The 1153433-nt window shown below is 37.8% G+C and overlaps 3 protein-coding genes, 1 non-coding gene and 2 pseudogenes across 12 annotated transcripts; 3 read left to right on the forward strand and 3 right to left on the reverse strand.

Moving 5' to 3' along the window:
• Positions 1 to 1099: 1099 nt before the first annotated feature.
• LIN7A (lin-7 homolog A, crumbs cell polarity complex component) lies at positions 1100 to 154123 on the reverse strand. 3 transcript variants are annotated; one of them, XM_004583064.3, is made up of 6 exons: positions 153499 to 154123; positions 97647 to 97765; positions 48948 to 49019; positions 46458 to 46667; positions 12057 to 12260; positions 1100 to 1257 (listed from the first exon to the last, which is right to left on the reverse strand). In XM_004583064.3, the coding sequence occupies exons 1-5, from the start codon at positions 153578 to 153580 to the stop codon at positions 12057 to 12059; spliced, it is 687 nt and encodes a 228-aa protein (XP_004583121.1). In that variant the 5' UTR covers positions 153581 to 154123; the 3' UTR covers positions 1100 to 1257. The 3 variants fall into 3 exon arrangements, with proteins under 3 accessions (XP_004583121.1, XP_058529492.1, XP_012781794.1); XM_058673509.1 differs by lacking the exon at positions 153499 to 154123 and adding an exon at positions 128066 to 128147; XM_012926340.2 differs by lacking the exons at positions 48948 to 49019; positions 97647 to 97765; positions 153499 to 154123 and adding an exon at positions 48796 to 48874.
• LOC131482062 (thioredoxin reductase-like selenoprotein T) lies at positions 106189 to 107264 on the forward strand (annotated as a pseudogene).
• Positions 128711 to 128817, forward strand: LOC131482149 (U6 spliceosomal RNA). Its single transcript, XR_009246783.1, has one exon. It is a non-coding gene; the product is annotated as a U6 spliceosomal RNA (small nuclear RNA).
• Positions 154124 to 288730: 134607 nt separating the features above from the next.
• On the forward strand, positions 288731 to 456934 carry ACSS3 (acyl-CoA synthetase short chain family member 3). Of its 4 annotated transcripts, XM_058673280.1 has the most exons (17): positions 288731 to 288746; positions 289553 to 289696; positions 331336 to 331480; positions 355362 to 355550; positions 359501 to 359635; positions 363600 to 363740; positions 370257 to 370337; positions 370691 to 370786; positions 391016 to 391167; positions 400705 to 400808; positions 416851 to 416946; positions 420063 to 420126; positions 433109 to 433190; positions 435663 to 435785; positions 455556 to 455655; positions 455740 to 455915; positions 456718 to 456934. In XM_058673280.1, exons 3-17 carry the CDS (start codon positions 331349 to 331351, stop codon positions 456784 to 456786), a joined length of 1740 nt encoding a protein of 579 aa, XP_058529263.1. In that variant the 5' UTR covers positions 288731 to 288746; positions 289553 to 289696; positions 331336 to 331348; the 3' UTR covers positions 456787 to 456934. The 4 variants fall into 4 exon arrangements, with proteins under 4 accessions (XP_058529263.1, XP_058529261.1, XP_058529262.1 ...); XM_004583066.3 differs by lacking the exons at positions 288731 to 288746; positions 289553 to 289696 and adding an exon at positions 297343 to 297921; XM_058673278.1 differs by lacking the exons at positions 288731 to 288746; positions 289553 to 289696; positions 355362 to 355550; positions 359501 to 359635 and adding an exon at positions 297341 to 297921.
• Positions 456935 to 459426: 2492 nt separating this feature from the next.
• On the reverse strand, positions 459427 to 853081 carry PPFIA2 (PTPRF interacting protein alpha 2). Of its 4 annotated transcripts, XM_058673335.1 has the most exons (30): positions 852833 to 853081; positions 793745 to 793798; positions 634002 to 634103; positions 619471 to 619635; positions 613660 to 613734; positions 580088 to 580204; positions 562975 to 563196; positions 556862 to 557008; positions 555588 to 555722; positions 550125 to 550208; positions 549725 to 549856; positions 548524 to 548586; positions 543709 to 543800; positions 535656 to 535791; positions 533148 to 533368; positions 530749 to 530986; positions 527713 to 527742; positions 524168 to 524298; positions 521900 to 522054; positions 515209 to 515302; positions 489158 to 489239; positions 484484 to 484684; positions 480414 to 480476; positions 477440 to 477633; positions 474368 to 474465; positions 466957 to 467132; positions 466094 to 466162; positions 463229 to 463388; positions 462162 to 462254; positions 459427 to 460853 (listed from the first exon to the last, which is right to left on the reverse strand). In XM_058673335.1, the coding sequence occupies exons 1-29, from the start codon at positions 853079 to 853081 to the stop codon at positions 462196 to 462198; spliced, it is 3744 nt and encodes a 1247-aa protein (XP_058529318.1). In that variant the 3' UTR covers positions 459427 to 460853; positions 462162 to 462195. The 4 variants fall into 4 exon arrangements, with proteins under 4 accessions (XP_058529318.1, XP_058529315.1, XP_058529316.1 ...); XM_058673332.1 differs by lacking the exons at positions 459427 to 460853; positions 462162 to 462254 and having other exon boundaries at positions 462960 to 463388; XM_058673333.1 differs by lacking the exons at positions 459427 to 460853; positions 462162 to 462254; positions 527713 to 527742 and having other exon boundaries at positions 462960 to 463388.
• Positions 853082 to 1041553: 188472 nt separating this feature from the next.
• LOC101531170 (14-3-3 protein gamma-like) lies at positions 1041554 to 1042275 on the reverse strand (annotated as a pseudogene).
• Positions 1042276 to 1153433: the final 111158 nt, after the last annotated feature.

Raw genomic sequence — 1153433 nt, forward strand, 5'->3', positions numbered from 1 at the left:
GGTTCGTTTTGTATTTACTTACAAGTGAAATGGGTGTTCTTTCCCTTGAAAGGAAGCACATTTGTTACCCAAAATATTGGTACCATTCCCTATGATGCCTAATCCTCACATGAACAATACTTATGATCTGAGCATGCCAGAAATACCCAACCTTCGTCTTTGGGAAAGTGACCCAAAGTTTGTATGAGTATGTTGTAGTTTGGTTTTATAAAGCCTTATACTTCAAAATATCAAATAAATAGACTTCTGTGGTAGCACATGAGTGCAGGTAAAAAGAGTTTAGAATCCTCCAGAGTTTACCAATAAAACAATACAACATACACACACACCAAAAAAAAAAAAAAAAAACCCTGTTGAGATTGGGCTCTTAAATATATGTATGTATATATAGCATTTTCTCACCAGATGCATTATAAATGAAAAGAAACTATGCTGTAACAAATGCGCTCTGGTAATATATATATATATAGTGGAATAAATAGATATTATATTCTGTTAGAATTAATAGTAATAATAGATCCAAGTAATACTTAAAAACTAAAAAAAATACACAGTATGCAAGAGTTCTTACCCTTGCTTCTAACAAACTAAAAGTTAAGCTAAAACCATCTCACTCTATTAATACATAATGAAATTCATGACAAAACAGAACCCCTAGATCCTGTAGAGGGTATAAATCGGTATTAATAACTTGACATTTTCAAGAGGAGAGTAGAGGTTGAATTTGCAATTAACTGGGACTCCAATGCAGACACCTCAGCAATAGGGGTTGTGGAACAGGCCAGAGGAAGGGGCAATGCATAGGTGGGTTTCTTTTAAGGGATGACAACCTTGAACTGATGCAGTTTGAACTGTAGCCTAATGAGGGGTTTGCTAATCTCTGGAAAAGCTATAGACCAAAGATTCACTTAATCCTGTCTCTGGTGATTTAGTAAAAAGTCACAGACCTTATTCTGTTAGTACTCTTTCAGTCTGCAGACTGGAAAACCTCCTTGTCTCTCTCTACACTGAGAATTCCCACTGCAGTGAATAGAAGGTCTATGTGTGTACTGAGCACGTGAGCAGCGGGGGTTCAAGCCCAGAGAAAGAAAGTGTCGAGTTGCCTTGGTAAAGATTTTATACACCATGTGTTCACAGCTTCTTGACAGGTATAATTATCAGTGTTGCCTTTTGCCTTCACTATGTGCTGGGGTTCTGAAGCACGGTTTCAGATTTGTGACTATCAGGTGTCTGATCAAGTAGCTTTTCTTCAAAGGCCTGAAAGGGGAAAAAAATAAAAGAGTAAAGAAAAATCAGTGATTCAGATTCATTTGTCAACTACAATATGCTAAAAATATCAAAAGGACATGTGCTAAGCAAGAACAGCAAGGATTATTTTGGGTGATATCATTCATGCACAATCTTCCACATACCAGAAAACTGTTTGATTTTCACAAAAGAAGTAATTATCAAATGAGGGTGGTAAAACCACAGTTATTCCCTAAACTGAAATCAAGAACACCCAGTTGGAAGCATTTCAAATGCAAAATATTCCTTTCTTCCACGTCCAGATGATTCTGTGTTTCTCTATAAAGGCAAAGAATAAACAACATTTTTACTATGAGTTTTGGGGCCAGCAGTGGTGCTTGTATTGCAAAACAAGCCTGAAAAGCCTCTCTCTGTCTGCCGGAAAGCACCAAGGTCCCTTCCTGGAAGGACACTCAGCCTGTCTCCCCTGAACAAGGCTAGCCGGGCATCATGCAGAGCAGGCCGGGCCACTGCTTATGTGGGCAGACTTGGGGAGCAGCCTCTCTAACACCTCTGATTAGGACCTTGATTTTAAAAATATTGATTTTATTTTTATTGGAAAGGCCTCGATTTTTTCCACTACTATGGAATCAGATTCTTTCTGGGAGAGCAGTAGTTTTCTAGCTTTGTTCTTGAGGCTGCTGCTATTTTTGTTTCTAGGAATTCAGGGCACCATACACAAAAAACAGATTTCAGCAAAATTGTTCTGCCTACTCATGCCAACCCACTACAGAAGGGTTTGAAAAACATGTGTAAGACTGTGGGGCTTCTTCAGGAATCACCCCTACAAGATATCATATAAAAACAATACCTGTTTCTTTGTGCCAATAACCTATCTACAGCAGCATTTCTGTTGTTGTCTTTTCTATTACTCCTGCTAACTAAAACCCATTTGGGTGTTCAGTCAGTGCCATGTTCTTCATATTTAATCTCCATAAAAGTCCATTCCAGACTTTTATTTATCTCAGAGTGTGCAAGACAGACAGAACACCATCAGGTTGGTCCACTCCCCAAATGCCAGGCAAAGTCTAAGACTTCAGGGTACCATGATCAGAAGCAAGGAACCCAATCCAGCTGTGGCAGGAAGCCAGCTACTTGAACCATCCCCTGCTGCCTCCCAGCATGTGTGTTACTAGCAATGAACTGGAGCTGACGGCAGAGATGGAGGTTAAAGAGGTGAGAGAGGGGTGGTCATCGTTTGTGATGCCACGTGATATTTGTGCCAAATATCTCCTCCTGGTTTTTACTGAGGTTTAGAATGAATAGCTCCCTCTTAGCTGCACAGTGGCAGTGATCCAGAGACTTGGTTGTTGGTTAATCAGATTATCACATAGTGACCCAACTTGAGGGACTAGTACTCAGAACTGGTGGATTTTGCGAAGTGTCTTAGATTCCTTCATCCATCCAGAGGTAGGTAAGTCTGAGGCCAGCAGCTGGAAGAGCACTGAACATTAAAACTATGGGTCACAAAAATACGTGTTGGGACGAGCCCTCTTTGTCACTAATGTTTGTCACTTTGTCAACTAATGTTCTCATTAGTTCTTTCACTCCAGTGATTCAATAGATTCAATAGATTATTCATTTTGTTTCAAAACGAAAACCTCCTTTCTGTGTTCCAGTGGAAATTTTGTTGGTCAAATTGCATTGCTAACTCTTTACTCATCCATCCTGGTGTGCCTCCGCGTCCCCTAAACATGTTCATAAACTGAGAATCTATTAGATTACATGATCAAGGGAGACAGAGTTAATGGTGTTGATGTTGAGTTAATGGTGTTGATGTTCACATAGGAGGTGATCCTGGATTTTCCACCTGGGCCCAAGAGAAATCAAAGTGGAAGAGAGGTGGAGCAAAGAAAAAATCCTGTGAGAAATTAAAAGCCACTTTGAACCAAAAGAGTATTAAAACATAGTTGATGAAAGTTTGTGGGACATAGTCAAACCAGGATGTGTAGCTTTGAACATGGCGGCGAGAAAAGATCTAAATCGGGACTGAAGCTTCCATGCTGAGAAAGTAGAAGAAGAAAAGCAAATTCAGTCCAACAAAAACTGAAGAAGAGTAATAATAAAAATTGGTTCAGGAGAAAGTAAAGAAACTCCAAAGAGGAATTAATAGAGAAAAATCAACAAAATCAAAAGCTGGCTCTTCGGAAAAAAAAACAAAAAAACAAAAAAAAAAACAGCCTCTTGTCAGACTGATAAATGAAAAAAAAAGCAGAGATAAAAGTATCAGTAAGAAACAAATAAATGAAAGAAAGAATATCACTTAAATCCTGTGAGCATAAGGATAACAGAAGAAGACTACGAATGAATTTTTGTCCAATTACTGTTTTTTTTAAGATTTATTTATTTTTATTACAAAGTCAGATATACAGAGAGGAGGAGAGACAGAGAGGAAGATCTTCTGTCCGATGATTCACTTCCCAAGTGACCGCAACAGCCGGTGGTGTGACCATCTGAAGCCAGGAGCCAGGAACCTCTTCCAGGTCTCTCCACGTGGGTGCAGGGTCCCAAGGCTTTGGGCCGTCCTCGACTGCTTTCCCAGGCCACAGGCAGGGAGCTGGATGGGAAGTGGAGCTGCTAGGATTAAACAGGCGCCCATATGGGATCCCAGCATGTTCAAGGCAAGGACTTTAGCTGCCAGACCACACCGCCGAGCTCTTGTCCAATTATTTGATAAGACAAGTGAAATGGACAAATTCTTTGATTAGTAGAATTTGCCAAAACTTACATGAGGAAATTAAGCATTCCAACAGGGCATATATTAGTTAAAGAAGTTGAAGTGACATTTCCGAATCAGAAAGCACTAGCCCAGATAGGTTCATTGGCTAATTCTACCAAACATTAAAGTGTACCAATTCTCTACATTAAAGTGTACCAATTCTCTAGTTTCCTTCAGAGGATAAAAATTGAGCAAATATTTTCTTATTTATTCCACATGCCAATATTAACCTAACACCAAAACCACACAAACAGATTATAAGAAAAGAAAATTATAAATTCTTCTTGGCCTTTTTGGCTAAGAATAAGTGTAAAAAAAGAACATCATGGACCAATACTTTCCATGAAGGTGGATATCCATAGCCTCAAAAATTTTATTAGCAAATTAAATCAACAAGGTCTAAAAATGGTCTTAACATTGATCCATGAGAGGCCAATTAAATTAAATTATTGTATACCCAGGCAATGAAACTAAACAATTACTTAAAATTTAGGCTTTATTTTACTAATATGAGCCATATTGTCCAATTTTTAAAAATCGGTTCATAGTTCAGTTTATGGCGTATAGCCATGGACAAAAGCAGGTATGGCATTTGTCTCCTTGGGCCTTGGAACGATGTCTTCCAGGTGCCTTCGTGTTGTCACAAATGACACAGTTTCTCCCTGCTGTCAGTACTGGATAGCATCCTACCATATGTATAAATGACATGTTCTTTATTTGCTTTACTGATTATAGATACCTAAGCTGCTTCCGTATCTTGGCTATTGCGCCAAGTACTGTTGTGGACATATGTGCATAGATATGTTTCCATCTCTTCCAGATCCTGATTTCAGTTCTTTTGGCGCTATATCCAACGGTGAGAATGTGGGATTATGTAGTTATTCTGTTTTTGCTTTTCTGAGGAACCTCCATAATGGCTATTTGGATTCCCACCAGTAGTGTGAAAGGTTTTCTTTCCTCCACACTCTCACCAACACTGGTTACAATTGTTATCCAATCAGGGAGTGACATTTCACTGGGATTTCCCTGATCAGAGATGATGAGCATTATTTTACGCACACCCATATTTATTTGTGGGTCATTCGTGTGCTTTTGAGAAATGTTTGGTTTTGATTGAGCCATGGATCTTCTTACTCTTCTTTCACTTGAGTTCTCTGAATATTTGTAATAATTTCTTTTGTTTTGCACAAGCTTTTTAATATGATATAATATGATTTGTTCATTTTTGTTTTGCACAATGATTTGTTTATTTTTGCTTTTGTTACGTATGTTTTTGAGGATGTGTCCATGAAGTTATTACTTCATATTAATGACATTTTTCCTATATGACTTTCTAGTAACACTATTATTTCAGGTTTTTTTTTTTTTATGATTCTTAAATTTTTACTAGAAAGTCGGGTTTACAGAGAAGAGATACAGAGAGAAAGATCTTCCATCTACTGGTTCACTGCCCAGTGGCCACAACCCTCCAGAGCTGAGCTGAAGCCAGGAGCCAGGAGCTTCTTCTGGGTCTCCCACGTGGTGCAGGGTTCCAAGGCCCAGGGCCTTCCTTGACTGCTTTCCCAGGCCAGAAACAGGAAACTGGAATTGAATTGGAGCAGCTGGGACATGAACTGGCGCCCATATGGGTTCCTGGCAGATGCAACGCAAGGACATCGGCCACTAGGCCATCGCTCAGGGGCTAGTGTCAGGTTTTATGATTCACTTTTCAATTCATTTTGAGCTGGCTTTGTGTACAGTGTGAGTTAGGGTTTTCATATCATTCTTCTTTTGCGGGGTTCTAGCTTTCTCAGCAGTGCTTATTGAAAAGAATTTCCTTTCCCCACTCCATGTTCTTGGTACTTCTATCCAAATGTACTTCTGTTCCGATTTGCTCACAAATGTATGCGCGAACTTCTAGGCTCTCTATCTTGTTGCATTGGTCATAATACCTGCTTTTATAGTAGCACAAAACTGGTTTTCTTTCTTTCTTTTTTTCTTTTTTAAACTGTAGCTTTGTAACAGAGTGTTATAGTCAGGTAGATTTTTGATGCCTCTATCTTTGTTTTTCTTAGAATGGCTTGGGCAATTTGGTGTTTTTCATGCTTTCAAATGAATTTTCAGATTTTTTTCTCAACTATTGGAAGTGATAGTAATATTGATAGGGAGTGCACTGAATTCAGTGGAATTATGAGATACAATTATACTAAGCAATTCTGCAATCACACAAACGTATACTATCTTTAAATAGGTGTGTACATATAATGTGTATATATGTATTATACAATTGTTTTCTTTTTTAAAGATTTATTTTCTTTTTTACTGAAAAGGCAGATACACAGAGAGAATGAGAGACGGAGAGAAAGATTTTCTGTCTGCCAGTTCACTAGCCAGGTAGCTGCAATGGCTGGAGATGAGCCAATCCAAGGCCAGGAGCCAGGAGCCTCCTCCGGGTCTCCCATGTGGGTGCAGGGTCCCAAGGCCCTAGGCCATCCTCGAACTGCCTTCTCAGGCCACAAGCAGGGATCTGGAAGGGAAGCGGAGCAGCTGGAATATGAACAGGTGCCCATTTGGGATACCGGAAGATTCAAGGCAAGGATTTAGCCACTAGGCTATCATGCCAGGCCCAGCACAATTGTTTTATATCAAGCCATTAAATTTGTGGTAATTTTTATCGATGCAATGATTTGTGACAACTAACTGCTCGGAAGTAGCGGTACTGTTTCAGAGTAACCTGGGGTAGCATGAGGCTGAATCACCAGAAAGCTAATGGATATTTCCATGAAGTACAAGCAGAGGCTATAAAGGCCAGTCCCTTTGAGTACAGAGGCAGTGAGTCAGAGCACAGAAGAATAAGAGGTTTTAAAGCTACTCTTGGGCCCGGCGGCGTGGCCTAGCGGCTAAAGTCCTCGCCTTGAACGCACCGGGATCCCATATAGGCACTGGTTCTAATCCTGGCAGCTCCACTTCCCATCCAGCTGCCTCCTTGTGGCCTGGGAAAGCAGTCGAGGATGGCCCAAAGTTTTGGGACCCTGCACCCGCGTGGGAGACCTGGAAGAGGTTCCTGGTTCCCGGCTTCAGATCGGCGCGCATCGGCCCGTCGCGGCTCACTTGGGGAGTGAATCAACGGATGGAGGATCTTCCTCTCTGTCTCTCCTCCTCTCTGTATATCCGGCTTTCCAATAATAATAAATCTTTAAAAAAAAAAAAAACTACTCTTACTAGTTATAAAACATTGTGTGTGTTTTTAAGCTCCTACGTGCCTCTGTTTCTCCTTTAAAATAAGATTTTAAATCATTTCTAATATTCATACATAATATTTATATTACTATTGTAGGGATTAAATACTTTATATGAGGCACTTAGCAGATTCTTGGCAGCTCACATTGTTTAACACATGCTAGTTGGCATTATAAATGGTTTTTTTGGCCTGGTTTTCTGCTTGGTAACGCTAAGCTTCCTTGGCATTGCTGGGTCTTCTGGGACATGGTTCTTTTGGTGACTGGATCAGTGACTCCAGTAGTGATTGGCTGTCTGAGATCACGTGGGTGATGCCCAGCGGCATGGCCTAGCAGCTAAAGTACTCACCTTGGACACACCCGGGATCCCATGTGGTCACCAGTTCCAATCCCAGCAGCTCCACTTCCCATCCAGCTCCCTGCCTGTTGCCTGGGAAAGCAGTCGAGGACGGCCCAAAGCTTTGGGACCCTGCACCTGCATGGGAGACCTGGAGGAGGTTCCTGGCTCCTGGCTTCTGATGGGTTGCGGTCACTTGGGGACTGAATCATCGGACGGAAGATCTTCCTCTCTGTCTCTTCCTCTCTTTATATCTGACTTTGCAATAAAAATAAATAAATCTTAAAAAAAAAGAAGATGCCTGCATAATGGTAGCAGAAGCTGTCACGACAGTTACCGTAGTGTAACAGCCAGGGGAAACAGAGTTGCTTTGTACATGTGCTACAATACATTCACAATACAGACTGGTTTGGACTGTAATTAATCTCTGTTCCACATCTGGCAATGGAGGTCAGATGAAATGTTGCTCTTGAATTTCTCAGGATGTTTATACCTCAAGAGCCATCACTTTGTTTGCACTTTTATTCACTGGGAAACTTAGTAAGACAGAGATGTCCTCAAAGTCATACTTTAAAATGGAAATGTAATGGTGAGTAAATATTCTTTTTTTTATAAAGCAAATACAGCATGAAAGCCCCCTTATTCATATTCTCTAAATTTTTATCACATAATTGTATAATAATCTTATCTTACACATTTTAGAAAAATGCAATCTATTCTCTCTGATTTTCAGCCATGCACGGGAAGGGAAATGAGAGCTGATTTTCACTCCAAGAGAGCTGAAAATTAAATTTTTAGGCCTAAGAGGTAAATTCCTCACACAGTACTACACTTGGTCTATTCTTCATTGCATCCACCATTTATCATGTAGGCCATTTCATAACTTGCATACACAATCTCAAAAAAAAGACATAGCTGTGACATTAGCAATTATCTTTTCTCTTACAAACAATAGTATCTGACAAGAATTTTATTTTATCTGGTCTCAGCTTGATTGGTCAAAGTTAAAAACGAATTTTAGAAACATTTCAAGTTAAATCCGTCAGATTAACTTCAAATCTTTTATTGAAAGTAATCATAGCTTGAGTTCACAAATGCAACAAATTTCATCTAGTCCCTAAAAAATCAAATAATTGAAGATCGCAAAAGCACTAACATAGGCTCCTATGACTGAATACACTGTAAAATGCATGGATGACATGACTTGGTTGTACTTTGCTGGTTCTTGAAATGGTCACTAGATTTTCATCTCAAGGTGCTGTGATCGTATATGTTACAACTGTTATCCTGACAAGCATGAATTTTCATGTATAATTAAATATAACTCTACCATGTACTATGCAAGAAAAACCACAGCTTGCTAATGACTTTTATGAAGAATGTCCTTGTTAGTGGTTCATAGGTGATTTCATGAAGATTCATGGCATAGAATACCTGGCCCAGCAACTGTTTATGTCCACGTTGTACACTGTCAAAGAGTACTGAATGAACAATATAGAAGCTTTCGGTAAGATGGCATAAATCTTGGGTCCAGTATGGTAGCCTAGTGGCTGAAGTCCTCGCCTTGCATGCACCAGAATCCCATATGGGCGAGTCCCGGCTGCCCCACATCCCATCCAGCTCCCTGTTTGTAGTCTAGGAAAGCAGTCGAGGATGGCCCAGGGCCTTGGGACCCTGCATCCACATGGGAGACCCAGAGGAAGCTCCTGGCTCCTACCTTTGGTTCACCTCAGTCCTGGCAACTGCGGCCACATGAGGAGTGAATCAGTAAATGGAAGATCTCTCTGTCTCTCCTCTCTGTAAACATGCCTTTCCAATAAAAATAAAATAAAATTTAAGAAGACTACAGAAGTCTTAAAGGCTACATATATATTTTCAAAAACATTTTTTAACAATATTACCATGGCAAATGTGGCTAAATGAATTTAGAGAACAGATTTTTAATTGCTGATGTTGGAAGAAATCATGACAGAGCAGAAAGATGTCAGTGTTTGGCTAAGAATAATGGGTTACCATCCTTATCAAAATACCAGAGGAGAATGCTTCAGTCTCAACAGTGTCATCCCAGTCCATGCCACCCCATCTCCAGCCTACTGCGTCTACAGGTATTGAATACTAGCCTCACACCTATGCTCTGCTTCAGTCTTAACCAGCAAGAATCCATTCCCACAGCAGGCTGTGCAATCTTTTCAATATGTAAGTCAGATTGGGTCAATGACTTGTATAAAATCCTCCAGTGGCTTCCACTGCAGTAAAATCCAGTTTCCCGCAGTAATTTATGAAGCTGTCCATGGCCTGACCCCCACCTATCGTTCTGGCTTCGTAATCCACTGCTGCCCTTCCCATGAACTTTTATCTAACTACTCAGCCTTTCTCTCTGTTCCTCAAATACCCAATAGGTCATGCCTGCCCTATGACTATCATTCTCTCTCTTGTTTGCTCTTGACATGCAATCTCTTCATAAATGCTGCCTTCTTTGAGAGCGCTTCCCTGACCACCCACTCGAAAGTCATCACCTGTCCTGTCTCTATTTAAATAATCTTTTATAACTCAACAAAAATACCAGTCCCAATGGAATATTTTCATTTATTTGCCCCACTTCCCACCAGGCTCCCTGCTTGTGGCCTGGGATGACAGTCGAGGTCAGCCCAATGAGAGACTCAAAAGAAACTCCTGGCTTCAGATTCGCTCAGCTCAGGCCATTACAGCCACTTAAGGATTGAATCATGGATGAAAGATCTTTCTGTCTCTCCTCTCTGTTTATCTGACTTTTCAATAAAAATAAACAAATCCTTAAAAAAATGAAAGAAATTGTGCTCATCACAATAGAAAGAATTTTGCCTTGCTCAGGCTGATTCTGCAGATTTATGGTCAGTGCCATGGAAATGACAAATAAAGATTGCTGATTAAATGTAATCTTGGGGGGCGGGCAGCACAATGGCTCAATTGCCTAGTCCTCCACCTTGCAGTGCTGCCATTGCATAGGGGCGCCAGTTCGTGTCCTGTCTGCTATACTTCCCATCCAGCCTCCTACTTATGACTGGGAAAGCAGTGGAAGAAGGCCCAAAACCATGGGACCCAGAACCCATATGAGAGACCCAGAAGAGGCTCCTGACTACTGGCTTTGGACTGGCTCAGCTCCGGCCATTGCAGTCATTTGGGGAGTGAACCAGTGGATGGAAGATCTTTCTCTCTGTTTATGTAAATATGCCTTTGTGATAAAAATAAATATTTTAAAAATCTAACCTTAGAATTCAGTAGAGTGTATTTTTAGATTGAGATAACAAAGCATGACATACGTCATATAGTTAAACTAACAGGTTATAAAAGATTGTTGTAATCCCACAACTGTGGAAAGGTAAATCCCATATACACGTTTTTACTTCCCTGTATGATTTCTGCTCTTCATGAGTGTCACAAAACCTGGAAACATCATGTTATAACAAATATTGCCATTGATTCAAATTGTAATCTGATAGTTCATGACTTAAAACCACCATTACCTCTTAGCACTTTCCAAAAAAACATTGTGAAACCTCTTTGTAAATCCACCTCAGCCGACATTAGGCTTTAAAAGCCTCTAACAATCTCAACTGTCATTTCCAAAGGACAGATAGCAGAAGTTACATAACTGCAGAGTATCTGAGGTTGCCAGATGCAATACCTGGCAAGAAATAATCCTATTTTCTTTCCAAGAGTGGTTGTGGGGAAATCCCGATAGATATTACAGCTTCAGGTCATCTCTTTTAGAAGTGGGGTTTTAATGATACTTGCCTGGTAGGGTTTTTCTGAGTATTTGAGATCATATGTGGTAAGCAAATGGAGGGCAATTCAAATACAGTGACTTGCTATTGATCTTTTTCTTGAAAACTTACAACAAAAACCTGATTTAACATCCTTTATCACAAAAAGGAGTTTAGGACAAGAAAGGGGCATCTTGGACACATTTCAAATGAGCACCTTAGAGAAACTCCAGGATTTCTCAACAACATGGAAACTAGCCAAATCTTGCTTTCTTTCTTTCTAGTGGGGGCATTTTGCTAATGCTTCTAAAGCAGTTGCTCCCAGGGGCAGCACCTGAAGGCTGTGCCCTGGTTCTGAAGTGTTCCTACTGTGTACAAAGCCAGTCACCATCCAAAGGGGATGAGCTCTGAGTAGGGTCCAGCTCACATGCCTCTCAACTGGCTTTAGACCAGAGGGCTTGGGTTAGTATAGAGGCTGTATTTTGCTTGTTCGCATAAAAGGAATCCTAGAGTCTGCAAGTTATTTTCCAAAATGTTTTATCATTGTGGAGAAAATAGCCAGATGAATGACACTTAATCTGTCTTGCTTGTATTTTTTGAGAATGCCGTCTTTGTTTTAATTGCTTTTGTTTGAATTCTTAAATGCAATTGGATAATTCCTTTCACTCTGGCTAGCTGAGAAACTATATTCTACAAAGCTATCAATCGCACGCTTGTCTACAGGCCTCCCCCTGTACGAAGGCGCCGCTCACCTATGACATATGGTTTTGTTGTGTTTGCTGTTGCTGCTGAATGAGCAGTTGCTGCTGCTGCCGACGCCGGGCTGTCCGTAGCTTTTCAAAGCGAGCCTCCATTTCTTCCAGGACCTTTGGGGTGTATCGGACCACCAGCTTAACGCTGTCCTTAGCAGCTTTGAGCAGTTCCACAGCTTTCTCGTGATGTTCTCCTTCCACACTCTGCAAGGACAGGGATATGTCTTAAAGAGGAATACTTCAACGCTCTTTGTTCTAACACAGAAATCAGAAATCAGTCTTCATGTCAAAGGCCCAATGTTGAAATATCAAGGTATGGAAAAAGGAGTTCAATTCTAATTTCTTACATCTATAGCTACAATTCTGCCCTGGATTACGGATGGATTGGGTGGGAATTTGACTTAGGAGGCTGACACACAATGAAGTCCTACATGATAATGCTAACATGTAAAATTTCCTCTGCAAGAAAAGGTTTGAAAAAAATATTGATAAAAGAGACTTTTCCTATCAGATTTTGGAGTTTATTAAGAATCTACAATCATTACAATATTGTTTTATTAGGACAGTAAGAGATAGGAAATAGTAGAACATTACAGGCTGCACATGATGAACCATTTGTAAAGCATTATTACGATACATAAAATCAGGACCCCAATGGAAGATTATTAAATAATATCCTGAAAACAAATAATAAATAACACAAAACAGTTGAAAGCCCAAGCTGACATATATACATGCAAAATATAATGTATTATATAAAAATTAGTCTGATTAAATAAACAAAACAATTAAAATAAAACAAAAGCAAATGTTCATCATCTTACAGAAGGAAATTCTTCAACAAAAATACCAAAGGGTAAACCCCCCTCAAATCATATTTATAGAATGTGAGTTTTCACAAGTAATATACACACCCTAAAGCCCAAAGGACAAATAATAAACAAGAAAAATACTTTTAATATATAACAATCATTTTTAATATTCTTCATATGAGAAACTCTTATAAGTCAACAAAGATGTCAGTAAAATGAGCAAGTGGCATGAATACAAAACTAATAAAAAACAAGCAAAAAATTTTATGGGATATGATTTGATACCTATTCATAAGGTAGATAATACAGAAACAAAAAATAGTTCTTAATCTTCAAGTTTCAAAATAGTCTTTCAAACACCATGAAACAGCAATAGTATGGAGGAACTATTTTTACTGCAAACTGAGAGCTATTTCTTTCCCAATTCTGATAAGAGTCTCTGCGTTGGGGGAGGGAGAAACAAAAAGCAAGAAAGCTGTAATCACACTGTACAGGACCTTAAAACACACCCTGGCTTCCCACACAACTCATCCCTTGCCTCATCTGCTCCCAGAACAGGTCATGTTGTCCCATTTTACAGGGCTAACATGCAAAGGCTTGTGTGCCTAGTTGCACAGGAAATGTCTGGAAACACAGTCTCGATGTGATATGTAGGGTTTGAGCTAGGCCCAAAGACTATCAGAATAACCAGGGGTGCTAGGAGTGCAGTTTTCCCCAGTCGGCTAAACTGCATTTTCATAGCCCATGTAGTAGGGAGACTCCAAGTGGAGATTAAACGGTATCAGAGAAAAGAAAATTTAATGGAAGCACACTTCAGTTACATCCTGAGATTTTTTACAATATTTATTTATTTTTGTTGGAAAAGCAGATTTACAGACAGTAAGAAAGACAAGATCTTCCATCCTCCAGGTTCACTCCCCAAACTGACTTTAAAGGCCAGAGTTGGGCCAGTCCAAAGCCAGGAACCTCTTCTAGAGTTTCCCATGTGGGTGTAGGGTCCCAAAGACTTGGGCTATCTTCCACTGCTTTCCCAGGCCATGAGCAGCGGGCTGGATGGGAAGTGGGGCAGCCGGGATTAGAACCCATGTCTTTACAGGATGCCAGTGCTTGCAGGTAGAGAATTAGCTTGTTGAGCCATAGTGCTGGCCCACATCTAGAGGTTTATAATGAGTACTAGTACATATGTTTGGAGACTTTAAGGGGACTTAGTTCCATTCCAACATTTGTTCAAAAAGATGGATACAGACTGAGAAAGGAAAAAGCTTAAATTTATCAATGAGTTGTCATCGTTAGCCCATATGAGTGCCATTTTCATCTGAGTATTGGGCAAACAAAAGGGAAGAAGAACATGGATGGGTTGAGCCCTGAAGGCAATTTATGTCCTTTGTTGTACCTAGGTTTTACGCAGCCTCAGAATAGAGTGAATTGTTATATGTGGTTGAAACTAAAGAAAAACTTGTTTGATGATGAATTTCATTCTTCCAATTAATCATTTATTTATTGACTTAGTCATTCAGCAGATCTTTATGAAGCAGATCTGGTTGTGTTCAGCTAAATTCTTTGCAGGAACATGGAGAACAGAAAAACTTGGACAACACTGTCTTTTATAAATTCTATCTTCAGATTGCTTGTGAGTTCATTTTCTCCCCAACATGATTTGTAACTGGATAGAATTTCCGTTTCAGAGAAAAATGTGGTGGTATAGTTTTCCACACCTTCCTCTATTTTCTAAGATGGAAACTTCCTGCTCCATCAATTTTCTAGGCCAGATGGCTAGTCTCCAGATTCTCATTTGGCTTTTGTTCCCTTTGCTTTTATTTAATAAGGTTGGAGATTTTGGGCCAAACCCCGAGAATCCCATTAGCCAGCACAGGTGGCTTGCGATTGGGAGGCAACACAGGAGGGCCTGAGGCTGTGGGGCACTGCCACAGGATCACACAGTAGGGACACATGGCACCCCCAAAGCCAGCTCTGCACAACTAGCAAGTTAAGCTTATCTCACCCTGATTCTGCTGTTCCTTGCAGTTGCAAATTCATGAAAAGCAGACTCCATGGTCAAGTTGAAGATTTTGGTGCTTTATGTGGCTTAGAAGGCGTCAGATTTCTCGGCGGCTCAGAGGAGTCCATCATCTCCTCACTGTCTTCCTCTTTGTCTTTCTCTCAGGTGACACCTGGGCAGCATCACACCTCATTTCTACCAGTGAAAGCACTTTCTTAAAAGGCAATGTAAACTGTAACGATTAATAAGTATAATTAAACCCTAGAGACAGTTGTTAGAGATTTGAAGAAGTATAAATGTGCCTGGTGAATTTATTATTTCAAACACTCCTTGTCATTGTTTTTAGAACATAGTTAACTTTTGTCTGAAGTAGACTTCTTTTTCACTGGCCTTGACTACTTTTTTTTTTTAAGATTTATTTATTTTTGTTGCAAAGTCAGATATACAGAGAGGAGGAGAGACAGAGAGGAAGATCTTCCATCCGATGATTTACTCCCCAGGTGACCACAGTGGCCGGTGCTGCACATATCTGAAGCCAGGAGCTTCTTCTGGGTCTCCCACATAAGTGCAAAGTTCCAAGGCTTTGGGCCGTCCCTGGCATATTCAAGGTGAGGACTTTAGCATCTAGGCTACTGTGCCAGGCCCTGGTCTTGCCTACTTTATAAAACCTTGAGTGTGTATGCTGGTCATTTTAAGCTGTTATTTTTCTTTGGAATTTCTTAGTAATCAACAAAAATTTTTAATAAAATGGCAGATTTCTTTCCTCCATCTCCCTTTCCCTCGCTCTTATCTCTTTTTTTTCTGTTTATTTTTTGGTTCCCTGCAAAGTAAGAAGAGAAAAATATATCATATTTCCCTAGCAGTCTAGGAATAAGAAGAGACCAAAAGATTGCTAAGGTATAATATACATGTTGCTGTGTAAACATTTGTTGCTATGTGTTTCTTGAGCCTTAAAGTTGTCATTGATTCATTCTCAATTTTTAAAACAAGATTTATTTTATTTTTATTGAAAAGGCAAATATACAAAGAGGAAAATTTTCCGTTTGCTGATTCACTCCCCAAGCAGACGCAATGGGCGGAGCTGTGCTGATCTGAAGCCAGGAGGCCAGAGCCTCCTCCAGGTCTCCCACGTGGGTGAAAGATACCAAGGCTTTGGGCTGTCCTCAACTGCTTTCCCAGGCCGCAAGCAGGTATCTGGATGGGAAGAGGGGCTGCTTGGACACAAACCTGTGGCCTTATAGGATCCTGGTGTATGCAAGGCGAGGACTTTAGCAGCTAGGCTACAGCGCAGGACCCAATTCTTTCTCACTTAGTGAATGTATGCTTTATTTCTAACTAAATACTTAAAACATGTTTTGAAATGGCATAGACTGTTTAAAAAAGCGAAACGGCATAGATTCTTTAACAAAACTAGGGAGTTGAACAAGTCTTTCTCAAGAATTATCCTGTGCAGTAACTGATTCCAGCTGGAACAATGGCTGAACGCCTGCCACTTCCCAGAGAGGATGTGACTGTGGTTCTTGTCTCATCTGAGGCGACCTAGAGACCCTTCTGATGGTACAGCGAAGCTCCCTCATCAACATAAAACCTGAAGTTCTGTGTGCTTAAGCTCAGTTCTTTTAAGAGTCTTGCTGTATGCATTATAACTTGAGAAGTCCTTTTGCATAAAATAATTTAGCCAGCTGTTTCCATGGACATCTGATAACAGCTAGATTTTACTGAGAAGAGGAGGTGTGGTGAAAAAGTTATGAGATTATACAAGATACTCAGAAAATACTGCAACAAAACAAAGTGTGATACAAAAAGATAAAAGACTCTACCTTCAAGAACCTTTCCCATTCCATACTTGTGCCTCAGCTGACCACGACCAGTCACTGAAATGAATTACATTTCACTAGGAAGAATGGACATTTCTAACTTGAAAATAATTTTGCTTTAAAATTTCTTTAAAAATTCATGCAAAGCAATATGAGCTGGGCGTTTAAACAGTTTTATTAGTTTCCAAAATTCGAAGGTGTAAGCAAAATGCTACACTCATCAGATTTTAAGAACTGGGTAATTTTGAATGTTGCTACATTTTCACCTAGAAAGCTGGGGAAGCAGAGCTCAGCGAGCAGCCAAATGCATCCTTGTTTCATCCCACGGTCTCATGTTTAAGCCCAAGGAGACTTAAAGGTCGGAGAATGTGACGGGCAAAGCCAAACTCCAATAGAGCTACATTCTGATCTCCCGATAGTGCTTCCATTTCCACAAATTGTGAGGGATCAAAATGGCTGCAAGTGCTGGTTTGCTCAATTTCCTAGCTGATTAAGAAGCATCTCTAATATGTGACAGTTTGGAGTGCACTGCATAAGCATATGTTCCCATGACTGGTGTTTCCCTCAACTCATGAGAGAGTCAAAGCTTGACCCTGGCCAGTGGGGAGACCCTAGAAAAACATATCTACCCTGGGGAGGAATCGTGTAATATCACTTGCCAAATGCTCCATGCACAGATCTTCCTGTAGATTTTTCTTTATGGGGATTATAAGATATCATGGCAATTCAATTTGGTGATTGGTAATAAAAAAAAAACGCTCGGCTAGCGAGCCAAGATTTAGCAATACTTCTTGTTTATATTAGGCATATCTGGAGTCAATTTTTAAAAATATTTGTTTTTACTTGTGAGGTAGAGTTACAGAGAGAGGAGAGACTGAGAGAGAGTTCTTCCATGCTCTGATTCAATCCTCAATTGGCTGTAAATGGTTGGAGCTGAGCTGATGTGAAAACAGGAGCCAGGAACCTCCTCCAGGTCTTCCCTGTGAGCCCAAGTACTTGAACCATCTTCCACTAATCTCCTCGGGCATAAACAGGGAGCTGGATCAGAAGGGGAGCAGCTGCGACACAAAATGGCATCTATACGGCGCCAGTGGCTTAGTCTACTATGCCACGGACACCAGCCCTTGGGGCCAGTTTTATATCTTGGATACTAATTGACATCAGTCATTTCTTTAGTTAAAAGGCCAAGTGATGTCATCAAAGACTAAAAGATATCCAAAAGTATTAGGCTATAACATCTCAAAGCAACTACCTATCTGAGAAATTCAGATCATTGGACCTAAAGACTCTTATACACAATCTCATTTACTTAGTGAATATCATAAACCATAAGGCAGGGCCAGTGTGGTGGCACATGAGTTAAGCTGCCACCTGGGACTCCGACATCCCATCTGAGTGCCTGTTTGAGTCCTGGCTGTTCTGTTCTGACTCAGTTCCCTGCTAATGTGAGCAGTAAGACAGAGGGAGTCGGCCTAAGCACTCAAGCCCCTTCTCACACATGACCAACCTGCTTCCAGGTATTGAGTTCCAGGCTCCTGGCTGTGGCCTGGCCCAGCCCTGGATAGTGGGGTCATTTGGGGAATGAATCAGTGAATGGAAAGTTTCTCTCTTTCTCTCTCCCTTTCTGCAACTCTGCTTTTCACGTAGAATAAATAAAATCTTAAAAAAAATGTAAAGAAACAGCAACCAGGCATGGCTGTGCCCTAGTCCACCTTATAAATGTGTTAGTTAAAGGGCTGGACTAAGACTCACTGTGCTTGATGACTACTTACTCAATAATCACATGCTACTTTTCTAGCTTAACTAGAAATGAGGCACAGGTCTGTTTTCGGGTGATACGACAGGAAAGTGCTTGGCTGCATGAGGCTGGCTACGCAAAGAGCTCATTAGTGGGGTTCCAGTCTCACCTTTCAAAGACTCCATGTGACCAAAGATCTATTCCTTTGCCACAAAGAAAATGGTAATTGGTTATTTTGTTCTTATGGTAATTTTCTTCATTAATATTGTTTTAAGAATATGGGTTTATACATATATATAATACATATATATATATAAAATGTGTGTATGAATAATGTGTATGTGGACTCTAACATTTAGAGTGTTTATTATCAGACAGTTGAATTATATCTAATCCTCACAAAAATATTACTAAATTCGACTTGGGAACCCAGGTAGTAAGCAGAAGCGAGCAAACCAAACTGAGATCTGTTTCCAGAAATTAGGCTCATACCTACCTACTAAGAGCCTTATAGAAATACTAAGCTAAGACACGGCTTTCCTATCCACAGCATCTTTAGATAGTAGTCCTTCTATTGAAAATACTTATTTATTTGTTTAAGAGCCAGAGTTGAGAGAAAGGGAAAGACAGAGAAAGAGATCTTCCATCTGTTGTAGCTTCAATCTCCAAATGGCTAGGTCGCAGCAAGGAGCCTGGAACTCCATGTAGGTGCAGGGCCATCTTCCACGCCTTCTCAGGCACAGTATCAGGAAGCTGCACTAGAAACGGAGCAGCCAGTACTTGAAAGATTGCTAATATGGGGTGCTGAGTATCGAAGGATGCAGCTTAACTTTCTTTCTCACAATGCTGGCCTCCGATAATGGTTCTTTATTTGAAAAGGAGAGTGCCAGGGTGGGAGGTGGGATGAGGAGCGGAGAGGGAAAGAGAGAGAAAGAGAAGTCTTCCAACTGATGATTATTCCCCACATGCCTGCAACAGCCAGGTCTGATCCAAATTGAAACCAGGCACTTGAAGCTCCCGTCCAGGTCTCTGCAGTGGATGGCAGAGGCCCATCACTCACTTTTATCTCAGGCAAACTAGCAGGAATACAGGTTGGGAGGGGAGTATCTAGGGTTCAAACTGGCACTCAGATATTGGAATGCCACTGTGCCACAGTGCTGGCCCCAGATCTTCAACTTGTATGTACGCAGAAAGCAGCCGAGGACCATTTTAAACACAGAGACCTAGGCTATTCCTAGATTTGCATGTCAGAGTCTACAGTTTTGTGACCCTTGTTGAATATATTGACTGTTTACAAAATTCTGATCCAGTTAGCCAGTCTTTGACATGCAGGTTAGTGTTTGGACACACAACTGCACACCATAACTAACGCATCTAGTAAATGCCACCTCAAGGGATTTTCTACTGCATTACTGCAGAAGGGCTTGGTGGGAGGACAGAAATCTTATAATTCTGCCTGAAGGTGGCTACTTTGTCATCAGCATTTTTGGTGAATAACAACAAGCTATGTTAATTAGCTATCTGATTAGGGAAGGAGTATCTCAGAGCACACAACATTATACAGGAAAGGTGCAGAAAAGAGCCATGCGATTCTCTGATCTTTCCCTTTTCTCAACCATGTTAATTTTCCTGTTCTAAATGCATTCTCTTTTGCTTAAGAAAAGTGACAAGTGTATAAAAGGTATCACATTTATCCCTTGGAAACAATATGCTAATGCTCACCCCTGGTACTTTGTTCCTGCCTCCTTGCTAATATCCATCTCAGTGCACTGGTAATTTATCAGTTTATAATCATTCTGCCGCCACCACATTGTCCAAGTGCAGATGAGTCTTTAACCCATCCATCTCTGTGCCATGCATCTCTTCTGTGCTCAGTAAGTACTGAGTCAATGAATAAAACATCTATTTTTTTTTTTCTGTTAGGCAAAGGGCTTGTACTTTCAGAGTTGGACTTTGAGCTGCTCCAGTTACCAGCTCTGCAGCCACGGACATGCTATTTGATATCTAATGCTCAATTTTCTTATATCTAACCTTCGCTTTTCTTTCCTGTGAAATGGGCTTCATGGAGAACCTGACATACACACCAGGCACCTGGAGGAGTGCCTACCACTTGCAATGAGCCCATCACGTGTCAGCTCTTTGTTGCAGAACTTCCTCCTGGGTGGTAATCTTGTTGCTGGGTTTCAGATGCTTAAGAACAACAGCAGCAACATAATTTGATTTTGCCTTTAGAGTAAGCAGACCTTTCTTTTCTGTAATCTAGGAAGCAAAAGTTTACTAAATAAATGCATAGTGATTGGGGTCTGGTGGATAAATATTTAGAACTACAAAGGTGACTCCACTGCTTTTAATCAGTCTCAAGTAATTTAGTAGCATCATTGCCATGCATACAATTGATATGCTAATTGCAAATGATCATTAGTTATTCATGAAAAACTCTTCCCTCCCCAGTGTCACACTTTGTTAGGGTAGAGGTGTGCAGAAGATTCCCGTGAAAGGTGCATGCATAATGTGAGGGGCCTGAGAGAGGAATCATCAAATCGCCCAACACCGCAGAGAGCAAGGAGGTTAATGGGGGAAAGGTGTACATAATTACATATTTTTATCCAGTGAGAACAGTTTTAAATACAAAAACTTTTAATTATGAAAGTGATGAAAGAATGCAGTGCATTAGCAGTAGGTCCTGTGGGGGGAACCCTACATCAAGCAAGTCTTTAGCAAAAAAAAAAAAAAAATCATGTGAGAAATCTGACATTCACCACTCTAACAATCAGTTCATTTCAACCTAGCTTTTAGATCTGGTGACTGAAACTAGAAACAAAGGCAGTGATGGTGCTACAACCCGGCGGCACTGCTTCCTGGGAACCGCTCAATGCCTGTCCTGGTATTGACGAGGGGAAAAACCATGATGGCAGTTGACTAGATTAGCCATGCATGTGTGCACACCTAGACACATGACCATCTTCAGGAGGTGTGCGCTCTAGAAGGGTAAAAATAAAGTAAGACTTCCTAAAGAAGTACTTCTTGAAAATAACATCTCCAAATGAGTCTGTAAAATTTGTTAAAGGTTTATTTGAAAAGCAAAGTAACAGAGAGTGAGACAGAAGTGGAGAGAGAGAGAGAGAGAAGTGGAAAGAAGAGAGAGAGAGACACACCTTTCATCCACTGTTTCACTCCCTAAACTCCTACTACAGTCAGTACTGGGCTAGGCCACACACAGGAGGAGCCTGCAATTCTAACTGGACATCCTAATTGCTTGCTTTTTAGTGGTAGATTTCATTTAGACCTGTGAGATGACAGGGAAACCCTCCCAGCTGGGATTCGCACTGACCTGTGCTTCTGTAATATATTTTGTGCCTGCCCTAGTTCTTATAACCCAAAGCATTCCTCAATACTCTCCAGGGAGCAGAGCCTCCTGCAAATGTTTCTAAGCTGGGGTGTCAAGATCACCAGTGTCCAATATTTGCTTCTAGGGTGGTTTTCGCAAACAGGCAATGTGAGAGTGGTGATCATTTCCTGCTCCCCAAATGTATCCTCCTCCCTACTCGACACAATGATAATGCTATTTAAAAGTGCAAATACGTCTTTGTCACTAAAAGTGACTCCTTAATCAAACTAGCATACCTGTAGCAGAGCCAAGTAACTCAGTGGAAACATAAGCAGTGGGTTCAGGAGCAGGTGGGTTTAATGTTAGACCTATCCTTCATGTGCCTCAATTTCCACATTGAGACTTACAACTTTATCACTAAAAGTCCCAGGAAATGTCTTAGTACCAATAAACTGTGACAGTAGGTCTCCCGTTCAAATACAGCAATATGTTGCAAAAATCCAAGAATGCATAATAGGAACAGACATTGTGGTGCGGAAGGTGAAGTCAGCACTTGGATGTCCACATTTCATTTAGGAATGTGTGGTATGGAGTCTTGTCTCTGCTTCTGATCCAGCTTCCTGCTAATGCACACCCTGAGAAGCACAGATGGTGGTTCCAGTACTTGGGCCATGCCATCCTTAAGGGAGACTGGGATGGAGTCCTTGGCTCCTGGCTTTGGCCTGGCAGACTAGTGGAAGCTGCGACCATTTGGGTAGTGAATCAGCAGATGAAAGATCTCTTCTCTCTATATGTGTGCCTGAAAGGTGGTGATTTAAAATGTTTATAATTCATTTTAAAATAATTTATGTAGTTTTATTTGAACAAGGCAGACAACGTGTCAGAGAGAGAAAGAGACAGTCACTCCCATTTGCTCTTTCTCTTTCCAAACAAAACTGCGAGGATTGTGAGTGGGCCCAGCTGCAGATAAGCTGGAAGTCAGACACTCAAGTGGAGTCTCCCCATGTAAAGTATAAAGACTGACCTGCCTGAGGCATCACTGCCTCCTCCAGGGTGAGTGTAGCAGACCTTGGGACTCTAACACAGACACTTGGGATATGGGACATGAGGATCCCAATCTCTCATGGCTAGGCCAAATGCGGTCCCTTGTTTCTGTTTTCATACTCAACGACTCTTAAGCCATTTGAATTCTCAGTGTATATAAGGGAAAGAGAGAGGTTTTTCTTTTCCAGTTAAAGAGGATAGGCCAGTGAACACCAAAGGGCAACATGAAGAAGGAAATATTTGAAAGAGTACAGTTGAGTCTGTTTGGCTCACTCTGTAATTTTGCCAAGACCCTAAAATCAGAACTAGTAACATGGAATATTCTGCTACTACAGAATCCCAAGCAAGATCCTGCCTGGCTTAAAATGACTCTGTTAGTTTACAAGAAATAGCCAGATGGAGGTAAGGACTTTTAAATATTCATGAAGCAATGCTGCATACCTAGACATATAATGAGACACCTGAGGGAAAACAGCAAAGCCCAGAATTCACATAGTCTACAATGATTTACTTTCATTTAATCTTATTTAATTTCATTTCATGGATTGGCAGAGAGAGTCAAACGGTAGAGCTACAGAGGGGAGGGGGAGGAGAGGGAGGAGGAAAGAGAGACAGAGTCTTCTATTTATTGGTTTATTTGCAAATACCCGCACACTTGAAACAAGCAGGGTCAGGAAGAAGTCTGGATCCCAGAACTCTGTCTGGGTCTCCCATGTCGGTGGCAAGGACACAAGCCCTTGAGTCATCACCTGAACTCAGGACCACAGATAAGGATTCAGGTATCTCACGTGTCACCTCAAACACTGCACCAAACGCCTACCCCTCCAAATTGGACTCTATGGCTGATGGTTTGTTATGGTTGGGACAGCAATCCCAACAACAAAGGGTGTTGTAGACAATTCTGTGATCTAGAAAAAGGCTTGCCTACAGGAATATTGTGACAGCTCTTCCTCCTCTCAGCCCAGCACACAGCATCCTGTCCTCCTAGAGGACAGTGTATTATGTAGTAATACCAAATAACATATTTAAGGATCCTGTCAAGTAGGATTATTTTTATTTTTCCTGCAGTATCATACTAATGGAAATCACAGTTCTCTAAACAATGTCATTGAGACAGCAATAGATTGCTGAAACTATTCACCTGAACTCCTCACAAGACACTCCTCAGGATCTATCCTATTATAGAATCCTGGAAGCCCAGGTAATTAATGTCGTGTGTGTGTGTGTGTGTGTGTGTGTGTGTGTGTGTGTGTTTGCGCACGGGCACATGTGCACATGTGGGGAGTCAGAGCAAATACAAGCAGAAGTTGCCTGATCTTTTGCCATCACCTGTGTTTTCCATGAAATGTAAAACAACACAGACACTTATGTTACACTGTACCATGAGTAATAGTGCATTAAAAATAGCTATGCTATTTAACTTGCCTCTATATTCAATATTGCAGATGACTTCTTGTAGGAGAAAAAGTGACAATTTAAAAGATGTTTCAGGTTTACTGTCCAATATCTTTCTGAGCCTGTGTATAAATGCCTCTTCCAATTAAATATACACCCACAGAATATTCTTTCCATTTGTTACCGTTGATAGATCCTGACATTTTTTTTTTTTTTTGCTTAATTTAAATTGTCTTACTGGCTCAAATTCCTAAGGATGCTTTTCCAGCCCTCCTCTGCGGTTCCTACTATCACTAGTCACGCAGCTACTCAATCTAGACACCCTGGGGATATCTTTATCTCTCTCTGCAACCCCACATCTCATTAACTTGCATGGGTGAAGGCAGGCTGATACCCATTCACATATCATCAGGGCTCTTTTTGTCTTCCTTAGGAATTCTTGCTTGGATTTCAAATTAACTTTCAGCTTCATTCTTGTCTAAAATTTTCTCCAGATTTCAACCACAGCACCTAGCCTTTGCATGCCTTTGCTAAATTCTGGTGAAGAGTAGAAAGAACCCAGCCTGGTGTACCCTGTCCTTGAGGGCCAAGGCCTTGCTGTGTTGATGGTTCTACCCTTAAAAAACAATACACACTTCTGTCACGTTGTTTGCTTAGACATGGAGAAGACCTGACTTTAAAATCTGGGCCCAAATATTACAGCTGTAAGAAAGTTATTTCATTTCCCTGTGGTTCCTTCAAAGTCGTCGATTCAGAATTACTGAATTACCCATACAGAGTGCCAAGTAACTGACCCACACAATATAATACATCGAACAAGTGGAAGTTTTTTTTTTATTATTCAGGAGTGTTTTCTCATTTTCTAAACTCATAAAAGGAAAATGCCTTAATGTATGCAAAGCAGCTCGCTGGAGCAAACAGCTTGCACTCTATTCCTAACATTAAACTTCATTATAGAAACAACATCACTGGGCCAGCAAGATGGCTCAATTGGCCAATCCTCAGTCTTTAAGCACTGGGATCTCATCTGGGCACTGGTTTGTGTCCCAGTTGCTCCACTTCCCATCCAGCTCCCTGCTTGTGGCCTGGGAAAGCAGTAGAGGATGGCCGAAAACCTTGGGAGGTCAGGAGGAGGCTTATGGCCCCTGGCTTCCGGTAGGCTCACTCTGGCTGTGGCACCCACTCAGGAAACGAACCAGCAGGTGAAAGATCTTTATTTTTCATTTTCCTTATAAATCTGATCTGTCTTTCGAATAATAATAAAAAAATTCTTCCTTTTTTTTTCTTAAGTGAAAGGGCCATATAATGTTTCTGAAAAAACAATATGGTGTAGCCATACCACGGCAACTGCAAGTGGGACTTGAAATTCAATAATTCTATAGTAGGTTAATTTTTAGGCTGATAATTTGGTATGGCCCATGAATAATATTACAAATATTCAAATGTCCTTGGCATTGAGAAAGTGTCCTATCTCTGTATGTCACTTGCTTCAAACAGGATACAAACACTTTACAGTGGCCTACAAAAGCCTTCTCTCCACTCTCAGTTGGCCTCTCCAACTTCAATTCTAAGACTCTCCCTGTTATGCCTAAAGCAGAGTAGGGCTTCCTTTTTCCATTGCACAGGTGTAGTTCATTGCTGCCAGACTGATTCATTCTCACAAAGTTCCTACTTAAAAGATGCTGAGTTTCACCACTAGTTATTGAGGTTCAGATGAAGTCTGGAATAGGATAAATATTACTCATTTGTTAAGAGATTAGGAAGATATTGTGAAGGATTGGGTGAAATTCATATTCACATACAATATGAAAGTAGAAATTCATGTAGGTTTATTGGAGGCCAGCTTGGCAATTTCTGCTAAAGTGAATTAGGCTATATCTTCTAACTTAATTTGCCAGATGTCAATATCCATTCTAAAAAGCTACTCTCTCATACATACAAAGGTTTTCATTGATCAGTGTTCACAATAGCACCATAAAGTCCATCAATAGGATATGGTTAAATTAACCATGACACCCAGATACCATAGATATTAAATGGCAGATTTTAAAACAACCTAGGTACCAATAATGCAGGAGCTCTAAGATACACATCTAATCAAGAAAGCTAATCAAGAATAATAAGCATATTTAAAAAATGAATGCATTTTTAAAACTTAGAAAAATAAGAACATCAAACAATAATAATAATAATAATAATAATAAACCCTTTTAACATTAATTGTTAACTGCCAGGTACTAGTAAGTACTTTAAGTGTCAAGTGCAAATTTTATAAATGAGGAAACTGAGTCAGAGAAAGGTTCAGTAAATTTCCATAGTCACACTACTAATGCATACGAAGTCCATCTCCAAATCCTGACTTAACTAGAACACTTCATTGTCTCATGTTTCTGAATTAAATAGACGAGTAATAAATAAATGTGTGTGTGTGCACATCAATGCAAAGAAAAAGTCTGGATGAGTAGCATTGTAATAATGTTTATGCAGGAAGGCAGAAGGAAAGAGCTGGAATGGAAGGAAGCGAGGAAGGAAAATGTGACTTCTTTTGATCTGATTTTACTCTTTCCAACTGAATTATCTGAAAATTGTATAAGGATGGACTCACATATTTCTTGTATAATCCTTTAATATAATAGTCCGGTATCATTACAAAGATAATGACACAGGTCATCGTGCAACAAACTGAAGAAGCGGGACAAAAGATCACTTTGTTTCAATCGTGCTTTACTGCATAAGGCTTTTCTGGCCTTTGAAGTCATTTGAGAAAAAAAAAATTACCACTGTAATTGCATGAGTAAATCAGGTGAGATGAAGGGATTTTATCTGAATTAGCTGAGAAATGATTTAGTGTGGTGTGAGAAAGCTTCAAAACCCCAGTTACAGAGGTGGGCAATGGTGCAGTGTTTAAGACACTGGCCGGGACCAGCCACAGCTCATTCTGGAGTGCTTGAGTTTGCATCTCTGTGCTGTTTCCAATTGCAGCTTGTTGCTAAAATCCACCCTGGGAGGCCGTAAGTGTGACAGCTTCATCAGTAATGTTCCTGTCAGCCCTGCGGGATCCCTGGATTGATTTCTGATCTCCAGGCTTCAGGCTGGTCCATCCCTGTCTCAATTACAGAGAGCTTTGCAGCAGTGACTCCTAGGAGAAAGATCTTTTTTCTGTCTCTACTTTTCAAATTAAAAAAAAAGAAAAGTTAGGAAAAAGCCTTATTTCCATGAAATTCTAACTAAACCTAGCTTGAACAATTGTAGTTGAATAGTCTGTTACGGTGTAATTACTTGGCCAAAACCTGGTTTTTCATTCCCTCTCAATTGTTTCTCAACTGGAGCCAGCATCTCAATTGTAGGACCTGACAGGTCACTCATGTTTCAGCGGCTATGCTATAGATCCACATTTTCAGGGAACACTGTCACCCTGAGAAATGGTGAGGAAGGATTATGAAATACTTCATGTTTAAATTTTTCTTTTTCAAAATCTAATGGCTCCCAAGATGGAAGACTGCAGCCATCTCAATATTGATTGATTTAAGAGCCAGGAGAGCTATAAATCTGTTGACCTAGAAATTTTTCTAAGAATGAAGTAAGTTGGCTTCAAGTCTCTTCTTTAATCTGATTTTTATCTTTTATTTTATTTTCTCCCTCCCCAAATAACCCTCTTTCTAACAAGGAAAAGAAACATTGCCATTTGCTTTGTAGTAGATTCATAGCGAGTGTATGCATATCCTCACACTAAGAATCCAGCTTTTACCTAGCCTCTGCTTGTCACCACCTTTTTTTTAAGATTTATTTTAATTTTATCGGAAAGTCAGGTATATCTGAGGAGGAGACACAGATTGTAATGGCTGGAGCTGAACTGATCCGAAGCCAGGAGATACTTCTAGGTCTCCCATGCAGGTGCAGAGTCCCAAGGCTTTGGGTTGTCCTCGACTGCTTTCCCAGGTCACAAGCTGGGAGCTGGAACGGAAGTTAGGCCACCAGGACAAAAACTGGTGCTCATAGGGATCCTAGACACGTGCAAGGTGAGGAATTTAGCTGCTAGGCTACAGCACTGGACCTGTCGCCACTTTTAAAACACTCCTCACATTGCCATCACAGTGGTCACTCTAAAACTCACAGTTGCTCCCTTGCTTAAAATTATCTCGTGCCCCAATTTTAATTCAGTCTTCCAACGAGCCTACATCCCACCCTTTGTGGTCTCTTTATTCTCAGCCAAATTTGCTTAGTGTGCAAGTCTTGAAACAGAAGAGCTGGCAGTTGTTTCAGGAGATCACGTGTTGTTCTGGCCGGGGCGGCTCCGGTCCTCCACTGCCTCGCCTCACCTGCCTCCCAAGCGCTGTGCTGTGGAGCAGCCTTCCCTGCCACCCATCCTCAGTCCCCGTCCTTGGGTTACATGCTGCTTCTGTGGTCTTCCTTGGAACCCCTCCTTACTGCTATGTATAAAACAGCCTGTGTTGTAAGCTCATGTAATTCCCTGACTATTTTTCCCGTGTTTCACTTCCTTATAAGTGAAATCAGGTCTACTGCCTTTAGTTTGCATTTTCTAGTGATAAAGATAATGCTGGGCCCAATAGCATTTTATATAACAAGTGTCTGAATAAGCATTTACATTTTACGAATTGGTTAATGCTCATCAACAATTCTGCTGACAACAACTAAATGATTTCTTAAACTCATGACTCATGCTTTGATTATGCATTTATAATAATTAGAAGAGTTAACATGTCTTTAGTATTTGCTATGCATTTAGGAATCACCACATTGTGCATATCCACACGAAGCTAGAAAAACAGAGTAGCCACTGTTATCATCTCTTAGCCATGAGGAAAGGAAGGTTCCGAAAAGTCAACAGATTACTCACTGAACTCCACCAATTAGCCTGGACCTTCTAGGGACTTAGTGAGAATTCAACGGCCCAGCGCATTTAGAGTGCTTAGCAAGTAAGTGCCTGGCCTGCAAACTCTCCAAGCCAGCCTTTCGGGTGACTTGTTAGTAATGTAGTGATGACAATTGCAGCTGAGTGCTTTATTTCTAATGCCTAATGCCTGGGGACTTTTAAATCACCATTTTAATGTAGTGACACATATATTGAGTAGCTAGTATTAATGTTGAATATTTTGGAAGTGTAAAAACTTAAACATTAAGAAGTATGAGTGACAACTACTAAAGTCATCTCCCATCTTTGTATTTAGGTCTGTTAGCCTCCAGGTTGCTTCTCCGGCACGCAGGTGCAGCTCCACCTGCAGACTTGGCGCTGACTCTTCACTCTGGATGGATTGTTCTTTCTTGGAGATCTTACCTTTATCCATCCTCTCCTAGACCATCACCTTTCAATGGGGCTGCTCTGTTCAGCCCCATTCCCTCCAGTTTCTTGGCTCTAGTATCCTCTATCCTTCCCTTTACAGCATCTTTGCTATTTTTAGTGCCCCATCACTTGTCACCATCTAACACAACAGAGGTCTTCAAAGCATTCTTGGGCCATGTTTATTGGGGGAAAAATCTGCATGAATTAAAAAATTTTAGCACCCCAAATAAACTTTTCATTCAATTCAATTTTTCCACAAAAATTCCGTAAGTTTTCATGTATATGATGTTTATTTTGGGTGTTAAACATATATATACGTATATATGTTACATATTTAATCTATTTATTGCTATTGCTTCTATGTCTCACTGGAAGAACTTTTCATCCTGTTTTTACTCAAGAATACTGATTGCTTCTAATACAATTAGATGCCTAAGAAGCACCTGTTGAATTTGTGAGTTAACATTAACATGATGTCCTAACACTGGCATGCAACATTGTGGTAGTCATGCATGTGCTACAGAGACAGCATCCTTAGGTAAATTTCGTCATCTTATTGCCCTAAAATTAAAATCTCTTATGCTAAGGGTGTGGTTGAGAAACTCAGCAGCTCATCTGTTACAGCAGGAGGAGTGAATGAATGTGCTTGGACCTAAGCAGGGTCACACAACAAACACAGCTAGACAAAAGTCCCATTCACATTTCTGCCATGCCTATCTATGGCTTGTCTTGTTCATTTACTAAACATATGTACTCAACATAGCATTTAATTAGCTATCTTCTCCAATACAGAAATGATAACACGCTAGACTGACCATGATCGGGCTTTGTGAAGCAGTGTGCATATATGCAAAATCACATGCATAACCACACAGAGAAGCATGTTTGACACACACACCCCCACTGACATAGTAAAATGGTATGTGTTGTGATAGTCACCATTATCCAGCTTTGCTTTGTTTCTTCTTGCTAATTTCATGCAGTGTGAAATGGTATGCACACTGTTCTAAGGGGGTAATTAGCTGGGTCTAAATTGCTATACCTATATATAGTGCTCTTACATTGCTTAAGAGTTAATAGTAACATAATGATTACCGTTTAATTTACGTTAAAAAACTGAGATTATGGATGTGAAAATAAAGTGAATTTCAGACTGAGCAGTTGTTCACATTTCAGATCCACTATAAAACTGAGAGCAAACTTTCAGGTGAAATAGATGCTGTGCCTCCAAGTTTGGAGTAAAAAAGTGTGAGACTTTGGCATATTTCTGCTTATGACGCATCCACTCAATGTTTCTACAAATTACTTCAAGCTACAGCTACAGCCAATGCTGAATCATTTCTCTTTATCAAGAACTTGATATTTCCAGGAGAATTAGATTAAAGTCAGATCATATAAGACATGATCTGTGCTCTCTTTAAACAGTCCCTTTCTTGGTACCAGGTGTGGCACATGATCATACACCTTTTTAGCTGTTACTGAAGAATTTACAGTGATACTCCTGCCATATTGCTTGTGTGTGGCAACAGAGTGAATGGCAAATTCAAGACTGGTGAGCTGTCAATCACTTTGTCTTTGCCACTCCCGACAATTAGGAACAACTGCCATCGGTGTTCTCATAGATCTTTTGATTCCACAATTGTTGAAATCTCTTTCAGAAGGGCCCTCGTTTGTGGAATCCCTTGTGTGCTGCGGCTTGGCAGATGCCACTGTATTCACATACACCAGAATGTATTCAAGGTGTATGACTTGTGCATTTACTACTCTGCATCTGTTTTTGTGAAATTGGACTGCTTTAGTTTAAGATAATGGTTTTCAACCCGGAGTGATTTCACATCTCAGGGAAGCATTGGCAATGTTTGAACATGTATGTTGATTATCATGACTGGAGGTGGGGTGGGGTGAAGCTGGCCAGAGTGAAACTGTAGATTTCTTCAGTATAGCAATCAACCTCCCACCAAAGAACTACCCTGTTCACAATCTGGGCAGTTCCATGGATGAGAAACCCCGATTAAAACAAACTTAACATAGTGAAAAGTTTTGTGTTTTTTTTTTTTAAATAAAGTTTTCTACTTCAGAATGCAGTTTATTTACTTCAACTTAGTTAAATAATTTTAGATTTGCATCTTGCCAAGGGCAAAATGGAATTGAAACCCGTGTGTGCCCAGACCTGATTGCTCGGAGGTCCCTAAGGCACCAAATACTGCTCGCACTGAGCCCCTCACCAGCTTGGCTGAGCCCCACTCTGTGCTGCATTAACAAGAGGCAGGAGCCATGCCAGAAATCCCAGACTCCCTGGCTAATTCCTTTTCTTCTCACATCCAGTGACCAGGTCTTGCTTATAGTCCTGGCACCTCCGGAAGAGCCTTCAAATTCCCTCCTTCCTTTCCATCTTAAATACTCTTCTCTCAGGGAAGACCTTCATCATGCCTCTATATTCTAGGAGTTTCCTACTTGGTCTCCTCACCTCCCGCTTTCTTCTAGGCCTTCAGATACCCCACATCCATATGCTGGAAGTTGTCAGGATAATTCAACTATCTGGAAATAAAACCATATTCTTTTGACCATTTCCTATCACCTTCAAAAGATAAGTCCAATTTCTTCATGATGGCTTCTGAGACCTTTCGTTGCATGGCTCATGTCCATCCTCTCAGCCCAACTCTTCAGCGAAAAACATCCTGTTGATGCATATGTTCCCTGCTGCCTGGAATATTCTCCATGAACTTATTCACTCTGACATTTCCTCTAAGCTCCGACTTCTGTATCATCTTTTCCTCAAAGGCAGAAAGTGTTGTTACTTGTTTTTAAGTTCTGAATCATTAGTCACTATCCATATTCCTCAGAGGCAAGAACTGGCTTGAATTCCAATTTGGCATCAGCTCTTTGGATTGCCGGAGCTCCCGTGTCATTATCTCCTCTCATTTATATAATCTTCACAGCAACCTCCTAAGAGTCCATTTTTACTTCTTCCTCAGGGAGGCTCCTTTGCAAAGCCAAATCTAGGACAGTACCATGGATTTTTTTTCCTTTTCCTTTTTGGTGCTGTCAGAGATAGAAAGCCAGAGACTTCACAGACTACTCAACTTCTCTCATGAATATGTAACGATGACTGCACATGTGGTGATGAGTTGGGAATGAAAAAGATGAGTTGAGAAGCAGGTGCTGGATGATGGGTTAGGTTTCAGGCTGATGCCAGGAGATCAAATCTTGTTTACACCAGTCTCGAAATGCTTTAAACTTATGTGCCATCAAAAACACAATTACTGCATCTATAGACTTGATGCCAGGATATAAAGTGTCATCCTTTTGTCTACACTCAAGATTGCATCCTTAAGTCTTAGCCTATGCTCGACTTTTTTACAGTTGCTGGTGATAATAGGCATAGCTATGAATAGAAATCACGACTTCTGGGAATATGTTGGAGCCACAGGACAGTTAGGTCAGTAATTTACATTTCAGAGTAAGATTGGAAGTGATAAAATTAGCAACTAATAATTCTGCATCTATGACAGAAGAAAAAAGCAAGCCATGGATGGAAGGGCTATGGCCCTACATGGCACATTTTATAAGTTCACTAAAACAGACCATTACTTTTGGCTGAGTTTCACAAGGTGTAGCTGTGGCACCACCACTTCTGAGCCTCACTGAACTGTGCATAGCTGAGAATCAACTACCAATCTTTGTCCTGGAGCTAGGGCATCTTACATGAACCTGCCGACAATCACACATGGCTTATGATATGTTAACTGATTTTCATTTGTAGCAGGGTCTTCTTTCTTTGAGGATATAATTAAGATCAACTGGATCAAAATCCATGAGAGAAAACAATATAAACTCTAAGACTTACTTTTGATTTGTATTTCATTAGGCATACCCATGAAATCCGTGTCTATTAAGAACATCCCAACCTTGTCTTAGTGGTACCAGTAGTTCATAGACCAACATAATTGGTTAGAAAGTTCTTTTCTAACAAGTTGGACTTAAATTGAAACATTGTTTTCTCCACTGACACTATAAGCAGTTAGTGATAAATTGGGTTTTGTGAATTACTGAAATCATAAATGATGCCAGAAACTCGCTGAGTCCAGAACTTAAATTAATTTTTTAAAATTTATTTTTATTGGAAAGTCAGATATTCAGAGAGGAGGAGGGACAGAGAGGAAGATCCTCCATCTGCTGATTCATTCCCCAAATGGCCACAATGGCTGGAGCTGAGCCAATCTAAAGCCAGGAACCAGGGGCCTCCTCCAGGTTTCCCATGTGGGTGCAGGGTCCCAAGGCTTTGGGATGTCCTCGACTGCTTTCCCAGGACATAAGCAGGGAGCTGGAGGGGAAGCAGGGTCGCCAGTATTATAGCCAGCACCCATATGGGATCCCAGCTTGGGCAAGGCAAGGACCTCAGTCACTAGGCTATCACGCCGGGCCCCGAGCTCAGAATTTGAAGACAACCACTATATTCTTTTGAGGTGTACTGCACATTTCCCAGCCAGAAGATAATGATTATTATTCTATTTTCTGTGTTTGTATTGTTTCTATTTTCTGTGTTTGTAAATGAAGACTTTGTCATGATAGGAAACATGGAGAGATCCACCTGGGGGTTTGAGGAAAAGGCTGTTTGATAATATTCTAGAGCAACGCTTCTGTGTTTTTATAGCAACGTAAGTTCTTATTTTTGCCAATGCTGCATTTATCATTTTTTTTTTACCATAATTGCTATTAGGAAAGGTGGATAAGACAGGTGTTGTTAGATCAGCTTTGCAGATGTACAGATGCCAACAATTTAATCAACTGCTGATATACATGCAGCCAACAAGAGGGATCTAGCTACCTCCGGAGTTGGAACATCTACAGAGATGAATTTATTCAGCATCACTTGAGAATAAAACAGGGAGTGACTCCAATTGGACTGAAAGCTTAACTCTATATGAACACAAAATTGTATAAGAGTGATACCTGACTTCAAGGAAAAGGATTACCAGTTATCGGGTATCTGAAAAGCTATCCAGCAGAATGGTAGACACACGCTCACGCTTTCTCTTAGTGAAGCATCGGGTCAACCCTGTGTGAAGGCATTGTTACTTCTGTTTTACAGATGGCAGTGTCTCAAAAACTGGATAAATGTGTTACGTGTAGACTATCCTTGAACTCCTGAGAAACCAGAAGGACTTGAAATTCACTAAGTTCCTTTTGAAATGCTGACAATAGCAGTTGACAATAAATTTTTCTAATTTCCTGTGAAAGTGCCAGTAGAAATAATCTTTCCTCACGAGTTATCAGATACAGATATTATTCAAATAATTTAATGTATTGAAAGAAAATGTCAATATAGGAGGAAAATAAGCTACAGCAGATAAAAAGAATACTACATTTCATTGCTTAGTAAGCAGAATCGGGAAGTATCAGAAACTTTTGACATATCACCAGATTTCAGAATTGAGGTACCCTATGGAGATTTCCATTGCAATTAAAATAAAATCAAAACTTGGGGTACCATCTGTAGGAGTCTATTGTTTGGCTCCTGATCACGGCCTCTTCTGTCTCACTTTATCCCACAATCTCTGTCACCTGTCTCCGTCCCCTCACTGCTGCCTGACAAATCTCTAACTTCTCCCGTCAATGTTCTTACACAAGCCCCTTCTCCCGATGGGGACTGACTCTTGTTAATCCCTAACCTCAGCTTAAATATCACCCTGCAAGCAGGCCAGTTCTAACACCATTAAATTTAGCTCCTCTGTTCTGTTATGTTGTGCCTTGTTTTCTTATTTTTTTCCCCCTTTGTAACACATGTCACAGGGCTTAATTACGAGGCAGTGTTATATCCTCAAGCATAAATCTGTGTTCTTTGTGTACTTCCCCCCACCCTGTGCTTCCTGCAGCTCAAACTTAGGGAGGAACAAAGACGGCCAAAAATACATCTCAAAGCCCTTGACTCCAAGGCAGACGGAAAGAGTACCATGGCTCCACATCAGTTTTTTTTTTCTTCCTCATGAAAGACTAGATAAAATTGAGGCTAAAAGGAACAAACAGAGACAGAATTCGAAGTGTGGCTGCAGCAAAACAAAGCATGTTGGCTTGTTGATCTTGTATCCCACTACGGCCGAATTCATGTACTAAGTCTGACAGTCTTTTGATTTTATCTTTTGGTTCCCATGAATATAAAATCATATCATCAGCAAACAGGGATAATGTAGCATCACCCTTTCCTATTTGTATGATATTTATTTCTTCTTTTTGCCTAATAGCTCTGGTTATAACTTTCAGAATTATATTGAGTAACAATAATGGCAGTTGACATTCTTGTCCGGTTCCAGATACCGGTAAAAATATTTTTGGTTTTCCCCATTCAATATGGCATTGACTATGAGATGTCAAGTATAGCATTAATAATGTTAACTTACATACTTAAAAAAAAGTTGTTTATTTGACAAAGCTGCAGAAAGAAACAGAGAGACAGAGGGAGAGAGAAATCTTCTATTTACTGGTTTACTCTCCAAATGGCCACAACAGACCAGGCTGAATCCAGGGACTGGAATTTCATGCTGGTCTCCCAGATGTGTGGCAGGACCCAAGCACTTTCGTCATCTGCAATGCTTTTCCAGATCAATTAGCAGGAAGCTGGATGGGAAGTGGAGCAGCCAGGACTTGAACTGGCTCTCATATGTGGCAGCTTAAACTGAGTCACAATACTTGTACCAACTTACGTGCTTTCTACACCTGAATTCTTCCAGGTATTTTTTAAATCATGAATAGGTATTGTATTTTATCTTTCCCTGCACCTATGGGGATGAACACATGACTTAAGCCTTAATTCTGTTAATTTGTTGTATTTGATGTGAGGTATATGATTTTTGATTTAGATATGCTGAATCATCCTTGCATCTATAGAAATCATTGTTATGTTAAATAAGACAAAGAACCACGTTTTCTCTCACATGTAGAAGTTGATATGAATATACAAATATATATTCTTATACATTATATCATTTGATATATAGATATTTATAAATTTTTCTTTAATGAATCATATCCCTTACATACCAATATACTTCTTTTCTCCTAATTTTATGCTTTAATATATCCATTGTTTTTTTTTCTTTGTGTTTATATTTTTTGGGTGTATTTTTACTTCTCAAATTTTCCAAATCTTCTGTTTTGGATAACTCAGTCTGAAAACTATTTTACCTTACTGAATTTTTTTTTTAAAATATAGGCAACCATTAAAAATGGAAAAAATGGGAAGCAGCAAGAAATTACTTTTCTCCTAGAGCCCCTGGTGGGAGCATAGCTCAGTAAACCCTTGAGTTTAGAGCCTGAAAAACTGATGCGGAGTTTCTGGCCTTCGGGATTGCTATAGTGGAAATCATCAAGTTTGTGGTAATTTGTTGCTGCAACCTAAGGAACAGCTATGCATGAAGACTGACAATCTTGTTATTCTGAGCATTATGTTACTGAAGAGAATCACTGGGGGGAATTTCTGATTGGCTGGCATAGTGTTGGCTATATCACTGTTGTTGGCCTATTTCTATGTATATATTTGCCATGAGAAGCAGCATTGCTTTCTTAATGTGTACCAGGCAGAAGTTTCCATGAGCTTTGTAATTCTTTCTGTTTTCTTCATTACTGTATGTACAGAACTTGATTCAGTAGCTGACAGACATGTATTACTCTACAACTGTTGCATGGATGAAGAAATTGATAATAGCACAGCAATGAGAAAAACATGAACAATGAATGGTAAAAATAGCTTCAAGAAAAACTATCAGTAACCAAACTGAATAGTCAAGTATTTATTCCCAGCAATCTAAATAGAGATCTGTGTCGATCTGACACCATGTGTGAGAATTTCACCTACAGTCTGTTACTTTAATGCTGACTAAGAGTGAGTGTGTACGGTGGTGTGACCTTTTCCGGAAGTTTTAAAAGAAGCTCAAAGTTCCAGTTGGTCTATTAACATGTGACAGTTAATACAGCTGGTGCTTATTCTTTCAGGCTGAATAGCCTGTGAGGTACTATTACCTGTTCTATTGGAGTAGCATAAAATTTCTGTGTTATGTCTGATTTATTTTTTGTTGTTTGAGAGGCAAGAGGAGTTGGACGCAAAGGTTCGCATCCTTTGGTTCACTCCCATAGGGCCTACAATGGCCCTGAGACAGGATTGAAGCCAGAAGCTGGGAACAAATTGGGCTTCCACATGGGTGATTGCTGTCAAGTACCTGAATCATCAGCTGTTACTCACTGGCAAGAAGCTGGAATCAAGGGCAGAGCTAGGACTAGGAGCCAGGCTCTGTGACATGCAATCCAGCAAGTGTTTCAACTGCTGGGATAAATGCCCTCCTTGGCTTGTTCAAGGAAAAGATCTTTTGCCACAAGACGGTTCCGAATTGTCAGGAGCCGTGTACTATAGCCACACTGAAGCCATTTTGAATATAGAACTACAGGCCAGTGGAAAACCCCTGGTTGGCTAGATGCTTGGGAAAGAGGTTATGAAACTGATCACACTCCTAGTTTCAATTATTTCTAGCAATTGTTTCAGAATGTGATTTATGCTGTACCTGCCAACATCTTGTTACTTGTTACCTACACTATTGTTGATATGGTGGCTGCTCAAGAACAATCCGTCTTGAGACCATGGCTTGCGTCCCAGTTTCTCCTTCCCTCCCAGAGCCTTAGTTACTGAAGAATATAAAAATCCTCAATCGAAAATAATAAAGTGACAGCTTGATCAGACCTACTGTCTTGCTGTCCATTCTTTGTGTCTCTTGTCCCTTCATTCTCTCCTAGGTTGGTTGCGACCCCCGTTGACTGTCCTGCTGGACGGGACACCGAATGAAGGAGCCTAGACCTTGCCTGTGCAGTATTGCAAAATACACTAGACTGAATATGATACAATGCAATTAGTACTTCTCTTGGATCCTTTACAAATTTGAGTGAAGTCTCTCATGATGTCACTCAAAGGATAATAACTTGGAGCATTTAACATGCAATTTTGCATTCCTATTTAATTATAACCCTAAAAATCTCCTACACAGATGCTATGAAATTAAAACAGTACGCCAAAGATCCTAGGCAAGTACAGGGCTATGTGATGATATCTTTCATGGAGGCCTCTTGGGTTCGAATTAACTCTGAGCTCCTCATGCCAGGCTTACTGGGGGCTGAAGATAGAGTCTCTGCCTCCTTTCCCTTTTCTATGACAGCACTGGCTCCCCTCCAATGGCCAAGACGATTCAGAGAGCAGTTGTGTAGCAAGCCTGTACATTCAGCCCAAGGAGGAGGGTTGTTTGGGTCACAGCCTTGTGTCAGTGCAAAGCAGAGTGATGGGATAGGCAGATACTGAACAATTGAAAATTTAGACCAAGCTATTCACACCTTGCTGCACTGCAGCACACTGTCTCTCTTCAAAACATCACTGTGTTTACACTGTGTAAGTCTTAGACTTACAAAGATCCAAGTACCTTATGAGTAGCTAGGAAAAGAAATGGACATTCTCTAAACCAAAAAATGTACTTAAGCAAAATCATAAAAATGAAGGAGCTTTGAGGTCAGCATTGTGGTGCAGCTTCTGATTGTGATGCTGGCATTCCATATTAGAGTGTCCATTTGAGTCCTAGCAGCTCTGCTTCGGATCCAGCTCATTGCTGATGCACCTAGGAAAGCAGCAGAAGACTGCAAGTTCTGGGTGTCTGCCATCAATACAAGGGACCAGAATTAAGCTTCTGGCCCCTGCTTTTGGCCTGGTGCTGACATGATCTTTGTGGTCATTTGGAGAGTGAAATAATAGCTGGAACCTCTCTCTGTCGTCTCTCCTTGACACTCTCGCCCTCTCTTTCACTCTGCCTTTCAAATAAACACACTTAACAATTTTTAAGAAACTTCTATCTGCATTATACATGCAAGCACTAATTTGATTACTGACTGGATATTTGGTCACCTTTAAATGATTATTAAGGAGGCAAGACCGCCTGGGATCAAACTGTGTGTGCTGCTATTTAGCAGAGGTACAAGCTGAGAAAGTAGCTTTATCTCTCTCTTCCTCAGTTTCCTTATTTGTAAGTGAAAATGATAATAACACCTACAACACAAGATCATCATGGGGAAAGAGTGAATTTCCCATGTAAAGTACAGGGTTCTGGCACTACGCAAATATTGGTGGGGCCTTGACTTAATGCACAGGGACACTGGGCAATAAACAGACTACTGCTGCCAATGGAATACACGTTTCACTATGAAATTTAAAATTTCATGGAACCTTGTAACTTCATAGCAATTAAGAAATCTTTATGTTCTCTGTTCTCTGGGTACCACATATAATGAAATTTTAATATAGGCTTCCCCTCTGGGATGATAAACATATCTACAGAGTCCAAAGCTGGAGTTTTCATTTCTGTTTCAATCTCATTCCACACCTGACAGTCATTCTGCATAATAATTTGAGCTGTGAGTACTCATCCTTAACATGGCCCAGGTATTTATAAGGTGGGCAAAAAGCCAGTTTTCAGGAAAACAACTTATTCTGTTCCATCCCTAAATTTTTATTCATTCATGTGTTATGGTTAAAAATCAATTAGCAATGTGCATAAACTGTATCAACAGGTTTCCCTTGGCTTAACAACAGAGCTGGGCAAATGTAAGGGTCTTTTTCTCACTAAGGGTGCTTTAAAAGCATGTTTGTGGTCAGACCCTTGGGAAGGCTTCTCTCCACTATGACATATTCTCACACTTCTTTTGCGTCTATTTTATCTTCCTGTCCTCTGCTTTCCTCCCTTGTCTTATCTCTCACCATCAAAACTAATAGCATAATAGCAAATACTGGGGTTGACTCAGATTTTGGAATTATTTTGAAATAATTATAGATTTGCAGGAAGTTGAAGAGCAATGAAAGTGATATCCCATGTGCCTTTTACTCAGCCTCCTCCAATATTATTATAAAAACAGCATATTAGTAAAACTAGGAAATTAATGTTGGAACAATCCATAGAACTTATTCAGGCTTCATTAGAATTGGTGTTTAAAGTAACTGGTTATTATATCAATTAGGCAGGCCGTAGAGGTTGACAATCCATTTAATATATGTATTAAATGTGGGCTTGTGTGCACGTGGTGTGTCCACTGGTGTGTATGTGTGTTTTAGAGAGACACTCACACACAGTGAGACAGAGAAAAGAGAGAGAGTGAGCTGACTCTGGCACTATCCATTTCATGAACCTGTTTTGAGGAACAAATGGGAGAAAGCAGGAAATAGATAAAAAGTAGATTTCCAATGTTCTATTCAAGGAAAATGTCTCATTGTCACTAAACAGAATAGACAGAACTGATTTACCCACCTCGGAGTATTGATTGTTGAGTGTGTATTGTAGGGAAGGTGGTCTACGGAAGTCTCAGCAAACCCCCATTGTAAGGCACAGAGTTAGAACGGATAGTGGAGCCATATGTTCCAACCATTTACAGGATACACATGTGCCAATGGGTTGGTATAATTCTCCCGGACACAAGTTCATGGACTGGAGGTTTGGTTCCCAGTGTAGCGCTGTTAGGATGGTGGAAGTGCGAGAGGTGGGGCTTCTCGTTTGCAACCAAATGACTTAAATGGATGGATGTCACATGAAATAAATTAAGCCAGATGCAGACAGACACATATTGCATGATCTGTTTCATGAATGGAAGCTAAAATCTAAAATGAAATATACCCTAATATGGATACAGAATAGTGATTGCTAGAGACAGGGAGCGATAGCGAGGGATAGAGGGAGCTTTGATATCAGGTACCAAATCAGAGTTAGATCAAAGGAATATGTTTCTATGTTACACAGCATAGTAGAGAGACAGCAGTTCACAATAACCCACTATATACTTTACCAAAAAATGCAAGAAAGGAACTCCAAGCTTCTAATTACAAAGTAATATCAAAGAAGGAGAAATACTGATTCCCTGTATTGATCATTATATACCATATTCATGTATCAAAATGCAACACTGTGGGCCCAGCGCAATAGCATAGTGGCTGATGTCCTTGCCTTGAACACGCTAGGTTCTCATGTGGACACCGGTTCTAATCCCGGCAGCCCCGTTTCCCATCCAGCTCCCTGCTTGTGGCCTTGGAAAGCAGTCGAGGAAGGCCTAAGGCCTTGGGACCCTGGCTCTGGCTTTGGATCGGCTCAGCTCCAGCCACTGTGGCCACTTGGGGAATGAATCAGCAGACAGAGGATCTTGCCCTCTGTCCCTTCTCCTCTCTGTATATCTGCCTTTCCAACAACAACAACAACAAAAAACCTTAAAAAAATATGTAACACTAGGCCACAAATATGTGCAAGTATTTTTAATTAAAAAATATACAGAAGTGGGGCTTAGTGGAAGATGATTAGGTCATGGGGGCTCCACCCTCTGACTGGATTAGCTGTTTTAGGTGGCAGGTCAGCTCTGACAGGAGGGAGATTGGTCTTTACCAGGGCACGCCATTATGAAAAGAGCAGGCCCAACTCCTATCCTTGGTTCACCTGCCCCTTTCACATGGGGCTGGTGCTTTTTCTTCCTTTCCATCACATTGTAATGCAGTGAGTGGTCCCTCCACAGCATGTTGGCACCAGCCTGGGGGGGACCTCCCCGAATCAGAATCTTGATTCACGTATAAGCTACCCAGCTACAGGTAGCTTGTCACAGCAGCGCCAAGAAAAACGAAGACAACATATTTCAAAATATTTATGCTAGGTTTTCACCTAACGTCTTACTGAAACTTCAAATGCTGGGCCTTATCACTGTCATCCTTTAGAGAACTCTAGTATTTAAAAGTCTCCGCTAGGACCCGGTGTGGTAGCCTAGCAGGTCTTGCATTCACTGGGATCCCACATGACTGCTGGTTCTAATCCCAGTGGCCCCATTTCCCATCTAGCTTCCTGCTTGTGGCCTGGGAAAGCAGTTGAGGATGGCCCAAAGCCTTGGGACCCTGCACCCATGTGGGAGGCCTGGAGGAGACTCTGGGCTCCTGGCTTCAGATCAGAGCAATTCCAGCCATTGTGGCTGCTGGGGAGTGAGTCACAGATGGAGGATCTTCCTCTCCGTCTCTCCTCCTCTTTGTATATCTGACTTTCCAATTAAAAAAAGTCTGTCCTAGTAACCTAGTGATAAGATAACTTTGCCTTCCTGTGTCTTAGATGGACTGATTCTGACACCTTATTATTCCTTGTACAATGAAGGACAAGCAAAGAGAACTTTACCTTCCTAAATATTCTCTGCTCTGAACATCGTAATAAGTCTTTACACAGTATTTGTCCATCATATAAAAGACTGCTCCTCTGTGGATGAGCCATGTCTTTCAACGCTCTGTAGAAGACACTGATATCAGTTGCCCTACAATCACATTAACACATTATTTTGCCCCTAATTCAACCTGCCTTATATGTCTAATTTTTTTCTGGCTTTTATATTTAATCTTCCCTCCCTGATTCTGCACAGTTGCAGCTAGCTTTCTGGGCATGGGAATAGGACTTCATGTAGATTCTTATTAAATGAGTCCTAGTGCATCTCTCTATTGAGATTTTATTTATCACTAAATTTATTTTCTGTTCCTGCTGGCTCCCTGCTGGCTCCATGTTGGCTATAACTTTTATAAATAGTCATTGAATCCTTTCTCAAAATTGCTGAGGAAACACTTGAGCCATAAAACGGGGAAAGGGAGATCACTAGAAAGTTTAAACCGTTAACTGTACCATTTTGTCCTCTTGCTAATGATAAATCTTAATTTGGCATTCCGAAGTTTTCACCAAGGGTTGACACAAGTAGCCATACACAAAAGGCTTCTGTGTTTTCCATGAAATTACATTAGGCAATTCAATGTCTCTTTTGTAAAAATCCCATGGGAAATTTTTCCTGGAGCCGGGAGATAGAAAAAAAAAAATTCTCTCCTTATGGTAGCTGAACCGGTATAAGTTTTATTTTGAATTATAAGAAGTAAAGAAAAAAATCAATTATTCTCTTGCTATATCTTTTCTTTATTCTTATTTGTCAATTTTCCCTTGTAAGCACCCCCTTAATACATCTAATACTCCATGTTCATAACTTTGTCTTAGCATATGTTATTACTTTTTTTACCAAACATATGACATATGCTTCCTTAATTCTAGCCGGATATAAGAGTAAACAAAGAAAATGAAGATGTTATTTCAGATATCTGGACAAATGTCAAAAACCATGTCATAATTTATTTTTTAAGCAGGACACTTGGGAATATTCCCGAATACTTGACAAGCTGGTTAAGGTTTGCTTCTGCCATGCAATAACTTCCTTTCAAACTGTGTTCTCAGTGCAGAATAGCAGGTTCTGAAGAATCTTCTGTAGTAATCTCTGCAAATAGTGCTTTATTTCCATGTCGAAAAAGAAATCATTCAGTCTTTTGGTAATCTTTTCCTTTTGTGGCTCTTCTTTTACAGGACCAACACATTATTATTACAGATGTTCCCACATTTAATAAAGCTCTCCGTCTAGAATGACTTTATATTCAATAGCCCTCTAGACTTGAGGTTTGAAGCCAAGGTTTGTAGAAATGAATTAACTGCTCTTACCTGTGATTCTGAATAAGTCACTGGGTCATGAAGTTTCTAATTTACAGAAAATTACCTTCTGATGACAAGTATTAGGAATTATTAAAAGCATATAGCTTAGCTTTAAGCACTTTAAAATAGGAGGCCTGTGGCATATAGTTTGATTATATGGATATGCAGTATTTTAAGTTCCAATTTTAGGAGCTTGATATGCCGATTTAGAATGGCTGGCCACATTTATATGAGAAAAGCTATACGAGAGTTAACCATTATATTATTTGCATACCTGTTTTAGTAAACAAATGACGTTTTTCTAATTAGGAAAGTATGTTAGAGCTTGATTTTCAAAAACTGATATAACTGGCATGACAAATATTATTAATTGGTAACTATGTAGGTTTTAAATACATTGGGATATTAAAATCTTTGGGAAATATTCTCCCTCTTGCTTGAACAGAGTGTAAATATCTCAGGAAGACCCACTGTTTGTGCTAAAGGATTACTGGCTATAGTTTAACCACCAAAACCTTCTGATTTACAACTAGAAGTTCAATAAGATTTCTGGTTTATCTGATCTGAATCTAAGGCAATAAAATCCTGGCTCTGGAGTTTGTCCAGTCCACCTCAAGGGGATGTTTTTCCCCAAGGTTCTAACAGAAATATCTGAATGGACAGAAAACTGTGGTTCCATTAGATTTATGAAAGAGCCTGTATGAATTTATGACTGATTTCTTTTTTGCTAAAAAAATGTTAAAATGCCTGTATGCATTTTCAAATTTGCATCATATAACTAGCGAAATCAACTCTGGGGCATGGGTGGCACAAGAAGGTACCTCACCTACGTCTCCTTATTCAGCAGCCATGGATTCAGCTGTTTTGAACAAGGAAATTCAGGGGGAATAAGGAACGTATAATTCACAATCATAATCATTGTTCCAAGGCGACCAACTGCCTCTCAGGTACATTAGTAAGTCATCACAAGAAGTTCGGTGAGTGATTGCAAAATGACTACAGCTTTGTTCCTTGCAAATGTATGATTAAATAATTGCACTTTAGCTCCCTTGACAGATGGGTCAGAATCAGTCACCTACTAAATTGATTTTGCATATATTGGTTGCTTGATATAACTAATGTATTTTAGAGGTTTATTTTTGGGCTGTCTTTCCTATTTTGATTTTCCCAATATATACAAAGAAATGTAAATTCCTACACAAAAGCACAGATTCGTGTGTGGCATAATTGTGTGACTTGTCTCTAGAGTCCTCAACCAGAAAGTTCAGCTCAGAAATAATTTGTGGAAATATGCTTTGAAAAAGTCATAGCTAGCTAAAGGTCAATAACAGTTTATCCCAAAGCATTACTACACAGAAAGAAAGTAAATGAAATGGTCATTTTAAATTTTGAATGCTGAAATGTTGTAACATATTCATGGTTGAAAACGGTGGAAATTAAACAACACTAGAACTGAATGAATCTTTTTGAATTCTTTAAAACTACTTGTCAGGCTGAAAACAAAAAAATGAACAAAATTCAAAATATAAATACAGAATATCTTTAACCCATAATTACCAATAAAATATCATGCTCCAAGTGCATTTTATTTTGGATATTGTGCTCTAAGCATAAATCAGTATGGTCACAACTCAAAAGTTAGTTTCCATGTCAGAAACCCTAACTTCTTAGAGAAAAGACCTTAGGTTAGTAAAAAGGTAAATACTGATATATTCCTGTTTATATTTCTGAAATTTATGCTTTTAGGTTATTTACATTTGATGTAAGTAAAAGTTAGGAAGAGAAAATGATTTGTCACATGAAGCATCCAAAGATTATGAGACTGTAAAATAGTCATATTTAACATTTTAACATTGAATTGTTGCATATTTTAATTCTATCTGAAAACGGAAACATACATGATGATTGGTAATGCCATCTGACTTCTTTTGGTGGAGGGAAAGACAGGCTAAAACCTTCTTGGTCTACTGTGATTATAAAGAATCCTGAACAGATAAGTTTTTATTCAGTTTGTATATAAACATTAAGACTTATATAAACATTAAGACTATCCTTCCTCTTTAGTTAAAATGAGAGAAAGTTCCATTCTGTATAAAAAACACTTCAAATCTAAAAATATGCGTAAAAGTAGTGTCTTGAACATGAGTTCAATTACAGTGGTAAGAGTGGGAGGATGGGTGGATTCTGCTAGTTGATAATTTCCCAACCCATCACTCAATATTTGTTACAGCTGAGTAACAGGAATGAGACCTAAAAATATAAAATTACAGACAGGTTCAATATTCATCAATGCTTAGGAAGCTGCCTGGATACAGACTTGTAATTTGTGCTTTATCATTTCAACACTTGATTTCAGTTAACATCAGGAAAACAGAGAGAGAGAACAAACTTAGGAAAGAAGGGTTATTTTATGAACATACCACTCCGTTCACTGAGAGCAGCTGGTCTCCTCTTTTGAGGCCTCCGTGTCTTTCAGCCACCCCTCCAGGAATGATGCGGGAGATATAAATTGGGGAGTTTTGCTCCTTTCCTCCCATCACGTTAAAGCCAAGGCCTTCATCAGTCTTTGGCAGTTCGACTACCCGAGGGTGGGAGTGGCCTTCACTAGCTGCAAAAGCTGCAACTGTTGCCTGAAAGAAAATATGGTCTTTTGGTGATCAGTCGAGGTCATAAGCCTAATCCTAGATTTACAGGAAGCAGCACAGGCAACTGTCTACACATTCTAATAGCATTCTCCTGTGAAAGAAAGAATAGAAAAGGCAAGACCTTTCTTTGCTTAGATGCCATCTGGGATTTCATTCTGGAGGGAAGCCTCACTCAGCTATTTCTAGATTTCCAGAAGTTATTCATTATTGCAAAAACTCCATCAAAATCGATCCTAATCACACCAGTAAAGTGCAGTTCTTTCTGCTCCCAGGCTGCCAGTAGTTAGGGTCTGCCTACTAGTTACTACCTACTATTATAATTATGTTATAATTATATGTTGACTAAAGGCACCTTGAAGGCAGAGGTTGTCTTGTCCTTTTTGTGTGTAGGATACACAGTCAGATTTGGGGCTAGCACATGCATATTCATTAAAAATTTATTCAGGAAGTTGAGCAGCACTTCCAAGATGTTTATATCGTTGTGAATGCATATACAGTCTTGCTATTGCCAGCCCTCTGGCCTAGCAATTTTACGTTTTTTTCCCCTCAAACTGAGACGTCATAAAAGAAGCTGAAATCTAAAATGTACTAATAAATTCAAGCATACTATTGTGATTCCCTACCAACATTCTGAATTACTGTGGGGTATTCTCTCATCTGGAACAAAATGTTTACTCCCTACGTCTTCCATCAATATTTCAACTACTGTAGCGACAGAGGCGAAATGAAAACAGTCCAAGGTTTTAAGCCTACAGAGATAAGGAATCATCATTTCATATGGAAATTATCTTATTTTTAAATCCATAGATTAATTCCTTTAAATAAGTGCCAAAAAAACTTACCATTAGTTCTTACTCCCCATAGAAATAAAACAGTATTTTAGTAGCTTCTCTCAAGAGAAGATTCTCTTGCTTGCTTTCCATTTCCATTAGCTGCCTTAACCACAGTTGACTAAATGTCCACTATAAAATGATTTACTCTATGCTGTGAAAATATTGATTCCCAATGACTGTACATTCCTTTTCCACACACAGCATTATCACATCAATTTAGCATTATGCTACTGACTGCATTTAGTGAAAGATAGTGAATGATATGATAATAATGGCTTGTTTTTAGCTGCATGCATTTGCTCATGCAAACCTTATTGTCATGCATAGTTTTTAATGGCTGACATGGATGCAATGCAGACAGCCCAGAAACAACCAGAAAATATTGTGCTATTGCAACATTATGCTGCTATCCTGCTGTTCTACATGAATAAGAAATGAGAATGGTAAAACATTACATAATTCACTTTCCCCTTAATTAAACCATGTAGGGATCATTTTGTGTGTGTGTGTTTCCACTTCAGTACAAGCAAAGCATGATGTCATGATAATAATATTCCATCTTTTTTTGTCCTGAGTTAAAAAAATAAAAATTCCCAATCTACAGTGTTCAGTTACAAACAAACTAAGAATTCAGGAGTGAAACTAAACAAGAAATGGTGTAACACAAAAGAATTATATTAAGAATTCAGATTATTTTTCACTGGTTCTTACTTCTTATTTAATGTTAGAAGGACAAAAGCCTTTAAAAAGAAGGTAAGCTTCTATTATAACAGTTCTGTATTTATAAAGTAAGAATAGCATCGGTAATTTTGGTTTGAAACTATTGTTTCCTAACACTTTGCCAGAAAACCTCATGGTCCCTTGGTTGTAACATTTTCATTAGTAGGATGCCTACAGTCTCTAGATTTGAGTTTTTAAAGAGCAAACGTTGACACTGGCACAAAAGGAAAAAGGCCTTTTCTTTATGTGAGCACTGCTTATCTTCTGGCAGGCCACACACTGCTCAGCTGAACACAAAAAGGAATTCTCGATCACTGGCTGCCAGTTCATCTCATGTCTGGCCTTAAATCAAGTCGTTAGGCCTTTGCAAGCCCATCTTCATGCACTGAGTAGGATGCAGGGCCTTTTGGATGCGACGAATGTGTCAGAAAAACCACGTGGTATTTGAACTGGTAGATTTGCTTGTGCCAAATGGACATTTAGCAAGTTCAATGAAATCATTCTCCTTTCTTAAGCTACAGAAGCAGCAGAAACGTTCAATTTTCCATTAGGATTTTTACCTGAGAAGTAGTACTGGTTCTAGACTCTGGGCTGCCACTGATGTCTAAATTCTCTTACAGTGTACACACGAGAATACCTGAAACACACACGCGCACAATCAATTACTAGATCACTGGGGTCAAGTATGTTTTTAAAGTTACTCAAGCCTTACCTTTGCTGTGGCTCTGGCACGGAATTCAGGACAGCCATTCACAGTTATCGTTTCATGCATATATTGATACACCTAAAATGTTCACACAAAAAAAGACTGTGTAAGAACATTAAGAATGTCTATGCTTTATTGTAGATATAGTATAAACTTTTCTTTTTAGAATAAAAGTTCCTGGTCAGAAGAATCTAGTATATCTTAATCAATTATCTGCTGATTTGGAACAAAAATACCAAGTTTTTTTTTTTTTTTAAGAGTGGGGACAGTGTTAAGGTGGAGAAATTATCCATTTCAAGAAATTTTAAATTTGGCTACCTATGTTTACCAACACAAAACCTTTACGTTTTTTTTTTAAAGTTCTCATTACATATAGTTGTAGATCTTGAATGAGTAAAATGATATCTATATTCACTTATTGAATGTGGTGTCACTTTAAAATAGTTTTGTAGATTAATTTTCCACAAAGTTAGGCTAACTCCTTTGTTCAACACAAATTCTATGGTATCGGAGTGTTTTACTTTACAGTATGATACATTTCACATCTTTGAATCTTTGTAGGTTAATCTACTTGATGTATTTTACTTTAATATGAGTAGCTGAGGAAATCAATGAATCTTTTAAGTATAGAGCAAAATGATATTCTAGCGCAAAGACAAGTAAAGGATGCTTAGGATGGGTAACTCAGCTCAGCACCTCCATATAGGCTCAGGTTAACATTCAGGTGCAATAGCTAGGATGTACATGCGCTCTGGACCAGAAAGATGTCGTGAGAAGCAGACAGGTTGCTGAGTCACGGATCTCAGAGCCTTCCAGTACAACTAGGGAATTACAGGGCTTTATTACATTACTCTAACCCTCTCTCTGCCTGTCTGATAATAAAGAATGAATATTTATTAAGGTTAAATACTTTCAGGACCTCTGGCACCTAATGGCATGCCTTAAACAGCAGATATTATTAATAATCATGATTTTAGATGAAATTAAAGACTTGTTAAAGCATATTAGATAAAATACTTTCCATCGGAATTTCCAGGGATGCCTTCCATTAGGGATAAAATAAACTGAAGCATAAGAAGTGTCGCTGAAAGTACAGTTTCCAGATGATATTTGAGAGAAAAAATATTCAAAATTAAACATGTAGAATATGCTCATTTTAGATTTAAGTAATATAATTGTAAAACTATTTCATTATGTGTAGCTCATAGTAATGCATTTGGCCGAGTGCTGGAGTTTTCCTTGTGTAGTGATTGATCAGCTATTTCAGTTTAAAAACTGAAAGGAGAACTACAAGGGAGGTGAAGATTTCCAAGCCCTCTTCCACTAATCTTATTTATCTTGCTTCAAGTGAAATGTTAATAAAGTGAATTCAAAATTAATGTATTTATCCACTTACGGAATATTTCTGACTGGTTCATTGATCCTCAGCTACTTTTGCTTGGTTCTCCACCCATGCGGACTCACCTTTCCCAGACAACATAGTTAGAAAGAAGCAAAGTAGTCTGAACCAGAAAAGCAGCAACACGACACAGAATCTGCCTTTCAGCTTTGAACTCCACTAAGCAGATGGAATGTTCCACTTCTGTGCGAAATCTGAATGGGGACAAGGCAACTTTCCAGAGGGCATTTGTAGACTCAGAAACGCGTCACTGACACAGCTGCTCAGCCTGTTTCCATAATATTTCCCTGAAGGTGTATCATTTTTTTTTGCACAGACATCTTTTCCAAAGATAAATTCGACTTATTTGCTCTGGCAGTGTACTGAAGAGCAGGGCTTTCCATGATCTGTTCGTCTTAATAAACTTCACTTTAGGGCCTGGCATGGGGACGGCCCCAAAGCCTTGGCACTCTGCACCCATGTGGGGGACCCAGAAGAGGCTCCTGGTTTCTGGCTTCAGATTGGCTTAGCTCCAGCCATTGTGGCCTCTTGGGAAGTGAATCAACGGACAGATCTTCTTTTCTGTCTCTCCTCCCCTCTGTATATCTGACTTTCCAATAAAAATAAAATAAATCCTAAAAAAAGTAAACTGAACTTTATCTTGACTCTTTTCCAAAGTGCTACGGTCATGACTCAATTGGGTATCCCCACTATCTACCCATTATATTGTTGTGACCATCTGTGCTCATGGCTATCTGCTGCCCTTACAGGATAGGTGGCAAAGTCAAGTGCCCACAGAAGCCAAGACAATACCCAGCTTTCTCTCTAGTCTTACTTTCCTATTTTCTTTCCTCACACTATTCCCCAAAGATATCAACTTCTACCCATTGTCCAACCTTACATATTCTGCTTATTCTGCTTGGGATGCCCTTTCTTTGTGAAACATACACTTATGCAAATTTAACATGATGAGGCCCAGCTCAAATGGCATCTTCTTTGTCAAACATTCCTGTCCTCCCCCACTGAATGAGTGTCATTCTCTTTGGTGTCTAGCCATCTGAAATTAATTTTGGTTAAATCTTCCAGAGAACGTGATTTCTCTTTTCTTATCCAAAGTGGTTTATACAGAAAATAATTTTGCAAATAACTGGGAAGTTAAAATGCCTAGGAAAAATGCATAATAAGTACTGCAAATAGACCAGAAATAGTCTCCCCAAGAAATTGTTCGACCCATCTGGACAATAAGTAGCTGGACTCTATGCTTGGTATATGTTTGCAAAGAAAGAATCTTGATTGAATTTGAACTGTAATACTGCATCAACGTGGAGGAATCCACCAGGGGGAGGCGGGGGAAGGAGTGGGGAGATTCCCAGAGCCTATGAAACTGTCACATAATGCAAAATAATTAATAATTTAAAAAAATAAGTACTGCAAATAAAGAAACATTATCTTTGTCGTTCCAATTTGAATGGTGAATGAACAGGCTCTGCCAGGGGCTCACTTGTATGGATAATTGCAAAGGCTCTGGAGATGGCATGGGCACCTACCCTGAGTGTACCACATACCAGCTCTTCAGAGTTGCTCAGTGCCTTGATTTCTTTTGAGATGATACTTTCTCAGTGGAAAGCATGCTTTAACCAAGTAACAAACCTCTGGGTCTCTTATGAGAACTAAATAAGAAATCCTTATCACATGTAGTAAACTTAACAGATATTAATTATTATTGCTATTATTTCTTTATATTTCAAGATTTATATATTTGAGAGGCAGAATTACATACATACTATCTATTTCTATATCTAAATCTATGGAGAGAGGTGAGAGAGAGAGAGAGAAAATGAAGACAAAGAGAAAGGAAAGATGGTAAAAGTAGATCTTCCATGTGCTGATTGACTCGCCCAAAGGCCGCAGCCGCCAGGGCTAGCCAGGCCTAAGCTGAGCCAGAAGCTGCATCCAAGTATTCCACCTTGGTGCAGGAGCCCAAGCACGTAAGTCATCTTCAGCTTTTTTTCCAGGTGCATTAGCAGGAAGATGGATAAGGAGTGGAGCAGCCAGGACTTGAACTGACAATCATTTGGGATGCCAGCCTTGGAGGTAGCAGTATAATCTGATATACCACAACACAGACCCCTGCTACTGTTATTTAATGGTTCTTATTTGATCACAATATCTTCTGGAAAGAATCCAAAACTAGCGATCTACAGATGTTCTTCATAAAGACTATGCAGTTCTCAACTGTAGGTGATTTTGGCAACTAGGAGACACTAGGTAATGTCTGTAGATGTTTCCGAATGTCATAAACAGGGCTGTGCTACTAAACCATCATGACTAGTGATGATGCCAAACCTGCTACAGTCCACGGAAGCTGTTACAAGTGAAGACCTATCAGCAAAAATGTCAGTAGTGCTGAAGTTGAGAACACCTGACATTGGAATACAGCTCTCTTTTCTTCTTTTTTTTTTTTTTTTTTTTTTAAAGATTTATTCATTTTATTACAGCCAGATATACAGAGAGGAGGAGAGACAGAGAGGAAGGTCTTCCGTCCGATGATTCACTCCCCAAGTGAGCCGCAACGGGCCGATGCACGCCGATCCGATGCCGGGAACCAGGAACCTCTTCCGGGTCTCCCACGTGGGTACAGGGTCCCAATGCATTGGGCCATCCTCCACTGCTTTCCCAGGCCACAAGCAGGGAGCTGGATGGGAAGTGGAGCTGCCGGGATTAGAACCGGCGCCCATATGGGATCCCGGGGCTTTCAAGGCGAGGACTTTAGCCGCTAGGCCATGCCGCCGGGCCCAGCTCTCTTTTCTTCTTACATCAAGCAATTAGTAAGCCATAAGAATACACTTAAATAAGAGACTAATAGAATTATGATTCCTTATGAAGGACTACACTATTGTAGTAAAATGGGGAAAATCTGTCAGGGGGTGGGTGTTTGAAGGGGAATCCCAGCCTATATGAAAATGTACCACATAATTCAGAATTTGAAATAAAAATATATTTTAAAAAAGGAATATACATATAGTGCTGAGTAAGGCATCTTGTAAATATTCAAGAAATAATTGTTAGAATAAATTATTATGATATTGGCATGCATTAATGAGGACTCCCCCAGGACAACTATAATGCTAACCATTTTATATCCATGAGCTCTTTTAATTCTTAACAGCTGATTATTCAGGAACTGTGCACCGAAGGAAATAGAAGCCCAGAGAACGGTACATCCTTGAGTACACAGTTATTTGGTTACAGATCTGGCATTCAAACTTCTATTCATCTGCCTTCAAAATCTTCCTTCTTTTAACTCTATCAGGCTTTCTAATGCTAACACAGCATTAAACCATGACTCCTTTGGCGGCAAGCAGCCAAACAAAAGCTTACAGATGAATTTATTTATATTTTGAACACATATCTAGGATTTAGAAAGTGGCTACTATTAAATAAGGAGTTGTTGTAAAAGTGCAATTAAATAGTTATGAAACTAGCAAACTCATCAATCTAAATGAAAGTGAAATAATATTTTAATCTCCCATTATGATTATAATACTGATTCAATGAAATGAGTCCAATATTACTGCCAGTCATTTTCTCCCCATGTAAAAAAACACAGGAGACTCTGATTAGTTGCCTTTCAAAAGTGAGCCGTAGTGGACACAGTCTGGTTATAGACTCAGGTCAAGGCCTGTAGACATCATTTTCATTTCCTTAAGCTGTGTCACCTTATGAACTCCCTTTGTTTCTCATTGCCTCAGGGACAACATGCATCGTTACCTTTTAACTTTTCAAGGACACCTATAGAAGCCTTTGTAAAATTTTGAGGAACATAGGCATAATAAGTTATGAGATTTTCCCAGATTCCCTGAGAGCGTTCTTAATAGAAGAAGATGATAAGCTAATAGAAGAGTCAGTGGGACTTGCAGTTCTCCACAATCTCTGGGTCCCAAAGGTCTGGTGTTTAGCTATAGCACTGCTGAGCGTATTTCATTAGGTCAATGCATTCTATCCCTAATGCAGGACAAACAATTGATAAAACTCATACACAAGAATTTTTCCATAAATTTTAGCATAAATGGTTTCCACCTTTGCATAAATACCACAGATGTAGAAATATTTTGGATCTGGCACAATGGTTTGGTGGCTAAATCTTAACTTTGCATGCACCAGGATCCTTCGTGGATACTTCTCATCCAGCTCGGTGCTTGTGACCTGGGAGAGCAGTGGAGGAAGGCCCAGGGCCAACCCTGCACCCATGTGGGAGACCTGGAGGAAGCGCCTGGGTCCCGGCTTCACAGCACCTCAGAGCTTCCCATAGCTGTCCTTGGGGAGTGAAGTAGTGGACAGATCTTTCTCTCTGCCTCTCCTTTTCTCTGTAGATCTGTCTTTCTAATACAAAAATCGTTTAAAAAAAAAGATTTAGAAGCATTTTGTATATTTAGAGCTTACTCTAAATTATCCTTATGGGATAAGATAATTTGATAAGTACAATGGAATTATAGTGAGCTGGTTAATAGTCTTTTGTACACTTGTGCAGCAAACATTCATTTCAAAACTATTCTATCCAGTGTGTTACGCACTGGGGCTAAAAGAGTAAAGAAACAAGTTAGTGTTGTTTTTGAAACTTTAACAATGATCTTTATTTTATAAGAATTGCTATTTAAATTTTTTCTTTTAAAAAAAATTTATTTATTTTTATTGGAAAGGCAGATATACAGAGAGGAGGAGAGACAGAGAGGAAGATCTTCCGTCTGATGGTTCACTCCGCAAGTGGTCGCAATGGCTGGAGCTGAGCCAATCTGAAGCCAAGAGCCAGGAGCTCTTCTGGGTCTCCACATGCAGGTGCAGGGTCCCGCAATAAAGAAAAAAAAAAAAGAGCCCATAGAAGTGCCTAGGAATCTGTTCTGGTTGTATTGGATTGCTAAATCCTTGCAAGTCAGTGCCTATCTCTCAACTTGTTATGAAGAAGAACAACAGCTCTCTATTTGTTTAAACCTCTGAAATTGAAAAAGCAGTTCTGTCTTTACAGTGGTGATAGTTATATCATCATCATATGATTAAAATTCTTGTATTAGTGTACTAATACATTAAAATACTATTGCCTACCAGTACACATTATGGAATGCCAGGGCGTGGTTGCCTGTACTAGATATGAATGCAGCACCCATCCAGCACACGTGAGATCCAGGAAGAAAGGGGAAGAGCTGGTGGGGGGATTCGCCGGACAGCTACTCCCACTGGAGAGCGTGGGCTGGGATAGAGACAGACCCGACTAAGCAAGGCTACAACACCTGTGCGCTGCATGTGGACTAGATCAGGGCCACAGCATCAGCTGGCAGAAGCTGGCACTGGGGACTAATTCTGTCGAGTCAAATCACAGGACCACCTAAAGAGTGCATAAACCGGGACAGAGAGACCTGGGAGGGAAAAATTGGGTTCCCCCTTCTTGGGTCACTATTCCCGTGGGAGGGCATGAAAACTAGGATGGGGGCTGGGATGGCTAGATAGAGAGGCATTCAACAACATCTGTGAGGGCTGGATGGTTGAGTTGGTTAGATAGAACTAAGCTTTAATACCCATTAACAAGTACCAGAGCCAAATGGGATGGGGGACAGACTGGTCTTCTGCTACACATACTGGCAAACCAGGGTAGGGGGCGGGCCTGATGGGGGTTATTGTGGGTCACCCCGACTAGGCTGCAGCTCCCACTGGTTGAGGTAAGGGCCGAACCAGACTGGACTGCAACACCCGTTGGTTCCAGTGCAACTCGGGACCGAAAACAGAACCAACACAGCAATTGCAACCACCAGCTGATCAGGGTGATGGACTGTGCCGGGCCCTGTGCTTGCTAGAACATACAAGAAACTAATCTGGGAATACCTCAAAGTATCTTTGGAGATCTCCCCAATCGAACTGCTGGACTCAGAACTCTAACCAAGAAAAGACAGAAGACAGAACAGGACAATCATTCATCTCAGCTATATGTTGGCAGCGAAATATGGGGCAAACGGAGACTTTATGATGGACCATATCAATTGGTGGACGACCTCATCGAGCGAAACTGGCAGTGATTCATAACTGGAGAACTATTAACACCACTTGAGCACATATCTCAGAGCATGCCCCACATCCGGGACTTAGGGTGGGCGGGAAACCGGGTGGGGCTTCTCCCTCAATATCCCCCTTTACCTCAGATACATGATGGAAACAATATGGACATAATAGCATTACCCACTTCCCTATCCCCCTGAACCTTTTTTTTTCTTTTTCCTTTAACTGTAATTAACTATGTAAAGATTGTCAACAACAATACAATAAAATAAATTTAAAAAAATATTATTGCCTTTTAATTATCTCTCAATAAGCTCGAGTCCTAAAGAGAATAAAGCATTTTCTTTGTTTTTTAAAAGCTTTATTTTACTTTAATTGAAAATCAGCATTACCAAGAGAGACAGGTAGAGGCAGAGAGAGAGATCTTCCATCTGCTGTTTCATTCCCCAAGCGTTGTAGTGGCAAGCTCTGGTCCAGTCTGAAGCTGGGAGCCAGGAGCTTCTTCCCTGTCCCCCACACAGGCACAGGGGCTCAAACACAGACCATCTTCCCACCGCCTTCTCAGGCTCATTAGCAGAAAACTGGCTAGGAAACAATAGCAGTGATTCAAAACCAGCATTCTGAACTTGAACAAAAAGATGCCGTTAACCCTAATTCTCAAAGATCATGAATGTAGAAGCAACTGATAGACTTTGGTGGAGGGAACAGCTTTCTTTAAAACACAGGATGCGCCAGGGATTTTGAAGTGCTTCACTAAGATTGGCTGGATACTAAAATGTCAATGGAGTTACAATTAGGTTTTGAAAAAACCCTCTCGACCCGTGACTGGAAAAAAAGAAATAAGCCTTTCAGCAACATTGAGAATAATGAAAGTGACATTACACCAAGTTATCCTACAAGAGGAAAAAAGTAAAAAGCAATGTAATCAGAATTAACAGAGAAAATGAATGAGAAACAAAGGGCACATGGAAAACTAATATGGGCCAAATTTCATTTAGTCCAATACACCATACATACAGGGTTGCTGAGTAAGTGGCTTTGTTATAAAACATGTAAGATGTCTTTTTAAATATAAAAGCAAATAATTAAAGTGGCTATCCATACCTATAACATTTAATGGATTTCTTGCTCTTTCAGATTTAGAAACAGAAAGAGTTGAGGAAACAAATTATTTAACGTAGTGAACTGACTTTAAATGTCACATTTCTTCAATATTTTAAAACATTGAGTTCCTTGTATCTATTTATAATGTAGCCCACCAGAACAATTGGACAACACATTCTATACATTCTAGAATATCATGTATCATAAAAAAAAAAAGGCTGCAGGTTTTCTGAAAGCAGACTTCAGGCTAGAGAGACATCTAAAATGAATCTGTTCCTTGTTTGTGGCTCTAAACTTAATTGCATTCAGAGGAATGGAGTCCATGCCTGCAAAATCTAGTGCCCTGAAGTGAATGTGAACGCTGTACTAGAAACAATTAGAACAAAACAGAAATGGAACTTAAGTCACCAAAATGGTAGCAGTCTTCTTACTTAAGCATGCTTTGTGGAAACAAATCTACATTAATGTGAAACTGATTTATCTGCTAAGAGAAAGATGTCTAAAAACAACTAATTTTAATCTCAAGTTTCTTTTCTCATTGTGAAAAAATGACATCCACATGTAAATTTTGCATATCTGAAGCCATAGTTCTCAATGTATTTTATATATAATTTCATATCCTTTAGGAACTGTAGGAAACTGCTAAAATGTATTAGAACCACTACACGTTAAAAAGACAGAGAAATCCACTGAAACCGAATGTTTGGAGCTAGCCTTTGTGAGAAAACAAAGTAAATTAAATGGCTTATATTATATACAAGTTGTGTCTACTACAATAAGGCAGTTAAGGCTCGAATTAATCAGTATAAATCCAAGAAGAACAAAATTTTCAGAGTAATGTCTTATATTTTTAATAGCCATCGACTTTGAAGAAAATATATTACCCATTGGATGAGAAAAAGCATCACAAATAGAAGGGTACTTCATTACCTTCATGAAAAATTAACAGCTTATTTTTTGTCCAACAACAACAAAAAATCTGAGCTCTGCAAGAGGAGTCTTCCTAAAGTTATATTATGAAAGTATATATTATGAATAAACTCACGCTAATTTCAATTTTACATAAAATAAACCAGTCTTTTCACTCCACTGCCTATGGACTTTTTGAAGTCCCTCGTCTTAACAAAGGGCAGAATCTCAAGTTCAGCAAAATTAAGCTTTAACACTATAAACTGCTGAATGCTAAAATGAAAATAGACACGAGACAGCTGAATAGTACCCTATAGCCATTTCAAGGTGTATAGCAGCCAGTTCTGTGTATAAATTAAAATTGAAATGTCAATGAAGTAGTCACAGGATGTGGTTAAGAACTTGCATTTTTCAACATATTTGTTACTCAATACTATGTCAATTAATTCCATAATGTTGTAAATTGATATTGATGTTATGTTGTGGCTTTTAATTGATCGGGATGATATTCTGCCAGCTCTGCTTTCCAGTCCAGAGATGGTCTCCCCAAGAAACCATTGAATTTATCTGGACAATAAGATGCTGGACTCTATGTTTGTAATGAAAGAGTCTTGACTGAATTTGAACTGTAATACTGCACCAAGGTGGAGGAATCCACCCTGGGGGGAGGGTATGGAGAGGGGTTGGGGGAATCCCAGAGCCTATGAGACAGTGTCACATAATGCAATGTAATCAATAAAAAAAAAAGTTAAAATCCATTAAAAAAAAGAAACAAAGGGCAGAATCTCTATTACATTATTCACAAAAGAGAGTCCAGCAATTTAAGGAGACACTTGACAGTATTACTGGTAAAATCCATTTGGCTGCTGACACATGTCTTCCAGGAAATGGCCAACAACTTGGAAAGGACATATCACTCTTCAGTTTGGTGATAACTGTGGAATGTCAGATAATTCTACATCCTGAAACCAGGATGAGAAAGACAAATGGACTCTATTTTTAGTCACAAGGACATTAAATAGCTTCATTAAGATTCACTTCATTACTTTACCACTGTTGTAAGCCATGGTGAAATAGTATGTAGTAATTGCCTTGGGTAGACAGTCTTTCCCACTTAAAATTTAAGAAACTTCAGCTTGTAATTAGTGATACATCATTTAAGAAACTAAATCATCCTACTGAGAGAGAGAGAGAGAGAGAGAGAGCGCGAGAGTGTGTAAGAGAGAGCTCTCCCATTAGCTGCTTCACTTCCAAAATGCCTGCAGGTATCCTTTGGTTGGCTATCAAAGCTGAGATCCAGTAACTGCATCCAGATCCACTACATGTGTGATAGGAACCTTATCACTCAGACTATCACCACTACCTCCTATGATACGCATGAGCATAAAACTGGAATCAGCACCTGAAGCCAAGCATTGAATCCAGGCACTCTGATGGAGAATGCAGCCATCTTAATCAGGCCCCAAATGCTCCTCAACACCATAGATTTCACAGGGTTTACTTGAGTGCATGGAGCCAAGCTCCATTCTCCAACCCGTAGTTCACTAGAGAAAGCTCTATTGAACAGGGCTGAGCATTTTTCATATTGATAACTTCCAGTACATGGCTTCCCATTTGGTTAAGGTTCTAGTTAGCTTTGTTCAGAAGTAATCCCTGAGAAGCAAGGATGGAAGACAGAGGACAGAGGATATAAGCACTGTTGGATTTTTGGTTATGATACCATCTTAATTAACTGTATCAAAGCCTCACCTCGACTACTTAGAGCCCACACATGTATTCTAGAACCAGGCCACAAGAATCACAGTTGGCCGCAATATAAAAAGTGCCATTTATGATTTTCTTTAAAGAAAATTAACTAGACTATAACTATAGAAAAGCTAAACTGAAATGGTCCATAATTCGCAGCCATTTTCATGTCTTACAGTGCATTTACATAAAAAATAGCATTAGATTGAAAGAATTGGTAGTCTCCAATTGCAAGTGATCTGCAATGGATTTAGCTGAAGATGAGGAACATTATGGACAAAGAGCTGCCCTTACCATCTGTCTATCCAAGTTACAAAGAAATGAGGACTTTTTTTCTGAAATACCGGTACACATTAAGTCTAAGGATGAGGGGAACATTAAAACAACTTCTTCCACATTATACTTCTTCAGTGATGTGTGAGGGTTGGATGGATCCTTAAGGGTGGCATTCTGAAATCATCCAACAAATAGGTTCAAATGCTCCTTTGTTTCTGACTATAATGGGACACACTTCAATCTGTCCTTAGGTTTCAGAGAACTCAATAGGTAAGCATCAGGGTTTTTTTCCATAATACATATCACTGTCTTCAACATTTTTCTAAGTTGAAATTTCCAGAAATTATAGGCATATTACTTGTTTCAATGGATTAAAATTGCTATGCCATGCACTTAATTTTCCAGAGGGAATAGAAAATAGTTTGTTCGGCTTTATAATTTCACAAGCAATTACTCAGTTATATGAAAGCAGAATAGTTACTTGTAAAACTGTAAAACTGAAGAATGACTCTCATTTTAAAAACTGTGCCATTGATCTTTAATTTCACCACTTATTTTATATAATTGTCTTATATTTCCTAATGGGGTTTTTAATACATATGACTTTAACAATGTAGTGCATATTCAATAATTTGTAGAAATCATTTAATAACTTCCAGGGGAAATGAGATCCAAAATAACAAAGGTTTTCCAGAGTCCCCATGGCAGGTGGCCAAGCCAGCAGAGTGATCAGTTTGCTTGTCATTGTCCAAGAAAAAAAACCTCCCTTAAGGCAGCAATCCTTTACCCTGTCCTTATCACACAGCTGAGCGAAGGACAGGAAATGCCTGAGCAAAAACTGGGGGACATGTCATTTCCAATTAGTGTAGCAGCCTTCAAGGTGACTGGATGATCTCTAGTTGCTTATTTTGGATAAAATTCAAGCAAGACAGATGGCTTAAAAGCAGTCTTTTTTTTTCTTTTTCCTTTTATTCCACATTTTGTGTGGTTTATTCCTAGTCTGTTATATTTATTTATCTAAAAAAAACCCAAGTGATTTCATACTTTATTTTTAAACTTATTTCATATATTTCACAATCCAGATTTAGGTTCACAATGATAATTTCCCCTCTCCCCTCTGCCTGCCCATGTTCCACGCCCAACTTACTTCTTCCCTCATTTTAAAAAAATTTTTACAATATCACAGTTTCTGTTCACTTCAAAAACACAGGTTTAACACACCATCAGGCAAAGAATTCAACAAATATCAAGTGGAAAAAAAAAAACTTAGTGTTTCACAATAATTCAAAAAAATGTCTTAACAGTATTCAAATCACAAGTGTCATTCTTGCTCAGATAGATTACATTTTTTTATACTCTGTGTATTAGTTATAACAGATCAGAGAAAATATATGATATCTGTCTTTCTGTAACTGGCTTATTTCACTAAGCAAACTGGTTTCCAGTCACATCTATTTTGTTGCAAAAGACAGAATTTCATTATTTCTTATACCTGAGTAGAATCCAAAATTCTTTATCCAGTTGTCCTTTAATAAGCATGTGGGGTTATTCCATTTCTTAGCTATTACGAGCTGATGTGCAACAAACATGGATATTCAAATAACTCTGTTATGATGGAAATTTCATGGTTGTGATAAATTTTCCAGAAGTGAAATGGCTGAGTCATGTGGTAGATCTATTTTGAGATGTTTAAGGGATGTCTTAACTGTCCTCCGTAATGGTTGTACCACTTTAAATTTCCACCAACAGTGGATTAGGGTACCTTTTCCTCCACAAATTTACCAACATCTGTCATTTTTTAATTTGGGTAAATTTTCAGAAGCAGGATTACTGGGACATAGAGTAAATTTGTTTTTCAGATCTCTGAAGAATCTACAAAATGGCCTCCACATGACTGTATTAGTTTACATTCTCAACCAATGGGTGAGGATATTCTTTCCCACACATTCTCAGCAGCACTTACTGCTTTTTGATGTTCAGATAATACCCGTTCTAACTGATGTGAGTTGAAAAACTTCACTGCAATTTTTATTTGTGTTTTCCCGATCGCTAATGATACTGACCATTTTTCATGTCTGTTGGCCACTTGAATTTCATCTTTTGAAAAATACCTGTACATGTCCTTTGCCCATCTCTTAGCTGGATTGCTTGTTTTGTTGTTGAGTTTGTTGAAATCATTATAGATACTCGATACTAATACTCTATCAGGTACATAATTTACAAATATTTTCTCCCATTCTGTAGGGTTCTTCTTCACTTTGTTGATGGTTTCCTTTGTAGTGAAGAAATTTCTTAGCTTGATATAATTCCATTTGTTTTCATCGCCTATGCTTCTGGAGACATTTGCAAATTCTCTCATGTTTTCTTCTGGTAATTTGATAGTATCAGGTCACAGATTCGGAACTTAGATGTATTTAGAATCAATTTTTGTAAAGGTATAAGGTAAGAGGTTGCATTTCCTACTTCTGCACAGGCAGATCCAATTTCCAGGCTGCATTTGTTGAACAGACTGTCCTTTCTCCTCGGATTGATTTCGGTTCACTTGTCAAATGCTAGTAGGCATTAGCATTTCTGGGATTTTATTCTGTCTCATTCTTGTGCATGTCTATTTTTGTGCCAGTAACAGACTCTTGTGTTTACACGCGACCTTGTATTATGTCTTGAAGTCTGATTGTAATGCTTCCAACTTTGTTGTTTGGTAACAATTTAACTATTTGGACTCTTGTGTCTCCATATGAATTGGAGCATTTTTGATTTTTTTAATCTGAGAAGGCTATCACAGGTTATGTTGATTGGGATCGCATTGCATCTACAAATTGCTTTCAGCAGCACGTATACTTTGGTAGTATTAATACTATCAACCCGCCGAAGTGAAATATTTTTTTGTCTTACGGTGTCTAATATTTCTTTAACGTTTTCTCATTTTCATCGTAGATATTTCTCACTTTCTTGGATAAATTTGTTCCAAGATATTAAAACGTTTTTGCAGCTATAGTGAATGGAGTTGAACTTACAAATCCTTTTTCAGGCATGGCTCCTGATATTTGTATGTTGCTTTAATACCCTGCAGATTTACAAAACTCTCTTATGAGTTCTAGTAGTCTTTTTTTTTTAAGATTCATTTTTATTTCTGTTGAAAAATCAGACATACAGACAGGAGGAGAGAAAGAAAGAAAGATCTTCTGAACGATGATTCATTCCCCAAGTGGCCACAACGCCGGAGTTTAGTAGCCTGCTCTGTGTCTCACATGCGGGTGCAGGGTCCCAAGGCTTTGGGCTGTCCTTCACTGCTTTCCAAGGCCACAAGCAGGGAGCAGGATGGGAAGTGGGGCTTCTGGGATTAGACCCTGCACTCATGTGGGATCCTGGTGCATACAAGGTCAGGACTTCAGCCACTAGGCTACTAAGCTGGGCCCAAGTTCTAGTAGTCTTTAGAGGAGTCTTTCGAGTCCCCCAGGTAAAGAATCACATCATCTGTGAACAGCCATAGATTGACTTCATGCTTTACAATTTGCATCCATTTGATTTATTTAATGGCTCTAGCTAAAATTCCACAACCAAATTGAACAGTAGTGTAAGGACATGAATTCTTGCTTGGTCCCAGATCTTAGTGGAAATCCCTCCAACTTTTCTGTCATTCAATATCATGCTCTGATGGGTTTTTGATATATTGACTTGATTGTGTTGAGGAATGTTCCTTCAATATCCAATTTGCTTAAGGATTTTTTAAAAGTTTACTTCTCTTTATTATTATCATTTTATGCTACGGTTCCATAGGCCCTGAGACATCCCCCATCCCCTCCCCCTCACTGAGTTCCCCTATATCACCACTATAGTACAGATGGCAGAACAGGGAAAGGACACGTTTAAAACAGACAAATGTTAGCCAGTGTGAAGCAAAGAGGGGCACATTCCAGGAAACAGGAGAGGACAGAACAACAGCTGAGGGGTACCTGGAGCTTAAGGATTTTTTTTTTAATCAAGAAAAGGAAAAGATCTTGTATATTGTCGAATGCTTTCCCTGCATCTATTCAGATTATCATATAATTTTTATTCCTCAGCTTGTTAATGTGATATATCACATTTATTGATTTGCACATGTCGAGTCATCCTTGCATACCAGGTATAAATCTCACTTGGCCCGGGTGAGTGATATGTTTAATCTATTGTTGGATTCAATTTGCTAGTACTTTGTTTAGGATTTTTTTTTAAAGATTTTATTATTTTTATTACAAAGTCAGATATACAGAGAGGAGGAGAGACAGAGAGGAAGATCCTCCGTCCGATAGATTCACTCCCCAGGTGAGCCGCAATGGGTCGGTGCTGCGCCAATCCGATGCTGGGAACCTGGAACCTCTTCTGGGTCTCCCACGTGGGTGCAGAGTCCCAATGCACTGGGCCGTCCTCAACTGCTTTCCCAGGCCACAAGCAGGGAGCTGGATGGGAAGTGGAGCTGCCGGGATTAGAATTGGCGCCCATATGGGATCCCGGTGCGTTCAAGGCGAGGACTTCAGCCGCTAGGCCACGCCGCCGGGCCCTTTGTTTAGGATTTTTGCACCTATGTTTATCAGGGATATTGGTCTATAGTTCTCTTTGTTGTATCTTTTTCTGACTTTGGAATGAATATGATTCTGGGCATCATAGAAGGGGTTTGGGAAGATTCCCTTCCTTTCATTTGATGTAAATGGTGAGATAAGCCCCTCCTGCTAAATTAATTTGTCCTGTAAAATTTAGTAGAACTGATCACTGAAGCCATCCTGGTCCTATTACTCTTTCGTGGGTGGGACTTTATTACTGATTCAGTATCCATCTTAATTATTGATGTATTTAGATTTTCTGTGTCATTCTGACACAACTTAAGCAGATCATATGTATCCAAAAATGTTCCTTTTCCTAGATTTTTCAACTTGTTGCTAGCAGTAATTCCTGTGGTGTATGTCACAATGTCCACTGCTACATTTCCTCTTTCATATCTGATTTAATTGATTTGGATCTCTCCCCAGTTTTTTGGTTATTTGGCCCAATAGTGTATTTATTTTTTAAAAATGAGCTTTTAAATCCACTAATCTGAATGAAGTATCATTTTTTGTTTCAATTTTTTTGCCTTCTAATTTTAGTTATTTTTTTCCTAGTAATATTGAATTTCTTGCTGTTTTTCTGGGTCCTTAAGATGCACTGTTAGTCAATCTTGGCATATCTTTTCCCTGGTAAGTTATACTGATGGCTCCCATCATATCGTTTTCATAATCTTTTATTTTTTATTTGTAAAACCTTCTTAAAATAATAACATAACAGTGCATATTAATGCTCATTCTATTTAAAGTTTGCTATTACTCCAATTTGGGTGCATAATTTCTTTAATCTGTCATCCGATGAAGTGCTTCTTATTATTCTTTTAATTTTTACTGCAACAAATAACCCTGGCCATCTGCCTTTTGCAAGTGTGAGAATACTTCTTTATGATAAATTGTTTAAAGTGAAAAACTTAGTCAAAGGCATCTGACCTGACATTGTTAACAGATACTGGCATATTGCTCCTTCAGTAAGTTTTTAGCAAACTACAGTTGGCAGATCAATTTAGCTCGGTGTAAGTCAATACTTACAAGGAACCCACATCCCTCACAGAGAGATGATCTTTACCCTAAATACCTACCGACCAATGGGTGAGTGAATAAACTAACTTGCTATATCCATATAATAGATTACTGCTCAGCAATGAAAGTACAAACTATTGATTTGTGAAAAAAACATGGCCAATCTCAAAGTAATTATTGACTTCTAAAAAGAGCATATAATCTTATGCATGTGTTTCCCAAAGGAAATTTCTTTTAAAAACTGTTTCTTGAGTCACTGACAGTTATACAATATTTTAACTACTGTTAAAAAATTCTAAGAAGTAAATGAAACAATATCACAATTCATCGTTCATGATCTATACACCAGATTGTAAAAGATTTAGAGCAATGTCCAGTAGTGACATAAGATCAATTTATCCGTGAATTAATAAGTGAGAGACATGCCATTCACGTTGTAAAACAAAATCTCATTCAACCTATATTCCAGGTTTAATGTCAATCCCTACAGCAGAAGAGGGAATGGAACAGTGCCTCAAGCATGGAGTCACCATTTTGCAGAGTGGCTGCCCAGCATGTGCCCCTCCTGCTGGGGGTTGGACTACCTTTCTGAAAGACAAGTTTCCAGAACTTCCACAGCCCATTTGGCCTTATAAATGAAGAACCTCAGCCTCCTACTAATGTCAGCAGAAAGTGAATCCTTCAGAACGTGGAGCAACTGGGTAAACTGTCAATGTGTTTGGGGTCAGACGTTTTTTCTTTACCAACATTATACACTTTTTGCCATCAGGGACAAGGTGATGAGTGCATGCTGGTTCAAGGTCCAAAGCTCCATTAACTTAAAATTTCTGTATAATTTCTGATGAAGAAAGGCAGCTTACTTCCTTCCAGGACTAATGAATACCAAGCTAAAGTCTATAGGCCTTCATGTCTGTTAGATACGCTTGACACTCACTGGCAGCTTCACTTCTGACCTAACACTTTTCTCTGCCCACCTCCTTTGTAGACGTTTGGACGTTGGAATGTGGTCTGAAAATACTGTTGCACTTGCTTTGAGTTTTTGTGGTGTGTCCATTTCATCATTAGCTAACCTTGAGAGAATTGTCATCTTGGTCACATTCTACAAATTCACGCACTCCAATCAAGGGTAACTTCTTTACCTGGTTTGCTATCCATGTTCTCAGTTCTAAAGGCTTTGTGTCTTGTATAGCAATGAATCTGGGACCATCTGCAATTTGTCCCTGCATGGTATCAATGTATTTGCAGAGTCTATGGTTAAAAGCAGGCTGTTCCAAGGAAGACGAACAGGGAACAGCACATCTCTAGTGGCACCTTGGAAAGGATGGCCAGGATTTGACAGTACTTCTGGCACAAACACCTTGCCTCCCTCCTATTCCTGTCCGTTTACAGTCATATTTCCCAGTGTTCCTCCTCAAGTGACCCTCTTCACACTGGTGGTACTGGCCATGCAAAGGAACCTGTCCTATGAACCTCACTGTTGTACGTAGGAATGGGAATGATGCAAATTGTTACTTATATTTGATAGAAGAATTATCCGATTATCAGGGTAATCCTAACAAATGAGCTGAGTGCTTACTACCTGGGGTTCTGCCAGAGCTGCCACAATTGTCATTGGATTGAGAGCCAAAAAAAAAAAAAAAAAAAAAAAAACCAGAAAAAACTCCTGGCTTCTGTCTTGCCCAGCCCTGGCTGTTGTGACCATCTCGGTAGCAAATCAGCAGATGAAAATTCTTTCTCTCTGTAACTCTTTCAAAATAACCAGTTAATATCCTCAAAAGAAGTCCTTCCTGCCTAACCTTTTTTTTAAGATTTTTTTTTTTTATTGGATAGTCAGATTTACAGAGAGAAGGAGAGACAGAGACAAATATCTTCCATCTACTGATTCACTCACCAGTGGATGCAATGGCCAGAGCTGAGCTGATCTGAAGCCAGCAGCCTGGAACTTCTTCCAGGTCTCCCACGTGGGTGCAGGGTCCCAAGGCTTAGGGCTATCCTCCTCTGCTTTCCCAGGCCACAAGCAGGGAGCTGGATGGGAAGTGAAGCAGCTGGGTCATGTGCCAGGACCTATATGGGGTCCTAGCACTTAAAAGGCGAGGACTTTAGCCACTGAACCATTGCTCTGGGCCCTTGCCTAATCTTTATCTATCTGCCTAGTTGCACCAAATTGGATGGAGTTCCTACCTTCTGGATTCATCTTACCCAGCCCTGGCCATTACTACAACTAGATTCTCTCTAGTTTGCTCTAGCTCTTTCTCTCTTCTCCTTCTCACTTCCATTCTCCTCTCTCCTTTTCCTTCTCCCTCCTCCTCTCCCTTCCTTTGCCTTTTAAATAAATAACAAAATTAAACGATATGGTTTCCTCCAATTAGCACTCCTAATATCTGCGAGAAGGCCCACACAAGAGCTGGGGTTACACTGTTCTAACTTCCAGCCTTCAACATTATGAGCTGAAAACAGCCCTCTGCTTTCGGTATTTTTGTCATACCTGCAAAACCTCTAATGCTGTCTCAAGAAGCGAAGTAGAAGATCTGGTTTTATTCCAGAGAAGTTATCAGACATTTGAACTTACAGATGCCTCAATTCCGACCAGCTCCTTCAGCTTACAGTAGCTCTACACTGAATGAGGCACACTTTGTTAGCCTGCTGAACCTGAGAAATAATTCCCACCCTTGTATTTCAGTTTCTGAGTTACTGGTAGAGCTATGAGCTATGATCCTTCACATGATATAACTGTACACCGCAGTGTGATCTACAGTTTTGAATTGATCACTGTAGGAGGACATTGTGACCCTAGAAGGTTAGCAAGCACAGGATTACAGTTGATTGGATAATATTTGCATGAGAAAAACTGAATGGCTACCTCTTGTATACCTGACTGGATATCATTTGTGTAAGAACAGTTGAGTGGACAGCATGTGTATGAGAAGACTCGGTGGAATACACAAGACAAAAGGAGTTCCAAACAAAGTATAGAAACAGTTGATGGGTTTTGTTGAAAAGCTCAATACTTCCTCCCCTATCCCATAGGACCCTCAGTGTATAAAGTCTGATGCCACTAATAAACTTCCGCTTTGACCATCAGTCAGGGTCCACGCGTGTTATTATCGGCTCCGTGCACCAAGTCTATCGCTGTGGGACAGTGACAGATTACTTTAAAAGTGGGGACTGTCAACTAATGATATTTGGGGTGTGTGTGCGTGTTATATAAAGTTTCTATCAATGTTTACCAGCACATTGAATCATTGCTTCCAGGAAAAATTTACCATTAGATCCTTATGAGATGCTGGTCACATTTTTTAAAAACCAGTAAATTCACGGGTTTGTCCTGTTTGTAATTTTGTTTAAAGGCTTCCTATTGAGTGTATATGGTTGATTCGTTAACATCAAATACAAAACCAAGAGCACACTATAACACGGCCTCCAAGAACCCTATCTAAAATACGGATTTTCCTGAAAGCTGCACCTCAGCTTCTTGTCTTTGGAGCATTTAACAGAACCTCAGCACTCGGTACAGGTGGAGGCCACTCCCAACAAAGCTTAAAAAATGTGATGGAGAGGCACTAAGCAGATGTCAAAAAACACACTTGTTTATAGCAGGGAAGCTGAAAGCACAACATGGAGTACCTTGTCATCCCCAGCTGGGAAGTTGAGTGTGAATAGTGGGTGGCTCGAATTTTTCTATTGAGGAAGATCAGCAGAATGAAGAATTTCAGGTTAGGATTGCCTTTACTAATGCCACCCTGGCCATGATCACTGACATGCCGGACTCCATGGTTCACAAGAGCAAGGATGCCTTTCCCTCTCTTCCTGTGTTCTGTCAGGTTACATTAGGTTCAAGGGATCATGCTCGAAGGGTTCTAATCATTCTTATAAGATGAAGGTTGTTATTTCTAACTGAATTAACTTCTGGCCCGTTTACATAATCAGCTTTGATATGGCTTTTAGGGATGCCGTCTGAAGGACGACTTTCATCAGAGCTCTAGCTCAAGTTCCTTCACTGAAGGGATAACTGGACATGTCACAAATGGAATTTTTTTTCTCATGTGTTAATGAACTGCCTAAACATACCTGAAGTTTGCTCTACAGCACCCCCTGGTGTCCTCTCAAATATAGGGGCCACATAATCACCCACCCAAAGGAGCACATATCCTAACCAGGCTGCTACCAGACACATTTTTTATTTCTTAATTATTCAGATTGCACAAGCACTCTCCTGATGAGTTATTTAATTACATGTCATAACTGATTTGGCAAAGACCTCAGGTGGATTTTTGCAATATTTCATTTTTCTAAAAAAAAAAGTTTGTTCAAATATGGTTTATGCAGGTCTTCATTCATAATTGCCATGTACTGTATGTAAACCCCAAAAGATAAAATTACATTTGTAAATTTAAGGGCAGAGAATTTGCAGTAAATGTATTTCTGTGTAGAAATGTAATCAGCTGACCTTGACATGAGGTTTAAGATGACAGGGCAAATCAATTCTAAGAACCAATTCCTGAGGCTTAACCCCAATGCTCAAATGATCCCCACACTACTTGAGATCTGCATAAGATTTTGTAAAAGCTTTTCCATTTCAAGCCCAGAAAAAGATACAAAGCAAAGAATTGAATCACTTTATTGCTACAGCAGAACACCACAAAAATGATGTGGAGAAAATAATGGCTGTTTACATTTGACAATTTAGGATGAAGGCATTTGAAATTTTCATTTTGAGAAAGGATTGAAAAAAAACTGTCAGGAAGTGGGCATGTGTTTTCATTAGGGACATTGTCAGAAAATCCCCACAAAGAAAAACATCTGCATCATTATCACCACTGTCAGGAAAATTCCCTAGCATGCAAAGCAGTGAATACACTTGTCTTCGGCAGCAGAGATGCTAACTCGTTAAAAAGCCCAGATCTGAAAATGAACCAAACTTCATTTAACTTTTGGAAGTGATATGTCAGGTTTAATTATAGTATGTAAGAAGAAAGGCACCAAAATGCAATGTATCGATGAGAAAAATATTTCATAAGTCTCTTTCTCTCTGAAAGCAAAAAGTGGGTCAGTTTTATCAATGTGAAAGATGATTTGAATCTGAATGCATTATTAACCTGCCCTGAGGGATGAGGAAAATCTGCCTTTGTATTTCCATCTTTCAAATTAAATCCTATAAAAATCTAAGTCAGGTTGGAAAGGTGGGGTGGGAAGGAGGTGGGGCAGGAAAACTCAGAAAGTTTTAATTACGTTGAAGTGCTTCGTTACTACCTGCCCTCAGTCAGATAAATGCCATCTGTTCAGACGGATGCAGACACTCTCCCAGACACCGGATACAAAGTCCCATTCATTTTTATCAGAGATAAAAGGAAAATAACCTGGTAGTTCTATAGTTGTTTCAAAGTCTATGGTTCCTCTTCATGTCCTCACTACCTTAATGTTTATATTAAGGGTTTTGATTTTGTCAAAAGAATTTCCTCTCTGGTAAAATTAAATTCCATATTGACATGACCTTTGTAAGGTAAAGCCCACTCAACTGTTGGTATGCCGGTTTTAAATTGTTTTAATTGATTTACTTTATTTCTTATGTGCATAGAGAGGAGAGGGAGAGAGTGCAGAAGAGGAGCGGGGAGGGGTATGGAGGGGAAGTAGCAGGGAGAGGGAATCTTCGCTCAGCTGGTTCACCCTCCAAAGGTTCAAAACAAAGGGCTGGGTCAAGCCAAAGTCAAGAGCCTGGAACTCAATCCAGGTCTCTCACATGGGTGAAAGGGATCCAAGTGCTTGAGCTATTACCTGCCACTTCCCAGGATGTGCACTGGCAGGGACCTGGAATCAGAAGTGGAGCTAGGTCTGGAATCCAGGCATCCTGCTAAAGAATGTGGGAATCTCAACCAGCACTTTAACCATTACACTGAATGCACAACCCAGGTTTGTTTATTTTGTAAAGTGAGTAGCACTGTGATTATCAGGGACATCTTCAAAGAAAACGAAGGTTTGCTTCGGAAGCAGTCTCATGAGATCATGACTCAGAACTATCACCATCAGGGCTAGGACTTAGGATACCCCATATCTCCACACTTGGACTGCATGGGGACAGTAAGCAGGATCCTGGGTCCAATGTGAATACTTAATTAAAGTGTCACCTGGAGGAGCAGGAAGCTTCCCTGTTAATCTCAGGGAAAGGACTTTAAAATTTTTGCTTTGTGAAATTTAGAGTCTAAGATGATGAGAAATCTTCTTCAGCAAAATAATAGGAGGGATAGACTTGAAGAGGAGGAAAATGTTGCTTCTGTAAATAGGTTGAGTCACAAAATTGGCACCAGGATTTATGGTGAACTGTCGGGTGTGCTACCTCTGTTTGCCTGCACGGAGCATAACTAATTGGGCTATTTATTACTATTTTTTGTTAAGATTCACTTATTTTTATTGGAATGGCAGATTTACAGAGAAAAGGAGAAACAGAAAGATCTTCCATCTGCTGGTCCACTCCCCAAGTGGCCACAATGGCCAGAGTTGAGCTGATCTGAAGCCAAGAGCCAAGTGCCTCTTCTGGGTCTCCCACGCAGGTGCATGGTCCCAAGGCTTTGGGCCATCCTCGACTGCTTTCCCAGGCCACAAGTAGCGAGCTGGATGGGAAGCAGAGCAGCTGGGGCACTAACATGGGGTCTTGTAGCACACAAGGCGAGGAATTTAGCCACTATGCTGTCATGCAGAGCCCTAATTTTTTTTTTTTTTTAGATTTATAACTCCTGGGCCAGATAATCAGTTAAGGTGTTAACAGGCCTTACGTTAGTATTCAACAATGGTTTAAAAAGTTGTGTGTTTATGTTGCTGGCATGCTTTTTAATAGATGATACAAATAACTAACCTTCCATTCTGGAAATTATGTATAACAGAAACCAGCATTTGTTTTTGTAATGCAGATATATTTCTCAAAGACCTAATTTAATAAAGATGTAAGGGGTCTTTCACTTTTAATTTATTTTACATAAATTAAACTTGATGTTACTTAATAGATACAAAGCTTTATGGGAGGAAATAATCAGCAAAACTACTCTATCAAGAATAGTAGGAACTTGATTACATTTGAATATGGTTCAATTTGATTGCTAAGTAACTGACTTAGTGTTCCTTTTAAAATCCATTAAAGCATTTTTGAGTCTATTATAATTTCTTTAATGCTGTTTATTATGCAGTATAGCTACTCAGACAATGTTTTCAGTTAGATTTGTTGTTTAAACTTTGTTTCAGTTGGGAAGAACCAAAATAGAAATAACAATTTTTAAAAACGAAATGAAAGATATTCAAAATAGCACAGAGTAGATGGTTCCCAAAATGCATAATGAAATCCCTTGGAATCCTTAAAATAAGATTGTCATCTGGCCCCCAACCTAATATTCTGGTTTAACTGCAAAAGGAGTAAGCATTGTGAATTAGGGCTCTTTAAATATTTTTAGGTAATATTTGGTATGCAGCAAAGTTTGACAACCACTGGCACCAACACTGAGAAAAGCTAATACCAACAAGGTTCAAGGTAGAGTGAAGCCAGAGCATTAGAAACATAATATTGTTGGGCCCGGCGCCATGGCCTAGCGGCTAAAGTCCTCGCCTTGAACGTACTGGGATCCCATATGGGCGCCGGTTCTAATCCCAGCAGCCCCACTTCCCATCCAGCTCCCTGCTTGTGGCCTGGGAAAGCAATCGAGGACAGCCCAATGCTTTGGGACCCTGCACCCGTGTGGGAGACCCGGAAGAGGTTCCAGGTTCCCGGCATCAGATCGGCACTTGGGGAATGAATCATCGGATGGAAGATCTTCCTCTCTGTCTCTCCTCCCCTCTGTATATCTGACTTTGTAATAAAATAAATAAATCTTTAAAAAAAAAAAGAAATATCATATTGTCACTGAGCGCCCAGGTTTTTACTCCTATGGAAATTTCCATAAATATCTTAAACTTTTCATTAAAAAGTTTCATTATTTTTTTAAATTTCAGTGATGGGTAAGAACAGAGGTAGAGAGACTGAATATGCTAGAGAGACTTGGGGGGAGCGGACTGAGCTTTTATCTGCTAGTTCAATTCCTAAATGCACACAATAGCCAAGATTGGGCTGGAACAAAACTGGGAGCTAGAAATGCAATATGGGTCTCCCATGTGAGTGGCAAAGACCAACTACCAATGCTACCTCTAATGACTTTGGGGTCTGAATCAGGAGCCAGAACTGGGCAAGCAAATCCATATATTTTGATAGGGGATGCAGGCATCTTAGCCACGAGGCCACTCAGACTGTCACTGTTGTCTTTCGAATCTTGTCCCTTTTAATAACGCTCTGAAAGCTGCCACAGCTCCAAGCATCAGCTTCAAACAAGAGGTCAATCTTCTCTCCTCCCCTGTGTTTTAGGAGCTATATCTTTTCCATAAACCCACCCTGAGACTTCCACTAGAGCCTCATTAACTAGATTGGAACACAGACATTCTCCCAACCTAATCACTAATACAGAAATGTGATGGCGACACCTGCTTTAAATCAAATCAACAAATTTACCTTCTTATCGGAGGATGAGGCCACTCTTCTGAATCACACTATTAGAAGGGATTAAGGCACTTGAATGAAATCATATTTCTATAATTTACAGAGCAGAAACAGAGGCCATTGGTAGGATAGTGTAATGTTTTGTCTATTAACTTTTCACACTCTGTCCATACTCTGCAATCTTTTTGGATAGGTTTCTGTAGGAAGATAATGGATTAGGAGAGGACAAAGGGGAACCTTGCCACTGTGACACCATAACCAACTGTAATCCTCTGAGAACGTTCCAGGAACTCAGGGCAAAGGTCCTGAAGCAGCTGGAACAGAACAGCACGGGAGCAGGAACTCCCTAATCCTCAAGCTTTGGTAACAGAGCAAAGAGAGGTACTTCTTGTGTATGCTGTTTAATCATTAGTACCCTGCTGGAAGAACACATAGTTTTCTGATTGATCCTTTTGCATGTTAGCATGTAAGCCACATCCTGTTGCAAACCTTTTGCATGTTAGCATGTAAGCCACCAGGGAGTGGCTTTTAGTATCTCGTCTAACTGTCCTCTCTGGCAAAATTGGAAATGCTAGCTGTCCTGCTTCACACAGTAGCTTTAATGAGGATTAAAACAACCCAACTGGATAAGATCATTGGAGCACTTGCCTCCCACTGGTTTCCCCAGGGCATTACCTCAGACATGGTTACTAATAGGTAGCAGGATAGGCTCACCTTTGGAGAAATTCTAGAGGAAAGACCATTCAGCAGCATCACAAGCCAGACTCACTTTTCCAACTGTTCTGCACTTGACCCTTACGGAAAATGGACAGGAATATGATATATCTAAGACACAGGGTGGGACACCCAAGGCAGGCAAATACTGTAGCCTGCACTTGCCTCCTAAACAGGAATAAAAAAAAACCCAAACCAAAACAAACAAACAAACAAAAACAGAAAAACAAACAAAATACCTCATTTCAGGGAGATTGAGGAAAACTTCAGTAACTAAGTCAGCCTGGCGCTTCAGGCCAGTGGCTGTCAGTCAAAATGCCCAGCATTACGTGTGCTCTCTATGTAAGACCACACTTGGCAAGGAATCCACTCTACCCTGCCACTCTGGGCCTGTGACTTATGCTGAGTCCTGCAGTTTTACAACTCTGCCTCTTGGTGTGTTACTACACAGTCGCCTGAGTTCACCCCAGGGGACATGCATAATGGCCTCACTGCATTATTTTGCAGCTATGGATCAGTGACTGTTCTAGGAATCCCTGTGACACTTGAGCTCATCAGGGAAGACCTTCTCTTCATCCCACTGGTCCAGGCTTATACCTGCTCATGCATATTGCCTAATCTATGATCCACCAGAGGGATATAGATAAAGTACCACTCATACCATGTAGCTCTGTAACTGGGACTGTGAAACTATACTGCAAAGTCCTCTGAGTTCCCTTAGGACCTGGGGAGGACCATATCCCCATTCTGTTCCTCCGGATTCATGTTTGTCAGGACACAATCTCCAGCAGAACATGCTCACAGAACAGGAGGCCTGGGGAGGCCCTCCACTGCATCCGGCAGCTCCAGGACTGGACTGGAGGTTCTGGAAAGCCCAAGGATCCCTTGCGTGTCCCCAGTGAGGCACTGAGAAGGCTCTATCTCCATCACACTGCTGCAGGCTTATAATTGTCAGTGCACACCCTTGGGTAGCACCCTTCCCACCCTACAGCAACTGGACTGTAACTATCAGCACCATATTCTTCAGAGTTACTGAAACCCACCCAGCAAAACCTAGCAGAGAACCTGTCTGTATTCCATTGTTGAAAGACCACACATTCTAGAACACCATACCAACCTTACCAAGCAATCATTGGAAGGGCTGAGGTAGGCTCGTCATTACCTCCCTCAGTGCTGACACTTGACACTTCAGTGCTATAAGCCCCAGAAGAACCTGGGCAAGATCCTCCTCACATTACACAGTTCTGAAGTCACAGCTGTTAGTATCATAAGCCCCAACATCGCTCAGGCTTGCCTCATGATACCAAAGGTTCCACAGCACTGAGAACATGCCTATTGTCTCCACAATCCCTACTATGATGGACACTTAACTCTCCAGGATTTTAGACACACACCTGGGGAGGCCCATGCCCACTTCCAAATCAAGCTACTACCTCTATGAGCTGCTGCAGACTAAACAACTGTGACACTTACAAACACTGCTGACTGTGATTATAGCTGAAGAACTCGCTCAGAGGTTACACTTCTGGGCTCACAGAGAAACTGAACCAAAGCAATTACCCAACTGATAACCTTCTTTAGGATTAGTAGAAGGATTTCTCATACCAGATGGACAGACATATGTAGCACTATGTGAACATGAACAAAGAAGTATGCCATCTAAAAAAAAACCTGTAGCTCTCCCTAAATAGATCCTGATTTGAAAGAAATCTATGACACCCATGAAAAATAATTTAAAATAATGACCATAAGGAAATAGAGCTAATGTTTTAGAAAATAAACAAAGATGACCTCTTAACCAGACTAACAAAGGAAAAGTAGAAACAACTCAAATGAATAAAAATAGAGATGAAAAGGAAGATATTATTACTGACATCACAGAAATAAAAAGGATCATTAATTATTGTAAATAACCATATGCTGATAAATTGGAAAAATCTCAAAGAAATAAATTCCTGAGTATACATCTTATACCAAATTTAAATCAAGGGATTAAAACAAAAAAAATTCACAGCAAGTAATGAGATTGAAGCAGACATTGATAGGAGACATAATGACTACTTAGATCTTGTTACTTGTTATGGATCCTTCCAGATTCTCTGGGAAGAAAAATCGAGGATCTGATTGCTTTACAATTGAATTCTACAAAACGTTTGGAGAGAAAAAGACTCCATACTCCTCAAGCTATTCCAAACTACTGCAAAGGCTGGAGCTCTGCCAAACTCCTCATACGGCTATCATTTCTCTGTCACCAAAACCAATGATACACACACAAAGAAAATTTTAAACTTGCATGTTTATGACAGAGGTACAAAAATTCTCAACAAGATATTAGTAAACCAAATCCAGCACTACATATAAAAGATGACCCATCATAATCAAATGAAATTTATCCCCCTATTGCAAGATTGGTTTAACATTTGCAAACCATCAAATGTTCTAAATCACATTAACAGAATCAAAACAGAAACCATATGATTATCTCACTAGGATGCAGGAAAAGCATGTTGCAAGATTCAGCAATCCTTCATGATACAAATTCAACACATTCAGCATAGAAACAAATTCAATAACCAGCAATTCTACTACTTGGCATATACCAAAAGATGTGAAATCACTGTTTCAAAGAGATACCTGCCCCACTATGTCACAGCAGCATGATCCATGGTAGCCAAGTACATCAACAACCAGGATGTTCATTATCAGATGACTGCATAAAATACGTGATATATACACACAAGTACACACATGTGTGCAGAAACTCACAAATGGGATAGTGTTCAGCCATAAGAATGACATTCTGTCAATGGCACCAAAATGGAAGTAACTGTGGGACATCATGTTACATGAAACAAGCCAAACACAAACAGAAATACTGCATGCTCTCCCTCATATGTGTGGAAGTTGATGGAGGAGAAAGTGCACTTAAGAGGGCCCAAGGTGGAGCCAGCCTTGTGGCACAACAAGCTAAGCCTCCACCTGCAGTGCTGGCATCCCATATGAGTGCCAGTTTCAGTCCTGACTGCTCCTCTCCTGATCTATCTCTCTGCCTAGGCAAGCAATCCAGCTATCCACCTTTTGCATAAAGAAAATACTGTAATAGGGCCATTTTTAAACATATATGGGTTTGGAAGATAGACCGAGAGCTCTCCCCTCCTCTGGTTCACTCCCCAAATGCTTGTAGTACCAAAGAGCTGACTCATGCTGAGGAAGATAGCTGGAACTCCGTGTAAGTATCGAATGCAGGTGTCCCAGACTCAAGTTGTTGAGCCATCACTTGCTGCCTCCCAGGGTGTGCGTTAGCAGGAAGCCGAGGAGCCAGGACCGGAAAACGCATTGCAGCATGGGATGCAGGCCTCCCAAATGGCGGCTTACCCACTATGCCAAATGCCCACACCAAGGAAAATATTCTTGTTGAACTATCCTAGGAACATACATTTTCATCCTTGCTTGCCTTTGTATATGAACAGTAAATGAGGTGTGTTTATGTTACTTTAACAGCAAACAAGATTCTAAGGAATTATTTGTATACCTTAGGAAAGGCAAATGTAGAATTCTGCCATAAAAGACAAAAAATATTTAACATAAAAATGAGCTAAATCCGAGGTCACAAAATTAAGTGATATTTTTCATTCACGTATGTGTTTTTTACTGTAACATTTTTAAAGGAACCTACACCAAAGACAACATTAGAGATAATCAGGCTGTGTCCAACATGATGGCTCAATGGCTAAATTCTCACCAATGCCTGGGATCTCATACGGGTGTTGGTTTTTGCCCCAGTTGTCCCACTTCCCTTCCAGTTCTCTGCAGTAGAGGACGGCCCAAAGCCTTGGGACCCTGCACCCATGTCAGAGACCCTGGAAGAACCTCTAGGCTCCTGTCATTGGGACCATTTGGGGAATAAACCAGTGAATGAAAGATCTTTGTCTCTGTCTCTCCTTCTCTGTAAATCTGCCTTTCCAATAAAAATAAATAAATCGTTTTAAATATTTTGTTATGTTGTTTGTACCTCCTTTACATGTTCCCCTCATTCAAATTAGCCACTGTGGTGACAAAACCCTTTCATGTTACGCTTTCAGGTTGCCAATATTTGCACCATTATCAAACATACTGAAATATATAATTCAATAAGCATCTGATCTTCAATCATCATAAACATAGTTTTTCCAAAAGGAAATCATTATTTCTAAGCATCTAAACATTTGACACTGAATAAACAGAACAGTCAGATGGATGGGTGATTAACTCATTAACATAGTGTCTACAAATTCAAGTTTAAGTGTTTGCAGCAATTCAACTTTCAAGATTAAAAGTAAGGGTGGGTATGGTGATGTTGCTGTTGTGAACACCTGCTTGCCATGTCTGAATGTCTGTCTCGAGTCCTGGCTACTCTGCTTCCAATCTACCATTACAATGCCAGGAAGAAAGGGATCCTGGCTCAGGTGGCTGAGACCCTGCCACCCTGTAGGGGGTCCTCACTCTGGTGAGCATCCTGGCTCTGAGCTTCAGACTCGCACTGCTGACAAGAATCCGTACACGAAAGGTATCATGCACTCCTTTATTCTACCATTCAAATAAACAAACTTTAAAAAATTAAGTGTTGATGGTCAAAAACTCTCTGGAATCTTGCAATAAGCAAATGTGAACCTTTTTACCACTGAAAATTCAATGAGAGGATGACATGTTTTATAACTCCTATAAAGCACAAATAGTTTAAACTATATTGGTAGATAATTAAGCTATTTTCTCAATATTACATCATTGTGATTAGTTCACTAAATGAAATTAAAGATAGTATAAATGTGAGGTTTTTTTATTATTGCTTAACAAAATCCAGTGTTCATTAAACAGAAATTGAAACTGGAAATAGCCACTTAGTAGCTATATGTTCAAATAGTGGACACTTCCATTTTTGTCTTTGCATCTGAAAATGGAAACACTATAAAGATAAGATTGGAATAACAATCAATTTTATTTGTTTTTATTTTTATATGATGATAAAGTCAATACGGAATTAGACTCTTCACTGCCCAAATTTCTAAGATGAAGATCTGAATATCAAACATGTTTTAGTGACTATGTTACTTGTAGTTGTTAAGTCATGGAAATTTAAAAAAATTCCTCCCTTTGCTATGATCATGTTCTAAAATTAATTAATGCAAATGAATATTCTAAATGAATCTCTTTCTTTTAAGTATTGCTTGAATCATTGACTATTCTCGGCACGATACTATGCATGAACTATCAACAGTGAGATTTGGATTACATTCATAATTACAAACTCTTCAATCATACTAATTAATAAATTACTGTCCTCTCATGGGATTATCTGAAACATCTAAAATATTTAAGTTTGTTGAATTGTGGTGTCTTCATAATTTTCTAAGACCTTGAATACCTGCCAATTATAATTTGGCTATTTAAGTTTTTAATTTTCATTGACACATAACTGAGGAAAATCTTTGTTATATATATTACAGCTTGCTTAAGAAAGTCAATTCGTTTAGATAATGCCTCCGAATTCTCTCACTTTGAAATTGTACTTAGTTAGAGGTATTATCTTGAGGCTAGATATAATCTACTGTTCCATGTATGATGAAATTAAATTATTTTAAAAAATATTTAGTAGAATACAGCTATATGTCACTCTTTGATATAAAGAGTAAACAGAAAGGGAGAATCAAACAGGTTGTCTTCTTATTATGTGGTCAATAGCTTCATATAGGGAAGGACAAGGTAGTCTGGTGTGACAAGCTTTTCAGTAATGGATGTTTTTCTTCTTCCCTAGGATTCCTTCCTAGCTTGGTGGCAAAGAGTTGAAAATCATTTTCTCGGCTCTGGCACTAAAGAATTAAGAAAAGCATGATGGTCACATTTGAATAGACACACATATTTTATATATGTATCTTGAAACATAATTGCCGAAGTATGTTTTTACAACAAATTACACCATAAAGGACTGAAATTCACTGGAGATTTTACAAATCTTTTGATGAGACGATGCCAATTATACAATGATTAAGCCTAAAATTTTTACTTTGCTTCCTAGGAATCTGGGCTACAAACATAGAAAAGAATATATTACTAAAGCAAAATATGTTGTTTTCAGCAAAGGAAGAACTGGTAGGCAATCTTTTGAAGTGTTGCTGTTGGTGCAAATGAGGCACTAATAAGAATGGGATCATGATACAATTTTCCAATTATTTTAACTCATTACTGAAAGATACTGAAATGGTGTTTCATTTTTCCCTGACATTTCAGAATTTTCTCTTTTGCCACTGACAATACACAGTAGAAATAGGTCTGGACTAGGACCCAGAAAACTGTTGCTCGCTAACTCAGGCAGAAACTTGCTTGGAAAACCACTTATACTTTCTGTGTCTTAATTTAACACCTCTGAAAATAAACAGATCATGGTGGATTGAGGTGTCAAGTTTATATGTAAGAACACTTACCAACCTCCTAGTTTTTAGCAGAAGTGTAATCACATACACATTTTTTTGGGAATATTTCCACCAGATTCACAAAGATGCTTGTGATTTTCCCAAATCCTAAGAGCCATAGGGCTAGGTGCTATGTAAAATTCCTTTTAATCCATAGTTTTTATGTCAAATATGATAAACATACATTTATCACATGAACATCCATGTGCTACATGTGTAAATATTCATAAGAATGCATATGTTCATACACGTTTAGAAAGAATCCTGAATGTCTCGATTCTAATTACAGGTCACTTCTTAAGGCTTCTGAAGCAATACAGCATGTTTGAAAATTGCATAAAGTCAGAGTCCAGCTTGAAATTTCAATATTTGTGAAAATCCAATGTTTGTCTACTTATTAAATGATTCAATTTACCAAATCCTCTCATGTGTCCATCAAATATTTGTTAAATACTCATTATTTGGCAGACACTATGGTCAGTGATAATTTTCTTGTACAACTGAAGCAGACATTGCCTACCTTCAGTCTCATAAGGTGGATGACTTATTTATAACTTTAATCAACCTTAATGAAAGCAAAAGAAAAGGACTCACAAATCATAGGTTTCTGATTGTTCTATTTTTGAGAAATTTAGGCCACTTTTTTCCTGTCCCCATTAGACCTCCTGTGCGAAGATCAGAATTGGAAGCATGATAGTCTTCAGTTTATAGCACATACTCATTATTGCCCAAGGATCCATAAATGCCTAATATCATTAATTTCTGTGTGCACACGCATACATACCCCACACATAGTCTCATAGGCAAAAATGAAACAAAACTTAAGATCACAAGCAGTTGAAATTGAAACTGTATACTACATTCCCTCCCTGTATCTGTTGCCTTGGCTCTCCCAAACGTTAACCAGAGCATTGATGAAGTGATAAATTAACCGAACAGCTCATCAGAACACCCAAGAAACAGATTCACCCGTGCAACCTATGATGTACCATAATGTGACAGGCCTGGAACGAAATGATGGATTATTCAAATAAGGGAATGAGAGGTAAACAGTTACTCTTAAAGACAGCAGATAAAATAATATATCCAGCTCATGTCAGATGTGAAAATGAGTTCTAGATGCATTCAGAGCATACTTTTAAAAATAAAAATTTTCGTTCAGTAGAAAATACAGATACATAGATAGCTTCTAGGCACCAGGGTACAGAAAGATGCTTAAAGCATAATTATGAAAAAGCATTGGTTACTAAATAATTCACTGTGAACATTTAAAATTAAGAATTTTATTAGTGGAAAATACTTTAACCACATTACAAGACAGAATATATTCACTATATCTATCACCAGTAACTAACATATATTGCTAATAAGGGTATGTTTAAGATGTACATACAGATTAGCAGAAAAGCACATGAACGGATTGCTCAGAAAAACACACATATGTGATCAATAATTACAAGAAAGAATATTCAATAAATTAATGATTAAGTAAATACAAATGATGAATTCAATGAGATAATGTTACACACAATTGGTAAACTTTTAAAAGCCTCAACATACCAAGTATTGGAGGCAATGTGACTGCAAAACTTGTATTTTGCTTTTCAGTGTATATATTGGAACAATCCAATTTATTTTAGCTATCTGGATATTTTTAAATTGGCTATATATGAGTGAAATGGATATTATTCATTTCACTTCATTATTATTTATAGTTCTTTCTTATAATATTGTTTAACCATACCTATGAAATATATATTTATGAAATGCATATTGAATAAAAATTTAAAATAAAACAAAAACGAAGACATTATAATGAAGAGTAAAGGAAGGAAGAAAGGAAGCAAAGTAGGAAGAAGGGGGGAGGGGAGGAAGGAGTGGGGGAGGGGAGGGAGGAGTGGGGGAGGAGAGGGAGGAGTGGGGGAGGGAAGTATCACTATTCTAGAACTGCATCTAAGGACTGTGCTCAATCCGTCCTGTTTGTGCTAATATCACATTAACATGAGAATTGTGCTGCAATAACTATGCACGTACTAGGACCCAGAGAACCTAATTTATTAAATTCTTCAGAGACAAAAATGAAAACTACTGGCATTGCCTGTTAAAGCTGAACATTCTCATACACCTTATGATTCAGAAACTCCACAACTTGGTCATTTAAGTAGAGATTGATTTATGTTAACAGAAGTGCCAATCATAATAGTGAAAAACCTGAAAGCAATTCAAAAGTACATCAGAGAGGAGCGTGAATTATAGTCACACAACGGAACAGCACACAGCAACAAGTGAATTACAGCAACACAAAATACAAGATCAAAACACAAAATGTACGATCAAATTGAGCACAATATTCGAAGATTTTATCATTATGCTTTCTTTTTATAACACTTCGGACAAGTAAAATTAAAACAGACTTTACGACAGCACATTTCTGTTCAGATTATATAAAGAGAAAAGGATGTGATCAACTCAGATATAGGGGTCATTGTTAAGCCTATTAGAGAAAAAAAATTGGGAAGGAACAGAAAAGAGAAAGGACTCAAATATTTTGCTCTTCATTGAGTTATAATTTCTATGGATGTCATTTCTTTTTTATATTCAAACTACTTTTAGGGAGAAGAGAATGCTGGTTTAAACAACTGGACTTGTCATCATACTTGTTGGAAATACAGAAGCAAGGAAAGGTTAAATGACTTGTTCAGTGGTGGGAAAAAAATTCACTTGTCATCCTGGGTGCCCAAAATAGTTCTGATTTTGAATTCTGTGACCTCAACGAGAGCCAGCATGTTCACTTTGACTGATATAAAATACAGCTTCTCGAAGGGCTCTGTGATTTTGAACCACTGTGTAAGTACATGTAATTGCAAGTTCCTGGAAACATGTGCTGTTTATTTTATCATTTGTAATAACAAGTCGAAAGGTTGTGGCGAATATTTACCCAACAGTAGTGATGCTAATGGTCTTCAAAGTTATTAGAGTCTGTTGGCGAGGGTCTGTTTAGACATCTCTAAGATCAATGACCCATTTGTGCAATTACAGGATAAGATGGCTCCTGGCTCAGTCCCTGTTCTTTCCAGGGGAAACTGACATGTTGATGGCACAAAGACTCCACACATCATTAAAACCTTATTTTTACTTAGAGAAAGCTGCATCCATAGAACTTTAAAAATTGTTTTCAATGTGTGGATTGCAGTCATTCTGTTTTTGTTATTTCCCGGATAAAATTATAAGCCACATCCTCGAAAAGGTCAGTAAAATGAGTAACTGATTCTTTGTCATTATTTTTTTTTAGTTTAAAAAATCTTCATGGTATCTATCCTCCCTACCTCATCCCCACAAAGTGTCACATAGTCACACATTCCTTCCATACGACGTGCCAGAAGGAAAAACATAGGTTAGCTGCTATGCAACTACAGGGGAGCAGCATTGTAAGGACTATGGAGAGGAGATTAATTAATGAGTTTTTCTAAAGGACATCAAAGACCTTTCTGAGGGAGCAGTGTTTTCATCATGCACCATTTTGAGAATCCAATTGCGGAATTATCCCCAGAAAACATCCGCTTGTGTGTGTTAATGCAGTTTCAGTGTGGCCGCCTTCAAAACTCAGGTGTTGCAAATCTAGCGGCTGTAAGAACACAATACGGGTTTATTTTGGTGAGAGGCTATGAAGTTTGACTTTGTAAGAAGCTGAAATTTAGAATGATATTTTACATGGGAATACTCATGCCAGTTTCGGTAGTCAGTGCGAGCCTTTCAATCAGCTACCTCTCACGTAGCTCTCAACAGCAGAGAATCAAATTCCCGATCCAGACACCTGAGCTTTCTCTAAGACACTCAAACGAATGCAAGTTTTGCCAATCCTTTGTCCTCAAATCCAATGCAATTATTTGTGAAAAGGTTGGTGATAACAATGCAGGCTTTGTCAGCAAGCAAAGGCACTTTGAATCTTTTTTTCAGTTTTAAATAATTTTAGCAGAAGTAACCTTTAAAAGAACTTTGCACTTTTTTTTTAGGTGACTGTAGCTCTTCCCTGTGGATAAACTGGCAAGACTTTCTCATTTTCAACTCTTTTGCCCTCACTGAAGTATTGAGTACTGGAAAGTTACCAAGTTTACACCTCAAGTCTCCACTTCCAAATGGCAGGTGTTTTGAGACCCGTCCTACCAGATCATAGAATCTGGAACTGATAAATCACTGGCCTAGCATCTATAAGAAATCTCAGCACACATAAATGTCTGTTAACAAATTGTTTCAATACTCAGCTCTCCCTTAATGAAGACGTGAGTAAATAAGGGGGAATCTTTGACTCAACTTTAGCTGAATGCATTCAGAGTTAGCCTCTTGAGTGCCCAGAAAGATTTGATAGTGAAAAAGAACACATTTTGCTGCCACTTCAAAGTACAACTTTTGAAAATGCAGTTTTAAAGGCTGAGGTTGAGAAATGATTGGGCCGATTTTTAACAGAGCAGGAAAGACATCTACAAGGAAATTGCCAGTCTTTGACACTAATGCACGTTGATGATGAAAGCAGTGCTTATGAACAAGGGAAATCTTTGTCTTCCCAAGATTAATCAAGCTGGATGTGGTTGCCCACTACGCCCGTCCCTCCCCAAAACGGAGTCTGCTTGCTAGTACGCAGAAAGCCAAAAATCACTGACATTAGGATAGTGGGAAAAGTTGGTATTTGTTTTGAAGTGCTGAGCAGGGAGCCAAGTAGCTATTTAATTCTGGGGTTCCCAAGTGCATAGTGAAGGTTTTTTACTGGAATTGGAGCAGAGAGGTACGTGTCCAAGTTCCTGATTGGTCAGTGGAGCTCCCGACCTTCCTGTGACTGGTCAGTGATGCTGTGTTCTTCAAGGAATTTATCAGGGCCATGTGGGCTCCAATTGGTCTGGGAGCTGTTTTTCTTTTCTTTGCTTTTTTCTTTTCATTTTTTTTAAAAAGAATTATTTTTATTTGAAAGACAGATATGCAGAGAAAGGAGAGACAGCAAGATGTTCCACCCACTGTTCACTCTTCAGGGGGGCTGCAATGGCCAGTCTGGGAGTTTTGTAAAGGTGGCAATTATATTCTGCCCAGACCTAGAATTCCTCTAGAGGAATTAACTCCAAGGCAATAGTGGCTATGGATGTTCTTACCTATCAGAAGAGCACCTTGCCTTAGGTCAGAGAATTCCTTTTGAAAAGGGCGGGCAGGGACAGACACTTTGTGTTAAGGGAAACAGGCAGGAGGTTGAGTTCTGTTTTTACAGTACGGGGGTTTGGTTTCAGTGTCAGTTTCAGAAACTCCAATGTCTACACAGTATCCAGAATTTTCCTTCATTAGGAGTTTTGCTTGGCAATTAAACTTATCACTTTTGTAGGAACTTGGCCTTTAAGGCTTCCTTGTTGCATCACTTAGATATGCACACTAGGACATTATTCACATGCTAGATAAAAATCAGTGTGACTGAAACAATAAGGGTTTCACTCAGTTCCATACCAACTGGCAATAGCACAGGTTTTATTTTCACCACAACTGGCTTCAAAATGTTAACAAAATATCAGAGTTCAGGAGTAGGTTCTAGCAAGGGCACAGAGGCACTGTCTTGATTTTTTGTTTATTTCCTAATTAGGAACAGCCCACCAGTTCAAGTATTTCTAGAGGACTTGACTTGATAAACCATTCTCTAGTTATTTATGGTTTCTTTTGTCTGGAAATACATCAAGATGTTCACGTTGTGGCAAATACAAATTTTGGTGAGTTTACATCCCTTTAAAAAACTTTAACATTTTCTTGGGGAGAAAAAAAACCCTATATTGTGTTATTTATTTTCAGGATGCTTGCAAATAAGCTTTCTTGACTTCACATGCTCGTTGGCAGGAAACTTATCACACAAGAAACAGTCTGGCTTTTGTGTTCCACCACATTTAGCAATGCAAATAAAATCAAAAGAAATGCAAGAACCATTAAGCTTTCTTTTATTGTTTTAAAACATTTGCTAATTTAAGCTCAGTTGAATATGAAAAGAAAAAATATGCAAAAAACATAATGTCAGATACATTTTTGTTAACTCTGATAAATTTAATTCTGTTCTATAAAAGGATGGTGATTTAATATAAGGAACCCATTCTACTCATGTTTAAAATAAAATTAAAGCATATTAAAATGTTTAAAACACTGAAAGGAAAAACATTTTTTCATGAACAGTTTGTTTTTCATAAAAAGAGAATGAAACTGAAGTTAAATTTAAAAGCATATACATACTCTCATGGGACTTCAGAAAGTTTGTGAAAAAATGGAATTAAGAGGCAAGCTTATTTTGGTGTAAAAAAAATCTGAAATCCATATGTGTTTCTTTGATAATACACACATTTCATATAAGCATATGAATTAAATATATACATTTATACACACACATACGTACATGTATGCTTGTTCTTCACCTACACCATTAAGTCTATGCATGACTTCCATGTTAAGAAAAAAGAATCCCTCTTCTCAACAATTGACAGAATGGAAAAAAACACTAACAAACTATACATCTAATGCAAATCAGATAATGTAAGAAATTTAGCAGTAAAGTATCACGCAGCCTGATTTTTAAAAATCAATGAAAGACCTTAAAAAATATTCCTTAAAAGAAGACATACAGAGGCCAGCATGATAGCTCAACTGGCTAATCTGCCTACAAGTGCAGGCATCCCAAACGGGCACCTGCTAGTGTCCCAGCTGTCCAAATTCCGACCCAGCTCTCTACTTATGGCCTGGGAAAGCAACAGAGGATGGTCCAAGTCCTTGGGACTCTATGTCCACATGGGGGATCCAAAGGAAACTCCTGGCTCCTGGTCATGACATTTACCTATCAGAAAGCTAAACTTGTAACTATAAATTATTGTTTATGCTATTGTAATAACCTAGGAATAAGTACTAAGAGGGGCATATAGGGAAGGAGGCGGCAGACAGGGAGAAAGAATCCCCATGCTTTGAAATCTGTATTGTGAAAAATAAGAAATCTACTCATGTAATAAAAAATTGATGCTTTGATGCTATTTCTTTTAGTCAGAAGTAAATAAACAGCTATCCTTATCTACTAAAGTAAGCCTCAAAGGTCAAAAATAAAGACATACAAAAGGCCAGCAAGCATATGAAACAGAAAAATTTGCTTACCTCTATTAATCATCAGGGAAATGCAAATTGAAACCACAATAAGACATTATCTCATCCAAGTCAGAATGACTGCTATCAAAATGGAAAAAAAAATTTTCCAGAAAGGGGAACTCTTCTGCACTGTTGTTGGGGAATGTAAATCAGTAGGGCCATTGAAAAACACTATGACAGAAGTCACTACGTGACCTCACTTGCGGAATCTACAGCAAGTTCATCTCACAGAAACACAGACGAGTTGAAGCAGCAAAGAATGGGGAGAGGGTGGTCAACAGACACACACAAGTGTGTAGAGGAATACGTTCTCTGCTGCACTGCAGGACTGTAGTTAATGATCAGTTTTTGATAGAAGTTGTTCAATGTTCGCACAACAACGAAATGACAAGTGTGTGCGGTAATGGATATGCTCACTACTCTAACTGTATCTGACTGTATGAATATACAATGGATACGTGAATTAGAACATCAACTGCATCCCCCCTTCACAGTCCTCCTCTCTATTGTAAACTGTTCTTAAATACAACATCCAACCTCTGCTGTTGTTATTGGAAGTTTCTTATATAGAAAGCTGATTGTGGAATGTGCTCTAATGACCCTTAGTTATCAGTTTTCTTCCATTTTCCACCCAGTATTCTGGCACAATTATTTTCATTTCTCCTAACTGATCAAATATAGGATGACGAAATCTCAGAATACACATGGATTTATGTGTGTGTGTATATCTACACCAGATTGTTAATTTGGAGAGCAAGTACTGTTTCTCTTACTAGGTAGGTTACCTAACCTTAAAAGCACTAGAGAATATTGATATCTATCTTGAGATGTGGAGGGTCCTTTTTAAAAAAAAAGTATGTGTTTTTAAAATAATTTATTTTTATCATTGCTTACATAGTTGAGAAGGATGCATTCCCATGTGGGTCTCTGATTGGAGTGGGAATGGTTGAGGTATGGAAGAAGGTGGGTAGGACAAATGTCTCAATTTTTTTTTCTTTTGTGTACACAGGGGTGGCAGGGGCTGGGTGCCACTCCTTGCTGTCAAACTACATTAACATCCAAAGAGGGGGCACAGGTATCTGATGATGCTTTAGAGTCCCTGATGTGGGGAGGAGTGTTCTGAGGGTATTACTTAAGTGGTTTTGATAGCCCTGAGACATCATCAGCTTCATTGCACCAGGGTCTGTTTTTTTTTTCCCAAGGTCTGTTGGCCAAACAAGTCCAGCTTAGTGCAACCACAGGCCCAGGAACATTCTACAAAGCTTAGCCAGGAGTACTGTCCAGCCTATTCTGCTTCCCATCCTCTGACAAGGCATTCCACATCTACTGGCCTAGGTGAGCCAGCTGTCATGTCCCTTTTGTGCATCTGGGCATGCCGTCCACTGTACAAGCATCAGCAACTGAAGAGACTGGGTCTCTTCATACGTGAATCCCAAGGTTGGACCATGCAAATTGTGTTGTGATTTTCTCTGTGGCTGGGGTTTCAGTCTAGTAGTCTAGCTGGGCAGTCCCTGAAGAAACCTTGCCTGGGGTGACCTCAGACTTGTGTGCACCAGCTAGTGCAGGATCAGGTTCGGCCCGTCACTCACACTAGCCATCACACATACTGGTGGATGCAGCTGCCTCGTCAGTTCTGCCTCCAGTCCCATACCTCATGGGAACTGATGGATGCTTCAGTCTATCCCAGTATGCCACAGGCCTGGTCCTCACGCATACCAGTGGCTACCGTGGCTTGGTTAGGGCAATCCTTGATAACCCCCATCGGGCCTACCTCCAGTCCTGGTTTTAGCACATGTTGGTATGTGCTGCAGTCTAGGCCAGACTGTCCCACATCCCATTCTGCTTTTATGCACATCATGGGAGCCTCAGATTATCTCAGCTCGACCCTCTTCCAGACCCAGCCCACATGCATGCCAATGGATGCCTCTACCTTGCCCCATCAGGTCCACCCCCCAGGACTCTGAACTGGCAGGTATTTTAATGCAACCTGGCCTTGCCTGCACCTTATCCCAGTTCTTGGTTGTGCCAGTGTGTACTATGGAATGACCCTGCCTGAGTTACCCCTAGACCTGGCTCACACATATGCTAATGGGTGCTGCAAACCAGCCTGTCCTGGTTGCTCTCAGTTCCCAATCCTTGCACTCAACAGGGGGATCTACAGGCTAGTGGGAATTCCCTAGTTCATCTCACTGGCCTGCTCCTAGCCCCAGATCTTGTGTGTACCAGCAGCAGCTGTACACCAGCCTGATACAACCAGGCCCTGAGTCCTGGCACTCAACAGAGGCTGCTGCGGCCTAGCCAGACTGACCAGACTGTAGGTACTACAGTCTAGCCTATCCCCAGACCTGACTCTCATGTGACTGGTGGGTACCGTGCCTTGCCCAGACTGTCCCATACCCATTCTGGTTCTTGCAAGTGTTAACGGGTGCTGAGCCTAGCCCAGTCTGTCCTGCCCCCAAACCCAGCCCACATGGGTACTGCAGCCTTGCTCAGCATGGTCTGCCCTCTGCCCTGGTTCTTGTACTCCCCAATGGGAACTGTAGCTTAGCAGGAGAGTCCTCAAAGTTCTACGGGACCTATTTACTGCCCCAGTTCTTGTGCATGCTGATGGGAGCTTCAACCCAGCCTGGCATGGCTCACCTGCAATCTCAACTCTTGGTGGGTGTTGCAGCATAGCCCAGCTAGGCATGGACCACATCCTTTGCTGGCTCACATGTATGCCATTGTGTGCTGCAGCCTGGCCAAGCCTGGTCCAGCTTGACCCAACCTGGCCCAGCCTGGCCTCCTCCCAGTCCCAGTTCCTGTGACTATAAAGTGGGTTCTTGTCAGGTTAGTTCTTTGATCCAACCTAGCTTGGCCTGTCAGCATCCCCAGCTCTCTATGCAAACTGGCAGGTGCTGCAGTCCCACACAAGTGAGCCCACAGAGACGATCCCACAAGTCCCTACAAAATCTGCTCCTGAATTCAGTTTTCTCACATTTTTGTGGGTGCTGCTACCAAGCCTGACATGCCCATACCTGCTGTGATGCTCACGGCAGGTACTAAAATCTAGTCCAGCCAGGCATGCCCCATGCCGTGCCCAGCTTTTGTGTGCACCAGCAGACAGCATGAGATACTATTTAGCCCACAGAGGTTTCCCATGTGGGCAGGTACTTTGGCCTGACCCTGACATGCCTATGGGTTCTCCACCACCACCCGCAAAACAGTCTGTCTCAGCTCCCTCTCCTATCTGCAAGTACATTTACTTGATCTGTGGAAGTCCCAGGAAGTTATTCCTTCCCTGTCAAACATGCTGGCACCCTGGTACAGTTAACACAAATTTGGCATTCACTAGATGTAGCATGGCTGCCAGCCTTGGCTGCTTTTCTGTCAGCAGTGTAACACTTGCCTAAGTACACTTGCTTGCAGCTGGGGAAAGTGTGTTTTTTAATGGTTGAAAACTACAGAATTATTAACTTTTCCTAAACTAATATTCCCATCAAATACATTAATATTTGTATCTTATAATATTAAAATGACCAAGCCCTTCACTCTTTTAACTAGACAGATTGCTATTCAAAATAAAGCATATGTTAGTCATTTGGTTTAATCTCTAACAATCCTTCAACAGTTTACTTATGTGTAAACAAAAGTAAGATCAGAAGCTATGTAACTTGCTTGAGATTGTGCAATTCAGAGCAGAGGCCAACCAAGGATGTGAACCTGGGTTTGCTTCAACCTATCCTCAATATTCTTACTGTAATTTCCTTTTATTGTATAGTAAGCCATATGTCAGCATGAAATAGCCTCCCCTCCAGCCCTTTGTTCCTTCCTTCATTTTCCCTCCCTCTCTCTTCCTTTGACCCTTCCATTCTATATTCTTCCAAGTCCTTTCTTGGTTTTCTTGTTTACATCATTTCTCGTCATTATTGATCTGAATATATGCTTTCCCAGGGTAGTAATGAATCTGTGCTGTTTCAAACAACCAATAATTAGCACTATTTTAAAAGAGATTAGGTTTGCTGTACAGAACATTAATAGTTACCCAGCAAAGGGAAGGGAACTGAGTCTATCACTTATTGACTCATGTTTCCATTAGGAAGCGGAATAGAAACTATCTAGTCACTTATTCTTAGCCAAATAATCGTCATGACCAACCATAAATGGTTATGTCAGTATATTGGTCATCAAGCCTTGAAAAGAATGGAGAAATCCAACTAAAGCGTGTGCTAAGGAGTAGAGGAAAACTGGAATGTTTTTGAACAACCTTCCAGACCATCAGAATGTTAGTCACTCCATGTGGAATTGGTTTATTAACTTACTCTATAATAGAATAAGTCTATTTTAGAAAATATAAAATATACTTAAATTATTAAACTATAAGATGCTGTAATAGTCGAAGAAGACAGTTCTTGCTTATTATGTGCTCTTTTTCCTTCTTGGATTTAACCGTGCATCTAGAAGCCATACATATGAAGTCAGTTCTATCTACACAATGGATCACTGACATCAGCAGTTCCAGTTCCAGGTCAACAAGCACATCAGCTGGAGAGCAGGAAGTTTGGATGTTTTAACATCAGGACGATGATGACAGTTTATGGCTAAATGTGTTTCTATATTTACGATTGCAGAAGGAATTTCTCTGTATTCTGTAACAGAAGTAAGATGTTTTCTTAAAATGTGCTCATTTGTGGGCCCAGAATTGAGTTTCTGGCTCCTAATTTTGACCCTCCTCTCTGTCCCAAGCATTTGGGAATGACAGGTAGGAGTTCTCTTTATCTCTCAAATAAAAAGATTTCAAAAATCAACACTTGGTAATCATATTTCAAGCCTAAATGCACAAGTTTAGCCTACTCAAGATAATTACTATAGTGCAGAACTAAGACTTGAAGAAGTCCTTTAGAATTGCAAAAATGGTCATTATTGAGAATATAAGTACCATAAAACTTTCATTTCATTTTACATTGAAAACTTTATGAAAACAGTCTTTTGAGCCACAACATATTATTATATAAAAGTTTGTCATGCATCAGCCCATTTATCTGCCATGTGCTTTGAAATTACTTGTTGAGCGAGGGTGCAACTTAACTATTAACCAGGGTCAAGTTAAGACACAATGAAACACAATCAGGTAAATTATTTCTGGGTAAAGTGGTGAGCGGACTGACATTCAAGAGCACCTTAATTATGAAGAAAGCAATGCATTTCTCAGTCATATACATAGATGGTGTTCCCTTAGTTCTGATTGCAACACATTTTTTTCTCTTCATTAATAGAAAAAATAGCAAAGGAAATATGCAACCTGTAAAGTATCTATTTGTATTAAAAATACATACAAAAAAGTCACCAAACTATGCTCTTCATGTAAGCTTATGCCAGGAGCTGATTCAGTAATTTTACACAAAAGTAAAGCAAAATATGAAATTATCTCAACATACAATAATAACTTCAGTTACACTTACTTAGGTGATTTTAAAAATTAGCCAAAGCTCACTGTGCTTTCTTTTTGAGCATAATGTGTGTTTTAAAATCTTTTTAGCAATGGTGGAACCAGAATCTGTGTTTCTTCTGATGAGCATGACTAAGAACGCTCTGTAATGTAGTAACTAGCAGCTATTTCAGAAACACCTCGGGTAACTTAACCACAAAATATTTTAGCAGAATTTGAATAAGAACCCTCAGCTTCAAACGCTTCTTGCCAGTCTAACAGAGACCAGGAGTGAAAGTGTACTCCACTCAATAAAATATTAATTTTTAGATGTTTATTGTCATACTTTTCCCATTAATTTTAGACTTATACATTCTTGTATTGCATTTAAATTTTTATTTATCTGAAAGGGGAAGAGAGGGAGAGATACTCCACCTGTAAGATCTCTCCTCAGAAGTTCAGAACAGCCTGAGCTGGGCCAAATCAGATCCAGACACTGAAAATACAGTCTGGGCCCTCCCATACCAGGTGGCATGACGCAGGTGCTTGAGCCATCATTTTCCCTCCCCCATGGCACATATTTGCAAAAAGAAGGATGTTAAGTAGAGGTGGGGCTTAAACCCCAGCACTCCAATATAAATGTGGGCATTCCAAATGGCATCTCATCCCCTGTGTAAAATGCCTGTCCCTCATATTTTATAATTTTATGGAAGAACCTTTCGCCAAAGAGTATTGTTTAGTATTGTTGCTACCTATGTATTTTACAATTTAATTGCTTTAGTAAATGCAAAGCAACACAACAAGAAAAACAAAAATTCTAACTGAAAACCAATACTATGCAAATAATGCCTGAGAGGAAATGACCTTAAAATTTTCGAATAATATGCATTGCTGTAAAGAACAAAATTATTACTAAGCATACTTATTTGAATAGGAATTTCATTTAGCTAGTTCAAATTTGTAAAATGTAAATAAGAAAATCATATCACCTGCTTTTTTCATTTGGAATTGCTGGTTTGCCTATAGATCAGACACAGGCTTTCAAGGACCATTAACAATGTATTCACCCACTTTGCTGCAGGCAGAATTGATAAAACTGCATTTATAAAGCCTATCCAAAGGCCCCATATTTATTTTCTTTTTACTTTTCTTATACTCTTAAGGAAAAAGGCCTGTGTGTTGATTCGAAAAGAATCTGTACCATATTTATATATCTAACCCAATTTCTCTTCTACACTTTAGAATTAGATGACTGTTGACTAACATATATTTACCTGTTCAAAAAGCCTCATCAAGTGACTACATTCAAAGCAAAGCTCTTTGGATCATCTTTTCCAAAACCAGTCTGCTTCTAAAAGTTCTCATCTTACTGTATCATCCGACTCAATTGAATCACTCCCTCTCCTATTCCAAATATACACAACATCAGCAGTTACTCTTAACTTTGTTCTCAAAAATATGTGACTTCTAACAACCTCCTACTAGCTTTGCTGCCATCACGTCTGTCCACATTGCTGTCATCTTGTTTCATGGTTAATTTATTAATTTATTACTGATACTCCTATTTTAATAATTGACTAACTCTTGTATTCTCACAGTAACCAGAGAGAACTTATTCCAAAGCCATTCAGATCACATAAAAAAATCTTCAGTGGCTTCCTATCATGCTTAAAATGAAGTCCGACTCTCTTTTAGGGCTGTAACATAATGTGTTTCCCAGTGGCCTTGGTCAAACTTGGCTTTGGTGTGCTCTTTTTTGTGAAGTAACACTAACTTGTCTCTAGGGTATTTGCCTTTGTGGTTTCCTCTGCCTGAAACATCATACCGCCTCAGACTGTGTGACTCCTTCCATTATTTTAATTCCGTTTTTACTGACCAACTTAAAATGGATAGACCCTTACGGTGATCTCCTTCCCCACCAACCTGACCAAGTTCTGCCTTAGCTCTCTCACTACTTTTGTCACTCTCTGACATTGTGCATTTATTCATCATTTTTCTCCCATTGAAATACAAGTTCTAGGAACATAATGAGTGTATTGTTCTTGAGTTCCACAACCAGCAAGCAGAAATATGTATTTGTTCTGTGCTATCCTTTAGCGAGGTCCAGGAGAAATAGAATAGTAAGACACAGAAGAGACAATCTTTGAAAAGAAAAATTTTAGCCTTCACATCTTAGGGGAATTGTACTCCATAAAGAAAGAACGCCCCACAAAACACAGCCTTTGTCAACTCAGTGACTGATGGAGTTTCTAACCAAGTTCCTAAATACCATACACTTTCCCTGATAAGGTAAGCCAATGGCAAAGAACTCATACACTTTGACAAATTTCCTTTTAGCCTTATATCAAATTTATAAATTAAATATTTGAAATGAAATTATGGTTCTTTACCTAAATTTCCAATATTAGTAAAAATCAAGCAATGAAAAACTGCACCGATAATTCAGCACAAGTACAGCTGAGGTAGAATTTCAGCAAAGTCCAAACTTAAATTGCATTGTATTTGTATTCACAGTGTTTTTGTATTTCTCTATCCTAGTGAGCAGGATCTTTGTGATTAATGACTTCTCATAGACTAGCACTGAGATCAAAGAGTAGAGATTAATCACAAGTGGAATTTCAAAGAGGCAGAACATAACCACAAGCATTCCTTGCAAGGTGTGTGCTCTGTGTGACAACAAACTCTCCAGGAAGTCACTGGGCATTCTGGCAATGCAAATGTCTTATTTATGTATGCTAGTTTCTAACGAATGAACGGGCATCCATCGCCTGACGAGTAAGAGGTGCTGGATCACTGAATAAAATAACACAGAGTATATATCTACAGTGGCTTCTTCTAACCAACTGAATTCTAAGTTCAATAGTCAGCATGGCAAAGTTCAAGTAGTTATTTCAGTACCCTTGATTCATCTTACTCTTTTTGAGATCACTAGCTAAGCAAGCACTGCAAAGATTTACTGGAAAAGCATGCCAGACTATTCAGATTATTTTATTATTATTATTACACTAATCGTAATGTTTGATTAGCCACAACTTTAATCAGTAGGAGGTGACTCTGATTTGCCTGTGAAAGACTTTACTGAGTGCTCCAAGAAAACTCAACCTCTGTTAATCACGGCTATTTCTATTTGAATTTCTTGGCAGCTTCAGCTTCATAAGACTACTAAATGGTTTAATCTGCAGGCCACAGCCGCCTGCTGAGGCAGTCCCTTCACTGGTTTCATAAGATCAACATCTGGTTTTATGTGAATACATAAAACCTGGGTGGGTTCAATTTAACAATTTAGCAGGCTAAATCATATTTTATAATCTGTCCAAACAGCTAAAAACAGAAACTTATCACACAGTTCCACTCTTAGCTATTTCAAATGTTTGTGTGGAAAGGACCAGCACATTTTTATACATGGCTGAGTAGTCATCGAAATCTCAGTATCCTACCTCTCGAATAGCCGTACAAAACTCACTCTGAAGCACTTTTTTGAGAGACTGTAGTTTGTGCACAGGTACTTCTCCGGATTCCTGTAGTTTTTCCAATAACTCAATTGCTCGGGCAACATCTGTATCGGAACAAAAAATGAAGCAAATAAAAAAAACTGTATCTCATCAGTGAAGTATCATTATTCCAACTGAATGGATACATTATTTTTATTAAAAAACCAAATGGAATTAACTTAAAAAGAAAAATTTATAATTCATACCTTGTTGATTTCATCTTTTGGTAAAGGTCATTTTAATCTTTTCCACAAAATTTGTTCCTTAATATATCCTCTATGATGGCTTTTCATGCATGCTATTTCTGTTACACAAATCAATTTGGATATTCTTCCAGGAAAAAAGTTGACAAAACTTCTCTACTTTTCATTCTGATACCCAAATAATCAAACTAGTTCTGTCAATTTCACTTCTGTGATGCTTTTTTTCTCCCAAGTTTGACTTTTCCTTCCTGTATTACAGTATGCAGCTATATCACCGCTTCAGCTTTACATCTCTTATTCTAATGATTTAATTTATGTGTAACTCCTCGAACTTCCCTATTGATTTCTTGAAAGTAAGTACTTTCTGGGTTTGGTCACCAAATCATTCTGCAAAGTTTGGTTTGAAACAGTTAACAAATGTTTGATGCATGAAGGGATTAATTAATAAATGTCTCCCCACTTTGCTGTCATTGCAATTTTCTAGGTCTCCATCATTGTCCCTCTATACCCAACTGGAATAATTTCTTCTCCTCCAGCATGTCCCAGGTGTACCAGTTATCTTGCTTAAACAAAAATCTAACCCAAATGTGTATGCTGCCTTCCAGTTGCTAAAATAGTTCCATGCAAAAGAGTTTTCAGTAATACTTGATTTAAATGCCTTTTGCTGGACGAAATCAGAGGGTAATGTATCAAGGAATATAGGTCTTTAATAGACCCGAATTTTAAAATTCCTGGGTTGTTTCACATTATCAAAAGAAAATGATATAAAGAAAGGCCATTTAGTAAGTTCTTATGGTGATATTTTCTATGCCTGTTACTACAGCCAATGCATTCATTAAGTTCTTTAAGTATACAGGAAAAATAGCTTAGCTTAAACAATTCTTAGGTGCCCAGTTCCAGAAAGAATGCCATAGTTTTTAAAAAGATTTATTTATTTTTATTACAAAGTCAGATATACAGAGAGGACAGAGAGGAAGATCTTCTGTGCAATGATTCATTCCCCAAGTGACCGTGCTGATCCGAAGCCGGGAACCAGGAACCTCTTCCAGGTCTCCCACGCGGGTGCAGGGTCCCAAAACTTTGGGCAGTCCTCGACTGCCTTCCCAGGCCACAAGCAGGGAGCTGGATGGGAAGTGGAGCTGCTGGGATTAGAACCGGCGCCCATATGGGATCCCGGGGCGTTCCAGGCAAGGACTTAAGCCACTAGGCCACGCTGCTGGGCCCAGAATGCCGTATTTTTGTCATGCAATTCTGAAACATCCATGAAAGCATGAAGACACCCAACTATTCATCAGTTCACACACTTATCTGACTATATCTCCATATACACTTACCTATGCATCTGTGCATGTATTTAATAATTTGAACTCCATATACCCAGCCCTAAGCTTAAAAAATAATCAGATATGTTTACTTTCTTAACTCATGGTTTACTGAGAAAAGAATATAATAGCACAGCTATCTCTAATAATACTGCCACCTCGGAATTCAGGTGAGGTTAGCATGGGTGTATGTATCTAACCAAAGTAAATAACCAGAAAGTGACTCAATTAGTTACTTTCATTGTCAACTGTAGCCTAAAGTAGCACAAATCCTGACACTTTAACACCACCATTTGCCAAAGTACATAAAATGGAAGTCAACATGGTCAATTGGGTAATACTGGTTGTTGCATCTGTAATGAATAAGGCAGCAAGCTGAGATTTTATGCTCTTCTAACTGCTTAAAATACTATACCCAAGATGCCCACAGGTGCACAGAATTCTCAACATGATTAAAACTGAGCTCATTATTGACGTTTTTTCCCCTGAAGATAGCTCTTGTCTGCCTATACTCCACATTCTCATTAACAGCATCCTAATACCCCAAAAATTAAACTACAGGATCATCCTTTATTTCATACTCTACCCTGTAGGCAGGCAGTTGACAAGAGATGCGTATTTTATCTGAAAAAATGTTTTCACTTTATTTTAGTGAACGCTACTTTCTTATCTACAGAACATCTCCTAATTCATTCTTATTAGTCTTTCTTTTATTGATCCATCCTCCATACTGCGTCCAGAGTAGCTGTCTCAAATAATAGAACTAATTATTATTATCCTGCTCATAAAACCTTCCCACTTCCTATAGGGTGAAGTTCCATCCACTTAGGATTTTATATAAGACTCTTAGTAGCCAACCTCTTCCCACTCACCTCTGAATACCCTGCCTATTCTATACTTGCATCAAATGTTTGCTGTTCCTAGGTCATGCCACATATGGCTTACCCTAATTCCCTATTTCCGGAATGCTGTTAATTCATGTATTTAGCAGCGTTAGGCACAGTGCAATGCACAGGAGATACAGCAGTGGAGAGGAAGGCACTTTTTCTTGCGCTCGTGAAATGTAAAGGCTTGAGGAGGCTCACAGGTGAACAATAAAGTAGGCATGTGCTATAAGTAAACTCCAGCAGGCTGGTCTATGGATCTATAACACTGGAGGGAGGGGTTCAGAAACAATGGAAATGACACAGAGCTAGAACTGTGGAGCAGGTTAAGCTACTGCCTTTCACGATGGTATTCCATATCAGGGGGCCAGTTCTGGTCCTGGCTGCTCTGCTTTCAATACAACTCCCTGACAATGAACCTGGGAAATCAGCAAGCGTTTGGGTCCCAGCTGTCTTGTGGAAGACCCATCCAGAGTTCCTGGCTCCTGGCTTCCACTTGGCTCTGTTTCAGCCATTGCAGTTACTTGGGAAGTAAACCTGTGAAGGAAAGAGCTCTTTCTCTTCCTCTGTCTCTCTATCTTTCAAGTAAACAACTCTAGAAAGAAAATAACTCCAATATGAATATCCTATAGTTCTCCATTCAAGTTTTCTTGGGAGCATTTAAAAATTATCAATGCCTAAAACCCTCACCACATGAATTAAAACCAGTGGTTGCCAACCTTAGCTGAAGATGGGAAGCACCTGGGATGTTTTAAAAACCACAGATTGACCTTAGGGTCAGTCACATCCAGTGGATTCTGATGTGATTTGGACAGGGTGAGGCTCGATGCGGAGCTATTTTAAGTCCTTCATAGGACACTAAGAGCACTGCTTAGCTGGAAGTTCTTAAGTTCCCCCATGTCATTATAATCTGTAACCACAGAGGAGAATTTCCACTGTGCAATAATGACTTAAAAAAAATCTCCTGGGAGAGCTTACTGAAACAGAATCCTAACCTTTACCTTACGTTGGAGGGATGTTGACTCTGCAGGTGTAAGAAGGAAGGCCTAACAATTTACTTTTAAATATCTATTCAAAGAGATTCAATACTTGTGTATTCATAAACTCCAAACTCCAGAAGCAGAAAATTAGGCAGATGATCTTTCAGATGTCTTTCATCTCTAGCATTCCCAGAATCCTGCATTCTGCATTATTCTTGGATACAAGACATTGCATTGGATTCTCCTAAGAATCCCAAATTACCGATAAAAATCCACTGATACAAGTGATTATTGGGAAGAGCCAACCCCATTTAAAAATGATGGTCATTAGCCAAGTTTGAACATTGAAATACCTGAAAATTTTTGAACTGTCGTATGACCCCAGATACAGGAGAGTGGAATCCACTCATCAAATTCATTTTAAAGTTGAAATTGAGAAAAATATTGTTCAACAACAAACCAACAACAAAACTAGACATATTTCACTGAGACATATTAAAAGCCCCACAAACCTGCTACAGGCATTTTCTAGTCCTTACAGGTGATATATGGAAAGTGAGAGAAAACACATCTATAGTTGTTAAGTCTTTTTTTTTTAAAGATTTTATTATTATTATTATTGGAAAGCCGGATATACAAAGAGGAGGAGAGACAGAGAGGAAGATCTTCCATCCGATGTTTCACTCCCCAAGTGAGCCGCAACGGGCCGGTGCACGCCAATCCGATGCCGGGAACCAGGAACCTCTTCCGGGTCTCCCACACGGGTGCAGGGTCCCAAAGCTTTGGGCCGTCCTCGACTGTTTTCCCAGGCCACAAGCAGGGAGCTGGATGGAAAGTGGGGTTGCCGGGAATAGAACCGGCGCCCATATGGGATGCCAGCGCGTTCAAGGCGAGCACTTTAGCTGCTAGGCCACGCCGCCGGGCCCAGTTGTTAAGTCTTAACTGGGGACACAAAGAAGTTTTTTGTTCTCCTCTCAACCAAGGGGAAGAGGTTCTGATAGAATCAATTGTTGATTAGGAGTATCTGAACTAGGTGGAACCTGCTGTCTCTTTCCTGTTTGCAAGGATAGTGAACCGAGTGACCTGCTTGTCTGTGTGCAGAGTTGACAGCAACATCAGCCTGGTGAACTAGAGCCTGAACACGCTGGGTGGTAGCCACCAAGAGAATCAGCAGTATGAGGTCAAAGACATGGCAGAGGGGAGAAGTTAAAGAGTCCAACAGGAAAAAGATCCCTGTGACTCAGGCTCAGCTGGTCCTTTAAACAAAAAGGTGGTGGATGATATTTGAATATGGGACTAGTGTTTTTTTTTTTTAATAAATATTTATTAAAAATGTTTTTAATTTTAAATTATTTTTTTAAAATAAAGTTCTTAAAAGATTAAAACAATTTTTAAAATTTACTTTGGCTAGAAAGGCAGATTTACAAAGAGAACAAGAGACAGAAAGAAAAATCTTCCATCCACTGGTTCACTCGCCACAAGAGCCAGGAGCCTCAAGACTTCTCCAGGTTTCCCACACAGGTACAGGGTCCGAAGGCCTTGGGGACATCTTCTACTGCCTTCCCAGGCCACAAGAAGGAAGCTGGATGGGATATGAAGTAGCCAGGACACGAACCAGTGTCCATATGGGATCCCGGCGCTTGCAAGGTGAGGATTAGCCAAATGAGCCATTGCGCTGGGACCAGGACTAGTATTTTAAATAGTACTTTGACTGCCTTTAACTTTTTATCAGAACCTAAAAAGCCAGGATTCAAAATGAAGCAAACCATGTTTGGTCACTAAATAAGTATTGGGTTTACTAATAGCTCAGTCTAGGAGGAATATTTGCAAAGGACTAGAATGGCCTTAAGACAAACACACTGAAAGCAAGACCTCCTCCCCATCTTACCCACCACTCCTAGATTACCACTTCCATATATTATATCAGGAAAATACTTGAATATTACACTTGGCCCCCTCAACTTCTCTTAAACCACCTACTGCGTTAATCCCCACTTCTATAAACAATAAAAGCAGATTCTGAATTACTTTTTAAAATTTATTCACATAGAAAGAACAGATGTGATAAGTGTCATGGATCTATTTCTAGGAATAAAATGCACTGCAGCCCTTCCTCCTTTCTTCTTGTCCTTCATGTGACCACAGCTGATTTATTAAACGTCTTTGGCTCCGTCCTCTCTCCCACGCCATGTGATGCCTTGCACCGTACAATGATGCAGCAGGCAGGCCTTTGTGTGACGTGGCCTTTTCACCTTGGACTTCCAGGCTCCAGAGCGCTGAGAACTAACTTCCTTTTCTAAGACACCTCATATCCTCTACCTCCCAACAGTTCTGGTCTTACAACAGTATCAGTCACTTTAGCAAACAGTTGATTGGCTACACTCCATGTATCCTCTTCAAGCACATTGTATTCATTCTTTGGATAGGCTGCACATTTTCCAAATTTTACTGTTTTAAAGTTCTATCTTTAAGTCATTTCTTTGCTTTTGCGTCTCACTGCATAGGGTTAGAAGTACCTACTAAGAAACATGACACTCTGCCACTAAAATAATTCTTTCCCCAGATATTCTCATTCGTCACTGTTGAATTTTATGTTCCGGGCCTGGCACAATAGCTTAGCAGCTAAAGTCTTTGCCTTGCATGTTCCAGAATCCCATGCCAATTCTAGTTCCTGGCAGCTACACTTCCCACCCAGCTCCCTGCTTGTGGCCTGGGAAAGCAGCTGAGGACAGTTCAAAGCCTTGGGAACCCATGGGGGGAGACCTGGAAGAGGCTCCTGGCTCCTGGTTTCAGATCAGCTCAGCTTCAGCTGTTGTGGCTACTTGGGGAGTGAATCAACAGATGGAAGATCTTCTTCTCTGTCTCTCCTCCTTTGTATATCTGACTTTCCAATTTAAAAAAAATTTATTTTCCATAGAGCCCTAGGCTCTGGGTATACTTCTGCCAAGTTCTTTGCAAGCACACAGCAAAAACGGCCTGTGGTCCGGTTTCTACTGCCTTGTTGTTTGTCATTTCTGAGAAGTTCCGGACTTGTCCTCATTTGTCCTCTTCCGAGACCTCATCAGAGTCACTCTTGTACTTCATTGAGAGCAGTGGGGCTTCTCTAGCCTGCTCCGCCACATCCTCCAGCCTCTGTCCATCATGCAGTTCTAAAGCCACTTTCCCATTTCCAGGTGTTTTTCTTTTCTTTCTGTTTTTTTTTAAATAGCAACAACCCCATTTCTTGGTATTGATTTTTCTGTTATCCGTTCCCCACTGTTCTAAAGCAATACCGCTGGGTAGTTTATAAAGAAAAAGAAGTTGATTTCTGACAGCTACAGAAGCTGGAAAGTTCAACAGCAAGGCACCATCACGTGGTGGGGTCTGCATATTTACACCAACATGACAGAAGAGCAAGCCAGCATGTGGCACACAGAGCTCTTTGAAAACAAAACCCCTCCCTGGTAACTCACCCACTCCCCTGAGAAAAGAATTAATCCATGCACAAAGGTAGTGCCCTCAGGAGCTTTCCTACAGGTTGCGTCTGTTAGCATTGCTGCAATCATAAAGTAAATTCCAACATGAATTTTACAGAGGTTTTTCAGACTACTACTACATTTAGGCCATTGTATGCTAAAAGCTTTGCATCTTTGACCCTGTTTTATCCCTGTATGGTAATAAATGTCCACATTTTGCAAATGACAAACTTAAGGCTTCTAGACAGAATTCAAGTATCCTGTTAACTAGCAGGGGATCTGAATCTGGAGACCAGGTTTGAGTGATTCAAAACCCTGTGCCTATTATTTTTATTTCAACCACAGCTACGCTCTCAGCAGCTTTAACTTTCAGTACTTGTGTAACTGACTTGTGCCCTGCAGGACCTCTCGGTTAAAGGCTGAGCTCTTAATCTTTCTTTCCTTGATAAAGATTAACCCTATTCCATTGAGCAGGAACCCCTTAGCATTTGGTGATCATCAGAATCACCCAAAGAGCTCTTAAATAATAGAGTGGAGGGGTCCTAGCATTGGTTGCCTGTTGGGTTACTTGGAAGCACCGAGAAACTCAGATGCCTGCACCTCTCTCACATGTATTTCTGATTTTGTTCATGTGGGGTATGGCCTGGGCATGGAAGCTTCCGCAGTAATTATAAAATGTACTCATGGTGAAAGTCCTGATACACAGGTTCAAGATACACCCTCATAATTTTAATAACGAAATTACTCGCATTTTGCTACATACATTATTTCTCATGTCATGGTCTAACATTTTATTTCTTGAAGCAACATGATGGGCTAGGTCTATTACTATCCTCATACTTTGAACAGGAAACTGAGAGACACAGAAATAAAGATTACTTCTCTAGAGAAGTGGAAGGGTTGAGGTTTCAACGTACCAACACAACTCTAACATCCAGGTTGTAAGGAGTTATTCGAATATCAACCCTGGACCCAGCGCCATGTCTTCTTCCTCACAGCTCACGAAGTTCGCGCCAATCCAGCCATCCACCAATCGGATGTAACCTGGCATTCCACCTGAATCCCATCCCCCCAATCTTCCAGCCCCTTCCCCAACCCCACTCACTCACCAATCATCCCTAGGCATTCACCTGCAGGCGCCAATCACCTGGGGGCCTGCCCTCAAACCCTCCCAATTCCCACCCCCACCCCTGGCAGACAAAAAAGGCCCCCAGGTGCGGCTCTCTCTCTCTCTCTTTTCTTTGCTCTCCCCCTCTTAGTCTTCCGGCCTCCCTTCCCCTCCTCCCCTTTCCCTTCCACCTCCACCCTGTTCCTGCCCCGGTGGAATAAACGTCCTAAGATACCTCCTTGCGTCTGGTGTGTTTCAGCTCACGGTAAAGAACCAGGTTGCGGGAATTAGCTGCGTGTAATAATATCGTAATAGTCTATGAACTAGAACTCTGCCATTGTCTTTTTAAGTAACTAACACGGGTTACATGTGACATGTGACCCAGTCATCTGTCTACTTAAAGTCATTCCCAAATTTACCCTACTTCAAGGTTGGTAATAAACTATAATGCTCAACAAGTCCCCGTATGGGGCTCTTAAAGTTTAGTCATTGCAAAAATTGACCCAGAAACTACTGATTAAGCGGCATGGCCGGACTTAGGGCTGGCTGCAGTGTGCGTGAGGGCAGCCAGAGAGGCTGGCTCAGTGAAGATGAGGCTTGTGCTGCTGTTTCTGGTGGCGGTGTCGGCGGTGGCCCGGAGCGAGGCCTCGGCCAACCTGGGCAGCGTGCCCAGCAACAGATTAAAGATGCCGTACGCTACGGGGCCGCTGCTCAAGTTCCAGATCTGTGTTTCCTGAGGGTATCGGCGGGTGTTTGAGGAGTACATGCGGGTTATTAGCCAGCGGTACCCAGACATCCGGATCGAAGGAGAGAATTACCTCCCTCAACCAATATATAGACACATAGCATCTTTCCTGTCAGTCTTCAAACTAGTATTAATAGGCTTAATCATTGTGGGCAAGGATCCTTTTGCTTTCCTTGGCATGCAAGCTCCTAGCATCTGGCAGTGGGGGCCAGGAAAATAAGGTCTATGCATGTATGATGGTTTTCTTCTTGAGCAACATGATTGAGAACCAGTGCATGTCAACAGGTGCATTTGAAATAACTTTAAACGGTGTGCCTGTGTGGTCTAAACTGGAATCTGGTCACCTTCCATCCATGCAACAGCTGGTTCAAATTCTCGACAATGAAATGAAACTCAACGTGCACATGGATTCAATCCCGCACCATCGATCATAGCCCCACCCACGGCACTGGAAACTCTTTTGCATTAAGGGATTTTGCAAGAGCAGTGTGACTGACACCATGAAGGCCTGTACTGAAGACAGCAAGCTGTTAGTACAGACCAGACGCTTTTTGCGCAGGCTCGTTGTACCTCTTGGGAAACCTCCATGCAGGAGAGTTTTTCAGTGCTAGCACATTCTGGAATTCTGCACATTTCGTGGAGTGCAATAATACTGTATAGTTTTCTCCCCCTCTTAAATTCATCTAGTTAATAGTGGTTTTTTTTTAATGTAAACATTGCTTATAACTTTCTTAGCCATATTTGAAACAGAAAATTGAGTTAAATTTGGTTTATTTTCAAAGATACCTGTTACATCGGTTGTGCTTTTGTATGAATTTTTTTTATGGTTTGAAAAAAATCAGTCTGTTTGGGAATGTAGCTGAAGTTCCCAAGAGTTCAACTAGGCATCTGTGATTTGGCCATTCTAATTTATGTAGTTTTCAAAATACTGCAAATTGTGAACAATGCTTACTATACAAAGCTATAGGGGGAAATCTAATATCCAGAGTACTCTGTCAATTTGTGCATGTGTGTGTGTGTGTGTGTGTGTGTTTGCCAGAGAACTACCATAATACCAACTGCTTTTTAAGCCCTATTATGTAGATCAAGTGTCTTGCCTTGACCAGTCTAATGAGTTGATTAACTGGGCCTTTCTACTTAACTAAATAAAAAACTAAGCAGATGTCAGTTAAATAAAAAAGTTTGAATTTGTTGCTCAGTATACCTGTTAACATTGAATTTAACAGTCGTCTCTCCAAATTTTTGTTTTTCACTATTAGATAATTTCATAAGGCACACACTTGAGGTACACTCCCCATTTTTAGGATAGTTGAAATTCACTCAGTTGAATCTTTGCAACATTGATATTAATTGAATGGGAATCAGTTCTCTGATAGTTTGTCTAATATTTTAGAACTGTAGTTGAGGAATATAATTGGAAAAAAATTTAATATTGTTCTGTAATGGCAGTTTAAACAAAGCTAAACTGATAGACTGTAAGAATAACTTAGCAGAAATAAGTCCATAGTGTGGAAAAATAATAATATTGCATCAGTACAACATAGAACTCTGAAATTGGAATACAGTGGTAAAGCCAGTGGTCAGCGTAGGTGTGTTAGAAGTAAAGGGATTTAAGGAAACATGAGGTCATTCAGCCTTGGTTTCGTCTAACACAGCTGTTTTTGAGATCTATTTTGAGGATGTTTTAATGATTCTTGGAAAGTGGAGTTGAAAGTAAGTTTCTTTTGATGTAAAAAATTGAAATCTATACATATGAAGAATATTAAAAATTAGTGAAAATGCATATTATGGAAAAGCTATGCACAGATTATGATTTTTCTTGCACCAGAATAAACATCTTTAATTCTGTTTTCCATGAACTTATTGAAACAGCTTTTGGACTTACATGTTGTAACACCTAATTACCGTGCTGTAAGTTTGTCTGCTAGCTCATGCCACAAAATTGATTAAGGGTTATCCTTTTGTTAATAACTTAGGTCATCTATTAACAGTATCGACTTCTTCATGTAGTGATAGAAAGTTTACAATTAAAGGTCAAATTTTCTTAGAGATGATTATTAGTTGTAGTCCCATTTTTATCTCTGAGAAAGCTTAAAATGATCTTTGTTAGACACTCCAAACTCCTTATCTCCTGTAAGTTGAAATGTCTTGTTGAATGTTTCCAGGGCTCTGTCTGCAGCTGACATTCCGCTAGTGACACAGTTAACTTCATGGTATGCAAACATTCGAAACTTGGGCTTTGAATGTCCTACGACCTGACAGGTCAAACTATGAAGAACCTAAGATTCCAATACAACTTTCTCCATGTTTGTCTTAGGTTGAATGATGTGTCTTTTGAAGAATAGCTTTAAGTGACTTAGACACTGCTAAAATTCAGCTATTTTGTTGTCACCCTTTGCTTTTATGTTTAGCCATATTTAAATCTTGAGCTTAAGTGAAGAAAGTCTAGTGGGAGACATGAATAAAAAATGTTAAACTATGGAAAGTAAGCTATTTATAATGTAGTTTTATTATATTCCTAACATTTTAAATGTATTGCTTATAAATTGATAAAACATTTGAATTTATATTCCTAACGATTTAATTTGTTGCTTATAAATTGGTATAACTGTATGGTTTCTACATGTATGTGCACTAGTGTATTAATTAGAAGTCCATAGAACATGCCAGCAGGTTGGCTAATGTTATTGGACTTTTTAGTATATTGCCCGTTATGGAAGAAATTGTTCATCATGTTAATAAAAATGCTAGTAAAACATGGCTTTATACCTGTTTGTAAAATGTGCAAGACAAGTATGCTTTGGGATATAAATGGCATTAGTTGCTTCAGGCAGTAGGATTATTAATGATAACAGTCGATCAGCCTTTACAGTGATTTACAATGTAATGGGATCCCAGTGATCTTTCTTATTTTGAATGTTAGTTTGGAACTTTGATTAACTGGCCAACATTCCATTATTGTCATAATTTAAAATAATTCGTATTTTAACATTAGCCCACAGGATTTTTAAACATGGTTTGATATTCTGAAGCTTTTGTTTATTTATTTTTTAATATCTTTTTGGAGAAATAAGTGAGGAATTGTAAAGTTTGGGGACTTACCTCTTTAGAATTGTGAAAATAAACTTTTATAATGCTGAAAAAAAAAAAGAAACTACTGATTAAGTAGTGAAATTTTTTTAAAAAGAGGCTGAGGTGTAGCCTTAATGTCTATTGGTAGAGTTTTCATCTCAGATGTTTTTGATGCAGAAATGGGTCACAAATGCACTTTACAAGTTTTTGGTCCAGAACAAAGTGAGTTAGTGACCATCATTTATTCAGTGTTTGCTTGCCCTACTTAGGTTATCTTAGAAAATCCTCACTATTATATAAAGACACCATTAGTGATTTTACTGTGCCATTGAGGGGAAATATATAGAAAAGACGAATTATCTGGCGCAGAGCTATGTAACTAACAAATGATTGGGCCAGGATTGAAAACTTGCTGTGTTTGTCCTAAATGGTCAGGCTCAGATTTCTTCCTCTATTCTGCCACAGGAAAGGGATGGGAATGTACATAGGTTTTATAAAGGGATTTGACGTTGGTATAATTATTATTGAGAGCTACTGGAAAGCATTCAAGAGAAGAATGTGTTCTGATTCAGATCTGACAAACATCACCAGGAATGCTGTTTGGGCTACCAATTACAGTGGACCAAGGATGCATATAGTAAACCAGTTAAGAGGAAGGCCATTCTAGGTGCACTGGCAAGCGATATTGAGAGCTTACATTAGAAGTTGATAGTGGGCGGGAGAATCAAGATGGTGGAATAGGGTAAGGGCACTTTTAAACAGACAGAGAAATATTAGCCAGTGTGAAGCAAAGAGGGCACATTCCAGGAAACAGGAGAGGGCAAAACATCCGCAGAGGGGTACCTGGAGACTGACAGACACAGGAAAGCAGCAGACACAATGCTGTGGTGTTGCAATGACGGATGCCCCAACAGCAATCAATGAACAGCAATCTGAACTCCACCAGCAGCCAGAACTATACCAGCAACAACGGGGAAGGGACTTTGACTGTCGGAGATCAGGAGGTGAACCCAGATAAAGAACTGCCTGTCATGCTGGTCTGTTTGATTTGACCAGGCGCAGAGTCAGAGCAGCAGACCCTAGATGGTCAGTGCAGGAACAGGGTGGATATCACAGGCCAGTCTGCCCCCTTGAGCTGAATCAGGTGCCACATTGTTTAAGGAGGCAAGGGCTATGGACAGTACTGTTCACGCACTGAGCAGAAGTGAACTAATTTCTGGTTTATTGACATTTATTAATATTACTCAAGACTCCCCTGCAATGAAACAAAACCCTTTGCCAACCTCAGAGTTAACTGAGGAAGACATTAAGAAAATGGGGGATACAGAATTCAAAATACTTGTTATAAAGCTTCTTATCAGCAACGAGAAGCACGTAATGCAGGAGTTCAAGGAATTTAAGGAATATTTCACACTGGAAATGAATCAAATGAAAGCTGATATATCAGAAATGAAGAATACAGTGGAACAAATTAAAAGTACAATGGAGAGTCTGCAATATAGAATGAAGGAGGCAGAAGAAAGAATCTCAGAATTGGAAGATATTTCCTGTCACCAGGGGGAAGCAAACAAAAAGCTGAAAACAGAGCTGTATCAGGCCAAAAAAAGTATTCAAGAATTGAAAGACACTATTTTTTTTTTTTTAAGATTTTATTGTTATTGGAAAGCCGGATATACAGAGAGGAGGAGAGACAGAGAGGAAGATCTTCCATCCGATGATTCACGCCCCAAGTGAGCTGCAATGGGCCGGTACGCGCCAATCCGATGCCGGGAACCAGGAACCTCTTCCGGGTCTCCCACACGGGTGCAGGGTCCCAAAGCTTTGGGCTGTCCTCAACTGCTTTGCCAGGCCACAAGCAGGAAGCTGGATGGGAAGTGGAGCTGCCGGGATTAGAACCGGCGCCCATATGGGATCCTGGGGCTTTCAAGGCGAGGACTTTAGCTGCTAGGCCATGACGCCAGGCCCGAAAGACACTATTAAAAGGCTAAATGAAAGAGTTATGGGAGTCACAGAAGGTGCAGAAAGAGAAGCTGCATTTAAAAATGTATTTAATGGAATAATAAGGGAAAATTTTCCCTAATCTGGAGAAAGAACTGGGAAAAAACATTGAGGAGGGGCATAGAACTCCCAACAGAGTTGACCAAAAGCAATTTTCACCATTGAGAGAGGAGTAGTAAGCAGTTAGGGTATTCTGGGTCCCTGAGTCACTTTTTTCTCAAATATAAAGGGGTATTTTCCACCACCATGTCTTGGATTCACCAGAGCAAGTCTCTATTTTAACATATCAAGAACATGCTTCTCCAAGAGACAAGGGCAACATTAACATATCAATTCCCCACCTGAAGCATCAGCCCAATTCTTGCCATTGCCAAGGGGGAGGACTTCAGACTGGCCTCTTTATCATTAGAAAGGGACCAAGGAAGTTGGCCAGTGACTCCTTTCTGGCCTTTTGTCCCAAAGCCAGGAACCATGGAAACCAGGAATTCTCTTTTGTTTGTGGAGAAACATCTTTGAAGTAAACCTTTAAAAGGTGTGTTCTCCATCATTACTTCGGGTCTCTCTTTTTCACTTGTCCTCCTGCCACTATGGCAGAGGACTAGGGTTTTCCTCTCTTGCTTTTCTTCTTGCCACGATGGCGGAGGATCTTAAAGCCCCCTCCCATCACTAGGATGGGAGTCTCCTTTCTCAACTTTTCTAATAAATCTTGCTTTAAAACTAAAATTCTTCTTTCTGCGAGACAAGAATTGAGGTTGTTGCCATACTTGGGGTCAAAAACCCTACAACAGTTCCGTATTCGGGATCAAAAAACCCTAAACACCATGACACATGATAATCAAGCTCTCTTCAATCGAACAGAAGGAAACTATCCTTAAATGTGAATGTGAAAAAAATCAACTGACATATAAAAGAACGCCAATTAAACTCACAGGAGACCTCTCACAGAAAACTCCACAGGCCAGAAGAGAATGGAGTGACATGTTCCAGATTTTAAAAGCAAAAAATGGTCGGTCCAGGATAATATACACAACAAAACTTTCCTTTGTCTTTGAAAATGAAATAAAATTCTTTCACAATAAAGTTAGAAGAATATGCCTCTTCCAAACCTGACCTACAAATGATACTTAAAGATGTTCTCTTGACAGAGAAAAGGAACAGCACCCATTAAAACCAAAGGCAAATGTAAAGAACATCCCAGTGAAATAGCAATAGAAAACTAAATCAATGAACAATCCATTGCTAAATGACAGAATCAAATTACCACCTATTTGTATTAACCTTGAATGTAAACAGATTAAATTCATCAATCAAACATCATAGATTAGTAGTTTGGATTTAAAGCAAAACCCATTTTTTTGTTGCCTGCAGAAGACACATTTCACCAACAAAATCAGCGGAAACTAGATCTCATGGATTTTTATTTTTTTATGTTAGTTTCATCTCTTTGAAACACTTTCTTCTGATTAAATTCTTCAATGACTCATAGATCATACAGTAGCATCATTTTCTTCAAGAAGTTTCTTGATTTTCTTTTTCATTTCTTCAGTGACACATTAGTCATTCAGTAGCATGTTATTTAACTGCATGGTGCTGTTAATTTTTTTCCTTCCTATTGCTGATTTTATTTTGTGGCTTTTCACATTTAAGGGGCTGTATAGTAACTGTGTAATGCAGACTGTCATATCCAGATGTGAGGATATAATGCAGTATGCATCTCTACTTCCAGACAAACATGGACTCCCAATGGAACTGTTTACTGAATCTTGACAATAGGATGCTGGACTCTCTGCCCTTGTCCATGTCCGCAATGATGAGCATATGACTGTGTATGAAGAACTATAGCATAACAATGATATAGAGGAACTCAGTGAGGGGGGGTGGGAATTGTGAAGGGAGTAAGGGAAATCCAAGGGCCTATGGAACTGTATCTTAAAATGATAATAATAAAAAGAAATAAAATTTAAAAAGAAGTTGGTAGTGGGAATGGTAAGGCATTGGCAGCTTTAATGCCATTAACGCACAGTTGGGTCCAGAGTTGGTAACACCAGAGGGTTCACAACTATACAGGATGAGAGCCTCCAAGGAATAACTGCAGGCAGAAAGAGGCACTTCAGTGAATACAACTAATGTGTATTTTAAGTAAAAGGCACCAACAGATTAAAAAAGCACCAAGAATAACAAGGTGGAAGAATTCTAAACACAAAGTTATCGTAAAAATAGAATATAAGAAGACAAAGACATTTTCTCCCATTTAGTCTCTCTTCTCCATATAAGAGTGCTTAATTTGAGGTCAATAAATAATTGTGTATAATGTTTCCTCATGGTATCCAACAGCAGGCCTGAAATTCAGCAGAATTAGAAACTATACAACGTGCTAATGCCAACTTGCTAACCAAATTCTGACTTCTAAATGAGAATTTAAGTGTACTTTACATTTTCACATACGCTGCCTGGCAGGTGACCTGTAACTAAATCTGTGTCATCTTCTCTCCTAACCCTTTGTTCCTGTGAGTTCTCACTTTTCTGTTCTATTAATGGCAATGTTTGAAGAGGAAAAATAAATTACAGGAAGGGAATTAAGCAACTCAAATCCTCCTTTTGCTAAACTGACTAAATATCTTCTTTTTAAAAGACATTATTACACTGGATCGAAGTTTAAACAGAGTAGCTATAAACAACTGTATCTACCCACAAATGGTTATCACTAACACAATATTCAGAGTGCATTTTTAAAAATGTACATGAAATATTGATTTATTGTTAGCTTTTTTGGTATATCTAAAATTTGTACCAAAGAATACTTAACTAAAAAACCCAATACTATACCACATGTTAGAGCATATATATGACAAGAAAAGTGGAAGCTTAGATTAGAAGGCGGCAACTCAGACAGTTTCTATTCCAACAGTGTGACGTGAAAGGGAATTTTGCCAACTTTTAAGTTGCTAATGAGCCATGACAACTATTGCATCCTACTTATCTGATACTTGTCTCTGCTTTCATCCACCAACATCATGGGATATTTCTTAAATGCACAGTAACTAAGTTCCATTTAAATGTGTTCAAATTTAAAAATAAAAGTCCAGCCCATATTTATTTTCAAAAACTGAATGAACTTTTCTTCATGGGCAGTAGGACAATACGTAAGTGTATTACAAAACACAGAAAGTGTGACAACATTAGAGATGTTAAATGATGAACTTACATAATGACAAAATCCTGGCCTCAGTGCTCAATGCTTGCCCAAGCCATTGCAGCCACAGGACTATTTATGCTACAAATTTAAGTAAAAGTTGCTAAGAGATTTTCTAAATTAGAAGACACCTACTCATTTGAAAGTGATTACTCACCCAATAAACATTTCTGAAGGTATACAATGTTTAAACTAACTTCCTTTGTTAAGCAATTTGCTGTTATATGTTTGGAATGAGTAATGTATTGTTAGTTTCTCTGGGAACCATGGTCTGTTTTTTTGATTTTTTTCTTCTTTCCCTTTGCTTGAGCTCATCTAAGCTTGTTTCTTAAACAGCTAAAGTTAAACCTTCATTTGCCTACCATTCCCTGAGACTTAATGAAGTTGACTTTCATTTTTTATTTGTGTGAGCTTTAACCTTTTATATGCATAAAAATATTTTACATGTATATCATTTCTTTTAAACTTCACTTTTGTATTTAAGTAGGTATCCATGTTCTTTAGAACATTATGGCTAACTGCTCGATGTCTTACTCCTGTTCATCTTGCAGTTTATTTCATTTCTTCTTCTTTCTGTTCTGTTTCTGTTCTGTTCTGTGAAGACAGGTATTTGTAGATATTGTTGCGGTTAAATATTATATGTGTTTTGTTGAAAACATGATTTCTATCAGGCAGTTGAAAAGATGATTTAAACATCCAAGTGAAAAAAAAATCATACAGTGGGTTTTTTCTCCTTATTTTAGATTACCCAGGGCAAGTTTCCATTGATGTTTCTTTTATAACCTAAATGGTTAGGACCACAAGCTGAGGAAAAATAATTGCCTAGTAAATTTTCATATTTGCAATTGCAAACTATCAGTAACTAAGGAAGTAGTTATTTAGCCATGAGTAAAGTTATATGAAACACTGAAGTCTAAAAACTTTTTTTTAAAAAAATGACTCAAAAATTTTATATTCTCTGTTTTACATTTATTAAATAACAATGGAGCATTTTCTAGGTTATGTATGAGTTCCAGGTCTATGTGTTAGATATTTTACTGCATTTAAAACAATCTTCTAAAATTTGCCTCTGTGTTTTTAAGATTAACAATAATCCTTTTGTTTTGTGAAATAAAAACTTGCAAAACAATCCAAAATAAATTGAGGAAATAATTTTAGCCTAAAATTTAAAGGCCTATTTACAAGCTTATTTATTGATCAAAATGAAACACTTCATGAAACCTGCTTCCACTCTCATTGTGGTCCCTGGTAACTGCTTACCGTACCTTTTCCCATGAGTTTCACTTTTTTAGCTTCTATTTAGGAGTGAGATCATGTGGCAGTTATCTTCACCCAACTCATTTCACTTGGCACAACGTCATATAATTCTACTCATTTGTCATCAATGACACAATTTTATTTAAAATTTTATTTATTTATTTTATTTTATTTTATTTAAAATGTGGATAGTGGTTCATTTTGTCTGTGTACTATATCTTTCTTGTTCATCTAATAAATACTCAGGTCGGTTCTGTATCTTGGCTATTGTAAGACTGCAAGAAAGCTGGAGTGCCAGTATATTCGATTGTTTTTTATTTCCCTTGGATATACAACCAGTAGAAGCATTGTTAGTTTTTTTTTTAATAACCTCCACAAGATTGTCAGGATGGATACACTAATTTACATTTGCATCACTGTTTCCATTCTCTGAGTTCTCTACAACACTTACTAGCTTTCATCTTCTACGAATAACAATACTAAAGTGTTACCTCATTGTGACTTTAATTTGTATTTTCCTAATGATTAGAAATGCTGAGAAGTTTCATAAATGTGTCTGTTAGACTTTTGTACATCTTCTTTTAAGAGCTATCTATTAAGGCCCTTGGGCCATTCATAAAAATTGGGTTGTTTCCTTGCTATGGATTTATTGTGGTTGCTTATATGTTTTAGATATGAAGCCTGTATTAGATGTCTCATTTGCAAACATGGGTTTTTCATAGGTTTTTTGTTTTCTTTCACAACCTTTTGAGTTTGATCTAAACCCACCTATCTGCTTTTGTTACTGTGATTGATGCATTTGGGATCCTAAAAAGACTACCAGCAATGTCACAGAGCCAGCCTTCCATTTTATTTTAGTAGCTATATAGCTTCATGTACTGCAGTTAAATCTTGAATACATTGGAGTTGGTTTTTATGTTCAGCATGAGGTAAGGGTATGGTTGCATTCTTCATCATGTGGATGTCTAGCTTCTGCAAAACCATTTATTGAAGACACTATTCTTCCCAAATGTGAATTCTTGGCACCACTGTCAAAAAGTAATTGATAATAGATGCATGGATTTCCTTCTGGGAACTCTTAGTCTGTTCCACTGGTACAGTATGTCTATCTTTCGGCTTCTACTTTCTGTTTTGGTTACGTTAGCCTTACAGTAAGTATTTTGAATTCAGGGCATAGTACTCCACCAGCTTTGTGCTTTTTAATTAAAATTACTGTCACTATTTTGAGTCTTATTTATAGTTAAATACAAATTTTAGGATCATTTATTCTATTTCCTTGAATAATGGCACTATGATTTTGATGATGATTGCACTGAATCCCTTTGGGAGGTATAGACATTTTAACACTTAACTAGTCTACTAATGAATATGAATATTTACATGTATCTTTCTGCCACCAGTGTTTTGTGATTTATGGCGCATAGGTCTTTTACCTCCTTGGCTAAATTTAGTCTTCATTTTTTTGTGGCTATTGTTAAGTGGGATTATTTTCATGATTTTTTTGTAATTATAGCTATTTAGCTTTTCAAAGTCTGTACATTATTTTTTGCTAGTACTTATTATCATGGCTAGGTATAGGATAAGCCAATTTCTTAAAAATTTTAGCTTTAAACACCTTAACTTCCTAACAGAATGGAGCTTCAAGACATCCAGGAAATAGTTTATCAGAAATTCAATTATTTAGGGCTTGTCTTCAAACTGAGGAGGAAGGGCCAGATCAGAAAGGATATAAGCCAAGAAGCAAAATCCCTGCCTTTGCAGCTCCAGCATCTTCATGTTCCAAATTCTTAGGTACATGGAAACAGCAAAGTTCCTAAATCAGGCTCTCAGAAGACACCCCACTCTTTTGGGAGAAAGAACAAAAGCTACCATAACTAGGGTCCCCTTGTTAAGATGGATGAATTCAGCCCTTAAAAACAGGAAGGCATAGACATGCTAATTATTCTCCAAAGGTCATCTGATTTCATAATGTTTTTGGGTCAAACTAGTACAGAACTTTTTTTTTTTTTCACTTTCTTGGCTGGCCAGACAACTCCAGAACCGAGATAAACGAAGCTAGAATACCTGGTCTAACATTTAGGCATGGAAATCCTGGTTTAGTCTACTTCCTGGCTATATAGCTTCCACACAGTTTCTACTTTTCTTTGGACCACGTGTTTTAAGCCCCTTGTCTGTGTTATCTCTAGCACATTACAAGTCATCCAAATCCAGCTGATGGTGAGGCAGGGCTACCAGCCTATTCCATCATATGATCTGGTCAGTACTCTGGACCATACAGAACAATTGTTTCCAAGTGCCATAGAGCATTTATCAAGACAAGATTAGCCATAAACCCAGCTATTCATCCTTTTGTCAGCTGGAAGAAGATACAAAAAATGAGACCTTCATCTGTCCTTTCAACATAAGATTATGGGTAACTAACTCCTTTGGAGGAGGAGAACGTGAGGTACGAAGCTGGAAATTAGCCTAGGTGTGCAAGGGGGCCTATGGAAAATCTTTGTTTTCTATAGAAGCTTTTTTTCTTCTCAGCAAAAAACACACCTTGGAAGCAATCCAGTATATTGCATTATCAAGTCCTACTCATACCTGACCATTTAAGAGGTTGTCCAGATTCCCTGCCAAAGTCCTCAACCCCTCATCCCTTTCCACCTGCACTCGCACCACCGCCTACTGCACAAGGAAAGCTCCCCAGGAGAACCCTCCACTCAGCATCAAGTTAGTGCTATAGCTTGATGTAACTGGGCAAGAAAACCTTCACAGCCTTTCCCTCGGGAAGGAACCCTAGGGGAAGCTCTGCTGCCCAGTGCCAGCGGGGCTTCCCAGTCTGACAGCACCGAGTACAGGAACCTTGAGTGGAATGTTACCTGTTCACACTCCTCAGACCCTTTGCCCTGGAGAAGAGGAATGATGGGCAAGAGGACTGGCAGGGAGAACCAGACCCTACTCCCTTAATGCCCTACTCTGAGTACAGACTGTGCACTCAGCTCTTTCCTGATCACCTGCCTATCCTGCCAGCCATTTTCTCTCCCTTAGATCAGGTAACCCTGCTTTCCCAAGTCTGAAGGACCAAGGATTCTCTCAGAATCCACCTGCAGAGGTGTCCGTCAGTTCTGACAGATACCCTACCCCATTAAGCCCTGCTATCTTGCTTACCACTAGAAAAATATTAGTTTTATAAATGTCATTGTTAACAAATATTCATAATATCTGAGTTACTAGACTTCTGACTAGCATTTTGTTTATCTTGCTGCAAAAAAAATGAATTTCTATCTATGGTCTTAGATGTAAACTTAATCAAGGATTTCACATCTTTCCCCTGACATTGTAAGCAGTACTTTAAACGTTTTTGAAGCTTTTCATTATTTATACTATGTTCAGCTGTGTGCTTTTATCAGCGCTCTTTCCTTAGCCAAACATAGAAAAGTAAGAAACACCTTCCAACGGTGTATTTATTTACCACTGCCTGCTTTTTATCATTATTGCTGTATGTATAATTTGGTTAGGAATGTGTGTGTGCGTTACCTTTTCCGTAACTACCTCACTGTAGGTATTCTGTAGCTCTATCTTTCTTAATACATTTTTAATCCTTTCTTTCTGCTCAGCTATCTTTAGTTTTAAGTTTTTATTTCCAGCAAAAATGTAATAATTTTAATAGGATTGTAATTTTTTTCTTTACTTTTTGCTTTGATTTTATCAATGACCTATAGTTATTTATCATCCTGGATTTTAATACATTTTTGGAATTTACATGGTAAACATTGCACAGATGTTTGAAATTAATGGATAAGACAGGAAAAACCATGAATGTGCTCAAGGTTGTTAAATGCTGTGTTGAAGGCTCAAGGAAGCTTACTATTTGTTTTCTGTCTGTTTCAGCTGCCAATCTCTGAGCATTTGATTAAATTACTGGTTTTTACCCTTACTAACAGAGTGTGCCTTGTACCCACAGATTGCAAAGCTATGATGCTAGGTACACAAAAGGTTTAGGATGCTAATAACTTCTTGGTAACTTTCCTCTAAATATTAATTTTGGCTTGAATTATATTTTGACAGATTTTAATATTACTCTGTCATTTTTTTTGTGTTCAGCTTTTCTGTTATTACTTTCCATCTTTTAAAAATTTTCTCCTTATGAATGCCTCTTTTTATACAACTGCTTAAAATTTTCTTACTTTTTTCTCCCAACACCTGTCTTTTAAAGCATATCATCATTTTATTTCCTAATTTTATTTTGGAGGGTATAATTTCCTTTTGATAGATGCCTTGGTGAAGGTGGTCATCCTCAAAGAGTTGGCCATTTGGGAGGCTTTGCTTCATATTTGTACTTTAACAATCTAGATCCAATTAGGTTCCCCACGATCTATTTCTACTAACATTTCACTGAATACAGTCTTTGTTTTTGATTTTTTAAAGAGTTATTTATTTTAGAAGTCAACGTTATAGAGACAGAGAGAAAGATCTACCACATGTTGATTGATTCTTCACAAGGCTGCAATGGCCAGAACTGGGCCATGCCCAATGCAGGAGCTAGGAGATTTAGCCTCATCGCCCATGTGGGTGGCAGTAGGTCAAGCACTTGGGTCATCTTCCATTGCTTTTTCTGGGCTATTTGCAAACAGATGAATGAAAAAAATGAAACAGTCCATCTGAGAAGCCAATCTCCTGGGTGGTGGTTTAAAGGCTATGTCACAGTGCTGGCCCCTGGAGAGTTAATAAGAAAAGCACATAGTGCAGATGAAGCTGTGCTTGTGACGTTGGCATGCCATGTGGTGTGCTGACTCTAGTCTCAGATACTCTGCTTCTGATGAAGCTTCCTGTTAATACACTTGGAAAAGCAGCGGAAGTTGGTCCAAGTACTTGGTCCTCTGACACTCAGGTGGGAGATGTAGTTGGATTCTGGGCTCCTCTCCCAGCCCTCGCCATGGCAGTTATTTGGGGAGTGAGCCAGTGAATGAAAAAATCTTTTTCCATTTCTTTCTATTAGTCTGCATTTAAAATGATGACTAAAATCTAAAACATATGAGCCCCATTTCCAGCACTGGATGTTTAGGTCACTGAGGAATCACACCTTTATTCCTTTGGTTGAATACTCGCTATTGACTTATTTCACTGAGCATACGATTTCCAGTTACATTCATTTCGTTGCAAAGACAGTATTCCATTCTTTTTATGGCTGAGTACTATTCCATAGTGTATTAAACACCACATTTTAATTTATCCAGTCATTAGCTGAAGGACATCTGGATTGATTCCATATCTTAAGTTACCATTAAATGTATATATTAATGTGTAGAAATAGATTTTTAAAATAACATTTTACTAGAAGCATCTTATATAGTTGTTTTTTCCCGAAGTACTAATGGTAAGGAATACATTTTTATGCTGTTATTTGCCATCTGTATAGCTTCTTCCATAGAATAGCTATTCAAATATTTTGCTTGTTTTTTAAAGCAGCATTGTCTGTCTTTATTATTGAGTCTTTATATATTTCAGGAAAAAACCCTTAACTAAATATATTTTATAAATATTTTATCATTCTGTTTTTACTTTCTTATAACTTTTTAAGCAATACTATGTGAACTTAAAAAAATTATTTCAAAGGTAGAGCAACAGACAGAAAGAAGGGACAAGAGAAAGAAACATTGTCCACTGCTGGTTCTTTCCCCTAAATGTCCACAACATCCAGTGTTGCACCAGGCTGAAGCCAGAAGCCAGGAATTCCATTCTAGTTTCTTACATGGGTGCCAGGGCCCAAGCACTTGCACCACCTTCTGCTGCCATCCCAGGTGTGTCAGGAAGAGTGATCAGAAGCACATCACCTGGGGCTCAAACTGACAGTCTAATAAAAGATGCCTAGATCACAATCAGGAGCTTATCGCACTGTGCCACAACACCAGCCCCAATCTTTAAACATTAACAGTTTGTAATTTATCATAATTGTCTATTTTGCTTTTTACACTTAAGAAATCTTGTTCTAACTCAAAATCAAAACCAAAATCAAAAAGCTTTACTTCCGTATTCTAAAATAATGTAGGTTTAGGTCGTACATTGAAGTTTGGACCATTTGTGTTCATTTGGAGGTATAGTGTGAAGTGTTGAGGTTCACGTCACACTATACCCAATGGATATCAATTTATTGAATAGATTTTCCTTTCTTCTTTAAATTTCCATGGCACAAGCATTGAGTATAACTTGATAATTTGGGGTCATATTTGTGGAATCTATTGTGTTTCACTAATGTGGGTATACACATTGTCAGCAACATTATATTTTCTTGATCACTGCGTCTACGGTAAGCTGTGAGAAGCAGTAGTGCAATGTGTCCACCTTAGCCCATTCAAACTGCTATAAAAATGTCACAGACTAGGCGGTTTAACAACAAGAACATATTTGTCACAGTTCTGGAGACTGGGAGGTGTAAGATTGTTGTTCATTTCAATGCTGGGTGAGGGTCCACTTTTCCAGGAACTTCAAGTAAAACTCCCATCTGAGAACGGGAGTCCAAGTACTTCAGCCAAATTTCATCGCTTCTCCAGTCATTAGTAGGGAGCTAGACTGGAAGTGAGATTGCTGGGAATCAAACTGGCACCCATTTAGGACGCTGGTGTCATATTTGGCAGGTTAACCTGCTATGCTGTAGCACCAACCCATTTTTTTTTTTTTGCTTTCCATTATCCATTGCTTTCATTGAGAAATATAATTGATATTTTTATGTCACCCATATATCTTGTCCCTTTACTAAAGTCATTTATTAGTGTTGCCAGATGTATTTATAGGTTACACATTTTTTTGCATTGATAACCATGTTGCCTATGCATAAAAACTGTTTATTTCTTCTGTTTAAATAGGAGTATTATTTATTTAACTTGCCTTATTGGACAAAAACTTCTCATAAAATGCTATGTTAATAAGTTACTTAAGGCTGAAAGTATTTTCTCATCTTTTCTTTTTTTATAACAAACAATTTTTTTTACAAGCAATCAGTCTCTTATGGATTACATCACAAGATCTTATTATGAAAGGTACAAATAATTAGAAAGCACAGTAAGGTAGAATTCTTAGATTTGATATCATATTATCTTACATTAGGGTAAACATATGATTTCTGACCTTTTGGGATTGGCTCATTTCCCTTAGCATAATGGTCTCCAGTTGGGCCCATATGGCTACAAACAATTGTATTTCATTTTTTTAAATAGCTGAGTAGTATTCCAAAGAGTAGAAGAAGCACAATCTTTATCCAGTCCTCTATTGATGGGCATTTAGTTTGCTTATCTACCTTGTGTCAGTATTCTTTTACCTGAATTCAGATCTCTAAGTGCTTTGTAAAAAAAAAAAAGAATTAATGTATTTCTAATTCACTCTTTATGAGCAGAATAAGAGAAAATTAATTAAAAGATACATTTCAAGGGTGAAGTTAACATGTGAGCATCAGGATCAATTTGTAGTAACATGCACTAAGTCAGTATGAGTAAATTTCACAAAGTACTCAATGAGGTCAATTACAGATTTTGCTAATGCCAAAAAGTATTGTTCAAGTAAATTGGGGGGATAAGTTATAGGATGTGCACTTGAGTAATAAGTGAGCAGAAAGAATAATTAATGAATGAGTCTCACAAAACTTAATGATTCAACTTAAGTTTATATTCACGTGACAAATTTAAGCTGTTACGTGACCAGTATATTTTGGTCAATAGTTTTGCAAAGCCACAATATCAGTCGAGAGAAATAAACAATGTTTTGAAAGATATTCTTCAACCTAAAAAAAAAAAAATGATGAGAGCAGGTATCTTTGCTTTCTCAATACCAACAGGAGCAGCTATTCCATGAAGTTCTACTTCTACATTAGGGGTTTTTGTTTGTTCATTTTGCCTTGTTTTATTTTAGTAAAGACCACTCATTAAGTTGAACCAATTTTCTTTTATTCCTACTCGTCTAAGTGCTGCTGTCATGAATGTTATGGAGCTAAATCCAATGTTCTTTCCATGTCTACTTTAAAAACCATATAAATTTTGATCTGATAGATCATTTGGATAGTTTCTCTTATTATTATTATGCCCCCACCTTTTAATTTTAATAACTTCTTGAAGTGTTGGTGTCAAACTGGTAAAATGTCTTTTCTATAGAGTTTACTCATAGGGGCCAGTGTTGTGGAGCATGTATAGCCATCGCCAGCAGCTCCACTATTCTCTGTGGGTACTTGTATTCTGAGTGCTCCAATTCCAATCCAGCTCCCTGTTAGTGGTCTGGGGAAACAAATGGTAGAGGCCCAGGTCCTCCCGCCACTGCTATCGACAGAGGAAACAGGACTGTAGTTCTGCTTTCAACCTAGCCCAGTGCTAGCTATTGGTGTCAGATGGGAAATCTTTCTTACTCCCTCTCTTTATATATAAATCTGAATTTCACATATATAATAAATAAATCTAAAAAAAAAAAAAGAATTTCATAGGCCCTAGCGGCAAAAGTCCTTGCCCTGCACACACCAGGACCCCATATGGGCACCTGATCTTGTCTAAGCTGCTCCACTTCCCATCCAACTCCCTGCTTGTGGCCTGGGAAATCAGTAGAAGTCAGCCCAAAGCCTTGGAGACTCTGCACCCACATGGGAGACCCAGAAGAAGCTCCTGGTATCTGCCTATGGATCAGCACAGCTCTGCTTTTTGTAGCCACTTGGGGAGTAAACCAGCAGATGGAAGAATTTTTCTCTGTCCCTCCTCTCTGCAAACTTGATTTTCTAATAAAAATAAATAAATCTTTAAAAAAAAGAATTTCACAATGAATGAAACCATTACAGCGGGAATTATTCTCTATGAGAATGCTTTTAGATAAAAATTACTAAAATCTTTTTTATTGCCTTTTGTGTCTATTTCCCATAGGCCGTTCATTTGCATTTCTGCTAATTTTACTACTTTATAGAATGTCTTCAGAGAACATCTAGACTTGTGTGTCTTTACAACTCTCACAGTTAGTCAGTATTACTTGCCTGAACTATTGCAACAGTTTCCAACAAATCTCTTTGTCTCCAATACAATCTACCTTCAATGCAAGAGTGCATTTTTTTCTTCTCAAAATATTGTTTAGGTGGATATTATTTCCCCCATTTAAATCATATCAACACCTTTCTATCCCCTTTAGGATAGATTAACTTTTTTTTTAACAGGGAAGATAAGGCCTCCCTATACCCTGTCAAGCATTTCAGCTTCTTCTGGCACCATCTTCCCTTTTGACTCTTACGACACGTTCACTCTGCCGTCATCTATCACAAAGGCTGTTTTTAAATCTCTTTTTGATTGAGCAGTTATTCATGCATTAGATCTTAGGTCAAATATCATACACTTGGGAAAGTTTTCTAGGACATTCACTCCTGTTATCCCATGCCTTGGTTATTCTTTCATACACAGAGATTAAGTGTCTCATATACATTATGGTTCTTTCAGAGCAGTATTGCTCTTCATTTCCTGTGTCTTATCACTATTGTAATAGCACATTTGTTGCCATGATTATTGTCGTTTAATATTTAAGAGACCAGAGGAAGAGACAGAGAGTGCTCCCACCTACTGTTAAACTTTCAAGTGCCAACATCACCCCTGAGCTGAAGCCAAAGACTAGGAGTTCAATCCAGATCTCTCATGGGGGTGGCAAGGACCCAATCGCTTGGCTTCTCACCACTACCTCCCATTGTCTACATTATATAGAAACTGACATCAGGATCTGGAACCAGGAATCAGTCCAGATACTTTGGACCCAGGTACTCTGGGTTTGTGAGATGCGGGCTTTCTAAACCGCACCTTACTCACCAGGCTGCGCTGTCCTGCTATTTTTATTTGATTAACACGTGTGTCTTCTAGATTATAAATTTCATGAGAACAAAAATCAATATTGTGTTTTCTTTCTCCTTGATAGTTAGTTAAAGGTCTGTAGTGTGGTAAACATTCATTAAACATCATTAACTATAAGAAACGAACCAAATGAAAACATGTGTTCACAAGATGGAGGAAATAATTTGAGACACTCAACACATACTATTCAAAATGTTTTTCATTATCAACCGTAATTATATTTCCATCTTTTTATACATGAAAATATATCAGAAACTAAAAAGTGAGTTGTTCAGGATGCTCCAGCAAATGTAAGCATAGGGGTTCAATTGTGCACTCTAAGCACAAAGAATTAATTTTTAAATTTAGAAATAATGCTTTCAATTGTGTAAAAACTAATGCAGCAACCCCCTATTTTATTTTCTAAAAAATAGGTTAGCATTGTCATTTCAGGTGAAAAAATTTCATTTCGTTGAATGGGCATTGTGGCATAGGGGATAAGAAGCCATTTGGGATGCGTGAATACCACATGGCAGCTTCTAGGTTCGTGTCCTGCTGCTTCTGAGCCAGTTTCTGCTGCTGCGCACCCCAGAAGGCAGCACATGATGGTCCATTTACTGAGCACCCTCTCACCCAGGAGCATACATAGGATTTCTGACCCCTGGCCAAGCCCTAACACTTGCAGGCATTTTGAGAATGAACCATAACATTAGAGATGTCTCTATTTGATTTTCAAATAAATAAAAATAAGCAAATATAATTTTAAGGATTTTAGTCCCATAGAACATTAAATGTCTTTAGATAATTGCACTTTTTCTCGTTTATGAGACATTAAGATCCAATTGACTGAAATAAACGGGTAAATACAATAAAGCTGAAAGGGTTATCTAACAAGGTTTTGATTTTATAATACATTAGTTTTGTTCTATTTGAAAGAAGATTAAATAAGCATAGAATTGGTTTATGTTTTGTACAAGATAGCTAAGATCCAAGTACTTAATCCATATTTTAAATGCAAGACAAATTACTTATACATATGCAAGTTTAACTTAGAAAGCATTATTTTTCAAGTGATATTAACATAAACCACTGCTACCCACATCTTCAATTCTATGTACACTGAATACCTTAAGTCAGGTGCAAGTTACTTCATTGTGTTTCATTAATGCTTTCAGCCTATTTATTTTTCCATTTATTTATGTTTATTCATTTTTATTGAAAGGCAGATTTACAGAGAAGGAGAGACAGAGAGAAAGATCTTCCATCCACTGGTTCACTTCCCACGTGGCCACAGTGGTTGGAGCTGAGTGGATCTGAAGCCAGGAGCCAGGAGTGCAGGGTCCCAAGACTTTGGGCCATCCTCTACTGCTTTCTCAAGCCACAAACAGGGAACTGGATGGGAAGCCAAAGTGGAGTACACAAACCAGCACCCATACAGGATGCTGGCGCATGTGAGGTGAGGATTCAGCTGTTAGACTGTATAACATAGGGTCTTATTTTTTCTTGTATTTATTAAAGCTATTTTCTCTTAAAAATCCTTCTTCTACACATATCCGACAATCAACACTTATTAATACATATAAATGATGTGAAAAGAGTATATTATTATGCTGACTTATTAAGCAGTGATGAGGGGAACCAGCCCTCATATCTTTGACATTTCAATGACAGAATGCCAACTCAAATGCCAAAGAAGTTTAAAAGCACTGACTGACAAAAACCGCATTGTCTGCTTGAAAATCGTTATTTACATAAAAAGCCTTTAGTTCCTCTCTTGTGTGGGAGTAGGGATGGGGAGGGAATTTACCTAACATGAGGCTCAGATGTAAGGAATATTTTTCACTGAAATAGATTATGAAGTTAGAATGACTATTCTTATCACTAATCATAAATCTCCTTTTCAAAGATACATTCTTCAGAAAACATACACCACACATATTTGGAAATCGAGATGAGATTAAAGGTACCCTAAGTCAAGCTGGTCTCCAGAAAAGCACAAAAAATCTCTTTTACATGAGCTTGACCTCTATATCTAAATTTCTACTACAATGGCTAAGGAAGAATAAATTTCAAATAAGTGTTTTAGAGATTCTGAAATGTCAATTTCATTTCAAGGAAAAAGAAGAAAAAAAATCATGCAAGTTTTTGTTGAAACAAATCAGCATTTATTGTTTTTATTTGCAATTAAAATGTCAAATGTAATAATTCACATAGCAGTGAGTATGTTGAAAAATAATACACAGGTGCCTAATTCGCAAGCCACAAAAAAAAACATTATAAAGGTGGCCATCTGGGAAAAATTGGCTGACTTAATTTTCCTATGAGCTTACCGTCTGCTCCATGTTTCTCTTCCAAATGCTGCATTCTGACCTTGAAAGTGCATTACATATTTTGCTACATGTACTTCCTTCTAAGCATAAGGGCAGGTAGATGTAATTATGAAAAGATAACAAACACAGCAAATGATGTACTGTGTTGTTTGACTTAAATCTCAGCTTTTTGGTATTTTTGAAAGGTTTTGTTGTGAAGAAAACATGCTCCATGTTTCCGATCATACTATGAATTTCTGCACCTCCTAAGATGTGCACACGCATGCTGACTTGTGCTGCTCTGTTCTGAGAAGGCGGTTTAGAGGAAGGCGCAGGAGGTAGGAGTGGAGAAGGAAACCGGGGTTATAACGTCCACATGGACACTACATCCTCGAGAAGAAGGAAAGGAAGAAAGCCCTGACTTGACGAAAGCCACTGATGGCCCAAGCGCCATGTGTAAGTCAGGATTTCTGTATGGCTCTGATGAACGAATATGCTGAGTGCAAGAGTGTTCTTCACTTGACTTTCTTTTTATATCTCAGTTGATTTCTGAAAATGGCTCTCATCAAACACCAAAAGCACTTTCAAGCACTTGCTGCCCTGTCTTTCCTGTCGCTTGTCTTTTGCTCTGATCTACATTTTTTTCCTCATTAAAATACCTCTTCTGTGCTCGCTTCGGCAGCACATATACTAAAATTGGAACGATACAGAGAAGATTAGCATGGCCCCTGCGCAAGGATGACACGCAAATTCGTGAAGCGTTCCATATTTTTTCAACCAAAATGCCCATCAACAGAGGATTGGATAAGAAAGCTATGGTTCATCTACTCCATGGAATACTACTCAGCTATTAAACAAAACAAAATGCAGTTCTTTGTGGCCAAATGGGCCAAACTGGAAACCATAATGCTAAGGGAAATGAGCCAATCCCAAAAGGTTAAATACCACATGTTTGCCTTAATTTAAGATGACACGATGTTATGTATAACAAGTTATGTTATGAATGTTATATGTTGTGTATAAACCTAAATTGAAATGTCAATGAGGTGGTCACAGAAGGTGGATAAGAAATCGCATTTACTTTTACCATATTGGTTACTCGTTACTATGTCAATTAATTCCATGGTGATGTAAATTTTTGCTGATGGTATGTTGGAGCTTTTAATTGATCGGGATGATAGTCTGCTGGCTCTGTCTTCAGACCAGAGAGTGTATACCTAAGAAGCCGTTGAACTTATCTGGACAATAAGATGCTGGACTCTATGTTTGGTATATGCTTGCAATGGGGGAATCTCAACTGAACTTGAACTGTGGTTATGCAACAAGGTGGAGGAATCCACCATGGTGGGAGGGTTTGGGGAGGGGCGGGGAGAATCCCAGTACCTATGAAACTGTGTCACATAATACAATGTAATTAATGAATTTAAAATAAAATTTAAAAAAAAAAAAAATACCTCTTCTGTGGCTATTACTCTGTTTCTAATAGCCACCTGACCTGTTCTGAAAAGAGGCTCTCTCAATAGATGGTACCCATTCTTCAAAACTCTAGTCTTAAACTCACTCCCCTCATGAAACATCAGCTTAACATTTTTGCCCCTTGGCATCTCACGATGTATTAATTGCTGGTAGAACCTTTGTAATTTAACATGTTTCCCCTGTGGCCCCATTTCCTTCATTTTTACCACCTACTAAACAAATTTTGCTCATTAATGTCTCTTTCTTCATATTACCGTACTTCCGGCTCAAGTTTAGGTCCAATCATCAAGATTCTAACACTAGAATGGGAAGTCTTCCAAAAATTTATGTAGAATACACACTATGAGAAAACTGCATATGGATATCAAAGACTTTTGCACAAAAATAAGTTTATATTTTAATTCCTTTTTCCGTGAACTTTTCGGATTTCCTTGGCATAGTCTAAAATGGCGAAACTGTTACAAAGAATAAAGGGATTCCTTGAATGGAGTTCTGTAAACTGCATATTCCATACAATTGAGGAGTCACAAAGTATATCTTATACCACAGGTAAAAAGCATCTTCAAGTTTGGGAAACCCAGTATCTCTTAGCTTATCGTATAATGGAGGTTTTATTTAAAGGGCACTTCATGGAGCTCTTGCAGAGTAATGTTCATTAAACACTGATCTTCCTTCCCTACTTGTGGCCTGGGAAAGCAGTAAAGGATGGCCCAAAGCCTTGGGACCCTGCACTTGCATGGAAGACATGAAAGAGGCTCCTGGCTCCTGGCTTCAGATTAGCTCAGCTCCAGCTGTTGTGGCCGGATGGAAGATCTTCCTCTCCATCTCTCTCCTCTCTGTATATATGTGACTTTCCAACAAAAATAATAAACCTTAAAAAAAACACAGCTTGTATCCCTTTGTTGCTCAAAGTTTACATTCTGAACAAAATGAAGCCTTTCTGTGTGTCTGTATATTAAACTTACATGCTTACCTTAGCATTCTTAACTTTATTCTTCTCTATGGCCTCATAAATGCAAAACTTAGCATCTATTGAACTACAGTTGTTCCTGCTGATATCAAATAAATGAACTCCAGCAAATATGTCACTCAGTAAGGAATCAACATTTCACACAGGGTTATGATGCTACAGACAATATTTTCCTTTTTTCTCTTTTTTAAATTGACAGAGTTCTCCCATCCACTAGTTTATTGCTTAAGTATCAGCAACAGTAGCAGGGTCAAGCAGAAGCACACAGACGGGAGTTCAGTTCAGGTCTCCCGTGTGGATGGCAGTTATCCAACCCCAGAGTCAGCACCTGTTGCCCCTCTGGGTACATTAGGAGGAAGCCAGAGTCAGGAGTGGAGCCAGGACTCGAACCCTGGCACTCCAATATGAAATGTAGGTATCTTTACCACCAGGCAAATGTTGACCCCTCTTCCAATGGCTTCTCAAGAGCTTCCATACTTGGATTAAACTATTGTGTTGAACAAAAATTTATTTACTGTTTTTTTCCATAAGTTGAAAAACCCCAATAGGGATGATTAAATTATGTGCATCAAACTTTGTTTTTCAAATCAGCTGTTTTGTTACATGTTTCAAATGTGGTATGTGGTGCTTAGCACAACCGAGTCACCTGGAAATCTGGTGAGTGGAGATGAAAGGATCATAATATCTGTGAACTTTTCACTAATACCAAAATATATATTCCAGTCCAATTTAAAAAGGCAACATATCTGGAAATGCTTTTTAAATTATGATAAATTTTAGGTTATAATTTTAACTGAAATGGCACACACTGGTTCAAGAAGAATGTAACTGAGCATCTGATTCGGTGAAGCATGTGCTAGCATTGAAGTTGCCAGCAAGATGGACATAGTTAGAACCACAACAACATATGGTTTTCGTCATTTATTACAGACACAGAAATCCCAATTCTGCTGAGTGTCACTTCTCCTTTAAGCACATTCCTATATCTTTACTCCCTTTGAAAGAAAAAACATCCTCTAAAGTTATTCATTCTATCTATTCCCAACCTCCTTTGAACTTCCTCCAATGCACCATGACACGTTAGAGTAACACTGTCAGCACCAACAATAAGCTCCATCATTTGAGATGCGAAGGTCAGTTTCCAGACGACATGCTAGCTCACCTGCTGACCTTTCCTGCTCAGAATCCTTCCCATGTGTGTAAAACACACATTTACACATTTACTAATGATCACCACTCTTGAGCAGTTTCTTTTTTTCCTTCTGTTTCTTCTTGTCCATCTATACAATCTGGAATTACCCAGTGTTGTGTCTCTAAACTTCTTGTCTTTGCATCCACCAGATGGCTTTAAATGGCTTATACACATTCAGATTTCTCATACTTACGTATCTATTCTGAACTTCGAGTTTCAGAACTCTAATTCTCAACTCCAACTCTTCATTTGTGTATCTAATAGACACCTCAACATCTCCTAAACCTAGTTTGCTATGGGCCTTAACTGGCTTTCCCCAATTCTTTGAGTCTGTAGAACTGAAGCTTCAACCTTTCATATCTCAGACTAGGCACATGATGTGTCACACACTGCTTTTTTTCATTAAATCTTCCTGATGAAGTCTTTGAAATGCTTCCAGAATTTGACCACTGAACACTTTCCTATATCTATTGCACTGACCCATAACAGAAACACTCTAATGGTAAGAAAGTGTTAGTAGTAACTTGCTAACTAACCTCGCAGTTCACTATTGATTTCCAGTCATCATCACAGAGCGAGTTTGTTTAAACCTAAGTCAGATTACATGATTCCTTTACAAACTCTCTCCTGGGGCTTGGAGGAGTGACATGCTTTGACATGCTTTGACGTCCGTAACATGTTCTTTATTGTTGATTTACTGCTGGTCTGTTCCTTACCCCCTCCAAATGAAATACAATCTTCAAGAGAGTTGGAACACTGCTGTGGTGATCATTACTGCAACTTCAGATTCCTCATGGACACCGTTTCAAGTCTAGGCTACACCGCTTTAGGTCCGGTTTGCTGCTGAAGTGACTGGGAAAGTAGTAAAGGATGACCCATGTCCTGGGGCCCTGCACCCATGTGGGAAACCTGAAGGTAGCTCCAAGCACCTTGCTTTGGACTGGCCCAACTCAGGTTGCTGTGGCCATTTGGGGAGTGGACCAGTAGATGGAAGATCCTGCTCTCTGTTTCTCTTTCTCTCTTTACAAATTTACCTTTCAGATAAAAATATATAAATCTGCTTTAAGAAAGAGCAAAAAGGAAAAGCTCTATAGAAGCAAATACTTAGGGGCTAGCATCTCAGCATGCAGATTAACCCATCAGTGTCCCATATCAGAACATGGGTTCAAGTCCTGGCTGCTCTGCTTCTAATCCAGGTCTGCATTAATGCGGCTGGGAAAGCAGCAGCAGATGACCCAAGTACTGGTGAGAAAGCAGGGTGGTGCTCCGGGCTCCTGGCACTAGCCTGTCCTAGCCACAACCAATTTTTGACCATTTGGGAAAGTGAACCAGCAGATGGAAGATATCTCTGTCTTTTACTATCTCTTTATAGTAAATAAAATGAAATCTTCATAATACATAAAATGAAATCTTTGAATAAATAAATGTTTATCATATGGTCCATTAAGAAAAAGCTACCAAGACATAAATACAAAAAATGCTGATAATGAAGTTAGAGAAACAAGATTATTTAGATGTGGCCTCACTTCTGATGAGCTGACATTTTGGTAGATTGCAATTGAAGTTCAGGCTAACTTCTTATCTAAGGAAGAAACATTGTGGTAAGGGGAGCGTGAGCTCAGGAGAGAAGGGCCTGTCTATAAGTAGAAAGAACTCAAACTATTGGTGTTAGAAAGCAGTGAGAGCTGAAGCTGTGAAGGGAAAAAGGATTTATCTCCACAAAACCCATCAAAGCAGCTCAATTGAGGATGCTGGACAATGGAGGCCATTGGAGATCTTAATGCAAGAAATGATCAGAATGATATTTAAGAAAAACAAAAAACAATGAAAATCTCAACGCTTTAATATTTAATTCACGTTAAAGTTCAACGGTCACTTCAGAAATAAGGCTAGTGTAGCAGTAAAAGAGAAATGGTATTAGCTGAGCAGATTTTCCTGCATGCGCATATACAGAAACGGTTTTACAAATGCAAATCCTTATACCTTAAATGTTTAATATGAAATTGAATGTCATTTTACTTTAAAATTCTTTCAACATTCTTTTTATGAAGTTTAAAATATTTATTAGTGCATTTATTTGAAAGGTAGACTTACACACACACACACACACACACAAAACCATCCTTTGGTTCACATCCCACATGGCCACAACAGGAGCCTGGAACTCCTCTAGTCTTCAATGTTCGTGACAAGGGTTCAAGTCCTTAGGACATGTTCTGTGGCTTTCCCAGGCGCATTAATGGGGAGCTGGCTAATCAGAAGAGCAGCTAGGACCCAAACTGGCCCTTCAATATGAAATGCCAGCGTGATAAGCAGCATTTTATTCAACTCCTCCATAAAACCAGCTCTTTTTCTCATACTTTCAACTATCTTTTCCAAATTTGCCTATTTTTCAGAATCTTGTTCTAACCCTACCTTTCTGTTTTTAACATTATACAGTTTCGGGCCCGGCAGCGTGGCCTAGCGGCTAAAGTCCTCACCTTGAACGCCCCGGGATCCCATATGGGCGCCGGTTCTAACCCTGGTAGCTCAACTTCCCATTGAGCTCCCTGCCTGTGGCCTAGGAAAGCAGTTGAGGACGGCCCAACTTTTGGGACCCTGCACCCACGTGGGAGACCCGGAAGAGGTTCCTGGCTTCGGTTTGGCACAGCACCGGCCCTTGCGGTCACTTGGGGAGTGAATCATTGGACAGAAGATTTTACTCTCTGTCTCTCCTCCTCTCTGTATATCTGACTTTGTAATTAAAAAATTTAAAAATTAATCTTTAAAAAAATTATATAGTTTCAGTCATTACGTGTGTATATATATATGTGTGTATACATATATACATACATATATGTATGCAAATGTATATGTGTGTGTGTGTTTCGTCTGAAATCTTTTTTTAAAAGTTTGTTTTAAAAATTTTTATTGGAAAGGTAGGCTTGACAGAAGGCAAGACAGGGAGAGAAGGTCTTCCACCCCCTAATTCTCTCCCCCAAATGGCCACAACAAACTGGAGCTGGGCCGAGCCAAAAATAGAAAGTACGAGCTTCTTCTAGATCTCTCATGTGAGTACACAGTCCCAAGGACTTGTGCCATTCTCCACCGCTTTCCCAGGCCATTAGCAGGGAGCCTGATTGAAAGTAGAGCAGCCAGGTCACGAACCAGTGCCAATATGGGATTCTGATGCTTGAAGGCGGAGGATTAGACTGTGGAGTCTCTGCACTGGCCCTTAGTCTGCATTCTTTAAATAAAAATCTTTTAGGTTGGGTTCGGCACGATAACGTAGTGGTTAAAGTCTTTGACTTGAACGCACCAGATTCCATATAAATCCCATATGGGTGCCGGTTCTAACCCTGGCAGCTCCGCTTCCCATCCAGCTCCCTGCTTGTGGCCTAGGAAAGCAGTTGAGGACAGCCCAAAGTCTTGGGACTCTGCACCCACATGGGAGACCAGGAAGAGGTTCCTGGCTTCGGTTTGGCACAGCACCGGATGTTGCGACCACTTGGGGAGTGAACCATACTACGGAAGATCTTCTCTGTGTCTCTCTTCCTCTCTGTATATCTGCCTTTCCAATAAAGATAAATAAGTGAAAAAAAAAATCTTTCAGGTTAAGAAGCATGCTCTCTTCCTCTGAATTTGTCTCCTCTGCTGGAAACACAGAACTCATGTATACATTGTTTGCTGTGGGTGCTGGCTCCTTTACAGAGCTGCATACCCCCTCATGTGCTTTCAGGCCTTCCTTGTGAGAGCTCTAAGGCAATCAATGTGGCTACACTGGCCTCACGCTCCCCTACAAGGCTTTCTTTCATTCTCTCCTTTCAACCTGCCCTAGCCTAGAACCCTTTTCTTTCTTTCTTTTTGTTTTTTTTCCCCAAGATTTACTTGGTTTTATTGGGAAGGCAGATGCACAGAGAGGAGAGAGAAAGGAAAATCAAGCGTCCGAATGGCTGGAGCTGAGCCGATCAGAAGGCAGGAACCCGGAGCCTCTTCTGGGACTCCCATGCGGGTACAGGATCCCAAGGCTTTTGGGCCATCCTCAACTGCTTTCCCAGGCCACAAGCAGGGAGCTGGATGGGAAGTGGGGCCGCTGGGATTAGAACTGGTACCTATAAGGAATCCCAGCATGTGAAAGGTGAGGACTTTGGCCACTAGGCTAACACACTGGGCCCTACCTTTTTTTTTAAGAGATGGTTTCCTGAATGGAGTGGGTTTAATGTTCTCAGATTCAAGTTACGTGGTGTGGTGTGGTTGATGGGATGATGGGGCATTAATGCTTCCTTTCCAGCTCTGACATTGCTTACAGCCACAGGGATTATTTATAACTTTGGGAACTTTTTCTTTAAATTAATACTTCTGGGTTTTTTTTAATGGTTTATTGGAGGGCCCAGCATGGTAGCATGCACCGGGATACCTTATGGTCCGTGTCCAGGCTGCTCTACTTCCTGTCCAGCTACCTGCTTGTGGTCTGGGAATGCAGCAGAGGGCGGCCCAAAGCCCTGAGAGACCCTGCACCTGCATGGGTGAGCTGAATGAAATCCTAGCTCCTGGATTCAGATCAGCTCAGCTCCGGCTGTTCAGGCCACTTGGGGAGTGAATCGGCGAATGGAAGATCTTCCTGTCTCTTCTCTTCAAAAAAATGTCTACTGGAGAGGCAGAATCTCAGAGAGAGAGGGAGGAAAGAGACGGGCATATTAGAGTGCTAAATTGGAAGTGGAGCAGCTGGGACTCAAACTGGTATTTGTATGGGACTAAACATCCAAAAGCCCACTGCACCGCACTGCGGGTCCCCGCTGGTGAACACTCACGGCCTTCCATCTCCTCCCACCAGCTCCGCAGCTCACACATCTACCACCCCAGCCTTTACTTGCGTTTATTTTCTGACACCTGGAAATAATACTCATTTGCAATCTAAGCAACAGTTTTTTAATTGTTGAATTTTATTTGGCACATCTTGCTGTTTATAGTGGGAGAGGTTCTGTTTTCGTCTACCATATTACCAATTCATTCAAATTAGTCTCTGAATTGGATTTTAATTTGAAATATGAGAAACAACATAAAGAGAATTTCAATAACCAAATAGTTGCTTGGCTGTGCACACAGGTACCTAAAATTAAACAGGATGCAAAAAAAAAATATTTTTGAAAATCTCTTTCCCCAAGTGGGGAAACAATTTATTATTCTACGAGGCGAGCATAAATGAACTGAGCTAACATTGAAAATAGCAATAATGAAGGATCGAAGCCCCGCCAAGCTGACCTGAGACACAGAGGTCAGCTGTGGCTTTGCATGGAAACTAAACACACTAAGTGTTAAATAAGCATCCAGAAAAACTTCAAGGAAATTGAACTGTATGAATAAGCTGCATGGATTTACTTTTTTTTTTTGTCCCAAAATAAACTTGTTCTATCATTTCATTTTCCAAGAACGTTCACAAGTACTCTCCTGAGAGTATGTAAAAAAAAAAAATGAGCTAGAATCTTTAGCAAATTGCTAAAAGGTCGAGTGTGAGTCAGCATGAGGGTACAGGACCTCTGAGAACGACGAGAGAGCCAAGCTGCCGTAGACCTCTTCCCTCCTCTCCAGCCCTCATGGGTGCTGCTGAGAGAGAGAGCATCAGAACAGGAGACCAGAGGTGAATAACTTCTCAGAAGAATATAAAACTGTGGACAGAGATGGTGTGAGGAGGGGTGATCTGAGAGGAAAGAGGCTGAAAATAATCCTCATTTCAGAATCCCATACCAATATTTTTAGAGGTCTCCCACCCCTAGGAAGGCATAGGGACCTTCCATACACAGAAGGCAGAAGGTAGTCTTGCAAACCAAGAATGTGCCATCCTGAAGACCCAGACACATGGGGCCTTTCTAAAAGCAAGGCCAGGCTGGGACCAAGAGACACCTTTGACTTCCACTACCAAGTTAGGAAGTACCAAGTAAAAGACAAAGCAAACCCCTTGGGGTACAGGTGCCCAGCATAAGGCTGAGTCTACATTCAAATCAGTCTCTGAATTGGATCAGTCTTTGAGTGTAGAGCTCCTCAGACGGTTAACTTAAAAGGAAAAAGAGAAAAAAATGAGTTTGTTTGCTTTTCTCTATTTTTTAATGATTTAAAAGCAGGACTTAATGAGCAATTCTCTCCAAAGGGCCTAGAGCTGATGGCTAAGGCTTCATAGGCCAAAGTATCTCTTTGGCAACTACTCACCGTCACAGTAGTGGTACAAAAGCAGCCATCAATAATTTATCAATGGATGAATGTGGGCTCTATAGCGATAAAATTATTCATGAAAACAAAGATGAACTTAATATATTTTGCATTGCCAGAAAAAAATTTTAAAGCCATTTATTTATGCATTTGAAAAAAAAATAACAGAGATCTATTAGTCACTCCTCTAATGGTCACAAAATGCAGGGCTGGACCAAACTGAGGTCCAGAGCCTAGAATTCCATCTGCCTCTCCCATGTGAATGGCAGGTATCCAAACTCCCCAGCTCTTTCCAGGCACATTGGAAGGGAGCTGTACAAGAGGTAGAGCAGCAGGAACTTGAATCCAGCACTCTAATGGGATATCAGCCTCACAGGTGCTGGCCCAACCCATTGTGCTACAGTGCTGGCCCACATAAATCATCCTTCTGTCAGATAATCCATTAAAAAAAGATTTATTTTTTTTTTTACTTGAAATGCAGATTTACAGAGAGGGAGAGACAGGGAGGAAGATCTTCCATTATTGGTGCACTTCCCAAATGGCCACAATGACCAAAGCTGAGCCTATCTAAAGCCAGGAGCCAGGAACCTCTTCTGGATCTCACACATGGATGCAGGGTCCCAAGACCTTGGACCAATGTCCACTGCTTCTCCAGGTCACAAGCAGGGAGCTGAATCGGACAGGAACTGGATCAGCCCAAGACACAGATTGCTGCATATGGGATGCCCACACTTTCAGGTGGAGCATTAGCCAATTGAAGCATTTCCCAGCCCATTTCCCCAGGCTAATCCAATCATTTTAAATCATGTAAGCCACTGTTAAGTTGCCAGTTGGATTTAGTTGGGTAGAGGGCAGGGAGGGGCGTAGTTTGTGAGATTGGGTTTAATGCAAAATTAGCAATGAATTATGTGTTTACAACATAGGTACAACAGTAGTATGAAAAGATGATATAGGGCAGTTGGAAGTATACTGATATATACAAATAATATTGCAACAAAGACTGATAAATCAGAGTTGTATAATATAAAGTCTAGGGCCATTACTATAAGCAGTAGAGCAGAAAAGATAGTAAGATAAGGAAGAATCTCTCCAATATTTGATCAAGTGAAGTGTCACTTGAATATAAAGCAAGCGATTAGTTAGAATTCCTACATATTCAGAAGTTTTAATTTAAGGTGAAGAAATTTCATCTTAAAGCATATTCCAGAGAAACTTTTCAGACAGAAATAATTCAATGTATTCCAAAGCTCTGAAAATGATGGCAAGTGATCCAAGCTTTGAAAATTCGTCCATTCATGTAAGATGGGGATCTCTAAGTCTGAGGAGGAGGTAACGAGACTGAGCAGCAACACGGGCTTCTGGTATGCATCCATGCATGCTCTCTTGCCTCTGCCTAATCTGTTCAGCTAGTGAAGGTGAGGGATTGTGGAACCAAGACCACATGGAGCCCAGGATTACGCAGCGATTATGACCATATGATACCAACTTGACTGCAGCCATGCTATGATCAGTGGTGTTGGTATCCCTCCAAGATTCATATATTTAAACCTCATCTCCAGGGATCATGTTAGGAAGTTAAGACATTTGCAATGCTGTTAAATCATGAATGAGATTAATGTCCTCAGAGAGGAGGCCACCAAGAGCTAACTTGCTCCTTCTGACTGGTGAGAGTATGACAAGAAGGTGCCGTATGACAAGAAGGTGCCATGTGACAACCAGGAAGCATGGACTTAAGCACACAGTATGTATGTTAGTACCTTGATCCTGGGAATCTCAACTCTCCACAACGGTGAGCAACCAATGATTGAGGTTTATTAGTTACCCTGTCTGTGAGATTATACTCTGAGAGCCTCAACAGTCTAACATTGACTGCTGTAACAAAACACCATAGACTGGGTGATTTAAACAATAGATGTGTCTTTAAAATGACTCTGGAAGTTAAAACACTTAGATCAAAGAGTCAGAACGTGTGGCTAGGAAAGGACCTTCATGTTTACAGAAAAAAGCTTGCTGATTCCATCCTCTCATGGCAGAGTGTGTGCTTTGAGTGGGGGAAGTGGGAGGTTGTCATGGGGCTATGGACGGAGTCTCTGGTCTCTTATAAGGACAGTAATCCAATCATCATGGGAACTCTACCCTCCTGACCTCACCTAAATCTAATTACATCCTCAGGCTGCACCTCCAAATACTATCACATTGGTAGGTTTAGGGCTTCAATGCATGCATTCTAGGCCACAGAACCGCTCAGTCTAAAACAGATGCTTGTGTTAAAGTTTTCCTATTGATAGTTATCATTTGGATGCCAAACTGGCAGTCTTTGAAAAAACATGCAGCATCAGAAGAAACAGTATCAGGGGCATATTTGTGTCAGCCTCAACTACCTAGAATAATTCTGAGAAGATGGAATAACACAAAAGTTCCCTTTGAGTTATCAGAAGCAGTGCCTCAGAAGTCCTCCAGCAAAGTATATGAGGTTTTACTATTTCGTTAGTTCTGTCTTGGTCATTGTTTTTCTTCAGCAACAAACAATTTTCTATATTGAAGAAAGAAAGAAAACAAACCCTATATGTTTCATTAAAGCACAAATTCTGGGCTTAAAAAAGAAAGCTTCTGTTATCTGCGTTACTTAGTGAGAACACTGCTTCCACATTTAGTGCTAGACAAGAAAGATTTTACTTTGGCCGCTAAAACTCAAGCTCAAAAACCACGTGGAATGCATTTTAACGATAATGGGTAGGTAAAGTACTTTATGCCCTTTAAGATACTCAGAGTTAATGTTTAAGGGGGGAAAAGTGGTAATTTGCAGTTTGTGTCTGAGGTTCAGATTCTGCTGGGTTCCCAAATCCCTTCCCTTCCCTTCTCACTTGGTGGCAGACTCTATAATGAAAGAACTGGGGCCCTGTTACCACTTTTTCACTCCCTTACATGAACCTGTCAACATTCCAGGTCTATAAAGAAGTTTTATTTGTGCATTACAGATCAGCAAAAGGCAATATGAATGTCACAGTAATTATTTCTTGGTTCCCTGGCACAGCCTGGGAGGAAGAAATAGAATATTGTTGGTACTTTCTAATAATTCTCTCTGTAGATATTTTTACTCTAGGAAATTGGCAGCCACTATTAACAAAAGCACAACCATTTAAAATACCTGCTATTTTCCAGTGATTGTGCGGCACTTCTGAAATACATTATCTGAATTCATCTTCACCAACATTGGTACTACATACACTTATTTTTTTAGAGGCAACAGACAAAGTTCTGTCCTTTTTTTCTGGGGCAACATGCTCTCCTGTTGTGCCCCCCTGTCTGTGTGTCTGTTCTTTGAAGCCTTTGCCTGTCCCTAAGCCTCTGGTGTTACAAGTTCACAATCACTTGCTTTTGACAATGTGGTCCAGGGTCTCCAGATTCTGGCCTTTATACTGATTTCTTTTATTAAGCTTTTGTATCCTTCAGTTCCTGATTGGTCAAAATACTGATAGTTCCTGCTACATATTTTTTTGTCAAGAGGATTAACTGAAACAAAACACAAAATACAAGGTCTGGGATGTCATAAATTCTCAATGTGTGTGAATTGTTGGTATAACACTGAAAATATGATAACATAAATCACCAGCTAATGTCTGTCTTCTCCTCTAGACTGCTACCTCCATCCCTAACTGCTGGCTTGGGACCCGGGACATATCAGACTCTGGTTTGCTTTTCTTCAAATGGTCAAGTGAAGGAAAAGAATAATACAAGGACCGTATGATCATGCAAAGTGGGAGTCATTTTTGCTCACATAAGGATGAAAGAAATTAAATGTGGACAGATTAAGTAATACTCTAGATTTTCATAGAGAGTGGGGGATAGATTTGCAACTCAAGTCCATGTTGATTGAAATCTGAAGGCTTGCATTTTTTTCATTTCTTGCCCTGAAAAAATGCATGCACCTAGGCAAAAGAGGTATAGACCATCGATTCTTACTGAGCACCAACTATGGATTTAGGGGTGTTCTAAGCACTTGGATGCATTTTCTCAGTATATGGCATCTTTCTGAGGTAGGGACTATTTGGATTTTCAGTTTCATGGATGAAAACTAAAGTGCTGAAGAGGTGGTAATGTAGCTAGTAACAGATGGGGGCACATGGATAGGAGAAGAGGATGGACAGAAAAGGACAGACCCTTTGGGTCTAGAGCTCACAGTTCCAGCTGCCACATGGCTGCCTTTCTTAGCATAGCGTGATGTTTTGCAATTAAACAGCACCATAACAACAATTCATAAATCGAATTTGACCAAACAGCAAATGACATTTAAAAAATGTTTTTTTTAAAACTTATTTATTTGAAAGGCAGAGTAACAGAGAGAAGAGAGAGGGGCGGGGAAGAGAGAGGGGCGGGGAAGAGAGATGGAGACAGGCAGATCTTCCATGCACTAATTCATTCCCCAAATGTTTGTAACAATCAACATTGGACCGACTCAAAACCGAAAACCAGGAACTCGATTCTGACCTCCTATGTGAGTTGCCGAAACCTAAGCACTTGGGACATCATGTGCTGCCTTCCCACACATATTAGCAAGAAATTGATTTGGAAAAGTAGGAAAGACTCAAACCCAGGTACTCCAGTATGGAATTCGGGCATCCTGTGTGCTGTCTTAATGCTCTGTGCCACAATGCCTGCTCCTACTTCATTACCCGTATATGATTAACTTATGCTTACAAAACTAAAAACCAGTCTGAAGCACTTACTCAATCTGCCACTCACCTTTTGCCTTACATTTCCAGGAACAAAGAAATCCCTAATTCCTGGAAGGCAATGATTCCAAATTTTGAGCAATACAAATACAGGGCATCATTTTCTGAAATAAAAATCTCCCACCTTATATCCTTTGTTTATTTATCTAATTTTGCCCCCAGCAATTTGCGATATTTTAAGACAGGCCACCAATTTATTCATCAAACATTTGTATACTTATCTTTCAGGCAACAAGAACACAAAAATAAATAAATTTCTGTTTTTCAGGTGGCAGAATCATTTGTGTCTTGTAGTATGTGTTCCAACAGTATTTATGTATTTATATTTAATGTTACTGAAGCATCAAGAGATAAGCGGTTTGGGGCATGGCTGGGGTTGTGAAATTAAGTTGAGAACACAGAAAACACCGTGAATCCCTGAATGCTTTCCACTGCTGGCAAAGACCAAGTCAACCCACACCCTGTCTCTACGCGTAGACCGAAGCAGCCCGTGTGCAAGGGCTTACTCTTTGACTGCAGACTGGGGACAGAGGACGCACTGGACTTGGGGAAGATACCATTGTCATGGTTGAGGAGTTACTGTGTAGGATAAGATGTGTGGTAAGGGCTGTTAAGCTACGACTTCATTTAACTAACAGTGATTCAGTCGTTGCTGTTTTTATAATCACCATTAGATGGATAAGAAAATAGCCACATAACTTCCATGCAAGCTGCACAGTTGTTAAGTAGAAAAGCAGGGATTCAAACTCAGGCGGAAAGGCTCCAGAGCGCATACTTTTAAGCGCCCTGTGGCTTCCAAAACAATCCGAAATGAACTAGAGATAATCAGACCCTAGAAGGAAATGGTAGTAGATCATCCCCTTACACTTTGTGGAGCTCTGGCCACCCATGATCTCACTACTCACAGCTATCTTGTAGGACAGCTAATGTATTACCTTATGATCATTCATCTTTTGTTCCATTCCCTTTTTATCTATTATGTTTTGATCACTGCTTGCTTTCTTTTTAAGGTTTTTGCTTATTTTTTTTATTACTTTGTTTTAATGAGTCACTCAGTTTTACTGGAAAGGCAGATTTACAGAGAGAAGGACAGAGAGAGTTCTTTTATGCATTGATTCACTCACTCTTTGAGTGGCCACAACAGGTAGAACTGAGCTAATCCGAAGCCAGGAGATACGAGCCTTCTCTGGGTCTCCCACATTGGCGCAGGGTCCCAAGTGTTTGGGTCATCCTTTACTGCTTTCCCAGGCCACAAGCAGGGGGCTGGATGGGAAGTGGAGCTGCTGGAACATGAACCAGTGTCCGTATGAGATCCTGGCACATGCAAGGTGAAGATCTAGTCACTGGGTCTATTTGTAATTTTAAAGAGAGATCTGTAGGTTCTATACTTTGATAAAGGTTATCACCATTCATTACAAATGTATTACATCAATCCCTCCACCTTTTTGAAATCAGTAACTCCTACACTGGATTCTTCCAGTCAGTTGATAAATCTCACCATATTCTATTATGATTCAATCTTAACGGGTAAAAACTTCATTGACTTCTATACATTTTTTTCTTTTACGGTAATCTGCCCTTCAGTCTGGGTAAAATTCCAGAATATTGATTATTTTTTTTTTTGCCAAATTAATTGCTGTTGTCTTCAATCTGCCACAGGGTAAATTTAATTAAACTACTCCATGTACTTGACCTGAGCAAGTGTTGAGTAACATGGAGACCTAAGCATCCCCAGAGCTGCATCCAATCACTAGAGATCCAGGAGTGCAGTGAGTCAATCACTGCGTTACCCACCTACACACACACTTTCCACATGCACAAGTAACAACCGTGGCGTCAACATATACAACACGGCGAAGGCTCAGGTCTGAAATTCGGCCAGGTTTGCCCTCACAAGATCCCACAGATCATCCCAAGACACTACCACTGTACCTTCAGAGTGGCACTATTCCATTATTTTAGTAATAGGCTTCAGGGAGGCTCAGTCAGCCAAGATGCCACTTGTAAACCTGGCATCCCATATGGGAACACCAATTCAAAGCTGAGATGTTCAATTTCTGATCTAGATCTCTGCTGATATGCCTGGGAAGGTTGGTGGAGGATTACTCAAGTGTGTGGGCCTCTGATCTCCTTGTAGGAGTCCCTGAATCAACCCCCAGTGCCTGGCTTCGGTCTGCATTAGCCCCAGCCATTGTGGCCGTTCAGGGAACCAGTGTATGGAAGCGCCCTCTGTCTCTGTCTCTGTCTCTGTCTCTGATTCATTCTCATTCTCTCTTCGTGTCCCTCCGTCCTCCCTCTCCTCACAGTTCAAGTAAATACAAACATCTTCAAACATAATAAAATGTCACGTTTTTATTTTAAGAGGCAACAAATATATTGGCTTATACAGTTTCCTAAAATCTGTTAGTCACCTTTTTGGAAGCCAGGTTACTGTCCACTAGCAATTACAGATATTTTCGAGTGTCCCTCCCAATGACTTTCAATCATACTTTTAAATTATACTCCCTAGTTCAGTTCTTCATTGCTGTTAAAGAGATTTAGCTCTGATTTGATGCTTTATTCCCCCTCCATCTAACTTAAGCGGTTTAAAGCTGATGGCTATTTTGCAACTCCCACATTCTCTTTTTTGTTAAAGGTAATTCTAAAATTAAAATTAAAAGTTTTTTTTAAATTGAATTTTAACTAACAACACGATGGGCAAGTAATCAATGAGCAATAATCGTAGCTTGGATGAACCTCACTGGCTATAATACCACACAATGTTGGGCAAGTAATCAAAACCAGCCGGACTAGCTGGACTTGAAAGAGCTACCATGTTTCTCAGGGAAAATACCCTCACAGTTGGAACCCCTACTTTCATTCCAAGGACAGGTATCTGAGGAAAATTTCAAATTAAGTTTTAATCCCACATGATTTTTTTTCTATGTGGGATTTGGCTATGTTTATTTCTATTAAGAAACCCTTCACATTTGGATTTCGCATTGCTCAGCAAAACTCAATCATAAAATAGCCGAAAGTCTTCTCCAACAGACCAGAAGCAAAGCAGTCACAGAATCAGTGTCATTTCTTCAAGAGTATATTCATATTTGCCAATGTGGAGAGATTTTAAATTAAATCAATATTGATTTGTTTATCAGCAAAGTCCCACTACTCATCATCCATTTTTTGATTATGAAATAAGAAAATGTAATTTACTTGTGCATGTTGTGGGGTAAGAAATTCCATAGTCTACTCCGTACACTAAAAAAATCTTTTGGGGCTGAAGGAGCTGTGGTTCTGCCACCAGCGTGGGAGACCTGGATTGTGTTTCCGTTTCTGGCACCCGCTCTGCCCAGTTGAGCAGGTGCAGGGACTACTGAACTGAACGAGTGCAGGCGAGTGCTCTTTCTCATTCTCGCTTGCTCTTCGATTCCACCCTCAAACAAATTTAAAAAAAAATTAAAGAAAAACTGCCTTTTTAAAATCAAAGTATATCAAATTAAACTCCTTTGTAATTTTCATTAACAAAAGTCATGTCATGTGGCAAAATTGTGACTTGAGAAAAGTGTTCTTTACTTACATATACAAAATAAAACACTAAGCATTGCTGTTCCCTTAAGTAAAAGGCCAATAAAAAATACTTTTAAAAAATGTGTATTAGTGCCTATAGAAAATGCGAGCATACAAGTTAGCATTTAACATGTGTTGAATAAACTCCATCTGGCTGCGAGGGTGTGAGGACGAGGGACATCAAATATAATCATTCCTCTTTTTTTCCCCTTCCCTAATTAAAAGTACAGGGCATACATCCTTCAAACCACATAATAACAAATTTTATTTTTATTTTCCTTCTTTTCTAATCTATTTTACCTGTTTTTTTTTTTTAAATCTAACAAAAAGAGAGAATGGGCAAGTCCCTTTGGACTGTGAGCAAAAGCAATTTTCAAGCAACTACAGATTTTATAAAAACTGGTGACTACAGCTGATTAGAAAAGCTGTGGGCTGCCCAAGGTTTGAATTGGAAGATACATGAAGTAATAAGCTTTGCATGCCTTGAAAAGTGAAAAGGGAAAAGAGAAAAATTTTAATGTATCACAAATGCTATGAAAAGTGTGGCACTGGTGGAATTTTCATTTACATTCAATTTTTGCTCTTATGGGTTTTTTTTTTCCCCATAAGGTTGAAATTCAGAAAATAATAGCTTCAATTTTATATTTGCATTTTTAAAGACAAAAGTTAGATGTTTTTAAAAAAAGAAAAAGCACACTAAAATGTAAGTAATACTTTAAATTATAATTTAAAGACAAATAAAGCTTTCCATTTTTTGCAACTTATTCAAACTGAATTAATTCACAAGAAAGATGAATGACAGTAATACCGATATTTTATCTTCATAGATAACTAAATGTAGATTATAAGCTATTGGTCATATCAAAAGGTAAGTATTAAGCATTTCAAATTATAAAATCTCAATAAACATCTAGAAATTTTTAATTATTGGTCATTCTTCAAGAGAGTGTTCTGCATTGTTCTTCATGGATCATGACTTTCTAAAGCAAGAAGTCACTGATTGGAATAAGTAGGGAGAAAAAAATAACAAAAACAAAATGTTCAATAATTCTTTCAGTCTTATTTATGACCTTGAAATACAAAAGGAAGGAGAGTTGGGGCTGCTGTACTTAAGACATTAGCTAAGTATACACAGCCTTTAACAGTGAAGCAGTCCTTCAGATGTCAGCACGCCTTGCTTGGGTCCATTGAGTTGATGTGAATGTCATTCCTGGTTTTAAAGATTGAAACGTGTGCAAGTTCTAACCTCTGATACTGGGGAGAGTAGCTGCTGGTATTTTAAAGTCTAGAAGAAAAGAATTCCACACTGATCTTTTTATCAGCATCTTTTTAACACTAGGGTAAATCACACGGACTCCTTCCTGAACTACTGACCATGTAAAAGATAAGACTGAAAAATTAACACATCTCATTTTATGGCCACCTAGGTTCAACGCACAGATTTCTGAAGACCATGGACGTGTGAATTATAGTGCTCAGTGTATCTTTGAAAATCTAATTATGGTATTACGGTAACAAGAAAAAGGGAAACGTCATTCTGTAGACATCTTTGGCATGCAAAAACAAATTTCTACCCCAGGACGCACACATGGGGTTCAATTATTTCTAGGTAATTTTCACTTTTGCTCATTCTCTTGGTTATAGATGGTAGTAAAATTGTAAATGTAGAACTGCTTGTGGATATTCTCTTTTGTCTCTCTCCAAACGCTTTCCAAAGGACTACACGACAACAACACATCAAAAGCCAAATCACCTTTTTCTTCCTTCGTGAGCCTTCCTTTACCAAAACTACTCCCCGTGATTCTGTACCATAACAACATGTTTGTTTTCAACTCATCTGAAATCCAAAGGGTGGGAGTTCGACCTAGCCATTAAGACACCAACATCCTACACAGAATGGAGTGTTTAAGTTCAAATCCCACCTCCAGCTCTGGACACCGCTTCCTGGCACCCCAGATCCAGGAAAGCAGTAAGTGATGGCAGACATAACTGCCATCCTGCCACCTACATGGGACGCATGGGATCGAGGTCTGTGCTCTCAGCGGCTGTCTCAACTCAGTCCTGGCCCTCAGGAGGAATCTGAAAGAGCAGGAAGTGGGCGTGAACACTCTCACCTACATAATTAAATGAAAAACTTAAAAACGATTCTAAGTATTCTGAGTTGCTTCATCTGTCCCCGGAGTATCAGCTTCATGCATCTTATTTGGCATCACTCCTCCCAAGGCTCACTTTTCCACACTGACTTCCTTGAGGTTTCCAGGAAGCACTCAGGAGCTGTATCCTGTGAGGACGTTTCTTTCAAGTACCTTTTAAAGTTTCCTTTCTCACTTAGGAGGGCTTACCCTGACTGATACATCTAAAATAGCAGCACTCATCACTCTCTTTTTTCCAGTTTTGTTTCTTCTGGCTAACATTAATAGCTGTCACATGTGTATATGAGGTTGTGTGTGTTTGTGTTCATTGACATGTAGACACCATTTGGTATTATCGAGTGACAGCGATTCAAACCAAGCTTGGTATAACACTTATTTGTTAAAATAAGTAATTTTTAACTTATTTTCTGTCTCTACCGCTAGGCTCTAAAATACCACAGAAGGACAAATTTCATTCCTGGTATTCCCTTTGAATTTTTTAAATAGTAGTTGACAAATAGATATTGAATGAATGAGTTAATGAAGGAAGTGTTTGTGTGTGTGTGTGTGTGTCTTCCTTAGGAGCCTCTAACTGCCCCTTAAAATATATAATTGTTGACTCTACATCAATGTATACTAGTCCTACAGAAAGATCCAGTTAAAGATAAAATTTGAAATTCATCTACAGGTTATTCATAATACATATTTTCCACATAATGTGAAACATTTTCATAACAAAAAAGTTTTTCCAAAATAAACTCATATTAATTCTACCTTTTTGGCTTTTAAAAAAAATATATATTCCTAAAAGGCACTTTGGAGTGAAGCATGCCAAGGACAGGAACCTTCTGTGCCCACAGCCACGCAGGAACCTCCTCAGGGCTCATGTGTCTTCGTGGATGAATGGCGAAGTACAGGTCCAGAGTCAGCAAGTCCCAAATCATTATCATTGTTATTTCGATCTGAACCTTGGAAGGAGTTTCATTCCAAAATTGTTTTAGGAAGCCACAGGCACATTTCCGCAATTCATAACTTTTTAAAAAACATTTATTTATTTGAAAGGCAGAGTTACTGTGAGAGAGGAAGTAGAAGAGAGATTTTTAGCTGGCTCACTTTCCAAATGGCTGCAACTGCCAGGGCTGAGCCAGGTCAAACATGCGTACAGGAGCCAAAGGACTTGGGCCATCTTCTGCTGCTTTCCCAAGCACATTAGCAGGGAGCTGCATTGGAAGTGGAACAGTGGAACTTGGACCAGAAGTAGCACACCAGCCCCATAACTTTCCAATAAATGCCAACTGAATGTGGGGAAAGAGAAATCTTCAATCCAATTTCATACCTTTGGATCACTGTGTCACTAAGCATTAGAATGACCTTGAAACCATTTCTTATCATCACTCATTTCATGGTTTTTTTTTATCTTTAAAGTGAAGACAGAAAAGAATCAATAGCTCTAAAATTTTGTTTTATGTATTTAGATCCCCTGAGATGCTCTTGGGAAGTTTTGCCAAGCATCTTCTTTCGTTTCTCTCCTTGGACCATCTGACCTCGTGTTATAAACTGCAGAGCTGGTGAGCTGTGTCCTGGCTGACACGCATCACATGTAGCAACAGGATAAGCACCATGGACCTGTGTCATCTGTCCAATACTTTCCAAGGCCAAAACTTTGTCTCTTTGTGCACGGAACTTCATTCCCTAGTTAGACACTGCTCCTTTTTTTTTTTTTTTTAAGCACCACCTAAGCTACTGCTTCCTTAGGTTTTTGACCCCATCTTACAGTAATTTCTGATTCTGTAATGAGCCCAGAAGTCCCTTCAAGTCCCCCATGTGAGTACACAAGCTACACTCCAATGCATATCAGCTGATGGAAAGACACTGCGGAATGGGATGAAGGTGTCACAAATGGGGTACAACCTACTTGCTACTGCCTCAGAATTTATTCTTGAAGTGTATTCTTGTTCCAGGGACAGTGACAAACATATATATAATTGCATGATCTTTCTAAAGATTTGAAAGAGTATACGGGAGACAGAGAGATCTTCCATCCACTGATTCACTCCTCAAATGACTGCAATACCAAAACCGGGCCAACTTCTTCCAGGTCTCCCACATGGGTGCAGTGGCCCAAGACCTTTGGGCATTCTCCACTGCTTTTGTAGGCTATTATCCTGGAGCTGCATTTTATGTGGGGCAGGCAGAACATAAACTGGTGTCCATAAGGGATGCCAGTGCTGTGGGCACTCTGCTGTCACATCTACCCCTGTGGCAAGTATTGAGAATTCAAGATGAATTCACAAGTGGGTCCTATGTCATAGTGAAGTGGGATAAGTCACCACTTGCAACTCTAGCATGCCAGGATGGAGTACAGTTCCCATGCAGCTTCCTGCTAATGCACCTGGAAAGGCAGCAGGACGTGTTTCAGGAACGTGGGCTCCCGCTGCCCATGTGGGAGACCTGAACGGAATTTTCGGTACCAGTTTTCAGCCTGGGCCAATTCTTGGGATTTCTGGCTACTTGTAGACAGAACCAGCAAGTAGATAATCTCTCTTGGTCTCTGTGTTTCTATCACTTTGCCTTTCAAATGGTAAATCCTCCAGGGGGGAGGGAGGAAAGGAAGGAAGGAAGAAAATTAAAAAAAAAAAAAAAAAGCAAGCAAGCAAAACAAGCAAGCAAAAGCAAATGATCTTTCCCCTCAAGGGGCTCCAGCCAACTGGAGATAAATGCAGCCCAACTGGAGAAAAATTCAAAAGAGGCTAAAGCAGAAGGTAAATTTAGAAGACATCAAAGAGTAGTGAAAGGGGCCTGGGAGAGGGGTGTTCTGGAAAATCTCCTATTAGATAACCAAAAAGTAAGTCTTAACTTCAAAGCCTTCACTTTTTAACTGAATGATACCCTGGTAAATCTGCACCGCCTCAGAAGGAAACAGGTGTCCAAAGAGTCTACCTGACTCATTCAGGGGGAATCCAAAGTCGGAAGTAGGATGCAGGCAGACACTCTGGGGCAGCCTCTTGAAAAGATGCCCCCTCTCCCTTTAAGAAAAAAAAAATGTTAGAGACTCTTCTTAGTGGCTTAATGATGAAATTAATCAATTAAGCCTTTCAACCAGATGGCAAAAATTTATAGATATTGGCTTCAGATACAATAGTATCCAGATTACAGCCACTGCATGAGCGGCTGGTGGACTTACTCAGATCTGTCTGCAATCTTTTCCTCTGGGGACCTGAAGCGACTTCTGGGCTCCCAGATTCAACCAGTGCAGCCGTGGCTATTACAGGTGTTTAGGAAATAAACCAGAGAATGCAACATCTCTCTCTCTCTCTTTTAACGTTGATGTAGCATAAATGAATATATTTTTAAAGAATGAATTTAATTAGTATCTCCTTTTCGTAACTGGCTGAGGCACCTTAGGGCTAAGGCAAAATCTAAAAAGTGTAATATTATTTGTAGTAGTAGGAGGAGTAGTATATAAAATTATGCAGGCATGCAATTTTCTGGAAATTTTGCACCTAACATCATCTTTTCACTTGGGATGCTTAATGACTGTGATTTCTGTAATGGGACAATGTAAGAGCTCATCACATTAACAGAGAAATACTTGGAAAATCCATAGTTTCTAATAGCTTCCCATCTGGTTGGCTCTTACCGGGGATGGATTTACCCTGCTTAGTGCTGCTGCTGATGGGGTGGGGGGGGGGGGGGGACAGAAGAGGGAATCATGGATTATACAATAGATTTCTGAGCTCTTTAACTACAGTTATACATGTGCTGGCATGCACATCATTACCCTCTAAAGTAAAATATTTTTATTATTATTGTTTTTGCTATTATTATTTACAACTCTTACTCCGAGTCAGGTTATCATGGACTCCATACAACATCTGTTCTGGCATCAACAGATTGAGTTAAATCACCCAGTATTTCTCCAAAGTAAAAATCCCGGACTGAGTTGCCTGGTTTTTTACAGGACTAGCAGCTGGAGGCGTTTTTTCCCTCTTGCCCGAGAGTCCAGTTTAATCTGCCAGCAAGAACAGTTCTAGAGGTACATTGAACTAAATCATACTCCCTCCCCCTAGCACACTATTTCCAGATAGCCGCTCAGGGTCCTAAGTCCAGCCGCAGTGGAGCACGACTGGCGTGGAGGTTCCCTCCTCCTCCAGCGAGCCGTGGGATCCCAGCCTCTCCACAACTAGAAGGTGAAGCCAGACAGGAAGTCCGAGCACCCGGGGACAGGTACAACCCCGCGCGCGAGTGCGCCAGGAAGGCCGGCCGCGGCCGAGGACTGCGCTCTCCGAGCTTGAGCAGCCGGCGGCACGGGCCGGGGTCCTGAGGGCGAAGCCAACACCGTCTGTCACTTCAAGTCAGAGGTCACCGCTCCCTCACAGGGTAGGAGGTCACACATTGAATGTTTAATCCGACGCGCGCTTGCAACCCGCGCTTTCCGCAGCCTGGGGCACCGCGGCGGCAACCAGGTTGTGAGAGAACCAAGGTTGGCTAGGGCGGGAGAAACACAGCGGCCGCCGCCGGGGAGCTGTCAGCGGCCGGGGAACAGGGCGACCCCGCCGCAGGAGCAGCAGCCGCGCCAACTGCCCCCCAGTCAGGGCACGGCTCCGGCGCTCCGCGTTGCCCTTTCAGCAGAGGGCAGCTCCCCACCGCGACAGCCCGGCCCCGTGCGCCCAGCCACCCCGGGGGAGCGCCCCGCCTGCCCCAGGGCGACCACCAGAGCACCAGCAGCCCTCCTGACCCTCGCCCCATCAGGCGCCCGGACAAACTTCCTTCTTCCCGAGTCCGCGGGCCGCGCAGCCTTGGCAGGCGGCTCCCCGGCCAGCCTCGCCTTCGGCCGGCCGGGCGAACCTTCTCTCTCTGCCCCTTTTAGCAACCCGGAGCCCCGGGCGCCCAGCGCTTCCCCAGCGCATCCGCTCCAACAAAGCCGGCGGCCTGAGGGCAACCGGGAGAGGGACTGGGAGTGGCGGCGGAGGCGCCAGAGCTGGGCGAAGACGCCCCTCAGCCGGGCCAGGTCCCCGGGAAGGGGCGGCGGGGACGTGGCCGTGAGAGAAAGGCGAAGAAAGTATCCTGGGCTCGGCAGAGCATACGCCTTCCAGCCTCTGCCTGTCCTCGCTCTGCCTGACGCGTCCCGTCGTCCCGGAGGCGGGGGGACTTGGCAGGGGCTGATGAGGAAGCAGAGGGGGCGCCTGGCTGGCCTGGCGGGCGAACGGCTCCCTTACCTCTGTCCAGAGTGAGCGGCTGGACCACTGTCAATGTCGCCATGTCTGCCGTGGGAGCCGAAGTGACGCTCGGCTTCAGCATCAGCGGCCGCTTGTAGTGAGAAAAAGAGGAGGAGACTAGGGGCGGGGGTGGAGAGGGAAGACGGAAAGGAGGGGGCGAAGAGGGGGAGGAAGGAAGGTGGTGGTGAAGGCGAAGAAAGCTTGGGTGGGTTGGTGGCCAGATGGAGACGCAACTGTTCCGCCGCGGCAGCTCCTCCGGCGCGGCGCGGCGCTGCGCGGAGCAGGTAGCCGGGTGCGTCTGGGTCTCGGGGCTCTGGGAAGGAAGGCTGTGTCCTAGAACTTTGCTCTTCTACCCCTGGGAGCGCTGGGTAGGTGCAGCTGGCACGTTGCTCTGTTTCAACTTTCCACCCAGAGAAAATGGTTGGAGTATTTGTGCGGGGGTGGGGGGAGTGGAGAGGAGGCTTGAGGGGGGGAGGGGGGAGGTGAGTTCCTGTTTCCTTTTGGATGCAGAGAAATTACCAAGAGAGTTATCCCATCCTCTTTAGAGACAAACTGCTTCTGGTATCTTGGGCATCATGCTGGCCTTTGATGACATACTTGCTGTTAATTTCTGTTAAAGTTTTTTTTTTTTGGAATGTTGACTTTTACCAGTACACTACATAACTGATGTAACTCCCGAGTTCCATCCGTAGGTACAGCTGAGCTAGGAAGATAATTTACCTTTGCTATCAAGCCCATTAAAATAATTTAAAATAAGAAAGTCAGTTTTTGTAATTAAGTTTATGAAACATGCACTTAGCACTTTTTCACACTGAGGTGTAACCAGCTGTTAACCAAAGGTGATACTACTGATAAGTTAACAAGAGTGCCCAAAACTGAGCTGGGGATGGTACCCACCACGTGCCATTCCCTAATTTGGGGGTTTGACAGAGTCTGTCCTCTTGAAGCTTGGGAGCTAGTGGGAGATGCTGTTATTTAAACGGCTGGCTTTAGAGTCAGTTGGCCAGGAGTCCATTGCTGGAGCCTTCCAGCGCTGGCTGCGACCCCTCTGCCCCAACAGACAACGGCTAGAAAGAACACGGCCTCACCACAGATTGCCTGATAGTGAACTTAGGAAGCAGAGAAGCTTCTCTATGCAGGATGGGCAGGACTGTGAGTGCAGGACTGTAACGACAAAGCTGTCGCCTTCGCCTTCCGTGTGACAGAGCTGAATTGGGTGGCTCGCAATAAACTCTTAAAGGCGGACAACTGCTTTGCAGCAACCAACATATTTGCATGAAATCGATGCCGTTTTCGTCTAATTACATATGGATGATTTCTGAAGGTCTTTCCTATCTGATGAATAAGAGAAGCCCCATTTCAACAGCCAGGACAAAGGTGGAGACGATGGGCCACACATACTCTTCACAGACCCCTGTAGAAGTGTGTAAAACAGTTTGACATGTTGCTTTAATCTTATTTGATTCAAAAAACTCTTACAATTTGAAATTCAACACTGAATGATGTGCCCTTCAGACGTCACATAATCTCTAAGTGACCTTCAGATTACCTGTCAGTCAAACAAGAGCCATAATGACATCCAGCCGTGCAGAATTTCTGTGACAGGAAATTCTGTCTTGCAGCCACATTCAGTGCTCTGGGTGTCTGCTGGCATCATACATGCGCATGTGCTTTGAAAGCAATAAACAAGACAGTTATTCTGATAAACATTCATGCTACCTGAACAGCATGGCAAGTCTTGAGTTAAATACTGCCTGCAGCAGCTTCATGAGATATGGCCCTCTGTGGACCCTGCTCACTCCCAGTGAGGGGACAAATTGTAAGCAAGCCATGAAATTCTGTGCCATTATAGAAGGGAAGTGCTTTGGGAAGCCAGAGGAGGAAGAAATAATTCTGGTTCATCATCATTATTCATGTCCCTAGCATTAAGCAACACCAAGTTGAATTGTGCTCACTGGTATCAGAGTGTGTTCTTGGGCTTTGCACTAAATACCAGAGCTCATTCCATAATTAAGGATAAAACAACTGCACAAATCCCTTGGTCACTAATGTTGTGTAAACAACGTATTTGATTAGAAATTTGTATTTCAGTGTCTTGATTCCTAAGTTTAAAAGTCATCATTCCACCTGTTTCAACATAAATTAGATTATGAGGTTTCTGAGGTTGACTTCGTCGTTGTTTTCAGGTGGCTGCCCAAGCATTTCATAACGTGTTTCTGGCCTTATGCCATGCGCTCCCTAATGGGAGGCTCACTGCATCGTTCCTTTATGATGACTCTGTATGGCTTTATCTTTTGGATTCAAAGAGAAAGTAGGGGAAACACAAATCACCATAGTTTCATCAGTTATTATGTCTAGTACTGGCAGGTCAATGCTGACTACAGGTTTAGAGAAGGAATAATAAGAATTCATTATGTGTTAGAATTGTTTATACAATATATACTGCCTCTCCAATAATACTTGTGAATTTATTTTACGAAAATGCAGAGATACAATAAGAGTTCCTACAGCTCTTTTGCCGTGTTTTATGAAGGTCAAGACACATGCTGGTGGCTCTGTTGTGTGTTAATCAGAGAATTGTTAAAATATCTTTAATTATATTTTCATCTTAGCTATCTAGTTATGTAATCACTACGCTTTTCCATTACATAACATTAGTAATCTAGTCTAGTAATATATTTCAAATGTAATTAATTCATTAAGTATATGTTGAGCATTCTATGTGCTAGGCTTCATGCTGGGTTTGATCTCTCTATTCCTCCCTTTGCAACCCCCAAACGTGGATATTCCTATGCCATTTGGGAGATAAGTCACTGTGGCTTGCAGAGGCTAAGCAACTTGCTTAAAAATAGTGGCACTTGAGTGCAAGAGTCCTTGTGATTTCCACTGAAAAACATGTCACTTCTCTGTCTTCCTGAAGGTTTTGTGATTTCAGTCTCTAATTTCAGTTGTGTGTGTGCATCTGTGTGTGTCTGTGTGTGTGTCCTTTCATTCATTGTGTGTGAGACAGTCTGAGAAAGTGCATGAAGGTAAGTTAGGTCAGAAGACAAAAGAACTATGATGCTGGCTCTGTTCTGTGTAAATACAAGTTAATGTTAAAACAATTGCCTACTTTGTGAAATACAAAATTTCTTCTTGTTAGAAAATTTGTTCAAAGCTACATTCAGGTCTGATTCATTTAAATGAATCTTCTACAATTATATGACAAAATCAAAGAGTAGGTTTGCATAAAGCATTAGCATATCAAGAAAATGTGTTTGGTTAGATTATAAATGGGGTATAATAAGCACACTTTCATATGAGAAAAATAGCACCTTCAAACTGGAATTCTTTCAGCCTGAGTGCTGGAAATTATTTTTGACTGATTCCAGATAACCCATTATCTTTCTTAATTCACGTAGTTTTGCAAAATAGACCAAGGTTAAGATGACGTGTCAATCTACCTGTTGAAACATAAATGCTTACATTTTAAATACATCAACTTAAACAGACCATCTTACTTTGTTTTGCCCTTCAGTTAACATTGGTAACTACTTATTTGTGTATCCAGTAGATAGTCAATATACTTACTGTATGGAAGGTGCTATTCTGGGCAGAGATAAGTGCAGTGAATGGAGAATATTCCTGAGCTCATGTGGCTTATATTCTACAGGGCAGAGAAAGATAGTAACAAAAAAAGGGGGAGATTGAGCATGAAATAACAAAGTACTGCACAAAGACTTAATAAAAGTACAACTAAACTACGTCTATAATAACATCAAGGATATCAAATACAAAGATAGTATGCTAGAACCAAGTTTCAATGGCTCAGTTGACTAATCCTCCCCACTCAAGCCCTGGGATCCTGTATGGGCACCAGTTGGGATCCCATATGGGCATTGGTGGTTGTCCTGGCTGTTCCACTGTTTGTGGCCTGGGAAGGAAGCAGAGGTTGTTCCCAAAAGCCTTAGGATTTTACACCCACATGAGAGACCTGGAGGAAACTCTTGGCTCCTGGCTTCTGAATGGCTCAGCCCCAGCCATTGAAGCTACTTTGGGAGTGAACCAACAGGTGGAAGACCTTTCTGTCTCTCCTTCTCTCTAAAACTGCTTTTCCAATAAAAGTAAATCTTTAACAACAAAGTGGTATTCTGGGGAACCAGGAGAACCAAGCCAGGATGAGGAACAGCATGCTATGAGTTTAGGTACAATCAACAGCTCAAAAATATTGGAACCTGGCATGGTAGCCTAGTGGCTAAAGACCTTGCTTTGAATGCACCAGGATCCCATATGGGTGCCAGTTCTAATCACAGCAGCCCTGCTTCCCATCCAGTTCCCTGCTTGTGGCCTGGGAAAGCAGAGGAGGATGGCCCAAAGCCTTGGGATCCTGTACCCGTGTGGGAGACCTGAAGGAGACTGGCTTTGGATCTGCTCAGCTCCAGCCGTTTTGGCCACTTGGGGAGTGAATCAACTGATGGAAGATCTTCCTCTCTGTCTCTCCTCCTCTGTGTATCTGACTTTCCAATAAAAATAAAATAAATCTTTAAAAATTTTAAAAAATAGGAGAGAAAATTAAAAACAGGGACACATCTTTGGTTCAGTGATTAAGATCACTTCGGAGCCCTGCATCCCTTATGCCTGGATTTGGGTCCTGGCTGTATACCCTATTCCAGCTTCTCAACTCCTGGGTGATGGCAGGTAATGTTATAAGTATGAGGATTTCTGCCACTCATCTGGGATACTCAGGTTTATTTAAAGACTTCTGACTTCAGCCCAGGCCAGCCCTGGCTCTTGCAGGCATTTGAGGAGTGAACCAGTTTGTGGGACCTCTCTTCTCTGTCACACTCTTCCTCCCTCTTTACCTTCCCCTCCCATCTTTCTCTCTGCAACCAGGTCTCAGGCCAGTGTGCATGTGGAATTCTAGCACCATAGCCAAGTATTACAGTCACTGTTGGGTAAAATGTCTGTCACCCAGATATTTTATGCAGGAAAATTTCCATTGTTCTGTGGTAATTTGTGTTATTGTTTCAATAAAATCACCTTAAGTTTTCAAAATTCAACTCAATATGGTATTTTCACTATTTTAAGAGCTATCTTGCAGATATGGAAATGCATATGATGAAGAAGAATAAAATGATCACAAATAATATAGTTTGAAAACATATCACTGAAAATGGCCACATCACCACAAGCTTACACATAAATTCCAGTACAATGGCTTACACACTGGCCATTACCCAGTGGAATTCACACTCATAAGGAGGATCCCGGCGAGCGCCTTGTGGCAGAGAAGGCTTTGCTGCCACTTGGGGTGACTGCCACTCCACACTGTGTTTTTATTTATTTGGTTTTTTAAAGATTTATTAATTTTTATCTGAGAGGCAGATTTACAGAGAGGGAAGGGTGCACACACACACACAGAGAAATCTTCCGTCTGCTGGTTCACTCCACAAATGGACATAATGGCTGGGAATGAACTGATCTGAAGCCAGGAAACAGAAGCTTTCCAGATTTCCCAGATGGGCTCATCAGCTTGCGCCATCCTCTGCTGCTTTCCTAGGCCGGGAACTGGACTGGAATTGGGGCAGCTCTGACTTGATGGGATGCCAGCACTGCAGGCAGAGGATTAGTTGGCTAAGCCACTATGCCAGCCTCTAGCCCACACTTTCATCTTGCTTCCTGCGTAAGTGTTTTGGAAGTACTGAAGGAGGGTCGAAATCCTTGGATTCCTGTCACTCCCATGGAAGACTCCAATGGAGGTCCCATCTTCCATAGGCATTTGGGGAATGAACGAACAAATAGAAAATATCACTGCTGTCTTTTCATCTGCCATTCTGCCTTTCAAATACCTAAGCAATTTTTTTAAAATATGATATAAACAAAAGAATTCTAATTTATAGAACTATTTGAAGAATAAAAATTTATGAAAGGATTTGTAAGCACACCTAAATAGATATTTCAATGATGTAAATTAGTTAAGGGCTGTGTAGGGCTGTATGTATTGATTTATCACTGAATGTGATATATAATCCTCCATGAAATTTTTAAAGAAGATATGTGAGTATCTGAACACACATGTATGTAGGTATGAATGTGTACATATATAAAACAAAACCCAAAAAATCCACATTAAGTTGATGTCTTGTGGTGGGTAGGATTTTACAATACTCTTTGAAAGACTGTCATATGCATTCAAAATAAAAAGTTTGAAGTTCATAGATTTCAAAATAAAAACTTTAAAAAAAAATAGAATATATAAAAAAAGATTTAAGAAAAGAGTTAATTTGCTTATACAGCAAGGATGATGAAGATTTAATTACTCCCTTCACTTTTAGGACATTGCTTTGATTTGAGGTGTAGACAAAAATTAATTACTTAGCTTAATTTGCCACAATCGATCCGTGTAATAATCCAGGTTACAGGAAAATTGAGGTATTTATTTAAGTCAAGACTGTCTTCAAATTGCTTATTTTATTTCCCCATTCTGGTTAAATCCTTAAGAGGCTGTAACCAAGTTGTAATTGAAATTATTCTGCGAGAAAATGCTTTGAGCAAGAAGTAAAATTAAGAAATCTTCAGAGGGGGAAATGTCTCCAAGACACTGCATTTCACAAGTGGATCCACCTGACCTACCTGCACAGGTTCAGGAGACAACACACCTCCGAAAGGTCCAACTGAGGGCCAAGGGCGTTGGAGTTCATCTAGCACCAAAAGTTGCAGGAAGGCAGATCTGAGTGAGACATCGTTTCACAGCAACAGAATTTGAGTCCACAAAGTCTTGAGTCGACAATATTTTATGCTTCAAATTGAGCCCAGGAAGACACATGTAAATGTGAGCTAATTATAATTGTAGCAATTTTTTCTTTAAATTAGAGCAAGGCTGGATTAAAAACTAATGAGAATCAAATTCCCCTCTGGATGTGCTGGCCATGCTAATGGTGTAGTTAACTTTTGAACTTGCTAATTGCTGGCAGGTATGTTTCCCAGCATCCTTAGAGTTAAATGCTGTTGCTACCCTCAATTAAGAACAATGTAGAATCTGGAAAGAATGCAAAGATGGCCTTTGTGTCTCTTCCTAATATCCTGATTTTCATAATACCAAGATTAGAGAGAACTTTCATTACTGCTCAGTTAAGCTGAGTTTAATGAAATAGGTGCTAGAAATCAAGATGACGTTTTTTCAAAAAAAAAAAAAATGATTTAGACTGAATTCCCAAACAAGCCATAATAGCCATGGTCAGTCTTAGGAATGACATTTGGCTTTCACTATGACAAGATCCCCTAGGAGTGTCCACATCACATTACAATCACATGTTCCTCCTTTATTTTCTATGAAATTGCTTAGGAAATGCTTGCTTGCATGATTAGTAGACTTTTGGTTCTGAATTACAAAAAGCAGCTCTTTTTACATAAATGTAAAAGCATTTTGTTGTATATTTGAGGATGCTTCAAAGTGATCAAAGAGATACAAGGAATTAAATAGTGTTTTGGTGCAAACATTTTTAAAATTCATTAATATTTTTGTCATGAAATGCTTTTCAAGAATTGTTTGTGTAGCCTGTGTAAGAATGAATTTCAAGCTTCTTTTAATATCCCAATAAGCTGATGTTTTAATTCTGTTTCCCAAAAACTTTTAAAAGACAAGTGCATGTTTATTCATTGGAGGCAGAGAGAGGGAAATGGTGGTGTGTATGTGTTTGGGGGTGGTGCAGGAGAGAAAGCTTACGTCTGTCAAGTCATTCCTCAAATGCCCATAACACCCAAGGTCAAAGCCAAAAGTCAGAAATTTAATCCAAGTTTCCCACATGGGTGGCAGAGGCCCAATTTCTTGAGCTATCACCACAACTTTCCAGTCTTTTAATAGGAAGCTATAGCCTGTAGGTAGAGCTTGATTTTGAGCCTAGAGGCTCTAAAGTCTTACCACTAGATCTAAGAATCACTCTCCTAGGAAATTTTCAAAGTACTTTCATATATATAGAAAAAGGTCCAAGCTTCTTATGAAAGATGATGTAAAAAGCCCTCAAGAAAGTTCACAATCCAGCCCTGCTTTTTTCCTGGATGCCTCTAAAACACATACTTTCACAATATCATGAGTCTTGCTGACTTCATTCTAGAAGTATCCAAATCATTTCCAGTTACTTTGTAAAGTTCTCAGAAATAATGTGTCTCCTAATCCTGAGACCTTCCCAGATCTGGGGTCTTCATTTTAAATTTTTTTTTCTAGCAAATACAGTGTTACTTTTCTTTTTTTTCCAGAATTATTCCTTCCCTGCTATATATTTCATCACAGTTTCCTGTCTTCTTTGTGAACTATGTGGTGTGCTCATTAAGGTTTAACTGACTTTCAAGAAGAAAACAGAAAACTTCCAGTGCAGTATTTATCTGTTTCCCTGAAGTAACTACTTGCATGAAGGCCAATCTGAACATACCAGTGTCCCTGACAATGATGCTGAAAATGCCCATACTTGGATTGCACATAATGCTGTTACCAGGCTTCAGCAGAGTTTGAGGCACATACAGCCTCCTAAGATTACCTGATTTGTTAGTTTTATCTTATCTGTCTCCTCTCACCAAAATAAAGGTGTAGGCATAGAATTGTACACGGCATATAGCAGTTATTTAAACGTGTTTTGGTTAGAATTAAACTTTTGAATCAAAGCTGAATAGATGAAGATTTCCATGATGATAATGCTAGTAACATATTTTTAGTAATCCCTAAAGGCTGTGCATTGTAATCATTAGAAAATACTTCCTGAGAATTACTAGTATAATTTGTCTTTTATCTCTTGTATTTCTTAGGCATTCATAAGACATAAATATGATCTTAAGATGTGTAAAGAAAAATTATAGTCTTCCTTTAAAAACACTATCAAAAGAACAATTGAAATTCCCAACTGTGAAAATAGAAAAACATTCATTTCAAAATGAATCGAAATGTCATTTATAGTCCACAGATCCAATAAGCATACATTAAACATCTTAGAAGCAGAAAGACTTTGCACTTAAGAATTATGTGTGTCATTGTCCATGACATAATCAGAGTAAAAGTTAATTATTGTGCTCATGATTTGCATTATAACTGGTAACGTAATATAATATATAAAACTACAACTGAGGCATAATTATTCAGATTTCAGATTTCTCTCTAAGCTTTTTCTACTTATATTGAAAGTAATGAAAAATAATTGGAATTGGCTTCTAACATTTTCATTTCATCTTTAATTTTCTAACACCCAGCTCTGAATTAGTAATTGTTCATTTATTCTGATGCTAGTAATTTTAATGTACATGCTATTGCACAAATTTTTTCTTAGCACAGACTGCATTTGCACAATTTATTGCATGATGGACACAATGTAATTTATGTGAGCTTAATTATATTTCTGTTAATTGTACTACCTCCTAGCTCCTTTCTGACTTTCAATGGCTCCCATTATGCTTGCTTTTTTGCTTTTAATGCTCTTTTAAAGGCTGCTCTCTGTCTTTCAGATAAAATGATTTTACACATAGGACCCTGAAATTGCAGGCAACAAATCTGAAATTGGACGAATGTTTTCATATAATTCACCTGAAAAAGAATTGGCACACAAAACATATAAGAAACTTACATAGCTTAATATTAACAAAAAAACAAAGAATCTGATTTTAAAGTGGATGAATTATCCGAATAGATATTTGTCAAAAGAAAAAGTATAAGTAACCAACAAATACATGGAGAAATGCTCAATACTATTGGGCTTGGAAAAGCAGACCAAAACCACAGTGGGTATCATCTAACCCCAGTTAATATGTTTGCTACTGAAAAAACATAAAAAATTTCAAGTGTTCACCAGGATGTGGAGAAAGGGGAACTTTTGAAAATACTGTCAGAATACAAAAATTAATATATATGGTGCTTCCTCAGAATAACTAAACACTGGTCCAGCACATGATCCAGCTACCCCAACTGTGAGCATATGTCCAGAGGAAATGACGTCAGCATATCAAAGGGAAAGCTGCACATCTGTGCCTACATCACTATTCACGATGGCCACGATATGGAATCAATTTAGGTGATCACTCTAGTTGAATGAATAAAGCAAATGTGGCATATACACAAAATGGAATATTATTTATCCCTTAAGAAGAATGAAATATTTTCATCTTCAACCAAGTGGATGGAATTAGAAAACATTAAATTATGTAAACTGTTGCACAGAAAGTCAAATTCCATATGTTCTCTCTAATAAGTGGAAACTAATAATGTAGTAATAGTAAAGTTACCTGAATGATGAATAATAATTATTAGAGCTTGGAAAAGGTGGATGGAAAGGAGAGAGGTTAGAAAAGGGCTACCAAGACAGTTACAGACAGTAAGTTTGTTCTTTGTTATGCTGCACAGTGGAGTGACTGTGGCTCACAGTAACCTATTGCATATTTTTAAGGAACCACAAGAATGGTCTTAAACACTCCAAGTTAAAGAAACAATAAGGAGAAAGAAATGCTAAGTGTCATAATTTGACCAGTACATGCTGTGTCAATGTTTTGCAATGTCACACTAACCCATTAACATGTGCAATGACATATTAATCAAAAGATACACACAATATTTGTAGAATTTTTAAAACAAGCAAAAGGGAAAGTGTCACAAGTAGATAAAGGCTTTGAAAGCGTCTTTTTAAAACTTTTTTTTTGGCTATTATAGTTAACCAGCTAACCAAATGACAATTATATTTGATTTCTCCTTGACTGAAAAATGAACATTCTTTGGCCTTTTTATCGCCAAAACTAAAAAAAAAAAAAAAAAAAAAAAAAAGGAGCCATTTAAGAATAAGATATATCATACTATTTACTATTTAATAATTCAGTAAGTCAAAGTGTGTCATAAATTTCTGCTAAGAAATTTGGTGTAGGTATTTGTAAAGCAGGATAAAAATTAAAAGCCTAATATATACACTATTTTAGGATGATAGATTAAACTGTGTTTTTATGTACAACTTGACAAAGAGACAAATACAAATATTATGATTATATATAAATCTGGATAATAAATACAAGTATTAGTTCACATACTTATTAGTTTAGTGGCAAGTACATTTTGCATCTACCCTCTTAATCTTTTCCTAACATTAAATCTGTCCGCTGTGAGCAGCATGTTGTACAATGAATGCACTTTTAGATGCTTATTTTATTGAATATTTTGTCACAGAAGAAATGATACAGGACCACAAGTGAAAACACATAGGTGTTGAAGTACTTAATTAACAAATAAAATGATACATTGATTCATTAATTAGGGGAGGAAAATTTAAAATAAGGAAAGATAGTCTATCATTAAAGTTTGATAATAGTAGTCCAAGGCATGTTTAAAAAGCCAGGGCATGCAGTGCTCTCTACTGGCCTTATTTTTATTACAACCATACTTAGCAGTTATATAGGAGCGTGAAAATCATGTCTATCTCAGAAGACTAAGAGCATTCTAACTTAAATTTCTGTTTGATTTCTCCATTAGGGATATGTGCATATACATATACATAAATATTCATTAATGTGTATGTTGGGTCAGTTGTGAATTTTGCAAATGAGTTATTGGTATAAACGACCATATGACAAATTAAAATTCTAGAAAGATGGATGTCATGTAGGAATATAAGACAGTTTAATTTATCTTGCTTTCCTTATCTGTGGAGAAGATAAGAGAAGGCCTCCCAGGAAGAAATGACTGGCTATCGATCAAGGCAAATCACAAATAGATTTGGATATGTGGTAGTTCAAGAAGGCTGCTGACTACCACCTTGCTCTCCTTATTTTCTCTCCCTTCTGGTAACACTTCTTCTGTAAACCATCCCATAATCATTCAAAAAATTTCACTGGTTTTCTTTGAAAGTTTGAAAGAAAATGCTAATTGTCAGTAGTTATAAAAGCTATTTGATCCAAGAAGGGTGCAAAGAGGGAGAGGAACAAGGGAGGGGGGTGATAGATTCTTTAATACACATATTTTACGGGTCCAGCGCGTTAGTCTAGTGGCTAAAGTCCTCGTCTTGCATGCACCAGGATCCATTTTGGACACTGGTTCGTATTCTGGCTGCTCCACTTCCCATCCAGCTGCATGCTTGTGGGCTGGGAAAGCAGTTGAGCATGGCCCACAGCCAGGGACCCTGTGCCCGCGTGGGAGACTCAGAAGAGGCTTCTGGCTTCGAGTCAGCGCAGCTCTACTTGGGAAGTGAACCAGGGGACCAAAGATCTCTCTTTCTGTGTCTCCTTCTCTCTGTAAATCTGATTTACGATAAGAATAAATAAATATTTTTTAAAAAAGATACATTCGGGCCCAGCAGCGTGGCCTAGCAGCTAAAGTCCTCACCTTGAACGCCCCAGGATCCCATATGGGCACTGGTTCTAGCCCCGGCAGCTCCACTTCCCATCCAGCTCCCTGCTTGTGGCCTGGGAAAGCAGTTGAGGACGGCCCAATGCATTGGGACCCTGCACCCGTGTGGGAGACCCGGAAGAAGTTCCTGGCTCCTGGCTTCGGATCGGCATAGCATTGGCCCATTGCGGTCACTTGTGGAGTGAACCATAGGACGGAAGATCTTCCTCTCTGTCTCTCCTCCTCTCTGTATGTCTGACTTTCCAATAAAAATAAATAAATCTTTTAAAAAAATAAAAATAAAAACATACATTCTTTATTTACTCTATAATGTGTCAAGTGGATACTAAATGCCTGCACTCTGATAAACATCGAAAAACTAGTATTCAGGACCCTATTGGAATTATTGTTTGTGAAATTATCACATAATTAAAATACTTGGGAATGTTATTCTGTAAAATAAATGATGCAATAAGAGGCTGTAACTGATATTCAATTAATTAGGAGACATAGAGAAAACTTATCTGAAGAGGGAATGTTTCTGGTAAGATGGGGAAAATGAGTGTTGAATTTGACCCAAACGGAGGTGAGAGCTGTACAGAGTGCTCTGAGGTCAGATCGCCTGTCGGGGAGCTCCCTTACGCGTGAAGGTACCAGGGCCTTTTCAAAAGTACAAAAGATTGGTGTCTGACATAAGAGAATGGAGCAAGCGCGTCTGCTTGACTCAGGCAAAAATGACAGATCTTGACAGTTACATTAGGGATTTCATTTCAAGAGAACTAGATTATCAAGAAGTCTCAAATAGAAGAATAAGTGAAATATACACATACATATTTTAATTGTCTGAATGCAATGTGGACATCCACTGGGATCCAGGGAGCAGGGATACATTAGGAGAGACTTTGTAAAAAGATATTCAGCAGTCAGGTGAGAACAGCTTGTAATAGGAAAATGGAGCTGAACTTCATTGAAGTGGACAGATCTTAGAAATGATTTGGGGGATAACATCAAATGGCTGGCTAGAAGTAGAAGTGTTAAAGGAGGTAAGATATCAAAAATACCTCCTAGGGTTCTGACGTGAATGAATGGATGAATGATATTAACGAATATTGAAGAAAGAAGAATTTGAGAAGAAAAGAACATGAGTTTAATTTTTAATGTATCAAGTTTGATGTAACTTTGAGATATAAAAATGGTTATGTCATAATGGATGATCTACGAGTCTGTAGCTAGAAAGAGAGTTCTGAACTAGCAGTATAAACTTGAGGATCATTTAAATTTTAATTGAAATCACTGGAGTGGAAGAAAGTACATTAAAAAAACGAACGACAGGAGGAATGTCTCAGATTAAATCCTGAGAAGATCCTGAATTTAAAGTCCATGTAAGGAAAGACAGGAAAGAAGAAACAAAATGTAGCAGGAGAAGTGAGAGCAATCCTGATTATATAGACACAAAGGGAGTACAACGGAAATGGGCAATTTGGTCGTAAGTGCTGCTCAGAGAACAACAGATGCCATTAAATTCGTCCACTGAATCTGGTGTGTGAAGGTCATGTAAGCCATCACTGAAAGCAGCTTTGGTGAAGAGGTGGAGGAGGAAGCCAGTTCAGAATGGGTTATTTCGTGAGTGAGAGTCAAAGCGATGGAGGCGGTGAAGTTTTGTGACAGGATCGTGGAGGATGAAGAAGAGCTGGACTCTGGCTTTGCAGGGCAGCAGGTTAACCCACTGCTTTCCATTCCTGCTTCCTGTAGTGGAAGGCAGGTTCAAAACCCAGCTTCATCACTTTCAATCCGATTCTGCTGTCTCTCTCTGCCCTCCCCTCCATTTCATTCTTTCTCACCTTCTTTCCCACTCTCACCTCCTCTCTGTTGTGCTCTCTTTTGGGAAAAAAAAATGCATATTTAAATCAAAAAAGATTTTTTTACTGTGTATGTTGAGGAGTGTTTGTGGTAAGCGGGTTTGTTCAAGGAGACTTCAGTGTGTGTGAAAGACCTAAGAGAGGTATAGGATTGAGGATACAGGAGAAGTAATGACGGATGTCAAACAGCCTCCTAGAAGGCAGAACAAGGTAAGGGGGTTCTTAAGCTTAGACAGCAAGATAGGCCTTGGTAAAAGATGAGATCCTTCACTGAAACCAGAATATGGGTATAGACACCATTGCAAGTGGGTTTAAGCAACTGTGACAGACTTGATGAGTTTCTGTTGGAAGGTTGCTGTGATCCCACTGTAGTAGGGAGCAAAACCATATGCCCTGACTAAGGTGGGTCTGAGTACAGAATATTGAGATAAATATTGTTTAAGGTGCGTAGGCATGAATCGAGCTGCTAGTTCAGTCTTTGGGGGGTTTTCTTCCCCTGAATTTATTGAGATAATGCCTTGACATGTAGGTTTGTCTACTCCTAATCCCCCTAAGTGACAAAATATGCACTTTGTCAATGGCTTTTTGGATTGTTCGTTTAAATTTCTTCCAGGTTAATCACAACACTAGTTTGGCCAGGGTTTGGTATCCTCAGATACGCTCTAGAGTGCTGAATTCATTTGATATAGATTACCGTTTCTCATCAAAGCTGCCTGATTGAACTAATGTGAATGCTGAGACACTCACGACTCTAGGTAACTTCCTGGCCAGAATTTTCCAATTTGTCCAATGAAATATACTACTAATGCATATGTAATTTTATGTGGTTATATATACACATCTTCCCACATGAATGACAGAGCACCAGCTCCTTGGATAACCTGCTGCCCCCTATGGAGTATGTTAGTATAAAGCAATTGGGGTGGATCCTGGACTTTAAACTCGTGCCAGTTGCTGTGAGAATGGACATCCAAAGTAGATTTTTGCCTGCTATGCCAAATTTACTTTTGTCACCTTTACCAAATTGTGTCAGCCTTTCTGCAGTATTTTTTTTAAAGATTTATTTGTCTTATTACAAAACAAACAAATTTATTTATTTGTTTTATTACAAAGTCAGATATACAGAGAGGAAGAGAGACAGAGAGGAAGATCTTCCATCCAATGATTCACTCCCCAAGTGGCCGCAATGGGCCAATGCTATGCCGATCCGAAGCCAGAAACCAGGAACCTCTTCCGGGTCTCCCATGCGGGTGCAGGGTCCCAATGCATTGGGCCGTCCTCGACTGCTTTCCCAGGCCACAAGCAGGGAGCTGGATGGGAAGTGGAACTGCTGAGATTAGAACCGGTGCCCATATGGGATCCTAGGGCGTTCAAGGTGAGGACTTTAGCCGCTAGGCCACGCTGCTGGGCCCATCTGCAGTATTTTTGAAGCTGATTTCAGCTCCTTTGCAACTATTCGATGTATCTTACTAAGTACTGATATGTGGTGGTTCTGTGGTATACATACAGAGAAAGCAACTTTACTCTTAAAAGAGACAGCTTTAATATATATTTAAATATAGATAAATACACAATGTACTTATATATTCTACATAAATATATGTAAATTATACACACACAAGCTTCTACAGAGTCAGTAGACATGGAAATAACATTTTTGGACCTTAAAGATGGCAAGTATTATGGAACTTAAGTAGTGGTGGAAATCAGACCTAGTGAAATTCTATCAACTATCAGAATCTAGCTAGTGGAAAACAATATTCAAACTAGAACTCAAAAGTCAATCAATAAGGTGTCTTTTATATTCCACTATGTTACTATACTAGATTGTAAATTTCAAGAGAAGCGCGGCAGTGTTTGATTGCCTACTGTGTACTCATTCCTTGGCATGTCATCGATGCTTGATAAATATTTGTGAATAATAGAATGAGTAAAAGAGCCATATTGCCTAGCAGATAATTTACATTTACTACAGAAAATTAGTTCAAATGTATTTCATTACTCATACTGTGTAAGATTTTGAAGAGAGATATATGAGAAAAAGATACACAAAATGCTATTCTTGCCCCGCCGTCATTTGCAGCTGCCACAGTTACCTGTCAAACCGGACAGTGAACCAGGACACAAGCAGTACTTGCAGAATCAACCCCCTGCTGAGCAGATGCATACTCACCTCCAGCTGCGCGTCACTCCTCCGTTTCCAAACCAACAGGGAGCAACGAGTGCCCACAACCTAACCGCAAAATACCCCCTACTGCTTACTCTTAGAGTCAGAATAACCCACTGTCACCAATATATCATCTTCCTGGGTGCCAGTTGTGAGAAACAACACAGTTCTGAGTGGGTCTTGTGCAACAGAAACAACTTCTTTTTTTTTTTTTTTACAATGTATTATTATTATTATTGTTATTGTTTTTATTGGAAAGGTAAGATACACAGAGAGGAGGACTGACAGAAAGGAAGATCCTCCCTCCGCTGATTCACTCCCCAAGTGGCCGCAATGACCAGAGCTGAGCCAATACAAAGCCAGATGCCAGGAGCTTCTTGTGGGTCTTCCACACGGTTACAGGGGTACCAAGGCTCTGGGCCGTCCTCGACTGCTTTTCCAGGCCTCAAGCAGGGAGCTGGATGGGAAGCTGGGCCGCTGGGATTAGAACCAGCACCCATCTGGGATCCTGGTGTGTGCAAGGTGAGGACTTTAGCCATTAGGCCACCATGCAGGGCCTGAGAAACAACCCTTAATCAGAACAGGTATAAACCTAGTATCATGTGCTAAGGGAAAATGAATCAGAACACCAGCATGGTGTGCTCAACACTGCCTCCTTGTGGTCATGCTTAGGCCACCAAGACACTGGTTTCATATTAACCCCTTGTCAACTTTAATGAAAGCTGTGGCATGTACATTCTAATCAACTGAACAGAACACATCTATATGCAGAATTAGGAAATAATGATTTGTGTTTTGTTACTGAAACAGTCCACTTGACTGAACTGTAGGAAACACAAGGAAAGTCATAAAATTTTAAGACCAGACAGAAGTTGGTAGGGAATAGAAGTGGCAGGAATTGTAGGGGGCTTTGAGAATCACGCTAAGAAGTTCAGAATTCATTCACAAGGCTGCTTAAGGTTTTTGTCCAGGCGCATGACATGAAGTTCTTCTTGATGTGCTAATATTTATTACAGAAGACTGAGTATAGATTGTGAAAAAGATAATAACAGAAATTCAAAATTATCTATATCCATTGATAGCATTCTGTTTAAATGGGATAAGAACAGATCTGTTCTCAGACCGTGGAAACGGGCCTTCATACTGAACCAAGCTTGGGTAGTTGTGTGGACAGCTCTCACTGCCATTTGCATCAAGGTTTTTCACTACAGATGTGAAAAAAGCATACTGTCATTTCTAGCATCCTTAGCTTATGCAAACCTCCCTGGATACCCAAATCCATTGATGTCCCTCATATGTTTATGAATTGGCATAGTATTTGTATCTTACATGCCCACATCCTCCCATGTATTTTAAATCATCTCTAAATTGCTTGTAATACCTCAGATGATATGCACAGTTGTTAGAATGTATTGTCTACAGAAAATACTAACAATTCTGAGCATGTTCAGTGGAGACATAATTTTTTTCTAATATTTGTATTTTCATTAGGTTGAATCTTAAGTTGATGGATTCCACAGTTGAAAAACCTTCCGATACAGATGGCTAACTGTATTAGATTTTAAGAGCTTATGAGTTTAGCTGGAGAAAATTTGATAGTACACACTGAAAAAAACATTCTGTAAGCTAACTCTGAGTTTCTGATTGACACATGTTTCCTAAAATGTTCCTGGAAATGCCCCCCAATAACTCTACTGTTGTTTAGAAGCTCTTCAGTTTTGTTTTTCTTATCGTCAAATAGCATAAAAACATGATATCAATTAGATCTCAAGGTCATCTAAATATTCTAGTGTTTGTACCTAAGAACAATAGCAAAATAATGAAAATAAAGGGGAGCTTTTGACAAGGATAGAATATAAACAAAATACTGATGTTATATCTGTGATAAGACGTTCATTAGAGAAGGTATAAGGAATTGTTAAGGACGTCTCTTACTCCCAAAACAAATTTGCAATATATGATGATATATTCGTTCAGTTCAAATGTTTTGAGGAAAATGAGCTAGGTGAGGCGAGTGATTATGATAGCTAAATGATCATACGTACATATAGTCGTTTATCTCAATTCTGTTATAACTACTATGAGTACCAACTTTCGAGTTTATAGACAAAGCCTGGGGGTGGGGAAGATGGAAAATGCCACCGAGCCTGGAGGAATTATTTTCTGCAGTGGGATGAGCGGCTTCTCTTTATCTCAAAAACCTACAAAATCATGGGGACCCTGATGCTTCGGGATGGAATGCCTGGCATTTTCATTCAGATTATCAGAAATGTAACAGAAAAATTGCCATGTGTGTATTTTAAGCCTATTTATGAGATTATATATGTATATGTATATATATTTATGTGGGTTATATGTAGATGTTATAGCTATTGTGCCAAAGTATCTGATTTTATGTCAGTGGAACACTCAGATCAGAAAGTGAGATGAAATATTTAGGGAATAGAAGAGATGAGAAAAGAGCAAGTTAACAGCTTCGTGTTATGCACAGCTCCTAATTGTAGCTCTCTGAGATGCTGCCAGTGAGTCAATGGGAAGTGTGGGTGGAGGTTAGTGTTAGGTTAATTGTTGCATTCAGCATCACTCAAAAGAAAAAGTAGGGATCAAGTTGCAGCATTTATGTTCCTGCTTTTCAATTTTTCTGTATCTCAGGATTTGTATTTTTTCAGATATTATTCATATTCCATGTTTAATTTTTTCCTCTCTCCTGTTTCCTTGGCTTATGGAAAAAATAATGCTCATGAAATTGACTTTCAAGGCAATTTTTAAAAAGGGAAAAATCCTGGGCCTGGTGCGGTAGCCCAGCAGCTAAAGTCCTCGCCTTGCACATACCAGGATCCCATGTGGATGCCGTTTCTAATCCCGGCAGCCCCACTTTCCATCAGCTCCCTGCTTGTGGCCTGGGAAAGCAGTCGAGGACGGCCCAGAGCCTTGAGACCCTGCACCCGCGTGGGAGACCCGGAAGAGGTTCCTGGCTCCTGGCTTTGGATCGGCGCAGCTTCAGCCATTGCAGCTGCTTGGGGAGTGTCATCGGTTGGAAGATCTTCCTGTCAGTCCTCCTCACTGTTTATCTGACTTTGCAATAAAAATAAATAAATCTTTAAGAAAATATTAATGTACTTTCCTCAGAAAAAGACATAGATTGAAATGTGTGAGGAACAGGAGAGATGACAAATGAACAAGTTAACGATTTTCTGTTATGTGCAGCTCAGAACTGGAGCTTTCTGAAATGTTCCCACTGAACCAATGGGAAATGTGGCTGAAAGTGTGTGCGTGTGTGTGTGTGTGTGTGTGTGTGTGCCTGAAATCCCTACTTCCTAAGGATTTTTATATTCTAATGCTATCATGACTTTGAAACTTTCATTTGGACCCAGTAACCATTGGACATCAAACTGTTACCTACTTGTATTTGTGTTTCTAGAACATTTAGAAGTTGAAGTCCAGGAGTTCTAATTAAAAAGAAGTAATATGTGCAGGGCCTGGTGCGGTAGCCTAGCGGCTAAAATAAATCTTTAAAGAAAAAGATGTAACATTTGGGAATAGACTATAGCTAACTATATTGAATTATAATTTCGTAATTATGTATAATTATGTATTACATTGATAACCCCAGGTTGATAAGATAATCAGAGCTAAACATGCTGCTTTCATTATCTAGCCGTGAAATATCCTGATTGTTAGGAAAGAGATGAAGAACAGAGAAGATATGGGGTAAGAATTCATAGCCAAATCAAATTTATTCAAGATGACTCCATCTGGCAGAACTGTGTGCGAAGTGGAGCAAACATATGACAGTGGTCCGTCTTCCTGAGGGTCTTCAGGCGTTCGGGGGGATGTTCTTGCGAGACTTCAGAGAAATGAGTAGTTGTTGGCATAGCGGAGGAAGCTTTTCGTGGCCATTTAAGATTTGACAGCCTTGCTCCCTGAGTGGATACAAGGAACGCCGAGGGGCGGGCAGGGAGCGGCACCAGGTGGGGAGCGGCACCAGGTGGGGAGCAGCAACAGGTTGGTGTTTTGGAAAGTAGGCTCCAGTCCCTGGAGGCAGTTTACTGTCCGGAAGGCATATGCCTGAGGCTTGTGCCCTTGACATTTGCCAGATTCAATACACATTATTTTTAAGATATCTATTTATATGCTGAGATTTATTTAGAAAGCAGAGAGATGGAAAAAGATGGAGACTTACTGGTCCTCTCCCCACATGCCCGCAGTGCCCAGATCCTTGTCCCAGGTTCCCAGGAGGGGTGGCGGGGAGTCAAACATGGAGATGAATGCTTGCTGCCTCTGGGGTACATGTGGGCAGTGTGCAGCTGGCTGCGGAAGCAGAGCGGGACTCCAACCCAGACATCCTGCTCTGAGATGTGGGCACCCCCAGTGGTCTCTCATCTTTTGCATCAAATGCTCACCCCTCCCCCATCTAGGTTATTCTAATCCTCAACTTATAACAAAATGTTATCAATTAGCATCCTCAATAATAAACAGTAAGACACAAGTCTGTGTATCCTATACATTTCTGTGGCTTTAGGTGAAATTAACATTTCTGTTAGTTGATATTCCTCATTTTTCTAGAGTTAAACAAATACCAAGAAATATGGAAGCTACCTTTTAAAAAAGAGTAAAAGGTGCACAGGAATAATACTGCATTGGGTTTTATTCTGCTTTGTTTTGTTGATAAGCCTAACACATAGTAATGAATGAATCCTAATGAGAAGGTCAGAAGGAAGGAACAAATGAGTGAACACATTGTTGAAGGGTATAAAAGTTTGATTGTGATTCTACTAAAATATATTAGTAAGCACAATATTTTACATCTTAAATTTTATATATGAACTGTGGTACAACAGAAAGTGAATACTATGCAAACTCAGTAAAATCTATAATAATCAGATAGTAATGCAGATATTACCTAACATATCTAAGCACTAATGAATTGATGTTATCTCTAATTAGCATATGCAAACACCCTGCTAGGGAGGCCCAACTTCTACTTACACTGCATTTGTTTTACAGGTTTTATAGGATTTGTCAAATTTTAATGGGGTTGCTTTTTGCTAAGGTTAAGTTTTTTTTTAATTAAATTTATTCATTAATTACATTGTGTTGTAATTACATAGAATCTGAGATTCTCCCCCACCCTCCCCCCATGGTGGGTTCCTCCACCTTGTTGCATAACCATAGTTCAAGTTCCATTGAAATTCCCTATTTGCAAGTATATGCCAAGCATAGAGTCCAACATCTTATAGTCCAGTCAAGTCCAACTACTTATAGGGTAGACCCTCTCTGGTATGAGGGCAGAGACAGCAGAGTATCATCCCGGTCAAATAAAAACACTAACATATAAGGTTAAGTTTTAAACTCAGCTAGTAAGGTAAAAAAAAAATTTCCATAGAAATCTCTTACGCTGGGCCCAGCGCCATGGCCTAGTGGCTAAAGTCCTCGCCTGGAAAGCCCCGGGATCCCATATGGGCGCCGGTTCTAATCCGGGCAGCTTCACTTCCCATCCAGCTCCCTGCTTGTGGCCTGGCAAAGCAGTTGAGGACAGCCCAATGCATTGGGACCCTGAACCCGTGTGGGAGACCCGGAGGAGGTTCCAGGTTCCCGGCTTCGGATCGGCGCACATCGGCCCGTTGCGGCTCACTTGGGGAGTGAATCATCGGACGGAAGATCTTCCTCTCTGTCTCTCCTCCTCTCTGTATATCTGGCTGCAATAAAACAAATAAATCTTTAAACGCTAATTATCCAGAAAGCTATTTGGAAATTGGGGCTAACTCTGAGGCCTAGCAGGCTAATCCTGCAGCACCGGCATCTCACATTGGTAACAGTTCATGTCCCGGCTGCTCTACTTCTGATCCAACTCCCTGCTTATGACCTGGAAAAGCAGCAGACGACGGCTCCTGGCTGCTTGCTTCAGATCAACTAACTCTGGCCATTGGAGCTGCTTTGGGAGTGTACCAGCAGACGGAAGAACTTGCTGTCTCCTTCTCTTTGTAAATCTGCCTTTCAAATAAAAGTAAATAAATCTTTCCCCAAAAAACTATTTAGGCTTTATACTCATTTTATATTTTTGAAAGATTTTTAAAAGCATTTTTTTTATTGTAAAGGCAGATAAATACAGAGAGGGGGAGAGACAGAGAGGAAGTTCTATAATTTTTAAATGTGTAAAGTTTTTGTTTTGATTTGAGGGGCAGAGAGAGAAACAAACAGAAGCAACACAGGGAGACAGAATGTGTCAGAGATCTCCCAGTTATTAGTTCACTCACCAGCTGCTCCCAGTGGCTGTTGCTGCCATGTGCCAAGGCTGGAAGTCAGGAACACAGGTCACCCATATGGGTAGTAGGAATGCAGTTATTGGAACCGTTACTATTGCTCACCAGAGCCTGTCTTGGCCCGAGGATAGAGCTGCGAGCTGGGAGAAGGGATTCGAACCTAGGTGCTCAGATGTGCAATGCCGACAACTGAAGCACTCTACATATAAAAGACTTTGAGCAATACTATGCTGGATTTAAATCAAAACTCTAAACAGTGAACAAATGACCTGTTACTCCATGATAGTGCAATTTAAAGCTTGTAAGTGCCTGCTTCAAAAGCAGCTTCTAGAGTTTGAATCCCAGATTTATCACTCAGTGACTATGTGACCTTAGCTAAGTGATGTAGTCTCTCTTGCTTCATTTCGTTATCTCTAAAACTGGATTATAATTGTACCTGTGGAACAGGTTGCTGAAAGGATCAAAAGAGACAAGCTGTATGAACAGCTTGAAACAGTTTCTGACATGCAATGAGTGTTTGTTATCCCGCCTGACTTTCTGATGACTATAAAATTCTTAATGGAGAACAAATGATGGCTCAGAATTATAAATGTTTCTGTTTGCCTCAAGGATTTATTCCATTCTCTTTTAATAAATCATTCTCTGTAAATTTAATGAATATGCATAAATTGTTTCCTTGGAGGAAGTAAGGAGTAAATGTCAGCTGGCACCCAGTAGGCGATGCTTACTAGATTTTAATCTAAATCCTGCTTGAGCAGATCACAGTGTTGGAAAAGAAGTTGAGATGACCTCTGAGTGCTGCATCCTATCTTGCCTTTTGTTGGTGCCTTTGGAGGCCTTACTGAATAGGAATTAATCTTTTAAAAAAGATTTGTTTATTAAAAACAAAAACAAAGCCAAAAACAAACAGAGCAACGGAGAGGGAGTTAAAGAGAGATCCTTTATCTCCTGGTTCTGCAAAAGCCAGGTGTGGGCCAGGCTGAGGTCAGGAACCAGGACTCCAGTTTGATTTCTCTTACAGGCATCGGGGGTCTGGATACTCTGGCCATCTTCTGTTGCTTTGTCTTCCCAGTCACATTAACAGGAAGCTGGATATGAAGCGGAGCAGCCAGGACTTGGACCTATGCTCTAATATGCCATGTTGATATCACAAGTAGAAGCTTAGTATCATGCATCACAAAGCTGGAATTAGCATTATGCTTTTGTGCATTAAATGTAGATCAAGTAAGGGTTATGTGTAAAATTATCTAAATATACCTTACACTTTAGATGCACCAACAGGGTAGTTATTCCACTAAAACCTACCTTTACTTTTCTTGCATAATAAATACTTTTAAGCTGTGTAGTCAATACGCTCTTCCTACTGCTATACCTGGCCACATTTCAATATTATATCTGATCTCAGCTAAAATCCCCAAAGCAATCATTTTAGATGCTTCTCCCTGAAGCCTGTGAATCCATTTCCTGCAGCAAACATAGCACACACACACACACACACACACACTTTTGTGCCGCCAGGCACTTAAACTTCTTCTTTGTCATCACTACTTTGTTGATTTTTTTCCCTCTGGTGGGTCCACCAAACATTGGGGAATGATCTTCCTCCACATGTGCAAAGGCAAAACGCTCACCATTTCCTGCAGAAATGGTAAGGGCAGAATTATTTTGTAGCACAATCAGTCTGAATATTTTACTTATTCAACACATATTAATTGAATATTGCAGTGCATCAGATTAAGCAATGCACTTAAGATACTAATAGTAAAACGAAATTCACTGAGTTCATAACATCTATGTGTTGACAAAAGTGAATAAATAAAGCTGTTACAGAGGCTGACTTTGTGGCCTAATGTTACATATTACTGCTATCATCAGCAATCCCAGCACTGTATCCCGCATGCCACACTTTGGATCCGGTTCCCTGCTAATGGCCTGAGAAAAACAGGAAGCTGGCACAAGTGCTTGCATCCCTGTACCCGTGTGGGCAACTCAGATGAAGCTTCTGGCTGCAGGTTTGGCCAGGCTCAAACCTAGCCATTGAGTCCATTTGGGTATCAAAACCAGTAAACCAGTAGGAGAAAGTTTTTGTCTCTCTCTCTCTCCCTCTCTAAGTTTCAAATAAATAAATCTTTAAAAAATTGGTATGATATGTACCACAGAGCCACCTCTATGGCTAACTTTTCTTGGAGGCTCATAAGAACAGAGTACACATTATATAAATATAAACCAACCATGAGCATTCAAGTATATGTACCATTTGTATTTGAGTGACAAATATAGACATTTAGAAAATAATCATCTTTCCCTGAACTTCTCATCTGTGAAGAGGAGAAGGCCAGTAACAGTCGGACATTTTTAAATGGTTTTTCTCAATTTATCAGTTGTTATGTGATCTCTTTGAAGTGAATCTTCTTCTATTATAAACTGGAAAATGAGGAAAACACTGTTTCTCAGATCCTGTATTGCTGTGCCATATTAAGCAGAGATGGTTATTTTCCCATCACCTTTCCTTGTGTAAGGGTGACTCAAGTTTCCAAGATGTGAAACTGTTTACCAAGCTTGTGATGATTTATAAATATTTGCACATTTTGTAATGTCACAACTGTGTTGCTTTTTGATACTTTTGTTGTGATAATGTAAAGCTCAGTAACAGAAATATGAATAGCCACAGCGATTGAAGGCAACTGTATATGCCAGATTATAAAAAGGTTTACTAACAGTATTTTATTTACTCTTTCATCTATATGAAGATGGTATTATACTCTGTTTACGCCCCCCACAAAAACCTCATGCATACAGAAGCAAAGGAACAGAACCATTTTTTCTCAAGAGCCAAACTCCAAAGCCTACCTTTTTTCTACTTCATTGTACCTCACTTTTCAAACAACCACATGTAACAACCCATTGCGAACTCTATTAACTTTTCACCCATGTGAAAAGGTTAATTCACTTATCACTGTCCCAGCCTGTTCCTTGTAAATGATATTGTTATTAATATTCAGTTATGCCAATTGTTAGAATTTCAGCAGATTACCTCCCCAAGAGGATCTGACTTGCTAAGAATTCTTCCTTGAAAAAGATTCTGATATGGATCAAGCAGTTACAGATTCTATAATGAAGATATTGAAGACAGAGATCAATTTTATTTAACATTACAATGTATTTCTTGTAGACACTAATGCACTCAAAACATTTTCGTCAGCTTTTCTAACCCATGTATGTATCATTGGTTGTGAGTAGCAAGCAGTGGTTTTAATGCCCAAAATGCAGAGAGGAATGCTGTTTTTTTTTTTTCTGTTAAAATCCCTTTTCTCTATCCTTATAAACTGTGCCCATCTTTAATTGGTCTTGAGAAACTTTCAAGCATTCTCAAAGCACAAAACAAATGTCTTCAAGACTATTTGCATTTTGCATTTGGCTATTTCAATTACTGAGAATGGCTCCCTTTAGTTTTTGCTTTGCCTTTATGCTTTATTCTGTTAGAGAAACGCTTTCAAAGAGGTGGAAAAGTTTGGGATGTAGCCAAGGACCATGTACTTTCATCTTAGCTAGCTCCTTTTATCTTAGTAATATCTCTTGCCTAGTTTCAAAGTAACTTTTGACATATTTTTGTTCTCTCAAATTGATAGTTTTAAGACAGCGTAAACCAGGGACATAAATGTAATAACTTCTAAGATGTTCTCTGCAACTATTTCCGCATACAGTATTTGGGATTCTTATATATATATCTTATATATATATATCTTATATATATATATATAATATATATAATATATATAATATATATAATATATATAATATATATAATATATATATACACATATATTATATATATAATATAATTTGGGATATCTTATATATATATATATATGATATATATATATATAATATAATTTGGGATATATATATATATATATCCCAAATTATATATATATATATAATTTATATATATATATAGTTATATATATATATAAGATATATATATATATCTTATATATATATCTTATATATATATAATATAATTTGGGATATCTTATATATATATCTTATATATATATAATATATATAATATATATATACACATATATTATATATATAATATAATTTGGGATTCTTATATATATATAATATATATATATGGCAAAATTATATTTACTAACTTCAGTGTAAAACTTTCTAGTTAGCAATAAATTAAAGAAATTAACAAAATTTTTGCACTTGCATCCCCAATAATTATCGTTTCCATAAATGCCAAGTACCCAAAACTAATATTTTTTATAGCAGCTTTATTGAGAAATGAATCTCTTGCCATGAAATTCAGCCTTTGAAAGTGTACAATGAATAGTAAGGTGTAGAGTAATTATTGCTATCTGCTTTTAGAGTATTTTACATATCCCCCAAAGAAATCTTATTTCCATTAGCAGTCACTTGTGCTTCCGCTACGCTCTAGCCCCGCCCATCTGTCTCTGTGGCTTTGTCAGAAATGTAAATGGAATCACATGTATGTGGCTGCATTCATTTATTGTGATGTTTTCAAGGCTCCAGGATGCTACAGGATGTCTTATTTTTTAAGACACAGCATTGCTCTGCATACCTAGACTATATGTGTTGTTTTTTTTCACATTTATTAAAAATTCAAATACAGAAATAAAAGCACAATATCCCACCCAGTATACAGACAGCCACATAAATCCCCTTCCCTCTAATCCCATTCCCCAGAGGTTATCACTGTGAACAAGTTAAAGTATATCCTTTGAAACATTTTCCTTTGTATATACAAGTATATATAAACACACATAAATGCACTTTTGCCTTTTACAAAAATGAAATCATGTAAATGTACATATTAATCTTCAATTTCTATCTTCATTCATTCAATATACTGAAAATTCACAACAAATCTGATTATCAGTCCTGTTGGGTTTGTTATCCATTATATAAAATTCATATTCAAGCATCAATTACAAAACTCTTGATAATATACTTCCTGCCATCTTTGAGTCTCATCTCTAACCACTCCAGTATGAAAAGACTGGAACATAAATTACCTTAAATTCTTCCTGAAACAAAGGCAGTACAATCAAACAAACAAACAAACTAGGAACACACTCTGTCATTTCTAGATTTTGGCCTTTTCACTTTGTGTTACATTCTGCCTGGACTTTTCCATCTGGCAAGTCCCTAATTCTTCCAACAATCAGCTTAAAAATGATCTCTAGAAGACAAGACTTCCCAACTTTTTTCAAGACATAATCACTTCTCTATTTACCCCTATACTTTATAGCTAGCTTCTTAATTGTACTTATCTCACAGTACTGCAGTAATTCATTTACATGTTTTGAGTTACCTTTCCATCCAAAGGATCTGATGGAGTGTTTATCTTGGAGCAGGTACTCAGTAATTTAACTGTTGAGGAACCAATGCTTTAGGAACATTTGCTGAGTACCTACTATGCACAGAACCATATCCCAAGCATGAAAAGAAACTTACCATTTTGTCCTAAGGAACTTACCATTTTCCTATTATTTCCCCTGGGTGGATGGGGGAGGGACAGAACACATTTATTATAAGACCACATATTGCTTCTGACATATAGTTGGTTTCAAAAATCTATAGTCATTTGCCTCAAATTCATTTAGGAACAAGGCATTGCATAATCAAATAAATCACAAAACAACGGGTAGTTTGTCCAGCAGGTCTGTTAAATGTGGCACAGAGCCTCCCAGATCCCAATTCTCTGTCCCAAACCATGGGAAGCCTCCCCACCGTCTCCCTCCTAGGACATCATGCTGTCTTCATTTTCCATGCCAATTCTTGTGTTCTCCTGAAGCACACGGGGCTGTTTAGGTCTTACACCACCAGATCCCACATCAGAGTCACTTCCACTCTCACTCAGCTGGATAGCAGAGAAAGGATTATCTCCTTCCTCATCACTTTCAGCATCTTCCTCATCGTCTTCTCCTTCAGACATAAGCAAATCCTCATATAGGACACTGGCTTGAGAGTGTTGCACAGTTCTCTCATCTGCAAGATCGCCATCTCCATTTTCACATTCCTGAATTACTGGCTTTTCTGCAGTGGCAGTGGAAATATCCAGGACAGAAATATTGCTCTCATCTTGATATACAGAGGCATCTCGAGACATACTGAGGGATGTGCTGGTATCATACAAATCAGGAGGCTGAGGTGTGTAGGGCCCAGGAGTCATAGGGTCCAGGCTTTCTAATTCTGCTTCCTCCAAAGCTGCTTCTTTAGCCATACAAATATCCTTCTCAAGTTGAGTCAAGTGCTCATCATACTCAGTCAATGTCTGGTAACAGACGTTCACAATTTCCTGAGCAGTCTTAGTATACTGACTCTCGGGCCCCTTTCCATGTTGGCTTCCTTATATGAGAGAGAATGTATGGTATTTTTTTGTGTGTGTGATTGACTCATTTCGCTGAGCATAATGGTTTCTAGTTGGGACCACCTGGTTTTAAATAGAATAATATCATTCTTCTTGACAGCTGAATAATATTCCACTGAGTAGATGTACCACAGTTTTTTTTTAACCATTCTTCCTTAGACGCACATCTGGTTTGTTTCCATGTCATTGCTATTGTGGATTGTGCAGCTGTAAATATAGGATTACAGATTCCCTTCTCTTATACAGATTTTACTTCTGTTGGGTATATTCCTAAGAGTGGGATTGCTGGGTCATAAGGCAGGTTTATTTGCAATTTTCCAAGCACTCTCCATATGGATTTCCACAATGATTGTACTAGCCTACACTCCCACCAGCAGTGAAGGAGGGTACCTTTTTCCCCACATCCACGCCAGCATGTGTTGTTTCTCGAATTCTGAATGTAGGCCAGTCTCACAGGAGTTAGGTGGTACCTCAAGGTGGTTTTCATTTGTATCTCTCTGATGGCTAGAGAGCCTGAGCATCTTTACATATGTTTGTTAGCCATTTGAATCTGTTCTTTTGAGAAATGTCTGTTCATTTCCTTTGCCCATTTTGCTACAGGGTTTGTTTTTTCACTATCCCTGGGTTTCTGAAGCTCTTTGCAGATCCTAGATATTAGTCCCCTGTCACTTGTATAGAATGCAAAAATTTTCTCCCATTCTGTTGGTTGCTTCTTCACTTTTTAAATTGTTTCCTTTGCTGTACAGAAACTTTTTAGTTTGATATAGTCCCATTTATTCATTTTGGATTTGATCGCCATTGCTTTAGGCGTCTTTTCTAAAAAGTCTTTCCCTGTTCCTATATCTTGGAGTGTGCTTTCTATGTTTTCCTTTAGTAGTTTAATGGTTTCTGGGTGTAGGTTTAAGTCCTTGAGCCAATTAGAGCTGATTTTTGTATAGTGCGACAGGTGCGGGTCCTGCTTCTTTATTCTGCAAGCTGCTATCTAGTTGTCCCAACAGCTTTTATTGAATAGACCAGGTTTTTTACCTGGATTGTTTTCTGTTTTCTTGTCAAAGATTAGTTGGCTATACATGTGTGGATTCCCTTCTGGTATTTCTATTCTATTCCACTGATCTTCTCTGTTTCTGTACCAGTACCAGACTGTTTTGATAACCACTGCTCTATAGTATATCTTGAGGTCTGGAATTGTGATTCCTCTGGTTTGATTTCTATTTTTCAAGACAGCTTTAGCTATTCGTGGTCTTTTGTGATTCCAGATGAACTTCTGTATCATCTTTTCTATTTCTGAGAAGATTGTTGCTGGGATTTTGATTGGGATTGCGTTGAATCTATATATTGCTTTCAGTAATATGGCCATTTTGATAATGTTGGTCCTGCCAATCCAAGAACATGGTAAGGTTCTCCATTTTTTAAGGTCTTCTTCTATTTCTTTTTTAAATGATTTATAGTTTTCATCGTAGAGGTCTTTCACATCTTTAGTTAACTTAATTCCTAGGTATTTAAGATTCCTTTCCTCTATTTTAAAGGGAACTGTACTTACAATTTCTTTCTCAGTGGTGGAATTATTTGTATACACTAGTGCCATTGATTTGTGTTCATTAATTTTGTATCCTGCTACTTTGCCAACGTCTCTTATGAGTTCCAATAGTCTTTTGACTGAGTCTTTTGGTTCTCCTATGTAGAGAATCATGTCATATGCGAATAGCGATAATTTCAATTCCTCATTTCCAATTTGTATTCCTTTAATTGCTTTTTCTTGTCTAATAGCTCTGGCAAGGACTTCCAAAACTATATTGAAGAGTAGTGGTGAGAGTGGACATCCCTGTCTAGTTCCAGATTTTAGCGGGAAGGCTTCCAGTCTTTCCCCATTTAGTATGATACTAGCATTGGGTTTATCGTAAATTGCTTTGATTATGTTGTAGAATGTTCCTTCTATGCCTATCTTGTTTAGGGTTTTTAACATGAAGTGGTGTTGGATTTTATCAAATGCCTTCTCTGCATCTATTGAGAGGATCATATGGTTTTTATGAGTCAACTTGTTGATGTGATGTATCACATTTATTGTTTTGCAAATGTTGAACCATCCCTGCATGCCTGGGATGAATCCCACCTGGTCCGGGTGAATAATCTGCTTAATGTGTTGTTGGATCCTGTTGGCTAGTATTTTATTGAAGATCTTTGCATCTATGTTCATCAAGGATATCGGTCTGTAGTTCTCTTTTTCTGTTGTTTCTCTCTTTGGCTTTGGTATTAAAGTGATATTAGCTTCATAGAACGAGTTTGGAAGAATTGCCTCTTTTTCTATTGTTTGAAAAGGCTTGTGTAAGATTGGGGTTAGTTCCTCCTTGAACATTTGGTAGAATTCAGCAGTGAAGCCATCTGGTCCCGGGCTTTTCTTGGTTGGGAGGGCTTTAATTGTTGATTCAATCTCAGTGCATGTTATTGGGCTATTTAGATTGTTAATTGCTTCTTGATTCAATTTTGGTGGATTGTATATGTTCAAAAATCTGTCCATTTCCTCTAGGTTTTCTGATTTGTTCGCATATAGTTGCTTATAATAGTTTCTGATGATTCTTTGTATTTCTAAGGTATCTGTTGTTATATCTCCATTCTCATTTCTAATACTATTGATGTGTATTTTCTCCCTCCTTTTTTTAATTAGTCGAGCTAGTGGGGAGTCTATTTTGTTGATTTTCTCAAAGAACCAACTCTTTGATTGATTAATCTTGTGTATAGTCCTCTTGGCCTCTATTTGGTTTATTTCCTCCCTTATTTTGATGATTTCTTTTTTCCTACTAGTCTTAGGATTGCTTTGTTGTTGTGTTTCTAGTTCCTTCAACTGTAAGATTAGCTGATTTACTTGGTGCTTTTCTTGTTTCTTGAGATAAGCATTAATTGAAATGAATTTTCCTCTCAGCACCACCTTGATTGTGTCCCATAAGTTCTGATAAGTTGTGATAAGTTGTGTTGATGCCTTCATTTGTTTCAAGCAATTTTTTAATTTCCCCTTTGATTTCCTCTCTAACCCATTGCTCATTTAGTAATATATTATTCAGCCTCCATATGTTTGTAAGTCTTCCTTGGTGTTTCGAATTCTTGGTCTCAAGCTTCACTCCTTGGTGGTCTGAGAACGTGCATGGTATGATTTCCACTTTTTTAAATTGGCTAAGGCTTGTTTTATGGCCTATAATATGATCAATTCTGGAGAAAGTTCCATGTACTGATGAAAAAAACGTGTATTCTCTGTCAGTAGGATGAAAGGTTCGATAGATGTCAACTAAGTCTATTTGCTCTAGAGTTTGAATGAGTTCTATTGTTTCTTTGCTGAGTTTCTGGTTTTTTGATCTGTCCATTTGTGTTAATAGGGTATTAAGGTCCCCCACTATGATCGTATTGGAGTCTATTTCTCCCTTTAATCCCGTTAATATTTGTTTCACATAGCTAGATGCTTTGGCATTTGGAGCATAAATATTTATTATGCTGATCTCTTCTTGCTGGAGGTATCCTTTGATCATTATGTGGTATCCTTCTTTATCTCTTTTGATGCTCTTCACATCAAAGTCTATGTTATCTGATATAAGAATGGCTACTCCTGCTTGTCTTACCTTACCATTTGCTTGAAATATCTTTTTCCATCCTTTCACTTTTAATTTTTTCTGATTTTTGTTGGTAAGATGCATCTCCTGTAAGCAGCAGATAGTTGGGTTTTGTTTTTTGATCCAATCCTCCAATTTATGGCATTTGATTGATGAGTTTAAGCCATTTACATTCAGCGTTATTATAGATAAGGGACAGTTTGGTCCTGTCATTTTGGCGATGTGTTGTTCTAAATTAGGTCTTGTGTTAGCGTTTTAGTTGGATGTTCTCCACATTTGCCTTTGTTTCTGATGGTTGCTATTTCTTTTTTCTTTCATAGGAACTTCCTTGAATATCATTTGTAGGGCAGGTTTAGATGAGACAAAATCTTGAAGTTTTTCTTTATTGTGGAAGAATTTTATTTCATTTTCAAAGACAAAGGAGAGATTTGCAGGGTAAATTATTCTGGGCTGAAGATTTTTCTCTTTTAGAATCTGGAATATGTCACTCCAGTCTCTTCTGGCCTGTAACGTTTCCTCTGAGAAGTCAGCTGTGAGTTTAATTGGGGTTCCCCTATATGACACTTGATTTTTTTCTCGTGCACATTTAAGGATTTTTTTCTTTTTGTTCAACTGAAGAGAGCTTGATTATCATGTGTCGTGATGAAGTTCGTTTTTGGTCAACTCTGTTGGGAATTCTGTAGCCCTCCTGTATATTATTTTCTAATTCTTTGCTCAGCTTAGGGAAGTTTTCCTGTATTATTTCATTGAATACACCTCTAATCCCAGCTTCTCTTTCTGCACCTCCTGGAACACCCATAACTCTTATGTTAGACCTTTTAATCATATCTTTTAATTTTTGGATACTTTTTTTTAGCTTGACCTAGCTCTGTTTCCAGCTTTTTGTTTCTTCGTGGTGGCAGGAAATATCTTCTAATTCTGAAATTCTTTCTTCTGAACCATTCATTCTGTTTTTGAGACTCTCCACTGTATTTTTAATTTGCTCTACTGTGCTCTTCATTTCTGATATATCAGCCTTAATTTGATGTATTACTGCTATTTCTTCTTTGAACTCTTGTTTGTACTTCTCATTGTTAACCAGCAGCTTTGCAATGAGTTTTCTGAGTTCTTTGTCCCCCATTTTCTCTATGTCTTCCTCAGTTAACTCTGAGAATTGGCGAAGCTTTTACTCCTTTGTTGGAGAGACTTCAGTAACATTCATAGTGTTTTTTTCTTGTCTTTTACCTTTTGTAATTGCCAATCTGTTTGACGACATCTGAGTTTAGGAAACACAGCAGTCTTGAATAATTGCTTTGTCCCTGGCACTGATTTTATAGGCAGCACTGAGCTTGTCACCCCCTGCTAGCCAACACGTCTAAGTACCTCCTGAGGTCACCCTGGGCAGACTTGGTGGCCAGAAAGATCAGGGGGCTGTCGCAGTCAGCTCCAGGGACTACACAGACCCCCCCAGGCTGCAAGATTATTGCCGTGGGCTCAGCTCTGCGCAATTAACCAACAACACACCCACTCTGGATCTCCACTTAGGGTTCACACCTGCTGTCCTGCCACCCGATATGGTCCCAGGTGGAGAACTGCAGTTGCTAGTTTTCAGTTACAGGGACCACACCAACCCCGCAAGGAGCAGAGCCGGTGCTCCCCTCCACCCCTAGATCAGATCCGTATGAACAGTCAGAAAGGGGCCCGTGTGTTGTTCTGTCAACTTCACTTTGCGCCTCTCCACACAAGGTGGCTCCCTGAGTCCCCGACTCCCTCTGCTTGCAGCTGGTCCCAAACACTCAGCTCAGACTGTCAGGTCCCGGACCACACTCGCCTTCCCAGCCCCCCACACAGACCCAGGCTCTAACCTGGCGGTCACAACGTCCGTGTGGAGGCCACCGCCAGATGTCTGGCTGGCGCTGGAAACGGATCGCTGGAGCCCGGATCACCGGAGCCTGTGGTTCCGAAGGCTAGCGAGTCCCTGGTCGGCCACAAGGTCAGTCCTAATAAATCTTTTTCTGCATTCCTTGGTTTCAACCCTCTTGCGTGGTCCTCACAGCCAACAGCCTGGCGCCGGCTTCCCCACACCTCACCGTTTGATCTTGTCTAGAAATTTGCTCAAGATTCTGTGTCCTACAAGATTGTCTTTGAAGTGAGGCAGAAATAAAGCTTCTCCGGATTTTCAGGGTCCCTCAGATTGTTCCTCGTGCCCTAGGACAGGAAGAGGGTCTGGGGATATATGTTTTAATGCTTTGTTAAGCTGGTACATACTGAAGTTCCTCCCATTGTGAGTGTGTGTGTGTGGTTGCTGTTAGAAATAACACTGATATGAACATTCTTAGATGGACTTTGTGTGGATCTAGGATTTTATTTCTCCTGGGCATAGAGTATGAAGTGAAATAGCAGTCTCTTACGATGCAGTTTGAGGAATTACTACTCAGTTTTCCCAAGTGATTGTGGCACTTTACAATCTATTCCAATTTCTATGCCTGCCAGCCAACGCTTGTTGCTGTCTTTCCATTTTGGTCTTCTAAGTGAGTATGATCTGATATCTCATGATGGTTTGTTTTCCATTTCCTCAATGATGATGTCAGACATCTTTTTTTTTTATGAATGCATTGATCATTTGCATATCTTTATTGAGTAAATAGTGTAAATAATTTCCTTTTAAATTGTTTGTTTTTGTTGTCATTGTTAAGTCATAAGAGTTTATGTAGTGCTTATTTTTTATGTCATTGTTGAGTCGTAAGGGTTCGTATATATGAATATAATTCCCTTTTTAGATGTATGATTTGCAAATTTCGTTTGTATTCCATGTGTTTGGTTCTTGCTTTCCTAATGACTCCTTTAAAACACCCAAGTTTTTAATTTTGATATGGCTCAACATCTCCCTGTTCCTCTTCGCTGTGTGTTTAAATTAGACATTGCTTCCCTTTGTATTTCACAAATATCTTGCGGTGTCCCTCGTATCAGCTTTGATAGTTTGTGTGTACTTCCTAGATTTTATTTTATTTTATTTTTATTTTATTCATTTTATCAGTGTTGCCTTCTTTGTTAGCATTCCTTGGCTTTTAAGGCTGCTTTAAAATTGTTTTTGTGTCTGTGAGCTAGGTAGCATGGTATTCTTTGTTTATTCCTGAACTCGAAGCTGGAATTTTCTGTTTCTCCTTAGTACATTTAGTTAAAATTTTCTCTCTTCAAAGAGGCAACTTTTGGTTGCTGGAGTTTTTTAACTATCATTTAAAAAATTTCTCCTTTTGCTAATTTCCTCTCTAAGATTATCACTGTCTTCCTTCTATTTTCTTTGGGTCCAGTTTGGCTCTTTCTGTATAGGTATTTATGCATAGTAATTAATCTCTAACTGTTAGGTTGGCAACACCCTATCGGTTTTGATATATTATGTTTTTGTTCTTACCCAAATGAAAATAATTTCGCTGGGTAATTTATTCTTTGAATCGTTGGTTAGTTAGGAGTATTTTATTTGCTTCCCTCCAACTTAAAAATTCCTTATTTTCTTTTGTTTTCTTTCTTTTTATCTCCTTGTATTACAGCTGTCAAACAAACTTTGTAAACTTTCAGTCTTCTGAAACTCTCAAAGAGTTGGTTTATAGTGCAACATGTGGTCTATAATGAAGATATCCTGGAGTCTTCTCTTTACATAGTTTAGAAAAATGTTTATTCTCTTGCTATTTGTTGATGCAGTCGTCTGTAGAAGCCTCTAAGTCCCAACTATTTGTTATGGTTTTCAGGTCTTTTGTTTCTGGTTTTTCTTCACAATTGTTCGATTCATTGTGAAAACCATATTTTAAAGCTGTTATTCTTTTCAGCTTCCTAATTTCATTGTGTTCTTTTAAATAATCTTTTTGTTTACGAATATATATTCTTTAAGATTTATTTTAATTGGAGAGGCAGATTTACAGAGAGAAGGAGAGACAGAGAGAAACATCTGCTTCTTTACTTCCCAGGTGGCCGCAAGGGCTGGAACTGAGCCAGTGCGAAAACAGGAGCCAGGAGCCTCTTCAAGGGCTCTTACGTGGGTCCAGAGTCCCATGGCTTTGGGCCATCCTCTGCTGCTTTCCAAGGCCATGAACAGGGGGCTGGAGGGAAGTGGAGCAGCCAGGACATGAACCGGCATCCATCTGGGATGCTGGTGCTTGTGCTGGGAGATTATCCAATTGAGACATGTGCCTGCCCCATTCTTCACTAATACTCTGCTTGTTAAATCATCTTTCTTATACTTTCTTTTTAACTCTTCAAATGACTTTTTATGTTGTCCTTAAAACATAATAATGATGGCTGATAAAACATTTTTGTCTAATAAACCCAGCATCTTCATTCTCAAATTCCCCAGTAGACATATTCCTTTTTAAAGTTTTTATTTTTGTAATAACCCTTCTGTTAGCTACAATCACTGTCACCTCCTCAGACAACTGCAGTGAACAATCAGTAGGTAAGACTCAAAAAGTGGCTATTCCGAGTTATGCCAAATACATGGAGCTTTCTTTAGAAGCTTCTACAAAGGGCAGTAATCACACATCTCTGAGGATGGGGCTTGTCAGAAGCTCCACACCCATTCTGCTCTCTCCAATAGTTGCTATACTACCTAGTTACAAGCGGTTGGTTTTCAATGCTATTAGGAACTGGGAAAGAAGTGATGGGAGTAGCATAAGTCAAGATGGCACAAAGCCTATTCTTACTAAGAGGTTTTTCTTGTATAAAAGCTTCTGTGATTTGGCATGCCTTTGGTTAATTTTCCGTTTTCATACAGTTTATTTTGATGATTATTGCCAATATTCTGTTTACTTTTATGGGCATCAGATTTTCAGAGGTCATTACTCAGCCATTTTTGGAAGTGTCATGCCTTCTTGAATATTTCAGAGGTGTCTTAACATACCCGAATAGGCTCACACTGTCTTCTTTCACATGTTTAAACTATCTTCCTTAGTTTTCTTTTTCACTAAGTAGCCTGCATATGTAGCAGTTTTCAACCATCAAAAACTTAGAGGTGATTTTTATACCTGCTTGACTTTCCTCTCTTGTTCACCCAACCCATCTTCAGTTACAATGCATAGTGTTTCCTAAATGGCTGTCAAGGCCATTGACTTGTTAGCATCTCTTGGGAAAAGTTCATGGCTTAAGTTCCCAGTGCTTCATTTTGAGACGCTACAGCTGTTTAGTTCATGAATAAGTCAGCTGTATCTCGTCCTTTATGACCACTGTAGACTGCGTGACATTTTCAAATGCTAAAGTGGGTATACCAGGTTTGGTTAAAATTCTTAAAAGCTTTCTTATTCTATTCTGAGAAATATAAATTTATTTACTTTTATTCGAATCTTATTTACAGTACAAATTCCCTCACAGTATAAGATTTAGCATAGAGAAGGATAATCCATAACTGTACAGATAACAAATTTTGTGAAACAATTGTTGCAGGGATTCAAAAACTTTATGCAACAAAACAAACCTCAATTAACTTCATTTGCTACGAGATTTTCTTTTTAAAATATTGTCATCTTTTTCTCTCCTTCTACCTGAAAAGTGTTCCATTTCCTGAATGTAATGAACTTCTGTCTCAAGGACTCCCTCAGTGAAGTTTTCTAATGCTGCTGAATTAAAACAACATTCACCTGCTTTGTCTAGCAATTATTATATGAGCAATTTCATATTTAATCATGTGATTAATTAATAAACCCCACTCTCTCCTTTGAGAATCCATGAGGTCAGAGATTTTGATTTTGTTGATTTTCTTGTATCACCAAAATATGAGTACATTACCCAGTGCAAATTGTTTAATGCAATAAGTGATTTTTATATGACTAAAAGGGGACAAGCTAGAGTAACTGTTTTTCTGGTATCCAAGAAGAGCATAGTTACTAAACAGTAGAAATCAGTCTATTTGCCTGCAAAATCCAGGCTGGGCCAGCCTAAAGCCATTAGCCTGGCACTCCATCTGGGTCTCCTATGTGGTTGGCAGAAAAGCAATACTTAGGTCCCATATGCATTAGTAGGATGCCTATAGGACCCATACAAGAGCAATCTGATATGGAACGCAGGAATCCTGGGAGGTGCTCAACACACTGAGTCACAATGCCAATTGCTATTAATTATGTTTTAACTATACAAATAGCAATATCAAGTCAAAGCAAATCCATGGAAAATTACGTTAGCATAATTTAGATTTGGTTAGCCTGATCACCCTTAAAAATTATTGTGATAGTGAGATTCCTAACTAGATGCTGCACTGATTTTCTGTGTTTAAAAATTAACATAGAAACTTAGATGATATTTTTAAGTTATTTTCTGATACAACATCATGGAATAGATCAGTGAAATCACTTTATTGTCATGAGTTGTCTGATACTATCTATTTTTCAAAAGCATTTTCAAGATAAAGATGTGGTGATTTTTAGATGCTTTTTTTCTATTTCATTGTGGATGATCTTTGAAAGCATTGATTTTTGAAAGCATTTGACAGCATTAACTGCATTTATTATTATTTGTCTTTTGGTGGGAATATCATCACTCTCCTAAATAATTATAGTGCTTGCTTATATGCATATAAATTGAAAAGAGATTTTGATGATGTGGCAAAGCTGGCTAAGCCATCGCCTGCAGTACCAATATCCCTTGTGGATGCTGATTTGCGTCCAGGCTGCTCCACTTCTGACCCAGATCCTTTCTAAATAGACCTGGGAAAGCAGCTTGGGCCCCTAAACTCGTGTGGAAGACTCACAGGAATGCCCTGGCTCCTGGCATTGGCAGGGTGCAGCCTCTCCATTGCAACCACTTGAGGAATGAATCAGTGGATGAAAGACCTTTCTCTGTTTCGCTCTTTTCCTCTCTCTGAGGGTTAAATCAGTGAAATATCACTTTACTGTACCATTGGAGGCCCAGACTTTCAATGCAAACCCGTTCCAACATGATCTAACATAGTTCTTGTGCAATATGGTATCTGTTTCAGAAAGATTGCCTGCATGGCGTAATTTGACTCAGAACTGTCATTTCAGAACTAAGTATGTTGTCATGGATTTAAACGGCTTCAGATGACAGCTTTGAATTTCTTAACTTTTAAAAGCATTCAAACTTTATCAGTGTCTGAGATAAACTCAGTGTCAAGTTTAGATTTATTCTTGACATGGAATTATGCATTACAAGATGCACATTTTATACCTAACATGGTTATTTTCCAGAAATGTATTTATGATTTAGATAATATTTTAACAGAATGTGAAAAAAGCTTTTTTTTCTCTTTTTGTGCTGATTTTTCTACCCAAATGTCCACTGAGATGCCATTCCACTGTGTTGCGCCCAAAATTTTGCAAAATATGGTGCTTTCTCTCCTGCATTTTGGTAGTTTCCCAGTAGTTCTACCCTTCCATCCCTTGTGTTTTAGTATTACTTGCAGCCTCGAAATAATTCACTGTACTCAGAACATGACTGCTATTTCCTGCTCTGTTTGTGTATTCTACTTAAAACAGAGCTTCTTATTTCTTTAGCGATTTTAGCAAAGGATACTAGTTATAAACCATTAACGCAAATTACAATTTATTTATTTTTGTTTCATTTTTACCTCATGATCATTTCCTGGGTTTGGGTGACCTCAGTGATGCTGAGCAGTAGTTAGGGAGCCCTGGTCCAATGTGTTTTTTTTTTTAAAGATTTATTTATTTTATTACAAAGTCAGATATACAGAGGAGGAGGAGAGACAGAGAGGAAGATCTTCCGTCCGATGATTCACTCCCCAAGTGACCACAACGGCCGGTGCGTGCCAACCCGATGCCGGGAACCAGGAACCTCCTCCGGGTCTCCCACGCGGGTGCAGGGTCCCAATGCATTGGGCCGTCCTTGACTGCTTTCCCAGGCCACAAGCAGGGAGCTGGATGGGAAGTGGGGCTGCCGGGATTAGAACCAGCGTCCATATGGGATCCCGGGGCGTTCAAGGCGAGGACTTTAGCCGCTAGGCCATGGCGCCGGGCCCCGGTCCAATGATTTTTAGGCGGATTCTCAGCTGGAAATTGCCCAATGTTTTCCTAGGATTAGACCGCTCAGGTTCCATGTTTTATGGAGGAAGACCACAGAGGCAGAGTACCATTCTAAGCACACTCTGTTGAGGGCCCATACATAGATCAACCTGACTGACCAGCTGTCTGAGTTAGTGTTTGTTTGGTTTCGCTTTCTGAGAGCGCCGTCTTTTCTCTCCGCTTTTGTCCTGTGTTCTTTTGAAGCAGTGTACAGATATGGTCCATCACCCTGCAGGCAGCATGTCTGGAATGCTTCACTGGAATGCTTCACTGCAGAGTTGTCTGTTTTCTTCCATTCTGTCACTGTACATCAGTACGAATTCATGCACATTAATTTAGACTTTGTTTACAATATTATTTATTCACTAGAATTTTCCCAATGATGAGCCTTGGGATATTTTGTCTTCTCATTTTCAACAAGTGAGTTGTTTTTAAAAGTTAGTGAAAATGGAATTGAGAGACAAATTTATCTTGATGCAAAATACTTTTTGGTACACTGTCTTTAAAGTGGAAAGCAGCTATTGACAATAGATATAAGCAAGTGTGCTTGTTTCCAAGAAAAATCTCAACATAAGAGGCAGGTTGAGTCTGATCCATATTCCATGGTTGCTGCCCATTCTATAAGGTGTATGTGAGGGTTGTGTACAGCTGTGTAAAGGAGACTGTGTGTGACAGTGCAGAGTGAGAAAGGAGTGCGGACAGAAGGAAGAGGGGGCTGCAGTGGGGAGGCAGGATGAGGGGGGGAGAGAAGGAGGAGGAAAGGGGAACAGGGAGGGAGGTTAGGAAGAGAGAGAGAGGGAGGGTGGGAGAGAGAGAGCGAGAAAACTAGTCACTAGAGAAAAAGAGTTATGCCATGAAGTCAAATGATCTGATTATAAAACTAGCATTATTTCAATTTTGCTGTCTTTCAATCAATGACTCTTCAAATTATATTCTATTATTTTTATAGATATTTTCTTTTGCCAAGTATTTTTTGCAAAGTAATAGACCGTGTCAAACATAAACTAGCATACACAAGCATAATCAGATGCCACAAGTGGTAAATTTATTATAGCAATACTGGTTGTATATATCACAAGTAGATATATATCCTACTTGGTTTTACTCATATATTGCACAGTTATACCCTATAGGTTATTAGTAAGACAGATCAAGCTATTCAGTGAAGCCATTTGTTGAAAAATGCAGTTGGAACGAGTCATTCGAAGTAATGATATTTTTCTGCTAACATGGTTCATGACAAGCTGTTTATCTTTGTGACTGTTTAGTGAGAAACCCGTGGTTTGGAAGCAAATGTCCATGTGTGGTGACAACAAAATCAATAATTTTTCTCTCTAGAGTCCAGAAAAATTAGGAAACCATAACATGAAGCAGGACAGTCTTCAGATCATTCACGCTCATTGCTGGGACAGCTATGTTTCCTCTGTATTGGTTCTGTATTTTAAATTATTCTCCAGTTTCAACCCTCACTCTTTTAAATTCCTTCTATCATTTTATAGCTGTGAATGTTAAAGTCATTTATCAAAATTTCTCTGACTGAAACAGACCAGCCTCTGGAAATAAACTACATTTGTTTCATCTGTGAAATAAGATTAGCCATGTAGTAAATATTTTCTCCCTTAAGCTATTTTTTTTAAAGATTTATTTATTTTCATTACAAAGTCAGATATACAGAGAGAAGGAGAGACAGAGAGGAAGATCTTCTGTCCGATGATTCACTCCCCAAGTGACCACAACGGCCAGTGCTGCGCCGATCTGAAGCCAGGAGCCTGGAACCTCTTCCGGGTCTCCCATGTGGGTGCAGGGTCCCAAAGCATTGGGCTGTCCTCGACTGCTTTCCCAGGCCACAAGCAGGGAGCTGGATGGGAAGTGTAGCTGCCAGGATTAGAACCGGTGCCCATATGGGATCCTGGGGCGCGTTCAAGGCGAGGACTTAAGCCACTAGGCTATGCTGCCGGGCCTCTTTAAGCTATTATAGGTTGTAAACAATCAATGCAGAAGTAGAAAAAGATAATATATTCAAAGTAATTCACACAATGTTTCTAGATACATTTGTTCTATTTGAAGCACAAGAACACTCCTATTATCGATTATATATATTTTTCTAATTGTTGAAAATCTATTCTCTGTGATCCTTCTTTGACTTGTTTCCAATGAACCGATTCTCTCTTTCCTTTAGTCCGTTGATCTGTGTGGGTGATAGAGTGGAACAGCTTGATCAGATGTCAGTTGTTGTAACTATTGATCAGATGTCAGTTGTAACTATTGATCATTCATTATATAAGGGCCAGTGACAACATTTGTGGAGGAAAGGACTGGAGTTGTGGATTTGAAAAGATGAGAAAGTAGATTGCACTGTTAGAATTTTTGTTCCCTGAGTAATGTGTAGAGCATGGTAGTAATATTACTATAGCTAATTTTAACTATGTTAATTATTGTATGCATTGAACAGAAAAGCTATTGTAGATATTTCAACTTCAAAGGAATTTAATTCAAGAAACTAACCAAAAAAGTTCTTATCAGACCTGGTGAGCAAAATAATACAGAAAGGTATTCATTGGTCCAGAGCTGGGCAGTAGCTTGGCTTTGGTTTAGTTGCAGGGGAACTTAATGTAGGAAACAAGCCGTAAGGTTGTTGCAAGGGCTGGTGAATATAGGGAGTTATCCACATGTCCAGAGCTGGTAATACTCCCCAGCAGTAGGCTTGGCTTGACACTTCTTGGCTAGAGGCTCTGCCTCTGCTGTGCTTGCAGCTTTATCTGCACCTAGGAGCCACTGCTGAAGGCATCCATAAAGATAGGGGAGACTGGTATCTTTCTCCCTCCTATTTTCTGATCACTGAATCTCACTGGATAGAGAAATAGAGTTTGCAGGCTACCATTGCTATAACTCAAAGATTTTATGCCATGGAAAAATAACCCAACATGCATAACATTAACAGATACTAGTTTAAGTATTTAGAGATACATTAGTTATCTGAAAATATTGTGTGGCACATATATGCTTTACCCTGTTTTACTGGTAAGGACACCAAGGCATAAAGAAGCTACATAATACCAGTCAACATAGTTATGAAGAATAAAGTAAGGACTTCAGTCCAGTTAATATGATCCTAGAATTTATAATTAAATAAGGTGCAATCCAATAATCATAAGGTGCTCTTGGTCTGCATCCATTTGTCCATAGGAAAAAAAACAGTCTTTTCTAGTGTCCTTTACAAGTATTGTTGATTTACACTCTCTTTACCACATTTCATAGGTGTTGATGTTCTAGTTTTAATTATAATTTCTTCAGAACTACTTGGGTCATGCAGTAACATCGATTTCTACAAGAAGGTTTTTGATTTTGTTTTTAATCATTTTAGTGATGCATTGACATTTTTGTAGCATGTTCATTAACTTCATGTTGATGAAAATTTATTCTTTGTCTCCCTGTTGTGGACTGTATTAACTGCCCCTGTATTGAGGGATGTATAATAGCAGTGTAGCAGAGACTGGCATGTTTAAATGTGGAGACAAAGTGCAGTATGTCTCCATGCATCCAGGCCAAAGATGGACTCCCAGTGAAACATTTGAAATTATTCCAACAGTAAGATACTGTGCTCTGTGACATTGTCCATGCCTATAACATAGGGAAACACCTCAATAACAGCATGATGGACTTATGATTGTTCATGAAGGACCTTCATTGTAATATCAGAGGGGATATCAATGGCAGGGGTGTGGGAAAGGAACTTGGGAATGGGACTGAATGGGAAATTTTGGAGTCTAAGGAACTGTATCATAAAACAAAAACAATAATAATGAAGTATTGTTATTTAAATCTGCCCAGATATCCCATATGACCTCATCTTGTCACTTTTATTTGCCAAGATGGAATTCAATAGTTTCTGCTTTTTTGGTACCCAACAGAGTCAATAAATATTTCTTTGTGGCCAAATGGGCCAAACTGGAAACCATAATGCTAAGGGAAATGAGCCAATCCCAAAAGGTCAGATACCACATGTTTGCGTTAATTTAAGAGGATATGATGTTATGTAAAACATGTTATTTTATGTATATTATGTTATATGTTGTGTATAAACTAAAACTGAGTTGACAATGAGGTGATCACAGAAGATGGTTAAGAAATTGCAATTGTTTTTAACATATTGGTTACTCAATACTATAACTATTAGTTATACAACGAAGTTAATTGTTGCTGAGGGTATGTTGGAGCCTTTAATTGATCGGGTTGATAATCTGATGGTTCTGCCCTCGGACCGGTCAGGATCTCCCCAGGAAGCTGAGGAACTAGACTGGACTATAAGATGTTGGACTCTATGTTTAGTTTATGCTTGCAAAGAGGGAATCTCAACTGTACTTGATCAGTGGATATGCAACAAGGTGGAATATTCCACATGGGGGGGGGAGGGGTGGTGTGATTCCCAGTTCCAACGAAACTGTATCACATAATACAATGTAATCAATAAATAAAAAAAATTGAAAAATAATAATAAAAAAAGAATACAGGGTACTCACCAAAAAAAAATAAATAAATATTTCATGTAAGTTTCCTTTTCTAACATTCTCCCTGAAGGGACTCTGTTACCGCTGCATTGATGCCAGCGTAAGAACAACATTGTCCCTCTCCTTTCTCTCCTTGTCCAATGTGAATAACTCACTCAAACATGGAATGGAGTCATTTTTCCCTAAACCAGATAAAGATGAGGATATAAGTATTTGTGTATTGTACTGATGGCAGCAGATAAAGGCAGGCTATCAGAACACAGAGTAAATTGCAATTGCAATTAAATAAAACTGTTTTTCTAACTGTCACTGTCTAGACTCTTGGAGTACTCTGGTCCCAGGGCATCTCCTGATCTGATTTCTGACCAGCCTCTGTAAGGCGAGGGCCATGCTATCACATGAAATGTTTTTAAGTCTGTTTATCAAAGTACTTGGCCTGCTACCAAAGCCTCAGTTAAGGGAAGAATTCTCTCCCTTATCCCAACTTATGACTGAATTGCCTTGGCTTTATGTCCTTTCATTTCCTGAGACAGGGCATGTGTAACTTGCACTGAAGGATGAATGCATGTCTTTTCCCAAGCATCTTACAGCATGAACAATTCAGCCCCAGGGCTGACAAATTCTCTGAAAAGATTTATTTTGTTTGATTTACTGTTTGCCATTGATAATATTTCCAACTCTGGACAGTTAGATATTAACCTTTAGGAGACTGCTAAATTGCAAATGATTTTTGTCTAGTAGAAATGTAAATGATTGTCTGATAGAAAAATAATCCCAAAGGTTGGATTTTATGGCCCTAAAGGGCACTAAAAAGTTTTTGGCAATGCCACTTTGTTGTAGTCTTTTCTTTCTCCAAGTGACTATAAACTGTTCTGTCAGTCTTATACTGAACCAATTTAATCTTTTGCTTAATCTCTCAGTAAAATTATTGCCACAAGCTCTATTTTTTATGAGTTGTATTTTTAACTTTCAGAAAATCATGCTTTGAAACTGTGAGTGGCACATGATTAGCAAAAATAGAAATGTTCCTGTCCATCAGGAAAATCTCATCATCAGATTTTGCCTGATTTTTCTTGGATATGGTTATTTATTTGAAAGGGAAAGTTACAGAGGAAGTGGAGAGTGGAAGAAGACGGGGATAAAAACAGAGAGAGATCCAGATGTGCTGGTTCACTCGCTAAATGGCCACAAGAGGCTGCTCAGGACTGGGTCAGGCTGAAGCCAGGCTCCTGGCACTTGGATCTCCTATAAGGGTGCAGTGTCTTACGTACTTGGGCATCTTTGGATGCTTTCCACAGGCACATTAACAGGGAGATAGATTGGAAAAAAAGCAGTTGTTACTCAACTAGTGCTCATAGGTGATGTCATCATCATGGGTAGAAGATTAACATGCTTAATTATGACATCATCCTTGGGCTTATTTGCTTCAATATTTCATTTTGGAAAAGTTTATCTAGAATTATTAAAAGCTTTAAAGCAATAAAGACTGTAAAATTTTATGTTGGAATCCAAAATGGAATACCATTTTTAATTAACTGAAACTATCACATATCATTTAATTCAGTTCCATAATTTTATATATTTTTATATTGAGTGTGTCATCTTAAAATGCAGTGTCTGGAGTTGTACATGTTTTTGAATTTTTCCTAATTTTTCAATGCTATAATATGTGGTTTGGCTCAATTTAATCAACGCTGAGATCATAGCTTGAATTTACAGTAGTCAGAAATCAATCTCTAAATAACTTTCAGTATTATTTTTAAGTAAATCTATACTTACAGAAATATTTCCTTCTTTGTATTTCACAATTTTTTTGTATTTTTAAGCCAGCAAAATAATTTGAAATAGTATTCTTTACTCTGTGAAATTGAGATAACCAGCCTCCTTTACTAACCTTCTTAAGTGTTTTCTAACATTAATGTTAAGCCACAGATAAATGAAGCAGTGACAGTGCAGTTTCAAGACAATTCCACTTACTCCCAAAGGCCATAGTTCACATCGTAAACTGTTGTTTATTCTTCTATTGTGTCTAAAACTTCATATGACCATTTATATCAAGCCTAGTGGAGATACATGGCAAACATTTTTTGTAGTTCAGTTTATGCCACACATACACAATTTTGCATATTGTCTGTGTAAAAGTACAGGCATCAAAGCCTCCAAGCTTCATCACAGCAAGATAAACAATTCATCCTATTTCAGACGCAGAATTTCATACTCAGACCCTGAGCTTCTGAACCCTGTTGTAAAATTGGTTTAAGCAGAAATGTCTGAGAAAAATCCTTAATGATCTAGGCTGTCTTACAAAAGACATGGACTTGTTAACTCCATTAACCATGTTTGGTGTACTATTTGGTTAACATGTGCATCTGTTCCAAAACAGAACACGTTCTTCAGGATCCGCTTTGATTCAGCAGCTCTTGAGAGTGTGGCTCCCCCAGTCACCCTTAGAGAGCCTTCTGTTGATTTTTCCTTGCCTCCGTCGGTGGATCTCAGTTTAACAGCATGTGGTTGACATTTCACTAGTGTGCCTGGGAGTGTTTGTAAGGTGGTATTTGGTATTTGCTTCATGAAACATTTAAAACAACATTTTCACTGTAGGCATAGATGCGGCCACATTTTTTTTAGTAACAGTTTAAAAGAGGGTCCAAACACAGCTTAAAGAATGTTTCTAGGCTTTTGGCCATAATTCCAGAATATAAGTTATTCTTCTTTAGAAACATATTCAGCACTATTTTATGAGCTTTCCGTTAGTGTTCTTTCAGTTAATTTTTTAAATGGAATAAAGTTAATTACATTAAGAGTATTAGGAATTAAACTTTATTACATATTTTCATACAATGCGCTATGCTGCTTTCTGATGGTCATTGTCCAGCTAGCTCACATTTGAATATTTGGCAATACAGTTCATTCACCCACATTAGGTCTAGACAAGCTCTATCTAATTGAAATACGATTTGAGCCATGTATGTTATTTTGAATTTTCTACTTGTGTAAATTTAAAAATGGAAAGTAGGAGCTGAGGTATTTTATCTTACCCCATTTATCCCAAATTAATGCGCTTTAAAAAATAATTAACAGATAGTACTTTAACTCAACCTCACGTCAACTGTTAATGTTGAGTTGGTTAAGGGATTCCTTATTGGACTGCGTAGGTATAGACTAATCTATACTCGGAATAGCGATTGTTTAATAATGTAGAATTTTGTAGCCACATTTAAAATACAGTCTACTTCAAATATTACATACTTTGAGAAATACCTCTGAAGCTGCAAAGTAAAATAGAAAATGAGAAAATGGATGCCTAGCACTTTTGGGAAATGATTATCCTTGGTTTGGCAAAACTCTTGCGTACGTAAGAAGAATTTTACAAGTTAGTTGTCTTTCACCTTTTACCACTCAGCCTCTGTTGTTGGAAGTAGTGTTTATCTGAAATTTCAGTACTAGAACAATATATAAATGATAACTATTTTTGTTTTGATATAGGACAAAATAAAAGTAGCTTTCCTGGAATCTAATCAGTGTGGCTGTATGTGGAGTCTACAGTAGTGCTAGCCCCATCATTTAATTACTGATTAAAGCTCCTATAACCACAACACCAATTGTCTGAAGAGTCAACTCCTTTTATTTTATCATTAATTGTCTAAAAAAGAATGTGCCTTCCTAACATAACAAATAGTCATTGTAGGGCATCCTGTTTTCATATTCAGAAAGGGACACACACACACACACACATTCATACAGATTAGAACTTTTTGTAAAGAGCTAAAAATATATTATGAAATACAACCTGAATTTATAAGTCTAAATAATTTTTCCAGTTTCCTTGAATAAAGAACAGGAGACAGAGCTCCCTACTGAGGTATACATAATAATACCCAGGGAAGTATTCTGCCTTCTTCAGCAAAGCGATCTGTGTTGTACGTGATTGCTTGAGCTAGACCACATTCTTTCCAGTTCTTTTCCCGGCTTCTTTGCCTAGTGTAAGAAGAGTATCATTTTTCAAAATGGAGAATTACAGTAATTATTCTTCCGAGTTATTCATTCACTTGCATCAGCATATTTTAGGTTATACCCTTTGCATTGCAGCTACTATTCTAGTTGCTGTGTTAAAAGTACACAATCTGTATTTTGACCTTTTGAAATGATACATGTTTTTGTTTGGATCATTTACTTGTTCAAGTGACAATATTATCGTAGACAAGATATCGTGGCAGCACAAAACAAGGATCTGTTAGGCAGGCAAGCACAGTGTCCATTCCCAGGCTATTGAGTGTATTCTCCGGGGTAACGAGAATTAAATTCAGTTTTTCATTTTAATCTGCATTCATTTTCTGACTATTGATGACCTTGGAACCATGAATACCCACAGTTCAACCAGGGGTTGGGCCCAGCTGGGACTCCCCTCCAAAAAGTACTAACACCGTAGAAGATACTAAATTCAACCCAGATACAGTCACGTCTTTATAATCCTTACAACTGTCCCTATTGCACACAACTGCTTATTCTGATCGAGGGAATCAATGGATTTTCTGTTCATTCTAATAACTTGCATCATTATTTCTGTCTATGGGTAAAATGGTTGATTAAAACAATACAATTAAGATTAAATAGAATAGCACAATGCCATGTAGGATTTATTATTAATGTTGTAATTTGTTAAATCCAGATAGCCATTGATGTAATTGTTTGCTATTTGTAACATGGAGTGGGGAGATGTGTTTATGTTTCCGAATTTAGTCTTAACAGTCTAGAAAATATTCGGTGAATTCTGGCCCATGAGGATTTACTTGAGTAGTCTAACAACGATGAAGTCTGGAGCAAAAAAATCAATAGTATTCAGATGCATCCTAATTAGAAGATAATGTCATATATTATTGATTCCTTTATGGGAATTGTATTACAATAGTTTTGACTTAAATAATAAATATTAAGTATAGTTACTTGAAAAGAACAATGATCGCACATGTTCTTTCAAATAGCTCAGGGCATGTTCACATGTAATACCTGATTTATCTTCTGACAGTCCCTGTGAAATACAGAGGGAGTGTTACCATCAGGTCCTTGGCAAAGGAGGATGTCAGGAAACAGTAGGCTAAGTGAATGAAGACACCAGAAATTGATTTATAGCTCCAAAGTCCTGCAGAATGAAATCATGCTTAGTTTACAATTTATTTTTAGAAATAATGGTTTCCCATGTGTTTTGATGGCAGTATTTATCACCTTAGACTTTATCTGATAATCCTAAAATGTAGTGGCTTTTCAATTACCTTGGAGGCTTATATTTCACTTTTCCCAGATACAATTCACGTAACTAAATAGTGACTCAATAATGTATCTCTGCATATTGACTGTTAATTGGTTAACAATTAGCTGATTGCAAACATTCAACATTTTCTATGTATGCATGAATATTTGAGTAATTTATCAATAAATGTCAATACAATTTACATTTCTTTGTACAGCTTACTCTTCTAAGCATACTTCAAATGATAATTCACTTTCAACTGTGTCATATTGGGAGATTTCACAAGGATATAGAATGTCTAATGTAAAGTTCAGGTTAATTTTATAACCTGGACTCAAATAAAAAGATGAGGAAAATGTTGCTGTTTGAGTTAAATAAAGAAGCATAAAAACCCACACATTAATAAAAACAGTTTCTAAATCTTGCCTTCGTAGACTATCTGTTGTTTTGAGACAACCCTTGGGGAATGGCTTAATTTATGCGATGACCTAAGGGGCTAATCGGCAGAGGCTTTGAACCTGTGTTCTGTGTTGTAGCATTTGGCTCTTCCATTCATTGCCTCCCAGGGTTGACATTATCTTTACTCATCTTAACAAAGGATGGGTCTTTAAAATCTGACATGACAGAATCCTTTGTTTACATTCTTTCTGTTCTGTTCTTTATATTCTTTACATACTTTTTTTTTTTAAATTTTAAATGTAGCTGTAGCAGGATTCTCTACCTGATTTGGGGAAGTCTATAAATAAACACTTCCAGCCCCTTTGGAAGTGGATATTTACTTCTCAGATCTCCAAATAACTTGGCGTTGCTGCAGCCAGAGCATTTCCAAATTTACATCCCAGGGAATATTGCAGAGAATGACTGAATATAACTGAAAGCTGTAAAGCAAAGTCAAATGTTGATGCCCTGGTGAAGTGCCCGACTTGTGGAACATGACCATGTGTGAGGAGTACAGCTGAAGAACCTCCGTATTTTCTCCCCAGAGGGGCTCAGTGAGTACCCTCCAAGCATTCACGGAGGTCCAGCTCTCTATCTTAAGGGTTGTTGACCTCTTGCTTCCACAACAGAAGCTTTTCTAGGTGGCTGCTTCATTTGCTGTCAACACAGCACAAAACACATTGGCACTACTACAAAGCATATGAGTTTCTTCTCATTGACTTTTAAAAAATAGGCTTTGATAAGAATAATTCTCCCTTTCACATTTGTCAGTAAAAGCACTGTGACAGAAATGAGAGTGTTAAGTGAATATTGTACTGATGGCATTCTCAGATCTGAGGAGAATTGCCCTCACAAGTCTGCATGCCTGGAGCGTTGCTTGGAGCCCAAAGCAGGCAATCAGATGGAGTGCGATCCACTGCATTCTTAAATCCATCTTGCTCTGATGGAATTAGTTTTGATTGGGTTTGGAGCAGAGTTGAAGGTTCAATCTTCAAGGTGGGTGGAAGGCGGGCAGGTGGCAAGATGGAACGGACTGATCAGATTGTTGGATTGTAATCAATTTAGTTTACAATTTGATTTTTCACTATCTTGAAGGCAGTCTGTCTTATATTTTTTTGTTTTGTGTATTATCTATTAAAGCATAAAGTCACCCAAAGGAGCCTACTAATATTCCTAAATCACAGAAATAAGAATCTCCCCTGAATACTCCACATTTTACCAAAAAAATCATTTATTCATATTTATTTGAAAGATGTGGAGAAAGAGGAAGAGGTATCTTCCATCCACTGGTTAACTTGCGCAAACCTCACAGGAACTGGAACTGAGCCGTATTAGAGCCAGGAGCTCATAACTTCAGTGAGTCTCCAAGGTGAGAAGCAGGGACTCAGGCACTTGAGCACCACCTGCTACTTCCTAGGGCGCACATCAGGAGGAAGTTTGATTGCAACTGGAGGTGAGACTTGAACCCTGACAATCCAGTATAGGTTATGGGCATTTTAAAAGGTGAAAAATTTATATGCTCTGAAGAGAAACGAGAGTATAGGTTATGGGCTGTGCCTTTATCACTGAACTACAGCACCCATAGCATAACTCAATTCTAGGTCCTACCTTTTTGAAGTACTGCTTATCACTTCCTTCTATTTAAAAATATATATATTTGAAATCCCTGTTGCTTTCTGACATTATTAGTCCATTTGGTTTTCTGTTTATTATCTGGTGGTCTCATGAGGACAGGACCTCCCAAGACAGAAAATTATTTGAACTCTTATGACCATGAAATACGTACTTATTGAATGAATAAATAAATGAGGAATTCAAAGATTTTAAAGGTTACCTGTGTAGGAGAATAATTACAGCTCTTAGCCTGTTCTGTCTAATTTAGTTTTGAATCATAGACGTGTATTTTGGGTGTAATGAATCAGCCTTGTTCCTATCACATACTTTCTGTTTTAAGATTTATTTTGACAGAGAGAGAAATATACAGAGCTAACATCCACTGGATCACTCCCTCAGTGGCCCCAATAGATGGAGCTGGGCCAGGTGAAAGCTGGGAGCAAGGAAGTACATCCAGGTCTCCCACAGGAATGGGAGAAGTTCAACAACTGGAGCAACCGTCTGATGCAGGATAGACAGGGATCTGTCTGGGTAGACAGGGACCTGGAGTTCATTCCCCACTGGAGACAATTGTAGCAGTCAGCTTGTGTGGGCGATGCTGATGTCATGTGTTAATTTTTGTAGTCAAGGTCCTTCTGTGTTGTTGTAACAGAGAGAAAAAACTTTTGTGCGCTGGCTCACTCCCCATGTGGCCACAATGGCTAGAGCTGAGCACATCTGAAGCCAGGATCCAGGAGTTTCTTCCTGGTCTCCCACATGTGTGCAGAGTCTGAAGGCTTTGGCCCATCCTCAACTACTTTCCCAGGCCACAAGCAGGGAGCTGGATGGGAAATGGAGCAGCTAGGGCATGAACCGCCTATCATTTGGGATATAGCAAATGCAAGGCGAGGATTTAGCCACCGAGCTATCCTGCAGGACGCTTCTATTGATTCTTGATTTATCATCAAGTCAACCGATGAGAAATCATACATTATCTAGATCAAACATCCCCTTTTACATCCTGTAACACACTAGACAATCAGCCTTCAAAACACTTGCTCTTTTAGGGACCTTCTCTAAGAACTACTGGGAGTTCTTGTTTTTTACTTTCCATTCTTTAAGAATTCCTCTTAATGTTATTTTTTGTTTTTGTTTTGCCTTTATCCTCTTTCACTTTTGTTCTTGCTTTTCTTTCTTTCTTCTTTTTTTTTTTTAAATAAACCTCTTCTCCTTTACACACCCTTCCTTGTCCATGCTCCTTATTTTTTCATGAAAACAAAACTAGCAAACCCAGTAGAGAAAAAAGAATCCTAAGAACTGGGCCTGGCGTGGTAGCCTAGCAGCTAAATTCCTCACCTTGAATGCACCAGGATTCCATATGGGTGCTGGTTCTAATCGGCAGCCCCACTTCCCATCCAGCTCCCTTCTTGTGGTCTGGGAAAGCTGAGGATGGCCTAAAGCCTTGGGACCCTGCACCCAATGTGGGAAACTCGGAAGAAGCTCCTGGTCCTGGCCTAGGATTGGCTCAGCTCTGACTATAACGTCTGCTTGGGGAGTGAATCAATGGACAGAAGATCTTCCTCTCTGTCTCTCCTCCTCTCTCTCTCTATATATGACTTTGCAATAAAAATAAATATTTTTTTAAAAGAATTCTAAGAACCTCAGTCTCCCACAACATTGGCGTCTCAAGAAGCAGCTTAACTTGCTGCCCCACAACACCAGCCCCCTATCACATTTCTTCCTGTAAACAAAAAAGGAAGAAGAGAAACATGCCAACCTTCTGTGTTACTTAAAAGTCTGTGAGGGGGCCCAAGCCAATCACTAAACAGAAGCCAAAGGAACTCTGGAATGCATCAGATGTTAGGAATTCGGCTAGAACTGAGTGAAATAAAAATACCAGGAACCAACAAAATCCAATTAGTAGCAACTAATTTGCAGGAGTAAAATTCTTTGCTAGAAGGCTGTTGGACTGAAGAAACAGTTTTTGAGTCATTTGGAGTGACTTTTTGATCAGAAGAAAAATGAAAATAGGTAGAATTTGAGGCTGTTGCGCTTGGGGTAGTTGTCTACTATAAGGCAAATGAATGTTATTGTAATTTGGCCTGATGCGTGCAGCCTAGTTCTTCCTTTTAGTCTACAAGTGTAGACATTGATCAAGAAGTTTTGCCAAAACATGCAGAGGGAGACTGATTAGTGTTGTGATGTCAAACCAGGACTCAGCAAAGTTGAGGATCTGTGCAAAGCCACCAGCCTCAGGACAATTCAAGTCTCGGAAGTTCCTTTTCTCTGAGTAAATTTCCCTAATGGAATCTTTCATTGGCTGAAGGGTGAAGAGTTCATGTCAAGCCTATGTGATTTGCTAGACCTACCAAAACTGTAAGGAGACCAAGTTAAGTTTACTTCTCACTTTGGTTGTCATGCAACATAGGTTAGCATTGCAGCTCTGCACATCAAAATGAGGAATTCAAAGTTTTAAAGAAGTTCCTCTGATTAATGAATAAAGCACTATTTCAGTTTGATGTTTCCACATTTGCCTGGGCAGGAGAGGTGAGCCTGAGTTTGATTTCTCTGTCTGAACTGTTTCCATTGAAAAGTGACAGATACTCATTAGTTTTGTTCATTTTTAATGAACTTGAGCAAAGTAAAGTGGATATTCCCAATTTCAAGAAAATATTGTGGAATACTGTGTCTTCTTATCAATCTGGCAAAGCTTTAGCTGGGTCTGCCCACAATAGCACCGTTAGACAAGGATTGCAATAACAATGGTGTTCAGGGTAACAACACCAAAAGGGAGGTGGGCTGTTTTTAGCAGAAATTAATCCAGACAGACTGGCAGAGGGAACATGAAAGATGAGTATAGTGTAAGAAGGAAGAAATGTCACTTCCATATCCCCCCCCTTGTCATCCTCCATTCTATCATTCCTTTCTCTCTTCTCTCCCAAATCTCTCCTCTTTCCATTCCTCCCCACCACAATATCTCTCTCTTCAACTTTTAACCAGTATCTGGTGTGGACAAGATTATCGCTAAGAATGTGAAAGTAAAAACACAGTATTTCCAGTGCTTAGTTATATTACTCAGGTCATGGGCATGACTCCATATCTGCCGTATGTTCTTTTATGTTTGGGGTAAGAGTACTAAGGCATTGACACATATTTACTGTCAGATTATGAACATAAGGCTACTTTAATGCTGTCTCTCATGAAGGGCACAGGCCATGAGTTCCCTAACAGAGGGCACATCTCAAGTCCACAAGTCCACGGTGTATCATTTCTTCTTGTCAGTAAATAGATGGCATCAATGTGTACTGACACATTGCTGCACCAACAGAATGGTCAAAGAGCTTGTGTGGTCGTACCAAGTTATCCTCTCCTACCCCCTGCAAAGCATCTTCCAAGCCACGGAGCAATTGAAAATGCAGTTCTTCATCTTCTTCCCAGCCACACTTTTTTAAAGGGCGAACTATATGTACATCATCTTAATAAACTGCTTTCACATGGGTGCCTAAAACTCTTCAAATATACATCAGTTACGATCTAAGAAGAAGGTGAGCAGGAAATGTATATTAGTTAACAAACCATGTCACATGTTACTAAGATTTCCTGTGGTCATAAGCACACACCCTGTCTTAAACAGTTGGCAGAGTGAATGCTAGACTGATCAACAATGTAACACCACAGTTGAAAGTAAACGAAATGTCCATGGGTTAACTTCATATTTTTGTAAAGTTTAGCTATAAAAATACAATGATGTTAGATCTCATTTTCATGAGCATTTCCTGTGGGGTAGACATTCTATTGAGACTTTGACATGTATCATCTTGTTTCTTTTTCACAAAAAATGTGTGAAAGGGGTTCTGCTGTCATCCCTCAAATGATAAGTGAAGAGGAGAGAAACTGAGAAACTTTTGTAAGAGATGGAAATAGGGTTTATGCTCTTTGATCTTTATAAAAACAAATGCTTGTAAAATGTGTAAGAAACCATAAGCAGGGAGGTGAACCTTTTCCAAGTATTGCTAAGGAAAGTGAATCAAAAAAGTCTTTATAAAGAAGGAGTTATTTTGACATAGAATCTGAAAACCAGTTTGTTAATCATATAACCATTCCACGTAGAGAGAAAAGAAATCAGAACAAGATATTGAATCTTCACAAATGATTAATTTATCTTTATGCTATCTGAAAAGCAGACAAACAAAAAAGAGATCTTCTATCTGTTGATTTAATTACCAAATGCCCACACCAGTAAGGGCGAGGCCAGGCTGGATTCAGGAGCTGGAAACCCAATCTGGGTCGCTCACGTGGGTGGCAAGTTTGCAAGTACTTGGATCATCATAGCTAGCTGTCTCCCAGGGTGCGCCTTAACAGAATCTGGGAGTTGGTCCGAGAGCTAGGATTTGCAGCAGGAACTCCGTGATACCAAATGTGGGCACTGAAGCAGCATATTAAGCAGTGAATTAAATGTATGCACCCAGATAAGATGAAGAAGTCTAGAGGAAGTAGAGGGAAATAGATTAAAGGAGTCATTTCACACAAAGTGCGTTCTAAGTTAAGCTTAAAAAATATAGATGGTATAGTGCACCTGTAGATGTAGAGAAACATTGAAGAATTATATGCAAGAGGTGACTTTGTAGTATTTGCTTTGAAAAAAAAAAAAGTCATCCTGTGGCAGTAAAAGATGAATTGGAGTAACACAGAACAGAACTATAAACTTCTGTTAATATATTGCACAAAAGTAGGTCACAGAATCAAATACGGAAATACGGGCTGCAGGGTCACACACGGCATGGCTTAGGGAGCTAGCTCTGCTGCACAGTAACTCTGAGTGAGAATGTTCTGTAACCTTTCTTTTAAGCATGTTTCTTTATCATTAAAGTGGCAATAACAGGGTCTACCTTATGGATTTTTATTTAATAAGATAATGATTTTAAAACCCTTTGTTGAGTGCCACGCACATAATGTGTACTAAAAATCACCAAGCTATCACAATGAAAATCCTTCATACAGTATCTAGAACATGCCTGGTTCTCAGGAATCAACAGCCTTTGTAAATATCAACTTCTGAAATCTGTGCATTTATCTCTAAGTCTTGGTTGTAGTACCAGGTTGTGTTGTAGAGACAGAATTAGACAACTGGCTGGAAAGGCAATAAACAGAAAATAGCCATCTACACATTCTTTCTCTGTAGTAAAACTTAATACAAACTGAAATACTCTCCGAAAAATACAGTCTCCCAGAAGAAATCAGAGAAGCTCCCATGTATTTCCTAAGAAGAGTATGATAAAACAGCAACAACATTTTGTGGGCTGTGATTTTTCAGAAAAAAAAGTTAGACCCCATTATGCCACATGTGAGAACATGTTGTTTTTATAAAGAGCGTGGGTGAAAACTTTTCTCTCCTGAAGCTATTGCAGATGAGGTCACAGCAATACTCAGGCAATGGAGACAGTAGCATGAGAAAGAAAAAAGTGGATTTGTACAGCTTCCTGTAAGAATTTGTGCAAAAAAAATATTCTCATAGGTGTAAACAGCTTTGATTTCACAACAGTCAAAACCATGACTGGCATGTCTACCAACAGCAATATATCAGCTTACCTTCAATTAAAAAAAAACCAACAGGTGCCACTGTAAATAATCTGAACAGGAAGGGATTGAACATAGGAAGCTTGGGAAGCCATGGCGTACGTTGGAGGAGTGCAGATTGGGAAAACCACCTCAGCATCAGGTGATCATGGCACATACAAGGATCCACTGTGTGTGAGAGGTGTTCAACCAGGTCATGAAGCTGTGTACTCTAAAAGATATATGCCTGGATTTCAGAATTTTTTACACCAACATAAGTGTACCATTTCACTCCATTTTCTCACTAACTTTTCAAAGTGCCCTCGTATGTTGATAGCTGCTTCTTATTTTTATGGTAGCCCAAGGCAGATAATCTGCCTCAAAATCTCTAGAGGCTCTTGCAGAACTTCACATCTGCAAAAACTCAGATGTATCTGCTGCTGCCCTGAGAGTAGTAAGACATTTTTAGAATCAGGACTGATTTCCATTTCTCACATGATTGCCTCTCATTGGCAATTTAGGCCAGGAGCCAGTAGACAGCAGAAAAAAAGAATATTCAGGAAGAGCATGAACTTGGCAAAAATCAGAAGTAATCATGGAAAATAACTTACAGTAATCCAAGTAATACATTTTCTTACCACATGACATTAAAAAAGTTTTTTAGCCTAGATCCTTTTATTTTGCTCTAGAATGCTGAAATTTATTTACACTGATAAGTTGTTTTTAGTAGATTTGTTTACATATTATGCCAAATGTGTGTATGCTTTGTAGATGAGTAACAGGCAAATACTAGTGCTGCTCTAGCTATCAACAGCTAAGAGTATTTTCAACAAATGATATTGGGACAACTGGATGTCCCTAACCAGGAGCATGACATTAACAACCCTATCACATCATACTATATATAAAGAACAAATCAAAACACATCAGAGACCTAAATGCAATAATTAGGTCTATAAAACTATTGTAAGTAAACATAAAAATAAATTTTCACAATTTTAGATTAGGCAACAGTTTTTTAAATGTAAGATAGTGGCCTGGTCTGGTAGCCTAGTGGCTGAAGTTCTCGCCTTGCATGCCTGGGATCCCATATGGGCCTCGGTTCATGTTTTGGTGGCCCCCGTTCCCATGCAGATCCTTTCTTGTAGCCTGGAAAAGCATTGGAGGGTGGGTCTAAGCCTCGGGACCCTGCAACCTCGTGAGGCCTGGAAAAGGCTCCTGGCTTTGGATCGGTGCAGCTCTGGCTGTTGTGGGCACTTGGGGAGTAAATCATCAGACAGAAGATCTTCCTCTCTGTTTTTCCTCCTCTCTGTATATCAGACTTTCCAATAAAAATAAAATCATTTTAAAAAAAGTAAGATAGCAAATTCACAAGCAGTAAAAGCAAAAGGAGGCAAATTCAGTTACATCAAAATGAAAAGCTTTTTGCTTTGAAATACAGATAAATAAAGTTTAAAAGACCACTGAAAATGAGAAAACACATTTGCAAGCCAGAAATGTAAGGTAAGAGAATTGTAACAAGGTTAGGTGACAAATCAGTTTGTTAGAAAAATGGACAAAAGTTTAAATGGACTTATCTTCAAAGAATACAAGCAAATAAAAGTATGTACTTATCAAAAGGAGCTTTAGATAGTCAAGACAGAAATGCAAATTAGAACAATATTAAAAAAAAAACCAAATAGATAAATATAGACTGTTGATTAGAATGTGGAAAATTTGAAGCCTCCGTATTGCTGATTATTGGTAAAATGGCAGAACCACTTAGAAAACATTTTGAAACTTTCTATTAAGTATGGATTTACTATGTGATGTGGCAGCTGTACTCCTTCCGTATATGTAAAACCAATGAGAACACATGAGCATGCCAAGCTGTACATGAATACTCACTGGAAGAATTATTTATACAGCCCAAATGTGGAGACATTTAAACTAGCAGTCAACTTCTCTCTCTTTCTCTGTAACTCTGCCTTTCAGATAAATAAAAATACATCTTTAAAAAATAATAAATGACTGAATTTTATGGTATGAACATAATATCTCAAAGGTTATCAAATAGTTATCAATTTGTAGAATAAACCTGCCAATAGCATGATTTAGTGTCTTACGTCAACAACATTAACATAACTGTTATTAAATGTAGAATATATTGTGAAATAGAAAATCAACTTTAAAATAATGAGATTAATTTTTTATACATGAGTATATAAATAAGGAAAAATTCGATGTTGCTTATGAATTAGAAATGCATTACCTGATGACAATGGCAATTTATGGTTTGTATTGTATTCAACATGGTATTGTTCCAAAGTAAATACCTAATACATGCTTTTAATGATATTTCTCTTTCAGTTGCAGCACTTTAATTTTAAGATTGTGTGATTATAATGCTTTGGCTTAGTGAAAATAAAGATCCTGGAAATGAATTATAAATTCAAAAAATATATTACATATATGCAAAATATATACCATAAAATATACATCATAAAATGGAAGCAAAGTAATAAAGTTAAGCTAGCACTGTAAAAAAAGATAGTAAAGTGCAAAATTGAAAATTTTAAACAAGTGAATAACTACATTGAAAAAATGGAAAAATATATGCTTTTATAGTTAATGTTTTAGCTAAACTTAGTTATTTTTAGAACCAGTGATATTTTCTAATTAATAACAGTAGCGTTAAGGTCACTCATTTTGCTAGGAGAGAATGATGTTGAATTATTCAACAGAGATGCTTCAGTGTTTTCTAGAATGGCAGCTAGAAATCGGTATATTGGAATTCTAAACATCTAAATAAAGATAAATATTGGGCACATTTGAAATTTAAATTTTGAGTAAAATCCACAATTTTTGGCAGTAACACTGTAGACAAATGTTATACCGACAATACATGCTTTACCACTGTGGATTTATTTTATAGTTCTTAATTTTAAAAAAGTACAAATGTAGGTAGAGGAATCTGAATGGATTCCATTAACATTGTATATAATCACTGCATTTCTCTCTTTACCCTAGCCTCACAAATCCTCTCCCTAAATGTCAAATTGATTTCTCACGATTTCCCTGTCTTACTACCCTTTACCATTCTATGTGATTATTCTTTTGATACAACATTCTTCACACCTTTATTCATCTGTTTTGTTTTACAGATCTGTGTATTAGATAGGAAAATGTTTCCCTTTCTCATTCAGTTTCATCTTTAAAACAATGATTTATACAAATAAAAACCTTATCACCTATCTTCGAAGTTAAATCAGTTAGAGAAGACTGCTAGCTAACAATTTCACTTATCTTTGTTATTTTAACTATCTTCTTCTGCAAAGGAATACTCAGCAACCTGGCCCCTCTCACCAACTCAAAGGGTTTTGGATTTGCTACACTATTGCATCTTGTTGGACCTGGTAGGTTGGAATCAATAAATATCCTAAAATGCCAGTTCATAGGAGATAATCTCCATTAAATTTTGGGAGTTTGGTCCCTCAGTTAAGTTTCTGAAATTCCAGGTTCCTATGCCGTGGTAACATTGTCTCTAAAATTACAAACAAGTCGCTATAATGTGTACACACGCCCAGTGGAAAAAATGCTGCTTTAGATTCTGCAGGCCAGGCACATTCCACCTTCTCCGTCAGAATGCACGTGTAACTTCATAGTTTCCTGAAATGAATTGCAAAAGAAAGAACATTTTCAAGCTGCTTTATAAACACTGAAAATAGATCTGCAACAATTCAGAAATAAACAACCATAAAACTAATATCTTCACTGAAGTAATGGAAGACAATACGGTAAGGGTGTCTTACTAATCAGCAGAACACTAAATATTTTGTTTATTTTTTCGCTTTGCTGGTATGGGAGATGGCCAGATATCTGGATAGATACCAAAGAAAAGACAGTCTCAATGAATTTACTGAACAGTCATGGATGTGGAGGCAGCATTGACTAGAGTAGTCAGAGAAGGCACTTGAGAACTCTTAGCTTATTAATGACCATGAAGATGTTTGCATCCTATAGCTACAGAATTTCACCAAAGGGCATTTACTTCAAAGCAGGCTATTAGTAAACAGATAAGTAAGGTGACTTGTGTGTTGGATACCAGTCTCTTTCAACATCCATACCAGTGATTGCTCAATACATTCAAGAACAAAGTGTCCGAGAAAACTCCAATCGAAGTGATGCAATAATTAAGCTTTAGGGGTATAATACGCTCAAAGGCTAATCTGCCCGAGAAATTTGCTGAGTAAGGATTAGCTTGCCAAGAACTGAGATGAAAGCTAAATGTCCAATATGACATGGCTTCCCAGGACCAGCCAGTCACCTGGGGACAAAATCTATTACACTGAATGTTTATGTCATATCAGGGGCACCAATCTGAGCTCTTCGGATCAGAAGTTATGAATATGGATTTTTTTCCTTCTTAATCTGTAATCTGCTAGGAGCAGCACCCTTGAGCTCAGTGGGTGCTTTACTCCCTGTGATAGAATTTTAAATATTGTTTAAAATCAAGAAACTGAGTGTCTGCAAGATAACAGTGGATAAATCAGTACCCTTGAGATTCATTGGTCTTACAGGCATGCTATTGACAAAAATGTAGCAAGAATTCATGGATCTAGAATCAAGGGAGTATGTGGAAGTCCCTTTTCTTATTACCATCACCCCAGTTCCTGTCCAATGTTGTACTCAATTGGTTGCTTCTAAGGGAGAAATTCTATCATGGAACAAAGAAAAAAAATATGCTAAAATTTTATGTCTTAGCTTTAACACTTTTTAGCATTTTCCATACTCACTTCATATGTAAATATTATGCATATATGCATACATACCATATTTTGAAAATAGTGGTAAATGTATTAACAGCACATTATACAGGAATCATGACAGAAATAAAATGAGGAAAGAGGGCCATATTATTAATTCTGATATATAATGAAATGAAAATTGTGTTTACAAATATCTGTATACCAACTTCTATAGGTTTACTCATTGTTTTTCTACATATATATTAACTTTCACATACACTCTCCCCCATGTGTTATTTACCTTTCTTCATCTGGCTTATTTCAGTAAGCATAATGCTCTCCACTTTCACTCATTTTATTGCAAATGTCAGGACTGCATTTTTTTTATGGCTGAATAACCTATTGTATACATACACTGTATTTAAAAAATATGTCCATTTATTGATGGAAATCTAGATTAATTCTAAATCTTTGCTCTAAACACATAGTGCTGTAACACGCATGTAAGTGTAAGTATCTCTTTGACTTGCTTAGTGCATAGCCTTTGGATATATTGCCAGAAGTGGGGTAGCTGGATCCTTTAGTAGACCTGTTTATAACTTTTTGAGGAAACTCCACAGTTTTTTGCAATGACTGTACTAGTTTGCATTCCCACCAACAATTCTTCACATTCCCTTCAACATTTGTTATTTTTTGACTTTTAGATAATAGCAGTTCTAACTGCAGTGAGATGCCACATCTCTGGTTTTTATTTACATTTCCCTGACAGCAAGTAATCCTGAGTGTATTTTCTTGTGACCATTTGAATTTTTCAAAAATTATCTATTCAAATTTGTGCACATATTAAACAAAAATTTTTTTTTACCTGAGAGGCAGATGTACAGAGAGAAAAGGAGAGACAGAGAGACAAAGAGAGGGCTTCCCTCTCTAAATGGCCACAACGGCCAGGGCTGAGCTAACCCAAAGTTGGGAACCAGGAGCTTCCTCCAGGTCTCCCAAATGGGTGCAATGGCCCAAGGACTTGAGGCAGCCTCTGCTGCTTTCCCAAGCCATAAGCAGAGAGGTTGATCGGAAGCAGAGAAGCCAGGACATCCTCCATGCAGGGGATTAGCATGCCTGTGCTGACCCCTGTGCCCATTTTTCAACTGCACGTTTTATTGATGTTACGTTTCTTGAGTTCCTTACATAATCTAGGTTGCTACTTTTCATTAATTGCATAGATTACAAATATTTCAACTCTGTCAGTTGTTTCTTCATTCTGTTGGTGCCTTTCCTTTGCTATGCAAAACCTCATAGTTTGACATAAACCTATTTGTTGATTTTTCCTTTTATAATCTGTGCTTTTGGAGTCTTATCCCCACCCCCCCAAATCACTGCTTGTATCAATGTCCTGGAGGGTTTCTCAAATAACTTGATAGTTTTATGTCTTTTATTTACATGTATCTCTTTGGTCCATTTTGAGATGATTTTTTTTTACGTTAGATGTTAAATAGGTGTCTTGTTTTAAACTTCTGCATGTAGAAATTCAATTTTCCCAATATTTTCTCCTGGAAGTGTTTTCAGTAACTTTCTAAAGGGTGATTGTCAATGCATTGATTTATTTTTGGAGTTTCTGTTATGTTCCTTGGTCTGTTTATTTTTAGCCAGTACAAAGTTATTTTGATGTTGGTAGTCTCTAGTCTGTCTTGAAATGTTGTCTTGTGATCATTCCTGCTTTGTGTTTAATTGTTTAATATTGTTTTGGATATTTGGGATCTTTTGTGTTTCCATATGCATTCTAATTCTGGAAACATGTCATTGGCATGGTTTTGGGAATTGTATTGAAGTTGTAAATTGCTTTCAGAAGTGCGAAAATTTTGATAATATTAATTCTTTCATGAATGCGGAAGGTCTTTCTAATTTTTCTGTGTTCATCCATTTCTTCCAGCATTATTTTGTGATTTTATTGTAGAGCTTTTCCTCATCCTCAATTAAATTTTCCAAGATATTTAATCTGTATAGGTATTGTGACTAGGATTTCTCTAATAAGTTCTCTATCAGCAAGATTACTATTGATATCTAAAATGATACTGATTTGTTGCCTTGATTCTTATTTTTCTGGATTCACCTATCAGTTCTAATGTTATTTTGACGGAATCTGTTGGTTCTTCTGGGCAGAAAAATCACATCATGTGCAAACAGGGATAATTTGGTTTCCTCCTTCTCAGTTTGCATGCTTTTTATTTCATTCTATTGTCTTTTGGCACTGGCTAAAACTTCCAGAATTATATTGAATAACAGTTGCAAGAGTGGACCTCCTTGTCTAGCTCCTGAGCTTATAGGTTTTCCCCTAGTCAGCAAGATGTTGGCTGTGGGCTTCATTGTGTACATGTCACTTTCTTATTTTATTTAATTTTTAAAATTAAAATGAAAGGCAAATTTACAGAGAGGACAAGAGACAGAGAGAAAGATGTTCCATCCACTGCTTCACTCCCCAAATGGCTGCAAAGGCAGGAGTTGGGCCAGTCCAAAGCCAGCAGGCAGAGCTTTTTCCAGGTCTCCCTTGCTGATGCAGGGTCCCAAGGCTTTGGACCATCCTCTGCTGCTTTCTCAGGCCACAAGTAGGGAGCTAGATGGGAACTGAAGCAGCTGGGGCATTAACATGTGTACATGTGGAATGCTGGTACTTGCATGTGGAGGATGAGCCAATTGATCCATCACACCAGCTCCATACTTTCATATGTAATTTCTTAAATATTTTAAAATCTTGAATGAGTATTTTATAAAGTGCTTTCTCAGCAATTCCTGAAGTTATCATATGTTGAACTATCCCTGGGATGAATCCCACTTGGCTAAGGTGACCATTCTTTTTGATATGGTTATGACTTAATTTAATAGTGTTTTTTTTGAAGGTTTGTGTCTATATTCATCAAGTATATTGGTGGATATTTGTCTTTTGTCTGGTTTTAAAATTAATGTAATGTTGACCTCTTAGGATGACTTTTGAAGGAGTTTCATTCCTGTCAATTTTTTGAATTATTTTAGAAGGGTGTTAGTTCTTCCATAAAAATTTTTGGACTTCAGCAGTGAAATATAATCCTGGACTTTTTTAGGGAGAATCTTTATTATTGATTCAATCTTTTCATTGGTTATTTGTTCAGATTTTCTATGTCTTGGTAATTCAATTTTAGTAAGTTAGGTATTTCCAAATGTATCTGTTATTCTGTATTTTGTAACTTGCTTGGTATACAATTGTTAATGATAGCTCATAATGATTCTTTGCATTTTTATCATATCATTGAGGAATTTCTATGACAGTTGGGATGGTATCCTTTTGAGCTCATGCTACTGAACCAAAATTCAAACAGTGGGTTTTTTGTGGGGTTAGGGATGACTGATGCTATCACCTCAAGGACCAAAGCTCTTGGATACACAATGGAGTTAGGTGGGAAACTGAATTTATTTTCAGGAAATTCTCACTTCCAGCTTCTGTGATGGTAGAAGTTGCGGATAGAACCACGAATGGTTAGAGCATTGGACCAAATATAGAACTACCAACAGCTGAAATGCTAGTTGAGGACAAGCAATACAGAACAATTGTCAGAAAAATAAAGCTATTAATATAAATTATTGCTGCACAACCAGGCGCAGATATTACTACAGCACCCAGGCATACTTTATTACATGGCTTGTTATGAACCTATTTGAAGACAGTGATCTATTTTTATCAAGTATTTTGGTGATCACTAACCTTATAAATATTGCGTTTGGTTTAAAGTTATCAAAATTATTACTCAACTAGAAGGACACATTACTCAATTAGAAGGACAAACTCTTGGGTTTGGGTAATATCATGGATGACATTTAGGAATTTCTCTTTGCAGGAAGAGTATTTCTTTATTTGAATTTAAAAAAATATTTCTTTATTTGAATTTAAAAAAAACAATTTATTGGATTTCAGAATGTTATTTTTGTTGTTTACAAGCTTACACATGCACACGAGGGTTTATTTGCATGTTAAATGGCCAAAGCAATGACTGTGTTGTATACACACACACACACACACACACACATTTTAAATTACCGTGATCTCTTGTTTCTTTTCCTGATTGTCTTCACATCACAGTACTGGAAGCCTAGGACATACATTTCCCAGAATCCTTAGCCAGTATGTTTCTGGTTTAGAGTCCACCAAGCAGAGTTGACAAAGTTTGAGCGATCAAATACTCATAGAAAATACCATTCTTGTCCAGCAGGGAAATCTGTTAGGGCCTCAACATACATGATTGTTTGATGCTTCTCCACATAACCTGGAAATTGTTCATCTGCTGTGATGGTGATCTGGACCCTGAAGAAAGTTGCCTGTGATTCTGAAGAATTCCACGTCTCTCTTGGCTGCTGCTACAGCTTAATAGTGAGTGCTCTCCAGAATCCCTGGCTGGAAGCTCTGCTTGGCAACTCTGAATCACTGAATTCATTGTATTACATTTATCCCTACTTGAAAGACCATAGGGGAATTTACATTTCTGGCAACAGCTCCAAATGATATCACAACACAGGCTTAATCAATTTGGCAGCGTTACTTGATTTAACTGAAACTTTTTAAATGACAGTTTTGTAGGTTGACTCTTCTGCACTAAGTATAATCCTCAAACACGCATTGCAGAATAGAAAGTGAGAGAGTACTGGTGATTTTTGAGGATAACATTAAAAGCCTGTGGTGCTGTAGAACATAATATTACTGAACTCATTATTTTTTTGAGTAATGACCTTACACTAGACTCCATACTGTGAATTTTACATGTAGTGTTATCTCATAAAAGTCTCACAACAACCTTTTGAGAGAAGCACTTCAAAAGCACCCATATTTTAAGAAAGTAAAAATAAAATATTAGAAAAGTTATGTGGGACTGGCACAGCATAGCAAGCTAAACCTCCACCTGTGGCACCAGCGTCTCATATGCACACCGGTTTGAGTCCCAGTTGCTCCACTTCAATCCAGTTCCCTGCTAATGCGCCTGGGAAAGCAGCAGAAAATAGGTCAAGTCTTAAGCCCCTACACCCATGTGGGAAGTGCCTGCATTCATACCAGCCCAGCTCCAGCCAAGTGCTGCCACTTGGGGAATAAATCAACAAATGGAAGATCTTTCTCTGTAACGTCTGTTTTTCAAATAAAAACAAACAAATAAATAAATCTTAAAAGAATAAAAGTAACCTATCCCTTGCAAATAATAGGCTGTATTTGTGTTCAGGCATTCTTCAAAGACTTTACTCTTGAGCACTGCAATGTACTTCTTTATAATGCAATAAAATACAGGACACTTCAAAGATAAGAAGTCAACAATAAATTATTAAAATGAATAAATAGATGAACATCGGTTTTATATAAATTGTCTTCAAAAGTTGCCCAAAGTTATGAATTTGTACTTTTTATCCTTCCTACTTCTTCCACACTTATTCTTGTATCAGTTATTCGTACAAAAATGATAATTGTTTTCTAAATACAAAGTTAGTCATTTGAAATAGGAAGGCATGGAATATGGGAGAGAGTGAAAGGGAGAGAGAGGTCATCTGTTTGCTGGTTCCCTCCTCAAGCACCTGTAACAGCTGGAGCTACACAAGAAGTCAGGAGCTTGGAACTCAGTCCAAGCCTTCCACATGGGTAGCACACACCAAAATACTTAAACCATCACTGCCTGCCTCCCAAAATGCATTAGCAAGACACTTGGTCAGAAGAAGTCAGGACTTGAAGCCCAGGTCTCCAGTGTGTAATGCAGGAATCCCAACAGATCTCTTAACCATTGTGCAAATTCCCACCCATGATGACAGCTGTATTAATGCTAGTTATCAGATACTGGCGAACACTGTACCCAAAACTTCACACGTGTGTTTGACGCAGTGCTTACCACAATCTCATTATTGCCCACTATTGGGCAGTGGAGTTCAAGGTGTGTCAGTGATTCGCTCATGAAAGAGACAGTACAAAATAATAGCTCAGTTTGCATACTGCTGGCTTACCCATTACTCACTAGATTATGGTGTTTATGAAGTTGTTACAATAAAGGAAGTACATTCTTGCTCCTTGGGACAAACTGACCTCTTGCAGGAATTTTAAGATTCTTTCTCTTTCCTTCCTCTATAAACATCTTTGTGAAAATAAATTCATGCCCAGGACCTAAATTAAACTAAAATAACAAAGGAAACAAGGACAGGAATCTAAAAGAAAATCTACTTTCTGCTTAGTGAGTAGTGGAATTTATGGGATTCTGAGCTTCTCAAGAATTCTCAGTCCACCTCTTGTGGGTGGAAACTTTTTTTTCCTTTCATTTGAAATAGAACTAACCAGGGAAGGAAAAAGGCTACATGTATGTGAGGAACAGTTTTCTTGGTCCTCTAGAAGCTTTTCTATGCAATCCATTCCAGCTATGTTCTCACACAGGGACTCAGATACTTGAGCCAGTGCAGGGGTGAGCCCGGTGGGGGGTTATTGTGAGTCCCTCCAACTAGGCTGCAGCTCTCACTGGTTTGCGTGAGGCGAAGTGTGCAGTGGGCAGGATCAGGCTGGGCTCTGGCTCCAACACCCACTGGTGCATTGAAGGCAGGACTGGAGACAGAACTGACCCAGCAATTGAAACTACCACTGTGTGCAACAGATTGTGCCAGATCCTGTATTGGCTAACACACACAAAAATCAGGTCTAGGATCACCTCAGATGAAGTTTTGTGGGGATCTCCCCAACTGAATCACTGAACTCGGAACCCCAAACATGGAGAAAATCGGCAGGCTCCATGGTCTGATCGTGGAGTGTGTGTGTCAGAGCTGGGACTCCTCGGTGGCTTAGATGGAGCAGTGGACAGCATATCCAGGTGCACATGGAGGATATGGCAGTACATTGGAGTCTGCAGAGGACACTAGGTATCATAGCAGAGGATGGGGGACATAACTAATTGATCAACTGCCCCAGCCACGCATTGACAGTGAATATCTGGGCAAATAGAGACTCTAAGATGGACCATGTCAACCAATGGATTCTGGAGATATTTCATCATGCTTGCAGTGGCAAGATTGGCAGCAATTCAGAACTGTTGAGCTATTAAAACCTGTTGGGCAGGACCCTCAGAGCTTGCCCACATCGAAGACTCTGGGATGGCATCGGGTGGCTGTCCTCTATCCCAGGCTATGGAGGTGGTTGGGAGGCTGGGTGTGGCTTCTCCCCTTCTCCCCCCTCCCCCACCCTCTCCCCCAGATGCAGGAAGGAAAAAAAGAGAATGTGGAAATAATGGTCTCACCCACCTTCCTGTATGCAGCCCTTGACCCTTTGTACAATAATCAACTATGTAAAAATCACCAAAAATAAAAATAATTATTTTAAAAATAGCCATACTTACTGTACTGTAACTCAATATACCAAAACATTCCTATTTCAATGTACTATAGGGCCCGGTGCAGTAGCCTAGTGTCTAAAGCCTTCACCTCACTTGTGCCAGGATCCCATATGGACACTGGTTCTAATCCTGGCAGCCTCACTTCCTTTCTAGATCCCTGTTTGTAGCCTGGGAAAGCCTTGGGACCCTGCATCTGCGTGGTAGACCGGAAGAAGCTCCTGGCTCCTGGTTTCGGATTGGCTCAGCTCCAGCCATTGCGGCCTCTTGGGATGTGAATCAATAGATAGAAAATCTTTCTTTCTGTCTCTCCTTCTCTCTGTATATGTGACTTTGCAATAAAAATAAAATAAATCTTTAAACATTTTTAAAGTATTATAAAATGTTTAATGATACTATTTTACAGTCTTGAGCCCTAAGTAGTCAGTTTCTTGGGTGTATGTGGCTACGTGTTATTAGGAGCTTCGGTAACCACAGCACATGTTTTATTCTCTTTCTCCCTGAACTTTCTGTTAGGAAATTAAAGAGGCACTGCATCCCACCATCTTGAGCTCCTCAGACACTGAGCACCTAAGTGCTAGTTTTTGACCTATCAGTAATAACAGATTCTGTTTTGTCTTTAACCTCTCTAGGTCGCATCAACATTTCTCTAATCTCTGCTGCCTACAGTCTATTTGCAAATGCCAGTTTCTTCACCAGAGTTTCTGCAATAACCAAAACACAAACTCTGGAGAACTTAACCAGACATGACTTTTCCAGGACGGCTAATTATTAGTTCAAAGACTCCTAGGAAAGCAGGGGAATCAGTGTCAGAAACTAAACAGGCATGAAAGTTTGGGACATCAAGACAAACTAAGAGGACCAAAACTGTATAGTATTGGGTTATGCAGTCAATCCAGCTGGCCACCAGTTCAAGTCCTGGTTACTCCACTCTTGCCAGATCCCTGGAAACACACATGGGAATATAACATTGATGGCTCAAATGCCTAGGTCTCTGCCAGCATTAGGGGAAACATTGGTAATGTCCCAGGCTGCTAGTTTTGACTTGGCCCAACCTCAGCCATTGTGGGCATTTGGAGATTGAACCAGAAGATAAAAGATTGTTTTTCTCTTTGTCTCTTTCTTTCCCTCTTTCGCAGTAATTCTGCCTTTCATGTGGATTAATCAGTACTTTTTAAAAAATCATGTTAAGATTATGACTTGACATTTTTTCAAGACTTTATTTACTGGTACAATACAGTCAACTGAGCTTGGATGTTTGTCACTACCTCAAGATTTAAGGTCAATATGGGAACAATTGCATAGCAAGTATTAGAACCTCGTCTTCTGGAACATCAGAGAGATAGGATATGTGGACATTTCTGTAGTAGGAACTATAATCCTCCCAGCATTTGACTGGAGAATTATTCCCAAACTATAAGATGGACAGTAGAATGCCAGATTAAAAAAAAAACAGCCATCCACATGAAAACAGTAAAAAGAGAATGGATGAGGATGGGGGGAGTGAATTTATAGATTATAGTTACTGAGCTCAATGAAAACCTCTCTGAAATGAGTGCTTCATTTTTTGGTGATTAAATGTATATTTTTAAATAAGAAATTTTAAAAACTAGCATTTTGGTTTCAGGAAGTAAGAAAAAAATTAAGTAGTATTTTCCTAGGGCAGCCAGTGTTCATGGTTCATTGTGATTTTGCTGCTGTTTTTCCATGCCAGGAGTGATGTCTCAGACACTTCTCTGGCCACATCATTTGGAAATGGTAAGGAAAACCACCGCCATTAGCTCTCTATCTAAAAGCTGTATTGTTTTTAATCTTAGAAGGATGAATATAAATCTAATTCTTTCATTCTAATAGCAGTGATCAAGATAAAGAAATCAATTATTTTTATTGTGCTAAGAACATTTAGCACAAGATTTACCATGCTAGCCAATTCTCTTAACTTTTTTAAGTATCAAAATTTAACAATATTTACCTTTTTCCACATTCACTTCATTTGCAGATACTATAGCCATACATACACATACTATGCTTTTTTGAAAACAGGAATATTAATATCACAAAATGTAGGATGCATGGCAATAATGAGGTGGGGAAAATGATATATATTGTTCTGTATGGTTTGATTCAATGAAGGAATATTTTAACTGGATATGAAATAATGTAATTTTATACTCTCCATATATACTAAATTCCACAAATAATGGAAAATATGTGTTCTTTATCTTTCTCAGTCACACTATTTCGCCAAACATAATTATCTGCAGTTCCATCCATTTTGTTGCAAATGTCAGGATTTCATTTTTCATGACTGAGTAGTATTCTGGTGTGTGTATATACCACATTTTCTTTATTCAGTCATCAACTGATGGGCATGTAGATTGGTCCATATCTTTTCTGTTGTCAATTGGGCTGCTGTAAGCATGGATTCTCTTTCATATTCTGGTTTCACTCCTTGGGACCTGTATTCACAGAATTATTTTTCAGTTCTCATATTGATGTGTTATAGTGCAAGCAAAACAGAGTCAATATAGTTCCTAGGTATAGTTCTAAGAATGGTAATATAATATTATGAAATATAGGCAGCATGTTGTCCAGAACTGTGAATCTTTCAAGCTTTGTAGTCCCTAAGAAAATGAATTTTGTTAAACTCCATTTTTCATGATACACTTCCTGAGGTTCAGGGACTTCCCCTCCCCAACCCTGTCTTCCCCTATACTGTAATGATAGTTTAGTCCCTGAATAATAGTCACAAGTCCATCATTCTGCCATTTAAGTGTATACTGACACTGTAGGTATAGAGAATGATAGAAAGTCCAGCATTCTAGTGTTGGGATGTATAGAACAGTTCATTGGGAGTTCACCTTTTATTCAGAAGTAGAGATGTACCCTGCAGTGTGTCCCCATTCCTTGATGTACTTGCCTCTGATATATAGAACCTCAAATACTTGCTTACCTATATATTTATTGATATTATTTTGTATGAATGATGCCTTATATCAGAGTGAAAATGAATCTTTATGGCTTACACAAACAGCAGAACATTCTTTGCTGTGATATCAGGTTGGTGGTATTCAAAATTTTTTGTTTAATAGCAGACAGTCATGGTACATACCATTTATGTCATTTTAATGTTACTACACCAAGATTTCAAACACATTTTATTGCCATGTGTCATGTCATCATTTCCAAGGTTAGGAAAATGATATAAAATACGCTAACATTTTCCCCATGTTTCATTTCCTCTTCGTAATGAAATGTGAAAACGATGAGACAGTTTAAATGAACTCTGTAGGATCGTGGACTGTGTAAAACGTCATCACATTCAGTTAGTAGACCTCTGACTCAAGAGGAACGGATGCAGAACACTGTACTGTACAATTTGGAGCCAGGAGCTGGCAGACAGGCAGCAACGGAGAAATTTAAAGCGAGGAAATTTAAAACTGAATCGTACTCAAACTGTGATCGGTTTTAAATGGAGAATGACATAAAAAGAATCAGGTGTTGACAGTTACACGTTTTAGTCTGAATTTTAAATTTTCTCAGGGATACTTAAACACAAATTTTATGCTAATCAAACATAGGCATTTACAACTAACAGATTTTTACTAGAGCACTATTTGAGTCATACTGTAAAAAGTCAGACATTGTAAAAATCCATTGTGATTTTAGCTTATTTTATCCTTCATATTTAATAATGAATCTTTTTTATTAAATATCTACTGTGAACACAGATGGAACACATAATATTAAACTATACATCTAGATGATTAATTCAACTTTTGTATCATGATGTAAATGGCAATTTGGTAAATGTATCCCAGTTGATTATATTGGAAGCAATTTGATGTAATCAGCTGGAGAAGTGACTTCTCTCCACCTGGCACGTTACTGCTGCTCTCTAGTCACAAGTGCCACAATGAGCTCTAACTCCGGGTGCTCAGTGTTGAGCCCCTACCTGCATAGTTACAGAACGTTGCTTCATTAGGCACTAAGGAGCCCCTGAAACAGTAAAGAAAGCAATTGTATTTGGGGTCTTTATTTCCCAAAGTACTATGTATGCTGGAAGCTAGGGAAGAAAAATCAATAGAGATAGAAATGTCTTACATATTTCATACAGAGTATTTTTGCCCATGAAAAGCAAGTCGTGTCAGGATGGCTGAATGAGACACACAGCTGGGGAAAGTTGAAACCCAATCTACCACTAGCACTTTTGATTCAGTTTCCTGGTGTCTACCTATTCTCGCCCCTCAGAGCACATGCTCACCGTCTCATTTCACTAAAAATGGAAAAGCTGAATTGAGCACAAGAGTTCATGGTTCACAATAGTCTCATCTGTAGTTTCTGAGCAGATAGAACCAAGGAAAGCAGAGGCTGTGAAATAATGAAAAAGAAAGGAAACCATTAATTAGGCTGATTTGATCACTATACATTATATACATTTTCTGGAATATCACACGATGTCTCAGAAATTTGTAAAGTTACTAAGTATTAATCAAAACTATTTTTGTGCTTAAGCAGATAGGATTTCTAATTCACCTGATTGAATGATTAACATATTGAATCTATGTATCAAATTATCACTCCAGAGCATTAAGTATTTCATTCTTACTTTCTGTCTCAAGACTTTATATGTAAGTCCTGAACTGTGTAATGTAATAAAAAATGTTCGACTCAAAACATAATTGATTAACTCTGTGAATGTTCCCCTGGTCACCCTAATACCCAATTTTTTTTTTCCAAAAATCTCCTCCCTTTCAGTTGGGGACCTGTTTTCTGTTTAACAACCATTTCCTGGGGACTTACTGCATTCTTACTATATAATATAGTATCTCTGTTATTGTAAAGTTTTCATTCCAGTAAGAGGAGACAGACCATACAGAAGAGTATACTGCAGTTCAGAATACTCAGGTTAAAGCTGGGAGATGTTGGAGGTCCACATTTGTAAATGGGGCAGGGAGAGAAGTCGTTGCCAAGAAGTTATTTAAGTCAAGACCTGAGAGGAAAAGATCAAATTTGATAGATATCACAAGTAATTTGTTAATATAATTAATAAGGAAATGTGTGACTGGGTCTGTGAGGCTGAAAGTGATTGACGCAAGTACATTAGTGAAGGCATCATACAAATTAATATCAGAAATGTGCTGTTTAGAACTTTTGCCTGAAGCATTCAATTTACTCTTAGAAACAAAAATTTTAGACTGACTGTAAACTATTATGGGAGGTTAGGGTAAAAACTGTGAAATAAGAAGGTAAAAGAACACAAAATATGGTGTGCTCAAAATTGTAACAGAAATGCAGTGAAGGAATGTAACCAAACAGATGATAGCAACTTTGCAATGTAACGATGTCGGTGTGGTAGTGTAAAATATGCATGCAGTACCATATTAAAATACAGGTTAACCTTTGTTGATATAAATGTGACATTATAATTTTGGAGATGATTTGAGTACTAGGTGGAGAAACTATGAAATTCCACATCTGGAGGTCACAATTTGGATATGAGGAAATCTTGTGTATTAACCTTTATTTATTTAGTGCCCACTAGCCTAAGATATGAAAACCGGGAACTTGATAATACATCTTCTACGTTGAGATATATTCTAAAATTGACTTATATAGACACGTTTCATTCCTCATTTTCAGAGGTATTTTATTTTGTAATTCAAATATTAAAACTTCAAGTTTAATTTAGTCATATATCCAACTTTATTGGGCCAATTTTGTACAAAGCATCAGAAGAAACAGTTTAGGAGATAGATTTATATGGAAAATTAATAATTTCTTGGTTAAAGAAAGGACACTTTTATTTGCTTGGTTTTCTAAATATTGAAAATATTCATATAAAAACATCACCGTTCTTCTTTGGATCCATTTATTTGTAGCATTATCCAACAAATGCCTTGTAATCCAGCTATCGCTGTTGGTACAATTCCCTAGGCATGAACTCAATTTAACTTCCACAATTTTAATCACACATTGAGTAGACCCAGGATGCTTGAACATTAATTAACTTAAAAGTAGATTAGTTGATGAAAAATTTTAATTTAACGTTAACTTCAGGAGTAAAGCAGTGCTATAAAAAGCATAATTTTAATAAGCAGAGACTTTAGTACAGAAAAAATATCTTCTCTGCCACAGCAGATTTAAGTCACTATAAATAGTTCATAAGTTTAATCTCCAAAAAAAAAAATAGGTTGTCTTAGCTACTTATCTTCCCACTGTACTCCTAGAAACCACGCAAAGCTCAGGAAGAGTGGGGTGAAGGGGCAGAGAATTCAGCAGCTACATCTACAAGACTAGGATGCATGGAAGTTCTGGACACTACATGTGCACATTATGGAAGTGCATGGTGCTTGTGGAAGCTAAAAAGGGAGGTGCTAGGATCCAGACAGTGCAGGGAACTCTCACTACAGGCAGAGGTCTTGGAAAAGTTCGTGGAAGATGCAGAAGATGAGAACACTGTGCCTGGATTTCAGACTTGACTGAATCAAGCTTACCTTTTAAAGCCATTTCAATGAACTTTTTGATGTACTCTACTATCAAACATCACTAGGAAATAATCTATCTGAAGGAGAGAAAACTGCAGAGCAGAAATTTAAAAACTTGACTTAAAAAATCTCCAAAGTATCTAAAACTGTCCAAATACTAGATAAAGTATACATTAATAAGATGCTTAGGTGTAAATAAAATTAAGAAATTGCAGGATGAAGCCAAACATACATTCAGAAACAAAATAATTTGACACCAAAAGGCCATTATTTTAAAAGGATGGAAGAAGAAATTAAATTATTCAAATAAAGAATGCAGCAGGATGAAAACAGTTTACAAAAAGTCTGGGTCTGGAAATAATTGGACCAAAACATAAAAATGATCATTTATAAATTTGTAGAAGGGAAATATAACTTGCAAACAAGTTTAAAATTGTGATTTCTTTCCTTTTTTAAAATAGTTTTTTTTTAAATTTATTGGAAAGGCAGAGTAACAGAGAGAAAGAGAATCTTCCTCCCACTGTTTCACTTCCCAAATACCCGTAACAGTCAGAGGTAGGCTGATGTGAAGCTCCAGGAGCCAGGAACTTATTTATGGTCTTTCTGGTCGGGTACAGAGTCCCAACCTCCTGCGCTTTCCCAGGCACAATAGCAGGCAGCTGCATCAACAGTGGAGCAGGTGGGACTTGAACCAGCGTCCATCTGGGATGCTGGCCTCACATGTGGTAACTTTACTGCTATGCTGCAATACTGGCCCCCAATTTCTTTCCTTTTTTAGGACTGTTTTTTTTTTTTTTTGCATCTGTGAAGAGACAAGGGATTGTGATATGAAGGAGATGTAGTAAAGTAAAATATAAACTCTGTCAAACAAGAGGAGGTAAAAAAATAATTTTAAACATAAAGCAAGACATGCAAATAAAGTTTAAGAAACTATTTTCATAGATTGGTAATTTTCTGAAAAACTACCATCATTCATAGTAGAAGTACATAAGTAAATTATGAATATATTATTAATCATTCAGAGAACAAAAACATTTTTAAAATTGTTAACTCCATTAAAGAGTTTTTCCAAAATTTTTTCATATGTATCTGATGCTGTATAGAAAAAAGGAAGCATCTCTAACATTGCCATACTTAGCACATCTATGAGATAAAAATATTTCCCTTATATATACTAACCTTCCTATGACTGAATAGAATAAAACGTCCTATCATTGGTTAAACAGCTCAATAAATGGATAACCCTTTTCAGTCACAGAGTTATTCAGTGTCATGCTTTTTTCAAGGAAAGATTGACATTAGGAAATTTAATGATGTATCACTATTATATTAGGAAAAGACAACTATTTTTTAAAATTACAAGAAAGATAGATAACGTTTCTGGCACTGTTGCATAGCAGGTAAAGTTGTTGCTTGCAGTGTTCGTATCACAGATGGATACTAGCTCAATCCTGGCTGAACCACTTGTGATTTAGCTCCCTGCTGATGTGCATAAGATAGTAGTCCGAGATGGCTCAGTTGCTTGGACCCTTGCCACACATGTGGGAGACCCGGGCGAAGCCTCTGGCTCCTGACTTCATCCTGAACCAACCCTGGCTCCTGTAGTCATGTAGGGAGTAAATCAACAGATGAAAGACTTTCTGTCTTGCTTCTTGTACCTGCCTTTCAGGTGAATATATTTTTAAAAAGATAATGAAATTAAAAGCTGATGAACAAGAGGAACACAGAGATAATAGCTGATTTTAAAAACATCTTATTTTTGTGTTTTTAAAGAAGATTTATTTATTTACATTGGAAAATCAGATATACAGAGAAGAGGAGAGACAGATAGGAAGATCTTCTGTCTGCTGATTCACTCCCCAAGTGGCCTGAACAGCTGGACCTGAGCTGATCCAAAGCCAGGAGCCAGGAACCTCCTCTGGGTCTCCCACATGGGTGCAGGGTCCGAAGGCTTTGGGTGGTCCTCAACTGCTTTCCCAGGGTACAAGCAGGTTACTGGATGGGAAGTGGATCATAGGGATTAGAACCAATGCCTGTATGGGATCCCAGCGTGTGCAAGGAGAGGTCTTTTGCCACTAGGCTACTGTGCCAGGCCTTGTATTAGTTTTTAAAAGATTTCTTTATATGAAAGGCAGAGTTACAGAAAATGAGAGAACAAGATTGAGATCTTGCATGCACTGGTTCATACTACCAACTGTCTGCAACAGTCAAGGCTGGACAGAAGTCAGGAGCCTGGGACTTCTTCTGAGATTCCTACATGGGTACTCCAAGCATCTTCTGTTGCTATCCCAAGCATATTAACTGGGCACTGAATCAGAAGTGGAGCAACTGGAGCTTGAACCAGCGCCCAGAATGCTATTGTAGCAGGGAGAAGCTTTACTTGCTGTGCCACACCAGCCCCCCCGACCTCTCCCCACTCCCTTCCTACCTGCTGGTCCTATGAGTTGGAATATAATGAGAGAAACACAAGCTAATGCTTTTTAAATTGCTTTGTGTCAGAGAACAAAGGTAGGAATATTTAAATACGTGTATGTTATACCATAATAGTGTTTATGTCTAAACAGAAAGGCAATTGTTTGGATGCTCCAAGCAGTAATAAAATGAAGTCATAAATCTTTTAAAGAAAGTTAAGAATATCTTTGGATGCCACAAACCACATCCCTTCTCTAGAGGTTGAGCTCATTTTAGTAAAATTTTGGGAAAGTAAAGCAAATCAAAATTTTCGAACACCAGCGAAAACGGAACTGTGCTAGACAAACAAATATTATAGAACCTTTGTGAGTAGGAGGTTGAAGTATTGATAGATGAAAGAATTGGGACAAATCTACTTTTCATTTGTTAATCACAAACTTGGATTTTTTTTTTTTAGGAATTACTAAGTTTCTACCTTGTGCAAAGGAACGTGGCATGACATGAGAGGAACATTTAAAGGAGGTAAGAATAACACAGCAAAATATATTTTAGATCTGAAGTCTTCTGCATTGTGTACAGTGCTAATCTCAGGGATGACCCTTCTTAGTTTTGATGTATTTGGAAAATGTCTTCATTGCATTCTTGTCATTAAATAATATTTTACCGTACACAGAATTCTGATCTATTTCAGTAGAGAGGCCATTCCATTTTCTTCTCTATTTTCTTTTATTCTGTTATACAATTCATGTGTGTAAAAGCGTTTTCTATTTTTATGTAGGGTGTCCTTTTCATCCTGAATACTCACTGGTGATTTGATTTCGATGGCCATGCATGCATTCAGCTTATATTTCTCCCAAAATTGTGCGTATTTTTCCCCAATACTTTTCTTCCCTATTTCCTTTCCTTTCATTTTGGATCTCCTTTACATGCATAGCAGACCACTCGGTGTTTGTCACAGTGTAGAGAGGATCTGTTCATCCTTATAATAATATTTTTCTCTATTTTCAGATTAGATGATTTCACATTCATGGACACTTTTTCTTGCTGTCTCCATCTGTAGTTAAGCGTATTGGCTATATATATGATAGTCACTTTAAAGTCCTTAACTATTATTTCAAATATCTTAGGAATATTTCTATTAGTTTTAAAACATTGACAGTAATGTCACATTTTATTTTGTTTTTAAAGATGTATTTATTGCTATTTGAAAGGTAAAGTTACAAAGAGAAGGGGAAATGGGCACAGTGGCTGGAGCTGAGCTGTTCCAAAGCCAGGAGTCAGGAATTTTTTTTCTGGGTCCCCCATGTGGGTGCAGGCTCCCAAGGCTTTGGGCCATCCTCCACTGCCCTCCCAGGCCACAAAGTAAGTTGCTGGATGGGAAATGGAGCAGCCATATGGGATCCCGGCACTTGTAAGTGGAGGATTAGTTAATTGAGTCACCATGCTGGGTTCGGGTCACATTTCATGGTTGCTTTGATGGCTGGTCCTTCTCACTGCATTCTGGACATAGTAGAACAAAGTTGTAGAAACTTGCTGTTGTCTTCCTCTGACTTTATTTTTTGTCCTAATACATTGAAGTTATTAGTTGTTCTGCTTGACCTTTTTGAGGATTTTGTTCAATGTTTTTATATAGTTTTAACATCTAAAATATGTATCTCAAAACAATGTGGATGTATACGAAATTACAGCACTCATGAATTTGAGAGAAGGGGACATGGAGGACGCCTGCTGTTTTTCATTGCCTAGCAGGTTACACGCAATCCCCTGAGGCTCAGGTCGGTCATCCTGCACAGTCCTATGCATTGCAAGTTGCTGGTTTTCTCATCCTTGTTCTGGTCAACTAACACCCAGCATGAAATGCAAACTCATTTTACAACTCAGAGCTTTGACTTATGCTGTTTTCTATGTCAGGGATAGTCTTGTGGCTAATATTTTTAAACACTGTGTACTTTTTCTTATAATTTGTTTCAATTTATTGAGGCAGAGTTGAATGCTATACTCAGATTGTTTGTAATACTTTTTTTCTCATCTTTATATTTTAAATTTTGGTTCTTCCTATCATTTCCTTAGAGAAACTCTTCTTGAGACACAGTTGATTGAACAAGGGCCTTCTTATAAAGCATTGATCTGGTGGTATTCAGGATACAGTGCTGGAAAGAGTAGAAATTATTTCTGGTCCTAGAGTCTCCTGGGTGTTGTGTCAGATCTCATCCTGACAATAAGTATTAATTTTTAAAAAGTACTGATAAAGGGCCCCGGTGGCGTGGCCTAGTGGCTAAAGTCCTCGCCTTGAACACGCCCCAGGATCCCATATGGGCGCTGGTTCTAATCCCAGCAGCTCCACTTCCCATCCACCTCCCTGCTTATGGCCTGGGAAAGCAGTCAAGGATGGCCCAAAGCTTTGGGACCCTGCTCCCGTGTGGGAGACCCGGAAGAGGTTCCTGGTTCCCAGCATCAGATCGGCGCAGCACCGGCCCGTTGCGGCTTACTTGGGGAGTGAAACATTGGATGGAAGATCTTTCTCTCTGTCTCTCCTCCTCTCTGTATATCCGGATTTCCAAATAAATCTTAAAAAAAAAAAGTACTGATAAAAAAGGACTTTGGAGCTAGATTGCCTTGCTCAAGGCCTAGCTCTACCATGGACTAGGTGTGTATTCTTGAGCAAGTGGCTTAAATTCTCTGCATCTCCCTTTTCTACCTACTAACTTTAGGTACTATTTCATACAGCTATTTTTGTGTGTGCGTGTGAGAGAATAAACTGTGTGAATGTGTGTAAAATGTTTAGGATGGTTTTTGGCATGTAAGAATTCAAAACAATATTTAATAGTAAGGATTTTTAAAGATAGATTACAGAGGAGAAGAGACAAAAAGAGAAAATTTTTCATCTGTTGGTTTATGCCCCAAATGGCCACAAAAGAAGTAATCTGAGCTTTTTCCAGGTCTCTAGCATGTGTGCAAGGCCCAAGCACGTGAGCCATCTTCCACTGCTTTCCTAGGTTCATTAGCAGGGAGCTGGATCAGAAGTGGAGCAGCCGGATCTCAAACCAGCGCCCACACATGATGCTGCCATTATAGGCAGACATCTTAATTAGGTCATTCTTTCCTTCATTATATTTTTTTTTGTATTCCTCATTCAAAACATAGATTGTGACAGTCCGTTTTGCCAGGAATTTACATGTTAGATGAGGGAGTGACATACAATAAAATCTAGTATACAATGAGTGTATGAAAAAAAATCAATGAAAAGTATTTGAAAGTAAATGTAATCCACTTTGGTATTTATTAACTGGAATGAATCAGCATTTTGCTGATTTAAGCTATTCTGGAGACAATTAAAATAATAACAGATACCTAAAGTATATTCCGTGTCAACAGAATACTATTAGTTTAGGAGAGTAAATTTTTCAACCATGATGAGTAAATAAGCCTCAGAAAATTTAGGAGCCTGGAATTAGGGGTTGAACTGTTGCCTGCAATGCTGGCATCCCATGTGGATGCTGATTTAAGTCCCAGCTGCTCCACTTCTGTTCTTCTTCTGCCCATTTAATTGAGAAATCAGCAGAGGATGACCTAATTACTTGGGCTCCTGAAACCACATGCTGAAACTTTGGTCTGGCCTGTCCTAGCCTCAGCCATTTGGAAAGTGAACCAGTAGATGAAAGATCTATCTCTCTCCTTTTCTCTTGCTCTCTATAACTCTTCCTTTCAAATAAATATTCCTTGAAAACAGAGAAAGCAGCACCGAGATGCTCAGGCAGTGATTCTGCAGATGTGGCCCCAGTTTTCAAAGGATAGAAAACCAGCACAGGAAAACATGTAACCTGAAAAACTAAAAGTTAGGAATCTTTTTAAGAAGAAGTTATTTTATTTCATTTAGTTTGCATTTCTTAAAGTATCCAAATCTTTCGAGTTTAGGGAGTTAGAAGAGGAGAGGAGAAAAGTAGCTTACAGCAGAGTTTCTTCCACTAATGAAGTAAACCTTTCTACAATTAGTGACATTTGACGGATGTAATAGTGACTTTTAGCATCTGAGTCTACATTTTATGTGATATTTCCCTTAGATAATTTTTACTTAATGTAACATCTAATGATGTAAGCAACTAGCAGGCTTTTTTTTTCTTTCCTGTAAGACATTGAAATGTGCTCTGGTAAGTGAGCAAAAGAAAAATATATTTTCTTAGTCTACTTAGATAATCCACTTAGTGAAATCCACCAACATGTATTTCAAGGAATCAGCTCTTTGAAGTAATTCACCTCCTTGATTGTAGGAGCAGACACTCAATAGCTAAGTTACTACATGAAGTTAAAGGCACTGTGTGAATTTATTTATTTTAAAAATTATTTGTTTATTCAAAAGAACTACAGAGAGAGAATGAGAGCCAAAAGAAAGAGAGGTCTCATCCTCCTGCTTGTCTGCTCCCGTATGGCTGGGCCTAGCTGAAGTCAGGAGCTAGAAGCTCATGTAGGTCTCCTACCTGGGTGACAGGAGCCCAGGCACTTGGGCTGTCTTCTGCGGCTGCTCTCAGGCAACCAGCAGGGAGCTGGCTGGGAAGCAGAGTAGCTGGAACTTGAACCAGCACACATATGGCATGCCTGTTTCACTGTACGTTAGGCACTGTCATAACACTGGCCCGACATTGTGTAAATTTAAAAGAAAGCTAAATACACATACTCTAATTAAAAATAGAACATTTGCTAATGTTTCTCACTTGAAAATTTTTCATAAAATAGAAATATCAAGTGACGTGTTGTTTATAATTATTCTATTTAGCTAATGGAGAATTTCGATGGGAATGTATCAATTTAATTTGATCATACATGACATGAAAATTAATAAAACACTCATTTTAAAGTATTAAACTAATTTATTTTGTTTAAAATATTAATGCGAAAATCTCCAGAAAGGAAACATAAATACTATTCTTATCTCAGAGTGGGTTAGTCGGTGTAGTGGTTTAGCTGTCTGTGTCCCATTTCTGGTTTCTGGGTTTGGTCTTAGGCTTTGGCTCCTGACTGCTCTGGCATTCTGTTATCCTGGAGTTGAGGAGATGGTAGTGATGGCTCAAACGACTGGGTTCATAACAGCTACACAGGAGCCCTAAATTGAGTCCCTAGCCCCCAGCTCTAGTCTGACACAGTCAGGGCCGCTGTGGGTCGTTCAGAGGTGAACAAACTGATGGTCTCTCTCTTTGTCTCATGATATTTTTCATCCATCTATATCTTTAACTCCATCCCTCAAGCAAGAACCTTAAAAAATTGTTCCAAATTTGTTCTGTTACAGATGTTAATTTTATTGAAACAATTAAAAATGTGTCTGCTCTGTTCCTGATTACTATAGAAAAAAACAAAGAGACTGGTGTCTTCATTCTGTGGTCACACTGTGAGATATAAGAGGCTTCTGTTCCAACCTGAGAAATGAATGGTTTAGATTAAGTAGTTCTTATCAGCTTTCAAGTTATATGATACCAATATTAGATTCACAAAGAACTCTGAAATGACTGTAATAGCGGCTTAGTGGAAAACATAAAGCTTATGTCTTCCAGAAGCTAAGTGATTTCTTTTGTTTTCCAGTCTTTTGTTTAGTAGTCTTCTGTACACATCTCTGTATTTACAGAAAAATCATTTCAAAGTTACAAGAAATGTTGGGCTTAAAACCTATGCAAAAGTTATGGAAGGGAGAGAGAACTCTTTCAGCTGATTCATTTGCAAAATCAATGTCTGCACAGATTCAACTATAGCAAATCTGTTAAGAGGCTACAGGAAGACATCATCCTTCAGCACAGAAGTTTAATTGTGGGTTCCTTTTCCCACTGTTCTGACATCTTTCCAACTAAGGCAGTTTTCTTTTTCCCCACTGCTACTGGTCTTGGTCCTCAACTCCTCTGGGACAGCAGAGCAGTTCCAAGTGTGACTGTCATCAAAAGGGACAGGGAGATATATAGATTTCAATACTGAGAATCCAAAGGAGTGAATACCTAAGTGATGAAATTACAAATTTATATTTAGGCAAAAATTTTTCCCCTCATTGAATCACCAATGAGATACTCAAAGATAAAACTCTTATCTATTTGCACCTTTTTATTAAATTCCTGTAGACCCACATCCTTAGATTTGGCACACATTCACACCTACGTTGACATCAGAAAATAGTTTGCAGGTTCAAAGAGTGGGTGTTGAGGGGCTGAGATCTAGAAATAAGCCATTGAAAGGATTTTTGGCATTAGCAAGAAAGAAGCATTTGTCACACCAATATGAGTATTAATCAAAAACTATCCAGGCAGAAAGAGAAGGCGTCAAAATATACATTGTAGAGACTTAAGTTCCCTTTGCAACCACCCATTTATACATTTGTGTATAGCAAAAAGGTTAGTGAATGGAAGATAGGAAATGAGAAAGAAGTCTGGTTGTGCCCACAAGGAACAAACTGCCAGTGAGTTGAAAATATATTCAGAAAACAGCAACCACAAAGACCACTGGGAAAGGTTAGGATAAGTAAAAACAGTGAATAGAAAAATAACCCAAGGAATGAAGGGAATCTTGCTAATTTCATCATACTTTTTTTCCCAAACTAAAAGAATCAAAAAAATTCTTCAGTTAAAGATGTTGGCAGGCCGGATGTGGCATTTAGGAAGCACTATCCAAGATTTTCAGTAATGTGAAAAAACGTTTCAGAAATCTTCCATTGTCAGCTCTCAAAATTATGCAAATATCAAAGATATCTCAAACTAACTTTTCAAACACTCAGGGTGACAGAGCTTATTTAAATATTTATCAGGGTATACACAAGGCATGAAAAAACTGATTTTGTAATGGAATATTTTAGGGATTTAGTGTAGAAACTGTATAATTACAAACTATTTCCTCTAATTTTTATGTTGTTGATCTATTCAACCATTCAACCAACTAATAAAGTAATGAGCCTCAAGGCAGCTGGGAGTGAATGATATATTCTGGAACGACCATGCTTCTAAAAACAAAAACAGCTGCTTTAGAATATTTTACTAAAAAATATACTAGAACTCACTACAAAATAGTGTAGTGTAATATTTAAGAACACAGATTTTGTATAAGACAACCATGGGTTGAGTATCAGCTCTATATTTTTTAAAAGAATTATCTATTTTTATTTGAATGGCAGATTTATAAAGAGAAAGGGAGACAGAGAGATCTTCCATCCATTGGTTCACTACCCAAATGGCTGCAATAGCCAGAGTTGAGTCAATTTTAAGCCAGGGAACCTGGAGCTTTCTCTAGGTCTCCTACGTAGGTGAGGAGGCCCGAGGACTTGGGCCATTCTCTGCTGCTTGCCCCGACCATAATCAGGGAGCTGAGTAGAAGGTGAAGCAGCTAGGACTTGAACTCATGGCCATTTGGGATGTTGGTGCTGCAGGTGAAGGATTAGCCTGACGTGCTATGCTGGCCTATTAGCTCTATACTTAACAATAAAATGACCATAAATCAGCTACGTAATCTCTTTATGCCTTAATTTTATGTTTCTAGGGTTTATTTGCTTGATTGAAAGGTAAACATGGAATGAGAGAGAGAGAGAGAGATCCATTGACTCAGTCCCAAATCACTGCAATGGCCAGGGCTGGGTTCGGCCAAAACAGGAGCTTCTGTTGGTTCTCTCATGTAGATTGCAGGAACCCACAAATTTGGGAAATTTTCTGATGCTTTCTTAGGTGCATTTACAGAGAGATGGATTGGAAGTGGAGTAGTTCGGGCTTCAGCTGATGCCCACATGGGTTGCCAGCACTGCAGGCAGCAGCCTAGTTTTCTGTACCACAGCACCAGCCCCTGCCTTAATCTTCTAGCTTGTGGCTCTTTTGTTGCTTAAATTAACAGATTCATGAAAGATCCTTGTTTATTAGAGAGACATATTACTTCCTAAAATTAGCTACCAATTAGACTTGGATTTGAAAAAGATTTACTGAGGAAGGGAGTAGGACAAATTGACGAGAGACTTTAGACTACAAACAATTCAAGTCAGGTAGTTGTGGAAGAGAGAGAAGGACAGGGGAGTAAGTTCAAAGAGCCTCAAACTGCAACAAAGTGCAGCTCCAAAACCTTTTGATCAGATTGATGGGGAGTCCTTGAGCCAAAACCTCCTACAGGAAAAATCTATCTAGCTGGAATGAGCTCTCAAGGTTCAGTGTGGGCCAGGAAAATAGGGAGTCTGTGTGGTGCATTTTAATGGCTAACACACCAGTTAAGGTACCAGCAAAGAGCTGATATTTTGAAATTGCTGTTAATATAGTCATCATTACTTTCTAAACACATCCCTTACAAAGTACCTCACATATATGTATATAAATATGATTCTACAAATCCCTGTTTTCCTGCCAAAGTAATAGATGTCTGTAACTTTATTTTCTACACTGACCATGTAATATGAAAAATCCCCATTGAATCAGTTTCCATTTAAAAAATAATCCTGTTCCTCCTCATGAACACTTCAATTACATCGAATGACTAAAATCTGGAATTGTTTTTGACCTTTGAATATAATTCTAAATTTTCCTAGTTTTTTTCCAAAGCAACTTATAAACATGCATTTATTCTACTTTAAAGACAACAATAGAGAGAAAAGGAGAGAAAGAGAAAGAGATGTAATCTTTCTTCTACAGGTACAAACAACCAGGACCCTGCCAAGCACAAGTCAGGAACTCAGAACTCCCTCTGGGTCTCCCATGTGGGATCAGGATCCAGTTCCTGCACCATCATTCACTGCTTCCCAGAGCGCATTGGCAGGATCCTGGTTAGTAAGCAGGCCAGCCAGACTCAAACTGACTCTCAGATACGAGATGTGGGTATCTTGAGTGGTGGCCATATCATGGTCCTGACTCCTTAATTTTTTTTGCATTATGCTATTGGTATAGACATGTAGCTTCATAAATACAATCATGTATAAATACTGTCATTTTTACACTTTTTACTCATAAAATACATGACTGCATAAATCTTGGAGCTTATTGAATCTCATCTCATTTTGCAAATAAGGAAACTAAAACTAAATTCTTATCACTTGCCACAATAATATGGTGCTGGGTGGCATGATGACTAATCTAGCACTGCCACTTAATCAATTCATGAAGTAGTTTTAATATCTTCTAGACATTGAAACTGTACATTCAATTTATTCATGCATATAAATACAGTGTAGTAAGATTTATATTAATCTCAAGTTTAGATAAAATTACTACCTTCCTAATGCTCTTACATTAAAATGTCTTCATATTTAATTAAATATATATTTATAAAAATGATGAAATAACCAAAACAGTTTTAGCCAATTTGATTTTTAGGTGCAAGGTAACAATACAGGTGCTGGTGCGGGTGCTGGTGCTGTGGTGTAGCAAGCTAAACTTCTGACTGCAGTGCTGGCATCCCATGTGCATACAGCTGTTCCGCTTCCTATCCAGCTTCCTGCTTATGGCCTGGAAGACCCTGAAGAAGCTCTTGGCTCTGGGCCTTGGGTTTGCTCATCTCTGGCCGTTGGGGCCATTGTGGTCATTTGGGGAGTGAAATGACAGATGGAAGACCTCTCTCTATCCCTCACTCTGTAACTCTGCCTTTCAAATGAAAATTTTAAAAATCCTTAAAAACAAACCAGATAACAATACAGATATTTCCCGATATTTTCTTGTGTGAGGATATTTTGACAGTATGAAGGAATGAAAAAAAATCATGTGTATTTTTATTCCAAAGTATATACACATCATGCCACATTGATGGCTTATTGAGGGAAAGCTGAGATGGTAAAAATCAGAAACTATATTGCTGTGGATAAAGTAACATGCATCCTTAGTTTATTCAAATAGTTTATCAATTCTTATTTCAGCTATTAAGAATGTACTAGCAAAATGCATAAGCAAAGTTTCAGAAGAAATTTTTACACACAAAGCCTAAACAAAAAGGCCATTTACTATTTGATTGCTGATTATGATTGATTGCTTGTGAAAAAGAAAAAATTGGCAAACATATGTATACCTGGCAGACTGAAAAGATTGTGTCAATCATTAGCCAGCTTTCTGAGTGGTTACTCAGGCAGGAGAGTGAGGAGGGTCATGCAAACTCTGTCTAGGTCACTAATCTTTCAGCAGGCAATTATCATGTTTTCCAAGTAACTTAGCTTAAGTCACTTGGAAAACATTGTAGTTACAGCTAATTCTGATCCAAGACAAGATAAAGAACAGGAAAATATTTTGAAAGGAAGGAAGGAAGGAAGGAAGGAAGGAAGGAAGGAAGGAAGGAAGGAAGGAAGGAAGGAAGGAAGAAAGAAAGAAAGAAAGAAAGAAAGAAAGAAAGAAAGAAAGAAAGAAAGAAAGAAAGGAAGAAAGAATTCAAATGATTTTCAATGTTAGATCTCATGTTAAGTTTTGTCAACAGAGAGAAACATATGCTCACACAAAAACATGCAGAACAGACAGAAACTTTTGAAATTAAGTTCAGCGTGGGATGACTTTGTATGAATAAACTTAAGAATTTCTACGTAGTAAGTGTTGCCGGAAAGCTGTTTTTTCAAATAAATAAATAATTGAATAATACATTCACAAGAAAAGCAAACCCTAGTCTGTTAGTGAATACTAAATATGTAAGGAAGTAGTAACATTGGGTTAAAAAAATCTTTCAGGAAATGTAAACAGAGAAAGTACGTCCCAATAAATTTTATGACTTATTCTGAAGTAGTTATTAAAAATAAGAAAAAAACCCATTAATTATGGATTTTCAGAAGAGTGAGACTATTTAATACAAAGCCATTGAGTAGAATAAGACAATTTCTCCAAGTTTTATATTTCCTATTCAATGGATAATCAGACAGTGAAATTAACATTAAATAAACCAACCAATAAGAGAATATAATATCTGATTTAGAAATTGAAAAAAGACAAAAGTATTATAAAAGAAGAGGATGCTCAGGAGCCAAGAACCATGAAACGATCAGTATTACTCATCAGAAGAAGGCAAATTAAAACATGATATTGGGTTCAGCAGCGTGGCCTAGCAGCTAAAGTCCTCGCCTTGAACGTCCCAGGATCCCATATGGGCGCCGGTTCTAATCCTGGCAGCTCCACTTCCCCTCCAGCTCCCTGCTTGTGGCCTGGGAAAGCAGTCGAGGACGGCCCAGTGCATTGGAACCCTGCACCCACGTGGGAGACCAGGAAGAGGTTCCAGGTTCCTGACTTCGGCTCAGCGCACCGGCCTTTGTGACTCACTTGAGAAGTGAATCATTGGACGGAAGATCTTCCTCTCTGTCTCTCCTCCTCTCTGTATATCTGACTTTGTAATAAAATAAAATAAATCTTTAAAAAAAAACATGATATCATTGCCCAGAAAGTATCATTAAAATTAAGAGTTTGGAAAGACAGATTAGTAACCTCTTATGATTTTCCCCTTGAGAGAGTCTAGATATATGGTACAATCCACATGCTTGATTTGAGATTGTGTTTGATTTGGCAATGTAGGGTCTTTTATTCTTTTTTTTTTAATTATTTATTATTTAACTTCAGTAATTACATTGTATTATGTGACACAGTTACATAGATACTTGGGTTCTCCCCACCCCTCCCCAAACCCTCCCACCATGGTGGATTCCTCCACCTTGTTGCATAACCACAGCTCAAGTTCAGTTGAGATTTCCCCATTGCAAGCGTATACCAAACATAGAGTCCAGCATCTTGTTGTCCCGTCAAGTTCAACGGCTTCTTAGGTATACCCTCTCTGGTCTGAAGACAGAGCCAGCAGAGTATCATCCCAGTCAATTGAAAGCTCCAACATACCATCAGCACAAATTTACATCATTATGGAATTAATTGACATAGTAATGAGTAACCAATATGGTAAAAGTAAATGCGAGTTCCTAGCCACCTTCTGTGACCACCTCACCTATACTTCAATTTTAGTTTATACACAACATATAACATTCAAAACATAACATGTTATACATAACATCATATCATCTTAAATCAAGACAAACATGTGGTATTTAACCTTTTGGGATTGGCTCATTTCCCTTAGCATGATGGTTTCCAGTTTGGCCCATTTGGCCACAAAGAACTGCATTTTGTTTTTTTTAATAGCTGAGTAGTATTCCATGGAGTAGATGAACCATAGCTTTCTTATCCAATCCTCTGTTGATGGGCATTTTGGTTGTTTCCATGTTTTTGCAATTACTGATTGTGCTGCTATGAACATAGGAGTGCATGTTGGTTTCTCATAGAACAAGTGTTCTGGATATATTCCTAGGAGTGCTATTGCTGGATCATACGGTATGTTGAATTTGAGTTGTTTGAATATTCTCCATACTGATTTCCATAGAGGCTGTACCAGCCTGCAGCCCCACCAGCAGTGGAGTAGGGTTCCCTTTTCCCCGCAACCTCGCCAACAAGTGTCGTTGGTGCTTTTATTCATGTGGGCCAGTCTTACTGGTGTTAGGTGGTACCTCATTGATGTTTTAATTTGGATTTCCCTTATTGCCAGGGAACTTGAGCATTTTTTCATATGTTTATTTGCCATTTGGGTTTGTTCCTTTGTGAAGTGTCTGCCCATTTCCCGTGCCCATTTCTTGAGTGGCTTGTTTGTTTTGACATTTTGGTTGTTTTGTAGCTCTTTGTATATTCTGGAGATTAGCCCTCTATCACCTATGTCGTGTGCGAAGATCTTCTCCCATTCTGTGGGTTGCCTTTTTACTTTGTTGATTGTTTCTCTAGCTGTACAGAAGCTTCTTAGTTTGATGAGGTCCCAATTGTTTATTTTGGTCTTGATTTCTACTGCATCTGGAGTCTTTTTTAGGAAGTGAGGGCCTACCCCTAAGTGTTCCAGTGTGTTTTCAACATTTTCTTCCAAAAGTTTGAAGGTTTCTGGATGTAGGTTTAGATCTGTTATCCATTTAGATCTGATCTTAGTGTATGGTGAGAGATGTGGATCTATTTTTTTGTTTCTGCAGGCTATCAACCAGTTGTCCCAACAGCATTTATTGAACAGACCTTCCCATTTGCCTGGATTGTCGTTTGTCTTTTTGTCAAAGATTATTTGGCTGTATCTGTGTGGGTTTCCTTCTGGCGTTTCTATTCTGCTCCATTGATCTTCCTCTCTATCTTTGTGCCAGTACCACGCTGTTTTGATAACCACTGCCCTATAGTATGTCCAGAGGTCTGGAACTGTGATTCCCCCTGCTAACTTCCTGTTCTTCAGGATAGTTCTAGCTATCCGTGGTTTTTTGTGCTTCCAGATGAACCTTTGGATCATTGTTTCCAGTTCCATGAAGAATGTTTTGGGCAATTTGATTGGGATTGTGTTGAATGTATATATTGCTTTTGGCAGTATAGACATTTTAATGATATTGATTTTACCTATCCAGGAGCATGGGATGTTACTCCATCTTTTGAGGTCTTGTTCAATTTCTTTTTTAAGTGGTTTGTAGTTTTCTTCAAATAAGTCTCCTACATTTTTGGTTAGACTTATTCCCAGATATTTCATACTTTTCTCTGTTATTTTGAATGGTATCTTGCTGGTTAAGTCTTTTTCCATCTTGGGGCTGTTCGCATACACTATGGCTGTTGATTTTTGTTCATTAATTTTGTACCCTGCCACTCTACCAAACTCTCGTACAAGTTCTAGCAGTCTCTGTATTGAGTCTCTTGGCTCTTCTACATAAAGAATCATATCATCTGCGTATAGTGAGAGTTTAACTTCTTCGTTTCCCATTTGGATTCCTCTGATTTCTTTTTCTTGTCTTATGGCCTCAGCGAGTACCTCTAGGACTATGTTGAATAGTAGTGGAGAAAGTGGACATCCCTGTTTTGTTCCAGATCTCAGTGGGAAGGGTTCCAGCTTTTCTCCATTCAGTATGATGCTGGCGTTGGGTTTTTCATATATGGCTTTAATTATGTTGTGGATTTTTCCATCTATGCCTACCTTGGTTAGGGTTTTTAGTAGGAAGTGATGTTGGATTTTGTCGAAAGCTTTTTCTGCATCTATTGATACTATCATGTGATTCTTGTTTTTCAGTTTTTGGATGTGGTGTATCACATTTATAGATTTTCGAATGTTGAACCATCCCTGCATTCCAGGGATGAATCCTACTTGATCTGGATGAATGATCTGTCTGATGTGTTTTTGAATTCTGTTGGCTAGGATTTTGTTGAGAATCTTAGCATCAATGTTCATCAAAGAGATAGGTCTGTAGTTTTCCTTCTCTGTTAGTTCTCTGTCTGGTTTTGGGATTAAGGTAATGTTGGCTTCATAGAATGAGTTTGGAAGGGTTGCCTCTTTTTCTATTGTTTTGAAGAGTTTGTAGAGGATTGGGGTCAGCTCTGTTCGGAACGTTTTGTAGAATTCTGGAGTGAAGCCGTCTGGGCCTGGGCTTTTCCTTGTTGGGAGGTCTTTAATCACTGATTCAATCTCTACTTCAGTTATGGGTTTGTTCAGGTCGTTTGTTGCCTCTGGGCTAAGTTTTGGCAAGTGGTAGAAGTCTAAGAACTTTTCCATTTCTTGGTGATCTTCTGATTTGTTGGAGTACAGTGCTTTGTAGTAATTTCTAATTATGGCCTTAATGGATGTGGTGTCTGTTGTTATGTTGCCTTTTTCATCTTTGATGCTGTTAATTCTTGCCTTCTCTTGTTTTTTCTTTGTCAGTCGGGCCAGTGGGGTGTCTATCTTGTTTATCTTCTCAAAAAACCAGCTTTTTGATTCATTGATTTTGTGTATGGTTTTTTTTATTTCTATCTGGTTGATGTCCTCCCTTGTTTTGATGATTTCTTGTTTCCTATTGTGTGTGGGGCTCTTCTGCTGTTGTTTTTCCAGTTCCTGGAGGTGTGTGTTTAGTTCCTGTATTTGGCGCCTCTCTTGGGCCTTGACATGAGCTCCAATTGCGATGAGTTTACCCCGTAGCACTGCTTTGGCAGTGTCCCACAAATTTTGGAATGTTGTGTCAGAGTTTTCATTGGTTTCCATAAATTTTTTGATCTCATCTTTAATTTCTTCTCTGATCCATTGTTCGTTTAGTAGCATATTGTTCAGCCTCCAAGAGTTTCTGTATTTCCTGGGGCATTTTGAATTGCTGATTTCCAGCTTCATTCCGTGGTGGTCTGAGAGGGTACATGGTATGATTCCTATCTTTTTGAAGTTATTTAGGTTTGCTTTGTGTCCTATCATGTGGTCGATCCTGGAGAAGGTGCCATGCACTGCTGAAAAAAATGTATAATCTGTGGCCTTAGGGTAAAAAATTCTATAAATGTCTACCAAGTCCAGTTGTTCTATTGTTTGTATGAGTTCTGTTGTTTCTTTGTTGAGTTTTTGTTTTGTTGATCTGTCTATAGTTGTTAGTGGGGTGTTAAGATCACCCACTATTATTGTGTGCATATCTATGTCTCCCCTTAAGTCCGTGAGTAATTGCTTCACGTAGCTAGGTGCGTTTGAACTTGGTGCATATATGTTCACAATGGTAATTACTTCCTGATGGATCAGTCCCTTCACCAATATATAATGTCCTTCCCTGTCCTTTTTGATGTGTGTCAGATTGAAGTCCACATCATCTGAAATTAAGACAGCTACCCCAGCCTTTTTTTCTCGTCCATTGGCATGAAATATCTGTTTCCAACCTTTCACTTTCAGCTTCTTCGAATCTCTTCTGGTTAGATGTGTCTCTTGTAGGCAACAGATAGTTGGGTGCTGTTTGATAATCCATTCTGTTAATCTATGCCTTTTGATTGGTGAGTTCAGGCCATTTGTGTTGAGAGTTAAAATTGAGAGGTTGTGATTTTGCCCTGCCATACTTGTTTTTGTGGGTGTTGATATCTGTGTTATTGCCCTTCCTTGTGTGGACTTTAGTGGGGAGATCTTCCTGTTTGCCATCTTTGCTTATGATTCACCTCCTTTTTTTCTGGAATTAGTGCATTTCTAAGAAGATTTTGTAGAGCTGGTTTTGTGCTAGCATATTCTTCTAATTTCTCTTTGCTGTGGAAGTATTTGATTTCGTTCTCAAATACGAATGAGATCTTTGCTGGGTACAATAGTCTTGGTTGACAGTTGTTCTGATTCAGGATTTGGAAGATCTTTGTCCATTCTCTTCTTGCTTGTAAGGTCTCTTCAGAAAAGTCAGCCGTGATCCTGATTGGTTTTTCCGGTATGTGATCTTTTCTCTGCTTCGTACTTGTCTCAGGATTCTTTCTTTGTCTTCGTTGGAGTGGAACTTGAGCACCATATGTCTGGGTGAAGATCGCTTTGGGTCATATCTGCTGGGAGTCCTCTGACCGTCCTGGATTTGAGCTTGATTCATGTTCCAAGTGTTTTGAAAGTTTTCCTGTATAATTTCGTCGAGCACCATTTGCATTCCTGATTCTTTTTCCGCTCCTTCAGGAAGGCCAATAATCCTAATATTTGATTTTCTGAGGTTGTCTTTCATTTCTTGTATGGTCTTATTGGCTTTGTTCAGACTTGTCTCCAGCTGTTTAATGAACTGGGTGTGTTCGTTTTGTGTGTCTTCCGTTTCAGAGATCCTCTCTTCTGCTGTATTTGTTCTGTTGGTTAGGCTCTCAATTTTGTGCTCTGAGTCAAGGATTTTACTTTTCATTTGTTGTATTTCTGAGGCTATGTGGTTCTTGAATTCCTTGAAGTCCTCCCAATTCTTCTCATTGTCTCTGACATATTTTAACATTATTTTTTTGAATTCCTTGTCTGGTAGATCTTCTGTGTCTTCATCTCGCATCTCCGAAATAGACATTGGCTTTCGATCCTTTATTGGTAGGGTGTTGGCACTCTCATCTGGATCATTACCTTTTCTGGTATTTCTTCCCATTGTGTTAGTGTTTCTTTTTTGAGAGACCTAGGCACCAGTGTGCTGAGGGGTCTCCAAGCACTATCCTGTAGAGATCGGAGTCTGCAGGCGTGGAGTAGCAGGGTGTGGGAATTTTCAAGGCACTTTTGGTGCGTCTCCAGAACACTGGACCTCAGGGCGCCACTTCCAGGGCCCAGAGGATTCAAAGCGCACTCTCAGCTCGTCCCCTACAGGTATGCTACCTCAGGGCGTGGGGGAGTGAAGGCACTCTCTGTGCGCGCCCCCTGTGCACTGGATCATAGGGCTCGGAGCAAGGGACTATAGGGCATGGGGTGTTCCAGGTGCTCTCTGGAAGCGCCTCCTGTGCAGGCCTGCCCACCCCAGCACTTGCAGGGGACCGACCGCCCCGGCGCTAGCAGGGAACTGCCCAGCCCAGAGGCGTGCTTGGGTTCCTGTGGGATATCACCGCCCAGCTGAGTGCCAGACCGCAAAGGCACAGGGGAGTATCCAGTGTGCCTTTTGCCTTTCTCCCAGACACAGTTTTGGCAGTTTCAAGGCACTCGCTCTGTGTCTCTAGACGCTGGAGTCTGGGGGGGGAGGGGCGGGGAGACGAGCACCAATTGTGTTCAGGCTCTGTCCGTGCCCCTGGGGGGCCAACTCCTGAAGCCTCCAACCCACCACTGTCCCCACCCAACTCACTCAAACCTCAGGTTCTTGCAGTCTGCCTCTTCCTCTGGTGGGAATCCTGGCCGCCAGTGCGTCTCCCGACTGCTGCGTCCGTTGCTGGTCTCGGCAGGTGGCGATGGAGCCTGGAGGCTGTGGCTGGTGCAGGTCCCGGGGCTTGGCGACCAGGGTGGGCAGATGCTGGCGGGTCCCGGTGATTCAGGGTCCTGGTGTCCGCAGCGGGGCAGGTCCTGGCGAGTCCTGGTGACCAGGGTGAGCAGATGCCAGCGGGTCCCAATCACCGCCGGTCCTCACGGCCACAGCGTCTGTGGGTCGGTCTTTGGGTGGGTCGGCGGCTTTCAGCGTCTGCACTCAGAGGTGACTCAGCAGGTCAGGAGCGGAAAGTCGTCTTCCCTGTCCTTTGCTTTGTTTTTCCCTGGTTGCTCTTCCTAGTTGTGTGGATTTTCTTGGCTCCACACTGTCCAGGGAACTTCACGTTCTTCTCCCTGTAGTTCTATGCTGCTCCACTTACGCTTTTGTCGTGTTCTAGCCCTCTCTGTCTGTGAGCTCTCTCACAGTCTTCCTCCTGTGTCGGCCATCTTGCGAGTCTCCGGGTCTTTTATTCTTGACATGAATATGCACAATTGACATTACAGCTGTTGTCTAATGAGCTGATCCACATGGTGACAACAGGAAAACTTGTGGTCCAGTAAGAAGACAGAAATGTCAAGAAGACAATAAGCCTATGGATAGCTTTTGGCCAGAAAATTAACTTTTTTGGCAAATTAATCTCTATGAAAAGATGTGAATGAACTTTCATGCATGTTGTCTCATGCAGATTGATTATTGTCATTTCGATTATGAATCCTTAGGGTTTTTAAAATTGTTGTTGATTTGTTCTTATTACTATTCTACATGTGTTTGGTTATAGAAAGAATATTTTCAAAGAGTGAATACTTCCAGAGGACAATGATTTATTACTTTGGTTGTCTATAAAAGTTCTTACTTATTGGATCTGCTCTAAGAATCTTAACACAATTTCCAACAGAAGTCTCTTTTCGTCTATAAATTTATAATATGGAGAACTTCCTTTGATTTGAATGATCAGAAATTGAAGGGGAATGGTTCAACTTAATCTATTAAAAATGTTTGCTATGCAGTTAAACATAATTGAGGAACCAAGTACGTATAAGTCATTGATTTCCCATATTCATAACTAAAACACTTGTTCAGGCCATTAAATGTAAAAATAGGGAACTGAGTCTGTATAGTGTCTTGTATTTACTGATCATTCAATCTCTGCCAGCGTTTGTGTATTCTATTTCCCTGCAGTCCTCACATGGGGTAGCTTTTCTCTGATGCAAGAAGGAATTCAAGGATGAGACACAGGTAAAGGTCAGCAAGGAAAATTTATTTCACTGCAAAGCAAGACCATGCCCTCAGGAAGAAATGTAGTCATGTTCAACAGAGAGCTGCAGTCAACAAAGTTAGGGCCATGTGAGCTGGAGCCACATGGTGGTATCTGGGGACAAAATTCAACTGAATATTTAAAAGGGACAGAGCTTGGATTGGGTTCAAGTGCCATTCCTTTCCCTGGCCATTTTTAGAAAACCTGGAAGTGTCTTGGCATCTGGTGTCTGATGGGAGTAGGCATGTTAGTTGTGATAATTTTACTACAATCACCATAGAATAAGCTAATGGTCAACACAGGGATACAGCTAGCAATGGCTATTTTTCACCAGGTATTGTTATAAAAGGGAAACCACTGCATCAAAAAGACAGGGAAGTTGGAACGTGCTGGCAGGCTGCAACACAGATGGTGCTGCAAGTAGAGACTGTGGCCTCAGCTCCTCCCTGTTGACTAAATCCTTGCCAAAAGCACAAGGAAAGCTATTACATCATTAGCTTTGTAGAAAAACAAAATGAAACCACAGTATTTCTACCTATCTGTAACAGTGGCCAAAGCAAAAAGAAAAAATAATTGCAATATGAAATTCTGATAAAGACAGAGAGAAGCTAGACCTCATATATTGCTGGGGCTTGGGAGGGGGAAGGTAAAACGTTAAGCCATTCTATAAAATAACATTCCTGAAGAGAGGTAAGTGTGGCCTATAGGATGAGATGAGGGATCTTTATTGCAAGGGGACAGTTCTGTATCTTTTTAAAAATGTGTATTAAAAGATATTTTTCATATATATATATATATATATATATATATATATATATATACACAGTTTTAAGGACATAATGATACTCCTTGCCCTCCTCCCTTGCTTTTGTTCCCCCAATCTACTTTAAAATTACAGACTTGGTCCTCTACTAAAAAATGAATTGAACAGGTAGAAAGTAGAAAAACCAGTGTTCCCCAGGAGTATAGGCAAGCACTGCAAACAACAATCAAATCTTAAGATTTCACTTTCACTCATACATTTCTTGTACTGCATGTAAATCAGAAAATAAGAAATTTGTCATTTTTGATCTGGTTTATTTTACTGAGCATAATGATTCCTCTAAATTCTGATGTAATGTTACTTTCTTTTATCAAGGACCTTTTTACCAAATAGTAAAACTGATCAACCAGTGTTAACATTTTATCTCTCTGTCACAAGTTTCTTCATTTTTGGACATAGCTGAATGAAATATCCATGGACATTTGAACATTTGGACATTGACCTTAACAGTCACAATCAGATTCCCTTTTTCAGTAACTTTAAACTGTTGTGCAATTTCAAGCAGTCTGTGTGATAATGCAAACTCAGGAACTGTGTGTTTGTAGATTCATGCTAATTATCGAGCTCTTGATGAACTCTAGACACATAGCATAGTGACTGTGTATCTGTGTGTGTCCAGGGAGAAATCAATAATATATAGTTGTGACTTAAAAAATCTGTATAGTTAAAAATAACTAATTGGAGGACATGTTGTTTAATATCACAGTTAGGGCTTCTCCTGGGAACTCCTACAATCCTTATCAGAGTGTTTGGGTTTGATTCTCAGCTCACTGGTAATGTGTACCCTGGGGAGAAGCAGTGGTGGCTCCAAGTAGTTTAACCCCTGCCACCCACTTGAGAAGAACCCAAACAAATTCTTTGCTCCCAACCAGGCCCAAGGAATTGTTTGAACAAAGATATGACTTAGCTCTCTAGGTAAGCCAAATTCAGACCATAAAGTAGCAACAAGTCTAAGTAGGTAATGCAGGACAAATATCCTATAAAGCATTTCTCAAGTGTAGCATTTAATCTTTCTTTCTCTTAATTTATTCACTAAAATATCAAAATCAAATCAAAGTTAAATTATTAGGATAGAATTATCTAATGGTTATGCATCCCTTATTGTCAGAATCTCTTGGGTGCAATACCTGCCTTTTAAATTTTATTTTACTATTTATATTATTTTTACTAAGGTAACCTTCATAAGACACTGATTTTTTACATCTCCAGGTTCCATCCCTGTTCCTTGTCCCACTGTGAAATTAGCCCAGTTTACGACACAGCCAACCTCTTAGTTCTGTACTTTGGTCTACATGAATTAAAATGTTCTCTCCAATTCATTCTGCCACAGAAATACGTGCTGAAGGTGGGCTTGTTAAATAGTTAACATCTGGTTAAGTCTAGATGAACAGTGAGGGCTTGTGTTTGACGCGTGAGGAAGGAGAAGATCTCTCTTTGTGTGCGAGGTATGAGGCTGACAACCCCTAATAGCATTTGACTATCTGGAAATATGTCAGTGCAGGCTAGAACACCCGGGGGGGTGGGGGAGGCGGGGAGGCAAGATCAAGATCGATTCCTTTTCTGTAAGTTTGAACCAACTTTTATGGAGTTTATATTAAAGCATCCTGGATGATTCACAGGGATAATATTGTTTCCAGCACACACACGAGGCAAGTGAGATTCAGATTTGTACAATATAACCTGCGACAATAAACTCTAGAATGGGGATTTAGATTCTGGAATTCTAAACTGGAGAGTCGCGTTATTCAACTGACAATGCAGATGGCTTTCCTTGACTGAAGGAAACATGTCACTTACTATTAGCATATTCTAAGAATTATTTCTTTGAAGGAATCAATCATTTTAAATTTAATGACAGAAACCCTAACTTTGAAGAGTATTGCAGGCAGTTTTATGAAGGGAAAAAACTGGAAACAATCTAGCATTATTTTAACATTACATTGTGAGTATAAGGACAATGACAGTATTGCAGTCATAACTAAGAAACTGAAAACCCTGTGTATACAGAACATGAATAATCATTCTGTTTGTGATATTTTAATATGTAATTGATGATAATATTAGTTTTGTTTTAATAAGTCTAGAATATGTTCTTTGTGAATATTTTTATTAATGTTAAGTGTACCTGCATATGGACTACTATGCAGCATTTCAGTACACATATAGAGTATGAACCTTAAAGAAATGATTTCTTCATTCAAATGAAATATTTTGATGGTGAAATTTTTTCTAACTTAGTTTCTTGGGTAAAAGTGCAGGAGAAGTTTGATATAATTATTTGAATATTACAGAATCTGAATACTTGGATTACTTTTTATTTAAAAAAAGAATTTTGAAAGCATGAGTAATTACAGTAATTGCTGCGTTTCTGTAACTGAGGATCATTGCTGAGCTCCTGGGTGCCTTGATCCAGATTGATCAATATCGCTGGGGAAGAGGCGAGGTTAGGGCAATCAAAGGTTTGGAGAACTTTGAATTCTGCCGAGTCTCTGAAGGGCTCTGTGATATTGATCGGTCTTTGAAACTCAGTACTATCTTCAATAAAAATTGGTTAATAGTATTTTCCTCACCTACTTCTTGAACAAATAAGATGTGATAATAAAGCCAGGAGTGGCAGAAATTATCTAAATAACATGAAATATTTTGTAAATTTTATACACCACTGAATCGGTTAGTAGTGCAAAATATATATTTTTTAAATTCTCCAAGTAGCTGTGTTCCTTAGATAAGGATATTGATAATCATATAGCCATTCCTTCTCAACAGTGTAGAAGGACTTAAACTACAAACTCATTGTTTTAGTCTAGACATTTATATGTTTCATCACCCTTAGTGAGAATTGCTTGTTTATTTCTTCTTGCTGCATGGTGTGTTGGAATGGAAAAATAACTTTCTAGCCATAGAGCCTATGAAGTTCAGACCTGGACTTTAGCAGTTACTTAAACAACACAAATGTAGTTAAATTGCTACCTGCTCTCATATCATTTGCCAAATGGAGGATGAATGCTTTGTATAAAATGTTAAGGAATGGGTAACAACAGACAATTTCAAGCACAATAATAATTACAGCAATATATTTAAAATGGCTTATATAACTCAGTAATTTTTAAAATACTTTGATAATTATGCCCATATTTCCCTCTTGTCTCTTTCGTCTGCTTGTCACTCGTGCAACACATCAGAGTAGTCTTTAAACTACAAAAGATTCAGTATTTTTAAAATACTGGAACTTATTCTCTTTGAAATCTCTTTGAAATCGAGAAATTTAGAGAATGTACACATAAAAGCACAGAATATAGTTCAAAGTGAAGTTTAAAGTTGATTCAAACTATGTTTTCTTCTGTTTAGACAAGTTAATGAAATTCTTCTAAACAACAAGATACTGTTTCCAAAAAGCTTGCATGGCTCAAAGCTATTACAGTTACATGTTTGCTGCATTTCTTCATTGCATACATGAAAACACAGAAACTATATACAATTTATTGTATCTAAATCATGCAGATACAAATTTCTTATGTATGTATATATATTGGAATTTTTAAGCTTAAAAAGTGATTCGTTGTCTTGGATCTCCATTTTTCTTGTGCTTTTTTCAATCTTAAATTTCACTCTTTTAACTTCACTTCACTTGCTATCCCAATAGACTAGTGCCATGTAGCATACATTAAATGGATAAAAAATATACTTTGTCATGCATAATCTTCAGCAAAGTAAATTAAGGTTTACTTTCATAGAAAAAATGTATTTCTAGAATGCCAAAAAGATAAATGCTTGTTTTTATGGCACTGTATTTCTCGTATAATGATTCTTTAAGAAACAAGGATAAATCTTCAGTGGAACAATGAATACTTATATAGGAAATGTGAGCGGGTACAGAGTAATGCAAGACTCAGGGTAGAGTAATGGTAGGCTCACTCTTTGGGCATTTGTGGCTTACACATTTAGCATAAGTGCAATGTCTGTAGGAGATTGACTTATACAAATAAAACCGAATTGAAAGTAAAGGTCCTGATAAAGGAGACATCTGTTGGGTAGGGATTTTCTGTCATCCTGTGATCCCTAGGTCCATTCCAACAAGAGACAAGATTAATATGCAAGCACTTGTGTTTTATTCTTTTTCCAGTTTTTGTTCTTGCAATGAGGTATCCCCATGAAACTCATTAAACCTCCTGTTTCTGCAGCTGGCACTCCACTCAGGCATGAATAATCTAAGGGGTAAACAGAATATTGATAATAATATGCAAGTCCTTTTAATGAAACAAAGCCTAGTAGGTAACTAAGACATTGGGAGAGATGCATAGGCATGTACACCCACACACACAGAGGAAACATTATGCCAGTTTTATTATGTGCAGAGATGGGAAACTGTAATCTGATTTTGAATGCTTGTTAAAATGCCTGTTAGAACAACTGGCAAGCACTCATATAAATAGATGTAAGATGTTAACATTATAAATATTTAAAGTATGGGAATTAGGAAATCTAAATAAATTATAAATTCCCTTTCTTTAATCATGTTTACAATAACCTATTAAATACAATGTAATAATAGGAGAAGAAATTATTCAATACTCATATATTCTTTGGGATTATTTGTATATCATTCACAAAGGCTTATATGCATAAATTTATGTAAACTCAGAAAGTTGGTCACCCATTTTGCATTATATTATAAATTATGCATTATATGTGAAAGAAACCAACTGAAGTAAACCAATAACTATTTACACTGGCAGAATTCAATGTCTGATAACACTCCTAAGAAAGTAGAATTCATACTTTGCTAGTGATCATATTGATTTTTAAAACATGATGAGATTTACTTGCCAAAAACTTGCAGTTTTGACAAAGAGCAAGTTCTTTACTTCAGTGTCTCAGTTCTTGGGTTCCACCAGGGAGAAATACATGCTTGTACATCCAAACATGCCAGTAGCAACCTTATTTTCATGAGAAAAAAGTTGGTTTCCGTGCTATTATTGATGAAATTAGAACCATGATTACATCCTAGATTTTACTTAATATCTATTTGTAATGGATTAAAATTCAAATGTAAAAGATTTCTCAGATGTTTAAAACTGTGTGAAATATTTACTTTTCTTGTTGGGTAAGAAAGGAAAATAAAACACAAAATACCACAAAATGTATGAAAACCTGTTTTAACATGCCACCTTAAAAATACAAGTTTTGAGGGATTGATACCGTGGTAAGTATGTTGAGCTTCTGCTTGCCATGCCAGCATCCCATATGGGTACCAGTTTGAATCCCAGATGTTACATTTCCAATGCAACTCCCTGCCAATGTGCCCAGGAAAGCCCAAGTCCATGGGAGACCTGGAAGAGGTTCTAGCTTCCTGGATTTGGCTGGACTTGACTCTGGTCATTGTGGCCATTTAGGGAGCAAACCAATCACGAAATCTGTCTCTATCTCTCCTTCTCTCTGTAAAATATGCTTTTCAAAAATAAATAAATAAGCTATATACAAGTTGTTTAAGAGACTATGAACTGTAAAAACGTATCTTCAGGGCCCGGCGGCGTGGCCTAGCGGCTAAGGTCCTCGCCTTGAACACGCCCCAGGATCCCATATGGGCGCCGGTTCTAATCCCGGCAGCTCCACTTCCCATCCAGCTCCCTGCTTGTGGCCTGGGAAAGCAGTCGAGGACGGCCCGAACCTTTGGGACCCTGCACCCGTGTGGGAGACCCGGAAGAGGTTCCAGGTTCCCGGCATCGGATCGGCGCGCACCGGCCCGTTGCGGCTCACTTGGGGAGTGAATCATCGGACGCAGGATCTTCCTCTTTGTCTCTCCTCTCTCTGTATATCTGGCTGTAATAAAAATGAATAAATCTTTTAAAAAATGTATCTTCAATTTGGAAAGTATGTTAAAAATGCATATAATAGAGCCCGGTGCAATGACTCAGTGACTAAATCCCTGCCGTGCATCAGCATCCCATATGGGCGCCGGTTCTAATCCCAGCTGCTCCACTTCCCATCCAGCTCCCGGCTTGTGGCCTGGGAAAGCAGTCGAGGACGGCCCAGAGCCTTGGGACCCTGCACCAGAATGGGAGATTCGGAAGAAGCTCCTGGCTCCTGGCTTCGGATTGACTCATCTAGGCATGTTATGGCCAGTAGATGGAAGATGTTTGTATCTCCTTCTTTCCCCAAATCTGATCTGCCTTTCCAACAAAAATAAACAAATATTTTAAAAAGTATCTAAACAATATACATATTTTTCTCATTCTATTGTTTCGTTTCTGAGTCCTAATTTCATATTATGTTTTTATGTATTTATTTTGTGTCATTTTCTTGAATATTTTTAGGTAATTTGAAATAGTGTCTGTGGTTTTCTTATTTACTGCATTTATCTGTATGTGTTAAGATGAGTTTATATCCAGAGTATACCTTTCCTGAAGCCATTGCCTTACATGGTCTTACAGTGTTCCATATTCTATTTTTACTAATTGAGTTCAAACTCAGTATTTTCATTTGGCCTATATTTTGTGTAAAATGGCTTTTTCCGCACTATTTAATAGGAGATTTTATTCAGATGAGTCTCCTAATTTCAGATTTCCTCTCTGTGGTTTTCTGTGCCAGCTCCCTTCCCGGGATAACTGCCTCTTCTCTTGGTTTTCACTTAGACATTCGGTTGATTTTCTCTCCATCACTTATGTTAAGGTAAATTTGAATTCCGCTATCCACAGCTACTCTCTGGAGTTGTGTCTCAAAGATGAAACTAGGCAGGTGAATTTTAAGCGTTGTGAAGCCTGGAGAGTTCCCATTCAGTAGATTTCCTAACTGTGCACCCACCGTTGCATGTGGTCACATTTGTAGCATGCTGAAACCTGTTCTAGAATTGGTTCGAGTTGTTCCTGTCACTCAGTGCTTTCCAGAGGCCACCTGTTAGTGCCTAGGGTACTCTTCCTTCGTCTTGTATGACCCAGGTAATTTGCTCTCTGCCCTGTCTCCCTCATTGCTCACCCTCGCTGGATGCACGAACAGCAACGTAAACTGGGTTGTGGCTGTCATAGTTTTGTCTCTCCTCCTCTTCTGTACTTTGGAGTTTTTCATTACATCTTGTCTCCTAGAATTTTTGGTGAAATTTATCCATTTATCTGGTTTTTCTAACTGCATGTTTTTCTCTAATTTTATGTAAGGATTTGTGAAGACTCAACTACTGAGCTACCGCTGTAGCCTCAATCTTCTCAGAGTCTTTTAAAGAAATGCTTACAGTGTAATATTTTGATGAAGAGAAAATTAGGTAGATTGTAATCTGCAATGAATCTGCAGTATTAAATGAATTGGATGAGGTACACTTCAATATAGAGAAATCATTTTAAAATGCTGGTCCTTTAAAACTCCTATGATCTAATAAATCATCCTCTTTCCCATCTCTTCCATGAAAAGTTTAAAGCAAAAAAGAAAATTTGAATGGTATATGTATTTGTTAGGTGTATAACCAGCAGACAGCTCAGCGACTTGCAAAAGCAATCTCTGATTATTGTAGCAGACCTGCAGGGCGGCTGCAGTCGGCTGTGCAGCAATACCTCAGGCCGGGCTGCGTGACAGCCCTGCTTCTCACTGCAGTCTATCTCTGGCTTAGCTTTCTGGGACCAACAAGCCAGTCAAATATGGCAAGAGCAGAGGCTAAAGCATGAGAGTGGGGGCACAAAGATTGTTAAGAGCTGGACCTAGAACTGAGAGGATGTCATTTTGTCCATAAATCATAGGCCACAGCAAGTAACAAAGCCAAATCCCAGACCAAAGGGATGAATGTGGAGAGAAATGGCTCAACAAAACCTCTAAGTTCCATTTCTGGCAAATAAATGATATAAAAATAACCTCCAGATTCAATGTTTCACGGACATGTTTTCAAAGCAGTTAAGCACAGAGAGAAGCGACACAGTGAAGCAATGAGTAAGTCAAATAGTAACAGAGTCAGAGAAAAAAACATATTTAAATTAAAACTTGATGTATTTATTTTAAAGACTTAGTCAATTAGAGAGAGCTAGCTGGAGATCTGTCTATTTATTCCCCAAATGGCTAAAGCAGCTATATCACAACAATCTGAAGCCACAAACCAGGAACTCCATCCTGGTCTCCCACAAAGGTGGCAGAGATCCCGGTTCTTGGACCATCCTTTGCTAACTGGGGACTGAATGAATGGATGGAAGATAGTGTGTGTGCTTGCACCTTTCTGTAACTCTACTTTTCAAGTAAATAATCTTTTGTCAAAACAGCCAAGCAAGTCATGCCTCCTGTGCAAGAAAGTGGAGTCCTGTGGCCCCATCATCTCCTTGATTCCCCTGCCTCGTGCTGTGGCAATGAATTTGGAGTTTGAACATGAAGTTTGGAGGAACCCAGACATTTGACACCACTGGATCTTCATGCCCTGCATGAGGTGAGTCGTTCATGATGAATTATAGGACACTGGAGAGGAGGACCAAGCTGTGAAGCGTAATATATCTGGGGTGTGTAGTTACCTGGTACATACAATCACTTACACTGGAAAAATGTGTTGAAATAATGTGGTGTAGCTCATAAGACTTCTAGTATTTCATGCTAGTCCCATATTTAACCTACCATTCAATGTCTTCATTGATGATTTCATGGTAGAGATCTTTTATATCTGGTTAAATGTATTCCCAGGCATTAGGAGAGACAGAAAGATCTTCCATCTGCTGTATCAACAGCTTGTTGATGAGACCAGACTTTTTCCCTGGGTTATTTTCAGTTTTCCTGTCGAAGAGCAGTTGGCTATACCTGTGTGGGCTCCCTTCTGGGGTTTCAATTTTGTTCCATTGATCCTCCCTGTTTCTGTACCACTGTCTTGTAGTATGTTCTGAGGTCAGAAATTGTAGTTCTTCCAGCTTTACTTTTATGCTTCAGGATGGCTTTGGTTATGCGTGGTCTCTCATGTTTCCAAATGAACTTTTGTATTTTCTTTTGTATATCTGAGAAAAATGTTGTTGGGATTTTTATTGATATCACATTGAATCTGTATATTACTTTTGCTAATATGGACATTTTGATGATGTTGATCCTGCTAATCCAGAAACATGGCAAGTTTCTCCATCTTTTAATGTCTTCTATTTCTTTTTCCAATGTTTTGTAATTTTCAGCATAGAGGTCTTTCACAGTTTTGATTAGGTTAATTCCAAGGTATTTAATTTTTCCCCAATTCTATTTTATTTAATTTTATTTTATTTTTCTTTTTTAAAATTTTTATTTTTTATAATATAATCCCATAAGCTCTGGGATTTCCTGTGCCTTCTCCCCAAACCTCCCCCCATTGATTTCTGCTATATTTTAACAGTAGTACAGTCCTTCATGAGCAATCATAAGTCCATCATTGTGTTATCTAAGTGTATCCTGACTTTGTGGGTACAGACAATGGCACAGAGTCCAGCATCCTATTATCAAGATATATGTAATAGTGTCGTTGGGAGTCAATCTTTGATTTGGAAATAGAAATCTTTTCTCCAGTTTTAAAGGGGATTGTTCTTGCAAGTTCTTTCTCAGCCATGAAGTTGTTTATATACATTGGGGCCATCAATTTATGTGCATTGATTTTGTATTCCACTATCTTGCCAAACTCTCTTATGAGTTCCAATAGCCTGTTTATTGAACTATTTGGTTCTCCTATGTACAGAATCATGTTGTCTGTAAACAGATAATTTCCATTCCTCATTTCTAATTTGAATTCCTTCACTTTCTTTTTCTTGGCTAATAGCTCTAGCAAGGACTTCCAGTACTGTATTGAATATCAGTGGTGAAAGTGGACATCCTTGTCTAATTCCAGATATTAGTGGAAAAGCTTCCAGTCTTTCCCTATGTAGTATGCTGCTGGCCTTGTTATTTTCGTTTGCTTGTTTATTTTTGTCTTTTAAATAAATTGTTCTGATTGTCATGTTGAATGTTCTTTCTATGCCTGTTTTGTGTAGGGTTTTTATCATGAAGTAGTGTTGGATTCTATCAAATGCCTTCTCTGCACCTATTGAGATGAACATATGGTTTTTATTTTTCAATTTGTTGATGTGATGTATCACACTTATTAAGTTGTGTAGATTAAATCATCACTGCATGCCAGGGACAAATCCTACCTGGTCTGGGTGAATGATTTGTCTAATGTCTTGCTGTATTCTATTGGTTAATATTTTGTTGAGGATTTTTGAGTCTATGTTCATCAGGAAAATCAGTCTGTAGTTTTCTTTTTCTGTTGCATTTCTATCTGGCTCTGATATTAATGTGATATTGGCTTTATAGAAAAAGTTTGGAAGGGTTTCTTCCCTTTCAATTGTTTGTAATAGCTTGCAGAAGATTGAGATAAATTCTGTCTAAAACATTTAGTAGAACTCAACAGTGAAACCATGCAGCCCAGGGTTTTTCTTGGTCAGGAAAACGTTATTACCAATTCAATCTCACTCCTGGTTATAGGTCTATTTAGATAATTGCCATATGATTCAATTTTGGTAGATTGTATATTTCCAAGAATTTATCCATTTTTTGTGCACCCTGTGCATTGCATCACCAGTACTGTGGCTTCTGGGGCTCCAGCCCCTTCTTTAGGCAGTGGGTGTGGGATCTGACATTTTTAGCCTGACATTCTAAGGTCCAGTCTGGCTTGCTGCAAGGCAAATAATGCCCAGAGAGTCCCTGCTTTTGACTTGGGTAGTGGCTGTGTATCTGCATGTTTTTCCAGCTTGATGCACCGGAAGGTCTGTTTCTAATATCAGCAAGTTTACTGCAGTTCAGTATGAAGTGTTATATTCTGTCCTAATAAAAAACTGTAAGAGTGGATCTGATAGGCTGTAAAAGCAGAGAAAAAAACAAAAGATGTAGGAAAGCTGATTGCCTGGAATTCTCAATTTATGGTTGTGTGTGTTGAAATACTGTACTGTATATTATGAAAAAGTAGTATTATTTTTTAATCCAAGACATTAAGAAAAAGAGCAATGAAGGTAGAACTTCAAACTCATATTCCAGAGAAGGTTCATTAAATCAAGTATGTACATTATATGGAAGTGATGCATTTTGAAAATAAACAATGACTAATATCTTAGGAGAGTAAACTAAACGGAAGTTGAAGCATAACCTCAAAATTAGTTGCAAAAAAAGCCATAATAGCAGGAAGTGGTTTGTCTCTGTGGCACCTGTTATGAGTGAATCTGTTGTGTGTGAAAACCAGAAAGCTTACAAATCCTAAGGGTGACAAAGTATTTTAACAGCTAAACAATAGTTTTCGAATATAGATAGAAAAAAAAATAACCATATGCAGATAAAAATTAGGACTTGGAACTTTACACTTAAAAATAGCAAATCAGTAACATCTGTGAAGAATCTAAAACAAATCCAATTACAATTTTTGATTTGAATATAGTAAAACGATTGCTAGAGGGAAGAAGAGGCCTAAGAAGAGCATGGTTAATAGGAACACAAGCACAGCAGAAAGCTGTCCTAGTGCTCCACAGCACAGAGGAATGACTGCAGTTCATCAGAATCTATTATGTACCGTAAGAAAAACTAGAAGAGAGAGCTCTGCCTCCAAGCATGAAGAATGATATGGTAGTGTGAGGCGGGGACACTGGCCTATCGTGCTAATCCTCTGTCTGCAGCACTGATATCCCATAGGTGCACATCCTGGCTGCTCCGATTCAGCTCTCTGCTTATGGACTTGGAAAGCAGCAGAGGATGGCCCTAGTCTTTGGGCTCCTGCACTCATGTGGGGTATTTGGAAGAGGGTCTTCGTTCCTGGCTTCAAATCACCTTAGCTCTAGCCATTGCCACCATTTGAGGAATGCACCAGTGAATAGATCTCTTTGTCTCTCTCTCCTTCTCTTTCTAAATCTGTCTTCCAAAGAAACATATCTATCTTCTGTTTTTAAAAGAAGAGAGATGACAGAAAAATGGAATGGTAATTACTATAATTTGTTCTGTACATGTTATATAAATGTCTTAAAATATATTTTATCCTATCAATATATAAATGTATTATATTGATAAAAATTCACAAAACCCTGGTGGAATATAAAAATAATTAAGTATTTTTTAAATCACGAAAAATGGCAAAAACCAGAAAGACCAATCAGTTAACAAAATTTGTATCAAAGATTTTTGTAAATAGAGGAAAGTCATCATAAGAAGACAAATCTGTAGAGACTGAATGAAGAAAATAGGAGGGAGGCTGATCTCGTGACATGGTGGGTTAAGCTGCCACGTTTGATTTCACATCACAATGCCAGTTGAAGTCCCAGCTACTCTGATTCCAACTCTGCTCCCTGCTCATGCACTCCCAGAGAGGCTTAATGGCTCCAGAACTTCAACTGGAACCAATCATGTGGGAGACCTGGATTGTATTCATGGCACCTGGTTTAAGTCTGGCCCAGTACTGGAGGCATTTGGGGGAATGAAGCAACAGACAAAAGATTATTGTCTTTCAGTTAATAGCAGAAGAAATTAGAAAAAAAATTGGGAAAAACTGATAGAGAAGGAAATATTAAAAGCTCTCAAATATTTTAAAAAATGATCAATCTAGGCTATAAGAGAAATTCGAAAAGAACTCGATGGAGACATTTTTTTTTCACCTTTCAACAGACAAAATATTGAAATTCAATGGCATATTGGTAGAATATGTTGAAATGGCCACTGGCACATACTCCTTATCAAAGTATAATTTGGTACATGTAGTGAAGAGCAATTTAGCAATATTTGTTATAATGTCATATGTATATACATTTTTTTTTGGAAAGCAGAGTTAGAGAGAAGGAGAAAAGAAAGATTTCTGACCCACACCCTAAACAGCTGCAATGGCTGGGGCTGTGGCAGGCCAGAGCCAGAAGCCAGGATCCAGGAGCCTCATCTGGACCTACCACAGGGTGCAGAATTTCCCAAGCATAGGAAGCTGGATTGTAAATACAACAGCTGCGATTTCAACTGGATCTATGTGGGATGCCATCATGGCTAAAACTTAGTCCATTATGCCACAGCAGTGGCCCCTGTATGTATATATCTATTTAGTTGTTATTCTTTTTATTTTTCATGGATTTTATGTATATATATTTTTTGCAATCATTTCTATAAATGTATCCTACGGAAACAGTGCTGTCAGCAGTGATTCTGCTTTATTGAGGGTTTTAATTCTTTGATTCTGTTCCCTAACAAATGGGCTGGGTTTACTTGACTTACCAAAAACACAGCAAAAACAAGTTACTTCTGATATCGGAGTAGCAGTATCTTCTTGATATCTGTCCCTCAATCTATCATCAGTTGTATCTCTCCCTCTCTTCTGTGCATTTAGCTAAGCCCTTGCTCTGCTGTAGTTTGACCTGTGTAAAGGAGAACCATCTGGCACAGGAGGAAAGAAGGCCTCTGGCCACCAGGCAGTGAGCAATCAAGGCTCTGAGAACATCACTCTCTAAAGAACCAAGTACCTTTTGTCAACAGCCTCAAGAAAGAGCTTCCAACCACATTCTCCCCAATCAAGCCTTCAGATGAGAGTGCACAGTAGGCCACCCTCGAGTTACAGCCTTGCAAGAGTTATTGAAGCTGAAGAACCTAAGTGAACTGCACCTAGATTTCTGGATTATAGAATTTGCTGCACTGAAATCAGTAACCTATATTATACATGGCTATAAAACTATGTGTGTACGTTGTATTGCTGCATTATTTGTCAAAAAATAGAAACAACCTAAATATCAATAAATAGAAGAGTAGTTAAATATACTATGAGTCACTTATAAAATATCACATGATGATACGCTAAAATTTTTTTAAAAATACATATTTTTAAAAATACTTATTGATTTGATTGGAAGTTATAAGAATGAGACAGATACACAAAGAATGTGTTCCCATCCACTGATTTATTTGGAGATGCCTGCAGTGGCTAGAGCTTGGCAATGGCCAAAGCCGGGAAGTGGCCATGCTAAGAGCAGAAACTCAATCCCAGTCTCCCAGATGGGTGACAGGAACACAAACACTCGAGCCATCACAACTGCTTCCATGTTTTGCTTTGGGAGGAAGCTAGAATTAAAACTAGAGACAAAAATCAAACCCGTGTCACTGGATAGAGGATACAAATTAATAGCTAAGCTAAGTACCCACTCTGGGATTAGAATGCTCTCTATGCACTGATATGAAAAGATAATTAGTTTATTAAGTTAAAATATTAAAGAACAGTGTGCTATCATTTGTTTGTGCATTTACAACATTTCACAAAGAATACAAAAGAAATTAGTAACCATGGGTGCCTATTCTGAGGGACTTAGGTGGGTGGGAACAGGGAAGTTAAAGTACAGAGGTGGGCGGAAGGCAACTTTCTAACATTTTATGCTTATTGCTTTTGGAAAATGTGAATGGATTAGCTATTCTGAAAATTAATTATTCATTAAATGTTTAATGGGAAAAAGTATCTCTATGTGCATGTATGTCTATGTTAAACAGAAAAATGTGTGGTTTATTCATAATTGTTTATGTAATAATAATTCAAACACCTATATAAGAATGCTAAATTCCAAATTTAAGCTCATGATTATTTCTGGAAAAAAGAAAAATGCTTAGAATTGGTGAAGGGGCATCTGGACTTCAACTTGACTTTCATGTTTTTATTTTACAGTAGGTCATATTGACTGGTAAACTACAAAGAGGAGTAGATGGGCTAAAATTTGATTTTGGTAAAGGTACTCTTTTTAGTAAAGCCATTTAAATATATTTTATATACTAAGGTAGTATTATGAAATTTCAAGATGGTTAGACATTGAGACGCCATTGGGCTTGTTTAAGAGAGTTCAGACACAGAAGCGTAAATGCTCATCTACCTTGAATACTGAGAACTGTAAAAGCCAAAGTACTTATTGATTGCTCGTTGCGCTACCAAGGCAGTTTCTTTTTATGTTCTCATTAAGCAAGCATATCTGTAGTGTGTAATAAGTTGATGTGAAAAGAAAGCATCGTTAAGTTCACTCTAACTAAAAAATTAACCAAACTGAACCAAACCAAACCATTATCTCTTTCAAACTAATCAGGGCCAATAACTAGGGGAGTGATTTGTATAGCACCAATTTGACTTAAAAAAAAAAAATCTGTTTTTTTTTTTCTGGAATGCAGGGGTCTTTGATTCTGGCCACTTTTTAGCCCACTATCAGTTAAGTTTGTAACAACCCTGATGGATGGTTTTTTAAATTTCTATCAGGTAGTTCTGTCCTCCACAGCTATGCAGAGCTATGCAGAACAGGCTCATTCTTCATTACGTGAACTGTTGCAAATATTTAGAATTCATTTGAAGTGTCTTCTCAGTCTTCCAGTTTACAAACATAAATTTTCATCTTCTTTTTGTGACATGCAGTCCACACCATCATGAACTATTATTTAAGTGTGTCAGTTTGTCAATCTTCTTTTAAATTCCCGACTGACTAAAATGTATTCTGACTACTCTTAGAGGCATAATTTGACTCAAAAATTCAGTTTGCTGGAGATCATAATGAATTAGACTCATTATCATTGTTTAAAGAGGACTCATTAATCATGTTAGGCTAACTGCTGTAACAATACCACAATTCCTGTGATTTAACACAAAACTGTATTTATTGTGCATGTTGCGGTAAGCATGAAGAAAACGCTTTTTGCATGTCTCCATCATCTGTATTACGTCTGATATCTCTCAGCTCTATCCTTTGCATCTGCCTGGGTCACAAGGTAAGAAAGTGAGTATTGCTGAACACAAAGATGTTTGGTTTTCAGAAGCCCTGTCTCACATTGACTTATTTGTAACTATATTTGGTTGGTTGGACTTAATCAGAGAGCCATACCTGATTTATTAGAAAAGTAGTCGAGTTGTGTGCTAACGCAGAAAAAAGAAATGTCATTCGTGTTCCTGCTGTATTGTCACCTCCACAGAGGATGACAGTTAACTCACAAGTATGGCTGGCTGATAGGGCTATTTCAAAAATTCTTAAGTCTCTGTTCTTTATAAATCTGACTTATCCTGATTTTTTTAAAATGTTAATGACTAAATCCTTCTCTTAGTGACCAAATTATGTCTGTGAACTAGGTACAGGCTGTAGTCTGCAAATGTTGACTGCATTAAAATTTCCTAAGAGTGAGCATTGAGAAGGTTAAAGTTCAAGGTCCTGCTCCTGTGAATTGCAAGTACACGGTGTTCTAACACCAACCTGTTAGTTCAGCAAGCATGAGGAGAGTTGGAAAGTCAGGTGAGGGCGACTGAGAGATGGGGTGAGGGTGTTTTACACAATAGTGATCAGTAAGTCACTTTGAATAAATTAGGATGAGGACTCGGAAGCCATTGGAAACTGCAAAGTGAAAGCTGAGGCCTGCCACCAACCTGCCATAGGACAGTGCTCTTTTGCGTCTTTAGTTTCGCAGTGCAGTTGGAGAGAAGCTGCACCCAAACCAAAGTATCCACAGTACTACTCAACACAGAATTTGTAGTCTATATCAAAACTCCTAGAAATAAATTGTCATTCTGAGGTATGATAGTTAGCAATGGCATTATGAAGTAGGGGAGATTTGAAGTAAAGACTGAAGTATTTCATTGCCCGGGTATATTCACATCCTGAGTGGAAATGGGCCAAAAATGGATAGAAGTTCTTTAGATTAACTCTCAAGTTCTGCCTTAACAACTTTACTGAGTGTTAGAAACTGTTAATTATCTCTCACTGTTCTCACTTTATTCTCAGTTTTTAGCTGGGCACATTTTTTTTCCTTTAGGTTTGACCATATGTCTAAATTCTAGCTAAGAAAAATAAAGTATATAACTTCCAGAAAATGGTCATTTTTTTTAACTTGTTTACATACTTATTAGAAATTCAGAGTAATGGGTGTGTGTGGGAAGACACAGAGTGAGAGAAAAAGAGTTAGAGAGAGAGAAACAGAAAGAGCGAGAGAGAGGCCTTACACCCAGTACTATACTATTCAATGGCTGTGACAGGCAGGCCAAAGCCAGAGGCAAGGAACTCCATCCTACACTCACGTTTGGGTGCAAAGACCTGAGTGGTTGAGCTAGTTCCCTATGCCTTCTCAGGAGCATTAGGAGGAAGATGGATCAGAAGCAGAGCAGACAGGACTCAAATGCCATGATATGAGATTCCATCCTTACCAACATTGGCTTGAACAGTTGTTGCACAATTCTGACCCCAAAGAATATTCTTAAAAAGGCTCATTTTCTTTCCTCCCTTTTGCTGGTTGGAAAGAGAGCCTACATGTTAGCACCTCAATGGTTTTCAGAGACAAAGAGGTGGCGTTGGGCATTGAAATTCCTTCTAGTACAACAACAAGAACAAATCTGGCTAGAAAATTTTGGATTCCTTGAATTGAAGAGACACAGAAACTTGTTTCTTGTTATTATTTGTTTTTCCTCTATTCTCTTTATTTTTGGCCCCCTTATGACTCAACATTGAATATATTTCTTTATTCCTCTGAGCTGAAAGGTCAGTAAAACAGAAATGAATTTATTTCAGTGATCCAAATAGTATCGTTGTTCTTTAACATCCGCATGATTCAGCAAAAAAAAAAAAACTTAACCTGTTGAATAACTGTGCATGTCACAGTTTGCATCAACCCATCTTACAGAAATGTAAAAGCAAAGGCACTTATTTGGCTACTGTCAAATATATATTGGTTTTTGAGAAATTATACTATGATGTACCTCAGAATTAAAACAGGATTAAGAATACAAAAATATTCTCATTTTACTCATTCTTTAACACCACACTGAAAATCTTAACACTTTTGATGTTGAAATTGTTTGAAATTATTCCTTGAAAATAAGTGATTGCTGTTAGTGGTCACCAGGTCAAAAATTTCCCAAAGCGTTCTTTAAATGGAAATATTGATTTTTAAAAAAGATTTATTTTATCTTATTGGAAAGTCAGATATACAGAGAGGAGAGGCAGAGAGAAAGATCCTCCGTCCAATGATTCACTCCCCAAGTGAGCACAACAGCCGGTGCTGCGCCAATCCAAAGCCAGGATCCAGGAACTTCTTCCAGGTCTCCCAAGCGGATGCAGAGTCCCAAGGCTTTGGGCCATCCTCGACTGCTTTCCCAGGCCACAAGCAGGGAGCTGGATGGGAAGTGGAGCTGCCGGGATTAGAACCGGTGCCCATATGGGATCCCAGCGTGTTCAAGGCGAGGGCTTTAGCCGGTAGGCCACGCTGCTGGGCCCTGAATGGAAATACTGATTAAAAAAAAAAGATGTATGATGTATGCTAGGGTTAAAATATTCATTTATATCACTTCTTAAAAATAGTCTTATTTTCTTTTTTACTGGAAGGACAGAATTATGGAGAGACAGGGAGGATCCAGAGAAAGCGAGATCTTCCATCCGCTAATTCACTTGCCAAATGACTGCAATACCTAGAGTCAGTCCGATTTCCATGTGGTCTCCCTTGTGAACGACAGGGTCCCATTTAATTTATTCATTTTCCACTGCTTTCACAGGTTCATTTGCAGGGAGCTAAATCAGAAGTGTGGTAGATACAACTTGAATTGTCACTCTATAATGGGACTAACCTACTCTGTCACAACGCTGGTTTATCACTTTTTCAACAGTGAAAATATAATTGTGTATTTTTAACATACCAGCACCCAAAGTGGCAGCTTTAAGTACTGACCCCTCAAACTTATCTTTTTACTCTACTTTCCATGACTTTTTTGAAGCACATGTACATTTGTATGCAGTCTGAAAATATTAAATAAAGCTAGCTTTTAGTTATATTTTTGAGATTCATCAAACATGCTGGAATAGGAAAAAACCTAAGACATCTCAAACAAGCATATAAACAAAAACATGCATCTTTATCTGATCAGTTGTTTATACAGTGTATCAGACCACAACAATATTTTATTTTATTTTAGAAGAGGCTTTGGAAAACAGTTCTAAGTAATATATTTTCCCCAAATTCTTTCTTCATATCCTGCTGTACCTCCATTTGGGAAAGTAAGCAAAGCCCCAAGGTACCAGATAAGTTAAGATCTGTTTGCTATTTCACAGCACAGGAAAAGTGCTTGTAAACCCCAGCTTCAGCTTCACAGAGGAAAAGAAGGACGATTCCTGAGCTGCTTCTAGACATTGCACATTTAGTGTTGCCTTTTGGGCTTTGCAACGTTTGGTGGTAAAACTCAGTTTTGATTCAGTTTTCTTATCTTGAATCTCAGTCAGACATTTAATAGATGCCCTGGACTTCATGTCTGTGGATAGAAGACTTAAGAAGAAAATTTCAGTAGTTGTCTCTAAGCTTTTCCTTGACTATAAACTCTAGTCTCATATATATATAATATATGTGTATGTGTGTGTACTATTGTATTTTTTTTATCTCAGAAGCAAAAAACTAATAAAAAATTAAAGCATACATACCATACAAAAATTAAGCAGTTAGTGCTTGGAAACACCTGCTTGTAAAAACAGAATCTATTCTTCAGTTCTACAATTGTTTTTCTACCAAGAAGACAGAAATTTTCCGCAGGGAGGAAGAGATGCCACCTGACAACTTTATCTGCTATTACTATTTTTTAAAACAATGATTTTTCCAAATTGCAAAGTGTCTAAAGACCTGGTGTTTTGAGATTTTGGTGATTGTGCCCGGGAAAAACAGATATTTCTTTCATAGTATTTAAGAAAATAAGCTAAAAGCTATTTTCATTATTTAACATACAAAAGAAAGAAAAGGAAAGAAAAGGAGATAGACAGCATGCGTTACAAATCCAGTACAGTTGCAGAGAGTCCAACGCACTTTGTGAAGTGACCTCAGGATCAATCATTAAGGGTGAGCCGCTGTGAAGAGGCCGCATCCATGCCAGAGTGGCCGGCTTTGTGTGGTCTGATTTCAGCTTCCTGCTGGTATGGACGCTGGAGGCAGCAGGTGGTGGCTCCATGACTTATGTGGAGTACTAGGCCCCATCACAGTTGTTCTAATCCCTTGGGAAAGGAACCAGTACAGGAAAGACCTGTCTGTGTCTCTCTGTCTTTAAAATAAATAAAAATAAGTAAAACTTAAATAATTATCATGAATATTTTTCCCCTGAAAAGCACAGTAACTGCCAAGGCTTGCTGCAGCCACATGAGTTCTGAACACATAGACCTGATGACAGGTTTTCATTTTATCAGCTACTTTACAAGTGAGTGAATCAAACATTCAAGGGAACTTGTTTTAATTTGATTTTCAGTTATTACTGTCACTATATTTGGTGGAATGCTGAATACAATTAACCGATTGAATTCATAGGAATATAGCCGTCGCCATGTAAAATAATTGATTCAAAACTTCCGTTCCTGGGGGAAGACCAGAAATCAGCAAGTGGCAAGTGAACTATGAAAAATTAACTCAGAAACAATTTGTCAGCTTCACATTATAAAATGTAGGTATAGATGTTTAAACGTGCTTGATAATGATTAGCACTGATACACGTTGATAAGTTAAAACACTGGATATGTCGTACCAGCAGAAAATAAATTCATATATCTGACAGGACACTGCCAGTTTTAATTCTTACTAGCATTGAATTTCCTTGCTTAGTTAAATAACGCAACTGGGAGGTGATCGTTTGTGTTTATTTTTGAAACCTGTATATTTCATGTGGCGACCAAATGCGATCATACATGCAACAGATTAGAAAACACATTCCGTTATAGAGGTGGGGGTTCTGCTTCCAGCTTGGAATGAAATGCTTACATGCTCATGGCTGTATTTCAAGGAGACCTTGAACTTATGAACCCTGGCTATTGCACATGGCTGGTTTAACAGACACAATGTTTGATTGTTTTTTTCTGAATGATCATGAATATTAATTGGTGTATACAGTTTATAATAATATATTTTGAATTCCAGCATAACATTTCATTTCAATCTGCCCACTTAGCCCTCTGAGGAAGACAGAGATTATTAAATTTTCAGTTTCTCCATGCTATTCCTGTCTCTAATAGCCAGTTGAAAATAACCATTGTGATTTCTCCAGGGAGTCTGGCTGCACCTTATTACATAATTCACATTTTCTCAGATGAAATGTAATCGCAATTAATCTTGGGCTTTTTAAATTGCTGTACTGGCCTTTACAGATGACTAGTGTTATCAAAGTAAATCCTAACTGTTTCTAAAGAAACAGTTACTATCACATAAAAAAATTGCCTTCAGGAAATGAATTTCACTGATAACAAAGTGTTTCTTTAAATATCAAAGAAGTAGCAAGGAAAACATATTAATGTCATGTGCTTTTATTGCAGTCTTAATAAAATGGTAATTAAAATAAGTAAAATTAAAATATTGATAAAATAATTGCCTACTTGCTTCCATAATTTAGTTCTTAACAACTTAGAGTCATTTTTTTGACCATGGGCTTTAGGTTTAACTTTAATATCTTTGTTTTTCCACCTCTTCATTTACTGCTATTTGGTTGTTATATACCACTTTAATTTCTAAGCCCATTGCTAAGCAAGTGGAGTGTTTTAAAAATAATTTTGTAGGGTGAATGCATGTACTTGTTACCTGAATTTTTCAGTGTTTGTACTAAAAAAAAAAAAAAAACCAGAGGAATAAGGTAACAAAACTTGCCAAGGATGTTTATTCATGACGCGAATGTTGAATTAAAGATCCTTCCAAAAGACAGGATGCTTAAACCTTGGAGGATTTTGTCTGGATAAGGAGTTTTTTCCAATTGTCCTAGAGTGATCACATGTTACAGATGTTGAAGCTACCAACGTTGAACCGCTGAATACTGAAGCATTATCAGTGAGAAAATGACATGTGAGAAACAATGTGTTGTGCTCTTGGGCAACACTGACGTGTCAGCAGATACATGCATTTCCTCTAACGATGATTTACTCATTTTTGGTTGTAGATAAAGTTAAATGTTAACACTGTTTTTTGAAGATTTATTTACTTTTTATTCAAAAGGCAGATTTGCAGAGAGAAGGAAAGACAGGAAAATCTTCTGTCCTCTGGTTCACTCCCCAAGTGGCCACAACACTTAGTGCTGATCTGATCTGACTCCAGGAGCTTCCTCCAGGTCTCCCACGTGGGTGCAGGATCCCAAAGCTTTAGGCCATCCTCTACTGCTTTCCCAGGCCACGAGCCGGGAGCTGGATGGGAAGTGGAGCAGCTGGGGCAGAAAGTGGCACCTATATGTGATCCTGGTGGTTGTAAGGCCAGGATTTAGCCATTAGGCCATCATACCGGGCCTTCATGTTAACATTATTCTCCTGTCTTTCCATGTGAGGATTATAGAATCAACTAAAAATAATAGTATCTCATGGGATAATTTCAATTACAGTTGAAAACTGTAAGCTTAGTGAGTGTTGCAATGGGAATTTTCTCTTCATTATATATTTTCAAACAGTTCTCTATGACTTTATTCTTGTTGATATTTCTAGGTTGACTATACCAATACTTTGAAGTACCGTACAAGCCTTCATAGTTATATTATATACTACTGTATCTATGCCATAGAAGACAGATATGTCTCTAATATGAATTTTTACAAGATTAAAAATGATATGGAAATTTGAATTAAAGTTGATTTTGGCCTCCAATTTTTGAAAACCATACATAAATTTTTCATAATATGAGTTTCTGCAAATTCCTTGAAGATGCTTCTTATATGCAAGAGTCATTTGTCCCCACTAGTAATGTTGAATTTGTTAGGGAATCTTATTAGGAAATCATTCTTAGAAAATATTTGGGCAATGAGGCAATAATTTTTTTTCATTAAGATTGTTGAATACTTTGTAGAAAAAGTGTCATTGAGATAATTGTTACAATTCTTTGTATATTTTTGTGAAAAGTTTTAAAACATTTTTTTTTTTATTTGAGATGAGTTGGGGTGGAGCGATACAGAGAGAAATCAGTAGATTCATTCCATCAAGCACAAGGCAGCTATGGCTGGCTGTGGCAGGGTCTCCCTTGTGGTGGCAGGGATTCAGGTGTGTGAGCAGGAACCTTTTGTTCAGACTGTTTGAGTGCCATCAGGAAGCTGGGTTCTGGAATAGAACTTGAACTCCAAACTCAGATGTGGGATGTGGATACCACAAGAGACGTCTTAAACTTTGGCACCAGTTGGCATGTCTTGCACTGATTTTTTTGAAGATTATTTATTTTTATTGGAAAGGAAGATTTACAGAGAAAAGGAGAGACATAGAGAAAGATTTTCCATCCATTGGTTAACTCCCCAGTGGCCACAATGGCCAGAGCTGTGCCGATATGAAGTCAGGAACCAGGAGCATTTTTGGGTCTCCCATGTGGATACAGGGTCCGAAGGCTTTGGGCTATCCTCCTCTGCTTTCCAGGTCACAAGCAGAGTGCTGGATGGGAAGTGGAGCAACTGGGACATGAACCGTCACCTGTATGGGATCCCAGTGGTTGCAATGTGAGGATTTTGCCATTGAGCCTCTGCACTGGGATCCCTGCAATAAAATTTAAGAGTTCATACTAATGTATTAAAGATGTTCTTAATTTTAATTTGCAGTGTTTTTTTATGATGGTTGCAATTCTATTTCGAATGTTTTTCATTTTTTTATTTTTTTAGGAATTTGGACTTTCCATTGACATGTTTTATATATTTATTTAAGAGGCAGAAACACAAAGAGAAAAACATTCTATTCTATTTGAAAGCAGAGTGATAGAAAGAGACAGAAACATATTCCTTCTCTAATTCATTCCCTAAATGATACAATATCCAGGCCTAGGTCAAGCTGAAGCCAGGAGTCAGGAAATCCATTTGGGTCTGCCATGTAGGTGCAGTGGACCACACACTTGCACATTCTAATGCTAGTTTTCTTTTTTTTAATATATATTTTTATTATATTATTTATGTATCTGAGGTGAAGAGGGATATTGAGGGAGAATCCCCACCCAGTCTCCCACCCGCCCAAGGTCCCAGATGTGGGGCATGCTGAGATACTTGCTCAAGTGGTCTTAATAGTCTTAATGCTAGTTTTCTAACAGCATTAGAAGGGAGCTGGATTGGAGTAGAGCAGCCAGGACACAAATCCAGTACTCACAAGGAATGCTGGTAGCTCAGATGGCCGTTTAACCACTCTGCTACAATGCCAGCCATGGAATTTTTAATTTTGTAGAGGATGTTGGTGAGATAGTTCATATGAGGAGTGGTAAAGATTAATTTTCTCTGGTGCTGATGTACTCTGTGGTTTATAGCTTGGGATTTAGATGGTAATTTTCTAAAACTTGGCAAAGTTAGTTCTTACCGAACCACAGAATTGGGTCTGTTTCTTTGTGGATCTGAGTAGTGTGTGATTTCAACATAACTTTGATGTACTTTTTTTTTTGGATCTTAATTTTTAGATTTGTTTATTTGAAAGTCAAAGTTATAAAGAAAGGGAGAGTCAGAGAAAGAGAGACAGACATCACATTGGCCAGGGCTGGTCTGGACCAAAGCCAAGAGTCCAAGAGCTTCATTTGGATCTCTGGTGTGGAAAGACCTGATCAAAAGCAAGGAGTTTGAAAGGCATGGCCCAACTGCTTTGCTCAGCCTGCCAACAGAAGCAGGATTGGAAGTGAAGCTGCCAGGACAAGGCTGTGCCCATTTGGGCTTTACCTGCTCTACCACAAAAGCTACCTTCCTAGTCTTATTTTTTAAATTGTTGAATTGAAGACTATAACCAAGAAAATTAATGCAAAAAAAGAAAGAAAATTATTGATTAACATATATGTAAATAAATGAGATTTTAAAAAATTGTACAATAGGGGCCAGTATTGTTGAACAGCAGCTAAGGCCAACAACTATAATACTGGCATCTCATACGTGTGCTGGTTCATGTCCTGGTTGGTCCACTTTTGAACCAGTTCCTTGCTCATGACCTAAAAAAAAAATAAAAGATGATGGCCCAAGTGTTTGGATTTCTGCCACTTAAATGGGAGAAGTGGAAGACGCTCCTAGCTCCTGGCTTAAGCCTGGCCCAGACTTGGCTGTTGTGGTCATCTGGGAAATGAACCAGTGGATGGAAGATCAATGTCTATCTCTCCCTCTCTAACTCTGAGTTTTTAATGAATAAATGAAACTAAGGGGAGAGATAAACTCCCTACATTTTAAAGCATGCCAAAAATAATTAACAGGCTCTGATCTCCTTGATGGCTGACCCTCACAAAAGCCACTCCCTTTCATCATTTATACCTGTATCCATCCTTAAAGTGTTTAAATGGAACTCTGGGAATTAGACATAATGGAATTTATGCAAAAAGCATAAAAAAAGCACTGTAGCTTTTTTCTTTTTCTTTTCTTTTCTTTCTTTCTCTCTTTCTTTCTTTCCTTCCTTCCTTGCTTCCTTCCTTCCTTCTAAATATTTATTTATTTTACTGCAAAGTCAGATATACAGAGAGGAGGAGAGATAGAGAGGAAGATCTTCTGTCCGATGATTCACTCCCCAAGTGACCACAATGGCCAGAGTTGTGCCGATCCAAAGCCAGGAGCCAGGAACTTCTTCTAGGTCTCCCACGTGGGTGCAGGGTCCCAAGGCTTTCCCAGGCCATAAACAGGGAGTTGAATGGGAAGTGGGGCTGCCAGGATTAGAACTGGTGCCCTTATGGGATCCTGGCATGTTGAAGGCGAGGACTTGAGCCGCTAGGCCACCACACCAGGCCCTTTTCTCTTCTTTACTCCAAGAATGGGGACAGAGCACTCTCTAAGAGAGAATGGCTCAAGCAGTACCAATCCCAGAAATTAAAAGACAACATAAGTATTTACACCCTAACTGAATGTTTTTTATGCAACAGGCATGTTAATTCTTGCATATTTATCCAATGGTAAGAGAATTAAATAATTTATGAATATAAATTAAATTTTAGTTACTAAAAAGTTCTCATAATCATATAATTAGTTTCATGGACTTAATATACAGCTTTGCAAAGCAATATAAATATTTTATAAGTGTTATATGAATAACTACAAAATAAAATGTCATTAGCCACATGTATATAATTTCTGAGAGAAATCTCTTAAGTTAGTCAGAATATTTAAAACAATTCCAGGTATGCAGAGATGAATATGCACAATGTTAGAATTCCACTTCAGCATCAGTTTTATTTCTGTATTTTTACAGTTGTACAGATTAAAATTATGCCTTTGTACAGGTCAATAGAAGTGATACTATTTTTAATTCCTTGTGCTTTTAGTTAAAAAAATAACATAATAACCTATAATACAGAATTACAGCTGATAACAATAGCTGGACGCTTCATCATATCTTCTTTGTGTTCTGTCAAACACAGGAGTTTGAAAGCCATGGACCTCCTCAAAGTTTTAGGAACAGGTCAAAGCCATTTTTTTCCCTAAAACTGGTAAGTAATCTGAAATATCTTTATCGAGACTTAATAAGATAATAATTATCTTGAACTGTTACTCTTAATTGCTTGTGGCTTAACTGAGAAATAGGCATAACTTGTACATTGTAGTCTTCACCATCTGTCAGGCATTGTTACTGTATTACCTTATATCACAGGAAACTGCTGTCTATATGGGTCAAAAATAGCTGAGCACAGAAATTTCATGTTTAAGCTTATGCGCTATTTAGTTTCCATGTGACTAAATATACAACGGTTATTGATATGTAGTGTATAAAGACTGGAATATGGATAAATTAAAAGTCACTCACCTATAGTTCTTGTTTAGAAAATCATGTTGCCAGGGATTTGAACCCAGGTAATGTGTCCCTGGTTTGTACTTGGCATGGAAAGACTGCTTTCTATTCCAATAAATAGTGAATCATAATTTTGAAAAGTACTATATAAAGTATGGAGAAATAGAATATTGCATATATTCTGTAAGAGAGAGCCATCTTAAGTCTGTTAGGTGACAAGATTGAGCCACTTCATTTTATAATCTTTCATAAAATAAAATTATAAAACAATGTCTATTTGCCTTTACTTATTTTTAATAATGAAATGCAACACACATTGTATCATAAATCATTTATGAACCCAGCAATATTTTGTTGTTAAATGTGCCTACATACAAGTTTCAAAATCTGACACTTGATCAATGGAGAACAATTAAATTAATATATATGAGTAGTCTAATAATTTTGTTAGCTATTATCATCAAAGTTTTCTTATTTATTTAAAGAAAAATTTCTCTACTACTAAAAAGCCACACATCTGGCTACTGTCATACACTTTTGTTAATAAAATGTAGATAATATAGTCATTTTAAGATGAAATAAGAAAGCAATTAACTAATTAAAGTCTGTATTTGATGGTGTGACTTGATAAAATAGATTTTAACTACCTTGTTGAATAATACATACGAAATCTGGAAGAAATCATAAAAGTTTCATCCATGAGGGTTACCTAGTATTTCTGCAAAATTTTGGTGGTCTCAGAAAATCACCAATTAAATTAATACATTTTATTAACCTAAAGTGCTTCAACTCTTCAAAGTTCTTTTCGGCTATTAAAATGCACTAAGGATTGAGTATTGAGACTAGCTGAAAAGAACTACTTACATTTAAATACATGAAAAAAGCTGTTTTCAATATTCAGTAGTCTTACTCATATGGTATTTTCTTTGATCTGAAGTCCCTCAAAATTAATTCATTCTTATGCAACAGTAGAAAGATTGAACAAGTAAGGTCTTTAAAAATAATTATCTATTCCAATCTGTTTTAAATGTCAGTCTTTCACCTTTAACAGGAATTATATACAATACCAAAAAGACAAAATCCTGAGGATGGCTTATTTCCTTGGTTATCAGTTAAAGTGGTTTTTGCTCATAGAGTAATATTTTGAAGCCACTTTGTTTCATATTCAGAGGGATTTTGAGGAACAAGTCTTAGTTCACTAGAGCAAGAGAAATAAGGCTGAGAGAAGAAAGTAGAAAAGAAGTTTTTCTAATTATAACTTTTCCCACGGATTCATTCTCAGCTAGGCTGGTCTTAGGGAAGAACATTTATACCATGGATATATGGCAATTGATACTCTTAAAGTTACCTTTCCTATTTGTTCTTTCTGTTTTTCCTTATTCTGCCTTAATGTGATATGGATTTTAATCTGTAAATCTGAAGACTAAATAAATAAGGTAAAGAAATGAAGGAAATTAAAACTCTATTTCCATGCCATCAAGCCTAGAATATTTGGTAATCAACTACATGGATGGATAAGTATATAGATTCGTCTACATGTATAAGCATGTGGTCTTTCATCTGATGGGTTCCTTTATAATCATGTAACTCGTGTGTGAGTCTGCGTTTGTGCTTTTATTAGATGAAGATGTAAGAAGGTCATGTTTATTAGTTCATTGTAGTGTTTCCCAGTCTTTGTCGTTTATTGGCCTGAAGACATATTCTCAATCATCTGCAAGTTCTCAAGCCTGAAAAATACTGGATAATGGGCCTGTTCATTAAGAGTTCAGGCCATCATATCCAGCCTGATGTGAGTCAAACCCCTCATTCTCCTCTTGGCAGCTGTGGATCCCTGGAAAAGTCCCCTTCTCCGTGTCTCAGTTTTCTCATCTGTGAGTGAGAAATATAAAGTGATACAAAAGACTTACTTCCTCTTAGGCTGAGCTATTCAATGGAAACATTCATCCAATTGCTATTTCAAAATAACAAAGACAATTTGCTTTTCTGAAGTTTAGCTTCTGAGTATATGTGAGAAAAAACAACGTACAATACTTCAAAACTGTACTTATTTTGTTAGTTATTGTGATTATGAGAAACCAACATGCACTCCTATGTTCATAGCAGCACAATCAGTAATTGCAAAAACATGGAAACAACCAAAATGCCCATCAACAGAGGATTGGATAAGAAAGCTATGGTTCATCTACTCCATGGAATACTACTCAGCTATTAAAAAAAACAAAATGCAGTTCTTTGTGGCCAAATGGGCCAAACTGGAAACCATCATGCTAAGGGAAATGAGCCAATCCCAAAAGGTTAAATACCACATGTTTGCCTTGATTTAAGATGATATGATGTTATGTATAACATGTTATGTTTTGAATGTTATATGTTGTGTATAAACTAAAATTGAAGTATAGGTGAGGTGGTCACAGAAGGTGGCTGGGAACTCGCATTTACTTTTGACATATTGGTTACTCATTACTATGTCAATTAATTCCATAATGATGTAAATTTTTGCTGATGGTATGTTGGAGCTTTCAATTGACTGGGATGATACTCTGCTGGCTCTGTCTTCAGACCAGAGAGGGTATACCTAAGAAGCCGTTGAACTTGACGGGACAATAAGATACTGGACTCTATGTTTGGTATACGCTTGCAATGGGGAAATCTCAACTGAACTTGAGCTGTGGTTATGCAACAAGGTGGAGGAATCCACCATGGTGGGAGGGTTTGGGGAGGGGTGGGGAGAACCCAAGTATCTATGTAACTGTGTCACATAATACAATGTAATTACTGAAGTTAAATAATAAATAATTTAAAAAAATTATCTCATATGTATTAATCTGGGAAACCGTCGGTTGCTAAAAAGTCATCAACATTTGGCATAATTTTAATAGAGTGTAAAAATCATTTGTAAGATGAATGAAATCAGGTGAAGATTAATTCTAATGAGTTTTCATAAAATAATTTGTTCAAATAGATTTTAACTACCAACATAGATTTTCATTAAATCTGACTCCCTAGAAGTCCCATTTGTTCTGTTTCTACTTAAAGAAAATTGTCTGATAGTGATATCTTAGTAAAGAATGCAGAGTATGTGGGAAAAGAAATTATCAACAATAATAAAGATATTTTCGTGTTTTGTGAGACAAAGGGGCAACATTTTGGCTCCCTGGGAAGTACTATATACATATAATTTGGAAACATTTTTGGTTATAAGAGTATTGAAAGTATCAATAAATAGGTTTTCCAGCAATATTTAGATCAAATTCATCTTTATTGAGTATATAGCTGTATCAGTATATAGCTTGTGGTAATGATATAGAGTAAATATTTTGGAGAAACTTTGCACATGAGTACTGGCTGGAAAGAACAAAAGGTGCTGTGGGACTTGGACAAGACAAACCCAAGGTTCCATGCTGGCACATCTGCGAGGTTCTGGATCAGATACGGAGCTTCCAGGTACTCGAACCAGTACCATATGGGTGCCAATGCTTACCAGCCATGGCTTAACACATTGCATCACAGCACTGGCCCCGCTTCCAGTGCTTCCAGTGCTTCCACTCAGCAAGTGAGGAGTGCATTGAAGCAATGAGTAAAGTGTGCTATGTCAGCGAAAGACGCAAAGCACAGAAGAGACCCAAAGGCCGCATAATAATTAACAACGCAGATAAGAAAAGAATGGTCTGGGAAGATGAAGCACTGCATGTAAACAGAGGAGGTGGTAACCAAGTATAAAACAATAAGGAAACTGAGTCTAGGGGTGACTTTCAGATGCAATCAGCGGTAAGGCAGGGCAACTGGAGAAAGGATGGATTGGGAAGTGCTTTGCAGTTCAGTTGAGGATTCTGGTGTTCACATTTGGGATGCAAATAGCAACTGAAATAATTTTCCTAATTTCTCTTTCACCTCTGACAAATATAGTCCATTTTCTTGGGTCATAATGTGGCATTCCAACTTCAGTGAGTTTTTCCTAATACAGTCACTAATGCTTTCTCTCTTTCAGATTGCATATTCAACAAATTTATTCCTTTAATTATATGCTGGTGGGTTCCGTCTCCACTCTTGCTGCACACATTAGTCTAACATCACAGCTGATATCATTTCCGCATTGGCCATGGGGCTATATGAGGCTTCAATTAATGCTATTATTCAAATCTTCTGGGCCATTCTGTCTGCAAATCTGTTTTTCTCAGTAACCCATGAAGACCCGTGTTTTATCTCTTTTCCTTAAAGTGACTTGGTATTCTTCAAGTAAAGTTCACTATCGGAATATCAATCTCCAGAAGCAACATTCACTCATCTCTCCCACTTTCTCATTTGCTTTTGCTCTCTTTCATACATGTGTGAGTATGTGCACACATTAAAAACTTCCCATGAGTTCCTGTGGTGCTGAAGATGTCTTCCATACAACTTCGCGTGGCTTATGAAATGCTAGTTCAACCTTCTGCATCCTGACTACTTCGTCATGAGATCATTTGTAACCACCATGTAGGAATGAGGTGGACTGAGATAGAGAAAAAAAAGTTAGCAAAATTTTTATAGAAGTTATAGCACATGAAAATAATTACAAGACAAAGATGAAGAACGCATATGTTGTAAAAGAGGTTCAAGCCATTGTAATGCTCCATTTCCTCTGTTTAATTTTGCTACCTCTTGATATCCTGCTTGACTCTGTCAATTCCGGTCTTAGAATATGTCTCCTCTGAGCAGCTTTCTCCGGTTTACCTGCCTTTCTTTTCTAAGAATGATATGTTCATAACATAAGTGTTCACAACATTTATTTATGATTAATTGTGGGTTGTATGCCAATCATATTCTTTTTTTTTTTTTTAAAGATTTACTTATTTTATTACAAAGTCAGATATACAGAGAGGAGGAGAGACAGAGAGGAAGATCTTCCATCCGATGTTTCACTCCCCAAGTGAGCCACAACGGGCCGGTGCGTGCGAATCCGATGCCGGAAACCAGGAACCTCTTCCTCCAGGTCTCCCACGCAGGTGCAGGGTCCCAAAGCTTTGGGCCGTCCTTGACTGCTTTCCCAGGCCACAAGCAGGGAGCTGGATGGGCAGTAGAGCTGCCGGGACTAGAACCGGCGCCCATATGGGATCCCGGGGCTTTCAAGGCGAGGACTTTAGCCGCTAGGCCACGCCGCCGGGCCCTGCCAATCATATTCTTAGTGACCAGCAGCATGCCTGGAAAATAGATGGTGTATAAATAAAAAGATACTGAGTGATTAATTGAAATTCCCTTCTATTTGGAACCAACTGAACTAGACACGGTAGCAAACACTTTCTATGTATTTTTCTCATTTGGGCTCCAATACCCTCTGCAGTCCTGTTGTTATTACTCCTACTTCTGAGAACAAGAAATTTGACTACTAGGCAAGATAAGGGTTGAAATCAGATTTTCACTTTGGAAGCTAGGGGTTTTTAACCTTTATGTTTTAATTGTTTCTTCCTGTTCTTTCCATTTTTACCTGTTGTCTTTGATGGACTGGGATTTACACTGTGGTTGGCCTATTCCAGAGGCTAATTTGACTAGAGAAATTTATACAATCTTAAAATATTTTAAAGTTTTCTTTTTCCATTTTTCTTTCCCTGTGGATAGTATTAGCGCCACATGTTTTTCATTAGTGTTCACATTTGTGGTTTTAGCAATTGTATTTTCATAGTATAAACATGAAGTCAGTAAATTTGCCTGTACATTAGAGTATAAAAGGATCTATTCATTCATATTTGTTAAGAAAGAAGGATTTCAGCCCAGCATGATGGCTCAATTAGCTAATCCCCCCGCCGCCACCCCACAAGCACCACGATCCCACATGGGCATTGATTTTTGTTCCAGTTGCCCCACTTCCTTTTCTGCTCCCTGCTCATGACCTGGGAAAGCTGCGGAGTATATCCCAAAGCCTCGGGACACTTCATCCATATGGGAGACTTGGAAGAAGTTCCTGGTTCCTGGCTTTAGATTGGCTTAGCTCCAGCTTCTGCAGCCATTTGAGGATGAACCAGTGTATGGAAGATCTTTCTTTCTGTCTCTCCTTCTCTTTGTGAATCTGCCTGGAAGTGAAAATGTTTTACTGGAAAATAAAAATAGATAAATCATTTTAAAAAGGAAATGAGAGGTTACCAAAAAAAATAGAAAAATTTAAAATAGTCATGGTTTTTCACTTAGTAAGTCTTTTTAATTGCTTAACAGTAGGTTCAAATGATTTTTTTTTTTTAAAAACCAATCTTCCATCTCCACGGTGGGTTCTGCCCTTTTGTTTTGCAAGCTTTCTGATCATTATTTTTCTAAAACAAAATGATTGTATATATTTTAGGGAAGTGAAAGAAGAGTACTGCATGCAAAATCCAAGTTTTTAAAAATTTTTTTGTAAAGGTTTATTTTTATTTGAAAAGGAGATTTACAGAGCAGGAGAGACAGAGCAATGAGAGAGAAATCTTCCATCTGCAGATTCACTTCACAAATGACTACAGTGGCTGAAGATGAGAAAATCCAAAACCATAAGCTAGGAGTTTCTTCTAGGTCTCCCATGTGCGTACAGGGGAGCAAGGACTTCATACATCCTCTTCTGCTTTCCCAGGCATATTAGCAAGGGATCTGGATTGAAAGTGGAGCATACCGGCCACAAACTGGTGTCCATATGGAACACCACTGTTGCAGGTAGAGGATTAACCTGTTGAGCTACTGTGCTGGCCCAAAAATCAAACTTTCTTAGTTCCAAATCTTGCATGAATTTTTGGTTTAACTACCAGAGTAAAATCGGAGCAGTTCAGTTAACCATTCACATAATTTTTATTTTGAACTATAAGAACATTTTTACAGCAAGTCACTTAAACGTTACTTTCTAATAATATGTATAGAGAAAAATAGTAGAGAAATACAAAATCACAAGGAAAGCATGATTGTTACCAAGTTATAGACAACACTACCAAATCCTTAGGCTAGTTATAATTTGTTACTGTAAGTCTTTACTTCACTCTGCATAATTATTTTTATATTCATAAAAATCAAAGAAGTTCAGGATGTATCCCAATTATAAGTTAATTAGCATGGCTGGTTTTTTAACTACCACAAATGCATTTACAATGTTCAACAGCAAATGTAATTTCCTTCTATAGAATCAGAGTGCTGCAATGAGAAGCACTATTGGAATCAATGGTCATTACCCATATGGGAGATGATATGTATGCATGTAGAGGTAAAAGTTCATCTGCTTTGTAGTATGGCTTCTATCACTCCCGAAGAAATAGATCTTTATGCTAAGTAGATTCTTAAAACTTCTCAAGGTAAAAAAGTTTTAAATTTGATTTTATTGGAAAGGCAGATTTGCAGAGAGAAGAGACAAAGATGTTCTAAGAGTTCACTCCCCCAGCTGCAATAGCTGGAGCTGAGTCAATCTGAAGCCAGAAGCCAGGAGCTTCTTCTAGGTCTCCCATGCAGATGCAAATCTCAAGGAATTAAGCCATCCTCCACGGCTTTTCCAGGCCACAGCAAGAAGCTGTTTGGGAAGTGGAGCAGCCAGAACACAAATAAGTGCCTATATGGGATCCCTGCACTTGGAGATAAGGGATTAGTCAATTGAGCCATTGTGCCAGGCCCTAAGCTTAAGTTTTAATGTAATTATTGATTGTGATCTATGTGTCATTCAAAGTAGTATTGCTGCCTTACCAAACTGAAGTCTTACTTCAGTTCCAAAATCATCTAAGCTGAGGTAGACAGTCCATAAAGGAAACACGGAGCAGTAATTGTTCCTCTTCCCGGTAAACTATATCATGTAGCTTTTTTTGTTTGTTTGTGGTTAATGTTTTGAGTAATACAGAGAACTTACATGGAGAAAAAAACACATGATCTTGATTGCACCAAATAAGCCACATTTTGGAGTGGAGGTGGAAGAGAAAAGGGATATGTGGAAAGTGATTCATCTTTTGTTCAAGATTGATATCTTTCTGAGACTGGCTTAATGCGCAGGGTCTAGATCAGTCATTGAGCATATGGTGTTGTGCAAAACAGTTATCAGTGAGGCACTGAGCTATAAGGAGTATGTGGCATACTGGGGCCTGTTAAAGTTGTTTTAATTTGTATTAGACAAAACCCACTCAACTATTCATGAGCTTTTTAAAAATTTTTTTTTATTATATTGTTGACAATCTTTACATAGTTAATTATGGTAAAAAGGTTCAGGGGTTATAGGGAAGTGGGTAAGACTATTATTCATGAGCTTTTAAAAAGTGCCAAAAAATGGAGTTTGACATGTTAAAGCTTTGTTGTTAGGGGTGGTAATTTTCTTCTAACTTTGCAAAATAGGATTCTAAGGGGTAAATAACAAAGACTAAGAATGGGTGAATAGTTAAGCACTTTCCTAATCAATGAGAACAAGATAGAGAGTCTAAGAGAAAGGGTTTTCTGAACTTCAGATAGTTTGGAACTGTTTTGAACTTTCATGAAACTAGAACATAGATTTTAAAAGGCGGTTCACCATTATCAAATCCAATTTGTCTCTGGTTTGTAGTTGTTGGTCACAGGTGTCAGAATTAGAAACAAGTGGTTTGGGAAGGACCAGAATAAGGAGTAAGGAATATCAAACCCAGAAATCCTTGTAAACATAAATAAGGTAGTATCATTACTGTTCTTGACTTGTTCTTAAACGTGTTTAGTGTAAAATTTACACTTTTTTGCATAGTATGTAAGGTCATTTATGATCAAGCTACTCTTATCTCTCAAGCTCTCTTGATAATTAAAAATTTTTTTTTTATTTGAAAGTAGAGTTACAGAGAGAAGGAGAGGCAGAGACAGATCTTTCATCCGACTCCCCAAATGGCTACAACTGGAGTTGGGCCAGTCAGAAGCCAAGAACCAGGATCCTCTTCTGGTACGTAGTTATTATGTGACTGCTCAATGTCATATATTATTCAGTAAAATAATAAGATATTTCTCAGGCTGATTCTTCTTTATATTACCTTAACTAAAGTTTCATTCTTCATGGCCTTGACATTGGTATTCTCCATAATTTAGTTCATTTAACACTAGTATTAACTTCTTTTTTATAATAAAAATAGTTATTTATTTGTATTTGAAAAGCAGATTTGCAAAAAGAAGGAGACATGGGCTTTGGATCATCTGCACTATTTTCCCAGGGCACAAATAGGGAGCTGGATGAGAAGTGGAAGAGCCATAACATGAACCTGTGCCCATACTGGATCCTGGAGCTTGCGAGATGAGGATTTAGCCACATTGAACTGTCATACTGGGCCATAGTATTAGCTTCTGTTATGGCAGTGTTTCATCCTATTATTGCAGAAGCACTTGAATGATAAAACTGAACACACTGAGAATTTTTATTAACCTTTAACAGTTAAATAATATTAAGTGCACTGAGGCAAAATTATTTGCTGTGGATCCATTTAGAAACTTCAACCTAAGTATTTTATGAAAGGCAAGTATATCAATTATTTAGCACTGCTGAAATCCATAGGTGTGATCTAGGAAATTAAAACTTTCAGCTGACCTCTAAGTAGAGACATAACATTTTTGCTTAAGGAAACTGGGGATTGTGAAGGTGATTTAGTACATTTTCTGTTGCTAATAACAGAATACCAGAGATAGTGTAAATGATAAAAAAGAGGTTTGCTTGAGCTCATTGTTCTCATGCAAGTTTGGAGCCAGAGCAGTTGATACTCTTTTAATTGACACACAAGGTCTTCATATACATGGGGTGCCATGTGAGATTTTGATACATGTATATTATTATGCAATGTTCAAATCAATGTAAGAGTATCTGTATCCTCAGATATTTACCATTCTGCTATGGTGAAAACATTCAAAATTCTTCCTTCTAGCTTTTTTGTGTTTGTTTTTATAATATACAATGCATGATTATTATCTTTAGTCACCCCATTGTGAAGCAGAAAATCAGAAAATTATTACTCACCTTTACCTGCAGCCTAGTCCTCAGGCCCAGCCTTTCCTCAAGCGAATGGCCTTCTTGCTCTCAGAATCCCAGGATGGCACAGGATATCACACTGAGAGAGTCTGGAGCTTCAGAGACCTGGCCAGATGGGTTTGTAAAGCTGATTCACTTTCAAAATACCCATTAGTCAATCAGTAACTGAGGCCATTCATTGAAGGAATGGACGATCCCCTTCATGAAGTAAGAAGCCAAATCACCTCTTAATTAGCGCCACTGGCTTCCACTCCTTAATAGATGACATTGGTGATTATATTTCCACACAACTTTCTGAGCGGGAGGAAATATATTTGAACTTTAACACAAGGTGAGTTTTGACCTTAATAGGAAAGAAATTTAGTAAAACACAGTCTAGGTCGAAATACATTAAGGTGGTTGTATTTGTTCAGCTAACATATACTAAGAGGTGTTTATAACCTTCCCCAAGTCAACATGAGATAAGTTTAAAAGGTAAGTGTATTTCAATGCAAATCTGTTGAGATCCACACATAATCTTTCTTTTTTTTTAAACATGTATTTATCTTTATTGGAAAGTCAGTTATACAGAGAGGAGGAGACAGAGAGGAAGATCTTCTGTCTGCTGATTCATTCCCCAAGTGGTCAAAATGGCCAAGCTGAGCCAATCCGAAACTAGCAATCAGGAGCTTCTTCCAGGTCTCCCACGTGGATACAGAGTTCCATGGCTTTGGGCCATCTTCTACTGCTTCCCAGGCTACAAGCAGGGAGCTGGATGGGAAGTAGGGCTACCAGGACATGAACCCGCACCCATATGGGATCCCGGTGTGAGCAAGGTGAGGATTTTAGCCACTTGTCTACTGTGCTGGGCCCCATGCATAATTTTTCGAAACAACACATTTCCCACAAATTTTTTAGGAGACCCCATGTGTTTGTTATTTCAGGTTCAAAGAATGTTGAAAGAAAAGAGCCTATTTCAACAGATGCAAGTGTGGCACTTCAAAGGAAGGAAAAAGCAATTATTAAGGTGCCAAGGCAACAACACAGCAATAGAGAAACAAATTTAGAGAATTCAAAAAGAGAGACAGGTTTGTAATTTATTGCAAAAGTATAAAGTATGGGGATACCAAGATTAAACTAAAATCACGAAACAATGTCCTGTGTGGTCTGAGAGTCTTCCAAGAATTGCTAACACTATTGGTGTAAAAAATGCTCTACCAAAGTGGGAATAATGGAGAGAGAAGCAAGTGCTCATTCTGCTTAATGAGACCAGGGAACACATTCAGGAAAACAAGGCATTTGACCTAAGTTCTGAAGGGGAAGCTTGAAAAGTTGCCAAAACAAGGAAGGCACTGCAGCCAGAAGAGAGATTTTTGGAGATCGAAAGGTGCAGGATTTTCCAGGAAACTGTCAGGTTCAGCAGAGCACAAAATACGCATGTGGGAAAAGGTAGCTTTTTTTGGAGTGCAGAGGTGGTTATCAAGAAGATGTATTTGGTAGTGTTGTTGGCATTTTGGTGAGAGGCTACAATGTGCTTTTGTGCAGAAACTCAAAATAATCTAAACTATGTAATCGCCTGCTATACCTGTGGTAGTACGACAAGTGGAAAATGTCCTCATTTTACTCACTAACCTCACAAATGGCCTCCAATCAGCCAGACTATTCTCATTTAGCTCCTTACATAGTCTCTGCCTGTATTGTACCAGGCTGGGTCTGTATGAACCAAGTAGAAAGCAGAAATGATGAACATATGAGTGCTTTCCTCTCCACTTCCTGCACAGAAACACAGACACACACTTCTGTCATGTATCAGTCGTCTTGCCTCATTCTCTGAAAAGCTGTATGAAAGTGAAGCCTCCTGCCAACATCCCATGTATGAGTGGTTCCATTTCTCCTACCCATTTGGATGACTGTAGTTGTGGCAAAAAAACGTGACTTCCATCTCATTAGAACCAGAATCACCCAGCTAAGACATAAGACTTACAAAAGCTAATAGGGTGTAATGTTTCCCCATTTTAAGCTGCCTTGTAATGGGCAACTATATCAAACAGCAATAGATAAGGATATACATCTCATTCCCAAATACACTGTGGGTAAGCAAAATAGACATCAAGAGAAAATTGGAGATCTATCATAAAGTCTTTGGACATTTAACTACAGGCAGTGGGGAGCAATTGACAGATTTTAGGAAGGAGGAGGATGTAACTGACTGTAACTGCAGTTCTTGTCACCCACGGCACAGGTTTTTCCATTCCCTTGTCTCCCATTATTCCTTGTTCATCCTCCAAAAGGCCTAACAAAGTGCATGACACTTGTCGCTTGTCCCATTTTTCTCCTGAATAATCTGACCTACCTAAGAATAGTGATGGATTTTTAGTCACTTTAGAATCTCTTTGTCTCTCTGGAATTCTGCTGAGCATAGTGAGAGTCTCAGTGTGAACACTTGTGGGTTAAGCCAGTGGTAGCAGGTAAGTGGTACTGCATGCAAGGTCTTGTGCCAGCAGGTCATCACATGCATTAACTGGTGAAGTGACAGAAGAGTGAATTTTAGAGATGTTAAAAAGAAGAAAAATGCAGAAATTAGTTATTGTGTTTATACATACACGTGCACACAAGTGAAGCTGTAACTAGGGCACTTGTGTTTTGGTAAACTTATGCCTTTGTGCTGCCTCCTGGTGTTGTGACAGAGGCATTGGGGGAAGTTTCAGTAACTGGAATATTCTAGCAGAGCCTTGTAATAGTACTTGAAAGTTTGTGATTACAAAATAATATGTGGAAGCTAAATCCAAGAAAAAAAAAACCACAACTATTCTTGCTTCTTGCTGTTTCTGATGTGAAGAGTCGGTTTATAGTAGTTAGCTAAGAAATGGTTTATGACCAGTTTCATTGGGAATTAAGTTGTATAATGCTATGGATATATAAACTATATGTACCCAAATTTATAAGCATATAGATTTAAAGAAATATATTTTATATTCCTGTCCAGCAATAGTCATGATTAAATTTTTTTAAGACATGCAAGTGTAGCAAATAACATACAGATGTCAATTGAAATTCTTAGCTACAAAAACATCTTTACTAGGAATTCTGAGTGCACTATGAAAGTCTATGACATTTAAGAACATTGTTATTAAAAACAGACACCCTAGGTCAGCTGTAGATACTTAATGGCTCAACCACGAGAGTAGGTAGACGTTGTATCAATAGGCCAAAGATGAAAGTGCTACAGATACTCCTACTGTGTTGTCAGAATAATGGCTGGATAAAGGGTCAAAATAGTTCACTTTTTTTTTTTTCAAAAATCATGCCACTCTCTGGACTCCCAGGATTTAAGTTCAAAGTAGATTTGGAGGTGTGGAAATAGAACCAGAGAGAAACTGCACAGCTAACCATTAGGCACTTTGTGTTACAGTCATCGTGCTACCCAACATGCATTCGTATTTTATAGTTTTCTTTCCCCTGGTGTGTTCCTAACAAGTAAGTTAAGCAGCTCATTTCATGACATACCTAAATGAAGTATTATCTTTCTATATTCCCTTCAGTTTGAAATAATATTTCAGCTGAAATTTTTGTGCTGTTTATGAAACTCCCAAACTATTGCACATTTCTTTGTTATGTAAGGCAGCTGCTATTTTGGCAAACTGCTTTTAAATTTTATTTTCTAGTTTAATTTCATATTCACCCACTACATCTCCAACACATATACACATATGCTTTTATGCTTACTCATTCCACCTCCAGGACACAAAGATGCATATAATTTAGCAAACCAAATATGCTACACTTTAAAAATGTTTGTAGAAAGAATATTTTTTTATTTTTTATAATTTATTACCATGTCAATGAGATTGTTGCTTACATATTGAAACTATTACAAATATTTGAGTACCATGAAGTAGTTTGGATTCAGGAATGCAAAATGGAGGATAATGCTTAGGAATTATTTCCACAGAATTCAAATTTTGCAATTTTGATTAAGATATTAGAAATTTTTACTGATTTTTCATATGTATTTTTCATATTTATTTATAAAACTTCTTTCTGTATTTTCAAAATAGTTTTGTTTTAAAATAATTCTTTCATCTACCCTTTTGTTTGTATTACAATTAGTACATAAAGAGATGGTTTCATTACAATGTGCCCTTTCATTTTTGATGTTTTAAAAAAAATTATGCCATGAAAATTGACATAGTTTTCAGAAATGCTTTGCTAAATCCAAATAAGTATGTAACGTTCCGGCAGTCTGAAAGCTCAGCATGCGCTCGCAGCAGACAAGGTGCTTCGTGTGAACACATGCACGGGTGCTCATTGGGTTTTCCTAATACTCAAGAAACTAGCAGGATGAGAGTTACAAACAGGAAGTGTCGTAGCATTGTTAGACTTTGACTTCTTCAAACACTGAGGCAAAAATGTGTGTTGTGGGCCAGCAGGATGCATGAAGTGAGAAATCCATGGTTATTGATAAATTCATCTCCTTTAATGTTTTTACTTGAATCAGGGGCAGTGTGTGTGTGTGTGTGTGTGTGTGTGTGTGTGTGTGTAAAAGAGAGAGAGAGAGAATGATTCTATCTGGGTCACCATGTGGAGGACAGGGGCCATTATTGAGCCAATCACCTGCTAGCTCCTAGAGCGCACATTAGCAGATTGCTGAATCTGTAGCAGAATCAGGACTCAACCAGGAATCCTCATATGAAAAGCAAGTGGTACAAGAAGAGTCTCTGCCCAAACCTGTGTAATGTTAAATGACTTTTACTTATTCTCTTGATAGTAAGAAGACTGGCTTACTCCAGTGATGAGAAGGATTGTTACAAGGGAAAACTTTTAGGATGCCTGTGATTGTTCTTCCTTTTTTAAACCACTTCTTTTCAGATTCTCTTTACTCTTTCACCTCATCTTTCCCTTGGGCCTGAGCTTCTCTGCCTCCGGTCTCTTGCCTTCCCCACTACAGCTTCTCTCGCCCTGTTACTCCCAGCACTCTTCTTTGCAGCTTCTCCATCATGTTGCTTTTTCCAGTTATTAGGAATCTTCTCTCAGATAAAGCTGCAGATCTAGCCCATGGTGTTGGTCATGCCTTGTTTTTTTTTTTTTAAGATTTATTTATTTTTATTTGAAAGGCAGATATACAGAGAGGAGGAGAGACAGAGAGGAAGATCATCCATCTGATGGTTCACTCCCCAAGTGACTGCAAAGGCTGGAACTGAGCCAATCCGTAGCCAGGAGCCAGAAGCTCTTCTGGGTCTCTCATGTGGGTGCAGGGGCTGAAGGCTTTGGACCGTCCTTCGACTGCTTTCCCAGGCCACAAGCAGGGAGCTGGATGGAATGCAGGGCCGCCAGGATAAGAATTGGCTCTCATATGGGATCCCAGTGCATGCAAAGTGAGGACTTTAACCACTACGCTATTGTGCCAGGCCCATATCTTGTTTTCTAATTTTGAAGAAATTCCTTAATGTAGTGGATTCTCTGTTCACAGAAAATGCATGATTACTGAAACGCAATTCTTAAGCTTAGTATTATTGTCATGTTAATACATGGAAAATATTCGATGTAGTTTATAGATACAATTCTAACAATGATGCTTTCCTTCCTCTTGAATAGCATGCTAATTATAGCATTATTGACTTGTTATAAAGCAAATACTTGCAAAAATTGGGAGTACTCAATCTTCACATATATATAAATACTATACATGTATAATATAGATATCAATAGATAGTAATTATTTTAGTAGTGCCAAGTTCATGATGCGTGCCTAAATTCAAATAATTTCTTTTGATGTGTTCTGATCACTGTTTTGGGGGACAGGGTTCTTTTTGGCTGGTTGCTTGTTCACAGCCTTTACTGCTGCCCTAAATAAGCTCAATTTTCTACTGCCCTAATGCTCAGTAATTTGCACATATTTAAACTGGCAGCAACACTGCAGTGTAAGATTAGCACCCTCAGAGGAGGACAGAGCAGAGACAGCCAGTGCCCTTCTGCAACCTTGCATGCGGCAGTACTAAGATGCAAAATGAGTCTTAATGGCTAATTATTTTAAGCTCTTTATAGGTTAGCAATCAATCAACAGGTTTCTTCACTTTGAGGCCAATGGTCTGTTGAGACTTTGACCTGCTTTTGCCACTATTTGACACCTCCTTTTGCTGCTGACTAGCTCCTACCCCTTTATTGTCTTTTTGGTGTCTCTCTCCACCTGAACCCTAGGAGATCTCCAACCCTTGCTCCTTCCCCTTGCTGACCTATATCTTCTCTCCTGCCCTGCCCTTGACCTGAAATTCAGTTTGCATTAACCATGTGTTGTAAACACAGTTACCAAGCATGAGAAGATGTACTGATCAGTCCAGGAAGCAGATCAGCAACTGTCTTGCAAGGGAAGTCTGCCTCTGTACTGCCTTTTCATCACTACTTTTGGTTTCTGTATCCTCACCTTCATTCTGAACTTTCAGAGGTACCCACAGCTCCCAAAGCAAGGCTTCTTTTATCTTTTCTTTTTTTAAAATTATTTATTTTCATTCGGAAGGCAGATACATAGAGAAGAAGATGCAGAGAAAAAGATCTTCCATCGCCAGTTCACTCCCCAAGCCAGGCACCAGGAGCTTCTTCTGGGTCACCCATATGAGTTCAGGGACACAAGGCTTTGGGCCATCCTCAACTGCTTTCCCAGGCCACAAGCAAGGAAATGGATGGGAAGTGAAGCAGCTGGGACACCAACTCGCTCCCATATGGGATGTTGGGAGTGCAGCGTGAGGATTTAGCCACTAGACTATCATTCCAGGCTCCAAAGCAACATTTCTAAGGATGTAATTCGTTTTACCCTGCATCAGTAATTAAATCTGTCATTCTCCCATCCACACCTTTCCTTTCTTTGGTTTGGTTTCTTCCTCTCTGCTGTTCTCTTTGTCCTTTGAGGGCATTTATGGAAAGATAATCAACCTGGTATGAAAATCATGGACACCAGAGCTGGGTTTCCCATCTTACTCCAGTTGTGGCACTGAGAGGAAAAGAAACCATTTGTACAGTGAATGCCAGGATGCTACAGGACTGGTGTGGACTATTCCCAGGTCCGCCACCTTGAGATGGGCGCGCTTGGGTATCCTGGGCTGTGGGGCTTGCAAGCACAAAGCCCAAGTCTGACTGTTTTGTTTGTGCATGCCCTCAGCATGTTACCACTTCCAAACTATTTGAAAACCTGGGGAATCGAGTTTCTATTTCTCAGTATCCTTCTGAGAATCACAGGAGCCAATATTTTTTAAAAATGCTCAACATAGTGGGTATACACACTGGTTGCCAATGACGAGCTGTCCTGTTCCTTATTTCACATCACCCCCAACCCACCTTATCGATGTGGGTACTCACATAATCGTTAAACAAATTATTAAAGTCAGCATCACTGGAATAGGATGGGAGATCATTTGTGGTCAATGGAACGTGTACACCAGAAGGCAGCAAAAAGCGGCTGAGTAGAAAGGAGTGGGTCATGAGGTTAAATGACTTTATACCACTCTCCTGTTCTAGTGATGAGAGTGTCTTCTGCTGTCACCTGTCATTTGATTTGTGATGTGGAGAAGGAATAGAGCAGATCGTAGGTGGCAGGGGAAAGTCTGCTGCTTTGTTTCACAATTAAATCAGAATAGTGGAGGTGGCTATTTGAAGAAACCTTCACCGCTTTGCATTAGATTTAGTTTTATTCTGCTTGGCTGTTGTCTCCACAACATTCCCTGCCTACAGAATCATTTCTCTAGTTCTATCCTCCCCAGGATCAGGGGCATTCCAGAATCTTCTCTGATGTAGAAATACACCTTTTACATTTAAAGTGGCAAACATGGCTATACCAAGGTAGGATGAGTCTGGCATAATACTTAAGACCAAAGAGTACATGCAACTTTTACAAATGTGGTACCTACAGCAGAGCTTGAAGAATTAATTTTAAGCTCAGATAGTAATTTATGCTAGGTTTTTATTTTAATTTTCCTAGTTTTTTTCTTTTAATCACTCCATCTCTGCTTACCTCTTTAATTTGCTTTTACTTTTAAGCATCTGTATTGCCTCTAACTCACGCATCACCCAGAATCATGATCAAGTTCACAAAGTTCTCATCACTCCCAAGAAAGATGCTCGTAACCATGTGTTGTTTTGTTTTCAGAAACAAGGGAAAATTCACAGACACTCCAGAGAGGCAAACTGCAGAGAGAAAAAAAAAAACCTCAATCATTCTGTCTGCCCTGGGTCTCTAAATCCTGTGGGGAGTTAGGTGCGCAGGTGAGTCCCCTTCCTCTTCATTACTCCCCCCTGCCTGTCAATCAGCCCTGAGGCTCTAGCCCGCTAGTTTGGCCCAACCTCCTCCCACTCCTCCTACCCGCTCAGCTGTTAGGAAATCCTGGAGTAATCTTTGCCCTGGAGCCTTTTTTGTTTGTTTTACCATCAAGTACCGGGCTGCGTTCCGCAGATAAATAAACAAATAAACAAAAATAGCAATTCGGGGGCCCTAGCTGAAAGACAGTGCTCCGGGTTGCTCGTTTCCACTTTAGGCCGAAGGCGATGCCGTCGGCAACCAGGATTTCAAAAGCCAGAGGAGCCGCGCACCGGCTGCCAGTTTGGAAACTGCTTGGAAACAGGTGGGGGTCCTCTGGTCTCTTCCCAAGAGTGCTTGGGTAGGGGAAGTCGGGAGGCCCTTTAGCCGAGGAAGGTGATTTTTCTGCATGGCCGCAGCAGGGAAGAGCACGAAGGGGTTGGATTTCTCTCAGTGGCGCCACTCACCTCCCTCCATGACGCCCCGGCTCTCCCACCCAGCCTGTTGCTCTCCCGGTGACTCCAGGTCAGATTTTCCTGGCGACTCAAAGTGTGACTTCCAAACTTCTGGGCAGCGGGCACAGCACAGAATTTCTGCCCCCGCCCCCTTCGCCGGCTCCCTCGGGCCGGGCCCGTCCCTCTGCGCCCCAGTCGTCGCGGAACTAGCGAACGCCAGTGCCGAGGGTAGCACAGCCTGCTGGGTGGGGCCGCCGCTCATGAAGCCGTCGTGGTTGCAGTGTCGCAAAGTCACCGGCGCCGGGGGACTCGGGGCACCCCTGCCCGGGTCTACTCCGGTGCGAGGTGCCGCCGGCGCAGCCCGCAGGGCGTATGTGGCCCCGGGCACCTGGAGCGCTCTCGGGGCCCTGGGCTGCCGCGCGCTGTCGTCGGGCGGGGGTGGAGAGTACAAGACCCACTTTGCGGCGTCGGTGGCCGACCCGGAGAGGTTCTGGGGCAAGGCTGCGGAGCAGATTAGCTGGTACAAGCCCTGGACCAAGACGCTGGAGAACAGACACCCGCCCTCCACCAGCTGGTAAGTGCCTTCTTCCCCATCTGCCGCCAAATGCCCTTGACCTCCCTCACTTGATGGGGTGCCCCGTCTCGACCCGCGGGGGACTTGGGATTCGATTTGTGCACTACTAGAAGAAATTGAAGTTTGGGGACGTTTCGTTTCAGCTTCTCAGGGCGTGCCCATGAGGTCTCCTCATTAGAGGCTTGATAGACCGCGGTGTTCTAGGTGTTTTATTAACAGCTTTCACCTGTGACCGGACTGCTGGGCGCTCAGGGTGTTGAGGGGGAATAACGCTGGGGCCCACCTCCTGAGTAAACAAAGTGGAGCCCTTGGAAGAAGCAGCCAATTACTGCTAGGGAGTAAAACTCTGTGGAGAGGAGGAGAGCTGAGGAAAGAATTCCACACTCCCCCACCCCAACCCCCAAGTAGGTTTTGGAAGGATGGGTATGTATCTCCCAAGTGGACAAGAGCCTGAGTATCAAAGTCCAGGAGGCTTGGAAATGTGGCTGGCACTATGGGTCCATGTAATTGTCCAGGCTGGAATGGTAGAAGAAAGGACTGGTGTGTCTGGGATTAGGTCAGGGTGGGATATACCTAACTGCCCAAGTAGCTTGGGCTGGGTCTGTAGACCTGCCGTGTTTGTGACGTGCAGAGGGAGAGCCTGAAAGGATGCAGAGATGGATTGGGTGGTTTTAGAAGTCATGGTGGCCATAAAGTTTCTGTTCAGTTTTGCTCATTTGCCTTTCAAATAAATAAATTGATCCTAAACAGTTACAGAGAGAAGGTGAGTTGGAGAGAGCATCCATCCGCTGGTTCACTCCTCAAATTGCGACCCATGGAAGCCATGAGCCAAAATCTCCAGTGGGGTGGACTCTTGCGTGGGTAGCAGGGACCCAAGCACTGGGGCTGTCACGGCGGCGCTTTTCGAGGTGTACTAACAGAAGCTGGAAAAGGAGTGTTCATATGCAGACAGCTGCTTAACCCACCCTGCACTGAAGGCTGGCCTCCTAGAGCTGAATTTCTTGACATGCAGTTACAAGTGGTTCTAAGCATTATCTTTGTATCACAATAAAGTTACCTGCACCATAGTACCAGGAGGACGAGGGTGAGACAGTTTGTGAGAAACTTTGAGTGCACCTGTTGGGCTCCCAGCCCCTAAAGATGTTCTTGCTCACCCATGTGAAACTGTGAGGGAACAATATTTTCTTTCACCAAGGAGGTGAAGGGAATGGCACGGTCAGGTTTGTGTTTGACAACTATTTGCTTGGTCAATGTAGGGAACACTGAATGCAATTTGCAAGAGCCTTTGTATGCCCTCACTGTGCCCCAGCGTCCTCACATTTATTTTGGGTGAGGGGTAACATGGTATTCCCGTTCAATCTAAGCACATTGCCTGTATTTCACATTTTTTCCCCATAAAATTTGATTGAGCCTCTTTTCTGTGCCAGTGAATCATGCTCTAGGTCGAAGTAAGTAAAGCCGTCCCCACTTTCTGGGAATTGTGGACATTATGAGCATGCACTTTTGGGTCATACCACTTTGGTTGGAGTTCAACCTCTCACAGGGACTGGGCTGTGCGTTCACATGCAAGTTACCTCATTCTGTGTGTGTCAGTTTCTTCAGAGCAGATATAGAAATAGTTGGATGATTAACCGAGGAAAGAATTGAACTCTCATGTATAGAGTGGATGTTGTAAATATTAGGGATAGAACAGTGATGGTTGTATTCAGTTATTTTAGGAGCAAGAAACTATTACTGTCACTCAGATCAAAACAGGTTATTGCTTTCCTAAGAGCCTAGGCACCCTTTCCTTGTTCTCAATGCTTTGCGTAGCTTATCTGTCATAAAATATAATGCTATGATTATTTTGTGGGGCCATCCCTACCATAAAATGTGTGTGCAGAGGATTCAGTTAAGAAGCCACTGGGACACTCCGAGTGCAAACCAGTGAGGGCCAGCCCAAAGGCCATGGCAAGGAAAAAGGGAAGGGATTCAAGACGCTCCATGAAGGCTCAGATAATACAGAGAAAGCTGGAGTTGACGTGCCCAGCAAAAAGATGCCTAAAACCTGAAGACGTCTAACCACTTAGTGCTTTTTTTTCCCCCAGATTTATTCTTTTTCAATTGTTGAGTTAAGAAGACACAGATCTTCCATACACTGGTTCACTCTCAGTGTCTGGAGCTGGGCTGATCTGAAACCAGGAACTTCCTTTGGGTGTCTCCTTGGGGTTTAGGGGGTCAAGGACTAAAGCCATCCTCTCCTGCCAGAAGCAGGGAGCTGGATTGGAAGTGGAGGAACCATGACATGAACCAGTGACCATGTGTAATGCCAAAGCCCCAGGGGAAGCTTAGCCTACCATGTCACAGCTCTGGCTTCTTGATTTTCCTTCTAAGGCCTTGTCTGCTTATCTAAGGATTTTAAAGTTGTGTGCTGAAAATGTCATCAGTATTTTTGTGAAAGGATTATTGCATTAAAAAAAATCCCTTATTGATCACCAACATTTGAAAATGCTGTAACTGAATTAACGATTTATACTCTTGCAATCATATGAAACACCTGTTTTATATGAGGGCAAGAAGATAGCAGTTCCTAGTGGTAGGATTTTGAGCCTGTTTTTGTTAATCAAGGTGACTTAATTCTAAGAATTTTGGTTGCAGAGCAGGATTATGGAGGATTAGGAAGCCCATGATAAACTTTATTTAGCAAATGGTTTGCATTTGAATAAATTACTGTGTTAGACATCTAATTGCAGAAGCTTCTGATTAATTTTTATCTACAAAGGGAAACTTAAATGGAGTAAAAGAATGTTCTTATTTTTATGTTTTAATCTTTATTTCAAGTGTAGGGCAGACCTGGTATTTGGGTTATTAAAATTACAGCATGATGTTATTAATAATGGAATGCTTTGGCTTATTGGTTTTGTTACCATATGTGTTCGTATGGTGATAGGTGGTTTCAGACAGAAGATGGTGTGAATGAGTCTTGCTGAATTTCCTTGGAGCTGAAATCTTGAAGATATCAGGGGCAAGTTTGTGAGTAGAGTAAGAAGGCATTATTCCACAGCTAGTTGTTCCATTCTAGATGGAGCTGCCTTTGTGTGGTTAACAGTCCCTGATGCTCTTCGACTTCCCAGAGGCCAGTGAGGTTCTTGTTTGCTGTCAGGGCGTCTCTCTTATGAAAGTGAACTTCTCTCACAATCGAAAAAGTTATAGCGCATAAATTGTGTTGCATGTTAGCATTCAGTGTCATCAGCTACCCAGTAGTTTATACATTTAATGGAATGAACAAGAAATAGGAACTTTAAGGGTGATCGATAGAAGAGATTTTGCATCATGGCGGATTGCTTTATAAAATACTCCATGAAGATTTCCAGTGCTGTAATCTCAGATCTACAGAAGACAAATCCCAATTAAACGCAGGTGCGCTCGTGCTGTGACAAATGGCTTCTCACAGCTAGGTGATCATTGCGTGTGGTTGACATTTAGGACCTGATGCATCTCTTACAGGGACTTCAGTGGAGAGTTGGAATTAAGGGCGAAGCTTTTAGACATCGTGGTAATTTATTTATGTGGAACAGCAAAGTAGATATTTTGGTTATTTTCTCTTGCTGGATTAGAGACGCTGTTACCTAGCTGAGAAGGAAATGCAGCTGCCACTTGCTAAAGGATTAGACAATTCAGTCTCCCATTTTATTTTGCAGTTGCCTCGTTGGGTCATCAATTTATCTTTGTCTATGGCAACATTGAAATTCACTTTTACTTTGTTTTTATGAAAACAACATTCAGTGTAAGATCCTCACATACCAGTTGATTTAGGATTTAATATTAGCACTGCCAGCGACTCTAACTGGAGAGGAAAGGATTGCAGGTGCAGGTTATTAGAAAGTGAGTTCAGCTTGATTAACACTGCAGCAGTGGAACTTGCATATGTTTGACAATATGCAAATTCTCACTAGCTAGGAGATTAAGCTTTCTTAGTCCTGGCCAAGTCTTAAAATGGTCTGTAAGAATTAGAGAATATTAATCATTTATTCATTTATATGGTGCAGAGAAAATACTGAAGGTGAAGGAACTCCACATACAATGGTGAGGATGACATGTATTGAATAAATTACCACCAAATTACCTGTAGCTACAAATATTACAGGGCAATTTTTATTTAGACTGAATATACAAGGGATATTAAAGAAATGAATTTTAATCGAGATCAGCATGAGTGGGGCTTTGACACGTGAGAAGAGGTAGAAGCATTCCAAGCAAACAAAACATGTGCCAAGTTCAGGAGGACTGGCATGCTAAGTTCTAGAAAAAGAAGATTTAAAGGTTTAGGATCTTAAGAAATAACAGGAAATTATCAAGACACAGAAGGAGACAGCCACATTGTGAAAGGTCCTGTGAGTCAGGTTAAGGAATTTCAAACTTTTGCCCGTAACACCTGTGACACAATGAGTGACCCAAACCTGAATATCCTGTTTCTTCTGGCTGGACAATACAGGCTTGTGTTGCAGCCCAGTTAACAACTAAGTTTGAGAAACCTTCAGTATCTAAGTTTTCTAAGGCTTAAGGAGGGTTAGGGGGACTGTGAAATGCCTAGGACTGCCCCTGGTACAGGGTACTTTGCATCTGAAGAAGGTATTCCCATGGGCTAGTATAGACCAAAAGTCTCTTCGGGGAAATGATAACATTTGAACAGAATCTTCCAGTTGGATATAGAAAAAAAAAATAAAGTTGGATATAGAAGGAAGGAAAGGTGTTACCGAATGAGAACCACAGAGCAAAATCATAGGAAGAAAGGAGTCAAATAGCCTTGGAGGATTGGCAAAGTAGACTAGTGGGTGTATAATGGTTGCTGCTGGTCCCCACCTGGCTGTCAACTTTCAGGTAGACTTTATCTGACCCACATGCGGTTTCTGTGTTTGTTTGCTGTTTAATTAGTTGTCTGCATTTCCAATGGGAGGTTTCTTCTGACGTCCAAACTCCCCTTGATAATTCAGCTTTTAAACAACTCTTGGAAAAACAAAAAGATTGTGTCAGCAACGGTGGGTTAATATTCTTGCATGGTTGGAACTCAGCAGTTGTTAACCCTTTAAATGGTGTTAATAATTGCCCCAACCACTACTGGGTTAAGCTGTGCCTGTTCCAGCCATTAGCTCTTTTATTTGCAAAGCCTGTGAAGGCAGTGATGATCCATGGCAGCGTTTTTATTAAGGATAATGGCATAAAAGTCTTAAAACACATCTGACACTTTCTTAGGAGATTTGGGGAAAATTTTTTGGCAAGCTTACAGTAACACTGGCTTAAAATGACGTGTCTAGTCGGTTGGGGGAATAGAAGGAAAAATTTTTAGTGAACCAGATTAAATTAGATGTAATGAGTGAGTGGGGAAGAAAGAAGTTATCATTACTGCAAGAATTTGAGTCAAATATCCAAGTGGAGGAAATCGTGGGGAACGGAAGATAATGGGTAGAAAATTGGGGAAGAGCTTGATGTGGAACTTCAGATCTTGAGTATATAACGAGATGAGGTGATACTTAAAGCTCAGTGAATGCTGAAGGCATACAGTGTGAATGCCAAGGGAAGAATAAAATACAAAGGGGTAAATGTTGGTGGAAGTAGAAGAAAGAAAAAAATCTGTGGGAGTGGGTTAGACTTGTGTAACACATGGAGGTGATTGAATCCAGTATACGTTTTTTTTTCATCCCTTCTTTCCCCTCTCTTACAGAAACCTGTTTAAAGGCTAACATACAAATAAAGGGGATTTGCTTATTCTAAACCTATTGCATAACAGGACTCTTTGTTTTTGCCAAGTTGGAATTTGGGTGGTGTCTTTCTCTTTAGGGACTAGAAGTTCTTGGAAGAAACAGGACAACAGTCTGAAAGATGGACTCGAGAGTGGCTCAGCAGGTCTGTGAGCTCTCCTTACAGACCACAGTGGGTCAAGCAAGCCTCGTATCTGAATTTTTGTCATTCTAACAGGGAAGATATAAGCAGACACTGGAAACAAGAATTAAATGCAATAGAGCTATAACTAGAATATAACCAGGAGAATATGGCAGTGGAAACGAGAACTAAAAGTAGAGAGAACTAGTGTTTGGTGAGAACATTCAGACCTATAAACTAAACGATGGAGTTTTGATGTGTTTGTCTTTAGAACTCTAAAGGCTGCAGTGATGGTGTCATAGGCCACAGGGGGGCGCTGAAGCCAGTCTGCACATGAGGCTACACAGCTAGCTAGAGGGTGAGCTGGAGTGCTGGTAATGACTCCAGTGTCAGAGTGTTGCCCTTCCCATATCTCGCCAACTGCGTGAGAAGCCCACTGCAAACTCTTGCATTGTTTCAAGTGTATTTTAGACCGAGAAACAGTTCTAAATTAAAGGAGACTAAAGAGTTTTAATGGGTAATTCTGAATTACATATATATGTGTGTGTGGTGTGTATATATATTTTTTCTGCAATGTGAATGGGGGTTTGAGGATTAGATGGCAGCAGTGTGTCCATGTTATTTTTCTGAGTTTGAGGATTATATAATTCATTACAATTGTATTAAATTTATTATAATTATATTGTTTAATTCTGTTTCTCTGGAAGAATTTCCATATTTGTAGTCATTATACACCCATTTTTTTTTTTTTGATTGGAAAGTCAGACATACAGAGAGGAAGAGAGGGGCCCAGCATTGTGGCCTAGTGGCAGAAGTCCTCACCTGAAATGTGCCTGGATCCCGTATGGGCGCCTGTTCTAATCCCAATGGCTCCACTTCCTATTTAGCTCCCTGCTTGAGACCTGGGAAAGCAGTCGAGGACAGCCCAAAACCTTCAGACTCTGCAACTGTGTGGGAGACCCAGAAGAAGTTCCTTGCTCCTGGCTTCAGATTGGCTCAGCTCCTGCCATTGAAGTCACTTGGGGAATAAATCATTGGAGGGAAGATCTTCCTCTCTGTCTCTCCTCCTGTCTGTGTATCTGACTTTCCAATAAAAACAAACGAAACAGAGGAAGAGAGACAGAGAGGAAGATATTTGGTCTTCTGATTCACTCCCCAGGCGGCCACAATGGCCAGATCTGGGCCATTTGAAGTCAGAATCTCAGAGCCTCTTCAGGGTCTCCCACATGGGTGCCGGGTCCCAAGGCTTTAGGCCATCCTCCACTGCTTTACCAGGCCACAAACAGGGAGCTGAATGGGAAGCAGGGTGCTGGGATTAGAGCTGGTGTCCATATGGGATCCCAGCATGTTTCAGCAAGGATTTTAGCTGTTAGGCTATCGTGCTGGGCCCTCATACAGTTATTTTGGTATACTAGGTATTATCTGTAAAAAAACACGAGAGGAAATTCTTATATATGAAATTTTGTTTGGCATAAAAAAATCAGAAATATATAATTTGAATTCTATGTCTTCCTATTGAATTTTGCTAGAATGCTAAATTTTGAAGAATGCTGAATTTTGAAAAATGCTTAACCACATTAACTGCTTTTGGAAATTCAGTCTACTTTTTAAATATTGTTAAGACTATGTGAACATTATATCCATTAGTTTTTTTTTAACTTCAAAGTTTTTTTATTTGAATGCTGAACAGTGAGACATAGATGGAGGGTGGGAGGGAGAGAGAGCGAAATAAGTGGGAGAGATGGGAAGAAAGATGTAAAGGCAGAGATGGAGACCTCCCAGGCCTCTAGTTGACTCCCGCAGTGTCTGCAGCAGCTGGAACCGCGCTAAGGCCTGAGCTGGGAACCGAGAACTCAGTCCAACTCTTGCTTTCTCCAATTGACATGGTCTTATGTGTAGCATGATGTTTTCAAGTGTACGTATATATACACTGTAGAGCAACTGTCATAGACACCTATACTCTCATGACTGTTTTTGTGATGGAAACACAACATCTATTCTCTTAGCATCTTTCAAGAATATAAAAATACTCATTTTAAGAGTTTAATTCTAGTTTGAAAGTAATACATTTATCCGAAAACAACAAACTCTTGACAAACTCTCAAGAAGTGAGCTTGTTCATATACAGCAGGTATATATAAAATGATAAATGATCACTGTTGTATTGAATATAAAAAATTAAGGTGTGTGGTCAGTATGAAAAATCAGTATGTTAAAAATAAGGTCCCTCAAAATAACCTTATCAAAGAAGTGATTTTAAGCGATGGGTTCTAATTTATATTCTGAAGGTCAGTGGTTGAGTGCTGTGCTGTATCTAATTTTCTCAACCTGTCACGCTGCTGAAGCTTCAGAACAGAACCGAGTAAGCTACAGGAATGCTACAATTACATGAGGATGGATTGCCTGATACATGGCACAATCAATGAACAATGGAAATTCAATCAGCTCTGACCAGATTCACTACCAGGTGGTGGGAGGAAACCCAAGCACTTAGCACCTCCTGGAGGGCAGCTCACATTCCTTTGTTCAGGCTGCATAGTGTAAGCTGATTAAAAAAATTTTTTTCTTCCATGGTTGAAGTTACTTGCTTTAGGGCATTTTTCCATGTTGATAAGTAATATGCAGAAACTGTATGCACAAGATCATTGTTTTCCATTGTGGTGTGATATCTGCTAAAGAAATATGTAGAAGGCTAATGAATCTTTGTGGTAATACATATGGAAGTAATGACTTCTGTGAATTAGTTTTAAGGTGTTATGTGAACTTTAATACTTAGAAGTATATGGATAGCAAACTGAGTATATTAAAGGTATGAATTATTACTTTTGTGGCATGTGGCTGATACATGAGGCAATTGTGTAAGAAATCCTATTCTTAAAACATCCAGGAGAATACAGTTGATGAATTTTGAGTTTCAACGTTTCCAGTTGAATGTATGAGGATAGCTAAAATCAAAGCCCTGACATACTTAGAGAGGGATTCAACTTAACTTTTTGTCCTTTAGGGAATAGTAAAATATACTAATTTTAAAAATTGTGCCAAGTAGGAATACCACAACTAGAGACTGTAGGGTTTTAATTTGAAAACTAGCAATTAAAATACCTGAAGTCTTAAAACTATGTGTATATGAAATACAAGAAATTTGCTTATATTATATGAATTTAAAATGCTATAAAATTGAATAAATAACAGTTGGCAAGTATAATCTTTCAAGACATTTCTAAGTAAATCCACAAATTAAGTGAAAAATACTTAAAGATGGGGAGGAATAATGCTCAGAATGTATTGTGGACCTGACCAATGTATATATTTATTGAAAGAAATCAGGTGATAAAATGATGAGTAGCTAAAGGAATATAAAAGTAGTAGATAAAAATTTGAATAGCTAGCAGAATATATCATCAGTATTACTGACTTTGTCGAAGAAGTTTTAAGTTAATAAATGCTTGGGTTCTTAGAATAGTCTTTTACAGTCTTTCTCCCCAAATTCTTATTTTAATAAGTCTTCCATTGAGTATCAATTGAGTTAAGTACTATTTTTTTTTTTTTAGTTAAGTACTATTCTAAGCCACATGTTTTCTGACTGCCTTCCTCCACTCTGCCTATTTAAACAAAAGCAAATGTCTGATACCCTAATTTTGTGAGTAGAAGGGGTGGGGAGAGTAAGGATCAATTGGTGGAGAAAGTAAACTTTGCTCTCCCATAATATGGGAAAATGACACATTCAGACTGTGATGGATGTTGCTGGTCCATGAACCTTCTCTGTTACCTAGAGCACGCCGGAGAATTGGACTTCTCTGTGTACGCATGAGTATGTGATTAGTTTTAGCTAATCCAATAGCAGGATAAGACTTGTCACTTCAGAGTGAAGCCTTTAGTTGTCAAAGCTTTGTTTCATCCTTGGGCTTCTCTAGTCGGCCATGGACATCACGGAAACACGTAGTGTAGAAGCAGTTTTGAGTGGTGAACAAATGCATGAAGTGGCATAAATTAGAAATAAGCAAATTTCTGAGTTTTTTTGTGGCATGTAGCATAACCCAAGGTATGGTTAAGAGAAAAATAATAGCTTCTTCGGACCTGGCATGATTAGCTGAGCTAATGTGCATGAGTAATACCATGTATATTGTAAAAGCAGCCAATGTGTCCATTTTATGATTCAGGCAAAACAATGATTTAGTTTACATAATGTTTATAATAACCTATGGAAAGTCAAATTTAATTCTCTTTAAAAGGTATGGAAATAAATATTGTGAGATCTTATGAAATTTCTCTTAAATTTTAATGCTACTAAACAACAAATCTAAAATTTGAGTTCAGTTTAAATTAGTATCTTCTGAATAAACTATTACTTTTGCATAATAGCCTCAATTTTAGATCTTTTCTAACTCCTTCACTGAAACCTTTAAGCATTATTATGATGCATGGGAAGAATTAAAAAATATATACATATTTATGCATCTCTGAAATATTTGGTAAATATCCAAACTAGATATGAACTAATAGATGGTCTTTGGACAAATAAAATCTGCATATTTTATACATCAGTCCCAAAGGTGTAGGGAAGGAAGCTTTCAATTAGTTGACTTCTACTTTGGAAATGTTTCCTAGACAGTAAGAGAGTATTATTCTCCTTAAAAATGCTCTGTTGGTTTTTTAGCTTAAGGAAAATTCATAATGACCACATTATTCATTGCTTGCAGTGTGTTTTAATGTAGTTTTTATGAGCATAGGGTGATAAACAGCCTAATTAAATCATCTAATTACAAACATTGGAAAATTTCACTTCCTACCCACCTGTCAGTTGAAGAAAATGTTAGGATTCATAACGTGTATAGTTCTGGAATTTTTTTTACCTCGTTTACTCTTCAATGTATATATGAATACAGTTCTTTTTTCTTATGTCATTGCACTTCATCTCAATGGTCCTGGATTTCCTCTGCACATGCATCAGGGAGACACACAGTAAACAGACCTTGATAAATGACATATGTTAAGTGCAGAGATGAATTTCTTAGAAGTTGCATTGTATCCAGATCTCTAATTGTAATAACAACATCTGATTTTTCAGAATCTAATACAAGGTCAGTGAAACACAGTCTGTTACTTATCTATGCAATTCGATTGATAATGCTCAACTTGGAAGTAGTCACCTAAATATGTTCAATGCATCCCTTGAAATTTTAGAAATAGTTACTACTGTTTTATCGACTTAGAGAAAGGGAAGGAGAGAGGCAGAAAATCTTTCCATTTTCTGTTAAATTCCCCATGGAGCTGCAAGAGCTGGGCCAGGAGCCAGGAGCTCCTTTTGGGGCTCCCAAGTGGGGCCAGGAACCTGACCACTTGAACCCCCATTTGCTGCCCTCCTAGGACACTTTAATGGGAAACTGAAGTAGAAGTGGAGCAGCTAGGACTTGAACTAGCACTTAGAAATAGGATGTGGGCATCATCAGGCGCAACTTAACCCATTGTGCCACAAGACCACCCAATCCTTCAGTATTTCAAAAGTGAGCTAAAATAACACATTAAGTATCTGGAGAGTCTATAATACATTGTGAAGGAAACTCACATATAATTCTGTCTTCAGCTTGTGACTGTTATCTATTTTTTGGATCAATTTCTTAATAGCTAATGCATTACTTCTTAATGATGGCAACAAATTCCCAACAGCAGTACTGATTACTGAGTCCTTGATCAGGCTTTATGCTAAGCAGATACATAAGCTTTGAATCCTTCCAACACACGTATGAATTAGGTGCAGTTATAATTCATTTGTGTAACTGCATCTAATAAGACAGATGAGTGTCTTGTTCTGAGTAGCACAGATCCTGTTCAGAATCGCACTGTAGAGTCCAGTGTCTGTGATGCATTTTAACTCTACTCTCTAAACTTAGATCTGTATCACAGGACAGTTCAGATAACAGCCCCAAAAGGGAGTAAAAGGATGAGAGCCATGTAGAATTCTGAACATTTTTAATCAGTTATTTCAATGTCCTTTACCTCCATTTGGTCACCATATTTCTGTGTGTCTTCCATTATTCACTGCAGTGGAAAAGAAATGTAACTGTTCAGCATTTTCCCAGGGTCCCCTGCATGTATCTGCTTGATTCCATCTCATTTCAGTGTCTCTTAGAATTTCGTCTTAATAGCTTCCCACCCCTCTATCCCTCAAAAACTATACCAATCTTGTTTTTTTAAGTTAGTTTAGCAGAAAATATTCAGTAATTATTTTCATTATGTCAGAATACATCTGTCCAACCAGAACCCAGAATGACCCATAGAATCTCTCTGCTCAAGGCAAGGAAAAGTTTCATGTTCTGTTATGCTTATTTATCTAAGCTTTATTTTTTGGTAGCTGGTTCTTTTTGCTCCTACCTTGTTTATTGATTTTTAAGTTATAACAGAGAGTATTTTTGAGTTTTCATTCATCAAGACACAAACACATAATGCAGGTAGGAAACAGAACACTTACATGGTGAAAATCAAGTATCCAAACCAGAACATCTATCTGGCACCTGTCAGATTCCTGGGATTTCAGAATTGAGAGTTAACTTGACGTAATGTTATCAGATTTCCATATCCACATATGTCAAAAGTCATGGATTGAAAATAACAATCAGATAATAATAAAATTATTTTCCCCTAAGGCATATTTATGTTGTTGAGCTATATTTTATTAAAACCTTAATGTTATTCAGAGTCAAATCGTTAGACTTTGAAAAAAAAACTTAGTCTTTGACAAACTGATTACTGTTTAAAAATAGTGTGTCTTGGCTGCTCAAGGTCATTTACATATATTTATTTTAAATATCTTTGTTGTTCCTGAATGTTTCAAGAGGCATTTAAAATGTGATCTGTAATTACTGACCTCTTTGTTCTAATTTGGTTAAAATTTATCATGATCCTAATTTCTAAAAGTATTCCTTTTTAAATTTATAATTGGTAAAAAGTAAATTTAATGGGAAAGATTTTATTTTTCTGACCAAATACATAGTGACTTTGAAGGCTGAATTTGTTGGAAATGATAGCTTTGTGAGCTCAAAACTTTCTTAAATTATTCCAGATGATTTCTCATTTTAATGTATTTGTGTTTGTGTTGACACAGGCCTGTATATATTTGTGAGTGTGAAAGTTTGAGGATACAGAACAAATTATTATGGTGAAACAAGCAATACTCTTCCTTTTCAAAAACTTTTTCTTAAAGAAGAATTTAGGGAAGGGTGACTTGCGAATGTTCACTGAGTGCACAAAGGGTCAATCCAGAATGAAAAACCAAACCTCTTAGACTTCAGAGTATCAAGTTCTCACTGTATCACATTTCTTATAGAGTTAATCCTATTTGATCATCATAGCAGTGTTAGACCTTCCAAACAAGTGCTTACAGGCACACTTCTGTGCACACGGAAGCATACTCTGTCAGCGTGTTAGAAAGTGATTGCTTTCTTTGGCTTTAGAATTTACTGTCAAGTTTGTTCATTCGTGTTCTTCACTACTATGTCTCTTGCATTCACCAGCCACTTGCTAAATGCTTTTTGTAAGCCAGGCAGTATTCCAGGTGCTGGACTGGAGTATAATAGGGAATCAGCTTGGAAAATACTCTCATCAAGGGAATCATCAAGGGAAAAAGTATTTTTTTGCCTACACAAGATAATTTGTTTTCATGTTTAACAAAAGGAAGAATCTTAAGTGATTTAAACTACCTTGTCATTTTCTGATAATATGGGCAATAAAATCCCTTTACTTTATAGTCATCTCTACTGATCATTATCTTTGATCTTTGTGGTGTGGATAATTAGGGCACAGTGTACTTTTTTTTGTGAATAGTGACTATTTTCTAACTAATGACTGTAAGATAAAAGAATTTTCGAATGCTGATTTTCTGCTACGGTCCTGTGGAGATTCTAGTTTTTTTTTTTTTTTTTTTTTTTTTTTTTTTTTTTTTTTAACTAGAAGTGCTAGCAGGCAGAAGGTGAGGGAAAAACAACAAAGAGGGGGAACAATGGGCTTGGTTAGCATTAGCTAGATAAAAAGCACATGGATAATTAAGCGGGTTGCCCTGTCTTCAAGTTGCAGATGCTCATAATGTTAATTGGAAATATTTCACTAAGGTAATATGCAGATGGGAAATATTTTATCTATGAGGATAGTGTGTAGGCTGCGGGGCGAACTTTCACAGAGGGAACAAAGATGTAGTTTTCAACATGGTCCTCTGATAATTTTGAGGATAAGGCAAAGAGAAGACATAATAAATGTTTTATCTGCTTTAATGTTGCACGTGGTAATCAGTATCGCCTTACTAGTCTACTTGGATTCATCTGTGTGAATGTCTGTGTCTGTGTATAGGGTTGTTTTGATGAGCAGTGAAGACAGGATGGTATATGGATTTGTAGTATGATTTATTATATTAATTTCCCAAAAAGTTTCCATAGTAATTTTCCTTTAAATATTTAAAGAATAAAAGTGTGATCTTAGATGACACTTATCCTGTGAGCTTTCTAAAATGTTAGTTTTTAGTTCATTAGCTTTTAATTGCTAATACCACTACAGTTTATGGGGCAATATACTTGATGTAACAAAAAAAAAAAATTGCAAGTACAGCAGATACCAGTACTGTGTGCAAATTGTGGCTGTGACAGTTGTGAACAAGAAAGGGTTTCCTGTTGAAGCCGCGGTATCTTTTCTGACTATGGTTCACTGTTCTTTGGCAGATGGTTATAGTTCCTCTAAAGCATTTGGGATGACTGGCTCAGTGGAACCTGCAACTTTCATGGCTGCTCCTCTATTTCCAGCTAAGAACTGTGATCATTTTCTGCTGTGTAGAACTGTGTAGAACATCAGGATTTTTGTCACAGAAGCATCGTCCATTCCTAGCTGCTGATGAAGAACATACCTCTTTGGCTGCTCTAGATTCTCTAGATGTTTCTCAACTTTTTTTAAGATTAATTTCAGGCCCAATGGGATGGTGTGCTAGGTTAAACCTTCACAGTATGGTGCCAGCATGCCATATGGACACCAATTTATGTCCTGGATGCACCATCAGCAATCCAGCTCCCTACTTATGTTCTTTGAAAGTGCTGGAGGATGGCTCACGTGCTTGGGACACTGGGAGCAGCTCTGGCTTCCAGTTTCGTATCACTAGAGCTTTATTTTTTTAGATTTATTTTATTTTATTGTAAAGACAGATATACAGAGAGGAGACACTGAAGAGAAAGATCTTCCATCTGCTGGCTCACTACCCAAGTAGCTGCTACAGCAAGAGTTGAGCCAATCTGAAGCCAGGGGCTTTTTCCGGATCTCCCATGCTGGTACAAAGTCCCAAGGTCCCAAGGCTTTGGGCCGTAATCTACTGCTTTGCTAGGCCATAAGCTGTAAGGGAATTGGAGCAGCTGGGATACAAACCAGGGCCCCTGTGAGATCCTGGAAGTTGTAAGGTGAGATTTTAACCACTAGGCCATCACACTGGGCCCTCAGCTCAGCCTTCTCGCAGCCATTTAGAGAATGAACGAGTAGATGGATGACTTTCTGCCTCTCCTTTTGTCTCTGCAAACCGTGCCTTTCAAATATATTTTTTTCTTCTTGAAAATTACTCTTTTTGGGCCTTTTGAAGCATCGTTAATTTTAAGTCTTGCTTTACAGGAAACTGCACTTATTTGGTGAAGTTATTATTTTTCTTTTTTAAAGATTTACTTTTATTTGAAACTCATGTACAGAGAGAAGGAAAGAGAGACATCTTGTATTTCCTGGTTTACTCTCCAAATGGCTACAGTGTCCAGAGCTGAGCTGATCAGGAGCCAGGAGTTTCTTCTGAGTCTCCCATGTGATTGCAGAGTCCCAAGAACTTGACCCATCTTCTGCTGCTTTCCCTGTCTGTAGACTGGGAGCTGGCTGGGAAGTAGAGCACTGGGACATGAACCATACAAAATGTTGGCTAGCCTGGACTGGCCTTTTATGGTACTGTGCAGGGTTAGACTTCTCTTTTTTGAAAGATTTGTTTATTTGAGAGAATTTTAGAAAGACACCCACCCACCTACCATGCCTCCCATTGACTGGTTCACTCCCCAGGTAACTACACCAGCCAGTTCTGAGCCCAGCCAAAGCCAGGAGTCAGAATCTTCCAGGTCTCTCACAGAAGTATAGAGATCCTGGAGACATCACATACTACTTTTCCCAGTTCATTAGCAGGGAAACTAAGTCAGAAGTGGAACTGTGGACCACAGGTTTACCTGCTGTGCCATAATGCCAGCCCTTCATCCTGGCTTATTTCTGAGTTTATTATTAGGGAAATCTGTTCCTAAAAATGTCCTAAGTGTTTAAGAAGAGCTAAGGAATGGATTTTTTTTTTAAAGAAAAGCAAAAAACAAAGCTGGTATTGTGGTGCTATACATTAAGACAAAGCTTGCAATATCAGACTTCCATATCTGAGTGCTGGTTTGAGGACTAACTGCTCTACTTGCAGCCTCTGCTGGTGGATCTGTAAAGGCAACAGAAGATGGTCCACGCATGTGTGAATCTGCTACCAGCAGAAAAGCCCAGATGCAGTTCCTGGCTGCTGTTTTTGGGCTGGAGTGGCCACCAAAGATTGGGAATATTTGGAGAGTCAATCAGCAGATGAGAAGATATGTCTCTATATATCTCTGTTACTCTGCATTTCAAATAAATAAGCCTTTAAAAATCTACTTTTAAGTTTGTTGTTCAGCATCCTGTCTGGTTTTCAGAAACTTAGGTTTTGAAACGAACTGCTTGGATTTTAATTTTGGACCCCTTATTGAACTGCCATTTCTTTTGCCTTCTTTTGACACGAAACTAAATCTTTCCTTTTCAATTCTCTTTCTGCATTTTTCTCTAGAATACAAGTAAAAGTGTGTCCTTACTGCTTTTAATTTACTGTTAGGCATGACTCACAACCAGAGAATCTTTAAACTCATCCATTCATGCCTTTTCTCTTCATTGACAATGGATTCAGTTCAGATAACAGGTATTGATTTCGTGAAAGCCTTTGTTCGCTTTTTGCTTTTGACTGCATTTTGCAGCATTGCCAATTCACTCAGTTTAATCCAAGATGCTCTGGCTGGAGTACAGATGTCTGTGGACTGTCCTTTGATGGCTAAATGGGTAATCTGTGGCCAGAGATGGTGTAAGGTTTTCTGAGTGTGGATGCTCATATAGAAAATGGTCAGTCCAGCTGAAACATGTCACTCTCTCTGTGATAGAATATAAAAATATTTTCTACCATGCAGAGAGAAGTGCCTTCCAAGTGCTTTTACGAAAACAATATCCCTAGTGGTTAAATTACCATAAGGTTATTATTGTGCTGCAAGTATGCAATTACCCAATTTGGAGGGTTTCCTGGAACAGTCAGTTGATCCTGCCCCAGGCCAAGTATCTGCAATTTAGATGGGATGCCACTGTGTGAATACAGTGAGATGATGCCCTCTTCAAAATGCTTAAAGCTCTCTCTGTTTGTGTGCAATAGTAGTCTTTTGAGCTAGTCATTGTTTTTGTTGAGCATTGCCCATTTACCTCATGAAGCTTCTCCTTATTTGTGTTAATGTGTCAGAAGAGTCCTGTTGCAGTTCACTGGGCTTACACTTGCAGGCTTTTATTTAAAGCTAATAATTGAGCATCTGCTAAATGCCATTAATGGCCTACCATGAGATCTCTGCCCAGAGAAAGTAGAGGCTAGGAGAAAAGATTAACACTCAAATTTAAAATGAAAATATCCTTCACAAGGATTTCCTTGCAGGCAGGGAGTACAGCATTCTGGCCTGACATGTCTTAAGGCTTGTGGAGTTCCTTGCCTTCTCAGAACTCGCAGCTATAAAGTGGGCATAACATGATCTCCATCAACGGGAGAGTGTGTGGATTGAAATACTTAATGTATGCTGTTTTCCAGACTTAGGACTTGGCCCAATTATAGTGACCGATAGAATATTAATTCAGTTCCTATTTCAAAGCTGATTTCTTTAGTCTTGTTCCTGTTATTCCCTGGAGGGAGCATAAATCTGATATTCATAGATAATAAAAGCTGATAGGTAATAAATGTTTGAGTGTCCTTTAGTACTTCTTTATTATTTTTAATTCTTTCTCCATGATCATTCCATCTTCCCCATGTTTTCTTTTCTCATTCTTTCATTTTCCATGTGATCTTGTAGGGCCCTAACTGATGCTGGGTCTTTTTGTCTCTCATGTGTCAGATGGACACTGCTCTCCAGGAGTGCTTCCTGAACTTAATTTTGGAGCAACTCCTGCCCCTGCTCCAGACCTTTGAATGGCCTACTGTTCCTTAAGAGGGCATTCAAGGCTTTGAAAGGGAAGTCCAAACTTGTTCTTGCTGCCTTCGCTCATGTAGGTCCTCATGCCAAACATGTATCTCATGTTTCACAAGCAATAATGCACCTGTTATTTTTAAAGCAGAATCTGAACTTGGCTCTACTGGTGGTGTCTTTGTCTTACTTGCTTGCAATACTTTTTAATCCCTCTCTTCTCAAGTACCTTCCTTTTTCACTCTTTTATTCATAAAACAGTTGAAAGACTTGTGCAGCTGAAAGGAACCCAGAACTACCCTCTCCCCATACCTGATTGCTCAGTTAGGTGTCTGTACTCGCTTCCTGCCTTCCCTCGTATCTCTCGAACCCCACAAGATGGGGCCTACCTCGTCTCTGTATTCAAGTTGCTCTCCCAAAGACCAGGCATATGCTTGTGCTGTTTACTTGGGCAGATTGCTTTTAAGTTTTTGCCTTATTTACTCTCTCCAGTATTTTACTCTGGGGAATATGTATGTCCTTAAATTTTCCTCAACTGTGTAGTTTGATGTGGTACTAAGTGACCATTCGTAGCTAATTAAATTTTAATTACAATAAAATAAATTAAGTTCTTAACATGCTTTAGTCAAATGTGTGCGTTAGAACATGTAAAAGGTGACTAATGTGACTGAGGAGCTAAATTTGACAATCTATCAACATTTTAAAATTTAGCCACCTGTGGCTGGTGGTTAATGTAGAAAACAGTGGAGATGCAGAACATTTTCATTGCTAGAGAAATTTTATTGGACAGGTTACTCTGGACAGAGGTTTGAGAAGACGTTAAATTGCTACATGGCAAATATTTTTTTTTTTTAAAGATGTATTTTTGTTGCAAAGACAGATTTACAGAGAGAAGGAGAGACAGAAAGATCTTCCATCAGTTGGTTGACTCCCCAACTGCTCTTAATGACTGGAGCAGAGCCAATCTGAAGCCAGGGGCCAGGAGCTTTCCTCTGGGTCTCCCACATGCGTGCAGGGTCTCAAGGTTTTTGGGACATCCTCTATTGATTTCCTAGGCCACTATCAGGGAGTTGGGTGGGAAGTAGAGCAGCCAAGAAGCAAACTGGCACCCAAAAGCGATCCTGGTGCTACAAGGCGAGGATTTAGCCTCTGAGCCGTTGGGTTGGGCCCGTAGTTTTGGTATTGTGGACCAATAGTTCTATTGCAACCAGTTCTTCTGCGTAAGAGCAAAAGTACCCAGCCACATAGATCATATGTATAGACAACCAAGTACTGCTCTGTTCTGATGACATTTTTTAGATGCTTAATTTGAAAGAGGGAGGGAGTGGCAGAGAGTGAGAGAATGAATGAGTAAATGGATGCGAGAGTGCTCTTCAATCCACTGGTTCATTCCCCAAGTACATCCAACAGTTTGAGGATCTGCAGTAGGCTGAAACCAGGACCCAGGAACTCAGTTTTTGTTTCCCATGTGGATAGCAAAGATTCAAGTGCCTGAAACATCTACGGCCTTGCAGAACGTGTTTTAACAGAAGCCCAGATTGGAATTGGAGCTGGCACTCAAAGATGGAAACTCAGTTATGGGTTGCTGGCATCCCAAGTAGAACCTTAAGGCATACACTGAATACCAGTCCCCCAAAACCTTGATTTCTTTGGTATCTGCTTTCTACTTAACTCTGGCTTTTCTCTAGAATTTTCCCTTTGCAGTCTGTAGCATTGCTAAAATTCTTTCCACCTTCCCATTCTTGATAGTGCTACAGCTTCATTACTGCCAAAAAAAGTGCCTCAAAGTAGTCATTTTCCACCTGCAACCTGCTCAATGTATTTTACCTAGTGTACACAACTATGCTTTTGTAACTCACATACACAAGTGGTCAGTGAAATGTCTTTAAAAATTATGCTCTTAGGAGGAAGTGTAGAATTCTGTCATATTATTCCATCAACATAGAATAATGGTTGATACCAGAGCCCAAGTACCCAGCATCTGGTCTTAGAATTTTGCGTGTGTCGTGTGACCCTAGGGTACACCATGGAGAGTTTTCCTGTCTCCTTATCTGTAAAATGATATTGGTACACTTCTCAGGAATGAATCTCTGGTAAATGATCATTGTGTCGTCTTTGTAAAGAGTAAGTTTCATGTTGTTGGCTATCTGAAATCTTTTATAGATTGTAAAAGTTATCTGCACATGTAAATTTAGAGCTAATGATGACTTGTCTCAGATTGGAGTTCTAGCATTTTGTTTTTACAATCTAAGCCTTCATCCTGCAATATTTCAGAAGGTTTGTGGAAAACTGAAAGTACATTTACCACTATTACTATTTCCTACATGTTCATGTTCCATTCTGTGCTTGTACATGACACGTAAACAGAGAGCAGCTTGCTTTGGCTAAATCAATGATTCATTTTGGACATTGATTTGTATAATGTCTTATTTTAAAGATTTAATGGTATTTCTTAGCTTATTTGGTCATCAATAGTACAATTACAGGTTTCTCCTTATTCTGACTAACACGGTATGTCCCTTAGGAAATGCAATCATGTTATTACTTGTATGTATAGCTCATTGATTGCTCTAAGCTTGGCCATCATTTTAAGGTTTTTTTGCCCATTTAGAATTGACATCCTGTAGAGGTTTTTGCCTAGTGTATTTTGGTATTGATTTATAGATATGCCTGAAATATTACTGAAGTGGCTGGTGCCATACTCAACTGGCTAGTTCTTCGTCTTCAGACCTTGGGATCCTGTATGGGCACCAGTTTGTGTCCTGGCTGCACCACTTCCCAACTGGCTCACTGCAGATGGTATAGAAAAGCAGTAACCCCTCCAACCTATTTGGAAACCCAGAAGAAGCTCCTGGATTTGGATCAGCTCAGCAAGAGCTGTTGCAGCCATTTGGAGAGTGAACCAGTAGATGAAAGATCTTTCTCTCTATAAATCTGCCTTTCCAATAGAAATAAATAAATCCTTCAAATTTTGTTGCCGAATCGCTTCCCCTAGCCCCAGATAGAGGTAGAAAAAGAATTGGAAAAAATTCTCATCTGCTTTTTCCCCATTCCTTGACACCCCCATCAGTGGTCCATATGGGTATGCATCCATCTCAGCTATGTAAACATCATAAAAAATTAAATAAATACTTTACTGAAGTGGAAAATAAAGCTGTTCTTTTTATATGTTCAAATATGTTCTTTCCATATTCTGCTTTTTCATTGTCTTCCTTTCTGTCATCTACCTGTGTATGTATGTACACGTGAGTATATTCATCTGTATGTCAAGATGCAGGTAACAGAATAAAATATATTTCAGCATGTGAGTTAGGAGCTTTGTTTCTTGGTCAATGAGAGAAGATTTTAGTGGCTAGAGTTTTTTGTGTAGTTACAGGAGGAAGGGGAAGATTTATGAGAGACAGTGGTGAACAGGGTTTCCGGGCCTCATAGAAGTTAAATGGATATAGTCCTTTCGTCCTATGGGTGTTAAATCTTCATGATCCCTTCATGCAGAAAGTCCCCCATCTCAGAAAGTTACAATTTAGGCCAGTGAAACTTGGTTTGATGTCTTTGTGAGTGTATGTGTGTGTGTGGTATGTGTGTAGGTAAGCGGTATATGAGTAGATGAGGGCTGTGTATGGTTTAAATCTTAATTCATCTGAACATCCACATTCCCTTCTTTATTCCTGCCTGCCTCTGATCTGCGATTTGTTTCATAATTTTGAGCTTTTTTGGTGAACATTCTTATTACCTGATTAGGGATTACAATTTCCTTATGAATGCGGATTGTTCTATGTTTCAGTTGTATACATTTTTCTACTTTTTTCCTTTTCTCTTCAAAATTGAGATATAAAATATGAATTTCTATATCAATACATAGACCCACCATGTTTGCCACAGCTTCTAAATATAGTGATTCTTTTGCTCTTATTTCTTGTATACAGAAATTTGCCATTGTCCAAAACTGTTGGTGGCACCTCTGTTATCCCATAATTGCAGTCAATTCAGTTTCATTTTATATATAGTATTTCTATTTCTGGAACAGAATATGGTACATTCAGAATTTTTTGGCTTTTCTTTGGAGGTAATTTTTTATGGAGATGGATAAGGAAGAAGTCTTCATCATGGCAGAGAGCTGAGTTAACAGGGAGAACTGTTCATGACATTCTACTCAGAACATTGCTATCGTTAAATCCAGAAAGTCTGTAACTGTGACGAATCTGGTCTATATTAGATGCTAATACTTCTGGAAAATTGGAGTATTGCAAATGAATTAAGAAACTAAAGATTAGTCAAAAAATTAAGTTTGGAAAATTGCCAGTTGATAAAAGCAGACATACCTGTATTTGCATCTCTCATTTGTAGTTTAATTTTTATTATGTGTAGTATATATCAGATACTACATGTAGATTTCATATGTATGCATACATTATTGGACCATTTAAATAATCAGTATGAAGATTACATCAGAAGAGAACAGTATAAATTACAAATTGTAGAAGAAAACAAGCTGAATGAGCATGCATAGACTTAAAGTAACTAAGGAAATGCAATTAAAATTAGTGCATAAACTGAGAAAATAATTTGTAGTTATATCAAACCATAAATTCAATACAGATGAAGAACTTTTAGAAATTATTAAAACATTCTGCTTTATATTAGTAGCAAAGTACAAAGCTTAAAAAAACTATTATTCATTTTTCAAATCAGAATATTAAAAATGTTTAGGGGTGTATAAATAGTCATTCCAGTAATGCTAATGGGAATGTAAATTTATTCAGTATTTCCAGAAAACAATTTGATTACATAACTGTAATGTGCCTGTTTATATACATGTTTGATTTCCTGGAATCAAACCTGCAAATGTGATAAAATAAATGTGGCTGACATTTCTCTGTAAGAAACATTCTATGATCATATAACATAATGACAATGTTGTGAAAGGCAATTGGCAATAATGTGAGATTAGCTTTATTACCTAACAGCTGTTGAATAAAAAAATTATGCCATCATTAAGCATGATTTTTGAGAATGTAAGGCCCTTGGAAAATGCTTGTAATGTAAACCTACATATAGAGACAAAATGTTTAACTTATCTAAACATTAGTAATAGTTACAAGTTGTGAGAACATAGGACAAAAAAATCCCAAAAGTATATTTTCTTTTCTGTAGCAGCATTATTTTATAATCTTGGGAAACCATGTAAAACCTGCCCATTAGTATAGAAAGAAACTTGGAGAGACAGCATTTACAAGGTATTCAGTTGACCTTTACTGAAATGGTTTGACTTGAAATAAGAATTTTCTCATAGTATTAAAATCAAATCTGTGAGCTGGAATGTCCCTGGCAAATTATTTGGGTCAGTCATCCACTGTAAAGTAATCTCTTGGTTTAGCCAATTTATATCAGTGTATCATTATCTGCAACTGCCTCTAGAACTGTACTAATTTGTTATCTCTTATGTAAGTTCTGCTTATTACCTGCAAAGCCTTTCTCCTGTTTGGGCTTTCTACTGCCTGCTTTAAATGGTATATTTAAATTAAAAAAAAAATGAAGGATGCTCCTAATAGCACAGGCAACTTTATGATATTAATAATTACAAAGCCGAGCTGACTACAAGTTGGAAGCAATTGGAAGAATGTCAAAACTTCTTAATGCATATTGATCATGTGAATTTTGCTATGTAATGTTTATGGGCTTGGTTTGAGAGGCTGAATTGAACAAGTTATAAACCTTTTTTTTTTTTTTACAATAGTCTGAAACAATAGTGGGTATAGAAACAATTGTAAAGTCATTGAGTCAAATGTTAAGAAGTGTGTTAGGTTTATTACATTATTTTCTAATATATATGTATATATATCAGAAAAGAATGTATATGTGTGTGTGTGTGTGTGTGTATATATGTATATATACACACAAGAAAGATGAGAGTTAGAAGAGGAGAGCTAGAGGAACAAAAAGATGTTCCATCCATCCACTGGATCAGCCCCAAAATGGCCACAGTGGCTGGAACTGGGCCAGGCTGAAGCCAAAAGCCTGGAGCTTCATCCAAGCGTCTCAGGTGCAGAGCCAGAGTGTCTGGCCATCTGTGATGCTTTCTCAGGCACATCAACAGGGAGATGGAGGGGCAGTATTCGGGCCTCAGATCTGCACTCATGGGATGCTGACATTGCTGTTGATGGTGGCTTGGCCCTTTTTGCCACTGTGTCAGTCTTCTTGTGTGTAACACAAAGTTAATAGCATTGGCCTTGTAGGTTATATTTTGATGAACTGAATCAGTATATATCACATCAAGTCAAGATCCAGTGTCAATTAGAATTTTTTGCATTAGGGGTAGGAATGGAGACTCATTCTGCTAAATGCAGTAAAAAAAGAAGGAAAGATTTTATCAGATGCACAAGGGAAAATTCAAAGGTAAAGACGTGGTCTGCCAACTGGGAGTTTTGGGACATAAGGAGTGATACATGCAGCAAGCCCTCTGGATCTTTTTGCCTTGTGTGTCTCAGAGTAGATACTATGTTCTTTGGCTATCTAGAAACATCAAGCAGTGCAGACTGAAAACTCTGATCGAAACAGAAATGGCAAACAAAGAAAACCCGCAAAAAAAACCACCTTCTGTTTGTGGCAGAGGAAGAAAGGAACAGCATAGCATGTCTCAGAACTCTGAATCCAGCCAAATACTGCAGGAAAAAAAAGAGTCCTGTGGCCCCAGTAACATTCTCATAATGAAAACCCGTAAGACCAGTGCACTTCTACTCTTGCCAGGTTGTAGCAAAGCACCCTGAACATCGCCCCACATTTTGTTTTGCTTCTGGTAATATCAGGAAAGTTCATGTCACAGGTCAGAGTCAGAATTTCCATTCTGATGAGGAAGGTGGAAGATGGAGAGCCATGATGAAGTATCCCCCATCCCTCATCCCTTCTCACCCAGGATGCTGTGAAAGTTAGTGGAAGCCCAAGCCTCCTCCCAGACCATCCATAATGAGATGCTCTCTGACTGTAGAGATTAAATAAAGAAGACTAGTGATAAACTGAAACTTAGATTTATCCCTGTAATGAGTTGTCTTCCTGCCCGCTAGCTCAGCGTAAAACCGAAAAATAAGACCTTTAAGTAAGCTCCAGAGCCTGCACTGAGAAAACAATCAATAGATGCCAGCACTGAGATGAAATAGGCATTGGACCTGTCTGCCAAGAATTTTCAAGTATCCCTATAAAAATACTTCAATAAGCAATTATGAAATACTTGAAAGACCCATTTTTAAGTCCCAGAAAAAAAGTTCTCATTGAAAAAAATAAAGCATGAAGAAAAACCAACTGGAAAAATATAACAGAAAAGAAAACTCCAGAGAACAGGCTTAGCATTATAATAGAGGAATGAATTAGTGCATATGATAGTGGAAGAAAAAAACTATCAATGAGCAAATAAATGATTCTTCCGACTAGATCAATGTACATGTTTAAAGGATTAAGTTTCAGGCATTGATTTATTCCTCACCATATATGCCCTGGGCCTTATTCTTATGTTTCCACCATTCTTCCGATGTTAAAATGAGTTCTCTGGTTACTCTATCTAGCTAAAAATCCAATGGGTTTTGAACATTTGCTAGTGTTTTCATTCATTCATTCATCTATTGCCTAATATGGCAAATGCTAAAGTGAAATCCTGAGTCTACAAGGAGAATATGACCCAGACCTACTCAAGTAGATTGCAGTGTAAGCAAGAACATAAGATGAACAATTGTTACTATAGCATGATATGATAAAGACACGAATTCAGGACTTCAGTGCTGCTTGAGAGCAGGTGAGTGGTAGAGATGAGGGATGGTCGCTATAAACTGAAGTCGGAACAGTACATTTTGTAGTTCAGTTATCCCCGTAGTGTGTGAAGTTGGATGAGTGATGTGTAGGTGAATGAGTTTTTGTTATCTAAAATTGTTTTTATCCTGAATTCGAAGGACCTGTATTGACCAATAGATATAATATTTACACGAAGATGTTTTTACTGGTGAAGGGACTTGGCTTGAGAGGATGTAGTTTTCGTGTTTTCAGTAAGAATGGTTAGGATATGGTCTTTGAAAATATCGGGTGATCAGTGAGATTGCAGGGACAGTAAAGGTAGATGTGGTATGTGCAACTGATTGGATATGGAAAGTGGGCGCCAAAAATTTGCCTTTGGTTGTCTAGTTCAAGCCACTGCTTACAACATGATTCCTTGAAATACAAAAGGAGAAATGACTACAATTTTGGACATACGAGTCTTTTCAAATAGAGGTGTTCATCAGACTCTTGGCTACAAGTATGGAGCTCAGAAAAGAGATTAGTGCTTCAGATAAATGTGGACATGGAAATTGTTGGAGCATAGAGATCACCCAGGGCAAGCACGTAGTACAACAAAGAAATGCATGTAGCATGAGGTGTGGTTTACAGCCAAAGATGAGGATGACAAAGATGATTGGTAATGATAAGGTGAATTCTCCAAGAATCGTGATTAAGGGACCTTCTTTTGTGAATTATCATGAACATATTTCAATGTCGAATCCAAAGGCTACAAGAGTATAATTTGTAGATAAATGAAAAAAGAGGATAATGGTAAGATCAAGAAATATTCTAGAAAATATATAGTCCTTGTAGCCTGAATGGATTTTTTCACAATAAATGGTAGGAGCTCAAAACTTTCCAGGTTCTCCATGTGGCTGCAGGATTCCAAGCACTTGGGCTGTCTTCTGCATGTTTCACAGTTGCATTAGCAGGAACCTGGATGGAAAGTGGAGCAAGTGAGACTTAAGTGGAGCCCATATGGGATGCTGGAGTCCCAGGTAGCTGGTTAACCCTCTATACCACAATGTTGGCCCCAGAATAAATGTGTGTGTGTGTGTTCAGAAAAATCATAAAGAACATCTTTCCTGAACACCCCTATTAGGTTGGAGTTTCTGCTGGTGAGCATGAAAGCCAGAGCTGGGGACTGCAGTATCCACTGGCATTCATGTGGGTTGGGCTAGGCTGGGATGGGCCCGTCTGCAGCACTCACTGGCACGTGTAAGAACCAGGACAGGGTGCAGGCTGCGTTGGTTTGGACCACAAAACATGCCAGTTCACATGAGAGCCAGGATTAGGGGCTGGCCATGCTGGACTAGGCTGCAGAACTTGTCAGCATAAGCTAAGACTGAGGGTAGGCCAGGTAGAACCAGGCTGTAGCACCTAAGACCCAGGCTTAGGGGCAGGCCTGATAGGGGACTTCAGGGACTCCCCTGCTAGGCCATTGCTCCCACTGGTGAGCATGGGAGCTGAGACTGCTGACAGACTAAGCTGAACAAGGCTACAACACCGTCTGCACAAGAGTTGAGTTTCGGAGAGGGTTGGGCTAGGCTAAGCCACTGTGTTCACTGGCACATTCAAGAACAAGAATAAGCATTGGTTAGCCCAGCTTTTCAACAGCATCTGCTGGAAAATTCCAGGACTGGGTTCAAATCTTGTTAGGCTGGTCTACAGAACTCCCTGGCAAGTGCCAGATCCAGGGTTGGGAGTGGGCCTAGTGGAGGAATTGTGGGCACTACTAGGTCTCCCCAACTAGGCTGAAGTTCCCGCTGATGCTTCTAAGGGCTGAATTTCTGGGTGACTGGATTAGTCTATGCTATTGCACCTTTTGGTTTGTGTGGGTGCTGGTGCTGAAGGCAGATCTGACCAGGCAACTGCATTTACTGGTATGTACATGGGCTGATGCTGGTGATAGACTGAACTGGACCCTACAGTAGCTAGTGCATGCAAGAGTCTGGTCTGGGGTCACCCTAGGTGAGTTTTCTTTAGGGGACTTCCTAATTGGAATATTAGACTCAAATTTTGGCTGGAGGGAAAAATCACAGAACATGTGGCCCAACCTTGGAGTGCATGTATTGGGACTGGGCCTCCTCCGTTGCTGATGTGCATGCAGTGGACAGCATGCCCTGATGCACACAAACAACATGATGGCCAGCTCATCTAGGCCAGCAGAGGATGTTGAGTGCCTTGTAACAGATTTGAGAACTCTCCAGGCCAAGCTTTGGCAGCAAGTGTCTGGGTGATGCCCCAGCCTCCTTCCTCTACATCTCCGCAACTCAACTCTCCCCATCCTCATCAGTGGGTCACCTGGACATACATCCTTCTCAAATATATAAAAAACATTAAAAATAAATATAAGTAAAGATTTTTTAAAATCTATAATAGAATGTTAAGCAAACTGTGTTCTTGGTGTCTGTTACTTACGGTCATAGTAGTACAGCTTCATGATATATTACAAAAAGTATACACAAGATAAAGCAGTTATTTACCTTCATGTGTCTGCAGATTCTGCTGGGGTTAACTGGTTTGGGTGGACATGACTGGAAGTGTAGGATATGTCTGGCCAGTGTAGTAGTCTTGTTTCTTTTGATCTTCTTGTAAATATAGATACTCATCCTGGGTTTCATGCTGAGATGGCAAATTATGTCTGGGAAGCTTTTTTCCTGGAGAAGGGAGGGAGGTAGAGGGGCAGAAAGGGCAAGCCCAGTTATGCACATGAGTCCTAAGCCTCTGTTCGCATTATGTCTGTTGACACAGTGTTAGTCCATCCAGTACTAGAGTGTGAATGAGTCTCAAATCAAGAAATTCTCCACTTGTGGAATATAGGGAAAGGGAAGGAAGTGAAATTTTTGAAGAAACACCAAATCCATTGCATTTGCAAGTTCATAATCATTGCATTAATTATGTCTTGCACTATGTTGTAGGTCGTTGGATTCAGTGTTAGCAGTGGATAGGGTCATTCAGTCTTGAATCTTTCCTCCTGCTGGCTTCTGTATCAATTATTTCTTAATGCATTGCCTTTATCTTTTGGTCCTTTGAATTTGCTGCTTCATTTCACACAAGTCTCTTTGAGTGATGACCTGAAAGTGGCACTAAAATATTGGAAATATTGGAAAGCTATTTAACAGGACATTCTTGGTTTCATTTTTTTTTTTGTTAATTTGCATTGTTTTCATTTGGGTACGCTGAGGTTGGGAGAAATGGACTTTTTCAAGCTGCTCATTTTATTTAAATCCCCTCTATGTAAAGTGGCCAATGCAAAATGCCTTTGAAGAAAAATATAGCTGCATTTTCTTTTTATTTTTTTTAAGATTTATTATTATTGGAAAGCCGGATATACAGAGAGGAGGAGAGACAGAAGGAAGATCTTCCATCCGATGTTTCACTCCCCAAGTGAGCCGCAACGGGCCGGTGCGCGCCAATCTGATGCCGGGAACCTGGAACCTCTTCCGGGTCTCCCACGTGGGTGCAGGGTCCCAAAGCTTTGGGCCGTCCTCAACTGCTTTCCCAGGCCACAAGCAGAGAGCTGTATGGGAAGTGGAGCAGCCGGGATTAGAACCGGCGCCCATATGGGATCATCCCGGGGTGTTCAAGGCGAGGACTTTAGCTGCTAGGCCACGCCGTGGGCCCAATATAGCTGCAATTTCTTGAAGTATCTGCATGTGTCTATATGATGCCTGTATTTTCAAAGGCATTTCATCAAGCAAGGAATAAATACTGAGTTGCAGATCTTAAACTAACATTTTTATGTGCATGCCAATTCTTTTTTTTTTTTAATCTATTTTATTGTTGTTGGCAATCTACAAAGTTAATTACGGTTAAAGAACAAAAAAAAAGGTTCGGGGGTATAGGGAAGTGGGTAATACTATTATGTCCATATTGTTTCCATCATGTATCTGAGGTAAAGGGGGATATTGAGGGAGAAGCCCCACCCGTTTTCCCACCCACCCCAAGTCCCGGATGTGGGGCATGCTCTGAGATATTTGCTCAAGTGGTTTTAATAGTTCTCCAGTTGTGAATCGCTGCCAGTTTCGCTCGATGAGGTTGTCCACTGATTGATATGGTCCATCATAAAGTCTCCGTTTGCCCCATATTTCGCTGCCAACATATAGCTGAGATAAATGATTGACCTGTTCTGTCTTCTGTCTTTTCTTGGTTAGAGTTCTGAGTCCAGCAGTTCGATTGGGGAGATCTCCAAAGAAACTTTGAGGTATTCCCAGACTAGTTTCTTGTATGTTCTAGCAAGCACAGGGCCCGGCACAGTCCATCACCCCGATCAGCTGGTGGTTGCAATTGCTGGGTTGGTTCTGTTTTCGGTCCCGAGTTGCACTGGAACCAATGGGTATTGCAGTCCATTCTGGTTCGGCCGTTACCTCAACCAGTGGGAGCTGCAGCCTAGTCGGGGTGACCCACAATAACCCCCACCAGGCCAGCCCCCTACCCTGGTTTGCCAGTATGTGTAGCAGAAGACCAGTCTGTCCCCCATCCCATTTGGCTCTGGTACTTGTCAATGGGTATTAAAGCTTAGTTCTATCTAACCAACTCAACCATCCAGCCCTCATGGATGTTGTTGAGTGCCTCTCTATCTAGCCATCCCAGCCCCCATCCTAGTTTTCATGCCCTCCCACGGGAATAGTGACCCAAGAAGGGGGAACCCAATTTTTCCCTCCCAGGTCTCTCTGTCCCGGTTTATGCACTCTTTAGGTGGTTCTGTGATTTGACTTGACAGAATTAGTCCCCAGTGCCAGCTTCTGCCAGCTGATGCTGCGGCTATGCCCAAACATCCCTCACCCACTCTAATTTATGCTTGCACCCGCAGAATAATCAGCCCAGCCTGACTTTTCCCTGATCTAGTCCACATGCATCGCACAGGTGTTGTAGCCTTGCTTAGTCTGGTCTGTCTCTATCCCAGCCCACGCTCTCCAGTGGGAGTAGGGGACCAGCGAGGAGACCAGCCCCTTAATCCCCCTGCCAGTTCTGCCCCTCCCTTTCTGGATCTCACGTGTGCTGGTTGGGTGCTGCATTCATATCTAGTACAGGCAACCATGCCCTGGCATTCCATAATGTGTACTTGTTTTGTTGCGACCAAACCCGGCTCATCCCACACTCTGATCTGGTGATCAGATTTGCCAGTGTATGACATGAACTGATTCAGCCTGGTCTGCTCCTGACCCATGCCGAATGTGTGCCAGTGGGAAACTTTCCATGGTCTATTCTGGGCTGTTTCCTGTCATGCTTCTTGTGCTTACCTGCAGGGACTGTGTCCTGCCAGAGGAGTTGCCCAGGCTCCTCCATCAGAACCCCTCCCAATGCCAGATTTTGCACATGCCAGGGGGTTCTTGAGCCATCCCTACTCAGTTCACCTTTTGTCCTAGCAGGAACAGTGGCTTAACCTGGCTGGCTTTCACCCCATTCTGGTTCTTGTTGTTGGATGTTTCAGCCCGGCCATGGCTCGTCCGTACCCACATACAGCTCACACATGGCTCAGTAGGGGATTGAGACCCAGCCTAGTCAGTCCCACATCTACCCTGGTTCTCCATGACACCAGAGGGTCTTGGGATCTGAACCGGACTGGTGCATCCAATCCCAGCCCACACTAGTGCCTCGGGTGACTACAACTGTTTCCTAGATAGAACTCAGCCCCCATTCCAGCACATGCACCGCTTGGTGGGAACCTCAACCCAGTTAGGGTGTCCCCTTACCTCCCTGATTGGGCCTGTTCCTAGCAGTAAATCGTACACCTGCCCGTGGTTGCTCTGAGGACCAGTAGGTGCAAGAGCCTAGCTCGGTATGACCTGTGCTCCATGCTGGTTTCTAGTTTTGCTTGTAGGCGAAGGTTTGCTCAGTCCTGCCCAGTACATTCCGTTCCATTACCAATTTACACATTTTGGAGCTACTATGCCCTGCTTGTCCGACCCCCAGATCTGGATGACGTGTTCACCAGTGAGAGCTATGACTCGCCAGGGGAGCTTCCCAAGTTCCTCCACTTGATCCACTCCCAGACCCAGTTTACATACATGCCATTGGGTTTTAGGCCAGTGCCCGGTGTACTCTGGCCTCCCATTTGGCCTTGTATGAGCTGGTGAATGTTGCAGCCCGGCCCACCCCACAACCTATTCAGGATGCACATTTGTGTGCTGCTGCCTTGCCCAGTCCAGTCTGTGGCGGGTCCCTTTGCCTGTGATTGATGGCAGGCTCCTTGGTCACACCTAGCTTAGTCCATAACCACCCAAACTTTTAGGTTTACCAGTGGGGCTAAACTTTCTACAGGGTGTGGCCCACACATCTTGCGCAGAATCCACCCCAGGATAAGGTTCTACAGTGCTAGTTTATATTATGGCCCAGCCTAATATGACCAGTCTCCTGAACCATCATCATGTCAGGCAAAACAATATCCTGCTAGACAAGCCAGAGCTTATCTTTTCCATGATAGGTGTTCAAAGCTCAGCATTATTAAGTTATTAGAAGTTCTTCAAAGGAAGAGTTACTGCATTGGAAATCTTTAGCGTTGACTCAGATCCCAGAAACAGTGGGGTCAGCCTAGAGCTATCCAAGCAGCGATTCGGACATCCATTACCCCAGAGCTCCCTGGCCGGGCAGCCGGCAGGCACAGCATGCCGCCAATTGGCGCACTGGCCACCCAAGCCCAGCTCAGCATGAGCACATGTTGGCTGGGATCAGGATCCGAGCAAGACGCTCTCTCCTGCAGCCCACAGCAGCCTCCTGGCTGCTGAAGTTTAAACCCACAGGCCCAAGGTTGCCCCCACCCCAATCCCGTCCACTGCCCAATGAGGGTGGTGGGTGACCCCGGACCCACCCAGTCCCAGAGACCCCCCCCCTTGGTGTACTCACCAGAAAGGAAGCAGCCCCTGAACCCAGGTGGGCCCGAGCCCAGCTCAGCATGAGCACATGTTGGCTGGGATCGGGATCCGAGCAAGACGTTCTCTCCTGCAGCCCCCACATGCCCATTCTTTATTCACATTGTAAAGCAATGCAGACATGCAAAAAGGGACTTACCCTTTATGTAGTTGAAAGTCACATTTAATTGAAACAAAGATATGTACAGCTCTCTTAAGGAAGAACTGAATTTTCTGGTAAGTTTGCAGCCTATACCAACATTTCATTCATGCATCTACCATTTACCCTTTCCTCATCTCAAATGCCTCTTTTCTACACTTGCGTGTGATTCATTGCATCCATGTAAAATAGATTATTTTGCTCTTTACTCTAGTTTCATCTCAAGGAATAAATTCCATGAAGTTGCCTGCTTAAAGTGTGAGGTGTATTTTTTCTAGTGGATATCAAAATACTTACATGCATTTATTTAAAAAATGTGTACCTTGTATCTTAAGTGTTTATTTTGCAGCCATTGTTAGCTATCATAACATCCACTGGGAATACTGTTTTAAGGACAGTTCTGTCAAACTAGAAGTATAATAACTTGGTTAAGCAACTCTACTTTAGAAACTATTATTTTTGACTTTCCAATATTTTCTAGGTTTGTGGAAGGAATGCTTAACATTTGCTACAATGCCATTGACCGTCACATTGAAAATGGTGAAGGGGACAAGATTGCTATCATCTATGACAGTCCTGTTACAAACACGAAAGCAGATATTACCTATAAAGAAGTCCTGGAGCAGGTAATATCAGAAGTTTTCTATCTTGGAAGTCATATGAAAATTACTTGAATAGAAAGTATTTTCATTATATAGATTCCAGTTCTCTAAATGCCTTGTTATGCTACCATGCTTTTATTGTATATGGGAAATAAATATGATGGGTAAGCATCTTAGGCTTGTTTTTGCATTTCATAGTACTGAAAGATACTCTTGTTACAGAAAAATGTAACTAAGTCTCATGAGCATGACTAAATCCTGTGGTTTCCATGCACGTGTTCATCACCTTCGTCCAGCTGCTCCTGACTCTTGTACTTCTGAAGCAATCTTCTCAGTGCCTTTCTTGTTACTGGTCTTGGTTCATGCATATCATCACCTAAAAGAACTTCAGAGGTTCCTTCCTAAGAAAAATGTTTTCTCTGTGCCTACCTATAAACCTTCCTATTAAAAACTGCTAGTATTCAAAAGCATAATATTCAGACTTTGGTGATGTATGTCACTTCAGAAGCCAATCACAGCATCCCTCTTCAGTGTTGAACATTCTTGGTGATGCACATGACGGTTTTTCACCCTGGGCAGGCTGTCAGTTCCTGAGACTTTACTGATCCTCTGCGTAGGATTATTCATTTGCCTTATTTGCTCTTTTCAAGTTATTTCCCTTCCATGGAGCTTATAAATGGATTGTGAAATCGACATGTAAGTTATGAGGTGAATCTTTTTTTCTTTTTTCTTTTATTTTGATAACCTTTACATAGTTGATTAGGGCACAAAGGGTCAAGGGTTGCAGGAAAGTGGGTAAGACCATTGTTTCCACATTTTTTGTATGTGTATCTAGGGTAAAGAGGGAGATAAAGGGAGAAGTCCCACTCAACCTCCAACACCATCCCAGGGTCCCCAACATGGGGCATGCTATGAGGGCACTGCTAAAGTGGTTTTGATAGTTCAGTAGTTCAGAATTGCTGTCAATCTCACCATTCCAAGCATGGCGAAATCTCTCCAGAATCCATTGCCTGACATAGTCCACCTTAGAGTCTCTGTTTGCCTAGATCTTCACTACCAACACATGGCTGGGGCAGATGATCCATTTTTTCTATCTTCTGTCCTCTGTTGTGGTACCAGGTGTCCTCTGCAGGTTCTGATGGACCACCATTTCCTCCATGTGCACTTGGATATGCTGTCCACTGTTCCATCTGGTGAATCTTTTTGTTTAACGCTGGGATGAAAAACAAAGTTTTATTTATTTTTTTCACCCTAAATAGTCAGTTTATTTGAAAGGCAGAGTTATAGAAGGAGGAATAGGCAAAGAGAGAAGAAGGAGGAAGGGGGAGAGAGAGAGAGAGAGAGAGAGAGAGAGAGAGAGAGAGAGAGAGAGAGAGAATATGAATATGAGAATGAATGAATCTTAGATTCACTGATTCATTCCCCCAAATGATTGCAATGGAGGAGCTGGGCCAGATGAAAGCCAGGAGATAAGAATTCCCTTCAGGTCTCCCACATGGGTGGTAGGGGTGATCCTCTACAGATGATCATTTGCTTTCTTTACTTATGCTTTTTAAGTTGTGTCCCTTTATCCCTTTATATATTATTGTATCCATATCAGTTATGAGATTCTTTTTTATGTAACACTGAAATAGATACAAATTATCTTTTCCTTTACAAATATATATTTTAAAATTTATTTTATCTTTAAATTTGAAATGCATTTACAGAGAGAATGAGAGACAGACAGACAGATCTTCCATCTACTAGTCTACTCCCCAAATGGCCACAATGGCTGCAACAGGGCTGGTTCAAAGCCGTGAGCTTTGAGTTTCTTCTGAGTCTCCCACATGGGTGCAGGAACTCAACATTTTGGAGCTGTCTCTGCTGCCATTCCAAACGGAGCTCGATTAGAAATGGAGCTGCCAGGACTGGAACCACTGAATTGTTACAAATGCAAGACCGAGAACTTATAAGTTCATGATAAAGGAAGACGCAAGGACCAGGCTTAGAAAAAGATGACAAAGCATGTGGGAGAAGGGGTAGTAGAGCCGGGAACCCCTTGGTTGTCAGCTAATTGAGCTGACTGTTTTGAATCCTTTTTTGTAGAGTGACAGAGTGGGAGCATCTAGTTAGCCAAACTTAGGTCAACTTAGGCTGCCAGGAAGTGGAGGAAATCCCTTGCCTTTAATTTTGTTGTTGTTGACTTTTTTTTTTTTTTGAGCAGAAATTGAGGCCCTGCTTTTTTCTAAGACTCCAAGAGAATTTCACTCTAATAATACTGTAATTTTTATTAGTGTTTTCTAATATTTGAAAGACAGGGTTAGAGAGTAAGAGATCTTTAATCTGCTGATCTATTCCTCATATGACCACAAAGTTTGAGATTGGGCTAAAAATTTCAGCTTTTAGGAGAGATTTAGTCTATGATTCAAAACTACTGAACAGTGCTGAAGGTAACGAATTAGCTTGCCACCCCACTGGCCCTGAAAAAACATTTCCTATGATTCATCTGTCAATATAATAATTCCCCTAAGAATTAGAGGAGAAAGAACTAAAAAAAAATTAAAATAAGGGAAAATTTAATTGATGTACAGATTATAAGGCTTGTATATTGTAAAAATATTTATGTCAACATTGGATTTTGATACCTTTACTGGCGTCTAATAGGCCTTGTATTATGTAAGTTTTCATTAGGAAGTATGGTTAAGGTTCTTATTTTCTGCTTTTAATTAGCTCATTAATAAGTGTAAAAGATCATTGCATTCCTAGGTTTTGCACAGAAGCCTGTCCGGTAACTTGTCTTGATTTTTCTAATTTTGAGTCTAGGCTTGGAGATTTTGACCTTTGTACCCATTCACTGGTTTCAGGTTAGCCCAACATCCAAGTGCTTAAGGGAATGGTTCTCTCACCCTGCTGACAGCCTCTGATTCCCTAGGCTCCTGGAAAGCTTAAAGGAGGAACTGTTCCGAAAGAGAGGGGGTGTTCCTTTGATTACCTGCTTCTGGTTCCTCTGCGACCTTTATTAAGCAGAGAAAACAGAGAAAGAAAGATTTAATAGGCAGTGCCATGGAGAACAATGTCCTTTTGTCCATTACCCAATCGCCTGTTTCTATTGGGAATTTCTTCTAGATAGGTAAAACTTAATTAAGTTAGTTAATGTGCCTCTTTAGAGAAGCAGTTAATTTTAGGCTGAGTTGTCGTAGTGATTTGGAAGATTTAAAACTTTACAGAATGATTCAGAAAGAGAGCTTTGCTAAATAAAAGTGTTGTCATTGATGTAGATGAGAATATTCTGAGCAGCTCTTTGCTAAGGCTTTTATTAAAAAGAAATTGTGCTCCTTTCAAGATTTATCACTTATCAACAAGTGTTTTGCTCTGCATACCGAGTCTTGTTAGGAACAAAACACTAGATAAATGAGCCTGTTGGCTATTGTCAGGGAGTTAGAAAAAATGTAAATTGGCAATTTCAGTATGGAATGAGGATGTTTCTTGGCTTCTGTGAGAAACAGGAAAAGGACCAACTCCATTATGGGAAAAGATGGAGTCTGGATGGCTCTGGAAGGGTCAGTGTCTAAAATTAGCAGAATTGGCTACCTTCTGTTTGAAATATCTTTTTATCCGGATGTCTTATGGTACATGTTACCCCGATATTATTTTCTCAATGAGATTGTAGCTGACTTAAATACAAATGTACTTATCCACATCACTTTATGTCTCCTTTATCTGCCTGCTTTTTAAATTTAGCTTTTATTCAGTCCCTTTGTTAGGGTTTTACTAACCTGTCATCTTTAGTGTTGCTTCCTATTTTTGTAAGTTTCATTAAGGTAGAGGTTCTTATTTTGCTTATGGGACAGTATAGTTATATTTGAAAGGCAAATTTCACAGAGAGAAGATGATACAAATAGGCCTTGCATCCACTGGTTCACACTCAGAATGGCCAGAACGGCTGGAGCAGAGCTGATCTGTGAAGCTAGGAGATTCTTTCTGGGCCTGCCATGTGGGTGCAGGGGCCATTCTTCACTGCCTTCCCAGGTTATAAGCAAATAACTAGATCAAAAGTGGAGTAACCAAGACATAAACTGGCACTCAATTGGGAAGGCAGCAGGACAGGGTAGAGGATTAGTTTACTATGCTACCACACTGACCCTGAAAATTTTTAACATTCTAAAATTTTAACAATTAGTTTGGAAGTCCAAATAAATATTTCTATTTTTTTTAATTTATTTTTTTTAAATTATCTTACTTAGTTGATTAAGGTACAGGGGGTCAAGAGCTACAGGGAAGTGGGTAATACCATTGTTTCCACACTAGTATCATTTTTTCCCCTCTATCTGGGGTCAGGGGAGAAACAAAGGGAAAAGACCCACCCAGCCTCCCACCCATCCCAGGTCCCTGACATGAGGCACGCTCTGAGAATTTTGCTCAAACAGTTTTGATAGTTCAACAGGTCTGAATTGCTGCCAGTCTCGCTGTTCTGATCAGAATGAAACCTATTCAGAATCCACTGGCTGACATAGTCTCTTCATGGTTGGGGTTCTGAGATCAGCAGTTCAGTTTGAGGGATCTTCAAAGAAACTTCATCTGAGATGATCCCAAACCTGATTCTTGTGTGAATTTGCCAGTACAGGGTCTGGCACAGTCCATCACCCCAATCACCTTATGTACATGCTGGTCGTTGCAGTCGCTGGGTCATTTGTGTTTCCAGCCTTGTCATCCACTTGAACCAATAGGTGTTGTAGTCCAGCTCGATCCTACCCACTTCATACTGGGTCCTCACACAAACCAGTGGGAGCTGCAGCCTAGTTGGGGTGGCTCCCCATAACCCTCACCAGGCCTGCTCCCTACCCTGGTTCCATGTATGTATGTACCGCAGGCTTGTTCAGTCTGTCCCACTTCCCATTTAGCTCTTGTACTTGTCAATGGGCATTGAAGCCTAGTTCAACCCAACCAACCTACTATGCAGCCCACATACCTACTGGCAGGTGCCTTTCTGTCTAGCCACCCCTGCCCCTGTCCTGGTTCTGGTGCTCTCCAGTGGGAGTGGTTACAGTATAGATTCCAGAAGTAGATAAGACTTTTACTACAGTAAAACTGCATTTTAGTTGATGGAATGTATTAGGAATGAAAAGGTAGTACATACATTGTTACATGAGTGAAGAAAAATAAGATTAGAGAGGAGAACTAAGGACCTTGGGGTGTGTCTTCAGTTATATTTATTATGGGAAACTATTTGACACTGAGCAAATTACATTTTAGCATAGTCCCAAATAATAGGATAGAAATAAGAATGGACGTGGACCGTTGGAAGAGGTCCAGGAGACACAGGATGTGAGAAGGGTGGTGAATGTGAGACTGGGGAGTCAGATCACGTACAAATTTATAGGCCACAGTTGACACCATCTTTTTAAATATTGTGACAAATTCAAGTTTCGTTGAGTTTGAGAGACTGAGTTACCATGAGAGTGGGAGTGATAGAGAGCTTTCGTGTACTGATCCAATGACCACATGGCTGCAGTGGCAAGGGCTGGTCAAGCCAGGAGCTTCTCCTGGATCTCCCATGTGTGTGGGGGGACCCAAGGACTTGGCACATGTAATCAGAGAGCAGGATTAGAGGAGCAGCCAGAACTCAAATTGGTGCTCATACAGGATGCTGTCAATTGCAGCTAACAGCTTAACCCTCTGCAACACAATTCCAGGTGGCAAATCCTAATATTTTCTTTTTTTTAACTACAGTTTTTGTTCAGCAGGAAGAGGAAAATTCATGAGAGTGATATGTAGACAGATCTTGAAAGATGAGCGGCAAACAGGGAGTTTCTGATGGCTGCCAAACACTAAACTCACTCTCTCAGATTCTGTTACATACTGCATGCATGGTACCAAGAAATTCTAGAAACTACTCCATATATGTCTTATCCTGGCTGTCTGCTATATCCATTGAATTTGAGAGGTCTTTCCTGTGCTACAACTGGGGAAAGTTTTGCTATTACCACACTAAATTCAGCTGCAGCATTTGTGTTTTTCTCATCAGGAAAAAAAAAAAACTATAAAGTTGGCTCACATCAAAACTGTCTCATTTCCCTGAAACTGTCATTTAATATACATAATAAATGATACACAAAAAGCACCGATTATATGTCTGAAGAACACATAATAATGTGTGTGTACCTTGAAGACAAACCTGACAGCCTTTCCTGGACTACATTCTCAATCAGGTGGACTTATTTGAGAAATACTATAAAAAGATTGTCAGAATAAAGGAAGGATACAGCCATCAAAATAAATGAGTAGAATAGAAAAGGAGAGGGTCCTGTAAATACAAGAGCACAAAATTGGTAACAATTAGGTTTTTTTTTAATTTGTTGATTAGCTGCTGCACCTATTACACAGTCAGCAATGTTAGGACAGCCGAAGGCACCAACAATTTTCAGTTTCTGATTTTTGATAATTTGCAAATGACATAAATTCATTTGACCTTGCATAATTTTCATAATATGTATACAATTTAGATGGTTAACATAAATTAAGGATATTGAGAGGCTGCTGTGATATAAATAAAGCTGTGAGGATAGAATCATATTTTGAAGATATGAAACAATTTTCATTTAAGCTTTTTTGAAAGATCAAATTATAGAGATACAGAAAGTGATTCTGTGAAATTAGTTGATTTGGCAGTTCTCTACTCACACTGTGTACTTTATAGAACTACATAATTAAGTAAAACAAATTTGAATGTATCAATGGAAGATTGCCTTTGATAGTTATTGTCAGGATTATAGATTATGGGAAATTGTTTTTTTTTTTTTTCATGCCAAGCTTAGAAGCATTTTATTTCCATTACAAGGCTGAACAGTGTTACCTTATCTTTCATAGTTCTTAAGGGAAATCTGTTATATTTATGAGCGTTTATAATAAACTGGGATTATGATAATCTAACTTTGCTACATTAGTAGTGTTTACATTCAAACACTGTATTAGTAGTGTTTGAATTTTTCTTGTACTCCTTTGGTTGAATCTGGTTGATGTTTTTAAAATAGACCCAAGTGTTGCAATGATTTAATATCCTTGTGCTATTCCTTGAATATTCCAAAGCTACTGATCAGTAATCCCACAAAAGTTGGTTGATGTAATGGTCCCGGCTGGAAACCATTGTGCTTAGTGAAGTAGTGTCTCCTCAAGGTGCTGCCCAATAACTGGCACCCCTGTCTTGTGAGCTGAACACAGGGAGTTCCTCCAAAGCATACAGCAGGAGAAGAGGGAGAGGAACCTTGTAATGGAGAGATGCGAATAATACTGCCTATCCATTCCATCAACCTCATCACCACCTGTAGGAGTCATCTTCCAAAAGTTTGTTGGACACTCACAGTATTAAAAATCATGAAAAGCATTCAAAAATTTCTCACACTTTTTTTGGTAATGTTTGTAGAAGTGTGTGAAGGCTTGTTGGGTTTGGACTTTTAAGTATGCATTTCAGGACATTGGCATTGTGGAATGACTGGCATTCTGTATTGGCATGTTTGTGTATTGCTACTCCACTTGCAATCCAGCTGCCTGCTAATGGCTTGGGAAAAGCTACAGAAGATGGCTCAAATCTTTGCCTCTTTACCATTCATGTGAAAGACCCAGATGAAACTCTGGGATTTGGCCTAGCTCAGCCCTGATCATTGCAGTTGTTTGGGAACCATTTTGTTACAAATGTTAAGATTTCATTTTTTATGACTAAGTCATATTCCATAGAGTAGATGTACAATAATTTCTTTCTCCATTCCTCTATTGGTGTGCGTCTGGGTTGGTCCCATGTCTTCCCTAATATCAATTGTGCTGCTATAAATATAGGGGTTTCAGGTTGTTTCTCAAATGCAGACTTCATTTCATTTGAATATATACTCAACAGTTGGATGGCTGAATCACATGATACATCAATTTTCAGTTTTCTGAGTCTCCATACTGGCTCCCATTGTAGTTATACTAGTTTATAGTCACACTAACAGTGGTTTAGAGTACCTTTCCTCTCACATCCTGTTTATTTTATACTATAAATTTGGACAATATTGCATTACAGCTGCATTTTTATACTGTTTTTTTAATTAGCCGTTTGCAAGCATGTGAACGTAAGTATGTACTAAATGACTTTTCTGATAGTTGATCTGTTTTATTTTAAAATGTACTGAAATGTGATGTAAGACCTGGAATATTTTCCTTAGACACTCCCAGGAAATACATATGAGTGATCAACTTCGAATTTAACTGTTTAAAAAAGATCAGTTGAGCTCTAATTGCAGTTTGTACTGTATTTCTCCATATATGTTCTGAATGGTCCTTTTGTGTGGCATTTCCAATTTATTCAACAAACAGCTGAAATGCAGTGTATTAGTGAAAAATGATAGAATCAGTATTCTTGCAGCACTCAGACTTATGGATGGGATTAAAATGAACCAAATTAAAAATTGTCAGGCATGTTTGTCAGTAAAAAATATTCAAGTGTAGATGAATGGTAGAGGACAGGGAATGTTTATTGTACAGGTAATTTTTAAGACTAAAATGAGAACGCTGTAAGAATAAGCTGAAAAAAGACATATGAGGGGCTCAGATTTAAACATGTCCACATTATTCCTAAATGGAAGGTGGAGGAATGCAGAGAATGTGTGTAAACTGGGATTCTTCTAAACAATGTATTTTAAAGTCGCTGCTTATCTTTTAAAAGATTTGCTTACTTTTGCTCAAAAAGCAGATTTACAGAGAGAGAGAGAGACGGAGGAAGATCTTCCATCTGCTGGTTCACTCCCCAAATGGCTACAATGGCTGGAACTTAGCCCATCCAAACTGGGAGCCAGGAGCTTCTTTTGGGTCTCCCACCTGGGCACAGTGGCTCGAAGACTGACCCATCCTGCTCTGCTTTCCCAGTCCATCAGCAAGGAGCTGGATGGGAAGTGCGGCAGCTGGTTCCCATATGGGAGGTTGGCGCTTGTAGGCAGAGGAGCAACAGCCTACTGGGCCATTGTACCTAACTCAGTCTTTGCTTATTCTAATGCAACAGAGCAAGACAACATTTTCAGATGGTTCACATTATAGGAACATTGCCCCATTGAGAATCTAATTTTCTAAATTTATTATTTTATTTGGATGGGTTAATGAGTGAAGGAAAGGGCTCCTCCATCTACTGGTTGACTCCCCAGAGACCACAATGACTGGGGCTGAGTCAAGTGGAAACCAGGAGCCTAGAACTCCGTCTGGATCTTTGATGTAGATGACAGAATTAAAAGAACTCAAATAATCCTCGTCGACTTTGTTAAATGGATTAGCAGTCAGAAGAGTCAGAAGTGGAGCAGCTTGTGCCCATTTGGAATGCTGTGATTGCAGTCTGTGGCTTAACGTATGGTGGCATAGGGCCAGCACCGTAAGCAGAGTAAATTTCAATGGTTTCTTAAATTCCTTTTGTCCTTAAGACTTTTTTTAAAAAATAATCAGCATGAAAACTCAATACTGTAACATCATGTTATACTGTGTAATTAGGAAAGGGTTTTAATACACCAAAATATTAAAAAAAAATCTCATGCCCCTCCCCCCCAAAAAAGGGCTGGCATTGTGGGATAGCACGTCAAACCATCTGCTGCAATCCTGGCATCCCATATGGGTGCTGGTTTATGTCCTGGCTCTTCCACTTTCAATCCAGCTCTCTACTATTGGCCTGGGAAAATCGGTGGAAGTTGGCTCAAGTACTTGGGTCCCCTCTATTTGCTTTAGCTACTCAGATGAAGCTTCAGGTTTCTGTGGCCTAACCCAATACCAGCTGTTGCAGCCATTTGGGACATGAACACAGCTCTTGGAAAATCTCTGTGTGACTTTGCCTCTCTGTCTATAACTGCTTTTCAAATACATACATACATACAGAAAGTTGAAAATACCTAACAAATACTGTGATTCAGCAGGCCCAATACTGGGTATGTATCTGAGGGTAATCAGTCTGAGAGCTGTAATCACATAGTTATTTCCTTGCTACTTCCAGTAGCCAAGAAGTGGAAGCAGCCTAACTGTCCATCACTGATGAATGCATAAAGAGAACATGGTTCAGATATACAAGGGTGAGATTCTTTAACCATACAGCACCTGTCTTGCACTTTGTTGTTCAGCATCAATTACTCTTCTGCCTTCGAAAGACAAGTTGAAACTTCTGACCTTCCCACCCCAGTGTGTAAGGCTAAAGAGTGAACACTGATTCTGCCTCAGATGCGTGAGATAAATTTTCCAACGCCCATACAGACCTGCCTGTATCTAAACTCATTGATTTTTATAATGAAGATGAATAGTTTGTACCATGAAGTTATCCCTTCAGTTCTGTTTATGGCTTTTAACATTATGCAAGACAGACACTACTGGCTCCTTCTCATAAAACCATGTTTAAATCTTCTATAGTTTCCTGTATATTTTCCTTTACTGATGAGCTTTGTGACTGTTGTCTAAGACTTTTTTCCTATTTTCTTACGATGACTGTTTCCAAAACCTTCTAAAATAGTGCAGATGCTGAAATTGCTTTAGTTATTCTAATTAATATACTGTTGTTACGAAAATATCTTCAGTAGATATTCGAAAATTATCTTTGTGACATCTAGCATTCTTCAATAGTGGGTCTTTTCTCACTTCTGTACCCTGACACCTTCATTTTCCTTCTACCTTGCTGGACATTTTGTTTTAGGTTAATGCATATATCCTGTTGTCTTACATACAGGATGCCAAGAAAAACTTACATTAGGCAAAAGTATGCCACTTGTGGTAAGTTTGATGTATACACACAGAATTGAAAATTTGGCATGTAAGGGTGAAATGCTGCTTTCTCGTCCACAGTGTTAGTGCCTACCTCTCCTGTACCATGTTTCATTTCACATTCTGTCATGACCGTGGATTGTGGCCCTTGTTTCCAGCTGTGTGATGGGAAACCTGCTGTTCTCAGATGTCACCAGCTCAGTCCTTTCTCCTTGTGTACAGATCATGATGTGACTGCTGGGCAGATACCTAGCCTTGGTTATTCTGCAAACATCTCAGATTTAAACATGTCCACAGCCACTTTTCTTCCTATGTTTTCCAGCTTTGTAAATGACGTCGCTTTCCAGAGAAGTATTCAAACCAAAACCCTAAACCCATTCTTTAATTACCCTTCATGTCTCAGTTGTCATTCTGTATATATTCTATACTGAATATTTCTCTGACTTTTCCAGTGTCACAATCCTAGTTCATTCAGCAATCATTGTACTCTTGCAATAAATTACTTACTTCTAAGAATCTCTTAACATTTCTGATTGTTGCATTTTTTTTTTGCATAAGTCTGAACTTAATGGGACTTGACAGGGCTATGTGATATCTGATGTTGAGGCTTTTCATCCCTTTCATAATCATCTCACAGCCTGTTTTGCCCATATTTTTCCAGTGTTATAGAAGTATTTTTATTTTCTCTGCGTAAGTGGCACAGGCCGTGAGGGTTAGGAATTTTGGCAGCAGCTGTCAGGTGAGTAAAAGCAGAGGAAGCCATAATTACCCTATTAACAGCCAGAATGGGGAGACGCCAAGGGGACAGAGGCAGTCTATGAATTTTTAAATTATGCACTGTTTTCTTGATTATAAGGGCTATAGGTATGCTGGGTGTTAATGACAGGCATCTTGTCTGTTCCATAAATAGTTCTTTCAGAATTCTAACTTGCAAGCATGGCCTGAGAGATTGTGATGATCTATCTATAAATCTCAAAGAATAGGAGAGAAATGGAAGAGCATTCTCCATATCCACGGTATTTGCATGTGTGCAGAGAGAATATAGGACTGAACCAATTTTCTGTGAAATATAGTTCAAAACTGAAATTGGTCTTGAAAGCATTTAGATTATTGAAGTTGTGGTTATCTTGAGCTTGAATTGATTGAATTAAATAATTCTCCACTTTGCTTGTGGATATATAGTCTAAAAACAGCCAAAAACTGATTGAAGCCCACATGTGGAGAAAATGAAAATGAGAAGATGATTACTGAGCAACGGTTTATTCCTTCATTTGGAGAAAAATGGGAAGAAATATCCATAAATATTTTCTGGATCTGTTTTTGAACATCAGCATTTTATAATTTTCTTTCAAAGCTTAATAAATGATATCTTTAAGCATACATTCCTCTATTTTACAAAAATAATAGCTTTTACTCTTGAATAAAAGGTGTAGTTTTATGAGACATTAAAAATATACTTTACATTATTTTACTCTTTAAAAAAGACAAGTCAGTTTTACGTTTGTCCCCTTACAGATTTAGGAACATAGTGATACATTCTACCCTGCCCTCCCCCTGCCTGAGTTCCCACCTACTCTCCAGTTCCTGTCACCCGTGCTTTCTTAGTAACATCACCTCTACTTTCTTTGCTAATTGAATTGAAGGTCTTTCTCAGAACTGATTTGACCTTTTTTTATTGTATGCTATTGATAAATGGTGCTGTATTTAATAAATGACCATTGTCTTTAAAAGTTACTTACCTGGAAGCTTTTTTTTTGTCATTTAAAAATGCTTACATGTATAAAAATTCTTTTCCGTAAGAGAATATTTCAAAAATCATTTAGGATTTTGCGTAGTTAGAGAGTAACTGGCTCTTTTCACAGATATTTACCTCGACGCTTATTTGACACATGATCAAAAGAATAAATGACACATTAAAGTAACAATATTATCTCTTTAGTGGATGTCATCATCTAAGTTTGTATAAGAAAATGTATGCATGTGCCTGAATACTTAGTTTGCATTAATATTTGATACATAGTATACTCAAAACTAAAACCCAACTGTATCTTTTTCACATTTTTCTCAATTTTAGGAAACTTTCCTCAGATTAGTGTTTTCAGTCCATTACAATTAATTTATTTGAATGGCAGAGAGAAAAATGTTGATTGAGATAGATTGGCTATCTACTGGTTCACCCTATCAACTTACAATGGCTGAGGCTGGGCCAGGCTGAACCCTGGAATTGGGAAGCCAATCTAGGTGTTGTCCGTGGGTGGCAGGGATGCAGTGAGGAGCCATCACCTGCTGCATCTCCGGGTGCCTATTACCTGGAGGCTAGAATCAAGGATTGTGATGTGGCGTATATTTTTTTTTAAGATTTGTTTATTTTTATTACAAAGTCAGATATACAGAAAGGAAGATCTTCTGTCCAATGATTTACTTCCCAAGTGAATGCAATGGCCGGTGCTGTGCTGATCCAAAGGCAGGAGCCAGGAGCTTCATCCGGGTGTCCCATGTGGGTGCAGGGTCCCAAGGCTTTGGGTCATCCTCGACTGCGTTCCCAGGCCACAAGCAGGGAGCTGGATGGGAAGTGGAGCTGCCAGGATTAGAACCGGCACCCATATGGGATGCTGGTATGTGCAAGGCGAGGACTTGAGCCGCTAGGCCACTGCGCTGGGTCCGTGATGTGACATCTTAACTGCTCTATTAGACAGCCATTACATAGTAGGCTTATAAGTTATACTTCATGTCATGGAATGAACCAGAATTGCAATGTAGCATCATTGTGGCTTGGAAATGTGCCTTTTCAGTCCTATAGTTTTGTTTGATTTGGTTCTGAGGTTGCTCATGACTGCTTTCTGTTGCACCTTGAATATCCATGATATAGTTTTCATTTTGGTCTAATTTTCCTTAGATGGGCTCATTTGCTATTTGAGCAATCAGAGCTCATGTGTTGCATAGTGCAAGACCTTTGAATTTTGTCATTTCTTTTATTGATGCCATTTGAATTTATAATAACTTACAGCTCTTGAATGAAGATTTCACAGAAAGACTACATGAAATTTTTATCTTTTAAAAATTTTATTTTTAGGAATTTATGTAAAATAAATAGATTTCACATTTTTCACAATGAGGATTTATAGGCATAAGGATTCCTCCTTACCTATGTCCCCCCTTATTTTTTCCTCAAATTACGTTGTTTATTCACTTTATAGCAACACCCTTAGATTTCTCGTGTATCAAGGTATCATGACATAGCCAGTAGAGGAAAAAGAAAAAAAAAAACAGTGATTGTGTTAGTTTTCACAGATCAGAACATATGGTGTTTAGATCTGGGGTTCTGGCTCACTTCACTAAGTATAATGGTTTCTAGCTGGGTTAATTTTGTTGCAAATGATAAGATTTACCTTTTTATGGCCGAACGGTCTTCCACAGCATTTTTAGCATACTTTCTTTAGCTATCAGTTGATAGACATCTGGTTTAGTTCCCTATCTTAGCTATTATGAAATGCACTGCTATGAGCATGGGGTTCAATATGACTTTCTTATACAGATTTCATTTTGTTTGGATATATTCCAGTGGTGGGATGGCTCTATCATGTTGTAGATCTATTTCCACATAGCTAAGCGATATCCGCACTGTCTTCCATAGTAGAATGCCTCTTTCCCCATGTCCTTGCCACCATTTTTTGCCTTTTGACTCTTTGTATGATGGCTGTTCTCCCTGAGAATGGGCAGAAGCTCATTGCTGTTTGCACTTCCCTAGTAGCTAGAGAACCTGAGGATGATTTTATATGTCTGTTATCCATTTGAGTTTTACCTTGTGAAAAATGCCTGTTCATGTTCTTTGCTCATTTTTCAACTGGATTATTTGTTTTGATATTGTTGAGTCTCTGGAGCTCCTTGTCAAACCTGGATATTGGTTCTCTATTTGTTGTGTGGTCTGAAAATATTTTCTTCCATTTTATTGGCCGCCTCTGTATTAATGATGTAATCCTATTCATTTCTGCTTTAGTTGCCTATGCTTTTGGTGTCTTTTCCATGAAATCTTTGCCTTGTCTTGTAAAGTGCCACTGATGTTTTCGTCTAGTAATTTCATGGTGACAGGTCATAGATTCAGATCTTTGATCCATTTAGAGTTTTTTTAATAAGGTAGAAGATGGTTGTTTCTTCCGCATGTTTTACCCAGTTTTACCACAGCATTTATCGAAGAGACTGTCCTTTCTCCTCTCCTTGGATTTATTTCAGTTAGCTTGTCAAAAATAAGTTGGATATGGCTGTGTGGGCTCATTTCTGCTATTTCCATTTTGTTACATTGGTCTTTGTCATCTTTTATGCCAGTCCCAGGCTTTTTTTGTTGTTGTTATAACTATTTTTTGTTATAACTTCCCTGTAAAACATCTTGAAGTCTGGAATTGTACTAACTCCAGATATGTTGTTTAATATTGCTATAGCTCTTTGGGGTCTTATGTTTTTGTATTTATTTTAGCATTTTTTTGAGATACAAAAGTAATGTAGTAGTTATTTTGAGTTGGGATCTCATGTCTTGGATACTCTTGGAAATATGGACATTTTGATATCAATTCATCAAGATGGCAGATTTTTCCATGCTTTGGTGTCTTATTTCTTTCTTTACTCTTTTATAGTTTTCATCATAGAGAGCTCTCCTTCTGTGTGTAGCTCATCCTGCAGTATAAATTTTAGGGCTGGTCAGGTGGTAGCAAAATGTTTAAATTTCTGTTTGTTTTCAAAATTCTTGTTCTGCATTCATATAAAAGTGAAAGCTTTGCTAGGTATGCTATTCTGGGTTGGCAGTTTCTTTAGGCCCTATACTATAGCTTTCTGTTCTTTCCTACCACGTAGGGCTTCTGGTGAGAAGTCGCTGTAAGTCTGACTGGACGTCCTCTCAAGTTTACACATCATTTTTCATATGCATATTTAGGAAGCTTTGCTTTATGTTTATGGAAGGTTAGATTATAACATCATGGTTAGGATCATTTCTGGACATGTCTGAAGCTCTCTGTTTCTATGCTTGAATACTGCTTCCTTTCTTCATATTGGAAACCTTTTCAGTTACTGTTCCACCACATAGGCCTTTGAATTCAGTCTCTCTTTTCATGCTTTTGGAAACTCCTAAGAAACAGTTTTTATGTGATGATATCACATGATTCTTGGAGTTTCATTTTTATTCAGTTCTTAGTTTTGTTTTTTTTTTGTCAGAACTTTTCCCCAAGAATTACCTTCTAACTCAGATTTTCTTCTGCCATGCCAACTCTGTTGTTAAGACATACTACTGTGTTTTTCATGTGGCATATTGAATTCTTCATTCCTAATATTTCAGTTTGATTTTTCTTCATTATTCAGATCTTGTGTGAGAACATTCTACATCTGGTATGGTTATTCTTAATTTATTCAGCAGCTTCTCATTTTTTTAAAGATTTATTTATTTTTATTGGAAAGTCAGATGTACAGAGAGGAGGAGAGACAGAGAGGAAGATCTTCTGTCCGATGATTCACTCCTCAAGCGGCCGCAATGGCCAGAGCTGAGCCAATCCAAAGCCAGAAACCAGGAGCTTCTTCCGGGTCTCCCACACAGGTGCAGGGTCCCAAAGCTTTGGGCTGTCCTTGACTGATTTCCCAAGCCACAAGCAGGGAGCTGGATGGGAGGCGGAATTGTCGGGATTAGAACAGATGCCCATATGGGATCCCGGGGCATGCAAGGTGAGGGCTGTAACCACTATGCTATGGTGCTGGGCCCCTTCTCATTGGTTTTAAAAAGATTTATTTATTTTTGTTGCAAAGTCAGATATACAGAGAGAGAGGAGGAGAGACAGGAGAAACAGAGGAAGATCTTCTGTCCACTGATTCACTCCCCAGGTGGCAGCAGTGGCTGGAGCTGAGCTGCTCCAAAGCAGGAGCCAGGAGCTTCCTCTGGATCTCCCACATGGGTGCAGGGTCCCAAGGCTTTGGGCTGTCCTCAACTGCTTTCCCAGGCCACAAACAGGGAGCTGAATGGGAAGTGGTACAGCCAGATTTAGAACTGGTATACATATGGAATCTCGGTGCATGGAAGGCTAGGTCTTTAGCCTTCAGGGTACTGTGTTGGGCTCGAAGATGGAAAATTTTTGCAATCCTTAGCAGGAGTCATATTTTCTTCCGCATTCATGCTGCTTGCATACCTCCTTTTATTGTTGGACATTTCGTTACAGATTTGGGGGGGTTTCTCTGACAGTTTTATCTTTGAACTGTGTGTGTGGTTTAATGGAGTAACTGATCCTTTAGTAGAAATCCAAGGGCCATGTGCTCTGCTCAGTGCTCAGTGTGGGTTGAGCATCCAGGATGAACCCAGGTTAGGCTGGGTGGATCTCCTATTTTGCCTTTCTATGGGAGGTAGTGATCAGGACTGTCAGTGTAAACACTACCTCCCCTTGGTTCTTTCCAGGTGATGTTCCAAGTTATACCATGGTAGCTACAGCTGCCCCCATGCAAGAGATCTGTGCAGTTTTCCATGTGGCCTGAGATCCAGTTATCTGCCACCTCTAGTTGTGCATTCTGTTGTTGTTGCCAAGCCAGGTGCTCATCCAGATCATTGTCTCAGCGTGCTTGCAGTTTCAGTGTGGGGTCTCCACTGTTTGAACCGGGCACTGCTGAGATAGTGCCCACTAGCTGTTGGTTTAAGCACCCACAGCACTAGGGGCAATAAGGACATATCCTCTACTCCACCCCATCCTGACATACTGGGACTTTAGTCTGTCTCTTCACTGGGTTGGCCCCATCTGGTGGTTTCCTAAGGCAGGGACTGTCTCCTGCCCCCTGGCAATTGTCCCTCCCACTTTTCTCCGGAAGTGTTTTGGAGGTAGGTAGCCACTCTGGCCACTGCTTCGACTTCCGGGTATCTGCTGCTTCACAGCGTCCTCGCATCCTCTGCTGTTTCTCTGCAGAGGAGCTCTGCACCTGTCACCCAGATTGCACTACATCCACCTCTCCCTTGCCAACCCGTCTGAGTCAAAATCAGCATGTCTTTAATCTTGGAACTTCCTCTTTTACTTTTTTATATCAGTGTTTTCATTTTATAACTCTAAAAGTTCATTTTTACTTTTTTCTCAAATTTATTTCAGTTGAAGGAGAGATATCTGTCACTGATACATTTCCCACTGGTCATAATGGCTGTAGCTGAATTAGTCTGAGTCAAGGATTCAGGATCTTCTGGGTCTCCCACGTGGGTCAAAGGCCCAAGCATCTGGGCCATCCTCTGCTACTTTCATGGGCATGTTCTGACCCAAGGAAATGTATCTGAAATGGAGTAATTGGGACTGGAACTGGTGCCCATATGGGATGCTGGCACCTCAGACTGTGGCTTTACCTGCTATGCCATGGCACTGTCCCCAAATATTTATTTTATCAAATGCAATGTGCATGTGTGTGTGCATATCTGTATATATGTGTAAATATACACATACACATTATATATTGAGCAGACATGTATGACCATTTTGTGTAAACATCAATTAATTGTAACTTCAAAACTTTTCATCATTATTATTCATATATGTGATTCCTCCACCCTCTCTGGACCCCAAATAACTTTGGTTTGAAGACCAATTATATTTTCTTTATATTTGCAGATTTGATTTAGTATAGGGCTCATAGTATACACTACAAACATTGGATTAATGATTTGTAATTTAAGTGGCCTTAGGTTAATACCAAAGTACGAAGAAATGATAGATTTCCAAAATCTGTAGTGGGAAGAATCAAACAATGCTATGTCCAACACATGAATTCTTTTTAAACTGCACTATGTGTTATGTCTTAGGATACCCCAGTTAAGTGGCTTTCAGTGGCAAGTAGTATTTATACACATTTAAATAAAATTTATAGATCATTGATTTGGATTGAGCTCATATTAGGCCCAAGAAACCAAATCTTAATGTAGTTGCTTGTGACTGAAGGAACATGTCATCAAGTTGAAGCAGAACTCTTTTTTTTTTTTTAAAAGATTTGTTTTTACTTGAAAGGGCGGTAAAGAGCAGAGAAAGAGCATCCATCCATTGGTTCAATCCCATATGGCTGCAACAGCCGAAGCTGAACCGATCCACAGCTGGGAACTGGGAGCCTCCTCTGAGTTTCCCATGTGAGTTCAGAGGCCCAAGGATCTAGGCCGTCCTCCACTGCTCTTGCAGGCCACAAGCAGGAAGCTGGATGGGAAGTGGAGCAGTCACAACATGAATTAGCACCTATGGGCTGCTGGCACTTACAAATGAAGGATTAGCCTGTTTTCAGCCAGAGTGCTGGCCCCAAAACTGAACTCTTACCTGATCTGAAAATCAAGAGAATGAGAGTTAATAGCTTAATCTCCAAGCATGCAAGTTTGAGTTAAAACTACCAAATTATTGATAAATTAAAACATATTAAATAGGTTACTTACCCAATTCATATTCCTATCACTTAACTTTTACTTCTGTGGAAAAACATGGATTATACTCGATACATTTTTGAAATGTGTTCTCCTTGGATAATAGTAGAAATTATAAATCTGGGCCAACATTGCTGTACAGCAGGTTAAGCTGCTGGCTGAGATGCGATGTTGGAGTGCCAGTTCAAGTCCCAGCTGCTCTGCTTTCAATCTGGCTCCTTGCTGATGTGGCTGAAACATCAGTGGAAGATGTTCTAAATACCTGGATCCCTGCCACATATGTGGGAGGCTGGAATGGAGTTGGCTTAACCCCATCATGACCAATGCAGCCTTTTGAGCACGGAACCAATGGCAGGAAGACACTTGACTCGGCCTGTGTCTCTCTTCCTTTCATTTAGACCTTTGTGGTAGGCTCGAAATATCTCATTAGATAAAATACATACCTGTTTTTCATATTCCTTGACAATTTTCCATTTGTAGTTGATAAAAACAGGATAAACCCCGAAATGTTCTACTCATTGGACATAGTTATCCTCAAAATGATTTTATTTGCGTTGGAGGGAAGAATACCAAGTATCCTTTTCTTGGGCTCCCAATTATGTAATTAAAATATAATATCAACAAGAAACATATTGGAGTGTTCTCAGTTTCATACTAAATCAGTGCCTTTTTTTTCTTGCTGTGAACTAATATCATAAGCCTAGTTGTTAGAAGGTTCGTTAATGTGTGTTTATTTAGATTTACAAATTACAGTGAAAATTCATATAAGAATGACATTCCCTGGAAGTTATTGGAGAAAAAAAAAATCGGTGCCACTATTCATGTCAAAATTCAGACTGTTAGCATGGTTACCATGTTATCAAAAGACTGAGGAAAAACAGATAGAACTAATAAGGCCAAATGGGCTCCATCTAGTGGTTCCACACAGCTAAAGCAACCTCGTCTGATTGAAGGCTGGGGTTGACAATTCAAATACCTGCAGAATTGAAGCAGGTAATATGAATGTGGGAACTAAGTGCATGGGAGAACAATCAGTTGTTAATTTATATTTCATAATCTATAGTTATGTATCAAAAGCACACATTAATTAAAATAAAAATATACATCATGTAGAAAAAATATTTTAAACTTAGTATGGAAAGAAAAGGCAAACTTTATCCAAATGTTCCCAGTGATGGTGAGTTCTATGGAAAATTATTGAGCTCATCAAATTCAATCATTTGTTTTCATCCAGGAATGCAGATTTGGGGCAATTATTTGGCCTAGAGGTTAAGACTGCTGTCCCATAGCAAAGTACTGTATTTCATACCCAACTGTTTCTTAATTCCAGCTTCCTTCTAATTTGTACCCTATGAGGCAGTGGTAAAGTTGGTCCTTGCCTGGGGAGACCTGGAGTGCACACCTGGCTCCTAACATTGGTCCTGGCCTTTAGGGCCCTTAGGAAGTGAACTACCAGATTTTAGATGAATTTCTACACACACACACACAAAATTTCTACATATGTAATTTATATAATATATAAAATATATATTAAAAGAGCATGGTTTTGTTTCTACTCATATATAATATTACATTATATAATATGTAATAAACATATATATTAAAGGAACATGGTCTTGTATCTAACTTTTCTGTTATAGCAAAATATCTCAGTCTAGGTGATTTACAAAAGGAAGCAGGTATATATTTCACAGTTTGAAGCTGAGGTACAAATTCACATAGTCACATTTGACAGAGGCCAACTGCTGTGTTATAAGATAGCGGATGAACAAATGGGCAAATGGTTTGTATGAAGGAGATAAAACATGAGGGACAGCTTTGCTTCCAAACTGCTCCTGCAATAACTAATCCAGTCCCTCAAGAATGAAAGTCCCTACTGAAGAGAAAGGCATTCACCTCTTAGGGAATGTATTCCCTGCTCTTCCAGATCCCAGTGCTACAGAGTAGTCAAGTTTCATTCAGCATGAGCTCCTTAAGGAACAAACCAGATACAAACCATCCGGTGCTGTAGGTCTTAAAACCTCTCAAGAAAAATCTAGAAACCCAGATTTGCATATCAAGCCTAAATTTAACACGTAGGCTCATTTTTGATTTTTACTTGTAAAGTATTAACATAAAGTTAACAGGTTTGGGTGTTTCCTAAAATTCTAAGATAACCATACTTTTCTCCCTCTTTCCATTAATTCCCCTAACTTGCTTTGTTGCTTCCATTTATTTTTCCTCTAATTTTTGCAATAACTTGTTTCAGGTTACTTTATAATCCCAGGGTCTCTGACATGGTGGAAGGTACCTATGTTCCTGGGCAGTCGTCTGCTGCCTCCCAGGATATACGTTAATAGGAATGCTGGATAAGAAGAACACTGACTGGTACTACAACCTAGAATAGGGCATCTCAAGGAGCAGCTTAACCTGCTTAACCCACTGTGTCACAACACCCAAGGAAATCGATTTCCTTGGCTGCTCTTTGAGTTGTACCTTAATGTCATCTAAGTATGGTTAACTTATTTCCAGCCAAAGTGCACCGAGGTGTTGACTGCAACCTCCCAGAGTTTATCTTGATTCTTTCAATTTTTTCATTGTAAGTATTTGGGATTCTTAAAACATAGTGCTGAATTGTAGTTTGCCATATTGGAAAGAAGATAGCACTGATTTTTTTTTGTTTCACGCACCAAAGCCCTTAAGTTTGCTACACTTTATCTTCCCAGAGGAAATGAGTATGTAGAGAAAAGTGAAATAATTGTGGAAACAAAATTTTTTTGAACTTGTTCAGTAGGTAACAGAAGGGAGAATGAAATAAAAGGTCTCCAGAAAGCCATGCAGCCCAGTTCGTTTTACAGGACGTGTCTGTTCACTATGCTGAGCAGTCACGTCCAAGGTCAAGCTGTAGTTCTTCCAGTTGTTCTCCAGCTTCCTACAGGCTCTTTGGCCCTCTGACCTGATCTGAGGCTGTGTTTTTACTTGTTCTTACACTAGCTCCAAATAATCTTCTTGCTGTTCCTTGGTCACATCACATGTGGTACCTTGGCATTGTTCCTGCTGCAGAATGTATTTGCTGATAGCCACTTATTATATATAAAATTATAAACACATGATTTAATGAAAAAAAATGTTCATCTAGGTCTGGGAGTAGTTGCCACAGCCTGCTGTAATTGTCGACAGGAGACTTGGCAAGCTAGCTCTCAATAGATTATACCATACAAGGTTTATTATATACTTTTATTACTAGACTCTGTAAAATGTATTAATGGGTGGACATTTGACAAATGATTGAGATAATGTATAAGTTGCCTGCTTCTCACATTGGAATACCCGAGTTCCTGCCTGTCTTTGGCTTCAGACTTCGACGTTTTGCTAAAGCAGACTGTGGCAGACAGTGCATGCATCTCAAGTAGTTGAATTCCTGATACCCACAAGATTGATTCCAAGTCCCCTGCTTTAGCCTTGGCTGCTGCAAGCATTTGGCGAGTAAACCAGTGGATGTGAGCTCTTTCTCTCTACCTATCACTGCTATCTCAAATATCTAATCAATAAAAATTAATAAAACTCATAAAAATATTATGAAGAAAGAAATGTGTTTTGGTCTTTGAAGTGCCTACTGAAAATTAAAAAGTTGTTGTATTTTTGACTTAAGAGCGATGTCATGTTCAATAAATAATAAGTGTAAAAATAGAGAAGCAATAATTGGCTTAGAATAAGAAGGAAAGAACAAAGAATGTTAAACCCTAAGTCTTGAGGTGTTGTCTAAGTATACCATGTATTGTGTCTGTGATTGAGTGTTAGCCATTTATTAGCTTTGAGTTTTAGTTACATTATGTTAACAATGAGAACACTGAAGGGGCCTTCGAACTGGTTATGGAAATGTATGCTATGAAAATACTGTGTGCAGATTTAAAATATTTTGCATTGAAATTTTATTTTCTGTCATCTAGTTTGTAAATATATATGCTCGAGCTGTAAAGTGACAGAATGAGGAAGAGAGGAGGAAGGAAGAAAGGAATGTCCCCATTTGCCTGTTTCACTCCCCGCGTGCGTACAGCAGAAGGGAATGCTGGGCCAGGAGGAAGCCAGGAGCCAGGGACTGCATCCAGGTCTACCATGTGGTTGAAAGGAGTGACGCATGTACTTGACCCCCTGTCTGCTGCCTTCCAGAGTGGCTTAGCAGGAGAGTAGCTTAGTAGGAGAGTAGCTGAGACGTGAATAGCACTCTGGTGGCCCAAGAAGTGCTTTCACTTGCTTTGCTATGGTTCCTTACTTTTCCATGACATCTTTGACCTTCCTTTACAAAATTGTACAGTATGCTTTGTTTTCCATATGTTATGACAATATGCTTTCTTTCTTCATAAATTGTTTCCTTAAACATGTATACACATACATATACACATATGAACATATTTATACATATATGTATAGCATTTATTTTCACTTGACATATTTACTATTTAGAAAATTAGAGAACCAGTGTGCATCTTTGTTTTTCAATGCTGTATTTTCACTCAGTACACGGTGTGTGATACGTTATGGTCATCTAGTAGATACATGGTGAAAGGAAGGTTAAGCAAATTTAAGCCATGAAATTCTTAAGAAAGTTGCCATCCAGTTCCATACTTCAGCTCTGTTATTACCTTCATCTTCTGAATCATTATCACAATCGAGTGTTTTTCAGGCCTCTTTCATCCAAGGGGATGATTGTCCTGTAGATGTCACACCTCACCTAGAGGTTTACTGAAATAACATCAAGAGTGCTTAGATGATTTACTGATTTTATTACAGGTCTCTAAACTGGCTGGTGTTTTAGTCAAGCATGGCATCCAAAAAGGTGACACTGTGGTGATCTACATGCCCATGATCCCGCAAGCCATGTATGCCATGCTGGCCTGTGCCAGGATAGGAGCCATTCACAGTCTCATTTTTGGAGGATTTGCTTCCAAAGAACTAAGTAGTCGTATCGATCATGCAAAGGTAAGTGTTTTATTTGGAGAAAGTCAAGTTACAGCTGTATGTCTTAGTCATATTCAACTATGCATGAATTGTTCAAGAACTATATTGTTAGATCTGTGTTTTAAATAGGGTACTTACAATTTGTTTTTCTTTGGTGTGTATTTATTAAACACTTATTTTTAAGCCTGTCCTGTGTGAAATGCAACTTGCTGTGTGATTTGAGAAATTGATGAGACATAAAGTTTTAAATTAGCTTTTTGAAGTCTACAGTGAAATATCACTTATTTAATACATTTAGCAGAGACTCTGCCACACAGCACTCATTTGAAAGATGCTAGCAGTTATCACTGTTTTAGTTGTGTTAATTTAGCAGGGGTCAGTGAGAATTGTCCTATAAAAAACCATATAGTAAATATTTTAGGCATTGTGAATACATTATCTCAGTGGTAAGTACTTAACTATGCTATTGTAGGAGAGTCATCCTAGACAAAAAAAAAGGCAGGGGGAATTGCTGTGTCCCAACTGCAGTTTGCAGATACAGGGGTATTTGGTTGGGTCTGGATCCCTATCATAATTTGAAAACCCACATTTTTAGGAGGGAGCACTTTCACTTTAGGTGAATGAAGAGGGCTTTCAGAAGAAAGTGCAGTTTGAATTGGAGTTTTGGCTACTGTTGACATACTTGTAGAATTATATACTGGGAACTGAAAAAAATGAGAAAAAAATGTGTGAGCTGAGCATCGGGACAGGAAACGGTGCTGTTCATTTGAGAAGATTAAGAGTGGATTGTCATATATTTGAGCGTATAAGTGTACTTGAAAGTCTAAATCTGTTTAAATGTGTAAGTATAATAGTTGTGTAGATAGATTGCATGTCCTGTATTTGATGTGAAGGAGGAAGGCGAGCCGGTGAGCTGATAGGGACAGGTTTTTTGGTGCACTGAATCCTGTAGATCTTACACATGAAGATTTTTGAGCAGGTGAGTGACATGTCATCATCAATGCTAAGGGAAGGCAAGATTGAAGAATGGCATGAAGGGGGAAGGAGCCAGAGGCATAGGTAAGGACCTTTGCTAGCCAGTCGGTTCAGTGATGTTCATTATGAAAGGCAAAGTCCGTAGTGGGAAGCTAAAGGAAGAATGAATTGAGCAAGTGGTTTACCTGTAGATTTTTTGCAGTCCCAGGAGGTCACAAAGGCAAGGCATAGAATACGGCTTTTCATATGTAACTTCATCTGGCAAATGTGGGTTATTCGAACCACAAAAGGTTTTTTCTAGGCTGACAACCCAGGAATCTTTGTGTTTCCTTTTACAACATGTTAAGTTAGAGTTTATGAAGCATATCTAGGGGAACATCTGTCCATCGCGAAGTTTTTAGTCAATCAGAACTTGGAGATCTCTCTTAGGAAGCTAGAGTTTCTAATTTTGTAGTACTGAGATGCTAAACATCACTGAGACAAAAGTAAAGAGTGTTGGATGCATTAAAATATTTTCAAAATGTGGGGAAGTTAAAATTTCTCAAGTATGACCTTATGACACTTTGCTCTATTCTCAGGAGGTATTTTCTTTTAATAACACACACACACACACACACACACACACACACACACAAGCAGACATAAAAACACATAACTGGGGCCCAGCACAGTAGCCTAGCTGCTAAAGTCCTCCCCGTGAACATGCCTGGATCCCATATGGGCACTGGTTCTAATGCTGGTGGCCCTGCTTCCCAACAAGCTCCCTGCTTGTGGCCTGGGAAAGCAGTTGAGAATGGCCCAAAGCCTTGGGACCTTGCACCCTTGTGGTAGACCCGGAGGAGGCTCCTGGTTCCTGGCTTCAGATGGGCTCAGATCCAGCCATGGCAGCCACTTGGAGAGTGAATCAGCAGGTGCAAGATCTTCCTGTCTGTCTCTCCTCTCTGTATGTCTGACTTTCCAATAAAAATAAATCTTTTAAAAAACCACATAACGTTGTTAGGAAATTTAGAAAGTAAATGCATATGCTTACAGCAAAGGCAATCTGGCAGGTCAAATGTAAGGAGAGAGTATTCAGTTAAAGGTACACATCTCACGAATGGATTAACCTAAGAATCTTTGATCATTAGGGCATGCATTTAAAAAAATTATATTTGTTGAAAAGGTAGATTTACATAGAGAAAGACAGAAATATCTTCCATCTGCTGGTTCACTCCCCAAATGTCCACAGTGGCTGGAACTGAGCTAATTTGAAGCCAGGAGCCAGTAGATTTTTTGGGGTCTCCCACGTGGGTGCAGAATCCCAAGATTTTGGACTATTCTCTGATTGGACACATATTCCCTAGGGCGGAGGTCCTATTCTATACTAGGGTGGTCTAGGTGTCTCAGCTTGCAAAGTATAGTCCATGACATTTCCCAAGTGGTGAAGTTGCCTTTCTCAGCATGTACCCCCACCAGTAAGTGAGCATTGACTCTTAAATAGACTAAAGAAAAATTTTAACAAACGAAGATGAAAAGACTGTGTTGTAAGAAATCCTCTAAATCCAATAAATGTAAAAGGATGTTGCCAAAAGTGAAAGGAATTTTTTTTCCAAAGGAAGGCTCTAATATTGATACTACTAAACATTCAAATCTGAGAAATAGTACTATGTTCTTAATTTGGTGTTTAGCTTACTTTCACTCATTTATTATTTGATCTGGGGGATTATTGTCGAATTATTTAAAATTATTACAAATATTAAAATGAATTTTATTTAAATAAACTTTAAAATACATAATAAAAGGAAACAAGGCTTATTTTTGTCTTCTTTCACTTTTTAAAAAAGTCAGTTTGATGTGATGGAGGAAATGCTTTGGAATCAAACAGAACTGGCCCTCTTTCTGCCTCTGTCACTCCCAAGCTGGGGCAGATCAGGTCTCAGCTCCATGAATGTTGAGTATTCAAAAACAGCAAGCACTATACATGCATATCATCAGAACAGTATAAACCTGAGAGACCAGAATTCAGAAATAGCTGCAATACCTTGCGTTGATTATCTGTCTCCTGAATTATTTATTATCACTCTCTAGTTTGGATTTCTTAGGGAAGAAGTACAGTATATAAGAGGAATCAAGACATATTTGTTTCTACAAATGATTAAGGATTTGGGTTCAGTTTCATAAGTATTTATTGATGGCTGTTTTTGTAGGATAAGCTGCAGCAGGCATAGGCATGAAATAAAAGCTGTCCTCACTTGTCTTTGGGGAGCTTATTTGGCAGTGGGCCAGATGAATAGAAAGTCTGGTGGTGGTTTAGCAGCTGAGGCATGCGCATAATGTCCTGAGAAGGGGACATCAGTGCAGATTGGCTCCTCCCTGGGGACACCGTTTGGCTGCCTCTAAGTATGCCCTAAAGAGTATAGTGAGTAGGTTGCTAAGTAGAGCTTAAAAGCAAAGGCCAACCCAGGCTTTGTGAGATGGGATTTTAAACAATTTAGGAGACCTTTAAGAAAAATCATCCAACATTTTAACATTTGGAAAACATGAAAGCATAGTTAGAACTAGAAAAAACATTGAAAATGGAGACACAAGCTCAGTGATCTCTTTAGGTATTTAGAAGAGATACTTAATGTAGAAAATCATAGACGTTCTTGGTGACTGTAACTGAGCCGGCTCGCTACAGCGTGCTACAGCGTGCTACAGCGCAAGGGGTGGAGACCAACTGAAGTTTGCATTTCACAATTTCTGGAAACACCATCTGAAATGAATTATTTGAAACATATTTTGTTTAGCTCATGTTTATAGAATCTTTGGTAATTTTGAGTAAGTGAGATTGTGTGGAACTTGTTGGGTCTATAATGTTTAAAGAGGGCTTGCTGGTTTTCAGGCCATTTACTCAATAGGAAACAGAATCATTCAAATGTTTCTTTAGAATTGGTGCGTGGCCAGTCTACCTCTGAAATGTTGTGATTGTCTTAATTAGAACTATTAAAGAATTCTCATCTTTTTTTTCATTGTAGCCCAAAATAGTGATTACAGCATCATTTGGTATTGAACCTGGAAGGCGGGTAGAATATATACCACTTATAGAGGAAGCTCTACGAATAGGACACCACAAGCCGGACAAAGTTCTCATTTATAATCGTCCAAATATGGTAAATTGAATACTGAATTTAATTCTGCTTTATCGTAATGTGCTAGAGAATTCAATTTTGACTTTTTACTAGAGACACTTATTAGTAAGCCATAACATTTACTTCATAAATGCCATTATGATTTCTAAGAAAAATGCTAATTATATCTACAGTCTTTATGAACAATTAGCTTAAACTAAAAAAAGACTTATAACACTGTACCATGATTAATATTAAAGAATTAGGTTTTGATTTAATGCTATTATAATGTTACTCTTTTCAGTTATAACAATAGTACTTGCCAACACTAACTTGATTGCTTATCATTTACTTTTTAAGAGGTCCTTATAAATTGATTTTTAAATCTTTCCAGTAATTCTATGGGCTAGGAGATATCATTATTTCCATCTTAATGAAATGGAGTTAATAGACATAGGAATAAAGTTATTTACAGTAATTACCCAGAGGCATGGTTTGAACACATGCCATCTGATTGTATACATAATCCCTTTCCTGTTTGCTTCTTGGAAAGATGAATTAAATTGTATGCAAATGTAAAAAAATGAGGAAAATGTTTAAATCACAAGTAGAATTGAATTCAGAAAGATAAAACATGAATATAATAAACAGATGAATTAGTCTGTGATATTAATATAGTATGTCTATGAATATATTTTACAATGCATTTAATCACCAGGTATTTATAGTGGCACCAACTTGGATTTGTGAAAGATTAAAACATTTTGCAGAAGAGAACTCATGGGAGTGTGAAAAATTACATGCAGTTTTACAGAACTGATGAGAGGTTACCTTAAGGAGACCCACAAATGACAAGATGTGAGAAAAGAGAATGTTAAAAGGATGTCATTTTGATTACCAATTAGCAATTCCTATTACTAGTTTAAATTCCTAAATAAAGCTTTAGAAGTCTGCTTCATGACCTGCTATACTCATTGATTTTGATGTTCCTAATTGTTTTAGTTTTTTTTAAGTGGTCTTGAGTATATTTTTAAAATACTTTTACTTCATTTTTACAGTTTTGTAGAACCAGGAGTTTTTCCCTCCCCCTCTTCAATCCCCCTCCCATTGTTCCCCTCATTATTGCATAGGATAGTCCTGTAGTAACAGTTACAAGATTAGCTTTCTGCTACTTCAGTGTATTGTGACATGGCAGGTGTAGGTAGAGTCAGAAAAGGTAGTATCATGTTGTACAGGTGTGTTCACATGTGTCACAGTGGGAGTCCTACTTTTCAGGAGTAGCGATGCCTACTGTAACGTAACTTTACTTCCCAGTGTGCTGGTCTGTGTTGCACCATTCATATGTGAGAGCATGTGTATATACGTGATTGCCTCTTTCTATTTAATTTGCAGTTTGCTTAAAGGCTATCTTATATCAGAGAGAACATATGGTATTCGTCTTGTTTGCATTGGCTTGTTTCACTAAGCATAATGGTCTTCAGTTGGGACCATTGTGTGGAGCATATTTTGAAAAAAGTTTTTGTTGATAGTTAAGTAAAGGAATGAAAAATGGATAGAAAGGATGGAGGAATGATAATAGAAATGGTAATAAAAAGGTTAGATGAGTGTATTTATGTAAATAAAGGATCATGTATATTATTCAACTACATGTTTGAATTTTTGGCCCAATTCTAAGTACAAATTACTTTCCTTAATTGAGTCTCACAAACCTGTGAACTTGGAGAAAAGATTTAAACTCCGGTTTAACTTCTTTTGGTAACCAATGCTGAATGTACTATTTCTTTACGCATTTAACACATTGAACATGGATATTCGGATTCTTCTAGTGCAGCCTTCTTCTTAATAGAGATATGTTGCCTCACTTTCCCCATAAACAGCTCATGTTCTCTCCTTTTTCTCTCCAAACTCTTTACTCTATTTTTTTTAGTGATAAGGGCTTTGAGGGACTCTTGCCCTTTCTATGAGATGTACTGTTTAGGCAGTAATTAAGCCCAATAGACCGTAATTGCTTTGAATTTAGAGACACATATTATGAAGCAGGATAGTGAGTCTCATTAACCAGGATTGCATTCTTTGCCACGGGAATGGAAACTTGGCTGCTGTGCCTGAGCCTCAGGCTGCAACGACAGAATCAAAGGAACATCCCGTCAGTCATCCTGCATGTTCTCCCCACATTGCCTTTCAAGAATCATAGCAATTAGAAAAGACATCTCCACAGAAGTAAAAGCATATCTGCAAACGTTCAATGTTGATTTTATGGCCTTGATTTTTGTCAAATTTCATTTATGTTCACCTGTATCTCTTGAAGAATAGACATTCCAGCAGTTGGGGACCTATAAAAGTCATACATTTATAACTATTTTCGAAAAGATTAATTTACTTTCATTGGAAAGGCAGATTTACAAAGAGAAGGAGAGACAGAGAAAGATAACCCATCCACTGTTTCACTTCCCAAATGACTGCAATGCCTGGAGTTGGGCTGATCTGGAGCAGGAGCTACTTCTAGATGTCTCAAATAGGTGCAGGGTTCCAAGGCTTTGGACCATCCTCTGCTTCTTTCCCAGGCCATAGCAGGGAGCAGGAAGGGAAGTGGAGCAGCCGGGACATGAACCAGTGCCCATATAGGATGCTGGCACTTGAAGGTGGAAGTTTAGCCAATCGAACCATGTGTCAGCCCATATAATAATATTCTTGTGATCACTCAGTCGCCATGTTTCACCCTGTAACATTTTTGTAGGTTTCTAATTGTAATGTCAGATGTTTAATATTTTAAATTATTTGTTATCTGATAATAAAGCAAAATGTATGATTTGATAATAGGTAACTTTTTATATGTCTGAATGGTTCAATGAGGATCTATCAGTTGGATGAGTCAGACATGGTGACTTTGTAGGGCCTATGACTCAAATTATCTATAAATGCATTTATTCTTTTACAGAATATATTTGTAGTATTGTAGGAATCACTTTCTACCTTTACCTGATAAGATACATGACCAGTTCTCATAACCCTGAGTAATACATTAAGGAACCAAGAGAATGGAATTCTTTGGGTTTAGCTCAGAGATTGAAGAAATGAACAATATGTCTAAGTAGAGAATCTCACTGAGCAACCACAATGTTACTTGTGCCTGTGACAACATGTTCCCAGTTCATGTTCATCAGTTATAAAGTTCCCAAGATGTGATTTTGTGTTTAGTTAATGGTTCAGAAAAACCAGACATTTGAGAGGTACTCTCCTTACCTAGCCGTAACTCCCAATAAGAACAGTGTTTATGAAAGTCACCCCTCTTCAACTATCTTGCCATCTTATTGCCACATTTTAAAATAAATCTACTTAATTTCTTCAAAACTATTTCTGTTTTTTAATGGCCTTATTAGGAAAAGTTTACAATAGAGTAACTAACTACCAGGAAAGCGAATACTTCTACCACATTGAATTAGAAACCTCGATAGAGGAATACTTGGATAGCCTGCTATAACTTTTCATTTCTAAATCCAGCTATTGTCTTCAACACACAAAATGCTATTCTCTCTTACTCTTTAACAAAATTTGGTATTGTCTTATTTAGATAGGTAGTTTTAAATACCTTTTATATAAAGAGAAATTTTAAGAATTAGTTGACATTTCATTAATAAGACATTTCAAAAGTAAAAGAATTAGGTTACAAAATTTAGAAATTAATTGATGCTTATATTTTGGAGGCATGAATTTGGTCCAGTGTCTGAGTGTCAACGAAAAGGTTGCATCAGTGAATTTGTAAAAGTATCTTAGATTTAAGTAAAATATGTTCTTTTGTCAGTTAAGGTAATATCAAGGTGCTGCACATTTGAACATATTTGAACTTGCAACATTGAGATTTTTAAACCCAAGTCTAATACACAATGATGTACAGAACTATATTTTTCATCAGATGCTCAGACTTACGTAGATTGAGCTGATCCATTGTTACCTTATTTTAATATCTTCTGTTACAAACGCATTTGTCTGTATTTCTGCTCTGTAGGAGACAGTTCCTTTGGTCCCGGGTCGAGATCTTGATTGGGATGAAGAGATGGCAAAAGCCCAATCACATGACTGTGTTCCTGTTCATTCAGAACACCCACTCTATATTCTTTATACGTCTGGAACCACAGGATTGCCTAAGGTATTCATTTCCTTGGGGATGTTAACTGTAACAGCAGATTTCCTTTAGCACCAAGAATATTTGACTGGTAGCTGAAAGCACTTACAGATTGCATATTGAAGCTTATATGTAGTTTTTGAGCAGCTTAAAAAATGCTTAGTTTTAAATATAGAAAATGTCCACTAACTTCACGGTCAAATACCTTGCCCTTATTTATTCCAAAATCATCCCAAAAACCTAGCAGTGTACTACGGTTTTAGTAGGCTACTGATTTAATGCACACTGGATTAAATAGTACTTGGCTTAATAAAATTATATATTTTCAATGAAGTATTTGCACTTTTAAATTGATATACAGTTTTTATATAGTATGGAATTGATTTTTTTCATTTGGGGTAATTCAGTTCTTTATTATTAATGCACATTTGAGAAGTGGCCTAGACATTGTGAACAAGAAGCAGTTTATCCCCAGCGTTGACTGTTTGATTTACAGCACAGAAGATATTCAGACAGCTTTAAATCTGTTTACCGTGAAAGGTGTTTTCACAAAGCAAGGTTAAAAGCACCAGTGTTCATGGATGTGTCAGCGCTTGGCAAGCACTACTTCCTGGTATCTCCAAATAACAGCGCTTCTTCATCCAACTTCATTAGAACTTACATTATCTTCCTTATTCATCTTTGTTAGAGAGTTCAATATTCATACTACATAGGATTTTAGTGCAGGAATGGACTTTGATGATTACTTGCAGTATTAAAGGCCTCTCTATTACTATGAATTATCTGTTCCAAAGGAGTTTTGAAAACACTCTTAATCTCAAAGTGATGGCTCTTTTAATAAGTTTGTAAGAAAGAAATTTAAGACACTTCTAAAGAAATTTGCCTGTGGATTGGAACACATTTGGTGGTGGAATATATTCTCACTGTAGGAAGAGACTCTGGTTTACAGTTTTGGTCTGTCACCATATTGTATATAACATGAGCACCAAATGATGTTTTATTGAATACATAGAAAATGTGTGTGTGTGTGTATAAATGTGAATTGGATATATATGACTTTTTATTTGAAAAATAAGCATTCCTTCACATTTATGACTTACATGTATGTGAGGAGTTCAAATGATCTGCTGTTCCTAAGTGCAGACTCTCCCTTTTGTAATTCTGAATTGTCTATCAGCCACACAAGGCCATCTGAGCATTGCCTATCAAACTAGAGACTCAGCGAAGTTATAATCTAATATAAAACACATCAACTGGAGACAGTATGACCTAATGAAATAAAACAACCTAAAAATCCCACCAACCATTTTAACTGCTTAAAACTCAAAGGAGTCTTAAAACCACTTGTAACACCTTAAGACTTTAAACTACTCTAAAATTGACTGTAACCTGGGTTAAGATCTGTATGGGAGAATAGCTTGTAAGAAATTCAAAGCAGAATCATCGAGTTTAAGTAGAAATAAAAATATGCAGAGCATCATGTTGACAAGCAGGGGCTTCAAATAAGGAAGGGTCCCAGCTATGCCAGATTTCTCTGGGTCAGGAAATGCTTTTTTAAATTTGTTTCAGCATTCAAATGAAGATCCTTGAAGTGTCTGTTACCTTCATTTTTCTGCATAAAGTATCACCCCAAATATAATTTGTCTTAAAAATAGGAGACTACTTTAGCTGAGCACTTTTGTGTTCCTGCTTAGTTTGATCCCATGTGTACTGAACGTTCAGTGTGTCCTAGAACAGTTAAAATGAAGATTGAACACCATGGTGCCTCTCGTCTGATGTGGTCAGATATCTGTGAGCTCAGGTGAGGTAAAGCTAATTGTGATCCACTTATTAGAACCTTTTAGGATGTTTAGGAATTTTCTTAGGATAGCACACTTTGTGGGGAGAAATCCAATATGGTTCCAGAGGACAACTGAGGCAGAGGAAGAGACCACGGCTTTCAAGTTGAGAATGTAGGATGGTGATTTGAAGAGAGAGTGAAGTAAAAATACAGGAGAATGATTTGGGGCTGAGGAAACTGGAATATCTTGAAAATAAAGAGTATTTCATAATAGTCCTGGTAAAATGGAAGTATTTGTGTGTAAAAGAGCTCTGGAATCCACATGTACTTTTCTATGAGCTACATGAAGATACTCTGTATTGTCTCTGATGTATCTTTTTGTGGAAGCACTAACATGGAGGAGCTCAGTCAGTAGCTGAAAGAAGGAGCACAGGAACTCCTGGGCAGAACATAGACCTTTTTTAAGATTTGTTTTTATTGGAAAATGAGATATACAGAGCGGAGGAGATAGACGTCAGTGGTAATCACTTATGGAGTGCAGTACTTGCAGAATGACAAAATAACACAGTCATCTTACAGTATCCGTCAAAATACTTCTGTTTTCCCTCCAATAGACTTTAGAACTTCAGTTATTTTGAACTTGTATCTTACCAACAAGCTTTTATACCAACAAGCTTTTTTAGATTTATTCTGTACATAATAGTTTTGGTTTTATTGATACCATCGTGGTTTTTCTAAGGACTCAGAATTTACCTCATAGTTTGAGCTGTGGCATCAGTGTTAGCATTTGGCCTTGGTGAGGCCTCAGACTGTTCAAAGGTCCCTTGGGTCTCCAGTCAGTGCCTCAGGCTCCTCTGAGTTCCTTAGACTCCTCTTTATTCTGTGAACAGGAGTATAAAGAGCTTTAATGGAATCTGACATTTTGTTGGTATCTCCAGAATCGATGTAAAGAAAAAAATGAACATACATACATTAATGCAATATTATGCTTTAAATTGCATGTTATCATGTACTTGGTTTTCTTGATATTAATCTTTACTTGAAAATAATGTGAACTCATTTGATATTAAAATTTTTATTTGTTGGCACATGGAAGACACACAAAAAGTTGCAAAGCCACAGGAATAAGATTATTGTTGATGTATTATATATATATATTTTTAAAAGAGATCATAATTTTTTTCCTGTCTCTGGTGCCAATCATAATTTTGTGTTATATTTTTGCTCAATTTCAACATGTAGCTCACATTTCTTTGTGTTTTTTTAGTTTAACGGGATTAAAATACATACACTCACACGACAGGATTTCAAAAAGTTCCTTAGAAATGCAAAATTAAATTGATTTATTTTGGTATAAACAATTTTGAGATCTGTAGTATGGTTTTGCAAAACTACATGTGAAAATGATGAGTTTCAAAAATTTTCACTATTTTGAAGCATGGCCATATATATACATATATAAATAAATGATTCATAATTAGGATATACCTGTGAACATGGAAATATGTTTACCTGCACACAGGTGTGTATTTGCATGTGTGCATGACTATGCTGCATGTGTTCAAGTCTTGCTTACACAGAAGGTGCTAAGACTCATTTTTAGAAGACATAGTTTTGTCATGTACTCCAAATTTTTCTTGACTCAATATTGAGATTTGCCATTCGGGTTTTTATAGATCATTCAGTGCAAACACATGTGTGCAATTTTACATTGAGGCGTCCCACACTTTTAATCTTACCACACACCTCAGTCCTCCTCCTTGCTCTGTAATGGCTATCATTTCTTTTTATTATAGTAACATGCCTGCATACAATTGATATTGCCATGTTTTTTCTTGGGTGACAAATAACTATGCTTTAATATGTATAGATTGTTTTTAAAATACTATATGTATTAGAATTTATCTTTTCTATTTATGGGGTAGAGATCATTCTCATTTCTCTTTTTGTTGCATAGAATGTTATTCTGATCCATAGATTTTTTTCAATTTCTCCAGGAGACATTGTAGCTTTGTGATTGATCTTACCTAAAATCCTGGAACAGCATATCAATATCTGTATCTATATATCTATATGTGCTATGTTATAGACATGGATGTGTGTGTATGTTGAGAGTGAGAGAATGAGTTATAACATGTGATTACTTTTAAGGTAGGTAGAATTCAATTACACACAAAGTAATATAGAGATTTAATGGCTAAAGTGCATCAAGCTGATGTTTTCTATTGAATAAGTGTTTTTGCCTCATACACAATATTTCAGCTAGAATCTTTAAATTCCGCATTTAGTTTCTGATTTACTTTATTTAGGATATGATAATTTGCATTTTTGAGAACTAAGTATATGCTTTCAGAACCTGAACACGATTAGTTTTTTATTTTACTTATCTGGAACATATGGCTATAAAGAAATAAACATGATGTTTTAGTTAGAATAATTTATAAAAACAAATATTTTCAAAACATGTATTTGCTTTTTCAGCATTTAAACTTGTCACGAATATCTGGTAGCACAACATAAAAGCATGTACTTTTATTCTATACCATGTCGAACTCAAAAATTTGAAAAGCGTATCATTGAAAACTTTGGGAAAGTATTCAAGGCTGGTTTCTGATCTGAATGGAAGATTGATGTTTTACTGAAATTTTTATACTTGCCTTTTAACAAATTAATGATGACTGGTTGGTAAGGCTCAAAGAAAGGGAAATAAATAATGGCATTTTTCTTCCTTACCGCCATTTTAACTGTTTTTAATGGGAATCATTGATGACAACCTCTAATCATTTTGACTTTCTGCTTTTTGGGTAATACAATTGCAGGGTAGAAAAAAAATTATTAAAGCTAAGGAAATAAGAGTTTCACTAGGAAATTCTAGCCTTTACATTTTAAAAAATGCTTTTTCATGCATTCTAAGTTTCACTTTAAATCAGAATTTTTTATGTGATGGGTTTAAGCATCCATCAATTTATAGAAAATGAAACACTGCTAAATATTTTGAAGAAATATGCATGTGACAGTTGTATTGAAGTTTATTAATCTGTCATTTAAATCGATCTTTCAGGCTTGTACAATCAAATTGCAACTCAGTTGTGGCTGTGTAAGCTTTTCCTACTTTTTTTTTTTTGTCATTTCTAGTCCATGAATTCTACCTTCTGTAATCTGAAGTTTCAGTCCAGCATACAATAGTTACTGATAATAATAAAATTGAAATTCAAAGACAGATTGGGAGAGAGAAAATTCTTTAACATCTTAAATAAAATCATTACTGACATTAAGTTTTACTGTCATAACCACATGCACTGTGTATTATTTATAAAGGAAATACCACTTTTCCTAAAAATAAAACATTTTTAGGAAAGAGGATTGTAAATGATTGCTAGCAAATTTACCAAGATGTTGAGTCCTAGGAAAAGACCTCCACAGAACAAACTAGTTAGCTGGGTTCAAGGAGAACGAAATGGAACACACTGGGGCATGCAGCCGCTCAGAGTATGTTGTCAATTGAGTCTGTGAACCTCATCTGCAGGGGGCTTTGGATTGTTTTTATTCCCAAGGTGATCAAAAGAGCCAATTGCATGTTAAGCGTGTCATGCAACACAGAAGATAGCTTTCAGATGCCATCAAAGCTGAATCTAATATTTGCCAAGAGACCAGATGTTGTCGCTGGTGGATAAAATATGTTCCCCAGCTTGATATTTATGTTTTATTAGTAGTACCTGAGGAGCACAGCAAGTTTAGTAACAGTCAATTTCTTTTTCATTCCCCTGATTCATGTGTTTGAAAGCTGCATAGCTCTGCCAAGAAAATACAATTAATACCACGTTTATTAATTTGGACCATGTTTGTCCTTTTATATAAAACAATTATCTTTTGCATAGAACATCTAATTACTGCGCTGAAAGATCCTTCAAAATGCCCGAGGATGGAACATAGCTTGTATTTAACAGATATTCACCTACACAATTGATTTTTCAGTCCTGTATCTTATTGAGCAGATTATGATTAATACTTAACACACAGCTGTAAATAGAATGTATTACATTTATCACTAGTTCTTACTTGTAATACCTCATAATCAATGTTCAAATATTAATCTCACATATTGAAGTTGAATGTTTTCATTGTTGGGGAAAGAAATCTGAAGGTGTTTTGCCAAAGTGATAAGGCAATAATGTAAGCATGCCTATTGTTTGCCCAAGATACAATGTGAGCAAATCAGTTAGGCTTTGATCCTACTTCGGATTTCTTGTAGAATTCATCAGCAAAGTACTGGTCAAGCCTAATATACTGTGCCCCTATGATCTGTAGTGTAAACTTGCAGTGAGACTCCTGTTAGAATATTACTTGAGTTCCTCCAATTTGCTGTACACTGTTCCTTATAATTTAATGGAATTGATGTTCACATGTTAGTATGTATTTTAGGAAGATAATTATATTTTACATTTCTGTGCTCTTTTAAAAATTGCCATTTTTGTTCTGAAAATACATATTGATCCTGTGCGCCATCATTGGAAAAATACTGTGCATTTTTGAGAAATCATGTATTTAAAAGGTAAAGAGTATTTGAGAATGACACTAATGAATGATTTTCTGTTAATTATTGGAGTATGCAACAATGATTTAATAACGTGAAAGTCAAAGTAATTTGTGGATTATGAAATATAAAGCATCTGAGGCCTGGAGCTGCTAAAGTAGAATGAAGATTGATGATCACCTAATGTACTGTTTATTAATTGACAAATTTACCTTTTCTCTCTTAGGGTGTAGTTAGGCCTACAGGGGGATATGCTGTAATGCTGAACTGGTCAATGTCTTCGATATACGGACTGAAACCTGGAGAGGTAATCATGATTTTAAACTTAAATCACGTGATTTCTCAGGTTAAGATCCATGCCTGTTTGGGGCTAAGCTGTCGCATGCCTGTTCGCACCTCTGCTTCTAATCCAGCTTCCTGCTAATACTATTGGGAGGCAGCAGAGGATGGTTTAAGTATTTTGAGATCCAGTATAATTTGTAGCTTCTACTTTCATCCTTGAACAGCCCTGGGTGTAGTAAGCATTTGGGAGTGAATCAACAAACTGAAGTGTCTCTCTCTCTCATTCACACACTGACTCTTTGAACCTCTGCCACTCAAATATAGACACAAATAAGTTCTACAAAAATATATTCATTTTATCATCTCCTTATTTCCTAGGTGTGGTGGGCAGCCTCTGACTTGGGCTGGGTAGTTGGACATTCCTATATTTGTTATGGACCTCTTCTACATGGGAACACAACAGTTTTATATGAGGTAATACACATTTTATATATACATAAATATATATGTGTGTGCATATATATTTGTTTTTTTTTTTTTGAAAGCTTTTGAGAAGCAGTCCTGAGGGGAAACAGAAAACTTGGGTGTGGACATGAAACCTGTTTATAAAAATATTCTTTGAGTCACAAATATGAGTTAAAGTGAGAGAGGTATTTAATAAACAAAAGTTATGTTGAACTGAAGAGCACAGTAAGTAAAAAATTAAATTCTGAAGAATGTGATAGGATGTCTATCCTTCACAGATTTCTAGGAAATATTGTAAAACTGATTTATCTTAAAATACAGCACATGGATTCGTCTCTTTATGTGCTTGTATTAAGAATTTGCAGAGATATATTACAGCCGTAGTTAAATGATTTCTGATAAAAGCTTTATTGTATAGTGAAGAGAAATAGACTGACCTGTTTTGTAGCTGACTATACAATGGGTTTAAGATTGCAATGCTTGCATTAATTTCACTCCAGTGTAAGATTTCTACATGTTCATTAAAAATTGTCCTTATCTGGCTACTCTGTTTAATTTCAACACTTATATGAAGACTTAGAAACTGTACCCATTAAATTATAGGGGATTATAATATTGGAGCAATAATAGATCTGATAGTGAACTAATTTATTGTTTGAAATGATCTGAAGACATTTTGGGACAAAGTTAACAAGAAAGTAAAGCACAAAAATCGTATTTTTCTATTTGGAATAAAATAAAAGTGCCCCCAAAAGACACATTACCTGTTATGCTCCAACAGATGTACCCTTTTGCTTGTAAGTGTTACCTGGGCTAACCTTATGACTCAGCAGGTTAATGTACTGCTTGTAACACCAGGATCTCATTTTGGAGTTCTAGATCAAGTCTAGAACTTTGCTTCTTGATTCAGCTCATTAATAATATGCCTGGAAAAGCAACAGAAGGAGGTCTAAATACTTGGGCCTTTTCCACCCATTTGAGAGACCATTATTATTGCGTCTAGGCTGTAGCCTGGCCCAGGCCTCCCTGTTGCAGACATTGAGGAAATGAAACATAAGTGGAACAGCTCATTCATATTCATACTCTCTCTCACTGCCTTTCAAATAAATCTTTTTTAAAAAAGGTTTCTAAAAAAAACTTAGAAAAAAAGATTTGTTTTATTTTTGTTGGCAAGTCAGATCTGCAGAGAGAAGTAGAGACAGAAAGACCTTCCACCCACTGGTTCATTTCCCAAGTAGACAGAACTGAGCCAATCTGAAGCCAAAAGCTTCTTCTGATTCTCCCACGTGGGTGCAGAGTTTCAAGGCCTTATTTGGGTCATTCTTTGCTGCTTTCCCAGGCCACTAACAAGGAGCTATATGAGAAGTAGTGTAGCCAGGACATGAACTGGTGCCCTGACGGGATTCCGGTAATACAAGGCAAGGACTTAGCTACTAGACCATTGGGCTGGGGCCCAAATAAATCCTTTAAAATGTGGTTTTCTGCCACATAATGTGAAAAGATATTGCAGAAGACTGTGATGCAATTATTAAACACATGCTTTCACTTTTTTCTTTATGCCTTTGTATCTTGCCAACTTGATATGAACTTGGTTGTTGGTAATAATTACAACATACAATAATCTTGACAAATGTGTTTCATACTGTAGTACTTACAACAGAACAGTTATCTTTTATTAAAGTAATAATTCCTCTTGATGTAAACAAACCGTAACATCAAATATTTACATTGAGTTGTGATATTGCTTCTATAAATGTGACAAAGGCAAAGTTACTGTTGCAAGTATTTATAGTATAAGTATTAGAGTGCTCTTGGAATTGATTGCGATTAGACTTTTACTGTTTCTCAGGTTCATGCAAAATGCAAATGGTTTGTGGGGTTTCGATGTTTGTACTGGAATAATGTGCTTATACTGATTAGTTGAGAATGGTGTAAGATACATTTTTAAGCCTTGCCTCTGTACTCTGATTTCTTTTCTGTAATATTTAAATGTTCTTAATTGTTTGATCACAAAAGAAAGTGTCGTAGATGTTTGCCAAATCCCAGATACCTCAGTTTTAGTTTTTTCTCGACTAAACCTCTTGAAAAATATCTTCTGAGCATACTGTTTAAAATGTGTTTTCTTCTAGTAGCTCTTCACCCCCCCTTTGTGCGACTTCTGTGTATATCACTTTGTTAACACTACCACGACACACGTCACCAGTGACTTCATAAGGGATAGCATCAGGCCCCTCTGTCGGCTGCTGTTACCTTCCCTTGGTGGCAGTCAGCCTTGTTCACCACTTCCTTTGTGTAACTCTCCTTTGGGCTGCACACACTTTTTGCAATGGTTCCTGCTGTTTTCTTTTGCCAAGTGTAACATTTGCTCTCTTTCATTGCTAAGTTGATTTTTACTGTCTCTGAGGACTCAGCTTACATATTGTGATATCCTAAAATTCCTATTCAAGTTGTGGAGTACTTAATGTTCTTCTCCTCCCTCCAGAAATGAATGTCTTTCCTTTGGGATTCTGAGCTATTTCTCGGGACCGTGTTTTGAAATAAAAAGAGCAACCCTCGTCCCTGAATCCTTCTTGTGTCTACTGTCTTGCTTTGCTGTTTGGTTGTTCTATTCCTGGAAATAGATTTGCTTTTTATCTTGATGGTATCAGTATCATGAATGTGATATCATTTTTCAAGATGTTACCTCTAAGTATAATTGGATAAAGAATTTGTCTTATTCTTATAACTACATGTGGGTAAAAAAATGATTGTATATTAAAAAATTTAGTGAAAATTTTTTGTTTCTTAAGGTGGATCATGTAAATGAGCCCAAATTATGCTTATGTACACTTTTTGGCCCTAGGCCTCCATATACTACCTTTTCTGTGGTTCTTGCACATGGCCCTTGCTATACAGCATTTCAACGAGAGAGGTAACTAACATGGACAGAATTCTGGCATTGATTAAATTCTTTCTTCTTCTGTAACTCCACCTTTATTCTGATTATATGACTACAGAATTTTTTTCTGGGCAAGGGTGAGGGGAGTGTTAAGGGATTAACTATCTAGTAGACTAAACGTTTGAACTTAGAGTCTTTGATTTTCTTTGTCTATTTTTTCCTCCTACCCTTCCTCCCTTTCTTCCTCTCCATTTTCCCCTTCTTTCCTTTCTGCTTTGCTTTTCTATGGCTGATTGAAGGATTCTTTACTGCATATATTTAGGTGCCTGCCATCTTACACACACAGTGCTATCATTTTGTAAAGTGAGAGCAAAAAGTGTCATTTCTGTAGTTTAGCATCTTCCAGAAGGTTTGTAAAAGTTGTTTAATAAATAAACCTTTTCTTGAGAGAATTGACAGCATGAACATGTGAAATGCAGAGGTAAATTGCCTGATTAATCAAAATAAAACAAATACTACTAACACAGGGCCAGTAATTGAAAACAAATGGGTATCCACAAAATAACTCTCTGTTCCGGCCCCATTCTAGACTGTTTACAAAATGAGTGCCTAGTGTTGCTAGAAACATTTTATACAGGACAAACAATATTAGAACAAAAAATATACAGTGAACAAAATAAGCTAGCAAATTATTTATGTAGTTCTCATAGCATTACTTTTCTAAAGATATTGTACTCAGCTCAGAACATTCCAAGCTTTGTTTTCCTACCTACCAATATTGCATTTCAGAGTTATAATACAAAGCAAATAGTGAATTGATTTCTGGGACAGTGTTTTTCCTTAGTGTTCAATTGTGATTTAACAAGATTCATCTAAGTTGCTAGGAGAGTTGCAGTTCATGCTGCACCCAGTCATCTAGAATCCAACATCCAGTTCATAAAAGTCTCTTCATCACATGCGGATGGCCCTTGATACTGAGTGAAGGGTTGGGGATAATCCCAGTACCTATGAATCTGTGTCACATAATACAATGTAATTAATCAATAAATTTAAAAAAATTGATCACACACACACAAAAATACACTGAAAAAAAAAATACTGTGTGCACCCTTTCTCCTCAGCAGAGATAACCGAACATAATGTATAATTTAACACACACTTTTAATTCAGCTGAAAATCCCTCATAAATATCTGTAACCATGTTGGTCATTCATTTCAATGTCTAGTTCCATCAATTATCGTAAAACAACCTACATTTCAACTTAGGGAAATGCAATGGATATTTTAAAAAGGTTTTATTTTCTTCTGTAAGATGACTTGAAGTTCTACATATGTGGGGTGCAAATGGATCAGCAATCTGGGTTTTTCTTTTACTATCTTCTTGATGAGTGCCACTTTTGAAAACATGTTCATATTTCTCTCACTCTTGCCCTGTTGCAGCTAAAGGCACTCCTTATCTTCGCTGCTCTGTTTTCTAAGCTACAGCTCACTCTGAAATCCTTTCCAATTAATCCCTTTGACTGTTGTTCTAGTAAGTTTTTTTTTCTAGTATTATTCAGCTTCCCAATAGCATTTATAAAAGTGGAAAATTCATTCTAAATATTTCTTCCGTTATCAGGCACAATGAGCTTATATTGCCTTTCAGTTTTCTAAAGGCTGTCCTACAGAATCTTGGTCCAGTTATCTTTACTTGAAGTTTATCTTATAAGAAAGATGTCAGCCCGACCTCTTTCTCAGGGACGTCCTTCTGTAGCTCTCTCAATCTCATTCGCGTCTCATGGTCTCCTCTCTCCTTGTGTTCTTCCTTGCTAGTCTGTGTCACAGTTACAGGCTCACAAAGCTGCCCAAGAGCCTTTGACGTGCTAGCTTGCTCTTTTTTGTTTTAAACTTGTCTAGAGAAGGAATCATTTCACTTTATTTTTTGCTTGCCATTGATTCTCAGCTCCTAGCTTTTGTCCAAACATGCATTTAGCTTCAAAGAAATACTTGTTAAATAAATGACCTTATAAAGATAATACGGAAAAAAAACTTGATCCATAAATAAAGGCTAGAGGGGAGAAAGTAATTTTGGTTTCCTGTTTCACTAGAAAAAACAAATAATGTTCTGGCTTAATTATTTGAATTGGACATAACACTCTATTCTGGAGGCCAGATTAAAATAACTTGGCAAAGGATGGAAATCAACTCTGGATAATTCAGTCATTTATTCTTGACAGGAAGAAAACGATGTACATTATTAAAGCATATTTGATTCCAATAGATGTAGCCTAGGTAACATTTGGGCAGAACAGATGTTTGGACAACAGTTTTACCGAAGAGGGAGGATAAAACACAAATGATCTTCTAGTTCAAGAACTCCAGCATATGAGAGAATGTAGTAACTTGCTATATGTGAGCATGAACTTGTGTGTTTCAGCCAATGGTGGTTATACACAAATGAGTCCCAGCTCTCTTTTTTATTTAGTATGTGGCCCCTTTCTCTGTCATTTGTAGTGTCAAAACCAGCACAGCTTCTCAAAGGGAAATAAGTCCTTCTCGGCTTTACTGTTCTGCTTTCCTTCGCTGTATACCACCAGGCAAATGTGTCTAATGTACACATATTAGTATCACAGTAGAGCAGTGTATAGATAATAAATCAGCTTGTTGTTCTTCGGCTAAGCTGTTAGTAATTATTCTCATTTATCTAGTTCTGAATTGAGCCACAAGCTAGTTGGTATACTTGATCTTGCTATAACAGTTGCAATAATGGTCTTTTTAGAAGTCCTCAAAGATTGAAGTATTATTTTTCTTTACATTTGTTTACATTCCACAAACTTTGTATTTTATGGCATCAAGCAACTGTCGCTGGTTATTTAATGGGTTCACTAGATTGACCAGGCAGATGGTCCTGTGTTTCAATAATTCAGTAACTAAATTTGTAGAAATGTACTTCTCAGACAACAGATTGTTTAAAGAAAGTATATAGTATCTGTGATTGTGGGTGGTAGTTTAAAAGCCTGGTCACTGGACTGGAAATTTTGATACTGTTATGTCTGTTACTCTGTCTTAATCCATCTATAATTTAATCTTTTTGGGAAGCTATTTTTCTTCATGAACATTAGAATTCCAGTAGAATTCTTTTGGTTTGAATTTCTGTAAACCTCTGTTTTTCTGTAATAAATGACTTGGCAACTTGCTCAGAGTTTTAACTCTGAAATTGACTCCAGTTTCTTAGTGATGCCAATCCTTCACATGTATTTGCTGAAGAAAAGTTTTATTGTATTTCAATGGAACAATTAATGTTTGAGAGGAAGTGTTGCTATTAAGATTGCTGTAGCATTGTTTGTTACGCTTTTCTCTATTACACACTAGCTTCCTTCAGTTTTACTTCAGTTTTCTCACCTATAAGTATCAGCAGTAATAATTGTTTCTTATTTGGCATTCAACTGGATTCTCCATAAAACATCTTCAGAATAGTTCCTAGGATAGAATAGTTCAACATGGATATTGAGAACTACAGTCTTAATTAAAAATGCAAATGATATTTCTCAGAATAGAATTCCAATATGAGTGTCAACCATTCTTCCCCTGTAGTGAAGCCCTTATAATGCTTGGATGTTTGCAAATTCTACATTTCTTGTTTCAAAATATGTCCTTCCAACGCTGAAGTAGTCATAAGAGCACCAGAGGCAGCTCCCTTCGGGGCCTATTAAATCTCTTCTCATGCCAAAGGAGTCAGCCCACAGGATGTGTTGATCTGGCTTCTACCAACTTTGAAGAATGAGTACCAGATATGGAAAATGACCCATGGGCTTGTGCACTCAAAGATCTTTTAAGAGTAGAACTTGTGAGTGAAATAATGACTTTGGCAGCTTTCATAGGTGAATAATAGAGCAAACCTCACGGCTATTATCCAAACATTTATAACTTTATTTTTTGATAGTAGTTATCATTACTAGTTTTTTAAATTGCATGTATATTTTTGAAAATTTCAGGAAGCTAAGTTTGATATTCTTTTATTGAACATTATTTGAAGTCATAGAAGGGAGAGTTTATATAACTCCAACTTTTTTTTGTGTATTTTAAACTATTTACATAAAACAGATAAATCTCATCTGTTTCGTAATGCAAATCTAGGAGCTCAGTGATGCTTCTCACCCGCCCTTCCTCCTGCCCATGTTCCCACCCATCTTCCTCCTCCTCTTTCTTTTTAATAAAATTTTTTACAGTGGTGTATTTTCAGCTTGCTTCATAAACACAGGCTTAACACTCCATTAGATACAGACTTCAGCAAAAACACAAGTAGAAGTGGGGAAAAAAAAAACAGAAAAACAAAAATCCACTGTTCCTTGAGTGTCCACAAAACCTATAAGTGATAATCAAATCTGGAAAAGTTAGATTCACATATAGATTATTTTTGTAATTTGTGATTTTTTTTTAGTTACCACAGATCAGGAAAAGCATGATATTTTTCTTTTTTAGTACTGGCTTATTTCATTAAACAGTACCAAATATAATCGCTTCTGGTTACATCCATTTTTGTTGCAAAAGTTAATTTTCATTCTTCTTAATGGTTGGATTGTAGCCTATCGTGCATAAACACCACATTTTCTTTGTCCATTCATTTGTTGATGGGCATATGGGTTGATGCCATATCTAGCTATTGTGAATTGAGTTGGAATAAACACAGATGTACCAAAAACTCTCATATATGCTGCTCCGATTTTGTTAGTGTAAATTCACAGAAGTGGGATGCCTAAGGCATATGGTATATCCATGTTTTTCCATTTAGATTTATCATTGTGAAAGTGAGTTCTGTATGCTAGTATATTTGTATCTGTCCGGTAATCAAATGTGGCATTTTGTGTGAAACAGGTTTGAAAATTTTACATATAGCACCTACACAAGGATACTTCAGAAAGTTAATGCAAAATGAAATTTAATGATGCATTTATTTTGCTGCAAGCAAATTTTGAAATCCACATATAATTTCTTCAAAATATTTTTTGCTTCCTTCTAGTGAAAAAAAGATACACATGGATTGTAAAATTTCACCAGTGTAAGCATTTGAATCCATTTTTCGGTGAACTTTTTGCAGTACCTTTGTATTATGCAAATGTGTAAATGAGTAATTATCACTTGATATATATGAACTGAAACTTTAAGCCATTTGTATGTTGGAAGTCTCATATTTGAGATTGATGATGAAAAGCTACTTCCACATTTTTGTTAGTTATGTGTGTTTTTAAGTTGTATTTAATTTTTTGTTTGAAAGGAAGAATGACAGAGGGAGAAGATGAGGGAGATGGAGTTGAAGGGACAAGAGAGTACAAGGTAGAATTTCCATTGTTGATTCACTCCCCAAATGGCCACAGCTGCCAGGTCTGTGTCAGGCTGAAGCCAGGAGCCAGGAACAATAACCAGGTTTCGTACATGGGTATCAGGGTCATGAGCAATTGGGTCATCTTCATTCTTTCCCAGGTGCTTTAGCAGGGAGTCAGACAGAGTCATTGGACTAAATATGATTTTCCAGTGTGGGACGCTGGCATTGAAAGCAGTAGTTTAACCAGGTACTTAACAACGCTGGCCTCAGGTTTTATACTTATCACTCCTACCACATCATCCCTGAAGTATTTTCATTGTACAAGCTACCCTCTGTACAATGTGATTTGTGATCTGTGGGAGGGTTTGAGTAGGGACCTTTGAGGTTGTGGCCTTTTCCAGGCTTTGTTTAGTAGTCCATTTGTTATCTGCATTCATGTAGCTTTTTCTTCTCCTTGCTACATTTGCACTTCAGCCTGTGTCAACTTGTTTTTTTAAATTTTTTGCTGTTTTTCTTCTTCTTATGAACATGATTTACTTTTTTCAAGGACAAGGGTTTTGCTTTCTGTTGAACCCAGTATGCTTTTGTTAGCAATTGTACAAAATGGGCAGCATCATTGACATTTTTCCTCTTATGTAATGGAAAGCTATTTTGTAAAAATTTTTTACCTTGGTGAGACAGCAACCTGGTTTTCTTAAAGTATGAAATGAGAAAAATGAGGACTCTGTTCTCTGATTCAGGCTGCATAATTTGGGCTTCTCTTTTGGAAAAGATTATAAAGCTCATGCCAGTATCTTCTTTCGATCTTATATCGATAGTTTGAAGATCTCTGTTTTTGAGTTTAATTTTCCCTGTGTGTGTATCTACATTTGAAGCTGGAGCAAGCAAGTGCAAACGTTGTCATGTTTCCATCAGCAGTATTTTTTTGGTGCTTATTGTGAACATAGCATTCTAGAAACTGATAGGGAACCAGAATAAGTATCGGGCATGGTGCTTTCACTGGAGGATCTAGCAACATAGTTAAGCGACTAGATTGACAGAGCAGAAAGCAACTAAATACAGACACAACCTAATTGGAATTGTCTTATACTGTGCAGAGATGTATTTTTCTTTCTGTAAACTGCAGTAAAAATAGTAATAGTTACTATTGATTACTACATTAGAACCCTTCCAAGCACCATGTAAACAGTTCTTAATTTTAACCACAGACTTGTAAGGTTGACATTTGAGTCCCTCTACTTATAGCCATGGAAACTCTAAGATTATAGACTAATTATAGACTAATTGTACTGCATAATGTATTTGCAGTCAAATTGAGTTGTAGAATACCTGTGCAATAGCTGAAATAAGATGGTCTTATCCTTAGTTTAGGAAAGGACAATGGAAAACTGTTGAATTTCTCAAGATATATGGCTGTCACCACAGCATCAAGGAGGTGATGTTTTAGAAGATGAAATGGGAGTTGAAAAAACCTTTCTGAATTAGAGATTTTTTTTCTGATTTAGTAATTTAAATTTCTAAGGTGAAAAGGATAGCCAGACAAGTATTGAACAGAAACTTGGGCAATATTTGAGGCTGAAGAAGAGAAACAGCATGAATTGAGACTGAAATATTGGAGAGGAAATAGGAGACCCAGAAAAACACAGTGTCCTGAAAAACAGAGGAGGGAAGGTTTTCCAGACAGTAGTGGCAAGTTCTTACCGAGAAGAGTCTGAAGCACAACTTAAGAGAACTTGGGTGATGAGGGTGTCAGTAGCCACTTGTATAAGAACAATTCTGTAGGAAGGTTGTTTTGTTTTCCAGCAAGGAAAAAAATGTATGTGTGCTTGAAGGTTGCTTTAGGCAATACATGTGTGGTATGGATTAACCAAACTGTGTGTGACCTTGAAGTTAGGTTATAGGGAACATATCAAATAGTTACATTTTACTTCCCAAGAAGAAGACTACAGGTGTGATTAAGCAAGAAGTGGTTTAACTTTGTGAAGTTTGAGTAATCAATATAAGTAAGGAATATCTTAATTTGTCCCTCTCTTATCAGATAGCAGAGTGATTGCACACCAGCATGGAGGAACTCAGGAGAAAGTCATCCAGCTGGAAGCCATGAGCCTCCAGCCTTACTAGGAACAAATGTTCTCTGGGACTACTTTGCATGTTAAATATGTCAGAGTCCCAAATTAGCTCAGCCTTGGTCTGCAGAGTTACCAGTTCCTTTCCTCTGCTTCAGTTACTTGACATTAATACTTTCACAAATAAGATGCTTTTTAGTGGGCAGTTAGATCTTCTCACGTAAGTGGCAGCAGTGGCCTTATTTGCTGGCAGATGACATCATCACAAAACCAAACATGGTCCACTGTCGTGGCTGTGAAAAAGCAGGTGTAGGGACAGATGAAAATGGTAGCTCCTTCAGAACTATAGATGCCTACACTATGTTCATATGATTTGTGCTGCTCTAACAGAATACTTCAGATTTGAGTACGGAGTCAGAGTGCTTTTAGGTCTCTGCTGTTAAGATGGCATTTGTTGCTGTCCTCTGCTGATAGAAGTGCAGCGTCCTCACAAGGAGAGCAGAAGCACAAAGCACAGAGTACATACCCAGCCCTAGAAGCCTTTTTGTAGCATCCCAAATGATCCATGAGGGCAGAGGCCTCGTGATCTTAGCACCTTGCAACAGAACCTACCTACAGGCACTTCTGGTTTGGGAGTTGAACTTCCCACACATGACACATTCAGACAACAGCATATATACAGCTTCAGTATTGGAACATATGTGTGTGCATATACAATATTCCTTTCTTACATTCAGAAATACATTCCAAGACTATCAGTCAATACCTACCTGAAATAGGAGATGATACTGAGCCCTAAGTAACTAATGGGCATGTAGTGTAAACAGTATGAGCACTTTGGACAAAGAGAATATTTGTTTCTCTGGGTAGGAGAGAGTAGGACTGTGTATCCTATCATACTATCCAGAATGCCATACAGTTTAAAATTTATAAATTGTTTACTTCTGGAATTTTTGTTTAATATTTTCAGATTATAGCTGATTGCAGATATTTGACCCCACATAAAGTAAACCTATGGATAAAGGGAACTACTGTAAATCTGCATGATAGGCTCTTGGTGCTTTAGCTGTGGAGAAACCTTACAGTGTCAGCTCCGGAAACCAGAAGGTCTCATTACTGAAGAAAAAAGACTCAAGTCTGAAAATTGCAACTCTGTGGGAATCATAACAAGGAGATACAGTAGGGATTGCTAAAAAGTCATCTATTGGAAAAAATATTAATGTGAGCTATATTAATTGCTGATATTTGACTGGATTTGAATTACTAAAATGGCAGTTTCATTTAATTCAGGTAATAGAGGGAAAAGGAGGGGTTGACGAACCACAGTTGACTTGTGGGTTTTTAATTTTTTGGGAATAGGCGTAGCCCCTTGTGATGGCAGAAGTTTAAACAGATAACCTCAAGGAGATTGATCTGTCCTGTGGAGAAGTAAATGAGCAGGTGTTAGGGTCTGCACTTATCCATCTGCATTCCTGCTTCATTAAAACTACTTTCTGAGATTTCTGTTTTGAGAAGCTTTGTATACTTTCAAACCTTTTATCCTTGAGTCTTGTAAAAGCTGTTGAATTCTCTCCCTAGGAAAAAGAAAACATGTGCATGTTTAAAAACTGAGGATTCCTGAACTCCCCAGAGGTTTAGGTCAGGAACCCCTCACTTAAAGGCTTGAGATCTAATTCTTTTAAGTATTGATCCAACTCAACAGAATCTTCAGGTAATCGTGATGACCTTTGGAGGACTCTGGGGAACAGAAAAGGAGCTGCTGGGCAATGACTAATCCTGCCATCTTCAGAGAGCTGGTGGTTGTGCTTGTAATCTTGCATCCCATTAGGCATGATGTTTATGTACACTTCAGAATCTGATTTATGGAGCGTTACTTTCTTCCTGCGTTTGTTGTGTCATGATACATTTACATATCAGAAAGTTAAGCTTGAAATGAATGACTAGGCCGTTGCTATAACTTGGGGACAGATTATAGGTTATAGAGAGAGGGAAGGAGAATTCCCTATGCTTGTAAGTCCATATTGTAGGAAAACAGTACCTCTTTAAAGAGACTTTTGCTTATGTGTACATGTATGTCTATGTATTTGAAGAGCAGAAGAGAACAGTGTTCAGTCAAACCAGTAAAATATTAATTCACTTTTACTGATTATTCATAATAAAGATGCTTAGAGGTTTAGGTTAGGGTTCTGAGGCTGTCACTGTTAGCAGGTGCTGAGAACATAGAAGGCGTCTGTTACTATAATCTTCACTTCATTAAGCTTGCAACAACTGCTGTATACTTTTTTGTATTATCTTCTTACATGTGCACCCACATTGTCATGAGTTGTGAGGCAGAACTTTGGCCTTATAGCAGAATGGTTTCTCATTGGAGAGTTGGTTCTGTTTATTCTGCCTTCAGTGTCTATGTGTTTCATATTAATATTAGTGTTCAAGCTACTTTTGGAAAATGACTTATGTTAAAAAATTTTAAGTTGCAGCTGACATATTCTCAAGTTATTTTTGAAAGCTGTATGTAAAGAGGAGTTTTCAAAAATGGAAATGAAAAAGGCTGTTACTTTGTTACAGCAGATTATATTCAGAACAATGTTACCATTTGGGGGGAGGGAGCATGAGGCACTTCCCACATTTGATTTATTTTTTATTTTCAGGTTTTTACTTTGAATTTTGTTTTTTTCCTTTTCTTTCCTTTTAAAAATAATTTTCCGTGATAAAATTTTGTAGGTATAGGTGTTTGTCCCCCCCCCCCCCCACTCTTTCCTGATTTCCAAATTATCACATTAGTATAGCCCCTTAGTAACTGCCACAAATTTAGTTTTCTGCTATTTAAATATGTTATGGCATGATAACTCTAGGCAAAGGTAGAAAATTTAATATTGTACTACAAAAGTATATTTAAATGTTTTATTGGGAGTCTAACCTTTTATTTTGGAGTAGAGATGCATACTGCAACTTAGCTACTTCCTGTGTGCAAATCTCTATTATACCGTTCATTTAAGAGAATATGTGTATGGGGCCTGGCATGGTAGCCTAGTGGCTGAAGTACTCGCCTTACATGCATTGGGATTCCATATGGGCACTGGTCTGTGTCCTGGCAGCCCCACTTCCCATCCAGCTCCCTGCATGTGGCCTGGGAAAGCAGTCAAGGATGGCCCAAAACCTTGGGAACCTGCACCTGTGTGGGAGACCAAGAAGAGGTTCCTGGCTCCTGGCTTCGTATGGGCTTAGCTCCAGCCATTGAGGCTGCTTGGGGATTGATGACCAAGTAAGTAAATCTTAAAATACAGACCATATATATATATATATATATTTACTGAATTACCTATATCTGTTTATTTTGTACTCTGTATAAAGGCTGGCTTACATGAGAGAGAACATAAGATATTTGTCCTTTTGGGACTGGCTTATTCCATTAAGTATCTCAGAATGGTTGAGTCCATTTTGTTGCAAATGTTAGAATGTCATTCCTTTCATAGCTGTGTAGTATTCCTGAGAGTAGATGTACCACAGTTTCTTTTTGTTCATTCATCTGTTGATGGGCATCTGGGTTGCTTTCATGTCTCTGGAATATTCATTTCTATCCTTTCATTTTTAATTAAATTTGAGGTCAGAGAGAAGTGCTTGAGAAAATAAGAATGTAAATATATAAATATTAAAACAATTTTAAAGTGGCGAAACATTTAATTTGTAACATCAAATAGGCTTTTGGGAAATTGAACAATAAAGTAAAAAACAACTGAAATTCTGAGTTCAATTAGCCTATAAAGGTGCATTATGAGGTTTTGTTAATCATTCCTAGTGTCCTGGTGCTAATGGTGTCTTACCATGACTTGGAAGCTCAGTAAGGGTAATAATAATAGAATTTGTTTGAGATGGGTCAAAACTGCAGTAAATTATCATCCTGTATTATGAAAGGTAAGGAATTGTTTCTATTATTTCTAGTAGCCTGTCATTATTGTTAATATTGAACATAATTAATTGAGGACACAGTAGAATACATCAAGTTGTGTTCTATGGAGATAGTCATACATAGTATAGCATTTTCATTGTGATATTAATTAGCCTTAGGGGGCATATCATTATTGTTCTATGCCAACATAGTGCAATTCTATTTTCTGTCTTTATTGGAGGTGGAACTATTGAAAACCATTAGCCCAGTGTCTTTAGTCTACCAAAGAAAGCCTTTTCTTAGCATGTAAGAAAATGGAGGCACACTCAGGAGAGCTGCTTGCCTGAGACTAGTTAAGAAGGCATTCAATGTTTATGTGATCAGGTTTCCAAAGTCACAGTCTAGGACTCAAGAGACTAATCAGTGCATATGAAACATTGGAGAATAGAAAATCAATATTTACCTTCCTTTCTTAGAATTGCTGGTTCATTTTTGACAAATGTATTTGGAGACTCACAGCATTAAGTACATGAATTGCCAGATGGTATCTAGTAGCTTTTTGTACTGTTTGAATATGCTGACCTGTATAGAGTGGTAATGAAATAAGCAATTGCTTTGGGATGGTTGTGTTAATAAAAATTAATTTGATTACACTAAGTAGTTTTTGTGGATATGCATCTGTGTTATTAGAGAGCAGTAGAATATAAAAATCTAAAGAAATTATTCAAAAGGAGCATAATTACACTAAATGTATTCAAGATAATCACTTTAAAATTAAAAGCTAAACAGTATCCTTTCAGTGATGAATTAGAATTTCAAATTAGATATTGAATCTGTTATTGGACAGTTAGTTTACTTCATATTTGCATAAGTTACTTGTGTGTATGCATATGCATGTGTGTTTGGGGCTATCTCTATTTTGGTAGCAAATTCTGCACCATTTTAACTTTAGCTCATTTTTGCCCTGTGTATTTTATAGGATATATGATCCATAGAAAGTTTAAATGTGATTTGACAAGTTTAGCAAACATTCCATATAGGAACCCTTATCTTAGAAATTCCTCATTTACTTCAACACTTTAAAAATTTACAAAACTGTTTTAATAATGTAACAAGAACAGATATTATATATTGTCAAGGTATATTTCTAAGAAAATAAGTGTGCTTTTACCCTTTTTCCCTCCTTTGTTCCTTCTCCTTCCTTTTTAAAAAATATTTGAGATAACACTTTAAATTTACTTATGATCACCTGCTTAATAATTCATAAGTGTGGTTTAAAAAGAAAAGCAAAGTAACGGACTGATGCTTTGGCTCAAAACACTAACCCTGCACTTGCTAGCACTGGTGTACCATATGGGTACTGGTTCTTTTCTCAGCTGCTCCACCTCCAATCCAGCTTCCTGTTTATGGCCTGGGAAAGCGGCAGAGGATCCATGGGCCCCTGGCTGCACATGGGAGACCCAGCAGAGGTTCCTTGCCTCTGATCAGATCAACTCCAGGCTTTGTGACCATTTGGATAGTGAACCAGTGGAAGGAAGGTCTTTCTCAATCCCTCTCATTCTTTAAATTTTCCTTTCCAATAAAAATGAGTTAAGTCTTTTTTAAAGTAAAAATTAGATCACTGCTCCATAGGAATCTGATCAAGTACTATAAACAGTAATAAAATCACTCTTACAAATTTAGATTTTTTACTCTTAGCTACCACAAATCAGAGAAAACGCATTTGTTTTTGGGGTCTGGTTCTTCCACTAAACATAATGGTATCCAATTGAATCCATTATTCTGCAAAATTCAGGATTTCATTCTTTTATATGGATGAGTAATATTCCATTTGGCACATACTACACTTTCTGTATTCAGTTGTCCATTCACTGGCACTGCATTGATTCCATATCTTAGCTATTATGAATTGAATTGATATAAACATGGGGATTCAGATAACTTTTAATATGCAAATGTCATTTTCTTTGTATATGTTCCCAGGAGTGTGATGGCCAATCATAAGTTAGATCTGTTTTCATATTTCTGTCTTCCACAATGATTGTACCAGTTTACATTCTCATCCATAGTGAATTAGGCGACTCCTTTCTTCTCATCCTCACCAGCGTAGATTGGTTTTTGAGTGTTTTGATGATGGCTATTCTAACTGTGGTGAGATGATAACTCGTGATTTTTATTTGCTTTTCCTTGATGGCTGGTGATCATGAGTGTTTTTCCATGGTATGTTGGCCATTTGTGTTTCATTCTTTGATAGATGTCTATCCTTGTCCTTTGCTATTTCTTTTTTTTTTTTTAAAGATTTATTCATTTTATTACAGCCAGATATACATAGAGGAGGAGAGACAGAGAGGAAGATCTTCCATCCAATGTTTCACTCCCCAAGTGAGCCACAACGGACCGATGCGCGCCGATCCAAAGCCGGGAACCTGGAACCTCTTCCTGGTCTCCCACGCGGGTGCAGGGTCCCAAAGCTTTGGGCCGTCCTCAACTGCTTTCCCAGGCCACAAGCAGGGAACTGGATGGGAAGTGGAGCTGCCGGGATTAGAACCGGCACCCATATGGGATCCCGGGGCTTTCAAGGCGAGAACTTTAGCCGCTAGGCCACGCCGCGGGGGCCCCCTTTGCTATTTCTTAACTGGGGTTTTTCATGGTATTCTTAATGAGTTCTTGATCTTTTTAAAACCCTAAATATTAATCCTTTAACAATTGCAATATTTGCAGATCTTTTCTCTTATTCCATTGGTTGTCTCTTCAGTTCGATGAATGTTTCCTTTGCTTGCAGAAGCTTCTTGGATTGATGTAATTTCATTTGTCTGTTTTGGCTGTAACTACATATGTTCTTGGGATCTTTTCCAAGAAGTCGTTGCTGATGTCAGAATCTTGAATGGTTTCCTCAGTGTTTTCCTCTGATAATTTATGGTTTCAAGTTACAGATTTGCCTCATTTTGAGTTGATTTTTACGGAAGACGCAAGATAGGGTTCTAATTTCATACATTTGCATATGTACATCCCAGCACCGTTTATTGAAGAGCTTGTCCTTTCTCAGAGAGTGGTCCTAGGTTGTTTGGCAAATATTAGTTGGTTTAAATGAGTAGATTAATTTCTGGGTTCTAGTTCTGTTCCATTGGTCATATGTCTCTTTTTGTGCCAGTATCAGTTTGAATTATACTGCCTGTATTATGTCATGAAATCTGATATTACTATGACTCTAGCTATTCCAGCCCTTTAGGGTCTCCATATGGATTTTAGGATCCTTTTGTTTAAATCTGGGGAGTGCATCTTTAGTTTTTTGGTTGGGATAACATTGCATCTGTAAATTGTTTAGATAATATGGATATTTGACTATATTTATTCTTTTAATCCACAAACATGAAAGATATTACCTTTACTTGGTATTCTTCCATTTCTTTGTTTCAAAAATTTCATTGTAGAAATCTTTCACATTTATCATTACATTTATTCCAGGGTATGTATGTATTTATTTTTTGTATAACTATTGTTAAAGGGATTTTCCTTACAAGTTCTTTTCCCGCTATGGAATTGCTTGTGTATACAAAGGCTAATGATTTTTGTGTGTTTATCTTATTTTGTGCAACTTTGCTGAAAATTCTTATGAGTTTGAAAGGAGCTGAAATGGTATTTTTGAGTTCCTTTTACACAGGATCATGTCATCTGTAAGCAGGGTAATTTGATTTTTCATTTCTAATTTTTATGCCCTGGTTTCTTTTTCTTGCCTAATCGTATCTAAACCTTGTGAAACTATAATGAATTGTATGAATAAGAGTCGATATCCTTGTGGAATCTCAGAAGAAATGTTCCACCGTTCCCACATTCAAGATGATGTTCACTGTAGGTTTGTCATATATTGCAGCTTTTTGTTTTTATCATCAAGGGACATTGCGTTTATCAAATGCTTTCTTTGCATCTGTTGAATGATACCTGGGTTTTACTCTTCAACTTTTGAGTGTAAATTATCAGGTTCATTGTTTTGTGTATGTTGAACCACACTTGGTCTAAGTGTATGTTGTTGGATTAGAGTAACTCGTATTTTGCTAAGAATTTTTACATCTGTGTTCCTCAGGGATATTGGTATATAATTATTCCTTTATTATATCCTTTTCTGTTTTTTTTTTTTGGAATTACTGTGATGTTGGGAGAATTCTCTCCTTTCCCTTTAAATCTATTTGTATAGCGTGAGAAGAATTGAAATTATTTCTTCATTATAAGTTTGTTAGAATTCAGTAAAGCCATCTGCTCCTAGGCTTTTCTTTATTGGAAAGGTCTTTATTACTCTTTCATTCTCCATCTTTGGTTAATTTAGGTTTTAAAAAAAGCTGTGAAGATCAGTGTAATTGAGTGCATTTTTTTTTGGTAAAAAATAAGTAAAGTTGGCGAACCATTGACCTAACTAATCTCCAAAAAAAAAAAAAAGGAGGAATAAATCAGTAAAATCAAAAAAGGGATGTGTTACCTTTGATGCTGCAGTAATAAAAAAAAGTGATCAAGGATTATAAAAGCTGGATGCCAATAAGTTGAAAAATCTAGAAGATATGGATAAATTTCTAGACACAAATAATGTACCAAAATTGAGGTACCTGAATGCTTTTAAGTCTTAAATAAATTCTTTTTTTTTTTTTTTTTTTTAAAGATTTATTTTATTTTTATTACAAAGTCAGATATACTGAGAGGAGGAGAGATAGAGAGGAAGTGGAGCTGCCGGGATTAGAACCAGCGGCCATATGGGATCAAGGCGAGGACCTTAGCCACCAGGCCACGCTGCCGAGCCCTTAAGTCTTAAATAAATTCTTCAAGATGCAGTGATTTTTCTTGGTTTATCCAAATCTCTGCCAAAACTTTTGTAAATATGCATTAACATTCTACATTCCTTGAATTAGACATACAGGAAACTATTACTGATGGGAATTGATTATGGAATTTTTTGCATGTGACTGGGTTGGTTTAGATTTTAGAATCACTTAGAATTTCCGCGTGTACTGATTTATTATCTTACTCATTTCCAAGCTTGCAGAAATATCTATTAATAGTGCCTAATGTTAGTTTTAGCTTTGTAGTTTGCCAAAATTATTAGATACTTAAATGTGACATTGCTATCAGCTATGTATGTCATTGTAAGAAAACATAGGTTCCATGTAGGAGTATCTCATTGGATTGTTTTCAATTCAGAGCAGTTCGTTGGAGTCAGACGTTCAACTGTAAAGTTTGTGTATGTACTAAAATTAAAATGTCAATGAAGTAGTCACAGGATGTGGTTAAAAACTTGGATTTTCTAACATATCAGTCACTCAATACCATGCCAATTAACTCCATAAGGCTCCAAACCATGGTTGATGTTATCTTGTGGCTTTAGTTGGTCGGGACGATATTCTGCCAGCTCTGCCTTCAGACCAGAGATGGTCTCCCCAAGAAACCATTCAATTTATCTGGACAATAAGATGCTGGACTCTATGCAAAGTACATGCTTGCAATGAAAGAATTATGACTGAATTTAAACGTAATATTGCAATAAGGTGGAGGAATCCACCATGGGGAGAGGTTACGGGGAGGGGTTGGAGGAATCCCAGAGCCTATGAAACTGTCATAAAATCAGATGTAAAAAAAAAATGTAACAATCAGTTAAAAAAAAAAGTTTGTTGCTCAGGATTCACCGTGATATCCCATGTTTCCCTCTTCTCATGTTTTAAGAATTGCTGTTGCCACTTTGAATAGTGACAAAAACGTGTTAGAATAATAGCTGTGTTTCTCATTTAATCTTCTTCTCAAAACAGTCTATCTAATCTCTTGACAAAAGGAGAGTGCTTTATGTTTTTAATATGACCTTGGTATATATTTTTGATCTTACATCTTACAAAGCCTGAAGAAAATAATGCTGGGAATGTTTTAGGATGCTGAAATGAACCGAAGATCTTCTCGTCTGCCTGGGTACTTGGTTTGTCTTATTTATCATAGAAAATGGGAATATTTTTAAGGGAAGATTTGTTGAGAACCCCATGTGATTAATGCTATTGTATTAAATGCACAAGTATTGATGTGTCAATGAAATATGAGGCATTTTACTTAATGACATTTTAAATGAATCTCATTGTAGGGAAAGCCTGTGGGAACACCAGATGCTGGTGCTTATTTCCGTGTGCTTGCGGAGCATGGAGTAGCTGCCTTGTTTACAGCACCAACCGCCATTAGAGCCATCCGCCAGCAGGACCCCGGGGCAGCCTTGGGGAAGCAGTACTCTCTGACAAGGTGAAGTCGGGGAACACAGGGCACATTACGTGAAAAACTGCACAGAGAATCATTGAACATTCTGGTTTGTTTGCTACTGTTTTACCTCTGTGGAAAAGGCCAAAAGAATTTCAGTGATTTTTTAGAATGACTTCCAAATACAGTTTTGAATTAGTTGGAATTCTAACCACAGTATAAATATTTAAAATTACTAATCATGTTTATTTCAGTTCAAGTCTTACCAAAATGCCTACTTTTCTTCTTTACCTACCCTAATTATATTTTCCTTAAGAACCTAAGTGCTGATTTTTATGAATAATACACAAATATATAACTGTGTAAAATAAGCATTCTCCTATCTTGGTAATAGAAGTACAGAGGGAAAATATTTAGATTAAGGTACACAGATAAAATGTGATGATTGGAGTCCAGCTTACATGTGTTGAAAGAATGAAGCAGACTGTCTTACCTCTGTTCTGTAATACTGTGCTTTGAACAGTCCAGGTATTTTTCTGCTGGCTTATTGGCATCCATTTTTATTTAATGATAGGTATATTCAAATATAATTATAGTAATTTCTGTCTTCAAGGGAGCTTTTAAATCGATTCTTGTTGAACTCTATGAAACAGGTCACTATCCTAGACTAATATGAGAGATTTTGTGGTTTGAAGTAAAAAAAAATGGGCTTGATGTAAGGCAGTTTGTGTCCATGCTCAACACAAGCATATTTGAGTGTTACATTATTAGGACTTGGAGGTTTTAAGTGGGTGTCAAATATTACTTTGCGTAAGACATTTTGCAGTTTGGTTGAGGGTGGTATATGTATTTTTTCCTCTCTTCAGGAAAATCACATAAATAGCAGTCTAAATTTACATAAAATGGAATGACAGTGTAAAATACTTTCACTAAAAGGGTGTTCATAAAATGAACATTCCATTATATTTGCCCTCTTCCTGTTTGTTCATTTACAATGTTTCAATTGAGCTTAATTTATTTCATCTCAAAGAATAGAAAAATAGAATTCGATGGATATGTCTTAGGGTATTTATGAACTCCCCATACCTGTAAGTTGATTCTAAGGACTTGAAGGTAGTAACTGCAATTACTGCAGTGTTGTTTACTGACAGGTACACCTGATTGTAGGGCGTGGGGCTGTGAAACCTTGGAAAGGGGCTTTCATTTCCTTAGCCTTCCTTATCTATCCATACATAGTTTTTGAAGAGTTATTTAATTTATTTTAAATTCAGTTACACAACAAGAGACAGAGATCTTTCATATAGGATGCCGGCGTTACAGGTGGAGGCTTAAGCTACTACACCACAATGCCGACCCTTATTTATTTTTTTAAAGTTTATTTATTTGAAAGTAAGAGTTAGAGACCTTCCATGTATTGATTCACTCCTCAGATGAGTATAGCTTGAAGATGGTAAGTCTGAAGCCTGGAGCCAGGGGTGTCTTCTGAGGGACAGGGACCCAGCACTTGGGCATCTTCTGTTGCCCAGACTGTTAGCAGGGAGCTGGGTGGGAAGCGGAGCTGCCAGGAAATTAACTGGCTGCTGGTGTCACAGGTGATGGTTTTACTTGCTACACCACAAAACAGCCCCCCATACATGGTTTTAAAAAAATCATCCTTTGCATAATACCAACTTCTCACTATTGTTTTCAAGAAAGTGTGGCTAGACATGGCATATGAGATGTTAGTGTAAATAAAATTGTGACAGGTTCTCCTGACCATGCTCCTCTGTCAATAGGCATTTTAGTTATTGCCAAATAATGGACACATCAATTTTTATCTGATGTTTAGATATTCAGACCACAGAGGCATGGCTTATTTACTTTATTAACCACAGAACACTACTAATAAACAAAATTAATGTTAATGCTTTTAATCATACTATTCTTTAAGATTTATTTACTTTTATTGGAAAGACAGATTTATGTGAGAAGGAGAGACAAAGAGCCTCCATCTGCTGTTCATTCTGCAAGTGGCCACCAGGCCCAGAGCTGAGTCGATTATTTATTTTTACGGGAAAGTCAGATATACAGAGAGGAGGAGAGACAGAGAGGAAGATCTTCCATCCGATGATTCACTCCCCAAGTGACTGCAATGTCCGGTGCTGTGCCCATACGAAGCCAGGAGCCAGGAACTTCCTCCAGGTCTCCCACATGGGTGCAGGGTCCCAAGGCTTTGGGCCATCTTCGACTGCTTTCCCAGGCCACAAGCAGGGAGCTGGATGGGAAGTGCAGCTGCCGGGATTAGAACCAGTGCCCATTTGGAATCCTGGTGCATTGTAAGGTGAGGACATTAGCCGCTAGGCCACCATGCCGGGCCCAGAGATGCACATTTTTGAAATGAAAGAAAAGACAAGAAACTTGGGGCAGAAGACTCAGGAGCTACAAAGACATTACGTATCAGTTTCAGAAAAGGGAAATAGAAAGATTGTTACAAAGGGATAAGAGAGTTGAAAAACTAATCACCTATAATGTTACAGACATGGATTCCATGTGGGAAGTAATCAACATCATTTTGAAGTTTAAAAACATTGATGCTATAAAGAAAATCCAAAAAACACCCAGAGAGCTGGAGTGCACCATAGAATCTTCGAAGTGATGAAGAATAAATTGAAAATGAAGTTTATCTGAGGAGTAAGGGCAAATAAAAATTATTTTTTTTTCTAAAAGAACTTAGAATACAAAGATTTTCTTAGATGAGGAAAAAAATAAAGGGAAATAGTTAAGATCCAAAAAACAGTAGTGGTTAAATTGAAGAAATGTGTTAGTAAATTTATGTAATTATTCTCTATGATAATTATAACTTCCCTTCTGTAGCTGTAATTTTCAAATAAAGAAGTAAATAAATAAATCTTAACAAAAATCTTACTCCAAAAACCCAAGAATTAAATAGATGTGGGTAAAATGTAAGAGGCAAGTTGTGCTTTTTTTATTAGTTTATTTTGTTCTTAAAGATTTTACATATTTGAAGAGCCAAACATGAGTGAGCGGGAGGAGAAAGAGGATGAGGAATTGGGAGAGAAAGAGATCTCCTGTTTACTGGTTCAGTTACCAAATTGCCGAAACAACCTGGCTTGGGCCAGCCCAAAGCTTAGAAGCCTGAATTCCGTCTGGATATTCTGCAAGTGACAGGAACCTAAGTGCCTGGGCCCCGCCTCTGCTTTCCCATGCTCTTGGGCAGGGCAGAGCTGGATCAGCAGAGCAGTCAGATTTGAACCACTGTATGATGTGAGATTCTGGGTGTTGCAAGCTTGCTGTGTCTCCTGGGAAGTCATCTTCTGTTTGACAGAGAAATTTGAGTTAGACTACTTCTTCTGAAAATTGGTATTGGAGCAAGAATCAGCAAATAGAATGTAAGAAACTAATTTATGGAAAAAGTGGCTTAACAAATGAAAGTAAATATAGATTTTTAGTAAATAGTGCAGAGATAATTGGTTCTATTTATAGAAATTTCACTTTCTGCTGTATTTGTATGCAAATTACATTCATAAATATTGGTAGGGTTAAAGGCTAAAATTAAAAAACAAGGGATTAAAGTTTTCAGAAGGAAACATAAATGACTATTTTATGCGTTTTGTAGGAAATGCTTCTTTAAAGCATAATTTACAAACCATTAAGAAAAAAATTGTATGAAGGAATAAGGGGCCTGGCATCATAGTCTAGTGGCTAAAGTCCTCACCTTGAATGCGCCAGGATCCCATATGGGTGCTGGTTCTAATCCTGGCAGCCCCACTTCCCATCCAGCTCCCTGCCTGTGGCCTGGGAAAGCAGTTGAGGACAGCCCAAAGCCTTGGGACCCTGCACCCATGTGGGGAAAAGGGAAGAAGCTCCTGGCTTCTGACTACAGATGGGCTCAGCTCCGGCCCTTGCAGCCACTTGGAGGGTGAATCGGTGGATGGAAGATCTTCCTCTCTGTCTCTCCTTCTCTCTGTAATCTGAATTTACAATAAAAAATAAATCTTAAAAAAAAGAAATCAGTAAAACATTTTAACAAATAGGCAAAATATTTAGATAGTTAATTCATGGAAAGGGAAATGGGATAACATGAAATATTAAAAATATTCAAGATCATTAAGGAACTGGAAAATGAATTTACAACAATGGCATTTTACTTCCTCCTTGTAAGCAAATATTAATTTTTACCAGTGACACATATTAGCAAGCATATCACAGGCAGAATTTTTTAGCCTTGTTATTATAAGTATAGATTAATAAGCAGCTAGTAATATTAAATAAACTTATGTCCCAGGGAAATGACCCAGCCAATACTAATATGAATTGATAGGAATGAGAAAAATTTAACAAATGGGGGCAACGAATCGTACTTGAAAACCTAAGTAAATAAATAGATTAAAAAGTGGCTGCTGGTAAGTTTAATAAAATGATGGGACAGTATAAAAATACTATTTTGTGTTATATTTATGCAGAATGAATGCACAGACATGTAGCAAAGGCAGAGCTTCAGGTAGGAATGAGTTTATTCAGGCATGAAATACATCCCAAAAACATTTCTTAAAATTAAGTGAAAGTGATTCATAATACATATAATAAGAGTAATTTGAAAAATATTGAAATGCTGAGCTTTGTTTATTCATACATAAAAGGTCAGAAAACAAAAATATATGAGAATGAAAAACTGGATGCCTCCTGGGCTGTGCAGGCAGGTGTGTGGGGGAATAAAAAGTTTTAGGGGAAATACATTGCTTTGCAGTCATGAAACTACAAACTGTGTACATACAAGTTCGTTATATTGCTCTCCACTCTTGTATGTTTTCTGGAGAAGTTAACCATTTCATGACAGATAATTCCTCCTTTTCTACATGCACGTTTGAATTGAGGCAGGTTATGTCATGTTGATAAATCAAAGGGCATATGGATTTGTGAGGGAGGGAGGGGTGCATGAACACACATATCCCTTCCTGTTAATATAGATGCTGACAGCCAAAGAAATAACTGTTCTGTTTTAGTAGCTGTGATTATTAAGGTTTACACAAACAAGAGCATCTACAAAGCCAAAACATCTTGAGAAAGTTACAACCATTTTTATCATCAAAGCTCTGAATGTGCTCTTGTGAGCGTCATTGGAGCGAGTTTGGCTGTCTCTGGGAATGTCGTAGAGCTGCGTGTGAGAGATTGAAGCATCTAGTTCTCATTACTAAGCCGTTTTTAGATTTTTGCCAATTACCATTCTTCAAAACGTAAAGTTCAATAACTTATAGAACTTAGAGAAATATGACCTCTGTGCCAGTATTATGCTTTAAAATAACAAAATATTTGGTTTTCATTTTTTTCCCTCTATTGCTAGAATAAAGACTTCAGCCTAGGGAGAAGTTCTTTTTATCAAATAGAAAGCAAGTTGAGACCGATAATATGGGAGAGCAATTGAGGTTTCTGTGACCCTGGGCTAACACTGAAAACGCTGAAGAAATTAGACACATAAATATGAAAGTGTTGCAGTGTAGATGTAGAATCCAGGGTTGAAAATTGAAAGCGTGGGCTTACTGGTAAGTACATTTGAGGATAAGACTGCTAAAGGGAAATAAATTATACTTAGCAGTTAAAATGTTACACATCTTCCACTTACTTTAAACAGATATTCAGTGTACCTTTCTGTGGTAGTCTTGATAAACATCTTGAAAAGTCCTGTTTAATAAATACAAAATTTGAAGGATGATATATGCATCTCCAATAAGTTGGTAAACCATAAAACTGACCTCACTTTAGGTGTATAGCAGTTTTTTTAATTTCTTAAAATACTATTTATGATTGCAAGTCTATGCTATTATCTTTAAAAAAAACTTTCATATAGTGTGGAATATATACATATGTGTGTGTGTGTGTATATATAAATTTAATGAGTAATGTATACCTTAAGCAGAAATAGTAAGGGAAGGCCGCTGTGTTGGTACAGGGGCCCAAGCACCTGGGCCATCCCTCTACCACTGAGGCACTCGAGCAGGGAATGCTGTAGCCATTTGGGAAGAAAACATGTGGCTGGAAGCTTTCTCTGTCTCTGGTTAACTCTGCATTTCAAATAAATCTTTAAAAAATAATGTACATACTAGCAATTTATAATTATTCTAGAGTTTTCCTGTTTTCACCAGAATATATGATGGTATTATCATTGGTTTTGGTTTTGTGTTTATGGTGGTGATAAAAAATTAGCTTGAAAATCTTATTCCCTTATTATCTGAAAGAATTTGTCTAAAACTGATTTTATTTAAATGAGTTCCTTGTAACATTTACCAAGAAAATTTTATGGTCCTCAAGTTTGCATTGTGGGCAAGTATAATGAGTTCAGTACCTTATAATTCAAGTTGTTTTTTGAATTGGTCTTTTAAAATCTATTCTTCAAATGTTTTCATTTGTTAATCTTCTAATATTGGTTCTGGTTCTTTAAGCTTGATGTTTACGTTATATTTTATAACTTTTTTTTAGAGTACCATTGGTATCTACTACTACATTTTAATTTAGTTTAATTATGATTAATTACAATTAATTCATTAATTACAATTTAATTAATTTACTACTACATATCTACTACATTTTAAATTTTTTATCCTTTTGTTTTTTAGTTGGCATTTGATAGTTTTTTTCTTGTAACTCATACCTTGGGTAGCAAATGTTTTCAGTTGAGTCTAGTCTTTGACTTTGCAAGTTTATTTTTTTGGTACTTTTCAGTTAAAAAACTTCAATTTGACATTATTATTAATGAATTTTTGGCTATCTGATAATTTCATATATGTATTTCATAAGCACATGCATTAGAATTATTTAAAGTTTATGTCTGATAATGAGACTATCTGATTTTCTCTAATTTTTTCCTAAGGTCTTCTTTTTTTCCTGTTGTGTATTTGATTATACAGTTTTGTATCCAGTTGTTAGAAAAGTTTTTACCTGTTTTGAGATTGGATATTGTTACCTTCCCACAGGCTTCCTCATATTTTGGTGCAAAGTATTGTGTGAGAAAATCACTTATGTCCAGTTAAGGACTTAATTAATTTGAAGCTATACTTCAGTAATTGAGATAACCAGTCTCCTTACAGCACATTACCTAGCATGGTTTTGTTCACTAGGAGAAATTCAGTGTTAAGTACATTTGCTTAAATATTTGTTACAGGAGTTAAAATTGTTGCATAGTTAAGTTTTATTCCTAAATATAAGCTTTATTAATGCTATACATGACAATCAACAATTGATTTAAAAAACCAATGTTTTATGTAGTTTGAAGAGTCCTAAAACAAATAGCTTGTTAGTTTCTAGCATATTTATGGAACAGAATGATCTGCATAATGTTGATGCTTTTCTAAACTGCTAACGAGCTTACAATATTTGCCATGCTTCCAATAAATAGTAGAATATCATGCCTTTCCATTTTGCTTATTAGTGTTAGCATGATAATTGCTTCCATAATATTGCGAATACAATTAAAATGTAAGGAGAAAAACAACAGCCAGCCAGCTTAAAAAACCACAGTAACAAATGTAAGCTTTATTGTATGTACTGTGGGTTAATGTTTTTTTAACTTATGGTGTTTTCCATCATGTCATCAATACTTCACATTTTTTATTTCTGTGCCCTAAGTATCATTTGCTCACATAAAGCAGAGGCACAATCTTCTGACCCTCTGCGATTATTTACATTCATCTGTGACTTCACAGATTTTGCAAATGTTATCTGATACTTGTGGCACTCTTTTCTGTCATTGTTCATCAATATTGGATATCAATAAACTTAAGAAATTTTAATACAAATTTTTAAGTGCACAAAGACCTTCATCAAAGGTATTTTATAAAACATCAGGAACCTGTTTGAGTAAGATACAATTCAAAATATGTGAAGACTTGTCAATCCTGGTATTAACAATATGGTGTTGGTATTTCAAATCTTGTTTTTACATGACTTCAAATCATAGAGCTTTTAGAGTGCATTAATCTTCATTATTTTAACTTGCTTTAAGTAATGCAATGAAGATTTCTTTCTACTAAAATAATTCTCTCAGATACAGTCATATTTGGTAACCCATTTTTAATCTAATTATAAACATATTTTTGATTTCTTAGCAAGAGCAGAAATGTATTATCTGATAATTGAACTTATGTTTCTCTGTCTTTATCAGTGCATTTTTAAAAATAATCACTGTGTTAAAAGTTCCTGGGAGATTTTGGATATGTTGTTGAGAATTATGTCACAGGGCAGCTACTAAAATGCTATTTTTGCCAGTCATTTTCATATACATGTGCATATCAACCCAAACCAAACTCTAAATGTAAACCCCTAATAGTCAAAGCTGTTGTGATGATAAGCTATTTATAAAATATTGAATAATGAAGTTTCTTAGTTCCGTTTAATATTTGCATGCCTACATATGCTCATGCTCACATCCAAACCAAATGAAGTTATTGCTACTGTTTGAGGCAGCATTGTGCGTATAGTATTGTATTTTCTAACTGCTCATCACTATGAGATGCCTGAGAAAGACTGCTCTGGCAGTGAAGGAGTAAAGGTAATGATGCTAGTTAGTTAGCATGGTTTAGTTCTGGTGTTATGGTAAAGGATGGGTGTACAAGTACATGTGGAAATGAATTAGCACATCCTTTATTGGGAGAAGAGACAGAGTGGCGGCATAGAAGGGTCCAGTTTTTTCTCTTCTTAGAATATCTTTTGAATAAACTCAAGTGGATGAAGGCAGAATTCCTCATGACCCCATGACCTAAGCATGTGCCACAGAAGGTTTCTGTTAGAGCATCCACAGCCTCCAAATTCACTACACTAGCGACTGGGCTTTTAATATTGTGGAACTAGGAGGGAGCGCCGAAGACACACACCCCAACACATAAAATAAACAGAGCATCTGAAATGGAAAAAAAAGATAGCCAGGTACCCACGACTTTTGAATCAACACAATTTACTATATTTTTGTTACTGTTTTCATTTTCACTTTGTGGTGTGGTACCACTTGCTAAAGATATTCCAATTCTCCTTTTAACCTTTTTATGAAGAGTCTTTTTGACTTGGAAGCAACAATAGCTTTTATTTTATTATTATTTTTGCTATGTATGTTCTTGATTTTGGGGAAATATTAAAAAAAAAAGCCAAAGCAATGTTTATCTAGAGGACTCAAAAGAAGGAATAGATACATCATATTTAGGAACATTTTTTTCTTATTTGACATGAGTTTGTTTTCCCATATATCGTTAGGTAGAATATAGCATTCAAACTTGGAGTTAAAATTAGGGTTAATGTCGAGGAGGAAAAGTTTTGCTTTGATCATTAGATGATGATGGCAGGTAGAGATCAAATTAGCTGTTCTGAACACTGCTTTTCTGAGTTGTCTAATTTTTGAAATATCTTACTCTAGCTCCATCAGGTGCATTTGGTTACATTTGTGCTCAAGTAAATGATATCTTTAGCCATTCTGCGTAATGATGCATCAGCAATAGGGCTACTTTCCCCTGATATTATTTGTGTATTTCACAGCATTTAACAATTTGAGATGACAATGATCCGAAAGGATAGTTTCCATTTACTGTCTCTTATGTTTAGGTTCAAAACACTGTTTGTAGCTGGAGAACGATGTGACGTGGAGACTCTGGAGTGGTCCAAAAAGGTCTTCCGGGTGCCTGTGCTAGATCACTGGTGGCAAACGGGTAAGTTTTGTCCAAACATGTGCAGAGTCATCGCAGACATGCTCAAAAGCATGGCAAGGATCAGAGGGGAGCCTGACTATGGCCAGCAGGTGCAAAGTCCAGATGCAGGAGGTCCTGGTTTTAGTAGAAATAAGTAACTATTCTAGTGTTACATCGTTTGCCAGGTGTATATAAATGACACTAGTGCCATAATTTGCTTGATCCCTAGGTCTGAAGTACTAACAATTTCTTCGTCTTGTTTCCTGCGTTCAGTGAGGTATTACATCGCAGGTTTTGCTTTGAACTATATGTTGAATTCATCGAACCTTTAGTGCTCCCCTTGCCTTTGAGCTGTGGCATTGGCATTCTTACTTGCCTTAATGTAATTATTCCGTCTCTCAATCTGCTCTCACGCATTTTCATGCAGCCCGGTTTCGTCTGCCCTGAGTGTTTCTGCAGCCTTGTTCCTCTCATAGCATTCTTTGTCAAACTTCTTGGATTGCATAAAATGTAGTCTTTTCTGTTCAGCATTCAAAGCACATAAATTATTTTCTCAGAAACAGAAGAACTTGAAAACTATCTGGAAAGTATAATTAAAAGATTAAAAATGACCTGCCCCAGAGGAGGTAGAGCTGAGGCAGCAGGTGTTTTGTGCCGGGTGGGGAAGGAGGGAGGGAGAGGGTAGGGGGCAAAAACTCACTCCCAACAGACGCTCTCCCTTCATTCCAAAAACACAAAAAAAGATTAAAAAAGAAAAATATGTATTTTATTTTTTATCAAAGCTCCATCAAGCTGAACACAATTTAGTAGGTGATTATACCATTTAGTACATCTCTAAAGAACTCAGGATTCCCTTAATTTTATCATGTGTATGTTGTCTACTGTGCATTAATTAAAAGACTTAAAGATGAAGAAACAAGTTAGAAGGGATTCATCAAGACTGTAACATAGGTGCTTAATGATTTCTCTTCATAACTCTTACAAAATTGCTCCTGTTTAGAGAGGAATGAGCAGGGACGCTAGTGAAACAGTGTTGGCCCTTTCAGTCAAATCATGTAAGCTAAGTCAGTTGAGATATTTATGATCCTGATGGCTAGTTTGGTTGTCAGCTATTAGCCCTTGTCAATTAGGACATGAACAGGATTAATGATAAGTTGCTATGGGCTTTATTTTGAACATTGTCCCAACCCCTTCATAAGGTGAGTTCATCCACAAACTGCTGATTTTTCTGGAATGCTTTCTCCATAATCTTTTCATAAAACCTCAGTGATTTCACTGTCTTTTGCCCAGGCTTCATCAGAAGTTAATGTTTGTTCTTGTTTCAATATAGACGAATTCACATTGCACTAATACAGGGTCCTTTCAAATTCATATTCTATCCTTCCTAGTACTCCAGTCCTTCTCAAACATATCGTAACATGCTAGCTTAAGTTTTGTAAGTGTGAACATTTTTTGAAGTGCTTAATAAGCTTTTTACAATTCGTTGTTTGTCATGAATCTTTTAAAGACCCACTCATATGCAATTTTTTCACTCATTCAGTTATTTCTTTCTTTAGTTTTTTTTTTCTAATTATTTATTTGAAAGGCACAGATACAGAGAAGAACAAAGAGACAGAGATCTTTCGCCAGCTCGTGCTTTCCTCAAATGACTGCAAAGGCCAGAGCTGGGTCAAGCAGAAGCCAGGTGCTCCGTGCCACCTCTCACATGAGTACAGGGATCCAAACATTTGGGCCAACATCTGCTTTATTTCCAGACACATTAGCAGACGTCTAGATTGGAAGTGGAATCATGGAAGCTCAAATTGGAGCCCATATCGGATGCCAGTTTCCTAGGCGGTAGCTTTATTGTCTATGTCACAACACTAGCCCCTTATTTGTTCTTTAAATTTATCTCCCTCTAGGTTAACTTTGAGAAATAAATTGTCATATTAAGTGGATAAAATGCATATTTTGAAAAACATAAAAAGTAAATCCTTCCTGCCGCTGCTTTTGAGGAATGGCTTCATGCACATCTGTGAGCGCGTGGATTAGCTGAACTCTGATTCCCTCTGCACAGAGTTGCTGTCCTGTTGACCCTGGGAATGGCCCGGCAGCCTCGGCGTGTGAATGTTCAGCTAGCACTCCCTTAGCTACATGATTTATATCAACCCATGTGGCTCATTATTTTTCACTGTACTTTATGAGCATTTGAGAGGGAACATAAAATCTAGGTTAAGAATTGATGAAATTCATTTGCAAAAATTAGGCTTGCTTTCTAAAAATGATTCTAGTCTTTAGGTTCAAGTGAATGCCTATAACTGAAGTGCAGTGTTTGGTATTGTACATATTTTTTATCCTGATAAGTCATACTGTATTATATCATGAGTATTGATCTTTGGGAAGATGAGGTTTCTATATCCTTTGTAAAATGAACTAAAAGATGAATGCTTAGAGCATTAGAAAATGTTCCTTTAAACATAAGAGGAAAATTATTTGTAGGGCTTTTTTCTGTCTAGTTCTGTTTACCAAAATAAAACTTACCTACATTCATATTTGACACTAAAAATACAGAAGTTAAGACTGAATCTGGAAAAAGATTAATGTTGGGAAATATATAAAAACAAGTGAATAATTAGTATGTCTGCAAAATAACCCATATATATCACTAGTTGTGTTTATATACATATATACTATTTATACTAGTTTTTTGTATACTTTTTATATACATTTTATATATACTTTTTTATGTACTTTTTACAGCCTTATATGAGAATCTTTATTTTTGACAAATAAGTGCATTATAAAAACTTGACTTAAAAAGTAAAAAAAGTAATATATATACAGTATATATACATAGTATATATACTGTATATTACTAGTATATATATAGTATAGTATATATACAGTATATATATACTATATGTATCACTAGTTGTGTTTATATATATATAAACAACTAGTAAAATAAAAATAAATGTAAAAGTAAATGTGAAAATAAATGTGCTTCCAAAATACCAATATATATGTATGTATGTATGTATGTATATATATATATATATATATATATATATATATATATATATATATATATATATATATATCACTAGTTGTGTTTGTTCCTGAATAGCCAGGAAGTTTTAACAAATGTTTTCCTGAACATGAACTTGAAAATATCTTACCTCTATTGATAGTTTTCTTACCTGATTAAATGTAAAGGGCTGCTTCCCAAACTACCACAAATGATCTTAAATAAATCCATGCAGAAAGGTTTCATATTTTCCCTTCCCCTTTAATGGTATCTATTTTGATATTTATGGAAGGAAACTATCACCTCATAAATAAAATTATCAATCTATTATTTTTCTTAAAGATAGACCTTTACATGATAGTCTGTGTAGGGATATGTAGTTCGTGCAACAGGACTTAGAAAAGCTCACCGGCAGTCTAGGGAACAAGCCAATAGACTGTCATATGGGCACTGAGTTTTATGTGAATCTTCATTTATTTTTTTATGGTTTAGTTCAGAGGAATTAATAGCCACATTATGTCAGTGTGCTGTCAATGGAACTAGGTTGCAGTGGCAGCTTGTTACTGTGGAAAACAGTAGATTTCCACTAAAAAAAAAATGACTGATTTTGCCTTTCTTCTCTCCACCATTCAATTTTATGCCATTGTGCAATATGTCCAATTAAACTGCAGAAATGTGTACATGCGTATGGATAGGTAGGTAAGTCAGCTACCTTTGTATTATTTTCAAATAATTTTATCTGAGGTGATGCAGATGTTAGCTAACACAATATCTAGTTAGGGTCTAGATTCATTTTCTTTCCTTTTTAAAAAAGATTATTTATTTTAAAAATGTTTATGTAGAGTTACAAAAAGAGAGAATGAGGGAGAGAAGGGAGAGTAATCTGCTAGTTTACTCCCCAGATGGCTGCAATGGCCAGACCTGGGCCACTTTGAAGATTGGAGCCAAGGAGCTTCTTGCAGGTGTCCTGTGTGGGTACCAGGGCCTGAGCACTTTGCTCATCCTCTGCTGCTTTCACCGATGTATTCACAGGGAAATGGGTTGGATTGGAGCAGCTGGGATTCGAATCAATGCCGTATGCAATGCTGGTGCCCCAAGCAGCAGCCTTACTTGCTATGCTATAGCACCAAGTTTTGACTGGATTTTCATAAATCAAGTAATCATTTTCAAAATTGCATGCTGCAGTAAATGAAAGTTTGGCATTTGCAGCAATTGTGTTTCCTTGAGATGATATTGCATTGATGTTCACTCACCAGAGGAAAATGCCTTTTGGGTTATTGTTAAGTCTCAGAGAAGGGAAATGAAATCTTTTTAATGATACTCATGAATTAGATTAGTTTCCAGGAGCTACCCTTGGCGTTTTTTTTTTTTTTTTTTTCCAAATTTTAGACTTTCAGCACGATCATCTTTTCATTGACATAGACATTGATATTTTAATAAATTTGTATATTTTGTGAACATTCTCTATATAAGAATGCATGCATTTGCTCTCTGATTTCATTCATGCTTGTGTACAAATTAGTCATAGACTATAGTGTAAAATTTTGAGTTAGTGAAGGATATGTTGAGCAACAGGTATACATTAATAAAGTTGAACTGTAAGAAAGTATTTGGTTGTCATTACATTTACATTACCGTGTTATTTTTGTAACTGAGGTAATATGCATTATCACAAACAGGGTTTGAGTGACTCACACCTTTCGGTCAAACCCTTTGTTGTTTGATTTAAATATCTAGTAGTCTAAGTTGAGAGCTAGTCTTTGGAAAATACGAGAGCAAATGAGCATCCTCCAACCTTCAAAGGAATATTTGAATAAAGAATTGTTGTTTTTCAACACCAGTGAAGCATGAAACTTTTGCTTTGGATTGCAGTAATATAAGCAATGTGTTCATGAAGGAAACAAGAGGATTGTATCTGTCTGATTCATAAATCTGCAGAAGAACCTGATTGTCATTCAGGCATATATTTTATTTTCAGTATTTATATTTTATTTTCAGTCATACATTATTTAAAATATCTGTGTTACTGTCTAATTTTTTTTTTTGCTTTTTACTAAGAGAAATAAAGGTACTGGAATCATAATTTTACAAGGAAAGACTCAGGGAATAGATAATTGTTCCATTAAAATATGGTAATTCATGTGCAAAATAATGAATAGTCAAAATGTCATTTTCCTCAGTAGTATAATCTTAGATAAAACACAGTGTTGCTATGGCTCATTTTTAGTACTCAGAGGAGCTTTTCTAGAAATGAAACATGAAGCGTGGTTTTAGAATGGAAGAGCTGTCAGTGAAGGGCATGCTGAACTTTGCAGGAATTGTGTGTGAGAGAGAGGGAGAGAGAGTGAGCAAGCGAGCGAGCAGATATATTACCTAATACCCAAAAGGTTCCTGCTAATTTCAGGATTAATTATTAAGACTTAAACACAGTAGACATTTATTTTGAGACTTCTGCCCACTTGCCATTTTTTTTTCCTTCTGTCTCTTTTTGATAGTGTTGGTTTAGAAATGACCACACATTGGAGCCACCATTTTTACTGTAAATTAATCCCACATAGATTCTCTTTGACTTTCAACTAGTCAGTGAGTTAAAGACAGTGACTGCAAAGCTACAATACTCTGGCCTTTATTAGGGGAAATAATGAAAATTTTACTCAATCAGATAGAATTCATGCTTCAGTTGACCTGCTGGAAGGAAAATCGGTGTAGCTCCTATCAGATGTAGAAATTAGGTTGAATGTATTTAGGATATCCTTCTTTATAAGTAGTATTGATATATTGATATAAGGTAATAATCACAGATTTGATCTGCACTATATTGTTGATTTTTTTCCCATTAGTTTAATGGACAAAGAAAATTTTTCATAGAATTTCCAAACACAAGGATTTATTTTAATGACAAAACAATAGTCACCGAATGAATTGAGACATTAGTAATGATTGAAGTTAATGATTGATCTTACTATATCTGCCATGAGCCCTATTATTGAATTCCTATATATTGGAGCAATGAGAGTACATCTTTTCACAATTATTGAACTGCTTCAATTTTCATTGAAACCTTGTTTTTGTAATATAGTTTGTGTGTAGCCTGTATTATTCTTTTAATACGAAACTGACTTCAGTTCTTAAAATGAAGGGCATGTGCACCCTAATATTATGTTATGAAAATGTGTCTAGACAAGTTGACTTGTGTTATTATGTCAGAGTTTAGTGGGATACAGCTCTAAAGCAGGAAACTTACAGAAGAATTTTAGCCACAAAAGCTGGTAAAACTGACCAAACTCGGTTTTAATCCTTCGGTTGTCTGAAGAAGGTTACTTAGCCTGGGAGGTTTTTGACATACAGTAAGGCTGACTGCTGATGAACACCGTGTGATGCAACAGGACGCTTAAGCACTTTGGCCATTGTCAGAATGTGGGCGACCTGTTGTATTTCCTCTCTCCTGGATCATTCCCACATCGTGCAGGCGTTTTAGGAGCAAACCCACGGATAGAAGATTTCTCTGTCTCTGCATGTGTGTGTGTGTGAATGTGAGATTGTGCCTTTCAACCAAATAAAAAAAACGCAAATACAGCAACATACTTTACTTACAAGATTGAAAACTACAAAATAGAATAATTTATTAAGTTTTATCTATTTACTCATTCATTCATTTATTTATTTGAAAGTTGCAGTTAATGAGAGAGAAGGGGAGAGACAGAAAAATCTGTCTTCCAGAATGGCAGAAACAGCCACAGCAGTGCCAGCCTGAAGCCAGGAGCCTGGGGAACTCTACTGAAACCACCCATGTGGGTGTGGTGGAACCAGTACTAGGGTCATCGGCCTCTGTTTTCCCAGGCACATTAGCATTGAGCTGAATCTGAACTAGAGCAGTTAGATCATGAGCTAGAGTTTCTATTGAATGCCAGTGTCATAGGCAGTAGCTCAGTCCACTGTGCCATAATGATGGCCCCAAAATTAAATAATCCCAGGATGAAATTGAATTATCCTGAACAGGGATTTTTTTGGGAAATATTGTGGCATAACCAGATGCTCTTTAGATTCTCAGACGTTCTGCTTGCCTTCATGTTGATAAGCTTATTGTAGGTTGGTTTGCATATATTCATTTGTGGTTGTCAATGTAATGTCATAGGGAGTTTTCCTCATTCATGGAAAACACACTGGAAGCTTTGTGACTCTTGTTTCTAAACATTTTATGACCAAGTGCCAGATGTGCAACTTGTGATGAGTAGTGTTTGCCCCATGAAGAAACCTTTATATTTTGCTATAAAGTATCTTCCTCAAGCCAACATGTCAGACTCTAGGTTGCTGATATGACCAGTGGGAGGGTGTCTTGTGCCTAGCACCTTCAGAAATCAGTCTTTAACTTTTGGAAAACTTGGTCTTTGTGGCTTGGCTGCCAGTAGCCACTTGCAAAAAAGGCTCTGTTGCAAATCTTGAGGCAAAATACAAATCGAGCTGCTTTTTGGATTTTATCTTTAAGGTCTTTGTCATCCCCTGCTTCTGGATTTTATCCAGTAATTTAAATTTTTGTCTAATTTGGGCTATGGTGGTAGTGTTTCCTTAAAATCCTTGCCTCTATTTTCAAAGACAATGGGTTAAATCAGAGTGATATGTACTCTATGGAACGCGTATGGTGGATTTGGACTGAACTGGGTGTAGGCATTGCTCAGTGGCCTGGGTTGCTTTCAAGAGATAGCCTAGGCTAATTTCAAATGGTAAAGTGCAGTCTCTGAGTAATTTGAATGCCTCACTGTTGCCTGGTGACATTTTGCTTTTCGGTTTAATAGAAGTGAAGTAACCTCTTTGTCATTAATAAAAATAATATTTTAGATAGTAGAACGTCAGAAGTTGTGATTGGGAGGGAGAAGCAGTTATAAAGACAGTGTCATGTCAGCTATGTGCAGTCACAGATGCTGAGAAAGTACCCATCTGGGGAGATAGGGAAATGTCTTGACGTCATCTTCGTTGCCTGGCAACAGTGTGTTTTTCTTCTCATTTATAGCAGAACTCATTACTTTGAAGTAAGTGATTTTTCTTGGTATTTTGAGAAGCAGGAACTGGGAGGTAGGCTATATGAATTTGGTTTGTGGAAAAAATAATTCTTTGTTAAATGCAAGGCATGCTTGATGAGGCTTTCCCGTTTTGAAAGTGACTAGCTGCTTACAAATCCATTAATCTGTCTGCAAGCAGATACCCAAAACAGCAATCATTGAAGCAGACATTTTCATCTTCATAATGTGATGATGTAGAAGGAACATCAAGTCTTTATTTTCAAACATCATCACATGATTTACACCTTGGAGATATGTAATCGGTTTAACAACACTATGCTCAGTGTTAGGGATACTGTTTTGAAGTGAGACAACCTTAGAAAATTGATTAATAATAAAATTGATGTGTGTGTGTGTGAAGTATCATCTATTCCAATTCTCCTGCCCTTTGGCAAGGATCACATTGATTCCATCCCAAAGAGACTGAACTCATGTCATTAAAAACAAAACACACACACACACACACACAAACTTTCCTCAAAACAATCAGTGGTTCTGAATCTTCCCTCGAGGAACCCTCAGCCTGGAAATTTGATTCCCCTTCTGCACTGTGTAGGGGGCCCATGAAAGAGCTCTAAAGTCCTTTTTTGCTGCCAATTTTAATTTGGAAAACAGCAGGTGGCTATTCACTTTGGAAAACTCTGCAGGTAGTGAGAAGTGATGTTGACTCTCAGTAGCACAGCATTTAAATTCTAGTTAAGTCATTTACTCCATAGCCACAGGCAAAACCTTGATCTTCTACTGGTGAGTTTTCTTGTGGGCAGGTGAGTTTTCTTGTGGGCATGTAGAAAGCTTTAAAGGAAAGGAAACCTAGCAGTTTCTGCTCTGTAATCACTTAATAAATGATGTTTGCCTTTTTCTGTGAATGATCCTTCATAAATTTGAAGGCCATCTTTGGTATCCTGACTTCCAAATACCACCGATTCAAGCAAACTTAGATTACAAGAGCTTGACTTACCAAGGAAAAAATCATCCACAATTTAATTTCCTGTGATAAACTAGCTGCCAACATGAGAATCAGAGCTCTTATTGCACTGTAATATTCAAAGTTCTCGCTCTTCTCTCTCTCTCAGATTTGTGTTTTTTGTTGTTATTGTTGTTGGAAAGGCAGATACACAGAAAGGAGAGAGAGAAGGATTTTCCATGTTGTGGTTCACTCTCCAGGTGGACACAATGGCTGAAGCCAAGTATGTTCAAAACCAGGAGCTAGGAGTTTCCTCTGCATCTCCTGTGTGGGTGCAGGATCCAAAGGGTGTGGGTCATCAGCCATTGCTTTCCTAGGCCACAAGCAGGGAGCTGGATGGGAAGTGGAGCAGCTGGGACATGAACCAGCAACCATGTGGAATCTGAGAACTTGTAAAAGGAGGATTAGCCATTTGAAACATTGCATTACGCTTCCAAAATTCTCTTAACATGTTTTATCTCATGTCTATATTAAGTAAGCATGTCTTATCTAATTGACCTGGAAGTTGTTCATAAGCTTCTCCATTGAGTCTTACAGTTAGACACCATCCCTCCAGAGGTAGGATAAGAGCATGGTCTCACTACTCAAGTTAATGATTTCTTATCAGTATGAAAATGTTAGGTTGGTCTTTAATGATTAATTGTGCCATTTCCTGAACACAAAGATTAAATTGGTTTTCTTCTGCTCATGTGTGTCTCGCTGTTTCTGCTTTTTGCTACCGCTATTCATAATATTTACATAGAGCTCAGTATATATATTCAGAGGTGTAGAGAATAGTTTCTTTACAAGTTGCCTCTGTGTGCTTTGATGCTATGATTAATATGACTTAGCAGTACCACGCTGCTGATTTGATTTATTTCTAGGACTTGAGCTCTCAGCATGGGCTACCAACTTGTAAATCCATATTCCGTAAATGCACTATCTTCAGAACCACAGTGAAGGTGGAATGCAGTTTGCTGGATGCAGCAGGAGCTCTTATTGACAGGTCAGGACTTGCGAACTTGCCGCCATGTTTTTCCTTCTAACCCTCATTCGGATCTTCTCCCCTCGCTGCAGAATTTTCAGTTTTTCAGACAAAATCCTGTATTTCAACTAGAAGTTCTCCTTCTTGATTTGTACCCCTGTTCAATGAACCAAATTTGAGGGATCAGTCAGACTTTATCTTCCTTCCCGCTGCTGCTTGCCTGCACCAGATCACCAACCTCCAACTGATTTTTTTTTTGCCCTGTGCTTGGTGTTCTCATTAGCTCATCAATCCAGTTTGCAAACAAAGAATTTTCTTTAATGTAGTTTTTGAGCAAATTGTGTCTACTAAATTCTTTGTGTTTCCCGTTGCTTCTGTTCTAATAACCTGATTTCTTTATACAGTGTGGGAGGCACATCATGACCTGTCTCTGCTCACATCTTTCACTTTGTAGACCATCTCTCTGCTTCACCTGCCAGCTCCATGCTCTTCTCCCAGAACCTAAGTGGTTTAACTTCTGAACATTTGCACATGCTTCTATTTCTGTTGGAAGTTTTTTCTTCCCTTAACTGTTTAGTATCTCACCCAAAATAAATCTGTTTCACTGAATAGGATGTATTCAATAAATATTTGTCAAGCAATTAACCGTTACGCATCATTCTTGAAATACAGAGTTTGTGATAGAGCTATAACAGTAATATCCTTTTTTTTCTTTTCCTGTAGTCTTCTGATTTCTTGTCTCTGGCTCAAAAATTGTTATGATTTATGCCTGGAATCTGATTTAACATCTTCTATTCACCAAAGTAGTTCAAATTTGACCCAAATTAACAGAGAGGACATAGAGCCCATTTGTCTAAAGAAATGTGTTGAAGAACTTCAACCGTTTTTATCTACCACTATTGGGTCATATCAAAGCTGTAGGTGTAGGTGTTTGGCTCCATAAATATAAAATAATGCCTATTTCATGGATAATCTTTGAACTCTGCTTTAAACAAAACTGTGATACACTTTTGTGGTTATTTGGTTATTTACAAATATCTAATTATTTCTCTGCAAAATATTATATAAAGTAAGCTAACAGGCTTGGGGGCATTCATTTTTAAAATTGTTTTATAAGAACTGTCAATGTTTCAGAAATGCTGTACTGATTATATGCACAGTAGCACTTGCACAACTTACCTGATTTTGTGTGCATGTATGTGCGTATCATCTACCAATACAGTTTTTGAACTGGCACCTAGTCTTTCTATCCAGCTTATAAATTCTCATGTGTATTGCTTCTTGATGTTCAAGAAGCCACAGGTATCTGAAAAGTAATTCTTCTAATAGAAATACATGACCGTCTTTCTATTTTTCCCCTCACACCTTGCTTGAAGTCCAAATAGACTGATTCTGAACACAAAACCTGAATGGTATACATGTATATTAATGAATTATCATTACATTGTTGTACTCCATTAAACTTTGCACAGGATCCTTCATTAGCTTACAAAATCAGACCAAAATCTTAAGGTCGCTCTGATTATATTTCCTAATAATACTTAGCTTGATTGACCCTGCTTCAGCTGTGGTGGCCGACTCAGTGTTCCTAAATGTTCCCGGCATAAACACCCTGCAGAACCTTCGCAGCTGACGTTCCCTCCTTCTGGATTCATTTGCCCTTCATTTTTATGCCCTTCAGGTGTTTATTCCAATGACACTTTTTCACAAAGGCGTTTTCTGGCCAACAATATGAAATTGTAAAATGTACCCTTCACATTCCGCAGATTTCCTATTTTTTTTTTTTTACCTTGGCATTAATCAGTCTTTATCATAGCTGATATTTTGCTTTTGTGCATTGCCTTGTTGGTCTCCCTGGGTGTGAGCTCCATGAAAGCAGGAATGTGGGTTGCTTTGATCTGTTGCTGTGTCCTCCATTGTAGCAGCACTATATAGTGCCTCCCAGCCACTCATCTCTTTACTAACACTTGGTTTGTAGCATGTTGGTTTGCACGTGTGAGACACGGGACTCACGCCCTATCACAGTTTATCTTCCTTTGTCAAGACACATTCTGGACGGGTTCTATTCTCAACCTGTCTTCTTTCTTCAGTCAGAGAATCTCAGAACTGGTGTCCTTATCCATTCCATCATCTCCTTTGAAAGAACAATGTGAATTAAGACAATTTGAAGTTTCTTGGCCATGCCTCAGCAATTTTTATTTCCAGAAAAATCTTACCCTTTTCACCAAAGTCATATAGTTAAACCCAGTGTTTTAACATATATATTTTTCCATTTTGAAAATACATGAATTAATAATAATGTTTCTTTTTCTTAGCAGGAAAATTTTTTTAAAGTAATAATTCACTTTGTAATAATGAGTGAGATAGTACATATACTTTGGGAGTAGGAATTTTGTATATGGTGAGGGTTATGCTAAAAATATTAACAAGCTGAGTTTTGGTATTAACGTCTGAATTTGCTGTTGTGACAATCTTCACAATTTTCAATTCTCTGCCTTCCTTCAGGTTTTTGCTTGTCTTAAAAAATGTGACTCTTTACTGAGCATTATGTGGTACCTTTGCAAAGATCTTTCCAAAGAAGTGCCCATATCTTTAACAGAATGTTTTGCTTTGTTTAATGTTGCTGTTTCCCAATCCCATCATGACATCTGGATTTCTTGTCTCATTGATAACTGGTAGTTAATTTTGTCTGAGTCATGTTAAGCAGATATTTTTAGAACTACTTTGCAATGCGACATTGGAAGGCCTATGGATATTCATTTAGGAACACAGAGAACCAGAATTCTATTCCTCAGGTGGACTGGTTGGAGAGCCTGCATGTATAGTCTGTGTAGATGAATGTATGAGAACACATGTGTATAATTCTGATGCAAATGAACAAGTCAGTGGATTCTAGGACATATAGCAGTACAAAGAGATCAAAGACATTGTAACAACTTTTAAGATTGACTTCTCCTACTTGTCTCTCATGACACCTTATTGTACATTGAATCCTAGGAACTTGCACTTTGTGTGATTACATCCTAGCCGTGTCACTAACATTTCTCTTCCAATCCCTAAAATAAGGTCAATAGAAAACTTGCATTACTGATATTCAGAGTAAAAACATTAGATTACCTAGTTCAAATAACTTAAATAGGAAATTCCTTTTAGGGACTTTGAATATGCTTAATAATCACATATAAAAAGATATAAGGGTATTAATCATAAACTAGAAGCTACTGAAGGTTGAAAGATAAATGAGGCAATGGTGTGGCACAGTAGGTTAAGCCTTTGTGATGTCAGCATCCTATACTCAAGCACTGGTTTGAGTCCGGGCTGCTCTGCTTCTCCTGCTACTCCCTTCTCGTGCATCAGGGAAGGTAGTGGAAGATGGCTTTAAGGGAGTGGGTCTCCATATTCGAAACTCCGATGGAGTTCCTAACTCTAGTTTTCCATTTGGGGAGTGAACTGGTATATGGCAAGTCTCTCCCTCTCCTTCTCTTCTCTTTTCCCCCTTTCCTTCCTCCCTTCCTGTGTCCCCTCCCTTCCTCTCTCTCAATAGTCTTTCCCTCTCTCCCCTCTTCCTTCTTCTCTTCCTCCTTTTCTACTTCCTTCTCTTCCCTCTCTCCCACTGTATCTCCTTCCCTCTCTGTAACTGCCTTTCAAACAAATTAATCCTTAAAAAGATTACAAAGAAGTTTCTGCATCAGATTGCTTAGGCATTGGTGGTGGTGCTGCTTTGCCACTCCTGGTGCCATCTTTCTGTATTACTAGGTTTTGCTTTCCCTTCCTCTTTCCGCATTGCCTTCTAGGTGGGCTTGGCAGAGCAGAGAACTGACATCTTTAGTAAGAATCCTCACTGAGTTAAGCTGAAGAATGGTACAGAGATTGGATGCTTGTAGTGGTATCTTGGTCTGTTTGTTTCTCTGTAGGCAATGGATTCTAAAGCTTTGGTAGGTACATTTGTAGATTCTACAGTCACTTCTTGACTAACTGTGGAAGCCTTATGATGTTAAGAACTGCACAAATATTTGCATTCTAGATGAGTACAGTGTCCCTATCATTAGACCATACTGGAAGAATAGAATTTAGTGACTGCTTTTTACCAGGGTGGGCCATGGAACAGAGAACTTCTTGAAGAGATGATTTCTCTTCCTGTTTTGCCTTAGCAGCTTCTATCCGTGTCTCCATGTTTCAGCATTGTGTAGCTTTGCTTAAGCACCTGATTCTGCAAGGTATCCATTGCCTTTCAGCCTCAGGGTCATTTTGAAGGAGCGCTCAGAGGAATACCAAGCTGTGTTCAAAAAAAGAGAAAGGGGAAAGTACCGTATGGATTCCACCTCTGGGCACTCCTGCCCATATTTTGGTTTTTGTTAGGTGGAAATAGGTTAAGAGTGCAGCCTCACTAAGGAATGCCATTTCATAAAATACCTTCCAATTTTTTTTTTGTCATTTAAACATCTGAGAAGTCTTAAACATCAGAAATTTCTGTTCCAGTTACTTGGTTATTATCCTCAGTGGTGACCATGTGGCTTAGCATCTTAAGCACTGATCTGTGACGGAGGCACTGTGTGAATATTCCAGAGTCCATCTTCAGTTATTGATGCCAAATGAGCCACCATCCATAAAATTTGAATAATAAAATGAACTACTCTGCAAGGTACAGAACAGTAATAAATGTTCCCCATCACTCTCAAGTGATATGAATATGTGATAAATTATGCCTGAAACCATGGTTGATGGAATACATTCTGAGTACTTAGGAAGATGTTTTGAATTTTTGTGTTAATTTGGCTATGACTGGTTTCATAATTAATGCTGTTAGTATGTACATGTTTGTGTACAGAATATAAAGGTGATTACCACCAGACTTTTAAAGTGTTCTTTTACTTATTTGAACAACAGGGTGGCAGAGAGAAAGATATTCCATCTGTTGGTTAACTTCTCAGATGGCCACAAAGCTGGAGATGGACCAAAAGGAAAGCAGACGGGAATTCCATTGAGGTCTCTTACAGATGGCAGGAAGCCATGGTTGTGAGCCATTATCTGCCACTTCCATGGCACATTAGTATGGATGTGGATCAATGGCAGAGTATCTGAAACTGATAATCTGACAGGAGGCAGTTCACCTGTGGCACTGCAATGCCAACCCCTGTCCCAAATTTCGTGCTGTTCAATCCTTCAAGTCATGTACACATTTTTAAAAATTTAAAAAATACTGTGTTAGGGAAGAATTGATGGGGAATGTGGATAGGATAGGGGATAAGGTGTATATGATAAAATAGCTGAAATTTGTTTACTTTATATAAATAAGTTAATTTTTTTAAAAGGATTGTTAACTACAACTTTGTGTTTAGAATTAATCACAAATGCTCTTGTGTATAAAAGATAATCACTTTAAGAAGTTGGGTATCAGGTAATAGCTGTGTTTCTAGCTATGATCACTGGTGATGGATAAGACAATTAACCTTATTATTCATTGATGGAATCTACTTGGGGCCAAGTTTATAATCTTGATGAAATAAAGTAGTATACTCAAAATAAGAGTGGGAATAACTCTCCAGAGCACTGGCCAATGCTGCTTTAAATGTAGGCTGTTGATGCAAGGGTATTACTTACTACAGTATGATATTCTGTACTTGGAAGTATATAGATTGCTTAGTTCATAGAATAAGATGTAAATGACTGATGTAACTTTGTACAGTTGTAAATTACAATAATTAAGATTGAGTTTTGCATACATTCTTTCTAGTGATATGATAGCTGTTAACCTGTGAAATACAACTTTAGTGGTCACATAATTCTTTTTATGCCTGCTGCTCCACATCTGAAATGCTACAACAATACTTCTTATCTTTAGAAGTAGATATACATACATATGATTTATTTGTATCTATGTGATTTTCTACCCTTAAGTTTTAAACTTTAAATATAATATAAAATACTATTTTTTATTTTTTAAAAATTATGTAATTGGTGTGTTTCTATATAATGTAGTTAAATAATATGGCCGACTTGATGGGGATAGGGTGTACAAACACCCTGTTTCTCAATTGAACAGTAAGTGACACATTGTATTTCTTCTCCAGAGACCGGATCCCCAATTACAGCCTCATGCATTGGATTAGGTAATTCAAAAACACCTCCCCCAGGACAAGCAGGAAAATGCGTCCCAGGATACAATGGTAAGAAATGAATACAGTTATTTGAAGTATATAATATTAACAAACTTGATATTTTGCTGTAGCTAAAGTATATCATATTGCCAGAAGAATAATGATTAATAATTATTTGATAGAATGAATGCATGATATAAAAAATAGATGCTTTAAGTTTTGCCATCCAAAGCAAGGTTGTGCGTTTCTGAAGACAGATTCTAAAATGAATGTCCTAATCAAAAAGATAACATCATTTTGAAGTATATTAAAAATATGGGTGTGAAATTGTTTTTATGGAATATCTGACAGGTGCCAAGTGCTTTACACACCTCATTTACTCCCAAAGTATATGCAGTTGAGAAACCTTACTGCCGTTTTCAGAGCCGAGCCAGTTGATGCTCTTAGGCGATAGGTAGATTTAACGTAAAACAAGCATCTAGAGTCTCAGTACAAATTGTTGTGTTGTAGTTTGTTCCTCATGTTTTCAATAAAAGCTGTAGATTATTCCTATTACATGTACTACTTTTCATTTAAACCCGAAGGTAAGATTTTTGAACCTTGTTGGTAGAAAAAAAAATCAAAAAATAAAAACAAATGTAAGAGATGAGGGTTCTAAAGTAAAATATATCTTCCATACTAGCTTTGTGTGACAAAGAAATGAAATACCCAACCGATATTTGTTTGTGAGTTTAAGGTTGTGATCATAATAGTTTCCATTGGACTTCACTGTTGAGTTGTACAGTGGATATAAGTTGTCCACTTTTCCAACATTCATTTCTCTTATTCCTAAATCTGAAGTGTTAATGCCTGTCTACTGATGCTACTGATGGAAACAGTGATGTAAATCTTAGCTTGCAGTGCTACCGATAATTTCATAGAAGCTGGAGGGACCAACCTAGAACCACACATTCATTTTACAGACAGGGGCAGTGAGCTGCAGAAGTTGTATAATATCCACGTGGTTTAGTTTGCTAGATTTTATCAGGAAAATGAAGCCTGGAGGGGCAGGATATGATTCCTGACATGTTCTCTAGTTACAGGCAAATTACAAATTTAGAGGTTTGCTTTGTGCTTATCTAACAAAAAACATTTGTTTTTTGTTTCTACGAAAATGATTAATCAAGAAAGTATTGATCATTTTATTCAACATGGCAAATGTATTTATAAAACATTTTTGATTTTTTTTTATTCAGGGCAGAAGTAGGTATTTTATGAAGTGACTTCACTAGCCATGGAATAGTAGGCCCAGGTGCAGAGAAATACTTGATTGGAACAGTTCTGTCATCCTTTTATCACAAAAGATGCTTTTGTGTTGAGACACTTTTTAAGTTTTTGATTGTAGGAGACATTAAACACATTTCCCATTAGTATTTCAATGCCGCTTTTATATACAGTTGTAAGAGAGAGTTAAGCTTTGATACTTTGTGAAACTTCAATACAGAAGTTTCTTGTCTGAAAGCAATTGACTGGCAGACAGCACAGGTTGAACATCAATGACCAAGGAACAAGTGACTGTATGATTAACTGTTTTAATGTTTGTTTTTTTCCCCCCAGAGGTCCGAAAATCTTACTGCAATATTTCATATGTGACCTTTCCTTTATGAAAGAACATAATTTCTCTGTGAAAGGCATAATACAACAATGTGACAGTCTTTGAGTGTCTTATGCAAACTTCTGAGTTTACAGGTGTTTGATACCCTTCGCTGCATCCCCGCAATGTAATTCTCCTACCAACACGGAGAAGGGCATTGCTCCCATTTTACTTAAGGGAAAGTTGGAGGGATAGAAGAATGTTCCCAGCAGCACCTGGTCATTTCACAACTCTACTTTGACTTGGGGAAATAAAAATAAATTAAACTTGCCTCTAACAATAATAAACTCACCATCTAGTGAAATACAGATACTTACACCTCTATTAGTTGTCAAATTCAGATTTTTTTAAAAAGAAACATTTTTATTGGAAAGGCAGACTTACAGAGAGAAGGAGAGACAGAGGGAAAGATCTTTTATTCCCTGGTTCACTCCCCCAAATGGCTACAATGACCAGAGTTGCCTGTTTATAGCCGCTGAACTGGACCCCCAAAGTAGAATTTTAAAATGTAGATCTTTTGTAACACAATCAGAGAGACTGAAACAGCATCCTTTACTTCTTATAAGCTGTTCACAGTAGAATATTTAGGATAAATGAAGCAACATAATGAATCTGTTAAAGCTTAGAACATAGGGACTTGGCTTGATATATAGTTTGTAATAGAAGTAACTAAATATGAATATATGCTTTTATCTCCTAAATGCTTTCTGGATTTTATCAGAATAGCATATAAAGCAATGGGCTGTTTGGGAAGACTAAACGGATATAACTCAAAGCTTATCAAATGATAGACTTCAATCATACTAAAGAATTTTTCATACTTTTCAATGCTTTATTTTCATTGTTTATATTTTGATGCATTTAAAATATTTCCTTTAATATTGAAGTTGAACATGTTTTATATCTTTTAATAAATTAGAAGGTTATGTTTAATGTGAATAAGTTAAATGACAATTATCAGCCCATGCAATAAACTTTTGAGAGAGATTCTTGAATTCAAATGAAAATCTAGAGCCCAGCGTGATAACCTATTGGCTCAAGTCATCACCTTGTGTACGCCAGGATTCCATATTGGCGCTGGTTTTTGTCCTGGCTGCTCTCCTTTCCAGCCAGCTCCCTGCTTGTACCTTGGAGAGCAGTAGTGGATGGCCCAAAGCCTTGGAACGCTGTGCCCACGTGGAAGACCCAGAGAAGTTTCCTGACACCTGGCTTCGGATTGGCTTAGTCACCCATGGCCGTTGTGGCCTCTCGGGGAGTGAATCAGCAGACAGAGAATCTTTCTCTGTTTCTTCTCTGTGTGTATCTGAATTTCCAATAAAATATAAATCTTAAAAATATTCAAATGAAAATCTATTCACCTCTATGAATGTGAGGAGGAAACTCTTGCTCTCTAGATTTTTGGGAAATGTTTTATCATAGTATGTTTGTATCCTCAGAGGAATTACAGGGTTACTTCTTAAAGCTAGTTATTTGGGGATAGAACATATTGGAAAATGTAAGTTTTAGTTTTGTGCTTTTTTGTTCACATATTTACTTACATTCTACTTTGTAGTTATGATTTTGGATGACAACATGCAAAAACTGAAGGCTCGGAGTTTGGGAAATATTGTCGTGAAGTAAGCAAAAATTTCAATACTATTATTAAAAGGACAAAAGTTGGTATATAATCATAACATGAAAATGGAGTGATGGCTTTGATAGCGGAAGAGTCATGACAACTTTAACAGAATTCAAATTTGGAAGCCCCATCACGATACTATATTTTCATAATGTATATTGCTTACGGTACAATGGCCATCTTAATAACTTTCATTCTTCTAATATAAGAATCTTGCATTTTTCCTTCCTATATTCAATTTCTTTCATTAATGCTTTATAGTTGCAGTTGTAGATAACTTTTATCTCTTTTGTTTTTTGTAACTATTGGTATGTGGTGTTTTCTTGATTTTTTTTTACATAATTTGTTACTGGCATATCATAGTGTGACCCATGTTTCTCTCTGGACTTTAAATTCTGCAATTTTGCTGAATTGGTTTATTAGCTCTAATTGTGTGTGTGTGTGTGTGTGTGTGTGTGTGTGTGTGTGTGTGTAGTTCTCAGGATTTTATATACGCAAAGGATCTTGTCTTCTTACATATCTCTTAGTCAAATGTCATTTCTTTATCTTTTCTGGTTTCTTTGTCAAGAACTTTAAGTACAAAGTTTAATGAAAGTCGCGAAAGTGGATATCCTTTTCATGCTTTGAATCTGTCAGATAGCTATCTTTTTTTGACATCCTGTTAACTGTGGGCCCATTTTATGACCCTTATTAGGGTGAGATACGTTCCTTCTCTGCCTACTTATGGTTTCTATCATGAAGGTCAATTGACTTTTATCAAATACCTTTTATGTATATTTTGTGATCAATATGTGACTTTTGTCCTTTATTCTGTTGTGTGGTATATCATGTTAATTTATTATTTTGGTGTTTATTGTTTTTATGTTTATATAATTGAGAAGGATATGAGGGTCACTGATTAAGGTGGAGAGTGTTGAAGTAAAGAGAAAAGAGGATGGGACAAATATTTCCAAGTATTTTTTCTCCTTTATCTGTAGGGGAGGGGGTTGGTCTGCTGCTTGCTGTCAAACTATATCTGCATCCCAGCAGGGATGGGGGATGTTCATTTGATGTCTTAGAGACACAGACGTGGGGAACAATATTCTGAGGTATGACTTGAGTTGTTTTGATAGTTCTGAGAGGTTGTTGGTTTCATTACTCCAGGGTTGAGAAAATTTTCCAAGGTCTTAGTTAACAAAGTCCACCTTAGCGCGTCCACACACTCAGACACATGCTGCAAAACTTGGCCAGGAGATATATTCAACCTGTTCTACTTTCCATCCTCTGATGTGGCGTTCAGCTTCCTTTGATGGTCTAGATGATCTGGCTGTCCCATCCCATGTGTGCATCTGGATCTGCTGTCTACTACAAAGGCATCAGCAACTGAGGAGGTCTGGCCCCTAATTGTGTATTCAAAGCCTGGACCAACAAACCCTGTAATTTTCCGTGTGGCCAGCGTTTGAGTCCATAGTTTAGTTGAGGAGTCCCTGAAGAAACATTACCTGGGATGACCCTAGACCAAAATCTGTATGCACCTAAGGCATGCTGCAGACTGGCCTGGACCTGTCTGCCCACAGACTTAGCCCTCTAATACGCCAAGGAATACTGTAACCTAGCCTGCCCTGAGCTGCCCTCAGCCTTGGCTCTCTCTCTCTCACTCACTAGTAGGATCTATGGCCTAACAGAAGAATTCCCAGTCAGGTTCCAGCTTTGAATCTCATGTGCTCTGGTAGGTACACCGCCCAGTCTGACATGGACCACCTCCACTCCTGACCTTCACTGGCAGGTACTGCAGCCCTGCCAAATTGCACTCATTCTGGCTCCCATCAGCAAGTGTGACAGCCAGGTCCCATGGGGGGCAGTCCCAGACCAGGCTCTCAGGTGGACTGGCAGTTTCCATGACCTAGTCCCTGTCTTGCATCTACTCTGACTCTCTTGTGGGCACCAGCATGTGCTCGGTCCTAGCACAGCAAAACCTACTTCCGGACTCAGCAATCATGTTCAGACCGCTCTTCCCCATCCCTAGTCCTTGTGCTCACCAGTGGGAACCACAGCCTAGCAGGGAAGTGCCCCTAGTTCTCCTGCAGGTCCACTTCCATCCAGATCTTGCACATGCCAACAGTGCCCTGGCAGCCTGGCATGCCTGCCCCCAGTCTCAGTACTTGCCATAGGATACTGCAGCCTGATTTGGCCTGCTCCCAAGCCCAAGTCTTGCCATTGCAGGGGTGTAGTCTAGCCTTGCCCAGCCTATCCCTATCCTTGGTTCTCCCGTGAGCCTGTGAGTGAAGTAGCCTAGCCTGATGGCCCACACTTGATCCTGGCTCGTGCGCATACCAGTGAGTGAGCCTGGCCGGCTCTCAACCACAGTTCCCATGAGTATCATTGACTTCTGTGGTCATGCCTAGCTTGGTGAATCACTCATCTGAGTGGGTGCTGCAGATCCACAGGGGTGAGCCCACATATCCGCTACAGAATCTGTCCCCAGACCTGGTTCTCTCACGTGCTGGTCAGTGTCATGGTCCAGTTTTCCATGGTCCATCCACTGCCCTGAAACTTACCGGCAGATAATGTGGCTTAGCCCTGCAGGCAGGTCCCGCAACCCTAGCTTTACGTGTGCTTGTGAGGGGCAGGCGATGCCACCAGGTGTAACCTTGGTATCTCATGTGGGTGGGTACCTTGCTCTGATCCAGATATGCCTCTGGTCTCACCTCTCCAAACCATCATGTCTCAGCTCCCTTGTTTACCTGCGAGTGCAGTTACCTGATTCTTAGAAGCTCCCAGTCATTTTACACCTGTAAAATACTGCTTTGGTGGCCCCCACCCTCACACATCCCTAAACCCTCTTTCCTTGACAATTCATACCCCGCCCCCCGATAAGAGTAGCGTGGGCGCTGGGGTTATCTCCCCCACATATCTTTTAAAGTAGGTAGGTAGGTAGGTAGATAGATAGATGATAGATAGATACGGTAACTATGCTGGCGCACTTGTATAGTTAACACAAATTTAGCAATTTGGCATTAACCAAGCCTAGAATGCTTGCCAGCTATTGGCTGTTTTTTCCCAGCAGTGTAACACTTGCCCAGGTACAAGGCAACCGAGGCAGTTGCATACTGCTGTTGATACAGTGTTTCTTTGTTTGCCTATGTTAAATCACACTTGCCTCTGAATGGAGTCCACTGGATGACAGAGAATAACCTTTCTCATATGGATTTAATTTGCCAGCATTTTGATGAGGATTTTAGTATTTGCAATTCCCCAGAGATATTAACATGTAATTAATTTTTGTTGTCTTTGTCAGGTTTGAGTATAAAAAAAAATGTCTCATTGAATGAGTTTGGGATGTATCCCTTTCTCTCTAGTTTTTTTTTTTGTTGTTGTTGGTTGATTTTTTTTTTTTTTAGAAATTGAAGGAAAAATTTGTTTCAGTTCTTCATAGAAGTAATCAGTGATACCATGTTAATCTGGCATTTTCTCAGGAAGCAGTTAATTTTGTGTCAGTTTGTTCCTTGCTCCTGGTCTATTCAGGTCTGTTATTTTGTTTATATGCTTTTTAAAAATTAATCAAGATTATGAAAGTTGGTATACAGTTGTTTATAATGCTTTTTAACTTTGAATTTCTGTGGAATCTGTTATGATGTCTACATTTACAAAAAGTTCCTCATTATTTCAATCTTTTTTCTACATGTTGCTAAGAGTTTGCTAGTTTTGCTTATATTTTCAACAAACCAACTCTTGATTTCATTGTTTCTCTGTTTTCTTTTAATCTTTTCAGTTATTTCTGCTCTGATTTTCACTATTTATTTCCTTCTAATTTGGGTTTGGTTCATTTTTAAATTCCTTTAATTCTAGTGATAAATCTTTGATTTTCTGAAGTGCTATTTATTTGAAAGAGGGAGAAAGAAGGGAATATGTTCCCATCTACTGATTCAGTTCCTACAAGTCCAGTTATGGGTAGGACTGAGCTGAAGCCGGAGTCAGGAGACAGGAATCAAATTTATACATCCCACAATGCTAGCAGAAGCCACTACTGCTGACTGCTAGCATCTGGACTGGTGAAAAGCTGGAGTGGGGAACCAGAGCTGAGAACTGACCTGAGCCCTCCAATGTGGAGAGTGACAATCTTAACCACAGGGCGGAGTGTCCGTTCTTTCAAGCCTAAAACAAAAACTATCCTGCCAGTGTTGCCTCTGTGTCCGCAGGTTTTGATATGTAATGTTTCCATTTTTATTTGTTCAAAGAAAATTTTAGATTTCCTTCTTGACTTTTTCCCCAATCCATTCGTTGCTCAGAAATAAGTTGCTTCATTTCTTTGTATTTGTATAGCTCATAAAGTCTTTCGTACTCTTGATTTCTTGTTTATTGCATTGTGGTTGGGAAAAAATCAATAGATGTGTCGTCAGCTTTTATGAATTTATTGAGATTTGCTTTGTGCCCCATCTTGAGGAGTATGGCATCCATTTTGAGGAGTGTTCTATGACCTGAGAGAATGCACATTTTGCAAGTGTTTGATGAAGTGTTTTGTATTTCCTTTTTTTTTTTTAAAGATTTATTTTATTTCCATTACAAAGTCAGATATACTGAGAGGAGGAGAGACAGAGAGGAAGTGGAGCCGCCGGGATTAGAACCAGCGGCCATATGGGATCAAGGCGAGGACCTTAGCCACCAGGCCACGCTGCCGAGCCCATCCTTTTTTTTTATCTTAGGTGCATTAAGACTCTAATTTTCCTTGATGTGTACACTGCTGAAACTGGGCTGTTAACACCTGCTACTCTTAACTGTAGTTGAATCTATCTCATTTGTATTTGATATTTCCTCCATGTGTTCAGTGCTGCAATATTACATGCACATGTATTTGCAGGTTCTTTTCTTCTTACTGATTTGACTTCTTTATCATATATTAAACTTTTGTGTCTCTGTTCACTGCTTTGGAATCTGTTTTGTTTATTTTTTGTAATTATGGCTGCATCTGCTTTCTTTTGGATTCAATTTTTTAAAATCTTCACTAGTAAAGCTTAAGTAGTAGAAAACATCAGAATAGGTTGCTAAAAATAAAGAACATCATGTGTCTCCTTCTAAGAGATTTCCCCCATCATTTCTATTAGTGTTAAAACAACTTATGTTTCATGACATTCTCATAATGGTATAGTTTCATGAAAAGCAGTAATAGAAAGACATATTTCCTCAGGGAGAGGCATTTGAATATGAAAAATTAGTAAGTGTAATACATAATTCTCACACTCATGGTCAGTAAACATGTTTTTCTTTTGTAAGTTTCAGTTTCATAACCACATAGCCAACAAGTTGGGAAAATTGGGTATTGAAATTAGCAATTGTATGCTTCTCTGAAAAAGAATGCATTGCAACATAGAATTGGTTGAAATTTGACTCGTTAGATGAAAAACAGCCAGAGGAATTGGACGGGCTTGCTAAAAACATTATATTTTGAACTTGACTGTGTATGAATGTTTAGCTAGCTTGGGAAAGTACATGCTTTCAAGAGCTTTTGAAAGCAGTCTCGCAACACACATTTTATATAGCCTAAGTGTAAGTGAGTCATCTATTCTATAAAGGAGCTGCTACAATATCCCAGAGATTATTTTTGATGCCAGTACATTTTAAACTCCCCCTGGGATCTGTCACTCTAATTATGAGTGGTTTAGCCTCCCATCCATTTAGAGAAGACAGAACAAGGTAGTCTCATATAAAAACTACAGTGTTTTTGCAGTACCCAATTTTTTTTTATATAGATTACTTGAGGAAGCAATCTATATGACACAAGGAGGAAGTTAGTGTCTCCTTGTGGTTAACAGTGAAAGTACATACTTGTAAATATTATTCACATTATCGTGTTATAATTCTAAGCTAGCAATGATCAGGAAAAGGTACCACCAACATCCCAGCCTTTGTGTTCCTCTTCTCTCACTCCCATTTTCTCTTCCTCTGTCAGACTATTCCTGGAAAACCTTTTTCAGGAACTTTCCTTCATCTAAAAGAGTAAGCATCTCCTTTTGAAATTCACATTGTCTACCCTAACTCAAGAACCTGAAAATTATTTACATATCCCAACTGCTGCCTGTGGTATAGGCAGAGTATTTCCATGGTAGCCTGTAGCAGTGAATGTTAATGGAACATTTACATGTCAAGAAACTGTTATGTGAAGACAAAAAGCTCCTGGTGCATTTGGCTTTCTCCATCTCCTTGGTTTTGGCATCCTGGGAATCGTTGCTCTGTCCTCCTGAGTACCCCTTCACTAGAAGGCAGACATTTCTGTGATTTCTAAACTTCCGGAAGCACTAGGATGTAATAAACATGGATGGGTTAGTTTTAGTAGGTTATTTGCATTCACAGAATTTTCCTTTATAGTGTAAGAGAAGATTTCATGTCCACATCATGTTAGAAAATTCTTTGGTTTTGAAACCCAATCCATCTAGTTAATTGAGTGGGAAAGTTACTCTGAATTGCTACGAATATAAAATGCTCATGAGTTTTAGAAGGTGCTTCTGTAATTTCATCCAGATTTCCAAAGTGCAGAAATAAAATCATGAGTCAGTAATTTCCAGGCAACAGAGAAAGGACATGAAAGAAACATTTATCTGCCTTCCTTGCTATCACAGTGCTCACTGTTATTAAAACCATACATCATTGTTTCTTTCTGATGGGTGTACATTGTTCTCACATCGTCCTGTGTTCCCTTTGAAGGCTGCTTTGTGCATCTTATGCTGTATTTGTCTGACCTGTGCCCCATGGGCAGTGGTGAAATACGAGGAAGCTGTTTGCAATCAGCCCATTGGTTTATACTTTAGTGACTGCCAATTTCTCATTCTCCAGTTCCTGAACTCTTGGCCCTCAATGATGTTTGTTTCCCTTTATACAACTTCACAGGGGTGAATCGGCCATTGTTGTATTGCGAAATGAACAGAAATGCTTTCTTCCTCCCAGAATGTCCTCTGGGTAAAATCTGTAATGCTCTAGCACTGTGATCTGTTCCTTCTGAATCTCATCAGCATACTTCAGTATGATTTTTGGAGTCTTTTAACATCTCTATGAAGTGGCTAATGGGAAGATACTCTCTTCAATTTTGAGTAACTGAGCATTGTTAGTTGCACAGCTGGAATCACATCACTACAAAGTTTGTTTTGTTTACCAAGACACGAAGAAATTATAGTGTAGTCAGTCTCTTGTAATATGATAAGACCTAAAATAAATACACAAAAGGAAAACAGGGGGAGTAAACAGTGTGGGAGTGTATAGTTAGAATTTAATACCAACATTCTATAGGGAACAGGAGCTTTCTATTTACTTGTTAGCCTGGGAACTCTGTCGGAGAAATAAACACAGATTACAGATCTGTCTTAGTTTTAGAAGTAGGCACCTTGGATTGGCTAGGAATGTGTTCTTTTCTAGGGCTACTGACACTCTCTTGTTCTGGCTATTTAAAGGTTTTTCTGTATGCGTGCCTTCCTCCACACAGGTATCCCTCCAGCCTCAGTTAATCTGCTGCCGTATTCAGAATGGTGTCTTCTGTTGGAGACATTCTCTAAAAGACTTGATTCACAATAGAAAGAGGTGTAAAGGCCGGGGACATCCTCCTGGATCCTAGTCTCCTCCAAGTTTTTTGCTTGGAAGAGTTAGGAAGATGTTATAGAGTGGCGACTGATTTTGATTTTCATTTGAAGGATGAATACAGGTGTTCAGTGGTCCATTTCTACTATTTTCATGATTTCATTCTTTCTACAATTGAACTCTGCTTATACCACTGTAATTAAAGAACTCTTCTTTTCCTAAAACTTCAGGAAAGAACTTCAATACAGTATTGTAAAGGGAGAAATGCACATATTGGATTATGATCTGAAGGTATTCACAAGGAGAAAACTGTGCACTTGGAATACTGCGAAAACTCCTTCTCTGGCATGTTTTGTTTGTGTGTGTGTGTGTGTGTGTGTACATATATATTAGGATCTATATGCTTAGCATGGAAGAATGTAAATGCTAATATGTGACATATAATCATGTAATTATGTAACATTGTATTTATTGCTTATATATAACAAAATTATATATTATATTACATATTATACATTATATATTATATATTATATATAATATCTACGGGGCCTGGTGCAATGGCTTGATTGACTAATCCTCCACCTCCAAGTGCTAAGCTCTCATGTGGATGTTGGTTCAGGTTCTGGGTGCTCCATTTCTCATCTGCTTCTTGTTATGGCCTAGAAAAGGGGCAGAGGATGATCTAAAGTCTTGAGTCCTGGTACCCACATGGGAGACTGGGAATAAACTCCTGGATGCTAGCTTTGGACCAGCTTAACCCTTGTGTTTTTGGCCGTCTAGGGAATGAACCAGCAGACAGACGAGCTTTGGCTCTGTCTCTTCTTCTCTCTGTTAATCTCCCTTTCCAATAAAAAGAAGTAAATGTTTAAAAAAGCTATGAATATGCTATGGGAAACATGAGAAGCAAAGTAATATCTTAATAGAAGGTGTGTATGAGCTAGAACGTGTGTATGTGCGTGCATGCTTTTTTTTTTTTTTGAGAGAAAGTCTCAAATACTCTCCATTCTGAAAATATTTTTTCTATTCAAAAATACTGAATTCTTGTAGCTTATAATATGTTGGTCTTCCCTAGCACCTGAGATGTAATGTATATTGTAGTTTGATTAATGCCTAGCATAATGACTGAAGAATATGATTCATGGACTAAATATCTATTGAAGAAATAAATACATAAGTTAATACATAAATTGATTAGTTCTGTAAGCAGTGCCTCTTGTGATTTCTTTTCATGTTTATAATCTCATCTTGTGTGCGTTGGGTACTTCAACTCAAATCTTCCCTGTATTAGATCACCTGTCTCTGTATTAACCTACTTGCTTACATGACTCCTTCCAGCCCCTACAACTGTATATGTAGTCTCACTTTGCTACCTCTGCTGCCTTCCTGTTTGCTCTTTAATCACCACCACTGTTATACCAGCTCCATTACCCTGAAGTTACAACTCTGAATATTTTACTTGGAGAATTCTGTGGTTAGTGTTGAATCAACTTGCAACCAGATTTATTTCTTTGTTTGCCCACGTTAAGGAGTTGTTCATAATTAAAACTCCGCTCTCAATGGATCCTATGATAATGAACTCTCCTGATTCTTATATATGTATAAATTCTTTTTTTTCATGTTCAGTGGTCTTCCTTCTTTGGTTCTGCTTCAACAATATCATTGGGCTTGGATTTATCCTTCCTGGTCCCTAATCTTTGGTTCACCCTACCAATTTCTAACATTGATTTTGTTACTTAGCTGCCATGCTGAGCACATCTATGTATCCACCCATTCTGGCAACCACCATTCTGACTCCCAAATAGGACTTCATGTTTTATTTGATAACCACACTGGTGCTACCATAGGTTCTTCAAATCAAGTATCAACCCAAATTCTCTATCTCCTCTCTACCTCTTCAAACCCCCATGTCACTTCATTTGAACAGAATTTTACTGAGTGTATTTTGTTTTTTCTTTTTTGTGTTGCCATCACCATTGATGTAGCCTGGAAGTTCTAAAATCAACTTTGGTTCTCTATTCTTCAGTCCTCACACTTAAATTCCATCATTTTACTGTGGTTTCTATCTAATACGTCAGTCATACTACCTTGGGTCTTCTTTCTGAAATACAAATTTTTATTACAACTTTTCCTTAAAGAAGTTTAGTAACTTGGCATTATTATAGGCTTATTGAGAAAGTGAAGCAGAACCCAAAGGGTGTGTGTACATTGAGACAGGAGTTAATTTTAAGAAATTGTCTTGTGCAGTTTGGGGATCAGAAAACAAAGATTCTGCATTATGGTCAGGTGGGCAGAAGACCCAGGGAGTAGCTGCAGTTTGAGTCTTAGGGCAGTTTCCTCTCCCTTCAGGGAAGTAGATCAGTGTTTCTATTGAAGCCTTTCACTGGGTAAGGCTCATCCACATTGTGGAAGGGATTCTAAGTTTAGTGATGTACACATTAATCTTACCCTAAAAATGCCTTCACAGCAGTTTATTCAGAAACTATTTTAATATTATGGCTTAGCCACATTGACATATAACATTAACCATCACACCTATTCATGATGTTTAAGATGGTGTAGAGTTTTCCCTTTGCTCCATTCACACTTTGTCCCTCATTCATGTTCTGCAGACACAAGTGTGCATGCCTCAGTGTGGAGGATTTAGGAATGTTGATTGCAAAGCAGAAAGTACCTACATAAAGTACAAATTCAAATCTGTGTGTGGCAAAAAGTTTTTCATTCTATACCCCTTTCATGGTATTTCCTCTAGCACACAATGTCTAACACATATTGTATGTGTAGGATTCCTTGCTAAATGTTCCTGTAGGATGGTGAGGATGATTCCAGCATCTGCTTTTCTCTTTTTAATATTCTGAGGTTTCGTGTTCCCTCTTTCATTCTCTCCTCCACTCTTAAATCTTTTTCTTATGCTCTTTAACACACATTTACCTGCCATCTTGTGTGATGTTCTGTGACTGTTACTACTTCTATGTTCCAAAGGAACAAGTGAAATGTTTGACATCTCTCTCAAGTGAGAGGTTTTTTGGTAGAATCTGTTTTTATTGGAAGGGCAGGTCAGATTTATAGAAAAATGGAGAAGCAGAGAGAAAGATCTTCCATCCACTGGCTCGCTCACCATATGGCTACAGTGGCCAGAGCTGAGCTGATCCAAAGGCAGGTTCCAGGACCTCTTCCTGATGCCTCTCACGTGGATGCAGGGTCCCAAAGCTTTGGGCCATCCTCTACTGCTTTCTCAGGCTATAAGCAGGGAGATGAATGGGAAGTAGAGAGGCTGGGACATGAACCAGTGCAGGTTGTCTTATTTTAAAAACAGAGATTGTAATCTGAGCGACTTTGGCCAAGTGAGATATTTTCCTCTCTGGTACTACTCATAACATAATGTGCTATATAAACTCTTGGTCCTATTTGCATATACTATGTACAGGAGGCCACCCAGGAACATTAATACTGTGAATTATAATTCATTTGTATCATATTTATAAGTGTTTGTAAGTGCTTTGTGAGGAAGCAACGTGAATGCTAGTGGAAAATTCTTTGAATTTAGATAGATAAATGATGGAAATGCTGATCTTAATATTCTTAGCACAACAGCATAAATATTGGCTCCCACCACTCTGGATTATCTTCAAACCAGCATGAATGTCAGTTTTGTTTATTATCACTGCTGACTTTTTTTTTTATAATGTAACAGCTATTTTCTGGTACCCGTATATGTCGAAATTGACACCATGAAAGGCAGAAAGGACTGCATGTTAGGATGTATTTCTTGGGATCAATTGAAAATTATGCCTTATATAAAAAGCAAAATGTACCTCCATCAGTTCTTACTGTTTATTTTGCATGTGGTCTGCTTTGCTCATTAATGTTACTCTTGTGAAACCATTTAGGAATTTAATTCACTGCTACTGCTTTATTTTCCCATTACTTGTTTGCCCAGAGTTTCCTAAAACTGCTGAATCAATTTTTAATATTGGTTTATTTAAATGTAATTAATCATAACACATTTTCATAATCTTCATAAAATGAAGTAAATGAAACTGTTGAAGTGAAACTCTGTGCATGGCTTAAAAGGGTGCACATAGCAATCGGTTAAATGAACCTGGACGAGTGGTCCACTTTGGCTGCTGGGTTAGTGAGAGTAACAGCAGTAAGAGTAGCAGCAGCAATAGCTCATCCACACCAACTTTTCTGTGGATGTCATTCAGAGAGTACAAAAGCTTTCGCATGTATGTAATTGCATCAAGTTCTGAAATGCTCAGGGTTGAGAATTTCTTTTGTATACAAAAAATAAAAAGGAATCGACAAGGGAGCATGTCTCACCAAACCATTAACAAAATACTGGAGTGGTGGACTTGAGCAATATCAGCTGGGCTTTCCAAGGAGACAGTAGCAGGTGTTCACACTTGGAACACGATTTCTGCCTGCAAATAAGCAATTAAACTTAAGTGCCCAGGAAGTCGAGTATGATCACCCACTTCCCTCTTGTCTGTCTCCAACAACACAGCCTGAAGAGAGGGTGTGTAATGTTGCCTCAAGTGGACGGTAACCATCTCTACTTCGATAATTTTTTCAGCATCCACCTGCTGTCAAAACTCTGTGTAGTATTTCTTATTGAAAGAATTCTCAAGATTTTCAGTGTCTAAAACTTGAAATTATCTAAGTATTTGTCCAGATAACAAGCTGAGTGGATATCTAAATTAATAGAAACTTCTACAGGGAGTCAATATGGGATTTTTTTAGTTATTCAGAACATAGGGAGATAGATAATATATGAAGAAACAAGGATTAAACTCTTATGTAACGGCTTTGATTTGAAGTTACAAGGAAAGATGGAAGCATAAGAAAGTACTGATTGCCAAGAGGAGATTAACATTTTATGTTGCTTTGTATTTTATACGCTCAGGTATTTCCATGTGTCCAAAGCACATATGTTTGGTGGTTGTGAGAAGAAGGAAGACGGAGCAATGAGAGGGGATTCCCAGAGGAGGGAGGCACGTGGATTGGGATTATCTTTAATTGTGTACAAGATGCGTAATTGGAGCATTCCATTACAGACAGGCAAAGACGACAGCTGTTGCCTTGTTACTTTAAAAGAAAGCATATTTCTCTGAAGAAGTAATTTAGTGACGCATATTTTGATATTTTTTTTTTGCAGATTTTGTGCCCCTTTTTGAAACAGTTGTTATTGCTGATTACTATCTGAATGCCAAGTGCTTGCCTTTCGTGTACTCTACAGAAATTGCAGTCATTTTTCAATAATTCTGCTTCACTGTGGGCAGCTACTCGGGCTCGATTGGCCATGGACTGTGCAGAAGATTTAAGGATTACACTTCAGATTTGAATTATAATTATCTGTCACACTGGAAAAAATAGCCGTAATGAATTTGCTTTTGTTACCGTTATTACCATTCTAAATGTTCTATTGCTTTGTTAAGGTTACCATTACCACCTGGAGCCTTTTCTGGACTTTGGAAAAATCAAGAAGCATTCAAGCATTTATACTTTGAAAAATTTCCTGTAAGAACTTTAAAGTACTTTCATAAAAGAATATTTTGTACTTCTCTGTAGTCCTTTTCTATTAAAAAGAACAGCTGGTTCCCAGGATCATGAATCAAGAAGCACCTTTTCAGGAATATGTGAACCAATCACCATCTCTCAGCAATAAGGATGCCCAACTCACAATTATCTAAATAAGCTAGTTTTATGTTTTATCCATCACTGGACATAAACATTTCTCAATTTCTCTTATCAGCTTTTCCTAGAATATGACAACCCTTGGTGTAAGGGTTGCTTGGGGAACTTTCAGGACTCTTTCTCTCCCTGAATTCCTCAGTACAGACTAAGAGCAAGTGATCAGAATTTTGTATCAATAAGATACATTAGCCTGCTCTACAACTGATTATACAAGCAAAATGTAATTGGCTTTCCCAGATGTTGCTGTTATCTACTTTTGTTGTCTTTCCTGCTTATACTTTGAATTGTTTAAAATTCAATTTTAAAATGTAAATGCAAAATACAGAGTTCTCATAGTACATTCCTATCCCAGTTCCCTGCATTTCAGTACCTTTCTGTTTCCCACTATGTCCTATAGTAGTCCATTCCAAGGACAACTTTGTTTTCATAATGGTACTGAATTGATAATGCTCATCAGAATCCCCAAATCACCCATCTGCTCTCCTGTTAACTCTTTCTCCCCTATCATTGTAAAGAATTGGAAGAGAGGAACTGGTAGGCCCCAGAGACAAAGAAGTAATAAGGAGGTAGAAGGGCTAGTTGCCTGGATTGTTTCTCTCTCACACACACACACACACACACATATATTGAACTGTACCTCACAAAGTGTACAAGTATTCCATGTTAAACAACCAGCTAAAAATTTAACTGATTGAAAATGAAACACTAAGATTCCATCATGCATCATGCTGTTAGATAAAAAGGAATGAGTGGTTGCATTTTCATTTAGAAAGTGAGTCCAACTATTTGACATTCTGTCTTCATTACCTGTGAGTAAAAGACAGATGAGCTAATCAACTAGACAAATGACGCTAAGGTAGCTTTCTTTGGAAGAGATCTTAGAGTTGAATGACCTTAGTAGCCAAGATTAAACACGCTCCTGAGAGGGCAAGGCAAGGAAAATTTGTCAGCACAGCTGACTGCAGTAACCCAATCTGTCTACCTGATGAGCTACAGCCAACCTATCCGAATACTGATTTGATTGATTACAACCTGACAGTGGAAATTGATATGTACACATGGTTCTACTGTGACTACCTTGAAAACTCTCAAAACACCAGTATGTGGGTAAGCTGTATAAAGTAAGTCTGTTTTCTGCATTCTAGCCCAACCTTAGACTTCCCATCGGAGCACACAACGGTTGGGTGGCTTATCCAAATTTCACATAACTTGGAGGTCTGTCTCTAGTGTTCACACTCTTGACTACTCTAATACTGTAGGAATTATAGAAAAGCTGCTAATTATTTTTTTTAAGGGTTCATTTATGTATTTGAAAACCAGAGCTATCAATAGAGGGAGACAGAGAGCAGTCTTGTAGTTCACTGTCTGGAAAGAACAACCAGGTCTAGGCCAGGCCAAAACCAGCAGCCAACAGCTGCATTCTGACCTCCCGTGAGGGTGGCCGAGACCAAAAGAATTGAGCTCTGGCCCACTGCCTTCCCAAATGTATTAACAGGAAGATATAGAATGCTGGAAGCTCAACCAACACCAGATCCCCAAACTGGCAATGATTGGTAGCTCATGATGTGAGAGAGTCTGTTCTGTTTTTGTTACGCTAATTCATGCAGGCTTCACAAAAGTCTTAGAAGGCAAAGTTGATTTTTCAGCTCACATAAGAGCATAGTCTCTACTAAGTAATGGAATTTGTATTAGAGTCCATGTTTAGAAACATAAATGTCAGGATAACACAAAACAGTGGGGAAAATAAAATAGTTCTTCCTATTTTATTGTTCTTGATTATTGTGTTTTCTGTGTGAGGAAAAAAATCTGCTTTTCTGAGTTGAATAAAAACTGAATTTTATACTTACTATTAAATTTTACTAAAGCTTAAATTCTAGTCTAAGCTAATAAACTAGTGATACATTTAAAATTATTCATAGAAAGTTTTGAAGCTCTTAAATTTAATGCAATTTAAAAAGAATGCTGTCAAGGAATTACTCTGTAATACCAAAATGTTTTAGAATATTGAGCTATTACTTTTCCATTAAAAAAAGAAATTGGGTTCATAAACTTTGCAGCTGCAAGTTCAAACACTTACCTTCAGCACACACAAGAAAAATTTACCTTGTTCCTGACTGTTACAGGAACAAGGCAACTCTGTTACACTTTTGAAATAAAAAATTAATTTCATACCCTAATTATGGAAGGGCCAAATACCTACAGTAAATTCCTTTGTACCTCATTGTATATTTCACCAAATTTAAGATGACTAAATTCTTTAAGGTTGCATTTTATTGAATTCAGTCTCATTTTCAGGGATACTATGACACCATGGATGCTGGCTACATGGATGAAGAAGGCTATGTGTATGTCATGTCTCGAGTTGATGATGTGATCAACGTTGCAGGTCACAGGATCTCTGCAGGTTCCCTCGAAGAGGTACTGACTGGCCCATTGTGGTTTTCAGTATGTTTGGGAACAGAGCTGAACTGGAGGCCATCTTGGTGTTGTATCATTCTACTTTGAAAAGTACCACTTACTTCATTTGCAGCAGGGACTCGCTTCCTGCAGTGGGTCTCTCACCTTTCCTGTAGCTTTTCATCTTCACCACGCTCCTTGACCCCTGTAGGGAGGTAGTGAGGCGTTTTAGACATTTGCATTTTTTTAAATGAAAGAACCTCTTTGGTTTGCTTTGATATCTGTTGCTTGATTGGTTCTGGCTTATTGATTGATTTCTGTTTTAAGTATCAGGTTTACATGTTATTCTGAAGTGATAGAGCATCTAAACATTTGATTGTACTAAATCTCTACACTTTTCATCGGAGTAAGTCACACTGATTCCCAAAAGAGGCTTTTTAAAAATCTTATTTCAGAATTTTTCTAGGGTATGTATATTTTGCTTTCAAGATTCTTGTAACCATGCCACAGGCAGGGTATCGGCCAATCTCAGCTTAGCCAGAGAACCCCTCATAATGCCATCAGAGTGTCCTGACATTGGCAACTTTGGATAATCTCGGCAATTTTTGCTAGCTGTGTTTGTTTACTTGAAAATGCTCTTCATGAATTACACAGTGTTGTAACCTTTAAGACTGGATTAGTTCATTTGGAAAAGACTTATCCAGGTTGTTGCCTATGCATGTGTCTATAGTTCTTCTTTTATGTTGCTTTGAGTTAGTCTGTGTGTTGATGTACTACCAAGTATATGCTTCCATTCATCTCTTGAAGGACATATAGTTTGTTTTCAATTTGGGATAACTATAAATACTGTTATACACATTTGAGTACAGTGTGTGTGAGCGTGTGTGAGCATGTGTGTGTGTGAATGAAATGTTTGCATTTCTCCAGGCTGGAAACCAATAATGGTTTCATTGATTGTATGGTGAGGATGTGGTTAAGTTGTTAGATCCTACGAAACTGCTGCCCAGAGTGATAATGTGATTTTATATATACCTTTTAAGTGTGCTTAAAAATTTTGGCCTTTGTAAGTTTTAGGGGCTAGTGAAGAAAATAGTTCACTTTTGCGTATTGACATGCAATCTATGATTGTGCTAAACTTTATTAGTTTTACATGAATTTTTAGTAGGTGTATGGATATTATCTGTACAGTCTGTGAATTGGTATTTCATTACTTCCTTCTCAAACTTGATGTATTTTAATTATTTTTGTATGTTGGAGCTGGCTGTAAAATATTACTTTTATATGTTTATTTTTGTGATTCATGATAATTGACCACGATCTGAACTCCATGTAAAAATGATTTAGGAACTCTGCTTTTTTGAGTTGTGTTTGAATCACTTGCAATTTTCCATCCTTTTCTTTCTGTCCCATGTGGTTCATTATATTTCACATGAGTTTCTTGTAGGCAGCAGTTTCATCATGCTGTTACTGTTAGCCTCTCTGTCTCCATCATTTAACTTAAAATTTCAAATCATTTTCATTAAAAGTTTGATTACCTTCATTGATACCCTCTATGGATATCTACCAGTTAATTTTTCTCTTTAATTTCTTTTAATATTGGTTTAGGGGAGAGAGCAAGCTCCCGTATCCTGGTTTAGTCTTTAAATTCTCTCAGGGGGAGGACACAGCATGGAAGTTAGGGCTGAGACATATGCTGGGAATGCGATGCAGGTCTCTGATGTGCGTGGAAGGAAGTTGAGCCATCACTGCTTTCTCTTGGGGTCTTGACGGACAGGAACAGAGCAGGGAATTGAACCCAGGCGTTTGTGCGTGAGATGTAGGCGTCTGCACTGCTAGGCCAAACACATTCAATCTGTTGTCTTTTTTACTTCTCTTTTTCATTACAGTTCTGTTCATGAGCAGCTTTAAAAGGTGTTGATTTCGTTTTTCTGGCAACTTCCTTTTCTGTGCTAAGAATCTCTGGGTTGCAATTCTTCTTGGGCTATTTCTATTACAGGGTTTTTAATAGTCATGCATGCTCATTTTCTTCTGCATGTGACACAGTGATGTTCTGGGTCATAGTCAGATTTCCTAGTAATCAGTATATCATTGTTCCTTATCTCGAGGTAATCTGATGAGAGCCATTTTTCCCACCAACCTGAGTAGCTAAGACTGCATGAACAAGGAAAAGGGAAATTGATTTTTCTCTATTTTTAGACAGAAGGAAGCAGCTATTTTCCACTCCTTCATATTCTTCTTAGAAGCATTATGGTCCGAATCCAGACTTTGTTTTTTGAAATGTAAATAATGCTCCATAAACAAGACAGTCTGTGTCTCTCCTTCATAAGTGTGGGATGTTTCCAAATTCTCATTCCTCATCTCATTATATATATATAACTTTCTAGAATGTTTCTAACTAGTTGACCCTGTATTTTGTGTGATTAAAGGTATAGTGTGGATTATAACACTGTGGCATTCCCAGAGAAAGTAAAATGTTTTATTATACTTTTGGATCACAGTTATTAATTTTAGACATGTCTGTAGATCTAATTACCTTGGTATTTGGGGAGTCTTAGAAAGGTAGGGATTTGTTGAGAATTGAGAAATAGAGGAAGTTTTATTTTCCTAGTGACACAAACTTTGTTGAACATTTTGGATAGTTCTAATAGTTGCCTTACCTTGTGCTTGACATTTATTGACTTTGGTCTCTGTATGTGTGTGTGCAGGTACGTGCACATTTACAGGTGTAGGGATCAGGCTGTTACTTTGGTAGTAAGATGCTCGCATCCCACATTGGAATCCCCTGGATTCAGTTTTCAGCTATGGCTCCTGATTCCAGATACCTCCCAGTTTCACCCTGATGGACGGTGGTTTTGGTGTTGTGGGGGTGCTGGGGAAGGAAGGGTGGGCACAGTGTGGTGGTATATTAGGCTAATCCTCTGCCTTCATTGCTGGCATTCCACATGGGCACTAGTTTGTGTTCTGAATGTTCCACTTCCATTGCAGCTCCTTGCTAATGGCCTGGGAAAACAACAGAGAATGGCTCAAGTCCTTGGACCACTTCTTCCATGTGGTAGACATGCCTGAAGCTCCTGGCTCCAGGTTGATTGGCTCTTAACTGCCAGTTGCAGCCATTTAGGGAGTGAGCCAACAGATGAAGATCTCTCTGTCCTTCTCTTTGTAAATCTGTCTTTCAAATATAAATGAATAAATAAATCTTTAGAAAAAATGATACTGGTTTGAGTAATTTGATTTTTACCCTCATGTTGAAGGCCTGAATTGTATTGCAAGCTCCTGGCTCCATTCAGGCAAGGCTCAGCTGTTGGGGAGTTGGAGAATGAATCAGCAGGTTGGAACTCTATCTATCTGCAAATAAAATTTAAAAAGAAATACTAATGTTTTCATAGTTTTAAAATACCCCCAAAATATAATTATTACAGTTTTCATAAAGAGTGAAAAATTGGTATGACAGGTTAGCATATTTTCTGAACATTATATAACCAAAATGTAAAAAGTAAATTTTCCATTTATGTACAACAAAAGACCATTCCAAATGTTATAAAACAATCATTTATAGTAAAAACAATTATTATACATGTTTCAGAATAACTACACAAATAGCTGCTGTATAATGTCTAGGGAGACTATTACAAATCTTACTGAAAGGCAGTGAAAATAAATACATGAAAATATGAAGAATAAGGCAATTATCCTCATAGTAATTCATAAATTTCTTACCATCTCAATAAATTTCATTTCATTTTCTAACTAGCAAATGGATTTGCACTATTATATGGAAAAATTCATGATCCACAGCAGCTAAGCATATTTTTAAAAATTTGTGTCTTTTCTAAACTCTATTTTTGATGATGTTTATATAGTTGATCAGGGTGGGAAGCATCAAGGGTTAGGGAAAAGTGGGTGTGATTATTGTTTCCAAATATTCTATTTCTTCCTCCTCTATATGAAGTAAGGAGGGTCATAAGACATGTAGATGTACTATGAGCATATTGAATGTAATTGGTGGTAAGAGCTTTTAAATTTTTGCTTAGTCAAATCATTTTATTCTTTAACTTCAATTTTTTTTTTTCTGTATCTCCTAAATAGTGTCTGGATTCCATTTTTTAAAAATCTAAACAATTCTGTCATTTTAGTGAGGCATTGATTTCCTGTTTCAACTGATGAAGCATATTGTAGTTTTTTTTCATGGTTAACTCTGGTGTAGGCAAGCAGCAGGGAATGAATCAATTTCTTGGGTCTCTGTACCTACAGGGGAGAACCTGAAGAAGCTCCTGGCTTTACTTTGGCTCTGCTTTGTCCATTGCAGCCATCTGGGGAGTGAACCAGCAGGTGGAACATTTTCTCTCCTCTCTCTCTCTCCTGCTCTCTATAAATCTGCCTTTCGTATAAAAATAAATAAAGCTTGAAAAAGCTATTTTGTAGATTCTGTTATTTGCTATCCATACATATCTGTTTTCCTAATTTATTGAGAATTTTCCTCTTAATTCATATTTTATTTCCTCAAGTTTACTGGTTTTTTATCGGTTGCTTTTCTAAGCTGCTGAGATAAAGCTAATAAATTCTTATTCCTGTTCCTTAAAAAAAAATGTAAGATTCTTAGGTTTTCCTGATTGTTTTTGTGTTCAGTGTTATTCAATTTTATCTTCTATATTTTCAATATTACAGTATCATCTGAAACCTATTTAAATCTAATAGATTTGTGTTATTGTGTTGTTTTATTTCATCAGATATTCAGCTAGGTTGCCCTTTGTGTATTCCAAGGCACTTTTGAAATAGATTCCATTGTCAATAGAGTTTGCAAAACTTTTGTTGATTTTTGTTTTCTATAAACACATCATATGTGAACAAAGACATTTTGATTTCTTCCTTCTTTATCTTTTACTTTCTATGTTTACCTCTTATTACATTCATTAGACTTCCATTCTGATTTAAAAAATAATATGTGTAATTGTTCTGAACAACCTGTTATCTGTGATATCCATGAAGAAAAATAGAAACTAAACTTCTATTTTTCTTTATTCATTTCTAATATCCCTCCTTCTTTTGTATTGAGAGAGGTTTTCTTTTTTTTTTTTTTTTTTTTTTTTAAAGATTTTATTGTTATTGGAAAGCCGGATATACAGAGAGGAGGAGAGACAGAGAGGAAGATCTTCCATCCGATGTTTCACTCCCCAAGTGAGCCGCAACGGCCGGTACGCGCCGATCCGATGCCGGGACCAGGAACCTCTTCCAGGTCTCCCACGCGGGTGCAGGGTCCCAATGCATTGGGCCGTCCTCAACTGCTTTCCCAGGCCACAAGCAGGGAGCTGGATGGGAAGTGGAGCTGCTGGGATTAGAACCGGCGCCCATATGGGATCCCGGGGCTTTCAAGGCGAGGACTTTAGCCGCTAGGCCACGCCACCGGGCCCAAGAGAGAAGTTTTCACCCATGTTATTTTCTTTTGTCTCTGATCAACTTTTTTTAAAGATTTATTTATTTTTATTGCAAAGTCAGATATACAGAGAGGAGAAGAGACAGAGAGGAAGATCTTCCGTCACTCCCCAAGTGACTGCAATGCCAGTGCTACACCATCTGAAGCCAAGAACCAGGAACTTCTTCCAGGCCTCCCACACGGGTGCAGGGTCCCAAGGCATTGGGCTGTCCTTGACTGCTCTCCCAGGCCACAGGTAGAGGGCTGGATGGGAAGTGGAGCTGCCGGGATTAGAACCAGCGCCCATATGGGATCCTGGGGTGTTCAAGGCGAGGACTTTAGCCGCTAGGCCACGCTGCCGGGCCCGCTGCCGGGCCCTCTGCCGGGCCCTCTGATGAACTTTTAGTTACAGGATCATTCTACTGGCAACAAATTCCTTGCATTTTTGTTTACATGAGAATGGCTTATTTCCATTTCATTTTTAAAGGATTTATTATTTTGTTAATTTTAAAGGCAGAGTTACAGAGATTGATCAATCTTCTCTCAGCTGATTCACTCGCCAAATGTTTGCAAAGGTCAAGGCTGACGCCAGGAGATACCTGCAGGCTTCCGACATGGATGTTGAGGCTCAGACCCTTTGGCCCTTCTCTGCTGCTCTCTTAGGCACATTAGCAGGCAGGTGGCCAGAAGCTAAGCAGCTGGGCCTTGAACTGATGCAGTAGGTGATGACTTAGCCCTCTAATTACACAGTGCTGGCCCCTCTCTGATTTTTGAATGATAATTTCACCAGCTACAAAATTGTAGATTTTTTTCCTCCCTTTCAACGCTCTAACTCACTCCACTGCCGTTTTGTTTGCATGATATTTAGGAAGTTAAATTTTTTAGATTTAATTTTCAATAGGTACAATGTGATTTTGTGCTCCAGATTATTTGAAGATTTTTTTCTTTATCTTTGAGTTTATGAAATTTGAATGTGATATACCTTTGTGCAGATGTTTGGATTTTTGACATTTATTCTTATTTATTGAAATTTCTCAATCTGGTTCTGTTTAATGTAGAGGAATTACCATTAATGTTTCAAATATTGCTTCCAACCTTTCAGTTCTTTTTCATGTAATACTCTTCCGGTGTATACCTTTTTAAAATTATATTTATTTATTTTATTATTATTTATTTTTTTTAAAGATTTATTTTTATTACAAAATCAGATACACACAGAGGAGGAGAGACAGAGAGGAAGATCCTCTGTCCGATGATTCACTCCCCAAGTGAGCCTCAACGGGCTGGTGCTACGCCGATCCAAAGCCGGGAACCAGGAACCTCTTCCAGGTCTCCCACGCGGGTGCAGGGTCCCAAGGCTTTGGGCCATCCTCGACCGCCTTCCCAAGCCACAAGCAGGGAGCTGGATGGGAAGTGGAGCTGCCGGTATCAGAACCGGCGCCCTCATTGGATCCTGGCGCACTCAAGGCGAGGACTTTAGCCGCTAGGCCACCCCGCCGGGCCCTATTTATTTTATTATTGCATGATGCAGTTGCATAGGCTCCAGGATTTGCCTTTCCCCCTGCCCAAGTCCATGTCCCCCACACTCATTTCCCCATGCTCAATAATAGAGTCCTTCAGGATTAGTAATAAGTCCATCATTCTGCTATTTACATATATCCTGACATTGTAGGGATGGGACAGTGGCAGAGAGTCCTGCATCCTATCGTCAGGATACGTTCAACAGTTTCATTGGGACTTCATCTTTTATTTGTAAGTAGAGATGCACACTATATTGTATTGTCACATCTGTATGTGATAGTCTCTACTACATAGATACTATACATTCTTCTAAGTGAAAATCCATAAAACAAAACCACAGAGAAAAATAAAAAATTTACAATGCCATCAAGTTACATAATAATGACCAGTAATAATCTGAAGAAATAAAAAAGAAAATCAGAAACCTTATTGAAGCAAACGATGCTAATTATGGCCTGTGAATTTGTGAGGAAACTAATAAGAAAAGCAAGACCATTTTATGAATGAACGAAAATAAAAACAAAAACATCAAACCACCTGAGTTGTGATGTAGCAAAAACAGTATGGAAAGTGCTATGGATCTTGTATTTTTGGTTGAAGGTTGCCTTATATCAGAGAGAACATATGGTATCTGTCCTTTTGGGATTGACTTATTTCACTGAGTGTAATGGTCTCTAGTTGGGACCATTAGGTTGCAAATGGTTAATTTCATTCTTTTTTAATGGCTGAGTAGTATTCCATGGAGTGGATGTACTGCAGTTTCTTTATCCACTCCTTTTTCATTAGATGTCTGGGTGTTTCCATGTCTTTGCTAATGTAGATTGTGCTGCTGTAAATACACGGTTAGAGATCACTTTCTATTATGCAGATTTTCTTTCCTTTGGATGTATTCCCAGCAGTGGGATAACTAGGTCATAGGGGAGGTCAATTTTCAGTTCTCTTAGCACCCTCCATACAGCCTTCCATAGTGGTTGTACTAGCCTCTACTCCCACCAATAGTAAAAAGGAGGATTCTTCCTCCCCACATCCATGCCAGCATTGTTAGTAGAGTTCTGAATGTAGGCTATTCTCAGATGAGTTAGGTGAAACCTCAGTGTTTTTCATTTATATTTCCCTTACAGCTAGGCTGGTTTTTCATATGTCTATTAGCCATTTGAATTTGTTCTTTTGAAAAATGTCTGTTCATTTCCTTTCCCCATTTCTTCACAGAGTTGCTTGTTTTGCAGTTGTTGAGTTTCTGGAGCTCTTTGTAATTGCTGGGTGTTAGTCCCCTATCTGTTATGTAGTGGACAAAGATGTTCTCCCATTCCATTTGGTCTTTATTTGGTATATTTGCTCCCTTATTTTTGTTTTTTCCTTTTCCCTGCAAATCTTGGGATTGCATTGCTGCTGTTTTTCTAGCTCCTTCACATGTGTGGTTGGCTCATTTACTTGTTTTTCTAATTTCTTTTAAAAAATAGATGCATTTATTTTCATTGGAAAGGCAGGTCTACAGAGAGAAGCTGAGACAGAAAGATTTTCGGTCTGTTGGTTCACTCCCCAAATGGCCGCAACAGCTGGAACCGAATCAATCCTTAGCCAGACACCAGAAACCAGAAATCAGAAGCCAGCAGCCAGCAGCTTCTTCCAGGTCTCCAACGTGGGAAAGGGTCCCAGGGTTTTTACACCATTCTCTACTACTTTACCCAGGCCACAAGCAGGGAGCTGGAAAGGAAGTGAAGCAGCTGGTACAAGAACTGGTGTCCATATGGGATCCAGGCATGTGCAAGGCAAGCACTTTAGCTACTAGGCTATTGCACCAGGTCCAGCTTTTCTAATTAACGTAAGCATTGGTTGAGATGAACTGTCCTCTTAACACTTGCTTGATCATGTCCCATAAGTTTTGATATGTTGTGTTGATGCCTTCATTTGTTTCAAGCAATGTGTTAATTTCCGCTTTGATTTCCTCTATAATCAGCATTCATTTATTAGTGCATTATTCAGTATCCAGGTATTTGCCTGTCTTCTGGGGTATTTTGATAACTTATTTGTCTCCGATTTCACTCTGTGATGGTCTGAGAAGCTGCGTGGTATAATTCTGATTTTTAAAAATTTGCTGAAGCTTGTCTTGTGTCCTGTACGGTGGTCAATGCTTGGAAAAAAAGGTGTATTCTCCTGTGTATATGTGTAATTGTTTCTAGTTGTCCCACTGTTGTTGAGATTCTGTTGTTGAGATTCTGTTCTTTGGTGGTTTTTTTTTTTTTGCATTTTTTTCGTGTGTATATGTAAATGTTTATGATCTTTCTTTTGGATTTTAGAGTTTCAGCTGTGATAGCTTCAGGCTCAGAGATTTCTTTGCTGGCTATGTTCAGTGTATTAATGTTCCAAATATATTTTTCATTCTGTTATAATTAGCTGAATATTTAATATTTCTTTTTTATGTTTCTAAAATTGAATCTTTTTGATTACTGTATTTTATCCATTTATTGTTACTTATTTAATTATAGCTCTTAACATGTTAGTCATAGTGCTTTCAAAAATGTCTGCTCTGATTGTTCCATTATTCTGGCCTTGTTGTATTCTGCCCCTAATACTTGTGCATTCTCTTCAAAATGGTTTTAATTTCTTTTCTTTTGGGGGTGTGGGGTCTTTGGCTTGTCATTTCTTTTACTGAAACAGGAAAATGATATAGTAGATAATACTAATCATAGCAGTAAATGGTCGCTAATCATACCATGTAAGAGGCAAGGAGAGCAGTAGTGCGGTCCTCGTCTGTTTTCAGTGTCTATGACACAGGACATGGGCCTGTGTTTCTCAGTTTTTTTCTCCCTAGGGAAGGAATAGATGCTGGAAGGGGCAGAGGTTGTAAGTTTTCTTCCACCAAGCTCAGTTCAACTCTAAAAAGGCTCCATTAGGTCAGGCTATAGAAGAAATTAATTTCAGGCCCATCACAGTAGCCTCGAGGCTAAAGTCCTCACCTTACGCCTGCCAGGATCTCGTAAGCATGTGGATTGTATTCCCGGCAGCTCCACTTCCCATCCAGCTCCCTGCTTGTGGCCTAGGAAAGCAGTCGAGGACGGCCCAAAGCCTTGGGACCCTGCACCTGTGTGGGAGACCTGGAAGAGGCTCCTGACTTTGGATCAGCTCAGCTGCAGCCATTGTGACCACTTGAGGAGTTAACCAGTGGACAGATTTTTCTCTCTGTATCTCCTTCTCTCTGTATGTTTACCTTTCTAATAAAAATCAATATATTTTTAAAGTTTCTTATTTGCAGAAAGAGAATGCTTATAGAATGATTATAAAAATTAGATCTTTTTCATCACCTCATGAAAAAACTATGGTTTTTCTTCTGATGTCTACTCTGTGAAGCAAATTTCACTTCTAGCTGCAAAACTCAGCAAATTATGGGACTCACAGTTTATTAATTTGCCTGAAGGTTTCAGCTCTCACATTTGTTCACACTGAGCTTTCATCTATTCACTTATCACAGATAAGGTCTTCTGCCCCAGCACTGTTTCCGTCTGTCCAGTGTTAGAAGCATTTGCTCTATACTGCCTTTGTTCAAGGGATCTCAGAGTGGATAGTTTTCTGATTATTTGTGTCTCACTAGAGGTCAGAACTCCTTACAGGCTGTCCTCACTAGGACAGTGGGCACCTCTTCACTCTGAATCCCAGTTCTCCCTGTTCCTTTGGGGCTATAATCCTTCCTGGAAATTCCCTCTGCTGGGCCCAAGACTCCCACGTGAATATTCTTGACAGTCTTTTTAAAAGTGTCAGTCAGTATGGCATTTTTTTTTTGAGTAAATGCAAAGAATTTCATTAACTGTTCTGAAATGCGTGGCTTAGGTTGCTTCTGGCACTATTTTATTTCTTTGAAATGACTGTTTTGTGATAGCCTGCAATTGAATGATTTGCCTCCTGAATTGGTGTGTTTGGCAAAGGCAGTTCTGGTTGCATGAACTTGTAATTTCTTTTTCCTGGGAGATTAGCTTCGAAATTCATTTCTGGTTGACTCAGTTACTCAAAATACAATGATTTTGCGTGCATAGCTTTTATTATTAATTGGGATTCTAAATTCTCATTTTTATGATGAACAGTGTCAACTTATTCAAAAACGTGTTGTCCATTCTTACGTTTCTACTGGCATCCTCATTCTATTTAGTAATGTAAGACAGGAAGATGATAGGCAGTAGAATATGAAAATAGAAAAAAAAAGTGGTGTCAAAATTATTCATATCTCACAGAAATTTTGTCAGTGGGTTTTCATTGGAAAGAAAATTGAAAGCATGACTTTGTCTTGGCATAAACTTTAATTGGCATCTTTTATAATATCTATCAACTTTTAAAAATTGACATTGTGTTTTTATGATATCTATTTTCCATAAACTTTCTGAAGACCCCTAATTCTACACATAATATCAATCTGTACATCAACTTTGCCCTATATGAGTCAAATGATTAACTCTTCTTCCTGGAAAAGCAATTCATAGTTCATCCTGTTTGTTTTTTCAATACTTAGAATCTTCTAGAAAGCTGTGAAGTAACATTAGTTACTATTCACAGTTTCTAAAAAAATTGCTTAGAAATTTGGGTCCTCGTATGTACCTGGGATATCTATATTGGCCATATAACAAGTTCAAGTTGAAGTGACCTAAAAAAAACCTACTGCTTTTCCAGGGTTCTCCATGAAACTCCATGGCTAGTACTAAGTTACATTTTGACTTTTTGAGATAAAACTTTCATGTGTAGACAGAAGAGCATGAATGTTCTCATTATATATTCTTAAAATGTATAATTTTTCCAATTTCTCTTAGTTCTAGAAAAGAATGTGTTATGTAAGACTCAGTCAAACCAATATTCTATTAAAATTACTGTATTAAAATATTTTAGGAAGCTCTATGTTCTTTTCTGTTCTCATCATAGGAAAATAGGATATACTCATAAATTTAGGAGAATGTTATCCTTGCAGATCTCAGTACAAGTGGGAATTTCTATGACTGTTAAGTAATAAAATCTATTTTAACAGTTGGTTAGACTTTGAAAGCTTAGTCTTCAGCTTAACACTTGGGATATTTTGGTTAGACTTCAAGGAGTTCTAAAGAAAAGGGTCTGAAATAGGCTGTTTCAGGGTTTGTGAGTCATAGTTGGTAGTCACCACTATTGTCCTCGTTGCTCAGTTTCTTTCTCCATTGTGGGTAGGGTATTTCTTGCTAATGTATCTGGGAGGAACAAATAGGGTGTCTGATGACATCTTTATTGGTAGCTCAAGTTCCATTATTTGGTCTTGTGGCATAGTAAGTAAAGCTGGTGCCTATGACACCAGCATCCCATTGAAGCAGTAGATCACGTGTAGGCTGTTTCACTTTTGACACAACTCCCCAATAATGCACCAAGAAAGCAGAAAATGACCCAAAATCTGGGCCTGTCACCTATAAAATAAGAACCCTGGATGGAGTTCCCAGCCCTAGCTTTGGCCTAGCCTATCTCTGACCATTGTGTCCAAATGGTGAGTGAACCCCTAGATGGAAGATGTCTGTCTGTCTGTCTCTCTCTGTCTCTCTCTCCCTCCCTCCTTTCTCCTCTCTTTGTCTCTTTCTCTCCGTCCATCCCTTCCTCCCAACTCTGCCTTTCAAATAAATGTTTTTAGCTAGCATAGAGCAGTGTTCACATACAGTTGGATTTACTGATGTGTGTTTTGACCAGTTACTCTGTTTTTAAGTTAGATAATTTGTTGACTTATTTTAGGATGGTTTCTTGAAGATTAAATATATTTCTGTAAAATGTATACCAATAAATATGACTTTAAATTATAATTCCACTTATTAAATGACTTTTGGATTGAAATATTTGTAAAATTGCTAAATATTTCCTGAGTACATATTGATTTGAGTATTGATGATGATATGAAATCTCTAACAGTTTCGTAGGCTACTCTAAAAGAACTGGAGAAAAGTAATTTTTTATTCTACTGCAAAGAAAATCCCCCACTGCATTTCAGGAGGGTGCCTGATTTGGATTGCTTTTCTAAATTCAGCTATATTCAAAATATAATTGAAATTGAAGAACCAATGTAGATTAGTCAGCTCAAGCTTTGAAACTTTTAGAATGAACTAAAATCTAAACAAAAATGGAAGTTTTCTCAACACAAAAAAGGCAAGCATCTACGAGGCTTATCACTATAAAAGGTATGTATACTCACCTGCAAAACTACATCCATTCTTAGATATTTAAATGACAGTCAATCAGATTCTTCATAGATGTCAACTGTGGAGAGTGAATGAGTGTGACCTTTGAGTTCCTCCTACCCCATGGAACATTTGGTTTATTTCTGTACTCAAGTATCGCCAATGCACATTTTGAAGCTTTTCTTAAACCATCATTTTATATGCAAAAAAGTATTGCGTTGGCTGCTCCAGAAAGTTACTTCACTTACTTTATGTCCTCTTCTAAATTGGTTGCCTAATATAATATATATATATTTTTAAAGATTTTTATTGTTATTGGAAAGCCGGATATACAGAGAGGAGGAGAGACAGAGAGGAAGATCTTCCATCCGATGTTTCACTCCCCAAGTGAGCCGCAACATGCCGTTGCGCGCCGATCCGAAGCCGGGAACCAGGAACCTCTTCCAGGTCTCCCACACGGGTGCAGGGTCCCAAGGCTTTGGGCCATCCTCAACTGCTTTCCCAGGCCACAAGCAGGGAGCTGGATGGGAAGTGGAGCTGCCAGGATTAGAACCGGCGCCCATATGGGATCCCGGTGCGTTCAAGGCAAGGACTTTAGCTGCTAGGCCACGCCGCCGGGCCCAACCTAATATAATATTTTATACACTGTAGCAGGAAGCCTCTTTTAGTGATGACACAGAATTCTGGAAAACGTGTATTTTTTTTGTAATAACAGTTTTCTTAAGAATCTGTTTGCAAGTATGCAAAAATGGGAAACCATTATAATATGGGGAACTGTGTTATGTGCTACTTGTGTTAGAACATCTCGCTATTATGGAAAAATATTAATTTTTCATTAAGTAGACACATTGTGAAATTGAAATAGCAATGCATATGAGTAGTGAGCTACAATTTTTGACATTCAATTTAGTTTAGGTGATAAAAAAATCTGCAGTGATTGGAAAAGATAATTTGGAATTTTTAAAAACGTGTGGACAGTGGCTTACAGCAACACAAACTATTTTAGTAGATGATTTTGGACAACTAAGATTGGCCAGGCAAAAGCTTTACATTTATGCATTAATGGAGTATTAGGTGGAATTAAAAGATCTAGCATATCAAATCTGTATCCTATCAGTGACAACTGATTACAGTAACTACCAGCAGATATCTGGAAGTAAAATTTGTCTACTCTAAGCATATTGATCCTAGAAGTAAATGATATTATAACAAATTAGAAAGTTGTTGGAGTATTTGGAGAAGTTAGATTGGAGCTGTGGTAAAATAGGGTGTTGTATAATTGCACAATATTAATTTAGTTCCAGTGTTAAGAAGACAAGGGTATTATTCTATCAGCAAGGGACATAATAAAACATGTAACAAAATACACATTTATTTAACATGTATTACCCTTAACACTGTAAAAGACAGAAGTTACAAGGATGGACAGCAGTAAGAATTCAAGAATTAGGTGCTTACAAAAATATATAGGAGTGATTTTGATTTGTGTTTTTATTTATAGGAGTTCACTGAGTTTTAAAGGGGTTCAGACTTTGAGTTTTAAAGTGGTTCAACTTGACTTGACTAGAAAAAAATTTCTTAGTATAAAATTTGGGGCTTTGTAGTGGCATGTTTCAGATTCTATCTGGGCTTTTCCCTGCCTCCCTGTGTCCTATTAGTGTAGTTTGCCAGCTTATTCATGTAGCCATTAGGTGTTAGAGTTCTTGAAGGTTTTCACTCTTCTCATTAGTTTCCCTAAATTATCTCGTCCATGTTTACAGGTTATAAGAACATCTGGACATTCATGATATCCAGCTATGCATTTTGTAGATTGTCTGCATATTTCTGTATCCACCTTAAAGGGGTCTCAATGAAACATTTGTAAGACTTCTTACAAATGATATTGCCTCCTAATTCTAGTTCTCTCTGTTGTTTTTCTGGCTTTAAAAAATGATATTACCATCTAACCAATTTCTCAGGTCAAAAATCACAGAATTCTTAGTCACTCTATAGTATTCATAATTTATATCCAACCTATCATCAATTTTTTTCCGTTTTACTCTTAAATAAGCCCTGACATATTTGCACTAGCTGCCAAGAGCTGAATCAGCTGCAGCAACATTTCTGGTGATTTCTGCTATAACCTTTGAGAGCCACTCTCAATAATCCTGTTATTTGGGATGAAACCAAATAAGTTTGCTTTTTCCCCAAATTCTCTCTGATAGAATAGGGGTAAATATGAAACGTCCTCGCCCTGTGTGATTTCGATTATATGAAATCCTGGGAAAGGGCATTGGGGATGGCAAAGGATCCACAGTTACCATGGATAAGGGAAAAGCGGGGGATGCATGGGCAGAGTGTAGTGTGAATTAGAGATATGGTACTAAAGCATTCTTTGTTATGGTTTAATAACAGAAATTTAATAGTAGATACATATCTTACATGAGTATATTTTTAAAAATCCATAGAAGATACAAACTAAGGTGAAACATATGCAAACTATGGAGTTGAGTATTGGTGATGTTATGGTCTTTGATTATGGTTTGTAACAAGTAAGTTAACTGCTGAAGGATTGTCACAGTACTACACATGTGTAGTTCCTCCACAGGGCTTTACCCATCACCTCCTCTTGGCTCAAGCAGTGTGTGCTTATTGTTCCAATCTGCTTGATGTTATTTTGTAAAAGAAAACAAAAATCTGAGACATGTATTTTTCAGACAAGTGGTTGTTTTTGCTCTAGGGAGAGAATTCAGAAAGGTCATGTGAAAAAAGATTAAGTTTACTTTGATATGAAAATTTAAAATATATGAATAATTTTGTGTTTACATATTGTCCATGATTTTTTGAATGCCCCAGAGTTGTTTTCACTTTTGTATTTTCACTCATAAAATTTATGATTATTTATCTATACTTTTAGACTCTATCATCATAAAAATTTATTTTTCTTGTCTAATAGTTCTGGGTGAAATTCCAGGAGTACATTGAGTAGCAGTGGTGAGAGTGAACATCCTTGTCTGGTTCCTGATCTTAGTGGATAGGTTTCCTGCTTTTCCCCATTCAATAAGATGTTGGCATTGTTTTATTTTCATATATTGCCTTGGTTGTGTTGAGGAATGATTATTCTATTGCCAATTTGCTCCAGGATGTCATATTTTCATGTTTAATTCAGTTTCTTAACATGGTGTATCACATTTACTGATTTTAATAAGCTTTAGTAGAGTTCAGCAGTGAGGCTCCTGAGTCCTTTAGTATTATGTTGAAGTGTATTTCCCCCTTTACATCAATGAACAGTCATTTTAAATATACAGGGGTCCTGACATTGGGTGCATATACATTTACTATAGTCACTTCTTACCGAATTGATTCCTAACCATTATGCAGTACCCTGTTTTAATAGTTTTTGTGTAATGGTCTATCTTGTTGTATATTAGGATAAATATACCTGCTTCTTTTTTTCCCCTGATTGGCAGAGAATATCTTTTCCATCCTTTCTTTTCAGTCTGTGCATATCTTTATTGGTGAGATATATTTCTTGTGGGCAGCAAATAGATAGGTCCTGTTTTTCAATCCAGACAGCCAGTCTCTCTGTTTTTATTGGAGTGTTTAGACTAACTGTGTGCAGGGTTATTATTGAAAAGTAACAATTTGGTCCTATATTTTAAACAAAGTTCTTCTTAGTTTGCTTTAGATTTCCTTTGTAGCTTTGTTAGAATATTTTCCACTTTCTGCCTTCTTTGATTATGGTTGTTGTCATTGCCTATTTCTGCATATAGGGCATTCGTAAGCATCATTTGCAGGGTTGAAACACAGACCTATTTTCTTGAGAGAAGGTGTGAGATGCTAGATATGTTCATAATGTGTACCAGTTTTCTGGAAGGAACCAGCAAAAAGCTGGGTCACTTGGTAACACAAGCCCACTTTCCTGACAGTACCCATAAGATGCGAAGTCAGTGGGAAACACAGAGCAGTGAAATGCATTCTAGCAGAGAGCTAGGTGCACACTCCTGCAAACCCAGGTGCATGCTTAGATCATTGCTCCCTCAGAACACTCTGGCAATCTGATTGTGATCACCTGTGCCAAGATGGTGCCCACTGACTGCCAGGATCAGTGAAAACAGGTGTCTCCTCTACCTTCTCCCAAACTTGAAGGAACCTCACTTCACTCCTCTGTCCTGGCTCGTACCTATACATAGGATCGGCTTGATCCTGTGGTTTGCCACACCAGGAAATGGCCCCTGCAGCTCTGACGTCTGCCTGTCCCACCTTGCTGCCGGAGAGCTCCAGTCTCTGCAAGTGACTCTGCCCACAGCCTCTCAGCCCATCTGTCTCTGCTGATACATGGCAACTCTGTCTCCCACGATTTCTCCACTGCTGAATTCTTTAAAACTCTTGCCCGGATGCCCTCCCTGTCTGTCTCCCTTGCCAACACTTCCCAGCCAATCAGTGTGTCTTTACACTATAAATAAGGAAGGGTAAGTATAAGTGGGGAATGTGGGCAAGTGGAAGGGTAGTGTGGGAAGTATCACTGTGCTCCTAAACCTACATTGTGAAATGCATGCAATTTGCTCATTTTAGATAAAATACATACACACATGTATGAATGTGTCAGAAGAGGTTATAGTCTCAGCAAAGGATTTTTGAACATTCATTTCTTTGGAGAGAAAGGAAAAGAGAGACGGAAGAAATGATCTTCCATAAGCTGCTTCATCCCCAAAAATGGTGCAATAGCTGAGGCTGAGCCAGTTTGAAGAAGGGAGCTACTAGTTTAATCCACATCTCCTTTGTGAGTCGCAGGGGTCCGATTGTTTAAGTCAGCATCATCCACTGTCTAAGTCCACATTAGTAGGAAGCTCAACTCTGGAGCCAGAATCAGGAGTTAAACACAGAGCCACTGACCTGGGGACAGGAGTTCCTACCGAGGCCTTAACTGATGCACCAAGCACCCAACCTGAATATGATCACAGCAGAGTAGTATTTCTCCATCTCTAGTACGTCTGTCTTTCATATGTATATTTAAGCCTGTAGGAACTTTTGGTTCCAGACTCATAACTGCTTTGTTGCTTACAGCACTGAGAGCTTATGGTGAGCAATGTGGAAATGCTTCCATGTCAGGGAGATTATTTGATGTCAGTAAGGGCTTCTATGTCCATGTTCTTCCTGCATGGCATCTTTCTGGATTGGTAGTCACTCAAATGGCAGGATTTTTTATTCACTCTTCACTAACAGATCCCAAAATAAATTTGCTGTGTAACTACAGGGAAGACTCAAATGACCGTGAAGGGTGTGGTTCTGGTAGCAGAATCAAATTTCCGTGAGGATGCCTGTGTCTGTGGAAACCCATCACACTTTGTGTATGTGTGGTATCCACTACACACTTTGTCTGATTTCATTTGTAAGTGGTAAATAGAAATACATTTGCTTTCTAGAAAGCCAAGAAATTTGTTTTGATTATTGTTACACTATGAAGAGAATCATCGAAGTTCTAGCTATTCACATCAATAGTAATGAGGTAGTTCAGTAGTAAGTTTTCACTCATTGGCAAATTCCAGGTTATTTGTATTTATGCTTTTCCCAAGTATAATTTTATGTGCCCATAGATAGTATGTGTGCTTCATAAGTTTGAAGAAATTGGCACTGAAAGATATTAATTTTGATGTAAAAACAGTTTTGGGAACCATGTATGCAGAGGGCCTAACGTTTGCAGAAAATTTGTATTAGGAAATGGCTGCTTTTGTTTCAGAATTTATTGCACTGAGGTAGATATACCTCTAATTTTTAAAAATTTTCATGTTGTTTGAAAGGCAGTGATGCAAAGAGACAGGCAGAGATCATCCACCCAGCCCTTCCACTCTTCAAATCCTTAAGGCAGCCAGAACTGGGCCAGGCTGAGATTGATATTGCAAGACTCAGTCCTGGTCTCCCATGTGGGAAGCAGGTATGCGAGTACTTGAACCACCAGTTGCGTCCAGGGTCAACATTAAAAAGAAGTTGGATTGGAAACAGGAGCCAGGATCAAACCTAGGTACTCTGATAAGGCATCTTATCTACTGCCAAACACCTATCCCCAATATTATTTTTTAAATGACATATTTCTTTGAAAAACAGAGTTATATAGAGAGAAAGATTTTTCACCTGTTCACTCCTATCCAAAATGGCAGGAGTGAACAGGACAGGATTATATTGTGGCCGGGAGCTTAATCGGGGCTCTCCCACATGGGTGCCAGTGGCCTACATACTATCTCCCACTGGTTTCCCAGGCACCTTACCAAGTATCAGAAATGAAGCAACTGGGACTTGAACCAATACGCAGTTGGAATGCTCGCACTGTAGGTCATGGCTTCACCTGCCGTGCTATGGTGCCAGGCCCCAAATGTAGCTTTACAAGTCTTGTACATGAATTTTCTTTTTTATGTATTAATTTATTTAGAGAGGGAGAGGGGAAGAGAAGAGTGCACACTCCCTGAATTCTCAAAACAGCTGGGACTGGGTGAGGCTGAAGCTGGCATCCAAGGACTTAGGCCCATCTCATCCTGCTGCCCAGGATGTCTGTTAGCAGGAAACTGAAGTTAGGAGTAGGGCTTGAATGCAGGCGCTTTGACATGGGATATGTGTGTTCTCTGAGCAGCATCCCAAACCCTGGTGCCAGTGGTACCCGTGTGTGTATGTGTGCATGTGTATACATGCAGTTTAAATGGATGCCTTTCTTCTTTCTTACAGTCAATCCTGTCCCACGGTGCTGTTGCAGACTGTGCTGTTGTTGGCAAGGAAGATCCTCTGAAAGGTCATGTCCCCTTAGCACTCTGTGTACTGAGAAATGGTGAGATTGTGGCCTTCCCTGATGCTTTGGGCTCCAAATAAAGCAGAATTAATTTAGGGCTTACCTTTCAAACTTTTTCCCTAGAAACAAATGCAACAGAGGAACAGGTGTTAGAAGAAATTGTGAAACATGTTAGACAGACCATTGGTCCTGTGGCTGCTTTTCGAAATGCAGTGTTTGTCAAACAACTACCCAAAACCAGATCTGGCAAAATTCCCCGGAACATTCTGTCTGCCCTTGTCAATGGCAAGCCATATAAGGTAAGTGAACAAGGGTTTCGGATGTTTTAATTTTAATCTGAACAACTCTTTAAACATTATTTTTAAGTATGGATTGTGTTCCAAGAAAACACATGAAAGTACATATTTAATGTTAAAGGGAAATTGCATAGTCATTTTCTCTAAATTAGTATGAACTCGGGAAAGAAAAGAGTAGTAAAGACCATATGTTTTGATTTTAGGAACCAATTTGTGAAAATTGTTTTATTGTTAGTAATAATTTCAGCTAAACTAAAATGTGTGTGAAAACTCAATCCTGTTGAAGTTAGATTTTTTTATTATGGTTATTCATGATTATGAGTGAATGAGAAAGGCAAACATTTTGGGCTTCCAAAAGATGTTTATATTGTAATTTTAAATTCAATATATAGTGATTATTTCTCCTGGATGAAAATTTTAGGAACCTTTGGGATGAATCTAACACCTGTTTTAGTCTGTAAGTATGTAGTATGAACAATAATACGTGCATTTTTAACATCAAGATCTAAGAAAAAGCAATACCACAGCAAAGATGACTCGCATGGGGATATGTCAGGACATATATGTACTACTCTCCACAGAAATGCATAGAAAGGATCTAAAGAGAGTAACAATAGTACTATCTAAGACCAATGCAAGACTAAAGACAGAATTCTAAGTATTAAGTTCCCTCTTTTTGAGCATTGCTAAATGTGATGATGAGATGATCAGAAATGCAGCATTGCCTGCAGAGTCGCTTCCTTAGGGAGTGAAGGGGGGAGCGGTTCAAGGTCAAGCCTTCCTTTGACATTAAGTTTCTTTTCAGGTATCCCCTACAATTGAAGACCCCAACATTTTTGGGCAGATAGAAGAAGTGCTGAAACAGGCATTGTGACATTTTCTTTTTTCTATTCCGAATTTCATTTTCTCATTGGAATTAAGTTATTTGAGCTATTTCCCAGAAATATATACATAAATGGAAATTTCTTGCAAGCTGAAATATGAATTGTAGAGCTTGATGTAAAACAAGCCTAATGAAGACAAATGAAAGAATGAGCCCTTTGCTTTGACCAAGTCAGAATGCTTGCCAGGAAGTTGTAGCATGGCTTGTTATATACTGTTTACTGGTTTAAGAAAATTGGATGTGGTGTATGATTCTCAAAAATGATACCCCCTGTAAACTTTACCTGCAAGTGACACTTAAAGCCATTTCCTGAAATGTAGAATTTGTAGCTTCGACTCCAAAAATAGAAAAATCCTATGATTGCCAGAGAATAATGAAAATATTTCATCTGGAAATTGTTTTCTAAAGCTACATAATACTCTTGGATGCCAAAACTGTTTTTAAGGAAAAAAGACTAAATGAGAATATATAAATAATGTCTAGACATCTGAAATTGTTTTCCTGGGAGGGAGGACTTGCGTGGCTAAGGTACCTGAGGGAAGGCAGGACGCCAGGGTTTTTATAGCACCACGTTGAGGTAGGTAGTTCTTTAGGCTAGGGAAGCCACATGTCCCACAGAGAACCTGACAGATGGGGCTCCCAAGGGACCTTCCCCATGTGCTGGATCTTTAGTTGACTCTATAGTTCCAAGGATGTACAAAATGCACTTAGGGAGGCAAGAAAACTGTCGAGGAATACATGTTGGGCTAAACATGCAGGTAGGTGATATTAAAAGGAGCTTTGGCACTGGACATGAGTCACATGGCCTGAATATTTGGCAGACCACAGATCTGACGAATGTTGGAGTTTTAATCCTCTGAGTAGCAGCCCTTACTCAGACCCAGCAGAATGTAGCCCAGGAGGAGCAGAGTACCTGCAGTAAGAGCCCTGTGGAAGGAAAACCCAACTTCTTATTTTTCTTAAACATCTCAAATTTTCAAAGAATTCCTTAAAGTTCTTGATTCCCAGTTAAACTTTCCTGAAATTGTTCAGCATTTTAAAAAGTGTTTAACAAGTTGTTGAGAATGTACCAACTGATTTAGATGCAGGTGTTTACACATTTAGCTTGTTTGATTCTAAATGACATCAGAGTTCAAAGAATAAACACACAAAGTATATCCCTTGTATTTTCTGTGGCTTTCAAGGCATTTCTGAATCTTATCAGTAGTAGGCTGTTATACTTTTCTGGTACATGAAATATACAAGATAGGTGAGTTTACCTTAATTTTTAATCTGTATAAAAAAACTTTTGAAAATGCTGGCTTTTGGAACTGTTTGCTATAAAATAAATGAATTTTAAAATTTTTTGGCTTAAATTGGCCTTTTTGATAGTTGTGCTTAAAAATATACATGTCGTCATGTTTTTGGTCTGAGTCAAACCAAGTAGAATGATGTTTGATTCTGAGCTGTTGCGTTTCTTCTAGTGGAGTACATTGTGCTTATTTCACCTGGTCACTGTTTAATGTCTTCATATTAAAATTCCTTTGTATGAGATGCTGTTCATTTTAAATAGCAAATTCTTCAGATTAATTATTCATTTGCAAGATATAAACTCAGGCAGATCCAAGAACTACTTAAAGGTTATATCTTAACTCCCTCTCTTGCAAATGTTTCCTGGTAATCAAATCGGATGGGACACGCAGCAAGTAAGGTTGGCACATTATACGGGTAAGTGAATTTAGAAAATGGTGCATGACATTGTGCAACTTACTGGAGTCTAGGAAATTTAATTCCTTTGCAGAATGTGAGCAAAAATGAAGGAACAAAAGTAAACTATAGTCACCAGCCTGAATACAGTCTGAGAGGTGATGAAAACGGTATTTTTTTGAAAAGCTTTTCAGAAAGTACTTTAACTAGAGAGCACTTAAAATGGTTGAATTATTTGAATTAGATGTTTTAAGAAAATAAGATACTACTGAAAATGCAGTGATGCTTAACTATGCTAAGATACATCTTCTGTGTCATCTTTAGGATTTTTTATGGATTAAGTAACTGGAACAATCCTCCATGCTGCTTCTGGCATATATAGAAAAGTGTGTCCAACTGAATGAGTTATTCTGTTTAGGGAAAATAAGTACATTCAAAAGAGGCCTGGCTTTACATTTGAAAAGCAGTTTTCTTTACACGAAACAGCATTTGAGATGCCCTAATCATTAAAACTGTAAGAAGCCATAATGTTGGCAGTCAGGAGCAATAGGGGGAATCTGAGCTTACTCCAGTAAATGGATTTTAGAATAAAAACTATTTTTTTTTTTAAAATAAGGCATTTCTACCTTTTTTGGGGAAGTAGCTATATGTTAGGATCTATTATAGACCATTCATGTTTCTTTGATTTTTTTTTTTTTTTACCTTAAGACACAAAGTGGTTTACAAGTCTATAGGAGTGCATCAAGTAAAGGCATTACAATATCATGGTGTGTATATTATATTCTTTGTGAACCCAGGTCCCATATTCAAATGAGCTCTTTTCCATCGTTTCTGGTTAGGCATCAAATCAAGAAAATGTAAAATCAGCTCCATAGACAAGTTTAACACTCCCTCTTGTGGCTGACTTCTGTTTGCAGCAAACCAGTAGACAGAGTAAGTAACAGAATGATTTTTATTATAGTTCATGTAAATTGTCAGACTTTCTGTGACTAGAAAATGAAGCTTAAACAGACAACTGGAATTACTTGTTTTTATTGACAACGGAGAGGGTTTCTGTTACCATTACCTTTTGATTGAATCTGTTCAACAAAAATAGACATCAAAACAAATGTTTATGTACGTGCAAACAGCAAATTAAGATACAAAAAATTTAATGACAGGTCTTGCGCTTAAGATCAGGCAGTGGGAAATCAGCAGTTAGATAAATAGTATTATTAAATAGTTGTACTTTGAAATCTCCCATATAAACGAGGAATTAACAACAATAACACCACCAAATAAAGCCACAGGGAAGAGATTACTCTTCTATACTTCTATACACTATATATGTTAATCGTTCTGTCTTTCATTTATATCCTCTGATAAGACTGACTTCAGGGAAGTCATAGCAAGGCCATCTCGGCTTAAAAACTTATAACATTAGACATGAGAGTGGCTAATACCCTTTTATAGTGACAAAAGGAACACTTTCCTAGGTTTCATTTTGTCTGATGGAAATGAGCCTCCAACTGCAGTGGCTAATGGTACCCCCTGCTGTTGGGCAGCTCAAGGCATTTTAATGAGCAAGTGTTTCTCAATAAAGACACTTTTCCCCCCAAGTTGGTCCACAGGTAACAAGAGAAGATAATGCATTTTATATATAAATTTAAGTAGTTGCTTTTGACTCTTGTAAACAGTTTGGCTTTATTTTGTATTGAAAAGGAGATCGAGCCATCACAGTGCTATTTCTGAAGTTATAGGACATCCCTGATTGCCTTTGAGGTCTTTTTGGCTCCAGTTCCAGGTTAAATCAATCAATTTTTTTTACATGATCAGAGGCAGGTGTTCAGCTTTAAGTACTGACAGACTTGGAGGAACATCCTGAAGCATGTCTCATACTTCAAGAAAACATATTGACTGTTACAATTCAAAAACTGTAAAAACGGTGGAATGGTAAAATACAAACAGTACTTGGAATTGTCAAATGTTTGCACTCGAGACTCCATGAACCATATATTTTATTTTTTTAAAAAATCATATTTATATCCATTTACAGAAGACTTACACATTTAAAAAGAAATACACAGTAATACATTAATGCCTAGTATATTACATTAAACATGAAAAACAAGTGGCTCCTTTTCATAAAACGTCTGTTGTACAGAATTTATGATGTGGATGGTGCTTATTATTCAAATGAGTTAAGTAAGCGTTTTTTCTTACAATTATAGTAAACTAATCAAGTTGATAACTGACTCCCCCCAAATCATTTTGAGCATTTATTACAGCATTGCTTGTTATTCCCTTAGAATTCCATCTTCACAGAGGTGTGTCACGGCTTGTCTTCTCAGATGGTAGTGCACTTTAGGTAGAGTAGACTGAAAAGACAGCATCTAAAATACATAAGGGGAGGGGGGTGGTTGTTAGCTTCCAGAGTGCTAAGCTTCATCCTCTACTCTGCTGTCCCTCCATGCAACGTGCCTGTTCCCAGCATCAAAATCCATCCAGTAGCAGCACTTTGTTAACATTTACTCTTCTGAGGTTTGTGCACTGGAAACTTAGAAATGCTATTTATTTCACCTTGGAGAACAGGTCTGTAATGCCAACATGAAATGGCAAACAAAATACAGCATTGCAACTGTCTCATGAATAAATTGGGTTGAATTGACTTCATGAAGTACGTTAATATTCTAGTTCATATATGTTAGAGCTCTTAAAGCTAGCTCAGTTTAATTGTCTCAAAAATGTGATGTTAATAGTATATTTTAACAGAAGTGTGTCAGTGTTCTGGTATCAGTGATTCCTTTCAGTCATAATACTATTTAAGCTATCATCAAAGCAAAGTAAATCATCTGATTTACTTTCATAATGAGAGTTACTATGGAACCAAAATAAAAATCAGTTGTACTGGAATATCTTAATTATTCTCTTTTAGCAGGAAATGAAATATGAACTAGAATGCCATGCACAGAACATAACTACTGGTAGAATTACTCTACTTGCAAAGAACTAAAAAAGCAAGCAAATGTATTAGCTATTTGTAAATTAGTGAAGTATTCAGTTGCTCAGGCAATGTGTAGAATACATTGTAAACTATTTTGGAAGTCCATCAGCCAATCACTATATACTCTGAAGCTATGTATTGTGAAATTAAATGTCTTATCTGGAGACTTTTTGTTTTGTCAGCAATATGACCCAAATTCGGCAGCAGATATATTCCCACTTAGGGCCAAAGGAACAACAAGAAACTGACTAGAGCTTAGTTCAAGGGAATGAATAAACAGCAAAAGGTAAGCTGTTATTGCTTCCTTGTCTCACTTTTATACACAAATTTATACACAAATTCTGCCTTTCTTATGTGAAACCACCTGATTGTTTGTTTCTGTCACTATTCACTGAACTTACTTAAATCATTCTCTACTTTGGGTAGCATTTTGTAACTCTTGAATCTGCCAAAGTAGAAGACCACATTGTAGTGAGGGCAAAAGTGTGACAGGTCTCCAGTGGACAGGATTTGAACCACAGCAGACAGATGGTGACTGGAAATAGACTGAGATAAAAAGATTCCTTTCCCCCCTCTAGCAATTCAAAGGGGTTATCTCACCTCTGTACTGCTACAGCACACCAAAGGGTGCAGTTTCTAGGTACTAGTTTAGTAGGTTCCATTGTGTGGTTGTTATAGCCAAGGGGAAACTACTCACAGCAGGTCAGTGCTGCCTCCTTTGAGTGGCTTGGTCAACATGAGTATGTACGAACAGTGGAGTTGTCTAACCTCTGCAATCTTGATGAAGCCACTGCAAATGGAGAAAAGGGCTTTAGAGGGTCTTGGATGACTGACAGTAAGATTTCAGATGAGAAAGATATCGTTTCCCTACAGAAAGGGATCCTCAACCTAAGTCCTTCCTTCGTTCAGACATAAGCCACTCTAAGTTCTAGTCTGTAGACCAAGCATCTAATGAAAACTTACTCTCATGTAATTCAACTGAGTTTAAGGTGTTATCATGTATCCTCCCCGGGGTGCTTGCTTTGATGGTACGATTTTTCTTACAGAACTCAATATAGTATACTGTTTTTTCTCCAAGCATTTGAAAACTTAGCAAAATCCATAAGCAATTCAAAATGCTTAAAATTAGTGTTAACAATACATGAACCAACTTTATTCTAAATCTGAACCAATGTGACAGCATACACTGTAACTAATTTCAAGAGCCAGAACAGTTATAAGAAATAATCATTCATGATGCTTATCTTCATGAAGAGAATGAGGCTATCTCTTTGTAACATCTAGTAAACAGAATATTCTTATGAATATGATTTCAAAAGTATTTCTTGTGTAAAATAACTTTTTCTTTGTGAAAAGCCTAATGTCCACAGAAGGAAGCACTAATTGAGAGATTTGTGCTGCTTCTCTTCTCATGGATGTGCTTTCTTATGCCGTGCCCTGGGCAGAGGCTGAGAACATCTGATGAGTGTTGAATTATTTACTTCAGGATTAGAAACCATTCAGATGTCCATCATTCTTCCTAAATGTGGACATTAGCTCCCTGTAGGATGTTATAATTTCTAAAATGAGAAAAACGTACCATAAATACCATGCATCAGTACTTTCCAAGTGAGTCTTTCTGTATGAAAGCAAAGCAAATTCCAAGCAGAGCATACCAACTCAAGGAAAGAATCAATTCCAGGATGCTAGCAAGGTCAGAACTACAGTAGCTTCTGCTAGACAAGCTTTTTTTATGAGCGAAGCGGAAATGTATGAGTACTGTACCATCCGTTGTCATTTTCCTTGACTGTCCCGATGTTGTGGTTAGCCTAAATCCAGCTGGTAATGTTTCTGAGGACCCCGGCATCATGCTGATTCCATGTACTTCACGAGGAGGAAACTGCCTTCTCCAGGTCGACCCACGTCTGAAATTCTTGTCATCACTCTGTCAGCACAGGTAGAATGGGATGCAATGAAAAGAGTCACCTTGCCTTGGTGTTTCTGGTCATGGGCTTTGGAGCACTTAATAGGCTATTTACATTAAGTCTGTCAAATATGTATATTGAATATTATACTTTGAACATTACATATTTCAAACATTCTTTTTGTAATCATTTTGTGTGTTAAAAGTTCATAGATGTCTAACATTTGAAATCATGTTAAGCATCCTTTAAATTGCAAACTTTTTTTTAAAGTGACTTTATGGTTTCAAATTCTGGTTGCTTGGTAGACTGATCAATGCATCTGGACAATCACTTTTGAGAATATCATGTGAGGAAACCACTTTTCTCCCCCTTTTTACAGGCTGCATTTCTCTACTTTAACAGGCAGCACTACAAGAGCCAGCACAATGGCATACCATGCTAATCCTCCAATTGAAACGGCTTTCCACATAGGCTCCAGGTTGAGTCCCAGCTGCTCCACTTCCAATCCAGCTCAATGGCAAAGCTGCAGAGATTGACTCAAGTCCTTGCTCTCTGCGCTCTTGTGGAAGACCAAACAGAAGCTCCCAGTTTGAGATTGTATAGACTGGCTGTTTTAGCCATTTGGGCAGTGAACCAATGGATAGAATATTTCTGCTCCTCTCCGTAACTCTGCCTTTCAAAAATAATGAAATCTTTATAGAGAAGAGACAGAGGGCAGAGTGTGGAGAAATCTGTCACCTGGCTCACTCCCCAGATGGCTGGTACAGCCAGATTTGGGACAAGCAGAAACCTGGAGCTTCTTCCAGATCTCCCACATATGTAGCAGGGTTCCAAGCAATTACCAGCGAGCTTGATTGGACAGGGAACATTTGGGACAGAAACCAGGACGCACATAGAATGGTAGCTCTATTGGCTATGCCACAATGTTGACCCTGGGAATCTGTCGTTGAAGTGGCCTAATCTGCAAGAAAAATTGTGAATTTTTTAGATGATAGAATTAACATATCTAATGAAAAAAATTATGCAGGCTAAACAACTGTCTCAATAAACACATCTGCTCTTCACAAAAAACACACTAACTCTAGTTACCTTTTATATTATGACTGACTGTTGATGTTTACATGTTAATGAAATAAGCTTTGTGTAGACATAAGAGGATTATTTACAGATCATTGTCTTGCTACAATTTCTTAAGCAGAAATAAGTAATTTAGCATTTAGTACTTTTGTCTAAGGAAAATACTAATTATGTTGTTATCTTATGTCACTAATTTTCTCATCTAGGGAAGGACCGTTTATTCCTTCAGGGCTTAGACAAATTTATATTGTTTGTTCTTGCTGCAATCTGGCATGCAGAATTATGTATAATGTTAAGGTCATATTGTTACATGTGAATAACATTGGTATTGGTGTTTGCCTAGTGTAAACTGTCTATATAGCTATCTTATAAAGAAATCTGCCACCTTCAGCTGCTGTGTTTATAAGTATAGAAAAGAACAGCTGTAGCATATCATTTTCCTGCAGAAGTTACAACACTGAGCATATCCATTTGTTTAAACCAATATTTTGAATTATGGTTCTTTTTCAACTTAGAATATATTAACAATTAATACATAAACTTAGAAGGAGCTAAAAAAGCAGCCACATCATGGGGTACATTTAAACGCTATCTTCTTTCTTGAGATGTATCAAAATTTCTGTAATTAGTGGCATCTCAGGAAGCCTCCCAAAATAAGTTACTCTGATTCTAGGCAATTTGCTTTTGCTGGCATTGTGGTGCAGTGCCTGGGAAGGCAGTGTAACAGGGCTTAACAGCTTGGGCCCCTTATATCCATGTGGGATACTACGATGTAACCTATGATTGTGGGGTTTGCCATGATCCAGCCCTAAACATTTGGGGAAATTGAACCAAAAAATGAAAGATTTGTCTCTCATCTATTTCTGCCTTTCAAATAAATTAATGAAGCCTTAAACTTGTCTTCTGAGTCAACTACTTAGCATAAGCATATATTATTTACTCATTACAGTAACTTCAAAGACAGCTACATGTTAACTGAATTTTTCTATATACCCACCATTCTTTTGAAATAGTGTGAATTTACCGGAAGTTCACCAAGAGCAAGACTGTAGAGCCTACACTCACTATGCCAAACCACCATCTGCACTGCATGTCTGTGTACAGAAAAACAGTTATGGGTCTCTATTTTCCACTCCAGTCAGGTTAGCCCCTCACTTCGTATTTTCAGAAAGATCTCCAAGGTTTAGGTTTGTTGCCCTGATTAATCTTTACATTTATCTAAGGAAACCACATATGAAATGTGTTGATTTCCAGAGCACTTTAACATATATATATAGGAATTTTTTGACCCAATAGTTTTTTTAACTCCTATGTTATCAAATGCAAAACATTTTAATAATCTTATCTTCCTGGAATGTGTCATGACATTTAAGATGTAAACACACTCCTTATTAGAAAGCTTCATTGATCATTATTAGTTTTGGAGGTAGTTTTAAAAGCATGGTCAGAATTCATGACAAAAAATTACCCTTTAGTGTGTATTTGTAGAAATATTATGAATTAAAGAAGTCTACTCCAATTTAAGGAAAACATGATTTCAGAATCACCCTTGAGAAAATTCCATTGCCTACACTTTAAAAGGCAAGAGTGTTTCATTTTACTTCCTATAGTATCTACGATCTCATCTGCATTACAGGGGAGGACTTACGTCATCTAGTCGTCGTTCAGTTCCCAAAGCCAAGAGGTTATTGTATTCCCTTTCCAGAATCTGCCGAGCCTGTTGACATCAAATTATGGTTATGATTCCTGAAATCACATTTTAAAAAAATAATATACCTAACATTCATCTGATGAAGCATGGCAAACCATATTTTATTTATGGCCTTAAATTCGTTAGTCTCCCATATCCATAGATCATTGCAAACAGAATCTATAAATATCAAGTTACGGCCATTTTATTCTGTGAACACTGGAGACACAGGTGTAAGCCTTTGACTCAGTTCCAACTAAATATTTCATGAGCACAAACCAAACAGAAATTTAGCAATTGAATTTCATTTCCTCTCAAATCTATACAACTTAGACCAATGACCACCATTCGCAAAATGCTGAAAATAAAGATTCCTACTCCCTTTAGACGCGCAACATTTGATTTCATAGGATTGTGATGTAGGTTGCAGGTTTTTTTAGTTTGTAAACAATTCCATTGATTCAAACAAGAATACAGATATGAAAGAACTCACAAGCTCAATGTTAACTGTCTCTATAATTCATGTATGTGAACAGAAATGATTGCCTCACAGAGAAATAGACTGAAAGCTGGAGAGCTTGGCAGTCATGTGGGAGGCTGGGTCACACGTTACTTCTAAATACCTTCCTCACTAGTTTTGTGATGGTGTCTTGACTAGAAATGCAGACGCCTGAAATTAAAATCCCAGGGGTATAGTTCGACAGTATAGCTAAATTCTAGGATAATGAATACATACCTACTTTTTTTCTGTTTTTGCTAAAATTTCAGTTTGTCATTAAATGAACTCTAACCAAGGGAGACCACAGCATAGAAGGGCTTACCTGAGTACTCTGTGTTGGAATCTGCAATAATAAAGCTAAACTGCTGTAGTCAAAGTTTTCATCCAGGGCTATAAGTGAACCGTGCACACCACTCTCAAGAATATTATTTGCATATTCTCGAAGACCAATAGCTTGTATCCAGCGAATAACTCGATCATTGCTCCACACCAACACATCTAGGAAAAGAGATTTGTTGTTTTAGTTTGCATTTTTCTGTATGATAAGCACTACCACTGGCTGAAATGACTGCACATCACATACTGATGATGATCTGTGTGATCCATAGTGTCCCCGTCTTCCTTCTGCATGTGCTCAGTGTTCCAATACTTTGTCTACTCTAAATGTAGAAAGAATTTGTCATTTCTGTAGTGCTTATCACTTCTGTCACACAGTGCTTAATCGTAAAATCTTGTTTTCATAATAGAGCCTTAACAGTCCCTCTTAAATTTAATATTTTGGCCCATAGATGGCAAAATTATTGTTTTCTTGATATAGGTTGCTATACACCTATTCAGTTAACACAGCAAAATGATGCTAACACAGTGTCAGGGATGTATATTAATTACGAATTAAATGCTGCAACACAAACTAGAAGATAGTCTCTAAAAGTATCACATTAAAAACAGTATGATAATGCAGAATTGAGACATTGTCTTACTACTATTACTTATTTTGCAAGCATATACTTACACAGAAACCGTAAGTTATTTTTCTTTCATTAATAACTTCCGGTTTTATTGGGGCACAAAACACTAACACATCTAATTAGGCAAGAAGTCAGGTGTGCTTTTAACAACTTGTTTAAAAATTATTTACTTGGTTTCATTTTTTATGAGAAGTAGGCAGGGGAGGTGCAGAAGGAAGATTCCACATGCTGGTTCACCCCATCCAGCACTCCAGCAGATGGCAGGAACCTGCTTACTGGAGTCTTCCCCCGCCACCATCCGTGGGGCACATCAGCAGAGAGGTGTCTCACGCACAGGAACTGACCTCGTGAAACTACAAAGACCCACCCCAGCTGTACACATTTTTTAAAAAGCCACTGATGTATTTTTAAATTTACTTTTATTTCTTCCTATTAAGAATTGAGAGGATGCTACAGAAAACCTATTTAAATAGTCACAGGGGAAATACTATTCAGCGGGAAGAAAAAAGTATTTTGAAGAGGTTAACGGATAATGACAAGCTTTTCTACACTTTGTCCTACCTATACAAAGAGAAAATAAACTAATTTCTTTGAAGTAAGTTTTTGTTATTTTTTTCTAAATGAATAAAACATACATGTATTTCAGAAAACAATATTTCCTCCCACTTTAATTATCTTTAAAATCAAAGCATTAACCATCAAGAGTATTTCTTACTTTACTGTTAGTTTAACTATACATACTTGCATTTTGCAGTAGATAACATTAAAACAGGAAACTGTCTTTAATTGTTTAATAAATAACATGACTCTGTAAATATACAACCACAATTATAGATATACATCAATGGAAGAATAGGTACACCAAGTCATAATCATACCATGGAATAATAAATAATAAACATGATATTTCTAAAGGATAGATGGCTCACATTATGATTTCATCTAGGAAAAGCTAAAAGAAATTCCAGGTTGAATTAGTCCAAAATTAAAGTAATCCGAATGTCGGTTATTGCTGGGTGATGGTGGTAATTGGGAAGATGCTTGAAAGGGAACTTTGTGACACTATATAATTTTGGAAAGAAAACTATCATTGCTGCTTCTCTATCCAAATGGCCACAAGGCTTATGGTTAGGCCAGGCAGGAGCCAGGGCTGCATCCAAGTCCTGCTTCCCAGACACATGAGCAGGGAACTGACCAGAAAGTAGAGCAACAGGGACTTGGCTTATGGGGTCTGGCTTCACTCACAGTCCTGGCACGTAGTATTACTGGTTGACTTATGTATCAAAACAATTCAGGCTAAATCCTACCCCTTAATAACCTGAAATGTCACTGTGTTTGCAATTAGGATTTTAATTGGGAAATGAAAATTAATTCTTAGCATGGAACCTAACTATGTGACTGATATCTCAGGTTCTCAGGGAAATTAAGAGATAGGCTGGCACACTTGAAGAACGCCCATGAAGACAAAAGAAGAGATCAGGGTACTGCTTCTACAAGCCAAATACCAATGACGCTAGCAACCAACAGAAGGCACAGCAGAGGCAAAATCAAACTCAAGGAAATACTTTACCTAGAACTCCAAGGCAATACAATTATTTAGTTTCAGTAATGTATTTGTAAAACTTTTCAGTAGCAGCTCCAAAAAGCATGACAGTAAATGGAAAGCAGAACTAAAATATAAATTTATTCTAGCTATTTATCTTACATATGACATATTAGCCGGAAGGAAGAATTGAACACAGGCACGTCAGGGTGGGATGTGAGCATCTCCAAACACATCTGTTTGAAAATGTCAGGGAGGTTGTTGGGCCAGGAACTATAGCCAGGTCTCGCACATGGGTAACAGTGGCCCAACGGCTCAGTTTTACAATCTTTCTTACAATGCATCTAATTTTTGTCTTTCTATCTTCAATCTCACTTGGAGTTCTTGGAGCCTCCCAAATCCGCCTCACTGCTTCAAGTGTTTTTTCTTTCCTCGTATTACACAATTTTTATCCATTCATCTGTTAATGAGAATCTGAATGGATTCCTTATCTTTGCTTTTGTTACTTTTGATTTACATTCAGAAGTTTAAAAAAAAAAAATCACAGGATCTTGGTTTTAACTTTTATGGAATCTTCCAACTGTTTTTCATAATGCCTACACTCACTTATTTTCTTACCAATAGTATACAATATGCACCACAGATTGGAAGAAAATGCTTGCAAACTATTGATTTGACAAAGGGTTAATGTCCAGAATATAAAGCTAAAATAACTCAAAATGAATAAAAATAGGCAAAGATGGGTACCTCTTAGGAAATCCAGATGATTAAATATACATATATTGAGAAAATTGCTCAGAATCATTAGCTGTCAGAAAAACGCAATTTAAAATGGCAGTGAAGTATCCATTTACCTCAATGTAGATGGCTTTTATTAAAAAGCCCACGAAAGACTTCAGAAAGTCTACACCAATGGCATTTGTTATGTTACTTTCTGGGTTTATTCTTCAAGTAACAACCAAGATTGTAACATACTGAAGCTAGGATCCAGGAACTCTAATCAGTTTTCCCCTGTAGATGGCAGGACCCAACAACAGGCCGTCTCTTGCATTCCCCAAGGTATATGTCAGCAGAAAGCTGGGATTGGAAATTTGGGGTCCAAATACTAGCCCTAGAATATGGGATGCAGAATTCACCTTAATTGCATTGAATTCCTGCCCTATATTTTTCCTTTTTTGTAAATCAGATGAGATTTTATTCTTTGATGCGCTTCGATTTCATTAACTTTCTCTTTACTGTTAGCTACCCTTCTCAGTTTCATTTATTTCCTTACTGTGCTGGTTTCAGTTACATATTAAATTTTTCACCTTCTCACTTTTTTGTAAAATATTAATCATAACTTTCTTAAAGTCCATGCCTTTAAACGTGACATCAGATCAGGTGTGGGTGTTTCCATTTTCTGATTTTTTTCCTGTTTTTCTGCATGTAACTTGACATGACTGATTTTTCTAGCTGAAATCCAGACATTGTGATGAGAATTCCAGAGCCTCTGGATCATATTAACTCCCTCTTGGGAGGAATTTATTTTTATATTAGTAGACAGTTACTGAAAAAAAAAAGCAATTTTGACTTAATCTAATCCATAACTGAGATAAATTCAGGCTGACTTTTAATTTTACTTTTCAAAATAAAACCTAGTCTGTAGAAATTTGTTCCTACTCTGAGGGTGGTGTTTCTTCAAACCCTTGAGTGGAAGTGTACTTGGTGTTTCTGACCTCTGATTTTTTTTTTTTTTTGCTCTATTATGAAATATCCAAGCCCTGCCTTATCAGTTTCTTACTCTGGACTTGCACTTTCTGCTCACTTTAAAAACACACGCATTTTATTTACCTGTAGGGCATACTGCAGTGAAACAGAGAGACGGACAGGCACCATCCATTTTGTTAGTTCACTCTCCAAATGGCTGAGATAGTCAGGGGCAGGACCAGCTCTAAACCAGGACCCAAGAATTACACCCATGTTTCCAGCCTGGGTAACAGGTACCCAAGAACTGCAGCCATCTTCAACTGCTTTCCCAGGCATCTTAGCAGGGAGCTAGGCGGGTCCCAGAATATTTATGCCTCCAACTGGTAATTTAATATTGAATGTCCAAGTTCTAAGACACAGGTTACTCTAATGCACCACAATGGTGGCCCCTCGGTGAACGTTTTAGTTTCTAATTCCATGCTTCTGGTAGGTCCACAAGTAGCTCAAAGTAAGAGTCACATAAATATCAATCCTTTATCCCTTTTGCCAAGATTTTAGCCACTAAAGGTCTTACAGGTTTAAGACTAACTTGGGCCCAGCGGCGTGGCCTAGCTGCTAAAGTCCTCGCCTGGAACGCCCCAGGATCCCATATGGGCGCAGGTTCTAATCCCGGCAGCTTCACTTCCCATCCAGCTCCGATTGTGGCCTGGGAAAGCAGTCAAGGACGGCCCAAAGCTTTGGGACCCTGCACCCGTGCGGGAGACCTGGAAGAGTTTCCTGGTTCCCAGCTTCAGATTGGCTCAGCACCGGCCATTGTGCTCACTTGGAGAGTGAATCATCGGACAGAAGATCTTCCTCTCTGTCTCTCCTCCTCTCTGTGTATCTGACTTTGTAATAAAATAAATACATCTTAAAAAAAAAAAGACTAACTTACAAACTTTACTAGGCAGGCATGAATGATGGCCACATTTCTTCAGTCGATTTTAACCAAATTTAACTCTTTTTGAAATCAGTTTGAAAGTATTCTCATCAAAAACATGGGAAATACTGTGCCATTTTCAGGGTTAGTATTTGGCCCTAGAGCAGACACTAGTGGGTACTGGAGCATTACATATAGGAGTACACCTGGGGTCAAGTCCCAGGTACTGAATTCCAACTTCCTGCTGATGCCCACCCTAAGAGGCAGCAGGTGATGGGTTCAAATAGCAGAGTTCTTGCCTACCAATGAAAGACTTGGATGAGTTCCTGTCCCTAGCATGGGACAACTAGGGGGCATCTGAAAAATGAACCAGTAGACGGGAACTGTATCTCTGAAAACCTCTCAAAAAATTATCTTGTTTTCTTTGTTATTCGGACTTTTCAATAGAAAGTGCTTAGATTTTCCTAGAGAAATGCTTAGATTTTGATCATCTAGGATAAGTTACATATTTCTAAAAATATATATCAAGGTTCTATTGTTAGACCTATAGTGATCTAATATCTAAAAACTGTAAGTAATAAAACACAAGTTTTGGATGAAGGCAAATGCAGCACTAAACCAAAATTTTCTTTTGGGACAGAATACCTGATTTTTATTTTATAAAACACATCCTGCTCCATAAATCATTTTCAAGAAAATTTATGCCCTGACTTTAAAGCTTTGACTTAAACAATAAAATGGCTAGAGATCAGTAGTGATTGTTACCTAGCAACAAATTAAATGTTAGTATATTCTTGCTATTCTCCTCACTTCAGAAACCTATCTATTAAAGGGCAGGATTAATCAGCACTTTAGATAATAACAGAGAACCCTTGTCACAGTTGAGCATTATTACTGTAAATGTCAGTTACAGGAAATCCTTATTTATGATTTCACTCATAGCCACTTATCATATGGAATTGTTTGTGTGTGATCAAGCTGAATCATACAGTGTTTTCCTCAGGATTACACTCCAACCATCACTTTCCAAACGGTACTATAGCATTTGGTGTAAGGGTACATGGGTTATTTTTCTCTTTCAGATCGGTCTATAAATAAAAGGATTTCATGTGGTGAAACTAGGCACAGTAAGTTGTAATTGAAATAAAAAAGATACTTGAAAGGGAAAAGAAAATGGTATCCCATAGTAAAACCTATTTGTGTGCTTTAAACACCCTTTGTTCCATCAGTCACAGACTTCCTTCTGGGATCTTTGATCCATTAGTTCTCAAATTTCAATTCAGACGAAGAACAATACAGCTACAACAACCTGCAATTTTTCAAAACCCCAAAATAAAGTGAAATCAAGCAACTAGATTTTGATAATGGGAAAGGTACTTTGTTGCTCCTAAGTAATGAGTTCAGTGAACTGTTGCAAGAAATCCATTGTGTGTCAGTCTGCTCTCCAATGAGCCATATATAGAAAAATATTTCTAACCAATCACTTTACATGCATTCAAACCCATTCTACTAGAACTAATGTGCTACACCTGAACTGCCAAAGGTAAAAGTAATTAATGATATTGTTTGTAAAAAATGAAAATTATAAAAGCCTGATACTAGTGAGCCTAAAGATTCCAATTGTGGTAAGGTTTAATCCTGGAGAAGAAGTGAAATTTTGCTATCGAAAATAAACCTCAAAAGAAATGAAAACAAAATCTCATGCTTAACTTTGAGTAATCAGTGTGACACGAAAAGACCCAGTGGGTTTGATATTTCCTGACACATATCAATTTGGGGGTGACAGGTCTGGAAACCTAACTGATAAGTGCTTTAGCAAATCCCCTTTCTCCTTAAGCAACAGAAGTTGATTATTTCATGAAAAAGAGTCCTGGAGATGCTACATCTTACCTCCAACAGTATATTTTTTTTTTCAAAAAACAATAACAAAATGACAATGGACTCTAACAAGCATGACACCTAAGATAGTCTTCTCCTTAAGGCATTTATCCCTCTGTGTATTAAGATTTCCTCACTTCTTCGGTGGTTAATCACTGAATACTATACAATAAATCTGCAATGTGCTTTCTTCTTGTTATTTAAATCAAACACTTTTATGTAAAACAGTAGCTGCAGAGATTAACAACATTCCCAAAATCATTCTGAGTAAAAGTTACGAATGAGCCAGTCTAATTTATAGGGGAATCATCATCATATAGAATATCTACATAATATCTATAATTACATCTCAAAAATAAAACATGGACAGAAAATTAAAATGATATAAATAAGGATGAGGTGCTATAAGAAGTGATGTATCATGATTCTCTGAATCATAATGAGGATGTTCCATTAAAAGTCTACCAAAAATACCTACATGGAGACAGCTTTCATACAGAATGCATAATTAATATGCTCAGAGGGATAACTCAGAAGATTAAGAATATGTTCTAAATGATTTATTCACCCCTTAGGGTGACTAAATTTATTTTGATCTTTTTGTTTAGAAAACAAAACGGTGACATTTCAATCCAAATGCTTGTATTAGTTAATGACCATACAACACATACAATATTATAGGCTCAACAAGTAAAAATTATAAATTTGCTTTTGGCATTTGATATGAAAGACACATTACCTTTTATTTCGTGTTGGCTTGCTTCGCGTCTTCTTTCTAGTTCTTTTCTGTCATAATTCAACCTTTTTAAGCACATAATTCCATATTGTAAACTTGTTCTATAATTTAAAAAAACATTAAATTTATTCAGTGATGAAGGATATTCTTTAAACAAAGTCAACACTATGTAGTACTTAGGCATACAAGTTAATCATATTTTCAATTAAAAACTTCAGTATGCAAAGGTTGTGCATTGAAAATTATTCAAAGCGGGCCCGGCAGCGTGGCCTAGCTGCTAAAGTCCTCACTTTGAATGCGCCAGGATCCCATATGGGCGCAGGTTCTAATCCTGGCAGCTCCACTTCCCATCCAGCTCCCTGCTTGTGGCCTGGGAAAGCAGTTGAGGATGGCCCAAAGCTTTGGGACCCTGCACCTGCGTGGGAGACCTGGAAGAGGTTCCTGGTTCCCGGCTTTGGATCGGCGCAGCACCGGCCCATTGTGGCTCACTTGGGGAGTGAATCATCGGATGGAGGATCTTCCTCTCTGTCTCTCCTCCTCTCTGTATATCCGGCTTTCCAATAATAATAAAGCTTTTAAAAATTATTTTGTAATAAGAGAACACAAAAATATAGTGTGTGAAAGGAGTGTTAGCAGACCCTGAAATTTTATGTGGAAAGAATGTTGTTCAGGAGTACAAATGGGCTGTTCCTCTGAAGGATCATGTAATAAAAGGAAAGGATTATTAGTAAAAGTGGAGCATTGTGGACATAGGATTGCAGATGACAATTTCAAAGGCACAGAAATAGTGAGACCTGTGACCATGAGTTAGAAATCCAGTCTCGGAAACTATAAGGATGCCAACTGTATTTGGAGTAAGTATAGTAAGGAAAGCTCACATGCCCTGTAAATATGCAATACACTAATGTGGGAAAGAATTTTTCATGCCAGGGAGAAATGATCAGAGAAAAGTTATTGGTAATAATACATAAAATGTAAGTAATCTGAGAGAAAGAAAAAACAGTTACAGGGTCTAAGCATCCCATAAGAGCAGCCATAAGCAAGAACACTCAGACCAGAGATCTATCAGCAAGAAATGAGACGACTCTGGGATGATGACATTTAGCCCACAGAACAGTGTGATGGGATGAACAATCTATAGGTTTAACAGTAATGATTGTTTGGCCAGAGACTTATTATAGACTTAGCATTACACAAATTTAGACACATACTCTAGGCATAGCTATGCTTGATCTGAATGCATGCTTGTCTACGTTTTTGTAGAAGCAATAATTATTTCAGGATCAAAAAAAAGGATGCAGGAATCTGTAATAGGAAGATGTTGTAGGGTCAAGAGTGTTTGCCTAAAATTCATACACTGAAGCTCTGTTTTTAGTACTTAAAAATATGAACACATTTTGGGGATAGACACTTTAAACAAGTAATTAAGTCACATGAATCCATTATGGTAGTCCTTTATCCAAACAAATTGTTGTCTTTTTAAAAAGAGGAAACAGACACACAGAGAGGAAATACCATGTGAGGACAGAGAAAGAATATGACCATCAGCAAGCCATGCCGACACGTCAGGAGAAAACAGACCTGCTAACTCCTTCATTTCAAACCTGTAGCCCGCCACACCCAGCTTATGACTATTGGGCTACAGCACAGCTTTTAAGACATGATGTAACTAGCCTGTTTTGAAAATTATTTATTTGGGGCCCGGCAGCGTGGCCTAGCGGCTAAAGTCCTCGCCTTGAACACCCCAGGATCCCATAGGGGCACAGGTTCTAATCCTGGCAGCTCCACTTCCCATCCAGCTCCCTGCTTGTGGAAAGCAGTCGAGGATGGCCCAAGGCTTTGGGACTCTGCACCCGCGTGGGAGACATGGAAGAGGTTCCTGGTTCCCGGCTTTGGATCGGCACAGCACCGGCCCGTTGCGGCTCACTTGGGGAGTGAATCATCTGATGGAGGATCTTCCTCTCTGTCTCTCCTCCTTTCTGTATATCCGGCTTTCCAATAATAATAAATCTTTTTAAAAAAAGTATTTATTTGAAAGAATTAAAGAGAATCATTGTCCGTTTTCTGATTTAGTGGAGCAGATGAGACTCGAACTGGTGTCCATATGGGATGCCAGTACTGCAGGCAGTGGCTTTACACCCTGTGCCATGATACTGGCCCCAACAAGCCCTTCATACCTGCTACATGATAAACAATTTGGAGAAGAAAGTGATTCTATTTTACTCATGAGATGCCAAATTTTTACTCAGTATTTTTTGAAAATTAATATACATATAAGCATAAACCCAAGATACTAAACATGAAAATAAGAATTCTAAATGTGTCCTGAAGGTAATTCTTGGAGCAGGCACTGTGGTGCAGCAAGAAACGCTGCCAGCTGAAACACAAGCATTTACGTCCTGGTTACTCATGTGAGGTTCAGATCCCTACTAATGCTCCTGGGAAAGCAACAGCAGGCGTCCCAGCCACCTGTGCCCAGCACCCAGGTAGGAGATTCTGATGAAGCTCTTGACTCTCATTTTTGGGCAGTCTCAACACTGGCCTCTGTGGACATTTAGAAAGTGAAGTAGTGGATAGTGGGTCTCTCTCTCTCTCTCTCTCTCTCTATATATATATATATGTAACTCTTTCAAAGTAAATAAACATATTTTTAAAAATAACTGAATTCTAAGAATTTTCCAGTATGTCTTCAAATTACACAAACTATCATATGTATTTGCAAAGCTGAGACTTTCCATTTTTGCTTATTCTGCATAAATGCTATTCTAATGTAAATATTCTGATCTATGAAAATCACAACCATGAATTTTCATAAGCATTTTGCAGAATGGATAGCAGAGCACCATCAGAATAATTTTGTACATGAACATTTGTATAAAACTTGGGCACATAATGAACATGCATTTGATGTAGAAATTGTTGTAATCGGCTGCCTGGGAATACTCTTGCAAGTACATGTACAGAGAAGTCATTTTGAATAGCACATATTTTCTATCCCTTCAATACCTATTTTGGTTTTGGTAAAATATGAATTACTTGTTATTTCATATTACTTATTTCTTGGTGCAAACTTACCGATGGAAACTATCCACCATTTTTAAATGGACACGAAGATCTTTTTTTGTTAGGTGATCTAGCATTCTTGCATCTACTAAGCATTCCATAAAATAACTTCTGTATTGAGGTAATCCCAGACTGGGAAGCCATTCGTTTCCAATCCATTCATGATTCATGTCTCCATAAGCCAGAGTCTGCAGAAACACCGGACACTGGAATTGTTTTATAGCAGTCAAGTTTCTTAACCAGTAAAATGAGATGGTAATTGGAGGATACTAGCTATTATTTTCACTTACCTCATTATTATTTCATTTAATTACTATGATGTATAGGAATAAAATAAGTATTTACCTTATAAGAATTGAAATAATGTATCAAATATTACATATGATTCACTTTGGTACAAAAAAAGAATTCTGCATACTTGTATCAAAGTTTTTGCTTATAGATCACTGTTCACTTTAACAAACTGAATGAAATTTTCAAATGTACATCTTCAAGAGATTGGAAGTGGGGCCAGTGTTGTGGCCTAAAAGGTGAAACTGCCACCTGTGAAGCCAGCATCTCCTATGGCCCTGGTTCTTGTCCTGGCTGCTCTGCTTGCAATCCAACTCTCTGCCATTGCTCTTTCAAATAAAGTATTTAAAACCTTTTTTAAAGGTATATTGCTGATTTTGAGCATTGATTCCATCTTTGTATTGACGGGCTTATTTTATGTTACTAATATTCCACATTTTCCACTTACCAAATGCCAACTTCTGCCACTGTTATATTGTAATTGTAAAACGATGTGTTGTTGAGAGCTCAGTAAACAAATAGGGAAGAGGAACAGTATGTTTTGAGAAACAGAGTGCTGAAGCACTGTACCAGCCATTGCTGTTAGTACAGAACTGAGCCAGCACTGCATAAACACCAACATAGAGAATCAATCAAAAAACACTATATTAAGGAAACAGGGTATGATTTTTTAAAAAAAAATAAGAATTTTTAATTCAACATATGCACTGATTTTTTCAAATACTGTTCACAGCAGCCAAAATGAAACCCAAATCCACTGTCACCATTAATTTTTTAAATGACATTGCCTCTCTTAATAATAGTTTCCTGTGTAGTTTCCTTTCATGCCATAAATTCACATTTCTATCACATATTTCTAGAGACCACTTGGCTATATACTCTTTCAGTAGCATGTTCTGGAGAATGATGACATTTTCAGCAAATCAAGATTTCATTCAACTCTAGCCTCCATCAAGTGCTTATATACAGGTCTAATAGAACTACTACATTTTTCTTATACTCAGCAATTTGAATAACAATGAATACCGCACAGTTTATTCCTCTAGTTTTCCAACAGGCATACAGTCTGGGAAGGATGCACAGCTTCACAACATTTAGGTTTGCCCAAAACATAGATGGGACCACATGCTGAACCCCCGTGTGTCACAACAAATCGTATCTTTCTAAGTACAATCTTCATACTTTCTAGCATACCTTAAAGCATATGTAATTCGAAGTCATTTTTCAAAAATTCCTTCTTTCGATCAGGACAGATTAATTAAATGTATTTACAGGTGATTTCACAGAAATTTACGTTACCGACCATTGTTGTGTGCAAGAAGTTATTCTTTCAAAACAGGCCTAGTATGAAACAATAATTTTCTATACCTAAGCATAGTGATTTTAAAAGATACATATAATATAAAACATAATACAAATTTAAGAATACATATCAACTTAATATTGAGCTAAATGCATATTTTAAAACATTACTAAGATTGTCTTAAAGCATATGAATTTCCTACCTGGGCCCAGCTTCCTTCCTCAGATTCTTTCTGTGTTAGCAGCAGGAAATGATTAATAAAGTATGTAAGTATAAATTAATTTAAAATGTATGCAGTGAAATTTTTCTAGAACTGAAATTGTTATATTGTGACATAGGCAGACAGATACACAGATTCTTACACCCACAGTAATCAGTTTCACAGTGAAAAGCAATACAGGGGAATCATAGTTTTAATTAGTTCTTACTGGATTACTCATACATATGACATTTAACTTCCGTGAATTTGTGAATTTTTGATCTGGACATTCAAAATATTTTTAGTTCTTCAAAGTGTGTTAGTTTTCAAATGTAATGTGTTAATGTAAACATTAAAGTCTATACCTGTGTAAAGAAAATGTACATTCTAGAGAAATGTTATACAAACTGAACTAGTGAAATCAAGTAGGCCATTGCATCCTGTGCACAAAGCTATGTTGAAGGACACAGGTCGCAACAGCAGCTCACCCAACACAAGACAAAAAAAGCAACCTCATCAAAACTAAACAGAAAATGAACTTATGGAACAGTGGCAGTTTTATTTATCAAACTTAAGTTCTTCAAGGTGGCATAAAACCAAAAGAAAACGTATATTTCAGTAAGTTAATAAAAGGAAGATATGATATGCCCAAATTTGTATCTTGGCATGCAAAGTGACTATATATAACACTGCATTTTTAACAGCTGACAATTGCAGACTCTTCATGAATTTATTTAAACATGACCTTTAGAATACTAGATTAGTACATTTTGGAGGGTTGAGCTTGATACAGCATAGGAACCCAATTACATTAAAAATGAATATTAAATCTAAACTTTTCTATTCCAAATTTAATTCACTTTATATACATACTACTTGGATATATGTTCAATAATGTGATATTTGTAGCCTAAGTCCCCAATACTGCAAATTGGATTAATATCAAATTCTTGATTTTTGTCTGCATATTCAAAACGTATTATTAAATACATTACAAAAACCTAACCCTGGCTCATTTCAAAACATCAAACAAGTATTTACAAGTATTGTAAAATAGAATTCCTACAAAAAAGTTACCTTTTCATATAACCATATCAACACATAGCACTATACTGGCTACAGTAAACAAATAAGGTTATCCAAGGTGCAGAAAATGACTTTTCTTCAGGTTCAACAAAACTGTAAACACTAACCGTTTTTGCTGGAGCAGCGAGATTTTCCATTTCTTCATGGGTCACCCAAACGTTGCCTGATGGCTAATGAGGAGCCCAGAGTCAAGCCGTGGAATCCGCAGGAGGTACGCAGTGGTGAAGAAGAAAGCATCTCTAAGTTCACAGCTTCACAGCAAGGCCACGGTGCTCTCACCCCTACTGCTTGCATCAACAAGGTAGCATGGCCAGTGTGCTAAGAATTGTTTTTCTGGGGTCGATGACCCAAGTTCCTGATAGAAACATTGCAAACCCAGAAACTCCTTGCTTCATCCTGGCCTGCTGTGGCCAACTGAGGAGTGAAACAACAGACTGAAGACCTCACTCTCCCTCCATCTAACTATGCCTTTCAAATAAATATAATCGAATCCTCCTTTTCTTCTACTCACAAGAGCGTATGAAGGAGGCACACTGTGAAACTCATGAAGGAGACAGATTTAAATAATATGTCTGTGATTATCAGGAAAAGGCAACAGATTTGTATTTCAAAGGCATATGGCTACCAAATCCCCCCGCTCCTCTTTTTAATACTGGAGAACTGATTTAATTTGAATCTTAGAAGAATGCACTCTTATTTATTCTTCAATAACAATGGCACATGTACTATGCTACATTATTAGAAAAGTTCCATTCATGCAATTTTTATTCCTCACCATCCTTGGAAAGTGAAAAGCAGTTACCAATGTAAAGCTGAAAGCATTGTCATGACCTCTCTGGAAGCCACACTAAGCTTTACCTAAATTTTTTCTTTCTTTCGCATTTCATGAAAAATGTTTCCCTGCATTCTTATAAATCAACAATCAAATGCTAGTTGTATTTAATAAGAGGTATTTTTATGTTCACTAAATATGAAATTAGAAAAGCTGTTTAATTCCTGACTCTTCAGCAATATCCGATGCCATTATACAAATATAATGTAAAAGAGAATTTCTCCAGTAATGGGTACTATTCCATTATGAGGCATTGTTTACTTTTTAAAATAAAATCACCCTTGATATGAGTCTATAATAGGAAATGTAAGATTTCTAAACAAACTTCACCTGGTAACATACAACTCAGGCATATCATTGAAGGCACTGGCCATTGGCGACTGTTCTTGAAAAACTCCATAGAACTAGCAAATTCTTCCTGAACACTGCGAGATTAACTAAAAGCACATAAGCAGAATTGATGTCCTATGTATTTTTTATTACTGGTTTTCTGGAATGGATTCAGGTGTGAAGAATTGGAAGTGACAAACTAGACACTCAAATATTGTAAGCACCGTAATGCTGAACTTTTGTAACGTATATATTAACACTATATTTGTTTTCCTATGTCATGAACTAATTTCCTATGTAATAAAAGATACATTTAGATTACAAGAGATCAATCTGTCCTTGGAAACCCCTCTCCTGCACATCTGGCTTCTTGGGAGTTGTGCTCAGAATTATGAGAGATCACTAAGTGGATACTGAACATGAAATCATTTGAATAAGAATCATTTGGAACGTGCTCAGACAACCGAGAATTGATCTGGCATATGACTCAGCCATCCTACTCCTGGGAATATATCGAAATGAAATGAAATCTGCACACGAAAAAGCGATCTGCAACTCTACAATTAAAGCAGCACAATTCACAACAGTGAAGATACGGAAACAACCAGGTGTCAATCAACAGATTAATGGATAAAGAAATTGTGGAACATCTATTAATGGAATGCTACTGAACCGTAAGAAAAAATGAAATCCTACCATCTGTAACAAAATGGTTGCAACCAGAGAGCATTACATTTGGTGTAATTGGCCAGTCCTAAAAGGACAAATACCGTGTGTTGTCTCTCATGTAAGCAGCCTTTATATAAAGCACAAAATAGATACAGATAATCAAGTATATACATTTATTCTCACAGATGGAGATCGGTATACTTGGAAGTAAAGATATGTTGCGGTATGTATCTCTACTCCCAAATAAAAGTAGGACTCACAATTAAACATTTAAATACACCTTTACAGTATATTAGATTTTCTACCTGTCCCTATACCATCATGCCATGATACTTTTAAACATCAGAAAGTTGTGATTGTTACTAAAGGTCTATACTCCTGTTATAATTCAGGGAAAAATGGCAGAAGGGGAAAAAAAGGATGAAGGAGAGAGGGAGAAAGGAACTCCTGCAAGTATTCTGTAATTTAAGTTACAGATTTTATATAATTAAATTTATATAATTTAATTCCATGAAACATTTACAGCAAAACAGTAATTTTCTCTTTTTCTACTATCAAATAAATTATACTGCTAAATAAAGTATATCAATGCAATGCAGGAGACTGAGGGTCAACAGCCCTGATACATCGTTAGATTCTTTCAATAATGAGAATGAACAGGTTATCGGAGGACTGATTCGACAGTACAGAAGGTCCAAAGAGATATGAACATAAATCTCCCATATGGTACAGTCGCTCCACTACTGACAAAGTACCTCCATGAGAATCAGCATATCAGAGAGTTATTTGTACCTCCCCATGTTAACGAAGCTCACTTTGCAATAACTAAGATATGGAATCAACCCAGATGTCGAGCAAGTGATCACTCGATTAAACAAGATGAGGTATATATGCAGTGTAGACTACGACTCAGCTAGAGAAAGGAATGGAATTCCGTCTTTTGCAAACAAAATGAATGCAACTAGAAATCACTATGGTTACTGAAATAAGCCAATCTCAAAACCACAAATATGTCATACTCCCATGGAACTATGGTTTAACTCCTTTTGACCTGTGATTATTACTAGTATTAAGCCTATGAATATGGAGTGGATAAAAATTCTATATTTTTTCTGCATTTCACCATGGTATCCTCAACAGAAGTTAAGCAAATGGTAGTGCCATACTCCTGGACTTCCAAAGCCATCATCTAAATCAATCTCTTTATAAATTACCCAGAGAATGAGGATATTATCCAGTTTTGATTCTTCTTACCTCAGCTGAAAATTATTCAGGGAACTTCCATCAGAAATCAATTCATTTTATAGTAACTGTCTTAATGCCTAGCTCAATTTTTATTTTAAATGTATCCTAAATTATCTTCTAGGTTAAATGGTAGTTCAGTTATTGTAAAGAACACTGACTTATTTAAAACACTTTAGAAAAATAATGTATCTTTCCCGTTGACTTAAGAAACAAATGAAAGATAAGCTACATGTATATGAAATCTAACCCTGTGTTCCTAACACCAGAATCTACCGATTCTACTGGGAAGAAAAATAAGTGTAACTACAATAGAAAAAAACCAAAAATGTTTGAAACCATGTATGTGTGATCATAGGGAAAAATTAGTTGTCTTATGCCTAAAACCTGAGATAAGGTGTTACCCATTTTATGTTTTTTTCCAGTGTGTAAAACTTTCTCTTTATGCAAGGCTTTACAATGCTCTATGCTATGCTAGGGGGGAAAACACTAGAAATCCTAACCTTTGTAGCAAAATCTTCAGTATCGTGGAATGAAGACAAAAAGTAGTATTATTTGGGAATTTTAATAGTGACTTGTTATCCTGTATGCCTTTCTAATGCGATATCTTCTAATGTTCAACAGGGGGGGAAGAACAGGAACTATTAAAGACATTACACTTGGCAGTCACTAAACCCCTGCTCTCCTATAATTATGGGAACAGCTTAAATCTTGGTGAAGTAAGCACATTGGAATGCACTAACTCTTATAGCTCTCTCTTATGAAGATGCTAGAATGCATTGGAAAGGAGAAGGGAAAAGGAAAATGAAAAAGGAAAAGGAAAATGAAAAAGGAAAAGGAAATCTCAAGAAGTGAGTAATCTCAGACTCTTGTTGCTTGGGTTAAAACAAAAAAAAAGCTGCAGCTTTTGGGTTGAATATGAATCCTAGTGCCTGAACTGGAATCCATTAATAGTAACAGCAAGGTTAATGAAGAGCAAGCTAAATCTCTTCAGAATAATTCATGCTGACACTGAAATGTGCGGAGCCCCATTTTGGTCCGTGGACTTTAACAGACTGCTGTTTGCCTAGCAGAGGCAGAGCAGAGAAGTTCGCACTGACTCACGGTTCGGGATGTCGGAGGAGCCGAAGGGCTTGTAAGAGAAACCATCTCCTGGATTGCTAGCCGGAGCTTTAAGCGATGCAGAGGATTGCTGATTCCGATTTCTCTCTGGATCTCAGTGTCAGATAAAGCAGACATGATGGCACCGCTCTTCACGTTGGCTCGGCAAGCTGCCACATACCAAGCAGGCATTCCCAGCCAAAGCTGGTGGATAGATAAAACAACAGCATTAAAGTAACGCAAGTAACAGTTAACATTTTAGTGTCACAGTGCTAGGGGTTATCCTAATTACCTTAGATGTATGAACTCATGCATTCCTCACAATTCTGTGGCATAAATGTTAGAATTAATTTCCCCAGAGAAGACAAATGAACAGAAATATTTAAAAAAAAACCATTGAAAACAATAGGACAGTTTGAAACTCAGGTATTCTGATTCTACAGATGGCATTTCAACAGCTGGTTCATAACAGAGAGCTTTAGAAAATTCTCAAAGTGGTCATAATGATGGCACAGCACACTAATCCTCTACTTTTCAGTGCCAGCCTTTCATATGGGCACGAGTTCAAGTTCCAGCTGTTCCACTTCTGATCCAGCTCCCTGCTAATGGCCTAGAAAAGCAGTGGAGGATGGCCCAAATCCTTGGGACCCTGCACCCCTGTAACAGACCTGGAAGAAGCTCCTGGCTCCCAGGTTCAGACAGGTCTACCACTGAATTTTCAATTGCCTTTACAGCAATTCAAAAGTGAAAAAGTACACGGAAGGTCAGCCTCACTCTTTCTCTGTATATCTGTCAAGTAAAATATATCATTAGAAAAAGCTCACAGAAAAAAAAATGGGTTTACTAAATAAGTATATTTTATCGGGAACAATTTGGAATCCAGGGCTGTGAAGCAATGCTCAGTGGCTAAATTCTCTCCTTGCATATGCCAGGATTCCATCTGGGTACCAGTTTATGTCCTGGGTGCTCCACTTCCTAATCAGCTCCCTGCTTGTGGCCTGGGAAAGCAGTAAAGGATGGCCCAAAGCCTTTGGACCCTGTATCCATGTGAGAGACCCAGAAGAAGCCCCTGGTTCCTGGTTTCAGATCGGTTCAACTCCAGCTGTTGTGGCCACCTTTGGCGTGAACCAGTGGATGGAAGATGTTTCTCTATCTCCTCCTCTGCAAATCTACCTTTCCAATAAAAAACAAACCTTTAAAAAATTAAAATCCATGATATTATTTTATCACAGTAAACATTTCCATGACTTTTTGAAAATGTCATTATTATTGGGAATATATTTTACATCCTCAGAGCACCAATTCCTCCTTTGTGTGTAAGGAGAAGAACAGCTAAAGATTGCATTTTCTATGGAATTTCAGCACGAATGGCTTAATTAACATCTTTGGTTTACAATTCTCCTTTGTAATTCTTGGTGTAGAAAAATGTGTTATAGGAGCAGACAGCAGTGCCATTTTCAGGGATGTGATTTTGATCAAATAATGCAATTTAACTAAACCATATTACCTATGCATTGATCTCATGTGATAGCTTTGTAAGCTTAACCAGAGGCTATGTACAAAAATGCTTTGAGAATGATATTTACTGAAAAAGACTAACGTTAGGGACATTTGAGCCATTATAGCAAGAGTGTGCAAAAACAATGAATTAGAAATTAAGTCAGATATACAAAGAGGAGGAGAGACAGAGAGGAAGATCTTCCATCCAATGATTCACTCCCCAAGTGAGCACAACGGCCGATGCTGCGCCGATCCAAAGCCGGGAACCAGGAAACTCTTACAGATCTCCCACGCGGGTACAGGGTCCCAAAGCTTTGGGCTGTCCTCGACTGCTTCCCCAGGCCACAAGCAGAGAGCTGGATGGGAAGTGGAGCTGCCGGGATTAGAACCTGCGCCCATATGGGATCCCGGGGTGTTCAAGGTGAGGACTTTAGCTGCTTGGTCACCGTGCCGGGCCCCACATTATCTGCTTCAGACACACTTAAAAATCTCTATTTCCCTCCAACAGTAGCTGAGAGTAAATAGGAGCAGATATAAAAGCAAAGAAAAAAAAACAGCAGTGCAGATCTTGAATTTTTTCCAATGTCCAAAATAACAAATTGTTAATTTTGTTTGTTGTGGTAATTGAGCAAAGGGTAGAATTTTATGAAAATGAGAAGTGAGGAGGGAAGAGAATGGACATAAAACAGCAACATACAATGTCAAGAGCTCTAGACCAAGAAGACCTGGCTCTGATACCTTCCTGGGCTCTGCCAAGTCATAAAGTTCCCTTAAACCTCAGCTGTGTTTATCTCAGTTCTACAATGAAGGGAGTAGGCCGTATCATTGCTACGGTTTTATGCAGTGCAACTCCACAGGCAGCTACTGTTGCTTGCCACTGGCTGATCTTGATGCCCTTGTATCATCTGCAAGGACAGACTGGATAGATGAATATTTCTAATAAATAGTCTGTGATAAAAACAAGGGGCTGCCATTTTCCCAGACCATGACCTCATTCTTCTCTCCCACTCTCTCTTTCTGAGTTCTTGCTCTGGGATCAGTCAGCTGCCATACTTATATAGAGCTGTATGGAGAACCAGGTCCAAATGATATAAGCCTGATGTTTCTGGTCAGCAGAATCATGGCCATGAACTTAAGAGTAGACGTCCGCAACTCAAGCCCTGCTATGAATGCTTCCTTGGCTGAGAGTGTGAGGGAAAATGTTCAAAGAGGTCATCACTATGCCATCTCTGACCCATCTAAGTGACAGCAGAGAACGTGCCATTCAGGGGTGATGTGTCACACGAAACAGACAATACCTCCACACTTTTAGTTTTAAAATCTCTACAGTGTTTTTCAAAAGGGGGGGAAACCAAGCAAACAAACAAGAACTGTTTCAGGATCAAGGTAGCCTGGGCTGAGACTGACAGATGAGAAAGAGGAACGTGAGTACATTCCATGGCTGAGGAGTTTATGCTAGAAATAATAACTGGCTTTTATTTCCCTTGCAGGTTCATAATCTGTGACAAGATAGCTCCTGACTTCTTAGTTATCAGCTCAAGATGTTTTAAATAACTAGACATAAATATTCCTTGTCTGGGTCTCCTGAGTTCTCCACTCCTCCTTTGTAAGACACTTGGATTTCCCCACTGAACACCATGGCTCAGATGCTTGCTAGTGCACTATTAGCACTGCCACCCAAAACTAAAAGTTTAGTTATATGGTAAATGGCACCTGAAGCACCAGGCTCTTTCTTGTAACATTTTCTTACCATGTTGTGCACTGAGGAGCTTCAAAAAGAGGCAAAAGTTAAAGAGTTCCCATTCACTGTATCACCCAACTCATCCGTCTTGTTTTTTCCCATTTTCTAAATTGAGTCACATTAGGAATTACATTACAAGTAATTTCTCTGGGCTTAGGAAAAGCTTAATTAGCTCAAACTTCACGGCCTGACACTTTCCAGCACCTTAATGTGATTTTTTTTTTTAATCTGAAGGATTTGTTCATCACTTGGCAAATTAGCAACTAGCTCCCTGTCAAACTGCAGCTCATTTCACCAGAGTGAAAACTGAGCAAAGCACTGCTATCATATTTATGCTGTCATTTCTTAAGCCTTCATATAGTGCTTGATTGTTACAGTACAGTAATTTCAAAGATGTGCTTGGAAGAAGATCACTAATGCTGAAATTTCCTTAACTGCTCTGAAAAAATACAGATCAAAACTTCATTAGGTTAGTCTAAGAAGAAAAGAGAAAGTATGTCTTTATTTCAGTGTATGAAATTTCTTGCTTAAAATAAAGTGGACTTCGGTGTTTTCCTCATAAGATCTTGAGACAATTGGCTATAGGACAAGATAATGGAGGCAGGAGATTCTGTAACGCCAAACTTTTTAAAGCAATATGTGCCTGCCTCTCCCAATCTAGAAAAGCCAGATTTTTCTTCACCCTAACCTAGGCCTGTCCGAGAATGTTCTAGCAGCTGCTTGCAGCTCACATTTGGCAATAGAAACGGCAATCATCAGAACTAACACGTAGCATAGGAAGACCATTTGTGATCAAATATATATGACCCCCACAGTCTTTGTATCTCCTTCCTTCTGCGTTCAAATGTTGCCGTATTTTCCCATATCACTACATTGTGCCAGATATGTTGAATGCAGTTCTTATTTCATTCACTGGAACTGAATTCATTTGTTAAACTGATAAGTTAACACGGATTGAACTGCATGTAAATTCTGTTGATACAGAAAAGACCAAGTTTTCCATCCAATCCCAAAGGGACTAAACCTAGCATGTTCCGAAGCAGTAGAGAATTAGTTTCAGAAATTAAAATGTGAGAAAATGGTTTTCTACATAATTAGGTGATGCTGATAATTTTGATGTCATAAACACTGAATATGGAGAGCTCTTCTCTGTAACCTAATAAGGAAGAACCCAGGAGTATTAACAATTGCTTTCTTCTAACAATCACAAGGTGACTCAGTTTCTTCTCCTGTTCTAGACATAAAAGAGCTGGATCTTAACAACATCCTTCTTAATCCACAGCACACTTCTGATATCATCACAAGGTAATTAGAAAAATCACAATGAACTCAATATGACTGGGACACTAACTTTAGAAAATGCTATTTACATATCTCCAAAATCCTATCACATTAGTAGTGATTAAATTAAAATCCTTTCATTTTAATTCTCTTACCTCTAGCCATGCGACTACGGTGGGCCCATCCCACTGGGCAAAAGGCAATCCCTTTCTCCGAGCTTCTTCAAGAAGTTCATGCCTGAAGCATATGGAAAAGATTATCAATGAGCATAAAACACCGATAATTCCTTATGCATTTTCAATGAGCTAAAAAACAAAGCTCTCACTGCTTCTCAGCAATACACATAAGTAACTCATGTATTTCATTCTCTAAAGTTCAAACACAAGTGCTAGTGGACTAAGAAGTTGAATTATTTCATCATTAAAAATCCCCTAAACTAGAAGAAGCCCATGTATTCATATTACAGCATTCACTATGGTATCTGAGCGTGGCTTCTTTCATCTGTACTGACTACTTCCCCTTACTATACCAAGATGAAGAAAACCTTTGAGTACAGAAGGTAGGCATAAACATGGCCATCTTTCCATTGGAATGGTTTACATAAATTTAATATGTTTTCTGGATCCAGACAACTATGTTTAATAGTTCTCTTTGCATAGATCACAAAACCACATCTAATGTGAAGAAAATTCCCAAGAATTTTGATTTTCATTCTCACAAAATATCGAGCTATGAAATAGAACAATACACTTACTTTTTATGTGCTGTTTTTAAGGCAAAAAACATCACAATGGTGTTAAATGGCTTTTGTGTTTAATAAAATGATGTACAGAACCCTGACAAATGTATCTATCATTTCACAGTCCCTACTACCAAGTGTTATATTTGGCCTCCAGCTGTAAAAACAATTTGAGATCATTTATTAAGACAGTAGCCATGGTTGCAACTGACTATGTTGGGAAACATTTTCTAGACCATTGCATAAGAATTGTTGAATTTTGAATATGTGCCTTTCATGCATAATGAATATCATATATGAACTCCCAAATACAGTACTTGACTCCTGTTATTACCAAGGCACTTACTGTGGTAGACTGTATTATGATATTAACACTTGTATTCAAAAATGCCTTTCAGCACAAAGGCTTTCTGTATTTGTACTACATGTGAACAACTAAAAATGCACAAAAAAGGAAGTCTAAATGGACAAAAGAAAATGTCAAGTTATGATGGTTCAGGGACACAGTTAAGTCAATTATTATTTTTGTGGAAAGAACACTTAGTTCTGTTTGTGTACATTTCAGCACTTGGAGAGTGGACAGGGATACAGATGAACTGAATCCAAAGTGAAAAACAAAGGCACTGTCCACATGATGTGCTCCGCCATCAACCATTGCCCTGGAATTCCCACTAAGATCCTTCATTGAAAAATGCTTTTAGGCCAGCATGGGAGGACGGTCCAATGCCAGTTTGTATCTTCAAGGGAGGGTGGCAGGCTTGTGCATGAAGAAGGTGGGGGTGCTAGAATCTGCGGGCTTGTACCCAGGCAGGTGAGTAAACTTGAGAATTTCCCCATGTCCTTGGTCCCAAGTGAAGTGGGGGAAGTGAGAGGGGAGAGACCTAGGATAGCATAATGACCTGGTGGGCTTGGTGGACCAGGCTTGGGAAACTTTGATCGGGCCTGGGTATGGGTGTGTGGAGGAGTAGGGTCCCGGGCCAGCACACATACCAGGGGCTTGAGTGGGCAGGCAGAGCTCCAGGCTAGCACACTATCCCACAGAAGATTGGGCTTAGGAAGCCTGGGCTGGGGAAATCAAGTACTAGGGATTGTGGGTTGATTAGGGGAAAGGGCAAGAGGATGTGTGGGAAGGAGGACTCTGAGAAAGTGTGTTGCAGGAGAGGATTAAGTTCTGAGGGACTTCCATTGACAAGACCAAAGTATTTGCAGGTAAGCAAGGGGGCTGAGATTGAGTGGTTTAGAGGCAGAAAACTGAATGACCTTTATGGGGCAGACTGATGCAACAATCCCATGGGAGATGAGCTGAGCTAGTTAACATTGACCACTGCTGACCACTGCTCACCAGCATGCACTATGGCTAGTCTGGGAGCCTACCGGCAAGACTAGAACACAGTACCCCCAGTGAGAGTCAGAACAGGGCATGGGAAATGTCAGGTTGAGCCATGACACTGACCAGCACGTGAGAGTTACCACTGTGAGTTACCACTGTGTAACTGCAATTTCTGCTAGTTTGCTTAAGAGCTGGTGGTAGTGATGGGCTAAGCTAGGCATTACCATGGAATTCTCTGACACCCATGGGTACTGGGGTTGGGAACAGTTGGGCTGGTTCAGGTTGTAACACCCAGTACCCACAGGCACACCCAAGAAAGGAGTGTGGGTTGCATCAGGCCACAACATCCACCTGCTAATATAAAGGCTAGAACTGAGTGGGCAGGTGGGGGTTGGGGCTGAGCCTAACGGGGGAACTTGGGCAACTCCTATGGTGGGCTATAGCTCCTGCTGGTGAGCATGTGATTCAGGCCTGGGTGTTTCTCAGGGTTGGTTTTGGAGTGGGGCAGACCAGGCAGGGCTAGGCCAACTTACCCCACTGGCAGGTACAGGAGCCAGGCTGGAGTGTAGGTCATGACAGGCTAGGCTATCAAACCTACCAGTTTGCATGAGTGCAGGTCATGACAGGCTAGGCTATCAAACCTACCAGTTTGCATGACCCAGGAATGGGAGCAGACAAGGCAGGGATGGGCTAGAGCACCCACCAGTGAGAGCTGGAATTTGGGGCAGGCTGGGCCAGTCCAGGCTGCGGCATTCAATAGCAAAGGCTGAAATGGGGGGATAAGCTGTGCCAAGCTGGGTCAGAGCAACCACTGGCACTCAAATAGTGAACATGAGAACCAGGTCTGGGGGTGGGCATGGCTTGACAAGCAATGGCATTTGCTGGCAGGAGTGTGAGCTCGATAGTGGGATTGGCTGGGTTGAGCTAGGCTTCAACACCCATCGATATGTCCAAGGGCTGAACCACTGGACTCAGAACTTCAACCATGGGGAGAATGACAGGATTTGTTATCTGGCCATGGGGTGTATGTATCAGAACTGGGTCTCTTCAGTGGCTGAGATGGAACAGATGCACATGGAAGATGTGGCAGTCCACTGGGGCCTACAGAGGACATCTGGTACCAATGTACAGGAAGGAGGGCAGAATAAATTGGTCAACTACCCAGCCAGGCATTTACAGCAAGTATCTGGACGAATGGATACTCTAAGGTGGACTACGTCAGCCAATGGACCTTGGAAGGATTTCCTCATCCTTGTATCAGTGAGATTGACAGCATATCGGGATTATCAAAACTACTTGAGCAGAGCCCTTACAGCATGCTCTACATTGGGGATCCTGGTTTCCCATCCCTGGGTACTTCAGCCGTTGGGAGGCTGGGTGTGGCTTTCCCTCCTTTCTGCCCCCCTTCTCCAGACATAGGAAGAAGAATAATAAAATTTGGAAACAATGGCCTCACCGACTTCTCTAATCCTCAACCATTCCCTCCCTACTCAACTATATAAACATCATCAAAAATAAAATTTATACAGTTAAAAAAGAAAAGAAAAATACTTTTAAAAAGCTTAGTCTCACCAGGGAGGACCTAATTGCAGAAACAGATGGAAGTGTGAAAGAATTAATTACCCCGTATTATGAGCTCAGACTTTCACTTTGTGACAAATAGACACACAAACCTACTTCTCCAGATCCCTTTTTAGACGAAACAAAAACATAGAAGTGACAACCCCCTTCCAAGTACAGTCCAATACACAGCTGCAAAATCCCGGTGATGTAAATTCTCAGTGTGTTTTAACAAAATAGTTAATACAATGGAAAAATGCTATATTCTAGAGGCAACTGGGATGGCTTTAAAGGGCAGGTGTGAACAAGATGGGATGACAGGGTATGTAGTACTACTGTAGGTACAAAAGTAGGACTTACTCAACCAGTCCACATGTGAAATGGATTTGGTCTGGAATGCAGTATTGCTGTAGCCAGAATTTAACCTTTTAATGATAAAGTTGCAATCTAGAACAAGGTTGTGGTCACCTTTTCCAATACAAATCTGATTCTGAGAACTATTAGTTCTCTACTCAGGTAGAGAGAGGACTTTTTTTGCTTTCTATATCTCTTGACAATCTTATCTAGCCAATTTTTCCCAGTCATATGTATTTTACTAAAGGTATGCATCTTAATTCTTTAAGATTTAGAACAGGATTTAGAGGACATCAATAGCAGACTTTTGGGGGAAAAATTTTAGGCACAGAATTGTATTTATTTATATGAGAACCCATAAGAGAAAAGTATTAATTGTAGGAGGTCATTTGAAATCAGAACTTTTGAATCTTGTAATAGGTGTCCATGAATTACTGTGATTGAGAAGTGATATGACAGGAAGGTGCTGCCAGAAGTTAGGATTCAGACACACAGTTGTTTAGAAGGAAGCCTGTGCTGGGGCTACATGACATAAGGACATACATGGATAGGTATTCAGGGAATGGCAAGACTCAAAAACATTTCTGAAGGATTAAGAGTGTCTTAAAACTAAATCCACAGCATTGTCCAGACTCATTTACCATGTGTCATTTTACCAGAATGGCTGAATCTGAATAGAAAAGAAATAATGGGCTCCTTCCCATTGGGCCATTTTTATTTTAATTTGAGAAGTATATAGAAACCGAGAACGAACCCCAGTTTGAGGAGTCACTCCCAAATGTACATGGATAGCTGGGATCGGGCTAAGACCACACCTGGGAGAGGGGAACGAACTCCATGTCTGCCATTTGGTATATCACTACTGCCTCTGAGGGTCTATGTTAGCCAAAAGCTTGAACTGGGAGCTAGAATTTAATCTTAATATGCAAACAGGCACCCCACTGTAGTATGTATTCTGATATGGGATGCGGATATCTTAATGGGCATTTTAACCACTACAACAAATTCCTACCCCTTTTTCAAATTTATTTTTCCTATAACCTTGCAGTTGTGACCTCATTAGGGAAACATGGCGGGGAGGGGGAAGAGAAAACATCTGGCCCCTTATCATCCATTTGCAAGTTATGTTTCTGCCACATTAAACAATGTCTGCATGCTTCCTTGCCTTTCCTCCCTACTTAGTCTTGATTTGCAAAGTTCAACTTCTTTTCTGAAGCCCCAAGGCAGTACGCTACATCCTCTTATAGACCATATATTCCTAAATAACCTTCTGCATAGTGTTTAACATTTTTTAAAAAAATGTTCTGGTTCAACAAATGAACAAATATGAGTTGTTCATTTATGTTTTGCAATACTAAATGATATAGGTCAATAAGTTAGCTTTTGGGGATATCATCTTGCCTATGTATTCTAGGAAAGTCTCTCTACAGAGACAACATTTGAGTTGGCACATGAAGATTGAATGAATAGTGGCAGGATGTAGGAGTTGGGTAGAAAAACATTTTGGGTTTCTTCAACTACAAATTTCCTATGGCATTGCAGTGGATATTTGGGCAACAGAAAAATCAAGACAGGCCAACGGTAGGAATACACTTCAGAGGAGTGATACTGCAGGACGTAACTGGAAAGGTAACAAAGTGGAAAGTGAGACCATAAACCAAAGAGTTTATTCTAGGTGTCATGCGAAACCATCGGAGTGCTTAAACACCAGCTGCTGAGAGTAGAATGGACTTGAGTTGGCCAGAACTTATCTCTATAGTCAGTTGGTAGAATGGCCAAAGTTGGAGTGAAGGATACCATTAGAAGGCTGTGACAGTTTCAAAGTTAAATATTATGGTAGTTGGTTCTAGGACTGTGGTGGTAGAAATTATGACAGTTAGTTAGAAGAGAGATTCAGGCACATGGTATATATTCAATAAATTTTAACTGAATGACTGAATACATACCAATTAGATTTCTTAACAGTTAACTGCCTTTTGGATATTCAGCACTTCTTTTTAAGGATCAATTTTCTCATCTTTGGAGATGATTACAAATTAATGTTCATAAAACTTTGGAAAAGTGAGATAATTTTTGTGAAAGCATCTGGCAGACAATAGGGACATACTAGATGCTAACTTCTGTCTCCATTCCTGCCCAACTAGCATTCATCTTATATGCCACCATCACAATAAATGTCTACTGAGTTACCACCATCTCGATTAAATTTCGATAGTAGCTTCTCACTGGCTGTAATTTGTACCTAAAATTACATTTCAAGGTATGTTTGCTACACCTCTCCACTGGATTCATGGTGTCCACTTCACTTCCTCTATTCCATTCCTTTTGTATCCATTTGGAATGGCCTTCCCTCAATTATTTCCATACATGTCTTCCCTTTTTGTTCAAATGCCATTACTGACTGCACACTGGAATGATACTCAGGTCACTCTAATCTCCTAAGCACATGAGTCAAAGGCTACTGGCTTCTCCAACTCCATTCGCATGAAGTATAAATGGCTTTGTAGCCATTTGAAATTTGAGTGAATTAATGGGAAAGTCAGCTACAGCATACCGATGAACTGAGCAAACTCTTAAGTGTTTAATAAACAAATGTTTGTACATTTTTATAGGAAATTGGCAGGTGGGAGTTGCTGAATCCTTCTCCCTAACAGGAAGGTTTCTTGTAAAAAGATGGCATCAAAAATCTTTACTAAATTTGATGATCTGGCAAATGAAACAATCAGTAGCATCATCTTTATAAGAGTCAGTGAAATACTAGGCAGTCTTTTCCAGAAATAGCTCTCTTTTTGGCATGGTAAAACTTGAATTGTTCAGTGTTCGTATTTACAACTCTAGAAAATGAGATTCGTTAGTTACTGAGACACATCACAGACCACAGAGGTGGTATTACCTCCTCTGACATTCTTCCCAGTGTGGATGGTTCTTCACTGCCACTGTCACCGAGCCTAGGGTGCTATTCTGAGACTGCCGATTTGTCATGATTGCCTTATAATTTCATACAGAGCCATTCCCCATGTCATACAAGGTGGCCGCTGCAGTCATCTTCCGTTCAATGCCTGCCAGTTTTTTCCTTTTCTGTTATTTCTACAATGCCACACTTTTTTTTCCCAAAAGCTTTAACCAGTTCCCCTATCCACATTTGTGATACTGCCATGAAAAGATACCTAGCAGACTTCCTTGCATAACATAAGACTTGCCCCTAAAATAAGTTTACTTGGACTTGATCTCTGTGCCTTTCTGTGGCTATACACATATAGGCAAGTCATTCTGCCTTGCTATGCCTCAATTTCTTCATGTTTGAAATGAAACTTGTAACAGCACCTGCCTCAGAGAGTTATCACAAAAGTTTCAGGAAAAAGTCATAATAACATGATTCAACAATGCTTTACATAAAGGAAACTGGATAAATGTAAGCCTTTACTATTCTAATCACAGGTCTGACCTCTGAAAACAGCCTCTCAACAGCCCATATCAGCATCCTCAACTTGCACTCTAAGAGCCCCCAGTGAACACCTGTTGCAGTATGTGTCTTTACTCTCAAATGAAAGGACTCCCCCAGTGAAACTCTTAGACTTTGACAATAGGACGCTAGACTCCACCAATGCCTATGCCTACAACACCATGACACAAATAGCAGAAGGTTTAAACAGTGACTGTTGCTGAACACACTATACTACTGTGATAACATGAAGGAAAACAGAGGGGGTGGTGAGAATGGGGAGGACAGATTGTGGGGGGAGCCTATAACTATAAAACAATCACAAAAAATAACACATTAAAAAAAGTCCTACTTTCATCCTGATTTACCTTTCTTATCACATCCCGAACTTTATTACTTTATTAAACCTGGAAAATAACCTTTACAAATAATGAATGCATTGTTCCTTGTCCTTTTTCAAGTGCCATTTTCCAGAGTTGAAAAGTTTTTATACTTTTTTAATAATCAAAAAATGCATTGCTGGCTAAAATTCTGATTTCTCATTTATATGAAACATTATGATAGCCCAGACATCTCAAAAACAAAAACAAAAACAAAAACAAAAACAAAAACAAAAACAAAAAACCCAGTAACTGCAAGGCTAGATCTTCCCAGGACTTGTCCGTAACCTTGGGTCTTTTGCAAGTCCCCAAAAGGAGGTTATTGTACTTATCACAAGAAAATATCTCATTCCAAGATGAGATCTTGCTTTTCTTTTACAGCTCGCACAGTAAACTGATTGCCCCAAACTGGTTTCTGCACATGGAATTGCACGGGCCTGTCTGTCTGGGTCAGTTGTTCAAACAGGTTGGGATGCAGCTCTTACTGACTGGATAGCTTAAAAGGTGCATGATGCTTAAACCGAGGATCATTGCTTAAAAGCCCCTGCGCATGCCCAGATGGTGTGGCTCCCCTCTTCCACTTTCAATGACACAGAACAGTTCACTCATCCACCCGTCGGTCTAAGAGTCTGTCTCTGATTCATTTTTGGGGATAGAATCAGCCAATTCGCAACATTTTTTGTGATCCTGGACCACGGTGATTATTTTGTCTTTGAAAATCTGAAAGTCATGGTATCAACAACACTCAGAAGTCAATGGTTAAACCACATGCATGGGCATTGTCTCCTACCCAAGAAGAAAGTCCTGGCAACCAGGGTTTGCTCTTACACTGCTGCAAGCTTTTCCTTTGGATACTCCAGCAAAGAGTATTTGTGAATGATTTTTATATCGCAATGAACAACCTAAGATGTTTAACTATTCTGTGTTTCTGGTTGGCCTCCAAATACTTACTGCAGATTAAAAAGTGATTAAGAATTTTGTCCAACTGTTTCCCCAGTTGGCGGCAGAAACAGGTAAATATACCATTTCTAACACTTATGAAAGACATTTTGTAAACCGGGAGCTGTCGAAGCTTGGCTCCAACCTTCATCGTTCAGACATGATGTGCTCTCAGAGTTCTTTTTTAGTACCCTTCCCCTCCCATCTTTTTTTCAAACATCCGAATAAACTTTCTGAAGCAAGCATTTTTGTAAGACTTGTCTGCCTAAAGCTTCTCCAGCTTCTTAATGAAACACCAGTGCCAAAAGTATTCATTTTGTTTTGTCCTTCTAGAACTCACACTGTGCTTTTCCTTTGTATTTTCTTCATGTCCTTTTCTTTCCACTATTTTTTGGCTTAGAATCAAGGCAACCCAAATGGATTCTTTCATCTCTCCAGTTAATATTCCAAGACCTGCTCCAAGGCAAAATTGATTTTATCTTTTGCAAATACCTGAACTTGCATAGCCTTTCACTACTGTACCTACTATACCTTTCAGCTTAAATACATAACTTTACCTAAAGATAATTAGATTGATTGTTATAGCTTATAGCAAGGTCCATAATGAGTTTTACCTGATGTGTCCTTATGCTCAGTAGAATTTCATATTTTTGGGATACAAGCAGTTTGAAAGAAGAAAGGTGCTGGGTGTGAGATATTTGATCTCACAAAACAATAGGTAACACTCATTTAATACTGAGTGCAAAGCTTTACTAAAAACATTCTGTACATCTTATGTAATCTAAGAATCAAATTCAAATATATTTGTATATGAAGACACTGAATAACAAAAGCCACCTGGAATTACAAAGCCAATGAATGGGAAAGTTAGATATTGAATCCCAATCAACAGGCTGTAGAGTTGGCTCTCCAGTCTCAAATTATTTCTCATTTAATTAACTTTTCTGAAACTTCTCATAGCTGAAAAGGAATAACACTTTCTTCATTGTAAGTACAAAGAGAAATGATAGTATCCCATATTTCCTTTTGCTCCTGTTTGATTTTTAGAAATTGCATATATTTACTTAGCTTTATCATTAATATGGATACTTGAAAAAGTTTGTAGAAAAAATTTATTTAAAAGGTGTTCATGTTGTTGCATAAAACTTCTGAATGGGGCCAGCATCATGACACATCATCCAGTCTATCACTGGCATTCCACATGTGCCCTAGTTTGGGACCCAGCTACTCTGCTTCAGATCAAGCTCTCTGCTTACGGCCTGGGAAAGCAGCACAACGTGGTCCAAGTCCTTAGGGCTTGGCACCCATGTGGGAGAACTAGAAGCAGTTCTTGGCTGCAGATCAGCTCAGTTTGGGCTGTTGCAGCCATTTGGGCAGTGAACCAACAGATAGAAAACCTTTTCTATCTAGCTTTCCTTTTCTGTTAAAAAAAAAATCATCCTTTCAAATAAAAATATATTAAATTCTGAAGGCCATACATACTTTTCTGATACTGATCATTTCCCACCAAACTTGTCAAACTTTTTGTATATTACTTGTAGTCTTTACTCACTTTTACATATTTCAATAGCCAAGCCTGTACAAGAACAAAAGAATTATAATTTGGGCCCAGCTGGATAACTTAGTAACTAAATCCTCATCTTGCCAGTCCTGGGATCCCATGGGCACCGGTTCGTGTCCTGGCTGCTCCACTTCCTATATAGCTCCCTGCTTATGGCCTGGGAAAGCAGTGGATGGTGGCCCAGGGCCTTTGAACCTTGTACACATGTGGGAAACCCAGAAAAGCTCCTGGTTCCTGGCTTTGGACTGGCTCAGCTCCAGCAATTGCAGCCATTTGGAGAAGAACCAAGCGGACTCAAGGTATTTCTCTATCTCTCCCTCTCTGTAAATCTGGCCTTCCAATAAAAATACATAAAGCTTTAGAAAAAAATCTATAATTTTTCTTGCTATTCCCAATTAATGTTACTTTTTTTCCTTGGGTATAGGAAGCCAAGCCAGGTTTATCTAGTTGAAATGGAAAAGTTAAAATGTTAATTGTCTTAGCTCAATTGATTTTTTTTTGTAATTGCAATCTACTGTAATGTTCTCCTTGAAACATTCATCTTTACGACATTGATGAAGTGTAGAACACGACAAATTCTTATTTATAAATAGGAATAAATATGTGGCATGAAATGAAGTATAAAGTGTAAGTCAATCTGAGAGCTGAATCTACTTCTTAACAGTGAATAAATCTTCATACATTACTACAAAGAAATGCACATAGACCTCTTACTAGTGCTAACTGTAGAATGTGTTTTGCTTCATGAAGCAACGGGTGTTTGGCCTAGCTGGTTAAGCATCCAGTGGCTCATCTTACAGCCCAGGCTTGCTGCCTGGCTCTGTCTCCTGGCTAATGTTTCTTGCTGACACAGACCCTGGGAAGCAGCAGTGATGGCCAGATTCCTTCCACACACTTAGAAGATCTGGACTGAGTTTCTGGCTCCCAGTTTCAAGCATTGGGCCACTTTAGTTATTGCAGGCATTTAAGGACAAAGATAAAGGGCTTCTGTCTAGCTGTTTCTCCTCTAAATTGAAAAATAAATAGAACAACCCACTTAACACTCCAGAGAATAGACAGCATTCAGTCTGCTCCAATTCCAACCCAAACAATGGTTTCATTATTATTCCATGATTCAAGAATCCATATCTGTGGATTAAATCTGTGAAAATCAAAACTACATTTTTGAGAAACTGGCTGCTTTGCAACTTTTTTTTAGCAGCTATAATCTGAAATTTATATCTTAGTTAACATAGTTATTCCAAACAGAAATGTTAAAAATCCCAATCAGCTGCTTCAGAACATTGATTACCTAAATACATATTTAGCTGCATAAAATTAAATGTTTAACATTTACAAGGCTGACTTAATTTTGAAAATTCATACTGTGATCGTGTGTGTGTACAAGTACAAATGTGTTGTGTACTCTACTATTACTGATTCACTGAATATGAAGATGCAGAAAAATCCATCACACATTTACATAGTATCTTTCTTAGATGGAAAAAACACTAAGTTGTTTAGAGCTGAAATAATTTGGCTGCATTAAAACTAAAATTCATATACATAACTTTTTTCCTTCTCTGAAACCTGGGCAAAGACTCAGGAAATAAATGCAATTCATTTGTAAATTTGATTTGAGATTTACATGATCCCCTTCCTCATATTTATTTTGAATTTACTCATTCTCAAAACCATTAAGTCATAAGCACACAAATAAATATGATTAAGAAATGCTATTCACCATTCCGATACTGGAAACTAGAGAAATTTGTATTATTTTCCATTAAACAGTTTATCTGGCAAGTCACCATAGACCGCACCTCCTCTTCACTCGGGTACTAATCAAACTAAATGAGGAACACTGGCTGCTTTTCAGGTTATGTGATACCATTTGAGAACACCTCACTGTATCACTTCATCTGTTGTTGAGCCCTTTTCTATGCAACCTAGAGGTTTATAGCTTTGTTGCTTTTTAAGTTACACATAGTCTGTCGTACTCTAAGAAGCTCACACCAATCTCTCGGTAAATACAGAGGGTGGGAGCCCAGGCAGTGTCGGCAGCAGGACAGGCGGGGCCTAAGGTCCGACTTCTGCATCCTGCTTCTGTGTTCTTCCTACCTCACTATTTCCACGTTAACTTCTTTGTTCCATATTCCACTGCTGTGACATCCTCCTACCCTTGTTTTGGGGGAAATGATTTGAATTAGGAAAATACTTAAGGTCCAGGACAATGTACCAGACAGGAAATTTCATTTCAAAATGAAAGCAAATACATCAGTTTCTTCCACTAATGAGAATGGCTGTTTTCTTATTTAATGTTTCACGTAAAAGAACAAGTTTTCTTAAAATTACCTCTTTGTGAAATTTGAAAATTAGAAAACGATAGATCATGGTATATTATACATCAAAATCTTTTAGAAATCCAATGTCCAGAGCACTAGTTATTTTAGAAAAACAACTTAGAACTTTCACTTGATAAGTTGGACTTTTTTCCTCTGCCACCTTTCCTTAATACAATTACTTTAACTGCATTACAAATTCTGCATTATAAAATAATCATGGTATTAGCAAATGTAACTTTATATTAAGAAGCAAAACATTAAGTAATAGTAGGTACTGGTACTAAAAACCCATAATCCCATAAGCAAATTATTAATACTCTCCATAACTTCTGAAATAAATTATTGCAGTGAAATCAATTATGAAAAGCCATTCTGTCTTAAGATTACAGTATCTCCTCCACAGTTCATAGTACTTTAATAAGCTCATCATGTCACAGATGGGAAAAATCTAACAGATTCTTTAAATATTGTCCATGTCGCTTTACTTTCTGCTATGAAGCCCAACTTTTACAAACAGAAACTATACTCAAATTTCAACTCAAATATTAGGAGTTAAAATTTGAAACTTTCATCTGAGTCATCACGGACTGTTACAGCTTTCAAAATTAGCCAGCCGGAACCAGCACTGGTACAGTGGCTGAGCCCCTCCAAGGGTGTCGCTGTCTCACACCACCTCCAATTCTGATTCAGCTTTCCACTAACTACACCCTGTGAGGCATCAGCTGAGGGTCCAAAAACCTCGCCTCCTCACACCCACGTCCAAGAGGTAGACTGGATCCAAGACACCCAAGGTCAGCATACCCAGCCCTGCCTGTGGAGACTGTAGACACCTGGGGAGCTAATCAACAATCCCTACCCTTGAAATAACTGAAAATAAAGAATATTTAAAAAAAAAATCACAAGTGGAAACAATGGGGGGAAAAAGGCATACATTCAGCCACAACCAAGGATTACTTTGTTATCTAAATTTAAAGAAACTCTTTTGGGAAGACTGAACACTTAAGCCTTTGCAGCAAAGTGCAGTCCTAGTAATTGGAAATTCTGTCTGCCCTGCCCTCCGCCTGAACACATAGCAAGTGAAGACACCCCAGTATCTCCGAGAGTGTAACCAGGTACTGCAATCCAGCGCAGCACAACCACCGACACCTCAGAACCACCTGAACCCAGAGTTTCAACCTCTTTCCTATGGAATAACATGGGCTCCAGGGTTACTCGTGTGTCTTAGAAAACTAGCAATGAGGCCAACATAAACAGTTGAAACATCAACATTTCTCTGAACCAGTGATGCCTTTTTTGTGTGTGTACAAATGAATATATTTCACAATTTGCATTTGAGGTCAGAGGCAGTGCAGCTTGTGTTACAACTGAAAAAGAGAAATTGTAAAGATTAAAAGAAAAAGAGGATGGTGCTGAAAAGAACACCTTCAGCAGCCATTGTGATTCGACTTACCCAGATGTGCTTTTCATGAGATGGGGAGGGAGGGATGAAAAAGAAAAGCACACAAATGTTAATGGATACATTTCAATCCAAAGAAAGCCATGGAATAAAACAAGAGCATCATTTCAGGGTGAGGAAGCTCGGGTATGAGAAAGACATGACATCTTCTGCAATTTCACCATGGCGCGGGTACTCACTGCGTCCGCGAGCATGATCAGGCTGAGGGCAGTTGTAAGAGTCGAACATTTCTTGAAGATGAACACTTGGAAACATGCATGACCACATTTTCCCAGCCTCTAGTACATCCCGGGAGGAAACCAGGCACCTTGGCAAACAATACTCTATACCTCAGGCTACCTCTGCACAGAAAAAGCAACCGAACAAACGGTGCGCAGAGATTGATGCTGCATCCCCCAAGCTTCCTGCCAGAGTTTAGCAGAACGCACAGCGGACCTTCAGGCATAAGGGGAAGGGAGTACTGTGTGGGAGATGGAGACCCGCTACGGCAACTTCTTCCTTCCTCCAAAGATGGCGAATTTGTCCTTTCCGCTTCTAGGTTTCAAGGACCCAGCCCTCGTGTTCACGCCCCAATGTAACCAATTAAAATCCCCTTCCTTGATTGCAAGCAATTGCAGACACCTATGTTGCTCCAACACCTACCCATGCTCATTACCTCAGATCAGTCCTCACAAGCCTCTTAGGCTAATACTATCTCCTCAAATGAGGAACAGAAGGGAAAACGCCAACCTCATTTAAGGTAACTCAATCTATTATCCGTTGGAAACCTATCATTCACTGGGGCGGCTCTGGGCAGCCAGTCAGGGAACCTTTGCTCCTACTTCACACTCGCTCAGTAACTTCCTTTCCCTTTGCATCTTGGACTGTCACTATTTCTATACGGAGAGAAATCAAGAACTAGACAACGCCCTCCTTCCCAACACAGGCAAGCAGGCTTGAACGGAGAGCACGCCAGCTGCAGAGTGGGAGCACCTGGTTTCTAACTCTCATTCACCTTCTGATCACAATTAGCGGCAGGTTCTGTTTTCAATTTTTCTCAACAGAGTCTGGGGACAGAGGTAAGTTGAGAAGTCCATCACAGCTCCATAACTACTATTCAAATGAATAGGAAAACCTATTTTTTTTATGGCTTTGAGAAGATGTTATAGTAATCAAAATGTGAAAGAGTGGAAGAATTCAATTCTTCTCTTGCCAAATTACTTCCTCTTGTGCCTGAGCTAACAAAACAAATGTTAAATGCATGCCAATTGTGTTGGTTTCAATAGAGATGTTTATTGATTGGAACAGGTTTTTATAAAAGTTAGTTTGAGGAAAAAAATTGATTAGGTTGTTTGTCAATAGCTGAGCAACCGTTACAACAAATTGATTCACATCTAGCTTTTGAATAGCCTTATTTCTCCCTGGATGTAGCAGAGGCTCTGAGAAGATGTGAGAGTTAAATAATCCAACAAAAAGCCATGGTAGTATTGTTACAAAATTTCTATTGAAGCATAATAAATTAACACTTAGAAAAATAAAATTGCTGCAACAACTCATAAATTATATCCAATATAACAAAATATGAAACAGAAATTTCTAGATCAGAAAGCAGGCAAGTTAGAATGCCTAACTTTTAGTTGCACCATTAGTATAAAGAAAAGCTTCACGAGCAACAGAACACCCTGCAGTGCCTCCTCCAAGGCATCCATTCAGAGAAATCATGTATTTATTGAAATGGTATTTTGGAAAAACACATATTCTTTAGCTTTAGCTTCCAAGACAGCTGCAGCAAGCCTTTTAAATTTCCACATCATCCAAAACATATCCATAGAATTGGCATTGCCATATTCTAAAAATCTTAATATCTTCCATATTGTACATGCATCAAGAATAAAGTTATACTCCAAATGAGATAGTTTTAGGCAATTAGAATGGTTTTCTTATCAACATACCTATGAATTCTACAATCAACTCTGAAAAAGTAATTTCTAAGATTTCCAGGAAAATTTCTAAAAGCATTTGGGCTCACTTTTTATCATGAAGAAAATAACCTTCCTCAGCCTGTGAACTACCTGGAATCATTTTCCAATTTGACAAATCGATTCAGTTTCCACACAGTGAAATACCAGTGTTGCCCATGTCTCTGTTTATCATTTTTCTAAACACTCAAACACCCATGCAAATGAAAATCCCTCAAAATACAAAATGTAAGAAAAGTATGAAAATAAGCAACACAAATTCAGAAAAGAGTTCTCAGAAACTATTCTCAAAGTTCAAATGTTTGGTGCGATCCATTTATATAACTTCTCTGATTTCTCATGGTTTTGGTGAACTTTCTTCTTGCCTCTTGTCAATGAATTTAAGAGCAATACTAGGCAGCTTTCTCAATTCAGTATATAAGTATTTCAGGTCATGACTTACAGAACTGTAGTACCAAGGACGAAAATCCACAGTCATAAGTGACTCAGATTATGTAGTAATATATACTTAGTAAAATATAATACTTTTACAGGGACTGTTTTCTTAACTATCCTTCTTATAAAAATGGACACATTCTAGTCTATGAACATTTATTTATATTCACAAATGGGCTCATCACTCCACTCCAGGTTGTCAAGACTATGAGACTAAGATTCTGCCAAGGATAAATGTTCTTCAATTAAAGACCACTTTGAATGGAAAAAAAATATATTTTATTTGACTTAGAAAATGTCACAGCGCCATTAAGTGAAGATGAAGCCCAATTACTGGAATGTTTTCCTAAGAACCTCACCATTTTCCATACACAACTGAAGAAACTATTACCCTCTCCATGTCTTCCATTTCAAAACGGATACCCTCAGTTTTTCTGTTGTCTCATTTTAATCTGGCAGATTGTCTTGAAATGAATAGAGCAAATCCTATTTATAAACTAGCAAATCCTATTTTTTATATAGTCAGCTGTAGAGTCTAAATTCCACAGGAGAAACAATTCATGAAATGGCTTTCATATGTGGAATTTAATTGCCGCATGCTTCTCAAGGTTCAAGCTGGTGATTCATAAATGCCTTTTAATCAATATATATTCATAGATGAAATTGAGGATTTTTTTGAATGCTGATGTGGAAAAACACAAATGAAAGTAGATATAGAAGACATAAGAATAATGAGGGGCCAGCACTGTGGCATAGAGAGGTAAGCCACTGACTGTGATTCTGGCATCCCATATGGTATCAACTCTACTATTTCTATTCCAGCTCCCCACTAATGGCCTGGAATGCAGTGGAAAATCGACCCAAGTGCTTGGATCCCTGCATCCACATGGGAGATGGGGTATGAAGCTCCAGGCTTTGGCTTGGCCCAACCCTAGCCATTGCAGTCATTTGGGGAATTAACCAACAGATGAAAAATTCCCTCTCTTGTCTAAAAACAAAATAAAGCAAAAAGAACAGTGGTAAAACAGTAATATTGGGATTAGTGGGAAGTACGGAATACTCACGTAAAGCTCGTTTAAATTTCCTCCTACAGTTATCCTCAGTAGTGAAAATGTTACCAAATGTATAAATGAAGGAAAGATAAACACTTGCTGGCTTTGATGGCTGGTTCCTGGAACAGGTAGCTATATGATCAAATGGATGTTAAGAAACGCAGGAAGTCTGCAGGACATTGTAGTTTTTGGATATGGAATCTAATCTCAAAAAGGAGGGAGAGAGGACAGAACATAAATGATGCACTGGGGAGGAATATAGGTTTAGGAAAAGTTGATTGAGGAAGAAGTAAAAGCAAGCTGAACGAAAAGAAGACTGTGCTTAATAAGGGATGGGATGCTTAAATAATATGTTGACTTGGCCCAGGCCTGGTATTGTAGACATTCAGGAAATGATTAGCAGATGGTAGACTCTCTTGCTCTTGATCTCACTCATGCTCTCTCCCTTTCCAATAAAGGAATCTAACAAAGCAAAAAACCAAGAATTGGTGTTATGACTAGATTCAGAATTTGGAACCAAAACTGGTATTGAAAGTGATGAAGCCAACAAAGTTAGTAGAGGGCAGATGAGTGATTGCCTTGGCTATAACATCTGGGGGTGATGCCAGGAGCTGCTTTGCTCATCAGGAAAGATGATGGGATTCAAAGAGAATTACATAATCCATCACCTTTCTAGTGGTTCTTACAAATCAAATGATTTAGAATTCTAACAATGGTTTATCATATCACATTACTTCAAACAGCATTTCTTTAGGTTATTCGTGACTTCAAGTAATTAAAGTACTTGAGACTTGTTATAAAAGGTTTGGAAATCTTTATTCCTCTGAGAATTGTTAGTCATTTGCCTGATGTTAAAATTATAGTTACATACAGTTTGAAATTAAGATATTTAATTGTATGCTTGTTTAGTCATGAGCAGAAAACTTACATACATGGACTTATGTTTTTAAATGAAAAGGTTTTTGGTCTTCTTATAAAAGCATTATAAGAGGATATACTTTTTGTCATTCTTAGAAGTGTGGAAACAAGGAAAATAAATTTAATTCATGAATGATTATATGTATATATACATGTGGAAACCACTTCTTCAAAGACATTATGAAAAAATATTTCTTAGAGTTAATACATGATTTTATATTTGTGGGAACAAATGTGGGAGAATTCTTCTAGATTAAGATACCAACACTATATTTATATGTACCTTCCTCTGAGCTTTTAATTTAAAAAAGAAATTTAAATATCCTTGCTTTTGGTCACTAATTTTTACTGATCTTAGCAATTTAGACTGATTCATGTACATACTTAATTTATTACATTCCTTGTTTACCAGTGAAGTTATTTTCATAGCAAAAGTGTATATGACTAAATATACCAAAAAAAGACAACTTCACAAGCTGCTACATCTTACATTCTGACTTACCTCCCACTACACCGACTCTTTAAAAATGTGTTTGTTTTTGATTTGCTCATTTTTCATGTATGGGTTTCTGTTAATTTAGAAAGTAATCTCCAGAGCAAATTTATGCTAATTACTCAAAATGTAAATAGAAAGACTGAAAGAGAGAGAAAGGATGCCAGAGAGAGAAAGAGAGAGAGAAGAGAGAGAGAAAGAGAACAGAGAACAGACTGACTTTACCCACTCCCTATAATATACCACTAAAACTACCTAGGACATTCAAACTCTAGCTTAGATTGGAATACATACTTGTGACTGTTTGATACTGGTTTAGGCATCACCAAGGTCTTACATTAATATCAGGCAGATTGACATCACTGATTAATGGATTGGGGGATGTCTAATTGTGCATGTGTTTTATAATTTTGCAACAAAATAAATTTAGTTTTTAGTTTAGTTTTTATTAACATTTTGCTGTACCCTAGTATTTCTCTATCTATAAGTAATTAATAAGTATAGTTCCAAAGTTGGTTGCAGGATTAGATAAGCACCCCTATTACAGTTCATCTTGGTAAGTGCGAATGTGTCTGTAAGGATTTTCCTGAAAGATTTTTTCTAACTTTTTGGAAATTTTTTTTTCACTTGAAAGACAGAAATAGAAGGAAAGAGAGAGAAAGGAAGAGAGAGAGAGACTGAGAAAGATTTCCATGCACTAGTTCACTCCCAAGATGGCTGCAACAGCCAGATGCTGAGAGCTAGGAGCTTCTTCTAGGTCTCCCATGTGGTGTAAGGTTCCTAGGACTTGAGCCATCCTCCGCTGCTTTCCCAAGCCATTAGCAGGGCGCGGCATCAACAGTGGTGCAGCTGAGTCTCAACAGGCACCTATATGGGATGCTGGTACTGCAGGCTGAAGGTTAACCTTATATACCACCACACACTGCCCTGCAAAATTCTTTATCTAATACTTGCGTCTTCTAGCTCAATTATTTAGCAACATCTGTTCTTACTGAAGTTACTTGTAGAAATTTCAGGTATGTCACTTTGTTCTACTAAGTTAGCAATTTTTTTCAGATAAGAAAGGTTATTTGTTTTACATGAAATCTTTTGAATAGTGACATAATGTGGTTTTCAAGCTGAGGCACTTTTTCTATTCTCTTCAAAAGTAAGTGACTTGAAGGAGTAATCATGGATTCTAACATACTTATGTACAACCACTGCTCTTCACATTTGTCTAGCTAAAAGCCCTTTGAGGCACATACACTCTAATTCAAATATCAGTAGTTTATAACAGTTTTTTTTAACCTAATAGACATTAAGTGAGTGAAAACTTATCATTAATACAAGATTTAATTCCTTAAAGATAACTCATACGTGTTTATTTAGAAAAGTAGGTATTCTTCTAGTGTATTCTATCTTGAATTTAACTTCCATTGACTGAAATTTATTTTTTTCTTTCCAGGTTGACAGTGTTTCTTAAGGAACAGGAATTATGAGACTATAAGAACTGTTATTCTACTTACATTGTAATGTAACATGTTTATGGTACACCTTTGGCTTAAAATAGCAGCCCCATGTCTTTCATATTCTTTTCCTCCCTCCAAGTAGACAAAATGTATCTTATTAATAAATAAAAAAGAGAAAATTGGTGAGGCTTAGCTTTACTTTTACTGATTCTAATGTAGCTTTGCCATTAACATTTGAATATTTCTGTTTCAGGGAATTCTTGTCCTTGTCCTTGGCCAAAATAGGGATCTGTACAATCAAATGGCAAAGAAATAATATTGCTGACTCACTGCAGACAGAAAATTCTCGCATCTCCAGTTCCACAGAGGAAACTAGGATACATTTTCCCAGGGATGGATTTAGGTTCTAAATGATTCTACCCCATCTGTGCCTCTGAGTCAGTTGTCCAGGAGGGTTCCCCCAGGGAACTGCCTGTTTAAAGTGAGCCCTAGATAACAAATTGATCCAATTAAAATATATTTTATATTGTGCCAGTCAGATTATTTACACAGGAATATTTGTGGATGGAATAGAAATGAATAAATATGTTCCTGAGAACATACCAGAGAACTATTTCATCGTTTCCTGTTAAAATGTTAGAGGATCCCTCAGTTTTGCTGTTACTGGATCCTGCCCATGAGATCTTGGGCAGGAATATTGAACAATGAATATTCTTGCTTGATTTAGCTACAAGAGTGAGTTTCTAGAGCACATGTTTAAAACACATGCTATGGTTAGAAAAACAGACACTGTCCTTTGTCGTCTATGGCATTGCTTAGACAAAAAATTGTATTCAGAGCTCTTAACACATGAATTAAGAACTAATTTCTGAAGTACAAATCATTTATAAGTTTAATTTGGCTTAGAAGCAGTTAGCAAATATTTAACGAAAGAATGTGGTAGAGTTTATGGAATACCTTTAAATATGAATATTTCTATGACATTTATTTTGCTTAGAAATATGTACACTCTGAACCTTCCAAATGCCAGAGATTAAAAATACACAATCTCAAAGCACATTAGAGAGTATGCCTTGGCAGAGGGCCTTTTAGGATTGTAATGGGAATAAATTAAGGAAATTTATGGAGCTTCATTTGCATGTCTTTGAAGTTCTAACATAAAGATTCGTTCGTACTGATTAATTGTGACTGCAGTGCTCCAAGGATAGAACTGTTCCCCTGGAGAGGATGCTGCTGACAGCAGAGTGGGATGTTCATTTTATTTTAATGATGTTGAAAAATTGGCTCAAGAATGAAATTCATGTTCATTTAGCAGTGTTATCCATTTAGAGATTGTAGAAATTTCCAACCTATAATAATATGGTACCCCTGTTTTAATAAAGGACTGGACATGATAACATGTTAACATTCATATAGTATCTTTCAATATATCACAAAATGAATAAGATTTTGTATATGCATATATAGTCTATTAAAAATTCAGTGTTAAAAAGAGGGAAAATACTCATAGATAAAGCTAAAAATTAATGGATTAAGCTATAGATTTCATAATTTATGTGTCTGGGGATAAGTATTCACTGCCTCTTCCATCAGTTTTAATGTGTCCACTGTGTACTCAGAGCAGTTTCGAGAGTTAGATAAGCATACAGCCACTGAACAGATATCCTCCTCTTTAATCCCTTAAGTCTCTATAAAAATAAGCTTCTTGGAGCCACAGTTGAGTTGAAAAATGTGAATCCTTTAGGGCAATATATGTTAAACTTGTTAGCCTAGCTAGTCCTTGGATTGAGACTCTAAAGTAGAATAACGTAGTAAAAAAGGACACATTTGAATAAGCACATGACATTTCTGAACTCTAAAGTGAAATGTCTTCAAAATTCAGAGAGCAGAAAAAATTACTATATGTTATGTACAAAAGAATGATGCTGGCATGACATTCAATGTAACAGGAAATAGAAAAGGTGACTTAAAAGTTTGAGATAATTATTTTTAAAATTAATAGATGTTCCCTTTTTTCCAATTATTATTTTTAATTTAAGATGCAAAAGGAGCCTTCACAACTCTGGCAATATCGGGAGTTTGCCACTAACCCCTTCATCACACTTCCGGAAATGGCGGTGCGAGAAACTAAATTAAATACACATCAGTGGTTTTTCTCAAAAGTGGTAAGATACCAATAAAAATAGTTAAAATGATTCTTCAAGATTCTTCTACAAGTCAAAATTTAAATGATGCAAAATTTTGTTTATGTTAGTAGTCCTCAATTTTATACAGCATATCTATCAAATCATAATATTTAAATTTTATTTTTAAGGTCAAGTGGGTCCTGGATCCCCACTTGTTGGAAGTGGCAGACTAGGCTGTGCCATCAGTGTTAGGAAGGTTGTGTCAGTTGCGTATTCTATTTTAGGAAGGTTCACTTTTTTTCTGTAAGTCATGTTCTAAGAGCTTTATCTGTTTTGCTATCTGATTGTCTAATTTCTGTATCTACCAGCAAATGGATTCTGAACTTAGGCAAAGAAAATATTTACTTGGCCATAAGATACTAAAGTCTAGATTTTATATACAATTTAGGAAGAAATTGAGGTCCTTATTGGGATTTCCCATGAAAGTTTTGATTTTGTGTAAGTGTAAGTATCTATTTGATTAAATTATTATTTTTATTTTGTCATTTTACAGCAGGTGGTTTGCTTTAATCGGCTACCCTAAACAAGTAGCTTTAGGTCTTAGCTTAGAACATTAGCTGCAGAACTAAGATAATTTCTTGAACATGAGACAACAGGTATAACAAGACAAAAGCAAAATTCTCAGTTCTAGTTGTGATTAATGTGCATCTCAGATAAGGGCCAATGACTCATTTCTGTTAGATAGGAAAAGGTGTGTAGAGTCCAGTGAAATCAAATAGAATCTAGAGCTTCAGATCTCAAAGAATTCAGGGTAGCTGTAGAAGATGTCCACATACAGAGTACTATGAAAACCCACAGTATTAATGTGGAGACTTACTGTGGACAGTAAGAAACAAATCCAATACAGATTAGGTCATCTGTGCCAGGAGGCTAGAGTAAAACTGATAAAATCTAACATGGAATACAAAGAGAATTTACATGAAATAGTCAAAGAATTACTAGGCAAGGTTGAGTTTGCACAAGAATTGTAGGCATGAATGGTACTAAATATAAGCTGACTGGAGAAACTTACAGGATTGACATAAAGTATTACAGAAATGAGCAGCAGTCAGAATCAGGAGTTACCATCAGGCTTTGGTTAAACATTGTTCTGATGAAAGTGAGAGCAATCAGGAAGGTGAAGGTAGATGATTTCCTTGACCAGTGAGTGAGTACTCTAGCAGAACCAGTGTTTTGATATCCCATTTCTCATCAAGGGACAAGAGGTACTAATAAATGTTATCATCAAGTGAAAATAAAACTAAAGAGTTAAAGAAAAATACCTAAACAGATTTGAAAAGCCATTTCAGTTATGTGTGCTAAATTTACAAGATGGCAATTATACTTCATTTGAGACTTTCATTTAAGAATGTTGACATGGCAGATTTCTGAGCTTTTGCAAGAATCCGGAATGCCTTGGATGCTGTCCTCTGAAATGATCTCCTTCAAATGTTGTTTATAGAAACCATATCATCATTAATTTCTCTAGAAACTGTGCCATTTAAAGCACAGTGTAAGAGGATACAAAATCTTCTTTAGAAAAGAATGTTGGAGTAATTTTAATGAAATTTTAGATAAGAAAATTTTTTAAAATTGGCAATACTCAATAACTAATCAAATAGGTAGTTGAATTAATGCTTTCATATCACAATTTTCTATTAAATTATTATTATCCTGTCTATCCAATAAAACTCATGATAGGAAGACATTTAACTTGTTTATAACTCAGAAGCAAGCTGTGCATGTCCCACATCAGTGTCAGCACCTACTCATACTAGCGTAAGTCTCATGTTCAGTGCATGTATATTCATACTCATAAGGTTCTGGCTGTCGGTAGCAGTCAAATAGGATGTTCTTTTCCATTTTTGTCAGTGAACTGACCTGCCTTGTTGTTGTGTCCACTTTTAAACCAAATACACTTAACTTATGTTTCAGGAGATAATTATGTCAGGAATTGCTAGCTATCACTGTTTTAAGAAACATTCTTAATATTAATTTTATTCATAATATATTTAAGAAATGATGCAGTTATATTTTCTTGAAATGATAAGATCTTTAAACTAAATATAGAATGGAAAACTTCTGAGTGAGTTCTTAAGATTTGGAAACTAATTCTGTAAAATTAATATCAAGTCAACACAAAATTAATAGTAGCTAAAATTTAAATGCATTATTGTTAAGCATTGCTTAGTTATACTATTTAACTTCAGTAACTTTTCCAAAAAGGTTGATTAATCTAGTCTCACAGTCAGGAAACAACATGGTGCTACGGCTCAATATGCAACGATGCAAGCTGGTTAGACTGTCATTACTTGAAAATACTTCTTTGTTGGAGAAATGTGAATTAGCTGTTAGGAAAAAAATCATATCCAATAGCCATGCTAGGTTTTGGTTATTCACAATCCTTTAGAGTTGAAGTTAAGGCAACCAAATAAAAGAATCAAAGGATAGCATTTATTAGAAGAATGTAATCTGAAAACTAATTGTAAAGTAAAAATAATATTGCTTGGTAACCCTAAACAAACTCAGTATACTTGAAACAGATTGTGTTCATATTTAAACATATTTTTGAATGATCAGTAAATGTTGTTCAATATGATTTAATGCTTAATTGTATTCAGTAAACAAGAAGAAATTATTTCATGCCTCTCTTTTAGATTGTGTTTTCTCTGGAAATAGCTCTAATTTTAACAACTAGTAATTTGATGAATAAGTTGAGTGAGATATTCTGGAACACTGTATGTGTTTCTTCATTTCACCCATGCAATGAAATAAGAAAGCAAAATTCCAAATAAATGAATTAGCCTGATCAGTAAAAGGATATAGTTATCACATAGTGATGGTTAAAGGAATCAATATTGTTTCATGGCAAGAAGGCAATGTGGAAACTTTGAAAGCAAAATCATAAATACTTGAGGCAGAGCAAAAGAAATAACCAAATAATAGATTCTAGAATTTGGAGAAATTACTTTCTATATAAAGAATATAATCTAAAGCTGACATTTTACCATTCAAAATGTTACCACGCATTTTAAACTTTGTTATTTATGGACCCACTTGCTTTCCAACAGTTACTGAGACTCAAAATTTGTCAATTTTGCAACTCATGTAAATGTTCTCACATTCTATGTGAATGAACAGATACACTAACAATTTCCTCACAGATGTAAAACAATCTGCTGCAAGTCTGAAGTAATTGTATAGGCGGTCGGGCAGAGAAACATTTATCCTTCTAAATATTCCATTCTGAAGAGCAGGTAAAATTGCCATGGAAGGAAACCAAATGATGGATGCTATTCTCTATCTCTACATCATACCAACTCAATAATAAATTAAACATTGCCCAGAGAATTGCACTATTTAAAGTTACCTAAAAATATTTTACATATACTTAAATTCTGAAATACATGTTTTGGTCATTTATAAGAAACTGTATTTCTATTCCAAGCCCAGGAATTTCATACTAGTTTCAACTGGTACCTCATTGTGACCAGGAAGTATGCACATTGAACTGTTTAAGGCAATGCTGGTGAAATACTGGCCTCAGTCTAGTCGTTAATGTTTCTAAGCATTCTTATTTTTCAACTCCCTACCAACAATAACAACAAATAAATTAAGATTAGAAAAATGAGGGAAAAGTCTCCAAACCTACTTTTTCTTCAGTCTTCTGTCTTTTTCAGCTTGAGTTCCAAGTTTGCCCAAACCCAGGGATTCCTGAGCTGCAGCTTCAGTCTCCATAAAGCCTCCTGTGCAAAGGAAACACCCAGGGTCAGCTGCAGACACTGTATCAAGCCTGAAATGAACTGAAAAAGCTTGTCTGAGCCACAGACCAGTAACATACGCCATAGGAAGGTTACCCTTATAACTGCAGGTCTAGATGCTTAAAATGGCATAAGTACATATGTAAACATGAACTGAGAGAACGAATAAATAATACTATTGGTACAGTAGCTGCATCTAGTGACAATAAAGCAAATGCAACCAATATGCCAAGTGTAGCTTCACTATCAGTCTCCAAGCTTCAAAATCAGTTTTTCTACTGTTCCTGTGGGATAGAAGAGTGAATATTTATATAGTACGAAAAATTTATTTTGTCAACAGCTGATTTTCAGTATGGGGGAAAAGGTACCTCCAAGAGGAGAAACTCAGGTGCATAGTCTCAATTGCAAGTTGAGAGGACGCACACACTAGTTTCTACACATTCTTCTCTTGCTCTGGAACTGTATCCTGCCAGTTAACTGTGTTCTTTTCCTTTCCTGTAAACCACACTTCCAGAACTTCATGAGCTCTGGACAGACTTGGTTTGTTTTTCAAAGGTCATAACAATAACACCTACAAAAACATGTCTTTCTTTAAAAGATCCCGAAAAGGACACATTTCACCCATTGATCAGCATTATTTGTTTTTAGTATATAATATGCACATGTGAGTATACCCTTGCAATGAAAGGACAAAGAAATTATGAACATCAAGCACAGAATTACACATTTTTAAATGTAACTTCAGGAATTCAGGATTCCTAAACATGTAGTTAACAATTATCTGTTGTAACTGCAAAATGAGGGAGTAATTTTTAAAATTTTTGTTTAACTGTGTTAAGAAATATATTTTATTTTATTTATTTTATTTTTTAAGATTTATATTTATTTTTATTGGAAAGGCAGATACGCAGGGAGAAGGAGAGAGAGAAAAGATCTTCCATCCACTGATTCACACCCCAAGTGGCCGGAGCTGAAACTGATCTGAATCCAGGAGCCAAGAGCCTCCTCTGGGTCTCCCACGTGGGCACAGGGCCCAAAGGGTTTGCGCCATCCTTGACTGCTTTCCCAGGGTACAAGCAGGGAGCTGGATGGGAAGTGGAGCAGCTGGGATAAAAACTGCATCTATATGGGATCCTGGCAGGTGCAGGGTGAGGACTTTAGCCACCAAGCTACTGCGCAGGTCCCAAAAATGTAGTTTTAATAGTGCAAATTTAGATTCCAGTTAAGATCAGGAAGATATAAGCTAATATGAATATTTACAAGGATATCCCCCCAAATTCACTTATGTAAGAGTAAATGAAAACTAGTAAAATCAACTCTTATACTTCTCCTGTTACAATAGACAGTACCGTACTTACAACACTTGTAAACTTAAAACAGGCATTGTTTCTTTTTACTCAACTATCAGGATGAAATATTTTACCAAAGTACAAGAAGCAAATTAAGTTGTAATGACTCAGAAGATGTAATTTAGCAAATAATGTATAATACTGGACACTCCTAGTTTTGAAACAGTGATTAAAATAAGATAATTCTACAGTCTTTTGTTGAGCTGGATAATTTTAAGTTCCTATTACTTTCTATTGCTATCTAACATTGATTGCTATCTATACCTGATCCAGCAATGGGGTTTTGGACTAAAATTTTATTTTACTGTGTGCATGTATAATTACTGCTAGAAAGTTTTTTTTTAATTATGAAAAGTTTTCATTGTTGTTAACATTGGGAAATTCATCAACTAGTTGGTGAAGTACTTCTGGGTAACATTTTCTAACTTGCAATTTTTCATTATGTGAAATGAATTTTTAAAAATTTCTTTCTCTATATTTGTCTTACTGTATAACTATAACTTATTTTCCATACTCTACAAGTAACAGTAAAATGGTCTGTGGAAATGAAAATGAATGATTCACTTAAAAATTTGAAAACACTTGATTGGGCCCAGCAAGGTAGCCTAGCGGCTAAAGTCCTCGCCTTGAACGCCCCAGGATCCCAAATGGGCGCCGGTTCTAATCCTGGCAGCTCCTCTTCCTATCCAGCTCCCTGCTTATGGCCTGGGAAAGCAGTCGATGGCCCAAAGCCTTGGGACTCTGAACCTGACTGGGAGACCTGGAAGAAGTTCCTGGCTCCTGGCTTCAGATTGGTGCAGCACTGGCCGTTGTGGTCACTTGGGGAGTGAATCATAGGATGGAAGATCTTCCTCTTTGTCTCTCCTCCTCTCTGTATATCTGACTACTTTCCAATAAAAATATATAAATCTTAAAAAAAAGAAAACACTTGATCAGTTCATCTGGGGACATAGATTGATGAAGCAGAGCTATTCAATAAATGATGAAATATTTTCTACCAAAAGATGGTTGGACGAATCAGGCTTTTTATATAAATCAGGCATTTATATCATAATTTAAATTTTCTCCGTGAATCTACTATTTTAATAGCAATACACATGTTTTTGAAAAATAGAAATTATAGAAGAAAAACAAAGCTCAAGGAGCATTTTGCAAGTGACGTCCACTTGTGACAGATAGGCTATTTTAGATATTTCAAGGAGTGACATTGTGTTGCAGTAGTTTAAGCTACTGCATGCAACTCCAGGATCTTTATTGGAACACTGAGCCAGGCTGCAGCAATTCTGCTTCCCATGCAGCCTGTTTCAAAGCTTAAAGGAAAACAGCCAAAGAAAACCCGGGCACTTCAGTTCCTGGCACCCACGTGGGAGACCAGCATGCAGTTTGCTGACTGCAATCTGGCCAGGTGGTTGTGGTCATTTGGAGATGGAACCAGTAGATGGAAAATTTCTCTCTCACTTTGCTAACAGAAAAAAAGCAAATAAACAAACAAATCTTATAAAAAGCCCTATGTTTTGGGATTTGACTGAGAGAGACCGAAGCTTGTTTTGAGTCTTTGGTTCTCACTGCAGCCTCCTGATGGCGTAGCAGCATTATGGCTCAACCAATCGACTTCTGCCATCCATGTGGAAGACCAGGACTGCCCTGGCTCTTGTTTTCAGAATGGCCCAATGCTGGCTGTTGTGGACATTTGGGCAGTGAGCCACTGGATGGGGATAGAAGGGTTCTTTGTTAGTCATTCTATTTCTTTCTGCGTCTCTGCCTCTTAAATACATTTTTAAACATTTGAAAAATTCCCAGACTCCTCTTTTAGAGCAGAATAATTTTGATCCTTATTTCAGACACATACATAATTTTATTTGAGATGGTCTTTAGGAGTAATAGTAATTTTCTCATTTGTAATTCTAGTCCAGAGCAGTAATCCATTGAATTGGTATTCCCACTGCTGACACATTCACATCCAAGTGATTGGGAATGTAAACGAGTGGCAGAATGTTCGCCATGCCATTCGGCATCCTGATCTACAGCAGCAGTACTCCGCTCAGCAGCACTACACACAACGAGCTATTCCAGCTCATTGTTCTGTCACCCAGTGTCCTTCCCACGGTACAGGTCAGAAGTCACGCTGTGCCATTGCCTTTGCTGATCTGTTACTGAGCAGTGTTGTAAGAGAAACAAAGGGATTTAGTCTGACTTGGCAATTTTTACCATAACTTATTTTTTGTTGTGATTTTTTTAAATAGGTTAATACTCTCTGATAAAATTAAAAATCAACTAGTTGGGATTTCAGTTATTTCTGTCACATGTTGACTTAGTGGTCAGAAGCACCGTATATGGTAGTCCTGAAACGACTGATAACGTGGCAGATGGTTCTTTTCTATGCCAGAGACATAATGAAATTTTACTTTAAATGTAGAGGTATGTATGTTTACATCTTATCCATGACACTAAACTGAATATTTCTCTGGAAACAAGTACTTTAGCCATTTCTCATCTATTTATTTGCATTTTCTTGGATTTTTTTTAAAGTTTGATTTGAAAGAGCTACAGAGAAAGAAGCAGAGGCAGAAAGAGAAGGAGAGGGAGGAAGGGAGGTGGAGGGAAGAAGAAAGGGGGGAGAGAGAGAGAGAGAGAGAGAGAGAGAGAGAGAGAGAGAGAGAAAGAGAGAGAGAAAGAGAGAGAGAAAGAGAGAGAGAAAGACCTTCCACCTCCTATTTCACTTCCCAGAATGCCACAACAGCCAGGGGAGAACCAGGTCAGAATCAGAAGCCAGTAGCTTCAAGCAGATCTCCCACACGGGCGGAGGGGCCCACATACTACAGCCATCTTCCGTTGTATTTCCCAGGCCATTGGGAAAGAGCTGCACTGAAAACAGAGCATCCGGGATGCAAACGAGCATCCTTTGTAATGTTGGCTTTACAGGTAGCAGCTTTATCTACTAGGCCACTATACCGGCCGCTGTACTTTATTTGAAGGGCAGAGAAGAAACAGAGAAACAGTATAGTATTTCACTCTTGAAATGCTCATAATTGCATAAGTAGGTTTGATAGAAGCCAAGAGCCTGGAACTCAGTCTAGGTCTCCTGCATGAGTTGATGGCAGTGAACTTAGCTTTCAGATATGCTGCTTCAGCCTTAAATTCACACTGTCATAAATATAATTGTGTATTATGATCTTACTGCATTGCTCTGACAGCACCTGGTCAGTGGTACTTCATAAGTCACTCTGACCAATCTGTCATACCTGAGGATTATATTATTATCTTTACTTTTTAAATTATTATATAAGACAAACAACATCTTCTTTCCAAATATTTTCATATGGGCATTACTATGAACTTTTCCTTTGTTTTTCACCATGTGGATAGAGACAAAGACGTGCTTAAATGGTTTAATCTATAGTTTTCACTATCAGTTAATTTGAAGGCAGGTAGCACTGACTGCACCAGGTTCTTAATTTCTCTGTCCTGATGAGCCAAGCTCTTCAACTGGAGATATAAAGTTAAGATAGCATCCAAATTTTCATTTTTGTTTATTTGGCTCTATTCTCTCTATCATATTGTTTTTCGTGCCATTCTTTCTTTTATTTTTATTTTCACTGACAGAGAAAAAAATAATAGCAGTATTCCTGTGTATTTAAATTTTCCAGATGGAAATATTAAAATCATGACCTGTTGATCAATTTCCTTAGTGCATTCCGATGCATAAATCAGAAGCATTCAGTCATAATGCCCAAGTCTGAAAAGTTCAGAGGCTAGTACTGTGGTACATCAGGCTATATTAAATCATCAGTTATAACCTTGACATCCCATATGGATACCAGTTTGAGTTGGCTGTTACACTTCTAATCCAGCTCCCTGGTGACATTCTAGCAAAGCAGCAGAATATGGCCCAAGTGTTTGTGCCCCTGCCACCTGTTGTGGGAGGCCAGAAAGGAAATCTAGGCTCCTGCCTTTGGCCTGGCCTGGCCTGGCCCTGGTTTTTTTTTTTTTTTTTTCTTCTTTCCTTTGGGAAGTGAACCAGCAGGTGGAACATATTCTCTCTCTGTCTCTAATTCTGCTTTATACTCCACCCTTATTCTATGAAATGACAAAGTTATTCAGAGTTCCAATATCTTCCCAGTTCTACAATGTGATCATGCGATCATATATAACTATTGTTGGTTTCGGATTTTGGTTGAATTAATGAGGATGTAATTGTAGTTACTTTCATTTTCATTTCTTCTGACCTGAAGAGATGCAGTCATTGAAAATAGGTAATAAGAGCTAGGTTTTTAGATGGTCATATGTTTACAGACTTTAAATTCTTAGATGCATTCATTTTGACAGCATATTTGCAAAATTAAAAAATTTAGTTATCTCGAACCAAAGTTACGTACAAAATAAAAATGTAAAAGTTCAAGCAAATGGGCAATTATTTTTAAAGAAAAGTAAATATATAATTTAAGAGTAAATATATGTTGGAGTATGAATCACAATTCCATAAAATAAATACTTAAGAATAATTAGCTAGCTAGACTACTGCAAGTGGAATTTTAATATAGTAGAAATGACAATTTTGGTAAGGCTCTAATGAAAAGAAATTTTAAAATAATCTTTCCCTTTTTCCATGTAAAAGAATCAGTTGCTCTCTTCTTTGCTTAGCTAACTTTTTTTTTAATAGCCTAAGGGATTCTTTTCCCAAAAATGTGAAGTCCAAAAAAAGCCATAACAGCTTTAAACAACAGTAAAAATTCGATCCTTTGGGCATTATGCTATACATATATCAATTCTTTGGATTTTTTTGGTACACTTTTCAACTTTCAACAAGAAAGTTTAAAATCACACTTAAGCTTTTATATACGTGTTTGCAATACACCTAGTGGTCTTAAACTGATATTAACTCATTGGCATCAGAAAGAATAACTCAGTTTTGAGAATTATTAAGACATTGTATACTTACTGACAAAATAAGCACGATAGTAGTAACACTTGCCTTATGGGCAATTCGGCCTGTCACAGAAATGTTATTCAGTAAATTCTAGCTGTCACTGTTACCATACAAATAAGGGAAGGGAAATTTCTGCGATATTCTTTCACTGTATCATATTTAAGCACTATGTGACTAAATTCGGTTCATGAAGTCAAGGTAGGAAACTTTTTCTGCAAAACAGGTAAGAAGTGGACTGGCAGAAACGGAAGACGGGTACTCAAGGGGAACTGAAATGAGAAGCAGGTTGAGCACTTGCGTACTTACGGAGCTGCCCAAGACGAGCTTTCTCTTTTTTACCAAACAAACGCCCTATTGAAGACTTGATTCCTTTCTTTTTGGGAGCTTTGTGAAGAGAGTCCTGGCTGCTGGTGGCACTTCCAAGCCCAAGGTTCTCTGGCTCAAGAGAGGCTGATATGCTACTGCAAAATACAAGAGGGGAAAACATGCTTGTTTTCACTGCAACAGCCTCAAAGCACACAACAGTTGTTTGCTTTGTAAACATTCAGAAGAAGAGCAGATACACACTGAATGTCATTTATGTCTTTCTTCACAAATTTCCTTTGGAGCTTATGGAGCAGAGTTTACTCGGTCCCAGGGCTTTCGAGATTGACATGTTCAACAGAAAAATGTCTTTGTTTGCCTAATGCCGCCCACATTATACTGTATTTAGTAAAAACTTTTAAAAAATTTATTTATTTTTACTGAAAAGTCAGATTTACAGAGAGAAGAAGAGACAGAGAGAAATATCTTTTGTCTGCCGGTTCACTCCCCAAGTGACCACAACAGCCAGAATTGAGCTGATCTGAAGCCAGGAGCTCTTTCTGGGTATACTGTGCAGGTCTGGGTCCCAAGGCTTTGGGTCATGCTTTACTGCTTTCCCAGGCCAATGTCATGGAGTTGGATGGGAAGTAGAGTGGCTGGAATATAAACCGGTGCCCATATGGGATCACAGTGCTTGCAAGACAGGAACTCTAGCCACTAGGCTATGGTGCCAGGCCCTGTGTTTAATAATAAAAACTAATCTATCAAAACAGGGTAATTTAATTACTGCATGTTAACTCTCTTTCTTTCCCCTGATCATTACCTATTGTTATGCTTAGGACTTTTAGGGTTCTAAAAAGGCAAAGAGGTAACCAGTTAAAAACAGGAAAATCTTTTATTGAAGACAGGATAGCGTGGTGGAGGGGAAGTAAGCGTGCAGCTATCCTGCGTAGCATGTGGTGTTGGACCAGGACATGGAGAAGACTCAGCTCAGCAGGGAGTGGGCAACAAGTATTTATACCGTTCTGGGAGGGGATCACATGGGCGTGCCGAGATCCACACCCACTGCCAGGATGCAGGTGTAAGTGGGCAGAAGGCTCCTCATTTGCATGTGTGTTCTTTTCAGCCTGGTAAGTCCAAGGAGAGACACTTATTGCACCTGGAGCTGGCACAGTAGCATAAAGGGCAGTGACACGATCAGGTTTGAGAGCAACTATTTATGCCCCATTGTAACAGCCTTGTTGAAATTCACTGTTTGTGTGCTAATAGCACAGCCACTCCTAACATCTGTTTCTTTCTCAGAGTTTCTTTTTCCTAATCAGAAACATCAGGACCCATAGTAAGAAATGTTAGCACAACTAATTAAAAATGTGAAGCCGTTACTTTAGCCCATGGATTTTTTGGATTTTTTCTTCAGTTCTCCTTAATATATCTCAGTTTTGGAGCCTAATACATTTACTCTAAAATCTGGGAGGGGTATAGAAGCAAAAAATAAATTGTCCATCATAGTGATACACACACACATTTCACACATAGTGACACACACTGAGTCACTATATTTAGTTCTATCAACAATGGCCAAAGTAACAAGACATTAGTTTAAGAAGTAAATGGTACACTTGGATACATTTTATCATTATTTTACAGATCTGTTTGTAATTTTTCAGCCACATACGTAAGAGTGTGTGAAGATGCAATATGACAAATGAGTTATTTCCCCAGCTAAACTTAACTATATATCTTGGTCAATGAGATTTTTTTTCCTTTCTAGTGTTTTTTTCTGAAGAGTTATTAATGTTAATATTAACAGCATTCAAAAGGGACATGCTGCTAGTTGTCTGTTGAAAGTAACAGAGACACACCCATGGACCTGACAGCCCTAAATTACTCTTAGCATTGTAATCCAAATTTATAGTCTTATCCTAGAGTCCCTTTGGTTTTTGGAATTATTCCTAGCCAATCTTCCTTCTCATGTAATTCAGGAAATTCAAAACCAAAAAATTTGGAATTAAAGAACAGGAAATTCAAAACCCAGAAGAACTGTTCTTACATATATCCTAGCCAGTAACAAGACCACGAAGATAACAGGGAATTTGATTATTTCAAAAACTGGTAATGAAGAGATTAAAAAAAAACAATGCCTTGATGGAGAATTCTGACTCAGATAAAATACCTTATATAAAACTTTAAGTCATGGATTCTCTAACACTGGAAATGGGATTATTTTTGGAAGGAGAGCTTGCACTGTGCGGTGTGCCCAGGCACACTTACCTCCGGGCATCATTGTGGTGGGAAGAAGGGAGGGTATGAGTCATCCTGATGGCTCTAGGTGTCGGCGGCGGAGAAGTTTCACATTTAATTGTTGCTTTGTCCTCCCGACCATCTTCTTCCACCACTGCAATCTAGACACAAAAGGCAACACATTCAAGTGAATTATTTTTACATTTGAAGTAAAACACACACAAAGAATCATTCGATAAAGTTCATTTGAATAATTTTGATACAAAAAACAGGTACATGGAAAAGTTGGAACTGACATATTACAAATACAAATTCACAGTTCTAGAGAGAGTGCTTTTGTGTTATTTAAGAGTTAAGACTTTACTGGAATAAATCATAGCAAGTCAAGACAAGATGTTGACTCCAGCTGTTTATTTCTGATCCTGCTCCCTGCTAGTGGCCTCCCAAAAACAGTGGAAACTGACCAGACTTTGTGGTTCTTCTGCACACAGGGAAGACCTGAGTGAGCTTCTTGGCTTTTAGCTTCAACCTGGCTCAGCCTTCTGTGTTTGCAGTCATCTGAGAATGAGCCAGTGGATGGAAGGTCTCTCTCTATCTCTTGCTCTCTGATTTTACAAATTGCTTTTTTATAAGTGAATAGACCACAATTAAAAAGCAGTAAACAAAAATACTGTTTGCCTTAACAAACACAATAGGTCAATATTCGCAGCTATGTAAAAGCTATTGTGACACAGAGATCAAGATAGTGGAAGACATACCTAAAGGTATATTCTTTTGAAATTTATGTTGGAAAAAATTTCTAGTATAGCTAAAATTAAAGTTTTAAAGTTGTGTTCTCAGAAAAAGTCTTGTTTCCTTTCATGTAAACCTATTATGCATAAATTTCTGTATCAAAAGTAAGGATATCCTATAAATGGGGAACTTAATAAAATTGTCACGACTTCTGTCATCTTTGCTAATTACCTATGATGATAGCTTTGGTAAACATCTTCATATGAGTCTTTCTTGGCTTTGTACTGGCACAGTGCACCAGGAGATGGAGCAAGAGAGAATAAGTTCCTTCACTCACTGTTTCACTCCCTGACTGCCCACACAGCCACAGCTGTGTCACTCTAATCAAGAAGCCAGGGATTTCATCTAGATTGGCCGAGTTTGTGGCAGGATCCCAAGCACTGGGCCATTATCTACTGTCTTCCAAGCACATTAGCAGGGAATTAGCTTGGAAGGTGTAACTTGGTCTCCATATATCTGACATGGGATGCAAGCATCCCAAGTAAGGGCTTACTCCACTGAGCTACAATAACCCTCTTCTAATTAAACTCTTTCAAATGTGTACTGATATTTTAATAGTTTCATGGTTTCACATGAATCTTTTCTATGGTTGTTTCTTCTAAGCATAATCAGTTTTGTTTCCATCATTTCACTCCTGAAACACTTCATAAAATACTTTTTGCACTGCAACAAACTATACCCTCTTCTCAACATTGCTCTTCAAACGTATGTACACTGCTGCTCTGTGCTCACACTATATAAAAGAAGTTCATGAGAAAAGCTTTGGATTTGGAAATGGACATAAACTTTTAATTTTTCTTGAAACCTCAATGGGTGGGCTGATTATTTTCTATTTGAATATTAAACATATTCATGAATAAAAAGCAACTCATAACATTTAGTTGTTCTTTTGCAGTATAAGTGAATTCTATAGGTAATTTCTTACAGTAACACACAAAAACCTTTAGTTTGTATCCCATTTCTCAAGGCCTTTCTTGCCCCACCTGTTTCCTCTCTGAATATCAAGACACTGCATTTCTGTATAGAAATTTACATATTTTTAGCCACTAGGCCACGCTGCCAAGCCCAGTACCTATGAAATTGTGTCATGTAATACAATGTAATTAATGAATAAATGAATAGAGAAAAAAAAACAATTTTGCATAGCTGTTCCCATAAGAGGGTCATACATTTGTCTGCTTGGAATTGTTTCTATGAGATATATTGTCTGTTCTCTTTATATTCATAAACTTACAAAAAAGATTTTCTTTAAATTTCAAAATTCAAAGTAAAATATGACATATATATAAAAAAAAGAAATTTACATACTTTTTGTTTTCGCTAAACATTTTACAGTTTACTGGGTTTTTTTTTTAGATTTCAAAATTTCTTTCTAATCTTTATAAATTGGTGTTAAGAACCAATCATAACATTGCACCGGGTAAATGTGAAAGTTGAGAACCGACTGCTAGTGCTAAGAACATACTATAATACAGACATGTAATAGTTCAGAAGGAGAAAATTCCATCAGGTTAAGTCCTCAAGCTAATAGGAATTCACTTCACCAAATAAAAATAAAAATGTTATTGGCTTCTAGGAGTGGTTGGAACCATAGTCTTGAGCACAGAATGTATTTAAGCTCTAGAGAGCTTTATGTTTATGTCCATTTCCAAATCCAAAGCTTTTCTCATGAACTTCTTTTATATAGTGTGAGCACAGAGCAGCAGTGTACAGCTCTAGAGAGTGGGTTCAATGTGTTACCTTTTCCATCTCTAGGTCTCTGCCTCCGTTATCTAACAATGTGTCATTTGTAGATCAAGACCAGAACCCACTGTTTTCTCCGTCCATGTTTACTCTTTCATTCTGCATAGAAAGCAGTGTTTTAACTAGGCAATCAGCATCTTTTGGTGTTCTTGATACTCTGGCATCTAGAGAAACTGCTTTTTGCAGGCTAACAGCCGCCTCCTAGGTAATTGTAGACTACTCTCCTGAAAGTCAACCTTTTATATATGCAAAGCCATCAGCTTGGATCCCTGCTCGAAATTAACTTCCCTAGCCTGCTGAGACTATCCTAATCAGTGATATGGAGGCATTCTTTTGCCCCAGCCAACTGAAAGAAAACTTTCTGGCTAAAAGCTATAAGCTTTTATCTGCATTATTTGTCTTTTTCTCTCATCCAGCCTGATGCTTCCCTAAGGCACTCGCCTCTAGAGAACATGGAGTTACAGACTGATCTTCCTTCCACAACTGTCCCCAGAGTGTTCTCTCACTACACTTAATTAACAGTAAAACTAGCTTTCCCTACCCACCCCATACCCGCCATGCATTAAATTTTCCATTAATATTGCATATATTTAGGGGTTAGAGTTAGACATGTAGGAAACAGAACTCTTACACACTGTGGAAGGGAGTGTGAATTACTACAACCATTATGTAAGAGTAAGAAAATTCCTTTAAAAAAGCAAAACTACTGTATGATCCAGCAGTCACACTACTGAGAATATATATACCCCGAAGACTTGAAAACTAGCTTGTGAAAACAACCAAAAATGTCTTTAACATGCTTAATTCTACCATCTATAAATCAAATATTCAGTGAATGAATCAGAATATTTAACCCACTTAATCTAGTTATTACCCCAGAAATCATTCAAAATTATTTGCACTTAAACATTCAGTAGCCAAATATTTTTTAGCATTTCTACTTTGTATCAAGATACTTCAACTAGAGAAATATCATTTTAAACTTTTGACGGGAAAAAAAACATTCAACTAGTATTGATTATAAAAGTTATTTACTGTACCTTTCTCCGGTGTTTCCTTAGATCACTTGGCTGTGATTGGCAATAATAAAAGCAACATAAAACAGAACTAATTAATGACTTTCCTTTGGCCATGTTAAAAGTTTAAATAGTATCTACAACTCAGCTCACTTTTTTACTTCATTCTGTCTTTCCTAAGTAAGGAAATGAGAGCATGCCTGCTGAGAATTACCTTACACAAGAAGCCACTCAGACAACCTGGTGCCATGTGTGTCTCTGTGACTGGGCCACCTGCACATGTGTTAAATTTGAGACATGAACCCTAGGCACTTACAGCACAGAGTGAGTTACCTGGAATGAATCCAGGCAGAGACTGCCAGCGTAAGTGTGGTACTACATCTTCCCACGACAATTCAGGAATGAAGATACAACGCACACACATGGGGTTTATAAATGCTACCCTTTGCTTCCCCATGCAGAGCCTTAGGTAGTCCTTGGCAGGGAAGCTGTTCCTGGGGATCTCAAACTTCCTCACTCCAATAAAAGCTCTGCCCTCTGCAGTGTTCCCCTGGTGCTACTGCCTTGCCAGTGTTCCTTAACAGAATTTTTTAAATAGTCATTTTTAGTGGGAAAGGTGTTACTTTTATCCCATTTTTTAGTCTACCTAGATGTTGCCAGTACACTATTTATACTTTTGGGATTCATTGCCAAATAAAAGTAAATATAATATTATCTATTATAAGATTTCAATGTTTCAAATCATTGCACAATATAAATACAGTGTTTTCTGTTTTTAGCATTCTATTCATAAAATTTCAAATCACTTTCTGAATTTTTCAATATGAATTATGTCCAATAAACCTATTTTCCTTCATATATATATATATATATATTTTACAATTAAAGAAAATCCACCTGTCTTTCATTATAAAATAATTTGCGAGATGGAGTCTTACATGTGCTAAGAAGTTTCTCGATTTCATTTCTGGCTTGGCTGAATTAGGTATTGAACACCTGAATCATTTCTTTACCCTTTAGGAAATGCTGTAAATGTTACTTAAATATTCTAATTACAGTGTAATAATGTTACTTTATGATCTTCGTATGGATGACTAACTACTCAAGAAAGTGGATGTTTTTACTGCATTTTTTCCATACACATCTAAATGATTATAATTAAACCATTTTATTGCTAGGGAAAGAATAATTCCATTAAAGGTTATGAGACTAATATAAAAATACCTAAAAGGGCAAGACACAATGTTGTAAAAATGTAGAGAAACAATAGCATTTTAGAAATAACTGAAGTGTTCCTGTGTGGACTGCAGACTACATTGTGTTCTTCTGCCTAAGAAACCTACAATAGTTAATGTAACAAGTTTGTAAATAACGTGATGCAACATGCATTGATGTTAATAAAACCAGAAAGGTAGTTTCTCAGTTTCTGAAATAGGTACATCACCATGAGGCTCAGAATCTTTGCTAAGTGTTTCTTTTCTCCTAGTGCACTGAATAAAAGTTTGTGTCCTATCTGGATGGCATGGTCCGGACTAGCTAGTCACTGTTCTGATAGGCCACTGTTTTTGTTTTCAATTTTAAAAACATTTATGACATCAAATCTTAAAATGAGCATAAAATAGAGGGCTGAATGGCTAAGTTTCACCTGTTCGATTTTTTTCTTGTTTGTTTGCTTGTTTTTCCACACAGGCTTTACTGAAAACTTCAAATAGTACTATATACATATATTATATACATATAAGTATATATATGTATATATAAGTATATACATGTATACTATATACGTATTTGGTACTGGTACATATACACATGTGCATGAATAGTTATATGAACTAACTTTAATTATTATGATTTTAAAGTTTAGTTACCAGATTATACATTGTTTTGAAATATCTAACAGTAGTGTTTAGACAATGATTTAAGCTTGTTTATTTACATGTATGTGTATGTTTAAAGGCAGGTGGATGGACTTAGGAGCTTGTGGTTTTAAAGTAGTTCCAGTCTTCTGATCACCAGCATTATACATGTATCATTAATTATTCTCTGTTGTACTAGGTTTGAATAGTATATAATGACCTATTTGTATTTTAGTCTTTGCCTAGGTGGTTTTATTCTTAGTTTGTCTATTATTATTAAGATAGCTAACTTTAAAATTAACTGCTTCATTTCAAAATATGGAAGTTTATGTAATTACATTTTAGAGTTTTCTAATTCTTAGCATTGCTGTCATCATAACATATATCCATATAATGAAAAAACAACAGATAGTACATGTTTCCGAGTTTGTGTGAAGAAAAATTGAGCTTCTTTTATTACATGTGTTGAACATAGCATATTTATTTGTGCTGCCCACGCCCGGTGAGTTCTGCTCTGAAGAAGATGATTCTCTCACAATCAGAGTTTATGAGAATGACATAAACAAGCACCATGGCATTCAATAATCGGCCCAATCAATCAATCAGAGGTTATCCTTAATTTTCAATATAAACCCTCTGAATTTCTCTAAGTTTTGCATGGAGGCACTTTCCATTTAGGCTCAAACTTTTTAAAATCCTGACTATAAAGATAAATGAAATAAAGAAGTAAAAGATTAACACTAAGATAATTACAAAGATTTGAAAACCAAGTTAACAAATTGCTGCTTTTGCTTTTTTATGGTTCTTATGAAATTTATGGTTAAATCACACATTTTGGTCATGGTGTTGAAAAATAGTATAATACATAATTGTAGTTGTTTTAGTAAATGTAATTTGCAATGTATGCAATGGGTTCTCATTTAAATTATTACTGTAATATTGAGGTCCTTGCTCTTCCATTCACTTACCATGTGTCCTTGATAAAGTTACAGTACCCATGTGGGTTACCATTTCCTCACCTCATAATGGAATTGAAAATTGTACTCAACGCATAGGATTAGGTAAGGAAGGGCAGAAGGACGGAAGGAAAGAAGAAAAATGGAAGGAAGAAAGAATAAAAGAAAACCACAAAAAATCCTGAGGCTAGAAGGAACCCCAACTAACTTTGTGTGAATTCACTGATTCTCTGGACAGATCACCGTACCAGTGTCATGACTCCCATCCGATCCATTTCCCGGGCAGGACTTCGCGGGGTGAGCTTTGGTGTTGAGTGTCCGCTGGGGGGAGATGAACTGGCCAGCGAGGAAGCTGTCACAGAGGCAGTGATGGAGGTACCTGGGTGGACTCTTGCTAAGTTCAGGCCTTCCAGGCTCACACTGGCCACGCGATTCTCAATTTCCTCAGCACGCAATTCTGTAGATTCTTTTTCTTCTTGAATTAGCCTGAGAGACACAGTTTAATTTTGATACATCATATACTGCTACAAATAGTAACTGGAATTCATAAAATCAATATATTCTACCCTGTAACCCTTTTATATAAATTTTCAATAACTTTCAATACATTTCTGGCAACTCTGAGCTGAAATTTGAAAGTCTTCTTGCCAAACGATAATAATTCCTGCCCACTTTTGATTTAATCTTCTTTCCATGTTACCATCAACCAAAACCATTATAAAACTTGACAGTCTGGTTGATGAGTACTGTTAATCCTAATTTTGCATTTGAGTTTACAATCCACTGTAAAAATACTTTTTGAAAGGTAAGTCGTCATGAAATTATTGTACCTTGCATCATACTTAGGTAAAAGGTTTAATTTATAGGCTCCTCAGTGAGTGGTCACTCTCTCTTCCTTATCTTTCTCTTTCTTTGTCTCTCTTGACTTGAAATAAAACAAACAAATAAATATGTAAGCATTTAATATCTTGCTTTAAAAAATCTGGGGCTAATGTTGTGATGGAGCAGGCAAAGCCACCACATGTAATACCAATATCCCTATTACATTCCAGCTGTTCCACTTTCAATCCAGCTGCAATTAGTCTGGAAAAAAGCAGAACAAGATGAACCAAGTCCTTGGACCCCTTTACTCAACTGGAAGACCTGGAAGAAACTCCAGGCTCCAGGTCTTGGACTGGCCGAGCTCTGGGCATCGTGTCCATTTGTGGGATGAATTAATATATGGAAGATCAGCTCTCTCAGTCTTTGCTTCTATTTCTGCCATTCAAATATATATAAAGATACATCTTAAAAAAAGCGAAAAATTCTTAGAGATGATATATTGTACTAAATGATAACCTTAATTATTCAAGGTCAAGACTGTTATCCTGAACAGAATAAGAGTCTGTGAAATCAGTTGTTATTGTGGGTGTGTATTGATATTGTTGGTGACAGCAGAAATCACAATGACATGTACCTAGATATTTATTTTTGTTTTACAAGTTTATTTACTTATTTTTATTTCTTGATGTCTGTAATGCCAGAACCAGGAACCAGGAAGTCAGTCCAGTCTCTCACAAGGACAGAAGGGACTTACTTGCGACATCACTACTGATACTTAGCGTCTACATTAGCAGGATGCTAGAGTCACAAGCAGGGACCATGCATCCAACTCAGGAATTGTGACTTGAGTAGGACACAGGTTCCCTAACCCATGTTTGCAACATAACACCCAACGTCTGCCCCCATACTTGATTTTAAGCCAATTTAGTAACTCAATTGTTAGAGGAAAATCATAAGAAGCTGTACAACTATAAGTCATTTTCTATGTTTTTCTATTGATATTAATAAAAATGTCTTGATTGCTTTCTATGTAATAAGAAAGCTAGTCAAACCCAGACATAATAGTGTAGATAGCTCTTTGCCTTTCTCGTCTCCTATTAAAGCACCTCTGTTCGGGTCCTGGCTCTGCTCCCAGTTCCAGGGTCCCAGAAAACAAGAGGTGATGGCACAAGTAGTTGGATCCCTGCTAATCATAACGGAAACGCCAACTGACTTCCTGGCTTCTGGGTCTTCCCTGGCTCTCTCTTGCCTGGTTGTTGTGGCCATGGTGAAACAAACTAGCAAATGGGACGTCTCTCTGTGTTTCTCACGTAATTAACAAATAAATCAGAATAATTTTAATAAATGGCACATTTCTAGGTATTATAAAAGCTGCAATCTCGTTAAAGAGTTCCTGAAAAAGTGATAGTGGAGATAGTAACATTTAGTCTTCTAAAGGAAATGAATGCACTGTTTTCATACTGTGCATTGCTTTTATAATTATGTGAAATGAATTTGAAAGATATAGTCGTAGAACCCCATTAGTTTCCTATTCCAATAAGACATGTTAATTTTATACTTAACGTATTATTTCCTATTAACACAAATATTGTGTATTTATATATATTTCAGATATGTTCCTTGCAAAGGTTGTTCCAGCTTTTACAGGATATAGACAGTCATGGACGTCTTGCAGAGATGCATGGGATGTGTCACATGGGTCAGATCTAAAGTCTGAGATTCTTGTGGATCTAACAATCTCCTGGATGAAGACAGTGCTGAGAATTACAGTTTTATCATCAAGGTATTTTCATCTTTGTACACTATCAGCACTAGCTAGACTCACCTGATCTCTTTGTTAATTGCATCCAATTGTTCCTGAAGCATCATGGCAAGGGTCTGAGCATCAGAATGACCACTTGGAGAGAGAAGATCCATTGAGCTAAAAATTGTGTCTCTGTCGTCATCATCAATATCAGACATTTCAGTGTCACTCTCAAAAGGGTGGCTGCTTATTACTGCAATTTGCTGCGTTCTATTCCACTCATGATCCCCCAGAGACTTTACCTGAATGGTAAATGAAAATGCTCAATGTTTATCATATCACACATGTTTAAAGCACTAATCTGAGAAACAACACAAAGCTCACATGTTTACATAGTTATCCTGGCAGAAATAGAACATTATTAACACTATAATTTTATTGGTTTGCCAAAATGGTTCCTTGACATCTTGAATATGCTGCATACTAACTGGGAAACCAGTTAATATTTTTATTACAGTTTGGAAGACAGAGTTACATAGAAAGAAGAAAAGGAAGGGGGAGAGAGAGGGAGATCTTCCATTCACTGGTTTACTCCCCAAATGGCCACAATGACTAGAGCTAGGCTGGTCTGAAGCTAGAAGCCAGGAGCTTCTTCTGGGTCTCCCATGGCCTGAGGTCATCTTCTGCTGCCTTCCAAGGCAATAATCAGGGAGCTGGATCAGACGTGGAGCATTCGCAACAGGCGCCAACTCTAATGTAAGATGCCAGCTCTGCAGGGGAGGATTAGCTTGCTGTGCTTTGGTGTCAACTCCCACTGTTAATATATTTAATTGGACAAGGTAATAAACTTGTTTTTGATTTTTGGTTCAATCAATTTCAAGGTAACAAAGTATTGACGCTTGCAAATTTTCCCTTATCAAATACAACAATCTCTAAAACTCAAACTTTTGAATTTTATGCTAATCAGTCTTAACTACATTTTCCTTTTTTTAAAAGAAAGACTTATTTAATCTGTATTTGAAAGGCAAATTTTATAGAGAAGAAAGACAGAAAGAGTGATGTATCTGCTGGTTCATTCCCCAAATAGTTGTAACAGCTGGAGCTGCGATGATCTAAAGCCAGGAGCCAGGAGCTTCTTCTGGGTCTCCCACATAGGTGCAAAGACCCACGCACTTGGGCTATTCTCTGCTGCTTTCCAAGCCATAAGCAGGGAACTGGATCAGAAGTAGAACAGCCAGGACTGGGTCCAGTGTCCATGTGGGATGCTGGCACTGGAGGTGGAAGCTTAGCCTACTACATCATGGTGCAGGCTACACCTACATTTTTCTTACTAAAAGCTAAGAGCATGGGTACTATTATGCTATAGACTATATAAGAATTCTTCCTCAATTCTTCATTTACATAGATTTGAAGGAAACATTGCAGGTACTTAATTCCATCATTGCTACATTGGCCACTTGAACATTTTCCTTGGTTATTTAAGCCTGATAACATGGCCATTTCTTTTCTTAAAAATAAATTCTAGATCTGATTATGAGTTTTAACTAACAGACCAGTATGTTTTCAAGTTGTGAGCATAAGTAAGAGGTACTAGAGATTTCTGGTTTTTTTTTTTTTTTTTGGTTTGTTTGTTTTGTTTTGTTTTGTTTTTAAGAAAAGCTGGTCCTTCTTTTATTCAGGTCAAATGCAGTATATATAGGAGCACGTGATATCTTCCAAAGTCAATTTAAAGACTGAAGACATGATGTAAGACATGTGTTACATATTGTTTGGCGGCTGAGAAGCATTAATACATTTGCCACATCATAATGGGAACATGTAAAGAACTTGATACAACTTCTGTTTATTTACTTATTGATTCAAGAGTCATTGAATTTCTACTCTGATGGACTTTTTTACACATAACATACTGTTGCTAGTTAAAACCAAAGGTGTCAAGAGTCTGCACACAAGATGGGATGGGTTAGATAATTTTCATATATAAAAATAGTTGAGAGAATTTAAGGTACAAAGGAACTATCTTTTTGGCTATAAAATACAACTGCATTATCTACCAAGGATAGCTATAAATTTTAAGGTTTTGATTAGATGAAAAGTTAGCACTGCAAATAATCAATAGTTCTGTAAACACTGGATAATTTAGGTATATCTGTCAAGATGTTTTTAAAGTGGCAACTTTAGAATAGTTAATTAGGTTGAATTAATAAGTCATAATATTCCTTAACAGCCTAAGGAAATAAAAAAATCCTTTTATCTGGAAATAGCATACAGGTAAAGCACAGTACATGAAACCACATTCAAGTTCTGACTTCCTCACTAGATCACTCCTGTGATTTTGAACATTTAATCTTTCTGAGCATCAACCTTTGTATTCTGTCAGCATTTATTTAGTGTCCACTTTGTAATGTTGCATGTCTAAATACATGGGAAATGATTAACCAAAATTTCAGCACATAACAATTGATTTATGTTAATTATACCTTTAAAAATATGTCATATTCCTTGAGCCCAATAAAATTGCTCTCACTTCAAAATCTCTGTGTTAATTCAGCCTACTTAATTTAAACTGTCAATAAAAATATTAATAACCTTTGGCTCATCTCTGCGCACACCCATGCGGCCTCTCCTTGGTCTTCTTATTACTTTAGTTGTTCTGTAATCAGACTGGTTGTCCACCAGGGATCCAACTGAATACCGCAACTCAGTGGAGGTGTCTAGATGAGTTCTGGAAAAAAGGAAACATATGTAAGATTCAACAAACCAGAAAATATTATATCCTGCTTAACTAGAGATAAAGCATAAGCTCTCAAGGAATTACAAATTAAGAAAAAATATGGTCCATTCTCATGATTTTTGTGGTCTGCTCAGAGACTTTAGTCAGAGGTTCCTACCTATCTCAGCTCTATTATTTTAAAATGTGTATTTATTTATTTTTATTGTAAAGGCAGATTTACAGAGAGAGGGGGAGAAAGAAAGATCTTCCATCCACTGGTTTACTCCTCAAGTGGCCACAAAAGCCAGAGCCGAGCCATTTCTGAAGCCAGAAGCCAGGAGCATCTTCTGGATCTCCCATGTGGGTGCAGGGTCCCAAGCCTCTGGACCATTCTCTACTGCTTTCCCAGGCCACAAGCAGGGAGTTGGAAGGGAAGTGCAGCAGCCAGGATACAAACTAGTGCCCATAAGAGATCCCAGGGTGCATACAAAGTGAGGACCTTAGCCACTAGGCTACCGTGCCAGGCCCTCAGGTCTATTCTTTAAGATGAAGTACATTTTTCTACTTTTGGAATGCACTTGAAACACATTTGATCATCACTGCTTTCAGATGTAAGGGGCAGACAGCAGACAGTGGCATTGGAGATATAGTGGTGAGATAGTACATGCTCCAGATGGAAGAAACACAAACTCTGTAGTTTAATTGAGAGCAAAGTGGGAGCGAGAATAGAGCAGAACTGGTAGAAGAATGTGAGGAACTCTCCTGCTAAGCCACAGATCCCACTGGTGAGTGTGAGTGCAGGGATTGGGAGTAGGCCAGTTCTGGTTGGGCTGCAGCACCTCTTGGCATATGTCTGAGGCGGTTTTGAGGGGAAGGCTGAGTGTGCCAGTCCACAGCATTCACTGGCAAGAGCAAGAGTCAGGATGGGGTGCAGGCCAGGCTGGAATGGATCGCAACATTTGCCAGTTCACATAAGCGCTGGGGGTAAGCAAGGCTAGGCTAGGCTGTTGCATCCACCATCAAGAATTGCAACTTGGGGTGGGCCAGCCTGAGTCAGGATGTAGTACTTGCCAGCAAATGCTAAGACTTGGGGTAGGTCATTTCAGAGTGGGCCATAGCACCCGCTGGCACCCACAAGACCAGTGGCTTGGAGTGGGCCATATCGGGTAGTTGTGGGGACTCCCTTGCTAGGCCACTGCTTCCATTGTAGAGCATGAGAGTTGGGATCGTGAGCAAGTTGGTCTGGGAGTGAGCCATGCTTGGTGAGGCTGCTGCACCTGCTGGCACATTCCTAATATGTGTGGGTCAGAGAGACCAGGCAGCAGCACCTGCTGGCAAGTGCTGGATGTGAGTCATGTCAGGTGAGATTGCAATTCCATCCGGCAAGTTTAAGATCCAGGTCTCCAAGTGGGTCTGGTAGGAGAAGTGTGGGCTACAGTCCTGCTGATGCACATCACAACCAGAGCTAGGAGAGGGTCAACCTGTTTAAGGCAGCAGTATCCACAGGCATACCCGTGGTTTGGACTTGGGAGCAGGTCAGGCTGAGCTAAGTAACAGCAACTATGGGTGTGCATGAGAGCTGGATGAAATGTAGCTCTAGCCAGGCTGGGTCACAACAAATTCTGGGAGGTGCAAAACCCAGAGCTGGGAGTAAGCCTGGTGGGGGTTTCTGGGTATTGCCCCTTTAGGCTGTGGCACTCACTGGTGTATGTGAGGAATAGGTCTGTAGCGAGCTGAGCTAGGCTAGACTGCAGCACTGGTGAGTTCTCCTGAGAGATGGGTCTAAGCGCTGAGTTGACCAGGCAGCTGCATGCACTGGTATCTGCATTGACTGGTGCAGGTGATGGACTGAAGCTGACCATGCACTGGAAGGCATACACAAGAGTCAAGTCTGAGGCCATCCCAGGCCAAGTTTCTTGGGGGGACTCTACAATTAGGCCATTGGACTCAAACTCTGGTCACATAGAAAATCATAATACATGTGGTCTGACCCTGGAATGCCTGTATTGGGACTGGGCCTCTTAAGTTGATGATGCCTGTGTAGTGGACAACATGTCCAGATGTACATGGGGAACATGATTGCTAGCTCATTTAGGCTAGCAGAGGACATCCACTGGCTTGTCAGAGAATGGAAAGCAGAACAGGTTGGAGCATTCTCCTGCCTAAGCTTTGCAACATGTTCCTGGCCCTGTGGATGCACAAACGTAGTTGGCCAAGTATTAGACCTTGGAAGCATGTTCTCAATCCTGGTGCAAAGAAGCTGATGCTATCCCAGACCTATCAAAACAACTCGAGTAACACTCTGCAACATTCCTCCCCACATTGGAGCCTCTAAGTCATCACCAAAGGCATGTCCCCATTGCCTGGGTGCTGATGTAGTTTGACAGCGAGGAGTGCTCTCTTCCCCCTCCCTCACAGTGGACAGAAGAGAAAAAAAATGTAACATTTGTCCCACCCATTTTCCTCCACACCCTGACCCTGCAGACTCTAACTGGAAATTGACATGGGAAAAAAGCCCTCTCAACTGCATAAACAATATTAAAAATAAATTTTAAAAAACATAAAAACCCTACAAATATACTTTCTGTATGAGTAAATATCCAACATAGTTTATGTATGTCCATCCTATGAATTTTAAAATCAAGCATGTTATAATTATTGTCCCAAACCTAGGAATATGCATTGTGTTATTTTTAGTTTAGTCTTGTTGCTACGGTATGTTGCACAAAGCAATGATTGTGTTGGATGGGGGTTCTGATGACTTCACTGTAGGCTTATGTTAGGTTGTGATGTTAATTCAATGCAGTGGTGGGCCTTTAGATAGCACTTCTTTTTTTAAGATTTTTTTCATTTACGTAAGGTGAACAAAATTCATGTATTTCACATCTATATATTTAGAAGTATAGAGATACTGCCCACTCTATCCTCCCTTCTCTCCCAAGCTTCCTCCTCCCTTCTCTTTCCTTTCTTCTTTTTAATCTTTGAAATGATGTGCTTTCAGTTTACTTAATAATCACACGTTTAATACTGCACTAAACAAATAATTCTACAAGTAAGTAGAAAACTAGTATTCCTCAACAGCATAGGAAAAGAACTATATGTAACAACCAAATTTCAAACTGTTAATTTTACTCCTGTTACTTTTCCTTGCATTCTACATTATTTATCACAAATTAGAGAAAACATATCACACTTATCTTTTTAAGATATGTTTCTACTAAGAATATTAATTCCCTAGGAATTTATGTTTTGAAAATTGCTCCAATCTCACATCTCATAGACACAAATAAATTGGACTTCTTTCCAAAGCCTGTGGCAATCAAAGGTGTCAGACCGCTGATAATACTGTGTTGCCTATGATTAAATGTGTGAATCCTTATAGGGTCTCTATTTTTATTTTTAAAGGCAGAATTATACAGATGGGACGACAGAGATGGAAACAGAAATAGAGATTCTTCCATTTATTAGTTCACTTTCTAAATGGCTGCAGCTGCCAGGGTGGGCTAGGCCACACAGCTGGGAGCTTCTTTTGAGTCTCCCATATGAGTCCTGGGACCCAAGTACTTGTGCCATTTTCTGTTGCTTTTATATGAATGTTAGCGGGAAGTTGGGTAAAATGTGGAACATCTGGGACTTGAACTCCTGCCTTGATGGACACTATCATCACAGGCAGACGCTCAGCCTACTATGTCACAATGCTGGCTCTGTGCAGTCTCTTAACAGCTTCAAATAAAGGTTTTAATCACAAAAGACAATTATATGTGAATTATTAACCACGCTATTTTTCTGAGTAAAGAATCATTTAATTGTCTGTTGTTTTTCTTTTTTAATTTTTAAATTATTATAATTTTATGATACTGTTCCATAGGCTCTGGGATATCCTCCTGCTCTCCAACCTCCACAAGTCTACTTCCCTCACTGTCTTGCATTCTACTATCTCAATGCTTAGTTCTTCATTCATAAGCACATCATTCTCTCATTTCAGTGTATCCTGACATTGCAGGTATGAACAATGGCAGCGTCCAGCATCTCATTGTGTGTGTGTGTGTGTGTGTGTGTAAAGATTTATTTATTTTTATTGTAAAGTCAGATATACAGAGAGGAGGAGAGACAGAGAGGAAGATTTTCCATTTGATGGTCCACTTCCCATGCTGCTTCAATGGCCAGTGCTGCACCGATCCAAAGCCAGGAGCCAGGAACTTCCTCCAGGTCTCCCACATGGGTGTAGGGACCCATGGCTTTGGCCCGTCCTCCACTGCTTTCCCAGGCCACAAGCAGGAAGCTAGATGGGAAGTGGAGCCGCCAGGATTAGAACCGGCACCCATATGGGATCCTGGTGTGTTCAAGGCAAGGACTTTAGCCACTAGGCCACTGTGCTGGGCCCATGTCAATATATACTTAACAATTTCATTGGGAGTCCCTCTCTGACTTGCAAGTAGAGATGCATGCTGCACTGTGCCGTCACAACTGGTTATCATAGTCTCTATTACACAGCTACTATACATCGCTTTAAAAACAAAGCCATTAAACCAAGTCTACAACAGGATGGAAGACAGAAAATTTACAGCAACAGGAAGTTATAATAACATGCTACAGAATGACCTATGTATTGCTACAGAAATGAGAAAGAAAATAAAAACCTTCTTGAAGCAACTGATGCTACTTTTAAGGTGAGGTAACAAATCAAAGTATACAGATGTAGCTAAATTTATTTGAATGTTTTATCTACATGTGTATTTTTTCTTTCATCTTTAAGTACTTTAACAAATACCTCAAACATTTCATCTGCTTTAACATACTACTTTAAACGAATATTTAACAAATACCAAATGACTATAATCAACATTTCTTCTGTCACTTACCCTTTGGATGCATTCCAGCATGCTTCTGCACTGAATATGTGTACAGAATAAAGTTTGTGCATTGCACTCATGGGAGGAAAGGCCTGTTGCCACTTGGAATGAACTGAAACTTACATATGCACAATTCAATTACTTCATTTAAGAACTTCTTTATACACTTTCACTTACATAATTAAATGCAGACTATAACAAGCAGTTTATAGCTTTAGTATCTGCATTATGGAGTTCTTATTTGAAAGTGAAACTGGTTTTACGAGTGTAGACATTTGAGGTTGATTGACCCAGTTCCAGCCATCGTGGGCATTTGAGAAATGGAATAATGGATGAGAGCTCTTTTTCACTTTCTGTCTATGCCCCTTAAAAAAGATACCTGTTCAGCTTCCTGATTTGCCGGAATCCTGGTTTGATGGCCCTCTTTTGGGATTGGGGGGGGGGGTTGTCCCAGGACTCTGAGAAGCAGATCTGGACCTCCTCAGCGCGCCATGCGGCTGGAGTGGGGGAGGAGCTACCGCGCGGTTTCCAGATTGCCGGAATCCTGGTTTGATGGCCCTCTTTTGGGAGAGGGAGGGTTGTCCCAGGACTCTGAGAAGCGGATCTGGAACTCCTCAGCGCACCATGCGGCTGGAGCGGGGGAAGAGCTAGCAGGATCCAGGCGGGGGCCCGAGTGGCTTGACCCCCGGGCGGCCATGCTGCCCGGAGGGCTCGGGTTCCCCGCCACGATTCCAGCCTAGCACAGCCAGGCTTACCACCATGTACGTACGTACATGGGGTGAGCGGCTCGTGGGTGGCCAGTGCGCCATTTGGTGCCAGGCTGCGCCTGCTGGCCACCCGCCAGGAAATTCTGGAATTTGGTTTCTTTGATATGCTACATGAGTCGTTCCATGCTGAACCCACAGCTCTCTGAGAATGTGTTTTAGTCCTTAAGATTCTCAATGGCAGTAAATCTTCCTCTGAAGAACCTGTAGTCACTTTATAGTGCAGATTGCCAACACCAGTTCACTCAAAAGGCAAAATTCCGGGCTTGTCCAGCAGGATACCCCATTACCTGATAGGATGAGGGATCAGCAGAGGGGTCACAGAAGGCAAGACTATGACATTGTCTGGCATTTGAGAACCATACTCGGGGTTAGAATGTGTCAGGTATGTGTGGACCAATCCCCGTGCAAACTCTGACCCCACTGGATGGTTTAGAAGGGCCGGTGGAGTCTATGCAGGAGGCATGATAGTCTATGGGGTGCGCTGGGCTGACCCAGAGCAACCTCTGGCATACTTAACACTGGCTGGGAACAGGCCTGGTTGGGGAGCTTGGGGGAGGCCTTGGCTGGGTGGAGCTTACCACTAAGGGGCGCAGGAACTAGAAGCGGGCTGAGTTCTGGTTGGGTCACAGTTGTAATCCCTTGGCACAAATATGAATTCGGACTTGATGCACCATGCCAGGTTAGACCGCAACACAGTTTGGTGCTCCGGAGGACCAGGGTAGATGTGGGACGGACTCGGCTAGGTTTCAACCCCAACTGAGGCATGTATAAGCTATATGTGGGTATGGACGAGCCGTGGCTGGGCTGAAACTCAACAGCAGGAACCAGAATGGGTTGAAGAGCAGTGCTGGCTGAAGGACCTGGTGGTATGCGTGAAGCTTGACACCAGGAAAGGGTCTGATGGAGGAATCTGAACAGTTCCTCTGACAGGACACTGACCCTACAAATAAACGCAGGAAGCATGGAGGTAACCAACCCAGAAGAGGCTTTGGAAAGTGACCCACTGGCATACATTTGGCTCGGGTTGGGGGCAGACCAGGCTGAGTCAGTTCACGTCATCCACTGGAAAATCCGAGCGCTGGAACTGTGTGGGGGCCTGGCCAGGTTTGGTTGTGATAAAAACAGTACAAAACACCAAATGCCAAGGTGAAATGGCCTGTGCCAGTGGGGAACACAGCACCCAACCAGCACACCTCCCACTGGTTTAGGTGAGAGGTGAGTGTGTGATGGGCAGAGGTGGTAAGAGCTGCAATACTCATTGGTTCCAATGGAGGTCAGGGCTCAGAATAGAACCAACCCAGGGGATACAACCACCAGCTGATCAGAGTGACGGACTGTGGTGGGTATTGTGCTTACTAGTAGTGCATGTAGGAGCCTGGACTGGGAACACCTCAAAGTTTCTTTGGGGATTCCCCTGAACAAAATGGAGGAATCAAAACATTAACCAAGAAAAGATGGAAGATGGAGTAGATCAATCAACCACCTCAGCTATATGCTTCCAGCGGAAAACTGGACAAGGGGAAACTCTAAGATGGACTATGTCAATCAGTAGACTCTGCACCAGTCTCATCGTACCTGGACTGTTGCTGATGATATGTTGGAGCTTCTAATTGATCGAGGTGACGCTCTGCTGGCTGTGCCTTCAAACCTGAGAGGGCCTCCCTAAGAGGCCGTTGAACTTGACTGGACAAGTGGGATGCTGGACTCTGTATGGTGTGAGCTTGTAATCAGGGAATCCCAACGGAACTTAAGCTGTGGTTATGTATCAAGGTGAAGGAATTCACCATGGGGGAAGGGTTTGGGGTGAAGAGGGGAGAATCCCAGTACCTATGAAATTGTGTCATGTAATACAATGTAATTAATGAATAAATGAATAGAAAAAAAAAGATGCCTGTTCACATCTCATACTGGAATACTGGGTTCAGTTCCCAGCTCCAGATGCTATTCCAGCTTCCCAGTACCATATACCCTCAAAGCAGATGGCTCAGTAGCTGATTTCCTGCCACCCAAATAGGTAACTTGGATGGAGGGTCAGGCTTCCTGGTTCAGCCTAGGCCACTACAGAGCTTTACAAAGTAAACTAGGGGATGGAATCTCTTGGTCTGTCTGTCTCTTTCTGATTTTTGAATTGAATACATTTTAAAAAATCGTCATTTTAAAAAATGACTTATTTTAAAAAATAAGTCATTTTAAATGACTTATGAGCCGTAGGAAGTATTTACTTATTTTAGCTGATGATGTAAGAAACTCTGAGGACTTTACAAAGATTCTAAGTGGATATTTAAAATAAACTTTCAAACTAAAATTACCTTGATATTGTGGGTTCAATTAAAGAGCCAGTTCTCATTTTCAATTGGTCAAGTTCAGATCTAAGCTTTTCGATTTCTTCTGCTAGTCTTTCCTAGAGAGCAACAAGAAAAAAGTGGTTATCAGATATTATGCATTTGCCAACCATTATTACAATATTCCTTTATGATAAACCAAATTTAATGAGTAGTTCAAGAGGGAAAACTGGCAAATATTTTTAGTGGAGATTACTAGATATGACAGTAAGATATTCCTGAATTTTTCACCAGCAATGAATATGTAAAGAGAAATTTTAAAAATTACCTATACTCTCTAGCATTCACAAACAATAAATAGTTGGATATTTACTGAGTATTAAAACCAGAATTTGTTAAGTAAACATTGCTTCAAAATCCAGAGTAGAAACCCACATCTAGTTTTAAAAACAGGGAAAGGGTCTTATGCAGTAAACAAAACATTTTCATCATTCTTGGTCTGAGGGATATGTGGGTTAAGGAGAAAGAGAACAGGACAGAAAAGATAAGAAAAAGATTAGCACCTTCAAAAGCAAACATAACAATGTGATTATCAGGTTCTACTGGAACAATTATTTGTACGTTTGACAATCTTTGCATGTTAGCCAATATTAGTTTCAGCCTGTACCTTTACAAGAATAGAGGCTGTCAGTTAATCGTTAATCCTAAATGCTCTTTTTGGTTTTTTTTCCCATTAAAGTTTGTTTTAATGGGTAAAAAAATTCTGTGATGGATTTGCAGTCAAAATATTTTGATTAAAATACATAGATCTGAAAAACTAGCACACGCAGCTACCGTGTACCAAGTAAACAAAACAAGACAATGACACGCAAAACATTCTCCTTTCCCTCTGAAGATTTTGCAAAGTATTACTATCATTAACCTCTTTGCTTAATGATTTAAATGTTCAGCTGTTGTAAATATGTGAATGTGCCCCTCCAGATTTTCTGTTTATATTTTCCCCTTACCATTTTGCTTCATTCACCTCTTTTCACCATACTTCTCAGCATGGTCTTTTCAGTATTTTTCATACCTATTGATTTTATGCTCATAACCAACATCCTACTCTAAATGTTTATGTTTTTTAAAGAATTATTTAATCAGCATCTATCTCTTCTGAACAAATTATTTAGCTGTCATATTATATTTAAAACAGTTATGCAATCCAATAAATGTTGTGTAAAATATTCATAGTTCCTTTGGGATTTATTAATTCATTTGTTCATTATTTACACACACACACAGAAAATGCACTGAATTCCTCTTGTTAACAGCCATTGATGATAAGCAGTGAAGTGACAAACTTCCTTCTCTGGTGTGGTTTACAATCTTCAGGAAAGTGAGCAAGATGCAGACAGGACATGGTGACTACAGGACGTATTAGGAAGGATCAAATAATGGAATCATGGGAGTATTTATTTGATATAGTGATATTTGAGTAGAGTCCTAAAGAAAAGACAGGGAAGCAAATAACAATATCTTAAGAAAATGCATCACATCCAGAAATAATGAAAGAGTAAATGCCTCAGAGGAAGTGCATCTGATGAGATGGGGAGTGGAGTCCAATGCAGCCTAATGGAAAGAAGGACATAGGCAGGTGAGGAAAGAATTGAAACAGATCCCTACAGGATTCAGGAAGAGCAGTCCTACAAGACACTGCAAACCATCTTGAGTCCTTTGACCTGTACTTTGAGTGAGACAGAAATGATTAGAAGATTTTTGAATAGGGCAGATACAAGATAATTCTAATGATTGGGGAATAAACTGTGAGATGAGTTTAGACATAGGCAAGGGATTGCTACGCATATTGCTAAAATGCAGGCAAGAGAATAATGTCTTCATTAAAATGATATCACGGGGAGAATGGCTAGAGTGTGACAAATTTTGTAGAGCTAACAGGACTTGCTACTGTACTAGACATGGGGTGTGAAATAAATGTAGGTATCAAAAACATTGCCAAAACTTTAAACCTGAGTAACTGAGAGAAGTTATAGGTGTGATTTTCCTTTTTTTTTTCTTTTTTTTTTAAAGATTTATTTTATTTTTATTACAAAGTCAGATATACTGAGAGGAGGAGAGACAGAGAGGAAGTGGAGCTGCCGGGATTAGAACCAGCGGCCATATGGGATCAAGGCAAGGACCTTAGCCACTAGGCCACACTGCCGAGCCCAGTGTGATTTTCTTTTAAAAGAGATCCATCTATAGGAGGTTGGTGTTCTGGTGTAGTGGGCCAAGCCCCTGTCTGCAGCATTGTCCATCTTCCTCTGCTCTCTTAGGTTCATTTTCAGGGAGCTGGATTGGTACTGGAGCATCTAGGACTGAAATGAGTGCCTGTATGGGATATGTGTATCACAGGCATTGTCTTAACCACAATGCCAGCCCCAAAGTTAGCATTTTTTGAGGAAAAATGCTGCAGAAGATGGTTAGTTCAGGTGATACTTCCAGGGAACTGAAGAGGGAAACCAATATGTCAAATTTGAGATAAAATTGCAGTAATGAGCTTGCAAAGGAATTTATGAAGTCCCTCACATTTGAGCACCCAGTAATTAACCTAAATTTGGAACTGCTCTGTGTGTAGATGGTTTTTAAGTTCATGGGATTAGAGGAGGCCACCAGGAGCTGAGCAGAGGGAAGGGGTGCACGGGCACTTCCAGGAACTTCATGATTGAGATGTACCTGATAGGGAGAAACACTGAAAGGAGAGCTTGAGCAGGTTGGGGCTTTGGCTGTTGCGAGACAGACAGTCATGACAACTGGGTGGAGATCTGAGGAGAAAGAGGTAGCACCAGACCAATGTGTTCAGCTCTATGAGATGATAGTTCAGAAACGAGGTCCCAACTAGCCTGTGCGCTCTTGGAAGATGAGCATGACAACTCTGCAGAGTGTGAATTGGTTAGGAGTGCTGACAGCTGGCACAGATTGTTCCAGCTCCCAGGTCTGAGTTGTGGGTGGGGGAGTGGGTTCTGGGGAATCTTGCCAGGAGCACACAGAACTTTGGATAACACCCCACAGCATAACAATACCAAGTCCCAAATTCACAATCTGCCCAAATTGCTTTTTTTTAAAACACATATCAGTGATGGAAAATTTCTAAAGATTTAATCTTCTTTGCTGTTTCTGTCCTGTTGTATAAGAGCCATCCTCAATGTAGAATGCCATTCCCATTTCTAATTGTAAATATCATGATAGTCTCCAAGAACTTGCTAAAGTGTTATTCTAAAGAAACAGGCCCAGGGGTAGACTCTGTGGGGGAGAAGTGGGCCCAAACCTATGAAAATACAAATCCCACTGGTTAGCTCAAGAGTTGGGGTGGTGACTGGCTGAACTAGGAGTGAACATGGAGCCTGCCAACACTCACGGGTACTGTGACTGAGAATAGGTTGGGTAGGTCCAAGCTGCAGCACCTGTATGTGCATCCTAAAACAGGGTGTAGGGTGGGCTGGCCCGCAACATCCATCAGCTCATACAAAGGTTCAGATGGAGGGGCAGGCTATGCCTGGCAAGGGCCTAGCACCTGCTACAGCATGTGAGATCCGGATCTGGGAGTGGGCTGAGTGAGGAACCTGGAGACTCCCCTACTGGGCCATACCTCCCACTGGTGAGCACATGTTCCAGACCTAGGAGTCAGGCAAGCTAGGCAACATAGCCCCAGTCATTGGCAAGTGTCTAGGTTGGTTTTGGAAGGGGGCAGACCAGGTAGGGCTGAGCAGCTCTCAGCCCACTGGTGAGTGCAGAAGCCAGGCTGGAGTGCAGGTCATGCCAGGCTAGGGTATCACACCTATTGGTTCACATGAACCAGAGATGGGAACTGACTGAGTAGGGTCAGAGTGTAGCACCTGCCAGTGAGAGTTGGGACTGGGGGCTGGCTAGGTCATGCCAGGCTACAGCATCCAAAGCAAAGGTTAAAATGGATGGGGGCTATGCCAGGCTGGGACAGAACAACCACTGGCATGTGTGAGATCTGTGGTGGGGAGCAGGCCTGGCTGGGGAGCAAAGGGGACACCCTGGCCAGGTGGCCAGGTTGTGATCCCCACTGGAGAGCTAGAGGGCCAAGGTGGGGGGTGCAGTCTGGTCTGGATATAACTGCAGAATCCTTTGGCATGTATGTGGGACACGGGATGCACCAGACTACGCTAGAATCCAGCACCCACTGGTGCTCATGAGAACCAGGGTAGGTATAGGACAGGCTAGGCCAGGTCTCTGCCCCACGCTGAGCCAACCAAGGCCTGCTCACTGATGTCTTCGGCAGCCATGCATGTTCGTTTTCCTCCCTGACAATTTTTATTGCCTCCCTGACTCAGTTGATTCCCACTAGCACCTCTACCCTGTATCCTGATTATCTAATAACTGTGTGTTCTCTCTACTCAGATTTTATAGCTACTTTTGAATGATTATTATGGTTGAAAACACCTAACTTCTCAAAATTTTACACATAATATCTTCTCAATATATCTGCCTGAAATATGCCAAAATAGGTAGGTTTCTCATTTGCATAAATCATAAAGCAAGACATTTTTTTTCATGCTAGAAGCCAAAATAGGTATCCTTGAAAGAACAGGGGTGATTTTAAGCTAAAGTGAGGGCAGTTTCTGAAGTTGAGATGCTTTTTAGTGTTTGGACTATAAAAACTTGTGTAAAAAATTCTCTCTCTATATACCCACACTTTTCTTAAGCATGATGTACTAGTTAGATATGCTTCAAATGGATGACATCTGAAAATGAATCTTTAGCAGATTCATTTTAAAACAAAATATTCATCAGTGTAGAACTGAAAAAATTTAAAAATGTACAAGTCCATAATACCTTATCATGTAATGATTCTTCAAGATTCTTTCTAAAAGTTTCTGATTCTTGAATTAACACATTCTACAAAAAAGAAAAATGCATACATAATTAACATATTAAATATTTTTAAGACTTTTAAGATTTAACTTCTAAATATCTACTTTCAAATACAGAATTAGCAGCTTCTAACAACAGATGAATTAGCAGAGAAATAAGAATGAAATTCTAGATGATCAGAAACCAATGTTACATGTAATAAAGGCATGTGAAAATAAGTTGCATCATGGGTTAATCGAAAGAACCCTTGCTATAAAAATATTAATGTTGTCAAAAGTTTGTATTTTTCTTATAATATTACAAAACAGCTTTCAAAATAATGCACTGGTTTCAAATTTGTAGTTAAATTTAAATAGTGTAATAATTTATTGGTAATCTTATTTTTGGAGTTACATGAGAAAAAAAATGACTTAGGGCTTCATAATGGGTAAATCAATTGCCATTTTGTTTTATTTTCTTATTTTGATCGTTTTTGTGTGTCAGGAGAGAATGTCTAGCTAAAGTAAAAAATTTAAATTTTCGAAATAATTTGTCTGCCTGGATTTTAGTCCCTACCAACATTAATGCTCTGAAATTGCTCTGGCTCACACATCTTGATGGTCATGTAGCTGCCAACTATCAATAAGACATATATGTAATCACAAATCAAGTGGTAAACTTAGGGAAGCCTGTTTTTGTTTTGCTTTTTGTAAAAGTGCAGCTGAAAATACTGGGTTCCTGAACTCGCCAGAGGCACTTACAGTAGTGCTGTCGATGATATAAACTTACTCACAGTTTGGCTTTTGAATGACAGTAGATATTAGTCATGTTAAAAATACGAACAGTCCAAAGCAAGATATCAATGAACCCCCAAACGTTTATTTTTTTTGTCTCATAACTCTTCTGCATAGGAGAAAGGTATTTTCATTGCCAAATATAAGACAAATATGTCACATGTTTGTCTTATTTGAGCATAGTAATATGAAAGATTTATAATCATGCAATCTTATTAGAAACTCATTCTATACATGTTTGTAAATCAATCATTTCTAAGATTATATCAGACATTTTTTTAAGTCAGGAAGGTAAAGGATTATTTGATCATAGCAACGGGCAGAGTAGTAAAAACGAGCACCATCACAAGAACATTGCTAAACGCTCATGCAAGTCTCTGCGCTTTTACCTTCTCCTCTAGGGCGGCCATTCTTTCCTTTAAGTGCAGCTGCAAGCGTTCATTGGATTCAGTCAGAAGTCGGTCCACAGTATCAGATAATCTTTTGTTATGTTCTTCATTCATTTTCTCTCTTTGCCTAGCCTGTTATCGAGGAAAAGTAAATAAAAACAAATAAGAAAGGAAAGACAAAAAAAGATTCTGCAAGCTTGTTCTCAAAAATCTATTGGTTTTATATTGGATTTAATTTTATTTTAAATTGTTAGAAAGTTTTTCTTTTCTTTAAAATGAGTAGGGTGTCCATAAGATTCCGACTCTGGCCCACTATTCAAAAGGTGGTGTTGTCATAAGCGGGCTACGGGCCAACACTGAGGCGCAGTTGGAAGTAAGGTGGGTCATTTACTGTACATACTCTTTGAAGTTCCTGATTCTTCTCTTCCAGTTGACCTTCTAGATGTCTCATCCGTTCTTCAATGTTTCCATGTCTCTCTTCAGCCTGTTAGGAAATAAGAAGAATGCACCTGGAATGTAAGATCTGATTAACTCTTTTCCTGTAAAGAAGTTGAAATAAAATGTAAAGCAAGCTACTACCAATTGCAAACATAGTTTTCAAAAAATAAACTTTCTTTAAACAGGCAGCTGAACAGCATTGCTTGAAATGTGTCAGCTACAGGGGCCTGTTACATCCAAGCATCAGCAAAACATTGGAGTTATTTATGAGCAATGAAATCAGCCAAATGTAACATGCAAACTGTGCATGGTTTGAACACAAACCTGCCATTGTCCAATCTTAAGCTCCTGAAGCACTGAACTGCACAGATGGTCGATTATCAATAAACAAAAGTAACAAAATTTTTATAAATGAAAATAAAAACTTAGATGGATTCTATTTAGCAATAGAAAGTAAAGTCCAGTAGGACTACCTTCCTACGTATGGAGATCATTTCTTGTAGTTTAGCTTCCATAACATATTGATAATCATCAGATGAGGTAGAAGAGGTTGGATCAGACTAACAGGTCAAGGAAAAGGAAAGGGACAAAATTGAAAAATCAGAACTAAAGACACACACTGAACAGAACATAGCACAGAATGCTTAAAAGAAAAGTGACAGCAAATTTAATACTTTAATAGACAGAATTTTACGTGGAAACCACATGACGTCTGGTGAATAAGATGTACTTGATGGTTATAAATCAAAGTCAATGATATGTTAAATAAAAAGCTGTTAACCTAAATATGGAAAGTTAGTGATGGTGGGCAATGAAACACTATTACAGAGTGAATTAAAGCAACTCTGAAAATCATGTAATGACTGGGATTATGAGAAACCAAACACTAGAATATGTCTCATAGATTTTTAAAAGTATTACATTTTGCTTTGTTTATCATACAAAAGTAATAGAGACTGACTTCTGATGTGAAGGGGTATGTTAGACAATGACTCATTGAGTAAATTTGGTATAAAATTGATCATAACTCTTGCTCTGTATAAATCAGAGTAAAAACTAAGCCCAAGGATTTATTTTTATGAGTGTTCCCAATTGAAGCATCATTGATCTTCCCTCCAAAACAGTTATGAACTATGAGATGACTTCTGGTCTTTGAATACAATGAGAATTGGCCTAGAAATCAACAGCATATTCTCAGATGTAAGTTTCACTAAAATTTTAAATGAAAACTATCAAGGCAACAATAACGGCTTGAGGACAAGAAAATTCATTGGTGAATTCATTTGGTCCACTCCAAAGCTGAATAATATTAGTATGTTATGCACAGATAGCATATAAAGGTTCACCAGAATTTTAATCATAAATAATTACATCATCAGAGAAACCTTTTGCAAGATGCATTTTAACTCTAAAATATATTCTATCACATTTTCTAAATTTATTCTAAAATAGTTCATTGCTTATGCAAATTATGACAATAAAACATGTCAAGTAGTCACAGTAAATAATTTATTCATGTATTGACTCATACCTGTGTACTATTTTCATGCAAAAATTTCCCATTTAATCAATAAAACATTCAAAATCAAATCTTGTATGCATATTCAATTTAAAACTTAATAATTACATTTCATAGGACTTCCTGACATCCTAATTGCACAAATATGGAAGGTAATGAAGAAATGAAAACAATTCTTTGCCAGGTCTTCCTCAGATTTCAAGCTGATTCAACGATAAAAGTAGCATGATCTCTAAATAGCATAAAATGGCTTTATGATATCATTTAAAACAGAGTTTTGTTACAAACACAGTAAATGTATCAAAATACTATTGAAGAGATATAGTTTAAATTCATAAACTCATAAACAGTTATATTTCTAAGCTACATTTTAATAGTCACATAGTGGTATTACAATCAAGTTATGAATTTTTCAACATTCAGCACTTTTAAAAATACAAGTTTTTAATGTCTAAGATTTCTACCTGTTTTTGTCTTAACACCTAGAAACACACGAAATATTATTTAATTAACTTGAAATATAAAACAAAAATTCTTTCATTACTGTTATTGCTGCTATTTTTTACTGGCATTAAAAATAAATGAAATACCTCATGGAAATCAAGATGAATTATTTCTTGCTAAAGGACCATACATTTTAATATAAACATAGGCATAAGAAATCATAAAACTGGGAGTCCAAAATAAATCTTTTTACTTGCATAAAATTTCTACAGTGATATTTCAGTTGTATCTATGAGCATTAACAATTTTGACTTTCCAAAATGTTTTAAATGAGTTCTATCTACACATTCGCTACACACTCACGCACACACACACGATGGAGGAAATTAACCAAAGGATAAATCCAGATATATAATTTCTAAATAGTAGAAAAATTTTCAACCAGCACCGCTCATGTATGTTAAAGTTAGCTTTGTGAAGACTACAAGAGCAGCACATGATATAAATACAAGGATCCTAAGGGAACAGTCTGCAATGTTTATGCTTCTTGATAGAAAACTGGATTTATCTTGGTTTTAATCTAAAATTTGAAATAAACACAACTCAAACGAGCTGGAGATTTAGAGCATGGTAGATGCTAAAATAGCTTTGAGAACAGGAGGAAAATATGCAGAAACAGAAGAAATTAAAGAGAGCCCTTGCAAAAAAAGAAAAATATAGTTGCCTATAGTACATACCCCAAATAAAATATTTGAAATGATTATAAAACATGATATTTGGGGCCTAGTTTTAAATTAAGAAGAAATCCCTTTATTTTTGTGATTACTAAGAAAAGGTTAAAAAACCATAAAATGACAATTATCATCAGTAACAGAGAAATATTAATCAAATTTGAAAGGAAAAACGGGACAGTCTTAGGATCTCTCCAGAGTCCTTGAGAACAGAAAACAAGAAAACATGCAAGCCATAATTATTGGCAGAACAAATAAAAGAGTGATTTTTCAAATCTTATTTTAAAAAGATTTATTTTTATTGGAAAGGCAGATATACAGAGAGGAGAGACAGAGGGAAAGATCTTCCGTCTGATTTACTCCTCAAGTGGCCGCAATGGCTGGAGCTGAGCACATCCAAAGCCAGAAGCCAGGAGCTTCTGCCGGGTCTCCCACATGGATGCAGGGTCCCAAGGCTTTGGGCCGTTCTCCACTGCTTTCCCAGGCCACTGGCAGGGAGCTGGATGGGAAGTGGGGCTGCTGGGATTAGAACCGGCACCCATATGGGATCCCTGCACTTGCAAGATGAGGATCTTAGCAGCTAGGTTACCGCTCCGGGCCCTCAAATCTTTTTAGAAATAGTAGAGGGAGAAGCAAGTCCAGTATAAAATCTTAGCACTTAAGTTTATATTATGAATTAAATTTTGTGGCAATATTAAATTATTTCTTTGAAATAAGTTATTGATACCGATTCACTCAAAAGATAAGATGGGGACAATGAAGGAGAATGAATTTAAAAAATTGAAAGTTTTTAAGAAGAATAAAAAATTTCTGACCAAATAAAAATTGAAAGTGCTAGAGAAAATGGATTGTTGGCAATAAGAGAAAATCAAGAAAATGCTAAGAGAAAATCAAGAATTTTGGGGGGAGATTCACAAATAATATATCAAAATAATAGTTACAGAGAATAAAAAAGAAACAGGTATTAACATATGACACTTAGTGATTTTTTTAATATTATAAGTCAAATATCCTCAGAAATTTTATCCTAAAGCCCTATAAACCAATACATTATCTTAATAATATTTTATTCTGAGTTTACCAAATATTTGTTGAATTCCAAATTGCTTCTCTGGAGAGAATTCATACTTTCTGGTATTTTATTCAGGATAATGTTGATGATTATTTTATACTAAAATTTTACAAGTTGTTTTTCTTATTTAGTCACTCACCTAACTCCCCTGAAAACAGTGACAATCAGTGAGATTAACACTTTAAAAGCTCTTCAAGTTCTTCAACTGGTAAGCCTAAAGATGCATATTACAATTCACGTTACAGACATTAAATTGGTGTTGTCAAGAAAAAATATCGAATATTACTAACATGTTTGGATTGCTATCCATAATTTAGGCAGTATTTTTCAAATTAAGTGGTTAGTTCATTTTTGTCTTAGAAATCAGCCATTTGTGAAATTGTCATGGAGATATACCTGCATATCCTGTGGCTACAGAATGATCCAAATCTCAGACTGATACTCCATGTAGCTGGTTACTCCAGAATTCTACAGAAAGCCAGCTGTTCCAATGCTTCCTAATCCTGCTTTACTTTGTCAACTGTATGGCTTTTTCACTGTCTGCTTAATTCTTCTGCTTTAACCAACATATAGATAAATCGACATTTTCTTGAGGGTCAGGGTGATAGGGGAGGCAGATGTGCAATCTGCACAAGATGAGACTTGATGGTGAAACCCTGTTGTTAGGCGTGCCAAGAGACACATGGTTCTTCAGTTATCTACAGCTTAGGACAGCAGAGGCATGAGTGCAGGCAGGTGTGTGTGTGTGTTTGTGTTACTTTGGCACTGCTGCATCCATTGTGCTGGACAATCCCTAAAGCCAAAATTTACATTTGTTTGTTTACATAATTACCCATTTCTTACAGTGTCTTTAAAAAGTTAGAAAAGAGCGATGACTGTGTGATTATCTAAGATGTGTGTCTTTTTGTATTAATATGAAGTCAAACATGCTGTTATTATTGACAAAAATCAGGATTTTCATACTAAGAACATAAAGACATTCATACATTAAACATATATACATACATTTTGAAGCAATACTATTTCCATTAAACTGAAATAGATCAGATAATCCTTTAACAGTATAATGGTTTCCTAACACTGAAGTATACACAGATAGTCTGCAGCTACACACCTGAGGAAAACATTGAACAAGTCTCAAAATATTGATCCTGTTTCTCTCAGAATAAATTACAAACCTGTTTTCTCCGTATTTAATGGCTTTAGATATCTACAACACTAGTTTTTAACTTCTAGCAAGCTTAGCCTACTATAACTTAACATACTTTAAAACACTGTAACTATTTACCTATGCTTCTAACAGCAAAAAAAAAAAAATTCATGTGAAGTCTGAGAAATTCTTAGGTCTCACATGTACATGTTTATTACCATGATTATTATTATGTGAAAATATTGTGAAAATTAACCATAGCAAAGACAAGAAAGTTTATTTTGTTTGGTTTAAAAAGGCAGCCAGATCATCCACCTGATTGTAGCGATCACTTGATGAAGGATAAATAAAACATATGCAGTAAGAAAAAGAGCCGTTAAATATTATACAAATATGTGAAGGTTAGATAAACTTAACACAAATTGTGCCTAAAGAATATTCATGAGTCCCATGTTAAGGATCAGTGATTTCTACCTGTGGGGTGACAGAGTGTTGTTTTAGTGTAGTACCTTGGTTAGGGCTGCAATTCTCTGAGCCAGTTCAGCCTCTACTTCAGGTAGGGTTTCAGCCTTTCTCATGGTCTGCTGTAACTTTTGCTCAGCCAGCTCCAAGCGTTCTTGTAACTGTCTATTTTTCTCTTCCATCTGAAATAACAACAGTCACAGAGAAACTTACAAGGCCAGGGGAAGGAGCAACATCACCGGTGCGGTCAGCAGGGTAGTCACACCTCAGCCACAACTCTAGACAGAGTCAGCTGCTACTGCATTTGGATGTGCTAAGTGACAATGCCCTTATGTTGCCATGTAGTACGTATGCCTTTCCCTTAGTAACATCATACATTGAAATTAGAAAAGTTCCTAGCATTGGCAGCAAAAAGAAATGAAATTCCTAATAAGTATGAATTGGGAAAATGGAATGCAGTTCATTATTAGACTTAATCTGTACTGTGACAACAAAATATATATTTTTCTCTCTGTTGATTTTGTTTTATGGCTTTTCATTTAATGGGAGGCATGGTAACTGTGTAATAGGCAATGTCATATCCAGATGTGAGGATACAATGCAGTATGCCTCTCTACTTCCAGACAAAGATGGACTTACAATGAAACTGTTTACTATATCTTGATAAGAAGATGCTGGACTCTCTGCCACTGCCCATACCTACAATGTCAGGATGCACTTAAGTAGCAGAATGATGGACTTAGGATGGTTTATGGAGGACTACACTACTGTCACAACATGGGGGAAGCAGTGGTGGAAATTCTGCTCCAAATATTCTGCTAAAGCAGAAAACCAGTAGACAATGCTGAGGCATATAGGAATAATTTTGTCTATTCAGATTCTGCCAAATCAGTCAGATATGGTGCCTACATTTTCAGTCCAATAAACTTGGTTTACAATACTAGTCCTATAATTTACTCAATAGGCTATTTTGGGAACATGTTCATGCCTCAAAACTTCTGTCCTATGTACAATAAACGTACCTACTTACTAGTGATGGCTAGAGTTAAATAAACCAATGGTGTAAACAGTGCAGTGCAATTCCTAGGTCTTGTCTAAATAAAAAGTAAATAATATTTACTAATCTTATTACTAATAAAAATACCTTTTTAGTCTTCTAGAGGATGAAATGGACATTGAATGTTAGCATATGATGATTTACTAACATTTTAAATTTCAGAAGTTGAGACAGTCATCTGCTAAGAAATCCTTTTATTTATTCCATGATTTATGAGAGTGTGGTGATAATACACATATACAGACCAGAATGGAGATACTGAACCTGCCGTAGGATGGCTTCTTTATTTGCCAACTCATTTTCTAGTTTGTCATTCATGTCATGTATGGAGGTAGATTCTCTCTGAGCACTGAGGTAACGCTTCTCAAGGGTTGTGATTCTTTCTTCCATATCTTCCTTTTGTGCCATTGCCTACAATTAAAATAGCAATAATTCAAATTGGGTCATCTGATGGTTTACATTCTTGTCCTGTTCTTCAGGTGAAAAAGATATAAACGCTATGGTTTTCTTGAACTAGTACTCATTCATTTAGTAGAAGAAATGCAAGAGTTCCTGTGAGTTTATTCAACTTATCAGCCAGAATTCTTTCATCATGGGTTAACCAAAAGCTTTCTACCTTCTAAGAATCGTGAGCACATGAGTCAGAGCTGGACGTTGGCCAGGCCAGGTAAGACTGCTCCACTTGTCAGCAAGTGTGTGGACTGGTTTTTGGTGGTGGTGGAGTGGGTTGGGGTGGACTGAGTAGGGCTGGGCCAAACCTTAGCAAACTAGCATGTGCTGGGGCCAGGATGGAGTATGGCCCACGTTAGGCTAGGCTGTAATACCTACCGGTTTCCATGACAGCCAGGGATTGGGGTCAACTGCACAGGGCTAGAGTGCAGCACCCACCAGTGAGAGTTGGAATTGGGGGTGGGCTAGGGCAGGTCAGGCTGCAGCATCTGATGGCAAAAGCCAAGGCAGGTGATAAGTTGTATTGGGCTGGGTCAGAGCAACCACAAGCATGGGCAAGATCTGTGGCTGGGAGAAAGCCTGCTCAGGGAGCTAAGAAGATGCCTCCACAGGGCTGCAGTTCCCACTGGTGAGTGTGAGTGCTGGATTAGGAATGCCAAACTGGGCTGGACAAGGTTGCAGTATATCTTGGCATGGGTGTGGGGTGTGCCAGGGGCTAGGTTCCAGCACTTGGTGGTGTTTGCAACAGCGAGGGTGCATAAAAGACAGGTTGGGGTAGGTCTTGGTACCTGGTTAACTATGTGAGAGCTGGATCTGGCAGCAGACCAGGCATGGCTAGGCTGTAGCACTCAACAGTAAGAGCCAGAGTGGGAGTGAGCTGGTCAGGCAATGCTGCTGTACCTGACAGGACAGGAGGTGTGCTAAGTCAAGCTGGACCAAGCACCCACCGGTGTGTGCAAGATCTGCCACTGGAAGGTGACCTGTAAAAAGGAGCTTCGGGAATTCCTTTGTCAGACTCAGTCCCTGCAGGTGATCGCAAGAATCAAGACCTGGAGCAGCATAGAACAATCCAGGTTATAGTACCTGGCATCATATATGTGGGTCAGGTCTGGAGGTGGTCCAGACTGGGTCAGTTCATGACACTGTCTGGCAGATGTGAAAAACCAGGATGGGGAGCAGGACAGGCCAGGTTGAGCCACAAAACTAGCAGTTCATATTAGGGCCAGGACTTGGAGCAGGCCAGGCCTGGCTGGGCTATAGTACCCACCAGCAAATGCTGAGTTGGGACAGGCCATGCCAGACTGGTAGGAGGGTAGCAAGGAATCCCTTGTTGGGCCGCTGCTCCCACTGCTGAGCATGGGAACTGGGACCAGGGGAAGACAGGTTAGGCAGGTTTACAATACTTGTTGGCCTGCAAATGAGCTGGTGTAGGTGGAGAGCCAGGCTGGGCTAAGCAACCATAACCACTGGTGCATGCAGGACCAAAAGTACAAGCTTGTTAGACTATTGCAGCATTAGCAATAGGGGGCAATAGGGGAATGGGGGCAAGTCCTTTCAAGCTAAACTGAAGAACCACCTGGAAAGTGCAAGATCCAGGGCTGAAAGTGGGCCTATTAGGAAAACTGTGGGTACCTCTCTGATAGGCTGCGGCAACCACCAATGAGCATGAGAACTAGGGTTGGGAATAGTTCTGGCTGAACAGGTGGTGGCACTTACCAACATAAATGTGGGCTGGATAGCAGGGTCAGTTGGGCAGACCTAGGCTGCAGTAACCATTAGTGTCTATAAAAACCAAATGGGAATTGGGACAGATTGGCCCAGTATGCTGCGCCTACAGGCATATGAGGAACCAGGGCTGGGGGCAGGCCTGATGGGGCTAGTGGGGGTTGCCCGATTAGACTATAGTTTCTGTTCTTTTTCCTAATATGCGCACTGTATCCCTTGAATCAGTTCACTCTACTTCTAAAAGGTCAAAATCAATTTACATTGGGCTGGTGCAGTAGCTCAATGGGCTATTTCTCTGCTTTGCTGTGCCAGATTTGCATACGGACACTGGGTGGTGTCCAAGCTGCTCCACTTCTGATCCTGTTCCCTTCTTATGGCCTGGGAAAGCAATGGAGGATGGCTCAAGCCCTTGGATTTCCGTACCCACATGGGAAAACTAGAAAAAGCTCTCTACTCCAGGTGTCCCATTGGTTCAACTCTAGTCATTATGACCATTTGGGGAATGAACCAGAAAATAGAAGCTTTCTCTCTCTGTCTCTACTTCTCTCTGTAAACCTGCCTTTCAAATAAAAAAAAAATTGATTTGCAGAATTATAACTTCCTAAACTGTAATCACTAAAAAGTCTATGGGACTGCATGTTTCATGCTAGAATGATTTGAAAAGTTAATTTCTTGATACTATATAGCATTATTGGCACAGTGTGATTTATGCATGGTACAAGTAGCAAATGTCTGTTGAATTAAAGAAAAATAAAAAACCAATCATGTCATTAAAATATGAAGTATTTTGCTCTGTACGTGAGGGCACTCCTGTAGGCTTTGTAGTGAGTGTAGTTTAGGAACTTAGTATTCAGGAAAACAATAGCAGTATCTGGGATTTGATTATATACCTGCTTAAAGTACATGATTTTCACATCTTAGTTATTGAAAAGAATTGCTAAAGATTGGTTATTTCAGTGGCATAATTACTACTGCTTTAAAAGAAAACAGTTACTATCACTGAATAAATTACTAAATCATATAGATTTGTAAGTGGCTCATAGTAGAAGAAACATATTTTTTTAAGTCAGGCTGGTTGGATTTCTCATGCTATAGGGAAGTGTGCAGATCTTGCACAGGTCTCTTCACTTCTCTACACTGAAGTCAGACCCCTCTCAGGACAAATGGGGAAAATAACAAGCATCTTCCCTAAAGCGTAGTTATGAAGAATTAGAGAAATTAAATATAACACATCTGTAACAGTTTCCACATACGGTTGATTGTGTGACATAGTATCTAAATCATTCTGATATATTTTAATTAGTCATCATAGTGTGCATTGTTTGTGCCTGTGTACAGAAAAAAATGTCATGCATTCAGCAAGGCGGGCTGCATGCAGGCTCTTTTCCCAGGTCTCATCAGCTCCGTCATTTCCCACTGTCCTGCACCTGGCACTTCACGCACTTCTGTTTGCCACTTCACTTCACAGGTGGTTAAGGAGAGATATTTGTTTCTCATGAAATCATATTCAAACATAGCTATATAGAAATTTCTGAGCTAATGCAAATGGTTACATTTTAAAGCAATTCCATATGGAAGTGTCACATCTTATCCAACAGAGTGACTTAGAAGACAATGAGCACCTGGCATCATAGAATTCTTTTTCCATCTAACTGTGCTTTTGGAACCTACATCCAGATACCATTAGTTTTAAATAGCTGTTGTAATTGAACAAGAAGGGGTAGCTGGTGATATCATGCCTTCCCAGTAAGTGACACTGTTTTAAATAAACAGAAACAAAGTTTGTGCCAAAAAATGATAAGAAAGGAACTAAATGTCTGGAACCAAGAGCTACCAGATTTACTACTGATTCAAATGTAGGCCTCGAATGCTACCGAAGCTATAGCTCCAATGCTTGCACAACAATACTAACACATGTTTTAGCACTGCAGAAGAGTCAGGCCTATTGTGGAATGTCAATAAAATAGGACAAAGAAAAATGGGTAGGAAAGCAGAAGCAGGAAAGGAACCGGAAATTGGGGTAAGTATATATGGAGGCATAGAGAAAGCATATTGTGCTTGTAGCATGCGCAGCAGTACTCTATGGGAGGGAACAATGTTAGGAAGACCGTGTGATACAAAAGATTAACAATTGATTTGTAGATTGGGCAAAACAGACATCAGTAACAACTTCTGCATGAACAGTTTTAGCAGGCCAGTGGGGGCAAAATATTATAAAATGAATTCAAGAACAAATGGGAAGAAAAGAGTCAATTCCATTAAAGACTAGCTAATTATATACAGAAGCTATAAAAAGGCAAAAATACATAATCTAAATGAGTATGCAAAACTGGAAAAGGCAAACTCTGCAAGACAGAAGTGTAGGCAAAGACTGCTCGGAAAAGACTCCAGAAACACAGACAATTAAAGCAAAACTAAGCAAACGGGATTATATCAAGCTAAGAAGCTTCTTCACTGCAAGAGAAACCTCCGACAAAGTGGAAACAAATGCAAGAAAATATTTCCAAATTACACCATGGAAAAGAGGATTAATATCCAGAATCTAAAAGGGCTCAACAATCTCACAACAAAACAAGAAAAATACAGTTAAGAAAGAGACAAAGGACATGGACAAGCAATTTTTCAAAGAACGAAACACCAATGGTCAACAGACACGTGAAAAAATACTTGGGATCACTAGCCATCAGAAAAATACAAATAACAGCCACGTTGAGGTGTAACCTTACTCCAGTTAGAATGACTGTCATCTAAAAATCAAGAAGTAGTAATTGCTGACAAGTATGTGGGAAATAAAATATCCCAGTCCATTGCTGGTGGGAATGCAAACTAGTACAACCATTATGGAGGACACTACGCAGATTCTTAAAAGATTTGAAAATACAATTTCCATATGATCCAGCCATTCCACTCCTTGGAATTTATCCCAACAAAATGAATTTAACATACAACAGTTATTTGTACATAGATATTTATAATAGTTCAATTCACAATAGCTAAAATATGGAATAAATCAAGATTTCTACCAGTGAATGACTAGAAAAAATGTGGTATGTATACACTATGGAATACTACCCAGCCACAAGAAAATAATGAAATCCTATTTGTAACAAAATGGATATAACTGGAAATGATTATGCTTAGGAAATTAGATAGTCTCAAAGACACAACTATATCATGTTTTTTTAACATGACCGCTAACACCAAAAGGTAGAAATGGTCAGTTCAGGATTAGATTGTGTTTTTAGCTCATGCTTATACTACCATGGGGATGCGGTTTTGTGGTCTTTTTACCTGTTGAATATTGTGATTAGTGGCAAATTACACCTGTGAATATGTAATGGATTAAAATTATGATTGTGCAAATACTGTTGAAGAGCGGAAAGGGAGGGAAAGGTGTGGGGAACAGCCGGGGAGGATGGAAGTGTGTCTGACTTCATGTAGCTGAGTCTATGGAATGCATGGGATATGTTCTTTTTATATTGGCAAAAATAAAACTAGAATTATTTTTTTTAGAAATTCATCTTTGAAACTTTTTTAAAAATGGAAAAGTCAGAGTCACAAAAGGAAATTGTCATAAGCAAATATTATTTTTTCATTACTCCTGGCAAAGTGAGAGAGAGATAATTTTACTATTACCTTTTCAGGTAAGATTTGACAAAGTTAACAGGAAAAGACACCCTTGCATCTTTTTTTGGTTACTTAAACCACTCTCCTTTTTAGTAGATAAAATAATCATAACTCTAGCAAGAACTGAATGTGAGAAAGAGAGATAGTTATACATATGTTTACACAAACCAACAGATATGTATTCATATTCAGTGATGCAAACCCAAAATAAAAGAAGGGGAAATTTCAGATAATATTTAGAGTATTCTTTTACATACAGAGCATAACAATTCATGATCGATATATCCATGGTTGTTTTAAACTAAAAGCTTACAAAAAAACATTTCAAAGCTTCAGTAAGTATCAAACACAGGATCTTAAATTTTTCTCTCCATCTGTATTTAAAGAGAAAGCAGAACAAACTTCGTGCCTTAAAACACACATTCATAACTAATATAGCGCATCTGAAATTATGGGCTATTGAGAAGTAAAGCGTATATGCCATTTTGGGGGATTATGGACAGAGCATCTTGAAGCAGAAACAAGTAAGAAGGCACTAAGTGTCTGGGCAGAGTGAAAGTGCAGGAATCACTCACCTCCCTGATATCCCTTTGATACTTAGTGTTCATTTCTTCAGTTTTAATGAGATCCTTTCTTGCTGTCTCTGCTTCCTGTTCCACCTCTCCAACTCGGGAAGAAAGAGCAGCTAAGCGGTCTTTCATTTGGGCCATTTCGTAGTTTTGCTTTTCAAGCAACTCCTGTAGTTCCACTATTTGACTGGTTTCATCCGTTGAATCTATAGAGCCGTTAGACAAACGCTGCAGGGTCAGAAAAGGAAAGAGTAGTTAAGGTTCTCTTTAGTTTTCATTTAAAATTTGTGAACCTGAAGAAATGAGTTAGTGTTCAAAAAGAATTATAAACATCACAAACAACTATTTTTTTTTGGAAAAGCTCCATTTCTGAAAAAAAAACTTAACATTAAATATCAAGGCAGATCAGTGATTGTCAAACAGGTTGGCAAGTGCTGAACCTGAAGTTAATAAATATATATACATATATATAAATATATATATGTATATATATTTATTTATATATATATTTGTATATATATGTATATATATATTTATGTATATATATTTATATATATGTATATATATTTATAGTAACATAGATATTACTTAAAATGTGGTAACTAGTGGTTTAAATAACTAACACATTGCCCATTGATATATTAGTTTTAATTAGTAGGTAAGGACACACCATTATGTCATTTTTAAAACCCAAAATATTTTGTGAATTTCCAAGCTTTATTCTCAAGAACACTCAGAAAAAGAAACTCATGCAACATTTTTAAAAAGGTTGTTCCTGCTGTGAATCTATTCTTGCGGGAAAAAACATACAGCATTTTAGATGTTTCTTGATTTCTGTATTTCTACGCCCACAAAAGTGTCATGTTCATAAAACCCACAGGAAGTAGGCCAAAAGACATTCTGTTTTTGGGACTTATCTATTTTCTGACAGGGCTACCTTAGAAAACATGATGACCGATATCTATTGAAGTTCGCCTTATACATTTACATATTATATATATAAAACACTCTAATTATGTATTAATATACATGAAAATTATACGCTGTATAGTATATGAAATAGTATCATATATCATATTATATATCAGATGAAATAGAATCATACATTATATATAATCTATGCTACATAGTATATAGTATATATGTCATATATAGTATATTATATATCACATATACCATATTTACTATATAGCTATATACATATATATTCAGTTGTAAGAAACACATAACTACATGAAAGAGTGGACTTATAATCTACATAGACATTTCTTAAAAGACAACACACAAAAAATTGTCAGCAGATTCATAGAAAATGACCAACATCACAAACCATCACATAAATACATGGTAGAATTCCTGTTATGAAAAAGTCAAAAGATAAAATCAAAATGACAAGAATTTCAAGAAATGGAACCCTTATATATTATTGATCGCAATGTAAATTACCATGGCCATTACAGAAACAGTACAGAAATTCCTCAGTTATACAGAACTCCAAGTGGTACAACAATCTCAATTTAGCATAGATAACTAAAGGAAATGGATGAAATATATTGAACACATATTTGAAGTCCTATGGTTACTGCATTACTACAATAACCAAGAACTGGAAACAACTTAATTGTCCAACAATGGATTAATGGACAAAGAAAATGTGGAACTTGCACACAAACGAATGCTATTCAGACTTTCATAATGGCAAACTGTCTTTTTCAACAACATGGCATCACTTATATGTGGCATCTGAAAGTCAAACTTGAAGAGAGTAAAGCAAAAATGGTGCTGCCAGAAGTGGGGTGTAATGTTGGTGAGGAAAGGAGAGATGTCAAACTGTACGAAGCTCTGACAGACGAGTGGTGGAGCTCTTACTGATACACTCACAGCACAATGACTATAGTTAACAATCCTATATGTCTAAGATCACTAAAAGATGTTAAACGTTTCCACAACAAGAACTAATAAGCAGGTGTACTGAGAAGATCTGCTTGCCTCACTGAATGATTTCACATTGTATATATACAGACATGCAACATTGTACCCCATTAATATACACAACATTTTTTTGTTAATTTAAAACTTTAAAAAGGAAAATGTTACATAGGCTTGCTGCGTTAAAAAAGGTTTGATGGTAAAAAACAGTACATTTTATGGGAAAAAGCATATGGTTAAGACACAAAGAAAGTTATGCTATAATGCTTATTTTTAACAACATGCATTTGATCTCATACCATACATAAATTAGTAACAATCTGAACGCAATGTAAATTTTGTGCTTTTCAAGTATACAAACATTTTTGAGAACCACCAGCTGAAAACAGCAAACTCCACTCAATTTAGCCATATTTTATGTAGGAACTTTAAAAAAACTGCATAATGTACATGTCTACTTCGCTTCCACATAAGCCCTATATGTTTACCCACCCATTCCTTAACAACCTTGGCATTTCAACTTCTTCTTCTAGAATTTCAAGTCCTTAACGTTCCTTGTACTGACTTAAAAAAAAAATCTCAAGTATCTTTCAAAGATCAGTATTTATTGCAGAATTGGTGAAATTCTTAAATACTTACATGTGTCAAAATGTGTTTGCCATAATTTCTATTAGTTTTCTCATCTTTGAGTATTACTGATAGTCTTTAATGTAGTGTGTAAACCCTGTTCCCCACCCCCCCAAAAGCCAGGTGGTTTCTTAAAATCTTTCTTCTTTTTACATTCACTCACACATGCACACACACAGCTACAAAGTCCAGTCATATATCAAACCTGAAAAATTAACCTTGAACTGGTAAACAGTGGCGGTGGCCATCCTTATGTTTTTCACTTACTTTTTATGAATATTATTGTCATAAAGGATACATTTATGATGGAAAAGAGGAATATAAAATATATGACAAGGCAGTGAGAAGAATAAAACACAGAAGGAAAAATGGACAAATTGCGGAATGTGTTGAAGTTCCAACAAGTTAAAATGATGACAGAGTGTGGAAACATTTCTAGTCAAATAAAATAAAAATGAAAAGGACGGAGAAAGATGGAGACAGAATTTTTAAATTTTCAATTGGCATGAGGAGTGTCTATAAATAAAAATGAACAAATTCCACTACAATGCACATTTACCTGTACCTTGTGTGTAGCTCAGATATCCAACCCTATACCACAAGCTCTGCAAGTTCATACCTTACTTGTCCCAAATTTGGATACACCTGACTGGCAATCATTCCAAGCTTTCTTTCCTAATCTAGTTTTAGCTGTTGCCTAGTAACTATGAAATGGCTTTTTCAGTTCAATGTATTAAAAGCCCATGGTTTCCCACCCCCTGTACAATTCCTAGAAACTTTCTCAGTTCTGATCTCTCAGGACGCAGCACCCCTGCAAGTCAGGCCAATAGAGATTCTAAACAGGAATGTGGCCAACAGACTACCATGCATAATCCAGGGGTCAAACCCATTTGTGTCTTTGATTGACTCTTTCATTAGATAGGAGCTCGGTACACCAATATATCATTTTTTTGTCATCAAATCATCAGAGATAAAGAATTATTTCTGTGTACCTAATCTGCATCCTCAGAGACAAATTACTGATCAATACAGATTCTTAGAGAATGACGTTTACACGTTTTAACTAAGGCTGCAGTATAACTGCACTAAATAACTGCATTGAAAACACATTTTAAAACTAGGGTGAAGAGGGTCCAGTGCTATAGCTTAGTGGCCAAAGTCCTCGCCTCGCATGCACTGGGGATCTGACACGGGTGCCGCTAATCCCGGCAGCCCTGCTTCCCATCCAGCTCTCTGCTTGCAGCCTGGGAAAGCAGCTGGGGAGGGCCCAAAGTCTTGGGACCCCTGCACCGGTGTGGGAGACCTGGAAAAAGTTCCTTGCTCCTGGCTTCGGATTGACTCAGCTCCGGCCATTGCAGCCACTTGGGGAGTTAATCATCAGATGGAAAATCTTCCTGTCTCTCCTCCTCTCTGTATATCTGACTTTCCAATAAAAAAAAATAAATCTTAGGAAAAAACAAACTACGGAGAAGATATCTACATTGTAGTAAACAAATATAATTTGTTAACGTATTCACATATAAAAGAGCTGTTGCTGTCTGTAACAGGAATGAGTCTCTAAACACTACTTGGAGTAAATGAGGGCTGCAACAGCAGGGTTCTTTCTGCCATTCCGCTCCATGCAACTGCAGAAAAGACAGTGCTAAATTCTAATGGTAAAGAAACAGGCTGGTCTGGGCAATCTGAGACTGATTACAAAGCACATGAAGACACATTTGTGTGTGACAAAAATGTCCTTTATCTTGATTTCGGCGGTGTTTATACAGACACGCAAAATTCTAAACATTCATATTAACATGAATATAACATTTTCATAAATTGTAAATTAAGAAAGTTGTTATTTAAAAAATTTGTAAAGCAGAGCAGGGAAGAGAAACACTCTCATGTACTGCTTCAATAGCCACAATTTATGCCAGAAGTAAAGTCAGGGTAGGGGAAATTTGGTATGGTTCAAGTTAAAAGGGTGAACCAGGAACTCAACCTAGATCTGTGGCAACAGCAGCGACCTAACGATCCGAAACACCACCACGGCCTCTAGGGGTCAGTGTTGATAAGCAGCCAGAATCCAGGGCCTAAGTCAGGAAGAGCAGTGTGCTCCAGTGCAGGGTGCAGGCTCCCAACTCTGCCTAAAGGCTAACCCTTTAAGTTACTTATTGTCTGAATCACTAAAGAACAGAATATGGCTTTAAAACATTGTGTTGGTAGGGAAATATAAATCCCTAAAGAACTTTGAATAAACTGAATATGTAATCATATAGAGTTTCATGTTATTGAACTTCAAGTTCCAAATTCAGCTGACTTATCAAGATGCCACATATAAATAATCTGGATACAAGGTTACTATTCTGCATACTTAGACAAATGCTGATTCTAATATATACATTCATATGTGTGTTTATGTGTATGCATGTGTATGTGTATATGTGTATGTATGGATCTGTATATATATATGTGTATGTGTATATATATATGAAGAGTCTACACCTATTGTCTATATAAGCACCTGGTACGTATAGAATCCATTTTTGCATCAAAACTTGCAAACTTACCTTCAGGAACTTTTTGAAATTCTTACCTATGAAGACTTTTTGAAAAGTTTGTGAATAAAGCGCATTATGAATAAAACAAAAGAATGGGTTTTGCAATATTTTGCCCACAAACACCTACCAATCTGTTTCATTTGGATGATATGTCTGAAGTACTTCCATACCTGCTCATATACATTAACATACATAGTACCATATAGTACACCATATGTATGTCTGAAAAATAGTTCTTTAGTACAACTAAATGAATATAATTTTCTAGTGAGAAAAATGACTGCTCCATTTCTGTGTACCTGAGGTCCATTAAGATCATGCTTTGATACTGCAAATGTTTTAATGGACTTAAGATAGCATCAGTTTAACTAAATGTAAACAGTAACCAGAACACCAAATAAAATGCTTTAATAATATTAACCTCTCTAATTCTACCACACAACAAATACGTACATCATGGTCTTGTAATTTTGGGATTTGGTGCAACCTTCACGAAGTTTTGATTTCTCAGTTTTTTCTTTAAATTATTTCTGAATCTTCTATGTCTAAAATTTTTGTAAACTTCCATCTGTTCAAATTATGCTGAATGCATTTTATGCTGAACTTAAAAATATATTCATATCATTTAAGAGTAGAAAGGTCATGTTAAAACTGTGATGCATAACTCAGAAAATGAATATTTCATTAAAATTATTTTTTTCTTGAGTTCAATTTAAAAGAAATTGTGATACTTTAAATGAAATGACTATCTACTGAACTAAAGGAAAAGTCAGTGCTTATTTAAACTAGCTTTATAGATGTGTGGTTTACATACCATGCAATTCATCATTTTAAAGTATGAAAGTTTGGTAGAATTTAGCATATAGAATAGCATTTAGAGTTTTGCAACTGTCAACATGAGTAACTTGAGAACATTCCTTTTCCTTGTAACCAACAGCAGTCACATATGGCTGTTCCCATTGCCACCCCTAAGAAACCTCTAAATTACTATTGCAACATCACTATAGATAACTGATTTCTGGACATTTCACAAAAATGTCAGGGAATTTATGACACTACCATTTTCTTGACTGAAATATAAACCCATTGGTTCTCTCCTACTGATATAAAATATACCTTTAATCTCTTATTCTCATAATTCTCATTAATCTTTCTGGAGAATATAGAAATAGGTGAGACCAAAGAGTAGAAATTTGGAATTTGTGTTACAATTTTTGAACATCAGGCATTTGAGGCACTGTTGTATTTAAGATCTATTAGCAACGAAGAGGTAAATACTAGGCACATCCATTGCATTTTCTGAAATAATTATACCATGAAGTTTTATAGTGAGAAATGAATTATTCATTGTGTGGTCAAAGATGTGGCACTTAGTTTTGCAATCAGAATAAATAATTAGCCAGTGATAACTATTTGGTGTTCGGCGAAAAATTTTTGTAAATGGGAAAGTTTAATTAAAGAATTCATTCTATGAAATGAAAATGTAGTGCTAATGGGAAGTATAACCAAAAACTTAAATACTACAAATGCACAAAGGATAAGTATTCACAAGTACAAAAATAATAACACAAATACTTCCAAACTGGAAATGATAATGATATTTTAGGGTTAGCATAAGTCAACACAGAATTAGAAGCTAATTCAGCTCAGTAAAGTGTTCCATTACATGAGTAAGTGCTAGATTAGGTATTAATCCAAAACAGAACTTTTGAAAACACTAAGATGTTTTAGAAAATATTTCTAGTCATTCTTAGTGATCTTCGTGCTACTCATTTTACTTTGGATTATCAAGTATAGGTTGACATCTAACTCCTAAATAAGACTGTATCCACTAACACAACAACAAATAACCATAACAGCCTACAGTTAGAGTACTTACCCCAAACATGCATTTTCTGGCTGCAATCTTGAGTTAATAACAATTGCTTCATTATGGTAATATTAATTAAGTTGCATTATAGGCATTTTGTTGTATACTTTACTTAATAACATATGATACGGAAGGAACATATCTGATGGAAAGTGTGCTTCTCCTAAATCCACAACACAAAAAATGAATGAGGTCAAGCTCTGAACTCAGCCATTCTAGTCCCTACAAGTCTTTTCCTCTTCTTCTCTCCCTCTTGTTATCCCCTCTAGTCTTTTATAAAATTCATGAAGTACTTTTTACATTTCCTGGTTCATTTATTGGTGCATCCAATAATCTGTCGAAACTATAGCTTGACTTCTACTATTCCAGATACTAGGCTGCTAAGTTGAGCATAATGTGTGAATAGAATAGGTAGGTAAGCAATGGAAATATTGTAAATACCAAATGACACATGATGCCATATGCAAATGCCAGGAAAGCCAGGACTTCAAGTTCATGACTTTAGGAGAATCTGTGTTTATCTAGACATTAAATAAGTGATCCCATTATTGCATTTTTAACTCAAAATCAGCCTTGAAGTATTTTCTTACAATCATATTTTATCTTTGCATTAAGGTTCTCTAGCAAAAAAGAAAAAAAATGCTGCATTGCTTTTAGCTATACGTTGTACCTTAAATCTGTAAAAACCCATCAGTGTTTAAGATCTACATAACAGTAAAAGCAAAGCTAGAATTAATATTCTATATTAATCATTCTTTAATTGGGACTACCAATAGAGTTGTTGGGAGAGTTGAATGAGAAAACATTGGACAATTCTTCTTATAAGTAATATCTAATGATGGGGAGCAGAAAGGTAGTTGTTTATAAACACTTCTAGGTAAATTTCTTTTTAAAAAGATATGCATTTGTTTGAAAGACAGATCAACAAAAAGAAAACACAGCACGAGACGGAGTATGAAATCTTCTATCTGCTGATTCACTTCCTAAATGGTGGTAGCAGTCAAGTCTGGACCAGGATCTCCTACATGGGAGGCAGAGGCTCAGACATATGGGTCATTATCTACCGCATTCCCTGGTAATTGCAATTGTAATTTTAATAATTTCAAGAAGTGGAGAAACTAGGCTTCAAATAGGCACTCCAATATGGGAAGCTCTTGTGGCAAGAGGCAGTTTGATCTGCCAATGCTCACAAATCTATGTGGTTTTAAAGTTTTGTTACGTTAAAGAATCATATAAGCAGGGTAAGGTGCAATAGGCTCGTGGTTAAATCCTAACCTTGTATCTGCTGGGATCCCACACGGGCACCAGTTCTACTCAACTCTTTGGGCCATCCTCCATTTTTTGAAACAGGGAGATGGATCGGTAGTGGAGCAGCCAGGACATGAACTGGTGCCTGTATGTGATACTGGTGCTCGTATGTGAAGGATTAGCCAGCTGAGCCATTGCACCCGCCCCCAGATGTTATCTTTTAAAATATTATGATTTATTCTGGGTTGGAAAGACTACTGAGGGTCATGAGAGAAACAAAGGAAACTCCCGAGAGGAAATCACAATTGTCTAGATGGGATGTGAAAGTGGATCAAATCAGAGTGGTTAGGGAAACTACATATTCTGAAAATATGACAGTAGAGTCATTTGTAGTGTGACCTGGTGATGCACAGTACAGAACAGGTCCCTAATTCTTAAGCTTGAAAGGCAGAAAAGGTAGAGTTATCTTCACATGTGAGGGAGAAGAAGTTTTATTAGTCAAGCTTTGGTTATTGGTGGGGTTATCATGCGGATATTAAGAGGTAGGCTTCTAACATTTTGAGTGTAAAATGTCTTAGTGTACAAGTAAACATGTTGTATGATTAGATATACATGCTTGATTGTAGGACCTGATTAAAGGCAAACTCTTGTGAGCACTAACATTTGGACACTACTTAGAGCTATGAGGTTGACGAACAATACTGATGATGACTGTACCTACAGGGATTTGGTGAGGTGGTGGGATGTTTGGTATGAACTTGGTGGGACCAACTGTGTTGAGATAATTTCGTAGGAGCATGGAGAGAAAGTACTTTCAGACAGTGACAAGAAATGGAAACAACTTTGTTGTGAGGAGGAACAGAAAACAGAGCAATTGCTGGGGTTTAAAACAATTTTGCTTCATGTTGGAAGAATTTCATATTATCTAAGAATATAGTGGAGAAAAAAGTAATTGATGACAAAAGATAAAGCAGTAAGAGCTTTGGGGGAAATATACTTGACCAAATGATTACTGGAGACATTCACAGAAGTACAACGGAATTAATCTTTATTTAAGGCTTATTTTTGAAGAAATATTCAAAGTCTTATGGTTGATCAAATAAGCTCTTTCATCTTCTTAGAGCCTGGACAGGCTTAAGAATTTGTTTCAAGTAAATGCATGCCTACTTTAAAATCCATGTAGTTAGACAGTTTATGCTCCACCGTTTTAGCACCTGAAATTTGCTTTTAATCTATGTACACTTATCACCAGTTTATCTCAACTCCTCCTATTCATGAGTCATATGATTCAGCATCAGTAATCTTTGCTGTATAAACCTCACAGGACTGTCATGTGGATCAATTGAAATGACTTATGTAAAAGCATTTTTGGGGAAATTGCATAAGGTCTCATATCAGTTCTTTGTCATAGTCTAGTGGACTTGTAGTTCTTTGTAAATGGGGTTTCCAGACAGGTTTGAATAACGATTTGCCCACGTTTGTAAAGGACCTGAGTCAGCAAGGAATACCTAGCTCATTCTGACATGGGTTTGCTCATAACAAAAAGGCATCTGTGTACTAACAATACTGCAATTTTTTAAAAAAAATTCTATAGTTAGGAGACCTGTTGACCTGTTTAAAATTGCATAAGGCAGCATTTCATAATTTACTTCTCTTCGGATGAACAGCATGAAACATCCACTACATTGTTAAGGAATGTGTATGTGTGTCTTTGTTTTTGGAGAGAGAGAGAGAGAGAGAGAGAGAGAGAGAGAGAGAGAGAGAGAGAGAAAGAGAAAGAGAAAGGAAGGAATGAAGGAAGGAAGGAAACATTTGTGAACCTGTTCCTGATCAATCACCCAACAGCAGACAAATCCAGCCCTCATATCCAGGACTATCTTTGGACCTTTTCTTTCTAAAAATGACAAAGTAGTAAGCCTCAGCATCCTACTTCGGTTTTTTGCTTGGAAGGTAATTGACAAAAAAGAGACACATCTAATTATTGTGTTTTATTAGGAAATAAAATAAACTGTGTGGATAGGATGCAAAAAAAATGCTATGCCAGTTCTATTCTGATACAAACACAAATGATAACTAACTATCTTGGGTAGTAGACCAGTAGTTGACCGAATTTTGTGAAGAACAGCTGTTGCTGAAGTCATTGAAATATAGTGAGGAACGCATACACAACATGCAAAATAAAGTCACTATGCTAGAACATTCCCACGGATGATGAGTGCTAGTCAAAAGACAGCAGTGGACACTAAAATGACAGAATTACGATAAATGATGTTTACTGGTGTTCTTAAATGGAAATCAGGCATATAGATAAGGCAAATACTTCTGAACAGCAAATTAGTTTATGCGAGACTCTGCAGAATTTTCATATTTTGATGGTTCATAATATGACACAATATCTTGGTTGCTCATAGAACTCTGACTTCTAAGTGATAATTTTTGTCACTGACTTCACAGCCTAACAGCATTGCAACACTAAAACTCCAAAAAAACATATTTTTTCAAAATCGCTTCCCATATCTCACATTCCATCTTGTTTTTAGCACTTTGGTTCACTGTTGTTAATGCACCAAATTCTACAAAGAGGGATTTTTTAATCTGAGAATTTTCTTCTCACTGATCCTTCATTTGCTTTATGAACTTTTTGAACAAAATTCTTCTTCTTGTTGGGCAGGAACTAAAGAATTAAAAATATGCAACACAAAATCTACTTTTGTTTTTCTGTCGATTTGACTTTCAGGTTTGCCTACTTTGATTGTTCAAATTATATTGCATTTTATTTTCACTTACAAAATACTTGAGAATAAAAGTTAAATTGAAAAACATAGAAGACCAATAGCAACTTGAGAAAGGGAAGACTAAGTTCTGATCATTCATACAACATACTTAAGTTTAAAATGGTTTAATAGTCCAGAGACACCTGGAAAGTGAGAAGAGGTCATATACTTGAGAAGGGCCTCCCAGGACATGCTAAGGAGCGGCTGTACCTGTTGTATGGCCATGGAAAGATTACATGTCCTGTGCTCTTAGCCCCATGAAGAAATGGAATAATCCCACTATCACTAATTAGCCTGACAAATACCAAAATGCATTGCATGATGGTAAAGAACAACTAATTATTATTCTGTGAAAGTCTGGTTTCAGTATTACATACAATATACAAATACAAATATAAGTATATATTGCCTTGCTCGTTACATGTACATGATAAAAGGTTGAAATTAACTTGAATTTCTTTTTTTCCAATTTTTGTTTTAATTCAAAAGGCAGAGTGACACAGAGAGAACACAGACAGAAAAGAGAGAGCTTTCATATACTGGTTTTCTCTCCAAATGAACAGCGATGGTTGCTCCAGGCAGTAGCTACAAGCTAGGAATTCCATTCAGATCTGCCAAATGGGTGACAGGAACCAAAGTACCGCATCTGACATCTGCTGCCCCTCACATCCATTCCCAGGGAGTTGGATGGAAGCAGAATAGTGGGGACTCAAACGTGCACTCTGATATGCGATGTGTGTGTCCTAAGCAAGGAGATAAACAACTGTACCACAACAGTTGCCCCTATTTTGAACTTCTTAGTAACTATCAGACAATTGGTTCCCTCTTGTTTGTGAGGCTCAGGAAAAAAAAAAGGCTTCCCCTGCCAAAACCCAACTGTCTTTCTTGAACATACACTGTGACATTGGACATTAGACCTGATTCTCATGAAAGATTCTTAGACTCCTTGAAGTTATCCACGAAAGCTTAGCGATCTGGTATGGCTGCTCCACCTTCAGCTGCTCGTCTGCTTCTCCTTTGAGAGTAGCGATCTGCTTTGCTTCTGCACATGCAGAACCCCCCAGGTAGACCTTCCTGTCCAGAGGGGAATGGGAGCCCAGAGAGAGCTAAGCTTCCTAAATCACAGGCCTAGGGCATGGGTTCCTCCTGCCCAGGGTTAGAACCCTATCACGGTGGTGAAAGATGTTGAAGGCTACTGTCCTAGACAGTCTGTTCAAAGTCAAGTTATGGGGATGTGGGACAATGAAATAATTCTTTTGGGCCCGGCAGCATGGCCTAGCGGCTAAAGTCCTCGCCTTGAACACCCCAGGATCCCATATGGGCACCAGTTCTAATCCCAGCAGCTCCACTTCCCATCCAGCTCCCTGCTTGTGGCCTGGGAAAGCAGTCGAGGACGGCCCAATGCCTTGGGACCCTGCACCCACGTGGGAGACCCGGAAGAGGTTCCTGGTTCCTGGCTTTGGATTGGCTCAGCAACTGGCCGTTGTGGCTCACTTGGGGAGTGAATCATCGGACGGAAGATCTTCCTCTCTGTATATCAGACTTTGTAATAAAATAAATAAATCTTTAAAAAAAGAAATAACTCTTTCAATAGCATTCTCTTGATTATTATAAAATAATCAGCTGTAAAATTTAAAATAAACCTATATGTGTGATTATAGAACAATAAAAGCTAACAATAACACTTAGAGCAACTATCCTGACATTCTTGAATGTAAAGGCACAGTATCATCTGGAAGAGAAATAATTTGCATTGAATAAATTAAGTCATTTTATCTCTCAATATAAGTTTGAATTTTGTTATCTATAGAATTAGGCAAACAAAATTTTCTACATGCTCAAGAAATCTTGCATGTGGAGAAAACAGTATCTGGAAATGCAGAATTAGATGATAAGTGTAGGATCTGGTTTTTGGGTTAACTTCCAAATCTCCCATCACAACATCAGTTTGAATCCCAGCTCTGGCTCCTGACTCTGGATTGACTAATGCACACTCCAGGAGGCAGCACTGATGCTTTCTTATCACGTACTTCAGTTCCTGTATCCTGCAGAAGAGATCTGGATTGAGTTTCCAGCTTCCAGCCTTGTTCCAGTCACGTTTGAATTGTGATCATTTGAGGAGCGAACCATTGAGTGAAAGGCACGCTCTTTTCCCATCCAAAGCTTACTTGCCCTGCCTTCCTTCCTAAACAAGTATTTTAAAAAAAGTAAGGTTTTTTTCTAGGAGCATTCAATTTAAACAAAATTATACCTATTTTAATAATATAAATTTTGAATGAACTTTAAACAGATTCTTATACGCACTTTTTTTCCAAGTGCTTATGCATCTGGGGTAGGCATTGTGGCCAAGTGGGCTCAGTCACATCGGGACAACTCCATCGCAATTTACAGGTCCAATTCAACAGAAGCTCAGCTTCCTGCGAATGTACCTGAGCAGCAAGGAATGATGGTTCCAATACTTCAATTTCCACCAAGCATATGTGAGACCCAGATACTGCTCCTGGGTCCTGGTTTCAGCCTGGCCCAGCATCAGCTGTTGCAGGTGAATGAACCAGAAGAAGATCTCTTTGTCTCTGTTCTCTGTTTCCCTTCCCTATTCTTTTTGTATCAAAAGAAAATTTAAATTTATGATTTAACTCTGCTTCCCATGACCTTTCTGAGTCACTAATGTGATGCCAACAATAAGAGGAATAAAGAATATAATCAATTTGCTTTCATGTGTCTATATCATCTTCCTTCTGCACTAAGAATAAAACTAGACTCCTGATTACAGGAGATTTAAAGATTAGAGATTTATCTTCAAATTTTTATTGAAAAGGCAGATATACAGAGAAGAGATACAGAGAGAAAGACCTTCTGTCCACTGATTCACTTCCCCAATGACTGCAACAGCCAGAGCTGAGCTGCTATAAATCCGGATGCAGGGTCCGGAGGCTTTGGGCCATCCTTCACTTTTCTTGCAGGCCACAGGCAGGTGGCTGGATGGAAAGTAGAGCAGCTGGGACATGAACTGGTGCTCATATTGGATCCCAACATCTGCAAGGGGAGGACTTAGGCACTAGGCTATCAAGCTATGCCCTGTCTAGAAGAATTTAAAATGACATAGGTCCTGTTGACTCCTCTGACTTGCTCTTCCCCATAGTCAGTTTCCCTGCCATTCTTAGTTTTTTAGAATGGAGAAAAAGAACTGCTCTTCCAATCTTACTGCATTTCACCCTTAGTTTCCTTTGCCCTTTACTCTGTGACATATGCCTGACTCTTTGCGCTCTTTCAGCTACCTCAAAAATATCATTTTGTGAATTCTTTTTAGTATTTTCCACATTCGTCTTGCACCTGCTCCTTGATCACATCTCTGCCCTTTTATATGTTTATTTGTTCATTGCCTGTACCCGCTTCTGTCTTCTAGTCACCTGGAACAGAGTCCTCCGACACTATCCATAAGGTTTACCCAGAATAACTGCCGAAAAATTAATAAATGGATAGGGTCACATGGCCAAGAAATCATTCACTGTTTTCATACAATGTCCAAGAATTATGCCATTTTTTCCAGTGTTTTATCCTTTATAATAAAGTGCTGATTTAGGCATGCTCCTTGTATCTGTGACTGAGACTCCAGAAGGTTATACAGTAAGGGCACCCAGTTCTAAGTGGTCAGAGATCAGTTTCCATCAAGCAAATCATCTTCCAATCTGCTACTCCATACCCTTCCTTCAGGACTGAGGGATTCCTTTGATGTCTTTTCATATCGCATTATGTATCACGTTTGAAATGCTAATTTGAGTGTGTTTCTTTCTCATTGTCGATTCTTTCTAAATTTATTAAAGGGTAACATCTTCTGTGACTCTCCAATATTCTAGTGATCCCACCAGTTATTAAATATTTTACTGGTGGAAAACACTGGGCATGCATCTCAATTGTGTCCTAGAATTATGATCCTTATAAGGACAATGTTTTATTGAAAAATATTCACTAATAAGCTCTCCTCCAGAGAGCAACAGGAGGAACCTCTTTTGTGGAGAGGTGGGTAAAGCCCTTCCCTGTGGTGCCAGCCACCCATATGAGTGCTGGGGAGTCCCTAGTGCTCCACTTCCAATGCTGCTCCGCACAGAAGTGCCAGGAAAAGCAACAGAAGATGGACCAGATACCTATACCCCTGTACCCATGTAGGAGACTCAGAACAAACTCCTGCCTCCTGGTTTCCATTCAGATCATCCTTGGCCATTGCATCCATGTGGGGAGTGAACCGGCAAATGGAAGACTTCCTTCCCTCTCCACATCTCCCTATCTTTGTTCTGCCTTTCAGATTATAACAAAAAATTTTTTTGAAGATTTATTTTTATTTTATTACTAAGTCAGATATACAGAGAGGAGCAGAGACAGAGAGGAAAGTCTTCTGTCTGATGATTCACTCCCCAAGTGACCCCAAGGGCCAGTGCTGAGCCAATCCAAAGCCAGGAGCCAGGAACTTCTTCTGGGTCTCCCAGTCAGGTGCAGGGTCCCAAGGCTTTGGGACATCCTCGACTGCTTTCCCAGGCCACAAACAAGGAGCTGGATGGGGAGCAGGGCTGCCGGGATTAGAACCGGCGCCCATATGGGATCCCAGCGCGTCCAAGGCTAGGACTTTAGCTGCTAGGCCACCGCACCAGTCCCCAAAAATACTTTTTTTAAAGAATGAGAAAACGATAGGATAATAGAGAATAAGCCCAGTTCTGAAGAAGGCAATAAGGAGATTTGTGAAAATTGTTATTACTTAGAGAACAATTATATCTTCTTGAACAACCGACTAAATGTAAGGTCACACAGACACCTCATTAAGTGTCCCCAGGGAACATAGCTTATTTTTATTTAGCACTTTTGTTCCTAATATATTGATAACAACCTTTTTTTAAATCAGTAAAAAGCAAGTGTTCACTTCAGATTATGTTTTTTTGTGACACTATTTTTTTTTCTGAACTTGTCAACAGACTCAAGACACTGGTAGAAAATATTTGTTGCTCAAAAGTATACTACTGTTTTCAGCAAAGTATAATCTCTTGGCATAGATGTGTAAGTCACTTTGTGAAAGTTACATTAATATCCACCAACAGTTTTCAGGGTTTTGTTTTAAGATTTATTTTTATTGGAAAGGCAGATTTACAGAGAGAAAGAGAGACAGAGGGAAAAATATTTCATCCTTTGTTTCACTCCCCAAATGGTAGTGATAGCTGGAGCTGATCTGATCTGAAGTCAAATGCCAGGAACTTTTTCTGGGTCTCCCTCACAGCTGTGGTGTCCAAAGGCTTTGGGCCATCCTCTATTGCTTTCCCAGGCCACAAGCAGGGAGCTGGAAAGGAAGTGGAGCAACCAGGACAAAAACCAGGGCCCATATGGGATGCCGGTGCTCGGAGGTGGAGAATCAGCCAGGTAAGTCATTGTGTCTGTCCCCAAAATTTCAGGGTTTTTTTGTCCCTAATAGGCACTGTGCAATATACTTACTAATGTGACAGTGGTGCAAGTACCTTCATTACATAGTGGCTGGATGACTGGTGGCTTTGGTGGTGACTTAGCTCTACCCCTAAGTAGAATCATTCCTCTTACAGGAATGGTGAAAGTCCCTGACATCGGCTATTGTGCTGTGCAATCCTTCACTAAAGGAGTATTGTTGGGGTCATTTCAAATACTAAATCAAGTAAGAGATTATAAAACCTATTGCAGTAATAACTAAATTGGTCACTAATTATGCATGACAATATACTTAGTTACTCAAAAGTGGTATTGTAATTCAAATAATGCTCCATATACATTACATACACACATGTGCTTTATATATATGTGTATATATAGAGATACTTAAGTAGTACAACTTGTTTTATGTATGCAAATTAAATTACAGATAATTGTAGTTTAAAGGAATTAAATGAAAAGCAAGTAGTGAGAAAATAAAATATAAACAAAACATACACTTATATATCACTTTTAACAGAATCAAGAGTAACAAATGAGATGGAAAATCATCATAGATCTTTGACTATATTATTTATTATTAAATCAACAATAATTATTTTATTCACGACGCAATTTTTAGATCTCCCATTCCTGTGACAACATAGCAAGGAAGCGTTTCCAAGTGAGAGCTGTGTGGTCAGCCTTACCTTTTCGTGGATTTTCTGACCTGGTTCCATCCCTTCCAGATTTTCAGACTCTGTGGATCCCTCACTACATGCCATTTTCCTCTGTATATGAACATTTTGTTCACGTAAGGCAACAATCTGCAAAATACAAGTATTACGGTTTTACAATCTAAATATCACATAAAGTAAAAAATAATAAATTTACTTGAATGTGGTTAAAGCAAATTAGTATTGACAAATGGTCAGAAACTGACCATTACATTTGTTATTGGTTAAATGTGTTATTGGTTAAAATATTTCAAACATTTAAGTTAGCCTTATCAATAATGCTTAGGAATAATGTTTGTAAGAATGCTCATAGAATATCTTTGTCAAGAAGAAGCTAAATTCCTGGAATGTATCTAACACAATATATTGTAATTGGAAAAGAGTAAGCTGGAAATGTAACTAAATCATTGATAAGATGCAAATGTTAGAAATTTAGAATTCATGAAATGTGATAAAAATTGTTACTGGTCTATTCTTTTGAAGTGTAAAAGAAATACAAATCAAAAGATTAAAAGCTAAAGACTAATCATGATTATAATCCTATCAATTTAACATGAAAAAATATATGAACTGGAATTTATTTTTTCAAGCTATTATGCACATTTAGAACTAAATTTGTTACATTATTTTAATGACCACTGTTTCAGCACATCTAATCCAAATTTAAATAATTTGTATAAATATCATAAACTAATAATGCATGAAAATTATCAGCTCACTTTTACGGAGATGATTAATTCAACTAAGAAACGGGATCTCAGATTTTTGTAGCATGAGTAATCTTAATAATTACAGAATGAAAGAAAAGCATTCCAAGATTTATAAAACATTGGTTTAAAATATGTGTGCTATCAATTATCATTCTGTAAATATTTGACATTATATAAATATCATATTCATTTATTGAAAATCTTGTTATGTCATCAGCATCCACATTTGAAAAATCAATCTCCACAGTTATTTAACACACAATAAATACTGAAGCATACAAAATTATGTGTTGGGATTGTGAGGACCTGTATGTGACACATACCAATAAATATCAAAATTGTTTTTTAAAAAAATCCAGTAGATGGGGTATTTCCTCCACTGCCTGTCACTGCTTCAGTGCCCAGATCAGTTCTGTGTGACTGCAAATCAGGTAATCTTGCATATGACCTCCTTCATTCGAATTCATGGCTGACCATTTTGTAAGGGCAGAACTCCACAGCATGAAGCAATACACATGTTCCCTCTTTTGTAACCCTGTCATCACCAAGAAACCAGTTTCTTTTCCTCCTCTTTTGCTCATCTACAATCTATTATTCACAATGCAGCCATATTCATCTTTTAATTTGAAATGATGTTATTTCTCAGCTTTCCAAAATTAATTTATTTAATTTACTTAGCACAAACTTAAGCTTCTTAACAATCTTCAGAGTGTCTTGTAGGATTTCTTCAGCCATACTGGCCTCCTTTCTTCTGCTCGGTCACTCCTGGTTCTTTCCTGCCCTGAACTGAGCCAGCCAGTGACCCTACTACCTCACATGCTCTTCCTCAGCAAGCACAAAGGACACAGTACTAGCTTTCAAAATTTGTCTGTGACCCCACTGCTCAGAGAGGGTGCATTTTTCATCAAACCCTTTTTATAATACTTCTCTGTCTCTTTGTTTTTAGCATTCATTAAAATCAAACATTTTATTCCTTCATTTACTTATTCACTTTTTGTTTATCTAGCTAGCAGACATCCTAATTATACCTCATGGGAAAACAATTTTCAAAAAGAATGTTTAATTGAAAATACCATTTTCATACAAAGGAATACATCAAGTTGCCATGTGCAGTATGAAACAAAAATATGTAGACTTAAATAATGAATGGATATGAAAAAAACAAAGTGTGTAAATCTGATTAATTCAGAAACCATGAAAGATGAAGATTCAGAGCTCATGAGAAGCCTCAGAGACCTTCCTTTCACATTAGTTAATAGATTGTATCAAAGGAACAGAGGAAGAGTGTAATAGTTGCTAAAAGTGCCATTTTTATTACATCCTTATTATATTCTATATAAAATATTATCCAGGATTCTGAGGCTATGGGCTGTCCTCAACTGCTTTCCCAGGCCATAACCAGGGAACGGAAGGGAAGTGGAGCAGCCAGGACACAAACCAATGCCCATTTGGGATCCTGGCACATGCAAGGAGAGGACATTAGCCACTAGGCTATTATGCCAGGCCTCATTGTAGGTGTTTTTAAGTTGATTCCTCCATTTCACACTGAGAAAAGTGGGGACGTGTTGGACTTTCTCCCATGAATTCAACCTTGGGAACTAGGTCTTCTCCTTAAGATGTCCTAAGGAGTGAGAAAATCTCCCAGGAGCCACTGAAGCTAATGACTGCCCTGATTCCAGGGAATTTTCCCTGCAGACTTGAGAAGTAGACAGGAAAAGGCTAGAGAACTTTCATTGGATATAAATCAGAGGGAAAGGCCCTTTGACGATCTCATATCATTCTTGGACCCCTACTAACGCAGACTGCATGGGACAGGGATTCCAAGAGAATCATGTGAAGAACACTGAAAAAAGTCTGGATTCCTTATAGCTGGTGTGGAGTCTATTCCAAATGGGATGCCATTCAAGTGGGATGGGGGAGGGAGGGAGGGAGGGAGGGAGGGAGAGAGAGAGAGAGAGAGAGAGAGAAAGTCTTTCATTCCCTCGTTCACTCTCAAAATGTCTTCACGAACTGGGGCAGGGCTCAGGTCAAAGTCAGGAATGGGGAATCACATTTGGGTCTCCATTGTTGGTGGCAGCCACCCAAGTACTTGAGCCACTACTTGCTGCCTTTCCCATGTGTGTGTGTCAACAGGAAGCAGGAAAGAAAATTGAGGTGAGACTTGATTCCAGGAACTCTGATATGGGAGGTGGGCATTCTATATAGCATATTAAATTACAGTTTTACAACATCCATTCCTCTTGTTTCTGTGCCTCTCTCTCTTTCTCTCTTTGCTAGTGAAACAATATTTCCATCAAGTTATAAAATGAAGTAAGAACTAGGGTAGGACTTCATCTTCTTGGTTAAAGCATTGTTTGACATATCCATGTTCCAGTTACAGTGGTTGGATGTGAACCCTGCCTATGCTTTTAATCCACTTCCCATAACTGTCCACGTTCAGAGGCACCAGATAATGGTGGCAGTTGGGTTCCTGATATCTATTTTACTGAACTGGACTGAATTTCTGGCTTTGAGCTGGCCTTACTTGGGCCACTGTCCACGTTTCGATGAGAACTCTCTGGTCTGTCTCTCTCCCTCTGTCTCTCTTTATCTGTCCCTCAAATAAATAATTGATGAATTAAATTCCTAATTGGACATTACTAGCAATAAAAGCAAGTGTATGTTGAATGTGTATTTTATGCCCTTTCTGGTATGATGCGATTAACATGCATTATTTCAGTTAATCTATCCGACAACATTCTAATGGATATTATTTTTTTATGTTACAAATAAGGAAAGCACCATGTAGAATAATAAGTAATACATTTGAGATCATATAGAAAAACATACGCTATAGGTTCCTATTTCAGATTTCTTTTCGAGATGCGTTTTTCAGGCATGATACAATAATGTCTTCAGATAAATAATGAAATGATTCAGAATATATAGAGTTCAGAGAACTATCTAGTATAGAAGCAGGGGAATATACCTGCCATGTGCAAACCAACAATTTGGAAGATTTCTTCAAATATTCCTAGGATTAAAAACATTCCACTTACATACATTATTTATCATTTTCATTTATAATTCTTAAGTGGCACAGGCGTTTAAATTTGTCTTGAATATTTCTCAACTACTTATAAAAAAATCACATCCACATAAAGCCTCTAGTGTCAATTCTATGGGGAGCTTCAATCCTCAGCCTCTCTTTAAAATTCATATCTGTTTTTACCTATTTAACAGCAACTTCCAGAGAGTATCCATAGCTAATTAACAGACATTCTTTTCATCTACTTTTATCCCACATTCAATTAACAATTCCAAAAGTGAGACTTTCAGAGGTCTCAACACAACAACACACAATTTGCTGCTACTCAGAAATTTATTCTACTTGTAGGTGAATTCCATTTTGAGATCATAAAGAGGTGACCACACACACACACACACACACACACACACAGAAAGTAATAAAAGAAGGGATTTACGACTTACACTAAACAATTCTCCATCCACAACACCTTGGACTTGTGTTGCTATAGACTAATTGAAAAGTAATAAAAATGGGGACATTTATTCAAATGGATTAAGGATTATAAGACAGTACCTGTTTTACTTAATAACACTGTCACAGGAAATAAAGTTTTCAGCATCATTGAAGCATATTAAAAATCAGTGTAAAACACATAGTCTATAGTTTGATCAACTTGCATGTAATGCTTATTTTAACTGTGTTCAGTGAGTATAAACAGATTTCAACAATTTTTGAAACTGCACTGAATCATGAAAATTTGCCTTTGATTATATAAAAAAGCTATTCAGTTAATGATTTAATAAGTAAATCAGTTTATACTAATGCATGATCAAATAGCTTGGAATTGGAAAGGACAGATTTATTTTGTGTTTGTTATAAATTTTTACCACCTAACACTACCTCTAAACAGTCAGTAAATACCTCCTAAAGGAAAGAAATCATCCTACAATGTTGGTTTCCAGAACAGCCCTTTCCAAATTTTGACTGACCAACCTCCCAATTAAAATTACCCAGATAAATTACCTTCATGCTAAAACTTAAAATGCTTCTCATATTCTTGTGACCTTCAGGTGGAAAACAGAATGCATGAGCAGTGCATGAATTTGTCTACTTCTAAATTGTACATCTGAATTGGAATCCAAGCTTAGCTTTCATATGAAAAAATTATAAAACATAATATTTAAGCTTTTAAATCATTCAAAAACTAGAATGCAAAACTTATTTTTTTTTGCCTTGAGCAATCGTTGTATGAATAGTCATAAAATGTCAAACAGATGCTTAAAACTCTTCATGTTTGGATTCTTAGGACACCCATTTCAATAATACTAATTTTTGCCAGCAGACAGGGTCTGGGAACAGACATGTGAGTATGCATGGGCCCTGTGTAGGTAGCCAGGGCCCCAGGCTGGCATAGCTCAACACACCACCAGAGGACCAGGATGGGGACTTGCTAGTGGACATGAGGGGCTGAGGATTACTCAGGGAAGTGGGTTTGGAGATGAGTAGGGGGGAAGAATGCTGAGGGAGAAAGCAACAGGGGAGGAGTAACTTCTGAGGGACTTCCACCAACCAGGTTTCTGAATTTGCAAGTCAACAAGGGGGCTAAGACCAAGTCCTTTGGAGAAGGAAAACTGGAGGACCTTTGGGGCCAAATCAATATACCTGCCCATGTGGGACACTTGAGTTGGGCTTGTTGGTATCAAGAACCATCAACTGGTATACACAAAAGTCATGAATGGGGGTGCCTTCCTGGTAGGGCCTGACCACAGTTTCCACTAGTGAGTGTTGGAGCAGGGTATGAACCATGTTAGGCTGGGCCTTGACTCTGTCCAGCACACCAGGTGTGTGGACACACACCTTTGGAATTGCCATCCCAACTGGTTTGCTAGAGGGCTGGGGGTGGTAACGGGCTGAGCTAGGCATGACCATGGAACCACTCCCACTCCCCAACACTCATTGGTACTAGTTTTGGGAAGAACAGGTAAGGCTGATTTAGGAGTTAGCACCCACAGGTGCACCCAAGAATTGAGTGTGGGGTGGGCCAGGCTGCAACATCCCCCAGTACACACAGAGGCCGAGACAGAGAGGCAGACTATGTAAGGTGAGGAACTGGAACCCTCTGGTAGGTGTGAAATTTGTGTCTGTGAATGGGTCTGGTGGGGGAACATGGGGAACTCCCCTGGTGGGCCATTGCTCCCACTGGTAAACACGTGAGTCAAGCTGGGCAAGGCTGCTTCACTTCTTGGCAATTGTGTTGGTTGGCTCTGTATTTGGCAGACTGGGCAGGGACAGCCCAAACCATAGCACACTGGCATGTGCAGGAGCCAGGATGGAATTCAGGCCATGCCAGCCTAGGCTAGGCTGTTATACCTACTGTTTTGCATGAAAGCCAGGGATGGGGGCAGGCTGGGCAGGGCTGGGATACAGCACTTACCAGATAGAGTTGGGACTGCTGTAGGCTAAGTCAGGCCAGGCTGCAAAGGCCAAGTTTGTTCTTGGGTTATGTTGGGCTGAGTCAGAGCAACCACTGGCATGGGTAGGATCTGTGACTGGGAACGGGTCTGGCTTGGGAACTAAGCATACACCCTCCTGGGCTGCAGTTCCCACAGGTGAGCATGAGGGCCAGACAGGGGCAGCAAACTGGGCTGGACACAGCCACAGTATATCTTTGCATGGGTGAGGATTAAGTCAGGAATATGCCAGACTGAGCTTGACTCTAGTACCCACAGGTGGTCTCAGGAGCCAGAGTGTGTGGAGGATAGGAGGGGATAGGTCTCTGTACCTACTGAACCATATCAAAGCTGGGTCTATGAGTGGACCAGGCAGGACAGGGCTGTATCACCAAACAGTAAGAACCAGAATGGGTATGAGCTAGTTGGACAGGGCTGCTATGCCTGCCAGGACAGGAGGTGGACCAAGCCAGTCCAGGCCAAGTACCCACCAGTGCGCAGATTTGTTACTGGGAAGTACTTGGGAAACTCCTCTGACAGAACTGAGTCCCTGCAGGTAAGCACAAAAACCAAGGCTCGGAGCAGCCCAGAGCAAGCCAGATTACAGTACTCATCAGCATATGTGTGAGTTTGGTCTCGGGTGGACTAGGCTGGGCCAGTTCATGGCATTCACTGGCAGATGTGAGAACCAGGATGGGGTGCAGGACAGGCCAGGTTGGGCCAGAACACCAGCAGTTCACATTAGGACAGGGACTGGGAGCAGACCAGGCTGAGCACTTGCTGGTGAATGTGAGAGGAGGCAAGCCACACCAGGTTGGGCCACAGCTCCTATCAGCACACGTAAGACCCAGGATCCTAGTGAGCCCAGCAGGGGAGCTGCGGGGGCTCCCCTGCTGGCACACTGCTCCTGCTGGTGAGCATGAGAGCTGGGACTGGGGACAAACCAGGCTGTGCAGGGTTACAAAGCCTATTGGCCTACATGTGATCTGGATGAGTGGGAGAGCCAAGCTGGGCTAAGTGACTGTAGCCATTGGTGCAAGCATGAGTCACAGTAAATGCAGGCTGGTTAGGTTTTGCTACAGCATCAGCTAGCAGATGCTGTTGGAGGGTGCAGGAACCAGGACTAGGACCAGGACTGGAAGTTGGCCTAGCAGGGAAAATATGGATAAATTTTTTTTTATTGCATTTCATTTTTTTTTTACTTTTTTTATTAATTATTATGCATTATGTGACAGTTTCATAGGCTCTGGGAATCCCCCACCCCTCCCCACGCCCAAGGTGCATTCCTCCACCTTGGTGCAGTATTACAGTTCAAATTCAATCAAGATTCTTTCCTTGCAAACATATACCAAACATAGAGTCCAGCTACTTATTGTCCAGATGGGTTGAACAGTTTCTTGGGGAGACCATTTCTGGTCTGAAGTTAGAGCTGGTAGAATATCATCCCAGTCAATTAAGAGTCCCAATACAACATTAACAGCAATTTGTAACATTATGGAATTGACGTGGTTTTGCGCAACCAGCACGTCAAAAAAAAACCCAAAAAACAAGTTCTTAACCACAACCTATGATTTGCTCATCGACATTTCAATTTTAGTTTGTATACAGGACCGGCTGCTATATACCTTAAAATGGCTATAAGGTACCATTCAGCTGTCTCGTGTCTATTTCATTTTAGTATTTAGCCATTTGTTGTGTTGAAGTATAATTTTACTGATCCTGGCAGATTTTAGGATAATCTAGACTGGCTTGTAACTCTAACAAGACATTTGTCAACAATTAAGGTGCAGAACATTTTTTTTGGGCGGGGTGTGCAATCTACTCTATGGAATACTACTCAGCTATTTAAAAAAATGAAATGCAGTTCTTTGTGGACAAATGGGCCCGACTGGAATCCATCATGCTAAGAGAAATGAACCAATCCCAAAAGGTTAAATACCACATGTTTGCCTTAATTTGAGATGAAAAGATGACAACCTGAAAGATAGTACCTGTATATTGTAATATTATTGCAATCTCTAACAACCTGTATCCAATACAATAAGATAATGCGATATAATCTATAAACCAACAATTAATGTCAGAATACTTAAGATCTACATCGAAAAACTGTAAAACCTGCTATACCCTCAACAGCTTGGATAAACTTCTGATGGGTTTTGGCCCCCACTGGTGGGTCTAAGAACTAGGGCTGGGGCAGGGCTGACTAAACAGATGGTGGTATCTGCCAGAAAGTGTATAGGCTGGCTGGTCAGACTGAGCAAGGTAGGCTCCAATGCCCATTGATGTGTGAGAGCTCTTTATTCTGTATCTAGTCTATTTTATTAATTTGATACTCTTTTGGTTTTTAAAATGTCTACCACTCAAATAGTTGTTAGTATTTAAAATTTCACTTTAAATCTTAGTTTAAAAATTAAATGAAATCGAACATTGGGATTTTCATTAGACATGAAAGTCTACAGAAAAGAAAAAAAAACAAATTGACCAAAGAAATGTTTTAAGTATTGCAAAGGCATAGGAATGCTACTATAGTCAATTAGCAGCTAAATACGGCACATGATAGAGAAAGAGAAATACTGAGAAAATTATCTGTGTAGGAAAGTACAAAACTTACTCTAGAACACTGAAGGAAAACATATAGTACTATAAATAGTACTAAACTGTTTCCTGAAAGATCCAGTGATAAGAAAATCCATGCCGTAGCAAGGTAAGTTTCAAACTTAAAAAATATATATATAGATTAAGAGGTAGAAGGATCCACATGAAAGTTCATGAAGACTCATGTCATGAAAAATCATACATGAACTTCAAACAATGTTTGTGCTGACATAAGCTTATCTTTTAATCCTATTTGTTCTAAGGGTTTCTTCTAAATAAATGAAGACAGGCTGAAAATATGCATCAAGGTAAATAAATAAGATGGAGAAGTGCAAGACCACGGATAAACTGTAACAACTCAGTATTGTTTGCTGAGAAGGTCAGAAGCAATTCACTCGCAAGTTTTTAATTCCATTAACAAATATAACGCAATATCCACTATTGTAAAATAAGTCATTGCTTATAATTACTTATCTTCCTGAAGAAGATGGCACTATCTTATTTAAAAACTGAGCTATGTATTTCACAATGAAAAGGATAAATAGAACTTATCGAAAGTATCAATGATTATAAAGTATCGCTTGGTAAAGCATGGAGAAACTACTTCCCATCACATTTTCCATGATCATTTCCACTAGGCTGCTTGCTCTCTAAGTCATATGTACCCAAATCAGTTAATGTGGACTGACTCTCCCCTAAGCACAGACATGACAACTGACTTTGCTAACTCCTGCCCGATCCTGGTAAAAGGAAAGCAAAAGCTTCACAAAAGAACAAACCCAAATGGCAAATAAACATATGAAAAAATGCTCAAGTTCCCTGGCAATAAGGGAAATCCAAATTAAAACATCAATGAGGTACCACCTAACGCCAGTAAGACTGGCCCACATGAATAAAAGCACCAACAACACTTGTTGGCGAGGTTGCAGGGAAAAGGGAACCCTACTCCACTGCTGGTGGGGCTGCAGGTTGGTACAGCCTCTATGGAAATCAGTATGGAGAACATTCAAACAACTCAAAATCGACATACCGTATGATCCAGCAATAGCACTCCTAGGAATATACCCCAAACACCTGTTTTATGAGAAGCCAACATGCACTCCTATGTTCATAGCAGCACAATCAGTAATTGCAAAAACATGGAAGCAGCCAAAATGCCCATCAGCAGAGGATTGGATAAGAAAGTTATGGTTCATCTACTCCTTGGAATACTACTCAGCTATTAAAAAAAACAAAATGCAGTTCTTTGTGGCCAAATGGGCCAAACTGGAAACCATAATGCTAAGGGAAATGAGCCAATCCCAAAAGGTCAGATACCACATGTTTGCGTTAATTTAAGAGGATATGAGGTTATGTAAAACATGTTATTTTATGTATATTATGTTATATGTTGTGTATAAACTAAAACTGAATTGACAATGAAGTGATCACAGAAGATGGTTAAGAAATCGCAATTGTTTTTAACATATTGGTTACTCAATACTATAACTATTAGTTACACAGCGAAGTTAATTATTGCTGAGGGTATGTTGGAGCTTTTAATTGATTGGGTTGATAATCTGATGGTTCTGCCCTCGGACTGGTCAGGGTCTCCCTAGGAAGCTGAGGAACTAGATTGGACTATAAGATGTTGGACTCTATGTTTAGTTTATGCTTGCAAAGAGGGAATCTCAACTGTACTTGATCAGTGGATATGCAACAAGGTGGAATATTCCACATGGGGGGAGGGCAGGGGGAGGGGTGGGGTGATTCCCAGTTCCAACGAAACTGTATCACATAATACAATGTGATCAATGAATAAAAAAAAATAAAATTAAAAAAAAAAAGGAAAGCAAAAGCAAGGAAGGCAAGAACGGCTGAGTAAAAAGGTCATGCTCAACCCATAACCCCCTGAGTCCACATCTGACCATCTTACAAAGCAATCAGCAGCTCTGAAAAAGACTCCTACTTTTGGAAGTGTCAACAAATTAAAGTTATTAGATAAACTAGTCAAAGATATGAACAAAAGCTTCAATTTCACATATGTATGCCAGGAAGTGTTACAACATCTTTTGAAAAAAATGGCTTTAAAATTTTAAACAGTAAATGTACACAATTTAAACCATGTCTTTATCTTCTGTTTATTCAAATGTTATTCATCTGCTGTAATATTTGGCTGTTTTAAGAAGCATTCTGGTTTAGTAGTCCAGATACATTGTATTACCATCAACAAATAATTCCATCTTTTAAGATGTCACATTGAAATAAAAGTCTCTGAAGATGGGTTTATTGATATCTTTATTTCCATTTCTGATTTTTGAGTTTTGACCTCCCCAGCCAGCATGGTTTAAATTGTAAGTACACATTTAGGTTTTGTTTCTTGTATTTTTTTTTCTCTCCCATCAGGGCAGAAGTGACAAAATTATAGGCTGTGTCCTGGAACTATTCTTTCAGCTCTGTTATGGTAAGGGAAGGAGTCTTACCCGAAAGAAAAGCATTACAATGAGCTCCAAAAGGACTAAAGAAAATGTAAATGGCAGAAGCAATATCCATTAGTCATTCTTGAATATAAAAAAGAATGCCAGGGCAATAAAAAGGATTTATCCATTTAACAAAGGAAGCTTGCTGAACTCATTATTTTGAACAATTCCCTTTGAAATAATCCATTTGCGTAGGTTTTAATGGTAATTATCATGTGTTGTATCTATCTACATGCATTTCAATTTTATTTTTATGTGACTTTTAAATGCATACATTTTATAAAATGAGTAGAGAGCAAAAAATCAGTAGTATATGATCTTTAAATTCTAGTTTTTATTGATAAAGTACATGAAGTTTGAGTTGAGCATTTGTTGCACAATTAAACTCCTCTTGGGATACCAGCACCCCTAGTGAGGTGCTTGGGTTTTAATCCTGATAATTCCCTGTCCAAACCAGCTTCCTGCCAATACTGTTGCTGGGAGGCAGCCCATGAAGTTTCCATTCCATGTGTCCCTGCTACCCACGTGGGAACCTACACTGACTTCTAGGCTCGCTTTGTCCTGGTCTTCTGCAGTTTTGTGAACATTTGAGAAATAGAAGCAGAGAGATTTTTCTGTCTTCTGAATCAATAATAATAATGACTTCTAATGGAAATGGACTGAAAATGAGTAAGAAACTTCTTCCTGTCTCCTATCAATTGCCAGCTCTCTATAAGGATAGTTGGAGTCACAGTCCCTTGTAAAATCTTTCTTTGAAAATATAAAATCTTGCTTCTCCCCCATTTTTTTCTTCTTTGGAAAACTGGCTCCTGGTTTTACCATAAGAATACAAACTGGGCTGTTAGGTGAAGCCCCTACTGGAATGTCAATTCCAACTCCCTGAACTCCAATTTTATCACTAAAGTCAGGAAATCTCATTGAGCAAATATGAAGGGCCTCCTCCAGATCAAAGTGTCAATCCTCATCTCCTTGAAATTTTCTCATAAGGAAGCAAGTTCTCTTTGCCTAAGATTTTGGCTTATCAGGAAAAAAGGACAGAAAATAGAACATACAATTCAGTATTCAAAATAGATTGAACGTTTATGCTTGCCACTTTCTCTCATTTTTCCACACCAAGATTTACACACTCGCTATCTGCTTTCATAAATGGTTTTGTTTTTTGTCATTATCGTAGACTAAAGAAGATTTATATATTTTTGAGTGATTAAAAAAAATTGAGAACAGTCATTTGTGAAATAAAAAAAAAACTGTAAGTAATTAAATGTTTCATGTCCAATAATATTTTTTTATTGAAATCTGGCCAAATTTACTTTCTCATATATTGATGATAATTGTTTTCACTTCACTACAGTATACCTGTTTTGATGGTTTTTCACACCCATGGAGCACAGGTCCTTTATCAGCTGTATTTATTAGCTATATGGGTTGACGCCTTGTTGAATCAAACTTGTTTTTCTCTTCTGGAAAAGCAACTTCAAATGAGCAAGTTATAGTCAGACCTTCTGCTCCAGCTACTATTTTTTAGATTTATGCTCTCTATGATTTTAACACATTGCTTTAGATGTAATTTACATTGTAGAAACACAACATATATTTATCCCAGGAGTGTGATTATTTGAGGAGGTATGCTTGACTTTGCATATACTATTTGATCTATCCATGCTTAATTATTAATATTTATAGAGCACGGTGGCATTGTATAAATCAGCATCACATATGGCCACTTGTTTGTGTCCTCACTGCTCTACTTCCCATTCAGCTCTTAACATAATTATGACCTGGGAAGGCAGAGGAGGACAGCTGACGACCTTAGGCCCTTGCTATTGGCTTCGAATTGGCTCAGCTTTGGCCATTGTGGCCATTTGGGAATGAACGAGGGAATGAAAGATTTCTCTGTCTGTCTCTCTGTTTCTCTTTCTGTAAATGTATCTTTCAAATAAAAAATAAATAAATCTTCAACAAAAAATTAAAAATCAGTGTTTTGTGGAAGCTCACCCAGGTACAGATAGCACACATGTGCAACCAATTTGACAAATCAGGAGATTAATACAGTAACAAAATAAGAAATTTAAGAAAGAGAAATAACTCACCAAAAAGTTCAACAGAAAGAGCAGAATAAGCAGAATATAGTGGATTAATTCAAAATACAAGGATGAGCCTAAATAGCAGCCTGTATCAGAAAGATAGAATCTACAAACTTAAACACTGCAGTTTTTTAATCATCCAGCTAAAGAAATAAAAACTAAAAACAAATCCAAACTCAGTAGGGAAATGAGTAAGCCAGTCACAAAGCTCCAAAGCTCCTAAAGAGGATCAATCATTTAAAATAAGCACCACAGACAAATTAAAATAAAATTGTATTAAGTAAAAGCCACAAGAGACAAGTGACTTGTTGTGTATAAAGGAAGCTCTATGTTATTAGTAGATTTCTCAGTAGCAACATTGGAGGTGACTATGGCCTGAGTTTGCTTCATCACCAGCAGTTCTATGTGTTGGAAGTCAGGTCTTCAAGATGATGGTTCTAAAAGATAATGGAAACTGTAAGAGATGAGTGCAAGTGGGAGATGTTTGGGTCACCAGGGGTATTATTTTCTGAAGAGCTTGTTTCATGCAGTGAGTGGTTTTTATTTTTTCAGATTGTAATTACAAACTCAACCTGGACTATGAATTTCTCTTTATGTTCCTGCTTCCACATCCTCCTCCTCTATGTTACCATACACCGAGAGCTGCTTCACAGTAGGAGCCACAACTGTGACCTGAATAGACCTTTCCATAATTCATTTTTTTAATGTTAAGACCGAATGGCTTACTACAACAAGTAGAGAAGGAACATGTATTCCAGAGTCTCAAAGAAAATGGCATTAATAGCGCTATAAGAAAAACCATACCTGATAAAATTCTCTTTAAAAATTAAGGAAAACACATTTTCTCCCAGAGGAACAAAAACAATATTGAGAAATGTCATCATACTACACCTGTATAACAATAAATAAGACATATATTCTCAAAGAAACAAAAACATGTTAACATATGAAAGAAATAACTTCACTACTAAATATGATGCAAAAGGAAATGCAGATGGAAGCAACACTGTAATGGCATCATGTAAACTTGTTTTAATCACAGCATGACACAGGAATAGCAGCAGGTACATCATCATCATCATCACTATCATCACCACCACCATCATCATCATAAAAGAAGCACTGACTAAAATGCTACATGGGAAATCAAGCATATGGTTTTTGCATGCCACTTAAGTGGCTGGCAAGCTTAAAAACAGATTGCTATAGCTACAAAATGTTTTATGCAGGCTTTGAGATAATCACACCCAAATCTTTCTGCATATGCACAGAAAGATAACAGAAGAGAATCAAACCAAATAACTACAAAAGTCAAACAAAAAGTGGAGGGAGTACAAGTGAGAAGGACAGGGACAGAATTGATTGGAAAGCACATATAAATTCATTCATGAAATGGCACAATTGTCAGCATTTATTTCAGATGTATAATATAACCACCTCACTGGTCAAAATGCAAAGTATATCTGAATGGATTAAAAATAGCAAGATCCAGTGATACACTATAAGACTCACTTTAAGGATGCAGATAGTTTGAAAAGATTGAATAGAAAAATATTTTATCATTCAAATGGTAAACAAAAGTAGAGGTAGTTTTAGTTATATCACACATAATAAACTTTAAATCTCAGCCTGTTTTGAGAGACAAAAAAAGTCATTCTATCATATCAAAAGACCATTTCAATACAAGGTATAACAATAAATTGATATACATATATGTACTCAACCACAGATCCTCCAAATATAAAGTGTATGTTAACGTATCTAAGAACTGTTCTAATATTATAAAAGCAAAGGGTACAATAAAAACAGAAAATCATGGATGGAGACCAATAAACAGCCAACAAGGACAACAGTGTAGATCAGGGATTTAATACACACACATAGGTCTTTCCACCAAAGAGCAGAGAAAACTGACTCATCTCAAGGACACCTGAGCATTCTCTAGGATAGATCATTCTCCAAGATTGCTAATAAGATAAAAGTTAACAAATTTAAGAATTTAAAAACCACTCCAAGTATCTCTTCTGATCATGACAGAATGAAATTAGAAACCACTAACAGCAACAAAACAGGAAAGTTCACAAATATGTGGAAGCTAAGCAACAGGCATATAAGCATGAGATTCACATAGGAAATCAGAAGGAAATTTAAAACATTTCTTTGACAAAAAACTAAAACCAGAATATGTAAAAACTTATGGGTTATAACAAAATCAGTACAGTGAAGGAAATTTATAGATGCCTACATTAAATAGAAGAAAGATTTTAGGGCAAGTCTTATGGCATGGTGGGTAAAAGCACAATCAGTTGGGAAAAGCTGCAGGCTGTTCCTCTAAGAGCTAGTGTGTAGTTAGGACTGGCATTCTTATACTTCTTTTCAATGAAGTTCTAGGGTCCTCATCAGAGAAGCAGATAAGGAAAATAAATAAAATACATCCATACCAGAAAGCAACAGGCAAAATTATGTTTGCAGATGGCATGAACATGTACATAGCAAACCAGAATGTTCTAGGCTTTCTGTATCTCTATGTGATCTTTTTCATGCAAATATTCCCAGCCATCCACTTGGCCTTTTTTGCAAGAGCCTTTGATATGCTGTTTCATCTCACAACATTCCAAACTGGGAAGCAAAAATGCCTACTTTCTATATGGAAATAAAAACAAAGCTATGAGGACTCAACCAAAAAAAAAAAAAAAGGGCCTGAACAATTGAACTGGTAAATTTTTGGAATATAAAACTCACATACCAAAAATCAGTTAACACTTGCCAATACAAAAAGGAATGTGTCCAATAGGAAAATGAAGAGACTCGTGTCACTCAGCTAGCAATAAATAATAAATAGTTAGTAACAAATCTATGGAGCAGAAAGCCTTTAAGAATTTATTTCAAAGAGGCAGCCTTGTGGTACAGTTGACTAAGCCACTCCATGTGACAGGCATGCAACATGGGTTCCATTTCCGGTCCCAACTGCTTCCCTTCCAATCCAGCTCCCTGCTAATGCTCCTGGGAAAGCAGCAGAGGATTGTTTAAGTGCTTAGGCCTTTGATATCTGTGGCAGACCCAGATGGAATAAGAGGCTTCAGGCTTCAATCTAGTCCCAACCTGGCTGATGCTGCCTTTCGGGAAATGAACTGTTTGTTCAGAGATTTCTTTTCCTGTCTTTCTCTCTCACTCTCTATAACTCTGCCTTAATGAATCTTTTAAAAAAAAAAAAGTTACATTTTAATGTGTGTTGGGGAAACCTCATCCTTTTAAAGCTTTTTATTTTCATAAATTATACATTTTTTCATGAGGATTTTTAGAGGATTAATTTACTTAGTTCTAAAAACTACATATTTGGCTTACATCTGTAAACTTAAAAAGAAAATAATGTCCAATATATGTATTCTATAAAAAGGGATTCACTTCAAAGACATACATAGTCTGAACGCAGAAAGTAGAAACATGTATTTCATGCAAACAGTAACAAAAGGGAAGGGAAAATAGATATCTCCATATGGAAAACATTCCACTACTACGTATTTATGTCTTTTGTCTTTCTCATCTCACACTGAGATCTTCTGAACATTTCTACTCATAATTTAGTGTCCATATTTCTGATATATGCAGGTATCAACATCTATAGTTATCTGAGTTGCCTCTCCTTTGTCATAATACTTTGTACTTACTGTTTCTGTGGGTATACCATTGATATTAGTGTCTTTACATAAGTTGCTTAAATTGCTTCGTGAAATTCAAAAACTTCTATAATCTGTGTCTTAAAAGATACTTATAGATATTGGTATATATATTTTCTGATTCTTTAACAACAGACATCTATACTTGGTCAATGTTGTAGAGTTTGTGCTTTTTGTTGGTTTTTACAGTCTGGAATGCTTGTGAGATTAAGTCTTCTTCCACAAGATAGAAACCAAATCACACGTGTTACTTCTCCAACCTGCCCCTAAATCCTGTGTGTTCCATCCACTGGTTTAGTTTCCAAATAAATGTATCAGCTAGGGTTGGGCCATGCCTAGCCAACAGCCTGGAACTGTGTAAACTTATTTGGATCTCTTATTTAAATGGCAGTGACCCAAGTACTTGAGCCATTACATGCTGTTGCTCAGTGTTCACATTAACAGGAAACTAAAACTGGAAGTGAAACGAGGAATCAAATCCAAGCACTATGAGATTTGTGACGTGAATATCTGAAATGGTATCTTAACCATTGTGCCAAATGCCTGTTTCATGCCAAATGCATTTGTAAAACTGGTGTCTCTCACAGTAAATTCAGGATTCATCTTGAGCTTAAAAGCATCATTCCCTGTACCTTATATTTATAACATGAAAGTGTGCTTTGAGTAATTTCATTTGTACAGAAAAATTTTTAATTAAACATAGTCAAATTTTCTAAAACACATCTTCATTAAAGTATCACTACCATGTATTTGAAAAAAATGATTTGTTAATTGATCGTGAAATTCGATTACAGAGAGCAAGTGATTCTTTCAAACGCCAAATGACTGTAACAGTAATCCTGGCCCACGCCAAACCAGGAGCTAAGAGTTTCCTCTGGGTCTCCTAACTGGATGGCAGGGGCCTGAACACTGGGCAATTTTCTGTTGCTTTTCCCAAATCACTAGCAGGGGGATGTATTGGAAGCAGAGCAGCCTGACATAAACGGGTGCCAATATGCCACAACACCAGCCTCAGCATTATCTTAATTATCAGTAAAACATTTATTATTTATTGAGTGGCATATTCACATTTTATGGCATTTCTAGTTTGTGTTAGTTCATTTCATTATTCTAATATGCAAATGACTCAGGGAATGATTTCATTCATATTTTACCTGGAAGCATTCATAGGCTTAAAGATAGTGAAGGACTTACGAAAATCCTGTGGGCAATAAATGGCAAATAAAGAGCCAAACTTTCAGTATCTGCCTCCACCTGTACAATTTCACTATATCTCTCTGTCTTTATTTATGTATCTATCTACTACTGCTGGTCTGCCTTCATCAATGTATCATCATCATCTATATCTATAAATGTTCTTCACTGTAATTCTCAAGTGTAAGTGCCTTTGGGAATCAACTATGAAATAAAACGCTATTTGGAAAGAAAATTAAATTGAGATCCTGATCTTAAGCTAAAAATAAATCAGAATTTCTGGATATATCTGATTTATTTCAAAGACTTTACTGGTGATGTTGGTGTACACACTTGGCTGAGAATTAATTCATTATCATGCACTTACCCACAGCTATTCCTTCTTTTCACTGAGAGACACCTCGAAAATTCAGTGAATTTTTCTTCTGATATTAAACTATGACCTTATTTCTCACATTGTCACTCTTTCTCTTCAGCAATGGAATTCATGCACACAGCCACTGAGATACAAACTGCACCTCTTGTCCTCTTTTGCAGGTCAGAGTGATTTTCACTAGGATGCAAGCAAAAGTCATTTGGGCTGCTTCCTGATTGTTCTGAAAGGTATCCTGCTACGCATCTTGATCCACAAGTTATGCTGCTGGCTAGAAGTACTGACAACTGGATTCAGAAGTTAATGGGTCTTGGAGGACTTTGTCATATGCCTGATAATAGCAAATGCAGACAGTACTTGACTTACTCTGGTTTGACTTCAGACTTTGTTTTACTTTATGAAGGTGTATAAGCATTATGCATTCAGTAGGCAACATATTAGAAATTCTGAGTCCCAGCACAGTGGCCTAGATGCTAAAGTTCTTGCCTTGAACGTACCAGGATCCTATATGAGTGCCAGTTCTAATCCCAGGAGCCCCTCATCCCATCCAGCTCCCTGTTTCTGGCCAGGGAAAGCAGTTGAGGATGGCCCAAAACCTTGGGACCCTGCACCCACATGGGAGACCCAGAAGAGCTCCTGGCTCCTGGCTTCAGATTGGTGCAGCTCCGACTACTGTTGTCACTTGGGGAGTGAATCACCAGATGGAAGGTATTTCTCTCTGCCTCTCCTCCTCTCTATATATATCTGACTTTGCAATAAAAAATAATAAATCTTTAAAAATTTTTGAATTTTGATCTTTTCTCAGGCTAGCGACATAGGGCACTGTATTTTAGTTTGATTCTGGGCTTTGACGTTGAATAGCAACTCCCTATCCATTCATACGTTCACTAAAGCAAACAATCAGTGCTCTACAAGGTAAACACATTGTCCACTTAACATATTTTCAACTTGACACTGGTTTGTAAGGTTATAACCCCATCACAGCTGAGGAATGCCTGTAATAGTTAATACTATTGCAATGACACTGCTCCAGTGTTCTTTTTATTTTCCTTCTTTTTAAAATAAGATTAACCATAGTAAAATCACTAATTAAAAAACCAAGGGCAATTGTTTGACTCAAGAGTTGAGATGCAGCTTGGGATACCCACATCCTTAATCAGAATGCCTGAATTTGACCCCCAATTTTACATCTAACTCCAGGGTATGCCTTAGAAAATTGGAATCTGGAGTAAATCCAGACTAGGAATCCAGGCATTGCAATACAGGATGTTGGTGTCTTAATCTCTTGGCCAAATATTTACCCTCATATGTGCCTTTGATGTATGATATTCTCTAAGCCACTCAAAATGAGTTTATTGGAGTGCAACTACTCACACTTAAAGGAGTATCAGTGTGAAAAAATTTTCTTAGTAGCATAAAAGCTAGGCAGTACCAAAATCTGAATCAGACATCATGGATTTTATCTCTGATGAGTAATAATACAACAATTTAGTTAGCTTTGGTTAGCTACAGTGTGTTAAGTACTGAATAATAGGAACAAGTTATAAATTGTGATGATTAGCTTAAAATTATGCAGGTTTTTCAACATATATAATTATCAGTGCAGTGGGAAGCATATGGTGTTTTACAAATTTGTATGTGAGATCACTTTTATCAATTTTCCTGTCAAATTCTTCAGTGACGCATAGGTCATTTAGTAGCACGCTACTTAACTTTATGTGGTAAATATTCTATTTTTCATTGCTGTGGATTTTGTTTTATGGATTTTCACCTAAGGGGATGTATGGTAACTGTGTAATAGAGACTATCCTGTCCAGATGTGAGGATACAATGTAGTACGAGGCTCTAGTTCCAGATTAAAGATGGACTTCCCCATGAAACTGTTAAATCTGTCTTGACAATAGGATGCTGGACTCTGCCACTGCCCATGCATATAATGTCAGGATACACTTAAATAGCAGAATGGACTTATGACTGTGTATGAAGAACTATACTATTGTAATAATACAGGGGGAATTGGCGGAGGGGGAGGGAATCTGGGGAGGAATGAGGGCAAATTCCACAGCCTATGGAACTGTATCATATAATAATAGAAAAACTCAAGAAAGAAAGATACTACTTTTATCTAATGCATGAGTAAATTATGTGGTCATTTATAAAATATCTGGGGCAGATTATGTGGCCCAGTGTGTTAAACTGTTTCTTAGAAGGCTGGTATCCCATATTAGGATGCCTGGTCTGAGCCTGGCTACTTGACTTCAGATTCAGCTTCCTGATAACGTACACAGGAGACAGGAAATGATAACCCAAGTACCTGAGTTCTTTTAACCCATGCAAATGACCCAGTTAAGGGTTTCTGGCCTCTGCCAGGGAGCTGGATTGGACTGGAAATGGAACCCATATTGGATGCCAGTGTCACATGGAGTGGCTTAGTCAGCTGTACCACAAGGCTGCCTCTAAACTTTTTCTTTACCATCAAGCTCAAAGTGTCAACAGAAAAATGTTTCCAACTCTTTAGCTGATACGTAATATTGACCATTTAAAACCAAGAAAGAGGTGCTAAAATATAGCTGCAGAATACTAAGTTTACAAAATATTATATATTTTCTCATCCAACTCTCATGACATCTCCGAATATTATCAGCTCCAAGATTTACTATTTCATTTCACAGATGAGAAAACAAAGGCACATGGAGGTCGAGCAAACTGCCATATACCACAAAAATTATTAAATGGTAGATTTTGAATGTATATCCTCTGACTTCAGGCTATTTTTTTATTTTGTTTGTCTTTCACTTTTAATTCATCTCAAGTAAATTTTAAAACTCTACTCAATGTTTTAAATTATTGATAATTTTTTTCAAATGATCATTTTTTAAGTTAATAAGAATACTCAGGTAAATAGATGGATAAAATTAAATGGGTCAATTTTTGATGTTTATGGCGGAAATATTAATATCAAACATGATCTTGCTGTTAAAAGAGAAAAGAGAAGTAGAGGTGCAAAATCACTATATGCAAAGACGAGACAAGCATGCTCACTACGCAAGGAGAGCACACTGTGGGCTCCCATCAAGGCAAAGATCCCAATCAAAACAGGACAGAAAGTCTACAAAGATTTGCAAACAGACTTCAACTGTCTCATACAATGCACACAACAATTTTAACCTCAATTGTAGATAATTGCTTCACATAAGCTTTAGACATCATAAAAATAGTAGAAGCAGCAAACAGCAATTTTGTCAGCTCTCCTTTCTTTGTTGGGTCTCAACATATACTGTAATAAGACACCTTGATTTCCTTTTATTTGGAAAAGATTCTTTGTCCTGGAACAGGACAATTATCAAGAGAAAAGCAGCAGACATTTTCTATTATGGCAATAACTTGGGTAATTTATAGCTTGTACACTTATCTTTACAGGATCATTATAAAGGATAATCTAGAGGTATTTATATGAAAGCATAGGTCTTTTGACAAACTACTGAATTTTATAATTCTAAAATGTTTCAGTTACCACTATATATAACAAAAAGGGACTCCTTTCAAAATTCCATGAAATAAAACATATTAAGAATTACATAATTTTTAAGCAAAAATAATTCCAACAGGAAGACAGATTCTCAACAAGTGAGTAAGTGGAGTTCTTAAGTCTGCAGGCAAGCTAAAAACATAACATCAGGGATTTTTACGTTATCTTCAAGGAATAAAAGTTCATAGTCCTAAGGTGATCATTGCCATATGCAAATATGGTTATAAAACAAACAGTGCTTTCTGGTGCAGTTAGCCATAGTGAGTTGATTCAGTTATTAACAAAACAAAAGTTTGCATTTGACTGTTAGAATGCTAATTCAAATCTAATGATGGAATTTACTAATGTAAATACTAAGGAAGAAAATAAGCTAAGTTGAACTTGATATGTGCGATGCATAAGAATTCAGGAAACTGGAAAGTCGTTTATAGTACTCATGATTTTCCTGAAGCTAGGATAGACAAACTTAAACCTGCTTTTATGTACTATAAATGGAGAAGAAAATTCCAAAAAATTAAAAAAGAATAATTTGCAAAATTTAGGAGAAATTATTCTAAGTTTTTGGATTGTGAAATAATTTGACTCAAGAATTTTTACAGTTTTTTAAAAAAGTATTTGGAACCTTCCAGTGATAGACACGACAGTTTTAATTAGAAGATAAAACTGAAACAGTCATTTTAGTAATTCTGCAAATATATAATTATACAACTTCAGATGAAACTTGCTATCCCTTCTGCCAAGGAAAATGATTTAATAAGTTCTGTTCAGAAATCTTCCACCTCCCTTATATCTTACCAGAACATTCAGCTATTAAGTTTATTTCACATTATCTGAATGTAGCTGAGATGTTCATGAATTTTAGACAATTCCTGATCTTAACCCTGTGAAGTTTTAGAAATAATGGTTAACTTACATGTTTATCCCAAGCACACCAAAAAAGCAAGACAATTTTATTTTCATATTTGTACACCTTTCAATTGAATTACGATGTAAAAACAATTTCATAGATTGAGATAAGGAAATATGATGGGAGAATCCATATGTTTCAATACCTAAATAGTCTGGGTAAATCACCTTCAATTAATTTATTGTAGGAATCTAATTAGAACTTCATTGGAATTACCAGCCTAAAATGTGTTCGCTTAGTCTTGGCTTCTCTGCCATAGTCTACAAGGTCTTCCCGGTCTCTCGGAGCTCATGAGAAGTCTGAAAGGTCTATGGTTACTTCCTTTGAACACAGAACCCATGTTTCCTCTGCAATAATCCCACTGATAATATTCTTGAGTCTTCCTTTCTTATCAAACTGAATCTTCATCCATTATTACACTTTCCAACTTGTTGTGTTTCCTTTCTGTGTCAGAGAAGGAAATCTACCACTTGGACTATCTTGAGTCCATGCTTAGCCCCTACTGTGTGGCATCAATAAAACCTTGCCAGTCCTTCCTTGCTTTTTGCTCCAAGCATTTTTAGTTCTCTCTGTCAAAGCTATCTGTCAATATTGGCCCAGCACATTAACCTTTATTGTCCACTCCCTTTCATTGGCAAACTTCCCCAAAGAAGAGAACTTTCCTTCTCCCATTTTTAGTTTCTAATTAACTTACAAATCCTTTTCACCATCTCTTATAGTTCACGAAAACTGTGCAAGCTTTTCCAGTGGCCTTCTAGCTGCCAATCTAATGAACCCATATTGAACAGAATACTCTATGCCTTAATGAAATATTTGAACACGTTGATTGCTATTAACCTCTACATGGAAAATTCTCCCCCTTCTCTTTTGGTACAACGACCTGTGCTAATCTCATATTTCTTTGCTTCTTTCTTAGTCTCTTCTCTGCTTTTGAGAGAAGATTATTCATTGCCCATCTATTCACATTTTCCACTTTTCCATTCATTGACTATGCATTTCACAAAGTACTGGCTCATAATCGAATTTCACAGACATTTGTAATCATTACATGATAACAGCACAAAACAATGCCTCTGTCTTTGGGTCTGTAACCCCACACTTAGTTTGCTGGATTCTACTAGCTCTCCTCACCACTAACCCAACATTCTTCTATTAGTAGTGTATATTTTTCTTATACAAATTCCTTTATCTTTCCTTGCAAAAAAAAACATACTTCAGGGATAAATCTTGCTGCAGATGATCTAAAATGAAGTTCCCTAAGAATATTCAAATTGAAAGTTGCTAAATTCAGTGACTGGAAGAAGCACATATTGAGAAAAGCAATGCAAACACTACAGTTTGGTCTACAACTTAACAAGCCAGTTTTTTTAATGTATAATTCAATTATGTGGAAAGCTTTTTAAAAAAGCACATCTGTTTATTCTTTGCAAATTAGTCTGCCAATTGAATTTTATTGGAGCTTCTAAACAATCCATTCTGTTTGCCTTATTTAAATAATTATAAAAATATACAGACTTTTGCAAGCACAGAACATATTGTTAGGATGTCATCTAATTATTTCTCTTTGTACTTGCCTTTTACTTTTCTGTGACTTTACAATTTAAAGCAATTGAAAAATATTCTACAAGAAGTAAAAACTTTATTCTATTGTTCATGGCTAAATAATCTGAAGCCATGTTTTAGGACAATTGCCTAGGAAATGCATTCCACGTTTCAAAACAGTCTGTCTCTGTGGAGATACTCAAAAAGGCATGCATTAAATCAACTTTCCATCATGTATATATTTGCTTATGTTTTTACTCTTTCCTTCACATTTATTTTACATTTATCGAAAGTACAGTTCTTATGTAATTGTCAGGCTGCATGAAACTTGAGAGCTCCATATCTCCAGAAATTTTGGATACAGGCTTCTTGATCATTCAAAAGAATCACAGTGATGCTTTTCAAGTTAATCGTCAAACACAGTACACCTTGGTCATTATATATGTATAGTCCTATATTTTGTAGAAACCCTTAATTTACAAAGTTCCAAATTCAACCATCTCTCTTCACTTTGTTGGCTGTCAGCCAAGGGACAAGGCATGGATTTTATCCATTCCTGAGTCAGATCTAACAATCTAGCCTCGTTTCCACCTCTGCCATTGCCTGCCTTTCTTCTCTTCCTTCAAGCCCACCTGTCTATTCTTTATAATTACTTTAGATTTTATATAAAATGCTTTTTGCCCCTCTAGTAGGACATTTGTATTGCCATCTGTTCTCCTCCATTCATATTCACACAATTAATTTTCCCTTCTGTGGTGCTACAAACTCCTGTAACTACTCTGATACTCACACCAGTTATATTGCATCATAATTACTTTCATACAAAGTTTTATGCATATGATTATAAAATTTACCACATTAATTAATGGTAAGTACAATGTTAACTGGCATTAAGCACATTCATTTCATTTTGGCCACTATCCATGAACAGAATTTTATGCCTTTCAAATCTGAATTCTGTACCAACTCTTCATTATTTTATATACACCTCCCATACTAGAAAGCGAAATTCTTGATATTCTCTCTCTCTCCATATATATCCATATATATGTGTGTATAGATACACACATATATATATATCTCACCTTAACTCTTTCTATCTATATAGAGTATACTGATTAAGAGCCGAACTCTCAATCCCTATAATAAACATGGTTTCACTAATCTCTGTGTGTTTATATATTGTAGCCAATATAATATCTAGCAAAAAGAAAATGTTCAATATTTATTGAAATACCTTGATCAAAAAACCAGATCATTAAATTTGCAAATGATATCAGATAATGCTATCATTTTAGCTCCATTCCAACTCAGTCTTATACTTGCTTGAAATAAGCAAAACAAAAAACAAAATGAAAGGTTTACTTTCAATAATTCATCACTTCACCAAAAAAACAGAAACAAAGTGAAAAAGATACTTTTGGTGTTTCCCCAATTTTTAAGGGACAAAATCCTAGTTCTTAGCTTGGTGTTTGGGAACCTCTGGTATTTGAGGCCCATCAACCTCTTCATATTTTTATCCCCTGGTTTACTCCTTCAATGTTCTAAATAGTGAGGGTTTGGCCAGTCAGAAACTAGGAACCCAGAATTCAGAGTCTCCCATATGGGTGGCAAGTACTCAAATCCTTGAGCCATCACTTGCTACCTCCCATGGTAGCCAACAGCGGGAAGCTGGAATCAGAGATGGCATCCAAGTACTCCCACATGGACTGCTGGTATTTCAGGTGGTGTCCCAGCCCATGCACCAAACATCTGCCCTTGCCCCGACTTTTATCAACACGCCACTTATTATTCTTGAAATACACAGTTTCAGGTTTTATTTGTCTTACTACCTGCTTAGCCTGAAGTATGCCCTCATACTTCTGTAGTCAAATCACGGTTTTTCTTAAATAATGTATTCAAATACTGCCTCTTTCGAATGAAGATTTCTTTACTATGCAGCTCACAATAAATCCCCTTGCCTTCTCTGCTCTTCTGCATTTATTGCTTCTACTTTTCTTAATTTTCTACATCTTAGTTTTGTGTTTATACATGTTTCCACCATAAGTTAAGTTGCACAGATATTTCATCTGTCAGTTTTCCATTATTTTTTCTTCAGAGAAACGCCAAATTTTCTGCACCTAGTAGATGCACAATTATTATATATCAAGGAGGGGAATTTAGCTTAGTGGTTAAGATGCCAGATGCTTGGCTTCCATATTATAGTATGTGGGTTTGTGACCTCCCATTGCTCCTGCTGATGCAGACTCTGGAAGCCAGGAGTGTTAACTCAATGATAATGTTTCTGTCCTTCATGTGGGGAGACCTGGATTGAGTTCCTGACTTCTGGCTTTAACGTTAACCCAGTTAAGGGAAGTTGTGGGCATTTGGGTTGTAAACCATTGCATGAGAGCTTGTTATTTCTGTCTGTATGTCTGTCTTCCTGGGTGTTTCTGCCTCTCAATTTTATAAAATAACAAATTGTTTACTGATAACAAACTCCTTGTTCATTTGGTTAGTATTATTAATCTGTTGTTATTTATCAAGCATACTTAAAAATGAGTGTAAACTGTCCATTAGGGAACATATTTACAAATATACCTGTCAAAAATATAAATTGGACATGAAGAATGAATTATCCTACCGTGCAAAAACAGATGAAAAAATATAGTCTATTTTCTCTGCGAACTTGTGAGTCAGTCTTAGACAAGTATATAATTAACCCTAATACTTGTAGAATAATCAGCAATTTAAACTGAGGAACGATTACTATTGGCAAAGAATCATAAAATCATAAAATATTTCATTGAAAAGGTAATGTCTGAGCTTGGGCTTATATGGGGTAACAACAACTTCAATGGGTAGATTGAAGTTATGGAGGGATTCCAGAAGTGACATCAACGAACGAGAATTAGAGTCAGAAAAAGCTGTGGGCTGCTTAAACAAAATCTCTACATGTAACAATTTAATAAGACATATGTATTTAGCATGCTAAACATTGATTTCTTTTTCTTTTTGAGATTTGAAAAAAAACCCTTCAGTCTTACTTGTGGTAAGATGTGCCTGTTGCTATGTACATATTTATCTCATATGAAAACAGTTCGCAACCCAAGTCTCCATACTTTTTTAAGGATTTGCTTATTTTTATTTATTTTAAATATATTTTATTTTTATTGGAAAGGCAGATATACAGAGAGGAGAAAAGACAGAGAGGAAGATCTTCCATCCGATGGTTCACTCCCTAAGCAGCCACAAAGCTGGAGCTGAGCCTATCCAAAGCTAGAAGCCTCTAGGCCACAAGCAGGGAGGTGGATGGGAAGCAAGGCCTCAGGGATAAGAACTGGCGCCCATATGGGATCCCAACATGTTCAAGGCGATGACTTTAACTGCTATACAGTTGCACCAGGCCAAGTCTCCATACTTCTTAAAGACTTCTTAAAGATAAAGGATTGAGGGCCCAATGAAGTAACCTAGTGACAAAAGTCATGTTGCAAATCCAGGATCCCAAATGGGTGCCGGTTTGTATTCTGACTGCTTCACTTCCCTTCCAGCTCACTGCTTGTGGACCGGGAAAGCAGCAGAGGATGGCCCAGAGCCTTGGGATCCTATACCTATGTGGGAGTCCTAAAAGAAGCTCATGGTTCCTGGCTTCGGAACAGCTCAACTCTTGCCATTGCGGCTACTTGGGGAGTGAACCAGTAGATGGAAGGTCTTTCTCTCTGTCTTTCCTTCACTCTAAACCTGCTTTTCCAATAAAAATAAATAAATCTAAAAAAAAAGAAAGAAAACAAGAGCTGAAACAACCATTAGACTTTTCATGAATATGTTAAACATGCTTTCATTTGTGTATATTTGTCCTGACACTGGACAGCAGTGAATTTGTATATTTAGAAACAAACAAAAGATGAGGCCATTTTGTCTCTGAAATAACATTTCCATTTACCCTTGATCAAAAAAGGAATAGAATTTGCCAGGATGTCTGAAGAAGACGTGCTTTCACTTGTTTCTCTTCTCAGTGACTCTTCTTTAATTTGAAACTGAGAAGGGCAGGATTGTACCCAATGGTTAAGATGCCTACATTTCTTACTCAAAAGGGTTCAACACTTGTTTCTGGCTCCCTGTTGATGCAAACCCTAGCAAAGCACACTGATGGCTCCAGTATCTGTGTTGTTTCTAGCTATGTGGGGGACGTGGATTGGGTTCTTGGTTCCTGGCATTAACCTTGTCCCAGGCTCAGGCTCAGTCATTGACAGCATTTCAGGAGTAACTCAACTGATGTGTGCATATTCATTCATTCTCTCTCTCTCTCTCTCTTCCCCCCCTCCTTCCCCCCCCCCATCTCAGTGTGTCTTAAATGAATAAATTTTAAAAAGCTTTAAGTAAAAGATACAAATTGCTGGATGGACACTACATCGCAAACTAAAAATAGAAGCTTGACCGCGGTCTTTTGCAAGAGCATGGTAACTACAGAGTCTTGCTCATAGATGAATTCTCAGATGCAGAAACAAGCTCCAGGTTGGGTAAATTTCAAATTTGACTCATTAAATGACACATGATCTATGTTGCTAATGGAATTTTTTTCAGTATGAATGATCAGATGCTGAGTAGGATGCTTCATCTGAGCAAAGTTTTCCCCAGCAGTGACATTCAAAATGTCATTCCTAACACAACTTCTGCGGTGATCAAGGTTTGCACACTTGCAAAGTCTCCCCACATCTTCTACATTGGTAAATTTCTCCTGGTAATTGTCTTTTTAAGTTATGTGAGGGATGATCTGAGATGGGTGGTTTTCTCTTGATCATGGGAAATTCACAGGGCTTCTCTCTAGTGAGGATGGTGGAGTATAAAGCAAATTTTTCATTTCAGCAACATGCTTTCCCAAGGTCAATGCATTCATATGATTTCTCTTCGGTGTGAATTTTCTGGTTCCTTGTGAAATGTGATGGGTGAAGTAACTACTCACATTCCAGGAACTACAAGAGTTTTCAGCAGTGTGGAACCTGAAGTGTTGGAGCAGGGGCCTCCTTCCTGAGGAGTGTGTGCTCTGCCTATGTGACCTGCCAGGTGTCACGTAGACTGTCAGTCCTGGAGTTCTCACAGCCCCCCAGCCAAGCAAGTAAGGCAGAATCACAAAGGCAGAAAACACTTAGGTTCCTCAGCATCAAAGTCTGACGTTACTGGACCTGGCGGCTCCATAGTCTGGAGTTTAGAGGAGACTGGGTAGTGCAAGTGTCAAGGAGAGGTCACGCCATGAGGTGAGAAGCAGAGAACAACAGCTAGACTTAAATATTAGCTATCCCATACCGCTGTGGTTTTATTTGTATAGGATAATGAAACCGTCAAAATTCAAACACTACAGAAATATCTAGTGTTTAGACTTGCAATCAGTAGAGAAATAATATTTGGTAACATAATATTTGATATTATATCTAAAATTTTTATTCTTAGAATAACATCATCTATATTTTTAAAGACTGAGATCAATGTATACAATGTCATTTTTTTTACTTAGTCCAATGTCTTGAAACTATTTCCAGGACAGAAAACACAATCAATTTTATATATTTCTAATATGTTTACTTGCTTTGTTGCATTTATATGCCAAACAGAATCTAAGATATAGGAAAATTATGTGCAGTCTCAGGTTCACCATTGCATGTGAACTCTTTGAGTAAATCTGCAGAGCTTGCTGTCTGAGGGTAGTTCCAGTCCTTCTGGTGCATGCCTTAAACACCAAACCCTGAGCTGAATTTCAGACCCATGTTTGCTGCCTGTGGGAAACATGTGACAGAAACTAACACACACACACCATATGCAAACCTCGTGTAGGTATCAAATACGTATCTGAAGTCTTTTGTGGCAATAAAATGAGAGCATGAGCTGTCAATTGCAGATTTTAGCTTCCTTGCAGCATGGATCATGGTTAAAGCCATGAGACTTGAACAGAATAAGCAGGAATGGATGTTTGGGAATGGATATGGAACGGATGACAGCTCCAAGGAACATACTATAGGATTAAAAGTGGGAGGATGGGAGAGTGCGGGAGAGAGAGAAAGAAAGAAGCGGGGGCATACTACTATAGAAATGATAAAATTAACCCTACTTAAATGATATGATGATGATAAGCTAGTTTGTCAGTATATATGAGTGTAATTTTATCAAGGCAGCCTTTATACCCTGAAATTCTTGTCTCTTACTTTTTCTAAATTTACGAGTTGAATTATTGCAGAAAAATGGATGAACCCCTTGCTATCCCAACTGTCATTATCATTATTAGAAGCTCAGGAAATAAATTCTGATGACATAACAAATTCACTCTCCAAGCTGGCTTTGTGAATTGAAAAAAAAAAAACATCAGATTTGAATTAGATGGGACTCTTACAAATCCATTTTAAATTTAACTAAATATGTGAAGCATTAAGTAAAATTTTATTCAGCACCTTTCTTTCTAGTGCCTAATTATTCTGAACTATGTTATATATTTTCATGTGTGTCTAAAGAACAATAAGTTTTTCTTTTTTCCTACAAAGTTTAGACTTTTCCTAAAATATCTCTGATTATTTCCTTTAGCATTCACACTTCACCTAATTACCATTTATAAAATGGCCTACAGAATAATTTTCCTAAACTTACCTTTTCAGGTATCTAACACTATTTTTGTACATCTTGTTACCATTGATATGTGAGGCTTTCCCTGAGACATTTTTTGTATAGTGTTATTATAATAAAGAACTTAAATTGCAACTATCTTCTCATTTCTAATGCTACACTTGGAGTTATTATTATAAAATGAAAGCTGAGTTTCTCTCCATTTACTTTCCTATATGTTGTCTAGTAAAAATAATCCTTGGACAACTTTTAGGAGTTTTGATTTCCTGGTTATTCTGTTTGAGTCTTATGGATATTATTTATAATAAATACAGAGGTATTATATTTAAACCAATAATGGACATGGTACTTTCCCTATCTACACAAGTAATTCAAACCAATGGTATATTAAAAATGTTAATGATTTGGAATTTATTTTGGCTATGTACAAACAGTCAAAAATATTGATGGGGACAGGTGTTTAGAGATGTTTGTTTGCTAACTGGGACACCACTGTTTCTTTGCAGAGTTTTCGGTTTAAGTCTAAGCTCTCCTTCAGATTCCACCTTTTTGCTAACATGTACCGAGTAGTATCAGATGATGACTTGGGTATTTGGATCCCTGCTACTGATGTGGGAGACTTGGATTGAGTTCCAAGTTCTTGGCTTAAGCCTGGCCCAGATCTGGCTGTGACAGACATTTGGGGAATGAACCAGCAAAAGAAGTTTCTCTCTTTCTGCCGTTCAAATAGAATGTTAAACAGACAAAAGCCATGTTGCCTATAAGAGAGTACATCATTTCTAAAACTGTGATCAAGAAACCACTGAACAATCTATTTTTATGTATAGATTATTTTATGTATAATTGATCTAGCCATTCAGCAGCTATTTCTCGAACAAATATTTAGTCTAACTTGAACTCGTGGGAAATTTTATTTCAGCAGAAATAATTTGCTCAGTGGTTGCCCTATACCTTTGTTTATATCGGGAATTCTATCACAAAGCAAGCACTACTTTTATGCTAGTCACACCAAGCCTTTCATTTGTTTATCCTGATCAGAAAAAACTGCTTGACATTCACTCAAAATTCATCTTAACATAGAAGTCAAACAAAATAAAAAACAATTAAAATGCAAAACAACACTGATTTGACCTTTTTTATGATCAGCCCAAGAATGAGTACACTTCAGTTTGTAGACGATTTGATTACTCTGGCTTGTAAGAAGACAGCTTTTTTTAGTCACTATTCATTATCTCAGAGTTTTGACTTTCTTCTGTGATGACTAATAGAGATCAATATCAATGTTATTATTTTCTTGTTCAAACTATCCAATTTTCTAAGCTGGATCTGGCCACCAACATGTTTATTTTTCTTTTTAAACAAGCTGTCACATCACCATTTATGCTGTTAACACTGCTTGCTTTTAATTCACATGGAACATTCTTCCTGAAGCTGAAAGTCTATTGTTTTTAAAGCTCAAATCATTAAGTCTAAACAAACAAAGCATAAAGACTTGTTTCTTTAACACAACTAATTTTAAAGAACCAAAAGTTTTGTATTTAAGAAGGTGGCTTTTTGGGTGAGGTTCAAAAACGTTTATTTGTGTGGACAGTTTGTAGCAAATGTTTTGCATTTTATAAAACATGTCATTACTGATATGAGCCTATATCCTAATTATGTAAAAGTAGCAATATTAAAATAGTTACTAGTCTTCATTTCTAGTAATACCAATGTTATATTATTGGTATAAACTTCTGGGAAATAACTTTGCAGATGTTATAGAGTGAAGCTCTTTCATTATACACATGTAAGTTGTAGATACAAAAACATCTCAAGTGTGTGTGTGTGTATGGTATAATTATCCAAGTTCATCTGTGCACAAAAGAATAAAAAATGTTGAGGAAATAAATAGGTTATATAAAATGCTAGAGAGATGATCTGAATGATTTGTTTAGTTATCAAAGGCAGCCAAAGTAGATTCACTGATGGCAGGAAACACGGATCCAGTGCTTTTAGAAAACAGACTCGGGGAGAAATATATACAGCCATATCTTCAAGGAGTTAACTTTATTTTCAGGATTTTCTAAGTTTAAGACACTTGACATGTTTTCCAATTGTCAAGTGGTGTTTGGCTTCTTCTGGCATTCTAACTGTAGTCTTTCTAAATCTCCGTCTCGCTAGCTCACATGTCATGAGCTCTTGTTAAGTTTCCTTTGGTCTCCCAGTGACAGAGCTGAATAACCAGAATGCAAACAAAACAAAACAAAACAAAACAAAACAAAAAAACACAAGACTCTTGCAGCTAATTTCCACAGGCCTTGTGCAGTGGCACATACAGGATGTAATTAGTTTCTGTGACAGTTTTAATAAAAGTGGTATGAAACACAAGGGACATAATGTTAGCGATTATTGCACCTCAAAAGAGGAGAAAGTGTGGCGTGTTACCTCCTGATTAGCAGCAGCTAGTTCTTCTTCCAGTGCAGAGACTCTTTCTAAAGAAACCCTCAGTCGCTCCCTTACCTAGAAGAAAAATCAAAATATGTGCAGTAATGTACAGCCCACAGATATTAAACTGTGCTGAACCTGTCAGTCATATAATTAGAGATAGTCATTTTGGCAAAGTACCAAAAAATATTTGCAGCTATAACTGTTCAGAATGTCCAACCTGGGAGGTAAACTATAAAGATAGTGTCACCTCATTATAACAAGGGATTTCCTTACAAGCAAATCCTTTTGGTGGTTCCTGATTCAACTTCCGGTAGGGTCGATCCATTTTGCTCTGAATTCTAATTCACAGTAAGTGGAGACAAAACTTTAAAGTATATTATTATTTACTCGGGAAAACTACTGCTGATGAACCATTAAAATAGGGAAAATATCTACCTCTCCACTTATTTAAAATAATATGTGATTTTATTTAGAATTCAGTATCTATCTAAAAATGATTTGCCTAAAAGCAAAGGATTCCTAGAAAACATTTATCATTGTCACGTAATTAGAGGTTACATTTTTTAAAAAGATTGCAAAGGGACCAATAAATCTGGGATTTCCATATAGCTTCCATATTCAAAAGATTAAATCATCATATATTTTGTAGATCCCCAAAGCTGCTTATTTTGGTTTGAAAATAATGACAATTTGTGAGTTTCACAAATAAGTCAAACTCAGAGGTCTCTGATTTTGTTTGTTAGAACTTCACAATTTTTTAACATTACATGCATGGATTTCCAAATTATTTTGTATCAAAGGAACTTATTCTTCAATTCCATTTCCACGAACTTTTCGAAGTACTCTCGTATTTTTAGATTTATACAAAGACTCCTTATATCATTTACATTTATCAAAAGCAAATATATTCACAGGAGGTTTTCATTATGTTAAAGTGAATTACTATAATAGCTTAGCCTTTTAAAAAGTCACTAAACATTATATCTTTAGATTTTGACTAAAATTTATGATGAGTTTTTGGCATGTGTTTTAACACAGATTCCCAAAATGTTGACATATTTGTACCATGAATGTGTATATTTAACATTATTATACTCTTATAAGCTTTACTTTTATTGACAGTATATTTCGGGGGAACAATGTTTGTGCCTCTAACAAAATTTAATTAGCAACATAGGTTAGGCACATAAAATATATAAAAACCGAGATACATAAAAGTTCTAAAGGTGGCATTATAACATTAGTTTCCATATAACACACACACAAAGCCAGCAATGTCATATTAATCTAGAATTTAATTTGACATTTTTCTGAATTTCCACCATGTTTACTCAGCTGACTGGATGCACTTAATATTCTGAAATAAATAAATAACATGTATGCTCAGGTGACTGGATGCACTTATACTCTGAAATAAATATTGAAAGCAAGAAAAACATTTGAACAGGATTTTTAATAAGAATTATATTTTGTTATGCTCAAATTCTTTGAAAGGTATAATATATACAAAAAGGTATTTTCAAAACATTCTCAAGATCTTTGATAATATTAACCATACCAAGCTAACTGCTAAGAATTGTTACATAATTATTAAATTGTTCATAACAATGCATAGAATACTCTTCAAACAACAGCTACTTCAAAACGTTTTTTGATGATTTGATTTCTCTGAATAATCTTTTATGAATTACATTGATAGAGACAAAAGAAGCCATGCAAATGAGTTGGATGGCAGATATGTGGGATGCAGTTATCAATTAGTGTGTTAAAAATACACTGATATTTAAGGATAACTATAAAGTCTTATTTTCTAAAACACCATCTGTAAAATATGGTGTTCTTAAAAAGTCTTGTTTCCCTGGATTGATGGGAAGAGCATTATGAAATGATCTCAGAGTAAATGAATGACATCTCTAGACACAAAGCTAGTCAGTTCAGACTTAGACTGCAATGAAGAGGTCAAGTGTGTGGTTTCACAGCACGCTGATGCACTGGGAAGATCGCAAAGGAACCATGCAAGTGCTAAAAGGAATGGCCATATCCAGGTAACAATGATGGTGAAGACATTGTTCTGATATTCTTTAAACTGAAGTGAAAATCTAAGAAACTGCTCCAAACAGTTTTCTGTTTCAAGTTGAGCATTTATTTCCTCTTTATACAGACCCTCAAGGAAACAAAAATCATTATGCTCATGCAATAGCATTAAAAATGAAATAATTACTCCTCAGTAAATTCAGTATTCTACAAATTGAATTTTATTACCAACAAAATAAATCAGTGCTGTATTTCTAAGAAGAATAAGGCAATTTCTGCATGTACTCTGAATTTCATTTTATCAATGCACTGTGGCAATAACGCTTGACTCATGTGAGGTCAAATTATTCTATTTTAAATTTTGACTTCCAGCAAAGATAAATGTAACATGCTAGCTTAATCTTGAACTTACATCTGTTGGATTTACTAAAGAAATTACATGTGGGGAACAGGCACAAAGGAATAACCTTTCTACCACATAAAGGATTCAATCACTTTACCTTGTCTATTTGGCTTCAACTGCATTGTTAGGGAGAAAAAAACATCACGGATGTGCCTACTGTTTCTTCTGTTTTCTGTGCTGTGAGAATTTCATGAACAGAAAGCTATAATTATTTTTATTTTCTTGCTTGATTTTGTGCTTATGTGAAGCTATGTAGACAGTATAATATGCCACAAAAAATGCAGTTTCAGATTTAGCTAAATACATGTACATAGCTGAAGCCTTTTCTTTCATCATTTTTTTCTTAATGATTAAATCACATTCATGTAATGTTGCAATTCAATATTAATATCTGAATTAATAATTGCTTGAGAGTTAGTGATAGTCTGGCTCTGAAGTGCATTATTTTTATACATCTACAATATTTATTTCAATTATTTTTTTATAGGTATGAAAAATACCTAAAAAGAAAATTTTTCCTCCAAATCGTTTCAGGGTTATAGAGTTTTTAACTCAAATGATTCAAACAAAACAACTTCCTAAAAATGACTAGCGTGACAGAGTGAAGATTCTCTGATGGGAGAAACCCACATTACAGACTGAAATCACGTTATGGCAGGATGTGATTTCGGCAACTATCAACCATCCAACAGAAATTACTCGAAGAAACAGCCCCAGATCTGAAGTTCAATATTTGATGATACGGATATCTCAGAATGCTTATACATACTTAATATGTTAGAATTGTGTTTCTTGTGCATGTTCAATGTACTTGATCTTTTGTCAATGATTTCTAAATAACTGCAAAACACATAGGTAGCTCTGTCATTTCCTCTGGTTACAGAACTGGGAAACATATCAAAAGGTGATGCCAAAGTCACTACTGATGCTAGCTAATTGTAAAACTTTTACCCTATTGCTCACTAGGTGTGTAAATAAGTGAGCATTGTGTTTGTCCTCAGATATTCTCAGTACCGTGTAGTTTAGGTAGCCATTCATCCTCAGCTTTCTACGGAAGTGTTTTCTTGTTCCCTAGGCGTGATTAACTGTATCTGCTTCTATTCTTCTTGTATGCATTTAACATTCTAATCCTAATGTTTAAATTGGAATATTACAATTTCTCACCTATATGCCCCGGTCCTCACTGTTCCCCACTTCCACAAGAAGATAAGAGCTATTCTTAGACAAATTGTTTATATAGGTACTTAGGCAAGTATTAGTATATCGATTACTAAATAAAATGCTGTTTAAATGAGCAGACTCAATAGTAATACCTATACCTTTACTTAGCTTCAAACTCTTGTCGAATGCTGAAATTCACTTATTAATAACTTCACTAATAATCGATGAGGACTTGCTGTTTACTAAGCATTGTTTAGGAGCTTTGCATATTAGATCATATCAGGTGCTTAGAATAATTCTAAGGTAGTTACTATTGTAAGGAGAGGAAATGCATGCATAGACGAGTTACTTGTCCAGTCCTGCTCAATTCCAAGATGTAAATTCATAACATGTTTTTCATTTAGGCTGTTGAATATTACTTAGTTGATAATTGCTTCAGTTGCCCCTAAACTCATGTGTTTCCAGGCAATCCTGGCAAGTTAATTAACACCATTATAGCTCCTAGGGACATAACAGAGAATAGTTCATTTATTTATGCTAAACTTAAAGAACTTTCACGTAATAAATGATGGCTAGGTGCAGTGAAACCACCTTCTTTTTTTCTCCCTAGAATATACTCATAACTTACGTTTGTCTTAAGTACTGCTTATTAGCTGAATAAAAATCATTCTTTTATGGAAACAACCTTCAAATATGAGTGGTGCAGGAGTGCTCCTAAGGAACTTCTGAAATCACACTGTGCTTAGTACCTTCACTTAAGATGTTCAACTGTTAAATTTTCTGCAGAGAAGCATGGTCTTCCCATGGTTCTGGGTTCATTCACTCCTTATTCCTCCTGCTTTGAAATCTGCTTAAAGCGCACTGAGTCATTCTTACTAAGTAGATCAAGCTCCTTTTCACAGATGTTCTAGACATTCTTGTCACTCAAGCAGAATTAGTCACAGCCCTCCTTGGGACTCTCTGTTGTATTTCACTCATCTCCTTTTATTCTCTGATCTTGATATCCAAATCTCCAGCATTAAATATGAAACATTCAGTTAAAAGAATGGCTTATTTATCTTTGTGTGTAAAACCTCTGTAAAGGAGACTGACATGTGATACATATTTTATAAACACAAAGTCTGACAAATTCTTAGCAGTATGATTTTGTGATGAAAGAGGGACTAGATATTGCACATACCAAATTATTATTTGGTGTTATATTTAATAAGGTCTATATAATATCCATTTTTTTTATTCAGAATTATTCACCAAATTGTTACATTTCTTGGTTAAGTGAAAACTATACATAATTATTTTAATAAGCTAAGTGAATTTTATTCTTTTGCATACATTCCTAAATAATCTCCTGCTCTAAGAATATTAAAGGCAAATGATAAAAATGTATATATTTAAATATTAAGTAGAATAAAAATGCCTGCATGTTCAAAATCTAGGTATAACTGGGAAGTAATCCCTGGTTTTGATTTTAATGCTCACAAGTTGTCAGATACTTTATAATGTAGTGCTCCAATTCCCACTCTGCTAAATCTGAAAGCTTCATTATGTTTTAAAGTTTGTTATTTGAAATTCCATAAAATTCAAAGCATCTCATAAGCTTTTATAATCACCAAGGGTATTAACATCTTATTGGCTTTTTATGCCAGAATTTACTTGAGACAGCGAAGAGAGGCTTACAGCTCTAAATGTAGGTTTTTCTACTAATGCATTTTGCTTGTACATGTATAAATTCCTAAATGTATATTTGAAAGCAAGCCATCAGAGACCTAAAAATTTGGATGTATGAAAACTAACGTACACCGCATTTGAACCTCAGTGAAGTGTCATTTTGATAACAGACTCTAATTTTGACATCTATAGTCATGCATGCCAGAGAACGAGGAGAGAGAGAGGGAGAGTGGGAGGGAGGAAGAGAGTTGACAGAAGACTGACTGAAACATATTAATCATGGCCATCTGGAAAAGGACCATATATACCACAATAAAAGTCTAATTTTGATAAACCATGGATGCAGTAGTATATAAAATAAGAATATGGTAGTAAATATTATCAATATATACCAAGTAATCCATTTTGTTATCAAATGATTTTTGATATAACTCCAGTGTGATCCTGTCAACTGACTCACTGCAAGGATTTCAGTAAAGAAAACAGCCATGGTCCTGACACCAAAGTCTAGGCAGGTTTGCGTTCTTTCGTCTGTACTGTACCTTTTCATCCAAGGCCTTGTGGTGCTCAAACAAGGATTTCAGTGCCTTAAGAACCTCAACTTCACTGGACACTCCCGAGGGAGACTGGGCTTGCCGCTTGACCACTGTCATCCTCAGCGATCTTTCGTGTCTTGACACAAGGCACTCCAAGTGCTCCAATAACAGCTACGGGGGTAACAGAAAAGGTGATTATTTTATGGTTTCTAGTCACCGGCTTTTATAGATGACTTCTGCCTTAAGATATGACACACTTATAGAGTAACCTATTACATCCTCATGTTGAAGTGTACATGCCAACAAAGACTGCCAAAATAATCTGTTTATTAAATCCAGTTAAGATAATTACATTTCAATCATTTAAAACATTGCTGAATTAAATATTTAATGCAAATGTTATACATTATTTTGGCAAATTTAATAATGCCAGTACAGATCTGATAGAATTAGAATACTCAACAAAATATTTATGATCCAATATTTATGTGAGCAATCATTGTGATGCTTTGCATTGGAATAATAATCTCACAGTTTTATTTATCATCTTTAGATTACATTTTAAAAATATGAAACTGAGAGGAATATAATGAGATGAGCAATAATCAACTTGGGAAAAAGAATTTGGGAAGTGATTTTTAAATTGTCCCTGTTGGATTTTACACACCCTACAGTGCACTGCGGCTTTGTCACAGCAAGGCAAAGTCCAGTGACAAGTTTCCAGGCTGTGTTATCTTATATACTTTGATGTTTGCTGAATAATTTCTGCATCTAAATGGGTTGTGAACTGGGATTTCATTTTTCATTTTAGAGGTAGCACTGATGTGAAAAAGGAAAGCTAAATAGCAACTTCTTGGTTATTGATAATTATTACAGTACTACTAGTGAAGAACTAACACAACTGGTAGGTTTTGTACAACATACAGAAAATTGACCATCATAGACTAATAAGTGGTATTTATGCAAAATGAGGGCAAGAATAATACACAAGGTACCCAAACAAGGGGAAAAGGCTCATACAACATACTGGAGTAGAACAAAATATTGTTTCTAGATGTTTTAAGTCTGTAATTTTAATGAAAAATGTTGCTTTTCCCATTGTTACCTATCAAATAAAAGTGAAACTTCAGTGTAAAATATTAGTTTTATAGTTTTACATCTCTGTGGCTTATATTTACTTATTTAAAAGCACAAACATTCATGTGTGTGTACACACACACACATTATCTTCCATCTCTTAGTTCAGCCCTAAAGCAGTACACAGAGCAGGGCAAGGTCTAATCCAGATCTCTGCCATGAGTGGCAGGAATACAAGTTCCCGATCCTCATTTGCTGCATTGAGCAGAGTACACTAGCAGAGAGCATGAACAGTGTAGTCAGGATCGGTGCTCAGGGTCCCCATCATTTGGGTCATCTGGCACTGCTGTCCCAGGCACATTAACAGCAAGCTGGATCAGAAGTGGAGTAGTTGGAACACCAACCAGTGCCCATAGGTGATGCTGGTGTCACAGGCAGTGGTTTTACCCACTGAGCTGTAGTGTCAACCCCTTCTATTATTATTTTTTAGTTTTAGTTGATCTGTATGTCGCTTCAAACCCTCCTGTTTCAACTTATTAAGGGGACTGGCATGAACAAATCCTGCTGTATTTCTTCTGTGCCATATGGAATCTGAAAGCTAAAAAGGACATCTGTTACTAGCGACTGCTGGAATCTTCTCATTGTGTCCTTTACTTTTGGCAAGTGTCTCACATCACAAGTTCTACCTTTCCAACACATGGTATAATCCCCCCACCCCAGCTGCCATTCACTGTGTCAGTCTTTGCTTTGCAAACTCTTCTAATCATAACAGCCTACTTTGGTTTTCTGCCAAACCGTTGCCCATGTTGCAGTACCTGCATTTGGCTCCTCATTTAGCCAGCTCCTTCTATTCTGTCTTAGCTTCAATAAAACTCTCTCATGAGGCATTCCCTCACTACTCTATGTATAGAGTATGTCGTTCCTCTTTCCTGTCTTTGTAATCCTCTATTTCAGACCCTTGCTTCTTTGCCTCATAATATAGCACAGCGTGTAAGTTTTAAAAGCAGCACTACTTCATTCAGTTCCTTTGCTGGATGATAAGCTCAGCCGGCTAAGCACTATGTCCTCCTTGATCCTTTCCATCCTCTCTGTATTTGGATGTTAGCTCAACTCCTGCCATCTGCAAGCATGCAAGATGTATTGGTTGAGTGAATTTTAAAAGTGAATGAATGAGGTAAAATTTCCTGTGTACACTCTGTTCTATGTTAAATCTGTGGCTGTGATTAATTGGCATCATTTCCCAAAACTACATGGTATACAGCCTTATAATCTGCATGCATATTTCAGCGAGGTGACACACTTACAAAGAAACAAGATTTATAACAAAATGGCAACTGGTTTCCCTAACTGTAAGTCGCAGATCTTTGGTTTATATAGTAATTCAATGAATGTCTGAGCCTCTGATATTGCATATAAGAATATAGCATATAGAATATAGCAATAAATAAGACAGAATGCTTAGCCTTTGTAAAAAGGAGCATGATGCATGATACAGAGAAGCTACTATGGACATCTGTTCTGAGACTGCTCTTAAACCTTTGGATTACATTCTTTACTCTTGGCGAGTTCTTCACATTGTGTATTTCCCGCCTCCAATAGAATACGAAATCCGTAATTCTCAGTATTCTATGCCACATAACCTCTAGTAATTTCAGAGCCATGTGAAAAAATGAGACTCCTGAAGAGTTCAGCTGCGTGGAGAGTTACAGAGGGATAAGAACAGACAGGGAGAGAGAGCTTTTATCCCCAAATGGCCGCAATAACTAGAGTTGGGTTGATTTAAGTCAGGAGCCAGAAGCCTCCTAAGGCTAATGAGCCAGAAAACTCATTAACACGGAGCTAAACTGGATGAAACTGGAAGAGGAACAGTCAGAACTAGAATCAGATCTCCAATCTGTTGGTTCATTCTCCTGTGGTCCTAACAGCCATGGTTGGGTCAAATCAAACCCAGAAGCAAGGAGCTTGTTCTGCCACATGTGTGCAGGAGCCCAAGGACTAACATAGAGTTGAATTGGAAATTGAAAAGCCAGGACTCAAATTGGCACACAGAGGGATAGCAGCACCGTAGGTGGAAATTTAACACAGTACATGACTACACCACAAAACCACAATGTCAGCCCCCACATTCAGTGTTATTTTATATTTTATTTAACCCAAAATCACTTTGACTATTCTAGGTCTTTTGTGTTTGGTGTTAGTTTAGCTGTGATTTTCTAAATCTGTAAATAATTCCAGTAAAATTTTTGAAGGTTATTGCATTAGCTTATAGATTGCTTCAGGTAATATTGACATTTTAATTATATTAATTCATACACTTGAATTTTCAGTACGTAGAATATAGGCACACAGTAGCAGCAAACATACATTTGTTGAATGAACAAAGAATCCCAATCAAACATCAGTTTGTGTCACATTTGTTTGCAGGCAACTGTTCTTCAAAGTAATGATAGTCTATGATCTGACTGGAATAGATTTAACACAAGTAATAATTACTTAATATCAAAATAAAAAATATATTCTTTCATGATATATGGAGGTGTGGCAGAGACTTAAATAATCAGTTGAGCTTTCTTAAAACGGAACATCTGTGATGTTAATTTCATGGACTGATAGATCATTTTGAAGAGCATGAAGAATTTAACAAAAAAGTGTGCTGGATGCTCTAAACTTCATTGAACAGTTTAAAGAAAATTAACAGACACATAGGATTTTAAATTGTAGGTCAAGGATTATAGAACTCAAGAGTGTCTATGATTTCTCATAATAGCATCTCATTACAGACTAAATAGAAAGATGAGCCTGATCAAAGAGAGGTCACTGAATTACAATGTGTAACGAAATTCATAGCCTTACGAGGTGTCTTAAAAATTTCATATTCATTATGGTAAAAAGTTCTCCCAAGGACTAGAAAAGGAACATTTGAAAAGATTTTGATGTTCCTAAGTTGCCTCTTTACATCAATTCCCAATGAGTTCCCCTGCCTCCTGGGTGAAGCCAGTCCTATTTACCTTAGCTAGCATATAATGACTTGACTTGAAGCAGTCACTTCGAAGAAGGAAGTTGTTTCTCTTTATGTCCTTTCCTGAACACTCCTCCTTCCCTCCAGATTTATAACCAGAATATGAATGGGTAAATAAACACGTCTAACCTGAGAGAACTGTTTAACAAATTGAAAGCTTTTGAGATCATGTCAATTTTCTAATCTCAGAAATTTGGGAAAACATGTAGAAACAGATACTAACAGTTCTAGAATAAGCAGGAAGAAGCCGTTTGGCCTGGCAAAGTTAATCATTGTAATTCTATTGTAGTTATTAAATAATTGAACTTTCACATCAAACAGCAAGGAGTGATTATAACTGCATGCCCCAGTGGTTAACAGTAATTTGAGTATAAACTCTGCGGAGGCCTAAAAAGTGAATAAGTGTCAATAATATTTTGAGTCAAAGATGGAAGAAGGAAAACTGATGATTTATTAGATTTAAAATGTTGAGTTGAGCTTACCTACTAGCTGTTTCCTTGCTAATAACCAAAGCAACACTCTTTCTATCTAGGATTTGAGAAATCTATTGATACAAGCAAAATTCAGAACCTAAAAATCCCTGTAACATGAGAGCTTAATAAATAAAGGATGAAAATTGAAGAAGCATGGTCCTAAAAGGAACCCAGAGATCTCCCTAGGGTGACAGAGTTCTACAATTACAGGGCTTAACTAATAGTTCCAAACCACCTGAGCTATAGTAGGTGTGGTTACTGTAACCAGCACAATAGTTTGATCCACTGTTATCTTTGTTAATGCCTAAGACATTGATATTTGTCACATTAATATCATAACAATTATAATAAAATTGTAGACCTAGCGTACTGAAGTCTACCTTGAATGAAGTGTTTTGGTCTCCTGTTACGGTCTTAGGCAGCTAGTTCAGGGTCACAAGCTTGGAAGCTGTACCTTCCCCACTTATGTCTTACTTTCTGTCCACCTATGAGTCTGGTGATGCTTACCTATCATCTGGAACCTAAGACAGGGCAGTACTGCATCGTTACGCAACCACTCCCCACTGGAGCCGCCAGCGAGGCCTGTGATAGGAGGGGCTTGCTCTCTTGGTGGCTTGCACTCCAACTCTTGGCCTCACCAGAACCTGCTTGCTCCCTAGCTTCTTACAAACAGACTCTGAGAACAGAGGTAACCCCTGAACATGGCTGACATATGTCTGCATTCCTCACCCTCTGTTCACCGCTTGGGCAGGACAGCAAAGATGTTAATGCTAAGCTTTGTGTTTCTAATCTGTATACTTTCAAGAGTTCCTGAGAGGTGAGGCCTAACAGTAATGGAATGTGGGCTGAGAAGCCAGGAATTGGTGAATGTTTGTTGCTACATGTCTCTTAGGATAATTTATACTGCCGAGGAACCTGGAACATGGGTCTTCTGTTTAACTGAGAGATTTCACAGTAATGACCATTTGTTCTTCTCAGTTTCAATTCAGACTGGATTGCCATGGGGACTTTTCATTTGCTAATTTCTAGTGGGCACTGCCATTGCCAAGCTTGGTTAATAAAAACACCTTACTACTTCCTAGACTTGTCTGGTGTGAGCCCTCTCACACCCCACAACACTCCAAGTCCCATATATGTCATGGTTACCAATGCTGCTCAGTGTCTTTGCCCCCATTACGCTTGACAGGTTGACAGACAGCATCTTACGGCTATTGCTCCAGAGTGGCCCTAACATGGACTCTCTGATTTCCCTGTGTGTGACAGCCTTCTGCATTGGAAAGCATTTTCAATATTTAAAAGGATAAAATGATTCTCCTGTAAATACCAATCTCATTCTGTTTTCATTAAGCATTTGCTCACTGGGCACAAAAGAGTGACTATGGTTTCAGGGATAGGAGTTAATCAGAGATAAGACAAAATGGCTTCTCATCATTAGGCTTGATAAGACTTGCTGCCATTGCTGAATGGCCAAGCTGCCAGCTGCAGTATGAAATCTGAACCTGACCTGATACATTACACCTGGAGAACAGCTAGTCACCTTGATGCCAGCATAGTGTACGACATTTAACCCTTTCTGTCAATGAGGCAGTTTTTTCTCTGAGGAACAGAGGGGTTTTTTTCTGCATATGGACTTGCTTTAATGGCTGTACTTCTACCTGAAATACCAGCATATTAGATTTTTGTTTGTTTATTTACAGTCATGTTATAGTACACATTTCTATTGATGTAAAAGCCCATTTTACAGGGTCTGGTATGATGGCTCAATTGACTAATCCTTCTCCTGCAGGCATCAGCATCTCATATGATTCCTGGTTCACGTCACAGCTGCTCCACTTCCAATTTTGGTATATGTGCTGCCAAAGTGAGCACACTGCTTCACTTCCTATCCAGCTCCCTGATGGCCTGGGAAAGCATTTAGAATCCTGTGTCTGTATGGGAGACCTGGAGGCAGCTCCTGGCTCAGCTCTAGACATTGTGGCCATTTGGGGAGTGAACCAGTGAACCAGAATGGAAGACAGTTCTTTACTTGTCTCTCCATCTCTCTGTAAATCTGCCTCAACGATAAAAACAAATGAATCTTTTTTTTATTAATTATTTTGCATTATGTGACAGTTTCATAGGTTCTGGGAATCCCTTCACCCATCCCCATGCCCCTCCCCCCAGTGGATTCCTCCACCTTGATGCAGTATTACAGTTCAAATTCAATCAAGATTCTTTCCTTGCAAACGTATACCAAGCATAGCGTCCAGCTACTTATTGTCCAGATGGATTGAACAGTTTCTTGGGGAGACCTTTTCTGGTCCTAAGTTAGAGCTGGTACAATATCATCACAGTCAATTAAGAGTCCAAATATAACATCAACAGCAATTTGCAACATTATGGAATTGACATGGTTTTGAGTAACCAGTATGAAAAACAAATGAATCTTAAAACAACTCCAACAACAACAAAAACCCCTCATTTTACAGTCAAAGTAGCAACATGACAAATGAGTGCCTTCAGGAAATCCTGAGTTCATCAAACTTTCCCTCATTTCTGGAGTAAAAGATTTTGTAGAATGATTAAATTATGCAAGAAGGACTGTTAATTCAAGCTGAGAGGTAGTAAAATGCTAGGTTGGGTAGTTACTTTCCAGAAATTAGTACATGCTCATAATTAGTGAATGAGGTAAGGTATACTTTCATTCTTGGAATACATATGAATCCATATAAATAGACCCTGAGATAAAGATCTGAAGTGGAAATTTATGATCTCTAAGATCTTTTGAACAGCTAAAGAAAGAAGGATATTTTTATTACATGCATGATATATTCTATATTCTGAGTATGTATGTGTATGTCTAGCTACATAAACATATTTAGAGAAAATAAGTTTTTCTAAACATACACATACATACATATACGGGCAATTAATGGGCAAATCAATGGGCAAATCAATGCATGTAAAAATCATGAAAAATGTAAATAAGATACATTTTTGTGAAAAATATTTTAAAATGCATGTTTTTTCTTACCAACTTTCCAGAAACTTTTTAAAAGCTAGAATGTATGGCTTTGAAAATTCTTTGCACTAAAATAAATCTTTAAAAACCTGAACATTTAACTATTTGAGAATCAGAGACAAACAGAAATAAACAGACATCTCTCTCTGGTTTACTCCTTCAACACTCTACACAAAGGGGAAAGGCACGAGAAAGGTTCCCACATGGGTGGCTGGGACTTAACCACTGCAACAGTTGTCTGCTATCTCTTTGGTTTATGTTGGAACCAAAACAGAATTAAGGGCCAGGTTCTCTGAGCAATATGAAACTTGGGTGTCTTAACAAGTATATTAATGGCTGGACTAAGTGCCTGACTCTTAATTGTTCTATTTTAAAAATCTTATTTATTTATTTTCATTTGAAAGGCAGAGAAAGAAGGAATGTGAAGAGAGCGACACTCTGAGGACCTTCCATCTTCTGGTTCATTCTGAAATACCTGCCACAGTTGGAGTTGTGCTGAGCTGAAGCCAGGAGCCTAGCACTCCATCTAAGCCCCTTATGTAGGTGGCCAACTGCTTTCTCATAGGAGGTGCATTCGTAGGAAGGCAGATTGGAAGTGGAGGAGTCAGGATGCAAATCAGGACTCAAACTCTCCAAATGGCTGCAGCAGCCACAGCTGGGTTGATCCAAAGCTTCTTGAAAAAAATGATGCTACTGTATGAGTACACTGACTCAGCTACTACGAGTCAGTGAAGAATAAGAAAAAAAGACTTTTTTGAAGAAATGAAGATAAAAACAAAAAAATCAAAACATTACATTATCAAAAACAATACTGAAAGGGCTTTTGATCTTGTAGTTTGCATGAAGATTGCCTTATATCGAAAAGAACATATGATGTTTGTCTTTTGAGTGATTTAACTGAGCATAATGGTCTCTAGTTGGGATCATTAGGTTGAAAATGGTAGAATTTTATTCTTTTTAATGGCTAAGTAGTATTCCATGGAATAGATATACCATGGTTTCTTTATCCACTCCTCTTTTGATGGGTATCTGCGTTGTTTCCACATCTTTGTTATTGTAGACTGTGCTGCTGTAAATACAGACTACAGATCCCTTTCTCATATGTAAAGTTCATTTTCTTTGGATATACTCCCAGAAGTGGGATAGCTGGGTCATACAGCAGGTCAACTTTTGTTTCTGTAAGCACCCTCCATACTGACTTTCATGATGGTTGTACTGGCTTATACTCTCACCAAGAGTGAAGGAGGATACCTTTCTCCTCACATCCAGGCCAGCAGATGTTACTAGCAGAGGTTTGAATGTAGGCCAGTCTCATTGGAGTTAGGTAGGATTTCAATGTGGTTTTCATTTGTATTTCCTTGATAGCTAGAGAGACTTAGCATTTTTTAACATGTATATTAGTCATTTCAGTTTTTTTTTTTTCACCCATTTCTAGTTCGTTTTGCTGTCGTTGAGTTTCTGAAGCTCTTTTAAATCTTGAATATTAGTCTTCTATCAGAAGTATAGTGTACAAAGATTTTTTTCCCTCTATCTTGGTTGTTTTTTCACTTTGATTATTTGCTTTGCGATACAGGGAAGTCAGTAAGGAGGAAGGGAGTTTGAGAGTGGGAAGGGAAATCCCAGAGCCTATCGAACTGTATCATAGAATAATAAATAAATTTTTTAAAAGAAAAAAATATGTAAATTTTTTTTTTAAAATGAAGTTCATGGAGACTCAAAAGATAATTCTTTGGCTGGGCCCGGCGGCATGGCCTAGCGGCTAAAGTCCTCGCCTTGAAAGCCCCGGGATCCCATATGGGCGCCGGTTCTAATCCCGGCAGCTCCACTTCCCATCCAGCTCCCTGCTTGTGGCCTGGGAAAGCAGTTGAGGACGGCCCAATGCATTGGGACACTGCACCCGCGTGGGAGACCCGGAAGAGGTTCCAGGCTCCCGGCTTCGGATCGGCGCGCATCGGCCTGTTGCGGCTCACTTGGGGAGTGAATCATCGGACGGAAGATCTTCCTCTCTGTCTCTCCTCTGTGTATATCTGGCTGTAATAAAATGAATAAATCTTTAAAAAAAAAAAAAAGATAATTCTTTGGCTGGTGCTCTGTCATAGTAGGTTAAATGTCCTCCTGAGGAGTCAGCATTCCACAAGGGTGCCTATTCATGTCCCCATTGCTCAATTCCAATCCAGCTCCCTGGTTGTGGCCTGGAAGAGTGGCAGAGGATGGCTCAAATTCCTGGCCTCCTATAACCACATGGGATACCCAGAGGAAGTTCCTGGCTCCTGGCTTCAGGCTGGCTTGACTCCAACCACCGCAGCCATTGAAGGGTCAACCAATGGAAGGAAGATTATTCTGTCTCTGCCTCTCCTCTCTATAAGTTTGCCTTTCAAACAAAAATAAATATTACAAGAATATTGTTTTGATGTAAAACATTTTGAAGTCTATGCATATAAAAGATTTTCAAATAAATACATTTGGAAAATATTTTCAACTTGTGTAGGAAGAGGTTAGTCAGAACTGGAAGTTTGGATATCTGCAAATATTGTGTTCTTGAGTTATAAATCATGCATAATAAATCCCCCTCTTCCTTTATTATCTTTGTCATGAAATGTGCTATTAAAATATCCTTCCATAATTTAAATAATAGTAACATGTGTATATATACATAGACTTTATAAAGAATTGAATATGGTATGATCATAAAATTAATAAAGTTTTTTGAACTCATTGGTCTAGTTTTATAATTTTCTTCATTATTTTCAATATTCTAACATGAAAAAACCAAACATGGAATAAGTAAAAAAGAATTTTTTTCTTTATAAATGGCAGGTATCTGATTGTATCTGACATCTCTTATAATAACTTCTTCATTTCAAAATAAAAGCTAAGGGCATGGCAAGGAATATCTCAAGTGTAATTAAGTCTTATCTTTTAAGTTAATTACCCATGAGATTAAATTGCAAATTTATTATTTATAAATGACCATGACCTATATGATTGGATCTCAAAAATAACTTCTTTTTCAAGGTCACATAATGGTTAATATTCTAAAACATAACTAACAGTTGTTGGGAAAGAGTGCATCCTTGTCCCATCAAGAAAACTCTTTTTTTTTTTTTGATCCTCAGCCATAGAAATAAAACAGTTCCAGCAGCAGTACAACACAGTGTGCCCTTTGAAAGTGACAGGTTCTAATTGAAATAAAATCTTGAGTTCTCCTTTACATTTCTATAATTGATAAAGATTTGCTGAAACATGGCCTGTTCCTTTGATCCATCTGTGTATGTTGAAAACACCAGGAATGCATTTTCTGTCAAATTTCATTTACTTTGACTAAACATTACTATAGAAATTCCAGGAACAATAAATATTTTGTTAATATTTTTCCTACATTTTTTCAGTACAGACATATTAAACAATAAGGCATTCTTACATGTGAAATAGTCAAGTTTTTTGAAATTTCTATTGTTGTATAATGATGAATAGTTTTAGGATGGCTTAATTTAGGAGCAACCTCCAGTGACTAATTTTATCCATTCACTGTTATTTTGGGGCTGGGGAACCAAGCATTTCTTGCACTGACAAAGTAATAAATACATGGTTATAACTTTTACCTCTGCAAATATAATAAAGCCTTAGCATATTACTTTTTACACAATTGAAACAAAATAAACAAGCACGGATTTAGACATTTGAATGAATTTTGCTCACATGTCACCCTTCTGTATCTCATTGGCTTTGTGGAATGATATACAAATGTGACTGCTTAAATATATGCCCTGTGGTTACGACAAGAAACCGATTCTGAGCATGTCACATATAAGCAAAGTAGTTTATGGCAAGTTACTTTTTATTTTAGTTTCCTCCCAGGAGTCAAAGTGATAGTGAAATAGCCAGGACATAAAGTGAGTTGAACCATGGAAAACATCTGAAAATTATTTAACGCAATATATGTTAGATACAATATCATTACTAATTATTATTCTTTTCATTAGGTAACTCATTCAACTACTGATACTTCTATTTTTGATCTTGGAAGAATATTCAATTCTTTTAAATATCATAATGCAAGAGGGTTCTTTCTGATCTATCATTTTTGATGAAACTCAAAATTAACAAATTCCCTACTAACTAAGGAGTTCTTTCAATCGACTCTCTTTTTGTTTTATTTATCACAATTCATGCACCCAATCTGGGAACAGTAAAACAACAAAACAAAACAAAGAAGCAAACAAACAAAAACCCCAAACTCCAGCAATTGAAATACTAATTCTGCTTTAAAATTGTTTACAACCTATCAGAATATTTTTAGATGTAAGAAGTAAATACTATTGTAAGTACTATTTTCTTTTCATAACTAATATGTGGATGTTCAGAGCAAAAAGAAAAAAAGAACATATAGAAGGAAAAATAATTTTAGAAATAAATAAAAGCGTTATATCTGGCAAATACATTTTAGGAAAACAAGGAGAATATATATGATGATCAGCTCTGAATATTTTGTAGCAGGCTGGAAGGAGGGCAAGAGCGTTACATAACTTTAGAGGTTGTTATATAACCAATACCTTACATGAAGGGAGTTTTATAAATCTCTTTACTCAAAAATAATCAACAACACGATTTCTTTGCATCAGTGAATTAGCATGGTGAAAATAGCTTTTGGATTTATTCGTTATTTCAAGATGAGTATTGTTTCCACCCAATGGTTTTAATTTCTGTTATCCTAAAGGAATTTTATATTCCCTCCTTGCCCGAAAATGCAGATTCCTGCATCATTGCTTGCAGTGACATGGGGCTTGCTGTCTTTATTAAAAACGTACTTTTGCAGGTGCAAAAGCCACAGGAATTTAGGCTTCGTGGGGTTTAATATGAAGAAAATTGTGTGAATGCTATTGCCAAAAGCCTCCTGGTTCTATGAAATTAGTCACAATTAGGAGAGAATGACAGCTCCCCAACAGCCATCTGATTCTTGGACGAAGTTCCCTGTAAGCTGTAGTAAACCCCTGTATCCTTCACAGCTATTATTCAGACAGCCCCATTATTGCTCTCTGGTAATGGAGGCTCAGAATTTCAGTATCTGTCCCTTACCTGCTCTGCTATTTACTGACTCTGGTTGCTGGCAAGTTATCTGATCCTTTCTGAACTCACGTTTTATCTATAAAATGTAGATAATTTTAACACTTCATCCATAGGCATATTGAAGTAATAAATGACTATAAAAAGAACGGCTACATAAAGAGGAAAATACACACACAATAAAAGAAAGTACACTTATGTGAAGGCTATTTGCAAATCTATCTAAAGGTTCATTTCTTTTATTCTCAGCTTCCTGTTTTGGCCTTTATATTTGGCTGTGCTGCATTACATGAGAAAATAGAGTGAATAAAGGCTTCAGCATTAACATTTAAATTCATGAGGCCAGCATTGTGGTACAGATTAAGCTGCCCTTTGAGAAACTGGCAGCCCACACATCACCACTTCAAGTCCCAGATGCTCTGCTTCCAATCCAGCTCCCTGCTAATGTGCTTGGGAAAACAGCAGAAGATGGCCCAATGACTTAGGTCCCTGACATTCGTGTAACAGATGCAGATGGATTTCCATGTCCCATAACAGCCTTGGGCCTGGCCTATCCCCTATTATTGGTGCCATTTAGGAGTGAGCCAGCAGATGAAATATCTCTGTCACTCCCTTTTTTCTGTGTTGTGTGTTTCGCAAGCAAATAAAACAAATCTTAAAAGAGTAGTAGCATTGATCAGGAAAAAATTCATAAAAGAAAAAAAAAGCTTTGAGTTTGCTTGGGAATACAGCACTAAATTAAAATCAAGAGTGAAAAAAATCTACAAAGACAGAAACTGAGACTTCCTCCAAAGCCCAATAGGATCTATATTATCCTTGTTACTGCCTGCTTTTGGCAGTTCATGTGAGTAACTGGTTCAGCGAGGTCTTAATGGTATGCATATGTGTGAATTCTTCAGGAAAAAAATAAGCCCCTAATGAGGAAGAACATAAACTGAGTGTGAACATAAAACCATATAAATACAATTTTATCTGATTAGAAACACAAGCTCACAGTGTGCGAAATTATATTTTTATATCACTTTTAAGACTAGCATAAAATGAATATGGCACTAAGTATAACTGTTCAGCATTAATCTGATAAAGGTGTAACACTTAAAATATTTTTCATCTATTTTATATTTAAGTTGAACATGTGAATATAGTAGTTTTTCTTCTAATAGAGAAACTATGCTCACTAAAGGACAATCTGACATTGCAAATATTTGTAAACTTTACTTTTTCTTCTAAACCAGAAAATACAGTGTCTTTGATCAAATCATGAGTTTATTGTGTGGTATATCATGAAATTGATAATATAGAGGCATTTGCACAAGTATAATGTAGCAAATTTCATGATTTTCATGAAATTAGCTATCAGAATAGAATTTACATTAAATATGTAAAAGATACATCGTTTTTAAAAATATGGAGATATGTTTTATTGCCCTCTTTTTTTTTTTAACACTTTTCACATTTTATCAATAAATATTCTTCTAGAATGAGGTAATGACCAAATCCAGGCCACCTGTCTCGGCACCCTATCATCAGAACTCCTGTCTTCTCTCCCAATTTTCTCATTCCCTCTCTGTTTCCAGCCTATGAGGGATCGTGCTCCCCCCAAGACAATTTCTGAGCATTTGAAACCCATTGCTGAAACAGCCCATCTTCGTGAAGTCCAATAAAGTAAGAAGCCGTAAATTACACGGATATTTTGTGACATAGCGTTTTAGAAGCTGACACTATGACTTGGGCTTCCCATCCTGAGTTGCGTAGGACAGCCTCCTTTACGCAGACTATGAGTTGCTGTTGGCTTAAAGTGCTCCCAAAGTTTGTAAATTCTCATCTTTTCTTGTATAAACTAGATGTAAGTTGCTAAGTTACAGATAAAATTAAATGCAAGAAGAGGCAGTATGGTACTTACTCTTGTATTGTTTCTTTCAGCTTTAAGTTCAGAAATTTCTTCTTCCTTTTCAAGAAGCTGTTCCCTGCAGGCATTCAACTCTTTTGTCAGTGCAGCAAATTCCTGGAAGAGCAACAGAAATATTTGAAGATATATTGAAGATAGAACAGATCACTTCAAGTAGGAAGAACAAAATGTAAAAGCTGCACTGCGGGATGAAAAGGACAATGAGAACAATGACTTGGTAAGAAAATAGATGTCGTTGTCATCAAATTATTCCGAGTCTTTGAAAAGAAGGATGATCCATGGTACTTAGCATTGCATTTTATTATAATATGCTGCCTTTATGGAACTAAAAATGGTAAAAATGAATCAAATACATCATACTGAATTGAACATTAATGTAATACCTTATTGCTGTTTGGTATGTCTTACTTTGTGAACGGCTCCCAGGGTACTGCACTTTCTATTCTACACAGAATAACAACACAAAATCTTGCTGAATATACTACTTGCAGACTAAGAAACTTACTAACAATATGGGCCTGGCATGGTAGCCTAGCAGCTGAAGCCCTTGCCTTGCATAAGCCGGGATCCCATATGGGCACCGGTTCTAGCCCTGGAGGCTTTGCTTTACTTCCAACTCCCTGCTTGTGGCCTGGGAGGGCAGTCAAGAACAGCCCAAGGCCTTGAGGCCCTGAGCCTGTGTGGGAGACCCAGAGGAGCCTTCTGGTTCTTGGCTTTAGATTGGTGCAGCTCTGGTTGTTGTGGCTGCTTGAGGGAGAGGGGGTAAGTCAGTGGATAGAGGATCTTCCTCTCTGTCTCCACTCTGTATTTCTGACTTTCCAATTAAAATAATTTTTACAATTCTTTTAAAAAACTAACAATAATCTACACATATCTTAAAAAACAATTTATATAAACACATCGATTCTTAAGATTTTGATAGTAATTGTGTCTACTTCAATCTTCTGAAAGGTGAGTGCCACACCGATGGGGGTTTGACTTGCTCACAGCTGGATTAGCAATGTTTAATACCCAGTAAGTGCTACACAGACACTGACTTCCAACAAATGAAAATGGATCATTGATATAAAAATAATCAGGGGTTTTTGAGTAATTCTATCTTCATACATCGAGCAACAGCTTAAAGGACTTTTCAAGGGCTTCTTTTCATCCACAAATGGAATCTTAGATGATACAATATGGATATTTTTATGAGTCAGCATGGCTTCTCATTATGCTTAACGGTGCTTAATGGATAGCTGCTTACCTTCTGATCAAACTCCCTACTAATTTGCCTGGGAAAGCAGCCTAAGATGATTCATGTACTTGTGCACCTGCTATGCTTGTGAGAGATCACTGAAAAGTTTACACTTGTCTTCTCACTCTTCTTTGACGGATTCCTCCATTCTCATTATTAACATGGACTAAGTCTCACATCATTTTACATAATCATCAATAATATCAAACGAAGTTAATATTAAATGGCCTTTACGGTATGTCAGATATTTAGCGAGTGATGGACAAAGGCTACCTCGTTAATACTAACAACTTGGTGAAACGAACTAGTGAAATCTCATTATGACTTAGGGAAGTGAAGTCATTTGCCCAATTCATATGTTAAGTTAATGTTTGAACTGGGCTTTGAAATCAAACAATTATCTCACATTGGGAAATTACTATAATTATTTTCCATATTTTTCATCTTCTGACCAAAGGTTTTCTTATTTTAGTTTCTTCTTAGTTTTTATAAAAATTACATTTTTCCCATGCAAGTTCACAAATCTTGCAGAACTTCCTATTATCAAACTCATTAAATTTAAGTGTATTTTAAAATTCAGACCTTCCCAAACCTGGCCCTTTCACAATTAATTAGCTTAACCATCTACAGAAAAGTGGTAACTATCATTTTGATAGGTGATTTTTTTTTGTTTTTCTATGCCCTGAGTTAAGTATTAAGCATTTTTTATGAACTATTTATCTATTCCTTACATTGTACGTGAGGGCAATGAAATTTAGCAGTAATAAAAAATTTGTTCAAGTTATAGAACTTTTAATGACCCTTCTGATTTCAGAACTCTTCAATTTCTGTATCACTACTTCTTTTTGAACTGAAAAAGGAACATCTTTCATCAAATTTATCAGTCATATCAAGTTTATCTTCTAACCACCTATCCACCCATCAATCACAAAGCAGATCCTCTACAGAATGCTGAAAGTATAAAGATATTTGAACACAGATGCTGCATTGAACAACATAGTTTTCAGAATTCACATTTTGAGCACATCAGGCATTTCCATCTATAACAAACAGAACCCATCCTCATGGCGCTACACGAAGGAGTGTCAGCTTCTTGAGGATACTACCAAGCTGGAGATGAGCCCTCTCGGGCCTGCTGGGGACAAAGCCGGCCTTCCTCATCTACTCCACAGATTCCTCCTTCCCTTCTCCAGCTTTCTATCTTCTCATTTCCTCTTTTTCTGTATATTTCAGATCATACCACTTCTAAAGCATCAACTATTATTGCTAATGCTCTATAATATCTCACTGCATTGTTTTATGACAAAGAACTTTGTGTTTATTTTCCCCAAGCAAAAGGATGAACCTTGTTTATTTTATACACTCTGGACTCTGTATAATTCCTAAATCAGTAGATGTTCATTAAGTCCTTGTTAAAGCAATAAATGAATGGCATTCTTCCTAGACTTTTGATAATAACATCAAAATGTTTAAGTGATATTATTAGATTTATTTTATGAGTAAATAATTTTAATGTGCATAACATACAGATATTATATCCTTTTTATACTATATCTGCTTTTTTTCTGTCCATATCTAAAATATACTAGACCATATTCTGAAAGCAATGGTATCTTTTTATGCCATGTTTTATTGCCTTTGTGAAGTGATGCAGTGATTATGTAAAAAAACGCCAAATCCAAAAAAAGTATTGAAAGCAGGTACCAGGAGGGAGTGCTGCCTCCTCTCCTACCTTTTGCCCTCCACTAGCCACTTCTCTGCCAACACAGCTGGGGACCAGACTGGATATTGAGATTGGGGGCTGGAATCTCACCAGCTCCCTTTCCTGCACGCAGCTGCTTGGAGGCCTATGTGCTGTTAGGACTAGGAAGGAAGCTGCTGTTTCTCAGAGCTCTCATTTTTTCCTGCTTACAAGTGCTTTCATACTTGACCTGCTATTGGAACCAAAAGTGGGTGTTTCAAGCCTCCTCCTGCCACTGGGGTTGCCAGTCCAGGAGAAACCCTCTCACTGAAGAGTCTGCTGAAGAAGTATGGAAAGAAACATCTGCCCAAATCCTGGTGTTAGCACTTCAATTGCTGGAATGATCACAATGTAGATATCCCTTCACTACTGCTTGTATACACTGTATTAGTCTGGGCCAACAGGCTGTCTCCACTCTCACAAATTCCTGAAGACACTGAATTTCTCCAAATCTGTTATGATAGGCATTGCATCAATAAACAGCTGAAAACCACAGAAGAGCATCTAATTAGAACCAAACAAATATTGCCTGCCAAACTGACACTCAAGTGGTATGTGAAACAGGAAAGAAATTATAGTAAAAGCCACACGATAAAAGATCTTGGAGAAAACTGATCCACAAAATACACCAATCTCAATATAAAGCAACGGGTTTTGGTAATTTAAAAAAAAGGAACAAATTTACATGAACTCCGAAGGAATACAATAACTCTCTGGCAACATACATAAAATGAAAGGAGATTGATTAAATATCTGATACAAATTCAACATGCAGGTACTCAAAAAGAACACAGATGTTGATTCAAGCCAATAAAACAGGCAAGATAAGAATGAGAAAGTTGGCAAATAGCCATAGGTCTTAGGGAAAAAAAACAACCAAATGAACAGAAAGAACTCAGTAAGTCAAAGAAACTATACAGTTAAAAAGCAGAAAACAAGAATTTCTGTACTTGAAGATCGGTGGTTTGAAATATTCCAGTGACACAAAAAGAAAGAATAGTAAATAATGAGGATAGCTTGTGGGACCTACAGGCACAATTAAATTACAAAAACTGAATAATGGAAATTGCGTTGAGAAAATCTGTTCAATGTAACAATCGCTGAAAACTTCCCGCAATTTGTAGAACAACAGAAATATCTAAGTACACAAGTATCATACGATCCTTCACAGAAATGAGCAGAAATGATCTTCAGTGGGACAATTCTAGACAAACTCCCAAGAGCCTGCAGAATTCTAAACTTTGCAATAGAAAAGTGCTAAGTTATGCATAAGAAAAAAACTGCATTTGACTAGAGGTTTCAGCAGAATCCTTATGGATCAGCATGGAATGGGATAATATTTTACAAATCCTAAAGGAAAAAAAAGGCCACCTAGAATAATTTAAACACATCTATCACTCATGAATGAAGGAGAAAGACAGACATTCCATGACAAGCAAAAATGAAGGAATGCATTAACGCCAGATCATTTACACACACACACACACACACACACACACACACACACACACACGTTAAGGAAAGTTCTGTGGTCAGAAATGAAGATCACTACTACAGAAAAATGTGTGGAAGCATAAAGCACACCAGGAAAAGCATAGAGGAATTGAAACTAAAAAGAATTTTTCAAATGACTAGTATAATCCATTACTTATTAGTAACATTTTTATGATGGATATGCATACTGAAATAAAGTAAATGAAGAAGTTGTATAAAATGACAATATTTTCTATTCCTTAGTACTTTGGGCTTATTGCTGTGAATGATCTTTACATTCAACATATAATTTGGTTTATCACATTGGTTATACTGGTTCTCAACTTGAAAGTACATATTAAAGTATCATTTTTGTAGTATTTATCGAACTATGCTCTTTTTTTGAGATGTGGGGGAAGCGAAAGAGAGAGAGAGAGAGAGAAAGAAAGAGAGGGAGGGAGAAACCCAAGACAGTATTCAGATACCATCAGGCCCAGGTTGGGATCAAATTGGAACTGGGAATCCAGGTCTGTGAAGCTCTGATTCACCTGTTACCATCTGCATATTCTTATTCTCTGTATTGGCAGGAAGTTGTAATCTGGACCTGAGTGAGACCAACTCAGGAACTCTAATCAGGGACATAGGCATCTTAACGGTCACCTCCAACGGCATTCCTCAGGCTACACTCTTTTATTTATTTATTTATTTATTATTTTCAATTCATTAATTACATTGTATTATGTGACATAGTTTCATAGGTACTTGGATTCTCCCCACCCCTCCCCAAACCCTCCCACCATGGTAGATTCCTCCACCTTGTTGCATAACCACAGTTCAAGTCTCAAGCTATACTCTTAAAAAAAGATATTTCCATAAAATTTCCCAGCACAACTCTTCTAAAATCCAAAGTCAAAACATTTGAGAAATGATTTATATTGTACCGCTTTGCTCTTAGAAATTTCATACAAGCATCAGAATATATGATTTTGATTAAAGTTTGGTTTATCACCAAGAATTGGAACTGAGCCACCTAGATTTCTATATGTAGGAACATGGATTAATTAAATGCAGCAAGTCACACTATGGGATAGTGTAAAAACACAGACTAAATAGGTTAAATCTTTGTGCAGCAAAATGAAGAAGTCTCAAACAATGATAATTTAATGAAAACGGTAAACAGAACAGACCATAGAACAGAAAATGTTATCAAGAAATGAAGGCAGCTTGGGAAAAAACGTTGAAAGAAGCCTTTGCTTATGCTTTCCCAGGTCCAGAATAAAGGTCTATGGGAGGAACTATGTTGGTTTTTTTTTTTTTTTAAAGATTTATTTATTTTTACAAAGTCAGATATACACAGATGAGGAGAGACAGAGAGGAAGATCTTCCATCCGATGATTCACTCCCCAAGTGAGCCGCAACGGGCCATTGCGCGCCGATCTGATGCCGGGAACCTGGAACCTCTTCCGGGTCTCCCACGTGGGTGCAGGGTCCCAATGCATTGGGCCGTCCTCAACTGCTTTCCCAGGCCACGAGCAGGGAGCTGGATGGGAAGTGGAGCTGCCGGGATTAGAACCGGCACCCATATGGGATCCCGGGGCTTTCTAGGAGAGGACTTTAGCTGCTAGGCCACGCCGCCGGGCCCCACTATGTTGGTTTTGAGTCACTGAGACCGGAAGGGGTAAGGTACTAACTGGAAATGATATCTACTTTTCAGACCAGTCTGTTCCTCAACCACAGTTGGCCATGTTCTTATTTTTTCCCAAGAAGTAAAATAACCTACCACAGAAATGCATTTCTTTTTCTTGGAATTTTAAAGCGTGGTTAGGGTCTAGAACGCACAGTGGCATACAGAAACCTTAAGTTAGACCAAAGGGAGTGGTGTCCTTTTCTCAGCTTACATTTCTGTGTATCACACATATCCATATGAAACACTGTTCTTCAGGATATGAAGATTATAAGAGGAGGAGCATGTTAAGGACTCTGCTACTGATATGTTTTAAAGCATTTATATATTTATTACTCATATTTGGTTTGCTCTGAAGTCAATTTTGAATCATATCAGTCTTTTTTAGTACAAATTCAAGTCATCATGTATAGTAGTTGTTGCTTTTAAAAATAGAGGGAAATATCTACTCAGTTACTATATTAAAATTTTGAAGATACCATCTCTTCAGTACCAGCACATGATATCTTATTTCTGTGCACCCCCACTTTTAATTTACAAGTGTCTTAAATAAGCATAAAATTGAAAGTTCCCCTGTTCCAGGTAAGTTCTTATCATTTTTTTCTTTCTTCATTCCCACACCCGTTCCTCTTCTAAACTATTATTTTCTGAGTACTTATTATATACCAAGGATGTTGCTAGGAACTGTATGTTTGTAACACAACACCATTTGTGCATCATGACAGAGCTATTATTCCCAGAATATAGCTTTAATTCAGAGTAATGCTAGAATTTCCACTTTTATTTTTAACTGTACTTTCACATTATGTTTATTTTCTTCCTTTTCCTCTACTTGCCATTTTGCGCTTCCTTTACATATTAGGAAGTAAAGTTTGTAATGACAAAATGAATGACAATACTATAGAAGAGGAGGGATACAGGGAAGGGAGAGAGAAGAGGAGCAAGAAATCCCTATGCTTCTAAACTGGTATTATGAAAACAAAATCTACTCATTTCACATATTAACAAAGTTAAAGAGGAAAAAAAGAGATTTCAATTATCTTTCTGGGAAATAAACTACTGGTTGATATGTTTAAAAAAAACAGATGAGAAGACTAACAGATAAAAAGGTACTTCCTCCCTGCGGGTCACGTTCCAAAAGAAAGGCAACCCATCTTTGAGTTTTATTCATGATTTCACCCTTGTACACTAGTATATGAGCTAAAGATGAGGTTGAGTAATTTGTAATTCATGTATCAGGGCTAATAATATCTCAAATGTTATTCAATGGGCTGTTTCCAATAAGTTTAATATAAAGAATCCTGTTACACCTGCATGTTTTATTACCATACTGAAAAATGTGGAAGCAAAGGATAGATTCACTCAACTCTTGTGCATAGTTAATATTCAAGAAGGGTGACCTGAGAGGGAGGGGAAAGAATGCCTCGACCAAGAACTTGCTCCGTCTATCCTTCTGCTCAGCCCATTATCTCCTCCAACCTGGGAAACTGCCATGGCCTATCAAGCTGTGCCTCTTCAGAGAGATGCAGAACGCCGTGCTTTCATCATGCTCATCTTTAAGTTCATGCTTTTTATGTTTATTATTCAACAAAGAATGATTAAAAGGGAATGCTAGATTACCTGGCACATTACCTCCTTTTTAAGGAGGTTTGCTTAAAAAAAAAAAAAAGGTTTTTTTTAAAAAAATATTGCTAACCAAATGCTTGAAAGGCCTTTACCTGAACTTGAAGCTCAGATTAAGAAGAGGTACATGGTAAACTCAAGCCTTTCAATTTCAAGTCAGTAACAGCATGCAGTCTCCAGAAGAATTTGTGATAATCCATTCACCTTCATTATGACTCTAACGTTCTTTACAATTCAGTCGAACCTGCAATCTCCAATTGTGTGGATCATAAACTAATGAAGAGTCAATGGACTTATTTCTGCAGCTATAATTGGAATAAGCACTGGCTGAAGAATCATGTGTAAAACCAGTCTGAGAAAAGAGGACAAAAGTAGTTTGGATTCAGCTTCATTAAACACTGCCAACACCCTCACAGAACACAAAAAAAGCATCCTTTAGGTTTATTGTCTAACCATTTGTGCAAGTCAAAAATAGCTCTCAAGAAAGCATATGGTGTGGAAGCATGCTGATTTCCATCTAGCATTTAAATTAGACAAAATTAACTGTTTCAAAATGTGTTTTGTAATGACTATTGTAGGCAATACTCCCTATTTACTATATTTTGGTGGTTTAATTAAATTCAAAACTCTCCTAGAAGTTCTTTTTAAATAGCTGGAAACATTAGATTTTAAATCAATATTTATTTGGTAATAACTGCATATAAATTCACAAAGGTACACATATTCTTTCAAAAACCACAGGACATACTCTCTAGAATAGGTTAATAATAGAAGTAAGATACTGGAGAGATGAAAATAAAGCAATGCAATGCTTAATGTATGCCTTATATGGTGCATACACATATTCATATGTCAGCATATTAGCTGCCATAGATTCACAAGGATTTTGAGCAATCTTGTTTGCAAATAACTTAGCTTGGCAACAAGGTCTTTGTTTCACAGAAATACTTCAATATTCTATCATTATGTACATAGATTTTTTGTTTTGCATTATTGTTATGTAATCAACTGTGGTGTTAATGACCTCTATTCGTGTAATTGCCTTCCAGACTGACATGAGCCCAAGGAATACTGTCAGCCAACATTACTGTGTGAAATAGCCATGTCTCATGGTCAGCCCAGAGCTAGACAGCCTGAAGGTAGGATCGCCTGCATAACTAATGGAACCTGACAGGCACAACTGGACTGCCAGAATTTTTGGGTAAGGCTTCCCAAGTTAAAAGGAAAATGAGTTTAAACTCCATGCACAAATTATATTTTGTGCCCTTTTGATTTTTACGTACCCATAATCTAATTAGATAACTTTTTTCTTTTCCTTAAAACTGCCTAATAGAAGATTATGTTAATACATCACAGTGCCCTGGGAAATGAAAGCATCTTTAAAATCAGCATGCTTACAGAAGCTATTTTTATGGTAAATTTGTACATGGATGCTTGACAACTGCTGTTTCTCAAATCTTTAAAACTAAGTAGAATCTTCCGCAAAGCCAATGTCTGTAGAAATCAAACATAGGCTCTGTCAGTTCATGTAACAATGGTTCACAACATTTCTACTAACATGTGTCACTGTTCTATCCCATCCTCATTCTGCTTTGTGGGCTAGCTTTGTCAGCTTCTACCTATGTACATAAGCACAGAATTGATAACTGAGGTATTAGATGCTTTTATAATTCACCCATTAGAGAGGATTTGGCTTGTGTTGGGTCCACGTTGGCTGCCAGTGTCACTGTTGATTGGGTTGATATCATTGAATGTGAGTGATATTTTACAGTTCCCCCATAAGCCTTATGTTGGCACCACATGACATCTTCTATGGCAGTGACACACTTTTGCTTTCATGCAGCCTTTCAGCTATGAAGATACTACAAATAACAGTTTTTTTCTTTTAATTTTAAAAGAAATATTGACATTCACCAGGACTCTCACAAAGATCATAAATCCTAGACAATAGATCCACTGTAATATTTCAATTGGTTGTATGTTCAGCCTACTTATGGAAGTCATGGGTGTCATGGTGATAACAGCATGATTTCAGGGTGAAAACAGGGAGGCCCATATTTTAGCTAGTATCAGTGACCTTTTAAAGTCTCAGTCATCTCTCTGGATAATGTAGGCATCATTGTATTCTTATTGGATTGCTATATGCAAATAGGAGACATTGTGTATTACACATTCTGGCTATAATAGATGTTTAATAAATGATAGGTATCCAGTTATTTTAAGTTCTCTATGTGGTTATTTTGCACATATTCCTATTTATTCTTGGACTAATTTTTCCCATTTAGGAGTACAGTTCATTAAGTGCTTCCAGGAATATAAAAATTATGCAGGTTTTCTCATTAATGATAACTTTAGAACTTCAAACCTGATGCCCACCTACTAAGTCTCATTGTTATTCATTCCCTCATAAACTTGGAAATCCCTGATACTGCTGAGGATAACAGGATTACCTCAAGAATACAACAAAGAAGAATATGCTGCACTGTATTATTAGTGGACTGTGGTGGAAGTCATATTAATGTACAGAATAAAGTACTTGAAACATTCTATCAGATCTTTCATTTTGATTATTGCTTATAACATTTTCATATATTCCTACTGAAGTATGGTATTTAAACTTTTATTTGCTGAATTTTTTATTTACTGGAGCATTACACTTCATAACATGAATTAAAAACACACTATCTTGAATAATTGAGCCTAACACGATGGCTCAACTTGTTAATATTCCATTTTGAAAGCACTGAAATTCAATGTGGGTTCTAGTTCAAGTCCTGGCTGCTTCACTTCCCATTCAGCTCCATGTTTGTGGCCTGGGAAAGCAGCGGAGGATGATTCCAAGCCGAGGGACCCCGCACCTGTGTGGCAGACCCAGAAGAAGCTTGTGGCTCCAGGCTTTGGACTGGCTCAGTTCTAATTGTTACAGTTATTTGGAAATGGAAGATATTTCTATCTCCCCTTCTATCTACAAATCTGTCTTTCCAATAAAATAACTAAATAAATCTTTTAAAAATGTTATCCCAAAAAATGAAAGTGAGAAAAAACTCCTTTGCATTAAAAATAATGCTGACAAAAGAATTATTGCTTTAATCACATAATATTTCACTCTATATGAAACTTATTTATCACAAAATGAATATATGCAATAAATATATACTACATTCTTTGGATGTTATAAATAAAACATTACAAACTCCTTCAAATACAGATCTGTGACATTACCTCCTATTATTACCTGGACATCTCTAATTTCATCTATTTTATCATACGGCTCATGCAAAGCTCAGGATGTTGTCTGCTGTTTGAAATGAAATGGAAGCATAAAACATACCTGAAAGCTCAGTGAGGCCTTGTATTAGTTGCTATGTGATGCATGTTGACAGGAGCTCCAAGCCTGTCTACTAGTCTGGGTAGAACCCAGGTAATAACAGTACGTTTTCTGTAGATTCCCAGAACTAAGTAAGTAAGGAGACTCAACTTGGACTCTGTCCCTCAGTTTGAGTGCATTATTTTTCCAAAATTTTGTTCCTTTGCATATTATCTTGATAGTGGGAAAGTAAGATGAATCCAGTGGCTTAGAATAAAGATTGAAGGCCAAATTTTCTATTTGCATTTCTTCCTTATACTTCTTTTCAAACAAACAAACAAACCTCCTAGGTCTTGTTTCATTGTATCAAATATGTGAAAGAAGTGTCATCAAGATAAACAGCGATTATAACCAAGGAACCAGAGAGTCAGTTTTGTAATCCAACCTTTCCACAACCTGACTCATTTTAAAGAAAGGGGAATAAAACAATATTCAATCCCTGTTGGCATCCAAAGGATCTTTCTGATTAATTTTTGAATCATTTGGGAATTTGTTAAGACAACATTTTAAGTACATTATTAAAATCACCTGGAGCAGTGAACATTATAGCTAAAGCACGTCAGGACTGAATCACTGCCAAGCACAAACTCCGTTGGAAGGAAAAGCCAATTTTCAGTATTTTTGACAGTGTATAGCAGGAGGCATGTTTGACAAGATGCTATGTATTAATTTAACGGGCTTTAGCATCTGGTTATGTAATACCTGCTGTGGAAAGCACTCCCAAGCACACAAAGTGGCATTCAAGTTAGATATCTAAACTCCCAACAAAGCTCTAGCTCTAATCAAAGCAAAATAAAATCATGTGTCTGTAGCAATCAGCAGTAACAATGATATAACCAGAACTATTCAGGCTTCAGCAATTTGAGCTCAAATTCTATAGTGTAAACAATGGAAAGCATAATGTCTGTTAAAAGATACTGTTCTGCTTAGGACACTTTCACTGCACATAACATTTAAAAGAGGGACTAGGTAATTTGTGTTGTAACATGTTTTATGTTAAAATGGAGTTTATCAATGAGACCATCTTAAAGGCATCAAATACAGAGAACAACTGATAGGACAGAAAGTTGGTAAAGCTCTTCTAAGTACACTTTCTTTATGAAAGTCTCCTGGCCAGTTGACTTATGACTAGTGGCAGAGACAGTGTATGTGTGTTCTGTAAATGTCACAGCATAGTAACATGACTCGGTGCCATAAATGTGATATGTGTTTTTATTCTAAAGATCTTTATAACTGAAATTTCTGTGTCATTTATCGCAGAGGGGTAAATTGGATACAAGTTTTGCTTAACAATTTATTTTTCACTAAAACTATATAAATGAACATTTTGTCACTATTTCATTATTCCACAAAATAGTATTTGATTCCCAACATAGAATAAATCATGTAAATGTTTTTGTGACCTCGTCACATACATGGTTAAAAAATAAAGATGACTAAGCAAAAGTTTCAATATACTGGGATAAAGTTGTGATAGGATAGTTTTGTGAGATAAACCATCTCTTGCTATTTTTTGTCTTATTGATAATAGTCATCTAAAATCATAATAGGAATGAAGTGACAGAATACAGTATTTAGAGATGATGATTATGTGTTTTACCTGGATTGTAATGATGAGATCATGAATGTATACATACATACAAATAAAATCATATACATAAATTATGTACAGTTTTTGGTATATCAAATACAACTCACTAGAGTTGGAAATATTTATTAAGTATAAAACAAACATGTTACAGAAGACTACTTAGCAATAATAAGAAGCAAAATATTTCTGAATGTTAGAACACAAATTAAGATTTATGCCAAAAGTTAATCATAAAGAGCCATTAACACAATACAATTTATGCAGAATTCCAGATTGAAAAATCCACAAAAACAGAAAGCCCAGTTTGATGGTGATACTGGAAAAAGTGATAGCTAAGGATTGCAAGACTGCTTTATCATGTAATCATAGTGTTGTAAAATCAACAGTTGAAATGGAACTGCAACTTTATGAATCTACTGAAAAATAATGGAATACATCTTGAGGTGTTTTAAGCAGCAACCATTTAGTAATCCAAACTGGAATGCAAGTTTAAAATTGTAGGCCACCTTTCTCTGAAATTGTAGTCTATAAAAACATAGTGTAGTTGCTGAAAAATTCTCAAAATGGGGAAAAATGATTTGTAAATTATCATATATTTATATGCATTCATCCTAGTGATTGTTACGATTATACAGAAAGTGTATCAGCATATGAAAGTAGTTTTAATTGGCTAGTCTATCCTATTCTTTATTCATTTTTAAAAATGTACTGAAGATAGGGCACAGGGCGGTAGCCTCGTAGCTGAAGTCCTCACCTTGCACACCTGGGATCCCATATGGGTGCCAGTTCATGTCCCAGCTACTCCACTTCCCATCCAGCTCCCTGCTTGTGGCCTGGGAAAGCAGTCGAGAATGGCCCAAAGCTTTGGGACTCTGGGCTCATGCGGGAGACCTGGAAGAAGCTCCTGGCTCCTGGCTTTCTGTCAGCTCAGCTCCTGTCATTGAAACCATTTGGGGAACGAATCAACAGATGGAAGATCTTCCTTTCTGTCTCTCTTCCTCTCTGTAAAATCTGACTTTCCAATAAAAATAAATAATTTTTAAAAAAATGTACTACAGATATTGCTTGAGAGATTATACAACTATAAGTATACATATGCATTAAATTTCCTCCTACTTTGATGTTTTCATTTAAAAAGAATTTTAGATAGTATATATCAAAAGGAAGAACATATTTCATGAATAAGAATTTTAATTAGAATTTTAAAAGGTTACAATTCCAAGTTAAAATTTTTTTTTCATATACTTCCTTACTGTTTAGTTTGAAAATTATTCCTAACTCTAAATTTGGAAACACGTTAGCAGCCAGTACCATTTTGTCATAATTTAATTGCTTTCAAAATACTTACTGCTTTAAATGTCTATTTATGTCTATTTTAAAGTTTTATCTAAATTTTGTAATTTAGCAAAAATAAAATAATATATTTTAAGATTCACTTATTTTTCTTGGAATGACAGACTTACAGAGAAGGAGACAGAGAAAGAAAGAGCTTCCATGCAATGGTTCACTCCCTGAATGGCTGCAGCAGCTGCAGCTGAGTTCATGTAAAGCCAGGAGTCAGGAACTTCTTATGGGTCTCCCATGTGGGTACATGGTCCCAGTGCCTTGGACCCTCCTGTGCTACTTCCCAAAGCTACAAGCAGGGAGCCAGATGGGAAATGGAGAAACCAGGACACGAACTGGTACCCATATGTGATCCTAGAGGTTGCAAAATGAGGATTTAGCCTCTAGGCTACTGCGCCAGGTCCATCAAATCAGGTTTTAAAATTTATATTCTAAATGCATAGGAAAAGTTTTGCTTTTGTCTTCTAATTGACCACAGAGTTGTTATTTTTTCTAATTACTTTGCATAGGTCACTCATAGAAACATTTCAGTGGAGAAGTCAGTGGTAGATACAGAAAAGAGACTCTAATGAAGTCCTTTATAAGGCTGAGGATGTAATTTAAAAATGCAATAATATGTAAAAAAGATAAATGATTACCACATAATAATATTTACATGAATTATCACTCATTTTAATTATTTAAATCATACTTCCTTTGCTTTTGCTAATAATTTTCATATCCCACTAGGACAGAGTATCAAAAGCTTTAATTTGATTCTAATGCAAAAGTCTCTGCAATCAGCTGGTGAACTGTTAGCATGACAAATCAGACTTCCTTCTTGTTGTTATAGTCGCAACTTACTAAACAGAGCTGCCCATGGACATTATTTTGTTTAAAAAAGAAAAAAACTTAAAATGTGCTAAAATGTTCATATTCAGTAATTCAATTTTAATGCAGATTAATAAGCATTTTTATCTAATAAAGAACAGAACTAAAATGTGGTTTCAGATCAAATATTCAGGAATGAATTTTAAACATGGTACATCAAGTTCATTCTTTCAAAAAGGTCATTATGCAAACATTTAAAACATGCTTTATATAATGTGCATTATAATACTAAAATCTGATTGTTGAGACTATAAATTTCTATTTTTTTTTGGCATGAAACGAGTTCTTCCTACAATTTCAAACACTGCATTACAAGCTTATATTTGTTTTTTTTTTACAGTCTGAGAATTCTTTCAGAGCTGGCTGAAGGCACTTTCATCAAAGAGAGTACCTATTTCCATCTGTGTGGCACCCTGAATTAAGCACTACTTTAACTACAAATACGCCCTAACCCTTACAAATCTTAAGAATTAAGTGCAGAATCGTGGTAGCACTATTTTCCCCTCTACCTTAGCTCACTTTCCTCAGTAGTATTCTTGGCAAAGTTTTGCTCTTCCTAGATCTCCAAGCTACTGCGCCTGTAGGATAAAGCCCTGGATTTATGCAATTATAGTTCCACCTGTATGCCTTCCTAGACACAAGTTCTTATTGCCACCCTGTTCTAAAAATATAGGCTCCCAATAACACATCCTGTAGACATGAAATTCCATGCCTAGTGCTTGGTATCAGTACATGCCTTCAGGGTGCCTCAGCCTTTAGAATACAACGAGCTAGCACTTCAAAACAACTGATTTTTGTGCAAGTGAAGAAAACATTATGCATTTAAAGCAGCATTTGTTTTGTATTTTACCTAGGTTATTTTAGTCAAGTCTATTGGACTTTGGTATTTCCAAAATTCACAAAATTAGAAGTTGCACACGATACAATATTCATAGATATTGAGTTTCTGTACTGAATTAATATTAAACACAATTTAAAACCTCTGGGAATATCCTTGGATATTCATTTCATTTTTTTCCTTTGTCAGTTTCCTTGCTGTGAGACACATGATTAGATATGATACAAAATTTTAAATTTAAAAATTGAGTTCATAAGGAAACACGGCACAAGAAATAAAGGTTACATCACATAAATATAAACTATACCTAAAATAACTTAGTATTACTAAAAAAAAGTCATATTTAAACAGTGAAGTGCTTTCTGTAAAGATGTTTGCTCTGAAGAAACCTAACTATTAAACATTATTTGAAAGTTTTTGCCTCGTTAAATAACCAAGAGAAATTAAAACATGTCTAAGTAAAAGCTGATATATCGATGTTCATAGTAGCAGTACAGCAGCCAGTAAAAACACAGCCAGAAAGTCCAGCAGCTGAAAGATGACCCCAATGATGAATGAATAAATCAAATTAATATAATCTCGAAATAGAATATCTGACAAAGTGAAATGTTCATACATACTCCAACATGGACAAATCTTTAAAAAAAGACAAAACAAAAAACAAACAAACAAAAACTTTAGTGAAAGAAGCCAGTTAGAAGAACACATGATGCATTCAGTGCCGTGGCTGGAAAAGCTGCTGTTTCTGCTGCCAGCAGTACCAGAGGCACCAATGTGGCTCCCTGCTGAAAAGCCTAGACAGCAGTGGATGATGGCGCAATACTTGGGACCTTGCACCAATGCAGGGGACTCTGTTGAAGCTCTTGGTTGCTGGTTTAACCCTGGCCTAACCCTGAACACCATGGCTATACGGTGAGTGAATCACTGGATGAAAAATCTCTCTCCTTCCCTCCCTCCCTCTCCTCTCTCTATAGACTGTGTCTGTCATATATATAAGCATATAATTTAAAAAATAAGTAAAAATATACACATCAGTGGTTAGGCTTTGTCACAGCATCCAGTAAGTGCTAGGGGACTGTGAGCAAATCCTATCAAGCTGGACTGCGGAATCACCTGGAGAATGCAAGATGCAGAAATGGGAGTGGTTCCACTAGATAAACTATGGGCATCTCCCTCTTGGGTTGCAACTCTCAGTGGTGAGAATGAGAATCAGCATTGGGGGAGGGCCTGGCTAGACAGGTGGTGCCACTTGCCAGCATGAGTGTGGGTTGAATAGGGGGGTTGGTTGAGTTGAGCTAGGCTTTAAGGCCCACTGACATGTACAAGAGCAATATGGATGTGGGACAGACTGGACCAGTCTGCTCCATGTACTGGCAACCACAGGAACCAGGGGTGGAGTTTGGCCTAGTGGAGGTCATTGGGAGTTACTCTGATTAGGCTGCAGCTCCCACTGATTTGAGTAAGAGACAGGGCTGGAGACAAAACCAACCTAGCAATCGCAACTATTACTGTATGTGTAGGCTGCTGCAGATGATGGACGGAGTCAGACCTCACACTGCCAAGCACACACAAGTCAGATCTGACATTACTTCAGCAGAGGTTTATTTGGGGATACCCCCCATTGATCTTCTGGACACAGAGCTTCAACCATGGGGATAATCATAGGGTCTGTAATCTGAGTGTTGTGTGTGTATGTTAGAACTGAACCTCCTCAGTAGCTTAGATGGAGCAGTGGACAGCATACCCAGATGCATACCAAGGATATGGCAGTTCACTGGAGCCTGCAAAAGACCTCTGATACCATAACAGGGGAAGGAGGGCAGAACAAAATGATCAACTACCCCAGCTAAGTGTTGGCAGCAAATAACTCAGCAAATGGAGACTCTAAGGTGGACTAGCTCAGTCAATGGACCTTGAAGGGATTTCTTTGTCCTTGGAGTGGCGGGATTGACAAAATTTCAGAACAATCGAACTTCACTTGAGCAAAATCACTTGAGCAGGACCCTTGGATTACGCTCCACACTGTGGACCCTGGGATGACAGCAGGTGGCCATTCCCCATCCCTGGGTATGGAGGTGGTTGGGAGGCTGGGTGCAGTTTCTCCCCTTAGCTCTCCAAATACAGGAGGAAGAAACAGGAAAATGTAGAAACAATGGTCTCACCCACTTTCCCCTAATCCTTTACCCTTCCCCCTAATCACATCAACATCATTGAAAGTAAAATCAAAAGTAATACAAATAAAAGTATTATCCTAAAAATCACATATTGTATGATTTCAGTTATTTTAGAAGTCTAGAAGAGGACAAATCATACAGCAAACAAAGTAAATCAATAATTGCTAGTGTATAGGAGATGAAATGGGGACTAATTGTTAACGGGTAAAGGGTTTAAGACAAAGAGGTGTTAAAAGCATACTAAATTTGTGACATGTTTAAGGTTGTACATCTCCATGAATATGCATATGGAGCAGTGTGAAACAAGTCCTTTATCAAATACCTTATACAAAAATCACCTCACAATGAATCAAGGATCTAAATATATGACTGCATATCATCAATTGGTTAGAGGGAAATGTCAGGGAAACTTTGCCAGACATTTTCACAGGCAAAGACTTCTTGACAACGTCCCCTAGAGACACAGGTAGTAAAAGCAAAGAGAGACAAATAAGATTGCGTCAAGAAGTTTCTGTCCCACAAAAGAGAGACTGAATGAAGTGAAGAGGAAACAGAGAATGCAAGAAAATATTTGCAAACTATGCAGTTGTAAAAGGTTTCATGTCTAGAATCTACAAAGAGCTCAAGAAACTCAACAATTACTATACAAAATTCTAGCTAAGAAATGGTAAAATGGCATGAATGAGCATTTTTCAAAGAATGAAATTCAAATGTCCACAGATATATTAGAAAATGACCTGAATTGCAAGGTATTAAGGAGGCACAAATAACCACAAGGAGTTTGTCTCCCCTGTTAGATTGGCATTTATCCAAAAAAATAAAAAGAAACAATAAATACTAACAATGATATGGGAACAAGTACTCTAATACATTGTTGATTTCTCTAAACAAGTACAGCATTATGAAAAAGAGCATAGGGCTTCCTCAGAAATCTCCATAAATCTGCAATTGGAACCACCAACACATCCCAGCCAGCACACTTCTTGGAATATGTTCACAGGAAATAAAATCAGTATATTAAAGAGTTATGTACACTCTCATGTTAATAACAGTTTAATTAACAATAGCTAAGATATGGAATCAAACCTATGCTTGTGAACTGATTGCTGAATAAAGAAAATGTGCTAGAGATACACTATGAAATACTACTCAGTTGTAAAATGAAATTCTGTCTTTTGCAACAAAATGGATGCAATCAGAAACCATTAGACTTAGTAATATAAACCAGTCCCCAAAAGAAAATATCACTGGTGTTCTATGACATGTAGTAGTTAACAGAGAATATAAATATTACATGGATATCTTGAGATTTCATTTTTTATGTAGCCCTTTTTCATACTCCTGTGAAACTGTCAAGTTTTCATTTTTTTAATTAGTTGAACTGTGGTTAGTGATGCATTAAACCTGTGACTATAAAGAAGACTAATTAGATTTTTGTAAAGATTAAAGGGGAAAAAGGAAGAAATTAGAAATTGGGCTTGAGTAAAGGAAAGCTGGAGGGATAGAAGTACGGATATCTTGGAACTATACCAATGCAATACCAATGAAATCTGTTTTTTAATACTAATACAACTGTCCCAATATATAAAGTAATAAACTAAATAATAATTGAAATAACAGAATGTTATTAGATGTAAAGAAAAATTTAAAACAAAAAAGCATTATTGCATGTATCTCTAAATCTACTATTTTCAATTCTGTTTAATATCTAGGTCAGGTTTAATTATAGTCCTATTATGCAACTGATAACTTGGGTCATTTCAAATATAATAATCTCAAAGTCCTCTATACAATTACCTACACTGTGAAAAAGACACTGTGAAAAACAAAACAAAACAAAACAAAAGTAAGTTATTTCCGGCCTTGTGAAATCTAAAGTATTAACTGGGGCAAAAGTCAGTTTTGCCCTAGTGTTTTATTTAGAGTGATATATATTTTTTCAAAGATTTATTTTGTTTTTATTAGAGAGTTATATATACAAAAAGCAGGAAAGACAGAGAGGAAGATCATCCATCCTCTGATTCACTCCCCAAGTAGCCACAATGTCTGGAGCCGTGCCAATCTAAAGTCAGGAACCAGGAGCTCCTCCAGGTCTCCCACGCGGGTATAGGGTCCCAAGGCTTTGGGCCGTCCTGACTGCTTTCCTAGGCCACAAGCAGGAAGCTGGATGGGAAGCGCTACTGCCAGGATTAGAACCAGCACGTACATGGGATCCCGGTGTCTAAACGGCAAAGACTTTATCAATTAGGTTACCATGCCAGACCTTACAGTACTAAATTTTTTAGGGACATTGAAAAAAAAAAAACTACATTATTGCCACAAAATGTCATTTTATTTTAATAATAATCTCTAATATTCTAAATTTCAAGGTTTTCTTATTGAAATAGAAAGTGTGGAAATGCCCCCAGGGAAAAGGTCAAAAGCCCTTGAAACAGATATACTGAATAAATTTTAAAAGCAGATATTGTTTTGAGCTCAACAATATACTAGCTACTTCAAAACAAACTGCAGTTTCACCCACAGTGATACTGAAGATCTAGTGGTAAGCAAAAAGTATGCACACGGGAAAACAACCTAGTGATAAGAGCATGCACAAAAGGCTATAGACGTATCTATCAGGCAAGAGAAAGAAATTAAAGGAATTCAAGTTGGAAATAAAGGGGTAAAATTATCGTTGTTCACAGTTGACATGGTTTTCACATAGGAGGACCAGTAGATTCAACAGACAGACAGAGAGTTTGAAAAAGTAGCAGGATATTTCAACAAACGGTCCTAGTATAACCCCAAGGCAGAAAAAAAAAAAAGACCCTTGAATATCTTGAATAAACCTAAACAAAGATGTGCAGGACCTCTTGATGAAAACTATAAAATATTAAGGAAAGAAACAGAAGAATGAAAAGATGACAAATTTGCCATGCTCATGGATCAGCAGACTCAACATCATCAAAATGACCATATTAGCAAAAGTAACCTGCAGATTCAATACAACTCCAACCAAAATCCCAACAGCATTCTTTTCAGAGTCAGAATAGATGATGCAAAAAAAAAAAGTATAGCAGCAAGAGGCCTTGAATAGCCACAGCCATTTAAGCAACAAGAATAATGCTGGAGGAATTACAATTTTAGATGTATTACAAGGCAATGATAATCAAAAACAAGCTGGTCCTGGTATAAAACCAGGGAAGAAAATTAATGGAACAGAACAGAACAGAAATGTCAGAATTGAGCCCACTCATCTACAGCCAACTAGGCTTTGACAGGAGAACTAAAAACAATCCATGGAGAAAAGTGTCTCTTCAAGAAATACTGTTGGGGAAATTGCACATCCACTTGCCAAATAAGAAGCAAGAGCCTCACCTCCTACCTCACACAAAAATAAGCTCTAAATGCATCAAGGATCTTAGCCTAGTTCAGACAGCCTCAAATTACTATAGGAAAACATAGGAATCACTTGGCAAAACGTAGCACAGGCAATGACTTAGAAAAAATACCAAAGGCACAGATAATTATAACTAAAATAAGCACATGGGACATCAGACTAGGAGCCTTCTGTACAGCAAGGCAAATGGTTAATAACGTAAGGAGGCAATCAACAGAATGGGAGACAATCTTTGCATTCAAAAGATAGGGGAGAACTATCCAAGATGTATAAAGAACTTCAGAAACTCAACACTAGGAAAACAACACTGTTAAGAAATGGGCAAAAGACATGAACAGATAGTTCTCAAAGAATGAAATTCAAAAGGCTAATAGTCATAAGAAAACATTCTCAGGTTGCCTAGCTATTAGGGAAATAGAAATAAAAACCACAATGAGGTTCCATCTAAAGATAATGAGAAGGGTCTGCATAAAGAAATCAGTAAACAACTGTTGGTGAGAATGCGGGAGCAAAGGCACCCTGATCCACTGTTGGTGGGAATATAAACTAGTACAACCACTTTGGAAGTCAGCGTGGTGTCATATGACCCGGCCATTCCACTCCTGGGAATATATCTAAAGGAATGAAAAACTGCATTCAAGAGAACAACCCGCAACCCTATGTATTACAGCAGCACAATTCACAGTCATGAAGACATGGAATCAACCCAGATGCCTGTCAACAGAAAAATGGGTGGATAAACTCAGTGGAGTACTATTTAACATTAAGGAAAATAAAATCTTTGGAGTTTGCAACAAAATGATCTCAGCAGAAAAGTATCACGCTGAGTGAAGTCAATCAGTTCTAAAAGGACAAATATATGTTTTTCCTAAGACAGCAAATATGCAAATAATATATGTAAACAAATACACATGTGTGTATTAATATACCCATTAATGAACTATTCAAGGGAAATCAGCATACCAGGAAGTACAGGGACCAGGCAGTGTGGGACTCAATTCCCAAATAAAAGGAGGAATCTCGATGAAACTTATAAATATAAGTCTATATTAAATACTAGGTTTTCTGCTTATCATATCATGGCATATTCAAATGTCACAAAGTTAAACTCATTACTAAACTACACTATCATGAAAACCTGAGTTAAAAATAAAACAGGAGGGAGACATGAACAGAAAGGAAAGGATGCAAAGGGGTAAATCCCCGTATCTACAGAAATAGACCACGGGAAAAAGAAAATGAAAAAAATGCACTTACATCGGCTATTTGTCTAACTTTGGCTTTCCTTTTCATTATCATTTAGTCATTCTGTTTCGCTTTGTTGGACTCCCTGATGTACTATATATAGTTCTTTTTTGAAAAAAAAAAATCACACAACAGAAATATCTTTTTCTTCTGAAAAGTATTTAATTTTGAGCAACGCCAGCATTTGTCTCTTCTAATACTATTTCCTCTAATGTTTGCGTGAAAGATGTGACCCCAATAATTCAGAGATACAACACTCACCGAAGATTTATTGCCTCTTCTGTAAATGAAAATGCTTATTTTAAACCTGTGCAGTTTAAATGTCATGGCTAGATATAATTGTCTGTTTCAGAGTACAAATAAAAATTAGTTTCTTAATTTGTGCATAAAATACATAATAATCACAAAATAATAAACAAATCACTTAGACATGAGATCAAAAATGTCAAATTCTGACATTAAGATATGTAAATTTGAGGTTATAAAGAATTCAACACTTCTGATATACGCAACTCTAAGTGCTAAGTATATAATTTTAGGATATATATATACTCTAAATTTTGGACCAAATTATTTTGAAATTTCAATTAAAACAGACTACACATTTACAGTTAAGCTTACTGAGTTGTAACATATAAATCACTGTATATTTGAAGCCATTCTGAAAGTACATGTGTTAGAAACTAATTTTCTGAAAGCAATGAACAGCATCAATAACAATAACCATAGTTTTCACTGTTTTTCCTTTTTTTAAAAGATTTATTTATTTTATTACAAAGTCAGATATACAGAGAGGAGGAGAGACAGAGAGGAATATCTTCCGTTCGATGTTTCACTCCCCAAGTGAGTGCAATGGCCGGTGCTGCGCCATTCCAAAGCCAGGAGCCAGGAACTGGGGTCTCCCACACAGGTGCAGGGTCCCAACGCCTTGGGCCATCCTTGACTGCTTTCCCAGGCCACAAGCAGGGAGCTGGATGGGAAGTGGAGTTGCCGGGATTAGAACCAGCACCCATATGGGATCCCGGGGCGTTCAAGGTGAGGACTTCAGCCACTAGGCCACTGTGCTGGGCCCGATTTTCACTGTATTCAAAGCACTGTGCCAGGCATTTCATTTGTACAGTCATATGGCATTGTATTATCTCATTTCACATGTAGGAAAATAGAGGTACAGGGCTAAGTAATTTGCCCAATGCTATATATGACTTCTTGCTTTTTAAGGCAAAATAAATGTTTCAACTCAGGTATTTGGTGCCAAATTTTTAGTTCAAGTACTAACACTTTACTGTCAATGTTATTTTACTGTCAATTTTATTTAATTATTGTATCATTAACATTGTAGCATAAGGTTATATACATTCATAAAATTGGTAGATAACTGTGGCAATTCTGAAAATGATGCCCCCAATGTTTTGTTAAATTACAAATTCTTGAGGTAAAATTAATATGTAAGGCAAATCATATTAATATTTTTAAATGCACATTTCTGGTAAAGGTTCTATTCAGGAAAATAATATCACTGCAAAAAAAATAGTAATTTTATTTGAGGAGAGAGAAAGCGAGATAGCTCTTTCTTCTACTGGGTCTCTTTCTACCTTCTTTACTGCAGCTGGGACTGAATCAGGCTGAAACCAGGAGCTTAAAACACCAACTGAGAGTCCTATGGGTGTTGCAAGAAGTCAAGAATACAAGCACTTGAGTTGTTTCCCAGCGAGCACATTAGCAACAAGCCAGAAAAGAACCAAAGTGGCCAAAATGGGAAGCAGGCACTCCACTGTGGGACATGGGTTGTTCATGCTCAGCCAAACCCTTTTTCTACTCAAATAGTTCAAAACTCACATCTGGGATTTTTAAGTTAACTTGTGACTAAATTAAAATGATAAATAAGGACGGCATGCCTAAGATACATGATTAACACAAATAGGAAACTAACTCCACAAATTTAGATTTTGATAGTATACTCATATCCACTTCTTTACATACTACCCAGTAACAAATTTTTGATGAAGAAATACAGTGAAATTGCCAAAAAAAACCTGTATATTTTACTTAAATATTAAGTTTTATTTTTAAGGGAACCTGAAAAATACACATTGATTCCATGACTTATCGTCAGATAATGAAACTTTGGAATTAGATTTCCCTAAAAATGATATATTAATTAATTCATCTTCTTATTCAATGAATGTATTTTTACTTTATAAAATATCACAACTTTGTCTTAGATTGCTAGGGAAATAAAATGTGTGAATATACATAGCACTATGTGTTGAAGTTCGGAGCACCTGTTCCATTACCTGGTCACATCAGGGAGGATCTCAGTGCCCACGGAATAAGTCTGTCATTGACTTATTAACATGAGAGAGAAGTAACTCCTGGTAGGGCAAAGTAGCAAAGTGGCTCAATGTCTGTCTCAGAGAATAATTTCTTGTGCTTAAATCCCAGCTTTATTCTTTAGTAGTTGTATATCTCTGAGAATTTTAATGAGTTTTAACGTTTCTAATGATAACCTTACCATCAGAAACCCAAAGGCAGACTCTAGATTGTTGTGACACTTGCTGAGTTGCTAATACAAATTAATCAGATAAATGTATTTATAATTCTTTATTACTACTATTGGGACAAACTCGAAGTACGTGTTTTTGAAGAATGTGAAGACTACTCTCACACATGCTTCTGGGGGTAAGTTGTAAGTCCCCAAGAATTGCTAATCCAGTGATATCAACACTGTCACATTAGCATTAACCATTAGCAGCCATAGTTGGTCTTTGCATTCCGTCAGGACCACTCTTGGAATTCTATCACAGTCAATTGTAACTATTGTTTTTATGACAAGGAAAATCATGAAATTTGGGTCTACTATAATGATAAAGACAGATGTTTAGGGCCCAACTTGATGGCTCAGTGGCAAAATCCTCACCTTGCATGCGTTAGGATTCCAAATGGTGCCAGTTTGTTATCTCAGTTACTCCACTTCCCATTCAACTCCCTGCTGTGGCCTAGAAAAGCAGTGGAGGATGGCCCAAGTCCTTGGGACCCTGCACCCATGTGGGAGACTCAGGATTCCTAGATTCTGGCTTTGGATTGGCTCAGCTCTGGCCACTGTGGCAAGTTGGGGAGTGAATAAGCTGACAGATCTTTCCCTCTGTTTCTCCTTCTCTCTATAAACTTGCCTTTTTAATAAAAATCAGCAAATCTCAAATAAAGTGTCAGTAACATAAATAATTGTGAAAGGCAAAAGAAGAATATATATACATATTTCTCCTAAGTAATTTAAAATTTTATGATTAACATTTCTACTTAATTTGTATCACATATTTTTAAAAAAATCACATCTAGAGTTAAATATAAAGAATACTTCCATTTAAACCAAAGAAAGCTAAGTTCTGTTACGCAACAGCACTATGTGGAACAAGTTAAGGAGATTTCATAGTCTAGCTTTAATTGTCTTTTTCTATCATTTTTATTATTCCTGATATATATACTTGAATTCAGAAAACAGAATCAGACAAACGAGGAAAATTTTTCACACAGAATATGACCATGATGGATCTGGAGTTCACTCCAACTTTTATTGTTAAATGGACAGAATGCAGGGTTTTGATCTATTTCTCCACCAACTACCCCTACAAAGAGTGCGCATTTCCTGCTGTTTTGCCCTAAGGCTGCTTCTCAAAGATCATGCCCTCCGTTTTTCTACTTAGTAACAATGAACGTTTTTCACAGAAACGATCACCTACAACACGCACACACACCAAAACAAATACACACAGTGAGTCAAAGAAATAATCCAGAGCTTTTCCCCCTGCCTGTCATAACGTCCAATTAGTGGTATGATTTTTGATGACATTTGAGTGGATTCTGCCTCTCACTCTAAAGTCCACAGCCTGATCACCCACACAAGGCTCTGGGATCTCACTGGTCCCAGGCCATCTGTTCCTTGTGTTCAGATTTCTCTTGTTTCCCTGGCTTCTGAGGAGAAACCCTTATCTTCCTTAGTCTTAGACTATGATGGTCTGTTTTCTCTTTTAGCAAGCCCATCGTTTTCAGGAAAATGTAGAAACATTGTCTCAGGTTCCAACTGATGACTGTATCCCTTCATGTTGCTGCTATGATCTGCACAGTTGTCTCAGAAACAGGACCAAGGAGTTGTGGTCTAAGAAAAAAGTGGTATTTCATCCAATGGTTCACTCCTCCAAATGTCTGTGAACTGCTGTGCCTGAAACCAAAGCCAGGAGCCAGAAACTTCATCCTGTTGTCCTACGTGGATGGAAAGGGTCCAGGTATATCGGTCATCTTCTACTGCCTTTCTGGGCTCACTAACAAGAAGCAAGTTTGGAAACAGAGCAGTCAGAAATATTATAAAATCTGTAAAAATAGCTCCTCAAACTATGCTGGGCAAATTTATTTTTATTGAAATAATTCAGGTATTATTGCTCCCTATATAGACTTTTCTGTACAACCTATCAGGTAATTGTACTTCAAATTGTGACAGTATGTAAACTACACACAAATAGAAAAATACTACATATTTATGTACTTGTCTATGTATCTATTTTAGTAATTCATGAAATTCATAGACAAGAATATTTGATAATCCTTTTTGCAAAACTTTGTGTTGAAATGTTCTCCATCCTTCAAGATCCATCTCATAATCAAAAATTAGAAAGAAATCTACTTAGCTATTTCCCAATTTTGAAATAATGGCTGTCTATATTTTATGTATGTATGTTTGTATGTATCTATCTATGTATGTCACATCATCTATCAGCCCTTGGCTGTTATTAATGCAATCTTCCTTTTTGATATGTTCTCAATTATCCTGTCATAACATCTTCTTTACTGTATGATCTAAGATTTTTCTCATCAGTAACAAACACCATAACAATATTAGGCACATATGGAATACTTACTACATTTGTGTAATAGACTAACCAGTTTTAAAGGACCTACATTTTTTATGTTCTCAAATTCATAAAAGTTATATTCATGTAATTTTAGGAGCTACCAGATCAACATTTGGAAAATTCCAAATTACTTTTGTGTTAATTATTTCCTGAGAATATTGCCCTGTGGTATATTTTTGGAAATGAAACCGAGTAAAAATTGTAAACCTAAACGTTGTAAAGTTGGCACAACCATAAATACTTGCCTCAGTGGATGTTTTAATTATCAAACAGGAAATTAGGCATATACGCTGTTAATCTCCTATTTTGCTGTCTCACTGATGCTTCTATATGCACAATATACTATTTCTTCAGAATTGGAAATATGTTTTTGAGAAAATGCCCAAGAAAGAGTGCTAAATTCAATTACAGAACTTCTCTATTGCTCCGCTTGGAAATTATAGGCATTCATGGTGTCAGATTCATGTTCATGAGGTGTACAAGTCAATGTTTTTATTTTGACTGTGTAGGAAAAAGGCAACAAACAAAAATGTTTCCTTCTTCTAAGACTTTGAACAATCAGATTTTTTCTTTCACAGGGTTCTTCTCCGCCTTTCCCCCGTGGAACATGTTATCATCCCCACCGTCTTGCTTTGCTCTCATTTTATGCTTCTGTTTATTCCACTCAAGCATCTACTTAGACATATTTCATAGATTTCCTTCACGCTTAACATTCACAATGGACTCAAATTTCTTTGAAGTGCAAGTCCCCTACAAAGTATTTTCCCCTTCACTGAAGGAAACAGCATTCTGATGCCTTAACTGGAAGTCATGATGTGGCTTCATATTATTTTTTTTCTTTAAAGTTCCTGTCTGCTTTCGACCTCATCTTCTACCATTTCCCATGTGAGCATACTGTTGCTGTCTGCCTGTTCCTGTATTGTGCCACTCCCTACGGGAGGCCCTTGCAATTGTTCTCATTCTCCCTGAAAGACTCTCCCTTTTTCACTATCACCTTTTAAAAGTGTGTTGTGTGTTTTTTTTTCACTTACTCTATAAAGTAGATTCAATCCCTTGTAATTAGTTTATTTCTCACAGTTCCGGGAGAGAGAGTGATGAACACTTGCTGCTTAAGAAACCCAGCCTTTCATATTTCTGTTCCATCACTGCAAACGGTTTCCATGAACTAGCTTCTACCTATAGCCCTAAACTGTAAACAGAATGTTTATACACATTTGTACCTGGTCTTCTTATCATTTATCTTGACCAGTTCATTCTCACTCTACATTTCTAAATTCTATTTTGTAAAATTAACTTACTAATTAATTTGAAATGGACACACACACACACACACACACACACACACACACACGAGCAGACAGGCAGAGAGATCTCCCCATTGCTAGTCAACTAGTCAAATGACTGCAAGAGTTGAGGCTGGGCCAGGCTAAAGCCAAAGGCCTCAAACTCATACTGGGTTTCCTATTTGGATGAAAGATATAACTAGTTTATCCACTACCTGCTGTCTCCCAGGCTGTACACTGGTAGGAAACTGGATTGCATGCAGAGGTGGGATTCAAATGTAGGAATACTGATAGGGGATATATCTGTCCAAGCAGAATAGTTATCACTTTGCCAAATGCCTTCATCATAAATATTAGTTCCTTTTATGAGTCCTATTTAAATTCATAGCGTTTCAGTGAATACTTTTCCAACAGTCTCAGAAATAAAGGATCATTTAACACTACATAATTACTGGGATTTAAGCATAAAGGATTTTTTTGTGCCTAAGTCTAGACATTTTAAACATTAAATGTTTACAAAGTATTTAGGAAAAGTAGCATTGTATAGCATACTGCTTATTTTTAATATAATTTTTAAAATGTCTGTATTCTTTTCAAATTAAAGCATGTAGCATTATTTCAGGCAAATGAGAACCATAGAAGCAGAACAATTTACTGGAAACACATAATTCTTTCTAGGGAGCTTACATATTTGTATGGATAGTTTTGGAATTTGGAGAAACAAATATTAAAGAAAACAAATGGGCAAACATATAATCTATTAGATGATGATAGCTGCTACAAACAATTTAATGAAATTTGGAACTGAAATTTTAACAGGGGAGGTAGAGAGCTCATAGCAAGACTGTGGCATTTAAGCAAAGACAGTAAGAGGAAAAAAATCAGCATTTAAGGGATAGATATCATGCTGCAAATATGGTAAGCAAGCAGAAAAGGCAGAGTGCTTGGAGTAGACTGAGCCACAGAGAGGGGGAGATCAGGTTCTCAGAGGTAACTTTGGGCTAAAGCATGTGGGATTCTGTAGGCCACTGTGGTATCTTATAAACCTATTTTGAGTAGCACACTGAAATGAAGTAAATGAATCAATAGAAAGGTCAATGAGATGGCTGTTCCAGAATCCGGAGAGAAAAAATTATGACTGATACAGGAGTGTTAGACATTTTGGTGACAGATATAGGGAATATAACTTAATGATAAAATCAATAGGCTATCTAGATCAGTTACAAGTGGATGAAGAATAAAGGCAAAAATCATAGATAATGCCAGATGATTTGGTTTTGGCTATTGTACCTAGAAAAGTAGAAAAGAGTTTGGGAAAATTACCAGAAGAGTAGAATTGAGGCAGAGGATAAAGATGCAACAACACTGATTTTGATGCATTAAACTGAAAGATCAATTAAGTTAAGTTACATATTTTTGAAAACTGGTATTCAAGAGATGGGTGCACATTCCATGCACTGAATTAGAAGTCATCACTTACCAGATTATTCACACCCAGTTCATCTAAGATTGTCACAGTATGAGATAGAATGAGTACTAAGAGAAGAGGTTTACGGATTGACTGTTTATGTAACTTGTGAATGCTCAGATGTTGGGGAGATAAGTAGAATACTAACACATGAAACCAAATGAGAGTGGCCAGAGAGGAAGACCAGACTGTATGCTACTGTTAAGCTGAAATACACAGTGAGAGATCACCCTGGGGACTAAAAATTGATTAACGGACATGAAGTGCAGAGACTTTTTAAACTTAAGTAATATCTACTTTGGGCAAATAAGGGCACTGTAGACATTGTATTGGAAAAATAGAAATGGGGAAATTGGAGAGGGAGGGAGGGAGGGAGGGAGGGAGAGAGGGGAAGAAAGGGAGAGAAAGAGAGAGGGGGAGAGAGAGAGAGAGAGGTAAAAACCTCCCTGCCTTTGGGTAGATGAGAATGGAGCAGAGTCAGTACTTCCACAGTCACAACATGACAGAATTAGAGACCGAAGACCAAGTAAGGGGACAGTGTGATGTTTGTAGATTCTATTTTCTTAGAAAAATAAATGATGCAGAGGTAAGAATGGAGCAGGCAAGCAGAAAAGATAGTGTTTGAAACTCTAGAAGGATTGAAAGTCAGAAAGTGTTTAAGACACCAATCTTCAAATATATATTTTCTATGACACCATTAAAGGAAATTTTGCACCTCCTCACATATTTTTAAATTAACATATAAAACATGTTACTTTATGTGTAACTGGATGGAAAGCAAACAATTTCTAAAAGTTTGTAATTTATAAGTGTTGGCATAGAAATATAAAATAATTAACTGATTTTTGTACAAAGTTGAATCAAAATAACCTTGCATTTTTATAATCAACATTAAAAATGAAACAGATTTCCCTTTAAGAAAATTTGGACTTATCTATTTTCTAAATTACATTTTCATTTCACTTATCACAAAACTGATATTTTTTAAAGCCTGAAGTCATTTATTGATCACCTAACATACTTCAATGTAATAAAAATACTTTCATAAATTGATTTAAACATGTATAATAGCAGTGAATGTTTGGCTTGTAGGGTATGCTATCAGGCAGGGAGTCCACATCAGGGATTGTTGGATTCAATATGTCTTCTGGCTTCTGCCTCCAACTTTGTATTAATACAGATCCTTGATTTGGGTTCCTGGATCCCAAGTTTTGCTTAGCTCTGCCACAACCATTACAGGCATTTGAGTGGGGGGGGTGAATTAACAGATGGAGTTTACTTTGTCTTGTTTGCTACCAAATGAAATAAACAAAAAGCTTAAGAATATATCAAAAATAAAATAGCTGTCATTATGAAACATCATTTTTAACATTTCCCTTTTTGCTTTAATTCTTGAATATTACTAGTCAAAAAAGTATTAGGTATAAGAATGTGCATCTGGGGAAGTGGTTTGTGCATTGGCTTTGGGATATCTGTATACCGTAACAGAGTATTTGGGTTCATGTTCCAAATCTACCACCCCTAATTCCAACATCTTGCTAATGTGTACCCTGGGAAGCATCAGGTGTGGATTTTAAGCAGCTGTATCCCTGCCCTATATAGGGAAGGCCCAGACAGAGTTTCCTGCTTCTGGTTTCAAATTGGTCCAGCCCTGGCTACTGTGAACACTTGTGAATTGAGCCAGAAAATGGAAGATCTCTGTTGGTCTTACCTTCTGTTTCTCTCACTCTCTCTGCCTTTCAGATAAGTACAAAAATTAAAGAAACTAATTAAAAAGACTGAAAATATCATAACATTTTATGTTTAATTATGAAACACGAGAAGCAGGTTTTATTGCATTATTGGTATTATTGCAGTGTAACAAAACACACAAGGATGAATATGGTGAATTGATTAAAAGATTTCACTGTAGAAAATGTCATGTTCTGCCTTATGATTTGGAAACCCGCGAGTTTTTCTTACTCAGAATAACGCAATATGACAATTTTTAAAAAATGAAAGCATCCCTATTTTTCCCTTTCTCATGCTCTGTCCCTCTCTCATCATCATCTTCCCATTTTTTTTCTACAAAGGAAGATAGAAATTACACAATAGATATAAGATAGGAGAATCAGCTTAATTATTCAATAGGCTAATCCATTAAGGCATGGGAATGCATATAGTTTTAAAAAATTCTCATGAGAAGTAAAAGTTTTGAAAAGAATTGGAGATAATTAAATATGAACCATGTTTTCTGCTATGTTAGGTCACCCTATTGTATCATCAGAAACATCTCAGGTGTGCTAAAGCTAGTGTGGTTATTAAAGAAAAAAGTCATATAATGTTATAAAATGTATGGAAACAATGATCAGTAATAACAATTCGTCTGATCAAAATCCCCTAATCATAAAGGTCAAAATATATGTCTGAAGCCCCAGCTGGGTTCCTCATGCAGAAGAGCTGTTTGGCAGCAGCTCCACTTCCCTAGAGACAACCAAATGTTTTATTCACCAATGACAGTTGTGCTACAGAAATAATCCTCTTACAGATTGTTCTTTGTGATAAATAATAATGAGAACAGAAGCAATTGCACCAAGACTATATTTTTAGGTCATTTCACAATTATTTCTGGATGAACAATATTTAAAATAACAGATTTAAAAAACTGAAATGCCTTTGATTTCTTCAGTGAGACCAGGGGTTTCATTTCTTCTCCCAACATCACTGCCATATTAATGTTCATATTATTCTCTCCTATTTGGGATACTTTGTTTTATTTGGGTGACAGAGAAATAGGCAGAATAGAGAAGAGAAAGAGACAGAGCTCTCATTAGCTGGTTTACTCTTCAGATGTCTACAAAAACTTGAACCAGGAGCCAGGGACTCAACCCAGGTGTCTGTGGGTGGCAGGGTCCTAACTATTCAAGATGCCAACTGTTCCTCACAGGGTCACATGAACAGGAAGCTGGAATCAAAAGCTGCATCTGAGAAGCAATGTAGGTATTTGGATGCTGGATGCAGACTTCCTCACCAGTGTCTCAACCACAAGGTCAAAGACCTGCTTCAGGCACAGGTTTCTTGAACGTTCTTGGCATTTACGTTACAAAGAACACATAGTAAAATGAACTGTAAAAGGATCCTCTTTCTTCCTTCATGTGAGTTCTGCAGATAAGTAAGTTTCCACTACTAACTTTTAGTCTTTTTGTTCTGAAACACAGGCTTTGTTTTTCTTTGACTATCTTCACTTCTTCATGACTATGGGTTACAGGATGTGTGGAAGGTCCTGAATGTAGAATTTCCTAATATTTTCTCATGACTTCCTGACATAATGAGTTTCTTTTTAAGATTTATTTATTTTTATTTGAAAGGCAAGTTTACAGAGAGCTGAGTTGATTCGAAGGTGGGAGCCAGGATCCAGGAGCTAGGAACTTCTTCCGGGTTTCCCACACAGGTGCAGGGTTTCAAGGCTTTGGGCTGTCCTGCACTGCTTTCCCAGGCCACAAGCAGGGAGCTGGATGGGAAGCGGGGCCACCAGGGCACGAACCCACAGCGATATGCGATCTTGGCATGTGCAAGGTGAGGACTTTAACCACTATGCTACCAGTCAGGGCCCCATAATGAGCTTTTTTTTTCTTTTGCAAGAACACCACAGATGGTGAACTCTTTTGTCTGCATCCTCTGATGGAGTGCAGTCATAGGAACAAGTCCCTTTGGGACAGTGAAGTAAATAAAAACGTCACTGTACATGAAACAATGAAAGAAAAAAACACTTATAACGGGATATTTGTCTCTGCCAGCAGTTTTGGCCTGCCTACCCTACACCAATGCTAGGAATGAGCAGGTAGGGTGCTCTAAGAATGTAAGTGCTCCTGTCAAATTCATCTTTGCAAACTGTGCCTCTCCATCTGTTGACTCAGGGAGCATCCTCTGTCAGGATGCACACCCCACCTGCACACCAGGGCCCTGTCGGTTTCTCTTCAATTAGCTGGAGGTCTCAACTCCTTTTCTCATGCTTCTGCTGGTGTTTTAGCTATCGAAATTGTTTATAACTCCACAAAAAGGGCAACTAAGTCCCTCTTCTGTTAAATCATAGCAGAGAGGGACAGTCAACAGCAAGACTCTGGAGTCTTCACTCTAAGAAATGAACTCTCACCTTGGTGGTAAAATTTCCTCTGGGCATAACTCCATTGCTGAAGAATAGGGAAAGCAGGTGTAGAGAGGAATCACTATGTAAATGGCTGACAGGATAGCACTGTACTATGCTGAGCTGAGTCCATGTGAATTTAAGGAGTTCACTGGGATCAATAGATGTCTTCCAGGCTAGCCAACCGCATGAGATACAGAGAAAAACCATTTTTCATAGTCTCACTCTTTTCTCTCTCCCATCCTCCTCCCTGAAATTATAAATCATGCACGCCCCTATAGTGTCTGGCACACTTTTGTGTCATATTGCCAATCTAACCCAACCCAGGTGCTGAATCCATTCTCCTGGAGTGCAGATGTCAGGAAATTGCCTTGAGATTATTTGTAATGGTTAATACATGCACCTGACTCCTTTCAGAAGTGATGTGAACAGTAACATTCACGGAACAAGAGAGTTCCAAAAAGTTGTGTTTTGAAGTTTACTTAAAACTTTTAAAAAGTGGCTCATAAAGTTGAGCATATTTATGGGGATAAATACGATATTTTGATATGTGCATACATCATGGAATATTTTCATTCAACACTAACTACTCGAATAACACTAAATATAGACTGAAACCTGCTATAGATGACTTTTCTCTTTCTCTTTTAAGTTAATATGAATGAGATCAGCCCCAGTCGCCTAATGGATAAGGCATTGGACACCTAAGTTAATATGAATGAGAAGCTGCAAATCATGAAATCCTACAATGCCCACAAAATCATTTTCCTTTGTTTTTGATGGGCCCTCGAAGTACCCACAACAATAGCTAAACAACTCTTGCAGGAATGTAGCAAAATGAGAAGCTGAAAACACACATACATATTTTCAAATTTACTGTTACCTTTAATACTGTTTGCAAAATTCCTGAACTTACAAAACACATATTTTCATTCACTGGGTGTCAGGTATCTATCTGAAATTGTCCAGTCCAAGAGAGTCTGATAATGCACTGGAAGCTTAACACTTTCTAGGGTTTTTTATTTTCCTTAATGTGAGATTCTATTATTTCAGGTCTCTGATAATCCCATATACTTAATTGGTAATCTTTCTAAATTGCAAACCTTCCAGAATTTGGCATTGTTATTTCTTTTCTTCTTTTCCCAAAACATTTATTTATTTTTGTTGGAAAATCAGATTTATATAGAGAGGCAAACAGAAAGATCTCCCATCCACTGATTCACTCCCCAAGAGGCAGCAATGGTAAGAGCTGAGCTGATCCGAAGCCAGGATCCAGGAGCTTCTTTCAGGTTTCCCACATGGGTGTTGGGCACCAAGGCTTTGGGCCATCTTCTACTGCTTTCCCAGGCCACAGGCAGGGAGCTGGGTGTGAAGCAGGACAGCCAGGTCTCGAACCAGCATCCATATGGGATCCTGGCACCTGTGCAGTGAGGACTTTAGCCACTAGGCTACCATGCCAGGCCCGTTATTGCTAATTTTTCCCAGGCTCTGTAAACCAAAGATCATGATGCTCGTGCACTGTCGATTTTATCCACTCAGCAACGACAAGTTTATCAAATGATGATGTCTGCTTTTGTCATTTGTGTTTCTCATAAATATTCCAGATACTCTTTGCTCGGGGAACCTTGTCAACAGGCACTTCCCTTCTCTCTTTGATGCGACCATATTTGAACCCTAATCCTTCTCTTCAATAATTCCATGATCCGAATAAGACAATAAATGTTCCTATAACTAAGTTTCCTTTTTGATGAAAGAGTAAGCCATGTTTCCTTCCAAGAACTACTGGAAGTGTTAAATAGGTATGTAAAGCGCCAAGAACAAGCACATGGAGGACTTCTCTTTCAATTTCCCTTCACTTACTACTGCATATGAGAATCAATCTTTTTAAATAGCATTTTAATTATAAGTATCTTTAATGAGCACACATTCACAATGTGTAACATATGAGTCTTGCAAATTACTGTGTTCTATTATAATGGAAAAGAGTGGGCAAAGATTTCTTATGAAGGTTTACGTTTTCAGTTTTTAGCATAGCTACAGAACATAGCACCCGGTGAATATAAATGACTGAAAATGAATGGATGATGATCTCTAGAAATGTGTATACATTCTTAAAATTTAGCTTATTTTCTCATTTACTATTTCTTTTTTTAATTTCCTCATATAGCTTTTGCTTTCCCTCCTTGCAACTGTCTGCATATATCTATGTTACATATTTCTGTGTGATGAATTTTTCACACATAACATTGAAATATGATATGCTGTTCTACATGCTACACTCACAAAGTAACTTAAACTCTGCTCTGAGAGTGTAAGAATCGCAATTAACTTGGTCACAATTGGGTACCTGTCTCACTGCTAAGTGCATTATAATGGTTTTGTTACTTTTCTGCCAGTTATACAAAACAGATATTCAAATCAATATTTTCACATGAGGGAAGTTGGGGTTACAGCGCTTACATAACATGTTTGGAGAGTAAGTTTAGCAAGTATCAGGGCTAGAATTCTAGTTTTTCTGGCTCAAACCCTGACCTCATAATCACTACTGTATACACCCTACTTATCCCTGTATCTTACAACCTTCCTCCTTCTCCCTATATGCATAAGAACATGGGAAACAGGGAACACTTCACCCATTTTACTGAAATGATTTCCATGAAATTATTTAGTACTTCTGAATGATTCACATTTTACATAAAATTCTAGCCACTTAGTTTAGAAACCTTCTAGATCAATGCACAACACTGTCTTGAGTGTATGACATCCAACATCACGGCTCCACTGATACATGATCACAACATCTTTAAAAAGCATTTAATGCAGAAACAAAGGGTTTGGGTAACAAAAGTCATACATGCATATGTGATGATGATGCCCCCACCCCACCATGCTCTGAAACCTACAACACGATCCATGGGTTTTTGGTTTTCTAAATTGTACGTCTCATTTTTCCCTGATTTTGCAACAGCAGCTCCTGTTCATAAATAGACTTGACTACTCCAATTCTGACTTCTACTCTTCATAAGAAGATTAACAGAGATCAACCTGCTTCAGGGAAGAGGTCAAATACCATTACTAAAAATAGTAGTTGCCCTACTTCATTCTATTCTCAACACAGCAGGCAGGAAGCCCTGAAAGTCCAATTAGAGCACTCCTTTGCTAACAGTTCCCTGTTGACTTCTGACACAATTCATTGTAAAAATCCTGGTTATCTGCACTGATGTCAATGCCTGTACTATTAGCACATCCCTCTGATTTTGTCACTTGTCTTCATTCACGCCCATGTCTTTTTGGATGAACTGACTTCTGCTAAGACAAACCAGGAAGGTTTCTGCTTCAGGGCTTTTGCACTTGCTCTTCTCTGTGCCTTTCTCCAGACAGTTGTGCTCTCCGCTCAGTCATTTTTTTTTTAATCCAAATGTCCCTTCCCATCTGGGCATTCTGTTGTACTCCTTTTTTGAATTTGCAACATCTGCTGTCTTATTTTAAACTAGAACACTTACTGCTCTACAATATTTTATATGATTTTTCTCTATATAAAAGGAACCAATTTTATTTGATACATAGAGTTTTAAGAGCATAATGATACAGCCCACCTTACCTTCTAGCCTCATTTCTTTCTTGTTTTAGACTTTTACAATGACATACATCCAATTCACTTTATAACCACAAGCTTAACTCTCTAGTAAATAAACAATCCAGCAAGTAGTAAGAAAAACTATATATATATATACTACATAGTATACTATTATATTATATAGTATTATAATATATTATACAGTGTACATTACTATATTATATAGTATTATATGTATATTATATAGTATTAAATTATAGTATACTATATAATAGTATGCTATATAGTATAGTATATATATATATATATATGGATATATATATATATTCTGAAACTGTTTACTATCATTTTCCCCTGAATACTTTATAAACTCCATGATACAGACGTTTTTCTCTATTTCGAACACTGCTATCTTACATAATCTGAAAAACATCTGACATCTAGTAGTTTCTCAAAATGTGTTTAGGAAATGCCTGAGTGCACAGCCAGAACATACTTTTCATCAGCTTTGGAAATGTCTGAAGCATAGATTGTTATTGTTACATCATGTTAGGCAGCTTTTAAATGCTATGGTTATGTGGGCACATTTTACTATATCATTTTTGGTAGAAATTTTCATTAATATTTATTTTGAAAGTATTTATTTTATACACATTTACTTGAAATGCAGAACAAAGGACAGAGATCTTCATGTGCTCATTAACTCCTCAAATGCATGCAGCATTTAGGGCCGGGTCAAGCTGAAGCCAGAGGCTGGAACTTCATCGCAGTCTTCAGGATGAGTGGTATGGACTCAATCTTTTGAGTCATTACTTTCTGCTTCCCAGGATACATTAGCAGGGAGCTAGATCCTAAGTGAAGGAGCCAGGATTTAAACTGACTCTCCCTCCAATAGGGATTGCGGATATCACATTAGAAGTTTACCACACTGTACCACAATGTCTAGTTCATCATTTTAGAAAAATATATGACAGAATCTTTTCTTGGCCGCCAGGTGAAAGTTGATACTGAGTTATGCCTAATCCAACACTGCTATTGTTGATTTGCTACTAAGAAAGAACACCCAACTGAAAGCAAACTGCTTGGAGCTAGACATATTAATGTTTTTACTTAGAAAAAAATCCAAGTCCTGGAACTAAGCACAACTTATGTAAATAACAAGTGTTTTCTCTCATAAAGAAAGATGGTATGTACTTTTGGAAGAATCTCTTTTTTTCCCAGTGAAGTGGTATATTTTCATGGAAACATATCATTACCTGATTTACAAATTTAATAAAATTGATCAAATGAACTTTTCTTCTTTTGAGAGCATACTCCTGCCATTACAAATGTTCCCCACAAAACATCAGAACCAAGTAAGTGATTATATCTAATTCCCCCCAAATGATCACACAGCAAAATTTACCAATAGCTGCTGTTTACATAAAAATGAGGTGGAACTTTTACTTTGTGATTTAACAGTAAACCTTTCCCCCAAACAAGGAAAAATAACAAAGAGTCATACACGGGAAAGAAAACATTGGTATATTGAAAAGCAGTTTATAAGTCTGGCTCCACATAAGAATCACCCGGGAACTTCTGAATGGACTAGTATCTGATATTTGCTCTGCATACTTCTCTCATTTCCATTTTCAATGGGATTCAAACTTCTTTGATTTGGGAATTACTAGAAATTTATATTTTTGACAAGCGTACTCAACTATTTTAATATGCAATTAATTTTAATGAAGCATGCAATGAAAGAAAAATGTACATAAGCCTTCTGGCCTACTATTCTAAATTGATTGATATAAAAATGTATTATGTGATAGAAACAGTGCAAGGGAGCAAGCTCAAGAGGTTTGCCTTGAGAAAGATTAGTTAGAAAAGCAAAATGTATTACTCTGATATTAAAACACACCACTGTTATATTTATCTCAATAGAGTACTATTGATAGCATCATCCCTTTCCTCTTCATTCTTACTCAATATAAGCTCAAGTTTATCAAAAATCATTTCTCATCACCTCCCTGAATGACAGCTCGCATCTTGAAAAATGGGATTACTATCCGTACACCTGATGCACCTCGCATGACTCCACTGCTGCTGCACGTAGAGCATCTCTTGTTGGCAAAGGCACAGACTCCAAGATAATATTCTATGTTTGGGAATTTTAGGAGAGAGCAAAAGAGAATGAGAAAGAAAGAAGAGAGAGGGGGAGATTGAGAGAGGGAGAGAGAGAGGGAGAGAGAATTTCAATTTCACGTTAGGCCCCAGATAAGATCCCTGATTATTTTGAAAGTCTGTGTTTGTTCTTGTTCCTCACGCCATGTATTACAACTTCAAACCAATACTTCTCTCTAGGCAGTCTTTTCGTTTATTTCTCTACCTCTGCCTCAGATCAATTTCTCTAACTAGACCTTGGTGAGATCCTTCTAACTTGCTTCCTGTTATTTAGAATGTTTATCTTGTAAACAATCCTTCACAGTTTTAAGAAAATATCTTCAGCATATGCAAAGAAGAAAGGAGGGAAGGAGAAGAGCAAGGAAAGAGGAAATGAGGGAGGGAAGAGGAAATGAGGGAGGGAGAAGAGGGAAGGAGGGAGGGAGGGAAGGAAGGGAAGAAGGAACGAATGAATGAAAAGACCAAGGAGAGAGAGAGGGAAGGAGGGGAAGAAGAAAATAGAAAGAAAGAAACGGGGGGGGGGTAGAAATCATTGAGAGAACTCACAGAACTCAGAGAGGTAGACAGAGAGAGGAGACAGGGAGGAGGCTAGAAGCAGAGGGGAGGCAGTGAAGCCAGGAGAGGAGAGCAGCAGGGAGGAGAAGTGGAGCAGAGGGTGGTGGGGAGGGGAAAGGGGGAGTAGGAGGAAAGGAGAGGAGTAGGCAGGAAAGAGGAGGGAAGGGGAAGTGAAGCTGGGGGTGAGCACTAAGCCTAGTTGTTATGACACAGCCTGGGACACCTGCATCCCTTTTGCAGCCTCCACATTTGATCTCGGATCAGCTCTCAATTCCAGCTTCCTCCTAATGGGTACCTGGGGGAGAGCAAGAAAGAGAGCAGTGCAGTCTTGCCGCCCTCATGGAAGCCCTAGATAGAATTCTGATCTCCTGCTTACAGTCCGATCCAACCTGCAAATGGAAAATCTCTGTGTCTCTGTCTCTGCCTCCCTGGTCATCTTTTGTTGACATTTAAACAAAATAAAACAATAGGCTGGCCAAACTGCTATCATCTACATGATAAAGACCAGGCAATTGGACATAGCAGTTTTCATAATCTCACTCTGCTTAAATTCTCTAGTGCAACACTGACTAGACTATAGAGAAGTAACACAACTTACTCTTTGATGGCTGTCGGTCTTATTACATATAGTAAAGCAACAATATGGAACACTTCAGGTCATTTGTCTAGATTTTGATGGCATTACAGGTAAGTATAAAGAGAAACCTGCTTTTTGCAGAAATCATTTCTCTTGGGTCTCAGATAAGTTGAGTACATACAGATATTCCCCCGTTTACAAATTTCACGTTTTAAATTAACCTCAAAGCCTAAAAAGTTATGCAAATGCATAAGCGTAAGAAGAAACAGTTGTGTTTTTTTATAGCAGAAAACTGCACATAGAGAATTAGAGCAGAGTATTTAATAATGCTTGGTTTCAAAACTCATTAAAATTAAAACTAGTCAATTGTTGTAGGTAACGAAAAATATAAGAAAGCAATTTAACAAAATAATACATTTAAAATCAAGTGATTAAAGTTACAGTGATTTCTTGGAGCCAGACTGATTTGTTGTGAGAGGGTTTTGTGTGTAGCTCACTAGATAATTATTTAATTAGACATTAATTAGTAATTATTTAGGCCTTCCTCAAGTATTTGGCACATTTATACAGAATCTCCTTTGCTTCTCAAATGTAAGTAAATAAAATTTTAAAACAATAATTTTCTTATTCAAACAAGAAGGTCAATACCGAAATTCTCTTTCCTTAAGCCAATGGAAGCCCCATTTATGCTGCCTTTGTGGAGCTCTGCTTCTTAGACAGTTCAGAACTTCCTTTACCCACGTATGCAATGCCATCCTATCCAGGAGTGGGCACTTGTCTTTGCACATCTGACTTAAACTTGCCTACAACATTTTCAAGGGCCAATGATAAAAGTACAAATGGAGGTTTGAGGCTGCCTCACTCCTCCCACTCCCACAGTAAGAGCTTTTACATACATGCTTGTACAAGTACACGCTGACTTCATGGACTAGTCCTCCACTACAAGCAGCCCTTGGCTTTGTGGTCACAGGGCTGCGCTGCAGACATGAGAGTAGAGTTCTGTTAGGACAGGAGCAGGCCCATTGAAAGTTTTTGAAAACAAGCTCAGAAGTAGACAGGGAAGGTTTCTGTTATGTCAAGGCTTATCAGAAACAGAAAGTATTTCTTGGCTAGATCCTCTTTGCCTTGGGAACATCTGAGGAGGAAGGAGCTCAAGAGTGCAGTGGGGGCTGTTTAAAGCACAGAGTGCAGTGGGGGCTGTTTAAAGCACAGAGTGCAGAGCTGAGCTACTCAGGCTTCTCATGTCCTGGATGGAAAGTATGATGCAACTGCAGTCAGTCATTCAGCAGCTGCCAGCACTGTGACAATGCTGCAACACTGGGGACAGAAGGCAGCTGAGGAGGGTAGAGGCAGCTGAGGAGGGTAGAGGCAGCTGAGCAGGGTAGAGGCCATGCACAGAATCACCACTGGGCTTATAAAGCATTCCTTGCACTCAGTTTTCAACAAAGATTCCATGAGTTATAATGTGATAATGTTATAACATGTTTGTTATGTTATAATGTTATAACAGGTTATAATGTTATAACATGTTATGTTATAATGTTATAACAGGTTATAATGTTAACTCTGCTCACATCTCCCTCGCCCATCATGTGTCTCATTACTTCTTTTTTATTGTCTTACTTAAAAATTCCAAAATATTTTTTTTAAATCACACGAAAAACTCTACATGGAATTTCCTCCCATCCATGATGATCCAAATTAACTTATGTAGAGAGTATATGATGTATATCATTCCTATTTAACAATGCTATGTGGTATTACATCTATTTATGTGCCCTTTTTGTATGGCTTCGCTATACACATGGGTTGTGACTCATTTCTTAATGCCAACATAAAGATAGTATCTGGTACATACGAAGGATATGACTAATATCTGATTAACCAAATAAACACACACATTTGGTTTTCCATTTTTAGACTGTTCCATTCATCTTGAACTTATTTTTAACAAGATCTTTTCTGAAAAATGTGATATAATAGTATAGGTATTATATTACAAGATGGTTCTCAATAAAAGTATACCTTCATGACACTAATAATCATTTGTTAACTTTTTTATCAAAGGGATGGGGAATAAATTATTTTGGCTTCTCTGACAATACAGTCTCTTTTGGACAGTTGAACTCCACTGCTGTAGCACAAATTCAGCATAGATTAAAATGTAAAATAGGGCTCTGTTGCAATAAAGCTTCATTTGCAAACACAGGCGCATGCCAGACACATCCCGATGTGTAAAACTTTGCATTTATACACCAAAAGTATTTTTCTCTTTTGTCTAGTTTGGTGACACATTTGTTTTATTGTGAGAGAACTGAAGTTTCTGCAGTAAATTTCTTTGATCTTCCTGCGGTCCAGATGAACAGATTTGGTTGCTAAAGACTGCCCAGACTCCAGAGACTGTGCACGAGTAAGCCTACGGCCGTGCAATGTTTTAATGAACATCTTCTTTGGTTCACATTAATTTCCACTGCAAACAAATTCCTTCAGGCCTTCTTCACATCAGTCATTTTATTATCTCCAAATTGCAGAGAGCACATTTGCTACTGATCCTTACTTTCCTGAATGTTGTTTTTTTAATCAAGGAAAAACTTTTTTCTTTAAACATAGGTGAAGATGAAGAGCAAGGAATATGCACTGTGGATATAAGCGATCATCCGCTGCAACTGCAACAAAGCTTATTATTTTTTGGGCTTATTTACCCAGAAGATCCCAAAAGTCATCTTCACACATATCCCAGAAGCTATTCAAAAATCCCTAATAATTGAATAATTTTTCAAGCCACAAGTCTACATATTTCTTGTAATGCCATATACACAATAGTAAATACAGATGCATGTAAGAGTATATAACATATATGTATATAAATATGTTTATATAGCTATTTTATGCATAATAGAGATTTGTGCATGTATGCTCTGATCATACATTCCAGAGAGACTGCACATTTCTAAAAGCTCTAAACTTATTTATAGATTTCTGGTTTCAACAATGACATAAAAATTCAGACAATTTCCATTTGGATTTGATACCTGTGTAAATTTTTTTAAAGATTTATTTATTTTACTACAAAGTCAGATATACAGAGAGGAGGAGAGACAGAGGGGAAGATCTTCCGTCCGATGATTCAATCCCCAAGTGACCGCAACAGTTGGTGCTGTGCCAATCCGAAGCCAGGAACCTGGAACCTCTTCCGGGTCTCCCACGCGGGTGCAGGGTCCCAAAGCTTTGGGCCGTCCTCGACTGTTTTCCCAGGCCACAAGCAGGGAGCTGGATGGGAAGTGGAACTGCCGGGATTAGAACAAGCACCCATATGGGATCCTGGTGCGTTCAAGGTGAGGACTTTAGCCACTAGGCCACAAATTCAGTAGCAATGAAAGCAAGGCCTATTAAAGATGTACAATATTAATGTAACATTGACTAATTACACACTAGGAGTGAGACAATGCTCATATTACTACACCAGATTATTTATTTAATTCTCAGGAAAACACCTAAACTACACTTTATGATTATATTAATTTTCACAACAAAAAGGAGATAAAGTCATCTCAAGAAGCGTTCAAAAATTGCTATTTTAAGCAAAATATTCATGACTAGAAAGATACAAAGAAGGCCAAGTCTGAAACCATGTCTTCCCACACAAAACACAAAACTTAGATTCAACGGGAACACTGATGGGTCTATTCAAACCTTCTACTTAACTGTGTTTTAACTGTCTCTTGTTTGTGTTGTTTTCCTGCTTAATCTTAAAGCGTAGATGGAGAGACACATTATTGCTCCTCCTAACATAAAAATCTACTAGGAAGAGAAAAAATAACACATTCAAGAAGATTTTCTCTGCAAAACAGATGACAGGTGTTCTAAAAGCACTTGTTCACAAGAAAATTTCTAATCATTTCCAAGCAATTCAGTGAAGATCAAAGTCACTGGAATTCAGATTGGATTATTACAGAGATTTGACTAATCTTGCACTTTTGGCTGTATAGCTGAACATTTTGCAACAATGTATTATTAGAAAAAAATCTGCATTTCAAAGGCATTTTAAAAAGAAAATCTCTGCCTAATGTTGTGAGGCATTTCAGTGGCAAGGTTTTTAACTGGAAGACCTCATCAAAACTCCTATGTTTAGCAAGGAATGGAAATGCCAGTACAACAGTATAAGAATATATTCAGAAATGAAGATCAAAATTGACATAAAATGCTACCCATAATTGAATTTATTGTAACACCGGATAGTTATGCAAATTTGAATACAGGAAATATTTTAATTAAAATTTAGTTTTATAAAGCGCTGTACAAGATACATGCATTAGAATACACTTGAAGTTTCATCAATTTTTTTAATAAGGTAGATTGATCGAGAGAAAACATGTTCATTTTCATAGCTAGCACCTCATTCAACATGAAATTAATGCTGAGTGCAAGGAGAAAAAACATGAAATCAGGAAGAATTTGTAGGATGATGATTGATTAGGAATATTTCAAGAATCTAATGTTCTCAACTTAAAGCTGATTTTCTAACTGCATGGCAGAAGTGCTTCTGTATCTGTATCGCATACGTTCTCTTACAAAGTAGCACTTTTTTTTAGGATTTATTTATTTTTATTGGAAAGGCAGAAATACAGAGAGGAAGAGAGACAGAGAGGAAGATCTTCCATCCACTGATTCACTCCCTAAGTGGCCACTGTGGCTAGAGCTAAGCCTATCCAAAGTCAGGAGCCCGGAGCCTCTTCCAGGTCTCCCATGTGGGTGCAGGATCCCAAGGCTTTGGGCCATCCTCAACTGCTTTCCCAGGCCACAAGCAGGGAGCTGGATGGGAAGTAGAGCTGCCAGGAATAGAACCAGCGTCCACCTGGGATCCCAGTGCCTGCAAGGGTAGTGCTAGGCTACCACATAGCACCATGCTTCTTCTTAGTTTTCCAATATTGAGCAATAGACTTTCTTTTTGCTCATGCAAGGCATGAAAATAATTTACCTTCTATATAGTCTCTCTTTACCCACAAAATTCCAAGTGGAAGCTTGAAACCATGGATAGTAACCATTTTATTTATTGGTTTTGTTCTGTATACATCCCCATGATAAATTTTAACTTATGTATTAGGCACAATAAAAGAAACAATAAATCAAATAATAATACAGAACAATTATAACATTATGTAATAAAAACTTTTATAAATGTTTCTCCCTATGTATCTTAAAATATTTCCTTTAGTTTACCTATTTGAAAGAAGGGCATACTGCATTGCTTCTCTTTGGCATATTTGAATAGCCAGCACCACTGCTCTTATGTTATGGGGTCATTACAAATGTATGCAAGGACTACTTTTGAGTACAGACACTATAGAAAAGCAATAGCTGATCTGATAGCTGAAATGGTTCCTAAATATCTAGCAATAGGAAGTTTAAAGGTGTGAGTATTCTTGACAAAAGGCTGATTCCTGTCCAGACAGGACATGGGGAGTGATGCAAGATTTCATTATGCTACTCTGGTTGTGTCATATTTAAAAACTCAGGGTTTGTTTATATCTAGAAAAAATTTTCCATTTTAGATTTCCTGACCACTACTGATTACGGGTACCTGAAATTGTAGAAAGCATGAAGGGAAAATGATAAATAAACATGAGCTAGAGTCACTGAACTTGAACCCTTGAGTGCTTATTGAGATACACTTTGTGCTATTTTTCTCCCTGCTTTTAATTTTCTCTATAGTGTCCATCAATGTCAACATGATAGCAAACAATTTGTCTAATACTTAGTAGGCAGTGTCTTGTCATCCCTCACTTAGAGTTGTTTCATGGCTTCCTGATGTCTTTGATCTTTGCATAAGTACTTGAGAAATAGAGTGGGGTAAGGATAGAGATACACAGACAGAGAGAAAGAGAAGAGAGTTAATTTATACATTTTTTTTTTTACTTTCCAGAGCCCCAACAAATGTAACTCGGCAAGGACTCCATCCACATCTCTTCTGTGGCAGAGACACAAGCACTTCACTACCACGTGCTGCCTACATGAGTGTCCATTACAGAATGGCGGATTAAAAGTACAGCAGCCAGGAACCTCGGCACTAAGATTCAGAAAGCAAGTGTTGCAAATGATATTTTCATTGTTATATCAAATGCATACCCTAGATGTGATTTTTTTAAATAAGGAATTTTATCTAGGTAAAGACATATTTGGCGATATCCAATCTCCAAATTTTTATGGCCTCTGATGCAGTTACAAAAATATCTTCGAAAAGATTTGTTATTCTTAAAAGACAATTCCACAATATTTTTTTGACACATGTGGGAACCCAAAATAATTTTATAGAGTGATTAACTTTATGTCTATGCAATGTTATTTTTTTCATTCAACTGTTCTTTCATAAAAGATTAGTAGAAATAAATTATGTCATTTGCTGTTCCAAAGTATCTGTCACTTACGTTTCTTACGTTTTCATTATAAAGAAGATATTCTTGAAGCCTCTTATTTGCATGGAATGTATTAGATTCTTAGTGTCACAACAAATGCACAATTACTATACAATTCTCATTAATACTTATATTAATGTGATATTAACATAAACAGATATATTATAGCTTAGATATAATTCTAAGTATAGGATGCTTCAGGACTGGCAAAATAGCTTAGTGGCCAAATCCTTGTCTTGCACGTGCCAGGATCCCGTATGGGCGCTGGTTCATATCCTGGAGGCTCCACTTTGCATCAGCTCCCTGCCTGCGGCCTTGGGATCCTGCACCCGCATGGGAGACCTGGAAGAAGCTTCTGGCTCCTCGTTTCAGATCAGCTCAGCTCTGACCTTCCTAGCCACTTGGGGAATGAATCAGAGGATGGAAGATCTTACTCTCTGTCTCTTCTTCTCTCTATAAATCTGGCATTCTAATAAAAATAAATAAATCTTAAAAAATAATGTATGATCCTTCATTCTCTCTCTCTCCACCCTTCCCCTTTCATTTTCATTTTTTTCTTTCTTGCTGTCTAGTTTTGTGTAAAAAAATGAGATAATCTTTACAATTTACATTATTGTGAAGGCTTAATGCTGTACTAAATTAAGGTACCCATTTCTTAAATCATTTTTCAAAAATTTGGGGACGTTCTTTTCTGATGCTCTTTTAAATCTGTAAGATGTATTGAAAGCTGCAATAAATTTAATGAGATGGAATATTACATGTTTCCATTCCTGGCTTACTATTAATTTTATATCAACTTTTGCTAACATTTTTATGTTAACAAAGGAAAACAAGGTAGACAAAATCATAATAAAAATGAGCAAATAATTAAGATTAGGGTTTACTGATAATACAAATTTTGATTCCTGAAAAGTGATGGATACCGGTAATTCAGGAACACTGCATTCCTTTTTCCCAGCAGCTGCAGTCCTAGGATTTTAGTAAAGAGTAAATAAGGAACCCAATATGTAGGATGGCAATCCCACTGCTGATCAGAAACCTTTAAGCTATGCCAACACTGATATGAACATACCCCGATTGAGTGCAAATGATACACAAATCTAACTACTTGTTATTCAAATTATCAAGTATATTGTATTTGTTCACACAATTAACATAAATATAAATAGCAACCACTTCTATATATTGTGCTTGAACTAGTTCAGCAGCAGCATCCTGGTTTTTGTTTGTTTGTTTGTATTTCTGGCTTGGCTAGGGGTTTGCATGTCATATAGGTGTTTTAAATTCACCTGAAATTCAACGTCTTCAAAACTTATAGTCCCTAAACATTCCAAGTACTGTTCTGCACAGACATGGAGACTTTTACAATTGACTTAAAAAAATCAGAAATCTGGGAACCATTTAAAATCTCCTTATCACATTCAGTAAACTACCAAAATTTGTAATTTCTACTGCACAGTTTTGGTTTTTATTCCTCTCCTCCCTTTTCATAGTCTCTAACATGTCTTACAAAACTCTAACTTGTTTCCATCATAACAGCATGTCTAGAACCTGGAAAAACTTCAAACTCCTACAGATTCAATTTTCTGTTCCTCAAGCTTGAAATCATTCTTAAAATATGTTTCCGTGAGGGTTTGAACTTGAAAGTAAGGAGACTTTCTATTTTTGTAATTTTCATACAGTGTTTCTATTTTGGGAAGAGACCATAGAAGAATTGAAAATAATACTAGCTTTATTTCAGATTTGTCTCAGAATTTTAGAGTTCAAATAGCATCTTTATACTTATTTAAATTGGGCCAGATTATATAACCATCATGAGACAGATTTTACTTACATTTGTAACTAGAAGAAATTATTTCAATAAAATACACAACATTCTTCACTTACCAACTGTATAGTACATTTAGCTGTCAATTATCAGATACTAATAATATGATTATATATATAAAATGTAATTTAATTAGATTAATGATACTGGTTGGATTGTCCCTACCCCCAAGTACACTGAAGTCACAATGCCTTGTATCTTTGTGAAAAGTGAGTGTGTTAAGATGAAGTTTCTCAATCAGATCTTAATCCCATATAACTTAGTTTTTACATTGAACACTTGTACAGAGGCACAGACATGAGAAATATCATCCACAAGCCAAGGAATTACTGAGGCAATGAGAAGTGAGGAGTGGCTTGGGGCAGGTTCCTTTTCACAAACCAACAGGCTCTGTACATCTAGAACTTTGAGAAGATAGTTTGCTAAAACCACAATCTTATAATAAGACTCACAAAGATTCCTTTTATTAGAAGATTCACAAAATAAAGGAATTTAAAGAATGTTTTATATATAAATGTCTCCTGTCTTTTACTAACAGTTTTGGAAGGTTAAAAAAAGACACCATCATGCACTATATACTTAATCTAGCAAATACCGTGAGTAACTAGACAACTGATGAAAGATACTTATAATGGAAGATATGAAACCCTACCAAACCCCGAAAAAAAACATGAAATGAGTTGTCCTTCTATTCTTCTGAACTGAAAGTTAGGCTTCATGATCAAAAGAGGTTAGTCCAGAAATTAAGACAGTAAGATGCCTGCTTCAGGCGAGAACATCTGGATTTACTTCCCTGCTCCAGCTTTAATTTCTTCAGCTACGTCCCTCGTGTTTTCTAAGTCGGCTGTACTAATTCAGATTCCCACAACAATGTACAAGGATTCCTGCTTCTCCACATCTTTGTCAAAACATTTGATCACTGGCTTTTTATATAACAGTCAAACTAATTTGGGGAAGGAGTATCACTTCTGTTTTTGGTTTGTTTGATCCTGGTGGTTACTGAGGTTGACGTTTTGTTGTGTTTGTTCTGTTTTGTTTTCACATTCCTGTCATATATTCAATGGAAATTGGTTTTTTCAGAGAGACACCTGCATTCCTATTTTATTCCAGACTGTTCACAACAACAAAGACATACAAGCAACCTATATGTCCATCCCTTAAAGAATAAAGAAAATGAGATGCATTAACATAAGGAATGCTAAGCAACCCAAGAGGGATGGAATCCTGTCAATCACAACTTGGATGCAACTATGCTAAATGACGCAGCCCACAGAGAGAAAGCAAGTAGCATATGATCTTGCTTATAAATGGGGGTAAAAAGTAATGATCTTATAGAATATAATGGTGGTTACCGGAGAATGGAGAGAGCAAGAAGAAATGTCTGCTTCCTTCTCCCTCCATCCCTCCCTCCCCCTGCCCATCACAGATGCTTGCTGTGGGGGCATTTTAGGCTTTGAGTATGAGGGAAGAATCAGGACAAGGGGGGCATTTCTCTTTATCTCCTCTCTCCACCCCCTTCCTCTCTCCCTCCTGTTTCTCACTCAAATAAATTTAAGAAGACAATCCAAATGAAGCACGTTAATGAATCATTTTCCTTTAACTTCGCCTTCCACATGCAGCATGTTGAATCCTGTGCAGCTTTCTCTGCCTATTCGGCTTTGTTAAGAATTCCAGTAGGTAATTGTGCTAGTGAGGGAATTGTCACGTCTTGCAATGTGGCTGAGTAAATGGTAGGGATGAAGAAATACACTTCAAGGATTGTCTAACAATCCTAAAGGAAATAAAACAATAAAAAACAAGACAAGGTTTAGGAGGGTTGCTGTTTTTTTCCCCTCTTGGGACATTAGCACCTCCTGTTTTCCCTCACCACTCTGCAAACAGGAAAGTGATGGGTGCACTGCTAAGACTGTTGCTAATGCCACTCCACAAGGGCCAGACACCTGTGGCTGCGTTCCTTGGCAGGCACAGTAAAAGTTACAGAAAAGAAATCTTTCTGAAAGCCTGAAAACAACTGATCATGTGTCACACACAAAACTCCTGCTGTGAGGGAATTTTGGACATGCAGATTGATAATTTATACACCACTGTTCATCAAGATTCCTTGGTGGTAGGATAGGCATTAGGGTATGTTAGAGATAGGATAGGATGACGTTGAAAAGTCCACCACACCCACCGGATAACCCGGCAAAGATGGTTAATTTGTTATGAAAATACCTTAGGTGTCAAATGGAACTTCCAAATTAGCTATTCTTACCCTGTATCCACCTTTCCATTTAACCCCCCTCCTTGCTGAAATCCTTGCTGAATCCCCTACTCACAGGCCTAAACCTGCTACTTCCCTGTCTTCCAGTTTACAGATGCAACAACAGAGCTGTGGCTCAGGGAGCTAAATTGGCTCTTGCAAAGTTGGAACCCGTATCAGAGTTCCAGGTTTATGTCTCAGGTGTCCTACCTCTGACCCAGATCCAGTGTAATGGTTTTCAGAAAGCACAAAAGAAGCCCAAGTATTTGGGTCCTGCCACCTATGTTGGAAATCTGGATGGAGTAAATGGCTCCTAGCTTTGACCAGGGTCCAGCGTTGCTGGCTGTTGCAACCATTTGGGTATTCTCGAATGAATGAAATGTTTCTCTCTCTCCCCAACTCTCTCTCTCTCTCTCTCTCCTTCCCTTCCTGCCTTACTTTGTCACTCTGTTTTCCAAATAAATAGTGGCTTTAAAAGCAATTTATAGATGCAGCAAATTCATCTCTTTCTAATTAACACTTGGATCAAGCTGACTCTGACTTTGCTAGTCAAGGCTGTTGAAGATTTCCTGCCCACGCTGAAGATGCTCGGCCCTCTCTGAGGAACCTGTCCTTAACTGTATCTCTGACACCTATTTTCAAGATCGGATCTATGACCTGCTAATTCTATTACAGCAAAACAATTGAGGCAGTGTAAATGGTACAAATCCACCCCAATTCACTTACAATGAAGTTTATTAGTATAACTCAGAAATTTTACTATTCACAAGCAGTTCTTTACCGTTCTGAGGTAGGAACAATTCTCAAAAACTTTGAAAAGATTTATATGCCTTTATCATTACTTTGGCTAATTAAACTAAAGTTGTATGCACAGCAAAATAGAACTTAACCTGAGAACATAAGGTTTATTGTTGTAATAAATGCATTTTCTTAAATTATCATTTTTGCTGGGCCCGGTGTGGTAACCTAGTGACTAAAGTCCTCACCTTGCATGTAGCAGGGTCCCATATGGGTGCTGGTTCTAATCCTGGCAGCTCCACTTCCCATCCAACTCCCTCCCTGTGGCCTAGAAAAGCAGGCAAGGATGGTCCAAAGCCTTGGGACCTTGCACCCACATGGGAGACTCAGAAGAAGCTCCAGGCTTCTGGCTTTAGGTCGGCTTAGCTCCAGCTGGTTGAGGCCACTTGGAAAGTGAATCAACGGATGGAAGATCTTCCTCTGTATATCTGACTTTCCAATAAAAATAATTCTTTGAAAACATTATCATTTTACTAATCAAACCAACAGGGAACTTTGGCAACCTCTCAGATCTCGAAGCACCCCAATGCACTGTATATCATCCCTCAACTTTCTCACGGCTTAAAGTCTCATCTTAAGTAAGGGTCCTCTAATCCATCGTTATTACAGCTTCTCACATGTTTTTCTAAGCATCTCCTTGTTTCCCAAGCACTACAATCTTGCCAGAGTAGATGTTTGTGTGTGTTTGTATCTTTCTATCCAACTCTTTTCTTACTTGACTATGATTTCCAAGAGCAGAGCTTTGTAGTTCACCACTGTTGTCCCAGGATGTTGAGGAGTCTCATGTGAACTTAAGAGATCCAAAGATAGGGGCTTGGCGGCGTGGCCTAGTGGCTAAGGTCCTTGCCTTGATCCCATATGGCCGCTGGTTCTAATCCCAGCAGCTCCACTTCCTCTCTGTCTCTCCTCTTCTCGGTATATCTGACTTTGTAATGAAAATAAAATAAAAATCTTAAAAAAAAAAAGGTAGTAAAAAAAAAAAAAAAGAGATCCAAAGATAGTTACTGAATAAATTAATCAGCTAATTATCTTATAATTATTTAGTTTGAATATAAACTGTCTATAATATTGTTTATTATTGGATATATGCATCACATAGAATATGCAATTCTAAGGTCAAGAAAATCATTAAAACGTTTTTTGGAGTATCCACTGAAGGCGAACGGAAAGTCAATTTTGTAAAATCAAGATATTTAAGAAACAGGCCTCCTATTCAGTTAAATAACATACCTTAAAAATAACTCTTCATAAAATTTCCCATCTTTGTGATGAAAATTGCCTTAATTAAAATAACAGTATAATTTTTAAATACTAAAAGTATGGAATAACTAATTGAATGATTCTTAAATTCATCCATTAAAATAACTGTACCTTATATTAATGTTGTACTGAAGTTTTTATTATCTTCAAATTGGTTCTATTCTTTTTAGTCTGTTTTTAAAGATGGACATTAAATAGCTTGAAAATATTTTAAGATTCATTTTAATGATGCCTTTGAGCAGTCATAATGTAGTTACTGGATTATTAATTACATCAGCTAAATCAACCATGACAATCTATTAATGGGGAACGGAGAAGAAAATTAAATTAGTGAAAACCACTTAAAGTGATTAGCTGATGTTAGAGATAGCCACATTACATAACCATGTACTAGGAGTGTCCATAGAGATAAATTTATTTTTATGCATGCAACTTTCTCTACCATGCTGCTGCTTTTACTACTAACTATCCAAGCATTTCTGATCCATCAAATAGTATAAATCATACAGTGAAAGACATATCTTAATAAGCTGCTATAACCTGCGGAGTTTTCAGTTGTTGAAGCCTACCAAGCATAATGCTGTTCAGAACTTTCCTTAATGTCAATGACAGATTAGTTTTAACAAGGATTTTCCAAATTTCATGAAGTCTTCAAGAGTTTGTGCAAAATGTAATGAAAACGGCACCTTGGTACAAAAAAAAATCAACATCCTTGCATAGTGTTTTCATAGTATTCATTTTCTAGGATTTTTGCATAATTTTCATATTTCTAACTCTACAGTCCACAGTAAGTGGTATAAAACAAAATTATGGGACAGGTGTTTAACATAGCAGCTAAGACACCACTTGGGGCACTCACATCACTTATCACAGTACTAGAGTTCAAATCCTGGCTCTGCTCCTGACAACAACTTCCTGCTGCTTCATCTACTCAGGGAAACCACTGGCAAAGTCTTTTAATTGGGTCCATGCCACTTATACTTTAGCCTAGTCTACCCTTGAGTATTGCTTGCTTTTGGGCATGAAACAATTTCTAATTTTTGTTTTCTCAAATGAATAACGTAGATAAAAACTCTTAAAATGGGAGAGAGAGATAGTCTTTTCTTCATTTTTTTTGCCTTCAAAAACTATAGGCTACCTACTATGTACCAGGCATTTCGATAGGCTGGGAGGAATAAGCAAGACGACTGAGCAGAAGGCTAACAAGCAGTGAGTCAGAAGAGGTGACGAGGTAAGTGTCAGGGAAGTAATTTTATTTTTTTCCTGGGACCATCCAAACACATTTCCTCTGGAAAAAAAAAATGTATGATATCGTGTACCAGCTGGTGCACTGAGAACAGAATGTGTGTGAAGAAACAAGAGTCAGTACTCAGCTCATCCACTGAAGGTCTGATAGTTCTTCGCGGGAGTTTGCATTGTGTTGAAAGTGCAGTGGAAATGAAGCTGAATACTTTTTTGGTGAAGGAGGAGTTTGAAGAGTGGCAAATGATGTCACTACTGTAAAATAAAATAAACTTATTTTTCTATTTGTATTTTGCCCTGTTTTGTATACAACGCTGAGTAATCACACAAATCCAAAAAGTTTAACACTTTTTTTTTTTAAAAGCGGAGAGATAGTCACAGAAGAATTGCTGAACTAAACTCATTGATTAGAGTCAGTGGGAAACACTGTATTCTTACCCGTCTTTAGAAACTTAAAAGATATAAAAAAATATGGTCAAATAGTCACAAACAAAAGCCCCAAGTGTGTCCAACCTTCTGCATACTTCACAGAAAACAGCTCCTGAGAACTGCTGCTTAATTCAGTAAACATAATGAATGGATATTCAATCAAATTATTACCTAGTTATGTGGACGGCAATTTATTTTGAACTTCACTAAACACAATTTTTGCACAATATCCAATGTACTGAGGTCACCTGCAGCATATCACAGTGGTCTGTGCAATGTATGTATGCACTCAGTGTTTATATTGCTATGTTCTGTATCACATACAGCTTTGAAGAGGAGCGAGTCCTCCAACTGGACTGATTTCTGAAATATTTACAGGTCTTTGTTAAAATTATTGCACATCTTATGTAAAAAATCACTTTTCCTAAAGAAGTTAAATTGCACCCCTTATTGATAAATTTTCAATTATAACTCTATAATGTAGACTCTTCTGTAAAGCAGCAGCAAGGTAATTCTTGTCATTAGTCTTATTTCAACAAAATGTTGAGAATAAGAACCATAAGAGAATACGTTTATTTAGGGGAATTGAGATGAATAAAACAAAACATTTGAAATATGACTTTTAATATATCTATTCAAAATGCTTTTAAACACATTTAATCTGTATTGCACAAATAAAAACAATGTAAGGAGTGGTGCCAGAGCAGAAACCTTAGTCATGACATTTAAAACTAGCTATTTAATTGCCTTAAAAATAGGCTTGTGTGTTATATTTTCCCATTGACAGCACTGCCTACAGTTTACCAAATAATAAAGCTGCATTCTCATATGTACAGAAGATGTATTGTTTTAGAAATATGCATTGGTCATTGAAGTGTGTTCACCTGTGTTACAACATAGCTGAAACTTGACGTGACTATGGATGCTTCACATATTCAGGACAATATGGTGCATAAACAGTATCATATTAATTAGCTACTGGAGGACAAGAATGTTTTTAAATTTAATATACAGAATAATCTAAATACAAAAATTATACTCAATTAGTAATGTAGTGATTTCCTTTTATATAGAGTAGTGATATTTCTGAATGAAAAAATCATACACTTTCCGACTCCAGGCTTCTGCTGGTTAAGTACTCCAGTTCTGGGTGAGTTTAGTCTATCTAACTGATGTCTATTTTCATTCATAAATACAGTTGCTCAGATATTGAAATTCCCATCCATGTCTCAAAATGGCACTATAATCAAAGTTTAAAATAAGGGATTATGAGGATTTAAATAAACAATTTATAAGAATCAAGATTGTCATATAGCATCAAGACTCATGGGAAATCCAGCTAATTCTATAATGTGATGACAATAAAAGAAATTTATTAGAATATCTTTGGCATACACACATATATATGAATATCTTTGCCACTTTGCAATCTTTGCAAGTATACTATCAAAATGTGTACAATTGATACTTTTAAAATGATTTTTCTGTGATGTATGACCGCCTTCATGCAAAGTACAAAATAAACATATATAATTTTAAATATATACATAAATTCTCATAGGTGAACTGTATATTGGAGACTAGTATATTGAGAAGTAAAGATATGTTGCAATTCATGACTCTACAGAAGGCCTCCCAATGAAACATTTAAATATATGCTTATAGTATGACACTAGGCTTTCTGCCTTTTCCTATAGCTACAATGCCATGATACAGCTAAACAGCAGAAACTTAAAATTTGTAACTATTACTAAGTGACTATACTACTATGATAATATGTGGGAAAGTGACAGGAGGGAAGAACCAGTAGGGAGGAAGGGAAGGGACGAATCCCTTCACCTACAAATCTGTATCACAAAGAATGATTTTTAAAGTGATATTTTTGCTTGCAAGAACTGCGCTAAGCAGTATTAATTTGGTGCTTGCACTGCATAAGCAGGTGTGGAAACAGACATGAGAAACCAGGGCCAGGTGTCTCGTGCATAATTATTTTTCTTTTCAGTGTACCATTCCCTACAACGGCAAAATTTCAACTATCCTGAAAACACCTCAGTAACTATCATGTCCCACTTGCTACCACCTCTGTTCTGTCTCATTTTAGGATACAACTATTTGTAACAGGTGTCCTTACTTGTTATATTTATTTCACTCTTCAGGATAATATTCATCTTTGACAAAGATACACACACACACAAACTCCTTCCATTACCGGGAATATCTGCATGTCTTCCTTCTTCCCCTCATATCTTTGTACCGTCACCAAATGCAACTTGTACCAAGTAAGTCTCCTCTCCCATCTCCAGTGTTCCTTTCTTTCTGTACTTTTCTTCCTACTGCTTAATGATCACTTGATAGACTATGTATTATGCACATGCATATATGCATATTAGATATATTATGTAATGTACTTCTGGTGAACTGAATGCTTGTTTTTCCCCAGAATTCGTAAGCTGAATACTTGCCACTTAATGAGACAGTATCAATGGAGGGAGAGCCAGAACCCATGTGGTGATATGGATTATATGGGTCAGAGAAATTAAGATGTTAAACAGAATGATTAGGTAAAAACAAAGAGTTTCACCTGCTAGAATACAGTAAGATAAAGTATTATCTTTTTTCTTTCACTTTTTAAATATAAATCCTTTATTTAATGTTCATATAATGCTGAAATTCTTGAAGTGGAAACTTTGCTACCCAAGAGATAAGACACAGCCAAGCATACACAAATTTATAATCTTCCCATTAAAAAAATGGCATGCTAAGGTAGCACATTTGGAGGATCTTTCATTATCTGTCCGTAAAGAGCTTCCTTAATTTATTTTATGCCTATACGTACTCTATTAACATATTTAAAGAGTTCCTATTGATAGTAGGTCCAAACGTAAACTATTTTAATTTCATTTTTGAGTAAGAAATATGCTCACATTTGCAAATATTATGCATTCATACACATATATAAATATCTTGTACTCATTTTCTTCCATCCATTCTAGTACTCCGCCTGCCACCATGCATGGACACTAACAATAGTGCTATAGTACACGATACGACCTGCAAACTATCCTTATGCATAGAGCAGTAAATATGAACATTTATAAAAGTACATCGGCTTTGTGCAGAAAAGCAGCCTGCTGCACATACTACCCTGCATTTTCCTTTGTTCACTTAACAAAATATCTGGGAGATTTTTTCATCTCATTGAAAACTTCCTCACACTGTGTTTTAACAATACATTTTCTTACATGATATGAATATACCATATGTAATTCAACTGGTTTCCTATTCACTAAAAGTCATTAAGTACTATTTGCTATGTTCAATTTCCCTGAGGCTTAATGTCCATTAGTTGTCTGGCATAGAGAATATCTGATGGCTTCAGTTTAAACTAACTGCCTAACCACTGCTTCACTTTTAACTTGGGTTTTTTTCATTCAAGTGTTAAATATCCGTGCAGTTGTGATCCTGCACACAGTAGAAACCTTTGTCTTACACACCATAAACAGTCTCTCAGCATATTTTTGAAACATCGGTACTAACACAATGAAGAATTACAGAAAATGCTGTGGGAACTCTGTTAATTCTGCTGAGGGTTGCTGAGAACACCTATGGAATTTATACATAATTAAAGATTTTTTTGACTTTCCTATTGATAGTAAGAGACAGATTTCATGTATATCAGAGGTATCATTCTAACAAGACAACCATACTTTGTTTCTTCTCTTAATTCCATTCCTTTTTAATTCCTTTTCTCTTTACAATAATGTATTTTCAATTTGTTTTATAATCACAGGGTTAATGCACCACTAAGCATAATTTTAAGCAAGTAGAATGTAGAAAGTATTTTCCACTGAATAAAATGTCTCTATACACTTCTCATACTCTAGAGATGGAATCAGGCCAACAGCGCTTCTAAGGATGAGGTGAAACAAAAGGAAATTTTGACAGTGAGACTCCACATTTCAGGCGTGTGTGTGTGTGTGTGTGTGTGTGTGTGTGTGTGTGTGTGTGTGTGTGTGTTCAGGCGTAAGTAGCACCGCTTTGTAATTGTCTCTGGTCAAAACATGTACTGTAAACCCATCAATTTATAAACAAGTAAATAAACACAAAAATTACACCAAAAACAGCCTACAAGAAGTGTCATTACAAACATTTCCATAGCAACACCAGAATAATTATCACTCCAATCAGCAGCAGGAAAATGTGCCAAAGTGAAGCGTGATTTTTTTTCTGAAACATGGCATTACACTGCTCACCCATTCAATAGAAAAGCATGAACAAGAGAAAATTATATTTTATGTATAAAACAGTTTTCAAGCACTCTAATTATCTATGAATCAACGAGTGTAAGAAATGCCTTATAATAAGAGCTACAAAGGGGAGACTGTGATAGCTTTCAGTTTCACTAAAGTATGACAATCTAATTTTGGATTATCATTCTAAAATTAATACACTGTAGCTAGAGCCAAAAATTTAATTCGATATAACAAATTCAATAGTTCATAGTGTAATTCTGATTATAAGAGATCATTCCCCTCCCTTTCTTCTTTCTGTTCTCTCTTCCCTTTCCTTCTTCCTTCCTTCCTTCCCTCCTCCTTTCTCTTTCTCTTTCACCTTTAAAAATAGCATTTTCAATTGCTTACTTTTACCTTTCTGGCATCAAATAATGAAGTAAGATAATGTGTTCCTTCTATTTTAAGTCTAGTAATACTTACTTTTAACACATAATTCCAGACTCATTTAAGGCACACAAAGACTTGGGGGTGAAGGAAAGAAAAGACAGGAGGAAAGGTGAAATGAGAGCAGTAAAATTCAAACCACCATGAAGTAACAACTCTTCAGGAAGCCTAGAAGATTTATATTCATTTCAAATAAAGACAGAGAGTGCATTTTATGTGTCTGGATTTATCTGGGTGTTAAGAATTAAATAGTGAGCATGACTGTTCACTCGGGGCCAGCTGGGAAGGGCAGCGCTTTGCCTCAATTGACTAATCACCCACATCCCATAAGGATGCCAGGTTGTGTACTGGCTGGTCCTTCCCCTTTAGCTCCCTGCTCGTGGCCTGGGAAAGTAATACAGGATGGCGTAAAGCCGCACCTATGTGTGAGACCAGGAAGAAGCTCCTGGCTCCTGGCTTCAGATCAGCTCAGCTCTGACCATTTGGAGAGTGAACCAGAGGATAGACCATCATCTTCTGTCTCTCCTCTGAAAACCTGCCTTTCCAATAAAAAGAAACCAATCCTTTAAAAAAAAACTTTATTACAAAAATAAAGAGATTGTGACTCTAGCAGGGTAAGGGCACCTGCAACTCCACTATTCAAATCATTCAGCTTGGTATGATGCACATACCAATTCTTTTACAGTTCAAATGGCTAAAAATGAATAAAAATGTCCAATCATTTAAGACTCATAAGAATTATGCATAATTCAAACTTTACTTTTCATAAACCTAAAACTTTGTTGGCACATGTCCAGAGTCCAATTTCTTCATATCTCTGTGCCACAAGAGAAGAGATGCAATGATTAAATGCAGCAATTACACTCAGACTGGAGCTGGCATTTTGGTCTAGTGTGTTGATACGCTGTGTGCAATACTGGTATCAGAGTGCATGCTCATGTCTCAACTTATGCATTTTTTTAATCTGTTCCCTTTAAATATGCCTGAGAAAGCAGAAGGTGGCCTGCATGTTTGGGCCGCTACCAGGCAGCAGGTTTGGGCTTCAGTTGGTCCTGCCATTTTTCCTTTTCTCACATGTGTGTGTATGTGTGTCTGTAAGGCTTTAAATAAAGTATAATAAAAAAAATACAGCCCAGCATAGTAGAGTAGCATGCTAATCCTTAGCCTGTAGCACCAGCATCTCATACGGGCACCAGTTCGTGCCCCATTTGCTCCACTTCTGATCTAGTACTTTGCTTGTGACCTGGCAAAGTAGCAGAGGACGTACCAAGTCCTTGGGTCCTGTACCCACGTGGGCGATTCAGAATGAACTCCTGCAACCCAGTTTCAGATTAGCTCAGCTCTGGCTGTTGTGGCCATTTGAGGCATGAACCAAAGGATGGAAGACCTTTTTTTCTGTCTCTTTCCTTCTCTGTAAAAACCTTCCTTTCAAACAAAAATAAATAAATCTCTTTCTTTAAAGATTTATTTATTTTCATTGCAAAGCCAAACATACAGAGAGGAGGAAAGACAGAAAGATATTCTGTCTGATGATTCAATCCCCAAGTGGCTGCACTGGCCGGAGCTGAGACAATCCTTAGCCAGGAGCCTGGAGCCTCCTCGGGGTCTCCCATGCAGGTACACGGTCCCAAGTCTTTTGGCCTTCATGACATCAGTGGCCTGGTCATAACAACTGAGATAATTCATTCCAAGTATTGCTGCTAGTGAGCTTCCTACTCTAGAAAGCTAGAAAATTCAAGACTTTCTTCTGCTTATGCGAGGCTCTCTGGACATGCCCTGGCCATCTATTCCACATAAACTATACTTCTTGCACCCAAGGACCCTTTGGGTAGAAAATGTAAACAGTGGTTAATCAGACAGAAAAAAATACTCTGTACTTAGGAATTATTTTAATTCCACCTACAAGATAGTATCATTTAGCTTCTCTTCAAATATCTCCAGCTACCAATGGGCACTTTTGTTTTATAATTTTATTTATTAAGCGTTGGAAAGTTAGTGTAAAAATATATTTTAATTCTTATAATATTAGAGCTAGAGTTACACCTCTATTTTCCCCATCTCATAACCTTCTTTTCTCTAGTATAGCACCTCCAGAGATGGTTTTACACTGTTATTTGCATTCTTCTTTCTCTGTTATTTAAGCAGCTTATTGATAGAAGCGAAAGATCTCTTATGTCAATCAAAATGGCATCAGCATTTATTAATTAACTCTGAGTTTCCCATTTGCAGTGTTTTTCATATATCTGGCTTTTGTCCACATTTCAGTTGACATTCCAATCAGCCATGATCTTGGTGCAGCTGGACTCTATGTTTGGTATACACTTGCAATGGGGGAATCTCAACTGAACTTGAGCTGTGGTTATGCAACAAGGTGGAGGAATCCACCATGGTGGGAGGGTTTGGGGAGGGGTGGGGAGAACCCAAGTACCTATGTAACTGTGTCACATAATACAATGTAATTAATGAATTACAAATAATAAATAATAAAAAAAGAAAAATAAAAAAAAATTCATATTTTGAGCTAAACATGGTTAAGTTTCATAACTATTGTCATTCTTGCCCTCATGAAAGAAAGTAATTAAGTGTAGGTTATTACCTGGTGTATACACCATATGACATATGAAAAGCAGTTTATTTCATATTTACGTATAATTGGAAGAACAGAAAAAAATATTATGATCTTTTGGAAATCTGTTGTAGGTGTGGACGAAAGGGGATGGCATAAAGAAATTTTTCAGGTAGAAAAACAGACCATTCAAGTACAAGATTCATGAGAAAGTTAATCTTTTTAGGCCACGATCAATTTCCTACTGATTCCTGATAAACTTATAGATGTACATCAGCATATTGTAATTTATAAAGTACATGATATTTGTAAAGAATATGGTTCCCCAGCCTCAATGAGCAGCAGTAGAGACATAATTTAAGACGAATTGTTTGTCTACAATGCCCTGAGATACATATGCATCTTATGAGGGAAATAAAAATATCCTCTAGCATGCAACACAAGATATTTGATGTATTGTGAAGTTAAAAATACGCCTCTTGGGAAAATCGTATAACACATGCATTTCTATATTTACTTCTTCCCTTTTTTGTAACATTTCAATCCTTTTCCCTTAACTTTTGGGAAAAAGAATAAAGAAGACAGAAGTAAAAACACAGAGAGAAATTAAGTGTGATCTCTAATAAAAGTGAGGATGTAAGGCCTGGCTTGCACACACCAGGATCCCACACAGGTGCCAGTTCTAATTCCAGTGGCTCCACCTCCCATCCAGCTCCCTGACTGTGTCTTGGGAAGGCAGGTGAAGATGGCCCAAAGCCTTGGGACCCTGCACCCATGTGGGACACCCAGAGGAAGCTCCTGGCTCCTGGCTTCAGCTCAGCTCCGCTTGTTGTGGTCCCTTGGGGAGTGAGTCAATGGACAGAAGAGCTTCCTCTCTGTCTCTCCTCCTCTCTGTATATATGACTTTCCAATAAAACATAAATCTTTTTTTAAAAGTGAGTATGTATATATGTGCATACATATATATACACATGTCCCATTATACCTCCCGGTGAACTTAAATGTCCTTCAAAAAATTTTTTTATTTTAAATTTCTGTTTTCCATTTTACAGTTTTGTAGGTACAGGACTTCCTTCTTCCCCGTTATCCCCTGAATTTTGTAATAATATAGTCCTTCAGTGGCAGCTTGACTCCAGCATTTTGTTCTTTATTGTATGACATGACATTGCAGGTGTAAGCAATGATAGAATCTAATTCTTAAAATAATTTATTCTACTGCAAACACACCTCTACTAGAGTGTGGATCATGAAATATTTAAGAATAAATTTTGCCCATTAGACTGTGAGTAAATTCTGTTTTACCTCCTTTTGCAGAGCCTGGCACAATGCCTGGTCCTTGTAGACAATAAGAGAAATTTTGAGCTTTCAAAGAAAAGAGAACAGGCTGGATATAAATGAACTCAAAGTGTGACTTTCCTTGTGCTGAATCCTCTGATCAAAGCCCTCTCCACAATGTGGTAGTTTTTTCAGTTTGAGTCAGCAAACAGAGTATATTCATTTCTTAAACATGGAGGCCAATCACCCTTGACAAGCGGCATACTGAAAAGTGAACGGTAGGCATCACGCTTTAGTGGTTAAAGGTGCACCCTTGCACTCTGTTGAGCACAAAAGATGTTATTGCCAAAGCTTGTACACTTGGTAAAATTTTACATTTCAATGGAATTGTTGCCTCACTTGTATCCTAAGAATAATAATTTTACCTTAAAATTTGGCTGTAAGGAACAAAAACTGTGGAGAATAGGACAATACTAGTGTTGCAGGTAAGTGCAGTTGAATTCCCATCGCTCCACTTCTGATCTAGCTCCCTGCTGAAGAGCCTGGAAAAGTAGCAGACGATGGTCCAAGGACCTGGGCCCCTGCCACCCACATTGGAGAGCTAAACAGAGTTCCTGGTTCCCCTGGCCATCTTGGCCATCTCAGGAGTGAATTGCAGGTGGCTGATGTCTTTGTTTACATCTTTCTGTTAACTCTACATTTGAAAACAAAAAGTGTTGGTTGTGGATATTTAAAGAACATAAGGTATGTTCAATGCAACATAGTCGCTGAGTATTCACAGGTAAGTAATGAACTAATATAGATGTATGGGTTATCTATATAGAAAAAACTGCAGAGTTCATTATCTGGTATGAATAACAACAGACAATAAAATGTCCAACAAATATTTATTTTCTAGTGAAAGAGCGGAGAAGTGCTTCGGGGAAAATTAAAGGACACTTCACAGCAAAGTGGGAAACGCTTAGAGGAAGTGATGGAGAGAGGGAGTGCAATTTGGGGAAGTTTCTGGAGATCTAGGGTAAAACATCTGAGCAAAGACTTGGAGGTAAGCATGTATCATTTTAAGAATTTGGACTTTTATTTGGTGTGAAATGAGAAGCGAATTTTCAAAGTTTTTTTTTTTTAAGTCCGATGATAACAAAAACTGACACTTTCATCATCCCTTGTAGAGGTACAAGGCAAAAAAAAAAAAAAAACAAAAAAATGTCAGGGGGTATATTCTACACAGACGAGAAAAGGTATTTCCAGGATGATATGAATGTAACAGGAGAGATGTGTTTAGATTTATGAATGGATTTTATTCTGTGAAATAAGAAATCTATGCTAGTTTTGAAGTATTTTACCCTAAACCACCAAAATAATAAAGCTATCAACTACGATAGTCTTCAGAAGGAGCAATTTGCATGGAAGTCAGTTTTATTTCAAGGCAAGCTAACCATGAGATGCCTGTTAGGAATAAAAATGGACAGGTTTGACAATTACTCAAATACACGTGACTGAACTTTAGGGGAGAAATCTTGGCAGGAATTATGCTTTTGATAGCCTTTTACTTAGAAACGGTGTTTTAAAAAGAGTTAATTATTTTTATTGGAAAGGCAGATTTATAAAGAGAAGAGACAGCAACATCTTCCATCCTCTGGTTGACTCCCCAACTGGCTGTATTGACAAGAATCCAAGCTGATCTGAAATTATGAGTCCTGGACTTGGGCCATCCTCTACTGCTTTCCTAGGGCATAAGCATAGATCTGGATGGGAGGTGGAACAGCTAGGCACGAACCAGTGACCATATGGATTCCAATGCTTGAAGGTGGAGGACTAGCCAATTGAGAGATCAAACCAAGTAATACCTACAAATGATTTTTAAAGCCATTGGATTGGGTGCTATCTGATGACTGACAACACCAACTAACAAAGGTCTGGATTTGTGGTAATCCATTATTAAAAATCAAGGTAAGGAAAGAACCAAGTAAATTAAGAAGACACATATAATGAGGAAGAAAAAAATGTAATTCAGTTTTTCCACAAGTAGCATCAACATTATCAAAAGGTACCTTGACAAAATGCAATTATTTTTTCTCATTTATGCCTTAAATATTGAATAACCACAGATGGGGATGAGAAATTTGTGTTTTGCTATCTACCTCAGATCATTTTTTGCTTGTTATAGTACATGAACAACTTTTCTGCAAATTTCTACCACACTAACACTTTCTTCCACTTTTATGGGCCCTTGCATTCCTATTTTCCATTGCTGTTAGACATAATACTCAGAGAAAATGATATTCCTCCACTAGCTTAAATTCCTTTCCAATATATATGATTAAAACAACTCAAATTTAACCAAGGTGTTGACCATCCAAGGACAATAAGGGATACAAGAGATACAGATATTAAATAAAACAGATCAAGGTCCATCATGATGGCTCAATGGCTAAATCCTCACCATGCAAGTGCCAGGATTCCATATGGGTACCAGTTTGTGTCCCAGCTGTTCCACTTCCCATCCCAACTGCTCCGCCTCCCACCTGCCTCCTTGCTTATGGCCTGGTAAAGTGCTAGAGGTTGGTCTAAAGCCTTGGGACCCTGCACCTATAGAAGACCTGGAAGAAGCTCCTGGCTTTGAATTGGCTCAGCTCTGGGTGTTTCGGATATCCGGGGAGTGAATCAGTGAATGGAAGATCTTTCTCTCTGTGTCTCCATCTCTCCGTAACTATGATCTTTCCAATAAAAATAAATAACTATGTAAAAACAAAACAAACTGAGGACTAGCAGAAGCTTGTGCCACTCCATTTCAGGAAGACTCTACTCCTCATGGAATTGTACTCTTGTGTATTACTCTGACTTTTATCTGGTAAACAAGCTAGATAAAATTATTGGCAGCACAGAAATTTTAAAAAGGGACAAATAGAACTTCGAATGCTTCTTTAACAAAAGTAGAAAAATTTATCATAAGAGTCAACAGCTAAGAATGAAAATAACCATGTTTAAATCACCCCAATAGTTAACTGAGATAATCAATTCAGCCGTTGGTAACTTCTGTGTGTTCTGTGATTAAAATTGTATACAGTCAGGAAATCTTCCATGTATACAGCCTTCTGGAGGCTCTCATTGGTCTCTGACACATGAAAATGCTTTGCCAAACCAAGGACTAAGCCAAGATTAAGAAAAAAAAAAGCTTTAACTCTAATTAAAAGAAGGAATCTTACAATGGGAGAATTTGCACTCAGTTACTTTTGAAAAAAACAACACTTGAACTAAGAGTTTGAAGATAGTTTAACAGCAGATTGCAAATGTTTGTGCATTTTACAGTTATTGATTAAAAACAGAATACTCAGAACAAAGGTTGACAAAATCATATAAATGATTATCTATCCAAATTAAAACATCAATGAGGTACCACCTAACGCCAGTAAGACTGGCCCACATGAATAAAAGCACCAACAACATTTGTTGGCGAGGTTGCGGGGAAAAGGGAACCCTACTCCACTGCTGGTGGGGCTGCAGGCTGGTACAGCCTCTATGGAAATCAGTATGGAGAATATTCGAACAACTCAAAATCAACATACCGTATGATCCAGCAATAGCACTCCTAGGAATATATCCAGAACACTTGTTTTATGAGAAACCAACATGCACTCCTATGTTCATAGCAGCACAATCAGTAATTGCAAAAACATGGAAGCAACCAAAATGCCCATCAACAGAGGATTGGATAAGAAAGCTATGGTTCATCTACTCCATGGAATACTACTCAGCTATTAAAAAAAAACAAAATGCAGTTCTTTGTGGCCAAATGGGCCAAACTGGAACCCATAATGCTAAGGGAAATGAGCCAATCCCAAAAGGTTAAATACCACATGTTTGCCTTAATTTAAGATGATATGATGTTATGTATAACATGTTATGTTATGAATGTTATATGTTGTGTATAAACTAAAATTGAAATGTCAGTGAGGTGGTCACAGAAGGTGGTCAAGAACTCGCATTTACTTTTAACATATTGGTTACTCATTACTATGTCAATTAATTCCATAATGATGTAAATTTGTGCTGATGGTATGTTGGAGCTTTCAATTGACTGGGATGATACTCTGCTGGCTCTGTCTTCAGACCAGAAAGGGTATACCTAAGAAGCTGTTGAACTTGACTGGACAATAATATGCTGGACTCTATGTTTGGTATACGCTTGCAATGGGGGAATCTCAACTGAACTTGAGCTGTGGTTATGCAACAAGGTGGAGGAATCCACCATGGTGGGAGGGTTTGGGGAGGGGTGGGGAGAACCCAAGTACCTATGTAACTGTGTCACATAATACAATGTAATTAATGAAGTAAAAATAATAAATAATAATAAAAAAAGAAATATTATTAGAGTTTGGACTTCTAAAAATGTATTTGGCCTAGCTGAATGAAAATAATATAGAAAATATACATAAAAATGCTATATGCTGCATATCTAACAATAAAAATTTAAGATTTTTTTTATCTTGCCACATATGAAGGGTCTTTCGGAAAGCATGTTGCCAAAACCAAAGCCTGCATCTACTCATTTCTCTGCTTTTCCCTGGCAATGCATACCATCTTCAAGTAACCTTGAAGTTATTGCTATACAGATTCGTGCACCCTGTAAACCATAAACACATATTTTTGTGTCTTTAAAAAATTGTGTAAATGGTGAACATTTTTTTTATTTCAGGTTAAACTCCTGAATTCTCTCAAATGTTGATACATGTAGTTAATTACATGGTCTTCTACTACAAAAATAAGTTTGCACTCATACACAGAATGTCAAGGTTTCTTTTTTCCCCCCAATTACCAGCAGCAGTTCACTGGCAAGTATTTTTTTTTCTAATGAGCATTATTCAAATGAAATCAGCTGGAGGAAACTGTCCATGTCACATTCAAATCAGACAGTTCTATCCATGAGTTCCTCCTCAACAGCTGTCCATTCTAGTGCCAGGAACCTGCGTTCAGAGTTAATACTTCCCTAAGAAGGCACCAAGAGAGGAGTTGTCTCCCTGAGTTGATAATGAAGTGCAGAGGACTAACAGGAAGAAACATGCAATAAAGTAAATCAATATTGGGAGCTTCTGCGACTTTGCACTATCTATGGCAATTGAAGAAAGCTTTCATTGTGTTGGATAGTAAAGGACATGTGAGAAAAAACGGTTACTTCTTAAAAACTCACTCATTTTTAAACCAGTATTTTTTTAAAGCAAGCAATAATCAACATTACTAATAGTTTCTGGACTTTCTAGCAAGGTTTAGTCTGAAGAAGTAAAATAAACCATTATTGAGGACTTGCTCCAGACCATCATTACAGTTCTTCTAGTAGTGTGCATGTATGATGGGAAACAAACTGGAAAACATTTCCACAAACGATCAAGGTTAAGAGAGCCAGTGTGCATCTTTCATGTAAGGCAATTATAATGACACTTCATCTCTGAGCTTCCTCCCAGGAGCTACAGAGTTCTAACCATGAGGTGAGTGTCAGGTAAATATTCTTTCAAAAATGTGCCCAGCATGCTTTCAAACTTATCAAAGTTTTCCCAAAAAGGGGAAAATTGAGGAATTGCTACATGCTAATAAGAACCTAAGGCAACATGCGGATCATTTAATGAATAATTAAAATGTAGTACTCTGGAACCCAGCCTAGAAAAGACAGCATAGGGAAAGAACATGGAAATATGAATAAAATTTGTGCATTAATTAATAATATATCAATGTCAGTTCATTATTTGTGCCAAATGCACCATACTTATGAAAGATAACACTAGAAAGTAGATGTATGTATATATGGATTGTCTATATTGTCTTTTTATATTTCTGTAAATGGAAATAGTTTAAATTGATAAGGTCATTAAAAACAGAGAACTTCATTCAGGAGTTGAACTTATCTTGGGACAAAAAAAAAAAAAAAAAAGATGCAAGCTTCCTGCAGGAATGTCCAATCCTTCTCGGTGTTGATGGAAATAATCCACAAAATTAGAATATTCTAGGATGTTGAAACCTTTGTAGTTTTATAGAACAAACTGTTGCTATTATGATGAAGGGAGCTGCTATAATATATGGAATGGTCTTCTGTGTTTCCAGTATGATGCTCGAGAGTCTCTTTGGACATGTATTCAGGCAAAACATGTGTTTATAATTATGTAAATCTAGCACTTAATCTCCTCCTTATGAAGAAAACACATAATTATAAATAGCTTTACACTACAGAATACAGCAAATTTCCCAACAGGACTACTATGTGTATCCAGAAGATACTATTTTATTTGAAAATATTTTGGGAAGTCAGATTACCAGAGACTCAAGTGATCAATGTAACTTATGTCATCTACTGTGTTCACAGAAATTCTATGCATGGGGAAAAGCCAAAAATGAATAGTTTTTTTTTTTAGGTGAGGTCTAAACATTTTCATTACTAAAACATTTACCACTTATTATGCATTTGCTATAATATCTTTCTGAGATTCCAGATAGAGTATTATGTGAACTTTTGAAAAAAATACATGGATGGATTTATTCTCTGTGAATTTAGCTTTAGGAAATTAAAGAGCCTTTCAATGTCCAGCATTCGCACTGCTGAAAAGCAGAGGTGTTGGGCCATGAGCTGGACAGCCACTGATGGGTGGGCTCTGATCCTCTTTTCTCTTCTCTGTTGTGGAAACAGCCAGCAGGGCGTGCCTTCCAGTTCTGCGTCATTCCCCCAGCCTGGCACCGAGAAACACGGCAGACGCTGGGGGTGGGTGTGCTGGAAGCAAAAAGGAAATCATCTTTCCCAGCACCTAGATTTTGATGTTGGCAGGAAAATTATTTGTCCGTGACAAACTACATGTATCTTTTATGGAAATTGTGCTCACTTTATGGAATTACACTGTTTAAATTAACAAGAAACTCAAGTTATAGTCTGCCCGTTACATTTGCATTCTGAATGTGTTGCCAAAAAAATCATATTGACCAATTATATATTTTATATGATATCAAATTCTGGTATCAATTGTCTGTCTCTGAACTTTTTCAGAAATAAAATTCTATACTCTATTTTTACTATTAATTTATTGGCTAGTTTTTAAATAGGTCAGTGCCACTTTAATGAGGCAACACAGAGCCAGAGAGAGAAAAATGAGAATTTTAGATTTGATCTCAATTCTACCATGATACCCTGTAATGTTGACAGGCTATAAAAATTATATTTAATTTTAATTAGAAAATTAGAAATAATTCATCTCTAGACAGATTATTAAATATAATTATTACCTACAAAAATATAAAGGAATATTCCAAAAGTTAAGTACATCTTTCTCTAAGAAAAAAATGAGATTATTACGAAACTTACTTCGATTAAAAAAATGACAACTTGGGCCCGGCACAACAGCTTAGTGGATAAGGTCCTCGCCTTGCACACGGCGGGATCCCATATGGGCGCTTGTTCTAATCCCAGCAGCTCCACTTTCCATCCAGTCCCTGCTTGTGGCTGGGAAAGCAGTCGAGGACACCCCAGAGTCTTGGGACCCTGCACCAGCGCGGGAGACTGGAAAGAAGTTTCTGGCTCCTGGCTTTGGATTGGCGCAGCTCTGGCCATTGCAGCCACTTGAGGAGTGAATCATCAGATGGAAGATCTTCTCTGTCTCTCCTCCTCTCTGTACATCTGCCTTTCCAATAAAATAAATAAATCTTTAAAAATAACGACAACTTAATTCATGGCTCCTCTAATGAAGTCAGAACTTTCATGCTATCATTAACGCACATTGGAATAGTCCTCTTGTACAACATACCAATACCAAATGCTTTGAACTATGCCACATGCTAAATGCTATCAAATGACTTCTATATCCAATCACCAATTTTTTTCAGATTTTAAGTTTATTAAAAAAGCAGAATTATATAAAGGACAGAGAAAGCAAGATCTATCTCACTTAATAAGTTGAAGTGACAATATGTCCTCATTTCTAAGTTCAAACGAAAAAAGTTAAGTAATTTTTCCAAAGTGTTTATGGCCAAGAAATGGTAGAAAAAGAAACAAAATCTGACATTGACTCCAAATTTATTCCTCTAACCCTGTAATCTCTAACTACTGCCTGCCATAAGAAGGGGTTGGCAACCACACTGGGATACACTTGATGTGAAAAGTAAACTCATCTCAGTCCTTCTCATGGCTTTCTGTGTGGAAGGAAGCTAGGGAAAGATATCTCTTATTATCATTGTTATTTCAGAACTGGATATTGAGAAGTCTGCTTATCTGAGTTTGTGAAGTTTCACCTAAAGATTTTAATTTTTCAGTCTGTTCAAGCTGAGTAAAAATAGTAAATTGTAATATATTAACTGCATTCAGTGGTTCAACTATATGTGGATTTTCAAAAGCCTTATTGTGACATTTAAAACTTGCATGTAAAATGTATTTCACATTTATAACTGTCATATTGTCTTAATTCAACATAATGTCAAATGATAAGTAAATTCCAAAGAATGCAACAAAATAATTGCATTGAATAGATACTGACTAGACTTCACACAGTCTTTTTAAAGAAAGCTTTTTTTTTTGTACAACTGCATTATGATTTTGACACAAGAAAATCATAGTGCTTATTTTAGAGTGATAATGCTAAATTTGCAAAGAAAATATTTGCATTATTTCAAAAATTCCAATGGCGAAGGTTTTTTTTTAAATTAGGAAAGACACAAGGAAGTTAATTTCTTGTAAGAGAAATAAATAGTAAAAGTGAATGTCTTTGAGTTATAGCTTGCCTCCACACAAGTGATGAATCATATTCTCCCATCTGTCTCAACCCAAATGTACCTCCTAGAAATATCTTCCTCTCTGAAAAGTGCATTGGCATACGTATTTATTAATGCTTTCCTCTATATAGTTCTAGATTTGTCTCATATCATCCTGGAGCCTTCTGTTCTTTATGGTGTTGAGTGGGAGTTCTATGTTTCATTGGAAAAATACCAGTCACTATCATTCATAAATAAAAATAAAATCTTGAATTGACTGTTGGAAAATTAATGCATATTTTAGAAAACATCTATTTTTAAGATATTTAGTGAGACACACTTAATTTCCTCCTTATGAAGAAAATACATAATTATAAATAGCTTTACACTGCAGCATGGAACTTGATGGAAGAGAGCAAAATCAGAGATTAGACATCCATGGGCTTGCAAGAGGACTGCCATTGAAGAGAACATGTGAGGTAAGCCCGCAAGAGTGGATGACAGGTTGCTAGTCACTTGAGAGTTTTAACCATTCAGTACCTCAGTAAGAGCATTTATAATTGCATGGACACATTTTTTATAGAAAAAGTAGTAATGCATTCCTTTTGCTGTGGTACCTTGAGAGTGTTGTGGTCCCACTAAGCAGAATCTAGAGATTTAAAGTGATATACTCCAAATATCTATGCATAATGGGGTACAGAGGACTTGAATGAGGTTTCCTATTGAGCACTGGGTTTCGGCTTACTAAAGCTCTGACTAAAGTATGACTATAAGGAAAAGTATTTGAAAACCTAATGGTGACCAGCACCCAAATGGGATCACAGCACATTCAAGGTGAGGACTTTAACCACTATTCCATCAGGCCGGGCCCAAATCCAAAACTTTTAAGGGATCACATGAAGTAATAAGTACAAATTCCACACTTGACCACATGCAGTAGGTTGTAGTCAAAATTGAAGAGCATTAAAATTATTGTAAAGGACTTATCTTCAGTGTAGATGTAGAAAATGTACATTAAAAAAAAGTGAATCTTAAATTGAAATTTCAGTTCCTGGGCCTGGCACGGTGGCCTAGCAGCTAAAGTCCTCACCTTGAACGTGCTGGGATTCCATATGGGCACGGGTTCTAATCCCGGCAGCCCTGCTTCCCATCCAACTCCTTGCTCTTGGCCTGGGAAAGCAGTCGAGGACGGCCCAAAGTCTTGGGAGGTTCCAGGCTCCTGGCTTCGGATCAGCACAGTTCCAGCTGTTGTGGTTACTTGGGGAGTGAATCAACGGATGGAAGATCTTCTTCTGTCTCTCCTCCTCTGTGTATATCTGACTTAGCAATAAAAATAAAATAAATCTTAAAAAAAAACAAATTTCAGTTCCTTTTATAATATCTCTATTTTTAAGAAAGTACTTCAAAATTTGCAATATTTTCAGACCTAAGTGTTTTTAAAAATGAATTTAGTTGGAGAGAAAAGCATATGGAAAGAGTGGGAAAGGTCTTAAATTTGCTAGTTTGGCTCTTGAATGTCTACATTTAGAAACCAGGACTCCTTCAGGGCCTCCCATGTGGGTGGCAGAGTCCCACCTTCTGTCTTCTGCGGGAGCTGGATTAGAAGCAAAGTTGCTAGAACTCTTGTGGGACTCCAGTAAGAAATGTGAGTGTCCCAGGCCAGGGTTTAATCTGCTATGACCACTCAAGTAACTCAAGCAGTTTACATAGGTGATACCCATATTAGAACACTGAGACAAAGATACTGTGCAATAAAACAGTAGCTGTTCTTGGAAAACAATTTTTTAAAGTCTTCATTTTATTCCTCAAAATCTCCTTTGTAAGCAAAAACAAAAATAAATTCAGATTAAAATCTTATTTTTCTGTTCTTCAACATGGTTTCTACGACTATACATGAGACTAGATGAACATTCTGAAAAAATTAGCTGCTAGACAAATAGGTAAAGGAGTCATCTTTGACACAAGTCTGCTTGAGACTTTCCATGACTCAAGTGTTTCAAATACAATCACATTGAGAGACACAAAGTAGAAATCATATAGTCAAAGGGCCAGCACCGTGGTTTGGCAGGCTAAGCCTCTCCTAAGGTGTCTAAGCTGTTTTATGTCCCAGCTTGTAGCCTGGAAACAACAAAGCATGGTCTAAAACCTTTATGTGCCTGCATCTATTAGAGAGACACAGAGGAGATTCCTGGCTCCTGCTTTCAAATCTGCTCAGCTCTGGTCATTGCAGCTATTTGGGGAGCGAACCAACAGGTTAAAGATCTCTCTCCTTTTCTTGACATTTTTGCCTTCCAAATAAAAATAAAAAGAAATAAAACATATTATCCAGCCAAGAAAAACCAAAAATAAATTATTGTTTTAATTCTCTAGGTTTGAAGTTTTGTTTAGCAGCAATGTATAATGGAAAAATTCAGTCTGAGCTTTGTCAATGATAATAGGAAATGTAGCAAGAGAGAGAGATTTGGATGAGTGACTGGGAACCAGAGCAACAATGTTCTTTAAGGCATCTTGTTTTGATTTTGCTATTATCTTAAAAAGGTTGGTAAGACAAAAGTCCAAAATTTTAGTTAATTTGATATATTTTTAGAAATTTGATTTGTTTCAACTAAATGTTTGCCATTAAATCACAGATCGAAAAAAACCAGCACTACAGTCAGGAAACCAGTAGTTTTACCAGGTTAGCTGGGTTCAACTTATCTACACTCTATTTCCATGGCTGATGGAGATATCAAAATCAAGTAAAGACTTCTCAGGAACAAGCCACCAATTTAAGAGAAATTCCACACAGAGCATGAAACCTTGACACTACCAATTGTCAGGTTCCATAATATTAAAATTCATAATCAAAGTTTGCATAAAAATATATAATAATTCATATCTTATGTTTATACATATATAGTCTGCATTTTAATTTACTATCAAGACTGGAAATTAATTTTTAATTTCCATGAGTCTGGTATATTTTGATATGTTTGGTTTTTAAATGTTACCCTTTTATTATTAAACTGCTAAGCCTTTTCAAAGTATCTGAGAAAAACCTAAGCTATATTGATTCTTCTCATTTTTACTTTTACTTTTAAACAATGTAGTAACTGCCCACAACTGAGGTCATTCTTAAATGCTTTTTATGGAACCATATTTTTCTTCCTGACCTATAGCTATTCACTACTTACAGTGACCAGTAGTTTAAATTTGTCTGCCCACTGGAGTGAATTCCATGGTGGAGAACTCAGATCTGTTTTCATTAAACTAAAAATTCATATGGTATTTTCTTGTACGGTTTAGTCTCCACTGATCCCCAAATTTCCATAGCTTAAAGCAATATTCAAGATACTTTGGGCAAGAGGCCGACAGTGTCTAGATCATTTTTATTTATGTCACTGCATGTTTTTCTTTCTGCATGACAAAATACAATAGAATCTTTAACACTATTCAACCTTTGGAAATGATAAAATTGTTAAGAGTTAATGCTTTCATAATCAAAGATCCCATCACACAGGCTATCAATTATCTGGAAAACCATATTATTTCAGTAATTTTCATGAGCTTGCATTAAAGCTAGTCTTTTTATAGGTGAATAGACACCATCATTTCTTTTCTGTATGATTTAAGCTAATTCATGAAAATATACTCAACTCAAACCATTACTCAGAGTTAAGTACCTTGAGATGATAGCTTGGCCTTCTTAAATTGAATAGCTGTTAACTTAACAAATGTGTAATTTTCTTAAATGTATTACTGATCTAATAAGTGCAACGTTTATGCCGAAATGTTCCTAAAATCGCTGGTCATACAATGTTTCTCTAACACCATCTGAGACCCGGGATGTTTCTGCAGACATGCTGTGGTCCAGTCTGCATGAAATTTATAAAGAGTACTGTCCAAATGCACCATGTTATATTGAGACTTGCTTAGACCATGTTGTTCCAGGACTAACTGAACCATCTCAGGAAAAGGGACCGACATGCCTTTCCCAGTGAGATCAGATTCGGTACAGCACTGTGTATCAAGAAGCCAGGAGAGCAAAAAGAGGGTAACAAGCAACTTAAAGAATATGTTTAAGAAGATTCCTAAGACATCTCAAAATATGCTAAATATTTCAAGATGTGGCACTGTGTTAAGCACAGGCTCCTTAAGTGGCAAGTGTGAACAGACCTAATGAAAAAGGGGCTACTGCTACTGTCAATTGACTTTTCAGTCAGGCTGCAGGGATCAGTGGACAGGCACAGAACAGTGCATGTTTCTACAGTGTTATTTCTGGAAGACTTAGTTGTATATCCCCATGGCCAAAACAGAGAACTGGCATTTGCTGCAGTGGTCAAGGTGTTGATTGGGATGCCTGCATTCCACATCTGAATGCCTGGCTTTGATACCTGGCTCAGCTCTCCATTCCAGCTCCTCCAATGCACATCCTGGAGCACAGGAGATGATGGCTTCAGTAATTGTGTGTCCATCACCAACACTGGGATTGATTTCCTGGCTCCTGGCTTTGACCTGGCCCAACTCCGTCTGCTGTAGACATTTAGATATTGAGCCAGATGATGGGGAATCTTTTTGTCTCTTTCAAGTAAGAAACATAAATAACTAAAAGGCCAAAATACAATTTCTTCTCTCTTAGAAAAAGCATAAAACTTGTTTTTTTAAATAGCCACTGTGTATGGCTTCTTGGCTAGCTTAATTTTTTTCTTTAAATTCATATTGGAGTTAATAGTCCTGAAAATTAAGAAATCTCTGAACCTTTTAAAATGGCATACTTTGTGTAATAATCGAAACAAATCTAAAACACAGAAAATGCAATCTTTCATTTTTCTAGAGGAGTTAAGAATTGCTTCAGGGCATTCTTTTAAAATGGGTAATACATACTAACCACATTGCAAAGCTAATGCAACAAGGAGCCTACCTGCTGTTCGTTATGAGTTGATAGCACCGTTTATGTGTGTGTGTGAACAAGGGTGCATGATACTAGAAGGTGCAGCAAGATGGTAATTCTTACAGGGTCAGCATTATGTTTCGTTCCTTCAAAGAACAAATGTTTTATTACATTGAAGAAACACATTTTTCATTTAAAATGTAAATTGTTATTGTTACTATTAATATTTAATAATGATTCTATTAAACATACATTTTAGTAGTATTTAATATGATGGTCTTTTATTGATATTGAAATATTAATAATGTTATGAAAGGATTGCTGTCTCAAGATAGCAGTAAGACCTTTTCCTTAGTGATTGGCCATTCTGGATTTAAGAATGAGTTTAGTTATTGCTGTAACAAGGAAACATAAAAACATCAACAGGAAAACATCTTCAGGCTTTGGAGAATTTATAAATTTTAAATTTCCAAGTTAAAATATTGATTATTGTGTAACTATTTAGTTTTTCTAACCTCACATCTTTTTGTAACAGTGGTTAGTATAATTGTTTTTTTCCTTTTGCAAGCTTCTGGCTTATCTGTTCCCCACAGAATGATGTCCATATAAATCTGATCAATATATTAGCATATGTTTTCAAGAAATTCACTAGGCATAATTAAAAAAACTCAAGTAATAATTTTTGAGCTGACCTATATGGCCTCCTTCATTGTTATATAACATATACTATTATACTGTGCACTAACATACATTGAATTGGTGTGAGCCCCTTTCTTATTCCTGTAGTTTAATTGAGTTTCATCAAACCCTGTCTTCACTTGTATATAATATTGGCACCAGAAACTAGAATACAAGTGAAAAAAACACAAATGGTACAAGAATCTACAGGTACTACAGAAAACATGTCCAAAATCTTATCAAAAGAAGGAACATTTATTTTTACTATTCAGCAACATCATATTACTAGAGATCTGTTAGCAACAGAAAGCCCATCACACAGATCATAGAGAGGCTGTGTTTTGAATCACAGAGATCAGTCTCATGATAAGGCTAGTACCTCAGATTCTATTATAACCAGAATGTGTTACTGATAATCAAAAGAAGGGTATTTTATTTTATTTTTCATGATTTGGTTCCACTGGCACAGAGATTTTGTAAGAGTTCTTTAATATGTTCATGGAGGGGTTGGCATCCAGAATTAGCAAGATAAGCCTCCACCTGTAGTGCTGGCATTCCACATGGGTGCCAGTTCCTATTCTGGCTGCTGAACTTCCAATCCAACTCCCTGATAATGGGCTGCGAAAGCTAGGGTCTCTGTACTCATATGAGAGGCCCTGAAAAAAGCTCCTGGCTCCCAGTGAAAAAATGCATTGGGCCCAGCACAGTGGCCTAGTGGCTAAAATCCTCACCTTGAACATGCCAGGATCCTATGTGGGTGCCAGTTCTAATCCTATTGGCCGTGCTTTCCATCCAGCTCCCAGCTTGTGACCTGAGAAAGCAGTCAAGGACAGCCCAAAGCCTTGGGTTCCTGCACCCATGTGGGTGACCCTAATGAAGCTCCAGGCTCTTGGCTTCGGATAGCCTCCTAGCTTGGGATGCGGTCATTTGGGGAGTGAAATATCTTCCTCTCTGTCTCTCCTCCTCTCTGTATATCTGACTTGGCAACAAAAATAAGAAAATAGGGCCCAGCGCCATGGCCTGGCGGCTAAAGTCCTCGCCTTGAAAGCCCTGGGATCCCATATGGGCGCCAGTTCTAATCCCGGCAGCTCCACTTCCCATCCAGCTCCCTGCCTGTGGCCTGGGAAAGCAGTCGAGGACGGTCCAAAGATTTGGGACCCTGCACCCGCGTGGGAGACCCGGAAGAGGTTGCTGGTTCCTGGCATCAGATCAGCGCGGCATCGGATCGGCGCAGCACCGGCCCATTGCGGCTCACTTGGGGAGTGAATCATCGGACGGAAGATCTTCCTCTCTGTCTCTTCTCCTCTCTCTGTATATCTGACTTTGTAATAAAAATAAATAAATCTTTAAAAAAAAAAGAAGATAAATCTTTAAAAAATTTGCATCACAGTCTCATTTTTAATTTCATTTTCAATCACTTTGGAAGCACCCTTCTGCAAGCATAACCCATCAAGATAAATGTGCCTGAAAATTGCAGATAAGTTTAATTCATGGAGCCTTCTGATGAGGAAGGAATAGACACCAACAAATTGCCACTTTCAAAAAAAACTTTGTAAAAATTTAAAAATTGAGTTTCCTAAATGCAAATGAGATGAACATATATAAGCTACTTAAATTCAAAAATTTACTTAATTCATCACATTAAAATATAATAACATTCCAAAATTATCATTATGATTCATTTAAGAAAACAGCATCTATTTCTATTGTGGCTCATGCAGCAAGACAGATATAGAAGGTGCATAATATATGAGCTGACAGGGAGCAAAATGTGTGAGCAGGATATGCCGTCTCCTATGCCTTACTTGTCCCTTATGACAATACAGCTAATTTAATCTTACTGGTTTGAAACATACTATCACAATGAGAATATAATCATATACAAACAGCTTTGAGAGTTAACTCTGTGACAATTATTATAGAATAAGTAAGAATTAAACACAGTTCATGCTGCAGAAAATATACTACCAGAACGAGTAGAATACATACATTAAGCAGGCAAGGATAGAGACTGATATATACATTATATAATAAAGGTTTCTCAAAGAAAAAGCTTGATAACATCCATTTTTATGTAAGAAAACAGCTTGTCCAATTATATATTTTAGCCACTATCCAATTATCTCATCTTCCTTTAAATGAACTGCTAATTATAGTTTATAACTGGACAATAACTTTTTCAGTGATGGTTTTCCCAAACCCAATTCCTTTTATTTGCATATATGAACAATAATCAAATCTCAAAATGTCAATTTCACTCATATACATTATGTTTTTCTTACTCTGTATGTTAATTACAGCAAATCAGTGAAAACATTGTATTTATTTCTTTGGGACTGACTTATCTAGTTAAGAAAAGGAAAGAGAAAAAAATACAACTGTAGAGCAATAAAAGAGAAAACCCAATCAGCAGACAGGAGCAGACTTAAGAAGAGAGAATCTTGTGGTAATTAACTACCATCTTTTTTTTTTTTTCTTGAGAATCCCTTATAAACCCTGCTCTGAAATTAACATTCTGAGATTTGATTATTGTTCATACTCCTTGCCTACAGTCCTAAGGAACAGTGGTTACATCACTTAACGGAGGGTTAAGCCTGTGATTATAAACTAAGATGAAAGATTATCATTGGAAAAGTTAAAAGAAAAATAAGAAAGGATGAAGGGTGGAAGTGAAAGGGGTAAGATGAGAAGTATCATTACATTCCTAAAACAGAATATATTAAATTAAGAAAAAAATAATAATCTCATACCACTCCCAAACTTGATGTGTACTAGTAAAAATTTGCATTTCCTTCCATTTCTCCTAAATTTCCTTAGAAAATCACATTGATAGCTTAGATAAAACAATCATCACTTGAACTGATTTAAGGGAGGGAGTGCTACAAGGCCTCAGTGGAGGACACTGTGGAAAGAGGCATCTAACATTTATTGTGAGAACCCAGATCCTTACCCTGATTCTTAAAAATTGGAAACTTATGTTTCTGAGATACATAATATGAGATGTATGGTATAAAGCATCATGGACAACATCGAGCATGCAGAGGCAGCCTTTCAAATCCAGCACATGGTCCCAGTGAGGGCTGTACTGGCCTTACTTGCTCTCACTTTGAGTTTAGGTCAAACATCCCCATCAACTCACCCAATGAATCCATTATCTGCCATGAGTTAAGTGTTGTATACGGTTGCTTGCCTAGACTCACTTCTTATCTTTATCTAATTTTATTTAAACCTATTCTTTCACAAAATATACCAAATAAAGGTCTGTCTAGATTTTATTTTAACTTCAACATATACTCTGTGTTCACCTTTGCTGGATTTCCAGAAAATACAGATACCATCAAAAATAGAAACCATTTACTAAGTTAATATTGACAGGACTACTACTTTTATTTTCAAGTTTTATCTCTTGAGAAGAGGTTCACCTGCATGTATTTTTCAGACATAGTTATATTTAAATTTTTTTCATTTCTTTTTTTTTCTCTTCTATTTTATTTTTAATTTTATGATACAATTTCATATGCTCTGGGATTTCCCTTATCCCCCTCCCCAATTTTCCTTCTCTCAACTGATTTCTGACATATTATTACAATAGTATAGTTCTTTATAAGCAGTCATAAGTTCATCATTCTGTTATTTAAGTATACCCTGACATTGCAGGTGCACACAATGGCAGGTAGTGCCATCCTATTGTTTTATGGTTTTTCATTTAGTGGAATGTATAGTAACTGTGTAGAAAAGACTACTATGATAGCCTCTATTAGATGTATTATATCTTCCAGATGTGAAGATACAACGCAGTATGCATCTCTACTTCTAAATTAAAGATGGACTGCCAATGAAACTGCTCAATATATGAGATAAAGATTTATTGCAGATAGTCTGTAGTTAAGAATTACAGAAAAACAAGTGGGAACTAGGTGATACACAGAGAAAATTATAAAGCTCCAGTGGCAGCAATAAAAAAATTGAATGACTAACAGTGATGATCTATGAGATTATGCTACTTTAAATAAGAAATAAATTACTTAGATATGCTTTGATTGTAAAATTAGAATTTAAAAGTAATTTAGCATATGAGATGAAAACAGTTGAGAGAATTATTACTAAGATCTATTCTTCATATTGACAAGGATAATTTGCTTATTTTATAGATAATTGCAGAGGAACTATATAGAGGAAAATCTTAATAACATGGACAGCACTTCAGAATGTTCCTGACAATCATTACGAAAACAATGGAAAATGTACATAGAGAAACCACGGCCCTGATTTTTAATCTTTCTTTTTCAGAAGTAAATGTCTTCATCGTGTCCTCTTTTCTATGCACGCATGAATTTTCCTTTTAAATTACCTTTCCTAAAAGAAACTCCACCATCTGTTCGAGTATACAAGTTTATCTATAAAGTTGTTACTTTGATTTTCCTCTGTGCTCTTTGTTGCTTTACTCCGCTGCTTAGCTTGGCTTTCCCCTCATCCCAGCATCTCCAGCAGACCCTTCATCATGATGCTCAGGCTTCATATACTTAGTGACACATTCAATGACCTTAAAAGCAAATAGCTTTAATATTTACAGCTTCTATTCTACATCCTTAGATTACTTTCATAAACAGCTTACACTTTGGAAGTTGACTTTTCAAAGATTCATTCATTTATGGGGAAGTCATTGTTACAGGGAGAGAAGGAGAGATAGTAAGAGCGAATGAGAGAGAACATTGATCTGGATTTATTTATTTATTTATCAGCAAGACAGTACACACAGAGAAAACCACAAACACATACACACATACACACACAGGCAAAAGGGAGCAGATATGTCCCATCAAATGGTTCACTCCACAAATAGCAGCAAAATCCAGAAATGTGCTGAGCAGGCCAAATCTGGGAGGCAGTGACTACATCCTGATTTCACATATGAGTGACAGGGTGCAAGTACCTGGGCTACCTTTCTGTTCCTTCATAGACTCACTAACAGGAAGCTGAATCAGAAACAGAGCAGCCAGAACTTGAATCAGTTCTCCGATCTGATAGGAGATACTGGCATTTTGATAAGTGGCTTCACCTGCTTCAGCACATGTGTTACATAATTTATGAATCCTTTATTTAAAACCATCTCTGATCCTGACTTTTGTGATGATACATTATCCACCATTATCCCTTCAGTTGTTCACTAAACAGACACTAAATCGCTTTTGTGTAGAAGTCATCCTCAAGGAGAAAATTAAGAAATATATACTTCCTAAATTTGTGATGAAAAAACATACACATATTTTAAAAGAGAGATAATGCTACAATAGACATATTTGCATTGAAGTCTGGTATCAAGATGGATCATCTTACAAACTCAATGAAAGTCATATTTCACTCAAGTATATAAAATTTATGAGAAGCCAAATTTATGAGAATCTTTTCAAATAGCTATGGAGTCAGTGGCCTGAGACCTCCTGGAAGGGACAGAATTTGGAGACTTGATGTAATGACTGAATCTGTGTTTAATTAATCATATCTGCATAAGGAGACCCTAATACTCTAAATTCCGTTTATATCATTATATTTTAAAGTAATAGAATATTAACAAGAATAGTAACATGGTCTATAAAATTCATTTTCTATGGTTCAAACTTTTGGATTTATTGTTGTTGGGGCAAAGGATAAAGAGGCTCACAATAATTTTATTTAGACTTTAAGGGGTGCATTATGGGTAATTTGCTATATTCTTTTAACAATAGACATGATAGAAGCCTAACATTACATTTCCTATAATTTGAAATAATATGCCATACCAGCTTTGTTGTACAAGTGAGAAGTAAAACTAAGACTTTCAAGATGTAATTATTATTTTCTAGAAGAAAAAATAACAACCATCTACTATGAAACAAGGTAACTATTCCAACAGATGAAAAAAATCACCTAAAATATTATCACTGTGAACTAGAGTTCTTTAGAATTTTGTAATATGGAAGTCAGTTATCCTGCTGTTTAAGGGGGAAAAGTTGTATTATTTTACATGATACACCTGCAGATTTCAGAAACTACATTCACTCAGAGATATTTGTAATAGTAATAACACCATGGGCATAACACATTATATCCAAAATAAATGAATCAAGATTTTAAACAAATTTTGAATCTTTCCATTTTGATGAATGTTGAATAATAACTCCAATAATTTCCACTTTGTAACAAGTAATAAACAGAAACAATGTACCAGGAGTTTTAGAAGTTTTCTATACCAGAGTAAGATTCTTTCTGAATGCAAATTTCCATGAGGTTTTGAGGGACCTTACATTCACTATATTTAATACATCAAATATATGCAGTGGGCACTGTTATGATTCCTTTTCCTGATTTTCCACAAGTAGATGAAGAGTAGTAAAGTCAACTACCCAAGATTATATAATAGGTATTAGGAAGTGAGTGTTTCTGAAGTCAAGGCAAATCTGTATCAAACTCAAGTTTTGCACCTCAGGGTATGATCCATTGTGAGAAGCCCTTTCCCCAAGCTTCGAAATCTAGACACAGGTTAGCAAGAGTTACCAAACCATTTTGAAGTCAACAACAAAAATCAATTGACTCTTTACTCCTCTACCAGCATCACTACTTCCTCAACTAGACGAGAAACATGTTTCGATTAGATCTTGAATAAACTCAGTTAGCTGCTTTGAATAAACATACTTATTCCTTTTCAAAGCCCCATACTGAGATTTATTTTTCTCCCTCTACTTATTGCCAACTTAAATTTAGAGAACGACAACTGTTGTGCTGCCAAATCGTGAAGTGTGTTTGGGCGGGGTGATGGGAGGTGGCTCATGAGCAATGAGAACCACTGCTATTTTTGACAAGAAGGCACAATACTCATGACTCATTAAAAAGCATGCAGCATACGTTTATGCTACCTTGTATGCAAAAGTTAATGCAGTCTTTAGTATTCACCAATGGTTGGCACTTGTTAAAAATGTAGGGTAATTTGGTTCACATTCATTTAAGAAGAGTATACCTAATGCAATATACAAGTTTAAATTTACATTAAATTCAGCTGAATTCATTAAATTCAGTAACTGGAATGTGGGTCATAAAAATAGCTTCACAGTATCTATCAGAAAAAGAACATCCTAACATACAAGTCAAGGGAAATAAAAGCTCATATTGCTGAAAACATCTTTATTAATTTATTGATCTGAGAAGGTGAGAGAGTTCTTATTTGTGGATTCCCTCCCCAAATGGCCACAATGGCTGCAGTGTAGCAGCAACTCAGGTGTCTCCTCTGTGGGAGAGCAGCCCAGGCACTCAGCCATCAGTGCTGCTTCCCTGGGTCTGAACTAGTTTGACACTGGAGTGAGGAACTGAAACCAGGGATCAAATCCCCATATGTACTCTGATATGGAAAAAGCGATGTTGTGTTGTCCACGCAGGCAAATACCTATCCCACTTCTAAAATTGTGAGTGTTCTATGAGTCTGTATTTACACAGTATTCTCTCCTAGTATGTATGTTTAAATTGCTTTCCCTAGTAAAATTTCTTTGAGAATAATTTGCTATTCAGCACGAACAGCCAACATTTCTGTATAATGATTATACAAACTAGCTTTCAAAGCAGCTTTTGCATAATTTAATTAGAACTTGCCCATTTAGAGGATCATTCTAAGATAGAAAATTCTTCTGATAATGAGCTGTATGATATTCCTCTAGACTGCCTGAATTTGGAGTTGCATGTGAGGATCACTTACTCTTGATATTTTTAAACTAAGAGCATTGAACCCAACACTGAGGGCAGACAAAGGAGAAGGGAAAGCAACATCCAGTATCATGGCAGATCTCCCTGTTACTTTCTTCACGGACTAAGAAACATGGTGTTGGGTTGAAATCCCAGCTCCCAACTCTGTAATGCCGTGACCTTAAGCAAGCTGCTCATTTGACAATAGATTGATTATATTAATTAGCACAGCAGGTTATTATAGTGAAGGAGTTAAGGAGTCTTGGGAAATTGCTTAGAAAAAATATTGATGGGTCTTCAAAAGTTAATGTGCTTGAGGAATATGAATACTATGAAAATGGATGTATGGATTTCTAAATATTTGCACCAAAATAAACTTCTCCATTTTTCCATGAGAAAATCCATGTCTTTATAAAATAAAATTCCATTTCCCATGCTTTATAATCTTTGGTTTATATTTAGTATTTATATAAAATAATTAATATACAAACATATTTTCAGGATATTCAGGTTCTCTATAATTGTTTTTTGCTGTTTTGTTGTTTTCCCAAATAGGAACAATGTGAGAAGAAACAGGATTTTTGGATACATTATAGGTATCAAAAAATTAACAGAGGAGAAATTCAATGGGTTCCAAGTATTTTTTTCAGATACACAAGTTGAATTCCAGATAAAATGACATACAGTTCTGTCATCTGAACCAAAGTGATAAATCCAATTCAGTTTTGATATCCAAGAGAAATAAGAGGATCTCTTCCAGGCTATCCCACAAAACATGAGTTATGTGGCTTTGTATGATTAAAAGAGACAACTCAACTATAACCACATTTGTCTTCCTGCTCTGTTAGGACATACCAAGGAACTGAACAACTCAGGAGATTCATATTTCCTGCTCCTTTAAGTTTACACAGCAACATGATCTTTGGCTCTGCTTTTCTGATCCTGCTGTTTTTCTCAATCATCACTTAGTATCACATGACATGCTACATATTTGCTTATTACTTCCTCTTTCCCATAAAGGGCTAGCTCCATTAGAACAGTAAATCTATTTGTATCCCCAAAGCTAAGAACAGTTCACTAACTGTAAAGTATTTAAGAAACAAAAGAATAAATGTAGCTACTTTCTCTCAATCTTGAGCTATTTGTCTTCTGGTATGCAACTCAATAGATAATACAACAATCTGGAGTTGGGCTCAATGAACTAAAAGGTAGCCTCAAAAGTCAAATGCAACATGTGCAGATGCCCTGAACATGCTTGCACACTTGTTATCACTTCCCCAGATGTAAGCCTAGAGGCCTCAGATTTTAAAAAGGCACACCACCCAAAGCAGAGTGGCCAAGCAGTAATGTATTTTTTCCTTGAGTATCTGAAAAATTGGTGCACAATTTCCATCCATATTTTCCACAGTGCTGGGAAAACAATGTCCCACTAATAACCACATTGGGGTGTCTTGGGGAGCTTCTATCACCATTGTGGCATGTTAACACTATACATCCGGTGTAAGAAAATGTTTAAAAACCTCCATTCCTCCTGTACAACAACATTTGCTATTAGCAAATTTGCATTCTCAACTGTACTGTAGAAGCACTGCCTTGGTTGTACTCTAATTCTCAGGTTTTTCCATTACATGTGTATCTCCATAGTGACTTCTATGTTTTAATCAGCTGTTTCCGTTACTCTGGTCTCCACCTCCCCCACATAATGCATAACTTCCTTAACAAAGAGAGAGGAGCATTGCTTCAATCACTAAAGATATATGCTTTGAAACTGTTCATTAAAACATTCTGATGAAAGGGCAATTATGATCCTTAACCATGTTGAATTATTTTTAAAATATTTATTGCTGATAAAGAAACCTTCATTGATCCCAAGGTCCTACTGTAATCAATATTTCTTTTCAACTTAAGACAGCCTAGTATCTCCATTGAAAGGGCAAAACATACATCTGTATACTGCTCTAAGCTGTTGAATTACTCAGTATATTTCTGCTGGACTTTCACCCTCTTATTAGAGCTTTACTTAATATGTCAGATCTAGGATCATGATTTGGTTTGCAACTAGACAGATGGCACTAAATTGCACATTTAATGTTACAATTTCCAATATGACACAAAAATAGTTACCACCAACTGCATATCCATTATCTGTGGACACCACGAAAAATAATTTTTATGCGTCCTCTTAACATCTACTTAGGTAGAGCCAGAAGGTTGCACGCCAGGCCTTGCCATCTGTTGCTGTATTGCTTCCTAACATATTTTAGCAATAATAGGGACTTAGTGGGGGATTTTAGATAATGCAAATGTTATTCAAGAGCAAGAGATAACAGGTTTTCATGTTTTTGTTTATTTATTTGACCAGTAGTGAGTCAGAGACAGACTCAGGCAGCTCTCATCCACTGTTAACTTCCCAAATGTCTATAGCAAACAGAAGCTGGGTCAGACCAAAGCTGAGAACCTGGCTCAATACGGGTCTCTCAGATGGCAAGGTTACCGTCCACCTGCCAGGACACACATCAGCAAGGAGCGAGATTCAGGAGTAGATGCAGTCTGAACTTGAACCCAGGTCTTCTACAAAGGATGTAAATGACCACGGGGTGTCTTCTTAACTGTGCATATGCACTTAATCATTACTTTTTAAAAAAGATTTATTTTTATTGGAAAGGCAGATATACAGAGAGGAGGAGAGACAGAGAGGAAGATCTTCCATCCGATGGCTCACTCCTAAAGTGAACGCAATGACTGGAGCTGAGGCAATCTGAAGCCAGGAGCCAGGAACTTCTTCCGGGTCTCCCACGTGGGTGCAGGGTCCCAAGGCTTTGGCCCATCCTCAACTGCTTTCCCAGGCCACAAACAGGGAACTGGATGGAAAGCAGGACTGCCGGGCTTAGAACCGGTGCCCACATGGGATTCAGCACGCGTGCAAGGCAAGGACTTTAACCACTAAGCTATCTTGCCGGGCCCAATCATTACTTTTTATTGTCACCTTCTCCCCAGTAGAAATTTGAGGGTACTCTAAAAAGTACGTTTCCACTTGGGGACAATGGATTTAAAAGTTAGGTTTATTTTGGTGGAAACACAAAATTCATGCAAATAAGAGTTCTTTAGAAATTTCATAAAATGCACATAACGAAGAAAATGAGGCATGATTTCAAAATTTTTCACCAAAATAGTTTTAAATCTCATTTTATTTAGCTTTTTGAAGTATCCAACATTACCGAAAACGGAAAACACAGCTAGAATACTACGAAACTCTGAAGATTGTGAATTGTATCATCTCACTGAAAAACTGTGCAGATCGCGAATTTTACTATGTTAATGAAACATAGTATTCCTCACTCTATTTGTTCTGCCAGTTAGGCCTTACAGCAAAGCAAAGAGTTATACAGGTTACTTTTGTGGACAGGCAACTAACCAATGCAAGCATGGGCCTGCGTAATTATGTTTATTCAGGTTGTCTCATGAGAAATCTAAAGTCCAGGTTAAGATGATGCGTTTCTCATTGTACACGCTGCTAATGTGATAATTCCTCACTGAATAGACATTTGGGACATTTATTTTGTGATCAGCACCTTGATAGACACCGGTGAACAAAACATAAAGGTGAATAAAAACATTATGGACCTGCCTCTCTAAAGCTTTTCATTGAAAGAGAAAGAGAAGTCAGCACATCTAAATGTATAATTGTATAATGAGGCATCAGTAAATATTGGAATATATACATATGTATATTTATATATGCTAGTAAGTTAGGACGGAGTTCAGTTGAGTATAACATACTATAAAATAAGGATGGTGAAAGTCAGAGAATTTTAATTCCTTCTCATATGAAAGCACAGGTGGGCATACCTGGCCCCGGGCTATGTCTGGAAGCTCCACTTGACAAATGTTCACACGATTTTTAAGTTCCTACCCCTCTGAGCATGTCCCATCACTTCATCAAGACTTGAGATCTAGGAATCAGGTTTGCTTTTCGGTGAGCAGGAAGGAGGAAAGTAGAGATATGGTTATTTCTATTCCATTAAAATTCTGTAGAATTTTTCCCACAGCCTGCTTGTTTCCATCAGAGAGTGGACACATAGTCATACAGTCATACTGTAAGGGAGGGGGCACATCCATGTGAACTATTCCTGGTTCACAATTGCAAATACCTCAGTATAGATACAGAAAACAATGATTACTTGGAGAAAAATAACAGTATTTCCTACAGCTGTAAATGTGACTCTGGATCTGACATTTAATGGATGAATACATGTGAGCCAGATGGAGTGGGAGGGCAGGAGAGGAGTGCAGGAGAGGCAAGCCCACTACGCTGCGCAGGCTTCCTGTGCAGCTGGACACAGTCCACTCGCACTCACGTGTTTTTCACATGGGAGACACTGGTAGTTATCAATTGGTAATCACTATCCTATAATTTTTATAATGTGGAATTGAATGGAATTCTAGCCATTCCTACTAACAGGATAGCCTTTGCTGACCTGTTAACAAAGCCCAATTCATACTTCATTATTTATTGTTTTTCTTGAGTCTGGTCACTATTGTTAATATTAATAATGTCAATATATTTCATTTATGTTAATAGTGGGTACTCTTTCCATAGGAACTTAACCGCTTATAATATTTTCACAGATATAGAAATTTAAAACATCTCCCACTTAAAATCATAATGTCAAAACGTATAAATATACATACTGGAAATGTGGCTGATGAAAGTGCTTATTATTCCTGAAACAAACATCAGCTTTTGAAAATTTACTTGATTTCTATTTTAGTAAATATAAGAACATACTTTAAAATAAATTACTCAACTACTGTGATTTTGTCTGATAATTATTCCATGAAAACATCCCCTTCTATTTTCTTTTTTGTAAGGCAGGGATTGGCAATTCACCCAAAATAACTGTTGAATTCTTCTATGCTAGTCATTTGTTTTGTTTTGAAAAATCAAGACTTGGCAGCAAGTTTTATAATACCAGAATTTCACATGCACATTATAACACCACGAATTCAACAAATAGTACAAATAGGAGAAATAATGTTTTCTGAACCTTTTGACTTTGGTGACTTGGGACAATGAAGTGTATTCCCAGTCAGGTAATGCTAATATATGAAGTTACTTAATAGAAATTAAAATTACTTCTATACAAAGTGATATTTTATCCAAGAAAAAGAATTATTTCTACTAACCTTCTTAGTAAAATGAACATTTTCTGCTTAAAAGGAAATGATATGCTTTAGTAGAATACTCATTTAAAAAAATAGAAGTTGTTTTTCTGTATTTTTTTCTTCTTGAGCCGGTTATCTTCTATGTGAAAGGCTCCAAGCCTGAGCATAATATTTTCAAGTAGACACGACCTTTACTCATGTACTTTTCTTACCAAGAAAAAGGCATCGACAAATGCCAGAGAGCACACACATTCATTTCACCTGCATGAAATGAGATTAAACCATACGAGAGATCTGTCAAAAGTATATAACTAACGAAAGGGAACTTAGGGCCCTGCTGACAAGCAACATTCAAATCTGCAAATGTTTCAGAAGAAAAGACTTTCAGGAAGAAAATCCTCCCTGTGGTGGACAACTGGTTAATAGCCTGCAGAAACAAAAAGATAGATCCACATCTCTCACCATACACTAAGATCAGATCTAAATGGATAACAGATCTAAACCTACATCCAGAAACCTTCAAACTTTTGGAAGAAAACGTTGGAAACACACTGCAACACTTAGGGGTAGGCCCTCACTTCCTAAAAAAGACTCCAAAAGCAGTAGAAATCGAGACCAAAATAAACAACTGGGACCTCATCAAATTAAGAAGCTTCTGTACAGCTAGAGAAACAATCAACAAAGTAAAAAGGCAACCCACAGAATGGGAGAAGATCTTCGCACACGACATAGGTGATAGAGGGCTAATCTCCAGAATATACAAAGAGCTACAAAACAACCAAAATGTCAAAACAAACAAGCCACTCAAGAAATGGGCACGGGAAATGGGCAAACACTTCACAAAGGAACAAACCCAAATGGCAAATAAACATATGAAAAAATGCTCAAGTTCCCTGGCAATAAGGGAAATCCAAATTAAAACATCAACGAGGTACCACCTAATGCCAGTAAGACTGGCCCACATGAATAAAAGCACCAACAACACTTGTTGGTGAGGTTGCGGGGAAAAGGGAACCCTACTCCACTGCTGGTGGGGCTGCAGGCTGGTACAGCTTCTATGGAAATCAGTATGGAGAATATTCAAACAACTCAAATTCAACATACCATATGATCCAGCAATAGCACTCCTAGGAATATATCCAGAAACCAACCAATATATGAGAAACCAACATGCACTCCTATGTTCATAGCAGCACAATCAGTAATTGCAAAAACATGGAAGCAGCCAAAATGCCCATCAGCAGAGGATTGGATAAGAAAGCTATGGTTCATCTACTCCATGGAATACTACTCAGCTATTAAAAAAAACAAAATGCAGTTCTTTGTGGCCAAATGGGCCAAACTGGAAACCATAATGCTAAGGGAAATGAGCCAATCCCAAAAGGTTAAATACCACATGTTTGCCTTAATTTAAGATGATATGATGTTATGTATAACATGTTATGTTATGAATGTTATATGTTGTGTATAAACTAAAATTGAAATGTCAGTGAGGTGGTCACAGAAGGTGGCTAGGAACTCGCATTTACTTTTAACATATTGGTTACTCATTACTATGTCAATTAATTCCATAATGATGTAAATTTTTGCTGATGGTATGTTGGAGCTTTCAATTGACTGGGATGATGCTCTGCTGGCTCTGTCTTCAGACCAGAAAGGGTATACCTAAGAAGCTGTTGAACTTGACTGGACAATAAGATGCTGGACTCTATGTTTGGTATATGCTTGCAATGGGGGAATCTCAACTGAACTTGAGCTGTGGTTATGCAACAAGGTGGAGGAATCCACCATGGTGGGAGGGTTAGGGGAGGGGTGGGGAGAACCCAAGTACCTATGAAACTGTGTCACATAATACAATGTAATTAATGAATTAAAAATAATAAATAATAAAAAAGGAGAAAGAAGGAATAAAATGAATTGCATCCAATAACATAAAGCTCAAATATAATTCATTGAGAGAATTTGCATTGATAATAAAGTTACTTGTTTTGAGAAAAAAGCACTTATTTCAAAAATTTGACATTTTCATAAGAACAAGGAAAATAATTTTTCCATGGGTTTATGTCTTGCGCATTTGTATTTAAGTCCAGTGGTGAGTACAATATATAATTGCATAAAAATATATTCTATTATTTTGCCTTAAAGACAATTCTTTCGGGTTATCATTGTAATCAATAACCATTTCATAGCTCATATTTAGTTTTGAAATGGAGAGAGAGTACAATAGATGAGGAAAAGGAGAGAGATTGATTCTGATGGTTTACTCCCCTAAGTGCCTGCAGCAATCAGGGTTAGACCAAGTTGAGGCCCAAAGTCTGGAACTCCAAGTAGCTCTCCCTGTTTGTGGCAGGGGCCCAAGGAGCTGAGCACTGCTTAGCACTGCTTAGCACTGTTTCCAGTTTGTGCACTAGCAGGAAGTTGGATCAGTAGATACTGTTCAAGTCTGACACTTTGACACAGGATGCAAGTATTCCACTAAGCCATAAATCAATTCTCCCTTCCCTTTACAAATGACAAACTTCAAAGCTACACTATGTAAGTGATTAATCTTTTTTATCAATACTTACAACTTCAGGATAAATGCAAGATATTAAAATTGAAACTGATCTGAGCATTAAATGAAAGATTTTAATTTTATCTTAAGTTTGCATGAAGGGTATACATCTTGGTATCATGCAATGAACATTAACTATAAATAAATACAGCTAACTCAAATTTTCACATGTTTATTTTATGTTAAAAAGGAAATAGGCAGAGAAGATCATTAAAATTTTATCTATGTTCAGTTTATATTACTATCACAATAAAAACCTTTAAATAACCTTACAAAATCTAAAATTCCCTTGAATAAGTACTCCTCACCAAATAAGGCAACATCAACAATCATGAACACAAAGAAGATGAAGTGCTCCATCAACTATATTCTGTTGGATAATTCATATTTATAGATACAATGTCAAGTGCAGTCGGAAAAGCTGCAACCCAAAGCTGGCTATAAATATATTTTGCAACCTGATAACCACATGCATATGTTAAATGTCAACAATTTAGTCACTTAAGAATTGTACTCCATGTCTTTAAGAAATTTGCAGAAGAATAAAACAGAAATGCATACTTAAAGTTTCAGTAATTCCTGAGACAGAAGTAAACATAAAGGTTTATGAACTCAATCAGAATGGAGACTGTGCTTTGTCTATGTAAGACACATATTACAATGGACTCTAAAAGAATGAGTGAAATTTTGGGAAAAAAAAGTAAGGAAGGGGACACAGTGACACAGGAAGAAAGGTTCTGGAGGCACTGAAGTAAAACATGTAATAGACACTGTTTTTATTATAGGGATACTAAAATGGAGTTCAGCACTCCCTGAGAATATATCATCATAGAAAACAAAGTATTGAGCTTAAGTTTGTGTGAAGCCAGGCAGAAGGCAAGTGGAAAAACAGCACACATGTAATTAAAGGGACCAAGGCAGAGTCAATCAGGTTTCCTCTCCCTTAACTTTAAATGCTGTGGATAGTTACGGAACGTTGAGTGGTGCTAACTGCCTGGTGATGGCCATGTGAAGAGTTCCCTAGTTTTTCTGCTGCAGAGATGTGAGACAGTATTCTCATCCTTCTACAAACTGTTGTATTCTCCATGAGGTTTTCCCTGCCTGTGATACAAACTTCTCACTCCAACATTCCTTTTCCGCTTCCTATTACTCTGCATTTCTCCATTGCATGTTACTACCTAACATACAATACACTACCCTATTCATCTGAGGTGTTTTCATCTGATTAGAACATAAGCTTGTTATACAAACTTACTGAAACGTAGTCAACAACTAGTTTATATGACTTAGTGAAATAAACAAACGAAATCCTCCCCCAAACCTTTCTTCTGATTAGATCCATCTTCCATATTCTTTTCCTAGGCTTGCTAGCAATCACAATTTTCATAATCCTTTCTTAAGCTCTATTTAATTAAATAAATTAGATTGGCAAGATTGCATATTAAATGTTTCTCTAGTTTTTAAAAATGTGTTGCATTGACTCTAAATTAAACTAAATTATTGCAAAGTGAAAATCAAGGGTCATTTTACAGATCTGTGATTATATTTAATCACAAATGTATCGGTGATCCAGGCTTTTCTTTAGTTCATAGTAAACTGTGACTGGCTCCTTCAGCTTTGCCGACAATGTATAAATCTATCACATTTTCCTACATACATACTTTAAACAGCCATTTAGTCTTAGTTGCTAGAATAAGCAAAAAATTACATCTTTCAATTACCTAACTGAATGAAATATATTAATTTTATTTTAGTTATATTTTATAAAATTTACAATGGTATTATCCACTTTCACCCAGTAGCCCTTGACCCTTTGTACCCTAATCAACTAAGATTATTAAAAATTAATTTTAAAAATATTTAAAGTTTAAAAGATCTTAAAATATGTGTTATTAAAGAACAAGTATGTATATTCATCCTGCATTTATTTTAGTGGGTTTTTCATGTGCCAAGCATGATGAAATGTCTGAAAAAATCATTTAATAAATCAAATACAATGTCTACTAAGTTATATTTGCAACATGGAATTACTGCAGCATTAAGAAAATCATAATTTCAAATTATTTTCTGATGTTTCCTTTTTGAAAAAGCATAATGAGAATAAGAGACACTTTCCTTTGTTTATACTTAAAGGCTTACAAACATTCAGCTAACATTAATCTCATTAGCACCTTGAATGTCTTGTCTGCTTGATACTGTGTGGCATTTGCCAATACTTATTTTCATTCCAATTTTTTTTCTAGGAAGACAATCGCCAAAGCCTATTTATTAAGACTTATACAATCTGTTCTTCCAACCCTAGCTTAATGCACACTGCTGCATGACATAAGTAATGTCAAACACAGACAATACTCTAAGCATTCCCATTCCGAAACACATACTCACATACTGATTCATCCGTGTTGGTCAAGTGAATAGGATGAGTCCATTTGATGTGAACCACCTCACTTTTCTTCCTTTCTCTAACTTTCTTTTTCTCTCTCTATCCATCTTTTTTTAACCCTATTTACCTAAGAGTAAGAAGCACTTCCAAGGGTAATATTTCATGACTTCCTTTAAGCATACACTTCTTGATTTCTCCAATTTTTTTTTTCCGCTGTCAATAAGACTTGCTTAAGATAAAACTTTTGGTTGTTGTTAGACAAGTAAGCTGGCAGTCTCTTTTTAAGGTAAATAATGTTTAACTTATTAAAACAGTTACAATATTAAAATAGATTCAAAATTCCCACTTAGCCCAGAAAGCAGCTTGTTTCGGAGACTTTCAGCAGAAGTGCTTCTTCTACATGAGAAGCATTACTCAGATTGTATTGCCAGAGTAGGCATGTCCACACACACAGGAGCCAGCATGCACATGAGCCAGCATAACTAAGGAACTGGAGTCAAGCCCTTGGGCCCATAGCACGCCTTGTAAAGAGCAACTGAAATGCTGGGAAAAGACTGCTGCAGTGAAGCAAAGCGGTGCCTAGAGTGATCTCAGATCATGACAGCTCGGCCATTCGTGAAGCAGGGCTGCTACACACCATGTATGTGTTGAAAAGTGTTCCACTACTTCAAAATTTGTATGGTATTAGTTATTTTGAAATCTTGTTGTTTCACAAAATGTAATATTCTTCCTTCAAGTCTTTCTTAATTGACACAACTGGAATTATCTCAAGTAAACTTAAGCTGCATTTTGCCTTATTTTCTATTAAAATATTTCTTTTGTCCTATTAAGAACTACAGCTACTGTTCCCTGAAAGTAGACCACAGCCAAATGAGTTTTAGTGTGTGTTGAATAAATTTGTGTGTGAATATCTGAACCACATTTTACTATTTCTAGGAATTGATTCTTTATGCAATAAATATTTAACATTAAACAAAATAATATTATAACACCTTGTGGAAAGTACAGTATAATTCTTCAGATACAGTGAATCTATTTTCTTACACTTCACAAAGCATTTATTTTGACATAACAATTTTTAAATTTATGTTTTTAAATTTATATAAAGTGAACAAGTTTCACACATATACTAATACACTATGAAGCATACGATACTTCTTCCCCCTACCTGTTCTGCCTGCAAGCCCTTTTTTTTCCTTCCTTCTTTGTTTCTTCTCTAATTTTTGCAATGACATAGTTTAGTTTCATTTTGCAAATACAGGCTTATCATGTTCCAGGTAAAGATCTCAACACACAGAAATTAGAAAACAACAATGTAAACACAGCCTACTAGTTCTCTGGAGTATTACACAAAGGTTGTAAATGACAATCAACTCTCAGGATACCAATATCATTCATACAGACTACTTTTGGTTTTTGTACTCTGTGTGTTATCACAGGTCAGGAAAAACATATGGCATTTGTCTTTTGGGGATTCGCTTATTTCACTAAGCCTAATATTGGTTTGCAATTGATCCATTTTAAAGCCATCCTAGTGCTCAAGTCTGAGGTTGCGCCCTGGACCTTGACAGCCCAGCGTGGCCCTGCCTAATAACATCAGCCCAGCTCAGCCCTGCCCACTGCTCAGGGTTTGCAGTGATCACAGACAATGGGCTGAGGGCTTGTGCAATTCCAGAAACTGAGATCCAGGAATACTACGTAATGAGCATTTGTGGTTACAGATTACAGAATTGCAGCCTATGTGCTACTCCCACCAATAAGGAAAAGCCACAGCAAAATCCTAACCAATCCAAAACCAATTTTCAAGGCTGTAATACAATAAATGCAAAGTTCAACTTAAGCAGTCCCCTGATTTGACAGAAACATCTTAAAAACCCAAGACACCTCCCGATTCCGAGGATCTCAACCAGGACTCCGCCTTGTTCTCTTGGATGGGAAACTTTGTCTTTGCTTTAATAAAATTCTGACAAACCTGCATTTGTTTCCCAGCTTTATTTCCATAAGGAGCTGAGAAAAAGTACCTCAGGAACTTTGCAAGCCACACATTTTGTGGCAAATATTGTCAGTTTCTTTGTAGTTATAAATCAAAATACACCTGTGGTGGGGTCCATGATGTGAACATCACATTATGATGCCACAGGCAATGTCCATGATCAACATCCAAGAGCTGACCAGAGTGTTCATTGGCTTCTAATGCAGCTTCCTAATGCACATCGGAAGGCAGTGGAGATGGCTCAAGTCCTGAGATGCCTGTAACCCTGAGATGCCTGTAACCCATTCTGAAGACACAGACAGAGTATCGATCTCTTGGCTTTGGGTGGGCCCAGCCTCTGATCCATCTGGGGAATTAAATATTTGATGGAAAATTCTCCACTTCTCTGCCCCTTTCTCTTTCTCCTTTTAAATAAATACACACAAAATAAAATAAAGGTGACTTCCCATAAGAAAAGAAACAGAAGGAAGCGTAGGAGTGAGGAAAAGAGAGGAGAGGGTGGGAAGTGTCATTGTGCTCTTAAAACTGTATATATGGCATACATGAAAATTGTTTGCTTCATATAAACTTAAGGAAAAACTGTCCTTTGTAATACTCAATCATAATTGAATGTGGTTTATAATGATAACCTCTATATGTCCATTTTAAGTCAAAGCATTTTTGTCTGTCAGTTCTCCAGAAAAGAGAATAATGTGCTACTTTGGCTTTTGGATAATTCTTCTCAAGGTGATTTGCCAACATTCTTGCATGCAAAGATCAGGTGTTTTGCTCAATGTTGTAAAGTCTGGCACTATAGGGTCATACAACAAAGTTAATGACCTAAGGAATTAATGAAGGCTAATTTGGGCAGTTATCAGTGCAACTATATACTCATTCAAAAACATACGTCCTATATGACAGGATTAGGGTAGATGTCAATAAACAAATACACATATAAAGTTAAGGGATGCTGTTCAAGAAGGAGGTAGAGATGTAGGTTTCCAAAATGAACTTACAAGATAGCAACCACATTTCCTGGGGTGCTATTCACAGGATGAGAAGGAAAATAGTTTGCCATTTGCCTTTGCAAAATCAGGAAACATACACACTCAAAATGCTGACAGTTCTGTGTTCATTTTTACTCTCAAAGTCACCTCTTGGATTGTTTCATCTGCTTGCAAAGCCTTCTCCCTATGAGCTGATGTGTCTCCCAATTTACATCTACTGTTGCGTCTAATTCCTTTCCTGAGAACCAGACCTGTGTTAATAACTGGTTGGTTTAAATCTGAACTCAATGCATAGGTTCCAAAACCTGCTCCTCTTTCATTTGCCCCTCTCCTTCACGAGAAACTTGAGATAATCTTTCCTGTTCTTTTGTGTCCCATATCCAACACACTAACAAATAAATTATTTCTTTAGAACACTTTGGTTGGCTCACATTCTTGCTACCTGCATTTTGGTCTCCAGTCCACACTTCTCACTGAAGCTTCTGCGGTGGCTGCCGCTTATGGGCTCCTCATTTTAATCGTCAGGTGCCTGGAGGGCTTTATCTTAAGAAATGTCTAAGTGATTACCTACTTTGTTTCTCTTCTTTTTAGACAACACCTGAATCACATAGCTAGTTCGACTTTGTATAAATGTATCTGTAGACAACAGCCTGGACGGCTTACAATCATTTACATATTTTATGGCTGTGTGCTAGACATTTTGCTTTGATATTACTAAATTAAAAATGAAAAGAGTACAGCACCTGCCCTCATACACCATATATCTTAGAAGAATTCCAGTAAGCAGAAAATGTGCAAACAGAAGGCTTACAGCTTCTCAAATTGAGCTCCAGGGGCTATTCACCCATTTCAATGTCCATCTTCCTGATGAATACATCTTCTTAAATTAACCAAAATGCATATTTTGGATAGCTTCCCTGTGCTCTGTTTCCTTTTATTACTTTAAGTGCAATTTTGGACACAGGTTTACTGGAAACATGATTTTGATTAAAATATATTTCCAACTAGTAGAAAAATGTCAAAAAATGAGAAGTTACAATTAAAATGTTATATTTAAACATTAAACAAAATAATGACACCTTTCGGTAGCAGAATACCACATAGGGAAAAAAGCATGAAATTTTGTGTCCTGTAACTCTAGATTCAGACAGAAAATAAAATTACTGGCTTCCTTCACTGTTAGCCATTTAGGATACATTTTGCAAACCTCAGTCTTTTTTTTTTCTTAATCTATAAAATGTGAAAAACTTGACAACTCATCTAGATTTTTATGAAAGCTATTGAATTATTCTCTCTGCTGCTTGTTCAATTTCTCACTGTGGCTCCATCCAGGGTTTCAATTAGTATTAGAGCCAAGGCTACCACCCCCCAATGAAAATTCTAGAATGTCAAATCAAGATCTTCAGGAGACTGCTCTAGTCTATGCTTGTATTTGGAGGGTGTACCCATTTCTCTCGGCCATTTCTTTTCTCCAGGTTATGTTTTAGTTATACCGAACATTGCTCTTCCCTCACATGAATGAACGGCTTTGAACTTCCTTCTCTACCTGATTATAATGTCCTTTGTAAATTCTGTAACTCATAACCATGAATACAACTGGGTGACAGAGAAATTCTTGTGTCTCTGCCTGAACTACTGTCTAAACCTGGAACCATGGGGTGTGTCTTTTTTACCATCCTGGTAAGAATGGGGCTACTTCATCTTCATTCTTGACAGCTTTAAATGCTGACAGCTTTAAATGCAAAACAATTACCAAGAATTCTAATATTAGAAGCATTTAAAACATAAGAAGTTTTAATCTCTTTAAAAAAAACACAAAAATACAGTGTTGGACATTTTAGTAGAACCAAAATGGTAGATTACAAATAAGCTGGCTCTTTGCTGAAAACACAATGTTATCTTAACCTCTTTTGATTATTTTGCTTCACATCAATTACTAGAAATGCATTTGGCGAGAAAATTCTTCACTCAATTGACAGTCCCAGGATATCTATTCGGCTTTATGTATTTTAAGTGTGAACCACATAAGCCACAATGAACTTTTAAAGGTTTTTTAATAAAATTATAAGAATTCCAACTTATAAAGAACTACAAAGAGGTCTAAGCAAAGAAGATCTCATAAATGTGTAGGTTCTCATTCATAGAAATATGTTTAAATATTTAAATTTTATTTGATCATTCATGGGCTTGTAACAATGATTGAAGAATGCAACTTCATATAGTTTTCAAACCCATGGTCGTAAACAAATTTACATTTGTACATCTTGAGATATTATTCGTGTTGATACATTTTTGTGTGCTTCACTAATAGCCTATATAGTTCAAGGAGAAATAATTTGTCATTTGTGTATTAGTTTTTCATATTTTAATCATTTATTAAAATGATTAGGGTGTATACACCCTGGTGGATTAAACAGTGATATTGATAATAGTTTCCAAGGGGAAGGTTCTGGGACGAGGTAATGACAAGCCCATAGAAACATACGAATGAGGTTCTGAGAAACACATAGAGTATATTGTTGTTCAGATACAGTTTGACAATCACAGGATGAAGATGGGAATTTCAGGAAACAAAAGGAGCCAGGATGGTTACAAACACTTCTAGGAGGACCACCCTGCTATGTCATAATTAATCAGTTCAGAGCCATTTTAGAGCAGATGCACTTAAAAAAATAGTTGTAATGTCTAGGCATATTCATGGACATAAAATTAAATAGAACTCATGTAATTTTAATTTGGATGAAATGATATAAGCACTTCCACATAAAAGCATATAAATATGTATAATTAATTTTGCATACTGGTAGGTTTTCTTTTCAAACTTTTTAGAGTCCAGTGCATTAATACTTTTAATGTATATAACTATAGCAATATTTTTATTCTCTCCATTAGCAGTTGATGAATTTTCATTGTCAAAAGTCATTTTAGGTGCTAGTCAACCATAACTTAAAAGTGAAATTTTGTGATAAGTAATGCATTAAGCACAAAATACAATTGAGTGATGGTTTCCTTCTGAGAATAGGTACCTCTGGATAGTCAAATGTAGACACTATGATAGACACACACTCATAGTGATAAAGAAATGAGATTTCACACATAAAAACTTAATGCAGATTATGTGTTAGATATTCTACAAAAAAGTATTTGCATATTATATATATAGAACATACATATGTGGTAAAATTAAGATAAAATGAAACAGAAAATTTGTATTTAGAGGGACTTTTTTCGCTCATAATTTGTTGTCTCTTCACCTTTGTTTTGCTTAGGTCAAATGCATTCTAAATCTAACTCATAAAACTTGATAACAACTCCACACAAAATTACAGGACAATTTGAATATTTAATGCCAAGACAGAACTGAAACTCAGTATTATTCATGCTAAGCTGTTTTAAATATTTTTGCATATATTAAATGCTGTTAGAATAATTTTTAGAAACTAAGCATTAAAATCTAAACTCCGAAATGTAGAATCATAAAACTACATCATGTCATTTTACATTAAGAACCATATTCTACAAAATTATGAATTTTGGCAAACGACCTATTAACTTTTAAGGAATCTCATTATTTTGTTGTTTTCTTGTTTCATTGTTTTGTTTTGTTGTTTTAATAATACTTCAGCCAAAGAAAAGATGCCACTATAAAACTGATATGTATATGCCAGTTGTTTAATTTTTCTTTTAAAAAATGGGCAATGGTTCTACTCTAAAAATCTTATCTTTCTTGATTTGCCATCTTCTTTTTTCCATTTTCCACCAAAACTAAAAGCAAAAGTTCAGAAAAAAAACCTACACACCAACTTTACATACTATCTTTATCACTAAACACAGAATTAATACAATATGAGATTAAAAATATAAAAGAATGGAATTAATACTAATAATCCCACTATGTATGAATTCATAGAGTTATTACATGAGTATTATTACACCAAGAAGGGAAAGAAACAGTTAAATTTTTTTTCCACTGTGTTAAAAAAAAAATCACCTGCCAAGAGAGGTGTCATCGAGATCTTTACTGAAGGGATTGTAAAAAGCCTGTGTCATGACTGAGCATATGGAATTCACTGACCCTTAAACTTTCAGACACTCAAGTAGAATACTTAATGTCAAAAGCTGCTCCAAAGAGCCAGCTACAGGATATTGTGGAGGGTGTTTATATCTCTGTGTGCAGAGGACGGGGTGCAGCAATAACTCCGTGGAGCAGCCCCAGGGCACTTGCATTTTGAATCACTGCCACGAAAGGCAGATCACCACTGGGAAGAGAATATATTCTGCAATAACACAGACTCGCACTATCTGTAGACATCAGTGTAAAAACAGGATGGGTGACAGTGTTAAAAATAGACGTAGAGGAAGGGTAGAGAGAGTACTTACACAGACTGCTTATCGTTACGACGGCAACAGACGTTTGTAAATCAGATGTGTATTTATGTTGAAGCCCTTGAGAATTATGTGTCTTTACTATATTAATTCTCCAAGTCTCTAGGTGTATTTTTTAGCCAGACACTACAACTCTACAGACGAAATGGTAAAATCAGATGCTGTTTATATTTCCTTAATATAAAATACACAGAAGGCAGTTCATTTTCCGTCTTCATGTAATCACACGAATGAATTGCAAACCTTGGAACTGAAGGGTGCCTTTTGAGAATAAAAACGAGGTAGAGCTGATTTATTTCAGACTTAATCACTTTCTAGACTGATGGCTGATTTCTTCACAGGCAATTGAAATACATTTAGTAGATAACAGCTTTGTAACTAACATTTATATCTATATTATACATCATTTTGACTCTGATAACACAGAAACCTTACATCTTAATGAATTTCTACTTTACCTCAAAGGGAAAAGCATCCTAAACACAGCAGTTAAGCCTCCTGTATTCTTGGTGGTTTATATATTGCACACAAAACAAAATTAAATAAGAGGGTCCGTGTTAAGCTAGATGCATGAAATACAGAATGTTTTTCTAAGCCCAGAGGGGAATGTTTACAAAGTTCTATAACATTTCTTTTAATTCTCCTCTCTCTGGAGTGTATGAGGCAAGTAATTCTGCAATGTTCATCACATTAAAGCCATATAAAAAACAAGAGCAGGAGAGACATACATTTCATAAACTCTCAAAGATGTTGCTGTGGCTGATTTAAAGATCCCTGTGAAAATGAAGTGCTTACTACGATTTCGAATTCAGAGAATTCTACTGCCATCCTATTTCCAAATCTCAAAGAATACACTGCCACACACGATCTATTGCACAAATCCTCCTCGATACTTTCGCACTCCTCCGTTTACCTTTCTATTAGCCTGCATTAAAACTTTGACTATATATTAACTTGATAAGTAGTGAAGTCATTTAAAGCACACTTACTTGAAAAGTATAAAACCGGGTCCCATTAGGAGGATGCACTTTAGGGGAGCCAGAAACGGTGCTCATATCCGAGAAAATCATTTCTGATCACAGAGACAATATAATCCACAAGGAGCTAGAGATGCGGAGCAGAGAGCTTAGCGTACAGCTAAATCCGTGCGTGCATTGAGGGAGACTGGAGGGTAAAATGAAGCATGCCCCATCCTTCCTAGATACACAGTGATAGCATTTTGAATCTTTCTTCTACATTTAAAATGTAAGCTGAAAAGGTCAACAGCCACCGACCTTTGTGCAGCTAGATTTTTAGAACATACAATGCTAATTTAAAAAAAAAAAAACACAGAAGGAGAGAATGCAAGAACCAACGATAATGGAGCCTGTGCAGGAGCTGGCAGTGCTGTGGCCCTGCCCATCTGTTCTCAGTGATAATCACCTCCCTCTTGCACAGTCTAGCAGAGTGATTATGCTAAATATCTTGGTTAACCAATAACATACAGTTTCATTTCAGGGAAGCGTGCACAGTGTAATTCCGAGGACCTCTTCTGACTAACCTGAAGCATGTTTCACAACACTGCTTAAAGCTGTACTTCCTAACAAATTGTGTTATCACTTCTATTTCTGTATGCTTCAAAATCCCTCTTGTCACTCTCAGGCTTTTCAATAACACATTCGTTTTTAAAAATCCTTTTTCTAAGACTGAAAACATCTTTTATAATTTACCAGTCAAAGTACATTTACAGATGGCTAGAACACGCAGGGGCAGCGCACACAATCCTGCAAGAAGAGAATGCAGGAGTCTGAACACACATGATGCATCAAATATTTTCCACTTTCTCGAATCGATACAGAATGTTATGAAAATGAACGCAATAACGATTCTCTCATTTCGTTCATCTTACTTTCAAAAAATACTAACTTTTACAATATATTTAAACAGTATCCAACATTTATTTTAAATAACCATATTTCACATACCTTCTAAGAATGCCCAATTATCTTAAATATATATGAAGACTTTTGACTCAAGATCCAAAATACTGATGGTAAACATTCAGACTGAACTGCAAAATATGCTCACTTCTCTAAGTCTTTAACAAATTCTTCAGTCTGTGTAAAAATCATATCCAGATGACTTGACAGTTTTTAGAGGTAAAAATAAATGTTCCATTTACACATGGTTCAAAGGTGGAAATTTTAGAAAGACAGAAAAAAAGAATGAGCCAAAAGTGGTACATTTGTAAATGTATCTAAAATGGCAATATTCAGCATCAAGAACCAGGTAGCAATTGCTTTGAACCTGAAGGCTGTAACAGGATGGAAATATTATTTATGCTTTTGATTCTTTAATTATACTTTGAATTTGTAATATCAGTTGGGATGGGAGAACATGGTAACTTTTAATTATTTAGACAGATCACCCATATTCTCATATGTATAGATACTTGTTTAATAGCTAAAAAGATTTTAAAACAATATATTGCCTTGGAAGGTAACTTTATATTTACAGAAAAGTTGCAGAAATGCTAAAAATGTTACCATAGACCCTCACTCAAGTTTCCTAATATTAACATGTTATACTAATCCAGTGTATTTGTCAAAACTAATAAGCCAATCCTGGTACACTGTTAATCTAAAACCTACATTTTCTTGCACTTTACCATCTTTTTGTTAATATCTTCTTTCTGTTCCAGTTGCTAATTCCTGGCAACACGTTTCCGTAACTCTTAGGGTATTCAAGTTTCCTCTAATCAGTGTCCGTTTTCCAGATTTTCTTTTGTGACCTTGGCAGTCTTGATAAGTACTGCCGAGCATCTCAAGGAATGCCCTTCAATAGGGTGTTGACATCAGTTCACGCATGTTTGACATTTTCTTCAAGATGAGATCAGGACTATGCATTTTGGGGAATACTACATAAGTAACTACCACAATGTGGCAGATGACAGACACATAATATCACCAGTGATATTAACTTTTATTATTTGGAAAAGGTAATTCTTTTTTTTTTTTTTTAAGATTTTATTATTATTGGAAAGCCGGATATACAGAGAGGAGGAGAGACAGAGAGGAAGATCTTCCATCCGATGATTCACTCCCCAAGTGAGCCGCAACGGCCGATGCGCGCCGATCCGAAGCCGGGAACCTGGAACCTCTTCCGGGTCTCCCACGCGGGTGCAGGGTCCCAAAGCCTTGGGCCGTCCTCAACTGCTTTCCCAGGCCACAAGCAGGGAGCTGGATGGGAAGTGGAGCTGCCGGGATTAGAACCGGCGCCCATATGGGATCCCGGGGCGTTCAAGGCGAGGACTTTAGCTGCTAGGCCACGCCGCCGGGCCCAAGGAAAAGGTAATTCTTGTAAGGAGTTTATCATATGTTATTACGCTTTTCCTATCTGTACCATATTTTTTCAGAATAGAGTCACTCAGTCAGTAAATCCTCAACAATGTGGGAAAGGGGGTGAAATTAAGCTCCGCCACCTAGAGGAGAAGGGAATCTACATGTGTTACGTAAAATTCTTCTGTAAAGACTTCATTGGTGACACAGTGATTAAGATACCATTTGGGATGTCCACATTCCATACTGCAGTGCCCAGGTTTAATCAGCTCCTGATTTTTGCTTCCTGATAATGTGCACCCCATATGGCAACAGGCGAAAAGCTCCAGCACTCAGTTCCTGCCATCCATGTGGGAGATGCAGATTAATTCTGGCTTCAGCTTGGCCCAGCCTTAGCTGCTGCTGGCAACTGGGAGACTGAATCAACAAACAAAACTTATCTGTCACTTTCTATGTCTCTGCAAAGTAATACATCTTTTCTGGATCATTTGGTTACTATTTCTTTTATGTTTCCAGGTGTAATTCCATGTTAAATAATATATTTTATTGTCCAACCTCTTTCCAATGGAAGTTGTTTCAAAGTAGGGTTACTATTGTATACCTTTGACATGCCCCCATCCGTGAGTTATAGGAGCATTTAAATAATGGTTTAAAAAATATTTTCCTCTGGGACCATCACTGTGGCATATGGATTAAGTTGCTGCCTGCATAGCCAGTATCTCATTCACTGCTATTACACTTCCACTCCAACTTCCTGCTAATGCACTTGCGAAAGCAGCAGAAGATGGCCCAAGTATCTGGGCCCCTGCACCCACATTAGAACCCTAGAACTCCTGTCTCCTTACTTTAACCTGGCCCAGTTCCAGCTGTTGTGGCTATTTGGAGAGTGAATTGTGATGGATGATCTCTTTTTGTCTCTCTCTCTCTCTCTCTCCCATTATAATTCTGACATTCAAATAAATCAATCTTCGAAAATATTCTTTGCATAAATTACTTGTGGTTTATTCAAACTACTGATCTTAACTATGGTTGTCATTATATGTGAACTTGAAAAGTAATATTCAATAATTATTTAAATACATATTTTCAATTTTCGAAAGTAATGTTCTTCCTTCTGATTTCATAGCAAACAGGGGATGCATTCAAATGATTTTAAAAATGACTCTGGGTTTACTGTCTATGGCTTATATATATGTTTTTGCTGTTCCCATTTTATGATACATGTTGAATCATGCTTGTCTAACAACTTGTGGTGTCATGTAACTCAAGATTCCCAAAAAGCTGTGAGTAGAAATATGTGTCGAACATGAATAGGTGGCTACTTTGCAACTCAGACTTAAAGCAAAAATATATTGGTAATGGATCACTGCTGCACAAATCTAACTTTTATGCAACTAGCTCTTCTTATTACAATAGGTTAATACATTTGAGGATTGGGTAAAATTGGGGAAGAAAATGATTTCTTTAAAAAATGTCCATTTTCACATATTCTTAGAACAGTAAACCTTAACTTCAAATAATTATCAAAATTGTATCCCTGTCACCAAACACTTTTCAGGTTACTGTACTACTAACACAATATAGTTGAAGTAATTGATTTAAACATTATTTCTCATCGTTTGAGCCTTAAATGAGAAAATAGATTGATCACCAGTCTCATAAGGAATTCAAAATATTAACATATGCCCAGATGTACAGCAGTGAGCCCACTGTTCTTGGCTGAGCTGCAGTGCCCTTATCCATGAAATGGGGATAATAATATTACATCTGGTCTTCTGTAACAACCAATTGCAACAAAGAAGTTTAAAAAAAAAATCAGTGCATTAGCAAGGTGTAAAAAAAAAAAACCTCAAATTTATTTCTGTTCTTTTAATTTTCACTTAAATGAAAAATACAAAGAATAAACTCTCAGAGACATTCTTAATGGTCCAAACCGTTGATGCTATTTAGTTCGAAGAATAGATTTTAGGAAGTTCCAACATTTATAAGAATAAAATTTCAAATAAATACAACATGTTTAGACTTCGTTCGTTTAGTTTAAAAAGTAATTCTTTCCCTATAATCTACAATTTAGAGAGAAACTAGCATTTGAAGAAAAAACATTATTAAAGAAATTTCAGATAATGGTCACTTAATCAAGCTATATGTTAGAACAGTAACTTAGGACAAAATAAAACAAATATATCAAAATACATATTTAATATATACAGTGAAGTGCATTCATTCATGAAGAAATATTACTTTTTAAAAATTTAGAACAATTTGTGCCCAATGTGTTTGGTTAAAATTCTAGAAGGGAGGAGAGAATTACTGTTAAGCAAGGACAAATTGATACATGTGCCCATGAGTCATTAAGGTTGATTCACACACTATCTTTTGGTCTAGTAATATATGCAGAATCTTTTTGTATTAGAAAGCTAAGACTCAAGGTGGTAGAATATATTTCCCCCCCAAAAATTGCCATTATAACTAGAGTAATTTCTCCAAATGGACCTGTTCCTTCTTTTCCTTCCATATTCATTTGAAGATTTATTCAACTGTGTATTAAACAAGAACTAATTTAAAATACTTTCAGCTTCCCTACCACTATTTCTAGGTTCTCAGGTGTAACTATAAAATACGTGACATCTGTCTTTAAGCATCCCTTGGTTTGGAGGGAGAGACCTCGTATGCAGCCCCACAAGACGTTTACCAGCAACAAACTGGACTGGACATTGAATAGTTCAGGGTGGACTGGACACCTCCCGAGTGGAAATGCAACCACTGGAGACCAACATCTGTCCCCAGAGCAAATGTTACAAAACTCATGCACTCATTTAATCTTGACATATAAAATTTTCTCTAATTTGACAAATTGCCTTGCAAGTTTACTTTAGCTATCAAGAAACTTCATTCTTATATTTTGATTGCATTCAATTTATTACAATAATAAAAATGCATGAAATAAAATTCATTGTTCTTGTGGTAGCCATTGCTGATTTTTGAAATCATCTATGAACGCAAAATAACACAGTCATTTCAATTTATACAGATCTTTGACAAAAATGTCTCATGATGTATCTTTTACCAAGTAAATTAAAAACTTGATCCCTAGAAATTTTAATTCCAGCTATCTACAGCACTTGATATTTAAAATAAAGGAATTCAAAATGAAAAGGGAAAATGATGAATATCTCACAGCTTCTCAAAAAATTAGATAAAATCTGAACCAAACACTTCTTCAAAATAGAATAACAAGGAACACTAGAAATCATTTCCTGTATTTTTCTGTCTCTGGCAATAATTAAACCTAAATCCTTTAGGATTCATATGATCAGCTTGGCTTATATTATATATGCATATTAAAAGTTCAAAAATTACTTTTGAATGCATTATTTCATATTTTAGCAAAATAAGGATTCAAATATTTTTCATAAACTTCAAAATAATTTTTATTTTCAGAAACAGTGATGATATGCATTCTGCCTAAAGATGAACAAATTGATACAGCCTTTCTGTCTTTTATTGGTATCAGATGAATACCTGATTAAGTGCTAAAAAATTTTGCGATGTGAGAAGTAGACTAAATAAGGTTGCTCATAGTTTCTGTTAAATATTCAAAAGGAAAGAACAGTTAAAGACGCAAACAGGAAGTAGGGATAGAGAGAAGCAGGAAGGGCAGGAGAAAATGAGAGGGAGAGAGGACAAAGAGAGAGATGAGAGCAAGATGACATACATGGGGGTGGGAAGGGACAGTAGGAAGAACAAATAAAGAGACAGTCGAGCTTGAGGGAAGGAAGCTGTAGGGGAGTGGGAAGTTAGCAATACAACCTGCACTGAAGCACCAAAGGATAATATACAATTTTGTGGACAAATGTTCATTTAATAAGAAATGATACATGGAGGAAATTTGCAGTCCAGAAGGACAATACTTGCTAATGAACCCATGTAGACAACACTAAAATCAAGTAAGGTAATTATATAGTGCTGCTAGATTATCCACATCAATATATATCTATCAATCATCTATTATCATTTATCTCACTTCTTATTTATCCTTCTCTAGTGCATCTTTACATTCTAGCTTCTCATTTATCATAGCAAAGAGGCACTATGCAGATAACTTAAACACTGAGTTCACTTTACATTCTGTTTCTGGATTTCCAACTTGCTGGCAGTTACAGATCACTGCACACAGAGATGCAGAATTCATTCAGGGTTGCAGAATTCACTCACACATGTATTCAACAAATCATTGAGGAGCTATAGTTTGTCAGACAGACAATAGTTACAGTTAGAACTAGAAGCACAGGTGAACTGGGGATCAACTCTGCATTTTGCAACATGAGAAATTTTAAGCAATAAGGCACCAGTCTTAGTAATGAGTTTCTACATTGGTTAATTTCAAGTAAAGAAACTTCTAATACTTCAAAGGATCTCTTCCAAGATTAACACATTTTTTCTGACTAAGCATTTGTTGAGAGTGTCTCAAAAATCAAAATACTATTTAGAAGTAGTTGGAATCAGTCAAGATGTATAGTCATGGGACCAAAAAACACCAAAACGTAATGAAATAAAAATTTACAGACCTACATTTATGACAATATAAGAATGTTTAAACTTGGTTTTAAATTCACAGTTGACAATTCTTTATTTTTAACATAACCTCATAAAATATCATCTCTGTATATGCAGCTATATAGATGCATAAGTTTATTATAATGATTTTATTTCACTTATTCAATCATTTATAAATTTAAAAAATACTCTTAACATTCCAGCTAAAGTGTTAGACTTAAACAATTAAATCTTGGGCTGAATGTACTATTTGGTAAACAGATGGCAATACTTTTGTGAATGTGTGACTAGATTAAGATATTCTAACAATGAGTCTATATCCTTTTAGTAGTGCTGCAAAGTTAGACTGAATTTTAAAATATTTGAATAGATGGTTTAACTACAGATGCACTTTCTTTGCATGCATACATCCATCCATCCACTTACATGAACTCACAAATGCAACCTGGCACACAGTCACAGAACACTGAAAGCAAAATGGAATTAAAGCCAAGACGTGGCTGCTCCAAACAAAAGAAGGCTATTACAGAGATCCTCATGGTACGCTTGACACTCCGTTACATCATTTCAGAAAAAATTATATGTGAAGGAGAGGATGAGAGGAATGAAACAATCTGTAATCAATTCAATGCAAGGACTTATAGGATAACTTTATCACAGATAGGATTTAATGATAAAATGTTAACCAAAAATAGGTATTTTACACGATCAAGATTACAAGATCATAGAAATAGTATACTATAAGTCAACCTGTGCTGAAGATTAAAGCGATCTTTGGGTCACTTAATTCAAGAATTCCACTGTCACAACTGCTGTGATATAGCCAATACATTATTTAATGCTTAGTTTTACTTTTAGAAATCTTGCCTCATTTTTCTATTAAGTGTAACAAAGACTAATTCTTACCACTTGTTGAATGTTACTATAGGAAAATCATGATGTTATTCTTTGCAAAACACTCTAAATAAGATATTTATATCTCAGAGATAAGGAAACTGAGTCTTAGAATAGTTATGAAACTTGTCCAATGTCCTATAGGCAGAAAGTGGGAAAATCATAATGTGTGAAACCAGGTCTAATTACAAAGACACAATAAAAGTCAAAATTATATTTTGGTATTTTTTATGGCATAGATTTTAATTCAAAGAATAACATAAGAAAAGGGCTAATAAATAAAAACAATGATTAATTTATTTCACATTTAAAGTACTGAGTGGCCACCTATCTGATTACATAGCTGTTAAATTAATTTCATACAATGGCTCATATTTTCCAGAGGGATCAGATACAGTTTGTGAAAGAATCAATTACAACTGCCTCAGCAGTTGTTCAAATTTTCGGGCAGCAGCAAAAACATAACGTAAATGGGCACCCGCTAACACATGGGGGGCTGGGGGAGAAGCAGGTTCGGAAGAAATCTCGGGTGTTGGATTTTTCACGTTAGTCTGAGGTTTCTGTGAGTCATCTAAATAGAGAAACCACATAGGCAGGTGGATGCATGAATCTCGAGATCACACAAGCACACGTGCTGAAAGCCAAAACACTGGAATGCAATCAAAGAAATGAATTGAAATAGAGAAGTACAAGTCAGAATCTCCGTGTTTCACCTGGAAGACTGCAAAGAGAAAATGCATAGGAGCCATCAATGGCAGGAAGGTGAGGGGTGCTCTGAAATGCCAAAGATTGAAGAGAATCAAGTGGATTGGAAGCACTGTATCAGACGCTGCCACTGTGGAGAGGCCAAAAGACGACGAAGACTCAAAACTGACCATGAGGTTGGCAATGCAGAGGGTGGTTTCAGGGAAGATAGTGAGAAAAGCCCAACTAAAGTGTATTTACAAGAAATGGGAGGAGACAAGAGATAGTGAATCTGTTTCACCTTTCTGTAGCATATTGTTCCAAGGGAAGCAAAGGCATGGCACAGAGGCTGACAAAGAAAGGAGAGAAACTGGAACCTGTTGTGTTGAGGGAAAGGGTATGCTTGATTATGAAACATGGGTGACACATGACAAAAGGGGTGAATTTTCGGAACAACACCTTTGAATAGGTTTGAGAGCTGATATCTAAACAGATTAGCTGAAAGAGGAGGAGGGAACCATTCTTGCTGAAAGGTGGCAAAAACATGTGGTTTTACATATTGTTAGCAGTGATATTGGGAGTTGGTACAAGTCCTCAGAAACTTAGATATAAACTGATTAAGGTTGGAGGAGACTGGTTTGTAACAGAGGAGGACACAATTCTAATCTTGAAATCCTTCTCTGTGCCATTAACGCAGACATATCAAGATTTTCTACTTGCGCCACAACAGAAACAATAGACTGTGAGAAACACAGGTCTCTTCTGTTGTTTCACCCAAAATAAGCTAGCTATTGTATTCCAATAAGAAGCCCATCTTTGCACCTGCTTTTACCATAAAATTACATTCAGACTTTGTTTATGCATTGTTCTTGGGTTTGGTCATGTAAACAGATTTGTGTTACCAGTGAAGTTTAATGGGTGTATTTTAAAATCTAGTAACTAGGTGAGAATGAAAGCTTTAGCTACCACTTAGGGAATAATTTTAGTAAAATCTTATTCTGTTTATATTGACACTGAGTTATTAAAAATGTTCCAGATTACAACATCTCAACCATAAATGCAGACATCTAAAATAATACAATCAAGTCACATTTCTGCATCTTGTTGAATAAAGGATCTCATAGATAGAAAATTAAGAGTTTATTATATCATGCTCAATTATGGGCAGACATTAATTTCTTCAATTTACAAATTTATGAAGAAATTTCTTCAATTGACATTCTCTTCACATAAAGGAAACATAAATGCTAATGTTTCATAAGAAATGCAGAGATTCATATTGCAAATGCTTTCACAGATAAAGGAGTATAACCAGCAACATGATTACAGTGTTTTGGACAGCACAGTGTCAGCTGGCAATGACAGTCATGTAAGAGAGTATCAATTTGACTGAACTGATAAGTCCATGAAAAGGGCGTTTCTTTGAATTTGTTTATATTATTAAATCACATCCAGTATAATTAGGTAAAAGCATGGGCTCTAGTGTCAAACCGACTTAGGTTCAAATTCACATTCCTTTATTTTCTAGATGAACAAGCTTTGACTGAAATTTTGAAAGCTTGGTTTGCGTCTCTGAAAAGTCAGGACTAAAAGGGGTTTGACCTCAGTAATGTATTATGAAAATGACTGAGATAATGTATAAAAAGAACTCAGTATTCTCACCACCCCGATTCACACATCATTGAAACCTTTCTAAATCCCCACAACAGAGGGCTGCATTGAATTGACCCACTTCCCAATTGCTTTCTTTTGTCAAGAATTCACTTTTCACTCTGGCTCATTAGCCAGCTTCCTCATCTCCTCTCCCATGTGGTTTTCCAAGTCCCAAGTTATAGATTTCTTAAATTCCCCTAACATTTGTTGGCATGTTTGTTGTAGCCCTTGCAGAGGTCTGCCAGAGGCACATTATTAGCCAGCTGTTCTGTCTGCCCCCTCAACTGGAGGCTCTGGGACAACTTAGATTATGTCTGTCCTGCTCATGCTTATACATACATTGACCTGTGAGATTAGTAAACAAATAATACCATTCCATTCTACCACTTCCAGTGGTCTCTTAAAGTCTCTTCAGAAGTTCTTTCTATGGGCTTCAAGCCAACAATACTCAACTATGACTCTTTTGATTCTTGTCTGGTAGTCTAGCTATTCCTAGAACATAGTGTCAGTCGATACAGTGAGCTATGAGTCCACTGACCAACTAGCTATGAGTCAGGTAATCTTCTGGAAATGTAAGCATTCTGCTTTTAAAATCATGACTCTTCTTAAAGATTTTATTTAAATAACTTAATACATTAGATTCTCAGGTTATGGCAATTGTATAATAATTACTATAACAGTTCTCACATAAACTCCCATGTTAATGTGACATTAACACACAGAGAAAAAAATCAATATAGTTCAACTTTTTAAATTGGAAATTCAGATCAGACTTATGGAGAGAATGACAAACACAAAGAAAGATCTTCCATCTGCTTATTCACTCCCCAAATGGGTGCAACAGCCAGAACTGAGCTGATTTGGAGCCAGGAGCCAGGAGCTTCTTCCAAGTCTCCCATGCGGGTGCAGAGTCCCAAGGCTTTGGGCCATCCTCTACTATGTCCCAGGCCATAAGCAGGGAGCTGGAAGGGAATTGGAGAAGCTGGGATATGAACCAGTGCCTATATGGGATCCTGGCACTTGCAAGGTAAGGATTTATCCATTAAGCCATTATGCCGAGTTCAAATGCAGTTAATTTTTCAAAAAATACACTTTTATCTTATTTGGAAGGCAGAGAGAGAAGACAGTGCCTAGAGCAACCCACATGGGTTTAAGTCTTGGCTTCTCCACTTCCAATCAAGGTCCCTGCTAATACACCTGTAAAAGCAATGGAAGATGATTAAGTGCGTGTGCCTCTGTGCCCACACGTGAGACCCAGCAGAAAGCCTTGGGTTGTGGCTTCAGACTGACTCACCTCTGAACTTTACAGCCATTTGGAGAATGAACTAGAGGACAGAAGATCTTTCTGTCTTCTCTCTATACTTCCACCTTTCAAAAAAATAAATGAATCTTAAAAATAAATAAATAAAATAAAAGGCAGGGAGCGAGAGAGTGAAAAGAGGAGTGAGAATTAGACAAGATTGTCCATCCACTGCTACATTCTCTGGAACCATCACCTGCCATCTTTCTTCTTATTGTACAGATTAGCAGGAAACTACAATCAAGAATAGAGCTGGTGCTTATTCTCTGGTACGCAATACAGGATGTGGGTACCCAAGTCAGCCAGACACCCAGCTCAGGGATTTCTCATATGAATAAATCACCCAAAACGGAACTGTTTCTAAAATGTAATTGTTCATTCATTACTTCAATTACTAATAGCTGAGCTCCTAGAATATTCTGTTTTAAATTAACTACCATGGTTACAACAATCCAAAAGCAAACAAAATTATGTTTCAAGACATTCTAAATTATTAAACAGTCTATATCTATATTATCATAAAAATTAAATCCAAAGGTGGTTTGATGTTCTAGATTGAATCATTACTCAAAAATTCTCAAAAACTTATTTTCTTGTTTGGTCATATGTGCTACTTATTATATTATACTCAATATGCACTATTAGAATTCAGAATGAGGCAAAAGTTGCCTGTTGTTGTAATAGCCTATGAGCATCTAAAATAGTAAAAGCACCTGATGTTATTAGTAGCTTAAGTTGTGAGAATAGTTGTGCTTAAGTGGTTATGAAACAGGTATAGAGCAGGTATGGCTAATAGTGCGTGTTAGATACCTGATTTTCTAAACCAGATTGTCATGGGAACCAGCACAAACAGTCCACTCAGAATCCATAAACCTGACACGCACCTAGCTTCATACAAAGCATCTGTTCACTGAGAAGAGAATTAGTTATTGTTGACTTGACATCAATGTGCTGTAGAAACACTGAAGACATCCATTTCTTCCTACTTGGGAATGCCAAACACTTTTCTAGAGCACAAAATTTAAACAGCAGCCTCATTATTCTTGCAACTAAAATGCTGAATACATTTTTTTCTGGTAACTTCAGACTTTCTCACAGACATTTAAAACATGAACACGCTGGAAAATTCATGTTTTTGTTATCTAGCTGTGAGGGTTTAGTGTTCACAGGAGTATCATATTGCTTAAGAAAAAAAATTAACAAACCTAGCCATTTCAAAGTAAAACTTCCTCCAGCTAAGTTGATTCAATAAACAGAAAAAAAATCTTTGCTAAAACAGACCTGCATCAAGACAAAGCATCACGCAATCTATGATCTACATTTTAATGAAAATAAGTTCATTCGTGAGTGTGCCAAACAATAAAGCTTCATGTGGTTCAAAAGGGTCCTGTGAATCTGAAAGGGAAATTAAACAGATTTAAATAATCTGAACAGATTTTGCAATCTAAGTTTTAATATACCAATTTTGGTACTTTGGTAATCTGAGTATAACAACTAGGACCAGAGGTAAATGAACAAATATTCAAAGCTTAAGGCGAATGACAACCAAAAAGTTATGTTCTGAGACAGACGATGTCTGGTAAACTTTGTGAACTGCAATATCTACTGGCTGGTGATACAACTCTTTAGGTTGTCCGTAAACACTAACATTGCCTTTGGGATGGGATTCAATGGAGGAAGCATCCACAGGTGCATTAAAGAAGCTCAGCTCGGGCCCAGCGCCATGGCCTAGCGGCTAAAGGCCTCGCCTTGAAAGCCCTGGGATCCCATATGGGCGCCGGTTCTAATCCCAGCAGCTCCACTTCCCATCCAGCTCCCTGCTTGTGGCCTGGGAAAGCAGTCGAGGACGGCCCAATGCATTGGGACCCTGCACCCACGTGGGAGACCCGGAAGAGGTTCCAGGTTCCCGGCTTCAGATCGGCGTGCACCGGCCCATTGCGGTCACTTGGGGAGTGAATCATCAGACGGGAGATCTTCCTCTCTGTCTCTCCTCCTCTGTGTATATCTGGCTGTGATAAAATGAATAAAACTTTAAAAAAAAAAAAGCTCAGCTCACAAAGCAGTGAGGCTAAGATCATCAGACTGGAGCCAACATAATCAACTGCAAGGGAAAACCCTCATGCAAACAGCAACAGTGAAATGCAAAAATCCCCTCAACATCTTCTGGAATATCAAGCACTTTGAGCTACTCAGAGTAAAGTGAATACACTATCTAACATTAAAAAAAAAGTAAAGACAAAATGCTCAGGATGTTACCTGTTCATCAAACACGTAGCAGAGTTCTTAAAGTTGCCTGAACTGATGAAGATTGAACTGTGAGCAACAGATGAAAAACTGAAGTCTTCATACTAATTCTCCAGTATAATGTAAAAGCAAGTTATAGTGCATGTTAGAAAACAGTGGTATAGAGGAGTAAATCAGGAAAAACAAGGGGAGATGAAAAATTGTTTCAAGGGAGCTGGGGAAATCCTCATACAAAAGTAGAATACGAACAGAATATAGTGAGGAAGGGAGCTGTGGAGGTCTGAAAAGAAGTTAGTGAGGAGAAGTGGGAAGAAGCACTGATGCCGAGGGTGACCAGGTGCTAGTTTTCTTGGTGAGGAGGAGGAACAAAGTTTGTGGTTCTTATAGTGTGTAGGAAAGGAAGTAGTAGATAATTAAATTAGCATATTAGATTTGACAGTCAACAAGAAGCCAAATATTCTTGCCTCACACAGGCTATTAATTGGGCATTGGCTTTTATTCTGAGTAAGATCAGGGATCAAAATGGGGAAAGCTTTGGAAAACTGGAGTATCCTAGCGCCCTGACTGAATAATCAACCAATGGTTTAAAACAATCTGTCTACTGGAGCCTACACGATGGTGCATCAAGCTTAATCCTCCACCTGCAAGTGCCAGCATCCCACATGGGTGCCAGTTCATGTCCCACCTGCTCCACTTCTGATCCAGATTTCTACGTATGGACTGGCAAAATGGAAGAAGATGGGCCAAGTCTTTGGGCCCCTGTATCTTCGTAGGTGACCACAAAGATCCAAGTTCGCTGGCTTCAGTTCAATCCAGTTCCAATCACTGCAGTTATTTAGTGAGTGAACCAGGAGATGGAAAATCTCTTTCTCTCTTTGTAAAAATGTATCTTACAAATAATAATAAATACATAAATCTTTTTAAAAAACAGAATAGGATCATGCTGGAGAAAGGGAAGTGGTGATTAGAGCTGAACCTTGGGACACAGCTAAAGAAACCAACTGGGCAGATGAGTTAATGCTGGCTTAAAAGGGGTGGCAGTGTTGAAGGTGCAGAGGCATGCCTGCACTCCTGGGCTGTAAACTTGTTTTCAATGTAGATTTGAATATAAATAAATGAGGAATCAAGAATTACTTCAAGCATTTTTCTAAGCATAGGGTGGAAATGAAGTTATAAAATGAAGTGGAGAATAATACGGACATGTCAAGTTTGGGAGAAAAGATCAAGTGGCCGAGGAGGCAGTTGGACATGGGAGTATGGATTTCAGTGGAGAGTTCTGGTTGGATATGAAAATTTGGGAGTCCTCAGGGTGTGGACTTAACAGGATGGGGGGAAAGAGAACAATTCCAGGCACTTACAGCATCTCCATGAGTATTGAGAAAGCGTCAATAAAAGTAGCTAGGAGAAGTCACCTGTAACCATTCATCTTGGACTGAGTGTTCCACCTGTAAAGGCAAGCCACTCTCAGGTTTCTGACCGGAGCACCCCACCTCACCCTACCCATCTGGTTGAGATGGACTGAGACGGAAGGAACACAGGAAGGAAGTGATGTTTTCCAGATCAGATTGGCCTCTGATTTTTGATGACGAATGTAGTGAAAAATTACCAGCTGATGATTTTCCTGTTCTGACTTTTAGGGAGGATTGGAGTTGGAACACGGGAATAGACAACATGTGCTTACACGTTGATACAAGGCACAACCCAAAGAAGCCGAGTAATCTACATAGTACTAGATGCCAGTGTCAAAAGCCTGAGGACAGGTACTGAACATTCTATTCAGTATTTGTTCTTAACTAGAATGATACATTGAAACAAAAATACAAGCCTAAGATACAAGACAGAGAAAGTGGAATTTCTTTGAGGAAGAGGTGACATAACAGGAAACAGCCTAAGCAAGCCGCGGCACGACCTAGACTTAAAAATTCAACACACACACACACACACCAGCTCCGCCGCAGATTGAAGTGAGGTCATTGTTTTTCTCCTGCTACAAGTATGGAAACACGGTCCGTGTACGAATTTTGTCTTGCATATTGCCTTCACCTTGATTTCCAGAAGAGGGCCACATACACAGGGGCAACTCGATGAGTACTGGCAGCAGTGATAGGGGAAGAGTTCACACGCAAGCCAAGGTGCCGGCACTATTCCCAGGGTCGTCAGTAAGTGTCCACTGTAAGCAAGCTATTCTGCATTCCTGCATTTTAGCTCTCATACACTGAGAGAACCTAAAACGTGCATTTGCTTTTTAGAGTCAAAAACATCAAGTATTCCCCAATTATACATAACACACTGTGTGCTTTTGGTGAAAATAGAAACGTAACAATATGTGTGAGTGAAACAAACCATAGTAGTTAAGAAACTGATTTTGGCAATTTCACCTAGCCAATAATCAGGGTGGTTTGGGAAGGAGGAAAAATCTAAAAACATGGTGAAACAACATTGAGTTTTTCCATTACAGTTAACAGTAGGTCAAAACAGGTTTCAAGTTTCCAAAACCTACAAGCAAAGAGAACCACAGGGATTTAAAATTCAGCTTGTATGTATCCCAAAAGAAAAATACTCAATTTAAAAATGTTTCCATATCAATTTTGATTTTTCGAAAAGGACTCTCAATGTGCATGGGTGTGTGTGCTTTTAAGATGGAAAACATCCTGATGATAGACTTGTGAAAGCAGCAAAAACTGGCCCATGTGCTTGGGCTCCTGCCATCCAAGTGACACGCCTGGATGTAGCTACTGGTGCATGGTTTAGGCTTGGCATGGCCTCAGCTCTTGAAACCATTTGGGGAATGACCCAGACAGTGTAACATTTCTCCTTTGTCTCATACACATGCTCTGTCCTTTCACATAAAAAACCCTTTTAAAAACATTTAGAAATGGGAGAAATGATAGTTTCATATCCCAAATAATTAAATTTATTAAAATTAGTGATTTAAAAATTTTATAATTGGCATGCAATATAAAATTATGCATAAAGGAACCATTTATCCTTTTTCATTGAAATATCTTGCCACAGTGGCATCATAATCCTTATTTATTACTAGAATTTTATAGACAACTTATGACTGCATTTCGTATATCAGAATTATTTATGTATTCCTTTCTTTCAGTGTACTGCCACTTCTAATGAGCATAAATGATGACCTGTTAACATTATTATTAAAATATTGGCAGTTCAATCCTAAAATAACATATATGAATCTATTTTTTTGGCTTCCACATTTAGATTGTGAGTCCATGAAAATAAGAATTGTATTTTTATTTTTTTAACTACATTTTTTTTTTTTTATTGCAAAGTCAGACATACAGAGAGGAGAGACAGAGGAAGATCCTCTGTCCACTGATTCACTCCCCAAGCGACCGCAACGACCAGAGCTGTGCAGATCCAAAGCCAGATGCCTGGAGCTTCTTCCAGGTCTCCTATATGGGTACAGGCTTCCAAGGCTTTGGGCCATCCTCGACTGCTTTCCCAGGCCACAAGCAGGGAGCTGGATGGGAAGTGAGGCTGCCAGGATTAGAACCTGTGCCCATCTGGCATCCTGGCGCACACAAGGCAATGACTTTAGCCACTGAGCTACTGCACTGGCACCAGGACTTTATTTTTCATGTGTAGAAGTTAAAACAATACTTACAGAATTATTCATTATAGATAGTCCTAATTTTTGTGTTAATAACTAAGTATATTAGGATACAGAGTATAATGTGGTGATACACCTTAATTAAAAAGAACTAATGTTTAAAAAAAAAAGTTGAAGTCACAGTATCCTAGTGGTTAAAGACCTTGCTTTGCATGTGCTGGGATCCTATATAGGTACTTGTTCTGGCGTCTCCACTTCCCTTCCAGCTTCATGCTCGTGGCCTGAGAAGGCAGTAAAAGATGCCCCAATGCTTTGGGAGCCTGTACCTGCATGGGGGACCAGGAGGAAACTCCCGGCTCGTAGCTTCAGATCGGCTCAGCTCCAGCCATTGGGGCTGCTTGGGGAGTAAAGATAAAGCAGAATAATTTTCCCTAGTCTTGTTCAGAATATTATGCTAACAATTCTTTACAGTCAAACATGTTATTTCATACTAACTTTTGTTGTAATTACTTTGCATTTCTGTTAATGAGAGAAAAAAAATGTGTATCCATGAATTGGTAAATAGGAAGGATCAGCTGAAGGCAGATCTTCATATGCATAAACACTTAAGCTAAAGTAAGCTCCTTTTAGGTGGTTGTCAACCATATGTAACTCCCAGTAAAATCCAGGTGCTTGCTTTACATAACTTATGTGCCAACTTACTAATTTAGGAAAATATACCATTTGATTTATGCTTGCTAGTTTCTATATAGACCATTTATGAATTATGAACTTCCTAGTTTCTGGGCAAGGCTAGTATCATTATCAGAATGCTGTCTGTTGTTGTTGTTAATATGTTTCAATAGGCAAAGGGATTTCCCCCCCCCCCCCCCCCCCCCCCCCCCCGCTCCACCTCACTATTTCTCTCCGCCCCAATCTCCCCCATCTTATTACATGAGTAAAGTCCTTCGGCAACAGTGGCAAGTCCAAACCTGCTGTTACAGTGTATCATGGCATTGTAGGTATACACAATGGTTGAAACTCTAGTTTCTAGTGTGCTATTGTCAAGGTTCCAGTGGGAGTTCATTTTTCACTCAGGATGTTGATGATGATGGCAAAGTATCTTAAAGATTAGTCCTTCTAAATCTTACAGCAAAAAGCAAACTTAACTCCACCAGCAACCTACTGCTGTATCATTTTTGATTCTTACCTGAATTTTTATAACACAAATAAATCTGTTACAGATTACATAAGCTACATTTTTTCCATATGCTAATATGATACAAAGCACTATCTTATTTTTTAAATTATGTAATACCATTCTTCAGAATATATACAATTGGGCAAATTTCATATGGAATGGTCCTACAGAAGAACATTAACTCAGTCTGAAGCAAAGGGACAAGGGTGCTGTGATGTTACTCACAGAAACTATTCACCTTCACTCTCCTGAGTCGCATTAGAATTGATTCCAGACTCACCACAGTTACTCTGAGACATACAGTACTTGGCTCCCAAACCTGGCATATTAAGTAAAAGTTTATGTTGCCATGGTAAACACCTCTCCTATCACTAAAAATCAAACACATCGATATGACTACATAAAAATATGCACTACACAAACAGTAGGGTGCTTCTGGAATATCAGAAATGCACCTGCATCCTAACTTCAGAAAAATCATATAAATTTTAGGAAGGCATGGCCTAAATAAGTTCAGTCATGGCTAAACAGATTCAACACACCAAAACCATGCACTTATATACTTTGAAACCATGGCCATGATGTAAACCTATCTTCTCAGTAACTAAAATACCAAGGTTGCCAAGTTGGCATGAGCATGTCCAAAGCACTCGGAAAGAATTGGAAATGAGAACTTCTATGAGAATAAAGATAGAAAAAACATCAGTTTTTACTTTAGATTCAGTGTCATGATCATTACTTAAACCTGAAACTCCTTTTTAATGACAACCATGCAGAAAATTCAATGTAAAGAGAAAAAAAACGAAAAGTATGGGTCAAAACCAAAGGCTGGTGACATCCAGTGCCAAGACAGTGGAACCATGACATGATCTTCTTTCACTGCTTAGCCAGGCTAGTGTAAATCTCACTTAAAAGAAAATGTGGCAGAGAAACTCCAAACAGCTTTAAAAATTTGGCCAAACTGGTTTGGTTGTAATGTCTCTACTGCCCAGCTTTGTGAGCACTCCTCTAGAGAAGTGGCTTCTATTTCTCGACTGTATTCTCTTGCCTCTCAGAAACAGACCTCCTACAGTTACACCTCCTACATTGGCAAATTACTTCCCTTTCTTCTTACTCCTTTTTCTTCCTTTTGTATCTCTTTTCTTTAGGCTTCTTTTATTAGGCATTCTGAATATGCAAGAAACATGTTTATCTCTAGTGTTCAGGTAGTATAGCAATTTATATTTAGGTGTTGTCATAAGTGTATCTAACATTTATGTACAATCATCTAATTTGGAATTACATGGCATATATTGAACCCTGCCTATTTTTTGTTTTAAATTTTTGCTTATTTTATTTGAAAGAATGAGAGAACTTATTTTTACTGGCTAACTTTCCGAATGCCTGCTGGGCCAGGCAGGAAGCAGGAGCCTGGAGTCCTGTCTGGGTGTCCTGTGTGGGTGACAGACATTCAGGTACTCAAGCCATTATCTGATGGGTCCCAGTGTATATCAGCAGGAATCAGGGCTGCAGGGTTAACAGAACTCCCCAATGCATGCCCATATGGCACAGCAGCATGGCAGCTTCTACTGTGCCAAACACCTGCCCTGTGACTACCTGTTTGGCAAGATACACATTGTGTGTCACTAGACAAGGCATGTAACTACTCAAAGCCCAGGGTAGAGTTCAAACTAATGATAATCAGCTTGCCTGGGAGGGGGGGGGGGGATGTTACTGAAATGTTTATACAAGTACATCTTGAGATAACTAACACTGTAGTTATAAAAGACTTGTTGATTGTATTTACATGTCATTTCTACTTTTTCTTCAACAGTTTTCTAAATGTTAGTGTAAGGATTTCTTTATTTTCTCTCCTTATATCATATTGTTATCTGTACGTACTGTGTTAGGTGTGCATAATAAAGAGGGGAATGATACATAAGTCACAGAAAGGAGGAGGAACAATTGATGGTAGTAAGCACTGTCAGGTTTCCTTAAAAAACTCAACTGCAGGGCTTCATGCGCTTGTCAGAAGCGTGTAGTCCCCAAACAGGATCGATAAAGCCAGCATGTGTTAACCTCCTTCCTGAGTTTGCTCCCTAGGTCTTCAGGTTACCAAGTCAAGGTGTGTCGTTATTTGCAAACTTATAAATTTCCCATACACTTCTGCCCCACTTACAGGAGCACGAAATGTAGCACAGAAGTCATCCCATATAAAAATACAAGATTTAAAGTTACCAGAAAGAACTCTAGACTCGACACAGAAACTATTTTCAAGCTTCGGTTTTGTTGTGTTTATACATCAAAGGTAAAGTTTGTTTTAATATAGTCAAATTTAATTACTAACACCCAAAATTTTAAAGCTCTATGATCTGAGCAAAAATACAATTCTCTAAGATACTTAGTTTAGTATTATTAGTACATATCTACCAAGCCTTAAAATGGCATAATAGTGAAAATTCAAGCACACAAATAAATACGATGTTCAGGTCTAAATAGAGTTTCTTTTTGTTCTCAAGCTGTTTGAGTCACTCTACAATAAATCTGGAAGGATGGGCCGGGCACTGCAAACAATAATGAAATTAACAAAATGAACTGTGTGCTGCACATTTTGTTCCTGGCAGAAATGAAGGTGATGTTATCATAACGGACACCTGCTACCAGAAATTCAATTAAAGGATTCAACTACATTATTTCCCTGGAAATAAAAACTGAAATACACTTTAGATGATGTACCCTAAGCTGGTGATTGTAGGAATGGGAAGCAGAGGGTTAGAAATTTGAAATCTCTGTATGTCAAGTCATTTTTAATCTTCTAACCACTTTTTTCATTTTAATGTAATATTTAATCATTTTGTGTTATGTTACTCTGAATCATAAGAAAACATACAAAATTAATAACCAATATATGTTTACATGTTACAAATATTTTAATTTTTATCTATTGGGGATCTTACTGAATATATTTGAATAGTATCATGAGTGATTAGACAAGGTTGATCAAGATTCATGGCATTTAAAAAAAACAGCTATTTTGATAATTGAAAGACTTTCGCTCCTCCAGGGCAGTGGAATATGCCCATTATAACTGTTTTTGCAAACTTTATTACTTCTACGATATAATCTAATTCTGGTGTCACATATGGGATGTATTTGTTTCCTAAGCATTTGATACTACAACCTAAGGGAAAAGGTAGACTTTGTCTGAGTTTATCTTGCAGTATGATAAAAATATTGGTTAGTTGAAACAAAAGATCTTTTATATGGTTTGAGAATACTGCTACCTTAACAATCAGATATTTAAGAACATCCACAAATTAAACACTGTCATTCCCCTTGGAATTTCAGTTATTTTCAGAGATTGCCCTCTAGTGGTCATTTATGATGCTGTGGATAGCAAAAAAAAAAAATGCCTTGCAGGGATTTTTTTTTTTTTTTTTTTTGCTATCTAGTAAACGTTTTTGATGATTAGCTTATAAATAGCATCTTAAAATCATTGTAGGGCACAACAAAATGAAGTATCATTAATATCCTTCAATGTGAACTGCAAATAAAATCATGACATATGAAAATTCAGTACTGGATGCAATGACATTCAATAAATTCAGAAACAGGTTCACTATGACATTTTATATATTTTAATTTGTGGACATTCACTAATACATAAAGAATATAATGCTTTATCTTCATTAAGTAAAATTCCAATCTTATAATTTTAAGAGAAAATTTTCAAGAGAAAATTCATTTCAGCACATAATATCTAAAATTTTCTTGCTTGTTGCTTCACATTTAATAACATGAGTTCCATCTTCGAAGACAGCTTAAGCAATAATTGTGGTAGTGAGCATCTGGTAGTGTTTATGACACCAGTGAAGATCCCACCATTAAATTATATGAGTCCTTATTCCATTTTCCATTCCAGATTTTTGCTTAGTGGGTACCTGCAGCAACAGGCTGATCTAGCTGAGTTCCTAACAGTTCCCTAGGGAGATGGACTGGCTCATGTGCTCATGGAATTTTTGGAGCAACTAATGAGTAAGAGCTCTTTCTCTGTTTAACTCTTCCCACTGTCAAATGAATAAAAGAATAAAATTGTATTTTTAAAATGTTTTAAGGGTTTTAAGAGTCAGAAGTAACACGGGGGGGGGGGGGGGAGGGAGGGAGGGAGGGAGGGAGGGAGAGATAGAGAGAGATCTCCCCTAGTCCAATTTGCCAGATGCCACAATTTAGGGGTGGGCCATACAGAGGCCAGGAGCCAGGAGCTTCGTTCAGGTCTCCCACATGGCTGACAGGAGCGCTTGCACCACTTCCTGCTGTTTTTCACAGCCCTTTAACAGAGAGCTAGATGGGAAGGAATTAAGTGAGAGACAAATCAGCACTCAAAAGGGATACTAGCTGTGCAGGCAATGGCTTTATCTATTTTACCGCAATGACAGCCTTAAGAAATTTTTTTTAATGAAAAAAGAACTAAAAATTTAGGAACTTTAGGAACCAAAATTAATTAATCCTGGGATCTTTTTTAAACTTTCTAGATCTCAGTTTTCTCATTTGAAAATGTGAAGTTCACACCATGAAATCCCGATTCACTTTTATGTTGTATATTCCCATCTTCAAGTGAAGGAAAAGTTACTAGCAACCAAGAGCTCTTTTTTCTTCTTCTGTATTTACTTCTTTTGCTTTTCCAAAAGCCCAAAGAAGGCAAAAAGGTCTAGCAACATTAATTCAGACTCTCTTATCTAGCGTAAGTGCCAGTTTGTATTCTAGCTGCTTCACTTCTGATGTAGCTTTCTGCTTAAAGCTGGAAAAGCAAAAGATGGCCCAAGTCCTTTAGCTCCTGTAATCACATGTACACTCTCTGTAAAACCTGTCTTTCAAAAAAAATTCTTTGAAAATGTCAGCATCCAGCAATATATGTCAAGTTTTAAAATTCTGCAGCCATTTCATAGTAATGTTTATATAAGAATAAATGGGAGGCAAGTGTTTAAGTTGTCCTCTGGGAGCCCTTCTCTCTGGCTGGAATGTCTGTGTTAGTTCTGGCTCCTTTGTTTTACCCCAGCTTTCTGCTGACCAGAACCCTGACAGGCAGTGAGAGATGACTCAAAAATAGGTGAAACTTGGGAAAAAGGATAGGACAAACTGTAAACTAAATAATATTTTAAAAATACTATGGAATCCTACAGATCTAATACGTATTTATTGCATGATAGCTCTGAAATAGCTATGATGTCAACTATCTTTAGAATTTACTTTTATCTTTAATACTTAAATTCAAATTCTTAACTTTTAAAGTTGTATGATTTTGTATTGAGTTTCTGAAAGTAAAGATTCATTTACCAATTATGAAAAGAGATCAAAAACCATCAAGCATCCAAAAGTGTTAGATGAGAGAGTCTCCATGAAGAAGACCTGGATGGAGTTTCTGGCTGCTGGATTCAGTCTGGTCCATCCTGGGGGCCATTTGGGCAATAAAACGTCAGTCAGTCTCTTTCTCTGTTTCTTGGGGCTTGTTGCAGTTGCATTGTGGCTAAAGGCATTGCCTTGCACATACCTGGATCCCATATGGGCGCCGGTTCTAATGCTGGCAGCCCCACTTCCCATCCAGCTCCCTGCTTGTGGCCTGGGAAAGTAGTCAAAGATGGCCCAAAGCCTTGGGACCCTGTACCTGCTTGAGAGACCTGGAAGAGGCTCTGGGCTCCTGGCTTTGGAATGGCTCAGCACCAGCCATTGCGGCTCACTTGGGGAGTGAATCATCAGATGGAAGATCTTCCTCTCTGTATCTCCCCCTCTCTATATCTGACTTTCCAATGAAAAACAGAATATTAAAAAAAAAAGAAATACACATGAACCTCAACAGACTGAATATATTTCCAGAGTTGTATATTGCGTTCAGATAAACTGCAAGAGCCATTGGGTGAAGAGCCTGAAGCCATAAAAACGTACACTTGTTTGATGGAACCAAGACATGACTTTGAACTGAAATTCCTTGCTAATTGATTTTGCTCTTTGCTTTCCCAGTTCCGTTGTTATAAACTGAATTTCTGTAACTCATAAGAATTGCACAATACATTTAGATCCTCACCTCTACCACAGATTAAGAAAGGCATTTTGAGACTACCAGCACAGTTCCTTTTCATTTCTGAGCTTAAGAGAAGCAAGTTAGGACTCAAGTGAGGGGGTCTTCTTAGCGCAAAGGCCATCTTCTGTGTCCGGGATGCTTGCATGGCCATAGGTGTTACTGAAGTTGAACTTTGCTTTGCTCAGTCACATGAACCTTAGCAAACTGACCAGTCTCCATTGTTTCTATTCGTCATTTTCAGTGGCACTGGAGGCTGAGCTGAAATCTGTTTAGTTTCCACCTCAGTTGGAAATAGCACGATTACTTACACTCCATGAATCACCTTGTTATATATTTCTTGGTTCATCACATTTAATACCCAGTCCCATTCTTTTGAGGTAAATATTGCATTAGAGGAAAAAAAATTGAGTTTCCCAGAGGTTAAATTATTTGATTAGGATCACGTAACTACTAAGTGTTAGGTCCACACAAGTTCTGGAACTTTTGGCTATTTTTTTACTACCACTGTCCCTCCTCTTTAGTGGAGTTATAAGGAAAAAAAAAACATGTTCCAATCTCTTACACTTAGAGAATATTTGGGCTTTATCTTTTTCATACAAATAAAAGTTGAAAACACAGAATATGACGAAAACTCTGGAATGGCTTATTGATGATTAAATGAAAATATTTTATGTTTTATTGGGAGATTATTAATGAACCAGATACCAGAACTATGTATTCTGTACTAGTTTAGATACCAGAAATGTGATGGTTAATATCACACTTCTGCCACAATTTAGTTGCTCACAAGGCTGTAAGGAAACAGCCCTAATAGAACATGTTATCACATACTCTGCACATCACCTAGGGATGTTGGCTAAGAGGTGCCTTTAAACTGGTTCTTCAAAACTAAAGAGGAGTTTGCAAGGCACAAAAGGGTTTGGTAAATACATTAAGCGAGTATTTCAGGCAGATGAGATTTTATAGGCAAAGGAAATAAACCTTTAATTGCAAAGTATTACATTTGCATGATGAAAACTGTAAAATTAAATATAACAAGATAATGGGAATAAATGGGAAATATTAGATAAGGCATCAGAAGATAACATTAACCACATTTTCTCATTAGCATGACATCTAAAGTAATTTTCTTTCTTTTGTGTGGGGCAGAGGAGAGAAGAGTCGAGTCTGACAATACAGCAATTGCTGATGTTTTTATCAAGACTGGGAAGACTATATGTTCAAATGAAAGGACCAGGTACATAAAACTGGGCTGGACTGCTTTGTCAATACTTGAAGTAAAGATATATTTTAAGCCTAGTTCGTGTGTTAAACTTCTGCTCACTTTGCAATGTTTCGGAAAATAAATGTTAAACTTATTTTTCTAGCAATGCAGTTATTGTGGCCTATAACATCAAGCATAAATCCAAATAAAAGCTGGAGTTTCTTCGGTTTCTTTCATTCCTAGAAATGCCTGCTAAGCTTTGTAATAGAAGGTCTGTCCAGACAGACTGCATTCTATAACTAGCTGATTTGAAAGTTGTCATCATTGTAGCTTTCAATGAGAATTTTAGAATCCAGAGTTTTAATTTGTGGATCAGGCAATTCCTTGAATGTTCCTGCTGTTCTGTTTTCTTACTTTTCTTTCTTTATTAACCAGAATGATAACTGAAAATCTATTTTGTAGAGTGAGAAAATGTTTAACTCTTTCATTCTGCATTTCCTTGATCAAAAGTAGCATTTATGGCCTTTGTGTAACCCGACAAAGGGGCCACTATAGATGCAACGGCCATTTCACAGAGCTGGAGATTCTGTCAATAATTGACTGGTACTCTTATGTTCCCATGTCTTACAGCAAGTATCCATGCCTTAAAATCATGGCAAAAAACCCAAAGGCTTTTGCATTAACCTCATGTAGAAAAATGCAATTTTCTTTGAGGGAACAATGCTGATATCATTTTCTGAGATACTACTTGAGTTATCATAATAAAAAAAACACATTAGACATTTTAGTGTAGTAATGTTTCTTGAAGCATTAGACTGAATTTTGCAAACTACAGAGAAAAATGCCTATGGTATTTACCAATATGTTTCATGTTTTTTTCTTCTTTCCTGATGTTGACATTTCCTTCTTTAGTCATTTTCCAGTGTTATTCAGTGTTATATCTAATGTATTTTTATTATTTGTTCCAAATGTTATTACCAAATAGTAATATATGTTATCTCTAATAGGCAACATAGCATCATTGCAATTAACAAGTACTCTATCATTTTAGAACATGAAACACATGGATTTAGTAGCCGTATAATTCAGATTATTTGCTACTTGCTACTACACAGTGGTAGCAACCCATTTTTCTAATGGATGTTGGATGAAAAAGTCTCTTGAAATGGCCATTTTCTTCAAGAATCACAACTATTCATTCTCATATGAACCAAAGTGGATAAAAAGTAGGTTCAGAATATTCTGAGCATTACTAATTTTACTCTGAATTTTATTCTGAATGTTACTAATCATATTTACATGATTATTAGTATAATCTCACTCTTCGATTTCAAAAATTAATAAGGATCTGTTATTCATCAATATATCAATTGCTTAAGACAGAGAATAGTGTTTATACATATTTACTGTGCTTGTTATTTGTATAAACATTTAGTGGCAGAAGATCACTATTTTAGTAGATTCATGGATTCTATGGCTCACATTTTTTTAAAGACCCCAGTAAGAATGGCTTGTCTAGTTTCATCTACTGCCTGCAGTCTCAACCAAGAGGTCTTGGGTTGACCTCAAAGCTGCCAGTTGAAGCATCTAGATGTGGCTTTATTTATACAGCTGCTACTACCTGGCTGTTGGAAATCTACTACTTGCAACACAGCCATCAATGATTCATATATGGCCTCTGCATGTGCTAGCTTAAGTTCTCACAGAAAAGAATTAAGTGGAAACTATGTCCTCTTATGACCCAGCAGTGGAGGTCACCTAACATCATTCCTGCTTAAATTACAAGTCCTTTAACAGTCAAGGAAAAGGAAACTGTTCATTGTTTATTTGAGAGGGAAATCCAAATCACATTTTATGAAGAATATGTGGAAAAAAGAGATACTAATATGACTGATTTTAGAAAATGCAATCCGACGTGCACACAAATATCTCTGGGTTTTAGACATTTAAGCATGAAAACCACCTTACCACTAGTTTTCACAGCTGCTTGGATTTCTCAGCAGCTACTCTTCAACCCTATTTCTGCCAAAAATGATTTGTGTTGTTAAACAGGAAAAGAATATGAAACAATATCTAGTCAGCTTTGTTACAATACCGATATACCCTATCTCATACCTCAATTCTCTCCCTCTGGACATTAATCTTTATTTTGCCACCAGTTACCAGTTAATGTTTCTTAAACATAAATGTGAACTTATCAGTTTTTGCTGGTGTTTTAAAAATCAGTAGAGAAGATAAAGTATCCTAAAAAAGAAAATTCCAAACCCTTAGAATGTCATTAGAACTTCTCAGGACTCTTAACCTATCTTTCTCCTATTTTGGCAAACAGTCCATGCCCATAAAACTTCAGATCGGGTGACTTCCTTCCTAAGAACACATTCCACAAATCACTTCTTCAGCTTCACACATGCTGTTTTCTTTTTTGGATCATTCTCGCATTCCTAAATGTTATTTCCTTCTAAGTACCTGGCATATATTTATATGAAGTATAATAGGGGAAAAGGGATAGCAGTAGACATCTTTATTTCTCTTGCACATGAAGCATATGCAATGGTGTTCCATCCCATAAACCAGCACAGTTGCCAATTACTGAGCTTATGTAACATAAATGTTACTATCACTAGTGACAATCTCATCATTCAAAATTTAGCTTCGGAAAGCCTAATCTTTGCCTATACCCGCTGTGTTTTTAACACGCTTCCTGTAGTGTGCCACTGTTTTTATACTGGAGCAAAACTACCTGACAAACGGGCACCAGTAAACAATTTGGGGAATAATTTGATGAGCAACACTGTTGAAGAACTCTAATGAGCAGGCTGTTGTGAAAGTTGAATTTGGACCCATAGTTTTGGCAATGAAGAGACATTTTTGGAATTAAAGCGTAATTTCAAGATTTTATTAGTAATAGCAAGGTAGTTAAACAATGATAATTATTAAAACATGATATTTAAGTTCTAAACCAGTGCCTCTGATCGGTAATAGAACCATCCACCAAAATATATCACATAGAGAAAATGAGAATAGCATCAAATTTGTACTGTGATCTTAAATAAAATCCAAATAAAGTAGATAAAGGCTAAGAATTAACTTGAGGAATTAATAAGAGAAATAGTATCTAAGAGGAAATTTCAAAGAGTTCATGGACAATGGAACAAAAAGATAAGTTAACTTCAGCACAAAAATGGGTTTAAATAATTTTAATTAGCAAAAATTGAGATACTTATGGATGAGTGTTCTAGTGTAGTCAATACACACTGATGAAATCAGGGTAGTCAATATTTCCCATTCTTCAACAATAGCTTCTTACTAAAGGTTTACTATTTCTCCCATATTCTCATAAAACATAAACTAGGTTACTGTGAACTATAGTTATCAACCCTACTGTGTAATATGAGAAATTTGTTTCTCTTAGGTATCTGCTGGTCTAATCTCCTGTATCTCCCTCCCCCAATCCTTGTAGTTTACAGTAATCACCATCTAGTACTTTAAAAAATGAAATCCACGTACAGTTTCTACTAAAAAATGAAATTTATTCAGTTTCTTCCTAAGAAATAGCTTTCTTGTGGCATTTTTGAGAATCTCTTGTACGAACATATATGTTAATCTTTATAACGCTAAAAATGGGAATAACTATTTGAGATCTTCAAAAAGTTCAAGGAAAACAGGTATTATGAAAGAATTATGCATGGATTTCTACAGAAATTTTGTAACCTAATAAGATAATATTTTAATTCTATTTGCTTTTATCTTTTTGATGTGTCCTCATACTTGGGGTCATGAATTTGAATGATTTAGATACAAAAAATAGAGAGATGGTTGGAAATAAACATTTATCTAATAAAATAATTTTATCAATTTGAGATCTATGCAGGAAGACACTCATTTGTAAATTTGATGATTCTAAAGATTTTTAGAGCTCTAAATTTTACATGGTAAAATGATAGAAATTTCAATATTTTTCTATTTTGGCATTAAGTTTTCTTCTTCATTTTAGAATTTCTTTTCCATACATCTTCTTTAGTGGCCTCTTTTTTCCTTTCTTCAAAGAAAATAATTGTTACTAAAAGAATCATCAAAACCTTTGATATGTCAAATACAAACGTGAATAATCTTGCACATTCTTAATATCTCTTTCTCATGAACAAACAAAATAGGATTTAAAAAGCAATAACAACCACCAGATGAATAGTGTAGGAGTATGCTTGACTAATATCAATTTTCCCCGAATTCTCTCTTTTAAAACATGTTCCACTAAATCAAATTCCCAAATACCATCTGCATGGAAAACAACAAGCACATCTCCAACAAAAGAAACTACAATGGAACATTCATTCCCGGGCCTTAAAATAATCTCAACACATCAAAACAGGACCCACAGCCTCAAAAAATAAAATCCACTCACTTTCATGCCATCCCACCTGTGGCACAACTCAAACACGCACATCTCCTTTAGCTTACAAAGAATTTCAACTTCGTCAAAAAATTTAGTGTACCTAATGTCTCCACTAACATACTGCCTTTTATGAAGTCACAACAGGCTCTACTAATGCTGAAACTTCTTTAACATTTAAACGAAAATGCATCTGTGTTACATAAAGGTAACATGTCATATATAATAGATGTAAAATAAATGTCCATTGAATAGAAAAACAGTAAAATATTTCACTGAAGAACTGGCACTGATAAACTGTGTAAGTGGGACCACTATTGTTCCTTAAGTGGATAACAGTCTGCCCTTTGATAAGTCATCTGGGAAATATCCCCTGTGAACCAGCAAGGCATGGGTCTAGCATAATGGCACAGTGTGTTAAACCGTTGCCTGTAACACTAGCATCTCATTTTGGATTGCCAGTTCAAGTCCCAGCTTCTCTGTTTCCTATTCAGCTACAGATAATACTCTGGGAAAGCAGTTTGACACCCATGTAAGACATCCAGAGAGAGTTCTAGATTCCTGACATTGGTCTGGCCCGGCCCCAGTTGGCTGTTGTGGCCACTTGGGGAGTGAACAAGACAGCAGAAGATCTTTCTCTTTCCTTCTCTCTTATACATTCTGCCTTTCAAATAAATCCTTACGAGGAAAGACATACCACTCAAGCAAAATTAATACAAGTTTGCTTTAGAAGAAGCCAGATGATGCCTTGACTTCTTATATTGATTGCGATTAGTTACTATAATTTGTACCTGCTAGTGCTAACTTAACACTCACCTATGAGGAAGAACCATTCATTTTTCAAAATATCTGAGTTTAATGATGCAGAATTATGATTTTGACATAATTTATACACAAAAATGCAATGCCTATATAATGCTTGCATTTGAGAGCCTATTATAAAATTTGAGTCATGTTTACAATAGATCTCACAACTTCTCATTCAATTAAAGTATTTCCTGGGTGGTTGTTCCTTATCCATGTTTTAATTTGGACTGGAATCATCATGCACAGCAACAATACATGAAATTACTCTCCAGAGAAAGAGAATGCTAACAGTTGGTAATGATGGCAATGACTCCAGTAAAGCAGACAACAACAAAAATTTATTTTGTTCTGAATAACTGAACACGTTTGCCAGCATAATCCTGATCATACCTCTGAAATTCCTAAATATTTAGTTTTGGCTGCCTGCTCTTTTTCTTGCACAGATTATGTTTTTTTTGCTCCAGATTTTCTTCCTTTACTTGGTTTCAGTCATCATTTCTATATATAATAATATTTATTTCTGACTTCATCTTAAATTCCAGTTTTAAACTTCTGGAGCCCTGACAATATTCCCACTGACAATGCAACTTAAGCAATGCAAAATGGAACTATTTTTAAACAAGTGTCTTTCTTTGAGATGTATAGAATACTGTTCATACTATTACTAAGAAAAATACAAATCCTACAAAGAATAAGCCCATGGCTTTGTTTGAGCCCTTATTATATCAACAATACAGTTTTCCCTTGCAGGACATCGTTTAATCATCTCAATTGCCCAATGAAAGGGTGATTATCATTTCAATTTTTTTGCAAATGAAGAAACACAGGACATACTGAAACAAAATTACATACACAAAACAATTCTTTAGGGAAGGATATTAGTGATAAAATGAAAAGGAGTTTAATCTAGTTTAACGTTATTGCACATCTATGACCACATAAATCACATTGTTTGCGGATAACTAAGTCATTTTATCAAAATAACTTGACCACTTTTCTTTCTCCCCTTTTTGATGGATTCCAAGGCACCAGAGTCTATTTGTTGTAACAAAAGTCACCACAGTTCTTGACAGATCCATCCACCACCAAGGGGAGTATAACTATACCTTGAACCTTGGCCAGCCTGTGCCTTACTGTGTTGTAACAAAGTGTTCCAGAAGTTAGAGAACACAAATTGTGGATCTGAACCTTAAGATACTTTCATACTACTTTTCCCAGGCTGGACCCATCAGACTATTAAACTCATTCGGCCCAGGCTGCAGGAGGGTGAGAAAGCAACAGCTGTGGCATCTTAGAGCAGCCAGTGACCTCAGCCCAAGCACTGGTTACTGTCTGAAGCAGCAGCACTGCCAAATCTCTTCTGCCTAGCCTGGTTAGAGTGGCCTATAGGACTCACCGCAAAGTGCCAACACACAGAAATAAAAACTAATACATGATCACAATTTCAAGCACTAAGTGACAGGTAACTCGTTTTATATCAACATGTGGCTTATTCACCCAAAGCATCTCTTGCAGTCAAACCGGACTTACTATTCTCTTATTGTAAACTCACCAACTGTAATTCAAACATCCATATTATCTTCTTGAAATGTTTTGTTAATTATTTTAAAAATATACTAAAGTCAACCCATGCTCAGAGTATCAAATGTTGGAGATGACTTCTACCTACCAACCTGTCTATATATCTTACCTGAAAAAGTAAACTATAATATTACACACATGCATACATATACAAATAGAAAACCAAAACAAGAGCTAAAATACATACAAGAAAAAGTCAAAATTTGAAGAACTACCTCTGGTTATACAGTAATTTCTATGAGGGATTATATATGGTTTTATAAAGTTAGCTTCTCATTTGTCAGTTTTCACATTTACAGAGTACTTATCACCCTTTGATCCTTCTATTTGTGACAAGACATTGCTGATCTGATAACAGCAAAATCTACAAATGCATTAACTTCTTTGTGACTGACACTATACTGACAGTTCTCTCTCTGTTCTAAAGAAACTTCACACTTTCAACACACACATCAATTTATTTTAAATATCTTTATAAAAATACAATGTAGAATAATTCATTACTCCACTCAGTTTGGTTATAAACCAAAGAGATTAAGATTTGGAGTTTATTCAAAATAACTTAATGTCATATTGTGACTCTAAACACTGTGTTTCCAACACAAAATTTTTAAAAAAGCAAAATAAGCTTGAAAACTCTTTTAGCCACAGGAAGCTACTTATTCCTAAAGTATTCATGAATTACCCTATATAATATTTCCAAAAATCTTGTAATGGTCAATAACTCCATAGTTTGTGGTTTTTCATATCCTGTCATACTTTTAATAGAGGCAATAATAGAATGAAAGCAGAACATAACATTTATTTTTGTTATATTTGATGATGAAGAGAGTAAGATAAATACTGTCCAACCACCCATCCTAGCAGTTACGATGCTGAATTACGTTTTTGAGCAAAAGACAAACGTAAGCAGGTAGCGTGGAGTGGCTGAGGGATGGTGCCTTCTCAAACTGAGAAACTGAGTTTGGAGTCACCTCAATACAGGTTACCAAGAGCAAGATGAAATTTTTGAAAGTGACCCTTTACAAGTCACTCTTGTTACAGTGCATGAAGACACATGTACAAATTAATCAAAGTTGGGGAAATGGGGAAAACCAGAAACAGAATTCAGATACTGATTATAGTGAATCCTTAGAATTCTATGCTGCCTTGGCATCCATTTGAACGTAATGGGGACATGATCAACATAGACATTTGCCTTATACACCTGCCTCCAGACAATGGCTTCCCAGAGGAACTGCTTGATAAAACCCCTTTAATTGGACCTACTGATCCTTACCCAATGTGGGCTATAAGGATGTGCCATGTGAAGACTTGGAGTATGCAGTCTGAACTTCTAACTCTTGTTCTTGCTTACTTAAACATACCAGTCAATATACCCCACAGGAAATTTGATTCAAAGATAATGGGGCTTGTTGGAGTACCCGTTCTCAACATGTGTGACCTTAGGGCATCACACGTATCCACTAACAACTTTAAGTAAGAGACCTTTATTTCCATTTTGTATCTCTTGCAAACACTTCAGGGGTTCTCATTTAGTGATCCTAAATTAAGCTACACTAAAAAGAAGAATCAAGCCCGCTCTGCTCAACTTCAACAGAAATAACTGCCCAAGGACTTAATAACTATGTTAGGCAAGTTGGTGTGAATTTGGCACAACAAAATCTCACACTTAAAACAGTAATTTGAAAAAACTAAAACCAAATTGAGTTTACTGTTTCACAGCTTCAGCATAGAATATGATCTCATATGTAAAAGTGGTAAGGTATTTTTAGCATTCCAAATTACAATTGCATTGTTTAATTTTGAGAGAAGATGGCATAGTTTACTTATTGGGTGTAGGACTACTTCTTAATTCTGGGCTTTGTTATCAGAAGAAAAATCAACAAACTTTACTCTTGGAAAACAAACTAAGATGTAACTGGCACATGCGCAAATTTTTAAAGGACTGTCAATACTTACACACACCCCCACCCCACATTAGTTCTAGAATTAATGTTTGGCCTAGTGGTCAATGCCCTTTGTGATGCCTACATTTGTTTTTTTACTTTTTTTAAATTTATTTATTATTGTTAATTCATTAATTACATTGTATTATGTGACACAGTTTCATAGGTACATGCCTACATTTGTTTCTCGGTTCAAGTCCTGGTGTTAGTTCCAATTCCAGCTTCCTGCTGGCTGACAGTAAGTAACTCCTCAAATTCTTAGGCCTGCCCCACCCACATGAGAAACCCTGACAGGTATATTTGGGTGATTAACCCAATGAATTGGATATCTCTGTATATTCTTCAAACAAAATGATTTAACCTTTGAATGTGATGCTTTTAAAATTAAATTTATGGGTACAGTGAATGTTATGAAAGAGAAAAGCAATTCAGAACAGGATGATCTACAAAAGTATTAAGTGGACAATACTGTGTTGTGTCACACATTTTAAACATTAAGATGGGAAGGGATGGCGTTGTGTCTCAATAGGCTAATCTTCCGCCTGCAAGAGCCAGCATTCCATATGGGTGCTGGTTAATGTTCTGGCTGTTTCACTTCCCATTAGCTCCCTGCTTGTGGCCTGGGAAAGCAGCGGAGGAGGGCCCAAGTTCTTGGAACCCTGTGTCCATGTGAGAGACTTGTATGATGCTCCTGGCTTCAGATCCTCTCAGTTCCGCCCTTTGAAGCCATTTTTGGGGGAGTAAACCAGAGGAGGAAGATCTTTCAGACTCTCCTCTCTGTAAATCTGTCTTTCAAATAAAAGCAAACAAATAATAATGAAAGAAATTATGACAAGGACTGTCGCTTGGAATGAGTTAAGTCACTGCTTGGTACATCCCTTATCACAAAGCAGGTTCTAACTGTGTCACACTTCCGATCCAGCTTTTGCTAATGTGCCGGCAAGGCAGAGTACAATGGTCCGAGTACGTGTGTTACACCCACGCCAAGTGGAGTTCCTTCCTCCTGGAGTTAGCCTAGCTGACCTGTGGCTGCTGTATGCATTTTGGGAATGAATCAGCAGGTGGAAGATGTCCTTCTCTTTCTCTGAGTCTCTTCCGCTCTGAGTCACTGTGCCTCTCAAATAGTCTTTGAAAATAATAACAAAATTTACTTAAGCTAAATTATCTATTCTCAAAATATGTCAAAGCAGCATTAATACATTCTAAAGTCAAAATATTAATAGACGAAAAACCAACCAGGCTGTTAGGGATAATGTGCCGGGCTCACCCTGGTTACATGTTAACACACTGGAGACAGTTTCCTAATGTGATACCTAAGCTTAAATGTAAGGCTTTTATGGATTAGTTCTTATTCTGCAAAATTCTCTGTATTATTTTATGCTAAATATTAAGAGAACATTTAAATGCAATCATTAACAACTGCAATTTTGTGTAAGTCTTTAAATGCTTTATAAAATAATGAAAAACACAAACTGTTTTAATCTATCTTATTTTTCTTAGGGAAAAGTATGAAGATTTATTCCTATATTAATATTTAACTTATTAATTAGTCATTTTTAAAAACAAGATACCATTTCTATAGTATTTCTGTCATTTCATACAATGTGCTTAGGCAGTTTTCCCACAAGGTGGTGCTATTTATTAAACATTCCAACAGGAACCAGTTGTAAGTTTGCATAGTTTAATGGTAACACACAGGTTTCAGTATGAAATGCAGTAATTGAATGGGCAATAAAACTGCATTTCTTAAAATTCATATTTACCGGATTTTTATCTTAAAAATTCTAGATGTAAAAATAAATTTTGGTAACAATTCCAATTACTGAATATTTAGATGTCTTAAAAGTTCAGATGATAATCTGAATAGGAAAATGCATTGTATTCAACTACAAAGCATAAAGGGTGGCACCTAAGAGAGAAATTTGGCCAGAACAGAAGTTCTCTGGTAACAGAATGGAGCCACCAAGGACACACTGTAAGAAACCCTTCCCTACTTAGCTGTTCAGAGGAGTCACATAGTAAGAAAATTTTGTAAATGAAAATTCAGTTAATTCACCTAATTGGAGAGAAGGCAAAAAATTTAAGGAAATGGATAGAAAGAATGAAAGGCATTGGTTCAAATGACTAATCCTCAAACTGGTATTTCTTCAGGGTGCTGGTTTGTGTCCCTGTTGCTGTACTTCCCTACCAGCTCCCTGCTTTGGGCATGAGAAGGCAGGGAGCATGGCCCAGGGACCCCGTATCCACATGGATGACCTGGAGGTAGCTCCTGGCTGGTTCCTGGCTTCTGGCTTCAGATCAACTCGGGGCTAATGTGAACCAATAGATGGAAGATCATCCTGTCTCTGTAAATCTGCCTATCCAACAAAAATAAATAAACCTTTAAAAAAGAATCAAATACATAAAATAAAGGTGCAAGTATTGATGGTGATTTTAAAGATGATTTTTGGACTGTGTAGTAGGAGGTTTGAATTTGGTTTGCTCAGGGTGCTTTGCTCCCTCCAGCCCCTCCGTGTGCTACATTTCACCCTCCTGAGGCCATGCTCAGTGTTCAAGATTTCACATTACTTGTTTATTGCACCCCTATACACAAGTCAAACTGTTTTCCAATAACAACCAAAGGAACAGTTTGTTCCAAGGCTTGAAAAAAAAATAGATTGGATGAGGTGTTCTGTTTTTATTCGGAATCATAAAAAGTGTTAAGTACTTTTCTCCTATGCTTCCAATGACAAAAAAATCATTAAAATTTACATGCTTTTGAATAGCGAAAGAGCAGAGGACAAAAGGCGGCAGCAGAAAATCTAAATTCTGGAGAGTGACAGAGAAGAGAGGATATGTAAACTGTTCAATGGAGAATCAAGTAATTAAAGTGGCTGAGTAGAAGGCAGCTAACATTGCAACATTTGTTTGTTTTAGAGATTCACTTACTTTTATTGAAAAGGCAGGTTCACAGACAGAAGGCAATACAGAGAGATCTTCCTTCTGTTGGTTCACTCCCTAAGCAGTCACTATGGGCAGAGCTCAGTCAATCCGACGCCAGGAGCCAGAAGTTTCTTTCAGGTCTACCATGAGAGTACAAAGTTCCAATCCCTGGAGCCATCCATCCCCCATTGCTCTCCCAGGCCACAGGAAGGGAGCGGCACAGGACTAGTAGGGCAGCTAGGACACAAACCTTAGATTTAGCCACTAGTCTACTGCATCAGGCCTACATTGTAACATATGCAAAAGACATCCATGTAACATGGTCTGTCATGAGAGGTCATTATTCTGAAGAGCTCACACTCAACAATACTTTAAAACTCACTGACCAGTTCAATTCTACGATGGTCTCAGCTGCTGCCTGGAGACAGGCCCAAAGAGAGAGAGAGAGAAATAAAGACTTCAATTTTGAAGTACAAATTATAAAATGAGGAAAAATAAAGAAAACTCCAAAGTTCTGTCACTACCTTCATTATTTCCTTTTATAGGTATGCATTTTAGGTTTTGTTATTCCTTGTATCACTAGGTTCTTGTGAAAAATATTTATGTCATTGACTTTTAGCTTTATTGCTTAATGTATGCCTTTTAATGCTATAAATATCTATGATACAGTTTTAATTATTATATGTAAATATAGTTCCTTAGAATCATGTTTCTGAAAAAATCGTTTCATTCTGAAATCTTTTAGTAATAACCATTAAATAAATCATTAATAAATCATTAACTGGGAATGTCTGTTTTGCTTCTCCAAAACTTCAGATACAATTTCATTTTATTTTTCAATACTATTTTCTAGATGAACTGCACTACTGAAAAACCATGTAACTGCATGATTTCAATTCTTGGAAACTAATTGCGTCTCCTTGTACAACATGTATTTGACCCATTTTGGGAAATCAACTTCAGGCCCCAAACACAAATATCACTGGGGTTGGTCAGTTCTTCACATGGCCATGATTATCATTGTCTTTCCGGATTTTTATCTTGTTACTCAATTAGGTCCTGACAGAAACAGGTTAATAAGTTTAAGTACTGTTAATGGCATTCTCACTAGTATTACCTTGAAGTGGCAAATTTCCTACATATATCTAGTATAATTACTAACTTACACTTTTACATAAAATGCAGAATAATAATGATTGTAATGCTGCCTTTTATTTAAATTTCCAGACTTTTGAGAATGGTGATTTAAGTGAAACTCAAATTGTATAGATAGGTATACCAGAAATATTTTTAAAGATTTTTCATCAAAGGATTCAAAATAGAAAATAGTCATTCATGAGGATTACACATTGTAATGTAGGATTAAAACAAAGGAAAAATAAAGCTACGGATTTCCACAGCATTTCCATTGATGTATCAGTCCAGTCAGATTTTTTCCTGTGAGTACAATCTGGAGGCTTTGCTGCGTAAATTTAATGACTTTCAGATGTCCTTGTTAAATTCTTCTGGTAGAACACTGAATTCTTAGTATCTTTCCTCTTCCTATTAGACCAATAAAGTTCTAAATGTAATTCACAGCTTTAAATATCTGTTTGAGAAAGAATTTAAGAGCCTATCATAAACTCTTTAGCACATATTCCTATTATGCGGTGTTCTTGAATGAACTTAGATTTTAAACGTAAGGATTATGCAGATTCTTTATCATGAATATAAAATCAAGTTTCTTTTTAAAGTATCAGTAGTGGTTATAGTTAATACTAAGTTTCAAAGTGTGCGTGTAATTTTAAACACCTACATTTTGCTGATTCATTTTCTTCTGATTGTATGCAATTGAAAAAGACTAGGAGGAGTAGCTAGGGCAAGTTATTTTCATTGCACATTTATATTCCTTAATACAGAGATACAAGAGTAGATTTAAGATTGCCAGGCCCTACACACACGAAAGCTAACATGGGGATGGTATTAGTCAACAGGGAATACCTGAGGTCACCACCAGTCCTTCCCTGAAGCCACACCCCCCAAACTAGTACACCCAAGCCATGCTATCCAACATAGAAAAAAACCATGATTTCACCAAAACACCACGCAGAATGTGTTCTGGCCAAAAAATAATCAACATGGAGGCTGGTTGCATCCCTGTAATACTGTTTAGCTAATTATACTATCATTTTAAAAATCTCACAGCTGGCATCCCTACTTCTCATTATGTAACTGACCTTTGACACTTTTGAGATGTCTAGTAAAGGGCAAGGAAATGACAGTGCACAATCCCACCCCAAACACTTCCCTTTGGATATGCAATTATTCTAGCCCAGACTCCAACTCTAATCCTCGGGTTGGATAAGGGAATGACTCTGAACCTCACTGAATGCAGCTGGCTCCAAGTGTGGGCACAGTAGGAGCTCCAGAATCACAGGTAATAAAAGCAAAAACAGACAAGTAAGATGAGTGTTAGCGAAGAAGCCTTTATGCAGTAAAGTATACACCCAGCAAAATGAAGAGGCAACTGGAAGAAAAGAATAAATTTTTTTTCATTTTGTTATTTTAAAATACAGTTCTATTGGTTCTGGGATTTCCTTTACTCCCTTCCCAAGCCCCCTATTACAATAGTATAGTTCTTCATAAACAGTCGTAAATCTACCATTTTGCTATTTAAGTGTGTCCTGATATTGTGGCCATGGACAATAGCAGAGAGTCCAGCATCCTATTGTCAAGATATTCTTTGCGTTTTCCTTTGCTGTGGAAGAATTTTATTTCATTTTCAAAGACAAAGGAAAGCTTTGCTGGGTAAGTTATTCTGGGCTGACAAAGTTTCCCCTTTAAAATACAGAATATGTCATTCCATTCTCTCTGGCCTAGAGTTTCCTTATATAAGGTCAGCTCTGAGTCTGATCTAAATGTTAATTTTTTACATGCATATTTCATGATCTTTTCCTTATGTTTCAATGAAGAGAGCTTGACTATGTTTCACCGTGGCGATCATTTTACGCAGTCCTATTGGGGGTCCTGTGCCCTCCTATATGCTGTTTACCAATTCTTTCTCCATGTTAGGGAAGTTTTCATTTAATACTTTATTGAATACATCTTTAAGACCAGCTTCTCTTTCTGTGCCTTCTGGAACTCCCATGGCACTCGCATTTGGCCTTTTAATAGTGTCTTTTAATTCTTAAATACTTTTTTTGGCTTCAGTCAGTTCTATTTCCAGCTTTTTGATTGTTTCCCTGCTGGGACAAGAAACATCTTCCAATTCTGAGATTCTTCTGGTTCATGAATTCTCTTGCTGAAATTTTCTATTGAATTTTTAATTTGCCCCATTGTGTCCTTCATTTCTAATACTTGTTTGATTTTGTTTCAGCGGTGCTATGTTTTGTGTGATATATTCCTTAAATTCCTGCAAGTGCTTCTCATTGTTGATAAGAAGCTTCATAACAAGTTTTAAAATTTTTTTTTAAAGATTTATTCATTTTATCACAGCCAGATATACACAGAAGAGGAGAGACAGAGAGGAAGATCTTCCATCCGATGATTCACTCCCCAAGTGAGCTGCAATGGGCCGGTGCGCGCCGATCCGATGCCGGGAACCTGGAACCTCCTCTGGGTCTCCCACGTGGGTGCAGGGTCCCAATGCACCGGGCTGTCCTCAACTGCTTTCCCAAGCCACAAGCAGGGAGCTGGATGCGAAGTGGAGCTGCCGGGATTAGAACCGGCGCCCATATGGGATCCCGGGGCTTTCAAGGCGAGGCCTTTAGCCGCTAGGCCACGCCGCCAGGCCCAAGTTTTAAGATTTTTATCCCCCATTTCCTCAATTTATTTTTCACTTAACTCTGAGGTTGGCAAAGGGTTTTGCTCCTTTGCAGGGGAATCTTCAGTAATATTTATTGTGCCTCTTACTTATGGCAATTGCTATCTGGTTTTTTGCTTGCAGTCACTTGTGCCACTCTCTCTCTGCTTCACCCTGGCTAATGATTTTCTGGCTGTTTAAATGATTACCCTACTCCACTATTTTGATTCTCCAGAGTAAAATATCTGTAAGCCATGCATATGACAAAAGATTACTATTCAAAATATTTAAGAAATTCAAGAAACTCCACATGTATCAAACAATCCAGTTAAGCAAAGGGTACAATTATGCTTTCTTCAAAGAATAAAATGCAAATTGCCAATGCATATGGAAACATGCTCAGAAACTCCAGCCACAAATGAAACGCAAACACTTATCAAAAGGAGGTAGTACTTCACTCCAGTTAGAATGCCTATTATCATAGATAGATAGATAGATAGATAGATATTGGGGGGGAAAGGTATGTTAACGCACTGCTGGTTAGAATAAAATCAGTAAAAACATTATGGAAATAGTATGGAGATTCCTCAGAGAACTAAAAATATGTCTGCAATATGACCCAACTATTCCTCTGTTGGGAATTTATCTTAAAAAAAAAAAAAAAAAAGATGAAACCAGCACGCAAGAGAAACCTACATTCTCATTTTATAACAGCTTAATTGTCACTACTAGACATGGAATCAATGTGGAAGTACATCAAATAATGACTGGATAAAGAAGATATAGTATAAATACATGCTAGTATGTTACTCAGCCTAAAAAAGAATGAAATCACAACATTTCTAACAAAATGGATATGACCAAAGATTAAGCTAAGTGAAATTAACCAGACCCAAAGACAAATATCACCTATTTCACTTGATATTAATTAATATATAAAGTAAAAATTTGTGTGGGTGTCACATCATTTATTAGTTATGAATATCCCTCTACTGAATCTTACCATGTAAATGACAATATATTATTCTTTTGCACATGAAAACATTGATGAAGGAGAACTATTGAGGACTCTTGGAATACCAGTGATTTTTTTTCCTTTTTTTAAAAAAAATACTTAAACATTTTATTTGAAAGGCAGATTTAGTAAGACAAGAAGTGAGAGAGACAGATCTTCCACCCGCTGATTTGCTCTCCAAATAGCCACAATAGCCAGAGCTGAGCCAATCTGAAGTCAGGAATCAGGAGCTTCTTCTAGGTCTCCCACATGGGTTAGGGTCCCAAGGAATTGATCCACCTGCTGGCCTTCCAGGACACAAGCAGAGGGCAACATGTCAAGTAGAGAAACTGGATCTAGGACTGGCATCCATATGTGATGCTGCAGCCGCAGATGGAGGACTGTCTTGGGAACCAGCATGCAAGCCCCTGTTACTTTTTTTAAAGATCCGTTTATTTATTTGATAGTTACAGTCAGAGAAAGGGAGAGACACAGAGGCAAAGGCAGAGATTTCAGACAAATCAGCCCATTCCCCAGTTGGAAGCAACTGCCAAGGTTGGTTCAGGTTGAAACCAAGAAACATCAGCTTCATGTTTGTTTCACACATGAGTAGCAGAAAAGCAAGCACTTGTGCGATTTCCTGCTGCTTTTACCATATCTTCAGTAGGGAGATGGATCAGACCAGCCTGGACATGAGCCAGTTCTCATACGACGTATTAGCATCTGAGACAGCAGCTACATTACAATGCAGGCCTCAACGTGCTGTTCTTAATTTGATTGTTGGTTACTGGTGTGATCAGGGGGCAAAGGAAAGTTATACTTAGGTGCCATTTCTTGGTCTGATGACTGTACTTCAATAAAAAGTTTTAAGATTAATAAAAATACTCTTTAAAAGTTTCTCATTATTCAGAAGAAAAATCTCTACCTAACCCTGAACTGGTAACTTTCAGGATTATTTCAAGTTACAATGAGCCATTATAGACCTTATGCAAATGACCAAGGTAAAGTATTCAAAAAGAGGCCCATGTTACCTGTGACTAACCCAGTAGAAACCTCTCATAGAAAACTCCAGAGAACAGGCTGCCTGGGGAAAATTAAAGGGATTGAGGAAATTTGGGAGGCATGGATCACATTCAAGACCTGGGATACTGGGTCTTCAAGAGCTCAGGAGGGTTCACCCAAGGACAGCCACTAGTTTGAAGGATGTGGTTAAGTTCCTAGTATTACATACCTGACCCAGTCCACAGACAGGAGCGAAGCTCTAATCTTTTTTCCTCTATTTTCCTTTTACAATCCCTAGATTATGAAGCGGTCCCTTCAACTATGAGTAACCCCCCAGCCAACCTGATGGATTTACTCCTTGGTGGTCTTTTTCAAAATTGAAATACCATTCGATTATTTGTTCTAAATAAGAAAATGCTTGTTTTCCTCTGCAATGCCATCTAGCCACCATTTATGTATGTGCTGCACAGTATGGGAGCCTGACCACCAGATGGGACTCTCAACTTTTTAAGACTGTCCTCCAACCTGACATCTTTCTTAAGACAAGAAGAAAATGGTAAGTTACTTAGGCGCAGGCCTTCAAAGCCGTTTTCTAAAACCCCACCTGTAGGGGAAGCTCTGCTATACACACTCCCTCCTAAAGACACCAGATTCAGAAGGGAAGGACACCAGGTGTGTGTGTGTGTGTGTGTGTGTGTGTGTGTGTGTGTGTGTGTATGTGTATACGCATACATACAGTATATATATGGTATACTGTCCACTATTCAGTGGTCCAGGCTCATCCACCACATGTTCAGGTTGTTCCACCACTGAAAAAATCCTCAGGGGATGATGAGCCCTCCCCCTCTCCCTCAAGCCTGAATGTATATTACCTATTTCTTGCCCAACAGCTTCAGTTATCCACTTGATCTCTCCTCCCTTGGTTTAGGATAGCCTGGTTTAAAGCACTCACAACAAGAACTGCTACCATCTGGTAGCAGCTCTTCCTCTAGGAGAGGTGGCTAATGGAGATGCTGGGACAATCAGAGCACCTGTGTCCTTCCTTTTCCAAGACCACCAAGTCAATGTAAACAAAAGCTCAGGAAATTTTCAGAAGATGCCCTTAAATTTACTGAGGAATTTCATACCCTACCTGTAGCTTGTAAGTTGTTCTTTCCACTTGTTGCCTCTCTAACAAAAAACAATGGATCTGGGTTGAGGTTAAGGCCCACTCAAACTGCGTAGTACCCCAACATTGCACCCAATACGGTGTTTGATCCAAAGCAGTCCCTCATTGCAATGAGGCCCCAGACTCCCATGAATGAGAACTAGATACAGTCCTTAGGCTGTTGAATTCTAGGGAGCAGACTGAAGACAAAGGCAACAACTTCAACAAGGCAACAACCATCCAGATTACAGGCTCATGTGATGGCAGTTATTCTAGCCAGGCCTCTGTGACTTCATAGCTAACCCAGGGACCATCTATCTATGATAGGAAAAAAAGCTCAACAGAGAATGTTTTGGAGGAGGGAAGCTGGGACATTGGCAAAAGAACACCCCTCCCTGAAATGCACACCCAATCCTTGCCTCCAATATAACTAAGAGGAACACTGGAAACGAAACAGCAAAGCCTGCAGGGGAGCTCCTTGAGTCTTTACACAAGCACTCCAGGGGCCCAGGAACTCAGGGGGCCTCCACAAGTCACACGGCTGTCATACTTCCAGAGTCCCATGTGAGCCTGGACATTGCAGATAAGAGCCACTCATTCTGTTCTCAGGTCTGAATTCCCAGGTGGGACACGTACTCTCAAAAAACTGCATGGTCATGGGAGTTGATTACAGGTTCTGCTGCCAACAATGTAATTTATGTCCAGCTTGCCAGACTGAAGATGTTTCGGTTTCTCACCATTTTTTTGGTGAAGCTGGAATGTCCAATTGCATTACCAGGCAGGTATTTGCTATCCTCCACGGGCACTTCTCTTATAATTTTTTTTAATTTTTTTTTTTGTGGTGAAACAATTTTATTATGGAGTGGACCCTTTTGTTGGAATGGGGTGGGGCCAGCTTTTTGGCACAGTGGTTCAGCTGCCACCTGCAAAGCTAAAATCTCCAATGAGAGCACCAGTTCAAGTCCTGGCTACTCCACTTCCCAACCAGCACACTGCTAATGTGCCTGGGAAGGCAGCACAAGACGACCCAAGTGCTGGGGCCCCTGCCACCCACACTGGGGACCCAGATGGGCCTGGCCCAGCCTCAGCAGTTACAGCTCCTCCAGCAATGCAGCAGCAGATGAAAGAACTCTCTCTCTCTCCCTCAGTCAGTCTACGTCAGAAAGGAAGGAAGGAAGGAAGGAAGGAAGGAAGGAAGGAAGGAAGGAAGGAAGGAAGGAAGGAAAGAAGGAAGGAAGGAAGGAAGAAAGAAAGAAAGAAAGATTGAACTTCTAGTTTTTTCCTGGGCTGGATTGTATGCCATGGGCAGGTTGGCATGAGACTGCAAAGACAGAAATTCAAGTCCCCCACCTAACCAGGCAGACAGCTGCATCGCACACGTGCCACGTGGACAAACAGCACTGTCAGGTGAGAGGCCAGGCAGTGTCACACACATCCTGCTAAACTCCTTGTGCTCAGTACCCTCATCGTCAGCAGCTTCCCAAGCAAGGAATGAAGTTCCTGGCCTTTGGCTCTTGAGCCCCGTCATCCCACTTCCCCGTGAGCTCGGAGCACTCTGTCCTCAGAGGCCACATTCACCCAGGAGCCTTTCCCAACACCCAAAGAACCAAAGAACCATCTCGAGGCACTCCATCTTCTGGTCTACACACTCTTGTCCATTCCCTCTGGCCAGCCTGGGACCTGTCCAGACACACTCTGGGAAGTGACCTGGCACTCCTGGGGCCTCATTCATCTCCTTCTCGCAGGCATGGTGGTCTGTGCATCTTTCTCAACTTCTGGCAAATGTCCCTGGGCCACGAATGCCTTCAGTTTCCCATGTCAAGGAAGGGTTGCACCATCGCTTGAGGGGATGACAAAGCATTTTTTACCAAGCTCCAGAGGAAAAAGGTGGCTACAAGGAGAGCAAACCAAACAGCAAACGTCGCAGACAGTTTCAAAGAACTGCGAGGCCTTACGCTTAATGCCGGTGCCTTGTGAGTGGTACAGATCTTGGATTCCCTTAATCATCTGCACTTCAGCGAGTTCTTGCCCCATGATAAATTTAACTTATTCCCCTTCATAGGTTCAGGGGCCCCTCAGATTGTCCCTCGTGCTGTGCCCCACGTTAGGCGCCATTTGCTCCGGCCAACAGAGCCAGCAACGTGGACAGGGAGTGGGTCTGGGGATGAAGCACTGACAGGAGACCAGTGATGGTAGAAGTCTCTCTCGGCACGTCTGTTATATTAATTTCCCCTAAATCTAAACTGCAACTGAAAGGTAAATAATAGCTCTGAGTATACGCAATCAAAACGTGAGCATCCTTTCCCAGCCAGTGACCTGCAATTCTAAAGAGCTGAAACCAGTGGCCACCACAGGATGACCTGCATAACAGTATTACTCTCAACATGATTTTTCTGATTTTTTTAGGAATTACAAACTTGACTCTTGAAGTTCAAAGTCCACACTAAACATAAAGGATGCTAGAGATAAAATAACAGGAGCAGGCCTTTCTAGACACCTCGAAGGTCACAAAATACATTAAAAATGTGCTTTCTCAGGAAAACTTTCCTTCACTTCATGTGCTTTCATGTTTTAATGAGTACTTATGTGTTTCAAGCTGTATTCAGCTATTCCATCTGGTTTTTTTTTCAACACACCAAATTGTAACATCTTTGATAAAGTATAAAAATAGCTTCATTTAATTGTGTTGGATAAGAACAGACTAATTATATGCCAGCCTCCGTTTAGTTAAGGACTCAAATGCCGAAGAAATCTGATTATTGTAGTAGCACAATCATATATGCACAAACATATAAATACATGTTGTTTGTGTTTACGCATACAATCATATGTATAAATATGTAAATACATGGCTAATAAAAATAGAAATTAAAACTCAAGGAAAAGAACACAAGAAAAAATATTATCATTGAAATGATAGCACTACTTTGGGATAATCTGACAGATATTTGGGAAGGCAAAAATATTTGAATAACATTAACTAGTATCTTATTTTAAATTACGTATTTGTAAGACTATCTACATATTAATAATCCAATGCTTTTTATTAAATATATTTGAAATAATATTGTCTCCTATTTTCCTTTCGTATCCTTAAACATTTTGAGTTTCCTTTTTGATAATAGGTTAATCAGATTGATAAAAATTGGGAAGGAGAAGCTATTACTAAATCGTCATTTCATTACTCCAAGCTTCAACATTAAACATGCTCCTTGTACCATTAAGCAGTAAAATAAAACATGAAAGTCTCAAAGAAGCACTGCCTGAAATCTTACTTACAACTCATAATTACTTATATCTCTTTGCTCACATTTTCACTTTACATAATTTTATGAGCAAAAGAAGGTCCTGAACCGTATGAAGCTTATATTCTGCTAGGAGAAAGCAAATAATAAACACAAATCAGGAATTACAAGAGTATTTGGATGTCTCAAAAAGCTCTCTGGTAAAATGTCACTTCAACAGAGACCTAAAGAAAGCAATTAGTCAACCACAGGCAGGCAGAGAGACAGGTAGATATTAATAATATTCTTAAAATGTGCAAAAGCAAATGTTTCATCCTTAGTGAGCTGAAGTGGAGAGAATACAAATAAGGGAATTTAATAAAATTATAATTTGTTATTTTCAAGAATACAACCCCTTAGAAAATACTTATTCTAAGAAATGATTAATTTTATAAAGTCCACTGTTTCACCATGTACACCAGATGAATACATGAAGAGATAGTTAGATTAGCTTATTTCTATAGAGATAGTTTTCCAATCTTGAATCAGTAAATACAGAAGGTAATGGATAATGAATATGGTTATTAGTCATAAGACACCAAAAAACATCAGGAGTAATTTTTATTGGTTGCGACTTTACTAGGCAAAGTATAGTGGAATGACCAGAGCTGCAAAAGTAAAATACAAAGACACAGAAGATGAGTTTTCTAAACTCAATATGAAGAGATGGAATTCAAGGGAACTACTGCATGGGTTCTGGGTATTTTGTTCAGTTGGGAAGCTATCAAATAGTCCAATGTAAATACAACATATTCTCACTCATATTAAAAAAACAAACAAACAAACCTATACTACTTGGTTCACCGATAGCGTAGAGATTGAAGGAGTTTGTGCCTTTGAACGTTTTACAGTTTTGGAGAAATGGAGATAACTGATTGGGGTCTAGAAAAATCATGAGGATGGAGCACATATCTTTTTTGATTTTTGAAAGACTAAAAATGTTAACTGATAAGATAGAAACTTTATGAGACTTGAGGGTAGTTACAGATGAGACTAAATGATCAGTTTTATAATTTGTGTATAAGTTCCTGTTGGATAGCTAAGAGGAAGTCAAATCCTCAGACTACAAACTGGAAGTTCATGGATGTGATATAGTCCAGAAATGCAAATTTTTCAGTTGTCACTGTTTAAATGGTACTTAGGTGTAGAACATGTCAGGATCATCAAGGTAAGGAATTCAGGTTGAAAAGTTTGCAGAGCCTATGGAAATGATCTCACTGATACACTTACTTGCACCTGTCTTCCTTGACATTGTCAATCCCAATGAGCTGCTTTCCTATTGTGCCTCATCTCCTATGCCCCTAACCACCCTGGAATTCATTAGCATCTGGATATATTCTGATTCTGAGCTGCCAAAATCAAGCATCTAGATCAGAACATATCCAGATGCTAATGCGGTCCAGGTGTCATCATGGACATAGGGATGAGGCACAATGAGAGAAGCTCTCATCAAGGAATTTGCTCTCTTTAAACTGTCACTTAACCTCTTATGATCTATAAGCTATCATCCTTGCCCAAACTTTTTATGATCCAACTCTGAAATAGTTTTCTGTAACTATTATAATCAAAACTTTGTTTTTCTCTTAACCTTTCTGGATGCTAGAAAATTGATAGCTCCCAAATTACTCCACTCTGGTGCACAGAGTGTACCTTCAAATTCACATTCAATTTAGAATCAACCTATGGGATCATGAAAGGAAATGATACAAAAAAAGTATGGCTCTGATTTAAAGAGGTCAGATTAGATCACAGACTGGCTTCATTTCACCTTGTTCACATCTCTTGGAAATATTTACTTATCTATTGGAAGGGAAGAGAGAGAACAAGAGGGAGAGCAAGAAACTCAAAGGGCCCTCCCTAATGGCCAGCTCATTCCCCAAAACGCATCAGCCAAGACTGATGGGGGACTGTTCCCAAGAGCTGGGATCACAACTAAGATTCACACAAAGGCAACAGGAGCCCAGTTATTAGAATCATCACTGTTGGTTTCAAAGTTCTGCCATAAAAGGAACTCAAGTCAGCAACTGAAGCTGGGTATTGAACCCAGGCATTCTGATATGGAATGTGGGTTTCTTACCTGCTCAACTAACTACATGCTTCTGGTTTCCATTAACATTTGAAGTGGAACACCCTTATTTTTTTGAAGAATAACATACTATTATTGGGGAACATTTAATATCAACTACAACTTGAGAAATATCTAACTTGTTTTCCACAACATCCTCTGGAAATTGCATTTTAAACATTATGTGGAATATTTACTCAAATTGCTAAGCATCATCAAGATATTAAAATAAGAACTGTTATACATAACATCATATCATCTTAAATTAAGGCAAACATGTGATATTTAACCTTTTGGGATTGGCTCATTTCCCTTAGCATTATGGTTTCCAGTTTGGCCCACTTGGCCACAAAGAACTGCATTTTGTTTTTTTTAATAGCTGAGTAGTATTCCATGGAGTAGATGAACCATAGCTTTCTTATCCAATCCTCTGTTGATGGGCATTTTGGCTGCTTCCATGTTTTTGCAATTACTGATTGTGCTGCTATGAACATAGGAGTGCATGTTGGTTTCTCATAAAACAAGTGTTCTGGATATATTCCTAGGAGTGCTATTGCTGGATCATACAGTATGTCGAATTTGAGTTGTTTGAATGTTCTCCATACTGATTTCCATAGAGGCTGTACCAACCTGCAGCCCCACCAGCAGTGGAGTAGGGTTCCCTTTTCCCCTCAACCTCGCCAACAAGTGTTGTTGGTGCTTTTATTCATGTGGGCCAGTCTTAGTGGCATTAGGTGGTACCTCGTTGATGGTTTAATTTGGATTTCCCTTATTGCCAGGGAACTTAAGCATTTTTTCATATGTTTATTTGCCATTTGGGTTTGTTCCTTTATGAAGTGTCTGCCCATTTCCCGTGCCCATTTCTTGAGTGGCTTGTTTGTTTTGACATTTTGGTTGTTTTGTAGCTCTTTGTATATTCTGGAGATTAGCCCTCTATCACCTACGTAGTGCGTGAAGATCTTCTCCCATTCTGTGGGTTGCTTTTTTTATGTCCCTTGCTGTACAGAAGCTTCTTAGTTTGATGAGGTCCCATTTGTGTATTCTGGTCTTGATTTCTATTGCTTTTGGTGTCCTTCTTAGGAAGTAGGGACCTACCCCTAGATCTTGCAGAGTATTTCCAACATTTTCTTCCAAAAGTTTGAAGGTTTCTGGTTGTAGGTTTAGATCTGTTATCCATTTAGATTTGATCTTAGTGTATGGTGAGAGATGTGGGTCTATATTTTTGTTTTTGCAGGCTATCAACCAGTTGTCCCAACAGCATTTATTGAACAGACCTTCCCATTTGCCTGGATTGTCGTTTGTCTTTTTGTCAAAGATTATTTGGCTGTATCTGTGTGGGTTCCCTTCTGGTGTTTCTATTCTTCTCCATTGATCTTCCTCCTCTCTATCTTTGTGCCAGTACCAGGCTGTTTTGATAACCACTGCCCTATAGTATGTCCAAAGGTCCGGAACTGTGATTCCCCCTGCTAACTTCCTGTTCTTCAGGATGGTTCTAGCTATGATATGATGTTATGTATAACATGTTATGTATGTTATATGTTGTGTATAAACTAAAATTGAAATGTCAATGAGGTGGTCACAGAAGGTGGTTAAGAACTCGCATTTACTTTTAACATATTGGTTACTCATTACTATGTCAATTAATTCCATAATGATGTAAATTTTTGCTGATGGTATGTTGGAGCTTTTAATTGATCGGGATGATACTCTGCTGGCTCTGTCTTCAGACCAGAGAGGGTATACCTAAGAAGCCGTTGAACTTGACTGGACAATAAGATGCTGGACTCTATGTTTGGTATACGCTTGCAATGGGGGCATCTCAACTGAACTTGAGCTGTGGTTATGCAACAAGGTGGAGGAATCCACCATGGTGGGAGGGTTTGGAGAGGGGTGGGGAGAACCCAAGTACCTATGAAACTGTATCACATAATACAATGTAATTAATGAATTAAAAAAAAGAATTAAAAAAAATAAGAACTGAAAGCCTAACAATATAGAAAGTACAATTCTGCTTCCTCTGTGAGAAATAATCCTAGAAGAGAAGCATGCTGAGGACAAGCTGCCTTTCCAGTCCAAGGACAGGAAGCAGGTGAGTATTCACTTATGCCTAACACTTCAGAAACAATGAGCACCATAAGTATTTTGAAAAATAAACCTTGGAGACTTCAAAACACTGAGTTTTATAGAGAGAAAATTTATAGATTGTATTACTACCTAGCAAAATAGAAAGAACAGCAGGGAAACAGCTGAATGACCCATTGGTGGTATTGCACTCATTTCTGGGAGAAGCAATGAAGTAGATTTAATTTAAACTCTAGCTGCAGTTCTCTAAAACAAACAAACAAAAAGAAATCATAACAAGACCAAACAAAACAACATATATTTGACCATTACATGTTACAATGAAACAGGTGTGTTTCCAGGATAACTATATGGCTTAGAATGATCTGCAAGGTATATTTGCACACAATTCACTTCCACTTTCTGAACAATTTCAGAATATGCCTCTTAAAATCCTCACAGGAAGAAACTCACTGCGAAACTCCTTGAATGGTCCCTGAAAAATCATAAATGAAGGGCTCGTGCTTGACTTCATCATAAAACCACTTAAAACACCCCCCATACTATATTGGACTGTCAGAATTTAGATTCCTGTTCTACTCCCAATTCCAGCTTTCAGGTAATGCATACCTGATGAGGAAACAGATGATGGCATAAATACTTGGGGCCTTAGCCTTGTGGGAGACCTGGACTGAATCCCTGGCTCCTGGCTCTGGCCTGCCCTAACCTGTGCTGGCCATTAAGGGCATTGGAGCAGTGTACCAGAGAATCCACATCTTTCACTGTATGTATTTCCCAAATAGAAAAAAAAAAGTCATGAGTGAGCAATTCTCTTTTTATTAAAGATTCAGTTAGCATTTATTATTAAAAACATTAATGTAAAATATTCATAAAGTTTCTTATCAGTTACTCAAATTACTTGTAACAATATTGCAGATTTGACACAATCTTTGAACCAGGCAAGCCTCACGTTTTAAAATATTACTTTATTATTGTTATTTTTTAATGCGGTTCCATAGGCTCTGGAGTTTCCCCTCCTCTTTCCCCAAATTCTCTCCCCTCACTGATTTCCCTCACATTATTACAATAGTACAGTATTTCATGAGTTACATGTCTGTCATTCTGCTATTTAAGTGTAACTTTACATTGTAGGTATAGGTATGGACAATGACAGAGTCCAGCGTTCTATTGTCAACACATATTTAACAGTTTCTTTGGGAATTCATCTTTAGTTTGGAAGTAGAGATACATACTGCATCTTCACAACTGGTTATGGTAGTTTCTATTGCACAATTATTATACGTCCCCTTGAATGAAAAGCCATAAACTCAAATCAACAATGCCTCATTTTTTAAAATACATATTCTCTTATTTCTAATGTTTCAGGAATATTTGTGTATGCTCAGAGCAACATTTGTGATTTTTAAATATGCTGCTCATATCAAGATATCTTTGAGATTTCTCTAGCACTGATGAAGAAATCACTTCATAGCTATGAAACCACGTGAAAGATATTTATCCAGCTATTTTTCTATTATGTTCAGTTAATTAAAAAAATTGTAAGGCTTAGACTTTGTTACCAAAGACAGATTCATGATACAACAGCTTTAATATTACACTGCAAAGATTTCTCCAGAAGATATCTTTAGAAATGGGTAATGATTCCAAAAGCCTTTGGTAAGAAAAAGGAAAGGAATAAACATACAATGGATTTAGATTACGTTTGATTTAATACGATTTAGAATTCTAACTTGGAGGCAAATTCAACAGCCTCATTCAAAGCTTTATTTTTAAGTAACTGAAGTTACCATAGGATACCATTGTCATTTTACCTTCATATTTAGAGTGATTTATGCAAGCTTCACAGCAAACAAAACAGAAAAAAGCCTTCATGTCAAAATCTCTGAATAACTTTAAAAACACAAGACACTAAATTTGTAGTAATAAGTTTCCAGATTGTTCATAGAATTTATAGATTATTCATAGAAGTCCCTCGATCGTTTTAGCTATATGTACTTTGAAACCCCCATGATGTTTTCTACCCTATCAAAAGCATGAATCACAGTCATTTAACTTCAGAAGGTTCAAGCAGTGCTTTAAACACCCACAATCACAGACCTTGGTGAAGAAAGAATCCCTGCCTTTACAATATTCTCCATGTGTCTAAGGAAATAATTAAATGCACACATACACTTACACACACACAGACACACGCCTGTCTGTACGTGTGTTCAAGAGGAGACTTGCACACATAATGCTTTTCATTTTTACCTACTGGCAATGAAGTCCTGCTTCAAGACACCATCTTTCCTTTCTGTGACCCTTTTGTCCCCCCTGAAAAAGTTTTCTTTTATTATCTGGAACACAAGCTCTCTTCATCTTCCATGTTTGGAAACATGTTTCATTAAGGTGTAAGATAAACTAATTCATTTTAACATGGAAATAATGTATGCATTTTTTCCTCACCAGTTACAAGAGAGAAAAGTTGACATTATGTTGAACATGGGACATTAACTTGTAAAACCAACATATCTCTAATAGTAGAATTGTTTCATAAGTCAGTGGCCAGTTGAGGGAAGAGGGAAGTATTTTAAATATCGATTTACTCTTCTGATATGGATTGAATTTTTATGAAAGCACTGTGCAAAGGTAGCAGGATGAAACTATACCATGTATACAGTTACCTACAACACTTCAGCATAAGCCTGGCCATAAATCCTAGCAACATACTTTTTGAATTGAATCCCATTTTTCATTTTGCCTTCTGCTGCACTGTAATAGATTTAGCGGATAAATATTAGCAAGTATCTAAAGCCAACACATTTTCCCCTAAAATTCAAACAATGAAAATAAAAGAAGTGAAAAACTACAATATACTGTGTATCGGTGCTTCAGAAGCAATCTGATGAAGATTATGTAGCACCATAAGATATCAGAGTGAGACGGGGAGAAAGCTGCAATTAAAAGTTAGCTTTTCAGCATCTCGTTGGTAATTTAATAGAGTGACTTACTTCACTTAGATGTCTGAGTGAAGAACATATAAAGTCGGTAATATTGGATTCTGTGAGTTCCTCATTAAATGTTACCATACTAGATAAACCTCAAAATCACAAAATGCATATATTAGGTGTTTTTTTTTTTCAGATATATACCATGAATTGTCAAGCCTATAGTCAGAAACGTTTTACTCACCAAGATTTTTTGAAATTAAACATCAACAAATTAGGTAAGATGGTCTAAAGGTAACCCATCAAACTGTTCTTATTGCTTAAAATCACAATTGCTAAAAATTTAGAGCACTTTACCATATTTTTAGAATCTTAACAGATTAAGTAAGAAAGAAGCAACATCAAGGATCAATGAATTAATGTTTTTCAGGAACTGAAAATCAAGTCACAATCCAATTCCTACACTCAAGAACATTTACTTTAGTAAAATATAAACCACTGACACATTTCATTAATTTTTTTCTTCCTAATTTTTGTGTCAACAAATGCATATGAATTTTATAAACTATTAAAACTTTTTCAAACACCAGATCAAACCTCCAAGACAATTTACACTTTTGTATTAGTCCCTATGGATCATACTTCCAAAAAAACTATGCATGACAAATTTGTATACAAACAATTGACTGGTGATCTGTTGAATATAAAATTTAATTCATCAACAGTTAAGTTTAATGAAGAGTCTAACTTACCGGCGGATCAGCCCCCTTAGAACCAGTCAGCCCTCCTGTTAGGGATTCGAGATCCTGAAAAGGGGAAAGGTGTTGATTGTAAAATGCCACTCAATAGCATGAAGCATTCCCCAAACCCACACTGTGCTGTTTTCTTTAGCTGCAATGTCAGGGTACTTCAGGTGCTCTCGATTATTTTTGTAGAAAGTCTCACACTGTACTATACAAATAGCCTGTACCTAGATATTTTCTCCAATGTCTGTAAAGTGTATAAATGTGTGGACAGAAACAGATTTAGGCACAGACAGATACATCTAAATACATATATAGATACATATCTTTAAAATGCTCTTAAATGTGCCAAGAAAATGACTAAGTGGAAATGCAGAGTTCATCTTTAATGAGCTAAAGGTAGAACATAGTGAAGGAAATTTTATGATTATAATGTAAGATATTAACAATATGAATCCCCTGGAAAAAGCTTATTCTAAGAAATGCTTAATTTTATAAGGCCCACTGTATTAACATGCACACAAGATGAATCTATAAAGAGATATAGATGGATTTGCTTATTTCTAATAAGTTAGATTTCTAATTTTTAATCAGAAAATACAGAAGGTCAAGAGTAATGGTTATAGGTGTTAATCATGATAAATAAAAAGGTAAACCGTAGAACAGGCTGTGAGAAAACAGAATACCAGATTTAAAAGAGCAATATCAAATGTTTCTAATACTTGCAACTGATTTAACTTTTAAGCTACCTCCTATCTCTCCCAAATGAAAAGCAAACAAAACAGTGGAAGAGATTCAAGATACAGCGAAACACTGCCCTTTTTTTGTTCTGAAATGGCCCTTGCTAGTGTTCCTGATTGCCTCTTATCTGTTTGGATCAAATTGAAGGGATATGAATAAGAATCCTGAGTAAATATAATTGCTAGAAGGAAAAAAATAACGATCAACAATGAAATAAATGAAAATCAAACACCGTTTTTTTAGAGAATAAGCCAATAAATACCCTGTCAATAGCAAGACTTATGTCAATAATTGCCTTGGACCTTAATTACATAATTTCCTCTTGGTATTTTAAGAACGATGAATCTTACCAATATAAGATGAAGCTGAGATGAATGTATGTTGTGAACATTAAAGTAACAGGGAAAAAGTTTCTTAGTATAAATGCTTCCTTCCGAAGAAACTAACCTAGATTATTTCAACAGTGAATTTCTTCATTCACTTTCTATTAAGGATCTATTAAGAGTAAAGAAACCACAAAGGATATTTATTAAAAAGTTATTAAGCTGTCTTCTCCCTAATGAATATTATATTTACACAAACAATATTCCTCTGTCTACCATTCTTTTGAGGAATCTTCCCTTTAGCCAGATTCGAGTCTCACGAAGGCCCATACAAATTGGTTTCAATGTTGTAGAAGGTTGTCAGAGAATCAAAGTAACATAAATCCACAAGTCCTGGAACCGTTAAGATGGAGCTCAAAACCTTGATTATGTAATTTGAAGCATATTTGAGACAAGGTGATTTCTACATGCAACTCACTTTAGGACAGGCTTCTGGCTTGCAAAAGCCAAAATGCCACAAATTAGAATATCCTCAACTTCTCTGAAAGGCCCTCTCTGTCATCCTCAGGAAACTGCACTGCCACATCCCGAGTAGCATCAAGAATCACACTGCTGAAAGGATTTCATCTTACATGCTTTTCAATTTTTCTATTAACTCACCTAAATAAATTATGTTCCTGAGCAGTGTAAGTAGAAAAGAAAGCATATTTCTACAGTACTTCCAAAGTTCACGGAAAATGGAATTTTAAGATTCTTTAAACTTTTTTTTGAAATTCATACATAGAATTGTCCTTTTCCAAATCTTGAATATCTTCCATTGCAAATATTTCAAACATTTTTGGGCACCAAACTGTATCTTTTGATTTCATCAGCCAAGAACTGTCCGATGCCCTTTTGTAGTTACTTAATGGAATACAAATCCAATGAGACTATCAAATGCAATGATAAAATATATTTTTAAAATATCTCTAGAATAGCATAAAGCAAACATATTAGGTAACAAAATGGCTAAAACATCGTATTAACAGAGAGTAAAACTGCACTGCTTGATAGTACCCAGTTATAACGCTAGCTAAAAGTTCTCTTTATATAAAAATTCATTTCCAAGTACACTGTGAGTTAATAAATGTCATGTTTTATAGACAAAGACATAAATATTCATTACATTAGAAACATAATTCCTAACAACATTGTGGAACATATACATTTATTCAGTTTAAAAATATTTTAGCAGGGCTAGGGGTGGTAGCCTGGAGGGTAAGGTCCTCGCCTTGCATGCGCCGGGATCCCATACAGGTGCTGTTTTAATCCCAGTGGCACCAGCTTCCTGCTTGTGACCTGGGAAGGCAGCCGAGGATGGCCCAAAGCCTTGGGACCCTGCACCCACTTGAGAAACCCAGAAGACGCTCCTGGCTCCTGGCTTTAGATCAGCTCAGCTCTGCCGCTGCAGCCACTTGGGGTGTGAGTCAGCAGATGGAAGAGCATCATCTCTCCTCCTCTCTGTATTATCTGATTTTCCAATAAAATCAATAAATATTTTTTAAAAAATATTTAGCAATTTAGTTGGTGCTTTATATCACATTTTTGAAATTATGCCAACAAGATTTCTTGCTACCTTAGATAACTTGTGTTACCTTTAATTTTTTAATAATAAGCTTTTCATGATGGCTATCAACTGAGACAAATCGAGCAAAAGAATTTACAAAATAAATTTTTAAATGCATTGATTATTGAGCTTTTTAACTGAATTAAAGGTTAACTGAACCCATGACACCAAGGAGTGTATAACCTTTTCCTCTTTGCTCATTCAATTGTAAACATTTCTGAGTCCATGCTCTGTTTCGAGTGTATGTTGGAAAAGCGTGTCCTACTTGGGCAGAAGCCCAAGTTAAACATGGCTTATCACTTGATGCAAAAAGGATTTTGTCATGTGTGAATAATGAACATAAGTGTGCATGAATGCATTCATATTGTAGAATTAATGTGTAAAATAAATAAATCTATGAAGGAGATCTGAATAAATGCTTTATCACAGAGCTGTTAAATGAAAGCTGAAAATGAGTCAATTATCTTTATTGGGGGGCTTAACATTTTTCGTTTTAAAAGTATTACCTTGAAAAGCAGAACAGGAGGGAGGGAGGAGAGGAGAGAGTAAGGGAAGAAGGGAGAAAGGAAGGGAATGAAAGGAAAAGGGGAGAGAAAGATAGATCTTCCATTTATTGGTTTTTCTCCCCAAATGGTTGCCACCTAGAGATGGTACCATATTGATTGTGCAGGCATGATTCAATCACAATCTGACAAGAGTCCTGGTGCAATGTCTTGTGAAATTCCTAGGATGTAGAAGTTGTAGAAAACTTAGGAGAAGCTTGCGCACAGCTATTTATTGGAAGAGAATGAGACTTCCTACTTCATCCCTCAACATTTATCCAGATCCACCTGGAGGATGTAAAACTGTCAGTGTGGTATGGAAAGCTTCTCCTGAACAGAATATTTCACATTCTTACTGCTTGTCAACTGGCCATTAATGTTCAGTGCTACCTCACGAAACTTGGGACCACCATAATTAGACTGAATCAAACAGGCATGAGGCAAAACATAAGGCGGCACCGATTCTAAAGGGCACACAGGGCTAATCCTGCACTTGTATTATCTTCTGAGTGTCTGCATAGTTTTTGCCCTAAATACCTCTTTTTTCTCACCCTAAAGTTGGCCCTAAAACGATAATGGCCTTCCTTCTGCTGCCTATGTAATAACTGATAAACCCATTGTGTTCAATGACTCCTTGGCACCTCGGTCTACAGAAGTGCAACACACCAAAGTAGCACCTGTTTCAAGTTGTTTTTCAGAAACTGATTTACTTAATATCAGCATTACATATCTTATATTCTATGGGTTACTATCATTTATACAGAATGAAACTTAGTAATTATATAGTCGATTTTACTTTTTTTAAAAACCAGTTAATTAGGGACAATTTGTAGCACGCATGTTAAGCCGCCTGTTGGCATGCCCATATGCCATACTTCAGTGCCAGTTCAATGCCAGCTACTGTGCTTCTCACCCAGCTCGCTGCCAGTGTGCCTAGGGAATGCTAGCGGATAGCTCAAATTCTTTTGTTTCTATGACTCAGGTGGGACAGCTGTGTACAGTTCCAGGGTCAAACTGTGGCTATTTCAGCCACCGGGGAGAGAATTATCAGATGAAGGGTCTCTCTCCTTTTCAAAACAAACAAATCTTTTTGAAAACTCAGGTAACAGATGTTTTTCTTGACTCTCACAGATGCAAAATAATTAAGTGAGGTTAACAGGCAATCCTTGAAACAAGCTAAATAGTCTCTGTTCCTAGAAAGAAACCTGGTAAGACAGGACTGGCCCATGTGTCACATTTCCTCGGGCTCAGGAAGGCTGTGTTCCAAGAATTGCGAGGTGGTCAGCGTCAGAGCCGTGGACAGAGTGAGACTCTCAGGCAGTACAGTAGTAATGAGTGCATTATCACACTCCACTATTTTCCAACAATCTATTTGCTGTTAATTGTGTATACTTTTTGGTACCTACAAAATATTCAACTTCAGGCTACAAGCATGAGGGAAACAGACCAAGTGTCCTCTGTACCTAACAACATTGATGACAAAAGAAAAAGTTTTGTGACTAAAAATTTGATAATAGTTTTCTTTAAGGAAGGATTAGATAGTTGTGTAATGGTTAGAATGAACTATAATATAGTGCAGTCATTTGAATAAGTTCAATGAAAAAAGAAATAATGGGTAGAATTATTCTGCTATAATGAAAACTACTGGTTATCTATAATCATTTCAACAATGGTGTGATAAACTCAACTGGTTGGTTTCCAAATATTCTACTTCTATTAGAAATGAAAATGGCATTTGTCTTTGTTCATTCAAATAGCTGATATTTTTATCAAAAATCCATGGTTTATTCATAAATTTGTGAACAAAGACAAAAAAGCTCTGCTCTCATTCATTCATTGGGTTTCAAATGAGACATTTTAAGTACACTTGTTTTTCCCTAAAATGATGCATTTGAGCAATCATCAGTAAGAAGAAACTGCAGCTACACTCCCAGAGCTGCTACTATCCAAAACGGCATCAGGTTTGACAAGAAAAGCCTTATTATCAATAAACAAAAGGATGGCAAAACTGACAACCTACTGTCAAAATTGTAATGTAACCCTTTGTTTGAAATGCTTTGCGCCTTTCTATCAAAAATAATTGTTGCACAGGTTATGAAACTCACTTCTTTGTATTCAGTATGAAAATGTGTCAATTTTGTCCAAGAATGTGTGTGTGCACGCACCTAGGCACGCCATTTCTGTTGAAATAGTACTATAATTAAAAACTTGAGGATTAAAGGGGTTATATGCAATTGCTGTAACTTTTCTGTGTACAATTGAGAAAAGAATATTATGATTTGAAGCCTCTCTCAGAGCTACTACTAGACCATTACTGTTACTGAAGAGAAGGACCAACATAACACAGTAGAGGAAAAGATGAAAAAATAGCTTGGGTGTCAAATACAACACAACAGGAGACAGTCACATGAAGCTAACATCACATCATACAAGATTATAAACCTCTCTAAACCTGACACCTAGAATGGTCTGTTTTCAATTTTATTATTCAGAGTCACTTTATATATATGGTGATACTTGAAACATTATAATTGTTACAAATTATGGGCATTTAAAATTTTCAGATTAGATATTTTAATGATTTATTCGTTTATGTGAAAGGGAGCAAGACAGAGAGGGGGAAAGGGACAGGAAAAGAGAAAGAGAATAAACAAAAGATTATTCTATCTTCTGTTCACCATCTAAGTGTTTACAACAGCTGGCATTGTACCAGAGTGAAACCAGAAGACCACCAAAACTCTAGTCCGATCTCTGATATGGGTGGCAGGGACCCAAATACCTGGGGGGCATCATATATTGCTTTCCAAAGCACATTAGCAAAACAGCCAGTCTGAGGAAGAATAGCTGGGGCTCGAATCAGAGTGCAAACATGGGGTGCAGGAATTCCAAATGGTGGCTTCATGTGTTGTACCACAATACCTGCCCAGATTTATGCTTTGTTACAGGAGAATTATCCCCAAAATACAACCATTAATCTCCAGTACTCTAGTGAGTAACCAAATTTAGAGTTAAGGCCAAGAAGGGTGTAATTAAGTCTTTTAGTTCAATATGACTGGAGGCATTATAAGAACAGGAGCCATCAGAGATATAAAAAAAAATCACAAAGGATAACAGGAAGACACAGCAAGAAGACACCATCTCCAAAATCAAGGAGAGAGATCTCAGAAGAAAACAAAACTATTAATACAGTGAATTCGGAATTCTGTCTCCAGAAGTAAGAGAAAATATATTTCAATTGTATAAGCCACTTGGTCTAGTGTTTTCTCACATCAACCCTAGACAGACTATTGCATGCATTTCTTAGGACTGTATTAGGGATTTCATAGGAAAATTATCATTTCAAGTAGAGTATATCAGGGTTCATTAATATTTAAAAGAGCTACCAGTATCAGTGGAATCAATATGAAAACAAATTATTTAATGGTTATACTTAAAATTTGTTTAAAAGTTTTAAAAATATTTGATGAGATAGTTAAGTTTCTACAGAAGTTTATGAAATTCATTATATTTGTGACACACAAATTAAGCATTTCTCTTAGTCCCTTTATAGGAAATTCTTCAAACCTTCCTCTTTGAGCTTTTTTTTTTTATTATTTATTTATTTTTTTCGATGTAGCCTGTTGTCTGCACTGCATCACTGCAAATCCTCTTGTTGGACTTGTCAATAACATGTTACTCGAACCTAATTGGCAATGTTTTGGCATCACATTTCCCTTCACGTTATCTCAAGATTTCCATGATATTGCCAAAACCCCACATAAACATACTAACCATAAGCTTAATAAAGTAAAATAAAACTCTTGATTGCCACATTAACTTCTACAACAAATTAAATTCTTTAGCAAAGTAAATTTCTGGGAAACATCACCACCATTAACCCAGTGGCTCTGGTTCCAAACCATCAGCTAATACTACCAAGTCTACCATAAAACTTCTCATCAACTCTTTTACTATAATCACAATCTCTTAAGCGATCTCAGCAGTGTCTCTTCCTTAAATTACAGAATTAGATTCATGGTTGTTGTCTAGTTCTTATCAGCCTCTCCTCTATATATTGCCCTCCTCATTCAAAGCATAAGTTAAATCAGATTACTTTCTCTTCTAAAACCCCTGAAAGATGTATCTATTATACTACAAAATGCCACCTTAAAACTACATCCTGGGGCTCAGGATGGTCAGCTCAGTTCCAGCTATTGCGGCCAGTTGAGGAATGGGTCAGTGAACAGAAGATCTTTCTGTCTCCATCCTTCAGTAAATTTGACTTTCCCATAGAACTAAATAAAATCTTTACCAAAAAAAAACTACATTCTGAAATGTTCAGTCCCAACTATTGTCAGTTTCTCCTCTATTAGACCATTTCAATTACATGGGTTCAGTTATTTATCCAAACAAAAACAAAGAACAAACAATTGAGCATCAGTGGCAAGAAGAACAAACAGTTCAGGTATGCTTCTTACTTTTGCACTTGTCTTTTCCTACTGCTTAAAACATCTATTCCCTTCATACCCTGCTTTGTAATTCTCTCACTTCATTTAATTCTCAGTGTAACTGATAAATATTCAGAAAGGCCTTCTCTATTTAAATATGTCAAGGTTCCACCTGGAAAAATGCATCAAGCATAAGACTTTTATATGACGTTTTAACAAACTGATTACTTACAGGGGTGTAGATAATTTAACGGATCGGGAGGAATGATAAAACAGAGATTAGAAGGAGATGAAAAGTTGTTACCATTCCTAAACCTAAATTAAGTGCAAAAATAGCGTCCAAACTCTAAAGAGGTACACACAAATCATTAGCCTTTAGAAACACTCTCCACTCAGAGAGCTAAACAAATATCTGTTGAATGGATGAACAAAGCATGTTACAACATTTTTCATACACAGAAAGTTGAGAGTATCTGATAAAATATCATTTTTTAAAAAAATTAATATGTCATTTATAAAGTGTGACTCAAGGCAATAATGTTTGCATAATAAATCCTTTTTTAAAAAAATTGGCTGAGTGAACTAACTAATGAATGACTTGCCCACTTTCACACAGCTAGTAAGTGATTGAAAAAAACCATTGAAGTCCCAACTGTCCTAACCCCAATCCCAAAATACTTTCTGCTCTGCAATACACGAATAATGAGAAATCTCCCGAAGGGAAAAGAGCCCTGGATTCTGCCTCTTCTCATCTTGAAACAATACATTTTACATACCCATGGGTCCTGCTTTAAGAAGAAAATACAAATGATTTTATAAAAATAAATAATAAATTTGTCTTCGAAAATGCCTCAGTAATTTTGAGATTAATAGCCTGATATTATTCCTTGTACAATGTGTCGTTCTATGCTTGGAAACTTTACCAAACACAAGAGTCTATAATTTATAAGCAATTCGCATGCATTAAACTACAAAATCAGTATTTATTTTCCATAATATCTTATAAATTCAGAGTGCTGAAAATGAGTAATAGAATGAGATACTTTTTTAAAAAATCAGTTTTAAATGTAATGTGTAATGGACAGAGCCTAGCTCCTTGAAGCAATACTTCAAGTAAGGAAGCTGAGTTTACTAATGAGACATTTTCCCCTTTACCAGACTTAATCTATTAGTGTTTCCTTGGCAACTTTGCAGGTTAAATTTCCTAGGAGGCAGAAATGAAGCAAGAAACACACAAATCAACATTATAAACCTATCCTGTGTAAGTCACAAGGAATCCTGTTGTCATGTTTTTTATGGGAAATGTCTTTTACACAATTACTTTGAGAAAATTTTTCTCAAATACACATTTTAAATTAATTTCTTAAAAAAAAACTAATGGTATGGATTATGACTGAAGCACTGCAGTTCCTAGCAAGGTATGATCCATGAATCCAAGCCACAGCTTTCATTGCTTTCAGCCTAGTAGGCAGTCAAAATGACAAAGACCATCTAGTCAACAAACATATGCTGTATACATTACCAGTACGGTAAACCCGAGATATGTAACCTGGAGGCTACGATAGACTGTGATTTTTTTAGTTTAGAAACTGAAATTCTGTGCAACAATATGAGGAAGAATGCAGAGGAAATAGGTGCTAAAATGCTCAGATGCAGAGATTACAGTGGTAAATTTAGGCTGACAATAAATTTGAGCTGTCAGGTTTTCAAAATTTTAATCATTCTGTTTATTTAAAGATATATTTGAACGGAGAGAGGGGAGAGAGGAAAAAAAGAGGAAGAAAAAGAGGGAAGAAGGAAGAAATAGAAAATAAGATAAGGAGACAGAGGGAGGTAAAAGGGAGGGAGAGAGAAGAAGAGGCAACAAGGAGATAGTGAAAGAGAAGGAAGGAGGGCAGCAGATTGAGAGGCAGAGCAGGGAGAGTTCAGGCGCAAGAGAGGGAGGGGCAAGGCAGAGAGACAAGGAGGGTGAGACAGGGAGAGAGGGATGGAGCAGAGAGGGAGAGAGGAGGAGGGCAGGGAAGGCTTAGGGAGAAAAGGAGAGGGAGACAGGGAGAAAACAAGAGAGATGAAGAAGAGGGAGGAAGGAGGGGGGAAGGAGAGGGAGGTGGGAGAGGCAGGGCGAGAGAAGGAGAGAGGAAAGAGAAACAAAAGGAAAAGGGAGGAAAGGAGAGTGTGGGGAAGGAATAGTGCAGGGAGATGGGGAGGGAGTGAGCCAGGGAGGAATCAAGACTAGGCAGGGAAGTGAAGAGAGGGAGAGAAGGAGAAAGGGAAAAGGAGGAAAGGACAGAGAGAGGGAAGAAGGGAAGGAACGAAGGAGAGGGAGAAAGAGGAGGCAGATCTTCCATTGCTGGATCACTCCTCAAACGACCACAACAGGGCTTTGCCGGCATGAATCCAGTATCAGGTAACTACATGTGGAACTCCCATGAGTGACACTGAGCTAAGATTTTGAGTCCTCTATTGCCATGTTGGAGGTGGATATGCCTGAACCAACACAAACATGGATTATGGCATAGTAGAGGGCAGTTTAACTCACTGCACCACAAAGCAAATATCCCAGAATTATATATATATAATATATATATATATATAATATATATAATATATATAATATATATAATAAATATATATATAATATATATAATATATATTATATATATATAAATCAGATACACAGAGAGGAGGAGAGAGAGAGGAAGATCATCCATCTGCTGATTCACTCCCCAAATGACTCCAATGGCTGGGGCTCAGCCTAATTGATGCCAGCAACCCAGAGCTTCATCCAGCTCTCCCATGTGGGTGCAAGGTCCCAAGGCCTTGGGTCGTCCTCAGGCCACAAACAGAGAGCTGGATGGGAAGCGGAGCTGCCGGGACTAGAATGGGTGCCCCTATGGGATCCCTGGGTATGCAAGGTGAGGACTTCAGCTGCTAGGCTACTGCACCAGGCCCAGAATCTATATTTTAAAGTGCACACTTTATAACTTTAGTGGTGAACTTGGATAGGTAGCACAATAACTAACATTTATTGAATACAACACAATATGTAAAAGAGCTCTGTTATATCCTTAAATGACATTATGACTTGCTTAACTGTTTTTTGCTTCTACCCTTTTCAAGATAATGAAACTTGGTAAGAGTTGAAATAACTTGACAGAGATAACACAGCTATCACTGAAACTCAAGCACACTGACCAGATGTAATGGTTTTTAACAACTACATTCTCTTGAACAAAATGAAGTGAGGGAAAACAATGAGGAGGACCACTTCACATGCCACCTAATGGTTCTGGGAAGAAAAACAGAAACACTTGTTCAATATTTGAAAGTGAAGCAAATTTTAAGCAGAATCTTTATGGAGGCTGATGTACTCAGATGAAAAAATAAATATCTTTGATTATTCCATTGATATAAGATTTAATAACATTAGATTTGGCCAAAAGGTAACATTTCATATTTTATACCCATTTATGATTTTGAAATATCATTTGAAATGTCAAACAAAAAGAATAGGAGAATTATTGTGTCAGCAGTGTATAGGATAGGGTTTTCCAAGTGTCAGTTTAAGTTCTAATTTTTCCATTGAGCTCTTCTTCTTGTGTGACCCATTTTTAAAACATTTCTTAGCCATTTAACTCTTTTAAAAATTTAATTGACTAATTGACAGAGAAAGAGAGAGAGAGAGAGAGCGAGGGAGGAGGAAGGGGTAGAAGGAGATTTTCCATCTGCTAGTTCATTCCTAAAGTGACTACAAGAGCAAGGGCTGAGTCACCCGAAAGCCACAGCCAGGAGCCAGTAAAGGTATCCCACACGGGTACAAGGACCCAAGGTATCAACACTTGCTCTTTGCAAGGGTTCACAGTAGCAGGAAGGTAGACTTGGATATGGAAGAGTCATCTCATAGCAACAATAAGTATCTGACAGATTTGACAGCTTTTCTAACTCAACAGAAGTACTATGGCTGCTGATGTGATACAGTGTCAACATCCTATTTTTGAGTGCTGCTTTGAGTCCCAGCCACTTTATGACCCAGCTCCAGGAAGTCTTCCTAGGAAGACAATACTGGTTGGATCAGAAACTCTGACTCCTGCCATCTATGTATATATCTGTGGTTTCTTGGTTTTGACTTGACCAGCCTAAGCCAGTGTAGCAATTGGGGGAGTGGACTAGCAGATGAAAGATTTTTCTTTTTCCTCTCTCTCTCCATCCCTCACTCCCTTTCATTCTGCCACATATATATTTCAATATATATATATTTAATTATATTTATAAATTTAAATAGATGATGTACAGGAGAGCAGTCACCATCTCCCTAGTTCAGTATCATGCTTGCAAAATAAAGAACACATGTAAGAATACTTTAGTAATCACAACTGACTTGTTTGCACACTTGCTGCATGACCTTGGGGAAGTTGTGTGTTGTTCTTTATATAAAAATAAAGCAATATATGTTCTAATGCATAATCTGAGAAGATCTTGAAATGTTAATATTAATTAGTAATTATTAAAATTATCACAATCTGCAAAGCAATACATGTTGCTAGCTTCTACCTGCATTATCAATGAGTATAAGCTATTGGTTTTCCTTGGACTAAGTGAATGAGCAAGCGGGAGATTAAGATTCTTCAGTGATAATCTCCCCATTAAAGCTACAACTGGAAGAGCTACTTATGTATGATACCATCTCGACAAGAAATAAGATCAGGCGAGACAATACAGTGATTGACACTGAAATTATTCATGGAATTTCACATACAAATACATTACTTCCCACATGTGTACAGTAGAGATAACCAACGGTCACAGAGTACATAAAGCTAAATGTAATAACAGGCATTCACCATGCTATACGCTATTAAGTCCCTGACAGAGATATAAATCTTTGATTTTTTTTTTGACATGTTGAGATCCTAAAATTCCTGCAGAAGTGGAGGAGGAGATGGTGTAGCTTCACCCCCAGGGCAGTCGCCCCTGGCCCTGGCTCTACCTTGCCTCCTCCTCCGCTAAGTCAGCCTGAACTGGGGGCCTCTGTCCCCTCTATTGCCTTCCTCTGAGCCTATGCCTCCCTGTTTTGCTCCTTCTGGGAACTTCTTAACCCTAATCCCATCCTCCAAAATTTTCTGATTTTTTTTTTTCCATCTGTTGAAAATTTCAACTCTGTTGCATCTTAAAGCAATTTGACCTTTTGGTCTATAGGTAAGTCAGTGTGTAAGGCAGAATTTATTTGTGGACTGAAAACAAGAACATGGAGTTTCATGCAATATCTATAAGTTTCTGTTTATAAAGTAGATGCTTATAATTATAGACATTTCTAATAAAGATGATTTGGACTACATATCTTTCCCTTACTGAATTTAGGTATTTGGTCAAAAAGGATAAATAGTCTTATAAGGTAATCATGAAAAGTTCATAGGAATGAAGATGACCAAGCTTTTAAACTCCAATTCACACTTTCAAAAAAGTTTGGCATGGGCTGTAGCTAAATATTAAGCATGTCATCTCATTATAGAAATATCAACAGGGAGGAGTTGAACAGAGTCAGAGGGAGAGGTGAGAGCTTGAAAAAAAAATAGCAAATAGCAAGACTATCAACCATTGAGACAGGAAAATTTTTCAGAAGGAAGCATAATATGAAATGAAAGGAGTTTCAAAAAAATTCCCATGATATTGCTACTTTTATTTGAGAAAAATTCAAGTTCTAAATCACAAGTGGATTTAAAAATTCATTTTCTATTTCTTAGTTCAGTTTTTGAAGCTATGAGTGTTGTGCATAATGGTAATAAAAAATAGCAATGGAATTTTATGATTCCTCTATTTTTTCTGAGTAGATTCATTTTAGTTGGTGCTATGAGAATTTTGATGTGAATCAATGTTTGCAGTATCAATATCACATTCTCAAAATACTATCAAATGACTAGAAATGGAACTGACTGCAATCAGGGTATAACATGTGCTGATGTTATGCTACGAGCATAATTCAGACTGCAGCATAATGCAGTCTTACTGCACAGCATAAAATTGGATATTTAGAGCCAATGACTATTCAGTTTATATTCTATATTTGGTCTTATTTTCCAGTATTTATCCAATCAATTCCCTCAAGCAAAAAAGAAATCAAAATAGAGAATGGACATTTTTAATGCTTTATTTCACTGACAGGTTTTTATTTTTATATTCAGATTTGTCCTTTCCTGAATATTTCCACAGCATTTATCATTATTTATTCTCCTGCCCACAAGTAATTGATATTCAATATGACCAAGTAACAATTCAAAAATGCCTTGAAAACTGACCCTTTGAGGTTACTGCGGTGCTCATGAAATTTGGTTAATTTCTAGCAACAAAAATGTCCAAACAGGAAATTCCAACAGGTCTTATCTTGCACAGAACACTGTTTATTGAAACTGCTGTTAAGCAAAAACTGTCTTAAATATTAGTGTTTCTATACCCACCCAGCTGATGTGCAAAGCCAAAGGTGTGGCTCTAGCAGCTGACACACACCGGGTAAATATAGCACCATTCAAACAAGGGCTATCTGAAGTCCCATCTTAATGACAAAGTGTTCATTCCTTTGCTCCCACCATTTCCCAAATGATGTCAATCATGAATCCATAGTGCCACAGCGATATGTAATCCAATATTGAGATGGAAATCATTCAGTGACCAACATGTTCACATTCTCAAACAGCAACTGATATTGTCAATGCAATCTCATTGTCATATGGATGAGAAAGATCTTTATGTATATTAGAATACATTTGCACTTAAGAATGTTTGGCATTGGGCCCAGTATGGTAGCCTAGTGGCTCAAGTCCTTTCTTTACATGTGTTAGAATACCATATGAGCACCCACTTTTGTTGTTGTTGTAATAAAAATAAAATAAACCTTAAAACAACAAAGTCAGATATATATAGAGGAGGAGAGACAGAGAGGAAGATCTTTCATCCACTGACTCACACCCCAACAGCCGGTACTGTGCGAATTCGATGCCAGGAGCCAGGAACTTCCTCCAGGCCTCCCACGCAGTTCCACGGTCCCAAGGCTTTGGGTCGTCCTTGGTTGCTATTCCAGGCCACAATCAGGGTGCTAGATGGGAAGCGAGGCTGGCAGGATTAGAACCAGTGCCCATATGGGATCCCAGAGCGTTCAAGCAGAGGACCTTAGCCACTAGGCCACCTCACCAACCCAGGTGCCTATTTTAATCTCAGCGGCCCAGCTTCTCATCCAGCTCCCTGCTTGTGGCCTGGGAAAGTAGTCAGGGACAGGCCAAAGACTTGGGCCCCTACACCCACATGGGAGACCCAAAAGAAGTTCCTGGCTTCTGGCTTCGAACAGGCTAAGCTCCGGCCATTGTGGTCACCTGGGGAGTGAATCATCACAATGAAGATCTTTCTGTCTCTCCTCCTCTCTGTATATCTGACGTGCCAATAAAAATAAAGAAATCTTTAAAAAAAAAGTTTGGCATCTCTAGACATGGGCAGAAAAGTTGTTGTCACTATCTACTCAACACACACACACACACACACACACACACACACACACATTCCTGTGTATTTGGGTTGCACAAGAAGGTGTGCATCCTGCAAGGTTTATGCAGCCTAACCATAGGTGAACTGGTTAGAATCCTAGGGAGCGAGGAGTGTATGAATTTCTTGTTGCTACCATAAAAAATTACCACAAATTCATGATTTGTAACAGCACAGAATCATTCTTTTATAGTTTTGTAAGTCATCACATAAACATAAGAAGTTAACAGGACTAACTCTAACCCTAACACTTCTTGATGTTCGAGGGGAGAATCCATTCCCTTGCCTTTTCCAAATTTGAGAGGCTGTCCTCATTTCTTAGGTCATGCTTCATCTTTAAAGAACATCATTCCAGCCTCTGGTACCATATTTACTTCTCCTTTTCCTAAAGCTAGCCAATTCGACTCTATTTTACAAGAACATTTATGATTGATTGGACCCACCCAGGTAATTCAGCATCATCTCTACATCTCATGAACTCCAACTGCATCATGTCTATAAAGTCCCTTTTTCTGTGTAACTTAGTCACAGAGTATGAGAAAAAGGATGTGGATATATTTGGAGGTCATTATCCAGCAACATGAGCAAAAATAAAAATCTGACCCAAAATACTCCTGGTGTGAATTACAGAAGTTATAATAATACCTCAGGTTAAAAATATAATGCAATTCTCTTGCTATCCACCCAGAGTGTCTGCTCCATCCAGGGAATACTGCTACATGTCGTCACTGCAGGCATACTCACACACAGCCGTGCATTCTCATTCTACATGTTTTTTCTATTTAAATTCTAGTGCCTTTCACAGATGCTTACTAGATTTTGCAGATTATCAACAAATACAATGATTAAAAAAAAAAAAAACACCAGAAGGGACCAACACCTTGAAGTAGTAGGGTACAACTCGGCCTGTGGTGCCAGCATTCAACATGGGCACCGATTTATGTTCTGGCTGCACCACTTCCTAAAATGCTCCCTGCTTATGGCCTGTGAAAACAGCAGAGGATGGTTCAATTCCTAGGGTCCCTTCTTTCATGTGGATCTCCAGAAGAGGGCTCTAATACCTGCTTTTGAATTGGCTCAGCTCCAAAACTGCAGTTATTTGTGGAGAGAACCAACAGGGGCAAAACCTCCCTTTCTGTTTCTTGTCTCTCTGTAATTCTGCCTTTCAAATAAAAACATAATCTTTTTTAACAGTCCCCAAAACATGGAAAGATGTTCAGAATAATTTGTTCTCAAAATGGTAGAGGTAAATTCTACTTAAGAACTGTTTCAAAAAGTATTCCTTCCAAGCACCTGAAATATTCTTCTGTTGCTCTAAAGCCCTTGAAACCTTAGACATATTTACAAGATAACACATTATTTTAGCTAGTCACCAAAACTAAGTAACTAAAGATTCTACCTGATAGTAAGCTGTATCCCTGTAATATGAGAAGAACATATATTAAGTTACATTCATTCTTTTATCGTCCAGATGCATGTGCCAAATCCCTTGTATAAGAAATAAATATTATAAATTTTTAATTTCAGAATTGCTTTAAATTTCAAAAGGAAATTACGTGCTAGTAATATGAACCATTCCCATACACCTCTCTCCTTGTTTCTCCTTTTATCATTTCATGTAAGCATACTGTCGGAAATTCAACAAGAATCTATTGATGAACAAAAGAGAAAAAAATAAGCTGTAACCAGTCACAGAAAAAAAAATATTCTTTAAAATTTCTGAAGAAATCACACAAGATTTGGAAAGAGTCTGTAAGGATCTAGCTAACTAATATTTATGACCTTGCATAAATCCTTCATATTGCTGAGAAAAGAGGGAGGCATTATCCTAATATCCTGGTGGTGGGAATGTAGACTGATGAAGTCATTATGGAAAATAGCTTGGAGATTCCACAGAAATCTGGTAATAGATCATATGACCCAGCAATCCCAATTTTCAGAATTAACCCAAATTAAATCTAATCACAATCAAAGAATTGCCTGTACTCCCATGTTTATTGCAGTACAATTCATAATTGCTAAAATATGGAATCAATCCATGTGTCCATCAACTGATGATTGGATAAAGAAAATGTGTTACATGTTGCTATAGAATACCATTCAGCTATAAAAAGAACAAAATCCTGTATTTTGCAACAAAATGAATGCAACTGGAAACCATTATACCTAGTGAAATAAGCCATTCCCCAATAGACAAATATCATGATTCATGGCAGTTAATATACAGAGTACAAAAGATACAATCCACGAGCCAAATTGACCTATTGAGATTTTTATTTTTATAGCTCCAGTCTATATTCTTTGGGAATGGGGAACAGTGCTGTGTTTTGGTGAATTTAAAAACAGATAGATAGATAGAGAGACACTATTTGTTGACTATTTTACCTAGTATAGGGTTAAGCATGTGATTATAAATTAAACCAAAGATGTGTCATTGTAAATTTTTTTTTTAATGAAAAAAAAAAAACAGAAAGAAAGGTGGAAGTAGGGTGGGAGCATATGCAGAAAGGGGAGTTGGGTGGAAATTATTGTCATGCTTTGCACTCTATGCTTATGAGGTATGTGAAATTTGTTTACCTTTTATGAATAAATATAAAAATGACAATGTAGAAAAGTGATTAAATATCTCTTCTGAGACTAGATTATGGAAGATGGTTAACGACTCTCCCACTGCCCCTCACCAAACCCCATTCTACCTCTTTAGAGAAGTGGCTGTATTATGAGTGACCTTACAAAGTGATCAACATAACATGAAATTATTTTTCCATGTCAACAACATTCCAGAACTGAAGTTGGCCAGCTCTGGCTAGATACATTTAGAAGCTGCTCCTCCATCAGTTGAGACTGGGGTGAATTCAGCCCTGATACTTTGGTTGCAATAAACTGAAAGAGCTCAACTCAAGTCTGAGGCCTCTACTAAATAGCATAAACTTCAGCTATTTTGAGATAAAGAACTATTGTTACAAACCAGCAAATTTTAAGGTAATTGCTTCCACAAGAATTATACATTTCAACTATAACATCCAATTTTGTATGTTCATTCTAGAAATGTGATAATAAAATAAAAATAGTTCATAGGCTGTATATTTTTATATCAATAAATCCATTGAAGAAAGTCAAAACTTTCCCTGGTTTGGTTTTTATTTTTTATGTAACTCTATCTAGAAAAGCAAAACACGGGGGGAGGGTGGGGGGAGAATCCCAGATTCTATGTAATTACAACACGATGTAATTAATGAATAAATTTAATTAAAAAAAATACTTTTAAAAAAATGAGTTCCACATTCACCTTTGAAATAGGAAACTCAAATATCTTTTCAGACTTTCTGGCAAGGATATTATGAGTTTAGATGTAGTTAACATACATGAAAAACTTTGAGGAATATATCCCAAGTTTCCATCATACAAATTTTTGGAGGCTTCAAAAAGCTCATGAGAAACTGGAATAAAAAGCCAAAACTATTTTGAAGCCAAAAAAAAAAAAAAAGAAAGAAAGAAAAAGAAAAGCAAAACACGGGGAGAAATCATGAACCGATCCATCATGTTCTTTGTTAACAATTTTAAGTTGCATCATAAAAACTGGTATGTATAAGCTAAAATATATTTCCTCCCATATATATTTCTACTTTCTTAATTAGTTCTGAACATAGAAGAATCATTAAATTTTTTACAAAAACATTTTCTGTGGTGATAACTGCAAGATATACCCAAACCACACATAACTGTATGCTGGGATAGGAGATCTTTTTTTCTTTAAGTAATTTCAATTATGTATGAATAGCTTGGTCAAGTTGAGAAGAATGCTCAGAAAGCACTGCCATTTTTGGCTACTGGCTATAATGTCACAGTAGATGACTCATACGTTTTCTAAACCTGAGGTACTTCATAACAGATTAAAAACCCTTCCCACTCAACGTCTCTGATCACATGAAAATATCCATCAATTCATTCCTACCTAGTACATTAGCACCGCAAAAAGGCACAATGTTCTTCTCTGTATGAATGTATGCAAAAGGATCAGTCTCATTTTATCCAGGAAAACATTAGCCCAAAATACCAACTTAAAACTTACTGTTATCCTCAAACGATCACCACTCTACACATTACTTTCTGCTTTTTCCAGTTGGTTTTGAATCTCATATTTCCCAATTCCAGTTTCCTTAGGCAACTCTATGGTCTCATTCTTTAGTTTCCAGGTCTGACTTATATAACTGACTGAACAAGCAGGGTCCCCCAAAATGACATATTTATGCAAAACTTAGCAATTGGTATGGAAAACTTAGAAAACTTAGAAAATCAGTAGGGAAGCTAATTTAATAACAACACACTGCAATTTTGTGTGACGTGGCTTAGTGTTGGCATGAATCCATAGGATTTAGTTAAGAATTTGGACTTTGGAGAGAGGAGGCCTGGGTTTGAACTTGAACTCTGTCACTGAGGTATTACATAATCTTGGGCTAGTTATTACGGGTTATGTTCTTTATTACCCGCATAGAAAGTTAACGTAAGAGTAGCACCTGCCTCAGAAGGTTGCTGGAAGGTAAATGCGTGTACAACACAAACACAAATAAGGCCTAGCTGGTGGTAACGTGAGTAGTAAGAGTTGTATTCATAGATATTACAACATCGTTTGGATGTGCTACGGTTAAACTAGGATCCACATACTAGAAGGGAAAAAAATAGGCTTGTCAATTCCTCCAAGTCTGTGGCTTCAAACTCTTCACCGTCATCATCCAATTATGAAAGATGTGGTAGCATAACTTCCTCAGAAGACATTATGGGTGAATGAATTGCAAGAGAAAAGACCAACCTACTGGGTATTTGCATATTTTTGACCCAAAAAATTCACAAGGCAACCTGATCTTGCTTATGAAACAGACATATAAGCCAAAAGTTAACAGAACCCACAATGCTTTTACAGGTTTAACAGAAACCTAAATAAACTTTGTCTCTTGAACTACACATGTATTTCATGAAGTCAGCAAAACTTTTGGTTCATAGAATATTATTGTTTTGTTTTTAATGATTCAGAAGTACTTTTCCATTTCAATGTATTTTTTGAGACACACAGAGAGAGTGTGCTCTAATCTGCATTTCCAAAATGCCTACAACGACTGGGGTTTGGCCAGACAGATGAGATGAACAGAGAACCTCAGCAGGTCTCGCCCTGCTAGGAGGGACCCCGCTGTTGGGGCAACCCTCTCATCTCCCAGCCTCGGCTCTGGCAGGAAGCAGGAACTGAGAGCAGAGCTGGCACTCTGATGCAGGTACTCAAGCTGCATCTGAACGACTAGAAAAAAAAAATATCAGCTAGAGGAATTGATTTTTTTAATTTAGCAGTTTCTTAAGATGTAGTACAAATTCACTTAGTAAAGGGACTAAAGATTTTATGGACACTTTTTTGAAGACATGCAATACAGAAGTTAACCTATTAAATGGGATCCAGTTGTCCTGCCCTATATGATCTCCGGCCATGATTTTCTCCACTAGATGAAATTATTTTCTTTAGCCTTAAACCTCACACATTTGAAAGGAAATAATACTATCTTATGACCTTAAATTTTTTCTCTATTCAGAAACGAGATATTTTTTGCATGTTAAACAACTTAATGTTAAAACTGGGTTTGTTGTAAATTCATGATCTCTTTGTTGTTGTTGTTCTATGTATATCAGAGAGGCAATGCTTAAAAAGAGAAGTGGTAAGGACTACTAAAATATGTAGATGGCCACAAACTTCTAAATTTTGCTTAATTAGTGTGTTATAACCATGTAATAAGTTGAACACAAAATGTAAAACATCTCCCCTTTCAGCTGGCAAATCTTACCAAAGTGTACACTCTTCATGTAATAACCTCTTGAGCCCTTAAAGATTGTTCTAATTTTTTAAAATGTTAGACAGTAACATAAGTTGCAGAAAATTATGGTACACTATTTAAAACTGATTTATAAAATAAAATTATCTTTACAATATATGTAATTGAATGTGAACAGGCACATTCAATTACATTGGGAAAGGAAATGCCTATGTAATTGAGTCACACTTCCATTTATGAAAATACTTTGCGGCCATTCAGCTGAAAAATCTATACAAGAATATAGATGTCAAATTATTAGATTTATATTTACACTATTTCAAATAGAATCATTGATATGCTTTAGTAATCATATGAGTTGAGATAGTAGTTCTGTGAATGAAAAGATACATTTCTAGAAAAATATATTTGTGGTAGGCAAGATGAGCGAGCATGTTCTCAGGCTGTATGTAGGAAACAGACCTTAATAAAGAAGGAAATGGAGAAATAAGCATATTGTTAGGCATCCCCTAAGTTAACTACAATTGGACTCAGTAAACCGCACCCACTGTTGTAAGCCAGTATTAATAAACTTAAACTTCACAACTAAAATTATTTATAAATTCTTCATTATTAAATCTTCACACTATCTATACAATAGTTATTATCATTTTTTTCATCCAACAGGAATCTTATTCATATAGAAGCAAAGAAATACAGTATACTATTACTGTTACCCGTGTGGACTCACTAATCAAGGGATGAATGACAAAAAATATTGGGTGTATTCTTTCTTAGCTAATATTTCTTTCTGGTCTTGACCCACAAAACCATTTGGCCCTCTGAGGGCTACAGTTAACCATAAAGGAAATGTGTTCCCATTTACCAGTAAGAGCAATAGCAAAGACAAGACTGAGTGTGTAAAGCAAATGTTTTAGAAATTACAGCTGCTTATTAATACTAACTGGCTTTCAAATCAAGGAAAGGACATTCAAGATTTCTCATACTTTTAGAAAATATATTTTTTGAATGGGAGGGAGATGGATAGGGAGAGAAAGAAAGGGAGAGGCAAAGGAAAGAAGGGATATGGAAAAGGAGAAATAGAAAGGAATGAAATGAGAGAGAGAGAAAGAGAATCTTCTATCTGCTAGTTCATCTTTCAAATGACTGCAAAAACCAAGAGTGGGGACAGGGTGAAGCCAGGAGCTTGGATCTCATTCCAAGCTTTCCACTAGGATACCAGGGCCCAAGAACTTGAGCTATCTTATTTGGCCTTCCCAGGCTTATTAGCAGAAAATTTCATCTTGGGTTAGAAACTAGAACTCAACATGGAATACCTCCATTAGAAGTGGTAGACTAGCACAACACTGGCATGCATCTTTTTGAACTATTTAAATAAGTTCCCTTGGGACTGGCACTGTGACTCTATGGGCTAACCCTTCACCTACAAACACCAGCATCTTTAATGGGCACCAGTTTGTGTCCCACCTGCTCCACTTCCCATTAAGTTCTCCGGTTGTGGCCTGGGAAGGCAACAGCAGATGTCTCAAGTCTTTTACTTCCCACATCTACAAGGGAGACCTGCAGGGTCTCTTAGTGGAGTGAACCAGTGGTTAGATCTTTGTCTTTCTTTTTCTCTATAAATCTGCATTTCCAATTGAAGGAAAGTTCTATTTTACACATCTGTGTAACAGCACACAGACACCTAAGAGGAAGAGCAAACACTGGAAAGCTGAATCCTCTTTGTCTAGACTTAGCATTATTTTCTTAAATTTTTTTTTGGGGGGGTGGAGATGGCAAACTACCAGGGTATGTATTAAATAATCTTACATAAAAATTACTAGTTCCACTTCTGGCAGTATATAGTGTGCTTGATTTTATATATTAACTGGGTGCAAAGTTTAGAATGACTTAAAAATACAGAAATAATAAAAAAGCACCCTCAAAGCAATCTGTAGGACAATAAAGACAGTGAACAAGGACAAAGAAAAAAAATTTATTTAACAAAAATCTATTTAAGGCAAGATAGAGCAGTTAGGTACAGAAATTTAATGACAGGATGATGTTTGCGCAGGAATAAATTTTACTGAAAAACTCTTAAAGTTTGTCTTATATTTACGCAATATGAAAATCAATGGCACATCAATAAGACTCACTCACAAATGTGAATAAAAGGTTGGAACATGGAACCAGATCATGGAAAAGCAGCTTCCCCCATAAGAATTCTGAACACACAAAGGTGGACATGATTTTGTGATTCACAGAGTAGATTCTAGAGTAGAGCTGCTGCCTCCTGCATATAGATTAGGTAGCCAATTATTCAAAAATCACTGAAATCTCATTTCTGCTATCTGCGAAATGAGGCCTTTCCCACTGCACAGAATTATTGTGAGGTAAAGGAAATGCAAGGGAAGTGGTTAATGTGTCTCATATTCACTAACAGCAAATGTCATCTACTACTAAGTGTGCCTGCTGTAGGTGCTGCCATGACCACGCTATATAGGCACTGAAAAGACAATGCCAAATGATTCATACATACAGAAGAGTACCCTCTCAAAAGTGCCACATGAGGCTAAAATCTGTGAGTTCATCTATCCACATCATTTTTCCATTTCTCCAAGGCAACTGGAATTAGGAGCATTTGCTTCATGTCAAACTGCTTGGGTTCAATCTTGGCTTTGAAACTTTGTAACACCGAGCCGAGTTTACTTAAGTTTCTTTATCTCCAAAATGAGGGAAAAGTAATAGTGGACTAAGTGGGCCATGACATTTAAATGGCACATTTTACATTAAGCACTCAGAATAGTTTACGAGACAATTAATGCTCAATAAATAAAAATCAATCATTACATCATATTCTCCCACTTTTTTAGTTTTATTATTAAATAATACAAACTTTCAGTATAACAGTTTCAAACGGTGATTATTAATGAGTTATTTTATAAGGCATATACTTGTGCTTTTGTAAACTCTGAACACTTATTTTCTCTCATTTCAATTAACCCCAAAAAGGAGAGATTGTATCTTTCATAATAAGATAAAAAAGAGTCAAAGGGAACACATTGGAAGTTTAGCATTAGAAGTGTTGAATAAATGAAAAAAGAAACAGCAGAGACTAGACTGGAACCTGCAATCATGAGGAAAAAAAGGTATGAAAAGCAAGCAGGCATTTCTTATCACTTAGCACCTGGCTATTGAGTAAGAGTAAGACAGAAAAAGAGGGCAGTTGGTAAAAACCCAACACATACTGACCCTCTCAGGGAGCAACCCCGCCAACAATGGGACTGGTACTAAGGCTGTTTTTTGTTTCGCTGTCTGATGTTGATTCACACACACAGTCCTTCAAAATCAAAATGTATTGTAGCATTTTCTAAACTTAGCATCTTTACTTGGATTTACAATGTATTTTTACAATGTCTGTTTCCCTAGCTGCTACTTTGTGTCTCTACAACCCTTGGCATCCCTGTGTTTATATTTTCTCTTCTGGTTACTCAGTAAGGTTCAATCTGATCCAAACCTTACCACTCCAAGGAAACCAATCTTGTTGACACCAACAAATTATTTATGTTATTTTTAGCAGATGTCAATGATATTCCCCGTAGTTGTCCATACCCTCCCTTTTTGAAAAAAATCAATGGAATTTATGGGCTTATTAAAAATTCTAGAATATGTTACTAAAAGTTTGGGGGGCAGGAGAAGGCTCTGGTGACGATGCACATGGTTGTTTTACTCCTGCTTCTCTGGTTTCTCTCATTCAAACAGAAATTTAAATGGTTGCTATGGTCTGAATACTCATGTCTTCTGAAATTCAGCTGAAGCCTAGAATGCTAATGTGACCATAGCAGAAGGTATGTGCCCTTGGGTGGTAATTAGCTATAGATGCGGTTAAGACAAGATAGAAACAAGACTTAATAAAAATCAACAAGCTCCCCACATCCAATACACACACACACACACACACACACACACACACACACACACACCTCTGATATATGTCCTTCTCCTGAGCTGACTATCCATCCAACTTCAAGCCAACTAGGTGAAACAACTTTTGGACATCAATGAAAAAGACTTCCTGTTGCCATGTTAAGGACTTCCCCAACCTGTACTTATGCCCAAAATAGCCTAATGTGACCAATATGCACATTCAAACAGATCTACAACAAAACCATTGCCTGTACATAAAATCCATATGGATTCAAAGGAAGGTGCCACAAGCCAAAGAGAAGCCCTCATACTCCCACAGGCATGTAAAAGCACCTGTTCCACTCCCATCAGAGAACCTCTTTGTGAAACTCCTTCCTCTATTCTGTTCACAAATCCCTAATAAACCTTGTCCGGGTTGTACTCCGGATTGTTGTCATTGCTATTTAAAAGTGAGTCAGAGACAATGAGCTCAGTAGTTAACCCATTATGGTGGAGTCCCAGTAATGAGATTAATGTCCATATAGGACGGAGCACCAGAGCTGCTTTTCTCCATGATGCGAAGATCAGCCAAGAAGGCAGCTCCAAGTAGGCCATAAAGGGAGCCCTTGCCATGAATGGAATCAGTCAGAACCTTGAGAATATATATAATGTTAAAACCACCCAATTTACAACATTTTGTTGTGCAGCATGAGCTGAGCTAAATGCTCGCATTCCTAGCGTGTATCTCTTCTGTATACTGCATCTCTGAGGGTTTTTATGCTCTTCCATTACTATAAAGTCCATTTGCCAACACCGAGTTCCAAAAGTCTCTTACACATTCTCCTGATTTCCAGAAATGCATAATGAGCTATTTAACTTGAGTCTCTCACCAACAATTCAAATTTTGTAAGTTTAAAAATTACTATTTTTTGCTGTTCTTTAGTTTTTTCTATCTTATCATTCAGGAAACAAAATTGCAAAAGACAGCCTGCTACTTTGCTCAGTTTTTCACTTTTCCATGGCTCCCACACCTTATTCCTCAATACATCTTTCCCTGGTTGCTTGAAAATATGGCATCTTCTCTTCATCCTCATTACTGAAAATATGAACCAAACAGGCATCTTCCACCATAGGAATTCCTAAATATAATCCTTCTATTACTCCATTAATCTTCTTGCTTTCTCCTCCACTGGCTTCTGCAACGTATTTGTTAAACATGAATCATGCCCTTAATTACCTAAAACATTTTCAATAAAACTCGAATTCTTTGATATGGTTTACAAATCCCAGTATAGTATCAAATCCTACCTATATCTCCCCTTTCACTCACGTTCCCCACTAATTGAGCCCTAGTTGCCCTGGTCATCGTTACCTACCTCTGTGCACCAAACACACAGAATCCCCTCCTATTATGCCCTCTTTCTCTTGATATTAATGCAGTACTGCTTTCTTATTTCTTCATATCACAGTTTTCTTCGGAACTCTTCTTGAAAGCATAGTTGAACAGAGGGAGGAAGGAGAGAGTGAGGGAGGCAGAGAAAGAGAGAGGAGAGAAGAGAAGAAGTGTGGGGTGGGGAGAGCCAAAGGGAGGTCTTTCATTTATTCCTTCAGTCTCCAAATGGTGAAATGGCAATGGCCAGAGCTGTAGCTTACAATATGGATTTGAGTCTTGCTTATTCTGCTTCCAATGCACCTGGGCAAGCAGATGATCATGCCTTAATAACCGAAGTCCCTGCTACACATGTGCTGGCTACTGACTTCAAGCTTCAGGTCAGCCCAGTCCTGGATGTTGCTGCTATTTGTTGAGTCAAATTATAGACAGAAGACCAAGCCTTTCCCCCTCTCCCTTTCTGCCTCCCTCCCTCTTCCTCCTCTTGAATAAATACATTCTTAAAAAATAAAAAATGTGACAGAGATGTCAAGCTATATATGTGTACATATATGCACACAAATGTACGTGTATATGTATACATATATGTATATATTTACATAAAAGATCACATTTCATTTGTATTTGTCAATGACACTAAAAAATTCATGAAACAAAATAACCCTGATGTCCATGAATGGGACCCCACACTCATTTAAACTACAGACCATGTTAACACTGGCACAATAAGATTTCCTCTACAACTACATGGTATCAAGAAAAATTACAAATATGTAGCCTTCTATAGCATATAAACATCGTCTTATACATATGGAAAACTTTCAAAATGTGATTTCCTATAAGGAAGATACATATCGTAATTTAATTGAACCTGAAAAGTCTCCATGAGTATTGTTGTTATGATACAGACTTTCATATTTACTTCTATATTGTAGGAACACTATTATGTTACATCCATTGTTTCTACTACCCTAGAAAATCATCCCACAAAGCAATGTTTTTTATTTATACATAATGCCTTTCCTTTGAATCTACCGATTTGTAGAAGCACATTTGTATATTCTATGATAAAGACAAAATCAAAGTAAACATGAACATACTCATGGTAATTATCTATTTTCTAAATTTTAAGAAATATTGAAACAAAGAGGATGCTGCTAAATTTAAAATCAAAGTGAAAACAACTTATAATGTTCAACCAACATCTACTTGTAAAAATCAAACCAAAGATTTGGGGTGTATCACAAATTGCTCCAAAATAAATGGAATTAAAATTTACTTGTAAATCATTCAAACATGAAAATTTTTATGAGGTTCATTTGATAAAAGTATTACATATAAAATTACAGTTAAGATTTGTTTAGATACATTAGAGGGAAGCAGTAGTGATACAATTACATTAAACTAATTTTCTAATTCCACCAATTCCTGAGAAGTTCCTTAAAAGTAATTGCTACTATGCACGGTTGGTTAGGAGATTGCTGTTAATTTCAAGGATTCTGTTTAAAACTATCTTTAAATGACTGGGAATAATCCAGCTGTTAAAATGCATGAGATTGCACTGTAATAGCGCCCTCCACCTCTTAACAAATCAGACCACAAATACTAATAAACACAATCAGTGGGCCATTGATAGAAGAATTCTGCTAAGTTTGAAAGCTTTACAATGAGCCATAATTCATGAACCCAAGTCACTTTTAAATTAAATCACGAGGGAAGGAAAAAGAAGGGCTTGTTTTAGGAAAACAATGCTAAGAGTTCTATTGCAATTTTTATTTGCCAAAGCAAGCTAATTTCAAAGATAAACTAATTAGATTATGCTTTTATAAAATTACAAAACGAAGTCCTTCTTCATTCATACACAGCAATAGAATCAAGATCTCTACTTTAACTTACTCCTTATAGTCATGACCCCCAGGGCCATTGGATTGCCAGTCTCTGAGAATCTTTCTCCTACTGTGCATCACACAAGCCTCAGTTGTGCTTCAGTCCTTCAAGCCTGGTCCTGTCTGGCATCCTTGTCCTTGATGCCACGTCTTCCTAGCAGATTCTGTTCCTCAGCGTTCTCATGGCTGCCTCCTCCTGTTCTATTCTCAGGTTAAAGACCATCCTGGAGTTCCCGTTCTATGTGCTCGTAATTTCCAGTAATGTAGGAATTATGGATCACAAACATTTGTGTGCTTAACTGTTCAATATTGGGCTTTCAGGATTCTATGCTCTATGAGATCAGATATATATTATCTAGCCCCTTTGATAGGGGCTAAGGGCAGGCAGCTAGTTCAGGGTCACAAGTTTAGAAGCTCTAATTCCCCCCTCACCTGTGCGTCAAAGTAGGCTTTACCCATCACTGCCTGGGACCTATTGGGTGGGGTGGAGGTGGTGGTTAACCATTCCCTTTCAAAGCTGATTCGAGTCTGTGTTGAGGGGGCAATCATTCTTTGTCTTGCTATCTTGCTTCCCACTGACAGACTTTGAAGACAAAAGGTAACAATCTCCCTTATCCTTTCCGACTAACTCTCCCTGAACATGGCAAACGTATGTCTATATTTCTCTTCCTCTGAATAAACCTTACCACTAAGTTGTATTAGTGCCTGTACTTACAATACTCTTTAAGTAAGAGGGAAGAACCCAGGAAATAAATTAGTCCCGAACCTAGACCACAACTCATCCACTGCCAGAATCAAGCCACTGTTAGAATAATTGATGGCAAATATACACCTATATTCATAAACACACAGTGCACACCTACATGCATGCAGAGAATCTATGCACACATATAAAAGCATTTACATGCATTCCTGAATGTTCATAGATAGCCATGCATATGAAAACAACCAGATACATGCACACACACCTGCACATTATACACAGTGATAGACTGACATCAGTATCATATTTTTTCTGTTACCTGATAACTCAATGTGTTTTAGTGGAAATCTGTTACACAACATTTCATAATTCAGAAGTTTAGACTTGTGGCACTTTTTTCATAGCCACTGGGTTCTCTGTCATTTGAATACACCAGATTTTTATCAAATTTCCTATTGTTGGAGCATATTTTCTTTGCTATTATGTCATTTCTCTATGTAGAGATTACCTGCCTATTTTCTTAGACTCAATCACTCATGTACAAAAATCAGGCATTTAAAATTTTGTTTATATTAAAATTTGGTCTCATATTGCCATACTAGCTTTCCGAATATTTTGTTAGTTTCTACTTACATTAATATTTTATACCAGTGACTTTGTTTTCACGTTTTTGATGGTACTGAAATGATCAATATTTGCCAAATCAGGGAGGATATATGATCATTCCAAAAAGAAATCATTATTTGAGCGGCTGAGACTTGGAAAAGAGGAAGGAAGTGGAGTGAAAGCAGGAACCCCCACCTGTGTTCACCCCAAATTCCACAAGGGCAAGGCCAGGAGGCTTTGAATCCTGGGGGTTCAGACTCGGTCTTTCCTAGAGGAAGGGAGCCATTTGCCCTCTCAGGGTGTGAATTAGCAGGAAGCCACAATTGGGAGCCAACCCGGAACATTTAGCTATGAGAGGCAGGCATCGAAACTGCTAGAACAAATGAGCAACACATTATTTTTAAATAAATAAATTATTACCTTTGACAATTTTTCTGTTGGATTTATAATATCTACCTATGTATCAGGACTAATATGTATAATCAGAAACTTCCCATTTATGAATAATTTGTTCCATTTTTTATTATGTGTGTTTCCTTGATAAGTTTTTTGAAACTTTATTTTTAAATTCCCATATAAAACTTTGTGTTTTTATGGGTACCTTCTCATATTTCAATATATGTAAACGTTGCATAATATTCAAAGCAAAATAAACATGTCTACTCAAATATCTACAATTTAATGTATACAATTTTTACAGTGATAACACTGAAAATCCTCCTTTCTAGGTTTTTACTTTTTGAAAAATACACAGTGGGTCCGGCACGATAGCGCAGTGGTTAAAGTCCTCGCCCTGCATGCCTGGGATCCCATATGGGCGCGGGTTCTACTCCCAGCGGCCCTGCTTCCCATCCAGCTCCCTGCTTGTGGCCTGGGACAGCAGTCAAGGACGGCATAAAGCTTTGGGATCCTGCATCTGTGTGGGAGACCTCGATGAAACTCCTGGCTCCTGGCTTCAGATTTGCTCAGCTCTGGCCGTTGCGGCAGCTTAGGGAGTGAATCATCGGACGGAAGATCTTCCTCTGTCTCTGCTCCTCTCTGTATATCTGACTTTGCAATAAAAATAAATAAATCGGGCCCAGCGGCGTGGCCTAGCGGTTTAAGTCCTCACCTTGAGCGCGCCAGGATCCCATATGGGCGCCGGTTCTAATCCTGGCAGCTCCACTTCCCATCCAGCTCCCTGCTTGTGGCCTGGGAAAGCAGTCGAGGACGGCCCAAAGCTTTGGGACCCTGCACCCGCGTGGGAGACCCAGAAGAGGTTCCTGGTTCCCGGCATCGGATCAGCTCAGCACCAGCCCGTTGCGGCTCACTTGGGGAGTGAATCATCGGATGGAAGATCTTCCTCTCTGTCTCTCCTCCTCTCTGTATATCCGGCTTTCTAATAATAAAAATCTTTAAAAAAAAATAAATTTTTAAAAAAGAGAGAAAAATATACAGTGAGGACTTGGTGCAGTAGCCTAGTGGCTAAAGTCCTCGACTTGCAACCACTGAGATCCCATATGGTTGCCAATTTGTATCCTAGCTGGTCCACTTGCTTTCTACTTCCTTGCTTATGTCCTGGGAAAGCAGCAGAGGATGACTGAAAGCCTTGGGACCCTGCACCCGTGTGGGAGACCTGGAAGAAGTTCCTGCTCCTAGCTTTGCATTGGTTCAGCTCCAGCCATTGCAGCCACTTGGGGAGTGAACCAGCAGTTGGAATATCTTTGTTTCTTCTCTGTAAATTTGACTTTCCAATAAAAATAAATAAATCTTAAAAAAGAAAAAAATAAGCTATGCATGAGCATCTATAGTCATTTTAATACACAATTCTTTAAGATTTGTTTTATTTTTTATTGGAAAGGCAGATATATAGAGAAAGAAGAGACAGAGAGGAAGATCTTCCATCTAATGATTCACTCCCCAAGCAGCACCAATCTTAAGCCAGGAAATTCCTCTAGGTCTCCCACGTGGGTGCAGGGTCCCAATGCTTTGGGCCGTCCTCTACTGCTTTCCCAGGCCACAAGCAGGGAGCTGGATGAGAAGTAGAGCTGCCGGGATTAGAACCGGCACCCATATGGGATCCCGGCATGTTCTAGGCGAGGACTTTAGCTGCTAGGCCATTGCACCAGGACCCTTCTCTCACCTTCTAATAAATCAACTGTTTCCATAATAGATCTCAAAGAAAATAACCTGAGTATTGGTTCCATATAGGACAAAATGTTGTAACATTTTTCAAATAACTGATAACCTGACAGCTTTCATTTTCTGAAGTTTTGACATGATCATAACAAAGCTGACACCATTTCTTTGCTTCACGAACAGCATCTTGTATTATTATACACCAAGTCAATTTCCATCTCTCCTAATGAGTTCCAATGAACTAATTATGTCACACATGCCTCCCAATGTTTCCATCTTAGCCCATATTTCCCACGTCATTGCAACAAAGTTTCTTGGTAATTTCACAACTGATTTAGCTTTATCTATTAATCAAAACTTATTGAATTCTTACTATGTTTCTATGACTGTTTCAAATGGTGAGCAATCAGTACACAATAAAACAGGATGTCCACTTACGTCATGTAGCTTATATTTTAGAGGATGAAGTGTAAGGATTAACTGGCCCGTTAATACCAAATGATGCTGATGAAAATGTCAAGGATGGGGAATTTCTTTTTATCCAGAATGAGGGAGAGAGGTCAGCCTCAACAGTAAGACAGCATTTGCACACACACACACTTAACTGAAGTGAAACAACAACCCATGCAGATCTCAGAGTGAAGGCTATTTCAGGAAGACTCCTCAAGACCATGCTAAAGAAAACACACAGAGCGAGAAGATGATACAGAAGAAAGAGTAAGATGTGGTTAGTGACAGAGGCGTCAAACAAAATGAGAGATGTCTATGTAAACACACACAAGCAATCATTCCAAGTTTATGGAAATTTGTATACGTCTAACACATTCTTTTCTACTTTAGTTGGCCAGAATCAAATTATGCTATTTACGACCTGAGCAACACCCGCAAACAATAAATGGTTTTATCCCTAAACAATAAGAGTCAATCAAAGCTATAACATAGTACATGTTCAAGAAAAAAATGAAATGTTACAATGCCAATTATTTTTGTATTGGAAAATGTTCCATTATCTATAGGTGGAAAGTACAAAGGCTAAGTAGTTATGAATTGAATAAACTTCAAAAAGTTAGTGCTGCTGTTCTTTGCTTTGCCTGCTGGTTTTACTGCCTGCATAGTGATCCGTAAAATTTTCCAAGAAAAATATTCACCATTAACTCTGTCAGGTGATAACCTTGTTATCACAGCAGTTCTGTGAGCATTTCAATGAAATATAACTCAGTATATCCCATATTTTATTACACTACTCAGTAAATTGTGTTCCTATTATATATTAATATATGACCACCTTCTATTACTATCAAGAATAATGTGTTAAAAAAACAAAATACACCTCTGTGTAGCCCACTAGTTTAGGGCTCAATTTCTAATGATTTATATCATTAAAAAGGAAAAACATGCCAGTTTTTCAAATACAACTTTTCCTTAAACATTTAGTCATAAGTTATTTTCCTTACAAAACTTCATATAGATTATACATTGTATAAAGTAGGTTTCACCTAGACAGAATTCTGTGGTGTGACTCATTCTTCACTTTCTTTCCCATGTTCCTCTTTTTGCTTAGTCAACATTAACCTTTACAAAAATCATGTATATTTGAACATTGCCTTAATATTAGAAGAAAATATGACAATCGCTGTGAAGAACTAAATGTCACATATACACCAAATTGTATTAATATGTACTTTTAAAAAAAGATTTATTGTATTTTCATTGGAAAGTCAGATTCACAGAGAGAAGGACTCAGAGAAAGATCTGCCATCCACTGGTCAATTCCTCAAGCGACAGCAATGGCCAGAGATGAGCCAAAGCTGGGAGCAGAGTCTCCTCTTGGTCTTCCATGTGGTTGCAGGGTCCCAAGGTTTCAGATGTCCTCCATTGCTTTCCCAGGCCACAAGCAGGGAGTTGGAAAGTAAATGGAGCAGCCAGGCTAGGAATGGGTGCCCATATGGGATCTCAGTGTATGGAAGGTGAGCACTTTAGTCACTAGGCTTCCACACTGAGCCCTCTGATATGTGTTTTTAAAGCAAGATTTACTCTTCATCCAGTTGCAACTTACAAGAATTCATTCAATGTTCATATCATATCTAATTTCCAATTCTAAATTGGCAAAATCCAACATTAACTTTTTCCAGTATATTATTAAAGGTAGTACACGTCTCTAGCTTCCTTATAACAATTTAAAAAGGATTCCTTGTTAATCACCACACTTTCACTAAATTTATTGCACCCCATGATAGGAGACCTTTCTCACGCCTACATTAAGCTGCAGATAATGCAGCAACAATCCACTGAGCAATAGTTCCTGCATTTCTTTACTTCTGTTTTTCTGTATTCATACCAGGCAGTTAGGGAGGTAGGCAAGGTATAGGTCATACAAATGAAGTCCATTCACACACAGGTGTGTGTGTGTGTATAATCAAGTTTCAGGATTTTTTTAAGATTTACTTATTTTATTTGAAAGGCAAATTTACACAAAGTAGAGACACACAGATCTTCCATCAGCTGGTTTACTCCTGAAATGGTTGGAACAGAATGGAGCCAATCCCAAGTCCGGAGTTTCTTCTTGGTCTTCCAGATAGGTGCAGGGACACAAGGACTTCAAGTCACCCTCTGCTGTTCTCCTAGGCCATTAGCAGGGAGCCGGATCAGAAGCAGAACAGGTAGAACTTAAATGTGCATCCATATGGGATACTGGCAACACAGACTGGGGATCAGCTTGAATGCCAGCACACTGAACCCATAGTTTAGGTTATCAATATGTATTTTCTAGATCACCTCATTGTAATCCTGCTAAAGAAAATCCCTGTCCTGATAATCAGTCTAACCTTACTTATCTTCTGCTTTGCCATGATGTGACTTATTTTCAAACTTTCTCTTCCAAAAGCTACTGAAAGTGTCTTGTGCAAATCGTTACAGATATTGTCTCTTACGGTGCACCAGATCTCCAAAGTACCTGGGTTAAACATTAACTGGCAACATATGACACTGTAGAATAACACCTAACTTGAAAGTATAAGCTTCTACCATCTGTGTCTAACTTCAGTTAACCACCCAGATGAACCAGCCTAGCGTTTAAGTGGATAGGCAAAGAAGTTTAGAAACCTAGTATTAAGAATAGACCATGCCTTTGCTTTATGGTTTCACAATTCATTGTTCTGCCAACTCTGTGCAACTCCTTTAAAGCCTGTAATTAGCATCTCAAAATACCACCCAATTTGCTGTACTTCTTTTCCCTACATTTAAATATAAAATCTAAATAGAGAATTCTTGGTCAGTCTATAGAAATATACCAGCATGCATCCCAAAGCTGTCTAACAGGCAAGGTAAGGAATGAAATTATTTACGTAACATAAGCGATTGAATTAAACTGACAGTTGAAAAGCTGGGGACAAAGAGAAAAACACATTAATAAAACCATTAACACAGAAAAACAGACAAGTACTAAACAAAAATGCTAATAAACTTACTATAGGTTTATGGAAATGTGTTCTCTATAAGTATTGCTATATTAAAAGTAATAGAAAGGGCCCGGCGCAGCAGCCTAGTGGCTAGTCCTCGTCTTGCATGTCCTGGGATCCCATATTGATGCGGGTTCTAATACCTGTGGCACCGCTTCCCATCCAGCTCCCTGCTTATGGCCTGAGAAAGCAATAGAGGACAGCCCAAGGTCTTGGAACCCTGCACCCATGTGGGAGACCAGGAGGAGACTCCTGGCTCCTGGCTCCAGATCAACCCAGCTCCAGCCGCTGTGGCTACTTGAGGAATGAACCATCAGATGGAAGATCTTGATCAATTTCTCTCCTTCTATCTGTATATCTGCTTTTCCAATAATAATAAATATTTTAAAGTAATGGAAAAATAAATGAAATGCAGTTGTATCTATTATAATAACCAATTTTTTCCACTGATATTTTAATTCTAATATATGTTCTGATGTCAGATTTTTTTCTATAAAAACACACAATCACATTAGAAATCATGATTTTGTATACTCATTAGAAATTTTACCTCCAAATTCATTACATTCTTGTAATTATGCATATTGTAATACAAATTATACAGCATGAAAACATTCTTGAATTTCTATCTATAAAGTAATATCACTGAGAAAATACTGTTATTTTTCTTTGTCACAACATGATTATATAAATGAGGATTCATGGACACCTTCATAACTAAAGCCACTTGGAGTGGGAAGCAAAATTTATCAATTATTTTTAACTTTCTATTGGTTAATTTAGTTTATCTATGCCAATGTGTTAGGTCTAAATTTTAGAAGGCTTTTCACTGTCCATCAAAAGAAACTTGGGGTCCATCTGTTGAAATAAATCTGTTTCATTAAAAAAAAATCTTCTAATAAAAGAGAAGTAATAATCTTATTGCGATTTAATCTTATACATATATCAAAGATTTTTTTCCCTTGTGCCCCTGCCATTTCTTTGGTAATATCAACCTTCCCTTGTCAAAGAATGATACATTGGAAGCATCTGGGAACTTGTTTAAGAGACATTTAGGATACATCCTAAATCCATGAAATAACAAATGCATTTTAATAAAATTTCCAGATGATTCATATGCACATTGACATTTGAGAGGGTGTTATTTGTCAAAGAACATATTCAGGTGATTTTGATGTAAGAGTTGTAGAATGCACATGACAAAAATTAACTCAGGTCTGGTTGATTGGTCTACACTTCCAGTTCCGTTACGCCACGCCTCACCTCGCCTCGCCTCAACCGTGTGGTCCTGTGAAACTTCTTTAGACTCAATTTTCCTTTCTATGATGGAGATACAAACATTTGGCAGTATTATGGGGTTTATTTTATCATAAAAGCTAAAACATGTTAGAAACTCAACAAGCATTCACCTTTGTTATACAGCATTATATATGAATAAGAGAAATATTAAGCATTCACTTAGGTTATAGGATAAAATCCTATCCAGGCTGACCACCCTCTGCTGGGTTGGGCTACGGCCTTCACCTTCTATTTCTTGCAGCTTATTTTTGGGGGGAGTTTCATCGTTCCTATCATCCCCCCATCAATGACAACAGCAAAGAGGCAACAAGTAGATCAAGTATCTTTTGTTACATTGCTGTTTAAAATAATGATGGATTTCAGTCATTATAAATAAAAAATTCAAACACAAAACAATGTAAGTAAAAGCATTATGCTTATTCTCACTCTCTACTTTTAATCATTTGTCCTTCTAATTTTTCTGTTTATGACCATACTTTTACATAGTCTAATTAAGAAATTAAGAAAATTGTACTTCCTGTTGTATTGATTTTTCCTTCTTTCAAATTCTTATAATTTTAATGAAAACCATGTTTGATCTATAGATGTATATTTCCTTCCATTTCCTACAGATCAAATTAAAAATTTAAAAATATTTTTTGGCTCCCAGGACCAAGAAAACTGATAGAACAAGTGTCAGAATATTCCTTTGCTGTTCAATTTGGCTTTTTTTAATAGAACAGTCCAGTTTCATAATAACCCAAAGGAACCTTGCATGACTACCTGGAGGAGAGTTACATTTAAAAAAAATCTGACCTACTTAACAAAATTCTGCTGCATGATTGATGGACTGGAGAAGGGCAGACAGATGATGGATGTGAAGAAGGAAAAATAAAATAGAAGTTTTAGAAGATTCTGAATTATACCTGTCACTACCCAGCTCTTGAAATAAAATCACACAGTATACCAGAAAGGATATACAAATGTGAATTTCGCATACATAAAGACCAAAAGGCATTCTCATTGCAGACTGTCAAAATTATTTTAGAAATGAATAAATGACTGCAAAAAATTTTTAACTTATATTATTTAAACGTGAATTGAATCCATGGGAATAAACAAAAAAAAAATGCCTTTTTTCAGATTCAGTTATTTAATGCATAGTGTACTTTGTGTCAGAAAATAATGTGGCCCAGTATCTGGGAGACTTTAAGCAAAGGATTAAATTCACCCATGGTCCAATTGAACTTTTGACCTACTACACAGTAAAATAATTAAATACTTAGCATCAATAAGTGTATGACCATTTGCTATAACATCAAAAGGAAACTAAAAGAGAATGTTATTTCCTTTGCACTGAAAAAAGTTTTTACATACCATGCTCCTACTTTGATTATATCCATCTCTCTATATATATACATGTATGAATATATCCATACATATATCCACATATGTGTATGAATACATATCCATATGCATGAATATATATTACTTATATATATATAGAGAGAGAGAGAGGGAGGAGAGAGCAAGCAGAGCTATAGAGATAATGAACAGATAAGAAGATCTTCCAAGGTGGTTCACTCCCCAAATGGCCCCAGTGGCCAGACCTGAGCTGATCCAAAGACAGAGCTTCTGAAGGGTCCCCCACGTGGGTGCAAAGTCACAAGGTCTGGCTCATCCTCTGCTGCTTCCCCAGGCTATAAACTGGGAGTGGGATTGAAAATGAGCTGCTGGGACATGAACTGGTGCCCATATGGAATGCTGGTGCTTTCATGTGAAGGATTAGCCAATCCAACCATTGCAGCCTTCCCTTGAATATATGCATTTTTCATAATATATTACACATGACTAAATTAACTGAACACTAAGGATTATTCAAGTCCAAGTAAGACTAATATTATCTGCTTTCACAAAACTAATCGTTGAATTAAAATTTATGTTATTAAAGGAAAAGGCAACTAACTTCTGTGTATCTGCTAAACACTGTATGTGGATATTTGTGGAAAATGTCACAATGTTTTAGGTAAATGTTATTATTACTAAGCCTGAATTAATGTACAGTTGTTTTCTGGGGACTGAATCTGGAAAGCATAAAAAGGGAGTGACTACCTATCATGATGAAAAAAGGAAAAAATTCTGAATCTTCACAAGATAAATTGTTAGATGCTGCAATAGTACTCTTTAGCACCTGCTTTAACCACTATGGGTCTCTGGCTCCCGCCAGCCTCATCCTGAATGTGCCTACCACTGCTTCCAGGCACACTCATCACCACGGCCAGCACCCAGAGTCAGCTGAATACAGCCTTCGCCTCCAACACCCTTCTTTGGATGCTCCTTACTGGCTCAAGGCAGCCTGGTGCAAAGCCCTTTCTTCTTTCACTCCATTTTCTTCTTTCCTTGTCTGAACAAAGCAGGGCTATCTATGGTCTGTTTGGGAAGACAGGAAAGCTAGACCTTTCTGGAGTGTCTTTCAATTTCTTCAGAGGAAAATGTGAAATACTTGAATCTGAAAGTGTATCATTCTTTGTATTGCCATAGACATAGACCTCATTTACTCTTCGCAAGTGAAGATCAGTGGTCCAGAGCTCTAACATGAGTGCTGTTTTAAAAATGCAAAGAAAGGAAGAGAAAAAGATGAAAATTAATGATCAAATCCAATGTCACATTAGAATGCTGGAAATGCAAGTGAACGCAACACAGAATCTGACAAACATAACTTCAATAGAAGTTGACATACTAAAGTATCTGAGTCCACATAATCTCAAACATCTCTTAGAAACCCTTCTTAAGGTTTACACACCTCCTAGCCAAGGGATGAAGTCAGAAATAGAAACATGGACTCTGGCGTTCAAAAAGGCTGAATAAAAAGGCCCTGCACTCACTTATACCACAGAGAAAAACCAGAACCAAACAGAAGGATCCCACTGGCAAGAAACTGAGGAGGAAAACCTCAGTAAAGCGTAGAGAAACACTCCATAAATGGCACAGAAATAATGAAAGACAGCAGAAACATGGGAACAAACCTCAGGACAACTACAATGGTTTCCCTGCCAGGAGGTGGGGTAGTAAGCAGACATCCACTTCCTGGGGAAATAGTAAGCAGAAAGATCTGTGAACCCCGCCTGCTACCACAAACCAGAAGTCTTAACTACTGGCTTTAAATTTGGCCTAGATAGTTGAGTAGGGTCTTAACAACTGCTTTCCTCTAAAAAAGCCACACTACTCCTTGCTTCCCTGAAGCCAATACCCCAAGCTGTTGCAGTACACCTCCTCATAATCACCATTTTGTCAAATAGGACAGCAAACAGCCCTGGCACCACCAGGACCTCCAGAACTGAAGCCATGGTGTTTCCCAGGGAAGAGATGGGGTCCCTCTACCTGCGGGAATGGCAGGATTGCTGGGCACAAGCCTTGGACCCATGCTTACTCACTCTGTGCCAGTAGAAAGTATCACACTGCTACTTGGTGTTTCAAGCAGCAGCAGCAGCAGCAGCAGCAGCAGCAGCAACTGATATCGAAGCCAAGAATGCCAGAGCCGAGAAAGCCCACACTTGATTTTCTTACAGAGAATGCTGGGTGCTGAGGGTCTGAACCCCAGGGACATGCTTCCATGCCACGAGGGAATTTGCAATGGCTCTTGCAGTGACCTGTAGATATGGGACTGTCACTGTTAGTGCTACAATGCTACAAAACCTGGAGGAATTCATACACATCGGTGCGATCTAATGGGTCCATGGCTGCATTCCCGTGCTTCAGTCTGCACACTGCCAGTACTTAATCCCCAGAGATTTAGTTAAGGATCCCACTGGATCCCTACTTCTGATCATGCAAGTCCCAGGGACACTTAGTCAACTCTGGGGCCTGGAGCAGGCTCTATCTTCATTCCTCTGCAACACCTACTGTTGCATGGTTTCCAGTAAAAACTGCTACAAGCCCTGAAACTCTAGGACTAAGACTGTTGAAACTCTATTTCAGCATTATCTGAGTCTATCCCAAAAGACCTGAGTAATTACTCCATGGCATCCTGCAACTCTGGGTTTGTGAATACCCATTCTGCAAGTCTCAGGGACTTCTGTGCTCAACCGCATGGCCTGGACAGACACTATCTATGTTCTCTTGTGCCAGGTTGACCCTGCTAGTGCACAACCCTCAGTATGATGTGTGATCACACTTTGGCACTTCTAAGTAAGAGACTGAGCCCTATAATTCTGAGACTGAGACAGCTGAATAGCACCCTATAACCATTCTAAGGTGTACAGCAGCCGGCTCTGTATAAACTAAAATTGAAAAGTCAATCAAGTAGTCACAGGATGTGGTTAAGAACTTGAATTTTCTAACATAGTGGTCACTCAGTACCATGTCAATTAACTCCATAATGTTGCAAATTGTTATTGATGTTATGTTGTGGCTTTTCGTTGAACGGGATGATATTCTGCCAGCTCTACCTTCAGACCAGGGATGGTCTCCCCAAGAAACTGTTGAATTTCTCCGAACAATAAGATGCTGGGCTCTATGGATGGTACGTGCTTGCAACAAAGGAATCATGACTGGATTTGAACTGTACTACTGCAACAATGCGGAGGAATCCACCATGGGGGGAGGGCATGGAGAGGGGTTCGGGGGAATCCCAGAGCCTATGAAACTGTGTCATAAAACAAAATTAAATTTAAAAAATAACAATAAAAAGGGGGGAAACATAGAAGAATATAAAACAATCAGTAAATGATTGAAAAATGAAGGGAAATTTTTCACTTACCAATATCAGTCTTGAGTATAAATGGATTAAATTTCTCAAAAGAGATAGGCTGTATGGATAAGTTTACGAACCAAACTTACTTTTCAGATAAAGCTACACATTGACTTAAACTGAAGGCTAGAAAACAGATATACTATGCAAATGGAAACTGAAAATGAACTGAGGTAGCTTCATTCATAAATATAGCAGACATTAATTTTAACAAATTTTTGCGATAAAGAAGTTTATTATAAATTGATAAGCAGTTTGATTTAGTAAGATGATACAATAATCTTAAATATATACGCATACAACACAAGACAAAATATATAATGCAAGTGTTTCCATGCCTAAAGGGACATACTGTGGCTGGAGCTGCACCAAACCAAAGTCAGGAGGCAACAGTGTCTTACAAGTCTTCCATGCAGGTGCAGGCTCCCAAGGCTTTGGGCCATCCTCAACTGCTTTCCCAAGCCACAATGGGAACTGGATGGAAAGCAGGGCTGCCAGGATTAAAACCAGCGCCCATATGGGATCCTGAGGTGCACAAGGCAAGGACGTTAGCCGCTAGGCTACCACGTCGGGACGAAGATTCTAATAAATTAGTAGAGAGGGACTTCAACACATCATTGTCATCAATCCAGACAGAAATCAAACAGAGATACACAAAAATTGAAACATCTATCCTTAGCCTATAGAACCAGCATCCCATATGGGCAGTGGTCCTGTCTTGGCTGTTCCACTTCCCAGTAATGGCTTAGGAATACAGAAGAGGATAGCACAAAGCCTTGGGCCACAGCACACAAATCGGAAACCCAGAAGCAGCTCTTAGTGCCAGTTTCTGAACAGCCCAGCTCTGGCTGTTGCACCCAAGTGGGGAGTGAACCAGCAGATGCAAGATCTCTCTGCCTGTCTGCCTCCTGCTCCTATAATCTTAACTTTTAGGATGAATACATAAATCTTAAAAAAAAAATCAAGAGCCTAAAGCCTTAGAATTAAAGTCTATAAAACATCTTAAAAGGGGCCTGCCATGATAACGTAGTGGTTAAAGTCCTCACTTTGCACACGCCGGGATCCCATGTGATCACCAGTTCTAATCCCAGCAGCTTCACTTCCCATCCAGCTCCCTGGGAAAGCATCCTTGAGGATGGCTCAAAGCCTTGGGACCCTGCACCCGTGTAGGAGACCTGGAAAAGCTCCTGGCTCCTGACTTCTGATTGGCTCAGCTCCAGTCATTGCGGCTACTTGGGGAGTGAACCATTGGACGGAAGATCTTCCTCTGTGTCTCTGCTTTTCTGTCTCTCCTCTCTATATATCTGCCTTTCCAATAAGAATAAATAAATCTTTAAAAAAACCATCTAAAAAGAAGCTAGCAATAGACCTTAAATTATTCCAAATCTTGTTTGGAACTTGTCACTATTATTTTGATCCCAAAACCAAACAATGATTCAACAGTAAAAGACATCTTTAGACCAATATCCTTGATGAACATAAACGTAAAAAAATCTGAAAATTCAAGAAAACCGAATACAACACATCAAAAAGATCACATCATAGTCAAGTGTGATTTCTAAGAGAGATGTGAGGGTGGTTTAGCATTCAAAAATCCATAAATATTTTAAATTGAATCAATAGAATGAAGAAAATATATAATTATTTTAACAGGTTCAGGAAATAATGGCAATATTCTCCATCTCTTATTGTTCAGGACTCAACAAGCTAGATATGGGGGAACATACTTCAAAATTATCAAGGCTGTATATATTTAACATATCCACAATCTGTCATATTGAATGGAGAAGAGCTGAAGATTCTTCCCTTCACACCTGGAATGAGTCATTCATATCCACTTTCATCATCATATTTGCTATGGAAGTACTAGCAAAGGCCATGAGTGCAGAGAAAGCAATAGAAAGAAGAGGACATTTAAATGGCAGATGATGTAATTTTATGCATGGAAATACCCAAACATTCCACTAAAAATTTGTCAGAGTTAATAAACTAATTTTCAGCAATGCAGGATACAAACAATGTGCAAGAAGACAGTCGTATTTTTATACACCAAGGAAGATTTTGCTGAAAGAGAAAAGAAATTCCTCTTATAATAATTGTAAGAAGTTAAATAGTTGCTGATAAATTTAATCAAGGAGGTGAAAGATCTCTACATTGCAACTGTAAAACATCAGTAATGCAATTACCCAGAACACAGAACTATGAAATGATATTCTTTGCTCATGAATTGGAATGACTCATATTGTTTAAATTGCCAAGCCACCTAACGTGATTTACAGTCAATATAGTCCCTATCAAAATATGACATACTCTACAAAAACTAAAAATCCTAAAATTGTTAAGAACTACAAAAGATCCATTATATAGAACTAATTTGGATAATGAGCATCAAATAAGAGTTAGATCAATGGAGTAAGTGGCTATACTACGGTTTGCAATAATCCAATATGTTGAATGGGCAAAAGAAATTCCAACTTTCAATACAAAATTCCAAAGAAGGGAAAGCGTTGGCAGCTGTCATATGCATGCATCGGTTATCACTCTGTACCTCATAGATATTTACAATCGCTAACAATTTTTCCAAGTAAAAACATCAAGATGAGCAAATGATAGAATACAGAACTAATACAATCATTCAAGCAAATTGAATTCAATTTAAGATTTTATCTTACGCCACATGAAATGGAATTTTTAAAATATTTACTTATTTAATTGAAAGGCAGATTATTACAGGGAGAGGAAGAATATAGAGAAAAGGTATTCCATCAACTGATTTACTGCCCAAATAGTCACAATGGGGAGAACTGAGTTGACAAGACACTGAGAGCCAGGAAATTTCCCTGGGTCTCCCACCTCAGCACAGGGTCCCAAGGACTTGGACCATCCTCTGCTGTTTTCTCAGGCCATACGCAGAGAGCAGCATTGGAAGTAGAGCAGCCAAGATACAAACCCGTGCCCGTATGAGGTGCTGGTGCCAAGGGCAGAGGATTAGAATGATGCACCACCATGTTGGCCCGCACAAAATGGTATTGAAGCAATTACTTTCACGATCAGGATGGTAAATATTTTAAGATAGTAATAAATGTACTGATTACCAGATATGTCTACACATTCGATGACACTGAGTCATTATCTCCCATCACAGATCATGCTGCATTACCTCTATCAAGCATCACTTGAAATATTGGTTCAATCATCAGTCAATTGGAATAAGCTGAGCATTTCTAAAACGGAGAGGCCTTTTTCGTCCTTTCCATTTCTGTAAGTCCAATACAATGCCACCAAGATAACCTAACTGTCCCTCAGTTGTGTGACACATGCCTTCTACCTACATGATTTAATACAACTTTCTAATAAGAGAATATTGCTGAAAATATGCATGATTATTCTGAAAATGTAAGACTGTTGGAGGCAATATTGCAGTGTCTGGGAGCTAGAAGGTGACGATCTGAGCCCATGACCCATGTTACCACAGGCTCTTATTTCAGGGTGCATGCTGTGCTTACGTCTTAAAATGTTATGTGAGGATGACAGATGCTCTCCCTAGGCCTGGGGAGTTCGCAATTTCTCTTTAATTCCAGGTGAACCTGTTCAAATAGCTAGTGATTGTGAACTGCAGATAAAAACCAAATTTGGTCCTACATTATTTTTGGAAATGTGACTGTACACATATAGGATTAATCCTCTATACTTCGATGCTGGCATTGCTTTTGGAAAAAACATAAATGGCGCTAAGCAATACAGCAATAATAATACATTTAACTTATTTTAAGCTATGAGCAAAGAGTATAGAATATGAAGGGGGAGGGAGGTATACTAGAAATCAGGTTTTAAAAATATAAGAAGCTTAATGATTTATGTTCTAGGTTAATGTTCTACAAATTTATGAATTACCTAAAGTGAATGCTAATATAAAGCAAAAATTTTCAGAGAAGATAATGTCATCATAAACTATGGGTGATTCTTACTTTCAGCCAAGTTTGTGAAACATTCTGCATGTGATTATGAATCAAGTGATTAAAAGAAAAAGACAGCTTAACTGGGTAAGAATTTACACACCATGAATTCACATGCTTTATGTGCTCAAAGTCATAATATGTATAAAGTTGTGTCATCATCACCAAAATTTCTATCACTCCCTAGAAGGTCCCTTGACCCCATCTTCAAGCACATGTCGTCCAGTCAGTCCCAAGCAAACATGGGCCTACCTTCTGTATTTGAGGTCAGTCTTTTCCACATATTTTGTGGTTAGTGACTTTCTTACCATGAGAGAAGAGTAATTACAAGTGATACGTTATTCGTTATTGCACGTAGTATTTCACTGAAAGGATAGACGATATACTGCTCATCCATTTACCGACTGAGGAATGTGCTGCTCCCACATTGCCATCATGAATAATTCAGCTTTGAAAATCTGTGAACAGGCTGTTTTCATTTCTCTCGGTTAGATGTCTTGGAGTAAAATATATACTGTTTCAAAGAAATACACACATAGGCCCGGCACAATAGCATAGTGGCTAAAGTCCTTGCCTTGAATGCACTGGGATCCCATATGGGCACTACTTCCAATCCTGGCAGCCCCACTTCCCTCTGCTTGTGGCCTGAGAAAGCAGTCGAGGATGGTCCAAAGCTTTGGGACCCTGCACCTGTGTGGGAGACCTGGAAGAAGTTCCTGGCTTTGGCTTCAGATTGGCTCAGCTGCAACCGTTGCGGCCACTTGGGGAGTGATAGAAGATCTTCCTCTCTAGCTCTCCTCCTCTCTGTGTATCTGACTTTCCAATAAAAATTAATACATCTTTAAAAAAAGAAAAGAAATAAACACATGAGTTTTGGTGGTGGTTGTTCCGTATTACAACACAGCTTACAACATATGAAAGTTCCAGATTCGCTACAGCAAAATTAACAGCTAGTATTGTATTTTTGATTATACATTCTCTATTGTGTGTGAAGTATAATCTGATAGAACACTTTTAATATGGGTTTCCCAATGCCTTTGGGTGTTGATATTTTCATGGACTTGTTGAAATCCACTAAGCATCACTGGTGAAATAGTTATTCAAATTATCTGCCTATTGACTTCAGAGGAGTTTTTGTGTATTGTAAATTCAAGTCCTGGGTTCAATTCATGGCTCTGGCTCCTGGGAGGAAGTCCTGATGGCTCCAGTAATAGGATCCCTGTCATCCACACGGTACAGCAGGTTAAGCTGCTGTTTGTGAAATAAGCATCCAATACTAGAGTGCTGGTTTGAGTACCTGCTTGTCTGCTACCAATCTAGCCTCCTGCTAACGAACCTGGGAAAACAGTGAAGGATAGCCCATGATCCTGGGCCCTTATCACCCATATGGGAGATGCAGACAGAGCTGCTGGCTCCTTCCTTCACCTGGATGAGCCCCAGTCACTGAGACCATTTGGAGAGTGAGCTGCAGAAGGAACACTTCTCACTTCTCTCTCTTGCTCTATCTTTATAACTGCCTTTCCAATAAATAAGATTTTCAAAAAGCCACCCCTTATGTATCCTGCTCACTACTCTTGTTTAAATTAAGTCAGTCAATTACTATGACTGTTATGTGATCAAAAAAGAAAAAGCATGGATGTTATGGGCCATGACACATAAGCTATTAAGTAGCTGCTCTTCTGTGACCCTTAACTACATTATGGAGATCAATACAGAAATGTGTGATATAATTAGTTAGGTGTTACTGCCATGTTTTAAAATAAGAATATTGCAGCCATTATTCTAAATTCTTCTTTTTTCCCCACAATCTGGGGCATTTTAACAGCTGCGCTTTGCCCTGAACCATACAACTCTGGGAGGAATAAGCCAGGAAAAGTAAGTCATATGAAATTCAAAGTCTCTATTAATCCAGAATTTATCAAAGATTGATAAAAATGAGAGAATTATATTAATCCTATTATTAAGTATCTCAAAGTATTACAAATCACTATAGAAAACTATAGCTAGAAAACTATCTTTATGGTGCCATCACTATAGAAAACTACAGCTAGAAAACTATCTTTATGGTGCCAATGCATTTTTATTTTTCTTTTGGTGAATTTTTCATGAGCAAATGAGAATGCCAAGAAGCATGAAAAAGTAAAAACTTAATAATTAAAATATAAACTTTTTCAAAGAGGGAAGCCAAATAAACCTTTTTGGTCCTTTCACAAAATGTAAGTCAATAGCTGTGGTAACATGACATCATACAATTATTTCTATAATTTCTTTGATGGGAGCTAGATTAATTTAGAAAATAAATCCCTTAGCATAAGGGTATGAAAATGTAAGTATGGGTGGAATTTAAATTCAGAAGAAGTTGGGCTAATATTACCTATTAAATAATTTATAGTAAATTATTCTAAACGCCATTAGCTCCTCATCATAAAACTGGTTTCATCTTAGAAAGCGATTTGAGATACAATGTCAATGCCAGTGTTATTTTATATTTTATTGTATTTTTAACATTATATATATTTTGCATATGTTGTATACAGCTATATATAAAATATACATATAATATGTATTGTATATATATATATACACACATACACACACATATAATAACTGGTGTTGCAGACACCTTAACCAATGGCCCCACGAACTGTATTTTTCCTTGATTCATCAAAATTTTTAATATGTGCTAAGTATTTTAATGATAGTATGATTTTCCAAATAAGTGTAAAATGGAAATCATGGTGGCTATGTTTTAACAATCAAGTTTTACTTCGTAATTTTTTATTGCCACAGCCCACTATACTACTCTAAGTAGGAAATTCAACAATGAATCAAATGTAACATACCATAGAATCCAGTGGGGAAACAGAAATAAGCAAGAACAACAACAAAATATGCAGTACTAGATGACTACAAATGCTATACAAGCAGCAGCAAACAGCAGCTTCTGTCTTAAATACAGTAATCAGATGTGGTCTCACCGAGAAGGTGTTGTCTGAATAAGATCCTAAAGATTCCAGAATGTGGAGGGGCCAACGATTGGGGTGGAGGGTATGGAGGAATAAGGAGGTACTAACAGACAGATAAAAGGGAAGGGACAGATGCCAACATAAGGGACCTCTTTAAAGAACTGGATATTTACACTGATTTTAGGAAATACCTCAGATTTGAGTAGATGTCAAACAAACATTATTATCGTTAGAATCAGGATCTCTTAGCAGAAAACTCCATCTAACTCAGGTCAAATATGATGACTTTGATGAGGATACAATTGGAGATATGATTACTGTGGTCTAATTCTGTGTACCTTCAATATAAAAACAGACACTTCACTGCTAGATTGAATACAGAACGTAGAATGATTGGATCACATAGGGTCTTGGCATAAGCCAATGGATGACTGATGTTGCTCTGAATTGACATGTATGCGATCAGGTGAGGCTCATGAACTCAGTTGCTAATGTATTGATTTTGCATCTGACAGTATCTGAAAATATTTGGCTTACAGATGAAAATTCCAGAATCAATAAAAATTGTGGTTATGAATAAGATTAGTAGGAACACAAAGAGAAAAAGACGACAGCATGTGTAGGAATAAGCGAGCATTACTGCGTCAGTAAGATGAGGTGTATTCAACAACCAAGTTATTAATGAAGTATGAAGCCAATCCAATGTGTCAACAGAGGGGACACGTACCCGACCTGATGCAGACAGCTATATAGCAAAGAAGACTGAACATGTACCATTACGCTTAACTAGGGGGAAGTGATTGATAACAGCACAAGAGAGGTTCAGCTAAGGTTGCTGAGTGAATGCCTAACTCAAGAGAAAAGGGGAAGAAAATGAGCACAAACATGGAAGAAATAAGAAAACACAACTTTCTTTTTTCCAAACAGGAAATATGAACAGAGGAGTAGTTGGTAGAAAAAAAAACATAGTAATAGTTTTTTTTTTTTTTTAATGGGAAAAATACAAAAGCATCTTACAATGCTATGCTTTGTAATCCATCAGAAATAGAAAAACATGTGTAACACAGAAAAAAGAACTTCAGTCCAGAAATAGCAAAGAGGATAGGAACTAAAATAGAAGGCAAGCAGTTGGCCTTTTCCAGGAACTTAGATAGTTCATGGGGAAAAAAAAAAAAAAAAAAAACAAGTAAAAATAATAGTAAATTTCAGGTAATTGACAAATTTTATATTTAGTAGTATTTAGGAAACACCCTCAGAGTATCACTAAATATTTCTAGGAACCAAAGTTGATGAGCATCTAAAAACATAAATATTAATTACGTTATACCATAGGCCAGGAGTCTGACATTAGAATAGACTAATAGTAATTGTGCATTAAATGGTATGATTCAAGCAAAGCTAAGTATATGCATTTTAAAATTATGTTAAACTAGTAAAAAAAAAAACAGGTTGGAACAAACTAGAATTCCCTCTTTGCACGTAAGTAAACAGACCTCAACTTTTATATTTCTCCAGTGCCACAGGGGTTTGGCAAAATTGATACTAAAATCTTAGTATTGAACTTTCTAGTTAATATTTTTGTGCAATTCATGCTATCTTGCTTACAAAAGGAATCTAATAGGCTACAAAGTATGCTCAGTACATAAAAGACAAACTTAAGGTATAGGTATCAATATTTGGGATGCTTGGATAGTTGTAGTCACTATATAATAATTCCACATTTCTTTAGTTATAATTTAGTTTCCTGTAAGTACCCATGATAGATGCTTTCTCACGTCTCATAAAGAAGCTTCCCAGGGAAGTTTAATATTTCTTTTAATCTAGATTTAAAAGAATGTGATAAAGAACATGACTGAGAGCAAAACAAAATATCCCATTGATGCCATCTTGGAGAATACCAAAACTGTACTGTCGAGCAAGTTATTTAACCTCTTATGTCTAGTTTCATCTTCTGTATGCTGTGAATTGTAATAATGGTTACAAGCATATTGGACTATTTTGAATATTCATTGAGATATTATCTCTAATCATTTGAATTAATGAACTGGATTTAGTAATCAAGATTATGTCTCCTTGGATTTCCTAAAATGAAGAAATTCCAAACAAAATTTCAGACAGATGTCCTAGCCTTTCTGCTATGCTTAGACACAAATTATCTGCCCTTTTGTTTCAGAAGTAAGTTTTACTAGGGAATTATACAATATACAACCCTCTGAGTTTCTAACCACCTGAAGCTCTCCTCCCATCTTACACTCCATCAAGGTTTGCTTCTATCTTTGAACTCTGCATTGGAGGGCATGGTCTTCTTTCTGTACTTCCGAAACCCAGCAATTTTTTCAGACTGTGGCCGAGTGGGAGCTGGAGAAGAGCAAATGAGCAGTTAAACGGGAACGGGGATGGAAAAGGAACAAGAGTGAAGGCCAGAATAACTACGCACATGATCTGAACGACATATCCACCATCAATGATGCCTCTTCTCTAAGGATTCATGTGGGCCTTCTCAAAGGACCTCTTACAGGTTTCACTCCAGTTTACTTGAATTGCCCTCAGTCTCTTCTCTGGAGTCAGTCCTCCATGTGCCTCATGATTCACCACCAGGGAACCTGAATTTCTGTGTTCACCCACCCTAAGGGTTTAAGATAACCTCAAGTATGTTTTTCATGAAGGGTCCCTTTTGCTTTCTAAAAGTCATTAACTTCTGTTTGGATATCGAACTGCCCTGAAACTCTTTGATCTATAATCATTGGTGCATCCCCAGCCATCAACCCTGCTATTATATTTCAATCTCTATATTCTTACTTGCTAGAGGAAATATGGCAAACTGATCTCTAAGAACCCTGCATACTTGGTTAAGTTGAATGACAATCACCTCTTCCTATTCAGGGAGTGCTAGATTGTGCATAATAAACCGAAATTCCTCACCAACAATTCTGATCCCTTTCCAGATCTTACACTTCAATGTTTGTACAGTCTTAATATGTAACTTGATTTAGTAATGGACTTAGAATTTGACTTTGACTTAGCATTGCTTGCAAACTCTTACACCTCAATATTTTAGTTTTACCTCAAATACATTTACACACACACACACACACACAAACACACAGAGGGAGACACTTTAGTAACCACATGTTTTAATAATGCATTATTGGACATGAGATATAGTGGGGATTTTCTCAGACATTTTAAGTAATCTCATATTTGCTAGCTAATTTTGAAGGAATATCTAAATGAAAAGTCATCTACAGACACAATAACTAAAGGAAGAAGTAAAAATATTTTAAAACTAAGGTGGTTTTGCTTCATGGGTGTTCAGGAACTAATTTTGGGGGAGCAGTCAAAGTATCAAACACAAGTTGCTTATCTATGACAGCAAATATGCACAATAATGAGCTACAGGGAAAACCAAACTGCGGTCCAAAAGTTGAAGAAATTGAGACAATGGGGAACAGACACATTGGGAAAGTCATGTACAGGAAAGGAACGGGTTGTAAATTAATAAGTTGCAAATTAAGTTGTTGTCATTCAATTTTAAGAAACAGATTAAAATATGTTATTATAGATGCAATAGAGAGGAAGAATAATTTAAGATACTTAGGACAAAGGAAAAACTAATCAAAAGAAGAGGTTTAAAAAGCATCCAAAATGTAGAGTGATGTATCATATAGGAAGGGCAATGCTTAAAACTGAGGAGTGCAAGTAGACAGGTGTGGGTATGGGCAGACATGTAAGTGGGTGGAGGTACTTAGAAAGCAATGGGCATAGAAAGACAGCATCCCCCACCTACAAAGAGAATGATTATGGAGAATGAAGAACATGAGAAATTAAAGACAAGGTGACTGACAATGTTGTTTTTCATAGATAGGTCAAGGAGCATGAAGAATAAAAGGGATCAGTGGATTTTAAAAAAATGTAGGTATGGGTGGCAAAGACAAGAGCATTATTTTTTAGGGAACATAATGATAGGAATTAGATTGTAAGCCTTGAGGTAGAAAACAGAACTAAAGCTTGCAACGAAATATCATATCAAATGAGGAAAACAAAGAGAACAAAGAAATAAAGAACACATTAACAATATAGGATGGCAATAATAGCAGATAACAAAAGTTGCAGTATCCTTTTTGGCAAATCAAAGGATAAAACATTTTGTGTGGTGATATTAGGTTTCACTGAAAAAGAAGGTATTCAATCCAGATGTTACAATATCAGTACAATTGGCGGGTTTAGGAAGTATCCTTCGATGTATATAATCAAGGGTCAAAGACTGGGAGATTGCCCAGGGCAATTAAAGAAACCAAAAAGCCACATAGGAGATGGCAGTGTACTTTATTTTTTTTAATTAATTTGCAATGGAAGAGTGTAAAGACATAGCATGAGATATCTCTCTCTCTCTCTCACACACACACACACACACACACGCCTGAGACTTCACATCTACCAGGCACATGTGAGCTACCATCAAAGGTAGGAAGTCGAAAACCAATTCAGGTGCCCCATGTGGGTGGCAGAAACCCAACTACATAAGCCATCACTGCTACCTACTAGATTTGTCTCAGTAGGAAATTCTGCTGGGGAACCACAGCTGGGACTTGAATCCAGGTACTCCAATGTGAGTCAATGGCATTTCTCAGCATTTTTACTCATAGGCAAAAGACAAGCCTCAATATGTTTTTTAAGTAAAGCAAAGCACTTCCAACAGTTGGTGAAGATTGAAGGCAGTAAATATCTTTAGTGCTCTCACTTTGTGCTACTGTCCATTATTGCTTAGTAACACTGTAGCTAAGGTTGGATAAAGATCATGATGGTGATATTACAGGAATAATGGCAACAATAGCACATGCTCAATAAAATGTTAAATGTAGCTATCTTTGAGGCTCTGAATTGATCATTTGACATGTTCCAACTCATTTATTTCTCATAGCAATCCTATAGAGTAGTTTCTATCATTATTTGAATCACATGCTTTTACCAAGGTTATTGAAGTAGTAAGTAGAAAGCAAAAAGGATACAGAGCTAGTTCACACCCAGAATAAAGGTTTCTATAGGACATGATCTGTTACACTCTAATTGTCAACTTACATCGTTTGTGCTTCAAAATGGAAGACAAATGAATGCCTCTTCTTAAGTGGGCTCCCTTAATTTCTCATCAAGGCACATACCAGCACAATACAACTTATGAAAAAGTATATAACATTGTAAGATGATGGCTTATGTGGTATATGCACATTCTTTCTCTCAACCATTCGTAAGAATAAACATCATCTCATCTTCTAAGTTAATGAAATAGTTTCAGAGAACTTAGCTGATTTACCAAATGTTTTTTTATCTAGGAAAAGAGCTGTAATATAAATTCATCCCTCCAAGTTCAAATCCAAACTCTTGTCCATTCACTGCACTACACGATATTGTCCATTCTTTTAAAGGCTCTTTATCTTCCTGTTGCCTTTCCTAGTCTTATGATTCACATTCCAACTTAAATCACCCATACTTCTGTAAGAATCACAATCTTCATTAGCATCATATTTATACAAATGGTTCCTTTAGTTACACTTGTGATGGATCGACTTTACCATTGTTCTAGTGATTCACTTCTATCTACACACATGGATGTGTAATTCTGTCCACACAGTCTCTGGGTTTGGCCAAAGGACATTAACTAAAAAGACACGGCACAGTGGACTAAGACACCACCTGCAATTGCAGCATGCTATCAATGCTGTCTTGCTCAGTCCTAGCTTTTGCACTCATTTGGGGGAATGAGCCACAGGTTGAAAGATGACTATTACACACACACACACACACGTGTGTGTGTGTTTAATCTTTCCTTTCAAATTAATAAATCCTTTTCTAAAATTCAAGAAAAAGTTTCAAAAGCATGGACTATTTTTTGTTTTCTTATTCCTTCACGACAATGAGAACTAGTTAGATCTACAGTATTCCTGAGTAAGACATATAGAACTCAATGGCCCCAGTTGGCGTAGCCAAGAGCTTCTTGGAGCCACCAATAGTCACTGTCTAACAGCTATCCCCATCAATCCAGCCAAGATTAGTTAAGCCAGGTATTGTTCAACTGAATCAGACAAATTCATATTTTTGTACGCCACTGAAGCTTTTTTGCTGTTTTTCCCAAGTTTTTTGAAAGTAACAAACAGTTCAGGCATCAATGTTTTACCATCAATCCAAAATCAAAATGGTAGAATAATTCCCATGATTTCCCATAAAACTCTAGTTCTTGATTTTCTCTATATTTGTGAATAGTCCCTGTATTTATGAATAGTCCTATGGCTACTTCATCCTCACTATAGCATTTCCCATCAGCATAACTTGCTGGTTATTGTTTTAATTCCTGTTTAGTCTTAAAGTAAAAATAGGGTTGAAGCTAGCAATGGTCTGTCTCCTGTGGAGACTGAGCCCATTCTGCAAGGCACAGAACAGAAAGAATGGCAGTCTATCACATGCAGGATGCATAACTACTGACTCATTGGACTGCTTTGATTCCTTTCACAGTTACTGATTAAAAATACTTGTGTAGGGGCTAATGCTAAGGCATAGTAGTTTCATCCACCATTGGCAGTGCCGGCTTCCCGCATGGCCATTGTTAAAGTCCCAGCCACTCCACTTCCAATGCAGCTCCCTGATAACGTACCTGAGCAAGTAGCAAAAGACTGCCCAAATTCTTGGGACCCTGCACCCATGGCAGACTGGGAATAAACTCCTCGCCTCTGCCTTCAAACTGGCTCAGCTCCAGCTGTTGCAGCCATGTGGGGAGTGAACCTGCCAATGAAAGCATGTACTCGGTCTCTTCTCTCTACAAATCTTTCAAATAAATATTTTAAAAATATTTCTGCAATAGCAATTTTGTGTGAAATTTTTAGTAGTTACATAATAATTTCATACAGAGCAAATTTATTCAATATTACTTTCTTCAGTCTCATGTTTATTTGGGTTCATTTTTTACAGAGGAGTAATTATCTTAATTTATTTTTGTTACATAGTAACTATTTCCCCCAAAATTAAAGGTGAGTGGTCACAAAATAGTCACTTTCTAACTCCCTATTCCCCTGCAACAATCCCACACCAGTTACAATACAGTTAAAACAGCAATGTTACATTAAGTGAAAATTTTCCAAATGTTTTAAATTTTATAAGTTGGGGTCTCTGGAAAAGTTTTCTTTTACAATATTTAAGAGATTTTATGTGAAGCAAGATATTTTCACTTAATTCTAAATATTAGCAAATTTCTTTTTAACCTCTCTCAGAGCCACACTATTTCCTCCCCCCCTCATATTTTTAGCAAACATAACAATTAGACAATACCCAGTAGAAACACAAGGTTTACTAAATAAAGCAAATGTAAAACTTTGAGATCCCCTACATTGATTTTTTGCAATAGAAAAGTCATCCCACTTAGATCTCTTTTCTAAGTTCTCTTTCAAGTATTTTCAATAATTGAGAAGTATTGATAACTGAAAAGTATATTCCTTGTTCCCCCAAAATTTATTTCATATCAATATTTTCAACATTTTCAATATTTCAACATTTTCAAATGAGTATTCATACATACAAGGAAATATTAATATGCTGGCTTTCTAGATAAAAATTACACTTAGAGGTATATAAATCCATTTGTACTTATTTGTGTAGATTTCTTTAATCATCACAAACTACCATATAGCGTGTTGTTATAACCACTTTTTGCAGCATGGAAATCTAACGTCCTGAATCCAGCTGAAGTGTGAGAGTCTCCATGCAAACTAGACCTTATTATTTAAGTTGATTGCTAGTTCTGTTTTTATTGTTAAAGCCCATGGAAGGGCCGAGGACTCTGGTAATCCCAAGGATTGGGGATGATTTAACTATGAAAGTATTTTGCAGAAAGTTCTGGTGTGAGAAAATGTCACATAAATAGATAACATTTGACTATAAACACTAAGTGGTAAAAGGTAGGAATAGAGAGAAAATGTACCTCACACAAGCAAATACTTCCGGGAAAAGACAAGCCTTAGTTAAGACAAGTAATCAACCAAAAACCCTGTTACAGGCAGACAGGTGAGCATGCATTGAGAATAAGGACTGGTATTTAACTTGTCACAGTATGGGAAATCAAGCAATTTACTCAAACAAAAAGTGACACAGGGACAAAAGGGGAAATGTTAGCAGATACAGCAGAGAAGTGTGGGCCAGCTGCTGAAGGAACAGGAAATGGAAGACGTTTGAGAACCGCTTGAGAAACAGTATGGCCCATTAATGACTGAATTAACAAGCAAAGGAGAAGAAAGTGCTAGCTGAAGGAATGCTCAGGTGCAGCCCAGATAAGGAGTTACAACAGACCTGGATGGTGACTTCCAGGCAGAGGGTGACCAAGTAAGGAGCATACGGAATCGAAGATTCAGTGAGACAGTAAAACGAATCTGTGCAGTTGAGACCAGGATGCAGTTCCTGCCTTGTGGCTCTGACCTTGCCCAGACTTGGCCACTGAGGCCATTTGGGGAGTGAACCAAAATACAGGAGATATTACTCTGTTGATTCTGCCTTTCCAATAAATGTAAGCCAATCTTTTTTATAAAAAAGAAAGCATAGCTTAGAAAAATCATATACGGATATGTGGAATATAGGGAATGATTAGTACTCTTATAGCACAGACACCATAAATATAAAGCAAAAAGTAAATAGGAAGGCTGTTTTAATGTTAGGATTGTAAAACGTATTGCTGTTTCTTCAGAAAGTGCTAACAGGTGAGAAAGCAATTAAAGCAAAGCTCAAAATCATCAACACCTGTAAACCTGGTTTGGCTAATTTCAAACACCCATGTCATAAAGTTTGTTAATACATTCAGCTCCATCCTGTATTTGCTATGTTTCATTTTTATGTTAGTGTTATTTTTAAAGTTTATATTGCTTTTTATGCCTTAAAATTCACATTTACGACAGTCATTTCCTTTCTCAGCTGTCAAATAAGACACCAGACACTGCAGGGACAATGCTTACAAAATATCCCAGAAGACTCAAATATACCAATTAATAATGAATATCCCTCTAATATTCCCAGGAAAACATACTTCTAAAGCTACAGACTAATTTATTAAATGCACGCTTTAAAAGAAATCTCAGAATCATTGCTGTTTTTAAGAACTTGTGGCTTTCATGGATATTCAGATATTTACAATACTAAATACAAACCAATAGAGAAAATGTGTCAAGGTAATTATGAAACAGATTTGAACTACATCTAAGTATATGTATTCATAATTCCTAAAGTACCAAACCTATTGCTCTGAAATTGGTATTTTATTTGTACATGTGTAACAAACTTTGGTATCAAAGCCAGATTAGTACTAATATGAGACACTTAATAATGCTTAATTTTCCATGCATTAGGAGTATTCATATAATTCTTACCAGAAATATGTATTTACTTTTTCCATAATTTAAGAAATACAACTACAATCAGTACATAACTGAACTCTAACACAAGTGGTCCAACATAATTTGACTCATAAATTGTATGTTACTATAATCAACTTCAAAACAAAATTTCAGAAGGTATTCTGATCTAGAGAACACAATTGCAATTAAAATATTTTAAAAGTTTTAAAGAAAATGTTAATTTACGTGACATTCTAAGAAGAAAGGCTTCCAATTAAAATGTATGCTTAAATAAAATATAAAAAAGTAAACACAGAAGAAACATATTCAGAGTCTTACAGGTAGCATTGAAGATCTAACAATGTTTTTCATATAACTCACAAACTTTAGTTGATTGATATTCTAGCATATACTCTAAGTATGTTGAATACATCCCCAATATATAAAACAATCCTAGGCTTCCTAAATCAACATTGAATCCAGAAAGAAAATTGATTGCCTCATTTTATGCTCTCACAGAATGATGGAAATAGCCTGATTAGTCTTGGAGCCCTACTGTAACAACAGAATAAACCAATTAAATCATCCCAGAGGAGAATCAGAGTGATGATAACTCAACTCACCAGGAGAAGAGCAAATGCAAAGAATGAACACCCACTCAGAAAACCACAGTTCTTGGTAAAAATAGAACTGCCTTTTCTAGTGAGTAAGCACACTCTGAGTGCCTAAATCAACCTTTTCATAACAGGTCAGAGTTTTTACAAACATCATTTCATCTCACTGCAAGAAAAACTGACTGAAAATGAAGACTGGGACCTCGGCCATGCATCAAGGGGATTTCCAAACGGGCACCTGCCTGGGGATCTTGAAGAGCCTTTCCGCTCTGAGACTCCTAAATATCTCAGCACTGCCCTGTGAGTTAGGAAGGCACATGGCCTGATGCTTTTATCAACCTCAACGACATAGTTTTCCATGCTTGTGAAAGATATCACAATAGAGAGAAGACAATACAAATGCAGTAAACCCATACTCAAAAAGCTAGTTTATTGGGATGCAGTGTTAAAAAATATCATTTATATTCTATTAACTTCTGTAGACAAAAGATAGTCCTTATTTTCTGACAAAACTAAATTGACCAAAATTGATTTTTGCAAAAACTAACATAAGGTTCACTTTGAGAATACATTAAACATTTATCTAGTTCCAATTTCTAAACTATTTTAAAAATAAAGAGTCTGGTTGATGTATTTTTTGAGGAGACAGCATAACCCATCAATAACTAAAAATCTTAAAGCAGAAATTAGGAAGTTTTAAATAAAAGCACAGCTACGGTTAGACTGTATTTCCAAACTATCATTTCCAAAGACAGAACACACAAAGATTTTTAAAAATGTATTTCCAAAAGGTACAATTATGGCTAAAATAAAAAAGAAGCAACTATCCACACATTCTAGTACTTCAAAGCCAAGCAACAAGTGGTTTTCTACCCACCACCCAGAAAAACAAAATTTTCAAGAAAGGCACCGCATAGGAACTCATGCCCCCCTCATTTCCCTCAACGAGCACATACTACAGCATGAGGTGTTTGGAGGCCAGGTTTTGCAAGTACCAGCTATTTTTACATTTTTCCTCATCAAACACATGCATGGTAGATACGACTATATTAAGTCGAAAAAAATAAACATAAGAATGTAAATAAAGCCAGTCTTCTTCGCAAGCCCCACCACATTCTCAACCGGAATGGAGAGGAAGCTTACCTGTGGCAACGCCGAGTTGAGCTGTCTCTGGAGCGAGTCTCTGTCGTAGATGACATCCTGAAGTCTTTGCTGGGCAAGCGAGAGGCTCTCCTGCGTCTCCCGCAGCGTGTCCAGAAGACGATCCCTCTCATCTAGCATATTCACCATCAGCTGCTCAAAATGGGAGTCTGAGTCCGAGCCACTGCTTTGGGACCCCCTTTGGCTCATTGGGGTGTCCTCATTAATCGTGGGCATCACTTCACACATCATTGCTTAAAGAAAGTGAAGCGGAAACTTAGTAAAGGAATGATTTCCAATAAAGCCACCTAACCACCAACTCCATAAACTCTTCTGAGTTGCTGCGCCTAATCTTCCTCCTTTCCCAACTACAGGGCCCCTCTCCAACCAACTCAGATGTTTTGACCTCTAGCAAATAAGATACTTACACTTCCCCCACCCCACCTGCTTCTTAAGTTAATTCACATGTCTCCCACCTTCAAAATACAATTGGTTTCACTTGCTTCTCAGGTTTTTTCAAGACTGAGCCCAGCTAATTTATGTCGACACGTTATTTCAATTATTACTTAATCACTTATCTTTACCTGCAACTTTACAGATCTCTTACACTTAATACCTGTATGTTATCTTTGTTTGCTGTTAGAATGTACAAGCAAACATAATGTATTGCATGTCATGGGCAAGAAATAACTAATTTTTAATGACTAGGTAATCGAACGAATTAATATTCACTATTTGATTTAGAAAATGTAATTGAATATTTCATATAATGTTTTTGCTTTCTTTTTCAGCAACAGATTTTTCCACATGAACAAACTTAAAGCTTGTTGATATTCTTTGATAAGCTCTCTTCTTGAATCCTTACAGTTGTCCACAGAGTTGAGACTTGATACTGACTGAATTAGGCAAATTTTATGAAATCGTCTATCAATCGACGTAGGTAATATTACCAATTATGTATAATATTCTTTTGTTTTCTGTCAGATGAATCGTTTGGTTCTAATCTGAGCAATACACTTTGAAACAGTCCACAAAACAGTCACCACAAATTACATTAGCTAAAGTAGCAACTTCACATCTCAGGTGCTAGCCACAAACTCAGTCACTAACTAAATGAACTGTTCAGAATAGCTTAAATCATTTATAAATTTGATTTAAAAATAGATAACTCAGCTGAGATGTAGCATTGCCCCATTATATTGCCTAATGTTCTTTGCAAAGGTCAGAAATGATCTCACTTTGACTTCTCTACCATCTTTTAGAAGCAACCAAGCTCATCTCCCTTTCGCTTTACTGTGGCCAGGAGCTGTTAACTAGAAGGCTTGGTTTTGCAGGTGGCTAATTTGGAGAAAGGTGGATTGGCTGTTGATTCTGGAGCATTCTTCAGTTTTATAATGCAAGGTTGATTCATTTCATGTCCTTGGGGAATATATTTCTGGTGATATTTTCAAATAAAATGTCAAGATCTAACAGCTCAATGGTTAATTTTTTTTTGTCTGATTCTTTTTATAAATTGAGCTATTGAGTATAAAGATTTAATTATCTGTGAGTCATTTGGCCAAAGCTCACTGAAAAATCAGAGAAACTTTAAAAGAAAGCATTAAACTGAACAGAAGAGATATTATGGCTGATAATTTATGTAATAAGAAATAACAGGTGAATTTTAACAAAATTCAGAACACTGAATTTTTGTTCATTCTGATGCTAAGCTACTTGAAAGTAGGATCTTCAATTGCTCAATTTCATAGTTACAGAATATTTACAGCATAGATGCATCAAATGTGTTTGAATACACACAAACACACAGGTATACTATTGTTAATCTCTAATGGGTAAGAACTTTTTCTGCATTTTTCTCAAATGCAAATGGGAAAAATACTTTTTAACTACAATAATTTTCTTTTCAGTAGTTGAAAATTAATTGGGGAAATAAAAAAATTCAACAAAGTTCCAACACATCTAATTATTTGAAATGACTGTGTCCCACACACTGAACACCTGTGTCACCCTGAAAACTAGTTGTCAGGAACTATGTGCTTACTTTTGATATTCAAACTAAAGTACTTGGAGAGGAAATGATACACTGTCATAATTTGTACCAAACTATTTTAGGGTTACATAAACATTTTAAAATTTATGTTTAAAGAGAGTAATATTAGTCCTTGTTCATTCTGAATTATTTGAACCAACTTAAGTTTCAAGTAAAAATTATAACCGTAATGATTACCATAGGTACAATTTATACCTGAATACAATGTCCTAATTCTAAATAACCACTTGTTGCCACCAGGGGACATTGGAAATTCAAAAGACATAACTCATATCTGGATAAAAGGTGGTCTTTAATATAGTGAGTCAAAAGATTACTACGCTGAGGAGCAGCTTGGAGCATGTCAGCCAACTGAATCTACACTGAAAAGAACTTGATTTGCTTCACACTCTGGAAACACAGGAATCATTGAAAGACACTTCACTTCTCAAAACTTGAGTTTCTTCTTCTATAAAGGGGGTATATTAACCTAAACTTAATTTAAAAAAAAATCCCAAATGAGTTACCTGAGAGTGCACAAGAAAAAATAACTATTAAATACACATATTTATTTACATTGTAAGGTGACAACAGTCATATCACAGAAAACAGATTTATTTTATGATTCATTTTTTCACATACAAATGTTCAATTTTAGGCAATATTGATGGGTTCTTCAGATTCAATTTAAAAATAAAAATAATCTTAAATTGATGTAAAGTAATTGTGTAAGTTTATAGATTTGTGAAATTTTCTTAGAGAATAAGATGAACATATTGTTTTTTAGAGACTGCTCAAATACATGAATCCAGTCTTTCCATCAAAGTTGTAGACAAATTATGTCTACAAAATATACCGTTTCATGAGCCAGCTTAATTTCCTGCACTAGGAGTCAGATTCTGTTCATTAAAAGTGTAAAGCATTTGAATAACTCTTAAAATATGCTATAATGTTTTAATGCACTCAGTATTATATACAATTAAAGATCTATTGAATGTAAGAATTCAATATACTTTTATAGAATGTATAACATCTTAATCAACCTACATGGTGGAGAAGGCTATATTCACTCTATGTCTAGAGTATTTCACGCAAATATTTAACTTTTACCTCAGTTTTACAATTATTTTCAAGCTCAGAAGTAGCATTCACTAATCACTCCTGAAATGCCAGAAAGCGCCTGGCACTATTTCTCTCTCCTCCCCATCACTCCCCTCCCTAAAGTCTAGGTAATATACAAAATTTTGTTACTCTTATTTAGTCTTGTTTGTAAAATGACTGAAGATTTCAAATACTAGTGATATGTACTGCTGATTTTTGTTATGATAGAAAAGAAAAATACTAATAAGCCCAATAGGTTTAATTATGCCAGCGCTTAAAATTAGCTTGAAGAATCTTACAGCAGGGAAATCAGCTCCCTGGTTCTTAGCACACACCTTGACTTCCTTGGAAATCTCCGAGATTTCAAAATAAAAGTTTTGACGCCCAGTGGAGTCATTACTAAAAGGCATTACCTGTTCAGATCGCAGAATGGTACAAAAGGTTCTTTTTCTATCAATGACTAACTTTACCGAATCAGATCACCAGGATTTGGCCCTTACCATAGGCAACGATTCTCTACAGTAAGTTCCCGCGGCCAAGGTTTAGTCTGAAGAGCCATCCCAGCTCCAGTTAACCCACAGGAGTAATCCGGTGAGAAAAATCCTAGCCATTGTCTGATTACCTTCCGTGAACATTCCTCCTCCTCCTTCACTCTGAAATCCCCTGGTCTTCTGGAAATACCATGACAGCATTCGGGGAAAGCGTTTTCGCTTTCTTTACACAAGAGCCTTTCCACTTGGTCCACACCGCTGGACAGTGGTCTGGCAGCCACACCCCCCACCACGGACCCGACGAAGTTGCCTCCATCACCTCCACACTAAAATTGCTCACGCTGCCCGACAGGAGAGAGGCAAGCAGACAGGAAGCCAGGAAATGGGAAATGCACAAGTAAAAGCTGCTTCATGGCAGTCATCCCAATTACTGCCCTTCCAAGGAGTGTGCATCTCTTCCCTGGGGGCGGGGTGGGGCCGGGGAGGTGGCAAATTAAACACCCATCAGTCCATCAATAAATACATCGCAAAGGGAAACCGTGCCATTCAAATTCAGGTTCTGTACCTAATGCCTGTGCTTTCGGGTCCTGCTTCTTCAGTGGATCAATGACAACCGCAGTCTCCGGCTTGACGGGAGCGGAGGCTCACACCCAGCGCTCCTGGACCATTGCTCTAGCAGCGGGAGGAGAAGGGCAGCTGAGACACCCGCGAGCCCCGGCAGCCTCCCGGAACGTGCCCCGGCCGCCGGGCGTGCCGGCCCCCGCGCATCTTCCCGCGGCTCCGTCAGCAGCCCCGAGGAGAAGCGTCCATCGAAAAAATGGCATATTACAAATTTTGCTTTGGGAAGCAGAGCTGGTTCAGACCATTGTCAAAGGGAGGAGAGGGGGAGGCGGCTCTTAAAGCAGCCGCGGCCTCTTTGCCCGTGCAGCCGCAGCTTCCCACCGCGTGCAACTGGGGCCCTCCCCCACCCCCGGAGTTGTGGGTTGGGGGATGGAGTCTGGAGGAGGGGGCGGGGAGCCGGGGCCAGGGCACTGGGTTTGACTTTCAGAAACTTAACGGGGCGGCGCCGCTCCCCGTCGGAGGCTCCCGGGCCGCCTGGGGTGCGCGTGTATGGTAGGGTGTGTGCGTTGGGGTGTAGGTTGGGTGTATGTGGGGTGGTCCCTGCTAACGCGAGCTTTGTGGGGAGAAGGCGTGAGGAGTGTGTGGAAGAGAAGTTCTCCACCCAGCCGCCCACCCGTATCCCCCTTTGGAGTTTCTGGTTCACACTGGGAGCCCGGGGGCGCGTCCCCAGGCAGACAAGAAGCAGGACAGGTCTTGCCTGGCGCGCTCAGCTTAATTCTGGGTTCACTTAAAGGAGGCGCTCATTCGCCGGAAAGCCGAGCAGTCAGCACCCAGACCCCAACACACACACTCACACCCATTTCCTCCTCCCGGCCTTGGCTGCCAGCCTCCCTGCTGGCACCAGCTGGCGGGAGAACCAACCTGCCGGGAGCTGCCGAGGATGCTAGTGCATCTTCCTCCTCCCTTTGCCTGGTGCGGTCGCTGCTGCCGCGGCTGCTCCTCCTCCTCTTCCTCCTCCTCCACCCCTCCTCCTCCTTGGCAGCCGCCACCTCCTGTTCCTCTGGAACAAGGGCTTCCCCTGGAAGCTGCTGCAGTGGTTTCCACCGGCCCTTAAATAAATTCTGAAGTAATCACGTCTTTGCTCTCCTCCTCACGCACACACGCTCGTGGCTACACTCGGCTCCCGCCCCTCTCCTCCTCCTCCCGCGAAGCCATCCCGGGCTGCCAGTCCCCGCGCCCCCTCCCAGCCCGGCTGGCCGATGGCGAGCGCCGGGGAGCAGCACTGCCCAGTGGGCAGGGGCGGCACGCGCTCGCCCGCCCGCTGGGGCTCCTCCAGGCACGGTGAGCTCCACCTGCAAGCGTGTGTCCGCCCGCGCCTTTGGGGGTGGGATTGCCTCGGGCACCTTCTGCTGCCTGGCCTTCCCTGCCTGGCATGCCTTGAAGCTGTTGTCCGCCCCCTAGACAGCAGCTTGGTAGTCGTGCTTGTTAGAAACCTGAGTCGAGCTTGGGTGTGGCGGCATCTGTCACTTCTTAAGTCTCCAGTTCCTCTCCATTCACTGCTTGGCCAAAGAGCATCTTTTGTGAAAGTACACTTGGTCCGGAGAAATGTCAGCTCAGAGCCACGTCTGGTCTGGATCCCATTGCAGGTCCCCTGCTATAGGCATATAGGTATATATCTATAACTACACAGATCCCCTTATCCACACTAATTATCTTGCTGTTAATGCTACTCATGCACAAAGACCCGTCAGGGATGGGATGGAAACAACAGACAAAACACAGTACTACTCCAAGCAGGAAGCGAAGGTGCCCAGTGAAGGGCTCCACATATTCTGGCTTTAGGGAAAAGAAAAGCAATACAGGAACTGCGAGCAGGACTAAGCAGTGAGTATGACTTGAGGACAGGTGCAAGAATCCTTACAGCGTAGTTCAAGAAACCCCAAAGCTGTGTTTTACCTTTTCGTAAAGCAAAGACCAAAGCTAACAAAGGAGCAGTACTTGTGGGAGGCGGGAGGTGACAACCCTAGCACTTGGGTCCCTGCCACCCACATGTGAGATCCATGTGGAGTTCATTACCACTGGCTTTGGTCTGGCTCAGCCCCAGCTATTGCAGGAAATTTGAATGAACTAGTGGATCCAAGATTCATATTCTCTCTCTCTCTTTCTCTCTTTCTCTCCCTCCCTCCCTCCCTTTGAAATAAAAAAGAAGTGAATTTAAATTGTAAAAGAAGCAGTATTTAAATAGCAGCTCTTTAAGTATTATACTCAAGAAACAGAAATTTCCTTTCTGTTGGTAGAATTTAATTCATTTGGTGATGCCTGATGAAATGTGAGATCAAACTTATATTTACACTTCTCTCTTCTAGACTTTTATTTAAAATCTGCATCAGGACCAACGTGGTAGCCTAGCGGCTGAAGCCCTTGCCTTAATCGCACCAGGATCTCATATGGGCACCGGTTCACGTCCCAGCTGTTCTGCTTTGCATTCCAGCTCGCTGCTTGTGGCCTGGGAAAGCAGTTGAGGATGGTCCAAAGCTTTGGGACCCTGCACCTGTGTGGGAGACCCAGAAGAGCTCCTGGCTCCTGACTTTGGATTGGTTCAGCTCCAGCTGCTGCGGCCACTTGGGGAGTGAATCAGCGGATAAAAGATCTCCCTCTCTGTCTCTGTATATCTGACTTTCCAATAGAAAATTTTAAAAATCTTTAAATTCTGTACCAAAGCTTACAATTCTGCATCAAGTTTTACAATTAAATGCAAAAATATTGTAAAATTGTCTACTGCAGAATTTTTGCTCAAATACAATTTGCATATGTATCTTGTTAAATTGTTAATTCTGATTCACCAAGAGTGGGTGAATCTCGACATTCTACATTTTCCAAGGGTCTAGTTCATCCAGTCAACTCATCATTAAGGTTTTAACTCATCATTAAGGGGTTTAACAACAATCCCATGGTCTCACAAAGCAGCCCTATATATTGTCAGCAGATACAATATTGTAGCAACTTCATCCTATTCAAAAAATGTCAGTACTCCTAAAAACTTCTTTCCCTGGGATTCTACAGACTTAAAATGTCCCTTGTATGGGAACAGCATTTTTTTTTTTAGATATGTTTTATTTACTTGAAAGAGTTACACACACACACGTTCATTCCCTCCAAACCCCATAACAACCAGGTTTGGTTCGCGTTGAAGCCAGGACCCAGAATGCACATCTGGGTCTCCCAGTTGGGTGCAGGGGGGGCCCAAGCCCTGGGTCATTTTTCACTGCTTTCCTGGGCTCATGAGCAGGGAGCAGGACAGAAGAGGGGGGTAGGGCTGGGACTTTACCAAGGCTCATATGGGATGCTGGCATTTTGGTACAAGACCTTCATAAATATATTCAGTTATTTTAAAGATTTATTTATTTATTTTCAAAGTCAGAGTTCCAGAAAAAGATGGATTGAGAGATATTTGCATCCTCTGTTTCACTCCCCCAGATGGTTGCAATGGCCAGCGATGGGCCGGGTCAAAACCAGGAGTCAGGAGTTTTATCTGAATCTGCCATATGGGCGGCATAGGCCCACATATTTGAATAATTTCCTAGGCTCTTAGCAGCAAGACGGATCAGAAGTCTAGTAGCTGGGGCTCCAACTGGTGTCGATTAGGGATATTGCTGAGAAAGAAGGCAGCTTTAGCCAACATACTACAATATCATCAGCTCCAGGCCTTTCATATTTTTAAAGATAGAGGCTATATATAACTCTACAAGAATCCTGTCCTAATTAAACCTTCTAACTGCTTTCCTTAGCAAATTCTAATCAAGTCCAGTTTGATGTTCTTGATTCCCAACCACATTCAAGTAGAGATTTCAATAGTAAATACAATACCCACATTCAGCTGAGGCATATAGTGAAAAGACTTCTCAACAGTTGGTTATTGCAGAGGAAAAATTAATCATGGAAAACAGGTTAATGATCATAGGATAAATGATACTGTATAAGATAACACAATCATTGAGGTCGCTCTCAATTTGGAAACTGAATATTTCTCCCTAACATCACTGCAAAGATTGTAAATTACTGTTTCTATTAAAATTAAAAGTTTTCTTTATAAGGATTTAGTTGTTTGAAAAACAGTGACAGAGAAAGGGAGAGAGTCAGGAGGTGAGGGAATTTTCCATCATCTGGTTCACACCACAGCTTTCAGAAGCTTTTTTAATTTTTTTTTTTTTTTGCTTTGTTTTTTTCGGGCTATATACCTTGAAGTGGGATTATGTATGATGCATTTCTATTTAATTTGTTGAGGAATCTTCATACATTTTTCACAACAGCTGAATTAATTAAACACCAATCAAAGCATACAATGGCTCTTTTTAAAAAATATATTCTTGAAAATTTTTGTTGTTGTTTTTTGCTACTGCATCCATTTTTATTTGACTATTTTCATTTTGTTTAAAGGAGAGACAGAGAGAGACAGGCTGGTCTATGCAAAAGCCATGAAGTCTGGAGATGTAGCAGGTCTCCATTTAGATGGCAGAGATACAAGGATTTGAACAATTATATGCTCCTTCCAAAGATACTCACCAGCAGGAAGCTGGATCAGTCATGCAATAGCAGACTTGAACTAGGCTTCCATTCATATGAGATGTGGGTGTACCAAGCAATGAATTGAGGTGCTGAACCAAACATCTGCCTCTACACTTTGCATTTTGATAATGGTTCTAATTCAAGTGAGAAGATATTTCACTACACTTTTTTTATTTCCTTGACTGCTAATGCTGTTGATTGTTTTTTCATAAATTGGTGTCCATTTCGATTTCTTCTTTTGAAAACAGCTTATTATACTTTTAATTAAAATATGTATTTTAAATTTTAATTTCTTATCTATCTTCAACATTAATTCTTTATCAGATGAATATTTCACAAATTTTTTCTTCCTATTGTGTATGTTGCCTGTTGATTCTACTGAATGCTTATTATGGGTGAGTAGAAGCCTCTTGGGCTGATATAATCACATTTATTTATTTTTGCTTTTGTTGCCTGTGCTCTTGAGTGCCATAGCAAAGAATAAATTAGGGGTCAGCTCCGCAATATTTTATATTTGTTAGGAAAGGTTAAAAAGTAAGTGACACAAGCCAAGAAGTAACTACTTTGCTTCTTCAGGAACTTGAGCTGAAAATTTTGGAAATGAATATTACTGAGTTTGTTTTTCTTATATGGGAGACGAGTTATACCACGACTCTCTTGATACAATTCAATATAAACTATAAAATGTTAATGAAAAATCTCGGGGTTTAGTCCTGCCAGCAAGCCCCGGGGTCACCGAGGGTGAGGCAACAGTATTCTTTATCCACAAGAAACACCAGAGACAAGCTGGTGAGGAATGTCCGCTTTATTATGCACAGGTTACAGATTTGTAAAGGGTAAGGAAGGGGAGGGCAGGAAGGAGTCTTCCAGCAGTTCCTCCCCGCCCCCCCGTCCCGCCCACCAAAGACACTGTAATTGTCTGTATGACACATCTATTTCCCTGGATCTTCTGGTCATATTAGAGGTCAAGTTCCACCTGTTTTCCCCTTGACCTTCAAGCCTTGTTGGAGGTCACACTCCACTGCACAGGTAGGCCTGGAAGCTGTGCCCCAGGCCATAGGGAAATAAGCTTTAGGCCATGCCCATCAGGCAGCAGGAAGGGGTTGGGGCAATCGCCCACAGAAAAATATGAAGAAGACATAAAATTTAAAGACCTCCATGTTCATGGATTGAAAGAATGTTGTTAAACTGCCCATAGTACCAAAAGCAACTCACAGATTCAACACAATCACCACCATAACAACCATGGCATTTTTCATAGAACTGAAAAAAAAAATTGTAAAATTCAAATGAAAGCTCCACAGATCCAATATAGTCCAAACAGTCAAAATCAAACATAGCAAAGCAACAGACATCACACAATACTTCATGTTGGCACATGCCACAGAATTATAGTAAAGTAAAAGCATGGCCAATGTATAAAAATAAACAGAGACCAGTGGAACAGAACAAAGATCCCAGAAGTAATTCAAAAAATTCAACACATCTAGAACAAATGGAATCTCCATAAGGCTACCACAAATGTGACGCAGGGAAAAATCAATCTTTTTTTCAATAGTTGGTGCTGGGAAGACTGAGCATCCCCCATTCCTTATCACCTCTCATTATCTACAAAACTCAACTCAAAAACACATCCAAGGTTTGAGTGGAAAACCTGACACTTTAATCCTTGTAGTGAAAATTCAAGAGAAGCAGCTCAAGATATAGCCAGAGGAAACAATATTTGTTAAACAAAGAAAAGGATGGAAATACTAGAAATACTTATTATTTTTTAGCTATTTGAGTCCAACAACTTATAAAGTTTATAACTATACATTTACTTTTGCACTAACATGCAAAAATGTTCTATGCTTTCAAACTCACTAGATATACAAGAAAATTGTCTATTCATGATATATTTATTTGTTGACTCATTTGTGACACAAACTGTGACCCTAATGGCCTTCTGCAATACACAACAACAACAACAAACAGTAAAACTCATGGGATCTCATCAAATAAAGCTTTCTTAATCAGGTGTACTCTGCCCTTCCATAGAGATATGGGATTGTTCCAGCCCACATTCCAACTTTTGAGCTACCTCACTATGAGCTACCTCATTGATACGGAATGTTGATGTGCCAGAAAGAACACAACAGTTGAACATCATGTATCCCAGAATTGAAGCAGTATGGTCCTTTCACACTTGTGTAAATTGGTCACATTTTTTTTTCTGTAAGCCTCTCTACCCTGTGTCCTGTAGGATGACAGTTTGTCTTGAAAAGTGGGAAGATAAATCTTGTCCTCACTGAGTCCTGATACGGTTTGGATGTGGTTTGTTTACAAGGCATTCATGTATTAGAGCCAGTTTTTCCCTAGTATGGCAATGCTGGCAGTTGGGATGGATCTTTGGCAGGTGAATCCTGGCGGGAATTTCACAGATCTTTAAAGGAGCAGTTCAGTTAGGGACAATGGTAGATTCAATAAGAACCTGGGTTATTTCTTTTCTTGTTTTTTGTAAGATTTTATTTATTTTTATTGGAAAATCAGATTTACAGAGAAGGAGAGACAGAGAGAAATATCTTCCATCTGCTTGTTCATTCCCCAAGTAGCCACAATGGCTGGAGCTGAGCTGATCCAAAGCCAGGAACTAGGAGCTTCTTCCAGGTCGCCCACGTGGGGACAGAGTCCCAAGACCGTGGGCTGTCCTCTACTGCTTTCTCAGGCCATAAAAAGGGAGCTGGAAGGGAAGCAGAGCAGCTGGGATATGAACCCACATCCATATGGGATCCTGGGGCCTGCAAAGTAAGGACTTTAACCACTAAGCTACAAGCCTGGCACCCTGGGTTGGTTTTAAGGAGAGTAAGTTGTTATAAGACAAGTTCAACCCCTCAATCACTCTCTGGATGCCTCTTTCATGATGTGATCTCTTACTGTTGCACATGTCTTCCACTATAATGTCTTCAGGAGAGATACACAGATTCAGAATATGTATAGCATATTCATTCAACCATACAATCAAGGAACTTATATGTTCTGTGAAATTTCTAAACTCCTATTTAGCCAAATATCCAAAAATCGTCTTATATGCGTGTATGTTTTGTTAGACAACTATTACCCAATGATGCCCAACCACAGTGAGGTCTAAGGCAGACTTAGACATAGTGTAGAGACCAAGACTGTAACTACTGGCAACCTGAACAAAAATTTTTAGTGTGATCCAGTGGTTAATCATGAAAATCTAAACTTACCTTTATGCATTTAAATTTGTTTTAAACGTTAGTTTATCCTAGTTAGTCAATATCTGTCACAGAATGAATTCATGTGTTTTATTTTCTTTTCATGTATTATCTCAATCAATTCTTAGAGTTTTGGAGTTATAAGAAAGGCTTTTGGGTTTTGAAACTTACACTTGCATGCAAGGTTTTGAGTCGTATTTTCTGACTCCATACATTTTCCAGGAACCAACTCTATAAGAAGAGGCCATACATTTTGAAGAAATCTAATGGAAGTGATATGGCAGCGCAGACAAGAACTAACTAATCCATTTGTAAGAAATCAGAGATGAGGATGCACAAAAGTTAGCTGCTAAGTGTGCAGATAAATCCAATGAAAGCATTTCCACAAGGATGAACAACCAGAGCAAACGAAAATGTGTGGAGACAATAAGAGACCATGTCATTTTACTATACTACAGAGCTAAGGCAGGCTTGGGAGGAAGGAAACAGAGAATGGCATCTAAGAAGGAATGACGCATGAAGACTGCACAATCTTATTGAAGAATTTTAAAATTACACCGAGGACAACATGGAGTTTAAGTGTTTTAAAAGGAGTACATTCGGGGCCGGCAGCATGGCCTAGCAAATAAAGTCCTCGCCTTGAACGCCCCGGGATCCCATTTGGGCACCAGTTCTAATCCCGGCAGCTCCACTTCCCATCCAGCTCCCTGCTTGTGGCCTGGGAAAGCAGTAGAGGATGGCCCAATGCATTGGGACCCTGCACCCGCGTGGGAGACCCGGAAGAGGTTCCAGGTTCCTGGCTTCGGATTGGCGTGCACCGGCCGTTGCGGCTCACCTGGGGAGTGAATCATCGGACGGAAGATCTTCCTCTCTGTCTCTCCTCCTCTCTGTATATCTGACTTTGTAATAAAATAAATAAATCTTTAAAAAAAAGGAGTACATTCATAGAATATTTTCAAAAAGGATTGAAATTGAAAGATAAGAGAGTTACAGATGATAAGATTATCGAACAACCTTCAGCAGAATATGAAAAAAGAGAAGCATATTTGAGTTGGAAAAAACATGAATTCAGCTTTGCTCATGTTGAGTTTTATTAGTTGATCATGAGACATTCAATTAGACATATTCAAAATTGGAACAGCCAATCTATCAAAATAAATCTGGGCTAAAGATAAATCCTCAAAAATTATTAGCGGCATTTAAAATGATAAAACTGAACAAAATTAACAATGGTGAGAATCTAAACTGAGATGAAAGCAGGAAGACAGAACAGCAATGGTATTTTAGGAAATGATTCTTACAAGAAATGTGTAGAGATTCCAGCGAGAAGTACAGAAAGAGAGTACACACCAAAAGAAATAGGATTCAGCCTGATCTGTCCCCAACCTGCACCAAATGTGTGCCGGTGGGTACCATACTTTGGCCTAGTCTGGGTTGCTCCCCATCTTGGTTCTTGCACTCACCTGCAGGGACTGTGTCCTGCCAGAGGAGTTGCCCAGGCTCCTCCATCAGAACCTCTCCCAATGTCAGATCTCGCGCAAACCTGTGGGTCTATGAACCAGTCCTACTTAGTCCACCTCCTGTCCTAGCAGGAACAGTGGTCTTTCCTGTTCTATTTTATTTTTAATTTCTGGTACAATTCCACAATGATTTTAATGCAGTCTGGAAAAAAATGATCAGAGTTGTATGTAATGTATTAAATAATCATTAGTATTATATGCTCCTATGTTTCATAATAATATATATGTAATAAGTATAATACATATATATGGATTCAAATATGTTCATAGTATATCATTGTGACTAGTTTTGTTTCAAACAGGAAAAAATCTTTTCAGTATTTAATGATATCTTTTGTCAGCATGTTTTATCATACTGTGATTATTCTTCATGTTTCCTGAAGATCATCATTCCTTACACGTTGCCATGTTCATTGCACTGTTTTTCACGGATAGACTGCATTTCTCTCCTGCACTGACATAGACCTGATTATGCTTCTTACTTCTGTTTGTGCAATGTGAGCAGAAGCGATCATGCCATTTTCAAGCGGCAAAGTGACACATCATCACAGCTTTTTTGCCATGGCTCTTTTCCATTTGTCACAGAGCCAAACTACTGCAACTACTGCTCTAGGTGCCTGAATATTACAGAAAGATACCCTGCAAGACCACATTGTGCCTACTATGCTTACATAGCCTTATTCTTTGGGCATATTTAGCCCCCTTCACCTCTTTGCTCACTTTCCATTTTATATAAGCAGCTGTGACACTCCAGACAATGGTATAATGCTCAGGATGCAACAGTGAATAAAGGACTTAAGAATTCTGTCCCCACAGGGCTTGTGTTCTGGCGTTCATTTATTTTTATTACACAATGCCACTTGTAAATAACAAATATTATAAAATACCTTTAAAAACATACACTCAGAATAAATGTGGGCATGTGTATGTGGAAAGAGAAGGGGGGGATTTTCAACACCAGAAGCATATCATGCTACATTGCTTTTAAAGCTTTATGTCTTTGCTCCCTCTTACTCTCTCATTCTCTCTCTTTCTGTTTCTGCTTCAATGTTTTCATTAAATCATTAAATAACTAAATTATTGACAGAAAGATAAATGAAGCAAAACAGAACAGTTTCCTTTGCTTTCTAAAAATTCAAATGTCTGAATTCATTAAATATTTAAAATGCTGCATTAATACTAAAAAAAATCAGAGCTAATTATCATCCATGAATGTTATAAGGTCTTCCTTTAAAAATGTTTAATGATGAAACAGAATTATGTAACAATATACTTTATAAAATACCTTAGAATAGATTGTATTTTAAATGGAAATTGTTGATTTTTAATTTATTAACAGCTGAGTTTTGAATATCCTATTTAAGATGAACATTCACATTGGCAAAATTAGATATCAAGCTATCCCTTTGTCTGATAATTAAACTCAATTTACAGTAAATTTTCTGAACATCTATTATCAACCTCCTGGAGTAAGTTATTCAACTACTATATCTTAGTATGAGAGCAAAAATATTTAACAATCAAATTAGAATACCACATATAAAGAGCTAATAAACTTTAGATATGATAATTTTTTGTATGTTTCTTCTTTGCTTTAAATCAATGTATCTAAAATGAAGTCTACTTCTTTTCTTATATCCCTAACTATTCTGTCATGCCTTTTCTGTACAATATGTGCGTTATCCAAGTAAGGTCCATAACTTTGGAATCTCCATTTAATTAATTCTAAATGTTGACCCCAAAGTGAATATGCAAATAAGATTTGCTGAGTCTGTTTTTCAAACTTTTGTTTGTAAGTCAGAGAGAAAGAAAAAAATGAGATATTTCATTTCTTGGTTTAGTCCCTGAATGCCTTCAAAAGCCAGGGCAGAGAGCCAGGTCAGAGCCAGGCCAGAGCCAGAAATTCATTGAGGGTCTCCCAGTGAGAGACAGTGGTAAGTTGTATTTCATTGGCAGAGCATCTAATGAAATAGAATTACAGAAGATACCAAAAGACAGGCAGGGATAAGCAAGAAGGATTGTCTGTAGCCTGTGAGACAGACTCAGATACAGACTTATGCAGGAATCTAGCCCATGGAAGGGCGAAAGAATAATACAAGACACCTGCTTTAGTAAGTGCAAAGCATGGCATTCAAGAATAAAATGGAATGCTGATTACATCTTCTAAGCAGAACTACCTGATTCAAACCCTTTCTCTGCCACATGCTAGCTGACCTTAGCACATTATTTAATTTTGCTGTATTTCTTCTTCCATTACAACTAAAACTGAGATTTCATTTACATTCTAGAACTCAAGATTGTTCACATGCAAAACTGTGTGTAAAATCTAATAAAAATAAAATATTATTGGCATCAATAATTTGACCCTTTAGATACCAGGCAAAACCTAGTATTTGTAACTGAGACAGAGGTAAGTTAGAGGTCACTGCAAAGCTAGTTTGTACAAGAAGAATTCATTAACAAACTGATAAAATACTTCATCATATACTTATCTTGATTGCCTCTTTATCAAGAGAAATGTATGGCTAGGGTAGATATTAAAGTAAGCATGAAATATATTATACATCCATTGTTTTGGTGGGAAATACATTAAAATTATCTGTTTGGCCTTCATATTGGATCCCTAAATCATCTGGTTTGAAACTTAACTTGGGAAAAGCCAACACCTGATGCAAATATGTCTTCACATAATACTGATTCTTTCACAAAGCTTATATGAAAGTTTTTCAAAAGGCTTCCTTCACCAACATACGGTCAAATAGTATTAATATTATTTAAGGAACGTGTTTAAGATCTCTGAAACATATTCTTGTACTTAATATGATAAATCACTACTTCATTCAACAAATGTCTGGTTTCAAACACATGAAACCAGACATTCCAACGTGGATGCAAGCATCTCAAATGGCATAACTACTAAAGCAAAGCCTTACTCCTCTCGCCCTCTGATACCTCAAGGACAGCAACTGCAAGAAAAGACTTTCATCCCCCCAAGTATTGGGATTTTGAATTTCTTTAGAAGGAACCATTTTCAAAATCGCAAACAAACCATGGGTCAGCTAACAAGTACCTCACAGCATACTAGTTGTATGGTAATGTAACAAAATTTCTAAACATTCTGGCAGATCAACTCTGTGTGCTAAGATCATCTGAATACCTGAGCTCAAAAACCGAGTCTAATGTTAGAGTGAAAAAAGGTTCTTTTTCTTATGAAGAAAATATAGTTTATCATTTTCATCCCAAGAATAAATCCAGTACTCTGGTCAATCAATATTTAAGAATGTCACTGCCTCATATTATATTCATGACTATTTTAAGAAATTAAATGTATAATTTATATTTTGGTTCAATTTAGAAAAGGCACTGCATTATGAATAAATTAAAATATTCTATATGAATGTCTTAAAATATACATTTAAAATAATATAAAGGACAACATACATTTAACAATTGGTAAAATGATTAAAGAAATGACTAATAAAATGGGCACTGCACAAAAATGTCAAATCAGCTTAGTTAAGGGATTATTGCTATCATTTATTATAATTAATTATTCTATTAGATCCCAACACTGCACATATAAGCCATTGTTTTTTAATGTGTAACCATCTATCTATAATCCAGGAGTTATTTCCTAAAAGTACATATATATTCAATATTTAAATTAACTCATATTACATATTATCTAAATTCAGAGTACTTAAAAAATTTCAGTAGTATTTATACATATTTTTTTCTTTTCCTGGAATAATATACTTGTCACCTAAACTTAGGCTGTACCTCTGCCTGAACGTCCTTCAAGGAATTCATGTAATTGCTTTTCCGTCACCAGGAAATACATTTAAGTTGTTCAAGTAGAATAATTATTCAAGGCTCCCAGGTTGCAATGATACAATCTAATTGAGAAACTTTTGTAAAAACCTGTATTTAATGAAGAGAGCACACAAAAGGCAAGAATAACTGCATTTGTCAATTTGGCTACAACTACCAAAAAATACAACTAGCTCAGTAGACTGCTACCATTTATGGGCAAGTGACCCCATAATAATAAAACATCACCTTTCCTTGTCACTTACCTATCAAGAACCAAGATAACTCTCTTCGTGAACAAGGTTATTTAGTTTAGACTAATTTACAAATATCATTTTGAACTAATTAGGGAGTGAAGGTTAGATGAAGCAGTTCATTCTTTAGAAATGGGATCAAGATACTGGGGTTGACGTTCACACTGTGATCTTTGTTTCCTGTCAACCTTGTCAGTTTATTTAGGTCTTGGTTTCAAGGTTAATGACATTATAGCCATTATGCTGTCAGTGTTATAAGATAAATAAATTCTTAAATGATATCACTCAAGTGCAAATTTTTCACTTCAAGAGCTGTTCTGAACATGCACTTCACAATTTAATTATTGTGAAAGGAATATGTGTTAAATTGTCATATTAAATGACACCTTCAAACTGAGTGCGACCAATACCTTTTCCCACTTAGGTGTTTGAAATTAAAAACTAGAGGGACAATAAGACATTTTAGCTCACAATGTAAAAAATTGCAAGGAATTAATAGGCATTTGCTTATATTTGTATCCTTGGTTGAAAGTTTATTCAGCATTTATAAGGGTATTTGAGATTCCTGGGGTCCAAATCCATTTGCATGTGGGGTCTTCAGAAGGGTCATATATTAAGAAAAACTATGCATAAATTTAAAAACATCTGCACCAAAATAAACATGTTTTAAATCAGTTTTATCTGAACTTCTTGGAACACCCTCGTTTAACTGAGACCAGGTCGTGCCTGTCTACCACAACATGTCACACCACTCCATGGTTCTCTTGTGAAGTTAAAAAAGTTAAGTTTTAGTACTAATAAAGCCAAATGTGTAAAATTATATTTTGTACCTCATATGATGATTTAGTACCAAAGTAAGACTTAAAATGTGATCCCACTATGTACGTTGCTAATAATTTGGGAACATTATCCCAGGCTAGACAACTAAAATATTGATATAGAAATCTGCAAAAGCTCAGACTATGTTACAAAATTTAAAATTGTCATTCTGGAATCTTTTTCAATCAGTCATTTACCTAAGGAGGCTATTATGTCATACTTACGGTGTTTCTAATAATAAAATGTACAGAGTTTTTTCATTTTAAGTTTTTAAAGATTTATTTATTAATAAAATGTAACTGGAGACTGAGATAGCCCTCTGGAGCATGAGGTGAGAAATGTGTTTATATGAACCTAATTGTGAGACTGAAGGCAATATTACTGGGAACAGAGTATATTCCTCTGTGTGACTGACATACAAAAGTATTAATTTATAATTGTTGGAAATTTCAGTAGGAGAGTTTTCAAATCTCATCTTCACATCATGATAAATTTAATCAGCTATATCATAGCTTTAGTTATTGATCTAAATGATTTATAATTTACTTGCATCATTTAAGATTTAAGAGTCAATACGTATTAAGTAGTTTTAGAAATTTACATTCTTGCATATGATGCTGAGGTATGCCTTAAAATGGCCTTCCCATTGAGTGCTTTAAAAGCATATTCTACAATAAGCAATGTTGAGAATTTTACTACTGTTATTGGCCTTCTTTAGTTTCTTTGTGTCTGGAAAACTGAAAATAAAGATATCTACAATAGATACATAAGCCACACAAATGTATGGATTATGCCTATTCATTTTATATCACAGTCTAGGGGTAATACTTCAGAACAACAATGTTATCAGCAAGAAATTCCAAGCAAAATTATCTCTGCCCCTGAAAAGAAACTCTAGTAGCAACAACACAATATATATGTGTGTGCATATATATATATACTATATATATGTATATATTTACTAAGTTTGCCATAAGGTTTCATCATGTACTTGATTCCTTGCCATGAATTATACTTTAAATTAGAAGCATTGCTTTGACATAGGAATCCATACCTTTTATAGTTTAAAAAAGCATTAAAATCCATACTTACAATGAAGTTCAGCTATCTTCCTTTTGTATTGTATTCTGTCATTTTGTATTCAGATTATCCTGCTGTTTAGTCTTTCTCCAATATAATAGAGAACTAACAATAGAAATGTTCAATAATGAAACCATGGTTACATTAGAGGAAGTTCTTTATGCACTGGTCTGAGATTCTGTTAATTTACTTTATGTCCTTTGGTTGAGTCATATTCTATTATTTTTAAATGATCTCTATCCCCAGGGAGATAAAAGAGAGAGAGGGTTTCAGAAGAGCAAATACCGACATTAGAAACTGTTGGGGGTTTATAAAAACAGTAGTAATAAAATACACTCTTTTGTTTAATACAGGTTAAACATAACCTTGCAGGTGAAAATTATCATCCTATGTTTGGTGAGAACAAAACTAAAACCAACTGTACAATATCTTTCTTCTGAAGATTCACTTGGCTTCCCCAGCTCTCTACACTGATTCCATAAATCAGGAAACATACTAATCATTTGCCAAATGCTGCCTGGTATGACAACTTTCCGAAGACAATCAGCTAAAGAACGGCTTGCCTCAAGTTTCACATTTGTTTGGGATCACTTCCTTGCTTGATGCCTAGTTTTCTCACTGTTTAATTTATTTTTACATGAAAGTCAGAGTACAGAGAGACAGGGAGAGATGGAGAGATCTACCATCTGCTGGTTTACTTCCCAAATGGCCACAAAAGATAGAGATGAGTCAGTCTTCAGCCAGGAGCTTCTTTTAAGTCAATCAAGTAGGTCCCCAGGCCCAAGGCCTTAGACTATCCTCCACTGCTTTCCCAGGCCATTAACAGGGTGCTGGGTAAGAAGTGCAACAGCTGGGACATAAAGTAGCACTCATGTGGGATGCTGGCACCACTGGTAGAGGATTAGTTTGTTACACCACCACAGCAGCCCTGATGTCTAATATTTTACATGTACCTTTTGTATATAGTTTTCACATTTGGTTTTTAATGGTTAAGGTGCAGGTGAAACTAGTTTCTGTAGCTTCATTTAACCAGAATCAGAAATATGCTCATAGGTTGTTTTTGTTTTTACTTTCTAGAAAATCAGAAGATTTCAGCCTTCAAATTCCCACTTTACCAATTATTTTTACAAAGCTTTATGTGATATGTATGTATATATGTACATATATGCAAATTTTATTTTTAAAAAATTGAATTAACATGAACTACCTATACATGCTGTGAGGTGTGGACAGTGTAAACCAGTCACACCAGGTAATTAGCCCTCTTGCTTCATTTGCTGCAAAGTATAGTTATATTAGTGTTCTATGGAACTCCAGAACCTATCACCTACACACAACTGAACTCTGCCATCTTCATTTCACCCAGAGATCACTATTTTTAGACTCATAATAAATGTATATACATTAATTTCAATGGTAATTATATTTATATCAAACATAAGTATTTAATCTCAAAATATTTTTTAAATATATGTGGTTTTTGTCTTTCTGTGTTACTTTACTTCACTTTACATTAAGAACACTGGTTGCATCTACTTTGCTGCAAATGTCTATCACTTTTTATGGTTTCATGGTATTCTGTGTCTGCACATGTGCATATGTACAACTGTTCAAAGTGTTGCAGTGCTCAAGGGAGGACAAGTATCCCATATGCTTTCTTCACTTCTTGTCAACAGTATAAGAAGTCAATGATGATACATAAAAGATGCTGTAAGAAAAGTTGTTTCTTAGCCTGTTTGTGGCACAGTGTGTTAAGAGGCTATCTTTGAAGTCAGCATCTCATATTGGCACAACCGCTGGAGTACTGGCTGTTCTTCTGAACCAACACCCTGCTAGTGCATCTGGAAAGGAAGTGGACGATGCTCCAAGCACCTGTACTATCACCAAGTAGGAGACTGAATGGATGTCCTGGCTCTGTCTTTAGTTTGGACCAGCCCCCACTGATGTATCCAGTGCGAGTTGAATCAGAGGACATCAACTCTCTTCTGACCCTCCCCAGTCTCTTTCTATGGTTACCCCTTCAAATCAACAGGTAAATCTTTCTTTTTTAAAGAAGAAAATTGCTAATCATGACATGGTTCTATATGTACTGTGCCTTATTTACATATCACAGCCAATATGACTTACACATTACACTGAGAGGATTGTTTTCAGAATCAAACATGATTTTCAATTAAATAGTGCTTTTATGATTTACTTCAGTTTGATTACTAAAACTAACTCCAGAAGAGTGACTCCATTTATCACACCTGGGACTATTATGAGATCAAGTATTAGAGATGAAAGTTTTAAAATACTATGAAATTTTGCTTTTATTTGCCATAAAATTGTATGATATATGTATGTATATATCATGTTCCCAACCTAGGCAATTAAACATTCATTTAGAACATATTCATTTAGAACATATTCATTCATTTAGAACATATTCATTTAGTAACATATTCTGGTAAAAAATATTAATTAACTCACCTTATGTTTGCTTGGATTATAACTCACTCTGTTTAGTTAGGATGTATTTGAATAAGTTTTAAAATTTGTTTTGGAAAATTGTGACCACAAACAAATCTTTCAGTAATGTAGCATAGAACTGAATTCATGCAAAATGCAAATTAGATATACAGGTGAACATGTACATACATGTATTCTCAATGTGCATTCTATAATGAAAACTAACATACAGGTAAGTGAAGATATGTCACGGTAGGCATTTTTACTCTTCAATAAAGGGAGGGAACCCAAACAAAACTGTTAAATCAACTTGACAGTATAATGTTAGATTTTTTACCACTGCCTATACCTATAATGCCATGATACACTTAAATACCAGAATGTTAGGCTTGTGACTGTTGCTGAAGGACTACACTATTGTAATCATGTGTGTGTTTGGGGGGGGGTGGAGAATGGAGAGGGCAGAAGGGGTGCAGTGGGAAATCTCAGTAGTTATACAACCGTATCATAAGGAAAAACATATCAATAACACACACACACACACACACACACACGTAAAAACCTTTGACAGCAGGGCATAGAAGTGACTTCAAAAGGCTCATGAAAAGCTGTACATTATGAAAAAACCAAAGTCTGATAAACGTTGTCCTCCACTCTCATTTTCCCTTCCCACTAGTATTACATTAGTCTTGTCTTTTAGTAACAGTTATAAGTCTGACTTTCAGCTCTTCAAGTGTTGCATGGCATGGCGGTGAAGGTAGAACATCGAGTATGACACTGCCAAGGTATATTTAACTATTTCATTGAGAGTCCTTCTTTCATTCAGCAACCTAGATGTATACTGCAATGCATGTTCACTTCCTGGTGTGCTAGTCAGCATTATACAGTTAATCTTTGAGAATATAAATATTTACATAAATACACACACACACACATATATATGTACTTATATATCTACTTAGATTATGCTTTGCATAAAGGCTGTCTTATATTAGAGAATATATATTTGTCCTTTAGAGACTGACTTATTTCACTGAATATAATGGTCTAATTGGGACCATTTTGCTATGTCTGCATAGTATTCCATAGAGTAGATATATATAGTTTTTTTAGTGTCAGTACAACACACACCTTAATAATAAATAGAATTTTATAAAAAATAATGTAAATACATATATAATGTAAATATATGTATATATATATTCCCAGCCATGTCATAAATAGATGGAATGATGCAACCAAACACAGGTAATACATTAAGCATGTATCAAATTATATTTTATATAGAAAGAATAAAATCCATTAACCAATGCTAGTTTTCAGTGAAACTAACTTTCAATCATAAAAACACTAAAAATGTTTTTTAGTTTAGCTTGCTTTAACAAGTTTTAAGAATCCATAAAAATGTTGTAAAGACTTTTTGCTTCTATATAAACATTTGGGTACAAATTTTTTGACATTCATAATGATGAGTATAACTTATTTGTGTGAGAATTAAATTTATCTGAACGGTTTAGTGACATCCTGGTTATAGGTTCCATGAATATTTTTCATCTTCAAGGATGATCATTCAATTCCACTTGAGTATTCTGACCTAATTACCACAGCATTTCATAAAACTTAGATTCATTATTACTATGATCAACCTTAATACTTTCTCATTTATTTAATGTGCTTTATAATGAAGTTCATTTCAAATTACTGAAGCCTTCTCTTCATAACTTATTATTTTATCTTCTCTTAATATGTGTAAGGTTTTCCTTATGGTTATTTCTGTTAGTTGTAATTCACTTTAACTTGCTGCACACAAGCACTGATGAACTTTTTATGGAGTATCACGTTGGTTTCATATACATGCTTGTGGCTAGAGCTTTCTCCATGGTTTGCTTTATTGATCATATATATATATATGTAGATATATCATCCATATATATCTATATATATTTCTCCCAACTTTTGATTCTTCTTATTATAAATGTATAAAACTGCTCAACCTCATCCCTTTCCTAAAATTCCAGCCAGCAGCCTGAGCTTCTACAGATGACTACTCAAATTCCACTTCCTTTTGCTAACAATCTTCTGGAAATACCATATGTTCATTTGATTAGCTCACATTGACTGGTAACCCATATTGACATTCTTTAATTAAGATCATTTCTAAATTTCAGATTGCACACCAGTAGGACATTGGATAAATTTTTTACAACCTGACTTCAGACTTGTTCAGTATTGTTTGGCAAATCAGTTTCTCCTAAGTCTCTCTTCCTTTATCTTTCCTAAAGCCAAACTTTGTGATTGTATCCCAAGTGAAAAGAAAAATGTACCACTTGGTTTGCCCAAAAGTTTTTAAAGTGTGCATGTTTTATTGTGTCACATTCCATTATGAATTTGTCTATGTTCTTCCTTCTGTTAACAAGGTTTAGCCATTAATCCTTATATTAATGTAGCAAGATTGATTTGATAAATTGCAACATGAAAATTGTGAGTCAGCTACAATTTGTACATTTTTATGATGATGATATCATATTAAAATATTCTTCACTACTGTTTCACATAGACTAGGCTAAATTTACTCCTTTTGAATAGAAGGAAGCAGCATGTATCAAATCTAAATACTATTCTCGTACTTTTCCTATATATGAGCTAAAACTTTAGTACAGTATTAATGAAATCACTGCCTGAGAGTTGTTATACTTTGAAAGTAATTTAAAAAATCTATTTTCAAAGTTTTTTAATATGAATTTTCTATGTAAACCATATACTGTTCTTCCTTTTACACACACAGACACACGCACAAACGCAAACTGTCTTCACTATTAAACGTTTTCCACAATTAGAGGAGTCAATCAGCCACGTCAAGAGACACACTTTAAAAGAATTATTCATTGTCTTGTCAGTACCATTACTGGATACACTGTGACCTGTATCATATTGCTCATATTTACTGGAGTTGATAATGAGCAAGTAAAGTTCATAAACTTAGGGCATCTGCCCTTGAGCCACCTATGTAAGAGTCACATTTAATACCAGAGAATGCCTGCTACTCAACGTCTCAGTTTAGGGTTGTGGAAATGCCAATCACATTCTGTGATGACTGATATCTTCATGCTAGTACACAATGAATGCATTTAAGAGTGTGGGCTAATACAAACGGGAAAAAATGCTGTTTTTTTTAAAATCCTATTTTCCAGAATATTCAATGTTGCATCTCAAATATTTCATCTGGATGCTTTAGACAATATTCAGAGTCCTCACACTTCTATTTCCTCCTAAATAATAAATGAAATTATCCTGATGAACTTTCCCATATTTCCACGTCTAGTATGTTGAGTTAGATATTTAAAGTGTTCTCTTCAATTAAAACTTAAAGTCTTCCAGAAATGTGACTCCTGTATGATTTTTGAGGAAATAAAATTTGTATTTATAATACAGGTTTTAAATTTCAGAAAGATGACCAGTCATAATTACGGAAAATAAGTGATTGTAGTGTGATAATTATAAAGGAATAAGAAAATACAGAATACTAAAGCTTTATTCTCTAATGGATGTGGAAATGCTTATTTTTACTACATCTGCAAAGGTGAGAGGCCAAGGAGAGAGGGGAGGGCTAAAAAATGCAAATGGGAGTAAATCTTCATGTGTTTTCTGTGGATATTAGTATCCTTGTGAAACAGACGGGATAAAGCCCTATGTGCCCTCTCAGCTCTGCAACTAAGCTACATGCTTCAATTGCCACGGCTTCTTTGGCCCTGTGTTATTAAATTCAACACTGGCACCGGAGTATGAAGCTGCTAGGGAAATAATGTGGAAAGATTCCTCTTCAGAGCCACCCCCACACCAGATTTTCTCTGCATTAATAAGTAGCTCGACACAGTTTACTTCATTTCAAACGAATGATACTACCCATGTATCAGTGGGAAAAAATGATGCTTATCTTTCTTAACATTTGGTGAGTGAAGTACCTATCTGTACCTCTTGCTTTCTTTTGTCCTTAAATGCTTTTAATTCCACTGTAAATGTTATTTCTGTACATTCCAACCATTAGTAGGTTTTTGAATTTTTTTAATTTATATATTTTTACTGGAAAAGAAGATTTATGGAGAGAAGAAAAAGAGACAAAGAGAAAAATCGTCCCTCTGATGGTTCACTTCCCAAGAGGTCAAAAAGGCCAGGGATGAGCTGATCCGAAACCAGGAGCCAGAAGCTTCTTCCAGGTCTTCCACACGGGTACAGGGTCCCAAGACCTTGGGCTGTCCTTGACTGCTTTCCGAGGCCACAAGCAGGTGCTGGATGGGAAGTGGAGCAGCTGGGACACGAACCGGAGCCCATATGGAATTCTGGGGCGTGTGAACTTCAGCCACTGAGCCATTGTGCTGGGACCAAGTTGTTGGATTTTGCACTAGCTTTTAAAAAAATCTTGTATTTATTATTATTATTATTACCATCATCATTTTAAGATACAGTTGTATAGCTCCTTGGGATTTCCCCGATCCCCCGAGTACCCCTATATCCTTACTAAAGTATAGTTCTTCATACACAGTGGTATGTCCGTTATTGTGGGCATGGACAATGACAGAGAGCCTAGCATCCTATTGTCAAGATACAGTAACCAGTCTCATTGGACATCCACCTTTAGTGTGGAAGTAGAGATGCACTGGGCTGTTCTCTCCCTTTGCCTCTGGTTTTGGTGGGTGCTATTCCTCTTTGTCAAGAGAACATCTTAAAGTATCCTTTCTAGGGCAGGTTTGAAAGAGGCAAATTCTTTTAACTTGTCTTTACTGTGGAAGAATTTTATTTCATTTTCAACGACAAAAGAAAGCTTTACTGGATATATTATTCTGGGCCAACAATTTTTTTCTTTTAGAATCTGGAAGACAATCCATTCTCTTCTTGCCTATAGGGTTTCCTGTGAGAGGTTTACTGTGAGTTCAATTGGCAGTCATTTATATGTCAGCTGATTTTTTTTTCACGTGCACATTTAAGAATCTTTTCCTTCTGTTTGATTGAAGAGAGCTTGATGATCATGTGTCATGGTGAAGATCACTTTTGGTCAAGCCTGTTGGGAGTTCTGTGCCCCTCTTGGATGTTGTGTCCCAATTCTTTCTCTAGATTAGAGACTAGAATATTTTTTAGCTTGATCCAGCTCTCTTCCAGCTTTTTGTTTGTTTCCCCCTGGTGACAGGAAATATCTTCCAATTCTGAGATTCTTTCCGCTGCCTCCTGCATTCTATTTTGGAGACTCTGCTGTACTTTAATTTGCTCCAATGTATTCTTCATTTCTTATGTATCAGGTTTCATTTGATTCATTTCCAGTGTGACATATTCCTTAAATTCCTTGAAAGCCTTTTTTATGTGCTTCTCATTGTTGATAAGTAGCTTTATAACAAGTGTTTTGAATTCTGTATCTCCCATTTTCTCGATGTCTTCCTCAGCCAACTCTGAGGTTGGCAAAGGCTTTTGCTCCTTTTCAGGGGAGTCGTCAGTAATATTCATTTTGCCTTTGTCTCTTCTTTTGCTCTTGGTGGTTGTACTTCTGATTAGCACAACTCCTTGGGGCAGGTTTTGTAAGCTGTGTCACCCACAGGTTTGCAGTTCAACTTTACTTATTGCAGTTTGTACACAGCTCTTTGTTTGCAGCCAATTGTGCCACTCCCTCCAGCAAGTTCCACATCTAGGTTCTTTATGTTAGATTTCCAGCATGGTCTCGGTAACCCCAGCTCCTCGCTCACCAGTCTCCACCTTCTGTGATAACATGTTGACGCTGCACCATTGTCTCTACAACTTTTCTCCCACTTCCAGTTGGAGCAAGTCCCATGATTAGGGTGACATCAGGATTCCTATATAGCTAGCTTTTTGTTGGTAGTAATGCTGATGGAATCTGTTGGCCATTAGGTCTGAGGGCCACACAGACCTATTTTGTGTCGTATGATGCCAAAGTCAGTACTATTTTCCTGTGGGACTAGTGGAATGCACTGAGTTCAGTGAGTTCTCGTGAGCTCAGCACAAGGACAGCTCACTGTTGTCCCTGCAGTCTTAAAATTTTTGCCACAGTGTACAAAACAGTGCCTGATTTGCCACACTACTAGAGTTCTTAATCTGTTAGCCGCCAGATTGGAGGGCTACCTAGACCTGATTGGGGGGAACCTGTTGGATGCCACATTGTTGCAGTTTTCTGAGTCAGAAATGAGTTCACTCCCAGCTCAGTGTATGCTCAGTCCTTTCCATAGCCTTTGCCTCCTTAAAAAAGGGCGCCCAATTTGGCTCTAGGGGCCCACTGGACTGTGAAATTCACCCTGTTCCAGTACTGCCTGTCTGGTATCTGCTGCTCTGACTCTGCTTCTGGTCAAATCAAACAGACCAGCAGAATGGGCACTTCTTTGTCTGGGTTCACCTCCCCTGCTCCTTTGAAAGTCCCTTCCCACCTGGCTGCTGGTGGAGTTCAGATCACCATTTACTGAATGCCGCTGGGGTATCAGTCACTGTAACACCACACCGTTGTTTTCGCTGCTTTTCTGTTTCTGTCAGTCTCCAGGTACCCCTCTGCTGTTGTTCTGTCCTCTTTTATTTCCTGGAATGTGCCCTCTCTGCTTCTTACTGGTTAATGCTTCTCCATCTCTTTAAACATGTCCTTACTCTATTCCACCATCTTGCTTCTTGTAATAGCTTTCTAATCCTCAATATCCACTCCTGTTGTAATGTCGCAAGTACAGTACAGAGGATCTGCATAGGACAACGATTTCACTGTGGTGTGTTAGGCTCAGAAAAAGATTACAAACATTACTGACTCTTTTACTTGGGTATCTCAAATTCCCTGGAGCCCACTAACTGAATCAGTGTGAGATACTTTTTCTATATCACCCTTCAATTATATCCCAAGCTGTAAGAAAAAATATCCTTGGATTTTGTTTTGTTTTATTTTCTATCACTTAAACTCTTCTACTGTGTTCTGAAACCATTATGTACTTCCTAACTGTGATTATTCAAGGTCTCAAGCTAGATACCTTATGACACTTTTATATAAGAGAAACTTAGTCACAAAGAAGCATATGACTTGTCTAGTTCTCCAATCTTAACTGACAAGGCAAGACTCAAACTGAAGCTCTTTGGCTCCCTAGATCTTCCTCCTCACATCATGGCATATTGTTTCAAAGCCTTCTTTTTATTTAATTTTTTTTTAAGATTCATTTATTTTTATTACAAAGTCAGATATACAGAGAGGAGGAGAGACAGAGAGGAAAATCTTCCGTCCAATGATTCACTTCCCAAGTGAGCACAATGGCCGGTGCTGTGCCGATCCAAAGCCAGGAGCCAGCAACCTCTTCCAGGTCTCCCACACGGGTGTACGGTCCCAAAATATTGGGCTGTCCTCTCCTGCTTTCCCAGGCCACAAGCAGGGAGCTGGATGAGAAGTGGAGCTTCTGGGATTAGAACCGGTGCCCATATGGGATCCCGGTGCGTTCAAGGCGAGGACTTTATTTGCTAGGCCACGCCGCCGGGCCCCTCAAAACCTTCTGATCTGGTAATTTTCTTTATCCCCTGTCCTCCAACTAAATTATAAATGTGAAAGAAGATGATTCAGACGTCTGCTGCTTTCTCTGTCTGCTTGATTCGTTTGATTACTAGAGCCAGGTAGAAGTAGAAAGAAGCATTGTGACACAGATGGTGGAAAACATGTTCTGCAGACTGGGCACATTGTTCTTATATGACCCAGTTTCCTGAACTCAGTAAAATACACAGAAATAGCAACAAGAACGCTGTATTTAGGCACCAGTTTAAGACTCATTGAGGAGGAAAAAAGCACAGGAAATTTGCACCCTATTATTAGAATTCTCTACTGGCTAGTGGAAGGAGGACCGAATCAACTTCCTTATTTGTTCTAACTTTTCCAGCAGGAGGGGCCGCTGCTTTCTGGAATTGTTGGTGATCATTTTTTCTTAGACATATAGAAGGCAGAATATAAAAAAGAAGTTCCCTGAAGCCCTAGGTCCGTAATGCATAAAGAATTGATTCAATAAATATTTCTTATTTGACTACTGAATATTTTGCTCCATTTCATGTGCAATCCATTAGGAAAACAAACAGTGACTTTTTTATACCACTAGTGACATGGCTGACTTTTTTACATTCTCATTCTGCAAGGCAGAAGATGTGAGTTCCAAAATATAAAAAAGATCTCTTTGAGTATTCAGTTTCTGTGATACCTTAACACAGCCTGGGGAAAAATTAAATTATTTTAGGTACAAGAACCTACAGAAAATGAGTTATCTGTAATTTTATAAAATGTCTGAATTGCCAACAAGTAAAGTTCATGATTTTGGAAAGTTTTGTTGGATTCTAAACAAAGGACAACAGTATAACTTGAGTTTCATCACTCAAGTTCTCTGTCAGAATCTTCTCAGCCTGTTCTACATGGGGAGGCATTCACAACCCTCCCTGTTAGATCAGTTCAACCCTGTGCTGATATGAGCCTTTCCAAATGGACACATTACATGAATTCTGTATGCATACAAAGTTGTACAAGTCTTGAAATTCTTTTGATAGATATTTTATAGGAAGCCCTTTCTTTTGTAGGAAGGAAGGGCAGGTACAGTTTGTAAGTGACAGAAATTCATGAATTTCATCAATTTGTAATATTACAAAAGAGAATATAGGGGGAATCAAGCAGAAGAGGAATGGTTGATGGTACACTGGAATAAAAGAGCAGTATTTGCATCAGAACTAACAGGGTACAGAATATATTTTTATGAGGAAATATCAGTAATGAAGACACGTGATTGTCACTATTTCGCTTAATTCTTAACTAGTATTCATTTTGCTGGAAATAATGAACTTGCATCCAAAGTTATGTTATTGAGAGGAAAAACTTGATATTATTGACCCTCTGTATTCCAATATAAATGTTGATAATAAGTGTACATTGCAGCAAAAATAGTAAAAAGAAAACTCAATTGGATATATCTAAGGTTATTTTCATATATTCACCATGAGACATATTCACATATTTACATATAGCACCATGAAAATATATTATTTAATTGTGCTAATAAATAAATTGCCATTAAACTACATCTCCATGTAAATTACAAGGTTCATAGAAAACTTACAGAAAATTCCATAAATTACAGGAAATGGTTAAAAGAACCAGGATAATCTTCCTTCTTAATATACATTTTTGCAAAGATTAATAAATGACTTTTTTTTAACCATCAAAACTGAAAATGCAACTAAGAAGCACAGCATGCATTAAGTTGTGATGATGTAAGTTAGCATTCTGTTAAGACTGTCCAGATGGGGTTTTCAAGACCTACATTTCACTTATGCCTATCATGAAACATTCTCAGAATTTTTGGCACTTCTTTCTTCAATACACTCTAGAGAGCAACAGCCTGCATTGTAGACACCACTGGAAACATGGATTCATTGTACCCACCAGCTGATAGTAAGAGGTATCTCTAACCACTTTCCACTCCTTCCCATATTTCTAACTTTCTCTTCCCACAGGCGCATCCCTAGCATCCAGGAGCCTTTCAGCTCCTGGCTCTTCCCTCAGAGGCTCCTTATTTCATGGTTTTTTCCCCTGTATTCTGATTTGCTAGCCCCTCATCCTTTAGTGTGTTTCCCATTCCCTCATGCCCATCACTCAGGTTAGTGAGCAAAGTGTGTTACTTAAAAAGTTTTGGGGTTTGAGACATTAAATAGCATTCTTGTTACAAATGAATTATTCTTACAAAAGAGATGATTTTTTTCAGAAAGAAATGATGTCTAAGGATTTAAACAGGAGGATAAGAAGATTTCATATGAGAGATTTATGTGAATCTAGGTGCATATATTAGTTAAACAGGCGTCAAAATAAAAACAAGGGTAGGGCATGACCAGCAGTTAAGCTGTACTTGGGATACCTACCTCCTACACTGGAGTTCTGGCATTCAGTACCAGATTCAGTACCAGTAGATTCCTGCTACTGTGCACTTCAGCAGGCAACGGTGATGTGTTTATCATGTTTATCCCTATCATTCAGGTGGGAGACCTAGACTGAATTCCTGGCTTTTGGCTTCAGCCTGGACCAAGCCATAGCTTTTGTGGACATCTAAGGAGCAAATTACTAGATGAAATATCTTGTGTATCTGCCTAGCTCAGTCTCTGCCATTCAAATAAATAAAATACATTTTGAAAGTTAAATATAAGTAATAAAAATATACAAGTTCATCATCAAAAATAAAATGAATTATTAAAGAAAAAGAAATGTTTAAACATCTAAAAAAATTACACAAGTAGCTGGATAAATTTTTCCTAGACCAAAAATTTCAAATGGCCGTTAAGCTTATGAAGAGTTGTGTCAACACAAGTCATCATGGAAAAGCTCATTTAAATATCAGCAGTTGATTAATATTCCATGTCTAAAAGCTGACTGAAAAGACAGCTTGCAGTGCAGTGCTGCTGAGGACAAGGAACAAGTTAAACTCCTATACACTGCTAGGGTATGACTTAAACAAATGCTTGGCAAGATCGACCATAATTAAATTCTGCATTTCTCAACTTCCACTCCCAGGCACTATGCAATATAAAAATGAACATAAACGTTTAACTGAAGATCAAGGCTACATACTCATAGCAACAATCTTCATAGACACTCTCAAATGGAAAATTCCAAATAGTCCTCAGCTATTGAATATGTCAGTACTGCTACAAAAAAGGTACATCAATGAAAACAGAACAAGTGTTACTGCTACATGAGATAAGGAGAGATCTCAAATTCACCAAGATGAAAAAATATCATAGACAAATGAACACAAATTACATGAGTGTGTTTTTGAAACTACAGCAATTCGACACAATGCTTCATGATTATAAAAGTCAGAGAAGTGGTTTTCTGAGGCAGATAACACAAGGAGCAGGCAATAGTGTACTTCTGTAATTTTTAATCTACTGTGTCTTGATATAAGTACTGGATTATAAAGTGTTTACTGTTGTAATAGTCAGGCAGTTCCAGCTATAAAATGCATATATTTTTGTATATACCATACAGTTTTAATGAAAGGTTTAAAAATTAATTCAATGAAGTTTTGAATTTCCTTCCAGTCTCATATTTCTAAAGAAAGCAACTATCAATCTTGCCTTTTCCTTTGTTAAAAACATAGATTCAATAATTTATTCTCATTTGTCATTAGCACTACCTGAAAATTTGTCATCAACTGTATTTTTCCTTGTTCTGTTACATATTTGTCCTTGTATATATTTATAAGAGAAGAAGTAGAACATTTTTCCCAGCTTCTGTTTTTGTTTGTTTGTTTTTTGAAAGAATAATATGCAAAGCAATTTGTGGGAACAGGAGCAGGCTATGTATCACAAAATATTTCAAATCATTACGTTAAAGATGACAAATTTACATACCCACTAAAGTAAAGGTCCATTTCTGCCTTCTCTAATTTTAACTAATACTGTACTTACTGAGACACTGATTAAAGATAAATAAAAAATACCGTTCTAGGGGTTGGTATTCCATCTGGGTGCAGGTTTGTGTCCTAGCTGCTCTACTTGCAATCCAGCTCTCCGATTTGGGCCTGGGAAAGCAATTAAGTCTGGTCCAAGCCCTTGAGATCCTGCATCCACGTGGCAGATGTGGAAGAAGCTCCTGGCTCCCAGGTTTGCATAGCTCAGCTGTGGCCATTGCAGCCATTTGGGAAGTGAACCATTGGATGAAAAATCATTTTGTCTGTGTCTCCCTCTGTATAAAATCTTCAAGTAAAAATAATTAAGTCATTAAAAATACCAGTTTCCCTTATTAAAAACACTGGAATACATGATGGGATCAGAAAACAATGGAAACTGATATGTCATTGACCACTTGTTCTGTAAAATCAGTTTTGTTTTGTTTTTTCCCTTTAGTGAAAAAAAGTGATGGCCCCATCCCTTGGTACAGTTGTGCTGATAAAGGGGATAGCATCAAAATTCTGGGTGAGAATCCATGGTCATTATTAAGCAAGCATAAACCATCAATTCTGCCAAGTTTTCCTCATACAATGGTTAGCAAATAATATAGACAATGCCCAGGTCAGGGCAGTGGATTGGCATTGCAATGGTTATAAAGAGACTGGGATTTTTGTTTCGTTCTGTTTTGTTAAGTAGCAGGCCATTTAATCACTTGGAAAGAGAAAATCACACAGCTATACTTCAGAATGAATAAGCTGGAATAAAGAGTATAATGTCCTGAAATGTAGAAATCATGGCTATGCCTAAAATCACATATTTAACAGAAAGAAAAAGGTATCTGTGCTACAATCCCCATTGTCCTCTAATTCCCACTTTAGAAAATCTATACTGCAATATTTCAAAGCAAACAGATGCAGAAGTCAATGTTTACATCCTGAAATCTATAATTTGATAACATAAGAATTAGTTTAATGTTTTCTCTCAATTCCCACTTTTAAAGTGATCTTAAAGAGAGTTCATTAGAGAGTATATGAAACCTGATTCCTGGTGTACCCAAGTGTCTTTCTAGCCAGGTCAGCTGCAGGAGACTTTAGTCCTCACACATTCCACACAAACTGGAACTTTCCAACTCTGTCTGTGGTAATTACCTTATTATTTCCAGATCTCTTGAAGACTCATCAGTTGCTCAGAATCTCATGGAAACTGTACTGATAAAGGAATCACCCACAAGAGTCAGTGTTGTTTTCTTTTCAAACTATTAAATCAAAATCCCTACAATGGAAAAAATGGAAGAAAAATTACTCCAAAATTACATGAAAATGGCCTTGCCACAGGAGAAAATATCTTTTGAGTACTGTTTATCTAAAAATCCATGACATTTTCATTTTCTACCATATAGCAAAATGTAATTGTGCTTCTATTAATCTGCACTGTCACACTTTACCTTACTAAATAGTTACTAAAATTCAATGTGCACATTTTAAATTCCCTGAAATTGGGCTAAATTTGTTAAAACGGAGCTAAAGTCAGGAAAGGCATTTTGACACAGCAGGTTAAGCTGCTGGTTACAGCACCCACATCCTGGAGTGCCTGGTTTGAGTCCTAGGGACTCTGAACTTCCCATTTAACGTTGTGCTAATCCACTTCACAGGCAGCAAATACAGGCCTTTGTGATGTCTTACCTGCCATCTACATGGGGTACCATGACAGAGTTCCTTGCTCCTGGCTTCTGCCTGGCCTAACCCTGGCTATTGCATACGTGTAGGAAGTAATCAGTAATTGAAAGATCTCTCTTCCTCTTTCCTTCTCTCTCTTATCTCTACTCTCTCTGTTACTCTTTTAAATAAATACATACATATTTTTTTTAAATAAGTAAAACTGGTTCTAAAAAAAAAAAGTTCCAAGCGACCAACCATTGTGGAACACTGTCTTAACCTTTTGCTTACAAAACTACCAGCTTACATTGAAGCACTGATTTTGAGAACCAGCTGCTCCACTCCAACCCAGCTCCCCAATAATGCACCTGGGATAGCAGGAGAAGGTAGTCTAAATGCACTCCATGCCAGCCACAGGGGAGAACATGGGAAAGGCAGATTACTGAGAATTAGGCTTTGATCAGTCCCAGGCTGGCTAGTGTGGCCATTTGAGAAATAAACCAGCTGATAGAAAATCTCTTTCTGTAACTGTCTTTCAAATAAACAAAATAAAAATATATTGCAAATGGCTCGGATTCTGATGCCACCTAAGGTTTGATTCATGCCTTCATCTCCAGTTGCTTGTGCTATATTCAAAGGAGGGTGTATGATCTATTTCGGTATCAAGTGCAATGACAAGGACTCCAACATCTAAGGATTATGGATAAGTTATTATAAACAGAATAATGTGTGGAAAGAATAAGACTTTGAATGTTGATTTTTCTTTTTATTAGTGGAGCATTTATGTGAGGTGAGGAGTTGGAATGCAGACTTTGAGTCAGGGCTTCATAGATGTGTACGCATAATAAACAACCTACTAAAAATCTTGAAGTAGCCTGATGTCATTAGCACCTACCCCTTTCTCTCTCTCAGGTGGTTCCATAAAACTTCCTGCCATGTACAATATATGCACAGACTCATACAGTACCCACTAGCAACATAGAGTTCCAGAGCACTTTAAATCAAGCCAGTGAGAATGACGAATGTTTAACTCACATTTAAATTTACATTTAAATAGCCACATGTGGTTAACGGTTATTATGTTATATACTACAACTAGAATTGCATTTCTATTTAGTTATGCTTTGTAGGCAGGATGCTTTAACATGTAATTACATATTAACATACTATACTTACATTGAACTTCAAGATTGTTGGACACACACACACACACCCTGGCCTGGACATCTTTCCAATAAAACACTCTTAAATGATGCCTAAGCTCATAATATGGAAGAAGAAAAAAGGAAACATACAACTGAAGAGGGGTGACTTACTCCATTCCAGCTCTAACTGGGGAGAGTTGCCTGCTTCCGTGTGCAATGAAGCTTTACCACCTGCACTGTATAACAGAAGAGGCTCTCCAACAGTGCATAAAGGTCTGTGTTCCCACTGGGTTCCACCCTTTTCTCTGGAGGAAAACCTGGGCTCTGCTTCCCCCAGGGATAGGGCACATCCTACATGTCATTCTACATCGATTTCTGTCAATCATAATCAGGCATGCCAACCTCTTCTAACCAGCAGAGTGCTCAATATTGAGCTAGAAAAGGCTAAAGAAAGGCAAACAACTCTGACTGATGGAAATTAATACACGCATGTTCAATTTATTCTTGCTCATTCATCTGGAACAGAGGCAGAACAGGAATCAAAGTGACAGAAGATGAACGCCAGCTTTGTAAAACTCAAAGAATTAACTACTACTCCCTTCCTGGAAGCAAGAAACAGAATTCACAATTCTTGAGTTTACAAATTATGAAAAACTAACCAAAAGCAATTTAGGGTGAAAGAAAAGTCTCCTCAAAAATGATGCTAGGAACACTGGATCGACAGGTGGAAAATTATCAAACAAGATCCTGACCTTATACCTTTTACAAAAATCAATTCTAAATGGATCAAGGATCCAGAGTTACAACCTAACATTATCATATTATTAGAAAAAAAGTCTGGTACACTGTAAGACATAGGTATAGGCAAAGATGTCTTAGAAAAGTCTCCAGAAAACACAACCACTGAAGCAAAAAATAAGAAAATATGATTAAATAAAAAACCTGCTGCATTGCACAGGAAACCAACAGAGATGACAGAATGAGGGAAAACATTAAAAACATTTATAAATTACACAAATAGAGGGCTAATTATGCGAGTAGAGGACTAATGTTGATGACATAAAAAAGAGCTCAAGATATTCAACAGCAACAAAACAAATATTATTTTCAACCCTAAGGTTCACTTTTCTATATTTACTGCATGAAAAATATTAGAGCAGAAAGCACTTTAACAAGTATTTCTGTGTGTTTTACTTTTTTTTTTTTTTTCAGGTAGACACTATTGAAAAAGTCACAAGAAGTTGATAACAATGAAGGGTTTTTATTTCCAATTTATGCAATTCTAGACCTGGCCTGTTCACTACAGCACATCACTACAACAACCTAAACCAGAGAAGAAAAGCAAGCCACTCTGTTGTGTAGAGTCTAAATTACTTAATTATACTTAAATTTAAATTAGACTATAAATGAAATGAGACTGCAAAGAATTAACTCACCCAGTGAATATATCAAAGCCAAAAAAGAAATTTAGATAATAGACTTAATGTAAAAGCTTCCTTAGCTGTTAAGTGAAAAAAAGCTTGTTTGCATCTATTAGTCACATAGTAATAAATAATGTTACTGAAGTAAAGTCTTAGGTATTTAATTAGACACTTTACTAAGAACTGAATCTGCCTTCCCTCATTTATCTTCCTAATTACTTAACTAACAGTGAATATAATCAGGATAATATCTTGTTATCTTTATGAACTTATACTACCTTGTATTTTTATCGATATTACTTTTATATTATCTTTCAACTATTATCTATAACAAATAATAATTTCCTGATGAGAAAGTAACCATATTAGAAATTTTTTTTAGAAATCACTAAGATTTACATACTCACAATAGAGTTTGATCTCTTCCAGTAATAGATATACAGCACTTGGCAAGCCTTTAAAACTATATCAACAATTTTCTGTTTAATTTTTAAAGATTTAGCTTTACTGCAGTTATTTGAAAGGAAGAGTTACAGCAAGAAAGGGAGAGATCTTATATCTGCTGTTTCATCTCCCAAATGATCTCTTGGACGTCATTACCTAATGAAAACAGCAAAATCACCAAAAAGCAAAATTAAAGCAAAATATTACGAAAGAAGGAAAAACTTTTAATAAATGTGAAGAGTTTCTGTAGATTAGTTTCTAATATACCACCATGTCTGGTTTGTTAAAATATGAACAGACACTGGGTATGTTTTGTGACATAGTGATTAATGTGCTCACTTTCCATTTGGGGGATTCTACCTCCCTCTCCACTTCTGATGGAATACCCTGTTAATGCGCACCCTGGGAGGCACGAGACATTGCTTCTGCAACTTGTATCCCTGACATCCACTTGGGAGAAGCTGATGGGATTTCTTGCTTCTGGCTTTGGTGTGGCCAAATCTCAGCTGCTATAAGCTTTGTGGCGGAAGGTAAATAGGTTTGATGGAAAATTAAACTTGGTGGGGCCCGGTGCGGTGGCCTAACAGCTAAAGTCCTCGCCTTGAACATGCCAGGATCCCATATGGATAAAGATTCTAATCCCAGCAGTTCTACCTTCCATCCAGCTTCCTGCTTGTGGCCTTGGAAAGCAATCAAGGATAGCCAGAAGCTTTGGGACCCTGCAACCATGTGGGAGACCCGGAAGAGCTCCTGGCTCCTGGCTTTGGATAGGCTCAGCACTGGCCGTTGCGGCTCACTTATAGAGTGAATCATTGGACGGAAGATCTTCCTCTCTGTCTCTCCTTCTCCCTATATATATCTGACTTTGCAATAAAAATAAATAAATATTTTTAAAAGGTGCAACTTGGTTTCTGTCTCCACCTATGAATTTGCTTTTCAAACAACAAACAATAAACTTAAATGAAGGAGATGAAGGAGTATTAATGGATAAATCATAACCACTATATATATGGCTAAATGAGCATGATAATTTCAGACCTCATTGTGATAATTACAAAAACTAACATTTTATACTATTTATCAAATTTTTAGCATTTAAAGAACACCAGTGTGGGCAGAGAAATACAAACTTTTTTTCTCTTAACTCCTCCTGAGAACAAGGCCCAGAGTTGATTTTCTGGGAAACAATTTCATGTCATATATTTTAAAAATCTTCTAAAAATATTACATATGCTTTGACCTAGGGTGTTCTTTCTTACCATTTTATCTAAAAGCAATAAAAATTCTGGCAAAGATTAATGCACAGATACATCCATTCTGGTGTTATTTGCAACAGCAATATATTGGAAACCACTCAGGTGCTTAATGTTTGGAAAGTGAGTAAGTGCATATTGGCATAGCCATCTGCAATTTGGGAAACTGAAGCATGAATTTAAATTCTGATTTTTCTCTTTTTTGAGACTACATTATTTGGTCATTTTATCCTATGTTTCTTAAAGTAAACAATAAATTTTTAAAAATGATAATCTTGGATCCGTTTTTGCCAACATGATGATAGTTTTAAAAGTGCACTACCCAAGTGGGACAAGGACATCTTGGCTTAAAGTTTTTAAGATTTTTTTTTTCCAATTGTAAAGGAAGAGTTACAGAGAGAAGGAGAGACAAAGATCTTCCACCAGATGGTTCACTTCCTAAGTGATTGTAAAGACTGGAGCTGAGCTAACCTGAAGCCAGGAGCCAGGAGCTTCTTCCAGGCTTCTTATTTGGGTGCAGGGCTTAAAGGCATTGAACCATCCTCTACTGCCTTCCCAGGTCACAAGCAGAGAGCTGGAGGAGAAGTAGAGCAGCCAGGACACAAATTGGCACCCATATGGAATCCTGCTGCATACGAGGCAAGGATTTAGCCACTGGGCCATCATGCTGGGGCCCAATAGAGTGCTTTGTAAATCAAATTATAGCAACTCATCTCTGAATATTTCTAAAGAAATATTTTATTTTTTATTGTCCACAGATTTCATGGCATTGTATTGTTTTCTTTTGGTCTTGGGTCTGTATTTTGGGACAGTATGATTTGTTCCTTCCCTGCATTTGCCTGATTCTATAAACTGAGCTCTCTCAGATGCTTGCCTGGGACTAGTCATCAGTCACAAGCAATGCAATTTTCCCGAATGTGGTACAAAGCTTGCACATCAGCCGCCATCCTGAGACTATTCCCCCCCAGGAGTACAATCAACGGCAGACAGCTCTTTGTCACCTAGGAGGCTGAATGAATTCAGTGAACGGGCCACTTACCAGGGAGTTTTCTGGAGTTTTGAGAGATCTACATGCTGTGTAATCGGCTGGAAGGTAAAACAACACAAGTTTACTCAGTTTTTCTCTATCCACATATGACCCAATAAGGTTGCCCGAAACTGAAAGGGCAATATTATCAAATATGTAAGGTAGGAGTATTCAAGTAATTCCTCAATATATAGCACAAAGAATTCTTATTGTCTGACCCCATAGTTGCTCAACATGACTCTTCAGCTCTCATTCATTGAGTTATTATAGTATTCCCATGCAATTTTTAAAGCAATTCTATAAAGGAGGAAATCGTGCCGAACAGATGACAAATGACTTACTGAGGTTATCTCTCAAATGTTTTATCCAGAGGATATTTGTTGTTGTCCAAATGTAACATTCAGCCTAATAGTCAACTACTACACTTTTCACTAGCGTGAACTGATTTATTGCCTACATCCAACATGTTGACTAAAAAAGCACCAGGTGACAGAAACACAGATATGTAACAATGCTACCACCAGATCACAGGCTTTCTGCAAGGAAGGACACTTCTAGGCCATGCTGTGCATTTCTGATTTTGGAAGCTAAATGCCCCTAGTTACTGAGATTTAAGCTAAATCATAATCAACATTATAGCTTTCTCTAGGTTGAACACTGATATAAGATCCAACATCTTAACACATTTCCATCACCTAGCACTGAGTACAACAAGATTATTGGGAAATATTTCCTGAATTAACAATTTCCACACATTTAGATTAAAGTTCTCAGAACTGCTCATTATACATCTTGACTTAGGATATTCATTTTCTCATAAGAATCTGTAGTGTTTTTAGACCTTTTCTGCCATAGCAGTTAAATGAATTGTGCCCACTGCCCTCTTTACAAGGATTTAATTCCTTATTTCTACATCTCCCTGATGTCTGTTATTGTACATAAAATAATTTTTAAAATGTTAGATAATTTTAACTGACTCTTAACCCTTAACATTCATCCTATAATAGCAATAGTACATAATCAACTGTATTATAATACATTCAAATGTACCTGTCTAAGAAAATTACCTAAAGACCAAAAAACAAAAAAGAAGCAAAAAATACACTATATTTTCTTATGAATCAAGTTTCTTCTCCCTAATGTGTCTTTCCTTTTCTTTTCTGTTTGTATATCCTTTTATAAAACTCACGAAAGGATTTTTTTCCCAGATCAAGTAGAATTTCAAGTGAAAAACCTGCTAGCCGTGACAGACCCTGATGGAATTCCTGATTCCTGGCTTCTACCTGACCCAGCCTTCACCTTTCTTGTCATCTGGGGAAGTGAACCAGCACATTGAAGCAACTTACTCTCTCTTTTTATTTTAAAGTTGGACTTACAAGTAGAAAGAAGTATATAAAGATTTGCTATCCTCTGGTTCACTCTGCAAGTGGCCCCAACAGCCAAGCTGAGAGGATCCAAAGACAGGAGCCAGGAGCTTCTTCCAAGTCTCCCATGTGGGTGCAAGAACCTAAGGTTTTGGGCCATCCTCTGCTGCTTTCTCAGGCCATAAGCAGAGCAATGGATCAGAAGTAGGGCAGCCAGGCCTTGAAATGGGCGTGTCCATAGAGGATGCTGGTCCTAGAGGCAGAAGCTTAGGTTACTATGTCACAGTACCAGCCCCTGTTTATTATCTTTTAATTCCCCCCTTTTCATAAACAAAATGAAATGCCTTCTCAGAATGTTCCTCATGATTTATTTACTCAGGGAAACCAATCTGAATCTTGGAACAAGGGTCTTTGTCTTTCAAGTCACCTTTTCCTTACTCCTGTGAGCGTGAATGCAGCCAGGTGAGCAGTAGCCACTGAAGGCAGGAGGAAAAATGGTGCTCATGAAGGATAGAAGGGAAAGACAGTGGGAATCGGAGTCCCAGACAACAGCCTCAAACAGCTTTACATGTCGTGTACCATCTATTTTACAGATTTTTGGTTTAGGAAAATTCAGTGTTCTGTTAACTTACTAAAGTAAGTACATACTAGAGGTAGAAAAAGTTGGAGAGAGTTGTAAAATTCAAATAAGTATCTTAACACGAGGCAGAATCTTTTGTTCAATTCTTATCACATAAAATGTAATAAACTGAGGGGTATCATTATAACTTCTCTTTTTGATAATTTACAAAATATTTGTATCCAAAAAATCTGAGCTCCATGACACCAGTTAATCACTTAATTATTTTGTTTCATTAAAAATATAAGTCACAGGTGTAATCTGAAAGTTACATCATAACTTATATCAGAATATGGATAAAGTGTGAATTGTCATTGCTTTTTTTATTTACACAGCATTCTAGTACAGTCATATAATTATGTCCTGTTCTTGACCTTCAGGTATGCAAAATATCCCATTTATCCAAGGAAAATTAAAGTTGTAGCTGCAAAATAGTTAAAAGTCAGTAACATACAACTTTTCATATTAAAAACTTATTACACTATGGCAATAACTCAGAATTATTTACATCATTTCTGTTTCCATTGGAAAATGAAAATTCAGAACAAGAGATGAAGAAAGGAAAAAAACAGTTGAAGGACACAGCTTGTGTACTATGGTTAATATTTTGCAAATAGTGACCTAAATACATTTTTATTTCCTCTTTAAACCACAGTTGAATTTCCCTTCCCACCTCTGGAACCAAGGGAGGGGTTTACAGGTCTGAAAAGGAAAAGGGTGGGACCTTGCTCTCTTCAACAAGACGTCAGACTTGAAAAGCCAACTCAATAGAGACAGCAGGTTTTCAGACTGCTTCAGTTCTAGTGCAGCTGAAACTAAGCAGTTAAAATGCTGAATGGCAACCTCTCTCTTTTCATTCCAGATTTAATGGAAGCTTTATCAGAGTAGAAAAACACAGTGTTCTTAACTGATTCCATTGAACTATGAAGGTTGGTTGTTACTTGTTAAATTTTGGCAAGCAAATCGACTCGCCATTTTCAATCCAGAAAGTAACATAAAATTTCCAAAGTACTTGAGTTCCTGCACCCACATGGAAGATTCAAACTGAGTTTCAAGCTCCTGGCATGAACTTGGTCCAGCCCCAGCTGCTGCAGTCATTTCAGGAGTAACTCAAACCAATGGAAGATAATGCTCTTTGTTCCTTCCTCTCTTCCCCTGTAAGTCTGCCTTTCAAATAAAATAAATAAATAAATCTTAAAAGATCAGTGCTTTCAAGAGGAAGAATAAACATCTGAGAAACAATTTTTTCCTAGAATGTATTAGTATGCATTTGGTAACATGTTAGTTACATTGTAAATTTTAGAAACTTTCATTTATTTAGTCTCTAAATAATTCACCTTTCTGTAACATGAATGATAGAGATATGACACAGCCTTAGACACGTTTCACATAAACAGTAATTTTCTTTTTAGTCCAAAGAACACACATACAGTGTCATATATAAGGCAGAGACATTTCACCACTGCATGAAGGTCATTGAATCCTGAAACACACATTTTCTCCCTTTGGACTCAGTAGGATATATACTACTGTCAACATCCCATGTGGGCAGTCTGCTTCCCAGCATCTCCACTTTTGATTTTAGCTCCCTGCTAATGGACAGAGAAAGTAGCAGAGGATGGCCCAGGTCTTTAGGACCCAGCATGACATGGGAGACCTGGAGGAGGCTCCTGGCTCCCAGCTTTGCATCAGCTCAACTCCGGCCATTGTAGTATGTGTACTTCGCATATGAAATACTCCAAGAGGCAACATAGCTTCCTGAAATGTGAAGGAAAATGATCATTTAAGGAAGGAAGCCAAAGAGCTAGGTGCCTGGATTTAACTAAGGCACCAACACTTTCTAGCCAGAAAGCCACATTTGAATAGAAACTGAACTGTTGCAATCTATTTAATATCCATAGCATAAAAAGTATAAACAAATAAACTGCCTATGGACTGTAAATTGAGTATAAGCGTAGTGTCCTGTCTCCCAAAGAAATATGTAAAGAAAAAAAAACTAATTAGCCTATTTTAAAAATCAAATATATTCAAAGTATTAATAACTACATGAAGTTCTCTGCCACAAGATATTCCATTTTCACTTAATTTTTCTTAATAAAGAGCTAACTGTTTCTTGGGACAATTTTACTTGCTAGTGATCAAAGAAGTCATCAAGTTAGGATTCACTGACTTTGATACAAGCTTCTGCTCATGAGCCCACCTTGCCATTAATGCATACTGGAAAGAGAAAGCAGTGAAAGCTCAAGAGTTAGGGTTCCTGTCACCCCTAAGGGCCTGAGTTTTTGCCACCCATACCCGAGGCATTTGTGGCTCCTGGCTGCAGCCAGTTCAGTTCCAGTAGTTGCAGACATTTGGAAAGTGAAACATCAGATCCAGCATGCTCTGTGTCTGTCTCTCCCTCTCTGTGTCACTCTCTCTCTTCTACCCCCTCTCAATTAATATGTGAAATATTTTAAAATAAAATAAATTGTAATTTATAACAGCTATAAAATATTTGCATATATGGAAAACCAGGTTTCTAATTTGCTTAATAGACTACCATAGTGCAGTTACACGACTGATACAAAAACATCTTACATCCTTCATCATATTATGTTGAACTAAAATGTATATTTAAATCTTCATGAGAAAATTGTTATGTTCATCATATTTTTAACTTGATTGACAGTAGCATTTATGATAACAGATATTTCATCTTCTATAGAAAGAATTTCTAAAATCTTTGATTTAAATGAATCAGTTGGAATGCTGAAGTGACACATGCGACTATCCCTTGGCTGAATCTGATTATGCTGACATTAAATGGTCATCATTAATATGGGTTTTCTTTTATCTCTCCTCAAATTTCTTTTTCTGCTAATTTATCTACACACAGATGTTAAAATCTTAGAATATTATTCTAAATGAAAAACCATACTTTAGAAAGTGATGCATATGCATTTTCTGTAACAATCTAAGTTATTTTTCATTTTTGAAGAAGACATCTTATAACAGTGAATACATGGCCTGGCATGTTGGCTCAGTTACCTATCCTCCCCATGCAAATGTCGGGATCCAAGCTGGTCACCAGTTTGTGTCCTGGTTGCTTCACTTCCCATCCAGGTCCCTGACTGTGGCCTGAGATAGCAGTGGAGGTTGGTTCAAAGCCATGGGAACTTGGCACCTGTATGGGAGTCCTGGAAGAAGTTGCTGGTTCCTGGCTTTGGATTGGCTCCACTTTGGCTATTGCAGCCATTTGGGGAGTGAACCAGTGGATGGAAGATTTTTCAGTCTGTCTCTCCTCTCTCTATAAATCTGCCTTTCCAATAAAAATAATATACAAATCCTCTCTATATAATAAATCATTTAAAAATGAATACAGTGTTATATGTTTAAAGTACATGCTGTGGCCTTTGTAGCAGATACATTACTTTTGCTCTTCATTGATCATTGATATCATTCTAAGTCCCAGGACAGATATTAAAAATTAGCATATATTTGTGCAGGACATTTATATTTTCATGATCAACTTTGCAGTTATTTTTCAGCATTTTATATTTTACCTTATAAACATTTCTACTTGTGACTCATCATAATTATAAAATAAAGTGTTCACAGGCATGTATATGTAAGTTACAAAATTAAATCAGACATTAAAGGAAACAACCAACCACAGTATAACTAACATTCTGGATATTCATCCTAAGACAGGGGCTTGGCCTCTATTTCTTGCTTGTATTTGTGTTCCTCACCTATGATTTCCCACTGTCATTGCTAACTGCCTACTGTAGTCACAGGTTGTAGAATGGGTCAGGCACACTGACAGTCTCATCACCACACTCAGCAGGGTCCCCAGAAAACTGGCAATATTTCCTAGTTACGGGTCTTCACCCCATCCCTGAATAGAAAATATTATCTTGTGCCTCCAAAGAATAAGGAGACTTGGTCACCAGTTATCTTTCAGTTTCACATGTTGAAGTGAGGACCTTTGTATTTCCTATGCATTTTGCAGGCTAATAGGAAAAAATAATCTCAGAAACAGGGCAGAGTACAGTGACTAATTGTGTTTCAGTTTATTTTAAACGCAGTGATTAATAATATTACTTTATCAAAAAGAGCACACTCTGAGATATAAGCAAACCAGCAGAGATTTCAGGAAATAGTCAAAAGTTGACTGTGATCATGAAAGAATTCTTGAAAGAGACAACAGCACATTTCAGAAAATAAAAGATGAAATGTTTGACATGAATGAGATTGAAGACACTTTAGGTGGTGGAAATAACTTTCACAAAAATCCACAACCTGTATCACTGTCAACAAGTAAATCAAGTTTTTGACTCTGTAGCAATAATAGAACAGCTCAAGATAGGTCAGATACCCAAAGTAACACTAATGCTTCCCCAGTCAACAGTCTTCTCTGTGCTTTAATGCATCTCCAGCTGTAGGATCCTACAAATAGCAGCAAAAGAAAAAAAAAGATTTTATTTATGTGAGCACAAATAATTAAACCAAATAATGAGGTGAAGAATTCACCGAAGTCTCTCTACTTAAGACATAATGCACTTATGTTGTTGCCTATTTATGTAACCTTTGTAGACTTGCTAAAATATTTTAAAAGAAATGTTCATCTGGTAAAGTTGTAACGATATTGAAATGATAAAATCAATAAAATCACCTTATGTATACAAAACTAATGAGATTATTTTATTATATTTATATTAGAACTTAGATTGTATTTGTGCAGACATTTTTATTTGAAAGAATTATATAGAACTTTATTAAAACATTTTAAGGAAAAAGCAAGTGGATTAAAATTAACCTTTTGTAAACAATACCTAAATTTGTAAGATGGTAAATACCTAACAGGTCACATACAAGTACTAAGATTTAAGGTAATAATGTGATATTCAAGATTTGGAAGAAATTATAAACAACATTTTGAATTCACCAAAAAATTTTAAGGCATTTAAATTTGTCAAAATAAACAATGTTTAAATTTCTGTTATGTATTCATCAGTTTCCCAAATGTGATTTGGCATAAATGTCAAATCATTTTGAAGTGAGATTCAAAATGATTTGATTCAATCAATGATTCAACTTTCATTTTATATGAAAATGAAAGTTTTCATTTTATTCTAATATTTATCTCTTTATTCACTCTGTATTAATCTTAGACAATTTCAGAGGGGTGAATTTGCTTTTACTTGATTATTTCTAATGAGTTCTACAATTATGATGCGATCATCTCTACTATCTGTACTCCCCATTCCAAAAATACATTCCACAAATTTTCCCATTTGAATTTATTCTCAAAATATCCCTTGAGGAGCCAGTGTGATGGCTCAACTGGCCAATCCTCTGCCTTTAAGTGCTGGCATCCCTATGGACACCAGTTTGTGTCTCAGATACTGTACTTCCAATCCAGCTCCCTGCTTAAGGCCTATTGAAAGCACCAGCAGAAGCCTCTGATATCAGATTGGCTCAGCTCTCTTCATTGTGGCCCTTTGGGCAGGGAAACAGCAGATAGAAGATCTGTCTTCCCCTCTCTGTCTCAATCTGCTTTTCTATAAAAATAAATAACTAAATCTTTTTTAAAAAGTCCCTAGATAAACTGGAGGGATGATGACATACCAAATACTTTCAGAAATAACATGACAACTATGCCTAGTTTAATAAATTTGATGTGTTCTATCAACAACTATAATAATAATTCAGTGAATTCCTTAGGATAAAAAGTATTTCCTAAAGTTTGGGCATGAGGGAAATGCCATAATAATTCTATCATTCACTTACTTTAACAATCATTGCCTTATCACACAATACTAGCAATTTATATATGAAACTTTCTCAAATAATAAAAAAGGAGAAAAAATCTGTTATATTTTTTCTTTTGCACTAAAGTTGATCGCTTAGGATCAAGACTGTGGTCACAGTTTAATACTTGCAAATACCTTATGATTTATTTTCTATAACATTGAATTCAACAATTTCTTCCTCTATTTTTACAACAATTCTTACACAACTCTCCATATTTCTAACTTGGATTAGGAATTATCCTATAAGTATTGATTTAGATAAAATATATTGAAAATTAATTATTAGAGCTGATTTCTGAAACAAACAAAAGGGCCTGACGTGATGGCCTGGTGGCTAAATCCTTGCCTTACCACTGTTGGAATCCCATATGGGCATTGATTCACATGCTGGCTGCTCTACTTCCCTTGCAGCTCCCTGCTTGTGGCCTGGGCAAGTAGCTGAGAATGATCCAAAGCCTTGGGACCGGGAAGAAGTTCCTGCCTCCTGGCTTAAGATAAACTCAGCTCCAGCTGTTGGCAGACGCTTGGGAGTGAGCTAGTACAAAGAAGAGCTTTCCTCTTTGTATCTCTTTCTCTCTGTAAATCTGCCTTTCTAATAAAAATAAAATAAATCTTAAAAAACAAAAACAATTCTGGAGTGTTGACCTTGAATTCCCAGGAGGAGAGAGTTTTTCTTCATGTTTTCAATTTCTTTGCTGTTAACTCTGTCTTGGTATTTGTTACATTGCTTTAACAATCAGATCTTTCAATAATGTGTGAAAGAAGCATATGTTTGTTTAGAAAATATTTTAAATGATAAATCCAGATTTTAAGCTTTTATATTACTACACAATATTTCATATTGTCTGGAGAAAAAATATTTTTTTTTTGTCAATACTAGAGATCTGAATTAAGCACACCCAAGAAATTGGGCTTTTTTATATTTTTATGACAGATTTTATTTGATAACCAAATAAACAATGACTCAAAATACAATCCTTGAACCCAACATGTAACAACCCTACATATCCTCAGACTGTGCCTGAAGAATATCTGTATGGAATTTCAATACTGGTTTCTCAAGCCCTCACCTTTTGTCTTGCTCATTGCACATCACCGGGAATCTGTACTAGAACTGAAAACAGGACTGGGACCTTAGAATTCCAAAATGGGATGTCAGTGGCCCTAGCTATAAGATTATATGAAAAGAGGGCCCGGCGCAGTGACCTAGCAGCTAAAGTCCTCGCCTTGAAAGCCCCGGGATCCCATATGCGCACCGGTTCTAATCCCGGCAGCTCCACTTCCCATCCAGCTCCCTGCCTGTGGCCTGGGAAAGCAGTTGAGGACAGCCCAAAGCTTTGGGACCCTGCACCCGCGTGGGAGACCCGGAAGAGGTTCCTGGTTCCCGGCATCGGATCGGCACAGCACCAGCCCGTTGCGGCTCACTTGGGGAGTGAATCATCGGATGGAAGATCTTCCTCTCTGTCTCTCCTCCTCTCTGTATATCTGACTTTGTAATAAAATAAATAAATCTTTTTAAAAAATCATATGAAAAGACCATATTTTTAATCAGTCACTGCTTGTATGTCATATGTCATTGCATCATCTTACTAAGTTTAACTTTTTGTATGATGTCAAATGCACAATATACCAATCAATCTAGACACATTTGTAAGGAAAGCAATTCTATGGAAGGAATATAGTAGCCTGCCTGCATTTGGCATGCATTTGCTAAAGACTACCAAGAGATGTGAAAACAAGTGATCATCAAATGCACTGCATTGGAAAATACAGCTGCAATGGGCAGTCTTTTGGGTCCACTAACCACTTCTTCTTCTATCTCGTTGAGTACTTGGCACTAGTTAACCTTTTTAAAATATGAACTAGATAATGATAGCTAGAATTTATTTTACACACAGGCAACTTTTCAGGCATATTACATCTACACAACTATTTAATCTTTGCAGCAAGCTGTAGAAGTAGATGTTATTATCTGGTTTCACTGACAAAGTCAATATTTCTCATACTTAGGATGAAGTGTACAATTTGCTATCCATTTTGTGATGCTTTGACTATGAAAGTATAAATAATTATATATTTTTCATTTTATTAGGTCCCTATATTTAAGACTATGTTGTATGAACATTATAACATCATTATGATATTTGGGTAATACTTCCTTGATCCTTCACATAAGCAATAAAAAAACTTTGTACAGGTTTTAGGAAAGAAAATTACAGAGAATTTTATATTCCTTTCACATCTATTAATTGGAAATTTGAAGATTAAATTGCTTACATTTTTATATAGACCTACATTCATTTATAAAATTTTATGTTCATCTAAAAAATGTTAACATAAAGTATTTATTCAGAGATGCCATCTATTTATTTAGCGCATTTGTCCCAGACATGTATGTACAAATAGTCTAGATTTCAGTCTAAATGTTACACAGAAAGTAGTTTCAATTCAAGGAAACTTATTTTATTGACAGTAGTTAATTATCTATTTTGTTACAAGTATATAAGAACCTGAAATCCAGTCAAATCCTGTTCAATGAGTATGAAAAGAGAATAAAAAATAAGTAACAATAATCAATAATCATGACCAATCAGATATTAATAAAACAGATAATCCAAACAATGATTTAAGGATAAAGGTAATTGAAAGGTTTGTGAGGGAATTTCTCTTGCACTAATAAATATATGTAAGTTTTGCTTTCATTTTCTAAAAATGTTGTACTTATTTTAATTGATAGGCAGAGTTAGAGAAACGAGAGATTGTGCACTCGACAGTTTACTCTCCAAGTGGTTGCTACAGTCTGGGCAAGTTCAGGCTAAGCCTGGAAAATGAATAGCAGAAGGTGAAGTTTTATGCCATCCTTTGCTGCTTTCTTAGACACATGGGCAGTGAGATATGAGTGAGCAGTTGCGGGGTCAGACCAGAGCCCATTTAAGATGTGGGCGCATGCTGGTTCTAATCCCAGCAGGCTCTGCTTCCCATCCATTTCCCTTACTGTGGCCTGGGAAAACAGACAAGGACAGCCCAAATCCTTGGGTTCTTGCAGCTGTGTGGGAAATTGGGAAGAAGCTTCTGGCTCCTGGCTTCAGATTAGCTCAGCTCCAGCCACTGTGGCCACTTGGGGAGTGAACCATTGGATGGGAGATCTTCCTCTCTGTCTCTCCTCCTGTGTATCTGCCTTTCCAATAAAAATAAATTAATTTTAAAAAAAAGGACATGGGCAGCTTAACCCACTGTGACACAGTGTTAGTCCTGTAGATTTAAGATTTTTAATTTTTCAAAAGAAATTTTATTAATATAAAGAGAACAGATTTATGCATTCCATGGGTACCGTTCCAAGAAGACAATCTCACTTCCCTTTCTCCCCTACTCCTTACCTGATACCCCCTTCCCTTCTGTTTCTTCAATCATGTTTTCATAGACATAATTTTCATCATCCACTCTATACTGGCAGGTTTAATTTGCCACTGACCATAACAGTCAACAGCAAAAAGTAAGGTGACCACAAGAATACATTTCCACTGGAGTGCAAGTGGAGCTGAAAATGACAATGCTATCCCAACGTGATTATTTACGATTTTTAACTAAAGCAATGAATCTAGGGAAAGTAAGGGGACTGTTTAATGCAGAGGCAGACATGAAGGATTGGAAAGATAACAATCTTGTGAAGCTGAAGGAAAGAACTGGCTAGACTAGATGATAGGTACAGCAGGAGAGCATGGTCCCAGGTAAAGTTAGTGGAGCTAACTCTGGCCAGAGACCCAGAGTATATCTAATCCAATTGTAATTGGGCACATTTAGAGTTTTAACAGGTCACTTAATTTGGTATTCCTTTTAGACTTAGCACTGCAGCTGTAATGCAGAGAAAACATTATATGAGGGCAGAATGGAAACACTGAGAAGAACTTTAAAATCTACATTACTATACACTGACTTTGGTTTGGATGAGCATTAAAATGGAAGAAACAATTTGGCTTGGAGTGAATTTTGGAATTGAAGCAAAATAGATCCACAAAGAAATTTTCTGGTGAAATCCTTTTTAAATTCCCTAATTTTGGCTTACCTAACAAGTTATTTTTTTCATATTTACTTACTTCTTTAAATATTTACTTATTTAAATAAGCAGATAAATCAGGGAGGCAATTAAGGTAGGGAGTTGTTCACTTACATTATGTTTCATTATAGCCAGATCTGGGCCAGGCAAAGCAAGCCGACTATAACTCTATCTGGGTCCCTCAAATTCACGTTAAGGTTCCAGATACTTGTGCTGTCACTAACTGCCTCTTCAGGCACATTAGCAGGAGGCTGGATCTGAAGCGCTGCACTGGGAACTCCACCTGCACTTTGATATGGGATGAAGTGTAGCAACGACAGCCCAACCTATTGCGTTACAACACCAGCCCAAACAAGCTCAAGTTTTGATTGCTTTTGGTTTTAATTTGTTTTTCATCTGTCTGAAGACTCAAAAACTCAATTAGCAATTTCATGTGCCCTAACGTTGTAGGCAAAATAATTGAATGCATTTATTAACATACACAATTTTGAAGTGAGGTAATTACTTTCTTCAGGTAATCAGAAGTCTGTGACCCACAGCAAGACAATAACTATTCATCTGATTTCCCTAAGTATTTAACACATGCTTTCACAAGTCATGACTCTCTCTCTGTTCATCTCATTACTGGCTCTTGGTAGGTTACATCTTAATAACAATGAATTATGCCCTCCATCTGAATACTCTGTGATACTCATATTTTTTCCTCAGAATCTTTTCCCATATTTGCTGGTAGAATTTTTCTGTTTGGCAAATGTTTCTCATCTTTTAATATTTGGATGAGATATTAACTCCTTTGCAGAGTGTTACCTACATTTCCAAACTGAGCTAACTTTCCCTTTGTGTCTCCAAAACTTGTTGAACAGTCACTATGCTATGAAACAAGTTTGTCTGCTGTGAAGCTCATAATGCTTTATGTGTGTTTTGCTCTAATTGGTGTCAGGTGTTTTCATTTCCCAAACAATCACCTTAGTTGTGTCTGTTTATAGTTCATACTTAAAAGTCTTGGAAATATTATATATATATATATAAATATATATACTGTATATATATTATATATGTAAATTTCTTGTCAAATGTTTGATTTTTAACTCATGTGAAATCATTACTTTCATCTTTATAATTTCAATTTATAACATTTGATCCTAAATAATTGAAGAAAAATCTACTTTAAATATTCAATTCTTCTATCTTACCAACTTTGTTCAAAAGTTAATGTTTGCTGAACACTAACTGATAGCAAGAAGTGTTGCAAGGAGTTTACATGTAATAGCTCATTACATTCTCAGAAAACATGATGAGGTCAGTGCTAAGTAACCCGCATTTCATAGCAAAGGAAAGCAGGCACAAAACATGTCCAGAGCTCCTAGTAAAGAAAGCCAAACTTCAGAATCAGAGAATCTGACTATTGCTACTTCCCACCAAATATCTAACATATCCCAATAGATATGTTCCATTTGTTCTACTTTTGACTATATCACAGGGTTAAAACTCTGGGGTTTGGAATCAGAAAATAACAAACACACAGCTCTTGCATTTCTGTTTGTATTCACTGAGTAAAGTATTGACCTTGGGCAAGTGAATACACCTCAGCTTCCTCATGTAAAAAATAGGATAATAATCACATTGATTTTCCCTAAGGTCCATCTTAAAGATTAAATGTGAATTTACTGTATTTAAAAAATTATAGATTGTTCAATATCTGTTACTAGTGTAAAATAAGACCAAACATGAGAAGTAATCTCAAAACAGCGCTTTTAGCTGAGAGATTTGGTCACTATGAATATAGATCATTTTGAATTTCATTTTCATGTTGCATCAAGCCTCAAAGGCCTTCTTCACATCAGTGGTTATACATATGAATGAATGAGTCCATTGTGAAAAATACACACTTGACCTGCTTATCACTGAACTACAGCTTGTTCCAGTTGGGAGAATGTGTGCTCCCTTCCTATTAGCTGTTTTTCAGTTAAATCAAAACTGAAAACATAATTATTTCAGTTTATTTTCCAGATTGCTGAAACTGATGACTTATTTATTATTAAGGGTAGCAGCTGGTAACATCTCAGGGCATAAAAAAAAGTTATTCACTGGGCTTGAGTTTCCTGTCCTTTGAAGTGGACTGCAGCCTTTTTATTGATCCAAAATATAATTACATTCAAGGCAAGAAAATATCATCTATTTGTTTATCAATATCAAATGGATTATATATCATTAAAAGACAAAAGATTTTGAGGTCATAGACAAACCCCCAGCATATTATGATAACTTATGTGTGTATATTACACACAAAGAAGTATTTTTAAGTGACAAATTATTGAAAGATGATTTGCATATCCGTGTCATTTGAATCAATTTCACTGTAATAAAGATCAAGACCAATTATGGCTACCATCTCTGGGAAATTGGAAACAAGTATGCATTTTACTTCTGGCATTACTGTTGTGTAAAACATGTAAGTTTATTTTAAAACTTTTAAAAATAGGAACTTTGTTTAATGAATGATGTAAAATCCAAATGGAAAGTGTCACATTAATAATAACATACTTAACAAAAATCCCAGGATATTGTTATTAAAATTATACTATGTCAATAATAATAATACTTGCATTATTACCAATAGAGAATATCATTTCATGTTCTTCATTTTATTTGATCCTGCTACAGAGTGAGAAGTCAGAAAACAGCAGCATAAACCTCCCATCCCCTTATGGGGACAGGAAATTCTAGTCCAAAATTTTAATTTTTAACTCTTACAATTCATTCTTTAATTATAATTATTAGAAAACATGAATAATTTTACTCACATATCACAATTAAAATTCTTACTAGTCTCTTCAGTCTGATGTGAATATTAGATATATATTCCATAAAATTTCTTCCAATGAGAAAAGAACAAATAACAAAATCAAAAGGGTATGATCTTTCCTAAGCTATCCAAGTGCATGATATAACTTTCCATGGGTTTCTAGTGCTCAAATTCATGCTTATGAAAATTTAGATTATTTTTATTTATGTAAACAGAACTCCATGCATTATATATATATACATATGATTTTAATAGAGTAATAATTGCTACCAAACTCTATTTTTAATTTTTAACTCCTTTCCTCACCCTGATTAATTTCTTATGTTTCTTTTAATATTTACAATAACTTACTTGAATTTCTTTTTTTACAATTACAGGTTTAATCCTCCATTAAGGAATTCAACAGTAGTAAGCAGAGAAACCACTGCTCCTCAAGAGAGGGTACAAATAAACACTAAATCTCAAAACATTAATTTTACTCATTACATCACATTTTGCAATATTTATATTAGCTACCATAAATCAGAGAAAATATGAGGATTATGTTATTTTTGGAAATCCTGTATTTATGGCATAGTGGGTAAAACTGGCACCTGCAGTGCTGGCACCCTATATGGGCACCAGTTTGAGTCGTAGCTGCTCCACTTCCCAACCAGCTTCCCACTAGTGTTCCTACAAAGGTAGCAGAAGATGCCCTAAGTCCTTGGGCTCTAATCCATGAAGAAGAACCAGAGGAAGCTCCTGATTCTTGGCTTTGGACTAGTACAACCCTGGCAATCGGTGACCACTTGGTGAGTGAACGGTGAATGGGAAAGCTCTCTCATTCTCTCTCTCATCTTTTTCCTTCTATCTCTGTAACTCTGCCTTCTGAATAAATAAGTTATTAAATTTTTTTTTCTCAAAAACTGCCATAGCTAAAATAGTAAATCATTATGGTCATCGGATTTGTTGTATTATCTATATTTGTTAAACTAACCTTTAGAAACCAAATACTCTTGAATTTTAAAATTCACATAAATATTTTAAAGCAAGATTCAAAGTATTTCTAGTGGCCAAATTAAGATTCAAAATTGCCACACTATTCCAAATGAAGTTTTACTATATTTCCCATAAACTGGTTTGAAGGATTGCTCATATTGCTAACTATTTTAATTCCTCTAGATATTTGATCACTTATACTCACAGTTCTGATAAATTATTTCAGAACAGGGAATCTTATGTCATTTTTGCAGTGTTCTCTGAGAGTAAACTGAACTTCTTTGACAGCAATTTAGGAATGCCATAGACAGGCACTGTTTTCAAACTTTAGAGGAATTTCCATGCTATAATCTGCAAGAGCTGCAGCATTTAACATTCCCAACCGGGAGTGTGAAAACGTTCACATTTCTAGACATCTCTCCTAACGCTTTTTCTGTTTTTACATAATCCCCATCTTCACAGAAATGAGGTCATCACTCATTGTGCTTTTCGTTTTCCTGGGGATTAGTGATGTTGAGCATCTTTTCATGCTACTGAGGATCTGTTGGCCATTTTATGCTTTCATTAGAGAACTTTCCAACTAAGTCTTTTGTCTATGTCTAAATTATGTTGGTGATTTAAAATAATCATATAACTATTCAGAAAAATACATGATGACAATAAAAATTTTATTTTCCCTTAAAGCGTCACCTGTGGCTTTAAGATCAGTAATAAGGGGCTCGACATGGTAGCCGAGTGACTAAAGTCCTTGCCTTGAAACCACCAGGACCCCATTTGGGCACCGGTTTATAACCCAGTTGCTCCACTTCCTTCCAGCTCCCTGCTTGTGGCCTGGGAAAGCAGTCAAGGACAGCCCAAAGCCTTGGATCTCTGCATCCACATGGGAATCCCAGAAGAAGCTCCTGGCTCCTGGGTTTGGATTAGCTCAGCTCTGGCTGTTGCAGCTACTTGGGGAGTGAATTAGCAATGGAAGATCTTTCTCTCTGTTTTTACATCTCTCTGGAAATCTGACTTTCCAATAAAATAAATGAATGAATGAATGAATAAACAAACAAATAAGTAAATAAATAAATTTTTATTTAGGCGAGGACCTTAACCATTACACTATAGCGCCAGGCCCTACTTCATTTATTCTTAAAAAAAATTTTAACTGTCTACATTCACTTTAGAGTTGAGGAAGCTGTAATTTATAAAAATTATCAGAATTATCAATTCATATACAGTGACTATGGGATTGAAATTCAAATTTTGTTAATATTATGCACTGACTCTTATGCCACCTTTCAACATTTTCATAATATCAGGATATTTAATTTTAACATTGAACAAAAACTTGAATTTCTCCTCCAGTGAGATAGGCCTACATTCAAAACTCTACTCAACATGTGCTGGCTGTGTACGTGGGGAGAAAGAATCTCTATTCTACTGTTTTCAGGAATGCAGGTTAATACAAGCACTATGGGGGTAACTGTGGAGAGTGTTAAGAGAACTGAAAGTTTATTTGCCATATTACCCAGTTATCCCACTTCTAGGAATATATGCAAAGAAAAGGAAATTTTCATATGAGAAACTGATATCTCACCCTATAATTACACTACTACAATCTACAATATCATGGATGTGGAAACAACCCAGAAGCCCATCAAGAGAGGTGTGGATAGAAGCTGTGGTACCTTTACTCCATGGAATACTATTTGGCCATTAAAAAGAATGAAATGCTACCATTTGCAACCAAATGATCCCAACTAAAGACCATTATGCTCAGTGAAATCAGCCAATTCCAAAAGGACAAATATCATATGTTCTCTCTGAGATAAGGCAACTTTCATGCAAAATACACACATACACACACTTATACATATATATAAACTTGTATATACATATATTCATCTAGAGTAACTGTATAATGGAGACTAGTGTGCTGAACAATGAAGATACATTACAATATGCATTTCTACTCCCCAATAAGATCAACTCCCAATGAACTGCTGAATATATCTTGACAATAGGATGGACTTTCAACCATTGAATATATCTACATCAAGATATGCTTACATAGATAAATGAGTGACTTGTGACTTTTTCTGAAAAACTATACTATCATAATAATACAGGGGAAATCAGTGGGGGGAGGGAATTTGGGGAAGGTTAAAGGAAATCCAAGAGCTTACGGAATTGTATCTTTAAAAAAAATTATTCTTTCCTTTAGAATGTTGTAACATAAACTGATGTTGCCAAAAATTAAAAAAAATTTTAATAATGTTTATATAGTTGATTGGGGTAGGAAGGGTCGAGGATTAGAGGAAAGTGGGTGAAACCACCATTTTTATACCTTCTTTACCTTTTTCTGTATCTGGGGGAGTGCGGAGTCAGAGGGAAACCACACCCAGCCTCCCAACTACGCCAGTATTCAGAGATGGGGAACAACCACCTCATGTCATCCCAAGGCCCCCAATGAGGAGCATGTTCTGACGGTTTTGTTCAAGTGGTTTTGATAGTTCTGACATGCTATCAATCTCACAGATCCAAGGATGAGGAAATCCTTCCAACATCCATAAACCATTTTTATTATCTATCTATTTCTTGTGACCACTTTTGTTAGTAGAGATGATTTTTTCCACTAAACATCGTAATTCTTAGATTTATCATATTTGTACTAATCATATCAGTTATTTTCAATGTCTAAAGTAAGTATGTTGATTTTCTCTGAATAACTGCATATTAAAATATGTATTACCAATACATGTATTTGAAAGTCGAGAGAGAGAGAGAGAGAAAGAGAGAGAGAGAGAGAAAGAGAGAGAGAGAGAGAGAAAGAGAGAGAGAGAGATTGATTCATTCCAAATTGCTTCAACAGCTAGTGAGGAGCCTGGCTGGACCAAGGAATCAGGAACTTCATTTAGGTTTCCTATGGGGTTAAAAGGACCCCAAAACTTGACAGCCATTATTGGATTCTCCCCAGGCATATTAGCAGAGAGCTGGACTATCACTGGTAACCTGAGACAGATGCGTGCAAACAATACAAGCAGCAGTTTAACCCGCTGTGCCACATGCCTAACCCCAATGATACTTTTTAGATATCTTCTGTAAGAAAGCATATGCTCTCCAACAAGTATAGCCTAAGCTAATAAGAGAAATGATTACTTTGAGAAATTTATGTTTAAAAATCAAATTCCTATCCTAAAGTAATATGCAAAATGTGTGTGTGTCAAACAATGCAAAATACCTGAGTTATTTCATGATATAAAATTTCCTAAAAATGCACAGATAAATAATAAGTAACTCTGAAAGACATTAAAGATATATGAATAATAAGCTAATTTTTGAAGCCATAAATTATTAAATATTAAAATAACAATATAAAGGTAGAATACTTTTGTATTATTTTAGGAAATAAAGTAAAAATGAAATAACATGCATGAAACTTCTAAAACATACATAACGAAATATACCACCACTAATGCGACAAAAGATCTCACAGAATACATTTTTATCATTTTATCCATGAAGCCAATTACTTTGCTTTTTCATGCACAGTATTTTCTTTTGCAGAGAAAAAATAAACAAGATATGTTAACTCACCTTTTATTTAAAATTTTCAAGAATACATGAACACGTTCATTTGTACATATTAGGAAGTATTTACTTATGCATTTTTAAATTTGAAAAGCAGAGTGACAGAGCATGAGAGACAGAGAGTGAGATGGTTTACCACCTGGCTATCTTTCCAAGTGGCCATAACAGTCTAGACCTGTTGCAACCAGGAGTTATTATCTTTAGCCTGGGCTCCCACGTGGCAGGCACAGACCCAAGTATGTGGGCCATCATTCAGGTTTTCCCAGAGACATTCCCAGGAAGTTAGATCAGGAGGGGATCAGCTGGCACTAGAAAAAGACATTCTAAAATGGATTACCACATTGTAAGCCTTTAGGTCACCTGCTGCGACACACACAATGACAGCCCTTCTTATGTATATTTCTAGACAAGGTAGGAATTATGAAATCTCATTAATTAGGCAGATTCTGCAAAAGAAAAGTCAGAGTTTATTAGGCATCATGCCGGAATTCTATAATTTTCTTAGACATAGTATACATTATTTTCCCTGTTCTGTAGATAAGGAAACTAAAAACAGAGAAAGGTAAACCAAAATAATAAGGCAACTATGCTGTTCTTCCAGAAGAAAATGTATCAAAGTGTCCATTGGTAACATGCGTTCCAAAAAATGTTGAAACTCCCTTTCAGGCTTACAAATTGCCCTGGATATTTTTTAGCAGGCCTGCTTCTTAAAGCATATATATATATATATATATATATATATATATATATATATATGTAATGTATATAACTTTTTAATATATACATAAAGTATATATACATATACTGTAAAGATCTGAATTTACTTTTTTGGTATGTTAGAGTCTCTGTCAAGAAGCGAGATAATTATATATTCTCCAATTTCACTATAATAGATTTCAAAAGATATGCGAAATCCTGACATGCTTTTTTTTTTTTTACATGCTTTTTCGCAAGAGTAATGTTGCTTGCAGTTTTGTTTCCAACAAAAAGGAATGCAATGATGGACCAAGGATTCCCAAGGGATTGAACCCCACATGGAGTTTAGAGTACAGAGCGCTTTAGTTCCTCTGTCACTCTCTCCTTTACTTAGCTCCCCCTTCTGCTTCAGTGGCCTGCACGCTTCCATAGGAACAGACAAAAAATACACTTTGTTGGATGATTTTCAGGGAGCAGATGATCTGATCAGTGAACAGAAACTGCTTCCTTTATATGGAAGGTGCATTAACTATTTTGTTCCCAAATAACCCATCGAGGTTTTTAAAGACAGCTCTGTTGCTCCCTCATTAATTTCTGCGGTTCCTCACATATAACATATCCACATAATTGCTAATGAAACTCAATTTAATACCAGTAACTAACGGCCAGGCTATTCTGAAAATGATTTACCATCTTTAAAGCTGCTTTTAATGTTATTTAGAATATAGTGACAGTTTTACTAGTTACTATAGCAACCTGATATTCCATTTTAAAATGTGATATTCCATTTTCTCAGGAGGCATTTAATTAAAACATACTTGCATTTACTAAAATGAATATCTACTCTGCCCATCATAGCAAGAGGGCATTTGGTGCAGCTGTTCCTGATAATATAAAGAATACTAATCATTGAAATTTAATTGCATTTGGAAGTATTTTTTAGCTGCTTAACTGTTTCACTAATCAGGTGAACTCAGTTCAGACGGCACTGGTTGTTCTTTCCCACTGTTACATTCCTGTTTTGCTAACTGCTGAGCTTCTACTTGAGTCTCATATATCATTTCATATTTTCCCCTCATCCTGTGTTACAAGTCTACTAGATAAATAAGCATTGTTCAGCTTTTAGACTGAACTGATATTCCTTAATTTTTTCTTTTTTCTTTTCTTTTCTTTTCTTTTTTTTTTTTTTTTTTTTAGCCTTTTCCTCCCAGGGAGAATTGCCCTGCCCACTTCTTTTAGTTCTTTTAATGCTTTCTATGTGGGTCACTAATGTGTCTAATTCTCTTTCCTCTTCACTGAGTAAATATGTCTCAAGGGGAGGGCTGCATTGATTTCTTAGTATCTACTTCTAATTTTAGCACTCAAAATAATATCTCTCAATAAAGCCATTCATGTCAAAGGTATATATGTTAGTTATTTAAAAAGATTTTAGAGTTCTAGTCCATATTACGATATTACTATATTATTATGCGCAGCTAATTCCCACAACCTGGTTCTTTACCGTGAGCTGAAACACACCAGACGCAACGAGGTATCTTAGGAGGTTTATTCCAATGGGGCAGGAACGGGTAGAGGTGGTGAAAATCAGGAGGAGAAAAGGGGAAGGGGAGAGAGAGAGAAGAGAGGGATAAGAGCGGGATAAGAGCGGGGTAAGAGCGGGGTAAGAGAGGGATAAGAGAGGGATAAGAGCGGGGTAAGAGCGGGGTAAGAGCGGGGTAAGAGCGGGGTAAGAGCAGGGTAAGAGCAGGGTAAGAGCGGGGTAAGAGCGGGGTAAGAGCAGGGTAAGAGAGGGATAAGAGAGGGATAAGAGAGGAGCCGCACCTGGGGGGGGGGCCTTTTTGTCTGCCAGGGGTGGGGGTGGGGATTGGGAGGGATTGAGGCCAGGCCCCCAGGGGATTGGCGCCTGCAGGTGAATGCCTAGGGATGATTGGCGAGTGGGCGGAGTTGGGGAGGGGGCTGGAAGATCGGGGTGGGATTCAGGTGGAATGCCAGGTTACATCTGATTGGTGGACGGCTGGACCGGCGCGAACTTCATGAGCTGTGAGGAAGAAGGAATGGCGACGGGTCCAGGGAAGGATATTGGAATAACTCCTTACAATATATACATGCAAGAATTAATAATTCAACTAATTGGAGGCAATAATTCATAAAAGAATACACTTGAAGGCTATAATAAAAACAAAAAACAGGGTTTTTTTTTTCTATTTGTGTATCTAAACTGTCACTGTGATTCAACTCTTAAGCTTTACTTTCATTGAAATTTTCCTAATCTACCACTATCAGGTGTAATTTTCGCATTGTTTAGAACATACTGTTGGGTAGAAAAGGTAATTTCAGAACATAATATTTGACACAATATTATACAACCCTCTCTGCACAAATATTGTTTTTGGAAATAATTCATTAAAGTACTAGCAACAATTACATCAGGATGTTAAATCTGTATGCCATCTAGGTATGGAAGGAAGCACAACAACATTCCAGATGACTTTATAGGATATAACAATAAATATTCAAGTAGAAAATAATTGACAAGTCAATTTATATACTTCATGCAGCTTTCCACTTCCCACACTATAAATGTGTTGATTATAAATAGAATAGAACATTTCCAAGGGGCATAGCTGATTCCACAAGTAGTGAAGTCTATAATTATTCTCTGCACAATGAAATAAGAAAATATAACTTGGTATTGAAATCGTCCATAACCCTAATAGAATGCATGGCTCTGAGGATATTTTTCAGTGACAGAATTGCTATAAAAACATTCAGTTTCAATTGTGATGAACTGGAGAAGCAGCATCTGTGAATGTCCCACTAACTGTGGACCCCAGGAGTGCTAAGGATCTCACTTTGGATACCGGCAAACACAGGAGCAAATCCTCTCTGGAAGAATGACTTTCTGGTTTGTGTGTTATTCAATAACCCCCACAGACAACAAGAAGAAATAAAAGCAAAAAAATATCATCCAAATACATGAATCCATTGGGAAGTCAAAATCAGATGAAACAACGAAATGAAAAATTTAGTCAATAGAGCATCAAGAAACTGAAAATGCAGATGTTACAGCAGCTACATGGAAAAGAGTATTTAAAAATTTCATCTGCAAAAAAATCATCAACTAATTTCTAGAAATATCATATATAAATTTGGAAATAAAAAAATCATTGCACAAGTAAATTACAAAGCTTCAAATGCAAAACTGGTAAATTGGAATACATTTATTTATGTATATCTCAAAAGTGGATTGATACCTATTACTCAGGTAAAGAGCTGGATATGGTCAAAAGACATTAAGAACTGTACAGGGCAGAATGAGCAACCTAACAAAAATCTGACCTCAGAAGCAGAAATTGAAAGGGAAAAAAAGGCAGTGCAAGTTCAAAAGCCTGAGGATTGCTTTTTTACTTTGTTGATTATGTCCCTTGCTGTACAGAAGCTTCTTAGTTTGATGAGGTCCTATTTGTTTATTCTGGTCTTGATTTCTATTGCTTTTGGTGTCCTTCTTAGGAAGTAGGGACCTACCCCTAGATCTTGCAGAGTATTTCCAACATTTTCTTCCAAAAGTTTGAAGGTTTCTGGATGTAGGTTTAGATCTGTTATCCATTTAGATTTGATCTTAGTGTATGGTGAGAGATGTGGGTCTATCTTTTTGTTTCTGCAGGCTATCAACCAGTTGCCCCAACAGCATTTATTGAACAGACCTTCCCATTTGCCTGGATTGTCGTTTGTCTTTTTGTCAAAGATTATTTTGCTGTATCTGTGTGGGTTCCCTTCTGGTGTTTCTATTCTGCTCCATTGATCTTCCTCTCTATCTTTGTGCCAGTACCAGGCTGTTTTGATAACCACTGCCCTATAGTATGTCCAGAGGTCCGGAACTGTGATTCCCCCTGCTAACTTCCTGTTCTTCAGGATGGTTCTAGCTATCGGTGGTTTTTTGTGTTTCCAGATGAACCTTTGGATCATTGTTTCCAGTTCCATGAAGAATGTTTTGGGCAATTTGATTGGGATTGCGTTGAATGTATATATTGCTTTTGGCAGTATAGACATTTTAATGATATTGATTTTACCTATCCAGGAGCATGATATGATGTTATGTATAACATATTATGTTATGTATGTTATATGTTGTGTATAAACTAAAATTGAAATGTAAGTGAGGTGGTCACAGAAGGTGGTTAAGAACTCACATTTACTTTTAACATATTGGTTACTCATTACCATGTCAATTAATTCCATAATGATGTAAATTTTTGCTGATGGTATGTTGGAGCTTTTAATTGATCAGGATGATACTCTGCTGGCTCTGTCTTCAGACCAGAGAGGGTATACCTAAGAAGCCGTTGAACTTGACTGGACAATAAGATGCTGGACTCTATGTTTAGTATATGCTTGCAATGGGGGCATCTCAACTGAACTTGAACTGTGGTTATGCAACAAGGTGGAGGAATCCACCATGGTGGGAGGGTCTGGGGAGGGGTGGGGAGAACCCAAGTACCTATGAAACTGTGTCACATAATACAATGTAATTAATGAATTAAAAATAAAAAAAAGAAAAAAAAACCTGAGGAATGTACCCAGCAAACACTGATCAACAATAATATTTGAAAAGATAATGGTTGTATTTCCTGAATTGATTCAAATAAAGTAACAAAGTACAAATCCCGGAAACACATCATCTCACCTAAAGCAAACAATGGTCAATTGGAAAGAAGCAGCTATTAAAATCAAAGTAATTTTGTCAACAAAATTAAAACTAGACGTTAGATACAACTTGAAATAATGAGAGTATAAAAAATATTGTAAGGCAACTAGCAACATTACTCTAAAAGTAGGAAGCTGTGTGTAATTAAACATAAACCAAAAGTAACCTGACACCAAGCAGAAAGCAAATTCCCTGGACAGGGATAAAATAACTACTTACTGTAATGTTGTTTAATAACTATTAAGAAACAGTGTTTTGCAAGCAGAGTTGTGTATTTGTCCTAGGACTCCACATATTATAAATATGAAATAATTTCTTCAGTTATCATAATACATAAAAAATATCTCTCTGTAGGCCATATTTGTAATAAATCTTTATGTGAATTCGGTTGATATTTTTACCCAAAGTTTGCTACCTTCTAGTCTTAGGAAAATGACCTTCAAATGAATGTCCAATCTACATTCCCTAACACTTAGTTATTTCTGGGGGTGCCAGCATGTATTTGCAATCTATAAAGATATTTTCATCTTCATCCAGAGGTGATGTTTTCCTGAGCAGCAATGGTCTGCTTCAGTTCTCAGGTGATTAGACACACAGTGTGCCATTCACCAAAGTTATAATAAAACAAAGGATCTGTCTGCAATAAAACAGTTGAAGGTATTCCTCAAATTCCCCAAATCCCTTTAAAAATATTTGTTTTATGGCATTTTTCCTAGGGAACTCCAAAGTGGCCAACAAAATCAAAGTTGAGCAGACAGCTTGCTCATTTAATCTAATGCTTCCTCTGGACACATTCACATAATCTTCTCCCATGTATGGGACACCTACATCCAACAGTCAGGCTCCTGGTTTCTAGTCTTGAGTTTGTTCCCAATTCTTCTTACTGCTAATATGCAGTAAGATAGAGGCAGAAGACAATTGGTCAAATATGTGGAAACAAGTCATGTACATTGGAGATTTGTGTTGAGTCCTGGGTTTCTATCTTAAGCCTCACTCGGCAGCTATTGTAGGTTATTGGAAAGTGAAAGAACCAGATGGAATCTCATTCTCCCTCTCTCTGCTTCTCTCTCTAGTTACCTTTCAAATAATACAAATGAATACGTAAGAACAAATTTGTAAATTTCCTTTATAGGGATGCCAGTAGGGTTGGTTCCTTGGGAGGACTGGGAAGAGGAATTTGATTCATACCTCCTAGCTTCAGATGGTTTGATGGCCATGTTTGGGGTTTCTTATTTTTGACTCTGCCTCTATCCTCTACGGGGCATTTTCCTGTATTCAGATCTGTATGCCAGCTTCCCTTTTATAGGAGGATGTCACTGGTAACTGACTAGGGATCTAACCTATGAGTGTTACCTTTCTTAACTAACTGCATATAGTAGCTTTTGCTCTGTAAAGCTGAGAAGACTGCACATGGGGAGAAGAAAAACAGTGCAGGATTCATCAGAATTAGACATATGGAAGATTGATCTTCTTGTTTATTATCAACCCACTTTAACACATCATCTTTTAGGATAACAATGTAGATAATTCTGCTTGTCAACATAGTTATTTCAATCTCTCAACATTTCTCATTTCAAATGTTTCCACTTTTTCCCCCTCTACTGTTCATAATACTATGAGGAGTACCCTTATGGAAACAGTAAACACTTTCCTGCTCCACAGATTTCTTATGATGTGGTCTTAGACACAAAATAAACTGCCCTTAAGACTCTATGAATACATTTTCCAATAGCGCTAAATTTTCCCTAGAATGTAAACCACTTATTCCAATACTCTTTAGCAAATTTAGCTCTCATTAAAGTTATCCTGTAATGGTTTTTACTGATGGCCTGCAGAGCCTGCCATATGCATCCACATATCCCTTCACTGCCAGATAAAATCCTGCTCACTGATACCTGTTTTTTGAAGAAATTTGCTGATTCTCATCACAATGTTAATCCATCCCTCCACTATCTTTCCTTTGTATATCACTTGCATGATTATCACACTGCACAAGGTAGCTATTTTTTCTGTCTGGTTAAATTGCTAGTTATTGACAAGCACATCTTTTTCTTCTCTAAATATCTCCAGCAACAATGAGTGCAAGTAACGTATAATTTGGTCTTAATGTGTATTTTTAAATATAACGAATATATATTCTACTTCCTCAAATTAGGCCTAAATTTTCTGTCTTCTGTTTATCTTCCTTTAGGGAAACAAACCATCCAGTCAAATGCTGACATGACAAAATTTCAGTTGCAAAATTATTTAAGATAGCATTTTAAGTCAAATTGATTTACAGAAGAACTGTGTACAACTTTAAAGTGTGTACTAGATTCACATTTTTAAGAACTGTACGAATGCTTCAATTTTAGTCATAAATTTGAGAACTGCCAAAAATTAATTACATGTGTCTTGAAATGATAATAAGATTTAAAGTGATTTTTCATGAAAAACATGCATAACATGAAAATTAAATGCACTTCTGAGATTAAATGACTACAGAATAATTAATCATATAATCCATTAGTCACTTCAAAAAATAATGCATTTTAAGCACATACTTAAAAATCTGCAAGATAATCATAACTTTGCTTCTGTGAGGGATTGGCACAGTGGCTCAGGAAGTTAGGCCACTGTCTGCAAGGCCAGCACTGGCTTGAGTTCTGACAGTTACACTTTGATTTCACCTCCTAGAGAAAGCAGTGGGACATGGCCCAAGTACTGGTCCCATACCACCCAGATGAGATTTTACCACCTGCAGGAGATTTGGGACTGGCTCAGCCCTGGCCACTGCAGCTATTTGGAGAGTAAAAGAGCAGATGGAATATAGCTCTCCCTTCTTTCTCTCTGTCATTCTCACCACCACTCTTGTTCTATCTTTTTGTCTTTCTTTCAAATAAAAATATTTTTTTTCTCAAAACACCAATGTAAATATGACATTGACATGTGTGTTTGTCTTTGGCCAGTATATATGTACACCTTAAAAATTAATTCCTTCTTCCTATGGAACATCAATTTGTAATGTTTTCTGCACAATCAGATTGTTATATTCTGTGTCCATGTATTGCACTGCACTTTCCATGGTGCCTATATAAGTTGTTGGCACTGCAGGGTGAAGGATTAGCCTTCTGTGCCACTATGCTGGCCACAGTGCTATAAAAACGTTTTCCTGCTCTCTACTGACCTATATAGTTGCTGCTGAGAAGTCTGTGGCCGGGCAAATTGTGACTCAGTTGTATGTAGCTTACTTCCTGTTTCTTGAAGCTTTGAGAACCTGCTCTTTAACTTGGAAAGGTTCAGGTAAAGGTGGATTGGCTTGAATTAGACAACTAACCTTTGACTTTCCTGTATCTGAAGAATTGTATGATTCTCAAGGGTTGACTATTATATGGACATAAATTCTATCAAATATATTCTGATTCTGGGAGATTAACTCCTAATGCGATGTGGCTGTGGGGGTTTAGAAAATTTAATAGTGAAAGATCCAAGTTAGTCAACCAATTTGGTTTTCTAGCTTGCATAGCACTGAACTTGTCATAAAAATTTGAAGGATAAAGTCTGTTTAAAATAGGATATTTAAAGAAAATTAGCTACAGAAAATTTGACAATAGGTGAGAGCCATACAAAAGAAATAAGCAAGGCACATTGGATTGGGCACACATCTGAATTACCAATTATCTTGAAACTGCTTGAAAAATGATAATTTTCCACAATTATACAACTATATTTTTAATTAGAGAAGAGAAATGCTCAATAACTATTAGATAATAGTCATATGGGTTCATATCATTTTAATCATCAATATCATTTTACCAGGAATAACTAAAACTCTTAAAATTATCCTTTCTCCAGTATTTTAAAATACCCAAATAAATAAAATCTAATGGCAGATATATGAGAAAAAAACAATTGCACAGAAAGATATAAAATAGAATATTTTTAAGTATGCACTTTTTAAAACAGTTTATGGAAAGTATACATTATAAAAAGACTATGCATGAATTTTAGGCCTTCTAAGTCAAAATAAGCATCTTTTACTATTGTTTCTGCAAACATTTTGAAGTACTCTCACAATCATATAGGCATTCTCTAGACATTCTGTATATATCATTAAAAGTTAATGTATCGGGCCCAGCGGCGTGACCTAGCAGCTAAATCCTCGCCTTGAACGTGCCCCGGGATCCCATATGGGCGCCGGTTCTAATCATGGCAGTTCCACTTCCCATCCAGCTCCCTGCTTGTGGCCTGGGAAAGCAGTTGAGGACGGCCCAAAGCTTTGGGACCCTGCACCCGCATGGGAGACCCGGAAGAGGTTCCTGGTTCCCGGCTTTGGATCAGCGCTCATCGGCCCGTTGCGGCTCACTTGGGGAGTGAATCATCAGATGGAAGATCTTCCTCTCTGTCTCTCCTCCTCTCTGTATATCTGATTTTGTAATAAAAATAAATAAATCTTTTAAAAAAAGTTGATGTATCCACTTCCAATTTTTTATCAATGTATTTTATTGAAAGGCAGATTTCACAGAGGGAAGCAGTGATACTGAGAGATCTTCCAGCCACTGGTTCATCCCTCACTTGGTTTCAATGTCTGAAGTTGAGCTGATCTAAAGCTGGTAGTCAGGTGCTTCTTCAGAATCTTCACGAAGGTGCAAAGGCCTTAGGACTTGGGGCATCCTCCACTGCTTTCCCATGCCATAAGCAGGGGGAGAGGTTGTATGTGTGTCAGCCAAGACTTGAACTGGTGCCCATGTAGAATGCCAGGGGTCACAGGCAGAGGCCCAGCCTACGCCATGGCACTTGTCTTTGCTTTCCTACTGTTTTAAACGACCTTACCAGAAAAAATCGTCTTATATAAGGATTAAAGGATAATGAGACTGTGTTACTATTGTTTATCTCTGTATGTGCAGAATCTTTCATAGATTCTTCATTATGGAAAGTTAAGGGTTTTTGACAGTACCAAGAATATGATAATTACTCCATACATGTTAGCCACATTTTTGATGATGTCAGTGATGATGATAATATAGAAAGTTGTGAATCTTTTTATTGTATACTTCATTATATGATCAATTAACTGAACAACTGTTATTATAATTATTCCACATTTTCTTGCTTACTATTACTTTTATTTGTGCAGAAGAATGTAAACACAATTATGTTAAATCAGATGATTAATCATTCACTCATGCTTTACACATTTTCTTTGGGCAAATTTGGTGATTCACAGCACTCTGGAAAGTTATTACATAAAGAAATTATAATTTACTAAAATAAAAATTCCTGATTATATTCCCATCAATTTTGTGAATCTATTTCTCTGTATGTTTTCATTAAATATTAACTTACTCTTCAATGTATATGAATATGCTAGATTTTATAAATTATAATTATAAAATACAATATTTGTAATTTATTTTAACTTTATTTTGTATACTAATTAGCAATTTTATACACACTTTCAAAAAGTACAAAAGTAATAGTTGGTGAAAATATAAATGCTTGGGACCAGTTTGATAGCCTAGAGGCTAAAGTCCTCACCTTGCATTTGCCAGGATCCCATATGGCTGCTGGTTCACACCCTGGCTGCTCTACTTCCCTTTCAGCTCCTTGCTTGTGCCCTGGGAAAGCAGTTGAGGATAGTCCAGAGACTTGGGACCCTGCACCGCCGTGGAAGACCCAGAGTGAGTTCTTGGGTCTTGCCTTTGCATGAGCTCAATTCTAGCCATTGCACCATTTAGGCAGTGGACCAGCAGATGGAAGATCTTTCTGTCTCTCCTTCTCTCTGTAAATGACTTTTCAATAAAACTAAATAAATCTTTAAAAAATAAAAGTATCTATACCCCACTGGGTGGGACACAAAGATTAGTTACTCCTCACTAGGGTGTTGAAGATTTTTCTGCACACCCCTCCTAAAATTGTTCACCTAAACTGTTGACATATATATGTCTTGTTAGAGTTATAGAGTTAGACTACCCGAAAAATAGCCAGGTTCAGCAAAATCATGCTTCAACGCTATAAACTGCTAAATACTAAAATTAAAATAGACACGAGATAGCTGAATAGTAATCTATAGCCATTTTAAGGTGTATAGCACCCGGTTGTATATAAACTAATAATTGAAATGTCAATGAAGAAGTCACAGGATGTAGTTCAGAACTTGCATTCTTTTTTTTTTTCTTTTAACATATTGGTTACTCAATACCATGTCAATTAATTCCATAACATTATAAATTGTAACTGATGTTATGTCGTGGCTTTTAACTGATCGGGTGATACTCTGCCAGCTCTACCTTCAGACCAGAGATGGTCTCCCCAAGAAACCGTTGAATTTATCTGGACAATAAGATGCTGGACTTTATGCTTGGTAAATGCTTGCAATGAAAGAATCTCAACTGAATTTGAACCGTGGTAATGGAACAAGGTGGAGGAATCCACCATGGGGGGAGGGTTTGGCGAGGGGTTGGGGGAATCCCAGTACCTATAAAAGTGCGTCACATAATGCAATGTAATCAATTAAAAAATTCATAATAAAGCAGAAATATTTTTAAAATGTGAAGGTGAAATAAAGACTATTAGACAAGCAAAAAGGTATAAAATAAAAGTATCAATATTTTAGTGTAAATCAAATCAACAGCCCAACTGGCTATTCATCTCTGCCTTTTTTGCTATGTGAACTTACAGCAAAATTTTCAGTTCCATTTAAGACTGTATTTCATAAAATATTGTATTCATTTACAAAATACTTTTGCTAATTTATCAAAACTTGATCCTTGACAATCTACATGTAATATTCTATGTAATAAAATGGGAAGTATATATACATAAAGCGGTTCTGTACATACCTAAAGTACAATGATAGTCTCTTGGGAAAGGACTTGCACAGCTGTTAGAGCTGAGAGCTAAACTGGCTGACTTTTTCATGAGGCATTTTTACTTGAGGCAACAGCTGGCAGAAAAACTATGGTTATTTAAACTTACGTACTTGGCAGATTTACTGAAAGAAATGAGAAGCCTGGCAATTTAAGAAACTAACTAACAACAGATGTTGCTAAATATCAAATTTAATCCTTCAGGTGAAACGTACAGCTTTGGAAAACTACTCTTTTAGTTGGCCTGGTTGAGGACGTCCCCTGTAAGAGTTACTATTGAAGAAAACAGAAATATAAAAATAGTCAACTTTATTGTGCTGTAATAGGAAAACTTTCCGAACATATAAGTGTTGGAATAAGTGTCTTCAGAATATCTATACTCAGATATAGAGAAGTGAAGTATACACATCTCTTGAAGATTGACAGCCCTTCTGTGAATACATGATATCACTAAGAACTGCAATGCTAACTGAAACATATTTCTGTTATGATAGAAACAAGCTTTCTCTTTTACTTTTGTTATATTCAGTACTGTATCGCTATGGCTCTGAGTGGACTGTTAATTAAGTGGTCAATATATCTGTATCACGTTGGGTTACATTTGACAAATAGGTACTTCTTTTTCTGAACTTATAATTGGAGCTGTCACTTGGTGATTGACAATTTCCAGATCACAAACTTTGTGTACATCCTGGAAATTAAACCATTATAAATCACTTTGAACTTTGGGATAAAACATAAATGTGCATAATTTGCTTGATGTCTCTTGATAGTTTACATACAAAGAAATGAATAAAGGAAGGATTGTGGATTAGTAAATTCTATTAAATCACAAGCATTCTATTAAGCATTTTTCATATCTTATTACACTCATTTCTCACTGCTTTTTGCAGTCTTACTAGTTCCATTTTGCAAGTGAACAAAGAATTTAAGGAATCAGTACAAAATCATAGGTGGTGGCAGAAGGAACGTTATGTGAATCCAGAGAAGATTCACTCTATATCGTCCTCCCTGTTTTCAGCTTGCTTTCTTCACTACATTGAGTATGCTTCTGTTTGATGTTCATGTTAGCTCCATTTTGAAAAATTATGTATCTTTTCTATTGTATCTGAGCTTACTCTTTTAATACACTATGTTTCTCTCATGTTTCAGCATTGATTGTATAATGAATCACAGTTTGAATTCTTAAAACAGAATAATGATCGGATGTTTTACAGGTATTATTTCTTTCAAGTTTTAGTTTTGGAACTCAAAGACTACTAATAGAAAAGAGAATCAGGCAGCCTTTGAAAACCACTTTGCACTTTGTCTCCTATGTAAATCACGACACTATATTTGTTAATAATTCTATGATTTGTCTAAGTTTGTACTGTTCGGCTGAAACAGTTATGGTTATACAACTGTTCCATATTTGCACTTCACCACATGTATGTAGCCATTGAGCACAGGAAATATACCTCTGTGACCTAGGAACCAAATTCATCATTTTCTATATTTATTTTTATTTCTAGGTGTGTTACTGGCATTCCAACATTTGATAGCAGAAGTTTAGGGAAACATAAAACAGAAAAAGCAAGGGGAAAAAGGTACACTGATGAATGAAAGGACAGCAAAAATACTATAGCCAATTGCTGTTCTTCTAATTCCAGGGCAGTCACTGAATGCTCATGCCTTGTGATTCTCTAAATCCTTTTGTTGAAACCCAGTTATAAGTTAGCTTATAGCTACTCTTATTAGGAAATTCAACTGTGACTTCAGAGAAACAATTATGTGGGTATTTAGCAATAATTTTTCTCAAAAATTTTCTAGCATGCATAATGGGAGGAAATCTAATTTAGTGGAGATATTTAATTAAATAAACAAAAGAGTTGTACGTGTTTAAAACATGGATTTTCATCATTTACAGCTGTTTATTGTCCTATTGTCTTTGGGTTCCTTTGCTAGTTTTCTATCATCATTGACACAGTAGGTCTTTACTAGAACGGCTAACATTTTTTCTATGCAAATATCTATATCTATATCTATATCTATATCTATATCTATATACAGCCATTTAAATATGATTCACCATTAAATATACTGCTATTTGCAATTATATATGTGTATAAATGTGTATACATATATGTGTACACATATAAATGCAAATATATACAACTGTTTACAAATATACACATATATACAAATAATGACAAATATATACACATATATAAATACAAGTATATAAATGCAAATCACAATATATTTAATGGTGACTCATATTTAAATCACATTTAAATCGCTATGTGATGCTAAATAGTGATAAATAATTTACCTAAATACCATGATTTCTATATTGAGAAGGAGGGCAGTATCTTTTTCTGCCACAAAATTTGTCAGAGACTGGCACAGTGGCTTAACTCACTAATACTCCACTTCCAAGCATGGCATTCTATATGGGCACTGGTTTGTAGTTGGCTGCTCCACATCTCATCCAGCTCTCTGCTTGTGCCGGGGAAAGCAGTGGAGGATAGCCCAAAGCCTGGGAACCTACGTCCATGTGGGAGATTTGGAAGAAGCTCTTGGTTCCAGATTGGCTCAGCTCTGGCCATTGTGGCTATTTGGGGAGTGAACCAGCAGATAGACAATTCCTCTGTCTCTCCTCTCTGTAAATCTGCCTTTCCAATAAAAATAAATATTTTTTAAAGTTGTCAATATTTATTATGAAAAGGCACACATTAAATAAAAGCGTTTTTAGAAAATATATGTATAAATAACAGGACAACTGAAAGAGTCACACATGATCTCTACCAGAAATTAATAGATCTTATTATCAATTGTATTATATCAATTTCATAATGGCATTAGAGGTGTCCATGTAATCCATTTTGTAAGAATGTTAGTTGGAATCTCTTGCCTACCCACAGGGAAATCTTACTTCCTATCAGACAAGTACCCGGGAACACAATGGAGATCCTGTAGTTGTGCCATATGGCTGATGGTCCATCCGTCTTTGGAAGCGAGATACTGTCACGGAGCCAAAAAAGTTTCGCTAGGATAAAACCTTAGAACAGCTGGTTGGGTCCTATATGCCAGGAGCAAGAGGATAATCCAACAAACTGCTTTCATGTAGATAAGGAAGACAAAGGAAGGTGAAACTGAAGAATCTGAATGAAAGAACTCATATAGCATGTAAGCATTTCCACTTTTCAAATTCATGCTGAGGATAAATTGAAGAAAATAGATCCCTCATGAATTTATTGCTATGTTCCAAAGAACATTCAACTTCCTTTGGTATCAGGCATGCCGTGCTGAAAAAAAGAATAACTAGACTATACTATTAGGCTGAAATCAATAATCTTGAAATTTTTAAGTTGCAATTAAGGTGCTGAGTGGTTATATACTCTTCCTTTCGACGTAACAGATTTTTATTTTCTGAATTCATATCCTGAGGATCAAAGACTGTGGTAGTTCCTCTTGAATTTTTATCTTTTTGTACGTAAAGAGCTCCAGGGACTCCCTGCAGACTTTGACACAATCATAATGTTTGGAACAATATTTTTAAAATTAATACACAAACATTGTCCATATTTATGAGGCAATGTTTGCTGCTTTATTATCTGTATGCATCAAGTGTTCGGCCCCAACTCACGAAAGATCTCTGGCATCCCAGGTAGTCATTATAAAATATCATTATGTTCAGATGTGAGCTAAAAAAGTTATATTACACTCAGGTCTGAATTTTGAGAAATCCCAAGTAGAATGGTTGTTTAAAGCTGTTTTCTTTATCAGCAGAGAATTTTAAAGTCACCCTTGTCAATTTACATGTCTAAAAATGCATACACAAATGTTAATTAGAACAGCAGAGATTCTGAAACCTACTTTTAAAGCAACTGCTGTGTGTCCCACAGATTTATATTTGGTCACTTGGATGTTGAGGCTATTTTCTGAATTTCCAACAAGTGGGTCATTTACAATAGCAGTCTGGAGGCTCGGAAAGCTGACAGGTAATCACTAGCTATTTTTAGAATCCTTGTGCTGTGATTTATCTTCTTCTTGCTTACATCATAAATTGAGCTGTACTTGGACTACACCATTGTACATGGATGAGTCACCCTGTTGACACAAAGTAAATGTATTTCTGCTACTGGAGCAATTCTTGAAAAGGAACTTAAATTTTTATAAAGTAACAATAAATTATTATTTTCCTGGGGCTTGGTGCCCAGGACAAGCATATCCAGGTGCCAGCAACAAAGAGGGAAATTCAAAGCTCCTGGTAGGTTTCTAACTCCTTTTCTCACAGCAGTGGTGAGAAATGCACAAGGCACAACTACGTGCTCACGGCAGTGGAACCATACAAGACATCTGCTTTTGTGTATGGCAGCAGTCACACAGAGGCAGCCACATCACATGTCCACATACATCCGTTAGCAGAGGAACCTAGCCATGCCACCCATGCCCTCAGTTGCTTATATGGGTTTTCAGACAAAAGTGGCCCAGAGCCAAACTGTTACAGAACGGGTTGTGGGCAGTGAACCAAGCAGGTGGACCTGTTGGTTACCATGACATCAATCGCCATACACAGCAGAAATAAGCAGGCATGAGCCAAAGGCATGGGAACTTCATAAATATAATCTTTTCAAAGATCCTGAAAGATGAATCATAAAGGCTATGTCATAACTCATATTAACATATTACTTTCAAGCAACTGACAAAACAGTTGAACCTGGGAGAGGGCAGATCAATCTGGTATTTATGAAAATGCTGTAATACAGAAGGATGCTATATGGAATTATATTTAGATGTCAATATTGAAAATGATTATTGGATGAATAATAACACATATATTTAAGTACTATGTGCTCAGAAACATATTGTATTTAACATACCTGATTTTCCAAAATGATAGTTTTATAAAGAGTATTTATTACTATTATTTGTTTTTACTCCCGAATACCTATTTTATCAACCAATGCCACAGTAGTAGACAGATGGTACACTCACATGGATAATTAAGATTTTGCTGAAAGAAAAATCAGTCCTCCCTCTGGATATCCATGAGTGATTGGTTCCAGGACCCTTCCTGGATACCAAATCCATAGACGGTTACATTCCTCATTTACAATGGACTTGCATATGTCCTGTACATATCCTCTGTCATATTTTAATGGTCTCCAATTATAATACCTTATATACCATAAAGCCAATGTAAAAAGATTTTCTACTGTATTATTCAGGGAATGGCAAGATAAAAAACCTTATATTGTGTAGTTTACTACAGATGAAATTTGTTTTGATGTGTGATTACCTAAATTCATGCATGTTGAACCTACAGATTTGAAGCTGAAACTGTACAAGGGTACAAGAAGGGTTGGAGGTATGGAATAGCCATGCCTTTAAAAAAACAAATATAGCTGCCCCTGGTTGTTGGAAGCTCAACAAACATCCAGTGGAAAATTCCATTCCTTTACAATGGTCTGAAAGTACTTCCTATTGGCAAATTTCTGAGAGTCAAAAGCTAGAATGCAACAGAGCCCAGCCTGCAACCTCAGAGCAGTGAAAGGTTGGAAAAGATGTTGAAGATCCACTGTAGCTAATGGAGAATATCTAGCATCATCCTAGGTGTGTTTCTTTTGTTTCTACAGTTTCAGCAAGAGTAAACAGAACAAAATTAGTGTGGACAGAAAATTTGCATTCTAAACAAAATACATAAAACTTGGTCTTCAATGAGATGTTAACGGCTCTGAAGAACAAACTAATAAAATATTGGGGGGGGGGAGGAAAGGAAAAGAAAATTGCAGAAATTGGAGATGGGAGGTTATACTTTTAAACGTAAGAATCAAGGTGAAACAGGGACCACCAGCTGGAGAGAAAACCTATCCATCAAAAGTCAAAGAGTTGGGCCCAGCACAGTGGCCGAGCAGCTGAAGTCCTTGCCTTGAATGCCCCGGGATCCCTTATGGGCGCTGGTTCTGATCCCAGCAGCTCCACTTCCCATCCAGCTCCCTGCTTGTGGCCTGGGAAAGCAGTCGAGGACGGCCCAATGCATTGGGATCCTGCACCCATGTGGGAGACCCAGAAGAAGTTCCTGGTTCCCGGCTTTGGATCAGTGCAGCACCGGGAGTTGAGCTCACTTAGGTAGTGAATCATTGGAGAGATCTTCCTCTCTGTCTCTCCTCCTCTCTGTGTATCCGACTTTCCAATAAAAATAAATAAATGTTTAAAAAAAAGTCAAAGAGTCATAAACCACTAAATGGGAACATGGTAGGATGTTTGTTAAATAGTGAAAGAGGCAAAGAAACCAGTGTGGCTACTGAGAGAGCAACGGTGAGCAGGGAAGGACATAAGCCTGATAAGATAGGTTGGAATCACCACTTCCCCACCTCATGGCCTCATAGGCTTATTGGTAGGTGTTTTATTGCTGCAGTTTCTAAAAGAGAAGCTGTTGAAAAGCTGGCAGGAGAAGTTGATGTGACTAATATCCCAGAAAGATCATACGAGATGCAGCAAAGAGAAATGAGGAATATATAGGGTAGGGTGGTGGTCAAGAAAAGGGCAAGAATGCTTCCCAGGCTATTACATTCATGTGGGTGTCAAAGGATAAGAGCTCAGAGGAGGCTGCTGATATAATAGATGGATCATCGTGAAAGTACCATCATGTTAGTCCCAAATGGACAAATAGCGTAGGTTCTCCTATATAAGGGAAACTTCATGCAAACTACAAAACAAATAGATATATTGGTCAACAAGTATAAACATATATTCTCACAGATGAACAGTACAATGGAGCCTGGCATACCAGGAAGTGAAGATCCCTTGCAATATGCATCTCTATTCCTAAATAAAACAGTTAAATACACCTCAACAATAGGATCCAGATTTTCTACCTTTGTCTATATATACAATGCTATGATGCATGTAAACAGAATGTTAAACTTGTAACTGTTACTAAAGGACCATACCACTGTAATAATATGAGTGGATTAATGGGAGGGAAAAGGGGGGAGGAAAAATGGGAGGGAAAGAGGGAATCCCTATACCAACAAAACTGTATCATACATAACAAAAGTATTCTAAAACAAGAAAGAAATGAAAAAGGGAAATGACTTAAAAGTTGCTTAAGATGTAAACTAAACAAGTGAAGGTAAAGTGCTGGGCATGCAGGATGGGATGGAAAGGGAAAGGAATGGCACCAAAGGCCGTGCATGACGTCAGTTCAGCTTCACATGAACTCCAGGTGCCTTCCCAGGCACTCAGGGCAAGATGCCAGAAAAACTGTTACTGTTTGTTTTGGAAAACAAGCCTGGATCAGACGTATAAATCTGTGAGTTGTGTAGTCCCATATCTACTTCATATGGTAAATAAACCAAGCCACAGAATGCATAGCAGAGAAGGCTACTATAAGATCAAACGATGCAGACCTTCACTTGTTCTGCTTTAAAATCTAGCAGCAGAGAGGAACAAGCTTAGAGATGGTAAATACATAACAGCATTTATACATGTATTTTTAAAATATTGTGAATTCATGTCAGGATAAATTATAATTAGGTTCTAATTATCTTATGCATGAATAGCTATAGTGCTATAAATACAATGAATCTACACCTGTACGTTGGTTGTATTACTATTACTTGTCTTCCCATTGAGATGGGGACTGGACCCAAGTATTTTCAACAATTTCCACAGTTTTTCATGATCATCCTTTGTCAGTTTTTTTTCTTTTCAGATATTTGTAGCTGTTCTGGACCTGTATAGCTGTTATTTTGTTTCATAAAGCATATTTCATGTCTTCAATTCCAGAATTTTGTTCATATCTAGTAAAAGATGGCATTAGATTGTGTTCTTCATGTATTCAGAAACACCATTCAGTGTTATCTGCTTGTCATCTCCAAGGGATTTCACGGAATTCTTTCAAGAAATTTCTCCATGCACATGCAGCTTAAAACAACTCCTCAGCTAAGAAAGCAATGAATATAAAGCTTTAAGGAAGTTGAGAGTCTTGGGAAATTGAAATCAGAAAAGAGGGAAAAGAACAATTTTCTGGTAGATTTCTTTACTGAATTGCCTTGTCAAAAGGATTTTGTCATCCAGTGGTTGCCTCTGCCATAGTTTATAGTAGTTTAGAATTATGCAGTCCTCTCACATAGGAACTTTGTTATGTACAACTATTTTTACTTAACAACCAATTTGACCATTTTTTCAAAAGAGTCAGCTTACTGACCTTCATTATTTGTGACAACAGATTAGCTGCTTATTCACCCTACAAGAAAAATTCCTCAAAGCATGGTTCTAAGGACATGGAAAGTTTAATTTTATGGAAGCACAATTATTTGAAAATATAAACTGAGCCTAATTATTTGGTACACAGCTATAAAAACTGTCTTCCCTCAGTTATATTCTTTACTTAATAAAACAACCTTCTTTCTTCACTTTAGGAGCTGTCATAAATCCCATGTTATGTTCTTTTAGTATTGTTTGAAAGGCAAAGAGAATGCAAGTGTATGTACACAATATTTACATAAGAGGTGATTATGACAACATGTTAAAATTGTTAAATATAGAAATATTTACAATACTCTAGAGATGGACTTTTTGGGGATAATATGAAACTTGACTTAAACATATTGAAAGCATTGGGTGCAAATTGTATTCTTTTACAAAGCTTTCATTTTATCTCCACCTATTTGAATATCAATGGAGTTGAACACAATAGCTTTTCTTTACATTCCACAAAATTTGTCTAATTTTAATCAGATTTATTTTTGGAAAAGTACCCTCATCTTCCTGCCTATAAAACTTGTATTTGAAGAGTTGCATTTATTAATTATGTCTCTGGGCCTTGGTGATCTGTCTGTTGCAACACAGGAATGTTTCTGGAGTATCTGGAAGTCATTCTTTTGAAATACACTCATCAAGAAAGATATTGACAAACATAGCCTGATTAAGAGAAGAACTGTTCAATGAATCATGCTAGAAAAACTGGATACCCATATGGAACAGATTTAACCAAGAAAACCAAGCAAAGGATCAAATATCTTAATATCAGACCTGAAACTATGAAATTATTAGAAAAATACTTACACAAAACAAAAACTGTCACAAATATCTTTTGGATAAAACCACAAAAGAACAGGTAAGAAAAAAGCAAAAATACATGAATGGGAACACTTTAAACTAGAAAGCTTCTTTATAGAAAGGAAATAATAACCATCAAGAAGAGATAATTCACAGGCCAGGAGAAAATATTTGCTAAGTATTCATCCAACAAAGGATTCTTATCTAGAATGTAAAGGCAACTCAGACAACATAACAACCAATCCAATTTGAAAATGGCAGAGAATCCAAATAAACACTTCTTGGGAGAAACACAAATGGACAATAAAAGCATGCAAAAATGGTTAATATCAACAGCTGCCAGAGAAATAAAAATAAAAACCACAGTGAGGTGTCATCTTACTCCAGTTAGAAGGGTTACTCTCAATGAAAAACATAATGCTGCTGTGTATACAGAGAAACAGAAACCCTGATACATTTTTAAAGTTTATTGTCGTTTCTTGCAAGGCCTTTTATTGAACATGTCTTTTACCCTGCAGAATATCACTTTGGAAACACCCATTGCCTAATGCCTCTTTTCCTTACAAGCTTCATCTCATCTCATCCTTTTATCATCCTTTTTCTTTTTAAATTACTCAAATCAGTTATTTTGTTAATGGTAACAACACAGTGATTTCCTAAGTATCATTCCATCTTCATTTATTAAATAGAGTTCTGCTTTATAAAATAACGTTTCTCCATCCACTAGGACAGTTTTGTTATGATGAGCTATAGTTACTGTGAGAAGAAAAACACCAACTAGGAAATTCTCTCCTTAATTAGCATTATCATTATGAATCGGTGTGCTATGTTAAGTGTTACTCCGTGAGTTTCACTTCTCCTTCCTTGCCCTCTCTTTTTGTAAAAGAATTATGAGTACATGACCTTTAATACTTACTGTATTTTATAGTAAAATAGTTACTAGTTACTTTTGAGACTCATCCGATTTCATCTTCAGTCAGTGACTATAAGGTTTGATATTGTTCTATTAATATTTTATAGCTTCCCAGAACAACATGATGTTTCAATCTCTTCTTACACATTTCTCACCCAGACTAGGAATAAGTCACATTTTCAAGGAGGCTTTCTTCTTTTTTGGTGGAAAATTGTTTTTAGGAACCAATACTTGGTAACAAGAAAGTTCAGTGCTATGATATTGTCATTGCTTCTACTCTCTTTGTTGATAGAACTGGAGGATATATATTTTTCTTAAAAAGAAAAATCAATTTGCCATAGTTCTTTTCCAATAAATAGCGCAACCACAGGATTTGAAAGTAGTTCCTTTGCTTTAAAATCTAATCATAGTACTTTCTCCTGGAAACCTTGGTTACAAGCTAGAAATACAAACTATAAGAGTTAACAAGTATTTGCCTTTGGTGATTTATTCCCAGACAGATCTAAGGTAAGTATACATCAACACAGTGCCAGTGCAGTGGCATAGAGGTCTAATCCTTTGCCATTGGAATGGCATCCCCTGTGGACACTGGTTCATTTCCTGACTGCTTCACTTCTGACCCAGCTCCCTGCTACTGCCCTAGGAACACAGTGGAGGATTACCTAGAATCTTGGGCCACTGTACCAATGTGGTAACCAGAAGAAGCTCCTGGTCCCCAGCTTTAGATCGGCCCAAATCTCACCACAGGGATTATGGCTGAACCATTTCTCTTTCTCCCTCTCTCTAATTCTGATTTTCAAGTAAAACAGTTTTTAATAAAATATCTAAATACTAGCATTACAGGAAAATGGTATAGAAAATAATATGGTATGCACTTAAGAGGAAAAATAAAATAATTTACAGTCCAGAATTTTTGTTGAGGTAAAGTTTTTGATTCATAAGTTACCACATTTAGTAATAAACATAAGGAATATACAATTTTCCTATTGCAGACAAAAGAACTACTGAAATATTACAACATCTAAGTAATTACTTTGTCACACTACACTTTTTTTTTTACAAAATTCAAGATCTTTTCCCCCAAATTCTAAAGTTTTTAAAGGAGTATGAATACTTGACATTGAATGTATCAGATAATGTCAACTATGAAAATTATGAACTATTAAACATCAAATCACACAAGCTGATGTAGTTACAACAAAATATAGACTGTAAAAGTGTGCCTTAACTTCTAAATTACCTTTCTTACAAATTCTCTAAATTGTAAGAAACAAAATATAGACTGTAAAAATGTGCCTTCTAAATTACCTTTCTTACAAATTATCTGTAAATTGTAAGAAACAAAATATAGACTGTAAAAATGTGCCTTAACTTCTAAATTACCTTTCTTACAAATTATCTGTAAATTGCCTATGTGGTCGTACATTCTTTTTTTTTTTTATTGTTAATTATTTTGCATTATGTGACAGTTTCATAGGCTTTGGGAATCCCCCCCCTCCCCTTCCCCTCCCCCCCGGTGGATTCCTCCACCTTGATGCAGTATTACAGTTCAAATTCAATCAAGATTCTTTCATTGCAAACATATACCAAGCATAGAGTCCAGCTACTTATTGTCCAGATGGGTTGAACAGTTTCTTGGGGAGACCTTTTCTGGTCTGAAGTTTGAGCTGGCAGAATATCATCACAGTCAATTAAGAGTCCCAATATAACATCAACAGCAATTTGCAATGTCATGGAATTGACATGGTTTTGAGTAACCAGTGTATTAAAAAGAAAAAAAAAAAAAAGGAAAACAAGTCCTAGCCACAACCTATGATTAGCTCATTGACATTTCAATTTTAGTTCATATACAGGACCGGCTGCTCTATACCTTAAAATGGCCATAAGGCACCATTCAGCTGTTTCGTGTGCATTTCATCTTAGTATTTAGCCAGTTGTTGTGTTGAAGTAAAATTTTGTTGATCTTGGCAGATTTTAGGATAATCCAGACTGGCTTGTAACTCTAACAAGATATATGTCAACATTTTAGGTGCAGGACATTTTTTTTTTGGGGGGGGGGTGTGCAGGAAAATCCTCAACACCATGGTGAGGAGTAACTAATCTTTGTGACCCACCCAGCGAGGCATGAGCCAATCCATGCCAGCTCTTTCCTGTCAGATTTCAAGTTCTACTTTCTGTTGTCTATTTATTTTAGGTTTTTTTTTTTTTTTTTTAGTTTGTAGGATTGTTTGCTGTGAGGGGTTTTCGAAGTGATCCCGATGGTCATTGCGAGGGAGGGGGGGTCCAGAGGTGGAGCCAGGCTCGGACCAGAGGTGGTCGTACATTCTTAAAAACTAAACATAAATTTATAATAAACTTGTCTTATAAAACGAATGCTAGGAAAGACTTTTAAAAACATTATTAATATTATTATTATTATTTATATGAATTTGAATGTGATTATTTGCATGTGGTTCTTAATTTTCAGGCAATGATGACTTATGGAAAATCATATTCTTATAATTGTACCTGTGAACTATATTGAATCTGTTAAAAAAACAAACTAAAAATACACAAACTAAAAAACGGGTTATATACGCTATATGTGCCAAACGGATATAAAAATATCAGAGCCCATCACTGCCAATAGTGTAAAATACTACTCTAATTTTAAATCTAAAAAATTAGATGATTTTATCACTGTCTAAATGTGTTAAAACTGTACTGTTTTACAATAACGCAAAGCATGGCATTTTTCTCAAAGTGAGAGAAAAGTACTGAATGAATTTTTTAGCACATTAGAAATTACCAATAGCATGTAGCAAGAATCCCCAAATTAGCATGTGATGTTTTGTTACAATCGATTTAAATTCTGGCCTGCTGGAATGGAAACAAGCTCAATTTAATAACACATTCCCTTCAATTTTCTCAGTGCCTTCATTATAATTGTAAGAGCTTTATCATTGTATTTCTAGTATTTTCCTTGTATGGAGGAATAAAAGATTTACTGTAATTTAGAAATATATATATACATATATGAGACCAGGGTTATTGCTTCAAGTAAGAAAGGTGGTGCAGGAATATTGTGCAGTGACACTGATGACAGATATATTTCACATTTTTCTTAAAAAATTCTAGGGCATAGTTATCTCTAAATGACAAATTTCAGGTATGTCGATTTATTTTTGGTCATGATACCTGATGAATAAAACAATAAAAATTTTTGTGGAGAGGGTATTTACAGCACAAAGAATTGGCAATGCTGCAAATCAGATTTTTTTTATTCAGAGAGCATTTTTCTCCATATGGATCAGCACATATCCTACTGGCCTGCCATTTACACAATAGTAATGTTCTGTTGATTTATTTTACTGGACATTATTCAATTTTAATCAAATAAAAAGCAAAATATTTAATGAAATAATAGTGGATAATTAAATTGATCAGGTTTATATTCATCTGTTTGATTTTAAGAGTATTTTCAAGCATTTGGCCATTATATAATAAAATCATCATCTACATACAGACACATTGTGTATATCACAGATGAATTATTTTTGCTAAGAAATGTGGAACTTACAGAGATAATGAAAGGATTCACTTTTTTAGAGGATTAGCATCTGGAAGGTGAAACAATTTATATTGTTTGGGTAGCTTTTTTCCCCAAGAACCAAAGTTCATGTGCAGTGCAGATCTGTGATGTGCACATTTTCCATTATGGAAATAGTGCAGAGTTAATTCTGCTTCTACACACATGTCCCTTGTGCATATAGCCCTTGAGTGCTTAACATTTTCCTTCCAAGGAAAAGCTAAAGTCTTAAAAATGATCAGAAAAGTGTATAGAACACAGCCTTTGTAAGGAGAGAAGTAAAAACTTGACTCAAGTGAACAGATATTCTTGTGAACACCATATCCAAATCATAGTCAGAGTTGTACAATAGTTTCAACTAGTTGCTCCTAGGTTGTGCCTTCAATATATACACTTTTCAACATTTAAAAATATTTTATTTTGTTTTATGATACAGTTCCACAGGCTCTAGGGTTGCCTGTGCCCTTCCCTAAGGTCCCTCCCTGCCCCCAATGATTTCCCCTCTAGTTTTTTTTTTTTCATTAAATGTGATTTTATTTTTTTAAATGCAGGCATCATAGTATGTTCGTCAGCCTCTTTTCCAGCAGATTTTGTCTAATTTTCTCTCACTCCTAAGAGCTTAGAAAGCTCTATATAAATTACTTTAGCAACCTTTGGAAAAATAATTCCATTTTTATTGACTCTCAATGAACCTATTATCGAAAGCTGCACCAATTCAGAACACAGTGTGCTCTTTCCTTTGCAATGCTGCATAACATTTGTTAAACATTATATCATAATAAATTTCTTTCATAATATTTGCAATTTTTTTAGAGCTCGCATGGATTTACTCATACACCTCACTAGGTGGGACACAAAGATTAGTCACTCCTCACCATAGTATTGAAGATTTCTCTGCACACCCCTTCTAAAAAATGTTCTGCACCTTAATTGTCGACAAATGTCTTGTCAGAGTTATAAGCCAGGTTAGACTATCCTAAAATCTGCCAAGTTCAGCAAAATTATGCTTCAACACTATAAACTGCTAAATACTAAAATGAAAATAGACACGAGACAGCTGAATAGTACCTTATAACCATTCTAAGGGGTATAGCAGCCGGTTCTGTATATAAACTAAAATTGAATTATCAATGAGCTAGTCACAGGATGTGGCTAAGAACTTGCATTTTTTTTAACATATTGGTTACTCAAAACCATGTCAATTTCATAATGTTGTAAATTGTTGTTGATGTTATGTTGGGACTCTTAATTGATTGGGATGATATTCTGCCAGCTCCACCTTCAGACCAGAGATGGTCTCACCAAGAAACTGTTCAACTTATCTGGACAATAAGATGCTGGACTCTATGCTTGGTATATGCAAAGAAAGAATCTTGATTGAATTTGAACTATAATACTGCAACAAAGTGGAAGAATCCACCATGGGGGAAGGGTATGGGGAGGGGTTGGGGGAAACCCAGAGCCTATGAAACTCCCCTCTAGTTTTACAATGGCTGTCCTTCATGAAAAAAAATATATATATATACATATATATACTTTTATATATAACTAATGATACAGAGAAAGAAATAACAGGGAGAGAGAGAGATGCCACATGCTGTTGACTGCACAAATGTATATAAGATCATCGCTGGCTCAAGGATCATACCGTGGCATCATCACCCAAGAGGCTTTTGTGTTTTGTGTTTTTTTTTTGTCATCCATGCTTTGGTTATTCAGTGGCACATTTTTCTGACTCCATGGTTAGAGTTAGAACAGCCACAACAACAACAACATCCACAACAAATAACAGCACCATGAAGAAACACACCACCGAGTAACCAACACATGTGTGACAAAAGGAAACACAAAAGTCTCTTGGGAAAAATGATGCCAGCATGTAATCCAAGAGCCCGTGATGAAAAGGAATTCGTTTGAATCAGCAAAACTGAAACAAACAAACAAACAAAAACATCAAAACACATGGGATACAGCCACAAAAGCAAGCAAAAAACCAAAAAAACAATATGGATTGGATTATTGAAGTTACACTCTCCATGTTGGTTTCCTTATGTAACAGAGAACACGTGGTATTTGTTCTTTTGTGATTGACTCATTTCACTGAGCATAATGTTCTCTAGTTGGGACCACCTGGTTGTAAATGGTATAATTTCATTCTTCTTAATAGCTGAATAATATCCTAGGATTATGCCCAATAGAAGTGAAATCTGCATATGAGAAGGGGATCTGTAATCCTATATTTGCACCAGCACAATCTACAATAGCAAAGACATGGAAACAATCCAGATGTGCGTCCAAAGAAGAGTGGTTAAACTGTGGTACATCTACTCCATGGAGTATTATTGAACTATTAAGAAGAACAAAACAAGTAAATAAATCTTAAAAAAAAATTTTGAGAACCCTATCCTCACCATATCTGATAACTTTGAAATAATATTTGAACACTTTGTTATTTTTAAAAAATAAGTCACTATCACAAATTTGCTATTATGTTTAAAAGTGGGCACAATAACAACCAAATTAAATCCTAAAAACCTGGAAACTGGTAGGAGCTATGCAAGCTGCATACTCAAGCCTTTTCAAATGTACATTGTTGGTAACCAAACTTACTCCTCAATGTAATGTTATACAGAGAGTCAAGGTAGATTAAAGATGGAAGAAATGATTGTTTAGAGGGTTGCTCACAGCTTTCCTTCCCTCATAACTAGCTCATTTCCCATCACATGTACATGTTGCAGAATCTGTGTATCTTCACATTTGTGAGAATTTATACGGAAATTTTATTGGATCATCCCTATATATTTAAGAAGTTGAAATATCACATACCTTCCTTCTTATAGGAAAACAGAAATAGGATTGAAAACTCAGAACTATAGTATCTGAGACATTAAATACTAGAGAACCCCAGGCATCTGTCCAACTTTGGCAATTCCATAGTCATGTACTTGCCTTCTCTTGGGCACATGAAAATGGACTCAGTTCTGATGCTGTTTTCTTAAGCTTTATAACTGTTGCTTTAATAACCTGAAATATTTGGGACTATTCTGTTTGGGTGGCATATCATGCTGCAAAGCTAAAATTGACTGTAACTTAACCAATAAAATTGAGCTGTTTAGTATAGGTTTACATCTGTGTATTTCTCTCTCTCTCTCCCAATATGCCTACACAGTAACTGTAGTTTTTCCTGAATCATAATTTAAGGATAACTTTTCTTGTTGTATGTGTGTTTATATAAAGGCACATAGCACGTAGATTTTGTTTTCACAAAACATCAACAGAGAAAATATTATGACTAATTCAAAATTTTAATATATATGACATGAAACAGATGGCCAACTGCTACAGATATCTAATAAGCAGATACATTTCTACCACCAACTTAAACAACCAAATAATAATGCCACATAAACTATAATAGGTGAAGTTGATATGGGGGAGGGGAATCCAGTGATATCAAGTATTACATGAAACTTATATGAAAGAAAACAAGCATTTCACACAGCATCTTACAAAAAATTAAACTGACTATTCTAAATTTCCTCCCAGAGACTGAAAAGGAGATTCTAACAGTATTTTCATAACAAGGCACTTAGTGTTTAATAACCGCATAGAAACAAACCAGGCTTATAAAGCTGATAAATAACTTTTTAGAAAGGTCCTTCTTTATTTCTTTTCTGATATTGATATGTATGTATGTATGTATATATATATATATATACAGAGAGAGAGAGAGAGAGAGAGAAAGAAAGAGACCACTTCCATTTTCTGGTTCACTTCCTAGTGGTTGCAATAGTCAGAGCTGGGTTAGCCAAAACCAGAAACCTGAAACTCAGTACAGGTTACCCACATGCGTGGCAAGCACACAAGGCCTGAGGCTATCATATGCTGCCTTATAAGGATGTATTTTAACAGCAACCTGGAATTGGGAGAGGAATTCAGACTCAACTTTAGGCTCCTTGAGAGAAGATGCAGGCATTCCAAGCAGCGCCTTAACCACTCTACTAAATGTTCACCCTGTTACTTTCTCAGTTTGTATGTACCCATCTTTTGAAAACATGTGTAAAAATAAGTCATGAGGAATTAGAATTCCTTTTACTGACCTTGGAAATAGTCAATAAGAACACAGAAAGTGAAATTTCTTATTATTAATGACACCTGTGGCAACCAGTGTACCACAGAATTACATGGTACGATGGTAAGGTTTTGTTGTAAATGCTAGGCAACCTCTAATATTCAAAGAAAGAAAATACTTCTAACTTAAATAAATTTATTTAAATGAAAAAAAAATATTTTTGATAAAACAAAATAGCTCACACATATATGACATCCATTCATTTATTAATCCATCCATACATTCAGCCATCTATCCATCCATTTGTATGCAAACTTTATGCCATGTCCTATTATGCTGGTATTTGTAAATGTTGCCTGAAACTTGACACTTACTCGAAAATATCAGACACCGGGCCCCACGGCGGCATGGCCTAGCGGCTAAAGTCCTCCGCCCACCTTCAATGCCCCGGGATCCCATATGGGCGCCGGTTCTAATCCCGGCAGCTCCACTTCCCATTCAGCTCCCTGCTTGTGGCCTGGGAAAGCAGGAGAGGACAGCCCAAGGCTTTGGGACCCTGCATCTGCGTGGGAGACCCAGGAGAGGTTCCTGGTTCCCGGCATCGGATCGGCGCGCACCGGCCCGTTGCGGCTCACTTGGGGAGTGAAACATCGGATGGAAGATCTTCCTCTCTGTCTCTCCTCCTCTCTGTATATCCTGCTTTCCAATAATAATAATAAAATCTTTAAAAAACAAAGAAAGAAAATATCAGACACCCCATTCCTTTGCCGTGCTCTGTTTCCAGCTCCTGATTCTCAAATATTTTGTTTGAAATTTATTTATTTAGAATGGAGAAAGAAATTTCTATGTGCTGGTTCACACCCTAAATAGCTGCAACCCTTGGCCTGGGCAAGAACAAACCAGAGCCAAGCTCACCACTGGGATTTCCCAGAGCAGGGGAAGAGACCCAAGCAATGAGGCCATCATTCTCCACCTTCCCAAGTTCACTATCAGGGAGCTAGATCAGAAATGGAGCACACAGAATTCAAACAGGCAGTCTGACATGACAGCATCACAAGAGAGCTCTTCATTCATGGCACCACAATGCCTTGCCTCTCAACTTTTACAAATCTAAACCATTTTCTTATTTTCTGATCACAACAAATCCTTCCTTTTCTACTTAGTGTTAACACACAACACCACATCAGAAAACTTGACTTCCCTTGCCACCTAGCTTTAATTTTTTTGGCACTGTTCCTCACATCCCATTAAACTAATTCATACACAAATAGTCACTCTCTCAACTCCTTTCTATGTATGACAGACAAAAGAATTATATCTTTTTAATACGCTTTGTACCTAACTACAGTATGGAACTTAAAATTAATTGCATGGTAAATACTTCAATGAAAACTCAATGTAAAGAGTGAATCACTCATTTGTACCCAACAACTTGCATGGAACTGAAACAGATCTAAATATTTTGAGCAATGTTGTATCTCTTTAGCTATATGACCTCACTCCACTGTTTATTAATTATGCCTACATAATTGCAGAATTAAAGAAGTTAACACACAATGAGATTCTACTTTTAACCAAGATTCTTTGGAAAAAAGATCTAAGCACAAAGACTCCATTAAAAAAATAAAAGAACTCCCATTCTTGACAGTTCCTCATGGATCTCTAGAATAAAGTATGTCTCTTGCTGTTTCAAAGAAGAATGTAAGAGGTCAAAGACTAAGATTTTTAATATTTATATTATATGTATTATATTATACGTCTATTTATATATGTATTTTCTAAATTAAACAGCAATGCTTTTGCTAAAACAGATTCAAATTTTAATAACAATGTAAATAAAGCACTTTGTGTTTAAGCCCAAGATATATTGTTTTAATGGTCATGCTTAGATGAAACAATTCTGGTTGATCCAAGACAAAAAAAGTTCATTAATTAATTTTCATAAAATGATAATGACAAGTAAACATTTAGACATATTCTCAATCCTTATAATTCTAATTCACATAGGATACTATGCTGAGAATGTAAAGGAACATTAACAATGTAGATGCATCAAATGTAATAAACACACCATTTTAATGCAGGAGCATGAGAATAGTGGAGACTACACATGTATAGAAGCTGAGGTCCACGGAAAATCTTTATGTACCTCCCCTTCAATAATGCTGTGAACCTAAAATGGCTCTAAAATTGATATCAATTTGAACAAAGGCTTAAATGCCTGCTGCTCTACTTCTTCTCATTGTAGCATGCAAGGTAGACGACAGTCCATGCCAATTGATGTTAGAAGAAAGGTTTTGCAAGGAAAAGTTCCTCCTCTCAGTAAGGTATCTTTCTCCATTTACTGTGCATCCTCGCCTCTTCCATCTTGTACAAGTTATTCATCTGTCCATTTGTTTACTCGAGCATTCAAATAGTTTACAAAATTGTCTTTCATTCCTATAAGCACTGAGAATTAAGCCAAGTACAGATGACAAAATAATCCTAGAGAATACATTTGAGAAAACAGTAGAAACCTGATGTGCATTGTAACAGAACTACGAGTTCCTTTCCTCCATGTCAGTTCTTATAGTCATTCTAGAACAGATTCAAGCTTTAATCTGCTAGAGGGTAAGGGATATTTGGAAAGTGCTTGCAGTCAGGCAAAACAAAACAAGACAAAAAAAAAAAAAAACAAGCCAGTATCATAAGAAATTTGCATTATCAGAATTTTCTGTTCTAATTTCCCAAGTAAAAAATAATTAAGCATAGCATGAGATTGCAAATGGTGTACCATTAGCCACAGTCTACTTTAGGTCCTAGAATCATCCCAGCACGCACTGCAGAAATAGTAGGTAACAATTTGTTAAAGCATGGTACAAATAATTCCCAAATCATCTCCCATATGTCGCCATAAATATATACACTGAAGTTGATCAATTAAAATGAAAAAAATGTAAAAATAAAGCAGAGTGGAGAGCCAGTATTAGATAATGTCAAACTGTAGTTAAAACACACAGATTCGGAAGGTGCAAAGCCCTGGAATTCAGGATGAGTAACTGTGTAGGCTCAAAATCTTGGTCATGACTCTTGCAATAAAGCATCCCCACATTCAAGGTTACCTAATTTTTTGGTCTTTTTTTTGTAAAATTACGGTGGGTTAATTTACCAAGTAGTTACCTTCTTCCATTACAACAGGATATAAGCAAGAGAAAAAGAATAGACAAGATGTGGGTGGTTTGCATCTCTGGTGTTGAGAATTGAGGAATTTTCTAACTCATTTTTTTTTCAGTGAATGAAGAAGCAATTTTATATGATAAGGGGGAGACGTATGCAGTAAAATATACTCAAATCTTTAATGCCTTAAAAGCAAAACTAAATCATCCTGGTCATCTTTTTTCTAAACCCCCATTTGACAATTGTCTCCTTTTCCTGCTGCAACTCACAACTTGACTTCATAACTTTTTCATAGATTCACTTTTATTTAATGTAGTATACTTGATTGCTTTTTATTTTAATGTGGTATACTTGATTGCCAGATATGGCTTCTGTGTTAAAGTTCTATAACATCAGTTTCTAAGAAATGAAAATCTGGCTTGACCAACTTACCTCAGCTGGACTCATCTGGAACATTTCTCTGGGGGAGTGGGGGCGGAATCAGCATCAGATGGTTGGGATGGCCCTGTTCCTGAAGAGAAAGGTAATTTCTGCAAAAGAAAAAATTGCTATAAATCAGATAGGCAAATGTAAACCATTGACACACTCAAAACTTTGCTTTGACCTCTGTCTTTGTCATGACACTCTTCATTTTCACTCACTTCCTTCTTGCTCCTTATTGGGCTTCTTCTCCCCCACCTTTAAGTGCTGGAACTTTCCCCTTCAGGATTTCTCTGCACCTTTGGACTTTCCTCTAGCGGACTATCCTTTCCCAGGGATGCAATGAACAGTACACCCTGGTGATAACTCCTTTATCCAACACCTTTTACAAATCTCACTGCCAAAATGCAGTCCAGCGAAATATCAGCACTAAGAGGGCTGAAGGTGAAGAGACAGAAATCTTAATGACATCAGAAATGCCAAAACCCTGGATTTAGTTGGCCTGAAACACATCTGCTCTGAGATGTTGCATAATAAGATTTCTTCCTGTTTAAGCCAGATGGAGCTAGGTTTCAGTGACTGGCAATCAAACAAATGTTGGGCTCATTAAGGAATTTTTTAGATTTTCCCCAAAACGTTTTCTCAGAATACTCAGTAACAATCCCCTCTTCTCCTAAGCCTAACATCAGCCATCTTAGACCCACAGACATCATCATCCCCACTCCTATCCTTTTCTTTCTCAGAACAGAACATACAAGCTCAGTGTTAGCTATCGCTTTGCTCTGAATAACAGCTAAATATTAGAGTATTTAGCTATCACAGCTAATACAATTAATTATTTTCACCTAGAGATAAAATGTCAGAATGACCTTTACAACAAGAAGAAACTAAGACCTAATATTGCATATTTTGACAATCAAACTGAGCAGGAACACGGTTTTTTTTCTTAATTCTGCATCAATTGTCTTCCATAATCAAAACTGTGTCTATTATTCATAATGTTGGTCCAAAATTCTTAGCAAAGGTTCTAAAATGCTTTGAAAACTGAGGATGAACTCTTCAGCAGTAAGATCATAAGAGATAGTTACTTATTATAAAGGAACATTAGGTAACATTGAGATAGTGAAAAAAATACACATAAACATATATGTCAATTTATTTTGGAATATAAAATTAGACTCAAAGTGTTTGCCCAGACCAGAGGTTTATAAACAAAACAGAGCAAATCACAAGGAATTTATGTACAGCACCCCAATGTACAACAAGGACTTAAATTAAAACAAAAATATTTTTCATACTATAAAAACATATTCTGTGAGCATGAGTGTGTATCCAGGAAAAAATGCAAATGAGCCCACCTCAGTTTCCATATGTAAGTATGTGTTAGCCACTGAATGCAACATAACAAGGTGTGCTGATCAAGTATTGAATAATGTTATAGAATATCCCCAAGGAATTTCTATATCAAGCAAAATGTTGTACTCAAACTTACATGTAGAAAATAGGTCTTCCCTATAATAAGTGTTCAAATTAATCTTAATAAAACTTGGAGTGTTTATAGCCCCATGAATCAAATATCATTCATTTTGTGTATGGAAAATTCTGTAGAAAATGGAAAGCTTTATGATATTTAGAGAGAATAATACAAACCCTTTCAGGATTTACTTCCTGATGATAAAAATCTCACTCTTTTGTAAACACCTAGCTACTCTTAAAAAAAAATTCTTACAAATAAGCATTCAGAAGTATATTAACAAAGAAGTAAAATAAACGTTACAAAGATGTGGTAGAAAGGATAAAAAGGGAAGAGAATGAAACTTAGATGTTGCCATGCTTTTGTAATGAGGCTATATGACATTGGATAAAAAGCATGCTGTATTCCATCAAAGTTCATCTCAGCCTACATTTCAACTAAGTGTTTCAGTTGTTATTTGGTGTAGTAGGAAGAGGAATTAATGGACATATAATTAAAGAGCAACTTGTAAATGACAAGATTCACTTTCTTACCCAAACAAAAGCCCATTCACCCTCTGAAAGTATTAAATATAAACTAATGGTTATTCCTAGTGGCCTGTGATGTTCCACTGTGTTTTGTATAATTAAGTGCCTTGTTTGCCAATCTCCTCTAAATAGTTAAAATTTAGAGAATTCAGCTATAGTTAGGAAAAGCAGGGAAGCGCTGTGTGACAATGAGATTAGAATGCATTTTTGTTCCATTTTAAGGATAGTACATCTAAGATGAGTAACTAAAGATGGCGCCTAGAGCTACTTCAGCTTATGCACCAACAACACACGTACGATTCATATGGTATTGTATATAACTATTACTTTTTTCTCTTTTTAGTAAAAGCAAATAAGGAAGGATTCACTTCTATCTACATCTTGCCAAATTAATGTTGGGCTTCTCCCCTTTTCTGCAAGTGATTGTACTAGCACAATGTTATTAATATTATGAAAGAACCTGAGATTGGTTTTATACTCAAGATGCTGAAATAATTTAGTCACATCCAAAGAGTTTAGCATTTTACTACATAACTCTACTTGGAATAGGCAGAATGTTTAGAGATTGCACAGGAATAAAGCATAAGGTACACACTCAATCAACAAAAGCAAACAAAGGAAACTGAAGTCAAGCTTCAGTGGAAAAAAGGGTTAGGACAATAGCCTTCTGGGGATAGAGTAACACCAAGCTCACTACTGAGAATTATTTTAAGAACGAAGTGAGGCAATTGAGTCCATTTAGTGAAAGAACACTTTAATGAAACTTTAATAATGGAAGAAATAAATGTCCCCAGGCTTAAGTACGGTACTCCATCATACTCCTGGCAATGAATTTTAAAGCTTGCATTCCCCCACACCTGCTAGCTAGCCTCCATCTTTTCACAGAATCCTTATAAAACTTCTAGCACTTGCCAGGTGCTTGCTGGCTGCGTGGAGATGAGAGATACCATGCATGGTCTGTAGGATGAGAACTAGAGACAAAATTATGTGTTGAATGCTGAGAAAATACAGGGTAACATCTAGAGAATTTTAGAGCTACTGAGGAGAGTATCCCAGAGGAAGAAGTTATTGAACAAATTCTTAAAATGTAAAAACTAGCTCAGGCATAGAAGAAAGATCTGTCAATTAAGAAGGCTCAGTAATTCTTAGGAAGGGGCCACATTTCGGTAGTGTACTTAGAAAACTGATGAAGACAGAAAAATGAAAGATGAATTTGTAGATCCAAGAGTCAGATCCATGGAGAACCTTCCAAGCTAAACTAAGAAGCTAAAATTTGATGTTGAATGAATTGAGAAACCATTGGAGGAATATAAGACTTGCATTTTTAAATTTCCTTTTCATATTTAATTTAATATTTTATTCAGATGTAGGCATATTTTGTGCATTTTAAAAATATTGAGATTTAAAAATATAAATAATTAAGATAGCACTCTTGCCCTCATGGAGTCTGTAACTTCTCAATAGTAACTGACAGTCAATTGTTTCTTACTTATGGATTATTATTATTATTTCAATAATCATGGCAATAAGTGATGAAGGTTATCACACAGCTTTACTAGTAAATGTAAGAAGAGCTTGATTTAATTTTGCAAGTAACAAGAGTTAGTCATACTGGAGCTCCAAATCCAGGAAAATCTTTTATTAATTATTTTTATTTTTGATGATTTTTACAGAGTCGATTAGAGCGATAAGGGTCAAAAGCTACAGGCAGGTGAGTGAGATCACCATTTCAACATTCTTTCTTTTTTCCTTCCTGTATCTGGGGGAAAGATGGAGACAAGGAGAGAAGCAACATCTAGTCTTCTAAACGCCTCTGCACCCTGGGGTGGAGGGCAGCCACCTGACACCACCAATGTGGGGCATGCTCTGAGGGTCCTGCTCAAGAGGTTTGGATAGATCAACAATTCTGAATTGCTGCCGATCTCTCCACCCCAATCACGAGGAAATCTCTCTAGATTCCACCGGCTGACATAGTCCACCTGAGAGTTTCCATTTGTTTGGATATTCATTGCCAACATTTGGCTGAGGTAGCTGATCAATTTGTTCCATCCTCCGTCTTTTGTTGTGGTACCAGGTATTCTCTGCAGACTCCCACGTACTGTTATGTCCTCCATATGCACCTGGATATGCTGTCCATTGCTCCTTCTAAGCCACTGAAGAGGCCCAGCTCTGACACATGCACTTCATGGTTAGACCATGGAACATGTAATTCTCTCCATGGTTGGAGTTCTGAGTCCATCAATTCAGTTGGCAGGGGTATCCCCAAAGAAACTTCATCTGAGGTGATCCCAGGTCTGATTCTTATGTGAACATGCCAATACAGGGTCTGGCACAGTTTGTCCCCTCAATCAGCTTATGCACACGCTAATGAATGCAATTGCTGTGTCAGTCAGGAACAATTTTCTAACAATAACTATGCAGCCCGTAAGCAGCTAACACCTCATGGTTTCACATACCGAAATTGATACTGTTTTTCATCTAACGGTTATGAAAACTCCATAAAGCATATAGTTTATTATTAGTTTTATTAGAGACTGATGATATGATAATTTTAAAAATCACAATATAGTTTTCTAAGGTCATCCTTGCTCTTGTATCGTTTTGTCTCTTTACAATATGCTTATCACTGAAAATGAGCACAAGTGATAATGTGACAAGGAATAGAACTAGGATGGAGCCTATGCAGAAGATTTCAAAAATGTTTTGGTTTCTCAGAAGAGCCGACTGTTTCCCCAAGTCTCAAATGTCATTATCCTGTAACTTGGGATACACATGTCATTTCTGGAGTAGCACTACATCCTAATTCTTCAAGAACATTTAGGAGCCACTTAAATCCAAAGCAAATGTTCATGTATCTGAATAAGACAAGATGTATCGGCATCTTTTAAGATCTCCTGTCAAGTATAACAGCAGTGAACATTTAATTATATTTCATAGAAAATTTAAAATGTAGCTGTAAAGCTATATGATAGTTTACTGTAATAATTATGAGCCAGGAAGGACACAGACTTATCTATATATTAATACATTACCATTTGACTAGGACTTGAAGAAAATAATATCCTAATTCCTTTTTCACAGCTTGGAAAATTGAGGCTAAGAAATTTTGTCACCAGTGCCAGGGCATGTAATTTACTACCTAAACATGTACAGTCAAATACACAGGTTCCCAGATACTCTGGGTAGTGGTCCTTCTAATATTTATGAAATTGTGGTTATCTTCTTGGGCTGTACCAATGATATGAGTAAAATGTCTTAATTCTATATAATTATATGCAATATAATTATATTTTATATAGCATACATTTTATATAATTTACATATATTACATAGTATATTGAGGTATAGCAATGTCATAGTATCATTAATGTATTGATAATAGTAATAAAATATTAATATATATTAAAAGTATATAACACTAATAATTCATAAAAAAGTAAAACCAAAATGGGCATTTTCCTTTCTGTTGAAGCTTCAAAATTCTGCATCATTAAAGCAAAATTAAGCGAAAAGAATCTAAACCATTCATGCATAAAAGAACAGAAAGAGGAAAGTGAAACAGTATTTCCTTAATAAGATATATTTTTAACATTTCTTAAAATAAAATGAATTTTCAGATAACTCACTAGAGAAATAAATTCAGCTTGTACTATTTTTAAACTAAATTAAATATTTAACAGTACTGTTTAGATACTTTGAAGAACTTTTTTTAAAGTAAATGTTGTAGAGCCGTAATTAGAGCCAAAAAGAAACATAACATGATAGTAATTAGTCTCTTTACCAAGCTAATACAACCTCAAAAATAAGTCTATGTTTAAAACAATAGTGATGACTTTTGAAGTTTAAATAATTACTATAATTTCACCTGAATTTTAGTAAATTTTTGAATTACCTAAAAGTATCAAATATTTGCCTTTTCTGCACTTATTAAAACAGTACATGCAAATATTTCATCTCATCTGATAATGAGAACATTGATAATTATACTACTAAGAGATAGAATTTTTCAAAGACTTGCTGAAGATTATCCTGGGTATCTGGATTAACCATAAAACCTGAAGAAAGCTATTGAGGCTAGACAGGCCACAGGCTGCCTATCCTCAAGTTGGAAAACCTTCTTTAGGTCCAGATCCCATCAAGAGGTATGCAGTTCCCTGTGTCACTGGTGACCGCCACAGACACAGAAGTGAACATTCACCTGTACATGAAAATCTGGGTCTCTTTTCTGGAAATGTATGCGTTGACATTCAGCAGCTGTTTGCTTGCACTGGCTTCTGGAATTATAAGGTATTGCTTGATTGCAATTTATTTAATCTGGGATACAGAAACCTAGATTCACCAGGAGCCATCAAAAGACTCAGATGCGGTTGTTTGAAGAAACTGGAGATGAAATCAAATGTGCTGCATACAGATCCAGAGAAAGAACTAGAGAAAGAACCGAGATGTACAAAACATGGAGGAGAGACTAAGGCAGTGATCGAGTCCCACTTCCCACGCATCTGAAGTGCTTCACAGACATAATATCTATTAAGGATTGAAGAAAACTCATAAAATAGATTCTCATTTTGGACTCAGTCAAGAGATACGTTTGGAAGTGTGACAGACATCGAACTGCTCCCTTCAGTTAGTGATGGACAAAGGCAAGTTGCTAATAACTCTCATTTGCAGTTTAATCTACTCAGTCACAAACTCAAAAAGAAGTCCGCAGTCCTCACCAAGGAGTCTGACTCAGTAAAAACAAACAAACAAACAAACAAACAAACAAAACACATCACGGAGGCAACAGAACATCTCTCCACTGTCAGCAAAGCTTCCAAGTGAGAATCCAAAGGAGTGGTTGATCTGTTCACAGGACAGAGTATAGTAGTGGACTATTCCTGACAAATTTCGATAACAAGCCATGCTGAAACATCTGGACATGATAAGTTATTGCAACAGCACAATCAGGCATTGTTACTAAGCAGTCATGCTCGTTCCTGAATGTATGGGAGGGTACTTCATAAAATGTGTGGAAAACTGGAATTAAAAGATAAACTTCATCCTGGTGAAAAGAAAATTCGAAATTCATGCAGCTTTTCATTACATGCATTTTACATGAACTTTTGGAAGATGTCTCACTACAGTCTCTTGAGTACTTTTCAAGGTACTGATATCTCACCCAAGGAAGATTACATCAGCATCCCCAAAGGAGGACCCCTGCACCTGCTGAACAACACCTCACACAGCACAGGGTATGTTACTACCATCCACAATTCAAACTTTTTGCATAGACCACAACAGAAACTCATTAGCTTTGCAGAATAAAGAGGGAAACTTATTTCAGCCTTTATGATATGGCAGGCACTCACTTGTTGCATAGATTGGAACACAACTGTAGGAAACACAAGTAGAGAAAAATTCTTACTGCAGAATTAATGCTTCTCAGACAGCGTTTTTCACTGGGCCAAGTAAGAGATGCGTAAAAGCCATCTACTTGCAGTTTCTTCTCCCTCTGGCTACTGAGCTATTGCTGTTTTCTTCAAAAGCCTGGAAACTTATACTAGCAGCTTCTCTGCTCACCATATGCTCTTTTACTGTCTCTCTATCTGACCTTTAATTTAGTTTCTAATGATTGCACTTATCTTTCAGGGCCTGTGCTTTTGTACTTTATATCAAGTACAGATTTTTATCCAGTGTTCTAGTTCAGTCATTTAACAAGGGAGAACTAAGACATTCTTGATATACATGACATAGGAAAAGCTTCCCTCACTCTTTCCTTTGTTTCAACTAGAGAATATCTATTTGTGGATTTCTTTTTTTAAATTATTTATTATTTTTAATTCATTAATTACATTGTATTATGTGACACAGTTTCATAGGTACTTGGGTTCTCCCCACCACTCCCCAAACCCTCCCACCATGGTGGATTCCTCCACCTTGTTGCATAACCACAGCTCAAGTTCAGTTGAGATTCCCCCATTGCAAGCATATACCAAACATAGAGTCCAGCATCTTATTGTCCAGTCAAGTTCAACGGCTTCTTAGGTATACCCTCTCTGGTCTGAAGACAGAGCCAGCAGAGTATCATCCCAGTCAATTGAAAGCTCCAACATACCATCAGCAAAAATTTACATCATTATGGAATTAATTAACATAGTAATGAGTAACCAATGTTAAAAGTAAATGCGAGTTCCTAGCCACCTTCTGTGACCACCTCATAGACATTTCAATTTTAGTTTATACACAACATATAACATTCATAACATAACATGTTATACATAACATCATATCATCTTAAATTAAGGCAAACATGTGGTATTTAACCTTTTGGGATTGGCTCATTTCCCTTAGCATTATGGTTTCCAGTTTGGCCCATTTGGCCACAAAGAACTGCATTTTGTTTTTTTTAATAGCTGAGTAGTATTCCATGGAGTAGATGAACCATAGCTTTCTTATCCAATCATCTGCTGATGGGCATTTTGGCTGCTTCCATGTTTTTGCAATTACTGATTGTGGATTTCTAATGTAAAACTATTCAAATTGTTTCCATACCTTGTGATCAAGAGACCAAAACAGACTACTTCTATCACATGCAAAATGTGGTTGGCTTTGCTTTTGAAAATCCCATCTTGTATATTCCTTTTCTCCTTTTTAAAGAGAAAGTGAGTTTATTTGCAATACACAGCAGAAGTTCTTTGCACAGAGGAAGGGACCCAGGACTAGAGTCCATAAGCCAGTTGGACTGATCCTTTTTATGTAATTTCCTGCTCCCCCTTTTGTTAAAAAAGGTTATTTATTTATTTGAAAGAGTTACACAGAGAATGGAACACACATATACACATCACCTAGAGATGGACCAGCAGAAGCCAGAAATTCGGAGCTTCTTCTGGGTCTCCCTTCTGGGTGGCAGAACCTCAAGGACATGGCTAATGGCTCATTTTCCCAGACATTAACAGGCAACTGGACTGCAACAGGAGAACTTGTACTAGCACCCATATAACAAGCCCAACTTCAGGCAAAAACTTAACCCACTACACTATGGCACTGCCCCAAACCCCCTCCATTTTGCCTGGGCTTCCCCCTTGGCCCATATTTTGACCTAGCAACACCTGGCTAGTCAACACTAGCTTCACTAAGCCTGTCAGTTTCCCTTTAAATATAAAGAATCTGACCTGCAAGCTTGCTGATTTGGATGAAACAGAGGTTCCTTTCACTGTATTTGCCTTATTTCAGGTAGCTGTGGCCCGTTGGCTAGATGGCATATACTCACGCGTGAAATGCACGCACACCAAGTCACTCATTTTAACTGTCCTGATCTGAGGTGGAAGCCCCCAGTCAGTGCCTCACCCCAACTGCAGACTAGGACTTTGACCCTTGGGGCTAAGTCATCCAGGTGCCTGGAAACGATCAGGAAGATTGAGAGCTAGGATAGGAGTGCAGTGGGCAAGCACAGCAAGCTTTCTGTCTCAGTGTCAGCTGGACCCAGTTAGATGCTGGGAATGGGAAAGAAAACACGCATCTCCAATACCCCAATGCCTGGCCAGCACAATGTGCAGGGCAAACCATGTCTAGTCAAAGACACGTGGGGCATGGATTCACCTTCGAGACTACATCCTATTAACAATGACTAACCTCTGAACATAAAACATTGAACTTTCATGTAAGCACAATATAAACTCGCCATCATTTTATAACCTACAATGCATTTGACATAATATAACTCAAACAACTATTGTATCACCAAGTTCAGTATCTCATTCTTTGAGAGTTCCAGGGATCGAACTGGAAACCCCAAAGGCAGGTAAAATGACTTAATAAATCTAAATCTAAAGCATTGTCAGAGGTTCGAAACATTGGTTTCAAAATAAAAAGCCTGATGATGGACATTTAACCTCAGCACTTTAATCAACATCTTGAGCCATATCTAATCAGAATTAAGGCCATCACTCAATCATCAAAAATAGGCAGAAAATGTTTACTGCTTTGACACTCAGCCTTCCAAATAATCAAGGCTCAATAATAGCAATAGAAAGACATAAAACCTTTCCTAAGATGCATGAAGTTCTCATTGTTTAGGTCAGTTACAACAGCCCAGAAAAGTCTTGATTAAAAGAATATCAGCAGAGCTCGGTGCAGTAGCCTAGCAGCTAAAAGTCCTCGCTTTGCACACACCAGGAACCCATATGGAACCCATATGGTTCTAATCCTGGCCACACTGCTTCCCATCCAGCTCCCTGCTTGTGGCCTGGGAAAACAGTCAAAGATGACCCAAAGCCTTGGGACCCTGCACCCGCGAGGCAGACCCAGAAAAAGCTCCTGACTCCTGGCTTTGGATTGGCTGAGCTCAGATTGTTGTAGCCACTAGTGGAGTCAATCAACAGACGGAAGATTTTCCTCTCTGTCCTTCTTTCTGTATGTCTGACTTTCCAATAAAAAATAAATCTTAAAAAAAAAAAGGATATCAGCATCTTTAAACCTAGAATACAAAACAGATAAGTATAGAAGCAACCATGTTTTGTCAAGATACAGAAGTATTACTGTAATATCAGAAAGGCAAGTACAAATATTTTCAGAGAATTACAACTTGATGACAAACATACTTGAAATAGATATGTACAATCACTCAGCAACAGACAACATTTTAGAAAGCACAGCGGAGTTTCAGACTTTTGCTTTCAGGCCTAAGGACCTACGATGGAAGGCAGTGATCTGGTAGCTTGGGCTTAACAAGTTTAACAAGGTCAATATTAACTGTAACTGAACAATAGCAAGATCTTAAACAGGTGGGCTGAAAAATTTCCATGACCTAACAACAACAACAAAAAGGTATCCCTTTGAATCAGAAGGGCCAGGAGAACTACTTAGTCTTTGCTAGTCTAGAAAAAAACTTAGGAGGGAGTTGGATCGCTGCAGGGCTCTGGTGGGGAGTCGCAAACGTCAGTTGCAAATGAACCATGCTATGAAAATGGCGGCTAAGGAAGGAGACATGAGGCACTGGCACCCTTCAACAGGAAGGACCTACTGAGGTCAGAGGATGGGCTTTCACTGTCTAACAGACTCACTCTTCCCTCTACTTCCCAACATTAAAAGCAAAGGAAAGTGTGCAGTGAACAGACATGCTGGCCTGGCTATGGAGGCCAGGGACTATCAGGAGAGTCCAGCAGAGTATGAAACAAAGTGGCCTGAGTCTCTTACCGAAGACTTCCTACAGAAATGCAACAAAGAGAATTTGACCGACAGGAGACATCAGGGGACAGCGAAGGTGGCTAAGTTACAAGAAAGTGGGCAAGGTTAGTCTCCGTGTAATACTAGCAAAGGGACTCTGGTTGCCACTAGACAAAGCAAGACAAAGGGCTGGCAGCAGCATGAGGGTGCTCAGAACTCACCACTGGTCCTCTTCATGTTCTGCTTTGAATAGCAAGAATTTCAGTAGGAATCGCTGGCTCAAAATTCTTGTCTTCACTCACGAATGGGTTGAGGCTAAGAGAAGTGGTATGCTAACAAAGCATAATAATACAGAAGGCCTGTGGCTAGTTCTATGGGTATTAGGCTAATCCTGTGCTTGTGAGGCCAGCATCCCATATGGACACTGATTCTTCTAGTCTCGACTGCTCCACTTCTGAACCACTTCCCTGCTTGTGGACTGGGAGCAGTACAGAATGACCCAAGTCCATGGGCGCCTGAACCGACATGGGAAACCGGGAGGCAGCTCCTGGATCCTGGCTTTAGAATGGCTCAGTTTTAGATGTTGCAACCATTTGGGGACTGAACCAGTGGATGGAAAATCCATCTTTCTCTTTCTCTTTCTCTGTGTCTTTCTATCTGAACATCTGCCTCTCAAATACAGATAAATATTTTAAAGTAACAATAATAATGATAAAAGGCCTCACCTGACAGAACAGGCAGGTGAGGGGGACTCAGGAAAGAACTGAGAGCCCTTTTGTTGTTATTGCTACTTGTTTTTATATAACTTTGTTGAGGCAGGATTCACATGCTGTACAATTCTTCCATTTAGAATACAATTAAACATTTTGCAATATATAGCATTCACCAGAAGTATCCAACGTCATAAGCAAACTTTGCTATTCTTAACACATGCCAAAATAATGTTTTTTCCATAGCAATTACCCCATACTCTCCCATTATACTCTAGCCCTATATTACGACTAATACAAGACTACTACAAAATAGAATATAAAATTAAACATAAATTTATCTTTTTGATGAAAATTTTGAAATCCATAGTTTTTTGGTAAAACATTTTCCATGATTTTTGAAGATTCCCAGTATGCATGGATTTCAAAAAATTTGGCACCAAAATAAGCATCTTTGATTCTGTTTTAGCATGAGTTTCTTGAAACTCCCTGATACACCTTCTGGGTTCATACATTTTCTTATTCTGGCCACTTGATAGAAATGAAGTCATTCGACATGTGTGCTTTTGTTACAGAATACTGTTTTCAAGGGTCACATCATAGAGCAAATCAAGATTTTATTTTCTGTTATAAAATAATATTCCATTACTATGTATACTAAAATTGATGGACATTTATATTTCTTTGATTTTATTATCACTAATAATATTAAGCACATTTTCATGTGCTGATTGGCCATATGTATATCTTCCTAGGAAAATGTCTTTTGCTCATTCTTAAATGATTTATTACCCTTTTTATATTGATTGGTAAGTTCTCTTTAAAATCTAGATATGTCATTTACCAGAAATGTGATTTGCAAATATATATATTCCTCATCTTATGTTTTTATAACTTTTGATGGTCTCTTTTGCATTACAAGCATTTTTAAGGGATATACTATATTTTTTCTTTTGTTGGTTTGACTTTATAGCTTGACTTACTGTCATTCTGACTTAATCCTTTATTCCTATGTTCTTTTCCAAGAACATCATAATTTTGCCCTTTACATGTAGGTTTATGAACCATTTTGAGTTGTTTGTTTGCTTTGGTTATTTTTCAGTTTACTTTTAAATTTGTATTGCACTTATTTGAGGTAAGGTTCCAACTTCATTCATTGTTTGCGGTCATTCAGTTTCCCCCCAACCCCATAGCATTTTCTGAAATGACTATTTTTCACTGTTTAATTTTCTTGGTACACTTGTCAAAAATAAATTGCCCATATGTTTGTAATTATGCCAGCACCATGGTGGCTTGATTACTGTGGCTTTGCAGTGAGGGATAAAATCAGACAGTATGAATCAAGATTATATGACTCTTCTGGGTCCCTTGCATTTCTTCGAATTTTAACTTCAACTTTTCAACTTTCAACAAGCCAGCAAGTGTTTTGATAGAAATTGGAATGAACACTCAGATCAGTTTAGAAAACATTGCTGTCTCAACAGTATTAACCTTTCCAATCCATGACCTTTGTCAATTTTAGACATGGTTTCTCCCTCAGGTTCATGTGGTGGGTACTTGGTGGTACTGGAACAACCAAAGCATGAAACCATCAAGATGTAAGCATCATGGTGTGCTGATCAAGTTTCCACCTGCGTTCTAGATAGAGGGCCCTGTTTTTCTACTGGTCACACTATGCTTTTCATCCCATTTCCTGCTAATTCAGCTGAGAAGCAGCTGATGATAAATATCCCAAGTACTTAGGTTCCAGACATCCACCTAGCAGATCCAGATGGTGTTCCTGGTTTCTGATTTGTCTTGCCAAATCCTTACTATGGCAGGTATTTGGGAAGTAAGCTAGTGAACAGAAGATATCTCTCTATGTATTTCTTCCTTGGATCTTGTTACATTGCCTTTCAATTATTCAATGGATATGACATCAATAGGCGATAGCCATTTTCCAATTGCACTATAATCAAAAAGGATTTTGGTCATGTTTGTCATTCATCATTGACCAAAGTGTAATTAAGAGTATTATCTGTGATTGAGTCTGGGATATTAAATTGGCCTTACAGGCTTAGAAGAAATTCTACTTGGTCATGGTGTATAAAGTTTTAATATGTTGTTGAATATTTTTCAGTGGTATTTGTAAGTACTATTATCTTAAGGTTTTTTCAGCTTTAGGATCAGGCTAAAACCCTGAAAAAAAGTTTGTGGGGCATTTACAGTAATTTTTCTTTAGATACTTCAGGCATTTCATCAGTAAAATCTTTTTGGAAGGTTTAGGATAATTAACTCAGTGCTTTTACTTGTGATGAGCCTATTCGGTATTCTTGGTTAATGTTGAGATTGAGTAATTTATCTTTCTAGTTGTTTGACATTCATTAACTAAAACCAATGTGTTGACTTTTCCTAACACCCAATTATAATAATATTCCTTTATTATTACATTTATGTCTGTATGATCCATAGTTCCTCTTCTCAAGCACAATTTTTAATACTTTTTTCATTCTTCCTTGGTTTTTCTACTAAAAACTTAGTCAATTTTGTTGATACTTTCAAAGAACCAAATACTTCAGCTTTCTTTTGTTTACTGATCCATAGTACATCTTCTTTCAGCCTATTACTTTGAATTATTTGTGGTTTTTTGAATATGAAATATGTTTCTTATAGTTACATAGTTGCATTATTTTTTCTTTCTAATCTATTCTCAACTTTTTGGGTGAATTGTAAAATATACTGATATTTACTATTGTTACTTACGTGATTGGAATTATGATATTTTGCCCTTTGCTATTTAAATGTCTTATATTTGTGTTCCTATCTTTTTTTAAATTATTATTTATTATGTGTTATGATATGGTTCCAAAGGCTCTGGGATTTCCCGTCCCCCTCACGAAGTCCTCTGCCCCACTATTGATCTCCTCTTTAGTAATACAATAGGTAGTCCTTCATGAACAGTCATAAGTCCATCATTCCACTACTGAAGTGGTTCCTGACATTATAGGCATGGACAATGTCTGAGAACCCAGCATCCTACTGTCAGGATATTTTCAACTGCTTCACTGGGAGTTCATCTTTGGTCTGAATGTAGAGAGACATATTGCACTATGTCTCCACATCTGACATGTCGGTCGGCTACACTTCTATTATACATCCCCTTAAATACAGAGCTAGAAAACATGGCCCAGAACAGGTAGAAAAACAGAAAATTTACTCAACATGCAGTTAAACAACATGCTACAGAATTACCAATGCTTCATTAAAGTGATGAAAAAATAAAAAAAAACTTGTAGAAATTGATGCTACTGCATGACGCATGTGGTGTTGAAGAAATGACAATTAAAACATGAACAGCATTACCCACGAGATGTAGCAAAAACAGTGTTGTTTGCTAAGTGTCTTGTATTTGTGTTCCTATCTTTATTGACATTGTTGTGTTTGTTAAGTTGATATCTAATGTAACATTTTTTATTAAATTTCTAACTGTATTTTTATTTTTCTAAGTCATTGCTCCAAAATACAACATACAACTTAGCATAATCCATTTCAGACTCAGAATGAATTAATAGCAATTAAATATAATATATAGAAATTTTGTTCTTACATGATTTTATTTCCTTTTTTGTTACTATTATGAATGTACTACACGCAAACACATATGTTATATATACAATGTACACATACATATATATGTTATGTTATATAAATGCAATGTTATAATTATTAGTATATATTTCTTAAAGAAACTAAAAAACAAATATTTGTATACATACAGATGTACATATGTGTGCGCAGATTTTTAAAAAATATTTATTTATTTTTATTGGAAAGTCAGATATACAGAGAATGGGAGAGACAGAGAGGAAGATTCACTCCCCAGGTGGGTACAAAGGTCAGAGTTGAGCCGATCTGAAGCCAGGAGCCTGGAGCCTCTTCCAGGCTTCCCATGCGATTTCATGATTCCAAGTCTTTGGGCCGTCCTCCGCTGCTTTCCCAGGCCACAAGCAGGGAGCTGGATGGGAAGCGGGGCTGCTGGCATTAGAACCAGTGCCCATATGGGATCCTGGTGCATGCAAGGCGAGGACTTTAGCCACTAGGCTACTGTGCCTAGTCTGTGTGTATGTATTTTATGTGAATGTTTCCAGATACCCCTTCTGTTTCTGCTAGCATTCGACTAAGGGACAGAAGCTTAGGGATTGCTCTCTGATCCCTCCTAAGAAAGCACTGCACTGGATGAACACATGGCGTTGAAGACTGCCAGAGATGGTATGATATTACTTACACAAACTTGGGTTCTTTGGGCTAGCCTGTGAGTCAGAGTGGCTTACTGTTCTTTCTTTCAGTCAGGGGTTGGCCTTAAGCCTATTTACCAGTGAAGTTTCAACTTTGGGAAATTTAAAGTCCAAACAACCTTTTAACGTTCATTGTTCCTCGCTGGGCCCAAATCAATACACAGGCACAGGTATCCTGCTGGTGTCTATGATCCTAGAAAGGTGTTGATTTAGCTCTCCTTTTCCCTGATTCTCTTTTCAGCTTTTTTGCCAGTCTATCAGTCTGTCTGTATCAGAGCTACCAATATTTAACCTTTCAAATCTGCAATAACATCATTGTACTTTTGTTCCATTATCGTGTTTTCAAAAATGAGTGTTTTTTTACTACAAGAATTATTTGCTTTTTTTTTTTTACTAATAGTGTCTATCACTTCTTTGTGAGTAAAGTATTGTAATATGGCTCTGATGCATAAAGAATGATCGAAAACGACCACTGACTATAAACAGGTATTGAGCCCTGTACACCTGCCATGAACTGTTTTTATCACATGGACATTTTGACACTACCTGAATCTCACCTCTCTGTGAATAAAAGCCTCGGCATCAAACTATAGAATCAGTTGAAAAAGACAATGTAAGCAAGAAAAATTCATGTTTTAATATTTAAAATACTGTTAAGACAGATTTCCTAAGATCCTAAAATGTTCTCTTTCCCCCAGATTTCTAGCTCTGGTGTACTCACATTTTCTCTGTGATTCAAATACTAATAGCTGTCCTGCCAGGGCAAGCATTGTGATACAGTGGGTTAAGTTATCAAAGAATGCCTGGTTCGAGACCTGGCTAAACTTCACTTCCACTTCAGACTCTTGGTCATGGACTTATCATGGACTTAGCGAGTAGGGAATGACCACCCAGCTGCGTGGATTCCTGCCACTTCTATGGGAAACTGCAATTGAGTGTTGCCCTTCTGGCTCTATCCTGATTCAGTGCTGACTGTTGTGGCAATCTGTAGAAGTGAATCAACAGGTGGAAGATCTCTGTGTCTGTTCTTTCTCTTTGTGTCACTCAGCCTTTGAAATAAAGATATCTTTAAAACACAGTTTTTATTTGTGGAATCATTCTCCAGAAGTTGTTAAAACCCTTATCCTGTTGATTTATTAAGAAGACTGGTCTAAGGTGGATTTACCTAATCAGATGAGTCATTTACAATGAGGTAAAGTGACATAATTTACACTTTCAGTAAGGCCAAATAATACTGCACTGTATAGGTTTACTGCATAGCCTTTATGCATTCTTCCATAGGCGGGCATTCAGCTTGTTTCCATACTTTGACCACTGTGAGTAATGCTTTAATAAACACGGAGTACTAATAGCTCTTTGAGATCCTGATTTTAATACTTTTGGATTGATTCCAGAAACAGGATTGCCAGATCATATGGCAATTCTATTTTTAGTTTTGCAATCACCACAATGTTTGTGTTTTAAGTGTTAATATTTGCTTTAAAGCATATGGTTCTTTCAGGGAGTTGGGTTTTCATATCTGTCACTTTCCAAAGTCCATGACTGGGCAGTTTATTGCATATAGTCAGAAAGCTAGTCATGCCAAATAGCCTTTCAGTTTCTCTTTATCAAAAGGTCTCAGTGAATCCTGCCAATTTGTGCAAGGATTGACAATGGGACTGGTTGGAAAACAGACAAGATTTCAAACGAAAACTATCAGGGCCCATGTGGTGGTGGCTCAACAGGCTACACCTCCTTCCTGTGTGCCAGCATTCTACTTAGACTTTGGTGTGTCCCAGCTGCTGCACTTGACACCCAGTTAGCTGCTAATGGCCAGAGAAGCAGCAGAGGATGGTTAGCCCAGTCCTTAGGGCCCTACACTCACGTGGGAGATCCAGAAGAAACTTCTGACTGCTGGTTTTAAATTGGTTCTGTTCCAAATGTCCTAACATTTGAAGAGTGAACCAGGACATGGAAGACTTATCTCTATCTCTCCTCTCTCTATAAATCTCTTTCTTTAAAAAAAAATAAGTAACTCTTAAAAAATCAAGTCAAAGCAGTATTCAATACTGGTGAAATATGTCAGAGATGATGGTTCACTTCCTGTGAGATACTTTCTTTATTCCAAGAGAGATTTGTATCTCATTATAAGAAATAATTGCCCCAAAAGGCAAAAAAACTAATTTCAGGATTCAGTTAAAGTAGCTTTTTTTAAAAAAAACTCTTGTGTTGTCAGTTTTGCACATATTATTGGGGAACCATGTGATTATCTGACATGGATTCAATCTGATAAGATCAAATCAGGTCAATCATCATATTTATCACTTTAAACATTGCATATCAGTATTTTGATTAACATTTAATAATTACATGAATGGCCAAAGATATCTTGAAGAATAAAAATAAAGCTACTGGAATCACATTTCCAGAACTCAAGACATACTACAGGGCAGTGGCCATCAAGAGTTTGGTACTGGTACAGAAACAGAGCTCAAAGGAACAGAATAGAAACCCCAGAAGTGAGCCCACACACATACAGCCGACTAATATTTGACAAGATAACTGAAAATTATGTAGTGGAAAATGTTCATCTCTTAAACAGATGCTGCCAAGACAGTTGGATAACAGCCTGCAAAAATAAGAAGCAAGAAACCCATCTCTCACCTTCCACAAAAATCAGCTCTAAGTACATTAAGGCACTCAATCTGCACCAGAAACCATCAAACTGTTAGAGGAAGACATAGTAAACACTCTATAAGTTATAGGCATTGGTAAAATATTCTCCAAAAATCACCAAGATCATAGGCAGCCAAAGCCAAAATAAACAAATGGGACTTTATCCAATTAGGAAGCGTTTGTGCAGTGAAGAAAATGATCAACCAGTGAAGAAGGAACCAGCAGAATGGGAGGAAATCTTGGCACACTTCAAGAGGGATAGGTGATGGATAGACAGAACTTATAAAGAGCTCCCTTCCCTAGCTCTCAAGGAAATACAAATAAAAATCACAGTGAAGTGCCACCTAATTCCAGTGAGTTTTACTTACATTCACAAATCCATTAACAACAGCTACTGCCATAGATACGAAGAGAAAGTTAAACCACTCCACTATTGATGGGAATATAGGCTAGTGCAGCCACTATAGTAGTCAGTATGGAAAGTGCTAAGGCAACTGAAAAGTGATCTATGGTATGACCCAGCTATCCCACTTTTGGGAATATATCCAAAGGAAATGAAATCTGCATGTGAGAAAATGACCAGTAATCCTAGGAAGCACAGCCGACAGTAGTGAAGACATGGAAACTACCCAGATTTCATCCACAGAGGTACGGATAAAAAAGCATGTGGTACATCTACTCTATGGGATACTACTCCGCCATTAAAAAGAATGAATTTTGGGCCCGGCGTGGTAGCCTAGAGGCTGAAGTCCTCGCCTTGAACATGCCAGGATCCCATATGCGCGCCGGTTCTAATCCCAGCAGTCCTGCTTCCCATCCAGCTCCCTGCTTGTGGCCTGGGAAAGCAGTTGAGGACGGCCCAAAGCTTTGGGACCCTGCACTCACGTGGGAGACCTGAAGGAAATTTCTGGCTCCTGGCTTCAGATTGGAGCAGCACCAGCCATTGCGGTCACTTGAGGAGTGAATCATCGGATGGAAGATATTCCACTCTGTCTCTCCTCCTCTCTGTATATCTGATCTTGCAATAAAAATAAATCTTAAAAAAGGAATGAATTTCTACCAACAGTAGCAAAATGGTAGCAACTAGATACCATTATACTCAGTAAAATCAACCAATCCCAAAAGGATATATACCATATTTTCTCTCTGACATAAGACAATCTCCATGCAAAAAAAGATAAACAGATATATAGGTAAATAAATATATTCATATATTCTCATAGAGGACATATATAATGGAGACTTGCACACTGAGATTGGAGATATATTGCAATATACATCTCTACTCCTTACTAAAAGGAGGACTCCCAATGCAACTGATTACTATACCTTGAAAATAGTATTCTAGACTGTCTGTTATTGCCTATACCTACAATGCCTTGGTACACTTTAGTGGCAGAATGTTGCACTGTTGTTGAAGCACTTTATTATTTTAATAATATTTGGGGGAAATGATGGGGGAATAAATAGTGAGGAAGGGAAGCTGGGGGCATCCCTATACCTAAAAAACTGTTATCATGGAAAATAATAATTAAAAATAAAGACGAAGCTGGAAATATACCGCAGTGTAATTGGTCAATAAACTTATGCAAGAGACAATAATCTGGGCCTGGAGCGATAGCCTAGAGGTTAAAGTCCTCACCTTGCAGGCACTGGGATCCCATTAGGGCGCTGGTTCTACCCAGGCATCTCCACTTCCTAGCTAACTCCCTGCTTGTGGCCTGGGAAAGTAGTCAAAGACATCCCAAAGCCTTGGGAAGAACTAGAAGAGGCTCCGGGCTCCTGGCCTCGAGTTGGCTCAGCTCCAAGTCGTTGTAGCCACTTGGGGAGTAAATCAATAGATGGAAAATCTTCCTCTCTGTGTCTCTTCCTCTCTGTATATCTGACTTTGCAATAAAAATAAATAAATCTTTAACTTAAAAAAAGGATCATAATCTAAGCAGGGTGTTATATCTTCATATATTGTCATCATTTTACATTTGGAGCTTTCAAAATCTTCTCAATGTGTTTATAACATACAGAATAGGTTATTGAGAACCACAGTTACCAGGCTGTGCCTTAGAATACTAGAAGTCACTCTTATATAACTAGTTCTGGTGCTCGCTGTCCAGCACCCTTTGTCCCCCCTCCGTTCCTGCTCTTACCAGCTGCAGGTGTTAAAATGCTGAGAAACCACTAGTCTGTACCATGTCACACACCCTCCAGCAGCACAGAAGTGTTCAAAATTCTCCACATACTCAGGAACACTTGCTGTGTTTTCCTGCTAACCGTCCTAACCAGTGTAAGGAAAATCTCACTGAGGTTTTTATTTGCATTTTCTTGATAAGTACTATAGAACATCTTTCCATACACTTGTTAACTGTGTATATGTCTTCTTAGGAGGTAACTCTATTTCCTTTATCCATTTTTGAGGGTTTTTTCGTTTTTTTTTTTTGTTTTTTTTTTTTAGTTTTTACATATATATTTTTGGCTGCTGATACTTTTTGTTGTTGAATAATAGGGGGTCCATATATATATTTTGAATCTTAATCCTATATTATATATTTCATTTTCAAATATTTCCCCAATTCTGTAGGTTGTTCTTTTATACTGCTTATTGGGTTTTTTGAGGGTTTTTTTTCCTTTGGCAAGGCTTTCTGGGTATACATTTTCTTATTTGATGATTTTAATTTGTATTGCACATGTTTTTGAGTACACATGTAAGAAATCAGTGCCAAGATCAATGTCATGAAATTTTTCCTGTGACTTCTTCTAATTGTTCTAAAATTTCAGCTGTAATAATTAAGTCTTTCAACAACTTTTAGTTGTTTCTTGATGGATTCATTCAGTTGTGTGTTAGTATCCATTTCCCCAGCACTATACTACAACATGAATGAAGCTGAGGTGATAATTTTATAGTTACAGACACATGCCACGTACATATTAAATTGTGTGATTTAAATATCCTCACTTTATTGTACATCTACCTGAGAGGTATATTTAAATAAAGTCAGATTCAATGGCGTCATTGATTTTAATATGACAGGCCAGAGGTTCCTATTTAAGTTGTAGAAAAGCTCATCCCGATCCAGAACCATTCAGAATAAGTTGTGAGGGTGAATCTCAACTCTTACCTGTGTCTCAGTGGGAAAAATTGCGAGCCTTTGTGTGAAACTGGCATGGTACAGACAGTTCAACCTGCTATTTGTGCTCTAACACATTACAGGGATTTCTTATAATGCTACTCGCACAACCTCCAGCTCAGTTAAACCTGTTAAAGAAGCACAGTATTCTAAGTTCATAAAAAAAATGACAGAGATTAAACTAACTTAATGTCATGTAGTAATGCTTAAACATTTTCAGAACATGGTATTAAATGTAAACAATAGAACACAGCAACATATTGGCATAATTATAAACAAAACCTACATCTTTGTATTCTGTGCCCAAGCTTTTCTCCATTACAGCATTTCCCTTTCACTGAACACAATACTCTGAGAACAATGACCAACATGCTTGCTAATTGATCATAACAAAATATACCATAGGAGACCCTCTGTATTATGCTGTGTTCTGATGATTAAAAGCAAATACAAGCAGAAAAATGGAAAGCATGAATGTAGTTTTTAATTCTTTCCCCCCTTTTCCCTGAGAAAAGAAATAAAAATTTGTTACAGACTAGTAAATAATGAAAAGACAGTGTCCACGGTCTAGTCCACATTCAGTGAGAACAAATAACTGGTGGTGTAGTCAGAAAAAAGCTGGAAAGTACTGCTGAAATGTCAGATGATGAATTAAGATTATTAGTAGAGATTAAATCACTCTCATGAAATAGAAGTGGAAAATCTTCAAGAAATTGAAACCTATTTATAGCAAAATCTCCTGAAGCAATGCTACTTACTTATGTTGGGTAACAAACTTCACAGAAACACTTTGTAAGATCTGTGACATCTCACTGGCAAAGAGAATTGATTCTGAGCCAAACAAATGACAGCACAGAATAGCTGTGGCTGATGTGAAGCAAGGAAAAGGAACGGATAATAACAGACACACAAGGGTAGTGAAGTGCAATCAACTCACGTTAACTAGGAGTCTGACACATGTGTAAGACACAAATTTTGAAGGAGCCCAAAACAAAAGGAGACTGGCATTTCGGGTGATCATATGGAATGGATATATTAAAGAGGAGGGAAAAAAAGTCAGAAAAAGCCTATAGATTTATACCAGCAAGGACAAAAGAACTTTCCTAAGACAAATGTTCTAAAAAAGCTGTGGGCAAAAGACATACTTGCAGAGCCAGACGCTTATCTGCCTATGTTTGGGTTCTTCTTGATAACATGAAATGTGTGTTTTACCTTTCTTTTTTTTCTGTAAGATTTATTTTTAATTTTTATTTTGAATTTTGAATTTTATGGTACAATTCCACAGGGAGATATTCACTCCTCCTCACCAAGAAAAATTTGTATTTGAGATGCAGAGTTACAGAGAGATCTTCCATCCACCAGTTCATTCCACAAACAGCCACAGAGGCTGGGACTGGACTGGGCTGAAGCCAGGAGGAAGAAGGAAGAAGCTTCTTTCAGGGCTCCCAACTAGGTACAGGGACCCTGCACAACTTTTCAGGGCACATAAGCAACAAGTTGGATTGGAAGTGGAGCAGCCATGGTTCAAACCAGTGCCTGTATGACATTCTAGTATTGCAGGCACATGCCAGCCCTGTCATGTTTGTTTTTCACAGGTCATTTTGAGAAATATATTTACTAATGTAAACAGTAGTGCTGATTAATTATTAAGAAAACAATTGACAAAATTTAATTAAAGCATAAACTATATCATTTAACTTTTATCAACCACATTACCTTATTTCAAGTATATGTACTTAAATTCACTCATATAGATTTTAATCCATAATTATAACTAAGAAAAATCAAAATCAATGAAAAGTCATTGTAACAAACAAGGTCACATATGACAAAAATCCATAGCTTTCATTATATGAGAAATATCTTTTCAGCATTATTTATTTTATGTATGATTTTAACAAGAGTGCATTTTCCAATAATAGGAAGTAGAAAATTCTATATAGCAAAAGCTGCTACAAATTAATAACAAAAGAATGTAAAGCCATACAAGCTAAGAGGAATTCACAAAAAAAGTATAAAATAATTTAAATCTCTACAGAGGTCCGTTAATATGAAAGTGTATTTTTACAACTCAATCAATCATGATTTCATTATGTGCTATTAAATAAGATGGCTTATGTTTGGAGTGATAGTTCCAAGCTATTGAAATAGTAAATATCATATTCTATTTTTTCACAAGAAAGGCAGGAAAATAAAAAATACAGTATAGGAAAGTCTCAACAAAAATTTATTAAAATGAAAAAATATTTTTCTTGAGTATAAAAGTTACCTGGAAAAGTCTCTATTTGAAACATCTTATTGGTTGTAAGGCATGTTCTGTATAAACCACAATAACCACACTGCAAAATAAAATATATTCATGACATGCCTTTCACTAGAAAATAAAAGAAACTCCAGTGAAATGAGTCTTTTTTTCCTTTTATTCACTTGTGATAATCCAGTTGTCGGTTTGTATTTAACTATAATTAGCTAGTGGAATGTAAAATTGCTAGGAGTCTTTTTTAAGTGGACACTTATTCATTTTGTATGCTACAAGATGCAGACAGAATGACAAACAGAGCCATTTTGGGGAGTTCTCATGCTTGTCACTGTCACGTACTCTATGTGAGTTACAGAAATACAATTACTTCACTTCTTACTACTTCCTCCAGAACAAATGTTAGCAGACAGCTTGAAGGTGGAGGCAGAGTCCAATGTGGAAAGTGGGCTTTCCAATAGGCAACTTGATTGGTGAGCCAAGCACATACCCTTTTTTTGATTGTATACTGAAATGCTTTTAGATTTACAGAGAAGCTTAGGGAAATACTCCAAAAATACCCATGTGTATTTTACTCACTTTTCTTGATGTTAATAATTTTGATAGCTGTAATATGATTTTCAAGGTTATGAAACTAGCATTGGTACAATTTTATTGATTGAACCGTAGAAGTTCTTTAAATTTTACCAGATTTTTCCCACTTAGAGTCTCTATTTTTTAAGATCTGATACCTTTTCACACTCTGTCTTTCTCAGTCCCTATTTTGAACAACACCATATTTGTCTCCTATTAATTTTTCTTCATGCTATCGATGAGTAAAGATGTTATTACGAATTGTGTCTTAATTTGACTCAAATTATTGTGGCTCTATTTGAGTTAAACTCAAACGCTTTATCATTAAAGCTGCATTTGTAACAGAACTATCCACAAAAGCTAAGACATGGAGACAACATAGAGGCCAATTAAAAGAGGAATGGATAAACACATTGTGATACATCTACTCCACAGAGTACTACTAAGCCGCTAAAAAGAATGAAATTTTACTATTTGCAATAAAATGGCTTATTCTAGAGACCGTTATGCTTGAGAAATAAGCCAGTCACCAAAGGATGAATAGCATACGTTCTCTATGATATAAGGTAACATTCATGCAAAATACAAAACAAATAGATATATAAGTATGCATATATATATATATATATATATATATATATATATATATATATATATATATATATTTTCTCTAGTAGAACTGTATAATGAAGACTAGCATTAGGAAGTGAAGGTAGTTGCAGTATGCATCTCTACTCTTCCCAAAAAGGAGGACTGCCAGTGAAACAGTTAAATATACTTTGTTAATATGATACTACATTTCTTTCTTCGTCTATACCTACACCACCATGATGAACTTAAATAGCAGAATGCTAATACTGTAACTATTACTAAAGAGTCTACATTTGTAATAATATGGGGGGAAGTGGTCAGAGGGGAACCTGGAGAGCAAGAAAGGGAGGGACAGGAGATATATCTATACCTACAAAATGTATCATGGAAAATAATAAAAACAATTTTAGAAAAGACTGAAATGAGACTTCTCTGCAAACGTAAAAGAAGCATTTGTTTGTATCTCTAAGTGCACAGTATCAAGGAACACAATGCTAACATGCCTCTGGTGATGTTCATCTTGCTCACTTGTCTTAAGGTTTTCAGGCCCCTCCACTGTAAAGTGGATATTTTTCTGTTTGCAATGGATAAATAGCTAGAGGAAGATTCTTTGAGATGATGACAATACGGTTTATTTTCTAGAATTTTACCAGATTTTAAAAATTGTTTTTATTTTACATATTTTATTTATAAAAAAGAACATATTTTATATATTTCGCATATGCAATCTGAAGAATTTATTTCCTATTCTCCCTCCCAACCTAATTTCTACTGTTTATTGGGAATTATACTCTGATATGCGCCTTGGTGCTGCTTCTGCATTAGAGTTATTCTTAGAAAGTCTTTGCTGAAAAATAATAATTACAAACTGCTTTAAATCCAAGATTCTCAGGAAAAAGAACAGCACCAGTCTTTCCCCATTTGCAATAAAACATGCAGTACCACCATTAGTTTGTTTTGCTTGTATCATGCAACCATTATTGATCTAATTACTATAGCCAAAAGAAGGCCAGTACCATAGCCAGATCTGGATTGTGTTCCCATCTGTGGAAGATGGGCTGAAGTTGTTCCACTAACATGAAAATAACTGAAAAGGGGAGGGAGTAGAATCCTGAGGTGATGAAAGCACACAGGAGTAGTCACCAGAAGAGAACAGGTGCAGCCTAGGTTAAATGAGCAGATGTCCACTACACTACGATGTGGTCAGTTATCCATGATGTGCCTGGACAAGGACGTTTGAGAAAAATAATTACTTAATCTATCAATACCTTTCCATTGTCTTCATCATTGTTTATAGCCCTTGTATATATTCTTGCTTTTTTTTAACTTGTTGAAGTATTTAGTGAAGCACTGATGTTATGTAAATTAAGAATGTTGTCTGAAATTCAAAAAAAATCAATAAAGATGGAGGAAACAGGAAAGAGGAAGAGATGTATCATTGGGTTTCTAAAATGGTACCAAAAAATCTGTTCTCTAAAATTAAGCATTTTAAATAAAAGATTCCATTTGAATTGAAAATTAAAACAAAACAAAAATAACCCTAATCATTCATTTGTCCCAATATACCTAGATATTGAAAACTAGAAATTCTTTGTCATCTGTTTCTGTATTTCAAAATTCCTAACAGTTGAAACAATTTAAGATGTCTTTCAACTCTGTCCTCGGTACACACAGAAAATAAAACCAATTACAATTGTGTCTACTATTAAAATAGAGTATTAGTAAAATAAGTGACATCTAACCGACTACTTAAAATGTTATCATTATTGTTATTACTATTAATTTATTCACTAGGACATATTGATAAATTGCATGTTATAAACAAAGCTATTAGATCAAGAGAGAACTTAAGATGGAAAATTCAGTCTTTGTGTTTTAAGAACACAAAGTCAACCAAAGCAGGTCTCTGAAAATGGTGCCTTAATACTATGATTATAAACCATGTTTATGTGTTTTAAATATGAAGTCCCTATTGAAGCTCCTATTTGTCAGGCAATATAAAAACAATCACATTTTCATCTGGTTTTGCTTTAAAGATTAGCTCTCTTTGTGCATTTAACATTTTAGATACATATGAAGAGGCCCGGTGCGATAGTGCAGTGGCTAAATTTTTGCCTTGCATCTGTCAGGATCCTAAATGGGTGCCAGTTCATAGCCCAGCCTCTCAACTTCCCAGCCAGATCCCTGTCTGTGGCCTAGAAAATCAGTGGATGATGGCCCAAAATCTTGGAACTGTGCACCTGCTTTGGGGACCTGCCATAAGTTTCTGGCTCCTTGCTTTGCATTGGCTCAGCTCTAGCCATTGCAGCCACTTGGGGAGTGAACCAGCAGATAGAACTTTCTCTCCGTTTCTCCCTCTCTTTGTAAATCTGCCTTTCCAATAAAAATAAATAAACCTTTAAAAAAACAAGTAGTGGCCTTAGCCAGTATTGAAATGAACAAATTGAAGAACAGTTGACTTCATGCTAATTAATGTGCAAAACAGACATATTTAAAGAACAGATACAATATTTTAGCCAAAATACTATTTTTCATATTTATAAAATATTTTCTTATATGTAACAACCAGTTTATTTGATTTCTGTTCTGTGAATTTTGAAATAATTTTTGAATTAAATGACTAGATTGTTGCTAAGCAACAGTACAAAGCGATTCATTAATATGGAGCCATTATACAATATGAACAATGTAGTTACATGTCTGACATTCCTATAGACCCAGTCCATATTGCTAGAGAAATTAAATGTTGATATCATCTTTCTCAAATGACTCTGTGTAGATGGTTATATATATTCAGAAACAGTAGATGAACTGAACATGAAACAATAATGTCTCTGTTACAACTGGATTAATTTTAAACACTATTTTTCTGTTCCTTTTTGGCCATATTGAGCTACCAAAACATGGAATTTTTTTCATCCTTCCCTTCTTTTTCTTTCTTTCGTCATTTTTTTTCAAGTGACAAAGAGACAGAAATAGAAAGGGATGGACAGAGATCCCCTACCTGTTGATTCACCCCCTCCAAGTCCTTCAAAACAAAGCACATCTGGGTCTTTGCCAGATTCAAAAAAGCCAGGCAGTAGCCAAGTGCCAGGGGTTCAATCCAGGTTTTCTATATGGATGGCAAGGACCCAACTTCTTGTCTCATCAAGTGCAGCTTCCAGGGTAAACAATAAGCAGAATCTGGAATTGGAAGCAAAGCTGAAATTGAAAACCAGACATATTGAAGTGTGATTTAGGCATTTTAACCACTCTTTCAAATGCCTGGACATAAGATAGGAATTTTCTAACTGCTTTTGGTTTATATATTATAACTATTGATGAATTTATAAACAGACAACTATTCACATTTTTAGGGTCAACACTCCTAGTCATAAAATAGGAGACTTTATATGGAATGTTCCTGGAAAAATAAGACAATCAATAGCCTGTCCAGCATGGCATGAACAGGGTTTGGGAGCAACGTACAATTAAGAAAATAAGAAATGAGACAGACACAAGATAAAAACATTGACAGTGGGGAGCCAGAGGGATGCTCCCTTCTATCAGAAAGGAGGCTGACCTGGAAGGCTCATTGCCTTAATCATTACTGGGGAGTATTACAAGAACTGACGTGGTAGGCCCTGTGCCATAGCCAAAGGCTAATGTCCTCACCATGCACACATCGAGATCCCTTATGGGTGGCAGTTCTAATCCCAACCAGCCCATTTCGCATCCAGCTCCCTGCCTGTGGCCTGGGAGAGTAGTTGAGGATAGCCAAAAGTCTTGGACCTTGCACTCATATGGGAGACCCAGAAGAGGCTCTGAACTCCTGCTTTGGATCGGCACAGCTCTGGCTGGTGTGGCCACTTGGGGAGTAAATCAGCAGATGGAATATCTTTCTTTCTGTCTCTTCTCTCTGAATATCTGACTTTCCAGTAAAAATAAATAAATTTTTTTAAAAAAATTGATGTGGCAAGAATATTGGTAGCAATGTGCCATACTGATGTTAACCAGCCAATGCTTGATTTAGAATCAACACTGTGAGTCAAGTACAGAAGCCAGTACTTTACAGTCTCAGGGATCTCTTAAAGCACATAGTCCTGGAGCCTTGGAATACTGCCCAGCTGTGGACCCTATCGTGCAGGCCTCAACCTTGGTCTCGGACCTTTGCCCATTCACAAATCATTGCCAACAGAATTTGTCTTCGGTCTCAGGTACCAAGATTCTAGACACAGTCTGTCCTGTTCTTCTATACAAAGTCACACTTTTTTGATGAACTGTCTATGACAAGAAGATATCAGCCAACTGGATAACATATATCCCAATTTATAAATTGTTATGTAATTAATGTATTTTATTATGTTACATTACTAAACACTTTTAAACTTAATTAGTACACCCACTATACATTTCAGAGTAGGAAATTTAGTTCTTCGGGATCAAAAGGAAAGGCCCCTGAATAATTAGATCATGAAAACATTGCCCTATTTGTACTGAAATAGTTCTGTTATTGGGTAAACCTATTGATCAAGATGGCCATCACTCTTCAAGGCGCAAGATCTACCAACCAAAATCAAGGAACTTCATGCAGTCCTTATAAGGGAATATAAAACTCAGCCATAGATTAGAAAAATTTGTATTTCATTCCTACAAAAACATCATCCTCGGGCCCGGCGGCGTGGCCTAGTGGCTAAAGTCCTCGCCTTGAAAGCCCCGGGATCCCATATGGGCGCCGGTTCTAATCCTGGCAGCTCCACTTCCCATCCAGCTCCCTGCTTGTGGCCTGGGAAAGCAGGAGAGGACGGCCCAAAGCTTTGGGACCCTGCACCTGCATGGGAGACCTGGAAGAGGTTCCTGGCTCCTGGCTTCGGATCGGCGCGCATCGGCCCATTGCGGCTCACTTGGGGAGTGAATCATCGGACGGAAGATCTTCCTCTCTGTCTCTCCTCCTCTCTGTATATCCAGCTTTCCAATAATAATAAAATCTTTTAAAAAAAATCATCCTCACAAAAGTCACAGAAATGAGACAAAACAAGAATTTATCTTAGAAATGAAAATGTCTTTGGAAAACTATCCTACTTAGCTAATTTTTTGTGGAGGTTAAGTCTTCTTTAAAAAAAAAAACAGAATATTTTCATTATTTTCCATGATCAACACTGAGACTGGGAAAATCTAAAATGACAAAGAAGATAATTAATTCTCTTTGAAACAAAGATAGGAATTTACACTGTTCTTGACAATGTCTGGAGGCATAGAAAGAAGAGAAAGTGATTCAGGTAAACTTGACAGACAGGGCGCAATAGAAGTGCATGAGAGAAGCACCCAGGAGGAATTTCCCTAATTGCCTTGACTATCAATGAATTCATTCAATAGAGTTTTTCCCTCATGAATGAGAGTAAGATTCACATAGTAAAACACAGCATCTACAAACGCGTAAGACAAAGGCAGAGGAACCATGATTGCAGCAGCCCACTTAGAATCCAGTCATGGATCTGGAGATTTTAGCACATTTCAAGTAATTTTGACCACAGGACACCCAACCCAGAAACATCCTGTTTTAATGATGCAAGAGAGCGTGTGGTATTGTATTATTTTACTTATAGATCTTGCTGAGCATCCATTTTAGATCACTATGCCGAAAAATATAAATGATCACATACCATGCAAATAAAAGCTTAGACAATGATATGTTCATTACAAGGAGGATTTGTGCTTCCTATATTTTTGATATATGGATCACTGTCTGTCCAAATTAAATAAAACCAATCAAAACTCTAATTATAAAATTACAGAAATCTCTAATTATGTTATAGCTCTATGCAGATTATATTTTATACCAGAATATGAGTACTAGTTAATAGGGCAATTTATGTAAAGTATAAACCAATTAAAGTAGTGGGCAATGACTAATGATAAAGTAATAGGATTAGTTCCATGATAAAAATCAATAAGCAGGAAAGAACAGAAAGTGTCTTCATAGTAATATGAAAATGAAAGCACTGTTTGGGGTGGTTTTTTTTTTTGCGTTCTGTTAAGATTTTATTTATGTATTTATTTGCTAACATATTTTGAAAGGCAGAGCCAGAGAAAGAGCGGAAGCTTCAATCATCCATCCTCTGATTCACTCTTAAAGTAACCACAATAGCCAGTTCTCGGCCAGAATGAAGTCAGCAGTCAGGAAGTTCATCATGGTCTGCCACTGAATGCTTTGCAGCAAAATTAGCAGGAAAGTGGCTAGGAAGTAGCGGAGCCTTATGGGGTACCGACATTGCATACAGAAGCTTGATTTACTGGATCACAATACTGGCCTCAAATAGCACAATTTGAATGGTACAAACTGCTTTTTCTTGCCAAAGGAACACACTGGATGTTCTTTAGATTTTGCTCTTTCCAAATCCAGGCATTCCTCACTTGAAAAACAAAATGATGTAATAGAATATTTTTATTCAGAAATATGTTACAATTGGAATCACATTCAAAATTAAACATAAATTATATGCAGACTGCAGTGTTCCACCATGTTACTAAGGGACTAGTCACAACTTCTTAGAGCACACACTGTCAACTGTGTAGTCTAGCAACCAAACCATCTGAGACAAGATGTGACCATTTTTAGCACTTTAGTATATATGACTAATTATGAAATAGGTTTTTTTTATTTGACTCAGAAGTAAATTTGTCACCAGATCTCAAGATACATTTTTGAAAGGCATTTAATTTAAACTCTCTTCATAAAGACAAATCTGCTTGGTTCAGTTCTACTACAAATTTACTGTGACAAATACCTTCAACGGCATGTTCCTAGGCAACTGCAGCGAATGAGTTATATGCATGCAATTTTTTTATTTTTTTGAGCACTGAATTGCCCTAGTGATATCATCCTTGAGTCTGATGACATAAAATGTTCTTATTTTGACATTTATATTGGATATTACTAAAGATCTTGAATAAGCTTCAGTATGACTATATTAAGCTTGGTTAGGGGAAGGAAAGACATTTCTTCATGAGGATTGACAGCTTAATATAGACTAGCAGTTTGGTATAAATATAAATTTCAGCAATTATACACTTGTGGTGGAAATAAAGGAACTAGATGATAGAGGGAGAAATAAGAGGGTTTCATTGTGCACATACATTTGTGTAGAAACACACACAAAAACACAGAGAGACATTGTACATTACACTAGTAATTTACCATAAAAAAGATTTTAACCAGTGCAAAAAAAAAATGATACCTTCAAAAGAGTATGTGTCTTCAGAGGTGTGGATGAGGTGGCACAGCATGTGGAGCCACACACTGGAGGGTCACGCATTGAATCTTCCCTCTGGTTCCAATCTAGCTTCTTACTAATAAGAAGTCTCAAATATCTGAGATACTGTCTCAAGTAAGCCTATGGGAAACTTGGATGCAGTTCCTGGACACTGGCTTCACTGGCCTGCTCAGGCTAATGGAGGTATTAGGGTAGTGAGCCAGCAAATCAAGCTTGCTTCTGTCTCTCCTTTTTTCTCTTCTCTTACTCTCTCTCTTTCTCTTTTCTCTTGTCTTTACTTTTCAAATACAAACAAGTAATAAATAAAATGTATCTTCAGTATGTAACAAAAAATTAATTTCTTAACTGGGACTTTTAATTATTTTAAATTTGTTTCCCACATTATAAAAATTGCATATAACATACAACTTGATTAGATAATAATTAGATAACTATATTCAGGCCCCACTTTTATAGAAAATTCAGTATGGATTCGATTTGTTGAGTTGAGTAGGTATCCTGTGTTTACACTAATGTTTATATTTTCAGTCTGCCAGAAGGACAATGCTCATTCTTGTATATTCTATTAGAAACATTTCTCTTCACAATGTGTTTCACCTGAATAAAATGAAAGATATTCCACTTAGTCTCTGCTTCTTAACTGTCAGGTGGGACTGGAGCTAAAGCAGACACACAGCTCTTGAAAGCTGAGTTAAAGGATGTAGCAAATATTTAATCCAGACACCTTAAATGAAGGTTTGACAGTGGACCCATTACTCTATGATTTTCTTAATGGTAGAATGAACCCTGTGTTTTTATTCCTTTTACCCTACCACCTAATAGGATAGACAGAATATAGGCGCGCGCACACACACACACACACCACAAAAGAGCATTATTTAGGATCCAATATATGGGTTAGAGACATCAACTTGAAAAAATAGAAAATTGTATTCTTATTGTATTTATTTTTGAGATTTTAAAAATATCAGGCTCATAATTATTTCTACTGAAAATAATTAATGGCCCATTAAAGGATATCCAATATCTAGTTTCAGTCTTAGCAATGCCTTTTTGAACTACTGATAGATACTTTCTCATAGGAAAAAAAAAACATCTTAATTAAGTTTTCCAATTACTAGAAGCTCTTAAGGCTGCCATTGTATTAGTCATCTCTTCCTCGGCACTGGTAATAAATATGCAGATACTCAGTAAGATTTTGAGGAATTACTTTTCTTGAGATTTTATATAGTTTAATTCTAACATTAAGAATGATTCCAACTGCTCCAAAACCTGCCAAATGAACAGTACGTTGAAAGAGATGACAGTTGTAGAAACACACTACTCATCCAGACCCTCTCTGCAGAGCATATGCCTACTCATGGCTGCTGCAACTCTGACTTCTTACACCATCAGCAATGCTATTTGTCTACGCAGGCTGCCATAACCAAAGCCGGACTGGATAGTTTAACCCATAGAAATGTTTTCCATAGTCCCAGAAGTTCACATGCAAGATGTCAGCAGGGTCAGTTTCCGGTGAGGCCTCTGTTAGCACATTCTCACTGGGACCTCACATCTCCTTTCCCAGCTGCCAAGCTGAGGCCTAATGTTAAATCCCAGTAGAACCCAGGTAGGTATGTGCTGAGTCTGATAAGGAAATATAGAGAATAATGCACTAGGCAATTGCAAGAATTAGCTCACTGAACAGAAACTTGGGAATCCCCTGGGTTTCGATTTTAAGCGTATTTAAACAAACTGTCAGAATATAAGGCTGAATAAGTAATAATTAATTCAAATGAAGAGACAAGAAGTTATCTTGGGAAACAGGATTTAATATATTTCCCAGAATACCATAACTTGGTATAAAATTGTTGCTGCATTGTCTGAGATGTCTGGGTGATACTGGTGTGAAAATGTAAGGCTAATCTTAGTGAAGTAAAAACAATAAAATGCCTACAGTTACCCTGGTAATATGGTGGAGAAAAAAAATGGAAAGGCTTAGCGTAACAGGCATTCTGGAATGGGTGTATCAGGTGTAACCCCGGGGAGCACACCAAGTCCCTCAGGAGCGTGAGGGTGGGAGGGGTACCACCATAACTGACAGATTGCTTAATGGACCTTCCCAGCATGGCAGAGAGGAAGGTAAGAAGGAAGATTAGCAAGCTACTGTTCTTCACTGTCATGGAATTACGGCCCCAGATTACACAGCCAACAGCAGTTCTCAATTGTGAGAGGTAAACATCATTATGACTGCTACTGTAACTGCTGGTAAGCTCAGAAGAGCATGCAAGGAACTTCCCCTGCAGGAGGCTGCAAGGAGATTAGCAGACTGTTATGCCACAGGGAAAAAAAGGTACAGTACAAGCAAATGGAGCAAGAATAGACAATGAAAGTCATTGGTAGTTGTCACAATTATAGTAAAAATCTCCCATGTACGCAGGAGGAACATGCTTGTCAGGGGATATCATGGGCCCTACTGAATTCTAAATTATACTTGCTGTTGGAGCTTTGGGTTTTGTGTGTCACAAATGGGATTATATATGCTTATTTTGCTGCAAAAAACATTTTTTCAATGTTTGCATAGTTCTTCACGATGATTTTATCCATAAATTCTTTGAAGGTCCCTCGCATAGCAATTTCAAACTGAAAAGGATCTAATTATCAAAGGCTCAAGAGCTCCAATGACTTGAAGAAAAACAAATTATAAAAATAGTGATGGTGAAGGCCATCGTAGTGAAACAGATCCCTAGACACTCTGCAATCCCTGTCATCCTCTGACCTTATTCCAACTGTCACATGGAACAAGCATTTACCATGTACCTTCCTTGGTCAGGAGCTTCTACTTTTATTGCTTCCCAGTAATCTATTCTTGATGCCTGCTTTATTTTTTTCCATGAGTTTGCTATCACATCTAATCCACTTGTTAGTGTATCTTCTTTCCTCCAGTTTAAAAGAAAAATTCACAAACGTCTATTTTTTTTAATAGAGGAGAGAGAGACAGAGGAGGAGAGACAGAGAGGAAGATCTTCCATCTGATGATTCACTCCCCAAGTGAGCCGCAACAGGCCGGTGCTGCGCCGATCCGAAGCCGGGAACCAGGAACCTCTTCCGGGTCTCCCACAAGGGTGCAGGGTCCCAAAGCTTTGGGCCGTCCTCTCCTGCTTTCCCAGGCCACAAGCAGGGAGCTGGATGGGAAGTGGAGCTGCCGGGATTAGAACCGGTGCCCATATGGGATCCCGGGGCTTTCAAGGCGAGGACTTAAGCCGCTAGGCCACGCCGCCGGGCCCCACAAACGTCTATTTATGTACTACATCTTGTCTATCCACCACTGCAGTGTTTGGTACACTATAGAAGATATCATTGAGTGGATTAGTGAATGGATATCATTATAGATCAAAATTGTTATACTATGAAACAACACTAGTAAGAAGCCAGCTTCCACATGGGGCACTGAGAAAATAGTGTCACCATTACCATCACAGATATTGGATGCTTGATATATTCTGGAAAATGTGCAACCTGTTGCACAAATATTCTCTTAAATAATGTTCTCAAATCTATTAGTTGGGTTCAAGTGTTATTCCCAATAACAGCTTAGAATAATAGCTTTATACAGCTTAGAAAGCCATAAAAATTGGTAGAAGTGTTGTTCAAACCAGAGCTGACACCCAAGCCCTCATTAATAACCTCAACTCTAGAGAGTGTGGAAATCAAAGAACAGCTTTTGAAATTTAACATGGAAATTTGCAGAAGTTCTAAAATAACTCAATGATTAAAATGTGATTTAATAAAAATGTGGGCAATGCTTTCAGAGATCAGGAAGAAGTAACAAAATCTGAACAAAAGTATAATATGATGCCCTCATATATTACTGCCTTTTTTCAAAAAGTAGACAGTTGCTGTATCTCTTCCATCAGTTTTTTGGCTCAATTTTAATAAAAGCCTAATAGACAGAATATTACAACAGTAAGACAGAATCACCACAAAGATAAGCACAAGCAATATTTGAAGTCAAATAAATTACAGGCTTTGTGCAAATATAAGTAATAAGAGATGTTCTAGAATACATACCTTAAGTGTCCAAACATATAGAGGCATAGTCATATATATGAAGTGTACTGTGCTCCCTTCATTTTTTCACTTGATTTTATTTTTGTTTATTATTATTATCATTACTTGAAATACAATTGAGACTCAGGTGCAGAATGCCCTATAAAGGGCTGCTGTCTTAGAAGCAAGCAGCTAAGCCATCTCAGTTGATGTAAACACATTCAAATTTCAAGGACAATTACTCTGTCTACTTGAATTAAAAGCTGCTGATAATTCTTCAAAAAAGCCAACAGATCATGTGGGAACAACAGATATGGAAGGCACTTAAGTCAAGGTCAATAAAGCCATTGTAAAATGTGGGTTGTATATAGAATGATTTCAGCTAGTATGAAAACACAAGTATCATTTATTTTGAAAATTTTCAGGGCATTTTTTGTTTTCATCTATATTATCACATCTGAAAAACTGTAGGAAAGATTTATAATGCTTTGGAATGCACAAAGATGAATTTCACTGTACCATAACACTAGCATCTTTTCTTCCTCCCTTCTTTTTTCTTTCTTTCTTTCTGTAAACACTTATACATTAATTGAACGCTGCTTAAACATTAGGTAATTTTAGCTTTCAATGCACATATACAAGCAATTTTTTTTTGCCCTGAAATCAGCTAACACAAATCCATACATGTATTCTAATTTGTAGCATGAGAGAATTGGTATGCATATTGATAGAAGCATGGTCCTGGTTGAAAAAAGATCTGATTTTAATGGAAGGTTTTACAGGCTATGTAAATTTTGAGATCGATGAATATCGGAGGACACAGGTTAGACTGGAAATTTTGTGAAAGACTGCAAGTCATAGTGGCACAGACATTCAATGTGATCAACAGACTGGCTACTAAAGTCTATCAGGAGTTAGAAAATGATATTGGAAAATGCAGTATTTACATTCTGTAACAGAGGAAAAGCAAGGGCTCTAGACTGGAAATTATGTAATCAGTCCAGTTGTTCAGTTGATTAGTATGCTGATTTGTAGGATGTAATGGACATATTCAAGATGGAAGACAGACCTGTTATAAACTTCAAGTCAGACAAAATGAAGATCTGTTGTAAAGTATTGAATACAAGCTAATTTAAACTCAGATGTGACCTTTTGCATTGTTACTTATAAACAACATGAAATCATGCAGCCTCTGTGCATAAGCACATATGAATACATTTACTGCCTCACATGCTCTGCTCCTTACACAGATGTTAACAGCTCCAAGCCATCAGGCAATTATGTTTGTGAGCTCTGATCTACAGTTAGGACTAGCAGGAGAGTCACAGACATGGCAAGTATTTCCTTTGCTGTCTCAGGTAAAATGGATTTTTATTTTACTAATGCTTTTTTCATCATTAATAAACACATAAATGTTTCCATAGCTTCGGCAATGATTTATTAGCAGTAAAAGAATTACAAATACCTATGATTGAAAGATCATTTTTTAAAAGGCTATTTTTATTTGAAAGGTAGATTTTATGGAAAGAAGGCAAGTTAGAAGTTCTTCCAGCCTCTTGTTCATTCCCAGTTGTGACCAGAGTTGATCTGATCTGAAGCTGGGATCCAGAAATCTTCCAGGCCTCCATTATGGACACAGGGTTCCAAGGACTTGGGTCATTCTCCTCTGCCTTCCAGTGTCATAAGCAGAGTTGGATCCCAAGTGGAGCAGCATGGAGGTGAACTGGTACCCATATGGGATGGGGGAATACACGGATGAAGGATTATCCTGCTGCACCACTACACTGCACTGGCCTCCAAAAGTCATTACTAATATTAAGAATTTTATTGAATATTGCTAGTCACAGATGTATTTATTTCTTAAAGATTAACAATATTTAATTATATGCCATATATTTCTTTCTTAGGTTTACTATTGATGTTTCCTGGTCCTATACAGACTACCATTTACCATTTGAATCACAATAAAAGGAGCACAAAAAAGATATATCACAATTCATGAACTAATTCTGGGTCAGAAAGTGAAATTCAACTTAAGAAATTCATCAGCAATTTGAAGCAAGAACTAGAAAGACTGGCAAAGTTTATTTTATGGTAACTATTTCATCCTTCACAGTGAGAAATGGTTGAGGATTGTGGAGGTTATCATTAAAGGCACAAAATTCCATTCATCATGCATGCCTTTTTTTTCAGAGATACTGATTATAATGGGAAAAAAATTACAGTGTATTATGAAAGCAAGATCTTCCCCAAGTAACTCATTTTGTCAATTCAAGACATAGACACATTTCACAGTCCAGGGAAAGAAATGCTGTAATTCTTTGTGTGATCCTCAAACTGACAAAACAATTACCCAGTAGTTTTCTTCCGTGATACTCCTGCAATTGCAAATGGCAAATGAGCTTTGGCTTTTATTTCATTTGATTTTTCATTCTTCCTACTGAAAGAGAGGTTTCATGTTTCCATTAATAATATATTTTATAAATATTTCCTTGGACAGTATTAAAAAAGAGAGAATTAAGAGTTTTAAAAAAGAAATTTTTCTTATCACAAAGCACAGATTGAAATGTCATTTCAACCTAAATTAAGTTGCTTCTTGTATGCATCATGTGTTTAAATTGCAAAACTAAAACAAAGTGAGAAAAACATTAAAAAAAAACATGGAAACAAAGAATGGGGTTTGCAGGAGCTAATCAGACACAGTACAAGCAGATCTGTGCAGGCTTAAATCCTTCCAAAAGAGAGTTTATTCAGGTTAGCTTTAAGTAGTTAAAAAATGATTGTTTATTCAGTGGCCATTAGTATATAAACAATTCTTACAATTTGTCCATGAGCTTTGACTATATTGTGATACTTTCACTGCTTATTAAATAACTGACTATCCACACTTTATACTTGAGTGTATGACCTAAAACATCAGTAATCTTGCATTTCAGTACTGCAAAGGATTTGTGATTTTACAGTTGAAGAACCTGGAATATAATCCTCTGAATATTTTTTTAATTATTTATTATTTAACTTCAGTAATTACATTGTATTATGTGACACAGTTACATAGATACTTGGGTTCTCCCCACCCCTCCCCAAACCCTCCCACCATGGTGGATTCCTCCACCTTGCTGCATAACCACAGCTCAAGTTCAGTTGAGATTTCCCCATTGCAAGCGTATACCAAACATAGAGTCCAGCATCTTATTGTCCCATCAAGTTCAACGGCTTCTTAGGTATACCCTCTCTGGTCTGATGACAGAGCCGGTGCTTCTCATGTTCTATATTATGTAAGCCTTTTATGAACTTTTGTTCTAGTACCACTACAATCCCAACTTTAAACAGGAGCAAACTGAAGCATAGGGAACTATACTCTTTCTAAAAGCCACAAAATTTGATATTCTTCAAGTTTTACTATTAATATACAGTTGGCTCTGAGAGAGCAAGTGAGAAAGTTTAATTAAAAACCCTAAATCTGTGACTTATATATTATCTCACAGCTCATAATAAAAATTACAACCAAATATTTCAGCAGCAGATGAAACAATTGTTGAAATCTGAAATCTGCCACAACTAATTATACAAGCATTTTATTAAAATAAGCACTGTCAATATGATTTATAAATGGCAACAATTTTACTTAGAATTGGTTAATGTAAAAACATTTATTTACTGATTTTTGGAACTAATTAACAAATTGAAAGTTACTTATTTATTTATTTTTTAAAAAGATTTATTTATTTTTATTACAAAGTCAGATATACAGAGAGGAGAGACAGAGAGGAAGATCTTCCATCCGATGATTCACTCTCCAAGTGGCCACAATGGCCGGTGCTGCGCCAATCCGAAGCCAGAAACCTGGAACCTCTTCTGGGTCTCCCACGCGGGTGCAGGGTCCCAAATCTTTGGGCGGTCCTCGACTACTTTCCCAGGCCACAATCAGGGAGCTGGATGGGAAGTGGAACTGCTGGGACTAGAACCATTAGCCCATATGGGATCCCGGCGCATTCAAGGCGAGGATTTTAGCGGCTAGGCCACTGTGCCGGGCCCAAGTTACTTATTTATTAGTCATGGATCTATCTTTCATGCCTGATGAGGGGCTCAATTCTTTTAAAGTACATCTATTTCTAGTCGTAATAATCGATTTTTACTTTTAAAATTTTTAACTGCTTTATTGAAGAATGACTAATAAATGAAAAGCCCTACATGTTTAATGAATATAACTTGATGAATTTATTCATATGCCTGTGTCACAGCTCCATAATCATGATATTAAACATTATCTGTTACCTTCAAAGAAACATTGTATTACTTTGTTGGTTTCTCAGGTGGTTTCTTTAATAATTGTGTCTGTGAGTGTTAACAACAATTAACATGATATATGCCATACTAGCAATACTAGGACACTTTAACAAGTTCATAAAGACTGCATAACAAACACTTCAGTAAAAAAAAAAAAAAACTACAGAGGCGAGCATTGTAGTGTGACCGCTGACCTACTATGCCCTAACACTGAGGCCTTCTTTCAGTTAGAAAAGGTTTATGATATCCCTTTCTCACTAGTACATGTCCATAAGAAAGAAAAAAAATCAAAATCACAAAACCACATATAACTGTTGAAGAAGTTTGAATCGCCAATTTAGCATCAGATGAAACAAAAAATTTGTTACAGGGGCCCGGCAGCGTGGCCTAGCAGCTAAAGTCCTTGCCCTGAACGCGCCAGGATCCCATATGGGCGCCGGTTCTAATCCCGGCAGCTCCACTTCCCATCCAGCTCCCTGCTTCTGGCCTGGGAAAGCAGGAGAGGACGGCCCAAAGCCTTGGGACCCTGCACCCTTGTGGGAGACCTGGAAGAGGTTCCAAGTTCCTGGCTTCGGATCGGCACAGCACCGGCCGTTGCGGCTCACTTGGGGAGTGAATCATCAGATGGAAGATCTTCCTCTCTGTCTCTCCTCCTCTATATATATCCGCCTTTCCAATAAAAATAATAAATCTTTAAAAAAATTGTTAGAAAATTCACACAGTCACAAATATTTTTCCAGTAAACATAAAGTATAAATGCCAGTGAAATGCAATGAATTTTAATTCATTTTGTTCAAAATAATTAAGTTCAAAAATTTCAAACAGCTGTTCAGAATCAAATGATACCCTCATGTACATAATATGTGAAATACTGTCATAATTTCATGAATTGCAAGCATAACAATCTTAGATATTTTCCAAATAGACTTACACTACCATATGCAACAGTCCTATAAGCAATGTTCTATTTTGTAAATGAAATATTTTAAAAAGTGTATTAAATATAAATGTAGGACACAATTCATAAGAACAATTAGAACTCCCAAATCCAAACTTTATAATAGCCCACTATTAAAATTATGCAAGAATTGCCCAATCTGGATTTTTTTCCATTTCCACTTACAGGATATGAGTTAGCATAATAGTATTTTGAGCTGACTAAAGCTATCTTAGAATTATATATAGAATATACATGCATATGACCTAAACACTTGCTTCTTTTAGAATGTGTCCCATTTTTAGTAATTCACAAGATCAATTTCCTTTTCATATTTTAGCAAAATTTCTAAACAAATATACGGATAAACCCAGACTAAATTCCAGTAGATAAAAAGAAGACATGTGAAGACAGAAACAACTTTGCAATGAAGTATGTTTACAATGTCTTGACAAACATATGCCCTTACTAGTACTAGCTTACCAGGCAAATTTCCCAAAACTAAGTTTATCAGTTATTTTATGGAATAATGATGGTTTTCAACATGAAATCAAAATATAATAGGTTTCTGGAGAAAACTAAGAACATTTAAGAAAAATATGTAAGTGAATTTATGACAGATTATATTCAGCTGTAAAAGTAATTAGTTGAAACAAATAAATCTAAAGCTATTTTAAATCTATTGAGAGCATGAGCCAGGTATGTTTAGTTCATTCCTATTTAGTTAGTGACTACTGAGTGTAAAATATCTCATGGAGTTTAAGTATAAGTATTACCGGAGGAAGCTTGGATCCCAACCACGAAGACTCCCAGATCTTCAACACAAACTAGTAATACGAGCAACAAGGACCATACCCCAACTGCCAAGGAGGCCACAGGGAATTGGATGCCCTCGGAGGCTGAGTACTCTGAGGTCACCCACCCCCAACTGGAGCTTCTGCAGGGGATGGAAGAAGTCCAAACACTACCGTGCAGAAACCAACGTCATCGGAAAGACAACCAGAAGCTCTGAGCGGTCAGCAGACACAGAAGAACAATTAATGTCCTTCGGGACCAGGGAGGAGAGCTTTCTCTGGTCCGAGCCTGGCTCCACCTCTGGACCCCCGCCCTCCCTCACAGTGACCATCTGGATCGCTTCGAAAACCCCTCACAGCAAACAAACAATCATACAAACTAAAAAAAAAAAAAAAAAAAACCCTAAAATAAATAGACAAACAACAGAAAGTAGAGCTTGAAATCTGACAGGAAAGAGCTGGCATGGATTGGCTCATGCCTTGCTGGGTGGGACACAAAGATTAGTCACTCCTCACCATGGTGTTGAGGATTTTCCTGCACACCCCCCCCCCAAAAAAAAAAAATGTTCTGCACATTAAATGTCGACAAATATCTTGTTAGAGTTACAAGCCAGTCTAGATTATCCCAAGATCTGCCAAGATCAACAAAATTATACTTCAACACAACAAATGGCTAAATACTAAAATGAAATAGATATGAGACAGCTGAATGGTACCCAATAGCCTTTTCAAGTTATATAGCAGCCGGTCCGGTCCTGTATATAAACTAAAATTGAGATGTCAATGAGCAAATCATAGGTTGTGGTTAGGACTTGTTTTTTGTTATTTTGTTCTTTTTTTTTTTTTTAACATACTGGTTACTCAAAACTATGTCAATTCCATAATATTGCAAATTGCTGTTGATGTTATATTGGGACTCTTAATTGACTGTGATGATATTATACCAGCTCTGACTTCGGACCAGAAATGGTCTCCCCAAGAAACCGTTCAACCCATCTGGACAATAAGTAGCTGGACTCCATGCTTAATATATGTTTGCAAGGAAAGAATCTTGATTGAATTTGAACTATAATGCTGCATCAAGGTGGAGGAATCCACCAGGGGGGAGGGGAGGGGGAGGGGGAGGGGGATTCCCAAAGCCTATGAAACTGTCACATAATGCTAAATATTAATTAAAAAAAAAAAAAAGAAAAGTTGTTGAAGGTATGACAGGATGTTCAAGCATGAGGGAGGAAAGTTACTAGAAAAATTACAACATGGAAACCTGGGAAGGAGGAGGCTCTCTGAATGTTCAGAGAGCTTGAACATGTTTCGTTGGAATGCTCAGCAAACCATGAGCTTAGCCATGAATTAAAACAGCAACCAGGCACATAAGATAATCTGTCCTGTGGATACCTGACAGTGTGATCTGCTTCCATCATTTTTTCACAAGCCCATAAATGCAACAGCTGTGGTGCCAGACATGGGAATGATGCGTTAGTTTTGCTAGATAATCTTTCCTTCATCAAGGCCATCACAGCTATAGCTACTGCCAGTGCGCCATTAGTCCATAGTAGAAACCAAACTAAGCCTTCGGTACGATACCATTACCTGAGAAAATCAGGCAGTGATCTGAAGACAGGTAGATTTCATTGAGTCCTTTTTAATCAGGCTGAGATGGACACTTTGAATATGGAGTCACCAAACTATTCTTGTAGATTTGCAGCATGCCTCATCAAACATTGTTTCTGATCACAGGGCTCGTTTTTCTCACATGAAGTATGGCAGCTCACCGGTCATGCTATTCATTTTCATGCTCTGTCATCCTGGAGCAACTGGCTTGGTTGCAAGTCTCAATGGCAGCCAGTCTAGGCTAAGCCCTATATTCTGGGGTGGTGATCCCCTGCCAGATTGAGACAAAGTGACCTAGGATTCTGTTAAAAACAACAGGGTGCAATATAAAGTGATATTTTCCTCATAGTAGGAAGTCACGGCTCTGAGATTCAAGGCGTTTTTACACTTGTTGGCTTGTGCTATGGACTGGCATGGCCCAGCCTCCATCTCAGCCTGCTTTCATGCATACCCACTGTGGCTGCAGCTTAGCTCAGCCCAACCCACTTCCAGACCTGGGCTGCACATATGTTGGCAGGCACTGCTGCCCCGTCCGACAGCCTGAACTACCACCAGCCCTGGCTCTCAGGCTCACTAATTGGAGCTACAGCTTAGCAGGGGAATGTCCACAGTCCCCCCTACCAGGTTCATTCCAAGCCCAGGATCTTACACCCACCAGGACATATTGCAGCACAGCCTGACATGACTTGCACCCTATTCCAGCACATACCAGCTGGTCCTGCATCCTAGCCCAGCCAGCCTGCACCCATTCTGGTTATTGGAAGTGCCTAGTCTAGCCTAGCCTGCCCTCAGAGTAAGCCCACATGCTGGCTGACAGGTGCTGCAGCACTGCCTGGACTGGCCCATACCCCAGTCGCAACTCACACTCACCAGTAGAAGCAACAGCCCGTTGGGGAGTCCCCTAAGTTATCTTAACAGGTCTGTTCCCAGCCCCAGGTCTTGTAGCCCCCAGCTCCTAACCCAGCCTCTTTGGTAATACAGACTCCAGGAGGCAGCAGTGACAGCTCAGTGGAATGGCTGGAGCACAAACCGATGGCATGTCAGCACTGCAGGTGCAGGACGAGCCTGCAGGACACTGGCCCTACTATTTTTCAGGTTCAGTGAACTAGATGAAACATTCAGTCTACACTCACAGCTTTTGAACATGATTTACTCATTTATTATTAACAGCAGAAGTCTCTATGACTCCATGTTGTTTAAACCTTTCCCTGTAGGATAGAAGCATTTTACTGTAACTGGAGATGTGCCTTTTTCAGAAATCCAGCTAAAGTACTGGCACAGTTTATTTTATCTGAAGCTTCAAAGTATACTTATATCATATTCAGCAATAAACTGAATATCGAATATATACTTTAATGAATAAAGATTATGCCACTGACTATATTTACTCTTTCTCAGAGCATTTTGTGGAAATTTTTCAAACCTATATGAGAGTTGCAATATATATATATATATACACACACAATAGATTCTGGGTGAAGGATACACATGCTGTAGTCACTTAGTCTTAGCTGGTTTGCTATCTGTCGGAATATACTCAGCTGTCCTTCCCCTCCTTCTTTCAAGTGTCACCAACTTGGGGCTGAGGAACTTAATTCTTTTTACACAGTTTGAATCTAATCAACCCAGTTTTATAACAAAAACTGCTTTTGATCACAGAAGTCCAATTATCTAACAACAAATCACACCTTGATTATAAAGACAGTTGAGTAGCAGCACTCTCCCACCAGGTAGTGTTTGGGAAAGTTGTTTTGTTTTGTTTTGTTTCCCTCTTGCATCGCTAAGTGGACATCTTGATGCACACAGTGCATTCAGCAACAGTAGCTAGTTACAAGCTGGTTCCACAGTAGCTGTTACAGAGGAAGCAAACCACAGTTATACCCTGGTATTTCCATTTTCAGTTTTCTATACAAATGACTCACGGGGATGAAATCAGAAAGGACAAAACTCCTATGTATACACCATGCTCTACAGCAACGCCTCCAACAGCTAAGCTTGGGCTGTCTTGACGAAGGTGGGCAGGATGGATTGAGAAGTGAGTGATCCCAACTGGACAGCCTGCTATTTGCTTGCAGGAGTAGAAGCGATTCCCCTGAAGCTGCGGTGCTTGCAGCGCTGCTTGCCCTGGCCAAGGCTGGGCCGCCACGGTGAGGCTGTTTACGCAGATCATACTCAGGCACTCTTTGACCTCTGAATGTTTACAAGAAATCTCAAAAACATAAAAATTTCTCAGAGGTACAGGCACTTCTCTCCTTCCTAATGACATCTGAGTCACTGGTTCATAACTTGAAGTGCCCATCAAAATCTGCAGGGTTTTTTCTTCCTCAGCTCTGCCTTCAAGCACAAGAGTATCGAACATGCACAAAAACGCTCGGAGGCATGTATATTTCTAAGACTATCATTATATCCTTCCAATTCTATGAACCACATTAACTCTACTATCTTTATATTAGAATAATTTTTTTAAAAAGTAAGAAATCATGCAAGACAATGGGAATTCAGATAAACACCATTGGTGAAGATTCATGATTTTAAACTGACAGTTGCAAATCAAAACATTACTCATTTTTTCTTGGTATCTGGGGGAGCAAAAATTACATGGTAGTGTAAATGTGACCAGAGTATTTGCTATCAAAATAAATATTTTAAGAAAACTAATGTAAAAAGTCGTCCACATTAACATAAGAAAATATTCACAAGATGCAGGATTCTTGTTCCTGTTTAAGTAGCAAAAATTTAGAAAACTTAGATGATGAACTTAACATTCAGTAAAAATGTACTTGACATTTGGATCAAACATTTTTATTTCTACTGTATTCTTTTTAAGGATTCACTGAATAGGCTTATTGCTGAAGTGAAAGTGTTTAACACGTGATTTTTTAAAGATTCATTTTAATTGGAAAGTCAGATATACAGAGAAGAGGAGAGACAGAGAGGAAGATCTTTCATCTGATGATTCACTCCAAAGTGACCTCAATGGCCAGAGCTGTGCAGATCCAAAGCCAGGAGCCCAGACCCTCTTTTGGCTCTCCCACACAGGTGCAGGGTCCCAAGGCTTTCGGCTGTCCTTGACTGCTTTCCCAGGCCAGAATCAGGGAACTGGATGGGAAGCGGGACCGCCGGGATTAGACCCGGCACCCATACAGGAACCCAGCATGCTCAAGGCAAGGACTTTAGCTACTAGGCTACCGGGCCAGGTCCAACACCTGTGATTTTAAACAGTAAGTTTCTGGAGATGTAGTCAAGACAGCTAGGAACTCAGGCCAAGAGGCACAAAGTGTATTGCTGAAGATACAGATACAACCTTCTTCAAGTTTACTATGCTCTAACATGGCAGATAGACATTTTAGTTACTGTTCAAACATACAACTGTCAAGAGGCATCTTCTCAATTAAAATTTTGAAAATTGATGAGACAAAGTTGAGAGGATAGGAATCGGCTACAAGTTGGTGTAATTGTCTTTAAAGTTACAATACTGCATGACTCCACGGGGCAGGTGTTTGGCTTTGTGATTGGTTGGGACACTTGCTTCCCAGATGCAAGAGTTTCAGATTCCAGCTTCCTGATTGGCCCACCTTAGTGAGCAGCAGGTGGTAACTCAAGTAATTAGATCTCTGTCACCCACTTGGAAAATGGTTTGGGTTCCTGGCTCCCGTCTCAGCCCCAGCCGTTGTGATTGTGTAGCTGATACTGTGTTTTTGTAGCTCTAACTGTATGTTTGTCTCTCTACCTCCCAAATAAATTTTTGAAATCCTGTGTAAAAAAAAAAAAAAAAAGTATAAGTATTACCCCTGCTATTAACATTGCCCATTCTAAAAATGATGTACTATGAAAAAGGTATTTCCAGGTATTGAAAAAACTGAATAAAGTCATCATGATTCAGTTTCACATTCATCATTTCTGTAAAATGAACTTCAGGAAAACAAAAGTAGTTTGAGAAAACAGAATTTGGAAATTACTAAGGTTTGGATATAGTTTGCTTAGTGCCCGAGGTTTCATGTGTTAAAATTTAAACCCCATCCGGAGGTAACAGGATGACTGAAACTTAATTTGATTATGATATTTAGAATTGAGTCCTTTGGTAGTGATCAGGATTAGATACAGTTGTTAGGGTGGAGCCCCCAAGACAGAATTCTGGTAGTTTTATTGGCAGAGGGATAGAAAGTAAAATAGACAAGCGCACACATTTCCACGTCTTTCACCATGTGACGTTCTGAATTGTCTCAGGGTTTGGGCAAGAAGGCCGTCATGACATGGTTCTCTTAGTCACTGCACTTCCAGAAGCATGAGCCAAAAAAACTTTACAAAGTACCATGTCTTAAGCATCTCTTTATGTTACCTAAAGCTGAAGTCATTAAGAAAGCATGGTAAAACATATAATTTGGACACTTAAATAACTAAAATATAATTAGAAAAGTTAAAAGAAATTTAATGAAACACAGCATAGTACGTGTGAGATGACATGATCAGAGAAAAATGAAGTTTATATAATGAGCTGGTTTAACAAAAACATTTTAAAGTTAAGAATGTGTGTCATAAGTTCTATCAAAATGAAAACTGAACATTTCTAACATGACACAATGAAAATTTAAAGGAAATATCCAGTGAGGTGTGAGTGGTGGGATTTATAGTCATGAAGCTAGATGTGATTTCAAGTGGAATATATAGTGTTGAAAAAGATAGTAAGAGTAGCACTGAACCCTGTAATGAAAAGTATTAAGAAAAAAGAGTACAAATTTTAAAGGTGTTCAGAAGCAGATTAGAGGATTAAGAACAAAGTCAATAGAGTATGCCATTCTGAAGTGAACAGAAGAAAGTATAAGAGTGAAAACAGTGCTAAAAACACAGTGCAGACAGAGTGTAAACCACTGGGCTTGTCAATGTGGCTATTAGCAAGCTAGAAAGCATCTTCATTGGGGTATGTGGTGGCAACCTTACTGTAATGGATTTAAGATAAAATGAAAAGAAAATTAGATATACCAAGCATAGGCAAATATTCTAATAAGTTTTCCTGAAGAAAACTTAAAAAGGCAGGGCCATGATTTCAGATGAAAAAAGTAACAAAACATGTGCGCTCTGAGCCAGCAGCAATTAGAAAACTAAGGTGGTGCTGGACAGAAAAAGATGCCTGCAACAACCACATGGGTGGATGAGAGGATATGACGTGAAGTTCATGAGTGAGAAGTCCATCTACAAATGAAAACAATGGATGCCTAGTAACAAGCAGGAAAATCAGAATATGAATGTGCTAATATTAGTGGATGGCTGATAGAGCAGTGACGGGATGTTAAATTTGCTAACGACTGTTGCAATTTCTCAATGAAGTGCTCAAAATCATGAGCTCAAAGTGAAATGAATTGACATGTCTTTGTTATGAAGAAGATATCAAACAAAAGTTTCATGAAATCAGATTGTTTTAGCTTCAGTGAAGTAAAATAAATGAAAAAAAGAAAAGGTGTTGCAGATGTTCCTCAATCTGAAATGTGATCGTATCCTTATAGAGCTACTGAATATTAAACATCTCAGAAGTTGAAACTGCATTTAGCACAGAACCAACCTTGAACCTCATAGCTCAGCTACACAGAACACTGGCAACTGTTGTGTATTTCCCTTCATGACCGAAGAGCTGATGGAAGCTATGGCTCACTCCTGGAATCATGAGAGGATTTACTGAAAGGATTTATTACATGCACGCAGCCCAGGAAAAGGTTAAATTTAAAAAAAATTAAGTATAATCTCTACTGAATAAGTTGTTTTCACACCACAAGCATAAAAAAATAAAAAACTGAAACACTCAGAGTCAGACCAACTATATAGGGTTAAATACAAAGAACTTAAATTAGAGACGATGGTCCAGGTGTGATGGCTCAATTGGCTAATCCCTCACCTACAAGTGCCACCATCCTCTATAGATACTGGTTCATGTCCCAACAACTGCTCTACTTCTGCTCCAGTGCCCTACCTGTGGCCTGGGAAAACAGTAGAGGATGGCTCAAGTCCTAGGGATCCTGCACCATGTGAGAGACTCGGAAGAAGCTTCTGGCTCTTGGCTTCATATTGGCTCAGCTTAGGCCATTGTGGTCATTTTGGAAGTGAGCCATTGAATCTTTCTGTGTCTATTCTCTGTAAAATCCATCCTTCCAATAAAAATAAATAAATCTTTCAAAACAGAAATTAGAAACTATTATTTTGTATCTGGTGTAAGAATATATTAGGAGGTGTGGGCGTTTTAAAACTCGGCTGGTGAGTGGAACTAAATGATTAGATGGATTGAAGGAGACCTAAAGTCTGGGTACTTGAGGGGAAGTGAAAATTAAAGACAAACAAATGAAAACACAGAGAGAAGGAGGAACGTGATTAGAAAGTCAGAGGCATGCCCTGAAATTTAGTCATCATAGGCACAAGAATCCCTATGATATACCCATGGAGATGAGGATCCGGAGTGAAGAACACACCAAATGGAGAGAGGGTTTCAAAGACAGACTAGGACGATGGAAAGATTCTCTTCAGGAATAATGAAAAATCTCAACATTAAAACACAAGGACCAAAAAAGACCTGATTCCTGACAAAGGAGGGCCGTTTTTAGCATTATAGTCAAGAATGGATAAAATGACTAATCTAAAAGTTGTATGCCCAAACTTTGCATTAATTTCAAATTTTGTTTTTGAGTGAAAACCTGATTTATTAGTCACATCATTTCTCAAACTTTTTCTTAAATGGTGTTAAATGAAATAATCTTGTTACTTTTCATATTAAATCCTCCAAAAGACTATTAAATTTATAGTCAGTGTTGCAGAATGAAATGAAGCAGAGTTTTCCTCCACATTTCAATGGCAGGTTTATGTTATAGTTTATATGTTTTTTGCCTCCACAATTCATGTTAAAACTTAATCTTCTTTATAACATTATTAAGATGTGACATCTTGGGACAGATGCTGTACCATAGTACATTTATTTTTTAAATATTATTTGTTTTTATTGGAAAGGCAAATTTACAGAGAGGAGGAGATATAAAGAGAAACATCTTCCATCTATCCAACTGCTGCTTCAATACCCAAGTGGCCACAACAGCTGGAGCTGAGCTAATTCGAAACCAGAAGCCAGAGGTACTTCTGGGTCTCCCCACAAGGGTGCAGTGTCCTAAGGCTTTGGCCCATCCTCTACATCTTTCCCAGACCACAGCCAGGGAGCTGGCTGGGAAGTGGTACAGCTGGGACACAAACCAGTGCTCATATGAGATTCCAGTGTATGCAGGATGAGGGTTTAGCCACTGAGTGCTCATGCTGGGGCCTCTGCAATAGTGTATTAAAAATCTACTTGCAGGACCAGCATCCCATTCAGGGACTGGTTCAAGTCCCAGCTGCTCTGTTTCTGAAACAAGTCTCTGCTACTGTGTTTGGGGCAGCAGTAGAAAGTTGCAGGATGTTGTTATTGATGAAAATAATGTGGGTCAATGCTTCTAGAGCATCTAGGAAGGCTTTTTTTTTAATCACGGTTGTGTTTTTTAAAAATAGGTTTGGTCCCAGAAGAGTTAATCTGTCAATGAAGCATTTTTATTTTGATGGAAGTGACAAGCAGAGTGGGAGAAAAACCACACAAAGAAGCAAGATAACTATCCAGCCGTCCCATATCTAAGGCGCACAATGCCAACAGAGACCAGAAGTGAATGTCTGGAGGGAGCCGCATGAGACAGAAGATTGACGCTATATCCTAGATAGATAAGATGAAACCAGCACTCTGTCTCTCCAGATGGTTTCACAGCAAACATATATCTGAGAGTTCCATTGGAAAGGTTTAGGAATGATAGAAATAGACTGTGGAGAGGAAGTTCAAGAAAGTGTATTGCTCAACTTCTCCTTACTACAAATAAAATATCTGTGAGTAACTATGTATGGATCAAAAAGATTTTTTGATGTTCATTATTTTGGAAGTTCCGCCTACGATTAGTTGGTTCCTATAGTCTGGCATTTGAAGAAGGCAGCAGATACAGGAGCATCTATGGTGGAATCACCCTGTTTTGAGACCTGTCTTCTCCAGCACACTTGCAGTGATGTGAGATTGCCCATTCACTGCGTCCATCTTCTAAATATCACAAGTGAGTTAAGTCTCCATTCTAACTCAATAGCACCACTGTGGTTAAAATCTTTTGAGCCTTTAGGAGATATAAAAATTGCTATTCAAACTGTAGTGGTAAATATATTAAAATAAGGAAAGAAAAATATCATAGGCAAAATACACAGGAAGAAAATTGAAAGATACATTTTATAATAATATGAGGTTTCAATGGCTTTTTTATTTTAAGCAAGCTTTATTGGATTAGAATTGAGGTGTGTGGGCCCAGTGCAGTGGCCTAGCAACCAAAATCCTCTCCTTGTACATGCCAGAATCCCATATGGTTGCCGGTTCTAATCTCAGCAGTCCCACTTCCCATTCAGCTCCCTGCTTGTGGCCTAGCAAAGCAGTCGAGGACCGCCCAAAGCCTTGGGACCCTGCACCCAAGTGGGAGATCTGGAAAGGTCTCCGGGTTCCTGGCTTTGGATCAGTTCAGTTCTGGCCATTGCAACCACTTGGGGAGCAAATCAGTGGACAATAGATCTTCCTCTCTGTCTCTCCTCCTCTGTATATCTGAATGTCTAATAAAAATAAACAATAAATATATAAAAGAAGTATAGGAGGTTTATTTAAGAAGGTTTATGAAGTATTTTAAAATAATACATTCAGATGAATAGGACAATAGTAGTTCTTATTAAATATTTATAGCCAAGTTAGCATATTATAAAGAATATTCACTCTAAAGCTACAATATTTTATGTATACTGCGTGAATTTTCTCAGAGAATTAGCTTAACACAATTCACTTGCTTCATCTGCAAAATGGGGTAAATGGGAACTTTTTATTACTTAGGAGAAGCATGGTACAGAGTCAAGGCTCAATTAATTCTATTCATTATTGTTATTACTCATGCTGAGAAGGTCTTCTCTTGAGTAACATTTCACTTACAGAAATAAGTAGAACTTTTTTAAAAATAGGAAATGTTAATCATTCTCAATAAGTTGGCTATAGGGAGAAACAAGATAATAGCAGTAAAATATTTTATTATTTTAAGCTATCAAATTATACTCAGTGCAAGTCAGGCCACTGATACACTTAAATTAATGGTGTCTACTATATATTATTTAAAAATGCTGCTTAGGACATTCCTCTGTATGGTAGTTCAACTAGCAATAATAAAGATAAGTAGGGCCCGGCGGCGTGGCCTATCGGCTAAAGTCCTCGCCTTGAAAGCCCCGGGATCCCATATGGGTGCCGGTTCTAATCCCGGCAGCTCCACCTCCCATCCAGCTCCCTGCTTGTGGCCTGGGAAAGCAGTTGAGGACGGCCCAATGCATTGGGACCCTGCACCCACGTGGGAGACCCGGAAGAGGTTCCAGGTTCCTGGCATCGGATTGGTGCGCATCGGCCGTTGCGGCTCACTTGAGGAGTGAATCATCGGACGGAAGATCTTCCTCTCTGTCTCTCCTCCTCTGTGTATATCTGGCTGTAATAAAATGAATAAATCTTTAAAAAAAAAAAAAGATAAGTAATCAACCTAAATGGCTCATCAGTTGATGACTAGAGAAAGAAAATGTGGCATACGTTCATGATGTGATAGTACTCAGCCATAAAAACAGGTGAAATCCTTACATGTGCAAATAAACACAACTATAGATCAATACATCAAGTGAAATCAGAGATGCAAACACAAATCCCATAGGCATTTACTCTTGTGTGTAAAGTGTGCAATTGTGTAAGTGACCACAATGGCCAGTACTGTGCCGATCTGAAGCCAGGAGCCAAGAGCTTCTTCCAGGTCTCCCACATGGATGCAGGGTTCCAAGGCTTTGGGGCCATCCTGGACTGCTTTCGCAGGTCACCAGCAGGGAGCTAGATGGGAAGCGGGGCTGCCAGGATTAGAACCAGCACCCATATGGGATCTGGGCGTATTCAAGACGAGGACTTTAGCCTCTAGGCCACCGCACCAGGCCCAAGATGTCTTGTATTTCTAATTTACATACTTTCAAGATTTCCAAGAAAGGTGAGGCACAGAAGTAATGGAATGTGGACAGAGAAACCAGGATGGGTGAATGTTTGCAACAACTTTGTAAATGTGCCCAGGTTGTGTGCTGAATGTCTTAGGATAATTTATACTACTAGGGAAGCTGGAATACAGGTCTTCAGAAACCTATAGTACTCCATAGTACCATATAAGACATTTTCCTTTGCCTTCCTAACCCCACCTTTACAGCCTCCTGATAAAAACCAACTCCTCACAGCCCCCAGGTATAACTCCCCTAGTCCACTGACTGTGCAGGGGACCAGTGAATATTGCCCAGGAGTGCTCCCAAGAAAGCTTGTTTTAAACTAGACTTTATTCTGTGTGAATTTCTGGTTCTGAACATGAACTCAAGCCTTACAATGTGCTTTCAATGACCTTTTTATTTTGAGCAAGCTATATGGAATTAGAATTGAGCTCTGTGGTTGTTAACTGCTGTTCTAATCTTTTCTCACAAAATTTTGCTTAAGAGACATTAGTTCTACCATTGTCTTGTGTCTGTCTCTCCTGAGGCTGAGCAGGAGGTTTCTATCTTTAGTATCTTCAATAAATTTTGCATTGCTTCCTGAAATTCCATGAAAATTCTTCCCTGTGACACAAGAATTGAGGTTGTGTTCTTCTTTCACATGAAATTTCCTGCAACAAAAACGTCATTATGCTTCACAACTTGGGATGCCAGAGAAATCATGAAAGATTAAAACTTAGATTTTACATTGTTTTGGAACCTTGATTCTCTGGGACTGATACCCCAGCCACAGCATCCAGCTATGAGAGCTCTCTACAGCCTGTGGATGGTAGCAGACTGTTCATTACAGCTCTTTCCCTACTTAACCCCTACTTTTGTTGAGGCTTCTGTGAAGTGTGCTACTGTCTTTTGGTGTGATTAATCTCTTTAGAACTGATTGGGAGAATGAGAAACAAGCAGACAATTTTGTATGGCATATTGACAATAAGCATGTTTGGAAAAAAAATACAAGTCCCTCTTTAAAACATGATTACTGCTTTACCCACATGCAGCTATTTCTTTGGGTTTATCCTGAGTATTTTCTGTTTCAATGACATTTTGTTGGAGTAAGCACAATCCTCAAACATTGCAAGACAGATGTTGAAATATGTCTGAATGCAGCTAGAGCTCTTAGTTTCTGGCACTGCAGAGCCGTGTGCTGGGTCAGACAGGAAAATACCCTTTTCCATTGAGGACCGGCAAGAGTAAGTTTCACACCAGGGCACCTAGCCAAAAACTATATTTGCTCCTTTAAGTTATTTTAGTCATCTGGTTTCCCAAACCTGAAAGCTATTTTGGGATTACTGTACCATTTTTATCCCTGCAATCAATAAGGTAAAGTACATTGGATACAAATGTAAGTGATAAATCATGCAGTTATAAAGGAAATTTGTGGTTAAAATGAACAGGGGCACCAAAATGCAAAGCACAGCCTTATTCAGGAGAGAAGGACAAGAACAACAAAAGAACTCACATTTTCCCTCAGTGTTATTTCAAGAAAAGTTGTGAGTTGGAGCCCGGGTAAGTCTGAGCAGCAAAGTGAGTACCTTACTCTCCTGGCCACATGGCTGTCGCTGGAAAAACCAGTGTCTTGCCAGGTTGCCTGCTAGGGACCTAGCTTCCCATGTGCCACTACTGGGTGAGAAGGGGGTTCTGGGGGAATGGCGAGCTCTGGGGTCTTGTAGGTATCAATTATTTGCCTAGGGACATCTGTGGATCCACGGATTAAGATTACTGTACATATAGGTGAGGAATGAATACTGAGGGACACTCAAAGACAGTCACTGTACTTGCAGGTAAGCGAATGGACTGAAACCTGGTGGTTTGGAGGGGAGAGTCCTGAAGATCTTTATGGGTCAGATTTATATACCAGTCCACATGGGAGTACTGGTTTAGACTTGTTAGCATGGAACATGTCTGACTTCCAAACACCAGTACACATGTAAACTATGGCTGCAGGCCTTCTGGCAGGGCTAGATCTTGGTACCTGACAGATAGTGTCAGATAAAGGAATAGGTCACATCAGACTGGGTCATGACACCAACTAGCACGGAAGAGAACAAGGTCTGGTGGTGGATTCTGTGAGGAACAAGTGGGCCCAAACCTATGGAACAACAAGTCCAACTGTTTAGCTTGAAAGTTGGGATGGTGATTAGCTGAGCTAGGTGTGACCATGTAACTCACTGATGCTCACTGGTGATGGGGCTGAGAAAAAGTGGGGCAGGTCCAGGCTGCAGCAGCTGTATGAGCACCCTGAAACAGGGTGTGGGGTGGGCTGGGCCACACCAACTTATACAAAGGCTATTGACAGATGGGGCAGGCCATGCCATGTAAGGGCCAAACACCCACTGAAATGCATGAGATCTGAACGGGGAACTTGGGAAACTCCTAGTGGGCAAACCCAGTAGGGGGGGCTGCAGGGAGCTCCCCTGCTGGGCCACTATTCCCACTAATCAGCATGAGAACTGGGATGGAGGCAGCCCAGATTGGGCAGGGCTACAACACCTGTTGGCCTGCATGTTAAGCTGGATCAGACACAAGCGAGGCTGGATGGACTGTATCTACTGGTACCTGCATAAGCCAGAGTGTGTGTGGGTTGACTGCGCTTTGCTGCAGCATCAACTGAGAGATGCTGGTACAGGGGGGCAGACCCTGTTGAGCTAAAGGCCAGGCTGCAGCTTCTGAAGGCAAGGGCCAAGACAGGGCAGGGGCTGTACCAAGCTGAGTCAGAGCAACCATTGGCAGGTGTGTGATCTGTGGCTGGCATCAGGACTGGTTGGGGAGCTAAGGAGCTGCCCTGGAGAGATTTCGTCATGAGTTGAGTGGCAAGATCAGCAATAATACAGAACTACTGAACTATCAAAACCACTTGAGCAGGACCCTCGGAGCATGCCCCATACTGGTGACCCTCTGATGGTTGTGAGGCTGGGTGTCGCTTTTGCCCTTATCTCTCCCTTTCCTCCAGATACAGAAAGGAAAGAAGAGAATGTGAAAACAATGGTCTCACCCACTTTCCTGTAGTGCTTGACCCTTCACACGAATCAAATATGTAAAAATTGTCAAAAATAAAATTTATTCAAGAAAAAAAGTTGTGAAACAGCTTTCTGTTACCCACTGTTAACAATGCTTGGTGTATTAACACACACTTTTTTCTCACGTTTTGGTAGAAGCCACTACCCAGGCCACCACCTATGTGATCCCTTCTGCCCACCTGTAGCAATCATCTACCATCACCTGGAACCTGAGAGGGAACTGTATTGCATTGTTGCTTAACCACACCCCCCGCAAGCTCCCGTAAAGGTCCATGAGAGGGAGGGAGTCTCTCTTGGTCATAGGCTTCCATTCCTCTGGCACTCCAGCTCTTGGCCTCCCCAGGACCTGCTTGTTCCCTGGCTTCCTGCGGACAGATTCCAAGGACAGGTAGCCCCTGAGCACGGTCCCTGTGTGGCTGTATTCCTCACCCTCTGTTCACTACTTGGGTGAGTCAGTGAAGATGCAAATGCTAAGATGCTTTGTATTTCTAATTTGTGTATTTTCAGGAGGTCCAGGAGAGGTGAGATTTAGCAGTAATGGAATGTGGGCAGAGAAGCCAGGAAGAGGTGAATGCTTGTAGCTTTCTAAGTGTGTTCAGGTTGCTTGCTGTATGTTTCTTAAAATAACTTGTATTGTTGAGCAAACTGGAACATAGGTCCTTGGTTTAATAGATGGACTTCAGAGTAATGATCATTTGCTCCTCTCAGGGTTGTGATTCAGACTGGATTACCAAATGGACTTGTCATTTGCTAATTTCTAGTGGGCACTGCCATGGCCAAGCTTGGTTAATAAAGACTCCATAATAAAATCCTAGTCTTGTCTGGAGTGATCTCTCGCATCCTGCAACACTGGCAGCTTTGCACCAACCATGACCTAATTTTAACCTTGTTATACACAACTTTTTCAAAGATAGCTACTTTAAGTGGTTAGAATTAGTGATAATATTGGGTGATAATTTCATTCCTATATCATTCGAAATAACTTAAGCAACCTGAATTGCCAGGCCGATAAATTCATTAGCTTAAAAATTGTGGAAATCACTTAAATAATTAACTGGTTTGTCTTTCTTAGAATAGTATGCTTAGTGAAATAACAGAGAGGCCCAGAGCGATGGCCTAGTGACTAAAGTCCTGGCCTTGCATCTGCAAGGATCTTACATGGGTGTCAGTTCTAATCCTGGTTGTTCCACTTCTCATCCAACTCCCTGCCTGGGGCCTAGTAAAACAATGGAGGATGGCCCAAAGTCTTGGGACTCTGCACCTGTGTGGGAGATGTAGGGGAGCCTCCTGGCCCCTGGCTCCTGACTTCAGACCATTTCAGCACCAACCATTGCAGCCACTAGGGAAGTGACGCAGTGGATAGAATATCTTTCTTTCTGTATCTCCTACTCTCTGTATATCTTTCTTTCCAATAAAAAAATCAAATAAATTAACTTTCAGATAAACAAAAACAATGTTTTAGAATGATAAAGATTTGGGCGTCTCAGTACTGTGGCACTGTGGGTTAAACAACACTTGCACCATCAGCATCTCATGTGGGCAACAGTTTTAGTCTTGACGACTCCATTTGCGACCTAGCTCCCTGCTGATATTCTTGGAAGCAGAGAAGGAAGGCTCAAGGCTTTGGGCCCCTGCTGTCCACATGGGAAACCCACAAGTTCTTGGTATCTGTTTTGGTCTGGCTCAGCCTAAGTTATTGTGACCATTTGAGGAGTGAGCCAACATCCTGAAAAATTATGTTCTCTATCTCTTTCAAAAAAAAAAAATTTTTTTTTTATCAGTAACTCAGGTTTACAGAGAAAGGAAGAGACACAGAAAAAGAACTCCTGTCCATTGGTTCACTCACCAAATGGCTGTAACAGCTGGAGCTGAGTTGCAATCCAAAGCCAGGAGCTTCTTCCAGGTCTCCCATGCAGGTGCAGGGTCCCAAGGCTTTGGGCCGTTCTCGGCTGCTTTCCCAGGCCACAAGCAGGGAGCTGGATGGGAAGTGTGGCAGCTCTCTTCATCTATGTCTTTTAAATTTATTTTATTTTTTTATTACAAAGTCAGAAATACTGAAAGGAGGAGAGACAGAGAGGAAGTGGAGCAGCCGGGATTAGAACCAGCAGCCATATGGGATCAAGGCGAGGACCTTAGCCACTAGGCCACGCTGCCGAGCCCTTCATCTATGTCTAACTCTGCCTTTCAAAACAATACAGCAGTAAATATTTTTTCAAGGAATATTCAAGACATGTTCATGTAAAAGCTAATAAATGTAATTCAGTAATTTCATAATTGTGGTTATGCTTGGAAGAGTTATTTTCTTCAATTATACAAAAATTCAATATTCATAGTAATAATTTTCAATACTTGTGAGAAATAAAATTTTCTCTGAAACAATCTAAAATAAGTAGAATTGTTCAGAAGTAATAATACTTAATCATAGATCTATAAAATATTTAATATATCCTCTGAATTTAGTCATGGATAACACTATTTAGAGCTATCAGTTAAAAAGTAATTTCTAATACATTTATTTATTTAAACAGCCTCTTTCTCTAGCTAACTTTGAATAAATTTTCAGCTAACTTTGAATAAATGCTCTTCAAAAAATCTGATGTCTTACTTGTTTAATAAAAGTTCTGAAATCAAAGTACACCACCTTATAACTCAAACAAATACAATTGTGATGGCAATATGATCTGGCTTCTTTATTAACACTGTTAGGGGATGCAGCCAATGATAGGCAGTACCCCTTTACAGTGGGCAAACGGAATTTTGGCTGTGTCCCCCACCCTCCTGAAGGTGGGGCCTACCAGCAGGGGAATGTTAACTCCATCCTTAGGAAGCCCTCAGCCTCTCCCCGCACCATTAGGTGTTCCCTCCTGCCCACCTGTGACTCTCACCTACCATCTGAGAGGGGGCGGTATTGCACTGTTGTGTGACCACTCCCCTCACAAGCCCCTTTAAAGGCTCAAGGTAAGGACAGTCTCACTCTCTTGGTCCAGTGCCTGGCCAGGTGCATCCCCCTTGCTCTGGCCCCCCTAGGACAGGTAATCCCCTGAGAACGGCCCCTGTGTGTATTCCTCACCTATGTCTACTGCTTAGGGAGGACAATGAAGGTAGAAATGCTATTTCTAGTTTGTGTGCTGTCTGGATGTGGAGTTCTTAGCGCACTGAGGGAGGCCAAGCAGAAGTGGAATGTGGGCAGAGAGGCTGGGCTGGTTTGAACGTACATCCAGATTATTAGTTGCATGTCTCTTAGGATAACTTATATTACTTTTTTTCTCTTTATGTTTGTAAATCTATCGATCTGTTCTATTTTCTACTAGTTTATTGTTTCTATTTGTTTCAGATTTAATTTCTCTCTTTCTCTGGCTTCTAGGTTTTTCTAAATGGTCTATATTACATTACTGAGTTGAAATCTAATACAAGATTTTAGTGTAGAAAATCTCATTCTAAGCAGTCTGTAATTGTAATGTTTTATTTTCCTTTTAAAAAAGCAATTTTGCAGGGGCTGGCACAGTGGCTTATCAGACTAACCCTCCTCCTGCAGCCTATGGGCACCAACACAGGAAATTTACAAATCTTAGTCTTTAAAGTGATCAATAACATTTTAAATTTCTAGTGAGGCTCATAAAGAAAGAAAGCAAGCTGATACAGACGACCATATTCGGGATCAAACAGGAGAGGGCAGTACTGATATCCACAGACATGGAAACCAACAGTTACTACAAGCACCACTGTGTCTGTAAATGTGAAAACCTTTTTTTTTTTTTTTTTTTAAATACAGACCAGTTCCTTAAAAGACTCAGATGACTAATACATGTAACAAGTATATGATCTGAGTTGTCCTGGATCTATGAGTGTTAAATAAGTTGAATCTGTAGATACAACCTTCTCAAAAGGGTGACTCTAGGTGAGAAAAATGTTTTTATACTATCCGAAGAGGCAAGGAACCAGTAGGCTCCAAATATGGAGTAAAGGTTGGAGGTGTTGTTGCTGGTTGCCTTAATTGGTCAATTCATTCTATATGTGTCTGTTGAAATACTGTACTTTGTCCCATAGGAGTGTAAAGGTATTATGTCAGTAAAAGTTTCTAAAAATTTGCAAAAATAAATTATATTTTCTGTCCTAAAAAAAAGGATAGATAGGTCTTCAGCTTAACTGATGGACTTGAGGGAAATGACCATTTGTTCCTCTTGGGGTTTTGATTGATTGGATTGCCATATGGACATGTGATTTGCTATTTTTTGTGGGCCCTGTTATCCCCAAGCTTGGCTAATAAAGACTCCTTGATAAACCTTAGGCATACCTGGTGTGATCTCGCTCGCACCTTGCAACAAGTATTATAAAGAAACTGGGATTCAAGATAAATGCTCTATGATTTTCATCCTTCAATAATGAACAAATCAGAAGCAATTCCTTCCCGATTTCTCAGAAGGTTTCCTTTAGGTTGGAGACCTAATTGCCCTTGATGATAATCAGATCAATAAACTATTGCTTTTCCCAACATCCCTTTCATTTTTCTTTATTCTTTCTTTTATATATTCTTTTTTACAAATTCTTTTAAAAATTTTTTTTGCCCCTTCTATTTTACTTTTTATCATATGATACGATTCATACGCCCTGGGATTTCCCTTAGGTTCCTCGGATCTAGGCCCTCTGCTTTCAAAACTGCGCTAGTACGATAGCATGGGTCATCTTAAGCCAGTCATGAACTGAGTTGATTTGAAATCAGTCCTCCTCTTGGAAGGATTATCCAGTTTTCACTTCACTGTGTCTCAGACACCAGAGCCTTTGGAGAGATGGTAAACAATGTGGATTAGTTACATATTCTCCCACTTGTCAGTGTGCAGCCTGCTTTTGAACGAGCAAGTCTGTCCCACTGCCACCAGACAGGTGCACCTGTCTGTTGCTGCTCCCGCTTCAGTAAAGTGGACTTAGTTGCTATTGTCCATTCTTCATATCACTAAGAAAGTTGTTTTGAATTTATCCCTCCTTTTAACAAATTGTTTAAATTAATGTAATTAAACACGGTGCTCAGTATAAATTCACGAACCTGAATGACAAGCATTTTAATAGCACTAAAAAGTAAAAATATTGACTACTGTTTGAAAATTAAAACTCTGCAAGACAGTACATCCCACTATACATTCCAAACTATTTAAAATAAAAAGGAAAAAATTACATCAATCATGGAATCTTTTTTTAATGTATTTATTCTTATTGGAAAGTCAGATATATACAGAGAGGAGAGACAGAGAAGAAGATCTTCATCTAATGATTCACTCCCCAAGTGGCCACAATGGCTGGAGCTGAACCAATCTGAAGCTAGGAGCTCGGAACCTCTTCTGGTATCCCACATGGGTACAGGGGCCAAGGCTTTGGGCCGTCCTCGACTGCCTTCCCAGGCCACAAGCAGGGAGCTGGATGGGAAGCAGGGCCGCCGAGATTAGAACCGGTGCATGTATGGGATCTGGGCTTGGGCAAGGCAAGGACTTCAGCTGCTAAGTTGCTGCACTAGGCCCCTCAATCATGGAATATTAATTATTACTTATTGCAATACCTTATTTCTAAGAATGTGAACAAGTGTTTAAAAGCATACTATGTTGAAATTTAGTAGTATTTTATAGATTGCATACCTTTTCTCACACAACAGTAAAATGACTCGATGTTAAAGCCACCGAATAGTTAGTTTTAGATGAAAGTTATTGTTGTTGCACAAGAAATCTTATGGCACCATGCAATGTAAGTTCACATATAGTCCTGGCTGCAAGTAGAAAATTATTCATTTTGACAAATGAGGTTTAAGTAACCCTCTAGTCATCAGCGTCCTTGTAATGCTGACCACTAGGGAGGAATAAGCATGTGCCAGGGTGGGGAAGTTACCAAATGTTTTTAGAAAATAAGAAATATGCTGATGTTTTGTGCTGTTGTTTGAGATAACAAAAGCAACTACTATTTTTGCATAGACTGTTGGAGGCACGTCAGACCTCCATAAAGACTGTGGACTTTCAGCCTTTGCAGCAACAAACAGAATGAACATGCTAACTATAGAGGATTAGCCACATCATGATATCTTGATTTCCTTGAATATATCTCTATAGGCAAAAGCTTAAAACACAGTTGATCCGAGTCTGTTCAGAACACTTTATGATCATCTTGCAAGGAAGGGGAGGCCTGCAGAAGCTCCTTAGAGATCATATCCTACTTACTTCCTTTTCTCCCTTGGCAGACTGTAATGGCATTTAAAAAATCATCCCTGAGGTTTTGGCCTGACCACTGTAAGAATATAACATCAAATTACAGAACAATTTATGGGTACTGTATATTGAGTTCCTCTGTATTCTTGATTGCAAGAATCACTTTCAGATAAAGAAATATAAATTAAAATTAGGGGAAGTATCATATAATTACAGAATTTTCGAGTGCAGACCATTTAAATAAACTTAGCTAGTACAAAGTTATTTCTTTCATTGAAAGTATGTTAACTTCTTTATCAGTTTATTATCATGGTCACAATAATGCTTCCCTAAAACAATATACTAAGGGGATAAATGTGGGATAGTGGGTTAAGCCCCTCTGTGTGATACCCAGAGTCTCTCAACCTCTGATCCAGTTTCAAGCCAATGGGCCTGTGAAGGCAGTAAAGAATGGTGCAGTGCTTAGGATCCTGACATGCACGTGGCAGAGTGGGACGGAGGCCTGGCCAAGACATTGCTGCTGAAGGCAACAGGGAAGTAAATAGGCATACATTTGATTTATATGATATATTTGATATTATATATATGTGATTGATATATTTCTATATCATACATACTATATATGATATATTTCTATTTGCCTCTTTGTCACTCCGCCTCTCAAAAAAAAAAAAAGTCTTCCAAAAAGCATACCACAAATATTGAATCCCAGTGTACAATACAATGAGAGTTGACCAAATCTATCCCAGATGAGTAGAAGCTGACTCTTTGAGGCTCGGGCGGTTTTATTCACTGGCTGGCACCACCTGGTGGACTGTCCAATCCACATATGTGGAAAGGGGAACAGCCCCAATCAGTGGTGCTCAGGGGTTGTTAAAAGATCATCTAAGAGCACTGGCACATCATGCGAATTACTCAATCATCCAATGTTACACCAATGCATAATGCAAATGATTCAGTCAGCGGCACTGTCATGAAGCAAAGATGCCCCATTTAAACATCCTGCACTTTATCCAAGCAGTAAGGGTCACATCCCACCTAGCAGCAAACAACAGTACCAGGCAAAAAGAGCCTTCCAATTCTATCTATAGAAAATAATTTGGGTCAATCAGCTTACTGCCTGAGCTATAAAAGAAAAAGCAAGATCTCATCCTGGAATGAGATGCCATCTTGTGACAGGCATTCTCACTCCCCTTTCAACAATTCCCAAGAACCCAATGTTCCTGATTAAATGTTTTTTCATCTGTTTAAACATGTCCTTACCCTATTCCGCCATCTTGATTCTCCCCAAGGTTCCCAAGGTAGTGGCAAAGGTCACGTTGCAGACGTGTCCCAGAAATGTTTCAGAAGACCTAGCCTTACTGTCACCATTTTCTATTGTCTGGGCTGTCTTTCTACAAAAGATTTGCTTATTTTTATTGTAAAGGCAAATTTCCGAAAAAAAAAGGAGAGACAGAGAAAGATCTTCCATCTTCTGCTTCATTCCCCAAATGGCTGCAACAGTGAGCTGAGATGATCCAAGCCAGGAGCCAGAAGCTTCTTCCAGGTCTCCATGTGGGTGCAGTGCCCCAATGCTTTGGGTCATCCTTTACAGCTTTCCCAGGCCACAAGCAGGGAACTGAATCAGAAGTGGAGCAGCTTTGACATGCATTTGCTAATATCTAACCAAAAACATGTTGTTTGCTAAGACAAATATACAGGACAGAGTAGCACAACTTTCTTAGGAGTAGGCGGGAACCACAAAAAATTGTGGCAAAAAAATAAAATAATCCTACTAATGAGGAGGGAATTAAAATTTGAAAAAGTAATTCATTCTACCCCAGCCTCATTAGCTGAAATTTCTCTGACTGTATGGTTCATGTGAGTGCAGATACTAAAAGTCTGTATCTAAAACAAAAAGCAATGAACCAGTGTTACATATTCATGAGCAAACAAACATTCCATTTTCTCTTGAGTATAGAAAGAAAATGTGAAATTAACCTGATAAAGTCTAAATAGCCTTTTTTCCAAATAATGTTTGGTGCTTTTGTAATTTAGATATATTATGCATTTTTATATTTTGCCTTTCATATAACCACATAAAAAGTATTTTAAGGCCCTGGTGCAATAGCCTAGCAGCTAATCCTCACCTTGCACATGACGGGATTTATATGGGGAATGGTTATAATCCTGGTGGCCCCACTTCCCATCCAGCTCCCTGCTTGTGGCCTGGGAAAGCAGTCGAGGACAGCCCCCAGCCTCAGGACCCTACACCCACATGGGAGACCCGAAAGAGGGTCCAGGTTCCTGGCTTTGCAGATATGCTGAGCTCCTTCTGTTGTGGTCACTTAGGAAATGAATCAAAAGATAGAAGATCTTCCTCTCTGTCTCTCCTCTCTGTATATCTGACTTTCCAATACAAATAAAATCTTTACAAAAAAAGGTGTCTTAAAAAATAAAAAGGAAGAGACCTTGAAGAAGATTCCAGATTTGAGACTGGCAACATTAAGCATCTGGTATCCCATGTGAGTGATAAGCTCATCGCCCCTGGAGGCTTGAGGTATGTTCAGCTCTGGCCATTGTGGTTATCCTGGCAGTGACCCAGTGGATTGAAGATCTTTCTTTCATTCTCTCCTTATCTTTGTAAATCTGCCTTTCCAATAAAAATAAACAAATCTTTGAGAAAATGCAAAAGAAAACTGGATTTAACATTACTAGAAAAGCTCATCTGTTAGAAAAGTAAAATTTTAGTCATAAACTACACATAAAGAAGAACATGTGACAGTTGTAAGCTTGAACAAATGTATATATAAATATGGATGTATATTTGGTTCTGCAAAGGTTACTACATTACAAGAGCACAAAATAATCTTGTAAAATAATCAGGAAATAACTTGCACAAGGAATCAAAGTTTTCAACTTGTACAGAATGCCACTGAACAGCATGCTGATATAGGTTATATCAAGCAGATTTTAAAATCTGGGGAAGGACAAAGAGAAGTAGAATTTCAAAGTAAATACTAAATGGATTATTGACTTCAGAAATGTGTAAATTGGGGGCCCGGTAGTGTGGCCTAGCAGATAAAATCCTCGCCTTGAACGCCCCAAGATCCCATATGGATGCCGGTTCTAGTCCTGGCTGCTCTGCTTCCCATCCAGCTCCCTGCTTGTGGCCTGGGAAGGCAGTCGAGGGCGGCCCAAAGCTTTGGGACCCTGCACCCATGTGGGAGGTCCGGAAGAGATCCCTGGCTTCGGATCGTCGCAGCACCGGCCGTTGTGCTCACTTGGGGAGTAAATCATCGGACGGAAGATCTTCCTCTCTGTCTCTCCTCCTCTCTGTATATCTGACTTTGTAATGAAAATAAATAAAAATTAAAAAAAAAGAAATGTGTAAAATGGTGTAATGTTAGTATCTTGTCTTAAGAAATTATTCAATTTTTATTAGAAAGTCAAATTTTTGTAGAGAAGAGACAAACAGAAATATCTTCCATTTGCTGGTTCACTCCCCAAGTGGCCACAATGGCTGGAGCTGAGCTCACGTGAAGCCAGGAGCCAGGAATTTCCTCTGAGCCTCCCATGCAGCTGGAGGCTCCCAAGGCTTTGGGCCGTCCTCTACTGCTTTCCCAGGCCACAGGCAGGGAGCTCGATTGGATTTGGAGCAGCCAGGATTTGAATAGGTGCCCATATGAGATCCCACCGTATGCAAGGAGAGGACCTTAGCCACTAAGCTACCGCACTGGGCCTAGTTTTAATATGGTAAAGAAGTGTTGTCCACATCCTGAAGAAGGAGCCATGTTTTACAATGGATTGTAGTATAACTTCATTGAATTGGCTACAATATGATTTAAATTCCAAATGCCTGTTATTAAGCAGAACAGTCAACTTGACTTTTACCTTTCATCTTAAAAACCAGAAATACCGGTTCCCAGCTCAATTGTCTAATCCTCCCCTTCCAAGCACCAGGATCCCATATGGGTACAGGTCCATGTTGAGGCTGCTCCACATCCTATCCAGATCACTGACTTGTGGCACGGGAAGCAGTGGAGGATGGCCTACTTTTTTTCTCTGTTGCCTTCCCTTTTAGCTCCAGCTAATTTCTTTAAAATTATCCTATAAGGTGTGGAGAATACCCTGAGGATGTAAATTGGGAGTTTCCTGGATTAATTCAGTGATTTGGAAACTGTGTGGGAGGTCTTGCAGCTTGTCCATGCTTTCAGCACTCATGCTGATATAGTAAGGAAATAAGGCCTTCATTATTTTTTAAGCTTTAATGAATTAGAGAATCTGAGCAATGGATAACAATGGCTTAATTCTAAAGAAGTGAAAGTGTATCTTTCTCTATATATATAAACAGAAGTAGCTTAATAATGTTATGAAAAGAATTCACCACCAAAAATGAACATTATTTCAGTGAATGTGAAAGGAAAAATTTCTATGTGGACAATTGCAGTTAGTAAAGTGAAATTAATTAAAGATGAAAACCTCCTGTCCTAGCATCAGGAAGGAACTGTCAAGAGAGAAAATGGCAAGTAGTGCTTCTTAAGCACAATTCAGAGATAGAAAAATATTATAACAGCAGCTAGTAACCCCAGGCCCGAATTCTGTCTATCTTGCTCAAAACAAAAAGTCACATCAGTTCAGAAGGGTGTGATAAGCCACCTCCCCCTATAAGTTTCCTGATTAGCTTAAATCTCAGTAACTACATCCTAGTTTCCTCATGATACAGATTCACAGATATAGGGGTTGACACTTTGAACTCATCCAAGACAGCTTTTGGGAGACCATTAATTTTTTTCTGCATTCTCTCAGTGGGACTTTTTGATCTTTTTTTCTAATACATGATAAGCTTCCAATTCAGGGAAGTGGAATTCAGATACAAACAGGGGTTCCAGTTTACTACCCAGATGCCAATCTTAAGGTAAAACCAGGAGCCAGGAGGTCTTTCCAAAAGGGGCAAAATGGAAAAGAAGCAAGATTTTATATTCTCAAAGCAAAATTTCATCAAAGATCATGACTTTAATTACACATTAGCCCATGACTCCTTACAATGCTATTAATAAAAGTTATAAGTATATTGAAATATTATCATTATGCCAAAGTAATTTTAGTCAGAGAACTCTAAGTCGTATTTGACCATTTACCTCTGAGAATTAGTACTTACAGTTTTTTAGCTTAATAATCAACTTACAAGAAGCTGAGAATATTGTTTGCTCTACTGGAAATCATTTCATTCTTAATAAATCATTTTTTGTAAAGTGAAATCATTGTTTAGGCTCTCCTAAGACTTCACCTGTATAATGAGGTTTTCTTCCTATTTTTAGATATTGAAGTATACTTTATATACAAAAATACACACATATAGACAGTATCCATTTCAATAGGCTTGAAAATTTTCATAGCTGCATAATACAAATGTCATAACCATAGAACTATATATCCATCATTTTCTCAAATTTCTTGGTACTACTCTTTTGTGGGTTTTATTTTTATTTACTTATTTTTATTTATTTTATATACTTATTTGTTTTGTGATCTTGGATAAGGACATTCAGAGAGTCTATCATCTCAAAATATTTTAAGTGAACAACACAGTTTTACTAACCCTGGGTTTTTTATTGTCTAGTGGATATCCAGAGGAAAGAAAAAAAAATCTGTGCAAAGGGTACCACTGACAGCCTTCTTATCTAGAATAAAGTTACAGCTAATATTTCTCTAATCTTGGTTACTGTTGGAACTAGGAGTGGGGGAAAAGCTGGGCAGACAACAGTGTGGCCACAACATGGGTTCACAAGAGGTGGAGAGTGATGATCTGGGAGCCGTCATTGTGGAGGACATGGCAAAAGTATGGCATGGGAGCCTGGGACTGACACTAACAGGGGGAAGTGCTGTGCGTGATATTAAATGGAGTGCTGAGTACTGAACAGGATCAGTGAAGCTGACCTGTAGAGCTCTGGATGACACAGCTTAAAAACAAGCTACAAGGACAAGAATCTGATGATCAGAGTTGCAATGACCAACAGCAAAAAAAAAGCAACTTAAGGCGCAATAAAGGAGGTTACTGTCACTGAGGAAGACATTGAGGAACTGCCAGAAAAAAGAATTTTAAAAAATCATCATAAAGCTCTTTAAAATAACAAGAAGCATATACAGGCATACAAAGAATATGTTACAGAGAAAATAACAACATTGAGACAAAATCAAACCAAATTATTAGAAAGAATACAATGCATCAAATTAAAAATCCAGTGGTAAGCCACTGATAGAATGAGAGAAGCAGAGGAAAGAATCTTAATTGGAAGATGCATCCTGCAATAATGCTGAAACGGAAAGCTGGAAGAGTCACTGACTCAAGCTAAGAAAATCATCCAAGAATTAAGAGACGCCATCAAAAGGCATAACAGCTATGGAAGTCAAAGAAGTTACGTTAAAATATGTACTCAATGAAATAATAATCCAAAACTTTCCTAACATGGAGAAAGAACTGAGAAACAAAATACAGAGGGGCATAGAACTCTGAACTGAGTCAATGAAAAAATGATCCTATCAATGACATATCATAAACAAGCTCTTAAATACACATGTGAGAAAAGTCAATTAACCCAAATCAAGAACCCAAGTCAAGAACCCAAATCAAACTCACAGTTGACCTCTCAGCGGAAGCCCTACTGGCCAGAAGAGAAGAGAGTGACATATTTCAGGTCCTTAAAGGAAAAAAAAAATTGTTAGACTAACATACCCAGCAAAGGTTTTGTTATCATTTGAAAACGGAAGAAAATACTTCCAAAGCAAATAAGTAACTAAATGCCAAAAATTCAGAAGACCTAGAGGAAATAGTTATATTTCTAGATACATGGAATTTACCAAAATTGAATCTTGAGGTTATTAAAAATCTAAGTAGACCTATAATCAGCTCACCAATTAAATCAGTATTTAAATCCCTCCCAACAAAGGAAAGAGCAGTACTGAATGGCTTTATTGCTAAATTCTACCATGCCTTTCACAAAACACTTACACTAGTCCTCCACAAGCTATTCAAAACAATGGAAAGGTGGAAATTCTTCAAAACTCTCTCTAGCAAGCCAACAACTTTAATATGAAAGAAAGAAGGACTCAAAAAAAGAAAGAGAACTTCAGACCAATATCCATGAAGAACACAGATGCAAAAATCTTCAACAAGATATTAGTCAATAGAATCCAACAATAATCAGACAGATCATTCACCAAAACTAGGCGGCATCAATCTGTGGGATACAGAGATGTTTTAGCATATTCAAACAAAAAAAAACCCCATGATATGCCATATCAACAAATGGAAGAACAAAAAACCATATGACCATTTAAATTGATGCAAATAAGTAATTTGATAAAAATTCAACTCCACTTTATGCCAAAAAGGCATTACATTTGGAAACAAGGAATTAAAATTATCCCTATTTGCAGATGACATGATTCTACACATAGAAAGCCCAAAAGATTCAATACAGAGAATATTGGAACTCAAAAGAGAATTTGGTTGAGTAGCAGTTTAGGTAATTAATCAACATATATCAATAGCCCTAGTATACACAAATAACTCCATGGCTGGGAAAGCACTTGCAAGTATAGTCTCCTTAAAGATGGTCGATAAAAATCATATATAACTTGTAATAAACCTAACTAAAATATGAAAGATCTCTATGATGACAATTATAAAACTTTTTTAGAAAGAAAAAGAAGGTGACATTAAGGATAGAAAAAATTTCCATGTTCCCGGATTGCTATAATCCATCATCTAAATTTCCATATTACTGAAAGCAATATGCAGATTTAATATGATACTAATACCCAAAAATAGTCTTCTCAGAGCTGAAGATGACACAAAAATTCATCTGGAAATACAAGAGACTAAGAATAGCTAAAGCTATCCTGAAGAATAAAAATGAACTTGAAGACTCACAATTCCAGACTTCACGGCGTATTACAGATGCCCATTGAAAGAGGAGTAGATAAAGAAATGTGGTATATTTACTTCATGGAATACTACTCAAGCATTGAAAAGAAACAAAATGGTCACAAGCGGAGCCCAATAAACTAAGTAGAATAAGACAATCCAAAAAAGACTTGTATCATTTGTTTTCTCTGATTTAAGACAAGTTCCTTGCAAAAAAATAAAGTACATAGATATATTCTCATAGAGGAACTGTATAATGGAAACTAACATGCCAGAAAGTAAAAAGACATTATACTGTCTACTCCTGAATTACAGGACAACTCCAAATGAAGCTGCTAAATACACTTTGACAGTAGGATACTAGACTGTCTATCGTCGGCTATATGTACAACATCTGGAGACACTTACATAGCAGAACAATGGGCTGTGACTGCTCTCGAAGGACTATACTATTTTAATAACATGGGAGGAAACAGTGAGAGATGGAATGAAGGAGGTGGAGGGAATAATCCCTGCATCTATGGAGCTGTATCATGAAAATAAAAATAATTTAAAAATACTACTATAATGCACCACCAAATAAATACAAGCCAAAGCAACAAAGAGCCTTTACCCTGTATCTGGTACAGCTATTATCAAACAAGAGATAACATGTGGGTTGCAGAAAAGGTAACCCTGGCACTATGATCATGGTGCAACCATGTTGGAAAACAGTATTGACTTTCCCCACAAATAATTAAAAACACAACAACCTTATGATACAGCACTTATGGTTGTGGTTACACATCAAAAGGACACAAAATCACTGTAAACCACTAAAAAGCTTTAAAATTTTTTATCTTTCATAACAAACTTTATTCATATTGATTAATGACTCCCATTTCTTCCTCCTTTCTAGCCTCTGACAATCACCATTTTATTCTCATCCTTTTGAGTTTTATTGCTTTACGTATCTTTTAAGAGTAGGAACATACTCTATTTTTCCATGATTGGTTTTTTTCACTTAACAAAACATCGTCCAGATTTCATCTATGTGGTCAGGGTATCTAGATATTTGTATTGCTTTCATATCCTGGACATTGCAAACAATACTGCAGGGAATGGAGAGATGCAGGACTCTCATCAACATTACAACTTCAGTTCTTTCTGATCTTCCCACTTGGTGTGAAACTAAAAATTAATCACACAAGACAACCGAAAATTCAGAAAAATATGGAAAGTACATAGTTCTGACCAACCACTGAGTAAAGTAAATTTTTTTGTCTTTTATTTATTTATTATTTTTAATTCATTAATTACATTGTATTATGTGACACAGTTTCATAGGTACTTGGGTTCTCCCCACCACTCCCCAAACCCTCCCACCATGGTGGATTCCTCCACCTTGTTGCATAACCACAGTTCAAGTTCAGTTGAGATTCCCCCATTGCAAGCATATACCAAACATAGAGTCCAGCATCTTATTGTCCGGTCAAGTTCAACGGCTTCTTAGGTATACCCTCTCTGGTCTGAAGACAGAGCCAGCAGACTATCATCCTGACCAATTAAAAGCTCCAACATACCATTAGCAAAAATTTACATCATTATGGAATTAATTGACATAGTAATGAGTAACCAATATGTTAAAAGTAAATGCGAGTTCTTTACCACCTTCTGTGACCACCTCATTGACATTTCAATTTTAGTTTATACACAACATATAACATACATAACATGTTATACATGACATCATATCATGGAAATCTTTTATCCTTCTTAAATATGTCTTGAGGCAAATGCAAACTGAAATTGAAACACACCAAAATGTGGGATAAGTATTTGTGTAGCATTTAAGATTAATTTTGCTTTTAAACATTACGTTAAAAGTCATAAGAAACAGGAAAATCAGTACTTCCAATAAAGTTTAGAGTGATAAAAAAAAAATCTACTGTAAAAGTTAAAACCATCTTGAGAGCTTGTTCTGAGGTTCTGGCAGGAAACACAGATACTCCGACACCCTTGACTGAAGAGTGGTCCTGTCACTCTTTGACCGTGTGTAGCTTTGGGAGGGATGTACACAGAGCAGTGAGGGAGGAAGGGGAAATCCACTTAGCTAGCCAGATCAGCCAAATCCTCACTGGTGATCAGTGAGATGAAAGATGTCACATCCTGACATAAAAGGAGTGGTTTTCTTTTAAGAAATAAATGAGTTATAAAATCTGTTAAATAAATAAAAACTGCACATGCTACCAAGTTAATGCAGCCAATGTGTTGGCAGAATTTTCATGTCAAGACACTGAGGCAACAAGGAATATAAGGGAACTTTTAAAAATTCACAGAAAATGCGTATTATCATTTTAAACAATTTAGAAGATTTTACTTTTTCTTTGAAAAGCAAAATTACAAAAAGAGAAGGAATAATTGCCTGGTTCACTCCCCAGATGGCTACAATAGCCAGAGCTGAAAAGATGTGAAGCCAGCAGCCAGGCATCAAAAGCTCCTTCTCGTCTCCCACGTGGGCACTGAGGCCCATGAAATTGTGCCATCCTCCTCTGCTTTTGCCAACCCAGATAGATAGTGCAGCAGCTGGGACAAGCACAAGCACCCATAGGCAATATGGGCCCTCTAGGCTGAGGCTTACCGTATTACACCATAGAATCACCCCTCAGAAAATGCACATTATCACTTAATTCCATTTTCCAGAAATATTTTGAAGATCTCACATTAGTCCTACATGAATGAGTAGTAAACTAAAGAAAGTATATGAATTATTACTAATCTGAATGACCAATACACTAGAAAATGCATTGAATTCAGTTCAGGTCTCCATGTGGGTGGCGGGGACCTAAGTACTTGAACCATCTTTTCTTGCCTCCCTGCGCATGCTTCATCAGGAATCTGGAATCAAGAGCCTGGTCAAGATGCAAAACCAGACACTCCTATCTGGGATACGGGTATTTCAAGTGACATCTTAATGATTGTGTCCGACAAGCAAGTCCCTGTCAACCACAGACTACATGACTTTAGAAGAAGGAGGAAGGATATTCTTTGACCTTCTGTTTCCCCCTGAATCATGTGAGATGATAGTAAAACATCTCCCATGGAAAATGTGAGCCATAAATATTTTTAAGCACACAATATAGTATCTGGCACAAAATGGAAATTCATTCAAGGGTGATCAACATTACTGGTAGTGAATCACTATGAATTACGGTCATGAGAAGACTTCATACAGAAAGTAATATTTTATTTTGCCTTTGAAGATAAGTAATGTGTGGAAAAATAATAATAATAGAGTGGATACTTTGGATTTACACATGGTTCAGACTTTTGTTATGGGGTATTTATTACAGATCACCTTGTGTCTTTCTTGTGAATTTTAAAACTTATATCACCCTGTCCCAAACTTCTGGAAGAACAGAATATATGTTGACAAACTCTGGTAACCACTTAGCCAATAAAATGATAGGCTTATCATATTTATTGACATTGAATCTGTGTGGGTACCTCTAAAGAAGTTTGGTTATAAGTTAAATAGTCTGAGTAAAGTTCTATTATACAAAATCTTCAAAACTAGGCAAAATACATATGGTCAATTTTCAAATCTGTTTAAAATAAACCTTTGGAAAAAGGTGAGGTATATGATCACTACATTGAATCATCAAATTAAGACATAAGCTTAAGAAAACTCTAAATAGGACCCAAAAAGATTTTTGCTATGGAATAGAATAATAATTTTAAATATTGCAAGCAAGAAGTACAAAATTATTAGCAATAATGTTCAAAACTGCCAAGAAGTTTATACAGCTAGAGATTAAAATTTTCTTGTAAAAAATGAAAAATGTATGATTCAGATAAATAGGTAGCTATAATAATCTAAAGCCTTGACATAAATCTAAAGGTGAACTATTTTAGGGTCCAGCATTGTGGCATATGAGGTAATCTGCTGCCTGCAATGCTAGCATCCCACATCAGAGGTCTGATTAAGGTGAAAGCTACTCTACCTCTGATCCAGCTCTATGATAATGTGCTGGGAAAGCAGCCAAAGAAAGTTCAAATACTTGGGCAACTGCCATCCACGTGACACACCTGGATTAATGTCTGGGCTCCTGGTTCAGCTTGTCCTGCCTCCCACCACTGAGGCTATTTATGTAGTTAATCTGCAAATAGATGTGTGTGTATGTGTGTGTGTGTGTGTCCCTTCCCCTGTTTTAAAAAAAATACATACATATACATTTAAAAATATAAAAGTAAACTATTTTAGCCACATTCCGGAAGATTGCACGTCATAGGACTAAAGAAAAATTTTTCTCAGTAAGATACTAACTATCCCATTGTTTTCTTGTTCTCTTCACCTGAAAATACAAATAATCAGATATACAAAGCTCTCCAAAGTTTTGGCTGGGTTTACACAAAAGTTGAAAAAAAGGAATAATGGCTTGTGGCTAAGAATATTAAGAAACACAGACACACACCAGCACACATGCCTTCATAGGAAAGTGGACCTTTAGTAATCTAATGGGTAATAGATTTACCGCTCTGGGTATGGATTAACTTCCTTCCTAGCAACTTAGTCCATGGTCAGTGGGTTCATAAGCAAGGTAGGAAGCAATGTGCCATGAACACAGAATACATATGGACATAATGCTATGGAATTGCCTTTGCTAAGACTGCTTCTATCATCCATTTGTTTCTGATATGGTGACTAACTCTAGTCCTTCAGTCAACATAATCAGCCAACTAGATGATACGTGAATATACTTGAATGACTAAGAATTGAATTGTTGGTTGCTTTTGTTTTTTTCAATAGAGTAGGATATTTTCACTGGGCTGACAATTCAATATACTTTAAAACATCTTATGGAATAAGACATTTATTTTGCATTTTATTTTTATTTATTTTTAAAAGTATGTAACATGAAATTTGAGAACAGAATAACAAAATGTTATAGAAAATATGCATGGATTCAATTGCCTGAATTAAGACAACATCCCTTTTTTCTGAATATATAGTTTAGATGTGTATTTTGTTGTTTCATCCAAATAATTACTCCATAAACATCTGCTTAGCATACTCAGTTTTTCCTTGACAATCAATGAAGTGGAATGTATTTCACAGTAGCAGGAATCAAGATCTTATCTACACATTTTCACAAATTGGATTATAGATGCCTATTACGAGGCAAGAATTTAAATACTAATGTTAAATTGTTAAACTGATAACCTTTAATGGTCCATGGTACTGCATTTTCTCGAACTAATTTTACATGGGAGATATTTTGTTTTCACTGACTTTATAAAAATCCCGACGAACGTGCCAGAGCCACAGCTCTGCAGGCCTGATGAAGGCTCTCTGGAGCTAATGTCCTTTTGGCAGTTGTCAAAGAATTGAAGCAGATTGCCAAAGCTGCACAATCATGATTTCATCCTGAGCGAGGAATTACTGACTAAAGAAATGCCATGAAAAAAAATTGCAGCAATAAACTACCTGGATATTGATAAACTTTAAAAATGCATGTTAGAAGTATGGTATCACTAACCATCATTGTTCTGAAGCTTCCATTTCAATTCTTTCAAGTGTATTTTGCTTATAAGGAATGTAAAAACTACCACAGCAGTCAGATTAGCAGGAAAGATGCTTTTGTTCAAGAAGGTTGTATTTGTGTACATTTTTAAAGTAAAAAGGGAAGATAAAATGAAACATCTTGAGCTACCTTATTTAATTTTCACAATCTTTTTAGATAACATGTTCAATAACTAAGTCATCAGAAAAGGTCACTGACAAGTTGATCAGTGAAATAGCATGTGTATACGTAAGTACAGAGACGGTAAACTGTTATCTGGCACTGTTTGGGCTAATGTGGCAATTTTGAAACACAATGTTAATCTCCTAACAGTCACTCCCCATTCATTCTTTGTTAAAGAATCATGATTTTAAGTAGGAAAACATTGTGCCATGCTAGTAGATCATAATAATTATGACCAAATCAGTCCCTGGTTCTATAATCTTCCTTGGAGCTGGGTTGGTTATAGAACTTGGCTCTGTCCAAAATATATGAAAGGGAAATCTGTTGAGGTGTTCTTTGGGAAAGCTTTTCTTTCCTGTTAAAGACAGACATTCATATCTAGCATAACCATATTCTCATCAATTATCATTCTGCATCATTTTTTGTTTAAGAAGCAAACACGCAACTTCCCAAAGAGCTGCAGACACTGTAGTGATCTTACAGTATGTACTTACAGCTTAGTTAAGCCACGGACCTAACTTCAGCCATCTATTTCTAGGACACTTAATGATAACAAAAAAAAGGCAAAACCAAGTTGAATTTTCTACTTGCATCCAAAAGCCTTTCTAATCAATACAGCAAATTTCTAAATGGCATCTACACTACCCACTCTTATTAACAAACTCACATTTCTTTCCTAGATGGTAAACACTGTGACCAGTCTTACGGTCTCCAGTTTATTTGCTCTGAGATGAGCTTCCTATAATTCAAAATTCATACATTCACATTGTCTTTAAAAGCTTTGAACATCTTTTCAATCTTGTGATAATAAATTTCCAAAAGTTTGTCATAAACTAGATGACTGCCATTCCTTAATTCATTTATACATTTCAAGATTATTTATGTAGCTATCACAAATTCATTGAAAAGCTGATAAATATGGAATCTACAGAATCCTGCCTCCATGCTGCTTCTTACGTATTCATTCTTTTCTAGTCTTTGAATGATCACAAGCATGCACCTTGCCCTTGATCACATTTTAGAAATCTTTTTTTAAAGATATTTAAGCCACAAGCAGGGAGCTGGATGGAAAGTGGTGCAGCTGAGATACAAACCCAAGCCCATGTGGGATCCCAGAGGATGCAAGGTGAGGATATAGCCACAAGGATATCGTATTGGTCCCCCATTTTAAAAGCCTTGTTCCATGTGGCTCCACTTAAAATCCCATTCAATGCCAATATACCTGGGAAAGGATTGGAATATGGCCCAAGTCCTTGGGTCCCTTCACCCACATTGCAGATCTGGATCAGGTTTCTAAGTGCTGTCTTTGGTTTGAGCGAGCCCTTGTTCTGGCGTGTATTTGGGGCGTAAACCAGAGGACGGAGGAAGATTTTTCTCTCTCACACACACACTCTTTCTCTTTTTCTTTTCTTCTTCCTTGTTCTCTTTCTCTCTCTTCCTCTCTCTTATCTCTATCTCTACCTTTAAAATACATACATACATATATAGATACATATATAGATACATACATAATCCTTTTATATAAAAGAAAAAGAAGCCTTAACCAGCCAACTGGGGCTCCACTCTCAAGTGCTCATGCATAGAACACAATACAAAGTAAATTGTCATATCATATACCATGAAACTCAAAGCCATTTTAAAATAGAAATTATCCTTAATTGTTGAATATTTTGATTACATGTAAGAATTCTGTGATTTAGCCTTTTGCTCATTACAATCATTACCTGTAAGTGAGCATTGATGGCTAAGCCCTAATTCTTCATTTCCCTGTGAAAAACTGATAGCTTGCATGGAAACTTACTCAGCTATTTACTCAGCCCTAAACATACTTTGCTAACATTGTCAGTAAATATAGCTGCTTTTAGAAATGACATTAGTAAAGCAATAAAACCAAACATATGAACATGACAACAGCAACAGATTTAATTAAAAGAAATAATTAAAATGTCCATTTTGATATTGAGGCAAAATAATTTGGGTATCAGTTGAAGCAATGCCTCAGTTAACATTGAGCAGTCACATAATGATACCATATATCTCAAACAATTTGGCATATTTGGTTAAATAAAGTAACCAAAATTGGCATTTACACGTTTTTAGCAATTTCATATAATTGCTTCATTCACATTCTTATACACTATGACTTAAATATTGTGTTCTCCCACAAATTAATATAGAAATCTTTCAACAATAGATTTTCAAATTAAGCAATAACTGCGCATTAGTGTTGTAGTCAATTTGCTGCAGCAAATCTGCTATATCCCAGATGGCTTTTTCCATTAGCTTTTTTTTCCCCCAGAGTTCAGGAATCTGGAAAATGTAAGATAAAGGTGATCAAACATATAGGCTCTGATGAGAGCCCATTTCCTGGTTTCAGGTGGCAATTTACTCCCTATACACACGCATAGAGAAGAAATCAAGATTATTTCCCTCCTTTTATGTGTACACTCAGTCCAATATAATAGTCCCAAACACGTGACCCAGTTTTCTTCCAAAAGTCCCACTCTCTAATAATATGCCATTGTCAAGTTAGGGAGTGATCATATAAAATCTGAGATATAAACACGCAATTCATAAACAATATATGCATAAAAATTTCTAACATCCACAGTATTTTATACAAACAGATTCTATTAAGCCAAAGTTTTTTTTAAAGACCCATTTTGTATAGAAGAAGGATAAACTCTACTCCTGCGCGGTGTCTCTATCCTTGAAAAAATATGTATTAAACATAAAAGACCTATAAAATCATCCCAAATCTTACATTTACATGATACATTACAGTAGTGACAATTTGCACTTGTTTTCTCATTTTATCTGCGTATTGAATCTTTTGGTACGGACATTTGTATCAAATTAGAATGAATGCCACACACTTTTGACCAGAAGTGCCAACTGAGCTGAAAACAATTAGTATCCCAGTATTGTGGCTTTAAGTTTTTGATGTTTTTATCTAGCAGTTTGTATAATGTAAATTCCCAGTCAACAAGGTCAAGCAAATTCACATCTGATTTTTGACTGCAAAATGTGTTAGTTGCATAATGCAACTTAACTTCTTTAAGAAAAAAGGTGGCTTTCAAAGATTTGTGGGCATTAATGATAAGTCTAAGCAGATTTATATATTTTTTATATTTCATATATTTATTTTAGAGGGCGAGAGAAAGAGGTAGAATGAACCCATCTTCTGGTTTGCTCTTCATAGGCCCACAGAGTCGACTGGACCATGCCTAACGAACTGAGAAGCCAATCAAAGATCAAGAACTCTGATGTGGGACATAGGCCTCCTTAACATTAGGCAAAACTGACTTCCTCAATGCCACATTTATTTACTTATTTTTAAATGTTTGTTAACTTATTTTTCAACTACTTGAAAGCAGATTAACAAAGAGGAAGAGGGGAAGTAACAGGGAAGTGGGGACAAAGAGAGAAGAAAGAGGATGAACGCAGACAGATTCTACCAGTTCACTCCCAAAACACCTGCAACAGTCAAAGCTAGGGGCCAGGCCAAGCCAGAGGCAGACAACTCAGAGATGCAACTTAGCCCCTGTACCACAGTGCTCACCTCTGTATCTTCTATTTAAATTGCCTAGAATAAGGCATAGAATAGTAAGTATCCTATATGTATACATACTGCTCCACAGCCTCTCTTTCATTTCCTCTCTTCTTTGCTTAAAAACAGTTAATGTATTGAAGAGAAACAAAGGCTATAAGACTAAAGTGGTAATAATTTCGACTACTTGAAAAAATGGTAAGTTTTGCAAGGTTCTCTGAGTTTACCTTAGCAATGCAACAGTAGCTTCATCCACAGCACTACTACACCAGCCCTTACCCTAAACACGTATTTCAGCTATTAAACTTTCATTTCACTGAATCTCTGACCTAACTTTTAAGTCAAAGGGAAAAGCTGGATAATTTGTTAATTTTTCAGCTATCTATTGCTGTAAAGCAAAACACTTCCAATTTTATCAGCTGAGATTAATGAGCATTCGTCATATTACAACACACTTTATGAGAGCCCAGAATTCAGGTGGAGTTTGGCTGACTGATTCATATGTGGGACCTCTCATGAGTCTGCAATCAACCAGGGCTTCAAGACCTGGAAACCCACTTTCACTTTTACTAGAGTGAATTTTGTGGAGGTTTCAATGATTGCCGCATAGGTGTCACACAGGGTTACTTACACAGTGGATGACTTTCCCTAAAGCCAAGTGATTCAAAGGAGAGAGACATGCTATGACATGCCATCATATCTATGTCTGCCACTTGGTATTACTGATCACACAGACATCTTGATCAAATGTGAGTAGTGGCTCCACAAACGGCGGAATACAGTTAAATCGGAGAACTCTCAAAAGTATCTCAACTTAACCAGACATAAAAGCATAGGACAGACTGGTCTAAATATATACTTAATTAGCAATACATAAGAGGTATAGTGGTTTTTTTTAAAGATTTATTCATTTTTATTACAGCCAGATATACACAGAGGAGGAGAGACAGAGAGGAAGATCTTCCATCCGATGATTCACTCCCCAAGTGAGCTGCAATGGGTCAGTGCGCGCCAATCCGAAGCCAGGAACAAAGAACCTCCTCCGGGTCTCCCACGTGGGTGCAGTGTCCCAATACATTGGGCCGTCCTCTCCTGCTTTCCCAGGCCACAAGCAGGGAGCTGGATGTGAAGTGGAGCTGCTGGGATTAGAACCGGCGCCCATATGGGATCCCGGGGCGTTCAAGGCGAGGACTTTAGCCGCTAGGCCACACCGCCGGGCCCAAGAGGTATAGTGTTAAACTGACATTTTACAGATATCACTCGCTTCTTTGCATTATAATCTTAGGTTAGCATGAAACCCGCTAAAAATTCATTCTTGTTCAATACATTTTGGCTGGGCCACCAGGAAAAGCAGAACTCAATTTCAAAATGTAAAATGGTGGCAACCCTTCAGCAGCCAGCCTCCCAGATGGTACCTTATCATCTGAAATATGCATACCAATTTTTATGCTGTTCATGTCTGTTTATATCTAGATACTCTTTTTTAAGACATATTTTTTTTATTAGAAAGCCAGATATACAGAGAGGAGGAGAGACGGAGAAAATCTTCTGTCTGCTTTTTCACTCCCCAAGTGGCCTCAACGGCCATGATGTCTAACCCAATCCTAAGCCAGGAGCCAGGAGCTTCTTCCAGGTCTCCCACACAGGTGCAGGTTCCAAGGCTTTAGGCTGTCTTCTACTGCTTTCCCAGGCTACAAGCAGGGAGCTGGAGGCAAAAACAGGGTGGCTGGGACACGAATCCAGCACCCATATGGGATCCTGGCACATGCAAGGTAGAGACTTTGGCCACTAGGTTACCACACCAGGGCCTATCTAGATATTCTTAAGGCTTCCCAAGGTTATGCATGTTTTTCCTATAGAAATAGCATCCTATCTTTCAATGTCTCTAAAGTACAGAATTCAACTCAAGAGTTCAGAGATTTTAAAACAAACCATTGGATTTTTTTAAACAAAATTTGATAATGTCAAGTTGATATTTTTAATAATATAACATGTATATTTCGAGTTGAATAATTAGGAATAATGCACATATAATGATATTAAAGACATTTTATAACACTTTTTACATAAAAATCACAGAACATAATATATAGTTGTGCTAATATTATAAAGGTCAGATAGAAAGAGGGAGAAAGAGAGAGAGATGGGGAAAGAGAAAGGGAGGTCAACTAACTGCTAGTCCACTTCCCAAATGGCTGCAACAGCCAGGACTAGATCCATGGTCTCCCACATTAGTACTTGGGTCATCTTTTGGTGCCTTCCCAGGCACATTAGTAGAGAGTTGTATTGGAGGGGGAGCAGCTTGGATTTGAACTGGCACTGATAGGTTGCCTGTGTTGCAGGTGGTAGCTCAAGCATTCTGCCACAATGCTGAGCCCCAAGAATGTACATAATGTTAAAAGATAGACATAAAAGTGACACAAGATGATCTTCCAAACCAGAAACTTATATGTCCAAGTTGCCACATTACCATAATTTTTCAAATTTTTCAAAGAAATAAAAAGGTTGGTATTTTTTGGTTGTTGTTTCACTGTTCTATACGGGTTAGTTAGCATTCTTGAGAATAACAAATCTCTTGCCTCTATTAAAATATATGCACACAGTTTCAATGAAAAATAATCAGGACTCCAAAACTAAAAATAGGGTAATTTAAAATCACTTCTAACATATCATGAACTGCCTCTTTTTCAGTCTTGTCTCCTAAGTGTTTCTATAGCATAATTTATAATTCATAATTCTGGTATGAAAATGATAAAGTGATTTTGAAAAATCATTTTAAGGGCAATTTTAAAATAACAGGTTGTTCAAATATATGATTGAGGAATCTGAATATTCATAAATTTCTCTATGCTTTAAGTGATAATAACCTATATTTTAATAATAATCTGAAACACTGAAATACAATGAATAAAAGGTTTAGAAGGTAGTTAACAGATTTTTAGAAATATGACTTTGTAAAATTAATGAATGAAAAATGACAGAATGGAGGCTGCTTTTGTGGTAGAGTGAATTAAGCCACCCCTTTGAATAGTGGCAGCCCATATCAGAGTGCTGGTTTCAGTTCCAGCTGCACAGCTTCCCATCAACTTTCCATCTAATAAGCTTGAAAAAGCCAACAGATGAGAGTCCAAGTCTTGGGTCGCTGTCTTCTACAAGGGGGTACAGGATGGAGATTCTGGCTCTTGTCTTTTGCCTGGCCTCACCTTGGCTGCTGCAGCCATTTGGAGAGTGAAACAGTAGATAGATGATCTCATTCTTTCTTCTCTCCTCCACCCCCTTTTACCCTAGTGCATCATCTATCACTTTCTCACTGATTTTCAAATAAATAACTACACACATGTTTTTAAATGGTAGAATGAAAGGAAGTTTAGGAGTAATGTTGGTGTTTACACAAAGCCTTTCCAACTGCTGGAAATTTGTAGAAAAAAAACTAAATCATTGCCAGGGCTGGCACTGTGGTTTAGTATATAAAGGTGCTGCCCATTGTGCTGGTGATATGGACACTGGTACATGTCCCAGCTGCTCCATTTCGAATCCAGCTCACTGCTAATAACCTGGGAAGGAAGTGGGAGAGGATGGTTTGAGTGATTGGATCCTGTCACCAGTATGGGAGACCTGGATGAAGCTCTGGCTAATGACTTCAGCCTGGCCCAATATTGACATTCCCAGTTAGTTATCTGAGGTGTCAATAGTTGATTGGAAGATCTCTCTCTGTATGTCTTTCTTTGTCTCTTCCTGCTACCGAATCTCTTTCTTCTCTCTTTCTCTGTAACTATAACCTTCAAATAAATACATCTTAAAAAATTGTCTTTGGAGAACAGTTTTCAGAAGCAGGATAAATGACTATGAAATTAAGTCCCTCAACTTTTTCTAACAGTAGAAACCCACTAAAAAGTCCACATTCTTGCAGTTGATTGGCTCACTTACCTTTAATCTAGTTTACCTTCATAGTAGTTACAACCATTAATCTACTGCAGAGTCATTATCTTATTGGTGCATTGTTTATATTGCTCAGTAGAACATAAACTACGTTCAGACACTTTCTGTGCAGACACACTCTTTCATACTCTGGTCTTTGAAGGCTGCTATGTCCATACCAGGTGCTTAATATTTACTGAATGAATAAACTCCTAGTTACCCTGTGCCATCAACAAAGTGCTAAAGATGTATTAATGAGCAATATACACTTGTTTGTTTTCATGATGGAACTCAGAGTTAACAGATGGTACAAATGAGAAAATAATTACACGATCACTATCACATTCACTGTAAAAAAAAAGGAGAACAAATCAGCTATGACAAACCAATCAGAAGGAAGGCTTTATGAGACTGGAACTCAGATGTAAAAAGTGTTTGGAAATTAGCCAGTGTTTTGGTAGGTAAGTAGACTGGAGGGAAGAAAAAAAAACTGTTCACTACGAAGGAAACTTTATAAGCAAAGGCTCAGGAAAGAAAGCATGTCCTGAAATAAATTCTGTAATGATTCTATTTTGAGAATTTAAAGTGAGATCCAAGGAGAATCAATTAAGGTGATTTTAGAAGATTCTTTTAACACTTAATAACAGAAAAATCATATCTAAACCTGAGCTGATTGTGTAAACCAGCAGACCCACACAGAGCATCATTTTCCTGTTCTCAGATTCAATTATTCCCAGCTGATTTTATTCTTGCACCCCAACATCTGCACTGGTTGCATCAATGTGATTTTTTCCCAGATTAATTTGCTTCCTCTTTCTACCCAGCAAAGAAAAAAAAAGTAGAGATTCCCATATGCAGCGAAAATTCAGAAATTCACTTGTGGGCTCAATATATGCCATGAGGCCATCAAGCACTGGAGTGGCATTTTCTGAATCTGTTGCTCAAATTCTGAAATACAGATGGAATCAGCTTGCCTGAAACACTAGGTAGCCAATAGAAACTAGGGCTCTTATAATTGTAAAACAAATAACATGAATGCTTTCTAAGTGATTTGCAGTTATTGCCATGTATGTTCAGACTGTGTCATATATAACAAATAAGAAGTTACTGAATTAAGTGAAAGAAGAATCCAATGATATTCTTGCATTGAGAAATACCACTTTTTCCACAATGTAAATGCAAGAGTTAAGACAATAGGACCTGTTACTATGACATAGTGTGTACAACAGCGGCTGGCAATACCTGCATGCCACATACACTCCAGCTCACATCCCAGTTAATTCACTTATTGCCCAGCTCTTGCTAACGGCCTGGGAAAAGCAGAAGATGGTCCAGAAATGTAGGCCCCTACTATAATTTGAAAGACCTTGATGCAGCCCCTAGCTCCTGCTTCTGTTCTGACAGGTTTGGCCGTTGTGGCCACATGGGCAGTGAAACAGCAAGAGGAAGATGTGTGTCTTTCTGTAACTGACTTCCAAACAAAGAAAGAACTGAAGAAAATTCAGTTTACAAGCAAAGAGGGACACACTAGTTAGGAGTCTGCTACAAGGGGCTAGCAAGTAGAAAGATTTTGAAGAAAAGATGGAGGGACTGGCATTATGGCACAGAAGATTAAGTCACTGCCTACAATTCTGGTATTCTTTATGAGCACCTATTCAAGTACCATCTGTGTAACTTCTTATCTAGTCCCCTGCTAATGTGTCCACACAAGCATTAGATGATGGCTCAAGTACCTGGGTCCCTGCCACCCACATGGGAGACCTGGATGGAGGCCATGTTCCTGGCTTCTGCCTAATCCAGTCCTAGCCAATACAGCTATTTTGGGTATGAATCAGCAAATGTAAGAGTGTCTTTCTGTATTCCTCTCTTAATCTCTCATACTCTCTATAATTCTCTTTGAAATATCACTTAAAAATTAAACAAACATTTAGTAATTAGGAAGAAAGCACCCATCTATTTTTGTAGGTTTTTTTCCATAATTACTAAATCCTGACATAATTTTTATTCTAAACATTAAAGGGAAAAATAAAGGCATGAGGCATATATAGTAAACTATCTGTCTGTACTTTAAAAAGAAATGTATATTAGGGCCCGGCACTATAGCCTAGTGCTGACGTCAATGGCCTTACATATGCCAGGATCCCATATAGGCACTGGTCCGCATCATGGCGCCCCACTTCTCATCCAGCTCCCTGCTTGTGTCCCTGGGAAAGCAGTAGAGGACAGCCAAAAGCCTTGGGACCCTGCACCCACACTGGAAACTTGGAAGAAGCTCATGGCTCCTACCTTTGGATTGGCTCAACTCTGGCCATTGTGGCCACTTAGGAAGTCAATCAGCAGATGGAAGATCTTCCTCTGAGTCTCTCCTCCTCTCTGTATATCTGACTTTCCAATAAAAATAAAACTTTAAAAAATGCATATTAAAGATCATCTGCTATGATAGTAAGGAAAGATAATGGAAGGTAAACCAGATATGCCCTGATTCAGTAAATAAAGAAGTAAATATTGGTTTGGACAACTTCAAGGTCAAACAGTGACATACACAAAGATAATGGAATAATACATTAAAAGAAATCTATCATAATAAAAATGTTAATGCAGCAAGACACTATAGGTGTCTCTAGAAAAGAAGAGAAGCATTTGTTAAGAGGACAGTGATTACCTGATATATCACTTGGAAGAAAGCATGGCTAGGCAGTAAGATTAGCAGCTGCAGTCTGGAACTGACTCAGCAGCAGATGTGAGGCCTAACTCCTTGTTTCCAAAGTTGCTAGAGGGATAGAACCTTATTAAGGAGGAAGCTGAATCTGGGTTACACAACCATGTAGCAAGCAAAAGGCACAGCTTTTTATGTCAGTCCAGGGAATGATAGGGCAGAAGAGAAGAGGGAGAGACGGAGGATGGAACAAGAATGGGTAGTGGGGCGAGTGTGGGAGGGAGACAAGGACAGAGACCATGTCAGAAGAAGGGTAACCAAAGGGCAACTTTCCTTTGGCCTCAGTACAAGAAATATATTTTAGAATGGGGAGGGTTAATATTTAATTCTAACCTTTTGTCATTGCTACAATATTAAACTCCTATTTTTGTCAATATTTTCAGGGAATTCTGTTACACTGAAATGACTTTGTATGGTAATACTGAGTAAAATGAGAAGATCAGTAAAAGACAGCATGTTTTTCCCTACAAATAGCCCATTCACCAGTCCTAGCATAGGGCACACCATCTTCTTAAGAGGCAGAGTTCACAGGGGTTCCAGGTTTGTTGTGCCATAGCAAGGTCCTTTGGGGTGAGATCTTATTCTAAAGAAATTCAAGTGAGATGACAGTTGCATAATATTATTCATTTACACTCAATCATACAACCAATAGCAAATTGAAAGGCTGTCCAGCTACTTGTACAGCTAACTTAAGAAAGATCATGGCAAAAATCCACAAATTTAATTACGCCAACAGTGGGTGACATCCAAGTGAGCAGGCCTGACACCTTGTTACAGTTGCATTGTCTATAAAATGGCACAAGGTCTTGACGGTCACCATTTTCAATATCCACCAATTCCTTATGGTTTTTAAACATTTGGGACAAAAATTCTAACCCTATGTTAATGCTCTATTGTGATTTAAGCAAAGCATTTGATACAGCCAGAGATCATCTTACTCAACTATAAGTTAGGGTGCTTTGATTGGATGCCTGTCCAGGTTCATCTTCAGCCCATTTAGTTCATGGTTCTGATGCCAACTGTATTCTTGCATCTAAATACATGGAACTTTTATTATAGTTGTGAATTTAAAAAAAAATCTTTTTATTGAGCCCAATGTGGTAGCCTAGTGGCTAAAGTTCTTGCCTTACAATCGCCAGGATCACATATAGGTGCTGGCTGTAATCCCAACAGCACTGCTTCACATCCAGGTCCCTGCTTGTTGCATGGGAAAGCAGTCAAGGATGGCCCGGAGTCTTGGGACCATGCACCTACGAGGAAGACCCAGAAGAGGCTCCGGAGACCTGGCTCCAGATCGGCTCAGTGCCAGTCATTGTGGCCTCTTGGGGAGTGAGTCAGCACATACAGGATCTTTCTGTCTCTCCTCCTCTCTATATATCTGACTTTCCAATAAAAATAATTCTTTAAAATATATTTTAAGTCATTTTTAAAATAAGACAAAATTGGTAGTAATGGCTGGCGGGATGCAGGGTAGCCTAGGCTTGTGACCCTACATTTCAACCCTGTCAGCTGCCTACATGTGGCTGGCAGGATCTTGGGGGGGGGGCTAGGCATGTGAATCAGGATTTCCACCCTGCCAGCAGCATAAATGTGGCCAGTGGTATCTTTGGGCCACTTAGGGGGCGAGCTCTGGGGATTTGGGTGTGTAGGCCTGTAAGGGGTCTGTGAATGGCACAGGTGGGAGCAACTAAGGACTTGGGGGTTCATGTACAGATGAGGAATGACTTCTGAGGGACTTCCATGGACAAATAAGCAGGTAAGCAAAGGGGCTGAGACAGTTGTTTGGAGCGGGGTATATAGGAAAACCTTTAAGGGTCAGACTGAAGTACCAGCCCACATGGGAAGCCTAAGCTGGGGTAACTAGCATTGACCATCACCAAATACCACTCATAGGCACACACTGAGGCTGTGGCGGGGGCCTTCCTGGCAGGGCTGAATCATGGTGCCTGTCAGTGAGTGTCAGAACAGGGCATGGATAATTGGTGGCTGGACCATGACACTGAACAGCATGTGAGTGAACCAGGACCGGAGGCAGAATCTGTGGAGGCTATCAAAGATGATATCTTTGAGTGGAAAAATACGTTTAAAAAGCATGAACTAACTAAACATATAAACATATACAAGATTTTATCTGGGCAATATTTATCCGTGACGGTTAATATCAGTCATAAAAGTCTTAAAGTGGCAGTACAAGCACACTTCAAAAAGCTCTCAGAAATATGGAATTAAAAGATAACATTTGATATTCATGAACTTTTTGAATATAATATTGTTGCAGATAATAGAGATGTAGCTTGTACCTTGATAAGATGGAGTATTCATTAGAGCCTTTGGTATAATTTGGGTTCTATTTTAAACATTAAGAAACACCATTGAAGGATTATGAAAGTGACAGCATGATGATCCTTTTTTAATTTGCAGATTTTATTTTCTTTCAAGAATCCAAAACAAACTAAATCTCTGACTTCCAGCATTAGCATCTCATATAGGCATTGGTTAATGTCCTGGCAGCTCTACTTATTGATCCAGCTCCCTGCCTATTGCCTTGAAAAGCAGAAGATGGCCTAAGTCCTTGGGCAACTGCAAACACATGGGAGAAGCTCCTAGTTTCCAGTTTTGAACTGGTCCATCCCTGGTCGTTGTATCCATTTGGGGATTAAGCCAGCTGATGCAAGAACTCTCTCTTCTCTCTTCACGCACTCTCTCTTTTTTATTCTTTCTCTCTTTCTGTAACTCTACCATTCATAGTAAAAGAAACCAATGTTTTTTAAAAAAAACAATATAATTATCTCTGGCTGTAAGTGTCTTATTCTATCATGCCTCTTATTCATATGGTTCTCAAATCTTCCCAAAATTGAGTGGTCTGTTGGGAAACTCAAAAACAGTTATTTCTAATTGTCATAAAGGATTCCGTTTTACACAGCTTTGCTATAAGATCATTTTCTGGAAATACGTTAGCTTATATATTAAGATATGATTTGTTTAATTACCAGGAGTAAGAATTGCTACAGAAAAATGGAAAAGAAATATATAAAGGATATAGCAACTGCTCTAGATGAATTATCTGCATCATTTATATTTCTGAAAAATAGGAATAATCATCACACCTAACTAGAGTACTATTGTAAGCATCAAGTAAAATAATGTTTGTAGAACGTTTGGAACATTAAATTTTTTAGCAAATTATACATTTGAATCTTCATGGCAATTCTAAATATATGAATTTTGAGATGAGAAAATTGAGGCTCAACTCATAAAGCTAGTAAGTGTTGCAGCTAATATTCAGATTAAAAATACAAATTCAGGGGCCCGGCGGCATGGCCTAGCGGCTAAAGTCCTCGCCTTGAACGCACCAGGATCCCATATGGGTGCCAGTTCTAATCCCGGCAGCTCCACTTCCCATCCAGCTCCCTGCTTGTGGCCTGGGAAAGCAGTTGAGGACGGCCCAAAGCTTTGGGACCCTGTACCCGCGTGGGAGATCCGGAAGAGGTTCCTGGTTCCCAGCTTCTGATCGGCGCTCATCGGCCCGTTGCAGCTCATTTGGGGAGTGAAACATCGGATGGAAGATCTTCCTCTCTGTCTCTCCTCCTCTCTGTATATCCGGCTTTCCAATAATAATAAAATCTTTAAAAAAAATACAAATTCAGAATACTTGGACTTCACTCATACACCATAACATTTTCCACACTGACCATCACTCTCATAATTTCTTGAATATGTTAGCAAAGAATTTTGCTACAAACCATCAGACTATGAGAATTTAAAAGTGTATACTCCACAATAACTGGAGTAAACAAAATTCTATCTGCAAAATTAATTGGGTAATCCAAAATTCTTTGCAGTAGGTTGCAAATGTGAAGAATTACTTCGTTATTCTAGACATGGCATATAGCCACTTGGATGACAAAACTAGGAATGGAATTAAACATATTCAGTGGAGCAGGGCAACCGTATTACAGGTAGTAGTTGGAAGTACAGTCAAGCTGGCATAATATTTAAATAGTAACAGTTAAGTGGCAATTCAGGTAAGTGGTGTCTACAAACACAGAACAGATGTCTTCAAAACAAGTATAGAAACCAAATTAGGATGCCTGGAGGCAGGAAAAATGAAAGATTAGCAAGTGTTAAAATATAGCAAGTGCAGTGGAACACTACCATACTGCTATATGTGAAATCCAAAAAATAAGTAAGCTATAGAAAATCAAGCAACAGCACTTGGCATTAATGAAATGACTAAGGTGAGACAGATGATAGGAGCCAATGCCAATCACATTCTTTTCAAGTTTCCTTTGTTACAGAACGAAACTTGTCAATGTTTCTCTATACTAACCACATGCCCAGAAACACTCTAAGCGCCTTGCTTGTTATAATTAATTTAATCACAGCTGGCACCAACCAACAAGTAGATAAGTGAGAAATAAACTCCTGTTCCTCATAAATTACCCATTCTTAGTTTTTTTATAATGGCTGGAAAAATTATAAAGAATTATATGTCTACACAGTTGACAGCAAGGAAGTTAGGGATTGGAGGTGGTGGGTCAGAGCTGTAGCTTTGCGGACACAGGAAATACGCAGCAGCTATAGCGATGTTTAGTATATTATAATTATTCCATCTATGTCAACTATGAAAATAATTGTTACTGCTGTTAAAACAAAAAAGATAGGTAGTAAATGCTACACACTAAATTGTGCCCTTCCAAAATTCATGCCGAGATCTTAATCACTAATAATTCAATTGTAATTTAGAATATGACTATATTTGTGACAGGGTCTTTGAAGGCATAATTGGGCCAAAATTAGATTAATAGGATCTGCCCTAACCCATTGTGACAAGTGTACCTCTCAGACGAAAAGACTAAACTCAGTGGACAGAGGAAAGGGCAGTTGAAGACATGGCCATCTGCAAGCCAAGGGGGGAAAATGTCAAAAGAACCTAACCCTACACACCTTGATCTCGGACATGTAACAGCTAGCACTATGATGAAACAAACTGCTGCATTTAAGCTACTCTATCTGTGGTGCCTTGCTGCAACTGCACCAGCAGGCAATTAAAAGCACTAAGCCGGTAGGAAACAAAACCTTAGAACTATTCATGATACACTGTGTAAGTAAGTAACCAGGGCAGACACCTAAAGAAGGACATACACAATGGGGAAGAATTCATGGAAGATCTCATTTATTGGCAATGAGACAAGACTCATGATAAAATTAGTAATATGCCAAGCTACTGCTTAATAGCACTGCTTAAATGCCCTCTGCTAAAGTCATGAGTGGCGTATGGAATGGGTCCATTCAGTGGAGTGTTACACATGCTCAGATGCAACTGAACAGACATAGAAATAGAGTGTTATTTCTTAAGGAACATGTCAGTGCCAGAGGCATGCAAGCAATCTTATTTTAAATCCTTATAAATTAAATCTCAGGATAGTCAGGCCCAAATCAGGTCACTGAAGCTGCATTTTGCATATAAGCCACTTGTTTCAATGATGACCGCCTCAAAATTATGATGAGAGGGCCTGGCACAGTGGCTAAAGTCCTCGCCTTGAACGCACCAGGATCCCATATGGGCACCGGTTCTAATCCCGGCAGCTCCACTTCCCATCCAGCTCCCTGCCTGTGGCCTGGGAAAGCAGTTGAGGAAGGCCCAATGCCTTGGGACCCTGTACCCACGTGGGAGACCTGGAGGAGGTTCCTGGTTCCCAGCTTCAGATCGGCGCGCACCTGCCCGTTGCGGCTCACTTGGGGAGTGAATCATCGGATGGAAGATCTTCCTTTCTGTCTCTCCTCCTCTCTGTATATCTGGCTTTGTAATAAAATAAATAAGTCTTTTAAAAAATTATGATGAGAATTTTCTGAAACACACTACAGTCCAGAAACCACTAATTCATCATGTGCTCAACAGCTGCTTAATACTTCATTGTTGGGGGTAGGTATTGTAGCTCATGGGGTAAAACCACCACGTGCAACATTGTAATGCTGAGTCTGAGTCCTGGCTCTGCTTTCAATCTAGTTTCCAGCTAATGTACACTCTAGGAGGCAGCAAATGACGGGTCAGGTATTGAATCCCTGTTACCCATTCGAGAACCCCAGGTTGAATTCCTGGCTCCAGATTTTGACCTGGCCCAGCCCTGGCTGTTTCAGGCCAATAAGAAGTGAATCAGCAGAGGGAAGATCTCTCCATCTCTTTTTCTCTATGCTGCTAGCATTTCAAGTAAGTTAAAATGAACAAACGAATATTAAATCGAAATCTGCTACATAAAAGGGTAATGTGCCTTTCACTGAATAGATAGGATCATTGTAATTCCCTATATCCCCTTCCCCCCAGACACAGGAAGAAGAAAAAGAAAACTTGGAAAGCATAGTCTTATCCAATTTCCCCTAATCTTCGAAACGTCCCACCTTAATCAACTATGTAATCATCAACAAAAATAAAATTTTTATTAAATAAAAGCAATAGAACTAAGGAAGGTTTTTTATAAGATAATTGCTTTGCATTAATATTTAATAATGCACATTGCATTCACACAGCATCAAAACAGTGCAAATGAATGTAAAGTGAATTTAAAGTCAATTAGTGAGATCATAGCCAGGCACGGTTTCAAAACATAAAAGAAAGCAAATAAGCATATGATGTGGAGTAAATAACAATTGAAATTATCTTAATATGAATGCTTCCATGACTAGAATGTGATTGCAAAAAGACAAAGAGGCAAAAGTGCTAAACACACCTTATTCACCTGTTTGTCATACTTTTTTTTACAAAGATTTATTTATTCTTATTAGAAAGTTAGTTTTCCAGAGAGAAGGGGAGACAGAAAGATTTTCCATCAGCTGGTTCACTCCCCAAATAGCCACAAGGGCCAGAGTTGAGCTGATCCAAAGCCAGGAGCCAGGAGCCTCAGCAAGGTCTCCCACATGGGTACAGGGGTCCAAGGCAATTGGGCCATCCTCCACTGTTTTCCCAGGTCACAAGTAGGGAGCTGGATGGGAAGTGGAGCAGCTGGGATACGAACCGGCATTCAAATGGGATCCTGGCACATGCAAGACAAGGACTTTAGCCTCTAGACTACAGCACTGGACCAGGTCATCTATTTTTCAAACAGATGGTTCACAGCGTAAGATGTCAAAAAGCTTTCATAAGTGTAAATGTAAGACTCGGGAAAAAAGAAGTTCTCTCCATTCAGTGTCAATGAAACGGAAAACTCAACATTCTAGCAATCAAACAGTAAAGGCAAATGGCATTGCTCTAACATTTCAAAGTAAAAAGTTTCAAAAAATTTCTTTTTAAATTGATTATATAAAATTAGATTTGGAGCATTAATTTTTTTTTTGCTTTATTTATTATTTATTTATCTGAAAGAGTCACAGAGAGGAAGAAACAGAAAGATCTGCTATTTTCCTCGCCAGATGGCAACAGCCAGGACTGGGCCATGCTGAAGCCAAAAGCCAAACTTCATCCCAGTCTCCCACGTGTATGACCTTGGCACAAGCATTTGGGCCTTCTTCCACTGCTTCTACCAGGCTGCTAGCAGAGAGTGGGGTTGTTGCCAGAGCAATCAACTCAGCAATTGGTATCCATATGAGATTCCAAAGCAGGAGTAGGGAATTCTGTTTGTCTCCCACGTGGGTAAGCAGGGACCCAAGACCACAGTGGACATGACTGGAATTCTGAATTTGTATGGTAAGATCACACTGATCTCTGCCACCCTAATGCAATCACATACAGGGTGAGAAACATGTGGCCAGAATTTTAAAACACATCTATGTGTTTTTACAGATGAATGGCATTTCAATTAACCAAACAAGAAAAAAAATAAACCTTTTGATCACATCAATTTCAAATTTGAATAAGATTATATAGAGTTTTTGATGTTACATATGGCTGTAATGTAGAAATACTGTAAACTGCAATTTAGTGTTAATTCTGTCAAGTCATCCAAGACTGCAGAAAACCAACCAGGCCTGAACCGTCAGGAGGCATGCACCTTACGTTCCTTAGGGTCTGTGCGATTGGCGTTCAGGTCCTCTCCATGTCTGGAAGGTACAGCACACCCTGAAAACACACACAGCTCAAAGAGCTGAGATGCAAAGCAGCGGAAACTTAATACAAAAGCCTATGTACAGAGAAGTCCTTGCTGGGATCAGAGAACTTCCTGAGTCAGGGCCATTCCACTGAGGCTTGCTTTTTGTCTTAAACACTTCTTCCTAGCAATAAGTTAATTAGAGACAGCTCCAGTCACACCCACCTACAGAGTAGTCCGTGGGCCCTGGGAGGCTGCTCCTCCCACTCCAGCGTGGCTAGTCTGACTTTCCACTAGCGGTATTTTTGTAAAAATGTCAAAGAGACGATCAAAGACAGGACAAGTGATGAGGTTCTCCCTGGGAAGGTTAGGCCTCCCTCTCGCTACCCTACTTGGCCACCAACTCATGGGACGGCAAGTCCACTGGGGGCCTCAATTGTTGCCCTCATAGCCCTTGTAATCTTGCTGATCGCTTGTCCAGAGCATGAGGTTGTCACGCAGCAGCTGTATGATAAGGGTTGAGTCCTTGAAGGAGTCTTCATTGAGGGTGTCCAGCTCAGCCATGGCGTCGTCGAGGGCCGTCTTGGCCAGGTGGCACGCCTGCTTGGGCGCGTTCTGGATCTCGTAGTAGAACACGGAGTAGCTGAGGGCCAGGCCCAGGCAGCCGGGGTATGTGGGCTGCATCTGCTCCTTGCTGACCTCATGCGCCTCGCTGCAGGCCTTCTCCGAGGACTCCTCCTGGTGGCCCACTTCTCACCAGTGGCCACCTCAGCCAGGTAGCAGTAATAGTCCCCTTTTATCTTCAGGTAGGATACCTTGTCCTCGTACTGGGTCTCGCTGCAGTTGTTGATCAAGCAGTTACTGAGCAGGCTCAGCATGCCCTGGCACATGGCCTCTAGGCCCTTCTCGATCTTCTCATGGTACGCATGCACCATCTCAATCTTGCCATTGCCGTCAGAGGACGTCTCCTGCTCGATGCTGCTGACAACCTGCCAGGAGGCGCAGCAGACCCTGACAATGTGGTTGTAGGCCATGGAGAGCAGGTTGGGTTCTTTATTAGACAGCAGCTTCTTGAGCTTTGTGACACTCTTCATGGCCAGAGCCATGTCGTAGTAGCGCTCTGCCTGCACAGCCAGCTGGACTTTGTGCACCATCTTGGATCAGGAGGAGACCAGAATGCCCTGACAGGCTTTGGAAGGGTTGAGACAGGAGTGGTTGTGGCTGAAGGGACCGACCCATGAAGCCTGAGGCTGAAGAAGCCAAGGCAGTGAGGAGGAGGAGAAGGAGGAAGACGAAGAGAAGGAGGAAGAGCAGGAGGAAGAGGCATGAGCTGCGGGCTGATTATATAGACTCTTATTTATACACCAAATGTCTGCAGAGACATTTCTAGTTTTTAGCAACCAAGAATTACACGTTTTTCACAAATAGAATTTGTTATTTTAAGATACAACATGTTAGAGACTGGATTTTATGAAATTATAAAAGAACAATCTTAGGCCTAAGTGATTTTCACAGATCTATGATATGTATGCTGTGTTTTTATTAATATTAATTTAATGAATCAAATATAGCTTAATTAATATACATTTTGTGCTTGTTAAACAGTTCAAATAATTTTAGAATAAAAGAGATTCTCAATAATTTTAGAATAAAAGAGATTCTCAATCCAAGAGATTCACATCCATGCCCTGGCTGTGCAGCTGCCTCTGCTCTACCAGCATCTGAGGATGTAAACAGATATGTTTTGCCCTGTGGGTCTCCACACTGACACCCAGGGCATCACTACCTACCCTGGCACATCACTTTGTGTGAGATAGTGTTCCTGGCATATTTACCACTCTCCCATAAAAAGGCTCCTGAGATGGTTGCTACACAAAACCAAGATCCTTTGTATCAATGCCCTTTCTAGCCTCTTCTCATGGTGATGGGTGATATGCTCTTCCATATCAGAGGAGGGACAGCCATTTTTTACTAAGTGCAACCAGTGTTCTCCTCCTTCCCATGGTCTCTCCCGGAGTCTTCCTGCACAAGTACTTAACACTGAAGAGCATCATATTCCAGAATTAAATTCAGCCTAAAGACTTTGGCAGAAGATAGTTAGTGGATTTCCTGCATTACTTAAACATTCTGAAATTCTTAATTTAACATTTAAAAATGACATTCGCATTTTCCTGCATGTTCAGGGAAAGGCTTTCATTTGTGAAGATCATTAATTAAGGACAGTGACAGATTCTGAGAGGGTCACTGAAAGCCAGAATTCATGGCAGCACAGGGTCTGCCGCACCCTGAGTGCTGAAAAATGGTGTAACAAGCATTAAATAAATGTTGTTAAGAAAGTGCCAAGGACCTGTTTCAGGTTCTACAGAGCCATCACACTTAAACAGTGCTGTACTGTATTCTCATAGTAAAAATAAATAACAGGGAAAGACGGTACTTAGTAATCACAGAAAATTCTTATGTGTGCTAAGATTTGAAAATAAAGTAGAAATACCTTCATGCTACTCATTATTGTAAGTCTTTGTGGAGAAATGTTATACTTCGAATAGGTCCAAATATTATGCAATAAATTTATACAATATCATACATTTATGCTTTTATGCAATGCGCTTATGAAGTCATTTTGATTCAAACAAATGCCTATTTGCACTTTGTATCAATCTGTATACCCTAAGTATGGCCTGAGTGGAAAAATTATTCTTTAAAAAGTAGACGGCAGGGCCCGGCGCAGTGGCCTAGTGGCTAAAGTCCTCCCCTTGAACGAGCCGGGATCCCATATGGGCACCGGTTCTAATCCCGGCAGCTCCACTTCCCATCCAGCTCCCTGCTTGTGACCTGGGAAAGCAGTGGAGGACGGCCCAAAGCTTTGGGACCCTGTACCCGTATGGGAGGCCCGGAAGAGGTTCCTGGTTCCCGGCTTCAGATCGGCACAGCACCAGCCGTTGTGCTCACTTGGGGAGTGAATCATCGGATGGAAGATCTTCCTGAGTCTCTCCTCTTCTCTGTATATCTGACTTTGTAATAAAAACAAATAAATCTTTTAAAAAAAAGTAGATGCCAAACTATAATATGTGGGAACAAGGAAATCAAAAGAAGTACTAACATATTAAAATATGTCCCAGAGAGTGGGTCAGTAAATGATATTTGTTCTGTAAAGGTAGAAGTGAGTAGAGAAAAGAGAAACTATATAAATGCCAGCACAGAAATATGGAAAAGCCGATGGATTTGGAAGGCATAAAGTGAGAAAACTGCTCTGGGTAACCTGTTGTTGGCCCAAACAAGCAAGAAACTTGAGGACCACATGAGAACACTGAGACTTTATTTAAAGTGTATTAGGAGGCCATGAGAAATGTTTCAGTAAAAAATTGACATGATCCGGAATATAGAATCACAAAGGCAAAGGTTTTTTAATACAATTATTTATATGTATACATATACAGGTGACTGTGTATATTATGCAAATTCTAATATACATCTGGTCGCAATGCAATAGGGAATGATTCTCAAAGTAATTCATTGCTTTTTGTCTGTTTGCTTCAAGTCAATCCTTAACTGACTTGCTTTGAACATAACGATCATGTCCAATCATTCTATACAAATTATGTAGTCATCTGTGTCTTAAGTCTGCTTGAACCATTCTCAGCATACCAGCAAGAAAGATACACCTTAGCATACAGTATTTTTTAAAAATTCTTTGAGAGGTAAAGATACAGGGAAAGATAAATGCAGTTGCCAAAAATAGAACACTACTACCCACAGTTTTAAACATCACCCAAATCCACATAATTGCCCAGGCTGGGCCAGGCTACAGTGGGGAGCATGGAAGTCAATTTGTATCTGTAAGTGGTTGACAGGGATCCAATCACTTGAATCATAATCAGCTGTTAGGTGTGCATTAAAAAAGAAGCTAGAATCAGAAGCAGAGGTGTTGGAACCCATACCCTCTCGGGTGCATGTGTGAAACAGTGTCTCATGGCGGCTCAAGCAGTGTCTTCACCAGTGGGCCAAATGTACAATTTTTGGCATTTTTAGAACCTCAAGAGAAGTATTTGAAAATCATTAAGTCATCCACTATATACCTCGACCAACAGTGATTCACTATATTCCGGAGAAAATAGCCAAAAAAATCTGTGCATACAAGTATCAAAGCTTATGAAACTTAATCACATAGATACTATACTTGCTCTAATACTCACGTATTGAATTATAAAAGTATGCTTTCCTTATACTTGTAAAATATGACAAGGTTTTTGATCATGCTGATTTAGAGGAAACAGTTACATATTTGAAAAAGATTTTGAATAAATTAAGTGAGGGCATCAAACTGAAATTTTTTTCATTTGACTGAAATGTCAAGGAGCATGCCATGTTCAAAATATTCATAAACACCTTAAGAAAGAGTTGGAGTAAAAGAGTCCATTTTTAAATAGTCACAGCCATTGAGATATCAAAGATTTGGTTCTGATAAAGCACTGACCATTCAGGAAATACATGTTAGGACAATTATTTTTTCTCTTGACATTAGAATATCTAATCCTACTTCTCTTTAAAACAAACAAAACACATTTATTTCATCATTGATTTTGTCAGCTTGTATGAAATGCATAGCATTTTTCAAATAAGCTATACAAATATAGAAGGCAGCAAATCTGAATTCTTAGAAGAAATAAAATGAGAAAAGGGAAAACTTTGCTTGTGTTTTAAATAATTATTTAAGGGGAAGTACAGTGACTGCAGTAGAGACTGTCACATATAGATGTGAAGATACAATGCAGTGTGCATCTCTATTTTCAAATCAAAGATGGACTCCCATGCCTACAATATCAGCATACACTTGAATAGTAGAATGATGGACTTATGACTGATTGTGAAGGACTATTTATTGCAATGACATAGGGGAGCTTTGGGGAGAGGGGATGGGAAATCTCAGAGCTGATGCAACTGTATCATGGAATAATAAAATACATTAATTAATTAAAAGAAGAAACACAAGGAAACAAAAATTATAATATTGTAACCATGCAGCACAAGATATATATTTATTGACATTTTTTCACTTTAACCATATCTGTACATGAGCTCTTGCATTTAAATGAGATTTTACACTTCTAAATTTTCAGCTATAACGTGTTAGATGAAAAAGAGAGTATTTATTTTATTTTATTTTATTTTATTTTATTGTATTGTTGTTGACAATCTTTACATAGTTAATTGTGGTTAAAAAAAAAGGTTCAGGGGGTATAGGGAAGTGGGTAATACTATTATGTCCATATTGTTTCCATCATGTATCTGAGGTAAAGGGGATACTGAGGGTGAAGCACCACCTGGTTTCCCGCCCACCCCAAGTCCCGGATGTGGGGCACGCTCTGAGATATTTGCTCAAATGGTTTTAACAGTTCTCCAGTTATGAATCGCTGCCAGTTTCGCTCGATAAGGTCGTCCACTGATTCATAAGGTCCATCATAAAGTCTCCGTTTGCCCCATATTTCGCTGCCAACATATAGCTGAGATGAATGATTGACCTGTTCTGTCTTCTGCCTTTTCTTGGTTAGAGTTCTGAGTCCAGCAGTTCGATTGGGGAGATCTCCAAAGAAACCTTGAGGTATTCCCAGACCAGATTCTTGTATGTTCTAGCAAGCACAGGGCCCGGCACAATCCATCACCCCGATCAGCTGGTGGTTGCAATTGCTGGGTTGGTTCTGTTTTCAGTCCCGAGTTGCACTGGAACCAATGGGTGTTGCAGTCCAGTCTGGTTCTGCCCAGCACATACTCGGCCCTCACATAACCAGTGGGAGCTGCAGCCTAGTCGGGGCGACCCACAATAACCCCCATCAGGCCCACCCCCTACCCTGGTTTGCCAGTATGTGTAGCAGTAGACCAGTCTGTCCCCCATCCCATTTGGCTCTTGTACTTGTTAATGGGTATTAAAGCTTAGTTCCATCTAACCAACTCAACCATCCAGCCCTCACGGATGTTGTTGAGTGCCTCTCTGTCTAGCCACCCCAGCCCCTGTCCTAGTTTTCATGCCCTCCTGTGGAACTAGTGACCGAGGAAGGGGGAACCCACTTTTTCCCTCCCAGGTCTCTCTGTCCCGGTTTATGCACTCTTTAGGTGGTCCTGTGATTTGACTTGACAGAATTAGCCCCCAGTGCCAGCTTCTGCCAGCTGATGCTGCGGCCAAGCCCAAACATCCCTCACCCGCTCTAATTTATGCTTGCACCCACAGGAATAATCAGCCCAGCCTGGCTTTTCCCTGATCTAGTCCACATGCAGCGCACAGGTGTTGCAGCCTTGTTTAGTCTGGTCTGTCCTCATCCCAGCCCACACTCTCCAGTGGGAGTAGCTGTCCGGCGAGGGGACCAGCCCCTTAATCCCCCTGCCAGCTCTGTCCCTCCCTTCCTGGATCTCACGTGTGCTGGTTGGGTGCTGCAGTCAAATCCAGTACAGGCAACCTCGCCCTGGCATTCCATAATGTGTACTGGTTTTGTCGCGACCAAACCCGGCTCATCCCACACTCTGTTCTGGTGTTCGGATTTGCCAGTGGATGACATGAACTGATTCAGCCTGGTCTGCCCCTGACCCATGCCAAATGTGTGCCAGTGGGACACTTTCCATGGCCTATTCTGGACTGTTTCCTATCATGCTTCTTGTGCTTACCTGCAGGGACTGTGTCCTGCCAGAGGAGTTGCCCACGCTCCTCCATCAGAACCCCTCCCAATGCCAGATTTTGCACATGCCAGGGGGTCCTTGAGCCATCCCTACTCAGTTCACCTCCTGTCCTAGTAGGAACAGTGGCTTTTCCCGGCTGGCTTTCACCCCATTCTGGTTCTTGTTGTTGGATGTTTCAGCCCAGCCGTGGCTCGTCCATACCCACATGGAGCTCACACACGGCTCAGTAGGGGGTTGAGACCCAGCCTAGTCAGTCCCACATCTACCCTGGTTCTCCATGACACCAGATGGTGTTGGGGAAAACAGAGTATTTTTAATAATGTCATTTAGCTTCACTTATCCTAGCAATTCAATTTTTTACCTTATAAAACAAGGTGGTATGAGTTCTTATAGTGTAATAAATTGTTTTCTCATCCTCATCCTATTTGCATCTGAATATGAACTTCTGCCTTCTATCAAATGAATCTTTATTACAAAGAATATAAATTCATGTGAGTTTCTGTGAGTTTGGAATATGTTAGAAATATGAGTGTTAACAATTATGAATATTTATCAGTTGCTGTTATTAAAATGATGCTTTGTTTTCTAAAAAAAATTGACATGATCAGATATGTGCCTTTGAAAGATACTGTGTTTTCAGATTGTACACACAGGAGAAAATATATTTGGGATGCTTAAAAGGCCACCGGCAGAACTCAAGTGGTAGCTGATTGACATTCAAAGTACAACAGCTGAATTCTTTTTTATTCTTATTTCAGGGCATTGAAAATATGCATTCAACAAAGCCTTATCTCCAAAGTCCCTAAGGTTTTATTGAAATAATTTAGTAATAACACCACATCTGACACAAGAGCTGCTTTTGGAATTACCAGTTGAGCAAGCATGAAGTGCTACACCATAACTGACCCCAATCTTCTGACTTTGAACGAATCTGTTCAAGGAATTAAAAGAACTCATAGTGAAGTTAATTGCTTAATTCATTAACAGAGGGTAGAACTAAATTCTGCCGTGTTGGATCTCATAAGCCATACAGTTCTTACTAATCTTGATCAAGGTAGCATCATTTTAGGAACACCTGGCTTTATTTCACATGGATTTAATATATGATGCTTCTTTCAGACGCTAAGTATACTGTTATATACTGAGGAAATCTGGAAATAGCACCATTATCTTATGTGATTCAGTGAGCCCTTAAAATCAGAGACACCTACTAGACATAGCGTCTGGGTTCGAAAAGCCCCCAGTCTAATTTCCTTAAAATCTTACGCAGTTTGCTTTGCTGCATTTTTGGATTTGCTTGTTATTCACTGCCTTGGAATTCTTTCTGGATTTTCTTTTTTAAGAATAAGACTGTCTATATTATGCTTGTTGTGTCATTTTATTTTCAGAAGCACATAACTTGTTTGGTTTCACAGGTTCTTAGTTGCAGAGGAATTTTGCTATAAGGTATTTGTGTTTCAAGTCTTACTGACATCTGATTTAGATAATAGAGGATACTGTGCGTTTCACAGTTGATATGAAAGTAACAATTTGGGGGTTGCTGAACTAGAAAAAAAATCTATTTTGCAATAGTAAATCTGGAAGGAACAGGCTCAGGGTGTTAGAGATGAAATGTCTGTGTCTCCCCAGAATTCATATTAAAATCCTAATTGCAGATGTGATGATACCAGGAGGTAAGTCCTCCAGGGGGTAATTAGATGAGGGTGGAGGCCTCAGGAAGGAGATGAGTGCCATTCCAAAAGAAGCTCCCGAGAGCGCCCCATCCTCCTTTGCACCAAGTAAAGAAGACACAGAGAAGCAGGGAGTTTGCAACCTTAGTCGAACTTGATTATGCTGGTCTCCTACTGTCACTGCTGCTCATTTCATTCACCCATTAACCCACAGTGTTGTTTGTTTTGCTGGCATTGGGTTTCTGAAGCTCTTTGTAATGCTGGATATTAGTCTCCTATCGTTTTGTAGTGTGCAAAGATTTCTTAAATGTTCTCATTTCTTCACTTTGCTGTCTGCATTACATTTCAGCACTACTCATCCTACCATTCATGGCTATTCTCATTTCCAGAATTTCATTGTTCCTTTGCTTACGGTTTTTCGTCTCTTGTACTGCACTGATTATTTTCAATTGAGGTTCAAGTTTAGAATATACCTTCTGCATTTTTCTGTCCATCTTTTGGGATGTGAATTCATCAGCAAAGCAAACGAAGACCTGTTAGATACTCTGATTTTAGTCCACCTAGACTTCCAGTAGATGTCCAGAAATTCCTTTTTTTTTTTTTTTTTTTTTTTTTTTTGCCTCTGCCAGCTCTGTAATTTGTGTCAGGAACACATCATCCATTTATACCATATGTTAGTCTGTCACCTTCAGATGTAAGAATAACAAAGAGGCAGCATTTATGTATTTGGTTCTGAGATATTAATAACATTGCTTAAATGCCCCTCTATTTTTACATTCTCCCAAGTGTTCCTAGTTCAAAGTCATTTTTAATCATTGGTGGGAATGGCATATAGCACGATTTTTTGATACATGTACACATTATGGAATGGCCAACTTAAAGTAATTAACATATGTAGCATTACACGTGTTTGTCATTGTTTTAGTGGACAGAATATTTAAAATACACCTTCAATAATTTTTACTAAAAAAGTTGTCATTAACTGTTATTACATGCCAGAGATTTCTTTTTTTTTTAAGATTTATTTTTATTTTTATTACAAAGTTAGATATACAGAGAAGAGGAGAGACAGAGAGGAAGATCTTCCATCCGATGATTCACTCCCCAAGTGAGCACAATGGCCGGTGCTGTGCCGATCAGAAGCCAGGAACCTGGAACCTCTTCTGGGTCTCCCACGCGGGTACAGGGTCCCAAAGCATTGGGCCGTCCTCCACTGCTTTCCCAGGTCACAAGCAGGGAGCTGGGTGGGAAGTGGAGCTGCCAGGATTAGAACTGGCACCCATATGGGATCCCCTGGGGCGTTCAAGGTGAGGACTGTAGCCACTAGGCCACTGCGCCGGGCCCGCAAGAGATTTCTTGACCTAACCTCCACTAACAGAAATTCTGTATCCTGTATGTGTCAGCACTCCATCACTATGGCTAAAATACTTGAGAGATATTAAGTGATAAAGGGAAAGGTTTATTTTTCATTTAAACATTTGCAAAAGCACAGGTCAAGGTGGGTCATTCCATTAATCTGGCTTCTGATTATGGCAGAGCCCACTGGAGCTCCTATAGAGGGAGGATCACACAGTAAGCCAAGAAGTGGGGAAACAGCCTGCACCTTCTCCATGTTTCTATATCTCTTTATGACTCAATCCAGTCTCATCACTTGTCAATGCTCCCCTTCAGACTCTATAATCTCATTAAACTGCACTATAATCCATTAATATAAAATGGGGACCACACCTTTAGTATATGGGTCTCTGAGAGTGTTAAGTTGAAAAGAAGTGATTCCATGATGACCATCCTGCCTAAGTTATCACCTTATCTCAAGTCAACCATTCCACTCAGGAACACCCAGAACACTCTGACCTTGTTTCAGTGTGCAGGGTGAGTACCTGCAATACACATCATGCAGGTGCGTAGAGCAAGGAGCTGTTACCTTACCTCATTGTCTCCCATAACTCAAACGTAAGATGTATACAATCCCAGTACTGTATACCCAAGCCGGACATTTTCCTCACCTGACCACCCCGCCATGTGGGAGTGGCTCTGGGGCCACTCCTGTGAGAGTGCAGTGTGTCAGACTCTCTCTTACTCTGCCTGAATCAAGAGCCTCTCTCTCAAGCATATTCAAGTGTCTGTCAACCTAACAGAAGGGTCGTCCAAACTATTCCGTAAACATAATAAATCCTTTACTCAGTACTTTCCTTACTTCCTCAGCTCCTGATGCCACTGTACCCCCTGGTTCGGTAAGGTTTATTATTATTATTATTATTTTATTTCTTATTTTACAGTACTGTAAGTTTAACCTGTTTTAGATTTCACATGTGTCATCGCGTGATACCTGTCTTTCTGTATCTGACTTATTTCATTTAACATAATTTCCTTTAAATTCATCCATGTTATTTGAAAACAGCATTTGCAGCTTCCTTAATAATGTGTACCATTATCATCTTTTTATCCATTAATGGGCACTTAGGCTTGTTATATTTCTATGTTTTTAATAATGCTGTATCAACATTGAAGTGTAAGATATCTTCAACATACCAATTCCATTCCCATCGTCTATATGTCCAGTGGGAGATTGTTAGGTCATATGGTTACTTTATTTACAATTTTTTTGAGAGAACCCCATACTATTTGCCATAATGGTAGTATATTACCACAATTAGGACAAAGGGTTTCCTTTTTTACATATCCCTACCAGCAACTATCTTTTGTCAAAAAAAAAACAAATATATTTAGACACACACAGAGAGAGACAGATAGAGAACAAGAGAGAAAGTCATACAAAATAGGGCTAGAATTCACTGGTTCATTTACACAAATGCTCACAACATCTGGGACCAGACGAGGCTAAAGCTAGGACACAGTAATTAGTGTCTCATTTTGGGTAGTTGTGATCCAAGTAGTTCAGCTATCATCTTTTAGCTCTTAGGGTATGTACAGAAAAAAATCTAGAGTCAGAATGGAGCCAGTACTCAAACCCTGTACTCAGATTCAGGTGTCCCAGAAGACGATTAACTGCTATACCAAATTGATGCCCCTAAGTTTTGTTTTGTTTTTGATGTAAATAAAGGACAATTTAACAGGCGTGGAGTGCTGTCTCACAGTTATTTTAATTTTTATTTCCGTGGTGATTATTGAGGGCTATTATTAATTTTTCCTATGCCTGATCATCATTTCTGTTATATTTGGGATTTGTTTTGTTTTTCTTTTTAAATTTTTAAAAGAAACATCTACATAGGTTCTTTGCTCATATTTTTAGTCAGATTTTGTTTGCTTAGTGCTCAACTGTTCAAAGTTCTTATATATTTGAGATTGAGGCATTAAGTGTCTTACACCATTTTCTGCTACCATGACAGCATATCTGAGACTGGGAAATTTATAAACACAAACTCATTTCCTTTGGTTCTAGAGTCCAAGAAATCCAATACCAAAGTTCTGACACGTGGTGGAGCCTGTTTTGCATTTTAACATGGCAGTAAATCTTGTATGACAACATCTATGTAGGAAGCATGTTTAGGTATCTATTTATGAACCTATTAATCACATCATGGGGGCTCCACCCTCCTGATCTCAACTAACCCAAATTGCTTCCCAATTCCCATATCTAAACACCATTAACATATAATATTGAGAATTACATTGCTAACACATTCATATCAAAACAAATATTTCTTCCCACTCTGAATGGTTGTCTTTTCAGTGTATTGACTATTTCATTTTCCAAACAGAAACTGAACAAGAATAGTTAGACCTTTTCTCTAACTTGGTATTAGGAAAATGTATTGTAATGCTAGCCAACATCAAAGTCCTCGTTTGCCTTCTGATATAACAGCTTCAAGAATCATTGCAATTAACATCTGGATTCAGTATAATGATGAAAAGTAGAGGAACATACTAAAAAAAAAAACCCTAAACTGTTATTATTGAATATGATTATTGCATCCTGTGTTGTATTCAACCCATCTAAATGGCTTATGAAATCCAAATGCCTCCTTGACACTTCTTCCAACAGAAAAAAATTAAGACTCTAGCAACTGAACTACAGCTGAAGATGAGCCATTTATACTGTGTTCTTGAAAGTAAACATTTCAGGGCCCAGTTCCCGTGGCCTAGTACTAAAGCCCTTGCTTTGAATGTGCTGGGATCCCATAGGGGCGCCACTTCTAATACCAGCGCCCCCACTTCCCATCCAGCTCCCTGATTGTAACCTGGGAAATCAGTCTAGGATGGTCCAAAGCCTTGGGATCCTGCACCCGACTGGGAGACCTGGAGCAAGTTCCTGGCTCCTGGCTTCAGATCAGCGTAGTGCCAGCTTTTGTAGTCACTTGGGGAGTGAATCATCGAACAGAAGATCTTTCTCTCTGTCTTACCTCTTCTTTGTATATTTGACTTTGCAATAAAAATAAATATATCTTTAAAAAAGAAATTAAACATACCTCATATGAGGAGATTGGCTGGATTTATAATTGCTTTGATCCACGTATGAAGCAACTGTCAGAAATGGGAAGCTAGATTATCAGTGTCATCTCTGCTATCCCAATTTTTCTATATTCTTGCACAATGGGCATTTAATGCCTTCCTATCTAAACATGTCAGTTTATGTATATTCTTAATGTTTATTTTATAATTCATTGTATAATATGTGTGTGTGTAGGCATACTAACTCGTACGTATCAGTTCCATTCTCAGTCCACAAAGGAACCAAGTAAACGGCAGCATATATCCTGTGGATGTAAGTTACTGTTTCTTTTGCTATTTCTGATTGCATGCTTCCTCTGTGCCTCCATTTCACCAACTCTTCAGAATATCAGCAATGTTAAACTTTACTACTTTATGCAATAATTTTGTGTTTAATGTATTATCAGCCTACTGAAATACAGCATTGATTAGATAGCTGAGACTATAAATTGTATTTCTTAACCTTCTCTGGATAAATCATTTATGTTTATTAATGTTTCTGTTGTTTATAGAATTCCTGAAGTATTCAGCTCTATTCATGCATCGTTTGTTATCTGTCCATAATCAATACAGTGCATCCATGTACAAGTCATGCTGTGCTTAAGCAGTCTCTGCATTCTTTTTGATTCCTGTGAGATAATTTAATTTCTTAGTCAAGATTTTGGGCTATGGATAGTACCACTGAGTCTCAAAATGCCTTTTCCCACTACCTCCAAGCATAGGTAAAGTCACTTGAAAACATCACTATTCTATTGTAGTACTTGAGTTTTCTGGTCAAAAGCCATTTGGCACAATTTTCTATGATTCCGGGTAGCACTCTTAGGGAACTATACTTCTTTACAAATTAGTAGCAAAAAGGAGATAGCATTCAGCAGATGAGATTAAATTAAGGCAGGTGTCTGTTTTATGCAATATTAAATGAATATTTCTCCCTTTGGAACACACTAGGTCTATAACTCTCCATGGGCAGCCACAAAACACCCATCAGTTCTTCTCAAAACCAATACAATTCTTGAAAGCAGCATAACTCAGGGGGTTTATTACAGTGAGTAACTGCCTTTCTCAGAAATCTAGATTTTTATCAGGGAATATACATTGATTTCTAATTCCAGCAGAGCATCTTATTCTTCTACTTCCTACTTGTATCAATTTTCTAAACTGTGTGATTTTATTTTGATTTGAAAATATTTCTCATTCTCATTTCATTGAACACTTTCTCCTCTGTGGCACCACCAAGCCTTGTATTTATTAGTTAGAAAGCTGGAATTCCTTTCCTCTTCATGCCTGAGTCATCTGCCTCCATTCTTCCAATGTTTGACACAAGTATTTACACACTGTATTGCTGTGGAGAGTGAGAGAGATTCTATTGGACACTAGCATAGGATGTTAGGAGTAGTCTTTATTTGCCAAGCTTGGTGATAACCGCTCCTGCTACACTCTAGGAACCACCACAGCACATGGTTGAAGCCAGGGTTTTTTAACCTCTCATTAACATGCAGCAGCCAGGGATTTCAAATCAATCACATCTTAAGCCAATCAGGTATAGAAACAAATAGCTGTGTTTAGCCACTGATTTAGCCATGCTCAAAACCTGGTATTGCCATGGAGTTCTATTACTCAGCTGCACCCTGCTATATTCCCCGTTGGTGTTTTAACACTTGAGTCAAAAGATGGACTTAATCTCATATCCAAGGTCACACTATCTGATTTATACCCTATTTCTACTTAATAAGAAGGTTTAGGATTTAAGCTTGCCAGCAATATTCTACAAAGTTTTGGAAGTCATATAACAGGTCCAATGGGGTAGAGGACTAAATAGGTCTTTACTCGCTTTCACTGAATCATAAAGCTTGCCTCAAATTCTCTCCAATGTATACACAACCTTATTCCCCATATTTTCCCATATCCCACATTGATCTCAACCAATATGAGTAATCAAATCATAAACCATCCTGAACACTGGCAGGGTTCCTGCTTGTTAAGTTACTAATATTTGCATCCTGCAGCTTCCACTCATACAGCATAAAGGCATTATGAGAGAGAATGGAGTGTTACCTTTAAGGGACCTCCTGTGTGTTTGAACAATTCAGTTTTCTTTTGGTGCAGCTGCGGCCTCTTTAGCTGGGATGATGAATCCAGAATTTGACTGGTTTCTTGTGGCTGTTGGGGAGTGCTCAGGATAAGCAAGAAATGTCCTTTGCAGGGAGGTTCTCAGATTCACAGGTCTTTTAACGTAGATTATGTCTTCAGGCTGGTATGCAGAGATGGTGGCTCTGTCAGCGTCCATTGCTGCCTGGGAGAGTCAGAGCTGGGGACAGGCTTTCTGATAGAACTGCACTACCTGCAGAGGCCTGTTGGGTCCTAAGTTGCACCTTTGGTCTTGTCTAGTCTGTCGAACAGGACTAAGCCAGGGAAGGATGTAACCAGCACTTTGGAAGGCCCCACTGGTGCTACGACCATCTCCTTGGCTACTATATCAGCATGGTGGCTGCCTTTAGTCTGGGATGACTTAAATATTCACATACAGGCTCCCCAAAGGGATCTGGGGAAAGGGGGCTGAATCTCCCAAGCAAACAGAAGTGAACCAGTTATAAACAGTTGTTCTCATATTCATCAGCTAATTTTAGGTGGCAATGCTCAGATATTACAACATTTTGAATCAATATGTCTAGTACTAATCCTTACTTCTTACATAAAAGAGATCAAAGAGCCTCCTCAGTACCTCACTGTGATTGCTAAATGCAGATTTTAGCATTGGGTTTTTTCTAGTTAGCATGTCTTGAAATGGGAACCCTCTTTAGAGGGAACAGTTAAACAATCATACACAAAAACCCTTCCTTCATAACATCTTGGCTGTAATCAGTTTGGTTTAGGGTGAACACCAGTGACTCCATATTGAATTTCATGTCCTCTTTACAAGAGATCCATTTCCAAAAATCAAAGTTGATCAATCATGTTGATGTTCCATTTATCCCTCACTGCCAAGTTGGATTTGACCCAGTTGTTGATCTAGTCCAATGTTTGGAAATATCTGATGACAAAGTGTCAGCGTGAAACACCCTTTTAAGGCCACATTTAGAAAAAAAAAGTTTTAGAAGCAATGATCCTTATGCTAACCACACCTGATGCTTATTTTCAACTACTCTGCACACGAGTTACCATTTGAGAGTGCTGGAAGAATTACCTTACTGGGAATCACACTTTTGTATAATTCTGCCAGGCAATCAATAGACACAAAGCTCAAAATCAACATAAACACAACAAATCAAGTTGACTAACTTTAGCACAGGTTTACGTCTGGTTCTCAAGCTTCCAAAGGTTGGTCAATCCTGGCAAGCCATTACCAACAGCAAGATCAATCAGATTAACACGCTTCATTGCTAAGGAAGCACTGGCTCATATGAACAGGAGTATAATTTTAGGAAGGATGCAGTCCCCTGAATAACTTTCTAGCTAGTCCAAAACTATAGTGATACGCAATGCTTACATCTACTGTAGCCATATGCACAGGTCTCCGTAACTTTCACATAGTTGAAAGCCAGTACAATGCTGGTTACAGGTGTGAGGGATGAACACGCAATTCGCAATAAGAAACTACACACAACTTTATAAAACAAGCATACTACAGTTTGCCTCATGACTATTTGTGTTAAGTACACACAACCGCAGATCCCAGAGGCAAAATGCCAATGTAAGGTACACACACATTTTTGAATTACAATGCTGTACAATGTCATCAAGCAAAGCCAGATTATTGTCTGCAGTGTGCTCTCCAGGTGTCACAAAATAAGACAGCATATTTTACCGAATGACAATACTTTACATAAAACCCAAATGGCAAAATCAGTTATTTCCTTTACCACAAGATCTGGCTTTCAGATTCTCACTTTGAGATGCCCAGAGGCCCAGCGGGAAATCTCAAAGTCAGAGGAACCAAACCTGTCAAATCTGCCAAGAGATCTTATCCAAAAGCATCCTTTACTCCTAAAACTTAGCTCTTCCCAAACAACAACATTTTGTCAACTTCATCTTATTATCTTTTCAGTTAGATATCAACCAATTAAGATTCTCAAGCCTTCTGTAAGTATTTTACAAACAATCAAAAATATCCATGTGTCAATTTGTTTATACTAGAGCTGGCTAGGAAATTAAGAGTTTACAATCTGAAATAATCCTTCTGTCCATTCAATTTCAAGCAGCACTGAAACAAAACAATGCTAGGAAAAGAGCACCTTTTGACTGTACAAAGATGACTTAGCAAACACATCAGACAAGCACATCTACCGTTTGAAAATAACATTCTTTGCTCCAACTTGCAAAATACCCCTGACAGGACTGTTACAATAGAGCTCTGATGACCATTTGTTATCTCAGCACTGGACCTGTTGAACCAAACAGTTTTAACAAAAGGACAGACATCAAGACAGGGAACTTAGAAACCTGGGGGCACAAACCTTATGGGCCATGTTGATACCTCACACGGAGTCTGACTCAAGACATTACCCTGTTTCCACCCTTCTGAAGTGTCCCAGATGAGTACTCAAAAAAGAAACAGAGGGTGAGATACAGACTCACCTATGACGGGTCTCCAGACGCCTCCTCCTCGGAAAGGTCACTGTGAATGCCGAGAGCCACGAATCCAGGATCAACTTCCGGGGCTGTTAAGTCTTTTCACTGTGACCTCCCCAGACCAGCAAGCCAGGGTCTGGAGCACAGGAAGGCTACTGCCCTCTGATTGGGAACCTCAATTTCACTAGGGCCTCCACAGAGAGTGAGAGAGATCACTTCAAAATTTTCACTTGAAAATATTTCTCATTCTCATTTCATTGAACATTTTCTCCGCTGTGGCACCTTTAATGCACCAAGCCTTGTATTTATTAGAAAGCTGGAATTCTTTTCCTCTTCATGCCTGAATCTAATGTTTCTAATGTTTGACACAGTATTTACATATTTACAAGTGTAGGACGTTAGGAGTAGTCTTTATTTGCCAAGCTTGGTGATAGCCGTTCCTGCTACACTCTAGGAACCACCACAGCACATGGTTGAACCAGGGTTTTTTAAGCTCTCATTAACACGCAGCAGCCAGGGATTTCAAATCAACTCAGGTGTTACAAATCAATCACATCTTAGGCCAGTCAGGTATAGAAACAGATAGCTGTGTTTAGCCACTGATTTAGCCATGCTCAAAACCTGGTATTGCCCTGAGGTTCTATCAGCCACCTGCACCCTACTACAGTATTTCCTTTGACTCTTTTTTGAGCTTCTGCTTCTCTAGTTTTTATTCCACTGTACCAGAGGAGTCATGGTTGAAAGAATTTTTACTCAAGGAACAAAACTACATGGACCTGATATGCATGCATACATACATATATATATATATATCTATATATATCTGTATATACATATATACAGATATATATATATATTTTACAACTGTAGTGATAGGCAAGTGATAATAGTTTTCAATTTTTATTTATTTTCTCATAGAATGCAACAATTCGTCCATGCCAGAGTTGTAAAGTAAAATAAGGTAGTATATTAAAGGTGGAATGATGACATACTATAGAAGTCCTTGATTTTTACAATGTAGTTTTGCTTCATTCATTCACTATTAATGTTTTGAAAGTATATGTTAAATTCTGTATTATTTCTTTTCATTCCAGATTATGCAGGTAATAAGAACCTTGTTACTTCCTCACTTACAAATTTCTACCTGAGAAGATACTATTGGAAGACTTTTTTTTTCATTAAAACTAATAGCATATATATATAAATGTTTGTGTGTATATGTGTATATATATATACGTATGTATATAAACAATTGATAGTATATTAATCCATGGAGCATGAAAATCTAACATAGTTTCCAAAGACTGAGCTAAAATCAAAGAGTCAGATATGTGGTATTTATGATACTGTTTGGGATGCCCAGAGTGTTAGCACTGCTGCTGATTTCAGCTTCTGGCTTATGTGCATCTGGGAAAGCACCAGAAAATGACCCAGGTAGTTAGGTCCTTGACACCCAGATGGGAAATTGGGATTAAATTTCAGCCTACTGACTTCAACTTTACCCAACCCTGGCTACTGAAGGCATCTGAGGAGTGAAACTGCATATCTGTCTCTGTCATTCAATGAACTTGGAGTATGATCTAGGAGTTCCAATTAAAAGGTAATCTTTAAAAGGTTAAAGCTTATTTGAAATGCAGAGCAACAGACTGAGAGGACCTTTAATCCACATGTTTATCCCACAAATACTCACAATATTTGAAAATGACCACACTGACACCAAGAGACAGCAGCCACATCCAGTATCCTGCTTCCTTCTAAGATGTGCTTTAGTGGGACGAGAAACCAAAAACAGAAGGTAGACTCAGCCACAGGCACTGCAATGTACAATTACAAGTGGCAGTTTACCTCACGGCCATACAACACCTGCCCCTTACAAGTTAGTTTTTAAGGATCAGAGGAGCTCCTGTGTGGTGCTCAGCAACTATTATACCTTAATCATCATTTACAGATGAACAAAAACTTTGATCCTGAAATGTACAAAGGGAAAACCATGCACCAAGAATAATCTCCAATAATGCTGAAGGAATTTATTTATAATAAATAAGTGGTTTTATATGAATTAGTGTTATATGAATTTGTCAAAGGATTGAAGGGAACTAGTTACATCCCTTTTGTTCTTTTACCGTCTGCCTTGTGGAACCATAGCAACAAAGCACTGTCGTGGAAGCAGAAAAAACAGATTCTCACCAGACACAGAACATTCTGTCATCTTAGTCCTGAACTTTGAACTTCCAGAACTGTCACTGTGGTGCAGCAAGTTAAAGCTGCTGATTACAATGACATTATCCTATGTAGGAAAGCAGGTTCAAATCTCAACTCTTCCACGCATCATTCAGTTCCTTGTTAATGTGCAGTGCCACCCACTAGGGAGACTAGGATGGAATTCTTGGCTCTTGGCTTCCACTTGGCCCATCCCTAGCTATTACAGCCATAGGAGGAGTGGATCAAAGGAGGGAAGAATGAATCTATCTTTCTTTTCTCCATAGACAAATGAAACATAAGAATAGATATAGGCATTGAGACATCTTCTTTCTATTTCTTTGTCACACTTAGTAAGTAAATACATAAATATGAACTACAAAATTTTAAAAAGAAAATGAACTTATCTTCATAAATTACTCAGTAGCATATATTTTGTTAAGGAAGCATAACCTAGTGGGGCAGTACTATGGCTTAGTGGGTAAGTCTGCGGACTGTGGTGTGGGCATCCTGTATGGGTGCAAGTTCAAGCCCCTGCTACTCTACTTTGAACCATCTCCCTGCTTATGACCTGAGAAAGTAATATAGGATGTATCCCTGTGCCCACATGGGAGTCCAGAAAGACGCTCCAGGCCCTGTTTTTATTTATTTATTTATTTAGATGTATTTATTTTTATTGGAAAGGCAGACATACAGAGGAGAGACAGAGAGGAAGATCTTCCATCTGATGATTCACTCCCCAAGCAACCGCAACAGCTGGAGCTGCGTCGATCCAAAGTTAGAATGCTGGAGCCTCCTCCGGGTTTTCCACTAGGGTGCAGGGTCCCAAGGCCATGGGCCGTCCTCAACTGCATTCCCAGGCCACAAGCAGGGAGGTGGATGGGAAGCAGGGCCGCTGGGATTAGAACCGGCGACCATATGGGATCCCAGTGCGTGCAAGGCGAGGACTTTAACCACTATACTATGGCGCCGGGCTCAGCCCCTGGTTTTGACCAGACCCAGTCATTGCAGTTGTAGCCATGCTGGGGAATGAATCATTAAATGGAAGTTTCTCCTCTCTCTCTCTCTCTAATTCTCCCATTCAAATAAATAAATATCTTATTTTTAAAAAGAAGCATAAACTAACAAAAGATTTGAAATTGACTAAATGTAGTTTCTCTCCATAATCTTTAAATTCTTCCTTTTTAATCTGTTTTCTATATTTTAAAAACATTTCATAATACACATGTCACTGTTTATGATCAAGCATAAATTTAAAAATGTTATTTTTACAATGGCTTTCTGACACTTTCTCAAGCTGTCTCCCTCCAGTTGTCAAAGAACAATCATTTTCCAAATACCAGGAAATAAACAGCAATTACCACCAGCTGGCTACCGCTAGGAGTTGTCGCCAGGCTGTAATCCACTCCATAGGAGATAGATAAGGTTGATGATTCACTGACTTGGAAAATTCACATGCAGAATACCATCCATTCAAGCAACTTCCTCCCTAAACACTGGACATTACTCGGAATATCACTTTCTAAGGGTATCAGCAGCATCAGCGCTCTAAAATACACTGTAGATAATCCACTTTGCAGGGCAAGAATTTAATTCATTTGAAATAAGTTAAAATAAAAATAACAAATTGCTTATTGGCTAAAGAATAAAACAACATTTATGTATGAATTATTTTATCAGCCTTGGGCTCAAGTGCACAAAGGACAACACTAGAATGTACACCAGCTTCACAATAATAAAGAAAATTCTGAATTCTCTACAATCCAGGCAGGTCAGCTGACATGCGTTAATTAACAACATGGTCTCAAAATACTCATTTGGTGGTGTCAAGCAGATGTGGCAAATTATTTTTCCTCTTGAAGTCTCATCAAATGAAAACACAAGATATAGGGGAGGAGGAAAATCAAAACTGGGAAAAGTACTTCTCTTTGTGTGCAAGCATTGCTCCAATTCCATCCAGAATTTCAGACTTAACCACAATTGTTAGAAGCAGCCCTAGAGCTGTTCCTACCATGAGGCCACAAGCTAGCACCACAAAACTGTTACCATGGAGAAGCAGACAAAACTGTTCTCCTCAGGTAAAGCTGTATTACAGAAATGGTTCTCAAAGTGATTTCTGGACCAAAGCTTCAACATCACCTAAGAATGTGTTCATAAGTGAAAAAGCAGGGATCCAACCTAGATCTACAAAATCGATTTTCTAGGGGAGGGGCCAGCAATCTGATATAAGATCATCTCTATTTAAAATGAATTAATTCTAGCGTTCTACAACATAGAAGGTTAAGTACCATTCATCATCATTTATTGTGATTTCAAAACAACAAAATAGAAGAGTTTGATGGTTCCCAACATGAAAGAAATGATACAAGTTGAGGAGATAGCGATGCCATTAATTATCTCGATTGAATCATCAGCTATAATATGCATGTATCAAATTATCATTCTGAACACCATAAACATGCACATATGTATGTATTTTCTTCAAACAAGCATCTCTACAACATTTGGATTCAAAAATTTCCCACATAAATGAAAGAGGGAGAGAGAAAAAGAACAGGAAGCTAAAATATACTTGTATATTTGCTGTCTATATGCTCCGTATTTGCAGTGAAGGGTGAAGCATGAAGCATGTTGTGAACAAAGCTGAGAGGGCTGTTCTGTGTGAAACTCCCTCCAACAGATGGAGATTCTCAACACATGGAAGCAGCATTCTACTACTAGTTTTCTTAATTCACTGGGTTTAAATAGAAAGCCTAAGGTTAAAAAGGGGGTTAGTAGATCCCTTTATTGGACTTTCTTTACTTCCTCCCAAATTCCCTACACCCCCACTGACTTCCCCTATATTATTACAATAGTAAGCAGTCATAAGTTCATCATTTTGCTATTTAAGTGTATCCTGACATTGCAGGTATGGACAATGGCAGAATCCTTTTAATTGCCAAGGAGAAAAATCTTCCTCCTTAGCACTATAACTTTTTCAATATTGTATAACTAAGAGTTATCTAAAATTCCTGCCGCAAAACATCCCAATGAGGGCTGAACAATAACTTGCAGAATTTCAGCTAATGCACCACTTGGGCAACCGCTGTCTTTTCTTAAGCAGCGAAATGATCTGTGGCACAAAATATTTTTAAGATCCCAATAATTCCTTTGATGAGTGATATTTTAAAATCTGGGTTTATTTACTAAAGTATACTAAGCTACGCAATGTCTTAAAGACACATAACCATCACAAGTTCAATCCTGTCATTTTCTCCTTATGTACAAATTAATTACCATGGAGGATTGGTCATATCCTAGTCATCCAGGAACTAATTTCAGGGCCATTTTGTACCTACAGGAAACACTGTGTTTCTCATTATTTTTCTACTTCTTTAATTATAACCACTCATATTGTCTAGCATACACTATCTAAGCTTCTACAAATAAGATTAAATATCAAGTTAGAATTGACCAATGGAGCATGCCAGCAAAGATTTCAAATGCTGAACCAAATTTGTTCTCATGGCAAGTAATCAGTTGTCACTGATATTTTTGTAAAGATTCTCAAAAATAAAGAAAAAATGGAAAAAATTAGATTGGGCAAATACCACAGCCAAAAAAAAATTTCATTGTTGAGTGACACATAAAAATAGCACATATTTTGCACAATGTGATGTTTCAGGATATGTATAAATAGTATGGTCTTCAATCAAGCTGAATAAATCTCCACAGGCTTTTACCATTTCATTATGGGGAAAACATTCAAAACCATTTGTTCCAGCTTCTTTTTGTTTGAGCAGTTTTAAAGGACTAGATCTTAAGTTTATCCTTTGGAAATCTACTTTTCTAATTTAGTGTCAAGGTATTGTAGTTCTGTACTTAGAGGCATCTTAGTGTTCTTATAAGAAAATGCCTCTTCTATTTGGCTCAAATGCAGTGGTGAGTATTAAATCATAGGAAAACACGATCCTGCGGAATTTCACAGCTTTTTAGTGTGTAAACAGATTTCTTATGTATATTGCTAAACTGAACACAACTCCCTTATCATTTGCCTTTCTTATTTAAATACTCATAAATTGTCAGAGCTCTTTTATTTCCAATGTATAAAAGTATTACGTTCAGTATTTGAAACGCTCCTCTTCAGCAGATTCTCTACTTCAAACACATACATAGCCATACACAATTACTGACATAATTATTACTATGTGATGGTTTGTAATGTTGATAAAATTTTTTTCTTTCGTAATGAAGTACTAACAATATAATAGAGCACACTGTCTATGAACATTTGGCAAATACTGACTACACGGACAGCACTGAAATACTTAAAATAAATAACTGAATAGAATGATTACTTAATTACATATGTTGGCCAAATTTTGAAGCTTAAAAACCTATTCTTATTTTTGATGCTATGATATATACTAAACATTTGTATTTATGTTTATGATTTACCATAATACACAGAAGGTAAACAGAAGGAATTCATACTTAAAGCAAATATATGTTATTTTAAACTGAAAATTGACATTTTTACTTTGTTACCATAAAAATGCACCAGCTAGAACTAATGTTAGCTGATTATGAAACAAAACTCAAAAGTGGCTTTTGAAGAGACACAAAAAGTACCAACTACAACGTTATTAACAAACTGAGCATCATTTAAAAGTTTCTGCCCATGAGAATTCACCACTAAAAATCTGCAGAAGCACAAGTTATGAAAAAATGTGTATGACAATTTTGTAACAAAATTGGTTTATTTGTCTGTAAACTAAAGTTAATAAGAACAAATTTGTAATTTTTAAAATGAACAAAAATATGGAGAAAAGACTTTCAAGAACATATGAAACAGAATATATATGAAGTATAACAGCAGCAGCAGCAACAACAACAAAATTACAGCGCCGTGGACTTGAAAAAATGCACCACTGAATAATCAACTCATGGATGATGAAAAGAAAACACAAAAGCCTGTTTGGGTAAAATGATGCACTGTGTGATCCACACACCAGGGATGAATTTGACAAGAAAAAAAAAAACATTTGGAAGAAATGAAAATAAAATAAAAACCATCAAAACACATGGGATGCAGCCAAAAAACAGTATGGAAAGAGTCAGTGAACTTATAATTTGTACGATGATTTCCTTATACTAGACAGAATATACAGCATTTGTCCTTTTGGGATTGACTTATTTCACTGAGCATAATGGTGTCTGTCAAGTTAGGGCAACCTAGCTGCCAATGGTATAATTTCATTTTTTTTTTTTTTTTAGTGGCTGAGTAATATTCCATGGAGTAGATGTACCACAGTTTCTTTAACCACTACTCTTTGGATGGGCATCTGGATTATTTCCATGTCTTTGCTATTGTAGATTCTGCTGCTGTAAATATAGGATTACAGATCCCCTTCTCATATGCAGTTTTCATTTCTTTTGGGTATATTCCTAGCAAAGGGATAGCTGGGTCATATGGCAGGTTTCTTTGCGATTCTCTAAGCACCCTCCATAGTGTTATCTATAGTGGTTGTACTAGCCTGCACTCCCACCATCAGTGAAGGAGGATAACTTTCCCCACAACCCCTAAAGCAAGTTTGCTGTCAGCCCAGGGTCTTCCATGTACTAGCAGGTGCTGCAGCCCAGTCTGGCACAGCATTCGCCAACAGGTGCTGCAGCCTCGCTCTGCCTGGAATGCCTTCACTACTAGCTCATGCTGGGAAGTGCTGCAGTCTAGCCCAGCCCTGCCAGTCCCCAGTCCCTGCCCTAATGTGAAGTAGCAAGTATTCTGTCCCAACCTGGTCTATCCTGCACTGAATGCTGACTCTTGCACCTGCCACGAGGTGTCGCACACCCTCCCAGCCTGATCTGCCGCCAGATCTGACCCATGTGTGCCATATCAATGGATACTTTGGCCTGGCCTGGACTGCCCCAAGCCTCAGTCGTTGCACTCACCAGCTGGAACTTTGTCTTAACAGGGGAGTTCCCCAAGCTCCCCTATCAAACCACGTCCCCTTGCATACACAGATGGGTGTTTGACTCCACCTGGACTTGTCTGACCTCCATTTCTAACATTCACCAGTGGGTACTGCAGCCTTACCCTTTTCGGCTCCCACTGGTGCCCACAGTGCTTGGCTTATCCCTAGACCTGGCTCTCATGTGGATCAGTGGGTGCTGTGATCTAACCTTGCCTATCCTACACTCCCTCTGGGCTCTCATGAACACCAGCAGAGACCACGGATCATGGGCTTCAGCACACACACATGCCTGAGAAATCCACAGCTCTCATGCAATGAATGTACAGGTTCTTGAGCCAAGTCTTCTGACAGTGACATGCTGGTTTGGGCCCCTGCCTGCCTGCCTGGGACTTGTGCGTGCTCACATACAGGTCCCCAGTCTGCCAGCATGTAGGCATCTGTCCCCCTCAATATAACTTTGACAAAAGTAGAGTAGGCAACTATGCTGGCACATTGGTATAGTTATGGCTTGTTTGTATACATTGTTGTAATCACTGTGCTATGTTGGAGGTAAAATAGTAAGTTAAAGATTATCCCTGTCCCCAGAAAGTTTATCATTCACTGGGGATGCAATCAAAACTGCTCACAAGAATCACTCCTACAATCAAGCTATGAATAGGAGCATAGATGTGGGTCCCTCTGTCCATGTTGTATGAGGACATGGGTCCCAGGGAGGGAGGGGTGTTTTACAGAAGAAGCTACATACACAAAGGCAAACAGACAAGAGTTGAAAATGTCTCAGAGGTAACTCAACTGTCCAGTAAAAAACAAACTCATCATCTCTCCAACCCACATGTCAATAAAAGGCACCAGAACTCTACAAGTCAGAAATGAAGGCATTATCTTTAATCCTTTGTCATCCTTCATTGCTTCCTACGACAATATCTCCACTGAGAACACTCTGTCACCATCATAGTCCAAGCTACCATTATCTCTGCCAGGTGACTGTAATAACCTTAGAGCTTATTTACTTTCATAACATCATTCTCCTACTCTGCTTCCTAATCAATTATCTATACACAAAACAGAAATGTTTGAATCAGAGAATGCACTGTATTGTCTGCAACTTATGGTTATCCATTATTTGCTTCCTTATCATCTATATTCCTTTTAGATAGTAACTCCATGACAAGAGGGACTATAACTTAATTTTAAAATATTTTTATTATTATTTTTCATGACATAGTCCAATAGACGCAAGAATATATGTTTGTGCCTTTTCTGTAATGAAAAAAAAATGTTTAAAAGGAATTAGAGACAATGATACAGATTTGAAAAACAGTAGTTCAAAGGATTCCTCTTTTCCTCCTTCAAAAGAAATCTGTAATTTAGAACAATATAACTTGCCTCATGTGAAATATAACTTAATTATAAATGAGTCTGAAGATATTTTTTTCTAAAATGAGTCAAAATTACTACTTTGATTATTAGCTCTCATGACGATAGGTTTAAAATTAAGTCAAATGATTTGGAGGAATACAGAACTGAGTCATTTATAGTATGGTTTTTATTTGAAAGGTAGAGGTAGAGAGAGAGGAAATATCTTCCATCCACTGGTTAACATCCCCAAATGTCTGCAGCAACCAGAACTGGGCTGGGCCAAAGCTAGGAACCTAGATCTTCTGTCACATGGATATTGGGGCCCAAGATGTTGGGCCATCTTCTGCCGCTTTCCTAGACCATTAGCAGGTACCTGGATCAGAAGTTGAACAGCCAGGAGTTGAACTGGCATCCATATGGGATGCCAGTGCTGCAGGCAGAGTTCTAATCTACTATGCACAGCAGGAACCCCAGAGTTACTTTTTGAAAATTCACGACCTTTTGAAGTCATCTCTCCAATTAACTCTGAGCTCATCGATTTGATCTTCTTAGACCAATGAGATATCAATAAATGTGATGCAAGCAGAGGCTTACCCAGTGCTTATGCATGGGGCTTGCTCCCTTAGATTGCTGCCTCCACCTTACAGAAGAAGACGCAATAACCAGTCAGTCCTCAATGAAAACGTCTAGATTAATGTGCCCACAAGGAACCAGCAGAAGAATCACGTAACCACGTCACAGAATAGTGAAAATACTTTCCTGCTCTTCTAAGCCACTAAGTTTTGGCATTATCTGTTTGAAGTTATAGGTTAATGATATGAAATCTGGTACAATAATAAGCAAAAAATTGTGGAATAGATTACATCAATTTTGAGAATGGGTAATGCACAGAAGCTTCAAAGGAGAAACTATGATAGATAAAACACTCATAAAGAAACCAAAGCTGGAGCAAAACAATTAGTAAAACCATTGCCACAGTAACTCTGATTAACTGTTAGGTTGATTGTGGAAACTAAATTAAGACTCTATTTTAACTGAATTGTAACATGGAATTTTTTAAGGTTATAAAAATAAAATTCACAAACATCTTGATTTCAGACTTGTGGTTAGAAATTCTTATGGAAACTCAAACAGGCAACTGCTTTATTATGTTTCTGTTTGTTTGTTTTATGGGGAGTGGTTCACTCAATGAAAATCCACTTTTGGGAATCTGAACTTATGAAGGGCTTGTCTGTGTACTACTTAAAGGATGCCTGTATATCTGGCCCACCAAGGTCACAGAAGATGGATAGATATTTCTAGGAAGAATTTTGCTTCAGTGATATCTTGCTTTTCCGAATGAATAGCCTAGTCTTGTATATTAGCTGATTTTTTTCTTACTTCCTGAGTTTTCAATTATGGCATTATGTATGGAATACATATGGAAACTAATCCTCATAGTTTGGGGGAAATCATTCAGAAAAACAATACAAAATAAATTTCTAGGACTTTGGATTAGATTTCTAGGACTTTGGAATAGATACTTAATCTTAAATCTCAACTTCACGGTAAACCCCTTTTAGTTTCTAGTTTAAAAATCTTTCATCTATCAATTTATTTCAGGTATGAAGAAAATTTGTTTAGGCATTTAATATACCGAGTTGCATGAAATACAAGTATATTTACCGTTCAGTATGAATTGACCCACATATGTGCATTACCAGCTAGAAAGTTGCTGCCATTGAATTCAGACACAGTTCTTTGGAAAATCAAATTGTTCTATTAGAACAGCCCAAAAGATCTTCAAACTAAGAAATATGTCAAAAATATATTCTTTCAATGCATCTCCAGTTCCCACTGTCATTTGAAATTCAGAGCTCTTGAGAGTCAAACACAGTATTCACTCTTTTTGTATAGAGAAATACTGGATCTAAAAGCAGGTCAGCTACTTGTATCCACGACAAAATGACTTGGCCCTATTTCAAGAAGAAATATAAATTCCCAGATTCAGAATTATGGGATGACAATTCAGGTCTAATGACTAAAATCCTCAATGACACTGTTAAAAGACTTGTATTAAATGTGTGTAACATTGTTACAAACTTAAAAAAACTCTGAGCCACAAAAGAAAACTATTATCAATTCCTTTTTCAGTCATGAGTAACAAAAATAAACAATGGATTTATTGTATACCTCCATGTCACTGGAAAGTCATTAATTATGGCTATGCTACTCATAAACAACATTAAAGACATAAGAAACTGATTCTGAAGTTTCAATTATTTAATTTTATTTTAACCAATTTATTTTAATGATCTAATTCAATTAATTATCCTCATGAGAATTTTGTCTATATTATTTTCACACTATTTCTGATAAATATTATACATTTTTTCAAAGTATCTTAGAATTCTTGAATAACATAACATTTTTTGTTTTCATCTTTTAATTTGAGAGAACACTGTCTGACAGTGCTACTATAATAAGAAACATCAATGCAATAGCTACCCTATGGCAAGCTATGTGCTGAGTTCTAGGGCCACAAATACACATAGGAAATTTTCCATTGGATGGTTAAAAAAAATTGTCAGTAATTTGGAGTTGCATATCAAAACCTGCTATCTCAAAAAAAAAAAAGTGATAGTTACTTGTCTCGTGAATTTGCATTTTGGGCAGAGCTTAGCAAAGCCTGTCTATACTTGATATCAGTTAGGGTAGCTCAAAGATTAACAGTGCTTAACATTCAAAGATATTACTTTGGCAGCTTGAAATCTACCACAATGGGGAGTGGAAATCAGTAAACCCTAAAAATTGTTTATTTAAGAGTTTGCTATTAAACATTTAAGTATACCATGAAATCATCAATACTACCTATTAAGAATTTGCAATTAAAAATTCTCAAGTGAAAAACTATAAATGGCAAATGCACATTTGAATTTTTAAATGAGATTCAGAATTGAGCTAAACCAATTGGACTTACTTCAAATTGTTCTAAAAATCTACCCCTTAGAAGTAGCTGTTAGCATACTGTATGTATATCATGTAATAAATATGAACCTGAAATATTCATGCATATGTTTAATCAGAGCACAAACTTTATTTTCCTCCTTTTCCTATGTATGCCAAGAAGAAAAATTAATAGCTTTTCTAAACTAAATTCAATTGCATCAAGATATTCTGCAATGGTTTTTGTTTTCCACATTATAGAATTTTTTCTATTTCTGTCTTTATAGGCTTTTATTAAGAAGTAAGATGAAGTTTCAGTAGAGGCATTTAGCCAGATGCCATTTCAAAAGTCCTATAAATACTAACTTCTCATATCTCTTTCGAACCCAAGGCAAATTTTTGAGTAAATAAGCACCTTGGATTTTAATTTATATTTGAGCTTCACATTGGCGAGTTTAATTAGTGTGTGCACAGAATTATCTGATATGACATTTTTATCATATCATGAAAATGAATGCTTTTGTAGCAATTTAAGAATTTTAGGTACAGAGCCAACACATCAAATCCAGTTCCTCAGCTCTCCTAGCCAGTCTTTTCAGGTCTTGAATGAAGCGCTTTTCCAAGTTTCACATGTACTCATATGGACACATTCATGATTTCAAATAGCCCTTTTAGGAAGGCCCTAGTATTCTTCTATCTACAAGAACAATTGAGACCAAGTAAAAGAAGCATGTTTGTCAAAGGTCACATACATAGAAAATGTCAGAATTAAAAGGATATTAGAGTCTCTCTTTAGATACACATTTGTAAAAATTTCAAATGCTATTCTTTTCTCACTAATCATAATATTTAGCAAATAAAAGTAGGAATACCACAAGCCCACAGAAATATTAATGCAGGCTAAAAACAATCCTTTCTCAAAATAAGAATTTCACGTCTATACATTAATTTTTATTCTATAAAAGCAGCTACAAATCCTAGAAGACATATGAGATTTGACTTTTTTGAGACAGGCTTATTCCATTGAGCATAATATTTTTCAGTCACAACCAGTTTATTGTAAAAGACAGCATTTCACTCTTTTGTGGATGACTAGTAACTCACAGTGTACAAATTTTCTTTTTCTTTCAAGATCTATTTATTTTTATTGGAAAGTCATATTTTTGCAGAGGAGATGGAAAGAGATATCTTCCCTCCTCTGATTTACTTCCAAATGGCCTAAAAGGCCAAAGTGGAGCCAATACGAAACTGGGGGCCAACAGCCTCTTCCAAGGGCCCAACGTCTCAAGCAATCCTGTGCTGCTTTAACCAGGTCATAAGCAGGGAGTGGGTTATAAACTGGTGCCCATATAGGATATCTGTGCTTACAGGCAGAAGATCAGCCTTCTACACCACCTCGTTGGCCCACTATAATTTCTGTATATAGACGTTAGTTGATGGAAATCTAGGTTGATTCCATATTGGCTATTAGGAATTGATATGCAAGAAACATGGCGATACAAATATCCCTCTTAACCCTTCTTTCCCTCTTAGTAAACAGGTTCTGGACAGAGGGTAACGTTGATCCTTCCTGTTTACAGAGTCCATGTTTCTGAATTCAATTTCCAAAGGATTAAAAATAATCTAAAAAGCAATCAGATTTCCCAAAGCAAGCCTTGAATTTTATGTGCATCACTCATTATCCTGAATCCACAGGAATGAAGAAATAATTTGTAGGCACAGCCTTCTGTAACTTCCGGGTTATTGCAGGAATCCTCAGTCTCTTTTTCAGATTTCTAGTGTGAGCATTGCCACTTTGCTTCTCATTGTATACAGTACAGTAACAAAAACTGCCAAATAATGACTCTGTTGTAGCTGTTATAAATACCAGAAAACAAGAGGATGTGGCTATGTTTCATGAGGGATTTTTGAGAAAGATCTTGATATTTGGGGTAGGAGAGGAGCCAGAAAGAAGTCCTGAACCCAGTATCCCATGGACATCAAGGGATGGCTATATTTGATAAAATCCATCTTCAGTGTCTAAATTTGTCCATCTCTTCTGTTTATAACACACAAAAATGTTAAAATACAGATTCATTTTAAAACTACCCTATGGATGTGGGGAGGAGCAGAGATGGAAATTTGATTTGTTTGTTTATTTAAAGATTTCTTACACAGGCAGAAGTACATAGAGTGTAGAAACACTCCTTTCCGCCCTCCCCCGCCCCCACATACACACAGAAAGAAAGACACAGAGACTCTTGCATTCTGGAACTCACCCCTCAAAGGTCACAATGGCCAGGAAAGGGCCAGGTCAAAGCCGGGAACCTAGAGATCTGTCTGATCTCTCACATAGGTGACAAGTATTCAAGCACTTGGGTTACTTCCCATTGCTCTCCCTGGCACATTAGAAAGGGGCTAGATCAGAAGTGGAGCAGCCAAGATTTACATCAGCATTCATATGGAAAGACAACTTTACAGGAAGTGGTTTAATCCAATGTACCACAGTAGCAGCCCTGCTTCTTTCTTCTTATGAGTAACTTTGAGTTTAGTCAGGTTTGCTTTGTTTAAATGTTCCCAGAACTGTTTCCTTCCCACTGTCTCCTTTAAAAATTCTAGAATACAGTAACACATTCAACTAATCCATTATGTGATTATCCCGAGCACTACATTAATTTCTCTCAGCTCATATACTTTGACATATCCATATAAACATGCAGCAATGTTTTCCAATTCCCTGAGATTCATAGGAGTAAGAATGATAATCCTTGCTGAGTGACAATGAAGAAAAACTTTAAAGGCCACATCAAGTAATGTTTAAATATAAAATCTATTTCCTTAATAACTTTTTCTCCTCTTTAAAGGTTAGGAAATTGCTTTTTTGGGATTACCTATTTGGTAGTTATAATAAGTTAAGCATATATTGATTTTCTTTCTCAAATGATGTATCATGGAATACTTTCCAGAGCTTGTAACAGTTAATTTAATAAATTTAAACTTCAAAAAAGTGAAAATACAGCTAGGATAATGTCACACATGCCACAACATTACATATAACTGACACCTCGATTATGAGTTTTCATATTTAAATCTCTTGTGTTTCTTTACAAGATGCTACTTTACTTCATACAACACAACAAGCATTCACTATTTTAAAAAAAGTACTATATACAAGGTGCTGTGCTTGGGACAGAGATAAGACTGAGACTAACCCGGACATGTATCTGAAAACTTTATATTCTTCCAGAAGATGCACGCAAGTAAATGCCTGATTGTAAAACTTGATTCTAGAAGGCAAAATAATGCCTCTCCAAAGACACCTATGTCTCAATCCCTGGAATTTGTAAATATACTGAGTTACATAGCAAAGAGGAATTGTGTTTGTAAATAGGTTTGTTTGTTAGTCAATTAACCTGAAGATAAGGAAATTATTCTGGGTTTTCCAGCTGGGACCAGTGTCTTTACTAGGGCCCTTTAAAATGAGGGGAAGGAGCTAAAGATCAATGCTGGTCAGAAGAGGATGTGATTAGAAATTAACCCATGGAGCAATGCAAAGATGGAAAAGACTGGCTTCCAAACAAGAATTTTGGGCAGCTTCTTAAAGAAAGAAAGTACAAGGAACTAACAGTCCTGGCGATACCCTAATTTTAGTAGAGTGTGATCACAGATTTCTGTCCAAGAGGCATTTAAGCTACTATGTTGTCCAATCTGCCAACAGCAACAACAACAAAAATGCTGAAACAGAGAAATCTCATATGTTAAAGGACTCGAGGAGATATGTAGCCTGAAATAAAAACACACAAACATGATGAAGATCAAAGTTTTTAAATGATTGTCTCCCTGGTCTTCAAAATGTCAGTGCAGTCATACAGGTCCTTGCTGAGTTGTTAAGCATGTAAGGATAAGCAAATGCTAGTATCAGAAGGCTTAAGAAAACAGAAAACATACATAGTTCTTTCCTTTGGGATATCCTTTTTTTATTTTTTTTTCTTTTACCTGTTCTGATATGTAGTATCAAAATGTGACACAAAATTAAAGCCCAATGGTGGGAAGTGGTTTCAATGGCAAACCAATCAAAGAGGTGGTACTCTGCATTCTGTTACATGTGGAAACGAGGGTCTTACTTGCTTTCCTAGTTTTGCATATAGAGGTATTACTCAACTTCATATAATGTTGGAGCAAACATCCTTTGGATCCTAGGTAAACAATAAACTTTTCCAAAGGCATCAATTCGAAGTAAAGTATAGAATCCATTATGTAAATCTAAATCAGAGAACTCCTTATAAAAAATCAAAAAGGTAACAGCATTGCTACAATGGCCACAGCCACAATGTAGTAAAGACCAGCTGGTGAAGACGTACACCCATGTGTCTGTGCAGAGGACCCAGGCTCCCGCTGTGGCTACCACCTAATTTTGTACACAGTGACAATAAAGCTATTTGACCTAAAAAAAGAGATTAGACATGCATGTTATGGAGAAAGTGAATGCAATAATACTCAAGATCAATGTAGTAGAAATACCATTTTTGTATTTTACAAGTTGTATTGACTGGAGAATAACTACATTCTTGTAAAATCAGGTATTTTTAATGTTACCTTGATAAATAGTGGTGATGCAGAAAGATCTCTCTTTTTCCCTTCCCTATCTGCTCCCTGTTAGAGCAGAAGACATTGTTTGAAGAACATTGTCTGAAGAACAGAGTAACTAGCAAGGTACAGACCGCTCAGCAACTCAAAGGAAATCCCTGAGAATAAGCTACAAGAGAAAGAATTACAAAATCGATCCCAGATGTTAGTCTATAAAATTCAGACATGTCATAATGCAGATGCCTATACAGGAACACTATGAAAGGCTTAGTGTGAAAAAACAGCAGTAAGAAGCTAAGAGACTTCCAGGCAATTAGTCACGTCAGTTATATTTTTATAACAGCAGTTAAGTCAGTTTGAGATGGCTGCATCCCAGGTCCTGCTATCTGATTTGAGTTTTGACTACTGCCCTTGTGATTTCACTTCCTTTACCTGAGCATCCTGGGTTACAGCAGATGACACAGCAAGTACTGTGTCTTTCACCACATGGGTGCCCTGGATGGTCTGGGCACTTGGTATTTCCCTTTCTTACACACAAAATTACAAATAAATAGAATACAATGGATTTATAACCATCTGTAGTTAACTTTCAAAAATACCTATTTAGGGGTTTCTGTAAGCAGAGATTTCTCCATAAATTGTCCGGTAGGTTCTCTTTCACTATATTAATATACCTATTTGATAAGATTTATTTATTTGAAAGATAAATTGAGCAACAAAAAGAAAGAAATCTTGCATCCACTTGTTGACTCCCCAAATGATCACAATGGCCAGGACCAGTCCAAGCTAAAGTCAGGGGCCAGGAGCTTCTTCCAAGTCTTCCCTGTGTGTGGCAAGGGCCAAAGTACTTGTGCCATTTTTTGCTATTTTTCCCACATGCATTAATCATAGAGCAGTGTGGACTATAACTGGTGCCCATATGAGATGCAGGTATTGCATGTGAAGGCTTAACCCCTTATGCCATAATACTGGCCCCTTGAATGTATCTTTGTGATGATTCACTTCAAGTGTTGTTTACCAATGCATCTTAATAAAAAATTTATATTCAAACTTTCTTTTAACATATTGAATAGTTATTTTAACAATCATTTCTTTTCCTCTCTCTCTTATCTCTCTCTCTTTTGGTTGGAAAAGCTGATTTATAGGAAGAAAACAGAAACAGAGAGAAAGCTGTATTATCCACTGGTTCACTGCACAAATAGCTCCAACTGCCAGAACTGAGCTGATTGTAATCCAAGAGCCAGGAGCTTCTTCAATGTCTTCCACATGAGTGCAGGGTCCCAAGGCTATGAGCTGTCCTCTGCTGCTTTCCCAGGCCACAAGTAGGGAGACAGATTAGAACTGGAGCAGCTGGGACATGAATCTGCACGCAGTAGAGATGCTAGCACTTATAGATGGAGGATGAGTGAATTGACCCACATGCCAGGCTTATTTTGACATTTTTAATGGCTACCTTCACATATTTTAAATTCTTTTCAATAATATCATAGAATAAAAAAATCAGTATTTGATATTCTATTTATGTAATCCAAAATATATTAGCATATGTGTATGTATATTTCATATATATTGCATATATTATATATACATATATTATATATGTTATACACACACACACATATATATATATAAAACAGAGACAAGAAACAGCTCATATTAATTCCAAGTATCTATGAGTGGTGGACTAATGAGTACTGTGCATTGTCTCTTTTATACTTTTTGTTTCCCAAAATCCTGACAATGTACATGTATCACTATTAAATGAGAATTTTCAAAGTTATTTGAGCTAAAAGTAATTAAATTGAAAGAAATGCATCATTTCCTCAGAACCATTTACATGATAAATTTTGGATTTTTCACTCTGATGTGATTTTTTTCCATTGATTCGTTGACTATATTCACAAGCTACTGATTGGTTACATGTTGAAGAAAACATACAATGCAAAATACAGAAAAAGTTGGTTCCATCCCTTCCTGCTCCCCCTCTCCCACCCACCCCTAAATACTCCAGTGTGATTTTTACTACACCTGTACACAGGGAATTGAAAACAACTGGATTTATTTTCTTCTTTAAAAAGCTGGCTAGATTGAGCTATTATTGGCACATAAAAGGTGCATACGTTTAATGAATATAACTTGATACTATGTGTATACAGCAGAATGTGGAATTACTGTTGCTAGGAGATGGGGCAAGGAGGAATTGGGAATATGTTGCTGCAAAAATTAAAAGTTATATTTATTCACAATGAATACATTCTTTATCTCATTTAAAGCAGGGTGACAATGCTATATTATATACTTAAACTTTGCAATTGCATAGATCTTAAAATTATTATCAATATAAACATGCACATGAAATGATAACCAGGTAGATGTTATCAGTTTTTATTGAGCTTGATTATAGTCACAATTTCATAATTAATACATACTTTAAGATGACCACCTTTTATATGTAAATAGACATTTTTACGTTCTATTTTCTTTTCCCCAATCCAAAATACTGAACGTAAAAGTGATTTTAGAGATTCTAGCCACTGTCTATTTGCTTCTACTGTCAGGCAAAAAAACAAAAACAAAAACAAAAACACCCACTTTCTGTATGGTTCAAAGTAACTTGAAAAGCAATACTCATAAGATCTCCATGCATTCACTCAATCAATCATTGAACAAAATCAAACATGGAGAAAAACAACACACCTTCAGTCTTTAGTAATGAATATTTTGCATCTGTAAAAGCTGTTCCATTCCATCATTAGTCTAGGTTCTCACCATTTCTGGCATAAATATTTCAAATGGTTTTCTAACTATTCTCCCTGATTCAAAATTTTCTCATATTAATTTATCCATTTATGTATTTTCTGAAAAATTTTAAAAATATATAGTTACATAGCATGCAATGGGGGAAATTGCGACTTTGTGAATCAGATAAAACATTAGTTACTATAATGATCATTAGTATATTATATTTGGACTCATATACTCTGTTTTTCAACCACTGCCACTGATTCTTGCTAGTCCTGTGTTCTTGGAAAAGTCTTTTAAGGCTCAATGATGGTATAGCCATTTCAAAATGCTGTGTGGCAGTATATCTATATCTATATCTATATCTATATCTATATCTATATATCTATATATCTGTGTGGCAGTATATCTATATATCTATATCTATATCTATAGATATAGATCTGTATCTATATCTGTGTGGCAGTATATCTATATATCTATATATCTATATAGATAGATCTATATCTATATCTATATCTATACAGATATAGATATAGATAGATCTATATCTATATCTGTATAGATCTATAGATATAGATCTATATCTATATCTATATCTAAAATATATCTATATTTTAAAATATAGATATACATAGATATAGATATAAAATAAAATATACATAAAAAAACCACCAAAACTAGTGGGCTCAAACCACACAAATCAAAACAGCACCCAAACTCTAAACACTGAGCATATCCATTACCAATGGAATTAAGCTATGACATAATAACAAAATGAATACTCCACAGATAGGAAAATAACTTACCACCAGTTTCAGTGATGTCAATGAATCGCTCACATTTTAGCAAAAGAAGCTATGCAAAGAAAAATAGTATATGATTTTATACTGAAAATATATCAAATTAAATCAAACATATCAATACTGTTATAATACATGATGGCTACTACCACTGGAATACTGATTAGAAGGAAGAACAAAATTTTCTGAGGTGCTGGAATGCTTAGTCTTGGAATCTGGAGCCTGGTTCTATATTCAGTTTGAGAAATCTCATCAAGACATGCACTTACTACATATGCTATTTACTTTAGCGCTTTATCCCTTAACCAAAAGCTAAAATTGAGGGCTGGCACGGTGGTACGATGTGTTAAACCACCACAGCCTCAAACATCAGCACCCCATATGGGCACTGATTCCTGCCACAGCTCTTCCAATATCTTTCTAGCCTTTACTTAAAGTGTCTGGGAAAGCAATAAAACCTTGCTCAAGTCCTTGGACCGTTGGAACTAGTGGGAGACACAGAAGTTTCTTGTTTCTTTTTTTTTTTTTAAAGATTTATTTATTATTATTGGAAAGCCGGATATACAGAGAGGAGGAGAGACAGAGAGGAAGATCTTCCCTCCGATGATTCACTCCCCAAGTGAGCCACAACGGCCAGTGCTGCGCCGATCCGAAGCCGGGAACCAGGAATCTCCTCCGGGTCTCCCACGCGGGTGCAGGGTCCCAAAGCTTTGGGCCATCCTCGACTGCTTTCCCAGGCCACAAGCAGAGAGCTGGATGGGAAGTGGAGCTGCTGGGATTAGAACCGGTGCTCATATGGGATCCCGGGGCATTCAAGGTGAGGACTTTAGCCGCTAGGCCATGCCGCCGGGCCCAGTTTCTTGTTTCTTGCTTTGACCTGTCCCTGTCCTAGTTTTTGTGACCATTGGTGACCTTAATATCTGAAGAAATACCTATACTTCCATGTTAATATGCATGTAAAAGTTACTTGCTGTTGTTAAATAAGAATTGTCATCGTAGAATTGTCCTCTAATAAAAATGTGCCAGGTTCCATGCATATTGTATCATATATAAGTGTTTTATTAATATCTTAAAGTATCGTATAGTTTAAAGTATTTCTGTGTTTGCATTTTTATATGGGAAGACTAAGTTACTTTTGCAATAATCCTCTTCTATCCCCTTTGTGGATTCTTCTATTATAATACTCTGATACTGTACTAAATTATGCATCTGTCCTCCCACCATGCGACACGGGTTCTTAGGCGCAGAGACCTCACCTTCCTGTCCCCTAACAATAAGCACATAGTGCATTGGCTGAAACTCAACTCTCTCACCATGATATTGTAAGGAACAAAGGAACTGGGCTTTTCATTACTGAATCTCTGGTGCTTGTCCCAATGTCTGCTGTTAAATGTTAAGTTCCCAGTATATGCTTGCGGTATATTAAAATATATACTATTTCCAAAAAAATTATATTGCAAATTTCTGAATAAATCCCAATGAATGGCCTACTCACAAGCTTAGAATCACATTTTGCTTTACAGTTTGCTCTGTGCAAATCCAAGTAAGAGTGGTGAAAAATATCTTTATAAATGATAATATCCATGGAATTAAAAATTAGCATATCTTTTAGCAAACTTAAAATGGAAAATGGATTCAGATTAATAGAACTGTTTGAACACAGCAAGTATTTAAAAATAACCCTTTTAAAGTGTTCTTTTGGGTACAGTGTTTACTTTTAAGTATTTACCTCTATATATTCACTGTCCAGAAAGACAGATGGAAGAACCATCTTGGATAATTTTAACCTAGTCATCTAAAACAAGGTGTCTTGTGGTATACATGAAGATAAATAATACCTATGGGAGGGAGGAATTTTTGTGTAATATATAATTTGAGCTGGTCATTGAACCATACACAGTTAGTAAGCATTTGTATGAAAGATTTTATGATTTAAAGGTTAAGATTATCTTTACTGTGTTTTGGAAAATTGAAGTAACTGAAATTTTTTAGTACTTAGATTGAGATGAAAGGAAGAATGATTTGGGAAGCTTTAAAAGTTCAAATTATTAAGAAATTTTTTTTAACTCTGCAAATACCATATATTGAGAGTTTTTAGAAGGAATTCATTTTGACTATTGTGTGTTATAGACTAATAAAGAGAGTTTTTGTGACCCTGGAGACAGCTGAGGAATTTCAAACAAGACAGGGTGAGGTACTAAACCTCATTAAAGACTGTGGTATGGTAGCAGGAAAAAGTTTAAAATTGATTACAGAATTAGAACAAGTGGTAATAGACAATAATTGTAAGCAAGTGTTGGTCAGTGACGGAAGAAAAAGTGAAAAAGATGACCTCTAGTTTTCCCAGATATTACATTATAAAAGTTATCTAATGAAATATTTATTTGCAATATCACTACTGAAGGAAAAAAATGGCTGCTGAAATACAACAATTTCACCAAGAATGTGGAAATTGAGCAAAGTTATAGGGACAAAAGCACCTCCAATTTGAGGCTTAGAATGCTAAGCTAGCAGACCAGAAATAGAGGCCCTAGACTCCTTATACAAAATAGAACAAGCAATACCTTCTTGCTCCTTTAAACTGTGGATTTTTAAAATCTTCAAATCATAACCAAGCACATGAAGTATGCAAATTGCTCCCCAACAGACTTCTAACATCAATAATGCCTCAAGAATAAATATGCAAATACGATGTTAACTCTAACATATCTTTTTCTATTGACAGGTGTTATGCAGGGGGTTAAACCTCTACAGGGGTCATCTTTATCCTACAATGGAGTGTAAATTTGAGTCTTGATTGCCTGGCTTCCAATCCAGAGAGCAGAGGATGACTCAATGGCTACCACATCCGGGGGGACCAAATAGGGTTCCAGGCTCCTTGATTCAGTCCTGACCTGTCCTGGCAAAAGCCTACTATTTAGAACATGAGTCAGTCAAGCAAAGTTACCTTGCTTTCTGTCTCTTGCTTGCTCTACCTCTCTGGCTCTCCTTTTCTCTCTCTCCTTCCCTTCCCTCTTTCTCTGATTTTTAAATAGACCTAATAAATAAACCTTTAAAATCATGTCTTTCTAGTGGGTGGTAGGCCTATATAACACATGATATTGTTGAACATCAAAACAAAAAGAAAAATCTCTAAATCTTGTAATAAAGATATAATATTTCTCTGCTTGCACTCAAGCCCACCCTTCTAGAGTGCTGCAACCACCACCATCACTACTACATCTCCAAGATAAATATGCTTCCAAAACAAATATTGAAATCCCCACAAGGTATGTTTACTGCGCTCCATGAACTTGTCCTCCTAGCAAATCTCATGGTTTTTCTACTTTCTGCTATGATACACTCTGGATGTATCTATACACACACACAGACACACAGAGAGAGAGAGAGAGAGAGAGTTGAAAAGTTGAAAGAGAGAGAGAGAGAGAGAGAGAGAAAGAGAAACTGCTGTCTGCTATCAGTGGCTATCAGTACCCTATGTCATTAGATAACTGTAAGTCTTAGTGGCTTATAATTGAGGAAAACACTATAGATTCATAGTGCCCCAAAATCAATGTCATAGCCTAGCGCTGCCTTTACAATAATCAAAATACTTAGGGCCTGAGTGGAAGCACAAGCTAAGTGTCCTATTCCATACTTAATGTAGGCTCATCTCTTCAAGTCTTATTTTTAATACATAAACAGTACAAAATCATCTTTATTATCAATCATATGATTTCCTAATGGATTCACTTATTTATACGTCATTCTCATGAGGAAGATATTATCAGTCATATTACAGACTAATAGTGTTGATGTAACTCATGCAAATTAATATTGGAATTGACAGTTTTTGTATCCAAATAACCTATAGCTGGACACACTAAGCTGCCTTTTGTACTTGAGGATAACGTGGTCTGTCCTCTCTGCAGTGTTTGGCTCTATGGGTAGAGAGCAGATCTCCCTGGAACAGTTCCTACTTGATTCTACATTGATGTATGCAATATCTTACACTTTTGCTAGAAGCTTGCATTAGTGTAAGGAAACACTTCGCTGCAAATTTCCGGTTCTCAAATATATGACCTAAAGGGCAAGTTCTTATCTCCCCTAGATAATATAAAAAACTAATTTAATTTTGGTTTATCTTTGTCTCACATGTAATTAATGCATCCTAGCATATTCCTAAGATGAAACTGAGTTTCTGTGACTTCTCCTTTGATCCTTTTACATTCTACTGGACTGATAGGGTATCTATTTATAATGCTTCTGTAAGTCCAGATACCCTTCAACAAAATGATGTACCTTTGCTCTTCTGGGAACGTCTGGTCTCTGGAAAGTGAAATGTGTTGGTTCTGGGCTGTGCAGTGCTTGTGGAACCTGGAATACACAAACAAAGAAAATAAATTAAATTAAAGGAACATTCTCAGACACTCCATGGATTTGTTTAAAACTGATGGATTGAAGTATTCTATTTTTAACAAGAGTCACTATGTAATACTGGCACCACAGCACCATGGCATTGTAAGCCAAGCCTTGGCGGTGCAGGTATTACATATTGAGGCCTGTTTGTGTCCTGTTTGCTCCACTTCCGATTCAGCTCTCTGGTTATAACCTGGGAAAGCAGTGAAGCACAACTCAAAACGCTGGGATCCTGCAACTACCTAGGAGATCTGGGAGAAGCTGCTGGCTCCTAGCTTCAGCTCAGTCCGGTTCTGGCTGCTGTGACCATCTGGGGAGTGAATCAGTGGATGGAAGATCGGTCTCTGTGTCTCTCCTTCATGCTCTGTTACTCTTTCAAATAAGCATAAATAAATCTCTCAAAATATATGTATCTAAATAAAAACAATCACATATTACTATGAAGAAAGAGAGAATGGAAAAAATTTAATCTAGACATTCCAATGCATCTAACACCTAAATCAATTGTAAAACATTGAAAGCAAATTTCTATCGCAATATCATTTCTTAGGATTCTGCTAAAAGATGTTTTTAAAATAAAATAACTATTATCATACTGTGTATAATACAATCTAATATGTGTAAGCGTGAATGTATAGATCTAAATGGAAGATGAGTTTGCAAGAATATAAAGTTAAATTTTAACACTGACTATCTCTAAATGGAAAGTAAACTTTTTATCTGTCTCTAATTTTTCCTGCAATACGCAGAATTCTCAAAGTAAACATAATAAAACTTGTATGGCATTTAGGAATACATACTACTAACATTCCGAGTTCAGTTGAAGATAAAATGTAAGTCTCTTATCTCATTATGGCATTGTTGAATAAGCTACTAAAATAAGTAATATGGAGTCAAGTCAAAGGAGCAAGCTCTTATGGATGAGTCTTCAGACATGCTCCAGGGATCAAGCCTTAGTCAATTTTTCTATAATAAAATCACCTGCTAAATTAACACATACATTAATAATCAAGTTAATATACTTTGCATATATCTGTATGAAATGGGACCGGTTTGAAAATTTTCTGTTTTGGGGAACTGAGCACATTTTCATGTTCTTTATTCATTGAGCCCTCCAAATGTGAAAATCTGAAATCTGAAATGTTTCATAATTTGAAATATTTTAGATCTCTATCTGGTCTTTCAAATTTTCAGATTTTGAAACATTCAGGATTTTCGCATTTTGGATTTAAAAATCTTGATCTGTACCATTGTACATTGTTTGGATTTAGGGGTGAGAACAGCTATTGACAATAACCCTTCCTAAAAAAAGTCTAGAAGACCCCAATGGTATTCCCTGTTCATATTCTACTTTCTCATTCAAGTCTAAATCCAGTTGCTAGAAGTTTTCCCTGTTTTCATTCTCAGTTCTCTTAATAGTTAAATTTCTTTTTCTTGCTTCCTCTTTTTCTTCGCATATCCCTTCTCATATATGAAACTTTCATCTCTCGAGCCTTAAATGAACTAGTCAGTAGGACCATGAAAATTCTCTTATATGCTTCCTTTATGAATCAATTTGCTTCTCTCTAAAAGCTAGATTTGATGGCCTAAATTCAGTTCTTCATGCACTAATGTAGAGATTGTCTGCTTAATGGACTGAAACATAATAAAAATTTTTCTCCTCACCTCATTTGACCTACAACTAAGCTTTCACTTTTAGCTTTCACTTATTTTATTGCTTTTTCTGATCTTGTTTGTAGAAACAAAAATCTGGTAAGATTAGTTTGTGTTTCAAATCCTGTTAAGAAAATAAAGCATTCTATCCCATGCCATATGTTTTCAGATAATTAAACCAGTAGGGAACACTCAGTTAACAATATGTATTACTGCTCAATTTATAAAATGAAACATTTGAATGTTAAAATATATATATGCATATGACTAGAGTAAAAGCAGGGTTATTGTAAATTACATACAATTAAGGACCATTTGTCATGTGAAAATACAGGAAATAAGCATACAGAATTCATTTGAAGCATTTTATCTTTTTCTTTTTTTTTAAGATTTATTTTATTGGAAAGGTGGATGTATAGAGAGGAGGAGAAACAGAGAAGAAGATTTTCCATCCGAAGGTTCACTCCCCAAAAGGCTGCAATGGCTGAAGCTCTGCCAATTCGAAGCCAGGAGCCAGGAGCTTCTTCCAGGTCTCCCACACTGGTGCAGGGTCCCAAGTCCTTAGGTCGTCCTTCACTGCCTTCCCAGGCAACAGGCAGGGAGCTGGATAGGAAGCAGGGCTGCCGGGATTAGAACCAGCGCCCATACGGGATCCTGGTGCGTTCAAGGCGAGAAATTTAACTACTACGCTATCATGCCGGTCCCCTGAAGCATGTTTTCTTACACATGAAGCAGAATATAAAACATGCAATAATTTTGAGCAACCTCACTAAGGTAGCATAGTGTGTATCAGTTTCTATTGTTATTCATGAGGAGTAGCTGTGCAATCAACTTCCCAACTGCTTGTGGAGATAAAACGGACTCTCAACTAGACACATGAGGTGATTACCTCGCATCCAAAGCATGTGTTCATTACCCATTGCATGGAGACACAGACACCAGATGAAGGAAAAGATCTATAAGAAGACTATTTCACAAACAAAATGGAAACGGACATCAGGTGTCTTTTAAGAAGTCATTATTTGGGTGGTCAATCATGGGGAGAGAAACAGCAAAGTCAACAGTTTCCTCCAGTAGATTTCTTTTTTTTTTTTTTTTAAAGATTTATTCATTTTATTACGGCCAGATATACACAGAGGAGGAGAGACAGAGAGGAAGATCTTCAGTCCGATGATTCACTCCCCAAGTGAGCCACAACGGGCCGATGCGCGCCGATTCGAAGCCGGGAACCTGGAACCTCTTCCGGGTCTCCCACGTGGGTGCAGTGTCCCAATGCATTGGGCCGTCCTCAACTGCTTTCCCCAGGCCACAAGCAGGGAGCTGGATGGGAAGTGGAGCTGCCGGGATTAGAACCAGCGCCCATATGGGATCCCGAGGCTTTCAAGGCGAGGACTTTAGCCGCTAGGCCACGCCGCCGGGCCCCTTTAGATTTCATTAAAGCAAGAGCTGCCTCTTTTTATCACACTACTGGTAACCAACTCAAACACTCTGCATCAGTTAACCCATACGCCTGATAGCACATGTTTTATTTGAGAGAAAATAAAAAACAGAGGAGACTACAGACAGCATGGGAAGCAAATTCATAATTCTAAGACTTTTTAGAAACCTTAAGTAGAAAAATAAGCCTGATAATAATAAGTGATTCATTTCATTCCCAAGGAACAGAATCCCAAGTAAACTTTTCCTTCATTTCAGATATTGATTTTCTGAATTGTCCACCCCACGCGATAATCTTTATGCTATGGTATTTATGTGTAGAAAGTTGGGATTATATGTTTTATTACTTTGAATTCATCACCTAAGTGGAGAGAGGATTAATCTGTAAATACTAAATACATCTTGTAAGTCATTTTGAATCAGTTTTACCATCTTGAATAATTACCACTATTTTTCTTCAAATGGTTGTAAAATTATTTTTTATTTCCTTTATTGATTCACAGGTAAACAAAACTTCAAAAGGCAAATCTTAACTACATCTTGATGAAATGTGTATAATTTTGCCAGTTAATATATTTATTTCAATTCTCATTTTTATTATTACAACATCATGTGCATTTTAGCAGTCGCAATTCAAATATTCCAGAACTAGATCTCACAGACTCTCAGAGGTTGGATGAATTGTTTGGCTTATTTCTTGCAGAAAACTCATCTTTTTCCCGGTATCTCAAACAGCGAGAGCTGAAATGGAAGTGCAGTTTTCTGAGGCTTTCCCAGTGGAACAAAGCACATCACACAGCAACAGCTGCCAAAGGGAAAACTGCACAGCCAGCTTCAGTTTTTGTCTCTTATGAAAAGATGATTTCATCCAATTGCAGGAAATGTTTGCAACATCAATACCATTTTAAAATTTCCTGTGATGCAAGTCTGTGGCTATTTTATAGGATTTGATAACTGTTGTTACACCTTACATTCTGCACTTCTGAAGAAATTTCACATGTATGTAATACCCCAGCCAGGGAATATATAATTTTACCTATATCCTATGTAGGACAACTGATATTCATAGGATATGGGTGCTTTGATCAAGGTCAGAAAACTCGGCTTATATAGAACTGGGACTAGATTCATTATTCTTAGACATTTCATTGTCATGTTCATGCATATGTAAATCAAAAATAAAGAAAAACAGCAGGTCAAAATTGTGTACCAACATGCTATTTTTTTTAAACAAACAGGGTGTATGTATTATGGCAGAAAACTTTGTCTATTGACTGTTTTAATTTCTTATAGATTCATAGAGCGGTTTGGTTTTTGTCTTGTAAATGGCAGTGCTTTGGAACTGCTGCAAATTGCTAATGTTCCTGGACACATTTGGCAGTAGCCTGACTGAGGCAAGCAAACCCACAACAAGCAAATTAAATTGTTGTAATAATTTATCTCTATGAGCTTATGGATGCATAACAAAAGCACTGTGAGCCCTAAGGAAATCAAATAGAAATACAAGTGGCTAAAATTTCTATAAAGAACATAAGCCACTTAGTATACACAGTACAAAGGACAATGACGAGGAATTCGCACCACTTGCTCTATGTAAGAATTCAGAGCTTTGAGTATAAAGCTGTGACGGATTTGAAAGATTTCAAGTATTTGATATCAAATAGTACTTGATATCAAAGCTATTTGATATCAAGCCGAAAGCCTGATAATCAGAACACGAAAGCATTCCAGAGAGCATGACATAAAAGTGCAATAGAGGCAGATGTGTGATTAATGGATCAAAGAGTTCAATTTATTCAAAAGCTGGACCCATTTTTTTTTAGCAGAGCATAAAAAATGTTCAAGCACGTGGGAAATAGGATAATTCTCTGATACCCATTTCTGGTTATAGTTAGTTACATTGTATTTCATTTTTTTCTCCCTTATTCATCTTGTTCTATACCATGCTAATCCTTTACATAATGAAAATTTCACTCACAAATTTGGTAATTTTAGCCTCAAAATTCTTTATAGCCCCCAAATTCACTTATTTACAAATAAGATAGATAATAGGAAAATAGATGGGAAGGAAAGTAAATATATAAATACAAACACATACACCCTTACTCAAATTACAGACCTTTCTACATATCATTGCCGATGCCTCTTCTCTACCCACTGTCCTCACCCCAAACTTTCATCTCTGGCATTGCTCAAGGCAGCCTTCCCTAACTGTCTCATATTAGAGAATATTACGCTGATGAATGCTTTCATCATTCTCATATTTGTTTTTCACAGCAGAGAGCCATTATATAATTATGCAACTGTAGCTAATAATTGTGTATCAGTGGAATGTTTAAATAATCACCTACCATTAGTTCAATAAAACCGCTACCTTTCCTTAAGCTGTAAACTCTGAGTGACAAGTAAGAGTATGTTGCTCAGCACTATCTACACCAACACCATGAATACATGAATACAATGGATCAACTGGTCCTCGATGAAAAATAGAACCAAGGGCAATGACAATTCTCAAGTAGGCAGAGGATCAGAGGTATGAAAGAGAGGCAGCAACTGTTAGAACAAGAAAAGCTGATTCATTTATTCATTCACTCTTGTAAATCTGACAGTCCAATGGCTACTATAATGGTTTTAAATCTAGTCAATTTCAATAGTAAGCCTGCTTTGCTCTTTTCGTTATATATTGGAACTGTTACGTATTTTGTAGTTTGATGCATCGTTTTGCCACTTACGTAATTGAAAGCAATATATATAATCACTATATAATTTTTAATATATTCTATTTTGAATTCTGAATTATGTGTTACAATTTTGTACAGGCTGAGATCACCCCCCAAGCTCCCACCCGCCAACAGATTTTTCCCATTTTACTACAACAGTGCAGTCCTTCATAAGGAAACATAATTCTATCAGTCTCTTATTTAAGCGTACCCTGACACTGTTGGTACAGACAATGTCAGACAGTCCAGCATCCGATTGTCTACACATGTCCAACAGTTTCATTGGGAATCTATCTTTAGTCTGAAAGCAGGGATGCATGTTCCGTTATTCACCTATATCTGTATATGATAGACCCCAGTACTCCATCACTATACATTTCCATAATTGAGAAGCCAGGAAACCAGGTCAACATCTGGTATGAGTTAGAACTGCCACAACAACATCAACAACAAATGACAGCACCATGAAAAAACACGCCACTGAGTAACCAATACATGAGGGACAAAAAGGAAACACAAAAGTTTCTTGGGAAAAATGATGCCACCATGTAATCCATGAGCCAGTGATGAATTTGACAAGAGAAAATAAATTATTTGGAATCAACAAAACTGAAATTAAAAAAAAACATCAAAACACATGGGATACAGCCAAAAAAGGCAAACAAATACCCAAATAGTATGGATCAGATTATTGAAATTGCACTTTCCAAGTTGTTTTTCTTATATAAAAGAGAACATATGGTGTTTGTTCTTTTGTGCTTGACTCATTTCACTGAGCATAATGGTCTCTAGTTGGGACCATCTGGTTGAAAATGGTATAATTTCATTCTTCTTAACAGCTGAATAATATTCCATGCAGTAAATGTACCACAGTTTCTTTAGCCACTCTCCTTTGGACGCACATCTGGATTGTTTCCATGTCTTTGCTATTGTAGATTGTGCTGCTGCAAATATAGGATTACAGGTCCCCTTCCCATATGCAGATTTCACTTCTATTGGGTATATTCCTAGGAGTGGGATAGCTGGTCACATGGCAGGTTTATTTGCAATTCTCCAAGCACTCTCCATAGTGATTTCCACAGTGGTTGTACTAGCCTACACTCCCACCAGCAGTGAAGGAGGGTGCCTCTCTCCCCACATTCATGCCAGCAGGTGTTGTTAGCTGAGTTCTGAATGTAAGCCAGTCTCACTGGAGTGAGGTGGTACCTCAGAGTGGTTTTCATTTGTATCTCTCTGATGGCTAGGGATCCTGAGCATCTTTTCATGTCTGTTAGCCATTTGAATCTGTTCTCTTGAAAAATGTTCATTTCCTTTGCCCATTTTGTTACAGGATTTTTTTTCTTTCCCTAGGTCTCTGAAGCTCTTCGTAAATCCTGGATATTAGTCGCCTATCACTTGTGTAGTGTAATCTCTATATAATAAGGCACATACCTGTTATATGTGGTTTTTAGTTTTGAGCCATGAAGGAAACCCAGTATTATGACTGCTTCTCTAAAACTTTTACCTGTGATCTACATAACTGCAATATACATTAACACACTCCTCCTCCCCATGTATATTCTGTGGAGAAATAGAAAGATTCATCTATCATTATGAATACAGATTATCAAGCATAATGTACAGCAAAAATCCTTGGGAAGCTAAAAAAATGAGAGAGATGATTGCAGCAAGGTGGAAATCCTGGCACCTGTGCCATGCTGCATCTGTCTCCTTTGCTGTCTTTACCTTGGGTCAGAGCCTTCCTGTTCAGATCTGTCAATATTAGGGGAATGTGCTTTCAGCTTGAGGTTCCAACAAATACACTTTTTCACAAAGCTTGCCATCCCTTAAAAAGATAAAGAGATCGACACAGGAAAAAATAATGTTTCGTTAGGGATTTATGGGACCAATCTATTCAGACTTATATCCCCAAAATTAACTAATGAAGAAGAGTTTCGTGGCATTTCCTGAACCTGTGTTATAGGCCAAGTGCCTTCAGTGACTCACTCCCTCTTTATTCTAATTCTTTCCCTTTTCCTGCCACTTGCGCTCAAAAATGATCAGTTACAAGCCAGAAACAAGATGTTTTTAGGACACTTGTCTCCCCATCTTTTTGATTTCTTGGAACTCCAAATAAGCTTGTTTTCTTTGCTTCAACACCCCACCCTTGATTTACTGATATTTTCACTTAGTACACATAAAAGTTTGAACTTAATAACATGACCAGGCAAAGGATGGTTAGGGAAGACAATTCTGGATATTAGGAAAGAAATCAGAAACTTGGAGTTCTAGTTTCAAAACTTATGAAAAGGTACACATGTGATTATAAAATAAACTGAAGGCATGCCATTGTCAAAATTACAAGAAAAAAGAAAGGAGGGAGGTACTTATGCTCTTAAATCTGTATATATGAAATTTGTATACCTTATATAAATAAAAGAATTTTAAAACATAAACAAACTGAAGTATCAAAATTTTTCACATTTATGACCAACTGAAATCTTCAATTGTCAGCATGTGTTCAATGCATATAGGATTTCTTCTATCATCTTTTCTTTCTCACCAACATAACTGAGAATCTTATGAGTTGATACCATCAAGCAAGGTATCCTTGATTTGCTGACAATATTCTTTGGGAAGCATCAAGAAGAGATGTGTGGCATTCAAGGTAAATTTATTCATTAAAAACAGTTATTTGGTATATGCCATATATCTAATGCATAGATTCTCAAGTTTGGCAGGATAGACAAGTAATGGTTCCGAAACACCTCATTCTACCAGCTAAAGAAGACATTAAACAAATCATCACATTGTCATTCATTTCTTAACAACATTGTTAATTCTGAATTCCGGGTGACAGTAAGTTGAGAATTACTGGGGAGCTGGATGGGAAGTGGGGCCATCTGGACACAAACCAGCATTCATATGGGATCCCAGTGCATGCAAGGTGAGGATTTAACCACTAGGCTATCCCACCTGGCCCGAAAAGCTAACTTTTTGAAAGGCTATGAAGCAAAATAAGATTCAGCAGGAGGTCAGATATGGAACATTAGAGCATTTTGCTTACACAACTTGTTACTTACAAAAAAAGTGCATGACAGATGGAGCAATTCCAATATATATGCCTTCTGTGGCTGATCTGATTTACATATGTTATACTAAGCCAAACACAGGAAAAAAAAACCCACATGCATAGACTGATGTTTCTACTGTTTTCAAACCCTAAAATGCAAAGGATAAGTTCATCTTTGTTGCATGTTTTGGTTCTTTGATAATTTATTAATCATATCACCAATTTAATATCAACTCAATCCTTCATTCATTTATAAAGTACTTAGAACATTAACTTGTGTTAGAAATGTGCCAAAACATACACAGGGATTATATGAAGAGATACTTGATGTGCTACTACATTATTAAATCCAATGATTAGTAATATAAGAATAGGGACCACTTATTCATGTTACCAAATAAAATTAGTAAAACTTTTTAATAGGTGGCTGTTCTTTAGTTGTCTTCTTTTTACAATTTTGAAGAACCCAACATTTGTCTAATATGATCAGTGCAATCCAGTGCTTTATCATGCTCTGTCATTGAGCCCTATTTTGTCTTTCTCCATAGCCTTATAGCACATCAAGCGCAACTTAATATGCATGTGCATCAGCATGATGGTATAGCTTTAATTGATTATATTTGAGTGTAAGAATCAAATGCCATACAAAATGAAATGCAGCTTCTTCTCACATATGGTTTCAACAGTCCTCATTATTTCCTAAGTGGCTCATCTTGAATGACTATGAACATATATTTTTTTTTGTTTGTTTTAAAGATTTATTCATTTCATTACAGCCAGATATACACAGAGGAGGAGAGACAGTGAGGAAGATCCTCCGTCCGATGATTCACTCCCCAAGTGAGCCACAACGGCCGGTGCGCGCCGATCTGAAGCCGGGAACCTGGAACCTCTTCCGGGTCTCCCACGCGGGTGCAGTGTCCCAATGCATTGGGCCGTCCTCAACTGCTTTCCCAGGCCACAAGGAGGGAGCTGGATGGGAAGTGGAGCTGCCGGGATTAGAACCAGCACCCATATGGGATCCCGGGGCTTTCAAGGCGAGGACTTTAGCCGCTAGGCCACACCACCAGGCCCTGTGAACCTATATTTTTAACAGCATCCACCCCTATTTAAAATTGATACCCTGCCCTTGAACTCTGACCTACCTACCACCTCTAAATTTGACCTAAGGCCTATAATGCTCTGACCCCATGTTCTCATTCCCAATGACTTTTGGTATAATTTTCTGGTATCCGTTTGTGAAGTATATGTGTCATTTTTCTTACTAGCCTTCAGAATTAATATATTTAACAATTGTCTTAATTAAGACTAAATACATCCAGACAAAAAGTTCATGATGGACCAAAAAGAAAAATGATTGAAAAGTAACTTTCCATTGGAAGTTGAGAGAAAGAGATGAATAGGTGAGGCAAAAAGGACATCTAACAGGTATAACTATTCCATATAAAATTATAATGTAAGATATCTGATATTACATGTTTCCCAAAAATCACAGAATGTAAAATACAAAGACTAAGCCCAAATTCAAATCATTGGGTCATCAATTATAACAAAAGATCAATACCAATGCAAGATATTGAGAGAAGGTTACTGCAAGGGGTAGGGAAGCAGGTGCAAGCAACATATTATCCAGTTGATTTTCCATAAACCTAAAATTTCTGGAAAGAATAAAGCTTGTTTATTAAGAACTAATAGCTTCCTCTCCTCACTTGCTATTCCAGCCAACTAATTCATATTTGGTGAATGCAACACATTCATATCAATATCAATATATTAAAATACATATTGGCAATTAGACAGCAATGATTATGGCTATTTTTGAATTTGAAATCACATTTTACCACAAGAAAACAAAGTGGTTTTTGTCATTACTCTTATTACAATCTGTCACTGCTCCAGGTTCCTTTGTGATCCAGGATATACACACATATATATCAAACATAGATTTGCATGTATGCATATTTTATGTGTGCATATAAATATATGCATATATGCATTAAATATATGTTTATATATTTAATGTTTTGCTTCTGCCAGAATGTTTTTCTGGGCTAGAGGAAAGTCCATAACTTCTCATAATGATTTTCTTGGTAGCACATTTTAACTCCACATTAATTTACATATTTACAGTTTTTAAATGTATACATTCATCCTTAAAGACAGATCAATATCTGCTTTATAGTTGGTTATTCTGCCTTTTATAAAATGAAATTCATTCACCATTAAATCACCATTCAAAATCATGTGATTTTTAGAGATCAGGAATGTTTTCAGTGATTGCAAAATAATAATGTTTAAACTTCTTGGTTTTAGAGCAAACACGAGTGAGTACACAAACATCACATAGATCTCAAATTTAACAGAACTTTCTGAACTCAACTAAAATGTGTCGTACCAAGAAAGGCAAAATAAAAACTTAACTCAAAATATGGAAGTTGTTTATCATTGATGTTAATTGCTAGGGTTTAGCTGAATGCGCAGTAATAATGCCTTTCATTTATTGTGACAGGCAGCAACATAAGAGGTCTATTTACAGAGCGTTCCTCACCCTCCCCTCTGCAAAGGAGGGATTATTATTTTCACATGAAAGATGAAGAACAAGAAACTCAATCAGGTGTGAACTGATCTGCCCAAGAATACAGGGCTTTATTCAAAAAGATTTTTCCAGGGATCCACATTGTGGAGCAGCAGGAGTTGTAGCCTCTGCTTTGCTCCATCCTGCCTAAGAATGCCAGTTCAAATTGTGGCTATTGTTCTGACAATCTAGCTCCTTGCTAATGTACCTGGGCAACATAAGAAGGTGGCTCAAACACTGGCATCCCTGCACCCACATGGGATACCCAGTTGGAGTGCCTGGTTCCTCTGGACTCCTGCATGTGTCAACCTCAGCAGTTGTGGGCATTTGAGAAGTTAACTAAGTGATGGAAGATTCTCATTCATCTCTCTCTCTCTCTCTCTCTCTCTCTCACTCACTCTCTCTGAGCCTCCCACTTTTTGCCTTCCAAATAAATAAGTCCTTTAAAAGAAATGTGTATAAAGGTCCAAAGTAATTAAGGTGTCTTTTTCCCCCATATCCAACTGCCTCAGTTCCAGCTCTTGACTTAGATTCCTGTTGATATTTGGTGATAGCCCAAGTGATTGGGTGTCTGCAACCCATGCAGAAACATGGAATGAACATCTCAATACCAGCTTCCACTAGCTCAACCTAAGCCACTGTGAAAATTTGAAGATTGAATCAATGGATGAAATATTGATCCCTCTCTCCTACTCTGTCTCTACATTTCAAATAAGTAAAAAATTATTTAAATAACTTTAAAATTAAAAAAAATTGCCTGACATAATAACGTTAATTCTACTCACACACTGCCCATTCAACTTTTAATACATCTACATACCTACTAATTTACAAAAGTATTTGTTGTTTGGCAGCCAACATACACTCATTTAAGATATAACTTACCAAAAGCAGATACTTCCCCCATTTTTTAACCTTTCTTCTATGGTAAAAGTAAAATTATTCCCCTGAAGAACATAAACGTGACCAGGTTTGTTTTTGATTTTATGTTGAATGCGTCGGCATTTCTAAAGAAAAATATGAAATTAGCAGATTCTCAGCAACCATGTTTTACCCTAGTAACCAAGCATGGAATTACGATTTTCCAGGATCAATCCCTTTAGACAATTAAAAACACTTCCTTTTGATTTTTTTTCATATTATATGCAGCCATATGGCAATAAGAATCTACCCAGCATAGCATATGGAAAACTTGCGATGCTTTGGAAAACATTAAAGAAAAAACACAGAAACAAGAACTGCTTCCATTGCTCATGCTACTGCATGAGACCATTAGTTGCCACTAGCGCCAAGTCATAAATCTTTTCGCATATCTCTCACGTGTGGTTTCTATTTTATGTTTAAAGTCTGGGTTATAAGTAACTTTTTACTAGTGCTCATTGTTATTTAGATACCAGTGGATAAGAATGTTTTGCAATCTACTTAGTGGTCTTAAAGGACCAATCCAAAATGTCCTTTGCCTCTTGAATAGCACTTTTTGTACTTAATCTTCACTTGCACTATTGCTAAATTGAGTTTTCAGAGTAGATGCTTCTAAACCATTTTCTATTACTTCTTCTCCTTCATTCCCATATCTTTCAATCATGGTTTCCTTTTCCTATCCTCCTTGTCTTTAACTCAAGCACTTACTGTTACTTAGAAAATTGTGTGACCTCTGTCTTTTTTCTCCTGCATGGACCCATTATTTCCTCTCACCAATCTATATTCCAATTGCTAATATGGTTAGCAATCTATAGATTTGGATCACTTCATTTCTCTCTTTCAAATCTTGTGTTGGCTTAACAGATGATAAACATTTAGACTGAAATTTGAAGGCATAGCAGATCAGGGTTCATCAGCCAATGTCAGCAAATTTTACGTTCAGGACTGCAATATTTCTACTATACAATTTTTGTTAATTACTTAACTACACTGAGTTTTTAAAAAAAAATTAGTTCTTGTAAACTAAGTCTCATGCACCGTGTAAGACCCTCCCTTCACCATCTCTCCTGTGTAAACTCCAACTCATTTGTGAAGTCCCTCTCCAGGACTGGTTAGTTGCTTCTGTCATAGCTCTCAGGATGTACTATAGTTGCCACTCTCTAAATTGAATCTTCCTTTTTTTTTTGAATGATTTCAGGACAGAGATAAGTCTATAATGTATGACATTTAAAAAGCATTTAATAAATCCCTCAAAAAATGAATTGAATAATCAGTGCTTCAGTGTACTAAGATTTGATTTTCAACACATAAAGAATTATTTAAAATAGATCTTAGAAACTATAAAAAATATTAGTTTCAAAGGAAAAAAAGAAATACATGAAAGTTTCACATATAAAATTTATTTCGGCCCACTAGGATATTCTACTGGCTAAATCCTCACTTTGCATGCACTTGGATCCCATATGAATGCTGGTTTGTGTCCCGACAGCCCCACTTCCCATCCAGCTCCCTGACAGTAACCTGGGAAAAAGCAGAGGACTGCTCAAGTACTTGGGACCCTACATCTGTGTGGGAGACCCAGAAAGAAGCTTTTGGCTCCTGGTTTCAGGTAGGCGTAACTCCAACTTTGAAGTCACTAGGGGTATGAACCAGCAATTGAAGATCTTTCTGTCTCTCCTTCTCTGAAAACCTGCCTTTCCAATAAAAATAAACAAATTTTAAAAATTGTTTCATATAAAGCAGGCTGACACAATTACTCAACTAGTTAGTCTTCCGCATCAAGCCCTAGGATCCCACATGGGTGCCAATTCATGTCATGCCTACTCCACTTCTGATCCAGCTTCCTTCTTGTGGCTTAGGAAAGCAATGGAGAATTGCCTAAGCCCTCAAGACCTTGTACAAATCTGGAAGACCCAGAAGATGGTTCTGGCTCCTGGCCTTGGAATGGCTCAGCTCCAGCCATTGCTGTCATTTAGGGAGTGAACCTGTGGTGGACAGAAGACCTTTCTATCCTTCCTTCTCTTTGTAAACCTAACTTTCTAACAAAGTAAATATTTTTTGGAAAGTTTTATATGTGTATAAAAGTTTTATATGTGTATATATCACATTAGAACTTATCTCTATTAAATTTAATTCATTCAAAAAATATATCATGTAGTTTTCCATCAAGTCACTCTTTAATATCCCTATACATTTTCTTTTTATCCTATTGATTTGTTGATGAATTACCTTGTAGGTTGGCTGCTACAATCTTTCAGAATCTCAAACTCAGATCCAAGATGCTATTATTTCACTTTATACTATACATCCTGTGCTGTACGTGCTACTTTTACTTATAGCCACTTTTACTTAACTTGCCCTTTAAGTGGCAGGTTATTGTTCACTACTATTGTCTCTTTTTTAAGTTTTATTTATTTTTATTGGGAAGGTTTACAGAGAGGAGGAGGAAATATCTTCCTTCCACTGGTTCATTCTGCAGGTGGCCACAAGGTTGGAGCTGAGCTGATCTGAAGCCAGGAGCTTCTTCTGGGTCTGCCAAACCAGTGCAGGGTCCCAAGGTCCTGGGCAGTTCTCAACTGCTTTTCCAGACCACAAGCAGGGATCTGGAAAGGAAGTGGAGTAGCAGAAATATGAACTGGCACACCCACATGGGATCCTGGTAGATGCAAGGCAAGGACTTTAGCCACTAAGCAACAGGGCTGGGCCCACTACTTTTCTCTACTAGTAGTTTTGTTATTTTCTTGGCATTCCAGAGCTTTTTATTGCTACTGTATGTTTACTACTGTGTTGCTATTACAGCAGTACTTTGCTTTCCTGATCCCAACATCCTGTGTGTCACTACATGGTATTGAATATGGTTTCTCTCAAATTCCTAACTTCCTATTTTGTTTCTATGCATACCCTCAAGGCTAAACCTTTCTATCTGAGCCAACTGCCCAACATTAACCTTTATCCTCTTTGTCTCATTCTAAAGGAAGAAAGTATAAATACTTTCTGCATACATCATATTCATCCTTTCTGAATTTTTGTGAACCTCAAGAAAGAGGGATATAACCAATCATAGATAGAGAAATTAAAAATAAACAAACAATGCTACATCAGCATTGCGGATGCTAAAACTATCAAAGAATGTAAATGACAGTTTACTTGTTGATTACAAATCATTTGTAGGGCTGAAACAAGAAACTCATGGTTTATATTTAGACACTTCACTACTGTTCAACTTTATTTTTCATTCTGACTAAAATACAAGTAAATGTAGCAAAGCAAGACATTTTGGGCAAATATAGGCATCCTGTCTCTTAATATATTTTCCTAAAGCTTCCTTTTAGCATCATTACTTGGGATTTCATTTTCCCCAAAAAAGTAATGTTTTAAGGGTGCCTCTACCAGAAAAGTGTCAATTTCACCACAATGTGTCTTAAAACGACTTCTAATGACATCGTTTCGATTTCAGGAGGTTCCCATTTTTTTCATAAAGTAACCAATTCCAGGTTAAGATTCAGGTGACAGAAACATACCTCCCCCCGACTGAGGATCTGGTGGTAGTTAACATCAGGGAAGACAACACACTGAGTGGATGATGCTGAGATATTTACTCATTTGTCACTGCAAGCTAGTGATTTTCAAAAATACCCAGAAAAATTTATTTGAAGTTCCAAATCCAGGCAGTCTAATTTGGACACAATAGATGGTGGAAGGATATATGGATGCACATATAGGTAGATATTAAGATTCACAGAGGAGCAATAGATAGATGAATGGATGGAGTGATAGACAAGAAAACGTGCGCCAATAATTATGTAACATCTTTCCCTTCATCATAAGGCATTTAAGATCTACTTGATTTTCAAAGCCCAGCTCGATTACAAGATCTCATCAAATACTAAGAGAATTACATACTCCACTTCCACTACATCACTGCATATCTTCCACTGCATATAGTAAATGCTTAATAACTGCATCTATTGTATTAATTAGTTCATCTCATTCTTGAAAATTTCCCTCTAACTTGTATAAATAAGTTTGCATTTCTTTCAATTTCCATTGTAGTTCGACCAAACCTTCCTTGATTTTATCACTTTCTATGTGAGGACAGTTATTCTTGCACAAGGCATATGTCCTACAATCATAATTTCTTTGAGAACAAGATTTATGTATGATTAACTTTATGACACAACAAACATTCACAAATAGATTTGAAAAGAATAGCTCTCTGAAAAATTTGGACAAACTAAGTTTTGTTTTGCTTTTAAATACCAGTGCATTATAGAAACATGTATTTTATCAACATGTAGCACTCTTGTCAGAGTTCAGAGAGTCCATTATTACAACGAGATATTTATACAAATGAAATTCTACTCTCTAAATAAATTGCAGAGCAGCAGGTTAACTCTCCGAAGATCCTCTAGTAAATAGGTTATCAGTATTTTTCTAAGGACTACATAGTTTATGGGATTGCTTTTATTTTTCAATTATAGATGTGACACATTTTTGTATAATAATAATTTTCTTACCATTTTAAAAATTGGAAAAAGAATAAAGTAAGAGTATTGCTCAGTATTTGTGTGCTACTGAACTACTGTCCATCTGCTATCTAGCATTAACTGCAAAATCAAAAAGATGTAGGAGGAAATAACTCAAGGCTAGTCTCCCAACTCATAGAAAAGGAAATCTGGAAATATCGGAATCATAACAAAACATTCCACTTAAGACCTGAAACCAATTACACTATAAAAATCACAATTTGCTTTGCTCTTTGTTAACAAAAAAATGTTTTCAGATAACAATTTAACAGCTGTGTCTCAGTGCTGAATCCACAGCTTGAAAATATTAACAGACTACCTGGGTTTTAGTTCCTGCTCCACCTTCATGCCAGTGCATACGCTGAGATACAGAGGTGATGGCTCAAGTACCTGAGTCCGTGACACGCACAAAGGAGACCTGCCTTGATTTTCAGGCTCAGACTTCATCCTGGTCCAGCCCAGATTGTTACAGGGATATGTGTGAAGTGAACTAGCAGACAGGAAGCCTCCTCTTCACAGTCACTTCATCTTTCAAACAAATTAAAATATATATTTTTGCTGGGGGAAGGGGAATCCTGTTACCCGACCTTGGAATTAATCAGTAAATAACTTAATGTCTTTGGCACATTTATCAGAATCCAAAACCAAACAAAAGTTCTATTTAGCTTTCTTGTAGCCAATTTGTTAATTAAATACTGTTGAGAGAGGACAAGGAAACCTATTAAATTAGTGGGATTTTTTATTGCAGTGGATTTCACTTTTTTTTCACCCTAAAGTTTATTGTCATGTGGTAACTGTGATAAATTCTCATGATATTAAGAAAAATGTTCCTAATCAGACACAATTGATTTGGAGGCAGGATGAGAAGTGAGAAAATTGAAAATCCAACTAGCCTTCCCTAGTCCTCTGTCTCCTACCTGCGGCCCAACCCCACTACTCTGTGTAGTCTGTATAGAATCTTTTCTTTACACAAACTGAGAAATGGGGCACAGTCAATATTATCCATGCTCTTCAGAATTGCAGGTTACCATAGCAGCAAAGCACTTCAGGGATGTTGAGTAATGTACTCTTAACTGGAATATTAACCTTAAAAACTCCATGTTGTTTCTCTCAAATTAAAATTACCAATAAAAACTGCAGAATTTATCTTAAAGTGAGATTCTTTTTTTTTTTAGATTATCTGCCATGGTATGAACAGCTGACAAAAAGACAAGCCTATCTACTTAAAATCATCCAAACAGATCTGTAAATGGGTTCTTAAATGCAATCCAAAAATGTCAAGAAAATGTTGTGACCATGATTCCCATTTTCCTGAGATTCCTGAAATGTTTTCATCAAGGACATCGTGTTTGCTCTAATGCTCTGTGAGTCATTCCACTCATGTAATTATTTGCTATTGAATATATCCTTTGCATTTTGTTCAAGGATAGTCCATAAAACGCAACCAAGATGGCTAAAACAGATTATCTTTTTATCAGCATTATCTGAAAGTAACACATAAAAAATTCTACTTATCCCTGAAATTTTTGCTGGGGAGAATACACCTAAGTGTAAAAATGACTATGGTATCCTCAATGTCGAATGATATTTGTAGTCTAGACAAAAAGTTTCCTAAAACATTATACCATAAGGTTTGATTTACCTGGACTAACGTAGGAAACAGTCCACACATTCTAAATGTAAATCAAAATCTTTACCAAGAGATAAATAGATTTGGCTAGTCTATCCTGGAGAGTCAATCCAGCTCCATGAATTCTCAGGTGCAGTGAAACGTTTGGCAGCAGTTAGGGACATGTGATGCCAAAAGATCGAAGAAATCACTGCCTGAGGTTTCACGCTTCTGCTGCTCACTTCAAGAAGTAGGAGGCTTTCAATGGCTGAAAAGTCGCCCACAGCAGAGAGACAGCATTGAACTGGAGGCCTTGGTCTTACAACCACAGGGAACTGAACTGCGCCAACACCCAAAGTAAGAGTGGAAATTGATTCTCTCCTCAAGCTTCCAGAAAACATCAGCATGTTGTTTTTGGATCAAAGAGCTAAAATTTTATGTCTTTTTTATGTAAAATGTTTCATAGATCTACAATGATATGTTACGATGTTTTTGAGCGACTAACTGTAATAATTTGTTACAGTGTAATGAGAAAACTAATATAAAGGAATTATAAGTAGTAGATGAGAAATAAAAACACTATAAAAGATGATGTGTAAAGTATTTAAGTAGTGGTACATATCTCTCTATGGGTGTGTTAGATTGATAAAGCTGCCATAAAAAATATCACTAACTGAGTGGCTGCAATAACAGAAATTCACCTTCACATGGTTTCTTAAGGTTGAAGATCAAAATCGGGCAGATCTGCATTCATCTGAGGCCTCTGTCCTTGGTTTTCAGATGGTCGCCTTTACATAATAGTCTCATGTAGCCATTCATAGATGCGTGTGCATCTGTATGTTCTGATCTCCTCTTAAAACGCCAGGCATATTGGATTTGAGCCCACCCATATGTTGTCATTTTGTCTTCTTGCTACTTTAAAGACTGTAATTCCAAATATAGCAAACATTTATTTTCTTGGGTTGAGGATTTAAATCTATAAGCAGATGGAAGGGAGTACAATTCACCTTGTATCAATGGAATTAGTGAGTGAAAAATCATTTTTGGAGTAAACTGTATGAAAAATGTGAGGCATTTGATCAGGCTGCTGTTTTTTCAGAAAAAAAAAAAAAAGCGGAATGGAATACCACCTGTAAGGGCACAGTCTGAAATCTCTCTCTTGGGGCCTGCATTGTGGTTTGGTGCAGCTTACAATATTGGCATTCTACCTCAACACCTGTTCAAGCCCTGGCCCTGTTTATGCAATCCTGTGCCGTGCTAATGTGCCAGAAAACAAAAAAGCAGATGGCCTAAGGGCTTGAGCCCCTGCCATACTCATGGGGGTCTCAAATGTAGCTCCAGGTTCCAGGGTTTGACCAGAACCAGCCTCAGCAACTGTTGTAATGGTAAGCCAACTGAGATAGATTCTCTCCCTCAGTCAATACGTCTCTCTCTCCCTCTCCCTTCCTTTCTCCCTCTCTCTCTCTCTCTCTCTCTCTCACTCTTACTCTCTTTTCTGCCTATTTCTGTCTCTCCCTTTCTATGCAACTCTGCCCTTCAAATAAATAAATAAATCCTTTTTGCAAATCTTTCTCCTTTATTGGATACAAATATGTGATTAAATATTTAGAGTAATAAATTTCAAAATCAAACTCATTCTACCTACTCTGGACTATCTGGCTTCAAGCAATGATGTAATGCACTGTCAATGGAATCTTATGTATTCTTCCTTCTGGTTTGAATTCTCACAGACACATAATGTGATGCCTCAGAACTGGAATCCTACTATGCACATACACTGCTTTCCTTATATGACTTGAAAATATGATGAATATATAGTATATTAATTTATATATAGAACACAATTTATTCAGTACCATATATGTGGGTATGTTTTTCTTCCAGAAATAATACTACACTAGACATTTCTTAAAGAAAAATGAAAACTGGTTTATTGAGTAACATTAACACACAAACAAAAAAAACTTGTTTTGTCACTGTCTTGTTTAAAAATGGGTATGAGTGCTGGCTTAAATTATGTCTTCTGAACTACACATGCCAATATCTACATTACCTACAAAGTTGGAAACGCAAATTCTCAGACCTCAGAGATCCGTCCTGAGACCGACTGAGTCAGGAACTCTAGGGCTGGGACCAGTAATCTGCACTTTCACAAACCCTCCTAATGCTGCTGATACACATCACAGTTTAATAATCACTCTTCTAACATCTCTCACATTCCTACTCTCAAAGATACCTCTGGCACTCTTAGCTTTCTTGTCTAATTCAATTTCATTACTTGCTTTCAGGCATGAAAACATTTCCTAAAGTTTAAATTAAGAAAAGACTAATTTTACTATCGTTTGAAGACCTGAATTGTGTCTGACTTAGTAAATGATAGTGTGTGTGTGTCTGTGTGCGTGCACACACACACACACACACACTGGTGAGAAATTATCCCTTCCTTCACGTTTCTTCTTTCTTCTTTCCATCTTACGCTGTTACATTTGGATCATTCTTCTCCAAAATGCTGGAACCTGGAAGAGTTGTGAAAAGGGAGAACTCATTTCTTAGGTGACCTGTGCTGTGGTAAGCCAGCCACAGGGTCCTTGAGGAAGCAGGCAGCTGAGGGTGGCTCATTCAAAAGACCCCATAGGCATCTCTAATTTGCACACACAGAGCAGGGCCTTTTCCCTCTGCCTGATGTGTTAAAATTCTTCACCCAGCATCTTCTATCTCCAGGCTCTGCAGCCTCTGTTGTTGGCAGTCCACTGCACAGTGTATTGTCCCTCTGTGTCACAGTCTATTCTTTGTACTGATTTTGAGATGGCTCAAAACTGGGTTACTGTCCACATTAGTAAGTTAATTATCAGAAGACGTACACGTCTGTGCCATGTTCACTTTGGGGAATACAAACTGTTTCTCTGCTATTCATTCGCTTTGCCAGCTGTTCTAGGTTGAGAGGTCCCAGTAGAGAATAATCCCTTCCCATCTGATATCACCTCAAACTGAAATAGAGTTCAAAGATGGAGAGTAATATTACTGATAGAAGCTTGTTTTCAGGATATACCTTGGAACTCTGACAGTTGGACTAGTGTTGTGGCATAGCAGGCTGGGTAGCCATCTGTGATGCTGGCATCCCATTATCAGCACACCAGTTCCAGTTCTGGCTATTCTGTTTCTCCAGCTTCCTGCTAATATACCTGAGACAGCTAAGGTCCCACATGGGAGACCGCGATGGAGTTCCAGGTGCTTTGCTTCAGCCTGGCCCAGTCCCAGGTATTGCCTGCCATTTGGAGAGTGAGTCAGAATATGGAAGATCTGTCTCTGTTTCCATTGCTTTCTGTCCCTCTGCCGTTCAAGGAATACATATAAAATATCTTTAGAAAAAGAACTGTACCAGTACTACATGCTAACCTAAACCTTCAAATGAGATGCAGCTATCCACCCAATCACAGGCATGTCTAGGAAATAATACTCTCTTCCCCCTTTTCCCTTAAACTCATGAATGGGCTCTTCAACCCCCAGCAGAAAAACAATCAAACTTGCTACTTATGGACAGGCCAAGAAGTCTTTGCCTATGCTTATACATTGCAGAGTGTCCCCAAAGTTTTGCTCTAGCAATTTAATTGTGTCACATCATGAGTTGGATCCTGGATTTATTTAGACTTGGCTTTTGTCAATTTATTTTCCTTTGTTTTTTTTTTTTTTCTAGCCTCATATGTCTGGCTAGAATTTTCAGTACTATGTTGAATAGTAGTGGTTAAAATATACATCCTTTTCTGTTTCAATATCTTAGTGGAAATACCTGCAGCTTTTTTCTGGTTAATATGATTCTGCTACTTCATTCTCCAAATACTTGCAACATTCAGGGATGCAGCCAGAAGCAAGGAACTCCGTCAAGGTCTCCTGTGTGAGGGCAGGGACCCAACTACTTGGGACATTGTTCACTGTCTTGCTGGGTATTTTAGAAAGAAGCTGAATACAAATTGCGTTTACGCTGGTAGCTGTGATCACTAACTCTCCGAGGGAGGATAAGAGAAGCAATCTATCACACCCAATCAGGTGTCATCTTGGACTCTCATCCCACACTTGAATTATCACCAGAACACATGTTCCACTCACAACATCAGAGTTTATCAAGACTCATTATGTGATCCATGTTTCTCTGAGACCCAAATACATATGCCTATATTCAGTGGCACAGTGAGTTAGGTTTGCCTTCACATTGTCATATGAGTGCTGGCTCCAACTGCTGCACTTCTGTTACAACTCTCGTTCTCTCTCTCTGCTAATCCACCCGGAAAAGCAGCAGAGCCTAAGAACCTGGATCCCTGCCACCCACATGAGGGCCCCTGATGGAGTTTCAGGTTCCTGACTTTGGTCTGGCCCAGCCACAGGCACTGTGGTGTTTGGGGAGTGAACCAATGGACGGAAGGTCTCACAGTCTCTCCTTCTTCCTCACCCGTTCTTTCCCTCCTTCTGCCTGTAACTCTGTCTTTCAAATAAAGCCTTTTAAAATGTTCTATAATTTACATAATGTGAGTCAAGTTCATGTGTTTCATATTTTCTCAACCTCTCTTCTCCTTTTATATTTTCATAAATCTTTACAATGATATATTTTCAGTTCACTTCACAGGCTTTGCCATCCATTAGGTAAAGGATTCAGCTTTTTTTCTGTTTAATTCAACAAACAGCAAGTAGAATAAGCTATAGTTCCTCAAGAGTACATACAAAGGCTCTATACAATAATCATGTCTCAAAATGTCACTTTTACTTTTATACATTACGATTTTCTGTACTATGTATATTAGTTGTAATAGATCAGGGAAAACATGATTTGCCTTTTGGGAACTGGTTTGTTTCACTAACTGCTTTTAAAAAATACAGTATATTTCTTCATAAAGAAATGTAATCTTTGATATGTAAATCATTTATTAACTATATTTAATAATTTTACAACATATATTTTTAATTTTTCATGTTGTAAATGTTATGCATGTAATTTTATATAACAATAAAGTAAAATAAAGCAACATGTAATGAATTGGCAAATATTGACCCACTAGAAGAGTTATGCAGTCTTTTCCTTTTTAATTTATCTCTTAAGATAACTCCAAAAATAATACTGGGGAGCTGGAGTGTAACTGAAGTATTTGACATTTACCTTTTTTTGCAAGCTAAGAGGTTTACCTCCCACATGCATAGATGCTGACACAAGACATACATGACCCTTGGCCAGAAACAAAGCACTTCATTGCTCACAGAAATGTCAAAAGTGAAAATCACAGTACTGGAGACCGTTCACAGCTTTAGTTTCCACAGAACCACATGAAAGGGACCACACTAGGCCTGCCTATCTAGTATTTTGTATTACAGAAGATGAATCCTCTGGGCCCGGCGGTGTGGCCTAGCGGCTAAAGTCCTCGCCTTGAAAGCCCCGGGATCCCATATGGGCGCCGGTTCTAATCCCGGCAGCTCCACCTCCCATCCAGCTCCCTGCTTGTGGCCTGGGAAAGCAGTTGAGGATGGCCCAATGCATTGGGACCCTGCACCCGCGTGGGAGACCTGGAAGAGGTTCCTAGTTCCCGGCTTCGGATCGGCGCGCACCGGCCCATTGAGGCTCACTTGGGGAGTGAATCATCGGACGGAAGATCTTCCTCTCTGTCTCTCCTCCTCTCTGTATATCTGGCTGTAATAAAATGAATAAATCTTTAAAAAAAAAAAGATGAATCCTCAGCTTAGAGACACTGATTCTTTTTCTAAATAATGCGCAATAGCTTTGCCTAATTATTCCCACAGAGGGAAATACTTTGATGTTAGACACTCAACAATGTGCCAAGTGTTGGGAATCCCGAAGAACAAAACCAACCTTTCCATGTCTCTCCAGGAGACATCTGTATAAATTCTCACTATACACACTTTCTGGAAGATAGTCCAGAAAATGGTAAATAATGCATGTGTTTACACTACATGGACAATGTGAGAGACCCATAGAGAATTCTCTCTCTACAGGCACAGAACTTAGCCTATAGATTACCTACTTTGGAAAACTTTCCCTGATCCCTTAAATTTGAAGTAGGTGCCCCTAGGTATACAGCCTGCCAAAGCTCTCTTGCCACATCACAAATCACTGTTATAATGGTGCATGTGATGAATTGTCTTTGGTTCTTTAAGCTATCGGCTTCTTTACATTTTTAAAAATAAATTTTAATATCTTAATTGGATTTATTTTAGATTCTAGAATTTAAAACACTTAACCTCATAAAATAGAGAATTTCAATGATATGAGCAAAGGGAGGGAGTTTATAGACTGAAACAGTTTGAAACAGAGAAGAAAGAATATATATAAAGTATATATAAAGAAGCGTGCAAAGAACTAGAATGGAGGAATTTATGAGTTCTAACAAAAACAAAAAGTAAGGGAATAGCCTGGTTGCCTGATTTGATTTGTTTACATTATGGATAGAAATTGAAACATTGCAATGGTTCCCATTAAAATGTATAAATACTAGTAATCCAAACAAATTTTAAAAAGCAAAATGTGGGTTGATCACTTTAAAGTTGCTGTCCTTATATGTTAGGGACAGATAAGGCATCAGAAAAGTAATAGATTTGTTAAAAATAAATGTGTGTGTGTGTGACTGAGAGAGAGAGAGACCAAGAGAAAGGATTGGGGTAGAAGCAGCTTAAGCTTGTCAATTGAAATCGGCATGTTTGGGAAATTTGGCTATTTTGATTCTAATCCTGATGTCTTAGGTCAAAAATACAATTTGGATTCTGGTTGGTGAATGGAAATTTAGTATAACTCCATTTTGGTTTTTACTATATCTGTTGAGGCCGAGTGTGGGAGTTTAATCGAAAAATAGTCCCTCGTAATTTTTCGTTGAACGATTATTGGAACAAGATTCTGTATCATTTGCTGTCACAATGAGGTTATTACCCTTCTTACTTTTCCTTACTTATGAATATCCTTTTACTAGGCAGGATAACACTGGAATTTTGCTGTTACTGGATCCTGTCAATAACTTGACAGAATATTACCCTGTCATGCAAAATACAGATACCACAGGTCTTAAGAAATCCCTTAGTAAGCCACACTTTTTGAGAGTAAAAATTATCTTATTCATGAATGTGCTCCTTGAAATTTAACAATGAGTCCCAGCACAGTGGCTCAATTGGTTAATCCTTCCCTTGCAAGCACCAGCATCACATATGGGTACAAAGCTCCCTGCCTGTGGCCTTGGAAACAGAGGATGTTCTTGAGCTTTGGGTCCTGTGCCCACTTGGGGGATCCAGAGGAAGTTCCTGGTTCCTAGTTTTGGATAAGCTCAGCTCCACTGGTTGCAGTCATTTGGGCAGAGAACCAGTGAATGGATGATCTTTCTCTTTGTCCCCATTCTCTCTATAAATCTGCCTTTCAAATTAAAAAAAAAAATCTTAAAAAAAAAAGAAATTTAACACAGAATTTGACCTGTTGCTAATTTGCACTATTTAATCTGAGGATTTTGGGAATATTTAACTAAAAGATCTTGTCAAATAACATTTCCACATACTGTTAGTGTTGTGCAATATGCAGAATATTTTCTGAATTACATTTTCATGCATAGTTGATGTTTTGGTTAATTTAAAGGGGTATTTAAAATTTCAGAACAAATTAAAGAGGATATTTTAATCAAATGTCCCTTTATCCCTTAAGTATCTGGAAACCCCAAATAAATAAATGTTGATATTGGGATAAAACTGAGCATTATGGAATTAAAAAAAATGATTTATCTTTGGGAACCAATACTGGAGGACAATCTTGTAATTTTTGGGAAATACAAGGAAAAATACAATTTGTTTTACACTATTTCAATACATTTAGAGAGATTAAGGTAAATATTCTTTTTCATTTGTTATCTGCAAGCAGTAATCCCATCAGAGTATCTACCAGAAATACTACAAAACTCAACACCATGTTAGATAAGCACATCGCAGTACAAAGCACTATCAAAATTAAAATTTTAATAGTATAAGTAAATTCAAAACTGTACTAGACATCCTATTTTTCTTATTTTTAAAAATTTAAGTTACCATGGTGACAAAAGTAACTTGAGTAATCAAATAGCTCATTACTTTGATTATGTGTTTTTTCCCTAAAGAAAACAAAGATTTTATTCTCCTTCAACAATTTATACTGTACTGGACAAAATCTGCTATAAAATCAGTTAAAACAAAAATGTCCAATTAGAGCATCTTTTAGAAATGAATCTTTTAGAAATAATAATGCATGTTTTAGAAATAACAGTTGCCAGAAATTTCAGAACACAAATGACTCTTAAAAGTATTAATTAACCAACATAAGCCCCAGGAATTTTGAATTTCGGTTCTTGTAAGTAACTGCTACAAATTAGCATGTCTAATGACAATGCAAAAACTCAAGAATATTTGGGATACAGGCAAAATATGATGGGATAGGAAAATGACATTCTTTTCTTATTAATTAGGTTGTTCAAGTACTGCACACTATTTTGGGAACATGTTCAATTATTTTTATTAAAACTATTAACACAGCTACTGCTTTCTTCAGTTTTCTAATCAATACTGCTTCCATGGGAAGATCATTCTTCAGTCTCACAATGCTAAAAATTACATTTCAAAGCCTAAAATATAATATATTCAAGCCTGTTCATTTGTATTCTTAATAACAAAATGGAATGTGAAAGTCAACCAAATCATGACACAGAAAAGACAATTTTCAGCAAAATGATATTTGGACATTTGTTCTTAGCATTATCCAGTAAAATTCACTAACCTCCGTATTATTTTAGTAGAGAAAACCTAGTTCATTCTCAGGATTTATGTAATCAGGGTACTTTGTTACCATTTTGAGAGTATGTATATAAATCGAAAATAATGAACCCTGTGAGGAGTGATTTGAACATTTTGGACCCGGTACCGCTTCCTGCTTTCACTTTCTACGGCTCACAAAATCCACGCTGTTCTGGTTATCCAACAAAAAGATGTAACCTCATGGCAACTTTCCTGAGAACCCCACACACCAATCTTTTGTGGCCCCTCCCCCTAATACCTGTCCACCTACCAATCACCTGTGGCTCTAACAATCTAGTCAGGAGCCTCTTGGGGCTCGCCCACAGACCCTTCCAACCAATTCCCCATGCCACAGGCATCTTCCAGGCTCACCTGGCTCTCCCCCAACCTCCTCCATTTTGCCCCCTCTCCCTGCCCTGCCCTATCAAACCCCTGGCCTGCCACCATGGCAGGAGATGTTTCCCTTCATATTCTCTCCCTTATACCCCTCACTTCCATTCCTATCCTACTGGAATAAAGAACCTCCTAAGTACCTCCTTGCATCTGGTATTTTCAGCTCTTGATAAACTAATCACGAAAACAGGAATTGGCTGTGGGAAAAATTATATTAATCTTAATTTATTATCTTTGTATATCTACTTGGCATTTCTGAGTGACAATGAAGTTTGCGGTGAAGCCAACAGCTTTCAGTCTATTAAAGCTGATAAAATGTGGACCCAGCTACCCCGCTCCTAGGAATATACCCAAAGGAAATGAAAACTGCATATGAGAAGGGGATCTGTAATCCTATATTTACAGCAGCAGAATCTACAATAGCAAAGACATGGAAACAACCCAGATGCCCATCCAAAGAAGAGTCGCTACAGAAACTGTGGTAAATCTACTCCATGGAATATTACTCAGCCATTAAAAAGAATAAAATTATACCATTTGCAACTAGATAGTCCCAACTAGAGACCATTATGCTCAGTGAAATAAGTCAATCCCAAAAAGACAAATACCATATGTCCTCTCTAATATAAGGAAACCATTATGCAAATCAGAATGTATAGTGGCTACCATATTCAGACGTGAAGACACAATGCAACATGCATCCCTACTTCCAAATCAAAGGTGGACTCCCAATTGTTGAACTCCAAGTGTTGGACATATCTAGACAATAGGATGATGGACTGTCTGACATTGTCTGTACCAGCAATGTTGGGGAACAGTTAAATAACAGACTGATGGAATTATAAGTCCTTATGAAGGACTATACTATCATAAAAATATGGGAAAAATCAGTCAGAGAGGGGAATTGGCGGGGTGGGGGAGAAACCCCATACTCTACAGAATTGTACCATAAAGTTCAAAATTTAAAACAAAAATAAAATAAAAGCACAAAAAGCAAAGGTCATGGAAAAAGGCTGTTAAAATGTGAAAATAGGGAATTAATATAAATAATTCTACAAGTTGATTAAATTTTATTATTGTCTTAACCATAATTCGTGACAGTCTCTCCTTTCTCTGTAAATCTACCTTTCCAATAAAAATAAGTAAATCTCTTTGTCTTTGTCTTTTCTTTTCTCTGGCTTCTTTTTTGGTTTTTTTTTTTTTTTATGATGAAAAGGAAGAATTGGTTCACTCCTCAAATGGCTGTAGAGTTTCTTTTGAGAGTCTCCTGTGAATTTCATTGGCATTCCTTTATATGTCAATTGCTTTTTTCACATGCACATTTAAGGATCTTTTCCTTATGTTCAATTGAAGAGAGCTTGATTATCATGTGTTGTGGTGAAGATTGCTTTTGGTCAACCCTGCCGGGAGTTTTGTGTCTTCCTGAATGTTGGTTCTCAACTCTTCCTCCATATTGGACGACGTTTCCTTTATTATTTCATTAAATACATTTTTAAAACCCAGTTTCTCTTTCTGTGCCTTCTGGAACTCCCGTAACTCTTACATTTGGCCTTTTAATTGTGTCTCTTAATTCTTGAATACTATTTTTAACTTGACCCATCTCTGCTCCCAGCTTTTTGATTGTTTCATCGTGGTGACAGGAAATATCTTCAAATTCTGAGATTCTTCTCGCTCCTTTACTCTATTATTGAGACTTTCCACTGAATTTTTAATTTGCTCTATTGTGTCCTTTGTTTTCAATAATTTGGCTTGATTTTGTTTCAGCATTGCTATTTAATATGTGACATATTCCTTATAGTCCTGTATGTGCTTCTCGTTGTTGATAAGAAGCTTTATAATGAGTTTTTTGAATTCTGTATCTCTCATTTTCTTGATGTCTTCCTCAGTTAACTGAGAGATTGGCAAAGGCTTTTGCACCTTTGAAGGGGAGTCTTCAGTAATATTAATTATGACTCTGTTCTTTTGCTCTTGGTCATTGTACTTCTGGTTACCAGGTTCTTCTCCTTAGTGTAGGTTTCCAAGCTGTGTCACCCACAGCTCTACAATTTGAGTTTACTTATTGTGTTTAGTACCTCGTTCTTTGTTTGCAGTCACTTGTGCCACTCCCTACAGCAAATTTCAAATTTCAAAAAGGGCTTTTGTAATAGTCTTAAACTCTGGTCTCCAAAGCCCCAGCAAAGCACTCTTTGAATGAGTAGTTATACTGCAGGAAATTAAAATTTTAATTATTATGTTCTGTAACTTAAAATCACATGAGACTGGACATTTATTTATTGACCACTGTGGATGTCCCTGAGAAAATCTTTTAAATACTCTTTTTAGTTAATTATTTTTCTTTTGGTAAATATAGCATTTGTAATATATTGTACATTTATTACTAGAGTAAATATGCTTCCATAATTTAAAATATACTTATAAAGAAGCACCTCAGGTAACCAGGTGCAGAAATTTAGATAGCAACTAAAACTATCACATCCTCCCTCATACCTAGAGATATTCACTATCTTGATTTACATAACAATTATCCCATACTTTGAGCATGTTTTTCTTGGCTTTAAACTATCCTTGATTAGAACAATAGTGTAATATTTAATAACTTGCTTATTTTGTTTACCAATATATCTGACAGGGAAATCATAGTGAATGACATTCTATTGTGCAAGGACACAATTGTTTATCCATTTTCTTGATAATGATTATTTGCATTACTTGCTTTCTATATGGGGGTAATTTTTAAACTCTTACACAATAATTGTTTTAAAAAGGGTATATAGCTATTTCCCGGAAGTTCTCTAGGGAATACGTCAAGAAGATAATAGTTGATTCTTACGTCTTCATCATCATTAGATCATGTCATCCATTTTCTCAACATATTTAAAAATCATCCACGCTTGTGAGTTTTGTATTGTAGCACTGAGTCATTTTTTAATTTCCTATGTTCCTCTCATGAGTAAGGACATTTATCCATGATTTGAATTTGTATTTATTACTAATAAATGAAACATGAGATTTTTTAAGAGGAAGAGAGAAAAAGATTGACAGATCTCATCTACTGTTCACTACCCAAATGCCTCAAATGGCCAGGTGTCAGACAAGTTGAAACTAGAAATTCAATCCACGTGTTTCACATAAGTTGCAGACACCCAACCACCTGAGTCATCACCATGGCCTGCCGTGGTCTGAATGATGGCGGAAAGCTCTATTCAGGATCTAGAGCTGGAAAACCAATGCAGGGGCTCTGAGCAGAATCTGGGACTCTTAGGAAACACCTTAAATGCTATCCTAGATACCTTCCCCAAGATTAGCTTGTTCCGTTTTGTTCATTGACTATCTAGAATCTTTTGTGAAACATTTGAATAATCCTTTTGCTTATTTTTTGTTGGAACTGTATAGTTTTCCTTATTGCTTTGTAGGAATTTACGTCTATGACTTTATCCATATATCTAAATGAATAATCTCTTGGTTATATGTGCTCCAACTTCTACTCTATTATTTTTTCACTCTTATCACAATTTTTTAAATTATAATGTAATCAAATTTAGCAGTCTTATCCTTAAGGAATTTTCATGTCTCACAGCAAAAATATTTCCATACTCCAAGGCTACATAGATAGTCTTGTATCTGATATCCTGAAACATTTAATTCAGCCTGTTTGCACTCAAAATCTGTGCATGGTGTGAGAAGTTTAGTTCTTGCCTTGATTTCTTGATGCATACTCAATTATGTTATTCACTGAACAATCCACCTTTTTCTAAGGCAGCAGCTATGCCACCTCTATTACAAATGCCTGTGTCTGCTTCTGAATTCTGTGTTCTCTTTCACAGGTATTTCCTCTGAAACTATTCTAGCATGCCACACCCCTTCATTTGTAACTTTATATGGAATATTAATGTCTGTTAGAAAATGACAAAATAATTTTTTTCCAAAAATTGTTGTGCTCCTTTAATTTTCATAAAGGCTCAATCCTCAAAACAAAAAAATGAAACAAGCTTATCTGTAGCTTTGACTTCTACACAGATCTTCATCAGACTGGGGAATAAAACAGCAGATGGAAGACCTTTCTCTTTCTCTTTGTAACTATGCCTTTTCCAATAAATAAAATAAATCTTAAAATAAATACACTACATAATAATGCATATACTAAAGTCAAGAAAATTTAAGAATACACTTCAATTCTTCACCTCTCTGATTTTTAATTGTTATTAATGTGTAGATAAAGTTAGGGTTCTCAAATGGCAGAGTGAACTTAAGATATGCAGCACAGCCCTGGCACTCGAGATACTTTAGTTTGAATGTTTTAGTATGCAAGCTGAAACAAACAAACACAAAGCTGTATCCATTACCGCAGAAATAATTGAATTTCACACATCAATCTGACGGTAGGGCACTCCAAGTTATTTCATGCAGAAGCTTAATAGCATTATCAAAGAGTAGATTTAGTCTAACTTTTTTAGTTGTACTTAACTTGTTAGGTTTATTCCTTCAATAATCTCTAGATAAATAAGTATAGTCAATATGTTTAGATCTATGACTAAGTCCAAAAGCATTAAGAAACGTTCTCTGTCCTCTACGTCTCAGAAACTTTGGCATTCTCAGCAATTTTCCCTTCAGGTCAGAAGGTTCTCATTTGACTATTTGCAAACCAATCATTTGTAATGGATAGAAAACCAAAAGCATTGTCTTATATTCGCCATGATTGTAGGGTTGGGGTATCGGCATTCCTATAAATCTTGGGGTGCACAAAACAGTTAATTGATGAATGAAATTCAGATTTGTTACGTGTAAAAGAGTACAAATAAATAGCACTTTCTTAATTTTTTCTTACTCTTCCTTACTGGGTGACTGAGTGCAGTAAAGTCAGAGTTGGAAGCACACACTAGTAAATATTCCCATGCTTATTCAGTCAATTAATTAAAATTATTTGGGTATAGTCACAAGGAAACAAGCTATTAAAGCACTTGTCTTTCGTTTTACTTTGATCACAAGCATAAGAGGAACAGCCTTTCTACTGACTTATTACGTTTTAGAAATACTATACCTAATAACATTTTCAGTGGTTAGGCGAGGTCAGTGTATTTATCAATCTAGTATCATCAAAATAAATTACTCAGAGACATTTCACCTGAAATGAATTCATCTTAGCTTACATGTCCTCTTCTTCTAGCTCTGCACAATCATCTAATTAGTCCATTCATTTTATTTTTCACTCAAGAGTCAACGTCACACACACCAAAGTCTCAATGCTGTTTATATAGATTCCATGTTCTTACTCTCTTAGAGCTTCTTCACAGATTACCAACAGTAATAGCGGTGGCAAGAGTAGCAGTCCAGACAACATTTGGGAGAGATATAATAGATGTTAAAGTCTTGAAACAGATCCAATCATTTAATTTCCTGAAGAGCCAAGTAAATTTGATGCTGTGTCACATAAAAGGCAAGTTTCTTACCTTAAATTAAAGTATCCAGAATCTTGAGTCCACACAGCTGGTTACTTTGCAACAGTGTAATATTTGGTTGTCTTTTTTGGGTGTATCAAACTCTACGGGGAAATAATGAAATACATGGAAATTTTAGCCTGATTTCTCATCAAGATCACAGTAGGGTTCTGCCATATTAAGTCTGATTACTTTGTTTTTTCCTACCTAGCATCTCAACCTTTCTTGAACTTACAAATAAATTTTCATTTGGCATTTTATTAGTATCATTTGATCCACTGATACTACAATTTAATGTTTGAGATTTTAAATCAATAGCTTATATTACCTCTATTACATCCTGATATTGAACCTATTTACTGGATTTTTTTATTTATTCATTTTTATTGGAAAGGCAGATTTACTAAGAGAAGGTGAGACAAAGATTTTCAGTCTGTGAGTTCACTTTGCAAGTCACCCCAACAGCCATAGCTGAGCTCATCCAAAACCACAAGCCTCCTCTGGGTCCCCCACATAGATGCCCCACAAGAGGTACAGGGTCCCAAGGCCTCAGTCCATTCTCCATTGCTTTCCCAGGGCACAAGCAGGGAGTTGGAGAGGAAGTGGAGCTACTGGGATGCGAATCGCTGCCCATATGGTCCCAGCGCATGCAAAAGCAGGACTCCAGTCACTAGGCTACTACGCTGAGCCCTGGATTTATTTTTTAAACCAACTCATACCATGACGTCCTGTTAAATGAATCAACCAGATGCAAAAACACAAATGCCACATAGTCTCTCTCATATGTGGAAGAAGCTAAAATAATTTGGTTTGAACAAAGAGTGCTGGTTCTTGGAGACTGGGAGGAGTAAAAGGGAAAGATAATTTGAATAATAGTCACCAAGTCAGATCTAGATCAAAGGAAGAAGTTCCTGATGAAAATTGCATACTTTAGTGAATAGTTTACTATGATGCAATGTAGGTTTTGTGAAAAAATAGAAGAAGGAGCTTCAAGCTTCTAATTAGAAATCAATGCCAGGGACCAGCGCCATAGTCCCGTGGCTAACTGCTCGCCTTGCATGCGCTGGGATCCCATATGGGCACCAGTTCATCGCGTAGCTACTCCACTTTTCCTCCAGCTCCTTACCTGTGGCCTGGGAAAGCAAGAGAAGGACGGCCCAAACCATTGGTATCCTGCACCTATGCGGGAGACCCCGAAGAACCTCCTGGCTCCTGGCTTTGGATTGGCTCAGCTTCAGCTGTTTGGACCAGTTGGGGAATGAACCAGTAGATGGAAGATCTTTTTCTTTGTCTCTCCTTCCCTCTGTAAATCTACCGTTTTAATAAAAATAAATAAATCTTGAAGAGAAATCAATGCCAATGAAAGAAAAATTTCAAAATGAATTAAAAATTTTGAAAAAGCAAAAGCAAGAGAATTTAATGCCAAAGAAAGAAAAACATTGATCTCTCTGTTTTCATGAGAACACAACAAAATACCACTTTGTATCCCATAAACATATATTTTTAAATAAAACACTTTAATTAAAATATTTATAAGCCTTTACATAAAGAAACATTGCTATTTGCCAAGAAATTATCTCAAGACTTAAAATAATTACTACTATTGTTTTACAGTAACCACAATGGACATTTTGAACCTTATTTTTAGAGCATATGTGTATCTTCATGTAAAACAAAATATTCAATCACTTTTGCTTAAGGTAAATCTAGATTTCTGATTATTTTTAAGGGGGGAAAAATCACCAAATAGCACATTTTGGTAAATTCACATACGTTATGTCAGCAGTTTTAGGGAAGTTATTTGTAAAATAAAAATATGCACAAGTATGAGAAATTAGACCACATTTTAAAATTCAAACTGGTATCCATAGCCCACATATGATGCTCTGCACTAGTTTAGTGACTTTTCAGAACAGCTGCGATTTTCATCCTGAATTGGAAGCCAGTGAGTTCTATCACATCCTAAAGCCATCACGGATATTCCATCTGTAGCTTTTTCTAAATCAAGAGCATTTTTCTATTTCAATGCTTATATCAGTACACAGCTGTACTGCCACCTTAATTTTCCCAGTTTATATAACTGTTTCTAGGTTCATTCTACTAAAACATACTATATCAATATCCAAATATAGCAATGTTAGCAAATATAGAATAAGACTAAGATTATAGTCAGGAATGGAAATGCCTTTAGAAGGGTGTTATAACATTACAGCATAGCACTCTCGATGTCTCTTTTCAAATATTCCCTCTTTTACTGGATTTTCTTAGTTTATATCCATATTTAGATAATACTGTGGCTGGTTCATATAATGGCGAGAGGAATATTGCATTTTGGGGAGGTTACATTTTTCTTTCAAAATACACTAAGTGATGCATTATCATTACAAATGCCACTGGGCCCGGTGCGATAGCGTAATGGTTAAGGTCTTCACCTTGAATACCCCGGGATCCCATATGGGCTCTGGTTCTGATCCCGGCAGCTCCACTTCCCATCCAGCTCCCTGCTTGTGGCCTGGGAAAGCAGTTGAGGTCTGTCCAAAGCCTTAGGACACTATACCCGTGTGGGAGACCCGGAAAGAGGTTCCTGGCTCGTGGCTTTGGATTGGCGCAGCACCGACCATTGCGATCACATGGGGACTCAATCATTGGACGGAAGATCTTCTTCTCTGTCTCCTCCTCTCTGTACATCTGCCTTTCCAATAAAATAAGTAAGTCTTTTAAAAAAGAAAAAGAAAAATGCCACTATGTACCTACATGACACACATGCTCAGTTGACTTAAAAAAAATCACCTCTAATTCTTGATACTGAAAACTCATAATGTCAATATTATGTTCTCTTTGGCTAATGAGGAGCTTGGATTGGATGTTCTCTAGCTTTGCAAATTATTAAGAGGGGAAAAAATGAGAAACAATTCATCTTTAAAATTATCACATGTACAGATAAAAACTTATAAATAGCTTTCACTTATCAGGAACTTTGAAGAAAGTTAGGATTTTCTTATAATCTAATAACAATTGATGCTTCTGGTAACTAAACCATAAGACACCACATAATATAAAACTAGGAAAAATGTACTATTATTTGTATTTAAAAAGCAGATTTTATACAGAGAGAGGAGGAGAGATAGAGAAAGGAGTTTCTATTCACTGGTTCACTCCCCAAATGACCCCAATGATCAGAACTGAGTTGATATGGAGCAAGAATGTTCTTCCAGATTTCCCACAAGGGTGTAGGGTCCCAAGGACTTTGTTCATCCCCCACTGCTTTCACAGATATAAGCAAAGCAGGCTCAGAAGTGGAGCAGCCAGGAAGCAAGCTAGCATTCAATAGCAGATGCCAGAGTCTCAGGCAGAGGAATGACTTGCTATGCCACCATGCTAGCCACAAACATTATTTTCTTTCCTCACTCTTTCTGCCTAGCTAAGAACTCCTTTGCCATAGTCATCACATTTTTTTTCCTCTAAGGTATTGGCTTTAACACTGAACTAGGAAAAAGTGTACTATATATTAATTATACATGAAAAGAACTAACAATGGGCCGGTATAGTGGCATATCAGGCTAATCCTCCACCTACAATACTGGTATCCCATAGAGGCACCAGTTCACTTCCTGGCTGCTCTTCTTCCAATCCAGGGACCTGCTGATGGCCTGGGAAGGCATTGCAGAATGACCAAAGGCCTTAGGCCCCTTGTACCCATGTAAGAGTCACGGAGGCATCTCCCAGATTTTGGTTCCCAGCTTCAGACCTGCACAGCTCTAATCCTGGCAGGCCCACTTCCCATCCAGCTCCCTGCTTGTTGAGGACGGCCCAGAGCCTTGGGACTCTGCACCCATGTGGGAGACCTGGAGGAAGTTCCTGGCTCCTGGCTTCAGATTGGCTCAGCTCTGGTCATTGCTGTCACTTGGGGAGTAAATCATCAGATAGAGGATCTTCCTCTCTGTCTTTCCTCCTCTCTGTATATCCGACTTTCCAATAAAAAAAGAAAAAAATAGAATCTAAACAACATGTAGGATAATCAGTGAGACTAAGACCCCCCCATAACCCATGGTAAAGAACCTGATATTGAAACTAGAAACAGTAGGAAGAAATAAACGATTAAAGTAGTCATATTATTAGCTTTATATTTCCAAAGATAATTCTGGCTATATTTTGGAATTGCAGCTTGTGCAGTTTCCATCTGTGAGCTCCTATTACCTCCTCTTTTTGAAGTTAAAATCATCGTTGCGAAGCATTACAGCAAATTGCCCTTTCAATGCACAAGAGTATAAGATGACTTGCGTTTCACACTTAAGGTATTTATTCTCACCTCTGAAGTCCAAGCTACTTCAATTGCCATGGAGACTGTTTGCCTATGCTCATGCCGTTTTAGTAACTGATAAGCTTCTCTTAGTGGTACCTGCCTCTGGGATTTTTTTATTTGAAATCTATACTTCCTTTTATAATGCAATCCCTCATACCTGCGTGGTGCTTTCATTTAATTATGTGCAGGATGCCAGGCAACAGACAGACATTTTAGTCTATAGTGATGCTGTATTTTAATGGTGTGGTATTTGTACAGGTTTTGAAACATGTTTTAAAAAACTTGAAAACAGGATATTAATAAATATAATCCCATACTCTGTAACACATTTGAGATGTTTGTCTCCTGAGATAAATCTGAAAGTCTGCTTAAATGACCAAGTTAAAGCCATGTATCATATTTTATTATTATTAGAGTTACCCATTTTCTAATATTGCTGAGCTATGCCACTAACTCATTGTACTTTTTTATATAAATGATAATAAATGAAAAGTTGCATTTATATCATTTATGTGACTACGAAATGAACAAAATCATCTAAGGATCCAAGGTCATCACAACAACAGCCAGGAGCCCTGAGTGGTCTGCAGAAACAGAAGAACAGTAAGCTTCCTTCGGGACTCGGGAGAGGAGCTTTCTCTGGTCCTTACTTAGTTCCAACTTTGGATCCCCATCCTCTCTGGCAATGACCATCAGGGTCGTTCCGAAGCCCACCCCCCCCAAAACACACACACACACAATTAAAAAGATAGAGAACAAGGAAAGCTTAGAACCAGACAGGAAATGGTTAGCGTGGACTCACACATACCTTACTAAGTAGGACACAAAGATCAGTTACTCCTCACTAAGGTATTGAAGATTTCTCTGCACACCCCTCCTAAAACTGTTCTGCACCTCAACTGTTGACATATGACTTGTTAGAGTTATAAGCCAGTTTAGACAATCCTAAAATCTGCCAAGTTCAGCAAAATTATGCTTCAACACTATAAACTGCTAAATATTAAAATGAAAATAGACATGAGACAGCTGAATAGTACCCTATAGCCATTTTAAGGTGTAAAGAAGCCGGTTGTATATAAACTAAAATTGAAATGTCAATGAAGTAGTCACAGAATGTGGTTAAGAACTTGCATTTTCTAACATATTGGTCACTCAATACCATGCCAATTAACTCCATAATGTTGTAAATTGTTGTTGATGTTATGTTGTGACTTTTAATTGATCGGGATGATATTCTGCCAGCTCTGCCTTCAGACCAGAGATGGTCTCCCCAAGAAACCATTGAATTTATCTGGACAATAAGATGCTGGACTCTATGCTTGGTATATGCCTGCAATGAAAGAACTTGACTGAATTTGAACTGTAATACTGCAACAAGTTGGAGGAATCCACCATGGGGGAGGGTGTGGGGATGGGGGAATCCCAGAGCCTATGAAACTGTGTTACATAATGCAATGTAATTAATAAATAAAATAAAATAAAATAAGATAAAATAAAATAAAAATAAATTTTAAAAAAGAGATTGATGAACCTGAATGATCATGGCTGTCTTCTATCACTGCACATGTAATTCTCATAAGAGCTCAGTATTCAGGACACAACTACTCACTGTGGATAATGAAACTGCAAGCACCACATGTAAGACTGGATTTCTTTACCAGGAGGGTGGTTGATACAGCAAGTGCAACAACAGGCACAGTAGCCTTAAACAACTCTCTAAGTGATCAATTGCAAGATTAAGTGTGACAAGCATGGTTAATGATGTTTTTTGTATATCTTCATTTGCAAGATCATAAATAAGCCTGAACTTTGAACTAAGATACATGGATGTGAATCCTAAACACAAGAGCATCTGACTGCATTGAAATTGTTAGTCCCAAGAAATGGTCTCTGTTCTGTTCACTTGGGAATTTACCATCATCCAAAGCACCTTGAACCTCATCTTCCTCACATGACAATATAATAAACCAGTCTACTTTTCCATTGACTTATTGATGTTCACTTTCACTATCATAAGCACTCAAAAGGAGAGTCTATTACTGGCATTCTGGTATGTGCACTTCGGTCTGTGTGACTCTTACAGGAAGGTCCATGGACAAATATTCTCACGGTGTCACAGAGATAATACGGTTCATGTCTTCTCAACCTTCTTTGCAAACTTAATTCAGTAAGTTTTAAACATGACTTTTAAAATTATTAATTATTTTTATTTTTGATTTTTACATAGTTGATTTACATTGATTTTTACATAACTTATTAGGGTGATTAGGGTCAAGGGCTACAGGAAGTTGGGTGAGATAACCATCTGCACACACTCTTTTTTTCCTCCCTGTATCTGGTGGAAGGAGGGAGACAAGAAGAAAAGCCACATCCAGTCTTCCAAACACCTCTACACGATGGGATGGAGAACAGGCACCCAACACCACCCCAGAGTTCCCGATGGGAGGCAGGCTCTGTGGTACTGCTCATGAGTTTTTGTTAGTTCAACAGTTCTGAATTACTGCTGTTCGGGCCACTCCAAGAATGATGAAATCTCTCCAGAATTCACTGGTTGACGTAGTCCACCTTAGAGTCTCCATTTTCCTAGGTATTCACTGCCAGCTCTTGCCTGGGGTAGTTGATTGATTTGTTCCATCCTCTGTCCTCTGTTATGGTACCAGGTGTCCTCTGCAGACTCCAATGTACTGCTATATCCTCCATGTGCATGCTGTCCACTTCTCCATCTAAGCCACTGAGGAGGCCCAGCTCAGACACATGCACTCCACAGTCAGATCATGGAACCTGTAATTCTCTCTCTGGTTTGGATTCTGAGTACAGCAATCCATTTGGGGGGATCCACCAAGAAATTTCATCTGAGGTGATCCCAGATGTGACTCTTATCTGTGCCTGCCAATACAGGGTAGAGCACAGTCCCTCAGCCCAGTCAGATTATGCACATGCTGGTAGTTGTAATTGCTGGATCAGTTTTACCTCCAACCCTGCCTTTTATGTAAATCAATCAGTGTTGAAGCCCAGCCTGATCCTGTTCACTACACACTCGGCCTTCATAGACACTAGTGGGAGCTGCAGCCTAGTCGGAGCAACCCTCAATAACCCCCACCAGGCCTGCCCCCTGCCCTGGTTTCCTGTGCTTGTCAGTATGTACAGCAGACTGGTCCTGTCTGTACCACATCCCATTCAGCTTTCATACATGTCAATGGGCATTGAAGTCTAGTTCAATCCAACCAGCCCCACTAACCAGTTCACACTGGTGCCAGTGGGTGCCACTCTGTCTAGTCATGCCTGCCCCGGTCATGGCTCTCATGCTCACCAGTCAGAGTGGCAATCCAAGAGAGAGGTGTCCACTATTTACCTACTGAGACCATTCCCACTCCTGCATCTTGCACTCTCCAGGTGATTCTGCAGTTTAACTTGACAAAATTCGTCACCCATGCCAGCATCTGCCAGCTGATGCTGTGGCAAAGCCCAACCAACCCACACTTACTCTGACTCAGGCATGCACCAATAGGAACAGTCAACCCAGCCTAACCTTCCCCTGATCAAGCCCACATGAGGCCAATAGGTATTGTAGCCCTGCCCAGCCTGGCCTACCTCCATCCCAACACATGCTCTCCAGTGGGAGTGGTGGTCCAGCATGGGATCCCTCCACATGCCCCCTACTGGCTTTGCTCCCTCCATCTCTGGGTCTTACATATGCTGATTGGGTGCTGCGGCCCAGTCTGGCATGGCCTGCATTGCCTCGACATTCGCCAGTGGGTGCTGTAGCTTGGCTGGACCCAGCCCATACCCAATTCTAACTCACGCTGGCTTTTGTACCCACCTGTTTGCATGAGAATTGATGAAGGCAGACTGGGCAGGACCAGATTCAGTACCCAACAGCTAAACTTGGGACTAGGGGTGGGCTCTGCTAGGTCAGGCCAAGCTGGAGCAACTGATAGCAAAGGCAAAACTGTGGGATAAGCCATGCCAGGCTGGGTCAGATTACCACTGGCACCTGCAAGACCTATGGTTGGGAGTGGGCCTGGCTGGGGAGCTTAGGGGATTCCCCTGCTAGGCTGTAGTTACCACTGTTGAGCACAAGAGTCATAACAGGGGTGGCAAATTGTGCTGGACATGGCTGCAGCATCCCTCAAATGTGTGTGTACTTTGTCTGGAGGTGTACCAGACTGGGTCAGACTCTAGGGTCCACTAGTGCTCATGAGAGCCAGAGTGGGCATAGGACAGGTTGGGCTAGGTCTTAGCACCCACTGAACCACAGAAGAGCCATGTTTTGGGGTGGACCAGGTGCAGCTGTGCTGTAGCATACACTGGTAAGAGCTGCATTGGGTATGGGCTGGTCGGGCAAGGCCACTGTAGCTGCCCATGAATGTTGGAATAAGAGATAGGCCAAGTCATGCTGGGTCAAGAACCTACTAGTGAGCATGAGATATGCAACTATGAGGTGACCTGGTAGAAAAACTTGGGGAACTCCTCTGTCAAGATACAATCCTGACTGGTGAGTACATTAGCCAAGGTTGGGAGCAGTCCAGATTAGATGGGGTTGCAGTGACTGCTGGCATTAAGTGTGGGTCAGGTCTAGGATCAGGCCAGGCTGGGCCAGTTCATAACACCCACTGGCAGGTGTGAAAGCCAGGACAGAGTGGAGGACAAGCCAGGTTTGACCACACACCAGCCAGTTGATGTTAGGATTGAGACTGCATTTGCAGGGCTAAGCAAGGCTGCAGCACACACCAGCATGAGCTGGAACTGGAGGCAGGCCAGGCAGAGTAAGGTTGTAATACATGTTGGCAAATGCCGAGGTGAAACTGGCCATGCCAGATTGGGACACAATACCCACCATCACACACAAGAACCCATGGAATGGGGATGAGCCTGATGGGGGGGTGTCACAGGGTCTCCCCTGTTGAATCACTGCTACTATTAGTGATTGTGAGAACTGGGACTTGTGGTGGAACAGGTTGTACAGGACTACAATACCTATTGGCTTGCATGTGAGCTGGGTTAAAGGAAGAGTCAGACTGGGCTAGGCCAATATATCTTCTGGTATAAGCCTGAGCCAGAGTAGGTCCAGGTGGGGTGGGCTTTGCAACAGCGTGAGCTGGCAAGTGCCAGGACTTGGTGTAATTCCTGTGAGACTACATTACAGTACTACCTGAAAAATGCAACATATGGTGCTGGGAGTGGGTTTTGTAGACAAACTGTGGGTACAGGCACTCCCTCTGATGGGCTGTCACTCCCTCTGGTAAGCATGAGAGCCATGGCTTGTGGCAGCCCTGACTGGACAAGGCTGTAGCACCCGCAGGCATAAGTATGGGATGGATAGTAAAATCAGTCAAGCTGAGCTTAGCTGCAGCACCTTTTGATGTGTGCAAAAGCCTACTGGCATGTGGAATGGACTGAACAAGTCTGCTGCATATAGCAGCATGTGTAGGACTGTGGCTGTTGGGGTCACTCCAACTACACTGCAGTTTCCACTGGCATGTGTGAAGACTTACTGTATGGTGGGCGGGGTTAGGCTGAGCTGCAGATCCATTGGTTTGTGTATGAGGTGGGGGTTGACAAAACGGACCAGGCAACTGCAACCACCAGTGGGCTAATGTGTAGACTAATGTGGGTGAACTGATCAAGTTTTCTTTGATGAGGCCCCATAATGGACCACTAGACTCAAAACTCTGACCACAGGATAAATCACAGGCTATGTGGTCTGACCTTGCAATGCATGTGTAAGAACTGGGCTTCCTTGATTGTTGAAGCCTGTGCAATGGACACCATTCCCAGATGCACGTGGGGGACATGACGATCTGCTCACTGAGGCCTGCAGAGAACATCTAGTACCATGGCAGATGGTGGGCAGAGCAAATTGGACGACCCTCTTGGCCAAGCTTTGACAGCAAGTATCTGAGTAAGTGGAGACTCTAAGGTGGGATATGTCAGCCAATGGACCCTGGAACTATTTCTTCAAGCTTGGAGCAACAAAATCAACATCTCAGAACTATCAAAAGCACTTATGCATGCCCTTGGAACATGCTCCACATTAGGCATCCTAGGCTGACATTAAGTGGCTATCTCCTATTCCTGGGTACTGACATGGTTAGGTTGCTGGGAGTGGCCTTTTCTTCTTTGCTCTCCTTCTCCCCCCCCCCAGAAATAGAAAGAAAAAGAATTAGAAGCAAGAGTCTCACCCACTTTCCCCCATACCGTCACCCTTCCTACCCTAATCAGTGGTCCAGTGGTCCACATGGGCATGTATCCTTCTTAACTATGTAAACAACATAAAAAATGAAACAAATAAATTTTAAACAATAAAAATGAAGAAAAAAAACTAGATATTCTGAACAAGGTAATGACATTTTGAGGGCCAAATAGAAAGCAAATTAAATTTCAGAACTGTGAGCAGCAAGAGTGGTGTTTGGGGATAGAGTATATGGTTTCTCTTACCAAGAACAAACACAATTAATTTGTCTCAAGTCTTTGCCATTCTAGAAAGTTAGGACCCCCAAAGGGGCCAGCACTACGAATTGGTGAGCTGTAAAAATTCACTCGTCTCACACCACCAAGCAATGGGCTTATCTGTTCTTTCAAGGCTAGACTGTCATGAAAGGGAAAAAAGCATTCCTACCAAGTCAGGCTCGGTATTTTAATTCTAATTGTCTTTTTGGTCCCAAACATTATTCATTTCTAATTATGTTAATCAGAAATTAAATAAATGGGGGAGGGTAGGGGGAGGGGTGGGGTGATTCCCAGTTCCAACGAAACTGTATCACATAATACAATGTAATCAATGAATAAAAAAAAAAAATTAAAAAAAAAGAAGTTAAATAAATGTTGCCTACTGGCTGGCAAATCTTTTCTGTTAAGATTTATTTATTTAAAAGGCACACTGACACACAAACTCAAACTGTGAAAGAGAAATAGAGCAAGGGAGATGGAATGAAATACAGAGCGAGAGGGAGAAGGAGATTGCTTGATTTTTCCATCCACTGGTTCAATTCCCAAATGTCTGCAACAGCCAGGTCATGGCCAGGAGCCAAGATCTCCATCTGAGTCTCCCAAGTGAGTACAGGGGCACACGCACTGGGACTGTCATTCACTGCCTTCCCAAGTACATTAACTGGGAGCTAGACTAAGAGAGGAACAGCCAAGACTCTAATCATCACTGCAAGTAGAGATGTTGGCTTGGCAAGCAGCTACCCAGCGTACTGCACAGAGGTTAGCAAATGTTTGAGATCCTTGGCAAGGCCCTGGCACGATGGCTGTATTGGCTGATTCTTCCCCTTGCAAGCGCTGGGATTCCATATGACTACTGGTTCATGTCCCAGCTGCTTCAGTTTCCATCCAGCTCCCTGAATGCGTCCTGGGAAGGAAATGGAGGATGGTCCAAGGCTTTGGGATCCTGCACCGATGTGGGAGGGCAGGAAGAAGCTCCTAACTCCTAACTTCAGATCAGCTTAGTTCCAGCCATTGGGGCTATCTGGAGAAAGAACCAGTAAATGGAAGAGCTTTCTCTCCTTTTTTCAGTAAATCTGCCTTTCCAGCAAAAAGAAATAAATCTTTAAAGAAGAGAGAGAGAAAGAGAGAGAAAAGAAGAAGGAGAAGGAGGGGAGGAAGAAAGGAGGGAAGCAGGGAAGGAGGGACGGAAGGAGGGAGGGAAGGAGGGAGGGTGGGAGGAAAGGAGGGAAGGAGTGAGGGAAGGAAGGAAGGAAGGAAGGAAGGAAGAACTCTTGATAAAACTGAATGCAGAAATCATTCTTAAAGAGGAACCTTAAATCCACGCAGCGGAATATTGCCTTCTCAAGGTAAGCTACTCAAAATGAGCAAGCAGATAAGTCTATCCACCAAGAGAAAGTACCAACAAGCATTACAAATAGCATGTGTGATCCTAATGTTTGCTTATGAGACAGAACAATACTTAAATAAAATATCATGTAAAATATCATATTAAGTAAAATATGCTTAAGTAAAATGTCAATACTTCTGAGCTTGGCTTCAGTGTGCCCAGTCCTGGCCATTGCAACCATTTGGGGAGCAAATCTACAAGTGGAAGATCTCCTTTTCTCTCTCTCTCGCTCTCCCTCTCTCTCCCTCTCTCTCTCCTACTGCCTCTGCCTTTTCCTCTCTGTAGCTCTGCCTTTCAAATAAATAAATAAACCTTTAAAAATGGATAGAGTAAAAAACAGTTAACAAAAAAGTATGAAACTCTCCATGGGTATTTTAAGAAAAAAAAATGTAGGAAAAGAATATTAAGTTTCTTGAGTGTTGAGTTGCACAACGACCTGAGAGGATTAGTTAAGCGCTTCCTCTCATCTCCGTACAGAAATGATCTTTGCTGTTCTTCCGGTCCTTCAATGTTACTTCACACAGTCATTTTCCCTTATATGTAAGTTCAGAACTACAAACTTGGCACTTTTTGCAGCATCTAAAAACATTATATAAAATATGAAAAATCCTTCCAAACAGTGATTGACAAATAACTGAGAGTGAGGAAGCGATGGCTCTTTGGATTTCAGGATGACTGGGGTCAGGCGCAAGGTTCTCATGCTGCCTTTGCTACCTCTTCATACATGACATGAGTCAACTTTCTTCTTTGAAATTTGATTAGCTCATAAATTATGAATTGCTTAACAAAGCCTGATTTCTGTGTGAATTATGCTCCCCCTTAAGAAGGTAACTGATTTTATGTGGTCTTGAGCTTAATTTCTTTCAGACATCAGATCTAGAAGCAAGAAACATGCCATTTTTCCATTTCAGTACAAAATATAAATTGCAAACTTCTCAATACTGCCATGTCAAAACACTAGGTAGACAACACTGAAATGATTTTCTGAATCACAGTGTTAATGGAAAATTGAAAATGGATGAAAATAGTTATCATGGTCACTATTTCTTGACAAAATGATGCCACTTAGATGGTAATAACCAACTCAGACAGAAGAGTGATTTAAAAATTTTGGGATAAACATAATGTCAGAGAATGGCATTAAAAGGCATACTCTAAAGCAATCAAATGAAAAGGAAGGTACTAGAAAACACTCCCCTGTGTGATGCTTGAAAAGCAAGGAATTTTCTCTAATGTGCATATAGTTTAATTAGGTATACTGGGCAGACAGTGAACGTAAAAGGTGCAGTTTGTAACACAACAAATTCTACCAATAGTTACCTGCCTAGATGATACTACAAAAAAATATATATCTTTCAACCTGAATTTCTCCAGCATGTATTGCCCACAGTAAGCCACAGATTTCATTCTGAAGAAATGCACTATCCTTGCAATGAAATAGTTTTACAGCAATGAAACTGCAGAAGTCTTAACCAAAATCAAATCAAAGACCTAATACCCGGGCAAGGATGATTCATGACTACTGTGAGAATTGAAAATTAGCCATTTTGTGACTTATATCACAGTATGATTTATGCCTATGACTAACCCCTGCTCTATCTGTAGTATTACTGCTACTTAAATATGTTAGTGACTTAGGCTAATTAATGATAAATATAAATTTTCATACACCAATTAAAATCAGATCAATAAACTGAAACAATTGTCAACAAAAAACAAAAGTCTTAAACTGTTAAATTAGTTGATTTATCAACATGCCTAAACCTTTCTCTTTAGTGTGAAATAATTCTGGTTATCTCTGATAAAACATAGATTCCAGCCCTCCCATTTTAAATATACTTCCATTAAATTACAAGAAGAAAACATTTACTTATGAAACCCCTTGCTCAATGTTACTTGAAAGGCTCTCTTCCCAGCACTTGGTAACAAGTCATTTTGTTGTTCACAAGTTGAGGAGGTTGCTATGCAACGAGAAAGAGAGAGAGAGAGAGAGAGAGAGAGAGAGCGCGCGCGAAGGAGAGAGAATTTCAAGCCATAGGATATGAGTATGTAAATTAAGGTATTAAAATAAAATTAGTTGCATGTGTATGTATGTAGGCCAATAATATATAAAAATCAGGCACTAATAATCCTAAAGTAGAAATCAGTTTTTTTGTAAAAAAAAAAAAAAACACAGAAGCAGATAATTACAGTTAGAAGCTTATAATGTTCTTAGAGTTAATTAGATCTATCGTTTAATTTGATCGCTCAAACTACAACATAGGCATAAGGCACAAAGAAAAGAACAGTGGGTGGACAGTTAGCAACTAAACTGGGCAAGCAGCTGAGGCAAGAGAAAACCTCTTTTCCTTGCCTTTCATTGTGGCTACCCACATGATAACATACAGAACTAGAGCTTTGTCCTGAACGACGGCTAACACTATTTCAGACAGGATAGAATATATGATATTCAGAACCACCCACTTTTACACAGGCAAAACTTAACAACACACTAGAGCGATCACCGAATGGAGCATTACCTCAGCATTACCTCAGTGGATCTTTAAGGCCAACGCACAAGGGAATGTTTAAATGAAAGAAGTTATTTTCTGCTAATGAAATATTTTCTATTTTGGATCACCTTTCCTTTCTGCACCTACACTTGGCCACAACATCCCCTGCCTCAGAAAAAAAGATACACAGCCCAAGCCTCATGAAATAAACACATCTATTTAAGTTTTCCTCACCTGGGGAAAGAGCATATAGCTTTAAAATATGGTTGAGCAGTTCCATCACCTTTGTTAATGCATTTCAGCTAAAATCACAAGAAAACCAAAATAGAGGGACGTATGACTCACTGCGATGAGGAAGAAATGACAGGAGTAATCTCAGTACATCTCAGAAAAATGGAGCCCCCCACCAGATTCTCATGTTGAAGTCCTAAACTTCAATACCTCTAAAAGTAACTGTAATTAGAAGTAGGGCCATCAAAACTGGAATCGTGAATTAAAATGAAATCATCCAGGTAGATCTCTTTCCAGTCTCCCAGATAGTACTATAAGAACAGGAAATATGCTCACAGGAGAAATTAGACCCAATGACACCTTGACCCTGTGCTTCTAAATTCCAGAATTGTGGAAAGCAAATACACATGGCTATAGTATATGGAGGCAGATCTAGCAAACTGATAGAGGATATTAAAACAAATCTGTTATTGGATTTTGCTTTGAATAAGTAAATTTGAGGACAGTCTAAAAAAAGTTGATTTCTTCCTTGTTGGCATCAAGAAAGTGGAATAGTTCTGTGATTGAGACTCTCAATAAATTTAGGCTACTACAACAGAGTTATGGCAGAAATCAGAAAAGAACTAGCAGTCTCTCAGCCAGGAGAACGTTACTTTGCTGTTTTTTAAAGATTTATTTAGGATTGTTTTAAAGGTTTATTTAGGGTCCGGTGCAATAGCCTAGTAGCTAAAGTCCTAGCCTTGAATGCACCAGGATCCAGTATGGACACCGATTCTAATCCTAGCATCCAGCTTCCCATCCAGCTTCCTGCCTGTGGCCTGGGGAAACAGTCGAGGATGGCCGAGAAAGCATTGGGACTCTGCACCCGCGTGGGAGACCCAGAAGAGCTCCTGGCTTTGGATTGGCGCAGCTCCGACTGTTGCGGTCACTTGGGGAGTGAATCATCGGACAGAAGATCTTCCTCTCTGTCTCTCCTCCTCTCTGTATATCTGCCTTCCTGATATTAATAAATGAATCTTTAAAAACATGATTATTTAATTATTTTATTTGAAATGCATTATTTTATTTGTTGTTTTACTTTTGGTAAAGAGACCTTATTTTTGTCTGTGTTTAGTAAAAATCACGCTGTTCAAATAAAATAATTAAATAATCACGCTGTTTCCTTGCTTTGTCATCTTCTGACCTGAGAGTCCACTTAATGTATTCCCCCTTTAATTTATCCAATGAACGTACGACTGCGTGGTAGCTGAGGAAGCTGGAACTGTGATATTTATATTTGTACCCTACTCTGCCACTTACTGTCTTCGTGCCTTTTAAAAAGCGATTTCATCTCTCTATTTTCACATTTATAAAATGGATTTTATAATAGTGTTTGGCTCATAGATTTGGTTTGCACATTAAATAAGTCAGTACATGAAAGGAATTTAGGAAGCTGTAAACTCCGATATGGTTGGAATGTGTTGTCCCCACAAAACATGTTCCCAGTGCCACACACTCATCAAAGGACTGATGTTCTTATTTGTAGGAGGGCAATAGTCATCCAGAGAATCTGTTATAAAAGCAACTTTGTCCCACCTGCTCCTGCTTTCCTGTGCTCCCTCAACCCTTTTTCCTTCTGCCAAGAGATAACACATTAAAACGGCTCTTGCTGTATGTCATCCCCTCAATTCCATTGTTACACTGACCCTTAGAATGTCACATCTCTCACCAGATGCTTATTCCATACACAATTATTTTGTCCTCCAGATGTAGCTTTATGCCATTGCAGCTGGCAGACATCAACTGGCCCAAATGCTTCAGTTCCTGCCACTTCCATGGGAGACCTGGACAGAATTCCAGGCTCCTGGATTTTGCCTAAATTTGTATATTTTCTATCAGTTTATTTACTTTTCTTGCTGTTTTTAGGCAAGAGAAAAGAAATATGCCATGAATGGGTCAAAGAAATAATTTCAATCTTTGTTTTGTGTAATTTTATAACTGGTTAGATTCATATAGCTGGCTTTTCTCTTTCTAAAGGTTAGCAGTCATAATAAGATATTCTTTCTTAAAATATTATGTAATATTGTTAAGATAGCCCTAGCAACCTACTATAGCTACATTTACTAAAAGTGACTGAATAATTCCAATTCATCCATTCAGTCATTACATGATATTGATAAGCTTTTAAAATATGAAATATTTAATTCTGCTTTTAAAATTCTGCTTTTGCAGTTTCACAAAGATTTTTTAACTTTTTCACTAACATTTCCCCACAGGTCTGCTTCCTTCTATGTTTACTGTCACTAGCTTAGTTCACACTCACTGTATCATTTGTGATATACTCCATGTAGGGGAAATAGAGGGGGTTCCATTAAAAAGAAATAGAAGAATCATAAATCCATAAATATATTTGTAAGAAATATGGAATATAGGATCCATACCATAACCAATTATTAGGAAAAAAGTTCTTCTACTGGTGTATTCATTTTAAAAATTAATAAGGCTCAGTACAGAAGTTGTTAGGACTGTCAAGCAAACGTATACCCAAGGTGGGGCCTGAAGCCAGACAGTTGTGCTATGACACTCCACGACTGAAATCAAGATCCATTCCTCTACTCTGGACACAGATCACTGGAGATGCTCAAGCCATTCAGGCTAAAAAAAAAAATTCTGTGACGTTGGCACATGTGAGAACATTTACTGCCAATGAACCACCTATACACTGCAATTCGAGTCCACCTAGAACAAGACCAGTGTCTCCACAGGCAAATAATTATCACTTTCTATCTTGCATTTTGTTTCTTTCATTTCTTTTTTCACTCAAGCTCTTAATTCCATTTGATTTCAACAAATAAATCCATTTCATTGTTATTAGGAAAATAACAACAAATATAAACCCATATTCAGAGAAGCAAGCTTGAGAACTGAATCTTATTTTGTAGCTGTTTGGAAACACCTTGACTTATTATTACTTCTATGTTTCAACTTATTCTCCTGTAAAGTGAGAAAGTATTAGTCAGAGAATTGATCTAGTATGGAGATAACAGATACAGAATAGTATCAATATTTTGTAAAATTTTCTATACAGAATACATAAAAATATCTCTTAGATTATGCATTATTTTATTATATATATATATATATTTTTTTAAATGCAAGCTGTGTATGCTGTGTATAGAACCAAGCACCATGTCATTAAGTTTGTATTTTTGTCAACTGATTTAAATCATCAGAGATAGAAAAAATAAAACCAAGAGAGATCTGGGCTCTTTTAATTGCAAATGTGAAAGTAACCAAAATCACATGAAGTAAATTAACCAAGTTAAAATCTCTTGCAAAATTACAATTCACATATGTTTCCATTAGATGACCTAGAACAGACAACAGCTCCAGTTATGGTAATAGCATAACGAGAAAAAACAAGTGTAAGTAGGTAGAGCAATCATTAATTAGAAATGGAGCCACTGCAATGAGCTACATGGCTCAATAGGCCTGTGGTGCTAGTATCCCATAGGTGCGGCAGTTCACGTCCGGCTGTTCCACTACTGATCCAGTTCCCTGCTTATGGCCTGGGAAAGTGGTGGAGTACAGTCCTGGTCCTTGGGACTCTACGTCTGTGTGGGGGAGACTCGGAAGAGATTCCTAGCTCCCAGGTTCAGATCACTTCAGCTCTGGCTATTGTAGACATTTGGGGAGAGAATCAGCAGATGGGAGACCATCTCCCTTTTTCTCTCCTCTCTGCCTTTCTTTTTTTTTTTTCCTTTTTTAAAAGATTTATTATTATTGGAAAGCCGGATATACAGAGAGGAGGAGAGACAGAGAGGAAGATCTTCTATCCAATGATTCACTCTCCAAGTGAGCCGCAACGGGCCGGTATGCACCAATCCGATGCCGGGACCAGGAACCTCTTCTGGGTCTCCCACGCGGGTGCAGGGTCCCAAAGCTTTGGGCAGTCCTCGACTGCTTCCCCAGGCCACAAGCAGGGAGCTGGATGGGAAGTGGAGCTGCTGGGATTAGAACCAGCGCCCATATGGGATCCCGGGGCATTCAAGGCGAGGACTTTAGTGGCTAGGCCACACCGCTGGGCCCACCTCTCTGCCTTTCAAATAAAATAAAATAAGTTTAATTTTATTTTTTAGTTTCTTTTTTATATTATTTACATAGTTGAGAGGGATGATTGCCTGTTAGGGTTTCTGATTAGGTTGGGAAGGGCCAGGAATGGAGAAAGGTGGGTGACAAAAATGTTTTAGATTTTTTTTTTTCTCTCTTGGGTCCACAGTGGAGGAGGGGGAAAGGGCTGCTCTTTGCTATCAAACTACATCAGTATCTGACTCTCATGTTGTGCATTAGCTGAGCCCAATTTGGCCCCAGACCTGGCCTTCATGTATTTGGAAAAGTTCCACTACCTTTCAAGCCTAGCATGTTTCTAGTCCCAACTCTCATTCTCACCCTTGAGAACAGCAGCCCAGCAGAGGAACCCCAGATTCCCCTACTAGGTCTCTTCCCAGCCTTGAGTCTTGCATGTGCCAGTGGGTACTGCAACCCCAGTGTGAAACAGTCCAACCATGGTCTTGTAATTTAGCGGCATGTGGTGCATTTTGACTCAGCACAGCCCGCCCCCAGTCCAACTTTCACCAGTGGGTGCAGCACTTGTCCAGGCTGGCCCACTCCCTGCTTCAGCCCTCATGTGAACTGGCAGGTGTTGCGATCCAACCTGATCTGGCCTGTACCATGTCCTGGCTTTCACTTGTGTCAGTGTGCTATGAAGGGACTCTGACCTGCCTACCCTAAGATCTGATGCAAACATATGCCAATGGGTGCTGTATCCCTGCCTGATTTAGCCCGGTTCCAGCCCTGGGTCTTGTGCTCACCAGTGGGAGCAGTGGCCTAGGAGGGGAGTCCCCCAGTTTCCCCTTCCAGGCCAACTCCATGCTCCAGACACATGTGCCGCCAGTGGGTGCTGTTCCCAAACTGAGGTGGCCAGCCCCCAGACCTTGCACTCACCATCAGGTATTACGGCGTAGCCCACTGCCCACATCCACTCCAGCTCTTACTGATGGGTGCTATAGTTCAGCCAAGCCTCATCTACCCCAAGACTTGGTTTTCATGTGACACAATGATGCCAAAGCCTAACCCAGCCTGTCCCATACTCATTCTGGCTCTCACAAATTGCCAGTGGGTGCTGGAATCTAGCCTAGTCTGGCCCACCCCCAAACCTAACCCACTTACATGCAGACGGGAGCTGCAGGTTTTCCGTACCTGGTCCACCCACAGTCTCTGCTCTGATATTCACGAGTGGGAGCTGCAGCCCAGCATAGGAATCCCCAGGGTTGCCCTACCAGGCCTGTTTCCAGTCCTGGGTCTATTGCATGTTGACAGGTGCTTTGATCCAGCCTGGAATGGCCTGCCCACAGTATCAGCTCTCACTGATGTGTGTGACAGGCAAGTGCAACTGGGAGTGGACCACACCCTCTTCCAGCTCCCATGTGTGCCAACAGTTGCTGCAGCCTTGCCTGGCCTGGCCAGCTACAGTCTTTGTTCTTGTTTTCCCTGGTGAGAGCTATGGCCTAGGAGAAGAGTTCCCCCAAGTTACCCTAACAGGCCTGCTCCCAGTCCCAGATCTCACATTTGCTGGCACGTGTTGCAACCTGGTTCTGCCTGGCCTCCTCCCAATCCCAGCTCCGGTGAGTGTCAGGTGGATTCATGTCTGGTAAGTTTTGTGTTCAAGCCTTGCTTACCCTGTCACTACCACCAGCTTTCCACATAAACCAGCAGATGCTACCTTCTCACAGAGGTGAGCTCACAAGTCCTCTACAGAATCTGTCCCAGATCCAGATGCTCTGCAGTGTAGGAGTTGTGGCCCAGCCTGACCTAGCCCATCCTCTGCTCTGACACTTGTGGGCTAGTACTGTGGCCTAACCCAGCCGGGCATGTTCCCCAGCCCTGGCTTTTGCATGTGCCAGTGTGCAGTGGATGGTACTATTTATCCCTGCCTAGGTCTCCCACATAGGTGTGTGCCTTGTGATACTCTCTCTGGTTTTCCTTCCCAAACTCAGCTCCCTCGCTTACCTGTTAGTGTAGTGGCCTAGTTCATGCAAGACCCCAGAAGCTATTTCTTCCCTATCAAACAGGTTCTCAGATGCCCCCACTCTAATACAGCCCTAAAACCCCTTCTCAGGACATTCTGCAGCATCCATCCTCCCCTGCCAAACTGGGGGCCAAGGTGGTGTGTCCATACCAACACTCCCTGCCTTCCCCACATAGCTGAAAAAAAAAGATTAAGGAACTATGCTGTCATACAGGTTAACACAAATTTGTCATGAACCAAGTCCAGAATACCTGCCAGCTACTGGCTGCTTTTCTCTCAGTGGTAGTGCAGCACATGCCTAGGACATGGCAACATAGGCAGTTACCTGCAGCTTGGGATAATAGAAATTTAAAAAGAAAGAAAGCAAAAATGAGAAGGGAGAAAGAAATGGAGCCACTTACGGCTTTGTGATGAGAGAGGAGGATGAGAAATACTGTATCACCAAGACTGATACAGTTATCAGGAAGAATATGGTATATATACATGGACTAACTTGAACCTGTGAACATGAGAAAGTATGTACAGCTTCCCTTTCTCTCACTGAATTTGCTCAGGTCAGTGTGCATTATTAGACTGTATCACTGGTATAAACAGAATTAGCAATAATTGACTGGCTTAAAAGAAAAATTTATCTCTGTCTCACCAAATTCAATGAAATGACAAGCCCAGGTCAATGATCTGTTCTGCTTCATGCAGCTATGCAAACACGCACTTTTTCCCTTCATGCACATCCACCATCCGTTCCTTAGTGCCTCATCCTTATCTGCAGATCTAAACATGGGTCACTGCCACACTGAGCTGGTATCCAGCAGACAGGCAAAAAACAGTGCGGTGAAGCATATCCCTGACAGGTCTAAATGTGGCACACACCACTTATATTAACACCTAGACCTAACTTAGAAAACTTGGACACAGTGTGTGAGTACATGTGCATGTGTGCATGAGAGGGGTTCTGAATGGATTCTGCATCCAAATCAAGACAGCATGATCATATAACAATGCTAAAGAAAAAGAGAGGAAACAAAATGGAAGTCAAAGATGCATTTCTGATTAATTTCGAATTTTCAAAGATTGTTAGTGCTTTTCTTCCCGTTAAATCAAAGTGGAAAATACATAAAATCCCTACCAATAGACAACTGACATAAAAATTCTTATAAATTTCAAGCAACAACACAGAGTAAATTCAAATCCTTAGGGGAAAATGTAAAACAAACTGTGACTCATTATCACATATTATCTAAAACATTCAATCAAAATAAATGTAAGTTTTATATTTTTAGTTATGGTAAATCATAATTCATATCAATTTTCACAATGCTAAATGTCAACTTTAAATCATATTTTCATTTTACCTAAAGCAATAATAGCAAGAATCCAAAATAAAACTTTCCATTTAATAAATTCAGTTCATGATTATATATTTTAATGGTTTCCTAGGTAATAGTTGCTACAGATCAGGAATCATAATCAGTATAATATTAAATTCATAACTGGTTACATTTCAGATTCAGATTACTGTAGTAAATGTAACAATAAACAGATTAATCTTTGTATTATTTATCCATCAATACCAAATATTCATGTTTTTATCACTGTCAATATAAATGTTTCATTGTAAATTGAAAATGAAATTTAAATTATATTCTTTCATGCCTATTTCCCCAAAGATCATGAATATTTAAAAAATTATCTTTCAATTTTATTTACTTTAAGGGCTTTGTAAATACCTTAGTTTCTCAGGGTCCCAGAAAATACATGATAAATACTACCTCAAAGTTCTTATCTTAATACAATACTGATGCAATCAGAACAAAGTTGTGGTTCATAGGTCTGAGAATGCCATTATACGCTCCCCTTCCCGCCTTCATCCCTCACTGTGTTTCTTCTTCTCTCCCTGGCATTTTCCTCTTTTCTGTGCCTCTGGCTTTCCTTTCTCCTTCTTTGTTCCTTCTTTCTTCCCTCCCTCTTTCCTTCCACCTTTGCTTCTTTCCCTTTTTTTATAATTTTTGAAATAATATTTCTGACCTACATTAAAGTCAAAGGCTTAAGGCTAAATACACACACAGTTCAGCAACCAAAAACTGAAAGAAATGTAGTTCAGTGAAATTTTTTAAAAAAAAATTTCATGAATGTGTATGTATATCTACACTGCTCTTAAATGTGTTAACAGGTACATAATTGAATTTCTGTACTTTATGAATCATGAATAACTAAAAACAGAGATACTTTCAGCACCTTTCTATTAATTAGGTCAGCTGCTTTTTAGTCCAACTGCTCTGTACCCTAGAAAACCAGATCTTTAATGATCAGGTTGATTTCCATTCTGAAGTATTCAAAAGTTCTCATTGGAGTCATACATAGATACATAAAGTGGATTTATGAATGAAAGTGAACAAAAGAATATTGTCGTAACCGCTATCAAAGCCCATGCCTGAAACCAGTTAAGTGACTTTTGAAAAAAACTACCTAATCCTCAGGCTCTGTTCTCTCACCTCTGACGACTTTCACGAGATGATTTTCAGTACAGAGATAATACATGTGGAAACAATTCAAAATAATAGCATCTATGAGCCCAAAGCAATTACTGTAACTTAGCTATTAATTAATTTTCCTTGACTGTTTTAATTGTAGGTGAAGAAATGTAAAGTAAATCAGATGATACACAAAAAAAGGTTTAAACAAATTATATTGATTATTAATATATTTAGCTAGAAGCATCCAAGGGAAATGCTCCTATATTAGGTAAATGTGTCATACACTTTTTCCCAAACAACAATGTTCATAAAGAGTTTAGCACTATTTATTTTCTAAAATTTTAGCACAGCACATTTTATTAGACTTTTCCAGTTCTCTCCAGGATATCTCAAAATTTATAATTAAAAAAATTTAGAATGTAGGCCAAAGAACAGAATATTTGTAGCTTTTAAAAAAAAAAAATGCCTTTCAGGGCCCTGTATGATAGCCTAGTAAGCTAAATTATTGCATTGTTCCTCCCAGGATTCTATATAGGTGCTGGTTCATGTCCTGGTTGCTTCCCTTCCCATCCAGCTCCCTGCTGGTGGCCTGAGAGAGTAGTGGAGGATGGCCCAAGGCCTTTGGGACCTTTCATCTGTGTGGGAGGCCCAAAGTAGGCTCCTGGCTCCTGGCTTTAGATCAGCTCAGCTCTGGCCATTGCAGGCACTTGGGGAACGAACCAGTGGACAGATCTTTCTCTCTGGATTTCCTTCTCTCTATATGTTTGCCTTACCAATAAAAAATAAGTCTAAAAATAATTTACGAAACAATACCTTTCAGTGATAAAATATAGACACAACCTACACATGTAGGTTTACCTTGCGGATTCCTGGGAAGGAGATGCGACCGAAAAAATATGGGGTGACAGTGCTCTCTTGGGCAACTGACGAAGTTTATTTCCAAGGTTACACTTAGTAAATCAATACTTCAGATACAACTCAGAATTAGATCATGTCTGGGAGCAGAGTTCAAGGAGGCTAAAAGATGACCTGGTCAAAACATTATTAAATAGGGAATAGATGAGGAACACTGTCTGCCCTTGGTTAGCTGACTAGACAGAGCACAGATGTTTGCCTGTCATCAAGGAGAGCATGAAGGCACACCCAAAGACTCAGCAGGGGCAGGAGTGCACTCTGGGTGAGAGGCCCTTTGCCTCCTCTTTCCTGGAGCCTCTTCTCAACAGGATCCCACAGGCCACTGCTGTCCCAGCTACCCTGGTGAATGTATTCACACACACACACACTGATACATACAGATTCTTACATTTATACTCCTTCTCTTAAAAAATGATCCAATTCCCTGATTTTTACCAAAGTTTCCAACCTTGTTATTTAAATGACACAGTACCTGTAAGGTCAATCATTAATTTCTGCAGTCGCTTGACCAGTTTCTCCCCAGTAAACCTCAGGTAGAGGCTCAATTCTGCAAAACAACGTTGGGAAGTATAGCCGGTACAAAGTACCTGTCATGGAGGACAGAGTGCTCACAAGATTACGGCCTTCCCCTGACAGTGAGTGAATTCTTGACCCAAGGAACTGAGTAAGGTACCGTGGGATTGAGTTTGGCCTCCCTGAATTTTCTCTTTCCTTGTCTCTTGCCTTGGGATCAATTTCACATGCACGCATTTGCTTATTTTTTTTAAGATTTTTTTTTTTATTGCAAAGTCAGATATACAGAGAGGAGGTGAGTTAGAGAGGAAGATCTTCTATCTGATGATTTGCTACGCAAGTGGCCACAACAGCCAGAGCTATGCTGATTCGAAGCCAGAAGCCAAGAGCCTCTTTCGGGTCTCCCTCATGGGTGCAGAGTTCCAAGGCTTCGGGCCGTCCTCAACTGCTTTCCCAGGTCACAAGCAGGGAGCTGGATGGGAAGCAGGACTGCCAGGGTTAGAACCAGCCCCATATGGGATCCCAGTGCCTGCCCCATATGGGATCCCAGGACATTAGCTGCTAGGCTACCGTGCCAGGCCCCACTCACCTGCTTCTTTTGCATGTGTCACAAGACCTTTGCCAAAATGAAGCGGATGCAGCACCCAATCCTGACTTTCTTCCTACCTCTCTCCTTTATTGGTGACCCAGTCTCAGGTACTCTGCTATACCAACAGAAAATGAAATTAGATGATTTCCACTTTCCTGTTTTTTTTTTTTTAAAGATTTATTTTTATTGCAAGTCAGATATACAGAGAGGAGGAGAGACAGAGAGGAAGATCTTCTGTCCGATGATTCACTCCCCAAGTGAGCCACAACGGGCCGGTGCGCGCCGATCCGAAGTCAGGAACCAGGAACCTCCTCCGGGTCTCCCACGCGGGTGCAGTGTCCCAATGTATTGGGCCGTCCTCGACTGCTTTCCCAGGCCACAAGCAGGGAGATGGATGGGAAGTGGAGCTGCCGGGATTAGAACCGGCGCCCATATGGGATCCCGGGGCTTTCAAAGCGAGGACTTTAGCGGCTAGGCCACGCCGCCGGGCCCCACTTTCCTATTTTTACAAGTCAGCACTCAGTCTTCATTTTACCTAACCTCTCGCTGACACAGCTGTTCAGTCCCTTTCCCAAACAATACTAGGCTTATGAGGATATCACATTCAACCATGTTCTCATCATTCTATTTGTTCCTTCTCTGTCACCTCTGCCACCTCCCTTCTTTGTACTTCTGAATGTTGATGTGCCATGGAGCTTAATTAACAGTACACTTTTAACTTTATCTTCATTTTCATAGTGAAGCCAATCTAACGGCTATAAATTTCATCTGCACACAAATGTTTGAAAGTTCAATCTCCACTCTACCTCTGAGCTTAAAGAACATACAAACTAACTTTTTTCCCATCAAATAAACATCTAAAAAGTGTCCAAAATGTAACAAATCCAAGGGGGAATTCTTGATTTACCCTCAACAAACCTGTTCCTCTCTGATTTTTACCTCTCCATTTGTATTTTTCTAGCGCAACAAGCTCTGGATTCATCCTTCCCTTATCCTTTTCCCTCATTTCCTGCATTCAATCCACTTGAATTCATTGATTTGAATATGTCTTACACCTACCCTGGCTCCTCACCCTGCCATTCGCATCCTACTCTAACTCACAGTTTTCCAGTATGATATTTTATAAAAATGTAAATCAGATAATCTATGAAACTCATGAAATATCTTAACCAACCCTTATGTTCCTGGCCTAGCCTTCCAAATCATCTCCCTCTTCCTCTGTTAACTCATCTCACTTCAGGCACATGTTCACATACTCTTAAAACAGCCTCACTGAAATCATTACATGAACTGAAGCTAATTTTCATGACTCTACTAAACTATCATATTATCTCTGTCCTTTTACACTATCCTATCTAAAACAAACGTCCCACATCCAAACAGTATCTTTTACCTGTATTTTTAAATTCTTTTAACCACTTATTATTGAGAGACAAAGAAAAAGAGAAAGACGACAAGCTAGGCATCCAGAAACAGAAAAAAAGAGAATCAGAGAGCGCTCCCATCCCACATCTGCTGCAGCTGGAGGCAGGCCAGGCCGAAGTTTGAAGCTGAGAACTTAATCCAGGTCTCTCCACAAAACAAGTTGATCTGTTGACTGAACCATCACATGCTGCCTCTCTGGACCTACAAAGCATCTTTACCCGCCACTCTTGTTACTTTCACTTTCTCAGCAACAAATGTGATGGACTAAGAGCTGCTCTAAGATCTCCCTTCAGCAAAGGACTTGTTGTGAAGATTTGAGGAATGAGATGACTGATAGCCTCCAGCCTTCACCTCCTTTAGCACCTGTCTCAGTTTTTGAGTACAGGTGATATTCTCTGTTACCTTAGCTAATGGATAAGAAATGCAGAAACCTAGACACGTTTTAAGATTTACTTATTTTTATTGGGAAGTTAGATCTACAGAGAAGGAAAGAGAAAAAGATCTTCTGTCCATTGTTTCATCCCCCAAATAGCTGCAACAGCCAGAGCTGAGCTTACCAGAAGTCAGGAGCCAGGAGCTTCCTCTGGGCCTCCCAATTTGGCTGAAGGTCCCAAGACTTTGGACCATACTCTAATGCTTTTGCAGGCCACAAGCAGGGAACAGGAAGGGAAGTGGAGCAGCCAGGACTTGAACCTCTACAAAGTCTTACAAATATGTCTGATGATTTATCAATTGGCACAAAAGAATGGATTCTTTTTTTAGGGGAAGCAGTTTGTTTTACATTACATGAAATGGGAATATTATTAAAGTATACTTAGAAAATCTGATTTGGCCTTGATCTAAGATAAAATATTTCACTCTTTTACTTTGCCTCTTTGATATATTGAATTTCTTTGTATCATTTATCATTATAAATAAGAAAACTAGCTGTCTCTGGTGGCCTGGAAAAGACAAGCAGGACAGCCCACGCCCTTGGGTCCCTGCATCTCACAGGAGACTTAGAAGAAGCTCCTAATTTCCAGCTTCCGGCTAGCCAAGCTTTGACCACAGTAGGCATCTGGAGAGTGAACCAATGAATGGGAGATCCCTGTCTCCCCTATCTCTCAGTAACTCTGATTTTCAAGTAAATGTAAATCTGTTTTAATGGTTTTATTTCAGAATACTTCAATCACGTAGAAATATAACAATTGATAAATTTAGTTCACATTACCCATCACCCACCTTCAACTTCCCAACCAATACTAAATCAGAAATTCCTTTTGCTAAAATGTGTTCCATCCCTTCACACTTTACTGAAGCATAAGCTTAGATCTTTAACTCACATCCTACATCTAAAGTTTTCAGACGTCAAGGTAGAATTTCACTAAAGTCTGCACCCTCCTAGAAGGATACGGATTATAGCTAACAAGCGTGAGAGTGAACAAACTTTGTTGCAAATCCAAAATACTGGATTGTTCAAAAAGTTCATTATACATTTTAATGGCACATGAAGACTTATTAGAAGAAAAGGAAAAAACATCTCAAGTTCATTTAAAAATAGCAAAACTTAGGAATAACCAATTAATGATGAGTTGTTTATCCTTTTCAATTGCTTTAATCATTGCAAAAAATGAAAAAGAATGTTTAAACACAAATAATATAATTTAAGAATGAAAAATTTGGAAAAAGCATTAAAGAAGAAAATGATGCTGTCTGTTATGTGACACCTGGGGAGAGAAGCTATTGACCGCTGTGTTCAATTAAGTTTCAGAAAAGAAAGTCAAAATTAGCAAATCTTTAATAAGTCACTCCAGCAGAAAATTATTTTTTGATTAAATAACATGATTATATAAGTGAGGGTGTTTAACTCCCAGTGAGATACTGGATGATTTCAAAAACATATTACTTTTTTGTAAGAATTAACTATAACTCCCAATAGCATAAAAACATTGTCGCTGGCATTAAGATAAAAACTTAAAAAGTGGAAATCCTGGAGCAGCAGTTTGTCTTAGCACTCAAATTTTCCCTGGGCTGCCTGCAAATGCCTGGGTTCTAGTCCAGGCTCCTCCCTGCATTCCAGCCACCTGCTAACTCCACTCTCAGAGGAAGCGGGTGATGGGCTCAACTAAAGGATGCTGCAGTTGATACCATCTATTACATTTACTAAAACGCAATACTAACAAGAGGCTATCCTATGATTCCAAATATATGACATTCTGAAAAGAAAAAAAGTATCGACACATTAAAATATTAGTCACTTATAAGGGAAAGAGAAATTAATAGCAGCACAGAGTATTTCAGGGAAGTGAAACATGATACTACAGTGGCAGGCACATGTAATAGCTTGGTTCAGACCCATGGACTCTACAACAGCAATAACAGTGTAAACGTTGAACTTTGGATAATAATGATGTCTCATTGTAGGTTCATTGATTCTAACCTATTCACCACTCTGATGTAGAATGATGATAGTGGGAGATACTATGTTAGAAATGTTGGTGTATTGAAAGCCTTTAATTTGCCTGTATTTTTTACATTGATTGGGGACTTACAGTATTGCTGAGAAAGTTGTAATAGAAACCTCTGAGCAGAGCATCCAAAAATAAAGAACAGACCAGAGCTCTCTTCTAAGGAGCTACCACTGTGGCCCCCTACTGAAGGAAATGGTTTCGGGGCATACATGCATGTCAGGATGCTGACATTAAGCCTCAATTAGCATCTCCACAGAGGTGTCTCCTAATACCAAACACTGGCGAATGGAGCCTAACTAACACTGGCCCTCTCAACTCCAAGGTTTTTTTTTTTCTCTCAAAGAGTAACAGTAAAGAAAACACAAAAATTGCTCCTGTCTCCCAAATTTATGTAGGTTTTTGACAAATCACAGTTGATAGCAGAAACATAGATACTGGACTGTGAACTTATTGCTATGCGCTGACACCCAATAAGCATGACAGTTAAAATACCGCCTAGAAATCATATACATTGCTTTGAAGTGTGGGACTGAAATGATTATTTGGATTCACAGCTATATTCTAGTATAATTTAAGAAATGGTAAGGAAATAAGTTTAGAAGCAGTTATTAAATTTAAAAGTGATAGCCATCAATTGCCATGTATTATATCGCTGCCATAATTTATGCTTGCATAGCCATTGACCAAATAGACAAGTAAAATGATGCCCAGGTATATTTTGGGAAACTTCTTTAAGCATTAAAGTAAACATGGTGATAGATAGATACATAGATTAGAGATAATTCATTTTCTTAAGACAAAACTACATTTCACAATTATAAAATGCCACATGATCACATGGATGACAAATAAATGAAGGAATGTGTGTCTTCTAACTGCTAAATCCATGTTGATTACAGTGTGATGTAGCATCTTGACTGTGTTCTCTGAGTATCTTTACAATTGCAACACAGCATGACGGAAGAAAACGGGTAGTAACACAGAGGGAGGAAAATAATGTGAGCACAGAGATAACAGAGGAGCAACTCAATGGCCCAGGAGGGGTTTTAAACAATACATCGAGTTCAAATGAAAATATTATAAATAAATGCAGGTATGGCTGCACCGAGGAAACAAGCAAGCCCAGATCCCCGCGATGTAAAACAATAAACAATTATTTCTTGCTCCATTGACCAGAGAGATGAGATCCTTACTTTCCCTCGCTTTTGTTCAGTCATGAACCGCCATGTTGCTGGAAAGGAGGGAAGCACTGTCCGGCGGGCTTTTCCCGGATACTCAAATCACATGCGACACTAGCACTCACACCTCAGTGATGAGAAGACATGATAGGCTTGTCGGATAGAAAAAAACAACAGCAATATTTGGTGACTCTTACTCTGCAGTGTCTTAGTCAAATCAATGACAAAACTTTTTCATCAAAAACTTCCAGTGGAAGGTCAGAAACAGCCAATTAAGGACGACGGATCAATGCTAATAGAATCCTGCTCTCTGTAAGTAACCATTCTCTATCATGGGCACAGAAAAGCAGAAGCCCCTCCACAAGGAGACCAAACGTGTATTGGGGCAGGCTTTTGCATGAAGAGTTAAAATGCTTGTGAAGAAGCCCACGTGGGAGGCAGGTGTTCTGACCCAGGGGATTAAGCCACCTGGTGGGATTGCCACATCACATTTAGAGGCTAGGTTTCCAAAGCCCAGTTCCACTCCTGATTTTGGTTTCTAGCTACTGTAGACGCTAGGAGGATAATGGACTGAGGTCCCAAGTACTGGCTGCTGCCTGGCCCAGCCCCAGCTCTGGCAGGTTTTTAGGGAAGCAGACAATGTGAGTGATCTCTCTCCTACTTTCTCTCTCCTTCTCAAATAAGTAAATTAACACATTTAAACAAAAAAGTTGAGACAGGAGTTTAAAGTAAAACAGAAAAGGAAAGATTATCGCTAGGAGTTGTTTTATTTGGGGGGGTAAGGAAACTTTATACTCGCTATGCATATTCAGTTAAATGCCTTTTATTCATTATCTTCCCTCATAAAATAGGAATATTTCAAATATCCCTTAGCAGAAGGCGAGAGGAAAAAATGGTAGTGCAGAACTTCACAGTTCTACTTTTCTTCTCAGCTACATAAAATGAACTAAAGTACAACAGCACAAATGAATCTTACATTTTTTCAGTGAAAGCAACACAATTCAAAAAGTTTATGTAATATATGATTCCACATATCTGACCTTCTTGAAAAGTAAATATTCAAGGAATAGAAATCAGATCAGTTTGTGAACAGAAATGCAGGCTGCAAGGAATGAATTTTACTATAGGATTCCTAATGACTTTTTTTAAATTTTGAGCTCAGTGAAAATGGTTGCCCTGTTTCCATTCAGTGTCACTGAATAATTCATTAACTACAATTAAATTCCCTGCTCTTCCCTAAATATACTTGTTTGTGTCTATTTTTGCAATGCACAGTGTTTTTATTAATGCAATGACATAAAATAATTCTGCAATAGTCTCTATCAACTGAAATATGGAATGTAACAGGATATACTGAATTAGCTTCTCTTAAAATAAGTGCATCTTATTTTCCCCAAATTTAACATAAAGATTTAGAATATAATTTTGAACTATTGTACTAATATCGTACTATCACAATATTAGGAAAAGAAAGATTACTATGACAAAAATCTATTTTTTTTCTGAAGGTTAAAAAGTTGAATGCCTTTAAGCTCAGTGAACATCAAATGAAAACAAATTGCTAATTTTTAAGGCATTGTGATAAAATCAAAGCAAGCAAATAAAACTCCATGGAATATTTTAAAGAACTGTGAAGGGGTCCAACTGTTAAACAACTTTCGTAACTAGAATTTAAAATACTAAAATAGCATTCATATTAGATAACAAATTTTTAAAAAGTGTAATGATTCATTCTGAGAAATGAGACAGCCTTAAAAACGGCTGCAATCAGAAAGCAAAATCGCTTAATATTCAATAAAATTTAAATTACCTCCACCAGAGAAAGTATGAATGATATTCTACTGAAGAACTTACGATGATGCTTCAGAAACATTGCATTTCCGCTGTATATGTCTTTGGTAACATTTCCATAAATTTTTAAATTTTCAAAGTAACAATTATAGGAAACAGTGTGTTTTAACTTCATGCGTAGGAAAATGTACATGAAAGCTGTCACATAGTCCAAACATTTCTGAAAGAAGGGAGCATTCGGACCAAGATTGCCAACAACATGCCGACCTCCTTAGTGCATGTTTAAACAAACACACAAAAAATTGTATATGCCCATAAAAAACAAAATTGCAAAACATTATAATTCCAATAATATATTTTCTATTAGTAGAACAGTCAATAAATCTTTCAAACATAAACACCGAAATCTATCTTGTGTGTGTTCAGTTACACAAAAATTAAACTTCATAATGGTGTAAAGTAAAACATATTTCTTACCATAGAATTATAACTTTATAATTTATCTTACTGTATAATCTCACAATGTTCAGTAGTGAGATATACATACTGTGATTTTAAAATATTGTTTCTATATCTATGTATGGAATATAAAATGTGATTTTATTATCATTTCTCTTCTCTAGTCTAACGGAAGTTTAAAAAATTACCGACTAGCCATAAAGGTCAGCAAACGGGGATGCTGTAATGACTGGCTATGAGCAATGAGCTGATACTGAATTATTTTAATAATAGTTGAATGTTTGCTGGGTGTCAGGCAGTATTTTAACTGCCTAGGATTTAGCTAGGAAGAAGGCAGGCAAGTCTATTGTTATTAACTGGTGAGAAAATATTTTTAAACAGACACACTGTGATTTCTGTAGAAAAAAAATTGTAATAGAACAGAAATATCATTGATGTTTCTTGGTCACTACTCAAATCCAACAATGTCTTTTAGCCTTACTCATAACCTCAACTTTACATCATTTGGTTAGCTATAAACACTTATAGAATGCAGAAACAATAATCGACACTAGCCTGTTCTTTTCTTCAAAATGAAGCAATAGAACTTTCCAAAATACTCCTTTTACAGACGGAAAAAAATGCACTTCAGGGAACTGAAATGGCTAGCCAGCGTCTGTGGCACAGGTAGAATGTGAATCTAGGTGCACTTAAGAAAATGTTATTAGTCTCTTTTGATGTGTCAGCCCATGGTACATGTCACTAGAATCAATATTGTACAGCCCTGACTCTAAAGTGCTTCACAGAGAATACTGCTAACTGTTCTTACTTCCAGCAACCATACTTCCTCTAAAAACATCTTAGCATAAAAAAAAAATACCTAGTCATGGAAAACATTTGATTCTGGAAGTTAAGTCAGAAACTTAACATTGTTCACTTTCCTTCCCATGTCATGATGCCTTAACCTCCTGAAGTCATCATATTTAGGCAATCTTGTTTAAAGTTAAATCTCATTTTATAATTACAGATGTGGTCTAAAGTGAACAGAAGCAGCAGAGAATGAAATCAAGAGTGAACATTATCAGGGACTTGCTTATTTTGCCTGATGTGTAACAGTACGCATGCTCACATTTCAGGCCAACATGTGGGATCCCCACAGACATGTGGTCCTTCGCAGAGGTGAACTGAGCATCAACTGCAGGGTGGGAGAAGTGACTCTTCTCATCAGCTTAGATGTGATCTTAGGAACAAAGCTTCCCAGGATCACTGATGAGACACTATCTGGATTTGAGAGAACTGGACTTCTCTAATTGAGAGATGATCTGGAATAATTCCTCTACAGAGACATTAGTTAGATTTTCCAAATTAATAGGTGCTGAATTCCTAGAGGTATCATCTTTTGAATGAGATTCAAACTGGAAATGTTGTACTAAGAAACCTTATAATGGAACGAACAAACGAAAGCAAAGCAAGCTTACACTGGGTAATAATTTCCACAGCAGGAAAGATGTAGGAAACTGTCCTAATTTATGCCTCCAGTTACACAAAATCAACCTTTTTCCTGTGTCAGTGAGTTCATGCTTATCAATACACCTGAACATGATTTTTAAGTATATCTGATATTATTGCAGGATACGCTTCTGGGAGATGTCTCACATACACACAACACTGGAGAAAGCATTAGAAACTACATGAAATAGCATTTAATCACTCTTGTTAAAATCTTAAAAACTTAAATAATTACACTAGTGTTTTTTATGTTGTATCTCTACCCAACTTCCAGAATCATCACTACCTCGAAGAATGTATGAAGAATGTAAACCTACACAGGATGTTTTTCTTATTATTCTTATTTTGCATGAAGAATGGGATCAATTAAGTTTAAACTAAGTGAGGACAAGACACATCTCTCTGAAAGTTATGATTCCAAATTCAATATGTGTGCTGCTGAAGCTTACACTCTCTGAAAGTTATGTTTGTAACAATGCATGCCAGTTTATATCCAGTGCTGGCATAAGCTAGACCAAATGCGGAATCTGTTGTGCTTAGACAAAGTAGCCATGCACATGTTATTAAACCCGCTCAGAAGGGAAACTGGTTCTTCAGATGATGAAAACATAAACTCCCAGTTTGAGCACCTGCTCCCATCTTTATGACTTTATGACTGTTTTACCAAATTTAAATCCAAGCTCATTACCCAAGGAAAGACAGATCAAAAAGAAATGAAGGGAGGGAAGGACAGAGGAAGAGAGAGGAAGGAGAAGGAGACAGGGACAGGGAGACGAGGAAACAGGAAGGTCGGGGCGGGGGAGAGAAATACACTGACTATGAAACTTGTTAAATGAATTAATCCATACGGTAAAGTGCAGAAATCCAAAAGATTGAACATAATTATTTTTAAAAGCAAAAAAAAACAAGTAAAAAAGGCGAGTGTAACTTCAATGGAACTAATGACTAATATGACTTTGATAAATTATAAAATGTATAACATACTAAAAAACAGGCAAAATCATAAGCCTCTAGAGGAATCAAAAAAATCCACCAGCTCCATTTCTTTGTTCGCAGAAAGGTGGGTTTTAAAATTCCCAAAACAGCTATTCTCTCATCTTTCAAGAAAACCTCTAGAGATAAATGATTCTCACATCTTCCTGAACAGAGTAACATGAAAATTTCATGAAGATAAACCTGATGATGTTAAACATAAAGGGGAGGGTAATCATTTGACCATCAGAAACTAAGTTTTCCTAGTTTCCAAATAAATCACTTATAAATGCTATCCTTTTTATTTTTATTTTTGTGAAGAGATCTGTAAATGCTGTATATGAATTAAAATCAATTTCCCTTTGCCAAAACCCTGGGGAAAAAAACTGGAAATTAAAAAGAGAAAAATAAACTACATGTTGGTTGACATGAGTATATGATATGATATGATTATATCAACCAATGTCCCAGCACTGGACATGCTTGAATATTTCAATATGTTTCTTCTTGGACATGACTAATTCATAATTTCAGTTAAAGTTAGGATTATTTACTCAGTGTAAGTGTGCATTAGAAAGATACCTATGTATGTGTGTGTACAATACATATATTTTTGCATCATTGCCTAGTTAAATATTATATCATGAACATTTCTACAGTTCTTGAACACAAATTAAGCTATGATTTTCATAGCACCATAATAATGGAACATATTAAAGTGAACTGAATGGTGACTCTCCTCCCATATATACCAATATAAATCGTGTGAGATCTTGCTTGGGAAGAGTTTTTGCAAATATAACTGATTTAGACATTTCAAGGTAAGATAATTCTAGATAGCTTTGACTCTAAATGCAATGATTTGTTTCTGATGAGAGTACAGGAAGAGAGAATAGGAAGGTGAAATGAAGAACAAGGAATAAGTTGCAATAAATACAACAAAAGGGTAGTTCAGAGCCAACTGTTCCCAAAGGCTTGAGAAGAAATTCACCTATGCAGGTCTTAATTTCAGATTCCTGGGTACCAGAACTGTAACAGAATAAATGTCTTTTGTTTTCAATTATTCAGATGTGGCATTTGTTCTAATAGCCTTAGGAAAGCAATATACATGTGGGTAGATCATAATATATTTAATCATTCTGAGACATAAAGTTATTTTCACTATTTTTATAATTTTAAGTGATGTTACAAGGATCACTGTTGACATTTATTCATTCAATAACTATTTAATAAAAACACATACTAGTTGCCATATACTCCTCCAGACAACTGGGAATAAAGTACTGAGACAAGTCAGGGTTTCAGTCCTGATTGAGTTTACCTTCTATTGAATGGAGACAAATGCTATACAACACACATACATTATAAGAATGTTAGAAAAATTATGTGACAGATCAGCACTGCGACTTAGTAAAGCATTTCATGTAAGCACAGGCTGAAGTCTTGGCTGCTCCACTGTTGAACCAGCTCAATGCTAACATGCCTGGGACAGCAGGGGAAGACGGCCCACTTTGGCATCTGGAAGAAGCTCCTGGCTCCTGGATTTGGACTAATGTAGCCCTAACCATTGCAGATATTTGGGGAATGAACCACTGGAGAAAATCTCTCTTTGTTAATCTCTCTCTCTGTCTTTCGGCCTTTCAAATAAACACAATAAATCTTCAAAGAAAAAGACAGCATGTGCAATAACATAAAGAAAAAGCATGGAGAA

Source organism: Ochotona princeps, chromosome 15 (genome assembly GCF_030435755.1).
Source record: "Ochotona princeps isolate mOchPri1 chromosome 15, mOchPri1.hap1, whole genome shotgun sequence".
Classification (NCBI taxonomy): domain Eukaryota; kingdom Metazoa; phylum Chordata; class Mammalia; order Lagomorpha; family Ochotonidae; genus Ochotona; species Ochotona princeps.

Coding starts and splice junctions, on each gene's coding strand:
- LIN7A (XM_004583064.3), bottom strand. CDS start 153,580: ATGCTGAAGCCGAGCGTCACTTCGGCTCCCACGGCAGACATGGCGACA. Junction 49,020..97,646: donor TTTGTACGGCTATTCGAGAG/GTAGGATACTGA, acceptor TGAACATTTTAG/GTGTATCAATATATGCATGA. Junction 46,668..48,947: donor GTGCCAGAGCCACAGCAAAG/GTAAGGCTTGAG, acceptor ATTTTCTTTCAG/GCAACAGTTGCAGCTTTTGC.
- ACSS3 (XM_004583066.3), top strand. CDS start 297,368: ATGACGCCCCGGCTCTCCCACCCAGCCTGTTGCTCTCCCGGTGACTCC. Junction 416,947..420,062: donor ATGCGTCCCAGGATACAATG/GTAAGAAATGAA, acceptor TCTACTTTGTAG/TTATGATTTTGGATGACAAC. Junction 433,191..435,662: donor TATACTTTGAAAAATTTCCT/GTAAGAACTTTA, acceptor TCTCATTTTCAG/GGATACTATGACACCATGGA.
- PPFIA2 (XM_058673332.1), bottom strand. CDS start 853,081: ATGATGTGTGAAGTGATGCCCACGATTAATGAGGACACCCCAATGAGC. Junction 550,209..555,587: donor GAATTGCAGCCCTAACCAAG/GTACTACACTAA, acceptor ATTTCCTAACAG/GCTGAAGAGAGACATGGAAA. Junction 522,055..524,167: donor CACCACAATGATGCCCGGAG/GTAAGTGTGCCT, acceptor TGTATTTTGCAG/TAGCATATCAGCCTCTCTTG.